Source organism: Cataglyphis hispanica, chromosome 2, assembly GCF_021464435.1.
Source record: "Cataglyphis hispanica isolate Lineage 1 chromosome 2, ULB_Chis1_1.0, whole genome shotgun sequence".
NCBI classification, from domain to species: Eukaryota; Metazoa; Arthropoda; class Insecta; order Hymenoptera; family Formicidae; genus Cataglyphis; species Cataglyphis hispanica.
The window spans coordinates 9,934,026-10,845,609 of NC_065955.1; the positions used below are offsets into that span (position 1 = coordinate 9,934,026).

The 911,584-nt window shown below is 33.5% G+C and overlaps 22 protein-coding genes, 3 long non-coding RNA genes and 1 other non-coding gene across 83 annotated transcripts; 14 read left to right on the forward strand and 12 right to left on the reverse strand.

Moving 5' to 3' along the window:
• The first annotated feature begins 4,412 nt into the window (after positions 1-4,412).
• Positions 4,413-8,974, forward strand: LOC126859160 (serine/threonine-protein phosphatase 6 catalytic subunit). The gene is made up of 7 exons (XM_050610195.1): positions 4,413-4,597; positions 4,749-4,844; positions 5,090-5,297; positions 5,376-5,455; positions 5,534-5,639; positions 5,774-5,935; positions 6,045-8,974. Exons 1-7 carry the CDS (start codon positions 4,529-4,531, stop codon positions 6,233-6,235), a joined length of 912 nt encoding a protein of 303 aa, XP_050466152.1. The 5' UTR covers positions 4,413-4,528; the 3' UTR covers positions 6,236-8,974.
• A 6,469-nt stretch (positions 8,975-15,443) lies between these two features.
• Positions 15,444-181,014, reverse strand: LOC126859139 (hormone receptor 4-like). Of its 10 annotated transcripts, none has more exons than XM_050610148.1 (13): positions 180,317-181,014; positions 175,945-177,314; positions 118,492-118,537; positions 41,390-41,494; positions 32,475-33,479; positions 31,458-32,031; positions 25,843-26,053; positions 24,612-24,953; positions 19,702-19,836; positions 19,121-19,384; positions 18,435-18,627; positions 17,795-17,922; positions 15,444-17,488 (listed from the first exon to the last, which is right to left on the reverse strand). In XM_050610148.1, the coding sequence occupies exons 2-13, from the start codon at positions 175,969-175,971 to the stop codon at positions 17,408-17,410; spliced, it is 3,111 nt and encodes a 1,036-aa protein (XP_050466105.1). In that variant the 5' UTR covers positions 175,972-177,314; positions 180,317-181,014; the 3' UTR covers positions 15,444-17,407. The 10 variants fall into 10 exon arrangements, with proteins under 10 accessions (XP_050466105.1, XP_050466104.1, XP_050466108.1 ...); XM_050610147.1 differs by having other exon boundaries at positions 179,736-181,014; XM_050610151.1 differs by lacking the exon at positions 118,492-118,537 and adding an exon at positions 88,174-88,273 and having other exon boundaries at positions 15,445-17,488; positions 179,736-181,014.
• LOC126859169 (uncharacterized) lies at positions 26,750-158,407 on the forward strand. 3 transcript variants are annotated; one of them, XM_050610206.1, is made up of 4 exons: positions 26,750-27,707; positions 68,164-68,225; positions 96,677-96,852; positions 96,916-97,329. In XM_050610206.1, exons 1-4 carry the CDS (start codon positions 27,668-27,670, stop codon positions 97,058-97,060), a joined length of 423 nt encoding a protein of 140 aa, XP_050466163.1. In that variant the 5' UTR covers positions 26,750-27,667; the 3' UTR covers positions 97,061-97,329. The 3 variants fall into 3 exon arrangements, 2 of the variants coding, with proteins under 2 accessions (XP_050466163.1, XP_050466164.1); XR_007688760.1 differs by lacking the exon at positions 96,677-96,852; XM_050610207.1 differs by lacking the exons at positions 96,677-96,852; positions 96,916-97,329 and adding an exon at positions 157,667-158,407.
• Positions 181,015-193,266: 12,252 nt separating the features above from the next.
• Positions 193,267-484,816, reverse strand: LOC126859136 (ras GTPase-activating protein raskol). Of its 16 annotated transcripts, XM_050610128.1 has the most exons (15): positions 376,936-377,182; positions 357,579-357,691; positions 344,580-344,621; positions 339,538-339,724; positions 319,491-319,562; positions 279,107-279,169; positions 209,488-209,582; positions 202,104-202,387; positions 201,297-201,583; positions 200,696-201,028; positions 200,118-200,522; positions 199,849-200,015; positions 198,155-199,768; positions 197,741-197,877; positions 193,267-196,211 (listed from the first exon to the last, which is right to left on the reverse strand). In XM_050610128.1, the coding sequence occupies exons 1-15, from the start codon at positions 377,165-377,167 to the stop codon at positions 195,947-195,949; spliced, it is 4,296 nt and encodes a 1,431-aa protein (XP_050466085.1). In that variant the 5' UTR covers positions 377,168-377,182; the 3' UTR covers positions 193,267-195,946. The 16 variants fall into 16 exon arrangements, with proteins under 16 accessions (XP_050466085.1, XP_050466090.1, XP_050466089.1 ...); XM_050610133.1 differs by lacking the exons at positions 339,538-339,724; positions 344,580-344,621; positions 357,579-357,691; positions 376,936-377,182 and adding exons at positions 324,068-324,184; positions 331,728-332,030; positions 332,135-332,599; XM_050610132.1 differs by lacking the exons at positions 279,107-279,169; positions 319,491-319,562; positions 376,936-377,182 and adding an exon at positions 484,362-484,816.
• Positions 448,741-448,888, forward strand: LOC126859195 (U12 minor spliceosomal RNA). The gene has a single exon (XR_007688775.1). It is a non-coding gene; the product is annotated as a U12 minor spliceosomal RNA (small nuclear RNA).
• A 1,407-nt stretch (positions 484,817-486,223) lies between the features above and the next one.
• On the forward strand, positions 486,224-493,740 carry LOC126859150 (protein ROP). Of its 2 annotated transcripts, none has more exons than XM_050610174.1 (11): positions 486,224-486,303; positions 488,427-488,723; positions 489,415-489,518; positions 490,412-490,560; positions 490,668-490,883; positions 490,959-491,057; positions 491,142-491,349; positions 491,419-491,667; positions 491,779-491,966; positions 492,052-492,206; positions 492,322-493,740. In XM_050610174.1, exons 1-11 carry the CDS (start codon positions 486,276-486,278, stop codon positions 492,381-492,383), a joined length of 1,755 nt encoding a protein of 584 aa, XP_050466131.1. In that variant the 5' UTR covers positions 486,224-486,275; the 3' UTR covers positions 492,384-493,740. The 2 variants fall into 2 exon arrangements, with proteins under 2 accessions (XP_050466131.1, XP_050466132.1); XM_050610175.1 differs by lacking the exon at positions 489,415-489,518 and adding an exon at positions 489,910-490,013.
• A 194-nt stretch (positions 493,741-493,934) lies between these two features.
• LOC126859158 (argininosuccinate synthase) lies at positions 493,935-496,221 on the forward strand. The gene is made up of 8 exons (XM_050610193.1): positions 493,935-494,144; positions 494,214-494,282; positions 494,463-494,708; positions 494,876-495,021; positions 495,088-495,349; positions 495,422-495,560; positions 495,734-495,835; positions 495,992-496,221. The coding sequence occupies exons 1-8, from the start codon at positions 494,037-494,039 to the stop codon at positions 496,153-496,155; spliced, it is 1,236 nt and encodes a 411-aa protein (XP_050466150.1). The 5' UTR covers positions 493,935-494,036; the 3' UTR covers positions 496,156-496,221.
• Positions 496,222-503,225: 7,004 nt separating this feature from the next.
• Positions 503,226-527,338, reverse strand: LOC126859134 (homeotic protein female sterile-like). 8 transcript variants are annotated; one of them, XM_050610122.1, is made up of 24 exons: positions 526,587-527,338; positions 524,405-524,692; positions 523,868-523,916; positions 523,349-523,390; positions 518,885-519,130; positions 518,519-518,713; positions 517,762-518,370; positions 517,187-517,264; positions 516,711-516,806; positions 516,497-516,598; positions 516,136-516,281; positions 515,902-516,055; positions 515,255-515,813; positions 514,684-514,842; positions 514,233-514,352; positions 513,942-514,091; positions 507,897-507,979; positions 507,508-507,625; positions 506,687-507,061; positions 505,890-506,507; positions 505,253-505,380; positions 504,856-505,005; positions 503,944-504,252; positions 503,226-503,379 (listed from the first exon to the last, which is right to left on the reverse strand). In XM_050610122.1, the coding sequence occupies exons 2-24, from the start codon at positions 524,413-524,415 to the stop codon at positions 503,314-503,316; spliced, it is 4,563 nt and encodes a 1,520-aa protein (XP_050466079.1). In that variant the 5' UTR covers positions 524,416-524,692; positions 526,587-527,338; the 3' UTR covers positions 503,226-503,313. The 8 variants fall into 8 exon arrangements, with proteins under 8 accessions (XP_050466079.1, XP_050466078.1, XP_050466076.1 ...); XM_050610121.1 differs by having other exon boundaries at positions 505,253-505,395; XM_050610119.1 differs by having other exon boundaries at positions 505,253-505,398.
• Positions 527,339-527,665: 327 nt separating this feature from the next.
• Positions 527,666-531,010, reverse strand: LOC126859164 (ribosomal RNA small subunit methyltransferase NEP1). 2 transcript variants are annotated; one of them, XR_007688759.1, is made up of 5 exons: positions 530,806-531,010; positions 530,350-530,593; positions 530,059-530,267; positions 527,920-529,977; positions 527,666-527,824 (listed from the first exon to the last, which is right to left on the reverse strand). XR_007688759.1 is itself a non-coding variant. In XM_050610199.1 (4 exons), exons 1-4 carry the CDS (start codon positions 530,944-530,946, stop codon positions 529,864-529,866), a joined length of 708 nt encoding a protein of 235 aa, XP_050466156.1. In that variant the 5' UTR covers positions 530,947-531,010; the 3' UTR covers positions 527,666-529,863. The 2 variants fall into 2 exon arrangements, 1 of the variants encoding a protein (XP_050466156.1); XM_050610199.1 differs by having other exon boundaries at positions 527,666-529,977.
• Positions 531,011-531,065: 55 nt separating this feature from the next.
• On the forward strand, positions 531,066-532,116 carry LOC126859167 (U11/U12 small nuclear ribonucleoprotein 25 kDa protein). Of its 2 annotated transcripts, XM_050610204.1 has the most exons (3): positions 531,066-531,265; positions 531,458-531,773; positions 531,865-532,116. In XM_050610204.1, the coding sequence occupies exons 2-3, from the start codon at positions 531,483-531,485 to the stop codon at positions 532,114-532,116; spliced, it is 543 nt and encodes a 180-aa protein (XP_050466161.1). In that variant the 5' UTR covers positions 531,066-531,265; positions 531,458-531,482. The 2 variants fall into 2 exon arrangements, with proteins under 2 accessions (XP_050466161.1, XP_050466160.1); XM_050610203.1 differs by having other exon boundaries at positions 531,066-531,773.
• Positions 532,117-532,287: 171 nt separating this feature from the next.
• Positions 532,288-533,174, reverse strand: LOC126859163 (distal membrane-arm assembly complex protein 2). The gene has a single exon (XM_050610198.1). The coding sequence runs from the start codon at positions 533,108-533,110 to the stop codon at positions 532,325-532,327; it is 786 nt and encodes a 261-aa protein (XP_050466155.1). The 5' UTR covers positions 533,111-533,174; the 3' UTR covers positions 532,288-532,324.
• A 122-nt stretch (positions 533,175-533,296) lies between these two features.
• Positions 533,297-538,233, reverse strand: LOC126859145 (ubiquitin carboxyl-terminal hydrolase CYLD). 2 transcript variants are annotated; one of them, XM_050610168.1, is made up of 11 exons: positions 537,235-538,227; positions 536,657-536,804; positions 536,350-536,577; positions 535,628-535,803; positions 535,438-535,551; positions 535,102-535,325; positions 534,775-534,947; positions 534,398-534,694; positions 534,210-534,325; positions 533,904-534,120; positions 533,297-533,660 (listed from the first exon to the last, which is right to left on the reverse strand). In XM_050610168.1, exons 1-11 carry the CDS (start codon positions 537,712-537,714, stop codon positions 533,470-533,472), a joined length of 2,364 nt encoding a protein of 787 aa, XP_050466125.1. In that variant the 5' UTR covers positions 537,715-538,227; the 3' UTR covers positions 533,297-533,469. The 2 variants fall into 2 exon arrangements, with proteins under 2 accessions (XP_050466125.1, XP_050466126.1); XM_050610169.1 differs by lacking the exon at positions 533,297-533,660 and having other exon boundaries at positions 533,962-534,120; positions 534,242-534,325; positions 537,235-538,233.
• Positions 538,234-538,291: 58 nt separating this feature from the next.
• Positions 538,292-539,448, forward strand: LOC126859172 (uncharacterized). Its single transcript, XR_007688764.1, has 3 exons — positions 538,292-538,635; positions 539,099-539,218; positions 539,310-539,448. It is a non-coding gene; the product is annotated as an uncharacterized LOC126859172 (long non-coding RNA).
• Positions 539,439-545,280, reverse strand: LOC126859144 (probable Dol-P-Man:Man(7)GlcNAc(2)-PP-Dol alpha-1,6-mannosyltransferase). The gene is made up of 8 exons (XM_050610167.1): positions 544,990-545,280; positions 544,473-544,605; positions 544,210-544,383; positions 543,937-544,090; positions 543,507-543,651; positions 543,035-543,261; positions 542,585-542,833; positions 539,439-542,507 (listed from the first exon to the last, which is right to left on the reverse strand). Exons 1-8 carry the CDS (start codon positions 545,113-545,115, stop codon positions 540,833-540,835), a joined length of 2,883 nt encoding a protein of 960 aa, XP_050466124.1. The 5' UTR covers positions 545,116-545,280; the 3' UTR covers positions 539,439-540,832.
• Positions 545,281-546,095: 815 nt separating this feature from the next.
• On the forward strand, positions 546,096-549,435 carry LOC126859159 (ribosome production factor 2 homolog). Its single transcript, XM_050610194.1, has 5 exons — positions 546,096-546,625; positions 546,772-546,904; positions 548,441-548,880; positions 548,965-549,109; positions 549,190-549,435. The coding sequence occupies exons 1-5, from the start codon at positions 546,606-546,608 to the stop codon at positions 549,394-549,396; spliced, it is 945 nt and encodes a 314-aa protein (XP_050466151.1). The 5' UTR covers positions 546,096-546,605; the 3' UTR covers positions 549,397-549,435.
• LOC126859156 (probable cysteine--tRNA ligase, mitochondrial) lies at positions 549,348-552,373 on the reverse strand. Its single transcript, XM_050610189.1, has 8 exons — positions 552,016-552,373; positions 551,331-551,626; positions 551,001-551,208; positions 550,547-550,812; positions 550,340-550,476; positions 550,017-550,139; positions 549,595-549,855; positions 549,348-549,494 (listed from the first exon to the last, which is right to left on the reverse strand). The coding sequence occupies exons 1-8, from the start codon at positions 552,243-552,245 to the stop codon at positions 549,459-549,461; spliced, it is 1,557 nt and encodes a 518-aa protein (XP_050466146.1). The 5' UTR covers positions 552,246-552,373; the 3' UTR covers positions 549,348-549,458.
• A 630-nt stretch (positions 552,374-553,003) lies between these two features.
• On the reverse strand, positions 553,004-772,949 carry LOC126859142 (nephrin-like). Of its 4 annotated transcripts, none has more exons than XM_050610159.1 (17): positions 772,349-772,949; positions 765,463-765,823; positions 598,609-598,741; positions 591,435-591,640; positions 589,663-589,779; positions 588,527-588,730; positions 587,854-588,005; positions 587,050-587,197; positions 585,323-585,453; positions 583,028-583,187; positions 573,182-573,475; positions 570,076-570,387; positions 565,770-566,114; positions 559,208-559,477; positions 558,391-558,482; positions 557,849-558,124; positions 553,004-557,090 (listed from the first exon to the last, which is right to left on the reverse strand). In XM_050610159.1, exons 2-17 carry the CDS (start codon positions 765,569-765,571, stop codon positions 557,013-557,015), a joined length of 3,027 nt encoding a protein of 1,008 aa, XP_050466116.1. In that variant the 5' UTR covers positions 765,572-765,823; positions 772,349-772,949; the 3' UTR covers positions 553,004-557,012. The 4 variants fall into 4 exon arrangements, with proteins under 4 accessions (XP_050466116.1, XP_050466115.1, XP_050466114.1 ...); XM_050610158.1 differs by having other exon boundaries at positions 557,849-558,121; positions 559,208-559,489; XM_050610157.1 differs by having other exon boundaries at positions 559,208-559,489.
• A 118-nt stretch (positions 772,950-773,067) lies between these two features.
• Positions 773,068-823,225, forward strand: LOC126859174 (uncharacterized). The gene is made up of 4 exons (XR_007688769.1): positions 773,068-773,162; positions 773,411-773,528; positions 774,178-774,255; positions 823,097-823,225. It is a non-coding gene; the product is annotated as an uncharacterized LOC126859174 (long non-coding RNA).
• Positions 823,226-854,388: 31,163 nt separating this feature from the next.
• Positions 854,389-859,839, forward strand: LOC126858842 (acetylcholine receptor subunit beta-like 2). Its single transcript, XM_050609457.1, has 12 exons — positions 854,389-854,720; positions 855,213-855,361; positions 855,502-855,546; positions 855,639-855,748; positions 855,950-856,130; positions 856,723-856,879; positions 856,985-857,112; positions 857,368-857,543; positions 857,656-857,808; positions 858,236-858,348; positions 858,746-858,858; positions 859,112-859,839. Exons 1-12 carry the CDS (start codon positions 854,669-854,671, stop codon positions 859,319-859,321), a joined length of 1,587 nt encoding a protein of 528 aa, XP_050465414.1. The 5' UTR covers positions 854,389-854,668; the 3' UTR covers positions 859,322-859,839.
• Positions 859,336-867,802, reverse strand: LOC126858840 (E3 SUMO-protein ligase PIAS2). Of its 7 annotated transcripts, none has more exons than XM_050609453.1 (10): positions 866,888-867,271; positions 866,171-866,340; positions 865,856-865,954; positions 865,628-865,772; positions 863,794-863,964; positions 862,544-862,834; positions 862,298-862,399; positions 861,486-861,726; positions 860,981-861,397; positions 859,336-860,784 (listed from the first exon to the last, which is right to left on the reverse strand). In XM_050609453.1, exons 2-10 carry the CDS (start codon positions 866,335-866,337, stop codon positions 860,570-860,572), a joined length of 1,848 nt encoding a protein of 615 aa, XP_050465410.1. In that variant the 5' UTR covers positions 866,338-866,340; positions 866,888-867,271; the 3' UTR covers positions 859,336-860,569. The 7 variants fall into 7 exon arrangements, with proteins under 7 accessions (XP_050465410.1, XP_050465409.1, XP_050465408.1 ...); XM_050609452.1 differs by having other exon boundaries at positions 866,777-867,271; XM_050609451.1 differs by having other exon boundaries at positions 866,443-867,271.
• Positions 867,803-870,746: 2,944 nt separating this feature from the next.
• LOC126858861 (peritrophin-48-like) lies at positions 870,747-872,161 on the reverse strand. The gene is made up of 2 exons (XM_050609486.1): positions 872,035-872,161; positions 870,747-871,873 (listed from the first exon to the last, which is right to left on the reverse strand). The coding sequence occupies exons 1-2, from the start codon at positions 872,039-872,041 to the stop codon at positions 870,888-870,890; spliced, it is 993 nt and encodes a 330-aa protein (XP_050465443.1). The 5' UTR covers positions 872,042-872,161; the 3' UTR covers positions 870,747-870,887.
• Positions 872,162-875,748: 3,587 nt separating this feature from the next.
• On the forward strand, positions 875,749-879,741 carry LOC126859133 (DNA polymerase iota). Of its 2 annotated transcripts, none has more exons than XM_050610117.1 (3): positions 875,749-875,850; positions 875,929-876,116; positions 876,348-879,741. In XM_050610117.1, exon 3 carries the CDS (start codon positions 876,450-876,452, stop codon positions 878,187-878,189), a length of 1,740 nt encoding a protein of 579 aa, XP_050466074.1. In that variant the 5' UTR covers positions 875,749-875,850; positions 875,929-876,116; positions 876,348-876,449; the 3' UTR covers positions 878,190-879,741. The 2 variants fall into 2 exon arrangements, with proteins under 2 accessions (XP_050466074.1, XP_050466075.1); XM_050610118.1 differs by having other exon boundaries at positions 875,810-875,846.
• A 1,286-nt stretch (positions 879,742-881,027) lies between these two features.
• On the forward strand, positions 881,028-885,878 carry LOC126859181 (chymotrypsin-1-like). Of its 4 annotated transcripts, XM_050610222.1 has the most exons (6): positions 883,384-883,504; positions 883,577-883,829; positions 884,028-884,208; positions 884,521-884,770; positions 885,036-885,173; positions 885,518-885,877. In XM_050610222.1, the coding sequence occupies exons 3-6, from the start codon at positions 884,039-884,041 to the stop codon at positions 885,671-885,673; spliced, it is 714 nt and encodes a 237-aa protein (XP_050466179.1). In that variant the 5' UTR covers positions 883,384-883,504; positions 883,577-883,829; positions 884,028-884,038; the 3' UTR covers positions 885,674-885,877. The 4 variants fall into 4 exon arrangements, with proteins under 4 accessions (XP_050466175.1, XP_050466177.1, XP_050466179.1 ...); XM_050610218.1 differs by lacking the exons at positions 883,384-883,504; positions 883,577-883,829 and adding an exon at positions 881,028-881,514 and having other exon boundaries at positions 885,518-885,878; XM_050610220.1 differs by lacking the exons at positions 883,384-883,504; positions 883,577-883,829 and adding an exon at positions 881,028-881,514 and having other exon boundaries at positions 884,052-884,208; positions 885,518-885,878.
• A 1,713-nt stretch (positions 885,879-887,591) lies between these two features.
• Positions 887,592-896,985, forward strand: LOC126858869 (tripartite motif-containing protein 2-like). 7 transcript variants are annotated; one of them, XM_050609515.1, is made up of 12 exons: positions 887,592-887,610; positions 889,543-889,745; positions 892,448-892,610; positions 892,708-892,881; positions 892,959-893,162; positions 893,551-893,799; positions 893,876-894,062; positions 894,251-894,684; positions 894,796-894,978; positions 895,110-895,217; positions 895,303-895,441; positions 895,617-896,982. In XM_050609515.1, the coding sequence occupies exons 2-12, from the start codon at positions 889,726-889,728 to the stop codon at positions 895,853-895,855; spliced, it is 2,100 nt and encodes a 699-aa protein (XP_050465472.1). In that variant the 5' UTR covers positions 887,592-887,610; positions 889,543-889,725; the 3' UTR covers positions 895,856-896,982. The 7 variants fall into 7 exon arrangements, with proteins under 7 accessions (XP_050465472.1, XP_050465470.1, XP_050465467.1 ...); XM_050609513.1 differs by lacking the exon at positions 887,592-887,610 and adding an exon at positions 888,130-888,260; XM_050609510.1 differs by lacking the exon at positions 887,592-887,610 and adding an exon at positions 888,290-888,432.
• On the reverse strand, positions 888,525-890,858 carry LOC126858871 (uncharacterized). Its single transcript, XR_007688725.1, has 3 exons — positions 890,719-890,858; positions 890,080-890,340; positions 888,525-888,667 (listed from the first exon to the last, which is right to left on the reverse strand). It is a non-coding gene; the product is annotated as an uncharacterized LOC126858871 (long non-coding RNA).
• Positions 896,986-900,442: 3,457 nt separating the features above from the next.
• On the forward strand, positions 900,443-906,264 carry LOC126858870 (glucocorticoid-induced transcript 1 protein-like). Of its 2 annotated transcripts, XM_050609517.1 has the most exons (9): positions 900,443-900,966; positions 902,134-902,291; positions 902,399-902,499; positions 902,605-902,747; positions 902,827-902,993; positions 903,379-903,508; positions 904,051-904,131; positions 905,467-905,602; positions 905,677-906,264. In XM_050609517.1, exons 1-9 carry the CDS (start codon positions 900,729-900,731, stop codon positions 905,861-905,863), a joined length of 1,341 nt encoding a protein of 446 aa, XP_050465474.1. In that variant the 5' UTR covers positions 900,443-900,728; the 3' UTR covers positions 905,864-906,264. The 2 variants fall into 2 exon arrangements, with proteins under 2 accessions (XP_050465474.1, XP_050465475.1); XM_050609518.1 differs by lacking the exon at positions 904,051-904,131 and having other exon boundaries at positions 900,451-900,966.
• Positions 906,265-911,584: the final 5,320 nt, after the last annotated feature.

Sequence of the window (911,584 nt, forward strand, 5' to 3'; positions counted from 1 at the left end):
AATGTTTCATATATTTTTTATATGTTTTTTCCATACTTTTCCATATTTAATTATATTATTTTTTTCAAACGTGATAAACCTCGTTGTAAACCACGAATTTTGGTACGCAGATTTGCGTTGACGCAGACGGCGTATAAATACTTGGACATTGGAATCAGCGTGGGACCTGAGTCCTTTGTGGAATTACATCTTGGCGATATCCGAGGAATTCACATAATACTGCCTCATGGAACGTGGGAAATATTCATCAAAAGACGTGTCGTTATTGAGCGATTCCTGCAGTCGAATACATCTTCTTCACTAAGAATTGAATATCTAGTAATGGAACATGTTAAAATACATGATACAAGTGTTAAACTTACAGTAGACGATTCTTACTTATACATGAAACCAACAACTATATTATTTTTATTTGAACTTGAACATTGCGTAAATCACGAATATTTAAAATTGTATGAGAATACAGAAGACGTAAATGCTTTGATCAATTTGTTCGGTGTTTGGAAAGTAATATGCCTAGTGCCATGAGAGAAGATACAGTCAAAATTTTGCGCGACGTTTGTGATAAAACATTTATTATAGATTGCGAATTAGTAGCTTATGCTGTGGATGAACTTTTGTGTGAAACCTTGAAACGAGGTGATGTATGGTAATATAAATAAATGTGTTAAAAGAAAATGAAAAAAAATGATTATCTATTTCTTTCGCTTCCCTTCCTTACATGTAAGATAGATATGTGATAAGATAGATAACCACGGCGCGATCGGTGGAAGAATAGCGCGATGTGTTTGCGTGGACGTAAGAGACAGATAGCATTTGCATGTATAGTGGGATAGGGATAGGGCGAGGTATTTATAATGCATGGGAAAAGAATAGCGCGAGACATTCACGTGGACATGTGAAAAGGATAGAGTTAATAAAATTCTCAATATGTGAGAGAAGGATAGCGTGAAACGTTCATAATGCGATGCGATAGAAAAGGATAGCGAGAGGCGTTCGTAAAGCGATGCGTTAGAGAGAGATAGCGTTCACGTGGGAGAAGGATAACGCTAATAAGATTCTCAATATGTGAGAGAAGGATAGCCTGAGGCATTCGTAATGCGATGCGATAGAGAGGGATAGCGCAAGGCATTCGTAAAGCGATGCGTTATAGAGAGATAGCGTTCACGTGGGAGAAGAATAGCGCGTTCGTAAGACGGTGCGATAGAGAGGGATAGTACTAGTGATTACATGCACGTGAAAAATTGTATTAATATTAAAAAATTATTAATTATTTCTACATCTCTTTCTTTCCTTTTCTCGTCTTTTGTTCACACTTGCGCCGATAGACGGTTCTTCCTAGAAAAAATTCTTAATGTTCAGATCGCACGTGCAATATACGTTATTTATTTATAATGTTTATAAAGCAACCGGACATCGGCTCTTGCCTTTGTATATATGCACCGGTTTAAACATGTCCCGCTCCCACGATACCATTCAAAAAATTCCGTTCACATCGAACTTGCAATAGATGCTATTTATTGATAATAAATATAGCAGCCGGACATCGACGCTCAACGACTCTTTCCAAAAAAGGGGGTGTTTTATTAGGGGTTTTATCTTGTCAGTATCCGTGGTCGGATCAGCTGCGCTCGTCTTTGTATATACGCACCGGTCATAAATATGTCCGCTCCCCATCTTCTGCCCGCGCGACGACAGACCCCCCGCACCCACAAGATCCCCGCGCGGCTTCCCCTCGCTCCGCACACCCCTCAAAGGACCAGTGTTAGAACCGGCCTAATATTCCTACTTATAACGACATATTATTTATATTTCGTTATATAACGAAATATTACTTACGTTTTTCGTTATATAACGACGTATTACTTACGTACATCAACGTTTTTCGTTATATAACAACGTATTACTTACGTACATCAACGTTTTTCGTTATATAACGACATATTACTTACGTTTTTCATTATATAACTATCCACACGGTGCATTGGACGTCCACATAGACTCCATAGCTCCATGCGACATCTATTTCCACAGTAAATATTGTATAGATTCCTAATAGAAATTCATATTATCTCCACGTTAGATGTCGTCTATAATTCCATCATAGATGTCCATTAGACATTTGTTATGAATGTATGATTTATTATATATTTATATACATATATTTCTAACAAAATAAAATTTAATTTTTATTTAAGCGTTATTTAAAATTCTCAGCTAATATTTTGAGAAAATATTTAAAATTTAATAATATTATATATATATATATATATATATATATATATATATATATATTTTGTTAATTTTTGTTTTGATTGCTTGTAATGGCATTGCACGAACATGCTTTGAGAATAAAAAATTAATTTCCCAAAAAATCAAAAAGATAAATAGATAAATAGATGATCGTTGATGTTTTCATAACATTTTACAGGATTCTAATAGCGAAGAAAATTATAATAAACTCTCGTTTAAAAGAATCTCGTGCTTTATTAATGAATTCGTTTTTAGTGCTCGATGACAGGTCTGCTGTGCAAATTACTATAGATGTATAGTATGTGTGACTCCTAGTCCTGTTAGATTTGAAATAGGCGTTCGAAAATATTAATAAATTGTATAATATATTAGAATTTTATATACAGAATAACTTTAGTAGAAATGTTATCAAATCTCATAAATATACATATTATAGTATACGTACATACAGTTTATTAAATAGCAAATTATTCTAAGGCTACGGAAACAGCAATTTACATTGTAAATGACTTCTTTTACAGCACTGATGGAGATATTGATATTTTCATAACATTTTACAGGATTCTAATTGCGAATAAAATTATAATAAACAAGATAACGTCGTTTAACGTCTGAAAAAATCAAGATAAAGTTGTATAACGTTTGAAAACCTCAAAATAAAGTCGTTTAATGTCAGAAAATCTCAAGATAACGTCGTTTAACTTCTGAAAACCTCAAGATAATGTCGTTTAACGTCTAAAAACTTAACAGTAACATAGTTTGACGTATGAAAACATCAAGATAATGTCGTTTTTTGTCTAAAAACCTCAAGATATCGTCGTTTAACGATAAAAAATCTCAAGATAACGTCGATTAACGTCAGAAAATTTCAAGATAACATCGTTTATTGTCTGAAAACCTCAAAACAACTTCGTTTAACTTCTGAAAATTTCAAGATAATGTCGTTTGAAAACCTCAAGATAAAGTCGTTTAATGTCTGAAAACCTCAATATAACATCGTTTATCATCTGAAAACCTTAAAATAATGTCGTTTAATGTCTGAAAACATGAAGATAAAATCGTTTAACATCTGAAAATTTCAAGATAACGTCGTTTAACGTCTAAAAACCTCAAAATAACGTCGTTTAACGTTTGAAAACCTCAAGATAACGGCATTACTCTTATGTTTTCAGACATTAAACGACATTATCTTGAGATTTTCATACGTTAAACAACGTTACTCTTAGATTTTTAGAAGTTAAAAGACGTTATCTTGTAGTTTTCATACGTTAAACGAGATTATCTTGAGGTTTTCAGACGTTAAACGACGTTATCTTAAAGTTTTCAAACGTTAAACGATGTTATCTTGAAGCTTTCAGACTTTAAACGACGTTATCTTGAGGTTTTCAGAAGTTAAATGACGTTATCTTGAGTATTTCAGACGTTAAACGACATTTCTCTTAGGTTTTTAAACTTTAAACGACGTTATTTTAAGTTTTCAGACCTTAAACGAGGTTATCTTGAAGTTTTCAGACGTTAAACGACGTTTTATTTAAGTTTTCAAACGTAAAACGACGTTATCTTGAGGTTTTCAGACGTTAAACGACGTTATCTTGAGGTTTTCAGATGTTAAACGACGTTACTCTTAGGTTTTTAGACGTTAAACAAAGTTATTTTGAGGTTTGAAACTAAAAATGCTTTTTTGGCCTCTTATTGCAAAAAGCAGTAACACAGCAAGACTAATAAGCACCCATGGCCAGGTTTCTCAGGCTTCTCTCTGCTGGCAATATTATTCGAGATGAAAAAAATCATGCCACATTCTGTTAACTTTAATATTTGAATCAAGCAGTTGTCAAACTGTTTCACAACCAACAGTGATGCATAAATATTTAGACAAGATGCGTCCAATTTGAAAAGGTTCAAATTTTTTTACTTGTTGATAGTCGGCTTATTCTGATCCATCTCTCGTTAGAATTAGTTCAGGCCAATTTAAATAAAAAGAAGGAAAATAATTTTCAAATGGAAAATGAAGGCATTTCAAACGCCTTCTGTCATACTTGTAATTATATTCGCAAAATAAATGCAAGAGTGCATCTAAAAGGAACAGACCTTCAAGCACGTTTTCACATCAAGGCGAGCTTCAAATGTGTACCCGCTCGATTTTTTAACCGTCGAGCTCTTCCACCATCTCCCTACCCCTGTCTACGAGTTCCTGTAGCGTTGGGCGCGTACAGACGACATATGTATATAGTTCTATGGGGGCGCGATCAGTATTTTCTTACAGTGCGGATCCAAAATGTCAGACATCGATAAATGGATAGAGATCGCGAAAGAATGCAAATACTTGCCCGAATATGATCTTAAGGTATAACAACACATGCATATTATGTCGATTCGTTTTCCCGTGCGATTTAATTTAGCGCGATTAGGTTACTCGTTCTATATCTTGTCCTTGTGTTCCCCCTGTCTTTCCCCAATGTTGATGATCATATTAATTTTTGCAATTTTGCCAACAGAAACTCTGTGACATGGTATGTGATCTGTTGCTGGAAGAGTCCAACATCCAGCCTGTGTCGACTCCGGTGACGGTGTGTGGCGATATCCATGGTCAGGTAATGGATGTACGACCTAACCTTAAGATTGGAGCACTCACTATTCATCGCAATGTATAAGATTGATTTTGATTTAAATCCTAAGGGGTTGCATTAAATTTCAACCAGTATCTCCGACTAATATCGTTATTATCTTATTTCTCTTACACTATATCTCCCATCTTTATAATTCTGTACAGTGATGTGCACAGTCATTTCTCAATTATGTATCTCACATTGCTCACATGTTGCTCATATTGTTGCAGTTTTACGATTTAGAGGAATTGTTTCGCAATGGTGGCCCTGTACCAGATACGAATTACATATTCTTGGGAGATTTTGTCGATCGGGGCTACTATAGTTTAGAAACGTTTACTCGGCTCCTTACACTTAAAGCAAAATGGTCAGATAGGATAACGCTACTTCGTGGCAATCACGAATCTAGACAAATCACGCACGTTTATGGATTTTATGGTAAGCGTTGTAATTTCTCTATTATTTTATGCTTATATTGAAAAGTGATTTTATTGCTCCTTTTATCATCTGTTATAGATGAATGTCAAAATAAGTATGGTAATGCTAATGCATGGAAGTACTGTTGTAGAGTATTTGACTTGCTCACAGTTGCTGCCGTAAGTATTTGTACAAAAGATTTTTTCCAAAATTTTACAATTTCTTATATATTACTTAAATAAAATATTTTGTTTTAGTTAATTGATGAACAGGTTCTTTGTGTACATGGTGGATTATCTCCAGCGATAAGAACACTAGATCAAATTAGAACGATTGAAAGAAATCAAGAAATTCCACACAAAGGTATATAATGATAATTAAAATATATTATTTATATAATAAAATAATATTTGACATTTTATATTTCTAAATATTACATAATTAGACAAATTATTCTTATAAAATATTGAATTTTTTTTACTTAATTATTATTACAGGTGCTTTCTGTGATTTGGTCTGGTCTGATCCAGAAGATGTAGAAACATGGACCGTAAGTCCGCGTGGTGCAGGTTGGTTATTTGGCAGTAAAGTGACTTACATGTTCATGGAAGTAAATGATCTTAAACTCATCTGTAGGGCACACCAATTAGTTCAAGAAGGTATGTTTTTGTTCATAAATTTTCCAACGATATCTAACATTTTAATTTTTATATTTTCTTTGGACATCAAAAGTATAAACAGATAATATGTACTTCTTACCTTTCACAGGTTATAGGTACATGTTTAATGACAAACTCGTCACAGTGTGGTCAGCTCCAAATTATTGTTACCGATGTGGTAATGTAGCTAGTATCATGCAGTTCACAACAGTGGATCAGAGAACACCCGTACTGTTTCAGGCAGTGCCTGATTCCGAGAGAGTAATTCCACCTCTAACACCCACACCATACTTTTTGTGATCTAACTTAGTGGCTCATTTGTACGGACGCAGGAGAGAAGTGTCTGTGTCTAGACTGTATGGAATCACATGACTAAATTGATCGGACCCAGGCTGGTACTATGACGGAACGATAAAATATATCACAAACCGATTATACATATTACTCTAGAATTTTGAGTCTCTTAAAAAAAAAAAGAAAACAATGAATTATTTGATACGTTTTATGATCGAAATATGATATTTAGAGGATTGTCGTGTGAATTGTTGTGTGATTACTCTTGTTCAGGGAATGTTCTTTAGATTTTTTAAGAACTTTATCAGGTTTTACATGTTATAAAGCTAACTTTTATATATATACATAGTATCTGCCATTGCATCAGCCTGATTTTTGTAGTTCGAGGAAAAAGAAACAATATTTTGCACCAGAGCAAATATAAACATTCTGTGGTCTAGACGCTTTTGCTGTCTACTGTGTACATCCAATAGAGCATTCATATCTCAGAGCAACATTCTGGACTTTAATGTTCAAAAGACTAAGAGCTTTCAAATAATTTATGAACGCAAATAACACAAATAGTCCAGTGCTGTGTGCAAACAATTAAATAAAAAAAGAAAAAAAAAGAAAATTTAAACATTCCGACAAAGTACACCCTCTGAGTACAGTGAATGCTTTTTTGATTGCAATCGTGCATAGAATTCAGGTTTATTAAAGCGTGAGCATATGTAGTACTATTAAGGTCTTCCTGAACATATAAATGATCTGTTTCTGGTTTAGGTACTGTGTGTGCTGCATGCAGTTCTTTTTTTTTCTAGATGCGCAATCAGTGTTCTTAGTAGCAAAATCGTAAATTCGGCTCTTTTTTGCCGAGGTACAAATAGCATGTAGCGATAGAGTCAAAATTTCCTACCTAAGTAAGGAAAAAAGTCCGGATCGTTATATTATTTGTGAAGGTTTTTCTTATTATTTTTATGCACATGACATTTTTTACGCTTAATTTTAAGAAATTCTGAGCGCAATATTGCCCTTAAGTATCTTGAGATACATATTGATATTCTTGATATTCTTTTCAAAAATATATTCATTGTTTGTTCCCGCCGCACTTCTATATATATATATATATATATATATATATATATATATATATATATATATATATATGTATATATGTATGTATGTATGTATGTATGTATGTATGTATGTATGTATGTATGTATGTATGTATGTATGTATGTATGTATGTATGTATGTATGTATGTATGTATGTATGTATGTATGTATGTATGTATGTATGTATGTATGTATGTATGTATGTATGTATGTATGTATGTATGTATGTATGTATGTATGTATGTATGTATGTATGTACAAAGCAATATTTTCAAATACTATTGTATTCTCCGAATCTGTACAGAGTTTCCAATATTGTATGCCAAATCGCTGTCGTACTAAATAATCATACTTAGCTAATTGTCATAAGTTCATTAATGTAGGGAGCAACTTTAAAAGGAAAAAAAACCGAGACCCTTGCAATGTGCCTCTAAATTAATAAGCGTTTGTGTAATATAATAATATGATATTAATATAACATAATTAATGGAATGCACCGGCCATTGCGTATCATAAGCCTGAATTCTGACCATCGATTTTTGCTAGCTCGCGATAATTCCTAATCGATCACAGACCCGACAAATACGGCATTGACATTGTGGCTGGCTGTCAAGTTGAGACTACTCTATTTTGAATTTTGTGATATAGATCGAAGGAGGCGTGTGCAATGGTCATGTCGATGTTTATAACGACTCTCCTTGTCACACCATGTGATTTCGTGAAGACCCGTTATTTTAAGAAATATAATAAACTTTTGAACAGTGCCTTCAGAACTATAACATGACGGTCTACTAGAAGTATAAATGCTTTCTTACTGACAGATAATCATAGACGAACTAAGGACAAAGAATCATGCAAATACCAAAGCTTAACGAGAACATGTATGAAAAAATACTTTTTATCATTTTTAACGTTCTATCTCGCAAGCTTTTTGCTATATATTTGGAACAAAAGTTTTCTTTTTTCGCGAAACTTTTCTACGTATGTTTACGGTATGTTTACGTTTTACAATTTTACTATACTCTTACTTCCCTTTTAGGTCTTACATTTTACATCACGCGCGGAAGATATTATCCATCTATTACATTTATTGCAACGTACGTACAATTATGCAACATTTTACACGAATAATATATTACATTAGATAAAAAGCGTACCCCCAAGAGAACGAAACGAGAGAGACACGGAGCTTGCGTTACAAACTCGACTCGCTACATTTGCAGCCTCCGAGTCGTGAAATGGAGTCGCAACGACGGGAACGCCCTATGTGCGATATGGGAATCATAGAAATCCTGAAAAGTATTAGCCACTGTATCAGTTATCGGGGTGTTCGCGGCGTTTCCTCTTTCAAAATGCCTCTGTCTGTGATCGCTTTAATCTTATCGAAGTGTCCAAGCACTTGCGACGACTCGATACTAATAATCGGCACGCACGCGAGAGAGAACAAATAAAGACAATTTGCAAGATTAAATAACGAAGACTAATTTAGCTTAATGTGCTCCGTGCGGGAGCTTGAACACTGCGCATAATCCTTAAAGATCTCACAGGTAGACATCATTTTAAAACGATCATCATGTACCTTGAAAGTATAGACTTTGTTATGTTAATGTAATGAAGAACGTCTGTAATAAAAATGCGTGAAAAATCGCACTTGATTGCATTATTAATAATATTCCTGATATATGTCTATATAAATGATTGTAATAGAGAAAAAAGCACAAATTATTACAAATGAAATTAGGAGCAATATGAAGGAAAGTGGATATGAGATGCATGATTAAACGACGGACGAGTTTTTTTTTTATTAATCTTTAATCAGTTTATATATATATATATATATATATATATATATATATATTTACTCGTAATAATATTATTTTCATCATATATACATATATATATATATATATATATATATATATATATATATCTATTTACTTCTTACTATATATATATATATATATATATATATATATATATATATATTTATTTATTTATTTATTTATATATAATAATATAGCGTGTTTATGTTCATTATGTATAATATATTATCTACATTTATAATCCCTATGAAAGGCATCTCCAAACAGACTTCAGATTTACTTCTCTCTTTTTTTCATCTTTAAATATCTTATTTATTCATAAAAATACAGGGGGGCTCGCATTTCGCATGCGCCATGTGTGAAATTTGGCCTGTTTCGTCTGAAACCGAAAGCCCTTGATCAAATTGATCGAATTATGCCACGTACTTGTTCATTTTAACAAAATTATATTTTTCTTGTCTCTACATGCGCTTCTATTCATCCGTAATAATTTTGATTAATCCAATGAAATGTATTGCTGCTTATTATGTAATTCATATTACGTTATATATACGAGAGAATTTCATAATAATTTTATAGTGCAATTTAAATAATAACAAATGCGGTAACAAAATGTAATGAGTAAGTTTTATTGTTGGCGCAGTTTTTTTTTCTAACATATCAACTGATAAAAACTGATAATTAAATTAATTAGGAAACTGATAATTAAAATATTGATAATGTAAATGTTTTTTAAAAAAAATAAATTGTGTAGAATTTTATTAAAATTCTAAGTCTACTAAATAACATGATTTAATCAACGTATCGAAATCTACGAGCTTTGTCAGTCTTATGATTATACGTACTCCGCGTATATCTATCATTAAATCTATATATAAAATATTTTGAAAAGTACTTGATTTTAGAAAGTTGTACGAAAATTTTCATTCGTCGAAAGCAGAAAGGGGGAAGGACGAAATATTATATTACAATTTTTATCAAACATAATGCATAATAGCATAATTGACTTTTATCAATGTGCTCATTGCTGCGCGATAGAAAAGGGGCTCACGACAAAAAGCACATTACATATGTCTCGGTAGCGAGATTCATGCTAGATTCGAAAAAATTTACCACAGAATTGTGATCGACAAGACGTTTTTGACATCGCGAAAGGGCGATACTCGGTTCCCGACAGAACGGCGATTCACGCAATGGTGCCGAAATCTCAATTACAAAAGGAATATAATCGAAGATAAACGAGATAATAAAAACATACTTCTTCTCTAAACGTAGGTAGAAATTGGTAACTTTTGACTCACTCATTGAAAAAGTATCTTTTTCTCTCTCTAGCCAATCCGGCTCTTTTTACTTCTCTTCTCGACTGTCGTTTCTGGGTTAAACATTTGCATTTTTTTTCGTGCCTTTTTCGATATAATTGCAACAAGGAACGCATGCCGATCCATTCATATTGATTAAGAGGAAGTGAAAGAGTATACATATGTATGTATTTTGCTCATACAAAAATGCGAAGAAAAAAGTAATCAAAAATATATCATTACACTGATATATAAACGTAATTCGATTATAAAATCAAATTTAATCTCTAATTGTAATAAGTTCAGTGCCTGTTAATTAATTAAATGCAATAAGATACTAATGATAAAATCATATAGCATCATAATTAATACATGTATATTAAATAATGATATATTTGAAGCAACATATTTTAAAACAATTTCACGATCTCGCACTGTTTCACATTGTGTTATGTTTACAATCAAAATAAATTAATAATTTGAAAAAAAAAAAAATTTAAACATGAAAATTAGAATTTTAAGATATTATTTTTAAAAATGGTCTTTAATTAGAATTTTGAGATATTATTTTAAAAAATGCTCTTTACATAAAAATATATAAAATCTTTTTTCTGCGTATAAAAATTACAATATTTCTCGAAATTTTATTAAATTTTAGAGATTTCTAGTACAGATGGTCTTAAAAAATAAAGTATATAAAATATATACTTGTATATAAAATTACGCTTTTTAAACATTGAGCGTTTTAATATCCTCCTTTTAAAAGGGACAATTACCGTTTAAAACGTATTTTTTCATATTGCCAGTAAATGCGAGAAATAATGGAATAAAAAAAAATGCGAAAAATTTTCAATTCACTTCTCCGTAATTTGAAAAAACGAAGCGGCAGCGCCGCTTGCAGTCTTCACGAGCACGAGAGTATATAACACGGAATTATATAAAGACAGAGGACTAGTACTTTCAACATAGTTATTATTAAACTTTTCGTACAATATGTACACAAAGTTGAACCCACAAACGAGAGGCGCGTACTGCTTTTTGCGTCTTTTTCATTTTTTTTTCTTTTTTGTTAGATTTCTTTTTTTCCTATCATCCTTTTGCTCAATAAACTCTCACTCGCACTTAAATATTAAAAGGTTGGGCATGATAATACTCTTTGTAGTATAATGCCCTAAGTCTTGCTGATCCAACGCTTTAGCTTTCTCGCAAGCAATTGCTGTATTCCCAGACATTGATGTTTTTTTATAAAATATTTGAACACATACGTACACACATACACACTCACACATATACACACTGATTATCGCTACTTTTGCCTTCCAAATCTTTGACTAATTTGACCTTTTTGGAAAAATAGCTTTGATTGATCCAATTTTATAAGATTTATATATTTTTGTACATACAATTTTTTATTTAATTTTCAAAATTATATTTTTTTTAATCTAAATTTTTCAAAATTAAAATATTTTAATAATTAAACATTAAATAAAATTTTTTAAATTCAAATAAAAGTCATTTGAAATTGTCTAAAGAAAGCTCATTTCATCTCTTTTTTTATTTGAAAATTTGATTTGTTAAATTTTCTTGATATTTATTCGCCATAAATATTACATAATAAGCTTAATTATTAAAAAGTAATTGAAAAATCGATAAAAATGAAAATTCTACACTGTTTCAAGAATGTGTAGACAGAAGCAGTGGCGTGGTAAGCCCTGTAAGTTAAACCCTGTGATATTATATATATAAAATCGATTTTTTGACTCTTTTTTCGTGACCATCGATGACTATTAACATAAGCGACACAATGCTGATAATAAGGACATTGTACAAACAATTTCTTGGCAAGAAATATGCAAAATTTTACAAATTAACGATAACAAGAAAATAAATGAGAAAAATCGAGAAAAAGATGGAAAAGAAGATAAAAGAGAGAGTGAATAATGTGTCATTTTTCGCGTATATCCTAATGATTATATTGCACAATAGTAATTCGATAAAAGGATTACAGCAATAAAAAAGAAAAATATTAATTAAATCATGTACGTATTACGTTATCGGTATTTGTCGATATCTTAAATTATTGACAAAAATCGTTGGCAATAATCATCAATAAATATCAAATCAAATCATATCAATATTAATATGTTCCACGCGACATTTTTCAATAATAAGAATAATAAAAATAAAACAAATGTCGTTAACACTGTACGGAATATTACATTAGTCTTTTCAGCTATACTTTTATACACATAAAGCTTTCCTATTTCTTTTTCTATCTTTCTTTCTCCAAAATATGTATACATATTTTTTTTAAATGCAAAAAACAAGCTAAAAACAAATTTCTTTTCTTTTATTGTTAGGAAATATAAAATCTAGGCGACATCAAGGAATTTCGAAGAAAAATAAAGTATTAACTGAAATCACAGTGATACTCGCCTAGTTTGATAATTCTCAATTTTTTTCACCTAATTAAAACTACTTGACACGACAATTAAAATAAGATATAGATTCTATCCTATTCGCCAATAATCAGTAAACTTTCTCGGTTTTTTTTAACAATCATGATCAAGCGTTTGCAATGTCTAATTAAACACAGAAAAGCGTACAATGTCTGAGGAATACAGGAGCTGTTACCCCTAATGGTTCTTAACGTCAAATAATATACAACGTTTACTTTATGAAGTATCTCATCGTTTAGTTAAGTCTTATAGTATGGACAAGTATCCCTAGGCTAGTAGGCCCAAGGTCCGTATCATAATTCATGTTGATCTCTGGAACGTGCGGTTCGTGGCCACGAATACGACTAAAGGCTCGGCGATATAAAAGTATAAAATAGAATAAAATTGGAAAATTAAAAAATAATTAATATCAATTTATTCATTATTAAAATTAATATGCATGGTGTCATAAATGGATTTGTCATAAAAATTATGACAAATCAGAATCTGTAAAATTGGCATTAATCAAAATAAATGTAATGTCATGTTATTATAACTATTTTTATAACTTGCAATGATCATGTACCTGTACATCGATTTGATATTACTAATGTAAATGTATGTAATGATATTACTAATATGTTAATTCTGAACATAATTTTGAATAAAACTCAAATATTGTTTAATAATGACAATCGTAAGTTTATGTTGCACTGTATATTTTGATTAATAATAATAAGTTAGATAGAGTTTAATAAGTCAAGTTTTATATATATTTTCTGATTATAAAGAAAAAGATGCTTCAAATATCAAGTTTCCATTGTTTATATTATTTAATTATATTATTTTGTTTCATTTAATTTTTTTATTTTAGTATCAATTTTTTTTGTCATTTTTAAATTTAATTAAAAGAAAAAATTGTAGAAATTAAACGACAATTAAAACTAACCAACCAGATAAGATAAGTGATTTTTAGAAAATATTCTAGTATTTGAAAGGGGATTGTGAAAAAACGAAAGATAAAATGCAATTAACACATTTATAAAGGACGAAAAATAATGCCTTTCAGAACATCATCATGGCCACGAACTTGTCAGGCGATTAGCGCATATTTACGATATCTTCTATGGAGAGGCAAGATGAAACAATCATGTCGACAGAATGTGCGGAATTAATCGTTATATGCGTATACAAGGAGTAATATCTTCCAAGACACGAATGACGTTTCGAACTGCGTCAGCCACCGACTTTCTTTCTTTTTTTTTGCGATTTTACGACGTTTCCACAAATGATTGAAACAATTATGGAGCAAACTGTATCTCAGTTTCGCGAAGTGATCGATTATCACAATTAGTCCACCTGGACACATACATGTATTCTTGCTTATAGATTGTATATATATATATATATATATATATATATATATATATATATGTGCTATTTGAATGAAAAACAAGAAAAGGAGTGGTTTAAAAAATTTTGCGAATTTCCTCGCGACAAAGAGATACGAGTGCTCATGTAGTGTTTCTATATGTACATATCGCGCTTCTTTACTTCTTTTTCGTCGTAATACTATGAAAATATCATTTCAGCGAGGAATAATATAAGAGAGCTCTTCGCTCTTCATACTTTAGTCGCGATTATCGAATAACTGAACGACGCGCGTGCTGCGAACGATTCAATTCTCCATTTTTTTACATTTTTGTAGTAATCTAATAAAAATGGAAGTGCAAAGAAAAAAATGCAATACAGTGTTTCATCTATTATCGCGCAAAAGTTAGAAAATAAAAAACTTATCTCATCGAGAATATAAATAAAAGATCTCTCAAATAAAAAATTATCGAAACAGTTTAAATAAAAAGAATTCTCGAAATAATATATATTTAAATAAAAAATTTATCGAATTATATATCTTATTATACAAAAAAATGAGTTTTTTTTTTTGCAAAAGTATTATACCTCTATGTAATAATCTTAATATTAATTCTGCTCATTGTGTTATTATGAGATACACAAATTATTAATTTATATCCCTGATAAAAATATTCTGATGAAATTACAATAAATTTATCGAAAATGCCTGAAATGCATGAAAATAATTGAATGAAAAATATTGAATCTATTTCAATATAAATCAGAATTTTCATAATACAAGATAATTAAATACTAAGAATTGTAGGGAAAATTAGTGAATATTTTTGAGAACTAATAATAAACTTATAAAATATTACTTTTGATTTTAAAATTTGTAGAATTTTACTAAAAATTTTGCTATATTTTCAAACATTAAATTGAAGCTTAATGAAATATTAATATAATTTAAATACTGATGAAAACTATTGATATGAACTGATTGTCCAGAAATTGGGTAGATAAATGAAATGTTTAAATTTATATTAAAATTTTAATAAAGTTGTAACAAAAAGAAATAAATTAATTAAGATTTTAATATATTATTCTCTCTCTCTTAGAATTATTTCAATATGATTTTATCATAATTTTCATAAAATATTTCGATCAGGAATGCTAAAAATATTTGTGAATAAAAAATATAAAATTAATTAATAAAGTCGACTAGAAAATTTTTAACCACTAAATAGTTTAAAAACTCCATTTTTACGATTATTATAATAAAATAATCAAATGTAGTATCTAAAAAATAACAAATTTTCTTTAAACATTTTTATAATTCAATAGCGATACTTACCATATTTTTACTTTTCTTTTTTTAAAATTATATTCCTATTTATTAGTAAATAGTAAATATATTAGTCAGCCAATATTTCAAATTATATAAAATTTCATTAATTTACGAATTATTCCTATAAATCTTAATTAACAGATTTTAACTTCATTTATGAAAATCATTTTACTTTACAAGTGATAACACAAGTATAAAAAGCCAACCGGCTTCAAGAATTATAAATGGAAGATCGGAGATCGTCCGAAGAACGCGCGACGCAAGCGGAAAATCCTAGGATTAATGAATAATGCGCGTGTAAAAGTCTCTTAAAAAATATAAATGAACGAACCAATACTATAATAGAGTAAAGAGAGTCTTTTGCGTTGCGCGCTTGGACCATGCTTTGGACTGTTGAATGATGACGACGACGACAGTAACGATGACGACGAAAATGATGATGATTCGATATTTACGATATTGTGGAATATATACGTAATAAATACTCGCATTCGGATGTGTACGGATGTATGGGTACGGACGTGAAACACCGAATATATGAGGTTTTTGCGTATAGTTTTGTTTGTTCCTTGTGGCTCTTTCCTCTTCTCGCGGTTACACGTTATCTGAATATTAATCAGTGAATCTTTTCACTTTTCACTCTGATCTTTTGATATTACACGGTTGTGCTTCGCATCGAAATCCATTTTCGATGAATGTGAAAAGTTACACTTGTTATCTTTCTGTTTCTGATAGATAGAATTACACGATCCATATTCAGAAGACTCATATTCCTGTTGACGATGAGCAGATACAATGATAACGAGAAAAAAAAATAATTATAGTATCACATCCTTTCTTTACGCATGTTGATGGTGAGCGATAATTGCAAAAAGAAAATCACATCGTGGCGAGATATTTAGAAAATGTGTATGTGTATATATATATATGGGAACGTATGTTAATACGTTTCGATTGTAGCGATGATTTCATATTGAGCTGAGGTGACAATAACGCGTCGTCATCGGTCAGTCGATCGATCCAAACTATTGATACTTCATTCAGTCATTTCGTGTGATGTCTGCTGCTGTTTTTTTTTTCTTCTTTATTTTATCTTCGAGAGCGGTAGTAGTAGAAAGTGGCGGTAATAGTAGCAATAGTAATAGTGATGATAGGTGGCCTACGGTGAGCGGTACGTAACGAGAGTCTTATTTTATCGATCAGATTATGCAATGTGAACACACAATGACGTAGTTGCGCGGTACGTGTTTGCGTACAGAAATATATTATATTATAGTCTTTTAGTTTCGATAAAAAAGTTCAGTTCCCTCCTCGATTGATTTACCCATCTCGAGGTGGCGCGCTTTCTTTCTCTCCCTCCCTTTCTCTCCCTCTCTCGCTCTCTCTAACTTTTATATTCTTTCTTTAATATTTTACTTAAATTCTCCCTCTCTCTTTCGCTTCCGACGTAATTACTTTCTATCGTCCACTATTCTTATCGTTCCATTTCATTTGAACGATTTCTTCTTCTTATTCGTCCTCCTTCGTTTGTACAATGCAACGAACACACACATTTATATTATTTATATGTATATATATAATTTTATATATATATATATATATATATATATATATATATTTATTATACATTCACAAACAAAGTCTTTCCCCATTCGGTTCGAGTATCCTCTTTTTCTCGTTGGGCTCTTTTCTTTCTATTTTTCTATTTGTTAGTTGCTTGTTGTCTATTCGGTTCTTTTACTTTTTTGTGTGTACATATTTATAACATATGTATAGTATGTATATAGGTATTCAGCTTCGTTTAGCATCATTTTGTTTATTTACTATCTTTGAATTGCTGAGTTTAATAAGAAAGGAACGTAAAACATTTTACTCTCGAGTAGTAAAGCCGCTGCCGATTGTACCTGTAATTTAGCAAACAGATGAATTCTATTTAAAAGGAAATTTATCATTTTACGATACTATTACGTTCTAAGCATGAATAAAAAACAATTTAAATCAGAATTACGATTATTAGAATTAATATTAATATTTTTTCAGACTCAATTAAATAATTTAAGTTAAATTCAATCTTATTATCAAATTTTTATTTAAATCTTTATATAACAAATAATATTTGATTAATTTATCATAAATTTTAATTAAAAAATCTTATCAATAATTTGTTTTGAAAATTTTTCCTATGTTCGACATATTTGTTCTGAACTTACTTCAGGCAACCTAACGAGAAGATCGTGAAATCGACTTGGCTGCTGGGGTGCGCTGTGCTCGACAAAACTTCGCAGACAGCTCATATATCGGTCTTGTATTTGATCTAATTCCAATGTACCTCCTCGTGCTAAAGAGACAAACAGAATTAGAACATGCAAAAATTCTAATATATTTAAAAAATTTGAGATTTATTATAAATGTTATTTGTGGGATTTTTTTATTCTTTGACTCTCTTTATTTTCATAAATATTTATAAATTTATAATAATTTTTTATAAATTAAATTAAATAATATCAAACTATAAATTAAATTATATCACAAACAATAATAATGTATTTAAAAAAATATGTATGTATATATGCTACAATTTAGACTTTTGTATATAATAAAAATTTTGTTAAATTTTTTCTAAAAATAAAAATATTACACACTCTACGCATGCGTATATGGAGGCGCTTCTAAAAAATATTTTAAACTTACATTTCGCATCTCCAATAGTAGCGAGAAGAAGATACACATTTATATTATTATATATTGCTTGTATTACATAATTGTCGTTAAAAAATTAATTAAATTGAAGTTAAATAACACGATAAAAACCGATAAAGATACGAACCGATACGTCAATAAAATACCTACCTTGTGAGAGCATAGTGATTACTTTTAGACAGACATATTCCTCCATTCGTAGCCTCACCCGCCTGAACATTAGCGTAACGTACGTTATTTTTTCTACCATGAGCCCTACGTCTTGTCGCAATTGGTCCATGGTTATCGGTCGACCCATCATGCTGGTTAGGCACGTTTGCAACGTATACATGTTGTTCGTTACCTAATTGTGAAAAATTAAAAGCAAATTTAAATATTTATGTTCATCATTTATTATACAAATATATATATATATATATATATATATATATATATATATATATATATATATATATTAGTGCATTGTTAAAAATATGTATAAAATTGAAACATATTAATAAATTAATGATATTAAAATGATATATTTATTAATACAAAGAAATTTAAAGTATTAAGGAGCATTTAGTTATCGAAATATTATATTGCATTACAATATTCAACAAAACTTAATATTGTTGTGTAGAAATAAATGATTGAAATTCTTTTAGGAAATTCTTATTAAAAATTAAGTTGAAAATCTATGCGTGAGAAGAATTTTAAGTTTGTTTTGTAAAGTCTACATATAAAAGACTATAAAACTATTGTGTTATAATTTCTACAAAATACGTGTGTGTTACAAGATCAGAATTATATTATGCTTATAATACGTATATATAAATTATTGCAAAAATAATTACTTCCTGCATAAAATCTGCACCCGTTCCATCAGTACCGACATTAGTTAACCCATGCTGACCGTGCATCGCTTGATAAGCAGAGGTGGTCAGTACAAGAAGTTCATGCCATTTGTGGGTGAGCAACCTCGTATGAACTTCGACCGGTAGCTCAAGGTAAAACGGTAACCTTTTGGTCCACTGTACCAACTTGTACACTATGCTGTCTCCTATCTGACACAGCTTCTCACTTAAATCTGAATTATGGTCCAGCAGCTCGTCCAAGTTCTGTAATACGATATTTATGCATAATCTTGGAGCGTGATGTTTCGTTTAAAAAATTATAACAATATTTTTATCTTTATAATTAAAGAATATTTCAATAAAAAATCAATTTAAAAAATAAATCATTATAATTAATTGCCATTGTTTAAAGAAATAGATTAAGATAATTAATAGCACTTAACTACATTTACAAATTATACATATACATACAAGAAATATTCTTTTGTAGAACAATTTATATTAATATTTATACATTATCGTTTTAAAATTGAAAAATTATGGGCATTTTACTATAAAAGAAAGTAATGATGTTCACATACTCTCAATGTAGCGATATCTTGGAACTCGTCGCAGTCTATAAGGGTTTGAATCATATTTAAAGTTGCATCCAAAGGAAAGACTCGATCCCTCGAACTGCTTACCGCATTATCTAGCCTTTGTCGTAAATGCACCACCTTAAACATATATATCATTTGCATTATTAATATATTAAAAATATATACATTATAACGCTCAAATTGCTCCATATTCTTATTCTATACGTTCTAACGCTCATATAATCGTTGATTAAAATCAGTTATTATCAAAAATTCTATATATCATATCACTTTTAGATATTCTACATGTATTAAAAGCAACGTAGCTCATTTCAATACTTAGCGATCATGTTATTATGTAATATCAAAGATTTTCAGTCGCGTCTATCGCGTGGCCTTAAGGTTTTTCGTACTGCAGAAAAGTTATCTCGAAGAGACTCAAATGATAATTATGATTCCTAAGACATTATTCCTAAGACATTATTCTTACAATCCGAGTTCGGCAGCCACGCGTGTTAATCCAGCCGGTATAGGTTCAGCCTTTCACTGACATTTCGGACCCCAAAACACTTCCTCGGAATCGGGCGCGGAGTGCACGAGAGCAAGATAAAAAGAAAAGAGAGAGAGCTCACCAACTGAGTTAACTTCGGGGAAAGCTGGTCGCTTTGTCGGATATCTTAAAGATCCATGTATAAGCGACCATCGTGGAGAACCGTGGGATGCATTCGCAGTTGAAGGCTCAACATAAGGAAGAAACGGGAGTGATGCGGGGGAGATGAGGGAGGGGAAATCAAGAAGGTGTTGAAGGAAAGGAAATGTGAGAGGCGGAGGAAGGGTGAGGTCACTGTCCCCCATGCAAACTTTCACGAGTTACGAAACCGCCAGAGGAGAACTGCCCGTCCTTGGCACCGGCTGCCGCTGATTTTCTATTGTCCCTGTCTTCGTCGCCGATGTATCGTTCGCAGCGACGATGACGAACGACGTTTGATGTTAACGATATTTTGTACGTTATAATGAAGGGATATCTGACATTGTTGGTATCTAGTGATGATGCTCGCTGCAACTGTAGCTTATTAATGTACTTGCACTATGTGCAGCAATTCTATAGAGATATATATATGCTGTGCGTAAATTATAATTCTGTTTATGATTGTTTTGATAGCAATTGTTAGCAAGGTTGTAATAGTTAAAAACTCATGAAAGATATTAAGCATTATATTACTTCCGTATATTATGTGTACTTCCGTATCAGATGATTAGATCAAAAAATTTCTTGAGATTACGCGCTTGATATATCTGTAAGCGTTGACATTTCTGCAAGATATTTAATAGTAAAGATATGTGATGGTTAATTTTAGTGTCAATGTATACATTTCATTTTCAGTATATAAAAATAAATCACAGTGTATAAATTACATCACGTATCTCATGAACATATATATACGTATATATAATAGTTATGAAAAGATTATTTATATTTCTGTTAATATAGAGATACTATATTTAGCAAGTTTATATAATTAATACAAATATTTTTTTAATAAATATTTAATTAATATAATTTTTTAATTTGTTCATTTATATATATTTATATACTCTTATAATATATTTATAATATATATAGAATATATAATACGTACAATGTAAAATAACAAGAGTTTATAAAGATTGTGACTTTTAAATATTAAAGTAATTAATTCTGTCTAAAGGAAGTATACAATTATAATTTAATCAAATATAAAGAAAATAATTTTATCTAAAAAATAGATTTATATAGAATATTTTTATATGTACAAAAGTTTTTACACAAATAAAAACAATTTCACATAGAAAATGTTTTTATAGAATTTATTTTCTGATGATAAAAATAGATTATCTCCATGACACATAATATATATTGAAATTAAAATCGCGATTGACCAAGTAATTTATTTCCACGTTATTTTCATGACTAGGAAAATTAAATATAATAAGTTAAATATATTATATTTCTTTTCTCAATAAAAACAATCGCGTCAACTTTGCGACTTTTTATCTTTTACGAAATTCCTACTTTGAAGATGTATATGATTGTTTCAGTGTGCTCACATATATGATGATTCGACCGCGGTTCAAAAGTGACCTCTTTTTAATGTAACACCATAACAGTCAACATTTATCCAATTTTAATGGCATCGGTTTCACTTTTGGCAATGGCCTCTACCGGGCCATTTAAGATCGCGGCAGTACTTTCGTTTGCTCATCTGATTGGACGTAATATGCGCATAATTTTTTAATTAATTTTCGCAAACGTTCCACTTGAGAAAAACTGGGACGCGATTTGAACACATACAATCCTGATATATCAATATAAAAAAATATTATTTAATCCTGTAAGCAATTTTATTTCCTGAAAATCATCCTTGTACGCAGCTTATTAATCTGGTTTTTATATAATGTTAATAGTTTTTTATTATATTATTAAATATTTATTATAAAAAATTTTTATTTATTTAAAATCAATGTAATGACACATAGAAACATACAAAAACAATATTTGCGACACAATGACATCGATGACAATCAGTCGATTTTCGCTCGTTCTATCTATCAGCTTTCATAATGTGGGAAAACCTTGAGGCTTGCGCAAATTGAGTCGTAAGAAAGTGAAATTGTGACGGAGAGTTCATTCATTCCAGAATCGGTGTAAGAGAAACTGATCGACATACAAACCAAATTTTTGCAATTTGTCTCCGTAATTCCATTATTGTTCAACAGTCAAATTAAAATATCCTAAATTCTTTATGCACAATATATGTATATGTCCCTATCATTTCTGAAGAGTTTATATCAAAAGTTTCTGCGACAAAATAAAACCAATGACCGATTAATGATCAATTCCTGATAAATGATTTTATATCTTATTCTGCGATTACAATACACACACACATACAAATTCTATTAAACTTTATTATTATATTAGATATACTTTAGCTTCGTTGTTATATACAGATTATATGATTAGAAATAAAAGTGTTTGATTTGATCAAAATTATTTTTCTCTCGATAGTATAACATTTACATTTCTTTTCTCGTCTTTAAAAATTACAGCCTATGCCAATTTCTTGATGATTTATCTCTATAATGTTAACTACATATTTTCTGATTCGTTACTAAGAGTAAGATTAGTGAGTTCGTAATCATTTAATTGGCAAGTACTGTGTACAATGTATCATTATATCTTTTTTCAAAGTGTGGCATGGTCTGCGATGATTAATCTAAAATTTCTACGTGATCGTAACAGGTTCTTTGCCGTTTGGATAGATATCGATGATGCAATTCTTTCATCGAAATGATTCGATCTGTATTTTCTCACTTAAAGATATCGATGTCGAATGTGGATTGCAAATATTAATCGAGTATACAACGCATGTTTCGATCATATAAGTTTAATCAATGAGAATAAAATATCTCTGAAAATCCAAGCTAATCAATTTTGCAAATAGATAAAGAAAAATATATCCAATTATCAAGTATAAAAATCATTCTTATTTGATTTTAAACGGACTTTATCTTAATACAGAATTTAAGGCACAATTAACAAAGATAATTTTTTTAATGCTGAATATTTAAAAATTATAAAAGAGCGATGTTAAAAAAGTTAAAAAAAGTTAATACGAGTATATAGGCAGAAGAACGCGAATGATCATCGTGACAAATATTTTCGAGCGATCTTGCATCGCAGCTGCTTCGAAAGTGAAAGCGAAGGTGCCTGCGGGATATTCTCATCTTAAAGCTCCTGATTCCCCTGTTAGCGGCCGAGGAATCGACTTTTGTTGACCCCTGCTCGGTTTCTAACTAGAGCTATACCATATAAATCACATAAATTACGATAGCAAGCGTGATGCTCCGATCTCGAAGCCGCTAGAATTGATCTATATATCGATCGTGCAAGCAATAAAAGACAATGTAAAAACTCCTTGCTTCTTGTATAAATTAATAGCGGACTTTCAGGTTGGATAATCATGCGATAATCATCGAAACAATTTTTAGAAAGTTTTTGCGTATTTCACGCACATCACTGATAATAAGTGATACTCATCTGGCGGTCGAGATTAATCTGCATTACATCGTTGACGACGAATATGTCTTGCGTAATGTTCGAATAATTAGGGGAAATGAGTAAAAGTTATGACACGCAATGCACACATCATGTCGCAATGAAACTAATTCTCTAATACACGACTCTATTTCGCGAAACACGCGGAAGAATGCGAGACGAATCGTGCGATCCTTTGGCGAATCTTTCTCTTGCGCTGAAATCGCATTGCGAATTCGCACGTTCAACCTCGGTGATCATCAACGATAAATCATTTGGAGTGAGAACGTTAGATAAATTTTTATTTAGATTTATCATGGAAAATGTTTAGAAATTTTTCGTAAAATCGTGAGAAAACATTTATGGCTCTAATTCTAATAACAGAATCTTGTCAATCTTGTGAGACTTTTTCTTTGTTAGAATATCAACATATCGGTTCCAATATTATATACAAAATATGCGGTTCAAAAAATACAACTTTCAATGGAATAAAATTTTAAAAGGCGATTTAATAACAAAGCTTTATTATAATATTATTTAAAACTAAGTGGATCTCATTTTTTAAAACACTTTGAATTTGAAAATTTTTTAATAGATATTTAATGTTAAATATTAAAAAAATTTTTTTATAAAAAATTTTTATGCAATAAAAAACCCATATTATATAAAAATTATATATTCGTAAGATTTTTCATAAGAATTTTCCTTCTGATTCAACTGATTTCATCGCTGATTATTGATGATTATCAAAATAATCTGTTTTAACAATACAATTTCATTTTAATAAACTTTAAAATTCATTAATTTTAAAATGATAAAATCGAAAAATACTCACTTCGGAAGGATTGGTGAGTGCCGTCTTCAGGATTGTCCCGTTGACGAGGTGGCCCGAGTGCGCGGGGTGGCTTGGGTGACTTGGTGTGGGCGGCGAACTAAGTGAATCGCCTGACGAGATTTTGTGATGATGAAGAAAATTGCCGCCCAGCTGGGCATGCTGCTGCTGTTGCTGACTGTGATGAGCTGCTGCTGCCGCGGCCATGTGCTTGTCCAGCATCGTCGAACCCATGGTGCCCTTGGTGCCACCCAAGGATCCCGAACCATTTACACCACCGACATTACCGCCGCCGCTCATGCCGCCACCCGCTTTGTTGCTCTTCTTATGCTTTTTGTATTTTACCTATGAGCAACAGAAAATCCTTTTTAATGAGCGATTTACATCATTTGCCATTTAAGGAAATCGCGTATTACGTGGAAGTTTGACTTTGTGATTTAACGAATAATTATGAATAACTATTTATTTGGATATTTTTTAATAAGAATATGAAAATGGAAACTAATTCTTCATTAAGTAATGACGAAAAATATTAGAATCTATAAAAAAGAAATAAATATATATATATATATATATATATATATATATATATGATATTGAAATATATATATATATATATATATATTTCTTTGAAAATTTTATATTATTTTAATTATTTCAATTTTTTAATTTTAAGTTAGTATTGAAAATATATAACAATATATAACAATGTTACATAAGAAAAAATCTGAGATTCTACAATCATACACTTTTCTACAAAAATATTCGACAAGTATAATAACTCGTAAATTTCCAGTTAAAGAGATAAATATTTAGCTCAATTATCTTAATTATATTTAAACGAGTAATTTAATATAACCATAAATTTTGCAGCATAAAATAATAAGAACTAAAAGAAATATATAATTTAAAGAACATTTTAATGTAAAAATCGCTTAAAAAGAAAAATTAAAAAAAGATAAATGAATAAGATTTTCAATTTTTTTGCTTCGTATTAACAATTTTCTGTTATGTTTGAATAAAGCAAAATATCAGCAATAAAATATAAAAATTATTATTAATGTTATTAACGAAAAATTAACGAAGTTAATAGATAACTATTAATCAACCTTTTTTTTATGAAAGAACGATTTACAAATATAACATTATTTACAGGACATAAAAAACATAAATTTTTTAGCAGTTTACACAGAGAGTAGCATTTTTGTTGTTAAAACATTAGCTTAGTGCATACCTTGTAAAGATTATACACTGCACCAGAATTCCTTCCTCCAGGCATCCGGTCTTCTCGAACCGCTTGCAAAACCATACCCTGATCAATGCACTTTTTGAATCGACAGAATTGACATCTGTTTCTCTGTGCTTTCGTGATTTCACAGCCGCCCTCCGCCACGCACGTATAAACTCGCCTATTTTGTACCGTTCTCTTGAAGAAGCCTTTGCATCTATTAATCAAATTAATTAAACTCTTTAATTGCATCTATATATATTCTATATTAGATACCTATATCTATATATATATATATATATATATATATATATATATATATTATATATATATTTTAAAAATGGAATTTTCAGCAATAGAAAAATTACAAGTTTTACAATGTACATTTGTTTTATGTATATTGAGAGAGAGAAAAAGCAATTTATTTTTATTATTTTATAAAAAGATTTTCTTTGAGATCAATAAATTATAATTAATTGAATATATATATATATATATATATATATATATATATATATATATATTAGCATCTTTTTTCAATTTTCTGTATCAATCTTCAGTATCAATTAAAGAACATGCAAAAAATTGTGAATGATGATGCACCTAGTGCGCGCCAATGCATTGATTCGTTCAAATTTCCTATTAAATAAAAATGTTCAATTTATATTGACAATCAGTTTCAGCGGTAAAGGACATCACAAGATTAAAAAAAAAATATATTAATTCGTTATTTTTAATCACATGATGTCTTTTGACATTGAAAATGAACGTTAAGCGTCAGTATACAAATAAAATATCTTAAGACATCCACGCTTCTAAAGAGTATATTCATGTCGCGTAAACGCGTGAAGTAAACCACGAGGAGCGGTCACATGACCAAATTTCTGAAGAACCGGTCACAGTTCGTGTCGCGCGTCGCCGGTGGAAGATCGAATCGCTACCGCTTCCCGGTCCCGCGTCGTCTCGCCCATCCTGGGCGGATTCCGCGTACAAAAAGAATGGGAGTGTCGAATCTAACAAATCATGCAATCGTTTGTGTATCAATTTAACCGACGATCGCGACGCGTTCGTCGATATTTGCGATCATCGTTCGCGTTTCGATCGGACCGATGTCCAGTGATCCGCCGTTCGAAAGGATATTATGTATCTCGCGTCGTTCGACGAGCATCGCGAGCGTTATCCGGATCAGCGAGCATCCGGATTAGCGAAAAGCATAAAACAAATCGAAAGGGATTGATCGAGAAGCATAAAACGAATCGAAAGGGATAGATCAATCGATCCCGGTTCGTCTATAATATTCGCGTGACGTCAGCGCATCCGCCATGATTGATGACGTCTTCTCGAAATTTCAACGTCGGTCCAAATTCCATTGCGCGCCAAAAGTGCTGAGTTTACAGTACGATCGTTTTCAATTATCCTACTAGATCGCGCTAGTAAACGCGTATGTATGATCGACATCGACCGCGTCCCGTCATAGAAATATGATTGTGTTGCGCCCTTCGAAGGTATTTTATGAATATACACGTAACGGATTGTCTTGAGTATGATCGAGTGTCGAATGATTTATCGGGCGATCATGTGTCAATTAATCGGTTCGATCGCGATTACACGCGTTTATTGATACTCGATATTGTTCTGCAGTCGTCGGAATATTGATATGAATGACGTATTATTCAGCGTATTTAGCGTTATTCGCGAATGTTATGGAGGAACATGATAAAACAGTGTGAGTGTTTAGTGTACAAAGAATCGCGATAACTATCGAAACTATCAAGTATCAGGGAACATCGACAGGTATCAAAGGCTCGTCGTAATGGATTAATTAAGAGGGATGACTCCTATTGAAAGAGTCTCTGCTGTGATTTACACAGGTAACAAAATAAATTCTTTTATAATTTTTTTAAGCGTAATATGACATTTGACTGATATAAAGTGACAAAAATATTCTTTCTTAGACTTCACAAATTCTCTTTTGTCTTGCTATCTCTCTCTTTCTCAATTAATGTAAATAATATATAAAAATTTTTTAGAAATTAATTTCTCTGAAATATTAAAAAAAAAACAGTTAAAAATTTAAACGTAATAGATAGTATTCATTTCTTAAATTGAATAACAAAAAATAATAAGATAAAATTAGAAGAGACAAGAAAAACAAACGATAAGATTATCATAGCTTCTACGAAATGCGTGCTATATTCGATATCTTTAAAAACCTAACAAATCAGATTTTAAAAAATCGAATTTTATTTTTAATTTATAATTTAATTCATAATTTAATTTATTATTCATAATTTAATTATATCAAATTTTGTATATTAGATAAATTTTTTATTTTTTTTTTCTTACTTAATCGAATCTTACAATTAGTTAAATGATTAAATATTTATTCAAACGTTTTTCGTAATTTATTGATTTATCGATTATATGAATTGAAAAATATTGAAAAATTATTTAATAAATTATTTTTTTATGTACATAATAACATAAGTATTTGTTTTAATTCTCTGTTCAAAAATATGCTTATACATATATATATATATATATATATATATATATATATATATATATATATATAAATATATATATATAAATTATAATATAATAAATATAAAATAAAATACACCGTACTCTATTGTTTGTCTGAAAATACAATTTAAATCGAGGAATGTCAACTATTTTTTATCAATAAATTGTATACATATTAATGCATTATAATATAATACATATAAAATAAAATACACCGTACTCTATTGTTTGTGTGAAAATACAATTTAAATCGAGGAATGTCAACTATTTTTTATCAATAAATTGTACACATATTAATGCATTATAATGTATTATATTATAATGCATTAATATGTGTACAATTTATTGATAAAAATAGTTGACATTCCTCGATTTAAATTGTATTTTCACACAACAATAGAGTACGGTGTATTTTATTTATATTTATTATATTTATTATATTTTATATTTATTATATTATATATATATATATATATATATATATATATATATATATATATAAGCATATTTTTGAACAGAGAAGTAAAACAAATACTTATGTTATCATGTACATAAAAAAATAATTTATTAAATAATTTTTCAATATTTTTCAATTCATATAATCGATAAATCAATAAATTACGAAAAGCGTTTGAGTAAATATTTAATCATTTAACTAATTGTAAGATTCGATTAAAAATTCAAGAATTAAATGATCTTTTTATATCAACAGGAGATATAATGAAAAATATAAGTTAAATATAATAAAATTATACAAACTTCAAATTTTTTAAGAATAAAAAAAATGACAGATTAGGAAGTTTGGTCGAGGTTAAAAAAATTTGACAAAAAAATGATTTGTCTCTTTTTTTGTACTTTTGATTTGTACTTTTCGTTTGCAAAAATATGTTTTTAAATTTGATGGAGAATCTGTTTCTTTAACTTCTTTAAATAAAATAGATCGTATATTACGGATAGAGGAGAGATTGTTTATCCTAAGAAACATTTTTATACATAGCGAAAATGATGAGATTGAATCAAGGATTCATCCACTAACAATAAGTTACAAGTATTGTGGGTGCGAAGGAAAAACTTTACGCAGACTTTTCTCGTCTAATCTACTTGCACGCTCGAGAAACCAAAGTTAAATAAGGATAGGCAAGAGAGATACGATATCTCGTGGTAATTTCATGAAGTAATCAAAAGTTAGGAGAGAGAAAGAGAGAAAAAGGGAGAAAGAAAGAAATCTTTGGAAAATACTCGGAGTAAATGCAACAAGTATCCTTCACACGTATTAAAATGTGCTATGAGAAAGAAGCAAGCATTGGGATTATCAGTTAATATTTAATCTCATTTACGTATACCATGAAATATTTATATGCCATGAAATAATTATAAAAATAATTATAATTATAAAATAATTATAAAAACTAACATATTTTAACAAATCATTTTTTTAAATATAAAAATATAAATAATATAGATGCAAATAATTATTATTTGGAGAAAAATTCAAACTAAATATATAAAAATCCGAAATTTACAGATTATAAATTTTTATTAAATCTACAAGAGTGTTTTTTAATAAAATATAAATTAATATCAAACATGAAAAAATATAGAATAAATTTTTCGAACTATGAAAAATTAAAAAAATTTTTTTTTGTCAATAATATATCAAGCATTGCAAATATTTCTTTAAATAATTATTAAAAATTATTCAAAGTACATTCAAAAATTGTCTGCATTTAATATTTTATTTTATTTGAAGAGCTTTAAAATATCGATAATATAAATCAAATATGATTGATTTATCAAGTATACAAATCTCGTATTATATAAATTTTAGTACATATAGAATTTCTTTTCGATAAGTGCTTTTCCAAATGTATTATCTTCAAAGTAATTTAAGGTTTATTTATAAAACGGATAAAACTTAATTATGAATATGTATAAGAAGATCACAACAAACAAACCGCCATGTCTCTCATGTACAAACTTTCTGTATAAATGAACTGATAGTATCCGCTCTGAGATTAGTTTACTCAAAACTTGATATTTCTTGTGCAAAGTACAGTTAGATGCATTTGCACGAATGTTGATAAAGGTCGAAGATCGATGCAAGTTACTCGTATTTGCAATTAACCAACACGATTTCGATAACATAAACGCTATGCTCATTATATATATATATATATATATATATATATATATATATATATATATATATACCAATAAATCAATATAATTAAATCTAATTAAAGCGAATCAATCGATTCTTTTTTTAGTTACAACTCGCCAAAAAACCTTGATTGATCGAGTAAATACATATAAAGTCTCAATTAACCCATATTATTAGAGTGATTAGAATGCACGCGCGAATCGATTGCTGTTGCAGGAATGAATTTATTGCGAATAAAGTATGTTTAGCATAAATTTATTATTACTATTTTTTGAATTTACATAGATTTCTATTAATTTATGAATTTAATCTAAAATTTCTTCCACTTGTCCAGTTTGTAGTTCTAATTCCAATTAATAGTTGCAAAATATTTCGCGCGAGTTTTTATTGTATGTGATGAAAATATATTTCAGAAAAAAACTATATAATTTGTAAAATGTAAGACATTTATTCGACATTTATCAGATATTATTGATCATTTAAATCGATTATATTTTTAAAGAAGTAAGATTTGTTTTTTAATTTTATTTTAATTTTTAATTAATTGTAAGATTATAGTGAATTCGAATCATTTTGTATTCAACATTATGTATTCAATTGTGCATTTAACATCAAAGTTGCAAATGTTTTCTCCAATATAAAATTGATGAAATGTGGTTAGTTATTAAATATTTGTAAAAGTATTGTATATAAATTTAAAATCATAAAATTATTAATTTTAAATTCAATGATAAAAAAAAAATATTGTAGGATTATAATATCTTCGCGTGAATGAGAAAAGGGAAAGGAGTCAAAAATAAAAATTTCTAAAATTAATAAAACAAATATCGGAAATAACACATCAAGTTATATAGCGGAATATGCAAACGATTTTTATCATGCGTTGATCTACGTACAGCAAAAAAGATACGATATTTAATCTCATAATACTCACCCTTCGCACGTGATGATGCCATAGTGCAAGCCAGTTGCCTTATCTTCGCAAATCATGCATATCATGGGCGTCTCGTCTTCCTCGTGTTCCTGGGGTGGCAAGGGGGGCGCCGGCGGCGCGAACGATATGGACTGCGAGGCTGCTTCGGACTTTACGATCGTGCCGCCGTTGCTCACCCATGGCTGCGCAGCGGAACCGGAAGCCGTGAGATTTAACGCTTGCATTTGTTGCGCGGCTGGTAATTGCGTCAAATCACCGGCCCATAGCCTCTCCATATTGAGAGGCGGTCCGGTGGCGGCAGACGAATACGATACCGCGGTGGAGGAGGGTGGTTTACCCCTGGATTCCTGGCCGAGATTCAGTAGCAGGTGAGCGGCCGACTCCTCCGACGAGGAACACGAAGCGACCGCTGCCGCCGTGGCAGTCCAGGATGCCGCTGGCGGCGGTACCGGGTCCAACGGCGGCGCTGACCATATCATTGTACGGACGCCGCCGATTTCGCCCATTAAAACTGTGGGCGGGGGCCGCGGTGGTGCCGGCGCTGCTCTCTGCGCCGGTGGTTTCATACCTTCACCTAAAATGAATCATCGGATCATATGCGTTTTTTTTTTCTTTTTTTTTTATTTTGTCATTTAAACGTATATCATAATGTAAATATTTAACTCGTTTCTATTATTTATCGATTTCATTACGTGATAAAATTTAAATCTATTTTATAGAAAATTTATCAAAATTATTTTTAAAATCGACACTCTCTCTTAGAAATGTGTGTCATTCATTAATATTTTTTATTATTATATAATATATTTTTTACAAATGTTGATTATTATTTTTTTACCAGAATTTTACAGTTTCAACATTATTTATTTTTTGAGTTTATTTTATAAGAGAGAATGATATTATGACGTAACAATTCTCAATTATTTATCATGAAGTTTGAATGACCAATCGAGGAAGAGATTCGTAATTTTGAAGCGACTTAATAAAAAATACAATTACATTAGTCACAATACTTACACGAAGTCGCTGTAGTAGTGGCGCCGGTGGTGACGCAGCTGGTGCTGCTGGTACCGCCGCCGGAATTGGTCGAGACAGTAGTGGCGTTCTGTCCGCCGTAGCTCACGGCACTGCTAATGACACCGTTGAGTAGCCTCTGTGTGGCGAACCCCTGTACGCCGGAGGTGTTTTGCGACCAAAATTGATGGTGAACCAGCAGATGCGGCGGTACCGAGGGCGCGCGCGGTCTTGTTGGCGTCGGCGGAGTCTGTGGCGATTGCTGTTGCTGTTGCGCGGATCCATGGGACCCGGCAGACCCGATTGTGCCAGGACTGACACTCTGATTCGGATTGAATTGAGACGACGGGCTGTTCCGGTGACTTGGTTGATTGGAAGTTTCCGAGCGACCGCCCCCGCCGCCGCTACTACCTCCGCCTCCGTCAAAGACCGAGTTGGATTCTTCCTTGATCTGGACGGACGACAAGTCACTCTTGTCCGGGGTATCGCTTCTCGAGGAAGCCTCCTGAGCAATCGGGGTCGACGAGACCGCTTGGACCGGCGAGTAGGATGACGATCTGGTCGGTGCAGGTGTAGCGGAGCGTTGTTGCTGATGTTGCTGTTGCGATTGTTGATGATGCTGCTGCTGTTCGTCGGCGACCCTAAAGCTCACTATCGGACCAGCATCCGGGAAGACCGAGTCGGGCGATGCACGGTCCGTCGAGCACGTCGTATCGCGACCCTCCTGTCCGTTTCCTCTTCCATTTGCGCCATCACCGCCGCTGCTGCCGCCTCCACCGGTACCACGAAGAGAGTCTCGTGGTGTCCCTGGACTCGGACTGCCCAGCAGGTACTCGCTCGTCACTCTGACCACGGGGCAGCCCGGCGAGCCCGGCATGTTTGCTTCCGGCGACAGGGTCGAGGTGTCGGCCATGCTCTCCCCTGGAGCAGGAAAGTTTATGGGTGAAGGTGCGTCCGCCGGCTGGTTCCCCTGCGGCGAGCCTGCTGATCCGAGGGATACCGGGGAGTCTGAGAAATAAGGCGTTGATTTTACATTTATACTCAGACTGCAGAAAGTCTGACGGAACGTTCTTTTTTTTTTCTTTACTCGCGGGTGCACTCGAGGATAGAATTTGTGAATGTTACTCGCGCCGATTCTGTACCTTATGAATATAAAAATCTGAAAGAATACACTAAAGCGAAGAAATCAATTAAATTACATTGTTTTATAGGCAATTTACGTTTTTATGTGAAAATCATATGATACCAATATTTTTCCTTTAAATATTTTTAAATTGCAAAAATTTAAATTTAAAAACTTTTTTTTAGTTTGTGTGTGTGTGTGTGTGTGTATATATATATATATATATATATATATATATATATATATATATATATATATTATTTTTTGCAATCCAAAAATGAAAGATTAATGGAAAAAAAGTTAAATAATTAAATCATCATTTTTATAAGTAATTTAATCAAAGTAATTTAATGTCACAATATAAGTACTATTACAGATGAAGAATGATGAATTCGTACAATGTATTATGTTCGATTATACAGGTCTCGATAAGCAACAGCTCGTTACGCAATTCTGAAACATATCAACAATGGTATCTTGTATGCGCAAAATACAATAAATTTTCCTTATAAAAATATGGTAGTTCTTCCCATAATAGATTCCGATACGCGCAAAACGTGATAAATCCGACGTGTTCTTCTCGAGTTTACCGCGCCCATAATTACTTTCTTTTCGCGAAGAATACTTTAAGTTATATTCGTACGATAAACATGTTTGACCACTTTATTCCAGCGCATTTTATCTTCTAGCGATATAATAGAGTATTCGGATGGCGCACGATCGACCTCAGTTGGGAAACAATCGTTTCGAATATTTAAACTTCGAATATTAAAGAGAAGGTACAGGAGAGAGAGAGAGAGAGAGATTGCATCTATTAATATAAAAATTTTTAATAATACATTAAAATATTAAAATATATAAATATTTTTTATGAATATTAAATATTTAAAATTGATATAAATATGTTAATTAAGTGTTCTAATATTTTTAAATATTTGTAATCTTATAACATATATATTATAATTTTTTTAATATGCAAATTGCTTAATATAATTTTAACTTAGATTTAAAAAAATATATGCTTTACTGCTGATATACAGATATATCACAAGAATATATTGTTTGAAGGAAAGTGAAAGAATTAGTGCTTATCTTGAGACGCAGAGTCGATCTCTCGTTTTTGCCAATTCTTTTAAACTCTGTCAAATTTTGCGGGTTTTTAAAGATATCATAATCTCCTCCGAACAATCGCGCCACTTCAATAAATTTAAATGCACGCTCATTATTTTGTGACCATTTATTTACGACTTAATTATTTCACTCATTTTTACTCGTCTTTTAGCAAGAAAAGTTAGAAATGTCGATTGTTGATTAGATAGATATGTACATGATTAACATCTGATAAGAAAATCCGGTATGAATTTAATAGGATTATAACAAAAAGATACATATGCGTATAGAGAGTACAAAAATTTAATATCTGATTGTGAAATAAAATCATTTTTCAAATATAATTTTTTAAATATATAAAAAAATGTGGAAAATTATGAAAAATAATAATATTTATTTTATTCTTTTTTATTTTATTCTTTTAATTTATGTATATTTTATATTATTATTTTTATTTTAACAGTAAGTAACATTAACCTGCCGAAAATACTAGGCAATTTTTAAATATCTCATATTATGAAAAAAAAGTTTTTGTATTTTCTAATATATATAAAAATATCAGAAATTATATGTATGTATGTATGTATGTATATATATATATATATATATATATATATATATATATATATATATATATATTTAAATAATAATCAAAAACTGTGCATATTAGAAGATAATTCCAAAAAATTAGATTTTCATATTTGCCACATCTCTCGAGAGATTTTACTTACGAGCTTCATTGTGAAAAGCATTGTGTCTTTCATAATGGGGAAATTACGTTGGTAGGTTGTAATTGCGTTAGAAGAGAGGGTTGAGTGAAAATCATTAAAGCGTCCGTATGCTTTTGACGCGTTCTTAACGTTGCATCGTACCCTATGTGGTATGAAAAGGTAAACCGAGATGTGAAGTAATCTTGTATTGAGGACGCGCAATGTGAAATTAACCCAATAAAAAATATTCTATGTGTGACTACAAGTATAGATAAGAATATAAAATTTTATAGTATATATGAGAGCACTAATTTTATGATTGTGTAACTCATATATTATTATATAACTTACATATCGCTAGTTCTTTTTTCGAAAAATACATGTAAAAAAATTTAAAATATAATAAACAAAAATATAATTATCTCATATGCATGTGCGTGTATTCTTTCGAATCGCTTTATTCACAAATTTTAATTTCAGACTCATTTATTTCTGTGAAAAATCTATAAACTGAAGGGAAATACAAAATATTTTTATATATTAAAGTAGAATATATTTTAGTCTCTTTAAATCGAGAAAAAATTATACACTATAGAACGTACAAAATATAGCTATTTGAATTGCTTTTTGCGTGTCGCAAAAAGGATATGGGAACTTTATAGGCAATCGTGTAGGTCAAGGAAAGAATGCAGTTGACAAGGCCGAGCTGTGATTGCGAATACTTAGGTAGCAGTTTCCGAGCTATTAATAGTCAATTCTCGTGGACATTGGTCGAGCGGATTATTCATTCGCGGACTTGTAATCTGTCGCGAATTATCTCGTATAGTTACCAAACCGAAGAGTAGGATCTCTATCTTTATAAATCATCAAAAAAGTTTAATGTCCATCATTTTCGTAGAGCAATTATATTTCACATTCACATTTCGTAGAGAGCAATTATATTTCACATTTATATTTCGTAGAGCAATTATATTAATCCGACATGCCATATGGCATTCATTTATCGTATTGACGATCGGCTGCAAATATCAATGCTTTCAGATGATGCATGAGTGACGTACTAGTGAATCTAACGTACAATGATAGGCTAAAAATAACAAAGCTTATCTATCGCGAGATGTGATGAGGTTATTGATCCTTTGTATCGATAGTCAAATTGTTCAAAATGTTCAAGAGATTGTTCCTAGTAATATAATAATACAATTAGACAATATTATAGAGATACACACACAAGACATGCTACTACTTTCACTATTCCTTTCATTTAATTTTTTTTTATAATTTCTTTTTTATAATTGCTTAATTAACTTAAATCAATCTTCTTCGATGAAAATTGTGATACCCATAGACTCTGAATTATAAGCAATAAAAGATAAAGGAATTGTTGGAAGGATTGTCCATAAAGCATATAGAGAACAGAATATCCTCTAATTTATTATTTAATAAAAATTGTTTATTTTAATTTTATTTTTAAAAATGTTGTATATTTTATGTATATTTTAAATATAAAGATATGCAATTTTTTAAATTAAAACAAGATATTCCTTAAAGATAAAAAAAATCAGACTATACTTATTAAAAAATTCAAATAAATAATTTTGAAGTCGACTTTAATAAAATTTTTGTTAAGAAAACTCAACTATATAGAAATCAATAATAATATAAAAATTGTAAAAAATGTTTTAGCAAATTATATTATATATAGGATCTTTCGCGCGATAATCTTTGTTTAAAAAAAAATTGAATTTATCAGAGATTAGCATTTTTATCATCTACTTTTTGTAGATGAAACAAATAGAAATGGAGAAAGAGATATTCTATAAAGTATCAACAAACATAATAAGATATTGCTTACAAATAAATGTAATAATAATAAATGCAATGTTTACCAAAGAGCGACGCGTAGAAATTCTTCGCATCCAAACATTTGTAATAATTAAAAGTGGAATAGGGATCGGCTCTGAATTGCGATCTGAAGTAGTGCTGGAAGCGAAAGTAACTCTGATAAGATTCTATCGAGAAGTTATTGTAAGGATGATACGCAGATAAATAGGGCAGAAAGCTGCTTCTCTGCATCCTGTAGAAAGTTGTTAGATCCATACTTGGTGAATTCCAATCTTGTCGGTTCCAATCAAGATTAGTGGCAATGGAAACATTACTTCCCAAAGGAAACATTTTTTAAATAATTTTATAGATCTCTACTGTGGCTAATATAAATTAAATTCGATGTTTATAAGAAATATTATAGCAAGAACTTTTTAACATTATATTGTCTCTTTTCCGCTTTTCTTGAATATTATTTTCTTGAGTATTATTTTCTTCTTCTTACAGATTGTCTTCACTATCATAGAAATCGTTGCATTTGTTGTTTTATTTTTTTATAAACAAATAAAGATATGTTACGTAGATCATTTTAAATTTGTGTAAAATGATTTTCATCTATCATTTTTTAATTGCCAATCAAAACTGGCACAAAAATAGAATCTCATTTTTAGATGATATGTTTCTCCTTCTCTCTCTTTGGTCTTTCTTTTTTATTTAGAATTTAATATCATTATTTGGAAAAATATGTTACTCTTGAAATGTTTAACCGAAATTGTACATTCAGTAAATTGACGTAAAAATTATTGAGACAAAAGTCTCGATTGACTGATCTTGCAACTTAAATTACAATATATTATTATTATCACGACGTATATTTTTTATAATTTTAGTAAAGCACCAGTTTTTTTTTTTTTTTGTATAAAATATGAAATTTGTTTTTAAATTGTGGATAGACCGTCTGACTAAAACAAGAATATCACTACTTTTTATTCACGATGCTAAAAATCACACGTTACGGATTAAGTGATATAACGTTGCTTTGATCGGCCATCTCTCTTCCCAAATCTCATCTTTCTAGTATACATGAATATCATCTCTCTACGAATCGCCAAATTTTTTTACAGATTGTGTATTATCTCATTAAATTATATATCAATCTGTTTCATCTATTGCGAGAAAGTAATAAATTATATTCTCGCGTTAGTTTCTTTGTTATTCCATCACAACAAGTATATTTCTATTGTGAGCGATTATAATCCAAGAGCCACATAATCACGTGAAAAAATAAATTATTCCAATCTATCACACTGATCGATAATTCTTATCGATTGAATATATCAAGCGCGAACAACGGTAGAGAAACTCGCATTTCCAATAAATTGATCATCTTTCGATATCCATGAGCGCCGCTCACGCCGCTGGCGTCGGCATCGCCTGGATAATTGCGTCGTATATTCGTTGAACTATATATGACGTGCACGTGTGGTGGCGGCCAAGAAAGATCAATGATTCGCGAGATTATAGCATGGAAGCATGCCGGAGCGTACGTTCTCCTCGAAAAGTCTTAACGCGTGTTGACGGCGCGACGCACTGCATTTCTCTCATCATTCATGTATCATCGAAAATCCACGTTGAAAGAGTGGTCCAGTCTTTTTCTCTTTACGTGCCAGATTCTCGCCAGGTTCGCCACTATAGATAGTATAGATCATCAACGCAGACTCTCTCGATTCGCGGCCAACGGCAGTCTCTGACCTTTAAACCGGCCGTAGGTCGAGGGTCATTGGTATCGGTCGTGTTTGTGAGAGCGCGTCGAAAAATCGATGCAGCTCGATGTGCAGTGGCCGCGGCAACACGTGACGTGACGTGCGCGCGATTTTTACCACGGATACGACGACGTCGCCGTCGGCAACGTTCGTCGATCGTCCGGCCGACACGATACACCGCGTGATCGTCAACTCGCTCGTTCGGTTCTGTCACTTTCTTCCTGTTTCTCTTCGGCCTTTCTGTTTGTTCAGCCGCGTATCGTTCCCGATCGGAAACGTCCGTTTTTAGCGCGTTTTTCGCGCGTTTTTCGCGAGTACCAAGCGCGCGATACACGGCCGCGTGGTTACGCGAGTTCAGGCGAAACCGAACTAACACCGATGCACGTCCGGGACGACCGCGTGGGTTGATATTCAACCCTGCAACGCCAGCAGCAACCATCCCAAGCCCCCTTCTCCCTTCTGGTCTCCCTCTCCCATCTCTCTGTCTCGCTTCATACTTAACTTCCCTGAGCTAGCTAGCGATTCCATCGCCGCGCCACCCACGTTTCAACCTCTGCCCTCCCGTCGACAACCCTCCCGTTTCCATTTCCCGTCGATCATTCGCGAGAGCTACCTTGAAGACACAATAAGAAGACGAGCGCGTAATATCGCCTGCTGCATCGCGACGTAACGCGTTGTTGTAATCGAGTACGAAGGAATGGAAACGAAAAAACATACGAGAAACATAAGAGAAAGAGAGAGAAAGGGAGAGGAAGAAAGAATAAACGAATAACACGCGAGATAAGCGCGCGCGCAGTACGGGAAATCGGGAAACTGAATGAAATGAATGGTGAATGGCCGAGATGAATGTGCGAACGAATGGTTGGACATTGAGCCATTTCAGATACACTGCTGCTTGAGGAAAATTATATATATATATTGATAGAAGACAACGCGATGCAAATACGTCACGATTTCTTTTATATGCAAATGCCAGACAAGAGGTATACGTGTAGTCAATCTATAGATCCTTTTTGCTATAAGTGGAGATTAAGAAATCTTTTTTAAAAAGAATAGAATTATATTCAAGAATTCATTAAAAATAAAGGAATTTCTTCTGTCTATCTAACGGTAATTTTAAATAAGTCAAACTATAAAATGATTATTTACAGTGTTTTTATTATTACAATTATTTTTACGATATCAAAGTGCTTTGCATCGATATCATTTTCGAGATATTTTATTTTGATATGATGATATTTTATTTTGATATGATATAGATGTGGTCTACGTAGTATTAATTCCACATGCGCAAATTAGTTTTTGAATGCCATATAGTGAAATATCAATTTCGCGGATATGACGTAATCGCATATATAAATGCGCAAAACAATAATGAAGAATATAAAAGATCAGATAAATACAGTGTAAATCTTAGCTAATAAATAAAGTACAAACTGTTAAGAAATTATTTCACAAAAAAATACGAATCGTTTAATCGATCGATTATGTGAATCGCGAACTTAAAGTTGATTTTTCTTAAAAAAAAATATCAATCACATTATTTGTTGAAACTAAAATTAACTATTTAAATATAATTATACATATAATAATTTAGAGATAATTCTGATTTAGACAGAAAATAAAAATACACATAGAAATGTATAAAAAAATAGAATAATTGCTAAAATAGAATAATACATAAAAAGATAACGATCTTTTTATATACACATTTATCAATAATAGTGAAATAATATTTTTTACATGCTTCGTAAAGTTGAGAAGATTAAATTGCGTCGTCTATAGTTAGAATGATTTCTCATTTGCTGTGAATTATAAAGATCATCATTGTTACGCGTACATTAAACGTCGTTTCTCCATTACCGGATACTAAATAATCGTTACGCTTGAACATCGGTCAGTTTTACAACTTGTTCCGAGTAATCTCAATATGAAAAGATCGGCCAGTGCATCATAATTTGCTTGACAGTATACGATATACGATCCTTTCTAGCGCGATTACGTCAACCATTAGAATCGAAACTAGATTCTAGGCATTATATCTCATCTCTAGACAATCTCAATTTCTATCTCTTTATCTTCTTTGTTTTTGCGTATTTGTATGTTTCTTTTTTCTTGAGCAGTTGCTGTCGAGACACTTCGTTTCAATAGAACGTGAATACATGGTAGAGCAACTTTAAATAAAATATTAATTATAATATATTAATATATAATAATATGTTGCGACATTGCAAACGTGTGAAGCAAATAATTAAAAAAACGAAGCATTCTATGGGGAAAAACTTTTTATATCCGACACTTTCTAAGATAAACACGCTATATGTTAATTTTATATGCTTTCGATTCTTTTATGTCCGTCGTTGCGATATATCGCTGAGATATTCTTACCGTCGCTACTACATCGGGAGTCGACCTTTCTCCTTTTCAACTTGAGATCTTGAAACAAGCTCATGTTGTCTATCTCACACGGGCTGCTCGGAAGGGTCATAATTCCTAAAAGCAAAAAATGGTAAGGATTAATATCAGCGTTTGTTAAATGAAAATTACTCGTAACTACTAACGAGTTACATTACTTATTTATTAATAATCTTGTCTTTGAAAAGCTATTAAAATCAGCATTAAATCTGAGTAAATTTATATTTCGATATAAATTATATTTCAAATGTCACGTGTGAAAATTGTCTTTACGTTTATTCTTATCAAAATTTGATTTTCAATTTCCAGTTTACTCTACATTGATCTTATTTGCATTTAGGAGATAAATCTAATTTTATCTTTTATATATAATTGAATATATATATATATATATATATCAATTGAAATTAAAAATTTATTCCTTTCTAATATTGTTTACAGATCTTAAATATAATTCAATTTTCCATCACAGATAACTTATCAATTTAGAAAATGTAGTTTTTTTTATATTTTAGCTTGTATTTTATATTTTATAAATATGCGATTCTCATGTAATGACAAGAATATTAATCCGTAATATTAAGTCAGTTGAATTTTTTTCGCCGCTAAATATACGAGTATACAAAATTTGCATTTTGCGATAATTTCTGTTTTACTTTTTGTGTTTTAATGCATTTCTATTGATGCACTTCTCCTCGAAGTCGAGATTGATCTCGCATGCATATAAGCGAATAGTTAGCGACTATTGCGAGGAGATCGGTTCGCGATGAAAGTACGTGTGTGCGGACGCACGCGGGCGATTATGGCGAACGCATAGTTCGCCATTAACCCCGCTTTAGTCGGCAATAACGTACAATTGGATCGCTACTTGCGCGGCAATGCATGTATCGTTTACCGCGAGACACTTTCGTTTTAAAAGGTTCTCAAGATACAATGTATTGTACTGTAGCACATCGCATCATACATTGTATCGTAATGGAATAATTAAAGACGGATCCCGCGATGTGTGCATGTATGTATGTATGTATGTATGTATGTATGTATGTATGTATGTATGTATGTATGTATGTATGTATGTATGTATGTATGTATGTATGTATGTCGACTCCGCTCGCCGACACAGCAAAGCTCCAAGGATCAGCTTACAAGTTTTACGAGCGCATTCATCCACTCTCCTCGGTCTAGCGCTAGACGAGACGTGGTCTATGAGAGACGATAGCGGCTGCAACGGGGGTCATTTTAATAATGCGAAGCCAACGATAATAACAAATCGCGCGCCTTATCGCGGGGACGGATGGCGAACAATTGCGCTGTCGCTTCAGTCGGTCGTAACACGGTCAAAAAGATCGGACGTCTAAGCGGTTTTACGACAGTGCCCGACCTAACCGCCGCGGGTCGTTTTAATAAGGGCGATGATGCGCATCAATCGTGTGAATTTTTATGCGCCGCTTCATCCGTGTCTTCGTTCGAGAAATATGCATGTCTTGCTGGCGCTCGTGCTGTTGCAACAATATTTGCATTTTGCATGACGCAAGCATTTATTTTTATCTCCATGCTTTTCATTTTTTTTTCTATTTTGATCTGTTCTCTTTTTGTTTGTCCTCTATTAATATCTGTATAATCTGTATATACATTTATTCAGTTATTCAGTGAATGCAACAAGTGTAACATAATACTGTTAAAACAGACATGACATATTTTCATAGTTAGATGTTTTAATTTTTCTAAAAAAACATCTCATCAGGAAAGGGAATAGTTTTTAATTAAAGTATAATTTTTTTTTTTTGGGGAGAGGGAGAACGATCTTTTCTAGAGTTAGTTTTAAATGAAAAATTTCTACCTTTTAAACAAAAGTTTAGCAGACAACCGTAAAAATATTAGATTTATATTTTTAATTTATAATAAAGTTTTTGATTCACGAAAGTGGCAATTTACTCTTATAAAAAATATTAAAGTTATAAATTATTACATTTACGTCAGTACAGTTTTTAAAAAGTTAGTTAGTATTTTCATAATAAAATAAAATTTACAGTATACATTATAAGTACGTTTTTAATTTGTATCATGTTTTTTATATGATTTATTATTCATAACACGTTATAACATCTTATGCTGAGACATTTAATCGATGTTCGTGCATCGCCGTTCATGTAACTCCGTGCTATTTTCGAATAAAGACAGTTTTACGATCGTGAGATATAACATTTACGCATTTCTTAGCGCAAGTTGTCTTTGAATCAACATTCCAAGTTTTCCGAATTTGAACGAAAGTTGAACGCGATATATTTATACTAACAAACTCGTTGAAATACAAGTAATTTAGAAATAAACGTAAATATCTGTTAATTAAGAGTCAATATAAATGGTATTAACCGAAAAATAATAATTATGAGCAAAAATTCACATAAATTTTCATCATTAAGAGGCATATAATTAGAATTTATATACTTTGTGCTTGGACTTCATATATGGAGAAATTTCTTTTTACATTTATGACACTTTAATATACTTGATATAGATAAAACAAACTTCTTAATTGTATTTTTTTATAATTCTTATGATCTAATAATGTTAACCTAACAAGTATCAAAATATATTTATATTGCGGAACAGTTATATTTGTTACGATAAAGATGCAAGGAAGAGAAGTTCATCATAGCAGATATACTCTTGTTTGTTTTCAACGCGTAAACTTCGTTCAACTAATCCGAGCGACATTAATATTCTGCAACATTGTCTATCTCCATTTCGAAAGTTGTTTATTCTAGCGTGCCGTAGAACTTCTTGTAGGTACTCCTACGCGCTACTCCTTCAGCTAGTGATAGTCTAGCAGCAAGAAGTACGTAGCTATACTTATAAGCAAGTTTCATGTTTAATTAATATCGTCCAGCAAATCACCTGCTAGCTTGTTGCTACTGATATTCATAGGTTAGTCTTTTGCGCTTATGAAAGTTCTTTTGTTTTTCTCACGTGTAGCAATTTATGCAATAATTTTGCAAGTGTCATTTAAAAAATATGAGAATTTTTGTGATTTCAAGTCCCATCATAATTAGTTTCGATATAATTATAATTATAAAAAATATAAATTAACAATTATGAGATAATTAAAAGTTTTAACATTTCTTCAATCTCCTTGATAAAAAAAAGAAAGTCTAATTAGATTCTGAATGTGGGTGTAAAAAATACGTAGTTTTATGATAAAAAATTTGAATGTAACAAATCAACACATTCTTTTCGTTTTGTTTTTTTTAACTGTCAATTATTTTATTCTTACAAATATTTAAATTTAAAACATTCAAGTTTAAATATATGATTTATATTTGTACGCTTATACTGTACACATTTTTACGTTATCAAACGATTTTAATTAAATTTTTGTATTGTATGAAAGATTGTAGATGTGTACTTATTTAAAAATAAAAAATTAATAAAGTTGTGAAATTGAAAAATATAGTGCTATACAATATAGGGATTTCTATTTTAGAAATGAAGGTAAGATTGATAGAGACAGCAAGATCAATAAAAGAGACATATAAATTTCACATCTTCAACATCAAGGAACGGTCAGTCGCGTAAATAGTGTGAACGACGCTTAATGAATCGCGCGGGCGAGTGTGTGCGTCGGTACATTCGCGCGATACTAGATGGCACACGTTAGAGCAAAGCGCATCTCCACGCTGCTGCGATGTGACGTACGCATGTGCACATTCGCGCGCGCGCACCTCGCATCGCACACACACATGCAGACTCGCTCGATTGAGTATACGAGTCGTACCAGCGAGGGGTCCTTGCTCCCTGCCGTATGTGGGTCAGCAGTCTCACACACGCCGCTATTCTTGCGTAACCAATGCATGCATACGACCGCCGCGGGCGCTCGCGCGCGCACGCAAGAGAACCGTCCGCCGCCGCGCCGTGACTGCAAGTACATGCATTCACACACTGAGATGGAAAGTGCAGCCAATACTAGCACTAACCTACGACGGTCTCCTCTTGCGAGAGGTCGGCCGACGTGACACTCGGCTTTTGTACGTGTGTGGATGTGTGTGCGCGTGCGCACTTGCATGGCTGCTGCGAGTGCAAGAGTGCGGCCATCGGGCTCAAAGCCACGCAAGCTCCGTCTATCTCGGGCGAGCTTTTTCGAGTTTCACGCTACTAGTAGCACACATCGTGGTGTTTGTTTTATGTATGCTCTATATCTATACATATATTGTGCGATATACATTTAATATCATTTCCTTGTATCTGCAGATTCGTAAATCTAGTCATCCTAATAGATTTCGTATGATAGGGAAAAAGTAGTTTTTGGAAATTAATTATATTCATGATTAATCGGTATATTAAGACAAATACTACAGAATAAAGCTATATATAACTTTTCGAGAATAAAATTGATTAAAACCTTTATTTTTTTAACTTATTGTTGAAAGAAAATATTCAAAAAAGTATTCTCGAATTATTTTAACAAAAACGTTAATTAAAAATATATTTTGACGGAAGGGTAACAAATATATTTTACAAGCAACTAATAACACTTTTAAAACATTTTTAAGTTTTATTTTAATACATACATTTTCTATAAATATTAATATTTACAGATACACTCTCATGAAAGAATATATTCATATAATTTTTGAGATATTTGTGACGATGTGATAACCATAAATAGGAAAAGAACATGAAGTTGTCTTTTATGTCATGCTTTACAGGAAGCTTATGTTTATTAACACCTTTCACATCGTGCTAGTTCATCCTATACTTATTTATTCTTCAATCAAAAGATTACAACTTTCTATTTCGCATAAATCGTTAAGAATGTCATATGGCGATAATTTGACTAATTTATTGAAAATGAAATTATATGATCATAAAGTTACATAATTATGTTAATATACAAAGTAGCTTCTACCTTATAAAATTCTCATAATCATAAATTTTTTAAAATCTTATAAAATTCTCAATAAGTGCATAAAATCACAAGTTTTATAAAATATTCAATATATAAAAAGATACATGCAGCCAGAAATATAAAGACTATATTTGCTAAGTAAAGACAGATACTCTGTATAAAAAAAAAATCTTGTGACAATATAAAATTGTTAAAGAATTTGTGTTGATTTCATTTGTGCCAATTTTGTTCATGGACTGAAACATCTAATTTTCTATACCGCGTAGATTTTACCGTTATGGAGACTGCAGACGGTGAAAGTGACTCTCCCACGCCATAGCATCCTAGGTCTCTCCTACTTTCGTGCCCGTATTCGTTTTTCCATATCTCTTATATTAAACGATAATAGTCTCTCTTTTTCTTTCTCTTTCTGTTTCGTCTCGTCGCAGTTCTCATCGAAGAATCGCTAATAGTTCCTACGGCAGTCTCGATATAATCGAATTCCTGGTTAGGTTAGTCGCGTACACATATGAAAGTCTCGGTCAGGAAGAGAATATTAAAAAGCAATTCATAAAGACCGGAAATTTTACGATTTTCCGGTGAGTCATGGACAAGTAGAAACGTTATCTGGAAGGTATTATCTGCACAAGTAACATTAATTTTATTAAGTTTTTAATACATAGTTCTGCTAGCTCTATATATGGAATTTAAAAAAAAAAAAAATTTTAATTAATAAACGCAAAATACTTATAAGAAATCAAAAATTTTGGGGCTATAATTTTTTTTTATTATTATATTTTATTATTATATTACATAGCAATAATTTTTTATAAGAAAATATTTAAAAATGGTTGAAAGTGTTAATATTGCACATTTTTGTGTAATTATCAATATTAAAATATTGATAATGTTTCTGTATTTTATTTTTTTATTAAGACTGTTATGTTAGCATATATTTTATTTGTATTATTAATTTTTTTTGTTATTTTTACATTATGTTGTGTATTGTATCTAAAAATATTCGAGTTACCATGGAAGGTGAATATAGTCTAGTCAAGTGAATATAATCTTATCTGTTCTCGTGCGGCACCGTTATGTGAAGAGATAAATTAGTACTTATCTAAGCAGACTATATGAATATACGAATGTCTTGTCTTTTAGCATACCTTAAAATTGTCTATCGGCGAAAAAGAGTTGTACACGTGCCGTTTTTGAATGAAGTTAAAACACTAACGACAATTCGCGCGCTGAATACGACCTAGTATGCGATATCAACATTGGCATATATATGTATGTTAACATAAGATTAAAACGATATCTAAGATAAAAACACACTGACTTATGATAGATGCTTGTCAATTTGAACTACATTTTTCTTAATTGATGCAGTCGTTTAACTTGTAAATGTTTAAATAAGTTTACCGACAAAATTTAATACGTAAAATGTTTAATTTATAATCAGCAACTTGTATGCTGATTAAACAAATTTAAATACAATAAAATAGGAGAGAAGATAAAGAAAAAAAAATAAGAAAAGGTATATGTCAACATGTGATGAATAAAAGATTGATTAAATATTTTTGATATTATTTTATTCAATATTTTATATAATATTGGATAAAATATTATTCTCTCTTTCGATATTCACTTTTAAATCAATAATATAAAAAAAAATGTGAGATAATTGATTTTAATTTTATTCTCGTAAACGTTTATTTATATAAATTGAAAATTATATTAAACAAATATTTTCTTTCGCCATGCTTACAATTGCTTCACATGCTATCAATACATCAGTGTATCGACGACTTAATACGCTACTTAAAGGGTCAGATTCTTGATCATTTTGTGTCATAGTTACAAAGTAAAACCAGCTGTTCGGTCTGTCAGAATTCAATCTTGTTCATCTAACTTTCTTTCTCTCAACAACAGATAAGGACGAGCAAGTGTCTGCGCTTCCGCGAACGTGCATCATAAAATGGATACAACAAAGAATGACCGATAATATATATATATATATATATATATATATATATATATATATAAACATAGAGAATGATCATTCACTGGAATGCATCTATTCTATGTATCACGTTATCTCAGCCTCCAATTATTCTATCCGGTTAGAATACTATCCTTGCAAGAAAGTTGTTGGTACAAAGATGAATATGACAATGACGTTCCGTTCTCGCTGGCTTCCGCCGCGGAAGAAAGAATTCTGGTTAAACATGACCATGTTAAACGCGCGCGTGCGGGAATCGTTCGTCGATTTCTCCTTTACGTTTACGCGACAATGGAGCGTCATCTACAAAACAACAGAGTACAGATACTGTCTCTTAATTTGTCCCAAGAGGGAGAGAGCAAAGAGAACATCCACGCGCGATGGAGAAACACAGAGACACCCGGTGTATGTCGGTGTGTCGGATGCTCGGGCAAGTAGTGAGAACGGCCAGTGAGAGTCGGCGACTCGGTACGTTGAACCTCCGTAGTGAAAGTTTCTATTATAACACTGGCCTTACCTTACTTTTCCTACGGCAAACTCTACCGTGTTGTGTCATAAGCGCGACGAACGAGTGAGCGCCGTGGTAAAAGATCGAAATCCGTTCCACTCGTTCCTTCACGACGTCGTCGTCGGCGCGTGATTTAATGGAACATCGCCGGAGAATGTTTCCTTCTTTTTTTTTCGGCAACGAGCAGAAGACGCGTTATTCGTAACGTATTTTCACCGTCGTCGATAGCGACAGCATTTTTTCGATGTAAATTGTCTTTCGCAACAGTTAGACGATGTAAAGAAAATTTACACATTTCTTCGTAAAGCATTAAGAGCGATAGTAATTGATTATTTATAATATTTTATTGTTCTTTGTTAATGAATAAAAAAAGAAACAAAAAAAGAAACTTTAAATTTAATATAAATTAAAATTTATTACTTTTTCGTAATATATCACTATAATAAGAACGCAACAAAAATTAGATTGCATTATATTTACATATTATTTTTTATTTTAAACACCAATATCTTGAACAACTTTTATTCAACGTTTAATGGGTAACAAATCAAATCCTACAGAGATCAATGTCGATCGAGTCGACTGGAGCACGATACGGTTCGCCGATTCAACATTGAGGAAGTCGCGAAAGAAAGCAGTGCGATTACTTGCCTCTGTTTAATTCGCTTAGTCACCTTCCGACTTTCTTTGAATTTTGTGTCGCTCTAATCTTTTTAAAGCATAAAAAATTTAAAGTTAAAGAGCAATGCGATGATAATTTATCATGAAATTTTGACTCGCCAATTTTGATTTGACAACGCACTTTTGTATAATGAATATTAAAATGTCATCAGGGTCGTCAATTTTAAAAGTAGTGATTTTTTTGTACACACATCATATAAAAGTTAGAATTATGAAAGATATAAAAATTAAAATTTTTTTTTAATTTGAAAATTGATATTATTATGAAAATGAAGTTATGAAGTATTGCATTAAGTTAATATTAGTTGAACTAAAAAAATTATTGAATATAATGTATATTTTGATGCTAATAAATATAATTATCTTTTTTAAATTAATTAAGAGCTTAAAAAAACATGACGTGAGTATATTGTTTTGCTACATATAAAGTAAAGTATAAAATTCATATAACATTATTTTTCATATATAGTTTAAAATATCTTTTTACGCAAAATATGCTTAAATTTATTGTAGAGAAGATTTTGTGTTGCTATTATCGCAGCGCAATTCAATCTATATTTCGTTATATAAGAGAAACGATGTTTCAATATTTTGAAGTATGTAAGATATATTATAGCATATATATATATATATATATATATATATATATACACAAAGATTTTTTCGATTCAGCGCATATATATAATATACTTAAACATAAAATTATGTTTGACCAAGTTTCTTTTAAGATTTCTGTATTTATTTAACTTGACATATGCTTTACATATGCTGATAAAATATCAAGCAAAATGAATTCTTCATTATAAAGTTTTTCGTAAAAAAACACAAGTTGTTCTAGCTTGTACGAGAACTTCAAGACGCATTCCTCTATCAAGGTATAATTTATTTCCCGACGATGATAGTCGAGCATACTCGCGACATGCGAACAAAGTGCAATTTTGTCGGAGTGACGCGATGTACGGATTGCAACACGCTGCGGGGCGCATCTGTCAATGGCGGTAGTTACGACAAAGCAGGAAACGACAACGACAAACAGCCTCGTTGGCATTCGTGAAAAATCGCGGCTTTTTGTCGCGCGCGAAAGTGCATGCGAAGTTCGCGATGCCACGCGCGTTACGACACATCACAGAGTAGAGTCTCCAGGGTCGGATTGCTTGCGGGATTTATTGGTTTTAGTAAAACGAAGAAAGATTGTCGATAAATGAAGGAACAAACATAACATTCATCTTTTAGACATGCAGAATATCTTAACAACAAAATCGCCAAATCTTTCTTCCGCAATGTATTTTTTGATCATTTTGGAACCATTTTTTCTTAATTAAAATAAAAATGTCGAGGAATTTATAATCTTCGAAAAATTGATGATTGAAAAAGGGAAAGTTTTATGACAAACTAAAATTTAAAAGAAAACGGATGACAAAATCATATTTTTTTATTAACTTTGAATGTGATATTTTAATAATTAAGATAGAAAATTTAGAAAGATATAGAATTCCAATAAAAATATTGAAATTTTTCATGTATGGCAGAGTAAAAAAATTTTATATATTTCTAATATTTACACATAATATAAATATATAAGATTACTCAATAATGCTAAATGATGGAAATTTTAAGTTAAATTTATAATAAAAAATTATGGTTATTTTTTACTTATTTGAGTTTTTAGAAAAAAACACATAAACGCATATTATATGATCTAATAAAAAAAAAAAGATTCTTGTGATTGATACAATTAAATATACTCATTTTTATATTTCTCCTCTCTCTTTGAAATAACAAAAAGGGGTCATGCATAAATTTCAACGATCTTTCTCAGCCAAATCCGCTCCTCGTAGTTGCGTTCTGTTGCAATCTGGAGCAAAAGTCCGCGCGACGACCGCGTTCCCACCAATCTCAGCGAAATCGCTTGCGCAACATATTGGCGATAGCGATCGCGTATAATCTATCGGAGAAATCGCGGCGAAGATGGGTACGACGCTTTGAGGCAGAACGGATTGATTTCCCTTGTTTCCTCCGATTCGGAATATGTCGCGCGCGGATCTCGCGTTGATCGATTAAAATCGTATCGGCTCTCATGGACGAATGGGCGCGGGGATTAATATTTATTGGACATCGTTTCTCGGTATATACTATATGCATAAAAGAGAGAGAGAGAGAGAGAGAGAGAGAGACAGAATGAGTCGCGCGCCGACATATTGCATTTCAGTTCTCCATTGGAGAATAATCGCGGGATATTTTCGTGCCGCGTACGAGGACACTCTCGATTTAGCGCGAAACGCGAGACGAGACGAGAAACAAATGAGATTTCCAATGTGAATTCGCGCGATTAGTACACACCGTTATTTCATCGATGCCTCAACGGTGTATCGGTTTACGTGTCTCGTGTCCCTTTTCATTGGACGGAAACGAACGCGGAAACAGCGGCGACATGGAGCGCTTTTTCGCGCATTTCGCATCGACGCCGTCGTCAGCCACGAATGGCGCGAACCACGACGCAATTGTGATTTGCAATTAGCGAAGCGTGCAATTGTGAAATCGTGTCGCGATGTTATTGACCCGACGAACTGACACCTCGTTGCACCTCGAAAATCATTACTGTACAGTTGTTGATCTCTACTTAAAGTTTTGCGCGCGGAGCAGACAACTTAAGATAGTTAATGCAAATGGCATCGCGATTATCTATATGTAATGAAAATCGTTTCTTGAATATCCAGGAAAGTCACGAAAAATATAATTAAGCGATTCAAACATGATTGTTCTTTTTTATGTTATAAATCCATCATGTCACTGTATATATGGTACATATGTATACAGTGATACGATGGATTTATAACGTAAAAACCCATTTTACCAAATTTGCTTCGACGAATTTCAAAAGGAAACAATATTCTTTTTGCATTATTGAAATAAACGTTGTATGATCCGAATTATTGTATGGAGTAGTCAATAAATCGTGATTATAATTGGTCAGATAATTTGGCGAAAAAAAATATAGAATAGTGAATAAAATTAATAAATAAAAAATTAATAAATAAAAATAGTAAATAAAAGAATAATTAAGTAAAAGATATGAAATAAATTTTGAAATTTTGAGAATATCACGAAGTCAATTGATTGTGTGGTGTTCTCGAGACAAGCGATTTTGAATATAAAAATAGTATGTATCTATTTTATTATATACATCTGAATACATTTATTATTGAATAAGACACATGTTATTAAATCAGACACTAATTTTTCATTAGCTTTCATTTTTTCAAACTGCAAATACATTCATTAATGATTCACATTTATAAGATTTTGTGGCATAAACTAATTGTCACAAGGAACTGTATTCTAATCGGCAGACAAATTCATTTTCTGTTCAAATACGCACGTGTTATTTTCACACACATGTATTACTTTCATTAAAAATTTTTTTTCACGAAAAAACTGTGCAATTCTAAAAAAAATTATTTTCTAAAAATTATTCTATAATATATTTTTTATTTGTTTTATTTTTACGATAAATTATCCCAGTTGTATGTTTATGATTTATTAAATGTGTACAAGTTAAATCGTGTATATTCCATATTTGGTATGTATTGCAAAATATGTATTCGAATATAAAAATATAAAATAAGACCGTGAATATAATATGATAAAATCATATTTTATGCCAGATATTCAAAGTTGCGGAGATTTTGGAATATTGATTAAATTTATTCAATGATACAAACTTCATTGTGGAGAAAGTTTTGTTTCACTGATGTGTTTTTTGATGATATTTTCTCATATGTAGTTTATGGCTACTGAAAATGATACACGCTTCAACATTTCCGTAAAATACGTTGAATACGTCAATGTGTCATGACTCATAGACTCATTGTACATCGTGCACACTATCTTTTTATAAAATAAACGCAACAAAATTTTCTTTCAAAAAATTTACTTGCATTTGATTAATTTAGGAGCCGCATTTATACGTAATATATTAAATATTCAGTAATCTCAGTTTCCAATCTTTTTTATTTTTATTTTGCAAAATTCGAGCAATGCTTTACGAGACAGTATTTTAAGCATTTTTATAATTTAGAATCGCGATTACAAGAGTAAGAAATGATCCTACCTTGGAGGACACTCATTTTTGCGCACATGGAAGAGGGTCGACCCTGAAGGACGCTCATCTTCGCGCACATGATATTGTCACGTAGCGGTAATTCAAAGCAAAGTCGAGCGAACAGTAGGAATTCCCTCGGTAGACGATGCCTCGTGCCAACTCTCCAATCACGGTCACGCACCAATCTACGATTTACGCGGCATCTCGAATTCCTCGTTCAAGGATTTACACACAGGTGAACTCAACTAAATAACCAACCAATATTATCCGCATATTCGTTGATTTTTTTACACATTCCGACATTAAGTCAACATGATAAAGTTAACGATCCATTATTAAAAATAAAATGAGAAAGAGAGCACTATGACTTTGATTATTGAATCAATAAAGACGATCACTTCGCCCAACTATTTGCGATTCCGATCACGAAGAGTAATGCGCGTGGACTTCCGTGGCCGCGATAGAGAGGGGTTTCGCAGGCCCGGAAGAGGATGACGCGCGAAGGAGAGCGATGTGAACGCGTCGCGTGGCCCAAACTTTTTGGGGCAGCTGGTCGCGAGAGCGCGCGGGCCATGCGATCCGCCAAAGTTGTGAATCCGCCGCCGCGGTTCGGTAGTGGTGGCACCAGTGACCTCGATACTAACCGAGGCCCTCCAATCCCAACGCCCAATGCCAAAAAACCGACACGCGTGCGTACGTGTGTACGTCAGGAACTTTCACTCTCTCGAGTGTTCTCTTTGCGATGCGAAAAACGATGACCATATCCTTCGGGAGATGATCTTGGGGGAATTTTTCGTGATTTTCACAAGGACAATGAAGGCAATGAAAATATTGATCGTAATATTGAAGGGCAATATTCAATTTATGATGAAAGTTCTTTTCATTATGTGACGGCGATGGCGTTAACAGGATAAGCGGGAATAAAAGCATCGACTTGCGCGCGGGACTTTCTCTTCTTTCGGGATGCTTGATGAATCAAGTCGTATATAGAGGATTTTTAATGATGATTTTAACAAAAATTGTACAGAAAGAGTGCAACAGTGATCATGGTTTTTTTTCTTTTTTTTTTGTCAAATGATGAATGAAACGAACATAGTCCGACGACAAATTTATACGTTATTTATTGAAAACATCTGAAAAGAACGAAGGTCAAGGATGACAAAACGAGATAAAATTTCCACGAAGATGAAATTATGCTGAGAAACCGGTAATTTTACAATCATGACTCTACGCAAAATCATCGATCGATATAGATACTTATATCCTTACACCCTTTTTATTTCATCGTGATCTTTCAATATAGAATGCGGGTGCTATAAAATAAGTTTAGAATTTGTATGTCGAAAATTCGATTAATTAAAAGTTAAATAAAAGTCGTAGAATTTTAATATAAGTATACTTTGAATCGGCAGTTTATTTTTTAAATTTATTACACGATTATTCGAATAATACAGTGTTTATATTATTTCAATATCTATATTTCATGCTTTATACTTATAATTATATACACGGGCTAAATCTTGAGTGTAAAGAATTAAATTCCAAATATGGGAATAACGAGTTCGCGACCAGTACTTTCGAATCAATTTTTTCGTATTGCGATTTCACTCTCGATGGCACGACTCTTACGCGATAATTGACCGTATAATATGTGTCCTCATCCTCGCGGAAGATGGTCCATTGCGACTCCGAGAAGCAGTGAAAGAGAAGACACATGTAGCCGGACCGTCGGGTGTTTCACTTTTAACCGATAAAGAAAGTAACGAAAGTCTCCGATGAAAGTTTCGGGTTTGCCCTCGGCGAAGGCGGGAGACAGAAGGCAATGGTAGCGACCTAAATGAACGGACAGAGGAATATTTCTTTGAAAGTAAAAGGAGAAAGAAAGAGAGAGAGAGAGAGAGAGAGAGAGAGAGAGAGAGAGAGAGTAGAACAGGACCTTGTGCTATCTTGTCATTGCCGACACTGAGAAATCTCACTTCTTGCATATTGATTTTTATTATCAGATTTAACAAATTAACAAATTCTTTTTTTAATATATGTATATTGCGAGTTATTTATAAAATTGCAAAACTGATAATATTAGACAATCAATCAAATTAGCATCAAATTAGTTACAATTTCCAAAATGTGTGTTTTTTTATTAATTTTATGAAACTTATGTAAATATTAAACATATATCGTGAGAGTTAAAAAAATGTTATTCTACATTTCATCTTTCTCTCTCATTTTCCATACGTCATTTCCATACACTCTTTTTATATTTTTTCAAATATATTTTTCTTATAATTTTTTTATATTTGTAAGGCTTTCTGCAACATTGGTCTGCTTTTAATAATTTACATAATTCGATTCATAACTATTATTGCAAAATTTATATATAATGTTAGAGAGAGCATAATAAATATTCTTTTTTTTTCCCCTCTCTTTTAACTGCTCTTTTTCGCGTTGCATCGAACATACAGATACCGGTTTTTGCGAAACGATACCATCATACAGGAAGATCGAACTCGGTGAAAACCGTGTCCTTCGAGGAACAGGGTTACATTACGTCACACGCACTACGCAGATCTTTATTGCTGTGCAATTCGTGTGAACATGCCGGCTCCGATATCATGAAATGGACCAACAAAATTCTCTAAGGGGATCTTTATACATGCAAACTGATCAGATAGCAAACACATTTTTTTATTTGAGCAAAAGAAAAATTCAAATATATTTTATTTGTTATGAGCAAGTAGCTTATCTCAATTTTTCATAAAGCGAGCGAAATCAACGATTATCAAATAAAAGATTGTCTGTAAAATTTTAAATCGATGAATTTTACCTTGACATCATATATATATATATATATATATTTTTCCGTTATTATTAATAAAAACGCACTTTTGAAATTGAAATTAATTTTGTCTAATTTTAATCTAAAATATAGTTGGTTTACCAGGCAACGATGTAAAATCATATCTTCTAAGCATCATCTCAATTGGTACTGCACATACTTATGTATGTGTATGTGTACACTACCTGTTACATAAATATGAAAAACTAATAATTATTCGAGGAGATAATTATTTTTCAAGGACTTTCGCCAAAACCTGTTTCCAGCATGATATTATGAAACTTAAACGCGCAAATTTGCAGAATCTTTTTGTTAAATATTTTTCGGTCATCTATTGTTACGATATTTGAAAAAGATTTTTCAAAAAATTATCCTCCTGATTGATCAATCATATCTCATTTTGATTCAAGTGGCCTCAGGTTTTAATCAATATAAGATTTATCAATATTACATTTTATTCTTCGTGTTCGTATTTTTAATTAAATTTTCGTTAGAATATTTTCTGAACGCATGTATATAACACTATGCCCTTATTTATCCTTATTGTTAAGACTGTCTTGTCACAAGTATAACAAGATCTACTTTTTCGCTGCACTAATTAGAAATTTTATTCATTATCTAACTATTTATCATATCTTTCACTTTCTTCAAATCTATCTCAGAATGTTTTGATGTTAAATTTTTTTTTTTTATTGTAGAATATTAAAGAGAGAGATTTCAACATTTGATTTATATTAAAAACTATGCATCAACTCTTTTTTTATTGTTATAAATAAACATACAAATCATTATTACGTGTCCACATCATCAAATCTCAAGTCATCAGAGTTATGATTTCGACCCGAGTATTGAAATTTCTGGGAGAATAAATGCACAGGGAAGATTGTATGCAAAATTTTGAGATTTTGCTAAATAGTTGTCATTGTTGACATCGACAATATAAGGAGAAATCCGATTTTCCATCGACAGGCGGAAACTCGTGAACGGGACTTTGCGAGAATTTTCCTAAGCGTCCTAGAAGGATGGAGCTATATTCGTGGCAGTGTGGGCAGTGCTGCAGTCATTCGTACCAGCACAGGCTGTGAGCGGTCGGCCATGGCATACTTAGTAATGTCAATCACACCGGCAGGCATGCACCGTATCCTGACGTATATGTGCATATACACGCGCGTATACAAAATGTTCCGCGGCAGACTTCATCCGCAAATTCTTTGATTAGTTTGTAGAGGAAAATGAAAAATGATATGATCCTTCTTAATACATATTCGGTGGACGCGGAAAACAAATATGTAAAATCTCCTCCTGTATCTTCTTCATTTCTAAGATCAAATATTGTATTAATTAAGTCTTGAATCGAGATTCTATTAAAATAACCACGAAAACTTCAAGAAAGAATGCATTTTTATAAATATAATCTGCATCCTTAATGTTTAATTCCCAAAATCTGGCTCAATGGTTCATAATTAAGAGATTATTGACATTTCAATATTAAAGACACATCGATCATAAATAAGTAAAAAAATCGATATCAGATATTCCGTATAGTGCGCAAGTCACAAAATGAAGCTGGATCGTTGTTAAATCCCGCAGCTATCTAGCCTCTGACTCTCGCAATTTCCTCGACCATCGATATCTCGAGCGGTAGTTGCGTCAGTGTAGCTCTGAACTTGAGTCCTCTTACAACGACGTTCGCAGCTCGCGCGCGAGAAATTGAAAGGCGTTTCACGGTGTCGACCATGGTCGATAAATGCCGCCGGCTACGAAATTGTTGAAAAATCGCATTATTATCTCCTCCGCGCTTTCCGAGAATGTTCTCGATCGTAATCCACGATAAAAATTCAAGTTGTTTAGTATCTTGTATGTATCGATTTTTGATAAAGTTAATTACTGTTAAATACTATTCGTTAAAAAATATTATAATTATCACGGTAGAGCTAAAGAAGGAGCAAACTAAATTTAAAATTTTGTTCTGTGAAAAATAATTATTGCATTTAGAATAGAAATTATTAACATGAAAAATCGCATTTTATATGCGATATGATATAGAATTTTACAATCTATATGCATTTTATACATATTCTTCAAGCGGACATAGATGTGATGATTAAAATAATTCGCGCATATAACAGTGCTCTTATTTTATGTGACATTGCAAGTAAAATTTGTTGCATAGAATCCAGCAACTTGCCTAATGTTTAATAATCACATTATTCAGGGACGCTTAATGGGCGCGAATTTTCATCATAATTCTGAGCGCGTAAAATTCACACGAACAGGCGTACTGTATAGCTTGACTATAAATTATAATGCCTGCGTAACGCAAATAGATGTGCGAATACAGAATCGGCGACTCTTAGAAGAGCGCAGCTGATATACGGACCTCGTTGACATTGGACGGCACGATTGCCAGAAGAACAGTGTGTCAACAAAGCGATCAGCCACGAAAAACAACCGTCGATAGGCTGACGTGCGGATAGGAAGCCTGTAATCTTTGTTTTCGCGGACAAAACTCGAGCCAATAATGTATTCCGCACGTTGTTTCACCAATGATGCATTATTTTTACGTCGTCTTGTTCGATGAAGCAAATCGCGGTTATGATATATCGATTCCGCGGAAAAAAATTCGTTTGCTTAGTCTTTAGACACGTTCGCCAGAACGTTACTTAAATAGCATCCCTATAATATTATATATTTGATCAAAAATACAAATACATGCGCTATAATCTCATAAAATTTATTGTCTAATATATAATACAAAATAATATTTTATTCTAAAATGTATTGTGTTAAATATTAATATTCTTGTTATTAAATAAATAATTGGAATTGAAAAGTGACAGTGTATATATTCGAAAAGAAACCAGCGCAACAAATCTTGTTGCGTGCATCAGCGATATTAATCGCGTTGAATCGTATGCATTTTGTCTCATGATTTACACGCACAATAACTCATGTAATCTAAATGAACCAGCGTTTATTCTATAAATACCGCACATGCAGATTGCGGTTTTGTAAATTGCTGTATTATATCTATGCTGCATGTGCAGACAATTTTTTTAAATTTGCCATTTTCCTCATTCAAAAAAATTCTGTTTCTAAATAAGAAACAAAAAAAAACCGTAATTTCTATAGTCTTTCTCAATTAAGCATGATTACTGCTAATATCATTACACTAGGGGGTGATAATTTCGCGCGAGAGCACTTTGAAACTTTAAGGTCACAATATATCCATGAGAATCGCTTTTAAGAATAGTCGACATTTCAAATTACATTGAACATTTTATTATATATTATCTGATAAACAATCATCCTTATAATACAAACTGTCCTATGATTCGGTCAATCACGATAGCGCTCCATCAATTCGATGGTTTTTTTTTTTTTGCAGAATGTTGTCGCTAATAATAATAATTTTATATAATATATGAAAGAAAACTTATGTTACTGAAATCTTTTAACATAGTATTGTCACAGTAATATTTTACTCGATTCTTATATGGCCATGTAAAATAATATTGAAACAACGCGATTGAATGTATTCAATTGAAATTTCTTATACTTTCTTTAGACATACATTGGGAAAAGGGAGTCATCAACACGAATACTTTTAGAATTTTTATAAATAAATTTTAATACTGAATAAATAATAAAATTGTATTGTTTGCTTCGTTTTAATATCAGCATATTTTAATAGACTTTTAAATTATATTTATAAAGATGATGTTTAGCTATATTTAACGGAAGAAAATTTTATTTTAAATTAATATCTAAAAAATGTACATAAAAGAAAATATGGAGAAGTACAGTTTATACATAATTTAAGCAATAATAATTAAATATTAATTAATAATTAATTTATCGTTCAAGCCAACAATTTTACCCCATCAGTTTATCAATAATAATTATAAAATTTGCAAGTTTTTTTTATTTTCTTACTCAAGAAAGAGACCAATGATTGTAAGGAAAGTTAATGTTGACCGTATTAGGTAATGATTTCACTTTAAATGCCATCTGAATAATAAATTCTGACAATCCGATAACGGGTCAAGCAGTTGTTCTTGAAATACTCTTGTGAGCCGCTCTTTATGTAGCTGACTATAGTAGCACGCGTTCACCGATAATACGATTATCGTGTGATGCATTTCTGAGTCATTAATTCTTTTTGGTACGCAGCGAACCAACAGTGTCATGCACCTTACAAAAGTGCGTTTCACTCTCTCTTTCTCTCTTTTTTGTGACGAATGCGTGTTCGTATTCGGATATCGTACTCGTTGTTGCACGTGTCAGGGTCAAATGATGTCATTGGGACATAAGAATTCTCGTGACGGCATTTGTTGTAATTCATAATTTCGCCGATCAACGGTATTTTCTTAAAAAGAGGAATGTCGCACTTTTAAGAAATTGATCGAAAAATGATCGAATCATCTTTTTATATTCATGTTTTATTAATAGCTGAAATATGGAAAATTTAATTTTTGTAGATCACATATTTTCTTTCTATTCTTGGCCACAAATTTTTTTTCACAATGTCTTGCCGCAGTCTTACTTAGTTATTTCAAACTTGAAGAAATCTAGAAAAATTTATATATATATTTCTGAACATCTCTCTAGAAACGAAAGTTAAGATTAAAAATTAAATTTTAAACATTTTTTTTATCAAAGCCATCGGAAAATTCTATTGTTAAAATATTGATACGGTGGAAATGACTCGTATGTGATAATTCTTTAAGGATTAAATGAAATATGAGATAGATTTTTTTTCTAAATCTAGCTTAAATTCAGCTAATTTGCCTAATTTTTGTAAATAATAACTGCACGTATCTCTTTTTGCAAAAGAAGTTGACGAATTCTTGGTTACAATTGTTTTAAGCATTTTCGATCTGTTTTATTTTTTTAACATTTTTTTTTTAAGAATAACAAATTATAAACAATTCATGTCAATTTATGATAATTTCATTTTTAAGCTACTGACTAAATTTGCCGGAAATATATTTTTAAATGTAAATCGAACAAATTTTATTTGAAATTAATTGTTGAAAAATACATAATTTAAATAAGAATATATAATTTATTATTTCTAGATATTATTTTATATGTTTTGTTTTATGGTATAACTGTTCCTTACAAGTACCTTATAAGTTTTCTGCTTAGAATCATGCGCCATTTTCTTAATATCATAGCGTATTCTTGACATATCAATGTGTACTGGATGTATCAATGGCAAACACTGTCAATTATATCGTGATTTTTTTGCAACAAGACGTCAACTGATAGTCACATTCGTCCATATCTCATTTCGAAACGGAAGCCTTCAGAATTGGAGGATGCCCATCAATGTCACTTCTGATAAACAATTTTATTCTGTGCAAATTTTTTTAACCTAATTAATTTAATTGTTTAATAATTTGCTCCTAATGTTAAAAAGAGGTTTAAACTATTAAACATTCTCTGCAATTGTCATAATTTTTTTAATTAAATACGAGGTCACAAAAATAGTTTTTATTGGATTTGATTCATTTATGATTGTATATAAATGGAAATATAATTATGAAAAAACTTGCATAAATTAACATCAAAATCTTAATTTTTTTAAGTTTCTTTTAATTATCCATCGAAACAAATTTTAATCTATTGCAAAATAAAATACGATATATTAATTAATTTTAATTAAATAAGCGTTAATTAAATTTTGAAGTCTCGAATTAGATACTCGAGTTTAATAAAAATTAAATTATTTATCGAAGGGTATTGATTTAATCGTGGAGTTGTATCCTCTTATTAAAACTACAGTATCTATAATCGAAAAAATTATCTATATCAGAAAAACAAACGTGTGAAAATTAGCTAACTAAAAAGGGAAAGAATTGAAAAGCTAACTGCTCCAGAAGAAATCGTAAAAACTTGTGCGTGAGTCGTTATGCGCTCATATATGTACTTGCTGCATGTGGCGATTACTGGTGAGTGTATATTTAGTTTTAGATTGGCATAGGTCGAAGCACGCAGAGAAGAGTCCGCTGGCTCGTTATCTGTTTTCTACGCACTCTAGCCTCCATAGGTCGGGATCTAGCCGGTTATAATCAGCCACGCGATTATTACTAAGGCTAACAATAAGAAAAAATCGCGGTGACGGCATCGCGTTTCCGAGATCGGATCTCCGCGTTTCGAAGACGGTCAGGTCAACCATGTTATTGCATGTGCGGATGATGAGTTTTTCCGGAGAGTGGTTTATAAATGCGACATGCTGTTTCTTTTATCTGCAACTATACATACTTTTGTCGTAGACAAAACTTTACTTTGATCTCGTTCTTTTCTGTTGTTGCGAACAGATTATGTTGAACTGTACTTTTGTTACGTCGCCTATTTTTGTTTCGTGAATATTATGAATAAAAGCTAGCTATCGGTGCTTACAAAATTGGAGTATTTTTAACGGTAAATTATTATTGAAATTTTTATCATATTAATTATTATTTGATCATCATATATCATATGTGATAATACGATAATAATCTAGAGATAAAATATCACAAATATATTTATATTACAATTGAATTATTACACCCAGTGATATATTTACATAATTTTATTCTTTTCTGATAATTTACTTTCTTGCAAATCACTTAAAAATCATAGAGACGATACTCGATTATGGGCATGTTTTATAGCGTTTTATTAGTTTTGAAAATTTCCTCTTTATTTGATTATGAAGTACAACTCTATCTCTCTCTCTCTCTCTCTCTCTCTCTCTCTCTCTCTCTCTCTCTCTCTCTCTCTAGCTGGGTGAAATAGTTCCTAATTCGCGTTAAGCAGTTCAAAGCTCAGTTCGCAAGTAAAATTTTAGTTTCCTGAACGTGCACTCTGCACGACATAAAAAGAATAAAGAAGGAAAAATATACAGCTTATATTTCAATATATTTTTATAATAAAAATCTGAAAATGGAAATATGCAAGATTAGAATTATGAATCAATGATAGGATACATCAAATCTACGTCAATCTAAATTTTACTAAAATTATACAATTTTATCATTTTGACTTAAATCGCTTATTATATCTTTCCAATATATTAAAAAATTAGTTAATTATATTTCAGAATCATTTTTCTAATAAGTCACTTAAAACTCCACTCAGTTCCATTGTTTTAAATTTCTTTAATTTTAAATTCTAGTATTTCTCTATATTTATTTTATAAAAGAAACTATTCTATTATTTGTCGAACGTAGAGAGAACATTGAATTATAGAATCTATTGTAACCGCCACGTCTCACCGATCGCCAATTAAACGGCCACGATAGATTTTCTAAGCGATACGAGCCACTCTCATAGTGGCGCCGATGACGATCCACATCGAGGTCCTCGACGGGAATTGGCTATGGTTAATAATTGCCCTCGTGTGCGGTATCGCGTGTTACGTGAGTGGTATAGTCCACGCGGAGAGCAGTTGGTGATAGTGCGTGCGCGTATATAAACATATACATAGAACGTCATGCACTCGTACGCGTTTGTACCCGACCTATCTCAAGCTCCGTCATCGGGAGAGGGCGAATGCCCAGCATGAACAAGAGGAGGTTAGATTAGACTAGGTACGGGAACGTCACTAACGGCCTGCGCTCATCCACCAGAATAACTGGCTGCTTTTACGCAAGTCTCACGTGACGAAATTATCTTTTGTAAATTGATTGCGATTCATTTTTTCAATTGCATATAGCAATCAGTTTCAGTATTTATGCATAAAATGGTAAATATGCAATACATTCTCTGATATAAAAATATAACATATTTATAAAGTATCAAAACACAGTTTGAGAATAATCATGCATAATGAAATTCGAGAATGATGTGTTTCGGTGCAATAATCGTACGTATTGGATATGTCGAGATTGCGTTACTTGTGTACTTTAATTGGGAATATAGATCTTAACTCAATGATCAGCTGTAAGCGCCGTGAGGTTGGTGCCAAACATAATTTAGTTTGATCCAATCTCTCATCTCGATTATTGTAAACATAAGCTCAACACAATCTACAAATATAATTCAATCTTGCGGGTGAATAAGCGGTTCAATGAACACTAAAGCATATATTATCCACCGTTACTGTGTGCATATTTGTGTGAGTCACTCTATAAATATTTTTTTTACCAATTAGGAAGAAATAGTAAAAAATATATATATATATATCACATACAAAAAAAATTTATAGCCGGTAAATTATACTTGATTATTTTAAATTATGCGATTGATTATGAAAAGAAGTTTAAAAATTTAAACAGATGTTTCTTTTATGTAGATACAATCTACTTTTTTTTTAAGTCGAAAGATTGATTATCAAAGATACGTATGTCACCTCTAACTCTTCATTATGATATCTTTGTTGATTTTGATGCAATTTTAATCGGGTCTTTTATTTTAGATTTTCGCATCCTACAATTTGCTACAATTTTACGCGATGCATGTCTTGCATTAAGGCCGGTATAATCCTTAATGACAAATATTACACGTTTGCATCAGAGAGAGAGAGAGAGAGAGAGAGAGAGAGAGAGAGAGAGACGTGTCTCTGCGATATATGTAATTTATATGTGATATGTGCGTATCATGGCCACCGAGAAATTACAAACCGCGCTAGAGCGTAGTCGGTCTGGATTAGAGCCGCCATGGACTGCTGCGCGTGCTCATCCGCCAGAATAACTTTGAGTCTGCATAATATTGTACATGGCTCTCGTGTTTCGGCGCATCATTCTTATCGCAAACCATGCAATTTAATGCAACGGTATTAAAATCAGTGCTTCCAGCATTCTGATTAACACCGTAAACATATTATATTATGTTGCAATCATATACTTATCATAATTATAGTTTCTCCATCTATATATTATTTAAAATCGTATCTAAAAACGTAATTAAAAATATGAATTATCATGTTTCAAGTTTTTCACATATTAAAAACCATACCAAATACATAATAAGTTGAAAAAAAGATTTATGTTACACGAAGATCAAATTCGTCGAATTATTTAATTTAATACCACTATTGTCAAATGGAAATAAAAGAGAGAACTTATGAGATAAATCTTCGATGTATTTTTGATATTTTGATACTAAAAAAGTTACTCTTGTTTAAAATTACAAGTACATGTTTAAAATAATATTATTCATGACGAGCAATATGATTAAATGTATCAGTTATTAAGACCGTTTTTGAAATTCTTGAAAACAAGAACGGCGATGTATTTAAAATTAATAGCAATCTCTGTCTTTCTTTTCCTCTCTATAATATTAAAAAAAAAAACGTATACATTTCTTGCAAGATATCCTTAGCATATCCTTAACAACTATATTGCCGAATTATTCTTTTGAATATAATGCTAAAACATATCAACAAAAAGTACATGTATATATATTAACATAAATTATACATTTATATCTTGAAATTTGCCTATTCAATGCTTATTCATACGCCTACCATCACCTTATCGCGTTTAACAAAGAGAAGTGCAAGTGCAACGTTAAGAAATATATTTTAACGAATGTATCGGGATGTATAAATATTTTGCGATTAAGTATCAATGCAAAAATATTGATATAGTCTGACTTCAAAGTCGCTATCAATCACTTTTAACTTTTGAATATTTGTTTAATATTCTAAATTTTCACCACTTTTTATCATATATATTTTGTGATGTATGTATAATTTATTCTACCTTCAATTTCTAGGACTGCCTTAAGCAGTATCATTGTTTTATATTTCTAAATAGAAAAATTTCATTGATTTTTTTTTTTTTTTGTTAAATTCTGGTACGAAAGAATTGAATAATGATTACAATAATTAAAAAAATGGCATTGCTATGGAATGTACAATCGGATGTTTATACTCGGACGACACATACTATTACGGTCATCTATATTACAGAGGTTCTCTTAATAGCCAAGGTTAATAGAATTCATTTAAAAATGATCTCTCTATCTTTCTCTCTCTCTCTCTCTCGATCTATTTATCGCGTGTCTTCAACGCTTGCATCAGCATCCTTGTGCGCTTACCTACAAGCGATGTGTCTCTCTTCCTGATCATGACGAGGCAAAGTATATTTAGACGGACCTCGTCCTTCGTATCGGTTTGTCAAACTAATTCACAACAAATTTTGGTCTGCCGGAAGAAATTACGATCGGTGGTGACCTAGACCTTTTGACGTTAATGCGTACGCCATCCGCAATTTGCATCCCATTAATGTTTATTTTATTTTGCGCGCGCGCGCGTTCTCTCGTCTCATCAATGACACGCGGCTTGTTTACGTGATAAATAGGATCCCAGAAGTAATACTTGTGCGATTCCTGGGATTCCCTTTTCTCATATTGGGCAGCATAAAAAGAAATAAATAAGCTGTTGATGTATATCTTGTGTACGACGAATAGTTTTCTAAACGTAATTCGCGAAGAAAACTATGTTAACAAGCGATCATGAGATTAATTCATTGAATATCGTTTTTCTTTGAAAATGCGGAACTCATTGAAAGACTTTGTTATGGTAATTATAAATTTCTAGGACATCTTGCGTACATTTTTATCACTCTTTGTATATATTTTATACTTTGATATAATATATTTACAATTTATAAATTATATAGGTTTCTTTATCGATTTTCTTCTCAAAATAATAATGTTATTATATAGAAACGTTATTTTATTAATTTTTATATCGCAATATTCAATATAAAGTAAAATGATATTTGTATAATATATTTTGTTATAAATCATGAAATATAATACGCACGAAATATAAATTATTAGTCATTTATGTAATGATAATGAATTATAATTAATGTATTAAACATGAGTGCGATTAACTTTATAAAATTTGTCACGGTTACGGAGAAGGAAGCTATTTTACAAAACAATCGCTGCCTCATATCAATTGGTTCTCTAATGATAATTTATAATTTATAATTTCATAGATACTATGTGTTGATTACATTTTGTTGATTTTGTATGTATATTATAGCGCTCAATGTGTGCGCGATCTATAGCATTCAAAATATTAAATTTGATCTACTGAGAATACTGAGATGTTCAGTATTCTCAACGCAAAGGATATCGTTATCAATCATTTCAGCATGCTGTAGATACTACAGAGTGTGACTGCATTGTTTTACGTCTTACGTCTTACGACTTACATCTTTTTCCGCTAAAGACATCCGAAGTATGAAAAGTGTAGCTGCAAGCGCGGTCCTCTCAAAACTCTGTGCACCGACGAGGAAGGATCGTCGGAAAGTAACCACGTGGGTACCGAAACCGCGCGACTGTTATCACCGGTATCGGGGGAGGGGGGGGGGATGGTTCCCTCACCGTTTTTCTCGACACGCGCGCACACCAACACAGGTTTTCACCTCCTCCGATCACTAGGCGTTTTAATCGGAGATGCGTCTCCGCCGCCTGGTCCGTTTTCTCAAACACTTGCACGCGCACTTGTTGTTCCTCATTTGTCCGACACTTCCGGTAACATGTGCCACGCTCACCGCCGCAGTCGGTTTTACCGTTGGGATCGTTGGAAAAAACTTTTCACCGTCAATTCTTAAGATACTAAATGTTTTATTCGATTATTATGATATATTATTGATATATAATTGAAGCGAACACATAAATGTAATATCGAAGCTTAAACGATAATTGCGTTGGATAATTGCGTGTAGGCTCTGTGTTATGCATGAGATCTATAAATAATTTATAAATAATTTTTTTTCGCAGACGGATTTCGTCCAGACGGAAAAACAGTGGAACGAACGGTGCTCGAACTATCGCATATATTGGTAAGTATGTTATTTTTTGTTTCAGTAGCAACGAACAATAATTCGTTTATCATGCTTTTCCTCTCTTTCCTCCGCATCACTTCGCGACTCAAAAATAATATTATCGATCGCGATTTTCGACAACTGTTCACCGTATCGATTATCCTCCGATGATTTTCCATGGCATTTTTATTTTTGATTGTATCTTTCTTGTACTTGTGATTTTTTTCTTGTCTTCAATATTGAACAGTGTCTCGCTCGAAATCATACAATTTCTCGATAAAATTGAAAAGATTGTAGTCATAAAATCTTGAAATAATACGAGTATATTTCCGATCGATCAACGAACAACTGTCGTTTATATCCTTCTCTGTTAAACCAATAACTAATCTATTCGTGTAGATAACACTTAATTTATTGCATTAATGTTATTCCGACCATCACGTGACGTGTCTGTACGTAATAATGAATGTTACACAATCACTTGCTCCACGATCGTCATCAGCTTAAGATCAGATAACGATTTTTAAGTCTAGTGTTTGTGTTAAGCATTCAAAACGCTTCCAATTATAAATGCTCTTCAAGAAGTCCACATTTAATACAACAAAATATTTCAAAATATTTCACTAATTTCTCCAAAAACTTTGTTTAAGTGATGAAACTGACTTCCAACTGACACATCGATCTTCATATATTGACAGATCTCGCCAGTTTCTTCTTTTTTTTTCTCACGAGATTTCATGCAAATGCACGCGTTTGTATGTGCGCGAATTTTTCTCCACTTGTGGATCAAAATGGCAGTCAGTCGAATGATGGTTAAATAATATCCTTTTTTTTCGTTTAAAGAGAGCGAGAAAGTCTCGCGGTCACCGAACTATGGGGGCTCGCTCCACTGGTAGAGAGATTCCAAAATCGAACATCAAAAAAAAAAAAATAATCAAAACCGCCACTTATCGTAACTTATTTTCGTAATAATTTTAACCGCGAATTTTGAAATTTCGCGATATAGTCTTTTTCTCTCTCTTTCTTATAAGTGCGAATCCGGCCGCGATTGAGATTTAAGTCAGTTCTGTTTAATCTTTCTTTTAAAAATGGCAGTGTCTCGTTAAATTAAATTGGGCAGTGTTTTGTGTCGTTCGGCTTCACCTTCGAGGTCTCCCTTCCGATCTTTTCTTTCGTTAATCTGGCGCGTTGTTTTGAGAACGCGCATGCCCGACCCGGAAAGGATCCGCGTATGACTTTGGCCGTGGTCGTCGAGCTTGGAGGAAGAAATCCACGGCGGCGGACAAGGCAAAAGAGCTTTCGATCGACGTGCTCCTGTTCGCTTTTATAATTGGCAGTGTTTTCGTTTCGAGATCAGAGTGGCGGTGGGTCGTTTCACGTTGTTGGCGCGCGTCTGGACGTCATCATCGGACGCCGTCGGTTTAACGATGTGCAGAGGAATTAGTTCGCGCACCGTAATAGTTAGTCTGCGATACTCTAGATGCACATAAGGTTTACGTAAATGGTAGCGAAAGAGAAAGAGAAGAGAAGAGACACACACTAGACGAAGAAACAAAACCGCGACGCTGAATATTCCCGCTCGATGGCACTTCCGATTCGAGTACTTTCTCTCCCCTCAGAGAGAATGTTTTTCTACGACTCGGTGGTCGTATCGATTTTCTCAATCTATCGAAGATCTCAAATCAGAAAATTGAAAATCTGAGAATGGTGCATCGAGGACGGTGCATCGGTGACTTCCTGTTCGCCGATCGACTGTCGATGACTTCGCTTCGCTCGTTGTCGATCGGATAATCGATCTTCGTGTATGGACCAGCGAATTACGTCGCGTTCTCATGCGGTATCTTATACAAATTTAATGATCGGCCTCGTTAGAATGCTACGGGACGACGGTCGCGTGTCGGGGGCAACGTCCGCAGCCGATAATTCTGGAATTGTCCGAACGCGCTTCGATTTCTCGCGCTACCACCACCTTCTTCACTTCCGACAGAGTTTGACGTTTCTCTTTGCCTCCTCGCCTCGCCTCGACCTTCCGAATTGACGCGCGGCACCACTCCGTGACCTCTGTGGAAAAAGTAGAACGAGGGATTCGGCCGGGTCGTGTGCGGACGTCACACACTCGGGTGGCGCGCCGAAACCGAGTGGCAGGTGTCGTAGGTCACACACATACACACGTACATACACAGACACATGAACGATGACTTCGCGCTGCCTGTCGCGAGAGACCGGCTTGCTTCCGGTTCCTCTCTCTCTCTCTCTCTCTCTTTTCTTCTCGACGCACGCACACGTGGGGATCGAGCGCGCGCAATTCGTGGAGGGGGAAGAGAGGGACGAGGAGTCTGCGGATCGAAATTCTACGCGATCGATACCGATTACTATCGTCGCCTTGTCGCATCACCGTTCGTTCACCACTGCAATTTGTCTCGCGGGATCGGCCGGGTACGTATTCCCTTCTGATATGATACGATCCGACGATCGTGCGCGTCTTCTTCGTCCTCTTCGCCGTGGGACCGCGTGCTTGCGTCGCCGCGGGGATGATGCGTCGTCCGTACACGTGTGCGTGTGTACGCGCGCGGGCATGTAACGTGTGTCACCGCCGTCTTGTCGAGAGGAGGTGTAAAACCGCCGAGTGTTGTGTCGAGCTGAGTTGGCTTCGACAAAGTAGGGCGACGACTGGGACAGCGGCCACGGGCACCGGCGCTGCCTCGCTCTCGCGCTCACCGACGACGAGCGAGAACCCGCGGCGCGCCGTGCAGTGGAGGAGTCGTGGAAGTGGAAGAGAGAACCCTCCTCGCGCGCGTAAAACGGCAGCAACCGCCGCGCTCCACGTTCTCCAGTAGGGGAACTTCTGACGCCGCGTCGCGTTGCGCCGCTGCTGCAACAAGCCACGCCGCCATCCACACCGCGAGCCAAAATCCACGCTCGCATCGCGATTCTTTATCTCGCTATTCGCGCTATGCGCGCGAGTAGCGCATTTGCATGAAAAATAATCATGACACAAAAGTCAAGTATCTAGGGTGTGATTTAGGAGCTCGTTTTCGCGAGCATTTCATTTTAAGACCGCATGATAAATGATATGATTAAATGATATAATAAAAAAATATACTGGACAAACTTTCTACAATATCTCTTAATTCAATTTTATGCAGTGCTCAGTCTCTAAAAATTGGAGAAAAAATTAGAACGCCTTATTTTGAACGAAAAATATTTTAGTTAAATTAATAATGAATTATTTTTGAACAATCATTTATTATTAAATTTATTTACAATTCTCGAATCTATAAATTAATGTTTGATCTAGCGATATTTGGCTACATATGGTGGAGTTTAAAGAGATTTTTTTCTCTGAAGAAACTTATCGACATTAGCAATTGAACTCTCATTTATAAAATATTGTGCTTTTATGTCGCGACCTTCTCCCTTTAATAATACGAATGATGCTCCATTTTCGCGGTCAGCTGGTCGACGTTCGCTCGATTATCGAACCGGTAAGGTTTTATTTAACTGTAAAAAATTCTCATGATCTTCGAACGTTTTCTCTCCTATCAATCAATCGAGAGATGTTTTGTTAAATAAATTTAACATGGATATATTTTTTGTTTATTTAATAATATCTCGTTCATTAATTTATTAAATAATGATCGTAACAGCTATTTCATATGGTCTTTTTTTATAATTTTATATTATTTTTATATGCATAATTTTTAATATAATTTATATAAATCCTTCTCGATAAATGTTGGCAAATTGTTTTTAAATAGATTTTAAATAAGTTTTAATAATTCGAGATATCTTTATATGTTCACGGATAATCTGAAAAATAGTTAAGCAGTTGACATCGTTACTGCAATCAGGGAACATCATTTTATTCACCGTATTTCTCTCTCGTTATGCTAACAATTTATGATGCTAATATTTCATCCGATATTTCGATGGCAACAGCAATTACGCGCATGAATATGCATCATCTCCTTATCACATTTATTGTCAATAAAACTTTGCATATTGCCTTTGTTTTTGTATCTTTATAAGTGTCTCTCTAGAGAACATGCGGTATATCGTATATATATTCTCTAATTTTATATGTAAAAAATTATATTCCGCTACACGGTATTTTTCTCTGAAACTTGTCGATATTGCGATGTGCACGATGATATCAATTTTCATGGTAAACACGATCAACTAAATCAGATTGAATTATCGATTATTCCTATTGTTACAAATTCATATTGTTAGTCGGATTGTAGTTTCAAAGTATCTTTTTGTGGCAAAAAATATTGCAAAGAAGAAAAATCAATTATTACGGACAAAAATGTATTCTCTAATTTATTTCATTGTATTCGATTAGTTAAATTAATTTCGTACTTTATACACATATGCAACTTATTAGTTACATATTTAATTACATATTTAGAATAGAATATAAAGATATAGGGCATTTGAAGAATACAAATAAACTCTCTTGCTTCTCCTCTGATGATTACTGGATCTGGATTTATGATCTTTATCGATTCATTTTGCGCTTGTGTACTACGAATGATTCCTCTGAAGAAAAGAAGAATTAGTCGTTGTGCTCGAAATCAAAAGAGAAAGCCGCGCTTACGAGCGATACACCCGTGACAACTCTTCTGACTCCGCACGCATTCTTGTTATTCTTTTACGGTCTAGGACACGATGTTCGATAACCGAAAAACTTTCACCTCGCTTCACCTCCGCCCGTGGTTACGCGTGATCTTCGCATTTTGTTTTTGGCACGTGTCCTGCCGTCTTTCAATCTTGATCTTTCGATCAATTCGTTGCGCAAAAATGTCGCTGAAATTATATTCGCGCGTTGTTTGTTCTCGAAATAATCCGTCAAGATCTCAAACCTCGATATATACATATACATATATGTATACGGTCATTTCGGCGTTTAATGCCTGATGCAATGATCTGTTTCCTGGAACGATTCGTATTCTAGAATAGTACAGGCCACAGCACAGAATATCGTGTATGCGTGGATACGTTAAGCATTATGTAGTTTTATAAAATAATATCTCTTATTTTCGAGATATATTTCTAACAACAAAAGCATCATACAAACGTTTCTCAGAAATCCTATAATGAACATATTAATATACATCTGAAACACTTATTGTAACATATAAAATCTACTTTAGTAATGGATTTTTTCAATAAATCTATGAAAATTTGAATATTTGGAACTAGGGTAAAATTTGGAGATAAAGTAATTTGAGCAAAAATATTCGTCGCAACGAAATCCGATGACATGGGTGATATGGATTAATACACAACTTGCCTTTAAATAACTCCGCGTCAAAATATTTACGACAATGTGAAATTCAAATCGCGAAATATCTCATTAACCGATATTTAAATAATGTTATTTGAGAAAGAAAGAGGGAGAGAGAGAGAGAGTGGACTTTAGTGATTTCAATTGTAGAAATCAAATTAAAGGTTGCAGCGTAAAAAGTGAGTAGTATTTAATATAAGTAGATTTCCTATAATTGAATTTAATTATTTTTTCTTTATTTGCAATTGAAATTTTATGTATGCATATTAGTCTTATAACCCGAAATAGATAAATATTAGATAAATATTATAGATAATATTATAAATAAATTGAAATTTAATTTAATTTAATTTAATTTAATTTTCTTGAATATAACGGACGTATTAATACTAATTATTAAATTAATATTAATTATTTAAAAGTGATTCTATATAAATATTAGTGATATTCTAAATAAATATTATCGGGTTTGATCCTATTTATATGTATAATTTCAATTTTGTATAATAAAATTTCTCATATTATGATGGTTCTATCCGGTGTTGACATTGTAAGAGTAAACAATGTTTATTCTAAGGTAAATCTCTGTGCGATTGCTTCAATATTAACGAACAAGAAAACGCGTCGAAAAAAATGCGGCGAACGAGAAGACTGCCGCGAAGGCCATTTGACGATAAATCAGACCGCGTTAATGACCAAAGAAAGATTTTATTAACGATCGGATGCGTTATTTTACAAACTCGGCTATGTATAATGTATCATCGTAAAGAAAGAAATAGTTTGTGCGCGACACGGTAAAATGTCGTCATCGATCGGCACAAGATTTATGATCGATCTTTTTTTTCTTAAAGAAAACTTCTCAAGAAATTCATTCGAATCCATAGTCGCCTCCGGAATGAAATCGAGTCCTTGTTTTCGCGTCTTCCGTGGAAGATAGTCCTGTCGATAGCAGGAATAATCCTATCACGAAAGAGAGCCGACGAAGGCCAGCTACCAGGATAACTCCTTGGAGCACCGTAAAGTCGCAAAGCATACGTACAAATTTTTTGCGTCGTTGCCATGGCCTCAAAAAATAATTAGCGTTTTTTTCTCTTTCTTTTTTTTCTAACTCTGTCGTAGTTGTAATTACATTTGCTTGTAGATAAGTCTACAAAACAGTGAAACATAGGCAAAAATTTATTACACTTGCGTAATTTTTTAGTGTTACTGTGTTTATCTTTTTCCTTCTTGAAATTTTCGCGTAGAGATAAACTATGTATGAATTATGTGATGTCATTATAAGCAGAAATTTGTAAAAGAAAAATAATTTTTATACACTCGAACAAAGTAAATAAATAAATATAGCCAGAAATATTTATTCTCACACAATTAGCATCGATTTTTAATCGTTTCTTTAAATCACATGTAATACTATTTTTGCATTGTTAGTTTGCTCTAACATATTACGTACATATATATATATATATATATATATATATATATATATATATATATATATTATTATTTAACATTATATATAACATTATATTTAAGCATTAGATATTTGACATATATGTTTTGATAATTTAATTTTTATTTTTTTTTTTCATTCACAAACAATTTTTACATATAAAGTATCGCATTGAAAATTATTTTCTTGTTGTTCATCGAATCAATTGCTTGGGCGACAAGTCAGATACGTCGATTCTCGTGCTCGCGATTTTAATCATGATTGCGACGGAATGTCGTGCGCCCAAATGGGCGAGAAATGTTTCTGGTCGCGATCTTGCCCAGATGACCTTTCAGCGCACAACCAGGCCATTTGGTCTCTTCATCATTTCGGCACATGTTCGAATGGACTATTGTTCGTCGCGTTGAGGAACAATATTTTCGCTATTGGATATTTTCGTTATTATCTGATAACCCGCTAGTTTCTGTCGTCGTCGTTTTGTCATAGGAAGTCGATTTACGGATTAACGATAGCGTTTCTATTAGACGGGAGAAAGCACAATTATACATTCTTAAAATTCTTAACTAATCTCTTTTTCATCCTCGTTAAACGACGATAGCGCATAATTACGGATGTTACTCGCAATAAAATTATACATCCGGGATTATATAATTTTCTCTTTTTAACGGTTAGTTGTGTTAAAAAAATCTGATCGTAATCTAAATACAGTATCGGGAAGAGAAATAACTTCCTCTTAATTAAAAAAAAGCAGGATTCCTTATAATCATAGGTTTATGTATAACCTTAACAAATTAACGAATTTACAAAAAGATACCAAGCATATTTTATTATTTGCATCGCTATTGCGCGCGCGCGCGCATTATTATTTAAGTCAAATTAATTTTAGTTAAACAAATAAATTAATTAATTTAAATTTAAATAAATTTAATTAAATTGAAATTGAATTCAATAAAAAACGTGGATTAAATATTTAAACAAACGTTCTTAACAAAATTCTGATATATATATATATATATATATATATATATATATATATATATATATATATATATTTGGAACCGCGCGAAGTTTATATCATCGTAAGTCTATCAGTGAAGGCGGAAGTGGAAGAAAGTTTGTCCGATCAGACCGTGCGGCGGTCGTTTCGTGGGAAGGCAGAGCTCTCCGGTATATACGGACGTTTCACTCTCGACGAGTTGCTTGGATAACGGGTCTCCGCTCGCGGCGACGACGACGGCGGCGGCGGCGGCAGCCGAAGCTGGCGAGAAAGAAGGGAAAGTAGTTCTGTGAGTCAGTGGGGCTTGCGGTACCCCGTACACGGACGTCCAACGGTTGTTAAAGCGGCGGACTCTGGGATCCGCCGCGATCGTTCCATCGATCGATCGATCGATCCCTCATCGTGCAACGGTAATTCAAATCAACCGCGCTCTTTCTCCGAATGTATGTTTTTAAACAATTGAAATATTTTTTTTATGCATATGGCAAATCGTCTTAAATTCATATTTTGAAAAAATTGGGATTATATGGAACACAATCTGTATTTTAAAAATGATTGAACTATTATTAGATTATATTTTGAAAAATAAAGCTACATTAAAAAAGTTTCACTTGTACAACATGATACAATTTTTTTATATATTTTTTTAATATTAATTTTACGGACAGCTTTTCAATCAATTTCTTTCTATGCTAATAATATTTTTAAAAAGTAGATTAATAGAAGTGAATCTTTTTAGACGTACTTTCGCTTTAGAAATTACAGAAAACTTGTGTCGTGTTAACGATATTTTCATACTTACAGAGAGAAACAGTAGTCATAAAATAATAATATTTACGAATTTTGATTCCCATAATGATTGCAAAATTTATTGCTACCTGTGTATAAAAATGTAAAAATATTTGAAATTAGCTTTGGTTTAACTTGTTTGTCCGCTTATGAACTACATATCTATGCACGTAGATTATGCGCATATGTAGTTAGATAATCAGATATCGCAGGGCAATTTATAATGTAATTGGAATGTGCGATAAAATATATATCGATGCATATGTGTTTACAAAGACAAGTTTTCTAATCATGTAAACGAAATTATTCGTGCACAAAATGGGCATCATTATTGGAATATCTTAATCAAATTTGCAGAAATGTAATAGCATACACAGTTTTTTACGATCATCGACGCGAGACAATGCATAATTAAAAGCAGGTATATCAAGCAACAATGAAAACAACAATGATATCTTCGACGAGCAAAATATTGGTAATAATGAATCTGTCTTTCTCGATTACGGATTCAAACGGATTATAAGGCCGATTATCGGAGATATCGAGGGCGGCGTCCTGTTTCGTGTAATTGATGGCGGATTGATTAAACGGAGATATTAGTAATATGTAACGGATAACGCTTGTTATATAAGCGACGTTTACGAGAACATGTTACATGCGCGTGATTCTGGAAATATAAAATAATTATTGTAACTCATTGAGAGTGCAAGGGAAATGAAATGTCGTTATGCGTCGTGCAAAGTCGCCGGTCGGAGAAATCGGTGCTTTCAATGTTAGTAATCTTTTGCAACGATACTAATTCCGCCTTTCACACAGCCGGATAGAGCGACAATTATTCCGAGATTATCAGACATCGTCGTAACCTATGTGGTGACGTCGGCAACATATCGAATTAGAAATTATCAACGCAAAGTTAAAACCTGTTTACACGTACATCTAGTAATAGTTAATGTTATATATTCGCGATTGCGAAATACATTGAGATATGCATATGTATTGTATACATACGCATATAACTTGGTGTTTTAAACGACGAAAGTAATGCTTTTTTTCAAATTTGTAATATGTATTTCTTGATATGTATTAATGATATGTATTTGCTGATATGTTTCAGTAATTTTTTTTATTGAATTGTTTGTGATAGAATAACATTTTAAATTATTTATTTTATTTTGTAAAATATATAATATAATATTTAATTATTTTACTATGAAAATATTTTGATAATGTTATAAAGAAAAAAATTTTTAATTTTATTGTATTGCGAAATAATTATGGAAATGCTATCATGTGACAAACATTTTTGATTTTATGATTTACATCATTGTTTCGTTTAATATCGCAGTGATTGATTAAATTGATGATTATGATTTTACAAAACATATATCTTCATACTTAATATAATGTGAATGTTGCTTGAATATCTTATATAAAATTCCATCATTAAAATATATTTTTAAATATCATTTTATTATTATTATAAACCAATTCGATTTTCTAATTAGTCCAAAAATGTAACTATACATATAATATCTATATAAATTTCTAAAAACTTTTGCATACACACATATATTTATCTGGTCAATAATATGATAAATATAATCATACGCGCAACAAAAAGTTGTCTTTCCGTTTATCCGATATAAAAATTTTCTGGATCAAGAATCAAGTTCTTTAATAGCGATCGTTTAAATTGGTTCATTCTTTCGTCATGCTGCGACACTTTTTTAATCCAACGATTTCTAAATTCAGTAACAGAAATGCGAACATATATGCATTATGTGCGAATATTAATGTGTGAGGTATTAAAAGTTTTTGCAATTATTGCAATTGTAGAAAATAAAATTAAACTAAAACTAAAATTTGGAAAAATAAATTTTGATGTTATGTTCAGAAAGAAAACTTTCTCTTTATGTAAGATAATTCATAAGTAAAAGGAATTAATAATAATAAAAGAATTTTTTATATAAAATTGAAATATATTTGAAATATAATAATTATTAATTTTATTTTAATCTAATAAAGCTTTAATTGTTTTATCTTTTTTCTGATACAATCCTAAAATTTCAGCAATTATTTGTATAAAGTCGATACTACTTGTTACCGCAATTTTAATTAATGATATAATTATGTTTATGCAAAAATAGTTTACATTTCAATTAATAATGAACCGACACAAAATTGATAATAGCATTAATTTTACAATTAATTACATTAATAGAGGCGTTGCTGTTTCCGCATTAAAAATATTAAATAGAACCATTCTTGGCTTTTATGCATCGTGTATCGATATCATTTGATGTAAAAGTTAACATTTACACAATCGCAGTGAATGCTGTTCGTCGATAATGTACAAATAAAGCGTTCGATCGATTTACTTCGGTGTATAGATTGACAAGTCGATCAAGGATTATCTTAGAATCACGATTCATGTCATTGCTCACCGTGAAAATTCGAGTTTGAAGAGAACATAAGACGTTTGTTTTATGAGAGAACCAATGAATATTGTTCATAATATAATTAATCTCTCATTTATTTATTTGTTCTAAAATCATATAAAATAAAATTGGGTTGAATATTCGAGAAATATTTTATCACTATTCCAAATCTTTACTTGGAAATTATCGATTATTCTCAATCAACGCGAAATAAAATAATATAAGCAATTAAAATCAAAATGTAAAAGATTTAAGGAATTACTAAAATTGATTACATAGATAATATTGATTGTATAGTTATTGATTGTATAGATAAAATTATGTTTGCCTCTGTTATAAACACATCCTCAAGGACTTTCAAAGATGAAGTGCGAATGCGCGTATGAAACAATACCTAAGCATGTAAAGGCATGTGTGCGCACGCAAATAGTATGAACGGCAGTTTCTCTGTCAAGTAGCAATAAACCTGGGTTGTTCAGCTGTTATTGCACATTGCATGTTGGAGAAACCACCTGCTTAGATTAACTTGAGTTTAGACGTAAATACAGAGAGAAAGAAATACCATCGAGGAGCGAGAGAGATGGGAGAACGAATGTGAAAGATATAGAAATGGATAAGCGAATCGTGTGTTTCAAAGTTTAAGAAAATGGACAGCACATTCATTAATCTTGTCCTAGATCACGAGACTATATTTTCCGAAAAGCCTTCCGAAAAGCCACGGTTTAAATTTACGAAAAAGTTTACGAAGCAGTTTGAAAGCTATTTGAAAAACAATCTAAAATGATAAGAGAGAGACTTCTAAAAATTAAGTGACAAACACACTCGATTATTGCAAATAAAACATTGCATTAAAAAAGATACATTTTTGATCTTTTACTTAAATTGAATTTTATTTATTTGTTGCATTGAAGTTTTTATATCTTATTAAACTCTCTATGCACTAATTGCATTTATCGTTCTGATATATGTAATTGCATGAAAATCATTTAAAAAAATATTTATTTACTTAAATATTTACTTAAAATATTGGTTTACAGATTTGCATGTTATCTAAAAAATTGATCCATTATATTTTTTTCTATATTGTTTAGAATAATAAAACAATTTACATCTTAAATATGTATATAACGAATATTTCTTATTGACTCGAGGGAGTAATAGAGAATAAATAAGCTGTACCTAAAAAAAAGAAAGTGAAAATAATATATTATTGTGAATGAGAGAATAAGAGATCTGCATCAGGGATGTCGATTTATTGGTAAAGATGCTTTTAGGAAATGCCTTTGCTTATTACGGTAAGAGGCCGAGGATTTCCACGTCGATCTGATCTTTCTCTTTACTGTTATTCTCTTTTTCCTAGAGTTGAGAGTAAGCAAAAGGAGAGGTGCATTAGGGAGGTATCTGAGATCGTAAGCTACTGATCGTTCTTGGCGGTACAATTTACTTTTGGTATCAAACGGAAAAGCACTCAGTGAATGGAAATTCATGCTACAATATCCTAAACTAAATGCCATTCTTAAAATCACAAATGCTTAATTTCTGTGTTATATCTTTTATTTCGATTTGTTTTGTTTATTATGAAACTTGTATCAGAGTATCTCGATAGATGTATCTAAAAATATGAAAAAGAATATAATCATACACTGTTGTAAAAAGCATAAGTTTCGATTATTTGATTATAATTCGATTACAATTTGATTATAATTTTAATTATAATTTACTTTGATTATAATTTTATATATTCAAAGAATTTTTGTTTTTCCTAAACATTTCAAGAACGGTCTATCAATTACAATAGACAGAATTATAAGTTACTATTTTTTATTAAAGATTAAGGGGGCAAAATTTATAAAAATAATTTCAAGCCTTAGTTTATTAATTTATAAAAAAATAAAAATTATATTTTAATACTATAGAAAATAATTTACTTTCGTTTTCTTTTTCATATATTCTTTTTCTCTCTCAATATAAGTTTCTGATCACTATACATATAATAAATTAAAATAAATATAAATTAATAACTTTAAAACATAAAGAGAGACAGAATTTTGATGTACAATTAAATTAAAAATATTTTTTAATTTTCATATATGTGTAGAGAATAAATTTTACACTGCACGGCGCGACGGGGTTGAACGACCTCTTTAACTGTTTAGCACAGTTGAATGGCCTCGGCGACGGCGATGACGGCGGCCCCGCGACTTGTGGCTTAATTTTTTAAACAATGGGGAAAGTCTCGCGAAAGCAACCTGCGGCGGTAAGGCGAGTAATCGTGGCGGAAGCGAATCGCGCGCGCACAGAACTGAGCTACAGAGCTGAAGAAGGAGAATCCTTTCGTTTTCGCCGCGAGTGTGGGTCGCCATCACGAGTAGTTTACCCCGTACACTCGTAACGTGCGCGTATTTTTTGCGTACAAATATTAATGCCTCTCACTGTTCGCCACATTGCGCGCTCACCGCAAAATTGCGCCTTAATGGATCGCGCGTTGTCGCATTACGAAACCAAGTCCTCGACGCCTTCGGTCGGAATTCGGCCGAGGGAAGGTCAAGGGCTGACTACTGGCCGACCGACCGCCTGGTAAACAGCTTTCACCAGAAACTTCCAATCCCGCACGTGGGTGCATTGTTAGCAGTCCAGTATTTTAATTTCTAAAAACATCACGGAACTGATTCTTATCGTTTATTCTATTTATTCAGTTTCTGGAAATAAATCAGTTTGCTCATCTCGTACAGTCGTGTGAATACAATTAATCAGAAATTATTTCTTTTTATTTGCAGCTGGACTCTTGTTCTGGTAGTTTATGATTCTATGCATATACATGTGCAAGTATCGACCATTATTTATGAAAATTTGTCTGGTTTAATAATAAAAAAATATGTAGATAATATGCCGATAAAAATATATAAATAATGTATCAACGAAAAGATTGGTGTCATTTTTGCGCGCTTGCCTAACAAGTGCGAGAAAGAGAGAAATGACTGCAATTCCTTTTTATTTGTTGCTTATAATCGGTAGAATTAATGGTTTCACTAAATGACTATAACTTTAAATGATGTTTAAATTATATTTAATAATTTTTATAATAAAAGTAAAAGTAAATGTTTATTTATAGTAATAATTATTTTTTTCTTCTTCCATTGGTCAGGTGATATTTATTTTTGAACAGGATGTATGAGTAATACATAATAACAGACAATATATATTATGACTTTACACACAATTCCATATTCTTACATTCCTTGATGCCGAGATTTTACTTTCCTGAATCAAATTTTATTCTTATTTAATCAATTTTTTGGGGTCTTTTTCTCTTCTATTTTAATTGCAAATCAATATATTTATAATGTTCATAATGATTTACGATAACAAATTCTATTATCTCAAAAATTGTCTTACAGATTTGATTCTAAAAATAGATAAAGTTATGGAATAAAAATGTCAAGAATTAACATATCTACGTTTTAAAAATTAAAATAGTATTGGCTTAAACAAAGCGGAATTAATATCATGCGCAAAAGATTCTAGGATCAGTGAAGTGTAAAAAAAAAAGGTAATAAAACTATGTATTTAGAAGGCTCTCGATGACGCAATTACGGATAATTTCCTTTTTTTTTTTACCAACTTTATAATGCTACCACGCGAAATACGCACATTAAGTTACATTAAATGAAAATTACGATCTCGGTAGAAAATTATTATTATAAAAAAGGGAAGCGTATTTAATGCGCTTTAACGTGAAGATTATAATAATTTAGATGTATTATATTTTGTGCCATTCAGAGTTAAACGCAGAGGCGTAGAAGAGTGAAAGTCTTGACCGCGTATCGCGATTCAATTTACATTTTTTTCAATACGCAATTTCGCTTTTTTTTGCCAATGGCACACATCTTACGTTAGTTCGGCCGAGACCCTTTCATTCACGCTTATTGTCTCCGATTCTTTGAATGAGAGTGGGCCGATGCATCCATGAGAAACGATTATTTCCACATTCGTTCGTTCGTTCGTTCGCACGATATCTGCCGTATGTACAACGCACGCGGTGACTAACACAGACGCGCGTTCGCGCGTAGATACGAGTCAAGCGAGCGTGTGATTCCTACGTGCAAACTACGCTCATAGGATCGATTGCGTAAATGTAGGAAGCGCCGATGCATTCACCTTTTATGCGATGCAGCCTTGCTCCAGCAGTGGCTTTCAATCGCCCTTCTTGTCTCTGCCAGATAGATATGAATGTTCTATGTGTATATATATAGAGATTATGCGTTTGAGAGAACTAGAGAATATTTTTTTTAATCAAATAGTTTGCGATAAAGAATCGTTTTCTTGTGGGCGTTTTTTTTTTAACAAAAATTTTTTAATTTTTTTAATTTTTTAATTTTTAACAAAAAATTTTTTTTAACAAAAGAGAAAAGTATCGCATTTTCCGTTGTAATTTTTAACGTTCTATATTTTTGTATGAATAAGTTTTAAATTAAAATTTAATAATAATAATTTGAGAATTAAATTAACCAAAGATTCTGATTTTATTATATATTTTCTATCCTGAAATTTAACTCGCCAGAAATTGATAATTTTTATTCATCAATTACTCGAAAATCAAGTAGATAGAAAACTGGTAGAAAAAAATTACAATAATGGAATATATAATAATTCCAAATTGACCAATATATTATAATATTCTGATGAAATTTATACATCTGGAAAATTTTTGTCAAAAAGTTCCATATTTCTCTAATCAATAAAATGAATAAAATATTAGATCGGTCAAATATAAAATTCAAGATAGATTTATAGAACGAGTGGATATTTTCTTTTTTAAGCTTATCGTAGAACAATAAGCATCGAGCAAAATCACGTGTTTAGAAGGATGTAAGAAACGACATCGTGATCGTTGAGAACTTCTTGCCTCCGGCCGCGAGGCCAGTAACTTTCTCTTCGTGTCTTCGTTGTCGGCCGATATATCGCGTATCATGGACATCTTGCAGATAATAGTCATGCTGCCCACCGTTTATGAGTCAACCATCGTCAATGCAGTAATGATGAGGCGAGCATCGGCGCTACGTCATCTTAGCTCGGTTAGATTAGATATGTAGTTATCATAGAAAACGCAGCCATAGTGAAACGATTAGAATCATTTCTTTGGTATTTTTATAAATTTCACAAAAATCTCCAGCAGTTATACAAGTGATAATATTTATTCAGCAGTAGCTAATAATTAATATTATTTATCAATAAAAATAATAATCTTATATATTAATATATCGTTATTATTTGAGATCTAATTATTCTATTAACACTCTTTTTTTCTCTCTCTTTCATACTTAAACCGAGCATTCTCAAAGTGCTGTTTGAATAGTTATATTAAACCTAATCCGCCTATAACATTACAGTATAATATTTTCGAGCTCTACTTAAATTTCAACCTTTCATTAAAGCAGTCTTCAATTTCAGGTTTTTAAAAACACAAAAATTGAATTTTATTTTATTTGTAGATAACATTAAAAACTACTTCTTTACTATATATATAATTTCAAGATATATAAAATTATATATATATTATATAACAAATATTTAGATTTTAATTTTTTTGATGGTCTATATTGAATGATCTTAAAATTTATTTTTTAATTTGCGCATTAATGAACATTGTACATTGCTAAGTATTTTATTCCGATTCCAAGTCACAAAATAACATTGATCGATCTCGCGAGTTATTTATGCTACGCAAAACTCGCACTGTCTTATCTTGCTTATTATGCTATAACATCTGAGGAATAATTGTGGAAATTACAGCTTAAACCACTTATCTCATGTTTGCGAACTTTGTTGCTAAAATTGTTGCGCCCCTCGTGTTCTACGCCATTGTCTTTGATTCTTTCCCCTCCCTTCCTCGACCACTCGTCTCATTCCACTTCTCTCACGATAGAAGAGGGAGAATTCGCCCCTCGCTGGAGGGGCGACTTAGTGACGTCATTGAATGAAGTAGGGATGGAGGAGGTAGTGGAGTGAGAGGCGGCGAAGTGAAGAGTGGTGGAAGATCGTGGGACGGTCGGTAGGGGTTGCTGGGTAATGTCGGGTGATGGCAATGGGTTGAATGACCGACCTAGACTCGAAGTCAGGGGTGTACAATGTATGAAACTACCCGTAATAGCAACCCTCCTTCAAAGCGATCTACAAGGGTAGGCTTTACACCCTCTCTTCCTTCGCTTCGTCCCGTACTCTTCTCAGCATTATGTCTCTGTGTATGTATGTGTGTGTATACGTGTTTATCGTGTGGGAAACATCGGGCGCATAACTCGCGAGGGTTGCGACTTCACGAGAGCGCAAGAGAGAGTATGCCAAAAACATGTTCCTTTTTTTTTCGTAACATTGAACGCACATCGAAGTCACTGACGTTAAAGTGCGAGCGAACGAAGACGCGTGTGAATTCCGCCCATAATGTAAACTACATTATAGATTTAGGAAATTTGATATTAAGCACGCGCGCATACACACACACACACACACACACACACACACACACACACACACACACACACACACACACACATAAATTAGTATCTTATAAAAAATTTTATCTTCTTTGAAAAATCTTTAATTATATAATTCAATATTGTCGTTAAATAATATCAGTTTTTGAGCAATTTTGATTCTTCTCGATATGATATAAAAAGCTAGATAAAAATTATATTAAAAATTTAATAATATGTAAGCAAATATAAACAAGCTTTTTATTATTATATTTGAGAATTTATAATTCTGTAATTTTTTTCTCACAATTTGTGCGCTTCGATTTCATTATGATTGTACGATATATTTTCGGTTGCGTGGACACACCTCATTCGGTAACGACGAGATTGAACTGACGCAACTAGAATTACGTCTTTCGGAGGTCAAAAGATCATCGATGCAGATCTGCTTTTCCGATTATGCCGATGACTTCGTGTCCTAAAAAGATAAAGCCATACCCTAGTCGCCTAGTGGGTTTAAACTCGGGGTGAGTCTCTCGAGTGCACGGTACGGAATAACACGATCGATAGATGACCGAAAATAGGATCCACATCCAACGGAGTTCTTCATGATAGCAATTCTCCCGCTCCGGCAAACGAGTCTTTTAATTTTATTCTACGTCGACAAAAATTTAATTTCTTCGCGTTGCTATTAACTTAAATGACACGGATTAATTTTGAGTTATTTATTTTAATCTCATAATGGCGAATAGACGTGCATCTAGAATATGCAAATCGAATGATTATTTAAATCTAGAAATTTCTATCGCAGACATCTCTCCAGGCGGATTTTAATAATATTGTTATAATTATTTTATCCTCAAAATGTTACATATTGAAATCATTCACAAATTGAAATTCTCTTTCTTTCTCTTTCCTTCTCTCTGTTCAAATAATGAAGATATGAATCTAAATATATATATGAAAATTTATAAATCCTTTTAAAATTCCGATGCGCGTGTTACTGCAACAAACACTTTGCGTAATTGTTAAGAATTCTAAAAATTAAAATTTGTATTTTCAGTAAGTTTAATCATAATAAGCTATTAATATAATAAAAAATAATTTTTTTTTTAATTTAAAAAAAATGGATAAAATATAGTGATTTATGTGCGCACAATAATACCAAAATCTGAGCTTGCAGAAATTATATCTGTTGTCTACAAATATTTATAAAAATTAACGATACAAAAAATTCTAAAAACAGAATCAAGCAAATTCCTAACTATTCGCGTATAAAAATCGCAAAGAAGCCTTGTTAAACGATAAATTCAAGAGATTTCCGCGAAAAAAAATTCTCGCACCCCATCGGTGGTAAACTATCGACGAATTTATCCTCGGTGGAGAGAATCCCCGCCTCACGGCTGATGGTTTAGGTTTGTTGCATGCACGAGGGTTAGGCTATTCTTCGTGGCGTTACTGCCACACCACGTGGCTTGTATTGATCTTCTTCGGCGAACACGATGGAAGGAGGGAGAGGGGAATGGGGAGAAAGGGGAACTAGGGGTTGCTCAATGTGTTCCCTCTATCGAAGCCTCCCTCTGTCGTTCTCTCTCTACCGTTCTTCTCTCGCCCCTTCTCGTTTCCCTCTCCTCTTTCTAACGCCCTCTCTTTCTCGACCGTCCTATATCCCTCTCTCTCGTCGCAGAGGGTAGCAGCCTAGTGCCCCTGCCTTCGGTCGTTCACCCTTCGTATACACTCGATTCTAATTCTCGCTATCTTCTTTCATTCGATCATCTTGCAGAAATTTTGCTTTCTCTCTTTTTTCTGGAGATCTAAAAATTTTTCTTTTCTTGTTTTTTTTTCGATTGCAAATTCATTGTTTTTTTTTTTATGATTATACTTGAGTCTGCGAATTGTACGTGGAAAATTAAGAAACAGATACGATTAAAAATTAGTGATTTTAAAAGAAAATAGTCCTACAATTAGAAGAATGAGGTGGAGATTTTCGGAACAATTTTTAATATTTTGTTGTATCAAAAAATTGTTCAAATAAAGTTCAAATAACGCTCAAAGCGTACATATGTTTCTCTTCTACTATTATCGTGTAACTAATAGCTATCTTTGTATGGAAATATTAAAAATTATAAAATCATGAATAATGAGAATGGAGAAAAATTTAGAAATATTAAATTTAAAAAATATAAATAGATGAGAAATACTTGCTTTTTGTACAGCCAATTATGTATCAATTTTAACAAAGATTTTACTGCAGTTTTATTATGTGTATGTATATTAAAAGAATAACTTTAAACGATAAATAATTGAAAAAATTGTCCACATCCACTATTATATATGCACATTTTTTATTATAAAAAAAAAAATGAATTCTAATGCAAATGTGATTTTCGCTTTTTTTAGTACAATTATCGATGAGTAACTCGATTATTACAATTATCGATGAATAAAATATATAATTATTATTTCAGACCGATAATTTGTCTGGAACGACCGATATAGCATTCGCGAAAAAATTGATTTTGTTTTACTTACGATCGCTTCGACAGCATTGATAGCGCAGAGATCATAAATCTCAACTTGCGGATCGAAACGCAAATCTCATAGATCACGTAGATGTAGAGTATAAGCTTACCTGAAACATAAAGAGAAAAAATAAATGTCAAAGTGAGTAAGGAAATGAGGATTGTGTCTTAGAGAACACGCGCGCGACAAAATTAGAAAGTAACTTTTTCACTCGTTGCTTTTTCATACGACCTCGCCCTCCGTGAAAGGTTAAGGTCATCAAGGAGCCATCAAGATGTTGCGACAGGTATACGCACGCGCATGCACGCATGTTCTCGTTCGATGCGTATCATGTCGTCATAAAACACCGTAATTTGTGATTTTAATGTCAAACATTGTCCGAATCGGTGGCCTTGTCCTGACGCTATATGTCAGGACGTTCATTCATCCTTTTATTTTTAAACAAATTTTTAATTGCGAAATCAATCCGACATACATAATACATATTATTGAAGGTAAAAATTATTAAAATTATCTTTTTTTGATTTATTTTAAGTTCAAATAAAATGATATTTTATATAATGCTATTTTTTGAAATTTTAAACACGAACGAATAAAAGACGATGAAGTAATAAAAGATATAAAAGAAATTTTACATCTTGTTTTGAATATATGGAGATTAAAATTATAATGGAACTGTTTTAAAAAAAATATTTTATTTTTTATATATTTATAAATTATTAAAATTCTTTAATTATAAAATGCTTTAAAGAACGAGAATTATATAGTGTTAGACGTGTTGATATGCATATAAATAATTCAAATATTTACTTGTCAAAGTTAGAGTGGCGCGCAAAAAAAAAATTGAATTTCTATTTTTTAAAGTTTTAGACTTACTTTACAGAATATCGTCAGCAAATGTGTAAAATTTGAGGAAATTTTGTCTTTTGTGATGCTGAATGTATTTGCGAAACTGTAGTCGACTGGGTCGCGTTTACGTCGTCGTTATTTCTCGTGTCACACTGTTTCCCCTTATCAGCCTTAAGTGCATTCGATTTAATGTCGTATCGGTGAAATTGAACCGTTCTCCATTCGTTGCTCGCTACTTAAAGGGAGAGTCGCCCCAGGGAGAGTCAGAGGTTGAAACGTTTCATAGCACCCTTTTTCAATTGTGAATCCACAGAGAAACAGCAAAAATAATGGACAGAGAAAATGCGAAGGGTCGTCTAAATAACATTATTACGAATGCTTAACGAAGCAAAAAATCAGCCGTTAGAATTTATTATGTTCAAAAACTAAATTTTTGTGCTCTTCCAAATATGTATTAAAATTTTATTTTGTCTTGTTTTAGCGTTTAAAAATAAAAATTTAGTTATAATTAAAATAAATTATCCCTATGCAGTTTAAGAACATATTAGTATAAATCGTGTTAAGAGAGACATACATAGTTCGCGAGCGATATAATTTTTAATCCAATTCGGCACAATGTTGGAAATCTTTATGCTATCAAGTAATTTGATGATTAATTGCATCGACGATTAATTTGATGCCGGTGAATGATACAGATGTCGAAAAGGCGACCCTAAAGAACTCCCTGATTCATAGGTCTCCTCGAATGAAAGGACCTCGTCCCTTCTTTCGATGAAACAATCAAGGTCATTGGCCGAAGAGGATAAGTTTTTGTCGCTATGGGCCTACATGATGAAGATAAACCAAAAGCGATACGAAAGATTGATTGCGATTGTTTACGATTTTGTGTTTCTGATTAGAGTCTTTTTTATCGAGAATGTATTGGGGGAACTGGCCGTTAATTTTTCTAATAATGGTCGAGCGAAACTCTAAAGACGTTATTGTGAATTTAATACATTTAATAATTATTTATATGTTTTAACATGATTAATCGCGTCGAAATAACCATATAATTTTCTGTAATCTCAATTTTATGAACACGAACCATGTATCGATATTATCGATTACCAGTTGAAATATTTCTTTTCACATCATATAAGTCGAGTTTAATATAAGTATAGCATCTTATATATTTAAAGTACACGCTATTTACGTGTTCTTTATATATATATATAAATATTATTACTATTATTAGAGTCTCATATTTTACATTATGTATGCTAAATCTTTAATTTTTATTCAAAATAAAAAAATTTTATTACAAAATTTTATTTTTTGATTTTTTAATTGTTACTTGATTCCTAAAGATAGCGCTTTTAACCACCTCGCGTGAAATCATTAAAATACTTTGCTGCGATCTTGCTGAATTTTAAGAGGGGTTCCGCAATTAGGCCACGCCTAGCCTACTTTCCGCGCAGAGGTCATCGACCCCAAGCAAGAGGGTGTATTCTCGCCATCTGACGTACTTGCTTGCTTTCCGTCAGGCCGGGTCCGCACCTGCGCACCGCGCGAAACACACCACGTGGCTACATGCCACGTGGTGATCACGAAGGAGAAGCGGCACCAACAAGCGCTCGAATGTAATCGACGAGGGTGATGGTCGCACCGGAAAAAGCTTCTTCGTCGAGGAGATGAGTATCGACCAAGGGCAAGGGCGAGGGCATGCGTATACGACGCACAGGATTTCAGTAAAATAAATCGAAGCCTATCCAAATTACTCTGTGAGCCCTTCTTTAATTTTGCTTTCTCTTGTTATTTGTCAACATGAATAAAAAAATCGTTTAAAAAAACATCATACAAGTCTGTTCTGAATAGTAATAAAATTGAATATCGAAAAATTATGTCTTTGAATTAGTATATAAAATGTATACCATGTATACCATGTTGCAGTTTTTAGAAGAGAAAATTCTAAGAATTCTTATTATTATAATTTAAGATATAATTATAATTATTAGAATTATTAGAATTAAAGAGATGATCTGCGTGCTCAAAATTTATTTGCCTAAACAAAAATTAGCATTTTTTTTTGTTGAATTTTTTTGATAAATCTGAATTTAAATGCATTCTAATACAAAAATTATTTTAATTTACTTCAGGTTTGAGCTTTCTTTCTCTTTTTCTTTTTTTTCTGAGAATTTGCATAAGTATATTTTTGAAATATAAAAGTTTTTTCTCACTTCTCTAATTTTTTTTATCTATTAATAAAAAATTGACCATCTGTATTTTTAAGCAAAAATTACTAACAATTAAAAAATTAATAAGGCTCTTAAATTAAAAAAGTTAAAAATTACTAATATTTAATAAGAAATATTTACGTGAACTGTTTTTATTTTTGTTAATAATATTTATTATAAAAAATATATCAGCCTTATTAAAAAAGTCAAGTTTTTATCCTTGACAAAATCAGATAATTCGAGGCAATTTGACTTGTTGAATTTTATATAATATCTATATAATAAACTAAAATTCTATTAAAATCTAAATTGAGAAATATAATTTTATCTATTTTCTTCTGGAATTTCATTTTCACGTTTTTTATTTCCTATTAATTATTCCAAATCCTATTAATTATTCCACTCCTGTTAATTATTCCAAAATTGTAACGGACGCACGCCTCTTGTGACATTTTTGTTGAAAAAAAATCAATTCAAAATCAATCTTTAATGAAAAGAACAGACTTTTTAGTGCTTTTAAGACAAATATATAGCTTTTTCCCAAGAAAGTAACACGGAAATGATTATCACATTTGCAGAAAATCGTGCGTCGCGAGTCGGTTGTGAACACAGAAATTGATGCCTCCCCTTATTTCCGGCGGAGGGCATCCGCACGCGCGAGAGGCTTACGCGTGCACGTTTAAATTGGCTCGGCACCGTTTTGGACAGCCCTGACTATTCGTATCGAGCGGCAATGCCAAGGGCAAGGGCGTCCTTCCCCCACCCTTCCGACGACCCTGTGTCGACATCCCCTTTCCCTCTGCTCCTTCTCTTCCTCTTCCGTCGGATACGCACGCATACACACGCGCAAACGGCACATACGCGACTTATTACGAACCGTGCACGCGTGGACACGCGCGAGTTCATTGCACGAAACAGATGCGCGTATGCGAAAATTGTCAAATTTCCGAAAAATTTTTCAGAGACGATCTTCCAAGAGAAAACTATAAATATTTTATACCGGAATATTTCTGAAAAATCTATGAAGGTTTAGAAAAAGATGGAAATTATGCTAAAGTATACGATTTTCTTACTATATTCTAACTAAATATACTTAATGTCAATTATAGTCAAAAGTCGATTTCCCGTGAAGGATGTCTTCGATATCGATTTTGTGAGTTTTTTTATTTCTGATAAAGTAATAATTATGTACCCTCTAAATAATTCTATTTTATATCATGACTCGTTAAATGTAATAAAATCGAAAATATAAAGCTTTGTTTTACATTTTAAGATTTTTAAGAAAAATATTGAATATAAATTTAAAATTAACAAATAATAAATTAATAATTAATTCTATACTTTACATATACATAGTTACACGAATTATCATTTCATATAAGTGCTTTTGGTACGGAATACAAGATGATAATTTAGCATCTGGATAATACTCTTTTCTATCAGATTCTATAATTCACAAAAACTTGCAAAATAGGGGATGGCGGAAAATTGGCGAAAAAGCAGCAAGAGAGAGAGAGTAGGCACTGTATGACGTCGACGGGATACGGTAGAGAGAAGGTGAATTTAATCGAGTATAACGATGAGAGAGGAAAGGAGTTTGTCGGAGGTGAAGAGAAGGACGAGAAAGAGAAAGAGAGAGAGAGAGAGAGAGAGAGAGGGAGGCGCCGCAGCGGAGAAAGCCGTGTTCGGCCTCGCGGGGTGAACGCACTCGACGTTATACACCGCGACTAACGATGATGTTTCTCTACCGTTACGTAAACGCAGCAGCGCCGAAGCGATCGCCGCATTGCATTCTGCATTTTGCTAGGACTGGAATCCCCCTTCTCTTTTGCAATGAGTTAGCATTACACTAGAACGATCGAAAATGTGATCTGTTTGTCTAGTTGTAGGGATGAGATTAAACTCAACGTATATGTAATTTGAGACTTCATATTCCATATGTATATAATATGTGTATACATGTGAAATATATTTTATATAATATATGTAAAAAGCGAACGTGCAGATTAGTTCATATGTATATACATATATTATATATATATTTAAAATTCTGCCTAAAATAAACTTAACAAAGCATAATCAAAAGCTAATAAAAGACATAATGTCTATTGCAATAATTGCAATGCATATAGAAGAATCAAACAAGGCAAATTATACTCGATTTCAAATTTCTCTCAAATTTGAACGACTAATGACACGTGTGAGGAAATTAGATTTTATAGCGGGCGGATCTGTTTGATAAGTAGGCGACGCATAATATAAATGATGTTCTTTGCGATTGCTTTTGATGCTGCAGTAACGGCCGGAAACTGTACACTTGTTGCCTTTTCAAAGCGATAGATAGTAATACCTGATAATTACCACAAACCGTTATTAATAGAACTACTGGATAGCGAGATTTTGGCTAAGAAATCACCAACCGTAACATGTTACGATTCTAGCCTGTTGCTTGAAATAAGATGAGCAGCAAGCGAAAAGGGCGCGCATAAATTATGGCATAGTTAGTCTAGTCGAGGATACTGTTTGTATATGTGTGCGTGTTTGACGCTGCATACGCTTGCAGTAGTGATTAATGTACTGTGTTGAATCGTGTTGCATTCAGATTGATATCGGTGTCTTTTTGATGTAATAATAAAAGCTTTTAAGCGTTGTGACATTAATAAAAAAATAACTCATTATTAACTCTCGACACTTTTTCCCCGTTTTTCATGTATGCGCACGCTTTGTAATTTTTATATCTATTTTAGGACCACACCGAGTTATGCAACATCCAACTTTTACTGTTATAAACTTTTAATGCTATATTTTTCTTGTTGTTTAATAGAAATTTCAATATCTCCCAAATTATCTTGATGAATTAAGTTTTAGAATCATAAAAAAAAAAAAAAAAATTTGCTTCGCATCTATCTAATTATAAGTAAAATTATAATTTTAATACGCTAATAGATATAATTTAAAAGAATAAATTTATTAAAGTTTTTATATGTCAGATATAAATTTTTTTTATATTATTGCTATTAAATCTAATCAATATTACGACTTTGCCATAAACACTTATGATGATTTTGAAATCAACAGAAAGCCATGAAATAAAAAGTCATTAACAAAACTATCTTACATCAACTTTGTAGAAATTATCATTTTAATGAACTTACTGAATTATTATTCGTGACAACGATTCGGCGAATCGTCGTTTCTCTCGGAGAAGGCCGCCGTTCGTTCGCAGTGAATACAAAAGCAGGAAGCGAGTTTGAGAACCGCTGAGCAAAGAGAAAGCTGCGACCGACATATTTCGCGTTCGCGCAACTGTACGATGTGTATATGTGTTGCTCGTGCAAAACCTAGAAGACACATGACGCGAAGGATGGCGAAGAAGGCGAACGCGTCGAAAAAAAGAGCGAGGAGGTAGCGCTAATGGCTTCATTCGCTCTTCGGCAAAAGAACCGATCCTGTTGAGCATCAATTAAGGTGTTACGATTTACTGCTAATGGTCGTGGATAGCCATTCTTGGCGAATTTCTTCGCGAAGCAAAAACTTTCGACCGATTTCGATTCATTTAATTTTTCATGGAAAAGAATTTTATTGGAAAAAAATCATTTTTTTTAACAACTTCACACACATACCAAATCAGGTGGATGAGAAAATATAAAATTTATTCAAGTTTTAGTCAAATTTTATCTATTTACATTCCTTTGAAGTTTTCATTCGTAAAATATTTATCTATTGAAAAGCAGAAATATACTCTTTTATATTTACTGATTTTTTTTATCGTTTTAATTTTGAATCGTTAACAAAACAATATTTTTATTTAAAAAATATAACAATTGAAATTTAATCTATCACAGCATGTTTCGATACAATTATATTTACTTCCAAACTAAAACTTTAGTCAATTTCAAGATTTTTTTCTTTTTAAAAATGTCGAAATCGTCATTTATCGCAACATTTCAATTTTTGATCTTATATATTTTTATAATTAAATGTTAAATTAAAATTCTCTATTTATTTTCTTTATCAAAATTTAATTTTCCGAAAATCTTTTGTATTAAATGCGAAATTACTAAAAAATCATAAATGATTTGATATTTTCACCAAAGAAAATTTCATCTCAAATTGGCTAAAGAATCTGTGAAAGATAAAACGCGTTCAATAATTTTGATGCACTGTATAAGAAATAATCACTCAGACTCTCTCGAGTAAAGGATGTGTCGTCGCGATGTATAGCGGTGCTTTGCGTTTACGCCGTCACTTTCGCTGCGCTTCGTTCGTTCTCCACCTCGTCATTTCCATTCAACGACCTCATAAACGGATTTTTAGAGACGAACTCGATCAGACAGATAAACAAATTGGAAATAATTTTATTTTATGTTAAGTCATACACGACACATTTCTTTCAAGAATTCCAATAAAACATCAATGTAAAATTTTTTCACTTTTGTCGAATAAGTAAATTAATTCTGCTGATAGTTTTATGATCTTCTTGATTCCAAAGAATCTATAGCAGAAAAATTTAACGTTTCTTTATGCTTATTATTATATATTCAAAAGTCCCTGTAATAGAAACATATGTAGACTGATTATAAATTCACTTGTACATATAATTTTAACAAGATAGCGTTGTGCCTAGTGAGAAATTTGCGAAGCGAATTGCCGTATCAAGCTTAACGATATACCCTTCGTTTACTGTCACTTTCGCTCTTCAGAGAATCCGCTATTCCCGTTGGACAGTCACGCGTGCATGTCTGAACGCGTGACGCGCATACGGGGTCGTCATTGAAGGAATAATTTGCATTGCACATATGTGGAACGTATATTGTGCGCGATAATACGATTGTAGAAAAAAAAATAATGAAAGCAAAGAGGCTTAATGGGATGCTTTTCCGACAAGATAACAATAATAGTATTTATATATCATCGATATTTTAGCAGTAATATTATTGAAATAATTAATCTATTTTATTAGAATGTATTGTATATAAATTACAACTTTTAAATCATAATTAATCATAATTTTAAATCATAATTAATTATTGTTATAATAATAATATATATACACACACACCATATATGTAATAATCTTTTAGAGAGATATTTAAATAGTTGTAATGCTTTGAAATTATATATTTTGTAAAATGTCTGAATACTTTACATATTATATGAGTGCGTGATAGAGATTTGAAAAAATTACTTTTATTTTTAATAATCTCTCTATTAAATATAACTACTATATTTATACAAAATTATTTATATAAAAACTGTTTATATTAATTAGAATTTAATAAATTTTATAAATTTATTTTAAATAATTTTCAATTTATTTATATAATTTCATTCTCTAGAGTCATGTTTGTGATTTAAGATAGTAATTTTTCGCATAAAATATACACCTACTGATCAAAGTAATTGAATTTGTAAACTTACACAAGTCATTTGTCGCTTTCGCGCGACAGGGTGAGTCTCGTAGTAGTGCATTGCACAGGCACAAATGCAAGTGCAAGGTAGTGCAACGGATGGAGGTGAGCGAAAGTTTCTTACGTCAGTCGTGCAGGCGCATAAACGAGCCGTCATCATCGCGCCCGGCAGATATGTGTATATCTCGTCAATCTCGACGGCGGTTGTTTTTCACGTAAGCGCCTCCGGATGAGCCATTTTGCTTTCGTTCGTCTAACGGTCTTTTCTTGCGTTTCAGACGGCGCACAGAGGCGGGCATTCGACTCGATCAGCACTCGCGTGGAAAATCAGCTGGCACGATGAGGAAGTACGAGTCTCGAGATCTACGCTCAAACTATAAATGGCTTTCGCTATCTCGATGCCGCTGTTTGCTCTTACCGTAGAGTCTTAAAGACGGTGTAATGAAGTGAGAGATTGCTTATCGAGAAAGTGCCGCTTCAGAGAAGGTTTAGATTATGACTTAGTCGATTGAGGAAGATGCCGCTGTTCCGCATATGAAACGAACTAAGGATAGAAACGAACTAAAGATCTGGAAACTCTATGTTTTGTTCTTGATCGCGAAGCTCAAATTCAGAAAGAAAATTCCGTTTATAAATATCCCTATAGTTATGAAATGAGAAATATTACTTTATTAGAATCTTCACATGCGCAATTTTTTTATTTGTACATTATTTTGTAGTAGATAATATATATATATATATATATATATATATATATATATATAAATTTTAAAAAGTAAATAAAATAAATAAATAAAATAAATAAATATTAAAAAAATCTTTAATGCACGCAATCTTTCTCAATTTTATTCAATTAAAAAATGTCAGCGTTAATCTTTGAGTGTCTCAGTCAATTAAATGATTCGGTAGGATCGCGATACATAGTTGCGACAAATATTCTTTGTGAACGATACTTAAAATGACCCGTCACGAAGCAACGACCCGGAAGCGATAACTGCGCGCGAGGTCGAACTCATGGTCGATAAGGAGGTCGGACGTACACAGCAGCGGCGGGTTTTCCAGGTTGATATATTCATGTTAGCGTTAGGCACCGTTTGCCCTGTATCTGTACGTATGTGTCGCGTAATCGTAACAATCTCAGACAACGGTGATGCGTTTCTGACGTATAACGATAGCACGATAAGCTGCACGAAATCTGATGCATTATTATTTCACGTGCGATACAATGAAAAGCGGCCAGATGTTTGTTAACGATATACAGGATGGCTTTTATCCAAGCTTTACTAATGTTTCAGAGAAATATTTCTCGCGATGATTTTTCTTAAAAAAAAAGGGTTCTTTTTAAGTTTAATTGTCTTGTTTTATAACGCATATGCAAGTCGGTAGAGAATTCAGAATTGCATTTAGACGCGAGATTACGTTGTCTCAACGTGAATATCATTTAACAAGTACTTACGACATGTCGCAATGTTTAGAAACTGTAGCTTACTTGCGAGCGAATGCGATCATTAATTTTGCGCGAACTAGCGATCTCGAGGTTTAACATTTTTTTTAGAAATTATCAAATTTATTAAATTAATTAATATTTAACAATTTATTTTTATTTTACATTATTATATTTATTTTATAATTTACTTATAAGTACACAATTTTTTTTATATCCTTTGCTTCTCTGATCAACTTTATAGAGATTAAAGATTTTTATAGAGATTCACTTTCAACTAGACAATCCATAGATATCTTTCAGTGGAATATGTATTATCAAAATATTCAAGTTATCATATATAATTATCGCTTTATATTGGGATTGTGAGAGAGCGCAATATTTTTCATATTAAAAAGTGGAACTTGAAATATTGAACGTTAAAAGTGCGAAGTGAGAATATCAAGTGCTTGCATTTTCACATGGTGTGAACGCGGCTTAACGCGATACGAACACGACGTCGTGTTGCAATGGCCCAGAAGCGGTAGCTAGGCGAAGGGTCAAAAACACCGAGCGGCACGGTTTCTAGGCCATGCGCTGCTATCTATAAACCCCTGCATGAGCTTCAGCCCCCGCCTCTCTCTCCCCTCTCACGCCTTGCTTCTTTCACCTCCAGTTTCCCTGTCCCAACCCTCCCACACTCGTTGAACTCTACTACCTACACCATCTACAGAACTTATACCACTCTGCCCCGCTATACTTCTGTCCGCATTCTCTTTCTAGTTCTCTTTTTCTATCCTTCTCGTACTCTTCCGGCGCTCTCTTACTTTCTCTCACAATCAGTCGTCGTACCAACGAACACCGGTCGTTCTTTTATAGCGATGTCTTCGTCTTATACAGAGGGCACGGAGACTTGAAATAGAAGCGGCTTTGATATTTCTGTTTCAACGAAACGTTATTTCAGCCGGATTTTGGCCGTGATTGGTGGCGAAAAGATGTAATTGCGATCTCGAGATTAAACATTCGTCCTGCCCACAAGAGATTCTGGATTCTTCAGTTTCTTAATCCCGTCAAATATTATACATATATATTATATTATATATATTAATGTGAACTACAAAACTGCTCACATTATTTACATTATTTACATTGAAAATTAAATATAATTTCCTCACTTAGTAAATTTCGTAGTTTCCTTACCTAGTAAAATTAAAAATAGGTTTCATAAATCTTTAAAAAAAAGGTAATTGATAAAATACGTATTGTAATTATTTTATTTTATTTTATTTTATAATTATTTTTATAGTTTTTTTTATCTCAATTATTTAAAATATATTAGATTAATACTAACAATGATAAATAAGTGAAATTGTTAAATAATGAATATCTTTTTTATATACATATCTTAACGTTGAATTTTATATTAGTAAGTTTGAGCTTTTTATGAAAAACGAAAATTAATACCAGACGATTATTTGTATATTACATTTACATTTTTAGAAATAAAAATGTACTATATGTGTCTGTCTCACAATTATTTAATTTTCAATTAAAAAAGTACCTCGTTAATATTGATTGCTTTAAATATAACACATTACCGCCATTAGTTTCTTTTTAAATTTCTATATATTTTATTAATTTTTTTTTTTATTTTATACTAGAGTTGTTCATTGGATGAATAATAAAGATATTGATTTGAGATTTATGTAAAAAAAAAGAATTAAGCGTAATTGATCCGTGCAACGATTGAAAATGGGGGGATCAAATCCACGAAGCCGGTTTAGATCTGAATAATACGACGTTCAAATTTGACAATGGAAATTCTCGAATGAGCCTCGTTAAGCTAGCATTCCCACTACAACAAAAATAAAATAAAACATATGCCAAAATTAAGTGCTATTTAGATGCTAATTTGGTGCTCTATTTTTCTTTGATGCTTTTTTATTCTAACTTTCAAAACTAACATCCTACTTTAAATCGCGAATTTCTGCTAAATAGTTCGATCATTAAAATTAAGAATAGAGCATCAAATAGCACTTAATTTTGACATAGGTTTTATTTTAATTTATTGCGGTGAGTGCTAGCTTAACGACGATTTTTAAATAGGCGAAATAATGCGATACGAATTAATTACCTAGCTCTTTTTATTGTTAGCGCTTACGCAATCGATCACTGTCGGCATATCTGCGGGTCCACGTTCGTACGAAAGTATCATGCAGGCCAGCGACCGATCGCTCTCTCTTCCGCGAAGGTTCTCATCGTCGCGCCGGTTTCGTAATCGGAAAATCGATACTTTCCTAGAACGCCAAGAAAGATTCGTGCCTCTCATGTCTATTAACCAAGTATTTGAAATGTGACCGATATTTGCAAATCGATAATTTTCAATGGCAGAATAGTTATCCATCCAAAAATAGTGTGTGTGTAATTAATTTTTTAATCTCTTATATAATCAATATAAAATAAAAGCTGCATTTAAGCGTTTACTCGCAAATATTATCCAGTACGAGAAAATTAATTAGCATATATCAATTAACAATGTATATCATTTTGTAGTAGATAATTATTGTTACAAATAGCTGATTATTGATATGCACAATTTCAACGGTATATCTGGTTTAGGACGAGCGGCAGCTTTTTTCAAAAACATCGATCTACCTAATTGCACATTTCGGCGCGCTTTGACATCGATTCATATTCTTCATTAACATATTAATAACGAGTTATTGTAATTAATTCGTCAAAGACCAATAGTACGACGATGATTATGAAACAATTCTTTATGCTGTTGCTGAATTACGAGCAATCTGCAGAAAAAGAGATTGTTAAAATTTATAAGAGAATCAAAACTTTTTTAACATTTTAATGCACATGATACTCAGAACTATGAAAATTTTATTTAAATACGATGACTTATCCGCGTACATCCGTTCCTCATAACAGCTATCTTTACTCGATTTAATATTCCAGACTAACGACTTTCACTTAGTAGCAGACTCACTTCCTGAACATGCAAGTCAATCAGCAGGCGCCGTTACGCGATCGGGTCTTATAATGAAAAATGAAAATCTCTATCATTTCGCGAATATTGCTCTACCGTTAATCTCGTCATTAATCTCGTTCTCGACATACTTTGCATCGTGTTATTTCTATGTAGATATTTATCTTTGAGTTTCACGTAATAGTTGTTCCTGGTATGAAACATTATGTGAAACTCTAGCTGCAGATTATTATATAAATAAGTCAATATAATAAGAATAGAGTAACAAGTGCAAATATATAATGCGGATAATAAAAAAACGAGTTTTAATATACAGTGCAGAAACAACGCTTTTTGAAAACTTGATAAAAATACTTGAAAAATAAAAATGTCAGAAAAGATTTAGCTACATGTTATTAATTTAATTTTTGTCAATTTCTTTCAAAAATCTAAAAAATTCAAGTTTAAAATATAAAAAATATTCTCTAAATACCAATACTCGAATAAGTTTTTATTTTTTAGCACTTTGGGATAGTGATGTAAATTCGACTAAACATGAATGTGATTTAAATAATGCAATAAGTAGCTGAAATAAATTCACTAATGGCAGTGAAATTATTGATGACAAAGCTTTGTCTTTGGCTTATTTAGGTAGTATCATTCATTCTTATGCAATGTTCTCCATGACCGATGATTCAAGCGGAATAGAGTAGGCGTAGTCGTAGGAGTGCAGGTTTATAGTCTATCACTAGCGCAACTGAATGAAAACGAGAGTGGTGCTTATCGGAAATTATTCTTTTTGTCACTCCGCGACCGTTCCTTCCGATTCGCTCATTCATGGACGCGCTCGTCCATAAAATTCGCGAAACAGCGCCTACGGGAGAGTTAAAATGGCCAGGTCATTTCACTTCCCGTTACATAAAACGCAATTAAACGCGGTGAGTAGTAATAACGCGACCGAACGAAGGGTGGGAAAAATGAGAGTAATAATACTTTATAGTTCACTGGAGTAATGAACCGGAAACGCGTGATTCCGTGATTCTGCTTTTTTTTATTCCGGTTATTCTATCGTAATTAATAAAATTGACGCTAATCGGTAAAATTGCATGCGGCTGTCCTAATATTGTTTTACGTAACGTACGTTCAACTGAATGTAGATTACATAACGAAAGTGGTTGAACGATCGATTGAAAGAAGCTGGTAGATTTGCTATGGATTACTGTTATTTGTAAAACATTGAATTTGTTTCATTTATCTTTACTTGCATAATGAAATAATCGGAATATTATATCGCGAGATGAGATTATCTCTTGGCTTATTTTTAATTATCATGCTTTTATGCAAAATATTGCTCTTGTATATTTAATTTCACACATAAATAATATATATTTAATTATACTTTGTTTAAAAAACATAAAAGAAGAAAATATAATCAACAAATATTTGATATTTAATGCAGAAAAGAATCAAAATATATGTATTAAAAGATGTATTTAAAAAAGTGATAAATTGAAAAGAGAAAATAAGAAGTATTTCATCACATTGTTCTAATTGCGATATTTAAATCATCGTGTCCCAAAATATTTCACAGCATCTCTACAAAAATGTCATTAATATCCAAATTCAATGTTATCGGCGAATTTGGTTTCATCATTAACGATCTGTCAGTGCGATTGTTCGCCATCCGCGCAAAATATCAAATAAAATTGCATAGCAAAAATTGAACATACGAAAAATAATGGAATATTCGTTATATATCATTCACCTGCAAATTCTGTTTGCTTCGTTTATAAAATTTTACCAACGTAAATGTCAGAAAGCAATTACATCATCTTTTATTACCCAGAATGATTTTGCATAATTATTACCATTTTGGAAAAAAACAAGATATGAACTGTCGCAATTTTTATCTACGTTAGACGAGCTACATTTTTCTTCAGAAAAACGGCAAATATTTTCCAAGGAAAAAGGTTTTATGAATTTACAAAAATCCTAAAAAATCTTAAGAACAATTAGAATTAATTTTTAAAAAATGTTTAAAATGAAAGGCAAAAAAATAGAATACAGTTTCGGCGATGGTTGAGCTTCACTGTCCGGTACAAATAAACTCTTCTCTACGTCATTATGGTAGATCGACCGATCTGGCAGAGTTACGTGGTCGGGAGGATGTGTGAGGGATAAAGCGGTAATGCAAGGGAGAGGGAGATGAACGGACAGATTCGCTAGATAAAAGGTGGGGCGTCCGTGATGGAAAGGCACGAAGACGAGACAGAAAGTCCCGATGCCCGAGTATCTCTTTCTCCGTAGGTCATTTCCTCATGGATAACCCAATTAAAGCGTTTATTTAACGCTCTAACCGCGGTCTATTCTACCTCCTTCTTCTCTTCCTTTTCTTCTCGATATCACTTTCCTACCTACTTTGACAGTGCCAGCTCAGAATACGCGGTGGTTTTGCAAAAGGAAGGATGAGGGCGGAAAAGACGCGGTGAAACAGATACCATGACTTATAGTGGGTGTCGGTAAAAGCGCCTATTTCTGTATCTAGATATTCGAGGCCACATGATCTGAGAGATCTTGCGATTATCGTTGAGCTATAGAATTTTGCGTAAAATGTAACTAGATAATAATAAATTTATCGAATTAATCTTTCTTTCTATTCTTTTTTTAAAATATAATAGTTATATATATATATATATATATATATATATATATATATATATATATATGAAAAACAGAAATGAATAAACTTTTTAATCAAGGGCTTGTCCCTTCAATTCAGGTTATTTAGTACAGTATTTATGTTTAATTAAAGCATGTCGAATAGTAATAATCGCAACATGGCTTTTTTTACGATACTTGCGATTAATCAAGCTGGTGAAACGTACTGTATGTCTCTACAACAAAAACAAACAGCAACCACCAAGAGAATGAGAATACAAATCTATAAGACAGCAGGGGTCGGAGAAGGAGGGGAAGTACCGGCAATCCGCCGATGAGATTACGTCTCGTGCGCGTGTGTAGGTCCACGTGCATATATATATATATATATATATATATCATATACCTTATACTTTATCCAACGCACGCGCGCTCTCGGCGGGCTCGGCAACGCGAATGCGCATTAGCCCGTTCCCCATATTTGTCCAGGGTTACCTGCGGTCGTTGTATCCGAAAACTTTGGCAATAAACTTACGCGGGGGCCTCGAGAGCGAGCGCGAACGCGCGGCGACCTGGCCCTCGATGGCAACGCGCCGCCGCCGCCGCCGCCGCCAGGATAGTTTCACTAGTTGCATAACTCTAATAGGCTGGCCACTGCCGGCTGCTACCACTGCTACACCCGTCGCGCAAGAGGAATTCGCGAATCTATCACGTAACCGTTCAACCGTAGCTTATCAAAAAGAATGTTTCTTTTTTCTTTTCAATCATTGATAAAATTCCGAAATTATTTCGTCACGAATACCTCGTGATAAACGGATGATGGTTTTAACGCATCGCGGAAAAAATAACAGATTATGTAATTTTAATCCGTAAACTTGTCGTATAACTGATTTAATAAGATGCCTGATAACATTTCTTCTTATGCAAAAAGATGCCAAAGATGGCAGATTTTTTTGAAAATTCTGTCTCGATCAAAATACTCGATTTGAATGGATTCTGTCACCATTTCTGCATCTTTATCGCGTTAATTTGGATTTAATGCATTACAAACATTTTTTTTCTACCTGTCGAACCTTTTGCTTGGGATATCACTGCAGTTTCGAATCAAGGCGAGTCGGGTGATTGACCGAAGTCTCTCGGCGCGCATCTATGATTGATAGGTAGTTGATAGTTTCACCAATTGCATACTCAATTTTGTGCCAACTGTCATCATATGAGTCGATAGTTTTGCAATGCAATAAAGTAGCTGATACGATTGGAATTTAAATCGAACAGAGACAGCGATTGAGCTTTCCGAGAGAAAAGATACGATATCAAAATGATTCTTCAATTTATATGAATTGATTGTTTGATAGATTTAAATTAAGTAAAAGAGAAATAATATAAAGTACAGACATACAAATAATATAAAGTACAGATATTTAAAAAAATTGTAGAAATCTATAATAAATATATTCTCTTTTTCTTAGTAATTTTTCTTAGTAATTTTTATTGATAAATAATATGAGCAATTTACAGCTATATCTCGTCAAATAGCAAGTTAATATATTTCATATTTATATCTATAGTTTATACATACAAAGTGCTATAGAAATTTTTCCAAATTTTATTCTATAAAAAATATTAGGTTTACTTTATTTACAATTTGCCTCGAAATAGTCTTCTTTATACAGCCCTGGCTTTATACAGCTACTCCAGCTCTTCTACCATGCTTTAAATTTTCGCTGGAAATTTTTTTGCTATAACATATGAAGTACTCTCTGCGATTCGGCCTCGATCTCTTATACCGTTTCGAAACGTCGCTCTTTGAGCTTCAGTTTCATTTTTGGGAACAAAAAGAAATCACAAAGGGCTAAATATGGCGACGGTGCTCACGAACGTTTTTGCAATTTTTTCAACATTTTCGGAAGTGTTGGTGCGTAGCCGTCCTGTGTTCTTGTCGTCTTCAATCAATATTTGGCTCTTTTTGAAGCGTGCATAATCGAAACACTGTGTACGGCCTAGATCGTCGTCGCCAAAAGCCTGACAGAATCATTTCGAGAGTCTCGGTGGCCGATAGATTCCGAGTTTGATACAAAACTTAGTTAAAACGTTGGTTGAACACGACAAGAGCTCACGGGACGGCTGCGCACCAGCACAACCAGCATTTTCGAAAATATTGAAAAAATTGCAAACATCGTTCGTAGGGATCGTTACCTTTTATGACTTCTTTTTTTTTCAAAAATAAAACTGAAACTCAAAGAGCAACGTTTTGAGACAGTACAAGAGATCGAGACCGAATCGCAGAGGATGTTTTACACGCTTTACACAGCAAAAAACTTTCCAGAGAAAAATTTTAAGCACGGCAGAAGCGCTGGAGTGGCTGTAGTTTTCTCTTAAAGTCACAAGGAGACTATTTCAAAGGAGATGGAGGCAAATTGTAAATAAGACAAGCCTAATATTTTTTATAGAGTATAATCTGGAAAATTTTTAATAGAACTTCATAAAATATTTGTAATTTAAGTAGAAAAATAAATTCTCTAATTTATCTAATTTATATTGTCTTAAAAAAGTGTAATTTAAATATTGTATGCATATATGTTGAATATCATCGTATAGATTCTCAATAGTTATTAACAGCTACTTATGACTATTCCTATCTCACTTTAGACGAGAACGCTCACGCATTTACCGACACATTTATATTCTCACACATGTCGTATTAACTGACTGATAGGATTGCGCAAATGTCATCGAAAAGTTCATGATACAAAGTCACGTTACGAAAATGGCGCGGATCGCGCTGTGTATATACGTCAATGGCTATATGCGAGAGCGAGAGTGTACGAGCGAACGTATCGGTGAATGTTAATGCCAATTCGAACACGCCGGTAATAATAATACAGACGAGCGCGATCGCGACGCAATCCCTCGACGCGCCGCCGCAACTGCCTTTTCTCGGCCGCCCACTCTCATTTGCATCTGCCGCACGCCCGTGGCCGCGAGGCTCGCTAATTAGTAATTGCGATGACCCTTGACCGATGATTCTTAACTTGGAATAACTATGCGACTTGGAATTTAACTTGAAATTCCAAAACTGATATTTTTGCGATTGAAGAATTTTATGTTTACAATTAAAAAAATTAAATCGCTCGATTTTAAAGACTCGATAGAAATATTTGACGATCAAATTTAAGTTTAAATATAAAAAAAATTAATTTGTACAAATTTTGTACTAAAAGGAGGTATATTTACTGAATAATATATTTACTTAAATAAGCCATTTGAAAGGATTAATTGTGCAATCGGAATAAAATGATAGATTTGTTGTTTCACAAAATTGTTTTGCCGAGTTTAACATTTTGATCGGATTATTTGAATAACTTTACATATCTGGCGCAGCTTTTTTCAGGTATTGTCAATTACTGAATTATTTTCTTTATTGCATACGATTGCTTTTGCGGAATGCTGCAAATTTACAGAGGATTTTTCAACTTTTGCAAAAACTTGCGTTTTGTTTAGCATAGCTAATTTAATAAAACATTATCATTAATTACAATAAAAAAAATGTTTTTTTAGATAAAATACCCTTTAATTTAAAAACTGATAAATAATTTGATAAAATCGCAAATTTACCGTAACTAAAGTATGTATGATTTTTACGATAGGAATATGAAATTCGTAAATGAAATAAGCACTTTTTTATGATCTACTATATAATCATTGTGTATCGTTAATTTTACGTAATGCATCATAGCGAATATTTTTTACTCAGTTGTCCTAAAGGATCCGTCTCGTTATTAACCTATTCAGTCAATTTCAATCACCAATGTGGTTACGTCTATTTAATTTGACATTTATTTTCGCGTTCCTTTAAATAGAATTTCACACCGCAAGAATACATTTAAAACAAACTTAGCGACAAACATCATTAGATTGGAGGATTCCGATCGCGACATTTAAATTATGCACTACTACTTTTGCGAAATCTTAACAGAAAAATATTTTATAAAAATAACTCTCTCTCTCTCTCTCTCTCTCTCTCTTTCTATATATATATATATATATATATATATATATATATATATATATATAATTTTAACCCACCATTATATTTTAACATTAGTAATTTTTTTTTCTTTTTTTTTATGTTTGGTTTTTGCTGCATAAATTAAAAGCGCTCCAAAAAATAATAAAAAATGCTATTTCATTGAAATAAACATTTTATATAGATTAGATTTTAGCAATATATACAAAAGAGTTTTTCTCTTAGCGTTTAATATTTTTCAGATGAAGCTCATAAACTGTTGAACATTGTTCGCAATGATTCTATTATTTATAGGGATTACAAATGTACAAAATGAAAGCGTTCCCATATCTTAAAGCATTACTGATAAACATATAATTAGAGTAGAGTACATCAAAGTCTCTTAAGATTTAGATCTGCTGGAGGATACATCGTATATAATTTTTGTATTGAAAAATAATATAAAATATTAATATAAAAAATAAACATTTTATATTTATTTTATATTGAGAAAAAATATACATTAAACTATATTCAAAAATATATAATTTTATTACATTATATAATAAAATATAATAAACTTATTATTGCTGTGTAATAATAATAAAAACAAAAATTATATAATTAATCATAAAAATAATTTTATAGTTTTTCTTTCAGTGAAGTACAAATATATATTTAAAAATTCATTGTATATATTTTATTTGTCATTAAAATATTATTCGTATTTTTGTTATTTTAGAGTACAAATAAGTATGGATTCTTATTAAAATTTATTAAAATTTAGTGTTTCACTACATTTCAAGAATATAAAATCTTTTCTCTTATATTTTATCTTTTTTCTTATTTTTCTTTATCTTTTTCTTATTTATCTTATAAAAAATTGCAGACCTCATGATAATTATGCACATTATATTTCATTGTACCCGTATCGTAGCAAACGAATACCATACACGTATATTGTATATCTGTATAAATTCTAACAAGGTCAGGAGCTAGATATCGATAGTATATGCTCTTTGATTCATCGCAATTGCATTTCCAATATGATGTGAGACTATATCCATTTTAATATGGAAATTCTTCGTAAATATGAAAAATTGTAGATATAATAAAAGCATAAAGAAATAGTTTATTTTTTCTTTGCAAATTTCCATTTTATGTAATGGTTAAATTAGAATTCTTTATAAGAATTATTGTTTGTTTTCAATATAGTCTTGTTAAATGTGATGGTTATATTTATACACGTATATTATGATTGTGCATATTTACAAAAATATTTTAACATAATTTTTATAAATACGAAAACAGCAACCTGCAACTATTTTTAAATAATTTTTTTTATTAGGAAATTATTAGAAGGTATTAACAATCTATTTCTCTCTCTCTCTCTCTCTCTCTCTCTCTCTCTCTCTCTTTCTTCCTTCTCTCTGTATTTTTATGTTAATAGTATATATAATATACATATACATATAATAATAATAATGATAATAATAATAATATTTCTTTATATATAATGTTTGCTATACATGATTTATATATATGCACATAATGCATATGACCGAACCCATTCACCGATGCTGTCATACTTTATCTAACTTGCATCTTCGAGATGTTGCAATCAGTCATTTCTTATATTTTATATCGCGAGAGTGGAATAAACATGAGACGTGTACTTGGCATGATGTCTTGATCTCATTTTACCTTGTAGCATTTAGTGCAACACGAAGACGACGACATTCCAGAATCGATTGATATGATATCGATATAAAAAGAAAATAAATCGATTCACATTTTGCACTTGCAGTCTTGTGTAATTTCGCAAATTATTGTAGATTGAAGACATATAAACCAATTTAGAAAATCTATCTGCAGCTTGTGTAATAAAATAATCTACGTTTTGCATTATAGAAATAGTACAAGTGAAAAACTACATTTATTTCAGCTTGATGTAGCAAGGATATTATTTACCCAATATCATAGATTTAATAGACTACTTTTCGTTTAGGAATAGTTTGAAAAATAATTTTTCGAGATAAAAAATATTGGACTTTAATGCGAGAAAACATTAATCGTCGTTTAATTTTCGATTTTTGATATTCTATATCTCAGTATTTTATATCGTTTTAATTATATGTATATTCGTGAGCATTAGAGATCAACAAAATTAAATTAAAGGAAATTAAAGGAAGAATGAGCTTTCATTGTTTAATATATTGCATCTCTTTTATTATTATTTGCTATTTATTATGTTTTTGCGGTTATTTGCAGAATGTCTTCAAATTTAATTTGCGGAAAAACCTTTTAATATTATAATTATTTACAAGTTATAAATTGTTCTCCGATACTTTCATCAAGAAAAAATCGATTCCAAAGTGGTCCCAAATGAATAGTCTGTATACAGTCTATAGGAATAGTCTATAATACAATATATCTTATAATACATAAAAAAATATATATATATATATATATATATATATATATATATATATATATAATATATACATAAATATGTACATACATAAGAAAATAAATTATAAAATTAATTATTATAAACAGATGGATTTTCTACACTTTATGCGAACTTTTCTTTGATCTTTCTACGATATCGGAACACGATGTTCGACGGTACGTGACAACTCTTTCCCATACGCACCGCCGCGTACATACACGCGTTTTTTGCAACAAGCGTGCGCACGGCCGTGCGTTCCGCTTGCCAGCGTTAAGAGAGCAAACGATTCACCTCTCGTGGCCTAAATAAACAACCGAGAATACATCGACCCGAACGTAAGCCTAGCCGCCACTCCGGTCGGAAAGTCGTCGTCGACTGCGCGCGTTAACACGATGGACGCGCTGACAGATTCGATGCTGCCGCATCGTCGCGTCCGATGAAGCAATGCAGCAATACCCGACGGTAATCGACAACCGGAAGGATCCGACGCGATGAGAGTCGTACAAATTATTATGTTTCCGACAAAGATTTAATTCGGTGATTTCGATGAATTCTTCAAGATACGTATCATAGATACAAAAGTGCTGATTGAACGCAATTGACGCGAGATATATTTTTTTGCATGTGCAATTTTAGAAAATCATCATTTATATTGATTTTGATCACGCTTAATCTTTTGTTTCTTAAAATATCATAATATTAAAAGATTACTTTTCGGAAGTAAGTAATTATTGAATTATTGTAAAATGTCACCGATGTGATTTAAATTGACGTTATTGTACCATTTTTTATTCGTGTAGAATGGCTATAAGTAAAATGTTATCTATACACGAAGTAGAAGAGATAACAGCGCTGGAAACTTTGACATGAATATGCATGCAAGCACATGCATATTGGATAGTTTCACTGATATTTTTGATGTTAAATATTTACGTGCGCACACACATCCACGTGTTGAACTTAAATTAATAAAAGTTTATGTAAAGACTAGAATTTTTACATTAAAAATGAACTTAAATTAATAAAAGTGTATAAAAACTAGAATTTTCATATTAAAATTTATCGCTAAATTTATTCAGGCGTCTGAAAATTTTAATTTTAATTATTTATATAAATGATAATAATTTAAAAATTCGAACTGTATAACGTAATACTAAAAAATTGTGATTTTTACAGAATAACATCATAATAAAGAAATTAATGCAAAAGATAATATTGTAATGAATTAATATATAATGTGTTAATGTATTTTGTTTTAATATATAATGTGAATATATATATATATATATATATATATATATATATATATATATTTTTTCTATTTCTTTATTGTTGCTATTGTGATAAAATTTTAGATTTATAATAACACAGTAAGGATTTACGTTCATTTTATTCAAAAAAATAATTAAAAATTAACAATAGTGTCATTAATTCATTGAAATGTGCAAAGAATATCGTTTTTCTCCGCGCTGCGTAGTTTGTTGCGTAAGCTATTCGGACATAGAAAGCGCCGCTGGCATTAAACTTCGCTATCGTTCTCGTACGTCTATTTTTCCGCCTACTTTTACGAGGTATCGGTGAATTTTTGCTTGGCCTACTTCGTCTTATCGCGCACTACTGTAGGAGGACTATGTCGGACTCGGTCGGATAATTTGTGCCCTCTCCCTTACTCGACCGCCGCCGTCGCCGCCTCGTCATCTACGCCTTGTCATTGAAAGTGTTCAAGATCTAGTGCAGAACGCAACTGCATATTGTGGTGATGGTGCTGCTGCTGCTGCTAGTTGCACACGCCACGCAAAATGTCTCCCACGAGATTATTATTGATTACCATGGCTCGTACGATGGCTCGATTGCTCTTTGCGCCTTCATTCCGATTGAAAGTCTGAATTTTTACTTAATCGGATAAAGCAAACACTTTCGTAATATGCCAAACAACATGTGAATTTGTCGGGAGCGCAATGATTGTTACATTTAATGTAAAATCAATTTTAAAATATTAACATAATAAATAAAATAAAATGATAAAATAAATGAAAACAATTGTATCGCGTACTATTTCTCTCAACATTTACATTGTATTTATATATATTTAACAAATATATAATTAAAATATATAATAAATATAAATAAAATATATAATAAATATAATCAGAATATAAATATATATATATATTTATATATATATATATATATATATATATATATTTATATTCTAATTATATTTATTATATATTTTATTATGTATATACAGAATTATTTTTGATAAAATAATTCTTTGGTTTTCGGTTAAATATAAAAGCTAACGCAAATAGAATTGCTTCGCTTGAAATTGTCGTAAAATATCAGCCTGAATGTCGTAATGGGTAATCCGCCATACCGAATTATATTTCTTACAATGTAGAGCAGGCGGGTGATAAAATCTTGGGCTTCGTGCTAGAAACCTTAAAGTGGATTATGTAACGATGTCTTTACATGCATGATTTTTTCAAAGTTATACGAAAAATTAAAAAATCGTTACATGTCACGAAAGAAAAATGAAAATGAAGTTGCTGATATTTCATCATTTTTATGATCAAATATGATTCTTGTTGTTTATTAAATAAATGTCAAGTTAAATTGAAGACTAAAACCAAATATCTCTAAAGTACTATTTCTACGATGGCAGAGTCGTATAAAATAAGTACCTTTATGGGGTATTATTTGCTGAACAAATTACTTAACACATTTTTTATTACATTATATGAAGAGGAAATAATCATTTCACATTATGCGAAATTAGAAATATATTACTTTGAATCTATAGTATATCTAAAAAGCACATATATAAAGGAAAGTTAAAGGAATTTAAATCTTTATATGTTTTTATTCAGGACTTATTTATACAAATGATAGCGATAGCCAAATATTTTTATTAGTTTTTTATTATTAATATTTTCATTCTATTTCATTTCAGATTATTACAAAATATATATTACATAAAATAATTGATATAAAGATAGGAAAGAGATTTTTTCTTAATTAAATTAGAGATATATATTAATTTATATGCTCCAATTGTGAAACGCATTTTATATATTCTAAGCTCCTTCTAGCTATTGCGTATTTTCTAAAACTTTATTATTATTCAAATAATGTTGCGTCAATTTACGGCGTTTGTTTTGTCGGATCCTGTTTATTCGCGGATGTGCGGATGCGTCGCCCGGAATTTCCGACTTTGGAGTGCGACTTATTCCGCGAAATTACGTAACATTTAACGTAAAGAAAAGCGCAACTTGACTGTGACCTACAGTGAGTGGCAAGTACGCGCGGAATCCTTGTCTGCCTTCTTTAAGTCGCCGAGAAACGGCGCCGACCTCAGTGCCAGGGGTATGGCATGCATATACATCGAGGCTATCCCCGGCAACGACTCCTGGAACGAAACTCCTATTCGCTATAGGTGAACGTTGTTTTTTTTTTTTCTTCTATCGCGGGAGCGTGCGCGCGCGAGCGTACGATTCAAGGATTCCAAACGTCGTCTGACCCAGATCTTCGTTAAACTTCGACCGTGCAAGTTGCAGCCGCGTAAACAGGTCAGCTGTAGCACGACAATTTGTCGTTACTCCGGGTAAAATAAGAACGAAAAATATATCATATATATAATCATAAATGCAACGACGTAGAAAACTCGCACAACATCTTGATCGTCATCCCTCGAAATTTAATTATTCGATAACCCGTTTATAAATTGTTACAATTTTTTTTTAGAATATCTTTTTTTTTTCATTTCTGAATTAATACCAATTTAACTTTTCAACATAGGCTTCTGACTACAATTATATATATATATATATATTAATTATATATTAATTAATATATATTATATATTAATTAATAATAAAAATATTCAACATATAAAACAATTATAATATATAATATATATTTACTTCTTATATATTCTTTAATTATAAAAATTCAGAGTACAATTGGTGTCGGAGTCATTAGTTAGTTTTTTCAAAGTTAATTTTTTATTTCATGACTTTTTATACACACATATCTCACGTACGTAATAAACATCGTATTCTTATACGGGTTCTAGATTGAAAATGCGCCGCGTTTGTGTGTCGTGCAGGATATTTCGCAAACGGGATGCCTACATACCAACGGTGAGACTTTATTCCTCGAGTAACTTGCGCGAGGACTTTGTGTGCGCATAGCACAAGTTCCTCGTCCGTCACACGTTGTAAATCAGCGGCAACAAGGTTGTCTTTTTTTTTCTACTTCTTACGAGTCCACCTTGCGCACGAGCAGTGACTCCTTGCCTTGTGCGCAATTGTGAATCATCGCGTAATATCCTCCGACCTTACTCGATTGGAGGAAAACGAAACATCTTGCAGTCAATAACTAAAAGCTTTACACACAGATTTTTAGATTTTCTTGCATATTGTGTGACATATATTTATATGTTATAAAAACGTGTAAAAATATTTTAATACATGATTAATACTTATATATGTTTAATATAAATAAAAATACTTATTCTAACATCTTACAATAATATAATATTTAAAAAATATGTGTTATTACAACAAAGAAATTTATAAATTTATAAATACCTCTTTGCAAATGACGATAAATCTTTGTAAATTACACGCACGCAAGACAGTCATGTGAAATTCTCGTTTAAATAATAATTTTAAAGAAACTGCAGGCTCATCAAACGCGAATAAAACTCGGCCATTAATAACTAGACGCAATGCAATGTAGCAGTCCCTCATGTATATTTAATAGTCGTTCCTTGAACAATGCGGCAAATACTCATTGTCGATACGTTTATGACTACATTAACAATCGCGATACCGCGCAATTGACAGTTAATGCGATCTCATGTTACGCAATGCTGATTATAAACACAGATGACGAAAAAAAAATCTCTGACGCCGTGAGGTGATCGTGAAAAAAGAATTCCACTCTCTATCAATCGACAATCTTCGTCATCCGCATCGCCGCTTTCCACCACGAGCTCGCACGAAGAAGTTCTCTCCGTCAATCGAGTCGCAAGTAGAGCGTGCACATTGTGCACGAGAGAGGACCCTTTGGCTCGCGTTGGCCAAGGATCCCTTCGTGTGAACTCTCTGAAAGCTCCGAGCTTTGCACTCGTTACGTGTCGATAGACGATATATCGGCTTTTTATGCCTTTAATAATAGAAACTCAGAGTATATAATCTCGACCTCAGAATAATTAGAATGTTTTCTTTTTTTATAATTTATTTTTATAATTTTACAATTTGTTATGATTTATATTCTTATATAAACCTCAAAGATGATAAAGAAGGCATTCTTCCGATGTTATATTTTTTTTAATTTAAAATATTATGAACGAAACATTAACCGGAAAATATTATAGTAGAATAATATAGTTATATTAAAAATAAAAACAAAAGATTTCTTGATCGTCAAAGACTTTATATATCGTTTATTGTTCTAGTCTTGGCTTTTTGGTTTTACAGTTATATGTGTAATATTACTAATAAAAAAAAATAATAAAAAATCGAAGAGATATAAAATTCTAAAATATCTCGACAAGATAAACAGAAAAAATATTTAAACTTATAATATTATTTTATATTTGTAAGCTTATTATTTAATGCCTTATTTTTGTAATAATTAATTAATATTTTCATTTTTGGATTTTAAGCTGGCTTCAACTGGGACATTCGCAGCCCCGATTACGAGGTTAACATTCGCCAATGACCCTTTCGTTTCAAGCTTAGGGAGAATTTAACTACTCCTAGAATCCGGACAATCAATTTCATCTCTGGCGAGTCTCTATCGTATCTCTATCGTATCTCTATCGTTTCGAGGGAGTATGTATGTATGTATGTATGTATGTATGTATGTACGTATGTATGTATGTATGTATGTATGTATGTATGTATGTATGTATGTATGTATGTATGTATGTATGTATGTATGTATGTATGTATGTATGTATGTATGTATGTATGTACGTATGTATGTATGTATGTATGTATGTATGTATGTATGTATGTATGTATGTATGTATGTATGCATGCATGCATGCATGCATGCATGTATGTATGTATGTATGTATGTATGTATGTATGTATGTATGTATGTATGTATGTATGTATGTATGTATGTATGTATGTATGTATGTATGTATGTATGTATGTATGTATGTGTGTATGTATGTATGTATGTATGTATACACGTAATGTGCACGCACGTAATATAATCGAACATCGCGACGCGCAAGGAGGGATCGGAACTGCCGCCTAGAGGTGGAAGGGAATAGGGGAGAGAAAGAGGAGGAGGGCTAGGTAGTGTAGTGTAGTATCGGTCATTACCTCCGTCGCGTAACTGGGTCAGTCGTCACATAGCGCCTCTCTCGGTTCGCTCACACCGCCTGCACGTTTTGCAGCGTTCTCTCTCTCTCTCTCTCTCTCTCTCTCTCTCTCTCTCTGTCTCTCCTCTTCTCTCTCCATCCTTCCTCTCTTGCTCGCTCACTTTTACCACACGCGACTCTCTCACTCTCGCATACCCGCGCAACGCACTTCACGCACGTTTTCCTGCTGCTTTCCAACCTGCCCTCTCCCTCCTTCCCCCTTGCCCTTCTGACACTCCCCCTGACGCCCTCATCGGTCAAAACCTTCCGCACGATTCTCAAAGCGGCCCGAGGGAAGTCAGACCTTGGATCCGAGAGAAGCACCGGTTGTGCGGAAAGTATACATCTTCCCTCGCAGCATCCGCGCGCAACTCGTGTACTTTATCATCGCCGAAAGATGCAGTTTTGAGATTGTACTCGTTTTTCGAAGAGAGGAAAGAAATTCTTATGATCTTGAAGGGCTTTCAAATCCAAAAGATAATTATCGTGATTGCGATAACGCAGAAAAAATTACGAATTAATCTCTGCGTTGAGATTATTGCACAGGATTGATCAGCTGACAATAACGCGCACGAGATATTCGTATAATACAAGAGGTTTCACAAAGAGAGCTTCGATAAAAATTCTTGTGTTATGAATATCATTTTATATCAATATAATAATAAATAAAAAATAGATATTGTTTGGCATTAATAATTTTATTATCGAGAGAATTGATTGTATGAAACAAATTATTGCTTGTGTTGCTTTTCATGTAACACAAATGTCATAGCAGAGATGATGTTAAATTTATATTTAAAGTTATATTTAAAGTATTTGATTTATTTAAATGTAAGTTAAATTTTTTAGATGCATCTTTTACAGTTTTATAATGTTATTTATATCTGTAATAATTGAAAAAGCAAACTAGCTTATTTACTTGATATGTTATATTATAATAAATTAATTTTAGTTTAGCTACTCTATTTATATTTATTAGCGAACTGTTTTAGGATCTTTTTTTGGAATAAATTATTTGGAATTCTGTCAGATTTTTTATTAAAAATTATGTGTAAACATTTTTATGAAAAGCACGCATGTGTTATAAATTTATATCATGTTGGTAAATTTACTATCATGTAATAGAAGAAGAATGTAATCATTGAGTGAGCTCTATCAGTTTATTTTATCATAAGAATTTTATTATATATATTTTGCGCATTTTTTTATTTTGCAAATCTGACATATGAGAATTATTTTTGCTCGACTAATGCAAAAATGCAATTATTTTATGTGTACAAGTATAAAAGTTATATACTTTACACTTATTTGGTATTTATTACAGTTTATTAATTTTTGATAACAATAAATATTTAAAAGATCTTTTAAAAAATTATTTAATACAATTGTTTGTTTGTAAATAGAAGAGAAATTGAGATCTAATGTAGAAATTTATAAATACTTCTAGAAATTTATAAAGGTTTTTGTTTATATTACTATTAACACATTTTGCGAGCGTTTTTAACAATGAATTCGGGACAAGACGGGCGCAAAAGTTTTAAAAGCATTTACGTTCGATGTTTTGCCAAAAGTGCACGTTTTGCAGATTTTAGAAACATCTCGCTGGAAAATGTTTCTCACGTTTCAATTGTTTGATGCATATAGTTGTCGAAAATAGAATTGATTAAAATTTTGCAATTTTGCGGTTACGACTTGTTGAATAAACAAATTAATTGTGTGATGAAAAGTAAAATATAATTCTAAAATTTATTTTTTATAAAACAATTATCGAAATTGTAGATGTAATTGTAGACAGTATTTTTAGAAATTAAAATATCTTTTACATTGAGACCATGACCTATACTGATATATTCTAAACAAATAACAACAGTAATTAACTCGTTGAAGTTTGGCGAGAAAATTTAAAATATCTACATATATATGTGATGTGTGTGTGTAAAAATTAAAACTCACCAGTACGATGCGCAGTGACAGAGTTGTAGTAGTACACAGCGCTGATCTGTAAGATACAAATATATCCAAATTATGTATACAAAACAGTGCCCAAAATAATATTATTTGAAACAATAATTATTGCGCGCGATAGTTTTTTTTTTAATTTGATTTTTAAAGATATTTAATTTAAAAACTTATATAATTTCCGAGACAAAATTAGAAATATTAACTTTTATCAAGTATAAGATAAATAAGTCTAATTTTATTTTAAAAATCTAAATAATTATAAAAACTTTAAGAGAGTTGAAAAAATATGTATATACATATAAATATTATTATAAATATTTTACTGTAAATATTTTAAAAATTTAAATAAAAGTCTAATATATTTTATATAAATTATATTAGACATATAAAGTAAAGTAAATCATTATTGTAGAGATAAAAGAGCAATTAAATTTGAAATTAATAAATAATAAAAAAATTATATAAATTCTGCTTATCTCCTGATTGCTCCGCCATTGTTTGACATATGTCTGGATTTTCTCCTCTCTTATTCGTCTATTCCTGTTCCTTCAGGATATTCACAAGAAACTCTAAAATACGATTAATTACGATCACGCGCATACTAAGAATACGACAATCGCACGACATCCTTTACACGACATTCTCGTTAATCGCGATGCGTACTTTATTATGTTGTGACGGGAGAATAACGTGAAAAAATTATTCGCTGCGATGCTATCTTTATCGCTAACGCTAAATAATATATGCTTTTAATAATATAATAATATATGCTGTATTTTAAAATAACTTTTCTCTATCTAGTAATACATCATATAAGCGAATAAATATAAGAGTTAAAAATAAATATCCGAATGTATGATATCTGAAAATGTGTCACCATTTTGTTGACTACTCACGCAAAAGATCTTGATAAATAGAATCAACCACGTAACACATGTTTACAAACCATTGATGCCGAATTCTTACGCAGACAAGTATTAAAATAGTATGACTGATTTACTTAATTAAATGTCTCATAATGCCGTACGATTTGGAATCATTCCAATTTATATTTCAGACTTTCGTTAATAATCGAATATTTGAAAATAAAATATGCAATATCTTGATACTGTGCAATATCACGCGAATCGAATTAATTGCTAATTAAGAGATGATAATCATGGGCCAGTAATTGTTAATTGTAATGCCAGCGCCAGACTATGCGTGATTCGCGATTTATGGATAGTATAAAGAAATTTAATTGGTAGAATTTGGCGAATCTTCCATCTGCATTAATCTGCATAAATTATAAACGAATTGCACATGGCATAAGAATTTGTATGGAATAATCAATAATTTGATTTTTTCTACCACTTACCATTTACGCGATCGTATTTCCATGCAATCGTGCGAGTAGTCAAGAACAAAACAATTATGTTTTCAGTGTCACATTCGGCAGATATTTATCTTCAATTTTAGTTGTTAGATTTATTCATTTGATAGCCCAAGATAGTAAAGTAGCATTAAAATGCAAGAATATATTACTTGTTAATAAAATATTTAACCTAGGCTAATAACAAAGGTAGTATCGTGACAAGTGAAATGTAAATTTCATCATACAATTCTGAAATTATCGCATAGATATCGTAGTTTTTCCGTAGTTATTCTCCTGTCATAACATAATAAAGTACGCGTTGCGTGCAATTACCATCGAGAGTGTCATATAAAAAGCCGCGCGATTGTCGTATTTTGGCGATTAATGCGCGCATGATCGCAAGTAACAATGTTTTCGCAAATATGTGAATACCATGAAAAAACGAAAGACGAATAAAAAAGAGGAGGAGACGACACGATCATACAGTAAGCAGAATTTATAATTTACTTATTGCTCATTTATCTCTACAATAATGATTTATTTTACTTTGTGCAATATAATGCATATAAAACATTATATAGATCTTTTATTTCAAAATTTTAAAAATATTTTTAATAATATATTAATATAATAATTGATGTTTATATATATATAATATTTCAACATTTTGCTTAAGAAATTTAGAATATATTTATATTACTCTTATATAAAAATTAAATATTTATTTATCACATTTTATAAAAGCTTATATATACTATAAAAGAATTTTTTTTTAATTACATAATTGTTTTCATATTAAATATTTATTTAGAAGATGAAACCCATTTTACACGCAATAATTATTTTTTCGTAATAATTATTTTGAGCACCTTGCTTTATATATACATAATTTGAATATATTTGCATGGAATATATTTTTATAGATCAACCTTGTGTACAACAATTCTGCTATTGCGCATCATATCGGTGAGTTAATATTCTGTAACAATTTAATAATTTGATATGTGTATAAAGTATCTTTTATGACCATTTCTGCAAGTTTGTTTAATATTACTAAATTGTTATTTTTCGCTTCAAGAACATTTCAAACTTCAACGATATCTGTGTAGTTACATTTTTTTATTCCTATTATTAAGTATGCTACAATTTCTTGTGTCGTAAACACGTGTAGCTTCTGAAGAAACAGCACCGTCACCTTGCATAATCCACATGTGACGCGTTTGACTTAACACTCCCTCGCATGATTTACTATCCATAAGTCATTAATAATAATAACAATAATAATAATAATAATAATATCTATAATACATGAATATAGAGTAATAAAATATATCACTGATATTGTAATACTTATCATGAGTTATATTTAACTATGTTCAAAATTTTCATTGTTATGAATTTTTATAAAAATCCACTAAGCTACAATTTGATAATAGATACTTGAAATATTATATTGCTTAAATATTGTTTATGAAAATTTCACAAAAGTGTAATAGACGGATTGCAGCGTGAAGAATGTATCCATAGTTCACCGAATCAATGATCAAAATTTAAATGCATCATGCACGCATGCACGTGAAACGGATGGCCCATGTGACACGTACTCGCGAAGATTCGCCAAGAAACATGCGCTCGGCGCATTTCGTTATGCAACCAGCCGATCGAAGGACAATCCGGTGCACAGTTTGCGATAGTAATTATGTTCCACAAGCGGAAGAGCGGATCGTTGACAAGTGAGGGGAAGGGATGAGGGGAGGGGGTGCGCACTGCCGCCGGCTAGGGGGAAAACCGGCTAAGGGGGCGAATGCAGGCAGAATGGGAGGAGCACCGTGGACTAATTCGCGGTGGCATTAGCATTTGCCGTATGAGTAGGTATCGGAATAGTAATAATAGTAACGACATAGCGCGTACGATCGACAGAGATAATCAAATCCTAGATCGAGAGATTCTGCAGAATTATTTTTTACGCAAAAATTGGAAATTGTCTTTATGAATTAAGTGTTTTACAGATTAATCCGATATCTCAAAGTGTGAGATTTATATTTTTATCATTTCTTTGTTTACTTTTCATAAGGAGTGGAATCCACAAGTCATGCGCGCGAAAATATATATCAATGAGTTATTTATTTTGATGTAACCGAGAGTAAATTTGAACGCGAATCGCGATTTTTGAAAAGATATAAACTTTCTATACGACGTTCGTGCTAAATAAATTGAAGCGGGATAAACTGGATATGTCAATATGATTGCATGCTTATCTTCGATCGAGAGTAACCCGAAAATCTTCGAAGGATATGTTGCAAGAATGGGTTACATTTTAGAATCTGGTCGATTGTTTATATTCTTCAATGAGATGCCGATGTTGTCCACGATCTTTTTTCTCCTAATTATTCATTCACTAAGATCTAAGAATTCTTTTTTTAAAGATCCCGCATGTTAAAAAAGAATTGTAACGTATAAAAATTGTATCAAAATTAAGTACAGTATGCACATTTCTAAAACTCTGCTCGTTGTAGGTAATTAAAGCAGTATTCTAGTATGCTAAGAAATCGTTGAGGATCTCGTCGTCGAAAGAAACTTTGCGGAAATTATAATTAAACACGTAAATTCACGATCTCGGTATTTACAACATAAATGGCTTATAATTGGCAAACTAATCGACTTTGCGGCCTTATCACGCCAGTAACAAAGTCTTAAAACTCCTAATAAGGATCGAGTAGCAAGCTTTTAAAGCTTCCATGCGTCGTTGACGACAAATTTCAACGATCGATGATCGTTATATCTTTAAAACGAAGTTTTATGATCTGATATATTCACGAAATTCCGCCGAACATTACAGACAGATACATTCTTGTTTCAAAAGTCGCGCAAAATCAATTTTAAACCGCACATGAGCAACACTGAATTATATCTTTCAAGATATGATATAATTTTTAACATTTATTGGCGTGAGCGATCATTTTTAATATTTTATACATTATTGCGCAAATAACGACAAATAATAAAATATGTTTTAATTGATATTGATAAAGAATAAATGGAAACAATTACCAAGAAGTATGTCAAGTTTGCAATGAAATAAAAACACGCGCGTTTATCAATTTTTCTGCAGGATAAGTTTTTTGTTATTTATTTAATATTCTTATATTGATAAGAATTTATCTGGCAAAGATTTTGAAGCAAAAGTTTTTGAAAAAAGAGGTTACGAAGAAGAGAATATATATATATATATACTAAAAGGATAAAAAACTTTAATGTTTTAAGATAGAAGATTTCTCTCTTTATTAAAAATGATTTCTTACAATCAGGTCCTCTTTGTGTAAACGCATAGGGTAATCTTTAATTAATAAATTATCTCGAATTAAGAGGTTGATTCATACTATACATCATACTATACATTAAAACAGTCGGTCGAGCGAACACCGGAAACGTATCGTCCTGAAAGTTTGTTTGACGCGGCCATAAATATCCTCGCGCGGATCACTTGAAATTCGCGGACTATTTAACGCAAAGTGTAACATCGTTAAATATAACATTTCAATTAAAAATTTGCGGCATATAAACGCTGCTAAATAAATAAAACTCCAGAGAAAAATAATTTACAAAATACGATTTACATGCGGGTCGAATAAAAGCGCGAGAAATAAACTCTCGAGAATAAAATCATGAATATTGTGTATTCGAAATTTAATGTGTGATTCTTTGCACACATTTTATTGGACAGATAACGTTATTATATTTTAACTTTCAATTAATCACATGATATTTAATTGATTTCGTATTTCATATTGTGTTGAATAAAATAAATCACTTGCAATTTTTTAATTGTAAGCAAGAACTATAAAATTATTAATAAGATTATTAATTTCTAATTTAGCAATTGTTATACAATAAAAAAAACATAACAAAATATAACAAAGAATGTCAGAAAAAAAATTCTAGCATAATATAAAAATTAGCGAAAGATTCTAAAGAGATACATATACTTGGAAAAAAAAATGAGTTTTACCCTCGTATAACATATATATCATAAACGCGAGATACATAGACGAAAATGGATTTTTTTCTTTCTTTTCTAATTATCTATTCGTATACGCAAACAGATTCAATAAAATACATCGGATATATAATAATTCACAAGTTATCGATAAAAATTCACAGATCGAATGAAAATTGAATCTTATGTATGTAAGCCACGTATCTTAAAAGTAAGCGCGAATCTCTCGTCGAAGTGGGACGCGACCCCGGAAACATCATCAAGACGAATTTGCGTTCGAAGCTCATAACATAAATATCCGCGAAAGGTGTTAAATCGGACGCGTTGCAACGGTGCCGAGAGTGCACCTCGGCATGTTGTTATGTACGACTGTGTCGAAACAGCGCGAACAGTGCGATTAACGGGTTTGAAAGCGTCGCACATCGGTATTACCAGGGGTATTCTAGGGCAAAGGTTGAGGAACGCCGGCCTCGTCGCACGGCAAAGCGAAAGCCGCAACCCTCCACGGAGAGCTGCCTCTCCTCTTCATCTTCTTCATTTCCCACCGTCTCGCGGTCTCTCTTTTTCTCTCTTTCTCGCATGTACTCTCCTTCCTTCTTGTTCTCATCTTCTCCCCGGTTCTTTTCTCTCGCTCTTTCCCCCTCCAATTTCCTTCTCTTCTCCTCTTTTCCCTCCATCACCCCCTTCGCTTACGTACGTACGTCAGGCGCGGTGCGCTCTCTCTTCATGCTTTCGTCCGACCTACCCCAATATTCCTCCTCTCTTTTCCTCTCTCTCTCTCTCTCTCTCTCTCTCTCCTTCTTCCTCTCGCCATTCTCTATCCGTTTTTTTCTTTCTCTCTTTCGCAATATCCCGATCTCCTCCACCTTGACGTCTCTCACATCGCGACATTCATGCAACACTCTTCCTGCCTATTCTCTCTTTCTATTTCTGTCTTCTTCACTCTCTATCTATTCGTGCCGCAACGTTATTTTCTCTCCATCACTCGTAGCTGTGATTGTTAGTGAACCACCTATGACAATGCGCATGTATGCGCGATCGATGTTTTGATAGAATCACCAAGTTATTTTAAGTGGGAAACGATAATGGGAACTTTCTTAAGCTGTTCTTTGATAGATCAATAAGATTATGTAAATTTACAATTGCTCCAATGTTGCATCTCTAATTAAAAATTTTCATTTGATAAAATTGACATTTCTTACATTTTAGTATTACAAAATTAATTTGCAGCAGTAATCCAGAAATTTTTTTCTGCGATAATTACAACTTTAATATTTTCGCTCTTATTTATGCCTCCGATTAAATCGATTCAATTGCGACTCAGCGATTCGCCAAAGAATGTACCCCGTAAATATAAGATCGAGGGTTCTAGGACACTGCATATATATACGCGATGCAATGTTAACGACATCGTTCCGGTCACGGATGATCGACGTAACGGTTAATGCGTTAATCGAGGTAAATGCAATAAGCCGCGCATAAAAATAGATCGACCTACCCCAAGTAACCATCATCGCTCCACCATCTCATCATATTTTTTTCCATACTTCTCCTCATCGGTTATCTCTCGGTCCAGCCATCTCCCTTTTACTTTCGCCTCTTTACTCCACGGAGTACTACTTCGCGAATACTTTGTACCTGTGGCAATTCAGTCGTATTATGCGATGTCCGACCTGAGCTATTGCCGACCGTTCCGAGACTTCCATCTCGGGTGAGAATTTTCTCGAGAAAAGAGAAAGTATGTAGGTCGTAAAATCGAAACAAATCGGACATGGAAGTACGAGAATCCCTTTGAAGAATGCGCGACAGATGAAAAGGTCATGCATCAATAATTTATGAGCCGCTCTCTCGAATGTCTTTTTCGAATGAGACATGGCCGAGACAATTAAAAGGGGTCATAGATCATGCGTCATCAACGGGAAGAAATGAGGAACGGAAAGAAAGGGAAGGGACTTGGCGTTTGGATAATTCTGTCGCGTTTCTCATTTGCTTGTTTCCACGTTTTCCTTGACGGAACTTACCGCGCTTACTTGTAATACCGGCGGTGAACTTGCTAAATATCGAGCGAGCTGCTACGCCACACTGTGCTTTTAGTGCTGTCTAAAACCTGGCTTTGTGAATAATACGTGACTAATGCTCGCAAAAGTTGTCCGGTCGATGAAAAAACGTCTAATGGAGTATGAGCGTTATTTGAATGAAATTTCGTAGTAGTAGGTAATTAATCAAGATGGTTTTTGCGAATTAAATTTGTGCGTATTTATAGGTTCATGTATCAAATTACAGAAATCATAAAATTCATAAAGTGTTATTTGCAATCTATAGACGTGCTTATACTTGATATAAATTTTGATATAAAGAGATAAATATAATTTTTTTTGCGAGGCAAATTATATCCCAATCACTATTGAATACAGATTAATATTATCGATTTGTTGAAGAGGCATATTTGTTTAGCCTTACGCGATCTCCTCTATCTAAAAAAAAAATATAAAGCGTATTTTACGCTCAATAAATTGATGTTTTAAATAACGCATAAAGATGCATCTATTAATGCAAATGAATGAAACTCGAATAAATGCGATAAGCATAAAAATGTTTTATGACCTACTTTAGTTATTGTATATTTCATCTTTTTTCCTTGCTTCTCTCTGTTGCCTTTTCATTTCTTTGCCCTATCCTCTCTCTCTTTCCTCCTTCACCGAGTACTGGAGTTCTTTTAAGAATCTTTCTATCCGCCGACTGAGCCCATAAATAAGCTTCTTCCGTACAAATGATCTTAAAGGTCGAAAAAGAGATATGCGAGATATCGATGAATAAAATCTATGATACTTCTTGATCTTGAGAGTGGCATTCATAAAGTTTTGTAACCCATAATATATTCAACCATTAAATTAACTTATTTATAAATAAGGAAATGTGCCTTCTTTTTCTAATTTTTTCAAAGTGAATAAATTATAAAAATAACAAATGAGATTAGAATTTCTTAATCAAAAGATTAAAAGTAACTATATTTTTTGAAAAATTACTTTTAAAAAGTACACATATGAAATGATGAAAACATGAAATAATGAACATGAAACAATGAACACAGAATGAAGTATTATATTTATTTCAATTCAATTCATATGTATTTTAATTAAGATATATGTATAAGCGTAAAAAAAAATTAAGCGATGCTAATTTAAAATGTCGCACTGTTAGAATGTCATAAATATATTTGACATTTGTCATATCATAATTGATGAATATTCCAATAAAACGCTATACGCATTATAGAATATGAAATTTATGATACATCGAAACAGATTTTTTACAATAAAAATATGTCGAATTAGCATTGTGCGAAAATCGATTCTAGTTGCTCAATTGGACGAGAGATTCCATTTCTAAAGATTCATGCGATATCATCGGGCGTGTAGAGGGAGTGGCATTGCAGTAACGAGCAGCAATTCAAATGGCAACGGTTATAATCCTGCAAGTGGAGTTGGCTAGAGAGAAGCCGGTCTGATAAAGTGTCTATTTTCGTGAGCGTAAAGCCGTCTCCTCCTCTACGCCACCGATGCGGCGGCGCGGCGCTCTGCGCGAGGAGAGTCGCGCCACAATGCATGCTGACCCATATTCGGGTCGTTGCTATTTCAGATCCATCCTTTCCATAGAGGAAGGTCGTCGGACTGCGCGCGCGGCGAGTTACGTAACCGCGCCTTGTTTTTAGCGGCCGCGCTCAAACGCACTGCTCTTTCTCGATTTTTCGCTCGCTCACAAATGGAGAATGCAGCATGTTACGTACACTGTCGCGTAATCAAACAACTTCTTTTTGTTCGACTTAGAGATTTATTTTTTTCTAATTGAAAATATATGTCGAAAGTATATATCGAAGGAGGTCATCGCGTATTTTATTTCTTAAAATTGAGACTGTATATCTGTTTAATGATTAACTTTATAAATTAAAATTTTTTGAAGCAAAGTTTGCTTGAAATTAATTGAAAAATATATTTTTGTTATCTATATTTTCTCTTCTATCAAGTTAACACATTCATAAGCTCCTCGTTTCTAATCAAAATGCTTTTCGACACTCTTATAAAAAAAGATTTGATTTTAAATTTTCGTTAAAAAAATCTGCAATTAAAAAGACATTCGATAATTTAGAAGCATAAGATATTTCATATTTGAATCGCACTTTATGGAAATTTTGAAAGTATCATTTTGAGACTACGATTTCTCCGAATAATTTATTTGATAATTAAAAATAATTAAATCTTATAGTAATTAATTATAGCGCGTGGACACACGAATCGATGTTCATAGTCATTATTTATAAATATCTCTCATTGCAACCATGTTCTCATAATTTCTTTATTTACATTACATTATATACATTATATACATTATAAAATATTCCACAGGAATATTTTGTACTACGCTGAAATAATCAATATTTTAATTTTCAAAGCAAATATCTTTAATTTGAAATAAGACACAATGATGTTAAATTGAAATCGTTTCAAAAGGATTCATCGCAAACTCGCTGTCTGACCATTGCTAGATTTTACTACTGATATTTCCATTACGAACTTCTTATATTTGCAGTTTTGCCTAATAATTTTTAAAACTTACAATTTCAAATATAAATTAGTTAATTAAGATGGCAAAAGCAGCTATTATCTTAAATTCAAAAATAATTTACCAAATTATACAGGAATATATACATATACATACAGATTAAATCACACGTTTTCGAGAAAAATAATATAGAAATATTTTTAATTATTGCAGCAATATCTAGTTATATATGTATATCACGTGCCGAAGCATAATATCTAATAATCTATTTAATTGTGTGTATATATATATATATATATATATATATATATATATATATATATATATATACACAGAGGTCCAAGTAATATCGATCGGCATTTGATCTCGCGCTTTCGTCAATGATTTCACGCTCCGTCGCACAAGCAAACCATGCATTATGCAGCGATGTGCAGAAACGATAAGGTGCAGTCAAGCCAGTTTTACCTTGAACGTAGGCCTTTAAGACTATAATCTAGGAAAACTCGTTTGACATGTGTATATTGAACTGCTCAATTCACTTGTGTACGCAACGCGCATTATACACTGCGTTAGATTTTGAAAAAGCGTCAGTCGTTAGAATCGTCGCATTACCTCCGTCATTGGAATTTTTACAAATCGCGTTTAACGTTATTCGCTTGTCACCGTGACAACGCAAATTCTCGCTTACGTATCTCGCTCACCAACGTCGTTTCATGGGTTTCATTTGTCATCGCTTGATTTGTTATCTCGAATGTCAGTGATCGCGCGAAATATTTGATTGCGTAATCAATCACGCAATATAACAAGGAAATTTTTCTATTTTTTTATGCCTCTTTTGTATGACAATTTTTTTCAAATGATTTTCTTATCTAGTATCATTATTTGCTGATAATTTTATTTGCGAATATATTACTTTTTCTGTATATAAAAAATTGTCAAAAAAAAAAAGAATTCAATCACATTCTGCCTTGATAAAATCTATGAATAAGATATCTGTTTCATAAATTATTGAGACAAAATATGGCATAAAATTCAAATATATTAATTTTTTTTTCTTTCTCAAATAATTTGAACATACTTTAATATAACTCCTTCAATTTTTCTTATTAAACGTAGAACAATCTAAATTTAAATTTTTTAAATAAGAATAATTTCATTATTATTATTATTATTATTATTATTATTATTATTATTGTTATTATTATTCTTAGAAGAAGAGAGAGAAAGGGAGAGAGTGAATGAAACTATTCCTTCTGATTTTTTATTACTTTTAAACGCCTTTTTTACTGTTGATTTGCTCGGAATCACTTTAAATCTCGATCGTACGTATAGGTCGCGGAGCGCAACGAAATGTCTCGCGAAATACGGAGAAAAATCTCACGAGATCTTTTCGTGACTCGTGCACTTGGTGCGGCGCCGGTGTACATAGCGCGTCGAACGATCATTAATCGCTCGACCCTCGCTCCCGGCTCCAGTGTCGCCGCATCCGCTGCACTTTCTCTCCCGCCGCGGGCGGGCGAGCGGCCGTGTGCAGTCGTCGTCGGTCGACGGGCGATGCAGGGTGTAGGTTACGCGTTATAAAAACGTCGGCGAAGGGGAATTCCCCACCTGGAATGCCTCCCATGAAACCTCTCGGTTGCAGTCGCTCGCCCGGTCCCACCACGTGGGTTAGCGCACTGTTTCCCTCGCCCTTCTTCCTCTCCCCCCTTCCTCATCCCCCACTTCCACTGCGCCTCCGACACGGTGGTTGCACCTTCGCCCTTCTCCTCTCTACTTCATATCCGATATAACGGCCACCAGCATTTTCCGCTTCCTTCTCTTTCTCTCTCTCTCTCTCTCTCTCTCTCTCTCTCTCTCTCTCTCTCTCTCTCTCTCTTGTCCTCGCCCTCCCTCCCCCTTTTGTACCCGTCGTCCCTTTCCCCACGGTCTCTGCCACGATCACCACCTCCAATGTTACCCTCCCCACTATGCCCTCGCGAGAGCGAACATGAATCGCTGGTTCAGGGGGTTGCGGGTCGTGCGACGCGCATGCGCGTCGATAGTAAACACTCCCCGGCTGCGCACTGCGACTTTGCTTGTGGCAGGTCCGGGCTCTCGTGTAACGGCTGTGGCAGCAACACATCACAGGCTCCGCGGTGCACGGAGTGTGGAGCAGCCTTGATGCGCGCCTCTCGATGTGCACTGTGCACCTACCTACATACGGGGATGTGCGGAGCGGAGCGAGACAGGGGCGGCTGTTGGGTTGGGTGGGTGGTTGGGTCGTTTGGCTCGATACCGGCCTGGGTTCAATGCACACCGCGAGGCCGGCCCTCCTCCACTACCTCCTCCGCCGCCGTCACTTCTCTCACGCGTTCTTCGTCTCTCAACCCCTTCAGCCGTATCGTAGACTTTGCGTTTTCGTTTATCTATCTCTCTCTCTCTCTCTGATTTTCCTTCCAGAACTTTTCGTCGCCATCTCTTGCCTTCTCCCTCACTGAATACGTATCTTCTGCTTGTCCTTGCTCCGGTCGCTCCTCTCCTCGGCGAAACTCATCAATCGACAAACTTGGCGGAACGAGGAGAAATAAGGTGGAAGGATGAAAGAGATCGCGGGAAAGTCGGCGAGTGAGAAAAGAGGACAGCTTGCGGATGGTCATGGTGCGGAGAAAATCTGGATAGGATATAAGTGAGAGCTACACTTAGGGAGGGGCGGAGAGGTAAAGAGGGAAGGGGTGGCGGTTGGTTTCTCTCTTGTATTTTTAGTGGCGAGGACTGACAACAATCGTCGGTTTTAGATAACAGGAATTTCTCTCTTTGCCCTCTCCCTCTTTTTTTCTTTCGTCGCTTTGTCGGTTTAATGAGTAGATTCACAAAGTTTCGGAAGCTCTCGCGGATTAGCTGAAACGCAACTATCATCGATCAATTGAGGATGTCCTTATGGAATTAAAAGATCGATTAATATCTATTTCAACCTCGTTTTACTTCTCGATATATCATAAATATTTTTTGATTCGCGAAAAGATAAGTTGTGGATAGAATAAATACAATGATGAGAAAAATGTTTTTAGATAATCTGTCTGTTATATAAAAACATTTTTCTTGCGACATATTTATGATTCAAATATTAATGTAAATTTTAAGTATTGTTATTTTTAAAATGGAAAGAAACTGGATATTCGAGATTAATAATATAATAAAAACTGATTATTTTTAAAAATAATTGTACTACTTTACAAGATTACAAAAATAATGTGAGTCTTTATTCATAAACGATTAATCAATTTTATAATTTATTCTAATTTGTGAAAATTATCTAAAACAATATTTTTTGCATACTAAAGCATGAGGATTAAACGGATTATTTGCATACTGTTTCAATTTCCGATTAAGGTCCAAGAAATTTCATAAAGTGAGATTTTACCCAGTTAATCGCTAGCTGTGGGTATATAAAATTATTTATGAAAAAGCACAAAAAGAGAGAGAAACTTGAACTACCTAACAGAGCTTCCTCTTCGTGCTCTTGAAAAGAATGCCACCCAAGGGCAATATTCAGGAAACTTAACATTCTCTCTTGGTATCTTCCGAGGACCGAGATCCGAGGATTGCAATTATTTCTTGTTATAAACTTATATAATAATCAAAAATACTTGTGGTTAATCATATAAAATTGACATAACATGAATTAATGAAAATTTTTTTCATCTTTGAACAATTAATTTAGTTTTTAAAAAAATGTCATCTACATGAATCCAAAATCTGGAACATTTATTTTGTTATCTTTAAGTAGTTTAAGTCATGGAGTGATATTCATTTCTTCTTGCTCTCATTTCTCCGATATCGATTTGTCACATCATACATATTTGCGACTGAAAATGCATAGAAAAAAAAAACTGAAACAATTTTCAAATCTTGGATTTTAATTGTATATTATATAATATCGATATTCTTTTTTCCAATTGTTAAATATTAATATTTCAATAATCTCAAATGGGAATTTAACAGAAAAAAGGGAAAGTAATTATACAATTATGATATTTTCTTTTGCATATCATAGTTTTTTATCAGATAGTAGTCACTGATTTTAATAATGGATTTTAGATATGCGATGTGCTAATAACTTGTTACTTACGTTAACATGTTCCTTTAGTTATAGAAAGAATAAGTTAGCGGTAACCGGTGAAGGAAATAAATCGAGAAGTTATAGTACGAGTGAATAAATAACATCTTGTCGCATTATTGCAGCGAAATAAAAAATGAAAAATAACAGTTGTATTCTCTCTATTTTCTTCTCCATTATTTTTTCAAAAGAGATTGCTTGCTGATAGACAAATACAAATATAGTCGAAAAGAATTGCTGGCTATACAAATTATAAATTGACGTTTCATTATAGAATTATTACAATATAAATATAAATTATATAAATATTGTTTTTTTCTTATATTTTTTCTCTCGATATATATAATTAGATATAATAATATATCAAAACTCGAATAAATTCCTAAGCGCTAAGCTTCTTACGTACATATGTATTTCTTTTAGGATATCCATAAAGATATTATCGAAAAAAAGCTTAAAAATTTTCATCATTGTATATATATTGCCGGGAGATTAAGACAAGTCATGACAGGTATCAACATCCCTTAAGACTTCCAATCTCTTCCATCTGGTCGGTTACTATGATTTGCGATACGCGGTCGTTCGTGACCGGTTTAGTTATCTACTCTCTCTCTCCATATTAAATAGTAGCGTAATCCAATACGGAGCATAATCGTTTGCCTTCGGCCGGGCGCGCGTTATCGCCTTAGGCTGATATGTGACCCAACGACTCTATTCGCTGCCTTATCAGTCTACGTCGAAGCGGTCCGAACTCGATCCGTCGTCATCTCACTATTTGTACGATTATAAGATATCGTGGATTATAAGGGGGACCTTTTGCTTTTTAACACGTTAAGGCTCAAAATTACGTGCCCAATAGACATTGTCAAGCAATCTCCCTCTCTTTCTCAAAAATGAAATAATCATATTTTTAAACTTCAAAAATAGAACCATTTACATGTAGATTTATTTTCAATTCTTATAGTTTCTTTTTTTCTCCTCAAAAAAATTAGATTCAAGCAAAAGAAATTATTTAGCAATCCTGAAAATTTTTATAATGCGGTAGATAAGTCACAATATACTTGAAGCTTTGAGACAGTTGTACTCATCTGTATCTTTTTTTCCTTCACACAATTCTCTTCTTTCTCGCGCGAAGACAAATGGTACGCGGAATAAAACAAAACCATTGTATTATTTTGATTGTGAGAGTCCTGGAGGAAGAAGAAGAGTGAAGACGAGAGGGGTTAGCGCAAGGAAGGGAGAGAGTAGGGCAAGGAACCGAGAAAGGCGTCTAAATTGACGTATCCCAAGAGAATACATCCACCGACATCAATTGCGTTTCTCTTCTCTCGGCGACTTCAGCCACTATTTGAATCCTAAGGGAAAGAGGAAGAGATCGCCGTGAGGGAAGGCACAAAGGCGAGGTTGAGAACTTGCCGTCACTATTTTGATGAATATCGTTTTTACGATATCTTTCTATACGTCGACCTTGAAGCACGAGGCTTCACATTTTTCGTCTGGCCTTGCGATAAACCGATCTTTTAATCACAACTGTAGTAGTACGATCTTATTTTCAAGATGAATTTCCGAGATAGACAAATTACTAGATTTACTACAATTAAAGTACACTTTGAAATCACGATTATTTGATCATTTAATTTGACGAGGCAAATTAAGAATTACTGAGAACTGTTACAAGAAAATACGAAACATGCATGTAATGTAAACAAATTCAAATTATAACATAAATAATCATTGAACGTGATAAATTTTTCAACAATGCATTTATCGAGCCGAATAAATGATATGATGAGTGCAGGATCATATATCGCGATAAACAGAGAGAGAGAGAGAGAGAGAGAAACAGTCTTAATTTTAAATATAAAACAATGTAGATTTTCACTACATCCGTCTCGCGCGTGTTGAAAAAAAAAACTGTCCCAACGTATAATATATTTCAAATATTGCAAAATATCCGTATAAATAATGTTTTCGCACTTTTCTGGTTTGTTATATACATATATTTATGTATAACATCGTTTGTTATTTTAAACAGCTTCTTTCTTTTCTCTATTTTCTTTTTTCTTCCGTCTTGCTTTTGATTTGTCGAAGTTAAGACATCATTGATGATGCAGTACAGACTCACCGTGATGCAGAGTCCATCAACGTGGTCAGTTCGCTAAGCCACTGCGTTAAAATGCACGCGAGTTTCCTCCGCGATTATTCAGCGGTGATGTAGATCCGTTATCATGCGCGGACCAATTAATCATCCCGAATTAATTCGCCTAATCTCGTTAGCCGCACTGACAGAGAATTTAAGCGGCCGTCGAAACTTGAGCGGTCGAAGAGAACGAGAGGGAGGGAAAGAGAGCGGATACACGCGGGCGGCTCAGCGCACCTGCTCCCAGGTCACGAACTAGAACTTCGACAACACTAGCCGCGACCCTGGCGACAGCTTCCTCTCCTCCGCCAACGTCAGTCCCGCCGTTTAATTTCTCAGAGCGCACCCTCCCATTTCCTCTCCTCTTACTATGCCTCTTTCGGGAAATTCGCGGCTACGTTAATTAATCGAACGTTCCGTTCGCCGGCGCTCGCGCGAATCGAGGACTATGACGAATCGATCGCGATTAAAAATCCCGCACCGATGTAAACAAACTGCATCGCTGGGGGAGGAAGCGGAGCGGATGCGAAGTACGCAAGGGAGCGAGCGAGAGAAAGACACAAGGTGGGAGATTGAGGGAATGGGACAAATCGAGAGAGAGAGAGAGAGAGAGAGAGAAAGAGAGAGATAGTAGCCGACGTTGCGATGCGTTACCTCACGCGGAGGTCATTGACCGGGGGTAACGAGAACGGAGGGGTAACAAGACGGGCGGGGTTGCGGAGCGAGGAAGAGAAGAGAGAGAGAGAGAGAGAGAGAGAGAGAATCGAAGATCGGTAGGGGCGCGAGGAAAGAAGGAGAGCGGCAGAGGGAGAGGACGCGCGAAAGGGGAGGGGATGCGAATGCAAGCGTCGACCGTTTAGAGGGGTACGCGTGCAGTTGCATCGACCGACAACGGCTCAGCTGTGCATCCGCGCTCCCTTGCATCCCTCCGTCGCCGGCACCCTGCCCCCGGCCACTCGGCGAACCCTTGCTCCTCCATTCCTCTCTTTCTCTCTCCCCTTCTTGCCCCTCTCGCGCCCTCTTCCCCTCTCGTTTTCCTCTTCAAGCCCTTACCTCGCTCTCACCCCCCTTTTCCTCTCGCGTCCCTCGCTGCCCGGACCTCGCGCAACCACCGCGAATCGACATCGACGGCGTCACGGATGCTGCGCGACGCGCCTGTGAACGTGACCCTCAAAACTGAGCGTGCATGTACGTACACAGTCCAACCTTCGTTGTGCTATGCGGGGGCGCGCACCCGCTGTATGTATCGTACGTGCGAGAACGATGGACGCTAATTAATTAGGATCTCGAATGCGCGCAGGATATCCTCTTGCTACGAGGTGTTAATCATTGCCGAGATTCAACGTAGGGGAGAATAGAGGACGCAGTCGGACAAGAATACCATTTATTCCACCCAATTCGCATATTCTTCGAAACATATTAATTTCCTTTGCTATCGATTATACTTTTTGAAACTGATAATGTATGTTATTATAATTTAGATATTTTCATAATCGTTGCTCACACAAATTGTCAAATGCCGTGTACAATATTTAGTTGCATCTCATAGAATCTTTGCGAAATACTAATTTTTTAAGTACACATTTCTTTGGAATAAAATTACATATACAGATTATGCCGCTTATCAACAATTTCAATACAATAGAAAAGATGAAAATTTAAAATGTTATTTGCAAAGTGTATTAAACAAAATTACATATGCCCGCTTTTAATCTGATAGACCCTTTTATTTTTTTTTTTTTTCTCATTAATATAACGTTGTAATCTCTTGAGTTTCGATTCCATGTTAACAGTGGAACTCATTTTTCTCACTATACGACATTGAAAAGTCAACTACTCTTACTATGTAAACTAAGGCATGTTTGTTTGTGCTCCGTATCTGATTGTGTTCTCTGTTCTATCGTCGCATGACGCAGGACATTGTTGACCTTTTTATGTGTAAAGTTTGATAAAAATTAGGCAATATATCAAACGGAATGTAAGTAAGAAAGGAATGTTTTCTTTGCGCTCTGCTCACAAAATGAAAAATAATTCTGGAAGAGTAAAAAGAATTGTACAGCTGATATAATTTAGATTATAATCTTAACACTTTTTAAATTCTATTTTGCATAAAAAATATTCAAAATTCAAAACAATCAATGGCACATGATTAGTATGTCACGTGTAGTATCGTAATACTTTTCTTTAACGTAAATTTTGACAACACAAAACATGTGGAACGCAGAGAAAGTCATAGAAAGACCCTTCCAATAAAATATATCGTCTAAAGTACTGATTATAGCTCGTTCTTTTGCCGCAACTGCAGCTGTACAAATATATCTAAATACATCTCTCAATTTCATTATGGATTTTATGGTTACGAAGCACAAATGAATAACGTATTATCAGTCGTATGATAGATAATAAACGAGTTGAACTCAATATCAAATTTTAAATGCGATACCCTGTTTTTTGTCCCATGAAACACTTGTCGCTTTCAAATTAAAATAAATATATAACAATATATATTGTGTGTGATTTAAAATATACATTTATATAGGGTGTGTTCCGAATAGATTTTATAGCCATTTTTTCCAAAGCAAGGATGTTGTATTCTAATTCGCAGGTAGATGGAAAACAATATGTTGCAACAAGTCGAAAGATATAAAAACGCGCTCTGTTAATTAATTTAGCAGCCTTTTAGATTAATCAGCACATTATATTTTCTTGATGTTTCTCTGATATTATAATAAAAGCATTATAAATAATGCATTATAAATAAAATATTATATGTGATTTATATAATATAATATTCTAATCTACATATAATATTCTCTTCAATTTCACATCTAAATATATATTCTTATTTCAAGACGAAAGAAAAGGTATGCACACTATAATTCTCATATAAGAATTAAAAATATGACATTTATTAGAATTTATAAATTAATAGAGAAAAAAAATATGTGAAGATACAGGATGTAACTTATATAATAAAATATTTATTAAAAATATTTAGAAAATATTTATTATCAAAATATCGACGTAAAAGACAATGTGAAGGTCATTCTTACTTTTTTTTACCTCAATTCTCTCCTCGTGCTTGAAAATCGAGCAGAATTTAACGAAAAATTCTGCTCTACCGAGTTCTCCCTTTCGGAAAATAATCTCTTCGGAATGTCGTAGTCGAGATCATTTTGTCTACGTTCAAATCATTCGGACACGCACTTTCAATTATTTTCATAAAGTCTAAGAATCTGCGGACCCACGATAGGCGACGGATAATCTAACGCCGATAACCATCATTGACGTCGGCTGCCGAGAGCTAGGCGACGCGGCGGGAGTCGCGGTACTCAGAGTGCCGTTGCACCCGGTTTACGACCGGCGGACCGGTAGTCTGCTGCATTATACGATATACGACCGTGGCTATATCCACGTGTCTGGTTGAGGAAACAGAGGAAGAGAGGAGAGAGGAGACAGGGGGAGGGAGAGTAGCATTGCATCGGCGAGTGCATGGCGGGGTTGGAGACGGATACATGGGCAAGACTTTGAAACTGGGGAAGGTGGGGGTGGCCAGGAACGATTTTCGACAAGCGAATTGACCGTTCAACTTGTACGAGATCTATCTGCCGCCGCAGGCAGGCATCCCCTCCTCTCTTATTGCATCCCCCCGAGCACGTAATTGCATCAAGTGCAATGGAATTTTGCGATCCTCACGGCGAGCGCATGCCTTGCTCAGGCGACATTGTACGTTAATGGCTAATGCGCGAAGCCGCGAATGTCAACGAAAAGCTGCGCGGCAAAGCGTATGTAAAAGCGATGATACTGTTGATAGACTAGAGATGGATTCGATAAGCGTTTATAATGACAACACGCGGTGTAACTACGGAATCGATGCTCGCGGAATAGAATTTCTATCGAGAAAGCTTAAAATCTTTTCGATTAAAATTGCGGATTTGTATATCTAAAAAAAAATACAGAAAATTAACGTTCATCATTCTATTAAACAATATTTTTTTATGTATGTGTGCACATACGTGTGTGATTATTTTTAAAAATAACGAACAAACTTTTTCGTGTGATAGAAAATTATATTAATTTATATTACATACTTATATTAAAATTTTTTATCATATTTATATTAAATTATAAATTATATAAATGTTACGCATTTATATAAATAAATTTAAAATGCGCTACGCAGTATGAAATTTTATAAATTTGCATGCTATTTGTCCTACAAAACAACGAAAAAATAATTTTATCCAAACTTATTATGCCAATATGAAAAGATTGATAACAGTATGCTAATAATAGAAGATGATCATTTGCCAGCTGCAGGGATACATAGTATCCATGACAACATACACGACGCACTGGTTGATGTACACGTTGTACTCGTGAACGATGGGGTAGGTCAACGCATGGTTTGTCGCTTGGCAACCTAACAACCTACCTACCTACCTACCTATCTATCTACCCTACGACCAACTGCATCCAAGGACTAAACCCTCCTTTTTTTTAATCAGCGCCTTTGTCCTGTCGTCCGATTGTCTGCGTTCGAGGAGAGCTCGCGAGAATAAGGGGATTTGATGGACTAAAAGATCTTGCCCTCTCGAAGCGTCACTCGCTTACAGAAGACGACTTCTTAGATTCACACGAGATCGGAAATATATTTATTGCCTGAATCAAGATTTATAAAATTAGATAGAGTAAGAATAATAGTTGCAATTAGACAAAAGTTCTTTCACCGTATTTTTTACAAAATATGATAATAATTCTCGCAATGGTAATCATACACGAAAATTCTCACTATGATAATCTTTTTTAATTAATTATAATCTGTACATATATAAGTAAGTTTCCAATGCGCAGTTCACTGGACATTCCAATGTACAATTCACTAATGGACGATTACTCGGCTCACGATATTCTTGAATTTGAATCTGACATGAGAAACAAAAATGCTTGATAGGTGGCCGCGTGGGACGTAAGCAGGAATTAGGTTAAACTGCGAGCAATTATGACAGGATATGATTTAGCTTGGCTTTCTTAACCGTCAATTTCTACGCTCTGCACGCCACGGCTATCCACACGCCACTGCGCGCTAGCGTTGAGCGGTCAGGGACGGCCTTTGACACGTATTTCCTATCTCGCGCGCGCACTTTGTTAAGTTTAAATTTTAAAAATTCTACGATCAATAAGGATTTTGTGCACGCTGTTATTAAGATTTTTTGTAAAATAGATTGCTATAGCTTACTTTACATATGATTGTAAAGTATATTATAGATTTTACAGTGGAAAAGAAATACAAAATTTAAATAGGATTTTTCACACACACATTTTTGATAATCAAATATATATTCCGTATAATTCTAACATTTAAATCATATAATATTATTTAGTTTCTATTTTTTAATAATATTACTGTCGCAAAATTCGGCTGTAAAAGAATTATTTTTCTTTATCAAGAATAATGTCAAAATATTATATATCATATATTATGTCTCATTTCATCAGAATATATCAATAGCATAAATAAATTTCGCCACGTTAATTCAAATAGCTTTATCAGATTCGCTGCTAAGGCAAGGTGAATTGAAAAAGAAACATTGCTGTACCGTCAGCAAGCGGTCTCAACATGTACGAGATTATTATATTCGCGTCCCTTGCTCGCCGAGGGTAAATAAATTTCTAAACGCGCACGCACGATTACGCGTACATCTGTTTCCACGTGTTTGCCGGTGCGCATTATACATATAATATCCTATCGCACCGCACCGATCGGCGATGAAACAGCTGCCCTGGTATCCCCCAGTCGTCCTTTCTTCTTGCATGAAACTTACGACTCTGTATCGGCGACAACGGTCTATTATTAACTAGAACGCGATAAAACCACAGCTTCGTCGAAATTTCCTGTTTCGACGGGTTAACGAAGCGAAGCAGGCAGCGATGTGGTTCTATATTTTCACGCGCATCCAGATATATGTTGTCGTAAAAGAGATTTATTCCCCTTCGTCTCGCCGTTTACAATGATGTTTAGAAATTTATTTCGCTTTTATAGTGAGAATCTGAAAATATTTATGTCAAACTTCGTAAATCATTTTATCAGCTTGTAGTTTACATTTCGTCAAATGAGGGTACAGTCGCGATTTTATTAGTTTATTAGTTTATTAGTTTTATATATATGAAACAATCATTTATACAAACAACAATTTATGTAATGTGAAAGGGACTGACAGCGCGAAACTATTATTTATAAAAGCATCTATAATATTCAGGCCCATATGTATATCTTTCTTTCTTTGTTATTGAAGATATACTGATGGTAGATTTTATTTGATGAATTTGAAATCTTTTTTAACGTAAATTTATAAAAGATGTTTCTCTCTCTATCTCACTCAGTGCAATGGAGGAAAACATAGAAAATTAATGCAAGCTATGAAAACATTCGAACACACGTCGAAATATTCTCGAGAACGTTTTGCTGTGATTCAAATATTTTATTTATTATAAATATAAGATTAAAAACAACGCCGTTTTATACATGCGAGTATGCAGATATTTTGATTTAATTATAGAAAGTACTTATGCATTAGTATTCTGCGCTATATGTTGCACTGCTGATGATCCGTTGTTTGTCGTTATCAGGGAGATAGCCAATGTGTTCGATTATAGTACAGCAATTGCCTTATACGTCGTACCTGCCTTCTCCGGAATCATATAAGAAATCATAATTTCCGTTCATCACGACTGTATTTAATATCTAATAGCATGGATGGAATTTCAATTTAAACTGCATTATGTCGCGATATTTTACAATCATGATTACTTAACCCTGTTGCTTGTCCCTGTCTAGATTACACTTTTATACATGAAATTTGTGAGATTGATAATTTTGATGTCGTCGATATATTTAATAATAACTTTTTAATACTCAACATCAAGTAACTTAGCGTTTAAACTTGAAATTAAAATTCTAAAGCATCTTTAAAAGTAAGTTTTTGTATATTATTAAATTGCATTTTAAAGGAAGAGACGCGATTTAATTGAAAAACAATAAAAGAACTTGTTATCATTTATTATAACATTTTATAAAGTATATATCGAGAGAAATTGATTCGCTCGGTTGAAAAAATTATCGATCGCGACCCTCAAAAATTCGGCGGTCAGGGCTTTATGAGCTCGCAATTCCGAATCTAGATACGGGCTAGGGCAAGAACAGACATTACGTAACTCCCACATGAAAAAAAGAAATGTCACGATCAGTACTACGAGGTCGCACCAGAAGCAGCCAAGGAGAACCGTTCCTTCTTCTCAAGGGCCAATCCCGCTATCTAACGCTCGCTTTGTAACCGATCGATCGTCTCGCTCTCTCTGTCTTTCTCTCTCTTTCTCTCACTCTCTCTCTCTCTCTCTCTCTCTCTCTCTCTCTCTCTCTCTCTCTCTCTCTCTATCTCAACATTCTCGCCCCCGTTGTCGCCGCCCGTTACTACGTCTTAAATTCTTTTTTTTTCTCTATCCTCTCGCGAAAGCAGTCAGCTTGCTGTCATTGTTTCTTCATCGGTAGTTGATTGCACCCCCCGCGCGGACTCGTCAGATTAAATTCGAAACGGCCTGTAAAGCGTCAGCGTCGTGTGTTTTGTGTAGTTTGGAATACGTGTACAGAGTGCTGCGCGTTGTGAGGTCAACGACCTGTCTATGCTGTGAATACACACAAACACACGCACACGGAGTGCCAATACAACTATGCATCTCCGACAGATGGAGCTGAATCCCTCTCTCTCTCTCTTTCTTTTTCTCTCTCGCTCTCTTTCCTTCCTTCAACACCTCCCTTTTCTCGTCTCCTCCACGCGCTGGTAAACCTATCCTAGACTATATCGCATAGACTAGCGCATGGAGATACCGACAGACTGGCTAAAACAATATTCTTAACGAATTCTAAACGAGATGTGGCACATCGGAATAATACGTTACCACGTGTCTGCATGCCGTAAGATGCACGTGACGACCGACAAGGACGACGACGACAACGATGACGATGATGACGACGATGATGATGTCCTTGTCGTGCCCTGTCGAGTCTCTTCGATCCGGCCCATCGGTATTCAAGATGGTTCTGCGTGCTGCATGCTGAATCGATCGAGATTGCGTTTCAGGTGCAACAATAGGATATTATACGTCACGCATATTTCGAGGATCGTGGACAAACGAGAGCGAAATTGACGATCATTTTAGCGGAAAGGAACTAAATAGGCGATACTCTATGGCGTCGGCTCTTATTTTTGTTTATCAGCGGGTGTCGAGAAAAATAGAGGCGCAGTTTCTCTACCCCGCGGAAGGCTACTCGTTTTCTCTTCTCCCCCGTCGCGCGTCGTTCCCGCAGAGGCTTAAAGCGGCAAGCACCGTGCATCAAGAGCAATCAGTACAACTGAGCGATTGTTTGGCGTTATTCGTATTGTGCGGATCTAACGAGGAAGAAGGAGCATAAGAATAAAATCGAGGGTGAAGAGAAAGCGTTAATCTGGTTTTGTCGCTAGAGGGATGAAAATATTCCGTATTTCTCAATGATTTGAGGTAGAAGCACATTAAGAATTAAACAATGAAAAAAAATAAGAAAAGTTACATTCAGATTGTAAAAATTATATGAAATTTGTTTAAATATTTATAATTATGGGATAAATATGACACACTACCATATTTTGCGACATTGAAATTAACAGTCGAAAAAGATCTTTATAAAATTGATGAAAAATAATGAATATTAATTTGATCAATGGAAAGTATCATTGTGTCATACATAGTTATTACCGCATTATATTAATCATCTCTTGATCGTAAAAAATTACATAATATAATCGCACAGTTATAAAAACACGCGTGTTTTTTTTCAATATATCCGCTAATATAAAAGAATGAAAATAACGTTAAATTAACCGAAAACTTTTCTTTTAAATTAAGGAACAAAAAAAATATTGAGTCAATCTAGTACAATATCGCAATCTAGTACAATTTTTTATCTGATCTATATATTTAATAGTAGACGTTTAATATTTTATAAACCGACGAGCGTGGCTTTCAGCACGGTTCTGTTGCGTGATTGCCAAAAAAAGTCTTGCATTTCCATTCATACATAATTTCACGTGCCACCTGTCGCACATAAAACTGCCTCGTACTTTTGTATTGAAAGCGACGTGTTTTCACTCATTCTATGCATTCCCTCTATCGCCATATCAGCCGACAAAACGCACGTGCGTATACTTTGAGCCATTGTATATGCGTTATCGAGATCAATAAAGTGCGCTGTCGGAGGCATTGGACTCGAAACGCAACGTCTGGAAACATTTGCTTTACTTAAGATCCTCATATTACTCCGAAAATAATCAAATGTTCTACGCGAACCGTCATGTATGCGAGCCGACTGACACATATCGCTCAAACCGTATAAATCAATTATCCTTTAGAGTACAGTGTAATTCGCGTTAATCTTCCAAACTATTAAGTAATTTGTTACTTTAATTTTGAAATTCTATCTCTGTGCGAGCATACTAAATTATTTTTTATATATAAATTGTATGAAATTATAAGAAAAATTTTGTATAAAATGAGAGAGAGAGAGAGAAAGAGAAATCATCTCATTTTGATAATTTTGCCAAAAGTAGCGAATATTATACATGCAAATCTGTTGTGTATCAAATTTATATTTTCTTCAGATTTATTATTTATCATATTTCATTACTGAATTGTTTCTATATAGCATAGTAAAAGGAGTGTAAAAAGGAACTGAAAATCAAAGCGATTATTTATTCACTAATTATCTCCGATTTTCTTCTACTATTAAAGTCAACGGGATATTAAAAAACTTTTAATCTTATTTATCATTTGAATGGGATATGTAACGATATTTTCACTTAAAAAAAAAACTGAATAATTATTTTTTTAATTTTCCCGAATTGTTTATTCACTATGCATCTACTATTAACTATTATACCTGTCGATGATGCAGCGTATATATCAGATGCAGTGTGTCTATCGGTCCATCAAGACGCCATCAGAACATACTACCCGCCCATCTCATAATCATTCAGGTCCTCGACCTGCCCTGTCTGTCTGTCTCTCTCTCTCTCTCTCTCGCCCTCTCCCCCCCCCCTCTCTCTCTCTCTCTCTCTTTCTCTCTTGTCTGATTCTCGCTTTCCGTTCGCTTTGGTCCATACATTTTTACCTTCTGGGATCATTGTCACGATCTCATGTCTCCATACATTGGTAAAGATTCTCATCGAAAAACGAGTACCTGTTTGTCTGCGACGAAATGAGATTTCGGCGTGTCCCGTGACCGACGTCGCGTCATCGCGCGATGTTGTATTACGTCTTCGGGGCCCGAAGATTTACGAGGTGCAGCGGGGATGCACGAATCGTCGTTCTCTCGCTTCCGGAGAGTGCTCAGAGCGCACGTGCGCGCACGTTGCAGCGCGAGAGGGGGCAAAATCCCGTGCTAGGACAGAGAAAGGGACCCGGTGGACCCATGCGCAGGACGAGGATCACCATTGTCGGTTCAAGTGGCGCAGGACGGTATGGAGAAACCGAAGAGAGAGGGAGGGAGGGAGAGAGAGAGAGAGAGAGAGAGAGAGAGAGAGAGAGAGACAGATAGAATAGGGCCAGGGAGGGGGGCCCTGAAAATCGACTGGACGTCGCCGCGTGCACATTCGTCGCGTTTTCACGGTCAGGCTTTATCGATCGGCAGCCACCAGAGTGGCAGAGAGGGAAGAGCGAAGGAGCGGAAGGAAAGGAGTTTCGGAGTGCATCGGAAGGTCGTTGAACCCGGCCAGCCTTTTGGCAGCCGCGGCGCCCATAATGCAGCGATTGTGTCGCGCGTTCACCGCCCCACCCTCCTCCCTTCCTCCCCATCTCTCGTCTCCCCTTTGTGGTCCCCGCGCCCGCTCTTCGACCGGCACTCCGCCGGTCGGTCTCGCAACGCAATTTCGACAAGCCTCTCTGGACAACGGACTGGACGGTTAAATTTTTTATTTCGCGATACGTGCGACCGATACGTGCGGCTTAACGAGCGTTCTTCTCTCTCCCTTTCTCTCTCCTCGCTCTTGCCCTGGCGAATTTATCGTCAGTCGTCGTCGTCGTCGTCGTCGTCGTCGTCGTTGTCGTCGTCATCGTAGTCGCTGCACCTCGCGCGCGAGACTCTGTTGGCGTAGGTCGCCGATTCGAGTGTGAATTCGCGACGAGTTAACGATGCTCTTGTGCAGAGTCGGCATAAGAGCAGAATTTCTGCGAGAATGAAAACTATTCTATACATAAGCATTGTTGACGCTATTGATAAAATGAATCCTTACGTGTAACTTTTTTTAACGAATATTGTTTTAAATGTAACAATTTCACGCAAATATTTGAGCAACATTTAAAATAATGTCGATATAATGCCACACCAAATATGACAAATTATGAATTGATGTTACATTAATATTTTAAATACATATATATATATACATGGATATCGTGTATATTTTTTGGCAATTACAATACTCGCATATAAATAATGTCATTGTTTATTGTTTATTTAATTCTTGTTTATGTATGAATATACGGATTACGTAAAAAATAAAACTGCTATCTCTATATTAATAAATGCTGATTTATGATTTCCGAGGAGATACAAATACGAGTCGCTTATATTTGCTGCAAAAGTGTTACGAATTATTTTGTGTGAAACCGGTTTCGCATAATATCTCTTAAAGATTACTTCCTGAACGAAGCCCTTGGGATGTACCTTGACGAGTTCAGTAGCCGTCTGATTTCAACTTTGTATCGCGAAACATCGGCAGTAAATTTCTTGCAATTATCATAAATCATCGTTTACGGGACGGACTCGTGATGCACCCATAAATGATTCGAGCCACGATTTTCGTTTCCTGATCCGAGTGAATTGATTACTATAACGATATGCGCGTATTTTCTCGTCATCGTTATTACCGTCGACGTCGCGGATTAGATGTAATTTCTTGCATCTGTTGCATTTAAACTTAAAATAGAAAAACATATATTCAGATTTTGAAAGAATAAGGAAGGAAAAATAAAGGAAATATAAAAAGCGCGATTGAGTAAACACAGATTTTTATACTTTGGCGGACAAAACAAACACACAAACACATTTATTAAGTGTTGATTAATCACACTGCGAGAAGATTGACCGTGTGACATGCGCATATGATTCCAATGAGTGTGACCTTAAAGGAAGAAAAAGAAGAGAGTCATCAACGGAATACGAGCACTCCAATCTTCTCGGTCGGAGGGAACGGCTGCGCTATATTACGAGAGACTCCTTTTCGGCGCGTTCACGCCCTTCGTGCGGTTTTTCCATGCGCCCCGGAGATGAGGAGAGCGAGACGAGGACGCTCTCTCGGGCGGAAGGAGAGTCGAAGCCGAGAAAGAAAGTTAGAGAGAGAGAGACAGAGAGAGATTCAGGATAGAAGGAGAGAGACGCATGTGCGAGCAACAACGATGTATTTCGGTGCAGCGCTCCATACACCGCGTGGAGGTCAATGCCCGTCCTTACTCCGGCCCAAGGAAGGAGCGGAAGGGCGGGAGGATTGACGGGAGAGCAAGAGGAGGGGAGCATGTTCCATGGTCGGGAAAGAGGAGGGGGGACGGCAGAGCAGAGGGCGGTGGAGGGCACACAAGCGCGGAGTGGAAAAAAAATGAACAAACATCCAACACGGGAGATGAGGAAGAGGGATAGCACGATGCGCGCTCCCTCTCCCCCCCTCCCCTTCCCCTCTTTTCGCCACTCTCCTTTCTTCTTTTCTCTCTCTCTCTCTCTCTCTCTCTCTCTCTTTCTCTTTCTCTCTGATTGTCGCTCTTTCTCAACTATCCCTCGGCTTCGCTTTACGATGCACCGCCGGCTGCACAGCGGCGGGCTTCTTACTCCCCGAGCGATTTCCTTAACGTCAAAACTCGAAGCTCGACCGACCGCGAGAGAAGTCTTTCTTTACCTTCCTCTTCCTGTCTTTCTGCTTCTCTCATCTATCTATCTAGCTATCTATCTCTCTCTTTCTCGCTATTAGACTGCGAGACTTATTTCGAGAACGCGCACGTCTATAATAAGGGTTCTTTGAGATCGATGCGCTAATTCCGATGTGCACATGTGCTTCCGCATCCAGATATTCACACGCACGTACACGCGTACACACTATTTTGCGTTTACCATGCATTTATTTTTATTCCTCATTATATAAACTTTTGACACGTTGCCAATCGTCTGGTGATTCACTCAAGAATCACCGACACGTTTCTCAAGATTGGCGAGCTATTATCTTATGTTGCACTGTTGCACGCGAGATGCTTTTTTAAAAATCCGACAATAATATAAATTATGTACAATTGAGCCTTTATATCTGTACGTTAAACGTTCTATTACGTATAATTGAGCCTCTGTACGTAAAAACATTACGACCTAATAAAAAATGTATCTTACGCACATTTTATCCGCAATAGATGTGTATATATAATTTCCGTTATTTGAAAATTTTACAATTACTCGAATGAATAATGCAAGATATCGCACGATACAATGATACGATCATTTCTTATAGTTGTACGAGATATATGCCGTTATATAAAATCTCACTCACGAAGAGAATCTTTGACCATTCTTCTTAAAAAAAAAAAAAAAATTTTGTCGAACGTTATATGTATATGTTTACAATGTCTTGTAAAATAACATAAAAATTAATTTTTTATAACAATATATATTATACGATTTTATGTGACAGTAGAAATATGAACTTAGATTGAGTAAGCCTATATATTCACTGAATATGCACGTTCACGTATACAAATCGCAGATCGTGATCCTCTTAAGGTAGGCGCGCGCTTTTCCGATATTATTCGTTGATAAAGTTTCAAGAAAGAGATGCTAGCTCGCGGTCGAACACCTTGATCCTCGGACCAAAGGATACGGCGAACACGTAGCAGACTGGTTGCTCATGCAACATTGATCAGACATTACGAGCGATGTCGGTGGGCGGGGCGGAGGAAATGTACGATTACCGACACTCTGAAGGTGCACACTCCGCACGTGTCATATCATTTTATGCCCTATAGATGCACGTATGTCTGTGCGCACTTGTAAAAGCGTATCGCCGTGAAGCGGCATTTTCTATGCTCCTGATGTGAGCCGCGTTTATCTATTTTTTTTTTCCCAAGATGCATTGATTATTCTCGGACAAAAAGAGAGAAAAAAGTGATTAAACATTATTCCGATATTTTAATTTTCTTTGCTCGAGTTCTATATTCGAGTATTTTTTTTTTTTTTTCATATTAATTAATAACTTATTTTTTATGCTTTTTTTATGACAATGAGAGATAAACTCAGACTTTATATATACAAATTACTAAAAAAATATATTTTTTAAATAAAAAAAATCTATTTTGTTTATTGCTTTATGTTTAAATTTTTAAAATAACGATCAAACACATTACAATAATTCTCTATAACGGCTCGAAAAAACTGCGTAAAGGCGAGTGTAAAAGCGATGCGCTTTTATGGCGCGAGACATAATCTGTCTCTAACATAGTTTACAAAGAATATTTAACGTAAGTAGAAAAATAAATTTGTTCTAATATATTTATTAGAACTTTTTTGCATCTGTATCTCGCTGCTTTCATTCGCCCGTGTTTACGGGCAACAAACGTACGAATATGAAAAAAAAGCTGATGAGGCGTGGTGGTAAAAGGGAGAAAAACATTGCGGTTAAAGCATCGGCGGATTAAAAGAAAACGTGAATACTAGATATATCGCAGTATTATGCGATTGAAAACGGAAAGACATATTTAATCAGTTGCAACCGACGACATCTCTCTCTAAGGACAGATCTATTTCCTTCGTTCTCATTTATCGCCATTAACCCACTGACATGGTGGAACGAAGTATTCCTCCTTTTCCCTTTCACTTATTTTTCGTCCGCATCTTTTGATGTGACCTCACTTGCATTCCAATTTTCCGTAATGAACATCTACATTGCCATGTAGTAGTAGATACTGTCATATCAAAAGAGACGCTCGTTTGAGAAAATAAGTCGCTTTTTTTTTCATTTACATATTAATATATCTCACTTTTTTACGAAATTTTAAAATTTTAAATACGAATGCTATATGCGATATGAAACATACGTCCCAATTTTTTTATGTCAATTCCGGCTTCATTTTCTTGTTACAAAATTCTTGTTTTTCAAACTTTTCTTATTGTAATTTTCCTCTCTCGAGAAAACACGAGCACGCTGTAAGATAAATTACGCTGTTCCATATTGATAAAACAAGACTTAATAATCGTCAACGTAAACAATAACCAAATTTTATCTTTATTACTATTACAATTTTCATTCCTGTATCGTGTTTACTCGATTCTTTCGATTCTTGTTAGATAACTACGCTTTGAAAATACATTATCGATATTACAATAGCGTACCATACAATCGGGCGCTCGCTTGAGTTTACAATCTGTAAAACGAGGAAATCGTTTAGTAGAGTGAGTAGAGGATTGTTTGTCAATTTTTTTGTAGCAAGAGAAAGATATAAAAACTAAATGTACTAAATAAATCGAAAATGAGAGAGCGTAATACACAATTAGATTTTTGTTTTCTTTGTCTGCTTACACATTTTATTTTACTTTATGGTATATTTTTTTATTGTTTAAACTTGAAAACTCTGCGTCATTGGCTGCGTGAGAACGATGCCTTTGACGCGAGAATGTTTCAATTTTCAATAAAATTTTTCATGCGCCGGACCCTCATGGAAAATTTAACGACTCTTTCTATTCTTAACTGTTTCGTACAAATTTGCGGGAGCCCTCGGATAAGTAAGAGACGATTTCCTCCGTACCGAGACTCCGTCCGTTCGGTGCCCGCTGTCGGATGGCGTGTAACGCGAAACTATTTTCGAACTAGTTCCCTGTGGGAGCAAGGATTAGGAAGCCTTAGACGAGGATGAATTATGAAGCCGAGCTCTCGGAACGAGGAAACGCGCGCCGCGCCGCGCCGCGCCGGTGAAATCTCTACGCTCACTCTCGCAACGTTCTTCCTCGTTACAAGCGGATTTTCGCGTAACGCGACGCGTCTCGATGTGCGCCGGTATTTTATCATCGCCAATTTTGTCTTTCGTACTATGTATTAATTTGCAACATCATTAAATGTATCGATAAGTAGCAGAACATTGCGTTTTATTGATACTTCACATGCGAATTGATCCAAATTCTTTCTAAGATTTTAAATCAAAAAATATTCTAAGAAGCGTTAAATTTTCTAAAGCGAATTCTATTTTTTGCAATTATAATAGTATCATTCATAAATGTAAAAGAATTAGATTTTGCAATTTGAAAGTTAATATAATAAATACTTGAGGATATATGCACATTCAATAAGTTTGTATAATTAATCGATCGAAACGATGAAAAGTAAATAATTTTTAAATTTTCTTATTCATCGCGATTGATAGATTTTAATCTGGATAGGAAACATATAGGCGTAGCTGGGATTACAGAGAATAAAGTTCGTAAAAGTCGATTGTGCAACCACTATAATGCCAATTATAGTAATTAACTTTCAGAATACATATGTAATATGCTTCTGTAAAAAAATATGTCATATATATTTTTCTAATTATTATATTCTATATATTTTTCCTTTTAAAATAATCTTTAATAATAATGATAATAATAATAATTCCTTTATAATAATATAATGCGAAAACATATTACAATTCTTTTATTTTATTTAATTTGTATTTATTGAAAAAGAAAGAAATGAGTCATATATATATATATACCACAAATATTTTAGAGAATTATATGTCTATCACTTTTAATTTGCAAAAGTATTTGTATGCCAATTGCAACTAAACAAACATTTTATTCCACTAAAAATATGATCAATAGCGTATTGTATAAAAATGAGCGAAATTTATCAACGTTACTTCAGTATACTTTCATAAGAAACTCCGGTCAAATCGTTCTTATGGTAAAGGTTGTAATTCCAAATTACAGATCATATGTATCTTTCTCTCTTTCCCCCTTCTTTCTTTCTCGAAAAAGAAAGAGCAAGGTTCGAGGGAATATTAGCCAATAAAGAGGGCCCAGCGCGAAAACAACTTCCTGCTCGTGCAATTATTCGCCAGGCGGTCTATTACAGCGAGAGGAACGACCGTAATGAATACGTTCGTAATGAATACGCTCGGTGGTATCTAAGGAAGAGAATCCTCGGAGCCGACGGCCGGGGTAATATTGCGGGCATTCAGAGGCTGTCATTAGATTCGGCGAGGAAACGGTGCCGCCGTGCCGTGCCGTGCCGTGCCGCGTCTCGGTAGTCGCACCAGGAAGCGTATAGCCAAACCCCGCCAAACTGCCCGAGTGTGCAGTGGCGCGGTGCAACTGCAATCATCTCACCGCCTAGGCACTTTCACTAGTGACCTACTGCTTCACGACGTCGTCCTGGCTCGTCGTTGACGAGCTTGTGGGCCCGCCTCCTCCGTGCGTACATACATACGTGCGCGAGTATACGCGGCATCTATTCATGATACATACCACGATACGCACGTGGCTGCCTACACGCGAGTATGTGTACATGTAGATTGACGCGCTGTGACAAGTAATGAACGAGGAAGAACAAAATAAGATGGAAATTTTTTATCGAGCATTTACCTAAAAGAGAACGCTGTATCGAGTTAAAAAAATCATTCGAAACGCATAATAGATGTGGGGGAACGCAAATGTGGATTTGAAAGATAGATATCTTACGTCGCGAAACCATGAAAATTATTTTCGCGCGTCTATAGCGTATGTATAATTCCCAAACTTCAAATGTGAATCAGAATTTGTAAAAGATCATGAAATTGTAAAAGATCATAATCTGAATGTAAGTGAAGATTTATCGCAGAAAATGGCGAAAAAAATAATATATATTTTCTAAAAAATTAGAAAAATATGTAAAAAATGAGGCATATTAAGAGGATAATTAAATGACTACTTCTTAAATCAGTTAGACATGACACGTACCAATAAAAAAATATTTCCTGCCAGTCTCTTCTATTCTATTTTTTTTATTTTCTCCTCTATTTTAGATTTTTATATCTTTAATTTTTATATTTTTATATTTAATATATAAGGAAAACTTCTAATGAAATTGAGAAGAAAAAGAGAAAAAAAAATAAAAAGTCGTCAGAGATTGAACGACAAAGAGAATAAGAAGTGAAGCTGAAGAAGTGAAAAAGGCAGAAGAACGAGCCAGCACGAGCTCCGCGCTTCTTTTCGGCTAGCTCGACTTCCGCGTCACGAGAGTCATGATCCTCGTCGCGGCTGCTGGATCACGAATCGCGAATCGTCGCGAAACATCGAACTTCGACGTGGCGACGTTTTGAAGCGAGAAGAAAAACATCGACGACTAAAATCGGATATATTCGAAAATAAGAAGCGAAAGAGAGAGAGAGAGAGAGAGAGAGAGAGAGAGAGATCGCAAAACTTGACGAAACTAAGAAAAAAAAGAATCGCGTGAAACGAAAGATATTTATTTTGCGCATACTGAGCTTCTCGATATAAATCTAGATTCCACAATGGTTCTTTTGAAATACAATCGGGTTTCGATAAAGTATAGAATTAGGGAAGTTTTTTTCAAATTGAAATCTTACAATCCCATATCCTTAGTTTCTAATCATATTTAAAATATTTGTTCGCATATATTTTAATATAAATCTGAATTATTAAAGGGGAAATTATTAAAAGGGAAATTACAATCTATATATAAATATTTTCATATATCAATTTTCTATTAATTGTTATAAATATATATATATAATATTTCATACTTACAAGCATTAATAATTTCTAATGGAAATAATCTTTATTATCTCATTTATTGTAGCGACATGTTGCGATAAGCTTAAGCTAAAATTATTTTGCTAATAATATTAAAATTACATTAAAATGTATACAGAACATTGTTGGTTACGTAGTATTGAACATTCTGTGCAAATATAATTGTATAATCGCATCAAATGCACAAATCTTTTTGTAAAATGGCATTTAACTTCATTATTGACATTTTACCTGCATTTGATAATTGCATTAAATTGGAGTCGATTCTTGGCGAGTTAATTTCTTCGTCCGCTGGTTTTACTTTGTATCAATCAATCACGTGTTTGGCAAGTTCGACAGGTTCGGAAAACCATTAATGAAGAAAACTTCTAATGATATACAACTTTTCTGCATTTAATATGACATTAAATGTTTCTTTTTTATTATAGTTTATAAATCTTAATTATTTTCTATAAAAAAATTGAATTAAAAATAATTCTTTTAATTAAAAAATAAGAATGCAGATTATATGTATACAAATTTTGTATAGATATTTAATATTAATATAAATTTATGTTAAATATCTATTATGTAAATAAATTGTATAATATAAATTATATTTATATTATATTAAATTAATATTAAATTTTGTAAAATATTCTGCGTCCGAGATATATGTTGCAATTGTCGATGCAAATTCTTTACTTACGAAGCTATAACCTTTTACTTAGAAACTTTCATGAAAAAGGATTGACAATCGATATTTCGAAGGAAGTTTCACGAAGTTTTATGTGTTTGCCATGTCTATTTGGTCTCGCGAGTCAAAATTATTGACCTAAAATAATTAATGGTGGTTAAAATACGGGAAATTTGTCGTATTTTGACGACTTTATCTTTGTAATTTCATTCGAGGATACATCTTGCTTCTGTTAAAAGTTCAATAATCTGAACCAAGGATTATTATACTAGATATCGACTTTGCTTTTCGCGTGTTTAACCGTAGCCTTCGCTATCTAAGAAACATGTTTAGTTATCATGTAATATATTCCTGCACCGAGTATATCTTGAATCGCCATACTAAATACATTAGAGTCGTTTCGCTTTCATTATATCTGCAATTTAATTAACATCAACGAAAATACCATACGATGCTTTCTCTTGCTATCTCGACTCGACTCTGTAGAAAAATAATATTATGAATTTATTGAAGTAGAAAATACACAAACTTACATCTTGTTTTGTATATACAGCTTTGCTATATTTTATAATTATAATAATGAAAGGAATATTTAGTATGAAATAAATTAAAATAAAATTAATAAAATTTAATCGAGCATAGGAGTAACTATAATTTATACTAGCCTTTTAAATTAATATATGCAGTATTTTACAAATATGTTTTTTCACATTAACAAATTTTTTAAAAGAATTTTTTGCAGAAAAATATGAGCAATATTCCAAAACCAGTCTTAATTTTATAAAATTCGTGAACTCACGTGAATTTAGATTTTTGATAACTCCATTGCTTTATACGTTTTATCTTTTTATTAAATTTATTTAATTCACAATACAACACTTTTATTCTAATGTGTTAATCCTGGAAGTTGCAAATAATTGCTTGACAAATGAAATATGCTGTTTGAGGAGAACATCAAATTGCCGAATATAAAGAACTATATGAAACGTGTCATAAATGTTATCTACGCACATATTAAACGTCAAATTTCTCATTAAAGACGCACGCACTGTTTTCGTACGATTTTGTAAATCGCGAAAAATCCTTGTTGACGCATTCGTGCTCGCGCTTGTGAAAGGGCAAGGTGCATTTAAACGTGGGTGTTCGTGTAAGATTTAATCAGGGCCGGCCAAGTTATCTTGACATATTTTAATCGGAATGATCATAAATACACAAAAGTAAACACAGGTCATAATTTTTTAAATTATTTTTAATTTTGTGCTTCTAAAGCTGGTCAAAAAAATTAATCTTAACTTTTTCATAAAATTAATATATCTATATACATTGTATATATAACATACTAAAAAATATATATTTTTTATATAAATATATTTAATGAAAATATATTTTAAATATAATTAAATATATATTTTAATTAAAATATTTTTTTTAATATATATTAATTATTTTCTTTCACAATAAGTTATTCTTTTCATTGTTTTCAAGTACGATAATATGTTTGAGAGAAATCATATAATAATTCGCGAAATTAGATATATAAATACATAACATACGAGAAAACTAGATGATACAAGAGAAATCCAAAGATTTAAGCCGATTATAAAAAAAATTTGCGATATTATAGATTATTCAATCAAATAAATGATCATTTAACCCGTACTTACTTAACATAACCACGTTCTTCTATATGCAAAACAAAAATCAGGTAACATATTGTAATTCGGATCTTTCATTATATTTTTTTCCTTTAATTCGCAGCGTCACTACACGATCCGACCCTGGACCCAACCTCCTCCCGCCGTGTACCTGACCATACGAGCGCGCGCGAGTCTCGGCGAGACCATGATCGCACGCAACGTGCATAAATTACGTTCAACAAGCGTGCACGAGCACGGAGCGAACGGGGTAACGGCGTATCCCGGAGCGCGTTCCGGCGCAGCGATGAAAGTTGCCCGAGGTCAACTTACGGAGCGTACAACGCGCCTCTGTACGCGGCATGCGTTGTTGTACTTACGCACTACCGCGGTGCATTCGGTGACGACACGCACGTGTCTCGCGTTGGATGTATCTCTTTCCTTTCACCATTTACGTTTACGCTTTTGGCTCTTCGAAACCACCTTGCCCTGAGAACCGTGCCCATTATTCGCACTTATGTTCGTAAATATTTGCATACGAGAAACAGTATTGCGTTTCCATGATTTTGGCAGAAAAGCGCGACAACGCAGCGTATGTGTATTGGAACATATACAAAATGATATTTAAAATGCATAATATAATGTGTAATAAAAAATAAAATAATGACATTAAAATACGTCCGTACTTAATTTAATGATAGGAAGTGATAATAATTCAGTATATCAGTAATTATGTTGAGAGAGATTTAATATTTTTATATAATATTTTTCGTTAAATCATTTTCCATGCGTAATTTTTCCATTCGTTTTTTTTTTATCTTCTTGTCTTTATTCGATTGCAAGTATTTCTGTCTCCTCCTATCGACATTCGTATAACTGGGCTTTTAAAAATAAAAAACTACATTGCATTATATTGTACTAATTACGCTTGAGACCACGAGCTTTGTAAAGTACTTGCTCATTAATTTTAACTTTATCCCTTTTACTTCTATTAATTTGTTTTTTATTTTACTACAGTTTTAACTGTTTCATTCCGCATTTTATTTTAATTTAATATCATTTTGACAGTTTTGTATCGAAAATATCGTCTATGTTATATCTTTTAAGTATGATATTTTTAAATCAATTTGAACCAATCTTCTCCATACACTGTATTTAGTCTTTTTTTTTTTTTATAAAACTTGTGTATTTTTTCTCTTTTAGATAATCAAGTTGCAATAAAAATGCATTCTCTTTTAATTGATAACGCATGTTCCACGAAATCACATATATTTCTGCACATAAATATACTTAAATACTTAAAAAGCAAAATAGATTGTGTATTTTTCAAAATCAAAAATCAAAGAAAATGATCAGCAATTGAGAATTTACTTTGATAAGATACTTTATTTAATATCGGGCAAGGGCTCAAAGCATCTCCTCATCGCGGCCGTTGACAGAACTATTTTCTTTTGTTTTTATCAATCAGCTGACCGCGCACAACGGCAAGATTCATCGTCAATTCTCGCACTTGTTATCCGACAGGAAGGAAAGCGTGGTCGAGATTAAATTCCTCTTCTTTTGCAAGGTTTAGGTTACTGCGCCACAAATCATTTGCCGCATTATCAATTTGATACTACATCGAGCTGTCAACTATAATTAAAGTTGTCCGTGAATAATCAACGATGTATATAATATGTATAATTTTTTTACCGACATTATAAATATACTTTTATAATTATAAATTATTATATACATTTTTTATATTTAGTATCAATAAAAAACGGATTCTAAAATGTCTCGGCTCGTCTTTGAAATGTCGAAATATCACGGCAAGATGTCTTAGAAATTTTTGCGAAGACGTCTCAATTATCCTGTTTCAGACGAAAGAGTATCGGCCTGTGCGTCTTTTCGAAGGAAAGTCTGGGGTTCCCCTTCGTCTTCTTTGGACGAGAAGGCGCGTTTGCGAGAAAGAAATGTCCGTGACACCCGACAGAACGTACGATGGCAACACGCGTTCGGTTTCTTTTTTAAAACCGCGACTGTTTTTTCTCGCCGGATTCGTTTGGCTTTTAATAACTCCCACGCGCAAAGACGGCCACATCCGTGGACGCCACGGTTGGTACGTGACGCTGGTGTGTAACCACCGCTGCTGCACCAGTCAATGACCCTGCAAGCTTTAATACTGAACGAACGCGGTCGGTTACCGTACTTACCACCGCGAGTTCGCTCTTCCTCTCGCGCGCGTGCAATTTCTCGCAAAAATTCTTCTAGCATCACTGTATCGTACATTCGAAATGCATCTCTTTTTCGGAAAGAAGAAATAATTCTATATAGAAACTGACAAACTTTCGCAATAGCCGTCGAGGCAGCTATATAAAAAGCAATATAAAAAATATATTCTGAAACTATAGAGCAACTTTTATACATAAGAAAAGAGCTCGATATAAATGTGGCATATTATATATATATAGGATAAAATTTATGTACCATTTTATGTATATTAAAAATAAATTAACGATATAATAATTATATTTTTTTTGTGCAAAAAATTGCATTTGCACTAGATATACAAATTTTAGATAGATTCTTATAGAATTGATCAAGGAAAATGTTTAATATTTTGGAATATTATCTATTTTTCTATCATCAATATTTCTGCGAATTTTTTTTTTTTTATAATACTCCAAACAGTTTTAATAAAAAAATCTAAATTTCTCTTTTTTTTTTTAAGATAACACACAACATTAAATTCTGCAATAAATATGGAATATTTTCTGTGCTATTAAAATAAAAAATATACGTAATATATATATGAAGAGAAAAACTTTATATATATTTGAACGATTATACAATTACACGATTTCCAAAGACTCGAAAAAGAAAAAGAGAAAAGGACTGGTCTAAAAATCCAAGGAGGGTGCACCTAAAGAGACTCTCCAACATCCTTCCGAAAGTCCTCATATTATATTTCAGCACATAGGAACTCATTTCAAGGAGGGAACTCACGCGAATGTCCCGATGGAAATTTCCGCTTTTCTCGATCGGGGGGCTGTCCTCGCGGTTCTTTTCGCAGTGCGTCTCCTATCCCTAAATTCTCTTACGTTCCATTCACTCGACGCGTCCGCTTACGATCATCTCTTTCTTTCTCTTTCTCTCTTATTCTCAAATTTGTCTCCTCTCTCCATTGTTCCTTTTACTCTATCTAGTCAGTCCACCCACATGCGCCGGAACATCGCGCGCTCGTCGAAGCGTTCGTTCGCCGTTCGAGACACACGCGTAAATATACACGCGCCGGTCGTGGTTGCATTTCGATGTATTTTTACGCCCGAGTCATCGCTCCCACGGTATATTTTTATCCGATGCGAGTGATATGTAACGGGCCTCCCTCCAATCCAACGAATGGCAGGGAGAAGGGGATACCGCCATCGGTAGCGCGAGAGAAAAAGACTGGTCGATTCGAGAATCGTTAGATCGTTACTTGGTCGAGATGCAACGTGAAATTTTCGAAGTGAAATATATTCACAGCATCCTGCTAGAAATGCATCTTCTCGATGTTCAATGTAATAGAAATGCTGGATGATAAACGTATGTATTAGATGAACGCGTTAGATTACTTGAACAGAATTAATTTTAAGCATTTATTCTTAGATACTTTTCGATGTAGTTTATATGAAAGACAGAAGCTTCTAAGAAAGAAATTTGATTATCAATAATTTTTATCAGTAATTAATAATAATTTTTATCAATAATTAATAATATGGCATTATTTTTTATCCATTAAAAATATTCCTCTCAATTATATATTTCATTATTTGAATTCTCTGATTTACTAGAGATAAAGTTTATTACCCTCGGGGCTCTGTCAAGTCAACACGGTTATTGTGTATAGTTAGATAAAGAGATTATGAATATACGCGAAGGGATATATAAGCAGAGAGAACGCGCGCGCGTTTCCTCCTCCTCGTTCATCTAGCAGGAAATCCTTCGCGTGTACGATGCACTTCCTTCGAGGACTACATAACGATCCTTTCCGTTGGTGCATGTCGTCCGTAGTGATGATTACATAGCCATGGTTATGGAAAACACCGCACGCGTGATTCGCGAGCTATCGAACTTTCCTTTTATACTAGAGCTTCGAATGTAACATGCCAACCAGTTGTTCATTATATAAACTAGGCGAGCAAACATTTCCTCTTCCTTTTCAGTAGTCGCGACATTATATTTTTAATCAACACAAGGATTAATGAAGACCTGAATGCTAAAAAAAATATAAGTAATAATAAATTAACTATTTAATATAAAGCATTTATTCAAGATCGATTGTGAGTGATTGACAAAAAGTAAAATTTATTTATTAATTTGAATTTTTACTAATTATATATGTTCGGCTTTTACATTAGGCCAAATCCGTTATGGATATAATAATATAGGAACTTTTTCATTATACGATTATTTAGTAAAATTTATTTTAAAATTGACAATAATAAAGTAAATAAGAAAGTAAACTCGAATGAAATGGTATAATGTCGTATTAAAGAACATTTATCAGTACACCCGAGATAACTCTTTCCAACAGAAAGTGCCTTGATGTCGATGACCTGAGACGTTACATAATTCCGTGAAATTGCTGCAAATATAATTAGTAATTAATATTTTATGTGTGCAGATTACGTGTTAAGCTATTAAAGTGTCGCAATGACAATGTTAAAATAATTATGTAAATGTAATTGCGTTTGGAGATTATTAAAGAAATGTATGCATGATTATTACGATCACAATTTATAGTCGTATATATCTATTTTAATTAATAATAAAATCAAAAGTTTGTAACTAACGCTTTAATATCGTTAAATATTTCTCTTTTCACTTTCGATATAAGAAAAATTTTAATAAATTTAATCATATTTTTATATTTTAAATAGGTTTATTTGATGATCATAATCATAAATGTACGTTAAAAAATACTAACGAAATATAATATGATTAGGATAATTAGTCTATTTTTTTCGTATTGTGAAAGCTATACTTTATAATTTTATTGATAAAGGATTATTAAATATATTTCAGTGCAAAATGCATATATTTCGCAAAAAAAAAAAGAATGGCGAAGAACTTCGTATCAGATCATATACATATATTTGCAGAATGATAAAAGGCACCAAATCCTTGTGCACGCGATACATTTCAGACGCATCACGGCCAGATGCATTTAACAAAGTTAACGGCATGACTAGATGCGAAAATTCGAAAGCGTCCATGCGAGCTTGATTAAAATTCGATACACGCTGACATTAAATTTGGCGGTTTACGCGAACGTGAACGCGAACATGGCAACGATCCGACATGCGAGTCTAAAGATTTGTCGCGACTGCTTTTTTCGCGCGCAATCGTCGAGGCTAAATTAGTTTCATGGGGCTGAGGAGAGAATGCGAAAAAAAAGGAAGAATCACCGAAGAGCGAGAAAGATAAATAAGCGAGAAAAAAAAAATCCCGCACATCCCACGCCGGTAAAACTCCCGACATCTGCGATTCATTCCTTGGAAGACATTGACCACTAAACGAGCAAAACAATTCGCACGACTATATTAGATCGAACAACTGGAGATCATATGTTTGATGAGATTTTAATTTTTATTTTAATCCTATAAAATTATTTTTTCGTATCTACGTATTAAATCTTTAAATTTTTCGATCATATTCTTTTCTTTTAGTCTCCTAAATTGAATCAGGGAAAATTTCATAAATAATTTTCTATAAAAATATATAGATTATTTTGTCTTTCCGTTTTATTCCATTTCGTCTATTCCACTGATTATAGCAATAAGTTTTTACTAAAAAAATTGGTAATAATTATATATATATTTATAAGGTAATTAAGGTAGTATAATTACAGTAATATTTAAAAATTTAAAATTATATACATTTATTTTTTTTTGTTCTTAAGAGATAACAAACGAAAATTGAACAAGATTCTTATACATATTTCTTTAATAAAATATATTAAAAATTTTTCTTATATTATATTACATTATAATATATATTTATATATAAGATGCATTTTTAAATATTTGAAACAACCACTATCATTACTTAATTCTTTCATTAAGATTCATTGATTTATTATACATATAATTGAGATTATATCAATGATTATTCACTGTTTTTCAATAATAATTGGAGTCTTGGAATTTTCTTAGTAATCTTCAATTCTTCTCTCTTTCAAGATTTCTCCTTTATGTTGCCGATGCCTGATTTAATTAGTAGCGAAGAGTGAAGTATAAATCATGGATAATTTGTGCGACAATAGAATATGCACATATTCAAGAACAAAAATTCAATTTTTTACAATTATCTTGAGGATTCTTCTTTTTTATATCATTAGGATTTTCTTCTTTGAATATTTACATGAATTTGTTCTTCCGGATGAGATTAATATTTCAATCTCGAGATTATCGTATCTCGATAAGTCATAATCGACATTGAAGACGCACGTGAACCGGGACATAAATTCGGCACAGTCTATCCGTATCGCGACCTCCGGTATTTTCTGCAATCGACCGACCGACCAACCACTCCCCGCGCCCCGCTTTCCGATTCGCAATTCCGACGATAGATTCGCGGTGCCGGACTACAGCGGATGCAGGACGAGAGTGAACGAGAAAGAGAGGGGGAGGGAGAGAGAGAGAGAGAGAGAGAGAGAGAGAGAGAGTGAGAGACGCGAGATGGGAGGAGGGGAGGCACCGGGTGCATCGTCCTCGGGGAGAAAGTCTGTTGCAGCAGCGGCGTAATACGTGATCTAGCCCAACCTAACCGAGACGGATGATAGCGGTGGCGTGCATCTAGGCCCGGGATCATAAGATTGACTAGGAATGGATCCCGTTTAACCTACTGTCGACCGGCCAGCCACGAGAACGGAAAACGACGAGGTTGTGTAACGCGCCACGGTGTCTGTAAACCAGCGAAGACAGAGTACTTCATCTTCTCGAAGCACGAAAAGTGAAATGAGAGTCATCCCGAGTCGAACGCGGATTTTTCCGCGATATTACGAGCGATAATGTATTCCACGATCGGCTGGCATCTTGCCACGAGCGCAACACGCTGATCATGGGAAAAGAATGAGCACTGCATCGGACATTGCACGGATCTATACCATGTCGCTTTGTCTTGTCAAGATGTTCTAAATTAGTCGACCTTAATGACAGATTTTCTTTGACCGATTATTTTATTAAGTAAAATGCCCACAGCCACGCACACAAAATTATCATGAGTAACAAATATGGTCGAATTAAGATCCTGCGATTAAAGAACCAAATTATATTTTTTAAATTCGCGCTTCTAAATTTTTAAGATTTTAATCTCAAGAATAAGATATTAGTTTATTTATCCAAATATCTAAAATATTAAATTTTATTTCAAATATGAAATATTATATATACATATAAAAAAATCTTTTTAATTATATCTATTTATTTAAGAAATAATTTTAAATTTAAATTGCCTCTATGATGTTTTGTTTATTTCAGATATTGAATATATACACGTATAAATTTGAAAATTGCGTTTATCGATAATAAACTGGCTTCCAGATATCATTGTACCATGCGAACCGATTGCAAACCGACATGCAAATCGATTTATCATGCGTGCGGGAATAAAGAAAGCGAAGAAGTAGAAACGCGAGGACTTATTGGTCGCGCACTATCGCACCTGTAACCCAGTTAATTTTAATACCTCGTAAAAACCGACACGAGCATTGTTCCGATAAATGTGTGCCGTTTTCATAACACGCGGAATTACCGCGGATCCAGCCAAGTCTGTCAATTATACGCAACCGATCTCAAACGCCGCACTGCTGATTGAAATCATCGATAAAGACCAGACTACGATCTCAACGTGCGTTTATCACACCAATCGCGTGATTAATGTCACGGCTGATAAAACCGCACTCTTCCGTGAATGATTGCGCCGCAGTTTACTAGCAGTATTGACGAAAAATAAGATATGTAGGAAAAATAGTTTATATAATTATCAGGAGCCGGTAATTTGTAGAAAGTTGAATCCCAATATTATTGTTACATGTACTTTTAATTTTCTAAGTTTTCCAGCGTAAAAAAAAAATTTTAGCAGAATTGATTTTGTTTCGAGAAATATCATGTTTCTTTCAAAAAGGAGATACAATTTATACATCATAATTATTGGCATATTTATCGAGCAAAAAAAAATTTATTAATTAATAATAAATGCTTATAATTTGTCGAGAAAATCAAACTGAATATCACATATGCAGATCCATTTTGAGTATAAGGAGAAGAGAGAGAAATCCTTTTTGAACAGCATTATCTGAAAGGCCATCCTTTCTCGCAGATCGTTTCACGAATATCAATTAGGAGTCCTTAAAAATATACAATTTGCGGGCGCTTGCGCAACTCACGTACATCTTCCCGAGGAGAACTTTCTCTTCGAATTGACCGTAAAACGCGACGTCTACATGTGAATGATTCCTGGTCATCGCGGGAAGATCGCGCGATCCTTTTGTCGAATACTTGCGATACCCGCGAGGTGAAGGACAAATCGTTTCTGAAGAGAAAATGCAGACTAAAGTCCGTCATAAAAGCGCGCGATTCGGATATGCATCAATGAATACAATGTTTTACCATTACTTTCTTTTTCATTGCCAGCGATTTCTTTATGTCACTCTAGTATTGTTTCTCTTAGATAAAAACTGTCTTCCGATCTCGTTCGCTTCCGTGATTTTTCACGAACTTCCACTGCTTTTCAACTCGGTATGTTTATTGCGCGATTCTTTTATATTGAATATTTATCCCTGTTTTATACAAGCTCTCTTTAATGAGAAACCTTTGATAACGATGGATTTTATTGTAGACTATACAGTAATGATTTCTCGATATATGTTTCTCTAAAAGATTGAAAAGTTTAGTTATAAATAAAATTTTGATGTCAATTTATGATTAATTTGACAATAAAAATAAGAATTTTATTAAAGAATTTATAAAAATACATACATATATTATTTACGTATAATAATTACATATTATAATATTTTCAATGCTTCGATGTAAGTAAAATGATAAATCAACGTGCAGACATTACATCTAGTTTCATCGAAAGGAAAAAAAAATATTCATTGAATTGTACACACATTGTCGTACATAGTTACGCATCACGGAAATATTAGGTAATGCCCAGGATGCAAAAAGTCATCCAGCTCATCTTGGCTACATAAGTCAACGCGCTTTCGAGCAACGCGAAATATATTACCCAGGAAATATGATCAAAGTACCGGCTGGTATGAATAATCGTCAATGATGATAAAATCGTCCAAATAAGCGAATGCGAAGAATCTATTTAAATGAATGACGATAAAGATGACGCGGAAGAGAAAAATCTGCAGCACTTTACCGACAACACAAGTGATTTACGGTGCGCTTTCGGATCTTACGAGGATGCGCTGCCGCCGGAGTGATAGGTCGAAATTGGCATTTAGAAAGTAAGAGTGGCTTGAAGATGTAATTTTTATTGGTGGCGAACACGCGCGTAATCGTGTCGGAGAATGTTTTCACTTTTATTAAAGGCTATTAAAGGCTTTATTAAAGGCTAAGGTATGTGTGTTTCTAATACGAGGACACTTATTCAGAATACAATGAATTTTTTCTGTTATTTTTTTCTGCAATTTTAGAATTAAGATTCATCGTTTAAACAGTAGATAAATGTAAGATATTATTAGATGAAAAGGGAGGTACTTATATTTGCGCATAGGTGAAGTGATCTTTTTAACAACAAATTCTCTTAAAAAAAAAATATTTTAAATTACATATAAAAATATAATCTAGAAAATAAAATAATTTATATAACATAAAAAAAAAACAAATTTATATAAATTACTAAAATATAATCTATTAGAATTATACTCTTTCTCTCTTTCTGTTTAAAGTATTTTTGAAAATATGTACTGTATTATTATTAATATTTTCCTATACTGATAAAATTTCTTGGATGATATGTTATTTTAAATATAACAATTACAATAACTTTATCATAATTATTATAACATATAAATAATATTATTATAATAATTTTAATAAATTATCATAATGATGCTTTTGATATGGAAACAATGATATCTAAAAATATTTATTATTAACAGGTTTAAAAAAATTGTACCAAAACTAATATCTTTCCTCCGAGCCGTTGCAATCGCGACCGCGCGTGAATGCGCATCAAACGCAAGTGAGAGCGATTGCACTCTCGACTCGCTCAAAAGAGGTGAAAGTCCGCCAAGCGCCATAACCGCCTAGTGGTTACCACCACCACCATGGTCATCTCGGAATGATGAAGTCCGTCCAGCCCGACGCGGGCCCTGGGAATGACGCGGGTCCGATCCGGTTCGGTCCCGCGACGGTCGGCGCATCGGATCGGTCGGACGAGTCGCGTAACCTAGATGAGCCGAGAGAGACCCGCTAACTTGTACTCACGATACCGCTAGCTCTCTAGCGGCTATTCCCAGCCGGCGCATGGTGAGTGCGTCTAGACCGCCATGCTGCGCGCTTCCGGGGTTTCCCTTTCCGTCTCTCGTGACTCACGAAGGAAAGCACGAGACGCGCGCAAGAGAGGAAGCAGCCGCTTCTAATTCGACTATTTCCTTAGAGAAGGCTGGCGAGCGGAAGGATGCCTAAGGCCAGTTGCCTAAATTATTCCATCACAATTATACAATATGTTGATTAATCAATAACATTATTTAAATTTTTAAATGTAACATTATTTAATTAATTATTACTATTATTTATATACATATATTATAAATTATTAATATAGACATATTTTTTTAAATTAAACAGTAGAAAAAACTTTTTATAGATTGTTTTAATATTAAATATATGTATACACACATATGCGTTTTTTTATATAAATTGTGAATTGATAAATATCTAGATGTGAGAAATAACCTTTTCATTTAAAATTCCAGATACAATGCATAATTTGATGCTAAAAATAATTTTCTTTATTATATTAGAGTCGTTTATATTTTCTTTTTCTTTTTTTTATGTGATTTCATGAAAGCAAAAGAGGACAAGCATCGGAATATCTTTAAAACTGGTAAACTGCTTCTTCGAATAGATCTAAGTTAATGCATCATGGAAAAGAAAAAACACTCTGCTCCTTTTCTCCGTAAAATAAAAACCCAAAATAAATGAAAGATAAAATTATATAGTTATACATATTTGATGCAATAAATTGCTAATAAATATGTGTACCAACATATATTTTTAACATAATAAAACATTTTATATTACTTTATATTATTTTTAATTTATTTAAAAATTACTTTTTTAATAATTTTTTTCTTAATCAAAAACATTGAAAAGAGAGAGAATCTTAGCTGAATTTTATAATACTTTGTTTTTAATGTTATTGCATTTTTCTATTATTCTACTATACTGTGTTTAATTCTGATAACACTGTTGCAACTGTGCCATTATACATATATATTATATATTCTAAGATATCTTTTGGAAGCCAAATTATATCACTTGATTAAACGCGGACACGAACTTGGTTCTCGAGTTTGTAGCGACAATGAGCTCCGAAATAAGCTAATGCACGAATGACGTGTCTCCCTGGTGCAAACTCGTGAGAACGACTTACAAATCGGCACAATTTAGCAATTATAATTTCCTAATTCCGTGTGCAAATAACACTGAAAGGCGAATTTTTAAGTAACTAACGAGTTTTCTAATATAAGCAAATTAAAAGCTTGAAGAATATATTTCGATAGCACAATCTTTTATGTTCTATTTAATTTCAAGCGGCCTTTGCTTTAACAGAATTTTAATTTCTGTCTTAAATATTAACAGAGAGAAAAATAATTATCGACGTCGATGCACTGTGGCGAGACTTCACAATATGCCTGTGCTTCTCTTTGCCGCCGAAGCCAGCCCTTTTTTTCTTTTTAAGCTTTCAGGACCTCCCGCGTGTAAAAACACTTTCGTCCAGTGTTCTGCCCCGCGGCGTTTATTCGTCGTGCCTCGACTTTTCTCTCCCTCGTGTCTTTGCGCCGGATTGCCCGCAGGAATGCATGATAAAACCGTCATTCATATCCATCTTCGAGGGCTTTTACACGATCTCACTTTTGTAATGCGCCGCTTAAGACTCTCTAGCGCACTTCAAATGTGCGCGCAATAGCTTCTTGAGTTTAGAAATAAAGGTGATATTATAGAACGATTTACGATGCAAAGCGACGTATAGTATAGGAACGAGAGTTATCGAGACAGGAAATTGAGTTCTCTATGGGTACCACCATTAAACGATTCAAGGAAATAGATTACTGTTACACAAGTCTATGATTTTAAATTTATAAATTATTAATGATACGCAAAAAATGTTAAGATATTTTTATAAACTAATTAATTATAACTTTTAGATATTTTATGGCCATATATATAGAGTAGAAACTTTGCTAATATATATTTGTTAATAAATATATTTACTAATAAATTTTGTTAATTATGAAAATATAAATTATATTTGTTAATTTATTAGATCTATTAGATCACGCTTGGTTTAATAATTTATTTAATTGGTTTAATAACTTTTTTGATTTGATAGTTATTTGTGCTTTATGCTTCGGATCTTATTCAATTTTGATTATATTTAACGACTAATAAAGTTGCGGCGCGAATCGGACAGACATAATAATAATTGCAGCTAGCATAATAGTCACTGCGAATGCGTTCGATGTAAAACAACTTTCTCACGATTGACGGTTGTCGATAACGAGCGACGCAAATCGTCTATTATGATTCCGATGCCGCGATCACGATAACAGTAGACAATAAGACCAAACTATATTCTAGGCTCTCTCTTCTTCTTTCGTATTGCGAATCAATGCTAATCGGAAGACGCGTTCGTTTGTGTCCCATGACGAATCATTCAGATGTTCCTTTTTACGAGAATCGATGGCGTGTTAACCACGAGAGAAACGCGATCGGACGAATTTAGAATAGGGATCCATAGCAGCTGGCTTTAAGTATCCCTTTGGGATGAAACTGATTCTAATCGTATGTTACGCGATTCGGTAGTATGAGGTTTTTAAGTCAAACGTAATAGGAGATTAGGATTTTATCGTGAATGAGAATGTGTGCATTAATAAACAACCGATAATCATCATAAAATTTATGTTTGTTCTGCCATCATATATACACACACATACATATATGTATAAATGTATTATAAAAAATTATATATATATATATATATATAATATTTTTATAATTGAATTTAAAAATGAATTTAAAATAATTTCTATCCGCTAGTTGTAGAATCATTAGCCGCTGATGATTTTATAATTTTTAACATTATAGATTTTTCATTATTAATATAAACTCATTGCTCTTCTATCGAATTTCTTTTTTCATATAATAAAAAAATCTAATGTTGCTTTATGTTACATTGAATTTTAAATATTATATTTTCCATATAAAATTGACAATGAATTCTGTCATCAAATAGACTGCTATTTTTGATACGTAGACATTCACATATTTGGTATTAGTACATTTATTATTGTTGTCCATGTTTAGAGATTTTCATTATTTCAAACTTAATTCGAACATAATTTTTATCTAAATTTTACCTATAATGGACTTATTATATTAGCGACAGATCTTTTTTTTCTTTTTTTTTTGTGAACGGGAAAAATTGTCAACAAGAATTTATAGAACAGGATTCTAACTCTATAGAATATGCTTTTTGATGTAGGATGTCACATCCGTAATCGCTACGCAAAAGCCACAAGTGCCGGACATATTTCGCTATTTATATTTCACGCCCACACTTACGCCCACAGTACGGCCATTAAAGCTCTATCGATAACCGTAGCAGATAAAAGTAATCTTATTTTATTTCAAACGCTTGGACATAAATTATGAAAGAAATTGAATATAATAATCTTTTTTCTTTTGTGTAAATCGTACCTGTACAATCCGAATAACAGACTCGCCCTTTTCCGCTCGTAATAATTACGTTCACAAAGTGGCTGTTAATTGACACGAATATGCGAGACTTTATTGCCTCTCTCGGCCATCTTCGAAACGGATAAGATCCGACAAGAGTATATTCGATTGCTACACTCGCGACAAACGTCTCAAAGTGACACCATCCGCACCAACGTTGCGACATTCCCGCATACGTTACAGAGTGATATTTCAGCTCGTCGCAAGTCATTTCCCCTCCTGGCATCCAGCGTGAACGACTTCATTCCGCGCGTTCGTCCGCAGATAAATAGCGATTAAAAATAACGGCGAGAGAATCTTATAATAGCGAACGAATGAAAAGACAATCGCGTACAGCCAGCGGAAGATAAATAAGAGAGAGAACGATGTCGAATAAGGGAGCCGAAGCTCCGAAGTTCCTTCACCTTGAAAGCGTAGCGCGAATGCGCGGATTCGTTTCGGTTTTCCGGATCGACGAATTATCGTAGCTTTCGGGGGTGACACGATTGGAAAATCGCGAGAGCTCAGGAAAATTGGGAACAGTCGACGAATGTACATCGGAAAAGATTAAGGAAATTGAAGTGCACTTTTTTCTGCAAAGAGGTTTTTTTTTTGATTTCGATTTGTAGATATTAACGATGGAATGCATCATGCTGATATTTAATTCTTGATACGCGACGCAAGGCTTATCTTGAAAATATTACAGACACCGATACATTATGTATGTGTTCAATACGAAAATTTCGTTTAACGCGCAGAAGAAAACAATGATTTATAAAAAGCCGTTCATTGGTTCATTGGGTAAGTACTAAAAGCTCTTGATAATGTTATCAAAGAAACGTTGTCAAATTTATACAACTTATCTCTATTTGTATAATAGAAGCGCAGTAATTGAAGAGCAACTAAATTACATCATACAATCCCGGTTTTACAGTCATCAAAAATATATTCTAATTTTAATAAATATGCGATACTTCAATACATATACGGAAAAACAATGTAGATTTTAGAATAAATATCTCTCTCTCTCTCTCTCTCTCTTTCTCTCTCGACAAAGAGGAAGATGATATTTGCTGATATTAATAATACTTGTGAGAAAGCATGAATGACAAGATAAAGTATCCGTCAAATATAAAACAAGACTTGAAATATATATTATCAACGCAAAGAAATCAATTATAAATAATCATTACATACATATTATTAAAGAATCCAAGACGCAAATAATTATAAGAAAGTGACAATTAACGGCTAGTGATCGATACGTAGAGATGAAAAGTCGATTTTTCGTCATAAAAAAATAGCAGTAACGAAATAGAAGACATATTATTACCAAACATGTTATAATTTCTGAGAAATTGTAGAATGCTTTACATAATTATAGCTCAAATATCGCAATTGAAGCATGGTCAGCTCTGGCAAAAAATCAAGAAACAGGCCTCGGTCTCGCGAGGAGATAAAGCCGGCGATCGCATACACGCTCGGAGCTTGGCGCGCGGAACAACCATCAGCGGCGCGCGATGTTGATACCGACGACATTGCCGGGATTCATCATCTCTCTCTTTCTCTCTGACGAGTGCGGGGATGACGACGAGGTTGAGGAGGCTCGAGGGGAGATTGGAGCAGGGTAGGGATCGGATCGGAGGGATGGTAACGGCGTTGCCGTGGTGGGATCGTTTACGCTCGCGGTAGGGGCGGTCGAGGAGGAACGATAGAGGGGAATGCCGGGCGTTCGGTGGCAGCAACGGCGTGCTCGGTGTCATTGCCTCGACGCTCGGGGCGGCCAGTGACTCCATCACTGACCTAGTGCCGAGCACGGCCGAGCGCCGTCGGTGCCGCTCGAACGCGAGGCCATCGACCTCGGTCGGCCTCCAGCGCGACACACACTGACACATCGTGCCGGAGTAGCAGCGCTCCGCTGTCGTATACATCGCGCTGTGTCGTTCCTCGTCGTTCTACGTTGCCTCTCTCGCTCTCACTCTCTCTCTCTCTCTCTCTCTCTCTCTCTTTTCTTCCGTGTGCACCCGTCTCTCGCTTTATCTTCTTGTCCCTCCCTCGCTTCGTTATTCCTCTCCTCACTGTTTCATCTCCCGTATACGTACGTAGCATCTCCGTGTTTCTCAGATGCGTCTCGGCTATGTAATATACATGCTTTCTTCCTTGAGGGAGAAGAAGAAGCTGCCGACCTCTCGGCTGTGAAAATTATGGAGATCCACGAGAAAACCTCGTCGATTGCGAAAGAGTAAGAGAAGCAGAGAGAAAAGGATACTGAAATGAGAAAAGGAATAGATGTCTCTTACTCTCAATACATATTTTTCCCTCCCCGTTGAGTCCTCGCGTGAGGTCGGAGGAACGATTGCTTTCTTCTGCTACGAAAGTGGGATCGATCCCTCTCACATTCGTACTTTTCCTTGCCTTTGATCGGTCTAAGCGGACAGCGGGCCCATTTTTCATCGCTCTCCCGCATGCTTTACATTCGAATCTGAGTTAAATGCGGACAGGTATGGTACTCTCACGTGCTTTAATCGAACGTTTGCGTCGTTAACAATGCATTAATTGCGGGAGAATTGCTTTCTTCCGCGCGCGCGCACGCTTGTGTAATCATGGCGGTTTAATCTGTCGGGCCTTTAATTAACACGTCAATCAGAGAGCCGACAATCCGAGAAAGAGATTCATCTGTTCTCGCCGATGTTGCCGCTGCTTAAGATTTCGAAACGCCATCTTATTGTGTTTTTTATACAATCAGCAGACAGTATCGTCATGTAAAATCAGTTTATTTGATTTCTATCGAAGCATCTAATGTCAGAACGGATTTTACACACATCCATAGAAATATATTTTACGTTTATATGTAAAAGAAGCGTAAAAGATTCTCAATCGATTAGTCTATCAATTTAGAAACGGGCGACAAAATTATTGATAACGAATGTGTTTTGTTATTTAATGAACAAATTATATTTTTATATGCGTTGAGAAAAATAATTAGACCAAATAGAGATATAAAAAAAATCGAATATAATTGCTGTCGTAAAGAAAAAATGTCAGCGAGCACTTATCGATTGAATCATTTATATATGATTGATAAATTTACGTGCGCGTTGTACCACATGCTGTTTTTTAAGTACTAGAATGTGGGCTAATTAAATCGACAACGAGATTTTTATAACAATTAATCTGATTATAAATGTAATCAGACGAGAAAGATCGTATCTGAATGAATAATGCTTATGTAATAATTTTGTTTTGCACACAAAAGACATGAATTACAAGAAGTTCCATACATTATTCCGAAGGAAATCTGACAGACTTTGCGAATATCAGCATTTTTTATAAAGTGTGAATATTCATATCAATTCAAGTTTAAATTGTTGTAAAGATACTTAGTGTTAAAATTTAATTTCTTTAATATTCGGTACACAATGACAATCAGAGTCCGATAACATACTTTCAAGATGCAATCTGTAATGACGTGATATTCTGTTTAAAATCGTTTTGATAACACATTTATAGATTTTATTTTCTTTTGATTACACATTAACAAATATATTAAATCGATAATAAAAAAAAAATACGCTTAATACGCTTGATGCTTCTGAGATTTAATATTTTCATCCTCTTTGACACAAATTTAGTTTCTTATGTAGTTTTTTATGTTAAATCAAAAGAATGTCAGCTTCTGAAAATAATTGTGAGAATGCAGATTGGCGAAAAAATAGAGACATACCAACACGCGATTACTTTTATTTAAATACTCATTACATGTCAACGATGTAGAAGCAATTTGTCTTTTTGATCAGTTAACTAGAAAATTATGATAAGATGCATAGAATACACACATCTGCGGTGTGTTTTTGCATAGTCGATGTTGACGGGGACAGAAAACAAGATAAATGGATATCATTGCACATAGAAATACAACGTAAATATGAACGTTTTCAAGTCATTAAAAGTTCTTATCAGAATTCTGTTACAGACGAAGTAATTTTGCAATTGCAAAAGCCATCTGTCAATCATTAATTTTCATATTTAATAATCAAATCGTTGACTTTATCTAATTGTAATTTTGTTATGACGTCTATTTTATTATTTATCTCATTTTATTATTTTTGAAGATTCCAGGATATGTGATAGACAATTTATTTCATTTCAAATATAATACTTTTCAGAAGAAATTTATCGGAGATTTTGTATCGAGATAGAGATATTAATCGTTCGTTTCCCGATATATAAATATGCAACCGTTAAAAATTGCGATACGAAAAGAAACACACAAAAAAGAAATTAAAGATAAAAGATATCCAAATTATTAGTATTATGTCATTGTTGCCGAAGGAGTCCAAACGTGATTAAATCTCGATAGCGAGAGAGCATAGTATGATGCGTAACGCATGCAGCAGAATCGGCTCGACGCTAACCTACCCCATTCGTTAACCTGATCCCCGCGGACGGATCGATTCGCTTCAAAGCACGGATTAACCTATATATGCCGGCATTCGCATACGTCGGGACGATCATCGATACAAAATTAACCTGTCCTCCTCCGCTCTCTCCCATCCCCTTTGTTCGCTCCCTTTCTCACCCTTTCTGCGTTCCTCGTTATCACACAGCATCCCCTTCTCATCGCTTCACTATAGTTCATTGCTCGACTGCACATTATGAATCTTTTCGCAGCTTGTCAGAAAAAAATTCGTCGACGTATCCGTGCGCATGTAAATTATATATGTGTATAGTTCATAATACATAATACTGATTCATATTTCTTAAACCTAAATTCAATGCACTGATTTGATGCTGCTCTTTAATTTGTCCCATTGTTGTAATCTGACTATATATTTCCATTTTTTTTCTTTCAAATATTTCTTTGAATTTGTCTTTCAAATTTTCTTTAAATCTATTTATTATTTCTTTAAATCCAGATTATTTTTATAAAATCTTAATTTAATTATATATTGAGGTGAGCGATATGGAAGCGAGATAAAGAACTACTTAATTTGTGGCAATTAATTAATTTACTGAATTTGGCTCTGAGTTTTAAAAAACCGATAAACTTCCGAGGCTGCAATCGTGAATCGTCTCATAATCGATGAAGATCAGGATATTTCGCCGTTCGTAATTAGCAAGTAATTCATAATCCGTCATTATAACGAGCAGCAAGGGCGAGATCAGGAGGCCCGACGATACGCGTCAAACGCCGGGGAAACGATTTCCGCGTTGCGACACCCTTCGCGAGTTTCAAACAATTCCGCGATGACGAAGCGGCGGCAAATTCCCGTTTTCACGACGGAGAAAACGCTCCTCTTCCGTGCTACCGTCGTCTGGAAACGAACAGTCGCGAGGGTGCCGAAAGAAGTGAAACTCAATTCAAGCGACGACGAGTCGTGGAGAGTCCGTTTCTCTATCCGCGTTCCCTTTCCTTTCTCTACATCGCGCAAAAACCGATTGCGTTCGCGGCACGCAGTAAGAGCGCGTAAATTATCTATATAGATGTTTACGCGGACGATCCTATTAATCATGATCTAGGATCGTTAGATAGGAGATGCGATATCGATAACGGGATCTCGCCTCGATAATTACGACGGTTTATAAATGCTCAACGAACGGTCGGGATATACGTGATGAACCGCGAATCGCGGGTACAAATCAAAACTCATATGTGTACTCTATGCGTATAATTTGTAATCTGTCGTAAATTTGCGTCGACTAATTTATATGTAAATTACGTCGTATTAGCGTTACGATATATAATGCAATTTTGATAATGAAACACTAATGCTGGGAATGAATAGGTGAGATGTTATCTAATAAATTTCAGTCATATAAAAAATAATTGACTATCAAAGTATGGGTGATTTATTAGAAATCACATACACAATTATTGAAAAAGAAAATTTGTTGCAGTCATTTTATAAGCTAGATATCCAAAAGTTAGAATATCTAAAGAGCAAAAAAATATATCATTAATAACAGCGACCAAGATGGTCAAGCTCACCACCTTACATACGTGGACAATAAGAAATAATCTATTACAAGGAAGAGATTCATAAAGGCGATCTCATCCCTCATGTGATTGTGTCATGTCATTGCAAAAATCATTCATCTGCATAAGCTAACCAGGTAAAAAAAGCATATGGCGTATTTCGATAACTTACATTTTTGATTCGTCGATGATCGGCCATCAACGCGAGCGCCAGCTGGTAGCTCTTCTTCCTCTTCTCCTCTCCCCTACGAATCCCCTGATTGCGGAAGTTCCGCCTGTTTGACGCCTGGACTATCGATGGTTTCAGCTGCTGTTGCTGCTGTCCGCGGCACCGTACACACGGATCATCGTTACCGATCTAATCTGAACGCTTCACCAACGTATAATCACAATACAATGAGCGATCGATGAAGATCTCTCGTGAGAAGATCGCAACGAGATTCACTTTCACTCGCGCTCTTCTCTCCTCTTTCGCGCGCGGCTTCACCTCGGGATCGCGGAAGAAGAGAGAGAAACGAAAATCTCGCGGCGAGAGTACAAGTGAGGAGGAGCATGAAGAGACTGAAGAGAAAAAGAGAGAGGCTAGCTCGCGCGGATTACGATAAACTCAAAAGAAGACGGAGGCGGGTGGGGAAGAAGAAGGCGGGAAAAACGCCGGGATAATACGGATCGTGTGTTTCACTTTTAAATCCCTCGAAGCGCGCGAGACGCTCCGAATCCCGATGATGAAGGCTGCTGCTCCGCTCCGCCCCGACTAGATCGTACGCGGGTTACCGTTACCGTGTGACGTAACAACGGTAACGTCACCAACCGCATGCCCCGCGCCGCACCACTGTCGTCTTTGACGACGAGAGCAGGATCTGCCGAATAGCAGGATCCTGCCGGTACAGGTGGTCGTTTTTTCAAGCCCCTGTCAGATATTTAGAACCCTGAGGGTGTGGATCCTGTTTCTTGGATGCTGGGGCGAAAGCCGCGTGTCGATGATCGACGCGACGAGAGCAGTCTCTATTGTCGTCGAATTTCAATCGAACGCGAAATGAAGGTGGCGGGTTCTCGTGATCTCAAGGTCGCTCTGAGTTAACACCCGAGTGTCTCTTTGAGGAGCAGTTTCTTCCGGTTATAATTCGAAAATCAAGCTGCATGTGATTCACAAAACGCGGGGGATTCTACGCTGCGAATCGACGGCGGACATGATGATGCCCCTCCCCCTCGGCTGCTTTTACACTGAACTAACCTGCCCTTCCTGCCTTTGTGTCTCATGTTCCCAGTGCGGTTTACACTCACTCACAAGAGTAGCCGAGTTTGAGTAATTTTCAGTAAGGGGAACTGCGAGAGCGTAGTTTCCCGTTGCAACGACGATACGAGAACTCGCTGCGAGAACTTGACAGGATCCGTCTGCGATCTCGCTTGTCGCGGTTGTCACTGTTCATCTCGTATTAGTCCTTGATAAATAGCGCACTCGTGCATCGATGCCTGGCTCACAGCACGGATCGTCTCTCCGTCAAGTTCGGCGATTATTTCTCCCCGCTGGATCCGCTAAACCTGAGGAAAACAATTCGTGGCACGGAAACGATTCGCGAATCACGCGAAACCGTTTCGAATGGAAGTCGGTGGATTACATGGATGAACCACTGGCTGGCTCACCCGCGCCTCCGCTTAAACGCACGATAAAGGTTCGCGCGAGATACACGAGATTCCGAAGATTGAAGATGCCAATTAGCTACTCGAAGCAAGAATTTCGAATACAATTTAATTAAGCGCGATCGTTATCGATCGAGGTGACATCACGTTCGTAAAATCTTGCATAGTCTCGCAGTAATTCGAGATATTATGTAGCTATTATAATTTTGTGCCATTTAATCTCACTCGATAAATCGACGTGTATCAATTAAATATTGTCAATTAAATTGCAGCTGTTTGCTAGTTAGCTAGATTAACAGATAGAAAATGTGAATTTGCTGTATGGATGATAGACAGATACAATCAATGTAATTGATAATCTCTTTCTCTTTATGATATAATGATGTGGTGACACTCATGACCTGCAAATGTCGGATAATGAGATTGCTCTAATTGAAATGAAGCTGATTCTCAAAGTGGATATTCAGATCTTCAGCTGATTGAAGATCGTGAGACGTTTCAAGATCGAGCTTCTAATTAATCCTACTCAGAATTCTAGAGTTTCAAAAATATTCAGTAATATATCTATACAGTTATAGCATATCCATTCTGAATATCTTCGATATTCACCGTTATATAAATCTCGATATGTATGTATCTTTTATAAATTTTTCGTGTCGAAACCTTTTATACATTTTATATTGTTTTGAAATACGAAAAAAAAAAAAAAAATGAGACATAAGAAGTGATTGGATCGTGTCGCGAGATTTGCACAAAAATACCGGTGTACATGAAATAATCACGGCGTGTCTCTCGTGTCGCGAAATGCGCAGTTTTCGCGAGACGATCTCGGCTAAATCCAATATCGAAGATCGCGGTCTTATACGACAGACGGGCAATCTCGCCTATTTTCAACGGCGCGAAAATAGTCGCGCCTAGCGCGGTTCATAATCGCGAACGGATATTGTACGCGCGACACCTGGACATATATTTACGTTCTGTGCGATCGCTATCGCAGACGAGTCCCAGGACGAAGCGTTGCGAGTGCTATTAAGCGAGAAATAGCACGTGAAACAGAATATGAAAATCTCACTATAATATATTTAATATTAATTTTTAATTTCAATTTTTGTTTAGTTTTTTAGAATCTTCCGTTGCAATAATGAACAGAAATTATAAAAGAATCTAATCTATAAAAAAAAAAATAATAATAAGCGTTATATATTCACATTAAGGAGTAATATTTTCTCTGGGAAGAGAACTTTGTATCGAGAAATATACAAATATTGTGTGGTTTTTATAAGCTAGAGAAAGAGAGAGGAATAAACGTTCAAAACTTTTTAAATTTCGCGTGATCCTGGTAGACGCTCGTCTATTTTCATTGACACGTTGTTACACGAAACGACGCAGAAATACCGCGACGCGCGTTTTATTTATAACTACCGTGGTGTCTACGCGCGAAACACGCTGCGCGTGTGACGCGCTTTGTCGAATATTACGCACGTCTGCTATCGCGTGCGTATCGCGGCGATTCATTGAAAAGTCTCTCCTACGAGCCGTCCAACGACCGGTGAAACAATCGTCTTTTATCTTATCGCAATTGATTAAATTCGATAATTGTTAATTTTATAAAGGTATATATTTTCTTTCATTATGTTTTATTAATTTTCTCACACACAGATGCACCTATAAAATTAAAATCACTGTCACGATTGAATTTTGATTCGTTAATCTTCTTGTATCTTATTGGAATAAGTATAAAATTTTATGCAATCTGTTTACATTGTGATATTAATACGTTAATTTTATTGCTCATTTGATGTAATGAAAATTAATCGATCGACTAACAGAAGCTTCTATGCAAATTGCGTATAATTTAAATTGGAATTATTACATAAAGAGTGAATAAATTCAGCAAACGACGTATGAAATCAGGAAGCGTATCAACGTGGTTAGCTAACAAGAATAGAATTTATATCTCGTTTTTGATTAGGATTGGATCTACCTCTTGCGCAATCACATAATCCATTTCCTATCACAGGTGCATACGAATATTTCTCTCTAGATAGTAGATATAGAAATCGTGGTGAACTTTAAAGCAGATTTCTCTTTGAATTTATTGAAAAGCGACTTCGCGGAAAATCAAGCGAGGAAAGTAAGCTTCCGCAAAACTCTCGTCGTTAGCGCAACACGATAAATTTCTTCGTTCGAGTGATTACGTCAAATGATTAACCCGGAAGAGTAATTCGGCGAGCGGAAACTGATATACATATATACTCGATCGAACTATACGATAGAATCTATTCTACTAAGCCGTTATTAATAACGGCATTAATAACGTACCTATAGAGCGTTATTAATGTTTAATGATGAATTACAAAAAAAAACTCTTTCAGCATCCGATTTACGATAAAATGAACATCACCTATCAAAATCATAATTATATATTAGTTCACTCTTATCAAGTACTCTCGGCCACTGATAAGTAACATCGAGCTATTTGTCACGTTTTCCAACATCTATGTCAATCTATTTTTCTACATCACGATCTCGTGTTCACACGTGCGCGCGCGCGTAGAGAAAACTATCGAGTTGGAAAGTCCGATTTTTTCGATACAAAAAAACTTTTGATATCGGCGCATTGATCTGTAGATAAGATCGATCGCCGATTTCGAATCTCTCCTCGGCGGATTAGTTTAGACCGCTCTCCGGAATAAAAAAAGAAAAAAAAAAACACGACATAGATTTTTTCTCTCTTAAACGCGTGTGTGCATCTCGAGTATGCACGCACGTGCGGAATGCGTGAAAATGACAGAGGAGGAGGGTGGAACGAGGGAAGGGGTGATGACGATAAGAATCGAGCGTCGCGACGCGCGTGTGATCACGTCACCACCTCGCGTGCATCTCGCGATGTATTGACGCACATAATAAAACTTTGTATACTTAAATTTCGCTTATTTAAGTATCACACTGCGTTGCTGGCTGCGACGATGATGATGACGATGACGACGACGACGACGATGACGACGAGGACGATGACGTTTGTCGATCGACGATCGGCGAGTTTATGCGACGTCGACTGGATCGGGAATTACGGGCAAAGAGATATAAAAAAAAAAGTGAAAAGTGAAAAGAGAGAGAAGAGATGTAACGCGCGTGCACGAAGTAAATCGAGTCGATCGCCGATGTGTGTTTGTGTGTATATATGCGCGCACGCGATGCAACGGGGCAAGAGTGAATGAGACGGGAAAAGTCGCAGACGGGGCAGAAGCAGGAGTGGGTAAAGATAGCGGAAACGAGACGCGCGGGCGAGTTTAGAAACCGTGTGTTTTGTTCGCGGGGCCAGCGAGCGAAAGCGAGTGGAACGCGCGCGGAACGCGAACGAAAGAGAGAGTGACCGCGAGGCGTGCCGAGGAAGAAACGTATAAAGGCCGAGAGCAAATCGCGCGCGTGACAGGGGAAGAGGAAAAGAGAATGGAACGCCTCGCATTGCCTTTCAGAAAAGGAGCGGACGAACGTCGCGCGGGAAAATGCAAAATAGAGGAAAATATAAGCGAAGAAGGCGCGAAATCGCGAAGGACTAAAAAAAACTCGATACGCGAAATCAAAACCAGAAAACAATCACGACAGGGGATGGGGAAGGGGGAGGGGTGGCGAGAGGTGTGTAGAGTGAAAAGAGACTCGTGACCCGCGCGATCACGAGCGCGCGTATATACGTGTCGTCTATATTTATACGTATATATGTATGCGCGTGAGAGATGCGTGCACAAGATGAATATATATATATATATATATATATAAAATCTGAGTCTTCTCTCGCTCGTGCGAGACAAACGACCACGCCGATGAGTAGTCGCGCGCACGATTGTCGAAGTCTTCTCTCTCTTCTCTTTCGTCTTTCTTATTTCGTCTCCTAACCCGCGCGCGTTATGTCGCGGGCCGGTTCGATCCACACACGTCTTGGCTCATCCGCGACACACTGCGATCATATACACACGCGGAAGCCGGGACGTGTGAGAGGTCGATGGATGTCGCTGTACAAACAGGAAGGAAAAACTTGGTCACACACTGACGCACATGTGTCATCCGCGGGCACACTCGCGTACGTATATTATCGCTCTCTAAAACAATCGAGGAGTCGACGTCGCGATGTGAGAAGCCGGGCGCGAAGCCGGCCGACAGTTCGAAACAACAAACGCCGCGTACACACTGCCGTTGGCCGGACGGTTGAGTTCGGTCGTCGCACTCTCGCGGCTCTCCTCCTCGGCTTCTCTTCCTCCTCCGCCTCTCCTCGCCGCTAAATAATCCCTCCTGTCGCACCACGCCGGAGGAACTGGCGCGCGCCGCGTCCGAGAACGCGGCTCACCGTGTGGCTCACGTGGAAACGACGCCGACGTCGTCGACGAGAACGACGATCGCTGATTCCCGTCGTCGCGTTGATAGGTCACCGCTGATCTATCTCCCGTTGCCCTCGGCGAAGCCAGACGTGTAGGAAGACCGACCGAGAGAGGAGCTCCGTCCAGTACGCCGATAAGCGAAGACTAATAACGCGCGGGGCGTGATAGGCGGTGTAGTGGTACCCGATACGGTTTCACTTCCTCGAATGGACCGGCGTGTGGATCGGAGAGGAGGAGAGGGACCTTACAATCGTCATCGTCGACAAATTCACGGCATGTTGACGACATCCACTTGGCGTTGACGACGATGTCGACGGCTATATTCGAGACTATCCACTTGCGTTCGTCGGAACACGATGACGACGATGACGTCGATAAAGTCGAGAATCCTCGCACGGAGAAACGTGACTCGTGAGATGGGACGAGCGAGCGAGAGAGAGAGAGAGAGAGAAAGAGAGAGAGAAAGAGTGGACGATACGACGATATGCGAAATGACGTACGTACGATAGAATGAGAACTGGAGTAGCCGGCAGAACGCGAAGTGTACGCGAAACACGCGCTTCGCGGTCCGCGCGATCTCTCGGTGTAACGCACGTCGTAGGGAAACACGCTGCGCGCTCTTTCTCTCTCTTTCTCTCTCTCTCTCTCACCCGTTTTGCCTCTTCCTCTCACTCTTTTTCTATCTTCCTCCCTCTTCCTCCCTCCCTCTGACACTCTCCCTCTCTCCGTTTATCTCTCTCCTCTCTCTCTCTCTCTCTCTCTCTCTCTCACTCACTCTCTTCGTTTCTCGCGCTGCGCGCCCCAGCGGAATCGGTGGTGTGCGAGGAGAGGCGAAAAGGCAGCGTAGGGACAGTTGGAGAGAGACGTACATGTGTAACCATCTATATACGAATATATACATTTATATATATATATATATATATAAATTTTGAGTTCAAAATATATAAAATGATATATAATATATATATGTATATAAAATTATATAGATAAGTTATGTGTTGCGTGTATGAGGAGAGCGCGAGAGAGCGATGGGCCGTTGTCGCGCGCGCAGAGAGCACACACGAGATTACGGACAAACGCGGAACAGAGACGAGGAGGCAGAGCGCGCGCGCGCGCGGCGCGAGCGACGTAGCACTCTAGCAGCCGGCAGCCTGCCGCTCGGGTCAACGACCTCTCCTCGCCGTCGTCGAGCTCTCCTCCGCTCGCCACCGTTTCCCCTCCCTCCCCCGCCGCGCGCATCGTCCATCCCCTACCACCGTCATTGCCATTCCTACCACCGAGGCTCCGATCCCGTGTTCCCCACTATCGGGGACGCAAGCCCAGCGGCGTCGTGACGCTCTCCGAACTGCCGGCGCCTCGCGCCGAGTCGCCTCGTCGACGTCGCGCGCGAACGTTGCTTTCGCCGAGGGGTAGATTGCGTGCCGACCGTAGAAGGGGTAGAGCGAGCGATGGTGGGGCACGCGCACCCCGTTCGACATCCTAGATCGTTTGTCGGAGAGAGAGAGAGAGAAAGGGATGAAGGAAGGGGTGCTGGAGAGTCGCCCCGGCCGTCCCCCGCTTTCTCCCCGACACGGCTACCTCTCCCTCTCGCGCTCTGGTCGCGGCCGGGGGCGATCGCGCGGGTGGGGACGCGCGTTCCGGAGGCGCGCACGCCGCCGGGTTCACTGGAACAGTGTACCCTCCGGTGCTACGCTCTCCTCTCTTCCTGATTCCGCCTCGGCGCGCTTCGGGGGCTTCCCTTCGGCGCGGTGGGGCGAGGAGAAGGAGGAGGAGGAGGAGGTTACGCGGAGGCAAGCGGGAGGGTCAGTGATGACCGATTCCGACGGTAACAGGGATGTGATCCAGGGTCAAATTCGATGCCCCCGATGCTGGGGTGGGATTGAGCAGGGGGAAGGGGAGAGGGAGAGATAGGATACCTTCGCGCGAAACTCGGTCTTGGAATTTCGATCTTAGAATGAAAACGCGACTGCCGGCGATCTTGGACTCGCACGAGGGTCAACTCTTGACGAGTGATTAATTCAGCGCTCTAGATATTTTATTGGCGCAACGAGAGGATTTGTCGCGTTTAGGGGTCTCATAGTTTCGAGTCACGTCGCTCTATTGTGAACGGATAGCTAAATGTCATTTCTAAAAAAATATTCACATATATAAAAATTTAACAAACGCGTATAGTATTATTAATGGAATGCAAAATATTTTTTGTCACCTCTCTGCATTATGAAAATGATCAATATTTTGTTTCAATATTTTAATTTGCAAAACGGGTATGTGTTTATGTAATGATTGTAGAATTGAACAAAATAAAAATTAGCAAAGTCAAAACTTTCGATATTCTTTATTTCCTCGACTTGCAAAATATTTGCATTCTATCATCTTTCTCACTTTGTAGGAAACATATAAAACATATATTTTTTCTGATTTCAACTGCTATAATGCAAATAAAACTAGAAAAAATATAATAATTAATGAATAGCTAATGAATGATGCGGACAATATATTATATATGTCATGGCATTCTCGCTTCAGGGTCAGATTTTCATTATCAAGTGTTCTTGATTAGTGCGATAATTTCGTTATCGTGGCAAAACAGCAAATTTTTCCAACCTTTGAACATATATAAAGTACATACGCAAATATATACAATTATTTTTTAAACATTCAACGTCCTTTTATCGCGATTATTATTTGCGATTAAAAACGAAAAGATTAGATTTTAAAGATTAAATATTTCACGTATTAAATTAGTTGTTTTGAGGGAAAGAGAAACAGAAAAAAAGAGAGAAAATTCATAAAATATATAGATTAATCTATATATATATATATATATATATATATATATATATATATATATATATAATTCTTAAACTTCAGTTTTTATGAAAAATCTTTTATTGAATTCGGAATTGATTTATTTTTAAAATAAATATTTAAGGAACTTGCTACATTTATTCTAATCTTTCAATATTCTTTTTATTATCTTTACGATTAAAATTGTAATTAAAATTTTGAAAAAGGAAAATCGTGCATGAAATAAGCTATTATTTAATTGCAGCTTCCAAAAACTTAATTTTTGAGAATTTTTTTTACCTTCAATCATTTATAACAAAAGTTATTTTTTCGTATTTTAATCCAGAAAATATATATTCGAAATTGGTTAAAAAAAATCGTTAAAGTGATTTGGCAGTTATATCTAGTCAAGCGTTAATATTTATTCGTGATATTTATTCGAGTCATAGTATGAGCGCAAATACGCGATGCGAGAAACTGTGGAAAGTAATTAATCATTGATCAGACTGACGGTGATTGCCTTTCAGAAGTTTCTTCTTCAGTCGCTCAAGGTCGACACCACTCAACGAACGCCTCCGTGTTTTCCGTGGAATGATCCACATTCAACGACTTATTGATCGAGAGCATATTATATAACCGCGATGAATATACTTACAATTTTTAACATTTTAAACTTGATGTACGCGATATTGCTTCAGTAATGTCATGGTTTTAATTAAACGTAATGCCATGGTTTTGCGCGAGTGATCTTTTATATTCAATTAAATGTAATTTATATTGCGTCAATTTTATATGCCAATTTAAAAATGCAATTATAAAAAGAATGAATAAATTTCTTATATTTATTAGTGATACAAAAATATTAAAAATAAAGATTATTTTTATTGTTAATTTTTGATAATTATAATGGCAATACTAGAAAATTGAAAATACTTGTACAACAAATATATGTACATTATTAATTAATTTTTTATATAGCTATCTGTGTATGTGAATAATAGTTTTGAATAAAATAAATTATTTTATTGTGTGTATGATATTATTCTTTATTTTAAAAAACACACATGTAAATATTTTCCGATGAATATAGCAGCCTGAGTGTATAAAGTTTAATTGCCAGAAACATGGAAGAACATGCTTCAAATATTAACCAGAGATTCCAAATATTAACCCCTTGCACTTGTATTTCAACCTTCTGTCAATACAATGTAGGATAACTATTGATATATCTCATGAGAAAATATCGAATTTTGTCGAATGCGTAAAGTTACTTTATCAAATTAATATATATATATATATATATATATATATATATATATATATATATATATGTAGTTGTTATACAATCGTATGATATTTTCTTTATCGTATATTGTATTAAGGAACATATATGTATACGAAGAATCGAAAACAAATATCAAAGCGTAAATTTAATAAACAACGCTGCGTACAAGCCACTTGGTTTGATAAAATCAATACGTAAGTTTTTAATATAATTCGTATTTTCATTTAAATTTAATATCGCAAATAATAGGGAATAATTTCATCGCGAATTATTGAAATAATATCGCGTATTTGTACTGTTGACATATTAATTTTTATTTTAAATATAGGTTGTACGCTTTTTCTTCTTTTTTCTATAACAGCACATTTATTGTTAATAAATATTACCGAAGAGGATGCTTTATGCAAAGCATTCTCTTTTTAAATATGCCTCTAGAGAGATACAATGCTAACTACGCCGTCTTTATATTCAACGTTTATTCATTTATATATTCCTGTTATATTATTATTCATAAAAATATCAACAATGTAAAACTGGCTACTGAGTCTCCGCGATAAAAATCATTATTTATCGCATGACTGCCTATCGACACATTTATTAAACTGTATAATCTGCACATTTGTTCCCATTTAGGGGATTTCATACATTGGTTGAAGTTTAAGGTCAGCCGTATATATTTGGCTTCTCTTCTCCCAGCCGAGTGCTCTTATCAACGGTCGTTTCTTAACGATTATGTGCGTGTGTTATGCATACGCGTGATCTCGCCCACCCACGTATCGAAAGCTATGTAAAGTGCGAGAACGAAATGGAGAATACAAAAAGAAAGAAAGAGAGATCTACTATCTTTACTTATTTCCAAGAGAGATGGAAGGAGAGAGAGAAATACTCGTACGATCAGAAAAGTGTATGCGAACGCTCGAGTTCTCGCACCAGTCCTTCATAGGACATTGACTTTGAGATATCGTCGACAACGACGACGACGACTGGCCGCGACGACGCTATCTCATTTCGGCTTATCACACTCGTTTCGCTGTACCTTATCTCCCCGCGCTGTGTCTCCTTAAGTCACCGCCGCTCGTACATGCTCGTTCCCGTTTCGTTTCTATAGCTCGTGAAATCGTCGCCTCGTTCGCGTATATAGTCGCTCTTTATTAACGAGTTAAATTTAATTAGTAGTCGTTAGTGAGACGCTTTTTCTCTTCGTCATTAGATCTCCAACTTTCGACTTTTGTTGCGTCTTGATACACAAAGTTTCTCTTGCGATCTATATTTTTTGCTTTATTTATATAAGGTCTGTTCTTGATATAAATTTTAATAATAAATTGACAAACATTTCATAATTTTTCTTTGGCAATAATTATGAAAATGATTATGATTTATCGTTACTTTTTATCGCAACATTAAGATTCGGGAAAAAAACAGTTCATTGAATTTTGAGCGGGCAATAAAGTTGCATATATTGCAAATGTTTGGGCATGTGTGATTTCTCGACGGGAATTCTTACTAATTTAAGTAATCAAAATCTTCCACAAATCATCCTAGCATTTTCTTGCTTTCGCTTTTGAAATCTAAAGTTCGAAGTTGCTACAAAAGTATGTAAAGCCTTGACACTGATTAATAGAAAGAATTTGCGTACAGAAATGTAAAAATACTTTATTATTTAAAATGATATAATACATTAAGAATATAGCGAAAGTGATAGCAAAATAAATGACTAAACTTATTTTATTGATCGGAGATTCTTATCACCAATCTTTATGAATGTTATTATGGCCTTGTCGATTGACAAAAACTTTTTAATTAATCCAAACACCATGAAAAATGACAATATTATGCAGCACAATGTGTTATTATTAGTTACGTATAAAAGATATTTATAATATGCTATATAATAATAGCGATTGCGAATAATAATGAAAAATCATTGTATTGAGAACGGATATTTCGCTATTAGCGAGAATTCACAAAAATAAGCGTGAGTGCATATACAACTGACCGCAATGTGGAATAGCGTAGCAATTTGCATAATTGCAAGTAGTATTCATCTGCGAAAGCTGAGGATAATAATAATTGTATGGCAGTTGTGACGCAGTTTGATTTTTAGCTCAGAAAGAATATTGCGTAATAAAGCGAGATTGCATTATTTAAAAATAATCAGAGATTTGAAGGCGGCATAACTACATCGCATTCCGTTACAGAGTTAATTTGCGGTAAAGTAGAAGAAACTGCATAATCATAGTCGCAATATAAATTATATATAAAGTAAAAAATAGAAATTAATGAAAAAGCGAATTATACAGACTACACTGAATTTTTTTAAATTGTTGCATAATTTCATCGAATATTTTAAATTTATTTGTATATTTTAAGCGAGTATTGTATATTAAAGTGAGTTTTATTTTTTTGTGAATTCTTACAATTATGTGCGTACAAGCATTATAATATATATTTTAAAGGATTTTAAGAAGAATGTATTTTCCAATTTTTGCGAAGTCGTAGTCTTCCTATTTTTTCAATGCATGGCTATGTCTATATTATAGAAAAACGTGGAGAAGATTTATGAATCTCTAATATATGTCAGAAACTGTTATAACATAAAACTCCATAAATCCCGTGCATGTACGCGTTCTTGAGAACGGATCTACGTGTTCCTGGTCTAACGACGATCTGAAAAGTACAAATGCTCGGAATAGAAAGTTGAGCTATACATATAGCCCCAAAATCTATGGATTTAAGCGACATTATGCGGAATATTCATCTATATTCTATTTTTCTATTATCATCGTTTACTGTGCGCGAAGAATTGCTATTCGAGGTATTGGTTCACCCTATGGGATAATATGCAAATCCGCCGCCGGTACTAATGAGCACGTACGATTGTATGATATCGGTGTATGTTAGAATATAGCAAATAGAGTGCTGCAGATATGAAAAGGAGAGGAAAAAAGGCTCATCCCTTTCCCCTCTCTGGGAAATTAATTCTGTATGGATCGTGCGTGCAATGACGTATAATCAAAGAATAACAATCGAAGAGAAATAGATAGAGATAGACATTTATTTAATATTATCTCGAGAATTGATTTGTTTTCATATGCAAAGTTACATCGAGAGTCTATGAAAATCTGAAAGGAAAGATGATTTAAATAAAAAAATAAAGACATTAAATTTTGGTATATTATATATAGTATTATAAATTAAATATTAATTAAACAAAAATCAAACACACATTAATTTTATCAACATATTATGCATGTATAGTATGATAATATTTTATGAAAATATATTGAAAAGTTAGAACATTCTTTTAAAATGAACATTATTAAATACATACAAAAATATAATCTTTAAAAAAATTTTCTTTGAGAGAAAATGATTTGAAAGGAGGCAAAAAATAAAATTATACAATTATACTGTACAGCGTTTATTTTTTACATCCATTTTCGTACATTTTTTAATTTTTTGAGTTTTGAATTTTTTTACAACCGCTGAGAGTCCGATAACAGAAACAAAAAGACATTATCAATTAAATCGTAAATCAATGAACGCTGTTTAATTAATAGTATGCTATAGTGATCTGTCTCAGAGTTGCCATCTTTTTGTTTTCTGTATTCGATTTCTCTTTTTCTTTCTCTCTTTATATTCTCTCGTGCGGCATACTTTTTTTCCTCTTCGAGCTGCTTGAACTGCAACGACCCCCGCTTGGAATTACATTATCGGCACTGCCAAGTTCACTTCTGTTTACATTCGACATGCTATACGTAACTGCGAACGAGGGTACGCCTTTTTCTCACTGACTTGCAAAATGTTTGAAAGTTTCTTGCAAAAAATTCTAGATTTATTTTAATCTCTTTAGAGAAAAAGCATTATTTCTATATATATTTTTATTTTTTCAAATCTAGAAACTCTATTTATTTATCTATTTTAAGATGTAAGAATATTTTGGGGATGTACAATAATTTTTAAAATTATATGAATTGAGAGATGCGTTTTCATTTTATAAAATATTAATATTAACTAATTTATTGCCTACTATTTTTATCGTTAAAGAATCGAAAATTTGTTTTTCTGTTCTGATTGTTTATTATTACAAAATACAGATCAATACGTTGAAACTATGTTCGCTATTTATAACGTGTATCTATTATCTTGTAAGCTGCCTTTTATTTCCAGACATATATTTTTACACACATTGCTATGCGCGCGTGCGCCCCTTCCGTTACAACGGACGTGCTTATTCAACAGGTTTACAACGAGGTGCGTAGCAAGAATCCCCATAGTAGAAATCGCTCTCGAGTCCCTGCGCTTATGTTTCATAAATGGAGCAGAAATTATTCCTCGTACGCGAGCTCCCGCCGGAGAGCGATAAAATCGTTTGCAAGTCCAGTAGCACTCTCTTAAATCTCTTTCAATCATTTATGAAACTGCCAAAATAACACTCGCGCGCGCGCGCGATATAAATTGTGCATAAATTATTAAACTTATTGTTAAAGTGAAAAATGTATCAAAAATTAATGGAAGCTAGAAAATTGATAGTTTTAGAAAAATTTGAAAAAAAAATTTAACTTTAAAAAACTTGCAATTTATCTAAATTTTTCTTTTATATATTATTTCTTTTATATATATATATATATATATATATATATATATATATATATATATGAGAGAGAGAGAGAGAGAGAGAGAGAATTATGTAAAATTATGCTTCATAAAAAAACATTTAATGAACAAAATATGTTTTTCTTTTAATATTATATCCCATTTATACAAAAAATATCTATATATATTATATATAATATAATAAATGTATCAAAGATGTATATTTATTTTTATTTTACATGTCATATCTATTATTAAAAAAATATATACATTTGAAACTCTTTTCCTCCTTTTACTTTGCAAAAGTCGGGAAGAAGGGAAAACTTTTACTTGTTGGAAAGAACGAAGAAAGTGAGCAAATTTTCTACTTTGTAGTCACTCTCTGCTAAAGTTGCATCAGATATTATGGTGATTGTTACTCTCAGTATAACGCGTATCTAAAATTAAATATATGCAAACATTAATATGTAGTGCTGCGACTCATTTGTGCTGTCACAAGTCCTTGATATCAGTGACTAAAGATCTCATCTATCTTAGAATGCTGCGTTATAATTTTTCAATGTTGCATGTGTTAATTGCCACTACCATTCTCATTGATCTTGCAACTGCGTTCTTTGCGAATGTTATCAGTAAGTATTTCCGTTTGGAATTCCCTAAACTGATGAGCTTTGCCTTGTACACAAATATATAAGTACTTTGATTTTTTCTGACTTTTGTACAATTTATGTTTCATAAATCCAATTATGTAATGTACGTGTAAATGAGCCAATGAGTGAAGATAACGTGTTTATGGCGCTCAATAATATAAACGTCATCGTAAAATGTGTTTTTACGAACTTTATACGGCCAGATAAAAATCTTTATAATACAATCTTTCATTAAAAGCACAATGCGGATAATTAAATACTCGTCAATCTTTTTGAAATCAGATTGTCTCACAAAAAAAGTGGATATCATATCTTAAATTTTAAATAGTAAATTATTATGTCGAGAGTCATTATAGATAATGTTTGCGCCATATATCATACGTAATATTTATATATCAACGCGAATTTGATCATGGCGAATATTCTTACTCGACATGATTTTATCGACATTCGACGATGAATTTATGCATTTAGATTTTATATTCATTCTGCTATATTTAAAATAATATTGAAAATGCTACTCGATGTGAGGATGAGACGAAGTAGCAGACATTCACGTTTAACGAATTCGAATTATTAAATACGCGCTAAGAATGGAGCATCAATTTAGTATCAGACAATCACCTTTAGTGTAAAGAAGATTAAAAAATGTATGTTTTAGAAATAATTTCCCGTTCATTCACACGCTACTTTAGAAATACCGTACGTGCACCTACGGCGCAGAGATTATACGCCAGAGGATACGTATTATTGATTTTTCGAGGGTCGCCGCCGTAATCGAGGCTCATCTCGATTAGATTGATTGGCAATGATCGCTCGTTGACCGCCTGTTTACACCGCTATACCGCCGGCGTTGATTGCGCGGTGATAAACATCCGAGGATTATGGTTAATGTGATTAGTTCATTCATGATTTTTTCCACGAAGCTGTTGGAAATCAAGGCAATGGGACTTTGATCTGTTTTCTTAACGATTGCTCAAGCAATTTATTTATTTGCAATAATATAATTTATTTGATTTGATGGTATAATTAAGATTTTTTATTGCACAGCGTGTACAATAGATTGCTTTTGGCAAAAAAATTGACAATTAATTATTGATAAAAAATTGGTTGACTTATAAAACATTCTGTAGCATAAATTAGAAAATAAATTTCAATAATGAACCATATTCTTAATAAAATTTGCCAAATTGTTGGTTAATGTGATTTAAAGACTTATGATAGACTTATGGCTCCATCTATTGTATTTGTGAAAAAAGTCAGATAACAGGATATTTAAGAAAATAAAATTTTATTTTTTTTTAAATATACTTTGAAAATATTATATCTCACGTTATGTATACATTTATGTCTAATCTTGAAATATTATATATATATATATATATATATATATATATATATATATATAAAATCGGAATTTTTTAAATTAAGAAGTATCGCAGTACATTATTTACTTTCTAGATGATTTTATATATCATGCGAATTAATACACAAATTTTTCTTTATATAGAAACATAATCATTAGAAGACAAATCAAATTTATAATAATAAATGCAATTGAAAGAAAAATTGTCTATAATAAATTTTATTTTCTATTAAATTAATATATAACTCATGTAAGATGTATATAATTTCAAAATGATTAAAATACCTCAATGAATAATAATCGCGAATATGGCAAAAGATAATTTTATTTGCAATTCTAATGTGTATTCTCTACTAAATGCAGATCAGAAGTATTTTACATTGAATGCTAAATCATAGATGTTAATTATTTGATAATGTCAATTGGCTGAGGATGCATAAAAATTGTACCAATATTGAATGCAAACGAATGCAATAGTATCAAATATCGCATATCCTTGATTCATATTTAAGGCACTTTTAAATAAAAAATACAAATATATTTATTTAAAATTTATCGATGTTAAACACTTTTTAAAATTATCGCTATAAAAAGATTTTTTGAGTGTTGACCGATTTTTGTTTACAAAGTAAAAGATGTTGTTGCAGATGATCATATCACATAAATCATAATATGCTGTATGTTTACAAATATTTATTTTTTCGATTGACAAAGTTACGGTGTCACCGTCCCGAAATAAGTTACTGGATGACTAAATAAAATTAGAGTTTCGGATAAATGAGGGAAACAGTTCTCGTTTACAATATGTCTAATCGTATTTATTTGTTCATATAGTGTAATAGTCTATATGTTTAAATACAGGTGGTCTATTGCAGAAACGAATATACCAAAACTTAATAATGTACACGCTATTTAAGTGATTCTTTAAATAGATATTTATCGATTACATCGTCCAACAAGAAGGGAAAAGGGAATAGTGTTAATATATTAATTCCATAAGATGCAAGCTCGATGAGTCGAGAAAAGTAGAGTTGGAAGAAAAGCTTTTAAGGGGCAGTTTTCCTGCGTATGATTGTGATTTTACGCAGTAAACAAAGGAAGGGAAAGTACAAAAGGAAATAATAAGAGAATAGAAGAAGATGAAAAAGGATAATCTCTATACAAAAATAATCGGCGTGAGGCAAGAAACTCAAACGCTCGGATAAACGCGAGAATAACGCTATGGTACAAAGTCGACGAGATAATACTTTTTTTCTTAACGAGATTAGACTGATTATAATCTTTTCTCACTCCTCCACAGACTTACTCTCACAATCTCTCATTCTTTCTGTTTTTCCCGCTTTCTCGCTCGCTTTCTCACTCAAATCTTTTACGCACATGTTGTACGACAATGGCTACAATAATAATTGTTATTGTGATGTAAAACGTAACACATTAACGCTTTGCGAACGAGCGAGACCTTAGAAATCTGATTAATTAATTAATGTCATGCGTTTTACGCTGCTTGTGCGCAGAAATATCGGGCGATCTGCGCGTGGCTCGGGAATCTCGGTGTGCAAAAATCTGTAATATCGAGCGCGATGGCGGAGCAAGTAAGAATAGTTCTCGAATTTTGTCATGTGCACACCGCTTTTCACTCGAGTATCGTTCCCGGCTATGTCGTTTCCATGCGTAACGATTAATTATTCCATCACCGGGAACAATAAAAAAAATCCGGATATCTTACATACTCTCGATATTCTCTTTACAATGTGAAATTCTTCATCTTTGGTAGACATTACTAAATAAATATCGTCGCTTAGAGTAAAGGGTCACGTGCTGAATCAAAGATAAAAGTTTGCTCGCGGCTCGTCGAGATAGAAAATTCGAAGACATGCGCACGAAACATCGCTTTGGAAATCCATTCATCCAGCTTTCATTCGACGGACTCTCGTTTTTTCTTTAATTTTTTTTTTATTTTTTGCTCGCGGAAGCTTTCTTCCGTTTTTCGCTCGATACTTGAGGATTTAAAAAGATGAATCGCGCAAACTATTATATATATTTTCGTCTTAAGCCGTAACGCAGGCTTTAATGATCGAAAATCGTGCGTAAGAATGAGAATTGCGTTTTGTGATCAAGAGAGATTATGCACTCGGGGAACAAACTAGAAAAATATACACATCTATACTTGCGGTATACAATCCGGTGCTCGAGGATGCTTCTATGTGTGGTGTGGCGCGAACATCAGTATTGTAATCCTCGCGTATCATGTTACAACTATTACGGTGCATGTGGCTGTGCGTATAGATAAATATGATAGTAGAAACAAGGGAAACGAATACGCAATTCGTCAATCGGGGCTTCTTCGTGTGCCGTCCGAGTGCCCGCTGCCGGACGAGATAATCCTTAATTGGATGACCCAATTGGAATTGGACATCGATCTTTCGTTGCGTAACCAGTATAGACTGTCGTCATGCAATTTGTAATCACAAAGCGGAATAAAATTTGTAATCCTTTATGTATTTTTGAAGTATTGTAAACAAGAAGCTTTATTTAAATGCCTTTTTTGGACTTTACATTTATAGCAAATATTTTCTTCAATGAAATTTATTTTTGTCAATTTCTATTCGTGTGCTTGTTTGAATTAAAAACAAACATGATTGCATAAATAATAAGAAACCGATTCGTTTTTCGTTGTTAATCGAAAATTTTCGATTTGTATAAAATTGAAATTCGTCTCGTTGCCACTTTCATTTCGTTCTTGCCGAACGAAGCAAAGTCGCCATCAAGAGACTCGCAGATGCGATATTCTTTTCAATGATCAGCGCTGATACGTCCATCGTCGTTTCGGGGCAATTTTCATGATCTCGGTTCTCGGACGAGTCGCGGGTTATCTTTTACTCGCGAACAAATAAACCTAGCCTAACGCTATGTCACATTATATAAACTCGACGAAAATTCTCTACATACTTGGTCTGCCTATTCACTAAGTAGCCTCTGTTTTTCGCACGCCATTCTCTTTTGTGTTGCAATCTATTCTGTATCGCGTTCCCCGACATGATGCTTCACACATTTTCGAAATTTACGAGCCCAGGTAAATATCGGGGCTATTCTCACGTAGCACGTTTACAGTTATCGAGTGCAAGATCTTGTCGAGAGTGTTAAATAAATAATTCGGAGAATGCATGTAACGAATCGTACAACTAAGGAAGAATATTTCTCTGAATAAGCTTCTCTTCCTCGAATAATGAAAATTCACACATTTGTAAGCTTGACCAATGATCAGTTCCTCTTTCAGAATCTTTACATCCTCAACAAATTTAATTATCTTATAGAAATTACTACAAGATCATTCATTATTCAAGGGAGAGATAAACGTCATTGTTGATGACAGTGTCTACGTGTTATAGCACGTGTGAGGCTTTTCAAAGAACAGTTTTATCGATTCAAAAATTCTTCCTTGTTCTCGACAATTCCCGGACGTGACGACGATACGCTTAGCACGACGAGCTTTTGAGTTCGCCAATGTCGGCAATGTTTTGCAGCAGGGGCGCAGCTTCACTGTTCGTCTGGGACTTGGTGTTATAGCGTTGTTTGCTCAGTGCCGACAGCAGACTCGCGTTGGTCGACATGAGACGCGAATTTGCGGCACCCAATGCGGCTATTTGCTGCTCCTGCGCGTCGATCACGCGCTGCTTGTACGACAACGCCGCTGACATCTTCTGCTGCTCGCGACGTAGTTCCTCCTCCACGGAGATTAATCTATAAGCAAAAACGAAAACATTGTACTGGAATTAAACGTGATCGCGCGGTAAAGATAGAGAGAAAGATGGTCGACAAAAAACTACGACGCGTCTCTTTGGAAGATATGTTCCTCAAAACGATCTTTATTCTTTAAAAGATTATTTAAAAATGCTGAAACAATTTTTTTTTTAATTGTTGTTTAATTATTATAATATACAAAGAATAAAGAACGTCGAGAAATCAAGCACATGTAGAATTGAGCTTCGCCTATGAACTCTCTCTTTCTCCCTCTCTCTCTCTCTCTCTCTCTCTCTCTCTCTCTCTCGAGTTACTATTTATTTTAGATCGATATTCATTCGATATTTTTATTGATGAAATTCGTTTCTCACTTTAAAACTCTGAGAGACGTTACAGCGAAGTCGAATCAAGCGCATCACGATGCATAGTTAATGAAACAACATCGATAGATAAAAATAAGCTGCGAAAAGCAATAGAGTGTGTTTGGTGCAGAGTTTGATACACTTTCGAAAAGTATAATTGGAATACAAGATAAGAAGCCTTCCTAGAATTAGGTAACCGTGTGTCTGTTCTGTAACGGTCACAGCGAGCAATGTATATAACGAAAGGGAGAAAAAAGAAATGTCCACAAATGTTGAAGAGTCTCGAATAAATTCGCGATGAACATCGACTTGTGACAGGACATTTCTTTCTTTGTGATTGCCAGGAATCACAGAATATCCGTGCACATGAGCAGTATGAACATGTTGAAACGTGTGTCGTGAGGTGTGTCGGTGTTCGATGAACGATGAACGGTTAGAAATTGATAAAATTGACGTTTCATGATCGGTGAACGCAGGTTTTCATTTGGTTTAATCTCGAGCGGCAGTGTTTTACCGAAAGAAAGAACACGCAGATTTATTATATGTGAATGTAAAAAATGTAAGAAAAGCTTGTAAGAAATATAATTGACTCTTACACCAAAGGTCCAGATCAAGCCAGAGTATACCAAATGCAGCGGATAGAATGCACAGGAACACACAATCAGTTAAACATACATCATTTCGATAAAGTAGCCGTTCATATACGGATGAGTGTTTCCCCATTAGTTCCGATAGACATAGAAAAAGTGGTATCCGCGATTAGACGAAGTTCATTCTCTAATAGTACGCGAAATAAAATAAATAGCTTCTCAATTCATATCTGCAACCACATTATTTGTTATCCATAAAATTGTAGACAATTAAAAATTGGACATGAAATTCTCTGTAAAATCACATTTGTTATGAAAGTTTAATGTCGAATCTGAATGTCAATTCGTCATTTTTCACGATACTTCTTTAAAATTTCTTTACGAAGATTTTTCAAATGAAACAATCGAAATAAATCGAAAAATGAGGATATGGAAGATCGAGCGACTGAATATGGCAAGATGTCGAAGTAAAAAACGCATAGAAAGTGATAATGATCACGGTGATATCAGGGTTCACACTCAGGCAAAGAACCGGTAGTGGGTTAGCGATACTAGTACGGACATGAAAATAAAGTACCTGGAAATGATGCTCTTCATATTGTTGTCGGGCGCGAGATCTAAATCGGCATCGTCGGTGGCACCTAATCGCGCGCGCAATCGCAGTCGATCTACGCTATTCTGAAGCCTCTCCACTTCATACATTTCCACTTCGTACTGGAAACGAAGAAAACACGTAGCATATTAGTTACAAGAGAAATAGAAAAGATATTTGTATAAGTATTCGTTAGACAATAGATTACAGAAAAGTACTATAATTAGTCGTTTGTATGTAGTCGGTAGATTTACAGCAAGTAAAGAATCTGTTATTCACAATTTTATATAGAAGAACGTTTAAAGAATTATAAACTTTTCCGATTCAATAGATAATCCGGCACGGTTAAGGGTTAAAATGATGCATAAAATAAATTTCAAGTATCTTCCGACTGCTCACCTGATCGATGCTTCGATGACTGCGAGACTTGCTCCTCCTGGTGGTACAATTTTCCTCCTCGCTGGTGTCTGACAAATCTCGCGTAGAGTCTAGAGAGAGCCTTCTTCGTAACTTTGTGCAACAGACGTCCTGCGCATGCTCAGAATTGTTTCTATGAGTTTGATTATTCTGTCGCCACTGATTCTGATTGTTCCTTTGGTGATTTCGCACGTTGTTCTTGGGTGGAGGGGAGGGACTCAGATCAACACCTCTCACACTGTCGACACCGCCGCCTCCACTACCCTCTCTCTCCTCGGAACTGCTGCTATCTCGTCTACCTGTCCTAGCGTGATTGGACTCCATGTGGTAAACAGGATTAGCGAATGCCAGCGGCGCTGCACCGAGAATATGCGCGTTTGCATTATTACTACTAAGATCTACCGGACTGGAGCTCTGACTATAAGCGGCGAAACTTTGATAGCCGGAAGAAGCCACGTTACTCAATTGCGAGATGGAGATCTGTGAGCCTTTCTGAGATTTGGATTCCGATACTTCATCATCCGCGTATCTCAGTAAATCAGACAGCTCATCGAGGTTGCCGTTGGCGGATGAGGCGTGATTGTTTGTTTTGGAAGGATTATAATTATTATTGGGCTGATGATTGATGGATAATGTGAGATTCGTGGGTGGATTAACGACCACGTTCGCGTTCACTGTAGTCTTCGAGACATTGTAATTGCGTTGCTGGTTGGCATTATCTTCCTTGTGGCAATGATTTCGGCTAGCCGACCTCGCGACATTGTAATTATTGTGATTGTAATTATCCTCGCGATCGTGAATATCGAGATTCTGCAGACGCGCAATGTTGTGCCGATGTTGCTGTTGCTGCAAGACAATGCTTCCGTTGTTCGACTGATTATTTTGCGATGACGCAGTAATGTTATAGTTGGAGTCTTTCAGATTGCTGTGACTCTCGGAACGCGTGGGACTTGTTGGATGAGTCTGGCAGTGATTGACGTTTGCCAAGCTCGCGCTGGCTGTCAGTCTGTAACCCGGTCCAGAACGATTGGACCCGAGTGGCCTGTGTTGCCGCGTGATTGGCGTTGGCGAACGTGATACGAACGCCGGTGGCTCCAGAGGATAATCGTCAGAACTGATTTGTAATTGCAATTTGCCATTCGTCGGCAGGTAAGCGTTTCGTGGTAGAGTCGCCGCTCTGGCAACATTCGGACTGCGCGAACTATTGTGACCAAGGGTGTTGGTTTGCAACACTTCATTGCTGTCCCTGATTGTACCGTTTATTGTGCTATGGTTGCTCAGCGTCGACGTGGCCGAGATGGAGAGATTCGTGTTGCTATTGGCAATTGTAGGATCGTTATAGCGAAAGATATTATTCTGCAGGTTCGGATAACGATGCGCGACGGGTACGGGACTCGGACCCGGCTGATCTAAAGCCAAAGAGATTCTATCGAGGATTTCGGGTAATCGTGACGGCGGCATCGATGGCGAGGACGGTGCTATTGCTGCCATACTTTCTCGTAAGAGAGCATGCAGCAAAGACAGTTGCTTGCCCAAATCTATGTAGCCGTCAAACTCGAGCGAATTATTAGCTGGTGCGTCCTTTGGCAGTGGGCTCTGTTGAATAGAGAGATACATTAGAGATTAAAATATGGAATAAAATAAAAATGCCAATAAAAAAAGAGAGAGATGCTTACGCTAATTAACTGCAAGAAATTCTTCATAGACGGAGCTTCTCGTTCAAGTAGATCATTCATGAATTCCATAAAGTTCTCCTTGCCCTGGAACCTCGTGAAATTTGCGAGCGTCTGGAGTGTCTTTGCGACTAGAGTGAGATTTCTTGCTGCTTTTTCATTTGGATATTCTAAAGAAAAAATTATTTATTATTCATAAAGATATAATAATATTAATTAATAAATTGTGTTAATTTAGAATCGATTGATGTGTCAATTACGTTTTAACTCACCATGCGTAATATTAAAGAGAGATGGACTGAGAATGGCGGGACAGAGGAATCTCAGAAAGATTGATGCGGAAATGAGATTGTCTGCAATGTCTTCCCGGCCCATATCAGCTAGACGTTCGCGGAAGATGCGAAAGCACTCGCGCAATTCCAGCGGAAAGTGAGAATGGCTCGATAATATTCTGCTCCAGGCTAGCTCCACGGCGTTACGAAGATTCTGCTGTTGTTTGTGCAACGCGGCGACGGAAGCGACCTTGAGTGGGTCCACTTCGCAATCGCCACCTTCGACCGCGCCTCTCACAACGGCTCCCAGAGTCTCCTGCAAATATCTGTCTCCGGTCAGTTTCAAATAGGCTTCCATCGCTTTCGTGGCTAACGAATTCCCTCGAAATGTAAGTCTTTCATCATCTGAAATACGAACAAATAGCACAATTATAAATTGCATAAATTAATAAGCTGAAGAGATTAAATAATAAATTAAAAATTATGAATCTGTAAACAATAATTGCACTTGGAAAGAACTGCTTTGTATAATAAAGCGTTAATATTTTTAATTAATTTTATGAATAATAAGAACTGACCTATTCGATGAATGTCCATCATGACGAGATCTGCGAGGAATTGCGGCGCCTTTTTCTCCCGTTGCATGACCGCTACCAAAGCTGTCGCGATGTCTTCCTTCGCCTTGACACCTATGACGGGTTCCAGTTTTTCGCATAGCGGCGCGTAATCGGTCTTCAGATATTCCAAAAACTCTTGATAAACCTGAACTGGCAGTATGTCAACCGACTGGAAACGACACTTTACTCTTAAAGCGGGTGGCTCCTTGAGAGGTCCTTTGTCACCTACTACCGTATACCATTTCTCCGTCAGATAACGCGACGTCACATTGTGCACAGGTATACTGACAGAACCTAGAAAGGAAGATCGTGCATGAAGACATACACTTAGTCACATTATATTGCAACTAATAATAATTCACATCGTATAATTTTTCATTCATACATATCATAAAATATAGAAAAAAAAACATTCCAAATTTTTTTTTTATTTATATCTATATACTATTCGAACAAACTTTTTGCGTATAAACATAATGTACACAATGCAGTAAACAAAATTAAATTAGAAAAAAAAGTCCTGGAAAAAGAATATCAAGATTCTTCATAATCGGATGCTTACCGATTAAAACATTTTTGTCTCTCTTCTTTTTCCTATCTGCCTCTCTGTACAGATTGACCTGGATCGTGTTGACGGAGGGCAAATGATGAAAATCGAAATGCTCGCCCCAGAAGCACAAATCAGCCTTCAGTTTGGCAGTCGTTCGCGCATACAAGGTACTGTCGAGGCAGACCTCGCAAAAGTATCGCTTCTTTGCAGGTACGCCCTTCGCCTCCAATAACCAGATCTGCAGAGAATTGTCTGTTCGGCGTGTTTGTTCTGCATCCGGCTGAACGGATTTCCTTAAGCTGCGCAAGCAATAACAAAACATATATATTCTCGCATTTTTTTGTATATAATGTATTTTAAATCACAAATAATTTGATTGTATAAAAAAAATAATGAAATCAATTTATTTGAAGTGAGACGATTTCCATATATTTCAAAATTATTAATAACATAACTTTGCGCAAGACCACTTATTTCTGATATATGATGAATAGCCCAGTTTATGTGTGTGTCTATTTATTCGACTTTCGATCTACTTGCAATTCGATTTACTATCAAGATAAGATACATGTTTAACTTTGACCTCGATCAAAGCCAAATATCATATTCATCAACGACTTTACGATTGAGAAACTGCCTGGTGAATCTAGAACACTTTTGTACCGCGGGCTAATACTCGAGATAATCGGCGTGTCGTTCTCATATGACGAAAACGAATCGCCGGGCGAAACGGTCAAGTCAAGCGGGGCGATAAATAAAAGCAATATATATATATATATATATATATATATATATATATATATATATATATATACCGACCTGTGCAACCACTGGTCCCGTTCGTGAGCGGTTCTGCAGCTGAAATACTTGGGCCCGCCGGTGCTCGGCGTGACCTGGAAGCAGTGGGGCCTGCCGAGGAGACTGGGATGCAGCGGCGTCACCGCCGCGAGGTCCATCGAGGTCACCGCCTGTCCGCAGAGCAGAGACTCGTGCGAACGACAACCCCGAAGACCGGCGCCCCGTTGCTTCTGTCGTTCGAGCTTCGTTACGCTCTTCGTTCTTTTCAGAGGGTTCGACCGGAATGATCGTTTCGAGAAGAAGTTCTGCAAACGAGAGAAGAGGTGATCTCGATTAAAGATCGTGCTTGGGATTTAACACGTGACAGCGAGCATTTTTCTCGCGATGGAAAAACATGTTATACAGTACTTTAGTGATTCACCTTGTATATACACATACACACTTTGGATACAGTTAAAGTATAATAATTACAATTATCTTTATTAGCTTATACATAGGTAATGTGCGTATATATGAAATAACAAATTTTAATAATCTGTCTCAAAAACACAGATTATTTTCATGATGTTTTGTTATGAAATATTAAATCGCGATAACATAAGATTTGACATATTTTGTCTAAAACAAAAGCACTCTTCATACTGTTTTGTAGATTTTTTTCGTGTACGCAAAAATTTATATATTATTCATATTTTGTAAATGTGATATTTCTATCTTTTATTTCTTTGACAGTTGTTTATTGTATAGAGAACGCGCCGTTTTATTTTGTGATCTTGAAAATTTGCTATATTTCTTTTAAACCACAGAAAGAATAAACAAATTTGGTCGATTGGCACTTGTTAAAAAACTTGATATGTTTCCAGATGTATATTAAAAACCGTATAAATATATTTCGAGAGATATAAAAGATATTTACGAAAACGCAAAAAGGGAGAAGCAAAAGAGAACATTCCGCAGTATTATTTGACAATGTCTTTATAAACTGCAAGAGAAACAATTTAATAATGTCAATTAAATAAGCGATTTTACATCTCCCCCAAATATCCCTATCAACAATCTGTTATTTTTCAAACAAATTTTTACGTCTTGTAAAAATTTCGATCAGATTTTCGCGACGGTCTTTCGCCATATTTACCCTCGCACTAAAGTAGTTGATGATCATGCTGACAACCTTATCGTCTTCGTTTTCCTCCATTGGTTTGACGCACATTTTTCTTCTTACCATTCACGCGATCCCAAATAAATTGGGTCTCGCGTGAAAAGAAACCGAGCAGATGTTTTCGACACGCGAAATCACACACTTCGCATCCTTTACATCGCAAATTCGCACGGTGTACTTGCCAGAAGGATATTTAAATAATTTATCGCTCTCTCACACAAGACATTTTTATATAATCTCTTATATAATAATTATTAATAATTTTTTAATAAGCTGAATATTATGTAATTAAATCGAATATATTTTTTATTATTAGTTATGATAATAATATATTATGATTAATATATTATATTATGGTAATATTGTAACAAGCTTGAGAGTCTACACCAGACATTTTTATATTTTCAAATTTTATTATCGCAAATGTCAAAATATAAATTTTATTTCTACCATTTTTCACGATGAACGCAGTTTCAATTGCTGATAAAGTAACCAGAACTACATAAAACGTGACATTCACGTTCGAAAAATGTGTAAACAATGTTTATTTTAAATGACTCGGAAAACTTACATTCAATTTAATATGTTCCACGAACATTTGCTTAATAATCTCTACATTATAACATGAAAGATCTTTCCGTAAAGCAGCGCTTGATGATCGAAATGATCGAAAATTTGCATTAATTGTTATTTGAAATCGACTACAATGTTTATCAAGGTACGTTGCTGCAAACTTTTCCACTTTGCACGCTGTCCGTTGCCTGCTCGAAAGTGGCCGTCATCAAATATATTATCGTTATAGTAAAGCTTTGCGTTATCGTGCACGTGCATGTATGATAAGCAACAAGCCCAATGTCAGGATGCAGTCTAATCGCGAGTTGCTACGTCGTACCAATTTCATGATTGGAAATTACAATTCAGCAAAAATTCTCAGGTGCTCTTGTAATTAACATATGCTCTATTGCAAGAGTTAATTTTGCACAAATTTCATTATATATCTCTCATTCTTTAAATCAATTTATTTTCATCAATTAATTTTCTAATGAATTATTCGCTATATTTTCCAAGGATTTCTCGCGAATGTACATCAAACAATGAGTTGTCTGTCCACAAAAAGATTTTCACTAAGCCGTATTAATTTGTCGTTGCACTCGAAATAATCCAAAATTTTTCTTCTTTGTCTCTTGAACAAGTTTCAAAAAAGATTTGAATTTCAGTGGATATGAGATTCACGTACACAATAACACTCCGTACTTTCGAGAGACGTTCGTTTGACTGCTGCTAGCTATTAGAATGAACCATCTTGAACCAAGAAGTTCTCGGATCCATTCAAGTAGTCCTACTAGTTTTGAAATCGAATGTGTACCTGAGATCTGGGATACGCCCTTCGGGTTTATACACAAGCCTTATCCCGACCAGTGATTTAAATTTCCTTTCGGGAAGCCCTTTAAATAGTTACACGCGGCTTTACCTCGCTTTCATGATCGTACGAATACTTCCGGGACTTACGATGCTCGAATGAGCGCTTTTTGCCCGCGATACATCGTATCGGATTTCATGACCAGCTGACGAGCAGCATCGTCATGCATCGATGCGAGGATAATGACCGATCGGACGCGTGAATGCATTCTATCATTTTCGTCGCGACGTCAACATGATGCGATGATAAAATCGTGCAATACGTTTTACCTCGTTGTGAATAGATTTTTTAATTATTTGTGTACAAAATGTAATATTCTGTTTAATTAAAAGCAACATTTCTACTCGCAATTTAGAATGCAATCGATTTCAATATTCTTTATATATTCTAAACTGTATCGAACTACTATTATTCAAAATCTTTCTAAATATGAAAACTTTCCTTTCTTGAAGATAAAAAAGAAAGAATTTATATTATCTCGAAAAAAATGCAAGTAGTTTCTCAGGAAGATTTAACAAGTGACACAAATCATTTATTATAGATCTTTTAATGATTCTAGATTTAGTCGAGTTTCTATTGAAATATGATTTCATGTACCTCATTTGTCTTTGACAAAAGCGACGAAACATCATGATAGTGATAATTAATATGAATGTGAAAAAATATTTGCAGCGACTATTTTAAAATTTCATTCCAAATGTTATTTTTGCAAAACATCATAATAAGAAATTGTAACAAGATATTTTCTGATTTTTACAATATTTTATATTTTAAATAATTTTTCTCTAATTCCATTAAATGACAACTGAATGAATTACGAGAGTTAAAGATAGAATCCTGTTTTCCCGCCAATCCTGTTTTCTTGACATCAATTGCGCAGTCAACTATATATATCAAGTTTTCATATATGACAACAAATACGCAACAAATAATTTCTTTCTAAAAGATGACACAAAGTAAATCCAATCAGATATGTTCGCACAATCACATATTCGTAACGATAAATATTTTCGAACAACAATCATGAGATTTCTCTATCTATCTCACATGGGTGAAACACCTGACTTATAATGCTGGCAAGTTATTTTTCGTCGAACGCGAATATCAATTTTGTTTCACTAGATCTCGAGGAAGTCGCGCGCGATTTCGCGACGAAATCTCGTCGACGACTGACGCAGATGTTGGCTCATCCGGGTAGCCGAAGTCAAGGGATCCTTGGGGCGCGCACCTTTGTATCGCGACCGAAAACTCTGCCCCTGCATTCAGGTAAGGCAAAACGGGTCAACCCCTCGGTTCCCCTCACGGTCCCTTCTTCTCTAAGGACGCGTTCCTCTGTTCCCGCGACACTGGTAAGGACAAAAACGTCTTCGAGGGGTTCTCAAATTGGAGGCTGCGACATGCCGCGTCCGTTGATTGCATCTGCAATCGGCTCCGTTCACTCTCTAGTAGAACGTGTTCTACGTACGAAATAATCGGCCGATCAAATGTTTCCTTTGTTGCACTTGTAATGTGCGTAATTTTATTTCATTGTTTCATTATTCTCTAAATTTTCAAATGTAAATATGTTTCGTGATTCATTAAAAATCTATTTTAAAAAGTCTTTATTAATTAAATCTATTTTATTTTCTTCAATTATTTTTTTCAGATTATATCCTTTATATATCAAATTTCTTATAAAAATGTTTAGAAAAAGACTTATAATTCACACAGAAAGGAGTGTCTTGTTGATATTTTTTGACACTTTTTTGTCTTATTGAAATATTCAAAATAAACGCAATTGGATTATTAAGCTGCGCACAAGACGACCAGTAAATAATTCATTTAGTAAGCAGCAGTCTGTGACATTCTTGAGCCGGAAACAGCAGCGTAGTTGTCGCGACTTGTCACGAAACCAGTCCCTCCGTTCTTTTGTTCCTTTAAAACCCTTTACCAACGAACTACGATCGATGTGTAAACCGTCATTATTCAAAGAGCGTCGTAAAATTAGCATCTTTTCACAAAAAACTTTTTAAATGCAGTTTTTTTTATTCTCATGTATGTAAAGATCTCTTTCTCCTTTACACGTTTAAAAAACAATAACAAATATAATCTCCGTGTATTAATTTATTGGATCAATAATATATAAGTGCTTATACGATATTGCGAATTATATGAAAGATTTTATAATAACATAAATTATTTTTATTCTTACATTTAAATAACAAATATTTATATACAAAAATTTATTATAAGCAAAAAAATTATAATTTTTTATTCATATCGAAATACTTTGTTATTTAAAGTTTCTCCTATCATCAAATCATAATATGCCAATGTCTATCTTTCACTTTTATATTGAGAATTTTTATTTCTAATTTTTTGTAAAAAAGATAGATATAAAGTAAAATTTATACTATTTATTATTTTTAATAAAATGCTTTATAATATAAAGTTACTTTGCATAGTCTCTTAAAGAAGTAAAAATAAGTGCATATTTTTAGCTTGTAAATTTCGTTTGTAGAAAAATTTGGTGGGAAAACATTCAATGACAATCTAATACGCAGGAATTGAGAACACCTGCTCGTGTTCATAAAACCTGGATCGATAGTTCCCGATGTATTTCCTCTACTTTCACATTTAAGTACGAGTGTTAACAATTATAAGTATAAAAATGTGTTAACAATTATAAGTATAAAAATATCAAGCAACAAATAAAATGATTGATTTATCAAATATTGATAAATCAAAATTTATAAAAAGAATTTTATAATAATTCTCAACAATATTTAGAGCTAAAACGCATTTTTCGAAAAATATACATGTAATTTCAAAATATATTTTATGAAAAATCAACGCAAATTCGATCAATGAAAAATTCGACGAATTTTATCGTTTCGATTGGAGAAAAGAAACGACACTTGAAAAATAACGTGTTATTCGGAAGAAGATAACAGTTAGTTAGCCACCCTAGGCGTCGAAAGATTCTTGAGATCAGTTGTACGTGATCGGAAAATTGAAATCCCGATTTCGTGATCGGCGAATAAAGGACGTGCAGAAGAATGGGATGTGTATCTCTGGCATCCGAAAAGAAACGGCGAAGTTTCAGTATAAATTGTAAAATCGTGCAACAATTCACTTTTGTTATCAGTCGTTGATCGATATAGGAATTTTTTTACGTTAAGTTTTTTTATTGAAAAATTAATCTCACAACGTATCTCGCGAGAAAATCCGCGCATGATTATCTTGTGTTTGTAAGAGAGAAAATGTTGCTGACAAGTGAGCCGAAAAATATTTACGTACAATAACAATCCTCAAATTAAAAAAAAAAATTACATCGCGCGTTCGCATCGTATGGTTGTCGTGGTATTCGTCGAAAGTAATCGAGTTAGGTCTTATAGTAAAATCTGGCTGTCACGACATCCACTCGATTCAATGCAAATTTGAGTCACCACAAAAGCTTGTAAGGCGCAATAATTAGCAAATTATCCTATTAAATGATATGGAAAATTTGGCTTGGTTAAAGCCAAAGCACGTTGCTGATATATTTAATACTAAACGCGTTTATTTAACGATCATCGTTCCTTATAACAATTTGCAACTTTCACGTTAATTAATTAAAAAGTAAATAGTCGTAATTGTTTGATGATCATTACATTTGGATGTCGATTACCACTTTCACTTCAATCAAATAAACTATATTTAAAATAAGACAGCTGAATAAGAGGCAAATGTATAAATTAATATATCATCAAGTTTCATATTTTTCATAATAACATGAAATAATACGATTGCTAATCTCACGAGATCGCGTTTCTCGCTGGAGAAAATTCGATTCTCTGCGGAGTGTGTCGATTGTCAGGCTCGATAATATCGACAGTTAGAAAATAGGTAGGTAGGTATATCCCGTGACGGTAAATGGTTCTACACACACACACACACACACACACACATTTTCCGCTCAATTAAATTAAATTAACGTGAAATTGTCAGACGAAAGTGCTGCCTGTCGCGCGGCGGGAGACGTTAAATATAGCCGGGATCGGTTAACGCCAGGCGCCATGGAAAATGAGATCGCTGAACCCATCGCCGTCGTCGTCGTCCCGGCGGGGCGGTTTATGTGTACGGGGTGGCGGTGTAATGAACTAATTACACGTATCGTATGTGCACAGAGACGCGTTTCGGTAAAATCTTGTGAATATTCAACGCGCCAGGCACTAAATTGGCCGGCGAGCCGGCGTAAACCATGTAAGCTCTCGGCTATCCGAGGAAAGTCTTTCATCCCGGGAAATCAATTCTCATTCATGAGCCCGCCAACAATCATGTTACACGCACAAGACGGTTCATCTCAAGTTATGAGAGGGATAAAATAGATATTGAAATGTGTATTAAAAAAAAAATAAAGAACAAAAAAATTATTTACAGGATCAAATTTATATTTTTATGAGTGGAAATATTTTCTTCATCATATGCAATATATTTTTTTCCTTCAAACTTTTAAAAATATTTGATTTCAATGATGAAAGCATGCTCCTGTATGTAGGATGGATAGGAAAAATTTCGTATCATATGATTTATGAATCTTTTGCTTTTGCAAAAATTGATGACGAGAAATCATTCATATAGTATTTAAGACATTTTTTTAAAGGAAGCAATAGCCAAATTTCCATAGAAAAATATTTTTCATAAATATTTTTTACAAGACATACTTTTCACTTACATAAAGATAATAGTTACATATTAATAAATATTATCATATGTCGTAAAAATAAAATTGTAAAATATCCACAGGAATAAGATGTTCGATTATGTATTAACGAATTACTACACGAGTAATCAAATTTACTTACAACGATCCTGTTGGGAGTGACATCCAAGGGTCGCGCCCCAAGTACAGGAGTGGCGGGCGCGCTACCCCTTCGACAAGCCTTCTCGTACGATGTGTCTGAAACAGAACCGAATAATTCGCATGAGTATATGCTTCGACTCGGTAATGGCAATTGTCGTGTCATGTTTCAAATATGCCCGGTAATTCTGCCAAAGTAATCTGAAACGATCATTACATAGTCCGCACTATCGCCGGTCTCATTGACTTTGTTGTTGAACGAGTAATATGATACGTTCTTTCGTGCATCTCTCTTATTGCACAAAGTTAATTATTTTACAAAGATGAATAATGTCTCAAATAATTAAAATTCAATCTGGATAGAAGCGCGTTGAGGTAAATTTAATAGAACTTTTATACTAAAAATAAAATCGCTTTCGAGGAAAGTAAAATTTTTCATTTATCACTTTTCGACATTTTTAATTTCTCTCTAAAAGCTCATTTATCATATTAATTTTCTTTCCACTCATTCATTGAGCTATTTGCACGATTTAAAGTAATTAAATAATCTTCCACTTTTTTCATTTATAATTTCCTTAACTCTTAACTTTTCTTCTGTTGAAAATATTTCTGCTAAAAAAAAAAATTAAAAAACATATAGTATAATAAAATAATAAAATAATCTAAATTTAATGTTTAAAAAAATGTTATTAAATTTTATATTTAAATTTTCATGCATTTAAAATTAATATTGTCAAATTCTTAAAAAAATGATTGATGTTACTATTGTCCAAAAAAATCCCTTTCAATTATACTTAAAATTGCCATATATTCTATTTCATTGATTTCATCGAGTTATCGTCGCATCAAATGCTGATGAGATAAATGCTAAATTGGCGTAAAAATATAAAATATAAAAGACAGAGAGAAATAAAAAAAAAATAAATGAATAAAAATTATATTTTATTCGTATTTATCACTTCAAAGGCAAGTGTATCAAGAGTAAACGGTCGCACACTCGACATTCGAGTTTATTGCGCGTTTTTTTATCCGGCAAGAGGTACTCCATTTCCGGCAACGGAAATCGGCCGAGGGAGAAGAAACCGAAAGCGCGCGCAGCCCCGTAATTAACGCCCTTACAAGTACTCTGGATACCTCCCAAGCCTTTCTCGCGGGCTTCTCTGTTTACGGTCAGCGGTTTAAATGGTTGCCTTGCACAAGAGTCTCAAGTTACTCGTGCTCCTATGTAAAGACTTATACATATATACAGAGTGTTCCTGAATTCATAATCTCTTAACAGATTTCTCGATTAATTTACCGCCAATTCTTTTGTGACATGAAAGATTGAAGCGTCGATAGTTTTCGAGTTATAAGCCATTTAACATCAAGGATTTCTTATAATTAAGTATCAGAAGTAAATATCTAAAAGAAATAACAAAAATTTATTGCTCACTGAAATTCAAACAAATATATAAAAGACATGATTGATAAAATATATAATGTTTAATGTTTTATATTTAATGTTTAATTGTGAATTAATTAAAAAAATATGTTTGTAAAATTGTTTGATGTTTTGAAACACCCTATGTGCGTGTATGCTTCTCCATTTATATTATTACATTAGCTAAGTAAAGACAGCAAGTGAGAGATACCGACATTGTTTATGCATGCACAATATAGTTTTAAATTACAAGCTTAAACGGTTACGTAATTTTAAACAAAGTCCTTCACGATTTATGAGATTTATACCTAATTAAAAATAATATACAATTTACATATAATTAAAAATCGAACCAACGCAAGTTTTAAAATTGCGGAGATTTGGAAATAAGTGACACAACATATTTCGTGTCATGTATGTATACATATATATTTTACCGATGTAGAAACGGGATCTTTTACGTGAAGCAATCCATGTGAAATGAAACCAGATATGCGGTTGCGAGTTTCTATTGTCAAAATATGTAACGTAATATTACGTAATGGGAAAATGCGCAGATCAAGATATCTTGAAGTTACTGCGTGTGTATGATTACAAAACATATCATCACGAAAGCACACACAAACCATGCCCAATAAATATTTCTATTGTTTCTTCAAAGATTTTTATGGGTAAGAGATAAAAAGTAAATAAAGATATCTTTCAAAATCTATATACGCATATTTTTTATTTATATTAATATAAATAAGAATGCGCATTTTTTGTTAAATATATTAAAACCTCATTAAATATCCGATATGCATTCAACGGCCTTGAAACTTTTCGTCGACGAGAGGCTCGTTTTTCGACGATAAACAAATGGAGATTGAATATATAAGCCATGCATGATAATAATATATATATATATATTTTATACGGATTATGGTGGCGATAAGATTGAGCTTTCACCGCGGTACATATTGGGTTTAGCTGTAAAATCTTAATGCGAACAAATCTCGCTCTTTTTACGACGTGTCGCATGATATATAAAGATGTTGGAAAATAAATGCTCGGCCAATTGGAACGGTTCCGGCCGGAAGTAAAGATGTGATAAAGCCGAAGAGATGAAGCGTGAAAGTCCCATGCGTTTTGTGTGTGCTCTGCTAAATATGAAAATTACCTGAAGAAGAATGGTTAAAGTCCGTGTATCTTCCAGATCAATTATTTTTGCGACTAAATTATTATTTTATGGTGTTTCGTATGTAAAATTAATTAATGGATTAAATATCAAGAATAAATATTAAGAATAAAATTCATTTAGTAAAATTTTTAAAGATTTTATAATAATCATTACCATTTATTCTTCAATACATCTATCATACTTGTGTGTGTGTGTGTGTGTGTGTGTGTGTGTGTGTGTGTGTGTGTGTGTGTGTGTGTGTTGTGTACGTGCATTACTTTTATATTATATAAAATTATTTTTATATTATATAAATTCTATAATTGTAGCAACACATTATCAGTCATACTCCGATGATTATACGTGTATTTATAATACTGGATGCAGGATTTTTTCTAGAGAAGAGAGGGCAGATTATATTATTTTTATTTTTAATCTTTATCAAGGCGAAGAAATTGCGTCTATAATCTCGTGACCGCGAAATATTGGCGAAACGAGATGGTCGTTGGTCGGTGAGTATCGCAAGGCGATTCCCAAATCAACTTTTTACGATCCTCATAAAAGACTCTGGGTGTTCTCCGCCAGTGTGTGCTACCTACTAATTAATTCTTGTTTTACGATGCATCGGCAAGAAGTGTCGTAGAAACTCGACTATAGGAGGGGGATTACTGCTGTTCTAAAATATTTCCTCTACAATCTCAATGTTTGGTATACTTATAGGTATCTATATATTACTAAAACAAATAAAATTGTACGTTTCTTTATGAAAAAATTTTAGAAAAATATAGTTTATTGTTTTTGCAAAGGGTAAGAAATGTAATAAAAGTGAATAAAAAATATAATAATATTATAAAAATAGTGGAGAAAATAATGACTTTTTTAATACTCTTTTACTTTACGTCAACTGCTATTTTGTTAATATCAGTTTTATTTAATATCAATGTCTTTTATTAAGTACAATTAGTCAAAAATGTTAATAGACAGTTTTAAAAATTATTTCATTTATAATGGCAAAAATAAGAATTAATATAGCAGAGAGATTAAACAAATTAGAAAAATAAAAAAGAAGTATCAAGAAAAAGAAAAGTGCTATTTTCAGAATATTTTTTTTTTTTTTTACAATATCGCTCCTCTTTCTCTCTCTTTCTCTCTTATATACAATAAAAGATAATAATTGGCATAAAAATATGTAATATTAAAGTATTAAGATTATATAAAGATTATAGAATGATAATAATTTTAAAACTATTAAAATTAAATTGTCATTATAAAACCCAACAGAAATCATTTCGCTCTATTCGCTGGTAAAAGCAATTAATTAACACCGCGAAAAAATAATCTCTCTCTCTCTCTCTCTCTCTTTTGCAATTTTACTCTTTCTACCTTGTAGTCTTGCAGCTGCACCGGTTGCAGCGACCTGGTGCAGCCTGGGGAGAAACGCATCCTTTGTGAGCGGTCGAGTGGGCCGAGGAGGAGGCGACACAAAGAGAAAACCCGAATCGAAATCGCAACGAGATGACGGAATGAAATCGAGCGTAATGGCGGGAGCAAATTCACCCTCCTCGTCAACCCTTTCGCCGTGATTTGGCGCCAACAATCGTGACGTAAATCGGCGGTTACTAATGATGGCTGAGAGGCGAGCGAGTCGATCGAGTGGAGTGAAAGCGAGTTCTCCATCGCGATGTCCCGAAGGAGATCGATCTCTGACGCCTTTTCGAATATTGTACTCTGGTACCTCAAAACCAGTCGGACTCGTTATCAACACGATGAAGGGCGCGATTATTTTTTCAACAGCAGGATGTGTGTATGAGACTTGTCATCACATATGCAACAGTGACTTTATAATATAATTTATAAAAAGAAAGCGCCTCCCCTCAATATGCCTTCAACATGCGAATTGATATTCTTCTGCTCGAATAATATTTCCAGGCTAAAGAGATAGTTAAAAAGCTTAGGGTGAGGGCTTAATTAAATTAGGGTGCTTACGCTCGATAGTAATTCAATGAGTTAATAGCTGCTGTTGATAATAATTGCTTACAATTAGAAACGTAACATGATTGTTATTACATGATTATTTGTATCATTGTAACTTTTTATTATTATTAAATGAATTTAATCAGATCAAGACATAAAGAATAATGAAAATTAATGTAATTAAATTAAAATTAATGTAATAGAATTATAGTTTTTACATAATATATTATTTGATCCGTACTTGACTGGTATATTAATAATAAGAAGTTGTCTTAATAGAAATAATAGAAATAAATACTAATTCTAAATAAAATTTTAATTTTAAGATATATATAAGTACTATTAAACTTTTTAAATTGTATATTATTTTATGTAATACAAATAATTAAAAACTTGCAATATAAATAATTGAAAAGATTACATTGAACGAAATATAATCCTACAAACTTTCGGATCAGGATCAATTACGTGCATCTGGCACAGACACGCCAGGAAGAAGTTTTGCGATCTACATTCCCGCTCTCCATACGTTCGTTTCTATTTCAAGCATTATGCTTGGCGCACATTGAGACTCATTAGTCCTCTATCGACGGCTAAAAGGGTACGACTGGATTTTTTCATAACATTACTCTTGGTTCATTAGTGAGTATACGGAGCCGTAACAATGGCAGCCGCCCGCGGAAATTTATGAATTGATACGACGTGGTGTTTATCGCGAGGGTCAGATAAATCGCGTAGATGGGGTCGGCGTAATTGTTACGAGCCGTTTACCGCACCGTCTGGCTCTCGTTGCGCGACAAATGAGCTGTTGCAGAATTGCTGCGCATGAGACGCGAGTGTCTGTGGTTTAATCGATTTAGACTTTTTTGCGCAAATTGCATACACATTTCGCTTTAATATTTCAATAGAAAAATATACATAATTCTAAATATAATTTTTCATAATTATCTCTCGAATCAGTAATCTCAAGATTCTAATTTATATTTTTTGTTTATTTTTTTATATTTACATAAATAATTTGATTATTACCGCAATCATCTTTATTACACTGTGTATGCATGTTTATATTATTTATTAATTTTTCTTTAGTTTTAGACACTTGATCTTTCTTTCTTTTTAAATAAAATTATATTATTGAATTATCATAGATAATATAATAATAATAATATATAATATAAATCTATTGATAATAATAATAAGTAAAAATTTAATTTTATGACCTCTTCATTCATTAAAAAAATATTATATATTCAACTTTTAAAAATGAAGATACTTTGCAAAGAAATCTAAAAATTAAAGTCGGAAGCTGATAATGCGTAATTATAATGCTCCCAATGTTGATCTATTAAATTCCACAGCGGGACATAATCGCAAGTTATAAACCACTATTGCGGATTGGTGTTTCGATCGAATGACTTTATCGAATCGATGCTCGACAATCTTTGGTACCGTAACAACAAGGAGATGTTTATAGATACAATCGCCACATTGTAATACATTGTCTACATTGAGTTTGTCTGATATATTTTTTCCGGATATATTCACTTTATAAGAATCAAGATATAAATTATTTCAAATATTTATAATTTTAAGTATTATGATCGCAATATTTTTAAATATCTAATATAAATTCACGAAAATAAAATATTTACTTTTTTTTTTTAAGATTAGGAACATAACAAGAGAAGAATAAATCGTTAAATATTTTAAAAGTATAATTTATATCTTAATTTTTTAAATGCATATGTTTTTATCAAAATTTTGCATATTTTTAAAATTAATTCTTATAAAAATATTCTACTTTCATATTACACTTTTATACACACATTCTTAGAAATTAATCCTAGCAACTCCCTCACACATCGCGACTTCAACGCGACTCGCCCGCGGCGATGCGGATGCATCTGCTGTTTACGGCAGCATTGTCGCTCGATAAAGCGATCCGTCGTAAATGTTTGTGTGCGTATCGCGTCTATACACCAACGTACGGCCACTGCGTATACGCCTATAGATAAGATCACGATGAACTAAGTTCGCTGGTCTGCCGCGTGAAGAAACAGCCGTGAATTTACGAGCCAGTTGCTGCTCCTTACCATTACTGTTTCTTAAGCTCATCGAAGGCTTGTCTCAAAAGAGAAATGTCAACGTTAGCGATGCCACGTTGCTAAGTAAATCTTACGATAAACAGTTAGCAATATTCGTTATTTTCTGAGCCTGTTGCGTTAATAAATGTTATATAAAAATTATATTATTTCACAGCTTCTCTTGACAGAGACAAACAAATATTCCCTCGTCGAGAGAAATTTTATACATAATATAAAGTATATATCTTTTAAATAATATATATTATAAAATATAATAGTTCAAGAGCGCGCACGCACGCTCGCTTATCTTTTTAATTGTAATCCTCTCATTCTCAATCCTCACGATTAATAGTCTCAAGAAAGACACGTGTTCGATTCCGAGCTCTCGAAACGTTCTTCTATTTGAATGTATGCGAATGTAGACGAATGTTTCGCCTCGTCATTGATGCTTATTAGGGACTATCCACATCTCTCGCGAGGCCTCGCGCGTGTCGTATTTTGCACCGGTTTCTCATCGAGGAACACGCTACACGTATCCTTTTAACATTGCACAACGTAATGGTCCGCTCTCTGTCGCGCGACAAAGAAGGATCGACGATCGAGATTTTCCGGTTGATCGCAAGATGATTGCTCGGATTAACAAGCGGCGTAGACGCTCTATTCTTATCGTTGCGCGCCCGAGTTTATTAGAGAGGCGCGAGAGATAAGCGTACCTTACAATGCGCCTGCATACTGATACGAGGCTGGTTAGATAACGAACGGCGTTACCTTCGAGCCGAGAGATTTGCAAGAGCTACTTACCGCGGGAATAATCTCCACGCTAATCTTTTCTAATTGAGAAAACGCGCCGTAGAAAGCCCATCGTGTTAATTTATTACTTTTAGGGATAATTGAATCAGTCTCGTTAAAATCTCATAAAGAATAAATCTTTCAACAAGAGTTTTGCAATTATAAATTACGATCAGAACTCTCTTTTCACACAAATATTGTTATATAAATTGTTATTTAAACTGCTATCTTATCATAGTATATATAAATATTTATTCTTAAACATAGATATAAAATAATGCTAAAAAATATGCGATACTTTATATAAGCCAAGCTAAAAAGTTGGTGTCGCCAAGATAAAAATAATTCTCAACTTATATTCGAAACTTATTGTTAGATGGAAGAATCTCAACCTTCTCGAATGAAGAAGCACCTTGAACTGCTTCCACATTCCTATCGAGGCTTGGCACTTTGCCAAAAATGCCTGCTCGATAGATGAGAGTTATTCGGAGGACAATGCACTCCGTCTATGAACGATCCGGCAATGCATTATCCAGTCTCTCTCACTATGAATCTTTTAATAAATCATCAAAAAAATTCCATCCAAGTCGACGAGGCTTGTATCTATTTAATCAAAATGTTAAAAAAGAAATTGAGTTTCCATTGACATTAAATAAACTATTCTCTTTTGTAAAAAGACACAGCAGCTTTTAATATTAATTGCGTGTAATTTCATAAATGATTTAAATAATATATCGCGAAAATATATTAAAAAAACACAACTTCCTATAATATACATGAAGTTAAGAAAATTAATTACTTTACTATAAAGAGAGAGTGATATTTTCCGATTTATTGTTACTTTAGATCTCTCTCTTTCTCTTGTGTAGGAAGAAAATAAAAATACACACAAAAATTATACTTGTAAAAGAAAATAAAACCGTCTCGATCAAATTCTACAAAAAACAGCGACTGCGCAAAGCATCGGTGCGCATATTATCGGCTTTAAAGAAAATACCGATATGTCGATCGTCGACATAAATATTTGCCAGTACGATAGCACGTGCGTAGCACGTTTTTCTCCATTCTCGCTCACACGAACGAAACTTTCACACGAGATGCGCTTGATTGCTCGAGAGGAGAGGGAGGGGAGAGGAGGGGGAGGGGGGGAGGCAGTTGTACGAGCCAGACGTATCCAAAGCATCAGAGACGCTGCTGGTGAACCCTCGCGAGGTCGAGAGAACGAGAAGAAGAGGCTTTGTGACTAAATACTACGCGGAGAGAGAAGGAGAGATGAAAAGAGAGAGAAAGAAAAAAAAAAAAAATACAGAACAGGCGACACGGGCTGGGGCTCTGGTCGTTTCGAAGCAGGATGTGTTGTATCTCGTCGTGCGTAAAAAGCCCCGCGGGTATAGCGGGTCCGTGATAATCGGAGGCTGAATGAGGGGGCCCCGTGACGGGGCAGTGCCGTATTCCGGCAGATTGCACTCGATGGAAATGAGTCGATTTGCGTAATAGTAAATTTCTCATTGCTCAATGCTTGATATATTTAAACTCTTATATCTTTCTGATGTGTATAGAAACAATTACAAAAGTTTGATTAAGTAATGGTATCGGTACGAAAGATCATTAATTCAGGTAAAAAATTTCAAGGGAGATTAAATTTAATTGTAGAATATTTTGATGATTAAACTGTTGACAAAAAATTTCATTCAAATTAAAAATTTGATCCTGAAATAATTGAAATAGATGTATGGAATTAAAATCACTTTTCGAAGGCCAAAAGAAAGATGTGGCTTGGTTTTAATCGATCGTACAGACGAAAGAGTTAGCGAAACTTATCGGCAAATTCATTGGTACTAATCAGGACGAAGAATTGTATGCCATTAAGTTTGGGACGATTGCCAAATCGGAATAAAGACCACGCCAGCAAATGTGTGAAGATGTGCACTTTAAATTTACAACTTTATTATACACTGTCTAACAATGTCTCAGACATTAGCGATCATTAATACAATATAATGCCATCGTGCGTAATTTAATGCAAGCTCCAATCGGTGAGGATTCGCGCGTATGTATACGCGACTCTTATATGCAAATCTCGTCATTCGTAGATGGCATAACGCGACATATTTACGAGTATCGCAAAGCAATAACTTCCCGCGATTACGAGTAAATGCCAGCGATCTTGGCGCTCGCGTTTATATACCGCACTTGATAACAGATTTTTCAGGAAACTGGTTCAATTATGTTAAATATGTACTTCCCTCTTTGTACTTGGAATTTACATTGCTGTCTCATTTCTATTAACTAGATCAAATAATTTGCATATACAACTCAAATGAAACATGTATAAAATATATATATATATATATATATATATATATATATATATATATATATTTATTTAGCTATGAATAATTCTTTTCTAATGCAATTTCTTGTAGATTTATTACTTGTATGTTTTTATTCTGTTCCATCTAATAAACATTTACAAATGCTTTACTATATATATATATATATATATATATATATATATATATATATATATATGTGTGTGTGTGTATATATAAACTCGTGTATCTTTAAATATGTACTTTAAATATATAATTTAAATAGTAAATAATAATTTAAATAATATTTATTTTTAAATCCTAGTCGCAATTACTGCGACTAAATTTTTTTCGGTGTTATCGAATGCTTTGAATGTAACACGTTTTGATTCGCGTTCCTGACGTGAGCAAGGAGCAAGAAAAGCGATACTTTCGCGCCCTGCACAAGCCATTTTTCGTTCCCATAATTTTTCATTGCCATGTCATTTCATTGAAATTGCGGACGAATCGATTACGAAACGAATATCTGCGATCGTGATTTTGAGGGCGTTTTCACCTGTCCACCGTGCCATTGTCCATAGCGGAATTCTTTATAGACGAGGAATGATCAATCACAATTTACATCGGCGGTTACGCGTCTCAAAATAAACGACGGTGTGGTTGATTGTGTTACCTCGTCATAAACATTAGCTCACGCGTATCCCGTCTGTGTGTATTTCTTTTTATATACACGCCTGTGTCTCTCTGTACGCATGTGTGATCTCGCTGCGACCTCGTTGCATTTCTCTCGTGTGCCTGGGTACATACGCGGTTCGCAAATAAATGTACACATAGTTGCGCAAGCCAATCTCCGATTTTCGAGGCGTGAAGAATAGTGAAGATTGTGACGATGCAGATTTGGTCGCAAGTGTCGAATGATTCTCTCGGGCCACATTGTGTTTGAACTGTAATATTGTATAATGCTGTGTTTGTAATATGAGCAGCATTCTAGCACCGGATGTACTTCCAGCCCAGTCACAGGATAAAGAAATTTGCAGAGTTCCAATTTTTGGCTAGTAAAAAATAATGTGTGAAAAGAAGGCCGTTAGTTATGTCTTGTTTTCAATACATTGTTTTGGTAATTAAATCAATATGAATTAAATATGAAAATCGAATTGTACAATTAATATAAATTATAGCGAATAAACTATGTACATCATAAAGAAGTTTAAAATAGATTTTCAAATAAGAGACGCCGTTTATTTGTAAACTTAACAAAGACGTATTCAATTCCGCGTATAGTGCAGTTCGTTTGCGTTCGATACGTCATAGCTGCGCCTGCAAAAGCATTGCTCTGGGGAGAGGCAGCAAGCACACACATTGTAATTCGAATAAATAAATTCCTAAATATCGACATTCAGAACGCTTGGATGCGACTATTGTTCGGACGATCATAAATTCACGCGTATTTTCACAACCAATCTCTCTCTCTCTCGCTCTCCACAGAGTTGCACATTTGGGGCATTGCGGTCATATGTACTTACATAAAGCTGTACACGACAGCGCATAAATTCGAAAATGTCGTTTGTCATGTGAAAGTCTAAACAAATGAATTTTCTCCCTATATATTTGTATTTTTTTCAACATTAATCCCAAGGATAATATTTATCCTCCTGAAAATGCTGAAATTTATTTCGACACGCATATGTATAGAACGTGGCAACATATCCATAATTGTTACTTTTGACCTCATAAATCAGGAAAAGCTTTTATACTAAATCGCTAGATAAATTTAAATGATCAGTATACGATTCATAAAAATATAGAAAATAAATGGACATGGTCAATTATAAATTATATAAATGATGTAAATTAATTTATGTCATAGATATTAATGAAATAAATTCTTCAGATCTTCTCTGAATGTCCATATGGTTAAAGAATAAAATAATATGCTATTAGGAAACTGAAACAGACCTCTTGATGCGGCAAGTCGACTTGCATTGAATTATTCAACCGCCATAAATGGAACAGCGTCGAATCGATCCGACTGCTATTCGCGTTTAATGATTTGCATAAGAAAAGTATCTAGGAAAGTTCAAATATAATACCACGATGTATGTACGTTTTTTTAACTCAACCGACATCTTCATAAATATTTCACCGTCCTAGTATATTAACCGATTGCAAGTTTCTAAGCAAGTGTCATATAATTCATGAAAACTTTGCAATATCGAGCTTAATATCGAGTAACTCGAATAACTTCGGTTAACGTCGCCGTTTATAGTCATTGCATCTGCAGTTTACCATAATATATAATTTAATTTGTTATTATTAATCTTTAGTACTAACTAATATAAATAGCATGACAAATAATAAAATTTGCTCAAATTAGATATGTATATATATATATATATATATATATTATATATATATATATATATATATATATATATATATATATATGTATTATATTTCTTGTAGCGGAGAAACAGTTATGCCAAACAAGTCAATCTCTTTTTTCAGAGCAAAGCCATCATCGATTGACGAGTGAAATTCAATGCATTATGCGATGCGCATAATCACGAGCATGCAGTCACTGTGGACGGTGTACAAATGAGGTGGGTCTGCGAAGTGTCGACATACGGACAGCATAGGGAAATATCGCCGATTTCCCCGCACGAATCTCTTCCACTTCGAATAGCTCATCCTCCGTATAATTTCCGCGTCCGAAGCCATTTCTATTTTAATAAAGCTGTTATTTTTTTTTCTGGCGAGACGAAGCGGCGGCCGCGACAATAGTTTCCGTTCCGTTGCGTATGAAATAAAATGTACGATAAACACTAAAAAGCTTGAACTCTTATGCGTTTTGCTTTAATTAAATTTATCACCACGTCTTAACAATAAAAGCGATATTGTTTATATTGTCAGGAAATATAATAAAATATTGTATTTGTTCGGAAAGTTTTTTTTTCTGATTTTTTCCTAAGAAATTTATGAAATGAACAAACATAAAAACTTTCCACATAATTCAATATATTTGTAAAAATAATAAAATATAAAATAGTAATGTAATATTTTTCTATATTGAAAACTTGTAATAATTTTAAAAATTTTATCATATTTATATTATATATTTTTTCATGAAAATATGTATTTTAATAAATAATATTGTGTTACAATGAAAAAAAATCACGATTGCAATGGAATAAAGCTACGTTATTGTATATTCATGGCATATATTTCATATATTCATATTTTTCTTTCAGCTTTTAATAAAAAAACATATAAAACGGATCCTACGATCTCATAAACTGTAGAAGATGAAAACATTTCCATATGTCTTATTCGGTATTCCAAGGGATAACCGTGTCGCAAATCTTCCCGTCATTTTTCCTGTCTGCATTTTGATAACCTCGTCACCAGAGTTTTATAATCGCAGATAAACGACCATGCCGCATGAGATATATCAAGCAAAATTGATCAGACATGCTTTCATGCGTATAAGTTAAAAGAATTTATCGGGTAAGAATGAAGGTGCGTGGATCATAAAAGCCGGTGGTGTGAAGTTAGCACCGCATATTCAAAAATCGAAAGTTTTATAGAGAGTTCTATTTGCACCCAAAATAGTTCTATAGTTCTATAGTAATAGGTTTTAGAAATAGTTCCGGCGAAAAATCTAAAAAAATTGCATTTTGAAAATATGAGGTACCAACTTCCCGTGGCACCGCAAAATGCGAAAAATGCCATTTAAATCGTCGTATCCTATAGTTCTCGAAGAGTTCCAACAGTTCTGATAGGTTTTAGTAATAGTTCCGGCCTCTAAATATTTTTAAACAATTTTTGAATCTCAGAGCTGGCACCTCATCTTCCACTAAAAGTGGCCAGAATTTTTTCATCTTTGGTTTTACAGCTTCGGACGTTAATAATAATCGATAGAACTCTTCGGGGTGCAAACGGAACTCTCCTCAGAACGCCGAAATTCCAAAAAAAGGAAGTGGGTGGGAAGTTGGCACCTCATATTTTTAAAATGCAATTTTTTTAGGTTTTTCGCCGGAACTATTTTTAAAACCTACCAGGAACTATAGAACTATTTGGGGTGCAAATAGAACTCTCTATAAAACCTTCGATTTTTGAATATGCGGTGCTAACTTCACACCGGCATAAAACTCGTGCCTTCTATTATATTACCAGCACATATGAAAAGATATCAGTATGATAGCTCGAAAAAAATTCAAGCAGGATACTGTAACAATTACGATGAAAGTACAGAGAAATGTCTTCTTATAAAAATAATAACGATTAACATCTTTTATATATTTTTATCAGCATCAGCATAACATCTTTATATGTTATAGTTTATCAAATACTTGCATACTGTTTTTGCGCGATTTAATATGTATATCTTTAAATACTGATTAAAGATGAAGAACTAAGGATTCCAGTATTAAATCTTCTTTTAAAATGAAAATTATAGTTTATGAAATTATATTTCAAGAAATATAACGTCTCATAATTTTCATATATAAACTTCAAAAAAATATAGTATGAAATAATTTGGTATGTGATCGCAAATGTAATTATAGATGATTCGAACAGTACAATGTTAAGCAAATAATAATTTTACAAAAAGATAGCAAAAGATGAATGAGAATGCTAGACGCTCGCGATTGGATTGGATTTTCCATGATTTATTCAAGCAAAAACATCATATTATCATCGAATACAATTTCTTATGAATAATCGAGGACTTACGGAAGCCATTGAATTTTGAATAGGACGCTGATACCTAAGTCTGTCTATCAAATAGTAAGGATATTAATAGTGAGCTTTGGCATCAAGGGAATCTCGGATTAGCGTGTACATATGCTAGCAAGGCTTTTAGTCTGCATTCAATCCGCTGGAAATGCATTTAATAGCATCTAAAATGCTAATTTACAACGTTTGCATGCGTTTTTTTTTTATTTTGCATTGGAAAAGAGAAATCAACATAATTACAGAGACTTAAATATGACAATTATACTATTTTTAACCAACACGCGAATAAACTTCCTGACATTTTAAATATTATCTTGATAAAAATATACATAGAAATTTTTAAACCGAATTTTAACGAAGGTGATTTCCAGAATGCAATATATTTTTTGATGAAGCGAATATTCAAGGTGAGCATGCATAAGTAATTAATTACAGCATTTACAGGAAATCACGACACGGTTACATAAAGCGCCGACATTTCCATTTTATCCTCTCGTACCTCATTTCCGGATTGAGAGACCCGGATTGAGACCACGGATGTGAGTTGAAACATTTCCTGCGGAAATTGAAAGCGACAGTATAATTTCCAAAATTACATTATAATTTCTCGATATTCCGATTTTCACAAACACGAAAATAATCTTTTTATTTGAAAGACTAAACTTTTTCTCAGAGAAATTCCCACTTTCTTAAAAATCTCGATTTTAGAGCTGAAAAAATTGCATAATACTTTTATAAACAATTATCTCATATTTTAATTAAAAGTGAGTATCGAATTCTTTAATTAATTAATTAAACTTTAATTAAACTTATTCAAATTATGATTTTGCTTTCGATCTCTGTTTTCTCGAAAATACTATCATAACAATCAGAACTATCCTATAAATGGCTTCTGATTAGATGTATTTGCGTATTATTATTATTATTACAAAATTAATTAACCGCCAGTCTGAGCGTCCGTCAAATTGATTATTGTTGTATTGAATCTCACGAGAAAAAAAGCTCCAAATCTTCGTACCACAATTTTCCCATACACAAATTTTCCTTTTAACAAGGGAAAAAAAAAAAAAAAGAACTGCGGAATGAAGAATCACGGCTTTTTCCTCCTAATGACGCCGATGTCTTTCCACAGTGATGGGAAACTTCCTGTTCGACGACTTGCTTCGGCACTTCTCTTCTTGTTTCTTATGTTCGCTATGTCCGATCGTAAATACACCGAAGTTTCCCACTAATTTCCGATTGCAGGATTCCAAGAAATGGACAAGTGCAGCTATTTAAAACGAATAGCAAATGCGTAACGCGTTCATTATGTTACTTTATAAATTAATAATATTTAGAAAAAAGTAAATAATGAGATAAATACAGAACTGTTCGAATGCCGCGAGTCTATCGACTTTACAGTGATTTTGAATCAGAGATATCAAATACGTTTAGCAAAGCTGCATTACGGATATAGTATACCATGTTAAGTGAGCAAGGTCATAAATCCTCTAACGGATACTTACAATCATGTTTATGCTAAAATGTACATCATTAAGTCACTACTGTACTATTAATTAATTCGTATATTGTAATATTATACTCATTATATTGAATAAAAAAATAAAATATAAGTGTTCTGAAAATGAAAATTGATTTCATATCAATTTTTATATAAAGTTTTAAGAAATTAATACAATGAACTAATCACTTCTTCTTTATGATTTATTATCGAATTTATCTAAAAAAATTGTCAATTATTTTATTCTATGAAATGACAGGAGTCCTAGAAATATTATTTTATTAATTCTCTCTTTAGTATATATACGTACGCTTAGAAATAAGATTTATCCAATGAATTATTCGATTCCTTTCCGGCAGGAAGCGCCGTTAGGACGCGTGCTAACTGTATTCGCGTTTGATGAAAATTATGACGCCTACGGAGGGTCAAGTGTCGTGCACACCATTGGCTCTTTTTTTCGTATCTCGCGCGCCACCATGAATTTCCTCCCGGTTTTCTCAGCTTTACGTGTATCAGCTCCGGTCAGACATTAGATCCTACATGTTGTACTACCGGCGGTACGGTGGGTCAGTCACGTTATGCAAGGAGCGTGGGATCGACCGGCGCCGTTACGGGAGCGCGTCATGCATTACGGACTCGCGGCACGCCACGTGCTTAGAACGCAACGTCATATACGTAAGATGCGCTTCAAATTCCCTGCAATTATATATCAAGTGTTTCAGAGCTATTTTTTTTTTGTTCACGCATTCCTTTGTAATTTGGAATCGATATAATTTTTCCTTAGTAGAAACCGAACTTTTGTAAAGCAAACAAAGTTGCGAGTGATTTTAAAAATAAAGGACTTTTTTTAGAATTAAGCTTTCCTAGAATTGAAAATACAATAGAAATAAATATAATAGAAAATAATAGAAAGCAAAACTACTTTTTATTTAATTTAAAAAATTAAATAAGTTTAAGAATATATTTTAAGATTGATAAATGTTTGATGTTAAAGAAAGAAAAAATATTGATATAATTGATGAATAAATTCAAAAAAGAGAAAGGCATTTTACAATACTATTGCAGAATCGCATGAAAGGCCCAGGATATGCGTTGTTGACAACGGTGAATTGCATGCAATACTCTCATATCGTGTGAGAAATAGTACGAGATTTCACTAGTTACGCAGAGATACTGGGAAACTTATCTAAAGATGAAGTCAACTACACACATAATTACATAATCTGTGAGTGATGCTTATACTCACACACAAAAATGATCTTCCGTTACAATTATATAAAATATTATCATATACATGTAAATAAGTTATCACATAAATATTGTGATGTATAAAAATTCGTGCTATCTTCTTCAATTTAAAATTTACATAAATTTGTTCAAAGAACAGAAGCTAAGACTGAGATATGTAATATTATTATATTTTTGCCAAGTATTTATGCGATTATAAAATTGATGTAATATAAAAGTTCTTTATAAATTATACGTACCATAGGCGGAATTTTTGCTCATGTAACAATGTGTTACAAATAAAATTGCATTATGAATATACTTTGTACATTACATATGTGCTTGTAAAATGTATAATTGTTTTGAGAAAAGAAATTATAGTGAAAGCATCCTGTGTGCTATGTGTGTATGTATGATATCAACTAGAGAAATTAAATGCAACGAAGATAAGAGTTCCAGTTGAAATCAGAGAGTGACCATAAGAAACTTTCTCTGCACATATGAACATTATATGTCATTTAATTGCTCTCGATATTGCGGTCGGCGATATGGGAATTGCGCCAGTCAAGCGATAAGTCGATGTGGAACTCAATCTCGAAGTTTCTTATTTAATCGAAACATAAATTCTACTTCAAAACTCTACGCACGCGTATTAATTTCTCTGTGCAAAAGTTTCATATTATTTATATTTATCCTTTCATCTTTGTCTTTTTTGTTGCTAAAGTTAAATAATACGCTATAAAAGAATTATAATTACTGAACGGAGTGATTCATCATTTCTCGTATTATTTTTTTGTTATGCTTGTAGTTATGGAATAATTTTTTTTTCTTTTATGCAACAGTTATACTAGAGCAGAAGAAAGATATGTCATACACGTTGAATGACCACTTTGCGATCACAAGATTACAATAAATCTAAACTTTTCTTTTAACGCTAACGTGACAAAAATACGCATAGAAAATTTCATTTTTTTAACGGAGAGAAATTTGTAACATAGAATATGCAGGAAAAACGAAAGCTTCAAACTTCAAAAAAAAGTTTTACGACTTGAAAGAAGACAATAGAACAATAGAACAATAAAAACAATTGGGAAAATAAAAGCGTAAAGAATTTCCAGATACAGTATGCATAGAAGGTTTAAAATTTTTAAACTTTAAAGAAAGTCTATCAAGATAAAATAATGTAACAGGTAACAGGTAACAGTAAAAAAAAATCTCTCTAATATATAATAATTTTCTATTCACAGACTTAGATAACATATATGCAGGAATATAATTAAAGAATCCCGATGTATATAGAATTTTATCCATAAAAAAGCAAGACAATATATATCTAAATTAAAAAAAATTAACTCAATCCTATGTAGGCATCCTAAGGATAATTTGAAGGCACAGTTGAAATTTTAATCTGAAATTTGTATGAAAAAAAAAACGCAGAATCCAAATTTCGCCTTCTTAAAAAATCTGAGTGGTGGTAGTGGAGTCTTACTGTAGTAAGCACTTTGAAAAATAACTGATTTTTATCAGATTTTTTGAAAGTCTATAACAATAAGAAAATCTGGACTGGCCTTCAAATCCCCAATGTGCCTACGGAAGGTGAAAGAAACAAGTGTATCTACGGAGGATTAATATACCTGAAAGCATCATATACCATCATAAATAACGTATACATGCCTGTTAGAAACAAAGATTCGACATTTGTGCAGTAAAAAGATTTTCTTGTAAAAATATTTTAAATAGATACGAGAACCTTAAAAGAGACGTTGCCAAATTTCAACAAAAGCTTAGCTATAACTCTAGAGTGGGGAGAACGAATTTTTAGGACAAACGAAAAACATAATCCTGAGGAAAGTTTAGTTTTCTGTTAGCAGTCTTCTGAGATCGGTGTGTTCCTAGTTCGCAGTGAACTTAGTCCAATTAGTTTAAAAAATATTATGGCTGAAACCAATTCAAATAGAGGAGGAGATGAAGAAACTACTATCTCTGATCCTGAAAATGAATTTATGGATCTAGTAGAGTTTAATGTACCAATTTCCCAACCAAAAAGTAAGTCTTATTCATTATTTATTTTTTTATTTTATATCATTTCTTATCTTTAAAACTTTTCATAATCTCGTCTCAAAAATTATAAAAGATGTTCCAGAATCAGCGCATCATTTGTTAATTTCTTGAGATTATTTGGAGATCACTTTTTCTCAAAAAAATATCGAAAAAGATTATCATTTTTTACAAGTTTCCAATTTTTGTTATTTCATATATCTTTTTATTCTTTCAATTAAATCTTAAATAAAAATTCTCTCCATTAAAATAAACTCCATCTGAAATTAACTGAATAATGTAGTTTTAATAATCTTTTAATTCTACAAAATTTACTTTGCGAAAAGTTCCTTTTTTTCTTCAATCACTTATAATTCGAAAATTATTGACGAAAATTATATGATATATACCTCAAAATTTTTACTGAAGAAAAATAGTTTCCACATGATTTCCCAAGAATCTGTTGTTAACGGTAGTGCGCCGAGTACTCTGAGGCACCTTGTATAATTCTTCTATCGTATAACGCTTTCCTCTTAAATCAATTATTTGATTGATTGATTTATTTTTATTTACTAAAACTTTCCTCTCAGCAATGTGACTTTCTCTCTCTTACTCTCTCTCTCTCTCTCTCTCCCTCCCTCTTCTTTTTCCACATTATATATAAATATTAACTATTTTATTAAATTAAGAAATATTCATTTACGCGATTGTGCAATACTTTTGTCAGAAAAATATATAACAATTGATTATTTATTAATTTTAAGGGACAATCAATATCTGCAAATTAAGTAAACACAGACGACTGCAACAAAAAAGATACCGAGAGAGCCGCAAAATGTTAAGAACCCTTTGCAAACAATCCAGCGAAACATCAAACAACATGCAAATTTATCCTCATAATATGATAGTTCCCACAGATTCTACTTTTGTTAACATCTCTAATTCTGATCTTCCATTTTCTATTCCTTCATCTTCATCGTTTACGAATGTAGTCAACATCTCGTCTGTTTCCTTCTCTCCTTTCCTTCATGTATCAAATCATAGCTATGCTTCTAACATGAATTATCAAATCATTATTATCCTTCTATTTCTTCTCATTAATATGTTAATATCGTTTATGCATCGTTTTGTATAGATATACTTTTTTTTTCTACACCAAATCTCTTCGTCCAAATTCGTTTATACCCCAATTTTATAAACTTCGAAAATCTGATATACATACATATTACATATTTTTATATACTATTATTTGTAAATCATTAATTGTAATCAATTATTAATCACCAGAAACTATCAGGATTATATAAAATTAATGCATCTCTTTAATAAAAATGTAAGCGCATACCATAAACTCATTCTTGTTCCGAATAAATCTATCTTTATGAATAATATTATGTATAAGTGTACTCATGCTTGCCAAGCTTCCTTTGTATTATTGTTATATATGTTCTAAATTTGGGGTTATTCGATATAAATAAATTTATAAATACATTCTCTAAATATTGTTTATTAATCTGGTCCTTCATTCCATTTCTTCGCAAAATATAAATACATTTTTATAGAGTCTGAATATAACAATTTATTAAATATTTTTTTATTTATTTCAGTACATATTATTATACATATAAAATAAAAATGAATAAAATAAAATAAGAAATAAAAGGATAATAAAATTTAAAAAATAACAACCACAAATTGATATTAAAAAATAATAAACAATAATTTATATAAAAATATCCAAATGTCATAAATAAAAAAGGTAATACTTATGTGTATTTCTATTGTATTTCTCATGTTAACTCATCTGTGGTGAGACCCCTTAATTGTGGAAGGATCGATTTGTTAATCGATGAAAAACATTAGTCATCAGAAAATTTTTTTCCATTATATTCGTATTTGCGATATGCAACTCGATACATCTATTTTAGACACGATAATTAAAAATCGACACATTATCTTTCTTCTCACATGTCCTAATTACATAACAGCCATTACTAGAGAATAGTAGTTCATAAACAAACATCCGTAACCAGTTATCAACCCGTGAACTCGTGCTACACGTTTTTTTTTATGACTTAATTGGGTAGATAAGGAATTAGCATTAAGCACAAGAAGGGAGTTATATATAAATGTGCATGATAAACGAATTCTTTATGTATTCTTTCCGAGTCCTTTAAAATGTACATATGTAATCGCGCATCATACAAAAACAACTGCTAATAGTGTGTTTATACGAACATTCATTAACATTTTAGTCGATAACATCCTATATTATTAGCATATTTTAGGAGTTTTTATATTTTTCATTTACTTTAATCAATTTTGAGCAATACTTTCAAAAATTTAAATGTTACAAAAAATTATAAAAAAGAGAAATGTATACATATAAATACTAGTAAAACTAACATTTAAATTAAGCAGAAGAATTAAGTGATCCAATTTATAATAATTTTTAACAGAATTCACGTACACAACACATTTCTATACTTCTTCAGTTTATTTTCAATCGACGAAGATGCGACTATGCAGCTCATGTATGTTGCCTGATATATACTTTGAAATTCAGCAGAAGAAAGATACGAGAAAGGCAAATTATTACAATCTTGCGGATTACAGCCCCAGGAGAATTTATCGCTTCGGGTCGCGAACGAGGGAGGCTCGCGAGAGGTTTCTTGAGCGCGGGGCACACGCGAATCACGGTGCGCGTCGCATCTCCGGGCGAAAATCGAGATTAATTCGAGCGCGCGACGAGAAGAACCCCGGCGATTTACAGCGCGCGATGCGAGCCGACGTTTAGTTAAAACGGAATCGGGCCTCCGCCTGACAGAGAAAACGCCGTGTCTCAAACACGATCCAACGATATTTTCGACGAAGTGAAGAAGAGTCTTCTCTCCTTTGTACGTGCGCATTTCATGTTCGCGAAACTGGTTTGCGCGAAATAATTATTCCCTTCCAGGTAAACGGGCTTTATCTCTCTACGTGAGTAAGCGTATCTCCGATTCGCAGCTATTCGCTCGGCGCATCTTGCTATGCAAAATAGTCAGCATAATAGTGTAGTGACTATTACATATATTTCTGATGCAATCGTCGCTCAAAATTTAACAAAAAAGTTGTATTTCTCCCACAATCGTCTCTATTTAAATTAATGAAAAATATTAAATTTACAAAATTTGGAATAAAAAGCTCTATATCTATATAAAAATCATTTTTATTATTACATCAGAATATTCATATCATAATCGATTTACTTAATAACATTAATTTAAACATATAATAAAATAAATTAGAAATTTGTATATATATTTTCCAAAGAAATATTAAATAACTATTCTCTTTTATATTATTTTATATTTTTTTTTTAACACAAACAAAAAATTTAAAAGTTTGAGTCATCATTGTGGAATAATTTGACACGATAAATCTTGTGACATGTCGAGGATTCCTTGCCCACCATTAACCAAGTATTACTTCGTGAATCAAAGAGCCACATGGTCTTGCTCATGCCCTCTATTAGCAGAGCCAGAGGCGTATCCGTGTTGTGTAGTATTTCCGATTGATAGAACTGATTCGAGTGCTCTCTCTTCTCCCTTCGTCGGTCGGTCCAGACTCGAAAGGGCTTTTATGGGCGATTTAGAGCCGGTGTCCGCGTGTGAATGAAGCGGAAGAGAGCCCTCGTGCGGGCGCCGTTGTGCATTTCGGGGACCGCATTTGCCATTCGGGCTATTAAGCTCGAATCGAGATACGCGAACGAATTAGGCTCGTGTAAGCCCTTTCGTGCCGCAAATAGAGCGAGCGTGCCCCAACCGCCGCCTCTAACGATGTTTGCCCGAGGACGTTAATGGATTAATAAATTCTCCATTGTCGAAAACGCAACGATTCACCGCGCTGAAATCGGAGAAGATAAATACAGTGTGTGGCCTGCCTCAGCCACCATTTTTTCCTTTAATGACAACGAGAATTAATTAGGATGAAAGAATATTTTAGCATTTAATTTATAAACGTTTTTTAATTGAGGACTTATGAGAGCGCAAATGATCAAAGCATTTCAGTTGAGTTTAGTTTCAAGAATACTCCCCAATTAATCTGGGGATGCAATGAAATTTTATTTTTAAAATTTAATATATTTAAATGAATAATTTTGAGATTATTAACAAAAAAAATTAAAGATAATTTTCATGTATAATCTACGAGACTTTATTGAGTTAAATAATAAAATTAAACGAATATATGTATTATTTATTGAGATTAAGAAATATTTTATTTTCTCAGAATCTAAATTAAACATCTTTGTTTATAAAGATCTTTAATGTTACATATTAAAAAGTTGATATTCTCTTTATGAAGAAAGATTTAGATATTGCTAATTTTTCTTAAATACACAAATGACATTTTGATTGAGAAACGAGTACCGATTAAAATATTAATCTCTGGTATCGATCGGTTATTTTTATGCGCTTAAATCGCATTCCACGAAATAGCATTCGTCAGCATATCATGATGTGAGATCACCTTTAATCATGAACCTCTCCATACCCTTTCTGGCTCTCTCATATATACAATCATATCGTTGTTTAGCCGATGCATAGTGAGCCTTAACGATCGTTCGCAGTTCGCGATAAATTGCTATCGTTAATGCTAATGAAGGTTCTCAACAAAACAGGTTCTTTGTTAAAATTTTTAAAATAATTTTTAATAATTTTTTAATCATTCAACAATTTACATATTCGACAAAGTTGTATGATACATTATATATTTTGATAATACTTATTTTGTAGAAGAAGAAGAAGAGACTTTTTAAGATCTATTAAGAAGGATAAAACCGTTAAGTTTTTGTAAATGCTAATTTACTACCACTTCATATTTCACTGCTTCTAATCTTATCTACCGGAAGAAAGTAGACAACGTTTCGCTAACATTCTAAGTAACCCTAATTCAATGAATATGACCCCAGGTGACGTTAATGATAATTATGACCCGAGTGTCATATTTTTCTCTAACAAGCTGGGAAGCGCCGAATGCGAATGTCATTCCGCTTGCCATTTCGCGGATTATCTCGTGTCACGAATCTTTCTGCCAACGGGCAGGAAAATGCTAAGCGTGACTAGGAAATAGGGGAACGGGATGAATAGCACGCTTCAAGCGAGAATAAACTATCGTTATCTATATCGCTGATCAAGACATTCCAGTAGTGGTGATTATCGCGATAATAATTAAGCGTAATTGGAACGCAGCCGGGCACGCGAGCCTCGTCATCAAGCAGATGCGTTTCACCTTTTGCGAGAAAGAGAGAAAGAAATGCGAGGACGATCGTGACGACGTTTTCGTCGTCCTTGTATTTTCGCCCGGATGGAAAAGAGAGCACGCAGGTGCATCGAGCACATGTCGATCTTGAACGAGCGCAAAAAAAGGGTTGACCGTCACGGAGGGAGAGAACGTCAATTGGGAACTGGACACTCACGAGGAACATTTGTGGAGTTAATTTATGAAATTTCGATACACATGCCGAAGCAGCGTCAGGACAAATCGAGTTTAATCATCCGCGAAGCGATCGTCGATGCACTTAGATTGGCCGGCGATGAAGAGCGATCATTAGCGGCTCAGTAATGATCGTTCTTCATGAAGGGCGATAATTACGCGGATATTTTAATGCAATTTATCGAGTGTCTTAATCATTGAATTTTTCAATGCAAACACGCGTTGCGCTCCTTTGTCATTGGCTGCAAAAATTGGAAAAAAATCGCGCAGTCGATTTTGAAATGGTACGTGTTAGTAAAGTTGGTAGGAGGAACATAAAGACGACTTGCACGTATTTCAGAAAATGCATCGAGGGCACGTGATTCCGCTCGCGATTCTCAATTCAATCACCACGACATGCATACAAATGCTCGCGATGCACACAACGGCGATCGGTCTGGAAGTAATTTAAAGTAATATCCGTATTTCAATCGTTTTAATAATTTATTAAAATCGTGCACGCGGGAAACAATATAAAAGAAATTTTATTACAAATGCATTTGCTTTATTTATTAGATATTTTTTGCTCTATTTATAAAAATCTTCATTTTTATATACAAGATGTGTTTAAAGGTATAACAAAAAAATTTGCATTTAAATTATTTCTTATCTGCTTCCAGAGAAAAAAAATATATAATTAAATTTCCGCTGGAAACAGCCACACACTGTTAATCTGACAGGTGCATCAGTTATGAACGTGGTCTTACACATGTCCGTACCGAGCACATCATAGACAACGCGTGCACATCATTAGATACAGGCACGGTGTGAAGTGCATTTGAATGAAGATGCACGCAAGATGTATTATACAAAAGCGAATTACAAAACTTTTAAATTCAATTCGAATAATACGAAAGTGTTCGCGATGACTCCGAAATTCTTTGATTTATAAAGCAATTGTAGCTATTTATAAAATCGAGCTAAACAATTAAACCGTTAGATTAGATATTGCTTTTAAAAAAATTATGATAAATTTCTCGTCAATTTTAATCATCAATAGAATAAACTTTTTATATTTGCGCAGTGTACTGCTGCAAAGTATAATATAATATTTTCCTTTTATGCAAATAGATTTTTCTCAAAGTTTTAACAGATATTAATTATATTTACGCTCCTTAAGAAAGAAATTAATTATAAAATAGATAATTAATTTCTTTCTTAAGGAGCGTAAATATAATTAATATCTGTTAAAACTTTGAGAAAAATCTATTGCACAAGTGTCTATCACGATCTAAATTAATTATCTGAAAGTACAACGTGAATCGATGTCCCTATCGATCTCTATTAGAAACGAGTGCGCTCTTGAGAAACAGGAACTTGAGAGAAGCACGATTGTTCAACGGCAGTAATTAGTTCAATTTCTGCTACAGAGGCGTTCACTTTCGAGTACGCCACGAGTCAAGTATAATTAAGCGATAGCGACCGCACATATTTTCTCTTCTATCTTTCTTCCTCCGAATCAAATTTTCTCTCTCTCTCTCTTCCTCCCTATTTTTCCACACATTAATTTGCCCTCTAAATGCCTAAACGATAAGTCACCGGGTTGCAGTCAACCCGGATCCCACATGGCAGGCTGAGATCATCGACACTTATGGTTATAATGCCTTGCCTCGTCGATGCCTTATCTCCTTCGTCTCGTCATCTCCTGTCCTCTCTTCTCCTCGCAACTTGTTCGAAGAGAAGACCCTTTTCTTTTCCCTTCCCCTATATACTTACCGCGTTATTTTTCTTGCACATTGAGAGAGTACCTACGTATAAGCTCGCAATCTCGAGCAGCAATACGTAACGTCGTTCTCACCAATTATTCGAACGTTACAAGGAACGCACTATACAAAGAAAATGCATCGTGTCCCAAATAAGTCCAAGACATCGTAAATCACGGTTGCGCGAAGTGTAACGCGGTAAGAACCGATAGAAAGTATATCGAGAGTATTGTTGTTGAGTTCCTTTCGGAAGTTTCTGCATCCATCTTCTAATTAATTTTAATCACAATACTCGACACATATACATAAGCATATATGTTGCAGCAATAATAACAATATTAGATTCTAATTGTTCTTTACATTCAGATTTTAAAAAATGATCTGTTTCGTCTGTATAGTTAAAATATGTAATGCTTGTGACAATTAAGAAAAAAAAAAAAATGCGTTGAATAACTTATCATTAAATAAAAAACTCAATAATTATTTCTAATTATTAATAGAATTATTAATAATAAAATATAATAATTAAATTATTTAAAATTATAAAATAGGATGTATATGATAGTTTTAATTACAATCTTAATAATCATTATTATCTCTCTCTCTCTCTCTCTCTCTCTCATTGAGATATTTTATAATAAAAAATCGATATAAACACATGTCTTGTGTAGTTTATGAAGCGAGAATAGTATCGATTATTGCGACAGATTCGATTAATTATTTGTACATCTGTTTTCTAACGCAAAAAGAGGCGTGCATCAGACGCGATATACTTGGATGCGCACGTGTTTCTCTCTCTCTCTCTCTCTCTCTCTCTCTCTCTCTCTATCTTTCGTGAGATATAAAAATACCGGATCTTCAATAAGATCGTGCCGACGCATATTTCGAGATACGTTGCGAGATGAATGACGGCAAAGGAGCAGCTGTAAGAACAGGATCTTCCAACTCGTTCTAAACACGCGTCCATTTCGCAAAGCGAATCTTCGCGTCGAATTAAAGACTGTTGCGTAATAAGACTGTCGCGAATATAAACGATCGACATTATTAAGTACGACGTTATTAAGTTAAATATATGAAATAATCATGAAAGCTAAATTTTGCAACAAAGTGTTTATTGAGATCTAAGAGAAAACGTTAGAAGAAAACGTTAAACTTTCCGTAATTAGATATATGCATTGTTATGGCATTAACGATGTTTTTTTATTTTATAAAAATGGAAAATGACAGGAATTATCAAACTTCATTTTATAACGGACTTCGCGAATTTCACACGTATCGATTATAGAATTTTAACAATAATTTAACTGAGGGCATTAAACTGACTATAGGAGTGCGTTACCCTCTTCGAAATAGAATGCACCAATCGTTATATCGTTATTCTTGGCATTATATTGCCACATACAATAGAAAGCGCGAAAATAGACTGTGCGGATTTAATCGATTTTCTGTCTACATATATCGCGAGTGGTAATGCATATTCGGTTTCACAAGGAAACACGCAACAAATAATATTACTTCTCTCTTCCACAGCGACATAAAGCAAACAATTGTAGTAGACATATATTTCCATGGTCCATTGTTCATGGATACACTTGTTTCAAGCGAAATGAAAAAAAAAAAGATGAAAAAAGGAAAAAACAAAGCCGTATACTTCCCTAGAGAATGCTCATAGTGTGGATATTGTCGTTTGTTTCATAAGAAATCCTCTCTATGGACTCACCTGAAACAGAAAAGAAAGGGAAGGATCAACATTACGTTCTAATTTGAATCGCGAGAATGTCGCTCAACACATCAGCCTCAATCCTTCTGATAAATTAATTAAAATTAAGGAATCATCACAAAAATTTGTGGCTAACAATTTCGCAAAATCATATCGATTGTTATTCTTCATATAATTTAATTATTATATAATTTATATATTTTATTATTATTTATTAATTATATAATTTATATAATTATATAATTATTTAATTTATTATTATAATTATTTAATTATTTAACTAAAAATAATTATAATAAATAATTATAATAAATTATAATAAATAATAAATAATTATAATAAAATATTTTATTATAATTATTTAATTATATAATTATTATAATTTAATTATTATATAATTTATATAATTATATAATTATTATATAATTTAATTATTAATTTTTATTAAATATTTATTAAATATAAATAATTTATATTTATTAAATAAATTGTTCGCGCAATATTAAATATTTTCATTATACGCATGTGCGCGTATGTTCACTAAAAGAAAAATTTTTGGATAAATATATATATATATATATATATATGTGTGTGTGTGTGTATATATATTTCTTGTTATACATATATCCTTATTATTCACACAATTATTAAATGAGATTTTGTACCAAGAATATTGTATCATATCTAAAAATATATTAATTTTTATATACGTGCTTCCTATTACATGTCTCGTTTGTAATTGACATTCAAATGCAATCGTTCGCCTCAGAGAAGAATAGCAGTAACTGGGTGAGAGTGTATCAATTACTAATTAAGTGCAGATGTAATATCTCGCCGCTCCTTATTCTTATCATCTCGTGTACTAGCTCGTTCGCGAAGCGGATCCTGGTAATTCTGTGACGCTTCGCGAACGAAAGAAAGCCATTCAGCCGTGATTGCGCTCGAGACGAGCCGAGTGCTAGACTGAGACAGTGATAAATGAGAGACGCTGGTAAGAAACAGGAACGACTTGTCGAAAAAGCGATGGTGACTCTCCAAGGAAAGCAACAGTAATCCGAAAGAAGCACAAGCTGGGAATATAAGAGCGTGTTTAGTCTGTAATACATACAAGCTTGAGAAAGAGCAGCGAGCTCTTCTTATGTATTCACGACTCTTCCACAGTCGCACGTATTCCTTCGGGGACTCCTGTTTATCGGATATTGACGCACGAAACGCAGATATCGCTCTCGTTGGGGCGTGCGGAGAAGGAAGGCTTACGTGTTACGGGATATATCGGATTAGTAACCGTATCCGGATCGAGTTCTACGAGCGAAAGTAATTCTACCCGCGAGACTTATTATACACCTTAATATATGCGGAAAAATATTTCCCTTTCTATAAGTTCTTAGATTATTACCTCGTTCAACGCTTTTCGCGTTATCAAAATACAAGAAACACGGAAATGTATATATATATATGTATAATGTAAATTGTGATAATTAATTAAATGCAGCATATCAATCAATCCAATTCGTTATGCATATAAGCACGTAATTGTAAATTGCCATTTTCCTTGATTCCGTGAAGTTACAAAATAAAATGTGAATGAAATAAATAATTTGACTTTTTTATAATATATCTGATCATACATGTATGTATAATTTTTATTATATTTATTTTTTATATTTTTTAAGAATATTATATATCCAATTTTTACTCAGAATTATCATAAAGTTTGATTAAATCGATACTCTCTCTGCATCTATTTCAAATACTTAAATGCCTGATGTGCATATTATAATCACAATGCGCATGACTAAGAGAGGACTGAAAAAAAAAGGCAGAGCAGTGGCCCTTATTCACGGTTGATTCAAGGACCGCTTTTGCTCCAACATCGCCTCAATTATGTATTTTACCAAGCAGGAGGGAGAACACGGCACATTTCGAGAATTATGGCTGCACCATGTGTGCGATTCACCGTTCATTTTGCCTATCGTCATGTATGTACGCCGCCGTTCATTCGTCGGGCGAGTAATGTGCAAGTGCACGCTCTATTTCTTATCATCTCGTTTTCTATCGCTTCATGACGCACGTATGCAAGAGCTATGCCTGCCTTCGAAGACGCAGAACGGATATTAGTTAAAGAAAAAGGCGCTTAAGAGCGTAAACTTTCTGGTGCAGCGCATGATATCGATAGACTTTATATTGTCATCGTTATTTTTATTGCCGATCTTATTGGCACATGTGACGAATATGCTCATTTACATATATGTGTGTACACGCACATACATACACACACATTTAGTTTAGCATAAAGTTATTGGTATTATTATCACATATATATATATATATATATATATATATATATATATATATATATATATATAGTCGATAATCTGTTTACATTTATAATATATTTTCTTTCCATTCTTCCTATCTCCTCTTCATTATTCATCTCCTCTTTTTTTCAAATGAGTAAGTTAATAAAGTTTTTAGATTCATACATTGGGTACAATTTAATTTTCTCTTATTTCTTATTTTTATATTTTTCTTTTATTGAATATATTTTCGACAATATTAATTTCATTTTTATAAAATTTGGTTTGCTTATTCATACACATTTCAATAAATATTTTTAAATTTGTATTGATTCATTTCAAAAATTTTTTCAAAAATTAATTTTAAAATCATATTATATATATAATTAATAATTAAAAATTTTATTTAAATTTTATTCTCTCAATTCCAATAAAAATTACTAATAAATATTTTATTTTATTATTTAATAATATGCTTGAATAAAGGATTATTTTAAAAGAATATAAATCAAAATAAAATAAAATTTAAAATAATTAATATATTAATTTTAATATATTTATTATTTTAAAAATATATTTTTTAAATACATTCTTTAACATATAATAATATATCAGTAACGTATTTCATGAAAAAATATCATCATAATTCAAAATCATAATAATTTCTCAAAAGTTTATAATTATTAATAAGCGCGCGCGTTTATAAATAATAAATAAATCGAATGTTTCATCACATAGAAAAAAAAATAGAGAAAGAGAAATATTTTAGATTTAATATATATCAAAATAGAATCTAATAAATAGCAAGGACGACATTAAATCAAGTATTGCTTTTGTCTAGACTAAATTTTTGTCAATGCGAATTAAATCTGCCACTTAATTCTCGCTGCACTTCTCCCGTCAAGCTACTTAATCGTAAACGCATAGCGAGATATCACGGCTGGCGAGCCTGCTGTTACGCGACCGTGAAGAAGGCTACGTTAACAGTCAGTTAATTAACTTCGTAATTAATAGAAGCACGTTCGACGAATAAACAAACGGCGGGCTTGTGAAAATCAGTAAGCACAGATTTGGCTGACGAAACGCCGTATGTCGATCTACTTTCTCAGCTGAACGCCTCGCCGAACGTTTCACGAGGGAAAACTGGTATAATCTAGCAGCGCTAATCTCACATTTGCGTGTATTATTTATCATTCTGGCTGTATAGCTTTTACCGCACCGGATGTCCCAGTTCTGCAACGCAATGCGCGTTCATTGCTTTTGCGTTGTTCGTTGCAGCTTCATTCACGGACACATATGTGTTTTATTCCTGCAAAGTCATGCATAATTTTTATCGCGCGCCCATAATGTTTTCCCCGATCAAAAACACTGAGATTACATCGAGATTACATAGCTCGAAGCGAGAATAAACAACATCGTTTTCCAAATTGAAAGTAAAAGAACAACCGCGTTACTTGTCAAGGATAATATCATTCTAATAGATATGACTTTCCTTCCATTTCTAACAATAAAATTGTGTTAGTGTAATGCTGCATGTTGTTATGATCTTTGCCTAATAATTTAAAAATTATAAAGAAAAATTATATGTATTATGTGTATTTACAAAATTTTCTGATTCATTATCGCAAGGAATAGATAGAGGAAACGAATGTTTCTTCGAAAGAAATGCCAGTCGATGATAAAACTTCCCCAAAGAGACATCTTCGCGAAGATACGGAAGAAAAATATTAGCTTTGGGATGAAAGCATTACGGGAAGTACTTTAAATAGCTCTCTGAGAGTTATTCTGGAAAAGAATGGTAAGAATAGTCAAAGATTTATTCTCGAATATATGACATGGACAATAAAATGTGAGGGAATAAAATGCAATTATCACAAATGCATGTTTTCTCACATCACTTTTAATCTTCTTCTCAAATATTATGTCAATTTTCATTATTAAAAACGAGAATTGTCAACTTATAAAAGTCTACCTAAGACGCGATAGTATACACGCTCGAGGATAGATTAATGTCAATGATAGAACAATTAGCTAAATTGATGGTGTGTGTGAAGCTGGCGTATCATTTCGTGGAAACTCATAAATAATTAAGAGTTCTGGCTTTATTTTCAATAGTTCTAGAGTTCTCGATAGTTTAAACAAATAGTTCTGGCCGTTAAAGCATCGAAAATGCTTTAAAACAAACTGAGACGCCAACTTCACACAGCGCCAACTCACTTTGTCCTACAACATTTTCCTTATTAATAATTGTCAAAATTAGAAAGATTTATAGTTCTGTAAGAGTTCTAAGAACAGTTCTGCCTTTTAAAAGCAAAAAAATATTAATTAAAAAAAATAAGACAAGCGAATTCCTATATCGATAGATATACAGATGAGACGCTGCTTCATTGTCGAGAATTCTATTAATTCTAATGTAGTTTTCATATAGTTATGAACGTATTCATGCGGTTTCTAAAAAATTCTAATGACAAAAACAAATATAAATAATTTTAAACAATTATTTTGCCTCAAAAACGCCTATTATAGAGTATAAAGATGAGACGCCAATCGATATTTAAGAGTTCTGTTAGTTCTAATGTAATTTTGATATAGTTCTGAACGTATTAATCCGCTTTCTAAAGAGTTCTAATGATAAAAACAAATATAAATATTTTTAAACAATTATTTTGCTCCAAAAACGCCTATTATAGACTATAAAGGTGAGACGCCAGTCGATATTTAAGAGTTCTGTTAGTTCTAACGCAGTTCTGATATAGTTCTGAACGTATTAATGCATTTTCTAACGAGTTCTAATAATAAAAACAAATATAAATATTTTTAAACAATTATTTTGCTCCAAAAACGCCTATTATAGACTATAAAGGTGAGACGCCAGTCGATATTTAAGAGTTCTGTTAGTTCTAACGCAGTTCTGATATAGTTCTGAACGTATCAATCCGCTTTCTAAAGAGTTCTAATGATAAAAACAAATATAAATATTTTTAAACAATTATTTTGCTCCAAAAACGCCTATTATAGAATATAAAAGTGAGACGCCAGTCGATTTTTAAGAGTTCTGTTAAATAATAAATAATATAATATAATATATAATATATAATATATAATATATTTTCTCAAAAAATACAGATTTAAATACAGATTACCGCAGAATTTGCTGCTGAAACAAATGCAGTTAATTGTTCGAAAATTAATTCTAAGCAGATACATCAAATATCAACCAAAGTATACTAGAAAATATGCGTTTCTCGGGCAAAATTAATTTAAAAAATTTCTGATTGTTTTTAACATCAAAACTCTTTAGAAAACGGATTAATACGTTCAGAATTGCATTAGAATTAACAGATTCTAAAAATCGACTGGCGTCTCGTCTTTATACTCTATAATAGGCGTTTTTGAGGCAAAATAATTGTTGAAAATTATTTATATTTGTTTTTGTCATTAGAACTTTTTAGAAACCGCATGAATACGTTCAGAACTATATCAAAACTACATTAGAATTAATAGAATTCTCGACAATGAAGCAGCGTCTCATCTGTATATCTATCGATATAGGAATTCGCTTGTCTTATTTTTTTAATTAATATTTTTTTGCTTTTAAAAGGCAGATCTCTTCTTAGAACTCTTACAGAACTATAAATCTTTCTAATTTTGACAATTATTAATAAGGAAAATGTTGTAGGACAAAGTGAGTTGGCGCTGTGTGAAGTTGGCGTCTCAGTTTGTTTTAAAGCATTTTCGATGCTTTAACGGCCAGAACTATTTGTTTAAACTATCGAGAACTCTAGAACTAGTGAAAATAAAGCCAGAACTCTTAATTATTTATGAGTTTCCACGAAATGATACGCCAGCTTCACACACACAAATTGATGAAGTAAAAATTCGACATTTAAGATGTCGAATAGAGATTCGATTAATACATATATTCAGACAAACTCAAAATCTTTATTACTATAAAATATGCATGTTTGAAAGTATTATTACATTCGAGCCAAATTGATGTAATAGATGGTTTCTAAAGAATTTATTGCATAAAATTAATACGGAACCATAAGATAACATCAAACAAAAATATTACATCATCTTTAAGACAATAAATTGCAGAAAGAATCGCTCTCGCGATCTCTCGTGATGCCTCGATCTTGCGAGGCATATAATCATTTTATTAGAAGGATCAAAATTCCGTTGTAATATCTGGATGTGATTATAAAAGTGTTTTTAATATTAATATTTTAGTTAAAAAAAAAAATAAAATGGCAATTCTTGAATATCCCATAAAATTGGTTTTACATTTGTAATGAGGTCCAATAATGTTGCAATTAATATTTTTCATAGATAATAATAATACATATTCAGTTTGATTCAGTAAAAATTTCCACATTTAAAATCTCCAAATAGCCCCTCTTCTAATTAGGTGACATAGAAGACGCAGAGTTCCTGGTTCGCGTCAAAGAAAGAAGAATATCAGGGTCGTTAATCTCTCGGCGGATGACGAGGCAGGAGTTCACGAGTTTCCGTCGAAGCGAGCGTGATTCATCCGCAGACCCTAAGAAGAGTAAGAACGTAGTGTAAGAAAGAAAACGATGATCTCTATGTCGAGACTGACTTGAGGGAATCCATCCAAACGCAAAGTCGATTCATGTTCTTGAACTGTATTAAGAATATACAATCATAGTAAATCCAGTGCTTTTCGTTTCATACAGTATTTGTTATCGCGAAAATTGTTATAAATGAGAAACACATGTACTAAGTATTTTCGATTTATTGCAACAAACTATACACAATTAATAATTAGCCGAATATAAAAATTCTATTTTAATATTAATATTATTTAATATTAATATTATTTAATATTAATTCTATTTTAATTCTATTTTAATTCAATATATTATCGATTTTTAAATAAATTTTAAATATTTTAAATATTTAATATTTAAAATAATCAATTATTCCTTTTTAACGTCGTAATATTGTATTTGTAAAGAAACTAAACACAGAGATTATGTCTCGCCGCATTTTATAATATTACTTGTACTTTAAGTCACGAAAATTAAACTATTTCTAAAACCTATCAGGAACTATAGAACTATTTGGGGTGCAAATAGAACTCTCTATAAAACATTCGATTTTTGAAAATGCGGTGCTAACTTCACACCGGTCGAAATTAGCAATATCGTAAAAGCGATAGCGCTATATAAATCAATTCAGGCGTAGCGGAATTTAATAGTGTCATCTTTGTAAATAAACTATCAAAAAGAGGCTCGTCGGATCAATTCTGTAAATTATGCAGACGAAACGAAAAAGGGGAACGCATGATAAAAATGCAGCGTCGATGGTGCTCGCACGTTCGCAAACAAGCTACAACAAAAGCTTAAAAAAAAAGTAACTTTAACGGCGGCGGACCGTAGGCCGCAGGATCTCTGTCAAAGGATGTCAGGGTACCTATCTATATATAGTCGGGGGCCCGCCATAAACTAGCTTTTAAAGGGATCAGAAAGAAGATGGAAGGGAGACGCACGCGGTCGTGCTGTTACAAAGGGACACATTTTTGCGGATTAAGAACGCTCTTTGTGCGCTCATTGTTCGCGAATCAGGCTCAACTATCTCTATGCATGTATATAGGTGACGAATGCAACACTGTTCTATACTAACAATGGAGGATGATCCTCATCAACTAGCGTAATTATGCAGATTAATGCGAAGGCTCACGTGACGCGTGCACAAGTCAGACGGTGACTCCAGAAATGTGATGAATAGTTGTCATATTTGCGCATAAATTTGAATTAAATCTTCTTTAATGAGAATTGGGATTTTTTAAAATTCACTTTTAACTGAAAATTGTTTTAAGTTTTGCTCAAATTAATTAAAAGATTAATTAAAAACAAGATATGTTATTAATCGCATCAAAATTTTTGATTTATTAAAATCTATTAATCATCAATGATTAAACAACATTGTAATAGACGGAAAACTAGTCTTTGTCAAAAAAAGGCCTTCAAATTTTTTTAATCTGTAAGAAAAGCAATGCTCTCGATCAGGCAAACGATTAATTAAGCTTTTGAAAGCATAATCGGCAAACGACGAACATTAACTCCGTCGTATTCGGTAGGAAAGGAAATTCCACGGTTTCGCCAAGGCGGAAACGCTTGTCCCGTCAGACACTTTGGCTTCTGCGGTTTGCAATTTTCGCAACGGGACGAAACGTCGCGAATATGGAAGAATAAACCACGAACAGCGTCAGCAAATTCAACCGCAACCTTAATTAACTAATATCGATAACAGCGGCGCGTTCGCAAATATCGTTGCGAAAATTGTGAATTCTGATTATTAAAGAGGGTAAACAGATATTCATGTATAAAATTTATCTCGCCGGATGAGCGACAATAAATTCTTTAGTGGCATGTTCTTTATGTGCTGTGTGTATGCTTGGTTTTTATTTAAAAAATTATGACCAAGCTATGATATTATAAGATTAGAAATTGTGACATGCACTACTTTATCATTTGTTTAATTAGCGAATCTAATTTAGTAAAAAGATGAAAGTGACTCTCTTCTTTTAAGAATCTTTAAGAAAGAATTGTTATCGTGTCAATGGCAATCCCGTTTAATTAATTAAAAATTAAAATATTCAAGTAAAAAATATGACAAATCGTGACTCTTACGATATTATGCATCTGAATGCGAAGGTTACGATGATTCACGTGAAAAAAATTACAACAACATATTGTGTAATGCGGTGGTCGCGAAAGTAGAAAGTATGACGCGTCGATTAATCACAATCGCAAGATTAATTGCGTCATTACGTTACTGCGCTCGCGCGCGTCGCTAATCAGCTGTCGCAATTAATCGTCGAGTTCGTTGCTCCTCACAAGCAGATCACAATGTTTTCAGCGTGTTAACAAAAATATCTCTTACTTCATATTACTTTGTAACGTAATTCAAAATATTCGCTATTTTATAATACAATTATTATTGTAATAATTAAAAATTTAATTTAGAGAAAAAGATAATTTGTGATACTTGCAGAAAACTATTTTCTATTAAAGAAGATTGTATGAATTAAGACTAAAAGCAATGAAATAAACAATGCATATATTATTTTAATATAAAAACATTTATAGATAAAATAAATATATAAGAAGCATTTTTTTATCTTATATACATATAATTTTCAAAAAAATACACATTCAGAAAAGTAGCTTTTTTCTTAAAATTGTTATCACTCTTAATCTTTTAAATATGAAATATTGAATTATTTAAATATAACACGAATAATACGATAAAGATAACTATTACTTACAAACTTGACGGATCAGCAAAGTTAACTACGTAATGTCACATTGTCATCCGTGTCAGATTTTATAATGCATGGGAATTTTTTTTCTAGCAAACCGTGCTTCCTTTTCAATTAAGGTGACATATAAATTTTACCGTTTAATTTTGACATTTTCACCCCCGCACAATTTAACGCTCAATTCCGTCGCTAACCTCGCAGCAAATTGCTATCTCAATTGATTGCGTCCTCGACAATGCATTTGTGCCGACCGTTACTCAATGGGCATATCTGACTGCATTGTAGGCCACGTGTATCGTGTCCTTTTTCCGCCGAACTCATTGCGATTCGACATTTGCTCGTCCGTCACGCGTCCGCCTGATGTCATTTCCGGTTTCTACATTCAAACACAAAAAATGTGGAAGTTTCACACACTAATTATATCAATTACGTTGATTACTAAGATTGAAGAAGACTTTTTAATATTTCGAATCAATAAGAACTGATAGTTGACAAAAGCGGAAATTATATTTAAGGAACTCGACTTTTGAAATGTATGCAGTAAATCTCTTTTTATGCAAATATCTTACATATTAATATTCTTTTAGTTTTATACTTTTCATATTATTTCATATAATTAAAAAGCTTTATTTCTAATGTAGTAAATTAATCGCACCGAGGTTCTATCCTTCTATCATGTCCGATGAGTCGCTTTGAACTTGATAAAGTCAACTGCTCTTCCGCGAAACGTAAAGTGGATTATCAAGAAATGAGATGAAAAAATGTGTCGCGATATATAGTTACAGTTGGTACAATACTTTTTCCTGTGCAAACAAGTTAATTTCATTGACACACATCACACAAATGCTATTAAATTTAATGTCCTTAAATTAGAGCTCTACGCATGTGTAATAATTTTTTTTTAAGTTTAACGTACTAATTCTAATATTAATAAAAGTATAAAAATAATAAATTCTATAAATTGTACACATATATACATAAGAATAAAAATCAAATTTTAACAAAAAAATTAATTAATTTGACAGCAGCAAAAATCTGATCAGACACCCATTTATTAAGAAAATTATATTAATAAATTTAAAATAAGTTAAAACACTTTTTGCTAAATAAATGATTCTTTCAATCGACCGATTGAAAGAAATCATTTATACATCTATATACGATATGCAATATCAGCAACGCGCATATTGGAAAACTAGAGTGCAGCGACCGGGAAATTAGCATACTTACTGTCGACTGAATTGTACGGCCTGCCGATACAATTGTAAGCGAGGGATCTCCTGATGACATGTTACACAATTTTTATCTCCGATATAAAAAGAAATGGATACATTTGCATATGTCAATGTCATCTGCACATTGCTTCCACGCTTCCATCACCTTCAATTGAATTCTTCATGTCCTAAATACACAAAATGTTCGGACTCGTCTATACCGGGTGACGCAATATTATTAACGGTCAACTTGCATAAACATTAGCCGGCTGATTTTAATATTTGCACTTGCAACGGTATAGATAAGATTTATCCTATACTACTTATGTTTTATTTCCAATTGATCAAAATACACTCATCTTCAAAGATATCATTAATTTCAAGTTAATTTTTCTAATTAATTTTCTAATTAAGAAGTGATAAAATCTTCAGTTCGTCGAGACAAAAATAAGATCGATAGCTATTAACGATTAATTGGGGCGATATTCCGTTATGTAAAATCTACTATAAGAATTGATTCGCGCTGCAAATCATAAAACATAAAAGTATATCTCTGCAGTTATGTCTATAATTTACGAGCCTATCAATGAGCTTACGATGTCTACCGCTTTCTCACCTACCATAGATCGGGCTGTCTTAATCCGTGACCTTTCCATAGCTATTTTTTCAACCACGCCCTAGTTTCTCGACGATAGCGAAATCCTTTTGTATAGCCCTTGATTTATGCCTGCTCGGTAAATTGAACTAAATACGACGAGGTATTGCAAGATATTTCTAGCCAATTTAATTTATCGTTTGTTTAAATGATGCGCATACGTTCTATATGTCAAACGATTATCGAGCACGATTATTTATATCTATATCATCACGTTTTTTTTGTGTTCTCTTCTTTACGTTATAATTATGCAATTATTACGTAATAAATAATTGTTAATTTGTCGTTCTCCAAACTAAAAATAAGTTTTGTAAAAATAAAATGTTTACAATTTCGAAAAAGGAAATTAATAAGTCATTAAGATAAATATCATTATCTAAGCATTAAATTTCTAATTACGGGATACTAGATTTCGTTTTGATAATTTTCTCACTTGATAATAAACTGCAAAAGAAGAATCATGAATGATTGCATGTTAAAAAATAACAGCTTTCGTTACCGATTTTTGACATGCACAGCAAGCATTCTGCAATCATTCGCTTTTCTCACGCACCAACTGCCGCCGCGGGGCGAAAGGAAAGAAATCCGTTCACTTTGTGTAATTGCATTCTGTCGACTGTTAGTCTGCCTTGACTAACAGAATTTCACTCTAGCAGCACATTGTGCTGCGACGCGTGAATCAATTCTAAATAATGAAATCAATTCTGACGTCTCTCTCCTTTATTTTCGGATTATCAGTAATCAATTTAACAAATATTTAATTATATTTACAGTGAAAAATGACAAATTCTTGAAAATCATTAGTAAAATATGATACTCTCGAAATTATTTCTAAATAATATCATTTTATAGCACTATTAACATTTTTCTACTTTTATATTAAAAAATTAATGTATGAATCTAAGTGTCTCTGTCTGTGTCAACATTCACAGATAAAATTATAACAACTCGATCGCAAAAACATTGTTTGTAGAAAAACCAAACATTAATGGCTTAGAAATCTAACTTTTTTTAGATTCATAAAAATCACTTGCTTCGATAAAAAAAATTCGATGGAAAAAGATTTTCGACATATTCCCAAATTAGACAATTCGCAAAAAATGTAACTTCTCTCGATATTTAATATGCAATATTTGATGTAATATTTAATAAAATAATTTATATACTCCTAAACATAATTGTAATTTTTTGTAGATACAACTTTTGATATTATAATTACATTGAATAACAAACATTGTAATCTCAAATGGAATACTATCAAACAAATGGACAACGAAAAAGATTTAATTGGTAAATATGTAAATTGCATCAAAGGTATATACATGAAACGTAAGGCCACGGGTTAAATCGACAACGGCATGATCAGTCATAATTAAGTAACGCCGTGTAGAAATCATTTCATAACGAGATCCACATTGTGCAACGCGCCTTGAAATTCGATTCATTCTCGCGTACGAAGCACTTCGTCAACGAGACGCCGTTAGTATCCACGATTAAGTCAGTGCGATGGCGTTTCACGAGGTCGCGTAATGGACCGCGTCATTATCTTGTACATTAACTGTTATTGATATTGTCAACCGTTATCGTAGTTCATTAAACTAGAATGCGAAGTATTGATTTAATGAAACGCGAAAAATCCAATCGAGGTGAAATCGATAATCGAGACAATCAAACGTCGAACATAAAAATGCTTTTTAAATAATATTTATTTAACTTAAATAGAATGTTTTAATTTTTATTTGAATTTTTATTGGCAATATCCTTATATATCAAAACAAAATGATTAAAAAAAAAATTATCATATACAAGTTTTCGGCGTTTTTTAAATATCGACTTAAATTAATTAAAAAGTCATTAATTTATTATTAATTTATATGAATGCAGCGTCTATATATATATATATATATATATATAATTTTGCATCATAGTTTTCGCAACGGAAAATACCTGTTTATTTATTTTTTCAATCTTTTCCCCTATTTCTATCCGCGTTTGTACAAAAATAGAGAATTTTTTCAGAGACACCGATGAAAATAATTCGGTCAAATCTTTTGAACACTCATATGCGAGATTAAAGCGTGGAAAACATATTTTTCTTTACGCAGAAATCTGGCGGATATCAGAAGAAAGTAAGAAATTACATTCATATCATGTGTGGAACGCAATAAAATCCCGAAAGTTGGACGGATAAACGACGATGACTGCGCGTCTTTCTCTTTTTTTTAAACACTATCGCAATATGGTACAACAGTAATATCGCGCGATATCGACCTTATAGTACTCTTGCAGAATGTGCGTTATACGTTATGTTGTATACGTTATAGATAATATAGAAACAAACTATGAAAGATTTATTTACCGATCAGATTATTTATTCTCTTTACTATTATCGCGTCGATTTTAAACAATTTTATCCAAGTATCTTTTTATTTTTATTATTGCGATATGTTTCGATAATTCGAATTGATTATTCGAATAATCAGTGCTGTTCACTTTATTTTTCGTACAAGAACTTGAGAAAATTAATTTAAATTTTAATTCTCAATATTAAAATTAAATTTTCAAGAAGGTATTTAACCGTTTTTGTTATAGTAAACTCTTCCAATCCTTTCAATTGGCAATGAATTAGGAAAAAAGAATGAAAAAAGAATACTGAAAAAGTGTGTATAAAAAAGATGATGTCAGGGAAGTTTAGTCGAGGAAACTATAACCGCGGCGACTTTTTCTCTCGACTTGGACTCGAGGAGGGCAGGTGGATGGAACGAATGGACCTGCATAAGTAGGTTCCCAAAATGTCGATGCAGGTCTCTGGCCGCGCGATTTGTGAATGGTGGGGATCGTTCGGTGGTTTTTGGTCACGTGTTCTCACACAAACTAGTTAGTCACAAAAATCTCGAGAAGCGCATTCCTTTCAAGCTTATTAATCTCGTCAATCTTCGCCGAAAATAACACGTATCTTTTAGCGATTATCATAAAAGTTGAGAGAAGCTAAGAATAAATTCAAATATTTTGCCAAATTTAAAGAAATAATCGTGTCGGATAGTTATTGCCAATAATAATCAGTAATAAATTAATTAAAAATTTAAACACTATATTTTTCCGAAGAAATTTTAATAATATATATTCTACAATTTTGCATATTATTGCATATTATGCCTTATTTTGAATAAGTTTAAGTTCTTAGAAATTACAGAGGAGCTCGACTAACTATAGTACTACTAGACGTCGCAGCTTCAGCCGGACCGAGAATAACGACTCGTTTGAAGAATTTATGAGTCGACGCATGTATTTTTCCGGTTCTTTAATTAAGATGGTTTGTGGCCGCCGAGGAATAAAAGACGCATTGGTTCGTTCAGTGCAACTCTTGCCGCCCTAACGGTACCAACAAATTCGTCGGCGAAATCGCGAAATTCGATCTCCCTTTCCCTCCATCTTGTATCGGCCTGATTTACGAGGCCACCATAAAATCCCCCTCGTTTATTTCTGTCACTCAGCTTGTCCAATTTACTGCATGATTTTCGACATAATAACACGGGAGTAAGGGTAAGTAGGTCTACTATGTGATGATCAATGTTTTTTAATTTCCCCCAGTTTCTTGTAAAATTCATGTTTTACATTGAAAGCTTTATTCTTATATGGTCATGGAGAAAAATTCTAATTTCCAATTCTGAAATGTCAAACTCGCGCTTGAAGAATCTTCTGATTTTAAAGAGATATATATTATAATTTCTAATTTTTCAAAAACGTTGCATGAACTCAAATGCAATGAAATATAAGTAGACCGATAAGAATTTAATGGTTACTGAAAATTGATGAGTTAATGCACTACTTATTTAGTGTTGGTGAAGAAGAAAAGAAGGAAGATTCTTGGGCGTTTCTCTAGTTTTTACCATTTCATTGAAAAGCAAAGGCTAACAACATTGTTTAAACATTGGTCAGATTCTTTTTGAATATGTTAACTATTGAAAACTTTTATAATTATTTTCGCACTTGATACCTGTGTCAAAGTATTTTTATAAAAAAAAATTTGCCGCATATTTTTAAAATTCTATTTCCTAATAGTATATTATTAATATTTTTCTAAAAATATAGCATAAATAAAAGTCCATAAAAAAGAAGCAAATGTTTCGATGTATATAGCTAGAAAAGCGAGCAAAATTCAATGAATACACCTTGAATACTCCCTCTGGTCGTAGCATAAATCATTCTACGCTTAGCGATAAAATCTTCGCCGCGTTTATCGCGTTTATTCCTCACTAACGTAATTTACCACTTCGTCATTTTTCATGAAGGATTCTTATTGCGCAGCATCATTTTCTCCAGGCAAAATTAGTATGCAGAAGTTGACACTAAAAAGGGAATCAAACAATCGCGGATATCAAACGCGGATATCGCCGATCGAGCGAATTGTGCACCACAACGACGCTTTCGAGAAACGCGAGATTTCGCTGAATTTCATGTTATCGACACATCGGAATAATTCGATATAATCTGAAAACGTCGCAATATAAGCCCCCGTAGATCGTAGATTTAGGCAATACAAAGCCGCTACGAGGCTTTATACCTTTTTTATGCTACTTAAAATGATACAGAATGAATAAATGAGACAAAGATATTTTCTTCATGCAATTCTCTCCCTTCGCAATCTTCCTTGATCGAGAGTTCTTAGATAAGTTCGTGATCCTTATTAATCTTTATATTGAATCATACAAAATTTTCAAAATTTCTCAAAAAGTAAATCATAAAATTTTTTAAATCAATTTGTAATATTTAATGAATATTATTTATTTAGATATAATTTTATGTTTTCTCTTATATATATTATACAAATCAGAGTGTAATAAGAGCATTAAAAAAATTGCTATAATAATTTTAAAGATAATAAATAATTTGGAAATAATTTAAAGTGCGTTTATATTTATCTGAATGTAAGCTAAAAAAAGATATTGATCCTCTAAACTCTCTCCGAAGAGATAATAGATGTAAAAAATGAAATAAAGGATATATTAGAAAATTTCATGGTACGTGATAGGCGAGATTACTAATAATATTTCCGCGTATTTTCCACATAAACGTCACCATCGTTCGCAAAAAGCATTTATACTGATACATTATCGAAAAAGATAGCGCGTAACGTCATTTCAACTCGTGCGCATAATCATTGTAAGCATATGCCCCTTAAAAGTCGTCGGAACCTCCTGGCCGTGAGTGCAGTCTGTAATTTTGCACTTTGTAATTACGATTATACCGTAGCTCGTAAAAGTTTTATGCTTTCAACCGCCGTACCTAGTTGCCCTCTTGAAGCAAAATACTATACAAGCGTAACATATTCTCCATGCGATCTCCGAAATAAGATAATTCATCTGCTTTCTTGTTTTTATACAAGTTCCAATTTTATACATTAAATACAACACAGGAAAAAAAACTTTTTCTTATAATATTATTTTGATATAAGAGAAGAAAACGTAGTAGAAAATTATGTCACCTATATGTACATATATATATAAAATTCTTTTTTCAAATATTTAAATCAAAAGTTCATAAAGATGTGATATTTATTTTATAATCAAATAATTAAATTATATCAATTAGCATGCATGTAATAAAGTTTTCAGATTGGTTTCAGATAATCATTTTTTAACAGATCATGAAAATCTTCAATTCTACACACACATGGATTTCTTTGAAAATAATCAAGCGTAATAAACACTCTACAGATAACTATAAAACATTCTCAGAAGCAGGTAGAGCAGCAGCCTATGTTTATCCGAGATCTTATTATGATGAATCTTCAGAATCCTACCGATAAAACTTTCAAATCTCGAGCGTCCCATAAATCTCGTTGCGCTCTCTAAACGCAGCTTTGTGGAACGGCGCGATGTATAATTATTGCGTAATTATCAAGTCGAAAATAAAAATCATTTTAAAGGCTGACGTGAGAGATCCTGCGGAAGTGGATAATTAACACTCGTTACTTGCTCGGGCAAACCGGCGTGTCTGGCCGATTATTTTAGAAATGTTTCGACGTTTCCGAGTTTAAGTACTTATTTATCTCGCGAATGAATTTCTTGTTTAATATTATTATACGGCCTATATATATATGTGTGTGTGTATATTATATATATATAAATGTCGCATTTTCGCGAATTTTTGGATTTATCAAAATAGAGCGATGCTGCGATATGCAGGATGATTCATGTTGAATCTGTGAAACTTTAGTAATCTTTAATAATTTAATATAATTTTCACGATAAGAAAGTACGTATAATATAAAACAAAAGTTTATATAATCTTATTTATTATTATTTATATAAAATTTATATTAAGATTATCTTGGACAAAAAAATTGCCATTAATTTTTCTAATTAGATAATAAATATTATCAGATTTAAATATAAAAGAAAATAAATTCATGTACAGTTACAAAGATATTAATAGCAATTAAATATAAGTTTATAGATTCTTATAAGATAATTAGTTTAAATGAAAAACTCATATAAATATGCGTCTAATTTAAATAACGATAAATGATATCGCTGTTCATTATCGTTAATAAATATATATGTATATATTACGAGTTATATAGAAAATTCCAATACAGTGATTCGAATGAACCTTAATTATATATAAATTAATATCGATTCAGAGTCATACAAGTGCGATAAACTACACAATAATCAGTATAATTATCCTAAATAACGGTATATCTTTATATCCGATCAAAAGTCTAAATCAATGAACTACCTATTGTATTGATGAAACCGGAAAGACTCGTTTACCTGAATGTACTCCGCCATCGATGTCGGCGTCTTCAAAGACGGACGATTCGACGCATTCGTCATCGATGACTGCGGGATCCTCGTTGGTTTCCTCATCCTTGAATCTACTCGCACGGACATCCGCCTTTTCAACGGCGACGCAAGGACTATCGACGGACGCGTGCCTTCCGACACGCACCAACGTGCTATTGCTCCTCGCCAGCTTCGTGCTGTGGGTTCTACGAATCAGTAGATTCGTGAGAGTCGTGCTCTGCTTGCCTCTCGGCTCTTGATGACCGCGGGAGGATCCGGCGGCCGACTTTGTGGCCGCCGACTCGATGACGATCCTCGTCGCGGCGGATTTCTCCTCGACATTCGACAGCTTCTTCCCGCATCCGGCATCGTCCTCCACCTCGAAGCAGGCGATGGTATTGTTGAGTCGACTGTCCTTCCTGCCGCTGGACTCCTTCCTGCCGGTGAACCGGCTCTGAAATCGTTCGATCGTCTTGAAAGACCTCGTCCTCTCGACCTTTTTTCTCTGTTCCGTCTGACCCCCGCTGGGCATCCGCAGGTCGCACTTGGACGCCTCGAAGATTCTCGTCAACGATTGCACCTTGCCTCGCACCTCGGGTAGAGTCTCGTCCGCGTTTCTCCTCGCGGTCGACGAAAAGCCATCGTTGTTGCTCAAGGTGCGCGTCAACGAGCCGTTCGTCGATGTCTTCGACGCGCTGCCGATGGGGAAGGTGTTGCAGACAAACTTGTCATCCGTCGAGTGACCCTTAGTCAGCTTGGCGACTGACTGTCGCGCTGGCGGCTCGCCGCCGTCCAATGACACGTAGAATGTGGATCGCCTCTTCGGCGACTCCTCGGGATCCTCAGTCGTCAGCATGTCTTCGCATCTCTCGAATTCCCTTGGTGAGCGATGGAGCTGGAATGCTCGCAGCGGAAAGTTTATTATTTATATCATCCGATCAAAATCACAGAAGTCACTTGTATCACGATCGATTTATACACGCGTGCATAAACAATGCGTCCCTCTTTTTCTCTTCTCATGCGCGTTAAGAGAACATCGACGGCGATTTTTATCAGTTACCTTGATATCACGGTTATCTCGTGGCGCGGATTATTGATAATAATACTGTACGCACTGGCTATCGCACACCATGTGATACTACGTTCGATCACTACGCCAACGATTCCCCCTTAATCGACTCCGACTCACATTCCCATCGTCGCATTTTTGCGTATCGAGTGTCACTGCTATCAACTGACGACGATGCGTCTTCAAGAGAGATACACGGCCCTGTCTCTGGAGGCGCGGATTAATCCGAGAATCGAGTGCGTACAAGCCTCTTCGAGGCTGTGGTATAATAACAATGATCACATCTCTCTCTTCTCTCTCGATCGGATCAGTTCTCCATGATGACCCTTTTGAGAGGTCGCCGTGCACCGACTCGTCTCTTCGGAATATCCCTATGTCCCTTTTCTCCCTCTTCGCGTCCACGCTAAATATAGATGGACTATCGAGCAGCGCAACCGCGGCCAGAGAGAGAGAGAGAGAGAGAAAGAGCGAGCACGTGTGTCGTTACGATGTACTAGACGAATATCAGCTGGCTGTGTTATCCCTGCACGCTGATACTCGCGGATAATGCGAGGCGTTGAACCGTGAACGCACGACCACTCTTCATCGTATCCTCTTCAGAGTCGTGTCTTCCGCGAAGAACTCTCTGTTAGCTATGTTTTATTTAAGCTTGCTTTACGACCTTTCATGTACACGTCTTTGTGACGTCGCTTCTTTCATAAAAAAAAGATTTTCTTCCTTCTATTTTATATACATATATGTATATATATTCTTAGCTTTTCAATTTTGCTTTACATAAATTTTTTCCGATTTAAAGAAGTCGATGAAAGAGTAGATGCAACTGAAGATTGCAGGTACAATTGAAGAATCTGCGGAGAATCGCCCGTTAACGCGGATGGAATGTACGCCGTTGAAATTATTGGCAAAGGCGATCGAGATTTACGATCGCTGCGAGTACTCCGGATCGGTTGAAGGGATTTATATATATGGGAGCAGGATTATATAGACGACTGGCGGGAAAACAACAAACGGAATATCCGCGATACGCGGATCACGATTGGAGATGCACTCTCGAAACACAGAATCGCACGAGCGCATCTGTCATCGACCTGTCAGTCACACGTTGACTTGTTCTCGCAATGTCACTCGTTATGTCACTCCGCGGAATCGCGGCGGCGATTCTCGTTGTGAGTTTGCGAATTCCGTAGTTTCGCGATTGAACGAGGAAAGACGAGCAATCATCAGCTGCACCTTCACACTGCGAACCACACAGTATCTCGCGATGACGGACGAGACACTCTTTTAAAAAATATACACTATACTCTCGAATTTTTAACTCGAACTCGAATTATCCGCGACGGGGATATGTATACATATATGCATGGAACTCCGACACGATCGCGAGTCCTCGAGCGACTGAGAAAAGTAAGAGGTGTTCTCTTCTGAGTCACGGCGATCCGGCTCTCGTGATCGCGCCTCTCACGATCGTACGGACTCGCGCGCGATGATTGTTTCTCTCTCTCTCTCTTTCTGATCGCGTCGCGACGTGGCCCACCCGCGCGAGCGAGAAACGCGTTTTTTTTTATTCGCGCCGCGTTTATTCTCAAGAAGCGCGCTTTCTTGCGCGAGGAATACGACGGCACGATCGACCGCACCGCGGACGGACTCGCGACTATCTGGATCCGACGAGCCGGGCTTGATCCAAGAGTGTTGCGAGCGCGCTCTATCGACGACGGTCTTCTCGGCACGCTTAAAAGGGGAGAGAGAGAGAGAGAGAGAGGATCGGCGACGACTGTACACTACGCTCGACCAGACTTCCAGACTTTGATCTTGACGACGATCCATGGTGGAATGTAAGGATGTATGTACGAGAATGCACGAAGAAAGAAGATGTATCGAACGATTTCAATCATGATAGCGGGATACCGAAAACTGCTACTTTATTCTAAGGCAATTGTAAGAACCGTGATACATAAAACTGTAAAAAATTTTTATAAATAGAGAAATTATCAATCGCAATTTTTATTTTTCTATCTTTTTGTAAAAAATATTTCCGCAAATAAAATACAATAGTTTTGTAGTTATATATATTGTAATTTTTAAGCGAGGCGATTCAGAACAAAACTCGAATTGAAACGACTCTTGGAAGTCGTGTAAGAAAAAAGCAAGAGACGCTTCTGTTAAGTATCAATTTCAATCGATAGGCGCATCTATCTAGTGAATGCTGTCAAGAGTCTAAATATTTTAGAACAGATTAAATTGAAATATTCCATTGAAATTGTAATAAGCTCCACTATCGCGAAACGAATTTTTTTTGCATCTTGTGCTTCTTCTCCAGTCTTTCTTTATATATTCTCTTTTGCGCAAGTTATACAATATATTAACAGAGTTTTTTCTATATATTTATCTATTATTTATATATTTTTATATTTATATAAAATATAAAAATATTTTTATATTTATATATATTATATTATATATATTTTCAATTATATTACTGTAATGTAAAAGCGTATTAATATTGACATTTGTAATAATAATTAAAATGCAATGATAACCGGAAAGATAATTTTAAATGAGAGATATCTTACGTAATCACGCGCGCTAATTATCATGGACATGCGATGTAAAACGTTTCCATCATTTGAAAGTTGCGATTACAACTCCGGGAGATTACATGCATCAAGAAAGTATGCGCGCTTCCGCGATGTCATACAGTAAGCGTGATAATATCCGAAATTAAATAAAAAAATAAATAAATTAAAAATAAAAACAAACTGTGATCTTGACAACGCGACGCCCTTTTTTTCATCCTATGATATTGACCGGTATTATTTCCGATGGATCAATTTTATGACGCGGCGATTATTTCACTATCGCGATGCAGCGTGAATTTCGTGATCCTTAAAAAAGTCGCGACAATTTTCTCCGGCAAATTATGCACGCCCGAGAAAACTCTCTGTGACTCAACCGGATCACGTCCGTAACTGTTTCTTCATCACCATCCCGCTACCTGTCTCGCGCTATTCCATTTCAAAACTCTAACATAAAACCGATAGTTTACGATCCCAATTTTCATTCCACAAAAACCGCAGGGAAAGCGGAAGGAGGTAGATGCCAACGATCGATAAACGCTATAATGTTAAATAATTGCCAACTCTGCTTAATTAATATATTGCACGATTTGTTAGCTTCTCTGTAAAATGTATATTCAATTTTATATTGTATTATTAGTTTATATCTTATCTTGATTTTATCTTCTTAGATTCTATTTCTATTTTTATTCATTTTTATCCTAGTAACGTGTTATTACAATAAATAAAATGACAAAATGTTTTTCAATTGAGAAATTTTAACGAAGCGTGACTTTTTATTAGCATAAAAATTCACATTACATTTTTCTATGTAAATGTAGAATTGCGCTCAAATCCAGCAAATAAAAAAGAGCGAGAAACGAATGCAGCCCAATAAATAACGTCGGCTCAGCAGTGAAAGGTTCGGTTCTCAAAACGACGCTTGCGTTTCTTGAAAACCTAAGACGGCTTAAGGCGATTTATGCGACGTCGGGATCAACGACAAAAAGCTCTTTCCAATTTCGCATATTCCTCCGATTGAAATGCAAGTTTCATTAAGCTAAGCGTGCGTTTGAGCTATGCGTGAGTATGTGATCCAATCTTTTACGAATTTAAATTAAAAACATTTCACGATTTGGTCAAACTTAAAAAATTATTTTTATTTACAGAGATATGCATGAAATTTCTAAGATTTTTCATGTTTTTGCTCGAAATCATTGCTGAAAAAATAACAATTTCTTTCAATCGTTTTCATACAACGTTGCAATGGATAATACATTAGTTTATATATATGTATATTTCCTGTGTTTCCTCTGTGTATAGTTTCGTCTATATTATAATTGATTTATTCCAATTGCAAAACGTGTGCGTGCGATAATGTACTTCAAAATGTGTGTCGAAAGTAAATTTATGTGAAAATCTCACTTTTACTTGTCGGTTCGTGCACAATTTTTTCTCAATCTCTTCCTCTTTTCATTTTTATTGAGCGATTAAAATATATCAATTCTACAATCAGTTAAATTAAAAATTTACAAGAAAATAATTTTAAACGTTTTGTATGTGTAAGACTTTTAAATTTTAATTATGTAATGTTTCTGTAGAAGTTTTACAATACTTCCTAACATCTGCTAAAAGTTAAAATGTTTTCAACGTTTTAATATTCTCGCAAAACAAGAAATCCCAAATGTCTTACATATGTCATAAATCGTAAATATAAATTACGCGCAAAATATATAATATATAAACAAGCATAAATTATTTCATATCAAGTTGATATAGATTGAAATATTTATTGTCCCTAATAGCGTGTTTTAAAGCAATGCTGTAAGGCGATTCCTTTCACTCTTGCGGTAACTAGAGCCAGTTTGATTTTTGTAACAATTTAGATTTATTGATGTCGCGTGCGATTGATCAGAATATGTTCGCGTACATAATCAATGACGTATTATCGTTCGCAATCAATTAAGTAAATTAAAAAGAAATAAATTTTAAGTTTCCTTGGCATTTAACAATAACATATTGTACATAATACGTGTTTTACAAAATAAAACTCCGAATTGTTCAATTAATCTGGAAGAAAGTTTGAATTCAGCAAATGTTTCAAAATAATATATTATAAAATGTCTCAATTTATTCTCATTCATGAAAGCATACATATAACTTTACGTAGAAAAATATAGGAATTAGAAAAAATTTTTTTTCTATTTCATTGTTACGTCTTTGATTTAACGAGAAGGCATTCATCAAAATTTTATCCCAATTATAAATCTCTATAGAGTTACATTACGTAATTTCCGCGTGTTGTGAGATACGATCATTGTGTTTGCGACATCGCTAATTGTAATAATGTACAGGATCCGGCACTGGCGCCGAATGCGCTTTCTTCTTCGCGTAATTGACATTGCCGCCTGAAAATGAATAATGATCCGGAGCGTTATGGATGCAATTACAACGGCAAAGCGAGCAATCTCGTGAGGATTCTCCTTGCACTGCCTACACGCGGGACGAGAGAAATTTTATTCTGCGTGGTACGATCGGATTTGTGTAGTCTCACAGATTTATTGTAATGAATATAGCGGCACGCTTGCCTAGAAAATTCCTTTAGTGAGAAGATCGATTCTGCGAAAGAATGCGTAAAATTGCTGCAGTTCAGCGGCGCCAATACTATTGAACATTTTTACGTTTGACAGGAGGAATGTGTATTATTTTCGACAGGAGAAAAAATTTTCCACCATTCTTGCATGTTGAATCTTCGCTCAAAAAATGCGAGAAACTTAGAAAAAAGCATGACAGAAAAGTGTTGAATCATTTGTATCACTACGAGTCTTTTGTTAGGCGCAGAATGCAATTAGCATTTTACGACGGTGCTACTCGAAAAAATGCACTTACAAGCACGTTTTCGACGCAACTATTTATCTCCCTCGCACTAAAAGCAGACATCTAAGCACGTGCCTTTGAAGCTGACGTTCGCAACATCCGCCGCGCACAAGGAATCTTGATAATTTGCACTTAAACGAGTTAGACAGTGTTGATCCTAGTATAGAGTTGCAATTAAACTTTTTTCCCAAGATGTATAGAATGTTCAGAGAATATAGTTAGAAAACCTTAAATTGATACGAAGAATGTTCATAATTTAATTCGTTGATTGTAATCAAGTTTGGATTCTTATCGCGCAGCACATCTGAAAAATTGCGAAAGATTATAATAAAAAGATAATATATTATACAAAAAAAAAGTAATGTAAAGAAATAATATGTTAAAAATAATGTAAATACCAAAATTAAACAATTGCAGTCAAAATTTATGCAAGATAAAATCCTTTACTCAAATGTTATATATATATATATATATATATATATATATATATATATATATATACATATTTAAAGCAATTATGAATATAATTAATAAAAATATAAAAACATTTTAATTTATTTTTGCTCTTCTCTCTAAGAGTCACATAATATTTTACAGTAACTATATATTTTTTTATTGATATCACATCTATCTCTTTCTTGTAAATGATTGACATGAATATAACAAAAGATTATAAAAGCAATCATACGAGTTTTTTTTACGATAAATCAAAATTTATTAATAATTTTAATTTATAGTTAATAATTTTAATTTATATTTATTTTAATATAAATAGAGAATTATATTATTCTATTATATTATTCTTTACATAATGTTTATATTTCGTCAATAATAATATTTAAAAAAATTTTCACACAACTTAATAGAAATATATATTGATAAGAAATTGCAAAAGCAAAAACATGTATTATTAAGATTATTGCAAAATATTCATGGCGTAAATTCAATCCTCCGAGACTCGTCACGTTAATCTAACGAGAACATAAATCACGATGTCGTGCCATTCAATACAATAATTAGTCACTATGGAATTTTACTTGTTAAATATTTAGCATCTCTTAAATTATATATTCAAAGTTAAAATAAAAAGTATTAAATTAAGGATATGTTTAAGTGAATAAACAAGGTTCAAGTGAATAAATAAGTAAAATCAAAATAAACAACGCAGAGAGAGAATGTTCGTTTTTCAATTAGCTCGTGTTGATGCGTATTCGCATGGATTTATAAACTTCTTATACAATTTGAATCATAATAAATTTGCGATTACACGCACGAGTGGACATACAAATTTGTAATTGGTTACAGCAGATTACAAGGTCGCATTCGATTCTATAGAAACGATTAAATATTACACATAACTTCTCGTACGTTACCTTTTCGTGATGCGAGATTCGACACGAGTATTGAGAATTATCCAAGAATATGACTTGATATTTAATAAATGACAAGTCGAATTCAGTACAGATATTAAATACGTAGAATACATATAATTATCGTTTAGTTTAGAATGAAGGGCACATCAAGAATGATTAAGAAATAAATAAGTAAAGGGCAAAAAAATGCGCGCGTTCCTCAACATAATATATAAGCATAATCATATGAGAATTCTAACTGTAACAATATATTTTTACAAACAAACACAGACACATCATTTTTTAGTGCAATATTTATAAGAATCTGCCATCAATAAAATGATGTATATTTAAATTTTAAAGTTTTTTGATTAGTTTAAATAAATTTATAACATCTGGCAAACGTAAAGTATATAAATATTATATTTATTGCATTATTGATTAATAAAAACAAGTATATACTTACATGTGATTAGTGTAACGTAATTATTAATCGCGGCACATACAAAGATCCGGCTCGACTGACTGGATACATACCACTAAGCATCCTATTAACGGCGGCAATTAACGTGGCGCTATCTTAATTCCGGTTCCTTACTGCACGCGGGGAATAAATGTCGGATTTATAGCGAGATTAAGCGACGTACGAGAAGGGAGAAAGAGAGATTAAAGGGGCACGAGAGATGAGCATTGAAGGCACAAGAATTACGTGTGGGAAGACGAGCGATTGCCTCAACGGAGTGCGTGTAGGCGAGATCTCGACGTGCGTCTCTTCGTCTTTTTTTTTTCATCTTTCACTTTTTTTACAGTCATCTCCTTACGTCTCGACAGCAGAAAGAACGATGACGACGAAGACAGTCTGGCGACAGACTGTAGTAATGATAGCAGTAAGAAAAAAGCGATGAAGTCGATTTGTTTCAATCTCGTATATTTAACTTTGTTGCGTGTTTTGCGCGTATAGATATAAATAGTCGATGTAATATTTGATATATATTATATATTTGACAGTTTAGAGATCCTTCATAAAATTGATATATGTGTTATATATATATATATATATATATATATATATATATATATATATATATATGTGTGTATGTATGTATGTATGTATGTATGTAAAAAAATTAATAATATTTACTCTCTCCCTCTATTTAAAAATATTATTAATATTTTTACATTATTATAGCTTTTAAAATAATTGAATGTCTGAAAAATCAAGAAAAAGTTATAAATTAATCATGGTAAATATAAAATTCCGCATTTTAACATAAATTTAATTTTCGTCAATTATTGATAACAAAACACATTTAAAAATTTATTAATTTTATAACTTATTTAAAACTAATACCGAATAATCTTTCCTGACGCATAAAACTAGATAAAAAAAACTTGTCTATACGACTGTCGAATGACAGTCGGTGCAACTCTTGCTCCCATTTTTTACGAAAGATCTTTTTTCTGTTCTCGAATGTACGAAGTCGCTTTTATGCTTGTTCTATCGTTCAAGCGTAACGAAACCGCCATAGACGCTGTCTGTTGCGCTGTTTGAACAAGCACAAGCTATGACACAATACTTTCCAGCGATATTTAACTGCGTTATAGCGATATTTTAATCAATCAGTTTGTAAAGTCAAGTACAACATGCATTTCGCAGAAAGTATTTACATATAAATCGAGATTAACTATCAAAATTGAAACAATTATTTAATTATAAAAACAAATAAAATGGATGATTAAATAAATTTAAAAATAAAAATTCGTTCGTAATTTATTTCAAAGAGACATCATTTTCGGTCAAATTCAGGTGGTTGGTCACGAAGTGTCAAAATTTCAGTGTTACAATTCACAAACTTTTGGACTTATAAAATAAAGAAATTAACAGTTAAAAATTCTCTAAAAGTTAACAAAGTACGCACAGAAGTGGAAAGGACAAATTTATACAAAATGACAAAAGTTCTTGAAAAGACCGACCAAATTATCACCATTAACCTGTACGTTTAGCATTTATAATAACTTTTCTCTAAAAGTCCCCTGTCTTCTTTTAAATCTAGAAATTAAATAGGAACATAAAATTGAGTCTTTACTAGACGACGAATTTTCCCAAGGTTTAATTTATGCACATACTTATGAAAGCCATCCATGGGATGACAGGTCGCTTTCATAACTATGTGCATAAATAAATAAAAAAATATTATATATCGTTAAAAAATGATGTCTTTTTAATGACAATGAATTTTATGTGCAACGCTTGTACATCATAAATGATCCATTAATATCCCATAAAAGAATCGCACATCATCGTCATCCCTCCCGTTACAAATGATTATTCATTACCGGGCCCCAAAGTGGAATGCATTAGGGGGGGCATAGTCGTATGAAATCGAGCGAAAGAGTTTATACGAAGCCGACTCATGCAAGGCAGCTGTAACGTAATGTCGGTACCTCCTTTTTACCGTAGGGTATAGCGGTGAAACGATTTGCATATGTTTGCAGGACATTGGGTAGCATACTTATTTCGGGATTTGAATCGACGGACGGACGGACAGATAAACGGACCAGTTTACTGACCAGTGCAAAATTCGACTATAAGAATCGCATTCGTGATCACGTACCGCGAAGCAATAACTTTTGCGACCGGTATTGTTATCAATTATTCCGGCCTTACACTTTAATGTACCGATTATCATAATCATTGCACATACCACTTTCAGTCATTAGTATATAATAGAATAGAATTTTTAGCACTTAAGAACGTAAAAGGGGATACTTGAAATTATATGTATAAAAATAATTATTTTTTAAATTTATATACATATATTTATGATAGCGCATATTTTTTAGGAAAGATCCAAGAATTGAAATTATTGGCGGCTATTGTGATCAAAGTGGCAAAACATTGAAAGCTTCCCGATCTCGGGTAAGAAAATTAGTTCTAATTATTTCTGAAGTTTATATATATATATATATAATTTTAACTGCAAGATATAGGTGTATATATAATAATTATCTTTTTCTCTTTTAATGATCGTAGAAAATAAAATCGACATGTATATGTATATCTTATTGTTTTACAAAATATTATGCTAAACAAAGACTCGGTTCATTGCACGCGGCATTCTCTTAAACTTTCAAGAGTTAGAAAAATTTAAATAGCGACCCTGAATAGCGCGATTCATTCGAAAAGAGCGTTTAATGAATTACGAGGTTCTTTTCGTGATTCGACGAAAAAAATAAACGGCGCCTTCATATTTCGCCCGCGGGAAAAGAAATCTCGCAGACCGTCTCCGTTAATTCACGGTGAAATACGTGGCCGTAAATGAGTCATCACAAGAGAGGGATTCCTTTCGCGTTGCACTCTCTCTTGTTTTTCACACATTCTCTGCGGATTTTCTTTCCCGTACGTCTGCGATATTGTTTTCCTTTTTTTGTGTCTGTCTCATTTCGTTTCTCTCCTCTCGCTTTCTTATCCGTTATCTTCTGCAGTCTTCTTCGTTCATTAACGCGCACAACGAATAAATACCGTGAAGTCGTCACGCGGTATTTTCTGGTCAATAATTAAAAATTTGTCACACGATCGTAATTAAGTCACAATTATTCTTGCATCGTTAAGGTTAATAATCTAATAACACTACATAAGATATAATATAACTATATAAAGCAGTATAAACCTCCAAAAAAATGTCTTGTCAAACATTACACATGATAAAAACAGATCATAAGTTAATTTAACTACAGTTATTTAATTATATATAAATATATATATTGTTAAATGCGAACTGAAACTAACGCGTATTGAAGCGTCGCAAAGATTCACAATTTGTGCAATCGCAAGCAGATGTTATTCTGAAAAAATTTTTCTCCACCGGTTAACAAGCCGACAACCGTGTAAGCACTGGGCCTAAGTGGCCGAGCGATACGAGACGCGAGTGTAATTCGAGCTTGAGCGTAGCACATATCGCGGCCTTGAAAACCTACTCCGCAAAGGTCCCGCGGTTTTTTTCTCTCTCTCTCTCTCTCTCACGGAGTGCGATCGGAGACCGCGACATTTAATGCGGAATTTATCGGCGAAGGTGAGTCCGTGGAGAATTTCGAGTAAGGATCTTAAAGGGCGATCCCTTTCCCCCCTTCCGAGCTAGCGCGGGATAAAGCGTCATAAGCTCGGGTACACGCGATACGAGCTGTATGTAATTCGATCTCCAATAGTCTCGCGACCTTGAATGCCCGCTGACCACGCTGCCCACCTGCTATCAGTATTCGCGGTATCCGCCGGGATGCATCGTACTAGAGTGTCGGTCGGAGGCTGATCGACCGGTGGTCCGAATCGTCCAAGTGCCTGCCGAAGAAGCGACCGCTCGGAATTCATGTTCGCCCGTGAAGACAAGATCAACATTCGAGCCGTCTTCGAGGTACGAAACCGCGCGATCTTAATTCATGGACAGTATTTGTGGAATAAAAAAAAATCATTCACTTGACATCTTGAGGAATCGCCGAGTAAGAAATTAAAGAATGATTTAAATTTTTCTATCAAAATAATCTTAAATAAATATAAAAATTTTGTGATATACAATGCAAAAATAAATAAAAGAGATAATTTATAAGAAAATAGGAATATAATTTAAATTGCATATATATTATAATTGGTCCGCAAGATGTTAAACAGATGAAATTAATGCGTACGAAGCTAGACAATTTTTTCGAAATTGACTTCTTTTATCTTCAGGATGATATCGCGACGCGAAGATATAAAGCAGCAGAGCTCGGTTGATAAAACCGATGAATTCATCTTACTTCCAATCTCTAACATTCTAAAATCTCAAGAGTGTGCCGATGATTTGGTAGCTCTAACTGACAAAATAACAATAGAAGCTATTTCTACTCCGATCCTAAAAATCGACAGACACGAGAAACAGTCTGATGATACAAAAATAGGATGCTGTTCGATATCGAAAGAAAATTTGGAGACATCCTGTGACGATAGATCGTGTAAACAACCATTGATTTTTATCAAGTGCGCTGCAACACCAGAGATAAGAGATCCATTTTCTCAAATTACATGTAGAAACGATGATCTTGATTCTTCCGAGATATCAAATTCCTCGAAGAAATCCTTGAATAAATTCAAGAGGCAAATTTGTCCAGCCAGATGCGACCAGCCAGTACGACAATCAGCAATGAGGGAGGTTTGCAAAGATTCCTTTCCTGCAAAACCTTCTGCGATAGTTTCACCGACTTGTATGGACGAAAACGATGTCACGCAAATGGAATCCGCGAAATCGGACAAAGCATCTGCGTGTCAGAGATCAACGGTATCTTTTAAATGCGCTTGCTTCATTCCCGAAACAATATGCAAAGATACGCCACGCTTGTCTAGTTCGCAGGAATTGTTAGCTCGCTACAAAGAACAGATTCCCATCCATCTACTAGAGAAATATGAGATCTGTCGGTCTAAAAGAAACGGTCTGCAAGACGACTGTGCCCTGCCATTCTTGCAAGGTCTGATAAAAAAAGAGGAAAAACGGCGTTTGGATTGCTTCGAACATAAACGGAATATAGCAGATCAAAATAGAATGAGAAAATCGATGAATTGCGATGAAAAAGTTTTATATCTGGGATAATACTTAAAATTGAGACATTAATATGAGCAAAATTTGGAAAATAATTATATTTCTAATTGTTAAAAATAATTGCATTCAAAGGTATATCATATTTTATTAAATAGTTAATGTAAAATAAAAAACATTTTCTTCGTATTTTTATGTGTAAAGCATGTAATCACCAAGTATTGAAAATAAAAAAAATATTAACTAACATTATTGCATTATTTTAAAATAATTTAAAAATACTATTTTCTGAACACTTGAAACTCTATCTCCAAAAGTTAATACATCTATAAATATCGCGATTAAATAATTTATTCAAAAATAAAGTGTCTGCAAATAATATAGTAAACATATATTTGGGATCTATTGGTAGATAACAATAACGATCGAAATATATTGCGCTTTCAGGAAACAGGCAACTTGTATTCTGAGAGAGATCAAGAAAAACAAATGTTGAAAGTGGCAGCGTGCAGTGAAAAATCTTGTTGTCGCAAAAAGAGACGACTTAAAAAAGTCAAATCGATAGAACTGCGTGCGGGCACACTTTATAACAATTGTAACTGTTATCGCCGGGATGGCCTCCAGCATGATTGCCCGCGCTCTTTATGCGGCAGTATGTATGAAGGATATAATAGCGGAGCGAATACGATCTAATATCGAAATAGTCAAACAACTGCAATTTTTCAAAACACATCTTGCTCGAAAAAATTCCATTATATAAAACATAGTTTCTCTACTTAATTTACCTCTTTAACGATTTGATAGAATAAGAAAAATATTAAAAAAATATATATTCCTCCATATTATATAATGCAATAATTTATAAAATCATTATAATGTTATATTTTATATGTAAAGTAAAAGAAAGAGAGAAAGAGAAAAATTAGAGATAATATTACTTATAAATACAGTTTTTCTATAAGATAGTAATCTAAATTTTTCTAATACATTCTTTTTTATCTACTTTATTTCACAATAGAGGAAGCCTGTAAGACCAAACCATGGCCTCAATGCGAATTAGGAATGTATTTTTTGAATAAATGGGAAAATTATAATGCAAAGATAGATGAAAGACCTCCAAGAACATTTTATGGAACAAAGGCGGAGTGGTTAACCGAAGTTGCTAAAAGAAGATTAAAAGCCCAAACGATTATGAAAGCCCAAAGAGAATGAATCTGTGTATACAAATAAATTTTAAAATAAAAATGTGAAAAAAATCGTAAAAGCGCATCATATTAATTAAGTGTAACATAGAAATGGCTTTTTCGTGTTTAAAAGTTCTTTTCATTGAATATGCGATATAAATGTGTCACGTAGCAAATCAATATTCCCTTTTCACGCATCAAGTCATCGCGTACGATCGAACACTTTTACTTAATGATTCTTTGCATGCAACAATCGCTGGCTACGAGACGGTAACAGCGAAATAAACAAAACGTCGGCGAGCCAACCGGAAGTCATTGCATGTAAATGCTCGCTGGCTCGCGCGATGTTGGAAGGCGGCTTTATTTCCGGAACGTCGAACATAATATGCCGAAATACGCCGCGAGGGTACAGGGTCTGCTCGGTAACAGAATCTAAAATTGGAGCGAAATAACCGACCGTACATTTCCAGTGCATTCTATATTCAACATATTCACGTACGTTACCACATGAAATAATTTGTGTAAATCGTATTAACCTTTTATTATTTGTTGTTAAATAAAATATTTCTAAAATAGTTTGTATATATAAAGATATACAAAATAGTTTCATTAATAGCGAGCATAAAAAGAAAAAGAGTATAAAAGAAAACTTCTTTCATATCACATTTTTTTTTTTCTCTCTATGAAAAAGATTGGTATAATTTATATAAATATTATATAATATTAATTAAATATTTATATAATTAAATATTATATAATAAATTAAATTATAAATTAAATTATAATTTTGATGTATACATATAATACATATAATCTGATGATATTACCTGCAAAAAAATTTCAGATTTTACACATCAATAGAAAAAAAGACTCCATGCATTCAGGAAATTTAATGGCCAATTTTTTTCATGTTAATAAAATAAATTCAGAATGTATCATTAGAGAAAGATAATTCTTATGCCGTTTAACGGCACACCGAGAGCCAGTTTGCGCTTCGGTAAGAAGCTCGCCGGAATAAAGCTCGCGCGTTCCCAGAAGCGCGCTTTATTCCGGGGCTTGAAAGCGGCACGCGGCCCCGGGCGATGGGATTTACATGGGGGGGAACGCTCGCTTGAATTAATACGGACGCACGTGGCGAAGGCGCCGGAACGCTTGGCGTCGAGCAGGAAATATAACGGATCCATACGACCATGTACGAGCGCGCGACTTCCGCTACCTCCGCTCTCCGAAGGCGAACGCCATGCATTTGCATCGAGAACGCCATGCATTTGCGTCGCGACGACGGATCCTGAATAAAAAAAAGGAGGCAACGTATCGTCTAAAGTAGCCGCGTCGCGCGTTTCTCGGGCGGCATCCCCCAACTCCTCCCTTTATCTGTCGTATCTCACGCGCGGCTCGTTCACGAGATAAAAATTCCATGCTCCTTTTCACATTAAAATACTCTCTTCGACGCGTAGGAATAAATTTACAAATACTGCTCAAGCGTTTAACAATCTCTTTCGGTATTCTGCACACAGATGATAATGACACAATATTGAAAGGCAGAACTTGAAAAACTTGAGAAATGAAATTGTCATCTTCAAAAAAAGTATCCTTTCCATAATATATTTTTTTAATTATTTAAAGCACTTTTGAATGTTTTAAAAGATTACAAATGTTCTAAGATTTACAAGACAAATCATTTTTACTCATTAAAAATTTATATACAATACATTATAATTATTATTATTATATGCAGTGATTTTGTAGTATGTAAAAAAATTTTCTGAAAATTTCCTATTTTACTCGCAATAAAAAAATTGATTCAAAGTTTTTATTATACAGGTTTCTTGAGAAGAGAAAGATATGCAAGAGCATAAATAAATAAAAATTCATAATTATTATTATTATTGTAATATTTATATATCAGGGCGGAAATATTTGTTTTTTATTAAAAAAATAGTATTTTATAATTGTTAAATAATTATTTTATTTCTTGCAAAAGGCATTAAATATTAATTTAAATTATATACTTTTCCTACTTTAAATTAAAAAAGAAATATTGTGTATTTAGTAATATATAAAATTTTTATCAATAGAAAAATATTTTTTCTATTTTCTTTTAATCGAGTTAATAATCAAATTGACTAATAATAATTATTGTAAAACCGCTTTTGGCTATTATTTTTTACCGCTTATATTTTATCTTCAGCATCCGTGTTTGGATCGATATTCTGTTTACGGTATGAGAGTGATTGAACGCGGAATAATTAGTGGAGGAACACTATCAGCAGTTAACAGTCATGTATATCGCTCGAAACATAAACTTTGGCTAACAATAAGATCAGGTACGTTGCTTGGTGTCATGGTTTTTTTTTTTATCACTTCCAGGATATCTCGCTCCGGAGATATAGGGTGTGTCCTGGAAGCGCTTGTATCTCCGGTATCGCCGACAGGTATTAATTCACTATCGCGCTCACACAAGCTCGTATTGGTGCGTAGTGTAAGGCGATTGCACTGTAATTTATGCGCAATAATTATAACGAGCGGTAAATCGCTTTTTGCCAGAGAATATCAGAGTAGTACAACGCGAGATTCGCATAAATCGCGTGTCTTCAATTTGTTTTATTCTTCATCATGTATACATATTATAGTTTGATTTTAGTTTAATTAGTAATAAAGAAACAACAGCAAATAATCACCACTATCTCTTTCGTCTTTATTCTTATTTATTAAATTAATAATTAGTAATAGTCTAATAAAAAATGTTTGCATTTTAATTTCATTATAAATAGAATATCCATAAATTAATCTCACGATTCTACATAAATCTATGCATTCGATTAAAAATAAAAAATAAATAATAAAAAATAAAAATTTCTTTTATTATAAATTTTATTTTGACAAAAGACATAAAGAATAGAAAGAAAAAGAGACAAACGTTTCTGCGGCGCGTTATATTTTCGATCAAAAAGATAAAAGAAAAAGAATGTGTGAGGCTTATTGTTAGTATATATTGAAAGAATCCAAAATATATGGAGAAGAATTTTTTCATATTAGACAATAAATCAGAAAAAAGGGATGATGAAGAAATAAGATATATGGTACTTAACGAAACCAGAAAAGATGAGAAACAAGGCGCGATGGAATATGCATATCACGTGTAAGCGGAGAGCACGGGAATATTCCCAGTAATAAGAAACCCATAAAAAAAAAACAGCGACACACTACGTCAGCCGAACATAAGCTGAACAGACGCGATATCTAATATGCGCGAAGAATTACCGAAAAGAGAGAATACCTAATGAAAATAGAGAAAAGTCACTGAACATATAAGTAACGCATATATTATCTCTATAAAAAAAAGGATCTTGTGTGTCATGACTTTCTAATCTATCTTATATTCCCATACTGTTTTTAAATATTTAATTTTAATATGCAATATAATTTCCTTAAATTATTATCACACATCCAGATGTTAGATAAATATATTTATGATTTACAGAAAAATGTACTGTAAAATTAAATAATATATAATTTATCGAAAATGTACGCAATAATTATAGAAATATTAAGTACTTAAAGCAAAAAAGCAAAAATAAAGAAAACTCAAAATATTCTTAAATTTATTTTCAATTATTTAAACATTAACGATGAATTTAGTAACTCATATACATATAAGTATATTTCAATACCGCAAATTTATATATTTTGCAATCTTATATATTTTTTATTTTTATTTATAATATTTAATCATTTACTTGTCACGATTTGTTTATCAATATAAAAGGAAACCGAAATACATTAAATTCCCGAGTCAATAATACGGAAAAGTGGATAATCGGAGAGAAACGAGGTAGGGAAAGAAAAAGACAGAAAGACAGAACGAATTTGAGAAACAAAAAGTACGTGACTGTGCAATCGCGAAGAATGCTCGATTTTAGCAAGCCTGGAGAATGCAACAATTCATCGTCGTCGCTCTGCGCGTTCCGATTATAAAAAAAAACGCAAACTGATAGCGGAAAAATTGCCTATCGCGCGCGCCAGCAATTATCCTTACAAATTGAAAGAGGAAGATTAATTTGTAAGTGTGAAATCACGCGCGTTGGCAACGGTCATTCAATCGTTGTGTAATTCCTGTTACAACAACTTTCTCTCTCCTTCGCGGCGTAACGTTACGCATGCGCCATGCTGTTCGTGACATTGCAGAATCTCATTGTCAGACATACAGGCCTCTCTCGATATTCCCTCTTCTATGTTTCTGTAATAAATTTTCCATTCTGCTGTCAATCAATTGAAATGAGTAAAAACACATCACAGATTATTATGAGATTAATCAAAAAACTTATCTTTCGCAACACATTATTACTAATTATTTAATATCTAACACAATAAGTAAAAGCAAATAATAAATAATATTTCATTATATAAGATACACTGTATAAACATCAAATGCAAGTTCTTAATAACATATACTAATATTATTCTCCAAGAGGATTGCTGTATTTCTTGTTTATCATTAAGTATACACCGAGATATTTATATAAACCAAGTTCTATGAAATTACGACCTTTACCGCACTCTCATAAGTTAACCGCAAGCGAATAAATTTTTCTACAATGTGACTACTGCGCAGCAAAAGCCACTTAGCGCGAAGTGGAAAATCTAACATAAGAGCATTTAGGCGGGATAATGTTATGGCGTTGAATAAGCGTTACTGTAGCATTACTTTGCTGAAAGATAGATGAAGGTTGGGACGAAACGTGGGAAAGAAATGAGATTTAAGAGTAAAAGGGAAAACTGTGGAACGTGTTGGTGCGATGTTATAGCTTTGACAGCAACGACATTGGGAACCAATATATATATATATATATATATATATATATATATATATATATATATATAAATTATCTTTATAATTTGTTTTCAAACAATTGCTGCCAATTAATCTACAGATATCCCTTATCAAATAAACGTAAAATCTAATATTTAATCATTCTTAGTTGGAGTATTAAAAGAATAATAAGGGAAACGCGCTTCTAAAAAAGCTCTATAAAAATAAAAATCTTAGAGAACATATAAATAATATTTTTAAATAAAAATTAATTATATATATATATTATAAATCTAAATATATAATTCTGATTTCGTCATCTTTTTTTGTCAAATTTTCAATTAATTGTCAAAATGAAATAAATTCAAGAAAATGTAAAAATTCAAAAAATCTATTTAGCAAGACACTTAATGATTTTAATATTTAAACCTGAGGGCAATTATAACGGAACACCGACTAACAAACTAAGCATCCAATCAAGAAATACTACGTAGCAATATAGTCTCGCCTAATCTCTCATTTCGCAATTAGATTTGCGATGAAACTGAGGAGAGAAATCGCAGATATAAATGAAACGGACCACCGACGTGGATGCTTGGATACAGATCATCGTAGTAAGAAACTAGCGCTTAATTTCCGCGGGGGTGCACTTAATGAATAGCGGGAATCTCTCAAGATCGTTAGCTAACGCGAGAAGCAATTTCCGTAAAAGTCACGCGATCCTTGCTAACCGGCCGTCGTGCGGGCACGAGCGAAGATAGATCGCGGATGAGTAAAAAGATATAACATATTTACGGGCGGAATAAGTAGGAAGCAGCTTTAAGCGGACTTTAAGTGAAAATTGATTTGCCTGCGTGCGCGAGCGTCAAGCTGAAGAATACGGTATCACCTCAGACGGTCAATGATCCGACGAATGGACGGCCATATACGAAGATCCGACCGTGATCTTCATCGTTTGCCTTGTAGGGGATATACGACCGTTAAATGGCTCTTCATCCACGACATAACGAACATATGCGTTGAAAGAATCCGATGTGAAAAGCTCGACATAATAATTCAAGCGTGTTGAGTTTTCAAAATGACGACCTCGTAATCGATGCGCGGTAATTATTATTAATAATTAATGAGAGACATCTTGCATGCTTCGATCGTCAAGCTCTCCGTTAAAAATAGATGAAAATAATCTTTTATAAAATTTTATTAACAAAAGTGTTGTAAGAGAAAAGAAATTCAATTTTTGCGAGAAATATACAATTAACATGTAATTTATTATCGTATTATTAATAATGATAATAATAATAATTAATATAATGATAATTTCAAATATAATTTTAATAAGTTGTCTTACAAAGAGATTAATGATTTTAATAAAATTTACAAGAAGAAATTATAAATTTTTTCATTGTTTTATTTAAACCTTTTATTCCTAACTTTATATATCCTAATATAAATTTTTTATTTTTATTATTTAGATGATTTCCAATTTTCTTTCAAGTAATGTATATGTAAAAAAAAAAAGAAAAAAAAAGTAATTTAAAAAGATATTATTTCGAAAATATATCTAATTTTAAATTTTAAGGCAAATATAGTAATTATAAATAATTAATTATAATTAATTTAAATGTCATATGTGCCACATGCTAGAGTTACTAATTGTAGAAGATTTCTGTTTTATCCAACACCAGCTTTTACGCTGCAATGTTTCCAATATAAACCGTCGCTGACGCTACATGCTAGCCTGCAGACTTTCTGTTATACCGAGCATAATGTCGATAAAGTTACATTCTGCGTTAAATATAGTTTCTGACGTATCCAACATTTAATAACATTAATCTCCTATATTCTCTCTTCATGTAAAACAATATTCTAATCTAAAAAGTATCAATACATAAATATTTAATATTTATATAATTGTAGTAAAAGATATTCCTTTCTATTTTTCGATATAATCAATTCTGAAACACTTTACAAAATATTTATCCGTTTTATATATACAACGGATAAATATTTTTATTACTAAATATGTATGTAAAAATTTTATTACTAAAATTATTATTAAATATTTTTGTTACTAAATATATATATATATATATATATATATATATATATATATATATATATATATATTGTAAAGTGCTATTATTCAAATCTATTAGTTAATTTATCTATTAGCCAATTGTGACTGCTTACAGAATGTTTATATCAATTTCATAAATTAACTATGAGAATATTATGTATGTGAATAATATCAATATAATATTGCTATCATAAAACTGCCATTTTTTCCAGACCGAGAGACACCAAGCAGCAAAGTGCAGTAAGCAGAAAAAATCTAATTTAACTGCCTAGAGAATAATTAAATTTTTACGGAACAAATGTTTTAGAAAAAAATGTCAGGAAAGTATGCAAAAACACGTCAGCACGTTCCTACCCATCGTAAATTCCATTCTCATGTCGCTGATTCGGCTAACGCAATTTCGAATATAAAAAATAAAAAGTGCGAGAAAACTCTCACCCAAAATAAGAAAAAAAAAAAATGGATTTCGTGAGGATACTTCAATGTTTCTTCTTACATTTTTTTCAATGCCTTTACTTACATAAGATCCAAGGTAAAGTCTTAATTAACACAAAATTATTTTTCTCTTGCATACAGAAAAATAATTATTTTCTTTTTCTAAAGATGGCTTAAAATCGCATATTACACATTGAAACAAATTTTTTCATACTTCAAATACAATAGTATTATTATTCGTTTTTATTAGAAAGATGTTTATTATTTATAAGACTAACAAGAATGTCAAGGTGCTTGCGCGCTTAATTAATTAATTGTCTAATGAATTAATCCAGTCATTATTTTCGCGCCTACGAGATTCCGTCCTTGCAATCGATTTTTCTTCGATATGGTAGTGTACATTTAATAATGCGCATTAAAGATGTACGGTAGCGAATCAGAGGTGAACAATGTGCATTATTCACTTTCTCTCTACTACTGTTGTAATTGACGTCATCTTGCATTAAATTCTAGTTACATAACATAACTCGGATATGATATCATTCACAAAGTATGATCAAATCAGAATTTTCTCACTTTTTTCTAATTAACTTGTTAATTAATACATTATATTATAAAATCTCTTACGAAGACTATTATATTTGTGTTATCACGTCATAAGTTCTGTTATTACTATAAAATAAATACAATATTATAAAAGTTTTTGTTACTAATCGCAGATTAGTTTTGCAAAGTAACACTTTTGTAAAGATACATTATCGTGACGTTTACTTGAATTAACATATTATCGCGCATTCAAATGCTGATATTTAGAACACCTATTCTTTTCTCTATTTCAAGCCAAAGCGTCAAGGCAAAGTTAACAAAGACACTTTTTCTCGTACAATATTATATGTATGTATAAACAGTCGCTATGTAAACGATCATTGTCATCTTATTCAACGAATGGTATTGTTCTGCATAAAAATTACAGAGGCGATAAGCGTAGGTCGAATGCTAATGATGAATTTAACACAAGCAGGCGGAACGTTAAAAGTTGAATAATATAAATTGACTTAATTATAATCAAGGCATTAATAAAACATTGCATTCCTCGTGCTTACACAATACACTAGGTTTTAACTCCCGGTTTTGATATATGATAATTTCTTCAATTGATTTCTTTTTTTTTTTTTTTTAATCAGCCTCACACATATTTTGCTATACGTGAAAAAGGAAAATAATCGAGAAAATTTACAAAAAAGAACGTAATAATTACAAATATTCGACACTCACCTCGAACATTATGGTCTCGTTCTAGTCGAGCAGTTCTAGGTAAGGATCTGCTTTTAGACTCACCTGTAACAGAAAAAAGAATCGTATTCGAATTATTCGAGTTGTTGCCAAATAAAATTCTCAACAATCAAAACACTATTAATTACCAATTTTGTCAATTGTTAAAAATAATATTAATAGTACATAAATAGGATCTTAATATATTATCTTATATTTCTTTTTTTTATATCTCTTCGCTTTTCATGTAAAAATGTTATTTTCTCGATTTTTATATTTAATAAATTTTACATTAATTAACGATATTTGTAGAATATTAACATTTTAACGGTATTATATATCATCGATTTAATTACTAGCATCGATGCAAAGAGTATCAAAATAGTATCAACTTCATCTCGATGTAGCGACCCTATTTGATGCGACAGGAGCATCAACTGCACGCATCCGCGCTCACAGAACCAGAAGTTCTGCTATGCGGCTCCGTTTCGCGGCTTTTTCGCGGGGACAGCTTTTTCACAGTGCGTCGCACGGCTGTAATGGATGTTCTCCGACCGTATCCGAGAGAGAAAGAGAGATAGATAGCACGCTCCAATTCTCGTTCCAAGTTCCGAGACTGCGCCAAGTACAGCTACGGTTAGCTGGCAGGTAAGACGTTGCATCCGTTCGTCGCACGTGGACACTTTCGTCTAATTGCGCGCGCCAAGCGATCGTGCTAATTACAGACCGCATTCTTTTTCTTTTCTTTCTTCTACGATCGAATGCAAGACTAGAAATTATACGAGGCAATCTAACTGCAGATTCTTACTAGAACCGATTTATTTCGATCGAAGTGCAGCGTTTGAATCAAAATCTTTCTCAAATTAAATAAAGTAGTATTGATATTATAGGGAAAAAAAACATTAATATTTAAATTTTTTATACTTTATAATAGCTATATATATAATTCGGCAAAATAAAATTAAGAAAAACAATTGCAAAAAAAAATTTTCAGAAAAACTTAAAAATTTTTAATCTTACATTATATATTTCTCGAATAGACATAAAAAAATATGTATAAATTGTGCAAAAAAAAAAAAAAATAAAAAATAATTACATTTTGGTATAAAGTGTAAAAGTAAAAGCAATATTTTGTAGATATAATTTACATATTTCATATCTTCCTTTTTCGAATAGGCTTTCTAATTTTCATTCAAGTTTAAGTCATCGCGTATAATTCACACAACGACATATTTTCATCAATATGTTCGCATCGATCGAGAAATATTCTGCCGGGGGCAGAATTCTCGAGGAGACTTTCTACAAAATGACGTCTATTGCGAAATTATTATCATACCATGTACGTACGTCGACGCGTTATTACGGGCGCCGAGCACCGTAAGACGGCGGACATTTCGACCAGCTGAAGAGGCAGCTGGCAGTTTAGTCGAACCGTTTTTCCTCAATCTGCCAGAGGAGATCTTTCAACTAATTGCTCGTCTCCCGGATTGGTCGCGCGGTTCATCTTCGGTAACATTGAAATACGCGCAAATATTAGCAGTAAACGAGAATGTCTAATAAAATCGCGAAAACGTTCGATCGAGTTATGTCCTCGAATAAAATAAACGGTATTTATTATATTATAGATACGGTTAAACTTGTACCAATTCCGATAAGATACAGGAAAACGCAATATCAACCGTTGCAAAAAAAGTCATAAAAAATGAGGAAATTAATTCTAACGGAAGACGGAATGTATTTTAAAATATATTTCAAACTGAGAATGTAAAACAGGAGAGTATATCTCTCTCTCGACTGATGTCAATAATCTTTCGCAATTATTCTTTCTCTCTCTCTCTCTCTCTATAATTGTACTACTACAAACGTGGCAATAATTATTAAGTATCGCGATACGTGATAATTTATTATCATCGTGGCCTGTTTTTAAGAAAAGAGAAATTCATAACAATCCCGATTTATCTAAAACATGATTCGCGCGAAAAAAATGCAACTTCTATCAAGATTTAATCGTGCTTATATCCTGTTTTTGCTAATATTTTCAAAAGTATCAATCTTGTTTACTGTAAAAGGAGAGTATGATGTTTAAAAAAAAGAAGATAGAATGTTTCTTTTGCTTCCTCATGCAAACTGCATCGGATGATTGATCGCCACCGCTTGACGCGTAATCGTCATCAAAATCAGATTTATAACGTTGCTCAGTAACCTGAGTAAGAGAATTTTAATTCCGACTACGGCTGCTAATAGTCGTTAAGTGCATGTAAGCCGTCCCGGAATAAGTTGTCAACGCAAAAATAAATTTACTCTCGGGACTTTTCACGCGACTTTTTACACCGTCTCGATCTAGCGTAATAAGTTCCTTCTGCGGGGAAAGTATAGACAAGACGTACACAGCTCATCTCTCTCTATTAATGTATCGTTAGCCTGTCTCTTAGTCCCAATAGTAATTATAATCCATTTGATATCCAATTAAGTTTTTAATTTGCAAGAAAAAGTCAACATATTATGTAAAAGTATCGACTTTGAAATTAATATAAAATATATATATATATATATATATATATATATATAATAAAGTATAAATTTCATATGTTAACTATCTTGTAAAATTATGTGTGTACATATATATGTAAACAATATATAAATATAATATTATGTACCACAAACGAGATTAATTCATGCAAATTTAATTATCGATACAATGGTTCGTTATTCATATCTAATTAATAATTCACTAAATATTTCACAATAATATACGATCCAATAACTACAAAGAGATAAATATTTCTGTTTTCATTTGTGATGCGAACGCCGTGTGTGATGTATTGCCACAATTTGTATTACATAAACGATTATAAGAGTTAATAATCGTCACGTTTATAATCATTGGTATAATTACGCTGGCAATCATTTGTGAGTCAGCAATAATCATTTTCTGCACAATGATCACGATATCTTTTTTCTCGACGTGAAATCAAAAGTGAAATGCCGGTGCCGGTGAACCGACCGCTTTTAAAATTTCTCATTCTTTCGATTAGAATTGGATGTTGTAATTTTAAAAGAGTTCAGCTGATAAAGTTTACACGTTCTGTACATGAAATACAGCCGAGAAGATTGATTGGCCGGGTATCTGTAGTTTCGATTTCTCTTCAGCGTGAATTCGAATACCACTTTACGATCGTCCTGACAATCATCTTGAGGTGTTCGCACGCGTAAAAGCGAAACGGGAAGGCGCTTGTGCAACTTCTTTTACGGTACTTACTCGCGTAATCGTTCACGCCAAGAAGTGAAAATGTAGATTTCGTAGAGCACACTTTACTCTGACAAATAATTGCCGTTCTCTAAAGGATTAACATTAAGATTTAATCGATATCTATACAATGTTTATAATTTTTCTCATACAATACATATATATAAGTTCTACAAAATTTTAAATTCGTTTTTAAAAGATGTTTAACGTTTGTTGCGCTTCAAGAAAGAAGTACACTAGAAAATATTATCTAATATTAATATAAATTTTCTTTTACTTAACAAAAGTAGATAATTTTTTAAATATTGTGAGATATATATAATGATATATTTTTAGATAAGTCTAAATATATCTTTAAAAAATATTCAACCTATATATAGCAATGATGTCAAAATCTTTGAAACTTTCTTATTCTAAAATCCTTTTTTTTGCATGAATCCTCGTCTTTATAACCTTGAGATATAACAGAGTAATTTTGTAAAGATTGAAATAAAAACTTAACTTCTTAATGGTCATGGTCTTCGTATTTTTAAGAAGTTTCAGAATTGTTTATGTAACCTTTATTTAAAAATATAGAATCGTCAGAAAAAAATTATTTTACATAAACGTAGTTTGTAAAAGAAAAATTACATCTTTCTGTTTTAAAAATTTTATTTTTATAAAAAAGAATTATGCTTAAAATTAAAATACTGAAAAATGAAATTCATCTCTTTATTTACCTAAATTTGCAAAAGTGATTTATTTATACGGAACAATCCAGCTGTAAAATCATAATAAATAAAACAAGCAGTACGGAAAATGCTGTAAACGACGGCCGTAACAAAGATCACTTATATTTTTCACATAATTGTTTGCCGAGGCAATATTTTTGTGAAAAATTATATTTTAATGGTACTTGGCGTTATTAAAACACATCTCGGAAATCGTATAATTACATATACATACGCTCGGAATATTTCCTCTCGGTTTAGTCGTTTACATTTTAATGCAGTTACACAGAGGCAGAAATTATGGTTAATTTAAAAGCGCGTGCTTTTGTATATATTTTGTTTTGTATCTTTTTGATACTGGTACGAATCTCTCCCTGTTAATAATATTTTTAATGAATGTACGAGAGCAAAGAGTGCTTTAGCAAAATACATACATGAAAATGCGTTATTTAACTTTCTGCTAAATTGCACGTAAAATCATGACTGGTGAATGAAACGAGATAGAACATTCGCATTTAGCAAGAAAAAAAAAAACAATGTATATATAAAAATTACTTGATAGAGAAAATTAACGGGATTTTCACCTCAATTTTACGACGTAAAGTAACGTAGGAATGTAGCGTAGTGATCTTTTATTCTAACGCATACTTAAATGCATGTTGCTTTCTGATTTATATCGGAGCAATAACGATTAAATTGCGTTCGCTATGAGAGAAACGTTGAAAATTCGTCCTCCCTCGTTTCAATATGAGATTCACCGAAACTAGGCGCATGTTTAAAATACTTTTGTCGGTTTACTCCGAGAAAGACGATGCGCCAGAATCAAGTTTGATACTCCAGAAGAGATATCGCGCAAAACACACATATCACGCGTATAACGGATCACCTTTTTCCTTTGCGCGACGACGCTTGACTCGGTAACAAACAGCACCAGAGTGACCAAGTTAAGGCCGATACAAATATCAAGGAAAAATAAAGATAGAAAGAAAAATGTAAAAGTAGAAGAAATTAATATTAACACTTGTGATGTTAAAATATAAATGTGATAAAGAGATACAAAAAATAATTTCGCCAATTTTGCGTCTGTAATAAAGATACTTGTGCCGTTAAATTAATTTCGCAGCTTTTACGACCGCGTGGATCAATTTTATAGTTTACTGGAGCGAGAAGCCGCATGAATATGTGGATTATATATAATTTTTGGCGATGAATGCCTCGTGAAATTTACACAAGAAATTTCCTCTTCAGATTTATAAGATACAATAAGTTTTTTTAACGAGTTTCCTAACTATCGTATAATAAAACGTACGTCTATGGCAGTTGCCGGTATCTTGTGGCACGTAACGGATCCTCATGTTGACGATGTAGATTATCTCACAACAACGTCGGGAATCGTCCTTGAGCGATTGTTAGATCATCTATCTTTGTAAGAATCGCGAGATCGAGGAGCGTCTTACATTCATTCGCGTGTCATCCTTCGCTATTACTTGCGGTAGCTCATCGCATCTCCATCGATGTCATTCCGTGAGGCATCGATCATGCCGAGGAGAAAGATCGATAACCAAAGGTCGACAAGAAGAATATCAACAGCGTGTTTCGGAACTTTTCGCAATTTCCGACAATGTGTGGCATGCAAATTACACGACGAGGAACATTCGTTTTACGGTCCCTTGATTTTCTATCGACTCAGCTTGACGAGATGTATCTTTCTTGACATTAACGATCGCGCAAGAGCCGGTTATGGTCCTCGCGGATAATAATGAATTTTATGGAAGGTCTTGCTGTTCATAAGAGATCGATACCGATGAACATTTATGGCAAAAGATATCTTGTAATTTTTTGCTGTTGAAAGTAGCATCTATTATATCATATTGCAATAACCCGGCGGCAAAACAATTAGCGGCAAATAAAGCACTTTATATATCTATAGAAATTATGTGAATATGCATCATAAACGAATCACCATAATATGTATATTAATATAAATCACTTAAACGTCATCAAATAGTAGTAATATCTTGATTGATTCGTATCTTCAGCAAGTTGTCACTGTCAACCCAGTTAAAGTATCTTTATATCAGATATGTATACTATATCGAGTATACCGTTATCAGCTTCCAGTTTTGATCAGACTTTACTGTAACTGCACAGGAAACAGTTGTATAATTTTTTTCTAGATTTTAACCGATCTTTTAGAGCTACAATTTTCTATATAATAATTATGTTGTAAAATTCTCCGCGCATGTGACATTTATAATAAATTATAAATATCATCATAAAAACCACTGTAAAAAAATACTTCCGATATCACATCTCTACACTCCAATTGATGAATAATATCCAAAATCACTTTGCATTTTATATTTTCTTTTGAGGATAGGAAAAATACAATTTTATAGAGAAAATACAATACGCAGATACCGATTATTATTATTAAAAAAAAAATCGGCAACTAAAGACAGTCTTTCTTCAATTTGAATACATCAATAGCAAATATTGCAAATTCGTAACGATCTCTGATCAATCACTTTAAACTATCGAAAATTCTGCCCAGTAATAGAATTGTACGATTAGCAGAAAATTAAAATGCGTCGCTTTATTCACTGTTCACATACATATGTCAGTCTTCACGGATAATTTATTCGTTTCACATATCAATAAGGCGATAATTATCGTCGACTAAAGTATCGCGTCGAGGATTGATAGGCCGAAACACCGGATCGATTCAGCGAGAATCCCCTCAGCCGGTTAGAGACAGTGAACACGATACAGTCGGGAATGGACTGCCGGCAACGGAGGCTGTGTATGAAAGTAAATATTAACGTGGTCTCCCTCGCTTACACTTACTCGGTCACCGGTCGCCAGTGTGTGATCGTGAGTATCAACACGAGTATACCTCTCTCGTAAATAGCATGTCACGTGGGAGCGCGTTACGGCTCATGCGCGCGTGAACGTGAGGGATCGGTGCTTGTCATCTGTTTAGTATCAAGCTCGGTATTTTGTGCGTATTTCCGTACGCAACTTTTACGACCAGACTATGGTAACTGCCCTCCGTTGTCTCGTCAAAAATAGTACATCTCAGATCCCTTCGCCAAAAGACGCAGTCCAGATTTTCGTGAGTTTAATAAATAATATTCATCCATTTGTTGCGTGGGAGAAAATAATATATTTAATGTATAAATGTGTAACAATATTGATTAAATAATAAAAATTAATTATTTAATTAATTATCGCCGATTTATAAATTTAATAAGCAGTATTCGCACCTTCTCCGCAAGACAAAATATTAATTTGATATACATAAATATATGTACATAAAAAAATATATTAATATAAAATAAAGCATAAATAAAATTAAACTTAAAAAAAAAAACAGAAAAGTTTTTCATTAAATTTTTATCTTCACACTAGAATCATCCATTGATTGGAAAGAAAGTTTCAAATGCTCCAATTAAAATCATCAGAGCACTTTTCATCTTTTTTAAAGATCTCTCGCAATTTAAATCGAGCGATCAAAATTGAATAACTCGGCAATGTAAAATTGATTAAAAAAGAAGCATTAAATAAACGATTCAAGCATTTAAAATTCCAGTGATTATTAGAGTTTTCTTTCGTATCGCGAGGCGTCGACTATCGGAAAAGGCAAGTATGATTTTAACGAGCGTAGGCACGCGATATATATTGCGTAGGGCTCACCTACATACTTATTAATCGCGCAAGCCATTATCCTACACATGCCCCGGATTGTTTATTCAGCACCATAAAAAGAATCGTTCAAGTAAAAGTGCTTAAAAAAAATCCGCTTTCCGCGTCACACATATTTCAACCTCGTATATAAAAGTTCGCACAATCTAAAAGTAATTCACGGCATTATTTGAAACTTAACAGCCACCAAAGTATCTGCTCAAATTTTGTAAAAAAAATTCCCTGAAAGTTTCCTGAGAGTTCTCTGATCTTCCAGATATTTTTGTTCAAAATCTTAGATATAAAAAAAATATTTTAAAGATTTTTTTTTAATGTCATTTCATAAAATAAGTTTTTTTATTATACGCGTTTTCTAATGCTTTTCATTTATATGAAGAATAAACACAAAATCATTTAAGTTTTAAGTTTTAGATTTACAAGTACTAAAAAAAATGAATAGCTTTTGTTAAGATAAAAATTTTTAACTTGCATAACATTTTCATTTTCATTAAAAATTAAAATAAAGAATGTGTAGTGCGCATTTAATATTTTGTTAAGACATTGAATATTATAATTAAAGATAAATCTATATTTATAAGATATTTTGAACATATAATTAGCAATTTGGTTTACCAACGAATTGCAGACTGCTTATAATATAAGAGCAAAATTATGAAAAAAATCTTTTAAAAAATTTCCCGAGTCCCAATAAAATTCCATAAATATTTCCTGATTTCTCCACGTAAAACAAATTCTCTAATTTCAGGTTTTCCATGTTTTTCCAGAGAGTAGACATATCCCAGACTACTATTATATTTCCGCTAAAAGAAATCCTCTTCTCGTGACGACGTCACGATATCGTAATTATAACATGGACGATTTATTTCGTTTACCGCGAACATGCAACTTTATATTCTAGATACCTGATTCAAGGTCGTCATGATCAGCTCCACGAAGGCAGGAGTGAAAACTGCGGGACAACCGACGACCGCCGGGCGAGGCACCCTCCGTCGAGATACCCTGCATCCTTGATAACTGCCTGGAGCTCGAGCGCTTCCGCGCGAAGGTATCGCTCCTTCTTCTCGTTCAAGTAGGGCCGAGGTGAGACGAGCGGGATCGCATCATCATGTTCTTTTGTTTTTCTTCTAATACTCGACGCGAGCCGAGCGCGCAAACGGGAGCCGGATAATTAAGCGCTAATTAATCGCTAGTGCGCGCACACGTCACGCGTGTGTGGAGGTCAACCTGTTCACTCCTCCTCGCTCTAGTTCACCTGGAAAGATAATCCAGCGATTCGTCGCCAATACAACACGCATACGTCGACATCACACGTGGCAAACGTTCTCCAAAATAACGAAATGTATGACCCATGATCCGAGATGAAATTGACAACAGATGGCAATCGAGGCATAAGCAATCGTGTAATCCAAATGATGATAAATCAATATACATCATATGATTTAATACATATGTATGTTCAATAATAATATATCCTAACATAATTTAATATTAGAGCAATGAGTTCTAAAATACTCAAAATTACAAGTATAAATTCCAGCTTTGTGAATCACCTTTTTATGACGTAGCGTGAGTCATGTACGCAATATATTAAATCCCGTAGCCGATATTCATGACTTGTAATAACATTCTAATAATCGAAAATTATACTATGTTTCAAGATTTATTAAAAACGGTCAAATTTTTTATTACGATATTTATATAAAATCCTAGAACACATAAACAACTTTTCTAATTATGCGTGTACTTTTCTGGCGTCGCGTCGTTCATCGATTTTGTCGACATCGTGGATTGTTTATTTCGTTCCCGTTGGTTCTTGAGAATCTCGCGACGAACGAGCTATTGTTCGCCATACTTAATCTCCCTCTATACCGAGTGTGATGTTAATCAACTTGAAAAATATCACGCTACCCTACCATGCCAACATTTTCACTAATCGTATTCAAGTCGCGCGCGAATCAATAGATAGATCTGCCAAGTGTACGGCGACACGAAATCTTTAAATGAGTTCTCTCGTATCGTGCGTTCCAAGAAAATATCTTCCAATAACCGTGACGACGATACATAAATCATTTATCGTACACAATTTGCAATCCATCCGGTATAAATGATATTACGCAATAAAATTGTAGACTGACGCAAGCACTTTTGCACTGACATGTGATCGCAAGCGCGACTAAAGGTCCAATTTTCCGGAATTCACGTTTGGTACGAAATATAGATAAATTGTGCAAGTTATAGTCACGTAACTAATATAGGACTCGTGTTATGTCGAAATGATTTATGGATTCGAGTTCAAGTTATTCGAGATAGACATGCGCGATGACTTCAACGCTTTCCTACAGAAACGCGAATATCGCGAAAACTCAATTATTCGCGATATTAGAATCTCGAACAGTAATTCTTTAGAAGAAGCAACATCTCAATTACATGAGATAAATCAGACTCATAGATACTTGATGAATACTCATAGATACTGTACAAGTCCTTATAAATTTCGCTGCGTTTCGTTTTTTAGATTTAAAGCTTCTCCGATTGCAAATAAAATTACTATTTGCTTTTAAGATATCATGTTAATTTTAAGCCTACATATCTCTTCTCTTTTAACTTCAGTTCGAAATATATGAATTACTGAAATATTGTTGAATATATAGTATTGAAATATGAATATGAAATATTGTTAAATTTCTGTTATGCAAATTAATCGATTCGTGAAATTCATATACTCCCCAATTAAGGAAAGAAGGAATTATATCCTCCGTATGCTTGCTCGCTCAACGCATACGATTGGTCGATACATAATTTACGTCAAACGCGTAGGTGGACACTGCATATATACGTGTACGAACGTGGGTGTGGTTTTAAGTAGATTGATAATTAAAAATATGTGTGTCTATATATCTATGAAAAAAAATTTCGATTGAATTCCACCGGGTATCCTCGCATCCTCAAGAAATGTTCCGCTTAAACGCGATTACGCTGCCCACGCAGTTGATAATCTATCGTCAGATATGATTGACGAGATTAACGGGAAAAAAATCAAGATCTAATTAATATGATAACATCAAAATGTTAAGTGTATTTTATTGTTATGAAAATTTAATCACATCATTATATCCAAAACGCATATATAGCTACTTCTTTGGAATATTTTTTTTTTTATTGAATTAATATGTCCAATCATGCATTTACGTCTCCTTTATGTATTTCAATGAACGCATCGAGAAAATATGAAGGTGAAACTCTCCATATTTCGCAGAAAATAAAATAAAATAAAAAAGAAACAATATTTCGGTATAGTTATCTAATTGTAACACAAGTACTTTCAAACTTCTATTTTTTCCTTGCGCGACCGATACCAACTGTAAAAAGGAAATGTGAATTTGAAGGATTTGTCCGTGAATCGGCGTATCTATCATATCGCGCGAGTTGTTCGGCTTTAATAAATTTGGCAGTGAAGCGTGATGAATCTCGATTATGAGGTCTAGACATAACATCGCGAATATGATATTCGTTATAACCACCTGTTGCTCGTAAACTGTAGTTTCCGCGGCGCAACTATAGGACGCCGCAGGAAGCGGACACTTAAGGATATGGATCCGTGTGAACGGATTGGCAATCGCTCATTTCGCGAAACTAATTAGCGATACGAGTGATCCACGGTGAATTAAATAATAATCAGACGTGATGGCTCGTAAAATAATAATAAACGGTATATAACCGTTTGCACGCTCGGGAAAATCATAATTGCGAAAAAATGCGTGCCCGATTTACGATATATTAATGCGGAAAAAGTACCGAGCGAAATGGACCGTGGTGAAAATGTATTTCCTCTCTAATACATTCTAATATTAATAATACAGCTATATAATTGATACAGCATAAATTTCAAATCATTCAAATGAAAACATATTAGTTTTTATGTGTAATCATAAAATTTTTAAATATCTTTATATTATAATATTATATTAATAAGTATAAAAAAAGGACGGATATGGAGAGTTTGACCTTCATATTTTCTCGATGCGTTCATTGAAATACATAAAGGAGACGTAAATGCATAATTAGACATATTAATTAAATAAAGAAATAAATAACACGTATAATATATTCCAAAGAAGTAGCTATATATGCGCTTTGGATATAATGTGATTAAATTTTCATAACAATAAAATACAGTTAACATTTTGATGTTATCATATTAATTAGATCTTCTTGATTTTTTTCCCGTTAATCTCGTCAATCATATCTGACGATAGATTATCAACCGCGTGGGCAGCATAATCGCGTTTAAGCGGAACATTTCTTGAGGATGCGAGGATACCCAGTGGAATTCAATCGAAATCTTTTTTCATAGATATATAAACACACGTATTTTTAATTATCAATCTACTTAAAATCCGTATAATTTCTTCTAAATAATACTATGTAACATATTAATAATATTTTTGACAGCAAGAAAATATGATGAATTGAAGGGATGCTGTATTTAATAATTGTAAGACACGTGTCCGCGCAATTTGTACAAAACTCATTAATTATCTCTTCGTTGGACGCAGCCACGTGTATGATCATTAGTATGACTCATTAGAACACGATCGCCGTTTAGAAATATCGAGAGATTTACGAACTTTGGCCGAGGAATGTCAATTACGAATAAGCCGCGCGTTTCGATGTCTCCGTAAATAACGTCGGAGTTTTGTGCGAGTGTCTGTCACGAGCTTTTCGTCGATAGATTTCGTTGTTAGAATGACGATGCCGAGAGAGCGCAGACTAAATTTCGTGGAACTAATTAACGACGCGCCTCATCCGCGTTCGTTAGCCCCGGTAATTCAGAGCAGATCAATATGAGAGCTAATTACACTAATCGCGTAAGTTTATGATTTACAGCACGACGTAAATGCAGTTATATTCTCGAAACGGAAATTGTTTTCTGCGTTTGCAAGGAATTAAAAGAGTAAGTAAAAACTAAAATGCAAAAAATATTTTTAATATAAAAAAAATGAAATATTTTTTATGTTTAATTTTTTATATTTAGAATTATAGATTCTATTAAGAGAAAGGGAGAGATAGAGAAAGCCAAAGAGAAAGATAATTCAGAGACGCGGTTATACTTCTTCGTTCAGGCATTTGCGAAATTTAATAACATATAAAAATGCTTTTCGTACGATAAATATTATAGAATATTATAAAATTTATCAGAATATTCATAATAAAAATAAAATAAAATCGCAAGCAATTTCGTGCATACATTTTGCAAATTACACGCGCTTCAAGAAATTAAATTTAATTATTGGAAACGCGTAGCAAACCAATTATAGTTACTGTTTACGAAAAGTGCGACATCATTCTCGAATCGCGCGACTAAATTTTGATAAATTATTGAAAGAAAATTAGAACACGCAAACATACTTTATTTTTATATCATTAAACGTTTGACCAATGATATAGATTGCTGTAATCACCGCCGATAAACAAAACTGATAAATCGCTTTTATTTATCGCACACACAATTATATATAAAAATAAATCCCGATACAATAAACAAAATAAAATACAAAAAAACGATCGATTAAAACAAATTCTTGAATTGCAGCTTACATAGAGAGATATGGAAAAAATAGAGAGATTAATGTATATTCGTATGCCGATGTGTAAATTGTCGGTGGAATTATAGACAATTAGTTGACTGAAATATTTTACAGTCGCGCGAAATCTTCTCGCGAAATGACTGTCAACCGTGAATGATGTTCCTTCATACGATTTTATTGTCTATGATAGTCGACAGTTTTATCGCGATGGAACTTTCGCACAGTATAATTTTTTACCTTTTGCCTAACAGTGAATCATCGTAAAATTGTTACGTAAACGACTTGCGTCATTCCGTGATTTCATATCCGAACATAACAATGTACCATCATGTTAATTAGCCAAACACAAGATGCAATGATGACTGTATCAATTTTTCTACAATACAATTATATCGCAACATTGAATTATTATCATGAATGTTCTCATATCATATCAATAATTAAGAATTATAATTATAAATTTTAATAATAATATTTTATTGCTTATTAAAATAATTTAATTGTAAATACTGATATATTTTAAGAATTAAATTTTCTAAAATACATAAAATATTTTATAAAATACACAAAATACATTTATAGCATAAAACAAGAATATTATTTGTGATATTATGTTATTAATTAAAATGATCGTATCAACTGTGCAAAATATTTCCAAATTTTGGTACATATAAAAACAAAGATTTTTTTTTCGCTTTTCAAAAAAAAGAAAATAAACTCAAAATATTCTATCTAAATTCAACGAATCGTCGATCTACAATGCAACATCGCGAACGAAATTTACACGCTTTGCTCGAAGGGTGAACGTTCGCAATATCTTTTCGGTCTCGATGGTTGCTCTGTCAAAAGCCTCTCGTTGATCAGCGCGTCTCGGATCTTCTCTATTTTAAGCCTCGTTATATCTTTAACCTAACGAAATGGCACAAGTACTCTGTTCCTGCGTGGTCTTTAAGAATTCTCTACGCAACCTCGAAATCCGGTCTCATGGTAGCGCTAAATTTGCTGGATTCTATTGATCCGAGCCTATTTAATCGAATTATGTCGATCTGACATGCTAAGAAGAATCTTTTCTCTTTTGCTCGAAAATACAAAATGCGATCTGATAAAATGTTACGAAGTCATGATAATAAAATAGAGAGAACGGTCATCGAGAAACATGACGACGTCTGTCCGTTATACGTCCGTAAAAATTACGGAAAAGATAATGATCCGTGAAAGCGTAAAGATGATACATATATAAGCATAAAAAAGCCGCAACCGTAAAGTTTACGAGGAGCTAGAGATAGATCTTTCATTGCGTTTCTTCTCGCCTCGTCTTCGTCGATCAAAATCTAGTTTAAATATTTCAAGGATTACTTGGCAAACTCTCGAGCTTCGAAACGGTATGTCAGATGGTCGCGTGTAATTATAAACGAATCGTATACAGTCTGTGATTTTCCAATCCGCAAATGCATTATTTATATGTGTAAGAACATGATGATATACTTACTGATTATGAAAAAAAGAAGAGATTATCCGATACTTTCCAAATTATACAGAGATCTCTACATAATAGATATAAATTTAATATTTTCAAAATGTATTTTTTAAAAATCAGATTAAAAATAAATGTTGTTATATTTCCTATATTTTTAAATAAGATGTAATTTATAGTTTTTTTTTTTTTATTGACAGAATATTACTGATAAATATTTATCAAAATTATTTTGCATTAACAAATGCAAGAATAAAATTATTGAACTACTACTATGAAAAACTTTTACGACCAAAATATATTTGTGATTATTGTTAACAGTCTCTTAGCGAGATGGTATTTTATATCGATTTATTTATGTAATTTTAAATAATCTTAAATAATAAAAAATGATTTTTTTTATAATTCTTCTAAAACGATTTATTCAAGCGATAATAATCGAAAAATTATCAGCGTGAAAAACCCTGCTCAACCGATGTTTCACATTGCGTGATGATATATATTTTTAACTTTTTACAAAATGTGCATCGTGCAAAGATTTCACGGTTTGTAATTCGCAACGGCTACAAAGAGAAAAAATATCGTGAGAAAAATGTTTGCTGGAAATGCACTCGAATGCAGTAAGCATTTGAGACGGTAAGTAGTTGAAGCGGATGCTCGAGAAACGCTTTACGCATTGTTAGTTTGCCTAAATTGAAACTGGGATGAGTTCATTCAATTAAATTCGCTGTCATAACGGTGAATGGCTAATTCTCTCCGGGAAGCCAACAACGAGTCAACAACTCGCAGATGTAATGTTGGAGAGATTAGTCGCTTACAAAGAAAAATATAAAAGTTGAGCAAAACTTTTCACCTAATAACATGTTATATCGATGTCTCTTCCTCAATCATATATAGGGGGAGGCAGAAAAATATAGACGATTTTTCTGGGATTCTTCCGATAACGACATCGTCATGGGAAATTCTATCCTCCAAAGCAATCACATTTATGACCGGAACAGTTCCTCCAAATGTACTTTGCTATTGTACAATGTCCGCGTGGATTCAACTCGCGTTACTATACCGGTAAAACTTCGACATGTGAGAATTGTCGCAGATTGCTGGTGCAGACATGGCAATAAAACTCGAATCACCGTTTCCATGGAGATCCATGCGAATATATAACTTTGCATATTCTACGGTTAGATTAAAAAAATATATATAAAATATTTAAGATAAGTGGAATTCAAGATAAATTATTATTAAACCTAACATAATACTTGACGTATCGATATAAGGAATAATTTGTTAATTCGCTACGCAAAAAGTAAATTAATCTATTGTAAATAACAGAAATAAATAAATTATATAGCAGATTCCATGATTGTGTTATATGATTCTTTAAAATTTTAAGTTAATTCATTTTTCTACTTTAAAAACTGGCATGAAAACAAAACTGACAATATAATATATATTTAAAGAACGCAAAGGCAAATAAAAAATTGCGAGAAATCAAAGATGATAATTTTGCAGATAGCAATATTGAGGAATCTGAAATTTACACCGATGAAGAAATATTCGCACTCGATCTCCCTTCCATTTCTCGCACGTGCACGCGCGCAAAAGGAACGTTTCACCGATACATTCCTTCTCGCCGTGATATAACTAACGGTGATCGAATCATTTTGATGTGGCGTGCCGCGAAACAAATTCTTTTACGTAATCTCTCCGAATGTTCAGATATACTTCCGGTAAAAACTCGACCGCGCACACCGCGAGCCGTGATTTACCGTAGCGTGCAACCGAATAAGGGTCAAGAGGCTCTTTTCCGCCTTTGAAAAATTACGATCGCGATTTATGTTCCTCTACGAGCAGTGTTCGCGCGGCGGATTTACGAGTTTATATAGTGGTGACGAGGGGAACACACACACACGACGTAATATCACGTAAGATATTTTCTTCGGCAAAAAGAAAAGTTTCTGCTATAAATTTCTATGCGCGAGAAAAAACGTTTTTCAGAGATTCCATTTCCACTCGCAAATTTTGTAGAGAACAAAGTCGTTGCGTTATAAAAATAAAAGGTAGCCTTCCTAAATTACAAAAACCATAATAGGAGTGTCATATTGCAATGACATATTATAATCGTAATTTTGATTTTCTTTCTCTCTCTCTCTCTCTCTCTCTCTCTCTCTCTGACCCTAATTTTATAAAAATAGTTATCGTTGTGCATGCTCACAATAAAATAATAATTTTTCAAATTATAATAAATTTATGATTATTTAAAAATAAAATTTCCATTATTTTTACTAATTAAAACACACTATTTTGTTCGGAAAAAAATTTATTTTTTTATCAGATACTAGTAATTGGTGTCCGGTTGCATAAGAATCGTGCGCTAGTTTCATAATGCAAAAGATGTTAGTCGATACAGCCGGAAAAAAGTGAAGTGTCAACAAAATCGTGTGCCACGTCGGAATTTAGAAAGATGTGTAATATATAGTTCGATAGCAGCGTTTTCACTCACGAAACTCATTCGCTGTACATATTTGGTTAATGAACCGCCTGCACTTGCCGCCTTTTATGTTCGCGCAATTGGATTTATTGCGCACACTTGCCGCTCTCCTCTATTAAGCTATATATAAAGAAGGTACTTTCTTTAATAAAAGGCTGATTCAACGTAATCTCTCCCGCAGAAACTCTGTAATATTTATATGTATGTAAAAATTTGAAAATAAGAAAAAACTCTTACCGTTTAGATATTTTTATATATTCTTCCTCAAGATCTTTAGACATAAAAATAAATTTTTTTTTTTTTCATTTATTAGAATTTCTCTAATATTCTCATTAATCATATTTCTTTCAAGAGCTCGTCTGCAAATTAAATATATTTAAATTACAAGCCACATAAATGTATTAAATATGTATAAAGATGATTATTAATAATACAATAAAACAATTATTTTATAGATATAAAATCCATTATTAAAAAGGCATCAACGTTTTATCTAACTTAAATATTATCTTCGAGATTATATATTTAAATAAAGTAAGCTATAGTATCTTTCTTCACAAATGTGTAGTATTTTTTTTTTAGGTTTTTTGCCGGAACTATTTCTAAAACCTATCAGGAACTATAGAACTATTTGGGGTGCAAATAGAACTCTCTATAAAACTTTCGATTTTTGAAAATGCGGTGCTAACTTCACACCGGTGTATTTTTTATCGTAATGTTCTATCTTGTTCTCACTCATCATAAAATACAAGACATATTTTGATGTAAGATCAAAATTATCGGGATCGTGAATCAAAAAGATAGTGAGTAAAAGTTCAATGACCTAGTCTAGCTCATTGTCGTACATAAATCTCGGTCGTGCGGGCTCGATCACGTAGCACACAGCATATTACATTGTGGTCGAACAAAAGAAGGATGTAGAGAAAGCGAGATTCGATATTTTACGTTGTAAAATCCAAGTCAACTAGTAAATAACGATTTAATTAATAAAATAAGTAACGTTTTATGATTACCTATGATTCATTTTATATAGCGTACAAAAAAATTTAGTTAAAAGCACAAAAATGTGAAAAAATTATATTAATGAATGAAATAAAGTAATAAAATAAAATATTAATCAATAAAATGTACGCACTATTTAAAGAAAAGAAAAAAAAAACGCTCTATAAAATTATCGTTGAAGATAATATTTAGATTAAATAATGTGTTGATATACTTTTAACAATAAATAATTGATATTTAAAAATTCATATCTAAAAAATAACATTGTTTTATTGTAAATAATTATCATCTTTATATACTTGTGCTCAAAGTTTATAGCTTGAAATTAAATGTGAAAGAACATCCGTGTGGGCGCTTGTCCCGGGATTAAACATTTCAACTTCCTGAAAACTTCTCGTTGTTATTGCGGAAGTTAATCTCGCGTCACAGTAGATGATAAACATTGTACGTCTGTAAGTAAGTTCGTAACGAACTTCCGCCGCCTTTCCTACCGTATTTGTTGATCCCCCGTTTAGAGACAACGCTGTGTCATTTTCTGTAAACTTTGTTAGACATTCGTAGCCATTTATCATTTGACAAACTTTATGAGTTCCCGATAGCTAAATATGTAAAAAAAATATACGGTATTAAATCTCGCAAAAATCTCTACAAACAATGATTTTATAAAATTTAACAATCAGAAGTTAATAAAAATTTGAATAGTAAAAGCCATAATGTTTCCTATATTTAAGGACAATAATATATAAGAAAATATTCATGATTCGCGAAAAAATAAAGTCTCTTAATTATAATACATATTATATATACATATATATGTATATAAAAATAATATAATTATGTACATAATATCGAAAATATATAAATTTAATTAAATAATCTGATCAGAAAATATTAAAAGATAAATATCTTATTTCTTTCTCGATTATTTCACCAAAGTATCATCAAAGATCTGATAATAATAAATCTGATTTGATTTATTAAAATGAAAATCTTGAAGAATTGAACAATGCATTCGAATGTAGGTCAGTCATGGCCTCCGCCGAGCAGAATTTATTATTATGTTAAAGCGCAGGTCGGTCAAGGAAAACTCATGAAAATTCATGAGTTCATGTAAGCGCGAGTGAGTAACTTAATCTTCTAATTATCTCATCGTGTCAAAGCAATTTGAAATGTTGACGTCATTTACTCTTTTGTCTAACTGTCAAAATCATAATGATAAAATGCCACGCTTACTAAGATTGAATTACAAATTTCCTATAATTACTTATTTTTTTACACTGATTAATCTTCTCGCTAAATTGCAGACCATTTAATTAAAATCACTTGATTTTGCGCGATGAAATTGATAAAATAAAAGATATACAAATATGAAATTATAACAAAAAGAAAGCTTTTTTTCAACCTTAATATACTCCTATTTACTTTACGGCGACTCGCATCGCAGCACATTTTTAATTAATTACCGATTTCATTTGTAGCAAAATAAACATGTAGCTAGCGTGTCGATACTATTTTTTTACGCTTCTACTTTTCTGAGAAAGTTTGAATTAAGCATATGTACACACGAGATACGAGCAATTCGATTCTTCTCAGAAAGTTCGTCGTAAAAACTGCGATACGACAAATTCAACGAATCCGTTAAGTTGACCCGTTTCCGCGATATGCGCCGCAATATACGGTGGTTAGGTAAGTATTATAGATACGTGCTATATGCGCGTCTCACAAGCTGGAAGAAAAATGGTCTCGAGCCACCTACGATGATGCTTTTACGTCATCGAATGCAAAAAGACAACGCTGGCACGGGATAGAGACAGACTTATAGTCGTAACGCTCGAAGAACTTGAAGCCCGAGAACTTCAGTGCACCAGCCGCGCATTTACGTGCGACGTGTACAAAGTTCTTCCTCTTTTCCTCCGTCTTTCTCGCATTCATTTCCATTCATTTCCATTTGTCGGCCACTATCCACCAAGGCGAGAAGAGCGGAAAATCGAGGAACAAAGAGGGATCGCGAGTTAACGATCGAATTGGACCATCTCTGTCGAGTAGAAAATTCTGAGACAAAAATTTTTCGCAAAGATAAAAAGAGAATTGTCTACAAAAGAATCGTGGCATTGAATAATAAAGATATACGCAAGGAAATTAGAAAATGACGTTAGAAACAAATCACGACAGTTAGACGGACATTAAATGGCATTTAAGTCTTCCTTTTTTCCTCTACCAACCAGAAATGTGAATAAGTTTTCATAAAAAATTGATAATTTTTTTCTTTTCGTTTTATTTAATTCACTTTACTTTTTATTTTATTTATATTATTGTTCTTTTAATTTTATTTAAATATTTTTTAATTAGCTTAATATTATCACGTATATTACATGCAAAATCATATGTTTCATCAATTTTCAATAAGCAAATTTAATTAACAGAATATTGAATTTTAGTCCAATAAAATATATAATATGACTGTGAGATGTTGCAAATTATCTAATTATAGATGGCACGTGTATGAATAATATGCGTATAAAGGATGGTATGAATGATATGTCTTTTGTCAGAGAGCATGGCCGAACATCTCTAACAATAAGAAACTAATGTTGTTGTTATTAGAGTGCACTTTTAAAATATATCGTTCCGATTATTCATAATATCTCAGTCTTATTCCGTATAACACTTGATAAATTAATTTCGCGATTAAATAAATAAAGGAATTTAATTTGGTTAAATTATCCTTGCTGTATGCTTTTAAGAGCTATATTTGCAAATTTCTATTAATAAAATTGTATTGCGTTAAATAAAACCGCGCAAGGTCTTCCCCCCTGCAAAAATACTCCCATCGTTGACACATTTCTACTCCAATTGGCAGCGCGAGGGTTGATAATATGACACATATTCGATAGCTGGCAATGAAGAGAAATAAAACTTTCTCGAGGAAAGCAAAACGAAAATTATAGATTCCCCATTAACTTATTTTAGTCGCACGCTTTGCAACTTTTAAATATTAAAGAGTTTTATAACTTTCTGATAACAAAAGAAAAATATTAAATTGTACTCTATCCGGGGTAAAAAGAGATTCGTGTACCAAATAAAATCTGGTTTCTAATGTACCGTAAAAACGGTATCTATATTGTCGGCACAAACGGAAGAATTCCTTTTGTTTAGGCGTTATCCACACCGGAAATTGCGATGCGCTACCTGCCCGCACGGTGCTTCCTGTGTCGCGCGATATGTTGCTGCTTCATTTCATCCTTCTTATTCCATTTCATATGAAATTCTTAACTTGATACGTGAAAAAATGTTCCGCCGCATAATAATTTTATCTTATGTGTCGTCATAATATATTCAGAATAATTTTCTCTCTTTTTTTTCGGTCTTAACAAATTAGGAACGTCAAAAATGCATTAAATAAAAATAATTAGGAATAGAAAGTAGTATTTCGATTAAATCATTTAATTATTTGTTAAGAGTTAACGATTTTGTAATTGCAATCTTCATAAAAACAGTATATTTTACTTTTTATAAATAAGTCTAGAAAAGTGTGTATATATATATATATTTCACATATGTTACAGTATAGTTAAAAACTTTGAAACATCTCTATTTTATTCTAAAGTTATAGAATTCTTCTATACTAAAGTTAAACCAAAAAAAAAGTTTTAATTTTTTTAAATAAATTTTTTTTTTATTATAACGAAATTCGTTATAAATAATTTATTATTATGTAATAACCAAAATTAATTGTTCTATATTAATATGTTATAGATTTGGTGCAGCTTGAAATAAACTACTCGTAAACTAAAATTTATTCTTTTAAAAATCCCTATGTAAGATAATTCGCGCGACTATATTCTGTGCATATAAAAAAGATGCGAAAAAAAAATGCAGACGTCAAAGGACGCACACGATGTCCCTTTGTCGGACGTTGCATGTAACGATCTCTCTCTTCTAACAGCGCTTTATCTTTTATATTAAAAGTACTTCGTCCCGGACGAGAATAGCGGAACCGCTATTGATCGATTGTTCATGCTAGGCCTATCATCTTTTTTATATAAAAAAAAATTTTAAAAATATTCACATATACACAATTTTTATTGGTACAACGCAATTACTCGCTAAAACAATCCTGGAGCAAAATAAACGTTCTATAAACGCGCGCACATCGTAAAGAAACGCTCGGACATATCACGACGAAGAAAAATCACGAGATTTCCTCCAGTAGATATTGTAGCTAAAAGTGTTTATAACTGTCAACATACTCTTACGATGAAAAAAAAATACGGCGGGAAATAGCAGATGCGAGCGTGAAAAAGTCTACAATGGATATATACAACTGTAACGCAATACGCGATAAGAATGTTTTACGCGAATACGAGGAAAATCCTTGGAAAATTGTAAATAATTCAAACATAGGATAAGAAGAACAACAATTTTAACTTGTTTGCTTTCAACTTTAAAATTCAAGCCAAAAAAAATATAGCTCGGATTCTTAATTTCGTATTAATTATATTATAAAACATCGAACAGAATTATAATACTTTTATTAATATTTTATTAAAATTTCCGATGTACTTTTTTTTTTTTAGTTTGTGTACAATCGAATCATCTTTCTTAATTTTTGCAAAGATTTTTTAAAGATTTTTGTCAAAATTTAATTATTTTTATAAAGTTGGCTTATATTAACTTGCATGTAAACAATAAATTACTATACATAGTGTATAATTAATGGCGAATAATATATCCCAAGTGAACAAAGGCGCATTGTCACGAAGTTACAATGTTGTCCCTGAATAAGGCATTCTTATTCGCTTATTGGGCCATTTGTCCCGCTACGCTACTAGATTCGATTCCAACTTAATTTCAATGAGTCTACTAATTGTCGGTTACTCAATTAGGGGATAGTAAAGTTCCGTCTGCGATAGTGAAGTTTTAAAAGTGAATTTTGTGTGTATAAAATAAAACTTTTTAAACTAAAGACAATAGAAAAAACAAAAACAAAAACAATTTTCTGTTAAGACTGGTATTTGTGATTGTAAATAAAAAACATGAGTAGAAAAAAAGTTTTTCTTATGATCTTCGTTTTCAATATTCCAAAAAAATAACATTTCGAAATTATAGTCTTAAATAACCGAGAATTCTGCGTACATGTATAAAATATGTATATGAGAATTTACAATTCGGTTGAGGGAGAACGCAGCATTTTCGTAAGCTGCTTAAATCGAGTACTTTTACGAAACAGGAGCGCTTTAAAGCCTCTCTCGTGTTCTTTCTCCGTGTTTTTTCGCACGAAAGTACTCGACGCAGTGGTATTATTTCGTCATGTAAATTCATTGCAACTAAAATGCATATACAGGGTGTCCTGCAAAGATTGTGCCAACGCTCGTGAGCGGGTAGAGGACAGTAAACTGAACAGAAAAGTCCTTTACCATTTTGCAATTCTCGCAATAATTATTAAAATATTAATTAAAAAGTATTGACGAATGAGCACGCGTTTTGCGCGGCTATCGCGCGGCTAGACCATGAGACGTACGCTCTAGGCGTGTCAGCAGCCAACTTCATAGTGTCGCACACGGCAACGAAAAAGTTTAGTCTCTCGCGAATCTCTCTTGTCGCGAGGCGAAACGCGTGCTTATTCGTCAATACCTTTTAATTAATATTTCAATAATTATTGCGAAAATTGCAAAATGGTAAAGGACTTTTCTGTTCAGTTTATTGTCCTCTACCCGCTCACGAGCGTTGGCACAATCTTTGCAGGACACCCTGTATAATCTCTAAAATCCCGCGAATATACGAGACTGCCAAGTAGCTAATAACATAAAACGAGCATCCAAGTAGTTAATTAAATGCGACTTTTTGTATTTCTCTTTATGTCTCTCTTTCTCTACCTTTTTTTAAAGTAATTATAATCTTTAAAACTTATGCAACTATATTATAATGCATCAATTTTTTTCAATACACAAATAATACTCATTATATCACATTATACATTTATAATTTAAATATAATTTCTTAGTAAAAAATATTGAATATATCTTACAATATTTTATATTTAATATTTTACGGTATATAAGAATAAAAAATTCCAACAAAATAGTATAAAAAAATTGACATAAAATTGTGACAAGATTTGATTGTATGTTGTCATGTACAAATCGCGGATTTTTTTGTTGTAAAATTCTTTGTGGTTCGTGTGTTTTATCGTTATTATTTCCTCAGCATACAGCAATTGTAAATAAAATCTACATTTAACATGAAACGCGATAGTAAAACGACGATGCTATCTGTCAAATGTACACGCTGTAGCTTCCATTTTTCTGTTAATATAGATGAAACGAGAAGAGCCACAAACGCAAGCGAATGCATTCTACTGCATGTAGTGCGTAATTTTCGACATGAAACTATTACGAATCATGAATAATGCATAAATTATCATCGGTATCCAAAAATGACTAATGACAAATTAATAGGTTTTATAATAGTCCATAATTTTATGCAAAACATAAATTTCCAAAGTATCCTAACTTTTTCTCGACCCGCTTTTTATTTACCGACAGCGCGAATCATGAGCCTCAATTCCACAGATCTTGAAGCGTACGCAAACGCACATTGGCGTATACATTTCATTCCGTGCCTCGTTATCTACGTTAATTGGAAGTATAATCAATCATAAATCTCGAACGAAAACACGAACGGCGTCCATCACGATGGCCGCGTGAAAGCAACGAGTGATTGACGCAGCAATATTTCGCGAGCTGGCGTAAAATTGTTATACATACACGCTTTTTTTTCATTTATTATCGTCGTCATCGTCATCACCGTCGTTGGCATGTAGTACCTGCGAGATGCAATTTCCGTACTCGCGATTACACATGCTAATGCGATAGCGCGGTTAACGACTTGCATGTAATTGGTCGGGCTCTCGTCAGGCAGATAATGCGAGAGCAAGTTTTAATCGGGTAAGTGGATCATGGGTCCCGTGGATAGAACCATTAATAATTAACTGTGTCGCCAGTGTCATTATAGTTAACGCGCGCGTCATCTCTTCACCAGGCATTCTCCCGTTGACTGGAACATTATCCAAATTCCAATTACGGCGTAAAGCCCTTTTTGCAATCCGAAATAACTGCTAAAATTATCGATGAATCGATGATATGCGAATAATTAATTATGTAGATAAAAATAAAGCTTCAAGAATTTCTTTTATAATATTAAAATAATATTAAATTTATAATATTAAAATAAATATTTTATTTGTGTTTAATTACATTTAAATCGTTCAATTAATCTAGATTAAACAAATTATTAACTTCAGTTCTCTCAACATATAAAGTTTTATATATAAATTTACGCATATTATTAAAAAAATTAATTTAATTTAAAAACTAAATATATGTATGACAAGATAAGTTCCATTAGATTATCTTTACATGGTTTGTAATAATTTTTGAACAAAAAGTATGATGTATCAGTTTGTGAAGTGAATTAAAATGATAGAAAAATAATATTCTCGATTTCAAATTACACCTGATTACAATAATTTATAATAACAATATTTCTTTGTTGATTGATTTGTTCAGATTAATACCTTGCTCTCTTTCCTTCTCGTTCTAATACATGCCTTGCGAAGAGAGACGCATCCTATCACTTGGAGAACGTTTGTCATTCATGCTGAAAATTTTTCAAACTCACCTTCTCCCAGTACAAACTTGAATCATGAATGTCCAAGGAATCCCTTAATTCATCAGCGATGTTTCGCGTCGTACACTATTTTGTCGACTTGACGGCACACACGTGGTCTCACTCGCGTCTGAGAATTTTCTCGCGTACACAAAGATGTTGGATGCGTCGCTCTGAATGGAACATACCACGAGGGATCGTATACATAAGCCAAGTTAATTTTGATATGCGTTACATACACGCAGTCCGAAGGACGCCCCCTCGACGACGAGCTCGCTGACAAAAGAGCTTACGATCATCGAGCTGAAATAGATATGTCGGTGCAGTCGAAAGACTTAAAGCGATACTTTATTCTAAGCACACGTGGAGAAATAAAAAGAGAGAGAGAGTACACGATATCGTTTGAATAATCAAAATAAAAAAGTTTTAATTTTTTTAAGTGATTATAGGAATGCAATTGTGTTTTATTATCATTACTTTTTATTATTTCGCTGCGATATTCTGAAGAGGAAATAGCGGAAAGAACATGATAAAATATTGCTTTCGATATACAAGGATATAATTTATATAGCTTTCACTTTATAAATTTTCCTTTCTCCTATCTCGATTTCTATTATCCGCCGAGCATAATTTTCTCACGCATACGGTTGCAAATTTTTGCTGACCAAAGACGATGCTCTCGGCGATTAGGACAAAGCGACATAAGCACCGTACGCCGTCCGGTTTCGCCCGTCCGTTATCTGGTGTCACGTGAACGTGCTACAAAATGAAGAGAGAGAAATAACTCTTCAGCACACGACTTATCTCGTCCACCACTCGACATTACCGAATATTTCCTCGCAGCGTAATCTTTATCGAGAGCAGTTTCGAGACCATTTTGATAAAGTCCAGTATTCAATCCTCGAAAAGCGATAAAATATATACGAATTGCTAAAAGCACCTGCTGAAATGTGACTTAAATTTTGTCGTCAAGAGACTCGCACCTGCCGTCTGTGCAAACAGCGACGATATCGGTAAACGAATTGTAAAAGAACGAATGCAAAAGAGAAGGAGGCTAATTTATTTTTAACAAATAAAAAATGATAAAATTGTTGTTAAAAAATAAAAAAATTCAGCAAGAATGAAATGCATCTATAATTTAAGAAATAAAAAAATTCAGCAAGAATAAAATGCATCTATAATTTACAAAGTGCGTTTCAAACATAAAAAGTATTCATATTCAAAATAAATTTTACAAATTATAAATTCTTTTTATCCTATTCTCGCATTAAATCCTTCTCATTTGAGATTCTATTTTAAAAGCAACTAAAATTAAAAATTGAAATCACACATCATCGTCAGAGAAAAAGAACAAAGATACAATGCGATCGATACATTATTAATTTCTATTTTTAATCATAGAAGAAAATATAAAAATAGTGATGCGCTTTTTTCTATTTTGCCCTTTTCCAGGGAGAGAAAGGATAGAAAGAACAAACTGGATGGTTAGAGAAAAATCGTGTGTGCCAGGTGCAAGAACGTACGATAATGGCGCGGGCCCCGACAGAGTTCACGTTACATTTTTTTTCTTCCCTGGCTGTCAATAAGGGCACCGTCAAATAAATCTATTTCTCCGCGATAAAAGAGTGAGAGCTGACGTTGAATGGAGATGATGTTTCGCTGAATCTGCTTCGATGACAAGGCGCAACGATCCTGATAATTCCGTCAATCGAGCGATCGTTAAAAAAAAAAAGATGGTTGAAAAATTCAAATTCGGAGAGCGAAGTGGCTTGATAGGATAATTCGATGCCACGCTGTAACTGAGGATTTAATGCCTCGGGGTGTATTAACTTTAACGTTAACGGGCACGGACCCTCTCGAGCGTGCCATGACATGTGGGCTCCTTCCTTTCCGGTGGAAGCGTATCTTTTTAAAGCGTTTGTGTTTAATTATCGAGTGTGCGCGTGGGGTAGCAATTGACCCGGTGGTTTCGCGTCAAACGAAAAATTGCTCTCGTCCCTATCGGCGATACGTCGAAATAAACTCGTTTATCCTCAGTGATACGATTTATATATCCCATGGCGCGACGTGCGTTGGCACAATAATTTACATTCATCGTACATATCGAAGCAAATTGAATAAACGTACGATTATTAACGGGTAATAATACTCTATAAGATAAATAATAAAATAAAGTTTGTAATAAAAATATCCGGAAATAAAGACATTTGTATTACTGTATTACAGAATGAATAATACTATGTGTGTGTGTGTGTGTTACACTCCACTTTAATTAATAACTAATTTAATTATAAATAAGTCTCCATTTAGTCTCTAATATTCAATAGCATTATAAACATGTTTCATAAAATAATTCAATCTTTTTTGAAAAGAAAGAGAGAGAAAAATATTAAAAATTATATTCAATCGAGTATTGTATTATCCGAAAAGAATTATAAGAAAAAAATCATTAAACATACTTTCTTCAAATCTTAGAAATATGCTTTGTGTCGCCGTACAAGCTCTGGTATATTTTACATAATAGCATATGCAAGAGTATACTGTGCTAACGTGTTCACCTACGCTTGACGAAGTATAAAACAATTCCGCGAACTCCATACTGTAATCAATTCCCTGAGACGTTTGACAACAAGAATGACGCTACATGTAATCATGATACATCTGAGTAACAATGCTTTCATGCTTGACAGATCAATATCAAAGTTAATTATTAACTTTTGTGAAAATTTTCTGTATGACTTTTTAAAGACACTCTTGATCATAGTAAAATAACGTATAATAATATATTATAATAAATTAATAAAAATGATTAATTTATGTGATTAAGTATTTAGATAATAAAAATTACAATTTTTTTGGAATTTTGTATATCAAATTTGATAAAGAAATTTTTAATTTTATATTTCCTTTGACACACATACGCTGTGCCTTCTTTACTAGAGATAATTAATCTAGAATTAGCTAAAGAATTAGCTAAATTCACCTCTTTTTTTTTAGACAGTTCTATAAATTCTTGAATGTCAAATTCCTCATTCGCGTCGCGACACACGTGATCGTATCAACGCGCATCTTAAAAAAAGATCTCTAGATAGAATAACACTACGTGATGATTAATCGCTACTCCGCCATTAAGCTCGAAAGTATACCATGGAAAAAAACGATAATTCTTCAAACACACGTGTAACAACATAACCGTCCTCTTGAATCAAACCGTCTTCTTGAATCAAAAGCGAAGCATTTTGAAGGATAAGTTGATAAACATCATATTATAAACAAGTGCGAATTTGTGATAGAACGATATCCTTTAATCAAGAGCAATAAATTCGTCTCTCTTCCTTAATAATATATTTGCTAATAATCAAACTTCCCAAAGGACATTAAATTTTAAAACAATTTCCATGTATAACAGTGATGCCGCCTTTCTACACAATCACAATGTTATGATTAATAATAAGGATAAACCGTAAGAAGCTCTTCATCTTATCGGTTCTCATTATTCAATGATTAATCCAAGTTGATTTTCTTAAAATGCAATAAAAAATCTATCATTAAAATTTAATGTAATCAGAATGAGGCATCACATATCTGTTTTAGAAAATTTTAAAAATTTATTCTACAATGTAATAAAAAAAGTTACATAAATATTTGCTCAAATTTACTATAATCAAAATTATATTATTTAATTAAAAAATTTGTTTAATATGTAAAACTATTTTCTCTTTAATAAAATTTCCTCTGCAATGTATATTTACTCGAGATATATTTTATAAGATGACATGAAAAGAAATTTCTTTCAAAAACTTTTCGAGGAAGTGAAGAAAACCTGGCGTTAGATAATGGAGAAAGGAGTGTATGTGGGAGTGTACATCATCACACTTTACGTAGAGAGAATTGTCTAGACAGAGCATTGTCGAGTGGTGTATTGTCAGGGCCGCTTAGGTGTGGTCACTTATTGTTATGTCTTTTATGATAATGCGTATGTGAAACGGCTATAAAATAAGTATTTTAATATCTGTAATTCACATACTGCGTCGCACAGCAAATATATAATAATAATACCACACAAAGTTATGTGTTTAAGTTCTCTTATATTTCATTTTTCATTTCTCCATTCTTTCTAAATTATTGCGAATGTAAGCAATAATTGCTAATTATTAAATGCAATTATACACAAAATCAAATATAAAAGTAACATGAATGAGTAATTTTTAATTAATATTTTCTATTTTATTGTTATAATTAAAAAAAAAACATGTTTAATATTATAAATTTCAAATAAAATTTTAACAAAGTAAAATCTGTTAAGCCGGTAAACATCGCAGACGACGTGTAATTATGAAAATTCGACAACATTCTTTCTTTCTAATAACATAATGTTGCAGCGCAGACGATATACGAGACTCAAAGGGTTGACACTCACGTCGGATGACCAAATACAGGAAGGAACACGAAGAGTGGAAGTCGCGCGATAGGGAGAGTAACAGGTTTTCATACACCGATACACAAGAAGACGCGGGCCGGGACACAAAAGATAGCCGTTCCGATCGGACGGCCGGTAGAAGGATCGGGTTCGCAGCAACAAAAAAAGTCGAGTCACTCGTTTGCGGTGCACAAGATCGTTCGTTCCTCCTCCTGTACCAAGTGCCCGTCGCGAGAGATCCCGCGAACTAAATTGCTGTCTAGTTATCGAGCATCGTTTTCATCCCGCAATTGCCCCTCTCGCGATTTCCAACACGTAATAATAATTTTAGGAAAATGCCAGAAAATATCATCATCTCCATTACAGCGTACAGAAAATTATAATGCGAATTGCTTCGAAATGATCGCGAGAGACGGACTATGAAAAGATAAAGAAATTCGAACCGCCTTCTCTCCCTCCCTCCCACCTACAGATTCTAAATTTGATAGAGCTCACGACTAGCCATTTATTTCGGTCACCCTGTAGGGGCAGGCTCGCTACACGCAAAACTGTTGAAAAAATTCGCAATAAACCATCTACACCACTCCTCCGTGCAGAGAATCGAGTATCATCGTTACTCTTTCAATGACAGCTGCGGCGAGCAAGCTGTCCGTAAACAAGCCCGAGCGAGAGGATTCTCTGTCGAATGCGCAGCCGGCGAAATCTAATCGGTCTAATCTCAGTATACAACTATCTGCAATCTTTCTCTCTCTCTCTCTCTCTTTCTCTCTGACGCCCATCTAGGAAGAGCCTCAGACGAATGTCATTTTGCCTGTGTGCTCCGATATATTGACAAAACACCCAAAACACGAAATATTTTACGACATTCAGAAGAGAGAACAATATATAATATTTTAAACATAAAGGAACTAATAATAAAGCATCAACTATACTTAAAATGAAGTTGTAAAAATAAAATGTAAAGTTAAGAGAGATCTAAAGTATATAGGAGATATATAAATATATAATAAGGAACTACTAATCGCGCGAAAAGAAAACTCCGAACTGCACCAACAATATGCGGAGGAAAAAAACTGAGACAATGAAATATTACAATGTATAAGAAATACAAAATAAACATAATATTATCGTACACAAACAGTGTATAATAAGATAATAGAGATGTTAATCAAAAGACGTGTCAATAATTGAATAAATAAAAAGTTAGATTAGGTTAAGTTATAGAATAAAAGATAATAAATATATAGATTAAAAAAATAAACACGCCATTTCTATTTAACAGATTAATATAATTGGAGTCTCTTATCTATTCCTTGTTCCCGTACATATTAACACTGTCTCAGTTTGAACGTCTCTTCGGACTTTATTCAAATAAAAAAATGTAATACCTTTGAATATCAGGATGGTCAGATCGCAACTGCATCAGCTTGTTTATAAATTCCAATCGACATCTCGTCTCGTAATACAATATATCAACATCAAATAGCGCGCATCTTAGTTTAATTATACACAAAGACGCTTACATCCAAGCGTCCGTTACATACGCACAAGGTCCTCTTCGGCATACCTTGTATATGTATCTTAAAAAACTCGGATAATAAAAGCGAGGGCCGATATTTCGGAAACACGAACATCGGTAAAATTAATTCGTCGATACACGCGCGGATCGCGGTTTATCGCGTCAAAGCCAGTACATTTCGATCAAATTGCGGTTAGTAACGATAACGAAAACACGATTGACGCGCACTCGAGATCACTGTACTGCCACGCGGGAACATTGAAACCGGACTGCCGCTCTTCGGCAGGTCCCGCGCCTCGCGCGAGTATAGAAAAGAGGGGTGGGGAGGTGAACCGCGCGCGCGCGCTTCCACTAGCAACTACATTCATAGCGCTGCCGTCGCGCGCGAGAGCGACATATGTTGTCTTGACAGAACGGATCAGCTGATTCCTAAAGCGTTCGAACATTTGATGCCAAAATAGTTGCGGCTTTTTGTTTCGTAGAAAAAACTTAGATTTATTTCTCTAAGTGAGAAAAATGATAATAATATTTATCGAAACGTGATAATATTTTGCTTTCTCCAATATTTAATATTTCTTTAAAGCTATTATTATGTTTGTATATATTATTTTTAAGATTTTATAAATTTAATAAATTTATGAAGTTTATATCAACAACATAGAAAACATCTTTTGCTTATTGCTTTAATGTAAATAAAAATATTGTAAATATTTCAATATTTATTAAAGAAAAAAAAATTTCTAAAACTTTATTCTTCACACATAAAAAAATACGCATTACATAAAATTCATAATAAATTATAAAATTATTTTAATGTTTCAGCAAAAAAATTATCGATTTTTATACATGATTGCATACGTGTTGCATAATTAAATTGTCGCAATTAAAATAATAATGTAATATTATTCATTAAATAAGAGAGAATTGTAATCAATTTCGTTCACATATTAAGATACAAATATGAGTATATATAAATATCACGTGCACCAAAATACTTTTCCACGAAGGGAAAGACTGTATGATTTATATAAATTGGCGTTTGAGAAAGCTCCAAACTTCTGGAACGCATGAAACTAGCACGTGCCAGATCGTCTGACGAGAAATAAGAAATATGGGGGCAATGTCGATAGAGAAGGAGAAAAATAAATAGCACAGAAACAGATTGAAGAAAAGGGACAAACTGAAAAAACGACAATGATAAAAATAGAAAAAAACAGGCGACACAGTCTCGTTGGCGCATGCATTCTTTCTTTTTAACGTTCTGTGATGCCCTACATAAGAAGTTTACACAAAAATATATATTATATGCAAGTACATGAGTTAACTTTCTTCGTGAGAAAAATACGCAATCATGCAAAGCTCAAGATTACTGAAAATGTAATTTAATCTTTATATTATCTAAAATTCTCAACAAAATAAGCAAGTTTATTAGAAAAAATTGAGAAATTCATCATAATCTTTCTTATTTAAACATATATATATATATATATATATATATATATATATATAATTAAATATTTTTCTGAGACAAAATAATATACAATGTATGTCATTAATTATGATCGCTATATATATATATATAAATTTTTTAAAAATACGTTAAAAAAAATATATATACATATATATTTTTTTTCGACGTATTTTTTAACAAATTTATTTATACACAATGCGTTTCTTTAGAATTAATCTTCTTTACCGTATCTTTGCGTGCAATCTGCACATAGCGAGGAGTCTACATGAACAATGCGTATAGGTCCGATCGGAGTAATTTCACTGACGAGAAGGTGGCATCGTGCGAAAGTGCAAGCCAACCGACGTGATGGCGAAGCACAACCGGTTTCTACCGAAACGAATTTCAAGATGCACTAACGATGGCGAAAGCGGCTCAATGTCGTTAGGCGATGTATAAAAATACGACACGTTTGATTACAACGTATTACTCCTAGCTACTGATAACAATATTGCGAAAAGCAGAAAAAATATATAAACAAATTTGGAGTTATCTCTTAACGCAATATTAATTGATGCTTTATAATTCGCGACACTTGAAAAATATTGTATATGTGATAAATATTTGCATACTTTATTTTATTTTTTATTTCATCAAGAAATGAATTTTGATAAAGTAAAAGTAAAATATATTTTTGCAATAAGTGAACGCATTGTCCATCTTAATTTTCGGTGTACGTTCAGAGTAAATGCATAAATGAGCGAGCACTCCATTCACTTTAGTGTAATAGCAGAGATATATCAATTAAAATGCATTGAGGACAGCGTGCCATTTGCATAGAAGAAGAAAATTTGATTTATTTGCGACACAATTTCTCCTCGATTTTTTATACCGAGCACCCTTTTAACCAATGTTGCTAGGTTGACCTTTAACCAAGCCACTTTAGCCAATCTCCAGAATCGGCTGATAGCGATCGCGATAATTTCTCCATTCTCGACACAGCTAATTTCTCGTACGTGTATGTACGCGACAGCTGCGTGCGTGATATAATTACGATTATTCGATCGTCGCTTATCGTCGCTTTTAATCGCGAGTGCACCTGTATGTTGAAAATTTTTCCCGTGCCTGAGAGATATCTCCGCTTTTAATTACATCTCTGTTAAATTTATACAAAAGTGACGAACAATTTCTTCTACACTACAGAAGATAGGAAAGAGGTGAAAGCGAGATTTATTTTATCACGTAGATTTACTCCCCATTATTTACAACTTTGTTAAAGTTCTGAGTTTTGTAACAGTTGAAAAGCTAGAAAATTTATTTTATTCAACAGAACTAATGTAAAGGAAATAGTTCTATATGAAAGATTCAAGCTATAGATTCACACATGTGTGAAAAATTGATATATTCTTAAATTTAAGAAAATAAGAAACAAAACATACAGAAAAATCATTTACTTATTTTTTTCAAGAATTTAACACAATATTTTCTATTCAATTTTCAATAAACATATTTTCATATCAAAATGTTTTATTAACTTTATTTCAGTAATTTTTATATTTCGCAATTTTTTTGTAAAGTTATATATATATATATTACCAATTAAAAGTACATATTTTATATTTATTATTTCCAAGCAAAGCATGTTTCATGACGCAAATGCTCACCGGTTTAAACGGGCGAGCGCCGTTTATCAACGAACCCGCATCGGATCGGAGTAACGTGCACTTTACCTACCAACCGACTTCACGTTCCCCGTATTACTTATACTGCTCCTTTTTCTCGTCTTTCGCGCGTCTCTTCGTTCACGATGTGAAGCAGAAACGCACCAGCAAACACGTGAGAGAACCGGTGCCACGGTTACAGAACGAATTATTTTTAGCGCTACAGATGCGTCGTCGAGTGTCTCGCAAAGACTCCCGTTGTTGCATATATGAAAAGCTTGGAGATCAGCTCGCAAGCAAGAATTTTCGCTATCACGTAGGTAATATTTTTCACGGTACATAAAATTGTCTCCATAATCCGTTTAAATTCTCGCAGAATCAATTTTCCGTAGTCATTTTCGTCTTCAGGTTTTTGTAAAATTTAAAGAAAGATTGCAATTTTTTTTTTAAATTATAAATAAATATTTTCGAAAATCTCCATCGATATTATATTTAAGTTATTATAATTATATTATGCTCAATTATTTATTAAAAACCTCTTATTAAGTGCAAATATCAAAAATCGACATGAAATTAAATGAAATATATTTCTGTAGAAAAAATAATTGGATGAGAGATACACAGGAAATTAGTTTGAAGATCATTTCTCTCTTAACTGATCTAATCGAGACAATAAATAAAGAATCATATTAATTATCTATTTTTTCACAAACTTTCGTGTAATTTGAAGGCGAAAGATCGGTCTCCGTAAATGGAGCAGAGTTCGCTTTCCTCGAACTGATGCTTCTTGATGATAAATGAGGTCGGGAGTGAAAGAATCCCCATTCGCGCAACTTTGCCAATTTCCGAAGATTACTTTTCCAATCTCTTTATCGTCGTTAATGCAGCAAACTATAATGGCACTCCAAACACAAAAATACCTTTGCATCGTGGCACTACGACGGCTTTGCATTTGTTCACGGCAAATGTACGCTTCTCACTTAGAAAAAGTTTTCTGCGAAACGTCTTTCCTATTATAAACGTTTGACATGAGATACATGACAAAGAAAGTCTTGAAAGAATCGAATATTTTTCTTATGTCCATTCTTCTTCTCACTCTATACGTGGCTTTCCCTCTTTTTTACCTTTGTTAGGAAAAGTATCTACGTTTAGCGTTCCACACGTAGAAGAATTTCAAATATTATACAATAGCTCTACGTTCATTGACCTTCATTATTATACATATGCGTAAGTAATATTTAAACGACGTCACTATATTATAAATGTCATTTTTTATTTGGCTTGACTTATATGAAAACCGTGATATTAAAAACATTTAAAATACAAGAAACATACAAACGTTTTTACATGTTTACATTGTAAATATTCGAGTTTGCGATGAAGATAATGAAAACAAAGATACTTTAGAAAACTATTAAAAAAATTAATATTATGTAGGCAACTTTCTTGCCTGCGAAGAATAATATTTTCTAGAAATTTTACGATCCATCGTTGTTATAATAGCTTATTACTTTGACTTTGGGTAAACTTTTTTTCGAATGAAATGCTTTTCCAACAGTAGATTGAAACCTGCTGCCGTCGACGAAGTTATCTTCCTTCATTTAAGATTTCAATAAGGAAAGAAATATCATTCGAATAACGTTAAGTTGTCCAATTTTTTACACGCGTAAAAAAAGTCATATACGAAGCAAACTAAAAACTTAAAACGTGAATAAATATATAATATTAAATTAAAACTTATAATATAATATAAAAATTAATATAATACAATATAATATAAAAATTAAAACTTAAATAAAAAATTTATAATAAAATTTATAATATTGTTATATTATTTTCGTTACCCTTGCTAGAGAATCAGCGTTGCTAATAAATCCCTATACCTCGCGTATCGCACAGTTTTCTATCTCCGACATCGATCTTATGACATTTTAGCAGAACACTTGCAATTTTATGAGCATACCTTGCAGACACGAGTATCGTTAATGAAAATAAAAATTGCAAGAAGGGAGCAAAGTATCGATCAGTATTTCCAGGTTGTTCTATCATACGTACGATTAATATTACCGGGCGGCGCTAGAGCTTCCGTACCACTGGGAAGATAAATTCCTTGGAGAATACGCGGATCTTTCCCACCAGGCGAAAATATTCCCGCAGAAAATACGTGGATTGCCTCTAATAGCTGCGCGATGAAATATGCACGACATCCCGCGGAGCATAACGATTTGACCTACATATATACATGTGCACACATAATACATATTACACTAGGTATGCACAATTTCGAGGCGTCCGTACAAACGTACTATAACGCGAAAACCGCGTATCACACTGGCGCATTAACCTGGCATTCAGCCATGTTGCATCGTAAATACGCGCTAACAATGCTCTCGCTTCGTGATCATAATCGTCGAAGATGAAATGTATTCATGCGTAATCAATAATTCTCCTCGTGTATATCGTTTGTTCTCGTACCTCTTGTTCGATCTATTTATCCTGATTATGAATCTAGTTCTTTGAGCGCCGCTCAAAGTATACACGTCGAATGTTCCAGCTGAGAAGATAAACAGGACCATAATTATCTGGATTAAGGCCACATTTGGGGAAGATTTCTGTCTTTTCCCTTCTCGAGTACTAACCCGCTTCGTGATTTGTGTCAGGCCCTTGCATATTTCACACAACCACCCACTTCAAACCATCAATTTCTGATTAATGGAAATTTTTGAGAAATTTAAGGGTATTTATAAAATGTATACTTTCAAGTTTCAAACGCTTGACAAAGTTATTGCATTTTTGCATAGTTGATAAGTATGTAATGTTAATTAAATTAACGATTCTTTAAATATACATTATCGTATGACGATGCGGAGCATTTTCTGTATAAAACAAAAAAGAGAAACGAAATTAAAGTTTAGTTCCGAAACTTATATCAATGAAATCGTGCCCGCATTTCCTCGGGCCGCTTGCCAGAAACCAATTCTCATGCAAGGAGAAGTTATACATGAAACATAATGCATTGTACAAGTTCGCCACGCGATCTATTTTCTGAAATATTAGACGAATAAGATAATGCTATAAGAAAATCGTATTAGAAAAACTCCAACAATCATACAGTCTTTTCTAAATTCGTTAAATAGATAATATACACGTGTCGGTTAAGCGATAACATGTAATAAATAAATAATTTATACACCTTTTTATTTACAATTCGCAAATAAATACAGATTTGTTTCAAAATAAAATTTTGACATGTCAAAAATCAATACTAGTGCAAATATAATATGGTTTTTTTTCAATATAGTATATATTAATTTTCATTATTGGATATATAAAAGCACATCGATAAAAATTGTAGAATATAATCTTAAAATATGTCAATTTAACAAAAAGAAAGGACTTTCGATGCAAACCTGTGAAGAATAATGCCGGAAGAAAGAAGACAGGAAGCTGAGCCTTTCTTTGCATGCTGATGAAGAGGTAAAAAAAAATGACACTGCTCAATGAAAACAACGGCGAGAAAGCAACTCTCGAAGGAACTGAGAGAAGACCACCTGCTAGGTGGCTGTTTACCCGGCAACATTGTTCCTTCCGGTTCCGGTAAATATGATTGGAACTATATACAATATTTTCACGCTACCGGAAACAATCCGCGTCATATCAACGCTGATGATATAATGCTAATTTTTAAGTCAATTATTATAATAATGAAAATTTCCATTGAAAATAATAGGATAATATCTTGCATCAAAATCAACCGTTTTTGTAACTTTCTTTCTCTAAAGTTTTTTTAGAGACACAAATTTTCTTTATTTCAATGCAAAGTATCATCTCTTTCTATATTTGAACTTTAGCAATTTAACAGTGTTTTATTGAGAACTTGAGAAATCCCATGAGATACTCGCTAAGATCCTTAAACTTAATGTCAATTTTTGAAATCATCAAATTATAAAAGTTTATGAAACAATAATAGAAAATGAAAAAAAAATAACCATGTATACAAGGGAAAACATTATTTTGTAACGGAAGAACAAATGACATATATAAATGACATAAACACTGAAGGACAAGATGCACCTCCAGTATCTGAATGAAGGATAACGACACGGAGAAACGCATGCTGCATTCGTTGCGTGTTCGAGACTCGTGCGTGTCAACGCGTACGTAACGCAAGGAATGGCCGGAAACGCACATGGCCGTATTGGCTAAAGCTGCAACGAGCAAGTACGTCCATGAACGGCAAACGTATATGCCGCAATTTGAATAATTAGCAAACACACGGTGTCCAGCGCGCATAGCAGATATATCTCTGCGAGACGAATGCGTGTTTACTGGCCGACGGATCGAGAAATAAGGGTCATTCGGTCGATAAAAACAAAGTTTATGACTAAATTACGCCGGGAAAATAGAAACTCCTTGGTCTTTTTGACGATCGATCTTGAAACTCGTAAAAAAAGAGAAAAATTAACGCCTTTTCTTCACTACACAACGCGGTTTGCACAATGCGCGAAATGAGCGAGTTTAATTGGATCTGTTATATAAAGTCGTGTTATGTTCATGGACAATGTATATAAAACAGCTCGAGGTTACAAAAATAGTACATTGCTGGAGACCGCTAAAAAAAATTATTTTAATTTCACGGAAATTAAAATTGAAAACATAAATATAATTTGCTTTAATTAAAATAATAAAATATAATTTACTTTAAATTTAATTTAATTACTACGTCAGTGAAGCTATAGTACAATTAGCGGAAGTTTTTATAATACTTATAAATTTATTATTTAATATCTATAATAAAGAATAGAATAGAATAGAAATAATAAATAGAATTGATGTATATAAAGTATGATATTTAAAATAATACTAAAAAAATTTAATAAAATCATACATTTTCGTCAATATTTTTAGACTGCGTTGCAATACTACAAAAAAAGATTGAATATAAATTAAACGGAATTACATAAAGTTACATAGAGCTTCGATTATGTTTATTTGTGTGAGAGAGAGAGCGACGTCTCTCAATTATACTGTTATATTGTTTTAAAATTGCATTAAATTAATGCAAATTTTGAATTAACAATCAAGTAGATTAATATTTAAGAATTATGAATATTCGTTTGCTGTTGCATTTTCATTAAGACAAACAAGAAAAATAATTAATCCACTTTTATATATCCTTATGTCAATTCCGGCATCGCTGGATTTGCGAACAAAAGTCATAAGAGTCTGCTTCTTAAAGCAAGAAATAATCATAAATACGCATTGAATCGCGATGGTATGTATTGAAGCTTTTGGATCTTTCCACGATCGTCGACAAACGCGGTAACGTTATTCTTCGCGCAAACAATCGTAATATAATTAACTTTCCCACGAAGCAGATTCGCAGCACGCTTGATTGTAAAATTGATATTAGCGACTAATTAACTTGGCAGACTGATTAACTAATCTTTACCTTCATCATCAATCTGCTGCACTATTATTTGCGGTGGAAACCCCCTTGGCAACGATTGTGACTTTAACTCACCTGCAACAAAAAAAAAAAAAAAAAGATATTATCAGAAACGTTAATTTTTTACAATAATTAATGATTATTTATTAAGCCATCGAGACAATTACGCAACTGTACTTTTTGTGACTGTATTTTTTATTTTAAAATATAAGACTTTCTCCGAAATGCAAATTATTTATGTAAATTTGAGCAGGATATTGATGCTAATATTCGCAATTTTCACCTGAATAAAATTTCTCTGTATTAATAAATAAAGGAAATATTTATTATGTCTTTCTTTCGATATTCGATTTCTCTTTATCGAGAAATTAATTTGTTAAATCGCCCTGAATTAGAGACAAGTTGCACTCTCGCAATATCTGTCAGCCGGGCATTAATCAGCACCTAATATTTACACACTTCCCGACAATCGGAACGAATTATCTCCAATCGCATAGGAGGCCTGATAGGGACGGACCTTCCCTCGAGTTTATATACGTTTCGAGGATGTCCCACAGAAAAATTAACGAAAGCATTTTCATTGAACTCGGCTCAGGTCAAGCGCTGTCACGCACGATTGAACGTCCCATTGGGCTTAAGCCCAATCCGGTCAATTAAAGCAATTTCGGCGACCCTTCGGTCTGTCGGAAACTGTCGGCGATTTTCTCGCGCGTCCTTTCGCAAGGCAGGAGACACACACGTACACACATACATTTGTTCGTTCGGATAGCAAAGCACAATCGCGCGCAACGATGCAGTCGTGCGAACGTTTACGTGGAATTACGTGAACCAATTAAGGCCTCCTCGCTATCTGTTGATCTGTCGGGTCAATCCCGCGCTCGTTTGCGACACTTCACACAGTTCACAGAAGATCGCGCTAATGAAAATTGCCGTAAAAAAAATCCGCAATTATACGTCATGTATTTTCGAAATATAACAGATATTTACTTTGTCGTTTTATTCGAGTTTGTAGATATGCTTGTTGAGATATTTCCCATTAAATATATCTTCGTAATTACCAGCATGATAATTATGTAAATTAATTAAGTGACATACAGAGTCAAATAATGTCGCGAATTAGTTTAGTGCAGCGATGCACAAATAACACCAGTCACGCCATTACCATTTATTTGCACATTATTCTCTCTGTAATTAGATTTATTCCGTGTTTTATTTATGCCGTTTTCATATTTCAGTGAGATTAATTTCGTAGGTAGTTGACGATTCATTGAAGTTATTAATTTATAGAAAATAAAAGCGTCGATGCCCCATACATTGCGAATAATAATGAATAGTTAAAGATTTGGTAAAAACAACGATATTTCCAACGCAAAATTCAAACCCCATTTTCCAATGGTTGCGGGGATAAATAGCGTCATTGTTAATTGTAAATCACCTTTGACTTTTGCTCATTGCGTGCGTAAACCAGCTTCATCTTGCGTGAAGTTGCTTTTTATTAGAGCTCTAATGAGTGGCTTGCTGATTGGCCAACCTCCCACAATTTGTGGATTATTTGTAAATTATCTTCTAATATTAATCTGCTTTTCTAAAGATAGAAAAAAATCGCTTATTTTTTTAATTAAAAAAAAAATATTTTATACCACTTGCTTTTTAAGGATGTATGTGACATATATTGAAATACTAACAAAAGCATTAAAATTTCATAGATTGTTCTACTATTTTTTCTGAATATTTGTGTAAAAGCTAAGAAACGTGTTTTCTTTTTAATTTTAACAATATTTTGCTACTATTGTACATCAAGAACATCCTTAAATATCACCGCATACATTTTATTACACATCAATTTTATATTAAATAAATGAAAAATAAAACTGTGTGTCAAAAAAAGTATTTTATTGTAGAGATTAATTTTTTTATATTATAAAATTTAATATACAATATATTATATTCTAATTATAGTATCTGTAATTATATGTAATATGATATAATATATTATTATTATTATAAATTGGACTATGTGCTCAATAACATAAACATGTTAAATTGTGAAATATGATATTTTAGTATTATCAAATGAATAGTAAGCAAATACCGAATTGTAAAAATAATAAATTTTTTCTGCTTTTTTTTTTCATAAGGATCTCTTAGGATTATTTCTGCAAAAGAAAATATGCGTGTCGAAAAATGTGTCGCTGTATTTTTTGTCGTTACGTTCCAGATTAGAATAACTACAACCGTTGTAGACCAGTAATTCCATGTTTCTGTGCTTTTCTATGCAATTCGCACGATTCTGTTATCTACAATCTACGATGGAAATAGGTAATATTTCTCATGTTGCGCAACGGTTAGAATACGGTGAGAAAATACAGACGAGGATTTTAAATAAAAGAGATCGAATGAGAGAAGCGCCGCTAGATCGTCCGTGTCTCTTACAAAATTTATTGCTTCCCTTTATATTTATTGCGTCACTCTATTCACATTAATACTCGTGCAAGTCTCTCGAGACCGAGAAGACTACGTCTGTTTGCTTGTGAGTTCGTCGCGGGGCTTCTAGTCTTGTACGAAATCGTCTTTGTCACGAATAAAATTAATTGCCACAGAGCGAAACTAGGGCATAGTAACAAGGTGATCTTTTTGCTTCAGGAGATGAAATTAAAAGTTAATGTTATTAATTTTTATGGCACACTAAATCGAATTTAATTTAAATATAAAGTAAAATTTTATATGAATATGTTCGATAATTCGATATATAATTCTATTATATATATATGTATATATATAATGACTGCACATATATAATATTTATAATAATAATATTTAATTATAATTATAATTATAATTTAATTATAAATATTAAAAATAATATTTTAAAAATGTGTATGTATATATATATATAATTGATTGCACTATAAATAATATTTTTAAAATATGTCTGTATAAAATATATACACTCATGTATATATTTTATACATTTATACACATTTTTTAAAATTTTATTTAGGAGTTATATGCAGCAAATTACTAACACTAATTTAATCATAATAATTAAAATTATAATAGCACTCAAATTAATTATATTACTTTGATCTTTATCTGTAGTCTGTACGCAACAGATACCCAATCCGGTTCAACTTTTGTAATACATGGTCTGTTAACAAATTGATTCACTTATATGCGATTCACTCGTATGATTATAACAACAGGGCTGGCGAACGAGAGGAAAGGTATCAAGGATATCCTCCCGCTGTAATTGCACACCGGTTGCCTTCTTCTGGTTGGGAAACCGGGGCACATTTTTTCCTCTCGCTTTGTGAATTAATTATTTGTTCGAGTTTCTTGATCATTGTTTCGCGATTTCGACTGCACTTCGAATATTCTCGCCGCCTCGCCGTTTTGCGTAATCCGGTGAAAGCCGCATTCAGTGCACGCCTTTACCAATTTCCACGCGCTCGGTCTACTTCCGCCTAATCCTAATCTGCGCGAAATCTCGCATGTTTAGCAAGTCTAAGGATCTGCAAATGGCGACAGAAACAATTGTAGCAATGTGAAGTAAAAAATGTCTTTCGCAGATTGCGCCCCACGTTTTCAATTGTGTTTCATATATATATATATATATATATATATATATATATATATATTTCGCAGAACAATTCAACACTTTTCACTTTCACGAAAAGATTATGAATTGTATGTGAATAGTGGAGATTATTAAATAATTTAGCTTAGTATGATGAAAGTTAGGAGAAGCTCTGCAACGTTATGATATATATATATATATATATATATCGGTAATTTGATTTTGTTCTATTATACGTATTTTATTCTGTCGTTTTATTGGCATTTTAATCGATTGTTTCATCTTATTATTTTAAGTGTTCAATATGTATACATATTCCACAAACGTCTCTTGTTAGTTAAAATTTTATATCGAGAAATCAATAATCCATCTTCCAATCGATATATAATTTTAGATACCGCGTTGCTCACAAAATAAATAAACGAGCATGACCAACATTCGTTCCGTTTACGATTTTTTGTCGAAATTTTCAATTTCCCGCGAATAACCCGCGAATACGGGTCATAGTTTTCGTGGAAAGACTCTCTTTGCCCCAAATTCGAAATTCTGATCGTCTCGTGTAACGGCAATCACCGTCCTATATTGCGGCCTTCGTTGCAGCAGTTTCTATCTCATTCGACCAACGAAACGCGTAAAAATATCGCTGGCCCGATTCCAGGCGGTTGTGATCTTTCCACGTAAACATCAGGAAAACCATTCCACTATCCTCCGACGTCATCAAGATGATAAACTTTTTTTAGATTTTTTTAAAAATATGTGCATTCGTATGAATGAAAACATAAAATCTTGTTCTAGCGATAATCAGGTATAACAAAACAGGCCGATAATTTGTAAAGTTAATTAAACATTATTATAAAAGTATAAATACGCTCAAAAATTAAAATATATTAGGAAATTTTTTTATTTATTTATATCACTGTACACGCGTGCTCCAATCTCATGTAAATATATTATTTAGTAAAATAATATTTATAAAAATACGTTTACGCGACAGAAAACTTACACTCCACAAAAAGATGATTACTATCAGACTCGCGCAATGACGACAACTCCGGATCCAAGGTATGTCTGTGTTGAGATCCTCTTCTCGGCAACGTGGAAACTCGTCGTAATAACGGCGCTATATGTGAGCATTATATAACATTTGCATTGACAAATTCAAACTGATGAGAATAAGAAAAAGAAAAGTATGCAAATGCATAAAGAAGCATAGATGTATACAGTGTGAAGCATAAGCAAATATGAGAGACCTTTGTTATGTATGTAAATCTTAATTATATTTATATAAAATATTAAAATAATAAAAAGAATTATAAAATAATTAAAAAAATAAAATGTTGGTTTAAAAAAATATATTGCACATTATTTTTGGAACAAATAAAGTTTCTAGAAAGTAACAACATAAATTTTTTAGATTAAATTTATTGCTTAATAAAAAGAGACTTTTAGTGTCCAATGTTTTCATAGTAGCCATGCATTTGACAGAATGGAATTGATAGAATCGCAAGCAGTTAATAAGGCAGAAAGAAAGTTTTAAATATTGTTAAGGAGTATAAATATCGATCGATTGAGAGCCACTGTCGCAATCAGAGGGCTAGATAAGACCGACGACAAAATACGGAAACGCTTCCGTAACTCTATCATCTCGCACGTATCCGCACCGCGAACGGGATGCGCATCGACGTACGTTGAAACGGATATTTAATACAGATCATGTGCGCATGATGCTGGTCCATTCATCTCCATCGGAGAATGGTGACTGCGTGTAATCTACTAAAATTGTCATACGCACACACGCATATCCGTATACACGCCGCGCTATGCACACGTCCGATGAGTTATAGATAGGATAGACTTGTTTTCGTAACCTACTTCTTCCAGAGTTGATGAAGGTAAATTTTGGCGCATTGCTGCAGCATTTTTCCCGGGATAAAACGGGGATTGTGCCCCACATATTTGCTTTAAATTATCATATGTTGTTGCTTCAGCGATTTTATATCTATTTAATGTAGATATTATGCATGTATATTTATCTTGGCATTATCTTTTTCAATTTATCTCTCAGCTTTTTCCTCTCTTTTTTTCTTTCGAAAGTGCAAACAAAATTATACGATAAATCATTTTTTAGAAATCGTAAATATTCTGCTTGAAAAGCAAAATCATATTTCTCATATTATCTTAATAATAATTCCAATAATATGTAAAAAATAATACATCTCTCTTATATACATCATAAATTTTTTATCTTGAAAATATTTCCAAATAATATTTCATGTGTATAAATACATCAAAAGAAGATATAAACAAAATGGCCAATTCATATTACTTCATCTATCCATATACAGGTAATCGGACAGCATATTGATACATTGTGACGTACTATTTTTAGGTGCATTTTCACCAAATGGATTACGCAATGTGTCATCGGAAAAGCGCCGTTTCATTAACCCACAGACAAGAGAGAGCGTGGACAATTTTCAAATTATCATTACATACATTTATGTCAACAAACGCACGATAAATTTGTTTTTAAGACTCAATAAATCCTACGATTTATTTCACCATATTTTTACCCGTAATTGCATTCGCGATTTCGTAACAACGTGGTGTCATGCAGTCTCATTCAGAGAGTGACTTTAAGAAAATTAATTTATAACACTTATATACGCAATGTAAGCAGAAATTAATTTTGTCAGTCTCGAATACATTTCTAATTAAAAATTTTTGAACAATTAAGACTGTATGGTCAATATAATATATATCGCTTCTATTTTTAAATCATAATTAATTTTTTCCGCTAAAACAATTAACATGCGTAGAAAATTCCATGTCGTGAAAAATAAAATTATAAATTTAAATAATAAATTTAATTAATTAAATTAATTGAATTGATTAATTAAATTATATTAATTGAATTCAAGAATACGAAATAAATGCTTTCCAATTTCATAAATATATCTTGTTATAATTAATAGCGAGTTCGCGAGATATTCGAATCGCGAAAGAAAGGCAGGAAGGCGCGGCCCGCAATAAGGAAAGACTATCGACTCACTAATCATGCTGCATTTCCGGCGTGGAATAAGCGGACGCACCTCTTCTCGCCCTACAAGGAGATTGAGTCATAGGACGATAACGTAGGAAGAGCCAGATCTAACCCATTACTTGATATGATGATTCCGCGATGGGAAACTGAACTCTCAACTAACTGATTTCTCCAATTATTTTATCAACAGCAACGTTATATAAATTTTAATATATAAAACATTTCAGCGTCAAAACAATGCAAAATAATCTCTCTATTATATTTTCAAAAATAATACGTTCATTATATACGATTCTCTGATAGGGAATTTTAATATTATGTATATATATATAATAAGAACTTTGATAAATTCATACTCCAAATTTATTTGCTAATTTAAAGAAAAAAATTCCAATTTGATGCAAAAGAGAATTAATTTATTGATATTGAACGCATTATGATATTTACTGTTGTGTTTAACTTGTCATCGAGATCGTGTTATTAACCTATTATTCTCGGTATTTGAGAATTTGTCAAGTCGAGCGTATCTGACAAATGGATAAATATTTACATCGCACAATTACGGCACTGTTTTTACGAGCTGTCACAAAAAGCGCGAGAGCAGAGGTACAATTGTCTCGATTTTGAAAAGGTAAGCGGCATTCATAATTATATATACACCGCGCTCTAATTGCGTGTCAGTTCAGAGGAAAAGAAAGTATTCTGCGAGTCATTAAACATTATGATGAATACGCGCCCGATTTAACTGTTCCAGCAAAAGCAAAGCTGACTCAGCGGATTGTTAGATAAATTCAAATTATTGTTCCAAATAAAATATATGTGTGTATATATATATATTTTATAACCTTCCCGTTATAATTATCACACAAAAACACAAATATATATATATATATGTGTGTGTATATGTGTATTTAAGATTATGTTACTCATAAACTGTAACATATGTTTAATTTAAGTGATTTATTTAGTACAAAATAAACTAATAATATCACGATTTATAGGCAAAATAACCAAAATATTAATATTTTTAATGTATTAAATTATTAAATGCAATAAGATCCTTTATAGTCAGAGAGATATAATTTTTTTCGCGAAGGCAACAACTATTATCTCCTTTTAAAACCTAATATCGAAAGACGTGCTGAGATATTGTCTGAGAGAAATTCGAAGAAACACGTAAGGAGATACTCCTGTCGTCCTTCGCTCATTTTCTCGCCCTTTGGCATTTGCGCATCCATTCCGTCTCGAGATTTCATCTCGCGGAGGAGAAGAAGATTGTAGATGCGTGATATTGCAAAAGATGCGGAGGAGGAATAGGTAGACACCTCAGGAAGAACATGAAGGGCGAGAGGGCGGAAGAGGAAAGAACCCTCGAGACGCAACAAAGCTACCATTACTCTTGTTCTTCAGCTGACGGTACGCGCCTCGTAAAGCTTCTAATTATTAATGTATCTGGTAAAATACGATAGCACAGCGCGAAAGACAGCAATCGAAACGCGCGGTCGAATGATGATTATTGCTGTACTCTTTGTTGCACGTTTGCTCGCTTTGCTGCTCGTGTTTTGAAATTTATCCCAACCTCGTTGCCGTTAAATTCTCACATTGTGAATTGATTTAAAGTTTCTTAAAGCTTTCATTATATCCGATTCGATAAAATAAAGAATCTCTATTTGAAACATGTAGCGGTATAAATTTTACTTAATACAAAATCTTAAAATATTATTTATATATATATATATATATATATATAAATTAACTAAATAATTATATATATATATATATATATATATATAAATTAACTAAATAATATATATATATATATATATATATATATATATATATATATATTACTTTACATTTGCATTTAAAAATGTCTTATTTTAATCTAAATTATTCAATGATAAAATTTTATATTGTTTTGTCAAAAATCACAAAAAATTCAAATTTGTTATCATTTTATACAAATACAAATTACAAATGCAGAGATATATGGAAAAAGATCTTAATTGTGATCTTAATCAGAAAATCCAGATTATAATACGGTTACATAGAAATTATTAACTTACATTATAAAATTGGCAATTAGCTATAAATTAACGATCACGAAGAAAATTCATCGTGCATAAAATCTTCTCATATTTATTATACAAAGGCCTTTATAAATTAGAAATGATGCGAAAGATAAATGTAACGAATTCCAAATCTATCTACCTCCCTCATGCGTACAATGGGCATCATGCATTAAATCAATCGAGAGAAAATATTTCTCTTAAATAACGAGACGGCGATATTCGCAATTATAGACGAGATAGTTTATACCGCATGAAACCAAAGTACGGGAGTACGGAGTTGTCTTACATCATTATTCGCTTGCGTTACCAGGTCGCGTACAAAGCGCGCAAACGCGTCTCTCAAGTTGCCTTCTCTCCTTTACACTGCGTCAACCTTATATCCGGAATAATCCGAAGCAACCCGATCCGCAACCATAGCGATTAACTATTTACTTGAGAATAAAAAAAAAATTACCCAACCTTATATTTCTCGTCAGAAAAAAACAATGTTATTTCATTTTTCACTCTCTCGCGTGAATTACTCGATCATTATTTTAAATATTACCCAACGCCAATTCTTGCGCTAATTCTGACATTCGTCTTGATCTCGTGCTACAGGTAAGAAAAGAAGAGGCTGAAGAATGACCGTGCGATGCGCATACGGTTTCATATTTAGAACGATCTGCATAACGCCGCGCCTCTTCGCAGCGATTCGTTCCGCCAATTAATCTACGTAACCGTTTCCGTCGCGCTACATTATTAACGACTGCGGAATATCGATATATCAAAATTATTCATATTATTTATATATCTTAACAAATGGACCTTTTCGAACGTAATAATGAAATCTGCCATTTACTTTGTTTTAGAATGCACAAGAGGCAAAAACATTATGAATCCATTTTATTTTATTGTAACTTTTTTATAGCTCCATAAAAATGCAAATGAAATATTTCTTTTTTATAATCTTAGAAAATAATTATAGTCAATTAAATCAATTAATATAGATATTATATTGAGTTATTTAAATCAATAATTTAGATAGTACATTTTTAAAATATAGAATATAATTCATTCCTACTAAAAAAAAAAACACATTTATGCATATATAAATAATAAAAATAATAAAAATAATTATAACTATTACCGTTTTTCGTAAGTAAATCTTTTTCAATAACATGTGACTCGAATTTCTATTTTATGAAGGTATATCTGATAACTTTAAAATATAATGCAACCTGAGATTAAAATATATTCAATACACATACATATTTGATTATATTCCGTCAAATTATAAAAATATTAAAAATAGAACAATCGTATAACATTTTCATTTCAAATTTTAATGATCTTACGTAATACATTTGTACTTTAATTAACTTCATTATTTGCATCATCTTCTTTTGCGCAACAAGCGAATCCGATCCAACCACAACGTAACCATTCACAATGTATCCTTATTACTTTATCGTAACGAATTTTTTTTTTTTTTATCGTGAAAGTGGAATTACAAAAACGCAATTTCCGCGTGTGAAGAACTGCAAGTCCCACTGAATAGCCAACTTCATGTCAGAATCATAGCGGACAGTGATTTTTAATTAAATGTGCGGACGTTTCAATTAAAATCGTCGTCTCTTTTTTTCCTCTTCATTCATCCTTCCCCCATTCACGGGGATGATGGAAACAGGACGATTCGAATTTTAAATCCGCTTCGGAGAAACGCCGTAAATAATTCATGCCTTACTTACGGATCGCGAAAGAGCTCGAAGGAGATTTGGCGGCGTTAGCAGTGATAAGAAAAGGCGATAACGGACGTTAATCCAATCGATGAAATACAATTAGACGCTTATAGCTACTGGCTTTTCCACTTCTCTTATATTAATATTTTCCCGTTATTAGATATTTGTAATATATCGTGCTATTTCTTTCTCTTTTTCTCCATTCCCTTTCTCGCTCTTTTCCGAAACATTTATAGCTTGTGAAAAGACAATAATGCATTTTCCTTTAACTCGGCTCTGACTTCGATTTTGTATCAGCTTCAACGAATTATCGAACTGCTAAAGAGAATTTATTTTACATTATAATTGTTTTTGCGTATATTTTTTTATCTTCTTATTTTACATTTCGCAAACTACTGCTTCAAGTCGTATTTTTCCTCCGCTATATACGGTGCCGCTTTCGCTCGATGTTTCAGCAGATGCTGACAATCCCGTCTTCTCTCTATCGTGGAGTCGTGAAATCTCGAATGCGAAAGGCGTCAGGTTGATGTAACGTCGAGGGACGAAAAATGAAAATTTTATAGGAAATAAAAAAGATGCATAGTGTGCGTAATATTCGATTGGTATCTTTGCCAGAAAGCCGAATAAAAAAGTCGTAGAAAAAAATTCCTTTAACTCGAATCCAAAGTTTCGCGACATAAAGCAGAAAAAGAAAGATAGAGCAAGGCTGCATAAAATAAATCTAATCGAGTAATTTATATTATTTTATAATAATTATATTATATGATTATTGCATAATAATATTATAAATTTCTTATAATAATATTATATAAGCTTATAATAATATTTGTATGGAGCGACAAAAAAATATTGAGATGAAAATTAAGATGACGAGAAAGAAAAGTTTTCTGTATATTGCGCAGAAGCAGAAAAAGCGTTCTGTATTTTACGTATATTTTTTACGATTTATAATTCGTGCGGATGATGAATAATATATCTTACACGATAACGCGGTAGCGGTAAATCTGGACAACGCGACATGGTTTTACAGACAATGTAACATCACGTGAAGCATACAGTGCCCATACATACACATATTCGAGCTTTCTAGGTATTTAATGACGTGAAGCAAATGTGAAGTTGCGGTTTTCATTTCCGCAAAAAGACCCTGAGCTCCTCTCGACATCCCGCATAACTCGACGTTACTATTATTGAAATAATACGCGAGAAATGAATTAATCGTGAATGATAGCTTAACAAAGCGTTTGCACAGCGGTTGAAGTTAGTGAAGAATCCATCATATAAAGCAAAATAAAAGAATTGTGGTTAGTACAATTTTTTTTTTTAGAAAAAAAACCTTTGTATTTAATGTCAATATTTTTTATTATTCGATATTTTATTTTTCAACTATGCAGCCATTTAATCTAGCTTATCGAATATATCAATCTATAACATATTAATATATCTTTAAAATTATATATATATATATATATATATATATATATATATATAATTTTTTATCTTATCTTTATAATATTTTAATAATAACTTCTGTTTCTCTAAATTACAAACGGAAATTGTAGTATCTTATCTGTAGCACCTTGACAAAATATGAGAGAGAGAAAAATTCGATCTGCAGTGCTCATATTATTATAATAAATTGTTAATAATTTGACATTACGAGGAGAGAATTTATTTGAGTTCCAAAAATAATCTAAATCTTTATCTGTGCAAATTAATATCTTATAATCAGATATCCATCTACATATAAAGCATTATTGACATGAAATGTAACGAAGGTTCTTTCACAAAGAGAAACAAATTGCACGATTTTTTTTTTTTTTGACTTACAAACATTGCCTGAAGTAGGATTATCATCTTTGGGGTTTAAGTCCAAATGATTCTTCTTTTTTCGCCGCATAATTGAATTCCACACCTTCTTACGACTCATCCTAACGCCGCGATGACAATCACGCGATCGAGATGATAGTCGCGCCCCCAACGTGGAACGCCTTCGTCTCGTTTATAATCAAACTCTCCTACTGTACACAACAGTAATGGTCCAACAAGTGGGTCACCCGATCTTTTTTCCTTCAATTAAACGCGCCTCTTATCAACGCGTCATCGTCAAACAGCAAACAACATGACCACACCCTTGAAACATATCGAATCATCCGTCAATCCCAATAAATTTGCGATGATACTTTCATGCTTTCCATTCACGCGGTCGAGTAGTCCTAAAAATATACAGCCAGCACCTTTAAACACGCACGCTTTCCTCTCTGATGAAATATCCATTCAATCTATATAAAACTATAAACGCGACAAGATGTAAAACTGATCCCTTTCCACGGCCGCATCATCTGTGACTTCTCTGAACACAATGTTTTTCTTGGCACTCGCTCTTCTGAAAATTATTCTCGCCATAGATGACTCATTCGATAAATAATCATTAGATCAAAGATGAAAGATCGCGACCCGGAGATCGAACAATAGAAAAAGAAGTCGCCCGCTTGGGATGCGTGTACCACGACGACTGCGACGGATCACTCGCTTGGCTCGGTCGTTGAAAAGCAATGACCTAGCACACTTCACCGACTTTTATCCGCGCCGCGCTCTCGCAACAACGTCCGTCCGACGAGCGGCGTGAACGCACTTATATCGGTGCCGTGTCGGAGGAGCGGACGACGACGAGTACGACGACGACGACGACGAGCCGTTTTATCGCATCCGGCGCCGAGGACTCTTTCGATGAGGACGATTCCGACGGGTATTAGCCCGCCGCACCAATCGGCTTGTATGAAATCATCGTACAGCACAAGGAGGGGAAATCTGTGACGATGAGGAAAAGATCTAAGCTAGGATCGAGATTAAGAAGACGATTCTATTTTTGGCATTTTCAACATTCGTGGATAATCTCGCGCATCTTCTGAATCAGTTCCATACTACTCTATTATGCAAAAAAGGGAAAAAATTTGAAAGATTCGTCCGAGCACAATTTGACTTCAATTATTGAATTGTACGAAAAATTTTCCTAGTCATTTTTTTTTATTTTATAAAACATCCGATAAAAAAAAAATAAAAAAAATTTTACGAAGATTATCCGATATTATTTATCATAAATGGAAACGATTTAAAGAGTTCTTCCAAAAATAGAATTTTATTCACGTAATGTACAACAGTTATTTATTTTCTGCGCAAAAATATGCGATTATAAATATATTGTACATATTCTGAGGAGACAAATATAAATTTATATTCAACGTAAAATTCAAGAAAAGCGACGAAATTAAAAAATAAATTCGCTTCAAATTTGCAAAATCTCAAAAACAAAATGTGAAATTAATAATGTAGAATATATTTGATTAAAATCATATCATATAAAATAATGCACAATTTACATAATTCGCAACTAATGAGAGAACTGATAATAATTAATATTTATTAATTTCGAGCTTGTCGTAGAAGAATTAACTTCCTGTGTATATTTTCTCTAATAACAAAAAGCAATTAAATATGATGATAAATAATTAAATGATGCAAATTGGTCGATGGAAACTTCCGCGGTGTTATACACGATGTAAAACAAAACAGTACAGAGAAACTTCCGGATGCCGCGTTCAATTTGCCTCGACAATAGAATCACGCGCGCAATCGGTGACGACGCGAAGACACCACGCAAACTATCCAAGGTAGACTGCCTGTCCCTGATGAATCTTCGGTTTGCAATCGCCAGAGGATGTGCGGTCGTCGGTGACGATAAGCATTGGGTCATCACGGAAATTGCGTCTTTTCGAAATCAACAAATGGATAACTGTGTCGTTAAATAATGTCGCGACGAATGTAGAAAAAATTCTTCTTTTCTTTCATTTTAATCAAATGATTAGCAAAATAATAACAATAATATGTGTATGACATTGTAACATTTATTATAAAAATTTTTAATATAATATTGAATTCGTCCAACAACATAAGACTAGAGAGATGATTTTCAGGCATTCAATATTTAAGTAGATTTTCAAATATTTTTTTAATAATAATAGCTTATTAAATAATAATTTAATAAGCTTTACAAAACGAGATCTTTTTTTATACTTTCTTCTAAAATTTGAAAAAGAATATTTGTTTAAAAAATATAAATTTGCGCGTTTTGGTAAAATGCTCAAGCTTATTTCAATATCCATAAAAATCAATTTTCGTGTCGACTCTACAAACATTCGCATAAAAAATATTTTAATTTTAATGTATATTTATAAAAATGAGTCAAACATTGACTCTGAGGATGAGTAACTCTGAAGAATAAATCTAAATATAATTACGAAATAACGAAAGAAAACAATTCGATGGTAACGAAAAAGGATTCTTTCAACTTTTTCTCTTCGAACCGAAGCGATTATAAACGAGATAACGTTGTGACGTTCGCGAAGTCACGCGAAAATTGTTAACGCTTTCCCATACGCGCCGACATGCAATTAACCACCTCCGACGTGAACGCAAAATAATCCTTGGAAAACAATAGCGAGATTAGGGTCGCAGGCGTAAACTAGGCGATGCAAACAATGCGATCTTAATTTCACGCTGCAATCAGAAGCAAAGTATGTAAAAAATATTTTGCATGCGTTAACAAGCATATGCGTTTCCACTAGAATGAATTTGTCGACGTGATTTTAATTATATAAATTATTTATGAGGTCACACTTTGAGAGATAACGTGATGATTTCCTACTTTTTTCGTGAGATGTCTCCTCAATGAGATACAAAGTTCAGATTTAGAGATCATAAAATCCGGATTCAAGATATCATAATTAAGATATTTTTGCAATATCTATTCTAAATGACTCATGATATTTTTCGAGAAAACTCACTTTTGAATTTATAAAAATAAATTCGATGAACACATGTAATAAAATCGATCTCATGTCAAAAGCAGAGATTTCACATAAAAAATACGAGAAGCTAAAAAGAATTTCTCTCGTTCTTTTTTTATTGTTGACCAAGAATATTCAAGCTATCACGTCTAATATTATTGGCCATCGCCATTGTATCCTTTTGTCTCGACGAAACCAAATCATAATGCTTCAGAGAAGAGACTTCTCTGTCGTATTTGTTCTCGTCGGCGTTGCGATCGGAATCGCGATCGGATGCGTCACGTTCCGTACACTTCGTGCATGCGAATTGCAAGCTTAACTCACCAGAAGACACTTTAATGGCAGCTCCACGGTAACTAACGGTTCGCGCTCGTCAGACACGAGCGTGATTTTTCTCCAGGATATCATGAATCGCGTGGAAACGATCGTCTATCTTCCACCGCCTTCACTGTCAAGTTCGCGAGACGCGAGATAAGCCACATAGCATGTTCGATTCCATAATCGAGATGCGTACGTTTAAATCAAAATCGCAGTATAATTTCAGTCAGTTAAATCATCAATCCTATCAAAAAAAAACTTTCATAAAAATTATAAAATTCAATGTAATATCAAACGTCTTTTTTAAAAAAAAAAAATTAAGATTAATCTTAAAAATTTATATAAAATTAAATTTATATTATTTTTCAAAAGAAAATAGATTTTAAATCAATATTGCATCGCTCCCTTTGATCACCTTTCATCACAAAAAATATCATCTATGTTTATATCTTATTTGATTCTATTATATATAAATTATATATAAAAATTTATATAAAATAAAATTGCAGCAATAATGTTCTCATTTCTTTTATAAAGTAAAATGTACGTGTAAGCTGTAATACAATTTGCATTATTGAAATAGACGTACAATTTAAGACATAAATATAATACAATAAATGTAACTTTTTAGAAATCAATATCTAATTAAATAAAAATGTAAAATATCTAAAATAAATATACATTATTATGTATATCTATACAGGTAAACATGTTTTTTTTATCAATCTCTTCCCACGAACAAGTCGTACTATCTCTCACAAAAATATATCAATATTTCAAATTCAAGGATTTATAAAAGTTACATAACAAGTATACTTCAACTATCCTCATGCTGATCATTCCCTTGATCCTTGCGCAATTAACATTCGTCTCTTTCAAGTCTGCTCCCTATTTAATCCTACGCGATGTCGTCGCGTGTGCCAAACGTGACAGCAACGGTAATGTCGGGATCGCGTTCTAGGTGTTGTGAGCGCGTATTTACGTGAGTGCAAACGGCGCGAGCATTCATGCGTGCGCGGACGCGCCCAAGACCCACATGGTGACAGAAGGGGACCGACCGTGTGACATCGCGCGTGGTTCAGACACCAGGATGCTTCTTCCGGCGAGGGCATTTCCGGTGCTTCAGACAATACCACGGCGATGATGATCGCGACGAGAGAAGGCTTTCAACCAGCGACTCATAACTCTCGACCAAACTAAGGCTTCGCTTTCTATACTTCCGCGATTACAGTGTGCTTGAATAAATTGTCGTTATGACATTTAATTCAGTTATTAGCGGAAGATATTAAATGTATATGACACACACACACACTCGAAATGACAGAAGACGAGTATGCTAATAAAAAAGCTTATCGCGACACAGATTTACAATTAAAATATTACAATCAATATTTAATTATTAACATTATATACATTTAACATTTTGATATATACTTTCACTATCATATCAAAATGTATTATTTTAATTTAATGAAACGTACCAACCAAACATACCCTGTTTACATGAGCACAAGTTCTTTTAAAATTGTATTTATTTATGAAGAAAATCTCGCCCATCGATGCGCACAAATTTCTTCCAAATTCGATATTTACGCATCTTTAAAAGTTCCCAAGTTTTTTTATCGCAAACAACGTGCACATGATAAAGATATCGAAGGCCATCGTGTGTATATTAAAATCTACATCGCTGTCGACATCGCTATTCCTTGCATCGTCATTGTGCATTCGTGCAAACTCGTTTTTCCGCAAGCATACGTGATATTGCAAAAGAAAAAGGATAATGTACGAGATTGTAAAAAAATCGAATAAACGATAAAGTTAATACCATATACCATATAGAATAAGAGACTTTTCTTTTATGTAATAGTCAAGTGAGTTTAATATTACCTATGAAAAAAAAAAAAAATATTTTTCTAATTATTTCTGCTAAAAAAAAAACATCGTTTTATATCATAATGATAGTTTCTAGATCATGCAACTCCCACGCGCAATAGTTGAGCAGAATATTCAATGGCTTTAAAAAGATGCTACAAAGAAGAAACAGAATTTTCTAGCTCAGATATCGTGCCGAAATTAGGTCACGGCTATATTTGTCCGCGAGAAACGCTCGAGAGACTTTTCTTTTTTCCTGCTTTCAACAAAAAGTTACATCGCGAACACAAAATATAAAAAAATTACTAATTAAATACAAAATATTCATAATTCACAAAATATATCGCATCTTTAAAACCTAATATATTCGAACCTCTTACGTTTGTGTATTATCGTGTGTTATCTGTTTACTTTCAAACTGTAAAGATTTGATAACATTTTACGATATAATGGCCAAAAAATTAGAATAATTTTTTTTCTCCATGTTATACACACATATACATAACACAAAATTATTTAAATTAAGAAGAAATTGGTTGTAAATCTTTCAAAGAACCATTTTTTGGTTGCTGAGCAAATGCTCGAACTAGACAATTAAAAAAAAATCTTATATAATTAATATATTTAATATAATTTAATTGAGATAATATCATCTTTTTATATTATTATATAATTCTACAATTATTTATTAGTTAATAAATTATGTTTTTGTACATACTACTTCCGCCATCTAGAAACTATAAAAAAAAGTAAAGTACCGATAGTTGATCACAGAGAAACTTCTATAAACGCACTTCTTCGCAGATGATACCAAATATATCGGTAAGGTAGAAAATGCAATCAAAATATAGAATCAAGCGAGACAAAAATTAATATTAATTTAATGTGTTAAAATTAACGTGATAGCAACGCGTACAGATATAAAACATTTATAAAAAAAATTACATTTTATCTTATAACAAAACAATAAATAAAATAGCAGATTGTTGCAGGGAACTGTTTTATCTACTTTCATCAAAAAGATTCTATATTAAAAAAAAACTTAATTTTCTATTTATATCTATTATAAAAGTATAATTATAATTTTTATAATTTGCCATTATTATAAATCAAAATATAAAGTTATCTATGATTATCTTGACTATTCAACCTCAAGATTTTATCCATATATATATATATATATATATATATACATATATATATACATATATATTCCTTTTCTTTTGGCTATAAACTGATGAATTAATGCACATAGTTTCAACGTCAAAGTACTTTACTAAATATATATATATATATAAAAAAAAACAAAGCTCGCTTTATAATGTTCAAACTTGCAACTTTATTACGCTGTGTACGAGAAACGTTTTGTTTCATGTCTTGCGTATAACGTAATAACGTTTTTCTCTTCATCGCCCTTTCGCGTTGCTACAAAAACGAAGTGAATCGACTCCCGAGAGGAAATGGGGAAAAGTGCACTTGATTCCTTTTGAACAATGTCGACTCGTTAAGGACGCACCGTCGAGCGGTGTTTGTCAGCGATAACAATGCCACCAACAATTTCGACAAAGCGCAATTAATGTCGATCGGTCTTCCCGCTATTATACCAAAGATAAAATGTTAAACACCGCATCTAACGCGTTTCGCTGATACAAAGCGAAATGGTTCTGATCGCGATTACGATAAAATCATGTCAACTGTTTAATACGAGATGAATTTAAAAGCCAATAATTTATTGTAATTAAAATTAACGAAATTGTCTTTTGTTTTTCAAATAATTATTCATTGCGTAGCAGCAATAGTCTTATTATGTTTTATCAAAATTTGACATGTCTTTTTTACAGCGTCAAATGATTATTGAAGAAACGAATACGTTCAACTGAAACATGGACTAAGATCATTGTTCCATTGTTTAAAAGTTTCAGTTTATATTTCATTTGAACGTACTTAATAATTTAGATCCGTATCTAAATATGGAAATTTTTCTAAAAACAAAAAATATCAGCAAAGAATAATCACATCAAGTTTAATATCTAAATGCGCTTTTAATACACATATACATATTGATATTATATATAATTAATATTATTGTATTCGATATATCTTTCTTTTATCATGAAAAATCCATTTTTTGTTAATATATACTTTTAGATTCTTTTTAACTTGCTACATAAATTCTTTCTGAATATTTTTATACAATAAAAATACTAACGACAGACTTTTTATATAAATCATTCTTTATAAGAAAATATTCTGGAAGATATATTTAGATACAAAATGTTTATATAAGTGTGTGATATATAATTACATGAAATTACGTTCTTTGTAAAAAAGGAACTAGCGAAACTATTAGAAAATTTATATAATTACTACTCTGCTAGAGAGAAAAGGAGATAAATGTTAAAAACTTATCAGAGGAAAATCGACGTCAAATTTTATTATATATTAAATGTTATTATATATTGCAGAATCTCGAAAATTTATAACATAAAATGTGACTTCGATCGAATAGCAGATGGAGATGAAAAATATGTGAGATCTATTCGCGTGTAAACGAGACCACTACGAAACGTTTTGTGACCATTTCATGATCGATCTGTACTTACCTATTGGAGAAGCGGTGTTGGCCTCCCGAAGGCTGACAGTTTCCGGTTCGATGGCCGCCTCGTCCTCTTCGATTAGCGGCGGTGGTGGTGCTAACGGTCGCGTCTCGTATCCCCAGTGCTGTCGAAAAGCACGTGCCCCTCCGTCCAGACGAACGCGTGGCAGCTCGACGAACATCGCGTCACCCAACTGAAAGTAAAAGGCCGCCCGCCGGCGTTAAATTGGAATCGTCATGAGAAAGAAGCATTAATGAACAATAATAACCGTGCCAGAGCGATTATGTGCCGAGAGACTTGATTTGAGAATACATTGTTTTGTTTAATTAAGAATAGAGATCAGATTCATTCTGATAAAAGAATTCGTAGAGGTATGCTTAGCTAAATATAAATATTGCATCGAGCATTTAAGAATTGCATTAATTGATTGCATTAATTGCGAATTTTATGATTAAAACGTAGCAAGGTACTATTTCAGCTGATTATAAAATGATGCAATTGTGAGTTGATACGACTCATATATATATATATATATATATATATATATATATATATATATATATATATATATATATTTAATGATTTCTAAACTTTTCTGATTCGTTTGCTTATGAAATATTTAATTTGTATACGTGACGAAACAAACGTGATGTGTTTGTTTTTATATACAGGATGAGCAAAATGAGTTATAACACCTCTGTGAAGAATTTGAATCTCACTTTTAAAATATAATTTAAACTCACGTGAAAAAATAAAACAGAAATGAAAAAAAAATTGTTTTAACTTTTCATTTTTTAGATAGAAGTTTCTCAAGTTATCATGGATTAAAACTTTTCTTCAAAATTTGATATTTTGTTAGACATTTTATGAATAGAATTTAAAAGACTTTTATCGAAAAATCTGATGACCCAAACTGATCCTGATTGAAATAAAAAAAATTATCAATTATCATGTAAAGAAAATGTAAACTGAAAATGTAAAATCTGTTACTTTATATTTTTGTATTTTACATTTAATCCCTAAATTTTTTTTTAACGTATTAGAAATTTTAAAAACCCTATGGCAGTGCCAAAAATTCAAAAAATAAATGATCAATTTTACAAAAGTGATTGTAAGGTCAATGAATCAAGATGAATCGCATAAGTAGAACTATTTACGCGAACCAGTCTTTTAAGGAGCAATAAAAACAATATGACAAGTTCATTAAATCATCTTTTTATTAATTAAAGGTACTTGTTTTCATAAATAATCATCTCGTCAAAACGAGATATAGAATAATACGTTGAATAAACGTACTTTATCAGATATTTCGAAAAAATCTCTCTCACTTTAATATCTATATATAAAATATAATTATTTATTTTAATATGATCTTTTTCTATAACATACTAAACTAAATATTGTGAAAAGTTCCATGGTGAAAAGCTTTTAAAATGTCAGAAAGCCGAGATTAAAAAACACATATTAAATTTCTTCGTTTCAATTACTATAAAATTTATCTTATTCAAGATTCTCGAATCTTTATTTTCGTTTTAAATTAAAATTTTCATTTCTCTCTCTTCAGAGATTTTCTGATAAATTATATTTTAAGTTTACAATTCGTACTCCTCATATTCTAAATCTTTAAATCCATAAAAAATCTGTCAAATACTGCATTTTGACATATTAAAATTCTTGAATTCCGGTGAGAGATTTTTCAATTAAAGTTTTCCAATTTTTATTATTTCAAATCTTGACTTTGCTCCCCTCGAATGTTTTGATCCCTCTAGGAACAAAAAAAAACGAGGACGTATAGCAAAAATTCCTCCATATAATATGCATATGCATTCGTTCGATTCTAAAACTAGACACTCACGTAACCGCGGATGACATCCATCGTTGTGGTCGCGGGTTAACGAATTCGCGTCATCCAATTAAATACGTCACACACGATGTCGACGAACGATAATGCACACTTGCAAACATCTATAATCAACTGCATTGATGACAAACTGCCTACGGGATATATCCCAACTATTAACCAAGACGCGCGCAAATCGGTTCTGAACGATACATCTATACTAGGCTTTCGCAAAAAGACGAGACTCGCGAGAGAGGTCGGAGTTATTTGGAACAGAGCCGGATGACGACTGGAGCGTGTCTGGCAGTTTATCTTGGAATATCGTAGATTGACCTGACGACAGGCTGACGTCACTAATTAAAGCTCGTTAAACAGAGAGTCACAAAATCCGAGAGTCGGTAGATCATTCTTTACTTTTATTTGTCAGTAATTCTTTCGTTCTCTGTTTTCCTATGCGAGTGTTCTCATTGTTAATTATTTAAATTTTTGTCAAAATTTCCGATATCCTGTGCTAATTCTCGAATTGTTGAAATTTTGTAAGGAATTTATAATTTAAACTGTTTCGCTACGTGGCGAATGTGAAAGATTATGTACACTTTTCAATATGTAATTTTAATCAAAATAAAACAGTTATCTTGCATGCAAGGCACGTACGCAATGCGTATAACGAGGAACTGATTGGATGAATAATTATATATTGATCAATTGATTAATTTATATCTGAGGTATAAAACTTTCCTTCCGCGTTTTTCGTAATTTTTTCTTATTCTTACTTCCTTCGATAATTTCCTATTGAGAATATTAAGCATACACTGTATTACAATTAAATTATCGATTCTATTTATATATTAAACTATTATTAAAAAATAAATGATTAATTAAAGATTAATGATAATAGATTCTTTTTATCCTGATGTGAGTATAAAGAATATTAAAACATCAAAATAAAAAATGTGTGCCTTTAAAAATATCCACTTAAAAAAAAATATTATATATATATATATATATATATATATATATATATATATGTATAAAAGTATTTAAAAATATTTAATTATAATTATTTAAAAACTACATTATTTTTTTAAATAAAATATATATACATTCCACAAGAAGATATCAAATTTAAAAAATACATTCAACTTTTTTAATTTTCGGATCACACACAAAACGCAACATTTTTAAATCTCAATAAATTCCAACGTCATCTAATGTTATATATCTCATATATCATTAATATTAAATCCTAAATAAAGAACAGCCATTTATTTCAATCACATCAAAGTTCATTAAAGCTATCATATTCGACGTCATTAACCGGGTGCTCATTTCGCCGACGCGGACACATATCGAACAATATGAACAAATTCAGTAGCGAAAACTTCATTTTCGGACCGATCAATTAAAGAAGAGGAGATGGAATCGTGCACGATTGCAATTGCAGTTAACGCGTTAGGTGCAATTATCAGGTCGACGCGAACGAATGTGTCCAATTACGCGAGAAACGATCAGTCAGTCTCGAAGAACGTAGTCGACCAATCAACAATCCACGACAGTGCCAATTAGTAATCGCATTTTTTTTTAACGATTCGCACGTGACCCCTTTCGTCACTCGAGTGGTACTTTAGGTAACATAATTGGTCCTACATTGCAAAAACGTAATCGATCGAGCCACAAATGAATCTATACTTGCATATTCAAAAATTTTATTAACATCTCTTAAAATATCTGGATCACAGCATAATAAAATTGTTGTATAAATAATAAAATTAAAGAGAAGACAATTACTCGGATATTGACAAAGAAAGTTATCAAATGAAGTTTCTAGAGAAGAAGAAAATATGAGCCGACTAGAGAAATTCTTTTCTAAGAAGCAAAAGATAGTTGCCAAATCTTTGTGTTAACTTTCTTTAAAACAATTTGCTATTGATTCAAAAAGGAAGAGAGAGAGAGAGAGAGAGAGACCAATTTCAAATAAAAACTATATATAAATATAAATATATAAATATAAATATATAAATATAAATATATAATATAAATATATAATATAAATATATAAATATAAATAAATATATAAATATATTTATAATATGTCAAAGATATTGACTTATATCATTATTGCAGCCAACGCAGCTTCGATATATTTAATATTGGCCTACACGTGACACAGATACCAAAATGTTTTGTGATTATGTGTGCGACTGCCGTACTCGCGCTTATTTACCGTTCGTCCACGTTGCGTTTATTGATGACAATAATAATAATTCCTATTCCTAGATATATAAACACGGTTGGCCATTAAATCTTTCACGATCGAATCGTCGCTCGACGGTGCAAACAAAGAAAAGAGCTACGTGCGTGAAAAAGAAACTACGACCGTTTCTACGATGAAACTGTACACATACATGAGAGAAGCGAAGTCCTAAGAAACAACGATGCACAACGAAAAGACGCAAGAGTACAGTGTGGAATTGATTGTGAGCGAAACAATGCTAATCGAACAAGAAATTCGATTCTTAACAAAAAATTTCAATAACAATATGTTGTAGAAATAAATCAATTTAAAAACTTAACACATACAAACGCGTTCAATATTAATCATGCCAATTGTATAAACAATTAATAATGTATAACATACAAACAATATAAACATTAAATAAATGTTACAATATGTATTCTATATTTCTTTTGATTAAGAAATACAAACAAATCAAGAAATGCAAACAGCAAAACATCAAAATTTAACTGCTTTGTAAGATGCTGAAGAGGTGGCATAAAATTATTGTTGTTATTCACATTGCAAGACAAACCTTTGCTAATTTGAATTTCAATCTGATTCAAACCTCTTTCGTTTGCCTTGCCTCTTCTCCTTTCACCGTGTTCTTGTCGCGTTGTCTTACCGAGTTTAAAAGCAACGAACAATTAATTTTGTCCTTTAATTCGCGAAACGTCAAAAACATCAAAGGCAAGGAGGCTCGAATTAATCTTCGTATTACACTTTGCGACGCAAATCCAGGGTGTGCACGTTTTCTTTGTGTGCAAACATCGTAGATGTTAATATCTTTGTGAGATATGAAAATATTTAAGGGTATAAAGATTTAAAAAAAGGCAGAGCGAACAGCCATGACACACGAACGAGACGAAACATCGATATATTAGAGAGTGACATCGAGGCATTAGCAGAAGATAAAAAGAAAAAAGAACAAACCTTGTTGTGCGACTTGAACATACAGGCGGTCCCGGCGAATAGCTGCATCCAATGGAAAGATACAAATCGATTACTAATCGCATTCACTTTTTGTCTCGGAGAATCCAGAGAGATCAATTATACTGGTGTATCTTTCTGGATTGTTTTTCTCGTGTACACATCTTAAGAAAAACTGTATGTTAAAATCGATATCATTGGAAAATTATGAAGTATAATCAATGGAAAGTTATTAAATATAATAATAAAAGAAATAAAAAATAATATTATTTTTATATTCGTGATAATTAAAAATACACAACTATTATTATGCAATTGCATTGAAAATTATAATACTGTATAACTTTATACAAGCTACGCCAAATACCTACTAATCGAACTAATTAATTCGCCAGTCAAATTAATTGCATTCATCAAAATTATCAATTTTTATCCTTATACGCAATATAAGAATACAAGAATATATTATTATTTTATAATTATATTATTATTTTATAATATATTATATTTTATAATTATATATTGTATATAAATAAATAAATACATACACTAATGAACAAATTTTACCGCGTGTTCAGCACATATATATTAATAGTTTTTAAATTAAAAATTTACGTTATCACCTACTACATATAAATTATATAACATATCTATACATTTATTATATCTATAACCCTGTCATCAATATAATTTAAATATCAAGTAATTTAAACTAATTTGTGCTTCAATCAATAATTAGAATTACAAATTTATTTTTTTCCAGGGGAAGGGAATTGTCTCATTGTCAGAGAAATGTTTGAAGCGCATGAATGCTGCATCGCGAATATTTTATGAAAAAGCGCGGGTGGCGACAATAAGCCTTCATATAGCGATAATTGCGCCAAGACTGTTACAAATGAAAAGGATCAAAGATAAACAAAAAAAAAAAAGAATAAAAATGTGCATCGTTACTTCGAAAATGAATTATAGCCGCCTTGCGAAATTCCTCTTTCAGGCCTTCATTAACCCTTTCGTTCTTTCCGCGCAGACGTACGTCCGGCGAAATTCATTTGACATGTGCTATGAATGCGCATATTCTCTGCGCGGTAACGTGCTACGCTATGAAAACGCGGTACACGTAGTCCGACATTAATCGCTAACCTTTAATTCGATGCAATAAAATACATTGAAACGCGATTTAATGCGCCGCCGGCGACGCCAAAGGCGAAAAAGTATTACATCTTAAACACATCTACCGTCGGAGTTAGTACAGTGCACTCTTAGCAATGAAAGCTTTAAGAATCATTATAATTAACCCGCCCACCCGTGTCTCGTAATTTATAGTTTGCAACGTCATTGTCTCTCTACCTATATTCTTTTACTTAAAAGAAAAATCTCTTTTCGCAAATCTGATTCATTTTTACGAATATAATATTACAATATTTGCTGGAAGAAATAAATAATATGACAAAGTTAGTCATCCATAATATAACATAATGGAATGTTGGCATACAATTAATATTTTACGTTATGTGCTATCGCAAACTCAATAACCAGAATTATTCTTGGTACCATGATTTTGCACAATTGTTCGCAATTGAGAAAACATGCTTATCAGATTGCAAAACGTGATGGATTTTCGAAAAGAGACTCTGTATGCATCTCGTTAAACTTGATCCTTTGATACGAAATGATCTTCGTAGAGAGTGCTTAGATCATCGCATCTAAACCGTTCCATACTTTGATCCATACGATTAGCCAGTCTCGATTCGATTACACGCGTGTCACGTATGGCCTCTTTTCTCCGGTTATCGATCTAGCGGTAATATTGAAATCGATGCATGTCCCGGAAGTGTCTCTCAATCTAGATAATAATGCACGCACGCATCCATTTATCGTGTTAGGCTTTCTTACCGCTTCTGCTACCTATTTCTCCGTCGTCATTTCTGACGTCGACTAATTGAAAAAGTTTCCTCGAATAATGGATCTCAAGATTGGACGACAGCGATTGGAGGAAAAATATTTCGCAAGATTTTGACGCGAGCAATTTGACAGAACAATATTCATTACTTGATAGAATGATGACTAAACGATTAAAGTGAAGAGATCTGATAGCAATAAACATTTTCTTCCATAATCTACATGTATTTAAAATAATAATAATAAAAAAAAAACACACAAAAAATTGTAAAATTAAAAATAGAGGAGAGAGAGAAAGAGAGAGAGAGAAAGTGAATATTGAGAATTATTTTTTGTAGTTTGTCTACAATCGGATGTTCTAGAATATTTTATACATATATTTGGGGAGACCAGAGAGTCGCGACGCGGTTTTATCACGTTGTAATTTTCGTATCGTATAAATGCTACAATAATGAAAACGCTCACCATTTCACCATGCTTGCGAAGACCAAACTTCACGTTTACAATACATCGTAAAATTTCTCGACATGCTTGTAAGCAACATAAAATCGTCGCAATGGTATATTTGTCCAGCGTAACTTTAATCGTCGAATTCTCTTTTCTCGTTCGCCATCGCAGTCTGGATCAACGCGATCCTTTTTCTTCGAAAAAATAGAAAAGAGAAGGAGGAAGAAGAAAAAGAGATGGGAGAAAAGAGTAACGGCGGCTCTCCGATTCGAAACAAAGTGAAAAGTTTGCTATTTATGTATTTACTGAGAGCTTCGTGTACACCATATGACGAACCCGCTAAAAAGAAAGCTTCTGAGAGGAATAAACACAAAGCGCGACAAAGAGAAAGAAAAAGAGAGGGACCGCGTGAATTCCTAACGAGGAGCCACTTCAGTCGCTCGGAGATGCAGCAACTGGTGAATATCTCGAGCTCGTGCGATTTTCTAAATAAAGCCAATAAACAACGAGTATCGAGCGATAACAAGGACATATCTCTTTATATATTCTCTTTAATAATTCTCTTTAATCGATAAATAACTAAGGAATCTAAAAGCTAATAGATACATTATATGTATGATATATTACAGATATATGATTAACTTCTCTCTTATTTATTTTCCTTTAGTTATATAGTTTCTTATTTTATACTATAATTACTTTAAATATCTAGTAGAAAATCTTAGTCTTTTTCATCTCAGAATCGTTTCTAAAAGAGAAACAATATCGATTTAAAAAATGCCACTTCATTTATCTATATTTTCACAGAAAATATTTCCCTGAATACATAAAAATATCGATATCCAAAAAATATTTCACCTAGGAAAAAGTTGATAGCACTTTTTGCGAATTGATAATATATTCGTATCATGTACATTTTCTCGAGATAGCAGTCGACCTGAAGAGGTCGTTTTTTATCTCATGTAATGGTCGTTTACAAAACCCGCCCTGCTGAGGGCGTCTCATTAAAAAGTGCTGCGAGCTACTACGAATTTCTAAAGAGTTACTTCAAGTATCAAAAAGTGGAACAAGTCGAGAGGCTGTTGGTCTCATCGTTTTTTCAACTTTATCCTAGCGTGTCGTGTCTGCAAAACAGATCCATTTCTTAGCGGAAATTTAGGAAGAGAAACGAGAAAAGTCAATAACTTTATTATCAGAAAAATAGTTTGTCTATTATATAACGCTGTATAATTAATTTGACATTTCTATTGTCAAAAATGTTCTGGACAACGGTAGCATTTAAAAAAAATATCATAACGATAATTACTTTGTCCATTTAACGTACTCGCGCATCTTTACGTCAATGTACCTTTGATAAAAAACTAGACATACAAAACGTTTCTATAAGCGACTTCTGCGATGATGTTGCAACGCCAAATAAAGAAAAAAAAAAAAATTCTTTTACGCGAATAGAATACCGATCTTCCTATCAGCCCGATAATATCCCATCCGGCTTATTTTTACCCCTCTCGTTCGCCGACGCGGTGCTCGAGGCAGACCTTATATAAATGCACCCCATTGCTACCGTTCCTCCTCTATAAGCACCCCCTCGATCCTCGAGCCACGAAATATCGTGACCTTCTGATCTCCGGCGGTCTCTCGCGCGCGCGTCTGGCAGTTAAGCTGCGTTCTGCCTGTATATTCTCTTTGGTACACATTGCTGGCATTAAGCCGAAGAGATTATTGCGTGAAGCCAGCGTTCTATCCTATTCGAGGTGCTCTTTCAGGGATCGGTGGATTTAATGTCCTTAATAATGTATCGCGCAGTGAATAATATAGCAATGAGATTACGAAATTGAATCATTTAATCAGCAATGGATGGCACACAAATGTGAAGAATTATTACGAACGATAAAACTGCAAAATAATATTGTGTGAATAAATTTTAATTCTGTTGCTCTCTGATGTAATTCGATAAATTATCGCGCAATTCATAAATTTGACATAAAATGTGTGTAAAATGTAATTAAGTGATTCTTTGGAACAATTGCAGAAATTAATTATGCGACAATGTTTAATAATTTCTGTTGCGCGAGACAGATTATGTTAAAAAATTATCTGGTTAAAAGCCAAGCGTTCCGTTTGCCCATGAATAATGTATGCAGCGTGTATTACGTTTCCGTGCACCGTGTGTTCTAAAATTATCCCGTACAACATGCAAATTGCACATGTGTGATTTTCGCAGATTATACAGGTCCTCGTCGAGACTCGGTTGATTTTTAAGTATGCAGGCATACGTACGTAACTACTTATGGAACGTGGGCATTTTATAGCTTAATTTAGTAAAAGTGCTTTTGTGCGTGTATCTGCTTTCTCTCGCAAAAAAATTCTCTCTTTTGATTCTAATCCAAATCTCCTTAGAAAACCTTTAATATGAGATAATACTTTAACGAATCTTTCCCTTTCCAGCATGTGCTAGGGAATCTGCAAATCTGCTTTTATGCATAAATTCTACTTACGCTTCTTCCATTTTTTTTTTTTTCATTATAAAATATCAAAGCTTTATAAAAATTATTATAAAAGACACATTTCATATAAAGATTATATATATAGATGTACAATATATCTTGAAATATTATTATATAAAAATATCTCTTCTCTCTTCTTTACGATAAAAAGATATATAAGATATGATATATATGATGTACTTTTTAAATTTGTTTTACGTTATAGAAAATAATTGTTAATAAAATAATATTACATTATTTTATATAATCACGCACATAACACAACCTTGCGCGTAAATGTGATGAATGATGTGTTGTAAAAACTTATTTCACTTCTGGACGGTAAACTGTGATGACATTTTTTAGCAATATTACGCCGAGACAGAGCAATGTAGAAACCGTTATTCTCGTCGCCTGAAAACCGGAAGACAGAGCATGGAAGCGGATGGGGGGTGGTCAATATTTCACACTATCGCGCAATACCTCAATTACAATTTATAATGAGTTTTCGCTCCCCTTAATTACAGACGACATCCTCATCCGAGAATTACTATGAGGCCGAAGTTAAACAAGCTTTCCAGATTTACAAGCTTTTCCTCCGACAGTTCTCCTCCTCCTTTCTCTTTCACTCTTCCTCTCTCACTATCGAGGTCCGACGAATTTCTGGGCTCCGCCCTCTCTCAGGGGTGATTCCGGTGGTAAGAGGAACTCGGAGGCGATACGAAAGGGCGAAGTCGATTTATCTAGCGGGGAGTCGAGGAGGTTCTTAGTCCCGAATCCTCCTAGGATCCCTTTCACGAGGTACAAGATACGTATATGGCACGTCTCTCGGATAGTCTACGAGTCGAGAAAACCCGAGAAAAATCCCCTCTGCTGAAAATGCGTCCCGTGCCCTCCTCCGTGATCCTGTAAGCCTTCGCTTCGGAAAAAAGGATCGAACGGCGCGCGCCGTTCGATGAGAGAGGAACAAACGTTTTCGACTCCGCCGCCTTCGCGAGTCGACGAGATCATATTCGCGAAAGAGATAGAAGACCGGCTGAAATGATTCTGATACCTCATTGATCAATTCGTGCGTGCAACAGAAAATAAGATGCCTCGAGGACACGAAGATCAAAGTGTCGCGGGTGATGCTTGGTATCGTATCCGAGTTATAAGACGGTTCCCGAAGAAAAAATTCGATAACAATCACATGGCAAACAATCAGTGCAACACAAGAGGCAAACGATTTGGAAGAAAAATTTAAAAAAATATATTTACGTACTGTGATTCAGCTCGTATGTATTAATATGCGAGAATAGATATAATTTTCCGTGAGATAATTTTCATTAAGAAAAAGAGAATTCAAAATTTATTGATAACACAAAGAAAATAATTTCCATTATACTTTCATAATGAAATATATGCACTATCATATATAATATAAACTTGGAATGCTTGCAATATTATTAGAAAATAGCAAAAGGCGGTTTATTACAATAGATGCAACTTTTGAAAAAAGAAAATAGAGAAAGAATGGCATTTGCATAAAACTTTTAGCGTATACATTGTTAACTATATACGTATATCTTTAACAACGAAATAATTATATGCACGAAATTTATTCTCTAATTTAAATCTCAACATTAATTTTATTAACATATTTTCAACCAACATGCAATGTAATAATTAGTAAATCAAATATCGTAAATTAAAAATCATTTATAAATATCAATTTAGAACATTCAATTATTTATTAATAAACTTATTTTCCTCCACGAGATCTATAATAATTACATATTCTTAAAAATAAAAATAAAACAGTATAAGTATATCGAAATGAAACTAAATGTGATGATATGTAAATAAGAAAAGACATAAAACACGATAATAAAGAAAAATAGATAAGCCTCAAGACGACTTCGATCACGTCAAAGGAACAGAGACGCATTTAATCGCGAATATTTCATTCCTCTCACGTTTAAACGAAGCCTCATAAACGAGACGAAAAGGAAAACGAGAAATGGAAGAACGGAAAGTAAAAGAGAGCGAAAGGGGAAAAGAGGCAGTGACTTAATACACAAAAGCGCCCCGTTGACCTCCGGGGAGCGATTCTATAGATGGGGTTGCGTTTTCTTTCTGGCGTGTCGTACGTGACGAGTACGAGAACGCGCGTCATGCGAAATCTGCAGAATTCGCCGAGTGGAAACGCATGGCAAGGGAGATGAAACCAGACGTATTTTCGCGCATCAAGAATTGTCGCGACGCTGTTGATTTGGGTAGCATCGTCGATTAATTAACGAACAAAACGTTATGTGATAATTATAAAAAGAACCTGCACGCTCACGTCAAAAACATAAACATGATATATTACATTCGTAAGATATCTTGAAGAGGCGAATTAATGAAAAAAAATTATATTATATCAAATTATCGAGAAAATTAAGTAAAGTAAATTATGATATGAGTTACTTATTAAAGAAATAAATAGAATAATGTATCACATCTACAAAATCTGATTTGTAGGAATTGGAGTATTCTGAAATAATTATCACAATAGAAAATATATATTAAATTTTAAAATGTAATAATTTAAAAAAATTAAAATCATAGCAAAATTAATTCTTTCATATCAACAGTGGAAATTTTTTGTAGAAATTTCTTATTATAAATTTTTTATTACATGTATGGTTAATCACTGATTGTTTCGAAAAAATGTATTTGCAAGATAAAAGCCAGGATAATGTGAAACAAGCACCTTAGGGGCTCAAAGAGAAAGAGATGCGATTGGTTTGCGCGTAGATGGGAGGCAAGGAAGATATCCTTGGGTGCATCAAGGGAGCCATTATCGAGGGATGAAAGCACGGCGAGGGTGCGCGCTATCTTTCGAGACACCCTGTGCATAATTTATCGCCAGAATGAATCAGGTTTGGCCGTGCGTATCGAGTCTAACCACGATGCATAAATTGGGGCGAACGAACAATAATAATGTCATCGACAAATTTGTAGTAAAAAAAAGAAAAATAGAAATACATCTTTTACACCCAAAGAATATTCACACAGCACCTCGATAAAAGATGGCATTAAGATAATCGTCAAAAGGTTTTGTCAATCCTAAAAAGAGATAAGCTTAAAAAAATATCTATAAAAAAGTTTGCAAAATATATATTGAAATAAGAAGATATTATATTGAAATTGTATTAAACTATATTAACGTATGTAATTAAAGATTTAATTAATCTAGGAAAATATTAATTAACGAAAGTCTGTGGAACGTAATATGTTTCGACTTGAAGCACTCGATAGATTAAGCATATACGATACATGGTCCCGCTCACATTTCCGTGGCTAACATACTCTCGTTTGCGTTCGCTTACCCTAATCTGCGTTACTTATATCTCCGTTGTTTCGTGTTACACGACGAGCACGTTACGTAACGCAACTTATGATCGTAAAGTCGGTGCTAATGAACTAACACAACCAAAGCGAAATCCTTTGCTTTTTATGAATCGCCGCGTTTCCGGAATTAAGCAGTAAGGATAAAATGCAATAAAAGGCTGTAACAAAAATGTAAGAATTGCCACGAGGTTCCGAGTGTTTCGAAATTCGACCGATATGTCAAAGCAGAACCAGTTTTTTAATTTTACCAAATTTTTATAGCATCATTTTTTAAGCACCGTAAAAATCATATTGAAAATCTGTAGAAAGAATAATTATTTTCCATCTCATTTTCCTTCCTTCAATGTAATATTAAAAGCGAAAATTGTCCCAATTAATTATTATTATAGAATTATTATTTGTTACAATCGATTTTAACATTGTTACGTGTATTTAAATTTTCATCTTGATATTTCTCGATGAATTCATTTCATCTTGATGATTCGCAGTAGAAAAAAAAAAAGTATTAGCTACAGAGTTTCAATAGTTTAGTCAATGAGACGTTCACTTTCAAGCTCCGTTATTCCGGAAGAGAAAAAAACTCATGTCACAGACTAAAAAAAAATCTTCAATGGCCGTTAACCCCGTTCCTCCGAGCTAGCCTCAGCGACAAATAACGAAGCAGGGTCCTGGATCCCTTGAATGCGATTACACGTTGAAGGAAGGAAAGGACAAGAGAGAGAAAAGGGCAGGCTGGGCGCTTGTCTTGATTTAGTAATAACAAGGCACGGTAGTGGAAATGTGCGACTGATTAGATGAAGTTCGCCGACAAAGATAGCGACAGACGGAAGGGAGATGAGACGCAACACGAGATGAGAAAGCAAGTTGTCAAAGTAAGGAACTGAGTACACGACGAAGGTACTAATCAGGGTCTCGCGTCTGTTTGGCAATGCGATGAAACGCCGGGAGAGATATATTCCGGCGACAGACTGCTACGCGAAATCTACCGAAATCTTCGCGAGTCAAGTTGCACTGTCTGGATGATAATTATTCCGTCGGCACGCTAGGTTTAAGTTCGTATCCATTCTCTCATCTATCGTATCGTAATAGAGATTTTAAACAGTCTCGTAGATTCGTTCAATGTATACAAGAACGCATAGTATATGCGAACAAATTTTCTTAGAGCTCTATTTATTCTCATTAAGTGTTTGATTGAGTAAAGAGAACTTTTTGTTCAACGGATTCGAAAATTTCGCGACACAGATGCACCGAAATAGCCAAGCTTTAAAAAGGATCTGCACGATAACGCTGATAACTTTGGAAATATTTAAAAAATATTAACTGACATTTTTAATCGCGCAAAAGTTTTGTTTTGTTTTTATAAAACAAATTTCGCGTGAATCAAATAATCTTTTATGGCAATTCTGAGAATAAATTCTATAGAATCTAACGATATATTTATTTGGCAAATGAATTGTACAAAAAAATCGCTTTACAAGTAAAATCATGAATAATATACTAATAACATAAGATTAAAAATTATGATTGTTCAAACTATGGCAATGCAACATTTGTGAAAACAAGTTTATTCGGCAATATAATTAAAATTAATCTGACAATGCGAATGTCTGATGTCGCGAGAACTTCTCAAGAATTAAAGGCCAATTCTGGGAATTTACAAGAACTTTTGATTGTGATGAGGAGGCAGCGTTTCAGAGAACGATCGATTGAATAGATGTAGACGACGAGTTCCGGTTATATGATGATAATATAGCACGTGCAGTTTCCGCGTATAATACAATGCTCACACTGCTCTTACAATCGCGCATTCAGCTCGATCTTTGATTACTAAACCGGAATTGTATACTAGTTACCATCGATTCCAAAGCGTACCGTCGAAAACGACAACAAGAGAAACAACAATTGCAAACTGATCGTCTCATCGCATTGTGTTCGCGAATTTATTTTCTATTTGCATTTATCTTCAATACATTTGAAATTTTTGATAATTATCCAGTTGTGTAATTTATTTTAATTTACTTTGCAAACGAAATAATATAATAACAACAAAATTTAATTAAAATATAAAATACGAAGAACGTTTAGAAGCAATAGTACAAAAGCAAGGCTTTTACAAAAATCGATTGGAAAAATTTCAGATGTACTTGAGATTTTAATTCGTTCTCTTTTGCGATTTTTTTATTAAATGTTCTTTTAAAATATTAATAATTACACATGCGCGCAATATACATATAAATATATATGTGTGTGTGTGTGTGTGTGTGTGTGTATTAATTTGCAGTATATGCATTAAGAAAATTTATTTACAAAATTTACTTTAAAATTAATATAAATATATTACATAAGGAAGAAATGTTTAACAAAAATAGATCACATATCTATAAATTGTAGAAGACCTCAGACATAAATATAATATATATCTTCTTTTCAAATGGAACATTTAGTATAACAGCATATTTTTTTAATATGTTGCATAAATTAAAGCTCGAAAGAGCGAAAAAAACTGATAATGTTCGTCAAAAGCTATGTTCGCTTTGTTATCGAGAAAAAACCCTTGTCGCAAAGAAAGAACTACTCGCGACCGCGATTGTTGAATACAGACAGGACATATGTATAGAAATAAACTCGTGAAGCTTTCTCACGCGAAATATAAGTAGAAAAAATTGCGTTCTCTGCAGGGTAAATTTTGCGAAAGCCTCAGTCGGTCCTAAATACATAATAGCTACCACTTATGTCGGCTGAAATACGTCGTCGCGAAATCGAAATTACGGAATATGAGTATTTCCGTAACTACAACTTGGGCACCTTAAGATTTCAACATTATGTGGAAGTATGTTGGGCTACTATTGCACGATTCGCGCGCATTATACTTCAAAACATGAAAGAATAAAATTCTATCGCAATAATATTTTTGCCCGTTTAACTTATATTAAAATATAAATTAAAAAAAAAGTAAAATTATAAGAATATATTAAAAATATTATAAAAATTATAAGAGAAAGGAAATGTATTAAATTCTAAAAATATATTTTTATAACTAAATAAAAAAATTAATCAAATAATAATATTAATTTTAAAAAGCCCTGTTTCATCAAAATTTAATGTTTTTTAATACTTTGCGTATTTTCTGTGCAGATTCCAAATAATCAAGATTAATGATTGATACAATTAATATCAAAAATATATATAAATATTGCATCGATCATTGTTAAAAAGTTAAAAATGTTAATATAACCATCAATATATTTAAAATATATATATTTATATTGAATGTATATACATATATTTATAATTTATCGATCGTATGATAACTGTGCCGGCATGGGTGAAAGTCTCCGATCGGAGGAAAATAGCTTTCGCTGTGTGTAACCGAAGATAATACGCTCCTCCAAAATAACGGTCCGAGTTCACATTTCGACGGGGTTAAATATGGAAGAAATTGAAAAATATCCGAAAAGATATAGAAAAGCAAAATGATTTAAAAACATGAAATTTTCGTCATCTCGTGTTTCTTTCTTCCATCTCATTGTCAGTCCTTTTTATATGTCAAAGGTAGGAATTAACAAATAAAAACAAGATCGAATAACTGAGGATTGTTAGTCAAATATAAAACAACATGTAATCAAATATCATTCACACTATTATAAATAATAGTCATGTAAGTTTCCAATAATGTACAATATTTTATCATTGCAAAAAGAGCGAAAAAGAGAGAAAAGAAAAGTTTACAGTAAAGTAAACTGTATAGCTTGCAAGTTTGATGTGCTTTCTCGTGAGGTAATTTTATATGTTTGCGTTTCTAGGAGTCAGCAAGAAGCCACTCTTGTAAGAGTGTCTTGTATGTCTTCATATGTATATTTGCTTTGTCAAGAGCAAAACGCAGTGAAGAAAATATATTCTTTACGTTGATATAAATGACATTTGCAATTTCTTTAAGTATATCATTGAACAATTCATTGTATCTAAAACAAACCTTTCCTCTGTATTTAAGTAACGGAGGACAGAATTTAAGAGTCGCAGAAACTGTCGAGTGAAAATAATCTAAAAATACATCGACAGTAGGATTACGGGATCGAATTCGTGCAACTCACGATGCTCTTGACAAAAAATAATACACATAGTATTACGTCTATAAATAAATCGAACGGAACATCGAGCGTCGCGAAGCAGCACAAATCGCTGTACTATATAGTACGTATTGGTAGAAGTGGTTTTTCCTGCACGAGCAGACTTGAGGATTGAACCAAAGAATTCAATAGCACGCATACCAGACGATCCGCAGTTACGGGTAGAAGTCCAAAGTCTTCAAAGTGTTTCATGTGTTCGGTTTCTGTCAGTCAATGGAGTATAAACTTTCTAATCGAATTAGAGGTCGACTTTGCCACGGCATTTTATCCAATCCGATCAAACAGGTTCTCTGTAGTGTGCCAATTTGAGGATATTGTTGTGCACGTAAACAACAAGCGAGGAGCAGTTCTTGCGGTTATTTGCAAATTTCGCAAGTGACTTCGATAAAATTCGCACGAAGGAATTCAATTATTTTCCTCGATTCTCAATTACAGAAAATTTAATATAATTTTCATGTTTGAGTGTCACTGATATTTTGTAATATCTAAAAAAATCACATTACACCAACGAAACGCGTAACAAGAAGCAACGGTGTAAATCTAGGATGATGCGTGTTTATCCGTCTGGCGTCTTACGAGAATATCGCATGTAAAAGGGAGAAAACAAGACGTTTAGGATGGATAAATCCAGGAGAATCGAAAAGGCTTTTATGGTAAAACGTACTCACCGCCATGTCCTCGCTTCTGTAAGCCGTGAGGGTCTGCTCGTCCTGCAGGAGAACGCAGTAACAAGGTTCCCAACATGCCTCGCTGGCGGTCTCGCCAACGCAGCATTCCGCCTCTGCAAAAGAGAAAGATGATCCTTTATGAATAACCCCGGCACATAGACGGTACCGATGATATCCATTGTGCGTATCGTCGTCCTACGAGAGAGAGAGAGTAAAGTCAATGGTCAAGAGAGTGACTCGTAAGGATAATAGACCGGCGGGCAATTACCCTCGCGAGAGATATGGAACGCAGCAATTGTTGGTAAATGGCCAATTCAATGTGTATCCTCCCACGAATAGATATATCGATTGCTTTTCCATAATTGCATCGCGTTGAATTGCAATTATGGTTTACAAAATAACATATATTAGAAAATACGTAATATTATACAGCTATCTCGCGCGTTGCAAATTGAAAAAATGCGCGAAATGGCATAATAATCCACAGACGTTTGCACAGTCGTTTCCATCGTCGAAACAGAAGAAAAAGATCGTGAAAAAGAACCTGAGATTAGCTAATATAATTTTAACTGGCAAAACTATTTTTTAGTTTTAAAAAATGTAGAAAGTAAGTAAAAAAGGCATTTCAGTTTTCAATTTTCAACATTTAATTAAAGTATATTTTTAAAATTAATATATAAATATTAATTTCTAATTTTTAATTAATTAATTAATTATTTTAATTTTTTATTAACCAATTTTCTAAATTAATATATAATATACAATTTAAAATTTTAAGTAAAGTTCAATGAAAATTTGAGGCGGAATAAAGTTTTGTTTTCTATTTGCCGAAACTTGACTCACCCTTCAGTTTTCAATTGTATACAAATCAAAAATGATGGATGACTCAAGATATCGAAGCAACTACCATTTCGCCAGGTTTATCTTTCAAAGTATCTATATTTTACTTACTACTACATCCTGACTATGATTTATGACGAACGTATAATTGTCCAAGATTTATGCATAGACGCGTAACAACATTATCGCGAAACACATTTCTGCCGAGATTTCTGCGCTATGGAAGCATGAATGCATTCTATTTAGGAAGTAATAAGCGAAACATGTTTCTGGTAGCTCAGAGGGAAATGAATTCCATCATTAGAAAATTGTCGCTATCGTTTTGTATACGCGCTACACGGCCGATACTTATACGTATACATTATTTAAGAGACTTTCTGAGTCATGATTGCCGATGCAAGTGATATGCACACCGTACACAGGCGCAATATACATTTTACAGAGCACGCATACGTATGTAACTCTCACAGCGTGAGAATTATAGAATAATTTCAGGAGGAACAATATGTTTTTGCAATTTTTTTCATACATTCATTCGCGGAAAATATTGACTACGGAAACATGACTGCAATCAGAGACATCCTCGCGGACAAAGCGTCCGGATGTGATGATTTTAGTCGGTATTGTTTGACGATTGGCAACGTATTGTGTTTTACGAGAATGTAGAAGCGAACGAAAAAAAGGTAAAGAAATGAAAGGCAAAAAAAAAAACGAAGAGAGATTGGAGTTCAAAGTGATGAATTTAACAAACTTTTTTAATTCTACGATGTGCTACGAAAAATAAAAAAATTACTCAATATGTAGCTAAAATAATTTAAAATTAAAAAAAAAATTTTTCATTTTTACAAAAGGGTTCTATAAACATATCCTACGATCTAAATACAAGTTAGTATAATATTTAATATTTATAATAGAATTAAGAGAAAAATTATTCTAGATTGTTTTTATATAATTATAGTATTTTCTATCTACTTCAATCTACTTTATGTTTCGTTTTATAATTTCATTTTTATTAGTACATATAATTGCATAGGTTATTCAAACGTCGATTTCTCGTATCTCAATTAGATATAACTAAAAAAGAATATTTAATGACTATTAAATGTGCGCCGCAACAACGTGTTGCCGATAGCAAATGTCGATTTGTTGACCGTCGAGTTTTGTGAAATTGTCCATCCAACAAAATCACGGTGCTTACGCGAACTGCGAAGATTACAAGCACGAGAGTACGTTTAAACAGCGTCGTGCAAACGAACGGTTCGCAGAAATAAGATGAGGAGAACGCCGGCTTACACTTACATTAGACCAGACCGCTAATAGCGGTAAACACAATGAACAGAGACGAAGGATGAAAATCTGACGAAACGACAACGATAGTAACCGTGTGTGCAGAGTAGTCGGCATGTGTTTCTTACAGCAACGTAAGATGGCACATGTTGACAATCTTATGATCTATTACGCACTGCCACGTATTCTTTATTGCGTTTTATTTCTGATCATTTTTAATGACGTACGCGCAAGTCATACCGATATATAATTGCTATTCGATGATTGGCATTTCCTGTACCACATTGTATACTTCAATTCGCACCACGCCGTCCAACGGGGTATCAGCGATCTGGCGTATAAGTATAGATGTCTGATGTGGCTGAGAGAAAGCCGTGCGACTGACGAGCAATGCCGCTGTTGATACCGTTGACTGCTGCGGCACACTACCGTTTACACGGATAGGTGTTAATTGCAATCAACCGCAAGATGCATTATGCGATAGAATAATAATGCTAGGAGATTATTATTGTTATCTGATTAAAAGATATTAACTTTTAGTATAGTAACTTTTTATCCTTATCGAAAAGATTATAGAAACAAACAATATAATTTTTTTTTTAATTTAATTGCAAATAGTTAATTTTGATTAAATTATATCGAATGTTCCTTTTTCTACAAGCTCACAAAGATCATATTTATCGCAATGTTCTCTTCTTCAAAATTCTAAATTTTTTAAAAAATTTTATTTTTGTAATATTTTTGACTACAGATCTCGTTGAAGAATTTTTCGATACCTTTTTTTATTTCGATAAAAAACCTAGAAGAAAAGAGCTTCTAATACATAAATCGAATAGCAGTGACGTACATACTGCATTTCTCTCAATGCCACTGTCATCTTACTTTACTACTCCGAGTCTGTGATTCCGCGAATATTGAAAAATATATATATCGCAGCGAAAAAGCTACCCCTACTCCCGCGGGTACCATCGCAAAAAGTTCCTAAATGATTAGTCTCGCTTGGCACTAAATTTTTCGTTACTTCCCACCGCCGCGCTTTTTCCATAATGGACGCCGCCGTCCCATATTCCGCACGAGATATCGCATTACTTTTATAACCGACGAAATTGTTCACCCTGCCTCCGAGCACTCGCGGCACTTTACGGTTCTCGCGAAACTTTCGTACGAATCGCCTCCTTCTATTTTTTCCTCCGAACATATTCCTCGGTAAAGCTCTGCACACAGTTAGTTTTTTCCAGTATGCATTCATTTTTTTTCAATGAATTGTGGAAAAAAGTTTGAACAAAACGCTATAATCAATGTTTGAAACAACTGTACTTATGCTAATAGTTAGCAGGTTATGCCGAAACAGTTTTCAATGCTGTACACACTGTAAAAAAATTCAGTAAATTTACACAAATAATAAGTGTAAAAATTACACGATTAGTCCTGTAAATATAAACAATCGTGTAATTTTACAGAAATTTAGTAATTCTACAAAAATTATGTAAATTTGTCTTTTATTGTGTAAATATATCTAATTTACATGGAAAATTACATAAATAATAGAATATTTTAAATATTTTATGTAATTTTATCCTAATTTTTGGGTAATATTACATAATATGACGCGCCGTATTCGAGCAATACATAGAATTTATTGTTGTGTAATATTACAAAAAAATTTGGATAATCACATAAAATATTTAAATTTATTTTACTTGCAGACTGAAAATTTACAAACGCATGGAAATTTACAACTATTATAGTGGGTCTCAAAATTACCCACTATCATCGGTGTAATTTTACACAAAATTTTTTTACAGTGCATTTACATGTACATATATGTATCTTGGACAGAAAATTTTATTTTAATCAGTGAGAAAATGTGCAATTGATAATTATAATTTTAATAAAATTTATTAATGGGATATATTTTATTAAAATTATAATATAATTCAATCAATTGCACATAAATTCGACATTAAAATAAATTTTTTGCCCAACATATATAGTTTATATTATTTCTATTATATTTTTTTCTTCGTATTCATCTCCAAGTTATTCAATACATTGTGTTATTCAATACTTTTTTTAAGATAAAAGTATTGATCAAGACGCGCACTTTCTTTGCTTTTCATGAAGTTAACAGAAAACTGAAGCTAACAGAACTCACTTCGCTTGATATTCCTGCTTGCTTCTGGAAAATAGAAACGTCGAATGTCAAGTTTCGAATATATCAATTCTTCGATATTTCTGTTATCAGAACTTTTCAAACTTCCCGCTGTGAAGAAAGGCAACAAAGTAAAAAATTTTACAACGTTACATTTTTATTTACCAAAATTTTTATGTGTCAAAAATTTCACACAAATATTATACACAAAAATCATTACTATAATTATTTATGACGATAGAAATACGCGATCAATGAAGATACGCAGGATGCATTTTACTGAATTTATAGCATTGAAAACTAAAAGTCAAATTATATTGGAATCAAAAATTCTTTCGTTTTCATAACTACACGCAAAGTGTATGCATCCAGATATATTTTTTCTATGCGTGTCCTCGACATTCTTATGAATGCACGCATGCTAATATGCGGCGCATATACAGGGTGTCCGATAATTCGCGGATTACCCTTTAAGGGAAGGTAGAGGGTGTTATTCTGAATAGAAAAGTCCCGTACCATTTTGTGATTTTCTCAATATTTAAGAAAATATTAATTTTAAAAGATCAGCCAACGAAGTGCCGCGAAAAGCTCGTGGCGCGAAAATGCCTCCCACAAAAAATACACACATAATGAAAAGATCACATACATAAAACGGAGCGCGCATTATGTGTGTATTTCTTTTGGTTGTCATAGCGAAGCATGCTCGCAAACTGCTCCTCCCATTGCTTCGCCGCGGACCGAGTATCAATTGACAGTGGGAGGAGGCATTTTCGCGCCACGAGCTTTTCGCGGCACTTCGTTGGCTGATCTTTTAAAATTAATATTTTCTTAAATATTGAGAAAATCACAAAATGGTACGGGACTTTTCTATTCAGAATAACACCCTCTACCTTCCCTTAAAGGGTAATCCGCGAATTATCGGACACCCTGTATATGGCTCACAATGAACAATGTTACACCGATAAAAGACGATTCAAAGGCCCGTCACTTACGATGACGATTAGAATTTAAGTCCGGTGACGAAAGCTTCTTATCGGCGGTTAATCGATCCCATACACTCGCCCCGCGCGTCCTTGAAACTTCGAACAATCGATGGATGTATTGCATTGATTCAGCGAGACAGACGAGCACGATGAACGCAACAAAAAGCTTTGTAATCGCGTAATTCGAGAGATTTAGCTAAATGTATTTTTTAAATTAATCCTCAATATATTAAATCAATTTTGCATATTACGATATTAATCGATATCCATCAAATTTCATATGCAAAATAAAAAAATCAGTTATGTACAATTGAAATTTTCATACATATATGAAAGAGCAGTCATTAATATAAATTAATTTTAAATTTAATTAATTTTAAATTATTTAATTTTAAATTGTAAAAAAATAAATAGAAAATAAATATAAAGATAATTTAATTTAGTTTAAAATATTTTTTTTTAAGATACATAAATTTATAAAATTAATATTAAATATGTGAGACATACATAGAAACATAATTATTAAAAAAATATTTTATAAACTACTGCTAATACTCTCGAATTTTAATTGAATTATCCTGTAAATGTATAACAATATTTACTAGAATTAATTAATAGCAAATTAATTGAAGCACTTGAAATTTATGCAAATCGATAGAAATTATAATAGCGATTAATGATTTGCTCTTAATGATTCAGTATCATAATCCAAGTATATAATTATGTAATATTGCATAAAATGTTGTGTGTTGATTAAGATATTAATTAGCAATTGATTGTTAGCTATTGTTACTGAATTTACGAAATTGTAATACATTATTTTACATCCAAACTTGAGACGTTTAAATTATAGCATATGTTTTGACAAAGTTAAGTATAAAAAAAATTAGTGTCAGAAAAATTTTCGACACGTTGCGTCGTTCGATACGTTATTTCATAGCATTCGTTCTACACGAGAGTTCGATTTCATAGTGACATGAAATCATATTGTACCAAGTTTCTCACGGAAATGATGACGTCGTCGACATCGATGGTGACTGCGGATGCTGTAGAAGTTTCGTGAAAGTTTAAAGTACACAGTTCTCGCGAAGCAAAATTGTATATATCGAAAAGAGAAGAACTAGACGAAAATAACGAAATTCGTGAAACATCAGGTAACCGAGCGACGAAAAAAGAAGGATGAGAAGAAACCAAGAATGTAACATATCTAAAAATAGAATTAAAAATTAATATAGAAGAAGCAGCTGGCAATGAGAAACATCTAGCGCTTTATCGGACGATAAACAGCTTTCTATAGATTTTCTGTATAACAGATGTAAGATTTTTCTTATATTATTATTTTGCATTAATAATATAGATAAGACTCCATATTTTTGAGAAAAAAAAACTATATTTCTTAAGTAAGCAATATAATTGAATTCTATAATATAATATTATTTAGAAAGCACAGTTTCTTATAATAAAAACGATATATTTTTTTTGCTTTCTAAAATGAAAACAATTTTTTGGAAATATATTCTTTTTTTAAATTATTAATTCTCTCTTTATCTCTTTCTCACATACATTTTATGTATGAAATATATGTTAAGCAATGTTGACTCGCGCCAGACGAAAAATGATTTTCTCGAGTCGACATATGACAAGAAATTTTCTACGAAGTTTTCTGGTCGAGGTTCGTTGAACAGAATAACGTTATAATATCTCGTCGTAATGTATTCAAATATATTTATGGCAGCCATAAATGCGAACATTGCGAAATAATATTTATACACTGATACATGTGGAGTGTAGTCGCCGAATCGAACTCGGAGGTACGACTTTGTACCCGGGATCTTTTATTCATTTTTCTATCGATAAATGATAATGGCATCGTCGTAAAATCAATATATAACGTTACGTAGCTGTTTTATCTTTTTGTTTTGGAAACTGACTCGTAAAATCAATATGACGACGTCGTAGTCTTTTATGTTTTATTGTAACCGAAAGACACGAGTTTATTCTACAATGAAGTTACGATAATGCATTATCGATAGACGACCAGATTTTTTTTTGCAAATTCTTTACGGTCTAAACTTTTGGTAAAGTACCATATCGTAAATATCACAATTGTTGAAAAAATCTTATGTCATTTTTTGATGAAAAAAATTTTAATTATTTGTTTCTGATACTATGATGTATGAATATCTTTTATATATTCTTATATAATGTCTCAATATAATTATAATTATAATATTATAATATTATTATATATATATATATATATATATATATATATATATATATATATATCCTGCAAGTCTTAAGTTCTTGACATTCTTTTTCTATAAACGAGCTAACTGAACGTTTTTTTACGTCCGATTATTCATGTCTCATAACATAAATCTCATACATCAACATCATAAATGACACTTTACTAGCGAATCTCGTCGTTTTACAGTTACCTTCCGCGTGCGAGCGCTTGATCTTCGCGAATGTTATTTCGTTGCTTTGTCATGACGTTGTTTCCTCGCTAGAGCGCTATTTCCGCGTCAATCTCGCAAGGTCTTCGCATCTACATAATCAGTCAGCCACGTCAAATAATCAAATACCGAAGATCCCGAGAGAAATCGGGAACAAAATATTAGATATATGTGCACCCAGCATACGAGTCAACCATTCTTCCGCGGGAGGGCAAAAAAATGGAACGTCGTAATAAAATTGGAAATATTCCGCCATCGTCTATCCTCAGGACTTTTCTTTCTTCTCGCAGCACGTGCTGAATCTGTGCCGCTTCTTTACATTTTTCTCCGCCATTTTTATGCCGAATCACATATATGTGCGCGGCATTCCCGCAGGACTCCCCGCAATAAATTCCAATTTCTGCGTATTCTATTCCAATCCGTCTATTTTGAATGCGGTCGCGTCGTTTCCGACGTTCTCCGCTCTTTTTGGCAAAGAGATTAGACCCCCAGCGTCAAAAAATTCATACAAAAGCCATACAGAAGGAAAGCAAGCAGATGAAATTTTTCTAAATATAAAATAAAATAAAAGATAATATTATTCAATAACTATAATGCATATTTTCTCTCTGCCAAAACTATTGTACATATCTTACAAAAATAATAAATTTTTTCTCCGTGAAGATCTATTAGAGAAACGATAATAATTTACAATCTATTAAGTCTCATTTTAATTATTATGATGAATCGATTCTATTGCCACATAATTCTTAGTTTTCGCCTTCTTACCCTTTCTACTTATTATTTGTACAACTCATTATCCTTGGAAGCGTTTTATTTCCCAAGAGCAGAACAAATATCCCCGTCTCTACGTAGTTATATCTACCCAACGCGGAAAGTGTAAATCGCTTAATTTTGACCCTCTCACTCGTTCACTTAATATTCCATATCCGGCTAAAAGTTCGCTGCAGGCGTCTCGAGAGCGCGCACGTCTCTACGCTCGGTATTTGCACGGGAACGTAAAGACAGATGAGGGATGATGCTAGACGGAGACGCGGCAAGCATCCTCCTCCGTGCTCATCACCCTCTCGAGATGAAGCCACGTCCTCTCACGTGCAAGAGTTACGGAAGAGGCATGACATCCAGAGAGTCGCGCATGTTGCGACTGGCAAGTACTTGTGTATCAAATGGACCAAATTGAATCCGCCGAGTAAATTAAGAGAACGTCACGCGCGCCTTCATTACCCATTTAAGGGTCAAATTCAATCAAAGACAGATCGGACGCGTTGCTTTTTTGGCGACATGCGGTCTCGCTAATCGTATTTGCGTGATGCAATGATGAGAGCGTAAAAATGAGGGAAGAAACAACCGAGTCAGGTGTTAAAAGAGAAAGACAGAGAGAGAGAGAGAGAGAGAGAGAGAGAGAGAGAGAGTGCTTCGAAATGACGCGGGACCATGGATTGAAAAGCTCGAGAGAAAAACGAGGAGCGTCGAGGGGATGTCACATAAATAATTGTACAGTGCAAGGCTCAAATACTAAAAGATATGCGTTACGATATAATATTATTTGCACACTTTTATAATTTGTAATTTGCAGATTATGTTTGAAAATTTGTCAAGGATTCTCAACTGTCATCAAAAATAAACAAAAATCATTTACTAATATCTTAATAAAACTTGACTTGTAGCTGTTCGTAAAGTGTGCATATCACAATGTCAACCGGAACTCTTGTAGCGCGAGAATGTTAAGGGAAGACAAAGAGGCGACACATGAGAAAGTCTTGCAGCTTCTCCGGCTACCGGAAGTAGAACGCATCCTCTCTCCGTCGCGAGAGAACAGCCAAGACGAAGAGGCGTGAAGTCCATCTGTGCGCGCGCGCGCTTCTATCTCGAGCCGAGATTATTTCTGCGGTCCTCATTAGCCTCATGTCGGGCTCGGATAGTTCATTACTAGCGATCTTATCTGTGACCCGTTCTTTCGCAAAAAAACTCTTCCTCCCCTCCCCCCCCACCCCCGCCCCCCTCCTCCTCATTCTCTCTCACCGCTTCTCTTCGCAATCGTTATTATATACTATGTGCTCGCGTTCCAATTTTCCGCACTTCTCTTGCAAAAAAGTAAATTACGTCTATACGATATACTATCTTTTCACTGTTAATTGATAAGCACGATACACGCGAACAGGTAGGTATTGACGACGCGGCGAATTGTGAGGCCGCAGCAAAGCTGTATTATAGTCATTACGTCATTGGATCTACGCCAAGAGCGCATAACATGTAAATTGTTGCATGAGAATGAGGTTACAATGTGCATGTCGTTCAAGAAATCGATCCAATCTTATTTACATAGAGCGCAATCGACCATAACGTACGAAATCTATGAAAGCCGATCATGAATTGCCTTGCAGTTTACAAATTGATTTTTTAATCTTTCCGTTTTACCGCCAATCAATTTATTACTGTCAAAATTTTAAGTAATTTATATTGATCGAAGTAATAATCGGCGTGTTTAAAAAATAATTTTATGATATTACGCAATTATGTGTTACACATTCTATCATGTTATCGAAAGTTATAATTATTAAAGAAAGAACTATATATAAAAATTTATTTGAAAAATTTATTTATATGAAAATCATAATAAAATTAAATTTTTTTTTCCTACAAAAAAACTTCGAAATTTGTTCCGGATTCCTTATTTCAAAAAATAAATAAAAGTATTAGAAATCTTTTTACTTTAATTATAAATATGACTTTAAATTTAATTCTCAAGTAAAATTGCATATTAAATTTGATTTTAATATCTTTTACTGTTAATAATATTGTTAATAATACTGTTAATAAATTATTAATTACAATTCTATAAATACAATAGAATTATAGCTTTGATGCGCTGAATTGATAATTAAGATTTTTCTATAGGAATAATGACTCAATAGTGAGCAACGTGATACTTTTCAATAACATGCATTTATGAATGAATTGGTTTCCAGCTTTATTTGCTTAAGACCTTTCAAATAAATTATCGGTTCATCAGTCTGTAAACAGTGTCCATGCCAGACAGAGGCGAGCCAAGCAGACAGACTTCATCTGTCGCCTCGTACCACAGAAGTCGCTTCCAATAAAGGATCTTCTGAGTCGTTCACAAAGGTGTCTATCGCTCTCAAAAGGCTACCTTTTCTCCGATCATCTGCGTTTCATTTCTTCGATCCGTTTCTCCGAACGATTCGATATCAAATCGTCGTTACAATAGCAGTTGAAAAGATAGAAGAACGAGTGTTCCGTTTTATCAATCAGCATATCACGTATTATGTATAAAAAGTAAAGAAGTAAAAAAAGAAAAAAACCATGTGATATGTAATGTACCGTATAAAAAAATATTTATATCTAACTATTAATTTGTTTCAATTTTTATATATTTGTTAGAAATTCTTTAGCAAAATTTTTTTACAAATTGAGATTTCAAAAACTCTTTTCCATATTCTTTATTTTAAAATGTACCATCATAAGTAATTAATAATATAATAAGTATAATTAATAATATAGACAAAAATGTCTCGAAATAATCGAGTTATGAATAATCCATTTATTAAATGTGATCCTTTTAGGAATCAAAAGAATTTGCAATTTGAAGAGCGTTTGAACTCTGTCTTTATCTTTTAATTGTCTCTTTTAATCATCTCTAACAATATTAGTTGTACTTCCTTAAGCTCTCTTTGAGTTTACCTTAACTTTCATAACTTCCTTACTTCACGTAAAAATGAAAGTAAAACCGGAATTGACTCGACATACAGTGCTCCCTTTCTATCCGATCCCTTATCAAGAAACTTAATTCCACGCTGACTGCGCCGCGCCTTGAAATTCGTGGCAGACTAGAGGGAGAAATCGAGGAATACTAATTCCGTTAGTAAACTTCGGATGACTTCGCTTCTCTCTTGCCGTTTCGCATTTCGAGCCGACAAGCTGGCACAATCCCTTTAATTGTCAGTTCCAATTGTTGCGAATACTCGGAATGTACTCCATTACATCGTGCAGCCTTGAGAGTGCACACAAGCCAAACTTATTAAATCTAATTAGGTCAGCGGATCGTATTTATTAACTTTTATAAAAAATTGAAATGTAGAACGAACGAAGTGTCTCTGTCCGAACACATCAACGCGATCGTGAGTACGTGAGCATGGCATCACGATTTGCAAGTTAATCGTATGCGTGTGCAAGCGGTGTCAAACGGGAAACAGTGTCGTTATCGTATAACACCTGGCGATCAGTTAATTTAATTGCCTCTTAACCACGATTTCTATGCGGAAGAAATAATTTGATGATGTGTTCGAGAAAATTGTACTGTTGGTTTGTGCCTTAAAAAAGACTATAAATATAAAATAATATATATATATATATGTTTAAACGTTATAATATATATTCTCGGAGTTTATTTTAAGGTATTAATAATTTTTACATTTATAGTATTTTATATTTATAGTCTTTTTTAAGGTAAAAACCAACAGCGCAATTTTCTCGAACACGTCGTCAAATTATTTCTTCCGCATAGAAATCGTGGTTAAGAGACAATTAAATTAACCGATCGCCAGATGTTATACGATAACGACACTGTTTCCCGTTTGACACCGCTTGCACACGCATGCGATTAATTTGCAAATCGTGATGCCATGCTACTTGCCTACTGCAACCGACACGGTTTGTCAATGTGTACGCGAAACATCGTTCATATATATATATATATATATATTTTTTTTTTCCTGGAAAAATTAAATAAGGACAAATCATATTATAAAAATTACAATTCAAGAGTTTCATTGATATTATTCTATAAAATTTACAAACTAAAAAAGAAATATTTGACAAGAAGGATAAATTAATGTACGCTGATGTAAAGATCAAAATGTGTTCCAATATTTATATGAGTATTCAAGGATAATTATTTCCATTAATTTAACGTATTGATTAGCAGCAAAAACAAGGAAGAGGGTGTCTGCTACAGACGAGATTTGCTATCATGTTGCCAGCAGCCAGTCAAAACATCTGGTATAATCGGAATGTCGAACCCGAACAATTTCCTGGTTTTAATGAAACCGACGTCGACGAATGCGATGCGTTCATTTCGTATAATTTCTGTCGTGCCATGAATTCCCTTTTCAAACTATCCTACATTTTGCTCAAAATTCACATTCGTATTTACATTTAAGAAATAAAACAAGACTTCCGACAGAAATTATTTTGTTAAATTAGAGAGTAAAAAAACTTCTAAAACATAGTCAGTATAAGAATAATTTGGCGACTAAATTATTTTTTGTAAAAATTTGATTTTATATGTCTGTTGTATACCTCTTTTTTAAATTTAAACTTTTTAATGATTTTATATCTTAGCAGTTAAAATTCTCGTAAAATATAATGTAAAATAAAAATCGATCATTTTTGTAATTATTCGTGGAAATTACGAAATAATTAATTTTCAATTATTAAAACATTTTTCTTTGAGAATTTTCTTATAGCACAATAGAGGTGTTTGTCTGAATAGAACGAAGACAGCGCATTTAAGTAAACAAATAAAAAACTGCGAATTTTTTCTAATTGCGTGATCCGTACGACTGCGCCTGACACTTTCATTAAAAGAGAGAAATTCGTTGCATCTGCAATGATAAAACAGGTGAACAGGCTCTACTGCACCGCGGCAGCAATGAAAAGTTAAGTCAATCATGTATATAATAGAACGCGGAAATTTCTTGCTGCCAGTTGATTTATTGGACTTGCATGGTCAATTTTTATTTGTAAGCTTGCCGATGTGCTTCAGACAATAGTGATTCAATATTTCTATGTATGTTGATTTATTTTATAATGTAAAACATTTTTGTATAAATTGAATGTAATATAACTGTATAAATTTAATGGTATTTAATTAAAATAAAACAATAATTTATTTAAAAATTAACTCTTAAAGAATTAAGTATAAGTGTAAATACGCTTAAAAATTGATAAATATATATAATAAAAATGGAGCCACTGATCTATCACAACTTTAGAAATTTGAATATGCAAGTCACTGAATTAATTCAGCTGTGTTCAGATATATTGTTAAATCTCAGGTAATCTAGTATATCATAAAAAATCTAGTATAACGGATATCAAGAAAAAAAAGAGTAAAATCGTATTGATTCATAAATTTTTCAATAATATCTACCTTTTCGCAGTTCAATTTTCGTTTAAACTCTCTATAGTTGCGAAAGAGAAAGAGGATAACGTTATTCACGATCTTTAGTAGACCGTAAACGAGATCGATTCGATGAAGGAAATATTCAAGGTTACCGTAAAATATTTAAATTCTCTTTTTTGCTTCTAACTGTAATATAATTTATTTTTTATAAATAAAATACTAAAAATGTGATAATTTTAGATTATATTTCCAATACGCGCGCAAATTACTTATGTAATGTACAAAATTCTCGCTGCTGTTGGCAATCAGATCAAATCAGATCTGAATTTTTTCGCGATGATAAAAAATTTTTCGCGGAATGATGTATATCTCAATGCCACGGTCGATTGGTCAAGATACATCGATTGATTCGCATCGCGATAAGCATCGTATCGATATTTTTAATTGTCCGCATGAGCGATTCCATTGATGATCTCCTCATCGGATACCGATCCGACTTATAACAAGAAGCTCTCCGGCGCGGATATTTCACACAGAGATATGGCTCTCGCAATAACTCCAATACACATGCATCATGCGGAAACAGCCTACTCCAAGCTGGACTAATGGAATTGGTGCAGTCAGTCGGACGGCGCGACGTTCTCTCATTTATCCGGGCAGCCGCGCAAAACGACCTTTTTCTCAACTTTCCTCTCAATTTTAGACCACTACATTGAATTATAATAGAAAAAGTACAATTTCATCAAACTGTAAATACATAAAAGATTATGTAAAGGAGGCACGAAAAGTCGCAAGTACGCGGCAAAAATTAAATGCAACGGATATAAAATGGCGTTTACAACGAGATGAAAAATACTTTTCGAAAATTAAATAATTTTCAAAATTCTAGAAAAAATATATAAGTGTAACAGATATTTCCTTTCGTAAATATTTATTCCTTTATCAAGAGATTTCTAAAGTCCTAGATCTATTTATAATATAAACGTTTGAGTTTTTGCATAGATAAACATTATTTTAGTTAAGAGAAATTAAAAAGATTTTAATCTGTCTAAGAGAGTAAAATCTCAAAGTCTTTATTTTCGGAATAGATCATCAATCAATCAACAATTCATCAATCACACAAACATCAATTCAACTTTTAGATCTTCTAAATAATAATCCGTGCCCCCTCATAACATTTGTACTTCTCTCAGCTTTTCTGATATACCGTTCACCCGTAACGAATTGCCGCGCGTATCGAAGATACATGTTCATCTCTACTCTTCCGTATCGTTTCGCCAAACGCCCGTCGATCGTTCCTTAACAAAAGCCCCATAAATCCAGCGTCCGTCATGCTGAGAATATGAACTGGACAGGGTCGAGGAACAAATCGTAGGAAGCGACCGCTTAACGATTGCCTCGCATCGATACGTGACAGAGCAAGATCGCGCGGCGGGCACTTCCCACGTGAGAATCAGCCTCGAGTCAGTTTGCGAGCGAGCCTTCGTCGTCTTCCTTTCCGCTAGGCTAAACGCGCATGCGAAGATGCTGCGTAGAGGCAGGCAGGCACCCGGAGGACGACGTGCATGCCGCAACGTGTGTTTACGTCGACAAGAACAGCGGCAAGGCGCGATAGTGGACTCTCCTCACGCAGTCAGTTAGTGTAAGTGGGTAATGGAACGCATAGAGAGAAGAAAGCAGGACGGAAGACAGCCCGCGGTAGAAACGACCGCGCCGCATCGCGTTGCGACTCATTTACCTACATCGATTTATTGCAACGAGGATAGAGATTATATCTGCGAGCGGGATCTCTGCCGGCATTATATCCGCGCGCGGTGGATCACGATTTAATTGGTCTACGGCCGCGAATCGATCTCGTAACAGTTTCCCATCCCCTTGTCCCTCTTCCCTTCCACCTCCGTCCGATCGCCCACGGCGGAGCAGAAGAGCTCGAATCCTCGTCGCTCGACCTCCTCCGCTTCGTCTACGTTGCGTCTATACCACGCCACGCCGCCCAGAGCGACGATTTTCTGTTTAAGTGCGGCGAACACGCATCTAGGGCTTCGCTCTCGGGAAAAGATAGCGCGTTGTTAGATTAATAATCAGCAATTTGCGCACGCCGGAAAGAAACGGTGACGTCGCTCTTTGCTTATGAATCAGCTGTAAAGTGTGATGGATCGAATAATGGTAGAGCGAGCAATATCTACTATTGCATCTTGAGAAATAGACTAGATATGATAATGTCCCTCTTTCTTTTAATTAATATTTTTAGAAAAGTAGTTGTCAATAATTGTGATTATTTTTCTCTATTAAACATATCATAGTGCTTCGAAAACTTGAATTAATTTATTAATAATCTAAATGTTGGAAAATACATTTTTTATTATTATATACATTCATATTCATGCAACGCTTATTTTCATCTCTAGCCTTCAGCTTCGATATAGATTTCACGAATTGCGAGTTAACATTTCGCACCCATTCCCGTTGACGCACGACAGGGCGCGTTCACCCCGGCGTACCAGTTAATAATGCTATGCACCCAATTATCTTTATGACATGACGTCAAGGTGCATGTCATCCGGGGCGTCATAGTAAAATTCCCAACCAGGCAAAATCCCCAGAAAATCTTGACAGGTGGTTTCACTCGGCGGTCGGCAGCCGTCTAATCCGAATGTGAAAAGCGTTCGCACACGCGGCGAATGAAATGCGTTATATACTTCACTGAGCACGTGCATAAATATATGGCGTGAGAAAATGGAGATAATAAACGGGGCGAAGAATTATAAACATGAGAAAATACCAACTTTATAATGTCACGGTCATCAAATTTAATTCTGCGATATAAACGTAAACATACCAATAAAAATTCCAATAGTAATAGAAATTTCTATCGACGGAACTTTCTACCGTGAAACCAGTTATTTATCATATCATCACGTCACGTTCCAGAAAGAAATCACGTTTATATAAATTGCGAATATTTTGTGTAACACGTTGATATCAAACATATGACTTGAAATGATCATTTTAAGTTATGTGCAAGTAAATATTACAAAATTTTAAAGATATTAAAATGTGTGTAAAAAATTTTTCGTTGTAAAGGTATATACAAATAGTAATATTGCCAATTATTGTAGACAAAGAATATCGATTGATAAAAGAACATCGTAGTCTTTTTTCTTTTCATATAGATGAATTAATACTGTTATCTCAATAATGTTATACGCACCCACAATATGTGCGATTATCTTACTCAATTAAATTACATAATTATTTCTACGATATGTGGTATCGTAATGTGCGTATCCGGCGCGCGTCAAGGTAAATTTCTTACCGTGAAGATCCGAAGAAAATCTTGATGGGCGTTTCATCCCATCATTCTCACCCACGCAAAAAATAAAAAGCATTACATCGTTACGTCCATGTTAAAATACAAAAAATAGCGAATACGTGAGATAAAATTCTGTTCGTATTAAATAACGATATAATTTTAGTACTGCAATTTACCATTTCATTTTAGTATGTAACTATACTTATTATTATTTTATAATAATTACATTTTATTCAAAATTTTACAAAAATTATTAACAATTTAAAGTTTTATCATAGAGATATTATTGTAAAAGATAAAAATATATTGTGCCTGCGTGCGATAAATCTAATTGTTTTATAACTTTTTATACTAGATAAAATTTAATCACAATTTCTTTTCGAAAAAATTCATCAAAATACATATTTCAATAATAATAGACCATTATATATATATATATATATATATATATATATATATATATATCCACATTTTCAAATTATAAAATATATAAAAATATGAATATAAATATAAATAATCAAATATATTAAATAATATAAAGGTAGGAAAGATAAAATACCTTATCTATATATACATATTCGACAGTTAAGTCGCAGACAATAATTGTAAAATACTTGGTAAAATACTACACATTTTCCCACTGTGAATAACAGGAATAAAATATGTTTCATGTTTTTAAGACAAAAGCGCGGCGAAACGCGACTGTCTCTTCGCATAAACGAGATAATAGTATCGGCTTAATAATAATTCCGTATATAATACCTGCGTTATCCGGCTTGCTGCGATCTGCCTCGGTTAAATTACCCAATCGCCCTCCCCGGTGTGGCGTCAAGATGCATATCCGGCGTCAAGGTAAAGTCGCCTACCGAGTGTGTACACGCAAAAAAAGCTTGACGGCCGTTTAACTTCGCGGTCTGCGCCCACACGCGCAATTGCGCGGTTAAGGCGAATTTATACGGCTCATTCTCCGGATGATGCAAAATGCACGCGTTGGATAAACGAGCTCTTTTTCTAACGCATTGTGCCAAGTGCATTGCCCGACAAATTTTTATATAATTCAATCTAATGCAATTTTCGTAATTTTGTAAAAAGTTAAAATAAAGTTTAATTAATTATATGGATGCTGATAAAAGAATATAATTTCCATATACATGTATAGTATGTGTAGAAAATTATTTTAATTATAAATTATTCCATATTCTATATTATTTCTTACGCGAATCTGACGCGCGAAATAAAATCTTTCCTTCTGGAACGGGAAATAAATTTATTGTCTTTGTAGAAATAATTTGCTCTCTTTCGTGTCAGAGATTATCCAGAATCGTGGAAAGTGAATGGTATAAATTCACTTTAATTGTAATTCAATTTTAATCTTGGCCGAGATTAATTCACCACGGTAAATCACGGACGAGGATATCTCCTTTCGACGCGTGCGCGGGCTATTGTATGTTAATGGCAATTATGCGAAAGATAGCAATTGGCCTATGAACCATGAAATAATGATGCAAGTGCATCGCTCTTGCATCGTACACACGTTGCATATTAGCCAGACACGGGATCCTGACTCGAGCCCACTCGTGGTGGCGCCAAGATATCGCTTTTATACCTTATCTGGACACCGAGAGAGAGAGAGAGAGAGAGAGAACAAGGACACGTGTTAAGTACACGTTTAAATGACGGCCATCTTCTTAATCCTACACAAGGCGATATACGAGTTCACGGCGCCCGAGCAACGATATAAATCCTAAAAGATCGTTCGCATTTGTTACCTCAGCCGGAACAAATGTGATGCACGATACTTCTGCATCTATATCTTTCGTTTTTCCATCTTGACCTCTGAGAATTTTTCTACAAATTATTGATCCGGTGTTTAAAAAAAGACATCCTCTTAGAAAAAAATATCGATAAGATTTTTAATGTTTTAAGATTATGAAAATTATTCTTTTCCTTCGCGTAATAAAATAACATTGGTAATATTAATAAAAATAATAATAAAATAGAATAAATATATATTATGGTGACTTTTATCAATACAAGAGCAAAGAGAAAAGAAAATAGAGAGTCATCTCAATTTTCTTGAAATCATTTTACGCATCGTGACTCGTAATCGCTCCAGAGACCTGGCGAGATTTCTGAAGGAAGGCGAAGGGGGATATATATCGTGCAGGCACATCTTACCGCAGTAATGGACCAAAATGTGAAGAGTTCCAGCGTGGATGCGGCTGTCGCACCAGGAAGCGGCGTCGACCTGCGGCTCGAAGAGAGAGAGGTCGAGACCCTCCATGTCGCTCTCGCCGCAGGAATCGCTTAGGGGTTCGAAATTGCCCCCGTTGGCCCCCTCGTCCTCGTTCGCCAGTTCCTCGGAGAGGTTCCCGCCGCCACCTCCGCGGCATCGGGGCGTCAATGCCATTTTCAGGCCAACACTTCTCCCGCGCGAAAAACCGCAAAATCTTTTTCTCCGCCTTCGCCCCGCTGTCCGCTTAATAAGTCTCGCGATGCATGCACTCGGTGAAACGCCAAACTTTTCTCACGGAGATATATCTCATGTGCAGCATCAATTCCTCCACGGATTCTTCGCCTCTCTTTATCGTCGGAACTCGCGTCCCCGCACACCTTCGCGCACTGTGAGTCTCACTTTTTCATTTCATGGTAACTCGCATTCGCTCGTCTGAGGAGAATTGGTTTGAATCTTTCGCGTGTTGAAAACGATATTCTCCAATGTACGATATACAGAGCGCCCCACGTCTTCCACAAACTTGAATTCAATTTCTCTCTCACTGTGTGAAATATTTAATGTGAAAAATTTGATCCCAAAAATAATTTATATTAAATGATTTTTCATGTAAAAAAATCAAGTTTATCAGAAAGAATCTTGTCAAAAGTCAGATGCGCTGAAGAGGATAGAACAACCATGTGTAAAAAATTTCTCCAAATTGGAAATATCAAATGTTGGTTAAAATTAAAGTTTCTTGCACCGCGTTCATCCTTTTATTACGCTAATCCGCATTCTACCATTTTATCAAAATTAGCTATAATTCTTTGAAAGTCCAAAAGAACATTTTATACGTTAGCGCAATGTGAGGTATATGTACGATCATTCTTTTTCGATGTGGTATAAGTATCGGCGCTGTTTTTAATCAGGCGTTCGCTTCTAATAGCTTTCATAAATTAAGCCCACACGCCACACTAATAACCGTCATAATAATTTCCACCGACGCGCGCTGCCGATTTTTTCCATAAGTTACGCGTTCTACCATCCCAATTAGCCTCAACTTCTAATTACTTGCCGACTGAAAGTAAGAAGACGGAACAGGAATCAGATTTAAATTGATCGATTCAGCATATTACTAAACTGTCAACGCGGTGCGTTTAATGCGATGATTATCACGTTGCTTGAATATATTCAAACATGATAATCAATCTCTTTTTAATGGTATCAATTTGTCTTCATATTTCTTAAAGTCATGTATTATTACTTAGATTAAAATCTAAGATTGTTTAAAAACAAAAACAAAAAAAATTTCTTTTAAATAATTTCCATAATTTTTCTTCATTATTTGCTAACGCATTAAAACAAATGTATTTCAATAATATACTTTTTTACATAAAATATATAATTTCGTAAAAAAAGTATTATTAATAAAAGTCGAAAAAAATAATAAATTGATATAAAAAAAACAAGTTAATAAATTAACTTATTTATTATACTAATAATTAATTTATTAAAATTACATTAATGAAAAACTTGTGATCAAACTAAACATTAACTTTTTATTACAAGAAAGTTGATTTAATTTTATGACAAAATTTATCATGTAAAATAAAATAAAACAAAAGTTATACCTTTCCTTCATCAAATATTACTGCAATTTTAAAAGTAAATTTCGAATATAATTAATGTAATCTTATCAATATAAAAAATATATATGTAAAAAGAAAGGTGTTTTCTTAAATGTAACAATATTAGCAGTATGGAATTATGATGTACAAGTACGTGTAAAAATTAATTGAGAGTGACAGACACGACAGCTTCGAGCCCGTAATCTTCGATCTGGTTTACTTACATGAATTCATTGAGCATGACAAAGTCGTTCGTAAAGAGCCTACCGTGTCAAACTCGCGCGACACGCGCGAGAAGGAAAGCGGAGATTGTCGCGCGTTCTCTCGCTTTCACGGGCAAGCGGCCAGTTCGTGCCAACCTGTCATTATGAATCTTTCAAGTTCAAGATCACGATGAAAGAACTTTACTTTCTCATTATCGCCCGCTGATCGCAAGATCAACATATGTAGAAGAAAAAATTGGAATGCGCATTTTCAAGCGCAATTTCAATGAAATAACTTCTTTGTTATTTTTTTATTTCTCCATTTCTTAATTAATTAAAAATTTGATTTAATATTAATATATATATGCAATATTGTTTCTTATCCAAAATTTACAATATTCCTTGTATGAGTATGATTTGTTCTTTGACGATATTATATTCTAAATGTGAAAAGTAGTATAGAGCGAAACGTGAAAATAGATCGAGAGCGAAAGGGTTAAGCGAGAATGAGACATTAATTATCTCACGCGTGCTTCTCGTGCGCGAGCCAGATATAAATTATGACACCGGTGGTCCGCTATCTCTGCTATACCGATAAATTATTTACGCGTATTTACGCGACGCAAAAAAAAAAAAACATCCCGAGGGATTCTCGCGAAGATAAAAGCGAAAAAACCAGTTACGTGAAAAAAAGATGAAAATGTGTTGACGACACTGATAAAGAATTCGCATACCAATCAGCCAAATACCAACGTGTTTATATCCGACAAATACCTAATATGTAATCGTTAGTCATATACGAAGGAATATGATCCAGTCTGCAATTCTTTATACAAAGTCATTGACCTGTTTTCAAAAAGTGTTCGTGGCGATCAGGATGTTTCGGGAGATCGTTAAATTATTATGTCATGTAAAGTTTTTCGATGAAGAGAAAATATATTATTTTTTTTGTATCTTGAACAGATTGAATTTTAATTTTTTATAAAATTTTTCTTAAGAACGTTACATTTTTTGTTTAGAAGTTTCTTCTAGTGTTAGAAACTTCAAAATATTGCCACAACATAGAATTGGTATTAAAAATCACAAATTCTTTGCCTATTCTATATCATATAAAAAAATATCTATTTATTCTCGAGATATTTCTACAATTATTATATATAATTTAATTAATTTCAACAATTATATATATATATATATATATATATATATATATATATATCACTCCCATCATGGTTAATAAAAATAAAGTCATCAATGTGTTAAAAATTAGTTTATCAAAATTGTCACTAAATGAAAAAAAAAGAATCATCGATCAGTGAAAAAGTTTCCAATTCAAAAACTAAAGACACTTCGACGAATTCGATATTCAAATTCAAGTTTAGTTTGTTCATCAATCAATAACTAATTTATCTCGCGACGCTTAAATAGATCTTCTAAAGCTAGTATGTGCTAATATGGATAAAGAGGTAAAGAAGAGAAAAAAGTGTCCTACATATTGTTCCTATTTTTTGGATTGAATTTGCTTGGTGCAATCAGCCTCGAGCATTCTCTCCGTTCGCAGTTGATTATTGATCAGATGCAGTTTCCACAGATGTGCATGCCCCGAAATTTATCGCGTCTGTGCGTGTGATGACGAGGATCAAGATCACGGTTCGTTTCGCGGCGGATCGCGTCGAAGATCACGGCACGTGAACTGGTTTCGCGCACGGGAATATGCCGGGTGAGCGCGTGCACGCACGAAGAGGAGAGATGGCAGGAAGGAGAGAAAGACGAAAGAGAAAGGAGAAGGAGAGAGAGAGAGAGAGAGAGAGAAGGGATGAGAAGAGAAGAAAAAACGCACCAGGGGCCGAGAGGTCGTTCGCATCCACAGAGTTCGAAGTTGGCGGGCGAACGTGTAATCGCGTTTCGTGACTACATCGTAGAATTCGTTACCCTTCTTTCCTGCTCTTCGTTCTATAGTATGCGCGAGAACGAGAAAGAAAAGGATACGATGTGATATAAGACAGAGAGAAAAATTACAGAATTGCACACACAAGATTTCTCGCGCGAGGGGCGCAGTCGAAAGAGGAAAATTATGAATGGGGGTTCCACGGCGCAATTAATTAAAAAGAAACAAGACTATATAGTAATATTCTTCCTAGTATTATTATATTATCATTGGAATATATGTATACAAACGACGAGACGGATGCTATCGCGTCAAGGAACATATACACGGCTTATCACGATAGAATTGTCTTCAGTTTTCAAGGCTTCAATTACGCGCGATTCTCCCGTAAATTGTTGCAGCTAATGCACACATGAGCAGAAACGATTACGGAAAATAGCGTCTGAGATTTTTGCTTTCAAGCCATTATTTCTCCGATTAATCCATCCTGATTCATGTTGCGATCTTGCACGGTGGCATGGCAGTTTACCTAGCCGGCGATAGACAATTGATCGAAGTTTATAAAAGAGAGCTCATCGAAATGTTCCCTTCGCTTTACACGTGCAAGATCAACGATCATTTGACGCCAACATCATTTCAAAACGTCGGATAACGAGATCGTTATCGTATTCCCGTTACATAACGTGCGAATGATCGGGGATCAAGTATATTACTCCTATAATTTTAGGTGTGTTACATCTTTAAATTAACTCGTTACAGAGAGATGTTGTTCAAAGGATGCCAGGTCTATTAATGATACGGTGAATAAAATGATAATATTCACTTTCGATCTATTATCCATGAATTTTTTTAATGAAACATTTTTTTATTCTTTTCTCTTTTTATATTTCTTATAAACATAACACTCACGTTTCAATCATTCATTTTCCTTCTCCGGTAATTCACAGAAATCTTTCGCAAAAATCTACTTCCTCACTTTTCCCCATACATATCTTTTGAACGCATTTTAATTTTTTTCTTCTTAACCTAAAAAAATCGATAAATATGGATGCGTTCAATACTTTCCACGAGGGGCTCCTCATCATATCGCTGGTCGCAGGTGTCGTTGCGACCGAATCGATTGGACGCAATTCATGTCGAAAAAGGCCGGCTCGTAAAACTGCGACAGAAGGAGGACGCCATGCTGGGATACATCCAGCTGATCACATTGACGTGTCCTCCGGACTTGGCCGCGCGAGAAACACAAGCAAACCTTGACATTTCTCGCGCGGAGGTCACGAAGAATGAAAAAGGCCGGCCGAACGAGAGTTCGTCGAGAGCGCGAGAGCGATCCGAGAAAGATCCGTGCGGTTCCGGTTACCATGAGAACCTTATAGTCGCCTACTCACGGCGAAAGCCGAAGATAAGAGTGAGGGACAGGAGGAGAAGGAGGAGGTGGAAGGCGGCCGAAGGCAGAAGGTAAGAAGGCGAAATGCCTACTTGCGACACAACCGCGATATCCCCCTCGTAAACATCGGACAGCTCCTGGGAATCCGCGAGCGGCGAGAACAAGGATACCAGGTGCAGCGGTACCGATAACGACCGCCAATCGACCGCGGGAGGCGACGCGTAACGCCGCTACATTGTGACGAAAGGGAGGGGGAGAGGGAAATCTCAAGCATTCTCGTCAATTTTTGCCGCCGCTGTGGATCGCAGATCCGGCATAATTGCCTCAAACTTTATGGATAATTGAACGTACGGACGTGCGTCGAGACACGCGTTATTAATTACGAACGCGGCGTTGTGCCTATGCGCTCGCGTTGCTAATGATGCCGACGACTGAGGATGAAATTAAACCCTCGAGAGTTGATAGCGGACATTGATTAGTGAGCTACGATGATCCGCGGATTGTATGGCAGCCTTCAAAAAGCCAACTTTTCTCGCGTTTTCGCGGTTGTCGAGATGGGAGAATCGAGAATCGTTGATAGAAATAGAATAATTAAAGCGAAATTATTCTTGTATTTTTTGTAATTATATAGCGTAATATAGTAATATTATTATTAAATTATAATTACATTACAATTAAATTATTATTTTTGCTATTGATTTTTAATTGTTACATTTCTATGATGTTGCACACATTGCGATGTTGTATACATATATATGTATATAAGAATTGTAAATAAACGTGGCGCGAAAAATTTTACTAAAAACAACATGATCAATTAAACGTTCGCGAGTAAACAAAATAAAGTGTCTTAGACGTATAATATAATTTACATCGAGTGCATTCGCTCGTGCAAAACGCGCGCGGCCACGAAGATAATACTAATAATTTAAATTCGCAAAAGCGCTTTCTACAAAATGTGTTACGTTTGAATAGTAAGTCGGTTATGCGGTGTACACTTCGGGAAAAATGCGAGTAACAGCGCATGCTGTTATGTTGCATATCTAGTGAACGAAGAGAGAGAGAGAGAGAGAGAGAGAGAGAGAAGAAAGAGAGAAGCCGAAGCGCGAGAAAGAGAGAAGAAGAGAAACGAGCAGGCGAGATCGAATCAGCTGAGAGAAAAGCCGCCTTCTGGCGAGTTGAAGAGAACGCTTTCTTAAATCAAGGATACGAGGGAGATTTGTCAGAGACGAGGCCGACGACACCGCGCAATTTGTTACTCGGACGTCGCTCAAACGATGCCTCGTAATAGGAAATTGGTAAAATCCTTGAGACCCGTAAAATAGAATCTTCAATTTCTTGATGTAATTAAGAATAACTAATTTATTGTACACAAAAACTACAGATATAAAAACTTGTGGACTTGATTTCTTTCAAGCTATAGATAAAATAATTCTAATCGAGTGAGCCAAGTAAATCTTAAATATCAGTGAAATATTTTGAAGACGATACGAAAAATCTTCATGAGCAAATAATATAAAAATATTGTTGACTACAATGTCAGTTTGACATTTAGATTTTTCTCTTTCTACTTTTTAATTATAACCTAAGTTGCTTAATCCTATTTTTTTCTTTGTAACATGACTATCATTATTTATTGTATTGTAATTTTAGTTTCACTTGATAAGGACCAAAACCATATGGTCGAAACGTCGTGATATAATAATCAAACAATAAATTGCCAGTTTGGTCGTATAAACACTTGTTTATTAATTTATTTACTAGCGACATTTTTAAAATTAAACATAATATTTATGGCATTTAAACCAGTACAAAAAATCTAAGAAAAAGACAATTGAATGTTACAGCGCGTTCAAATTAAATTTAGATCGGCTTCCGTACATCGAGTACGGCAATCGATTTTTGATTTTCGGCGACGAAAGAGAATAATTTCAGGCGCAAAGAGAGTAATCAAGAACGTTCGATCTCTCTGTAATTTCGTCGCGAGGGCTTTTAGAGCACGTTCGTCGAAGGATTTCCTTCACAATCTCGCGAGACTGAGGGTTTACTGAAACAAGAACGTCGAATTGATCAAAAGCAACGACCAGCAGCAACGACGCCGACCACCAACTGAGTAATTTGTCTTCTGACGGTCTCCGCAACGTTGGCGCATTCGCGCTACACGACGTAAACTTGCCTCCAAGTTCTTACGACGATCGCCAAGTCTCCTATTCACGCGGTCACCACGACCATGTTGGACTTTACCAGGAATTCAGTAACTCCTACGAATCTCATGCAAGTGCAGCGAATAACATTATACAGTGAAAGCAGAGATTGCGGAGATTTACTATACCGTTCGTTAAATCTTGATCAGGCAAAAGGAATGAATCAATCTTCTCTCGTCTTTCGAAATTCGCAATATATATCTAGGGAGCGTATATAGTATAGATTTTGTTAGAAGTTAAGATTTGTCTCGTATTGTTACGTGTTTACATATTTAGTGAATATAAGATTTTTCGTATCTTTATGTGAAGTATGTTGCATTTTTAAATAAAAAAATGATCAAGATGAAAAATGGGGATAAAAAAAACTATTGTAATTAGCTGTGTACCGTCTCAAAAAAAATTAAATAAATGGTTAGTATATGTATTGAATTATACATATTTATGTGGTTTGTGTATTCATACAAAATTGCAATGTAAATAGAAGTCGAGGTTTTCGCTGTTTTCCTAAGAAACTGACTTTACCGCGTCGAGACGATTCTCTTTTTATTTCCTCTGCATAAATTGTGTATATACACTCTTATATGTACATACAAGTCGAGTTTGCATTGCGAACGTTGTTGTTTTTAACTTTGATGCAATACAAAAAAGAAACCCTGGCAATAACCAAGAAACAGAACGCGCAAATTTCTTGTAACATCGATCTTAAAGTCCGACTTGTGCCCGGGGATTCAAGGGCTTATTACGGTTCGTTTTACCTTGAGAACCCATGGCGCGGACGATTGAACTTTTCTTCGCGGCCCTAAAGTCTCGAGATTGTGTCTCGTTTCTTCGCGATAACAATCTTCCCAGCTGTCCGAATGCAATAATGAAATTACTTTTTCTTTTTGCGATCCCCGTAATGTATTGAGAAACAATCAACAAAATTACGAACTATTTTATTTATGAAATAACTACATGGATACGGAAAAAGTTAATTAAATAAAAATTACATACACGAAGAATTATGTTGTTCATTAAATTATTATTGTGAGATGTGATGTAAAAACTGTAAGAATATTTTACGTGATATTTTACAAGATATTAAACATTATGAATAATATAATTATTAAAAAAAAAATTGCTACGCTCTAAAGATATCTTTTATTAAAATTGCGATGAATGTTGCATTCACTGAACCATTTTTTCGAACAATATGCTAATTTATGAAATGAATAACAAAATTGCAACCAAACATCTAATTCAAAAATTCCGAAGTTTAATAATAGCTTGCTCAAAAAGCGGCACACAATATCGCGTGATGTAGCTCTGACAAAGAAACATCAGTTAGGTCAATTTATATCTATCTAACAGTAAAACTTTTGCTATACGATGATAAAAATTCTCTAGAGATTTATAAGGAGACTTACACGGAAAAAAGAGTTTACTCATTTGTCATTGAAATCGTAAAAAGAACATCATAATTTAATCGCATAATTCCTATTTAAGCCTTTATCATACTGGTTATTGTTAGATGAATAAATTTAAATATCTCTATTTTCATTTACTTGCAATTTACAATTTCGCAGTCAACCGCACAATAATTCAACAATTAATATAAATATTCTTATTTAATTTTTTTTACATAATACACTGCTTTAGATGCCAAATATTTTTATATTTGAAAGAGAGAAAGAGAAAGAGAAAAAGACCGGTGTGAAGTTAGTACCGCATTTTCAAAAATCGAAAGTTTTATAGAGAGTTCTATTTGCACCCCAAATAGTTCTATAGTTCCTGATAGGTTTTAGAAATAGTTCCGGCAAAAAACCTAAAAAAATTGCATTTTGAAAATATGAGGTGCCAACTTCCCGTGGCACCGCAAAATGCGAAAAATGCCATTTAAATCGTCGTATCCTATAGTTCTCGAAGAGTTCTACAGTTCCTGATAGATTTTAGTAATAGTTCCGGCCTCTAAATATTTTTAAACAATTTTTGAATCTCAGAGCTGGCACCTCATCTTCCGCTAAAAGTGGCCAGAACTTTTTCATCTTTGGTTTTACAGCTCTGGACGTTAATAATAATCGATAGAACTCTTCGGGGTGCAAACGGAACTGTCATCAGAACTCCGAAATCCCCAAAAAAATTTTACCCCTCGGGACTTTGAAATTTTCTAAGAGCGTATAACTAAAAGTGGCCAGAACTTTTTCATCTTTGGTTTTACAGCTTCGGACGTTCATAATAATCGATAGAACTCTTCGGGGTGCAAACGGAACTGTCATCAGAACTCCAAAATCCCCAAAAAAATTTTACCCCTCGGGACTTTGAAATTTTCTAAGAGCGTATAACTAAAAGTGGCCAGAACTTTTTCATCTTTGGTTTTACAGCTTCGGACGTTGATAATAATCGATAGAACTCTTCGGGGTGCAAACGGAACTGTCATCAGAACTCCGAAATCCCCAAAAAAATTTTACCCCTCGGGACTTTGAAATTTTCTAAGAGCGTATAACTAAAAGTGGCCAGAACTTTTTCATCTTTGGTTTTACAGCTTCGGACGTTGATAATAATCGATAGAACTCTTCGGGGTGCAAACGGAACTGTCATCAGAACTCCGAAATCCCCAAAAATTTTACCCCTCGGGACTTTGAAATTTTCTAAGAGCGTATAACTGAAGTGGCCAGAATTTCATCTTTGGTTTACAGCTCGGACGTTCATAATAACGATAGAACTCTCGGTGCAACGGAACTGTCATCAGAATTCCGAAATCTTAGCCTCGGACTTTGAAATTTTCAGAGCGTACTGCAGTACAGAACTGTTTCAACTTCGATTTTAGCTTGACGTCAATAGTCGATAACTCAGATGCAAACAGATTCTAGCTCAATCCATACGCTCTTAGAAAATTTCAAAGTCCCGAGGGGTAAAATTTTTTTGGGGATTTCGGAGTTCTGATGACAGTTCCGTTTGCACCCCGAAGAGTTCTATCGATTATTATCAACGTCCGAAGCTGTAAAACCAAAGATGAAAAAGTTCTGGCCACTTTTAGTTATACGCTCTTAGAAAATTTCAAAGTCCCGAGGGGTAAAATTTTTTTGGGGATTTCGGAGTTCTGATGACAGTTCCGTTTGCACCCCGAAGAGTTCTATCGATTATTATTAACGTCCGGAGCTGTAAAACCAAAGATGAAAAAGTTCTGGCCACTTTTAGCGGAAGATGAGGTGCCAGCTCTGAGATTCAAAAATTGTTTAAAAATATTTAGAGGCCGGAACTATTACTAAAATCTATCAGGAACTGTAGAACTCTTCGAGAACTATAGCATACGACGATTTAAATGGCATTTTTCGCATTTTGCGGTGCCACGGGAAGTTGGCACCTCATATTTTCAAAATGCAATTTTTTTAGGTTTTTTGCCGGAACTATTTCTAAAACCTATCAGGAACTATAGAACTATTTGGGGTGCAAATAGAACTCTCTATAAAACTTTCGATTTTTGAAAATGCGGTGCTAACTTCACACCGGTGAGAAAAAGAGGCTTAATTTTTCTCATATAAGTATTGATCTATATTACTACGCGAAGCACAAATAATAAAAAAAGTGATCGATGTAAAAGATTGAAAAAATAAGGAAATAGGAACTCTTCTCTCTCGAAAAGGACTCGCTGTTTAACGAAAGGTATTGAGCCGCGTAATTTCGCAAAATAGCACAATTAATGGAATTGTGTGGGAATGGGTGGATGCTTGCAAAAATCGCATTCGTATGGCAGAAGTTTCAACGTTCGCAATTTCCTTCCTCGAAGATAACAGCGTCAGCCTTCCGCCGCGACGTGGCGAGAATTTCAAATCTGAAGAAGGTCGGCAAACAGGCGAAGGCATGTAAGACAAAGCGGTGAAGATCCACGCGGGTCTAGTTACCTGCCGACCGGTCAGCTATCTACATTTAATTATGCAAAATCTGGCAAAGGCCGTTTGCCGTGCAAACGGATTTTATCCAACGCTGCGCTCGCGCTCGCGTGCAAACGAGATTGTGTCGAAGAGCTCGCGTGTAAATGCTCGTTTCATGATTAAAAAAAAAGATACCCTAAACAAGTGCGCATCTCATTAGGAATTATTAATGATGCAAAACTGCTCTTCGTAAAACGCAATTATAGTGATTATAATACGGCAAAATTTCAACATCGTTATTGCGTTCGATGCTATATGATGTGTATGAAACCGATCGTGCAATAATAACAACAATATAATTAACAAACATTGATATCAATCGATGGACATTAAATCGACGTAATTAAATCCCACCATCATCCTGTTAAATTTTTTAATCTTCAAATATTATTAAATGTTTGCGAATATATGTTGTATTGTTATATTATTAAATTAATACAATATTTAAAAATATATAAGAGAGAGAGAGAGAGAGAAGAGTGAACTGAAATGGAAAGAAAGATTTTTCGGCCAACATCAATTAGCGTTTGATTAATTAAATTAGCGCTCTCTCACTCTCATAAATTACTACAATTAAACGAGAGGCTGTGAATCGTTCAGTTGGAAATAGTGAGCTTCTGTAACTGCTACTGCAACATGTTTCAAGAGTTTAGAATTCATTATTGATTCTGGAAACGTACAGACAGAGAGTTATAGTATATACTGTTGAATAGTCTGCGTAGCTATAATCCCGAAACAATATATTTTGCTGATTATCATTTACACTTTTCCCAGATTATTTTCATCATAACAATTATCATAACAAGAGAAAGAAAATTTTCCATTAACAATCACAATTATTTGCCGTTAACTGCTTTAGGCGCACAATCCGAGTTCACGTTTCTATCATAATCGTTATTTAACCATCTTCAGATTTCTACCTTTATTAATATAAAGATTGAGTGAATGTAATAAGATCAGAAAAATAATAACACTCTTCGTTATGGTGGATGTACAAGTTACAGTATCAATGCGTATAAATATATATAAACCGTAAACAAAAATATACAAAAAAAAAAAAAAATATTCAATCCATCTATATTTTGTAGAGATATTAAATATTTATTCCGCTCTAATCATCATTAGAATTTTTAAATCCTAGTTGCGACACACGCGTAAAATAGAATCTTTTCAATTACTTAAGCAATTTAAGTCGGTATACCAATTAATTATTCAAACGACGAATTTAAATCGAAGATCATAGATCGGATCCTATAACTTTAATCTTCGTACTCGAATCCTAGAAGCCTCGATCGCGAAAACGCCAGTCGCCGGCGACCCCGATCCGCGAGACGAAACCCGATACATACACACACACACACACACACCTCGCGATATGATTCAGGAACGCATAGAGGCGAAACGCGTCACATTTCCATGGACCGTTTACATTTGATCGCACGTTTCGAAATATAAGGGTAAGGAAATAGCCGGGCGAGGCGCCTTTTTTCGACGACGATCACCGAATATGTATTTCTGCCGACTCTCTCTCTCTCTCTCTCTCTCTCTTTCGCCGCATCGAGTCTCTCTCCTCTTTTTCTGCTGCGCTTGTCGCGCGATCAAGATAAACGCGTCCGAAAGAAGCTTCGGTTGCTCGAGGGCTCTCGAGCCCTGGAGCTCAGAGCTCGTGTGCGCGGAGGCATGCCGTCACGTTTTGCAGCCCGCGAATCAAATCTCGCATCGAAACGGTTGCCAGAGTCGTTGTCGAGGACACTTTTTTCAAAACAGAAGCCCGTCGTCTCATAAAAGAAATTGATAAAAATATTAATAAATTATAATATACATATAATACAAATAATTGATAATCTTGAGATTTCAAGCAGATTAAAACAAGATAATAATAAATTATAATATATAACACATAAATAATTGATAATCCTAAGATTTCGAGCAGATTAAGACAAAAATTAAGAAATATTTTTTGCATTTTTATAATTTTTAAACACACACACACATTATATTATCGAAAAAAAAAACATACAAATATACATGTATTTATTTATATTGAATATAAATAGAGCAACACTGTGTAATGAATGATTCGAATATATCGTTGTTTAATATCATAGCAGATATTTAGTTTAATATCTTTTGCATCAAATACCGATCAGTTTCATTAATTTCTAACGAAAATTGAATCTCAAAAGTAAAACACACTCTAGTATCGCGTGATGATATTCGCCGAATTTCTGGTACGAACGAAGTTGTCGCTGTTACTCCGCGTTTTTTCTTCGTTTATCATATAAAAAATATGATACGTTTTCATACGGCAGATTTATGTTATATTTAAGCTTTAATGGAACAGGTTTATATTATGCTTCTGCGTAGCGTAGATTTATTCTTCACAGTACCTTTTATAATGGAACGGCCTGCATATATATTTAACACACATTTAAAACACACTTTAAAGCTAACTATTCCGGACTATATATTCAATGCTCATGAATCGCAATTCGTCCATAAAGGATGAACGCGGTCGATGTTTAAATCACTCAAATTTCACTCATTATCAAAATCAAATAGAATCGCTGATAAATTATCTCACAAGACACATTGCGCGTCTCTTGCTACGTCAGTAAGATCCTCTTACCTCCACTTTTACAGATTCAAAATCAATCGCGTGCTAAATACGAAGCCTGTCCGTGCCATGAAGTGCGCGACGCGACAGTCGAAATGAACTTCGTAGCCGCGGAACTTTTTCTTCGGAAGAAGACACCCCCAGTTCCTTTCTTCGTACTCACGAAGGATAAGCAACGCACATCGCACTTCCCAGATACAGATCACTATTCGAAACGTGTCACATTTTCCCGCTAAGCGTACAAATATCCGCGAGCACACACGCGACAAACACTCAACACGATGGCTCGTCGCGGACTGACAACGCGGGACAATACTGGCCGGCCGAGGCCGGCCGAGCGCGGCCGAAAATGGCCGAGGACCGGCCGCGTTGCGCGAGAGCGTATCACGTGCGGCGATCGACGACCGAGGCTAGGCTCGGTCGTCGCACGTGATACAAATGTATCACGTGCGTATCGTCGTATATTGATGTTTCTCTGATGCTTCTTCTCTGTCAATTTCGACGGCGATAATTTTAAGAAAGGCAGATCAACATATAATTACATCAACAGTCAATAAATCTAATGTATTTCGAGATTCATAAATTTGACATTGCACTTAACAAAGCACTTTCAGCCTTTTAAAATATAAAATTAATAATTAATATATGAGTTAAAGTATGTAATAAAGATTTATCCTAAATATTATTTAATTTTCAAATTTTAAATATTATCATATATCGAACTAACTCTTTTATAACTGTATTAATGAAAATTTTATAGTGACTGTACACAACAATCCATGAAAATAAAAATTTTAATTCTACAGGGTCAATCTTTATTTTAACTCACGAATTAATTATTAATTTTATATTTTAAAAAGCTAAAAATTCTTTCTGTGTGCGCAATGTCAAATGTTCAAACACGAAATGTATTAGATTTATTAACTTTTGACGTAACTGATCCGTCCTGTCCCTCCTTAAAATGCTTTCTTGGTTACAGAATATCTGCAAAATAGAATTGGCTAAAACGTCAGCAATTGAATAAGATCGTGATTGCGTATTAAAAAACTTAAGATTCTTAGAATCACTTCTATAGAGAAATTTATTATAAATTTAACTCCTTTTTCGCGTGTACGAGCCTCGTTCGAAGACTCATCACGGTTATTGATTTAATAGTATCATATAGCTGTTGAGAATATAAAAGTGCAAGCTCTTTTCGCATTTTAAATTATTGATATAATTATATCAATACAAATTTCGAATACAATTACGAAAATTATTTATTTGAAATTTTAATAAGCAAGCAACAATTTCGATGTTTCTAAAAAAACTTTTAATAGAGGGTAAATCTGATAAACGCGCGAGTACTGTAATAAATTGTATGATAATAATAAAAAATGATTAAACTTTCCAAATATGCTAAAGTTTGAATAAATTATTATTCACAGAATTTCACATTTTTTTCTAAATATAATCTCTTAAAAAACATTATTAATAATTTTAAGATTCACAAGGGTTTCGCAACAACTTGTGTTATATTGGTATTATCAACAACCATAAAGGCGACGTAAACGAAAAACGTAGATATGGCTCATCACTCGCTTAAGTGTGAAAAGCGATAGCGAAACTTGGAGCAATCATTATTAACTGATTTCCTTTACTTTCCATTCATATTAATAAAGCGTTCGCGTGTATCCCTGTTCCAGCCACTGGTTTGGCGGTAAATGTTGTATCGCACTCTCTACACGCTATGTACTTCGCATATCGTATCAGGGATGCAATTTATTAAATAGACATCGTGCTTTATCATAGTCGACGGCGGAACGAGACAAATTCAGACATCGCGCGAAAGTGACGTTAAGGAACCAAAAGCTCGCCGTTGCGTTGCATCTAGTTATATATTTGTACAAACACGAGCTCAAAATTCTTATATACGAGAAGCTCTAAAATTATCGTACATGCTTTTAGACATCACATTTCAACACAATAATTTAAAAAATTAAAATTAATTAAATTGTATTTTGGGCGAATTCAGCACAAGACAATTAAATAACAAGATATTGATCAAGTCCTTGCTTTCAATCTCGCAAAAAACATTAATCAAAAAATAATTACAATTTGCAATTAATTTAATATATTTTCTTTATCGTCTGTATTCTTTACCGTATTATTGCATCATTTGTAAATAAAAGAAATTAATTTTCGAGATATTTGTCTTCATAATAAATTCTTCAAGTTATCTAATCCATCATTAAATTCACATTGCATCTTTCTTGCATTATCTCTACCTCTTTGTTTGCTTCTTAAAATATACTTCTATCTTCTTCTCCTCAGTAGATGTCACCATGACAAATGATAGAAGGTATGCTAAAAATTAATGACAAATTTTCTTTGCCCGAGAGAGACGGATAATGGAAATGTTGCAAGGAAAGGCGAGAGAATGCTGAGAGAAACAGAAAAAAAAAATTCTAGTACGATTCCAGTCGCGATTTCCGCTTTCGATCGTGAAGCTTTCTAGTATCGCATATGATACTTTCAGCACAGAGACGATAAAATTATCTCTGTTTCCTAGCCAATTAATCAAATACTTTAAAATTCTGTTTACAGTTAGCGCGACTGACACAAGGAGTTCACACACACACACACACACACACACACACACACACACACATTGATTGAAATTGGTAGAGTCATTTTATATTTCAATTCCATGAGTACACAAGAAGGTCTTTATATCGGTCCGTGTCGATGGAACAGCAATGATTGTCATATCTGTATCATATACGTCATCGCGTATTTGATAACTGCCTGATTTTCCTTTTCTGTCGGCAAGTAACATTACGCAAATAAAATTCAGAATCGGACTGTTACATATTGATAAATGCATCATGAAATTTTCCCGCTTCTCTATAATACCAAAAAGTGAAACGATCGATTTGGGTACAATCCGTTAGACTTTTATTGACGAAAATAAAGCATTTGAAGTTTGCCAGACGAAACGGAGCACTGAACGAGGACTAAGTTACGAGAGGAAGAACAGAGGGGGGAGGGGACTTTGAAGTCAAAAATAGCCGAAAATTCTTGCCATCCCAAGAGCACAGAGCGTCTCCTCGCTCTCTAGAAAAGTAACGGTGCCGGATCGTTGAACTTGGTGCATGATGTGCCCGGTGCCATTAAGAGAACTTAAGGAAAGAGGAGACTAGAGGATTCATTGTCGTGGCATGGAAAAGAGGAATCAGTCCAAGAATATGCCCGAGATTATATCCCTGGCCCCGTAACAATCCGATAAGAGGCGAGGAATTATTCGAGTGTAAAATTCGCGCGCGGACAGGATCAACGCTTATCGTTTCCGCGGGTATAGTTGCTTCGATTTCTATTTATATAAGCGAGATTCCACGACAAACAGAGCAAGGAATCGCACAGTCAAAGAAACGCTATGCACATCTGGCGAACGTGACGCGTAGTTGGAAAGTTGTGGATCTAATTGTGATAAGCAGAATTAAAGATAATTTCTTTGACAGGTCACATATAATATTTCTGTAATGCGACTGGTACGATAAAAATGAGGAATCATAATCATTATTAGAACAGCAAAACTGTATAATTTGATATATTGACATATATGAATACTTAATTTATAACTTTAAACAAGAATCTTTATATTATTCTGTAATTATATAATCGATGCAAATCCTTTAAACACTTTAAACTTTATTAAATTTCCGCTTGCAAATGTAACAGTTACCTTTCAAAAGAAAATTTTTTCTCGCTCAAGATTCGCGTTGCAGATCATGCTCAAGCTAGAGAATGGAGAGAGGAAAGTAACTATCCGCGCATCAAGGTGGATAAACTTGCACACCGTTCGCAATAATGTGCCATATCAGGCGCGACCTGATGCAACGTATAATCTCGTAAAATTCATTTCAGGGAGTCGAAGGGGCTTAACGAAATAGATGATTGCTTGAAGTGTACGGCAGCCCGGAACAGATTTTCCACGTAATAATACCTATTAAGACTAACTGTTACATATTGCCGTCATTTGAAATTCGCTCGCTCTCATACGCATTGAATAATCGGCCACGAGGATTGCGGAAAATAATTACGATCCGGCCTGTTATTATGACGATTCCTGTAATGATCTTTTTCATTAGCAGCTGTGGCAAAAATTTTCGAGCCATTTTGCATCGACCTTGATGAGGATCTCTAATAGAGACAGTATGTTTTCCATCAAAATCGCTGACAAAATTACATGTAAAAATCCGACTCGACGCAAAGCTGAGCTAAGCGGGATATATATCAATCCAAATTCTAAAGCATCGGTGGCCAACCAGCGACACGTGCCTCTAATGACAACAAAATGTCCTTTTAATGACTCTTAATTACCTAATTACGGGTACGCAAATGAATAGCTCCACACTCTCGAGTAGTAATTCTATAAAAGATATTAGATGATATACGCGACGTTCAAATTGTGACTGCCGCGCATTAGGGAAAGGTTGGCCACTATACTGACCTAAGGGATTTCACGCTCTCCAAACTCGTCCGACACGAACGACGCGATTAATCTTTCCTGCGAATGTCGCCGCCTTGTAATCTCGTTCGAATTCTTTTTTTAATCCGACCTAGTGTCAAAATGAACAGATGATGTGATGACTCATCAACGCTTCACTTCAACAATACAATGATATCATAACATGATATCAAGAACAATGAATGAGTCATCGAGAGTTTTTCAATTGTAAAAATACAGTTAAAGAAAGATGTAAATCACTTGAGATTTCATCTTAAAATATGTTGCATTGAAAAAAGATGTATTATTTATTCGAATTATCACAATTGTTCACAAATATTTTGTAATTTATAGCTTAAAATTCCGTCAACGCAAAATAATGTGAATTATATAAATGTCTTCTTCTCGATTTCAATTTTGATAAAAGCATCGTTTAAAAATTTAACAGATAATATTCCAAAGTCAGCAAGCAAGCTTTCAGAGTACCAGCTGACCTAGATTATTCTGAGCACGTAAGCTACGTAAAAGTTTAGCTTATGAAGGTCCCTTGATCGGTACAATTGATACCGGATATCGCATCGGCGGAAAATAGAAAACTCCACCTGACAGAACAATGCCGAAACTTTGACAAGACACTTGCTTTATATTTATTAAGAGCACTAGTGAGGATGGGAATCTCAGGAAAGGAAATCAGATTATAGTTCGGCTACTCATTGGCTTTCCACAAGAGCTACAATTTATCCTTCCGATCGCTCGTACGAGTTTCACTTGGCGTGTGTATGCTATCGTATTTCATCCTCGGTACGTATAAGAGACAAGGCAAAAGGAAATAGAAAGGAAAAATGTCATTTATTACCTTGATAGCGAATCCTCTAAGGCCAATAAGTCATACAATTTTATTTTATTTTATAAAATAAATAAATACAAAATGAAATAAGAAGACAAATAATAGAAAGTCGCAATTAGATAATTAAATATCATTAAAAGAGCATTTCATTAGAGGCATAACTGACCATCTTGCTTTAAAATTTGAACTGTTTTGTTTAATTTTAGATACAAATTTATATCCAAAAAACGCTATTTCCTTAATACATATATAAACTTAGAAAAAAGATGCAAGCACGCTAATTTTTATAAATATGTGCGAACTTTATATTTGAAAAAGAATTTAAAAACAAAAGATATTAATACGAATATAATATCGCTTACATTTAATGTAAATGTTTTGGCAAAATATTCATAAAAGAACCAGTTCTCTTTAACGTTTCAATGATTTATCTCGTATTCACGGAGGACATTCTTTCATTTGCGATGGAACTTGATAATGACGTAAGATTCGCGAGATTAAGAGAGAAGGCGACATGGAGAAAAGAGAAAAAAATGAGAGAAAACGGCTGGCATTTGAAATCGTCCGACAGATTCGCGCGTTTGAATAAATCTAACGGTGCACATCCGCGCGTCGAGAGTCAGCGAGAGGAAAAGGAGATATACGAGGAGAGATCGAAGAAAGATGGAAGGAAGAAGCGGGAGGAAAGAGGGACAATGCCGATCCACCCACTGGCCCTGGCATTCGGAATCGTGGCTTCTACTACGTGCCTTTCTCGAGAAGGCACTGGCCGCGACCAGAGAGGATCAGAATTTATCGCGACCTTCCTCGTAGATCGCTTGTAAACTTGTACTTCTTTCTATCCGTGTAGTACGAGAAAAATCGTGCGACAACACACGTCGATCTTCTGCTCCCACATGCAGTTCATTGTGAACGTTAAATCGCTGCGAAAAATCTCTTATATACAGGAATCCGATTTTTATATAACAGGCAGATTAAATAGAAACGGAGAAAATATTCTCTCTCAATTTATAAAGAAATTAATATCCTTCATCTGTGTGAAATAAAATCTGCTGCATCTGTATTTATATGTTAGTCAATTATAAATTAATACTTGTCTACGTGTGGATGCATAACAAATTACGCTGATTTCATAAAAGTTTATCGTTTCAAATATTCTAGTAAAAATATGAGATATCTTGTAATCTCGTGCAGCGCAGGATACAGGTTTAACAAATAAAACTGCTAAAAAGAAGAAAAAAATCTATTCGTTTAGCATAACGTACGAAGGCAAGTCCACTTAACGTATGCAAATTTACCCGGATGAATATCTAATTAGTAATCTTATTTACTTTCACCGTTTCGAATCGCTTGCATTCCTGCAATAAAATTAATAAACAAAGGCAATACTACATATTTGAATGTCTTACAGCTCTTATATTTCTTTGATACGAGATACGACTGATGGAAAATTGGAGGAAGCAAATGCATTGTCGTAAAACTTCGAATTTCTTGATATGAAACAGCTGAGTCGAGCATCAACGCAAAAATGCAATACGTCGCTTTTGCTACCTACGGCCGATGTCCGAAAAAACGGAAACGGTGAATTGTGACGTTGAACGCACAGGCGTGTTTACGTGCGTACCTGTTGTGGCTGACGCATGTAAACCACGTTACGGTTCTAGCATTAACCGCACTTACACGCGCAACGGAGCGAGTAAACGCAGACGTTCCTTCCGCCTTCTCGTTTCGTGTGCCTCCTATCGGTTAAAAACACATACGCGTGTGCGTATGGGCCCCGCGGGAATCGTTGGATACATCAAAAAAAAAAAAAAAAAAAGAAAGAAACAACCGGTATATCCTACATCGCGCCTGATTTCCCTGGACAAATATCGCAAGCCGCCGATCGCTAACAGTCGAGTATGCTTCAGTTAAAGCGCGATGAAACTATCGCAGGATGTTACATTGTCATAAATTAAGCAATTTTCTCGTCATATATTATTTTTCGTTAGAAAATTTTAATCTGAATAAAAATTATCTACATATTTTTTGATATCTTTAATTCACATTTAAAGTTTTTATCGCGAAGAAACGTATTTCTTAAAATTAGAAATGGAACGAGAATATTAAAATTACAAGATCATTAATAAATTACGTGACAATTAAAAAAATATTAACATTAAATATTTTAACATTTAATTTACATTTTTTTCAAAAATGTAAATTATTTATTATAGAAAAAATGCAGACAAAATCACATACATTTATTCTTTCAATGTTTCACAAAAATGGTATCATCTCCGTGCGATGAGAACTTAGATTATAACGAATGAATGCCTTTCCATTTCCGCAGACCTGTAATCGAGAATGGACTCCATCGTGATTCTCGACAGTTGTGCGTACATACTGTGTGGTTATTAATTTCAACCACAACTTCGTTAAGCTAAATAACGTTCTCTCAGGATCCACACACAGATACACACCACATAGTTCACAATCGCTCCCTGTACTTTCTAGTTAGAGCTGCTGTTCTTGCGTTATCTCGCAAGCAGCGATGGGCTACTGTAATTTCTTATTAGCAGTCTGATTGCAAACCGAGGAGCATCTATCACACACTTCCACGTCTCTCTGTTGCTTCTAGCGGTAAATTAAAAGTATAAGAAATGCCTCCTAGAGCATTACTAAAGAGCCGGTTTCCAAAGAAAACGCATTATATCTAGGTATTCATGCATCAGAACTGTCTGTAGCAAAAAAAAAAATCATTCTATCTTACATATAAGAGCAGCAGACAAAGACATACATAATCAAGAGATAAAATAATTTTAATACATGAGTTTATCTTTCTCAAACTAAACTTTTTTATTTATTTATTCTCGCCGCGTTATCTATTTCTTTTAATAAATAATAACGAACATCTAAATATGATGAGTTTTCTCGGAAAATTCTTCTCAGACATTTCGACATCGAAAGCATTTATATTATTTAATATATATCAAGGTAATCGATAAACAGCCATAACATCATGTAATCTTGGTATTTTGATTGAAATGCACAGGTGCGTGCCGAGACACACTCGCACAAGTCACATCAAGGCAAGTGCGACAAGTATAACGGCGGGACGCGTATCTCTTGATAGAACAGGCTCTAATCCGGTCGGCCTCGAAAACCTTTCCTCCGCGTATGCCGTTATTATTCCCGTCACCCGTTACTTGGTAGACGAATAAAAAGACGTCCGCGCCTAGAGTGTCGCGCGTATCTCGAACATATGGCTGTTTTCCTACGTTTCCCGGTCTGCTTCTCCTTGTGCTCTCGCTTTTGCAAGCTCCGGGCAAGCATTAATCGCGAGCCGCATCGTGAAAGCAAAGTGAAGATTACGCATTTTTCTATTGTCATTCTTGAAAATTAATTTATGACATCTGCGCGGTTCATATTTATACCGTGATAACAACGATAACAAGAGACGCTCGTTAATTTGTTAGATCGTGTGTTAAGTTTATTAAATTCGTTTATATTAATACAAAAATTAGTGATTACACATACAAACATACACATACACAGAGTTAATGTGTGCAATTTCGCAGACAATTTTGTTATAATTAAATTACGTTTTAAAAAAAATTTTTAATATCGTCATATCTCTCTTTCTCTCTCTCTCTCTCTTTTTTTTTTTTGCTGAATATCTCCGACACAATTTCCCTTTCGCTGAATATGCACGAATATTCTAGAGGGAGCCATGAAATTTAAGCGAAATGAATATTCAGTGATACAAACATAAAACTGTTCACGCAATCAAATAGTGCGGATCAGTTACTTTCTCGATTTTTGAATTTTTTATTTCGATATTATTAACACTTTGTAAAGTCACATGTTGTAAGTCATATAAAGATATTTTTACCTCTTCTATATCCATATGATGCATTTGAATATCATTTAAATAATTTCAGAGCAAAAAGCAACTATCTTGTACTTCTTCACTCCGCATTTGTATTTCACGTTCAATAATTTTTTAAAAATCACCCAATACAATAAGAAAAAAGAAAAATATAAAGAATAATAAATATAAAAATAAATAAATAACTAAAAAAGGCTAACACACAAAACGAATAACAAATTGGAAATGAAAATAAAAGTTGGAAATTTCGAAAAAACTTGAAAAAATCGACACAAAAAATAAAAATGTAACGTATATGCTGTTTATTAAAACTGTAATGTTTTAAAAAAAAACACGAAGAGAGCGCAGTATCTGTAAAATTTTCATAGAAAGCGCATTTTTTTTCTACAGAAGCTTGACATCGATGATAAACTCGGATTAACGATGTACGATAAAACGTGGGGGAAAGAATGTTGAGAAGAGTCGGAAGTCAACAGGCGCCGTAGATCAAGTCAGCTGGGCGTGCGTAAGCGCTTTCGCCGACCGATTTAATTGGCATTAAAGTCTCTCGCGTGGGTGGCGAGCCACGTACGCATCCGCAAGACTCGATAGCATCGCGCAAAATAATGGAAAAAAAAGGAAGAAGTTACATACACATGCACATACATACCGTTCGTCCTCGAGTATCGAATCCGATCTCCGGACTCTCACCTGCAAACGATCGTACGTGTGCGAATGTCCCGCTACTGTTTTCAGATGCAGCTGATATTGCGAGCACATTTCTCGCAATTCGCCTAACTGCGTTCGTATCATATATTTCATCGTTCACTGTGTGAATTATTATTTTATATACTATATTGTAAGAAAAGGGGATTAGACGCGAAAATTGCACATTCTAAATTGAGTAAAAAATGCTTGATAATGGCGGAGATGGAAAATAAATTTCGCATTTTATTAATAGATGATATTAATTTATCCTATTCGTGAAGAATTGCAACAATGAGAGATGCATAATCTTCTTACGTCACATTTTTATTGTTTTGATCACACATGCAAACTTCAGATATAATTTTATATCTTTATAATGTAAAAAGAAAAATCATAGATGTCCATAAGATTAATATACTGAGGAATGCGAATCATACTTAATGCTGTTAATTCAATAATTGTTTCTAATGCAAGATAATCTATTTTATCAACCATGATAGTCGGTAAGAAACGTTTTCTATTTCATCGGCGATAACTTTCCCGCAGATCTGAAAGCTTTATCAGAGTTGCTCCAGGTGTCGCATATTATCAATAAGACATTATTAACTGCCGCTTTTCCACTGAATAATCATATTAAAAAATTTTTTATTAGAGAGAGAAAGAGAGAGAGAGAGAGAGAGAGAAGAAAAAGATTTTGCTACACATACATATAAATGAAATATATGAAAATATTATAATCTAAAACAAAATATTTAGAGATTTTTTAATAATACATTGTGCTTGCATAATTTGTTTCTGTAATATTCCTAAAACATATCCTGGTTAAATGAAAGACAAATCTTTAATAAATTTTATACATGTAAAATTACATTAGAAATATATCTTTATTTTTTATATAATTTATATAATTTTTGTCCAGATATCTTTTTCTAGGAATAAAATATGAAGAAAAATTAGAGAAACAACTAAAGTTCAATTAAATTTAATCAATGTCGATACAAAAAAAACCGGCCTTCATACATAAAAATGAAACCTTTTATTTTCCCAAAATCAATTGATCGAATTTCACGATTATCGCGTGCACGAAAATATTTTTCGACTCGATTAAGCCCGCCTATCGTGTATCACAATTTGCGCATGATGCAGGACTTGATGGCAGGATACAGATATTTTTTTTCCTGCTATTTTCCACAACCAGTCATCGACTGGTTATCCAATCCGCATTTTTCATGGATTTCAATAGGATTTCACGGTGGCCAAAGAGAGCGTCGCGTTTGAAGCCGATCGATAGATTAATAAAAAAAATCGCAAACCACATTAGAGAGAGAGAGAGAGAGAGAGAGAGAGAGAGAGAGAGAGAGAAAGCAAGAGAAATTGACGAATGAAAAATGGCAAGAGGAAGTGTAGCAGAAGAAATGGTCGAGAGAAACAATAAAGTGCTGTCGAGCAATCATTATTTTCATTGTTAAAATCACAAACCGTTAAACAAACATTAGTAGTATAATTATCGTATGTCCACCGAATGAATGATTGGATTATTTCAATTTATTATTTGTTTAGTTAGATTTTTCCCTTGCTTTTCAGTGCTTTTTCGTGTCGAGAGAATGTGTATGAAATCGAAAATATATATTTTAAAATATAATTATTGTTTAATCTTTTTTTATACTCAAAATCTATATTTTTTACATTTATTTCTTTCTATTTTCATTCCTTTGTATACAAATCAACTGATCCACTTTATAATTATCTTCATACCTTTGTTGTTTTCTGTACACGAATTAACAGAATTTCAATTAAACGAAAGTTCTTTCAACAATCCTCTTTTCACACTTTTGCATATTTATTTCGTAGAACATGAGATAAAAGTGATGTTACAATCGCGGATTCTCTTCTCAAATCGCCCCTTTCATATTCGCATGAGAACGCGTATGTCAATTTTCACTGTTTTTTGCGAAAGATAAGAATCTCAATTGATCTCATCCCATTGCTGAAAAGATGAGAGAATATTAAAATCTGCTGTTTTCCCTCCCTCTCTCTCAAAATACGTTTATACCAGCTGTCCGATTCTCGCGCAGTAGAGTAACGAGATTGAGCGTCGGCGGAGGCATCCTTGACTGACAGCAAATACGAGGGGTGAAAAGAATCGCGCTAAAGTGTAGAAAAGAAAGAGGAACTATGTGCCTAGATAGCTTGTTTGAGAGAACGCTCGTATCTTATCGATCGTTGAACTTCAACTAACGAAACTTTCCTCAGTGTGGTTACAGTTCTGACATTTCCAGTTACCACATTCGCCTTATTTCCAAACTAATATCGCAAGAATTTACATATCCTGTAACACAACTTTCGCGACTAATCGACGAGTAAAGATAATGTAATACATTCCAAGCACGCATTCGAATATGTCTATATATACGCCAGTAATTATTTAAGATAATTACATTTATATAAATCTTATACACATGTATTAATATATAATAAATGTATATTCCTTCTCTCTCGTAAAACATATTCCTTTCATGTATAAAGATACATCTCTTCACTCTTTAGATTTTTTTCCTCTCTCTCTCTCCCTCTTTTATATATATATATATATATATATATATATATATATATAAAGGATATATTTTAATTATTTAAATTTAAATATTATTAAATTAAAAAACTAATCTTCAAAATTATTTTATTTTAATTTTTTTTAATAATAAAAGAGATATATATATATATATATATATATATATATATTTCTCTTTTATTATTAAAAAAATTAAAATAAAATAATTTTGAAGATTAGTTTCTTTAATTTAATAATGTTTAAATTTAAATAATTAAAATATATCCTTTTAGCGAAAAGCTCGATTAAAAATTATTAAAAGTAAACAGGAATAATTACAAACAAATATATAAAATATTTAAAATTAATTATAAAAATTAAATTAAATTAAATTATAAATATATAATATTAATTCCTAAAAAAAAAAATAATAAATTACGTCAAATAAATTTCAGATTATTGGCATAAAATATAAATATTGCATGTATGTGCAAACTTTTTTTATGCGATTATTTCGCGTGAATTTTCATGTTTCATGCAAATAATTTTTTTTCATTCGAAGGAAGCTTTGAGCGCGAGAGGGAAGTCACTGGAGATCGTTCCCTCGATAAATATATGTACATCTGAACACACACAAAAGTATTTTGTATACCATATATCAAGCCTCCATATATCTCCTTCACTCAATCACAAAGATCCCATCCAAGTCCTAAGCGCACACATGTGTCGACATAAACTCCAAAGATTATCAGGAGTGTACATTAGATACGTGTGAGATATACTTTTTATCAATTTATATTTAGAAAAAATCGCAATCAGTTATTATATTTGCCATCGCCATACATGTATATTTTTAAAAAAGACAATGGCAAATAAAAAATAATCTTGCTTTATATTAGCAATCAATGCAATAAATTATATATATTTATATGATTTCTTTAAAATAGTATGATAATTTTTAATTGTAATATTCATATATATGTATATTATATTTTTTCAGTGGTATTAGTTCAAATTTTAATGTGCATTATATTTTCATAATAATATACTAAGATATCCTTGTGTGCAAGTTTTGCGAAAAAATTAAACTCTCTCTCTCTCTATGTGAATATATTTCAGTAAATTTTGCCATTACATGTGTTCGATATCAGATCAAAAAGAGAGAGCTGAGAATGCCCATCATTTATTTACACTGTAAAAAAATTTTGTGTAAAATTACACCGATGATAGTGGATAATTTTGAGACCCACTATAATAGTTGTAAATTTCCATGCGTTTATAAATTTTCAGTCTGCAAGTAAAATAAATTTAAATATTTTATGTGATTATCCAAATTTTTTTGTAATATTACACAACAATAAATTCTATTCACAAAATTAAATTCACTGATTAAACGTGGCAAAGATGGATTGCCTATTAGCAACAGAACGGAGGTTGTTTATAAAATAAATTGTAAGAATTGTAGCGTTTCGTATATTGGCCAGACAAAAAGACACTTAGGCACCCGGGTCAAGGAACATTTTAATAATATAAAAATGCACGCAAGCAATCTATCTGTAATTAGCAAAGATAAATTAGAATTTGATCATGACTTCGATTGGTCAGCGCCTGATATTCTGTATAACGAAAAACATGTAAGAAAGAGAGAAATAGCTGAAATGTTTTTTATTAAAAAATTTGACAACTCTTTTTGACAACTCTTTGAAAACATTTATTAACTCCCAAAAAGATACAGAAAATTTAAACAACATATACGATAAATTAATGAAGGTCATTTAGTCGTTCTCAGTATTCAAACATAATGGTTGACACAATGTCAGTTTGACATTTCGATTTTTCTCTTTCTACTTTTTAATTATAACGTAGGTACATAATTCTATTTATTTCATTGTAACTTGGCTATCATTATTTATAGTATTGTTATTTTAATTTCACTCGATAAGGACCAAAACCATATAGTCGAAACGTTGTGATAGAACAATCAAACAATAAATTGCCAGTTTAGTCGTGTAAACACTTGTCTATTAATTTATCTACTGGCGACATTTTAAAATTAAACATAAGAATAAATTCTATGTATTGCTCGAATACGGCGCGTCATATTATGTAATATTACCCAAAAATTAGAATAAAATTATATATAATATTTAAAATATTCTATTATTCATGTAATTTTCCATATAAATTAGATATATTTACACAATAAAAGACAAATTTACATAATTTTTGTAGAATTATTAAATTTCTGTAAAATTACATGATTTTTTATATTTACAGGACTAATCGTGTAATTTTTACACTTATTATTTATGTAAATTTACTGAATTTTTTTACAGTGTAGTATGTCAACTTTGTTGAACCTTTCCCGCAGTGATTACATATGGATATGCACTTAAGCACAGCTCGGAAAGCCGAGTAAAGGTTGAGGAAAAAAAGTGACGTGAAACGCCGTATGAAATCGTGAGCTTTCGGCCCTTCTTTTTCCGCGTTTGATACTCGCTCGGATGAAAATCGAAGTTAATGGAAAGGTCGCCGCGACAATACTGCAAAAACGCAGCGAAAGAACTGTCGCGCGTGGTCCCCTTTTAATCAACGGGGGCACAATGAGACGATGAAAAATCCAGGTCGCTTCGAGGGGGATTCGTGCTCCGGTGGTTACGAAGGTGATTGCGATCCGACGGGGGGTCGTGAGTGAAGTGACGATTGTGATGGAGAGTGCACGCGGGGAATCGACCAATGTATTAAAATGTCAGCTCGCACTTGCCAGGGCTTAACCTGTCCTATGTATATCGCATATGATAATGTAAGGTCTAACCAGCTTGTCGCTCTCCAATCTCTCCCACGCCGGATGCCTTCACCCTCGCTCCGTGCCGGCATTGTTTTCGGTATATACGCGCGAAAACCGAGGATATTTCACTGTAATGTTTCGGTGCGATCCATACGACTTCTGCAAACTTTTGTTAAATGTATGGGAAAAAAGGACATATGCTTCTCGTTTGAAATAAAATTTATAAAATTATTTCGTTGCGCTCTCGTATGTCATTGCAGCAATAATAAATATTGATCACTTAACGATATCTTTTAACACTTGTATAATATTCGAGCAAAAATAAACGGACAATCTTTTTAAAATGCAAATATGTATGTTAAATTAATAATTAAATTTTTATTTTAAATAATAAAGTAAAGTATGTTAAAATATTCACATGTATTATTTTTTCATATTTAAAAATTATATAATTCGCATAATTATTACATGATTCAATCGGCAAATATTTTTCATAATTTTTGTAATTATTATAATACTAAGTTTCCTTGATCTCTATCGATGATTATGTTGAATTATATGTCAAGATATAAATAAAAATTAGAAGACAAAAATTTTTCTACCACAACAAAAAAAAATCTATTATCTAAAGTTTTGTTGTATAATGATTTCAAAAAAACAAATTACTTTCCGGCAGAGTTCAAACTTTTAATCTTGTAACGGTATTTTAATTTTAAACTGGAAACATTCCAGTTTGTGCGCGCATAAGCTCATTTACAATATCGAGGCGACGTTTGCTTACGAACTTCTTCAGCCCGCGGGCACGTCTTCACTTTATATCAACGAAGAATTTTGCGGAAATTTTGCAGATTTGCCTGCCGTGCTATCAGCTGTCATTAATTGATGTTTACTTAGTAACGGGGAAATTGTGTATACTTAACAAGATCACCGGAGGAACAAAAATAAAGTTTGTTAAAGACAGCTTAAATGATACGTTAAAGTTTAGCGTGAAATTATGGCGAGCTATTTATTCGGCAACAGTTGGACTTGTATTATCATTCTAAGCCCTGATAAATTAATGATCGTCCTAAAATAACATCGCAATGGAGTTTGAAATAACTGCATGAATAATGTCGCTTTAATTATCATCGCGAATGTTAAACCAAAATACAGCTGGCAGCTATGATTTTGAATGTTAAATGCCGGATTGGTTAAATTAACCATAGAATCACATTTTCGGCCATAATCCAATTCCCAAGATTATGATAGCCCGAGGTTGACAGAAATTTCTGTTGTTCGATTAATGTCTATCCGTACACAAATTTAAGATACTTCTTTTAAAAACGATTTTTTCTTAACATTAATTTATATATTTTCTTACATATAGACTTTTTAAAGAACCTTATGAAAATAAGTGAACATATATTTTATATTCACAATATTTTTTAAATTATTTGCAGATAATGTTTGTAGATATTTCTGGAATTCTAGTGATCGGATTAAAAATTTTGCGATCCGTCTACATCGGTCTTCGGAGTCAATGTTTTTAGGTATGATGAATGGGCACGTTCTTACTTCAGACACGACAGTAGCAACAAGATCGATGTTGCTATCCAACTTAACATAAACGCATGAACGAGATAAAAACAGTTTACAGAGCATTTTGTAACTTGTACCATGATACTTCATACTATACTTTCAACACAAAATTTCTCTGAAAAAATATTATTTTATATTTTATAAATCAAAACATAAATCCTGCATTAAAGATAAAAGAAATAATATATAATAATATACTTACATTATATAAAGAAAATATTTTATATTAAAAAAGAAATTGTATAACACGTAATAAATGTTTCTCTGTCTCTTTTTCTTTTTAATAAATAATATCAAAAATAATACTCTGTTAAAGTTTCTCACTATCAAATATATTCTAGCAATGACTAGATATAAAGCTGCTTTTACTGGAAATTTGTATGCAAAAGTGATTTAAGCGGTCGGCGAACTCTCGAGAGACATGCATCCCTGGCGCTCGATTCTCGTTTCGCCCCAGTTGGTTACGATATATTTTCCGCGCCGAGCGCGCGTCAATACGCGAGAGCCACCAGCGTTACACCTGACGCGCTTCCGTCGACGGCGCTGAAAAGGCCCAGATTCGGTGATCCGTCTTAATCGGTGCCAGCGTTCCCGGATGTGACGGGACGATGAACAAACGCCGTTGCTGCGACCTCGTTGCCGCCGCGGCGCTCACGTCGGTCGTGTAGCAACAGCCACCCTCCTCTTCGCCGCCTCCTCCCCCTTTTCTCCCGTATCCCGGCATCCCTTTTAGTCTTAGCCGCCGGCTATACATAAACTATACCCCCGGTGGTAGCGACAAGCAACGACCCCCGTACTCTCGTGTGTCTCGCCTGTATGCGCCGCGGGGATCGCCTGTCCCGCGCGCCTGCTCATTCGAGCATGAAAATTCCGCCGCACCCCTCGTTGCACAGAATCATCCCCCATCCATCGATCGAGTCGCTCTCGTTGTACCACGAGAGAGGCGAGGGAGAGAAAAAAAAAAGAAGCGAGAGAAACACGAGAGAATATACGCGAGAGACCGTCGATGTCCAGGGCGCGCGAAGAAGCTGAGCGACGCGCGAGGCTCTCTCTTTTTCTTGCGTAAACTCGGATAAAAAAATGAAATTGCACCCTGCGGAGTGTGCGGATAATGAAAGGCTAATGACCTTCCTCGGAAGAACAATTGATTTCGCGCAAACGTGATATTGTTTAACACTCGCTTTCAATTCTCCTTTTACAGATATATCCAACGACTGTGTTTAAGAGTGAATCTTTAATCTCTCGATATTTAGGTTTAATGATATATTTAAAACGCGAATATTTTCTTACTTGTCTATATTTTATAAAAATATTTTCACGCAAACAACTTGTATATCTTCTCTTGTAAAGATAAAAAAAAATAATATTTTCAAACTTGTTAAATTTATTCAAGAAATGTATATCTTATGTAAAGAGTAAGTTTCAGGTAAAAGATAAGCGCATTAGATCTCATACATGTTCGGTAATAGAACGATCGTTAGTGGGCGCATTAGCGATCGGGGTGATCGTAAATTCGAAGGGACCATGGTCGCAAACAATGGCGAAACAATTCCGTAACAAACTGCAGACAGAGGTTTCTGGGTATGCCAAAACTCTCGTAATAGCGGTGAGAGAGAGAGTCGACAGCGGGGTCACACAAAACGCATTCCGACTGGCATATGATGCATTGCGTACCTAGCTTGTTAGAATTTCCTCCTCTTTCTCTGTAATCTCGACATCCTATTTGCATACGAAGACGTAATAAAGCAGAAGTATTTTTTGGTAAAAATTTTGAAAAAAGTTGCGAAAAGGATGTCTAAAACAGAAGAATATAAGAAGCTCTTTAAATATATTTTTTTCCTACATAATAACAAATAAAAAGCTTGATTTTCTATAAGAATCTTATTCTGTCTACAAAATTAAAATAAGAAAAATTAAAAATAATAGACGATAAAACAAAAGAATAATAAATCTATATAATAATAATAATTCATAAAATATAATGGGAAAATTTATATGACAGACATTTTTTCCACTTTCCATAAAAGTTCTAAAAAATTCTTTTATCAGATTCATGTCCATCCTTCTTATTGAAACGCAGAGGTGCAACTCCCAAAATTTCATCGCAATGAAACATTGCCAGTAGCAAATGATACATCACACATCGTGTCATATTGTGTCGTAATGCGACTACCCTCTATGCATCGTGGGTATCAATCGAGGAAAAAACGATGCATATAGGATCAAGACAACGTCGGTCGAAATAGCATTAATAAATTGTTCATCACGAGAGGTTCACCTCTCTTTCGAATGGACGTTAATCCCGGAGAAAATTTTCCGACAAATTACATCGGATAGAAGTTCCGATTGCACGAGAAGTCTCGAAGTGAAATTACACGTTTCAAGAGCGACCGCAGAAATTAAATCTTTTCTCACGGACTTTCTGCGCGATCGATTTAATTTCGCGTAGAAAGGTAAAGGAAAGCGCCGTACACACTAGCGGGAAAAAGAAAGTTGCCAAGTGTTCAGGAATCGATCGAGGAGCGCGAATAATCGCCAACTACTACGTAGTCGTTATGCAAAGTGTGTAAGAAGTTAATGTCGCAATCGCATTCCCTCGACCGGACGATCACTGTGAAAGCGAAAGGTGTGGCTTTGTATAAAAAAAAAAAAAAAAATATGAAAAATTAATTCGCACTATTTCATCGAAAGTAATAACAGCACGAAAAAGCGGTAGCGATTAGTAGAAGGTTGTTTTTTTTCAATCGGCATTAAATTTTTCAAGTATTTACATTTTTGTCGCGAAATAGGAGATAAAAAATAGGAGATATGGATGATCGATGATTCCCCCTCCCCCCGCCCGCCCTCTCTCAGTTATCTGGTTAAACGTTTGCTGAGGCAAATGTGTGTAAATATTCTGTCGGAATGTTCTGCTCGCCATAAAGTGAAGATTTATTCGTTTTCAAATGTAACAATGCACCTACTCTGTCTGGATAAATTGGATCGCAAATCATTTAATATCAATAATCGCATTTCGAAAGCCATTAGATCCACGGTTTTTTTCGTATTAATGATAAAGAACAAAACCACATAGTTCACTAATATCTTGATAACGAACAGTAATATGTTTTCTTTGCTTGATCTTCTTTTTATACTTAATTTGTACTTTTCATTATTTATATTCTGGAAAATTGTTAAAAGTTATACTACGATACACACAATTAAAGTAATGAATGCTTCACTATGTAACGATATACGAAACGCTATTTCTTTTTCGTATAAATGCATATATCCATATCCGTTTTTGTATTTCACGAATATAAAATACACATATTATTTAAAAAAATAAAATTTCTTTTATTTTTTTTTAAATGTAAAAAAAATTCTCAAATACACAAAACTTGAAAAATTTATTGGAAAACAGTTAAATTTTCCGTAGTTCACTCAAATATGTATTTGTTTAATCAAAATTTTAATTACCGCATGTGATATTCTTGTAATATAAATTTTACAAGAAAATTTTATTTAATAAAATAATATTTATAGAAAAAACATTATCCAATATATTATATCACAATCTGGAAATTAGAACAAAGTCAACGTAGCTTTTAAGTTACAATCTATTAAACGCGATTTATCGCATTATAATTTCAACTTGCTTCACAAAATATTGAAGAAACAATAAAACAAAGTACAATTCTCTCAGCTGTAAACAAAACGCCGTGAGTAGTTATTCTGTGAAAACAGTAATTTCTTTTATGTTCTTTATCGCTATCAAACTTTACGAGGATAGGTAGACAGAAAATGGTAAAGAAAAGAAGAGAAATGGCGAAAAGAGAGAAAACGGGCAAACCATTCGCGGCGGAGAATCGGCAAACGTTGCAAATAAAAGAAAAAAAAGGTCATCGTGAATTACTAAATGGATCCTTCTCTTATGCTACGTTCAGCAATATTCTCTTTTCTATTCTGATTCTCTTCCATTACTTTTTCACGGATGCAATCGCGTTGATCAGAAATTCAATATCACAAATATTATTGTAATAGTACCGCATTAAAAATATAAGCAAAAAAGTTACAGCACAGCTTACATATATCACAGGTAATTAATATTTATATATATTTAGTACATAATTTCATTTAAACGAAATTCTGTCATTAATATTCTACTAGGATTTTCATATTAATTAAAAAATTTCAAAGGCAATCGCTTCAAAATATATATGCGTCACAATTTTTAATTTTTTGTGCATAATAATTTCTACTTAACAAGAATTTTTCATGCAGATCTACTTGTAAGTAAAAAATAATCTCATTCGCGAAAAATCGTAGCACGATTTTATCGACATATTTATAAGTGTGTGTATTGGAAATAATAAATGAGAATTCAAAAGAAGGTGAGAATATCGCGCTGAAGCTCGACAAAAGACCCTTATGTTCGTTGTTTTATTAAGGCTACAGTGTCTTGTTCCATTTTGCCCGAGAATTCAGCACTGATTTAGTCTTCGCACGCTCGCTCAGAAAGTGAGGAGAGTTTGATCTCTTTTAACTCCTTTAATGTTCGCCGAGTCTGCTTCTCTTAACGGCCTATCGTTCTTCTCCATCTGGACTTCAGAATCGACTGCATGTTCTTTTAAAGCCGACTACACACAAACGACAAAAAATGCACGCATGCTGCGTTGATTTGACGTGTGCTTAAACAATATCCAGATGATGAAGCAATGTACACGTGCGTACAATTGGCTGGAATAGCGTCCACACATATACACATGTATTTCTTTATTATTATCTGGATACTACTTAATAAAGCATTTTTCTGTCGCTCGTGTGCAGCTAGCCTAAAACGGCGGAAATACGGACGATAAAAAGTCAAACTGTGAACGTGCGGGAATTTATAAGAACTGCGACCGAAAGCGTTTCTCCAAAGGGCTGGACGCCGGATTCGCGTGTGTCTACCTTTGCAACAGCAGCCTGCTACGAGGTCGGAATAATTAAAAAAGAGAAGCGAAAACTTCGATGCGAAAACTTTCGAATTACTTGGGTTAGATAATGTTCTTAAAAGACATGTCAAATTACAAATGAACAAATGCTTTAAAAATTATAGATATCTTAGGTGAAAAAACACAAAAGTGTAATAAAAATACAAAAAAATATAAATTTTAATAAAAAACAAATCACATTTAATGAAGACAAATCATAGAAAAATATTACTTTTTAATTTTTATTTTCTAATTTTTAGATGATTCTCGCGCGTATGTTTAACTTGACATATAAATAACAAAATTTATGATGTGAATAAAAATATATTTTTTATATAATAATAATGATATATTATATCATGTACAGCTGTCGCAGATTGAATTTCACATCTTCGCATTATTGCCAGTCAAAGCCATCGAAAGTATAGAATAAAATTTTTATTTATTCGCACTAATAATTCGTTATAATAATTATAAATATTAATCTTATTATCAGTTTTAATTTTATTAAAATTGCCATTTCATGTACAATATATAATTGTATATTTACGATGCGTTCGTATGTTTATGCAAACGTGAATATTTACGCCAAGTCGCTATTGTAATTTGATCATCGTTATCCATTATTCGGCTATTACACAATCAAATTATGTCTGTCGATAATCAGTTCAACTGCCGATACTAAAGAAAGGCTATCGAAGCAGATACACTGGCTGCAACATGAGATATGCATATTTAAATGTCGCACGGTAAATCCAATAATAGCAGTCAATAAGCTACTTTATTTTATCTAGCCAAACCGATATATTTTAATATGTATTAAGCACTACTGGCCACTGGCCAATCATAACCATTCCTCTAAAGAATAGAATGGTTGTAATTGGTCAATATAGTATATAATTTTTTTCTGCATTGTATATTTTATTGAACCAATATTTGAATAAATTTATTTAAATTTCCAGTTATATAAAATAATCTAAAAATGTCGAAGTAATAACAGAATTTTTCATCATTTTGAAATTCACAGATTTTTTTTATTAAAATAAAAGTACCAATAAAGCTTTCGAATTATCATCAAATAACAATAATAGCTTCTCGCGAATAAAGCTAAAATGTAATAACAAAATCCTATTTTTAATTCATGTGAATTTCACAATAAAGAAAGATTTTATAAAAAAATCTAAGAAAATTCAATTTTTTTATTTGTTAAAAAATATGTCACTAAAATTACGTTCGATTTTTCTGGGATATTTTGTATACAAAAGCGACAAGATAATCTACCTGGTAAATCCAAATTTAAAAAATAAAAAATATTGAAAAACTACAAGGAAAAAAATTCCTATGAATTTATAGATAGTCAAATACAAAGTGGAAATCAAGCTCATGAATATGAAATAAGAAATAAGAGAACAACCGTAAACGCGACAAATAAATACAACTTATAAACGTTAAATTTTAAAGATTTAGATGATAAATGTATTATATTAGAGTTATTTTTAATACACAATCAATCATACAAATTAATATAATAAAGGATATTTTATTAAAATTATGCATTAAAAAAGTAATAGCATTTTCGTATAATTCATATTGTGATAATTGTCATTTTATATCTTTGTGTATATTTAAAAAATAAAATACAAAATTATTTTGACTTTTGAAGTATACAGATATTAATTAATTAATAAACTTTTCATGATATGTATGCTAATTATTTAATTCGATAAATCTATCCAGTACAAAATAAAACTTCTTCGTCATAAAATCTAGAGCATAATAAAATCTTCCACTACGTGTAAATGTAATTAATTCGGATTGTCCGCACATTTTAGATTGCCAACATTATTTGTCAACATAAAGGCGATAAAATTAAAATAAATGAACATCATAAATAACAACAAGAAAAATACAGAAATGCCTTATTGAAAATGTCAAGTCAATATAATTGAATAATAAATTTGCGTGATCAAATGACCTCTACCCCGATGAAATAGAAATCGATAATTGTATCGTAACTTTCTATTCATCAAACGTGCTTTATATGATTTATGCAATATGATTTTTATACGATCAAATGCAATGATAACTAAGTTGTGCGAGCGAGTTTGTTTCTCGCAATATAACTATGCGTTCACCAAGCTAGATAGTAAATCGACAAATATAGTAGATCGATATAAATATATTTCAACCATATCACGCGATTTGTCGTTTGATATTAATGTAAGTGAAATCAATCAAGTTTCTTTTATATACACTAGAGTACTAGAAAAAATATAAGCTACTCATTTTGTGTGCATGTGTATAATTACTTGCATATTAATTCTAGTTCTTCGTTTTTTCAAGATCATCTAAATAAAAATTACATACTTGACTAATATTTGAATTCGTGGGGTATTACCCAGAACTCTAAATAAAAAATCGAAAATGCGGAAAAATTTATCTTTAAAATATATTTTAAATATAAATATAATATAATATAAATAAAAATATAATATAAGTATAAAATTAATTTAAAATTGTGTTTGTATAAAGGTTTCTATAAAATTTAATTCTATGTTTTTATGTGCATGTGTGTGTGTGTGTGTGTGTGTGTGTGTGTGTGTGTGTGTGTGTGTGTGTGTGTGTGTGTGTGTGTGTGTGTGTGTGTGTGTGTGTATACATATATAAAAGAAAATATTTCGGCACTGAATTATCAATAATATGGTATTCGGCCTTGATGACGTAAACATTGGCGCGCTATCATTTATGTATCTCAACTTATCATTCGCGCGACGACACTCGAGCAGGAAAATAATCGTGCGAGATGCTCCGTAATTACATATATCGTGACAATAGATCTCGAGTCGTATATTTCATAATTGATTTATTTAATCAATTATTTAATCAAATAAGAATTAAAGTAATAGAAAATCAAATTATAAATTATCGTTTCGTTGCGAACAATAATTATTTCTTTAGCAACACACAGAATCAAATATATTTTATCCGCGATGCTATACCATTTGGCTTTTCAACGATTCAAGATATAGGATTAAGAACATACTGTAAAACGATCGAATTGCAAAATCGAATAATTATAACGATAATCTCTGTAATATTCTAAACGTTAAATAAATGATTGATCTATAATTTAAAATATTTATATTACTTAAATAATTTAATATTTCGCATACATTTTATAATAGGTGAAATATTTCAGCAGCAAATTAGGACAATACCTAATATAATATTTAGCCTTGGCGGCGTAAACATTGACGCGCGTAAACATTGTTTATGTATCGCGATCTTGTTGTCATTCATACGAAGGCACTTGAATAAAACTGTAATGGGGCGAGACACTCAAATTCTTTTCCTACGTGTTATCATTTGCCCGGCGATACTCGATTAGTAAAGTAATGCGTGACGCTCCGTAAAATTTCTATTCTAAACGCGATCGTGCCAAGTATCGAGAAATAATTTTATAAGATTAATAATAAATTGTAAATTATTATTTTGTCTTTTGCAACTTTTTCTCTTCTTTTATAAGCAATAATTATTTCTTCAAAAATATTTAAAGTTCAATTACATTTCGTCCAATGCTTTATCGTTTGACTTTTCGACGATTTAAATATGATTCGGATTAAAAACGCGCAATAAAATAATCGACTATCAAATCCGAGTAATTAAGCTCCTTAATATTCTTATGTTTGATTTTAAAATGTCGCCAGTAGATAAATTAATAGACAAGTGTTTATACGACCAAACTGGCAATTTATTGTTTGATTGTTCTATCACAATGTTTCGACCATATGGTTTTCGTCCTTATCAAGTGAAACTAAAATAACAATACTATAAATAATGATTGTCAAGTTACAATGAAATAAATAGAATTATGCACCTACGTTATAATTAAAAAGTAGAAAGAGAAAAATCGCTAAATTATTAATATTATTAATCATTCCTTAATATTATTATCTCCACTCCAATATAATCATCTCCTTAATATTATTACTCATATATTAAGTAAATAATTTAAAATATTTGTGTAATTTAATATTCTACTTTATACGTCATAGTACGCAAAATATTTTCAAATTATTGCGAATTATTTGCGAATTATCAGTAACATGATATTCGACCTTGGCGACGTAAACATTAGCGCGTTATTGTTTTACGTGTTAGAACTTATGGCCTATCGCACGGCGACACTCTAACAGTAAGGTGACATTCGGAGCGCGAGACATTCCGTCAAATGCCTTTTTTAAACAAGATCGCAAATATCGGGAAATAATTTAATACGATAATTTTATCTTTTACATACTTAAATAATATGTAATTATCTCGCGATTAATCTCGTAGTAATTAATATCGAGTAATTAATATAACGATAAGCTCCGTGATATATTAACTTTCACGATTGTCATCGAGAATCACACTTCGGTGCCGGGTAAATGAGATGTCTCTCAGCGTTGCAAGTAATATATTAATACCTATTAATATAATTAATTTTATATGATATCAGATAATATTAATACTATATTAATGTTATATATATATATTATATAAATATTTATGTATTAATAAATTTAATATATTAATGGCGGGCAACATTAAAACGCCTCAGTATCGCGGCTGAGATGAATGTCGGTAGCGTAGCAACGTATGATCGCATATTATAGATGCGACGATCGCGCGGTTAATCTTGAGTATCGATTTGAGAATCGGCTATTGAGAGTACGCTCTACGAACAGTTCGGCCCAAATCGATTGGAGTTCGGTCGATTTTGGAATCATCGTTCATGATCTCTTGTACCGTCTACCAGCGATGTATTGCATTAAAGACAGTTGTCCTTTATTAGGTTCGATTTTCACTCGCTAGAGAAGTTGATCTCTCATTTTCTAAGTGATCTGAATTGTTAGTACCTAGGACATGAGTATCTTCATTCTCGACACGTCTCTCAGCCTTATGATAAAAGAAAGACATAAATCCTTTTACATAAATCCTATAAAAGTTTCAATGTGAAAAAATCTTTTTATAATTTATAAAATTGTTTATATAGAACTTCTTAGTATTCTACATATTGGATATAAAATATTCCGCACAAAATATTAATTATATTTTGGACGCTGTTATTTAGACTTTATATTTGTATGTTATAAATAACGTAGCTTCAAGACCAACAAATCCACTGTTGCGCATCAATGCCGGTAAGTGATGAACTTTATTTTCTTTTGAGATAACGGATTCTCGTAGATATTGTAAATGCAAATATAGATTGTAGATTTTAAACAAATCCGTTGCCTCAAAATGGATGGGCTAGAATAAATTAAATCAAATAATAGATTTTAATAGATTTTTTATATGCGTTAAAACATATTATATATAATTTAAAGTATAAATTAAAACAAAAATTTGAAAAAGATATATTTTTTCAATTGATAAATTTTATTTAATTTGTTTATGTAATGAATAAGGCACTAGTAATTGTATTAATTATATAAAGTAGTAATAATTTATTCTTATTTTATACTGATTTTATAGCCCATTCATCTATATTATCATATCAATGAAAGATTTGTTTTAATTGATATAAAGCCGAATTATCGATCTAAATTATATAAAATATAATTGTTTTATTATTTTTATTTAAATATAAATTATATATTATTATAAATAATATTATATTCAATCAATTAATTTTGATAACTTGGCATTATATTAATTTAAGTAAAGTTAAATTAAAACGATGCATGACAAACGGCTGTAATATCTCACGACCATAAACGAGCATAAAATTATGCTCATGCACCGGCAATAATAATTAGCCGGCAACGGAAGGAATTTCTGTCCTTTGACCTCCGGTAAAGGTCAAATCTACATCTCTGGTTAGATGTAGCCAGAATGAATGGCCAGGATCAACGAAAAGTAGGTCCAACGGAAGCAACATACGGCATTCTAATTATTTAAGACACGCAAATAGGACACGCGAATAAAGTATACGATTAGGACACGCGAATAGGACACGAAAGTATCTTATCAATAGGATATATCTTTATATATATATATATATATATATATATATATATATATATATCCTATTGATAAGATAAACAGCATATAAAATAAATTATTATTATTTTTTATTTTATAATGTTTATAGTGTGTTTCGCAAAAATTATATTGTAATTTTTACTACTTTTTAATATTTTCTCCCTATATGTATATGTATATACATATATTATACACTATGCTGAAGAATATAAAGATATCGATTACGTAACAAAGATTGCGTATCGTTGCATATTCCTATATCGCGTATCAAAAGTATCGACAGATGCCGAAATACGATCGCACGTTCCTCAATGTAACATAATCTTAGAAGTTATCTCGCGCAGATTATTATTATTATTATTTTTTTTTTATTTCGCTCACATGTTACCGTTATAAGAGATAGATTCATCTCCGCGCCATAATAAACAAGAGATCGAGAAAGCTTTTTACAGCAGTTGATTAGAACAATGTGGCTTTGTTTTATGGATTCTCTTCACGAATGATTTCCGCTTGAAATCCGCTAGCGCAGCTAGAAAATTCTTGAACGCTGCTGTAAAATGTGTGATCGTGTAAAGACGGATCCGTTGGATTTCGCGGTCGGCAGATAGATTGTGCAAATTGCGCGACGAGTTATTAAATTAATTAACCGCGTTCCCCAATTAATATCGTTAAGGACTGTACGGCAACATCGTATGCCGCGTACACCGCTCACCTCTCCATCTGGTTTTCATCATTAAATTCCATTCGTACCGGCTCTAATACCTATTATTACGGTAAATCTAATAAGCCGAATTGAGAGTACGACGCGAAATGCTTGGTAACCTTAGATTCGTTATACCTAATGGACTATGCAATAACCATGTACTGCAAGACAATGAAAAATTTTGCATGCGCGATAATTAATCTAGTCTTTATCGTTGAAATATTTTGGATATTTGTCCATCAAATATAAATTTAACATCATAATATTCGATAAATCTAAATCTTTTATATATATATATATATATTGCAAGCTCTCCCTCTTTCTCTCTCTCTCTCTCTCTCTCTCTCTCTCTCTCCCCTTCTTTCCCCCCTCTTTTTCTATGTATAAAATGTATAAATTAAAATTTATTTAGAATCTTATTGATAAAAGTAAATGAGTTTTTTAATATATTTTTTATATCGGAATTTAAAAAGTCGATAGTTATAAAACATAATACAGCTGTAAAATATTTCTACGTGAAATATGCCACTTAGATAACTGAGAGATTCTAATTATCTCGATCTTTGGACCATTAAATAGAATTTATACATCTTACATAAACATTAAAGTCTGCTATTTAAGAGTTACATAATCTTGATTTAAGAGCAATTACATAAATTATTGTTACAATAAAGTGTAAAATTATAGTTGATGACATAATTAAGAATTACTTTCGGCAAAGTAATCTTCCTCGGTGGATTTTTATTTCGCGACAATATAATAGATATCAAATATCCATATGTCTCGTCACGCAAACAGATAATTTGTGCATTTGCTGAAAAAAAGCAAATAAATCCGTAATGCATACCGTGGGAAACGTAAACTCGCCAAACATGCTCCACGTGTAGGCGCGGACTTGTCGGGATACACGACTGCCGGCGTGCACGAATGCACGCGTGCTCAAACGAGAACCGAAGCACACAGAGTTTCAAGAGGGACACACGCGGCATGTAACAGCTCTCTGCCACCCACTCGTAAAATACAATATTCGCATCGACAGGTCATTCCAAGGGTAAGCTCTCGTGGGAGAGAGAGAGTGATTTCGCTATAATCCTCGTAAATCAGACACTTAACTCTTTTGAATTCGACTATTATTTGTACTTGACTATTGTAACCTGCACTTGGAAAGTTTAATTATCAAATTAAAGTAAAATCTGTAGAAATAATTATTTATAAACTGCATAACATTAACGATATATAAATTGCCATGTATATGAAAATGCTTATATATTTGGACTATAATTAACTGTCAACAAGGATACACGTCAAGCTTGTACACACATCCTTAAACGTTACATTATATCAGTGAGATATATTTATTATGTTTGTATAACTGTTACTTGTATTCAATTAAATTTCTTTGAAGATATTAGTTCTTGATATAAATGTTCATGAAATTAAATTCACGATGCTTTTAATAATATATCAAGAAATAGAATATAAATATTATTATGAATAATTTTGCACGTATAATATACAGGCCAATAAACAAATCCATTCTCGTTTTTATGATTTATATTATATTGAAAATCTCAAAGCAAGCGCGAATTAAAATGAAACTTAAGCGCAGTTACCGTAAATAATCTAATTAGCTAATGACGATATATCCATAGAGTATTATGGAAAATAGCACCGTTTGCAGCCCTAAAACCTTCTGCTTAACGAGATTCACTACGTTATCGCAATATTAAACAACAATGCCTAACAAAGTGATCAACAATGCGTTGATAATTTATATACAAATGATAAATACTCATTTCCGAACCTACATTCGATTATGGAAATTAATGTTCTAATTATGACACGGATGTATGCTGAAACAATGGATTATTTAATAACAAGCTGCAATTAGTTAACTGACATGCTTACATCGTAAGCAGTTGCAATTCGCGCGTTCGAAAGAAGTAAAATGAGAATGATAAGCAAAAGAAAGAGAAGGAAGAGAAAACGAAAAATTAACAAAATACCACAGGAATCTTGTCATCTGTTCGAGACGTGCGAGTCATCAGGGGATCGCAATTAAAATTGAAAATCTCACCGCCTTTCGGCGCAGTCGTACGATTAATTTTTCCCCAGTATCAGTGACGCTCGGTTAGATTTTATTTAATTACATCCCTCTCCTTCCTCTCCCATCAATGTACTCGTCGGTGTAATAACGGTTTTCTACCCTTTCGCAAAGTCGCGTCGAGATCGACGCTTTCTCTCCACCGTCCGCGTACCCCCACCTCTCTCTCTCTCTCTCTCTCTCTCTCTCTCTTTCTTTCTCTTTCTCTCTCCTCTCTTCACGAATAAAATCGTGAAATTAAGAACGCGCAAGTTTTCATTAGAAGCCCCGCAGAAGAGGTGATTAAAAGAATTACTTTTATTTTTTGCAGCTTTATTTTTATTCATGTCGGCGCACGCGCGCCTACTCGGCTCGCGGCAATCGTTAAACGCTCGTTATCGAGGATCATATACGGCCGAATACTCCACGCGAATATACTGTCGGATTTATTCGCGTTATGGGTTTCATGACTGTTTGATTGCATCGTAAAGATCGATACATCCAGTATCTCGGCATCATATTAACGTCATTTACAGCTCGTGATACTTCGTAATAGTCTAAATCACGCCGTTCACCCGATACTAAACTGAAATCATTTTATCATTGCATAATTACACACATTATGATATAATTTGAGAACCATATATGTATAGTTTTGTTTTAGAATATCTATTGATGTGTGATTCTGGATTATAAGATATCTATGATTTATGAAGAAATTATTATGCTAATGCAACAATAATAGCAATTTTTATTCATTATCATTTTAATTAATATTTCCATATTACGTTAATGGAATATAAAAAAATTAAAATATAAAACAGTTAATAAGACGAAACAAAAGAAAAATTGTTCAATAACTGTGCTAATATATGCTTTTTCAAAATTATTAATTCTCTTATTAATAATTCATACGCATGTTGCTAATAAATTACTCTTCTGTAAAATTCACATAATACAGTTATTTAATTACAAATGTTACCGAGGGCAATATTGGCAAAAAAAATTAAATTTTTTACTTACGCAACGACGAACTGATTTCACTCATTTATTCGCAGCGTGGTGAACACTGAACAAACGAAACCAATTTGACTGCAAAAAGCAAATCGCGGACACAGCGACGAGACGGCCATTTATTTCAGTGGCTCATATACTCATATTTATATACGACAAATTGTTCGTAATATTTTCGTCAATACTCATCTCGATGCCTATTATCGATGTTTCGTTTTGCGATGCGTCGAATATATTATAAAATCTTTCACGAGCCAACAATCACAACTGATTCATACATTTACGGATATACATATCGGAATTAATATGATAATACATATCCATGCAAAATTAATTATTCCATTCATCTACGATAAATACATCAAAAATTCTGATCATATTCTTGGCAACTATATAATGTTATTAAAAATGTAATATTCATCATTATATAATATTAATTATTATTTTCCAGCACTCAAATTTTGTGTGTGTATGAGCGATACATTTTTTTCGTATTATATTTATATGATATATTCCAAGCATCCATCATTTATTAAATTTACAAAGATCTATGTTATCGTTAATCTATATTATCGTTAATATATTTGTACGATTTTAACACAGCCAGCCATATTCTCAATATTCATACCGATGATATCGATCATACAAAAATAGTCTTAATTGATAAATATCACCTGTCGCAATCGCATTTGCACGTAACACGCGACAATAAACACGTTTCCATGGTGTATCCATTCGAATGATTCTTACAGCAACGACACGATTTCCGTAAACAATCGGACAGTCAACCGGTTCACTTTTACGGTGCTCGCATGCAATTCTTGCGGGATCTACGACGCGAGTATCGAGCGGGTAAATGCCCGGCATATTTCCATGAAGTATCGCATCACGAAACATGGAATTGATAAAACAAAAAATCGTGGGTGGAAGTGTCGATCGTACTGATGTGCATACATAGGCACAGTGAATGTGTAGCGGAGAAAATGGCGAAATTTTTCCACGATTGTAATTTACAATGATATGACAGATCCCCGTAGATTATATAAAGAGAGAGAGAAAGAGTTACAAATAATAATGTATTAAAAATAATTTATATTTTAGGCAGTTGAAATAAAGATGCATCGATGCATAACGTAAAAAAAAAATAGCAAAATGGCGAAAAATTAATTTTGTCTTTATTATTGTAACTCATTAAAGTCTGCCACTAATGTACGGTATTAATAGTTATCGATATTTTTATATTTTTATACCAAACTAAGATTCAATTCCAACATATAATTATATATCTAAATTTAAATATAATTCAAATTCTTTAATTTAATTTATAATTTAAATTTAAAAATAAATTTTGAATTTTAATGAATTAATCTTTTGTAACATCTTGATGAGACGTTGAAAATTAAACATAAATATTTAAGGATGCATTACTTTTAAATTTAAATTTCTCGGATAAAGTTTTTAAAAAAATGTGTTACACTCTTATTTTCTTGAATTGAAAATATTCTTTACAGTAACATATGTATATGTTATATTCAATTTTAATATTGTATATTTTGAAACTTATAAAAATTTTTTACACTTTGGCTTATTGATTTCCGAAAAGATTCTTATTTATTCTTGCATTCAATCTTAAATCATAACTATTACTATTTATATTCTATTACACAATTTCGCATATAATAAAGACTAAGAATAATTTGCGGATAAAACATTTTATCGATCCTCGCCTATCTCTCTCTCTCTTTCTCTCTCTCGCTCTCTCGTTCTTCTCTCTCTACCGCTCAATAAAAATTTAACTTTCACTCGTTTCCGTACATATTAAACATCTCGCTCGCCAGAACAACACGCCAGAATCCATTTTCGATTTATATAGTCGTCTAAAGTACTCGAAGAACAATAATAAAGTCACGTATAGTCAGTGTAGCACTACATCGCATTGAGTAGCCGTCACGTTACACCGATAAATCGCGTAGCTCACCATTTTTGTTGGAATCGTATCCGTATCCGACTGCTGCAACAATGAGTCGTTTATTTACGAGCAGTTATAATGGTCTCAGCCATAAAACGGTACCGCGTCACGGAATTTAATTCTGCGACGACTCGTCCGTTCGATTGTCAACCGATGGCGGACTCGCGTATAGTTGGCGCGCGAGAACGTTATGGGAACGTTACCGCTTCCTATTGTAAAAGACAAACTGCTCTATGGTAGCGCTGTAGCTGAAACGCGATCAAGTTAAATAAATCTTCGTTTTCTCTCGAGTTAGCGCACCTCGGCAGTTCATCCTTGTCACCGGAAGACATTAATTTTCACTTTCATACAAAGTCATATTTTACGTATAGAGGAATAATATAAGAGTATAAGACACACACATAACACACTCTAAACTCTAAATATATTGTTGATTTGTGCAATCCAATGTTTAATTAAAGCATAAGAAATAAAGATTACCATATTTAATGAACAAATGTTCCTGAATGAGGATTAGCATCGAATTAAATAATACTGAATAATAAAAGGAGATAAACATATTAAATATTGTATCTATCGCCGAAGCTCAATGAATATACACGTGCAAAACATTATTTCTAGTAATTTATTAAATAGCATCTCATAAATAATAAAACGATTATCCAAACTTTGATGCAAAATAATAGTTCTACATTCTATATTGCAAAATAGAAATATTATTAAATAATTGAGTAATAAATATATAGATAATTGTCAATATCAAGAATTGAAAGTACATCGATACTAAAAGCTATATATATTTACATTCATTTTTAAAAAATAAAAAATATCTCATCTTTATATTAATAAATTATTATAGTATTTATAATTCATGTATACTTTTTGCGATTTTTCTTTTAAATATTATTTTAAATATAGTTAATTTCATTAATTATATATATTTCAAAAAATAATAGCGAAATCCCAATAGCGGTTACATGCAATAATAATAATTACATGCAATAATGCAATAATATAATATAAAAGTTTAAATTGATATCAAAAGCGATTATAATGTAAGATGCGAAATATCTAAATTAACATTAAACACGATATGACAGAACTACTGCACGCGGCATAGAATTAATGGTAGAATTAATGTAAAAATAGCTTTTAATTTATAACTTGGAAAAGCAGAGCAAGGTTCGCAATTCCGCGGGGAAATTCAATATTCATTAGTAAATTAAACGTCTAACGCGATTGACGATAACGAACGTCGGGCTAAGCATTTGCGAACTCGTAAGACGAGAGCGGTAGACCGCGGAATCTGAATATCTGAATTCTCTCGCTGCACCGCGTGCAACAGGGCGTTCATATAGGGAAACGTGTATATATATATATATATATATATATATATGTATATGTATATAAGACACATGTATACGCATACGGACAGATACGCGCGCACATAGATCTATGCGGTTATGTACATACATACGTGTTAATATGGCTGCGTCCATTGGGAAATTGCATTCCAAAACACATCGGTACCATCGGGTAATTAATTATCGTTACGCCGACGATCAGCCGCTAATTAGAATAACGATAATTGCGATCGATTCGTTCATCAGTCAAACTTACCTGTAACATATAAAAAAAAAATAATCCCATTAGCACAATGTTACATAATTAAATTAGAGCACATTATAATAAAATTAAATATATGTATAACGTGCAATAATAATATATATAAATATAATATGCAGAGGATGCGTAACATAATGAATGTACAATAATTAAAACATAATGCCAGTGTAACAAAAAATTCTTTGGATAAAATTGTCTCATGCTCAGTGCCTCTTATTTTTCATATTATGCCCCTGCATGTCAAAAGCTTACTTTTATGTATTGTTTCAAGAACATGTTTTTTTACATCTCATTATATCCTGGAAAAAAGAGTAATTTTTTTATCTTTTTAAAAGGATACTACAGCTAGAGTTAGCTATTATGGAGGATGGCTTGAAAAGCGCGCTACGTGATAATTAACAAGCCATTCGTACGGTTTGCTTTTCGCACAGCTTCACGATAGTATAATTGGTTGCGCACGAAATAATCCTTATTGAGCGACGGAGATGGTGTGATCGAGGTAACACAGTCCATTAGCTTAATGGCGATGATATTGCTTTCATGACACGGAGACGATTCGCGGATATGCATACCGGCCACAATTTGAACTACAAGTGATAAAAACGCACGGAGAATACTAATTAGCGTGCAATTACGCTCAGCACGCGTAATGTCGAGTTAATTGGATTAATGAGATCTCGTACAGACTTTACGCGCAAGATGCCGGTTTTTTTATTTTGTTTTGTTTTTTGCCTCAAAAAATCGTACGAGATAATTAGTAACGAAACTTAAAATATTTCTGGATCTCGTAAAAATATATTCAAAATTTCTAAATAAAAAATTATAATACATATACATATATATATATATATATATATATATATATATATATATATATATATGTATATGTATTATAATTTTTATTTAGAAATTTTGAATATATTTTACGAGATCCAGAAATATTTTAAGTTTCGTTACTAATTATCTCGTACGATTTTTTGAGGCAAAAAACAAAATATATATATATATATTATAAGAATTTTTATAAAGTGATACAATATATATACATACATACATACATACATATATATATATATAATAATTATATATATATATATATATATATATATATATATATATATATATATATATATATATATATATATATATATATAATTTTATATAAAAAAGCAAAATATAAAAATATAAAGATTAACATATTATCTCTTTTGAATTTTTGGTTTACATTTAGATCAAATTGGATTCATTTATAACGCAAGATCTGATTAATAATTTCTATATATAGAGAAAATTGTGTATTATAATAAGCGATTCTCGAATAAGTCGAAATTCATTGTTCGCGACTCGTGACCTTTTCATTTTAATGGAACAGAATTAGGCCAATCATTAATGGCGATAAATTTGGATCATTATATTTTCGTCCGTTTATTCACGGCTTCACTTACCGTTCGTTCGACTATTTAAATATTTAATTCGCTCTAGTTGCACCGCATCGATTTTAGCACCGAAAGTTCTCGCCTGACGACCTATCGCTCGAAATACGATCTTCAAAATTTCCCTTCTCTTTACAAATTTATTACTTTATTACATTTATTATTTTTCTATTTGCAAAATAATTTTAAAAGTTCCAAGCGCAATAACTCTTCTTCGTATCGTTTATAGATTTCATAATAATAATAGATAGATGAGTTATTTGAAAGTCAATCGACCTAAAGCTTCGTCAATTCAAGAAAATAAAACCATAAGTTTTATTTACAATTAGATTTAATATCTATGATCTTATATGATTCAATATCTATCTGAAACTAAATAGTGGCTAGCCAGATTGTTTGCAATTATAACAAATTATAATCAAGAAAAAATTAATAAAATCACCGAATTTAAATAATATTTTGCCAAGCAATTCTTTGCCTTAAAAATACAACGACATCGAATAATTTCCCTTCCACAGAGTCATATTCGAAATAATTCAAAACACGGATTGATTTAAAGTTTGCGTTATTCGATGACACTGTAACCAGACTGTTCGATTTGCTCGGTGCATTATTTTTACAACCCAAATTAAACAGTGAGCAATTGAATCCAATATCCACGGTGAAACCGCACGAATAACCGCCGGAAGTCAATTTGACTTTTGCGACAGACGTAATTTCGCCCCTCCTCTCCTATCGAGACATATTATTCGACAAGCAAAGGAAGAAAGAGTAAATAAGCTCGTTCGCTCGCAGGACGCAAGTATCCATGGAATTGATTTCCTATTTGTCTCGATAACGTCGTCTACGAGAATGCATGTATTCCGCCTTTACTTCCTTCGAGGCTCAACGTGAATGTGTATCGTACATAGAGACAGTTGGAACAAATAAAAATCCACGAGAAATAAACGAGAAACGAGTGCATACTCCGGTGCGGCTCGTCGACTCTGAAAAATCCTTGCGCTATTTACGGTAAAAGGACGCGACACAATGGATGTATTCGAGCTGATTTTATCGGTTAGTCTCGTAGACAAGATTTATAGCGTGCCGAAAACTTAGCACAATCAATTGTGAAGATTGTTAATTGTTAATTGTTACAAGCATTCTTTGGATTAATGTTGAATCTGTATGTTTGAAAATATGTGGGTAATGTCAAAAATCATAGAAACTATCATTCAAAATTGGAAATGACAATAATTTCATATGCGTTATATATTGTATATATTAAAATTATATATATGATATAAATTCTTTATTTGGCAAATAAATGTTTTTTGAACATATTTAAAAATTAATAATTATTTTAATATACAATTAATATTAATATTAATCAAATTGAGTCCATTGTTAGATATGTACTTTAAATAATTCGCGATCACTGACACTATAAAATGTGTTGCAACTTGTTTAATGCACTAATTTATTGCAACTTGCAGCAAAAATGCATAGTAAAGTAATGTAAAGTAAAAATGCAAAGTAAAGAGTGAAAGAGTAAAATGAAATAAATAGCAAAAGTAAAATTTTACTAAGTGCTCTGTACGGCGCGATCCAAATAAAACTCGCTTCAATTTACATTACATTAAAGCATATCATGAAATTAAACTAGTAATGTGTTATGAGGTTTTAAAAGAGAGAGAAGAGGAAATACGTTTCAGGATAGTAATTAAAATTCCAAAAGATACTATAATACATTTATTCGACAAAGGAACATGAACAATCTCGGGAAATATTGAAAGAAAATTCGATCGCGGTGAATTTCGGACAAAATACTTATAACGAATATAATAAAATTTATAATAATATTAAATTTTTTACCATAAAAATTCTTTCATCTGTATAAAAGAAATATTTTCAACGTTACTAAGCAAATCTAAGCAAACTGTGTTTCATTCAAAATCGCGATTTTTTCGTATTCATGAAGCACTTAAAATTCTGCCATTTGCTTACAAAAAATAAGAGCCCCAGAAAAAAATCTTGTACAAGAAAAAATGTATTCCTCTTTTAGAAAACAAAACCAGAAAACGATCTTCTTCAGATATTATTTCATGTGAAAAATTATAAATAAACTACAAACCTAATAAAATTTTTGTATATTTTTCGATATGCACAGCAAAAATCTTGTCTTTACTTTGCCACAAAAAAAGGAGTTTTCTTTCAAACCTTATAAAAATAAATAAAAGAATTTATCTTCAATTTATTTCCAAAATTCATCGGAAGTAATTGTAATTAACAATATTGCACATTGCAATGTTACAAAAAAAAAAAAAAAAAACTTCATGGAGAAAGACTTTTATCGAAGAAGAAAACCAGTTTTCGTTCGAGTAATTGTATTTTATCACTACAACTTGGCACTTCGAGTTGTTTCCGCAACATTTTCGTGTTATCCAGCATGCTGGTCGGTTACATTAGCCAGTAACTAACTATCGAGATCGCGACAATGTGGGATATACATCAAATAGTAGCTACCGCAATACATCAACCACTACGTTGCTCGAAAGCAGAAGCAAGTCCGCCAACAACGCATACAATGCACGCGAGAAACCCGTTTTTCACGCCTATCTTCCTTCTTTTTTTTCCCATGTGAGATATATATATATATATATACAATATATACATCAAGGCAATTCATATAAATTTTGCTAGAATACTGGATATCTGCCGGCAAAAAACAATCTCATGGACATCCTTGCAAATTAATAATATACCGAGGGGCGTTTGTGACGTAATGCGCGTAATTAAATGCAAAGTTTCTCGCTGAATCATGGCTCTAACTGATCGATAAATCATCTCGCGCCTATTAATATTATACCGAGTGTTCTTCACATGAGAGCATCAAAAAATCTTTATTTAATTTTCTAATTGAAAATAAAAGAAAATGAGATAATTATCGACTAATTCAATTAAGTAGAAAAACGCAATTTGTCGTTATTGGGATTTTAAGGCTTCTCAACCGGAGGACTGCTTTCGTCTCGGTTCGCCTGAGTCGCGTGAGTCGCGATTTTGTGTGAACTGTTGCATTGTTACGCTGACGCGAGCGACTTTAGACGAGCGTAAGAGCGTACCTCATCATTTTTGCCACCATTACGTTTATTATCTCAACTGAGCGTTGCTAACCGAGACGCATGTTCACCCCGAGGTGGGTGGTCTTTCTCTCCCTTTCTATCTCAACACTCGTCGAAATAGCTCGCGCGCCATGTGCCACTTATACCGCGTTATATCAAGATTAATCGTATTATTCTCCTACTTCTGATTCATATCTCGAGTTGCCCAAGATCTTCCATTGTACATCGCGATAATTATGGGTCTCGTGATCCACCTCCGTCCACGTAAGTATCTGCGATATGTCGAAATGAGCACCAATCTGACATGTAATGATTTCCGCGAAAATATGACCCTTACCAGCATGAGAAATGATAAATTATATAAAAATCGGAGTAAATTTACGATAACAATGCAATTTAAGTTCGTTAAACTATACTTAACTCTTAAGCTTATTAAAAAAAAATAAAAATTAAAAAATAAATACAGACATATATATTCTTTCATTACTATACAAAATCGCGTCTTAAAAACTCTATAAAACCAATTTAATTTTTATAGTATTTATTGATTGCTTTTTTCCGCAATAATTTTAATTTTTTATATAAATTTTGTTATATAAAATTTTGTATTATAACTTTGATTGCGATCTATTCTTATTCTAAGCAGAAACGTTTTCTGTTCGCTGAGTATAAGAAATATTTTCTGTAAAAATTTTCCTTAGAAAATCGGTTCACGCAAAAAAGCCGAGAATCGATTTGGTGGAATTTTACGCGGAATACTCTCTTTCAAATTTCAACCATTCAATAATGTATTTGAAAATGAAAATGATTCCTTTTTGACAAGATTTTGCCATGCTTCTTTTATCTGTCAAAGGTAGCAGGTAGACTGCGATACCTGAAAACATTTTTTCCATCATCGTACTTTCATTCCCTTCTTCTGTTGACCGACTTTGGTTCGTTTCCGAACAGAAATCGATCTGCAGGAATAAAATCCCAGAATATTTTTGCAGAAAAGAATTAGTCTCAAGCGACAAGGTTGATATTTTACGATACAAAGCTATCGAATAAGAATGAGAAAAAGTACTTTATCGAATTGCTTGAACATTTTGAAAAAATTTTGAAATATAACAAAAGAGATTTTATATATTTCATCGTTTAGAAATATGCGTTTAAAAAATGAGATAAATTAAAGCAGCAAATTATATGAGAGCAGCAAGATGAATTGATCTGAAATAAAGAAAAAGGAACTTTTGTAAAAAAAAAATAAATCGTATTTGTACGCCTACGCACATTGTTCGGCTCGTCTGGTCTCTATAAGCAGCAACATCAAGCATGCAAATCTCAAAGGCGTTCGGTTATATACTAGTACACCTTATAAAACGACGAGGAGGTGTGCCGTGACACGAACAGTATGACTTGCGGCACCTTCTTCTATCTTCGATCGAGCGCGGAGAGCGAATTTGCATTCCGCTTCTCTTCCTACCGCCCGGCCTTCCACGATAGGCAGATCGCACGCGAGTGGCCCGTTGGTACATCGTCATCGAGCTCCGCGACGATGATTCATAAGATCGTGTCGGGATCGTCGAGATCGCGATTCAAACATCGTGATTCATTCCACGATTCGCGATGACGAAAGCGCGAATGTATCCTCAAGCGGTGCACCGTTAGAAAGTAGACAGATGTAAACACTTCGGCTCGCGCAGTCTTTTAAATAATTGTAAAAATAGGAGCTTAAAAAAGCGAGACAATGATTTATGCCAGAAAAATGTTTTTAATTTTTTTCATCTTAAAATAATGTTTTTTCCAAATCCATACTGTTTGGAAAAAAACTCGTCTCGGTAATAATGCCACGTGCTTATATGTGAAATATATTGGAAATTTCGCGATTAAATTGCACAATGTTTGCAGTTTCTTGGATTTACAGTGCGAATGTGTCGCGAATGTGAATTAATAAAGTCGATGGAATCATTAAGCCGATTAAATAACAAGCGCACACGCAGCTAACAAACGGTGGCATTAGCGCGCAACACGGCGTGTTTCTCTCATTAATTGGATCATAATTTGCCGTGTAGGATATGAAACATAAATCGTAAATGTGATAACGGTTTCTTTTTCTACCGTCCAATTAAGGGAAAAAAAGCATCCTAATCGAGCACGGCGCAGGTGGCTAAGAACGAAGTTTCTAACGGCGCGCCCGGCGCTGGAATTATCGTCGCTTATTATCTCGAATGTTCGTGCAACGCAAATCGCACTTAATTCGCGTGTAACCAGCGTGAATGGCAGAACGGAGTTACGCAATATATCTGCTACGTCCGCGGAAACTGAAATAGTGAAACTGCTCGCTTGTTTATTGAACGAGCGCGAGCAAGGGAGAAGGAGAGAAAGGTGCACGAACGGAGTTTCCCACGCCTTGCTCTGGTCAGTTTACGCAGGGCGAGAACTACGATTCTATACAAACTCGCATCCTATAATTCCACGGTTAGATTTGATCGGACTATATGAATCGTGTTTTTGTAATACGTTTTATGCAGAAAATTTTTTATACGTTTCCTCCTCTCGCTTACTCTCGCTTAAATCTGTCACGATCATTCTTAGTTGTTGTAAGAAAACATGTTCAGAATTAGAAGATTCGTAGATTAAAAATTTATTAAACTGTGCTATATACAAGATGAGTCACGCAATTCATAGGATTATCTCTTTCATATAAATAATAAAAAATATATAGAATAATATAGAATATATAGAATAATATACAGAAAAATAAAATGACATAATAATGACTTTTTATACACATTTTTTTTAATCGTAATAATAATGCATCAGAAAAATGCAATTGTGTTTTTTTAAATAAAAGTCCCTTATTCTTTTTTTTGTATAAATTAATTGCATAAAATATTTGGTGTATAATATTATAAAAATAAAATAACTCATAATATAATAATTTATAAAATATTTTATACTTTAATATTTTTTGTTACATAAATTATTTTATAATATGAAAAAAGCAAATAAATTTTTTTATATTATTCTCTTATTTAAATTGTTTATTAAAATATTATTATAAAATAACATATAATTATAAAATAAATTTTATATTATAAATTAATTTTTTGATGATCTGATGTGTAATTTTATATCAAAAAATTAATTTATAATATAAAATTTATTTTATAATTATATGTTATTTTATAATAATATTTTAATAAACAATTTAAATAAAAGAATAATATAAAAAAAATTTATTCGCTTTTTTCATATGTAATTAAAAAAAAAAAGATTTTTTTATCAATTTCTGATAATTTTTTTCGGACATAAAAAAAGATTTTATCAAATAAATTAATAAATTTGTATTGGATGGACTAGTCGCGCATTGAATGTAAATATTTGAACCAGAATGGCATATTATCAAGTTTTCTATTACAGAAACGTGACTATCCGGGAGCATTCACGTCCTGTCAAAGGCACGACAAACGGCATTTTTCGCTAATCGCCCCGATCGTTTTGCGTAATATCATTGTGAGTGGATAAGGACTGTCTGTCCATCGACCTCGCGATCGTTGTATTTCATTTCATGCCATTTTCTGTATTACGTCGAATTTCCTGTTCGACACGTAATGTCGACAGAATTGACCTATTTCAATCGAGCTGTCGGCCGAACATGTTTAGTCGTTATCCTTGGATTATGACTCGGATCTAAGAGAAAATATTGACGCACGTTTCATTATGCAATTGTAAAAAAAGTTGTGCATTTATTGACGTTAAAAATAATTGGAACGAAAACGAGCGCGTGATAGCCATTACGAGAGAAGTAAAAAAGGAAGAAGGAGGTCAAGCTATGTCTTTTAGCGTGAAAAATCAGAGTATATTATATTTCTAATTACATTAAACATTAAACATAAATTAGTTCTGTGGAATTAACAATATATATTCATCATTATTTTATGTCTCTTTACGTAAATTAGCTTTATAAGATTCGAAAAGAGGGTCACCGAATTCACTCTTGAAAAAGACGTGTTAAATCGATAAGTCGCAAGTATTGTTACCTCTTTTTCGCGATGCTGATTGATTATCACGACACTGCGCTGTACATTACTTCCTCATAAGTGTCGCATTTAATAGTTTAAATATTAAATATGTGTGTAAAATTTTAATCTAATTGATTTTGAAAAAACGGATAACTAGAGTTAATAAATAATTTTGTGTATATGTACGTGGAAGTGTAAAAGAATGCTGTTAATGATTAAAATTCCTTCAAAATCGAAAGATTAAAATTATAGACAAATATAATAATTACAAATAGAAAAAAAAACTACGTTTCGGAAATCACAATTTTTTTGTATAGAAATGTATTCAAGTCTCGAAAAAGATAAATTTTTTTTGACTTTTTATTTAGATGTAAAAGATATTCTTAATATTTTTAAGCTCAAATTAATATTGTAAGAGATATTGCCATTTTTCGTATAACATTTTGAGAAAACCTGATAGCAATTTATTAATTATTTATTATATTTCGTAATTATTATATCAATAATAATTAATATATCGTAATTATTTATTGTATTATTTTCAAAGTAAACATCTTTCTTGTTCTATTTTCGTTTCCTTGATAGTGTATGTGTGTAATTCACTCTAAATTATATAATATAACGTATATACATATAAACTAAAAAAAAAATCGCAATTTTTTTATGTCGTATAAAGATCCAAGTATTGAGAATACACACATACGCAAAATAGGATATCATAGACGATATAGTAGATATCTAAAGGATATCTGAATTTATAATAGAAATATCACACATGAGTTTCTCAAAACGTTATCAAGTTTTAATATTCCCGTTGTTGCTCCGTCATTAGGATTTTATTAGCCAGATAAACGAGCTCTAACCATATAGCAAACAAACCCGCAGAGAATCACTGTGGGATTGATTTTCCGAAATGCATCACTTGATACTCTGCCAAAATATATGCGTCGATATCTTCCATTTCTTTTTTGGTGCACAAACCGAGAGTGCATTCTGTGACCCGAAATGTTTTACGGATATAGTAGCATATTCATACAGGTCCAAAATAAACGTTCAATAAAATAATATTTATACTGATACACTTGCAATCAAATGATGTTATTCTGTAATAAATTAACAATAAGAAAGAAAAATTCTTCATAAAAATTATAATTAGGGTTTATATATAATATATCCCTTTAAAAAAAATCTTATCTTAATTAAAGGTAAAAAAAAAAATACTTGGCACTACCGCGTCGCTTGATACAATAATTGCATCTTTCTACTCAGTATGTTGTATATAATTTAATTCTTCTCCGTAAGCATAATCGATATAATCGATATAATAATCTTTTAAACGTACTCATAAATTAATAACTTCGTTTTACAAGCATCACACTTTCAATTCCATTTCTAACAAATTACATTCGCAAAAATAAATAAATGTGAATATTTGTGATAAAAATCTTACTTTTCTTTGACACAACGGTAGAACGATTATGCAACTGTCAATAATCTTTTCCATTTTGCACTTTTCCTCTTTGCCAATCTCCCGATCTTATCCCATCATATTGTATACTTCATCGGTTTCGCGTCAAAAACAGTTACAGAGTGATAAGGAATTTTCACACTTTGTGTAAAAGTTTCCACTTTTTCGCTTTTACGTAAAATTATGTCACGATAAATTTACAATGAAATTTAATTCTCCAATAAAGCTTCTTTTATCAGGCATCCGCCTGATAAAACAATTATTATCGCTAAATGTAAGAAAAGCGAGTACCAGTGTTAGGAATTAGTCTCTGACAGATAATGTTACCGAAGGCACTCGTTGTTGAGTGCGGTTTAAGTAGATAGGTGACGACTCCTACGCACCTGTGGTAGCACGCTGCGCGCCAGACAATCCGAGTGCACACAGATATGCATTCCGTATGTTCTCGTCGGTCTGTCGCGAACATCATACGTGCATGAGCCGCGATTATTCGAAGAGAATGAGAGTAACGTCAAGCACTTCGTATTCAAAGCGATAATTCATGCGCGGTAAAAAGAGACGCTAGATACGTATGCGTGCGCGTATCAGCCAAAAATTTAACCATTTATCTTCTACACAACTGTATTTATAAGAAAGCGACATAAATACAACGCTTGGCGCGTTGCGATGCAATCGATAACCGCGCTCGCCTACATAAACGAATTAAATCGCTTACGAATTCTCTCGAACACAGAACACGACTGAACACAAAAAATTAAACGAAATTTTATTTAAAATTCATTTAAGATTCAGAAAAAAATAAATACAAAAAAAAATTAAAAATAATTTGAGTTAAAATTAAAAAATTTTTAATGCCAATAATATATAGCAATCAATTTTATATATATCTAAAATAATATTTTATAAACATATATATACATATATCATGCTGATAAATTACTAATGTTTATTATCAATGTTTATAATACGCTTAATAGTACTAAAATTTAAACAAACTATATGCATTAATTTCACAAGATATTAAAATAACTCTATTAAAAAAGATACAATCGAATAATGTTAATGAATTTTCGCCGAGGGCGTATAGAGAATTTGAAGAGGTGAATGCAAATGCTCGTGTAACAACATTGCAGTGTTAATTATGTGCATTTACATAGATCAAGCACATGTAATTTAACGTAAATTAATAACATAGTTACTATCATGATTTCCTGCTAGATTGTTTAAAATGAAAATAAGATTATCCTCCAGAGAGAGAATTCTGGATTTCCTAACTAAACATACAAAACGATATTTATGAGATGTTAATGAATAATTAATTCTATAAATTGTTATTAGATTTGGAAAAGTTATTTTATAAAAGTAACTCGTTAATTGTTACTGTCCTTCTTTCTGAAAAGTAATTCGTTATACCGTATTTTCATTATCGATTTTAAAAAACCATTCATTATCATTATTGTTAATTTTTTGGTAATGTTAGTTGTTGCAATTTTCATTACTTTAATACAAGACCAAGTTTTATAATAAATTAATAAATAACTAATTAATTGGATAAATTAGAAAAAAATAATTAATTTTGTAAATAAAACAAAAAAGAAAATAAACACGCACATACATAAAGAATTTTTTAAGCAATTCCTATATTTTAAATAAATAATGCAACTTTAATATGTTAACTAAAATCGATATTCTAATTTTTAAATATCATACGGTTATATAATGCATTTTTTAAATCCGGTTCCTTAAGATCTTCTAATTTTACACTAACAATAAATCACTATCATATATACATGCGCACGTATACGCAATCATCAAATATTAATATACAATTATAACATACAATTTTTATTTATTATATCAATATTAATACAATGTTTTCGAGTCTTCTCTTCTATGAAATAATCACAAACAATAACAATATAAAAATCAATGTAAATGGCTATTATACATACTGTTTCACTTCCAACGAAAATCTAAAGAAATATCGATAAAGAAAAAAATGCCTTAAGTAACCTCAAGAGCCTTCTTTACATGGAATAATGAAAGCCACCAACCATGTCGCGGGAAAGACCACCTTGCTGGCTACCAAGAATGATATCAAGCCAGGATGAAAAGAGAGCCGACCGATTTATGGCGAACCCTCATAGAAACGAAGATAATCCAGCGGATGACAACTCTCTACGCGAATGTGATGCCGGCTCGTAAAACCACCGTTGTATTTTATCTGCGGTATAGTCCGATCCTTATAAATCCCAGGAATTTATCGCAAATTATTATCCTCGCATTGTTTATATACGATGACATAATCGCGCTCATCTAACTTGACGATCTTTGAGGAAAAGATATTATATGTTTATTCGCCTATAACAAGATATCGTCCATTTGTTGCTCAATTTTAACATCCACTTATGTAGATTAATATTCGCACATACAGAAATTATATTTTATATATCAGACTTTACCATAAAAATATTTTACAAGTGATGTTAATGTACACGTTAAAATACCGTTTTCCGATACTATATATTCGTGCTTCGAATATCTTCACAGAAAAACGAAATATTTATGCCCGTTTCCCCGGATTTCAAGCTGAATCTCGAACATGTTCCAGAGAACCAAGCACTATATTTTTTCATATCGATCGGTCAATATATTTTCCGTAATCGCTGCCCAGTGCCGTGCAACACCGTCCGTTCACACCAGAGAGATTAGAATTCCGACGCACGATGGCGGAAACGACGAGTTGAGCTTAACATCGATCTGTTCATAAACGAGAAACTGCTCCGAAAGCAGCGTTATCGTGAAAACGTGGTTCTGAGAGGAATTTTGAATCGCTCCTCCGATGTTGCGTCACAAAATGACTCGCGGCACGTGTTTTTACACGCAGCTTCTCAGCTTTACAACCGGCGATAATATTTTGCAAGTGACGCCAATGACGCGTTTATCAGCGTTATATAAAAGCACGATATTATACATTGTATGTATGTATATATATATATATATATTATAGTATAGTAAATAGCATAATACTGTTATCTTGATTTATAAATGCATTTAACGCTAAATCTATTCTTGCCTCATCTTATGTCGCAATTTATCTGATACAAAATTTCTCTTCGATAAAATAAACATATAACTGTATTTTGACAAGAAGAATTTTTTCATTCTCTATCTCCTAATATTATATATGATAATAAGCCTTCTCGAAAAAAATGTATCTAGTAGATAGATTCAGAATTTATACTTTATCAGTATATTAACATTTTTTATCACGCTAATACATCGTTTATTCATCAATTTTTAATGACAAATAAAAACATCTTTAAGTGTAACGTGAAACAAACTCAAAAGCAAACTACATTAAGTTGTATCACAAAACACATTTTATACGATAATATAGTAAAACACTTGGATTGATCAACTGATAATCTTAATTACTATGCTCATATTCCGCGAGAATTTAATTGAAGAGCAAAACTAAGCGTGTTCAAAGCGCAAACTTGGGATTTGTTCGCATTTAGTTTAGCTTTAATATCCGATCATATAATAGCGCGTATAAATTCGAAGCTTCTGTCACGACCGCGAGATAACGATTCGCATAGCCGCACTCGCACGGTAGTTCGTTAATCTTTCGCAAGAGAGTTAATTACCGGGAGATTCTCCAATTTCTCTTTCGTCGAGCGCGAGAACTGCCTAAATCTCGGACTAGAGTAGACGACTAATTGGTAATTAGTAAAGAAGGGTGTACCATGTCGGGGCAGTCGGATGGTTTATAGCTCCTCTCGCGTAATGTTTCTCGATTAGGCAAAGTAAATTTCTTAATCGTGAAATACGAAGGCGGATCATTAGACCATTTTCATTCGTCTGTATTCTATATGCCATGTATTTAAATGAGTTAAATTAATTCCACGTTTTTATCCCTTATACATTTTAAACATTCAACTTTAAGTTTGTCCCTCTCATCACTATTTGCGATGTATATTTCAAACTATATTTCTATAAGAGTGTCAGAAGATTCTTCGATTTTTCGATTTATGAAATTTTACAAAAAGTATATGAAATGGGCAAAAACAATAAAAAATAATAAATAATAAAATAATAAATATAAATAAATAAAAGCACAAAATTACATGAGAATATTATGTTAACAATGCAGGGAATAAATTAAATGCAATCACTGTCATAGAAATATCTCAACTTCATAAAAAAGAAAGCGAATATTACGGAGTTTCCTCTTTACTCTTTTTCTCAGATCTCTTCATATTCGAGAAGAAAGCTTTTCAAAGAAAATTCCTGCGTTCGTCTTGCTCGACAATAGCGCTGGTCACTGGCCGACCTCCGCCAACTTTTGCTATTTCTATCTCCGCAGTTCACGAAGCTTTTGTTTCGAGATAAAATGGGTGATAATAATTGCGCCTGACTGAGACGAGCAAAAATGCTTTCACTTCGTAAATCGAGCTCTCGGTATATAAAATTACGGATTTCCCTCAAAGCCCTTTAATTCAACCGTTCACATCTCCCTACCATCGAGATATTCTTTTCTTTGCCTCTTCCTCCCTTCGTTCGTTTAAGTAAATTCGCAAGGAAAAAATGCATTGTGCCGCGAGATATTCGTTCCACGGTATATCTCTCGACCTCAAATACGCGAATGTCATGCATTATGACAGATTATCATTAATATTTTTATCCCACGATATGCGTGTTAGTTAATCGCGATTTCTTTTCAAGTTTATTAACGCGTTTCGCTGTCTTCGTATTTACATTTTTTTTCTCCCGCGAAGCAGGTAAATCGCGTAAACGCCGACACACAAAACGATCATTAGTCTCTATAATATGACGCGAGATAAGAGATCCGTACTCTCGATTCTCATTACAAATAACGACAGCGTCTCGACAGTTCCACATGATAACACCTGCGTCGATCTCGACCAGGTTCATTAACACGTCCCACATGACGAGATAGAGAGCGAGTCACTTCGCAACAACGCACGTAGGCAGCCAGACATTGGGCGTTGTCTGAGAGATACCACGAGATATCTCACCCATTCATCAGGAGAGAATGGAAAGCGTTTAAGTGCAAAAACGGTTGTGGTAGCCAGCCCTCTTCGAGATGATTTTCTTGCAAGTAATAGTTGCTCTTTCTATTACCCACGCTTGTTCCTCGAGTAATCGTAAATTGCAACTGTGCGCCTTCAAGGCCTATTATAATTGAAAATTCTTAGAATCACGTAGGCCGAAGAGAGCTTTCTGCAAGGATCCGCGATGTACAAATTTCAAGACTGTCACCAAGCGTTATTAATTTAATAGCAAGGAAAGGAAGAGTCAAAGTAATTCGCCCATCTAAGAACAAAGTCTCCTGCTGCCCTTTATTTTATGCTCGATGAAATTTATATTCTAGAAAATTTTGAAAACGCAACGATTAAATATAAAAAACCTGTAAATTTAGAGACACGAAAAAAAAATAAAAAAAAGAACAAATCAATTTTGATCACTCCAAAACAAATTCGAATAAAACATATTAATCACAATTTAGGTGTAACAGCGATTCTTCAAATGATTGAATCAAACTATATTTCACAAAAAAAAAATAAATAAAACAATATTTATTAGTTAATTTCATTTGAATTTAATAAAAAATAACAAAGAAAATATCGTCAAAAAATAGTTGATTCCACAAATGGTCTAGAATCTATATTTAAAAAAATATCCGGCAATATTTGAGTAAATCATGCATGACTTTACACAGGTTCCAAAATATCTATCTTAAATATCTAAAAAGTCTATTTTATTCACTAAATATTTCTTATAGGAATAGATGAAGGCATAAGAATGGCGAAAATAATTTACTTCCATGATAATTTTCGCGAAGGATAACGCGATCACAGAAAATACTTTTTAAGCGGAAGAAGCGAGTTGTGCCGGATATGACTGGGCCATGCGGAGGTAAAGACGGTCGCACTTTCTACAAAGATTTGCATAAGAAATTACGAATTCCTTGTGGACAGCGTTTCTTTCGGCTTCGCTACCGTCACGTCGATTAGTTTAGCGGATTGAAATTTCGCATTTTCGAGGCATCGAATAAAATATACCGCCAAGACCGTCCGTCATTTTCTCCGCTTCCTCTCTAAGAGATATTACACACGATTTAATGTTATTCATACCGGATGTAAATGTTGTCATAAAATTTCAATACTTGTCTACTTTTTCACGATAACGAAGAATGTTTCGATCGGAGAAACGACAATGTCTCGCCGCAAAACCGTATCAAAAATATAACAAAAATATACATATAATAAAAAGATAGGACAAGAGTATAAATAATATTTTCGCGAGAAAGTACACTTACATTCTCCGAATTGTTTTACAGGGAAAATAAACGGAATAAAACATCGATCGTATGAAATCGCAAAGTGGATATAGTACCCCCGTGGATTTTCCAACCAGACTCGATAATGCCAGAACGCAATTACAATTGCTTCAAGCACGCGGCTCGCGTTTTTCGCCGATGCGGCGCGTGAAAAACGACGGGAATAAATTAGCATGTAAAACTCGCAATTTCTCTCACCAGCCGCGTAATATTCATCGTCAGACTCCACGGCTAACCACACACCACTCGGCCCTCTAGCCTAAGCATAATCCCACTCTATTGTTCGTGAAACTGCGTACCATCGCACCGTACCCGATTATTCGAAGTCGATTTTCGTTTATCGGGCGAACGCATATCGTGACCATATCGATTCGAACGATTCCTCTCGCTCTGAGGATTCTCTCTCCCTAAGCTTTGCCGTTGCCGGATTAGAAAATCGATAGGGAAAGCAACGAGCGAGTATATGTTAATCGGAAACTTTGACAAATGTCGAAGAGAGAATAAAAAAAGATAGAGAGAAATACCGGAAGAAGAAATGGAAAGGGGAGATAGAAAGCGCGACAAGAGAGTGAGAAGGAGAGAGAAAGAGAGTAATCGAGATAGAGAATCGTTGCTATGCGGGTTGGAATATCGAGTGGTTCTAATGTAATTGCGTCGGCTAAAGGTCCTAGGAGATATGTGCCCGCACGGAATAGACGTGACGCGTTTGACATGTACGTAATTAACACTCGAGGAAACCTTATCAGCGCCTGTAGCGCGCTTTCGCAGCACTGCATTTAGAAGCAATAATATTCGCAATCGGAAGTCCTTGCGATCGTAAAATATTATTTCAAGGGAGGAGACTCGTGCATGAAAATCGTGTTTTTAAAGATAAATATTATTTGAATTATTGAAATTTTTTTATTTCAAAATATATAAACAATACTTATAAAAAAATAATGCATTAAAAAGAGAATATGTGTGTCTGCACTATTCTTTTTTTATCAAATATTATTAATACAAAACGTTAATATTTATTAATTATAATATATAATATACTTAATAGTAATAAAAAACTTATTTCAAATAATCTTAATTTTGTATAATTGTAATACACATTTTTATCTTGCAGGTTTTATCGCAAATTAATGAATGGTACAACAATTAAAATTATGATGTTAAAGAACTCGCCATAAACGAGAACTATTAAAATTCGCGTCGTCTCTTTTCGTAATCATTTTCTCAGGATATTACGAGAAATCTATTGACGTTCCCAAGGTGAAGGATAATAATTATTCCGGAAAGTTCAGTCTTATATCTATTGTCTTAGAATCCCTCATCGCTCTTTGGCGAAACTTCGGCGACTATTATCCCGGCAGAATGTAAATCCGATACAAACTGCGGTACAGTTTCCACTCTCGTACTCTCTTAATCCAAACCAAGAAGTCTTCGAAGACATAAAGTAAGATCAGGGGCGATGGTACTATAAGTTAAGAAGTTTGACAGGTAGCGTCTTGTCAAAGTTTTTGAGAAAATTAAGAGTTGAACGAAAATCAAAAATCCAGCAACGGTGGCAGAGAATAAAAAAAAATATGCTATTGAATTTATATAAAAATAAGTTATTTTTATATACATATTTTACTTACAAAGTTAATTACATATCCTTAAAATTTTTTAAGCAAATAATAAGTTTTAAACAACGTATTGAAACAATAGTCAGTTACAATCGATTAAGAATCAAATATTTAAGTCATTAACATAAACATGAATTGTAAAGGATGAATATAATATCTATGAGAATATTTTACGATTGATCAAAGAAATTTCGCACTCGCTCTTTCGTTATCACATTAATTATACAAGGAAATGCGAGAATATTTCCTTTCTATTTATTGAAATAGAAAAGATATTCTTATTAAACTCATAGTTTCCACTTTTCTGATCATCACCATCAACGCTAAATTGACAGCGTACGAGCGACAATTATTCGATTCACGGTACATTTGTTTCCCAGTACATATCACGCAACGAGATTTAATCGCATAACGAACGGTGCAATTGAACAGTTACTTCACGACGAAGCGTTTTCGCGTGAATGACTGCTCACTCGTTCATTAAATAATTAGACGAATATCAGTCCGTAAAATTGAGTAAAACGAACCAATTTCCATTTAACGTAAAACGCTCGTGCAGTTCCGCTAAAATTACACTCGCGCCTAGCTGATGGCTAATGGAAGCTTACGCGAAGCGGTTCGGTTAATGGAAGGCGCCCCACGTGCCACCCGCTTACGACTTAATATGCTCGAACAACCGATGAATGTTTCAACGGTCGTCTTTCGACGATCGTTTGTTCGTTGTCTTGAGAAACAGAGAAAATCCACGGATTAGCCGGCGACGATTCCCGAAACGATTGCCAGCATAGTAGCCGGAATTTTATTTGATTCAAAGACTCATTTAAATTTGAAAGAGACGCCGCGTTTCAAGCGAACAACTTTTCCCAAAAGACGTCGAGAGAGTTGTAACCGCCACGGTGCGTGAAGAGCGAGAAGAATTATTCCTCGCTGAAAGTTCGCGAATCGTACCGGCGAATTTCTGTGAGAAGTAGAACGAATGAGATTCAGATGAATAGGACTATTCAAACTCTGACTTATTCAACGAAAGTATCTTCCGTAATCGAAAGTACGTACGTGCACTTGGAGTAAAAGGAGAAAGCTTCGGAGAAAGAGAAAGGAATAAATGTAGAATTTACATGAGAGAAAAATTAACAAGCAGCTTGAAGATGAAACTCGATAGAAGGCTCCCTCCTGTAGATGCGCTCCGCATGGATGCCGGCAATCGATATCGCCACATCAACCCCCACCGACCTGGACCAAATCAATCCCCTTGAGAGTTACAACGCGTCCGTTCGCTCGTTTCGTTTTCAGACTGTGTCGCCCCGCGTATGTATATCCCATTCTACCGCGATGGGGTCCATTCTGCATCCACGCGTTACCAGGATACGTCTACTAACTACCCTCTTTTTCCACGCGCGAGAAGCCACGAAGCACCCTCGACACACGTGACGCCACCCCTGTTGGATCCACAATCATCATCTCGCAATAACGAACGATAACGCGATCGTGCCAGATCGGATAATATTGAATTTTATTTAGCACGTTCGCTATCGCTCTAATTAAAAAGAAATAATCATAAATTTTCATTTTTTACGCGACTTAGATATTACTCTTTTAAACTGAATTAGTGAAATTGTCATTAAATAAAATAGTGACAAGATTTCACCAAAAAATCAGTGAGTATATTTTATTTTAATCTTCAAAACATTCATATTTTGTTCCTCCGTTTTATGTTTCACTAATCAAGAGACGCGATAGCTTCGCGACGCCATAGTAATATTTCACTTTAGCCATTATCACTGATTCTTCTCAGTGATTTTGTTATATAAAATTTTACTGTTTTCAATGAAATATTTATAAGCGAATTGCTTATCAATGATAACATATTGGATTCCACTTAAAAAAGTAGATTAGTATAAAAAAATTATATTCTGATTATGTTATCTATTGATATATGTACTATAATATTTTACTGTTATATTTTTTATTTTAATAATTCTATTTTTATTTTAATAATTACTTTCAGATAATGTCGTATCATAAGTAATCTATCATTATGCGAATATCAATATATGTATACATAACGAATAATAATAAAAGAATATAAAAAAAACAACAATCATTGATAAAGTTAAAATAAAAAAGGAATAAAAAAAATTGAAACACAAAACAATAGAATCTGTGGTATTGAAATATACTTTCTATAAAATTAAACTTGAATTGATAATAAATTATTATAAATGCGTTTATCTCATTAAATTACATTTAAAACAAATGTACTTCTAAAAATTAATTGTTCTTTTGTAATGAACGCTTTTGTTAATTCGTAAACGAAACTCGTAACAAGAGATCGTTGGTATGCTGAATCTTCCTTCACGTTGCGACAATATCAAGGGTGAGAAAGGCGCGTCGAGAGAACGGAGAGGATGTTTTAATTTTGCACGCGACGACAAATTGCGCTCCTCGTTATTGAGGGTGGCAGCGCGTTTCTCTCCAACATCTGTGCATTAGACAACGAAGTCGGACTGCGTGTATGTAGGCTCGATGAAAGCGCTTCTCGTCGCGTCGCTCCCTATTATTTCAACAGCATTATCTTGGTTAACTCTACGACTAAGTTTGCGTACAAAACACGCGGGAATTTACAGGAAGTCGAAAATATTTCGACTTCCTGTCGTTCTTTATAAGCGAATTAGATTGTACATGTTAATCGTACATTTTCATCGATTAATTATCTCAGTTTTTTCAGTTTTAATTGAATAATTAATTTACGTGTATTATTATAAATATTTAAAGCAAGAAATATATAATATTTAGTACAAGTACGATAAAGATAATAAGATTGTTTATTTTTTTTTTTATTGTACGCATGCAATTCTAGATGAGTTTCATAGAAATATATAATGCAAACTATTTAATCTAAATAAAATTAAAACTAAACATTGCTAAGAAAAAAATACACAATTTATTCGTATAAATTATATATTGTTAAAAACATGTTTTAACAAAAAAATATATATAAATAATAAAATATAAAATATAATATAATATAAATATAATATAAAAATATATAAATATATAAGTTAATCAAATTCTCCATAAAATCTCGTCTTTAATCGATTTTTAATAATACAATCATGTACAGTGTTTAAAAATTTAACTTTTGTCTGAGAAAAGAAGAAAAATAAAATGTATTAAAAATATAAAGAATAATATTTCTACTAAAATATATAAAGATTTCTAATAATATTTCTATTTGTTAACTTTAAAATTTTTGTTTAAAAATATCTCTAAATAATTATTCGCCAATGCATATTCCACTTGCAGTCTTCAATTATTCCATTGCACGGTTGTCCGCGAAGACATATGGTATCGACAAGACGCAGCGATGACCGCTCTCGACTACAGAATGCATCTCAAACAATGCGCACGCCGATGCATATAATACGCAATATGCGACAAGGGGATGTCGCAATCGAAGGTGAATACCGCACATAGACGAAGGAGGAGAACAAGCGAAAAGCACATGCATGATGATGCACATAGAAGAGAGATGGAAGAAGAGGAATACGATGTTGACCGAGAGAGAATGCAAACGTGTTCGAAATAATGTCGTAGAGCGTTTACAATGTCAAAAGCGGAGTTGTCGGGGATAGGTGGACTATTCATGGAGGTGACGACTATGTATATGTATATTGGAAATATTTTATATCATTTCTATATAGCTTTTATCTAAATAAATTCTAATATTTAATTTAGATTTTAAGCATCGATACTTAATATAAAATATAATGTTTCTTTTATATTGATACTTAATATGAGATACAAAATAATAAAGTAAAATATATATTAAAGTAAATTAACTAATCTTTAATACATTAATTGCTAAAATAATTAATAAAAAATAATATATATGTTCTTAATAAATTCAAAAAAGTTGAAACATCTGAATGACATATACAAGAAGTTTGCAATACTTTCACATTATTGTGTCTAAGCATAATATAAGGATAAACGTCATGAAACAGAGAAGAGGGATTTAAGACGTCTTTGAGTGTTTCACCGCTTCGATGATCGTGCTTTATTGTCCCACGCGGCGCCATTCAATGAACAGGTAAATCAATTCATTACCGGGGCAAATTGATAAGGATATAGGCCGTGGCAAAGTTGGCTAGAATGTTCAAACGGAACTTACCCGGCCAGCCGTGGAATTTTAATAAGAGTCGCGCATAATGAACCTAATATCATTATGGAACGTTCATTACGGCATAATGAACGCATAAGAGTACGCTTAGCAGCTTCAATGTTTTCAGACGCGCCACTGACGTCAAGTTGTTTTTTTAACATTCTTTACCTTTCCAGAGAAAAGAAAAATTCTTTTGCCTTTATTGTCATCACAATTTTAAACAATTGCTCGATTTATTCTTATATTAATTAATTAAAGTATATTATATATATATGTATAGAGTAATGTGTGTGTAGCGCACACACAAATATAAATATAATCTCGTAGGTAGAAGAAAGTTAACAATTAAAATTTATTAATTGATATAGCATGTGACGAAAAAAAAACGTCGTATATTGCATCTACAAATAATCATTGTAATTAATTTTTCATTAATAATTTTAACATGACTTATAATACTTGCAGATCAATCTTGATGGTCTCACATTATAGTACCTATTGTACTCGATAGATGGCAATTCGGTCTGGTACTATCTCGTAAGAAGAAATCCATTCAGTAGGATATAAGTAAATGGCTGAGAGAGCCGCAACTTCGTGCCTTAAACTAATGAGTAAGGAAAATATAGAGCTTTGGTAACGCTTAGCCATGCTTCGATAAGCGAACCAATTTTTGAGGAGGCTCAGGTCGTCCCAAGGCTGTGCGAACTACTTTTTCGCGTGGCCAGGTGAAGCGATCTACCTCGTTATCTTGGTTTAAAATACACTAGAAAAATTAGTAAAACAATGTCAAAAATTATTTTATCGAAATATTAATGTTTTAATCATTATCTCTGGAATGTAATAAGATGGTGTACACGTAATTCTATTTCGCCATAAAAATTTCTATTTCTTCTAATAATCATCTCCGCCTATATAATTAAATTAATTAAAATGCATTTAATCATCAATTTTATTATATTTTCACGATATATTAAATTTAAGATTATTATTTTTTTTTATATCACTTTTCAACAATGATTAATTATTTAATATTCAATTCATCGAATGCAGAATTTCGTATGTATAATTCTAATTGTTAGAATATGATTTTATTATTTTACGATAAGCGTTTTGCTGATAGCTTTGGTACACAATTAGTCACTTGCTCGCTTATCAACACATGTGCTGTTCTAGACTATTCGACGATCTATCGATTTAAGCTGCATCGTCGATTTATAGTGGCTACCTTTCTCTCTTCCAGCGAGCCTATTTTCGTCGCATGACATAGGTCTTTCGTAATACTTAGAATGATAATTTTCATGCCTCGAATTCCATGTGTACATACCTCGTTGTGATTCACACATTATTCACGACCGGACACGACTCGCTAGTGTTAACAAAACATCCTTACAAATATAGTTTCCTATATTCTTTATAAAATTTGCGGGGAAAAAGCGATGGTGTTAATTTCCCGGAATATGCCGATTCTCATGTCTTGAATAATAAATAGGTAACATGCGAATCAAATTCTATCGAAAATTCTCAAAGCGAGTAAAATAAACGATCTTTAAATATAAATTGGATTGCTGAGCAATGGCGCGTGTTAAATTTCTCCATTTTCCCATTTAAGTATAAAATTTATCATTAATATTAATGTAAGTAAATAAATGATATTATCTCTTTAGATAATAGTTAATTATTCATAGTTTAAAAAAGAATTCAAATATACTCATATATATCGTTTTGGTGTGTATGCATTAAAAAAAAAAAATATATATATATATATATATATATATATATATATATGCATGTATGTATATGTATGTATATATAAAGGCAGATATCACATATGTAAACATATAATATTCGTTTTTTAAGCTTCCAAATGCAAAACGACGTCGGTCGTCCTCGTTCCAAGATATCGATATTAAAGCAGACATCCATAATGCATATACATGTATACATACTCGTATGTGCACGCAATGCGTCTCAAGGCTCGCGCTTTTATCTCTCGACCACGTGTTCGGTACTTCGCCTGGCATTTTCCGAGCGGGGAGCGCATTACACGCAAAGACTCCGTCGTAACGTAAGCTCCATTACGTATATACGCGCATGCATATGCCGACGGTGCTCCTTGAAAATCCGCTCCGTGAAGAGGCCAGACGCGACCTCCCCATCGAGACTTTACTCTCACTTCAGCAGCAACCGGTATGCATTCGTACATCGTGCATTCCACAAGCGCTCCTTTCCTATTTTCCTATCGCGTGCGTCCAATTTTCTCTGCTTTTCGTATTTCCATTGATCAAAGAGAGAGTCTAATAGAGAGTCCAATAAAAGACAGGTGACAACGACACTCTGTTAATATCATACTTGTCGATATGATGTAAGTCACGTGAGAGACGTCAAGACTGCATCAGACGACAAAAATCGGCGCAACCAATTGGCCAATATCATTGCAATGCAAAATCAATTCCGTTCATACTGTAGGAAAAAATGTTTGGATCCGCTAATTCCCGATTTTTCATTGAAATCCGCAATTGTAATTTGTGAATTTGTGTATACGAGCTGTGTATGTGTGCGCGTCATTCGCTTTTTATACGATATCTTGCACGGTCTATTCATAACTTTATTGAACTGAATATATTTCTAGCCAAGGACACACAAAGACTGTATATAATTTTACGCAGACTTATTGAAAAAAAGTCTCATGAAGAGTCCAGCCTCTATTGTTAACGTTAGCTATTTATATATTTTTACTTTATTAAATATATTATATCTACAATATACGTTTTATATAAAGTATACATATAAATAAAATACAGAATATAATATCAAAAGTAATGTTTTAAATTGGACAAGAGATCCTAATCGTAGATAGCCTAATACAAATTTAAATACTAATCGTTCCTAAAGAAATACTAACATTATAATATAAAAAATATATAAATAAATATCATACAAACTATTTACATAATTTTAAAAATTTATCAAATAAAATATATTTGCAAAATTTCATGAACAGTTAGAAATTTATATTATTCCGGCATTATTAAAAATATCACAGATAAACAGAAGCAAGGTTTTTATCGATCGGTAGAGAAATTCTATTTTTTGAATTATACCGATGCGATCTGTACTCATATCTCGTGCAATTTATGATAATCTATATTTCGATCGGCATCCAGCACGATTGATAACAAACATGATCTATATGCGCGATCTTAATCTTCTCGGAGGCTGCGTGTTATCACAATACAAATGACACGAGATTAGCAATCATCCACTATCATCCCTCGAAATTCCGAGGGGTTGCGCGATCGTATCAGAGGTCATGTAGAGGTCATCGCGTAGGCGGAAGCTTCGCTTTGTACGGATAACGAGTTCATGTTCCCGAATACAACAAGCCGGTTATATGAATTTATTGAATGAAATGTAATACAGTCTAAACTACACTATAATAGAGAATCATCAATAATATAACATTATGTCTGCTCTTATTAAGCTTATACAATAAATGCAATATATAGGATTTCATTAGACAAATACACGGTTTAAATTTTAAATAGATTAAAGATATTTGTCATCCTAACATTTCAGAATCTAAAGACGATCGCGATTTATAATTAGAATGAAAATATTCAAAATAAGAAGCCTCAAAGAAAAAAAAAGTCTCATGAAGAGTCTAGCCTCTATTGTTAACGTTAGCTATTTATATATTTTTACTTTATTAAATATATTATATCTATAATATACATTTTATATAAAGTATATATAAATAAAATACAGAATATAATATCAAAAGTAATGTTTTAAATTCGGCAAGAGATTCTATTCGTAGATAGCCTAATACAAATTTAAATACTAATCGTCCCTAAAGAAATACTAACATTATAATATAAAAAACATTATAATATATATATAAATTTTTTATATATAGATTTTTGATAATCGATAAGCAATTTATTTCAAATTGTCAATATTTTAATTAATATCAATTTAAAGAAAATATTTATCATCAAAATATTTCAAAATCAGACACACTCATTGCCAGTACTGTATACTCAATGTTTATAAAACAGATATATTCAAAACTATCGTTTATATTACGCAATAATATTAATAAAATTTGTATTACTTACAAGAATAGAAAAAAGCGCTAAATAAAAGTATTAAAAGCTCTGCAAGAAAAAATTACTATATTGCTATTACATAACCGATCGTATCAGAGGGAAAAGCGATATTCTGAAGATAGTGTGATGGCACATCAAGCGGATTAAAGCAAAGCGAATAATAAACGCTTCTCTTGCCGACGCGAAAACTGGTTTCACTGATGCATTTATGAAATTCGTTCGTGATAAGCGTGGGACGATATATGAAGCATGAACGCGTCGGAAATTTCGAGGACATGCTACCCAGAGGTACACAACTAACTCGACGATCAAATGACCCTGCCGGATTCGCAAAGTGCAAGTACAGCAACCGCAACTGTAGTTAGCCACTTGCAGTTAGCCAGCCCCGTATGTAATGTACCGTATTCCCCAGTTATTCGCGAGCGTGAATTATGCACGGACATGTACGAGTGACAAATACAAATTTAGAAGATTTATTTCGTTTATTATTTAGTTTTTTCTTAGAATATTTCGAGAACGATAAAGCAAAATTCTTTTTCTTTTCAAAATTTCTTTTGTTTTTTCTTAATTAATACACATATATTTAATTTTTTTTTTATATTATATTAACTTAAATTTATGTCATCTCTTGAAATTGGCACGTATATAAGCACCTAAAATTTCTAATAAAATAAAAATCCCGTATTGTTTATTATTTCTCTTTTCTTTTCTCGAAAATAAAGTTTTTGAAATAGTTCTTGCGAATATGGTATCGGAAAAATTATAAATCCCTATCTTTAGTGATAATATAATATTTTAGAGATAAAAAACGTGGTCTTTGGCTCGATGAATGTTCGCCGAATTGCCTCTTGAGGATGTGAATTCAAGACATTATCTGAAAATACACTTCCGTTCGAAGAAAATAAATTTCAAGCTTAAATAATTTCAAGTTTAAAGAAGACTGCTTCTTTCGTGCTATTGATGAATCAACGGCACAAAATTACATTGCGGGATGTATGAACTCGAAGACACCTTTTACTAATGTTTGTTTGATATTATTGCAATAATTTATTTTAAAAGACTGTGTATAATTAACTAATTTTCAAATTGTTATTTTCTAAATATATATCTTTTCTAAAATTTATATATAATTAATATATTATTAGAGTAATATATAAACAATCTATTTAAATTTCTTCTGTCAATCTATTGAAAAGAATCATTGCAATAATATTAATATTAAGAAATCATCTATTTGCTGTTTGTATAAGACTCGTTTCCTTATTTTTTTTTTTTTTTTCAATACAACACTGTGTGCAATCGTTATGAAAGACACGTGGTATTAATGCGTGGTCAGCGTTATCTCTGTTTGCTGCTACTTAAAAGCATTCACGAAACCGAGCAATCAGGCTGCCAATTGAGAAAGAAAAAAATTATTCGTGCTGGCATGCGAGCGAAAAAGTCGTCAAACACGTGCGCTCGTGTGGATTGGATAAATACATTCTTACATGCTATCCCCGCAAATAAAGGGCAAAACACTTTACCGTATAAATTGCCGCGCTGCCTAAAAATGCATACATAATTTTTCAGATTGTTGTTAATTCAGACATCAATTTGCCGGTCGAGATATATCGCTAATCGATTTTTTTTTAAGCGTGCGATTTTTAATCTTATTTAATTTTAAAAAATAATTTTTTTTTTGCATCAAAAATCGATGATCAAATTTTAACTATCGTAATATTTACCGTTTAATTTCAAATTTTCTATAATATCGAGTAGAATAAAATACCATATGATTTAAAAAAATGTAAGTTTGTGATCTCAAGAAGAGGATCCTTGTAATTTGAATAAAAGTACCCGTTAACATACTGATTCGATATTATTTTATTTTTTGTATAAAACTAAAATATGGACGCCTATACAAAAATTTTTTAACGATTGGGTCGCTAAAAACAACTTTAGGTATTTCATAACGAGATAAAAACGGCTGTAATAAATAAGCCGATACGAATTTGCATTCAGAAAGCTACCGTAGCGTGACGCACGCGTGATACTTTTCGTTTACGTGAGTACGATGAACGTAACGTGATAACGTAACCTGCTAATATACACGTTACATATTTTCCTAAAAAATTCACATCGTCAGAGAATATAATTTTTTTTATTAAGCTGCCCTTTTCAGTTTATCTCGCCGTGCAAACATTTCGAACAGAAAAACGCGCGAAATAAGAAAAACTGCAAAATAAGTACATACAGCCTGCGATTTATTACTTACGTTAGAATTGATCGTTCCACGGAGAAAAGATATCGCGAAAGAAAAAACGCGTGCCAAGTAATCCATCACTGGCAATCACCGTTAAGCCGCGCAGGGATGGATCGCGCGTTTCATAACGCGTTTAATTTTTCGGGAAGGGATCGAGAGAGCGTTATCTACCTTGGCGCGATAAGAGAAATGATTTATCTGGCGAATTCCTCGAATAAACCCACTATTACAACGACGCTCTCTCAACCCCCTCGTCGACTAATGGACGGACGGACGAATGTTAACCGTGACAAATGGACACATGCCGTATCAGGCACAACCCTTCCATATCCGGATTTTCTATCACACCCTAATCGTACTGTACAGCCCGCAATAGTCACGTTCCCATATGACGTTACAGTGGAAATAATTATGTCCGTGACGCGAATGCCTACATGTGACACCCACGTTTTCATTCGCGGTAACATTACGGTAAAGATCCCATGCGGCTGTCGCATTATCCGCATTTATTCCCCTTCCCTCTTCCCTCTCTTGGTGTACGTAGTAAAACGCGTTTCGCAACGTGATAGCAATCTCCCCGCAGAGAAATTATTGTACTTGTAGCGCGCGCGCATTGCTCATTTTCGGTCCTGACGAGCGATAAACGAGAAGTCGGCGGCGGCAGAATGTTACAACCAACTGCGGTATCCCAAGGGGATGTTTGTGCGTGCATCCCCGGTTATTGTTGTTGCTTCTAAACGCGGCTCGACGTCCACAACATGACCATGCAGCTACTACAAACAATACCATTTTCACGCGAAAATACATACGTCGCACCGTTGACGTGTTTAGAATTGTAGCTCTTTTACAGTTTTCGCATCTAAAGTAAAAAAAATATTTATACGTTCTCAAACTCTTTTTTTTCTAGGAATATAGAATTATTTCCTTGATAATTTCTCAAACGATAAGAAATTTTAAAAATTTAAAATAAAAAATTTTATTATTTTCTCTTATATCAAATCTTATATCATATATGAGAATTCAAATATATTTGAGAATTCAAATATATTTTCACAAGATTTTCACAATTTTCATAAGACATTAACTAATCGAAAAAATTAGCGTTATCATTTTTTTTAAATTTTTAAAATAATATACATTTTTTGTATACATATATTAAAGACTTGGTCAGGTTACTTACTGTCAATACATCATTATAAAATGTCTCAATTTTATTCGTAATTGTGCCTAATTGTGTACGACTGCACGAGCTATGTTAAATTTATTCGCCATTTTCACGATTCGACATTATCAACGCGGCAATACTACACATCTTTTGATATTTACGAGAAGCTGGCAACCAGAAGTGCAATCAATGGATAGTTATAGTACATTACGGGGATGATAATAATCATGTTTTCGAATGAAACCTTCAAAGCCAGCGTGCTTTATACTGCCTGTAATGAGTAGCATACGCGCCTGCAATAACACCGGTACCTGCATGTGTTCAGGTCAGGGCTGAATCGCCACAGAAACAGCAATCTCTTATTAACAGGGAGGATCAAACGGTATCTGCAAAACATGTATTTTTTCCGCTTACTTTTCCCCACTTCTCTGTGCGCCTTTTATAAAAATCAATGTATTCTTTCAGTCTAAATTTTCAGAGAGAACTGTGTAAATATTAGTTTTATCTCATCTAAAAAAATAATTCAATATTCTAAAAAGGAAATCTTAATTAACACGCATACACAAAATATATACATAAAATAAATCAAGAGAATTTTTATATTATTAATAAAGATAATTATATTTCATCGCTGATGCATATTTTTTATTAACTATGTTTTGGATCTCTCCACATTTTATGACACTAAATATTATTGCCCACATCGCAAAATATATTAATAAAGAATATAATTGTTATCTATATTTTCATATTTCGCTAAATAAAAAAAGAATAGTTTATTGAAAATTTGTCACAATTTTCACACACCGGCATCTTTAATTATTTTAATGTCTTGCTTCGTTTTTTGCGACAGTTTTCAAATCTGATTTGAGACTTTTGCTGTGTGCACATACATCAAGAACTCGTTAACACGGATTTCTGGCTACCAGGTGGAAGCGCTCTACCAAGACGAAATTATTCACGTGTAGAAAGTAATCGCAGGCCAATATATTTTAGCGATTACTAAAAACAAATATGTATCCATAAAAATGTACAAAATAATTTTAAAATTATTCGATAAAGTGAAAATGATAGACAAATTTTTCAATTTTGTTAAAATTCTGCGTTTGCATAACTATATTTTCTAATATATGTATACGTAACATAATTTTATAAATTTTGTACCCATTAATTTTATAAATTTCAAATCCATATTGTTTAAAGCTTTGATTTTTATCCTTTTAAAAATTATCAACAAACTAAAAATTATCAATAGACAAAAGGTTATCAAATTTTCTAAAAATAATTTTTTAATAGCGACTCATGTTAAAGTGTCTAGAATTGGTTGAAATATCTCTGTAAAACATTATTCTCGTGTAGTAATATAATTACAGCAAGCGTATACGGTTGACAAATCCTTGTGATTATAAACAGAAAAATAGAATAGCTTCCAACGATTTCGCTAGCATTAATAATTTGATGGAATGATTGATATTTATTATATTTCAGGAGATAAAAGTATGTCGTGCACGCCTTATGGTTTAACTGTAAGCGCACACCGGATGACAGTCGCAGACAGATACGTAGGTGCAACTGCAGACACAAAGTGCCGGAAGCGTGCTCGACGTGCGTGACACGCATCACGCATAGGTGACACGCACCACCGCATTCGCGTGTGCGTGCATTTACAAATCGTTAAAAGCCACCCGACGTCGGTAGATGGTACCGCTCGAAATTTAGTGGAGAAAAGAGAGAGAGAGAGAGAATCGTTTCGAGTATTGCGTATGTTTTGGCGTGAATATTTTGCACGCGTCGATACGCGCCGACAGCTGAGCGGCACGCTACGTCCATATCGTAGCACAGATTCCTGGCGTTACTTTTCTTTCCCCTGATTTATATTTCACGAGAGAGTGTATGTACATGGGCCACCCTCCTCGTCCCCATGATCGTGAAAATTGCAAAGCATTTCACGCATTCCGAACATTCTCGTCTCGCAAAAATTTACACCACGAATCGTCGAATTATTTTATATGGCCGACGTGATTTTCAAGTTATGAAATGGGCTCGTTATATTGAGCGAGTATTGAGTATTATTTTTTTTTTGTTCACTTTTTCCGCGCGTCTGTACGCAAGCGTGTACATATAGAAAAGATACGGTGTACAATCAACACTTACTCACGTGAGTGGAAATTATTCGGCGTTTCTCTCTCCCCGGAAAAAGCCGCATACGTCAGCACAAGTACACGTACAAAAATTACATTGCAGGTACAATATATTTCAGATTATGCCCGCTTATACCGCAAACAATTCGCATCTGTTCTGTCGATTTTTTGGTGCAATTTCACTGATAAAATCTATCGTGATAAATTTTTGGTTCATCAGTCACACAAGTAAGAGAAAAAAATAATAAATCATGAATAAACAAAGATATTTCATTAACGTTTCTACAATATACGATACAAATATTAGATACATCAACAATCTTTTATTAGAAATTTTTAAAATAGATAAATCTAAAAAAAATTTTTTTTTTAATTATTTAAAAAAATATATAGAAATTATTTAATAAAATAATGGTAATGTATACATAAATTTACATATATATATATATATATATATATATATATATTTTAACAGAAATTTTTTTTAAGTTTAATAAATAAGAGTACATATGGCATTGGAAAAGTATTCTAAATTTCATTAACAATCGATATTATAAAAATTATGTATGAAATTTTTCGATTATAATGCATCATGTTATTTGTCTCATTCTACTGTTTTTATAAAAGCTCGATATTCAGCAAATCAATGAAGTTTATCGAGAATGGAATAAAGCGTTGATACGCTCGAATTAATCTTAATTAAATAATTCGCACTAAAATACGCTCGCGCAATGTAAACACAAATAATTGAATCGGTATGAATACAGTGTCCGTTGATATTTTTACTTCTATTACAGAGGCATCATTCGCCGACCGACATTTCGCGCTGTTGAACGAGCAGTCCACGCACGAGTTGTTGAAATGTATCGCTGAATAAATCGCTGCGAGCAATGTCGGAAATATAGTGAAATACTTTGCGTAGCGAGCACGAGCATCAAAACGGAATAATAAATTCCATCTCGCATGAGTTATTAAAAATTTGCACGCGCGGTTCGTAATCGAAAAAGCCTCGCCATTACATAATACACGCAAACGATGGAGAATACATGTTACTCTTTGGAATCGCACGCATCATTAATATTTCATTCAATCTGGCAACGAAAAGTCATGCAAATCATTACGCCTACACATTCGCAAACGTCGTTAAAATTATGTATACAGGAATAATATAGACGTTGCTTCGACATAATATTATTACACTTAGTATTGTTAGAAATAAACGTATAATTCTGTATTTTGCCTAATGTAAAGATTCACATTCAAACGTGGTTAAAATATATCTGTTCTATCTTAAATCTCCTTCTATATCCTTTCCATGTTTCAAAAATATGTGAGCATATATTACAATTATTTTATTTAAATATAAAAATTTGATTTTTCAATACACACATTTTGTTATGTGTATTCAAAAAACATTCCAAGCCAAAAAAATCTAGAAAGGAAATTAGAAAAATGCACAATATTTATTCCGCTATAATATTATAACAATTCTATATAGATCGAATGCATCATTTTTTTTTTTTTTGTTTCGACACGAAATCAGAATGAGACAGCTATATTTCGCGTTAGGCGCGAAGTGAGAACGCGCAGTCAATAAATCTCATTCAACTACTGATATTTGGTAAGTCGATAGTTTGAATTGACGCAGCTTTTTGACGCGGATTCATGGGATTCAAAAATCTGCGTATACAATATCTATTCATCAAGCCAAACGTGCGCGCTGCAAGCTTGCGAATATATTCCCCGAAAAATTTCGCGACACATCCAAAGCGTCACGGGCACAGAGGCACGTGGCATGCGATACTTTCCAAGCAGATAGAAACAACGATGGTATTTCTTTGACGTGCGCGACATCCCTCCCATACGGTCCCGTCAAATGAAATTCCATACTGTCATACGGCACAGACGACAGAGACGTATGAAACGTACGGGAGAGACGAGAGAACTTTGCGAACTTACGTCGCGACGTATCGAAAAACGTGACCATGTCGCTCGATCCTGCCGGCGAGCTTTGAAGAATGCGATACTATATGATAAGATACATGTTTGCAAAAGCTGTAATATACTTCGAACATATTCTGTTAATGCAATTCGCATTTTTTGTCTTATATTGACATTAATGATCATCTTCATATCAAACAAATAATAACTAAATTTAAATAAATATTTAATTATCCATTAAATTATCAGTAATTACAATAACGTAATTGTACTTGTAATGCTGTGACAGAAAGACTATTAATTAATTAATGTTCTAAGTTTATTATGCAGATAAAGCACATTTGTTGGTAATAATTTATTCTACATTACAAGAGAAAGGGATAAGCATTGATGATATCAAATCCGATCATATAAATACAGATCCGTTTAATAAATATAACAAAATTTTAATGAAACTCATTATACAATTCATTATATGATATTCATCAATCGAAATTGTTCGTTACCTTTTTATGAATGACATAATGACAGAAATTTACAAGCTTTTGTTTAAATTTAAGATAAGCTTAAAAAGTTACCTATTGAAAATGGTTTGAATACAAAAGTAAAGAAGGGAAGTCCGGTCTCTTTACATCTATTTAGAGAAACATTTAATTGTAAATTGCTGTCCAGAGCTTTAATGGACTGTCCGAGCGGTGAACAATAGGTACACTGATGATATACAGAGAAAGAGAGGGTGAGGCAGACGGAAACGAAAAGAAGATGCCGTTGCAAATAGAAAAAAAAAAAGGCAGACACAAAGGAAACATAAAATATTACTTACATTCCCTCGGATTTTTAAAAGAATAAAAAAATTAAATTAAACTTTCTCAAAAAAAATTTTATAAAGCGATATATTGAGTGCAAATTTTAATTCATAATATGATAATTTTGTAATTAAAAAGCGATATCAACATTATTGAAATGTCTATGGAATTTAATGTAACAATCAATTTACAATGCTAAAACACTTATCAGTATAAAAAAAAAAATTTAATAAAGCAACATAATTACATTATGTTTTATCGGGTGATTTAACGGGTTAACTTTCTTGATTCTACACTTTTATTAGAAAAGTTTTATATACGTATATTTACAAAAAAAAAGGAAATGCAAAAAAGAATCGTTGAAAGAATTGAATGAATGGACGAATTACTAAATTACCCATGGCATGCAAAAAAGAAACAATTGAGCACGAGTGAAGCGAACAAGGAGAAATTGGTCAGTACAATGCGTCCCGTTAATTGACGTGGAATTTCTCGAGGCCTCGTCATCTCGTTTCGACGAGAAACGTGCCGATCGACAATCACAATAATATGATACAAATTTTGAATAGATTTTTTGAATAAATCTTTTGAATAAATTTTTTAATAAATTTTTCAAGCTGGATCTTTACTTATGTAAAGATAACTTAAAAATAAGAAATAATATAAAAAAATATATTTTATATAGTAATTGTCATATTTTTACAATAAAACAGATAGAGAGATACTTTTCGTTTATCTATATATATGCAGAATGAATTTAAATTTTCACTTAGTTATAATAATTTAATTTAACTACAGAAGTATATTTGTGTGTGTATCCCGAATTTACTTCGAAATATATGATGTCATTGTAATAACAGGACAAATTGGTTCAATGGATAGAATTAATCGAATAACCCAAGCGAATAATAACCATTTTCTTGATATTGTGAATTGTGATGCTATTTAAATAAAAATAAAATAAGTGTAAAATTTATGTCTGTTCCAGGTGTATGAAAGCAGCAATTAATGAAATATCAGCGCGATATGCATATATGACAGATCAACGACAATTCGATTCAAGACTTAATATGATGAGAGCCATCTGGCACATTACAATACAATTACATACAATTCAATAAATATATGAGCTTGTCAATAGCTAAATTGAATAACTGAAAATTGAATACTTTTTATAAATTTCTTAATTTTAATATTAAAGCACATTTTAATGCTTTAATATTAAAATTAAGATTTCTCGTACAAAAATTTCAAAAAATATGATTGATCTTTTGCTTTTGAAAAGCTCAAAATATCACTTATATACATCATATTCATGCAAAATAATGAAGTATGTCTCATTTTTAAAATAAAAAATGTGTTTCTGAATTTTCGATATGATATTATAAAATCAGAATAATAAATGTGTTTTTTAAATAAGGATAACATAAAATAAAAATACTAAATAAGATATTGCATTTGCAACATTAAATTTAGATTTTTTTTATCATTTCACAACGTTATTACGACTAGTTACTAAATCAATTATACTTCAGTATTTCGAGATTTAATGTAATAGTAATAAATAAATTTTCGACGAAAACCGATGCAACTAATTTTTAATAATAATCATTTATATTCTACAAATATAAATTTTTATGTAAAATTATAATTTTTTGTATAAATTTTCATATTATACAAAAATATACATACAAAGTATCGATTTTCGTGTGTCAGCAAGTCTTATCTATTATATGTATATATATATTTTCCAAAGAAAGAATTTCTTATGAAAAATTTCATAATTTACAAACGGCACAAAACAAATAAAAAATATTTTGAAATAAAAATTATAAAAAACCGAATAAAATCAATTCCCACTTTTTTTCTTGCTTTCAATCTTATACTAATTTATAAAATATTTATATTATATTATATTATAATATTTTTTTTAATATTCACAATCACAACGTTATTGCAATAATATACATGTTTATATATCCATATATGCAAATTAACGAAAGTTAACAACATATAACGGATAACCATGCTTTAATAACTGTCACAAATCTGCGATATTGATTTGTAGAAAAAGATATGACCAAGTATACAAAGATATAAGAGATATTCATATAGAAGATATTATCTTATATAGGAAAATAATTATGCTGTAATTTATTATAAGAAATATTTTGACTGAAGGAATTTGACAAAAAACGGTCGAAATTCTATTAGTTTCTAATTACCTTTCATACGAGATGCCGTATTTCTTGCATCGCAATTTAAAACTTAGCACAAAATATAATAATTTAATTAAAATTTTGAACTATGTAAAAGTATGTAACAGTAAAAATCTTTAAAAAGTCAAAGAAATAAAAAATAATGACAAACTAAATTAAACTAAACAATTATTTGTTGTGAAACACAAAGAGATGTGTTTTATATGTTAATTAAGGATTATATAATAATTGTTACTGCTCGATCTAAAAATTTGGAATTGACTTACCAAAGTACTTAGATAACCGTAAATTATAAAATGGGGTCTTATCGAGGAGAAACTTTCATTAATCTCTCTTACGAAATCTATAGCCGTAGGCAACAAATCCGCAATAAGAAAGCATGGTATGTATGCTACTCTTATCACCCTCGTGCAGAAGCCCGATTTTCTCATTTCCGGCGATCGAAGCTCTCACGAAAACTTCAAATCCTCATTGTAAAACAGATAGCAGGTCTGATCGTGAGAACTTATCCTCTTATGCCCTTTTCTCCTCTCCTCTGTTGCACCACAACGAAAATAATAAAAGTTAAATTACTTTAATTTCATATACCCATCGATTTAAAAAAATTAAACAATTAGATACCTAATATTTTATTAAAATTATATGAAACTTGCAACCGACATATAAAAGTTGAAGCAACATTTGGGAAATAATTCAATCAGAAGAATATCGTTCAAATCACACATTCAATATTGTCCGAAAATCGGAAATCATCGAACGTAAAAACATCGATTTTTCTATCAATATTGCCAATTTATTTCATCAAATTTTAATATATTTCTTCATTTATTGTCAGATCATTTTCCTTGATTTCGTTTTTTCCTCAAATTCTTCTCATGATCTTTAAAGAGATATCACTTTAACGGAGCTTGATTCTCGAAAACGTTTCTTTTTCACGGATCATTTCCAAATAAAACGAAAAACGAACAAAAATTCCAGATTAAATGCAAGCAGCTCTATAATAGGATGAAACTGTATTTTTTTGGAAATCAGAATCATGCCGCAGAGCGCGAACAAATTCCGACGAGTATCCTATTAATCGATCCTCGTAAATTTCACGGAATTTTAATCAAGGAACATACGCGGCGCTTCCCAATTATTGGCGTTCCCTTTCGTATTTCACATTCCGGCCTTAGAAATTAATCAATTTATCAATATTGAAACACGGAGAGATCAAGGCCAGGAATACGTGATTCCGTGCGATAGGTTAATCTACTATTTTTTTGAAAAAAAAAACGTAACTCAATCATTCTTCCGAGAAGATTTAATGCAGTCCGATAATAAAAATTTCATTTTATATTAATATTAATATTTTGGCAGCATAAGCCCAAAAAAATAAGAAAAGTCAGAAGGGAAGATTACAAGTATCGATAGAGAATCGATCAAATAAATATATTTATCCAAAAATACATGTATTTTTTTCATTATAAAATGGAATATACAATACTTAATTGAATTTTTTTGCAAATTTGACAAAAATTTGAAGGGCAACATCGAGTGTACATACATATACATCTCACGTAAAAGTAAGGAATGTGATGAAGATGTAAGCGAATGCGACCAAAAAGACAAAAAATCTAGATGGCTAAAGGAACAAAAGAAAACGCTTATTTATGAAGCGCCAAAGGCGCCATCGTGGCACGCCAACTTCGTGTAGACACACCCGCGCGATAACAATACATGATGAAATGGTCTATGTTTAAAGTCACAACGAGGACATGCGTATCTTTATGCAGGTATGCAGCATGGCACAAATAAACTCGGAAAGAGAGAGCATTTCAGATATTCATCGTTCATTGTCAATTTCATTGATATAGAAAAAAAACATCTTTTGATAAAAAGATATTTTTGAAAAAGATATAATATAAAACTTTTATATATTATAATATATAATATAAAATTTTTACAATTTTTACAATTTTTACAAAATATTGATATAAAATCTCAAACATGTCAATCGATCTCTTTCGATATGTTGATTTCATTCCTATATTTGAGAACAGTTGTCTACCTACTCTTTATTTAAGTAATTCGAATTCGCGAGTGTGTGAATCTCGCTATTTTAGTGCGCGCGAATCGCAGAATTCGACGGGAAGAGTAAGAAAAAAAACCGGGAGTCTAATTCGAGAAATAAGTGGCGCAACCCCGGCGACAAAAATATGTCGAAAGGAAATGCCTGAAAGGCGGAGCGCGCGCGTAGGCTTTAAATCCCGCTACGAATTATTTATTCTCGTCGGCGTTTTCGTCGGATGCAACGCGTCACTCTTCACGACCGCGTTCCCGATTCAAATCGACCAATTCGTATTCGCGAAATTTCCTCAACTGCACGAGAACTAGGCCACGTTGACATATATTCCGTTCTAACGTGAGAAGTTGTTACAAATTTGCATATGATTTGACAAATTGGAAGATACGAGAAATGTATAACGAGGATTATTATTACCGGCAACGCGCCGGATCGAAACGCCATTTCTCAGACGCGTTCGACATGATGCGAGATCGTCGATAATATTCGTGGGAGCACGTGGTAATTATCGCGGGCGGAAAGAATGATGAGGGATCGCGCTCCCGCGAAGGAGTTCGCCATTGAAATCGCTTCCTCTGCTCCGCGAGTGTCGCGCGAGTATGTACGCGTGAAACGACTTCCGCGTGTGTCGAACTTGGCTTTGTCTCCAGCCGTGTATAAAAGTCGCGCGCAACCGCTTCGGAAACCGTTTGTTCTCTTAATCCTTTCGCTAACATTACGCAGAAACCGGCGGTTAATAACACTCTATACCGTGAGAAAGGCGCGATAAAGGCGCGATTACACGGACGCGGATAACGTAATCCTCGATTTCTTCGTACAAAACGCGTCTACGTCGCATTTATCGCTCGTACAATCGTGACGGTTGAGTTTGATCCGGACGAAGAAATGAGACAATTAAGACGCTACTAGCATTATTGCCACGCCCGTCACGGTCGAGTTATAACGGCTCATTAGCAAGAAATTATCATTGTTTCGTAAATAAGTGGAGATGGCCGGTTCTCACAAGGTTGCTGACCTTCGTCATCGCGGATGCCAACCTTCCTTCGGTAGATGGATGTTTCGCCCGACAAATTCTGCTTGTTAAGGGAGTCACATTCACACACATGCACGCAATGAGAACCGTATATGCACTCGGAAATCACCGGCGTTCAAGGAGTATTACATATTCGCGGTATCTCCGAATCGTACATACGTAAAATAATGCGCAATCATAAAAGATCACCAGACAATGAAAAACAGAATGAGCATAAATCACATGTCACGCAAGCTTCTCAATGTCATTAATATTTTACGGTTTTAAGAAGAAAACCCGACTGCGTCTTATACGCATAATCAAACCCTAGCTAGTTTTCGTACTCTATAAAATTTCTTTGAAAGCAAACTTTTATATATAACTTTATATTCTTTCTTTTTATTTTCGAATAATAATATATTATAATATAGTTATATTTTACAATCAATATACGATTAAAATAATTATATATATATATATATATATATATATATATATATATATAATATGTATGTATATATAGATTAAGCTATTTTTAGCTTATATCAATTTTAAAATTATAACGTATATTATTATTCGAAAATAAAAAGAGAGAATATCAAGTTTGATAAGCCTCGTTAATATGACAGATAGGATTCAAGCTTGCGAATATGTAACATTGTAAGTATAATAATCGAAAATTAATTCTTTTGTACAAAAAAATAAAGCTCAGTAAACATTCCATACTATTAATTATTTACTATTAATTATCATCAACATTATCGAGAATAATAGGATAATTGCTAGCTTTATAGGTAATTAGAGATCAAAGCGTAGCTCAACAGTCTCAGATTATCTCGATCCTGAAGAGGATCTCGATCATTATTACTGGAACAATTCCAATCGCATCAAGTAGTCAGTCATTAAATCCTCAAACGTTTGGACTTACTAATCTGAAATTACAGGATTATTAGTACATAAATAAATGCACGATGCATAGCCGATATGCATTATCTCAGTCAACTTTGTTACAGCTCAATTTGATCCTATTAAGTTTAATATCACTTCTAAATATTATTTCTACATTAGTAATTACAAAAATTTATATTAAATTGCAATATATTATATCCAGCAGAGAAATATGATATATATTATATTAATAACTAATGTACATACCTGTAATAATGGATGATATAAATACCTGCTGTAACAATGAATTATATAAAATACCTGCTGAAATGATACCTGCTGAATGTATTATGAATTAGCAACATAAAGTTTTATAATTTAGCTTATGGAATAAAATATGATGTGTTTAAACATATAAATATTTGAAATAATTTTTGCCCTTTCGTATCACAAACTTCGCTTTCACTTGCATTATTTCTTGCCATAAATCACGGAAAATATAGCAGAATTTTATAAATACAGAGCTAAAAAATTTTTTAAGACACGTTTGTAGAGAAAATACAAATACAAATACATCTGTAAGAATCAATTAATTTTTTACGTATTAATTTTTTCTCTCTTTCTTTCCCTATATTACAAATAATATTGTCAAGTGAAACGAGAATATAATGCCCAATAATTTAATTGTCCTGACCTACATTTATTTAATTCTTATAAATAGAAAATTAAATTGGACCTCTGACATCGAGTTTCCATCTCACGATTCTATTTCGAGGTACGATGTCGAAATATCAAGATGGCAACAGTCGACTTGGTCGTCGCAGAAGTTACGAAAGTAAAGATGAAACATCTAATACACCTCCAATAACATTAGCGTAACAAATTTATTACGCGATGTTATTAGGTACAATTGAAACGTGAAACGCATTTAGGTCGTTATTCCATAAAAGTCTCAGTACCTAACATCTAATCTCAGCCTACGCTAATCAGAACAAAATTACTTCGAGCTCTTCACTCTGTTGCTTAAATGATTGTCGCGAAATCTCGATGACTCTTCAAGCGGATTTTATTATTGCTGCCAATTTTCTAAAACAATAAAACGTGTAATAATTTATATTTATAATATATTTATATTTATTTACATTTATAAGATAATGCCGCGATGGGGCAAAGCGATCTCTTTACACAACTTGATGCCAAACTTATAAAATAAAGAGGAAGCGATGCGAGCTGCATTAAGGAAAATCACCCGGCTCGTAAATATCTGACAGAGCAATAGAAACGGACGTGGGTGTAATAGATCGCGCACGTGCTTATAATCCTCTCGCGTTACGTTTAGACAATCATCCAGCTCCATCCTTACATACAACAGGATCGTTGTAATAAACCTTCGGAGTTGGAACTCCACTTGAAACTCCACTTGGAACTACGATACGAATTACGCAGTAGATCCGCGTATCTTCAACTCCGGTGAGTATGACGGGTAACGCATCATGATGTACGCGCCAGGGAAGATAAATCGTTATTCTGGACATAACCAGGCTCGCGATAATGCAAGATGTTATGAAATGGACGGAAGTAACGATGTCCGAAAGGCAATTGTGCGAATAATGCAGCACGGCTGAAGCAAAGTACGAAAAATCGCGTTATCCAAGCGATCTCGTCTCTCCTTCCCTCGGAATTCCTCGCGTCTCCTTTTCCCCACGACAAGAGAGTCCATCGTCGTGATATGCCATTTGAGAGAGATTATAAATTGATTCGGTAAGAAGAGACACGGTAGCTAACAATAAGATCACTTAAACGCAGCATCTTCTTATTATTTCTCGGGTAAATGTAATACGACAGCGTGAGATGATTTTATTCGCGATATCATTGAAATCGGATAGATAAATGAAAATTCTCGAGAAACGGCGCTGATAACAAAAACTGAGAAGTAACAATTATACTTTAATAAAAAAAAATATTAACACAACTTTAATGCAGAAATCTATGAGCAAAAATAAAAAAAAAATGTGTAAACAAGATAATTTATAATAAATATTAATAAGTACATATTCAATCCATTCGATTATCATTAAGTTATATTTTTTTAATCTGTATTTGTCAGTATTCTGTCTCTCTACATTTTTCTGCGATGTCTATGTAATAGTATGCGATTACTTCTTTACATTTTCTACATTTTCTGATCCTGCATTTTTTTAGATTTTCTTATACGATATCTTACCATTATTATCATATAAAATAATTATGACAGGACATTCATAAAATCAATATTTTTTAAACAATAAGATAATTATATTGTATAGTTATGCTTTAAAAAATCTAATTATTATATTTTCCATTAAGTATTCTGAGCCTATTTCTATTATTACTAATTATTTTAAAATCATAACTTTTTACTAAATAATTATAATCAATAAGAAAAAAAAAGATACGCAAGTATATGTATATGCAATATAGGATGATGATACTTCCTGTCAATTATTCAATTATGAAAAACGCAAAGAAAACGCGTTGAATAAAAAGAAATAAATAGAATAGAATTCATGCAAATTTGACAGAAGCGATTTTCGCTGTTACACGCTAATTTGTTCAGTGTTTAGATTACAAAGTAAACCGTTAACATATCCGGCTCGTTGCTCGGGAAAGAGAATCTCAACATTGTACTGGCAAACAAAGGGCGAGGCAAGAACAATAGTCGCTAAGATGACAGAGGCATTGAGTTTGATGATAGACGACAGAGAAAACGACGACAATGGCGAAAATACTGTCCCCAATTATTTTTACAATCTTTCAGTTATCAATGTTATACAGGAAGCAATTTAAGCAACTTACATCTTTAGTATACATTCTTGATTGCTAAGCTGAAATTAATTTTCTCTCATTACAAAAATAATCAAAGGAATCAAATTACCGCGCGACAAAAGATACATCTAAAACTAATTATTATCCCGATGCTAATTAGTTATTGTTTTAAAACTACTAGAAAAGATTCCATTTTTGATTCCATAAATTATTATTATTATTCTACGATATATTATACCGGTGTGTACGTGTTGTTTTTTTTATGATGCGGAGTGTGGGACGAAGCTGACCTGATACACTACATCATAATAATACGGACAGCTAAACGTACACGACTTCTATGATGATACATGAGAGATGCGTGATAATCTTGCCGTTTGCGTATTAAATACGTTACAATTTGCTTGCCAATTAACGATTACTGTTCCGCTGTTACTGTTGCACGCAATCCGACTCCTCGTTCGTGATTTCAATTGCACGCATAAAACTTTTCACAGCTTTTTCATGGAAAATTCAAAGATTCTTAAAAAAATTTTAAAGATTTTCTATCTAACAAAGAAAACAGACAATTTGCCTACATTAACTCTGATGGATTTTTCTCTTGTCTGGTTTTAATTATAAATAACATAGCTATAAAAAAATAATATTAAAATTAAGTCTAATAAAAAATTATACATGTAAGTATTTAACAAATGCTACAACAATATAGATATCGCACATTATGACAATTAAACCAAAAAATTAATTATCTTTGAAAAATCATATTGTTCAATTATACAAGTTGTATAAAGATATTTTTTATATATAATAAGGAAATTATTTTTTTATGTAGATTATTAGATCTAAAAATAATTTGATCGTATATTCACTTATTTTTGGCCAATTACGGTAGAAGACCCATAAAACTAAACCGAGAAAAATCCCTCAAAGGGCGATAATCAAAGCAGGGCGTAAGTTCACCCTTCCGATTAATGGGCGAATAAAGGTTGTATCGTGGGTCAAAGGCAACCAAATGAGCAGTTCATTATATAACAAGTCTTCAAAGTTCGATGCATTCAACGTACAAGTGCAAACATACGCTTTAATCCGTCTAAGATATTTAATTTTCGTTATACACACATATTGTGTTATTTTTTATTTAAATATACCATATACTATAACTAGATAATGATGGCCCTTTTCTTTCTGTCCTGCGTCCAATCCTGTATGCAAACGGAAAATAGCCGTGCGCTTTCAAAGCATAAGATATATCACATAAGTAGCATAAAAATGCATCTAAACTTGTAATAAAAATCTATTTATAATAGTTATTAGTGCAATATAAATAAATCATAGCGTTTATTTTTATTACACTAATTATTTTATAAATAACGTACAAATAATTATAACAAAGAAAACTTTTTTATTTACATAACGTATATCCTTCAGTATATGTATAATACATCAATAAAAGTAAAGACAAAATTAACTGATAAAATCACATATTTCCCACAAACTAATTAATTACCCAATGAGACTCGTCATTAAATGCAAGAATCGCACGAATTAAAAAATCCATTTATTTGATAAACGGCAGCATGCGAGGCGACAGACAGCTATTAGGCAAAATCAATGAAACATATGTGATAATCAGTCATTTGTCATAGCTAATGGAATTCAAGGAGTTTGTTAATTAATAAGAGGAAATTACGTCGGCGTCCCATTATACCGATGCAACAATTAAGGCGCGACACTATGATAATTTATAGGTAATAAATTTCTTGGTGCGACTGGGTGTCACATACAGAGTTAAAATCACACCGTGGTGCGCAGACCTGTCGCGGTGTCGTATTGCTTTATAGTGCCAATAATTTCTTCAACGCAGCCTTCTCGGGATCGCGCGTGTATGTATATACGCGTTAAATCATACGGTGAGACAAAACAAATTACAAAATCAAAACGCGACGCGTGAATCGCGACCGGGCGTATATTCGGCATACACGTTTTTTTATTTTTTCTTTTTCTTTTTTTTTTTTTTTGCCAAATCCGTTACGCTCGTATCCGTTACTGTGTATTCTTTCGTGACTGTGTCAGCATTCCGGGAGGCATACGTAACAATTGACATTTGTGCGCCGGACGATCTGGGACGCGCAATCTCTCCCCCGCGGAGAAAACCGAAAAACCAGTTTACGCGCGAATGTAGGCGGCGTGTACATGTGAGCAAACACCCGTTATCTTTTTGCGAATATGCGGAATATTTCGAATAACAACAAACGGACCTCGGTGAGTTAATATGACTTATAGAGAGTCTAATGATTAAAAAATTATTGATGAGAAAATTAATTTATTATATAATATTTTGAAATATTATTTCGAATGTACAATATATTGATGATTATTAAAATGCAAACAATGAAAAAAACCGCAAATTGTTTTTAAAAATTTCAAAACTTTGCGCTGTTATTTCACCGTGAAAAAAATAATTATCGACTTAAAAGCAAATCGATTGAAGAACAAAAATTAATTTCCTAGACTCTCTATGACATTACTTTGTAAGTATTTTTAATTAAATAATTATCGCGCGTGCAAGTGTAATTAACGTTTGAAATAAAGTCGTTATCGCATCGATTGTAATAAGTAGAAGAGCAAAATGTAACTTATTTTTTTTTCAATTGAAATTATCGATATTTTTGGAAACAGATAATCCTTATCTTAATGAAACAAGTTTTCCTCATAATAAAAACGCCGCGACATACGCAACATGTGAGTTAGTAGCGCGTTTACGTGATAAGCATCCACTGGAACGTAAATCGATATGCAAGTGCAGCATGAGATGCGAGATATATCAGAGTTTCAATATCACTCGTCATACTTGACTTTGTACAGACGACTCTTATGAATCGCACCTGTTTAAGCTGTTTCGCACTACTTATAACGAACAAGCTTACGATAAAAAGAGAAAATGATTAAACAAAATTATTAGATAAAAAATTATGATAGAAAAACAATATTAAAAACACAAATATTAAAAAGAGGAAATGATGATTAAATGAAAGGGTCCGGTGGTCTTATAATAGCCCGCGAGCATGACAATTTTATAGGCGATCATGACACGAATTTATGCCTAAGAGGTACCGCGAAAAGCCTGTCCGAGAGCGAACGGAGCATAAAGAATTGATGAATAAATCACGATGAGATATCCTATTTCACTATGAAGACTGGAGGAATAGAGAGACACAAACGAATGTAGGGGAGTCTTCGAGACATTAAAAATATAAGTCGCGCGGTGACGCAGAAAGATGCAAAGAGTGATTAAAAAGAGAGGCGACGGTAGAAACAGCCATAAGTTCGCAAAATTGCAAAGGTTGTGTGCTACATTATTCAGAGATTTCAGAAAGATATCCTTTGAGTTTTCCTGGCTGCCGTAATCTCGATATTTTTAATTATTTTTCCCCGGTTATATACATACTTCTATTGTACTTTATTATGTAATCACACAGATAGATAACTACGGATATAGATCAACGCACGCAACATTTATCTAATTAAAAATGTAAAAGTTTTCTTCTAAGTGATTTTTTTTCGGAAATATTAATTATTGTAAATATTGATAAGTGGTAATATATCGACAATTGTTCATAAATTTAAAAAGATTAAATACAATAATTCTTTCTTATCACACTGTGAAAAATTACGCGCGAGTGTTATTCTTCACAAACACAAGGGATAGTTTCACGAGTCTTTGATTTATGATCAAACAGTAAATATTGGATTCAGCTTATACTGAAAAAGAACACACTAAATCTATATTAAACGCACTATAATTCTGTTTGAAAAATAAACATTGTGTTATATCCTATTTGCATGAAATTACATAGTTCTCGTGATCGTAATAAACTAGAAAATTCTTATATTTAACTTTACCTATGACAATAATAAAAGATATATTTATAATTTTTTCCAGCTGTGTAATCATTGTGTGACTAAATTTTCAGACATTTATATCTTATATCTTGAAATAAGAATTTCACTATTTAAATTTATGAATACATACAAACTTTAACTCTAATAAATAATCGCTTTGCTTCATGACAGTAATGATTAAAAATCATAGGGATAGAATCATATTAAAAAAAAGTACGTACTCTTATATTACTTGATATGTCTTTCATTTATATAACAAATGTATTTTTTATAACAATCCACAAAGAAATAAAAATGTCATTTGTAATTGTTCACAAGGTGACTGGTCATTCATAGATACATTTATCCTACATAAGATCTAACCGAGCCGCTGTTCATAAGCAAAGTCACGTGCTCATCTGAAGATTTCAGACACGAGAACTGACCTGTCCAATATACAACAACGAACAGATACGCCCATCAATTTCGTCGTAGCGGTTCGGTCACACACAAACACTAAGATATTCAATTAACTTTTTGTTGCCGTGCTTAACCATGCGTGTATCCCAATGTCGTTAATTAACTTTAACGTCACTCCTATATCTCGATACATCGCGCATCTTCTGTATCGGGATGCAAAGTAGCTATTAGCCGGATCTATCCTCCGCCTTCATTAGGCAATAAACTCGGATAATTATCGCCATTACATGTAGCCTCTTTCTCTCTCTCTCTCTCTCTCTCTCTCTCTCTCTCTCTTTCCCTCTTTCTCTATGGTGTTGTGCCGCACCGCGAGGCTCGAAAAACGCCCCAACACGTTCTCGAGATGTCGCGAGATTGCGATATCTAGTTGCGCGTGTGCAAGGAACGCACATATGTGTGTATGTGTGTGTGTGTGTTAAACGTTTACCCAACTTCTTCCCCCGACGCGGACGTGGCAAATGCGCCGAACGTGACCAATTATTGAATTGCCGTCTCTTCTTCGCCCCGAGACTCGCAACTTTTCCTCGCTTCTTCCCTTACATTCTCTCCCTAACGATCTTGTAGTACTTTCCGATCGCGATAATTCACGCCAGCCTGCCCTTCCGAAAACGAGAATTTATCGCGTATGGCTAAACAAAGATACTTTCAGTAGAAACAGAGAATTAATGTTCCTTCTTTTGGTTATTTATATTTTCGCTATGAAACTTAAATTGATAACATTTTTGACGTTACGTAATTCATATAATTTCTTTTGCGCGCGAAAATTTGATAGCATCAAGCGGCAATTTAAAACTGTTTCTCCGCTTTCGAAAGAGTCAATTGTAAAGTTCAAATCCGTGTATCTCGCTCGACGTACGGTTTCACTTACTGCACACATATACATTTATTTACAATCAGTTTTAACTCCAGCGAAATGCGAGAAACGTGATCGATTACAGAGATCGTTCCCTCGCGAAACACGATCTCACCGCGAACGGGGGTTTCATCAACTCGTCGATCCCATACCGATTTCTACGTATCCATTTGCAGTATCTTATGGCTCTCGAGGCAATGTCTTGATGAACGAAGCACGAGCGTAAATCGACACGTACGTCGCATAACGATATATAACAAGAGAGAAGAAGGTTAAAATGAATTTAAACATGCGTTTAAAAAATGAGAAAAAATAATATAATAGATTATATATTTCGCGAATGTGCATTGTGTTTTTCCTCGAAAATGTGTAGAGTAAAAAAAAATATTTATGTCATATAGAATATACGATTAAATGATAAATCGACGAGTCTTGAACGATTGATCCATGACGATTATCATCGAGTGAAATATGTCAATATGTTCGCGTTTATCGTACGTCGTGTGTAAGGAAGACGAGGACGAGAGCAGAGGTTAATGATATCTCGATGCTGCTACATCGCCGTTACTGATATCAAAACAATTCCTACGAGACTTTCTCGTCGAAAGACTCCCTCTCTCTTTCTCTCTCGCTCTATTTTCCCTCAGAATGAGTCACAATTCACCTCGTATTAGTCTCTCGCGCCATCCATCTCTTCGTTACGAACGATAATGTTTATGCGCGGATATAACACAGGATCAATAAATATTGTTTAACTCTTGCAACGTCACATACTTATGTGTGCATACCCGAGATGCCGTCGATTTGTATAACGCGTTCTCGTAAATTATCGAACACCTCGGCATTTCCGTGTAAACGACATGTTGAACACGTGCGCGCCGAAAAATAGGATGCATTAAAGATCTATCGTTAGATTAATGGACGGCGCACGTAGAACAGCATCTTTGCACAAGCAATGTTTTCGCAAAACAATGTTTTAAAGTATCGCCTTTTTGCATACGAATGATAGTCTTTATACATATGACATTTTTAAATTTTGCACATATACAAAAAAATTCAGAATATTTTTTTCAGTCTAATAAATTTTTAGATATATACAAAATCTAACTAAAAGTTCTAAAAACACTTTAAATATACTATAATTTTTATCGTAAGTTGGAGCAGAAAAAATATTTTGCGGCACAAAAAATTTACAATCATCTATTTTATTTGGATATTTAAGCATGTTCCTTGCAATTTTTCATGCAGTTTTCACGTTTACATAATAAAAAATTATATAATTAACTTAGCCTTTGCATAAATGCTGTTCAATATTGTTGAAAGTAAAAATGTAATTAAAGAATCCATAAAAAAATAAATTCGTGTATAATTTTAACGAAGCGAATAAAAGTAAAAGTGAGACTAATGCAAATTAAATTTGACAAAGTTTTATTAGCTACATTGCTAATATCCGGTGAAATGTGCAATGCTCAGCAAATAGACAATAAACGTTTCGTGCCGTAAACAGCGGAACAAATGAGAGAATAAAGCTCATGGAATAAAACTCCTATATTAAGCTTTCGAATAAATACTTGTCGGAAAGATTCATTTATTTCTCGAGTTTTTGTTTCAATAATATATATTAGAATATAATTATTTAATTTAATATGAATTTTAAACGCGAGATTTTTAAAACACCATATAACAAATAGAGATATGATCGATGCGAAATAAAGCCTTCATTTTGAACACGGTTATAACCAACTTTGCGCGATTGTACCCCGCGGCCGTTGAAAATTTACGAGGTAATGTCAATAAAACCGAGTCCAAAACTTCTCGAGGACTTTATGTATTCTTCGTCAAAAAGACCAGGCCTCTTCCCTAGCCTGAATAAACGGAAACTCTTGAATTTCTCAAAGTTTATTCTCGCCTTCTTCTTCAAGGCCCATGCATGCGCTCGCGAATACCGGAATACAATCTGGCGCATTGTTATTTTAATCGCCCTCTGTTTCCGACTCTGCGTAAGTCAAGAGCAGTCGATGCGATAATCCGAAACGCTGTAATTAAACAAACAGTATTTATAACTTCGATTTTAAAATAAAAATGCGTCATCACGACACATATACGCATCGCGATTGTAAACTTATCTTCTTACGAATATTTGCACGTTATTATTATCGCATCATTATTTGCATTAATAAATATATGGCGTCTTAAATAAATATACAATCGTGCTTTGCAACGTTTAACGCACATTTATTGTAATAAATTAATTGTAATAAATAATATAAATTAAAGACGCGCCTTGGCCAAGTGAAAAACCATTTGGAAATTAAAGAAACGTACTCCGGTAATAATCGTAAATCCACGTTCACCAAGGATTTTTACACGCTCATCATTGTCAGTAATACCTTAATATTGGCTCGATTCTATTCCCTCTTCCCATTTTCTTCCTCCATCGTTAAATCTACAAGACAAATAATTAAACAGCGACCTTGAAGCAACTCTTTGTGAGAAAAAACAATTTTTGCGATATTATCGAAACTTTCACGCAAAACCTCTCAGTACAATGTTTGCATAATAATATTTACGTTTGAATTCCAGATATAAATTCGAGGAATATATTTCCGATGCATCAAACTATTTATTTATAGTAATAAATTTTGCATATTTAAATTTATTTTAAATATTTTGTAAATTAAAATCCATAAAAAGTTAATCTTTTAAACGCCGACGAAAAATCTCATTATTATTAGTACAGTAATATTAAAAGATGTTAATTAAAATGGAGTGAAAAGAAATAATGTAAACATTTCATTTGCGCTACGCATAACTGTGTTATAACTTTTTTGAACTTTTTCGTTTCTCCAAACAGGAAGAGTCCACGTTTATCTTTAGTTTTGAATACCGAGGCGTTGCCAGTTGGATCTCTAAAATATTTACCGCCGACCGACTGTGTGAAGGTGCATTGCGAATGACGATCAATCCAGATATAGAACGAGCTCCGATTTATGCTTCAATGCACTCAGGCACTTGCCTGAGAAGGTCACGTCTCTCATTACGGGCTAACGATTCGATATTAAGTCCCATGTTTGCTCCTATTGCGGCGGAACCGAAGGGAGAGCTCGATATCTCGTATTTGCTATTCGAGCTCCAAGTTTCCCAACGGAGAGTGTGCTCTGCAAACATGAGACCCATGTGAAACCCGCATCCCCACTACAGTCTTACATTTACGAAATTTCGTCATTGGAAATTATGCTAAAAAACAAATCATTCTGAAATATATCAAAGTGCATAATTTCAACAATAATAAAACTTGATAATACGCATATATTGTGTTAATTCACAATATTAAAAATTCGAGTTTTAAAATTAAAAAAAAAAAAAAATAAGAAGAAAGATATATATTTCCTTTTTTTATTCATTTTTTTTTGTACATAATTACTATAAAATTTTTTATCTTGATATGTTCCATTTTACTTAAGGATGACTGTGATAAAATAGAATGATCGTGGTACAATATTAAGGAATGTTACGGAATAAAAATGAAGAGCTTTGTCAGCTATGCAGATTTTCTACGAAAATTGCGCGTATAAGATGGCGACCTAAGAAGACGACGTGCCAATTTCCGCATCAATCATCTGTCGCAAGGGCGAGGCTAAAGAGAGTTTGAAAACCTGGCGCCAGGAAACCTGCGTCAATATTTATTATTTGTGCACCGCCCTGGTGTGAGAGAATGCGGGACAAGACGCGATCTATGATTTAACAATCTACCATGATTTTTTTTCTAATGACATATACTTCGAAAACTATAAAAATGTTCTTAGAAAAGCTGTGCATATATTCTGAAAACATAATTAAATAGAAATAAAAACATACATAACGTATAATATACTTTATATAATTTCATTTAAAAATTAGTTGTCAATTTTTAATTGTATAAAATTTATTCAACTAAATTTTTATTAAGTGAAATAAATTTCAGTGTTAAATCTTTAATGTTATTTTTAATTTGATTGATCAAATTTTTTAAAAATATTGTCACAAATTGATTTTACGATACTTGGCTGATATCTGGTCGGGTTATAAATGAGAACATTTGTACATTTTCTCACCGTAAATACAAAGTTTTGCAGAAGCCAAACATGTAAGAGCGAATCGATTGCCCCGATATAACTGTGTCAACTTGAACATATTCATCATAGCTAATAAAGTCTTTATATCGGCATAACTTAATCTAGCTACTAATACATTGGGTTAATTAAACGGTATAAAACTAGTTTAACAGAATGAGAAAGTAGTTTCTCTATCGATCGATCTTTGCGAGTCGGTGATATCGTTTGTGATAATCTTGTTATTGAATATCGATTCGTGCTAGACGATCGCGCAATATAAAATATATTACTAAATACATAATATATAATATAAATTTTTAGCTTGATGAAAGCTAGTACCCTCACTTTAAATCATGAGTTTCTGGTAAATGATTCGAGCACTAAAGTCAGGAATAGAGCAGTAAATTAGCATTTAAATAACAATTTTGGCATATGTTTTATTTTAATTTGTGTGGTGAAGGTGCTAGCTTAACAAGAATAATATACTATCATAGGTATCGATAGAAATGCAAAACCGGTATCGTGTTTTCCTGTCGTAAAACCAAGGTGAGTGAAACATTTAAACATTTTCGTTTTAACAATCCATTATCGTGGGCATAATTGATGTTATCGTTTTATTTCATTTACTCTTACTGATAGGATTAATTTGAAAATACATCAATTTCCTAATACAAATGAACACATTATTATTTATTATTAAAAAATTACGTAATATTAATTATATTTTGTTTATAAAATATTCTTTTCTTCTATGTTATTCGATGATAAGCTCCGAATTTTGGTCAGAGTAAAAACATATTATGTATGTATGGTTAAAACAATATTTTAAGAATATTTATCGAAACTGAACTCATTGTACTTTCGCATTGCATTAAATAAAAATGTCCAGTAAAATCGTCGGCTAAAAAATCGAGAATAGACAAAAATGAGAAGGAAGGAACGAGGAGAAAGGAAAACTTTACGTATCTTAGCAGTCGGAATACCATGAACTCGGGTTCAAGCTTTACGAGCGCGCTTACAGCTGGGTGCGCGCTGCGATATCGATTACTGAGAATACTAGTGCAATTACACAATGAAGTAGTAGTAATGGCAATATCGCCGATAAACCTGATCGCGCAAGCACGGAGACTCGTATATGTGATACGTATGAACTTCGGTCAAACAAGAGAGCCGCAGAGAATCGTTGCTGAATCGTGCGATAAATCTCAATTATTTCCGCTGGAGGAAATGCGCAAATGCCGATACATATCTAAACGCGGAATAAAACGTGCATAAAAATATAATACATCTCATATCTTATATTCGGTTTTATTGCAACGATTATTGCCCTATCTGTTACTCGAAAATAAAAAACTGTGACATTTCCAAATACATTTTTAAATTAATATCATCTTAATTTAAAAAATACGGTAAAACAAGATCTTCAAAACTTGCTACAATTATTTGAATTCTATTTGCATGATAGTGGATAATATATTACTTCGTCTAAAACAAATCAATCAACAGTATGATTAATATTATTTTTCCCTTTCATTATATAATAAGAAATAATATCAATTGTCATTTTTTTCTAATCTAATATTAAAATATATGTTTTAGGAACCTAATTGTTTTCGAATCAATTGTTTTACATATGAAGATCAATTTTTATTAAATGTATTAAAATCTTCATAGGCAGTGTACATGTTTATATAACATATTTGCACATTCAAGAAATCCTCTTTTCAAGTTTCTTCACCAAATAAGAACTGCGAGCACTCTGACATTTGCTACATACGATTTTAACATTTCTCATTTAAGCACACAACAACTGGCTCAGCAGAATTTAATTCCCGTAATTCGGATGACTAAGAATATTTATATAAATCAGAGAAGAAAACAGTCTTTCGTATGACCAAAAAAGGTTGGCTCCCAACATAAATACTTTAACAAGCCAGCCGTTTCTTTAAAAGAGTCAAATTTATTCTGTTTTTTATTGATGCTGTCGACTTCTTCAATAAAAGTATTTTATTGAAGAAGTTATTCTGCATTATGCACACATATCTCTATAATCTTCACATCTTCTTGAATATGCTGAAGAAAATAGATTAGTATATTCTCATTATATCGACGATTAAAACTCTTAAAGAATAAAAACTACTTTGAACCAAAACAAAAATAAATATGTTTATAAAATATTTATTGGAAGGTACTCCAAAATGCATTATGTAATAAGCATCACGTTCATTTTTAAAGTCAAATAAAACAGGATACAAGACAGTCCTTCCCCCGCGATCCTACATGATTTATGCAGGTCACACGCGAGAAGAGTGGCAGGTTACCTATCTGCGGGCAGTAACCTGTACCTTACGTAACACGCTACCTATCGTCACGTGCCGAGGAAATGCTCTTTTTATTATTTCCGGGAGGGTACGCAAACGCGAGCGACATAAAATGTAATTGAAGTAAAGTTCGATCGTTCAAATCTAACTATAGAGAATAACTATAGATAACTATAGATTGTAGCTGCACCTTCAGATGTGCCTGTACATTCCTCTTGGACAATTTAGAAAATTAATTTTACCAATCTGGTTTGATTGAACACTAAAAGTTATCTTTTTTATTGACTTATAAACATATTAATCGTTTTGTACTTTTTGGGTATCATATAATTTATTTATGTCATTTTATGATCACGTATATGATTTTTCGTATTTCTTGTATGTATTGTATTAAAAAACAATTTTTTATAATGCATCGACACTAGTATCTAATTAAATTAATTAAAACTCTGATAATTAAAAAAAATACAATTTACATGTAATTCAAATAAATTGTTAGATTGGAATGCACATCTAAACTATAGATAATAGCTAAAAAAAAAATTTTCAGTAATCTTGAAAATTGACGGGAATAGAAATGATAAAACAAAGAAAGGACTATCTCAGGAAAGACAAGGATACGCGAGTGAAGAGATTGTGAATGGCGGATGTGTACAAATTCATGAAACAGGGAACGTCCATTCGATGGCAGAAGCGAAGACAAAAGGTCTATGCAATGGAGATGGCGAGCAAATGGGAATGTTTTTCATTTCGATGCAAATGCGCGTGTGCGATGTTCAAGAGTGAAAAAAGATATAACGATCGATACGAGAGATTGCTGATACTTTGATGACGATACGCACGACGATGCGCGGAGACAAAGACGAGCCGAAAAATTAAAATACTCTCACGACTCACGATTATCCCGTGCTATACGATCTAGATAATTGTGAATGATCGCCAGAAAATATGGGAGGATGCATTACGACAGAAATATGAACACAAAATTACAGTATAAAAATAATACAATAAAATACACAAATATTAAAAATAGATAAGAAATATACATCCAATACCTGTAAATGTTATTATATTACTAACAATTCATATAAGATGTATCACAGACAAAGAGAGAGAGAAAGGCATCAATTTTAATTCAAATTGTGTAATTATATTTATATAATAGGTATTACATACATAATATTACATATATAAATAAAAATATATTCATATTTTTAAATTTAAAATTATTTAAAATTTTAGGATGCAGAAAACTCGGAAAAAGTGTGAAAATTAAAATTTAGAATTTTATTTTCTTCGTTTTTTTTCAATTCTTTCTATATATATTCTATATATATATATTCTATATAAAAAGATAAAATCTACAAAAACAGAAAAAGTAAAATTCTAAATTTTAATTTTCGGAGTTTTTTGCATCCTAAAATTTCAAATAATTTTAAGTTCAATCAATATTACAAATAGATAATAAACACATGTATGTGTCGCGAGATGTATCGCGGCTATATTTTCATGATCTCATTGATAGTATTTTCTGGTAACAAAATTGCGTCGCGACGTCTAAGCTATGTCTAAGCTACGGAGCTTTAGAGATCAAACCTGCAAAAATATCGTTGGATTTTACGGACACCGACCATCCGTTCGGTGTCGATAACAAAAAGACGGAGGCGACATAGGCGACCGAATTGAAGATTTTTCTGCGGTCAGGTAAAGAATCGACGGGTGCTGCGTCGGGCCGTTTGTAAAAATCGAACTTCCCTGCTTTGACGTGAGGACGATGGAAAAAAGCGCGAGGTCGTTAAACCCGTCGTTGTAAGAAATCTCACCGAACCCACATGAGAGTCGCCGCAGAAAGAAATCTCACTCCGCCTTATTTTCCTTTTTTCTTTCGCGACAGCCTGATACACGTCGGCGCGACAATCTCGATGAAAAAGTAAAAGAAATGCGTGAAAAAAGGAGAGATATATACATCGAATCTCGCGAGCAACATATTTACGAGATACATGTAAAAAACTACCGCGCGAAGTCCGATACTTTACTATTCTTATTATCTTTTGTTGCGGATTGCGTAATCCGTTTACGAGACAGCGCAGCATCTTGAGAGAAAAAAGCCACATTTTCTCTCTCTCTCTCTCACCGCCATTAAATTATACGTAATAATACTTGGAAAAATTAGCAATCAGACTATTTACGTGAACGTAACAAGTAAAATAAAAAAAAAATAAATAAAAATAAAAACGATAAAGATGTCATATTATCTCCGATATAAATTATTTTTAATACATTCAAGTTATTATACAGTGAAAAATTAGATTCTTTAGTTTTCTAACAATAAGTTAGCGCTTCTCGTATTTTTTATTTGTAAATTAAAGTAAGAGACGTATATAATATAAAAATATTATATATATAAAACATTGAATTGAATGTAAATATATTTTATATTTATATCCAATTCTCAATTTTTATTAATTATCTCTTTTGCTGATTTTATGAAAATATTGAAACTAACAAGTAAAAGTATGATAGAAAATAAAATAAATCTTTTTTGAGAGAGAGCCCAAACTGCATAATGGAGATTTTTAATAGCCCTTCTCTTTTTTCTGTATAGTAAATTAATATTTGTCAATTGAATAGTCAAAGTGTGTACAAATCGCGAGATAAAATTAAAAAACAGCGGAATAGCATTCTCGTTACACTGCACACACGTATCCGAGAGATTAAATACAAGCGACAAACTGAATCGAAATTTTTCATGAACAAGTAATTCATCGCAGTAGTCTCTTTTCAAAATTTTATATTTTTATTTAAATTAATTCTTTCTGGCGAATAGCGCATGTGAAATCCAAATCTGCATTATTAATTAGATCGATATATAATCTAACACACATTCATCAAAAATGCAAACCAATATCCCTCCTCGATAATTTGCCACGATTTTTGGAGCATTGAACGCTTTCAAGAATGTCAATATATATTTGACATAAAAATTCAGTGTTGATAAAGATTTTTTATTCAGATTATATTATTTGAAAAATAAATCTATTACTAGAGAACAAGGCCAGTTATCGATATTCAGAATCTTAAACCACTAACGGCCTTTAACCGGCGACCGCCGAGCAGGGAAATTCAATTTTACCGCTGCGATAATCATGCCCTGGTATTCATATGTGACATGTAAACATTGAGTGTACTCACCGCAAACGTTGAGCCAGCCCTCGACGCGGCAGGGATACTCCAGCTTCATCTTCGTATGCGGATCACGGGAAATCCAGGTCGCGATGACGGTTCGTCGTCAGCGCAGCAGGTCGCACTTGTCACACAAATCTCCCCTCTCTCTCTTTCTTCCTTTCGTTCGCCGGTTATCACTGAGAAACGATATCGCTGATCGTCACGGCACACATTCTTCCGTGCGTGCGGAAGACACGACGCGGGACGACACACACGCGGTCTCTCTCTTCTCCTCGTCACACGCGTTCGCCACACGCGGAGGCACGAATGACAATACACCGAGCAGGTGGACAGTTTCACGAGAGAGAGAGAAACGACGGGGACGCGCGCGAAAGAAACACGCGGACGTGAATAACACGCAGCGAAGGGTAACGCTCACTGCACGCGCGCGCACGCGAAACGCACGCGACGGCGAACAAATCTGAACTGAGGCGCGAGTGAGCCAGTGAGTGAGCGGCGCGGCCGCCGGCTTGCCGCCGAGACCTCCATCTCTCTCACTCACCTTCCCACCCGCGCCGACTGCTCTCGCTCGCTCCTTTCGCTCTCGTTGTCAGGTGGCCGACCCGCTCTCGCTTGCCGTCTCTCGCGTTCTCGCGTACGTTACGCGTAATCTCTCACTCGAATGACCCGCACTTTGATACCGATATCTATCGATTCTCTATAAGAATGCAATACTCACGGTAATTATGAAAATATATTGCTCGATTCGCGCGTGTGTTGTTTGAAGTCAAGAAGTATAGTAATGTAAATGAGAGAATTATTACCAACAATTTTTTATATGTGACATACATTACGCCATCTCGATATTACATTCGTTACTATTTTATTTTTTGTATACAGGATACAAGAAACTCGAAACTAATAGTTAAATAAATATATATTCAATGTTATCGATTAAAGACTTAAGGAGAGACTTGGCTAATAATATATCAAGATATTGTATTATATTAAGAAAAATTTTTTTCTTACATTGCATTTATTCTAAATGTATGCTTTAAACGTCAAACGTCCAAACGTCCTACAACTTTTTAGCGGTAAAAACGTGCGATTTGAAATTGACCAATTATTGCGCGCCTGCGCTGATGAATCTATCACCAGAGGGAAGCTTCTTTATCACACCGGATGCATTCCACTTGACATTACAAATGTTTCGAAGCATTTGATTAACCAATCGGAATAAAAAAATCTTTATCTCAAGAAATCTTCTGTCCTAATTAATTATAATCAAGCACACAATTCCGCAAAAGTTCCGCAAAAGGAACCATTATATATTTATAAAGCCATATATAATATATTTATAAAGCTACTACAAAACAGCGAGAGGTTTAGTTAAATATCATTAAATGTTCGCGAATCGAGCATTATGTTAAATTGATAGCTCGAAAAATAAAACGACATTTAGATTCGGAACAAGTTGTCCTATCGTAACATGATAAAGAGAACTATTGCAAATATAATAATTCAACTTTAAATTTACATTCCGTTTCTAGTAATCTTAATATACAGTCGTAATGTTTTCGTATATATATGTAAAGTATATAAATAATTTCTTTATAACTACTCTTTTATTCAGAAGTGATTTTTTTGTCGCGTCAAGAATCTGTGCTCTTTATTCTAACGTCGTAGAATTTTACAAAATTTTAGAAAATGCAATCCAAACGAAAAGCAATCGTGCGAGTCTATTTTCAAAAGAGCGTGGAAGTAATTGTTTAATTAGAACATACCTCTAAAATCTATAATATAATACACGAAGAAAGAACGCCGCGCATCGCGCAGGTGTCGATCGAAGTTATACTCGGCCAACTTCGTTGCATATAACAATTCGTCGACAAGATCACCATCTGGCGAGCAGACCAGTAGTCAGTAGTCAGTCCTAGCAACATGGCGCTCAAGGCACAAGTCGGTCAAAGTGAGTAGCGTAAAAAAAACATTAATTTCGTACAACACAGGATCTATTTTTAAGCGTCATTGCGCGACATCGTCAACCGGTTCACGCGGCCTCGTGATCGCACTGATTTCGTGTCTGTCAATCGCCGTCACGTCAGAGAAATCCATCTCAAATAGGCGTATGCGCTCCCTTCCCGCCTCTCTCTTTCCCCTTATGATGATTTCATCGGACGGCGAGGCGAAACGTCAAACACTTGGTCGTGAAACGTATATGCAAATCTTCGTCGCGTCCCACGAAAGTTGGAGTCAGGGAATCGGGATTCGAAATTGATTGTGAAAATTGCGATTTTCGATTCTCGATTTTCGTTGTGGAAAATAAACTTACATTGATCGCGTGTCAATTATCAAGTGTAAACAGAGAAATCACTCTCTTGTGCATCTCTCTTCCTTTTTACAGCACTGGTTTTGAATCATAGATTTTCGCGTTTTTGATTATGATGATATTTTTTTTTGTTTGTGACAATATGACGATAATCGCGAGAATGTCATAGTTTCAAGTAAAAGGTCACTACAATGCAGTGGGAAACATAATATTTTCACATCTAGCCGTTATCTCCGATAAGGGCGCGCAATGCTCAATCTCGTCGAAGTGAGGAATCGAAAAAAAAAAGGCGACATGCTAATTTTTTATTATTAACACGTACGGCGTATTGAACAATGAGCTGAATGTTCAGGCGCATTTTTCTCGCGCAAATAACTGTTGCTCTTTCGGAGTAATGTAATATACGAGAAATATCAATATATTTAAAAATATTTTATCAAAAATGCAAATATAATTAGACACGCATCTTGTTCGTAAAAGAAATTCGGTATATAACGTCATTTTATCATGTTATATTTTCTCAATCTTACGCAAGATGAACACACACACACACACACACATACACACACACACACACACATATATATATATATATATATATATATATATATATAATTAAATAGAAAAAATATTTTATATTGATAATATATACATTACAAACTTGTGTGAGAGGCAAAATTACTAAATACATAATCTACAATAAGAAAATTACTTAATGCTTTCATCTATCTCAACATTCATCAGTTATTTCGAAAATTAATTAACTATTATTTGATTTTTGTATCAGCTCATTATAGGCTTCCTAAGCTGGGTAATCTGAGAAAGTAATGTCTCTTTCGTTTTCCTATTTTGTTAAACGACCACAAAATTTGTTTTTTTTTTTTTTCGTACACAAAATTAAAGAAAATTTTTTTGCATCTCCCATGTCTATAAATACATGAAAGGGGATATCGGAAAATAGGGTCTGCAGCTTCCTTGATACACGCCTGAACGCAATGACGTCACCCTTCTGTAGGGACGATCAATATGTACACATGTAGAGCGTTAAAAGACTTCTTAGCGACTCAATCTGCGTGTCAACATCGTTAATTGTTAATGATCGTACTATCAATAACTTATGCGAAATTGATTACGTTCCCTCATCATCGTTGACATTAATTTCCTAATCTTGTTTGATCGACGAAGCGAATTTACTATTTCCTCTATTCTCGAATAAGATTTTTAGGGCTACCGATATTAACTGCCAGTAATGAAAATGTATAGTTTACGTCACGTACACTATAGATTTTTAATAGTGGCAGTGAATATCGAATCGCAGTCTGGAGGAAATATAAATTCATTTTTCAAACATGTAATCTCTCTCTCTTTCTCTCTCTCTCTCTCTCTCTCTCTATGATTATTTGAACAAAAGATTATCTAACAATTAGTTACAATATTTCTCCACGTGCACAGATTTTTTTTTCTCTTAAATATATATTGATTAAATATATATGATTGAATTCTAACGTGCAATGTTCGAGCAATTACTGTATTGATCTCTTTTTACAGTATAAATATTACAATGTTATATCATCCGCATTCTAGTAGAAACATATCATGAAAAATTAAAGTCTCATATTCTAAAAACATCAACTTTCATTTTCTTTTAATATCTCTATTCCTATTATCACTATCTATTCTATCCTCGATTGTGAATATACTTTAACAACGTTAGCTTACTATTCCCAAAGAGTTTGTCATTCTGATAATAAATCCTTTCACAGAGATTATGAACGAGGTGATCAAGCAAAAAAAGAAGACAACAGGTGGGATAGAATGGCGAATCTTGGTGGTGGATCAGCTCGCCATGAGGATGGTGTCCGCGTGCTGCAAGATGCACGATATCAGCTCTCAGGGTATCACTTTGGTAGAGGATATCAATAAGAAACGTGAACCTCTGCCGACGATGGAGGCTATTTACCTCATCACGCCCTGTAATTCGTCGGTGCAGAAATTGATCGACGACTTTAGTAATCCGACAAGAACTACTTACAAGGTCGCCCATGTGTATTTTACGGAAGGTATCAGATTTCAGTTATATTTTCCTTTTCTCGTTCTAATATACTCCTTCTCCTCCAATGACGAATCCGAACAATCCATGCTTCTTCTTCAGTAGACTGCACAATTTCGGAAAGTGTTTATCGAAATAAGAAATGCGAAAATTATTTGAGAAAAAATGGAGATATATTTATTTAGAAACAATGTTTTCTTGATTTTTTCTTGTTTTTTTTGAATTTTATAAAAAAAAAATAACACAATTATTTGTCTTAATTTTGGAGTTTGCAGTATGTAGATTATCTCACAATCTCAACAATCGAATCTGGAATTTAATTTTAATTAATATTTACTCGAATATAAAATTTTTTATTTATTTTTCATTAATTTGCCAAATTATTTACTATATTTACTATTTATTATTACTGAATTTTAGATATAACTATATAATTAAGCATTCGCCTAAATTTTTGGCGAAAGTTATTATTCGAAATTCATCGAATAAAATATACTGATTCCCACAGCAAATCTCCGTGCGAATATAACCGTCTTCTAAATTTAACATAATATAGGTTCATTGATTCGCTCGTTGAATATATTAATAAAAATTGACTAATATTTCAAGAAGAATAACAAGATTAATCGTACAAGATCAAACGGTCCGATTTATCAATTTTCCGTGGGGTGATTCGACATACTCAGTATATTTCTTTGCAGCATGTCCTGACGAGTTGTTCAAAGAATTGTGTCATTCGCTGGTAGCTAAGCACATAAAGACACTAAAAGAGATCAACATCGCTTTCATACCATACGAAGAACAGGTAAAGCAATGAAAACTATGACAAGGAAAATGTTTGAGCGTTTTGTCCTTCGTGGTGATGGGCGCGCGCGCGCGCACACACACACACAGACACACACACACACATACACACAAAACAACAACACAAACAAACAAACATACACACAAAAAAAACAAATAAACATACAACATAATACAAATATTTATCACATTTACGTGATCTATGTTCACTTTTCGATCTCTAATCACGTAAGTTTAATCACGCGAATCTCTCGGATATCAATCGGAATGATATGAATACAATGTTATCCTCTCATCCGACCTGTCCAGCCCAATCTGAGCCTTTCATATGTGATTCATGAACAAGCACATACTAATAATCAGAATGCATTCATGCTTGCACTCGATGCCAGTATGCCCGGAGGAGCTGTTCAATGAAATCTGCAAGTCTCTCGCTGCTAAAAAGATCAAAACCCTCAAAGAGATCAACATCGCATTCCTACCGTATGAATCGCAGGTGACAATTAACCAGACGAAAATAATAGACGCTGTAGTTGTAGCTCTAGAACGCGAAAACTTGCCTTAACAACCTTCAAGTTCACGAGCTTATAGATTTCTCTGCTTTTCCGGATCATCGAGATTTACCTTTCGATTGCAAAAGACTAGGCGATAAACTTCCTGTTAAAAAAAGAGCTTCTCATCTCTTTTTCCGAAAGTTTCGATATGCTCTGCGTACATACTTGTAATATGATTTTAATCATGTAAAATAATTGTTTCTATAACTCAGTTTTGTTACTTGCAGAAATTTTTAATTGGCTTGCTCTTATTTACTTTGCTTTAAGTATTAAACTTGTGTAATTAAATTCGCATTGTGTTGTGACGATATATCGTAAAACTGAATCTGCCATAATTTAGGTCTTCTCATTGGACTCACGCGAAACGTTTGCTTGCTTTTACAATCCCTCTTTCTTCAATCTAAGACCGGCTAATATGGAGCGCATCGCCGAACAAATCGCAACACTCTGCGCCACTCTTGGGGAATATCCATCGGTCAGATATCGCAGGTAATTTCAATTTTCAAACATGCTTTGAAAAAAATAGAGATACTATGTCAAATAATTTATATATTTATAAATAAACTCTTTAATAATATTAAATAAACGTGCTGCAGTGATTTTGATCGCAATGTTGAACTCGCTCAATTGGTACAACAAAAGCTAGATGCATACAAGGCTGATGAACCAACAATGGGAGAAGGACCTGAGAAAGCGCGTTCTCAACTATTGATCCTAGATAGAGGATTCGATTGCGTCTCACCACTGTTACATGAACTTACATTGCAAGCCATGGCATATGATTTGCTAGATATTGATAATGACGTTTACAGGCAAGTGTAGTCTCATAATTTTTATTATAAATTTTAAGCGCTATACTCTCTAAAACTATACATAATATTAAATAGATTTGAAGCAACAGCAGGTCAGGAAAAAGAAGTATTGTTGGATGAAAATGATGATTTGTGGGTAGAACTCAGGCACCAACATATTGCTGTAGTGTCTCAGTACGTTTAATAAAAATAAGTCTCAAATTCTTGGAAAGATTAATAACTGTGAAAAGCATTGTAACAGTAAAACTTGTTTTCCAGGAACGTGACTAAAAACTTGAAAAAGTTTACAGAATCAAAAAGAATGCCACAGGGTGATAAGCAGAGTATGCGTGACTTATCGCAGATGATCAAAAAGATGCCGCAATATCAAAAAGAATTAAGCAAATATGCTACGCACTTGCAGTTGGCCGAAGATTGCATGAAGCGTTATCAAGGAAATGTTGATAAGCTTTGTAAAGTGGAACAAGTATGTAATCACTATTCCATAATTCATTTAATAAATGATAATCTTTTAATTATATATTTTTTAATCTAGGACTTAGCTATGGGTACTGATGCAGAGGGTGAACGTATTAAAGATCATATGCGGAATATCACACCAATTTTACTTGATCAAACTGTGCATCATTTGGACAAGTTACGTATCATAGCTTTGTATGTTATTAGCAAAAATGGTATCACTGATGAGAATCTTAATCGTTTAGTTCACCATGCCCAAGTGTCCGTTGATGATAAACAGACTATCGTGAATATGGCAAATCTCGGCATCAATGTTGTTGTAGATGTAAGCTAAAGAATTTATAAATTATGCTTTATATCAAAAGCTTTTAGTAACTCTTTAAAAACGATAATATATTTTTGTTGCTTGTACAATATTATTATTTTGCATTTGCAGAATAATCGTAAAAAATTATACACGGTACCACGTAAAGAAAGAATCACGGAACAAACATACCAAATGAGTCGTTGGACTCCAGTCATTAAAGACATCATGGAAGATTCCATCGAGGACAAACTTGATTCTAAACATTTTCCTTTTCTTGCTGGACGTGCTGCTAGTTCAGGATATCATGCACCAACTAGGTATATTATAATATTGTTTTTTTTTTCTTTTTTTTAATGTATTAAATTTATTAATTTGTTTTTTACTACATTAATATTTGTATAGTGCGCGATATGGACATTGGCACAAAGACAAAGGTCAGCAGACTATCAAAAATGTTCCTCGCTTAATAGTTTTTATAGTTGGTGGAGTATGCTTCTCTGAAATACGATGTGCATATGAAGTCACAAACGCATTGAAAAATTGGGAAGTTATAATTGGTAAGAAATATTTAGATGTGAATTTTGAATATAATAATTTCTAATTGAAACGCGTTGAATACGTTTACAAAAATCTTATTATTTGCAATTAAGAAATATTTATGTATTGTTGTAGGCTCATCCCATATAATTACACCAAAGTCATTTTTAAATGACTTGAGTAAATTGCACGTCTAAATTATTATGTAGCTAAAAGAAGATATGATCACACATTCCTAATCTGCCATTAATTTCAACTCCATCAGTAATACCAGCAGCTATGAAGTGATCAATGATGTCTCAAATACGAAATTAGTAAATGTAACTAAATAACGAACAGAGAGTCAATTCTTTAAGGGAAAAACTCATTCCGAACAGAAACATCGAGCGTATGCAAGTATTCTAAATATAGCTATCAGTTGAGTAATATATAAAAGTATTCGTGTATTAGTCAAGCACGAAGAATCTTGATCGATCAGACAAGTTATCTAGAATCAAGTGCCTGCGCGAATACATAGTCACCAGAGATCGTATGAGACATGTTGGCAATACTGATGTAGATCACATCAAAATTATAATGGTATTGGGCAATCGAGCCTTTAGCGAAGCTTTACAGATATATTCATATGCATTATTTCACTTTTTGTCAGTAATAAGAAAAGGAATTTATGAAGATCTATATGTGTTGTAGAGGAGGATCGTGATATTCCTGTACATTTCTCATTATTATTAGTAATTCTTTTTATTATTTTGTGTTAACTTTCGCTTATTGAAACGTAATGACCGAATTGACATCTGAGTTATAGATCATCTTTGTTTAATATACTTTTGCTGTACTTTATAAAAAATCATATTTTTATTATAATAGAAACATCTCAAATCTAAATGTTACGTCACAATTTGCTTTATTCTCTTCAACTCTAATACTAAAATGATAACAAGATTATTTATTTGACATTTATTATTTCTTGAACCTAATTAATGGTACTGAATGTAAAATAAAACCTCTAGATGTGTACGAACCTAATACTTATATTTTCTTTGTTAACTTATTTATTCATAGTTCTTTACTTTAATAATTTTATGCAATACTTTTTAATTTTCGAGTTATCCAATTATCAGTTCAGATGCTCCTACATTCAATGTAATTCATAAGTATATATGATAGTTTCAATATATAATATTCAGCACTTCCTTTTTGACAAACTATAGATTACTTCTTGAATGTAATACAGATGCAGTTATAACACTGTACTAATATGTATGTATCGTAAGATTTATTGCAATATTGAACCGTAATTGTTCTGCGATGGTAAAGAAGCGCTTTCCATAAGAAGCTTGCGCCTGTCAATGAATAATAATAGTAATAATCGTTAATGTAATGTCAATAAATGTTGCGATCTATTAGCGGAGAGATTATTATAAAGTTAAACGATATTTATAAAATATATCCTGTGTTATACATCCTTGTGTTATACATATATATGTATATATATGTATGTAGATTATAAATTGAACAAAATGTTCTACTTATAAAGGCCTACAATGCACTCTATTTGTCTTTTTTAATTATCACTTTACCATATGTATACGCACTTAACATGAAATTGCTTGGAAAATAGTTTATTTAAAAATATTTAGATATACACATACACACACCAATTTACGATCAATACGATCTCAAGTTCAAGGGTTATCAGTATCCGAGGTCAAAAAAACATGAAGTCTAATAAGATAAAATTGCAATGAAGCAAACTTTAACACAGTTAATTGTACTGTCTCAACAGCTATTCTTTGGTCTCATTTAGTGTTGCTTTTAATTTCTATTTAAAATACGAAGCTGTGTGAAAGATGGCAGATTTAAAGAAAAAAGTGATTCTAGCATATAGTGGTGGTCTAGATACCTCTTGCATATTGTTTTGGTTGAGAGAAAAAGGATTTCAAGTTATTGCTTACATGGTAAAAATTTTTATAATTACATAATTTCTTCTTAAAATGAGTAATACAGAAATTTAACTATATATTTAGGCGAACATTGGGCAAGACGAAGATTTTGACGCAGTTAGAGACAAAGCACTCAAAATTGGTGCTATTAAGGTGAAATTTCTTTTGTTTTTAACATATTATATAATGCTGGTTAAAAAATAAAATTTTGTATTATAAATATTGATTATTGATAATATATTAATTATTCAATATATTTATAATAAATAGTATAAAATAATCCGGTCCCCCTGTTGAAAAATTTGCATAACGATAAATTCAACTGTTCATAAGGTTGTAGTAGATGATCTTAAAGAAGAATTTGTAACTTCTTATGTATGGCCTGCCGTGGCTTGCGGCTTGCTTTATGAGGGAAGATACCTTCTAGGCACTTCCATAGCACGGCCATGTATTAGCCAGGGTTTGATCAAACTCGCGATAGCCGAAAATGCCAATATCATAGCACATGGAGCCACTGGGAAAGGAAATGATCAAGTTCGCTTCGAATTGAGCTGCTACAGTCTTTGTCCTGATATCACGGTATTTTTCACATCTATTTTGCTAACAATTATTTGATGAGCAACACAAGTTTGAAAAATATATATCGATTAACAAGAATTAATCTTTTTATTTAATTAGGCATAATAATTAAGCATAGAAATTTAATTATAAATTATATGACATAAAAAATATATATAAATATAAAGATTTTAGCTCCATGGAGGGAACGAGAGTTTTACACGAGATTTCAAGGAAGATCAGACTTATTGGAGTACGCGCGACAAAATGGAATACCGATCTCAGCAACGCCGAAGGAACCATGGAGCACTGATGCTAATCTTGTGCACATAAGGTATAACACACGTAAATATAACATTTAATAAGAGATTGATAATAATCTCATTTTTTATATTTATAGTTATGAATCAGGGATATTGGAAAATCCTGCTACTCCAGCACCGAAAGGGCTTTACAAAATGACCATTGATCCGATAAATTCTTTGGATGCAGAAGAGATTGAAATTAGTTTTGCAAAAGGATATCCAATCAAAGTGAAAAGTTTAAAAGATAAAAAAATATACGATACTCCTCTAGCGATAGTAGAGTTTCTTAATAAGATCGGAGGTGCGCATGGTATTGGGAGGATAGACATCGTGGAAAATCGATACATTGGATTAAAGGTGCATTTATGATAAATATATGAATTGTTAGTACATAAAAACGAATACAAACAATTTATTTAAATGTTTTAGTCTCGAGGAATTTACGAGTCACCGGGCGCTAAAATTTTGCACATTGCGCATCAAGACTTGGAAGTGTTTACCTTGGACCGTGAAGTTCTAAGAATTAAATCGTATTTAGCGGATAAGATGTCGGATTACGTTTATAATGGTATACATATATATATATATATATATATATATATATATATATATATATATATATATATATATATATATATAGTTAAATATGTGTGTAAAAAATATAATATTTAAATATAAAAAATTAATAATATATATTAAATTTACTGAGTTAAATATTTTAAGAACGCTTGTCTTATATAGGTTTTTGGTTTTCGCCTGAATGCGAATTTGTACGAGAAAGCATCCAACATTCTCAAAAGTACGTAAATGGTATGGTGAGACTACAATTGTACAAAGGAAATGGTTGGTATAAAAATTTATACATATTAAATACAAATTAAATTAAAGCCTTAAAACTTCAAACAATTTATATTTAATACTAATATATGGATACGATCATGATTTCGTCTACCATATCAGTAAGAAATAATTGTATATTCTTCTTTCTATTATATGCAGTCATGGCAATCGGTAGATCGAGCGAAGTCTCATTGTACAACGAAAATTTAGTCTCGATGGACGTGCAAGGTGATTTCGAGCCCGCGGATGCTACCGGATTTATTCGCATGCAAGCACTAAGATTGCGGGAGTTTCATCGTTTCAATAAACAACACAATATCTGACAGCATCAAGAATTTATTGCAAGTTTTATATGTTTCTCAATAAAAGGCGCACTGTAATCTCTCTAAGTGTTATTTTATTACTTTATAAACATCCGCGCGTGTTTTTGAAACATATAATTCGATATTTTCTTTGCAATTTTCTCTCTCTCTCTTTCTCTCTAAACGATTTAAAAGGTGTATATATAACATGCGTAGTATCGCAGCGAGAATATATCTCGTCATATGCATACGACTAAATGTAATGGATAAACTAGGTCTAGACACAATTCATTTTCGAAAGAAATTCGAATATGCGCTCTACAGATCATTTAGCACATGCGGTGGTCGTGGGAGAAAGGTGAGGTTTCGCAATAAAATACTACCACTACATTTTTGCTTTCATATTTTAGTTATTAATAATTAAATCTTAAGATTGTTAGAGCATATACTTGTAAGGGCTATAATATATGTGCTTATAATATACTTTTGAGGATATATTAATAGTATACATATAGTGATTTTTTTCGTATTTGCACTCTACTTCGACTTTGCAACTTAAGGAAAAACTGTCAAATATGAAATCATGCGACAGTTGCTTCTTTAGCCGCAATTTTCTCTATACAGGTCTCTTACTTGCATTCTGTTCTCATATTCTTTGCCTTTGTAAATATTATATAACATGCAAAATTACACAAACTAGGAAAGGTAATTTCTCTATGCATGTACAATGAGTAGTCTGTCTCTTGTATTCACAATTTAATATTAGTTTAAATATCGTAATAAACACGGTTATTTCTTATTTCCGCTATTTAATAACAATATAAATTATATGTATGCGTGTGTATGTGTGTGTGTATACATATATATACGCATACACATAATTCAGATTCTGTCAAATAAATTTCAATATGCATACAAAACATTTTACGCAAAAAGAATACACATTTTATTCTAAAAAAAAAAAGCAAGAGATGTATCCATTTTTGATGGACATATCTTTTATCGCTTTTCGTTTCTTACAATTCACATTTTGTTTCATGATATATATATATATATATATATATATATATATATATATATATATATAAACTTATATATATATTATAGATTGATGTTGTTAAATAAGAAATTTACACATACGTATAAATAATCATAAATAATATCGCATGCATTCTTAATTATAAATAAAAATAGAATTAAAAAAAGATGTGTTTTTAATATATGTAACATGAATTCTTAAATCTCTGAAACGTTATTTAAAAAAAACTGAATCTTTGTAGCTTCATACATCGAGAATTCTTTATTAACATCTCGCTAACAAATTATATTATAAGATTATATTGGATAAATCAAAACTCATTGTAACGCTTTTTTATAAATCAGTTTTTTTTTTAATTCGATTTTTATTTATAAAAAATTATATTTAACATAAATATACGAAAGTAAATTTACGAAGCTGCCGTCGTTAGTGTAACGAAGAAAGCGGAGATACATGAACGCAACGCTCAAATAAACAATCCATTTTCTCTCTCTCTCTCTCTCTCTCTCTCTTTCCCTTACTTAACAACATCAAGCATTTCTTTATTTCAGCCATTTATTTTTTCTCATCTCGTAATTATTTATATATAACCTGTTTAAATGTTTACTATTGTTAGTCATAGTAAGTCGGCTAAAATTCATGTGCCATCGGAGATGAGATGTGCGCCCGTGGAAACTTATATAAAAAATTACTTTTTGATACAGTTGAGTGATTTTGGTGTTACTTAGAGAAATAGGTATGTATACTCGTTACACCCTAACTTATACTGAGATCTAGCGGGTTATACAATTTATCTATCCGTCTTCTTTAACGATTATAAACCTTATCACATACATAAAGGTTATATATTTTTTTTTATTGGTGCTTATGTGTATTTATACATAGATATTCTATATTTCGTATTTAACATACTACCAATGATTTCTCCTTGTATGTACAATTACAAACCACATATTATACAATCTTAATATCTATTACACACATTCTTCTCTTTTCCCTTACATTCTTTTTTTGCACTATCTCTTTCTTCTATCATGCATTCATTTTTTCTTCTTTCCTATTATTACATAATTAGGATTCATATATCCGGCCAGTATGTATGAGCACGTTATCATGTGACGCAATACTTATGACTTCTGATAACTTTCATCATGTCTAAAGATACATGATTGGTCAAATGTGTATTCTACAAACCAAATAAAATCGAAACATTTTTAAGAGATACAAAAATGTTAATTTATATTTTTCAGATTTTGCCGATGATAACAAATTTCAATATTACATACAAAACATTTTATGCAAAAATAAAATGTTTTATTCCAAAAAAGATATCCATTATTGATGGACACATTTTTTTTACGATTTATATTCTAAATATTTCATAATACTCTGAAGGCAAACATACATTAAACAAAATAAACAACTAATGCAAAACTTTTGTGATACAAAAGATACGTACGTTATTTATAATGCTCGTTCAATTCATGTTCGGTCCGATTAACTTATTAAATAAATAAAAGATATTCCAATTGATTTTTGTGTTAAGTGTTCGCTTGCTCAATGTATATCAATTTTAATACATATATCAATTATCTATTTATAATTTATATATAAATAATAAAGTTTTTTCTAAACAACTATATATAATTCGCTTTCATAGGACATCGTAAACGAAAGATAATTTGTGGTAGACGCATTTGACAATTTTCTTTAACTAAATCATGAAAAATTCGATGTTAATTATATGTGTGTGATTAATCTCAATAATGATAACAAATTTCAATATTACATACAAAACATTTTATGCAAAAAGAAAACGTTTTATTCCAAAAAAAAGATATCCATCATTGATGGACATATTTTTTATCTTTTTTATGATAAATTAGGATTATAAATAATCCTTTAATATTTTAAATTGCTTCTATCGATATTTGTATTCTTTTTAATATGTTGGACACTAAATGTGACATTTATAATGTCTGCTATTAATAAAACTGTTGATTCTTTCATTAAAATAAAAGTCCTTTCACATTTAAATATTTAAAGTTTTCGGAATGAAACGACACGTTATTATTTTCGATTGTGCATTCTTCTTTTTCGTAAATTAAATACTTAGACAAAACAATGTGTAGAAAGAATACATCGATACATCTATCAGCTTTTGTATACCGCTAAGCGATTAATTTTGCACTAAAGAATACTCCTAACACATTTAATATATGTATACATCAATAATAACGTACCAATGACTAAATCATTGTGCTAAATAGCGCAAACATTACTATTACACTGTATAAATAGTGCAAGATCTCAAAATCTTGTAAATATTTTTAATTTTGATTACACACAAACTTTGAATCATTTATATATTAATTACAAATAGCAAAATTTAATTAAGTAATGGACATTGAAGTTTTCACATAACATAGTTGAGAGACTGTCAAAAGATTGTCAAATGCTTCTGCCACAAATTACCTTTCGTTTATCATGTTAAAGTGATTAATAGCATTACAATGTCACATTATAGTGTCCAAATATTAAAAAGTATTAAAAAGATTAAACTAAGCAATTAAAAAATATTAAAGCGTATTTATAATTATTAAGAAATTAATCAAATAACATTGAATTTTTTAACATATAGTTGAGGAAAATTGTCAAATGCGTTTGCCACAAATTGTCTCTTGTTTACAATATCCTAAAAGCAAATATTATATTTATGTATATGTCTAATTCTTAAAAAAAAAATATTTTATGTATTCATTACATAATGGTAAGATATAATGATAATTAAAATATATATTAAAATGAATATACATTGAGCAAACAAACAACTGATAACGCGAAATCAAATGCGAGCTTTTTTTATTTACAATCCGATAAATTCGGATTGAACATTCAAATCAAACGATAACAAGTATTATGAATAATAAATGTTTTAAATCTTAACAGCAAAAATTTTACATTTGTTGTTTGTTTATTTAATACATGTTTGCCTCTAAAGTATCGTGAAACACATTTATATAAAAGTCGACAGATATATCGACTGTGTTCTTCTTTCCACATGCGAAACACAAAACATTGTTTTATCTAAAACATACCTTTAATTTATAAAACAGAAAAATGCACAATCAGAAATAATGACGTGCCATTTCATGCCGAAAACTTCAATTATCTAGATGTAAAGAAATTTTTTAGTTTTAATATGTCGAGTTTTATTAGAAAAAGAATATATTTATTCGGTCAAGAGTATGGTATAAAATAAAAAAAATGTTAAAATATAAATTTAAAAAATTGAGGAAACGTGTACATAAATGATTTCAAAGTAACATCTAAGTTTGACATATCATGACCAAAAGTTATACGCTGAACACTCAGGGGGACATGAATTGATTAATAACTAAAAAGAGTTGAATGTATTCCATAATTTGTTTTATTCTAATTTTTCACATTTTTATTTAATCTTTAGATAGAGAGCACGAAGAACTAGTTTATCTAAAAGAGTTCAAGCTCGAAATTTTCCAAGATTTCTAGAAACTCGAAACAATTTCTAAAAAAAATAAAATACATTTACAAATAATTGTAAACAAATCAATAGTGTTCGGCATATGACGAATACAATCCTGAAACATAGACAGCAGAGAGAGAGAGAGAGAGAGAGAGAGAGAGAGAGAGAGAGAGAGAGAGAGAGAGAGAGAGCTCGTAAGAAAAATTAAAGCAAAGTTTTTCTGGATACTATTCGTTCTTCAATGTTTTTTGCTTATATATTTTCAATATTATTAATGATAAATTCTGCTCTAGTTAATTGTTGACACTAATGTTAGCACTATTACAAACAAATTTTAGTGGTTTTTTGGTAATTTACATTATTTTTAATGTTAAATTGAAATTCCATATTAATGAAAGAACAAAAAAAAAAATAATAGTAATCATCTTCGAATATTCACTTCGTCCTTTGCAATCCTATTTACGCTAATATAATGTGCATCGGAGATGAACAACTTTTCTTACAAAAGAAAAGAAATTGTACAATTGTACACAATTACTAATATGTAATTTCAATTTTCAAAAATATATAATTAAATATTTAAAATTTATTTAAATATTTTGAGAAAATTATATTTCAGGATGGTATTAGCGATGCAAGCAGTATTGATGAAGATGCGAGCTAACTATTTAATTATTGGTTTATAAATGCAACTCTATTTTTTAGGAGCTTCTAGAAAAATCTTTATTTGTCATATATATTATATGTATTCGTATATATTATATGTAGTAATATTTGTGTCGGCGATCACTAATCGTTATGATGATATAATTTACTATAATCTAAAATTATCATTGTCTCAAAAATTTTAAACAAAATCATGATTTACAATTGATTGGATAGAAAAAAAATAAAATAAAATGGAAAAATCTCGAGTCTCTCTTTTAGAAAAGACTTTTTTAGACAAGCTAATTTCTCGTGCTCTCTATCTAAAGATAAAGTGATATAAAATAGTGAAAAATAAAAATTGTTGAATTATTTCAGTATCAATTTTGCATCTTCTATTAATAAAAAAATTTTTTTTGTAATCAAAGTTAACTGAATTCGCGTTTAAGCGGCTTTTAATTATTAATCAACCTTTGTCAATTGTTCACCATATAACTTTCCTTTGCTCGATCATGATATATTGAACTTAAATGATATTTAAGTTCACACACACACACACACACACACACACACACACACACACACACACACACACACATACATATCATATATATATATATATATATATATATATATATATATATATATATATGTATGTATATTTCCTCAATTTTTTATTTACAATTTAACAATTTTTCTAATTCAATATCATATTAATGATCAAATAAATACATTTCTTCTCTAATAAATTTTTTATTCACAATTTGATATCGGCATCGCGATATCATTTTCGCTTTAAATATACTAAAGATTAGATATATAGCCGGATCTAGTGGTTGGTAGGATCGAAATTACTTCAATTCTAGAATCATCTTATTATTTGTAATAATTGACAATGTTGTTCTAAAATGAATTAATGTATAGCTTTGAATTTGATCAGTTGAGTCGCAGTATGACTTCTAAATCAATCAAGATATTATACACTGATTAAATATAATACTTTGATTGATGAGCAATTAATAAAAATCACAAGCAGATAGCCATGATAATTGTTAAATTCAGTAAAACAAGGACATATTATGTGAAGTGATAATAACAGGTATATTTAAGTAAATTTTAGTAAATTTTAATCTCGTAAAAATGAAATTGCAATGCCGACGAGAGTAAAAAATTTATTAGAAGAGAAATATATTTATTCTATTAATAGTATGACATCAAATTGAAAAAAATTGTTAAAGCGTAAATAAATGTAATACAAATATTTGAGAATTTGATGAACTTCATAACAAATATCATAGTTACCTGGTTGTGATTTTTAATAATCAATTGCATACATATTTTATTGGCAACAAGCTGTACTATAATAATCCTACCAACGATTAATGACTGAACGTGGAAAAATATAAAACTTAACTAAATGTACACAACTCTCTTTCTCCCGCGTCTACATTCAATCTAATTTCATACATTCAGTACACATGCAAACCTCTTATTCACATAATATATCCTGTTTTGTTTTCAAATTTACATAAAGTACAAACTTATGAAAACCGGAAAAATGTAACACAATAGCTAGTGTAGCATTTTCGAAGTATCATATAAGTATTTATCTAATTACATTGTCACACTTCAATGTGTGTGTGTATGTCCATCGATTTAATGATAACATAATATTTGTCGCAGTTTATCATTCTAATAAACTGTTCATCCTATTATTCGAGTCTTCAGACAATCAAAACTTCAATCAAGAGGGGTTTTATCTGTTGGAATGTCCCAACTACACCACCACTATAGTAATTAGCACAAAAATGTCTGGGTCGTCAACGTCATTATTTATGTAAGTTCAATAATTAGCATTATTCTGCTTATTAATTATTAATTAACGTCCTTTTCAAATTCATCTTATAATGTTAAATATAGAAAATGTCAAATATATGTCCATATTCTGTCCAAGTTTCAATAAGTTTATCATGAACAGCATGTAGTAACATTATAAAGATTCCTCAAATGCAGCCATCAAATCACTTTGCATGTTCATGTCAATCTGCCCAGCCATCTGAAAAGATAAATTAAACTATTTTTCGCGAATGCCTTTGCTTTGAATGTTAAATATAATCTAGATATAGCTATTTAAAATAGCCAACTTTATGCCAAATTATTACACACTACAAATTATTCAAATTATTATAATAATCATTGATTATAATAATCGACAATAATATTAACATTATGCTAAATTCTGTAAATGTATAAAAATAAATAAATAAAATTTATAATATAGTGTAAACTTTTTATACATAATACAACACATATATGCTGTAACAATTATTAAAATTCTATATAAATTTAATATTATTCAGTTAATTAACAATTAACAATAATTAAATTATATTGAAACCATAGGAGTTATATTCCTATCATATATGCAATTAGTTATTTTAAATTTGTTTATATATAATTAAACATGCAATCATGACCCCATACATTATAATCGTTGCAAGAATTCTTTTCTAAATTATTATCTCTATTATAATACTATTCTTCATATTGAGTACAATTTTTTTTTCTGTTTTAAGAATAAATAGAAATTTTGTAGATGTAAGAAATATCAAATACTTACCGCTTCTCGTCGTCGACGTTCTTGCTCCCGCAGTCTCTGACGTTCTCTTTCAGCAGCGGATTTATCCTGATTGGACGAATGACTCGGACTACTACTATCCGTATCAGCAATAGCTTTCACCTCTTCCGCTCTTGTTGTGGCAGTCATAACATTTCCTTGCTGATCTCCGACATTTTTCCTTACTTTGTCCAGGGCATCCTCTTCCTCTCGTTCCCTTCTTCTTTCACTTTCTTGCCGCATTCTTTCTCGCTCCGCTTGTTCCTTCTGCTGCTGTCTACGCATCTCTTGTTGCTCCATAAGTGCTCTTTGCTGTTTTACAAATAGTAATATATCAATATATTAAATAGATAAATATATTACACATGAATTGAAATCTCTACTAACTCATTGTTTTATAAAATAATTTCAATAAAACGAGCACCATGAACTCGAGCACAAAATAGATGTTTGAACAGTGTGTATTTAGTAATAATATTTATATATATTAATTATGTGTTTCTGTACTTACTAAGTAGTACTTGCTTCTATCAAAATTTTAAATTAAATAAAAATATACGAATATGATGGAAAACAATAAAGATCACAAGAGGCTAAGGTTAAATAGAAACAAAACAGACCTGTGTCTCAAAACAGACTTGTGTCACCTTTCAAAGATCAAAGTTAAATGTTGTTAATATTGTCTTCTTCTTTGTCCACAATGTATCATATGTGAATGATTATTATTTTCCATTATATTCGTTTTTCAGTTAATTAAAATAAAATATATAATTTGAAATTTCGATAAAAGCAATAATAAGTACAAAAACATTCCATTATAAAATATTTTATTTCCTAATATACTATTTAAACACCTATTTCGTCTGTAGAAAAATATAATTAAAAAATTTTTAAAATCACGATATTATAACTTACCCTATCTTGCTTTTCTTTAGCTTGCTTTTTGAATGCCTGGAATGAATCTCGAGCTGCACTCTTCATACTGCTCCCTGCTGCCGATTGAGGACTCGATGCTTGCGCCAGGGAGGACCATGAGGATGCATTCTTTACATTTTGTTCCACTGTCTGTGGAATATATAATACATTTAATAAATATAAATATAAATGTAAATATAGATACAAATGGAGAAAAGGTATTTTATTTTTTATATATATTTATCAAAACACACACACACACACACACATAAAATATGTAGCATGTTATAAAAAAAGGAAAAAAAGAAAATATATATATATACATCTATATATTATATATTTATTTCTTATATATACGATTTAATTTTAATGTGTACTTAAAATATAGATTTTGTACCTTATTTTTAAAGGCTGAAGCAAAATTTGCAGCGGGATTCTTCGAATCAGGTGGAGTCATTTTCTTTTCAGGCATCAACTGCGAACTAGCATGATTGCCCATTGGTGGCATTCCTAAAGTGTTCATTTCTGCAAAAAAAGCTCCTGCTAGAGCAATAGTATTACATGTTTGGTTAGTAAGCAGTTGATATATAGCAGTTAAAACACATAAAGCAACATTACTTAAGCATTAATAAAGAAAAAGGATTATTCTACATATAAAATTCGAGAAATTAGATTCAATAATGAAAATTATGCTTGAAATATAATTAATAAGTGCGATTGAAGAAAAGACTAGATAGCAAATAAGCAAAAACATAAAACTATTAAAAATTGTTAAAATTAAACTAATTAATATGCATTAATGCACATTGTGTGTGTATTTTCTATACAACATTTTTGTATTGCAATGTTAATAATTGCATGAATATTCAAATTATTTCTTGAAAAAGAATTGTGTATGTAATAAACAATTTACTATGATATATAAGAAAGAGGGAAGATATATAAGGAAGATAAGTCCAATAAATACAGATGCCGCAGTCTAAATGCAAATTTAAAGAAACGCTAAAATAAATGCGCAAAAATATTACACGAACCATCCATAGGCTTTTGTGTCAGTTGAGATTGAGAGGTGGGCAAAGGTTTTTCGTCCTTCTTTATAGACATCTGAGAAATCTGCATTGGCATAGATACTATAGGAAGAGGATCGAATATCGAACTCATGCCTCCCATATTCATTCCCATGTTCAATCCCGGAATGCCATTGTTATTCAACATGTTGGGTGGTGAATTTCCGCGCTTTGTATTTGGAAACCCATTGGAGTGCTGTTGTGACATCGTAACATTATGGGAGTTCTGAATATTTGGCAATGACGCAGTAGTATTAATCATATTCTCCAATTGATTGTGTATGGACATATGTGCTGCCAATCCTTGCGAGAGATTCATATTCAAACTCGCCATATTGATATTGCCCAAATTCAAATTAGAAGCCATACTTGTCGGCATTATGTTCACCGGTTTTACATCTGATATTAAATTTAAATTTGTATTGGTATTGGTATTATTGGTCGTATGAGATGTCTGGATGAATGCAGGATCCTTCTTAATCGCAAGCGTTTGATCCAAAGAAGGCTGCTGTGTTTGTATAAATGGAGGTTCCTTCTTGATCGCGAGCGTCTGCTCCAAAGAGGATTGTGTGGTAGGTACTGAAGCTACATAAAATACATACACAAACAAAATTACTAATTATATGTGTTCTTCTCTTTTCATATGTAATATATCTGTTTTATGTAAGATATTTATAAATAACTAATAATTGTGCAAATCTTGTTGCACAAATACCTGAAAGCATAGTATTGACTGTAAAAGAACGGATTGTTTATATAAATACCTGATAAAGTATTGTATGGCTGTAAAAGATCAGACTGTTGATTCAAATTTGTTCCGTCTGTGGGTACGGGTGTATTTGCATTCGGAAAGGAACTAATAGTCGTCGGTGGTTGCTGCGGTTGAGATACAGCTGGCGAGGCTGTTATAGAATTTGTATTTGTAGGTGTTACGCTGGGCGGTGGAGTCGGTACAGAAACTGACGGAGTCGGTGGATTAGATGTTGGTGGCGGCGGAGTTGGTTTTTTTACAGGAACCGCCTGAGCCATAGCTGTGGGTCGCGATGGTTGTGCTGGCATAGACGGATGACTCGCAACAGGCATGCCTTGTCCAGCTGTAACAGCAGCCACTGCGACAGGCTGCTGATTATTATTGCCTCCTAAAAGGATTTTTACAATTCGTATTACGTAAGTCTGTATGTGCTATTAACCGCATCAATTTATCTTTTTTTGTAATAACACGACGTGCCTTCACATTCTTCGCAACTTATACGTCGTAAAAACTTTGTAAATTAAACATGTGTGTACTTATATGTATAAATTTGCAAAATTGAAAAATTTAAACAAGTGTAAATTAAAGTTTAAAAAATGTAAATTAGTAATTTTAGTAAATTATATATCGCTGTTAAAAAGCACGATAAATGAAATTTTAATAGAAATCAAGAATTATAGCTTGAAAATGATTACGATATTTATGTGATAATTAAAAAGTATAAATAAGCATATAAAAGATTTTTAAATATTTGTTGAATTTGAAGAAATAAATTTTACACGAAGAGTGTTAATATCATATTATTTTATTAATATCGTAATTTTATCCATATACCTTGCTCTGAAGGAATATTGCTTGATTGAGTTGCAGGTGGTTTTATTGGTCCCGCTGAATTTGCCGCAGATGGCTGATTGTTCATTAACAAGGTCCCACTATGATTTAATGTAGGAGCCTAAAGAATATATTATCCTTTATTTCAAGAAACTCATTGATCAAGCATTACATGTACATATTAAAATAAGAGTTGTTATATAAGTCATCATATATATTGTTGTACTTATAATATATTGCATTATATTTTTTTAAATTCAGAATCAACACTTATAAAAAGAATTAATAGCACATTATTTGGAAAACATGTATGATTCGTTCCGTATACAAATAAAAGTGTAAACGTTCAACTCTCGTTTTAATGGGACTTCTTATATAATCGGTTATCTTACCGCTGTTACAGTGGTGGTCGTTGTCGAAGGTCCTGGCGGGTTTTTCTTTATTTTCTTTCTATGTGGACGATTCGATGAATTTCCTGAAATTCAATGTGCATCTAACAAGTGAGTAATGTGCAATCATCATTCTCTGTCATCATTCTCTGTCACATCGAGAGATGGGAAACTAGTGAAATGCAGTGTGCAGAGAGGATACCAGCCATCGAAAACGTTGCAAAACGACAAATAAAAATGCGAAACATAACACATTAGAAACGAACAAAATCAAACAACTCTTCGAGCATATATTTTCTAATAGATTTTATTCATATGCTTATATTATAATTGTATCACTGTGTACAACAATGTTAATTTAAATATCTCAATTGTATGTTCCTTTTTTTGCGGACTTTCATCTCTCTTGGTGATTTTTTTATATTAAAAAATTTTAATACGCAGAACGACTTCGTCCCCCTCATTCTCTACATAAAGTTGGTTGTATTCAATTCATTTATGATTATTTGCGTGTGCATATATATGTATATGTATACACATCATATAAATACATACATACATACCGCACGCGTGCCCACATATACATGCACACGTGTCGCGAAGAGAGAGAGTTTTCACACATACATATACATATACATACATACATACATATATATATATATATATATATATATATATATATATATATATAGTTTACATATATGTATGCGAGAGCACGCGCCTGCTCTCTTCGTTTAAGTGTAACGATAATAATGATTTATTATAACAATATAATAATAATTGTGACGATAGCGGAAGTGACGATTATAAAATATTGACTACAAAAATCATCAAATTGCCGTCTTTCTTTTTTATATTTCCATATAATATAATATATAATTAATGTAATATATGATAGGAATAATGTGTAAATAAATGGTATGATACGGGTTCAACTTCTTATTTCTTTTATGGATTTCCGTCCTTTTCTAGGACAAAGTACCACGGTTTATGGATTCAACTTAAAGATGAAGGATACACGAGAGTGACACACTCTTACAGATTGTTTAATGTTAAAGTCGTAGTTAGCGCAACATTGAGATCGGTGGCAAGAGACTCCTGCTCGATGTTCATAGTGTGTGTACTATATAAAATCATAGGTGATAGATACATGGGAGAAGTACCATGAGATAACGTCATTTTTGTTTTTGTCAGATATGTGCTCAAACAATCCGTGATCACAACAATCACAGCGCCGAAATTTATCGATGGAATGTGACGGACGAATCTTGCTTTAAAATCCGTTCAATGATAAACAAAAGAAAAGAAAAGAAAAAAAGAAAAAAAAAAAAACCAACGAGAAGGAGTACCAGCGTATCTTAATTTATATAATATAATTAACTGGACCACCCATATATGACCCAACCGCGACTCTTGAAGAGAGGATTAACGTCTATGTCACTCATTTAAACTTTGTATGTATGCACTTAAAAAAAAAAGTCTCGCGCGTGTCTATGTATGTGTCGCTTTTCTCCTCCGTAAGTGTAACTTATAACTATTTATTAATATTTTATGATATATTAGTTTTTACTATGTACAAAAAACACGTACGCTCGTGTTTACCGTTATTATTAAATTCGCGATACGCAGAGAGAAAACAGGTGGAACTTATACATACATACATGCGAGTCCGAAATAGAAAGGTAATATCGGCGACATTAAATAAAAGAGATGTGTGTGCACGTGTGTCTGTTTTTCGAATATAATAAAATATTTAGATTCCTTAAATAATCTGCTTTCGCGTATAACTAGCAGGAAGAGTGATGATGACATTCCAGTCTGGATAAAAGAATGCGAAAAAAAATTTAGACGCGTGCTTGCATACAGAGTAAATGCTACAAAAATTTTGGAAGGCAATATGGATATCATTTTATAAAATGCCCTATACCTCGTGTTACAAGCTAATGGTGATTGTATCTTAATAGATGCGTAGGATCCATCTAATTCAGCATACGCTGTCAAAAATTTGTTCTCCCATAATCTAGCTAATTATTCGGATATCTTTTTCTCTCTTTCTCTAGTCACTTTCAGTATTTTGGAGAAACATAAAACGGCAATAATGTATATTAATCTGTCCGACATTTCTCATATCCTATCTTTAAATGCTTATAATTCCAATAATCAATAACTCTCTTAATCGACGAACACTTTTTTTCGACCAATTGTGGCTTGTTTGTATCGAGTAATTATCGTAATAATTAATTGCCCTATCTCTTATCTCTCGCTCTCTCTTTTTTTTTTGCTTGCTTTCTTTCTTTCTTCTGTCGGGACAGTAAGTACGCTGCTGAGTATGATTCATGATACTATTTAATTGTACTCGAGTGCAAATTCGATTATCGTTAATGCTCACGTTATGTTTAATTACAAGCTCACCTTGTAGGTGAAGCAGCTTGGAGCGTCATTATCGGTTACGTTCACAATAAATTCTTATCAATATATCTTTCTATATGTATAATAAGAACTAAATTTATACATGATATTTCAACAAAAAACATTATCATGGAGCAGACATTTACACATAGAAATATAAAAACAAAAAAATTATCATTAAAATTAATCTTGTTTAAACTCATATAAAAGATTTTCTAAAAATGTTTTAATAGGACGGGTTAAAAGTAATGTTATACTTCAAAAGTTCTGACAATATTCGTTACTTGGAAATTATTAACGGTATTTACAATACAGATTGTGAAATACTATTGCGATGAAATGTGTGAAGTGTGATGCGCTTGACTTGAATAGCTATTATTCTCACATAGGCATGTAAAACCACACCAATTCTCATAATTCGCAATTTTCATTGATATCAATTTCAGAAAGAAGACACTCTTCCCAATTTTTCTTCTAATCATTTGAACGATGAGAAAACTGACAATGGTTAACCGATGAGGAACTAGTGGTAAATAAGATGAAACGACGATTTGCAAAGCTTAGCGGAGTGCAAACAATGTGTTTGGAGGCTAGGGCGCCTTGTGTATACATATATGTATATAGATATATATATTTATATTTATATATGTATATATTATAGATCATTTCCTCTTAACTTGTTTCCCTTCCTATTGCTTTTCCTTTCTACCTGCTTTCACTGTGATCAATCTCTTGTTGAGTCCCTTTCTCTGTCGTTTTCCTATCTTACCTTCTATTTCTTTAAGTTTGCACATATACATGTGCATGCTCATAGTCATTCATTTTACGAAAAAAACAAATGAGATCTATCAATTAGAATTCAGATATAAGTGTACTCTCCGCACTAATTTATTCTCTGTGGATTTACTAGAATTACTTTATTCGAATCTATGCACTTGGAACGAGTCAGTAAGGAAGATTTGTATTTGTTTTTCGCTCGTCTCGCATAAGAAACGTAATACAGATTCGGCTTGCAAGACGAAAAAAACATTTGAATAATTGACTTTTAAAGGAAGCACATCTTTGCTTATGGTAAGCTATAAAATCGAGATGGAAAGAGTAATAGTGGAACCGATATGTCTTCGTATTTATAAGAAGAATATTGTTTTAGAATCGCTTTTGCGGAGATAAAATTCTCGCAAGAGAGCGTGAGTCACTGGTAAAATACAAACGCGTAATATTGTGAACTATATGCTAAACCTTGAAATGTGCACTAATTTGCAAATCTAGCCACCAATACACATTGTCTGCATTCCCGTGTGTGTATCGCTATGATTCCACCGCCTAAATTGTCTCTTTACGATAACGATAACCGGTATCATTATGGTCCGCATAGTTTGAAATGTGTGGAAATGACCGAGGAGCATAAAACGCAAACATTTCACATCAACTAGATAATATTGCGTATTATACCTACTTCTTATAGTTTAGTGCGACGCTTGTTAATCAATGTACTAGATTCTGAGAAATGATACGACATGAATGGATCAATGTGAGAAACCAAACTTAATGATTTGAAAAACACAGTGATACAAGTACCTGCAGTTCTGATTATCGTTTAATGTAAATAAATAACGCAAGCTTGCAAGAATTAATATATTGAATGATCTTTCGGGTTATATGTAGGACAATATATAATTGTCGGGGAAAACTATGATAAATATATTTGTATAACTTATATAAGGTACTATTATTTGACACTACAGTCATTTTGCAATTTTGCTCATCGCGAAATGAAGAAGTGTTTTCAGAGGCATTTACTAACTTAAGAAAGCAATAATTTTCTTACAAACCCAAAGGCGGGACTGCAGTGAGAAATTCAGTAACCTTGAGTAGCAAACTATACTTGACTTTCGAGCAACAGAATGTATTGTCAACACCGTTAGGGCAAGAGAAAATAATCATATTGTTCATAATCAATATAATTCATGAAACAAGCTGGCATGGCATATGGTATCCTCTAAACACAGTCTGCACTCCACTAGCTCACCTTTGTTCTTACCATTGCATATGTCTCGTAAATTAAATAAAAATTCTTTCTGTGAGTGTCAAGTTTCAAATTCTTAATGCTACATACAAGTACCGCACATTGGCGGTACTTGTCGGTGGTAAAAAGTGTGCGAAATTTTACAGTTATATCATTTCATTTTACAATCTGTTTTCAAGATGAAACTTGACACTCACGTTCGTACTTGCATTAATATAACGCAGCACTTAAGCTACATGTGTATGTGTACGTGAATAACGCCGTCCTAATAAATACAGTAATTAATAAGCAAGATTCAGCTGCTTAAGAAGATATTTGCGATACACGTTAAACCCCTTTTGAAAAAATCGTTTATATCTAGTTTGTAACTTCCTTCTTGCATATGTTATACATACTGCTAATAATGCATCAGTGTTTTTCGATTGTTTTATTTGCCAATAGAAAATTGGTTAGGCACAGAGTTCACGAATATTTTTTTTTCTTTGAAGTTCTTAAATTTATCACCAAATCATGAGGCATCACTTACTTTTTCCAATAGAAAAAAACTGTCAAGTTTTAGTGTATATAATAATAGAAATGAAATGCGATAGATAAGTAACTTTTTTAGTTCTTTTAAACTTATTGATAACAAAAAATTTTATTTTTAAATAAAAGTGTTTTTTTATCATAAAATTAAAGTTGCATTATATAATTTTTTGCTATGTACTAAAATGTAATAATAATAATAATAATAATAATAATAATAATAATAATAATAATAATAATATATATATATATATATATATATATATATATATATATATATATATAGTGTGTGTGTGTGTGTGTGTAAAATATAATAATCGCATGCATTAAATATTGCACTCACTCTGTAGTTAAGAAGTTATATTATCAAGATAAGAATATTGTTTTATTTTCTATTGTTTTATACAGTTAGTACACAAAATTTAATGTACATAATGTGTGTGTGTGTGTGTGTGCGCGCGCGCGCGTGTATATGTTTATATATGTTGCGTGTGCCACATGAAATGGTGAGTCGTTTTTAAATAGTTTGAACTTCACGTCTACGACTCCGTCGCTATATTTCTTGATAGCAGTAAATTTCTTATTATTTTAAATTGATAATGTCATTTAGAATATTATACAACACGCAAAACAAAGAAAAGGAAAAACACATACAGAAAATAGACATTTTTTATAAATGCCCTCAGGCTCACAATAACCCTGTCATGTTTGTGATGCGATGAGAAAAAAGAGCGCGTTAACAGTCTAAATCAATATTCACATTTTGTATATATCTGTATATAAATGTATTGTCTTTTAAAACTTTCGGGCGTAAACGTGAATATGGAAATCTGTGCTTCAGAGGAATCACTAGGAAGTAACAAATTCCTTGCAAAGAACTTGAAAATACGAATATACATTATTCCCCTCCGAAAAAGATGTATACAACAGATAAGTCTCGCGCACGCGCAAATAACCCCGTAATTTTAATTAAATCTCACCAAAAAATCATATTTTATAGTTTTTTGTAATAACTACTTGATTACAAGTAGTCTTTTCTTGTTCCCACAAAAGGGTCTAATATAGTAGCAGTTACATTTATATCTAACCTGCTTCACTGTCGCTTGAGTCACTGGAGCTTGAAGAAAGTGAACTACTGCTGGAGTCACTATCGCTGCTACTACTGCTCGACGCCGATAATCGCGAAGGTCCACTGGCACCACCAGTTCCAACTACATCAACAGATTTACTGCTGTCTTCTGTTAAAAAAAAAAAAAGAAAAAAAATAATAATCTTTATTATCTGTCAATTTCATCATTTCAAATATTTTTTTCATGATAAATTTCTAGAAAAAAAAATATTAAAGTTATTTTATAGAAAAACGCATCAAAAACGCATACCCTTCTTAGCTGTCTTTTTGACATTGCCTAACTGCCCCGTTACATCTTGCAACCTTTTTTCCAATTCTTGCTTCTTTTCTGCCATCTGCTCATCTTTAGATTTACCACTAACTTTCTTGTCTGTAAACACATGATAATGTAGCATTTAAATACAAAAAATTTATAAAATCCATTGCAATATAATATCAAATTAATATTACTACATTATTAAATAACTTTAACTATATTTTAGTATGTTTAAAATAGATATAATATAATATTGTTAATATGCATGCACATATGTGTGTAAATTGTTCTATTATATATACTAACTTCTTATATATGATTTATTATTTCAATAAAATTGTGTGCAAAATATTGTGTATTTATACATATAATACGTAGTTGCTCTAAAGAAGAAGTTATTATTTCATAAGCTCAACTGAAAACTAAAATTTATAATAAAACTTACGTGGTTTCTTCCTAAGACATGAGGCAACATAGCTTTCTAGTTCTCTAAGCGTCGATGGTTTCAAGGTCTCAAAATCGATTTCGATTTCATCTGGATTCGAATCCCTCAGTGAAGGCTCTCGGGATTGTATTATGTGTACAACACGGCCTAATTTATCACCTAAAAGAAGAAATAAAATCCCAAAACGATTAATAAAATAATTGGTATATATTTTTTATTTTTAATCTTTGTTTTTATAATTCTAAATAGTAGAATAATTTAGAATTTATAAGTATATGTAATAATGAAATAATATGTAATAACGGAAAGAAATTTGAAAATCAAATACAAAAGAAAATATTTATTATAGTAATCTTTCCTCGTCCGATATAACAATCATTTTGTAAATATTTAATTAGTATTGCAAGGATGTTAATGAAAACCTATAGATAGTACCTATTTTGAAGACTTAGCACAATTTTTATATATCATTTAATATTATAATCTGATTACATATAACCTCTTTAATTCGACTTTTCATCTAATATATAATTAGAAGTTAAATTTAATTATATATATTTTTATATCTTACCTGGTAGTTTATTAATATCCAAGCTGAGTTGTCTCTTTTCATCATATGACATGGGTTTAGCATTATCTTCATCTTCCGAATCAAACGTTATTGGAGGTGGTTGACTACCAGTATTCTTTTTCTTATTTCCAGCAGATCTGCTGTTAGCTTTTGGCCTCTTGGTTGCGGTATTTGCAGTGGTGGCAGCTTTTCCAGGTCCACGTTTACCTTTCGGTTTCGCTGCTGTCGGCAAATGATGCCCTAAGCTTCCAGTAGCATGAGCCTTATTAGGTCCTACTGCTGTACTTTGATGATGGAGATCACTGCCCATGCCGCCAGGCATTTTCAAGTCACCCGCGCCCATCGCAACACTGGCTATACTAGCACCAACACTGTCAGACACACTAGGAATACCACCACTAGGTTTCATGAGTTCTTTCATGGCAGTATGACTGGCAACAAGATTACTATTCTTATTGCTCATCGGCTTTGATTTTGGCTTATCCGGTTTCTTTTTCTTATTTTTCTTCTTGCCGCTCTCTTCTACTAATTTTCTCATTTGCTCTTGCATAGCTTTCAACTATAAATGAAATAAAGAATAAATTATATTTTCGCGTTTTACATTCATATGATATAATCTTCTTTATTTCAACAAAAAAAAATCATACCTCTTGTTGTAGAGCAAGTAATTTTTGAGTACGCTCCTCAACAGAATCATCACTTTCAGAAGAACTCTCTCCTCCAGAACTAGTGGCACTACCACTGCTGCTTCCTTTCATAGTCACTATACTACTACCCGGTTCATCCGGAACTTTCGCATATCTAATCATATATTTAATTATACAATTATAACTTTATGCATTTAGATTTTATATTTTTGCAAAAATCTTAATTTCACCAACCTCATTTCAAATATATCTTGCAGTTTTCTAGCCATTGAAACAACATCATGATCGGGAGGATTATACTTATAACAATTAGTAAATATAAGTCGTACATCACTCGCAAATTCGTGCGCTGTTTTATATTGACGGTTATCCATTTTAGTCTGTAAAAAAAGAAGAAAATTATTAAAAAAGAAGAATATTATTTCTTATATCAAAGTATTTTTAATATCATTGCAAGAAAAAACAAGAATTCGTTAATAATCGAGAATTCTTATATTTTTATAAAAACTGTGCAAATTAATTACATTTTATATAGTACATTTTTGTATAATACAGTGTATTTATGGTTACATTCATATAATTAAAAAATACAAACCTTCACAGTACCAAGATCCATAGGTTTCTTGATAATTTCATGATAGTCGTGAAGCCCTAGAAGTTCTGCATCAACAGGTTTGTAGAACGGCCAAGCATATGACTATATATCAAGAAAAGCACATCAAATTTTACAATCCAGAATACTAATTTATTTCTCGTAATATTTATTGTTTTTATGATGTAGATAAAAAATATGTATATATGACAATTACCGAATGCTTTTTGGCAAAGAGTTCCTTCAAAATGTCATTGCAACATTTTAGTGCTTCAGACAATTTTTCTTTTCCCTTAACACCAGTATGCGGAGGCTGAAAAGTTATTTACAATGATAAGAAATAAATCTTTGAGACATCAAAATTGTACCTTTTTTTTATTTTTTAAATAGAAATTTATTCATATAAATAATTATATAAATTTCTTAATTTATTTTTGAAATACATAAAAAATATATACATTAATGTGTATATATATATATATATATATATATATATATATATATATAATAAAAAAAGATAATAAATCTTATAAATTTTATTTTGTCTTAGAAAACATTAAGACTTGTAGTATGTGATATGCCATAAATATATAAAATTGTCATTTAAAATAAATCTAATAATTTCCGTTTGACAGATGATAAGACAACACAAATGAAAGGAAGGAATAAATGAAGGAATAGTAATAAATGTACCTGTTGGGCCATTGCCCCCATTAGAGGCATATTGGCCTGATGGTATGGCACTAAGCCGTCTTCCGCTTGCCTCGTTGGCTGAAACAGCCATGTTATGAAGAATTTAATTCATCAATTAATGATATTAATCATTATATTAGTTTATTAATTCAATAATCAATACATAATGATTAATATCATTGACGAAATGATATGACTTTACATGCAAGGATCAAACATGTTCACAAGTTATGATAACATAAAATATGGTAATTTGTGAACTACACCTAAAAATATTTACATATGGGAATTTCATTTGAATATTGTTATATTCTTTATATATTTATAATAATTTTATTTTTCAAACAATCGTGAAAATTTTCATGATTATTGATAAGATTTACAGGACATGTATAAAATTAAACAATTTTTATAAATAACATATCATTTCATAAATGATACTCGATTTTTGATTTGCAGATGCTATATATCATATCTTTTAGATGTGAATATATCCAATTTCGAATGCTTTTAATTCAAACATAAAATATAACAATAAAGTAATATAATAAAAAAATATGTATGCATATTATTACCTTCTTAATTTGCCGGCCAGATTCTCTTCTTGTAGGTATTTTAGCATTCTTAGAATCCAGAGGTGTGTACATTGGATCGTAAGCATTCGCAGTAGGAGTTGTAGTATCAGCTTTTCTTTTCACTCCTTTTTTAAGTTTCGCAGGTTGTGATGGAGGCATTACAGTGGGCGTTGTAGGGATTTGCGGAGGTGGAGGCACAGCAGAAGCTGCTTGGGCATCCATCGCCGGCTGCGCATGATAACCCGTGGTCGGAGGGACAACTTGTTGAGGCAGAGAATTGTGCGTAGCCATCGGCGCGACACCCATACTCGATGGCGGGGCGATGGTGGTTGTATTCGTGCTTCCAGGTACTGAAGCCGGTGCCTGAGTACCGAGAGGCGGCATGGGTATAACGCCAGTTGTCCCAGCCGATGTAGCGGAAGGTGTTAAATTATTCGGTACACTGGAGGTAACAGCGGCTGCACCAGAAGCTGGTCTGCCTCTACCTGCCCCTGTACCTCCTGCTAATCCACCTACTCCTGGTCCACCGACTCTTCCAGCTTTCTTGCCTTTGGGTCCTTTTGGAACAGGTGGGTCTAATTCCACCTCCTCCTTCGGCATTTGTGCAACCTAAAGAATTGTTATGCTAGTGTCTCATTCAATGTGACAATGTTCTATGTATATTATATATATATTTTTAAAATTTTTTCTTTATTAATGTTAATTTTTTATTAAATAGAAAACATGTAGAAAGAATAATAAATATTAAAGAATATACCTTTGTAAGAAATAACTTTTCGAGAGCTTGTGCCATGACCACAACATCCTCCCCTGGCTTGTTGTAGACATAACAATTGGTGAACATAGTATTGAAATCCTGAATACATTCTTTCCCACTCCAATAATATGAATTCTCCAACCTCTTTTTGATTGTGCCCAAATCCATTGGTTTTTTGATGATTTTGTGATAATCCTTTTAAATTAAAAAAATTTTTTAACAAAAATATCTGATAAAAATTTATTTATATATATTTTCTCTGTTAAAATATCTTATAAATATTCCATAATTTTCATGCATGTTTCTGCATATATAGTGATTCATAACATTCATTTATAATAGCTCTGCAATAGAATTGTGACATACTGGTAAATTGAGTTTTTTCGCATCGACAGGCTGCTGGAAAGGCCATGCAAATTGATGCTTCCATACTGGTTTTAAGACACCCTTTTGCAAAAATTGTAACTGATTCGTGATGCGTCCTGGACGATTCGGTGGTGGAACAACTGGCGGTTGAACTATGCCATTCACCGGTTCCAGGGGTGGTTCGTCGCGTGGTGGCGGTTCCTTTGCAGGACTCGCTGGCGTCGAAGCCTTTCCAGGTGTGCTCGTCTAAATTGTTTATTTTTTCGTTGATTATACATACAAAGAACTAATGTGTATTTTTCAATTGTATTCGTATGGATTTATGTAATATTTAGATATAAAGAGATATTAAGTTATGTGCGTATCAAGCACATTACGTTTTGCCAACTACAGAACTCTATATTTAATACAGATTTATTAAACACCAATCATATCTATAATTAATCTCAAGTTAGTATCATGCATTTTAGATTAAATCGCGATTAATTTGCATGCAGACTGTTTTCAGATGAACCATGTAGTTATTCTTAGCAGATTTAAACACAATACAAGGCATTTATTAATCTCCATTCAAATTTTCTATACTATTTTTACTGTTGTAATAATACATAAAATACATTATTAATAGTGCTTATTAATAATTTAATATATATAATTAAATTCTATTATTAAACATTTATCTTGCATATTTTGTGAAAAAAAATATGATGTAAATAGAAAGATTTAAACAAATTTTATATCAATAATAATTATAATTAATAATATGTTTATTTATTCGATAAAGTTCTTTCAAGATTTTTAACATGTTCTTGTATCCCTCACGAAAGTGAAATACAAGAATAATCACGTATCTCATGAAAATAATAAAAATAATAATCTCATAAGAAAACGTTAAATAAAGTATATAAAAAATTTATATACACACAAATTAAAATAGATACAACTTATTTTAAAAAATTGCAAAAAAGAAAACATTTTAACAGCTTAAGTCTTTTTGCGAAAAAAGCTAATCTTAAAAAACAATATATAATTTATTTATTCATTAAAACCAATGACTTTTTTTCTCAACTTCTTTCTTTTTTTTTCTCTTGTACATTAAGCTTAGTTAGATTAGGTTTCTTAAAATTTTTATTACAACAAATATTGTGATACATTTACGTAAATCACGTGTAAACGCGAAAAAATTAGGAAAAAAAATTATTACTATTTTGTTAAAATTAATTAATAAGAACTTTTAATTACCATATCTTTTAGCACTTTTCTTCCATAACAGGTACAACAAAATATTTCTTTCGCAGTGATTCACACACGTGGTCCGAGACCGAAATACCGAAACTGATACATCGGTTGAAATTTGATTAATTTTCTTTGCTCGATACATCTCGGTTAAAGTTGCAAATTTCTTTGCTTTCTTCGAACGATTTTGGATGTACACTCATTTTCCATATTAAGTGCAAGTAGAATAAATATAAGTAATTATATTAAACTTTGGCAACACGATCTAACACGTGTTCGCAGAACACTAGGAGAAAAATACTCAATGCCATTTGTATGCACTACGCACAGGCAACGTTACATCTCCTACCTTTGGTGTTTCAACTCTGTAGAGAGGGGATAATACAACAAAAGCGTTCAAAACAATTGGACAATTCAAAATTTTACCGTTTTACGAAACGGAGTCCTGGGATCATTGAGCATGTAACGAGGTATCTATTCAAATCTTCTAAAAAATTCTCTGATTTGTCAGATAATTTTGTTAAAAATTTATGGTATTAGTAAATTATTAGATGCAATTTTCTAAAATAATATAAATTTAATTCAAATTTGAATTATCATATTAGTTTTATTATTAATCTTTTAATTTTCTGAAATAAGTTTTTTGTGTTCATTTTCTAATAACATTTTTTTTTTTAAATAGCAAATCTCATATTAAAAATAATAAAAAATAAAATATGAAATAAATAAAAAGTTATTTAATCTCTCAAATGTTAGATTTGAAAATGTACTGAAAAAAAACTAAATAATTTTTTTACATCCAAGGAAAATTTATTAAAATCCCCTCATTTTTCTGGGTAAAAAAGAAATCTTTTCAAAAAGAATTCTAAAGTTTCCAAAGAGGCATTTTCATATAAGTATGAATGGTCATGTAAAAAACACACACACATACACACACATATGGTGGATTCGAATTCAAATATTTTTGTTACATTATTTAACATTTTGAGAGTGCAATACTTAGAAATATAGAATTTGAGTTTGACCTTAAATTAAATATTTAGGCTTGAATTTTAAAAGAATTTTATCTATTAAAAAAAAATATAAATATCGGAAGCTTTACTACATATTTTGGTAAAATAAATCAGAAATAATCGTGGCAGAAACAGGAAGATGTGCGATTCATACACATGCTAAACAATATTAAAATAGAAAATCTTTTTTTGAAAATTTATTCTTTGAATTATGTTTTTTATGTAGAGAATAATCTTGTTTCACGATGACAATCACAAATCATATTAGAAAAATTGAGTTCTCTTGCTAACTAAAACAAAAAAAAAAAAAAAAATTTAATTTTTACTTCATCGATAAAACTATAATAAATTTTCTTGTACATGTGTATCACACATTTATGCAAATCGTAACAACTAAATACATAAAATACAAAATAATAAAAATAGAATTTAATATAAGAAAAAATCTTTGTTAAAGAATTTTTATATATAATAAATAATAATAAAAAAAAATTTTATAGGGCATGTGTATATATACACACATCGACATATAAACTTATATACATACGTGTGTGTATAAGCTTTTAAATATATATATCTCAGAATATAACACATTTTCTAAATTATGGAATTTATAACTCCATTTAATATTGACATATCATATATACTAAGTATCTATACATACTATACTGACTATACTACAATTATAAATGCCAGTATCGTGCTTTTTTATATTATTAATTACACGACATGTTTATATGTGCTTTGAATGTTTGAATATTGCTTCACTTATTGATATATCTCTTTATAAATTTTCTTATGTTTTTAATATACAAAAGATTTTGAATTCTGCATTAAGCATGTTATAATAAATATTCATGCACAAAATTGTTATTACATCAAAGTATAGAAAATTATTAATATTATAATTACATATAGTATTAAAATAAGAGATTTTCTTTAATGAGTTTTAAAACACATTCATTCGATATTCAATACAAAAATATTTTTCCTAGGAACGTTTAAAAGACAAATTCTATTGAATAATAAAATCAACAAATCACAGGATCTCAATTATTTTTACACCAAATATATTATTTATGATTAACTCTGACATGCAGTTAAACATCAAAGGAAGGCCTAATTTCATTGTAATTGCATTTTTTGCACTTAACATGAAATGAGTGTATACTTAATCTCCGAAGGGAAAAATGAGCATAGAAAATATTTAAGTTCACTGTCGTGGAACTTGAAAGAATAGAGTTTAAGCACATTTGTTATGCTTAAATTACCACACGTACAATAACCTCTTCATGTGACAATCAGAATATTGTTTATATATGTGCGTACGATCTTAATAGCTAAATATACATAAAAAAAAATAAAAAAAAAATCAATGATAAATAAAATAAAATAATAATAACAATACAAAATAATAAAAATAAGATTGAGATAGAAATAATTTTTGTTAAAATATTTTATATAAAAATAAAATATAAACAAACAAAAGTGTTTCTTTCTCCTTCTCTAATATAATAAATGTAAATATATATATATATATATATATATATATATATATATATATATAATTTTTTAATGGAATGCGTTATAAGCTATTGATCCCATTCATGCAGCGAGCGAATTAGGCTGCTATATATTTAATTTCCCAACCACAGGCAAGCATTTTGAAATTTTGCAAGAAAACATTTACTAGAAAAAAACTTATAATAAAATTTAAAATCAGGTGAGAATTTAGAAATGAAATATAATGGCACTTTCATATAGCTCATGCAAAAAATTTACAGAAAAATATCTTTACATCTCATAAAATTAAAAATAATTTTATCAATAATTAAAATATAAGATTATACGTTCAATCAACATAAAATGGCATATAAGCTCTAGATATTGACATATGATATGCTATATTAATGCTAAACAACATTGTGAGCAAAGCAAAAGAATTTTGCTTCTATAATAATATTAATGATTTTAATAATTGTATATCAACATTTATATTGAAAAAATATTTGTAAGATTTATTATCTCTGTATGTATATATACTTTATAGATTATTTATTAATATTTATTTATAAGCTTATATGTGTATTATTTTGACTACTATTGACAGAATAAAGCGAAATTACAGATTATTCGTAATAGCATATATTATTAGTTGCCAATTCATATTTCAACAACTATCCTAGTTGAGACTATAGTCAACAAGGTATCTCACCTTCGGTATATTACACAGCCTTTCTCGCTCCTCCACATCTAACTGTAATTCATATATACTATTCAGTCAAAACAATGCTCTTTTTTTTAGTATGTTAAAAAAGTATGTATATATATATGTATATAATGTTATGCAAGAAATGAAATTTGCGAACACAATATTAGAAATTATGTCTTTTGAGACATGTGAGAAAAATAAATACAAAAAATATATTACACAGCCATAAAATATAATAAAATAGCAACGTGTAAAAAAAGTGCTATTTGTAATAAAATATTAAACATATAATTTATATACAATTATTTCAAGATAAAGAAAAAAGAGACGACTATCTTTATAAAATTTAATACATTGTATTATAAATAATAATGCTGTGTAATATGTAATATGCATCGAAAACTACATGGGATGGTAAGTATAGATATCACAGAATGTAATGCAGTTTGAAATATTGCATAAGTGAGTTAGTAAGCAAACTGCATATATTCTATATACTATTGCAAAATATTAATTACTTACAGAATTGTTCTGCGAGATAGTGTCCACCTGCTGCATCTTGACTTCGTTTCTGCAACAAAAAGAAAATAATATGAGTTTTATTTATAAAATAAAAAATTAAAACAAAATAGAAACTATCGCATTAATTACATCGCATGACACTCATGTACCAAATAATTTATGAAGTATATAGTATGCTAATTTTATAATAAAACAAGAATTAGTCAATTTTCTGGTAAACTACATTATCATTTAATAAAAAGAATGCTAATATTTAATTTTTAATTCTAAATTATCTTAATATACATTCCTACATTTTTTTATTCAATTATTTTCATTTATTTTTCCAAAGTTGAAATTTGCCGAATCTTTCTAAAGATTATATCTTTTGGATTTAACAATCTATTTAATTTAACATTTTTGTAAAGTAAATATATCAAAGATACATTTGAGCGCTTACTAAATGTGTTCAATGCTGTCATGTAGATATATATCTCTTACGATTAAAATCGTTTATAATATATGCTCATTCAGGTCACGATAATGAGCTTCACCTACCTTTCCGACATATATGATACATAAATGCTATGTAGCAGGTAACTGCCTTACGTTGATGCTTGACGCTATGAGGCTTCATCAACAATTGAGATGGCAAGTATATATTCTTAATTGAACATAGCAGGTCATTAATTGCTTGCCAAGACGATTGCGCTGCGACCAGGAAGATTGGTGCCGAGGAGGCATAACACTACTCAAGTCTACCGAATGGTAGCACTTTGAATGTCAGCCCTGTATACTGCTGTGAGACTCCGTACCTCCAGGTAAGACTCGCGACATTAGCAACATCTGGATAACATAACAATAGGACCCCATATTGTAACAACCCCACAAAATTGTTTCATTGCTTTAGAATGATTTGTATATCGAGATATATTTTCAAGAAATTTATATATGCATTTTTTATTATTTAACATATCATGCAAACTGAATCTATATATAGTAGATACATGCTGGAAAAGCAAAATCTATTTCTCTTACTGTATATTGCTATATATTAACAAATTATCAATAGAAATATGTGCAAATTATTCTGTTGTTTCTCTTAAGAATATTGTATTTGTACATTATTTTTGAAAATTGAGATATTGTGCTGTTACGATAAGTACTAATTAAATATATATAGACTGAATACTACGCAATAAAAATTTTAATATAATTATATTGTACTATTTAAATTTTAAATGTAACATTTATAATCTCTGTATATTACTTGTGTAAAATATTTAAGAAAAAAAGAAAATGTGAGAGAGACATAAGTCTATTTTCTTTCAAAATTTCTCGACTTTTTTCAATATATTCAAAGATATAAATTGATTTAAAAAATTTTTCTATCTTAACTATATATATATATATATATATATATATACATTTCTTATATTTAAGAAAATATAATATTTAAAAATATTTTAGAAAAAAATTTGATTATTTTTATAGATATATTTTATACATGTAAATTAAAAGATATTAATTTATACCAGTCATTTATACCACTGCCTAACTTAATTGTATGCGAAAAGAACTTTCAATGATCACAACTAAAATTGTATAACTTTCAGCGATACAATTTTGTATTTGTACGAAGCAGCTAGGACTTTTTACAAGGAAAGATAGATTTGTCAAACATTATACATTTGATAATTGAAATTCTATGAAAAATTCTCCAGCCCGCAATCGAATCCTGAACTGGGTTATGAGATACATTTGTCATATCTCTCGCAGTTCCTCAATGGCCAGGGTAAGCCAAAATGGAAAGTTTGACAAAAGTAGCACAGATAAGTGGTACACTGATCTAGAAAGTGAGGTGGCTATTAAAATGCAAAATTGGCAGTGCGCAAGGGAAGACTATGACACATCGCGACTGTTAAATTTCGGCCATCCGTAGACAAGAGGAATCTTGCCCAGAACAGTCCACGCGGCGAAGAAACCGCGAGGTCGCGACAAACCAAGGTATCAAGGGCAGAGACAGATAAGAGATCTCGCGCTCGACTCGAACAGGTGCTCGAACGAGACATCCGAGGATAGAGGAGAGAGGAGAAAGGCGAGATCCACGAACGAGTAAACCGCGAATAGGAGGACGATGACGACGACAGCGGTGGCGGCAATGGCAAAACGGCAGCGATCGAGTAGGAAGAGGTGGAGGACAAATAATAGTAGAGAATCGCGCGAGGGGAAGAGTGAAGCTATGAGGATTCCGCGCCCAGCCGATTCGCATCCAGTCGACGCATAACAAACACGAGCAAGTCATCCGCGCGGATAATCCAACCAACCAGTCAGTCAGTCGAGTGAACGAGGCGACTGGCGCCACGGTGAGAGAGGGATAGAGAGAGAGAGAGAGAGAGAGAGAAATGACGCCGAGAATTCACGCCGCGACGACACACGCGAGAAGCGAGAGCCGGGATCTCCCTGCCGCGCGCGCGGTAATCCGGGCTCACCGGACAACTCGATTCGGCGGCGGTAGGTCTCAACATGGCGGTACGGCCGTTTGGGAAAGAAAGCTCCCAAGGGCCCGCTCATGAACCGTCACCGCCGCCACCGCTACCGCCACCGCCGATGCCGCGCCGCCGTCGCTACTACTATATACGCGTCACCACACGCGCTTACACACCTATTATTCCGCGTAACCGCGATTACGAGTCCGTCGGGGCATTTCGTCGGCCGTTCGGCCCGCGCGATCACTTACCTGATGAACGGAAGTCCACGGGAACCGAATCGTAAAACACTACCACTACGCCTCGAGGGGAACACTCCGACACTACGCTTTCTTCTTCGCTCGTTTAGTTTGGTTGGTCGCTCGGTGTTATGGCGGCCGCGCGAGTAAGTGCGCGCCCCAAACCGTATATATCACTCACTCACTTACTCTCATTCGTGCGACGAGCGCCTCGGTTCGAGGGAACGCGCGGAGACGCGGTGTCCGAGTCCGACCGACAACTAGTCCCACCGTTGAGAGACTCGACGAGAACTCGTCTTCTACGCGAGGAGCCCTAATGCGTTACACGTATCAATGGCACACGCCGAACCCCGACAACGTTCTCACGCAGCTAAGCGCGGTCGAATCCGTGCCCATGACGATCTCGGATCTAGAAACCAACGATCGCAGCACCAACAATGGCTACACATTCTTCCGCGACGTACCGAAATGGTCCCATTCCGTCGTTCCGCGCGCACGACCTGTGTCCGTCCACCTCCCTCGCCGCCTCGTAAACCCGAGCGTCCACGAATCGGGCCGAGCGCGCCCGAGGATGAGCGCGCCAATTTTGAAACGTCAAACGCGCGACCAAACTCCCGATCTCTTTCAGTAGTTCGAGACTCTTGGCGAATACAATTGAGTACCAAATCTATCGAGGGACTCGAGGGGGCTTTTTCTTCTCCGAGATTCGATAAGATACCTTCACCCTTGGCGGCTCATCGTTGCGACACCCACCGTTGTCCCTTTTGACGTGATAAGAAATACAAATAATCTGTTCCGATATCAATATCTTAACTTATCGAGAAAAATAAAATTTTTTATCGGAGAAAATATAATATGATGAAAGATTATATCGTAGCACGCATTCTTTTCATTCTTCTTATAATTCTTACTCTAATGCGTTAGTATAGGAACACGTGGGTAAAGTTTCTAGAAACTTCACACGTAATATCCGAGCGTTGAGAAATATCCGATGAGAGATGCATCAGCCTTGAATATACCAACAAAATATATGCATATATATATATATATATTTATTATATGGTATTTAACGTAAAGACAATAGAAATATATATTGTAATATTCATAAATCTTTATTTGCAGAGGTATATGCATGTATATACGTGTACACTTCATTAACCAATCCGAAAATTAACGGTTAATTTCCAACGTTTCATGTCCACCCATAATGCACTTCTTTCGACGAGCACGATATAAAGATCGATTGTTTTCTAAATAATAATGATAAATAGTTCATCAATCGATTGGAACTTGTATCATGCTAAAGAGTGCACGGTGATTAATTTGTCGAAATGTAAAATCTAACCTTGCCAAGTTATATTACATCAATCGCATCGTCGAGTAATGGTCCGATTCCACGATTCTGCCGTTGCCACGCGACGCATCATGGGAAACGCACAGAGCGCAAAATCCATAATTACCGACTTTAGGAGTACCGACAGCGACACAATGTTCCACAAGTCGTAAATAACGCAACGTTTTAAGAAGTCGATATTTCCGCGCGATTCGCGTAACGTTTCACACCGTGACGTGTATGTCGTCATCGATATCGTATCGTTCCGTTAGCACTCGCTCAATATGGCGATAATACGTAGACGCTTGACCTTTACCTCGACCCGTCACACGCCGTTGATAAACGCCGAACAAATGTGGGGAGCATCGGGAGAGACGTCGTCCGTAATATCGTGCGAATGCGTCACGTATCGTTGGTTAGGATTTGCGAAATGCGATTGCTCGTCTCGTTCTTGGCGTCGGCAGATATCGTGGACTCGTGACATGCCACTACGAAAGTCAAATGAGGTACCGAAAACGTGCAGACCTCGTCGTCGTCAGAGAAGCATGTTCACAAGAAATATATCATAATTTACAACATTCTTCGGTCCATCTGAAGATTTTTTTTTTTCATATGACAGCTGACACGTGTATCGCGACAACGCGCGTAGTTCACGGCCACAAAACGGCGACGTAATATATGTAATATATGTGTATATGTTGAACCACTCGACGCGATCGCACTTCTCTCTCACTCGGAGACTAACTTCTCACTACGCATGTAATCGCGATACGCCAGGCAGCGTCGTACGTGTATCTCAGATACCGCGGCTTCTCGCGACGCACGAGACAGCGGGACGAGCTCTGTTTATATGTAATTCAGCGTATTCTTGATGATTGATAAAACCCACTTCTGCGCTTTCATGACGTAATGAAATACGAAAGTCAAAAAAGAAATACATACGACGTATATACGTAGACACGCGATGGAACTCTGCGCGTCTTTCCCTGTTTCCGGCTGCATTTAACCCCGCATTCTAAGCTACGATTGGTTCGTGCTCGATAGATTTCGGATGCGACCCAATCGTTTAAGAGCTTCTAAATATTGATGAGTCATCGCGTTTACACCAATAGAAATAACGATAAGTTTTCATTATTCTACCTGACTAATATGAAACCTTGAAATTTTTCAAAGATATATACCAACCATTACAAAAGTGAAAGTTTTTATCTTGTCTTATCTGTAGTATATTATAAAAGAAATTTTCCAAACGAATTCGGCTATCGATTCGAAAAAAATCAAGAATATACGACTAATTATCAGGAATAAATTTTTTTATTTTATATTTAGTTGGGAATTTTTTATTTCAAGTCATTGTTTACGAAACGTCCGTTAAAAATAACAATAAATTTTTATTATCCTGCTTAAAGATGGAATCTTCGGAAATTTTTGAAAAAAGGATCTTAAGTCATAAAAGTCCGTTATAAAAGACCGTCATAAAAGACCGTCATAAAAGTGAAAGTTTTTTTCTTTGTAGTATCAGGTAAAAGAATTTTTTCAAAAGAATTTTTTCAAAAGAATTTCTTTAAAAGATTTCAACTATAGATTTCAAATTTAAAAAAAAATAGCTGTACAATAAATTGTCACAAGCGAAAAAAATTTTTTTTTTTTGTCCCTTATTTTTCATCGCGAATCATTATCAGAGAACTTTGACATAACGCAAGATCATTTATCAATATGTGATTATTTAGAATTAGCTTAAATAATTGCATAATTGGGTACAATGTCGTAAAAATAAATAAAAATAAAATATTATTTAAACAAATTTATTTTTACTAATCTGACATAGAGCATTGTTTAGATTTCAGAGAACCTTAAAAATTAAATAGCTGATTAAAAATCATTTTTTTAACGACTCTAGCGCTTTATAAAACACCAATTTATAAAATTTTGCCATTTTACAAAAGGAACTTTTTATTAAATAATTCCCCAAACTTCTTCAAACGCTGTACATAATTTGCTACATGTAACAGCACCTGAGAGAGGATAATTACTGATTGAAATGGTATCCTCTGTATAATCTGTTTTAACCTAAAAAAAACCAAATAATATATAAAATATCTACTATCTTTAATATGGAGCAATATTATTTAACATAATATAATAATTTACTTGGCCATGTGCCATAGCTCCAACTACAATAGCAATTGGATCTTCGGGAGGTACAAATTCACGTGGATTTAATACTTTATTTGCGCTAAACGACATCAATATCTTACGACAACCAACAGGCAAGTGATCCGATATAGGATTTTTAATTACTTTAAGGAGCTTCATTGGTCCATCAGATGCTCTAACACTAAATTTATGCAATAATTGCACTGCAATATAATATTTACTATGTTAATAATGAGTTTATTGATTATATGTTAAGAGACCACAATACTGATTGTTTGCACTTACCCATTAATCCAGCAAAGCGTTTAAATGTTCTTGGTATCCTAGTCTGTGGATTAATTTCTATCAATACATTTTTTTCTGTATGAATATAAATTTGCAATAGTCCTGCTCTATTTAATGGACTGTCCATTAACATTAATAAACATTGGTGAGCAATATCTGGCCTGCATGTGCCTGGATCACGATTGTTTTTCTTTAATATATTTATATGATCATCACAGTTTAATAGCTCAAAACTGTTTCCAACCTGGAAGAAGAATAAAAGCATGAAATTATTTCGCATTTATTTACTGAGTTTACAAGTATTGTAAAAATTTACACAAACATAATAAACTGATAATAATTGTATACAAGTATAAAGTTAATTTCATGAATGCAAGGAAATAACTAATAATAATGAGAGAAAGGCTTGAAATCTGTAAATATTTGTAGATTTAAAAAAAGAAAGCATAACCTTACTTTCACAGATTCTAGTTGAGCATTCTCCAATATAACAACAAGACGCTTTTCTTGATTCTTAATATGACCTATTTGCAAATGTTTCGGAGCAGGATCATATTCGTAATCATTCTCATCTCGCTTTTTTCTTTTATTCCCCATTTCGTACGTTTAAAACATGGACTTATATATAAACAAAATATACACAAACTGATACTGCACATGTGACTACTATTACCGACCAGTATTATGAAAGTTAGGTTAGTGTGATGATTTAAAAAAAAAACCTCGAAGCGCTCTAAGTAAATCTTTGCATTGTCGATAATAAAACAGTGATGTGATACAATAAAACATTTATTTCATTATTCTTGAGACAACTACATAAAAAATCTATACATTTTCGATAAAACAACAATTAATGAATTAAAATATTCGAATAATTAAATTCATGTAATTATCTTGAATGCTGTCAAAACGATCGGTAATGTTATCAATCTTCGATTATATCCGGGTTCACTGAATCTATTCACTGAGCCTACTTGACTTTTATTTATTATTGGGATCATTTGAGTTTGATATTCTCATAGAATCACACTAATCCATAGATTATACTTTTTTAAATACAAATGCTACTTACATTATGAATTGAAATATAATCTATTGTATAATCTAGATTAACATGAAATAATTTTAATATTATGGACATTGTCAAAGATACAAAGTCAGAGCATATTGCTTTGACAGATTCCAATGAAAAGACAGAATTGTGTGCTGACAAAGTAAAGTCTGAAACTACACGACCTAATCATCAAGAATTAATAAAATTGACTAGAATGACTATAGATAATATGATCAAGAATGATCCATTGCTCTGCAAATTGCCTTCAGATGTTACGATGGAAGAAGTTAAATCACAAATTGCAGTTGCGCAAGGACAAGCTATAACTTTATTCTTAAATCGCGGAGAATTGCCAAAGCTTGCAGTGGTGGTAATGTATATTTATATCCTATATTTGTTATCAATATATTAAACTGATTGTCTCATTAATACAATTTCATCTTTTCTATTTTGTTTTCAAGATTCCACCACATAATACAACGGTGCTTGATTTGAAAAAGGCTATAAAGCGACACATGAATTTATCCTTGAAAAGGGAAAATGTCAAGAAGAAGATAAGTTGGAAACATATTTGGAAGAAATATCATCTTTGTTTTGAAGACATTAGACTTACTAATGACAATGAAAATATTAAAGCTTACAATATCACTAATAAAGCGGAATTACATTTTGCAAAGAGACGAAGAGAAAAGAATAAATTGCTAAAAGATTAATAGCATTTTTGCATAAATTATTATGTTGTCTATTGTTAATTATTTATATATTTTTATTAATACTTCTCTCAAATATTCTTATATCTTAATTTACAATGCCATGGTAATTGAGATTGCATATATAATATTAAAATACTGAATAAATGTATATAATATAATTATTATATAATATTCTTATATTTTACTCATTCTAATCTTTTCATTAACATTACTCTTTTAGTTTTTGAGGTATAGAAATTTCACAAGTCAAGTTGGGTATACAATCCTCCAGCATGAAACAAGTTAGTTCGAATGCGACAGATTTATAATGATTTGTTACAATAAGTTTCTTTAAATTGGACATTCTATACAACGATTCCAATCCTCTCTCGGTGATCCTCTCACAGTCGGAAATATCCAAGTACTCCAATTCTGGGAATTCTGCCGAAATCTTGTCCAAGCCCCAGTCATCGATGTTCTTACAGTTCTTGAGACTAAGCCATTTGAGCTTTCTGAGGCCACACAAATTACTCAGACCTTCGTAATACAGGTCAACATTACTGGCGTCCACTGCCTCGAGGATGTAGCGAAAATCATACTTGTTGGGTAAATCACACGAGCCTTTTTCGTTCTTCTCCGTCCACTGAGTGTTGCCCTTAAATTTTACCCGACCACCGCGATATATGATAAAATGAGCAGTGGCCAGATCAGCGCCCAACACTTCGTGTCTCTCTGGTATGAATCTCTGGTCGAGTTTGCTGTACACAGATAGTTGATGCGCGAACCATTTCGAAATATTACCGAAGAAAAAATCTGTCTGGTTGCTCGCCTTCAAAGGAAACCACATAATACTTGTGGGCTTTTTTGGATCATCTTTGGACATGTTTTCCCTTTCTTTTAATGAATATAGTTTTTTTTCATGATCTAAGCCATATGCACGTACTATCAGAGAGAGCGAGCGATCTTGAAAACACGGTCGTTTACTCAACACACATGTTAATTGTCTCGCTAGCATTATTATCAGTGAAAACTTGAATGAATTTTATTTTTGGAGGTTAATTTTTGAAATCGAATATATTACGCAGGCCATGCGTAGTATTCTAACTTTACTTTAACCTAACCTAATCTAACTGTTAAACCATGCATAAGAATTTTACACAGGAAAATCTAAATGTGTTGTCAGTTTTCCAAAATTATGTATTTTTCTGCATATAGAAACATATATCTACTTTGTACATAAGTTTTCGAGACGATGATTTCAATGATTAATTAAAATAATTACAATCGTTTATGTAAAATTGCTAAAAAAAACAATAAACATTGCACTTTTCTCGAGTAATAAAATGTTTAAACTAAAATATAAGTCGATTAAAGCTATTTATACATCATAACATCGGGGGATTGGTACATGCACATATATGCGTCGCAAAGTAAACGTTTTGCATGTTCTGGTAAATGACGATCATCCGTCAATTCAGTCAAATAATTTCCTCCCTCTTCACTTAACCAGTAGGGAAAATCTGGGCATGGCACCATTTCCGGTATATTATATCCATTTTGCTCTCCTAATAATAAAATATAAATTTATAACTAAAAATATATAATTAATTATTATCATTTTAATATTTATAGAAATTTTTTTTATGTGTGTGTGTGTGTGTGCGCGTGCGTGCATGCGTACGTACAATCAATAATACAATTATAAATTCATGAAATTCTGATGAAAGTTTTTCGTTATATACAATATATACAAAACATATATATAAAAAAAATTATTTTATCGAAAATTATATAAGTCAGCCAATTACCTTTTCTATCAGCCATTGAATCAAAGAAACACCATGGTGCCTCCGAACCGGGACCACATTTTACAAACGAGACATAATGTGAAGTTTCGATACAAACCACCGCGGAAAGTTCCAAGTACAGACGCGGTACGGGGCAATGTTCTTGTAGAATTGCGAACTCCATAGGTACAATCAGCTTCTTCGGTTCATGATTTGTTCTTCGTTCATGACGATGTACCTAGGAAGAATATAAAAAGTAATTCATTTCCAAATGTCTAATTTCATTGTATATATTCGATCTTGTAAAGTAAATAATACTTTACAAACTTTTTCAAGACATTGTAAACAGAAAGCTATACTTTCGAGACCGACGCCACATTGTCCATAACATTCCTTGCACTCAAATTCTGCCAATTTGCCACACACCGTACATTGTCTGGGTGCTGCAAAATAATATGTAAATATTACTATGAGCCATTAAAAAAAAAATTGTGACGCGCATAACGATACTTAACAGTTTTCGATAATGTCCGTCACGTCGAGTAGTAATGTAGGTTGTATCTTTTGATACATTTTAAATGATTTTCCAAAACGAGGCATTTGTATAATAAGACATGAAGGGACTTCTTTCAATCTGATGTTACTAGTAAGGAAACTCTGTTCCAATAATTGCTGCACAGTTGGCAGATTTAGATGGTCGTCTTTTTCCACAAATAATTGATAATGATACGCATCTTGCCCAGAGCTTAATTTGAGAAATGGTTCAGCATTTAAAATCTGGGCGACTAGCGACGTTAAAAATTCCTCCGGATCTGAATACATTAAAAATATATCACAATTATATTAGCGATATAAAATAATATTCAAGATTTTGAAATGTAAAAACGAAGACCTTTCTCTTCGCTAGTAAGACCGGACACTGACGATAATTTTTCGAGCAATGTTCTAAGTTTCATTACACGATCTGCTCTGACAAACATGTTCTTTCTAAGTGGATTTACAATCTCTTCTCTCAAAACTCTTTGCACTTCTTCATATTGTGGACAATCTTTTTCATTTGGTGGTCTGAAAAATCATTACACAATCCCAGACATATACTTTTGCTAAAATTATACTATTATATCACATATTTATGTAATCATATCTATTTTTTCTTTTAAAGAGAAATAGTGTTTTTTTAATTATATATTTTAACTACAAATAAAACAAAATTAATTACCGAAACAATAGGTTGTCGAATACACTCGTAAATGTGAACATACTGAAGAGAGTAGCATCTAAATAGCACGAATTGTGATGACCCTGAATACCACGATATTTCCCACATATACTTTCCAAGTCTCCCTTAACGGAGATAGGTCGTACTATGCCCGCGATTACAGAACTCTCCATGTTACCGAAATGATCGTTATTTGTAAGTGCCGGTTGCTCATTGAGTTTCGTCTGTTTACAAATAAAAAATTATAAATCAATTATTTTTTTTTCAAATTTATTCGCACAATGGTAAATAGATATTGAAAAAACATTGCAAATATCTTATTATATCTATACTTACGTTTTCGTAATGAGAACAATGTTCAATATCTGTGAATATAGCTTTATAAGGTCTACAGTGAAAGTATCTAACATCTTTATAAGTTCCATCAGTACCTAAAGGGTGTCCATCATCCTATGAATGGTACATCATTCAAGTTTGTTCTCTTATACTTTTATAACAAACCATTTAATCAATTCATTTCACTCACCAATTCGACTGCTGCCATCAATTTGCCAGGACTTATACCAGATGGTGTGCCAATCCATCGAATAACTCCATAATGAATATCAGAATCCAGAAGTACTTTTACAGTAGAACCCACTATGAAATCTTTCTTATTCTCTACCCTGAATTTTTTTATTTCGTTCTTTTCTACTGCATTACCTATTACAATTAATAATATGCATAATTTGTTGTAATTGCTTGTAATATTTTTTAAAAATGTATTTTAACATAAAGAATTTAAAGATAATATGTATAAATATAAATTATCACTTTTTTATGTATATATAAAAATATATAACTTGATTGTGTTTTTAAAAACAAATATTTGCGGTAGAGGCAGGATATTAACTACATCTTACTGTAATTCAATAAGTCTATGCTACATGCATCTTCCACATCACTATATATATTTGATTCTATATCACTACTCCATTTGTGCTCCAATACAAAAATAGGAATGTTTTGCAATTCTGTTGTCATTTTTCAACAATAATACAATAACTGTATGATGCTTTATAACCTGCCGGCAGCTCTCTAGGAAGTAAGACTAGGTCTGTGTATATTTTTAGACACCTCAGCTATTATTAAACTTCCTCTACCGCATGGAAGAATTTAAGTCCAGCATCAGCAATTTTGTTTTAAGGTTTTTAAGGGAAAACATCATGAAAATAAATATATTTAGCAAATTTACAATAATAAAATTACCACATTTAAAAAGAGTGTGATCGATGCTTTTAGTATAATTATTAACATTATTTTCGAGGTTTGATTTTGTGGCCTGATGATGTTCTTTCAGTATGTTGACAGATTCTTGATTGTTGTTCTTATTGTCATCAAACAGGGTAAATTTTTCTAATAAAACAGCTGGTGTACTATCAAGCACAGATCTTTTCTTATCATTATTATCAGTTCCTATGTTATTCTTTAAGAATGCTAAAATAAAAATATATCAAATTGAATAAGTATGAAAGACTATTACATATAAAAAAATATTAAATTATAATTTATATACTTTTTTCAATGTTGCCAGAAATTATGTCAGATTCAGTTTTATATGGGTATATATTATTTACAGTAGCAAATGTTACACTAGCATTTGAATATGTAGAAATAAAATACTCTTTGGCCAATAGAGATGTTTTGAATACTTCTTGGCTTTCCTGGAATGTATATGTATTTTTAATATCATATCTTGTATAATATACATATATAATCATAAAATATATTCAAGAAACCATTTCCTCCTCATCAACAGATTTTCTCACAATCTTAAAACTAGTCAATTTCTTGATATTAAAAAATGTAATTATGTACATTGCATGTTTTTTATATATATTTTCAACATTAAGTATTTTTACAGTTAAGTTCCAATTAAAGCAATATTAATTAAAAATTAATCAGAAGACAAAGCTATGTCGCTTGCAAATTTGGTTTGCTAAATTTGTTCATTTTGCTCATTTTGTTTTTATAATTAAGAAAGAGAAGACTACACTTTCGTATATATCTTACATATAATACATCTAAATGTATAAATTAAGAAAATCTTTAATATAAGAGTAACAGACATTAAAAGTAGCATTACTAATTCACCAATAATTCAAGGCCAAAATAATGTCCCAATCCAAGTTGCTTCACAGGTCCAATGTATCTGACAAGCGCAATCTCCTTAACTCGCCTGTTAGAAGAATCAGAGCAGTACCAGACCTTGTCGTTGACAGAGATATTTTTTATTCGCTCGCACAGAGCCTCATCATTCGCGATTCGAATTCTCTCCTGAGGGGATTGAACGGTGAGCAGATACTGCCAGATCTTCTGTGACACGGGGATAAGATCATACTTATGGCAACGCCATTCTGTACCGCACCAGATTTTAGATCCGCCAATGGTGTCGATCACGCGGACTTTCAAGACACTCTCCTTCAAATCCTCCAGTGCTTCTACAAGCATTCCCACACGCAGCTCGTTAACATTAACGACACATGCACCGAATAGCCGTATCAGTACCGTGTCTTGCTTGGCAATGTAGTGTTGCAGGACTCGGTGTTCCTTGTTACTGTCACGATCTTCCATGATCGTATATTAAATTATCATCCTACACGAAAGAAATGTTGTTGATTTATTAGGTCCTCTGTCAACCTCAACGTTTGTTTCTCTTATTCGATATATTTGTATATCTTATTCGATATATTTGATACGATGATAGAATTTAATCTTCCTTTAAACTTCGGGTGCGTTCCGTTTCACGCATGATGCGCATAGGGTGACACTGACAGTATTGACGCATGGCATGGAGTGCAGGAATCGTTCCGCTTCTCTACTGTACTTCATGCACTGTTCATGCGCTTTCGATAACGGAATAGTTTTTGTGCAGTTCATGCAATATATTAAATAAACATGGACAGAAATTTGAGGTTAACTAAATCACAGACGAATTTAATGATTGATGTTACATCTATTTTCATGATGAACACGGAAAAAAATTTATATTCAATTATTTTTTAATTTTGATTTATATTTTTCTTTATTTATATTACACGACAGATAAGTACGCAGATCCGCGACCAGCTCAAATCAGCTTTAAATCTATTTCGCGCGTAAATGCATGAACTGTATAAGTTGCCTCAGCTCACGAGGTGAGATACTTCATGAGTTCATGGCAGTCTCATGCACCGGAAGAGGCGAGGCTGGACCATGCAAGCAGCGAGTGCGCATGAAGAGAAACGGAACGAATTTCCATGCTCTTATGCGCATCATGCGTGAAACGGAACGCACCCTTCGAACAATAGATATTCTCTTTAATTACATATTTTCATAGATTATATATATATAGGATTAGTTTCTAATATTTGTGAATTACGTATATCTGGTTTCTTAGCAACCGATAAAACAATAAGATAGTTTGTTTTATTTTTCAGCAACGATCGTAATGTGATGGACGGATTCACTTTATCAAGAATTTCAAAAATGTTGTTCCTAAGAAATGTACAAAAGGTAACGTATAACAAATATAATTCGAAAATTAAATTATTTTTAATACGATATAGCGTGCAATTAATATTGAATATTAATTATTAGTTATAAGTACAAATCGTGACTTAAAAAAGTTATAAATGTTTTAAAACATTTTAAACTCTGTTATATTGAGAGAAATGTAAACCTTAAAACTCTTATATTTGTTGTAAAATTATATTTATATTTATATAAGTTATGCTAAATATATATGTTGCATTCGTTAAATAGGGAAGTTTCCAAATTTTACAGTTTTTCAAAGAATAACTTCTCTTTTTTTTAAACTTTTTTTTTGTAAAAATTCACATTTGATATATTATTTATAAAACAAAAAATAAAATAGAGAAAATGTAACACATTTCTTTTGCACCAACTCAGTAAATATAACAAAAGATATTAAATTATAAAAAATATAAGTAAAGCATTTATATATATAAATATTTAGATTCGTTTTTACGATACTCCATTATTACGAAGATCATTCAATACAAATCAAAGACGCTTCTTCTACGAGGACGACAGCAAGGCGTTTCACAACTTTAAATTGAAGCAAGCAAAGATGCAGGTATATATAATTTAAAGCAATTTTAAAATTTGATTTATAATAACTGCATGAAGAAAATTTTTATATTAACACACATAATTTATTTCGGTAGTGCGACGATGACCTTCCTGTCTATTTAAAGTGCGGCGCACGTGATAAAATATTATTTAACTTTACAATAGGTTTGCTTTTATGTAACACCCTTGCAACGCTTTATGGAGTCAAGGAAATGTTCAGACAATTTTAATCTTACATATATTGTAACAATATTCTTTTTCCATCACATAAAATAAACATTTAAATAGATGTGTTCTAAGAATTAATTTGTAAATTCTCTTTATAATATCTCTATAATATCTTTATCTCTTTAATATATCGAACAATTTCAATTTATAAAATACTAATACATATAATATAATTTATATAATTATTAAGCACATGTACAGTTATTATATTCATGCATATATATACATTTATTTTTAACACCATTCCAAATATTGGAAGAGATTTAATAAGGCACTTGATTGCTCTGTAGATACCAATATGAATGAAAATTAAATATTAATCTGTAAATATTACATAATATATTACATATGATAGATAACTTATATAATTTATGTTATTGTAAATTTATGATTTAATATCTGATTCACTACATACAAACACAAGCATAACACTATATAATCAGAGGAACAGAAATTTTATATAAGCAATTTCTAAATGCAAAAATCTGATAATAATATAACTCACGTATCAATTCAATGCTTTGCACAGTTTACAAACAAATAAATTATCTATAATTGCACTTAAAAATATATGTAATGAAAGAAGAGAAAGTAATAATGAAATTATAAAACTACATAAAATGTTTGTATCTCTCTCTTGATTACTATATATAAATTAATATATTTTTTTTCTATATTTGTACAATTTTATGCAAAGTAAAAATTTAAATTATGCATGTAATATAAATCAATAAAACGAAAAATTATATAGTACTTTTTCACCAAACCATTTTCACAATTCATTATATGAATATCTCACATTGGAAAAATAAATTTTATGCTTTGCATATTGATAATATGTAAGCATACATTAAAAAATATAACATTTTTGATATCACAGGAAAACGTATTTACATAGTCTCATAATTACATAGTTGTTTCACTAGTAACACTTGATGAAGTTACTTACAAAACAATATTTAATTGCCCTGACTATTTAATTAATTTTTAATATTTTTCTAATCGAATTTTTTTTATCTCTCATAGTCCCAATCTTTATTTACATACTTTATTTCTTATAATACCAATCTTTATTTACATTATTTCATAAATTTACATATTTCAAATAATGTAAATAAGATTGATACTATAAAAAGTAAAGAAAGACATTTTTAATACGATTTTTAAAACTCTTATATATACTTGTTTTATATTAGAAATCATAATAACATCTTGTTTTAGTCTATTTACATTTGCACTATCGTATCTGCCTTTCCGTTTTATTTATACAGTTTATGATTTCTTAATGATCGCATAACCATTTTCCATTTTCGTCTTCTTCGCATTATCTTTTGTTGCTGCTTGTGATGATTTTTTTTATTGTAAATTTTATTTGATGTCTGAGCTATAATCATCTTCTGATATCTGATATGTTTATATTTTGGTTATCATACAAGTTGGTCGTATGTTCAGGCAAAGTTTTCTTTCTTTGCTGCATTAAAGCTTTTAGAGCTTCACTAAACTGTAATAATGTTTCAGCAATTGGCTGTTCCATATATTTTGCTGCGATTTCATCAAATTGATCATCCTCCTCTAAAGTTAATTCATCCTTGATATGCTTAAATTGATCTAATATTTCTTTGAAACTTTCTCTAGCATCTTTTACCACAACTTGATTCTCACTTTTTACAGAATGATCTGTATTACTGTTGTCCATTTCTGTTATGTGTAGATTGCTCTCAATATGATTTGTATGGCTTATATCATTTGTTGATGTCATTGAATCAATATTTTCATATATAAAATCTTTTTCAAATTCTTTAAATTGATTTATTATATTTTTTATACTTTCTCTTACATTTATTGATTTTGACGGTTTAAGATCTTGTTTACCTTCTTTCTTTACAATTTGTCCCTCAGTGACAGGTAATTTTGTATCAATGCTCTCATGTGTTTTTGTAATCTTCTTTATTGTTACATCTACAATTTTTTCTTTATTTAGATCTTCGTTTTCCGCGATTTGCTCTCGATTAACTGATTTTATTATCTTGATTTTATCTGTCTTCTGTGTAGTGTCTTTTGCTTTATTAAATTTTTGTTTATCATCATTTTTTATATGTTCTTTTGCAATCTTTTGATCTTGAATTTTATCTTGAATTGTTAAGATTTTAAAATCCTTTGCTTCTTGTAAATTGGATTGTAACATTTTCGTTCTTTTTGGCCATTCTGTTGTTATAGCTCCTCTTTTCATTAATTTTATTGGAAACTCTGCATTTCGTTCATCATTTGTTTCTCTTTTTTGATTGTCTTCTTTTATCTTTTCCTGGATAATTTTTTTAATCGTTTTTTTAGTGCCCTGAGTTTCTTGTTGCAGATTTAAATCGTTTTCAAGTTTTTCCTTAATAATTTTTTTTTCTTCAATGTTCGTTTTTATTTTTTCATCAAGTTTAGCATCATAAATATTAGGAATACTTTCGAAATTTTCCTGAGAATCCAAATTTTTTTCTTTTTTATCTTTTGAATTTGGCGATAATTTATTCCTATCTTCAATTTTCCACGTAGTAGTATTTTCCATAGATGTCGCATTATTTTCTATTAGATTGTTAAACATTTCGACTTCTTCATCGATATTAATAATCATTTCTTTGATCTTTTCTATATCTGATAAATTTTGTTTATCAATTTTTTCTGGCTTTCCAAATTTTTCTGATGACTCCACAATATTATGAACTATTGGTTTTATTGTATTTACTTCATGTGACATGTTAAATTCTACATTTTTTATATTATCTATCTGTGTTGGAGGATTCTTTACGAAAATCGAAGATTTTGCTTTATGAGGATCGTATGTGATATTCGATTTTCTTTTCATAATAAATATACTAGGTTTTGTTTTAACTCTAATAGGCGGTATCATGTTATAATTAAATGCTATATGCGAGAATGCATCGATAGAATCTATAATATTATGGGTTTTAAGATAAGATTTTATTTTTGGAGAATATTTGCTTTTTGCTCCTATCAAAAGATGAGTGAACTGAAGCATTTCAGGATCATTAATAGTCAAATTCTCTTGTTTCGAATATCTGTAATATAATTAAAGTTTTTTTTCATTAAAAGATATCGTAATGAAGCTAGAATTATTGAAGACAACATAACTTACATCCAAGAAGCATTGGTCTGTGTAAATCTTGATACTCCGGTTTGCGCAGTAAATACATCGATATGTACATGTATTGGTTCGATCGAGTTTTTCTCGAGTTTATGTAATCTAGTAATTGCCACACCTCCAGGATAATTAAAATTAGCCACATATAGCAGAAATGTGGAGAATACAATATTTAATGCAACATGAATCAGGATTACCAGTGCTAAAAAACCATGCCACTTTGTTTTTGCTCTGTTTTCCCATCTAATTATTAAGAAACAGTTTTTATATTATATGCAGCCACAAGAGTTAGTAGTTTTAAGTTTAATCTATCAGTAGTTATATTATAGATTAAGCTTTCATTAAGATTTTATGAATATTAATATTGATTTTAGTTTTGACATATTGATAAAACCGAGATAGAAAATTAATTAAATGTAATTTTAAGGCGAAATATATACTTACATTCTATGGCAAGCAACAGCTGCACCAACATTTAGTAATGGAAACACATATATGATAAATCTCAATTCCTTATGTGGTAGAAATGACAATAATGCGACGAATACAATAGCTGGGATGGTAAACGTACGAACTCTAGCATCCCAAAACATCCCCACAGGAACTAGAAAGTATGAAAATGCTAGACCTCTTGGCAACGCCGAATAAAAGTACCATAAAAATGGTGATGTCTATTCATCAGTTAAGTTTATTTATGTATTGAAAATGTTTGTTCAAAATTTTAATATTTTGAACAGTAAAAAATATCTATTTAAAATAAATTTATGATATCTTGAACATTCTTATTTTATAATTCATGCTATAATACAATAGATCAAAAATAATTTCTTTCGATATTCAAGATAGATTCAAAATAACCATTTAAGATACTGAAGATATTTGAGAAAAAAAAAGTTATTATATCTGAAAAGGATACACCCCATTCACTGCTCTTATTAAGAATAGTGTTGAAATAAAATACTTCGCCTTCTGGCCACACTAAGCGTCTCCAGAATATTGAATCTATAGCAACAGTAAGTGCTAAGAACAATATACCAGCTGGAACTGCGATTTTAAATAGTCTAAAAATTTTTATAAAACATGTAATAAACAAAATAATTTTGGAAAAATCATTATGCATTATGTATGTAAAAAATAAGATATTTCTTTAATTATAAAAAGTTTTAATCAATTGTAAGCAAAGCTACAAAACTTAAATTTATGTCTCAATAAGATAGTTTATGTATTCAATATGTATAATAATTTACAATCTATGTTATCTTGTAGAAAGTTCCTTCATGATTCTAATTGCTTCTGTTTGTAATTTTACAGCTATATTAGGCATCCGTGCTATAATTCATAAATACCTCTGTATAGAAAGTTTTTTGCTAGCTATATCAAATAATAGGAACAATCCTAAAAGTATGGCGAGTTCTGCTCTGAATATTATTATCGCTGCAGCTGATGCCCAGATAAATATCACATAATTTTGCTTTAGCCATCCAAATAAGGCGAGTAACACTATATCAGTCCCATTTACAATTAAAATGAGAAATATATCTAGTATGTTATTATATGTGCATAATAAATTACAATTCTAAAGTAATACATAAATACAAATTCTAGTTTTATTTTATTACCTAAAGGCATAGCCATTATGTTTGGCAGTGGACGACTGAGATAGTACATAAAATGATATTGCGTTACAGTTATGGCAATAAACCATTTTGTAAACTGCAACCCAAAGATATTCTGTAAAGCGTGCCTATATAACTTGAATGTAGCTATCACCAATACCCCCAACGTTGTTCTTACTGAAAGATATTCCCTTCAGCTTTATATTATATATAAAAAAAAATGTAAAAAATTGTGATTACATATTCTAAAATTACACACTATTTACCTGCATATTGAGCAATAACTTTATTGAGCTTTAGATAATTAAGGCATGCTATTAATGGCGAGGCAAAACCAGATACTACAATAGGTCCCAGAAAAGAACGTGGTACCACTCCAGGAAATTCGTGATGATCATACTATCAAATATAAAAATATGATATATTAACTTGCAAACAAATTTTTGTAATGTTAAATAGTTAATTATATAAAACAATCTGAAAATTATAGATCTCTTTCTCTCTCATTATTGCCACAGATACTAATAGTAATGACGCATATAAAAAAATGACCATTAGAAAATAGTCTATTTGTATCTATCACATCTTGTCTTGAAAGATTCGGAGCGGCATCAGCTGATCGTGCGTTTAAAAATACACGTGTTCAGTGCTATAAATATAACTGCACGTTTTACGTTGTTCGCTCGATCGCAATCAGTCGAGCGAAACAGACATAATGATCGTCGAATAACTCGAGTTCTCCATTTGATAGACAACGATATTATTTGATATTTAAATCATTACCTCTGTCAGATTGAAGCCGTGATAGAGGATATCATGCATAGCCTGCAGATTGAAACTTTCCTCAACTTTTGTGAATGGACAATATAATTGATATAACATCGATATTAGGATTATTAGCTGCTCCATGATCGTTGAATTGCGCTTATACTAATTGTGTATCTTCGCTCGGCAAATTCGTTGACCTTATCATGATAGACTTAGGAAGCGAGACCGAAGAATCTTTTTTTCAACGTGTTATTGTTGCGGTGTTACTGTATGGTCGGGCACCAACCACGTATCTGTTACAAAACAGTAGCGGTTTACGCATGCGTCTTTCTCTACCAACACGAATCTCAATTTCGAGATATTCACACAATTATTTGGTCAATTTATAATTACTGCAGCATCACTTGATTTTTTATTAATTTTTTTCTTGATAACAAATTTTTTATTGGAATTAAGACCGTATTTATTTTTAAAAACTCTCTTGAAATATGAGCATAAAAAATTACGAGAAAAGTATATATATAAAAAAATTATATATATAATTTTGAATAGTTTTGATATTAGAGAAAAATATTATTATATAAGGCTAAGTTCCAAAACTATAAAATTTCCTCTTTGAGAAAAATCTTACTCGATGCACCTTTTAATTAATCAGAAACGCTCAAAAAAATTTCAGAATTTATGTTGCACTAATTATGATCATATATAATACACATTATAATACAAAATACATTTAATACTTATTAATTTCAATTTTCACTTATTTTTATATAATTACTTGTATTACTTTAATATTATATTTGCAAATATTTATTTAAGAAATATGAATTGCGGTTACTAATCTAATATAAAAATAATCTTTTATAATTCTTTTTTCCTTTCTCACAATTTAAATATTAGCGCGTTACTACTCCAACGTGGCGACAAAAGCATTAACCAATCGGAATAAAGAAATCTTTATTCTTTTTATCCTGATTGGTTAATCAAACGTTTCGAAGTATTCTAGCGCCTTCCCGAGCGCAGCTAACAAAACTGGGTTTGGAGAGACGCTATTGGCTCCTGCACATAGAACGCAGAAACTCTTGCGGTGTGATAACTAATCAATTTTTTACTCTAATGGAAAGTTGTAAGTTGATTGGCTGACCAAAAGTTGAACAAGGATAGAACACGTTCATAGCGCTAAAACTAAAAGCTCCGCACTCCACGCTCCACGTGTTTACCGAACCTAACACTAGTTGAAGAAAGTGAAAGAAAGCGTGCAAGAGAATATTTCGTAATCTGTAGTATCTTTTATATTCTCAAAAAAAGGGATCAATTTGTCGATTTTTTAGTGCTCAAAGTCTATTAACCGTTTTGTGTGGATTAATATCTGTCGGAAGCAAAAAATTTTCACGATAACATATTGTAATACACGTGCATTGTGAAACAAAGAAGTAGTGCGTGGTCATATTAGCTGCATTCCTTCTCGGTGTATTCTTTCTGCGAAAACTTAGCTAATGCAATAACTACATAACGCTTATATGAAGACCAAAAACTTTATGACTATATCTAAAGTGTAACTTCGTGTTTTAGTTGTGATATTTTCAGTTTTGTATCAGAAGGCAATCTAAAAAGAAAAATATCATTTTATCATGTCGATCATGAATAAGATGTAAGTTATTTTTTGTATATATATATATATATATATATATATATATCTGTATATATTTTGCACGTATTAATAGTATGCCGAAGTATTATGTATATACATTATAATTATGTATATACATTATAATTATGAGCAATATTTTCACACAGAAAGCCAGTTACACCTAAGGGCAAGAGAATTCTATTAAAAAAAGCACCTCAAATGGTAGAAGATGCCAAAGAAACTTTGTGTTTTAAAAGTAAAAATACGTCACAGATTGCTGTCAATATCATGAAGGATTTGGTGAGTGGAATTATTTATATTGCGATCATATATTATTTAACTTTTTTTATGAGTTAATTTTTTGAAAATTTGTTAAAATTTTGAAACTGTAATTTAAAAATATATGAGGGTGAATCAAATATATAAATGAGACTTGTTCAAAAAATATTTATTTGATTACTGCATATGAAAACTAATACAGGATTATTCTTTTACATAGCATCCATTAATGTCCATATGTGCTTGCCATCATACAATTTTTTATTCACGCTTCATAAAAAATAACAGGACAAATACAAAAACTTATTAATTATGTACATCATTTCATACTCGCTTTGTCTTAAAATATAATATATCTAAGATTCATATATGAGAATGCATCAAAAATGCTTCTCCTTTTACTGTATAGTAGAATCTATAGTAGATCCAAAAGTTTCTAAAAAATTTCAACCCTTATAGCCTTTTGATCGAAAAATCATTGCATAATGGGCATAATCTCGAGTTTGAAATGCAGATTAGAAGATTGTTAGGGCTGAAATTTCTCAGAGGCTTTTGAATCACTATGCAGCTGAAGAAGATGTATTTTTGATGCACATTTTCACATATGATGAATCTTGAGTACACCATTACACTCCCAAACAAAGCAGTCGAGTATGGAATAGAGTATGCAATTGCTTGTCCTGCTATTTTTTATAAAGCATGGATAAAAAAATTGCCAGTGTGATGTCAAAAATGTGTGGATGTTAGTAGATATTTTGTAAAAAAATTAATTTCGTGTTAATTTTCGCATGTATTAATTGAATTTTTTTAAATAAAGCCTGTGGCACATGATACAATTTTTCATATCATACTAAATTGCATGCAAGACATTTTGCTAACAATGACTCTGATTTGGCAACTTGAAATATTATTATGAATTATGTGCTGCGTGTTGTGCGTGCTAGTATGCTAGTTTTTGGTAATAGGTTTGGTGCTATTTTCTGTGGTTTGTTGCTAGCTGCAGATGATATTACGACAAAATGCAAGAAATAAAAATAATAATAAGATAAATAAAAAAGATAAATGTTTATATATATATAAAAGTAATTATATATTTTAATTTGTAATTTTGGTGATATTAATTGAATATGTATATAATTAATTAAAATTGATAGATTCTATAAAACTGATAGACCTAATGAAATTTATATTTATATATGAATGAATGTCAACTTTTATTATGAATGAAATTCATTTCATTTTATTTATTGACGGATTTTTGTTTTGATTATGATTGGCTAATATCTAGAGGATTTTTAGAATCTTGAAAAATTTTTCTGAAATCTCTAGAAACCTTATAACTAAAATATTAATTAAACACGTAAGACAATCTGCACGTGTGAAGCCAAAACTAGTAGCACTCTTATGATTGGAACACGTAGAGCACTTCGCTAAACAGCACGCAACAAATTAATTGACAAAACATTTATATTTGATCCATCCTACTATATTAGATATATTATATAATATTTTTAATATATTATTCATGTATATATATACTACTTATATATTTTACAGTATGATCTAAAGAAACCTAATGCACAAATGATGCAAAAGAAAAATGATATACTACCATTTGAAAATATTGTGCCTATCGAGAAATTTGCGACAAAGTATGAAGCATCTCTTTTCATGATGGCTTCACACAATAAGAAACGTCCACACAACCTTATCATGGGTCGAATGTATGAGCATACATTATTAGATATGATAGAGTTCGGTATAGATAATTATAAAGGATTAAAAGACTTTAAAGTTGAGAAGATTACAAAGGGAATAAAACCTTTATTGGTCTTTAATGGCGAACTCTTTGAAAGTAATTATGAATATGGAAGAATTAAAAACCTACTTGTTGATATGTTCCAAAGAGAAGTGATCAGAAAGATCAGTTTGAAAGGTCTTGAACATGTCTTAAGTTTTACAGCTACAGAAAATAAAATACTTTTGCGTAGTTACAGGTAAGATATAAAAATAAAATTGAAATAAAATATCATAAATATATCAAAGAATGCTTCTTAAACATTTTTACAATATATTTTTAGGATACTTTTGAAAAAATCCAATACAAGGATACCTAGAATAGAACTGGAGGAAATAGGCCCACGTGCTGATTTACTCTGCAGGCGTACTAAGTTTGCCTCTGAAGATTTATTCAAGCAAGCTTGCAAGACGCCTAAAGGACTTAAGGTACTTTTATAAATTACACATACTTATATGTAATATGCAAATATATATATAGAGATATTATATTATAAATATGATTATAGGCAAAGAAAAAGAAAAATATTTCTACAGATACATTTGGAACAACGTTTGGACGTATACATGTTGGAGCACAAAATATTAATAATATACAAACAAGAAAGATGAAAGGTTTGAAAAAAACATTATCCGAAAAGAAGAGCGTCCAAAAGAGAAAAAATGCTGATGACAACGATGATATTTCACAAAAACTTAGAAAAATTGATGATTGAACAGGTTATTATTTTAATAAATTTTAATTTAACATCTAATTACATAGAATTATTATTATATGCTATTTCCAACTCCAACTAGTGACATCTTGCTGATCCTATAATTGATTAATGAAATAGATCTTATATGATATTTGTTATAAATATATTTGTTATAAATAATTATAAACACTTTTTAATATTATAAAGTTTTTTTACCTTTATTATAATTCCACAAGTAGATAAATTCATTCGCGCGGTATCGCATTCTTTTAATAAAATTGTGTCTTTTGGATTTTGTTTCAATGCTCTAGTTCTGATGGCCATCCTGAAGTTCAGAAAATTATCAATAATATCTTTAACTTGTCGATTTTCTGCCACTGACATTGTAGATCGGGAAATGCCAAATTTTGAAAGAGTATTTGAAACATAATTTGAAACAGCGGCAACAGCGCTTACTCCCTTACTGTGAGGTGTTATCTACAATTTAAATTTATTATTTAAATAAATTAAGTAATTAAAATATTAAAATATAATATAATGCAATAAAAAAGTTTTGCATTGATAGTTGATAGATAAATGTAGATACCATACTTAATATTAATTATTATAATAATGCATTTTTAATGCAAATGACTTACATTACTTTGGTGCAGCATTTTATTTCCTATTCCAACAAGATTTATGATGGCATGTATAGCCTTTGAAGTGTCAAAATCATCTGCTAATGCAGAATAAACTTTATTTCTTGTTTCATGTAAAGTCTAAAAAGTATTCAAAAATTGTAACATTTGTATCTTAACTGTGTCACATATAAGATTATATGATTATTTATCTGTAATTAAAAAAAGTAATCAAATATCTTTAAAATTGTGCTCTCTTTTTTTTACATGTTTTTATTGCACAGGAAATAGTATTAAAAATGTTAATTAATCTTTAATGAAATAAAAAATTGATTATTTACTGTAAATAAAAGATTTTCATCAATTTCACCAGTTTTAAATTTGCCAGCAACATAATTATCACAGTCACTTGTGAAGTTATCGAATTTTTTGGTTATCGACACTGCATTTTGCATAATTTCATCCGAGAATTCAATGCCTGCAATAAAATTCGATTAATTGTACACAAATTAAAGTACTTGAAAATTGATGCTAATATTAATGCATACCATTTCGATAATGGGAAAGTAGGCAAAGCATTCTAAGATGATTCGCCGAATATTTTTCGAGATAATTCTGTATACTTATAGTATTATTGAGACTTTTTGACATTTTCACATCCCCTATCAGATTTAAATGACCACAGTGAAGCCAGTAATTAACCCATTGGTCAACATTGTGATAACAGCAGGATTGTGCTTCTTCATTTTCATGATGAGGAAAAGCCAAATCTATTCCACCACTATGTATATCTACAGAATTTCCAAAGACTGCGCTGATGAAGACACATACTTCTATATAGGTAAGTATTATCACATAGGGATATATATATTTTAATAAATTTTTTCTCTCAAAAATTATGTAAGATGTATATATAAAGATAGATAGAACTCACACAAAAAGAGAGTGCACATAAAATAATTTTCATAATATGAAATATGTAAAACAGACTTTTATAATTACCTTGCAATTGCACTGCATTCTATGTGCCATCCTGGTCTACCGTGACCCCATGGGCATTTCCAAGATGGTTCATTATCTTTCGCTGCTTTCCATAAAGCAAAATCCAATACTGATTTTTTATCCAGATGTTGGCTTTTTACAGCATCAGTTACAGGGGTTACTAATTTACCATATTTGTTGTACTTTCTTGTATCAAAGTAAACAGATCCTGTAATATACATAATTTTTTTTTGTGAGAATTGATGTAAAAATTGTTGAAAATTGATGTAAAAATTGAACTAAAGGCAATTTTTCATAACATCAAAAAATATTTCTTAATAAATATCTTACCATCTTTTGTAACATAACCATAGTTTTTGGCTAGTAACTCTTTAACAAAGTATATGATTTGTGGTATATAGTCTGTAACTCTACAATATAAATATGGTTCACCAATATTTAACTTATTCATATCTGCATAAAACTCAGTCTCAAAATGTTTCGATAAAGTCTTGAAATCTTTATTGCTTTCAATGGAACATTTAATTATTTTGTCGTCAATGTCAGTTATGCCCATAACTAATAATACATCGATGTTAAAATAATTTGATAGAATTCGACGGATAATATCTGATCTTATATAAGTGCTGTAAAGTAATAAAAATTAGTTATTCCTGGTAAATAATTCAAACTACGTACATCAGCAAAATAGCTAATGTCTTTGCACATAATACAATTTTTTACTCTTTATTATATTACAATCATATTAAATGATAAATTTTGTAATGGTAACAAAAAAGAACATGAAGTTATTATAATATCATAATTTATAAATTTTGGAAAGAATTATAAAACTTTTACATTGATTTTGATGATTGTAAAGTGTGTTATATTATAAAATGTAATAACTTAAAGTATAATCTCGTCAGATTAAAATAAAAATGTTAAACTATGACTAGTTCAACTATAAAATAACAGTTTAATTATAATGATAGAAATAAAAACGCGGTAAAACTTTTCAAGTGACATTTCTTACGTTGCATGTCCGATATGCGCCGAATCGTAAACCGTAGGCCCGCAGATATACCATTTCAAAACATTTTCTGTTTTTAATATCAGTGGAACTTTGCATCTCGTTATCGGATTATATATAGACACTTCGGTTTGGTATCCAATTGGTTTTATCCATTTCGGTCTGTCTTGACATTTTGTCTCAGTATGTACAAAACGTTTGCACACTTGTATTAATCTGCGCGTTACATTCATTTTACTTAAAATATTTTTTTACAGTTGATAATCACCGTGATAATCACTGCCCTCACTGCATATATTTGATTTCTTGCAAAAAAATTTCTTAACTAATGTTTTAACCTATAAAAATCATGCGGTACTGCCAATGTCAATACCAGTTATTTTAGGTTAGGCTCTGAACGGATGAGTGGTCAGAGTGCTGAGTGAAGTAGTGAACTAACGATAAAACCGATCACGTGACTAAGTAGTGGGGGAATCGAAATATATTCGTGAACGCGCGCGTGTCTATACGTTTAATTTTTGAAGTAATAAATTGCAGCTTGGATATGTCGTCAAAGGAGGCATCGGATAATATTGCTCGTAGCTTGAATTATAATTAGCTGCTCGAAGACAGAGTCTCAGGTTTGATATATTTCAAATAATATGTTTATTGTATTTTGGTGAACAATAAAGATGGAATAATCCTATATGGGTGTTGCAATCGCTAAGTGGAGCTAAAGTAATGGAAAAATCGCGATAAATTCGAATTCTAAGCGTTAGCGTTTTATATGTTTGTAAAATATGGATCTATAATATATATATATATATATATATATATATATATAGATCCATATTTTACTCAGAAATAAAAAAATACAGCGCATGTGCTCCTTCAAAATCGTAGATAGTTTTCTCGGACGCGGAAATAAATTCATATTTATAACGTGTATTTAAAAAAAAAAAAAAAAATTAAAACTGCAGTAATGATATAATTATTGGCATAGGCAAAATCGTTATTTATTGAAATTTATTGAGCACAATTAGTTCTCCTTATATTTTACACAAGTAAATCTATATTAAAAGTTATTTTTGAAATTATGCTTATATATAGTATGTCTTAAGTTATCCTTCTTTTACACAAACACACGTGTACATATGCGTATGCTTGTATATTGTATGTGTGTGCGTGTATGATGTACGTTTTATATTTAACTTCATTCTTCTGTAATACCCACGACGCATACTAACAATACATATCAAAGTCTTATGTTACACTGGCAATATAATAATTATAGTTATCTGACAAAATACGGAATCTCTGATTTTGGCGCGCAACTACCGCCACTGTCTTTTATTCCCTTTTTTATACTTATTTCTTTATTATTTATTATTCCTCATTCGCATATGCACATATCATGAATTTTTCTCGCTATATTATTAACTTACAAAGTATTGTAAAATTTAGATTAGAAATAGAGCTCCGACTCATCGAGTCATTCGAACATGTTTGATCGTTGATTTTATCGAAAGGACAATAATCTCATCATTTCAAGTGAACCAGAAAGCTCGCATATGTCAGAACGCGTTGATATTCAATATTTCTATCATTTATTCGAAATGCAGATAGTTTTTTAATATTTATTTTAAAAGTTTTTTGTTATATGTTTTATTTAATGCATACACAAATAACTTTCGTAGCATAATTTAAAAATAGATGGCTACGTTTAATGCTAAAATGTATACGTCAAGAGAGAAAAATCATAAAAAAATATATAATGTTTTAAAAAAATATTCCTATTTTCTGCATATATACTTGTATTCTTTCAATAATTGTTATTTAATTAAATTAATATATAGTTAATGGTGCATTCTTTTGCCGCATTCTGCCAAATATGAAATCTCTGATTCCTCTAATATCTACATCACGTATAGTTTGAGACATTGAGCGGAATACAGCGGAATCTGTGTTAATCAATAGTGCGTTATATTACTTACTATTTCGGAAGAAGTGATTCAAAAAGACAAGTGATTAAAGTTTATATGCAAACAGAGTATTTCCCATATAATTACAAAATTCATGTAACAATTGTATAAAAATCGCTTATAAATTAGTATTGTTGTTCGAATTTGTACGACAGTGAGAACACAAAAGGTATCATTTACAAATGTTTAAAAGTTGAAAGGGTAAAACAATTGAAAGTATATTTTCTATACATTTTTGAAACATTTCTCTTTTTATGTTACATTGCGCGGCACTCTTTTTCTTATGGAGGTACATATTAATTAGTGAAATTCGTATTCTAAACTCGCAAACATTGCAGAGTGTTGTCCTCAATACAAGAAAAAATACAAATAGTTAACGCGCGAACGCCGTTCTTTATTACAATCGACACCGGTTTTAGCCACGTTTCGTTCTCGATAAAACGAATCGTGATCGTTACACTATACAACAACAATATCGAATTCGTTCGAACAACAGCTGCTCTCGCACAGCGATTTTATGAGTCAACTAGAATGAGAGCGATGTAAAATTATTTTCGGTCTTACTATTAAATTAAGTAAAGAAGAAAATAAAGGATTAATCCTTTTTTTATTTTTTCTTAATTTTTCTCTTACATCACTCCCATTATAAACTCATACGTCAGAGACGGGCGCGCGATTATATTATATTATAAATCAATTTCCTTGAATTCACCATATATGAATTGTTTTAAAGTGATCTAATGAATAGATAGGTTACTTATTGCTACCGTTAAATATGTTTAACATGAGCTACAAAGGCTATATTTTTATATAAACTCTTGATTGATAATATTAATAAAACAGATTATACGATAAAATTTAACGTTTTTTTAGAACACAATATTTTTACTTTCTTCTATAAATGAAGCATTGAAATGGAAACATCTGAATGTTTTTATTGTTCTTGTGCGTATATATAGAAATTCATTAAAAAAAATTTAAATTATTAAATAACTTAAATATATAGTGATACATTTATATACTAATTTTTTTTTAAGAAGCTGCTTTTCTCTTTTCGTATTCATGAAATATTTCTCATTTAAATATCTCACTCAATAAAGCAAGATAAAAAAGAATTCTTTTAAAAATAATTGCTAAATTTCAATTCAATATTAGTTTTAACATACGACGTACAAAGAAATCTTGAATAGAATTCAATTGTATACATATTTTCAGCACTAATTTCCGATCAATCGAGCAAACACAACTCGAAACAAGCCCGTCTCTGTTATATGACACCTACACACATATTACAAATCCTGCATCTTTGTTCCATTCACAATCAGTCTTCACAGAATCGCGCGTGACAAAGTTTGCGCGAGGATTCTTTACATTATCATCATGGCAGACATGATCACTATAACTTTTCATTTTGCTTCTCAGGTTTTCATCCAAATGAGACTGAAGCTCATAAGGATTCGTTACGTCGATGATCGTTATGATCCTCGGAATTGCGCTATCTTGCTTCATCCACCCCTCTTCTTCGATTTCTATTTCCGCTCTACTCTGGTAAGTCGTCTGACGAATAAAATGACCTATGCTAAAGTAGTACTACACAAGTAACGGGTAACTATAAAACCAAAGTGAAAAAGAAGGCATTCTTTCCGTTACCGCGATGTTAAAACTAGCACATCGCTTCTCGCTTGAGCATATATAGTAATAAAAATAGAAGGGTTAAAATGAGTCGAAGAGAATTCACGTTTCTTTAACTCTTGATTGTATTTCAATATTCTGTGTGAGAATAAAAATGAATGGATAATAAAATGGAAAGAAATTATTGTAAAGACATTCTCTGACAAGTGTCCGATGCACTACAGTAATAAAATTTCTCGGAATTAATTCCATTTCTCTTTTAATTCATATATGTTTTTATAATATACGTAATATAACATATCGGAGTCTTCGACATACGTTTTATTTAATGATAACATATTAATTACTTCAGATATCACAATTTAAGGATTTCGAGGCAATATAATTCTTCGAAATTATACATCACAAGTTTTAATGTTTTCAAAAATAAGAAATTAATTTCATTTATTTTAATCATAATGATTGGAATCTCTAGAGTTCTAATGATTTCATGTTTTATATGTTTCATTAAAAGTAAAGTTACTCTCTGCTTGAAAATATTCAATAAAATTTAGAAAATGCTGGATTATACGATCGGAACAATAATTGCGCCACTAACTTTATCCTACCAATCACACTAAATCGTTGCGTTCACGATCCACCGACATCATTTGATTTACACGCAGAGGCGAGCAAAATGCTATTTCAATTTTTAACTTCTAATTGCAAGTTAAAATCAATTTATTTAAATCAATTCAAGAGTAGTAAAATAAGATAGATAGTAATAAAAACTCTCTCTTGAAACGTTATTTATCTTTTTGAATATTGATTATATCTTGACACATTATTATATCTTGATTCAAAAAGAAGAGCGTCGTAGATATATATATAAGTTAAATGCAGAGAAACTCATAATTTTTAAAACAACACGCATCTTTTTATACGTAATTGTTGCGAATTTTTCGATAACATTTTTTTAACAACCGAATTCTGTATCATACGACGCTTCGTTTAAAAAAAGTGCATTCGCTCAACTTCGAATTTTACGGACGGCTGAAAAACAGTTCAATCCTTCCCGACTCCAACCAATCAACTATCACAAATCATTCGGAAAGCGCATATAATCTATACGTATAATATATATACTCCGCGCGATTTTATTAATTACTTTCATTGTCGAACGAATCCTCTATTTATATAACACTCGTAGTAAAGATCTAACAATTTCTATCAGGGGTGAGGGGGGGGAAGGGAAAATCGCGGCGCCTTCTTCGAAATTACTCCTCACTTAGCACGTACATAGATCGATGTGTGTATATATTCATGTGTACATTTTTTATTTATTTATTTTTTTCTTTTTGAGGGGAATACATTGAGAAACGTTTAGGAGTGAAATGGAATTGTGAATTACGATGTAGCTTACTGGAATCATGTCGTTGGTACGTTCGAGCAGGGTGGTGTGTCGGTGCGCCAGATCGAGTTGCTCGAATGACTGATCGTAGTGATCTAGAAAAGATATGGAATCGCAATTAAATCTTGCTTATCTCCTTGTTTAGCGAATAATGTTATTGCAATAACATTGTGTCTTTTCTCAATTCTAATTTTATGAATCCATCGGAATTTCTTGTGTACAAAACTAATTGTATTATCAATGATTATATTAACATTATTATAATACATTGTGATTATGATTATGATTATGATTACGTTATGATTACATTATAATCATATTATCAGCTATATGCTCAATATAGTACTGCATTTTTTGATTTGTACAGTATTTTCTGTACAAGTATAATATGTCTTTGCACAGTTCCTCCCCGCTTATCTACATGATAAAATATTATCACAAAAGGTTAGTTAAATATAAAGCCGAAATTGTCTATCTACAATTTCGGCATTTCTACTGTTAACAACTATTGCAATTTCAATTATTATCAATCACATGCATTTAATTACAAGCCGAGTTTAAATCATTTAGAGAGAGAGAGAGAGAGAGAGAGAGAGAGAGAGAGAATTATAATTTGAGTCTAAATTACTTGGAGAGAGAATTTAAACAGAGGACCTTTTTTCAAGTTGTTATCCATTATTGTTGAAGATCTTATACAGAAAGATTAAAAATCAAAGATTAAAAAATCAGTGCAAGAATTTTAAAGAATGTTTATACTGATTTTTTAATTATCCTGTATATAAATTTCGAATGTAGAATAAACCCATCACAAGGCTTGTGAACATTTTAACAAAATGCTTCGTACGCCTATTACCTTATTGTCGTGTCCGATTAATGGCGTTTCCGCCGTAGTTTCGTCGCTAGGACGATTCATGTATGGGTGTGGCGGTGGCACGTAAATCGGTTTAGAATGACTGGCGACTTGCGCGTAAATCGTTGGCTCTTGGATCGGCTGTCTTCGCGTCAAAGTCGACATGGGCAGCAGCTGGGGCCGTTGGATGCCGGAGATTTGCACGGACTGGTAACAATTCGGAGGTATTCGCCGATTTCCTCTTAGCGTTAATTCGGCATACGTTAACTCGGACCCCTGCTGTGAGAAATTTATATATTTGTTCGATATATCTAAATACAGATTTCTTTGGATCTCGATTAAATGTAGATTTACACGAGTTAGATTTTTTAATGAACTCTTTTCTTGTACTTTTTTTCAAAGCAAGCAAAGATGTTTTCTCTTAAGTATAATTATAAATTAATTGTATAATTAGTAATTATTTAAATATTAATTATATAATATTAAATGATGATTAGCTTATAGATATATGATGACAAAAATTACTGATCTCTTTGTAAACTTACATTGTTTGTCGCGAAGGTATTCGTATCCGGACGTGGTTGTTGTAATACATATCGTGGTGACGTCCCTTTGCACAGTTCCGCGTATGAATTTTCTACAATTGGACAAAATGCAGAGATTACAACTGATATGAATTGAAATTGCAAATTTCTTGTTCTAAGTCATTTCTTGATCTAACAATAAGAAATGTTCTTGCGTATTAACATATATAAAATTAAAAACTTTTAGGAAACATAATTTATTAATTATCTCTTGATACATATATATTGTTGAAAAATAAAAAACTTGACCCTTAATTTTATTATATTACACGAGTACTCTATTAATCAGATCGACTTGTTGCATATTAAAATATGCGAATGCATATGTAAGTAAATTTTGGAAAATTCATGATTGAATTTCGTAAAATCGATTTTCAATTATGATTGAATAATTGAAGAATTTAAACAAATTTATCTCTTCGCGATATTTGAGTTCAATAATTTACTTGTAATTATAGGAATATGAATCTAATTATAAATATAAAACTTTTATATATCTGTTAGATTTAAATAAAGAATCTATTCTAAAAGTTTTATAATCATCGCATATTGTAGCTCGTTGGCATTTCCCTCTTGTTAAATAATAAACGAGAGTTAATCAATATCGAGCTGATATTTGAAAGAGAATTTTGGCGATTAATAACGTCGATAACGGGAGCGATTCGTCTTATACGGAGAGAGGCGCGTATATACGTTCATCGTGCGATTCCCGGGATAAACTCTGATTCCGATCAAGGAGCATGCTGCAAAGTGGAGAGTGACAGGTATTCTTGCCTACCATTCGCGTGTGGTATTATATCGGGATTCTTCTCGAAGCTCTCGATGCTATCGGTGCTGAGGGGCAAGGTCGATGATTTGTCATGGGGGGACGAGGTGCCGGTTCCCGACGCCGCCAGATTTGCCATCCCGCCGTCGTCATGAGAGTCCTCCTGAGATCGGGGTCGATAGCGCAGCCTGACAGCTAGCACGATCACGAAGATCACCAAGAGCAACCCCGCTGTGGCTCCCACCACGGCGCCCAATAGTGGACCCGACAGCGACAGCATAACTGGTGTGAGGGCTGCAAATTGTGTTCAATTGTTTCACGAAAAAAAAAGAGGAAGGACAATAACGGAGAATGATCGAATTTATATATATATATCGCTTCGAAAAGAAATACAAATAGTTGCAATAATATTTCTTTGAACTTTACAATAAAGACATTAAGAAATATACCAATCGTTCGATCAAGAAACGATCAGAAAATGTTATAATAGTCGGAGAATATATTAGATCTATAGTTTTTTTTATTCTTGTAAAATTCTGCTGAAATATAAATAAAAGATTGAAGATTCTTTATATTTTTGTGCAAGTAATTCATCGGTTATTTAAATTAAAAAAAAGATGTTTATCGTTTCAAGTCTTTATCCGACATCGAAAACGAGATTTTTTTTTTTTTATTTCGCGTACTGTTAAAAGAACGTGTTAACAAAGGCCTGATGGAAAATGCATGAAACGCGACAAAGGAAATCGCTTAACTACGTCGCGAATGTTCTTTGTGAATGTCGATTCGATTATGGATAAAACATTTTCGATTTTTGGAACGCGTCTCTCTCTTATCTCATCGTATCTGTAAAATCCTTGAAGAATCTCTGAGTTTTTTTTATTTCAGTTCATACTTTGACTAAACAATTGACTAAATGAGGAAAATCGCATTACGTGAAATCAGGTTCGCGGGGAGAATCTGAGAGTTTTTTGTACGGAGAAAATTCAAAATTAGTCTTACTTAATCTTCCCGCAATTATTACTTACTGTTTGATTAATATTAATGCGATGAATCATTTTTTATTATACTTGCGGGAAGAAACATGTTGCGATATGAAAAAAGGGAAAAAAAAAAAAAAAAAATATACGCCTCGCGTGTCGAGAATATTCATGAACGAGAGTGTCACGTAAATTTATAAATGCAAATTATGACAAATTACGACGATCGCGTGAACTAATGCACGTGCTCTACGTAAGAAACACGATGCTCGACTAAATAAGAGGAGAATTGCTCGAGGATTCGAGGAAGGCACACAATTTTTTTTGATTAAAAAAAAAAAAAGAAAAAAAAAATAACAAGACAGAATCCGCATTTCGCTCGCGAGGATTTTACGAATTTTATTCTGTACAGAGATCTTCATTCGCGCGCAATTAAAGTCTGCGGAGAGTGTAGCTTGCAATGTACATAAATTTAACTCGGAAGTGCGAGAACGCTATATACCGCAGTATATCTTAGAAATATCCTATACGTTTCTGATACGATAGAAAGTACTCGCGTATGCCGGATATACCGCGTGTGTGGCATATGGCCTGTAAAAATTGGTTATAAAAAATGTGCACGTATAACGTTTCTCTTAACTGCGACGCGATCGTAAAGGCAGCATCGTTTGAATGTTCTACGCAGTGGCATTCCTGAGGTTTATCACGATCTGGCCGATTGACGGAATGCAATGAAAATTTATCACGTGCTCCTCGTATTTTAGAGACGATCGAACTATCGTGTGCGCTACTGCTTTTTCACCGCACCTGAAAAATCCACACAACTCTATATTGCGAAAAATCCGAATAATCATCATTCATTTTCGTATAAAAATAAAAAAATTTATTCTCTCTCGCGCTCCATAAATTATATAAATTTATAACGCTGCACTTCGTTCATGTACCAAATCTTATCGTTTTCCGATATGCAGAGTTATTATTGTTTGAAATGTAACATGATTAAAAAATTGATCTCAAATAAAATTCTTTCCTAGTTCGATTAATATAAGTAGATATTTAACATGGATAGATGAATTCATAGCTTTGCAGCCTTTTCAGCGGATGTTAAATTCGCGTGCACACCATTTCTGTAAGAGACAAGTCTTCTCGGGGTGTTCTTTGTCATCGAAAAATAATTCCGACCCCGTCTCCCCGTCACAAATACGCAGGCGACGAGTGTTTGCAGATCATACAACCGCATTAGCAATGAATTTGAGATTCAAATGCACTCCACTTCCGAACTGCTGCAGTACTCAAGTTCGAGGCTAATCAAAACCCACTTATATCCGCGAACTCCGTTAAATGAATGCCTCTCCGCTGGCTCGTTCCTGTTCCGGAGCTTCCTCTCCCTCTCTCTCTCTTTCTCTCCTCAATGTTCTATCCTCCTAAGATGATATTAAAGCAGGGTCAACATTCACGACTATCAAACTAAGCTAATGATGATTTAAATTTACGCCTCTATATGAAAAATGTATTTTGTCAGACTGCGCGAATTTCAAGTATATTTTTCTATTTGAATGCAATTTCGAAGAGCATATAGTAGGTAGGTAAAGAATACGGATATATTCATAGCTTTTTACGAGTCCATTTATATTAGAATAATATGAGAAAAGACATTTAAATAATATTAAAAAATACAATAGAGATAGCTTGATTAATATTATCTTTCGCGAAAGACTTATATCAATTTTTTTATTCAAATTTATAATATCATTCCGTAATAATAAAAGAAAAAATTGTACATTTTCACAAGCGATCAAAATATTTGTTCAATATTTTATTAATTGGTGTTTTTTTTTTAATTTATTGTTATGCATTACTCTCTTAAATTATAGATTTTTCTTGCGTTTTATGTAAATTTAGAGGAAATTAAAATATAAATAAGAAACAAATGTAAAAATGAATAAGAGATTTAATCTACTATATTCATATAATAAAAAATAAGGTGATATTAATATGATCTCGTTTCTGAAGTTTAGATTAATTTAAATTACATAGATCTTCCGGATTGTATCCCAGACTGTCTTACCGAACGCCATGATATAATAGATAGATGTGAACAAATCTTTGGTGCATGACTCGAGCTCCTCGCGCAATAATGTTTCGTGTTCCGTTGCACGCGTCACTTGTGCGTGCAGCTTTATTGTCTTCGAACTTAAGCTGCTTTCGGTGTGACCTTATCCATTAATTTACGAAAGATTAATTGAAAATGGTGTTCCTGCAACTTCCTCGTGTTACCCGGTAATGTTGCCTCACGGAATCTGCCTTATTCAGGAAACTTGAGATTATTTAACCGTAGCAACTTGTTACGTCAATCTAATAGCGATCATAGTAGAAGTTATATCATCGTGCAAGTAAATAAAATGTTAATAATATTATACTAACTTAAAGTGATATTATAATTAAACTGTGCTGTTAAAATCATAGATTATATGATGAAAGATATACATATATTTGATATAAATGTACTTTTTATATTTAAAACACTACGAAAATGTTAAAAAAGTTTTCTTTTCATTAAACAACAGATGGTTTAAATAGAGTGAAATTTTTCGTATTCTGTCAAAAATGCATCATCAAACTAAAATATTCGTGAATTAAATGTATCAATGATCAGATGTTACAGTAGCAAGTGATTTGACTACAAATTTAACTCTTCTGTTCACGACATAACCGTCTAAGGATCTCAGCGACGTGTCTCACGACGCGCTTCAAGGATGTTTATGTACATCACTGCATCTCTCGACAAACTCGGGAAGATCGGGCTCGGCCGCAAAGCAATTTCGGATGAATGCCCCTCGACAGGGTGTACATGCGCGAGCGAGCAGTCACCTTAGCGGTGCGCCTTGGAAACAACTTCACCCCGACTTCGCTCTTCCGTGTACGTGCTAACTGTTCGCAGGATGCGACCAGGTAAGCCCGACTTCCGCCCAAGAATACGGCGAGACCTTCGATTAGCATATCTGCGCCGTATTATCTTCATAGTGTCGTTTATAATATAACTATATATATATATATATATATAAGCGAGGAAAGTGTAATACAATAGCATAATCGCATTTAAGAGCGCGAGTACATCGTGTTTATCGGACGTGTTTATACAAAATACACTATTTGTTAGCGTAACGGAGACAAACTGTTTATGTAAACGATCTGCTGTGAGTATCGTCGCGAAAACTAAACAAACACGAAAGAAGACGAGAGATTATTGGATGTATTTATGATAATGATATTCGACAGAAGAAGCGCTTTTTGAATTTATAACAATGCTTCGTATGATAAAATTTGTTGAAAATATTAAGAGTTTAACGACATGAACTTATTCTATCTTATTGCATTTGAAGATACAAATTTTATTAATTTAATGTTACACAAAGTTTATATCTTTCTGATAAAGTTAATACAAATTCCTTTTTTAATACTTTTATTACGGATATGATATGAAATAGACACACACACACACACACATGAAAATATAGTATAACATTTTTTCAAAAGAGAAAAAGAGGGATTATTATATAATAGTTACGAAAAATAATAATTATGTAAAATCAGAAAATAATTAATTAGTATATAATTAATTCGAAATAACTGATTGATATTATATTTTTGTTCCGTTGTACATTTAGCATCTTTCATTATGTTTCGTGTTAAATGCGATTAATACACAAGTAAAAAATGGAGAAAATAATTTCAAAATTTCAAAATGTATTTATTAAACAAAATTGTACTTTATGTTGCTTTATTAAAATTTGATATATAAATAATTTTTACAGCGAAAAGTATTGCAATCAAAGCAAATTATCTATTGCGTTTAAGTATGAATGACAAATCACGCTTTTTTAAACTATTTTTTTAAATTAAATATAATATCATAATGATGAGAGAGAGAGAGAGAGAGAGAAAGAGAGAGACATAAAAAAAACCAGATACCTTTTTTCAGCTTGCTAAAATCTTATGTTAAAGAAAGAGATTATAATTAATTAGCATGCAAAACCATTAGAGCAATGCATTTCGATCTGTATATCTACATTTCTGTACTTTAAACGGTACATGATAAGAGAAAATTAATGAAAATACGCTTTCATATACACGTGCGGGAAAAATTTGCAAGCAAAAGCTGGAGTACAGAAAAACAAAATACAATAGCAACTAATTTAGAGGAATACATATTTATTAGTTTAATCAAGGAACAGACAAAATTTTGCCAGAACAATGACCGTAAAGCATAATAGAGAATTGCGCTCTTTTCACGACAACGCGAATTTGGCGCATGCAGATCTGACCGTGTCGTACGAATAGTGTAACAATTTTTCTACAAGTCAATCGCGGGATTCCCAAGTGATTGCCTTTAATTCGACGGTTCAAATTCCTCTCGATGATTGTGGGTAAAAAAAAAAAAAATTATAGTACGTGTGCACAAAGTAAATATGCAAATTTCGAGATACTTCGTGATGAATTTCCCGGAATGTTGACACGTCGGGTGATTTCCAGTGATTGAACATTTTCATCGCGAACGAGTCGCGCCATGCGGAATGTTAGCTTGTTTCAACTACGCGTAGCACAATTTCGGATGATACGTTTTTCCGTCATAAAACGTTCGTCACATCCATTCTTCCATTAATTCAAAATATTGATGTACAAAAATATAGTATTGATTAACGTTTTGACTAATAAAGATAAAATTTATAATCTATTTACAAATAAAGATATTAAGATCCGTTTAAAAGTGGTTTTGTGAATCTTCGAAAATAAGATTCAGAATTTCTTCTAATGCTACGACGAGCTTAATAAAGATCAATAATTATCTTACGTAAAATTTTAGCAAATAGTGCTAGCTTGCCAGTTTAAGATAAACGAAATAAAAAAAAAATAAAAATAAAAAATAAAAAGTAAAATAAGCGATAATACGATTAATATACAAATAGCAATTACAAGAATCAATCAAAGAGTAAAACAAAACAAAACAAGCAAAGAATAAAACAAGTAAATTACTTGGACAAAATATGAAAATTCTAGATTATCTGTTTCTAATAGAAAATTCTATAATATCTGTATTGATATATATACATACATATATATATATATATATATATATATATATATATATATATTTATTATGCGTCGGATTTTTATTTTATTTATATATTCTTTTTTCGTTATAAAAAAGAAATTTTGAAAACGACGATACCATCGAGTAATATATAAATTCAAACAATAGATATCCGAAACACGGATGAAAACGCACACCGGTCATCGCGAGCACGAATCATTATCCGTTCCAGATTCTCGCGATCGCGCGCGAAAATATTCTTCTCCAAGAATATTTCTCATCCAACCGAGACAATTTGAAATATATTAATGATAAGAATATCGATCTTTGTGGTTTGCTCATAACGACGACGACGTTGCTATTGCTTGGATTTAATTGCTTAATGGGGACTTAATCGCTCGCATCTTGAAAAGCATCATCGCGTCGGAACGCACAATATACAGAGCGAGGGGAGGGGGGGGGGCGGGGGGCAGGGAGCGAGATCCATTGTGTATCTGGGCCCTACCTGGGTAACGCTGGTGCTCCTGGGTATTACCCTCCGGTACAAAGTGCAGACTGTGGAGGAGCGTGGCGTCGCTCATGGCGTGCGCCGTCATGATCCTGAGGGACAGCACGAGGCCGGAATGACTCCTGTCGGCGGGCAGATCCGTCACCTCGAGCATACTCGGCGTCAGGCTAGTCGCCGATCCCAGCAGACGCCTGGTGTTGGCGTCGAAGACTTGCAGCACGTAGGTGGCCGTGTTCGCGTCGAAGTTCTCGCTCTCGGCGCAGCTCACTCGCACCGTTGTCCGGCTCTCCTCCCGGATCGTGCAATTCTCCGGCGAGGGGGGTTGCGCCAGTCTTTCACCTGCTACCGGAAGTGGCACAACACACCAGCCTCAGCCTTCGTCTATCTGACCTTCAAGTGCGTGGGGTGGTTTCGGGATGCCGAGAGTGATTTCGCGGGATTCATTTTATTTATACGTATGGCAGGAATATTTATTTAGTAATCGATGTCTCTATCTAATGTATGATGATATGCTGGTTAAATTGAGGCTAATATAATGATATTTAGTAGATTTATTTCAAGTACTAAACTATGGCGAGTTGTCACGTTTGAAGAAATATTGACAAAATCTTTTGTCAATGGCATAAAACAAAAATGCTCCGGTTTATTAATCTGAAATCAAGGAATTAAATAAAAATTTGCATTTTATTATAAAAAATTTAGTCCTTTTCTGCGAGTTTCTAAAATTTTATAAGCTCCAATTGTCATAGTATTTGAAAACAGATAAGGCGTAATTTTTTTTAGAATAAACAATATCGTCTATTATAATTACCAGAAATAGCCAATAAACATTACAACTGAATTAAAAGGAAATTTTTTAATCAATTGGAAGTGAAACATTTATATCCACGACATATTAATTTTTCTTAAATTCTATGACTGGTTGGGGATTGTCTCGAATTGGATTTATTTGTAAAAAGATTAATTGATTGATCGCGAAGGTTCTCAGCGCTTCACTCGTAATTTATTGGAGTCCGTAGAGGGATCATCAAGATACGCGCATCCAAACGAAGCTTAATCAATCGTAATATTATTCCACCGTAATGCGTACTCGCGTTTCCACGAGCTCCGCGATGACGCGCGGTCTCTTTCGAGAGAGCTTGATCACGCCGATGGATTTTCCCATGAAATGTGCCAATCGTTCGTCACGCTGCGCGCACCGATGTATTTTAACGCAAAACGTCAAAACGCAATCGATACCTGCCACTCATCGAGCGGGAAGAACCGATCCGTGCGCACATTTTTGTCATTTTTATCGTCTCGAGAGCTGCCATTCAACGACATTCGTGCAGTCCTTTAACACAGTCTATAGCTCTTTATATCGGGCAAAGTGTATCTTTTCCGAATGTTAAAACTGCTAAAAAAATTTGACGAATTCTATAAAATTTAAAAAAAGAGATATACAAAGATACACAAGTGACTATTACGGTATAAGATTTTTAGTCCCCTTTTCATGAGGAAAAAAAATCCTACATCCGTGCAATATTATTATTTCATCGAAACAAAAAATTACGCAATAATTCGACGAACCATTTAAGGAACACCTCGTAATAGTCAGACAATTGGATTTTCCTTCTTCGCGCGTATTTCTAAGTCTTGTTTTTTTTTTTTTTTTCGGACGATAGCGATAGGGTCGGATATAAATCGCGCGAGCGTACCGTAAGGAACGGCGATTTGTAACAAAGGAGGGTCAGCTGACGCAAAATACGGAAAGCCTTTTACTTTTAATCTGGTTTACCTCCCTGTCACGATCCACTGTGCGGCGGGCCGCAGTAGAGCGGATAAACGACGACGCCGACCGGGTTTCGCAGCCACCGCGCGCCGCCTATTAGCCGCGCATTATTAATGCGCGTAACGCCGTTTAACGTCCGTCTACGTGCCAGCCGGCGGGTTAATCGTGAGCAATTAGTTAGAAGAATGCGGCAGGGTCGCGCCGTCGCTTAAATTAGGCCGTGAAATTTGTTTAATGGGGTTGCAGCGTGAAGCTACTACCAAGAATAGACCTCCCGCCACGCGAACGAGTTTAAAAGTACAAGGCTATTTTGACCTAAAATGCACTTCATCTTACGTGCTGAGATATATAATTTGCGTTTAAATTATTTGAATCAAACAATTAATTAACAATAAAAATTGTAGAATAATGATTGAAGTCGAATTAAAAAAATATTATTGGCAAATATGTTTTGAAAAAGTTGTTTATCTCTTCATTTAAATTTATAACAGATTTCTGTGAAATAAAAATTGTATACGAATAATTTTATCAGCGAATTCGGATAAGCAAGAGATTTATAAAATTGCAAAATTTCGAGTAGAAATCACCGTAAAAGAAGTGCGTCTACTTTCTCGAGACAGTATGCATGTAGTGTTGATGCGTGCATCTCATTATCAATTATCTTGCGTATATATTTCGAGTCGCATATTTCTCGTCATCAACATTGTGATGGAATGCCTGAAGAAAGTACGAAACGGTCATTGATGACGAGCGATCTCATGCGCCGTATGTGCCGTGTGTCGATGTTATGCATCTCTAATCCACATCTTATAAAAGTCTGCTACACAATTTCGATGCAATCCTCTACACGAAACTCTAACACGATTACAGTTTTACATCACATGGCATACGAATGCTTTGATCGAAGTAAAGAGACGATACCGCCATTTGCTGAAATAACCGCGGATTTTCGAACAGATGAACGGATCCAATATCATCGTAACTCGTAAAAAAAAAGAAATGTGTTCTCTTCAAACGTGCACATATGTTTTACAAGAAAACTTTCATACGATAAACATTTCGCGTATATTATTTAAATATTTTCCTGCCCTTATACAGAATAGTTATGGAAAATTTTAGACGCGAAATGTTTAGATGAAAATGCTATTGATGAGATATCTTTTTAGGTAATTTACGAAAGTTTAGTCGATTTCATTTGTTTGTTTTGGACGAGAAATACTTTCAAGCTCTTTTATTAAAATTTATTACGATGTCTCTCTCACATCTTTAATCTAATTGCAATTAATTCTCCATTATCATGGCAAATATCTTAAGCAAATAGTATTTGATCCTCTTCTCCTAACTAAGGAAATTTAACAAATTACATGAAAGAGAAAGATGTTAATTATTACTTTATAATTTAATTATTACTCAATTATATTTCATATATCTAAAGGTCTCCTCGAAATATATTTCCACTATTATTATATTTAACTAAAAGTTGCATTTATTCGTTTTAAAATGGATCTCGTATTTAATGAATTGTCCTATGAATAAAATTTACAAGAGAAATGTTTAAGGAAATATGCGATGCAAACTGCCTAGATGATTTCGCGAGAATCAGCACAAATGCATGTGTATTATGGGCACAATATACTCGCGGAACTTTCACGCGGCCACTCAAAAAGCCGCTGGAATCGAGTTACGATGTTATTGCACGAGAGAGAGTGAGAGAGAGAGCGAGAGAGAGAGAGAGAGAGAGAGAAAGAAAGAGAGAGAGGTCAACGATATTCACACGAATTCTACGATGCAACAAGGCCGTGCAGCGTAGCGAGAGCAGTGCTCAAAATATTTAGATCGATTCATAAGCAATATCCGTCTCTGTACGATGCTTCCTTTATATGTTCCACTTTCCGGTTTATATTCCCGATGCATTTACGACGCGCTGTGTCGTTTTACCGTCACGGTAGCAAAGTATACGAGCGATATTGTTACGGTGTCATTGGCATGATCGGAACCAAAAGCCACTCGATAATTTACACTTTACAGAGTCTATGAGATATTGAAAGAATAATGTGGTTATGAAATATGAGCACTACTTATAGGCAAAGCCACTTTGTGGCTTTTGAGACGATATTGAATATAAAGTTTGTATGAAGCTAAATTTCGAAGATTCAAAGCCAATGCATGTGTAGAAAATAACTTGATAAATATTTGGGAGACACATTTGAATCAGTTTAAAAGTATTCTCTGAATTTTTTATATAATGGCCATATTAATACTGATTATTAATGATATTATGATATTATGATGTTAACGTTTATTATCATTAGTTTTATTATTGTCATCGCTAAATCAGAATTCCACTCGAAAGGCGAAGCTTCTCCTTGAAATTTCCTCCAATCTCTACCTGATTATATCGCACATCGGAACGATCGCATCGCTCGAAACTTACTTATGAATCGTCTGATAAGATTACATCGTGAACGACTTTTAATCGCGGCTCGATCATGATTCTCGGCACGGTTGTTTGGACGGTCGCGATGGACTCACCTGTTCGTCTCTCGGGCAGATTGAGGGTAGTAGCGCGAAAGCGCACGGTCTCGCTGCGACCCTTGGCGTTAGTGGAATAAACGGAGACCTCGTAGGTGCTGCCAGGATCCAGATTGCCAACGGAGAAGGTGGGCATTTTGCTGGTATGATTGTAAACAGTCGCTGGGCCGCCCTTGCTAGATCCGGCCTCACGGTTCACCTGCATGGTAAACTTTTGCGGCAACCCGCCGTCGAAGCCCTCGATGCACTCCACGTAAATTGAGTCGGTCGTCTGGTTCAACAAGGAACAGTTGTGCGGCGTGTCCGGACGGCCTGTCGAATTCGCGCGCGATTAGTTTCCGGCTCGATTTTGCGCGTCAATTACGACGTAATTAGCGAGCATAAACAAATGTTTAATTGGCGAATTCAAAGGGTATCCTGCGATACTGCGGAGAAAACCTGAGAATGCTGAAATTGACCCCACCGGTAATCATGGCGACGGAAATTATTAATTGATTATATTTTTTTTTTTTTATTCAAAATATACTTTAAAAGTTCTTTTTATTAATTTTTATGTATTTTTAGATTATCTGTAGAAAGAAATTTTAAATAAACAATTTTAATATTTTTATTTTTATTCTTATTATTTTTTAAAGAAAAGGAATAAATTTTCACACTTTTTTATTATATTAATTTATCTACAATTGTAGATTTATATTCGTTTGGAAGATCATTTCTCGGAAGATCTCTCCCCGTAAAAGAATTATCTTGGAAGATGTTGGGGCTTCCTGAAAAACTCGCTGACAATGCAACCGACTCGTACGCGCTTCGAGATTTGATCGTCTTTCGTCAACGAGCTTAACTAGACTCTGGTTTCTGTTCGTGCAATTACACGATACTCAAATCACAATGTCCCTTCTTTATACGTAACGTTCACATTTTAACGACGCTTTTTTATTACTCGTCACAGTAGTTTAATACCGAATCGAGTACTAAAATGCGTTTATCGCGTATCGATGCGTTCGCTTACAATGATTTGTCACTGATCTTTAACGAACAAGAACAGAAATCTTTTCACGGTGGAAAAATGGATTCATCCGCAAAAATGCACGCATGTCTCTAATCCGTTTTTGCGCGCGAAATTTTTATGCCACCGTCGCTACAGATAAAAATTGCAACAATATTTTTATCTCAATATTTTGCACGAACCCGGATATGCGAAGACAGTTCTTCGTTAAATTATATTAATAAGAAATAAATGAAACTTTGAAATATATATGTGCAAAATCGCATTAACGTATACCGGTGCAAAATTTAAAATGTTATCATATCAAGAAAAAAATAATCGTTAACTTGATTAAATGTGTTTAATTGGTTATTATTTCTTTAATTGAAATATTTAAGTATTTAAGTCACATACACTTAAATATTTCAACTAAAGAAATGATAATCGACTAAATGCATGTAAGTTATTTTTTTTTCTTAATGCATGAAAATCGAACATCTGTACAAAATATTAAAAAAAAAACAGCGACATTTGAATATGAAAAGTAGCGACGATATTTTTTTGATTCTCGTTAAAGTAGTTGCACCTATTAAACTGTTAAAGAAAAGAATAAAAAGTTATACACATATTTGTGTATTTAAGATTGAATGATATTCGATTTAAACTATGTGGCTAAAGTAAAAAATCAATAGTAAAAATAATCTAAAAAATCAATTTATCAAGAGATAATTGAAATAATTCAATTAAACCAATTAATCTCGAAATATGTTTTGTCGCTCACGGTAATAGCATTGTAATAGTTAGCGTATATTCCTGCAGCTACGATAACAGATGTGTGTTATCTTAACCGATTGGTTTACGTATCTATGTTTACTAAGGAGATCTCTCTTATCCCGTGTATTATTTCTACTTTACCTCTACATTAGCTTCTGAGATTACTAATACAAGATTAATTACAAGATACAGAGTAAGAATTCGAGAAAGCAGAGTTGAAGCTCTCTTGAAGTTACATTAGATCTCCTTTAACGTTTATTGAGATGCCGATAATTTGATAAAAACGTAGCGGATTCCAAGACGTTGCATTCATCGGATGATAGTGTCTCGACGACAGGGAGAATAAATGCAATCGAATCTATTGAATGCACCTTCCAAGAACTTCGAAACGGCGCGACATTCGTCTACCGAGAAATCGATTGCTGTCTTTTAAATAAGTTGTATCGCGGTCACGATGCCATCGAAATATTCATTCGTCTTCATTCTATTTTTCATTTATTCACTCGCAACGACGATGATAATACCAGCGATATTGTGAAATCATATAAAAATATTGAATATCGCAAATAATAATTTTTGTAATTTACATCGCGCGCAATTTATATATTTACGTGATTTCAACGTATAAATTCAAGTGCGGCGCGCGATTACGACTAAATTCGGAGAGATAGATCATTTATTTTATTAATTAATCACACTTTAAACATTTGCTTATGCAAATATTTGTAAAATTATTGATTATATAATAATTGGCTTTGCGAGATGCATTACATTTGAGTGCAGTATTATAAGCGATAATACCATCGCCTTCGATATCGCGATAAAATCTACGAACGTGGGCAAGTCAAATAATAAATCGGGCTTTTTTCAAAACATTTTATTCGATCAAAATATTTTTAGCGCATACCCAAGTTATTTTTCTACATAGTTTTCATTAAATTCTAAGCATTTTTGTCACCAAATTGGCACTTTTTTTATTTGCGCGTCATAAAAAGTAATAGAATGTGCGAAATCAATTGCGCAAACCGAACATTTCCCAAAAAGTTCTTTATTCGATCAAAATATTTTTAGTGCACACCAAGTTATTTTTCTACATAGTTTCCATTAAAATCTAAACATTTTTGCCACCGGATTGACAGTTTTTTATTCTAGTGTCATAAAAAATAATGGAACGCATTTAAAATTAATTGCACATGGAAGAATTCGTACGTTTATATTTGACTTGTCCTCGTAGAAAACACGTTGCATCTATATTTCTTACATTTAAAATATGCACGCGAGGAGAACGAACAACGCACGCTTTAATTTTTCAAGGAAACCCACGTAAGGGGTCGAGCTGACACTTACCGGCTGGCACGATATGGAAGACGCACGGTTCCAGCTGACTGCCCTGATCGTTGCTGCCCCAGCAGAGAAGAGTGCCGTAATCCAGCTCGTTAATCGGTTCGTACAAGACCGTCGAGTGCGTACGGTCGCTGGTGACCTTCGCCTGAGGTATGTCCACCGCTTCCATCGTGTTATTGAATTTCCAGGTGAACGATACTTCCGGCGGGTTCGCCTCCAACTCGCAGGGAATACTCGCGCTCTCGTGTTTCGCCACGCCGAACACCCTCATCTGGCCGTGTTGGCATACCGGCGCGACTGCAAAATGTAAATGTCAAACGCGCGTTAAAGATATATACATAGACAAGCCAATACTTTTGCGAGTGTATGAATAAACGGCGGATGAATAATTATTCATTGAAACACCGAATCACACTTGGTTTCGCTCGATACGCTATTTTGCTCGATACGTCGCGTGCTCCAATATACAAGATTAATAATATACTGGGTAAATTGGTATATTTAAGAGAAAATGCGTGTATAATCTATTTCCCGGTATCAATTTCCAGCTCTCGATTGTGATCATTAGAGATAATAATAATAATAATAGCTTAGAGTTTCATGTTGGGTTATTAATATCAACCGAATTATTTGACATTCGAGATTGAAAAGGCTTAGCAAATTATACTTCGAAAATGCGAACACGAAACAAAGTTGAATAGGATGTATATAATCCGAGAATTAATAACGCTTCAATGACCAATGATCTCTAAAATTAAACAAGAGTACGATTGGTAGCCTCATGACGAGTATTCTTCACAACGTCCTCCAATAATGCGATCGGATCTTTTCATCGGTGATCCCACAACATATAGAGGAGGGCTGTTCGATACATAGAATCTGATATCCGCCGAAGGCTAACGCGATTATTAAGCACTACCCGTAATTAAGCATTAATGATGGAATTCATGTCTGCGGAACTATTCTCCCCCGTCCCTAAGTTCATGTCAACCTCAGTCGACACGCTATCTGATATCGTCTCGCAATATACATAATACACAATATACATGTATATATTCTGTAATCTACATATTGCAACAGTGCACCATTAGTAGAGCATGTCTTCATTGTTCAGATGAAAGATGGGAGGAGAGATTCGCGTACGCTTTCTCGAACAACGTTTTCCTCCATTATATTCTCCGCTGATTCCGTTTTATTCACGGCAACTGAAAGTACGTCGTTATACTTGGTAAGAAAATAAGTTTCCGACTGCATACGTCTTTTTAATGCTGTAAAAAGTAAAAAGTATAGAGCACATTTTCGAGTTACTTCGCGGCGCGATTCGCGTAGATGATGAAGGAACTGCGTAAATAAGTTTAAGACATCTCCATAAGTGTTGAAAAATTTTACCAACGTATCAAAATGACGGTAACAAATTTTACGTCTTTCTCATCAAAATAAAAATTTTATTTAGGATGTGTTATATATAAGAGAAGAAGATTGATTTAGGATGTATTATATAAGAAAAAAAAAAAGGAGAAGAGGAGCGCACACATGTAACACGCATCCCTAAGAGGCACTTTGTGATATAATCTCCAATGAAGGATATTACTATATATTTTTTCTGGAGCCACTTGACAAATGATTGATTATACATCTTCGGAAAAAAACACGTTATATAAAATATTGTGCAAATGTAAGTAATTTTTCTGAGAGATGAAATGAAATAGCAATATAATAGTCAAAATAAATGAAATAAATGCATTGAAATATTAATGTTGAAATATTTATACACACATATATCTCATCGATTTATTTCTTCATATGTTTAAGCGAGAAAAATAAACCCCCTTGCGTTCACGTGATATCGAAATGCAATTATAATATGATTAAATTTGAAACTATACTTGCGTTATGAGCCGTCTCGACGCACGCGAGCGCATTTTACACACTCGGAGGCACGCGATTGATCCTTATCTCCGGTAGTTTCTGCAATTGACATTCACTTCCACGGACGAAAGAAGATATTCGGTGTAAGCTGACAAAGGTTCCCCCGTGACCTCGACTTAGGACGGAAGTCCAGTCCGCCTCTCGTCCGGGAAATTCAATAATACTTGGGACGTGGAAGTGGAGGGTCGGGGTAGAGCACGCGGGGATATATCCGGCGCACATATAAAACGAGACTGGACCCTTCATTGATTAGATCAGTCATCAAATTCCGGACGGTATCCGGTGTCCGCGCGTATTGCATCCTCTTTGTACTTTGCACAGTTGTCGAAAGAAGTCCGATCTTGGCGATGCTTGGAATGTTCCGCATCTTGCCAAGCCAACCGGTCGCACAGTCTTATACGGCAGAGACGAAACCTTTGTCCTCTCTTATGACGATAGTCGAAAAATATCTTAGAGATGCCGTAAAGGTCACGATAAAACTCGTGAATTTTTACGATCGTATGATCGAAAGGGATCTTATGTGATTTTACATTCTCGTATGCATCGTGGAATATTACATGATAAGTATACATGATAGTGAACTTCAATAATTGATTGACTGAGATGACATGTAAACGTTTGAGATTTGCTTCTTTTAATTAGAATTCTAATCATCACAATTTCTTTTCAAAAACAAGAAATGTTTTATTTTATTCTTCGAAAATAAATTAATTTCAATTAATAAAACAAATTAATTTTATTAATAAATTAATAAAAATTTGAAAGAATTAGAAAATTTCAAATCTTTAAAAGTAGAAATACCGGAGGAAAAATTTCGCGGTATATGCATCGATGAAATAGACTTGCATAACATTACGAACGCAAAATGCAGATTTTATCGTCGGAAATGGTTAAACTTGGCACGCGCGCAAAACAAGCGCATATTTTTTTCGTTTTTAAAAATTGAATTGAACTTTCCTGAAGTGGAGACTTTTAAACCAAATGATCTCCTTTGTCAGCGTCAAGTATCTTTTGCCGAATAAAAGCAAATGATCGTGAAAGATGAATGCACGGAGATATCGCGGGATACAGGATCAATGGCCGAGGCACTGACAATAACCAATTAATGCCGGTCATTAAGCATCAGTGACAGATCGCTCACGCTGAATGTCCATGCCAGCTATCGAAATGATATCTGCGTCGTGTATGCATAATTCATTTCACGGGCTCGCAATATCACCTGCATCGTGAAAAATGCACGTCGATCTGTCGCACGGACGTACACGTAGAAACGAAGGAAGAGAGAGAGAGAGAGAGAGAGAATTTGCTTTTTGTTCTATTTGGAGATACGAACGAGTTTATCTCGATTATCTATGCGAGAGCGAATTTATCTCTGCGGTATAAAATATTTAAGTATCAGTTTAGATCTATAGGATGTTTTAATGCCGAGCGTTTTAGATTGAAAAGCTGGAATTTTAAATTACATATGTAAAAATTGATAGAATTATATTAATCTACTTTTAATGATTCCATTTCTGAGAGAAATGCATATCTTCCCCAATGTTATAATTTCTCTCTTTTTCTCAAACTGTAATAACTCTAACTGTTTACGTAATAAAATATAATTTTATCATTTCTACAATCTTTTTTCGTAAAACTCCTAAAAAAATATCCAGCGAAAAGAGCCATTGACAATTTCAGGTTGAAAAACTTGAAAGAGCCAATGAAATTTTAAATTTAGATTTATTATAATTTTGCACGTCATCTGCTACTTAAAACAAGAGATTCGGCTATAAAACGAGCATTTAACGTATCTCCTCTCGGTTTTAACGAAAATAAACTTACGCTCGATAGCCCGTTAAAATCATTCCAAATGTCTAACAGCGGATACAATTCGTAAAACACAGGCAGAGAGGGAAAAGGGAGCGCGTGTCGAATCAAGAATTATCGAATATCCTGGTGGTGACAGATTCCTTGAGAGATTTAACAGTACATTAGTTCCGGGGATATCCTACACAGGTCGATAGAGTACAAAGACGCGCGCGACCAGCGCGTATTATTTTATGTTCGCGGTATTTGCGTCGTGAATCTTCGTCAATCGTGGTGTACATCGCGCTGAAATTCGTAAGAACGTCGCCGTGTACGCGTCATGGAAATTTATAATAATAATAATCTACGACGCGCGTGTATGTATGCGTGTGTGTAGCACACGCGCGAATGGCCATTACGTCAAATAACGAAGATTTATGCGCGCCTCGTGGCGACGATGTATATACGCTCTCGCATAGCTTATGTCGGAGAGACGTAGAGGCAATACGGCTCGAACTCTATATATCCAGATATCAGAGGTATTATTATATATGGATGGAGCGCGTGGTCGGGACTTGAGATGACACATGTGCGTCGATGCCTTGCTTAATCAGATACATTAATTAGCTGGCGTTAATGGACCTAGTTAGACGCCTCGGTCCATTCGATCGATAGATAGATCTTCGACGGAGCGTTATCGAGCGTGATATCTAGCGTTTGTATCGTAATGGTCATCATATATAGTTGGCACGATATATCGTTGATACGATAAGGCGCCTAGCATTCCGAAAATACTAGAGGCTACAGGAATCCCATAGAGAATTTTATCGTAATTAGAGATACGTCGATGGTCCAAGCGTTTAACGAACTCGTGGCTGCGTGGAATCGCGACTATCGATCGATTGATCTTGGGAGCGCGGCGTAATTATCGTGTGTATCCTTTACAACACGAGATATACCGCGAGATATTAATCCAGTGTGTAATTAATAGGACGCGCATTCTCTTTTGTGGAAAATAAAAAACCTCGGGTATATACAGAGAACTGAAGAATTTCTCGAAGAATTTCACCGCGGAGCTCTCTGAAACGACGTATTGTTAAAGGGATTACAGATGGGTGACGTTACATATCGATCGATCTCGCCATCCGGGCGACGTCTTGGCTCGGCTTTTTTCGCCGCGACTGTGCTACATAATCTATCCAATCTATCACGGCGAATAAATCAAAACGCCCGGCGCGGAGAAATCGAATTCACTTTTGCAGCGCGAATAAATGTCCGGTCGGTGGCTGCGATAAATTCATTGACGTATTTCATGGCAGTCGGGCCGTGGCAACAACGGCGATGGTGGCGGCATTCTAGTTTACGTCCGTCCGTCGGTCGTAATTAAATTACAACAAGCGGAATCTAAAGTTGGCGAAACGAATTCCGAAGCGAAGCGTGCATATTGCGCCGATAACACGCCGGCTGACCGATGACGTACGTATCTACTTCCGCCGGAACGTCTGTTATAAATCGGCACGATTTTGTTGTCGCACGAAATAAAGTGTCAACCTTTTCATACTACGATACGAATAAAGATCGCCAGTTAATTTCGTACACTCGTATAAAATTTCTCAAAATGTATGCAGATGTGATATAAATTACGCGTCGTATTTATATTTATATGTAAATATATAATTCGCGTTCAGTGCATGCATCTGATAAAGAGCTTCGATGGCGAAAAAAAGGAATTTTCATGACAATTTCAAAAGATAATTTTATGAAATATTCGTATAAAAATGATTGTACAAGAATTACTTTAAATCGATTTTATTTTACGCGAGACGTTACGTTTGCATTATAATAATTTGACATATATATATATCTGAATAATATATTCATTAAAAATGAATCCTGAGAAAATAATTAAAAATCAATGGAACATGCATTATAATAATTTCATAAATCTGAATAATATATCCATTAAAAAGAGATCCTGAGAATATAACTGAAAAAAGGTCAATAGAACAAATTTTGCTATTATATCTTTCTTCTTATTATTCGATATAAAGTCATCTTAAATGAAGAATTTCATATTTTATATTAGGAGCTCGCACGTATTAGGGGGTCGCGTGATAAAAATGCGACAGTCCCGAAGCGCGAAATTGCCGCGGCGTGTAATTAAGCATTGTAAACGCGCAATTTCTATTTGAGCGACCTGAATTACTTTGCGCGCGCGTTACCGCCCGGTTAAAAGATCGCATGTTTGCAAGACCACGTCGTATATGACGAGCAAAAAGGAGATCGCTTGAAAGGAATTTCGCATGCTTGTATCTTGCAAAAAATATTATGCAGAAATAAAATAGCCTAATAATTAGTCATATAATAATAATATATATTACTATATATATTTATTATAGCAATACGATACAATATCTGAAGAGTATATATTATAATAATCTAATATATACTATATATATATATATATATATATATCATTTATGTTTTTTAATCACTTGATGTTGCCCGATATGAGTGGAAAAAGAGACAATATCGTATCCGCGTGACAACTATTCTTCCGTGTTCGATTCGTGCAACACTGACCGATGACAAAGCGTTTTTGACAAGAGTATAATAATTTTATACGCATCGAAACGAAATTTTTATTAACAGAAATAAAATATCCGATGTATGAAGCCATTGTATCTTTTCGATTGAAACGACACGCTGGGTCATCCGTCAATCGAACAAATACAGTGTCGCTATTTTTCCTCATATCTCTTGAAAAATTAAAATCTTTTCTCAGAGCTCGCAATAAACCGATTTTTTCTTACGTGGGGTTACGTAAAGTTTTAGATTATTGCATATCACGTTTCACTGAATTACATTGCATATTTATATACTATCATGTAAATTGACGCAGCGCGTCATTTTTCTTCTTTCTTTTAATGTCAATGTATATAGAATGATATCGAGTTGGCATGTATAAGGCAAGTTATCGACCGCTCGCTTCTGGCTCTAATTATTATTATAGCTTTTAATTGCAGCGCGCTCCAGTTTAAAACCTTCTGATTAAGTCTGACGTTAACTTCGACGAGTGGTTGAATGTCGGAATTTTTAGAGTCGACGCATTAATTACAGGTTGTTACGGTGATGCTTGTCTTGTAATTAGCACAATGGCGAAAGCGCAAACTCTTTGCGCGCACTGTAATTACGCAAAAATCAAGCAAAAATACAAACGACTATCCTCGATTTGTATAAAGCCGGTATCGATTTGTCCAAAGCAAGAGAACGTTAGACGCCGGGACGCATTGCGGATCGTGAATTTTTAAACACGTTTTCCATCTAGAAAGCACAGTTGGAATATTTTCAAAAAGCTCGTTTCGCGAATATTCCGCGAATATTATATTATTCAAATTTACCGTTGTTTCAAATCTATTTCGTGCTCACATTTTTCCCCGAAGTATTGCCTTTAATAATAATTAGGATTGCATACAAATTGTTTTTATTTTTACTTTTAATTTCCATTGTATTTTTCTCTAATTTGAAAATTCTATTTCGATCAAATTTCCACTATTGATGGAAAATATTCTAAAAGATATATTTAGTACATAACTCGCTATATAAATATGACGCGTAAATTTGAATCGAATCCTATCTCACGAGTTCGGTCACGAACGCAGAAAATCTGCGAGCTCGTATGTGCGCACGGTTGGCTAACGTAGCTTAAGATTTTAATTCAGTTTCAGCGGGTATAATTATGCGCATGGCAAGAAGCTCCCCTTCTCTTCAAGCTCTCTGCCGTATCCAAGATCTTAAGCCGCTTAGTTAGCTGTAAAATGGCGAGGCTTCAGTCCGGAGAAGAACAAAGAAAATACGGATTATACGCGGGAGCATTCGACGTTCACTCGAGACTCGGCAATTTACTTTGCCAAAAGGGTTATTAAAACCAACATAATCGCCCCAGGATAATTACGCAAAATTTTGTTCGTAGTTTTTGCCAAAGACTTTGCGTGTGCGAGCAGAAATTCACGTAATATTGGACTGATGGTAGAGATTTGATAAGCACGCATCGCGCACTCGACGTTTTTTTTTTTTACTGGCGCGTATATTCTTTGAAAATAAAATCTATTTTAACGTAATGTTGTTACAGCAGAGTAGAATAAGTTAACGGAACGGCACAACAATTTTAGTCAAAGTCAAAAATATAACAGTTAAACGATAAAGATGGACGTTTGGTTCATTCGCAACGCGATAAAATGAATATTACTCTTTAATATTCTTTTTGTATTTCTGCTTATTACATTCTGCGTAAGAGAAGCAAAATTTTTCGATGAAATTCATTTTGCAAAATTGTAGAAATTAATAGTGGAGATTTTAGCAAATTTAAGAACGGATCATCGCGTCTCTCTTGCTCTTACAATAGACACGAGAATGTTTTAGATATTTTCAGAATATTTTTTTCTTTCATTACATCAATTCTCCTTTTTCTCTTTCGATCTGTTAGAAGATGATCTTTTCTTCCGTCAAAATTGAGTTGAAAGTTTAGAATAGATATATTAAAATCTCTTTATTAATTATTTAACAGACGGATCTATTAGCAAGCGCTCTGTAAATTATAATGATTATTAACGAGAGAGAGAGAGAGAGAGGGAGAGAAGGAAGAGGAAGTAGATGCACGCATACATATGTATATTTTAACTGATCACCTATTAATCTGTGCACGGATTAGCTGTAGATAATTTATAGTGCATTGAATCCACTAAATACCGATGAGAGCGCAGCTGCTGTATAAACGGTGGCGTATGTCAGTCAGTCGTAAGTCACACACCAACACACAGACTTAAGTAGCGGAACAGCTCGGTTATACGCATATGTTCCTACGTATGTAGAGCGTTTGAAGTGATTTAGCGTTCGCTGAACTTTACGGGGGGGTGAAAGACATTTTCCTTGGAACGTGCGCAAAAAGGGACCAACTCACGTACATCACTCTAATAAATTCATACTGGCGAATTGCGCCGACGAAGGCGACGATTTCTTGTCATAGCGATAGTTTGCTTTATTTTATTATCGAGATATATGTATATTATATCGCGTGAATGATTTTCCTTATGATTTATGACGAAGTGGAAAGTTTCTTTAAGAGAACTCGACACGGTAAAAATATTATTAATGACCGTATTATCGATTTCTTTCTGTCTCTATAAAATCCACGCTAATTATAATCGTACAATAACTTGCACTATTACGCTCATAATATTTCGATTTTTATAATTCGCAACGTTTGAAACTAATATCAGACTTGTAACCTTTTCTTTTTTAAACACTGCGAAAAATCTGTCCAAACTTGCTTATAATGTTTAAAAGAGTTATAATGCTCGCATATGAAATTGACTTATAGCCGGTCGGTTCTCTCTGTCTCGGAGCAGATTTTATGAAACCTCGTTTTCGATTATAGTGCGCGAGCCAAGATATTAAACGTCCATATGAAGCGGAAGATCTCACCCCGCGCTCTCTCCGAATGCGCGTTTCGTCGTCTACGCGCCGGATTTATGTCCCCTCGTAAACAAAGCGCGCTCCTAAGCTGATTTAACGTCGATCCGCGCATACCGGTGTGTCACAGTATCAGTTACGTGCCAGAGGGTGCGGTGAACGCGCGCGCAGTGACACAGAAATTAACTCCAGTGCCAGAGAGAGACTCTAGAGATTCGGAAGACAACACGGCGTATTTCCATTCCCGGGTATTTCGGCTAGAATCGTTACTCCTCGATCGATAGATACGGACTATTGAAGAGAAATTACACGTACAAACTTTGAAATTGCTCTCTGAATACAAATCTGGAAAAAACTTGTGCGAATCTATATAGAGTGAATCTTTTGCGAATTTATAAAGAATAAAAAATTTTTAGCAAGCATTTTTATATATGGACGAGATTTCAGTTCGCCAAAGGTTTATCACCACAATTATTTCAAATAAAAATGACAGATCTTCAAATAAAGATAAAAAATTCTTACAGCTTAAGGATTCAGATATGAATGTGGACTGTTGTCGATAATAAACAGAGAAATAGTTTAACTTAATTGGAGCATCAGCGTAGATTCTGGCGGATGACATGCGGGAAATGTAGGTATGTGTATGTAACAGATACTCACACTTTATGTCCAAGTTCAGCGGATTGCTCTCGCCGTCGCCCTCTTGATTATTGCCGATGCACGTGTAAATCCCAGCTCTACTGCGAGTGACGCTTTGCAGCACCAGGCTCTGATTACTTATTATCGTTCCGGTCGTCGGATTGTGATACAGCGGATTGCCCTGCGAATGCGAAATCAAACGAGGTGTTGTATTTACTCGGCTACCGCGAATAAACTTGCGGCCGCGATTCAGTGTGCGAGTAATAAACTATTCAAGTAATGGACTATATTCGCAACAAACAGTAAGTAAATTAAAAGGAGCAAAAAAAAAATGGAATAGAGAATTTTATAGCGATAAAAAAAAGCTTCTTGTGCTGTGATCAAAAAACTTTAAATAAATGAAACATTATCGGCAAAGCAACGTAAAGACGAATAAATAAGGAAAAATATAAGTAAAAATAAATGAATAAGTAAATAAATAGATAAATATATATATATACATATATATATATATATATATACATATGCAATACAGTTAATATGAAAATGAAAGGCTAAATTCTTTTTTCGCGAGCGATTTTAAAGCGCAAAAACTGTATATTCGTGTTTCTCGCGAAAGTCTAAACGATAATAAATTCCATGTGAGAAATTCACGACGAGGAACGCTGACAGTTTTTCGATCTCTCTCGCGTTTCCTCGTCGCGCGCGCGACTTTCGAGACGATGAAAGCGGCTTTGAGTTTTCGCGAAACAAATTTTGTAGTCCGCGAACCGAGGGAATTGATTGGGATTTGCGTTTCCCCGCTGTTTTCATGTAAACGACATTCGTTCGCGCGATAAGATTCATCGAAATTGGCTCGAACGGATATCAAAGTTCGAAAAATATTCGCAATAACTTTAATGTCATAGCACATTCTTAAGCAATGCAATTTTTTGGCTTATGTCTTTTAAATGCATTTTCAAAAATCGACTGTTTTCTTACAATTTTCTTCCGACGAAAGCAATATCTGTCGACGGTTTTGAATTATTAGCAATTAGAAAATGGAATCAACGTAATAACGTTAATTTATTATTTATCTTCAATTTACTTTTTAAAAAATATTTGGTTTTTATTGTAATTATAAATTATGTTACTATTAAGAAGATATACATATTTAATGTTGAAAATTAAAAAAGTCTTGAAAAAAATAATGTTAATGCGCCAGAAAAAGAAAAGAGCGGTTAAAAAACACATTTGAAAAAAAAATTTTTTTATTTAATAACTATTATCTAAATATTCTGAATGTATGGATTTTAATGATAGTAAAAGAGAACTATGTATCGTAGGATTAAAAATAAATTCGGAATGATTGAATGCGATTGCTTCCCAATGGTTTAATTGCATCGGGAAATACCTTGATTTATACCTGTGATTTATGTCATGCCATCAGTTCCAAATCAATCGCGCGTATGACTTTATCATCGATGAAGGCAAAACGATCAAAACAAATGAAGGGATTAAAACACATTCGGGCATTGATGAATTGCATTCTTATTAATCGTTGATAAAACGCATCGATTTATATCTGTAGTTAAATCGATGCTATGATTCTCGTCCCGTATCAATCAAGCGGATCATTTTAATAGCAAAGAAAAACATTGTGTACTCGAGCGGCTTGGAATAAATACGGATAAAGTGATGCGATCCCAATGGATTATCTCTCGTGGAAATTTCGATATTTGTGTTGCAATTCGCGTTAGAAATGTTATATTTAACACGGATTATTTTGATATAAGAAAAGATTTTTTATATATAATTCTTTTAGCATTTATTTGTTAGTTAATTTTTAAAAAAATTGCAAGATACTATTACATTAAAGACTTGAAATGAACAAAAATTAAAAACTTTATTTTTATTAAGAGACGTAATAAATCATTTTGCACGTGCATTAAAATGGATCAGAAATTATTTTTTAAAATAAAGCTGAAATATACATTGTGATTTAAGTAATCTAATTTGAGACAAGAGAAATATTAAAATTGTCTACGATTTTCCGTGATATGAAATGCTCAAGTTGCGAGAAAATTTCTAATAGAAATCCGAACCCTCTAAAGGTTAATTACTATCCGAGGGAAGTCCGCTTTATATGCGCCCTGCGCAGCGCGTTTCGGTGATACGAATCCGAGATCAAACGCGGGAGTTTTCGGACGGAAGTTTATCGTGTGTCGCAGGTGCGCCCTGCCGTTCCCTTATCTCGACGCGATTAAGCTTCGGCTTATATTATCGATTTCTGAACCGGATTCGTTATCTGCGCCCTATGGCGGGATGTGGACTCACGTTATGGCGCCAGGAAACCTTGTAAACCCAGGGATTGGACTTGATGTTGCACTCGAAGTAAACGTCGATACCCTCCCGAATAGCACTCGAATTCAAATTGCTGCCAAGCTCGAGGGTAACCACAGGCTCGTCTGAAAACAGAATCAACATCAAAGCGTGAAATGCACCAATATGAGAGATGCCGCTTTAATTACAATAATTAACGCCTATTAGTGCCCAGATGCCGTAAATAAGTTCCAAATTGAAAAAAATAAATAAATAAAAATAAAAAAAAAAATAAATAAAATAAAAAAATGCTGGAAACGATTTAGACAAAAGAAGCAGAACATCGAAATTTTTTATTAGTACATCTTAGTGTTCATATTGGCTTACTGATTAGAAACTACTGTCTATTTGAATCGTTGAAATTTTATATCGAATTTGCGAAATAAATTTTTTAAACTCACTTCCATAATTTTGTCAAATTTAAAGGTATATCTCGAAACATGATTCAAAAGCAATGAAAAAAATTGTTAAAGATTAATTTACTATATGTGTATAATGTTTTAATATTAAAATACAATCTATAACGCGATCCGTTTTTTTGCTTCTCGATTATATTCTATTACATCGCGTTGTAAATAAATGGTTAACCGTGTCGGACGACGGCGGATTTTCGCATCGAGAGAGCGTCGTTGGGCATCCATGCCATGCGTATTATCTTTTCATGGGGGAAAAAATCGCGGCCGCGTATCGAACGTTACTTATGATTCCTTCCGCTGCAACGCCATCGCGAATCCGATAATTCCGCCGTTTCGCGCTTGCAATAAACGGGTAAATTTTTTCGCCTCGCTTTTACAGCCCCATCCCGCCTCGTAGAATTACTGGCGGACGCAACAAATGAAAAAAAAAAAGGAAAAAGACTCGCGGAAAAGACGGGAAAATGGGGCTGCCAAGATATTCGAAGTAGTGGAAACGCGACTGCGAAATCGGACTGAATTTTCAGTTACGGTGGATCGGCATGTGCCATTAATTTCCACTCCAAGTCTCTGTCTCTCTTTTCTTCTTTCGCATCTCGGACCGGCTCGAGGAAAACTTTTATATTAGACAGTGAAATCACGACGTTAATCCTAGCTTGACTGCGACGCTTCGTGGCGATTCGTTCTGCAACTTTACGTATTAATGTCGCTGAAAAGTTGCAACGCGACTGCAATTTGAACTACGACGCGGACGCGCATCTACGGTCGCCGCAACGACACCTCCGTTAACCTGGCATCCCCATCGCGGGAAAGCAAATTCATACATATGGTATAATTATAAGTGCTAGTTTAATACATGCTGATAAATTTAAGAAAATTGTGTATGAAATAAATAATGGAGAAAATATTCTCAGCACAATTAAACAAAGTGAGAATCTTTTTTATCAATCGCGATATTAATAGAAAATAATATATGTTGAATAAATATTTTTATTAGCATAACTATGTGATATTAGAGATTCGATCTCAACAATTTATTACATTTCGAGCAAACAATCTCGCCGATGGCAACGAGATCTAAAGTAAAAGGTACGGCGTTAGAATTCTCGATTCGAAATTGTAATGTTGACTTTGCAGCGCACGATATGCATGCGAAATGTGCTTGTAAAAATATTACATCGATGGAAGTTTCTACCGTGCGCGACGCGCGGTCGCATACGCGACGCGAAATTGCGGGACACCCCGTTGCGTTTCTGTGAAAACACTCACGATATATATTGAGCTTCCATCCTTGCTCCATCTCCGAGTCCGGAATATCTGGCACGCTGGCGCGACAGTAGAGGAACTTGCCGGCGTCTTCGATACTCGGCACGAATGTGAGGACGCTGGTTGTTACGTTGCCGTCAGGAGGACTCCTCTGTCGGTGAGAATTTCATGAATTTAAAATAGTTTGCCGAACAATTTAATAATCACGATATGCATACACATCCCGAGATCGAATCGCCGTCTCTGACGGATTGAATTAGATGGTGATGATTATGCCGTCCGCCGATATTGGGTTTTCATTAAACGAAAATTCAATGACAAGATTTACATTTTTATAACTATTTAATATATCGGATAAAACATTTTTTTGCCTTTTTAAAAAATACTCATAATCAGATGAATATATTAATGCTAATGACAAAATTGAATAAGAAATAATAGAAATATAGAAAAAAGAATATAAATTGCATAAAAAATTCTCATTCTCTAATTAATAAACAGAACAATGATTTAAATTTTATGCTTTGTACTTTGCTTTGTTGATAAACATTAATCAATAAAATTCCAAATACTTTGCGACAGATAATATGTATTATATATTGTGATATATTTGTGCAAAAAATTTTTAATTGTCATTCGAAGCTTGTCGCGTATTAATTTAATTACGTCAGTTTCTAATTTTGAAGAATTAAAGAGTGAATCGAAAAATAATTGCAGGGACATCCGGAGGGAGTTTCTCGGACGAATTAATCTCATGTGATGAACGAGAGTGTATTAAATTTACCGACAATCTATTTTAAATCGTACCGTTTCCCGTGCATTTCGCAGTATCGTGTTCCCTTTGGACCACGTGATCATTGGCTCTGGTCTGGCTCCGACAACCTCGCAACTTATCTCATAGGTCTTGCCGGCGCTAAGTGGACGGTTCTCTCCTTGAATGCGGACCCAGAGCGGTTTCACTGTAAAAGAGCGTGTGTATGTCACACTCAGATTTAAGCGTCCATCGAGATCCGCGCACAGTCGTCTGAAGCTAATAGAAATTTTCCCGGTAGAAATTCAATTCACTGAATCGCCGATGGTAAGTGGTTTCGCGAGAATCGATACTTCAATTTAACACGGAAATTGGAATCGTTTATAATTAAGAAAGTTGCATATTTTTCGCAATCATAATTTATGATATGTAATCATATACATTATTATGAATTATATAAATATTTAATATTATATCCGTATTTTCCACTATATTTATTATAATAATCAATGATAATATAATATTATTGTAATTCACACTTATTCAATTGTTAATTACAAATATACGTTATCATTTATAATCTCTTCACGTACTATCTTTTACCAAAGAATTTACAGATAATTTTTTTTTTTATAAAAAATAATATTTATTCACAATTGCATTCTTCCTTTCATTCTTGGAATTAATCAATAATAATTAATCAATAACCATCGGTAAATGGATGCTTACAATTCATATCGAGCGTCACCGAACTTGTTATCGGTGCTACCATGTTGTTGTTGGTAGCTTGGCAAGTCAAATACGTGTGCAGATGCTCGCGGCCCAACTTTTCCAATTGCAGCACGTTGCGGACCCTTTTAGCATCCACGGTCTCGTAGCTGTTATCGAGTAGAGAAGTCCCCTGCCACCATGTCACTCGTGGTTGCGGTCGCCCTAAAGAAATATGAAGGATCCGCAGGATCCGACGAATAATGCATCGCTACTTCGTTGCACTAATGGCAGCGTCTATTCGACGTAATCATATCTCGACTTAACGCTCTGAGTAGATATAAAAATAAAATTTTTATAAAGAAATAAAAATTCTGCTAAAGCCTTTCTCAGAGAGAACGTAATTTGCAATTTTCAAAAGCGTTTCAAAAAACGTCAATGAACGTTAATATACATTTATTTATTTATTATAATTTTTTGATTTTTAATTTATTGTAAAAAGTTAGACTTTTGATGGTAAGTAGTAAAAATTTTTGTGCAAACTAAAAAAAAAAGAACGAAGTTTAGAGAGTTTACTTTCCGGAAAAAAGTTTCAAGTTAACAAATAAAACTAAAGTCTCAAAAAGTACAAAGAGAATATTCCTTAAAGAATATAGAAAATAAAGTATACAAAAAATTTTACTATCTTAGCTCTGGAGTAATAAAAATTTTATCAAGAAATATTGAGGAAATTCTAAGTGTTTAAAATTACGTGTCGTACATCATGTTAAATTAACTTTATAAAATTCTATTATAGTACATTCGATTAACGATCGAAAAATTTTCATCAAATTTCTTGCATCATCAAAGTACACATATATATATATATATATATATATATATATATATATATATATATACATATCTTTGTCTTACACTAGCGATCTCACTCTTACGCGTATATATATTTGCCTTGTCGCAACGGCGGCACCTTCATTGTTCGAAATTCAAAACGCGTCACGAGAAATAATGCGTTTGGCTGAAATGTCAAAGAAATCGAGCCGCACATTTGTTTCCGCGTGAAACGCGCAACCCGAGCGCTGATGCGAGGCCGCGGCAACGACGAGACGCGTTAGGGGAGGGGAATGCACTGAAAGTGCATCGGCGCATGCACTTACCACCGGCGGCGACACATGTAAGATTGAGAGACGCTCCTTCGGTGTACGGGCCGAGGATGTAATGGGGAATATGAGACCTTCCGTCTTCGTCCAATATGCTAAGCTGCTCCGGCGGTACTGTAATAATTTTCGCAATAAGAAGCTCTCTGCATTCTCTTCCCTTTATTCGGGGATGTCTGAGAATGTGAACAGAATGGAGTGGGAGATCGCGGCGGAATCAATTTGCGTATTAATGTATCAATTCTAGTATCATCTAAAAAGACAAAACGCAACGTGACTATAATAATAATAAATTAATAAATTCTCGTTTAATAAATTGAATAACAGAATTATACACAAAAAATCTTTTGAATCAAATTTATTAATTCAATGTGACAGATGAAATAAAGAAATAAAAGGATATGAAAAATCGTAACATAAATGCAAAAAAAATTGCAAGTATGGCGTTATCGTTATTAGTATGTGAGCTCTTCTAATGAAGCAACGAGAATGATGGTAAATATTGTTTTAATTTCGCTCCAATTTGATCTTTGTGCCATGTATATATTCTGCAGAAGAGAATTAAGATAAATCTATATCTTTTAAGCATATTTATCTCTTTTAATAATCGTTTCTCTTTACTGCATCAGCTGCAACTTCACTCTTTTATAACATAATCAAATTTTATATGTATATAAAAAACAAATGTGATTATTATTAATTACTGTTAGGGTTGAGAAATAAATCTGTATGAATTAAGGAAGCACAAAATATTTTTTTTTTATAAAATGTATTTTTTTACTATTTTCCAAATTATCAAAAATCTGATTCTCGAGGAACATTAATCAAGCGAGGGGAAAAAATTTGTAATATCGCTAATAATGCTAATATCCGTGTGCAAATGCCGGCGCGAAAAGCGAGTCGAATCAATTTTGCACGGCGATGTATCAGCCTGCGCCGTCACGTACCGCCTTTACCATTAAGAGAAGCGGATGTTATTCCTGAGATAAAAAATAAATTTTAATGCACCGGTATGACGGCGCTCGGTGTCTATCCGCTCCGATATTATCGGCTACGGTCACGTAGCCCTTTTTCCATTCAGCGTAATGTTATGCCATGCAAAAAAAAAAAAAATTAAATGCAGTCGATGCACAGTTTCGACCGTGCGAGGTGGTCGCAACAGCCGAATAGTCAAGCGGTTCGATTCAATGATAACGGCGTCCATTATATTAGAAAGCGGCATGGAAAGCGCAAATATCGAATTGATCAATCCGGTATATCGTACAATTCCCACCGTTCCAAAACTCAATTTTCAGGAATTTCCGGCAAAAGGTTATCGCCGAATAAAAATACAATCGAAAAAATTTTGTCCAAAGTTATTCAGAAAACAAGACATTTTTTGATTTATTAAATAATTTAGAAATTATGATCTTATTCTTCGTTGCATTATTTCAACGATTAAAATTTTAAAAGTTCAAACTGTTAAATGTGTACAATATTTGATAAATTATTTAACGGAAATAAATAATACATTAACAAATAATAAACAATACATTCTCTATATATATGTACACACATTAGGAGCATTTTTTAAATATTTTTAGATTGCTTATCATACGCGAATTTATTCCCAAGAAATTCAGATCAAATATATAATCATATCTTTAAAAAAAAAAAAATTCAAAGGAATACCTTATGTTGCTGAAAAAAAGTAGAAAATGTATGTTTCGTTTTTTTACTTGTCCGGCGCATCTTGTATTCGGTTCAATGCGGAATATCGTTTAAAAACTTACTGATCACCGTTAGATTGACTTTGCTGTTGCGTGTCGGCGATTGCTTGAAATCGACTCTGCATCTGTAAACAGCCGCGTCGCTCTCGCGAACGGCTTGCAGGACGAGCTTCGCGGGTTCGCTGTGCTTGAAAAAGGCACGTTCTTTCAGGCTTGGATCCTGCCAGTGATTCCCGTTATCCAAGCTGTGCGACCCCCGCATGTCGAAACTGCAATAAAGATCATTATATTTTAGCAAGAGAGTTTTATTTATTTAAAATTATATATATATTTTTTTTTTTTTTTTTAATAAAAAGATTTTTTTTGAGTTGCAGTAGTACATATCTATTTTAATGTTTTCGTACAAGACAAAATATATAATATAATGCATATACATATAAAATAAAAAAATCACAATTTAATTTAATTGATTTTTTGAAAAAACTGTGTAAGAACCAGAGTGAATATAAAAGTAATTATAGTAATTAGACAGACAAAATAAATAATGCGCGCTTATAGTATTCCAGTGGCTATAAAAAGCTATAAATAAGAAAAGCTCGTACACTTCTTTCTTCTTCCCCTTCAATACTCGCTGCTTCCTTCAATACTCGCTAATGCGCGTCATCGCGTTTCTCGGATAGGCGGACGCGTATAGAGAGAAACTTTTATATTGCCCCTATTAAACTCTCACGAGACGCTCAATCGGAAAGAAGAGAAAAATGCTCCGACTGAAGAAAAGTACAGAGTCACGCAGGATACTCGTAGCACTTTGCCCTCTAATATCGTGCCCTTTTACGCCGGCGCGCTGCCCTCGCAGAATTTCTATCGGCGAACAGAAACGAAGCTAACTGAATTTATGCGGCGTCGTTGCTACAAAGAAATTTTCCGAAGAAATTTGCGACGGATCGGGGGCCGTAATGAAATTCCTCAGCAACTTTTCCTCGAAAACTCATTATTGTGCTTCAGCGAAATTTTCGATGAAGCTTGGATCGGGGATATTTAACATTTAAGGATGTAACTCCTTTTCGAATAACGTTTACATATTACTGCTTGTATTACGCATACATTAAGTGAACAGGATGTCCTTACACTTTACTTCACGACAGATTCTAAAGTTATAAACAATTAAAAATGAAGAAAGTGTGAATTGAAGTTTTACAGATTTCTAATCAGAGTCAAATTTAATTTATTTTTGTCATTTTATAATTCAAGATATTTTATATATATATATATATATATATATATATATATATATATATATATTGAATATTAAAAGATTATTACAAGAGCATATAATCACTTTATTTTAAAAAAAAAGCGTTGATTTTAAGAGATTCAGTTATTAAAATTACACTTGACTGAACACAACACACAAAGATCCTAAAAACAATTGAAACGATTATTTAGAACAATTAAGCCAATTGTTGCTAATTTATTCCTCTAATTCTCCTGAATTATATTCGCTTCGCAAGAAGATTCAGAGCGAACGTGTACTCGTGGTAATAATTAACCGCCATAATTTCCTTATCTCCTTAAACGTGCACGCTTCTAATGCGCGATTCAGTCGTTGGTAGTGTCTCGTTGCAGTTTCTGTGACTCTGTCAGCATTACAGTACTATGGCGTCAGTTATAACGCCGTTATCACGAAACTTTTAAACGTGGCGGGGGTCGGGACATTGTCTGCATATCGGCGGTCATATTTTCCTTGAAATTTTGAACAATCGCGACGTTCATTCTGTAAATGTGCAAGAGCTTCGTGTAATCCCTCGGCAGAAAACAAAAACGTGAAAGAATTAAAGATTTATATTTAAAAATTAAAAACACGAATTAACAAAAAATATTTTTGCATAAATTAAAAATATTATGATAAAATTATTCATATTTTTTATAATAATAATATTAAATATTGCACACAGCTTTATTATTATCGCAAAATATATTCAAAGAAGAAAAATCGACAGTTAAATTCTTTGTCATGTCATGTCGAATCTGATAAATTCTGTATTATAGGAGAAAATTCTTTTTTCTACGACGATTGTTTTGTCTCGAGAAATCGGAGACATCTTTATTGACATCTTTACTTTGAAAAACTTTCTAATTGCGTCTGCTCTGAAAAACGACGAGGCGATATTCGCATATAAGTGTCCTCTTCTCTTTCGGAAGAAGAAAAATCGCAACGTGGCAAAACAATAGTTCCGGAGCCAGCTTTGAATCGACAATCGGAATTGATTTCGCTGGATGTAAAATAGCAGGTGTAACGAATGCTGCACCTGCTCAGACGCGAATGCATCCCAGGGGGCGAGGGGAGGGGTGTACGCGAGATGTATGTACGGAGCAGTTTTCTGAAACCGGTCCCCGGAGGACGTTCCGGTATACTTTTATATGACCCTGTGCCGGTTCGCAAGGTGAGTTACATCGTCAACCGAGCGTGCGAAAAAGCGCGCGCTCTCTCTCGTTCATCCGGATAATTTTCACCGTCTTTGACTTTTTCGAACGGCTTCCACACAACGACCCCTTCGCTAAACGATCAAGCGGCAAATTACGTTAATGAAAAGGATCATCGGATAAAAGGACATCGTGTACGGCTCGTATATTCGATAACGAAGTGTGTGCAGTTATCGTTTGTTATCTTTGACTCATCTCTCGAGCCGCGTGAATTTAATTCCGATTATTGAATACACACGCGATGTTTCTGATATTATCGCTATTTTAACAGGTGCCTTTAACTAATTCTTTGAAGAATAATTTGTAATAAAAAAAAAAAAAAAAATGAGATGAAGAAAATAAAATACAACAAATTTGAAGATTATTTTGATTTTCTTGTCTATTTGAAGCATTCTTTATTTGTATTTGCGGCATCGTTTGTACACAATTTAAGGTAAATATGCGGTAAATGTCTACTTTAATGAAGATTATAATTTAGAGGTTACAAAGTCATAGTTGATTAACATTATAATTCCATTGTGGACACATGGTTTACGAATGCGTTTATCTCTCTCACGTAGATCATTCCATCAGACGCGACGATGAATGGAATAATCGCATGTTGGGCACATGCGAGTCCATACAAAGGATTACCGGCTGCAAACAGATGAGGAATGCTTATCACGTATGCGCACGTCATGCTTTTGCATTTCCTTTGTCAACGTTGTAACGTCGCTTTGCCCCCGAATTGTTATCGGTAATCTCTTTCAATTATTCTCAAACAGAGCAAGTCGGCCACAATCACTTCGAGAATAAAATCACAAAGTGTGACTTTTTACAAGCGATCTAGTCGTACACAATTAGAACTGCCACAAATCCTCTTTCATTTGCGGATTTTTTTCATCAATTTACACTCATTATCAATTTCCTTTCACTTAAAAAAAAATGTTACACCATTGTTAGCTAAATTAGATCGGTCGATTGCCGTTTAATTTTTATTAACTCTTCAAGTCGTTAATTCAAGAATGAAAAAATCGTCGAGGAAAGCGAGAAGTTTTTAAATATTGGAAATTAATCTAAGAATTATTCATACATGAGAAGAATAATTTTCAGGTATAATAGAATCGCTACGTGTTTCCTTTCCAAGGGGATAGACAAAGATCGATCAATTTGCTCGAGGATCAGAGAACGGGCGTTCAAAAAACAAAACCGCCCTGGCGCGACGGAGCACTTCGTCACGGGTCGAAAGACTTTCAACTTAATAAAACTGCGAAAAAGAGAAAGAGAGAGAGAGAGAGGGAGAGAGGTAATACGATAAACGCGCGCGTTGCGGTGTATTGTGTGCGCCGAAGAAAGAAATAATATCGTATCCATAATTTTGTTCCGGGATACCTTTAAGCCCCCGTCACAATTCATATATCAGAGTCAAGCTAGGAGAGGCGGTTGCGCGCTCGTGAGAGGAAAAGAGAATGAGTAAGGAGGGGAAAGGGAGGGAAAGGCTGCGAGAAATAAAGGGCAGCAGCCAATTCGCTATATGGACCACTCTAGGGGGAGAACACTTCGCGGCAGCGAAGATGGAAGGGACGTAGACGGGGTGGGAGATAGACATACGCGCTAAGTATGTCACGGGGTTGGGTTGCCACAGATCCCTCCCTTCCTCCCATCTCGCCGAAAAAGATGGGATTCCTGGCTTCCGCGCCACCGTTTCTATGCATAAAACCGCGATATCAACTCTCGGAATAAGAGAATCGGGACGCAACTCGAAGGAGAAAAGCCACCGGGAGATACGATGGGTACTTTTAATCCCCCGCTCTTCTCTGCACGCGCGACCGAAAAGCAGCCACCGATTCGAAGGTGGGTAGTGTGTGTGTGTGTGGCGCGAGATTAACTCTTTTTTTCTTCCCATTATCTCGACATCCGACCGGATACGCGCGGCGCTTAAGTGGCGCAGGATACGCGCGAGGACCTTAAATTCATTTATCTATCCCGCGTATTCGCGAGTCTCTCTCGCGAGTTTGTCATTATTATTTTGCAGCGATTTTTAATGAAATTACGTTATTTCACATTCCCTTTTCCGCATGCGTATTAATCTACCTGCTGCGTAGATTTTACACGGGTGCATCGATTGCGCGCATCGGTTGCCAAGCGACGAATATATTATCAAGATCAGCACGTTGCGTTGGCGTGCCCGTACAACGGGATAATTTCGGCTGTGCCAGCATGCTTAATGCATTACTCTAACCATTTGTAGTTAATAACCGGACTGAAGTAACGCGCGCGGTAGCCGCTTATCCTCGCAAAAACATTCGCGTTCACGAACTTCAAATGCGATGCGTAAATCCGTCGGCAAATATACGACATAATAAGCCAACACAATCCAGCAAAGTTAGCAATACCGAAATCCGGGGAACGACGGGGCTGATCACGAGATTCCGAAACGCATAATATACAAATTAATTGCGTCAATTATCGCGCGTGCTCATCGCAAAGCGTACATGCGTAAAGAGATTTGCCTCCGCTGTGTATTTACGCAAGCTTTCTCTCTCTCTTTGAATTTTTGCGTAAGCTAATCGCGCGATTAAGCCGGCTTGAAAAAATTCGAGAGGCGAGGATTCAATGCAGAATTCAAATTTCCCAGGATAATCGTGCTTCGTTACGAAGAATACGCGGGTAGCAACTTGAATTCCCGAATTGGCGGAATCGCCCAATCGAAATCGCAGTCGCGGCGAATTAATTAATTCTCTGAGAGTTTAGCGTACGTTAATTTTTCCTTTGAAAGGAAAAAAAAAAAGACAAATTAATATTGAACCGTCGAAGAGAAAACTCTTTAGCGAATTGCAGATGGAAGACGCATTTAATAGAAAAGTTTTTTCATTTCAACGAAAACAATCTTTTGTAATGTATCAGTAGTTTTCAGAAGATTGGAGACAGTAACAGTAAGAGAAACAGATTAAACATTTATGCAATGCCCACTTCTCTGTCGTATTATCGTTTCATTTTATTATTTACACCCGTTATTTCCTTTTCTTATGCGATAAAATAATCATGTATATTGTTGTATGTGTTTTGCAATAATAAACGTATCATAAAAGCTTTTTTGACAGCTTTGACAATGTTAAAATAAAAAAAAAACATTGTATATCACAAATATAAATTTTAATTTTAATATTGCCAAGCAGAGAAGGAAAGAAATTATTAAATTGATAAATTATTTTTTAGTACAACACACATGTGTACTGGGCAAGTATAATTAAAGTGTCAATCTAATTAGAGAGTGATTGTAAATACAACTTGATACAACGGCATCATTACTAATAATTATTGTATCAAGGCGGTCGTTTATATGTCGATGGCGTGTGTTAAGGGTTGGTAAATTACCGTTTCTCCTACAGATGTAATTCGCTTTGATTTGATGAACGTCGGAGGGTTCTCCTCCTAACTAGAACATCGAGCGATTTTCCTGCTAGTTCTGATATGTCACTTTCCGCGGGGCGCAATGTAAATTATGCCTGTCTTCCTGTTTGAGAGGCATTTCCATTTGCGCGAATTAAGTTCAAGGCGAAACAAACGGAGAAGAGTTCGTTTTCTCAACTGACTCGAGTATATCTCGCGTATAATCAGGGCCTTCTCCGTCTTAAGAAATTGATAAATCTCATTCGGAAACAATTACGTTGCAATTATTCTGCTAATATTATTTGCGCCAGATTCCCTTTAGGCAATCCTACATAAATTCTTTTATTCTAGAACTTCTTATAAGAGAGAATTCTAGAACTCTATTCTAGAATTCTTTAAAAAAATTATAAAATTATATATATATATGTATATATAAATGCTCGATTATATGCCGGATTTAATCTCTAAATCATATTTGCATAATCTGTTTACGAATTTCGGAGCATCGAGTATTATAAATCGGGAGCAAGTCTCAAAGGCGCAATTTATAATCCGTGTTCGTTAGTTCCGTTTCTAGTTGCTTGTTACGCGAATAAATAAATTTATCGCTATGAGAGAATAGTATTACATGCGAAATTACATTCACACCTATTATCATGCATTGATAAATGAAAAATAATACGCGACCTTGTCCCGATTATTATCCTGTACTACAATGCGTATATTACAATGCATCTTAAATTCCTATGTCGTATAATTCATCTTTTATATATATCATATGTGTGACGTTATCATTCTACATACCATAAGTGCTGCATTGCGATGTCAAATACGTGCGACAGAATTATTATAATAGGTATCTACGTCGGTTTGAAACACGTTACATATGCGGGATGCAAGAATTGATGGAAAATCGAGATATAGTGTTATTTATTATAATTTAAAATCGATAAAAAAATTGAAAAAAATTTATCTCGAGATCCTAATAACTTGCGCTACAAACAATTGAAAGTGGTAACAATTGAAGGAAATTTTTGCATTATTCCGTGTGAAGGAAAAGCTTGATTTAATGTCGCAAGTTTTACATTTTCGAAATAACAACGCGGCGCGCGGATGTATCTCGAAATGAAAAACTTAAATCCTTATGCAAATTTCAACCGAAGTTAGATATCAAAATACGAAATCTACGAATAATCTTCGCAGTGCCAAACGCCGCTGCAATAATAATGAGAACGCGGCTTCGCGGTTTCCGTTTTATGCTCGAAAAGCGAGAACGATATTGCACGCGATCAACATAAGAATGAATGCGCACGAGAGAGAGAGAGAGAGAGAGAGAGAGAGAGAGAGAGAGACAGAAAGAAAGAGATGGAAGAGAATTTACCTGTATATCGGCGCGTCCGCTTCCTCCTTGTACCAAATAACTAGGTGCAGCTTGTCTCCCGGGAGCGGCGGTTTCACGTCGCACGGTAGCTCAGCAATTTCTCCTACCACTGCTTCCGCATCTGTCATTGTCACTGTAATGACAAAGTCGGGTCGAGAGTCAGGCCAAGATCATATAACCGGAAAAACGTGGTCGGAATACACGCGACGCGGATCCGACGTGAACGCGAGCGACTAATCTGTACAGGTATTAATAACTAGATGACTTGGCGCGCTCGGTGATCTCGTCGCCTGGTGATCTCGCTGCGCGCTCTTCGGCCGGCTTGAGATTTAATCCGCGTCAACGATGCCGTCCGCGTATTTCTCGAGTTCACGAGATCATTCGTGCGCGAATGATTCTTCTTAAGCCACCGGGATCTTCTCCTTCGAAAGGTATCCTCGATATTTTACCGAGGATTGTATCTCCCGTTCCCGCGAGTCACAGGGGAACGCCCCGGAAAGAGAACATCTCTTTTCGCTTTAAATCGGCATATACCTTTAAAACGTATAAAGATATATCAGAGACATATTTTCTTGTTTGGTCCCCGATAAATTATTCAATAATATGAAGCATCCTTTCAAAAATTTTTCTTTTAGTCCGACCACAAAAAATATACTCTCTTTCGCAGTAAAATATAAACTATTTGTTGCATCGAGATTCGTTTCCAAACAGAGTTATTTAATCTTTATTGTTAAAAATATATGATGGAAAAAGTTGTTTTCAATTAATTTTTCGAAAAACAATTTGTTTCAGCAAACGAAAAATTATTACACTTTTTTGAGATAACAAAGAATATAAATTTTCACAATTTTTGCACTCATTGCAAATATACATATATGTCAGTTTTGTATATAGCAAAATAATTTTCGTCTTGAGACTTTTTTTCTTCTCATTGCAAACAGTGGGTCAAGATGCAAAGAAATTCAGGATTCGTAAACTCCGAGAGAAGAATTTAGTAAAGAAAGAGAAGTCTGGGAATTGGACTGTGACTTAATCACAAGGAACTCGGTTCACATTTTGAAGATTACTTTGATATCTGAAGTTTTAATCGTTAAAAGGTTTCGAAAAATTTTGATAACAAGAGAAAACCGTACGTAGTAATCACGTTTCACGTGATCACTTCGATAAAAAAATGTCGCACGGCTTTTCTTTTATTTAATTTTTATGATTTAAGATTAATCTTAATAAAATAAAAAAAAATTGATAATTAAAGAAATTTGATGGCTACTGTGTACGATTCCATTTAATAACCATATTTTTGACCAATCGTCGAACAAAAGATGAATATGACTTCCGTTCCACAGTAGCATAATTATGGTACAATAATTTCCCGGAAATGCAAAGCGCGTTCGAGGATTGAGAAAGATGACGTAATTAAGATCATTAATCAAATGTAATTGTATCAATTAATCATGATATTTTAATAGCAAAGGTAGCTTGGGACATGATCTGAATGTATGATTTAACCAATAATTAAATTTAAATTAAATTCAAGAGAATACAGAGATACTATCGCCGACATGGCATGAGATTTGTGATGTTTGGTGAAGTGGCATTTCGTTGTCAGCATTGTATATAATTCAGTTGCTTTGTGTAATATCTAAGTTGCTAAAAATCGATGAATCTCGAAAACAATAGCCGATTTTGCGAGATATAAATACGATAGCGTAAAACAAGGGAAATGTAATTTGAAAAAATATTAAATCGCATTTCGACTGAACAATAATTTTTCTCTAGATGCACGCATGCATTTTCTACGATAATTTTACTTTTTAAACAAGCGAAACATTGAAAAACACATTCTTTATGAATATCGCTGAAATTCTGCCGAAAATGTTTAATGATCCATGATCCGTTGTGGGCGGGCGCTCAGTAGCTCTCGTATAATAGTGACTATAGCATCTGGTTATAATTAATGCATGATCAATTAATTTCGTCCCTTGTTTTACGCCGTCAACGACAAATTTACCGGATCATCGTTGCGCCAACGAATTTATACGCGTTTTATCGCGCGCCTATAAAGCCGAATGCACGCGAATCTATTTTGCGAGCTTCCGTAATTGGTGGCCGATATGACGCGGACGAAATCGCGGCGATAATTGGCGATCAGTGGAGTCTCATCGGGCGCGAGGTATAATCGGTACAATCGCGCGTACAAATATATCACGGTCAGCGGAGAGTTTTCTTCCGAAAATGACATATGTACGTGCGTGAAGTTTACACATTAGCGATTCGTGTTTTCGCTATTCGTTAGCGCTAAATGCCCCTATTTGCTTTTCAGCTTTATTTATCGAACACGAAGAACCCATTAAACATATCGGAATAAATATAAAATAACGCCACGCATTGTACGCGGCCGCTAATATGCGGTGTAATCGGGTCGCTGTTTCGTCCTTTTTTTGACTTTCCATCGAATTATATGCTTTGTGAAAAAGAAAGTACGTAAAAGATAAAGGGAAAATACTCGACAAACTCATCTCTTTATCATTAGACTGCGATGTCAAAGTAAAAGAGAATGTATTAAAATACAATACGATATCTTGAAAAGTGGCAGCGAGTAAAATTTTATCTTTGCTCTCTGCGGGGGAACAAACGGGAGAGGAGGACAAACTTGGAAGGAAGAGACAAGAGAGTCCATGTATGTAAATCCGAACTAATAAATAATCTCAGCTCGTTCTCAAAAATATACGGTCAATGTACCAAACAAAGTTTCTCTCTCGCTCCATTGCAGATGTATATTCTATATCTTTATCTTTTCTTTTTTTTTCTTTTTTTAAACCTGTGATATACTCGGGGCGACGTTTCGAAGCAACGACATCGGCAGGCTATTTATTGCAAACGCTCGCCCAAGCTCGCCAGGGATCGCGATCTCCATTTTAAATGTAATCCCGCAAAAGTATACGGCCGCGGCCGCGCGGTATCGATAATGGTAACTGTAATCAAACCGGAGGACGAAATTGGGCTCATCAATTTTGAGGACGGCTGTATTTTAATAGAATCGATGCCGGCGCGGCTATCGCTCGGTGGCGCTTGTGACGTTTCCGACGTCGGGGATTTTTAAAATTGAATTTTTATTCTTTTTTTTTTTCTCCCGTGTGTGCGGCTTTGTTCGCGAGACGCGATCACATTTGAATACATAATTGGCAACTTTTTTTGTGTCTCGCTCACCGACGTTTGATTCTTTTCCCCGTTTTATGTCTTACCTTTACGTATTTCCTTCCAAATCGTTGGCCAATAAATTGCGATTTAATTCCGTTGTATAAAACGAGAAAAACAGTACGTGAATATAAAACTGCGATGCGGAACATTAATGAAAATGTCGATATGAATACGTGCTCGTAGCATCTCGTCGCACCTATTATTTATTTACTTTTCCCCTTATGAACAGCTATCGATTACTGGACATATAGAATGTGCAATCTCTGTATTTTTGGAATAAATAATATATAAACTATTGCGTTGAAATTTTTTCTCATTGTTTATCGAAAACTTTATCGTATTTTAATTGAGAATTATTAATCGGGATTCTAAAAAAAAAATTAGAAAAGTTTGAGTATAATAATAAATTATAAAATTTTCTATTATAATTAATTCCGTCATAATAAAATTAGTCGGTGAAAAATATGACAGCTAGGAGTCACGAAAATGCATCTAAAAATGATAAGTATAGTCATAATTTTTGCAAATCTAAATGGCTTAGAAAAAAATATAAATCCTAAGAGAATGTGCTTGGTATATATTAATAATTTAAATAATTTTTAATTAATTAAAAATATAAAAAAAATTTTTATTTAAAGACATCTCGCACAGATGTTATTCGCTCATCATAATTTTAACTTTCAGAATTTAAAGAGTGAAAAATCATTTTCATCGATAAAAATAAAGCCTTAAATACGATACACGGTAGTGTAATATATACCATGTATTGGGAAAATAAGAATCAATATCCTTTTTCCATAGAAATGCAAAACGAGATTCCGCAGAATATCTGCCGAGAATTATTATTACAAAATGTTCTATCTCGTCGTGTATTTTCCACGACACGCGGTCTCAAATTGGATACGATTCCTTTCTGCACACATACATACATACATACATACATATATATAACATATATATATATATATATATATATATATATATATATAATGTGTGTGTATACATTTAGTGAGTAGGGCTTCGAATACGGCGGCAACACGACACGATACGATGCGACGGGATGCCCGTGCAACTTGCACGCAGCGGCTTTTACCGCGCTGCAAACAACCATTTTCATTTAGCTTTTCCGCAGCGCTAAGTGAATTTTACCGGACGTGCCTTTCTTCCGCTCTCTTCGTACGTTCGAGCTCGCGAGTCTCGTTATTAAGCCCGGTCGAGAATCTAATCTGCTCCCTGCTCTTAGAATAACGCCGGGTCGATTCGGTGTGTTCGAGAGGAAAAAAAAGGGAGAATGACGTGCATGAATAGTTAGAGTCGCGTAATTTCGAAGGAAAAGCGCCGAAAGCTAATTATCGCCGTCAGCGGAAAAACATTTTTTCCCGTTGATTATACTCGTCGCAATAATATAGAGCGCTTTCGCTCGCATGTTATTTAGCGCGGTAACGTATAGGGCATGTATATTTAGCGAAGTGTGGGTTACAAGAACGCGTGCAGATGGACGCGATGTAAATGCCCGAATCTATGTACTCGATGGTTTTGTGTGCACTGGTAAAGCAAGTTTAACATTGCCATGAGCGGTTGGCCGAGCCATTGACCGAAAATGCGTGTCCAGAATTCTCTTTAAATGTAGATATTTTCCTCCCCTTCTGAAATATTCGCGGAATATCCCCGCTGACGTTGTCTATCGGCCCCCAATGCTTTGTCAAACGCGAGATGAGAAGATCTCGGTGAAAGACACGTTGATTCAGTCTTCTCATGTTCCGGATATTGTTTGCAAAATGTTTTTCAATCAAATTTATCGTATTAATTATAATTAAAAGTCAGTCAATTATTATCATAATTAAAAGTGACTTGAGTAAAGTAATATTTCTCTAATTTCGCAAATTTAATTTACCGAAAAGGCGTTTAAAAATTTTATTAGAATTATTGTAATAATTACTCGAGAGATTAATTATTCTTCTTTCTATAACAAATTTTTTTCTTCACCTGTAAACGTTATCTCATTACGTAACCATTATTTATCAATATCCTAAATACATATTTATAACTATATTATTTATTTATTTATTTAATCCATTTTTAACGAGAAAAAGATCTTTTAGTCTCTTGAATAGATATCAAAATTAATATATAAATCAGTGGGAAGACAAAATTTACATAAATTCACAATTTAAGTAAAATTACAGATACAAATATGATAATTCATATTATGCTAAATAACGAAAAAGAATTGTTTTAATTGAAATTCGGACCTGTGTAGAAAAAATCAATGTGCGCCGAGAAATCATATGGTTGAGTGATTTATATTTTCCATTGGAATTATCTTTCATCGTAGATTGCGTCGTTTGCCGCTTGGCTTCGTCGAAGCCAAAAGGTGCTTTATCGCGAGAAAGCGAGTCGTTGGACAATTCAAATTGCACGTCAATTACATACAACGCGATGCATCTCGGATTGCGCTCGGCGTGATAAAGGGAGCAAGGAGTAACTGCTGATATACCAGCCGTTTCATCTCTCGCGTGAAATAATCGTCTCATTGTCTCCCGCGTCCGATTGTGTCCCGGCATTCTCCCTTTCAGACGCATGCATATGGCGCATCGGAAAATGAAAAAAAAATAGAGCTCGTCAGAGCCCAACCAACCTCATCCTCCCCCTGAAAGTTTCTTCGCCACGCGTGCAACGAGCATGCCATATGTCATTAACCCACGGCATTCATCACTCCAGGTGTGTCTGGTTTCGTCGATGCACCGTGCATCGCACTCTCCGGGGGTCACCCTGTGACTTCATTATCCACTTAACGCCGCGTTCGCTTTTCTTTTCTCCTCGTGAAATTCTCGCCGTGCATTTAGCATCGAACGTTTGCCTCTCTTGGTTCCCCGTTTTACAATTAGGTAAACGCAACGCGGGAATAAACCACGTTTACAGATGAGAATTGCTGCGATGGAATTATACATGTCAAAACAGAAATATAAACCATCGCGTTATTTATATCTCGATGTTAGAAACAAATTATACTTCTTCTCTTTAAAACTAATTTGCATTTACCTTCGCTTTGAATCGCGTTACAACCGACCGAATACAAAGGATTCTAAAGTAGCGTTAGTTCAAAAGAAATTAAAATATTTTTGAAATAATAAAATTATCAGATTTACACATAGATAAATAATCTTTTCTTTTACATCACGTAAAATTATCTACATTACATTTTTTCGGATTGTAATTAGAAATCACAAACACATTTACATATTTCACGTACAGGAGAAACTAGAACAGCGTGCGAAAGGGAGCTCATATATATATATTCTGTAATTCTGTATACGCACTAACGAAAGGGTTAAGGTGTCAGGAAACACTCCGTGTATACCGAGAGTCACCGATGGTTAACGCAATACGTGACACCGCCATTCGCCCTTCTCTGTATATATACATACATACGTTATCCACACAGGAACCTGGCACGCTGATTATTGCTGACGCGCGAGCAAGCACACGCACACGTTGCGTGAATGCACAACCTCTTAGTCACTGTCGAGAATTCTCCAGACACAGCTGGAGGAACAGGGAGTTGCTAGCGAGAGATAGGCAGTATGAGGAGAAATGAGAATTCATATTTACACGAGTTTCGTGCATATATGGCCCGGCTTCAAGTCGCGATATAGCTCGTGAGAAATTCCGCTCTGTTGTTAATTATTTCGGCGGGCCAAATTCCCGCGATTAATCGACTCGTTTTTCATCGCTTTCGATATCTGCGAGAAAATTTTTCTTGCCGAATGTTTTTAGAAAGAAAAAATATATACAAACGACGCGACATTTTTTTCCATTGAACTTCAGACGCTTTCTAAAGTTTGAACGCTTCAAACGCTATCTTGGTCAGAGCATTTCAATTTTTAGCATATCTCAATAACGCCTCGGCAAACTTTGAGTTAAAATTTTATGTATAAACATCATTGTGATTTTGTGGGAAAAATTTAGTACATACAAAAAATAGCAACTGAAATAAATATTGAGGAGAGAAAAGAGAGAGATAGAGGTGTCTACATTAAAGGAAATTAAAATAAGAGGTAATATAAACCTAACGTATAAAGGAAAAAATCGGTAAAAAAAAAATGTAATTTAATTTATTGATAGAGAAAATTAGTTAAAGTAATTTAAAAGTTTACAAATTAAAGAGATAAACTAAAGTCAATACTTTTTTCTCTCCCCTCAAATTTCTCCATCTCAAACGGGAGAAATATGCATTACATTTCGAGCGCGTGTGAATAATTAATGCAAACGAGGATCCCTCCTTATCAGGACACCATGCACGACTCGCTTCTAATTAATATCAAGGTCGCTTCCAGAGGACGTAACGACGAAGGGCTTTTAATCCGGTCTTCTATCAACGGTACAGTATCGTGCACTGACAACTAAGGATTATGCGTTGCACTATCGTGGCTGCTTCTTTCTTAAGAATTTCATCGTTAGGTGGAAAAGGATTAGGTGGACTTTTCACAGAGCACACCAAAGAGAATTATACAACAGATGAGTCGATTAATTAATTGCGGCAATGTAAAACTTTTCGCTCGCATAAGCGTCAAGAATGCTTCTTATATCCTTCTTATATCGCTTCTATTTCCAATATTGACATTGAACTTGTTCTTTCTCGTCTTTTGAATGACTAGAGAAAGATGAAAGATTATTAACAGATAATCTTCATCTAGTAATGATTTTTCCTTTTTTTAAATAAATACTATTCAACTGCGTTTCAACTGATTTTACTCTAATAAAAAATATGATACTAATAAATATTTTGAAAAAGAAAAAGAATAATTTGTCGTTGCGCAAAGTTAAGCGTGGATTAATACATTACGGAATATTATGTAATAGCGGATTTTATTTCTCAGTAACTGTTCTTGTTTCAGAAAAGAATAGCTTTACGTTAAACTTTTGAAGGGATATATATCAAGTGGTGCGATAACATCGTGACGCCAAGTAGATTATAATTTTTTTTTATTTTTTTTTTTTTTTAAACTTGTATGTATTTATAGCATACAAGTTACGATATATTTTTTATACGCTTGACGGGTATTTTTTTTTTAGAAAGATTACAAGTTTAGTTGTAAAAACACGTAAAAATTCCACACGAAGTAAATTGTGACATCGTCAATTGTTTGAAACTTTTTGCTATATTGTTAATAATAAATTTTGCTAATAATAAATTTTAATTATTAGCTGCATTACTTTTCACGATAATAAACCGATACTCGATATGACCTGCCTACATAGTTTTATGCATTCAGTAATTTACAACGTAATTAATACGCGTAATAAAGCGTAATAAATTTAATATCTTATATAATTTATATTTTATACATAAGTATTTATGTGTGTGTAGAAATTAATTCTCTTCGGTCCAATTTTAAGGAGAATCGAATGTTGATTTATTAATGAATACACAATCGAATAATTTCTCATTGTACTATTACTGCTTCTTACACATTCACTCGCAGATTTAATCTCGAGTAGCGGTGTTACAAGATTTGTCAAACTTTATTTAGTTTATCTTTGATAAACCAGTTATACTCGATGAAACGTTGTGTCAGCATCGCGAGTGGTGTCTCTCGCAGAACGAGACGATCGAAGTACGTAAAGAGGCTTAGGTTCAGAGCGACGAAATCATAGCTACGTTTGCAAATGCCACATAACTACGTCTCTCCCTCTCTCTCTCCCCCTCTGTCTCTCTCTCTCTCTCTCTCTCTCTCTCTCTCTCTCTCGCGTGAAAACGCGCGCGCGAAATGGAACGACGACTGACATTCTGTTGAAATATTATCCTCGTAAAAGAGACAACGCGCCGCCCCATCACTCCAGGGTAATCCGGGAATGTCTTGTGTATTTCGGCGCGACGACGGCATCGGCGACTAGATAAACGGCGTCGTCTAACACGGTCGATTCAAGATATTCCGGAGCCCCTGGATGAGAGTCACGAGAGAGATTTTGGTATTCTCGCATATAAATCTACGGTAGATTTCGAATTAGACAAGTCTCCGTATATTGCGTAAAAAGTTGCAAAAGATGCGGATGAATTTGCATCCCAGAAAACATTAATGTCCTTATTACGAAAAGTTTTTAAAAACTCCGACAATGCGTTGCTTTCGCGATATATTAATTTTTAAAGTTCGAAATAAAAGTATATTAATCGAATATTTTTTTCCGAATCGTCCATTGCAAGGGAGAATATGTATATCGAAATGATTCGTATCTAATTAATTGCAACGTGTCGCTCACAACTTTCAAAGTAATCAGGAGACAGAACCAGTGATATACGAGAATAATTATTGAGTTGTTAACTGAGAAGTTGTGGAAAACAATATAAGATTTCCTAGTCCTTTATACAAGATTTTATGTTCCCTGGCGATGTGTTAATAATTTATAATAAATATTCGAAATAATATTATGACGTAATATCTCTTTGAATCGCAAGATAAATTTATATTTGATATATTGGAAATTTTTAATATATTATATATTAATTTTTAGATATGCGTAAAAGTTATATTTTATGATATTGTAATAGTGATATCTTTTTTTCAGCTTTGGAAAAATAAAACATTCTTAACGAAAATCAAAATTTTAGATATTTAAAGTTTTTCTCAATTTATTATTTTCGAATCTATGCTTAATATCATTTCGAATATTGACGTAAATTATATTATTAGTAGACGCTTGATTGGAATGTGAGCATAGCCCAGAGATCTCGGATGTTTCGGGTTCCACAGAATGGCGAACCCGCGTTCGCGTGCGTATATCGAGCCCGTTATTCAATACTACGGCGGAGGAATGGGTACCCTGCACGATATAATTATGTGGGTCCCTTTTTGTGAAACGGCCACGTGCACGTTTTTCAGCGCGATGGGGGAGCGAAATCACACTTATGGTGTATGTTTACCGCGTTTTCTCCTCTCCACTCCTCTCCCTCCCTTTGCCCTTCTATGGAATTCTGCTACGCAAATCTTTTCATTCGATCTTTGACGCTCCTGAATGGCATCGTGCAATTAGCACCGTTAATTTGCGATTGCTCGGTTTGTCTGTTCCTCCGTTTCTCGAATTCGTGCTCAATTGTACAGCTTCGCGATACAATGAACGATCTACTTGATTGACGATACAAACATTCAAAGAAATAATATTTTAAATATCTTGAGTAGCGTAAAAGAAAGGAATAGTTTTCCAAATCTATATAGATTCTTTCAAGCTATATTTCTTTATAAATGTAATCAAGAAATAATTAAGAATTATTATTTATTAAATACAATATTTGAAAAATTATTAAAAACGGAGAATTACTTGAATAAAATGCTTAAACCGAGTTAATTTTCTAGAGTTAAATAAGTTAAATTTCTTTACAAGTGTAATCAAAAAATAATTAGGAATTATTATTTATTAAATACAAAATTTAAGAAATAATTAAAAACAGAGAATTATTTGAATAAAATGCTTAAACCGAGTTAGAAATGAATAAAACGAAGCAAAAAGACGCGACGAGGCAGTGGCAGGCAGCAATAAACATAGAAAGACTGAAATCGCAAAAGCGCGAATCATCGCTGGAAGAAGAAACCGGGATGAGCGAGCGCGAAGCGAGACGGCATCAAAGACGCACCAAGAGACAAGGCCAAACCAGTTGTTATATGCTCCTCGAGGAGCATTCGAACTCCCCCATGAAAAGAGGAGCCCGCAGTGTTAACGAGGGATTCGTGCATGGAAATGCCTCGGGTAACGAGAGAAACGAGAAGAGGATGAGCCGTATATACCCATTGCTCGCTCGCGCGCGATGCAGACGGAAGGGAGGAAAGAAAGGGGTGGTGAGTAAGAACAGTGGGGAATCGCGGGGGAAGCGCGAGTTGTGTTTCTCGTGAAGCACTCACGATTTCTCCCCCCCCCCTCCCCCCTCAGATCCCGTCAATTCCGCTCGCTCCACCTCGCTCTCCTTCTTTCATCTGTCTCGCGCGCCGAGTGCTCGGGAAGCTGATCCCAATTAAAGCGAGTAGATATGCTACCGTGGTGGGCGCGGTGGTTCGAGGAGAGGAGGCTGAGAAGAGGAGACGAACGAGGAATTCAGCGTCGTCGCGGTGAAGGGGCGAATTGGGGAGAAAGAGAAAGACGCGCGGCGCGATAATACGCGCCGGATGCGGCTCCCTCCCGGAAGCGGAGGCTCGGTTATGGCCGATGTGTGAGGGAGGCTAGATGGGTCCCGCGATAAATTGAGGAGGGAGACCCCCGAGCGGAATTGATCCTTCCGAGAGCGGAATCTCGAGTGCTTCCTTCCAAGCCCGGCCCCGTTTGTTTGCTTCTCCACCACGATGGTGGAATCGATTGTGTTCGTGGAGGGCCGCGATCTTCGTGATCTCGATCTTCGATCGATTTTTCTCCGAAGAAAATATCCATATTTTTTCTGTAGCTTGATCGAGATCGATCAATCGATGCGTCAATCGACACACCGGCTGGTCGTTTCTGAGCCGCTGGTTAATTTATGAGTGAAAGGTCGAGCCCTTCGTACGTTTTGAATATGATGGCAATGACGAGCAAATGGGATATTTATGCAGCAATTACGTCAGAAGTCCCACAAATATCTTTTCTGCCACGGACTCTGCTTGATAAACCTTGAATCGATATCTCTTTTACATAGATATCATAATGTGGGTGGGTTGCGAGTTTATAAAATATTCAACGTATCCTTATAATTAAGCATTGAATTAAATCTCGTTTAAAATCATGTTAAAATTCAGTGGTTGCCCGTTGTAACTTTTTTGTAATGTACATTGTCCATAAAACACGGGTTGAGATTATGTAACGATACATTAGAAGTACGCACGAACAATTTATACAGAAATTTGAATAATTTCATTGAATAATTTAGCGATATTATATTTTTACTGTAAAAAAGAAGATTACGAGTCTAGGTAATGCGAAAGCAGAGTGAATACCATTTTACCTTTTCAGTAAACGAAAAAAATGCGAAAAAAAGGAAGATTTGCCACATTTTTTTTTATCTACGTGGTTCTTTTTTCTAAAACACAAATGTATACCTTGGCTCGAATCCGGCAGCTGCGACTCGCATTCAACCGCCGTTACAATATGTCCGACAACATTGTTGTTCACAGTGCGATTTATCTGCAGATGTACGCAAGAATGGCGTACGCATAAAAATTTCCGAACGGTTCTCTGCTATCGCCTCTTATTTAAGAAGCAACCAGCGGCTTCGTATATACACGCAGAGGAGAGGGAGAATACAAAAGAGGAGAAAGGACGAGGAAAGACAATCACGCGAGGGCGAGGGAGGTTTTACCGTACCTCTCTCGACAACGGTGACAAAGCGGGTGTGTTTCGCGATAGGAAAGGAGAGGGAGGAAAGAGTGCGGAAAGAGAGCGCGGGGAGGGGAAAGCGTGGGCGGCACGCGCGGTAGCGGTGAAACGATATGTAGGGAGAGAGTCATACATTAATTACTCGGATGTTATATGCATGTTGATGGGATACATATGTATGAGCTCTCGTAAGTAAGTTGCGCCGGAAGGGAATACACGAGTATCGAGGTTCCGCCGTCGCCACGAGCGTCCTCTCCTCTCCTCGAACAAGCGTGTCATCGTCGTCGTTACGCTGCCTTGCATTGTCTTGGCGCCGCGTCTGGCCTGGGGATGTGCAGCCGGAAAATTGCGCCCGCGGCGCATTAAATTAAACCCCCCCCCGAACGCGAGAGGAGGGAAAAAACGACGGGATTGTCGCGAGCATTCGCGCGGATAAATGCGCGTGCTGTAAAAAATCGGGAAATTCGCGTCTACGAGATGTGTGCCCGAAAACTTAACGCTCGTCTAATCTTTAAACACGTGGACGATTGAACCAAAATGTCAGCGGTGTAGCAAATGTAAAATGCAATAATTTCTTTCTTTCGGTAAAAGTCAAAATTTTCGCGATATAGTTACTCGGAAAATAATAATATATGACAAGAGAAAATAAAAATGTAACGTTAATAAATCGAAGAGAGATATAAACGCGATGATCTATTCAAGGCAATCTTAAAAATCCATAATTAAATTTGTATTGTAAGGAATGAAGGAATTAAGTCCGGACAGTGAAAAATATAATTATGATTTATATTGCGAAGAGTGTTGATTTAAAACTTATACCTGCGTGTTTTGCTCCATAAAAAAAAAACGTTATTAAAGTAGCAATCGCGTAAGCCGAAATGAGAATTTATAACGTGAATTGCCAACGGATCTTCCTTCAACAGAAAATACATGAATTTTCACGCAGTTTATCGTGCGCGAAATCAAAAACCGCAGAAAAAGCGAGTGTCTTGAATTTTTCATCGACTATGATGTTTACCTGCGGGGTTAACCGGATGAAATTTATAAATTTTCATGCGCCGATTATCTTGGAATTAAACTCGGCTACCGCCACAGTGCATCCTGAATTTTTCATCGGCTCCGTGCGAAACGTTGCCCTCTTCATCCGAAGCTCATTGTTTGAGGATTAACGAGTTGATGGAGCTCGCCCAACGATAAATCGCTGCCACTAGCGCGACTCGAAATACAGTAAATCGTAATTGAACTGACAATCTTGCTCATTCATGTGAAAATGACGTTTCATTATAATGAAAACATTTGTGAAAGACGTATACGTTCACAATTTAACGCTCCACGTGCAATCTTTTTAATGTGATGAGTAAATATATTGACGTTGAGACAATGAATTGCTGAAAAATAAACTACTGGATCAAGTTAAGGGAGAATTGTGTTTTTAAATTCAGATAAATCATTAATCTCACTTGCATACGGGGAAGCAAATGAGAAACTTAAACTGCAACATTTGTTCCATGAAAATAGAGGGCAAATGTGATCTCAAAGCAGGATCCGTCGCGACTTGTTAACGCGATCTCGATCAATGCGATCGTAACTTATACACGTCCGGATGAGTTCGCGATTGGATTCTCTCCGAGGCTCGCCTTTATTTACAACGGTACGTGACTACATTCCCGATTGCGGTAAATGCGCGAAAACTGCTTTTGTCAGCCGCCAATACAGTTTGCGCGACTTTGTTCCGGTACAAATAATTGCGTAGCCTCGGGGAATCAAGGACACGACGGTTCAACGATCCCCTCGTCGAATAATATCATTATTTTTTTACATTGCACAGACATCAAGTCATTATATATAGCTATCATAAAATGACTTAAAAGAATTAATATTTACATTAAATAATTATATAATTCTGTACATATTTGATGATCGCATATTAAAAGTTATAATATTTCACATTGTTTCCTCCATAATAAATAACACTTTAATTGCGCAGTTATACGATGAATATCATTATGTTTCTCGGAATAAAGAACAATTATATCGTGCTTCCTGTTCACTCTCTATATAATAATAATCAATTTATCATATTATTAATAGTTAATTAATTTAACTGTGTGTAATGAGTTCAAAGTGAATCAGATCTAGATATTCTAATAATTAGCCTTCTCTTGTGAGATATATATATATATATATATATATATATATATATATATATATATGTATATGTATATATAAATTCATGAATTACGGAAGATAACTCTGCTTTTTTATTTGGCATTACGCTGTTATATCTTCTGCAAAGTTGCACAAACGCTTCTCGTAATTATCTGCGAATTTTTCTTCTGCTCGCGGACGCGGACTTCTCGTATCTTGGTAGCTGGATCGCACTTATTATAAGTTAACCGGATATAACGATAAAATATACGGGAAAGTATATTTAATTCATTAAACTCTTAAAGAAGTCGGATCTCCGCTGGATAATTTATCAAACTCCATTCGCATTGGCGTAGTTTTTTCTCGCTAAGGACATTGAAAGCCTGAATTCGAAGTTAAGTACATTCTATGCAATCTCTAATAATGAAATAATCTTATCAACTGGATTGTCGCAGTAAGATATTCTTGATGGCAATGTATTTAATTTTGTCTGAAAGGAGAAGAAAAGAGGACACAAAGTAAGATATATAACAAAGATATTTAAATTTTAGATGAGAGAATGAAATATATATATATGAACGTAATCTCTAAGAGAACTGATGTCATACAAAAGTATTATATGTATGTGTGTGTGTGTGTTCATGCCGATGAGAAATGCTGCGATGATTTTTTTTTTTTCCATGAGATTGTCGATTTAAATGAACTGATTCGATAAATTACGTTCGAAAAAAACTGTAAAGAAATATTATTAAATTATGTCGATCATAATCATGAATTGGCAGCAATTCTTTACGGCAGTAATTTGTTCATATCTGCCTCAAATTTTCAAATATTTATAAAAAACATTCTGTGTAAAGTCTTCTGTGCAAATCCGAGATATAGATATAGATCACAGGTCAACTATATGAAAGTTTGTTTATGATTTTCAAGTAAATAAAGTTTATGCGTTTTCGCTTTGTCTACGCAAGCGGAAATTGATTTGCATTTTTTTTTTTTTTTTCAGTGGCGCGATGGAATGAAACTCGTCTAATTTAATTGAAGCAATTAAGGAAGCGGTAGTCCAAAGTCGTCCACTCGGCAGCCGCGGCTCTCTCTTCACCCGCGACAAGCATCGTTGTTCGCACGAAAGGAAGAGAAGGCGCGCTATTCGTCTTTCGCTTGTTCTTTCCTTTCGCGCGCCGCTTGATGGAATGCATAATTAATTTTTCAAGTCGGGTGTCAAGAACGGTCCTTTTCGCGAAATCACCGCGATAAGAATAAGTGGATTTACCACGGGTGTTGAGAAGACGTTATGCCTTGTTGAATTTCACGTAAATTTAGCCCGAAGGGCTTCTCGTTCGTGTCTACACGAAACGCTAAACTTTTGATTACTTATAAATTAATAGTCGAGACTGTTATTCGCTCGCGATAATGAAAATAATTTCGAGACTCGATTGCTATATATTAGAGAAGAGAGGGTAAAGCATGTTTTTTTTTATTATGCAATAAAAACAAAAAAAAATAATATTAATATATGTGTAAAATATATTTATTATTTTATGTATCCACTTTGAGGGCGCGGGAAGACTTTATTCGCTGGGAAAATAATTCGAGGCTTAATTGCTTCACTCCAAGCCGTGCTACGCAACTTTGGTAATTTCGCGTTGCCTTCTCTTGCCGTTTGTTCGCACTTCATTTTGCGAAATTACATGCTAGCGCTTCTTGCACATTTCCGGAAGTAAATGGAAACTTGACGTTGTTGGCGTCGTCGACTTCACTGTCCACCAAGCTTTCATCTCTATTTTATTTCTTAATTCTCGGAGTTTTCTCGGAATGAAAAAATTTATTCGCTTCATTTTTTTAAAAGAAGCATCCACCAGCATTACATAATTGTTTAATTATTCATAAATTTGTTTAATTATTCAATAATCATTATATTCGTGTGATTTATTTCTTCATCACAGATATCTAAGAATTTCGTTCACGCGAATATTCTGAAAAAATATATCCAGTATCTTTTTCCCGACAAAGACGCGAAAATTCTTTCGTACACAACATCGGTCTTCGGAATGAAAAATTCCGCGTCTCAAAAAGAGCGGTTGCATCAAAAGGCAGAGGAGACAATTGCGGTTTTTCGACGACCGTAATTAACACGCGCTTCTCAAAGCCGGCCGGTAAGAATCGTTGCAACGCTGAGGAGCAATCGCTCCAACGGCGGAAAACAGTGAGTAACAATTAAACGCGACCGCGGCGAAATAAGCCGCGGCATCGATTATTGGTCATCATTTGAATCGAGACGCGGCGCATAAAGGAAAGAAAAAAAAGGAAACAGGAACAATTCATTATGCATTCGGTGCAACGAGAACAGCGCAAAAACACAAGAGAGGAAGAGAGAAGGAGAAAAAGAGAGACAGAAGAGGGAAGAAAAAAAAAAAAGCAGAATGCTCGGGAAAGAGAAGGGGAACCCCTAGGATCCACTTGTGCTCGTTGCTCGATGAAAAGTGCTATTCGCTAAGAAAGAATGAAAGGAAGGAGATGAGAATGAAAAAAAAAAAGGAATCAAAGAACGGGATGAGAAAAAGGACGACCACGACAGGGGATGAGGAGGACTCTGAGAGTCTTTTCTGCGCGGCTATCTACAGGGTGACCGCCGAATAAAGCTTGAAAGATTTTTGGGGATTATGAGATGGACGTTGATTCTAAGCTGAACTTAACTCCGAGATAAGACGAGATAAATTGTAGTTAATTGCCGACATTCCCGATGAAAAACTTTACGCGATAACGTAATTGATAATAACACGATAATTCTGAAACTTTAAATCGATATAAACGAGCGTAAATGAAGCGATTTCATGTTGAGCGTTTGTATACTTATTTGAACTAGCGTCACGATATTAGATCAAAATTGAAAATAATTTATATATGAGCAATAAATTACAGAAATTATAAACTCTTATTAAATTACAAAAGCACAATTAAATTAATTATATTTATGTGTATTTATTATGTGTATTACAAAGTCGAAATATTGCATATACATATAATTGCATAACATATATACTCTATGAACAGATTATGAAATTTTTATAAGCTAGGTTAATCATTCAAAATTAAATAATTGAAATAAAAATAATAATTTTAATTTAATACTTGATATTTTTGTCACGTAAAGCGCGTAGCTTTAAATAAAATTAATTCGTGCGATATAAATTTTGATATCCCATTCTCTCTATCTAGATGAACGCCAGAATTTTTGAATATCGTTCAGATTGTTAGTGGGACATTGTTTAAACGATCTCTTCGACCATGCGCCGATTAAATCTTTTAATTAAACAGTGTAAATTTTGCGCGCATAGCCTACTTAGCGAGAGCGCAGTTAAAATTGGGGAAGATTGAATCTCGCGATTAATTAACCGATAACTTCATCGCTTAACCCATCAGATATAGATAATGGAGCAGCAATTATAATAAATAATTTAATCGGTAAATAAATTACGCGGACCTCCTTAACGATAGCTCTGAACGAATTAATCCCAGACCGATTAATTAATCGAGTTCAGACGAAACCGCCCGTATTTGCCACGGTAATTTCTTAGGAGCTTAAACCACCCCGTAGACACCCCCCGGTGAATGAGACTCGGGAAACCGTAAGAGCGACCGAATGTCGGTGAGGGTGGGCGATGGGGGGTGCGCGGGGGGAAGGGTTAGGAGATCAGTTGGAGCGCGTAAACAAGGGCTCATCAATCATCAGAGTGCAAGGAAACGAGAGCCCATTACGGACGAAGCTCCATAAGGAGAAATCTCGGATATTTTCTGTCCTCCTCACTATATTTCTGTCCCTCTCTCTCCCTCTCTCTCTCTTCTTTCCCCACTTAATCGATATATATATATATATATATATATATATATCTGTCCGTGCATAAATCCCGACATTTCGGGCGTGACAGCCGAACTTGCGCAAATATGTCGCGCCCTCGTCGGAACGAGGAAAAGAGGAAGATGCACGATCCTTGCGAGATGTATTATCCGTGCGAGGGATTAAGAACTGCCCGAATCGATCGCTCGCCTGTCGTCGGGATGGCGATGAAGATGGACACGCGAGCATTATAAACGACGGCGGGATAAACGACGATGGAGGATAAATATGGGAAGATAAATCTATCTGACATTCTTGCGGAGAGAAGTGGGAGAATAAATTTGAGAAAGTCTTTCTTAAAATGGTTTACATTATGGAGATTTTCGTTTAAACTTAAGGAGGTAAGAATTATAAATCCTACATTGAAATATTGGCACACCTGTTTGAGGATAAAAACAAAGAATTTTTTCTCATTCAAATCTTTTCTGACAAAATATCTTATAATGTGTACAGTATCGCGAGATCAGATTGAATTTTATATAATAATGGCAGATTTTTGGATCGGAATTAGAATCAATTTGTTCTGAGCAAACAAAAGTTATCATTTTTGCAAATCTTTATAATTTATTTTAAATTAAAAATCTCTTAAATTCTACTTAAAATTAACAAAAAAAAAGTGTAATTTTTTTGTGTATTTATCTCTGAGATTTGTTGATTCTTAGAAAGTCTGTCTGCCATTGATGATTATACGAAGACTATTGCACTTTGACATTTTTACTTTAAAAAAACTGACACCAAATTAATCAAAGAACCTGTCGTTACAATCTGACCTATTTCATTTTAGGGACATAATAATAAAAAGACTAGTACATAAATATTCTGTTATAGTAAAACCTTACACACACAAATATATTTATTTAAAAATCGAAGCTTCAAATTTCTAATATATCTTATTTGTGAATCTTATAATTAACTCATAATCGATTTATATTACAAATAAACCGTATTTAAACAAAGTTTATTTCAACAGTTAATTAGAAAATATTTAGAATTGAATTTATCTCTTATGTTATCTCAAAAAATCTATAAACAAAATCACATGTGGTAAATATGAAATCTTGAAAATTAAATTGTTATTCAATATAAATTTGAATCTTTCATTCCATACGATCAATACACGTGGAAAAGTCTGAACGTAACGTATCGACGATTACTTACGTAAACTCGATTGATTCGCTATTTCTACTTACTCTTTTGGCATTTCGTGTCCTTTCAAAGCAATGCGCGACATGCAATACACCGCTGCAATATCGTTGGAAAATCGGGTCCTTTCGTGCTTAGGTCGGCGAAGTCGCGCATTCCTGGCCCCCGGGAGGTCCTCGACCTTCCCCCTTTATGTAGAAACACAAGGGGAATTTTATTTAGTGTCTGGCACTATTAAACTCCCAAAGAGGAAGTACCTTTGTGCCGGACTTCAGCCGCTGGCTTTAGCTCTTGGATTCTCAAAGTACGATATTCCAGTAAACGTTTCCCGTCTGTCGACAATTCGAGGACACGGCTCCCCCCCCCCTACCCCCGACCCCTCCCGTCGTCGATGTCAAATTAAGCCTGTGCTCGCCTACCGGATGGTTTGATTTGAAAAGAAGTCTTTAATGTCTTAAAGATGGGCTATCTAATTTTTATGCGCGCCCCATAATCATAATCTTTATCGGAATTTTTAAAACGCTAAATGTCATTTATATTTCGTAAATTTTGCGAAGAAAAGAGTTTGTATTAAACGAATACACGTACTAATTGTTAAAATACGCAGGTAAAATATCTTTTTCACGATATGTATAACGTAGTTTATCGTCGGTCATTTTCTTCATTACTGAGGGAATAATATTACATATTTACAGCATAATCTCTCTCGTATTGCATTAAAATGCTGATATCGCATCGAATTACATAGGATTAAGATTTATTTTATTATATTACGAAGACATAAAAACAGATTAAACGGTCGGTCGGATTGGATCGAGTTTCGCGTGGCAAATCGAAGGAAAATGTAATAATTACGATGGGAATAAAATTTCCAATTTGGTACTATTGTGTTGTTTACGCGAATACGAAAAGTACAAATCAATGCAACAAATAATGGTTAACAAGTTTATTCAACTCGTTGAAAAACGGATTGAATAACAATTTATTCATATACATTTGCTTATCGTTACGCGCACGGCGAAATGCGTTCGTTTGATTGATTGGTTGTAGATAAATTATGGCTTTCTCTCCACGCTGCGAAAATTGATCAACGTTCGATGACACGCGCGCATATACCGTGAGTGAACGAGAAATTCGAAATACCGTTCGTTCCTTTTTTTTTTTTCGCCATTACGGAGCAATCAGCGCGCAAAGTACCTTCGTGCCAGGAACTTGCTCCGATAACTCTTCAAACATCAAAGAAATCTTCTTCGCTCGACTTTGACAGAATTGTCGCGCGAGTGCTTCTTACGCGATCAATGAAATGACAGCGGTGATTAGATTATAATGATTAGTATCAAAAGATATGTTTTGCGATAATTTATAATGCTTTATACAAGAGGTTTTTCTCCCAGACTTCTCATTATCTTACATCAATTATTATGTTCTCCTGACAGAATATTTAATTACGTATCTTCTTTAAGATATTATAAATATTATACATACATCTTTAATAAAAATGTTTGAAGAAAAAAGGTCCTTTACATTTCAATAAAATCATAATTATTTAAATACGGATTTAAAAAATAAGCACTCAATCAAAAACAGATAAGAAATTTAGTCTCTAAATTTATTTGCTCGAGTTTTGAGGAAATAAATAATAGGAAATTGAAAAAGAAATAAAATAATGTAAAAAAAAAATATTATATAAAATTCATAATAAATAAAAAATATTTTAGATATATTTTATATACAATGTATACTATTAAATTAATTACAAGTCTAGCATTATAAATTCATACTCACCTAATATTGCCGAACAGTAAAATGCTTCCAACTACATTTACTATTGATCTAAATCCCTATTCTATCGAGACATAAGATAAAGACAAACTAGCTGTTTTAAAGTGCTCGAGCGAGAGGGACGTGACTGAAATTTAAAACCTAGAGATTCTGGACCGTTCGCCCGCGACACAGAGCGACATATTTCTTCGCCGATTAACCGATCGACGGTGCAATTAATTGCCCAGTCAGCAAATAATTTCATTGCACCCGCCTCTGCGGTCCCGTGGAAACCTATCGAAAGGGGGGCCATCGACTGCGGATGCAGTACGGTGCGACCGGACCTAATGCATTATGCGCTGCCTTGGTTGCGGTATCTGCCGTCGATCGTCGGCGGATTGACGGTCGCTGTGAACGAGCTCGCGGCGATAAGGCACATCGGCGAATTCCATCGTGCCAACGACTCTTGTGTACGGCAATCGCCGATCCTATCTAATCTTTACTTTGATACGTAAATTCACGAAAAATATAACTTTACACTTTTGTACTTTGAATACGGTAAACCTTAAAATTCTAAAAATTATTTCACGGTAAATGTCATAGTATATAGTCAATAACATAGTATGTAAATAGTAACAAGAGTTTAGTAATTTTGCCTCTAAGAACGCAGACTGATATAAAAAATTGATATAAAAAATATTTGACATCATTTCAAATATTTAATAATTAATATTAATATTTAATACAGTATTTAATATTTAATAATAGTATTAATAATTAATATTTAATATAATATTTAATATTTAATAATATTTAATAATTTAAAAAATATGCCAATTCTAGAAGCCTGTAATAAAAGCCTTCAATTTTCGCTCAAAACTTTAACAAGGTATAGCAAGTACTGATCTTATCCCCGTGCTGTAGAAGCATGTGGAAGAAGTGGAGAAAGAAGAAAAAAGACGGCGCGTTTACTACGGTGACGGCTCGAAATTGGCACTTTCGGCGAACACTTAACACCCCTTTCTACCGCTTCCTCTTACCACACCCCGCGTACCCCTTTCGTGCGTGCACAAAGGCGCAACGATCTAGCCGCATATGCGTTTCGGTACCTCCGGCGCGTTTCCAGCCCTTTCCGCTACACCCATCACCGGCTCTAGGTAGGGTGCAAAGAGTCTGTACTGTACCCTATATGTGCATCTCATATCTCTTTGGATTAAATTTGTAAAAAAATATTGAAAAATATTAGGGAAAAATACGTAGCAATATATTTAATGTCATAAGATCCAAAGCTATCAATTCAGTAATTGCAATTCTATAACAATGATATAACAATTCTTTACGTAGATTTGTTATAGAAGCAATTTTTTTTTTCCATATAAATAATGTGCATATTTACAATTATTTATAATGCTGAAATTAAAAAATTAAAAAGAAGCTTCTCCCAAACAGTATCACAAAATAACTTGTGCTATTTTATATTTTACAGTTTCAACCAATTTTCGAATGTTATTATTTAAAATATATATGACAATGCGTATGACATTAATATATAAATCTAGTGTTATTCCAAACTTTATTAAAAAACTCTACGGAATATTAATTAAATTAAAAAATTAAAGATATTAATATCGAAAGTACACCTTTCGATTTAAAATAATATGTGTACCGTGAACTGAAATAAATGGGGCATATATTTTATATTAATACATCGCTTATGATATTATTAACCACGTGTGTGAGCGTTCCACGAGAGAAGCTTTTGTAAAATAAAAATAGGGAGATATTGATTATTCAGAGATAGCTAATAATTATCCGGCCGAGAAGGAAACTTTTGCGCGAGCTACTTTTAAAATATAATCTAAATATTATTCTTATGTACAAGTTTTCCTGTTTTCTTATCTCATACTCTTGTTTATTTTAGTTACTTCGCTCCACGCTTACAACTTTTATGAAACGAAAGATCTAACATAACATGACTAGTCGCGCAAAACAGCGAGCGGTAACATTCCTGTAAAGTTGCCCTTTTTGCGAAACTTTTTCTAAGTTATTTTTTCATTTGTTATTATAATCAAAAAATAATAATAAAAGTATATTTATAATAGAGGGGGAAAAAGGGTGTAACAAAAAAGAGGAGTTAAATTAAGTGATTATCGTGTCCGCGGTACCGCGGGCGGATTTTTCACGAATCATTGACGAAGCACTACCCTCTCGTCGGCACTCGAGCGTCGCCGCCAGCCTCCCTCCTCTTTCCGTTTCGGGCAACGCGGCCGAAAATGAAAAGCCCTCAGCACGCTTTCCGGCCGAGTCCAGGTGTTGCTTCACCAAACGACAATAGCCTCTTGCTCGCGTTATAGATCAAAATGCGCTGCCGGTTGCGCACTCATTCGCGGTAGGCAGCTAAAGCCACCCTCGAGAGGGTGGTCACACCGGGGTCTGCACGAGAGGGGAGGAGTGAGGGAGGGGCGGGGGAGACGACGGGACGCGAAACGCTTGTCCCCCTGGTTCTGTTACTCTTTGTTGACGTGGACGCCGCTCGTTGACGCGAACGTCAATTGAGGGTCGACGGGTTTGCAAGCGTGTGACGGGTGTTTGCGGAACGAGGCAGCGGTGCCACAGTGAAACGGGGGGAGGAAGAGGGGGTGGGGAGGGGAGGGGAGATCCGGATTGAAAGAGCCGGTGAAATTTTGGTTGACGAATGGCCGCGATCGAATTTGCGACGAGAAATAATTATTGGCGACAATTACTCCCTTGCTCCCTCGTCGTTCGTTGTTTCTTTCGGTATCATTGCGTGAGAATGATGATACGGAAGCGAAGCTCGTCATTTTCTCAATTTTTCAGACTTGTGATACAACTCTTCATTTAATAAATATTCGAAATTTATAAAAGGATACGACATTTTTCTTTAACACTGATTCTTTTCAACTGCATTTATATGCTAATAATTGCAAGTAGAAATTAATGTAGGATCAATCAATTTCTCGAATATCATTAATCGAATGTCGCCTTATAAATAATTCATTTTCCTAAATCGGAATAAATTTCCTTAATATCGAAATTAAATTTTATTCGCTGCACGAGAGGCTCGTGTTATCGTTAATATTCCGATAGAGATAGAGGATCAACACGTTATAATGTTATTACATCCCTATTAGATCCAATGGACTGCCGCGAGCCTGTTAATGACGATAACGCTTCCGAGTAGCAACAATTTTCACGCTCTAATCATTAAAACAAATTATGCGCTTCTATGAATTCTCGCCCAACTGCCGTTAACGATGATATACGCGGACAATCATTGTTACCATTTAATTTTCTCATCTATGATCGCTCACGCGACAGTAAAACGCCGAGCACGGACGCGTCGTCGGATCGCATCGCGGTTGCGACGGGCTCTATCGACGAAATTAGCGCCGAGGCAGCAGTTTTCGCTCCTTAAGCGATTAATTAATCGCCGGTCGGGCGTGATCGGACCGGAGGTCAAAGGTGGCGGGGCTGGTACTTCCCCCCGAAGCGGCATTTATAACAATGGGGGACTAACTCGAGCGCGCGCGAGCGCATTCACCCCAGGATGAAATTATTTGGTCGATGCGCAATTATTGAGAGGCGCTTTATAACGTGGAGCTACGAGCTTGCGTAAGCCGCGGGCGACGAACGCTACGGAAGCATCGTGAATAAAGGCGAAAGGAGTAGGGAGGGGGAAAATATTATGTACGCGCGAGTCCGGTAAATTGTTGAGCACGTTACACGTTACACGTGTGCCTCGTGACCAAATCCGCAATTCGCTCGCCGCGGCGCGTCCATCCATCGCGGATCGGCGCTCTTAATTAACGAAGCGGTATCGCGCGTGAGCGAGAGGAAACATGCGGAATCAAACTAGCGTTTGACTCACGGCCTTACGGCGAACGAACATCGTGGAATGTCGTCGACGAGAGAGCTTACGCGAGGGAGAACATTCGGGTCTCATGAATGATTAACAGGACGAGCTGCGCACGGGTATTTCTCGCACACGCGAGATGTAATCCCGACAGGTAGCTTCCGCGCGCCTTTTCAACGAAAAAGCGTAAAAATTAGTATACTTGATTTTGTCATTATGGAAATATCAAATACCTCGTAAATGTATTTCGTACTATTATACGGACGGATCTTTAATTTTTTTTATTTAATCACAAGTTCGAGTTATCGATCATTTTTATGGCAAAAATCAGAATTTAAAATTGAAGAAGAAAAAATTACTAAATAATTAACTGATAAAACGAGATGAAAATGAGATTAATAAAAGAAAATTTCTAAATTTATATGATTCAAAAGTGTTTAATTTTTATTTATTCATAGGAATATTTACATTATACTAATAAACTCTAATATATAAAAGATTTGTTTAGACAAAATTTATTTGGGTGTGTATGTCTACATTAAAGTTTAGGTATCTCTTCAACTTGACTTGGTTTTCACAATTCATGTTATGTATCGAAAAATATTTTTCAGTATTCTTATCACATGACAAAAAGTGAATAGAATTTCATCGACACGTTGTGTTGGTGATGTTAACAAAAAAGGATGACAAGGCATCGAAATCTCGATCGTGCTTGTATGCCATTCAGAATGAAGTTTTCCTCGGTGAAATCACTCACGCTCCGGAAAAAGAGCTGCATCATCGCCTAATTATTTTCCTTCGTATATAACGAGAAAGATGAATAGAATGAATCTTACATTATCTCGATTGTATTTCCGTTACATCATCATTAATAATGTAAACATTCAGAGCAATTTAAATCGCGAGTGAAACAATTAATTTTTTATTAAATAGATTTTCAATAAATTCCGCCCATCGACTCTCTTTGAAATATTTTTATCTTTCGCTCTCTCATATTTTTTTTTTTTTTAATTTAATATAATAAAACAATACTTAATATTTTAAATTGTAATCTTCATAGAATTTCTTTTTACAATAATTTATTTTATAAATGTTGTATTAAAGTTAGTTGGACGCGATACTCGTAATATTGCAAAGATACAGTTTTTAGAAAACTAGAAACGACAAGAAGTAAACTAGAAAAGAAGTCCTCGAGGATTTTACATAGATTCAACGCGGACAATGCGACGCTCATGTATTTGTTAGATACTCCCGGGAACGTTCCTTGTTTTATAGCATTCGGAGAGCGGGGCACAAGTAGTCTATGAAGTAAAATCGTAATTCTTAAGGAAATTTGCATGCAAAAGCTGCAGTTTGTGGGAAGAGGAAGGAAAGAGAATAACTGCATCACTGTGATACGCACGTACACAAACGCTCGGGCAAAACCGTCAGCATATATCGCTCGAAATATCTGCTTGTTTGTGTGAAAATAATGTTAATTAGCTTTAATATCGCTTTACACGTTTTCGAAAGTCGCGTAATTTTAAACGCGTAATACGTATGTAGTAGTAATTAACTGGTTCCTCGTTTAGCAGTTAAATTGAGATCCTATCTGGTTTATTTAAATTCACAAGAAAAGTTAATCTGATCACATTTTTTAGAGCAAGACATAATTCAATCTCATTATTTACAAAATACTCGAAAAGTATATATAAATATATATGTAACAAAATTTTATCTAAATATTCACGTGCTTTTTTATGTAATGAAAATTATGAATAAATAACAACAGTAAATTTTTAAATTGATTAAAAATTTACTTGAGTGAAAAATTTCTATCTGTCAACTTTAATCAATAAAATATTATATATATATATATATATATATATATATATATATATATATGTATGTATATATCACAAATATTTTTTTACAATTAAAACTTAAATTTTATTATAGCATATATTTATAGTTAGATTGTTTTTTGTCTGTTTTACGATCGATCGTAGAGATCGCTTATATTTAATATAAATTATATATTTTTCACGGAATATAACTTTACTGATATGATAGTTTCATTCTAAAAACGCTGCTTTTCCTCTTTTATGCCTTTCTAAATTTCAAATAAATTCTCGGAAATTAATCTAAGCGTTTGGCGCATCTCTGAACTAGCTGTTGGACGTGAACGTGACGGATGATACATTTGTTTCAGTCGTATCAGTCAATCCCATAGTAACGCGAGCAACATGAGAATATATAAAACTAATGCCATGATTTATCGTTGATTTCTTCCAAGGGCAGAATACCGTCTTTTTCCAGTTTCAAACTGGATCGCTGACATATTTCATTCTAGCGTATCCTCCACTTTCCGGCAAGATCCCGAAAGAAGGACACACGTGTGTGCGCGCGTACATATAGATGCAACCATACACACACACACACACACACACACACGATAGACGATATACGTGTGTAGTTCCTCTTTACAGATCGTTTTGTCGACTAGAATTTGATATAGTACAGATCGCGGGCGCACACATACATACACGCATACTACAAAATTATCCTTCTTGTAGGAAGGACTTTTGTGAAACGCAAAGTAGCATATCGAAGTGGTTATCTCGTAAATCGCTGGTGGAATCAATGTAAAATATACGGAGATGTGATTTACGACGCTGATTTACTTCGCGATATTTATGTCACAAAAAAGATATATACGTTATGATGTAAACCATTAATTAATATATAAAAAAATACGCAATTTTATATACCCATCTTTACCAATTATGGAAGACTGAGAGAATGGAGCGCTCTTTCGTACGATAAGATAATAAATATTTAAAAATTAGATAATCGGGAAAAGATTAAAGTCTCTCGATGGCAACGATGGTTGATTTATCACGTAAACTCTCAGAGAGTTATCCCCGCAGTAGTTTACGGTGATATATGCGTGTTTGTTTTATACTCGCGTAGAGAGAGATGCAGGTGCCGGTCACATGTGCGCTTCACGGCGAAGCTTTTCCCGCATTGTTCGACCTTCCGCCGTTTTCCGGCCAACCAACATTTTCGAGCGCATGCGTGCGTTTTGCGTGTCCGCAGTGCGGGCACGTGCGGTTTTAACATCGGGCGAAAGAAAATCTTGGCGTGAGCGAGCGGGAGCCCGCGTGTGTGCGTCTATGTACGTTTGTGCGCGACTTGCAATTTTAATGCGGCTTAACGAGACTACCACCGCGACAACAAGATTGTACACTATTTTTTTCGGGGCCAGAATGAATGTTTTTTTTTTTTTTTTTCCCCACCAGATATTCAATTGTCATTTGTTTTTATCTGCTCCGTTTTTTTATCATTCATTTCGATTGTTAAATTCTTTATAGACAAGATCATATTCCGTCATATCGTGCGAAAAAATGGCTGCAGAGATTAAATAATATTCTATTAACAAACATTAATACAAGTAATTAACAAATTATATTAACAAAAAATTTTAAAATAAATTCTTTGCAAAATATCTTTTATAATAAAAATCATGCACGCGTATACATATTTTTGTCGACAATTGTTTAAAATCAAAAAGAAATGCGATCTTGGATTCTATCAATTCCTTCCAAAATTTTCCCCGTTTTATAATCAAAAAAGCATAGCTAATAATGTGTGCGCAGCGACCGTGTTTCCTACCACATGTAGATTAATATCAAACAAAATAGGAAAACATTGCGTGAAAGTATCGATGCGAATGAACGAAGAGGTCCGCGTTCCAGCGAACGAATCAACATTTGTACAGTTGGCGCACTCCATGTGTGTGCTTTTTTTTTTGTTTTAAAGCCGCGAAGCTGCTTGTGAAAAGCGCGTTCTGCCTACCTAAGGCATCCATATCCGCTTCTCATCGCGCAAATTCGTTCTCGCGATCAATCAGCGCGTCGAAACAGCGGAATCGAGTCTACCGTCAATAATTCTTTCACCACGTTCTCTTGCATTTCTCTTTCTCTCTCTCTCTCTCTCCCTCTCTTGCCATTTTCCATTTTCTTTTTTTTTTTGGACGCAACGTGGCTCTCTCGTCGATGCTGTATTGACTCGTCAGCCTCGATCCGCTCGACAATTTACGTTCTGCCTGCCTCGCTCGTTTTTCTTTCTCCCTTTTTTTTTCGCTTTTTTTTTAGTTCTCGACACCGAAAACGGCAGAGCGAGCATAAATCGGCGCTGGCGACGAAATTCATTGGTTGGGCGGAGAAAAAAGGTGGTACACGGCATCCTTAATTAGTCATTAGTCGATTAATTCGTCAAGAATCTGTGGAAAAGCGTGCGAGAATCAGAGAAATCACTAACTCTCGTACGTTATTCAAGAGATAATCACCATCGAATAATTTACAAGATGATGAAGGACGGTTAAGGGTTTAACTTACAATTAGTTACGCCGTCGGAAGAAATGAAAAGAACGCGAGGTTGCGATATTTAGAGCACGTCGATAAAATTCGAGAGGATTTTTACCTCGACCTCATCTTTTATTACCGCGATGCAATTTGAGTACTTTATAGAGTCTATTTTCGCGCGGTGCACCGCGCCGTCCCAAGTGTCATATACTTCCGCGCTTGGCGGATAAACGCAGCTTTCGCAAAACTGCGCATCATAAAACTCTGGGGTCCAGGTTTTTACGACCATCAATCGGTCGAGAGGGAAACAAGAATGGCGTCGTAAGCGTCGCGAGGGGGAGTCACACATACTCGACATGTAGCAATGAATGATTAATTTTTTATGTATATTCTTGTTTTATGCAGTAACCAAGGGAGACAATTTTATCGTCTAGTCGAAAATGATAATATGATACTTTAAGCGAAATGCGATCGATTATCGATTTAGTTTAGAACGGAAAGTGATAAAACGCAAGCAGCAGCAGTAGCAGCAGGATTCGAAAGGTTGCATACATTTATTGTTTAGATTATTTCAGTGTTAAATCTTTTGTAATTTTTCTTTTTTTCTGATTTAAGAAAATAATCCTCTCTCCACGAAACATTTTCTCCTCATTTTTATCTATAATCGATCATTTTACATTATTTCCTCATTTTATCATGCATAAATAAAATCGTCGAGAAAAGCTTATTTAGTGAAAAGAAAAAGAAATCAATAAATCTATCTTATAATTAATTAGTTAAATTAATTTATCACAAAAAGATTTAATTTTTAATACATTCAGTCGTCACTTCGTAACAAGAATTAATCTCATCTCATAAAGAGAAAAGGATTAACGTAATCGCTTTGAAAACGGGCGTTGTAGTAATGCGACGAAATTCGGAATCGCGAGAAACTACTAAGAAAATTTGTGTAGCACCGGTGGGAGATGTCAGTGGCACTCTAGAGTACCATAGTCATCGTGAGTCGGGAACCGTTGAGAGAACCGTTGGGCAATTATTTCCCAAGCGCCGAAGTCCAGGGAGCCATTATGACAAAAGAGATATTTGTCTTGGCCGCGGGTTATTTTAACAGTAAGTCTGGAAAATATGAGAGATATCAAGAAATAATTGCACTATATCGCAAAATGAATCATTTTGAGATTCGATTGTCGAATTCATGCTAATCACAAGAGTTGTTCAGATCATTGAATTATTAGATATTAGATTAAAAATTTATGTTAATAATTTTTCGGATTCTTTGAAGTATTCGAATTATTAAATCTTTATAATTATAATATTATATCTTTTCAAACTTTCTCAACTTTCGATCTATAAGCATCTTACGGAGCAAAGATAATCGAATTTTTCAAGATGAACGTAATCACGTTAAAATTTTGTATTCAGATTAATGCATAGGAAATACGGGTTTCGTGTCAATAGTTTTAACTTAACTTTCGGGATAACGATATTGAAAGAATTCTGTAACACTCCTCACGTTTTACACGATGAAAAGTTATCTTTGTAATTTTGTTTCGGTCAAACGAAATAAAATGATTCAATTCGAAAAGTAGCAATACAAAGCTAAATAAATACGTACCGAGAGTAAAGACTTTGCCTTTATTTGCTCGTTTTGTAAAGTTACTTTTTAGTAAAATCTCAACTTTGGCATAAAAATAAAAAAAAAAGAAGAAGAAAGGAAGAAAAAAAAAATACGCCGCGTCGAAGAAGAGTAGGTACAACTACAAATTCTTCTTGGATATCTCCCAAGATTTCCTTCTTCCTGCCCGATCTTTGCGGCCACTTTCGTCCCGCTATCACAGCGGGAACATAAATTTTCGATTTCTTCCGCGAGTGCGCATTTTCGTTCTATCGCGATGGCCATTCAGAAGTTAATCGCCAAGTGGACGGCGATACACGAACGAGATTAAGTTTAGTTAATCTGTCCCTTTATTTGTCTCGATATTTATTGTATTGCGAAAAAAATACAGAACTAATGAAAGCTTTTACAAGAACGCTTAATATGAAGATCTTGTTTTATAATAGAAATGAAAAACTTCAATTAATAAAAAGCGGACGATATAAATTTGCAATACATGTGAAACTTTTATGATTTTTATTATGATCGGTAAATATGTACGTAACATTAATATTATTATTTCAATTTGTTACAATTATTATTATTCATTATATCTATATGTCTTTTGTAATTATGCAAATCAATGATATAATATTAATTTCTCAACGTTTATTATTTTAATATCAATACAATAATTAAAATAAATTAAAACATGAGAAAGAGAGTGCGTGTATAATAATTATAATTATACAGAAAAAAACTATTATTGTTGCATTATTGTGTTCACTATATCATATACATATATGCACTTTTCATATCAAATACCGTGCACAATTCCGCTTACATTATGCACATACATACATCTCTTATCGCGAGAGTGAAATAATATTGCTCGTCACATTGACTTTCCGACGAGGGCGAATAATGTAAGTGTAGTTTCAATGTACGCTCGTCGTCTTTTACTTTCCTTTGAACACATTGCCCGCTATGGCGATGAACAGATACACGAGAGTTTACCACATACGTAAGGAAAAAAAACTGCGCTACCTCTTTTTTACGATCGACCTTTGAGATCGGCCATTGCGGGCGAGTGCGAAAGGGATAGGGGGTTGCAAGAGAGGTTGCAGAATGAGAGAGAGAGAGAGAGAAAGACAGAAGTTAACAGGCTAGGGTGGATAAAGTAAACGTTGTTCGTGGAAACTTCAAGTCAAGCCCGGCGTTTCTCGGCTGCTCGCTTTATCCTTTCCATCTTCCCTTTCCTGCTCTTCGGCGAACTGCTGAAAAATAAGATACGCAAACTTGTCTATCCTGCTTCTATTCTGTCCCTCCCTTCCCTTTTCATTTCTCTTTTTTTACCGGAAATTCTGGATTCGTTCCGAAGACCGAAGCTTCCGCTCTACTGAAATCGAATCGGCGAACTTAATCGTTCGCTTATACCAGGAAGTCGAGGAGAAATCTCACGTAAAAATAATTTTATGCGCGCCTTTCACTCTCTATAGAGTTATTTTTAATGAAAATTTAAAAATTCTTTCCGTCTTTAATGTGTACTTGTCAACTTTGAATACTTTTCATCTGGTACTTTAGATTTTTCGAATAAGTAAAAGAATTAAATAATTAACATTTTTTTCAAGAAGTGATTTATCAATTTACATTTACAATTTATTCACATACTAATTTTTTATTAGCAAGTTGACAATAAAAAAAATTTTTTAAATCTTTTTTCGTTAATATTTAAAAGATATAGGATATGTCACAAAATTAAATGTTATTAATATCGCAAGCAACGCATAGTCACATAATGAAAACGCGATCAAGAAGCGCGGTGAGATTAATTTCCTTCGTCCCTGTCTTACATTTAACAAGAATTCCGCGGAGTAAAGGGAGGAAGGGTGCCCACGGTTTAAAGAGAAACGTGGAAAGATAAACGTGTTTAAGGCTTGAACAAGTCGGCGCCTCGTTAACCGCGCGACTATTCAACGCTCAGCATTTGGATTTAATTTTCCGCCATTACATCTAAGCACGTTGACAATCGTGAATCGATTAAAGTCACGCATATCTCAATTCGCATGTCTTATCGACAATATTATTTTAACTGGATTTTTTCTTTTGAAAAAATCTCCAAAAGATGAAAAAAATTAAAAATTGGGAATAAGGTAAACTATTTTAAAAAGAAATACATTGAACGATAAAGTACGCAGATAGATTTTCTGTCTTAGCTCGACAAGTACCGAGTATCTCTAATATACTATCTACATTAAGCAAGAATAAGTTATGTCATCACTGAATATTAGACACCGGATGGGAAGAAGTTAACGCAGTCCATTATTATTGCGCGTGTAAACTGCGCAAGTGAAATAAACTCGTCCGATACATTCTACTAATTCGATAAAAAAACAATCGAGCCGGTAATCCCAGATAAAAACAATCGTTCTTTCACGGCTGATCCTCGGGAAGTCGTAGGAACGAAGGAGAGTAAATGTTTCCGCTGGAAATTTTACATGACTTCCTACTTCATGGATTTCGTTTACGGGAGTGCCGACGTTTCGACGCGTTGAAAGGGAATTTTGAATGATTTATATCAGCGCTAGAAGAGGATTTCCTCACAACATCGTCAAAGTTATAATTTGAATAATGTGAAATTTACGCATTGCGATTATACATATGGTGTAACATAAAAGAACAAACTTTGGAACCGCATCGCAGATACGATTGACAAAAAATATTTTCATAAAGATTAATTTAAATATTAATTTGAGGATTAATTTAAGATTCTTTTGAGATTCTAAATAATTGAAAATAAAGAGCTAATGAGTTCCAGAAATGTAAATACATAGGTCATAAAGTAGCTTTCCGTATTTTGCTTTAATTACACGCGATATTCTTCAATTTTAAATATTTACTTAAAATATTTAACGATTAAAAAATAAATTGTGAAAAAATTGCTGACCAAACAGATTGTTAAAATTGGGAGCAGATTGATTAAATAATATATTTGCATTTGTCAATAGGTCAATAATTCAATTATATTTTATGTGTGATTTGCATATCCTCTCATGTGTAAAACTTTATAGATAAAAATATTTAATTTTTCCCTCTTTCCCGCTTATTTTTCAAAAATGTAATAAGTCGTAGTCGAGATGAAAAAAAACTTTCACTCGCCTTGAGACGTTAATACCGGAATAATAATGTGGATTAAGGGGTTAAGCCACGCTTTGGTCAGCCGGCGCTTCGAGGCGGAAGAAAATCTTTGGTTGGCAAAATTTATGTTTCCCTCTCGTGGAGAAGGCGAGCAAAAAGAACGCGGCCGTGAAGGGGACGGGGAGGAGGAGGAGGAGGGGAAGGATGGGGGATGGGGTGGGGGAGGAAGAAATTCCTAAAACGTTTACCTTTTATCCTTCTACGCCGTTGGAGCTTAAAAGAACGCGCTCGATTATTCTTTTATCCTCGCACATCGCGGAAATGTACAAAGGCGTGTTTTACTCTGACTAATAAAAAAGAAACAGAAAAGTGCCGGCTGTGCCCGGACAAAGAATGCGCCGAATGCAAATTAAACCATTAAATGTATTCGTCGTCTTCATAAAAGAAAAGCGACAAATAGAGACACCAATCAACAAACACATTACATATTTAAATTTCATTGATTCTTCGTACGCTGATACATTTCGAAAAATCGTTTTTTCTACTATCGCAAATAGCTTTTATAAGTTGTCTTTTTTTTTTAAATAAAATATATTAATAATAAAAAATTTTTTTTCTTTTCTTTATTAAAATAATTGATGCTTATTAAAATTCTACGAAATTAATTGTCATCGCGTTATTAAAGTAGACTTTTGTCATGATTTTCGAAATATAGATGTCATAAGTGCAATTCAGGCTTAATCGTATCTTATGATTATATTATATAAAATAAGATTAGATTATATAATATCAATGCAAACATCAATTCTTCGGATGTAGTTAAGAATGCGTTAATGTATCTGCAAGTGAAATGTCATATTTACCACCGTCACGACTGCTTGGCGTTATTCGCGCGCAAGATTACATAGATTGTAATATCTGGGGGCATGCCGACATAAGGGAATGCCCGTTCATTGATTAAAAGTCCGGAGGGCAATACTTGAGCAGATTGTTTCAGATCGGGGACATCCTAAGGCAATCAGGTGTGCATTCAATCGAATTCTCGCGCAAAGCATGAAGACCGCGCCCAATCACCACTAACGCCGTTATCGACATCTTCATCTACGAAGATATGCGCTTAATCCCCATAATCCGACTCGCATCTGCATCTGACAACCAAGACAAAACGATGTCGCTCTTACATTACTTATTTTCTTGTTTTCTTCACGATGTTGCATCAAGATATAATAATTTTTTAAGCATACTTAAAATTTACGTTTATTACAATGAAAAATTAGTAAGATATTTTAATTAGGAGTGCATTTTCAATTAGATATAGAAAATAAAATACCGTGTGTTATTTTGACAACACGGTAAAAATAGACGATTTCTAAATAAAGGTCACGATTTTTCAAGGGCTAGCGTGATTATAAATTATTTTCATTAGAAAGATGGCGGAAGAAAAACTGAAACTAAAACCGTCCGTCTTCAGGATCGCCAATTATTCTTCCCGCTTTAATTATTCTCAATTTTATTATCGACGAGCGACGAAAGTGTAGTACACGTGGAGTCTTGAGAGCCGGTGACCCTTAACTCCTGACAGATCCTTTGCATAATTCCGTAACCGCGAGATCGCTGTGGCGAAACTTTGGCGGTGACCTGATAAAAGTCTCCGGCCGCAACTCTTGGAAAGAGGGACCAAGGGGAAAGGAGTGGCCGCGCGGGGCGATAAGTCGCACAGAAAACGAACTAATCAAGGCATTAATCTCCTTTACCGGGCGGCCGAACTCGTCGACGGTAGCGGCGGGCGCGCGTGAGCGTATATATGTATGTAAATGAATCTAATTCCTATTCTCGTCGGTGCCTTCGGTAGAAAATGGCGGCGTCGTAAAAATGTAAATCTTGCTTTGAATAATATTTCCCTTCACCCCCTCCGCGTTACCTATGACCAGCGGAAGCCGCCGGTAGATACGTAGCGCGGCAAGAGGGAGGTACAAAGGTGCGAAAGAGGGAACAAAATAAAGTATTACGTACGACAAAATGGAGAAAAGAGATAAACGGAAAGAGAGAGTGAAAGGCATGAAGTCGAGGGGAATAATGAAAGCGGAGGGAGGAAGGAAGTAGAGAGAAAGAGAGAGAAAGAGAGAGATGTAGAGCCGCATAGATCGAATAACGCGGGAAATGAGCTTTACTGCGCGTCTTTTACATGCAAAAGGAAGGGGGCGGAAACGGCTGTTATACAGCAAAGTGAAAAGAGATAAATAATACCAGACGTATGCGCGTTCTTCTTTGTGAAATCGAGTCGCCGTGATTTATTGGTAATCCGATAATGTCTTCGTACTTTCGAGGCGAGTCATTTAAAGCGCAAGTATCTCTGCTTTGCAATGCATACTTCTGTCATCATGATACATCGTGTTATAACGTGCGAGAGATCGTACACGAAGTGATGTATAAAAATGATTTTAGCTAAACATCTTAGTGCGTACAAACCCAATTTAATTTATATATTTTTTATAATTATTTATATATTATAAATATTATATATTTATATATTATTTATATATTATATATTATATATTATATTTATATTTATATATTTATATATTATAATTTTTTAATTTATTTAATCTTTAATGATAAAGAAATAAATAATTAGCGAATCTATTATTAATTCAATTTTCAATATTCATTAATAATCTGCCTCGCTCGGCAATAATTAAGCCGCCGCTTTTATTAGATAGGGAATGAAGAGAGCTCGCGAGAATGTTAGAACACAGAGAGGTGGTAGGTGAGCCGTAAAAAAAAAAGGTAAACAGAGTGCGAGAGAGGAAGTAGAGAAATAGTTTCGACAGGTTGTACCGAGAGGTTGTACTTAGATACCTGCAGCGCACCGTTAAGCTTCGCAGGTTACTCTCGTTAAGCTCAACTCACGTACTTACGTGCAAGGTGGATGTTCGACGGCGGTGGCTTCCGTGTTTACGAGCGGCATAACTAATATTCCATAAAAGAAGTGAATAAAAAGAATGTGCTCGATCTCGTAAAGAGCGCGGCGACATAAAGAATGTGACGTGAGGATGTATTATATCGTGTATAAAAAAAAAAAATGCGGGATATAAGCCGACGAAGAATTTAAAGATTTCATTCTTGCTCGATATTGAGTATCATATTATCTTAATATCGTTCGATTATTTATTCTCAATAATTATTTTAAAATATAATTATTAATTATTTAATATAATTTAATAAAATAAACAATTTAATAAACAAATAATTATTTGTAAATATTAATTATAAATATATATTACAGAGATATATTTCTTTTGCGCAAAATCGATTCTATTGTTATGTCAACTATCTCTTTCTCTCAGAGATCATGGAATTAGGCATCTTATGATTCGTAATCGCGATAAGCATAAGCGTCGCTATCGCGACGTTCGGTTACCATGGCGATGCCCTGAGCAAATGCTGCGGAGCACAAGAGCTCACGAGCCGTGAGACCGTCAAGCACAGCGAGATCTAAGCGAGCTTCAGATGATGCGTGAACTATGAACGTCATCCATAATGTTGGGCTTCGGTACTTCGTAGAGATGTCATCGCTACAGCGAGAATATTTATTAGCGCAACTAAATCGTAATGCTCTTGTTGAATTTACAGCGTATTCGAAATCTTTGATGATGAGCTGTTATTCGCTGTTATTCGTGCCCGTCCAAAAATCGCGCGTTATATGTACTTTCGTAACATATTTGCCAAATAGAGGGTCGGCATATCGTTGAGTTCATTTAAATATAAATACTTTCGATATATTCCATATATCGAAAATATTTATATTTAAATGAACTCAAATAGATTTGATGCAAAGTACGACATTAATTATTTCGTTTTATGTCGACGATGAGCGTTAAACGTAGTATTAAATGTGTAATTTGAAATTTCTGTGCACACACCATCTCTCAATAAAGATTATTTATATTTCATTCGTGATAAGAGAGAGAAACATTTTTCTTTTTCATTATACTATTTTTTATCTTAATGCAGACTCATATAAATTACTTGATAACCTGTTGATTGCTGATAAATATGTTTGGTTGAAAATTAAAGCAAAAAATAAAGCATTTCTCTCTCTCTCTCTCTCTCTCTCTCTCTCTCTCTTTATAAATAAATTTGTTTGTTTTTACATCGCATTCTGTCATCTCATTTCTACATTTGTTTTTCCATCATTTATTGCATTTCTTTGCGGTCTCTCTGTTGACAATCATTTATTTGTACACTCTCGGGAAAGTTCTCTGCCTCTCTTTAAACTGATCGTTTTCTTACATTAAATAATATTTTTCCAACTCTCCTAAGAGATCATCGTGCGACGCATCATCTCGCTTTTGTACGATAAGAGTATCGTCTCGAGGAGATACAAAGCATAGGTGTCATATGCTTTGTGCAAGGCTTATCTGGTCCTCCCTTGGCGCAGACACGCGATGTATGCAGCTGGAACGCTGCGACGCGTGCATGCCTAATTAACCCACATAACTCCCTTCGGGGAGAGATCTCCGTTTTTGTTTTACCTTGTCGCTTTTACTTTTAATTCTGATTTACAGTTTTATAGTTATCGCATTGTACTCGATTAAGCGTAGGTTCTGTCATTCTCTCGCATTTAATAAATCTATTATAACATTGTAATATTATCACAATACACAAAGATAAGAAAGGATGCAGCAGTCACATTCGCAGATGAGTCTGCTATCGATATATATTACGTTATGTATGTGCACTTGCTACGCGGTATTATGCATCTTGAATTTTCACGCCGTGGAGCTCAGTAAATTTATGTTAATTAATGCTGTTAGCTAATCTGGTTTCGGACCACAATATACTGCAACATGGGGCCACGTGTCGAGTGACACGTGAATAGGCAGATCGTATAGTTAATGAAGTGTTATAATTAACTAAGTGCAATCTTTTATCAAAAATAAGAACACGCTTCTTCCTCCACCTGCTCGATGTAATCGTTATTCTATTTTCGTCGTATCTATATATTACGCAGCATATAATAACCGTCGTATTATTTCTCCTACACCTTACCAGCGCATATTCTTCAACTTAAGTCTCGCTCGTCTCGGTGTTATTTGTATTCTTTTCATCGCTTTAAACCGCCTTAGTCGCGTCGCCCTTGCTGATCGCAGATGAATTTCTTTGCGACGCGTCACGCGTCCTTAATCTGCTTATGCTTTTATCCCTCCTCTGCCCGGCTTGTTCCTTGTCCCACTTTGTCGTACCCGTTTTGTATCACGGAGCATGACCACGAGAGCATTAATAATTGCGTAAACACGAGAGCATAGAGCAAGCATATCGTGCGTGTGTGTAGGGCTTAACTGTCCCGTAATAGTGGATAAACTGCGGTTCGTAAAGCTCATATGGCATCCCTTTTCGGCCCGAATAAACATTTATTATCGAGCAATTATCGACAGTTGCAGCAGTTATTTTTATTTTGCCTTGTATAATCTGCGAACGAATAATGAATCGCGAACGGTGTTGATTTATTATTTTAAATGTATGACGTTGCTGAAAAATGACGATCGAATAAATTTTGTTTACTTTCTGCTACCTTCGGGCACATTTTCGACGATGCTTTATTAATTGCTCGTATCGCAACACGAGAATCGATAGCTTTATATTAATCAAGAATATCATGATATCGTTCTTGATTAATATGCCGATAAGAAAAACTTGTTTTATGACAAATTTAACTGTGCATATTTAAATTAATGTTTTTTTAACGTTTCTCATATTTATATTTTATATATAATAATATATTGAATTTTCTTCTATACACATATAAATATAAGAAGTAAAATTTCCAAAAAGCAAGAGGAATAATAAAAAAGAGATCTCTGCTTTAGATACACAAGAGTTGCACATTTAGACATTCAAAAGACTACGCTTTTATAAAAAAAAAAAAGTTAAAAACTTAAAAATTACTATGTATGAATTTTTATATAGAGCCCTCTAACATATCATTAAACTGAACACCCTTCCGGTTTATTTCAGTTCCCGCAGAGATGATTTACATAATGCATCGCAAAGTAACGCGAAATTATGACAGAGATGTACAACATACGTACACAAAAAAAAAAAAAAAAAAAAACACAAGAAAAAAAATTAAAAAACACATCTCGTCAGAAAGAGCGGACATATAACGAAAGGTCTAACGAAACGACTGGTTTGGCGACGAGAGGAGGGGAATAAAACGTGTTGCAGTAGGAAACACAAAAACACAGGGAAAAAGATACCGAGACTGTGCATCCGAAGAGATACGCCAGGGGAGTAAGAGAGATAGTACAGGAGATGCTGCAAAAGTATTACGGAGAATTCCAGAAAATGGAGATGCGTGCACAGAAGAAAAATGAAAAGGACCGGATTAAAGGGTCGCCCGCGACGCTCTCTTTGGCGTACGGGTAAACTTTTCTGCGTAATTACGTTAATGATTCCAACGTGCTTAAGACCTCTGACGAGATAAATATTGAAATTCTTGTTACGACACCTGAATACATAAAAGATAACGGAAACGAAGATACTTTTAAGCGCCGGCACAATGATATTAACTATGTATCATTTTTATCATATACGTGTAACATTTTCTATTATGATTGATGACAGCATATGTCCTGCAGCTAGGCTTCGACTAAATTTAATTATAATTTATACGACATGCAACTTGTTGATTATTTTGCATAATTTTTATATACAACACTCTTACGCGTAGAATACACAAAAGGTAAGTTTTTTTTTTTTAAGATTGTTGTGGATATCAATTTTATTAATAGATATACGAAGAGAGAGAGATTATAATAAAAAGTACATTATCTTTCTTATTTTTATAAATGTGTTATTATGTAAAATCTCTTTTTTTTTATTTACATATGTATATATCTGACGTATAAAGATAATAAGAGATTTTGCTATTACCTTGAAACATTATTAAATAAAACTGTGTACACATATGCTTCAGCGGGAACATTTACAATATTTCATACAATATCAAGGAAATAATATCGAAATTATTGGGAGAAAATCACAATGTTTATCTACTGAATATAAAACAAGTCTGCTGTTTATCTACATATCATGAAGATTATTCTCAAATTGTTCCATGATCGATTGTTCCATCATCATTGCGAGAAATTTACGACTTAAATTGAAAAAAAAAAGATGTGACAGACGTTAAAACAATCTAAAAATTGCAAAAAACACTGCAGCGTCCATTCTTTTTTCATATTTTCCTGTGTTCTTGTTATTGAACTGTGTTATCAGTTATATATAGACTCCGATCAAGATCGTTTTAGAGCGCAATACGCTCTAATGGTCGCGCGAACAGAAATTATACCGAGTCTCTGGTATATCTTGTGAACACGTTAAGCGACAATAATACAATGAAATCATTGCGGACGATGCTTAACGCGGCGGTCCTCTGGATACCACCTAGGAAGCAAAATAGAAAGAGAGAGGGGGGGCGGGGGAGGAGGGGAAGGGAGGCGGGGCTTTATACATACCTAACTACCCTCCAGAATAACTTTTCGTAGTACGGCGCGCTTATCCTCGCGCCGCGCTCCAACCATTCTCCACGGTTTCCCGGTTTCTTCGATTTCTCGGCATTCTTCGCGGTTCGCAGTTTCCGCACTCGCCCGCATTCTATCCGGTCTAGAATACCGTTGTTTTTGCCTCGGCTCGCCGGAGCGGCACGCCTTCCAACGCTGCATTTTCCCGTCGCGTCCGTCACAAAGTATTGTATTTCCGCGCTGATGAATTCTTGCGCGTCTCGCAAGCGCGAGAGTTATTTTCGCGAATGTCATTAGTACGCGTGCGTATATGAGTTGTCGTATTTTATAAAAATATCTGACGTCTTTGCAACATTGAGTAAGATACTTACAATCAGTTCAAATTTATTAACAAATCTAGAATTTTTTAAAGAATATATAATAAAACATATGGTCTATATTAAAGACGTAAATCGCAGAATTTTTTTTGTCTAAGTTCAGCCATTCTATAAAAAGCCTTTCTATGAAACGTCAAATGTCTTATAAAAAGTCATATTGTTTTTTTCATATTCTGTTTAACGCGACTAGCTCGAGATGTCATCAGCACCAAATGGCTCTATCGACCGTCAGTATCTTGTATCAAGTACGATGGAGGCGGAGGCGTGACATGCACTTTATCAAAATGAGAGCTTCGGATCCATTCAAGCACGGTGCATCTCATTTGACAGAATTATGCAGTCTATTGTTGCGACCATGCAACGAAGCGTCTCGCACTGTCCAATCAGGCATGAATCATCCGGTTTCGGTTTCCTCGTGCATCTATTACCCGCCGCTTGTCAGTCGACTAATTTGCTGGTTAGTTCATTCGCCGCAATTATGTCTGTGCGACCACGGATTGGAAACTTGGCCCCACTTTGAGGTGTATATCAAGCTGCATGTATACAAATATTTCTCAAAAAAGAGAACATTATAAATAAAAGAATAAAAGAGAGATATATATGAATGTAATCACTCTTTTATCATTATGCAGCTAGCTCTAATTTCAATTTTATATATACATAGTTAAAGTGTAATTTACACTAAAATTTATTATGAAAAAAGATCCTCTACTATAATTTGCAAAAATAAACTGCAGATTGTTTTTCGTCTTCGATATTTTATAAAGTATTTTTATTGAAAATTTTAAACTTGATTCCATCATATTAAAAATGTTTTGGCTGTACAATAATAGTTGTTAAAATTAAAAAAAAAAACATTTCTTACTATCTTATACTGTTTGAAAACTCAAGTAAATAAATCTGGATTATAAAAACAATTAAATTATATACAAAATAATTTTTAACGTCTTCGTAAAAGAAATTAGTTGTAATTAATATTTTTCATAATTTATGACAAAAACCTTTGATCGTGAATACCCCTGAAATCAACAAGAAACAAAAAAAAAAACGAGTAATTTGCAAAAAGAGAGAGAGAGAGAGAGAGAAAGAGACAATATTTTTCTACAATTTTTAATAAATAATTTTTATGTATCTAAATCAAATTTTGCACAAATATTTATTAGAGTTTTCTTAATATATGTGTACATTTTTATCTCATTGGCAATGTTTTTTTCTTATCAAATTTATCAATAAGCGCTACAATACACGATTTTCCATACGAATCAATAGTAACTTTAAACCTAAATAATTTCCAAACTTTTAGAAAGAAGAGAATTGTGCTCAAGTTTTGTACAGATATTCAGAAGAAATAGTAGAATAGTCTATGAAATTTTCAAGTTTTTGTCAATGTTTTGAGATATGACACATTCATCCTTAAATGTTGATCCTCTTTTCGCTGAGATCGTGTGTGTGTGTGTGTGTGTGTGACTCTCCATCTATTCCCAATACGAAAATGATTAACCTATCGGAGCAAACTCGGATCATCCAACGCAGCTCACGGACATTGTTGCCGTGCTCAGTGAAAAGCTCGGCTTCACAGCGACCTGTTGGCGTAGTCGTCTACTTAAACCACTTATATACGGCAACGTGCCCACCAACGGGCGGCCATCGAGTAGACTCGAGCGGAAATAAAAGAGAGTCGATAGGCCCTCGAGACGCGTTCCCCTGGTCCATCTCCCCGGGTTCTCATCCCCTTCTGATCCAATTTCAACTCGTCTCTCCTCGTATTGCCAGGAAAAGAGGAAGAGATAAAGAGACAGAGAGAAAAAAAAAAAGCGTCGTTCACCGCCACGGGAGCACAACGACCAATGACCGCACGCGAAGAATTGTAATAACGATGCGTTCACGTGGACATTTCTTGATCGAAGCCCGCAATTTGAGGGTATGAGCCTTATCTCAGATTTTTTACGATACTCGAGTATCTCGAATTTTTCGACCGTGAAGAAAAGAACGTATAAAAAAATCACAAAGCAGAGCCTAATTAAGAGATCGAATGATCCTATTATACGGACTGTGCTTCTTTAATTAATTAGCATTATAATTATACGATATAATTAACATTTGATATTATTGATTCACGTTGTTTAATGTCATATTATACGCTGCACAATAAATATATTGTCTACATTTTCCAAGGTATATCTGATATTTATGCTTTGAAGATTGAATTGAGAAAAAGAATATTTTACATAGTTTTAAAAAATTCGGAAATCAAGGACACAAATATTAAAGGATATTTGCGAATCGCCGACACCGAGCCTCATCTTCATATCGTTCCAATACATTCGAAATATTGGGGCAAACGCGGATTTTGCCTCGCGTTATTGTATTAACAGATCAAACGTGACCGGTGCGGACAGATCGTTCAATCTGACGAGATCGTGTCACCGCAAAAACGTGGAAAAATCGGCGGAAGCTCGCAGTGTTACTTCCGATGATCCAACATGTCAGTTTAACGCGAATTTCAGAGCGGCAAACCGCGAAATCGGGTTTTCGAAACTATTCCGACGAGCTGGTCTCCGCCCAGTTCCGCTCGTGAATCTGCACATTGAATCAGATATAATTACCGGTAAATTAGCGGTCGAATTATGCAACAACGTTCGCATGATAATGCAGCAGGGATGGATGTATTAAACGTGAAATTTTTGATGTCTTTCCTTCTTGTCGAAAGTACAAAATTTTATCGTTCTTTTCAAAATAATTGATTTTATTTCTTCTGCAAGTGGTTTTAATTAACATTATTATGTTATTCGAATCAAATGACATTTATATTTTATCATTGATATACGTAAAATAAGGAAAATCGCATCTCAGCTGTTATGCATGATCATTGCTTCATTTTCTTCTTATTTTCATTTACTAATTGCTCGAGCGCTTTGATAATTTCCTTTGTGAAAAAATAGTGCGATAGAAACGTTCTGTGTAATCGAATTATTCTTTCCGATAGATAAACTCTTTTTACTGTGATATCATTCAAAACTTTCAAAGATACGATATCTCGGAGATTCAAAGATAAAATATCCGTCGCGCTCGTGCATTGTAATCGTATATCTAAACTCGATTAGTCGAATGACGGAGATATATAGAGATAATTGAGCATTCCACCAAGGAGTTACATTTTTACAGTCACTGTTCGCGGCTAGACAATTTTTCTCATTATCCTTAACCCATCGTCACACATCTAGCGCGGTTTATCTTAGCTTTTCATCCCCTGCCGGATCCGGGTCTATCGTGCCTTTATCATCTCTGCCCCTTAATCTACTGACTCCGCTATTTTTATTTTCCCTCGCACTCCGCGCACGTTCTTCTCACACGGTACATTGCCAGATGTTCAAACGACCTCTTTCTCGACGTACTCCGCAACTCTCTACGCCCTCGCCACTCTCTCCTTCTCATGTCTTATCCTCCAACTTCTGACTCTCTTTTGCCACGCTATCATATGGTGTTTATTTCAGTCAGGTTCTTATAGGAAATTATATCCTGCGCGGAATTGTACCCAATAAAACTATTCGAAATGTGTCAGTACTACATTTTGTAATTTTGTTCAATGTATGTCTGAAAATTTTCTTCGCAGGAAAAGAGAGAAAAGAAAAAGAGAGAAAGAAAAGAATCTTTTATTAGATTATTAAATAATTTCAAGAGAGTGTTATATTATATATAAATTAATATTGAATAATATGATTAATATTAGTAATAAATAGTGAAGAGAATAAGGAACGATCTTTTTCTGTATTAAAATTTAATTGGCTATTATTCTTGCATTTTTTAATATTTAATATGTACAATAGTATTTACGCATAATCTTCTATTTCAAAAGGATGCTCTCCACTGACAATGAGTTTCAAACAGCAAAGAGAATAATTCATTTTGAGCTATTAAACGAGGGTCAAACTATTATAGCAGAGATTTATTGTTTCATGTTACAACGGACTTACGAAAAACTCTGGGAAAAGCAACCTGCTTTTATCAATCGAAAGGGTCCTTTGTTATCACGGGATAACGCGAGACCTCCCCCTATACTACATAGATCACGCGACAAATGGTTGCGAAGTTAAGCTAGGAAATTCTGTCTCATCCATCATATTCTCCGGATATTTCCAACCGATTACCATCTCTCCCGAGATTTTGAGAAACGATATGTAGCGGAAAATATTTGAGAAGCGTGGAGATTTAGAAAATGTGCTAACTAACTTTGTCACCACTAAAGCTGTCAAATTTTATAAAAAGAACGACTTTTACAATTTAAGTAGCTATCGAGAGAATATCATTGAATAATAACAAAAGTTGTTTAATTTAAATAATATTTGTATTATTACGAAAATTTAATATCAAAAACAATGGTTAAGGAATGCATCGTTAAAAGGATTGATATTTTCGGAGTATCTTATATGAAACATCGCGTACATTATTTTACCGTCGGGATGAGTGAAAAATGACGTTGCGTTTTTGCCTTACATCGACGCGGCGCGTCGTTGTTCGTATTTAGAAAATTAATAACAAGCCTCAACTCTCTAGTAACGACACATCATGACGTATGCATCTCGTAAGCGCGAAGCGGGAGGTGAAACGCGTGAATTGAATGCACGTCGGCAGCCTGCTCGAACTCACCGTGGGACGAGGTTGGTCGAGTGCATATAATACCCGTCCTTCGGTAATCGATCGTACTCGTTTCGGCTGCAAACGTAATTACGATCGTCAAAGGAGAAGCACGCTCTTTTGTGAAAGGGACTGTACATGGCTCTCAGGAAATAGAGAGAAAGATACTCTCTTCGACCGAGAATCTCCGGGCACTTTGATGACCGATCACTTCTCTCTCTCTCTCTCTCTCTTCCCCTTTCGTACTTTCAGCGCACGGACTTTCATTAGGTGGATCGGAATCTGTTTCTTTCGCTCTCGTTGCGGAAACTTTCCGGATATTTGCTCGGGATAGCGATCACATATCACGACGGACGAGACAGCGGAGAGATGGGCATGTTTCTAAATTTAGTTATCTCGTTGTAGTAGTTTATTTTAACAGTTAAGTTAGAAGAATGAATTTTTTTTTTCGTATATAAAACATGTTTTTGGATATCAAATAAAAATCCGATATTGATGAAAATATATCGAGCATTTTCATAATGTTATGCTACATGTGAAAATGAATAATTGAAGTTCAAATTGACTCAATTAAAAATTATGTTCCCCTTTTTTTTTATTTGCATTTATATGTATGATATTTTTAACCTTTTACTTATATCCATAATATATCAAATAATTTATTACAAATTAAAAAATCTTTACACTGAAATTTACTAATAATATTGTAATGAAAATAAACGCAGGGAAAATTGAACGCAGAGTAAATGAATGTGTTAAGTACAGGGTGCTTCAGAATTAATTTCATAAATTTTTCAAACATGTATATGTAAACACGCGAGTAAATAAATATCTCAATATAGGATACAATCGAGATAAATGATATATATTTTTAAATGAGAATCTCTAGTTGGGAAAAACAGAGATAAAGGATCAGTTTACGGATAAAAGTATACTAATAAAAGAAACACGAGTGGACATTGTCCCTAAACTGCTTTATATAAAGGCAATTGGAAATGATGAGTCACCGCTTGTGGAGAATAACGCGTGGAAGTGGAGTCTCCGTCATTCCGAAAGAAAAAAAAAAAAGAAGAAAATTTCATCGGCGTTGCGTTAATGGATTTCCACGTTTCTCCCGAGGGAAACACTTGGTTTTGATGACCCAATTAAAAGGCGGAATAACCGGGCATTATCGTTGAACTGATAATGCTGGATCTCGTAACGAGAGCGCGTGTAAGCGCTTTTCCGTGCGTTACCGCAATGGCGGCTATTGAAAAAAAAAAAATAAAAAATAAAAAAATTGTAGCTACCCGATCCGTGCGTATCGAGTAAAACGCGTGGGCGCGCGGACAAGCCGAGCTTAATTAAAACTGTTTCTATCACGAGTGAGCTCGATGTATCTCGTCGAAAGATTGCTTTTCAATTGCGTAATTAAGCGAATTCCATGAAACGACGTATTAAATGATCGTGATAAGCGATAACGTTTGTCAGAGTTATTTATCAGCATTTATCGCTGGCGATTTTACGATTCGATCTCTAATGATTTATTACCGGAACTCGATTAGGTAAATTCGACATTCACCTAATATCCTGTCATCACCCTTGAAGAATATCATTTTATTTGCAAAGAGATTTATGTTGAATAACAATTAATGCAGGTTTATAAATATCACTTTTATACGGCCTGTTACTTTTTATAGGCAATATAAAAAAATTAAAAAATTGTACTCGCTTCATTTTTTTCCCTTCATATAATGTTGTAATATTAAATTATGTAATAAATTTTTGAACGTGTGAGATTTGCTATCTCTATATAATAATAAATAATGAGATTGATATATTTCATGTAAACTTCCAACTTGCATATTATACGTATGTTACGTCATCGTGTGCGCGAACGTGTACATGATTCATATATTGTCCAAGAAAAATTCATAAAAACATAAATTTTTTAAAGTGTCCTGGTATGATCCTAGTGAATGACCAATTTCATGAATTTGCTTTCTTTATGACTCTTACGCTTCTTCGTTAATTTTCAATTTATGCCGCGCAGCCCGCAGCGGCATGAAATATTCCGCTTCTTATTTAACCGTGCACCGTACGTCAGAAGTATTTTAAACGATCTCTCATGAATAAAACAAATCGTCACATTTAAATTACCATGGCCAATAAGATAACGCGCCATAAATTTTCATAAACTCATCTTTATTAAACCCTTATTAAAGAGAGTGTGCTACTGTTTGCAACGAAGTGGCTTATTCCGTCACGAATCCGAATCATCCTTACTGATAATTGCAATACAAAGACACTTGTTTATCATTCCATTTTGACATCCAATTTTGACACATTTTTACTTATTTACGTAATTAGCAACAATATGATTTAGAGCACAAGTCATCTCCAAGAACAAGAATTCGCATAACATAATTAGTTTCTTCGTTACAAGAAATTAAAGAACGAATTAAATTAATCTCGATACTAGAGAGAAGAGAGAAATTATCAAATATTATTATTTGCAGTTTGTTTTATACGAATAATTCTCCTGTTTCGTAGTAATCCAATTTTAATTTAACCACGATTATAACGATAACATAAATCATTTTCAATAAATCTCTCTCTGTATACGCAAGCTCATTCGAATAAATTTCAATAAGGGAACTCTCTCCAACGTTATCGATAGCTGCTTGACCAATTCACATCAGCTCGTTAATAATACCGGGCAGCTTTTTCGTTCGAGATCGGCGCGCGACGACAAGGCTTTAAATTAATGTCAAGAAGAAGGTCACGGATTGGTAGGTTCCCTCGCGCACAGCTGGGATCGTAGAATTCGACGATTACAAATTACTGGGCAAACTGCGACCACACCGCACCGGCGCGGCGCGGTCCCTGACTCCCTCCCCCCCTCCCCCCTCCCCTTTCTCACCCCTTCGTCCCGCGTAACCGCGCGCGTTTCTAACGTCGGAAATTTATGGTCGTTCTCCGTGAATTTAGCCGGTTGGCGTTACGAAAATCGAAGGGTGTAATTTATACGGTCAACCATCATCTTCAGCGAGGCCTGAAGCTTTAATGGCACCCCTCGGAATCCGGATGTCGTACGCGACGTGTGGTACACGTCATGTCCGTCGCGTCGTGTCCCGAGCGAACGATGATTATCGGTTTCGCATCGCGTGTCACGAGCATCGTCCTCGCGCCGTTTTCGGGTGGCTCACCGATAATAACAGGGAATCGGATGATCGGTAATTAATACGCGGCCTTTATCCAAACGGATATTTTTCAACGCCGATCGGCTTGAAAGGAGGAGCCGGATTAGCAAAAACAACATAAAGATACTTTATTATCTCAGAACGTGTTTTATGCGAGTATATGTGATTATTGCTTCAATAATCAACAATTAAAAAATCACTGCATGCAATTGCGTGTCCTGTTATTAACGTCAATTAATAATTCTTGGTAAACAATAAAGGTAATTAATATATATATTAATATATATAATTTCGATTACACATGTGATAATTGTACGAGTGTAATACTTGGATCGAACTATTAATTAACGGTTCCCCATCAGGAGACATGATGACAATAATATGTAAATCTCGCTAATTCATATACCATATTACTTAAAAACCATAATCCATAGGGCTACAATGGTTAACGGCGATCTCTCAGCTGTTATTCAATCATTTAAATTATTTCAGAAGAAATCTTTGTATTTTCTAGTTAATTTTTTATATAAAATTCTGCACATTTTATGAATTTCTATTTTTTAGAAAGAGATCAGTTTACTTAGATTTATAAGATTATTGAAGCTAGAGCTATATTATTTTTGACTATAGTTTTAAATTCTTGAATATGCAAAGTTCTGAGCGTTTCATTTCAGATCCTTGATTACGTGCACTAGGCTACAGTAGTCGGTTATATAGGCACACTCAAATCGATTATGATTGTGAGACACTCGCGCGCGCGCGCGACTCGATCTCTCCCTCAAATGCCAAGATTCTCGTATGGCTGTGTTATATCTAATGCAAGAAGTTTCTCAATTTAGTTCGCAATGGAGTACACATTGCAACTACCATCGCTGTTAAACGTACACGAAGTGATACGAGTTGTGTGCACGGTGTTTCTCCAAGAACGCAGGGATTTCGATTACCTTCAAAAATTAATAATTTTGTTACAGAAATTAATTAATACGTGATGACTTTATTATGTATTTTAATCCGTGTTGTTTATTTTTATCAAAGGTAATATTATAAATGCGAAAAAGAGCAAATAATCACGAAGTTCTTACAAAGAAATTTTTTAATATAAAGTGCTAATTTTAATCTTTCTCATATATAGAGTTATATTCCTCCGAAATTTCTTTTAGAAATAAATTTAATTTTTAATTTACTATAAAAGTATGAATGAAAATATCTCTGAAAAATACAAAGAAAAAGAAAGAGAAAGTAAGGAGAAAGAGAATAATTCTAAAAACTTGTTCTTTTTATAATAAAAAATGTTGAATGATTCTTTCTCCGCTTTCAGTATTCAGTATATTAAATGTATTTAAATTATCCATATTTTACAAGTAATTTGTAAATATGCCAGAAAAATTAATTCATGTAGAATATTTACAGATAGAAAATTAAAACAAAAAAAAAGAATTGCGCGCATTTGTAATTAAAAAAAAAAATATTCTGCACATATGTATATAATTCTAAGCAACCAAAGTAATTATTACAATACAAAAATTTTCTAAAAAGCATCTACATAAATATGAAAAAATCATTACGATGATTCGTCGCTGTTTTCAACAGCACGTTCACGAAAGGCGAGAGGATCGTTGAACGCAGGAATTACTTCCGCCGAAATATACTTGGATACATACATATGTGTATATGTGTATGCGTTAAATGGATGTTCGTGCGTGCATATGTATGCATATGCTGAGACGAGTGAAAAAGATCTTAGAAAACACACGCTCACGCGATAAGCGTGATATTTCAAAGTGCGGTCTATATACGACACAGCGGAGAACTTCCTCAATTTATTCCTCAGGAGCAACCACGCGCCCGATGTGAATGCAACACGCTTTTACTGAATGCACTCTCTTGTCGCGTAAAACCAGTAAAATCTCTCATCGCCCAAATAGTCGACAAGCACCGCAACGGTAACAACCTCTTTCGAGTTCAACGAGCAATTATCTATCGCGCCTCGAGAATTCCTAATTCTATGTTTCATGTTTCTACAACAAATATAGCTCTTTAACGCTACAGCACGAGTTGCTAGATATTTCAATTTATTTGTCACGTAATGGAAAATGTCCCAATTTTAAATATTTGACAAAAAAAAAAAAAAAATTGTTCAATATTTTTTTTTTATATTTTAAACAAATCTCAAGAGAATGATTTACAGAAATTATTTTAACATTCGTTGCAACAGCAACGTCTTTTGTGTTTTGTATGATTAATTATGAAATAATGAAATAATAAAATATTGCGTATTTTGTTAATTTTTTGTAGCCGCTCATATGATGTTTTAACTTTCAACGATTTTAAAAAAAAATCTGATATATCGTGCAACGCTAAAACGGACTCTATGACCCTTTAAGGAGCGCTCGTAAAAGTTAGTTGATATTTTAATTATTCTCGATCTAGTATGAAAGAAGTCATTTGAAATTCGCCAAGTCACCTAATGTCGATCTATCACGCAACGGCATCGAGGTGTTAGATCGTGAACATTCGAATTTTAAATAATCCACTCGAGAGTCGAAGAACGCGTCTCTCTCGTAGAGATTTTGTCGACTCACACTTCAACTCTTGAAAAAAGCGACGAATGCAGCTTTTTTTATCGGCCCGGCACCGATGAGCCACATAAGGCGTCTGATTTATTCGCGTTTCGCATTTACGATAACGGCCCGGCAATTATCGTCCGACCTGGTTTTTTCTTTTTAATTTTTTTCCCCTTTCATTTTTAATGCACCGCGTGCGCACAAACCGCCCGCTATAACGCGGCATTAATTCTCGTTAATTACCCTTCTAATTTCAATACACCTCGCGTGCAACCACGCGGATCTTACGCGATGGCGATTAATTATGCGTCCTTATCGCTCGTCGTTAACGCTAACGTTAGAGTAGCCAGCGCGTATCGCTAGTGAATTATAGCGTTTGTTGCATTGCGCGATGAAATTGATTTGCGTTGCCGGTTCTCCCCGAATTCAACTCGAAACTATATGAGTGTTTTGCTCTTGTCAGCGATAGCACTTGTTAATTAAAATTATGAGACTTCATTTGCGTTAAGCGGGATCTCGATAGACTTGCATCAACGAATAATAATTATTCTTTATCTGGATTCTTGTATTAATTTAGAACAGATTTTTTCTTTTCGACTAAAAATATAGAAAAAGATTATTATTTATTGCACCAATTGTTAATTTGAAATATTAAATATTTTAGTATTTACTTTTTAAATTAAATTATTTATTAATGTCGCAAAATCGATTTAAAAAGAAATAAAGTTTTACCATTTGCTTGCATTTTTGCTAAATATTTTCAGGAAATATTTTATTTTCAACAAAATATTTAAATATTATTAACCCCTTCAAATTTTTGACATGAGAAGAAAATTATAATTTTTTATATATTCACTGCAAGAAATATAATAACTTTTACCAGAGACCAAAGATAATTTTATATAAAAAAAAAAACAGCATTGTATTTAAAATATCTATTCTTATTTTAATGGCAAGATTCATATGCGCGCGATTGCTTACTTTCAAATCACGCAACCACAATTCACGTCATGCCACGTTATCCTACCTTCGCCCTTAATATGTCAGACTTTTCGAAAATATAGGGTCGAGATCCCTGGGAAATCAGACAGAAGTTTTTTTTTATTTCCGATTGTGTCGCGCGACGTGCGTGCGCGCGTGGACACGCTCCGATTTCGGTTGTTTGCTTATCGCGGAGGAACGTAAATTAAGGAACCGGCGGCTATAAATCACACAACTAGAACGGAGTGTATCGCCGTCAGAATATCAAAACGTCGTCGGAAGGCACAACATACATACAACGAACGTAGGAGTTGGAGTCGGAATAACTTAAACGGAAACGTCAGCAAAAAAAAAATCGCGCTTTAATCACGTTCGTTCGTCCCGCGAGCTTTAATAGCGGGTTACTTGGCTTCTAGAGAAACATTTATCTAAAGGCTTCATTTCTTTTCTTTCCTCCTTTCATATTACGTCACGACGTTACGTTTATATGGGTTTAAGAAGAAAACCCGTCCGCGTCGATAGAAACTCGTCTTTTTTGAAATTTAAATATTTTATCTTCTATTGCATATTTATCTTTCTTAACTAAAAAAAAATTATCTTTAAAGCTTAATTAACCATTCAAGTATTGAAAATTACAGCTGCAAAAAGAACGAATATTTATTCTTCTAAATCATTTGACAAATGTATATATTTTAATATTTATATTATTTATATTATTTATTAATGTATATATTATATATATATATATATATACATATTTAATTCAAAATTGAAATTTTTTAAAATAACCTTTTAATTAATATTTGTTAAAAAATATAAAAATCAAAAATTTTTTTCAGATCATTTAAAAAATTATTCGTAAGAAAATCTTATCTCAAATATAACTTTTTAATTAGTAATTAAAATAATAATTAATTAAATAATTTTAGCCACAAGGAAATGAATTCGATGCGAAGACTACTTAACATGGCAAACATTTTAATTTCAAAAGTCAAAAACACCACAAATGTTTCACAAATTGTTAATCAACTGTTAAATTTAACTGTTAAATCTTATTTTTACATAATTCGAATTTCAAAATTTTCCGTTTATTAATCATTATGAGGTTTATACATCAAGAAACTTCCAATTAACTTCACGACGTTTACGATTGGTGGCTACGATTGATGATTCTAATAGTTAATCCGCATCCCATGAAATGTGACCATAAACGTGATCATGAGGTGTATGTCCGTGATTTATCGCGCTCTTTATCTTTACGTGTCGTGTGTATTTATTTTCTTTTGCTCTTTAAAAATTTAATGACTATGGTCTCTCGTCGTAGTATTATTTACTTAATAGACATTATGTAACGGAAAATTTTGCGCGGTCACGTCGTCGAAATTCAAAGACTCCATCTCGCCGCGAAACGATCGAGATTGTACTTTGATGTGTTTCCTCTTACGTGCTTCGAATTGTACTTCGTGCACGCAACCATTCTCGTTTCGTGTCTTCACGCGCCACGTTTGTTAGAGAAATTAGAATTTGTCTTACGAGATAATCGTCCGTGAACTATATCCTTTTCGGCAAATAGATTCCGGTGGCAGACTTACCTAAAATACATATCAAAAATATTCATTAATAACAATTTTGCAAGTCATAAAAAGAATTCGCGTTCAAAAAAGAGAGAGAAATTTATGTTCTTATATACAGATAATATAATAACGTTATAATCTCGGATAGCTACGAGATTTATTTCCCCAGCTACACGTTAGAGAAACTGTTTGTCTTATCTGAAAATAAGATAAATTCCCACATTCGTATTTTTGAAAAAAAAAAAAACAGAGAGAGAAAAACATAAACAACTGAGGGGACAAAAGAAGATTACGCTAGGATATTTTCATTTTATTAGTTGCTCATGTGTATCGTATGTGTATTATGTGTATCGCAAAAGACTGTAGTGGTAGCGAAGCTTTACGCCTGAAAGAGTTTCGTAAAGGTACTATTATTATTTGGAAAACTTAGTTCGTAACTATGGTTCAGAAAAGCTTTTACTTGTCAACTTAAATATAAATAAATAAATAAATCAATAAATAAATAAATATATATATATATATATATATATATATATATTATATTTATATATATTTATATATTTAGAGAGAGAGAGAGAGAGAGAGAGAGAGAGAGAGAATTATATATGTTAATAATTAAATATTGAAAACTTTCTTGTAAAACAAAGTTTGATGTAAATGGCTTTGATAATACTGTTCTGTTACTTATTGATATTTTTTGAAACTTAGTTCGCTAAAATCCTTCAAGTTTAATGGTAACTTTAACGTTATGGCAATCTCGCACGGTATTAAGCCCTTTATTAAATTTTCGCTAAGAAGAAACCAGGTATAATTTGCATGAAACATAGAGAGCTGCTAGACATTGATCGAATGAAATGTCCTTTATCCATCGCCGAATTAATGCTCTGAGAGTGAATATCGATGATTTTTTTCATCAAAAAATTAACAATAAAAACAAATGACAGATTTTATTTTTATCTCTCATGCATATATAAACCGTTTTTTTTATTAATTTTATATAAATCTTCACAAAGCTATCTCATCATAAAAAATAACGTATCGACTACTATCACTATTGTTTGACTTAAAAATATCCCAAATAAATATTTAAATTTTTCTGAACGTTTTTAAAAATTGTGTAGCGTATTTGATTGTATATTTTTTTAAATTAAGTAATAAAGATATATTAATTAGAATGTCATTAAACTCTCTGAAAATTAATCGGAAGCGAACATTATTTCTTGTGTAAGTTTTTTTCAACATTTCTTTCATGACAGAAAATTATCATCAAATTTTAAGAAGTAACTCTGCGAATAAATTATCATTATCAATTTCGGAATATTCTGCACAATTACAGCAAACTAAAATAAAAAAAAAGAAAAAAATTTATATGATAATATATTCTTATTCGAAATTGCATTATTTGTTCGTGTTATTGGCGCTGTGCCATTTAATTAAATATTGCGTAACTTCCCCGGCGTGTTTACGGATCTATATATGATATTGAAGATCAGTCGACCGTAACAAAGCTCCGGTGTCTCGCTAGGAAACGATACGGCTGAGAGATTTCGAAAATGTTGGAATATTTGGGAAATTATTAACGGACAAGTATGATGCTAGTTTTTTTTCAATCATAAAAACGCAGCTCATATATTTATTTGACATTACAAAAAAAAATTGTACAACAAGATTATTCAAATATTTTATTATAAGATGCCCTTATAAATATTTGTAAAATATCATAATTTATATTATAAAATAATTAATTATAAAATTGTAGAATATATACAAACAAATATATTAATCATTTTTTCTAGAAGTTATTAAAAATTTTATTAAACACATATTGAATTTTACTAGTATTCAATTAGTTTTCAATTAAGATATATTAACCCGATTTTAAACTGATTTAATTTGAATCAATTAAACAGATAAATTGATTTTTGAATTAAAATATCGTTCACACAAGTCCATCGCGAAAACACTGTCGACAACAAATTTCACACCAAGAATTCAATAAACACTCTAAATCACTTAATGAATCCATGTCCAAATATATTACGGAGAAATCGACAAGAAAAATCGAAGAATTTATTTTTTTGCTGACTTTAACGTGTTAAATTCTTGTAAAACTATTTATACACGAAGCAGTAATAAAAAATATTTAACAATCTGCATTCAAATATCGCTCGTGAAACATAGCACGCGGCAACAATAATTAAGAGAGACGTACGTTATTTTACATAAAGCTATATAATAATTTTATTCATGCGTGGAACGTAATGAAAGAAATTTTATCCATACATGGTAAAAAATCTGATTAAATTTAAAATAATATTTTCTATGTAAAATATTACATACCCAATTAGGTACATTACATTATTTCAATTATATGTGAGAAATACATGACAGAATGATTGTCATGTAATCATCTCTGTAATCATATTCATATGAAAATAGTCTATTTATGATAATAATCGGCTGCGATAAAACGTTTGAACAAAAAGTTAATATTATAAAATTAAAATTACTTGCTGTATAAAATGTATAAAATGTAAAATGCAGTCGTAAATTTTCCAAATCATTGCTTCTTCTTCTCTTTTCAAGTTTATAAACATTACTATTTATGCGATCAATACACATACCCGTCAATTTACAAGAATTTTACGAGAGTAACACAGCTAAACGATAAATACTCGCGTGGAATGCGCGAATAAAATGGCATCGACCACCGATATCGAACCGGTTATCGTTTACCAGATTCGTTTTTCGCTCGTGTTCACGCGCACGTAACGACGAAATAAGTAGGTGAGCGCTAATCGCGACCAATTAAAAACGAGCCGCGCTAATGGAACGGACATTTATACTGCACTTTGCTGACGCGGCGGAATTAGGTATGCCATTCGGTCCGATATTTATCGGTGATTCGGCGTTCGTCGTTTTGCGTTTCTTCCAGCGAAAAGGAGGAGCGTTCCCCGCTTGTTTTACGAGCGTGATCGCCATTCGATCAGGAAAATGCTGTACTACCATTACAACGAGCAACATTTTTCAATCTATCTTTCTTTTTTTCCCGTTCTGGAATACTATTGGATCGTTTGTTACGAGAAGGTAACATGTAACAGAAACAAAATTTTAAAGGAAGCAAGAGAAATCTGTATATTTGGAAAAATATATTGAAAAATTTCGTGCGCTCCTTTTCGCACAAGATACGCAAAATGATTTTTTTCCGCATGTGCGATATGTATAACCATATTGTTGTTGATTCACATTTAAAAATTCTAACGTTATTCGATGTTCAAACAAAACGATTATTTATATTGAATTTCACAATTTTTTTTAAATAACCAATACGTGGTTTTATTGATTTCTACGTTTAAGATAAAAATTGTTCTCTCTCTTTTTTTTTTTATAAAAATAGTCGATTAAATTACACGATAATTATACGATGACTCTTGTGCCTATAACACGTATAAATTTTTGGAAAAAAATAATGTTATTTTTTAAAGAAATGATACAAGATCAAACACAATATTCATTCCCTCTATGATATACATATATATAGTAAAATAAAATTATTACAGAAATACGCGTATAAATACTATACAGAAAAGAAACAAATAAAAAAATCACATTTATATATTTAAGCCAAAACTTTTTTAATAAAAAAGCGGATGACTGTTCAATGTTTTACATTTTGACAGGATAATATATTGGTGAATAATCTGAAGTATTATTCTCAATTATATATTTCGCGTATAAAATTTTTTATTTAACATACAATTTTACTAACTCAATTATAAGAGTTTCGTTTTAATATGCATTGTTGGGATTAATAAAATTGAAAATGTTACAAAAAACCAAATTATATTAAGCACAAAAAGAGACAATAGAATTGTATCAACTTTCTGACGCCAAAAATATCTCATTTTCTTTCTATAGCAAAGATTTGTTATCCATTCGAATATCAAAATACACGTATTTTGCTACATTCGAGTATCAAAATGCACATATTTTTGGCCAATGTTATTTGTCAATTTTGATAAATTCTCAAATTGCACCATATTTGATTTACTTTGATCTCGAATAAAAATATTAGTTTTAATTAATCAGCCATTCAATTTTAAATGAATTTTTGTCGAATTCAATAATCACCCCCCCCAAAGATGACGCTCTTTGTGATCTTTCAAATGCATTTTCCTTGATTTTCAAGTCTATTTGCGTTGACGAAATCGTAAATCGCTCCAATTTTTAAAGTGCCGTTAAAAAAAGATGATGTCAGTTCAACATTTAATAGAAGAGAAATTGGAGGAAAAATTTGGCCGTAAAACTTTCATTGTCGTAACTTTGAAATGTCTCATTGTCAAAGATGAATTTATACGTCTTCTCGTAAAAACTGAATTTATTTCCTTTTATCCGGTTAATTAAATTTGCATTTACAATATCGATCAAAAGTATATTGCATACTTTTCCTCCAAAATACGGAAAACACAAATAAATCATTGTCTTTTATTTTATTTTCCTCTAGCTGTTCTGCTCGTTACGTTCATAAAATAATAAAAATAAAATATAATTCGGTAATATTTATATATATTCTTGTTCACTTTAAAATAATGATTTCTCTGTATCTAGAAGTGTTGCGATGTACTTTTGACCGATAGTGTATATACATATATGCAATAGTGCTCGAATCGTCCTCGTTTCATTCTCCGATGTCGTTACGCTTCCAGCGAGCACTTTACCGCGGTCTTTCGATTCTAATCGAGCATTATGTGTGCATGCGAATTACACGTGAATGATGGAAAATCGCTCGAGCGACGAAATCAAATTATTCCCAATTCCGAGACTCGGATCCGGTCGATTAGCAAAATACATATTACCGAACAAATTACTGATTGAAGTAAGGTATTTTAATGATATGCGGCAAATCTCTGCGTGGCGATGCTCTTTTGATCATGGAAAAATGATTAGAAAATGGCACGCATGTGTCTTGATAACATTTATTACCTGCTGCACGATTAATTTGTTAATAAAATTCTCTTTCTCTTTTTTTCTTTACCTGAAGGATCATTCTTTCCAACGCGATAATATTTCTGTGTTGTTTTTTGGCACGTATTTTTCCAAGGATTATTCTTGTTGTACTTTTTAATATTATCTGCACGTATCCTGCATTTTTATTTTTGTTATGGCGTAATGTAAGTAATTAAAAACATGTGTTTTTAGCTCCATGGCTCTTGCATTAGAATTTATCTCCTTCATGTTAACCTTAATATGACTTTCTCTAATTGTGAAATTTACACGAGTTGTGTCTCGCGGTATCATATTTATAATCATGGAATAACATGTCATGGAGGAATTTTCAAATTTTTTACTCGGTCTCACACAAATTTTTAACGCAACTTGAAAATTTCGCAAAATTAGTAAAATTTTCCGCAAATTTCTATAAAAGAATTGTTTTACGTTTTTTTAACGCTGTGATACATTATCGGATGTTTACGTTACAATAGCGCTTCGTGATGCTAATGCTTTCGTGTTTCGCATTGCAGCAACTTAATAGTTTTCCAACATACCATGTAACTCGTCATTTACAACAATGAAATAGATGCGCGGAGATAGATCGGGAGATTAGTTCGAACGAACAGACGATTAGCGTACGATCCGAGGGGACTCGATGCGCGCGCGCGCGACTTACACCTACTAAATAAAGGTATAAGCCCGTGTAATTGAGTTCGCTGCCGGAAATCGCACGGCGCTCGCACTTGTTACTCCGCAGGTAGGGAACTGTGTTCCCGGTTTCTAATTAAGCCCGTCGTAATAGTACGAGCGTCCGCGCTCGACCGGCGCAAAATCGACCGCTCGCGCAACCGCTTTTTGCTAGCGCACACAAATTTATGGATGTTGACTTTAGCTGGCGCACGATAATCTATACAAGAATCTACGCGGCGGTTTGATCTGTTTTTTTTTTCTTCTTCTTTTTTCTTTATCTTCTGAAGGCAAGGTCGAGGGGAGTGTCTCGAGAATATCGTGTTTCGTGACAACGCAGCTTCATTTTATTATGAAAAACGTGAGAAGTATATGTGAAACGCACGTTTGTGTATTCTGTGTGTGTGTGTGTGTGTGTGTATCAGCGATCAAATAAAGTCGTATTTTTATGCAACGCGACCACCGCGGACATACGAAACGAACCGGTTTGCATCGAAATTGCATCGAAATAAGCGTCGCGAACAAATTTATATACGCCTCTACATAATTTATACAAACACAGTCCTCTTTTGCTTAAAATATTCTCCTTTCATTAATATACGAGCATGCATATCTATTAGATTACAAATTACGCCATCAAATCTATTCGGAGATATCTGATCGATTCGTTATAAATTTTATTATTCGAGATAAACATTTGATGTTTATCGTCCGCGATGTCTTAAAACTTGATTAACGAGAAGATATGGAGACTTTGAGATGGATTTATAATGATTTAAAGAGAGATAAAGAGAGAGGAGAGAACGTGTTCTCTCCACTAATTTTTATATTTTTCGCAAAATTTTACGCACGCGCGAAGTAACTCTTAGACAACTATTTCCAACGGATTCCAACGGGAGAACTGTCGGATTAATCGGACGGACGTGCCGGAAGTGCATTTCTGGAGAAGCGCGCAGCACAATCGTGTCGGCATTCGTTTCGCGGTCCCGTACGAGCGCAAAACTATTCCGAACTATCGGTCGAAACTGTCAATTTGCACGGAAGAGTCAGTCGACGATAGAAACGCAGACCTACAGTAGCGAATAAATAACGTTTACCGGAAGCACATGTTGTAGAATCTGGCGTACGCAATATATACACCGATCGGCGTGTAAAGGCTAGTGTAATTAATATAAATACTAATTAATACTCATCACAGTTTGACGTCAGCTGTAAATCAAAAGTTGAACTTTTTAAGAAATATAATAAAATTTATGTAATAAAAAAATTAACAATTAAAAAAATTAAGTTATTTATTAGAGAATTTCTTACAAGTTATTTGATTTGGTAAAATAAATAAATTGACAATTCGAATATATTATATAATAAATTAAGTAGACAGCTCCTATTTATATTTAGCTTATCAAAAGGAACTAACATTTAAAAGCATATAGCGCAAAGTTTTTAATAACTGAAATTTTTAATAACTTTGCGACAGAATCTAAAAGTATCTTTTCAATAGTATTGTACGGATATACGGGTGTACGAGAAAAATATAATCTTTTATACTTGAAAATATTTATAATTATTAAGAATTACGCGTCTTTATCTGCATTTTCTTAGCGAGCATTCTATAACGATAATTGCAGATAATCTCTACAGTTAATCTCCGCATAGTTACCGCATGAAAAAAATATAAAAAAAGTAATACTTGCGCCGTAGTGCGTGCGTCGTATTGCGGGGAAATATATATTTCAAAAAAGAAAAATATTTCATTTCAAAATACGTTTCGTACGCGATACCGTACCGGCTTGATCCGTGCAGTGTCGCATTTGAATAGCTCAAGAAAATCCCTTATGAGATATATACTTAGGGTTTTCCCGAGTCTCTCCTAGTTGGAATATTTCACTGTCCGGCGCAAAAGTGCGGAAAAAAAAAAAAGCGGGAGAAGCGCGGCGCGGTGGAAAGATCTACCACGCGAGGAGTGAAATTAACTCCGTCGATCCAGATTGAAAAAGTACCTATAATCGTAAGAGCTTTTTTTCGCGCTACTAGAAAGAAGGGGTGGAACGACAAATGGAGGAGGGGAAGAACGTATAGAAGAAAATAAAGCCCGAGACAAATGGTGCTCCTTGTGCGTCAGTTGCGGAGAACGTCCGCGTCTTATAAATCGACGCATCGACACCCGTTACATCGGGGAAAAAAAGCTAAAGATGGCAAGGCCTTTTCTCTCATCCTCTCATCGTAAAAAGTACAACTATAAATCTTGCTATAATGATGCCGAACTAGTCGCCACCATCGATATATGTGTGACAAATTTTTTTACTATTATTTCCCTTATTTCTCTCTCTCATTGCCTTCCATCGCACGTAATTTTCGTGAGTCTTATTGTACCAATAGGAATCAACAATCGGACAATTTATATAGAAATTAAATTGTCGAAATCGGAGCGGCTTGTTTAATGCTTTTCACGCATCTTATGTAATATCGTAGTTTTGTGAAATCATAGGAAAGTCGGTTGGTTTAATTGGACACGCGCGGATATTCGACAGACTGGATCGTTCTAATTTTATTTACTCCGCATTGATTCCGCCATTCGAAAGCGCTTCGCATCGAACAATTACATTCCACATTTGTCGTTTTGCTTTCTCTCGCTTGAAAAAGATAAGCGATGAAAGAAGGGAAAGAACTTTCAGTACTTGGAAAAATTCTCGCCTATCCAAAATCGAGATTAACTCGCGAGATGCAGCTGCAGCTAGAAAGGAGTTTTCCGCCGCGGAGAGCTTTTCTCTTTGGGCTGCTAGATAAAGAAGATAAGAGGAAAGAGGGAGAGAAAGAGTGTGCGGGAAAAATAAAAAAAAAAAGGCGACGTGGTGTGTTTCAGTTGTGAAAACGCTTGCTCCTCATAAATCTTTCTCCGCGTTATTCTCTCGAATCATCCTTCATGTTCTAAAATAAAATTAATCTCGCTGTCTATCCGACAAGAATGTCACCGTGACATTTTTTTTTTTAATAAAATAAAGCATCTTTCACAGAGTAATTTAATGGAATTCTAAAGTGTTCAAAAAGCCACCGCGCCTTGTAATAAAGTTGAAAGCTATGCGCCAAAACGTGTGTTTGAAAACAAAAGTTTCATATATTCAACTTACATCAATATATTTCTCTCTCCCGATCTAACCAACCCGTTATAATCTTTCGAAAAGTTACGTGAACGCTATGAATTTAAATAAGTCATGTTGTGGGGAACGACATAAATCTCACAGTAATCTGATAGTTGAAAGAACAATTCTCGAATGGAAAAATCCAGCGTTCATAACATGTAACAGTTTTTTGAAAATATTATAGCTCTTTTCATAAAGAAAAAGAGAGAAAGAGAGAGAGAACGCAAAAAAAATCTGTGTCTCCGAGGGAGAGAAAGATAGATAGTTTTCACGTACGGCTCAACAATACTTTTTTCTGTGCTTCGATAAATTTAGGGAGTGCTTGATAGAGAGAAAAAGAGAGAGAGAGAGAGAGAGAGAGAGAGAGAGAGAGAAATATGTCAGAAAGGATGCGCAGAATACAGTCAATATAACTTTCTACATGCGTTAGTTGCAAAAAGTGCTTGTATGTCACGTATCACCTGACTTCATATAACCGGAACAATTCATGAAAACTAAAATTAAATCGAGCCGCTGGAGCCTGCGGGAGAAAATCCTTCCGATCGCTCGGCACATTTCCGGGATGAAAATATTCAAGTGTCTGCAATGACGCGATTTGTATGCAACTGCGGTCGAAAAGCGGCTGCTTGAAACAAACCGTCTCGCTCCAAAAAAAAAAAGCAAAATTAATAAAAAGCTATGGTAAAGAAATCTTTCACTCAATTCCGTCGAAATTAAACAATATCAATTAGCATTTAAATTTGATAAATTAATGTTAAATTTTATCATCACATTTTACATCTTATTGTTTTGAGAAATATTGTATTCTTTTTATCAAACGACAATCTACAAAATAATACAATGTTGTTATAAATTTAAATATTTAAAACACTATGCAAACGTTTGTGGATAAGTAAAATGTTAATCAACAATAAATCCAGAAATAAAATCCAGAAATGACATGTATAATGTTAATAAAAAAAAATAACAAATAAAGAAAAAGCCACTGCAGTGTATTTAAAAAAACAGTCGTTTATCACAAATTGCTCCAGCCAAGCTATTCGTATAATGGAAATGAAATTAATGTTTGGAGTTTGGCCCAATGAAAAAGATCCTATAATCTTAAGAGCTTTCTTACAATCATTCGAGATACGAATACGAAACACAGACGAAGAAAATGTGACAAATGTACGATATTTATAACGATGCATCGAATAAGAGAAGATTTAATCAAAAAAGTATACAGACTACAAATAAACTGACAAATCACGTATGTATAAAATGTAATTTAAAAATTCTGATTTAAAAATCTAATTTTAAAAACGATCAAAGTTATATATATTTATAGATTAAAGTAAATTTTTAAAAATAAATTACAGAAAATAAAACATAAAAGAGAAAAGAATAAAAAGTAAAATAAAAAAATATATTACTCATTCAAGTATAAGTATTTTTATTAGCGATTTATAAAGATTATTAAAGATTAATATATTTGTTTCGTATTCAATTCACATTTACGATATAAAATTTAAATAAATCAGGTACGTGCTGGAGGTTAAAACTAAATTGCATCGAAAGCCAAAATAGTCAAAAAAAAATATACGACAAGCGAGTGAAAACAGGAAAAAAAAGAAGTAAGCTTTAAATTGATGGAGGTGCAAGATCGATATGTAGATAAATAGATACATAGACAGATTTGAATAGATAGGTTGATTGATGGATGGATACGTGCTTTGTATTGTTTCGCAGATATAATATAATACACATGTATATACATATCATAATATAGTATCAGTAAAAATATTAAAAGACAGTGTAAAATTAATAGAATAAATTTTTATGATTAATTGCATTCTTCATATCCCATAAAAAAAATAAAAAGATGGAAGATTTATATACATACATGTGTGTTTCTTTATGAAATAAAATATGTATAAAACTCAAATTTATCTCGTTCCCGAAAAGCAATAAAGATACGTAAAAATCGACATATAAAACAAATAAAAAGAGATTGAATATAAGGAGAAAAGACAGAATTTGAAAGACACTCAAAAAACAGGATCCCGTGTCGCCTCGGCCGTGCGAAGGTCCTTTACAAATAGTCCTCCATTGACACCCGGGCATCGCATCAATTATTGTCCTCCTTTCCCGTCTCACTATCTAACCGATAGCAACGGGTTATATTTGCGCGCCCCATAAACTTTCCCTTTCGTTTCTTTCGCATTCGCGTTTGCCGGAGCTTTTTATGGAAGACAAGAGAGGGAAAGAGTAATCGCGCGCGAGAAGAAAAACGTCAAACAGTATCAAAGAATTCCCTGAATCATTCAATTTTTTTTCGGGATCGCGAACTCTTAATCGATCCATGGTTCTGACACGCGATTTTTCGGAATCTTAATCCGCTAATCAAATAATAAATTTGATATCATGCGCAAATAAATCGCAAACGTTAACATTGTGAGGCACGCGGTAAATTAAATCAACGTTGAAAATATTTTAAATTAAAGTTTAATTGAATATTGCTATTTTAAATTAGTCAGAGATTTTTCGCTTAATCCGTATGAAAGGCAAAACAGATTATAATATTATTCAAAATCATTGCATTATTCACTTTTGAACGTCGTAATTAATAATTGAGCTCTCTTATATACGTCGATTTTATCACTGGCCGATGTGCACGCGGCTTTAAGGATGCAGATCTTCTCCAGGGAAATCTAGCACGGTAAAACCGGTCCGAAACTGAAAAAAATGACTTTGCAAAGTATTTCGATTTAAATTCGAGTATTTGCAAGTTTCGCAACATTCGCGCTCGCTCGAGGTTTTTCGCCGCATTAATTATACGATACGCATTCAACCAATATAATTACAACCATTCGCCGTTTATCGATAAATTTTGCGCAACTCGGTATTTTTCTTTTTTCGCTTGACATTCGTGATTGTCACACATTATCGTCTTCCAATGGAGGTTAATTGTACGCGTGCAAATTGAAGGCAATCCTTACTCGCCATAATTACCGTCGTTAATGATAAAAATGATATGAATCACACATGATATATGCCAGTTTAATTAAATTAAATTTATGAGAAGAATTAAGAGAGCTTATGTAACATAATATGTGCAAAGAATCTGATATTTTAACAAATACTTTCTCACTTTCGCTTGATAATTAAAATCTAGCAATAATTTCTATTATAAAGCTTTAACCTAGTAAGAATTAATATTACAATATGACACAATAAAAATGACTTATCTATATATAAACTTTTTTTTTTAAAGATAGCTTTTATCTCGCTTTCATTCGATGTAGATTGGAAGAAAATAAATTTTTATTTGTTATTTTTACAGGTTGTTATTTATGAGTTATTTATTTGCTTTCAAGATGTCATCTCTCGGTAAATATCACAAATGTTCCATCATCCATCACATAAAGCAAATAGAAGACTGATAAATCGACGGAAGAGAAGACGACATTAAAATATTGCGAAAATTAATCTATTGAATCAATATTTCTAAACATTGCAAATTTCAAAAATGTCTTCTTTGTATTATATTTTATTACTAAGGCTGTTATTAAGCTCCTCTAATTTCCGCGTATATAAAAATTATAATTTTCTTAAAGCGCATTTCATCACCGTCCGTGGATTTTTTCGCGAATAAATCGAAATTAAATAACGTTTACGGAGTCGTGGAACGAAAGTTCTCGATCGGTGCGGCGATTCTCGTAAATTCGGCATCTCGTAAAATAATCATTGATATCCGAGGACTTCGGCGTTTGTCTCCGCCTTCTCTCTTTTTACCCTGACCGGTCTCTTTACGACGACATTATGATCGGATCAGAACCGTCCCTTTACGCGTGTACTTCTCCCTCGCTCGTACGGACCCCATTCGACAGAGATTTGTCCGATCCCCCTTCTCTCCTATCGCCTCCTACAACCTTATGACTAATGTCGACTGGCTGGATACGAGAAAAGTTCGTGGAATCTTTCCACAAGGATTAACGCAAAGTCGAATTGCTGGAATGGAAAGAAAATCGTTCTACGGCGGGGAGTACTCTCCAACTCCGTCGTCTACAATGAAAATCATCAGTGCGGAAAATTATTATTTTGTCACACCTACACATTGTTTACGCTCCCTCGCACACAAATTATCATCATATACACGGCAAACAAATGAGATGTGTAACGAAAGTATCAACGGAAATATAAATACGAGTATGATAGTACATATAAACATTGCTTTTCGCATTTACATCGCTTCATATTCCCAACTTGTGTTTATCATATTCTGCAATTCGCATTTATATTTTATATACATTATATAATTTGTCACAATTTGTAGGAATTTCAATATTGCCCGACATTCGGCAGAAGTTTCGTGGGATCGTAATGATATGTATCGTCGAGATGAGAAATTAAAATTGGGGCATTAAATGGTGACGTAATTTGACAACAAAACGGAGAAAACGCGCATCGATCGCGACAGGAGTTCTAATTAAACGTGCATCACACCCACGGATTTTATCGTGGCGGCCCGCCCGCGTCAAATGTCACTCAGACAGACAAGTAATCACGATATAATCGCGACAACGGTATAATCAAATGCTGGATCGTTAATTTGCAAATTTTGTAATTTGCATGATCGCTGTAGGTTGATTCTAATGCTGCGAAAATTCACGACTCGCTCGTGAAATTTAATAATAATAATACGTAAATACTTTGTCGTCACCGTTTATATTTATTAGTGTATAATTATATTAAGATATCTTTATGGTCAAATTTGCGTTTAGCAGGATTTCGTATTTAAACGGATCACACACACACACACACATGTCATCTCCCCCAATATGAATTTATTTTGCCAAACAATTTGAGCACTTAATTTCAAACTTTAGCACATAATTAACATCTAATTTTACGATAAGTTAGAATTAATTCGACGTTAGGTAGTGAGGAGGCTTGATAAAGGTCGTAACGAGACATATAATATAATGCTATTAGTATTATAAAACTATTATCACCGTCATATTCACAACAATGTTATTAATCCTACGAAATATCGCAGAGGCATTTCTAAGTGTATTTTTTATTTTTTTTTTTTTTAAGATCTTTTTTTCCTCGCGAGAAATCATAGCCTACATATATATATTTTATTACTTTCATTAATTTTTATTACACGAATATTGTAATTTATATTGCATGAAAAAATGTTAAAAATTCACTAATTTGTAATTTTATGACCGTGTATGATTCTCAACATCAATTTTTATTGCGCCATACTTTCGAAATGGTTTCAATAAGCGTGTTAAAAACATTCCGAAAGTATGACACACGACTATTAAAAAATATATTTTTCCATAGTACATTTTTATATTGAAATTTTTATGAAATATCACTATTATTATTGTTATTATCATCGCTATCATCGGTATTGTATTATTAAAATTTCTGAACAGCTGAAGAAATATAGGTGAGGTTCCGGATAGGCGGATAAGAAATATAGAAATAAGATTATCGTGATATGTCACATTATAACAGTCGCAGGTTATTTTCATCCTCCGTCGCAAAATAACGTGAAATCGGAAGTTACGAGAAAGAGGAAGGGAGCGAAGGAGGGGGGGGGGGAGACAAAGATGTATACAACATATTATGCACTTGTTGGGATTTTTCGGCGCGACACGAACAGCGACATAAAGAACCGCGATGGTTACATTGCTCTCTCTCTCTCTCTCTCTCTCTCTCTCTCTCTCTCTCTCTCTCTCTCTCTCTCTCTCTCTCTATCTATATATATATATATATATATATATATATATATATATACATACATACATACATACATACATACATACATACATACATACATACATACATACATACATACATACATACATGCTAACAGTTATGCTTCTCTCTGCGAAAAGCTCGGATGTTTCTCTAGACAGACTCCAGAAGACTATCCCGTAGAACGTGCGCCGAAGAAATAGCACGAGCAAAAGGGAGATAGAGGAAGAGAGCGTATGGGAAATAAATTACTGCCAGCATCTGGTGATAACTGGAAAAGTTATCACACGTGCTGCCTCCTTCTCGCGAATGCCACGTACGTACGGAATGCTTTAGTCCTCTCCAAGTTTTCTCCTGTCTGTCCGGCGGACATACGGCGGTTCCATACGGCGGGTTGGAAGAACGCCTGCTGAAATCGGACAAATCTCTGTTCGCCGTTTTAAAATGCGCTCCAGAGAAATCCCCTCCCGTTAGATTCTTGTAAGGACGACGCGGGGCGTATATATGTATGCGATCTCCTGGCCTTAAAATTCGTAATTTAATCTAGTTGCATTATTTTTTTAGCAAAAAAAAATGCGTCGCAATGTATTTATAGAATGACAACGTAACAAAAAAAAATCAAGCGGATATTTTGTGTTTGCGAAAGAAAAAAAAAATGTTCCGCGGCTTAATCGTGTGAGAGGTACGATAAATTCAATTTCATCCGCACTTTTCAAGCCATTCTCCCTAATCAAAAAATTATTTTCGATTGAACGGAGAGGACGACGGACACGAGCCGCAATTTTCGGGCCGTGAAAAACGTCGGGCGTGTTCCGCGCATAATCTTCGACGGATTGCACGACGCGATCGACCGGGGACGGCCGTATCTGTCGATGACACGCCTTGTCACGGACGCGTGTGAAATTTAATAAATTGTCGCGCCGTATCGTTTTCGCGTCGTGGAAAAAGCGTCGAGTATATCCGTCGCGTCATGTCGCATAATTCAATCCGTTCGATCGGCCTCGTAGTCCATTTTTATAGCTCGACATTCCGAAATCGCAAATGAGAATTCTCGGTTAGCACTCGCTCGCTCGTCGTTTTTTTCACGAATGACTAAGACTATTTCGCCTAGGAAATTCGTTGGCCACACGTGGCTCACCGCCGTTTTCTGTGTGTACACACGATTTATTTCATTTTCTTGCGCCAATGAAAAGGATTTTGCGGCGACGAGAATGAAACCGAGCCGAGGCGATGAAATTAACGCTAAACAAAGTAAAAGAAAAAAAAAAAAAAAATAATTTTTGATAAAAATTTATAAATTTATCTAATTTTTTCATTTTTAAAAGCTTTGATAAAATAATAATTTAATATTTATAAAATATACCCTTTCCATTTATAAAATATATCCTATCCTAGAAAAATCATGTTGGTTTTATTAAATTTTTTCAATCACGCTGTTTACGTTTTGACTCTCGTAAGAAGAAAAATATATCAGATTTCCATTCCATTTAGAGGCCATTAACATAATGCATAAGAATAAACATACTAATGAAATAGCATTTTTATTTTTTACACCACCATTGGGTTAATGCCGTATTAATTTCTCCGCAGTAAGCTCGTTGAGCATTAATCTCACGATTTTACGGGACATTAAAACAAATTATGCTGCGCACTCATGATTGCTTTGTAATCGCCTTATCTCGTTTTTCGAACACTCAAAACCGCACGCACCGCGCGCAATCGGTTCGAATGCGATGGTCTTGTAACAATGATTGATTCTAAACTCTAATGGCACTTGGTTAATGCACCGATCATTAAATGAGAATTAAATTGATGTACATATGGATAAGAAAATTGCCGGTTCCGATAATATTAGCATGAAACGCGGACATTGTAGTCTTCACTATGTACAAATGTAAATTAAAGTTTTTTAGCTTCATTATCGCAGACATATTAATCTATCGTTCTGTAAGTATGAAGATCCTCTGAGGTATATTTATTAAATATGAGATTAATCATTTTTTTTTTCCCTTGTTTATTCACGGTTGGACTTTTTGCAAATATATAGAAAAAACAATTTTTTAAAAAGTTGTACTTAGCAAGCAAATAAAACAATGAAAAATGATTGCCAGAGGGAATAAAAATATCATGCATCCAACTGTAAAAAAAAAAGTGTACTACATACATTTACGTTTACACAATTTCGGTATACTAGTCTAACTTAATTGCGCCTACAACAAGCAGCAAACGAGTATAGCCAAGTATACTCATCGCGATTAAAGAATTAATCTCCGGTATGACAAACCAAGACGCTTTAAATAACGAGATCTAAAATTCCAATATCGCCTTCGACGGTAGTAAAATTCGCGAGATCGAGCTTAAACACGCCGACGCTCCTCGTCTGTCGCGCGTTCTTGTATCGATGGATAATAAAAGCCGGATATTAGGTACGTGTTTCTTTTCGCAATGGGGCGAACCTGGAGAGACGCAACATTAATTTGGCTTGCCATGCCCACCGACCGAGTGCGGGAGGGAGAACTTTAATAACGGCAACGTGTAGTATCCGCGGCGCGCGAAACGTGCATGGCGTACACGTCTCGATTTCGCGCCCGCGGTTTTCCAAGGCGCGCCGTAAATATCGAGTGACCAAATTGCAGCGATAATGCAACGCAGCTTGCGGAGAGTTTAGAAAATAGTTGCCGACCGCCGACCCCGATCCCGACCGTCCCATAAATTTCGCGCGACCCGCGCTGCCAATGGGCCAGAATTTCGCGACGCGAGCGGATAACGATCGTGTCGCGAACCACGATCGTGATTTTCACTGATTTCACATCGTCCATTTAAAATGAAGTGTATAGAGGGGGACGGCTGCCCGCTGACGGCTGTCTCGCGACGTTGACCGAGACTCGTGCCATGATGCGCGTCTGTCCCGGATCATTCTCGTTTGATTGATCCGGGACACGTTGCTTTTTTCTTCCATCAAATAGTAATAAAGATTTATTTATGACTTCGCATTTCGTGTTATTTCGTTCTTAAAATATAATCATTAATATAATTAATTTAATAATATAATGAAAGATATAATTAAATATAATTTATAGCGTCAAGATTAAATTGTTTAAAGAAAAGTTTGCACTAATGGACTAAATTCAAAGTTACGATAAAAGTAAAATTATAATTTCTATCTCCATTTCTTGTTCAACGCAAGTTGAAGTATCAAAGTATAATTTGTTCTTTGGAAAAGACCATCGATCCGAGAATCGTCAAAGTTAATTTCTGTCGTTGAATATCTACTCTCATCTCCATTTTGTATGTATTTTATCAACTTTTTCTCATCGTTTTTATTATTAATATTACTTCCGATAAAACCGTCTGCGGTTCGTCGATTTTCCTTCATACTTTTCATGCTTTTCGCGAATGGTCGAGAAAAATTATCGCGAACTGCATGCCCGGCGAGCTGTGCAAGCGCATGATGATTACGATCTTCCAACGCATCTTAAAAAATTGCAACGGTATCGGTTACGTAATGCAAACCGAAATATCGCGCTCCCTCGTCCGTTATGTACAACGTACATTCGCTCGCGTAACATGCAAAGCGCTTTCGAGCGAGTACCCATAATTCGCGAATCACCCATCCTCTCTCTGGAAATTAGATGGCGTCGTTTGGAAAACCACATAACTGGCCGCGCGGACGAACTCATATTCGGTTATATCTGAATTTGCCGAATTTCTAGTGCATACGGCGATATCGTTATGCGTCACAATCGGATGCATTAACAGTCCGATATTAACGATCAAGTTTTCTCGTAAGATATTTTGTGCTTGTATTTTTTATAATTCATGTAATTAATCGATTAATTAATTAATTGAGATTTACAGCCACTTCTCTCGCAAAAAGTGAAAAGAATCAACGAGTAAACAAATGTCCTTGTGAATGCAAGTGCATCATGCATCATTAATGCATTTAAACTATGTATACATGTCTCGAGTAGGTAGGTAAATATACGCTGCGCGTTCCCGGAACGAATAATTAAGATCGCGCTTTAAATATTTAAGATATCCCTTTCTTTATCGCCCTTCATATCTACATTTATCAATTTATAAATTGTTATACAATGTTAACACAATATAAAATTTTAAGTAATTGACAATATAAAAAAATAATCGAGATCGCGTAAATATATAAATTTAATAAATGAATAAATAGCAAAAAAAAAAAAAAATAAAATAAAATAAAATAAATAAAGAAACATTCTTTATCCGAGTTTTAGATAATTATATTTACTTTTAAATAGTTACTGCTATTTATTAGTAAAAAAAATAAATAAAAATATTCAGTTGATTAAAAATATAAAACAATTTTAGACAAATATTATATAAATTTACATATATAATCTTTAGAAAATATGTTATACATATAAATAATATTTTACAAAATCTTATAATATCTCGCTTGCATCGCCACTTTTTCTAATCGGAAAAGCTGCAAATACGATTGTAAAATAAATTGTTATTCGCAATTAAGACTTAGACGACACCAACTGCTTTCTACAATCAACACAACGTACTGCTTAGATTTAGATGTTAATTTCAACGGTAGTAATAGACTGGATTAATGCTGGGCGACGCTCACGTACGCGACGCCATCGCGTTGCACCAGGGAACGGATGCTGGAGAGGAGTGCAATTAGTTCGTCGAGTTGTACCACCATCGAATCCGCCCGCCTACCTGCCTGCGGCCGGCGGTGTAATTGCAAAAGTTACGCGTGTCATAATTTAATTGATAGCGTGCGGCCGCGTATTCACCTTGATTCCGTAATCACGGATTTTAAGAAGATTTCACTGATTAAGTTTATCGTTCGACTTTCTCTCTCTCTCTCTCTCTCTCTCTCTCTCTCTCTTCTACTTCTTTTTCTTTCATTTTCTTCTTCCCGGGAGATACATATTTTCTGTTTACGCAGCGAATTTTTCTTTCAATCTAACTTTATCTACTTTCCTCTGCTGGGCTGTTATTGACGCAGCGATATAATGTAAGTATGCAAAGTATGCGAAGTATAAGCATGGTTTGTTATAAGATCAACGTGTTATTTTCGCTTCTTTTCGATAATAAAAAAAATATTACAAGCATGATTTTTATCACAAAATTTGTGTTTTGAATATTCTTTATATAATTAAGGATCTAATAATTTTAATTCTCTTCATAAAAAGTTTTCATATAAATCTTAATTAAAAGTTCTCCAGAGTCACATCCGTAACAGAAACGGATGAAAAGGTTAATTTTAACTTCTCTTAGAATTTTTTTGCTATGAAAAAGTTATCATTAATTATCTTAAATATAGTCGAAGATATAGAGAAATATGCAATAAAATACGCAAAGGACTGTTGTAGTTTTTTTTTGTTCAAAAATTACACACACACACACACACACACATATGTATAGTTTCTAATATTATATTATATTTATTTGAAGAAAGAGTTACGTTAAATGTTCAAATTTCTCGACGCGGAAAATTTTCGATTTGAGATTTCCCTCGATTCGATTGTGTAGATAGAAGGAAAGCGAAGAGGTACGAGAAAGCGAACGTAAACCAATATGCTGCGACGCATAGAAACCGCACGACTGTAACCGGGTCTGCAAGATTACAGTTTGAGTGACGCACGATGGTGTTTACGTCTGTGGTCGAGGGTCTTAAAAAGAGGATCTAAGACGTTGCATTAAACCTGTGAGAATCGCGCTCGAAGGTGAAAGACGTATACACGGTCGATAAAAAAAAAAAAAAATATGTCGTAATATTTATATGATAATGAGAGGAGCATCTTTCGTCGCGTCTTTTACAAATTTCGTTCTATTAGTTCGCGATTAAGATGAAAATTCTTCCATTCGCTCCCTTGAAAGATTAAACGGTCGTATATCTCGATTTTTCAATTTCGTAACGTTCCGAGAAGATTGCAAATTTAAAAAATAAATTGTTTCCTTAGCTCACAACGCTAGATCATTTATCAAAATTTTATGTAATTTTGATGATAATCTTTTATCATTACTTTAACGAATTTTATTGCAACTGACAAGTAAATTGCTGTGCATTTATAGCAATGCAAATTTTCGTATTCACATAATTGCAAAACGGATTTTAATGAAGCAATTTTGATATTTGCTTGAAAATAATGCAATATCTTGTTAAAATTATTTATTTAATTACGTAGATTGTAAACATTGTAAAGATTTTAATTTTGACACAATGAATAAAATTCCAATTATTATATAATAATATATGTACGTTTCAAAATTCTGGACTGTGCAATATTCTAAAATGGATTTTAATTTATTCACAAGATATTATAATAGTTGGTGAAATATTACAATATATTGTACAAATAACATGAAATGTGTTTCGCTAAGAATGCATTTATTCTCACCAATCCAATTATAAAAGCGTACAGTGCTTCTTCCAAGACACCTTGTATGTTATACGAGCGCGTAAGGTACTAGAAAAGAGCAACCGCTGAAATTACAAATGTAGGAAATGTACGGCACGTGCCCTTTGAACATTTCCAGTCGCGTAGTTCACGATCGACAAATCGTATAACGGCGTGAAAAATATTCGCGTTTCTTTTCGAAGAGAGTAATTTAAAGATTAGTTATAAAAATTGTTTTACGCTGGAACGCATACCTATACAGAGATTTAAAATCGTTGTCAAGGTTCCTATTATCGTTAAAGAATCATTCTCGCAAAATTGGCAGAAGATCTTGATCCATTAAAATTTGATTAGATAGAAGCGAAATATTCGGCGCACAGCGAAATGCGTGAATGTATAGTTAAAATGTAGGTCAATAGACACTTACGATACACACGGTTGGTAGAAACTGAATACTTAGCATTCGGCGCGTCTATCCAGCTGGCTGCATTAAAATCTAATTCAACTCTCGCTCGCGCGAGACGGTCATTATATTTTCGTTTCAGCCTTCAAGTATGGTTTAAATTATATTTGCTCGGCGTCATAATTTACACGCAACGCAGCCCTCGCTTTCTCTCCGCGGATTTTTGCCAAGCCGCACATTTTTATTACGCCACTCGCTCGCGAATGAAGTGGTAATTCAGCTAGCTGCGAATATGCCGAGTTTCTTCCGTCATTCGCGCGCAATTTTCCAAGTCTCACTTCCCTTTGTTTTTCTATCGAGAAAATTTTTCTAGTGGAAAAAAAAAAAAAAATCGTATAGATATCGTACGGTATCGGATTCTTCGGATCCGGATGATGGGTGTTCGATATGTTTCGCGTCGATTTACGCATCGTGACTCACGCGCGCGCACGTATTCTTGACTTATCGAACCTGATACGACGTGGTCGCAATTTTTCAGTCGACTATGCGCGCCGCCCTTGTAATTTCCATCATAAATTCCGGCGCCGATTTCTCGTATCGAGCCACGCCCGATTTTCCCAGCTTGTTCCCCCCCCCCACCCCCCACCCTGCTGTGGCCCGCGTACTGCGCGAAAAATCGTAGAGGAGTCTTGTGATTTAGCACTCGCGTCATCCGTCATAATATTTGCAACTATTACTTATCGATCTATCCAATCAAAATCTCGCAAACCATTCATTTTTTTACAATTGCCACGTTGCGTGGAAATTTTACTTTAGTCGCATGTCCAAGCACGGCATAAATATCACTTTTATTGTACAATATTGTACATTGTATCATTGGTGGGTCTCTAAAAGAGGACAAAATGTAGATAAATAAAATATTTGATGTAATCGAATCTTGCTTTTGGTTTATAACGAATTTTTTATTCAAAACGTTTATGAAAAGAATCATTTATTCTACTGCGCTCTTTGTGTTATTTTCATTTATGTTTATTGTAATAAAAAGTGTTATTATTATTTAGTAAAAATTAGCGAATATATTCAAAAAATTTAATGTGACGAATACTTTCATACTTCAAAGCAATAAAATAAAAAGAATTATTAGAACGACATAAAATTTCAACAATTCGCTGATTTTCAGACTTGTACAAATGTTCCGTGTTATTAAGCAAAATTATTTCTATAATAATCGATGATAAACGCGAAAAGCGACAGGGATACATAAAATATTTCACAAGCGGACCAATTTTTTTTTTCTCTCGGACATCCGTAAAGCGCGCTATTACAGTTTTGATTCCGATGGACAGTCGCATTAAAATCCTTAAAAACGCGCGCATAAACTGCGTTACTGGGGCAACACGATGCCCGTGCGTGAACATGCGTGAAAATGTAAAAGCACTGCTTTTGTAACCCAAAGCGATACCAATATGCAATGCGCGTTGTATATTCGACACTCGACGCATCAACTAACACCGCGCCGCAACAGCGACGCAAGATATTAAACGGCCGACTTGCGCTCGCGCTGCTCGTGCATGCGTGCGCGCGCGATAAAAAACACGCTAACGACGCGTAAAAATCCGAACGTTGAATAACAATTCTGTTAGGAATATGCAGCGACGAAGCAGCTTATCCGTGAAAACGACTTAGAGTGCAAAAATAATAACAATAAAGAAAAATAAAAAAAAAAGAAATAAAAACAAGAACAAAATAAAAAGTAATATCCTTTTGGCAACCGAAATATTCGTGCACGCGGCGCTTCAAATTCAATAATCGACGGCGAGTGATAATAAAATGTCGGATATCAGCAGCGTCGACATAATGACATTTTAACGTTCCTGCTCTTTAGCTCGCGTCGATTAATCGCTCGAAACACGCGAGCGAGAAGAAACTGCTCGATCGAACAAACGCGGAGCATAAAGCGGCAGAGACGTCGATACTCGAATGTTATTTGAACATTGTACGCAAATAAAAAATATACATGTCCATTGCGAGAGACCGATCGTTTGAATCAACAAAATAATTCGATACATTGTGCGTGAAGCGTTGCTGCGTGACGTCATCGACAGCTACACACCGTTGTCCGCTAACCGATATTTCATGTACCGTGATCTCGATAAGCGGATTTCACCATAATTGCGATGTACACGCGAAATCACAAGAAAATGACGATGGTTATTCCTTTTTAATTTTTATGAACGTCAGATGTATTGTACAATAGCTAAAAATAAATGTGTGTCTGTGTGTGTGTATGTATGTATGTATGTCTGTGTTTTACTGCATTATTTTTTAGTTGATAGAAGATGTTTCGTGTAATTTTTGGATATTTTTTGTAAGTACTTGTTACAAAATAATTTATTTCTTAAATATTAGATCGAACGAAGAAAGAATTCCTTATTATTATTATTTTTTTCTATAAGGTTTTTTGACAGCAATAAAACGAAGTGAACAAACTTTTTCATCAGACTGATGTATTTGATATTTTTTTGCGCGTCCAAAGGCTACAGTTTTAGTTCGGTTTTCATTTCGCTTCGATCCGTCTTCGCATCAACTAGGCTTGACTTGTTCTACTTTACTTGGTACGTTTCACCGATGTCGGCGCGATACTCGATTCGTTTCACTTTTTTTTCACATTTCTTACGTACGAGCGCGTTACTCACGTGTTACTTATAACTCAAGACCTGCCTTACACGTTTAATCTTTTGCACTCGATACAAAATGCTCGTTACGAAACGATCAATACCGCGCCATTACATGTGTTTTCAAAACAAATATACGACAAATCGCCCACGATTCGATACAAAATTTTCAAAAACATCCTTGATGTTACGCGATGAATCTCATTTAGAATATTAAACGCCACTTCGCCACTGCAATGTCTCGTAATCAACGGCGTGTAAATATTGGTTTTACTATCTGGATAGGTGCTCGATAAACTATTCATTTTTGCGTTAAAGTTTACACAGTTTTCCATTGACCCGATTTGGCCCAACTTCCGCTGCGGAGAGAGAGAAAGAGAGAGAGAGAGAGAGAGAGACAGCGAACGACTCTAGACGTCGATAATTGATCCATCCCTCTCTTCCCCCGAAGCTTTTCCGATCGCCTTCGTAAACCGAAGGAAGCGAATTCGCAAAAAGCGCGTTTCCGTGTACCGCGAAACTTTGGCGTATAAAATGGAGAAACACGCGCCCGTCGAGAGAAGGAAGGAAAATATTTTCGGACGCGTCGGATACGTCATCGCGACTGACTGGACGTGTAAAAAATTACGCGACGACCGCGACGTATCTCGATGTGCGAGCACTTGCCCGTTACTCGATTCTCACCGGAAGTAAGGACGCGATATGAGCGGCCGCATGCGAAGACGTTATTGGAAAAAGCCGTCGGGACGTGAAAATTTTAATGAGCGACGAGCTGCTTCTTGATCGCACCGCGTCCATGAAATAAAAGCCTCTTTCCTTTTCTTTCGGGGCGATTTTATTAGCGACGATCATAAATCCTCGTTCCCCACACCGCTGATAAATTGTACGCATTACGCGAAGTATGTTTTTGATATTCTACGGCATTTCGCGCGCAATCCCGCCGGTATAATGAAGTTACATGCGAATATATGGGCAGTATACACGCACGCATGATATATCGAGCGGGTCGGGAAACCGCGTCGTATCGAGCGTGGTCGATACGGGTTGCGTGAAATTTCGTCACAATGGAAAGCACGGCGTTCCTTTCAAGTCGCCAGTGGCGCGTCGCGCGTCGTTTCGTTTGCCGTTTACGAGAAACCCCTCTTGCTATCGAGTCGATTTTACTCTTCTCTGCATAATAGCGGTATTGTTGCGCGAGCTAAGGAATACTCGACACTATGTGTCAATTTTTCACAAAAGATGGAATAGAATGCGTTTGCAAAGTTTGACGCTTTAGAGACACCCTATACGAGAGTACCTTTACGAAAGTTTCGAGATATTCAAAAAATTTCCTGTATAGCGCTCTTGACATACCATGGTCACTTCAACAACATACCTCTATCACGAATATAGTTGAAGTTGATATCTGTATGTGTATTCGTTTCTTTCCGCGTTAGAAATATGAAAGAAATATGCTAAAAAAATTAATAAAAATATTTTCAAAAATTTTAGTAATTTCTGCATTTTCTACATTCGCACGCGATTAAATTAATGCCGGTTTGATGTAACGATGGAAGGAAACCAGGTAGATCGCTGATGCTCAAAGAGAGTAAAGATAAGGAAAAAAACAAGGTGTTAGATAAGAAAATAAACAAGGACGGAGAAAAATTCGAGATGTATTCTTAGACAAAAAAAAAATAGAGTTTCTCTCGACTCCATAAATTTGCATGTTGATAGAGTTTTAAGAGATTGTAACTTTGCCCAATTAAGCTTTTTCTTCAATGCATCGTTTAACTAACACATATCTTTCACTATATATACATCTTATGTATATGTCACTTAGAAATCATGCACAATGTGACAAGCAATACGTATATCAGAATATATAAGAATTTTCGATGCTCGAATATTTCGACGGGAAATCAAAGAACATAAATAATAATAAAAATGCCACGAAGAAGAATTTAAATAACTTATCAATACTTAAAAACAATTATGTAAATATTCTTCTTCCCATTACTCATTATTATTTAACTATGTAACAAGCAGCGTTAGATGATTTAAAAAATTGATGTTACATAAAAATAGACAATTATACATTTCTATGGAAAAGAAAAGGAACATCAAACCAAGAATAAAACAAACATCGCACAATATATACAATGCAATTTAATAACTGTTATTCTAATGTGTACATACACACAAAAAAGAGAGAGAAAGAAAGAGAAAGAGAGAGAGAAAATGTATGCATGTGTGTGTGTGTGTGTTTTTTTTTATTGTAAATAAAGTAATCAAATCTACATATTACAAAACAAGCAATGAAAAAAACCGTCTCGAATAAAATCATTTTGAATAGAAATATTTAACAACGGCAATATGTTGCCAAACGCTATCGATTAAAAGATGACAACGACTATCTTTTTCTATGAAAATAAAAAAATTATGATAAAGAAAAAATTCTTAAAAATTCCGCTCGAAACTTTCTTGCATCTTCTTTTATTTCTGCTAGATATTTTACCTTATCAACTAAAATACAAAGTGTGCTTTATATTCAAAACCTGTGATAAAAAATGCGCGGAAAAATTCAGTGCATATTTGTTTGAAAAATAAAAGAGTATGATGTATTTATCGAGAAGACTGGATATTTTAATATTTATTTACACAATATAGTATAAAATATACTTACAAAAAAGTATTAAAAATATTGATTATAAACTGGAACTCTTCCGAATAAATATTTGTATTTGAGACTGACGCAATATGCAAGCGTATCGAACACACTATACGTATCTGCATATACAAATTTATTTTATGCCGTTTAAAGACTAATACATCCTTCCAATTATTTAAATTTTATAAAAGAAAAATTTAAATTTTCAACCTAAATAAAACATCCATAAGATTAAATCTGTTCTCTCTTTTTCTTATCCCTGCTCTGTGCGTATGTGTATATGTATTTGTTCAACGTAATACATTATTTAGATTTTATATATATCTATAAAAGATTGTTACTCGCTTTTAGTTAAAATTATCTGTTTAAATAATGGCAGAGATTAAAGTTAACCTTGCATTTACTAAATCCGGGATGAGCATACGATAAACAGAGTTGCGTGCGCGCTAGTGTAATCAGCATAACATTGCAAATTGCCTAAAACCTAATAAGTGAAAATGCTGTTCGCACACAAAAGCAGTTTCAACATAATCGATAGTATCGTTGCACAAACGTATATGCACATCGTACACACATACACATATATACATGCTGGAAACACAGCCTATAATCCCACAGGCAAAAGAAAAACTACATAACATATGAGACATTTCCAAAATTTCCGCTGTGCAATTTTCAGCAGAGTCGTGTCACCGCGGATTAGTAAATCTTTCAGTATTCACGCATGTAATATCAAAGCCAGCTGAGTTCGGAATATTTTCGTTTTATAATTTTCTCGCATTCAGCTTTCACTTTTTCATGGAAAATTAAACGAGAAGTAGACGAACCGCGCGAGTAAAAATATACGGATGGAATTTAAACCAATGTTTTAACGTAAAAAATACATTCGATAAGATTTATAAAGTATCCTACGAGAAAATCTATAATTACGATATTATACATTGCAGAAATAGAGAAAGGATTTTTAATACCCTGAATATGTATCAAATTTAATGGTCGCTACACCGTATATTATATAATCTTTTATATAAATTCTGTTTAATGAATATAACAAATTTGCGAAAATTTGTGAAAATTTATGAAAGATTTCCGAGGAAAAAAAAATATATAAAATCTAAACATATTTTTTGAACGTCTATGTATATTTAAAAAGCTTGTATCTCTGACAAAAAGTAGATTGTCGGGATTTTAATAACAAAATTCAAAAATAAATGTAGAAAAGAAATATGCATAATAATTATGCATATATGTAATTTGCATCATATCATATATGTTTTGCGAGTTTATTAGCAGAAAATGTTATAAAGTATAAATAATTCCTAATTAATTAATTGCTCAATTATCGATTAAAAAAAAAATCCATCACTCTCACATGCCAATCTTTTCTTGCTTAAATAAATAAGGCAATTAAAATTTTCTGGATGTATCAGAGTGATGGAAATAGGTTGAAAATGTGTTTATGCTATGCGTAAAAGACATGCTTGTTTGCATACTAGTTGATAAATTGCAATTTGACGCAATAATTCGAGATAATATTGCGTAATTATGCAAAAACGTGCGTCACTGCTGATACTTGTAAATTATACATGAAAATTAGCAATAATTACTCCGACAGATTTTAACGTTTATTTCCAATAGGCGTCATATTTTATTAAAAGTTATGTATAATTTATAAAAAATTCGATCTGCAATCAAGTGCGTCAACAGATAATGACAAAAATTTATGAGAGATTTAAATTGCGCCACAATTATTCCGTACCTTAATAATGAAAAAAATTTGTGAAAGTGATGCGCGAAATTGTTTATATTTACCATTAATTTTTCTCCATGTATCTAAAAACTTAACCTTTTATTATAATAAGTATTATCGCATATAATAAGTATTATCTTATGCTTATTTAATAATCACGTTAACAATATATATATATATATATATATATATATATATATTATATTTCACAGATGTTATTATATAATATCTTATTAATATTGACATATTATTATAAAAAATAGTATTATATTAATTATATTAATTATACATCAGCATAATAAACTAAATATTATTTTGTATATAATTTAAAAAAAAAAAATTTGTTAAAATTTAATTATCTGCAGAAAGTAGATTATTAAACTTAATGTGGGATTATTATAATGTATTCGCATTGTTATCATTTAATATAACAATTCGTATCAATAATGTCGTTAAACTTTAGAATATTATACGAAAATGGATGCGTCACAAAAATCACGTTTGAAAAATGACAGTTGCGGATAAGGGCTCTTTAATGCGAAAACATAAGAGTCTCGATAAAAAAAAAGGTACAAAAGTGATAAATATATCTTTAAAGTATCATTTTTATTATTGTAATATAAATATTGTCGATCATCAAGGAGAACCAAATAAAAAACATTTTTTTTTTACCATCCTTCAATCAAGATACAAAGCATGCACACTCGTGGTAAAAATAAAAAATTTCGTCCGCTAAAATTTTTGAACTGTATTGCGAATCACGTTTTCCAGTAGGTATCCAAATAACCGAAATTTTGTTGTCGCGTAACTACTTCACTCCCCGCGCGCGCACCAATTTAAAAATTAAATAAATTTTATATTTCCCGTGCATGATACGCAACTTTTTTTTTTATCATCAAACTGTTCAACAAACTTTGAAATTTAATATACCAGATTGACCATACTGTATTTCATGATATATCAGCATTTATCAATCAGCATTTAATACAATTCGCACCGATAGTATCGCTGAACGATTAAAATATTACATCGAAACAAATGCGTCGCAAGAGAATTACATTTAAAAATAATCGCGGATAAGGATCTTCCGAAAAATCGAGAATGTAAGAAACATGATAAAAAAAAGGCACAAAGGAAAATGTACCTATGTAGAAATACACACGTATGCGTCGCTGAAGACGATGAGAATTCTACGATAAGAAGGTCGATCCTCCTTTCGTATGCTACACGCGCGTGATGCTGATAATAATGTATGCTGATAGCGCGAGCAATATATTTTGGCGATAAATACGGCCCGCAAAATGCAAGCAAAATGGCACGTCCTGAATCTTTAATGCAAAATCATTTTCATAAGATCACGATTCGCGATTCGCCATATCTTTCGAGATTGATAAACGTATCTCATCATTAACTTTCCTTCTTCCTCTCGACATTATCACAAGCTAAACTAACGACTGATTACTGCTGCGCGATAATACAAAGTATCATCTGTTATGTTCTGTATAATTTTTACATTTATGATAGTAAGTTTTTGATTGCAATATTTATTTCAAATTTTATAATGATTCATTTTTTATTGATTCGACACACAAATAAATTTAAATTTTTAATGCAAGGTTATAGAAATGATGTTTATGATTTATGATGTTGCCTAAAATTAATGAACATATCTCTTTATAAAGTGTGTTTCTTTTTTCGAAAAAAAATCTCTTCTCTCATCAAACTATATATCTAACTTTGTGATAATCGATTATCTCTACGTCACGATGCATTAATCTGCGAATATCGCACAGCGGTGAGTGTGTGTATGTACGGCAAAGCCTACTCATAATTATCCGGCAAAATAAATAATGCACATGCTGCGCCGAACGAACGATACATGATGTTGCGAAATCTGCGGATAAAATATACAAAAATCGAAGGTAGCGATCGATTCTGTAGAGAGCCAGCGTCCTGAAATATTAAACAAAACAAAAGCTCCTTGCCGGCTATATATTCGTGGCCATTTCCCCTCTTTTTCACTCCCCCTCTCTCTCTCTCTCTCTGCTTTTCTAGATAGTTACTACACGTTCCGATTCGATAACTTTTACGCTGGCTACATTTATGCGCTGATTTTCCAGCTGTCTGTTCGAGGAAGTATCATTCGACGGTCGATCACCCATTACATCCCCAGACTTTCGTGCAGCGCCACCGACTCTCCCCCCCCCGCCCCACCCACCAAGAAAATGAAATTGGCAATATCAATAAAGTCCAAGTATGCCGATAACATAAAGGTACCTAAAGCAGAGTGCGCGCGCGCGAGCACACATTTCTTCGCCAACGAGCTCCATTTAATTCCCGGAGAACATTCCGATGTACTTACGGAGTATCCGCGCCACATACAGCAAACGAGGAAACGGCGTGGCCAGATGGTGGCGAACGAGCCGGAATTGGTTCCATCATCCGGGAGGAGGTTGAGAACGGGACACGGGAGAGGGGGAGAGAGGAGAAGCGCGGGAGCGGTAAGGAGTCCGAATTATCCGCGAGAACTAAATCAACTCGGCAACTTACGTAACTTGGTGCGTGATAACCTCCGCTCATTCGATTATATCACACTGCGGCAAGGAAAGCCAAGTCCCCATAGTTTTCTCCGAGAATCCGCGAAAGAGAGAGAGAGAGAGAGAGAGAGAGAGAGATGGAGAGTTTCGATTTTAGTAAGTTTTCGCTTCACTCAAACTCGACTCTTTTTACTGGTACAGAACGAGAAACGGAACATTTTGTCTCGATTGCTCTTAATCGCGCAAGAGAATGGGCAGTTGGACAGTCATTTTCCAGTTTCGCGAGAATGCAACAATTTTATGGAACTATTGACACGACTTTGCTGCATTGAAATTTCGTTTGGCATATTAAACACTATAGAATACTTTTTTGTTTTCACGCATCTTTTCTCAATTTTTTTTAATTTTATAAACAGATTTAAAAGTAATAATACGTACAACAACGTACGTGGCTATGTAACGATAAAATATGACAGCTTGTATGAAATATGATCGTGTATGTTAATTCATACTCGCGCAAAATGTAATGTTAGCAACACCCCCTAAAACCATAAATTATAACTGACTAAAGATCCGACGGCTGTAAGTAATTAATGATAAGCACCATGCTCATACTTTTCATCCAAAGCTCCGTCTGTTGTAATAACAAAAATAGCAAAGCTAATCAAATAATCAACCATACATCCTGAATTTTTGCGAAATTTCATGGCACTCGCACCGTTCGTTTTTTTACGACGCGCACCGTCTCTTTCCCTCTCTTTCGCAGCTCAAAATACTTATAATTTCGGTGTGATTTCACCGGAATATCGCCATCGCGCTACGCTCTCGTCGCGTCGCCGCGCCGGCTTTTTGCGCGTGTAAGAAGCGCGCGAGCAAATGATTTACGATTTGTTTTCTCGTTTTTTGCATCCGATACTTCCGACGTCGACGTTCGGTCCAAAGCGCGCACACTTCGTTCACTTCCCACCCACACCCACACACACACACACACACACACACATACAAATCTATTTCCTCACCCTCTTTCACGCCGCCCCCTTCATTTTTCGCAACCTCCTCCTCACGCCAGTAGCTGCTATCTTTCTCTTACAGCTTATTCCCCCCTGGGAAAAATATATTGGGACAAGAGATTTATGAATCTGTGGAGCGAAATCTTGGGTCGTATTTATGGTTCGAGTGTTATTAGTTCACGTTAGAGCATATCAAGCGGCCATGAATCTTCGTTAGTGATGCACAGTTTTTTACAGTGGCATATTTTCTACATATTAGCAACTGTTACGTATGTGTGTCAAGTCGCATTATGTAACGCTCGCGCGACATTTCTTTAAGAAATTTTTATTGTATTTACATTACCATCTTTTTATTCTTTATAATTTATCCTTCAATTAAAATTTAAATGTTACTCAATTTTAGTGCGTGACATTTAAATGTTATTATTTATTTAAATATATTATATTTTAAATATATGTATTATATATATATATATTTTAAATGTAACTAATATTATAGCATTTTACTTCATATATTCGAAGTATAATACGCATTCTCTCTCTCTTCCTCCTAACGCATGTTTCTCTTCATAGCTTCTCTTTTTGGCGATTTCCGCTGTACCATATTATATTAATTATATAGTATGTATTTTAATTGCGTATTCCTATATTTATAATAGTGCGTCATTAATAATAATAATAAATTAATAGCCAAATTCTAGCGAGTTTTGCATTTTGTCAATATTCTACACGTATAATAATTTATATTACGGTAGAAATGTTGCCAGTTATTTCTCTGACGAATAGACGAGAGGTATCGGGAGGTAAACGATGTGTACACTGCTGAAAATGCGCGATACCGTTACGTCAATTTGCTTAATAAACACAAATAAATAGCAACAACAACAACAGCAAATACAAATACCGTAGAGGCGGTTCGAGTCTAGTCGGGGGGGATAAAACGGCGAGGTTATTTTTCCCCGCTTTTCCATTCGACGCGCATGCAATCTCGACTCTCGATGCATTACGTGAAATTCCTCGAGCCCGAGTGCAGCAACGATGGCGACACTTTAGCGTATCCATCGTGGCTGCCTCTTGTGTTCTTCCTTTTTCGTCTCTCCTTCCTCTTCCCGTACGGGCGTTGCATCTTTCTTCCAGCCGGAGTAAAACTGTTCCAAGATGCGAACCGGCGATTCATACGTTTCTAGGAAGAGAGAGAGAGAGAGAGAGAGAGAGAGAGGAGGGAGAGGAGGAAAAAATGGGGGAGGTAGAGAGAGGACAATCGATCGAGCGATCCGCTCTCGAAAGATTACAAGCCTCCGGCGTTGTGTTGCGTTCCGAATATGAAGTATGCTATAGTGAAACGAATCCACCGTATTTTGAAAATAACGGCGACAATGCGGTTCGTTGCAAAACATTTCGAAGCTCGGCGCTTTTCAGTCGCATCAATAAAAGCATAAAATTTTGTATGAAAATTAGATTCTGTAACATATGCTTTATTAACATATGTTATTATCGCGATGTAGAATTTATAAAAGTTGATTTAGAAATTAGATTTAGATTAAATTTATGAAAGCTAGATTCAGCTGAGCGAATCAGCTGTGTATGTGTCAGAAATTGAAAATTTAAATAAATTTTTATCGCACACTATTTTAACATTAGATAAGTAAAATGTATGATGAATCTTAAAACATCAAACGACAAGCTCCGTCATATTAATCGTAATGAAATACGATTAACGCGGTATTAAACGCGCGTTGAAGACTACATACTCCGTGAGATATAATTTTATTTAGCATTAAACCGCATCACTTTTCCATTTCAATTAAAAACACCGGGATACCGCGGTATCTCGAAATGCTTCTGTTTATCGAAGAAGACCGCGGACGGGCTGCAAGCAAGGTGGCGCAGAGAAGAAAAATATAAAAAGAAGCAGACGAGTCGAAGTATCGTGTTGGCTGCCACCATCGAGCTGCTTTTCAACCCAGGCAAAATTCCATGTAATGTATCAAGCTGAGATTACATATATCGCGCTGTAAGGAGAGAGAATAACGATAATTCTCTCATTCGCCTCGCGCGCGACTCCATATTTCGAAAAATATCTCTGTATTTATTGCGACTTATTTTTCTTACACGTGCGTGTGTACTTTCGTACATATCGTGCTTAATTGTTTCTAGATTATTCTAAGAAACAAATGAATCAAATGAATATTATTGCTTTATCCTTTAAAACTCAACAGTAATCTTGAATAATCACATCTCATGATTGCAAGGATTAGATCCTTTAAGCAGATGAAAATGCAAAATTACGAGAGGCAAAACTTGAAAATATTCGAGATCCTTCAAATATTTTATTTAATTGATTTATATCTCTTACACCCTTTGCTTTTTTAATCCCTTCTTTTCACAAATGCACATATTTTTACATTTTGATCGTTTGAATAAAAGTACATAAAATACTTTATATTCAAAATATTTTCTTCCGTATTATTCAAAAATCAATCTTCATACATAATATCCGTTATAACCATATTAAAAACACAAATACAAATTTAAAAGTTTCATGCATAGACAAAGTTAAAATTTCACCCTACATAGGAATAATGTCATGCATATATCTATTGGTCTCTAGACTATTATTTAAAACGATGGCGATAATTTACACGTAATTCCTCAAACCGTAAGGAAAAAAAAATGGAAACGATATATCACGATTTATAGCTTCGTATTAATCTCCGAAGCGCGAAGCCAGCGCTTCCGTGAGCCGTTTCGTCGCTACAGTCAACGTGTTAAACGATCTATTATCAGCGAGTAAACGATTTTCAATCTCTCTCTCTCTCTCTCTCTCTCCCCCTCTTTCTCTTTACCCTTTCTGCGCGAAAAGCCCCGTCGATCCGGCCCCGTTGATCGAGCACGTATTTTTCGCATGCGAGATAAGTCGCGGCGTGCAGACGCGGAGCTTTCCTCTTTTTTTTTCTGCAATCTACATACGCCGATCTTCGATTTCGGATATCAAAAGTACTTGATAAAGTCCTCGCTCTTGCTCTCCCCGATGTTGTCGCGATATATCGTACAACCTGGTTTTTCGCGCCCGCGAGCGAAAAGTCGGAATTTATGCTGTCCGAGCTGTTCTATCGATATCACCATCGGCTCTCTCTCTCTCTCTCTCTCTCTCTCTCTCCTTTGCCGGGTTATTTACAAGCGGTCTATTTATCGCTGCAGTCCGAGTCGAAGTGCTTCGCAAAATCGTTTCCAGGATAATTGATACATTAGCTGTCTCGAAATAGACTGCAAATCCGGACAGTAACTTCCTCTCCTTCTATCCATGATCCGATATTGGCGACGTCAAATCGACGTTTCGAAATTAATTGATGCGATATCAGAAATCGCTTTTCGCCGAAAATAAATATAGATTGCGCGAGATTCGTACAAGTGTTGAATAAAGGATCGCGAAGATGCTAAGACGGCACGTCCCCCGAATTAAATACACGATAATTTTCATCAAATAAATCAATTTATATCACGTTAATGGCATTATTTGAAAGTTCGTTTTCCTTAAATTGTCATACAAAAAATAATATCAGCGATATCTCTCTTTTGTAGAAATAACAATATATCTTCAAGACATGAGTATTTTCAAAATATTAAGCGTAAATCGTTACAAGAAGCACTTGGTTCATAAGAGTCTATTATCGCTAGTTGTCGGTATTAATAAATGTTACGAGAACTGAACGATTCCATGATCCGCGATGATCTCGTCGACGATACGCGACAATAAGCAGCGATCGCTGGTAAAGGATCTTTCCGATAGCGATTCCGATCGCAAGATCAAGACATAAAGAGAGAAAGGAAGAAAGAAAGAAAGAAAGAGAAAGAGAGATGGATAAAAGTAGCCGTGGTAGTAACGCCGGAAAAACTCAATCTAGGCATAAATCATGGGGATATCGATTCCGCTGCCAACTTTCCTCTCGGGCCCGACGCGACGTATCGGGGATTCATCCTGTGACGCGCAATAACATCTCTCGCCGGCATAAAAATTCAACTATACATCAAACTGTCATATATAGCACCGTATTTGTACCTATCTCGCAGATATTTCCTCCGTTTTCTACCATCCTCGCGCGCCACGCTCATCCCTATCCTTTTTCTCTCTGTCACCTCCGCCGCAGCTACGAAAAGTCATAGCGGAAGTCGCGTCGATCTGTAATACATACATGGCGCAACGATAAAGATTTCGTCTTCGTCGCGACTATCTGTCTCCGCACTGCGAAATGTCATTAAAATCATTAAGATCTCGAAACATCTTGCATATCACATTAAACTTGAAATAATAATCTTCTTTTATAAAATTTATAAGTATTTCAAAAATAAGAGAAGAACGTCAACGTTTATTAATTTTATTCACGATATTTCATTACATAAGTAAATAATCGTTTTTATTTATGATAAAAAGGAAGTAATACATTATGGTGCAATTTACGATATAAAGGAGCCTACTTATCTTTCCATATCTATAGAGAGAAGTTGCTACTCTTTTCATTTTTATCAATTTTCCCGAAGCTTTCAACAGAGAACGAAAGATCTTTCGTGGCAACGTTTCTCCTCACACCACTCACCATCACGCGATACGAGTGTATCTCTTTCTTTCCCCCTTCCTCCTGTTGAGACATCCAGTAACACAAAAGCAGAAAGCGAGAAGCAAGAACTCGCCGCTTTTACCTCCCCATCGTTCGCCACAATTTTTCTCTCATCTTCTCCCCCGTGCCTTCGGCCCCAGCCCATCCCCATCGCGCCGCGCCATCCGCCTCCTCTCTCGCAGCACCTTCTCTTAGCAGCGATTTTCCGCTGCTTCGATATTTGCGATCTCAACTTCAGATATCGAGAATTCCCAGGGCGGAAGTGCCGCTTGATCGTACCCTCAGTGACACTACTCCGGCCCCAACCCTTTCCATCCCATCCCCCTACCATGCCAGCGCGTGTCGCGCTTTCCTGCTCCTTCTCACGTTCACCATCGACTCTGGTTTCCCGTTCGACTGTCGACGGTGAAGTTGAGCCTCTCGGCGGGATTCCGCGTTCGAAATGCAAGGTCTCGTGTGTGCACGGGTCGAAAGTGGATCGATCTATCGATTTGTTCTCGGCCGAGGTTGAGGGATTACGGCGCGACGGGCGGGCACGCCTCGGCGCGTTGTTTTGCATGCGAGCTCGTGTTGCTCGTTTGTTGCGCTTTGATTCGACAAGAGTGCGGGGGCGAAGAGGACGGGGGGAAGTGCGCGCGAGCATCATCTTGATGCTCCGCTTCGACATTTTGCTTTGTCCGCAGCTGCACGCTGCACGCCGCATTGAGATTTTCCCGCGAACGTGACTCGATGACAAGTGAGTTTCATTCGATCCGGAACAGGATGCATCGAAATTTGGACACGTGATAAAGCTTAGCGTTAGTCTTTCGCAGAGACGCGCGGTCTTTTTGCCGACTCGCAACATTTTAGCGAAATAAAGTCGAATGTATATAACACGCACTTCAATCTCCATATTAAAAATGTAACGAATTGTAGGAAAATTTTAATAACGAACATGATGTAGTTTCATATACCTTGAAACATTGTTTTTTTGATGACACAGGATATCCATGAAATCGCTATTAAATTTTGAAATTTCAAAAGCCGGATTAATAGTTTTCTTGTCAAAAGAATGCTTTTTGCTCGGCTTTTTGCTTTTCAATATTGCAATATTTTCGTTTACATTTTTTTAATAAAAAAATTTGAAACTTTAGAAATTAAAATATTTATAATTATTAATGAAAAAATATTATATATATATATATATATATATATATATATATATATTATATATATATAAATATAATATAGATTAGGTATTATTATATTAAATAAATATTATTATATTATATATTATATATTATAATACGTATAATTCTTTAATTAATAATGAATAATAATTGGCATAATTAATGTGGTAGTTTAGAAATAAATTACGATGAAAAAATCACGTTATATTCTAAATGCTAAAATTATTGATTTTTTTATTTCGATCTTATCTTGAAAAAAAGAAGAAACCTCCTTAAATAGTATTATATAAAATATAAATTATTTATTTCGTTATACACTGTACTTGTACCAATTCTTAATTTCTTAGAGCTTTATACAATGCGTACATTATATACTCGTGGAATGATCAGAATGGCGTATATATATATATATATATATATATATATATATATATATATATGTACATGGACTAGTTGTGCATCCCGTTACACGCGAGTCGATCAACCCTGCCGGAAGTTTCGTGTTATCTCTAATAGTGTGTGGAACGTGCCCGAGAGTTGGATCGATTTCGCGGGTCACGCCGTACATCTTTGATGGTCGAACGCGGGTGAAATCATGTTGTCGATGCGAGCACCTCCTTTATTACGAGCACGTTGTTGCCAGTACAACGGTGCCATAAAAGTAGTTGGCCTACGTCCAGGCGCGTTCCGGTGGCGCGGTTACGCGCGCGAACTTATTGCCGACAGACGAAGGCGAGAACGATGCGAGTCGCCGTGGTTGCTTTTGTCGGAAGTTGACCATCCCGAAAAGCCGAATACGGTCGCGAGGAAATCCGCATTTTCTCGCGCTAGGGGAAGGAATTTATGCTCGCGTTAAGGAACGTCTGAAATGGCAACGCGTTAGAAACCGCGCTAAAAGCGAGTCGACAAGTGTCGCGATTCTTTATATTATATGTATACATCTCGTATTTTATATCCAAAATTTATATAATATTAAGAGGTAATTAAAAGTGGTAAGTGATATATATATATATTTATATATACATAATAATTGAAATTATATCTGGCCGGTAAACATTAGAATAATTCGATTAACAATGTACAAAAGAAAGATTGCGTTTATATATGAATACTATTCTCCATATCATAACGTAAGGAAATCTGTGGGATCTCGTCAAGAGACCTCGTTGGGAATCATGATATTTTAGAAATATTCGCATGAGAGAGAAAATATGGAATATCTAAAGTATATTTTCGAGATATACTCTGAGATGTAATCGTTCCCCACATATACTTTATAGCATTTCTTGATACCTGTTTTATATACAAAGTTATCCTATTTTAATAAAATAAATAAATAGCCCCCTCTCTCTCTCTCTCTTTCTCTCTCCAAGCTATCAAAAGGAAATCTAAAATAATCTTTTTTATTCATGTAATCTAATTTTCATTAATTTTCATTAATTTAATTTAATGATAAATAAATCTTTATATAAAGCATTCTTAAAAAAAAGAAAAAAAGAAATATATCCGGGAAATGCCAAGACATTTGTATATACCTCACTTTTCAAACTCGTTGCTTGAATTGTGTCACCGATAAACTCGCATTAGTCGTCGCTGTCTAATCCGTTGCACCCGCGCTTATTATGTTAGTGTAACAGGATTACGAATGCGCAGCATCCATCATCGCATATTATATTAATTACGAGGCATCTAACGACGTCGATTACGTATAATTTGACGCAATTCGAGCTTCATTAACACGCGCGCGCGCGAAATCGCGATCGCTTACCATTGCCAATCGTGATGATATGAAAAGCGAACCTGACGAACGATGTCTGCAACGACGCGCGTCCATCACCGCTTATCGATTAGCAATTTCGCTTTTTCCGCCGCGCCACTCGTCGCGCGACATTGTGAGCTATCGGGTAACCAGGTTCAGCATCACCATCCGCTCAAAGGGATCGTTCGTTTCAACGCGCCAGGCGAGAACAAATTTATCTTATCGCCCGCAGACGTTGTCTTTCCATCGTCATCCTGTTATTCGAGTAAAGACATACACGCACTTTGGCTACATTCGTGTAAGAGTAGCTATCTATGCGCGCGCGCGCGAGTGTATATCTTTGATACACCGAAGGAAGAAAGCCAATTCGTTCAGCAATTGTTATATTTTCTCCGATAATACTTTATAAACAAAAACTCTGGTCGAGAGAAAATTCGCTTCAGTATTAAGGAAAGATGCTCTATGATATTTACGAAGGAATAAACTTTCAAACAAAAGATGCCACTATCATTGGTCATTGATAAGTAATCAGTAAAATTTTCCATTAATTGTGTCTCATGACTTTTAATATATTTATCTCTATTTATTATCTTGTTTAAAAATAATGAACGATATATTTAATTTGAGATAAATGCTTCAATTATATAATGTAAAATAATACATGTTATAATGCATCGTACATAGGGTGATTCTTAAAAATTCATCACATCTCGCAAATGAGGAGAAACTCTATCTACGATAGAGAACATTGGCATACTAGAGGAAAGGCTTAATTCTCTCTTCTCCAATCAGTCGCCGGTATAGAGACCTCAACTCATTGTTACGCAGCCGATTGACGTGTAATTTGCAAGGGCGTAACAGAAACGCTTCTAATAATTTATGCAACAAGGTTACTTCTCAATGCCACGCTAATTATGTTTGCCGGATTTTGCTACGGCGGTAAGTCAGTCGAAGGGCCGCGGCGAATTATCGCGGGCCAATTAAGTTCGAGACGTTTCGAAGAAGAGAATGGAGAAGAGCGTTCGCAGGATGACTAAGAGAGAGAGAGAGAGAGAGAGAGAGCGAAAAGCCACGGGCAGGAAGAGACGAGTACGTACGAATTAAATTACATCCGGCAGAGTTGGCGCCCGATTACTTATTCAGCCCGCGTCACCCGCGACTCTAATCCAGATTAAACGATCGATCCCCGTGGATTAGCGCATAAAAAGCGGGTCGTCACAAGGTAGCTCGGATACGAGGGTTCTGCAAATGTATGCGTAGGTATCTTTTGCGTATGTCTGAGTGTCTACCGCGTGGTACGTGAAATAGCATTGAACATACCGTGCGCAGTGCCTACACATAGTACACGTACAATACAACACATACGCACATAGAAGGCTAATTTTATTGATAACTAAATGTACACGTATCCTCTCGGTAAATCATCAATGTTCTATCTCAATTTAAAAACAACATTCAAAAATGTATGACAATCTGAAAACAAATGTTTAAACGCTTTGTTTAAACGATTATTTGAAAAAAAAAAATATTAAGCTGCAAAATTGCTACCTATAAAATTAATACTTTCTTTTTTTTTCATAAATCCTGTCACGTTGATTGCTCGCATTTCGTAATCGTTGTAAAATATACATGTATAAAGCAGATATTGTATATTACAAATTAAAAATATTCTGAATGCAAATTTGAATTATTTAGAAAATACGATGTTCTTTAACTGCATCAAGCATGACGGAGCTTCTAATCAATTCAAAATCGTAGAGTGAAAACGAGAGAAATCGAAAGAAAGAGACATTTTTCTCTTGTTAAAAAATTTATGTCACCACATAACTCCGATTTATGTTATCCATTATATTTTCTGCATTATTAAATCTTTACAACTTCCTTTATAATCCGTGTTATATATATATATATACACGTCCCATTATTGATAATAAGTGTCGTGGATTTATGACGTTGCGCAATTTCCTCGCCAAGATATCGCCACTTTTGACACACTCTCCTTCTTACGCGTCTCGCCGGTTAATATTAAAATTGCCAACGACTGGCTGGGGGCAATCAGATCGGCGGTCGTAAATTTATTAAGACGTGACGGCGCATAATACGATCCGATAGCGACGAAGAGACGATGGAGGGAATGTCGAACAAAAAGTAGCTCGTAGGCAGCGAGGGGTAGAAAGAGGAAAGGGGGGAGGGGGGGAGACGAGAGAAGGGGAGGAGACATCTTAAACGTTTATCGGACATGCATAGCATACGTAGCCCGAGGCCCGTCTCGAGAATGTTTCGGTCAGATAATGCAACTCTTCCTCCCCCCGTTTCCTCCCTCCTCCCTCCCCCCTCCCCCTCCTCTCTTTGCCTACATCATCGAGCAAGTCTGAAAAACGTCAAATTCGTTAATTGAAAAGTTCGGAATCATTATGCCGCCGTCGACTTAATCGCGCCCGTGACGAATGGCAGGATATACGGAGATGCTGTAATTTTCGAGGAAGGATAGGGCCAGCTGATCCGCGATCCGTTCGATCGGAGCGATCGTAACGGTTGATCGTAAATCATACGGCACTTTCAGGCGCCTGTTATTCACGACCGATTAAAATCGAGAACAATGCTTTGAGCGAGATGATAATTCTCTGCGGGATAGACGCCGGACGCGCGTTCGTGTATGCTCGTATACGTTTCAATTAAATTTGGGTATCGAGCTGTGTGCTTTAGCTGGGGTATCTCTTAGAGGTGAGTGAATCTGGAATGACGTTCGCGAAAGGCAGATGTTTAGAATATCCGAGAATTGACGAGAGAAAAGCGCGTTGTTCGTTAAATTTTTTTATTTTCCAAAATCTGAAACTTATGCGTTTTCTTATTAATTCATATGCGAATCAAGGATAAATTAATATCGATAATTATTGGCGCGATTACGAGTAAATTTCTTGTGTTTTTCAATGTTTTTTGATTTGGAAAATTCACCGCAAACTATTTAATTTACACACATTTGGCGATACAGCATTTAGTAAATTCTATTCGATGTAATTAAAATTGGAGCGCCAAAGTTGGTCATGCATGTATCACTCTTTGAATTGGATGTGACTTCAATTAAAGCAATTAACGAAATTACCGCTTTCGTTCCAGATTAAATGTAACATGAAATAATTATAATTAAAACAGAAGTGTAATTCCATCCGTATTCAAGACATAAATCTATTCTGATTTATAATAAAATATCGCTCGACGATTTTACAGCGCTAAATTTTGTTATTACATATTCAATTTCTCCGTAAAAGCAAGATAAAAAGATGAAATTGAATTTTGAATTTGTATTTCAATAGTTTAAAAATGCAAAATAAAAAATTCTATTGTAAATCTAAAATTTCTATCTTATCAATTGAAAATAAAATATTTTACATAAAAGAGAAGCAAATACTTAAATTTGAAATAAAATGTGCATTAATGAAATCTTAATTAAAAAGCTAAATCAGTAGAATGTAATTATTGTTGAAAAATAAATGGTAAGAAAAAATCAGAGATTTTCTAGAGATCATACATTTATATTAGGTGAAAAGTACATATGCAAATTTTCGTCCATTAATTTAATACACTACATATGCACAATATTTAGATCGAAGAAATATTGATTACATTCCATTGCGTTGCAATATGAACTTTCACATTAATTGAAATGTTCAGCGTATATGTCAGAATATATATATATATATATATAGATATCTATCTTTGGCATTGCTCTTTTTCATTGAATGCTCAAATAAGAACTGTTGCCGTTGATACGTGAATCTCAAAGTCATTGGATTTTAATGTAGCTAAATTTAAATGTCTAGTTTCTACTCAGTGATATCCATTTATATATTTCAAACAGACAGGATACGTAGGAATGGTTTATTTTTTCGCGCCTTTTTCTTAATATAGAGCGTTCAGACAAGATTATTCATAAAATATGATAAAAAGATCATACATATCTCCGGATTTTAAGGTAAAATATTAGATATATATATATATATTCTCAAGCCGGTTCTCTTGTATATAACGAGCTACTGTTAATTAATCATTCACATCATTTACAAGCACTCGCTCGAGTACGCACGGGTATACATCCAGAGAAGCATAATCTCATCGCGTGGTGTGCGTCGGTTTAATTCCCGCTCATTGACAGAGAACGGATTGTCAAAGCAACGGCGTAACCGAAGCCCTAACTTCGCAAATTCGCTCCCGTGTCTTAACGGGGGTTAAATCCCAGCCGCAGCCTGCGGTACCGCTAATGTGGGTGCACATTAAAGTCATAATTAGCGACTAATCCGTGGATCAACGGTACATCCTGTACCGCGAATGCACGGGCGATCCTTCACTGCTATACGCGACTTCCAAAGAACTTCCTGTTCCTCTTCCCAAAGTACTTCCTATCGACATCATCTCTGTGTCTTGTTACGAAGTTATTAGCGTTTATTATAAAATTATTATCCAAAAAAAAAAGTAATTATCATCATTTCCTTATCCTTGATATTATTGTAAAAAAGATAATTTTACATAAAAAAATGGAAATTGTAGCATAAAATTTGTCATAAATAATTTCGTGAAAAAGTCAAACTTTTATGTGCTCCGTTTGATTGATAACGAGATTGATATTATATTATAATTATAATAATGATATATATACACACAATGTTGAATAAAATTTCTTGATTACGTTACCATTCTGATGGCGTTCTTCAACATTCAATTGATTAAAATTCTATTGAACCATCATGTTATATTTAATAACTCGCCACAATTGATATTATGTCTCGTTTTCATATTTATTATATCATAATTAATATTTTATTGAAACCTACAAATTGTATATATTCTTAATTAATGATTGCAATTATTGATTACAATATTTTCTAGAATTTTGCAATAATTATGTAAAAACATTTGATATTTATGTATTGAATCGCGTTTACGATCTTATGGAGGAGTTGATCACGTATTACTCCCTTTCTCGTTTGCACATATATCGATTCTTCGTGCGAATATAAAAAAACCTTATCTTATTGTTATCATAACAATGTTGTCATCGCGGGCACATTTCTCCCCAGGAGAAACAATAGCCGAGAATAAGCCAGGGAGGAATTAAGGAACTTGTGTCGCAAAAGTATTTCCCATCGAAATGTTCTCTCGCCGTTATGGTGCACACTACGATCGACAGTCTCCATTAGAGTCTCTCTCTCCCCCCTCCCCTCTCTCTCTCTCTATTTCTTGTTCCTACCTTGGATACTTGCCGAGTTGAATTTCGGCCAATGCGTGTGCGGTGAGCGGGCTCGTTTTCGAAATTTGACAGCCGCTGTCATTGCCATTTGACTAATGACTCGCGTGATTCCTCTTGTTTACGACGGAAATAAGTTCGCGACCCGAAAACGAATGCGCTGTCATTAAGAACGTGAATACTTCCTAAACCATTTCAATCACGAGAAGATCGATGTATGAAATTCGAGTATCAAGTGCCGCTTGTATAATTGATGTCGCTAAAATTATTCACGGCTGTTCAGATGCGCAACGTGGAAATGTCGTTTGCCGTTTAACGACACTAAAGAGTTGATATTGCATAAATGTTTATTCATAAGTATCAGTTGCCGCGCATGCGCAAGTCGATAGTGCAGAAAATTTAGTTTATATTGCGCTTGTATAATTTGATTGGATAGTTAGTTTAAATAATTAATATCGAATAATGATTACACGGCGAGGCAAAAATCGATATTCTCCGATTTCGCTGTCAAAACAGAACATTAATCGACATTATTTTTTATATATTAATTTCATGTATGAAATTTTTTCTGTATCATACACAAATTATTATGCATGTTAAGCTTTTTACTGTAATTTGTATATAAAAAAAAAATTAAATAAAATGATAAGATTTTTTTTTTTATTTACGTTGTGATATATTTAAATTTATATATTGTGAACATTCTACAATTTATTTCTACTTTATTATATTCTATAGAAATACTATTCTTTCAAGAGAATTCACTGTTTCGAAATTCCTCGCAAATTCAATCAGTTTTTTTAAGACAATCTTTGTTTCGTTATCTGCGTTTCTGAGATCTATGAAACTTTTCTACAAATAATTTGACCACAGCGAGATTAAAGACATTATATATCCCGTTGCTTTGTACTTTGTATACTTGGCTAACGGAGTTTGCAATCAAAGCTTTGCGTTAGTTTCTTGCCTGGTATATTGCTTAAAACAATTTTCAACAACATCCTCTTAAATGATCTCCATGCCAAACAAACTTGTTTTGTTCCGAGGTAACGCAAAGTTTAAGCAACGCAACAGAAGTCGAATCTAAAGTTCGATAAAAATTTTCCTTTCCGGTTTTGCGTCAATGAACATGAAAGAGAATACTTTACCACGAAAAAGATTCTTCCAGTTATTTTATATTTTACATACTACTAAAAATAATGTTATCATGTGTATTGTTACGAAGAATGTTTTCTGATGCGTGATACCATGACATAAGCATCGAAAATGTGTCTACTTTTACGTTAAAATAATAACAATTACTATTTCTTGAACTTTCAATCTTATCGATCAATTTATTCGTAAAATTGGTGAATTTTTTAATCAAGAATTTGTCTCTATTTCTTAGCAATAGTGCTACATAATTTTAAGACTGATTAATTAATATCAATATTTATTCGAAATATTGCAATCGCGTATAAATTTTATCGATTAAAATGAAAGTTTGTTTTAGATCTACAATGTGTGATGATCAAATCTCTTTTATACAGATAAAATTCTATTTGTAATTTTATCGAATAACAGAGATACATAATAATAGATAGATAGGCACAAACTCTAGATTCGTTTAGTATTATAATGTCTAATATTAATTTACTATTATATAATGTTATAATAATAGTAACAATATTCGGTAAAGTTTTCAATAATAAAATTCCAATTATGAAAGATGTATTAAATTTGTTCAAAATGACCATGACAGATGATAATTGGAGATTTTAAATGTCATTTCACGTATTAGGATACGCGCTAATAAAGTGACATTCACGTTTATTTAAAATTTATCTTCAACTTATTTTACGCGTCAAATTATTTATTAATAAACTCAGAGAGAATTGCGAAGAGGAGACGAAAGTGAGCGATGCGCGACGGAGGATTTCCTCTCTCTGCAAAGTTTCCAGCCGAAATTCGGACGTAATATCCCATCCAAATCTCTTTAAACAGCGCAAGGTGGCTGCCACCGCAAAGTGGCAACGGCTCAAAGGAACCAGGGAACAAAGAGGCAAGAGCGAGGAACGATGTGTGCATATATGGACACATCAAATACACACGATCGTATTGATACGCACGTGGATGGTATGGAAAAACTCCATGAGAGCTACGTGATCGGTTCATACAAAGGCATGTGGTGGGATAATAATTCCCCCCTCCTCCTCTTTCCCCCTTCCCTCCCTCTCTTCCTTCTTATCCTTCCCGAGAAAAAGAGAGCTGCACAGAGGATTGCATTCAACGCAATGAATAGTGCGCATTGTTACCCGTTAATTCTACCGAGGATTCGAAAATGCAAGTTTTATGCACCGTAATCCATTTCACATTTTTATTTAAAAAAATATCTGCGAAGTATATTAGAAAATTCGTAAGAAAAGTGGACTCAATATTTCTGTAAAATATCTAATAATATTGATAGATGACCGACTCTGTATGAGAAATTTAAATAATTTTCACACAAATATTGCAAATTTTGCTCATATATTTTGATTATAAAAATCTTTAATCTAAAAAAAACTTTTAACAAATATTTTTATATTTGTTTTTAAAGAATTCATTAAAAATATAGTTGGCATCTTTTTTAAACGTATGTGCGTGTTTAGATTTCGATTCATTCTTCGATCTTTCAAAGTTTCATATGATATATCCAAGCAAAGATATTTATATATATATATCTTTTATATATTTTAATGAACTTTTGGATATCGACGCGCATTAACAAGACCTCATTTAATAACCACATTTTCATTCAAGCAAGTCACTCCGATGTTTCATTCGCAGAGAACTCGCGAAGAACTCGCATCGACCGGAATATTCATTCGTATCTGCCGTCGTCTGAGAAACTTCTTTCCGGCCGGAGCTCTCTGGCTTCCGGTATTACGAAACTCGCGAAAGCTCCGCCATCGACTCCGCAAGCTAACTCAAAGAATAAAATCAAAGAGACAGGAAGTGAGAGGAAGATCGCGGCGGGTAGGAGGGTAAGGGGATGGGTTGGTTCAAGCGCGTTTCTCGGTGAAGGAGATTCTCTTTTCCACCGCTTGGCTCATCCCCTCCCCCCTCCCCCGTCCGCCGTTCCCGCCCTCGTAATCCGCAGGACGAAGACGTCTTAATTGGGGATTAAGAATGAAAGAAAGCGCGGGTCACTCTGTTACGATAGCCGGTCGGTGCAGTTTTCCAATGAGCCTTTCTGAGATTAATGCCATGTATTTGTCCGGGATCTAACGATGCACTCTAGTTCCACTCAATCGAGAAAGTTGGAGCGTATCTTTGCGCGTTAGTGAGAGGGAGAAGGTAAATTTCGTCCACATGGCCGGACGAAGATGTTGAGTAAATTGTTGTTCGCAAATTGCAAAGTTGAATATTAGATGGTTGCATACGAAGTGTCGCGTTATTTTTATGGAGAAACTTTTATAAAAAAAAAAAAAAGAAAAAGAAAAATATGCTGCGATAATCGAGTGTTACAGTAAAAAAAAATATCGTTTCTTTTACATATAATAGGCGTTTCAGTTTTTGGAACAAAATAGTATAAAAGATGTTACGATGTTATCCTATTTTGACGTTAATCTTTAAAGATTAAACCTAAGTCCGATGAATTTAGTACGCTGCGCTTTTCCGTAACATTTTGATGCGCGCGTAACATTCGTTACGTAACATTCGCACAGAGCTCGGCAAGTTGATCCTTGATCTTTAATGCGTTCACGAGGCCAGGAGGCGTGATTATTAATGTAACTTTCGCCAGTGCATGTCAGGTGCTTCCCGCATAAACTCGCGTGTTTATTACTTCGTGTAAAGTTATATTAGAGTTCGGGCTAAATATGAATTAAAGCTCGGCTTGTGGCGACGCGGGGCGGCGCCGGCGCGCGAGCCGATCTCTATTTCTCCATTCGATATCGGAAGCGCTTTTACCGAGAGTTTTTCTCGCTATTGACTGCCACTGTGGCAATCGAGAGAAATTTCGAAACCGGGATGCAACGAATTTCTAAGATGATATTCGCAGATAGACAAATATTCCGAAAGCTACCAATGAGTTTCCGCCGCGCTCGGTTGGAGAATTCTTGGGAAAGTGCGATGCGCGATCGAGAAACTGTAAACATAATTATTAAATAAAATCACGAGAAAGTTTCACGTTGTTTACCCGATCGGAAAGTTGTGCGCAAAAACTTATTTCTGTATTTTTCTTTTTTTTTTTTTTTTACAAAGTTAAACTCTGCAAGATTTGATATTACCGTGAAACGATATTATTTGACAATAATGATTTATATTTATTAAATATTATTTAATGATTATTATATGCGTATGTAATTTCTTCATTGTAGTGTTTCTCTCTCTCTCTTTTTTTTCTCGTTTCTTTCTCTATAAATTCTGAAGAAATGTTATCGATGGAAAAAAACATTGAAGTATTTTATAAAATATACCTAAGATTTACGCTTAAATTTTGAAACAGATAATATAATGAATACAAATGCGAGAACTTTGTTTCTTCCAGAAGAAAGTTAATATCATGAATTAACGCATGGGTTAAAAAATAGTAAAAAGAAGAAAAAAGAAAAAGAATGAAATCACGGCAACAGCACGTTCTTGCTACGGACGTACGTTTAAATATTCGGAATCGTGTTCGCGGGACTTGTTTTTCTTTAAACTTTCGTTTCCGCTGCGGAAAATATCCGACCATCGACCGATCCATTTTTCACGGATCAATAAAAGAAGAGCGAGGCGCCAGTCCCGCGAAATATCCAAGAAAAAGAAAACTCTGACACCGGGGCTTGCGCATGCAAACGCTCTACATATTTGCATCGGTTCCGTTCCGTTCGCATTAACGAACTTTGCGAATCTGTTTGGCAGAGAAATTTTCCCAATTTTTCAGAATCGGAAGATCGGGAGCGACGTATCTCGGAGTGCACTCTCGTAAACAACTAACAATCCTAACTGAATCTAACTGGTATAGTCATCGCGGGTAAAAGGGATAAAAAAAGAGAGAGAGAAGGCACGAATCTCGTGCTCGCTCGCTTCGTTAATTGGCCCTCTCGGATCGAGGGCGAGCCGCGGCAAACTTTTACTCGGCATCTGCCGGTAGGGTACGTTTTAAAGGCGCGGGGAGCCGAGGGCAGAGGGTGGTTTAATCTTCGCGGCATGTACACCACCCTGTGCTGCTTGTACACTCGCGGACTCGCTGCCGCTGTCGTGGAGGGACAATTCGACGAAGTGTTAACGTTGCGGCTCGCAAATGCAAGTTGCGTTAACCGCGCTTAATTGCGCGCAATTACCCGAAATGGCGAAGTAACGACCGTTTGCCTGGCCTTTCCGTAGCCCGCACGCTACGTCCGGCGATCCCGACGGTGGCATGCCACCTCCGCTTTTTCGCAAGCGAGCCAACATGTCCCCTTAGAACGTACACCCCCCCCCCTCCCCCTTTCCTCTTCCTCATCGCCGTCGCTTACAGTAGAGAAGATTAGTCGAAATTGCTGCTAATATTTGCGCGACTAATTCGAGAAAAAAAAAAAATCCATAGTGAAGTCGAGTAATATTTTATCCGACATAATTGTTTTGCGTTAAACGAATTCCTAGAAATTCTCATAAAAGAAGAATGCGTTGTAGTTTTTTTATAATAATATATAGCGACCGCATTGTTACAAAGCATTTTCTTTTTATAAAGGCACACTTGTATGTGTGTGTAATAATTATTAAAATATTTCAAACATAAAGTATCTGTATAGAATTGATAAAATAATTCCTTGCTCAACAATAATATAATTTTTTTACTTAAGTGTTTGAATTCAAAGAAAAAAAAATACTTTATTTTAAATATCTTATAATCGTATAATTTTTGTAATATGAATAATTATTTTTACGGACAAATTTGATAAAAATAAGCGATTATTTTGCAATCCTACTATATTACGCAACTACAAGTTTCAATTGCGGCAACTATTTTCGGAAAATAAGAAGGGTCTTGTCCCCGCTCAATTACGACACAGTCTCGCAATTAATGATCTCCCGTAATCGTTCTGGATTTGTCGCCTTTGTCCGAGGATGAAAAACCGCGCGACATAAGTCACGACGTAAGTGCACTTGTTATTTCGCCATTCCCGGTAATTGCGCGCAATTAAGTTGGATAGTTAAGGGACGCGCCAGGGCTGTATGCACGCATGCGGACACGAATATCATTCTCGGCCTTCCAAAGGCCGGCACTTTTGTGAAAATATTTTCATATTATATAGCTTTAGATTTAATTTCCGCTAAATTCTGTGTCGACGCGTCGCACATTTTTCCGCTCCGAGGTTTTCATCCTTTGTGGATTTTCATCCTCGAAAAGAATATTAAATGTAAAAGACAAATCTCATTTTATATTATTTTTTCACTAAAAGCAGTGGTAATTAAATCATTTCTTCACAAATCACATACCGTTTATCGCATTACATTTTCATAATTTGTTAAACTGTAATAATAACATATATTAATACATATTAAAGTTATGTAAGGGCAAAAAATTCTTGCCTCCGTAAAAATATAAAGAAACGATCGCGTCGTATCGCGTTATCGAAATTTAAAGAAATAAAATAACAAAAAGTTTCCACGTTGGAGTTACAATAAGCTTCGCATGAAATGCTTTCTTTCATCAATAGCATTGTACTCGGACTACACGTCGCGCCCAGCCCATCTTGCACTTGCACTCTCGCACCTTGTTCGGCCGCACGCGAGGGTCAAACGGCGTTGGCACTTCACCGGAATTGTCCGGTCGACTGCTCCGCAATTCGCAGACTGATCTAAAATTGAGATCAAGGATCGAGGCGATTCTATCGATTCGCGCTTGTACCCGCTGATCGAAGCTCGCCTTTATTCCAATTGGCGCTCGTTTAAGCGCCCGGCCGAATGCATTTGCATTATTCGAACTTGTCCGCTGCGACTTTCGAGATTATATTGTCGTCGACAGTTTACGGCGCCTTCTCTGTTCTTGATCGAGAAACGCGACACTCCAAGTGAATCTTATTTGCGATTACGACAATAAATTTTATTCTCTCGACCAATATTCTCTTCGCTACATTTTATCGCTTTACTTTCATGTAACTATTCCCTTTCGATAATAATTCATGATTCAATTGTTATATTTTTTTTTTATATAAGTATAATGCAATCGAATAAATGACACTGAATTAGCTCTATAAATGGAAAATCGCATAAAATTAAACAAACTAAATAAATTTCACAAAGAGATTAAATTATAAAATTTTTTGTTAATGCACATTTATAAAAAAAATAATTATATTTCTCGCTCCAAGTCTTTTACGACATGCACGCGCGCGCATATTCCAATAAATATTATAGATATAATAGAGAGGCTGCTAGATAACGCTGATGCTTGACCGAGACTCGCACGAGATCAAGCTCGAGTCTGAAGCTCGTGCGAGTTTTTCGTCGAAGACGACAAATGCAGAGCAATTAGGAGTGGCCGTTAGTTACGAGGCCGTTTTCGTTGAATAGAACACGAAAGAGCTGCTTTAAGCAGCAGCAGTTCATTGAAATCTAGGTTAACACTAGCAAATTTATCCTGTCAGCTACTCCACTCGTCGTTAGATTATTCGCCGCCGCTGCTCTTATATTTAAAAATGGACTCTTATCTCAGCCTCGCGAACAATCGCGCTTCGTGTAATATTTTAACGACGACGAGAATTTATAATTATCTTACTACAGGAGAGGAAGGTATGATAAAAAATGCAAAAAAAAAAAAAAAAACTGATACAAAATAATGTGAAGAATCTTTTATGACTTTTACGATTTCAATGGCCCTCTTACAGAAATTCAATTTAATTTTTGCGCGCAGCAAAGATATCGCATTCGTTTCGAGAAATAATTAAAAGATCTGTATGATTGCGCGCGTAGTGTAATACATAGAGTATTAAATAAAATTGCATGTTGTGCGGATTGCATAATTATTTTCTGATAATAATTTAATATCATGATAAACGCGGAGAAAAAGATCACTTCAAATAATATAATTTTTATTTATTAAAATGTGTGACTGAACCGATTAAATTTTGATGAAAATATTTTATACGTCACAGCGCTTAATAAACTATGAAATATAAATTATTATTAATATAACTACTTACACTATGTAAATAACTACCGTACAATCGAAACATTTACATACAAAATGAATGGTGAAAAATATTGTGACCATTGTCGCCCCTGCAAAAATTTCATTCATTATTGCTCGTCGCGATTTATTACTTAAAGACAGTCAAATAATCAATGATGTAATGATTCTTCCAATATTAATTCTAATATATGTTCTCCGATCAATTTAAGTTCTCCTAAAATATCGAGAAATCATTTCTCACAGCTTCCTAATTTCTAACATTACCGTGTATCTTTAATTCCAATGGTGTTCGTTATGCTCGTTTATATGACGCACGAAGGCAAGAGAAGCGATATAATACGATGCACGGATTAAACAAGTCTAACCCAGAGACGCGGCGATCTCGCAACGCGAGTTTAATTACACTTAATCAGCCGAAATGAGGGAATAACAAGTTCATTCGAGGTTCATTCTGCGGTTAAATGCAGTCGTACACGGTTTTTCATCCTTGAACGGCGACGCTATAATTTAATGTAATTGCCGGAGCCAGTATTTAAAGCATTCTTTTTGTACAAAATAGCTGTAAAAAAAGAATCGAGTGCACTGAAGCCGATCTCACGAGTCCTTTCCACGATAATAAAACCCACCCGATCAAATTATAAAATAAGCATTTTTAAAAATTTTTTATTTTGTAGCTAAAATAAAAAGATACAAAATTTTTATTTTCAATTTTTTCTCCACACTTGATATAATATAATTTCGCTTGAAAGTGCAGTGCACTCTTACTTCCTGTTAATTTAACATTTTTATAAGTACAGTTTAAGAGTTTTAAAAAGTGTTTTCGAAATACCATCGATGCATTTATATGTTCTGTGAGTTTATTGTTTACGTTTGAGCAGAAAATTTACGTTAAAGCGTAAAAGTTTCTCAACATCTAAGAGGTAAATTTTTGTGCAATCGCAAAATCTTCACAAGTTCTATTCTCAAGGATTTTTACAAGACGCCGATGCGAAATCGAGCAAGTTTAAACGGCCGACGTGAATCGGTCGATTTACCCGAGGAAAAAAAAAGAAAAAAAAACCAGGAACCATCCTACGTTCCTACGAACGACGGGCGTCGCCGTTGTCGGAAATCCGAGCAATTAGACGTGCCACGGTGCAAACGTCAGTTACGAAACCGTGCCCCCGTTGAATGGAAGGGGGTGAGAGGGGGTCGGGAAATGTTTTAAAGCGAGCTTTATTGAAATCTGGGTTAACACTCGACTGGCTCAGCTGTCGGTCGAGTTGTGCAGCTTTGCTTCTCGATCCCGTCGCGCTATCATCGGGTCCCGAGGGAATAAAAGCCGGTAGTAGGAAGGGCTCGGGCAAATGCCCACGATTCTCCGCGCCCACGCGAGAATGGCGTAATTACCGATGTTGGCAATTAAGGAGCGCACTTTACGTTTCGCGCCTTCGTCGTCAATTAAGCGACTCGGCGACGGACCACGACCTCATTCGTTGAAATGAACACAAGGACACGTCGACGTCATCCCGATATATCCCGAGCTTGATAATCTGTACCGACTTTTTAGTGAGTTCTAGAAGGTTGAGATTCCTCACGGGTATTTGTGATAAAATGCGAGAAATAGTCGTGAGAACTTTAATCATACTATTGAAGAAAGTAACAGAGAAATAATTGTATATAGAAAATTAAAGAATTTCTTTTTTTTTTCTTTTTTTTAATGAATACGTGATATATAAATTTTAATGATCGTTATGAATAATGTTATACGGTATCAAAAAATAAATCTATTCTAAATAATACAAAATGCAAGTTCCATTAAGCGAATGATCCAATATAAAAGTGACGACAAACCATCCAAAGCTCTTTGAGCCCTCATCGGTTGCCAAAGTTTTCACGAAAATCCCAACAATACCGTCTCGGGTCACGAACCAGGCAGGCCCGCTTCATCAGCCCAGGGAAGTCGATTAATTCAATTAATTCAATCTGGTAATTGCTTCCCATCGATCTTGGCCCTGCGAAGCCGGCATTACCTGACGATATATACCTATATATATATATATATATATATATCGACCGTCGGCTTTTTCTCGATTTTCTCGCCCATCCTTTCCTTTCCGTTCTTAGCCAAGTGACAGTCGCTTAAGGCTTTACGGTATCAGGTTCGAGAAACGCGCGAGAGAAGGACTAAATCTTGTTCCCTTCCGTTTTCATTCTACGCCACTTTCTCGGAGAGTTTAATCAAAATACAATACAATTTTTTTTTATAAACGAGAATGTAATTCTAATCAAATTTAAGTCGGTGGTACCATGATGGGATAATTGGAATATTTTTTTAGAACATAAATTGAATCATTTATGTGCAATAAAAAAATTTAGTTTAATTATTAAATAATCATATTTCGTAGAACCGTCGTATTTTAATATCTACCTTGCCTCGTGTTAATTTGCAAATAGCACGAAAGATATTCATCGAATTGTTACGGCCGGCGCTGCGAGCTTCTAATTGCTCATAACGGATCTTGTTTTGCATTACCTACATTGTGATTGCCGGAACACAACATCGAGATGAGGAAACTTTGGTGAAAACGTGAAGTCGATACAGGCCAACGATGCGTCCTTACGATCGAATTTCCCGCTTTTACGAGCTAATTCTCATCGAATATCATTTTGCGCACAAGTTGCCGCACAAAGGATTCGCAAAGTTGGCAAACACAAGCAGCTGAAAATTGTTTTTTCTCTCTTTTTTTTTTTTACTTTTTTTTTTGAGACACAGCCATTTTTCGCAGGCATCGTTCTGCACAAGCGCTATTTTCCGAGATGCCACTTTTCGCAGCCAAGCGGTTTATCAGATTTATTTTCTCTTTCCTTTTTCTTTAACATTATAATAGCAAAGTTACCGCGACGAGAGATTAAAATTGTCGGCGCATGTTCATGTGTTACGTATTAACGTGAATTATAAATTGACTTTAATAATATATGTCACGTGCATGCAACTTTGCTCGTCAACGCGGGGTGAGGTCAAAGTAAAGAGAGCGCGTCGTATCGCTTAATTAGATTAAGCTTTCCGATATCCGTTATAAAGTACAAATTAAAATATTTTTATATGTAATTTATAGTTGGGGGGAAAGAGGCGAAACTGGAGAGATTTTTATCGGAAATTTCACACTTGGTGCCTGATTTTTTCGACTTACGGCATTCGCGTCGTAGTTAAAAAGTTGACGCTCTGAAACCGTCGAATGCAGGCGACGGCACGAGAGAGTTCCTTAGATTATGCTAATAGGACTCTCTCTCTCGTCGTACTCGATAACTAACTGGATCAAAGTTTTCAATTAATAACTTGTCACCGGCGGCGATACCTTACTCCGAAACTTCGCGCATTACTCCGCGCATCAAATCGGCCCTCGTTACAGTATTTTCGACAGGAAGGTTCCCGTAGGTAGATCAAGCTGCTAATTGGCAGCTCCAGCGATCTTACCGTGACAAGTTTGTGTTGACATAAGTTATTACCCGCTTATACACTGATTATGTCGAATACTTGCAAAGCTATCATATTTAGATGAATATGTGCAAAAAACGATAATTTATTATCGTCACTAACTATATTATTTACAGTCACGTAAATTTATTTTATGGAAATATTAATAGAATTTTTTATAATTATCCGTTTTCTTTCGAAGATATATTTATTATAAAACGTTATTGCGAGTGTAAATCCATATATTTAATATAAATCATTCATACGGTTATTTATTACAGTAAATATATTTTTCAATCATTAAATTATGTTTCGCCTTTGTTTGATTGCAATTTTAAAAATTATTTTGTCGTTCAAAAATATTTTTTTATAATCCAATCTTAAAAATCGAGTTTTATTACATACCGTTTATATAAAATATCTTCAGAAATTAAAAAAAATTTCTTAAAAATTCGATTCGAGATTAATCGATTTTAAAAATTATTTTGTCGTTCAAAAATATTTTTTTATAATCTAATCTTAAAACTCGAGTTTTATTGCATACTGTGTATATAAAATATCTTTAGAAATTAAAAAAAAATTTCTTAAAAATTCGATTCGAGATTAATCGATTTTGATTTGTATGTATTTTTATCGGAAAATACAAACCTGTATGCAGCTCTCGCCTCTTCGATCCTTCGACTTTTATTCAACAATTTAATCCAGTCAGTTGCTTACGAGCATTACTTTGGGTAGGTACGCGTTCTACGCGCGTAAGCAATACTCTCAAGACATCGTGATTACGATATCGTTCGCTGAAAATCGCGTCGACGGGCGATGTCGTGCATTCGATACACGTAATCCACGGCGGATGTAGATACGCGGCAACCGCGAAACGCGATTCGTTTCAGGATAGAAATATGAAAAAGCGACTCGCAGGGAAAAAAAAAAAAAAAGGAAAAAAGACAAGCCACGCGCGACACAGTAGCGTCGTGTACCGCGAAATAATCCGCTGCAAGCCGGTGGGAATAACGCAAAAAATGTTACAACATCAAAATATCATTTCCCGCGACACACGGTGGCGTATGATTTCAACCCTCGAAAATGGACTGGGAGAATATCTTCTTCGAGATATTTGTAGAGGCATTGAGAATTCCCGCGAGATGTGTTGTGGATCTTAACAATGGCGGATGCTGGTGAAGTTTGAAGAATCATTTATATCCACGCTAATACTCGACTGTCGCGCGATTGTAAATTTGAATTGTCTCGCAACTCGGTTGATAGCCCTCGATCATAGTAAAGCTGTACGGATTTTGCGAAAAAAAATTCTCGACTCGTGAATATTTCGATTTATATATTTTTTTTTTTTTTGTTCAATGTGTGATTACTTTTATCCGCTTATTTCCGGATACTAATACGTCACGTATAATATAAGTTTTAAAGTCAATTTTATTTTTATTTGATTAAATAGATTATTTAAAATCTATATATGAACAAAAGAATTCTCAGTTTTTACAAAAATGTTTTAATTCAAAACTTTCCAATCAATGATCCCTTTTACTTCTTTCTATAATAAATAATAGATTGTTTTTCCTAAAATAATCTTAATATTTCGACATTTTTAATTTTTCATATAATTATATAATTTTTAATTATTATGATTCATATTTTCCGTTTTATATAAAGTCAAATAAAATAATTTAAATCTATGAATAAACAACAAATATAATAATCTTTTTTAAAAAAAAATTAATAATGACTACACAAATATAAATACTCATTATTTCGTGCACAAAAGAATTGAAATATTTCATTATCAAAAGACCATTATACTGCTCAATTTATGAGTAAATTTATTAAAGATTATTCATTATAATTATCATTTTATTAAGCATAAAATTTGATAAATTAACTTAAAAAATTCAAAATTCCATCTGAATGCATTAATAAAAACGTTTTGATTCCATTAATAAAAAAATAATCAAAAATGAGATGAAAACTCTAAAGCAAGCATATCGCGTGATTCCGCGTATAATTAATGCACGCTTTTTATTTTAGCTTTGATTTCTTTGTAATCCTTTACTTCGGATACACGCACAAATGTGTGCGGATCGATAACGAGCATATTAAAAAATTTAACAAATCACAAAGTATTAATTCGATAAATAAAATTAATTAAAATAATTACTTTGCACACATCATTTCTTCAATAATTTATTTTACGAAACATTATACTTTTATATATTAATTTCAAGAAAAAAATTTTATATTTTACATTTTCAATTTATTTTTGTACAAAGGATCGCTTCTTTTTCGATTATTTTACATTTTCCGAGATTCACTGTGTGTTACACATTTAATAATAAGTATCACATATATCTATATATAATAGTTAATTTTTTCTGTATAACATCAACAAAATTTGATTGATTACAAACCATTTTTCAATTTCACAGCATAAGATCGTAGTATTTATTATTGCGAAATCGTGTAATTTAATACAAGCTTTAGTTATCGCTTATGATTTATACTCAATGATCAAAATTGAGGGTAAGAGTTTAAGGCCATTCACGATAATTACTGGACGCCGTTCGCCGAACGACGGCGGGGCGGGGCAAATAGCTGGAGTAGACGCGACAATGTAATCCGTGAAAATCCGATTTTCCTCGGCAAGAAGAATGATTTACATAAACCTTTTACCGGAAACGGAGAAACGGTATTACGGCGAGTTAAGGGGGCGCGAACGAGGAGCTCGCGCCGCCGCCACGCGAGCGAAACTTGTTACGTGAAAATATGAAGGAAGCGGGAAAAGGCACGTAACGTCGCGCCATCGTCGAGACGCATTTTCGGAAAAATAAGAGCGGCGACGGTGACCGCAAGCGCGAGGAGACAAATTTCATTTCGAAGCGACTCTCGCGAGCGTAAACGAATTAATACGAGACAAGTGCTTTTATTACTCGGACGCCGAGGTTCCGTCGAGCGGTCTCTCTCTCTTTGCCTTCGTCGCGAACGCGATTAATTTCTCTTGTTGTTCATCTTGATTACGTTACCGCGACGAACCAGTAAATGTTACTTTATATTCGCTGGAAATGAAACAAGCTCTTTAAGGATTTACGACGAGATGCGTAATCGACGCGTTGATATCCGAGTAAAAATTTAGTGCTGAAATTTAGAGCCGGTTGGAATCACGCACGGTTTTGACAAATAAATCTAAACTATATGCTCATCCCATTTCCTTTGTAAAAATTAACTTGAAAATAAAAATTTCAGAAGCAATTTTTCTCCAACATTATTTTTCATTAATCAAATTTGATTTGATTTTAATAATCTTTTTGCTTTATATTATCGTATTATTATTTAAAACGTTAATCTTAGATAAAAAATAGAAAAAATTTCAAAATTCAACATTTTTCATGCAGAACCTAATTTAGTTTACTTGTTATTGTCGTTATTATTATTATATTCTTTGTACATTTTCGTTAATACATTCTATTCGTTTTGCAACGTTTCCAAGATAAATCTGCATCACATTTATATATGTCGTAACCGGAATGCGTTTACTATGCTTTTTATGGCTCTCGTGCATCTGATTTTCCCGGGAATTTTTCTTAGTCTGGCGCACATCGTAGGTTACAACAAAGGATGCTATCCATCCGCCTATTAACCGACCCGTAAAAGCCGCATTTACATTTTTGCGAGAAATTGGGAGGGCAGAGAAAAGAGAAAACGAGGAAAGAGCGCGCCGGCCGACCTGATGCAGGTGCATCCCCCGCAGCGAGAGTCGTAAAAGCTCGGCATCTTCATCGTGACACAGGCAAGCCGCGCACTTTATTTGCGTATACCTCGCGCACTTTTTCCCATAGGCGATAAAGAGAACGAACGCGGAGTTTACGACGAAATCGTTATCTACTTACTTCCCCTCTCTCTCTCTCTCATCATCTCTTTTCTTGGAGATAGCAACGAAAGGAATCGGATAAAACTCTCTCTATCCGTTCGGAAATGAGATGGCAACGACGAAAAGCGAGAAGGACATTTGATTTCTTTTTCTGCGCGTGTATATCGACTGGGAAAAAGCGCGAGCCCTCTCTATAAAAGTCTCTCGTACACACTTATACTTATGCAAGCGTAAGATCGCTTCCCTTGCCCTCGAAGAACATCATCATCGTCCGATCGTATTTGAACTCGAGTATCTAAATGCAAATGTTTTCTCATGAAAATTACTACGATTAATAAAAAGAATTATCGCAATAGTTTTCAACTTCATTTTTTTTTTCCCTCCAGGTATTATTTCAACTAAATAAAATCCAGTTATATCGCGTATTATACCCGTATACCGACCTGTATATCGCCGCTGTAAATCTCGCTTGGAGAGATGACTGTAAATTAACTCTTTTGGTGAACGCTGGCGAGAGAATCACGCGAGTTCCATTCAAAACGACAGTACTGTGCTCGCGGTTTGAAAATTTTTTTCATTTTTTCCGTCGTTAGAAAGTGCATTATTCCATGCGCCACTAGATGCGCGCGTGCGTTTGACGCATAGATAAACGGGTATCAGGGCGGTTCGGTGAAACGCCGTTAATCCTTTGTTTCTCTTTTCTCTCTCTCTCTCTCTCTCTCTCTCTCTCTCTCTTTTTTTTAACTAACAAAACTCCCGTCCTGCTGGTCGATGAAGCGCCGGACGAAACACGTCGGAGGCGGCGCGGATTATTTTTCCCGCTCGCCGAGGATTTCGAACTGCCGGGGCTAAAATCGAGTTATCGAAACGAAAATACATTCGTAACCGAGAAATGGCCGTTCGCCGGCAGTTCGTCGTCCCTCGACGCACATAACTCGCGTCGTCGCGGCGCGCGAACCGGATCGCCGCTCGTAGAGCGACCGTCCATCCACTATCGAAAGCTCGTAACTTTTTTTTTAAATCCCGTCGTCGACGCGGTCCATCGCCATCCGGGGGGATACGCGTAGAATCGGGGGTAAGGCGGAGAGAATTTATTCTCAACCTACACTGCCGGCTTTATAAGTGCACAACTTGGAATAATTCCAGACATTCTCACATTTTTAACGATATTATTTTTGCAAAGGCAAATAAAGCTCGTGGAATTCCTCCTGGCTCGTTGAGAAAGAGAGAGAGAGAAGAGATTCCGCATGATGCTGCACATTTGTGAGTTTATAAAAGTTGCAGTATATTCTTTCGTAAAAGAATCATATCACTTTAACATGTGCTACGCGTATTATAATAATATATGTAGGATTATTAGAAGAGAGCGTTCCGTGAGAAACTAAAACTTTTGGAATCCGATATTTTACACGCAACGACCCAATATTCGTGCCTAGGGAGTAGAAACTGTAAGACGACTTTGATAAACAAGTTAGCAGTAGAGTGTTAGTTAATAGTTAGTGTAGTAGAGTTTATAATGAATATCATCAGCGTGTCGATTAAGAGACTATAGGAAGAATGAAAAAACATCACGGATAAAATAATATAAAATTTACAATATAAAAAATGACAGATTCGAGCTCTGGACAGACAATGTCTGGAAATCTACATTTTCCGCGCTGCTTACATCTTTGGATATAGCCACGAAAGTGCAGCATTTTTGTCATTCGCTTCTTCGTAAATGATAAAGTGAAATCTCCGATGAAATATAAGAAAGATACATGATAAAATTTCACAACGCCTTGGAGAATTCCACGACTTTTCCGTGACATCCGAAGGAATGGACTTTCCGCGTTCCTGCTTCTGAATCTTCAACTATTTCATAAATCCAGTTTAAAATTGTTACGTGCATTACGACTCGTCATTCTTTTCGATCAAAGTGATATCTAAATAAATATCATAAGATATTGAATCGTAAGAATTCACTGTTTGTCTTCGCGCAAGTATTTTTATTACAAATATTTATAAATATTATCCCCGTGTTTCTTATACTTGTCAAGATAGTTTCTCAATTAATACAGAGTAATACCATCTATTTCACGGATTATTGAGCGTTACGAATCTATCTCGTGAAACAGCAATGCACATGCGATCGTGTATCTGCAGCGCGCATATTTGACATGTCCGAAATATTAGCCTGAATTAAATCTACAATCTCTCTTTTTTAAAAAATAATAAAAAATAATAAAAATCAAAATAACACAAACTCAAAAATTATTAAAAATTTAAAAAAATATACAAAACAAAAAAGAAATCAATAATTATATATGTCATATATTGTAAGTTCCATAAAAAATAAATTCCTTCAATTTATATTTTAATACTTTTATATTTTTTTTATAAAAATAATTAATCTAATCTATTTAAACAACTCTATATGTCTCTTTCTAAGTAATTTCTCGAAATTCAATGACGCGAGTAAACGCAAAATTCTGTGAAATTATAGTTGAATCCTCCGATACAATTTCACATAAGAATAATTTTCATTATTCCACTAACGTAAAATGTCGAATTGATGTTGGCATGAGTGCATTAAACTTTCTACAAATTGCATTGTTCCCATCGGCTGTTCTATGTTCATCGAAATAGACATTGTTGAGCAAACTGTTACGCGCGCCATACCGGAGGAAGACAATCTGTGAATTTTTTTCTCTCGATAACAAAGCATCGTATATAATAAAAATTTCGTTTTTTTTTTCTCAAATGTATCGCGATATTGGTTCGATTCCGTAATTTGTCAAAATAATCGAGATGGGATAAAGCATGTTTTTTTTTTTAAAATAATTTAGATATTCTATTTTTTATCATGTAACAAATTAAAATATTCATACAATATCTTTTCCGATAACGTAGACATCTCTATAAATCGATCTCTATAAATATAAAATATTCAAATTGTGGATTGGCCTATTGTTTGGAAAATCACAACTGATTTACATTCACAATCCTTAAGAATAGAAGATATTAAGGTGCTTCCTTCCTAAAGCTCCGTCGTTAACGGGCAGGTCGTCTTCCCTGAGATCGAAACGACAGATCTCTCGTGCAAGATAAGGCGCATTCGGGGAGGCAATTAATTTCTTTCACTGAGGTAAGGAGGATGGCCCCCTCGTTATGGTACACGATATCTCCTAATTAGTTTAAACGATCGTGCTCTCGGATTGAGCGGAAAAACGTACCTTCGCAAGGAAGTATCGAATCCGATTTCGAGACCCGTCTAACGAGCATCGTAACTTGGGTGTCGCTGGCTGCCGGGAAGAGTCCCGAATGCAAATACGGCGACGAAGAAATTCTGTATAAATATATTTACAATACGTGTATATCATTCAATATCTTTTATAAAATTACAGAAAATTTCCACTATTTTTATTAAGTTATATTTTAATGACAAAAAAAAAAAATAGAAATGCGTACTATTACCATTAAAACATAAAAAAAAATTTCTCAAAAAAAAAAATAATTCGGTAATATATAATTGTATATGTGTGTTGACGGATTCTTGAACACAGATTTTTCAAATATAGTAAATATTTAATTGTAATACTTATTTATCATTCTGTACTTTATGTATCACATGTGGTGCGGTCGAGAGTTAAATATGGAAATGCTAACTTTAAGTTTTACCCGTTTGTGTTTGATGTGGTCTGATGTGGTAGACACATACACACTCACCCAAATGAAACTCTTGCCGGTGACGTTCTCAACTTCCATCCTAAATAAGCTCTTGGATCTCATTAATTTATAAAATCTCATCCCTCCCTCTCGCCCACTATCCTCCTTTCATGAAAATTTTCAAATTTCAAATTCGAAAAGGGAAACAACGCAATTAAATTTCTGCGTAAGTAGTAATAAGTAGTAAGTAGTAATAACGAGAAATAGAATATGATATGAAATGGTTGAATAAAAGAAAACTTTCCGTAGACAACATTGAAAGAGAGTAAACCTTTACGACTGGAAGTAAAGTTCGCCGCACACGTTCCGTTTGTGTGTGCCCAAGTATTCTAAACAACATTATCGTTACAATCACGATTCCATCGGCCAGGCGCGTTTCTTATAGCGTACCTCAACATCTTCTCTCTGATTCTAAGCCAGAAAGTTTATCCGCTTTATTTTCGGAATGTCTGTCGTTTTAACAGTCGGACGATCGCGTGCAGGATGTTTCTCGCTCGCGCTTCACTAACGTTTGCCTTGAAACAACATAATTCGCGTTAGCGCAAATTACGTCGACGAAGCTGCAGGTGACTTAATTAGCCGAATAAAACGCGGCCCCAGTTTTACAAAACGGCAACGTCGCCGATGCTCGCTTTAATCTATCTGGATAAGTGCAAACGCCCGGCATATCTTCCGAGTTTATCAAACGACCTAGAATAACAAACTTGCCCGGGTAATACAAGCAGCTACCACCGGTCGCGGCAATTATAACTTCGCGCTGAATAATATCGCTCATAGTAAGAAATAATAAACATTCGCCATCGCGCGTTCAAAAAGTCGGATAATGAGCAGCGAGGCGTATAAGATGCAGCGGCGGGATGCAGCGCGATGCAATTTCCACCAACTTCGCATTTTGTTATAGTAACGCGCGGAAAAGTATTCGCTGTGGGAAAAGAAACTCGTCAGTTTTCACATAAACCGTCTAAACGAGAAGCGAATCAGAAAATATATTGCCCGAGATATACACACAAGCGGCAGGAGAAATAAATCTTTGAACATAATATTAAGAAACACGCGCGATAATAAGGAAAAATAATATTTTAAATGATGCATTACTTTACCATTTTATACTTTGAAAGAAATCATTTTGTAATAACGTAAAACATATATATTTTGACCGAGAAATAATAGGGAAAAGAATTTATTGCGCGATATGATTAAAAACTCTGCGATTGACTTTTTAATATCACAATTTCCATGAAAAGTTTGCTAAACTAAAGCGCAAGGAAAAAAAGGAAGAAAAATTAAGAACGATCTAAACCGTCGCCACAGAGGCCAAGAGTTCATGGACCACGGGAAATTGCGTTAGATATGCGGAGAACAAGTTGGAAAAGTTTCGTGGAGTCGCAAATCTTCCAAAAACAGCGCGACAGCCGGCGATGATGAGCGGAACGCGTGGTAACAAATTGTTAATTTGTGCAATTATCGGATTCGTGGCGACTTGTGTAGAAAATAAAAAAGGAAAAAGTGCTTGATAAATAACCTAATGTGACAAATTATAAAAGCCATCTTTTCCTTTTACATATTTCTTCTACAATAGAAATTTTTTTATTAAAAATAATAGAAATAATAAAAAAGAATTTATCTCCATTATTTGGGCGAAATAGTTACATTTTTATCTTACACAAAAATTCCATCCAGAGAATTGCTTTGAATTTTTAATAAGAATCTTCATTTACTACCATTTTATGATAAAATTTATAAATTTATAGAGAGAAAGAAAAATTTCAGTGCTTACTCAAAACTTTTATGAATTTTTAATTGAAAATTTTAATTTCTTCACATTTTCTATAATAAAATTGAACGTATAAATTCTCATTAAAAGAGATATTTTTAATCCTTAGTCAAAAAGAGCTTCGTTTAAGAGTTAATCTAATCTATGTGATGAGCACAGATGCGCATGTGTATGTGCTCACATGGCCGTTATGAGAGACTTTTCCGTATAAAATCCGTTTAACGCAAAGGAAAGAAGCGTGCTTTTGCCACTGATTTTCTTCCCTCGGGAGGATATGCGTGTATCTAAAAGACGTTCTTCGCGAAAATTTCATCGCATCTGACCCTTTCCTTACTACGAAAAGTTACTCGCTGAGAAATTGATGGTTGCAGCGTGAAAATAAGAAGGTGTCGATCGTTTTCGAAAAATCTAGGAGATCCCGAAGGGACTGGCTTTAATCTCAACCGCGATGTAGACTTTTTCATATTAGCCGAGTCCGATATACAATTGCGTTAATCGTCTGAGAAATCGGGAAAGTGATCGCGCGAGATGACGTTGCGTTGTAGAAAATCGCGAAATTCAACGATTGAAAAAACTGAATATCTCGTGGATGATATATGAAACGCGGTAAAATATAATCACTCGATTCTGTTCAATGAAAAATAAACATTTGTGATAATCGGAGTCTGTGTACACATGTTTACCACCGCAGTCCTATATTTTATTCTGATGTTTTACAAACAAAATAATACGGTTCTTGTTGAAAATGCAACTAAAAATTCGCAGTATTCCTTTAATACGCAGTCAATGTATCCCCGTTCTTTTTTTCATTGCTGTTCATTTTTTCATCATCTTACTATAAATGTTATAAATCGATAATTTTTTATAGTATAAAGAATAGAAAGTTTATATAAATAAGTATTATATGACGACATTGAAGGAAAAAGAAGGAACTTTGAAATTGATGGAATTCACGTGTAAAGAAAATAAAAGCGAAAAGAAGATGCAAGAGAAGGCACGTCATATCGAGTCACGTCGAGCGTTGTCATTCGTTTCAAGCGATATATTTTACAGTTATGCCACGTCATACGTGCTACGAGACGAAACATTATCAGCCTAAAGAATAATAATGTTGACACATAATGTCTATTTTGGAAAATAATAAGCAGACAATATGTAAAGACAAGTATAATCATACTCGCAAATTACTAATAAAATATTAAAGATATTAACGTTAGAATTAGATGGATAATTTGTAACTGATATTTTTTGTATGATTTTCTCTCCGTCCCTTCTATCAAATTTTTAAAATATTTTATTTAAAATATTTTATATAAAATATTTTATTTAGAATATTTTGTCACGAGTTATTATAGACGATACTATAAATATGATTCAAATAGAATAAAATTAGTATTGGAAATATTTCAATATATCTGTTAAATTAATTTCCGCGCACATTGTCACCGTTCACGTCAAAATTCTCATTTGCCTTTTATTTCAACTCCATGACGTGAAGTATAAGGCACGCGGACGAAATGAATATGACAAAGAACAAAGCAACGCCATTTGAAACTGGTACATCGTGCGTTATCCCATGAATTTTATAGTCGCCGGACGCTCGCTGGACGTGTAAAAAAAATCACGGACAGGATGTCGGAGCCATCGGCGTGCTTCGGGAATTGTTACGTCAGATCTAGGCCGGAAGTTGGTGAAATATTGCGCGAGGATAAACGCTCTTTTAGCGCGCGGCGTTAACTCTCGGATAAAATATTAACTTGTTGGGGAAAAAAAAAAAAAAAAAACAAAAAACGTGACTAAACGCTCTCGCGCGTAAACGAGAACGAAACGGTGGCAGGTAGCGATATGATAAAAAAAAACGTGGAGAGAAATATATTTATTTATAACGATGCTATATTTCATCGTGTATGCGAAGTTTCAACACGAGTATCTCGGTTTGTACCTCTTCATAGATCGCTATTCAATGCACGGCTTCGCCTATCGTATCTTTTTCGTTCGATTCATAGATAGCTACGATTCTTTGAATTTCTGAATCAAATCGTGCTCCAGTTACCTTCTAAAATATATATATATTGTGTTGCAGAGCAATCTTGTATTATAAGCAACCGAAGACTTTCTTTCGATTATAGAGCAAACAGAGAATGAGAGTAAATAACATTTTATTTCTTAAACAGAAAAAATAGTAAAAATAAAAAAAAATGTTTAACAAATAGATCAATTAAATATCTAGTAAATCTGATTCAAAAAATTGATAAAAATAACACAAAATAATAATGAAACATGCTTTGCGATCAAAAATAATGAAAAATTCAGCAAAAATATTTTTTTAAACATCTTTCTCCAATATTTTCATTAAGATCAAGATAAAATGTTAATGTATCGACATAAATTTCTAGTATTTAGGAAGCTTCAAACAATCGAGACAGTTTCCTCCGATCTTATGAAACGTCTGGACTCACAGATTGTCTGATTCATACGTTCTTACAAATCTTGCAAATCCTTTGATTTCTACGTCCTTCATCCCGTATCTCTTCGAATCTATTCCTGAATTCACTTGGCAGACTGCGCCGGATTTATACGGATACGATAGAACTTTTCGTGGCCGATCTCTCACCGCAACGAGAAAGATATTCGTGGAACGGGAACGTGATCGTTGAGGAATATCGGCGCGCGCGTTGTGAAAAAAAATGATTTCACGGATAAGAAGAAACCGCGATGCGCGTGTTCGTGCAACGAGTGTCAAAAAGAAGTGTCGTAAAAAAAAAAAAACGTATCGTCGATCCCGATTCTACTGCCTCTCCCTTCCCATTCTCCCGCGATTAGTATTCATGAGAGGAAACATTAAATGACATCTCCAACGTCAACTGACGGCAATTTTGTAATCGTAAAATAAGAGATGGAGAGAAAGAGAGGGAAAAAGAGCAAAAGATCAAGAAGAAAAAGAAAGAAGAAGCAAGGAGGTAAGAAACACGAAAGAAACTGTTGCACGTAAAGTTCAGTACAACTCTCTCTCCTTTACTCGTTACCTTCTTCTTCTTCTTCTTCAAGTCTTTTTTTCTTCTTCTACTTTTCGCATTCGAACTAGCTTTTCCTTCGAACCTTACGCTACCGGATAACCCGGTAGCGCTGATTCCACGACGATAACGACCGGGTACACACATTACATCCAATCAGCTCGATCGAGCCACCGCGATAACTACTGCGTACACACGTTAGTTCCAATTTAATTCTACCAATGCGCGCATCAGCCGCCGATATTGCGGCGCAATTATGCGTCGATGGACGAGTAAGAAGCGAAGCGCGCGGGCTGCCGCGATCTTCGTATAATTAACCGACGTAATTAGGTCGGCGATTAGCGGGGACCACGGAGATTTTCGATCGCGCGTTGCTGTTTGCAAGCTGTGACCGCCATTTTCCGACAAACGCGTAATGTGGCAGTCGATATGGCGTTGCTGACACCGCAAATTCTCTGATGGAAATCAACTTGGTTCATAGAACCGATCCATTTGTATCGCGGCAATTCGTTCGGTAAAACCGCGAGTGTTTCCAATTTCCTTTGAACTTCGACTCATAATGATAGCGTCACGCAATCATGATTTCTAATACGTAATGCAACGCGTAATAACGAAGCACAGCGAAAAGAATTTAAAGACCACAGAATTTAAAAGAGATATCACGTGTATTTTAAGCTAAATAAATTAGTCATATTTTTATCGTCCTTCTCTTTAACATGAAAAAATCATGAATGATATCGTTATTTTTAAATTAAAGTCACTTTTAATCCTAGTAATTGATTGACATCTCATGTGTGTTATTTTGAAAATATATATATACATATTCCTATTTTCAGAAATATACTCCATAAATTCCTTTTATTTCTGAAGTCTCCAATTTTTGAGAAGTTTATAAACAAACGCGACACACGCTTGTGTGATAGACAATATACCGGGATTAAATATAAATAAGTTTTCAAAACCATTACTATACTTCTTTTACGTGTAGACTCTGTGATTAAATTAAAAAGTCGTATTACCAATAATTTTTGAAGTCTAACGGAGTGAAAACGAGGTGGTTTTTGCGATTTAAGTTCCAAGATTGTTAATAGATAAAAAAAAAACTTTGTTCGTCAGCTAAAATCTCGAGCATCTTTATCTCGGAAAAATTTTAATTAAAGGTTCTCATACATACACTCTATCTCTCTTTTAACGAGATATTTAACATATAGCATAAAAAATTATCAGAAAATATGTATTTAAAATTCAATTTTAAATTAAAATGGTTTATCAATCTCATAAAGCAATTAAATTCTTTTTTACTGCACTTGACAAGTGACAATCATTTTCTAATCGTTAAATTGCAGCAGGAAAAAATCGACGCTTTATGTTATTAACTTCGTAATAACGTTTTTTCCTCTATACACGTGGCGTACAACGAAAAGAAAATCGAGGTATGCTATACCTCAAAAACATCTCTCGATTATTTACAATTAATATGATTCATGCCACTTGCATTACGTGACATGCCGCGTTCGCACACGTCAACACAAATGATATTGATTCTCCTTATCATGGGGATCGGGTGTTCTTAATTTACAACACTTATTACTCGTTATTTATAGATAATTTCCATCGTTAGATATGTTAACTTACGAATTAACAAGATCTCGTTTTAATTAGTTGTCACAAACGTTTCGAGAAATGTTTCGGAGCTGAAGAGTGATAAACGATCGCGCGTGATTCCATGGCAATCAGAAGACTCGACGGGCAACAGAAGCTGCGGGATCGAGTCAAAGTGATTTCACGAGAAGCTAAAAGGGAGATGCTGGCGGAAAGGTAACGGGCGAGGGGGGGGGAGAGGTGATGGAGAACATTTACCGCGATCGGATCGGGGGAATCTTTTCAAGCGGTTCGAGCCGGCAGACCTAACCCGACTCTGGAGGATTTACGCGAGATCCGTCGATGAGAAGGTAAAAGACTGGGGAGGTGAGCATCGTGTGGATGGAGATGAAAAGAAACCGAAAGATGGAGGGAAGTGATGTGCGCGAGAAAGAAAGATTAGAGCGAAGAGAAAGAAAGAGGAAGGGGGGGGGGAGGGGAGGGGGAAAGAAAAGAGAGATGGAAGGATAGGAGCAAGTGTAGTAAGATAAGAAAGAATAAGGATTCTCAGTTTGTGCTATTTTCTTGTCGTCGGTCCCAAGGAGAGAATAAAAGTTAAGAGAGAGAGAGAGAGAGAGAGAGAGAGAGGCGCGGAACCAATTTCCCAAAGGTACGACGATCCGAAAAGCAGTATTCGCGGATACACGCGTCGCATCGCGACTCCATTTTTAGCTCAGTTTTACGATATCTCGAACAGCTTTTCGCATTGTGTTGATAAAAGCATCGATTTTTGTTTTACAAATAATATGTATCAAAATATTATCATAAGATATAAGTCAAGTAGTGCTATTATGTATAATAAGATTTATAATAAAATCTTTAAAAATAAATTCATACAAAAAATCAAGGAAAAACTATAAATTACTTTTTCAAAGTATATGAAAATTTTATCTCTTTAATTTATATTTTTATATTACATTTCGTATATCGAGATATTATAGTGCGACCAAGACAACTCGCACCTGCCAAATATTCGACAATAATTTCGGAAAATTTTTCCACGGAAATCATATGTTTTAGGATCCAAGGAGCGATATTACGAGACTGCGTATAAGACTGCGTCCGTGTTCTTTTTAAAATCAGAATCGATAGAATCTTGAGAATCGCTGCGATTTTCCACGTTTTGTCGCGACGCAAACGATAAAAGTAGTATTAAAAAAAAAAGAAGGATAAAAGGAAGAAAAATGAAATCGATGGAGGTAGCCGACGGATGCAGAAAGCGATCTCTAGATACGGAAAATGGAGAGACGGAGACGACACGGTCTGACAGCGCAGGGTAAGTAGGTAGGTAAAAGCCGGTACTGAGTTAATAAGACTCCGCGCGACGCTCATCGAGAAGGACGAGTTCTAATTAGATAATTCAATAACACAAAACGAATCGATAGGATGCGGCGAGAGCCCGGAAAAAAGGGAGGAAGAAGAGGAAACGCGCTGAGACGTTGCACCAGCAGCTCTCAATCAACCGGAATTTCTCACGTCTTGGTAAACAATTATTGGCAATAGTCGGAAAATTTTAATCATTGTACTTATTAAGATCTATCGCTCTTCTTTCAATTTTTTTCATCTTTTTCATATATCTTGATTGCAATGTCAATTTTGTTGTAACAATCGAAAAGTGAGAAAGATAGGTAGGAAGATAAGGGATTTTGTATCGTAATTAAGATTAAGTATGCCATAATTTCGTGCAAATTTTTGTTTTCAAAAAATATTACAATAGTTTATAAAATTCTTATTATTTTTTTACAGTAAATTTGAAGCCATAATATAATAATTCCATTGTTAACACAAGTTTCTGCTTCTTCTCTCCATTAAATTTTAAATGATAATAAAAAATATTTTTTGCGATAAAAAATTATTATAAAATAAAATACAACTAAAAACTTTATCGACATATTAAAAGTAAATACAGTATAATACGAATAACAAAAGCCCATACAAGATCTTACAATTTTTATTTCTCGATAAAAATAATGATTATATTATTATTATAACTTTCCACTTTGCAATTGTATTATACATGGCATTCACTTCCATTTTAGGGAAGAAGGGATTTTTCTTTATCGAACCATCGTAGTGCGTAATCGCGTCCTAGTCACAATGGAAGTCATCATTTATAAGAGCGACTCGCGGAAAACTCATTTTGCCAGGAAACCGCAGAGGCTTTCGAACGAACAAATAATGCGATCCATTCCCTAAGTTACGGAGCACTTTGCCCGATCATCGTCGTGCGAATTCTCAAAAGTTGGATCAGATTCGACGCGATCGCTGCTAAGTGTGTCCAACCCTCCTCCACCCCCATCTTCTATTCCTGAAATCACTCGTCTCTAGGTCCCATGGAAATTTCCCGATTACCGTGGAGAATTTCGCGCGACAGTCTTTCCGTCTTTCTTCCCTCCCCACCCTCTTTCCTTTTCCCCTTGCGTCGAAAGCTTCTTCCTTCGCAAGTTCGATCGTCTCTCGGTTTTACTGATAGACTTCGTGTAATTCCACCGAGCGATCGCTTTGACGCGAAGCCTTAATGCAGACTTGACGAGGCGGACTTCGTTGGGGAAAAAAATATGTTTCTAAAGAGCCATGGGAGAGGTTTCTCCCTTCCGTAAAACGAAGACGTGCACTTTCATTGAAAACATTGAAATTCAATGAGAAGGCGCATATTAATCGAAAAAAGCAGAATAAACATCTATTGTTAAGAGATCGAGAAAATTAGCTCTTTACATAAAAATTCATTTTAAAGAGATTGTAAATAGATAATAGAATTTTAATACAAAACTAAAACGTGTTACAAAAATGTAATCTTAATTTACGATGAATTTTATATTATATTTATTTTGCAAATATATACAATATATCGGATTATAAAACTTCAATTAACTGTAGAAAATATATTGAAAAATGTTAAAGTACAAATATTAAAGTACGCATAAACCAAACAAAATTATATGTAATGAGAATATTAAATACAATCAAAAAAATTTAATTAAATCATAATTAAATCATATTATATACAATTTAAATAATTCCATCTGTTACGGTATATTGTTACTTGTAACTTATAAAAGTCATAAATTTTCCAAACTAATTTCCATAATAATTTTTGCGAAAATAAAACACTAATTAAATTAATTTTCAACACAGCGAATAATGTGAATAATATGATGTTTCCGTCGTTGATAAGAATTATTTGTTAGCGCGATTCATTATCTTCGTAATACAGATGTGAATATGCATATGTTGCTCATTTCCTGATTCACAATTTTCATCGGCAAAAATGAAACTGACTCGACTGACTTCCGAAACTGTGCGTTGGCGCAACTCGTCGCACTGTGATTAAAACCGAAAGAGAGATTTAATTCGCTCGAAATTCACCGCAAAATCTCTCTTCCACTTCACCGACGACTCGCGCGCACCGATCTACGGCAAAACCGCAAAAACGTCGACGATCGCAGTGTACGAAACTTCGTAATGAACGTGAGCCAGATGTTCCTCGAACGAGTCGCAATTATTCCCGGACTTTTCTCAATGACTGATCGGCAAAAGGACAGAAACAGAGAGAAAGAGAGAACTCAATTAGGATTTTTGTAAGACTTTGCACCGTGTAACGAGAATACCCAGGAATACAGGAAGAGAAAATCAAATGTCGATGAAATTATAAGAGTAACAAGCATATCATATGATTTTATTGAAAAATTCATACGCGAGAATTAGATCAAAAAAGTAAGGATAAAACTCTCGCATTATGTAATTTTATTCATTTCTTCAATTATATTTTTCTCTTTTATATTTTTATAGATTTTTGAAAATCATATAAGCCTGGATGAAAATTTCCACACTGAAAAATTGTACGATTTTCTTACAAGCGTTAGGTAAATCATTAATTTTATCCACATGCATTTTACATTTTTAATTATAACAATCATAATGCACAATAAACAACTATAGCATCGAGTGATAACTTTAGATGAATTCCTGCATGAAATTGTTAAACGTCAAAGTTAAAATTTTTGTGCTAACTAAAAGCTCAAGAGCAAAAAAAGAGTATTTTTATTTAGAAACAAAAATACGAATCAGAGGTACTTTTTTCCTCATCCAGCATATAGGGAACACTTTGTTAAAGCAATTGCCATGATGGTAACACGATAGACAGTAATTTATCTCTAAGAATATTTACTCTCATGCTGTTGATAATTATATCGCCAGCCGCGCGCATTCGTTATATGACGCTCATACAATACGCGAGAAAACTTAAACTACTTAACACCCACGTTCATGGAACGTTTATTTTTGCCGGAGAAATTAGGTAACTTGCAAACAAGAACAATAACTAAAGAAGAATAAACATTTTTTAACAAAATCGCGAGAATTATTTATATAACTAAAATATATTTATTTCCTTCCAAATAATTAGATTTTGCTTCAGTTTTATGATTAATGTTTCCATGTGATTCTCAAATACTAAAAATATAATTCTAAATAAATATTTCTTAAGCCTTTTAAAATAATCGTATCTAGAGAAAATCCAGAAACGGAAAAATCATAATGAAATTCAAGGCAGATAAATTTACGCGCAATGTTGTTCGCTATATAATTAATTTCACAAAATCTACCATTTTAATCTTTCTCACAGAATAAAGGAAATATATTTATATAATTTATATATATTTTATAAATTAAAACATTTACAAAGTTATCCTGCCCTATGAAAACTGTGCATATAATCAAATGCGCAACATTTTACTCGCATTAATTAAAAAAATTCTGTTTTAATAAATTCTTGAATAATGCATTAAGGAAGCACGCTCCACAGTATTCATGAAATAAATTATTCCCAAATATTCTGAAGCACACAATGTTAGAAAATATTCCAGAAAGAATCGAGATCTATAGTTTTTCCCGTTTCCAGTGCTTATCCGGTAATACCCGAAGTGTCATTAGTCATTTGTTTCGTGTAAAAAGTGCGCGACTCTTCGCGAATCGCTCGATATTTTCGTTTTAATATCCCTCCCCCCCCCCTCCCGCTCCTCTTCTCCCGACTTCGACGGCTATTTCTGAATTATTTTGCATGCGTTCGATCGCCATCCTGCGAATATATCCCCAGGATCATGTGAATAATGGTCGGTGATGTGCAACTACATTACAAAGAATTCCTGCGAGAACAAGCGTTTTTCTCTCAGAAGTAACGTGTAATGGAGGAAATGTAAATTTAATGGATGACTTTCGATCGGTGCGTATATATCGCGCAAGATCTCTCATAAACGTACTTTTATTTTCTCGGACATTCATAAAATGCATAGGAAATCCTAAGCGCGAAATCAAATATTGATATCATATTTGTCCTCGATTTAATTAATAAATTTTTTAACTTTGAAATGTAAAACCGAAAAATAAACAACAATAACAAAATTATAATAATACCAATGCTTAATAATGACCGATTATTATCATATTAAGGAAAATGAAAAAATGCCTACGTTTTTATATCTCAAGAAAATTGATAAAAAAGGTGTAGTAAATTTTAAAAAAATTTAACTTGTGTCAACATTTAATATATAATAATAATTCTATTTTTTTTGAATCTGCATTTTATAAGATGTAAAAATAAATTCGATGCATTTTTTGCAATAGAAAATTTAATGCTTATTAATATATATTAGCTATTCCAATGTATTAATTATTATTATGTAAATAATTATTTATATCATATCATAATATAATATATAAAAAAAATTATTAAATAATAAGTATTTAATAAAATTAATATCACTTTTGAGAGATGCATACTTAAAAAAAATGCTTTTATATTATTAGTAATTATTTAACAATTGATATGTAATTTAATATATTTAATAAAAATTAAATTATTTAATTAATATATAAGTTAATATATTTTAATAACTAATGTATATTTTAATATAATATTTATATGATATATTTATTTAATTAATTACTGTAATTATAAATTCACCAGTCCATTGTTTCGCTGTTTCCTTCTCGCTCTGGGATCCATTCATTTCTTTGTCCGAAACTTTGATTATCGATAATCAATAGAATCTATCGCACATTTATCACTAAAGTCCAGTCAATTACATATCGGTCATCAGTCATTATCATTCATGATAATCGCGTTACATATTTTTATTTTCTTTATCGACTTTTATTTTACGCACATTCGATTGAATATCGATTAGCAGTAATTATTTGCAATATATACATATATACATTTGTACTCGTGTAATCACGATATTCGCTCCACACTTGTATTCGGCATTTCCGACGTAAAATCCACGCGGCGATCCACTACATTTACTATCATTCTCGGCATTCGGGGTGTTAAAAGAATATATTATTACGATTAACATAGTACGATTAGAAAATGCGAAAAAAACGCGGAAAAAAATGTAGAGGAGGAAGTAGAGTTCATATGTCACTCACCAGGAATGCGAGTCGTCCACAAGCCCGCCAACTACTTGCCAAGTTTCTTGTCTATGTTTCGTGACACGATGCGATGACATATTCACTGATTCACTGATTCACAAGATTAATAAAATCCTCCGTTGATCAATATCGCGTAATTCGATTTAGTTATATATTACGTTAGCGCGCGATTAGTTTTCTCTAAATAAGTATAACATCTCAGGAGAGCGCGCGATGATGAACTGACCTAGCACGGTGTGTTTATACACACGCGAACTCATATCCCTCCCAAATCCCTCACAATTTTGTCGTCTAATATTTTTTTTCCAGTAATACGCTCCGCACATGTCCTTCGGAAGATGTTTATATTGCGGTCTCTTTACTCTTTGTTCCGAGCTAATTCCAGGAATCGACACACAACGCTTTTACGTTCTTTTCCTTCCCGTCAAAAGCAAATGAAGAGAAGAATAAAATATTGAATGTTCGCGTAACGTTCACAATTATTTTAATTTATGATTTGTAATAATATCATATATAATTATTATGTTCAATATATCGGAAGTAAAATATTGAGCTGATGATTTTTTTATCCGGAAATTATCGATTTTCTGCATTCTTTCCGCGTTGAAAATGAACATGCTAATGTATATATAAAAATGTATATATGTATATATGTATATATGTATACTAATATATATAAATAAATATACTTCGAAAATGAGCTATTAAGGCACATATATATCTTTTATATTTTAAGCGCGCGATCGTAATCGAGTTCGTTCTCGCCATTTATTCGCGAGTAAATTTACTTCGTGGAATTTTGAAGAAAATAGGAATTGGAATCGATGATATAGCAAATATGAATGCGGCAAGTGCGTAACAGTTGGTGAGTAAATTATTGCATAATTTTTTTTTCTCGCATTTCGAGCGTTACAAATACGCGCGAGATATAATATCTCAAATATTTCAAGATATTAAAATACTCAAAATTATATTTCTCGTTGGCAAAGTTTGCAAAGTTCAAGTTTCATTTCATTTTATGCATTGCACTTGGCAATTTATAATACATAATTCAATTTACGCAACAAACAGCGGCAAGCGTTCCATTATCTTTTAACTTGCTTCTCTTATCAGTTCATTGCTTTTTCCATCCCTCAGAACCATAATTCTCTCGTGCAAATACGCCCACCGAGAGTTTTTACAGGGAGTCTTTCTATCGACGAGATAATCTCAGTGAGATTTATGATCGGCCCATATGATCCCGATGCTATTGTAAACGTTAATAGCCGAATCTTGTCATGCGTTATTCGTTGTTGTCATACGGCTGTCAAAATGCAATTTATAAAGTTAAATGTTATCGTTGTTGTTACATCTTCAATGCATGACAGGCAGTAAATATTTCTTCAAATCTTAATTTACAATAAAATATATAAACAGAAAAGTAAAATTATATTAAAGATTGATATCAATGAGAAAAAAATTCGTAAAATAAGCAATTGATAAAAAACTGCAAAAAAAAAAGATTACTATCCGATAAATGCAATGAAATAAAACTACTCAGCTTAAAAAAGAATTATAAAAATTATTAACACGATTAACGCTTTTTAGAGGAATAAAAAAATGGTAACATGAAAAAAGAAACATTTATCTACTATCCAACTAAGTATTAATTATATCCAACTGAAAATAAATGTCTCTCTCTGTATTATAAATGAATTCAGAAATTAGTTTATGTAACTATTATGCTTGTCACAACTCAATTTTAATTACTAAAAAACTTTTCTCCTACTTTCCTTTGTCATGCGTAATTTTCTAGCGATGATTCCACAGACGAAGTAATAGAAAATTATTCCATACAATTGTTTAATTAAAACAATTTGTCCTGGCTTCCGCTGTCGAGACAATTTAATTCACAAGTTGTGGACAACCGACAATCCAATAACAATCTCTGACAAATGAATAAAATAGTAATTTCATCATTTTATTGCATATAATTTTTCTTTTCCTCATCAAGGTAATTTGCCTTGAAAATTGTTCTGCATCGTGACATGATTATTCGAAACTACGCAAAAAAAAAGAAGAAAAAAAAAAAAAAGAAAAGGGAGAAGAAATCGCGTCCAATTACTCAAACAGCACCGATTGTCGGTGAGACAACTCGAGCGAGAAGCTCGAAGACACAGAAGGGCTCTATCTCTCTCTCTCTCTCTCTCCTCTTCCCTCTCCATCCTCTCTCTGCCTCTCTCTGCCTAGCTATGGATGACAGTTTCCTCGGGAGACCTCGCCCCAATATATCAGCGTCGTCCTTTAACCTCGAATAATTGTACGACCGCCGCATTCCCTCCTCGCAGCCCCGTAGTCGCTTTCGAAATACCAGCAGGTATCTTGAGACGTAAAATAATTCATTTGCGCGACACGCTCGAGTAGATGATTCTGATACCACTGGCATGCAGTCGGAAAACACATTCGAAACGTTGCCGAAGTGCGCGAGTCTGCTTACCCACAGAATAATCTTGGAAATTCTGCTGACTTGATACCGTCGACGCTTACAAATTGCAATGATACAATGGAAAACCGCGATAATTACTCATCTAGGGATGTATGTACCAATAACGATCTTGGATGACACTGGCCTTTCTTGATGCTGACATTACACTTGCGAAAAAAAAAACATCATAAATAATATTTTTTTTATCATCATTTATAATCACATCTATTTAATTTAAGCATGTGTTTTATATAATAAATTAATTTTTGAAACATGAGAAAAAATAATATAATTTTTATTTTATAAATAACTTTTTCTAAACATTAAGCTTCATTTGCATAAGCATAGATGCAAGATGTAGAACAATGGTATTCTTGCAAATAAAATTACAGAGAAAAGAGATCTCAAAACTGTAAAATTATGGAGCAAAGAAATTTCATACAATTTCACACTGGAAAATTTTATACACACACTTTTTTTAGAACTTGCTCACTTTAGGTGGTAAGTAGCAAATAAAATATCAAAATATCTTTTATAAAAAAAAGATTCATGTCCATAGGCGAAATGTAAATTTCGTCAAGCAACTCTCAGTGGTATACTTTAGGTTAATGTTAGTGCCAGCAGTAAAATGGAAAAATGAAAACTCTGACTACATGTAATTTCAGTTTTATAAAATTTTTAAAAGAAAAATTAGAATATCAATCATTGTTAAAATTGTTTCAGTCTTAGAAAATTACAAAAAAAAAAAATTAGATTTAACTTATTTAAATTAAATATGTTATTTTTATTATTTTTTATAAAGTGATTGTTACTTATTATATTAGATTCCATGTAATAAAAAATATAATTTAAAAATTTTTATCAACGATTTTATTTCTCAAGGATTAACTAAACAATTCAGTGAAATACTGACATGTATTTCATTTCGTATAATTTTTTTGTAACCGTTGCTTGTCGAGATTTCGTTGTTTTGGAAAACTTTTCCACTATTTTGTAAAGAGAGACTCACGTATTATTTTATCTCCATCAACAAATGCTGACGCTGAATTATGTAGATGCTTAAAAGTGACCGATAATCCAAAAGCGTTGACGAATGCCAAAGGGTGCTATTAAGCAGCGGCGAGATGAGAACTTTTCGCGAGATGAAAAGGCACGTTGAATCGACGCGTCCGCCCTTCCGAAACTCGATTCAAAGTTGCTTTAACATGGTTTATAGGCGAGGTCTACCGACCGCCAAAGCACTGCTGTTTCACGAATAATGAATAAAGCGTTAATATTGTCGGGCTTTTCCACGATAATCCGCACTCGAATATAGCATATTGTTCGAAACCCATTTAACGATCGAACTGTGATTTAGCAAGGATGCGAACTCAAATACAATCAAATTAATCCACGGAGAAATATTGCTGCAAATTACCCGCGTTTAATATGCGCGAAATTATCTGCTTCGTATTATCACATATATCTAAACAGATTTAATTTTGCCGAACTCATTATTGAATATATTTAAAAATATATTTGATGATTAAAATAAAATTGAAATTATGCGCGAAAAAGAGAAAGGAGAGAGATTTACATATTATTTTATAATTTTGCCAATTTCTTTGTGGAGTGTCTTCTCGATAAAGTTATCTCTCGAATTACATTGCGTGACACTTTCTTGGCAAATAACAGCTTTGGCAATCATCTCTATATTCAACCGTACTCTATTTTCTTCTAGTTAGCTATAAAACCACGCAACAATTTTGATCTTCATCATAAATGATTCTTTCATATTTTTACTTTCACGTAATTTAAGAGATCGGATGTATACTACATTTGTCATAGATCTCACAGGGAAGGAGGAGCAATATCCTTATTTTTATACTGCGTAGTATCATAAGCTTATTTTCTCTTTAGGATTTAATAAACGCGATGACTCGTAGCCGCAGAGAAAGAAGATACAAAAAGGATAACGAACTTTGTTATCTGTCATCCAGTTTCTTCTAGTTCTGTCTCACCACTCCTCCCATTTCGGCCGTCGCCGATTTTTCGGCGACCCCTTTTTATGTGTTTTTCCGCAACGGCGTCTCGTCAACGTCGCGAACTTCCGACGCGGCGACGAGCGAGGCATCCTTTTCTTTCCCTTCTCCGCTTCGACCCTTTTGTCGCGAACTTTCGAGGATCACCCGAAGGGAGGTGGCGCTCGCGCGCACGCGATTCGAGTGTCAAATATTTTGGAAGAAGTGTAAACAGGTGGAAAGTCCATCAGTTCCCGTATGGGAAAGGGCACGGGATCCTGTCATTTTCTCTCCGTTTTTCCGCCAGTCGAAAGTTTTTCCGTGGTCTTAATCGCAAATCGCCTTGACCTAGCAGCGTGAAAGAGATGAAAGTCAAGTTGACACTCGGCAACGAGTAAAATTTCTCTTTGCGCTATTTGAGCGACAAATCCCCGTCATTCCAAGACTTTTTGAAAAGTCACGAAAAATTCTCGACATTAAACGTGCCGGATTGCTCGATAATTGGTGACAGTTATCACACTGTATTTTATCATAGGAGAATATTGAAAAAGGATATACAATAATATAATCGGTGTCTACTTTAATAGCGTATAAATTTCAATCATGAGATAAAAATTATTTTTTTGCTAATCAATGAAAATTTCGATAGCAATCTATCTTCCATATGTATCGAATGTTTTAAATTATTAAAGAACGTAATTTGACAATGCGATAAAAATTATATATATTGAGTTTTATAAAAACGATTGTTTATATTTTTTTGACTAAGGATAATTAGAATAATTTAATTTTTTGAAAGCGTTGTAAGAAATTCATATTCGACTGATCACGAAACGATAGTGTATTAATTTAGGATAAAAAATATGAATAAAAAAAAAAAAATTTGAAATCATGCTGGCTGTGTATTGACGCAATTACAGTCGAAGCTCATGTTTCGTAAGCCGTAAGTGAATTATGTAAATTAAGTGCGCAGCAGCACGCTCCTCGTACTATGAAAATGGCCGCGTGAAATAAGCGATTATTCAGGAATTACCCCGTTAATTTATGGCCGCGCAATGAACATACATGTTGAATATATGCGGATGGACGTTTAATAGCTCTATAGAAACGTCTCTTGTCCACTTTCTACTCGATATTCTAAAACTATTTGCCTCTTTCGCGAAAGAAAAAGATGACGATTTGGAAAAAAATATTCACATTTCTGTCACTATCATCACGTTATTTTATAAGCTTTTATTTGTTGATCGTGAATTATCATGTGAAATCGTATCAAATATGTTAATATAGTATTTCATATATTTAAATCATTTTATATGTATATAAAAAGTCTTCATATCTCGATATCATTGTCAAGCACTCGCACTTTTGTATCCTATAAAAAGAATAAAATAAGTATTCCACAATCGTATTTGTAGAATTTCGATCTACAGCACTTGAATATACATGAAGTCTGGTCGAACCCAAAATGGAGACGCTATTAAATTCACGTTAAATCGTTATAACGATAGTTAACTATCGCGACGTCACAAAATAGCGGTTTCCGACACAAAGGAGTATTCGATTTATCGGAGAATCTTTCTCGTGAACTTTACGCCGATAATTGAAATCTCTCTCTCTGCACGCATCCAAAGCAACTTGTGTTATACGTTGTACCGCATGTGGTAATCAACATAGCGTCGAAGTATCCGTTAAACAGTTCGAATGGATATATCGCGGTATGACTTCAGTGCGAGATGCGTACTTTACAGCTAATAAATCGACCGCGCAATGTGCATGTCGTAAAAGAGTTCATTTCCATTTTCATTCTCCCGTTTGATTTAACGTCCTTAGGCGCGTTGACCGTTGACGCGATCTTTCACATCCGATGGTAAGGTCGAATGTAGAGGTAACACGGACGAGGAGATCTCAATTTATCGTACGGTGCAATTTATCAATGCCAGAGTTGCATGTAAAGGTAAATCTATCGTGAATCATCTTTCACAGTGTTATCGGTGTGCGTAGGAAATTCGTGATATATTCGATATGTGGTTTCTCAAAATATTTCCTTTCTTCATCGCATAAAAATTTAATTAAACGTCTGTTTTTTATTAGATATTCACTTTCAAAGTGCAAGATTATTTTTATTCGCGAAAATCGCGCGGTTAAAATGCATTTAGATTCGATTAAGATATAAGGAAAGACGGTACGGCTATTAACGCGCCATTCTGCATTATGCGACGCCTTGGTTACGACGCGGAATAATTTGGGACAAGGAAATATTTATCGGCTAACAAGTTTACCTGGAATAAATCCAGGAGAGAAAGAGCGGGGAGAAAGAAACCGCGTGATGCGGAAAGGGCGAGGAGGATTAAGTTCTCCCGGTGCCTAAGTTCACGAGCGAGTCGCCATAAAGAAAGAAAACGAGAGAGGGGAAAAGAGGGGGGGGGAGGTGGTGGAGAAGGAGAGAGAAAGAGAGAATGAAGCAGAAGGCGTTCGTGCAAGACGACGAAAAAAAAAAAAGGAGCAGCCCGAGAGAGGTAAACGGTGCAAATTAAGCGCGGCATGGCGCGGGAATGCAGTTTTCCTTTCCTTTCCCGACGCCGGCATTAACGCCGGCTAAGCTTAACGATCGCTCGCCGAGCGAAAGAAAACGCCTAAGACTTCCTCTCCACCTTCTTTCGGGACTGTCTCTTGCGCGTTTTTAGTCCGGCAGCTGTCGTACATCGATCTCCCAGCACGATCACGCTTGTCTCGACGACACGCCATTTAACCGCGACGCGATACCCCGCTTTTGTTATTAACGAACCGAAAAATTATGGAGAAAAATATTACTCGACCTCTATTACGCGACAAATACATATGTACTATTGCAAGAAATTTTGGTCCTTTCTTTGACGATACGCGTCGATGGTCGATAATATTTTAACCAATTTATATATAATAAACTTACAACTAAATAATAATCATATTATTAAGTATCTTGGAATACTATTTCTTGATAATAAGATAATTATTATATATTCATATATGTACATAAAAGATACAAAAAATTTACTTTGCTTTTTCTATTACAGGAATTGTCCAAAAATAAGTAATACATAATACATATATAATATAAATTTATTTTACGAAAAATAAAGCACATTTGAGAGAGTATGTTTTGGGAAATAAAAAATATCGCGAGACATAAAATGAATTTTTATCGACTTACTCGAAACTGAGTTTCAAAAAATCAGCGTGTCTAATAAAATAACTAAAAATCGGTCCCACTTTTTCTCTCCTTCTCTATAAAGCGGACGATATCTAAAGCAATATTGATGCCTCGCGGTGAATTAAATGCTCTATCGTGGTATGTATTACGAGATTACGCAAGATGCGAGACATCAATTTAATTGATTGCCACATAAATTCGTCAAAACCCGCGCTCGCGCCAAAATGTAAGCGCCGCGTCTCTCCTCTCTCTCTCTCTCTCTCTGTCTCTCTTTCTCGCTTAAAATGTTTCGTGTTCTCCGTTACATATCGAAAACATTTCGACGTCAATTTATTTGCTGTCAAGCTGCCAGCACGATTGTCCCATCGTAATACCTAAAAGTATCGTTCCGTTTCCAACATTCTCGAAAACGATACTGATGGAAAATTTGCAAGGCTATTTCACGAACAAACTTCATTACAAAGTGCGCAAACAATTTGCTCGTTTAAAGCGATGAAAACTGCGTATATAATAACTGATGGTAGATAATAGTTAATGTTGTTCGTTATTACATGCCACGATATCGTGTTTATGCGATATTTGTATTTTCCAGGCGTGTCTGAATAAAAAAAAGTGAATCTTGAAACAACGAGTAATAATCTTATAAGTTTAATCACGCTACCTATATATATATATATATATTTTTTTTTTTATACATATATACAAAAAAATAAATATTTTATATAAATATAAATTTATATAAAAACATTATTTGTAAACATTTATATAAAAACATTATTTGTAAATATATTGTTTCCTAAATTCCCTGTGAGTTTTTTAATCAAAAGGTAGAAAATATGAATTTTTTGTGCATTGGTAAAAAATGTGCAATAAAACATAATTGTGATTTTTCACGTCAGTTTTACATTGCTCATGTTCAGAGAGTTATGCCAAAAGCATTTTATTTGCATCGACAACATTTGTTACAATCTCAAATTAGATTTTCATGGAAAAATATCGTTGCACACTAAATTTCCATTTTAATACGGAGTACCGAGAAGATGTATGTATAATGCATAAAAGTTGCAATGTTTCGCCATGTGTTATAGTCTTAAAAATACATGGCAAGAACGAAACTCGAGTAGTTGAGCCGAGCTTTTACCCGCCTCAAGTTAGTAGAAACCTAAAGTTAGTAGAATTCTTAAGTTAGCAAAATGAAGATCTTCGTTATACAACGTGTCTTTAGAAAGCAAGACCGTCGTTAAAAATGCATAGACTAAAATGTTCATTATTCCTGCTATGAAAAACGCTCTTTTTTACTTGTAACATAATTACTGCCTCAAAAATTAACACAATAACATAAATATTGATAACAAATTATATTCGTAATTAAAGAATTAATTACATGTAATTTTATTATACTTAAATTTTATTTTTGTTTATACTTTATTTTTGTTTATTACTTTTTCTTTATACTTTCTTCTGCTATCAAATATAAAAAAAATTTATTTCTATTCATATAGGCAAGCTTAGAATTAATCTATCACATCTCTCTTTTAAATAAAATATTTCATTAAACTCGGTATACATCAAAAATTCAATTTCGATTATAAATAATTAATAATTCAGAAAAAAATGCATACACAAAATGTCGTTCAGTCAACGTTATATATCCGTTGAATTCTTAAACCATTCGATCCGCTTAATATCACGTGCATTGGTTTAGTACTCTCGAGAGATACGTGCCCTGGAATACATAACAAATTCACATCCATTTCTCGCCCTTTGCACAAAGCTTGACCATAAAAATACTCTCAAAGGGCTCCGACAGCCATTTCGTCGCGCTCACACAGATCGTTTTCTCTCTCTCTCTCTCTCTCTCTCTCCCTCGGCGACGTATATATTCGCGAGCATTTGTCGACATATTATGCTCGCGCATGCCGACGTATATCGCACCCATATTGATGCATATTCGCGCATACCGACGGACGCATGCCGCGAAATATTTCCCTTCACGAAGTCATCGATCGCGTATACAAGAGCCGGCACGACTGGGCGCGTGCGGTATGTATGTGTGTATGTGTGTGTGTATTGCGAGAGCACGGACGCTGATCGCGCTGATCTGTAATAGACATCTAATTGCAGTAATGCGGTAATGAGGCTGTGCTGCCCTGGATATCGCATTCCATGCCATAATTCCACGCGTCGTTTAACTTCCGAAAACCAGCACAGACGATATCCGCGGATGCCACTCTTAGAACGTTGTATAGGTGTAGCCTCGCACATGCGAGTATCGAAATTTTCGTCCTACCGGCGAACGCATCAGCGCGGATTTCGTGACTTCCGTTTTGTCAGGATTTTAATCCATTTCCTGCCAGCGATGCGAAAATGCAACATACATGCTGGTAAAATGTTATTTTGCAAAACACATGTAAAGTTTATTTTAAGAGTTCATATAATTTAATTTTTTCACCACCGTCTCTCATTTCCATACTGCAACTTAAAAAAAAAATAGCAAGTATTTTTGAAGAATATCTTTGCAATTTTAGTTATTTTCAAAAATTATTATAACAAAATTAATATACATTTTTATGCTAGATGTTTACTTTGAGGGGGTCAAAAATTATGAAAAAAAATTATATTTATTTTTAATACTTGTCATAAATATGTAATGAAGGAAGCATCAAATGGACAGAATTCTTATAATTCTTAAAAATAATCGAGCGTTAGATGATGTGTTAGAGAGAAATGGAATCCCATAAAATCCGAGGACAAACCTGTCCTTACTCGAGCTACACAAACATAGCCTCGCGAGCGAGTGAGGGCCGAGAAACACAATAAGTGCACGCAAATGCAATTACCGGCGATTTAGTTGCGGTCTCTCGCTGTGAAAGTGTCATAAGATTTCATCCCGCAGTCGCGTTCATCCTTGCCGCGTGAGCTTCCATTAGTCGAGAGAAGAATGGGAGAGTGGAGACACGTCATAGGCGTGCGGCAGGATGAAGAGAAGAGGGGAAGAAGACGGTGAAATGTAGAGATAAAAACAGTAGTAGAGATGTATACAGAAGGGACAAAGTGAAGATACGAAAAGGGGGAATGCGCGCGTCGCGAGAAACGAAGAGAGACGCAGGAAGGAAGATGAACTCTACAATGGTAGAGAAGAGTCATTTCTCAAACTGCAGCGACCCTGCATCCGTCCTTCTTTCTTTCCTTTTCCCTGCCCCCTCCCCCGCTTCGAAACCGTAAGACCTTTCACCCACTTACCAGCACTTCGCGCTAATTGATTTCAAGTGTAACGAATTGTTTCGACCGCGCCGAGCGAACGCCGGCATGATATAAATGGGTTACGCGATACGCGTCAGTAGCATGCCTGAAAGTGGTGAGAGGATGGATGGCCATGATGTGCGGAATCAAGATGCGTGGTTCCCCCGAGTTGCATTGATTGAAAAGACAATTTTTTGCATCTGGTTTTCGCAACAATTCTTATCGTCGACGTCTTCGTATAAAATTATTAAAAGAAAGAATTCAAACAAATTTAATTGCTTCAATAAGAAATCTCGTTAGGTATTTTTGTTACAAAGAAAAAAGAAATACGATTTGTAATAAAACATTGTGATGAAGAAATATTATTCTGGTCTCGACAACAAGCTGTCCAGCTTGTCATAGAAAGCAATTTTTCCAAGCAACAGAAAATGATTACTATTATAAATCAAAATATAATTATCAAATATTATTAAGAAAAAGTGCTGCAACTACAATATACATACAATATCATTTGTTATATTCAAGCAGCTCTTATTATTAGTTTATGGAATGATCGAGAACTTGCGTGCACAGTTGCAACATAGTAGCGGAGAAAGAATGTACGCGCAGTCTATTTAATGGAGCGAATTCCTAATGAAACCCAGCGGGCGGTAACGCTTGTTCTCGTAATTAAAATAAAAAATTGCGCTTCGTAACGCGGCGGATAACGCGCTCGCGCGATATCTCTTCCCCCGAATATTTATTATTATCACTCTGTGCCATTGTTACGGCCAGCGCAGCAATAGGATTCCCGCTTAGCATCTCCGCTCCGAGCGCGTGATTAAAGAGCAGCACGTAGAAGAATCTTGACAATTTGAGACGCGACTGTCGCCGACGTGGTCTTAATTTCAGGAAAATTATGAATGCAGAGCAGAATTTTCCCTCCCTCCCTCCCTTTTTCCATCCCGCCCGCCCGCACCCCTCCCATCCCTTGTTGTTTTGCTTGCTCGCGCGCGAATATTTACCGGCGCATTTCCGCGAGAATATTCGATCTTCGGCGGCGAGAATGCTTTAAACGAGGAGACTATTGACCGAACTGTATAAAAAATATTTCTCATGCAAATCTGTAATTTGAATCGATCGTTTCAGTAATAAAGTTATTGCGCAGATATTTGCGTCGTGAAGAAACGGCGCTTCACACGCAGGAATAATCCCCAAAATTCTCACCTTATCTCGCTTATCTTTTCTTCCTCCTAGTCCAACCAATGTCTATATCCCCATATTTTCAGTATAAATATTTTGTTGGCTATTTTTCGTTTCCTTCACAAACTCGCGGTTCCCGGTTATTTAAAAGGCTGACGAGATTCGACTCCCGGAGCGAGAATATACATAAAAAAAGATAGGAATGGATCCTCCACCTCTCGCAGTAGAAAAAACAAAATCGTGACTCGGTGCTCGGAAAATTTGTTACAAGTTTATTGCAAAATGTTGTGAGCCGTAACAGCAACGAGCGATCCGTTTTTGAAAAGTCATTCTTTATTTTTCTTTTTTTCTTTTTTTTTTCGCATGCCGTATAGCGTAAAAGTTGAAATGCGTTTTTCATGCGTTCCTTCTAATAATAGTTTTTTTTTTTTCATTTTTTGATTAATTTTAATATTTAGAATAAAAGCGTTATGCATTTCTTTATATTGAACGACAACTTGAGTGAACATGTGCTCGATAAAAATTATTGAGATATTGTGTAACGGCAACGAGCTGGTGTACACAAGTGCAATAGCAATGTTCAATTTTCGTCCAATTGAGAATGCTCTTATCATCGTGTATACGCAGATTGTTCAGATAGCAGAGAGGACTGATTCCCCCCCCCCTCCCCCCGCGAAAAAAAAAACACAAAGAAGCGAAATTCGTTTGCTGAATTGAAAAACTGAAAAAAATCGTTTAAAGTATTCGTTTTATAAAAAACTTTTATTGTGCATTTGATACTTTTATGACATTGCATGCGCTATAAATGCCAACATTCACGCATGGAAATTTAATGCCTTATATCATCCATTTTCCTTTTCAGAGAAAGATAACAATTTTAATTTTTTACTTCTAAAAACACACATTTATACATATCTTATTTATGCATTTGTTATATTTTTTATATTAATTTAAATATAATTGCAAATATAATTACGTAAATTATAATAAAATAAAATATAGTAATGTAAAATATAATACGTAAATTTTTTATATACAAAGTCTTTCATATGTGAGAGATAATTATATAATTACATTTTATAACATGTATAGTTTTGAACTTGGAAGAGATAGAAAAAGAAAAGAAAGAAGAAAGAGAGAGAGAGAGAGAGAGAGAGAGAACGCAAATCTTGTATTATTATTCAATTTAATATTTTCATCCTTTTTAATCATTTTAATAGTTTTAAATGTAAAATTTACTTTCACAATATTTTTTCAAAAATCTAATTGCAATAAACAATTTATAAACTGAATATGGGAAAAACATGCGTCACGATCAATATTTACACACGTGTGTCTTACATATTACAAATTTCTTGCACAATTTTCACAGTCAGTTTTTTTATCGAGAGTACGAGAGTTCATTAGCATAAAGCAATGCGATTAGACATCTATTATAGGATTCGATGCGGTTCTGTGGCCGATGTTACAACACTATATCACTGCTTACAACGGCCCCGATATCGACGTTACAGGCGCCAATACATCTCGTCGGCCATCCATGTCCAATCCAGAATGCGATTTATAATGGCAACAGACGGTTTTTCAAGTTACGAACGATTAAACGCTACACAATAGTAAACTAAAATGTGAAATTAATGGAAAGAACGAGAATCGTGACGATCAGTCGCACACTTGAAGTTATCTTTCCTTTGAAAAACAAAAAATTAAAAAATAATTTTCTCTTTCTCTCTCTAATTTTATATTATTAAATTTATGCAAATCGATAACCTGCGAATTCTACGTTTGCACAACTTACGTATTATTAAATTATTAATGCATATATAGAGTTTTATAAATATACAAACTTCATCGCAATTAATTATTCATTGTTCATCTTACATAGAATCTATCTCCATATGATTTCTCTCTTCTCTTCAACTTCTTAAATAAATATTAACAAACATTGGCAAATCAGTATATACTGCGTATACGATACTCATATTCGATCGTTGCATATGTGAAATGTTATATTCCAAAAGTTTTAGTTTTGCAATACGCTCCTATAAAGTAGACGTTTCACGTTCAAATATTATGTTTAAACTGACATGATTCTTTCACAAAGTATGCTTCAGTTTTTGCTCTACTTTCAAATTATAGTAAATTTAAAAATACAAGAACTTTCTTTAAAATACTCTATAACTTTTTAAAGATCAAATGTGACATATTATAATTTATAGTATAAATTTTGTTCAAGATATCGAGGTATTTGTACGAAATGATATCGTTACTACCCCGCAGTTATTACAAGTTAATCTATCAATGAATCAACGATTTCTGCACGAGCATCGTAGGTAGGTAGAGGATCGTTTGTTGAAATTTTTTCTCCCTTCCCCTTTCCCCGTCCCTCTTTTTTATTTCGCTTTCTTCTGGCAATGCAATTATTGGTGTGGTACCAAAAGGCCATGATGAAGTCGCTCAACTGATTCCATTCGCCAATAATTCTCTCCTTCCCTTCCTCTGTCTCACCCCTCCCCCCCCCTCTCTCTCTCTCTCTCTTCTCATTGTGTGTCTCTTGCATCACGGTCTCTCTATATCTGTCAACTCGGATAATCATAACAATGGTTGGAACTGCGTGGTAAACTATGCTCTGCGAAATTCTCGGAATTCTTGATTGTTACGGGAATAAATTACGCCCGCCAACAAACGAAAAATCATATTGTTTTAAAAATAAAATTTACGGTATGGGAAAATATTTGTTTAATTTAACTGGAACGTCACATTCTTTATAAAGGACATTTTTGATCGGAAATGCTTTGTCCATATTATGCATATCATAAAGTTATAAAATGATAACAAGTAATATGTTCTCTGCTAATTGCATTAAAAAGATATGAAGCTCAATGTTTGTCAATTAATTTTAATTAATGTATATAGAATTGTTTATTATGAGATATTATCTGTGTGTGTGTATATATGCGCGCGCGCACGTACATACGTCGTTTATTATTATACAAGAGACTATTGTCAAAGAATAGTAATTTGTTAATAATGCGAGTAATATATCGAGATAATACAACGTTATTTTTAATATTATAAATAATAACTATAAATTGCAATTTTTAACGCGTGCCAACACTATTTTTATCTGATTTATTATACAATTTTCAGCAATTTTTTGACTAACTGGAACACAACAAAATATTAATTTTTCTGTCATAAAATGCCTTTAACATTTCATATTCCAAGCTAGTAGATAATGACACATTCTCAGGATCGATAAAACGATGCTGTTGGCTAGCGCTATCTCGACTCTTCTTTTTTATTCTTTGACGTCTGACAATTCCAATTGTTTCTAAATCGATGTCACCTTGCTACAGTCCAAACAATTATATCACGTCATAAAGCAGTCGGAGAATAATTTATCGTTCGTCTTTCCTCGTTTAAATCATCTTATCGTATCGAGGATATAAAAAACAAAAAAATAATCAACTTCAATTATGGAACAATCAATGTTAACATTATAAATAAGTCTTTTTCATTTTATATTTTGCAGTACTATTAATTTAAATATGACAAAAGATACACATGCACACACAACAATTAATACCAATATTTCTCAATTTAGTTTTATCTATAAATAATATTGCAAAACAAACTCGTAAAAATGTGCAAAATAAATGCGTCACTTTGAATATTCTTTCGTAATCTAACCTTTGTTATGCTCGTTGGTGGGATTCTCGTTTCGAATGACCGACAAACTAACAGAAATTAATTCACTTCCGCAATTAACACCGATGCGTTTTACCACGGAGAAACTCTCGCATGAAAATCGACGCTCCGCGTACGAAATTAGCTGGCTTTGCGCGCAATGCTTTGCCCAATTTAGTGCTTTCATCATCACGGCAACTTTGTCGCCAATTTTCGGGGTACTCGAATCCATATGTAATTTTTGCACTGCGTTAGATTGTCAAATTACGGATATTAAATTATGTCAAGAGAGATTACGTCTTTTTTTTAAGATGCAAGAGTCTTAGAAAGGTTTTTGTAAAATCTTTGAAAGAAAAATGAAATGAAATCATTTTATTTTTTCCATGATTTTTTTTTTGTAAATCTTGATAAATAAAATGTGTATTTTATATAATTTTATGTGAATTAATAATTTTTTTATTTATAATTTTATATAAATACTGTACAGAAAATATAAATAATATGCTAAAGTTTTATCATCCAACAATTATTTTTTGCTTTCCGTAAACAAACTTTATAAAAGAATATAATCCAAAAAATAATTTTTCCAGATCGATCAATACTAAATTAATGTGTGTGATTGTATGTGTCTTTTTCCTAGCTGAACAATATGTTTGCACGAATTCAACATTTCGTTACTTGGACATAGTTCGTGGTAAAGGATAATCCTGGCTAAACACTTAACAAAACTTTACACGGATGTAATCCCGGCTTTGCGGTTTACAGAGGCAACTCATTTTCAATACATCGATTTCGTTTTTATAGGATCCCAGTACAAGATCGATTTCCTGTCGTCGATTACCAAAGTCGTTCCTTTTCGCTTAAATCAAACAAGAATAAATACAAAACATCAGATTTCAAATAAATTCTAAATTTTTCAAAATTATTATTCTATTATTATTAATAATTTTCCGATACATTTTGTACATTGTGTCAAATATATCGCACTTTAAAAACCGTTTATCTTAAAATCTTAACTCTGAAATGACAAGGACATATCTCACATATCTTCGCATATCTCGTATTTTCGGTTTCATTTTTCCCGACGCGTCCGCTCGCAGGGGACACCCATGTGACTGTCAAGGGGACAACCAGAAGACAGCCGCGGTCGCAAAGCGAGAGGAAAAGCTGAGCGACGCTGGAACGTATAGCTTAACACCAACGGTAGGCGTCGGATGACGGTTCAGTTGCCGTCGAGAGACGCTCGAAGGATAAAGTTCGCCCGAGGCCTCCCCTTGGAAATCTTCAAGCCCAAGTTTTCGACTTACTCGTACGCGCATACCGTTACGAGCCGCGCCACGATGCATCGCGCGACGGGCGATGTCTCGCGAGCGTAGCTAGCAACGGCGGCGGAGGCTGCGGTGCACATCATAGTAAACTATCGCGAAAATGTATTTAACTCGTCGAGATGAAACTTGTATATACTGTATATACCGGGAACGTCGAATTCCAATTTCTCCGGCCCGCTGCCACCGCAGTGCGTTTACCGCCGAAAAATACCTATGCTCGTCGTTCCCTTATCGCTCTATCGAAATTACTTTCGCCTATTATATTTAAATTAAATGCGGATTTATCGCGCGGATTTATCACGCGTTTGCCAACGAGAACGTGTCGTTTATGAACAATCTATTCGAAGATCTCATCTATTGGTAAAAAAATTTCAATAATTTTGTCTAATGATCGCGGTCATGTGATTTAATTAAAAATAGCGCGCGTCATTTTATTTTACCTCCTATTTTTCCTTTATTTTTATACAAACTTTTATCATATTTTTGACCAAATGACATTTTCAACAAATTTGTTTAATTATTACCGGATGTTTTAATTAAAATTGCGGGTTATATTATTTTACATTTTGCTTTATTTTTATCTATTTTTTTCCCTTTTAATCGAGGCCTTTTCACATTTTCTCGATAAAATTACATCTTCAATAATTTAAAGATTAATTATATGTATGTGCGCAAAATTCAAAGTAATATTCGATGATATATTTCTTTTTTTTTAATTTTTTTTTTTTTAATTATATTTCCCAGCAAAATTTTCTATTATATCTGAATTAAATTATAATTTGCAATGTTCGTAAAATTATTACAAAAAAAAAAAATTAATAAACTGTGCCTTCACCAGAATCGACAAGTTTTTTTAAACAATTTACATCGGACTTTACACATAATATTTTAAACAGTCATTCTTCATTAATTGCTTCAATCATTAGCAATCAAGCTGATGAAAGGACTTCTCGCTCTGTTAAAAGATCGTCGCACATTCAAGAGTTAATCTCCGCAATTGCCTGCGGGAAATCCTAAACGAGAAATAGAAAATACGGTTCATACGTGCCGGCATGACGAGCACCGCAAAGGATCTAGAAGTCGCAGACGAGGATGTGACGAGGAAGATTGAAGAATGGCCGGGAGATAAACTCAGATATACGAAAAAGTACCGCGCTAAAAGTTGAAAATGTCGAAATCAACGTCGAATTCGTTGAGGCTAACAACCGCCATAATTAGAGAGCTTCGGAATCTGCCGTCCAAGTTTTCCGAATTGCATTGGTCGGCTGACTTTTCAATTTCGCGGAAGAAAGATCTGCGTTGCTCGGCCCGAAAGTTCGTGCTCAAATTAAATCCAGGATGCTGTTGCGTTCGATCCTGGTAATCACGGTCGCTCGTTACGTCGGCCAAGAAAGATTATCTTCAATAACATACACAATTTATTCGCTCGCGAATAACAATTTTCTTAAACAAATATTGCATTCACTTAATAATGCAGATTAAAAAGATCGCTGTCAAAATTGATGAGCGATATCACAACACTAGGACTTAATTTGATATTAAATCATTAGAAGGTTTTATCTCTAATTTTCTCGTAATAAAAAGAGATAGAAATTCATTTAATAATTTATAATTTTTGATGATTTAAAATTATGATCTTTCGAATATAATAATAAATTAACACGTCTTAATTAGATTGTCCATTCTGATACATTCCGATGTTAAAGCAATATTTCTGTGTTTCAAAAATAACTAATGTTGATTAAAACCTTTTGCGCAAGAAACAAACAAGTTCAAAATAATTAATTATTTCTATACTATTTAGTATTTAATAAATAATATATGTGTATTGTCGACTGTTTAAAATTTAAACATCATATTCAGTGAAAAGAATATAATGAATTTATCGCTGCAACTTTGTATTGCAAGAACCAGTTACATATCTGATGTTTTTGCAATTCTAAATATATATAGTAAAATTAAAACTACGGGAAGAAAATGGAACCTCAAAGCGTTTTTATAAATTCCTTTAGCAAAATAACACAATAAATTCTTATAGTAACAGCTGTAGTGCAAGCTATCAAAACGTTACTCTGAAATAGATGTCAGATTATAAATAAACCAGTATTATGCGTATATGAGAACAATATGTGAACGACATATATATACATCAAAGGGACTTTGATAATAGCATTCAGGAGATGGATAAATAAAAAGGGAAAAAGTAGAAAAACCTATAATACGCATTTAATACCGAATAGCATTTAAATGGCTTTCATCGCCAAATCCGGATGTGAGGCCATTTATTTGTTTGATAAATTTTCTTTTTTAACAGACGCTGTGACTGCAACGGATTGTTGCCGATAACAGCAAAAAAATGTCATTTACAATAAAATTTAATCTACAAGTAATATCTCGATTCGCCGAACAGCACGCATACCCATGTACACGCGGATTATAAGTATTTTATAAACAGCCGCGTACCGTTAAACTATAAATCTCCTTGCATATCCGCGTTGGAAGCATTAAATGGAAAAAAAAATTCCTTGTCAATATTTGATAGTAAAATGATGAAATGTGTTAAAAATATATATATATAAAATTAGAAAACTTTTATACGCGCGCGCAAGCTAAAAATCTTTTATCTCTTTCGTCCTCTTTTCTTTTTATTTCATTTATCGAGTATTTAAATTATATATTATTTATATTATTTTAGAGTATCCCTAAACGCGTGCGCACCAATTGTTCCATTTTACATATTTCGATTGGGTTAACAAATGAAAAGAGCAGTATTTGAAAAGAATTTAAAAAATTAAATGAGCACAACACGCAAGCACTAGCGGCATCATTATCCGTGCTAGTAAGCGGGGACATATTGTAAATTTGCTATATATAGTGCCGTCAAAATTTTATTTTTGCATATGTTGTCCGGCGCATAGCAACGGATATGTAATAATTATTTGCGCAGCGAAGTTAACCGCTGCAAACCGCACAAAGGACCCTGGCAACAAGCATTCACAGAGCGCATTCAAATTTCAGCCAACGAATCGTTCTACCGTTTTGTGCTTCATCGCCAGTTAGCGAAGTTATATCCGTGAACCAGAGGCAACTCTCTCTCTCTCTCTCTCTCTCTCTCTCTCTCTCTCTCTCTCTCTCTATCTCTATCTCTGCGGATAAACGACGCGCGAAATATCCCAGAAATTGTAGTGCCGTCTTAATCGTGCTTTCTCAGAGATCATATTTTTATCTACTGAATTAAAATAGTAAAATAGATAACAGAAATATGTCGAATCGATGACTTTAAACGAAATAATAGATTCAATAGATTTTTTATATCAAGTATATTCAAGCAATGGTTGGGCATCAAAAATTCTGCTACTATTTTAGCTAGCTTCTTCGGCTACGAGAAATTATGTTATCAAATAACGTTACAATTTATTTATTTTGATTTAAATGGAGGCATTCACTAAATTTTCAATAACATCATTTTGTGCATATCTTTTTGTCACAGTGCAAACGTTTTCACATCAAAATGTATCTAAATCCGACAGAGATATAACAATGCAAAAAATTGTGAAGCATTCGTTTGCACGAGTTAAAAAAAATTGATAATCAAAAGGGTTTAAAAGTATTAATTTTTATTTATAATTTTCTTATTCAATGTTTCCCAATCGCGCTCACGATTGTGAAATTTTTACTCCGTAATCAGTTCTCCTTTAAAAAGGCCATTTTCTAACGTAACTTTGAAACCGCCATTTTATCCCCAAAGTCGTTATCTCATCCAGGATCGCGATCAAGCGCGACATTTATGAACCCGGAGACTCACGAGGATATTAATCTTCGTAGAAAATGGCGCAATCAAAGGGCGAGGGCGGAATAAAATTCTTGGGGTTCGCCGATTCGCGTCCCTATCTGCGAGGGTAACGTACCGCGAAAGGCCTTTCAGATTATTACACCTTAGCGCGCGCTTAGGTCGAAGGGTGAAACCACCAGGATCGCGGTTTGCAACAAGGGGTCAGCTCGCTCGTATGTACAGAGAGGGAGAGAAAGACAGAGAGAGAGAGAGAGAGAGAGAGAGGGAAAGAGAGAAAAGGGAAGAGAGGGAAGCTTGGTGACTCCCTTCTCTCTAAGATATACGCATGTATTATCGTACCTATACTCTCTACTCTATGTATACCACATCCTGCACCGGATATGCTCCGCGCACGGATATGCTACGCGAACGCAACTCACACATACGTGCATGTACATTATCGCGCGCGCGCGCTTATTAATGCGCTAGACACGATGCGCTGCAGCTCCTAATTTACTAGTAAAACTTGATTTTCGGCTGAAACGATACTACACGCTTCATATAAGTAATGGCAGCGAAATCTCGGATGCGAGTCTCGGGCTTGCAACCACGTCACAAAGATAAAGGCGATGTTGTTAAGTATATATTATGGACTTTATTTCAGAGAAACTCGATGATATTGTCTTTCCTTGTTTCTCAGCTCAGATAAATGGTATAATAAAAGTATGTCAAGGATTTTCAAAATACTCGATATTTATATATGAAGAGTATAAATAACCTGCTTGTTTACGAAACAAGACACAGTTTCTATAATAATGTACGATATCGTATTATGTCGAATAAAAGTGTTCAATATATTTGCTTTCTTCGCATATTAACAATGCAATAAAAATAATAATGTATGTAAAAAAGCAATCAGTTTTTTTTTTTTTCACAACATGTCTTGCCTTGCCTTGTTTCATAATTCCATTGATTTCGTGAAAAAGAAAGGAAGTTAAAGTTCGAAAATGTACGATTTTATCCCGGCGGCTGTCTAGGAGTATTACCTTCGGTTAATCCGGCAAACGAAATGGTTGGTCAAGGTAGTACATTAAGAATCCTTATGCTCGATTTCACGCGTAACGAATGAAGTTGGGGCGGATAAAGCCGGCGAAAGAACGAGAATGGAATTTATTCGCCAAAGAATTTATTTGTTGTTAGTGGCGCCAAACATTAATCACGGACTTTCGCAATCGAGTTAAAGCAGGAATAATAAATAAGGATATCGAATTGAAAAGCATATATGTATCAGTTGCTATAAAAAAAAAAAAAAAACACCAACGTATGAACAACGAAACAATAATGCATTCTGTTAATATGACTTAATTGGAAAAAAATTGTATTGTATGTTATTTCAGTAAATTACTATCTATTGTTGTTAACAGATGTATGTACAATTATTACGCATTGCAAAAATTAAATTCATAGATAAATTCGATTTTCAACTGCATTCCAAAAATGCAAAATGTAACAGAATTATATATATATATAAAGTAGAAATTTTTTTTATGGAGAAAATATTAAAAATAATTTTAAGAACGAGAATATAAGTAATATAATATACTAGCTTGTGTTCATTATAATATGAAATATAGAAAAGTAGAACTGGCTAATTTAAAAAATTGTAAAGGACGAAGTCACTGAGCGGATACTCTCTCAGCGACCTCGCCAGATCGCGGGTTGTAAGCGGGTTGTATGTCAGACCGACTTGTAATAAGTTGTAACCCCACATTCTCGACACGAAAAATCGCTTTCCTCCAGCCGAATCAAGTCGCGGCGGCTCTCCCGGCGCGAGAGAGGGAAGGAGGAAGAAAGGGAAACGCGACATTTTTACCGCCCCAATATATAAAATGGCTCACGACCAATTGCACCCAGCGATATTGAGAGAGAGAGAGAGAGAGAGAGAGAGAGAGAGAGAGAGAGAAAGAAAGAAGGAGAAAGAAAAAGAGAAAGACAGAAATATAGAGGAAGGGAGAGGAATGCGGTATACATGAACGGTACAAGGCAAACGAGTAAAAGCGATGCTGCTCATCGAACCTTAAAATACGCCCTTATCATTGCCCCATCCTGTGTTAATGCCTCACCATCCCTCCAGTCGCTGTGTCCCCTCCTCTGCCTTCGTCGTGTCTCCTCGTTTTCGACTTACGATCCAACCATCCGCGAGCTCATCGCACAGTGCGATTCTACATGCAGAAACGAGACAAAAGAATGCAATTCCAGTACCAGCGGTCGCAGCATCCCGCGATTTTCCTCTTTTCGCGAAACGTACGGTGCCAAGAGCCGAGTGCTGTTCCTGAAATATTTCCAGTGTGCCACCGAGGGTGGAGGGTTGCGACAGCGTAGAATGGTGGTGGTGGTGGTGGTGGTGGTGGTGGTGGTGATGATACTCGCGCGCACGCTGGTACATGAGGATGGGTGGAAAGAGAAAGGAGAGCGGCGGGTGAGGGAGAGGACGACGAGGAGAGGGCGAACGGAAGCCCCAGAGAACTCTAACAAATTGTCATTTGCAGTGCAATATTCGTTCCGTCCGCACAATAATCCAGCGCGATGCCGGCATCGCGGACGCGTCGGAAGAAAATCCTTATACAGAGCGGAAAATGCCGGGGCCTCGACTAAATTAGACACCCATGAGATTCGGTTTTAGCAAAGTGCGGAAATATGTTCTTATGGAGGATTGAAAGGGGAAGAGCGGCGCATCTTAAGGATTGCAAGAAAAATTTTCTTCTATTTTAATGATTTATGTTGTTATCTCTTCTTCGCTTTTTGTTTTGTACAATCTTCTAACCGTTCGATCTCTAGTAAAATATTATGATTTTTATAGAGACCTACAACATTTGTGAATAACCTTCCACGCTTTCAACTATATTTCGACATTTTTTAGTATTTTTTCTAACGCATCCGTACATTTAATTAGTTAATTTAAACCTTTCCCATCATCGAACCGAACAATAAACCCTATCTACTATCCTTGTCCCTTCCGCCTTGCAATCGTTCTTTCGATTTCTGTGAAACGTTCGCAGGAAGGAAGCCGGGCTTGAAATCTTTTTGAGACCAAATGATTACGCCCGAAAGGAATCCAATAAACGCACTCCATTGTTGCTGGAAACCACGGCTAATTGCGAGGTTGGGGCTTAAGGCGAAGTAATATTTTCGAGAGCAAAAAATACTCGGTGAAATATCGTGATGCGTCACTATTGGAATTTTTCTTTCGTTTATACTTGATAATTAGATTTATCTTTCTTAAGAGTCTATACTTTATATATAAAAAACATGTAAAAAACATATAATTGCCGATAATTTGTATAAATTTAATAATAAAATAAATATTAAAATATATACTATATTATGATATAATATATATATTAAAATATATACATATAATTACGCTGCGCCATATCAAAGAAAATATTTAAATAGATAACTCTAACCGAGATAACTCTAACAAAGTAAGTTTATTTATTTACAATTTGTTCTTTTTTGATATTTCAAAAGAAAATGCTCGTCTTGTTAAAGTTGAGATTTTTTCAGTAGACAATTTTAACGAAACGGTATTGTATCGTTAATTATTATTCAATAAATAATTGGAAAAAACAATCTTTTTTTTAATTTTATTTTCATGATATTCTTTTTGTTACAGCAAAAAAAAAATTTACCTAATAAAGACGATTGTGAAATTCAATTATAAAGACTAAATGATAACTTGTCAGATATATTGGGTCGTATTTGACCCGTTTCTGCCATTTGCGAACTATGGCAAGTATGTCCGGCGCGTGCGAGGGGTTAATGTAAAGGTCAAATTCGAAGAAAGGGATCATAAATAACAGTAAACGACATTGTCTGGATTTCCAAATATTCGAGTCTTTAAATTAAATTATTCGTTAGAATTTTGCTATTTTCAGAAAGATTATTTGTGATCAATAAATAAATATGCAAAATAACGTCAAGTAACGTCTAAACTAAATGCTAGAAAATATTAATTCATTAATAAATAAAATAATCATTAATAAATCTTGATAACATTAATCTTCACTCTTTACATTAATATTGATCTTTATACACATTTTCACACTAAATTTTCGCTATAGAAAAATCGACTCCATATTCAAGTTATTAGTGTCTGTCATTAGCAGTTAATGAGGTGGGGGGTTTTAATTGTCAATCATTAACAATTTCACCTCGTATCATTTTGCGGCATGATGCGTCGAGCTTCGACGTTGGCATTTGTGCCATTAATGAAAATCAATTTCGCACGTAACGCCGCGAACATTACCGCGAACATAAAATATAATACCCGCGGTAATACTGGATAAATCCCAATTCCATTTCTCTCACTCGCATGCTTATCCGTTTCTCGCTTCGCATACCGAAACTAATCTCCCTCTAATAAAGAAATGCTGGTAACTTCGAATTTTATTCGGAAATGCGCGGAAAGCCACTCGCAATCCGATGCGATGTGCGTCGTTTCGTGCTTCGTATTGAAAAAAAAGAGACAAAATAGGAAAAAAAATTCGGATACCGCAATTTTTAATCACGTTCGATTAACCGTTTTCTTTGTGCAATGTTCGTTATATAAATGACGATGTTAAAATCTTTACGAGCTTAAATTATTGCACTAAATTATTGCACTAAGAGGAATCCAATAAAGGCACGCCATTGTTGCTGCAAGCTCTTGCTAATTGCAATAGAGAGAAAGAGAAAGAGAGAGAGAGAGAGAGAGAGTCTTTAAGATCGATCGGATTTCTGGTAACCGCGAAACGGATGCCATAGTGGCTGTCACAAGGAGATATGAAGGATCAAAGGAAGCAGGATGCGGATGCAACCACTTGACTTTCCTTCATACGACGCCTTTTCGAAGAAAGCTCTCTTTTATATAGACGCGATTGAGTAATGTTTAACGATATTTTTATCGTATAATGTTCGTAAAAAAAATTTTCAGACGAGCATATATTCAATAAATGAATAACTACAAAATGATATTTGATTCGTTTGTTAATTGTTAGATATGGCCAATAAATAAAATGTATAAAATTATATTCTTTCAATTAACATATTAACTAAAGAGTGTCAATTATACTACTAATTAAAGACTGAATTTTACAAAGAACTTGCGATGAATACAGCAAAGTGGAATTTTTAGTCCGAATGAGATGTTTCTATAGTGAATGTTGTTTTCATAATACATATAAAAGTTAGCAATTAAACAAAAAAAAAAAAATATGGCATGATATAATACTTATTAAAATTTTCAATATACAATAAAATTTAAATGTCTTAAAATTTTTGAATCTTGTTCTCTCTAAAACTTAAAAAATTATACAAACTCATATAATTATTTAATTACATAATTATATGTATAATTTTGTGATATAATTGATGCGAAATCGCATTATCTATTTCATTGAAAGATAAATGAACCGAGAGTTTATAACGTTGCTTAATGAAATGTTAATCTGTTACTACTATTGCTAATTTTCCACGTAACCATATACGGGGTGTTTCAAGAGTCCCGGAATATCTCGAAAGTAAATCATTTTTGAGAAAACTGTTTCAAATAATAGTTGTAAGATGCATCAAGTAACAATATTAGTATAACTTTAAATAGCATCGTTAGGATTTGGAACACCCCGTATATCCATGCTCGCGTGCAACGCTCGGATACATGTATATCCTTACATGGAAAATTAGGACAACTATAAAAAGCGAGATGTCGAATGAAGAGTCCATTACTTAAGAGAGAAAGACTCATCGTGTCGTTAGATGTGTATATCGCGGTGCGAAATAATTTCCTCTCCCAAAGTAATCTGAAGTGCCTTCGAAAAGAAAAATAAAAAGCTTTTTCGATCGCGGCTCGACATACCGCCGCGAGAGCAATCCGATAATGTCGCGGCGACATTGTTATTACAAATATCAGCTAATTGTAATTGAGAGCTGCGTAGCCGCGAATTGAAATCTTTATGATCGATCGCGACGATGGCGGTGATGCGAAGCGATGCCCGTTTCGCCAGTAAAACTGCGATGCGAAATAATTGATCGGCGCCGTGCACTGGCGGTAATTAAAACCAACATTTTATCTGCATTCCGAATGTTACTTTCGGTTTTATTTTGTGGGCCGTGTAACGATACGGCAATACGGCGCGGCGCCAAAATTTCTCGCTCATGTGCGCATTATTTCGCGAATTTTCTTCCTGCCGAATAAAAGCCGACACTTTTCAAAAGGTTTCCCGTAGCATTTTCAAAATTCCTTCTGACCGTTCTCAAATTAAAATTAGTTTATCATGTCTGAATTATTCCAGTCCTTTACAGTTACGCGTGCATTGTGAATTCTCATCATTGTTTCGTGAAATATTAGAAATAATATCGCATTTTTGCTCTTTCTGTTCTACAAAAAAAATAAATTAAAAAATTCAAGTATCAATTTTTACATAAAAATAATAAAAAAATGTACAGATACCCTACGCATGTATCGTGTAAACTGCATCGCATTATTATCATTTCATTTCATTTGACAATCGCTGCATGGAAACTCATTAACCTGCTCAATGATTACTCATTGATGCGTCAATTGGACAAATTGGAGGATTTATAGTCGCACGCGAGATTTATCGCGAGATATTACGAAGATCGAAATTACCATAATTAGTCGCCACGCGACACCATTAATAAACTGTATAATGCGATCAAATTAATTTATGCGTGTGCTTTAGGATTACTATGACATCGGAATTACTAACGCATTTGAGTTTAAATTTTCCGTTGCATCCGGCATTCCAACAAATATTGTAAGTCAATTTCTATTCAAAAATCAACGTTACATCACTCTGCCTTGCGAGTAAAATACCAAAATCTCTATACCTGTAATCTTTAGTATGCGATCTATGTATGGCATATATACGAATTTCCTGTTTTACGATCGATTAAACATCAAACGATTCGAAATCGAAGTATTGTAGCGTGCCAGTCGAATCGATCCGAGAAATCCTCTATCTGTCGATCGTTCATCACTTGGCAAACAGTCAAGGGGAATGTATGTACGAAGTATACGAGATATATAAAAACCACGCCTCGTATATATAAACTGCAACCGTAACTGGTCGTTTAACTTTTGTAACGTACAATCTGCGATATTAAACGCTGCGCTGGTACTCGTTTACGTCGCAGTTCTATGACTTACCTCGCATCTTTCCTTTTTTTTTTTATCGACATCATCTTTTTTTACGAGTCTACACACGTTCCAAGCATCGCGTATCCTCCCATCAATAATTTCGTATTTGCCTTACAATTATATGTAATTTCAACATATATTTCAAGCAGAATTGAATTAAAATATTAATTACAATAATAGCGAAAACTGAAAACTTATGCGTCAAGCAATAATCTTTTTAGAAAAAAAAATCGGTTCTAGAATCAGTCACGGTACTCATCAAATTCATGGCAAAATAACGCGCTTACACATCCCCCGAACTTTCTCCACAAATTTGTAAAACTATCGCGAAAATACAGTTTTTATATGGATTGACTTGCGCAATAAAACGCAGGTGGAAACAAAGCCCTTAGTCAGGGATAACACACGCCTGAAACAGATAATCCGCACTAATTCCTTTCTCCTTGAAATTTAACGCCGCACCGGGCACTTACGCTCGCTACACCTAGCTACACACACGGGCAATAAAAAAAAGAAAAAAAAAAAAAAACAGCTCGTTCTGTCGCGAAAGCTTTCGCGCGTAAACAAACGTTAGCCGCGTCACGCCAATGTTCCCCCTCTCCCTATTCCAACTTTTTCGCTCTTCTATTTTTACCGACGTGTGTTGGCACCCCGGCATGCACTTCGATTTTCCCGTGACTTTTCATCGTTCCCGGCGGCCTCATCGCACGAGCCAACGAGCCGCGTAGTATCGCGAGACTTTACTTACGCTACATCGTGCAGATCAAGTAGCTCGAGGATGAGCGTATAATCGTCCTCTCTTATATGTAGTGTAGCCTGCTATTCGATATCTGGTATTCCCTCGTACGAAAAGCAGCCTCGATTTCGATTCTGATGTGCAATGCATTTATCATGAAGCTTGTTGGAAATACGAGACGTCCTTTTTTCATAACATCAAGTATCTGATTCGATCTGTGATCGAATATCATGGCGACCATATGAAAAGATGCTTGAAACAAAATTTTCAAAATAACATTAAAAAAGTACCACACACGCGAAGCAGTTTTAATGTCATAAAACTTTTATCACCGAACACATCTCGGAAGCTAAAGCTTGGAAATACTGTTTTACTGTTTATCCACTAAACCTGCAAACAAGTATGTATAAAACAACATGTCTCTTTAGCTTACGCCGTAATACAGTAGTATACGCGAAGTTTATAAAAGTCCAAGAGAGACATTTTCGACCGCTTGTCGCATTTTTAAATGAAAAAAATTTCAATTGCACGAATCGTATTCTAAAGATTCACAAAATATTGTAATAATAATTATTAAGTTTAGATAAGTTTAATTAATAATTAATTAGTTAACTCTTTATGTGTAAAGCTTACGACGGCAGAGTAAGAGTTTATGACAAAGTACTTATTGTTTGCGATGCAAGACAAGAATTTGCACATATTCAAGGAAGATAGGATGCGTATAATGGTTGCCAAACAAGTGAAGTATTCAAATGAGTTTTTGTCGCATAAAACGCGACACGTATTTACTTCCGCAAGAGCTGACCTACTAATCTAAGAATTAATTAAATCTGCTGTGCCGGCGAGATCTCATTTCATGTCTGTAATTCTCTAGGTACATTGCTCGCGTATAATTTATCTCACATGACTATTTGGCAACGCAATGGAAGCAAGATAATATATAAAATGTTGCAGAATTCCAGAGCTTTATAATCTCGATTCTTGTTATTAAAATGTATAACACTGAAAAGTGCATTATCTCGAATTTCGTTATTCATATCTTTGAATGCGTTTCGTTTTAAATTAAAAATAAATTTTTACTTTATTTTATGGGTTCTAAAAGAATAAAATTTTAATATATTCAAATTTTTTTTTCGCTTGCGCTATTTTTATCATTTCTAATTATTTGAAAGAAAAATCTAAATTTTTGGATCAGACGAGTATTTGTAGTATTGCAAATTTGAGATTCTGATTGTTCACTACGAAGTTCGATATTAAAATGTCGAAGAATTTTTTTTAATTTCGATATAAATCAGTATTTTGTATCTCTAAAAATCTTGAAGCTCCTCTACGCTTCCATCTTTCATCTATTGGATCTGCTATCGAAAGAGCTTTTTGCTTTTAAATATCCTATCCGAAATAATCCGCTCATACTATCGCGAGTCTCGCCCGTTCGGTTCATGAAATATGTATTAAAAGTGACGCCGGTATACAAATTAACTCGGCTGCCTCAATTTAAAAAGAGAAACGCGAGAACGACGTATCTCATTTGGCTTACGGTGTCGTCGCATTCCCCACGGAAACACCTCGCTCGAAAACTTTGCCGAAGAATCCGACGTAGCGACGTCTAATGTATCTTGACGCGCGTTTCACGAGGAAAATGCGGAAAAACTGCAACAAGCACTGAATGTCGACAAATTCAACCCTCAGGCTGCAAGAGTGTGCTTCGTGAGAAAAAAACCAGATTGGCAAATAACATTGACTTTATCGAGATTACAGACAAATGCCAGTCTTTTTTTAGATTTTCTTTTTTTTTTTTTTGCGTTGTGAGCCATGTAAAAGAGTATTAGGATTTAAAATGTAATAATAAGTATATTAAATTTTATGATTTATTGACATGTATAAATCTCTATCTGAATATTTTAAAAGCTTGGACGTATGAGATATCGACTTTTATGAGAATTTTTGCAATAATTCAACATTGTTTGATGAAAAAAAATTGACACGTTTTTGTGTTTTAATTTTATAAAGTTTCATGAAGAAATATTAAAATTCCTGAGTTATTAAAATGATATATATATATATAGATATATGTATAACAATTCTTGAAAAGTAAATGATTGATCTGATAATTTAAAAATGTATGTAAATTTAAAATATAATATCTATACACAATTAAATGAATTGGATATTCTAGAATAAGTATTCTCAAAGTATTCATTTTAAAATGTAGATCAGTATCGCATAGTTTTATTTTCGAAACATTCGCGACAAATATCAACAACAAAATATTTTTGTTTTAACAGTAGTTTCTCTTTAAACGCGCATCGCTCCTTTTATCCCATAATTAAATGATTATACTATTAGAAACAATGTCGTTTTGCTGCCGACGTACTCGATTTAAATAATTTGCGAACCGGAAGGCTCCAAACATGAAGTAATACGCGTGCGTATCGGGAGAAGAAACTTTGATGAAATGCGAAAAGACTTTCCGCAGTTTTAGAAACGTATGAATAAATCATTTTAGTCACGACGAGCATCAGAGCTATAACGCGATAGTAGGCATGGGATCCTCCTTTTCGCTCCTTTATGCAAATCGGAATTAAAAATCGATAGGAAAAAAAGAGGAGAGAAAGATTAAAATTTTCTAATCTTAGTATTCCATTGAATATGCCAATTATTAAATTTATATGTGTCTAATTTGAATATTTAATTTATTAAATTTAATGTTAGATATTAAATTTAAAATATTTATAAAAATGCGTGGAAGATCGTGCTTTCCATAACGCACCACAAGATTCTTACGTTGCAAACGCTATCTTTCATATCGGAAAACGAAAGCAGCAAGATAAAATAAACTTCGAAAGCCAATAATCAACAATTGCTCGTTCATTCGCGAAATCGCGGGACGCTATTAAGACTTCCCGCGTTTTTCGTTTCATTGGCTCCGGAAACTCGAGTCTGACTCTTGTCGCAGTATTGAGATTTTCTCGATAGAGTCGAGCCACGTTTATCGACTAGCCTTTTCATTCTCGTGCGGTGCTCCTCGCAATTTTAATTAATCTACAATTATCGAAATGTTCGAAGTCACATGGCACGCTCGTTTAATTAGTCGCCGGCAGCTTTGCAAATCCTCGATCTCACGAACCCACGTTTCTCTTCCTTTACGCTTCGACTAGCCGTAATTACTTCCATTTCGCGCTCAATGTTAAATAAAACATTCTCGACGTCATTTAGTCGCGTGCGTTTCCTAGTGCGAGTAAAACTACTCGACTATACTCTGCTTTCGCCTGAGTTATTTTCTTGTTGTCCCTGCTCTTGTTGTTATTGCGAGGACCACAACACTACGGACATTTCTCTCTGATAGAGATTCCCGATCGGACGGTAAATATTTAAACGCGAAACGAATCCGACTGAGCTCAAGTTGTCTGCTGACGTTGCGATCACGTCGAGCTTTAACGTCGAGCGGAGTTGCCTGAGAAATTAATTCGCGGTAATTTGAACCGAATCAACTGTTAGAACGGCATCGATCCGTAAAATCTGTGATTGCTATTGAAATTTATAATCAGTGTAATGGAGATTATATCGAATCGGAATAAATCATATGTTTCGTATCGATTGTAAATATCTAAAGTCTCTTTCGCGAAATGTTAAAATTCTAAATATGTTGGGGGGAAAAAGATATTTTGCGACAATAAAAGTTTCTTAAATAAAAGAACACCGTTACGTCTATAGTAACTTCAATTTCAACAAAGTGATTTATCGGCAGGAAATATACGGGGCTATACGTCTCCAGGAATGACGATGTAATTTTACCGGAGAAAGAGGGGGGAGGGGGGGGAGGGGACGAAAGCGGACTCGTGGAGCGAGTCCACTGCGCATTTTCTTTTCGCATGCGGCGCGTCGTCGCCCTGCCTTGATGGTCCACAAAATAACGGCGACACGACGATCTCGTTAGAGCCGCGGTCTGTGTAAAATGGGTTAAAAACCCCTCATTTTCACGCCCGAGGGACGAAATTACGCGGTCCGGCATACCCGGTGGCTTTTGTCACCGGGCTGATTCAATTGCCACGTTACCAACAAAAATATATGTCGTTTTGTCCGTGTACACAAAGCGACATTGCACAACGAAAACTAGAATAATGTCCAACTCGCAAAGAGCTCAGGCGCGTGCCTCGTACTCATCCATGTAAAGAAACTTGGAATTATTACGAAATGTGCGCATGCATATTTCTTAATGATTCCCCCTCTCCACCCATAAATATGTTTCATTTCAAGCTTCACGGGGCCGTGGATGTAAAAAAACCTATTAGAGATGGAAAAAAGATGATATAAAGGGAAAGCGTTTCGTTACCAGGCATGTACCTCATCAATTTTTTTTAGATAAGGACAGTATTTTTTGCAATTATTTATGTATCTCTTGCGTTTTTGAAGCTTTCAAAAATATGCCAGCGTGAAACTCGAGATGAACTGCTTGGTTGCGCAAATGGTTTCGGAAGATCTATTTGAATATCTTCATGTTTATATCTAACATTCATCAAGTTTAATCTGGAAAGTTTTCAACATACGTGCAGTCATTTTTAAAACGACTTTTCTTATATTTAAAAAATACATGCAATGTCATTTTTAAAACGACTTTTCTTATAAAGTACTCTCGCAATTAGTTTAATAGTATTAAAGGAGTAGTGATACAAGTGTCGCGGAAACAATAGACGGAATTAGGTTTCGTAATACTGTTTTCCAACTGCGCACAACACAATCAGTGGAGTAATAATTCTCCATCACGGAGTCAACTGTTAGCAAGATTGATAAATTTATTCAAAGCGCACGATTCGACACACAGCGAGATTCAATCGTGTTAAAGTGATCGCAATCTTCAGCAATCGATATTGTATCTATATTTAGACCACCCCGACTCTCGTGTCTTCGACATTCTCATGCGATATGAGTTATATAAATGGTGTACGTGTTACCTTTCACGTCATTATATCTTGGAGCATAAACGTGCCCGATTTACGTAAACCTAATTACGTACGTTTTCATCGATATTTCAACATTATGTCATAGCTCTATTTGATCGCGGTCGCGTTTGATAAATGATATAACACTTTACGAATCCACAAAAAATGCCACGCAACTAATAAAAACACTCGAAACACATAAACGGCAGTTCTCCGTTATTTAACTCACCGGAAACGTGTAGCCGTACCACAAATTCAATATTCGCGTCGGATAGCGTCGATATGACTACTAGTGGTATTTATATTACCGATACATATTGGAAAAAGAGTGTTTCGTGCATTCGCGATTTTCCTCCCGTTTTTCAAACCGTATGCCAAGTTTCTATCAAAAAAAAAATACGACGCCGCGCATACTCGTATTAATTTTTTTTCCGATCCCAGTATTAACAGAAAGTTCTATCTGCCTCGAGATTAAGATTGATTGATCAATCAATCAAGTTGAAAAAGTTCGGCGGATCTCGGATTATTGATCTCGAAAATGTTGAAATAATCGACAGTGTTCGAAATAAACTATATAGTAATAGATAATTTAACGCGTCCTCGTTTAACCCACGTTATCTAGTAACTCTCACGAACATACCACAAAATTGAATTCAATTAAATGTATTTAACTTAGTTGTTATTATTATATACTATTTGTATTTTCATCTATTCAATATGCATTAATATATATGAACTGATTATGGATGATACTATTTCAGTTAGCACTGCATTTTGTACCATACGTGCTAATTGAGATATTACTATATTCTTTTATTTGGCTATTACTGATAATGCGACATATCAAACACAAATATTTCTTTCAATGTTTAATAACATTTTATTTTATAAGACATCGTCTTTTTTCAATGATAATAGAAAAAAAAAACAGAAAAAATGAATTAAATCTTTTTCCAACATCATATTAAATTCTTTCCTTTCGTTCCATCTTCAATTCAATCATTACGCATATAGTAGATTACTTAAATTAGCACTTACCAATTTCCTGATTGGTTATCCTGGCATGGCAGCTGCTGAAAGCGTAGAGTACAAGCGTGAGGAGTGACGCGAGGGATCGAAGAGGGGCGACCATCTCATCTCGAGGCATCTCGACACCCCGACGTCGTGTCACGTCACGTCACGTCACGTTGCGTCGCGTCAACTCGTGTCAGCGACACACTCGCCCCGCCTCCTTTTTACAGCACTCGTCGTCTTCTGCTCCCTCGTCGTTGACGAAACGCGCGAACCAGGACCCCTGGCACTCTTGAAAGCACTTTCCGCACGACTCAAACTCTCATCGTCGAACTTGTTCTCCGCCTTGAACTCCTCATCCGCGTCCACAGGTTTATCCTCGTCAAACCTTCGAACACACAACCGACACGACACGTTGAAATCATCGATGAATCGCGAACCCGGCCCCATTTTCAAAATTTTCTCCTTTTTTCATTTCTTATTTTGGAAATCGTATTCCACGCCCATCTTTTTGTCGGAAAAATTAAAATGCAGATCATATGGAATGTTATCAACAAAACAAGCTTCTCGCATTTCAAATAAAAATAATATGAAAATGGTTGTAATAAAATTTATTAGTGGAAAAATATTGTAAATTTAATAGCTTCTAAATAATTAAATTAAATTAAAATTATTGTATAGCACATTTATAATATATGATATTGTTGAATATATATAATAAAAAATTATGTCTTATAGTATTTAAAACAGAGAAAAAGAGATAGGGAGAGAAACCTGTATTTATATACACACACACATATATATCAAATCCTGCTTCTACATCTACATTAAACAGAGTACTATAAGTTAAAGAGAGATAGCGAATCATCTATTTGGGGCTAGATAATCCAAGACTACCGAGCTTTGAAAATATATCTACCTCAAATAGAGATCAGACTGTCCTGGAAATTATTTTGCGATACAGGGCAAATAAAATGTTCTAATCTGAAAAAAAAATTACTTTTTAAACATAAATTCCTGAATTCTTTTTTGCAAAAGAACAATTTCGCAGAATTTGGATTTCCCTGAGATTTGGCAAAATATATAAACGCTGCTTATCAACGTTAAACTAAATTAATCTCCGCGACACAATTATTGCATTAATTGTTGAGTGAGCAGTTAACGCTAGAGTGGATGCTTAAGTTTATCAGCTGTGAAACATCGTTTATTTCCTAATCTCGAATTTGCACTCGCGCACCAATGTAATGCGCGATAGGGTTGCGATTTCGGAAAATTGCGATCCTTGCAAATGTAACGTGCGAGCTCGCATTCGCGCCCCTTCTTTCTCTCTCTGTCTCTCTCTCTCTCTTTCGCACGGTTCTCTCTCCAATTCTATTCTGCTGATTTTCCTTTCTCACCTGCAGCAGGGACACGCATGCAATTACAATGGTAGTCGCCGCTACCGCTCAAACTCGCTCGATAGTTGATGCCGTACATTCGGCGTAATCACGCCGCTGTTTAAAAAAAAAATTTCCGTATCCGCTGTCTCGCCTCTTCCCTCGTTATCGCAAAATGTTTTTTAGCACTCGATTCCCGTAGAAGTCAGTGAAGATAGAAGAGAGAGAGAGAGAGAGAGAGAGAGAGAGAGAGACGAAATATTTCATCCGACGATGCAATTGCTTCCGCCGCGAATATAATTCGACCGACAAAAAAAAAAAAAAAAATACGAGAGAAAGAGGAAAAAAATATATATATGTATATCGTTATAGCGCATTCATCGCCTGTGACAGCGGTATAGCGGTGTGTTTCTTGCCCGAGTTTTTGACACGCGCGACAGGCTTCGCCGATTGTGACACGGTGCACACCGGCGTTTAATATCGCGATATTGTCGTTTAATCGAGTTACGTGCCCCAGTTATTATTTTATTTACCGATCGCGCAACAAGTTTATTTCCGGAAACTTTTCGTCGGGTGTTACACTTTCGTTATATCGTGCTTCGCGCGCGTTTTATCGTGATATATCGCGTCCGTACGTTTCTATTATATTATCTTCTACATCAAAGAGGAAGAGAGCAACAAAGAGAGAGAGAGAGAGAGAGAGAGAGAGAGAGAGAGAGAAAGGATGCTCTTTTCAATCGACGTTGCGTCTTCGAAAAGATATCAAAATAATGTACACCTCGATGTACACGTATATCTTTCTTCATTTATATGATAAATTTCTCTCGAAAAAGAAAATAAGGCGATTCTTGAGGAATAATATAAGATATAAGACTTTTCATGCAAAAAAATTAATCGCATTTGAAAAATGTAGCAAATTATGTCATTTGGTTAAAACAAAGTTTCGCTGCTAAACTAAAAGTAACGTTCAATTACAAGCAATGTCGTTTGAAATTTCATGACACAATCAAGAGGAATAATTTGCAAATACTTTAAATTGAGCAGCTTAATTTAATATTGACAGATAATTGTGCCTTTAATTACTTTTCGCGGGCGAGACTCGGAGAAATAAATAATTAATTTTCCCCGTTAGATCCCCTTGCCGTCCAGCTCGAGGCTCTAACGAAGCAAAAAATAGCATCAATTTTCACAATGAACGAACGAACAAACGAAACGCGTATCGAAGAATGTCCGGCATTATCCGAGAAATTGCATTGTAAAATTGTAAAATCGCAAGCGGCTCGCATCGAGCCGTTTAATTCGAGACTAATTAATGGTTCAATCACGTCTCGCGCGCGGATATCGCAAGGGACCCAGTAAATTACGACTCATTATTCCACATCGTACGAAACATAGTGTCTACGTAAAAGAAGTGTCCGGACAGTTTCATTCGGGAGTTAAACCGCTAACCGAAAATTTGTGCATTGATACCGCAATATCCGAACAATTTCCATCGATAGGGGAAAAGGTCGTACGATGGAATTCCATTTTGCTTTCAATATTCTATGAAGTTTCAATATTGCGTAAATATATGTAATGATATATTAATCCGTGTATAATTTAATATCCTATGATATAATGCGGTAAAAATAAAAATAAAAATAAAAAAAAACTGTTAATAAAATTATGTTTAAAAAAAAACTGCAAAAAGTATCTCAAGAATAAAATTAAAACATATATTTTAATCATAATTATCACATAAAAAACATAAAGATTAAAATATGCCAATCAATAGATATTTTAAAATAAAAAATCAAAATGCATTTTTCAAGATTATTTATGTGAAAAATAATTTTTTCTCTACTACATGAGATGACAAAACTTCATTTTAATGTCTTTATCTTAAATAAACATAATAACTATAAATTATAATAATCTCTTATTAAAAATATTCAAGATATTTTCACATAAACGGAAAAACTAATTCAGAAAAGGCATCTCATGAAATGTTTACGATTACACTCTCTCTGTTTCGATGCATCTTATACATATAATGTATAATTATACATATAATATACCTTATTCCTAGTAAAATCTCAAACCTACATGTTTATGTCACGAACTTCCTGAAAGAGACCCCAACTATTCGTTTCCATTCAGCAATGAGTCGGATTATTAAATCCGAATGTCCAAGTCTTTAGCGGTTCTCTCTTGATGGTATTTATTTGCCGGGATAACGCGACAAATTTTCGGCAAAATCACGCACATATATCTAATCTTCTCGAATTAATGTCCCGAACGGTTCGGTCGAAACCGCGACGCATATTAGATACGCAACGATGCAAAATGCCCAGAATTCTTAGAACAGGTCGCGGTTAGAATCTCTCGATGATACAGCATAATGTTAGGAATGTTATCGTCCACCCGACCATTAGATTTCCATGTAAATGCAGCGACGCATCTGCCGATAGGCAGATTATTCGGTGGTCATCCGCTCGGAGAATCGAGGATCCAACCATTTTCTGCGTGATCTCTAGACGCTTATAAAACGTATCAGATTGACAATGGACGTAAATTCAATGACGTGAGAATTTCATTTCTCTGCGTATGAGATATACATATTCGATGCATATTCGCGTTGGCATTGCGAATCGCAAAATATTTATCTATTCTGCTTCACATGTCAGGCCAATACTTCTCATTTATCTGTTAATATTCTATCTGAGAGGTTTAATGTGTATTTAATGACCTGACGTAATATTTAAGGAAAAATGTACTGAAAAAATATAGTTGGCATCTTTCAGGACGTTTACGTGACACAAGATGCGACATACAAAAATACGAATCGGCAAGTTAAATCAATAAAACAGTGATGCAAAATGTATGTCTGACAGTAGAAGGTATAAGCTAAAGCATATTCATTTAAAAAATAATACGAATAAAACAAAAGTGTACATATTTCATATGAAATAATCTTTAGCTTTTATTACGAAAGAGCATATTTGTAAACGTCATTGTTTTTTCGAATAAATATAAACTAAGAGATGTGAATATTCAAAGAATTATAATGCGAAGTACGATTTATATTTTTTATCATTTCTTTTCTTTTCCATATTTTCTAAAATATGAAAAATATATATCGTATTAATCGAGGCAAGCTTCAAGCAAAAGCATCAATGTCTCTCACTCGTATTTTCCGAAATCTGATAAAAGCCTTTGACAAATAAGAGGAAAAACGTTCACTTTATTTATCCAATATATATGTAAAGTAAATCTATATTTAATTAAATCAAATTTAATTTATTCCATTTATAACCAAACCAATCATTAATACAAAGAGAGGACAATTGATATTTTAACGAAAAATGGTTCTTTTAATAAGATATTGTTGTTAATAAAATAGTGTTGTTAATCTTATATGAAAATAAATATTGCTACATGTCTCTTATTAATTTACCAAATTAATTAAAATATATATTTACAGCGTGAAATACAATAAAATTTGTCAAAAGTAAAAATTAATGATACAATACAATCAACAAAAAATAATGACTGTCCATACACGATGTACAGACGTAATATTTAATTATTCCAAATATCAAGCAATATTTTCTGTAGCAAAATTTTATTTATTATTTTATATTTTTCCAGAAAATTTTCCCCAAAAATATGTGAACAGTTTTTAAAACGCGTACGAATTCGATTCGAGAGTTGTATCGTTTAAGGATATATCTCGCGCATTTAAGAAGAGTCATACTCACAATATTCTCAGGTCTAAAACATCTCGAGGTTCATGTTGCCGAAGCGCTTAGCGGCTTATCTCTCGCTTGCATCTATCTAACGCGACGAGACGCGGCGAATTCTCGGAAAAATCGGGAGCACTGCTCCTCGAACTAATGCCGCGAGCAAGAGACTCGTTGAAATCATAGACACGCAATTCAACAACATTCTCTGAAAGACATACAATTTTTATAAAATATATCAGAGCATCAATCGCGCGCGCGCGTGATTGATATATATCGGGAAATAAATTAGATTTAAAAAGGATGCGATAAAAAGAAGGATGGATCCCACATTTTAAGCCCTCGTGTATCCCCAACAGGTATAATTTCCTACGTGACGTGCCGGCTCCTTAGCATCGGAATTCTTTCATCTATCCGATCACAAAGGCACAAATTGTTTTCGTGACTGGCAACGCGCGGCTTTTTCGAGAAAATTGCCAGTCACAAGGCGGGAGTGACAAGCGCCCAATTTAAGTCCCGTGTAATACGTCTGTGTAACTGTTCCCCGTGGCATTATCGCGCGTCCGCGATTGATCGTTGGCTCGCATGTGAAATCCCCACTCGCTCCCAATGACGGAGACGGCAGGAGGATCTATTTTTTCGAAGAAAGCGATCGCGCGTCGCCTTCTGTGAGAGAAAGGTACATGGAAATTTTACGAAAGATTAAAAAATTCTTACAGTAGCGGAACACGCCGCTGCGCCATGAAGCCGCTCCAGCGGATGCTTGCATGCGACGCTCCGCGTGTGATGGACGGTGCATATTTACTCTCCAAATCGCGTCATGATTTATGATGCATAAGGATGTGGAAGGCGTCAAAAACGGACGTGTGTGCGATATGATTAAAATTAATTTCTGATCTTATCACATGGAATCTCTCAAGGTATTGTTGTTTCATAATATTATATATTATATATCATATGTAGTAATATGCAATTTTATTGGTACTCATAAATCATAAATAATTTAACGGTGGAAATTATACATACATATATATATATATATATATATATATATATATATATATATATGCACGTATGTACATTCGTTTGTACGTTTGGCAAAACAGGCGAATATTCTGTATTCACGTACTCAACGTGAACTGCAACATGATCGTTTTTAAGAATTTTTGATAAATAATTTTTGGCAAATAATATCTCATTATTTTCGACATAATGTCATGCCGAATTAATCCAACTGCATCCGATAATATTGTGTTGTTTATACATACAAAATCGCTTGATTCTGTATCACTAATTATTTGCCAATAAATATTCATTGAATATACGCTATTGTTTCCTACATACACTCGTTAAATATCGAAATATGTGTTAGTTTTTCGCGTCATTCGCGCCATTCTTTAAACGTATGCATAAACTATCGCTCTTGTGATACTCGCTACTGGCAATTAAAAATTTTTGAATTAATTCGCGACAAAATTGTAATGAAAATTGAGGGGGGAAAAGTTGAACGTAGTAATGTTAATAAGCGCATCAAAATCGAATGAGCACTGGACGAAAAAGATATCGTGTGTATTTTAATTTGATGCATCGCAATTAAAAATCATAAAAGTGTCATCATTTCTGACCCAGTTTACTTCTGACAATTAATCGTATCGTATTACTTTGCAAAATAATATTTCCCACTATATTAATCGCAAATTTTTAATCTCTTACAAATATTTCCTCATTAATCATTCTCTTGGCGTTTGTGTGCGCTTATATATGTGTAATGACGAAGAAAAAGAGAAAAGTGGAGAAAGTGCGTACGAGTCTCACCGTCAAAAGATCCTTGGAGGGCACGATCACAGGACACATTTCCTTCGAATACGATCGTCCGCGAGTGCAGTCCATTTCACGTTGGAAGGTCCGGTTTCCATCACCGAGAACGATACTTTGCAGCTTCTTCACAGGATCATCACCGTTATTAATCCTTTCCGCTCACGAACACACACGAACACGCACACACTCGCGCAAGAAAAACAAACGGAGAGTCGAGGAAACCATAAAAAAGGCACACTCCAGCAACTTGTTGCGAATTTGAAGAGCGCGGGACTTTAGATCACTATGGCAACTTTAGATCATTCGAAATGTTGATTGTTTTCGCATCGTCCGCGACGTATCGTCAAGTCCTCTCTCTTGTCGTGTCCGAAAGAATTATCGCGGTTATTTGCCGTCGCGAGATTTCACGATATGGAAATGTTTCCAATTCGAATTTTCAACGATGTCGCGACACTCCCGAATCTTGCACTTTTTACTGCCGTTTGAATAACTTGCGCGGATAATTTCGGAGCGATCGGGGTTACGCGCGACTGGTAGTCGAGGGTGACTTTTTTGTTCGGCCGCTCACGAAATAGACACGTACGCGACGGTTACACGATCAGCACTGAAGTGATGCGCGATGCGCGGCGAGTGGGGAACCGGGCGCGCGCCGGTCGCTCGCCCGAGCGCGCCCGAAGATTGCCGAGGCGAGCCGAGGCATTCGCGAAGTGTGGCCGGCGCGCGCGAACGGCGCATTCTTTTGATTAACGCGCCGACAATCGTGCGAGTGCTCTCTAGTCTCCGGTCCGATCTGCGAGGAGAGGGACGAGGGGTAAATATACAACAATGATAAATATACTATACTTGGAGCTGGGGAAGCTGGGAGTAAGAGATCGCTTAGCTTCCCCGAGTAATTGTAAGCCGGGCATCTCTTGTCGCCGTGTCATCGACATATGTATACATATACGTACGCGCGCGTGGTTAATGTCGCGTAAGTTATTCGATATTTTCCGGGTAATGTCGCGTAACTCGTACGCGCGATATTGCGAGGGTAATATGTATTTTTAACGTCTTTTACAGCGACGGCCTTCTCTCGCGGTTTAGTTGACAACACGCTCGCTTACGAATCACCGACCTTCGATCGCATTGACTTTATCCTGTTCATGGCGACCGACGAGGCAACTTCGCAGTCCAACCGGTAGGCATTTTTCTTTCGGCAATAGATAAATGTAGTTAATAAGCAGTAGTTATTAGTAGTTATAAGTAATAGTTATTAGTTATAATGCTGCTTATAATAAGCATAACAATGTTTGTAAGTTTTAATATAGATATCGATAGTAGAAAATTTTATTGGAACAAAAATATTAATATTTTCGAAAATATTAATATTTTGCATTACATGATAAACATGTATTAACATTTTCATGAATATGTAATTTATAAATCGACGAACGAGAGTATATGTTGCACCGAAAATTTTACTAGCATGAATTATGCTTACGATATATGATAATTATGAAGTAATGCAAACATTTTTTAATTAATGTAATGTAAAAGTATTACTATATGCATTATAACAGCAAAATACGACAACATTAATATTAATACTGATAGTGTAATAACAAAATACGATAACATAATTACTGATTGTAATAATAATAATATATAGCAATGATTGACCTCATATTAATTTTTTTTAAATGTACAAAAAGATTCTTTGCATATAAAATTAGGTTATAATGAATTAATGATCGAAAAAATATTATGATATATTTTATATAAATACAAAGTTATATATGACATATTTTTATATCTAATTTTTTACATTTTATGTTTGTTTATTTTAGAGAGTTCAGACAGTTTTATTTGGAATGGTTTCTCATTATCAGCAACGGTGAGCCATAATTGACAAATCAACGTGTACGGTGAGTCATAAAAAATTATTAATAATTAATATACAAAAGTTGTGAGATGTTTAACAAATCTCTATATAACTGTTGAAACATTAGGATTTCTTGAAAATTGTATATTTGATGCAAGCATAATCAAAGTGATGATTATTAGTTTTTTTTATGCTACAAAATTTATATAAATATTACAAAAACATATTAGGAACATTTTTTTAGAAGATTTCGAGACTAGCTTTATATGTATGCAAATAATTCTTAAAAAGCAATTACATGTCACATATACAATACATGTAATTATATATAGATATAGAGATAAAATATTAATCTCCATGTCATATTGAATGTTATGTCCCGTCATATTAAACTTAAATAAATAAAACTTGAGCCATAAAAATACAAAAGTTGTACTCTCCATAAATAAAGATATGCCTGAAATTATTGCGTGGCTAGAAATGTTTATATTTTAACGTAACATTTTTTTAATATCTCGTCCGTATCTCTCTTTCAAAATTATTAACAAGATTAAAACAATATTTATTCAAGCAAATTAATTAAAAATATAGTATCTTGTTTCGTTAATAAGAATTTAATATTATAATATTTGTAATATTGTATATAATGTAATATTTAATATTATATTTTTATTTATACAATAATTATAAATGATTAGTAGACATTGCGCAATATTTTGTTTAATACGTAAAAAAATTTTCTTTCTCCGTGGAATATTTCGAGAGAGACAGAGGGGAAAAAGGATTAGAGGACGAATTGATCGTATTTGTCAATTAGATGAGAGACTATTTTCACGCGAGAGACAGGAATTAATCTTGACACCACGAAGCTTGGCGCATCTGTACTTTATTAAAAGGCGTTTCCTTCTCGCCGAAAAATACGGATGTTCGATAGAATTCCGATTATGTAAAACACGGAAAATCCCGGCATGCCTGAAAGTAATTGGGGCGTTTGCCTTAGGGATTTTTGGATCGAACGCGTTATGTGCTGTGTTCCATGCATTTTTTGCGAGTTACGGGGACGTCGTATGTGTGTTATGCGCCATCGTTTTATTTCCGGGACGTGGCGTTCACTGTTTGCGGTCTTGTCGAGTATTCGCATTGAGTATGTTGAGAAAGCGTGTACTTCTTCTCTCCCGCGAGTTGTCGATATATACACAAACATGGGGGTGGAGGAGGAGGAGGGATGTATTCTCCGCATTCCCTCTTGGTGCACTCGCGCCAAAGCACGCATGCATTTTTATAAGCCGGCACAAGCGAATCTACGGGTTACGCTTTTTGATCCGCATCTCAACGTTACGTTATATGCACAACAAAAAGAGAAATCGTATAGTAGTACAATAATTATTTGTATTTAATGTAACCAAAGAAAAAATATATCGGTGAAAGAAATATTCTAGATAATATAAGAAGTTTAGAAAATTACAATAAACGTTATAAAATAAAGTTAGTTTTAAAAATTACGAGCACGAGAAAAGGGATATTTGAAAAAATTTGTTATTAACACCGCAAATACAGAATCGCAAAAATAACACGAAACGCTTGCAAAGCAAGGATGTATAATAGCAGAAAATTATACCGGCATTTCCAAGTTTAGCAGATATGTATGACTCATGTAATATATGCTTGTTTTGGTTAATGAGGATACATGTTCGTAAAAAGACTTGGCCGCTCCAATATCATATTAATAAAGATAATTAGATGATAGGCGTTTCTAAGTATAAAAACAAAACCGAGATTAGCATGTTAATGTGAAATATTCTCTAGATGATGTAAATTATATCATTTTGCTGATTTCACCTTTAACTTTACGCACTATATTTTCATTCTTATATCACAAAAATTTATAATTTTTTTTTTATATATAAATCTTTCTCTCCGTCATTGACATTAATCACGCGAGGTAAGTTACCCACTTATTAAGCAGTGGCCCTGTTGGGAGACCAATTATTCAAATATGATCGAATAAATACATAAGCAAACGAGGGACAGCTGAGCTGATCCGGAGCGGATGCTATATCGTTTGTGTACATGTGAAAGGCACCGACGAACGAGTGGTCGTTATTCGTCGGCATCTTCTTGTCGTCGGCAATGCGAGCGTACGTTTTTCGTTCTGGATGCGCAATGACGTGTGGGGAGGAAAAAGGGAGGAATCGCATTTCAAAAGCGGCGCAAGAAATTACCGAGTGCATGACCGCAGAGACCACCTAGACGCCCGCGTTTTCCGTCATCATACACACTCACTGATAATCATGACGAATGTTCGCAATGACGTTTTTCTTAATTGTTTCAATATTTCAGACGACTGCTTCTCGAGACTGCCGCCGAGCTGCATCGGCGTGAATAAGATGTATCATCGGGAAACGTTTTAAATTATTTTTAGCGGATATTAAATTGCGTCAACCGTTTAATCTTGCGAGGAAATTGTGGAATTTTTTTATGATACATAACGTACTTTTCATAATACGCGTTTTATCTTTTTCATCTCGGAGATTGTAAGTTTCTCTTCAGCTAAATGAGAAAAATCTATTTAATATCTTATATTCAAGTATTTTATTCGTACTGAATATAACATGTAACAACAAATTGAAAAGAAAAAATTGAAAAGAGTTGAAAAAAATTGTTATTAGTAAAAATTAAATAATATAAAATTAAATAAATTAAATAACTATACATTATTACATTTGATATACATGTACGTTTAATATGTACCGTGATTTTTAATAATGCCATTTCCACTTCAGGGATTGTTCACAGATTGTTTGATGAAAGTCAAAAATTTAGCTTTTAGCTTTTGTATAATAAAAACTAGCGAATTTTTACAGTTTTTCGCGATTTCAAATGATTTAAAATAAAAGGCTTTTGACAAATTATCTTTTAAAAATTCAAAAATACGTTATATATATTTTTTATTTAATTTTAAATATATTTAGACATTTATAAAATGTTAATTTAAAGCTTAATTATCCAATATAATGAAACACAAAAATGATTAAAACGTGATATTTGGTTTAAATTAAAATAGATAAAGTAGAACTTGACATATTAAATAAATAAATATTTTAACACACATAATGAACAGCAATATGATGAACAGACATGGTTATAATTTCGTAATTTATTGCTTAATATGAAGTGAAAAATCCATAAAGGAGGAAGGGATCTTGATTAAGTAAGATATCGATCAGGTATTCCTCCTCCTCCTCCGATTCTCTAGCCTGCAGCCGCTATCCCTTTTGTTGGGTTTCTCGGAATACATTTTGACAACATGCAGAGACTCAACAGCGGCATCCCGCGGCCTCGTCAGAGTTTACGAGAATGCATGTCATTGGCTCTATTGTACCGCTTATAGACTCCAGCAGAAGCAGACACGAAAGAGACCCTCTTCGCTCGTAAGAATATTCTTCACGCATGATCTGCCATTATTGTTCATTTTGAGCACTGGCATTCAGCAGGTAGGCACTTTTATTTCCGCCTCATAGAAATGCTCAAGAGGTATCATCCGGCGAGATTATCGTACAAGAAATGTTTTGTTATATCATTAGGAATTAACGCATTAAAAAGAAACGCGCCCGTTATTATGAGCATTCAACATATTCTCATCTCATATACAACAATATTTTCTCTCGTTTTGCAGCAGTCTGGATATTTACTATGTTTAATGAATACAAATTATACGATTTTTTCTTATAGAAAAATGTATGAAACAATTAATATACATATTTTTACAAATTATTTATTATTAATTATGATTATTTTTTTATAATAATATAATCGCCGCTTTTATCGTTATAATAAACTGAAATTTTACATTAAATAAGATGGCACGATAAATGGAGAGATAATTTCTTTATTACTTTTCAAAATTTGCTAAAAAAATATTTTTCCATCATTACGGTATCCTTTACTATCCTGTAACTATTTTGATATGAACGGGTTAAGCATGCGTAATGAGGTTAATGGCCTCCGACAGGCACCTTGCGGCGAGAAGAACCGCAGTACGACGTCTCGAGACTTAAACGTGTCGCTTTAAATAGTCGATCAACCACTTAATGTCTCTCGATTATGCCAATTTGCGGGAAATAGTGCGCGTCACGCCACTTGGATTTCCAATAAAACCATTAACTCAGCCTGAACATGCAAAACACGCAATTTATATTATAGTCTCTTTAAGTATTACAAATTTAATAAACAACCAACAACAAATATACATATCATACAATATCTATTACTAAAATAGGGCTTTTAATTACAATTTAATCGTTAGATAATTTTACCATAATTGCAATATTTTATAAATAAGTAATACAAAATATTTATATAAAATTTTAAAATATTTAATGCTAGAAGATCCAAATCTTTTTTTTTTTTTTTTGCCTAAGAGTGGTTCAAAATTTCTTCTTTCCTTTTACATTAGATATAATTTTCTTATTTTCTAGAAACGTCAAGATAACAATAATTTTAAAAAATTAAGATCAATCAAAAGTGAAATGCTTTTTATTGCAAAAGTAAAAATAGAAAAGAGAATTTTATTTTTCATTTAATTTTAAGTTGATGTTATTTTATTAAAATTTTAATTTATAATATAAAATTCAATTTATATCAAGATATTTAACAGTAAGATTAAAAATCTAAAAAAGAAAGAGAATTTCAGAGGGACATGTAATTAAATTTTTGCTAAGAAAAGTTAACTAATTGTGCAATACTAGTGCAAAACTCATCGACTTATCTTCAGAATTACTCTGTATATCATTATCTTATAACAACTCGGCAGTGAAACAGTTATCGATTATTGCGAACGCCGATATTCGCATCGACGAGCAGATGGAATTAATCATCGATAATCTATAGACGCATTACTGTTCGATCTTGAAAAGAAATCGGTTGAAATAGTCTACAACAAGAAAAGCTCACGGCCGGTTTATCGCGAATTCATTATCGAGTTCGTTTGAATTTGTCGCGACTAGGTGCTTTGTTCCATTTTGCTGCCTCTCGAGGCACGTTGAATGAAATCTCGAGGTTTCAATACACGGATCTTTTGGCGCGTGACGTACGCGAATGAGGATTCGTCCGAAATTAAATACTTTTCGATATCTCTCTTTTGATGTAATTCGTTTTCATTTTAGCTCGCCTCCGTGTTATGTATGCTGGTCTTGGGCAAAAAACAAAGTGCAGAGACACGATGGAAATTTCGCGAAAGAGAACATGTTCGAACAAACACGTTCTACCTGACTTTTTTTCCGAGTATTCTTTATGGATTTGTAGAGACGAGCAGATAGAAAAGAGTGAAGTGTTGTTTATTTTTAATTCACGGGCTACGCGTTCGTACTTTGGTCCGGAAATCAAGCCGCGTTCCCGAAACATACTTCGCAAATTGCGTTTTGTCGAATAAATATTTTTATCGACTTTCCCTTCGACAGTATTATTCTATCAAATATTGTACAATCTCGATTGTGCTCGATTATAGATATTGAAACAGTTAAATATTGCTCGTCAAAAATGTTTTTATCCCGATATTTTAATATCTATTTTTTTCTAAAAAGATTTCAAAAAATTGAAATTTTGTTCCCTCTGATAATACTGTGAATAAAGAGAATTTCAATTTGTGCAATGCACAAAGAATTTAAAGAGGAACTGCACGGATTAGTACATCAAAAATTAATAAGTAAAATTTTATTTGTATGAATTTTTGTGTACAGTTACTGTAAAGTTTTTTCATGATACAGTCGCTATCAAAAAAGTTAGTTTGATATAAAATAACATTATTCGAGATTAAATGTAATCTCGGAAAATTTTTAGAAATTGAACTTTGAATAATTTCTTATTGCGATACACGCAGCCCGAAAAGAATTTAAATTCTTTATTTCATAAATTTGATCACAATGTAATAATTTACTACACACTTAACATTTCTCGCATTTGATCGATCATGAATTACTCGATATAATGCATAAATGATTTATTAATAGAATTATGTTAACAAATATCGATTTGCATAATACCGGTGCATAATGTGTAAACAATGATTTGAGTACTGTTTGCATAACAATGAACGAAACATATATCAATTTCGTGTGTAATAAGTGCATAGGATTTATAAATTCAAAGAATTACAGAGAGAACAGGATTTTATGAATTCTGGAATATCAGATATATTTTACCTGTTCTCGAGATGGTTTCGAGAAACGAGCTTCCGCCAAATGACATTTCTCTACCGTAATGTGTAGGAATTTCCATCACACCACTACGAGCAGGTTAAAATGAATAGAAAGCGGAGGATCAGGCATGCATGACGTTGCACGTGGTATTGCATGGCTAGATTACGTAAATATATTAGTTTATTCGCAATGACGATGATACATCGGCAGGAATCCTCCCGTGTCTTTCGCGAAATCTATATAATGCCCTGATATACGAAACTGCTAAATAATAATATTACATTGGATAAAACATTAGATAAAATTTTACGATTCGGCCAATGCATTATAAAGGATCCGGGGCAAGATCGTCGTTCTCGAATGTGCGCAAGAAAAAACATGTAATCGCGACAAAAGTCGAGTCGATCCCGTCTCGGCGATAATAAACGCGACGACGACGTCGTTACGTGAAGTACGTGCCTCGTACGAGAACGGATAAAACCGCTCCCAAATCGAGATTTAAACACAATCGACGGCGGTCGCACGGATCGCGAGATTAGTTCGAGAGCGAGTTTAGCTATTATCCGCGTCGAGAGACGTAAACGTTGAAGGGCGTACTCGAGACTCGAGAGTACGTCCCTTTAATGTGGATGCTGCGCGGAAGCGCCCGAAGAGAGAAGCTCGTCGAACTCTCGACGGTCGACGCGCCGCGGCGACGTACATTTCGTAAATATTTGGATGGTCGGGGGCACGATATCGTTGCAGACGGCGGATCCTGCGACGACGAGGGAGAAAAAAGTCGGATCGCCGAGAGATATACCCGTGAGAGAAAAGCGGAGGTGAAGCGGAAGGTGCTAATCCGCGCGGCTTTTCGGGAAAAATTAAACGAGCACCGCTCGGCTACGGGGCAGAAGTCGTGACGAGGTGTAATATAGAAGATTGAGTAGAGAAGGGCGAGAGAGTATAAAAAGATTTGCGGGCGTAGAAGGAAATTTTGTAGCGAAGAAATATCGTGAATATATGTATATCCACGAAAATATAGAAACTTTATGAACACGTCGCGTAATACACTGAAACTGTAATACCGGATGCTATCGATTATATTCGGATGAAGAATTATTTTTTAAATAAAACCATACTTTGTTTTATTTCTTTTTATGCACAAATATTTTCGTCTATTACACATCGGACATTTTACCGTTTCTTAAATTGAAATATATCGATTGGCGTATACAAAATATTAAATAACATATTTTAATATTTTGTTTTAATGATAAGTAATTTATGTGATAATGTATATATATAATATATATAATAATATTTTATATATACATTTAATGTTAAATTAAATAAAACCATACTTTGTTTTATTTCTTTTTATGCACAAATATTTTCGTCTATTACACATCGGACATTTTACCGTTTCTTAAATTGAAATATATCGATTGGCGTATACAAAATATTAAATAACATATTTTAATATTTTGTTTTAATGATAAGTAATTTATGTGATAATGTATATATATATATATAATATATAATAATATTTTATATATACATTTAATATATTTTAGATAATTTCATAAATTTTGCATCCTGCGGAGCATTTTACTATGAAATGTTGATACGATATAGTAGAGTAAAATATTCTAGTAAAGTACCATTTAAATATACTGATGGGACTTAATAGGCTCGCAAGGGACATTTAATCAATGACCCTCGTTATGTTGCGCCCGATAATGATACGCGAATGTGTGAAAAGCGGAATTTACAAAAGCGATCGTCGAGCGATCGGAATTTCACTTTATCGCGGTTGCTCCGCTTATAAACCGGGAATACACTGTAAAAAAATCGTTTTAACCAACGCCAGACTTCGACACGATGCCAAACAATGCGCTTTAGTTGCGAAAAAAAAGAAGAAAAAAAAAAAATGCGAGAACAAAGCAAAAATCGCTGGAGCACGCATCAATTTCGATACATCGATCTGCTGACGGGCAGATTCATTGTTTCGATATTTTCCATCGCATATTTTAATTGACACTCGAGAAGCGCGAGAATCATCCACACATCGACGCGTCCTCGCATTGTGCGAGGCTCAACGCCAATCGCCGAGAAGCAATTTAACCGTAACGCTTTTCTGTGAGAAAAGTATTAATTTGTTTACCGTCTCTCTTTCTCTTCCCTCCGATAGATCGATGAAGAGTCAAGCACTCTCGTGGTAAAAGGGCACCGTTGACGAAAATCCGTGAATTTCTATCGAAGCAAACCAACGCATTTGAGAAACCCAATCAATAAAGCTTTTTAATAATAGATCGCTTTTTATCACCATATCTAGCGAAATCCTCTACAATATCATAGCTACTTACAACATTTTACACATAAACGAAATCTGTTTTAATATTTTAAATTTTAAATTTATATTTTATATTTAATTTAATTAATTTTAATAATTTATAATTTTTTAATTATAAATTATTATAATTTTTAAATTATTATAATTTATTATAATTTTTTTAATTTATTCAATTTGTATTTCTCCCTATATAAAATTTCAATTATACATATATATGATACGTTATACAATTTTATCATTAGAGAGAGATAATACAAATTACTAAAATATTTTACATTTTTTTTCATTCTTTACATCTTTGAATTCATGGAATCCATAATTCAGATATATATCTCAAAAAGTTTAATACTATTAATAACGTTACGCACTGTGTCTTTCAAAAATCTCGTTCTGTAATCAGACGATTGGAACTTCCTGTCCGCCGTAACATCGTTACTACGATCGGATACTACGATGTCGTGCTTCGCTCGATGTCGATGGGCGGGATATGTCTCCGGGTTATTTTGTCGGTTCCCGCGAAATTTCGAGCGCATTAAATCGAAGCACGTTTCTTATCACGCGGCCACGCTCGACCTACACCGCTATAACGCATCTGCCGAGCCAGCTAGTTTCTCAGGAAAACAGATTTGCGACACTATTTTCGAGCTCCATTCGAGCTTCTCTCGCGCGACTCCACATGGCGATTTTTTCCAATCACAATACCGGATTTTAGAAACCGCAAACGTCAGAAATATCTATCATGATATATGCATGACGGATGAGAGAAATGAAGTTACTGATATCAGTGAGATTGAAACTTGTGAGACAGATTTTTCGTATCGAAATGGCACGTATTTTAAAAGATGAAAACTGCTCATATATAAAATTATAGCGAGTTGTTTGTAATCATTTCATGCTTTATTACGTTTTGTTTGAAAATGATCACATTTGCAAACTTTAATTGAGTTTATTTTACGTTATATAAGCCTCGTTTTCTTGATAACAACGATATCAATATATATATATATATATATATATATATATATATATATATATATATATATATTTATGTATTTATTTATTCCGATAATTCTCATGTTTCTTAATTGTATAATTCCAATCTATCGTTTTCTGCTTTCCACCTCACCATCAAATATAGACATATATTTCAAAATAACATATTATTCGTTCGATTGTAATTTTATATATTTAAAGCGTTGAACTCTGAATATTTTGCATTGTAATACTGATGTGACATGAAATTACTCCGATTTTAATTTACAATGGCGCGCAAAGCTTTGAGCGTTAAAGAGCATTAACCCTGGAGTGCTGCTCTGGATTAATTTTCACACGCGCCGTCATCAACAGAGTTTGTTGTAGCGTTTTGTAATCGAATAAAATTACGCGTTTTTTTTTATAGAAGTAAATAAATATAATACAAACTAAATTAAAAAGAGTTTACCGATTGTAAACGTTAAAAATAAATAATAAATTAGCATGGAAAAATTAAAATAGATAAAATAAAATGGAAAAAAGCATACGTATTCTAACATAGGTAACATATTAATTTGCTGTTGTAGTGCATAAAAAATTAAGTCATATTTCTTAATTATATAAATAATGCAAATGGCGCGCAATGCGATGAGATATAAAAAGAGGATTGTCGGAAGGCTAATTAAAATGCAGGAAGTAAAAGAGGATATTGTAAGCATTTTTTTTTGTTTTTCTTTTCTTTTTTTTTTTACAAGAACAGCGCGAGGAATTCAGGAAGATTGAGCATTGGCGGATCCAACGTAAGGCGGATCCTTTTCATGAGCGGCGTGCTGTTTGCCGCGTGATAATGAAGCTGGCGGTTCTTTAGTCGAAAAAAAAGCTTCGGTAGCTAACGTTATTGGACAATCCGGCTACCGTTGGCCGCTTTATCTCGCTTTTATTCGACCCTTTATCCGCTCCCCCTCTCTCTCTCTCTCTCTCTCTCTCTCCCTCCCCCTTTCTCACTCACATCGACCACCGCCCTTCCCTTTCCATCCTTCGTTCGTGGCAAATCTCTCTCCGGTTGCGTAGCTCTGTGGAATCACAGCCTCAGTCACTGTTCCACTCCAGGGATTAAGTGTATATCAGATGATACGAGATTCTGTAGAATTGAATGTGCCAGCGGCAGTACGACAAGATATATATATATATATATATATATATATATATATATATATATAAATGTATGTATGTGTGTATGTATGTATTTATATGTATATGTATACATACTCTGAAGGGGGGATTATTCTGTTATTTTATCGGGAACCCGGGATCGAACACGCCTGCAGGCTTGACCGAGGTACCCCGTTTCGTGCGTTGTTGGTTCAACGAAAAGATGGGCGTGCATATTTATCGCACAGTCAAGGATTCGTTTGGGCAACGATATTCATTCGCATTTTTGGCCAAAAAGCAGTCGCGCGATTTGCTAGACGCGAATTATTACGCTGTTTATAATTTGTTACGATTAAAGAAAAGAGGAAAAGCATAGTGTATATTTATACAAGGGAATGATAAGTGATAGTCTGCGAATGAAAAAATTTCATATTTAATCAGATTTCAGAAGGGAATATTTTCATTCATTTATTTTAAAAGAAAATACACATTAAATCAGATTTCAATAATTCTGAAGACATTTTAATATAAAAGAAAATTAAATTTGTGTCAAGATAACGTTTGTGTCTGTTGAAAAAATTGACTCTTGCAAATTCATAAATAAATAAAATTATAACGATATACGCATAATATATAATGTTAAAATCACACGTTAAAGAAACTAGTAAGTTTATAAAAAAACAAGTTGCTATCATAATAGCATACTTGTGATAAATCGTTAATTCGCAACAAGTAAGTTAACGGTCTTATATTGTTCGCATTAATATAAAACCCTTCTCACTTGGAGATTACAACGTGACGCGATAACACGCGATAATTTCCATTGTATAACGACCGCAATATTTTTTTCCCTTGTATCAAATTTATATGGGGCGTAATTCAGAATCTTTTAGAAAAAAAAACTCGAATGTTGGACGGACGTGTTAATTTAACAAGCCCTACACGAAAAAAACCAACCCAATCTCACTGAATTAGTCGCCGTTGGCGCATCGTGAAGTCTATATAATTTTGCAGAGTGCGATACGCATTTAACCTTGAAAGTGAAAGGCTGAAGCAGAATCCAGGTATCTAAACTCTGTAAGCTTCTAGAATGAATCCAGATTTCAAGTAATAAACAGGAAAATAATATTAAATAATGTAAAGAGCTAAAATTGTAAAATCGTAAATATAACACGATAAATCTCTTTACTTTTCACACGTTTTCTTACACTTTTCATCTTTTTAAATTTAAATAAATTATATTTAGGCAGTGCAAAGCATAAGAGATAGAAAACAAAGAGTAAGAATATGCGCTGATTTAGATGAACGTTATAATCCTGAAACTGTACGATATAGAATCAGGAAATATTAGTTTTGAAAGTCTAATTCCAATATTTCATAGATCAAGTTAGCATATAAAAATTACTAATTATGATAGATAATAATTGAAAGTAGAATATAATTAAGTTAATTGGAAAATGTAAGAATGGTCGAGAATAAGACTAATTGTAAATGTACGTATACGGTGGAATGTGTTGGAGACAAAGGATTATTAGAAAGAAAGAGAAAAGGACAGAAAGAAAGAGATACGATCTCGTGTAACTAAACCGGTTGCATTTGTCCAAATAAAATTCTTCACACAATATCGAACCGCGCGCGAGGTGTTCTGGACAAGTGAGAGATATACTCACGAAGCGTCCAGAAGTGGCGAAACAGCTCGAAAGGTCGATGCGAGGTGGAAGCGATAGATGGGAGAAGAAGGAGGAGAATTTGTTCGGAAACGCGCACACAGGATGGGAAGGAGACGTGGAGGAGGCAAAAGAGAAGCGGCGAAGTGAGATGGAGGAAGACCTTCCAATAACAGTCACCCTCGTATTTTCGACCATTCGGAGACGAAGGGAACCCCACGTCGCCAAAGCGGAATCTCAATCTCGAAGCGGAGACCCGCTGTACGATATTTGCACCGAAGATTTTCACGAAACTGTTTAACGACAAAGAGAGATAGAGGGAGAGATGGTGGAGAGGTGTTCGTGTGACGCGCGTCTAGAGTGACGGAGATCTTAACCGGATTATTTCGATCTGCAGGGATCTTTGTTGATCTCTCAACTCGCTATTGGCGCTCAAGTTTCCCTCAATGAAATCGTCAACCGTGTGCCGATGTTTCTTCGCTTAAACGACGAAGAAACGACTGATATATCATATAAAAGGTATACGAAGAAGTTATAATTTTTTTGTGAGCGTTTCCTTCGTTTAAGATCGTGAACTTCTTCAACGGGATTGAAAATTATATTTTATACTCTTCTTTCATACTCTTTTCTAAAAGTAAAATTTTATTATTACTCTTTCTAAAAGCGTAACAACCATAATAAGAAAAATATTATGATTGCTGAACTATTTCGCACGCAATAAATTAGTAGCAAATCTATATCGCGCAATCAACATTTTATATTTCACGATGATATCCGTAATATCCGTTGCGCGAGCGCATCAATCAGATAAAATTTAAGATTATCTTTAGAATACGATTCTCTTGCGAAAAGCAGTAGCAATCGACGAGATCAGATAACAATTCTCACCCATGTCTGTCTGCGTTCGTGCAATCTTCCATCTTCTTATATATTTAAAAGACTGGCGGTGTGTCGCCCTATCATTCTCATCGAGCATTACGAGCAATACTCGGGGGATTCCTTAATTAAACGGATTGACAGCTACATTACTAAGAGCCGCGTTATCGAGAGATCGATCTGCCGTACAGTGGAAGGATGAATCGTCAGCATCCGATGGACCGAATGCATCTTGTTTTTTTTTATTTCGCTTTTGTGAATCATCTGTCCAGAAAGTAACCGACGGCTGTCTTCCTACAGGTTCTCTCGTAATTCCATAGTTTGATCGGTGCCTTTGAGGAGCGATATTTAAAGCTTCGTATGAAGAATCAAATTATATATAACAAGATATACCGTGTGCTTTCACTATTTCCGATGAGACAGATCAATAATAAAATTTTATTTTTAGGAAGGAGTCTAGAAGATTGTAAAATATAATTTTCAATCTCGTTGAAAAGTTCTTAAGCTAATGTCTTTTGCAAGTTTAACCATTTGACCTTATTCTCGCGATATGTATTAACGGATATCGAAATGTCTTTAAAGAGAAAATTCCCAACGACAAATTTAAATAACAATAGGGTTAGTAGATCGATGTTAAATTAAATGATAGAATAACACAAATAATTCTTGAAACTCAATCAACTCGATGAAAAAAATGTTAAAAATTTCTAAATATTTTTTTAAACATTTAATGCAATGCTATATCTAACAGCAAAATCTTTAAATAAAAAATTGTAGAGCGAACAGATTTTAGACAATAACACGGAACGATGCTACATTTTTTAAGAAAAATAGCGCCTATAATGTATTATTATCTAAATTGCTATTCTTTCGGTTGAAACTCCGATTGAACCGTGGGACAGCTTCTCCAGACGAAAGGATTGCTTCTTCTTTCTCTCTCTCTCTCTCTCTCTCTCTCTCTCTCTCTCTCCGGTAGAAGAATTATATTCCAGAATGCTTACTTTCGCTTATCGTGGAGAGCATGCTCGAGCCCGGGCTCTATATGCAGAGTGCTTGTTTAATAATCAAGAGACTTCGTCGCACGGGATGCATCGCGGTGCCAGCATGCCGGGGTAGCTTAATCAAAATTCTATCGCATCGAGCGCGCACTCCTGGAGAGCGCCGGGAATCGTTGCTCCTTTTTTTGCCTCCGCCTCTTTATGATTCGTCGTCGGGGGGGATATATGTATCTGTCGACAGGTAAACGAGCGTACCTGCGATCACTCGGCTTTTATTGTTTCCTTATGTGGCGCAACGAAAGTGTCGTGTACATTTCCCGTCTGACAAGTGGAATTTAATACCGTAGCAAGAGAATGAGTATACTTACCTACATAGTGGCATATGTTTTCCGCACATTTCAACATACTACACATTTTGTTATAATAGCAAATTATATAACACTGAGCACAATTGTAAGAGATTTACGTTAAGAAACTCGAAAATTTCATTATTAAATTCACATTTCTGTGATATATGAAGGATGAGTTTAATAAATTTTTTTTTTTTTTAAATAGATAAATAATTGAAAAATAAAATGAGATAAACATTTGCAAAATTTTAGAATGATTGGATACATTAGAATTATAAATATTGATTATATATAAAACAATTTTAAAATATGGAATTTCAAAAGAGATTTGAGACACACACATGGCAGTATTTTTTAACATTTATATAAAATAATTTTTATGTCTTTGAGGATATTTTTGAAATTCCTTGTTTATTTCACTTTCTTTTTTATTCATTTCACTTTTATAAGATATGATTGTTTATATTTCACACTTGATATATTTTTAATTGACACAAATGTGTGTATGGAGAGAGGAAGAGAATTTAATAAATTTTATAAATAAAAAGTGACGTCCTCTCTCTCTCTCTCCTTCTTAAGTATCATAGTATAGTATGTCGCATAATTAAAAAAAATTCTTTTTCCGCACACATAGCGCGGTTTGAGAGTCCATTTGTTATTTTTAAATTGAATTAATTAAGCATCGCGAAATACAAAAGTCGTTGATAAATAAACGATCCCTCAAAGTATGTGTATTTGTTTTCCTTACGGGATTCCACAATAAAACCCGCAGAAGTCGTACGATGCGCATAATTAATGGCATTCTTCGTGGCAGGCAATGCTCTCGCGCGAAAGCACTTCGTTAACCGGGCAGGAGTATATGGCGTTAATAAATTTTCCTTAGCTGCTGCAGTGGAGTATTCATGGAGGGACAGGTGGTAATATGCTAATTAGAATTCTCTTAAACCTGTTTACGCGGCTATCTTGTGAAATTGATAAGATAACGAAACGTGAACGGGTCGACTCCGTCGAGCATTTCTCTCATGTGCTCCACGAATTGGAAGCCCTCATTCAATTTATACGATGCATAGATACGCACTTGTCGCTACCACTACATACGATAACATCATAACGAATAACTCTCATATATCTCGCGGCGAACGCATCGCAGCAATTTTCTATATTAGATTGTTGCGTCGCAACAAGCTCAGGATCGCTAACTTTGAATTGAAAAATTATAATGATTTAGGATATCTATATACATCAAATAACTAACATCAGATGCAACAATAAAAGACTTTATCTCGACAAAACACGTAAAAGAAAAATACAGGATACATTTGACACACACAAACAAGTGGACAAAAACTATTAGATTGAAATAAACGGATAATTACAGTGTTTTAAATATTTGAGAACCAAAATGTTAATATTTTTCTTTTAGTTTAATCTTAATAAAATCTGAATATAAAAAAAAAAGAAAAATGATAAGAGAATAGAAAAGGAAAAGAAAAGGGAAAGGAAGAAATTTCACATGTCATAGAAAAGAAAAGAATTCTGAATTTAAGGAAAATTTTAATCTTATATCGAAATTATAAAAACTATAAGGTAGAAGAAATGTATGGTTCTCTCTCTCTCTCTCTCTCTCTCTCTCTCTCTCTTCCTCTCTTGGACTAAAACTTGGACTAAAACTACCATTATGGTGATAAGGAGATAAAGAGATCTAAGTTACGATATACGATCGAGTTACGACAAAAAGCTCAAATCAATTCCACCGCAGCTAATTGATGTCGTAGGCATAAAATGGATGGCTATGGTGATCGTGAAACTTGTGTCAAGTGGCGCCGGATACCAGCCACCGAATGTTTCAGTTATAACTTGTCATAGTTCTTGAACTAAAATCGATAGAGCGTAAATTTCGTCGGCTTTGCGTTAAACTTGTTACGAAGGATAATGGCCGGCAGCTTTCCGATCCCACAGACTCGAATCAGGGACAGTTTGATCGAGTATTCAGTTGATGAGTTTGCGATACATTCCCATATGCTATTAAAAATATGGGAACGTAAAAGAAAGATATTAGTATGTGAAAATATTAATGTCACATTAATCGCAAAGAGATTTTCTTCATCTTTTAATAGAGAAATTATCCGAGTCAAGAATATGTAATTTCTAAAATACAATTTAAAAAAAAAAATTTTTATTTAATATAATTTGCGAAAAAAATCTAAATCACACATATAAAAATTTTAATATTAATGTTTTAAAATTTATATGAGAGGAAAAAATATTTTAAAATTATTTAAAAATTTATATATAAAATTGATATATAGTAACATTTTTAAACAATATTTAATTGTTAAAACATAGTATATATGGTACACGAAATATATGGAAATTTCAAAGTGCTACGAGGCTGAAAATTTAAATTCCTCGTAATATTTTTTAAGTATTAAAATATTTAATTTTTTTTCCGAATATATGTAATTTATATTGCGCTATCATGCATGTGCCGCAGCATACTGTCGCGAATAATGGCAATAAACTTTCCATACGCGCAGACTGTTACACAATTCGATACGTTTGTGCTGTACGCGTTCATTCAAATAACGCAACATCAGAGAGAAGTGCACTGCGGCATCGGATGCTCCCAACTCTCTCTCTCTCTCTCTCTCTCTCTCTCTCTCTCTCTCTCTCTTTCTTGCCCTCTCTATAGCTCTCTTTCACTCTTCTTTCTCTTTCACATTTTTTCCTTTTCTCTTTTCCAGCCTGTGCGCTCGTCACAAATAACAGGTCGTCCGGTATATATTTTATAACTACACGCGTGTCGATGCCGACGCGTCTCTCGTTATACGTTCCTCTCGAACCCGTAATCATTCCCTATCATCTCTATTCCTACCGGCGAATGCAGGTATTGGTGCTACATTGCTCTGAACACACCGCTCGAGGGCGAATTCTCTACCCTCGATGGTAGGAGGGACCATCACCCTCCGTCGACCACGGAACCTCCCGACAATAAATACAGCACCACAAACCTCCTCACCGCTATGAAGTTGTCCTCCATCTCTCTTTCTCGCACGTTCTCCCTCTCACTCTATCTTCCTCTTCCTCGTTAACCATGAAACAGCTCGACCATTCAAGAAGATCCACGACCGTGTACGACCGGATGATTGTTCGGTGGTTATCGTTAATTGTCGCTGAGACACTGTCGACGTATGTCTTGGAAAGAAATCGTCGGATTCTTGAAGGAATCATTCAACTTCTGTCGCGTTGTATTTTCCTGCTTAATGTGACGGCGGTAATACTCTTTGATTTTCGTCAGACGATTGATCAAAAGATTAACTAGCGAATGCCGTGAAAATTAAAAAGCTATGGATGAATATAAATAAATATAAATTTTGATATTTTGAAATTTTTAAGTATTAGTGTGTGCGCATATATTATTTTTTTTTTTATATTATTACTATTATTTCATATTATATATCATTCTTATTATATATTTTATTTTTAAATTATTATTTTATATTTTTTTTTATATTATTATTTTTATATTTATACATATTATTATTTTTTTATAATATATAATTTTTTTCAATTCCACTAATTTTTTTATAGATATAGATCTGATAGTTTCTTAGAGACTAAAACACACATACATGTATCCAGAAATTCGCGAGCGCGTAAGCGAGGGATGGGAAGGCACGTATCGAATCGCGCCACATTTTACCTGCGGGCTAAAATTTACATCTCCCGCAGAAGCATTTAATCAGCTGGTGTCCGGAATGGAATTTGAATGGCGCTTTAAAAGAACGCTCGAGGGGAAACGCAGGGGGACGAAGCAGAGAGAGAGAGAAAGAGAAGCCGCGGGATTGTAAGCTCATACGGGATATTCGATGCCTAGTGGCCGCGGTGCCACTCGGGCAGCTTTGTTGAATTTCACGCCATTTGAGTAAATGGGGGAACAGATCAAACAGCGCGCCGATATTTTGTAGCGCGTTACCGCGCATTGCTGTATGTTACTGTTGCAGCATATATACGGTGTACGTGTATGTATGCCGTCTCGGTCGCGCGCGCGCGTTTTCTCTCTCACGAACGCGGTCCTCTTCCTCTTTCTATCTTTTTTCGATTAATCGGACTCTCCGGAGAACGGCGTTGACCGTCATAATTACTGCTTTCCCCGCCTCTTTGATCTCCCCCGTCTTCCGGCGCGATTTCAGCCAATCTGCAATCAACGCGCGAACAAATGATAGTGTCGCAATTTCGAACGGCGCCACCGCCGTCGCTTTGTCAAGCGGACACGCGATTTTCTCACTTGATGGAACGTGAAGTGGCGACGCGGTCATTTTTTACCGCTGCTTTAAGAAGGAGAAAGGAAGGTCTGATAGAAAAGCTGATAAGAAGAAATGTGTTCTGTCTTGGAAAGAAAGGGGGTAATATCCGGCGTGAAATAGTAGTGCGAGTTACCGCTGAATAATATTAATAGAAAATCAGTGAACGTTTCTGCTGTTTATTACTGTAGAATAATAAATTGGCACCAGTTAAACAGTTTTTCTCATTAAAAATATAATTCTTAATATTGTTAAAATCTTTTTTATATTTTATATATCATATATATATATATATTATGTGTCATTTTATATATTTTATGTATCATATAACAATGAATTTCTCGTTCAAGAATACTTCAGAAGATTATAGTGTTTCCTCTTCTCTATAATAGAATATTTAATAATTTTATTTAATATTATTTAATAATTTTATTTAATAATTTTATTTTTAAATTGTATACGCGAAAAAAAAGTAATTACGAGAATATACTGTAACGTCATCTATGACGTCAATCTGTCACGCGAATCAGAGCGTCATACACGTGTTACGTTGCGAAAATATTAATTAGCTAATTAATAAATGCTAACGCAATTATGAATAATATATTATTATTAATTAGTTATATTATTCAACGCAATTTTAGGCATGCAAAAGCGAAACATATTATACATTCCCATATCGAGGATAAGACTCGAAAATACAGAATTCCAATGGTGGAAATACACGTCTTCATCATCCGCGCCACTCAATAACCATAAAATCTCATCAATGCGGCGCATCGTCCCCAATTATCATATCTTTATTCACGCGTGTCTATTTCGTTATTATTCTCTTTCGGCCTTCTTATTATGTTTAAGGTTCCGTTTGACCTCGCCGCGCGCATTCATGCATCATCGCACGAATAGCCGGTTTGCGAGGTTTCCCGCGGTGGTGCACCAGCGGTATCTTTAACTAATGAGCCAGCAGGTTCATTATCGGAAATGAAATGCCAGTATGGGAAGCGATAAATATTAATCCAACCGCTAAATAGGTAGCTTTCGAATCTAATAGTGCGGTTTACATAAATCTGAAAATTTAATCCTATCTCTCAATTTGCTCGGTCTAGTCGCGGTAACAAATGTTAAAAAAATAAATAGGATTGACTAATGTAATGACTCGCTATAACTGCCGAAAACGCTTTCTTTATTATCATTAAAAACTCGGTTAGCTTTATTGCGCTCTCTCTCTCTCTCTCAATCCGTTTATCTCTTTCTCGTTTATTCTCAAGCGGTACCCTCAAAATTTCTCTATTAAAAACTGGTTTATGTATTCATGATAGATTATTATTCGTGGATATGTGTCGATTACCGCATTACTAACAATGGTAAGCATCGATTATCGTTTATCGATTATCGTGTATAGCTGCCAAGCACCGATGAAACTCATCGACATTTTTCGAATTCATATTGGTTTGTGACAGCTCGTGGTTTCCGGTTACGATCAGCAAACAATGTCGAATGAATCGGTGATTAATCTACAATGTTAAATCAACCGACTATCTATGCCCATAACTGTCTTTTTTTTTTTTTGCAATTGTTATATTGAAGTTGATAGTTATAAATTGCCATCAGCGTATTAGACAAGCATCGGAAAGGATTGATTATTTTTTTATTGCTCTGCACCGCTGTTTGTAAATTTTATATTGCCATTCTTTTTTAATTTATGTATTTAAATACATACATGAATATTGGGAATTTTGCTTTGTTTGAATTCAATGTGTTTTTATTGCGAACACATAAATATACTCTTATAAACTCTATTCGCAATTATTTTAAATAGAAAATTAATATTAGCCCATATTGAATATGAGAAAATTCTCGCTTTTATATTATTTTATTATAATTTACTTATATAATTTACTTATATAATTTTATTAATATAAATCTTTGTCGATTGTTTTACTTTTTGCAATTATTTTAAATAAAGAATCACACACATACATACAATTTCAATCTGTATCGGATATATAAAGAAAAATTGTTTTATAACAAAAATATAAACTCGGTCAACTCATACTGAATGGAATTTAAAATATAATCTCATACATAGCTGTGCTGATATTAACGTAACATATAAAGCAACGTCTCGTGTTGTTGCGTTTTACAAGCGAGGCTTAATCAAGTATGAACGACGTAATGCATATAAATTAAATTTCTATATAACTCTACAAAGTTTTCAACACGATATCTACGAGAGAGATTTTCCGTGCCTGGTTTATGCGGCTGAACAATTCGAAGCTCAGCATCCGCGGCTTCACGGCATCAATCCGCCTATTAGAATGGGCGGAGATTTTCGTGTTAATACATCATCAACTTCGCGTATTACGATATGATTACGTGGCTGAAAACGATCTCAATTTAGTGTGTGAAGAGTTCCTATTATCGCAACGTCATCGCAATATAATATTGCAGTACACAGACTGTTTCACTTCTACGGCATTATTTTTTAAGAGCAGGTTCTTTGACCAATTTAAAGCCATCAAACGTTATTCAACACGTTTCCCATCAGACGTGTCGCGGTATATGCAATTTTCGAGTAATTGAAGCTATAGAAAAGAATTGTCGATGAGTAGTTTAAAAAACAGACAACATAACTATTTTAATCAGATAATTTTAAATGAATTTGTCAATATAATTTATACAATGTTAAGTATTAGAGAATTGTTATAAATAATAATTTTGATATATTTTTACTAAAAAATATTTTTATATTTAAATTAATTTATATTCTCACTTTAATAAGAGATTTAATTATTTTTAACATGCTTTCTTTTTTTTGTAACATCTATTTCTTTTTTAAGTAATTTAACCAAATGAGTCTCTAATGTACTAATGTACGGTAGACTGATATTAAACAAGTACTTTGACAAGGATTGACCACCATGTTAAATGACTGCTTAATCTGTATTTTTATGTTAATAGAACATGTGAAAAAACATAGAAATGTTGATATATTTTCTAATTTATTATGTAGAAACAGATTAATTGAACCATGGGGAATGACATAAATTTATTTTTTAGCTATTCTATAGGTTATCACTATATTCATTTCATTAATTATCTGAGACAGCCAAAGCACATGCATCTAATCAATTATTTATATTATAACTCTAAATTAATAATTTATGGTTTTTTTTATGTCATAGAGTACTATTGCCTCCGCTTCATTTGAATTAAATATGTATATACATATTAATGCACATACACGCACACATATATTTTATTTAATTTTTCCGTGGACATATGGTGACGAAATTATGCTTGCAAGAAATAAATAAATGTGATACCTCACGCGTGTGAAATGGCGGAAATTTATGAAACAAATGATTTGGTCACGATTCATCGGAGCGGGCAAATTAGATCGTACCAATACCGGATATTGCGCTGCAAAATGATTCGATGAAACTCATCGATCGACATTACATTTCCAGCCGCACTATGACCTACTGTATTACGCTTCAAGGCATTATTAAATACCCATCTGTCCTTCACTGTCGGATATTGCTGCAATGTCTCAAAGGGAACGCGGAATTGTATGCATCTCTTCATTATTGAACAAATAAACATTAGATTATTCATTTTTCTGAATATTTACAAGATTGAACAATTTTAACGCATTACGATTTTAAAATTAGATTTTAAAGTTATAAAAAGAGAGAAACACATCTCGTGTGATATAAATTTCATATTTAGAAAAAATTAATGTGAGAAAAGATAGATTAATACATGTAAACTTTTTAACATTCAAAATAGAATATCAAAATTGTGTTCTCAATTTAAAAAATTTTTTTTTTTAATTGAATTTAATTATAAAAAAAGCTTTTTTATTACGTATATTTTCCTCTTTCCTGGAAATTAAAATCATTAAGATAAAATTAGCGCATGCCATACGAAATAATTCAATGTGTGCTCAAACATACCGCACACGAGGGCAGAGTAATGAGTATATAATGAACAGCGCTGTGAAAAATACATCCCATTTATCGATTCACGTTAAAATTGATATGTCAATGTTTGGCTTAGAAGCGAAAGCGCGCAATTAATCTCGCGGGAGACGCGGTACGTCGCTTAATTCGCAAAAGTTCCGACACGGCACACAATGGAAACACCTGATACCTCGGCATGTGCATTCAACGCTCACAATCCGCAGTTGGCCTCTGTTTCCAGTTGCTATCTGTAACGCGAGTGCCGAGCAAGTTCGAAAACGCGCACGTAACACAAAGTGGCCCGTGCGCGGTGAAATCGCGACACGCCGCCGACTACCTGTCGAGCGATAAGATGGAATAGCGAATGTAGTTGATAAGGCAAGGGTTGTCAGAAAGGGAGGGAGAGAGAAAGAGAGAGAGAGAGAGAGATCTCACGCGCGCGCTTCACGGAATCGCATTTATGTTGTTGCTTCTAGTAAAAAGGGGTCTATTCAACATCGTTGGGAAATCATTATCGGCCGTATATAGAAAGGAATATTATCCATTCTTCGACGTTAAGATCGCTCTTATAGAAAATATCGCGAGAATAAATCCCAATCGATGAGAGCGCTTCGCTTATCGTCGATCCTTATCGCGGCGATTCACAGTAATAATAACCATTTTACGAATTCGCGAGCGAATCCTCCGTCTCGTTTCACTCCGCTCCAGGCTTCAAGATCCACTAAACGAGCCACTTTGCACAAAATCTCTCTTTCTCTCTTGTTCGCCTTTTGTCCAGGTAACAGCGAGTCCAGGGCGGGCATTTGAGGCAGGAACGAATTTAAGTTGCTTCGGCCCGGCATCATAAAACCAAATTTAACATTAATAAAGTTTTGCGCACACACTTTGTATCTACGCGCGCTTCGCCTGCGGCTAATTCTTCGTAAAAGCGGCGGAACGAGTTTACCTTCTTGCTTGAGCGGCCTCTTTATCCGCGAGAAGTCTTTTAAGTTTGCAATTAAAAGTGTTGCGGTTGTGCGGAAAAGCGTTAAACGGAAGCCACCAATCATTTTATCCCCGACAACTTAACGCTTCGGATTTCAGATTTCAGTTGTTAATGTACGTATTTTCGAATATCTTAGCGCAATCTCTCTCTATTCTCACTCATAAATTTTATGCAATAAAATTACCTCGCGTTAAACACGCAGCCTAACAAGAGTAATATTTTTTTTTACTATAGTTTCATATCTTGAAATATTAATAAAAGTTCATGTTTATCGTATAAAATTTAAAAAATTTTCAATATCAAATTTTGTACAAGAGAATATCACCTTTTGCATACTTCTTTTCGATTATAATAAAAAAAATAACTAAATACGTATTTTTTATTTCCGCAGTATAATGAACAGAGATGTGTTTGAATTATAATATTTGACATATTAACTGCTATTGCACGTCGTGTTCGTTGACACGATCTCTCATTTTTCATAAATCTTATTAATTCCATCATAATTATTTTCGAATATTTTCACGCGATAATTTTCCGCGCGCAATCACATGGCACAATCAGATATAGCAGGATTACTTTAGAGGTAAAAGTGATTAGAACTCGTAATGCAATCGCGCCGTACGTATTACTTGCTGTATTGTATGCGCGTTAGTAGAAGGGTCCAATTACTCGTCGAGTTTATGAGGACCAACTTCCAACATCCCGCATATGGCAAGGTTCAATCTACGATGGGACACCTCGTGACAAACTAGTCGACCATAATTAAAATCAAAGTATAAAACTTGCGATTGCATGATAACTCCCTCCTGAGCTTACCAAAATTATTTTATTTATTAATTATTATTATATTTATTAAATATATTAGTATTTCTTGCTCAAATTCTCTTAATCAAATTATTTATACGAATTTTTATACATTCTTCTTATATGAAAAATAGTTTAAATTTCGAGTAGTAGATTGTAAAAGTCAACAATATTTGCAAATTGATTTATAATTAATTAGCAATATAACAATAATTTTTTTTTAAACTTGGTAATTTTATTTTTAAATGTGTAATCATAGATTTATTTATTTAAGAATATATAATTCTAGTTTTTATTTTAATTTAACGATGCCGTTAAAAGAACGTTTTTCTCCGAAAAATGTTTCTGCGCTCAAAGAATCCATTTATTATTGTTGAACATGTGCGTTGATTACATATATGTATTATAAATCGCTATAAACATTCGAAAAACCGAATATTAACAATACTTGGAAAGCTATGATTATGCGATTTCTGTGTAAATGCGATGGAACATTTCCGAATATCGCACGGATAATAAAATGCGTCGCATGTGAATATCGATGGACGCGTAAGCCGCGAGAATAAATTATTACTCCGCATAAATCCTTTCGAGTTACGATCTCTGGGGCATATAAAAACGCGAAACGTTAAGGGCATTAGGGCGTATACGCAGTAAAACAGCTCGCAGTAAGCCATCGTGCATCGATATTTCATTGCTTTTTGTCACGTTACAATGCGCCGTTGCTATTCAAAGGCGTCGCATCCTTCATTTGGCAGAATGCACGTTTTACGAGCAATGATCGGTGGGGCCAGGTATCGGAAACACTTTCAGCGCCTGTTTATTAGTAAATATCGGACTTTTGTACGCAGCCTGTTATTACGGGAACGGGGAGGCTGACGAGCGTGACCCGATAAAACGGTGGTTGGTTTATCGACCCGATCATCACCTGTAGTGGTAGTGAGGAAAAAAGTCACCGAGGAATTGCACGGATTAAAATTACAAACGCGCGCGCGCGCGCGCGCGAGGGAGAGAATGAGGGAGAGAAAGAAAGAGAAGAGAGCGCACTTTTATTTCGTACAATTTCCTTCGCGCGTAGCAGAATATCGAGTCTCGGGTGAAATAGCGTCCACGTAACATCTCTTTTTTTTATATTTTTCTTCTACATGCAATCGTCCACCACGTAAAGTTGACCGCGCGAAATGAGTAGCGTAACGTATCTCTTCGATATTATTTTTAAATAAATTTTGCATGCACACAAATTTCGCAGACATTTCAATTTTCATTATAATGGATATTTATTAATTATATATTATATTATATAACATATATTCCTCTTTCTCATTTTACATATTTTCCAAATATAAAAATTCTGTTTATGAAAATATTCATAATTTGCGATATGAAATTCAATAATAATTTAAAAATGAGGTTTGTTATCTGCTAACTAAAATACTGATAAAATTATGAAGTAATTATCAAAAGTTTTTTTAAATTTAATTCACAGAGAGCGCATTTATTTTTTTAATATTTAAAATTTTTTTCTAGGCGTCTGCATTTTGTATAATCATAAATAAATTGTAGCATTAATCACGATCAAATCTCAAAATGATTACATATATTTGATTATATCTCGAAATGATATATTAGAGGAACAGTCACGATTTAATCTCGAAATGATTATATCCGCTTTATCTGGATGAAAGTAGCGAGGGAGATTTCATAGTCATGTCGATAAAACTGAAATCTTCTCCTTTCCATTCTGTCCCACACACATACACACACACACACACACACACACACACACACACACACACGTGGCTTTTATTTCCTCTAAACGCCACTGCGAACACCAGGGAAGAATTTACAATGAGATAATCGTTTACATTCCTTTAACAGTTACTCCAAGTGCCAAAGTTTATGATAATTGAAATTGAAACAAAAGAATTATTAACTCTTTGTTTGTGCGCGCCAATAACAATGACTTTTACCAATCGGAATCGGTATTGATGATATGAAGACATTTTGAAAACTTTTATATTTTACTAATATTTATATTAAAGAAATATTAAATAAAGTTTTAAAAGTTTTAACTCTCTTAATACATTTATATGATTTGCACTTTCTCTAGCAATCTTAATTTTACTTCGACTCATTTATTATATGTTTTTGTTTGATCTCCGTTTGAATCAGGAAGAACTAATATTTGCAAAATTTATATAAATTGAAGCAATTGCTAAATTGAAAGTTATCGAAATAATTCACTTAAACTTCATATATTAGACATCTTGTAAATTCAAATAGCTTTAAAATAGCTTTAAAATAGCGAATAATTCATGACAATTTATTCTCAACTATCGCGATTAACAACAAATCAAATAGCACCAAACTATTTAATTTATTATTCATCATCGACAGAAGTGCGAGACAAAGTCGTACATTTTCGAGTCAAAAGCGGCACGTTATTCCATATTCATTAATAATTCACAAATTAAAGATAAAATTGAATCGACATTTGTATTAGCAAAATTATCAGCAAATTAACTCTAACATAATTTGCTACTCAATTGACGGCTTTAAAAACAGGTTCTAATGAACTCTTGAATACTATACGCGAGTGAACAGGAGCAATTAATAATTAAACTATCCACATGTTTGCATCCTCTACCTTCTCTGCGCATTTCCGCGCTTGAAGCTGGATTTATATCGCAAGTTAGCCATTCTCTTTATTATAAAATGAAAACGAATTTTGTGATATGACGTGAATACAACTCGGTTGCTTATGTGATGACGGCTACATAATTTCTTCCAACATCCAAGGAAATTGTGAATTAACTAATAGATTTTTAAGCTTGATCTTTTACTTACTTTGAAATTTAAATTGGTATTTATCATAGATAAAAGAAATTATTTTCCTCTTTAAATCGCTTTAAATAAAATGACATTGTCTTATTTAATGTTTATCATGATCGTTTCTTTCCTAAATGTTTTATTCATTTTATTTAATTTTCCTTTTGAACAAATTACTCAATAACTTTTTTTTTGCATAATTATACGAGTTTCCGCATTTAACATTCCATTTAAAAATTATGAAGAATATTATAAATTATAAAAAATATTAAACAATTTAAGCCGTTATATTCGGGGCTTAAATATCAAAAACGGTAATTAATAGCGCTATAATAAATTAAATGACAACACTGCTCTTTTGATAACAATTTTACTACGTTTAATAATTTAATAGATTTTGGTCAATGGCCTTCATCAAAGGGTTAAATGCAACGCTACTGCGAGCGCCACGCGGCGTCCAGAACTTTATTACCCAAAGGACAGGGAAACGTTACGAGCCGGCGCAGATCGTCCGATCGAGATAAAGCGTGCGCATGTGATTTCGTAGATAATTACTTAATTAAAATACCCCGGGGTACCTTTCGCCGACAACCTCCAACTATACCTGCGAGATCCTCGTATCGATTCCTCGGGCATTTTTCTCTTCTTACTACGGCACCCGATAAACTGCAACGTATTATATCTTGATTGGGACAAGATCGTTTGCGGAATAAAGTCTTGTTTGGAGAAATAAATGGCGAACGGCGTTGCATCGATAAGGCGTGAAACGATCGTTTGTTGAGCAAAGCTGAAGGCTACTTCTGAACATTGCCTAGAATACGATGACTTGTTCAATGCATTAATAATATTGCTTCCTGCGCGAGTATAGCTTTAATATTAATTTAATTTGACGATTTTTGGAAAATTACATTTTGTATGTATGTCCATATATATATATAGATTTTGTAAACAATTTATTATTTTAATTTCATGATAATTAATAATTTTCATTAGAATTTTATGCAAAAGATAAATTTGATTCTCTATATTAAAATTTTGTAGATATTTTCTACGTAACGTTTGTCGTTACCTTATTTGGAAAAAGAACTTACAATTAACTGAAGAGCAAAATTTGAATCAGAATAAGGGACAGTGATATAAAGGGAAAAATACAACGAGCTGTTATTATTATTGTCGTTTACTCTAATTGGATGTATTGTACGACGGTAATGTCTAGCGAACCATCGAGACATAAAATTAGCTATGTGACGATGTAGTTGTGTGAGATATTCTGCTTGCTCGCTATTTTAAATGGCGAAGGCGGTGCGGTTAAATCCCACTGGAGAATGAAAAGCGCTCGTTTACATTGCAGCCGAAGTTTTGCGGCGCGCAGACGTCATATTTTCTGGGGCAGCCGTTTTCTATTTGGAATGGTAAAGGCGTCCCAGGAAGCCAAGAAGCGAGCAAAAATCCGCTCGTCAATGGCAGACAATGGGTTGTATAGCTGTACACGACGGAAAAATCCCTCACTGTCCGGAAAAGGTTTGACCGAGGCAATGGTGTCGTCCGGGATAAAAACTCTTTCGTGTTTCTTGTAAATTACAATGTACGTGTGGCTCGAAGGGTTAAGACCTCCTCGACAGCTGAAGAAAACACATATTCTACGATAGAAAAAGCGCACAAAACATACCAAATATAATGTACATTGGAGTATATATTAACATGTTAATTGCAAGGGAGAAATTTTTTCTAAAACTGTATAAAATGTACCAAAGTCTAGAGAAAATAAAAACTTTTGACTTAATAAATAACATTATTTTCATGAAATCTAGAATTGTTAATAACGATTGTTAATTGTAATTAAATGCCGATTAATTTATGTTTTTTTTTTTTTTTTTCACAACTCGAGAATGCGACAATTTGACTTTTGATAACATATATTTCAGACTTTTTATGTTTTATTTTCACGAGTACTATACGCGCGCGTGCAAAGTTTGTATCGTGAATTTTTAAATACTCTGCTTACTGCTTACTAGGTGAAAAACGTGAAGACAGATACGTAATTGTCATAATAGTTTTTTCGGCTTTTATTTCAGCAGTTTCTTGTATATCATTTTATGCAATATATTGTTATTACTCCAGTTATACGCGGTCATTTGTTGTTTTAAAAACATAATAATGGTAGTTGTAACAACACTCTAAAAAGTTTCGACCACATTTTAAATATTACATTATTTTAATAAAAAGAAACATAACACGATATTCTCTCGGTGGATGTATGGACGCGTACGTTATATAAATGCGGGTTGTAACTGACTTTTTTTTTTTTTCTTTTACGTCCCTTTTACCTCATTTTTGCGTCCGTCGGTGACGGCAATGGAGTCCGTTGACTTTTTGACCATTAGTTTATATCAGATATTTTAAATTCGTAGAATATACATAATTTACAACAAATATTATAATACATTTTTCATATAAAATTTTTTTTCCATTATACAGTTTTTAATTATTACAAGTTAATCGCAGATTAATTAATTAAGTTATCCGAAAGTAAATATTTTCTCGAGCCAGCAAAGTTTGAATTAATCAACTAACAATTCTAAATTAATTTTTTAAAATTTGTTTTTATAAATACATTTAATTAATTTCTTAACGAAGAATAGATCTTAAATAAAAATCTCATTTAAAGGCTTTTATATAGTATTATATATTATAGTATAGTATATGTACAGTATAGTATGCATATTTTTGAAACCTAGTGTATATAGGGTGTATACACGCGCGCGTGCGTCCACATACGATATGGGTATACTTATAACATGCAAGCATGTATCTAATTTTATCAGGAAAGCTTGGATAATTAGAGCACGCACGTTATACGTGATTTAAATGGAAATTGTCTAAACGTCGTAATAAATAAAATAAAATGATAATAAAAAAAAGATGAGAGCCTTGTTTTAATATATTTTGGCATCAAGTGTATCTCTTTCATTAGAATTTATTTTTCTGTTTTATAATTATTTTTCATTGTGTTTTGTGTAATAATTTGAGATATATATATAATGAAATGAGAGCGTGGATATTAGAATACCTTTTAACTTTTGTAACGAGATGTGTCACGCGATATCTCGCATCTATAATAAATATTATATTTGTAGAAATATATATATATAAATATATAAATGTAATTGTTGGCCCGTGCCAATGTTACAGCAATGAATAGAATATTTAGTATCGTTTCAGTTGTGCAGAATTTTTTAATAAAAATACTAATTTTTTTATTTAAGTTAGCGTGACATGTGAATGAATTTCTCGACAAAGGCGATAAAATATTCGCCTTTTATTATGTTTTATATTCGCAAATTAAAATTTGTTTTTGAAACTGCCACATGTTTGAAGATAATTGATCTATTTCGCAGAATTGTTTAGAGCTGAAATAATAAATGGAATAACGAATAACTTTCATATATTGGGCTACATATTTGCTTTTAAAGTACAATATAATCATGTTTTTTTATAATTTATTGTTTGTATAAGTCTCATATCACGAATATATGAAATACATATTTTCAATTTTATATTCCGAGCAATGCAATCTGAACGATTGAAAAGGTCGATACACATGGTAATATTTGTGCCGTAATGTTAATCTCCGATTAAACGGCGTTGTTAACACCGAGGGCGTTGTAAAATCCGCTTGGAAAAGCGTTTTCAACAGCCGCGAAACCCTCCGGACGTAATATCGATTCGAGCTATGTCATGCACCGTCGAGAACGCAACGAAACGTTCGGCTCGCTGGACTCGAATACCGATATGCCATCCGAGAAGTATAATCTCATCCGTGAATATAGCGCCATTTCATTTTCGTTTCAATTAATCCGGCAGCCGTAGATCTCTGACATCTCATTCTTAATCCCATTCGGCTTATATGCACGAACGTCATCGCGCGAAATCTATCTTGCTATTCGGTAGTCGCATAATAACGTAGTGTTATTTATTTGACCTGTTTTCAACGTACTTTTTTAGATTTTCGTATTTTTTTTTTTTGTAATGTAATTGATACCGCAAATGTAACAGCCCAACTTTTTTTTTTTTTTTTTTTGAAAATTGTATAACTCATTGATGTCATTGTGTTTCTCTCGTTTTTTACTTATAATAAGAGACTATAGATGCATATATTATTTTGATAAAATTAATAGCATCAACATTAATGTCTAAAAATTATTATATATTTATACATATAAAATTATATTATATATATTTAATATAGTTTTTTATTGCATTTAGATTTAAGAAATACTATCTCTTGTATTTCATGGCTTCAGTTCGTTTAGATTTTTTCACAAATATATTTTTTTGTTATTTTTAACACATGACGCAAAGATTTTAGGTTTATATGAAACTATTTTTCTCCGCGCAGCCAATAAATAATTATTTTACCTTTGAACACTCTGTTTAAAGCGAGCGTGTGCGCCACAGGGCTCGTTGATGGCAACGCATTAAAGCCTAGGAAACGATTTATGGACGATTCATTGGTGATAAATAAAAGTTCAACTAATTTTAGTTTGTATCCCGATAATCTGCTCTTGTACACGTGTTTATATTCAGTCGGTTGCCACACACATACATCACAGTTGGTTCATAAAATATTGCGATATATCTCATTGTTAGATACGAAATGAAGAATAATAGTTGATTGAAAATTCACTACGTATGGATTTAATTTACATGATTAATTATATATATAAAATTAATACATAAACGAGATGTATGATGACTCATCAACAAAATTAAATAATTTGCACAATCAAATTACACGCAGTGTGTAAAATTATGACAATTTGAAATTATTAAAAAGTATTGCATTCTATATTTTAGATAAATAGAGCTTAATATATATATATAATAGAGCTTATTATTTATAATAATAGAGTTGAAAAATGTATGAATGAAAAATATATACATATTTTAATTTGTATTATTATAAATTTCTTATTGAAGCAATTAATAGAGATATTTCTGCCGATATAATCAACTAAATTTATTATAAATTATTATATATATAATCCTTTATTAAATATTTAATCCTTTTGTAATTATGCAAATCGTGGCGTTGTATTATTATCTTTTGTTACGCGATTGCAACAAGTATCAAGGAAAAAACGCGATTATGAAAAAAAAAATATATATATATATATTTTATCGATCCGTGTGATTACTTACTTTCAATTAACAATCTGTAAGCATATCTGTTTATTCAACTAGATATATTTCATTTAAAGCAAAAATTGAAACGGTGAGGACATACAAATTTTAATTTGATATTTACAAGTAGCGCGCATGATTTTTTTAACGATGCTTCTTGATTTGAATATGTCTCGCATTGCGCTTTAAATTTTTCTCGCCGATATATAATTCGTCATTACGGTTTTTGGATTGAGAAAGCGAAATAATATATAAATCGTCGGATCGAATAATTTAAAAGCAACAGAAAATAATTATATACATATATATTTGGTATAAAGTAGTATTTCAGAATGACAACAAATCGACTGATAGGCAGGTTTATACTTTATAGCGGCCAGGCGAATTGAGCCTGGCGTTCGGTGCTGCTTTTTCAGAGCGTATGTATATTATATATCACATCGGTTTTTCACCGATGAAACCTTTCCAATATATCTTGACATTAGTGGAGAGCGGCTTAGAACCCGGAAGGTCTCTCCTAGGTATCCCAAAGGAAAAGCTAAGCAGCAGCTCTTTAGAAGTCTTTTAAGGTTTATAAAGTTCGCTTTATCGATATTTCTCTCTTATTATGATCGCGCTTATGATTGTCGCCCACTTCCGACGCCGATAGAATGCCGGGATATTGAGATGTTGCTGTGCAACGCTCAATGAGGGCACGCACTGCTACGACAAAACGGCTCGGTTCGATTAGAGTTCGGTCGATTGCCCGATAAGACAGGTGGGATCATCGTCATTTGGGTCCTGTCTCTTTTCCTGCACACCATATGTTGTCTTCATGTGTGTAACCAACACCAGGGTCTCCTTTTTTCCTACACCTTGAAAATATATACGTCTTGCCTTGATGAGTTGACTAGAGTAACTTAACCCGATTTTTGCGCGCGAGAGAGAGAGATTGACCCTCCATTTTCTAGATTGTCTACATTATTAGCATCGGAATTTGGTGCTCTTCTCTCTCGTCGTGTCTACCTGCCGCTATAATATAGCTCCCTGGTGTCTCATAACGAGTCGTAGCTAAGCGAGTTCGAGTCTCTCTGAGATACGAATACGTTCGGAGACGAGTGTCGGGGTGAACATTCGTGTCGATCTCATCAATCGATTCCGTTCCAATCTTCCTTCATTTCGAGCTTAAATCTTGCTCAAAATTATCGTGAGCAAGCTATCCCGAGCACCAAAGTACAATTATCCGTGAGACGGAATATCGCTTATTCTCGATCGCATAAAATTGCGAGTTATAAAATAAATTATTAATTTTCAGAAACTAACAATTTATCGCGTTAATTAATTTAGGAATGCTTTATAAATTATGTCATAATCTTTCTTGCATTTACGTAGATATTTGGATTTCTTAAGAATTAAATTATCTCTATTATTCTTTCGTCTACAAATTCTTTTAAAATAGAAGTATATGTATATAAAAATTTACTATTTTTCAAGATTAATTTAAAAAAAAATCAGAAAACCATAAAAATTAATTTTTTAATGAAAATAATAGTTACGATAAAATTATTGAAACATACCGAAAATTTATCTTCTAATAGTGAACAAAAAATAATTAAATAATGCATTTAATAAGTACGTCAGTAAAATTAAACTGTAGAATTAATAATTATTTACGATTTTTATAATTATAATTATAAATATTTACGATTATTTATTTAAATATTTTTGTTTTATTGTTCTTCTATCACGAATCATTTATACATGCGTCCATTTTTACGATAAAAAAAAAATCGCGTACACAACCAAGCCACCTGCGAATGCCGGTCACTTTATCCCGCTTTGAATATTATACGCGTTTTTTCTATTCATGTATTTTATATATATTTTATATATATATATATATATATATATATATATATATATATATATTATATATCCCAAGTCAAAACGCGTTCGATCCATAGTCAAAGAGAGTCTGGAAAATGTCGCACTTTTTATTCCACGCACACTCGAAAAAGACAATGCTATCAGACAAAAGTGAATATCGAGACCCGGGGTTTTCGTACGCGGGTGTGTCGTCTGAAATCGAATTGGATTCGAGATACGGACGGGGATACGCCGATTCGGCGTGGGATGTGAAACGCGCTATTCATCACAGCGCAATGAACGCGGTCCGCAGCACTTAAGGGCTTAACGAAGATAATTCCGGGCTCTCGCGTGGAGAATCGCGCGCGCGCGCAACACTTACCGTACGAGATGTAATCCTGAATCAATGCACAACGTCGAGCGCAATAGAGTCGCGGCGGCGGCCGACCGTCTCTCGATACGCCGCTGGTCATTTAACGTAGCGCTGTTATTGGTCAATCGCCGAATTATAATGAGGCTGGCACATGTGGGGATCAAACGTATTGCTACACGGAATGCAAATGTGCTTTGCGTCAAAGAGCCATTACCGGGAAAAATGGAACAATTACGCTCCATGCATAAGGGAGATAAGAGAAATAGAGATAGACTGGGACTAGTAGCAAGCCAAATAAATTTCAATGGGGACGTTAAATTGCAGCGATGATTATAATGGAACTCTTTCAGTCAATTATCTCTTCTTATATATTAAATATAAAATTTAAAATTCAAAGTATAATTTCCATTTTTTCGAAAATGTGAATTTAAAAATACTGGAACTTTGGAAATAAGCTCTTCCGATGCTGATTATTATCGTGTGTGTGTGACTTAAGTAAACGCATAGAGTCAGCTATAGATGAATTATGATATAAATTCATAAAACGCTTAGCAAAAATCTCGAGATTTAAGTCGACTTATGTGCGCCAAGATTTTCGTGATTCAAAAAAATGTTGACTCTGTATTTCCTTTTTACACAATTTTATGAATTATTTAAAATTTTAAGCGCCGTTTTTAATTTGTATTGATTTAAAATTTTTTCTATAACGCTTTTATAACAGTTTCAAAATCGAAAGACATTTAAGCATTTATTTCATTTGCTGCTACATGGAATGGCCACGAAAGGTTTGCAAATATCATGGGAGAAAGAGGGGGAAAAGGAGAGAAAGAGAGAGATAGAGATAGTTAGGCAAATAGATAGATATTGAGAAAGAGGGAGAGAGAAAGAGAGAGAGAGAGAGAGGGAGAGGGAGAGAGAATAGAATAATATGGTTAAACAATTCACTGATAACGGTCTACGTTGCTCATTTCAGATTTCTAATACGGATTATTATTGTGAAGAGTTAATCGTAGCGCTTATACATTGCACTATGTGCAGTAGCAGTTGTATTATCTGCGGTTGTGATTTCAGATATTAATTTCAAGTACGAAAATCTTAATCTATTAAACATCATTATAATATAAAAAAGAAATATAAATTATTTTAGAGTTGAACAATTAGCGCAATTATTATTATCTTTTTTTAAATTTATATTTCAGCATATACACATATTAAAATATTATTAAATAATTAATCATTTAAAATTGGCTTTGTCATATTTTCCTGATTGACATTTAATAAGCATTATTACTAGATTAATGCGTAAAATAATGATTGACGTTAAAAATCAATAGAATTGTAGCGATTTAGAGACATTTAAGCATTACGTAAATATGTGTCATTTAATTTTATTGCGCCAATTATAATATTCTCACTGTGTAATATTACAAAATCTTTTGCACAGAGATGAAACATTTCCAATTTATGATTTTACTGCATATACTCGATTGGTTTATTATATTAAATTGTAAATATTTCGTAAAAGCGATTATAATATAAATCGAGATAACATTGTAATGTAAATAAATAATTTTCTTAGAATATATATTTACGCGCGAAAATTTATTACTTTATGATGAATTTGAAAAATCGCTCTATCACACAAACGTATTTCTTCAAAAAATAAATATTTACAAATGATATCGCGCGTAATGTATTAAGTACACATACAGTCTTGCAATTCAACTAATTCAATAAAATAAATTGACCGTGTGAAATTTTTACTACGATTCAAAGAGTTTATGCACTTTTTAACGAGAGCACTACAAGATAGCATTTGCGATCCTGTGAACATTAAACTCACATGCACGTGACGCGCGAATATAATGGCTCGCAACACTCGTTATCACGAATCCTGCGGTAACTTGCACAAATAAAGGTTCGTAGCCGATGCACCGACGTCCATTGGACCCTTTGTTTGTTCGTGCGTTACGGTTATGCTCAATCATTTCTTTGTCCTTTCGCGGTCTACGCTTTCAGCGACATTGGCGGCCAATACAATTGCTCCCGTAGATATCGATGCAATTTCGACGACTTACGTTCGAAATGGCATTTATTCGCCGACCAAAACTTGACAATGCGATCCATTGAGTATCTACTGTAATAATTCGCTAGCGTAATGTAAAACGTAAATATGAAATTTCTACTAATTGATTTGAAATGTAGGAATGTTAATGATGATGAAACTCAATTTCATTTACTCGAATTTATTAGTGTATTGAAATTCCACGGATTTTACATCCAATTTAACACCGATTCGTCGAGATAATTATCAATACTGTAATAGACTATATATTTCTATTTGTCTGTCTTGTAGATACTAATTAGGTGATATGTGTAATTAGAACTATGGAGCACGTAACACAAAGTCACGACGGTTGAACGCAATAAGTATTCGAAAGGTGTCACGACAAATCGTTGTCACAATCTCACTTTTAAATTAGACGAAACGAGATTTGAACGATAAGTTCACAAGATTTAATCTTTCCTTCGTCTTCTTGGAAAAGCGATCAACGATACATTCGTTATATGTCAGGTTGCTAATGAAGGAATGTAAAAAGAATGAGCAAATAAACGGTAATGTGTTTTAGAAACACGCAAAACTTTCTTTAATAAAATGAATTTATAGCGCATTATTTTGCGACTAAGTAACGAATATCCTAAAGTCCTAAAGGCAATTAAACGATCTGGCTTAAAACTATTTTGTTTAATCGCGTTATCACGATATTTTATTAACTTAAAATAAAGATATTTTGGTGCTTAAGAAATTAAATACTCTTTTTTTTTTTCTAATTTAAAGCATCAATAATAAGCGTCGTTAGTAAACGTCGTAGAATCGATTCGGGATTATTTGGGGCTCGCCTCCTTGCAGTCGGGGATTAAGAGCAGGAATTTCGAACTTGTTGTTCCTTGTACTTCATCGTAATTCGATTCCGACACGGCATTAAACAAAGCGCTTAATTACATCACATCCCTCATAGCACACCCGCGCAGTTGGACGTCAACCACGTCGGGGTGAGGTGGCGGGGTTGGGAGGGAGGGAGGGGGAGGAGCTCAAGAAGGCGCGCGCATCGTTAGCTTCCGTCCATGAAATATTCATTCGCGCTACCGACAAATATCGAGGGCAACTTTTCATTCTGCGGAGGGGCCGTAATTTTCGGCCAGCCGATGAGTTATGTCCGGCGGTCTAATGAGCCACACATAATGGAATAACTGATCTACCATGTTCTTTTTTTTTTTCTCTCTCCGATTTTATTTTTTTTTTCTCTTTCTTTTACATAACCCTCGGCCACGAATTACTTCGCTGCAACTAATGAACAAATCCTTCTGGGCGCTCTCTCCGCATGTCCTCCATCACACATTACGCGCATGACAGCTCGCGAAATTCTATTACCCTCGGTTACTTACTCCGAGTGTCCCTTGAGATTAACTGATGTAATCTTGTTAAAATAAGCGCATCGAGGAATTGGAATATTTTTCAATTTTGTAGGAAGCTAAAATTTAATAAAATGTTATGTTTATATCTGTATTGAGATGGACAGTAAGTTTGTTTGAGTCGTTTGTGTGCCTGACGTTTGAAATTATATTAGCGCATAAATATTAGTGCATAATCTTTTTTACACATGTTATATAACTGCAGATGATACCATTCTCTCTCGTGCTGCTTGAATCAGGAGAGATGAGATATCTTTAAAACAGGCATAAACGAATTGAAAAGTTATTTGAATCGATAAACCGTGATTGATTTTTTTTTTTTCTGAAACGCGCGATCCCTTTCTCAATATGAATCACGCATTCAGATTGCCGACGACTCAGCACAAGCACAGGGTGTACTGTAAAGTGAACAACGGAAACAAAAGGAAAGTTCGCTCGGGTACGTATAATTCGAGTATCGCCGGGTATATGCACTCGACATCGGGCATTTCACATAACGGGCATCTGCGGAGGAGGTGAGAGGTGAGAGCACACGCATTCGAAACCGCAGAGCGCGATGGGGCTGAGATGAGATGGTAATGGAACGATTTCCACGGCATCGTCATCGACTCGCAGACTCCGAGAAAAATCGACTAATTCGACCGGTCGACGGTTTACGGCGTATAAGTATCTCGTTCCGGCGCCGAATAAAAGAACTGTGAGCGATACAGAGGAAAAAAGTCAGAGCAGCATCGAGCGAGTGAATAAGGGAGAAAAAGAAAGAGACCGACTGACTCCGATCTCGCCTCCGGCAATTCTCAGCTTCCTATCTCCGTCCTCCTCCTTTATTTCTCAGACGGCTTCTGTTCCCATCTCTCTCGCTCGTTAACGATCTGAAATCAAGACCGGCTATTAAAGATTCTCCTCCTTTTTTTTTATTATAACGCGACACACCAGTACGTCGTATAAAAGCTAAATGCTATTATTTCCCACTTCCTTCTTTCGCCTCCTAGCTAGTTTTTTGCTCCGGTGAGGGAAAAGCAATCTTCGTAGATTATGCGCGAGGGAAGGCGCGAGCGTCTCTGAAGGATGTCGTGGAAGGATTAGACTTGTTGGATGCGAGTGCTCAACATGTCTATCCAATTATCCTTCTAGACTTATGGGATGAAATAAACAGATTAACACAAATATAGTACGTTTATGTTTACAGTTCGAGGAACTCGATAGTCTCAAGCGCCATATAATTAAAGTCGGTCTAAGGACAGGTGTTGGTATACTTTCTTTTTTTTTTTTTTAGAACAAAGAGAGCGGATAACTATTTTACGAACTCCAATTCATATAATATTAAAGTAACATCTCTTTCAAACGTATTTTTTATCTCGAATGCTGAAAAAATATTCCAGAAAAGTTGTGGAAAAGGTACAGTATATATAATATACACAGATTACACACACATACACACATATACACTGAGCTTTGAATCATATGTTTATTCAAAAACACGTTTTTTAACGTAAATTTATGAGCGTTATAAATTTGTAATATGGCCAGCAATCATTTTAATAGGAACTACATATAACAGTTAATAAAAAAAATTTGGTTTCTTGAAATTTTAAAAATTACAATTTTGCGCTAGCTGTTAATTAACCAACTATTTTTTTTACATATTTTACACAAGAAATTTATGATGCAGCAATATTGATTTTTATTTACACCACTAATCCAGCTTGTAAAGCAGCTTAATGGATAATAACATTCTTAAACATTTACAACATTAATTTAATTGTTTGAAATATCGTAAATTAAAAATTAAATAATGTTATATATTTACTTTATTTATTTATACTGATAATACTGCCACAATTTCAAACATACATATTTTTAAATATTTATGCGCATTTATAAAAATGTCTTAATGTCTGTTTGAATATTTTTTTGAATTTGTCATTTAAAAAAGAGTATCGTTCAAGGAAAGAGTTCATAAAAAGAACGATAATAAATCGATAAATTGTTTGTGCAATATGCGAAGCGCAAGAGATAAGGCAATAAGGAACATAAAAAAAAAACAAGGAATAAAAAGTTCAAGCGACTTACAAAAGACAATAGTTTGACTGATAATATTACTGATCCCACTCGGAACTTAAAGTCTCGTCATGGCTAAATCCGATTATTCGTGCTTCCTCCTTTTGAGGTACGATCCTAAAGAGCCGGGTTACGGCCTCGCTGATCCATAGGATTTTCTTTACACTTTGCGAAAAGTCAACTACTCTGGCGGATGAAATCTGGAATATGTGTGTGTGTGTGTGTGTGTGTGTGTGTGTATCTAGGATATCGTCTACTGAGAAACATTGACTTTTTTAATTAGATACATACAGTAATTATTTTTCTCTTCTTCTTTCTGTTTATATAATTACTACAAAGTATTTAATATTTGTAAGTTGCAAATAATACGCGATTTAATTAACAATGTATAAAAAGTAATTTTACTTTACAAGGCATGAGGATTGTCGTGTTATTCGTCACTTAGTTAATTTTGTAACAATTAATAATAATTACAACTTTAAAATATAAATAGTAATTATATAATTAAATAATTTAATTTAATTTTTTTATTTATAACAAAAATTAAATTAAATTAATTGAATTAAAAAAATATTATTATTTATTATAAATAAATTAAATAAAAAAAATTATAATAAATAATAATAATATAATAACAACAGTATATAATAATTATTAATAATTGTATTTTCACGAAAAACAAATGAAAATAATATTATATTTGCGTACGAATTACTCACGACGCTCTCTGAATATTTCGTCATTTTTTTTTTGAGATCATGCTTCGCGATCATTATACGAATCTACAAAGCCACTCGTCGAGACTAAATCCAATTATTTGTTCCAGCCGATGGAGCCTTTTTTAAGGATCACCGATCAAGAAGCGATCGGACGATTTCGCTCTGTAACTCGTGTCTCTTTCTCTCCCTCATTCCACGCCCTCCCCCCTTTCCTTCCCCCCCTCTCCCCCCACGTCTTTTCTCTCTGCGTGACGACAAACGACTTCGTGCCCGAAGCCAAACTCGATTACTCCTTGCTGGGTTGGTTCCTTGAGGTATCCGTCCCGAGAGACTCATTACGAGGCGACTTCGAGTTCTGAATAACTCAAGCGAGAAATTTTACTGTGTTCGCGCTTTCGTCAACGGCGAGGTATCGAGAGCGATAATCCATCGCGAGCTTAAATTAAATCGCATTAATTAAACGATACGAAATATCTTGTGGCGTACGTAATCACATGTCGTCTTTAATCGCTCGAGGCGTCCTTCATTTGTAATTCAACGTTTCGCTAGATTATTCGCGTTACTTTAGCTCGTAATGTGCCGCGGTGCAGTTTTAATGCGCAATTCGAATTTATAATTTAATTTGTAATTTAATTCGCGTCTCGGTTTGTCTTCATTGGAGTTAGCCTGGTGTTTCCGGCCGTAGCGCAGCGGCGTCGAACGCAATGGCACGCCGCTAATCGCATAATGCATTTTTAATGCACGATTGAATTGTATAATTCTGCTCCTAATTTCATTTCGTGATCTCGTGATTGCCCCATCTCACTCTTGCTGTCTTTAGTTTCTCTTTGGAATTTAATATAATATGTATTATACACTAAATAACAGCGTCTATATCATTTACTCTTGTTTCGTCCAGTATATATAAATATTTTAGCGATATATAAGAATGCTGACTATATTTATTATTATGCAGCAAAATACTCTCGTTTTAATCTTTCTTTCAAGAAACTTAACTTTCACAGTTTGAATGAGAGAGCTTATCTATATATTCGTATTGCCATTTAAAACTTTTCTTTAGTCAGAGAAATTTTAAAGCGCGATGAGAGAGAGAGAGAGAGAGAGAGAGAGAGGAAACTTTATTTCCAATCAATGCACCATGCGATTTATGCAGAGGATGCTTTCGAGATTATTTCGCTTGAATGAGGCATTCTATACAACTAATCGACAACTAGTGAAATGCAGTCAAAACAAAATCATGGTCGAATTCAACGGGAAATAAAATCAAAAGCAGCGTGCAGCCGCGAGAATTGAATTTGGGATATTCCATGATGTCTCGTCGAAAAGCCATAATTCTGCCTATCGATCTTTAATAAAAAGCGTCGAGCGCAGATGAAAGGGGCGCGAGAGGGGTGCAACGCAAGAGAGAGAGAGAGAGAGAGAGAGAGAGGGATGAAGGGAAGGAAAGGGAAGAGAGAGGACATAGATATTAGCCGGATGTCATGGAATTGTTGGGAATCACGCGCGCCCGCGCTCTGTAAAATATCGCTGCAAATTGGAACTGGCACACAATGAGGTATGGTTTAACAATGCATTTGATTTGAATCGAAACGTCATGAAAATAATCACATCGCAGCGAGACCACTCGAATTAATGGCCGGTATCTCTACGGCGCGTCTCTCTCTCTCTCTCTCTGTCTCTCTTTCTCTCCCTCTCTCTTTCTTTTTCTTTCTTTCTTTCCGAGTTCTTGTTATCACTATCGTATCCAACGACGACGACGACGACGACGACGACGCGACGAATTTATCGGAAGTACTCGCGCGGAATACGTACAAGCATGGAGGTGGCCCTCCCGCACATACCTCGGCTGCTTTGTTCCGTGAAGGCAAACACTAAGAAGATGAAGTGTTCATCACCGGGACGATTTATTTTACGCGCCGTCGCGGAAAATGACTGACGCGCGCGAATCCGCGGATTCCGATCTTTCCATTCTTTCGGATTTCGCGCGAATCATCGGAACGGAATATATTCGGCCACTTTCAGTAGATGTGTGTGTATATATATGTGTGTGTGTTGTTTTTTTTTATTCAGTGCATATCTACAATTTGAGCTTGCATAGCCGGAAATTATTGTAAAATTTTTAGCCTTTGATTTAACTGAACACTGAAAAAGCGAATAAATTTGATTAAAAATGACACAAAATATGAATATTTTTGCAATATTAATTATTATTAAACAGTTTTACAATATTAATATTAATATTACGATATTATATGAGATATCATATTTAATATTTCCGTTTAAATGAATTATTAAAAAAGAAAATATATTTATTTTATTTAATTTTCTGCTTTGTTTAAGCAATAAAAATTTTACAATTTTTTAATAAATTGTTATAAAAAGTACTAAATATAAGGATATAATATGTTTCTAAATCTAAAATGTGGCAATATATATATATATATATATATATATATATATATATATGTATGTATATATTTTGTTGTTTGTCGATAATAATATATATATTAAAATATTATAATAATTATATATAAAAATAAATTCTCTAGTTTTAATAAATATTATTCATTATATGTGTAAAATAAAATCTGTGTCTACCTGCATAACTAAAAATGCAAGAACTAAATAACAAAATAGATATTTATTATTCCAATTTAAGAGAACGTGTTAAATATATGAAATGTAAATAAAATAAAATAAATTTTTAATTACTTATATAGTTTTATTATTTAATCGGATATATTGTAAAAATATTAATAATAATTTTAAAACATTAAGCAGAACAGTCATTTGGCTGAACTAACAGATAACCATCATTTCCAGAGTAAATGCTATCGCATTTTTATGGGAATTTGAAATAATGCGATAAATCACTCTTTTCAGAAAAGTTGGTTTTAAATAATGTAAGCGTTCTAAATTATTATATCAGATTTTTAGGGACATATTCTTCAAAATAAAATGCAATCGTACTATATCATTGTGCAACCACGTACAAAATGCCTCAATTTTATTATCTTTCCTTTTAATGATAAATTCTTTGATAAATTTGTAGCATTTCGTAGCAGCAAAAAGTGAGGTTGATGGAAGGCCGTCATTAATCTTAACTTTTTAATTTTCCATGTTAAATATCTTAGCAATTAAACTTTTCAAATTAAATTTCTTCGCAATTAACACGTAAACGAGTTCTTGTCGTTCATTTACGTTCGTGAAGCTTATGATCATTTTGTTTTTAATGTTGAATATGTCTTTAATAGGCTATCCCTCAAATTGTCATTAAGAAAAATTCGGTTGTTCGTCAAGGAATCTGTTATTAAAAAAATATTAGATCTAAATCTTAATCATAATAATGAAGTAATAGTAATATACTAATAGTATATCATAATCGTATAAAATGTCAATCATGACGAAGCTTAAATATTAACAACGATATAACAGCAGTCTTATATTGCCATTACTAAATATTTATATTATTTGGCTCTAAAAATTATAGCGTTAATAAATGTTAATAAAATCTCTGTACGGCACATCAAATACGTTTTCTTGGTTCCGAAAAGATTAAACTTTTTTCCATATTTTTGTTATTACCGGATCGCGTTGATATTTATGGTAAACGTTTTTTTTTAGATTTTCTTCGTGTACAGGTTCGATAAGTTTTTTTTGTTAAATGCAGTTGTGTCGGCGAGGAATCGTGACGTTTATTAAACAATAGCGGCCAATTTACGGTGAGAGAATACTCGACAGATCTGCACGCATTAATACGTTTCAGACTGAAGGTCCTAAGAAGATTAGGAGTTCAAGGATTAAATGGATTAAGGACTTGATGTCGGACGTTATTTTAAAGCAACAACGCGCTGTATCCTCAGTTAAATGCAATTTCAGAATATTGAAGCGTTGCGTTTTTATGCAAATTGGAATAATATTTTAATATCCCCTTTTATTTTGCCTCTCGTAAAAATTTCTGTACGCATTAAATCTCTGTAATTAATAATAGACAAATAAATTAAGTTAAAATAAGTTAAAAATCAATATTATCTGAAACGATTAGATAATATTTCTGTCACATAGATCCACGTGTGTTAAAAAGGAACTGAAATTTTTATTATGGATTAAGCTTTGTAAGGAACATATTTGTTTAAATATATACATGTTTATAACAGATATAATACCACGATTTAAAAAGCTCAAGCTATTTAAAAAATTTCAGAATTTGTAAATCTATATTTATTCTTTTATGCATAAAATTTATCTTTTACAACCTAAATGTGTGCATTATTCTCAAGATTTTTGTCACCAATTCTTCTGTATTATTTTTGCAAAAAACTCGGTTGTGACCAAATTAGTTTTTGCGTAATAATAAACGTATGAGATACCACTTTCGACGACAATTTCTGTGCTATCTGACAAGACAATTAATCCTGACACTCCCGCAATCTCCGGCGCGCGAATTATCCGGGATCGGGGATGAGGCTCGAATTGAATTATTTAAAAAGTCGATAACATCGAGAGAGGCGCGGGCAGGTTTTCACATTCGGAACGAGACTCGCGTGTTTTTCTCCTGGCGTACGCAAACGTTTCATGTTGCTCGAAAAACATGAGTAAGCGCACATCCGCGTGCCGTAAAAAAGGGAGAAAGAGAAAATGACAAGATTCTTCTTTTTAGAGACCTATACTATTTCATTAGACCACTACCAACCCTTTCTTTCTCTCTCTTTCCCTCCCTCCGCTCAACCCTTTTCCCCTTCCATTCTCCTCCTCTCTCTCTCTCTTTCTCTCTCTCTCTCTCTTTTTTAACCGCCTGGTTTTTATTGGCAACGGGCCATGAATATAAAATTACGTCGATGGGGTACATTTAGCTCTTTGCCAGGCTCCGCTAATTTACCTCATGACAAAGTTCTATTCCTGCCAAGCACTCTCGATGTTCATTCCGTTTGTCTCGCCGCACCCTTTAGATGGCCTCTTGCTAAATTTTAGACATTCCGTCAGAGGATAAATTTTGGAGTTGCAAAGCGCGAAATGTAAATATCTGCTCCAGATAACATTTTACATGACTAATTGAGCGAAATTACAATATTAAAAATTTTAACTATTTAATATTTATGAGCTATAAAATAGTAATCTTCGTCGTTCTCCATATATGAGTGGATATATAAAAAAAAAACCGAAATCTAGCAATAATTATTTATTATTGTATAACGACATATGCATGTCACACTTTAATAAGTTTAGCACTCAAATTTTCATTATTATCATCTTTGTGTGAGAAATATATCTTTGATATTAAAATGACGTTCATTTATTTAAATGAATTAATATTGCAAAGTGATATAGAAAGTGACACAGAAAAATGCATTTAAAATTTGTAAAAAAGAAAACATGTTTAGTCCCAGAATCTAATCTTCCATTTCTTACGTACGTTCTTTTCTCCTGACATCAACAGCTGTATCTGGATTATTATTCCACAGTGTTTATGCAGATCGTCGCGCTTTATCTCTCACCGCCCCGTTTATTTTTTTCCAAGTTCTGACTCTTCGTCGTAACAGTTGCACTCCAGTCGTCACGTCTCACTAGCGTGATTATTATCGTACCGCTCGCTTTGTTAGAACGCCATGACCGCCGCCATTCAAATAAATCAAGCAACTCGTTACTCCTCAATCATATCGTCAACTTTCGTTACTTGTTTTTCATACTCTTTGATTACGTACCAACGTTGATACGAGTTATTTTTAGATATTTTTTTTAAATAAATTATTTATTCCTCCGACGATAAGTCTGTAGGACTTTCTTGAAGGATTAATATTGAAAATTAGCGAATAAGAAAAAGTATGGAATTACTAGTTGCATCTTATTTGCATTCCTATTATGCCTGTCATTTTTGACGGTTGATTCTAAAAAAGTTGACGATGCGAGATTAATTATCTTGAAGAATGCGCGCGCGATATTAAAAGCGCTTTTCTGTATCTTAAATATTCGCCCGTCTCGCGCGAACGACACTAACGGAGAAAAGTTCATTACGCATTCGCGAATATATCTCGCATTGTGCCGAAACAATGGCCGAGGACGGTAACAAAGGATGAGCGCGAGAGAAAAAGTCGGAAAGAGGAAGTCCGAATGCGTTGAAATATAATAATCCCGGGTCAGTTAGGATAACGCAACTTTGTAACAATTTACCCCTGTCCCCATGACGCTCGGACAAAATAATGTCCACGATGGAGTATTTAAAGGCCGCTATAGAGTCGTGTCCTATCAGGCGATCTCGTAAACATCGACTCCAAGGAGTCGCTCGCCATAATAGATATAAATGCGAACTATATCGTTGGGAAAATATTTGCGCATTGTCGCGTTATTGCGTTTCAATTTCATGAATTTGTTTATAAGAACGACGTTTTTCTCTCTCCCATTCGCGAGTAATTATTTTGTTTTACGCTCTGCAAGTGATTAAGCCACACTTTTCTCCCGCTGCGTTAAATTGGATTATGTTCCGTAATAATTGATCATTATAGTTTGACAAGAGAATTAATCAAGATTAATTCTTTAATCTTGGGAATAATCAAAATATTCCGCGGTCATTGAAAATTTCTACATTCAACGAGAAGTTTAATTAATAAAAGTATATCCTGCTTGGATTATATGTATTAATATGCGGATAATATCAAAAGTATATTTGTGGACAGATACTCTGTAATGATATCATTGTATACAAATATTATGCGTACACACATGAATAATTTTTTAAAAAACTTTTTAATGGAATTGCTTCTCTTTAATTTTGTAATGGAACACGATTATTTTTTTTTAAATCTTTCCAATGGAGAGAATATATTTCTTAAATTTGTATATATTTCAAATATGAGGTTTTAATATATTATTTAATATATATATATATATATATATATATATATATATATATATATATCTATTTTATATTTTTATTTAATTTTTACAGAAATAAAAATTCAAATGATTTCTTTATCGAATAAAACAATAAATAGCAAAAATAAAATATGGTTGCAACAATTCAGTGCATTATGGCGCAAAGGATAAATATATTTAATTTTTCTAGATTGCATTTTATGCAATGCATAAATAAAAAATAAATTTAATCGATAAGTTTACGTAACTCGGTCGATGTCCCCGATCAAATGAGGAATTTTTAAAAGACGTTTCGCTTCCTCAACTTTTCCGCGTAATCTCCATAATCCGAAATCCAGACAGTACTGATTCGCTCATCTACTCACACGCGTACATGCAGGTGCACGCGTGTACATACGCCGTACGCTCGGTTTCCTTACGAAGGCTCCAGGCACACATCCGCTCGACGTATTCTCAGTCACGGTCCTGATTAGCCTAATAGAAAACACAAACACAGCCTTAATGTATACCATCGATATATCATCCTCACATCCACATGCCTCTAAAATCTTGGCGCCCGACTACGGGCTGCGGTGAACGAAAAAAAAAAAAAAGAGAAAGAACGAAAACTGGGTTAATGCGAAATAATACGAATCTCTTCTATGCGCATTTTCGCATTTTCCTGTGTATATTGCCGAAGAAAAAGGAGACTTTTTCCGAGAAGGCAGAAAAATATTGGCATAAAGGATTTTTTCTCTATCCCTTTCAGAAGGCAAGTATTTTCCCCTCGTACAGAAATATAAACAGCGTCGTTCATAAACCGAGATTACTGAATGAAATGCTGTAGAATAATAATGATGCAATTTTCTGGGCAACTTAAATTTTTTTTTCATTCACTTTCTCAATTAATTTTGCACGAGATACGCCGTGTCATGATTTTTACAGAGCGAAAGGGGAGTGCAAGTGAGATTAAGAGGGCAAAAACTGGAAAATGGCACATAGAGGCTGATTCACTTTGCGCACATACGAGCTACAGAGTGGCGTTCTCCGTCGAAAATTGAAGCAAGTTTTCTCTCTATCAAAATTTAATTGTGCGTGCCATTTTTTCCAGAATTTTCGAAAATTTAGCGTTAGATACATTACTATACCGCAAATCTTTTTAAATTTCTGTGAAAATAAGTATTTTGCATTAACTAATATATAAAAAAATATTATTTTCTTTCTTAAAATATATATATATATATGTCTCTAAATCTTTTTATTTGTAAAGATCTGTAATAAATCTGTCATGAATTAAAAATAATTTTATTTATGGCCAAAAAAATATTTTTATTATACAATATTTCTATAATAATTTATCTTTTATTTTTTTTCTAGTTATCACATAATCCTACAAATTCGCAGATATTTATCGGTTTTATAACAAATAATAGTGGTGAAGAATGTCTTAAACGCTTAGAAATTTAGTTACGAATTTAAAAAAATTATAAAGAAACAGAAAAAGAGTTTATTTATGTATTACGCAACAAGTGTAATTTTTATTTAGAAAGTTAACAAAAAATTAATTTGATAATTATATTGAAAATATAATTATGTTACATTATCAGCGCGAAAGTTTTTTTGATTTATCTTAATTATCGGTTACGATGAATATATATATGCGGAAAATTATTATTGCTTCCAGATATAAATTCGGTTCTAATATGCAAAGGAAGTTACGATGCAAGTTACATCGCAGCCGGATAGCTTTCGGCTATCTGCATTTACTGCAATTTCTTGATCAAACAATGACAATTAAAATGGTAATTAAAATTCATCGACAATGTTTATTAACGGATCTCACCCATTATCATATCAATTTATTAATTCCATATTTATTTTTGTATTCCTAAAGACAACACATTTTTAGAAAAATTGTGTCTGTCGTTATCTCGCACACGTAACGTATGTTACGCGCCAATGATTTAAAGATAAGTGATAATACACTTATTTTTTGTTATATTTTTTATTTACAATATTTTAATATAATTTATATTAAAAAAATAAAATATATAGAAAGACATTATTATACATATAAGTCGAGCTTTTGAAGCAACATGTGATTTTTGTTTCTGATTCGTTTAATAAACTCACTCTTAATCCTCCGTGCTTTACACAGTTTAACTATAACTAGAGTAACTACTCTTTGCAATCAGGATATATATACTTGCGAGGGAATCGCGCGCGAACTTATGTACGCGACAACGCGGAACATGTCTTTCTCTGTTCTTCTTTTTCTTTCTCGCTTTTTCTCTTTCTTTTTCATGATACTCCGAATGTAACCGCGAGAATTTACAACGGCTCGCCCGGAAAATCCCTGCGATTGCGGTGCGCCTTAAATTTCGCGGACAAGGTAGCCAGGATATTCCAGTCCTTGGATAGAATTCGACGACCTGTTTCCCAGCACTCTTCGGAAATTGCACAGCGTAAGTATTTTACATCGGGCATCGTTTGCGATGTAACCGGAGCCAATTCGATCGCCGCGGCGCCGACTTTCGCAATTTACGCCGAATTTATTATATTCCCCGAACGTGTTCGTACCGTCTGATCGATTCCCGTGGATCTCTTCTTGCATCTTCGCGCATCTCGAATACCGATACATCTCGAATACCGATACACCTCGTGATAAGCCGCGTAAAAGTCTACCTGCGCGCTCGTCGCGCGGAAAAGCTGGCGCTGAAAACTCTGACCTGGGAAATAGCGCGCTCGTCTCGTCGCGCCAGCGGAAATTCGTAAATTTTATAAGAGCTTTATGAGAGGGAAAATTTCGCGTGCAAAGTACGGCTGTGCAGTAAACGCGTTTCTGCGTTGCAGCCAAGCTTTATCTGTAGGCGGCCGCGCGTCGCGAAAACTCGCGAAAAGCTCTCGGGTTGACTTTAATGAGTACAAAGGATGACGGTTTTGCTGGCCCAACAAAACGCGACGTTTTCGTCACGAAACCATACAGATAAGGATTTAGCGATATTACGAGCTATGCCTTTTTATATCGTTTATTTTTTATTTTATTTTAATTGACTTGTTTTTGAAATTTTAATTATCGCGTTAAAGAGCAATTAAAATTTACAAACCAGATAGAACTTTCGATATCAAATCGAATTTTATGTATAAATATTTATATAACAGTAATATATATAATAGCCTGCGATTAATTAAAATTAGAAATATATATATATTCCTATGTTTTATTATTTGAAATTTTTTAAAGAAAAAATTGGATATACGAAAGTTGTTTTAATTTGTCAAAAAAAAAAAAAAAAATTCTTAAGACTCTCATGATGCTGCGATGAACACTTTATGTGCGTTGACAAAATTGAAAGTTTGGTAGATAAATGCGTGTCACGTAACCCTAATACATTTTCTTATCATATTTTCGTATCACCTTCGCGTTTTCTTCAGCTTTTCAATCACCACATTAAACCTCTAGGCGCCAATCTTCTTCATTGCGAATATTGTTTTTGATTGACTGTTACATATCATTATTAAAAAATATTTCGTTGTCTTAAATAGTTTTCAAAAAAAGTGATGTAATATGCCATTAAAAATATGGATACGTTTGATAAGTGTTCAATTATTGCTTCAATATAATTTTATAAACAAAAATATTTTAATAATAATACTTCTTTTGGCTCGCCGATTTGTATGCTTTAAGAAGCTTGAATAAGGAAGGAAAGATATTAAGCCCGGCATAAAATGAAGAACGCTCCGCTCCAGCTCCAGAAACAACGGTTTCTTTATCTCTAACACGAATGTTGTCGGTTTGTCGCGACCTTTGAGAGCTTGTGTCAGACAGGAAGAACTCGACGCGTCTCTTCGCTTGTCTCTTTGCGCTCTTAGATTAATAAAGACACGTACACAAGTCAAGCAGGAAATGAAACTACCGGCAAAAGTGGAGAAGATAGCTTGCCTACAGGATTCCTCATTGTTTTTAGGGGATCCGTAGAAGTGATTGTGGTGACATTATTATGACATGTACACGATGAACGGGGCAGCTTCTTTATTAAAATTTAATAAATAATGCCGCCGGAGAAAAACAAGTGCTATTAGGATAAGTTTTTAAGCCACTTGTCCCCGCGACCGATAAATCATCCGCTGCGCTATTTATGCTAAGAAGCCGGCGTGCCGGCAGAATGGTAAATGATGAAGATGGATCAAGATTGCTATTGTGCGTGTCACACGCCCCGTTCCTTTGTCGCGTCGCGCTGTAAACAGGATTTTATTGGGAAGTCGCGCCAGGTTTATTCTTACTTCTCGCTTTAATGCTTCGAAGAGCTGCGTGGGAGACAAATGATTGCAGGCATAGATGTGTCGTAAAGTATATCATGACACGAGATAAGTTAAGAGACGTTGAATATCATTTCTCAAGCCAATTCTATATTCTTGTATTCAATAAAATTACATTGAGATTAATGATGGCGATAAATAGTAATATTCTCTGAATTTGGTAACTCATTGTAGAGAGTATGTAAACGTGACTGATACCCATGTTTTTTTTATTATTCTTTTTATTATAAATATATATAATTTAATATATAACTCTTCTCTTCTTATTTTAAGAGCAAGAATGTAATAGCAAAATTTATTGTTTTAATATACTGCATTTAATATTTATCCTTGCAATGAATATATTAGTTTTTTAAATTTTATTTTTATGCCAAAAATGTTGCTATATATGTATAGTATTTTTTTAAATCTTTTCTAAAGATTAGGAAGTGGGAGGATTTAATTTAACATAAAATAATATATTTAAATGTAAATTTAAAAATTTATACACGTTTCTCTTCCGCAAAGATACTTGTCAAAGAATTTTATTTTGCATTTATTAAAAAAGCGAAAATTTATTTAGTTGAGTATACACTTTTATTTATATTCTTTCTAGGTTATTTTATATTTTTTATTTTGTGTATAGTATTGAATATAGTAATTTATTTCTTATATTTATATAATGGTAAAAAAATAGCACGCATGTATATATGTAATGACGAATATTTTTATACGAAATGTTAAATAAATAAAATGGAACGTATAATAGATAATAAATGGAAGTAATAAAAATAACAGAAATTTTCATTAAAAAAAAAAAAAATAAACTCAGTGTTCTATATAATCAAATTAATATTTTATTTTTATTAACAATCCATCCATGTTGAAAAAAAAATAAATTACAAAAAGATGCACATGCTGTTAAATATGTAAACAATATTTTTGTCATACAAGAGGATTATTAAAAAGACATGTATTTAAAATGCTCAAAACGCTTTATTATTAATTTTAATTGTACTACTTCTATTTCTTGTCCTTTTAATTTAACCGCCGACATGTTAACGTTACTTTGTCGGGGGAAGAATTAATTCGAATCGGCCAAACCCTCCGCCTTTTTCTCGAGGATGTCGCAATGCAAATAGAAAATACGGCTAAGGTCGTGCCGCATTATAATTCAATCTGTACGGTTTCCCGCCTCGCGGCAATAAATATTCGCTCAGCGAAAACTCGTGTTAACGCGGATAAGTAAATCAGCGTCGCGGCGCGCCGAAGCGTGCACACGTGGACCTGGACCCGTCATCGCCATCGCTGCTTCTCTTTGTCGCGGATTGTTCGCGAATTGCAATTGTTCCTCGATATTATGCGCCTCTTTCCCCATTAAATTTCCCCGAGGAAGAGATCGCGCTCGTATCATTTATCCGCCGATAGTTAATTCATGTCGAATGATTGACGGCCATTAATACGGCCGTATCTATCTCGCGATCCTTATTGCTAGAGTCATTTTTCGTTTAATTGTCAAATACGCGATTCATTCTATAATAATAAATGTCAATTTATTTTATACGCGTGCACGCTGTCAGATAATTTTTCATTACCGTTCATTAATCGCTTAAACGATTTATTTATTATATTCGGCTAATCTATATTGATTGTTTCACCACGCGCGCCGGAAACGTTCACAGTCGTAACACATGAAATGCATATGCATATGCATATTTAAAATTGACAGACCATATACAGCGCATTCTATGAATATCTATGTAACAACGATTGCGAGAGATATTTATAATACTAACATTCACGATCATATAAAACCGAAGATATTTTCACAGTACAATGCAATTTAGTATTGCAACTTATAAAAAATATTGCATGATATAAAATAAAAATTTAATATAAAAATAATAAATGTAATATGTAGAAGATTGTGATAATAAATTCAGAAACACAAATTGCTTAAATAAATTTACTTTTGCGGCAACGCGCGCAAAAATTGGAAAAATGAAAGTCAAATATTCCGATATTGAGACTAAATAAAATAAAAAGAGTGATATAATTTCATCGAAGTCATACGCGCGCGTGCACGATAAAAATCTATTTATTTAGAAAATTTATTTATCCTAGAAAAAATTACTAATTAAAAATTATAGAAAACTATAGAGAAAAAAATTTTCCATGGAAAAATCTTGTGATTCAAACAAGCATAAAATTTTCTCCATTATCGTAAAAGCCCGAGCTGCAGTAGCTTTATTACCTACGTCGAATCTGGATACATTAATTACCGTTCGCTTTCAATTCAGATTACTTTTTGCTCTCAGTTTGGTCTCAGGAGAGCGGATGTAACGCCGGCTACTATAAAGTCATTCATGCCAAGTGGAATGTAAACGACACGCAAAAAGAAAAAGGCGCATTCCTCAAGTGCAGACTGCATTCAGCCGGTTCAATGAAATTAATGCGTTTCCCTGGCCAATCGGCGACCATCTTACGGGAGAAATACTATCCGCAGAATGTGATGTGATATAAATCAATGCTAGGATATACAACGATATATCAATGTATAATGTGTCCCTCAGAATAAATTGATATTACAGGAAAGAACATTTTATTAAAGTTCCAACGTTTAAAAAAGTATACATTAAGTTTTTGGAACAATATTAAATGAACAATAAAAAAATGAACTAACTTTTTTTTTTAGCAAAACGCATTCTTTGTGTAATTTAAAAAATTGCGCTATAAAAATTTTTTCTCTCTTTTAATATCCTTTATAAAATTAATTCAAGCTTGTGCGCGGCACGAATAAAACCGAAATATATTTTCCGTTAAAAAAGAACAATACAAATTATAGTAAAAGATTTAATCATCCCGAAAGAATGCGAAAATACACGCCTGTTGTACTAATTTATTCAGATACCACCTGTACTTTTCGCATCGCGCAACTTTCGAAAACCGCCGTGCTACTTCGCTGAAAATTTCAATCGCGAAATTTATTTTCCCGAGAAAAGTTATTCGGCGTATATGCAACATCGATAGATTATGCCCGTATGCACAAGGAACATACAATAGAGTCTGTGCGCCAAATCTTTTCGATCGTTCACACGGAATTTCTACTCGACGATCGCGGTGATCCTGGATTATGGAGCGAACGCGGACAATCGCGAGCGAAAACTTCGGCAATTCTCCGGCTAGAAATTTTGGCACGCGCGACACAAATGTACGGGGTGTATCAGTCAACACTTGGATATAGCGCAACTTGGCAACATAATATATTTCCAATCATGACTAAAATACTATTGTTTCGTGAGTGAAAAAAAAAAAATATATATATATATATATATATATATATATATATTTATATTATGATTTAAAAAATAAATTGTAACATAAAAATAAAATAATATCATATCATATAAATGCGTTGAACAAATAACTTGCAAATATAAAATTTATATATACATTTTATACTATTTTAAATATTATATATATATAATAATTGCTATATACATAAGAATAAAATAATATAATAATACATTTTCAATTATTTTTATTGTTATTAGTTTAAATGAAATATTTGCGGACATTTTTAACTACATGAAATACAATAGGAAAAGTCAATGTAAATATTAAAAAAATTTTTATGTGGATGAGAGAGAGAGAGAGATTTAAGAAATTTTTAATTAAATATTATTAAATAATTAAAAATATATTATAATAATAATTTGAGGCAACTATTAAAATACAACATACTACTATAAAATTATACATTGCTAATATTAATTGTATAATATTCTAAAGATAAAAGCTGAAAATTTGCAATGGATATTAATTATAATCTTACCATTTAATGAAACATTTTAAAGGAAACAAAGAAGACAATTTTTATGCAAAGACACACTTGCAAAATAATGACTAACAGATGATTCACTCTTCGCATTAAACGAGACACCCTATACATATATGTCGCACCAAACAGAGAGAGTAGCGAAAAGTAGCGCGAGAAAATCGAAGGGAATGATACGTAAGGAAGCGGAAGGGGCTCCGCCGGAAGTGGATGAATTGGCTCAAAGGCGATATGGCCTGAAAGCCTCAAAGAGGAGGATCCGGCACTCAGGGCGACATAGATTATTCATGTAATTCTGCACTCACTTTGCCTCGCGATCGATCAGTCACGGAACGATGCTCATCTGAATAATGAAATTCGAGGATTCCTTGCGCCGATGACGCGACGGGGGGAGATGCTGAGATTTTCGAGTTCTCGAAACGCGAGCGGATCCGCTCACGAATATCCCGAATCGAAATCCCGGGGATCTGAAATTTAAAGATCTGGAGAAAGGGTGTCCCGATTGTAAATTAATCTCGACGAAAGCATTAGATTGAAAGTACGAATAATAGAATGCAAATATTTTTAATCGCGATTATTTTTATTATTTATTATTGCCTTGAATGTTAAATTCTTGATATCAAATTATTCTCGTTTTGCTGTTAATTTTATCTCTATAAAGTTATTAAACAGGATGATACATGTATATTCTCTTGATACTTTTGAAAATATTGCGAAACTAAAATGTAGTATAATCTCTGTATGCAGATCGTAAATAGAATTATGAAAGTTATTTAATGCATTACTAAAATGCAATACAAACTTTAGATCGCTTTAATATGATGTATATTGATAAATGAACAATTTATTAAAAGCATATACACGCACATTAACAATTAATGTAAAATTAAACCAATTATAGATTTTCACTAAAATTGAGTTAAATCAAGTAATAATTTTCTCATAAACTGCATTCATATAAATTGCTCTTTAATTACCTTTTATATTTGTAGTTACTGGATGGGGCTGGAGTTCCTACTTGAGATTAATATACAACGAGATGAGAATGAGGGAGGGAAAAGGGGGAATCTACTCTAATACCGCGAGATCCTCACTTTTCTCGAAGCACGATGGCGAAAGTTTGACCTTCTTAACAATTTTAGCAATCTTGCAGTGAAAAATGATGTAGCGAGACACAAATACACGCTACTACTATTTCGCCAATGGGACAGCTCCATCCGTATATATATTCCGTGCCTGTGCCCATCCTCGTTGTCCTCTGCAGTCTAAATTAAGTTTACCGTACTTTGATGTTGTACCTTAACAAGGTTCCGGGACGCCGCTTTTGTTGCTAGTATCTGCACGATCGCATTCCTCGGCAGCTTGCGTCGTTTGAAAAACTTTTCCTTGAACCGTTCCAGCTGACAAAGGGAATTCTGTAGGGCGCAGAACGAGAAAAATCGATGCGCGCGATTGATCGATGATCAGTCGTGTCCGATGTGATTCCCGTCGTTGCGGAAAATGCCGCTGTGATAAATTGTTTTTGCTCGAGACGAAAATTAAAAGTATGAGAGAATTAACATCGGATGCCTCGCGTGTTTAATTTTTTTTTTATTTAAAAACGCGACACGATGGTAAATTTTTCAAGTTTATTGGCCGACGCCAAAAAAATCAAATGCAAAACGAGAAGCTTTAATGAGTCATTCATCCAATCTGTCGAAACCTGTTGTTTCAGCATGCTAATTCAAGCGTAAATGAATTCAATATGCTATAAGCTGAAAACAAAACGGTTCATCAATATCGGCTGTATTTTTCACCAATTTTTACAATAACTACTAAAATTAGATTCTTTCCGTTACTCTTAATAATGTGTTTATTTTACATCACGCTTAAACGTATCCTATAAAATCAAGTCCATATAAAAAACACAGTTTATAATTCTGTATTTTTGTCTCGTATTTTTACTAGATTACAAATTTATTAGATTATTTAGATTTATTAGATTTATTAGATCCATATGGCGCAATTTAATATTTTTTTTTTTTTTTTTTTAATTTACGGCCTGAGTGAATTACAAGCAAAAATGTTGACATTCAATGATAAATTGGAATTGTTTATTGTCACCGGATTAAGAAACCCAAGATGCGAATGTAAGAGACTTAATGGGTTGTAACCAATGAGACACATACATATAGACCAAATATTCTATTCGCGGATAACTCTGTCAAAGCCATTACAAAATAGAGTGAGAAGATACGGGAGCCTTCTCCTCAAGAACAGAATGTCTGATCTGCATATGTTAGATGTAAGACGTATTTCCAATTAATGCAATTGTTTAATTAATGTCTTATATTTAATAATATGAAACACAAGATACGATTTTAATTTATAGTAACGGATCCACTCTTAAAAAAGACATGTTAAATCGATACTCGCAAGTATTTTTGCTTCTTTTCCTCAATGTTGATTGATTATTTTAATATTACGCTGTACATTACTTCATATTAATAAAAGTCTGCCATGACTGCGTATTTGACAATTCAAATATTATATATATAATTTTGATTTAATTGATTTTGAAAAAACAGATAATACATATTAGTTGTACATACTATTATATTATATATAACTAATTTTATAATAGTTATATTGTATTTTATAATAGATGCGTGCCCTAATCGCGTGCCCTAACCGCGTGCCCTACTCGCGCGCTCTACTCGCGTGTCCTAATATAATGCACCGTAGGCGGCTTCCGTTGGGCCAGTTGGACTTCGTTGATCCTGGCCATATTAATTCTGGCTACGTCTAGCCAGAGATGTAGCTTCGACCCCCTATCAGAGGTCAATGAAGGAAAAAAATTCCTTCCGTTGCCGGCTAATTATTGTCGCCGAGCATAATTTTACACGAGCATAATTTTATGCTCATTTATGACATGACAGTTTATCATGCATTATTTCAATAAATTGCAAAATTTGATATATGAATAATTTGACTGAAAGTCAGATTATCAATCAAATTTAATAATTGATTGTGAAGTAATAATATTTAATCGTAATAAAATAAAATTAAGTAAAATTATAAAAATATATAAAATAAAATTAATAAATAATATAATATAATATAATATAATAATATAATATAATAATATTTACATAATATTATTATATTATATTATATTATATTATTTATTAATTTTATTTTATATATTTTATAATTTTATTTAATTTTATTTTATTACGATTAAATATTATTACTTCACAATCAATTATTAAATTTGATTGATAATCTGACAAATTATTCAAATTATATGACACATAAATGTTTTATTAATTTAATTTAATATAAATTACATATTATAAATATTATATATTATTGTAAGATTAAATAAGATTATTACTTCAAACAATGATTAAATTTGATTGATAACTTGGCATTAGATTGACTAAAGTAAAATTATATTAAAATGATGCGTAACAAATTGTCTAAGCTTTCACTGCTATGATAATAAAGATGGATGGGCTATGAAAAATTATGACAAAATTGGCGCAACATCACAATAATTATCAATATTTCATATAAGAAATAAAGTTATTAGCGTCTTCTACATTAAATAAATTAAATAAAATTTCTATTAAAAAAATATTTTATATTTTTTGCAATTTTTTGTTTTGATTTATATTTTAAATTATATTTCTAATGTGTTTTAATATACAATATTTAAAAAGTCTATTAAAAGTTATTTGATTGCATTTATTCTAGCCCATCTATTTTGAGGCAATGGATTTATTTACAATCTACAATCTACATTTACATCTACAATATCTACGGATCCGTCACCTCAAAATAAAATAAAATTTATCACTCACCGGCACTGATACGCAACAGCGGAGATTTGGTCTTGAGGCTACGTTGTCTGCAACACACAAATATAAAATCCAAATTATAGCAACGTTTAAAATAATTATTAATATTTCAAAAAATTATTATTGTGCGCATTGAATATTTATATCCGATGCGTCTAATAATAAGAAGGTATATAAATATGAAATAATTTTATAAATTCTAAAAAAGAAAACTATTTTAAATAAAAACTTTTATAGTATGAGTCTCTCTTGTTTAAACTATTCAAACAATGATCGAATCGAACTAATGCATGTGCGGGATTTATAATAATTATTATAAAAATAATAATAATCATCCTTGGGTTGCTTCGCCGGTGCAGGATGCCTCTCCTAGGCCTCCTCCTCCTCCTCTCAAGGTCGTTAGATTGATCTGTATAACACAAATAGAATGAAATTGTAGCAGCGCATAAAATAATTAATATTTCAAAAAAATTATTGTACGCTTGAATTTTATATTTGATGCATATAATAATAAACAGATTAATAATATAATTTTATAAATTTTGAAAAAAGACACTAATAACTAATAATTTCATATAAAAGTTATAATTAAAATATATTATATTTAAAAGTAAAAGTCTTTTCCTCTAATTCTCTCTTATTTAAATCATATAATTACAAAATCAAATTACGCGATTAATTGTTTAATTTAACTTACATGTATGCAATTAGAAAATAATTAATATACAAATAATAAATTACTTACCACAGGGCTGCTTCATCAATGCCCGATGCTTCTCCTAGGCCTCCTCCTCCTCTCAGATGGATTCACACGCGCAATTTTAAACGGCACTCCCGCACTTTTATTAAAAGATACTTCCACACTTGTACGCGCGATACTTCGAACGACACTCCCGCACTTTCGGCATGATCGAACTCCGTTTCACACGAAAAACGTACTGCGCTTCGACAAGTATTATTGCTCGAGCGTTGCTGTATGAATGATAACAAGGCTATTAGTCGTAAGACGTTAACAATAGCGCGCTAATGTTTACATCGCCAAGGTCGAATACAATGTTATTGTTTTCGCGGCCGAAAATATGTTGCGTACAATGACGTATAAACGGTGTCGAATATTAAATAATACAAGTATTTTAAATTATAGATTAATTATTTAATAAACGATTAATATATTATGGAGCTTATTATTATGTTAATCATTATTCGAACCTGCGATTTGACTATTTTATTACGCGTTCTCAAGCCGACTCATATTTAAATTATCAAAAAATTGAATAATAAAATATGAATGATAAAATATGAAATATAATTAAAAATCAAGTATTTTTAAAGAAATAATTATTGTTTATAAAGAGAGAAAGATCGATAAAAGAATAATTTACAATTTTGATTCTAATCATTTCGATTCTTGATTAAAACGTCACGCGCTTCGGAATTTATCCAATATAATATAATTACGTATTATTCAAAATTTAAAGTGTGTGAAAGATAATTAATTATTTATGATATCAAATTATTTCCCGATACTTGTCGCGATCGCGTTGAGTAGAGAAATTTGATTGTTTTACTATGTTCCTTACTATTCGAGTATCGCCGTGAAATGAATAAAGTTGTAAGCCATAACACGTTAACAATAGCGCGCTAATGTTTACATCGTCAAGGCCATGAACCATGTTATGTTTTGATTATTTGTTGCGGAAATATTTTTTATACTATGGACATATATACAAACGGAATATTAAATTATACATGTATTTTAAATTATAAATCAATTATTAAATTATTATATATATCAATTAATATATTATGGAGTTTATTAAATTGATACTGGCAATATTGTTATCTCTTTTTCACGATGCTAATTGATTATCTCGACGATGCACTGAACATTACTTTATTCCAATAAAAGCGTGTCATAACTGAGCGATACATTTGATAGTTTAAATATTAAGTGGGTGTGTAATTTTTATTTAATTTATTTTGAGAAAGTGGAAAACTATAATTAATATGTAAGTAATTACATACACATATACATAAAATAAATGGCGCGCGCGTAGCGCGCGTTTATAGTATTCTAGTCATATAAATTGAATATAAATCAACAATAAAAGAGAATCTCCGATATCGAAAAAAAAAAAAAAAAAACAAAGAGGAAAAGCGATTAAAAAATCTTATTTTTAATGCGCGAAACACTTGAGCGTCCCACTTTGATCGTATCCGACGTTTCCCTTCGGCATGTTAAGTCCACAGTTGTTTCTCGTTTCACGACGTAATAACTATTTGCCCGGTTTGTGTGAGCAACGCGCGTGATGTTTCGCCGGGACTAGAATAGGAGCAAGGTTTTTACAAGCCGGTCGAGGCCCGCGATGAAATTCCTCCGGCCTGTCTGCGCGAGCTTTTGTGGTCTTCGAAGAGTCGTAAAAACCACCCCGGGACCGAAGTGCGATTTCTATTTACGCCTGCGGCAAACTATTGCAATGCTGCTATTGCGAAACAGCGAGCTAACCGTGCCGGAATGGAGATATTTCTATGTAGCGGACAGAGGAGTACATTGCGATGACAAGGCGACACCGATTACGGCGAAACTTTGCATAACAAGGCCGATACGAAACGGTACAGATCTGTAAAAAGCGTAGCGAAAGGAAGGCGAGAGGAGAGGCTTTTATCCAAGTTTTTAAAGCAGCTAAAGTCTTTTAGTAATAACACGATTCGTTGCTTGCGCACCGTTTTAATGACATCTTGATAAATGAAATTTGAATTAAATTTGTTATGTATATTTTTTAGGTATAATTTTTTAATGAATTTCAATTGATTTACATTATTAAAGAAATTTAAACAAGAAACGTGTTTGGATTAACAATTCTTATTTTTCTAAATGGAAATATAAAAACGTTCATTTGGCTATCGATTCTTTATATGTTGACACATTAAGAGTATTTAAATAGTTTACAAGTGATTTAGAAACGGTTCGATATTACAAGAATATTACAAGAATATATTAAATCAATTTCAATTTTACTAAAAATTTGACGGATATTTATCGGTTGATGATGGACTCACAATTTTTTCTCTGGCGAAGCAGTTAAATAAAGATTCTTCTTTTACGAAGAATCTCCATTTGCATTTATTATTTTGCATATACGCGTGTGTGACAGTGATTTCGCTATTCCATATGAACTTGGTGAGAATGCTGGCGATGCATCGCGTCGATACGCGACTCGTTACGCGCGTTTCTTCGCGAGCTGCAAAACGCCTAAATGACAAGAGAGCGACGGGCATTAATCTCTCGTCCTTTCCCGGCTGATGAAGTGGCAATTTCCTCCTGATAGTAGGAGGAAATAGGGTCTGCAGACCAGTTGATCAAACCCTGAACAGTAGCCTCCTACGCTGCGCCCTACTACCGATTCGGTTACCCAATGGCTATACTGCATCCACCAATCGATGCTGCACTGTATGCACCCCGACTACCATCCGAGCCCTTCTTACTCGAGAATCAGGAGCGTATTGCATGGACTGAGTTCTGAAACTATCTTTGTGGTTAACAATAATTAACGTCGCTTTCAAATACGGCTGTATAACTCGTAACCATTTAATAATATTATTCTACAAAAATATATTCTTTTTTTTTCTGGTATTTTTAAATTTATTGGTGCATGAAAAAATTTGTAGACGCTGACTTCGAGGCTAAAAAGCCATAATTTTACTAAAATCTTGAAAGTATAAATAATTATAATATAAACAATAAATAAATATAATAGTAGATAGATAATTAAAAAAAAAGTAAATTGTGCATTACTTGCGAGTAGTTTTAAGAGTATGCATAATATAAAAATATATAATATTTATTAAGAGAAAAAAGCGTTTATATTAACAACATGCATAATTTTATTGCACGTTATTCTTTTTTTTTTTGATTACATATATAATGCATTTCCTGCGTTTTTTTTACATCTAATAAAAATTGTAAAACGCAGCTCTACTTTGCTGTATTACTCTCTCACAATTTTATGAAGATAAAAATTTAAAATTTTATGTTCATCTCCCTTTTCTAAAACATTACTCCGTTCAACGGTTCATATATAAAGATTACAAAAGTATCGCTCGCAATCAAATTTAATTTTATCGAAGAATATTTTGTGAAATTGTCGGTTGAGCATCAATTCTTGTGACTTTTCTAAGAAGCGCGAAGAATGTATTCGCGATCGATGGCGTTCGCAAGCGATGTTTGCAAGCGACTTTTTTTTTCTCAGGTTAATGAGCGTTGCGACAAAGCGCTCGCTTGGGTGTGTGAGAATTTGGCTCCGGAATTGCATCTACAAAAGTTGCAGCCAATGCTGGACCGCACCGCTGGGGTTCGCTGCAGCCATAGCCAGTGACTACTGCTTTACGGGAGGGAGGTTCATATAGAGCGCGCGGGATAGTAAATTACGCCGTACACAGAAGCCGTGTGTACGTTCCGGTGCGCGCATTGAGTAACATTTCCCCGGGAGTGCATTTACAACGGATATTACATCGAACTGGCAGAAAAACGGGCGCGTGTGCAAGCGCGACTCGAGATTAAAAGCTATCGCTCGTCAGCGCCGATGAACTCGTTTTTTCGCCAGCTCTCTGTCTCTCACCCCCTTTCTCTTTTTCTCCGCATCTCTCTCTCTTTCTCTCTCTCTCTCTCTACCTCCCCTTTTCACCGACAAACGCATAGTTCCAAGATATACTACATGGAATATTGCCTATGTACCGCGTCATGCGGCGATTATGTACATACCTGCCTACCCACCTCGAAGGAATGATCCGCCTGTCGATTCCGATTCCTGTTTGGCCGTTGATTCATCGACCCATCGATCGGGCGTATAGTGTGCTTTATTAATTTCTCCGTTACTACCATTTTGCCTGATGCAATTTACATTGATGTTTGGAGGGGGCGAGGATGCGGAAATCTTACACTTACGATCGATGTTCTGCAGAAATGTTGGTTTCTCTCATGTCCGACAGGCAGTATTCCATTTTCCCATAGGTCACAGTATTATAATTTATCACGATGGAACGATGGACGCGTTATCAGAAAATTACAAGTTGTATGAAACATTTAACATTGAAATTATATACTGGATGCACTGAGATTTTTTTTGCTTTGAAAAGTTGCGGGTATATTTTATTTTATATTTTGTTCAAAGGAATGACATTATCTATTTGTAGAGAGCCCTGTTGCATTAATTTCATTTACAAAATTAAGCAAAACTCCTGTTTTAGATGACCCAATTGGGAAACTAAGGATTTAATTAGAACTTGGAGGTAATAAAATTTGTTACACGCTAATCGTTACTTTTATATTTATAGAAATATTTCCCATCAAGTTTAGGAATATCGACTTTTAAATGTGCTTACTGGAAAGATGTTAATTATAAATACAACGCGACCGTGCACGAGGAAAATTATTAATGTCTGAATTTCCATTCGATTTATCACGAGTTAATTTATTACTTTATTTTTTTTTATCTATAATAAATAAAATTCCCTCAAAAATGTATATTACATTACAGTTTCATCATCTTATAACATTCCCTCTAAAAACATATCGTAAAAAATTTATTCCTCGGAGATGTATCAGATTCTTGTACTGAAAATTTTTAGCGAAGTTCTGCAACACTTTTTTTATCAAGATTGACATACGAGATGAGAACAAAGTCTGATCGAATTTCATATCGACTCATCGCATACCGTAGACGTCAAAAAATATAACATGAAGCGATGATTGACAGCTAGAATATATTTGATACACATCATACATCTTAAATATAATATTAAATATTATAATAAATAAATAAACAAATATACCTATATATATATATATATATATATATATATATATATATATATTAGTTCTTTTTATTTTAAATAAATTATATCTTTAACCGTTTTCATGCAAATATCTATAACAAATACGCAAATTTTTTTTTATGCTCTAATTGATAATACAAATGCATTTATAAAGCCTGATGCAGAATCTCGGACAAGCTGTCATTTTTTTTTTTTTTTTACGAGTGTAACTCCCCGCGTTTTCACTTGGCGCGAAAAGACCGGAGCTCTAATACCGCCGTGACAAAAAGTCTCAACGTCGGATATGTCGCGTTGGGCGGGTAGGTAGAAATAAAAAGATCGCAATTAACGAGCGCGTCAGCGGCCGCGAAACCGACACCGCCGCCGCGGCCACGTCGCGAGATAGAAATTTATCGCCGGTGCGGTTCTCTTCCTCTCTATTGAAAGCTGGCGAGCCGGCACTCTCCAAGTCGCCGTCGTGCCGCGCCGCCGCCGGCTACAACGGCGGGGCGGCTTCGACGCGTTGCAAATGCCCTTTCTCGTTACACAACTGCAAAGACGTTACAAAGCTCGAAATTTCCACTCGTACCGCCGAATGTAATTTACGATATTTCCCGTTTATATAGCGATTCGTCTTTCTACCTGTTGTCACTTTTCATAGACGTTTACGTTCTCTTACCCAACACGTAAAAGATTTACTTGGATATAAAATTATCTCATCGGCAAATTAAAATCTTAATAAAAATATTTGAAAGATTAAAAATCTTGAAATTGTGTAAGAAAATGTCGTAATGTGTAACTAAATGAAATTTGTTATGAAGAAAAAAAAAACATGTTAAAATAATGAAAATTTGAAGAAAAAAATATTGTTGTAAAGTCCAAGTTCTTTTGAGACATTCCATATGTCTCGTACAGGCATACATAATCGCAATTGTGTTCAACTGGCTATTCACCTAAAACGATTCGTCGGCGTTTAGATGTCTGAAAGACTGACCACATGAGTATATTTACTACTTAGACATTTACCTTTGTCTGACCATATACGCTCCGTAACTACGTGAAAGACTGATTCACCGCTCATTTGCATACTTGTGTTTCCAGATCACCCTGGTATTCCGAGTACTTGAATACTCTCGAGATCGGTTGTACAGGGATCTGGAATAATTGCGTAAATTAACTCTTCCAAATAAACTTTATTTTTATTTATAAAATAAATTTTACAAATAGAAAACGTAAAGTATAGCGTGTAGTAGAGAACGTAATAATAAAAATATTACAAATTAATAAATAGTAATTAAATAATTAATATACAAAATTTTAATATTTTAATCTTTTTAAAGCTGCCGAGTATATTTTTTTTTTCTATTTTGCGGGAAAGGAAAACAAATTACAGCGAAGAGAATATGAGTAAATCAGTTTTTACATCCATCATTTCACTAATAGGATTCTCCGGCACCTCCGCGTTTTATTTCTGCATTGTCGATGATTATTGCACAATACAGATAATGCAACTCTTTTCACGACTGCAAATTATTTTATTTTACGAGCGAGTAAACAAAGTATCAGCTTTATTTCGTGATCACGCGAGCCGCCTCATAATTCGTCCGAAGAGTGATGAAAGCGCCTCGTTGATGAAACCGATATGATTAATAATTTAGCTTGCCATCGAGATCGCAGTATGCTAATACACGAAAGATTTATCGACTACCGCGTGAATAAATTAAATTCGGATGATCCAACCGTTGCATCGCGGTCTCCTCTGCCATCTCGTTTGCATGACACGGCCATCTATGGAAATTAATATAATAAATGCAATATTTTATGTATGCCCCACTATCTCTCATATATGTACATTATCGAATCCATGAAAATATTGTTTGTACATTCCGTACAATTTGCTGTGATAACCTAATAAAAAACAATAAATTATTAATAACTGCGTATCTACAATATTAAATCTATACTCAAATATAAATATATATTAGTAAAATATTTAACATTAAATTTTCAAAAACAAATTATGGAAAACTATGATATTTTTTTGTCGAAGAAAAATTAATTTGAAATTAATCGAAGCTTTTACTGGATTTATTTCTGGTTTTACTAGAATTATTGGACAAATATTTTTTATAAATTTTATTTATATATTACAAATTTTTTGAATATTTATATCCGTACTCAAATATAAATAGTTAATTAATAAATATATATACTCAAATATAGTTAGTTAATAAACAGTTGCATTTATTTAACGCTGAATTAATTTATAAATATTGATGCATCTATTTCTCGACATTGCTTATCTAATAAACGTCTTACATAATCACGCAATTGATCAAGTATTTCTCAGCAAAAGTTTTTTTCTACATCCAATTTTTTTTCCAATAGCTATAATTAAAATAGAAGTCAAGAGTTTCGATTTTGTTTAGTGATATATAGTCGTGTTCTCTCTTCTATCGCGCATAGTGTACATGGTATTACCGGATGTTCCACAAAACATTTTCGTTTCCCTTAACAATCAATCATTGTTACATTGCGCATCCGGTATCATTAATATCCGGAAGTGAGCTGAGTCAAGTCAGATGGACGACAGTACCGCAGCTGGATGGTTGTTTTGCGTGCGAACTTATTGTTACTGAATACTTCTGACAGACCAAACGCGGCAGCGCAACATTTCTCGAACGACCTGTGCCTGGTTGTTGTAAAGTTTGCTTTCTCGATGGTAGCTTGGTATCCTTCATTAAAACTAAATGCAGCGAGCAAAAGAAACGCGCGCGAGATGCGGTCGTTAATTACATACAATATTCATTTACGATGAAACTGAACGTATCGATGTCGAGAGAAAAAGATAAATAGATAGGTAGATGGTTTATTTAGCTCTAGAATTAACTTCTTTGAGTATAAGAAATAAACAGCGCTATGCAAGACAAATATGATGAGAAACAAAAGTGAGAAAGTGAAGAGAATAATCGAGAAAGCGAAATAAAAATACATTAGACGCTGCAGCACATATAGACGCAGATGATGTAAAGATACATCCATCATAAGTGAACTTAAATTAAGAAATTATTAATTAAGATGTCAAATGTTGTTAATAGAAATTTTAAATATGAAAAGAGAGCAGCAAGTGCAAATTACCTTGCTCAAAAATAAACCTTGAGTAAAGCTAAATTTTTGATATGAATAAATTAAAAAACAAGTATATAAGAAAAAGAGATTAAGCATCTGAACCGCCTTTTGTGATTAAAAAAATGTTGCCGCAGTTTTTGTTAAAAGGAAGTAAAGATGTCAGAGATTAAATATTTTTGAATAGAAAACTCAGCTGGAATGACAGAAAAAGAAAGCAAAAGAGAGAGATACGTATTACGGCAATTATTGACTTTTAATTGAACATACAACTCTCTCTAATAATGTCGGTTAGTGAAACTATCTGAAATGTTTTTCTTTTTTTTTTATTCATTTCTATGTTGAAAAATATTCTCTATTTATTTTCCAAATTATATTATTTATCTTTACTCGTTACATGTGTTTTCGAAATGCTTAAGATAAAAATAAAAATCTTCAATCGTTTTTACTCTTTTCTTTTAACAATAAATTAATATGACGTTCCATTAAACCTAAAATTAAATAAAGGATTATTCATATTTTACGCACTGGTAGCACATTTATTGCTAATTCATTAAGTTTCATAAATTTTGCAATCAACTTTGCATTTAATGATTTCATCAATATCAATATCATATCAGCACCACAACTATTACCATTTTCATTTTCTCTTATTGATGTGTGCCCATTATATATCGTCACTAAATCAGATATCTCTAAATAGTTAAATTAATGGTTCCCAATGTTTTCACAAGAGAGAAATAATTCTATTATATGAATAAAGTTGGATATTTTATACATAGACTTCAAGAAAATAATTAAATTAGTACATCGATATCGTATCATTAATATTTCATCAAATGAAAATATGCAATAAAGTTATAATATTTAGCTCTGTATTATCAATTTCAATTCTCTACAAAACAATTAGTCTCTCATTATAGAATAATATTATAATTTAAATATTATAATAATATTAAAATATTATCATATTATTAAGCCATTTTTAATTTCACGAACTAATATAATCGACAATGTTTAATGTGTGTATGTACTAGAAAATTGAGAGTTACTGAAAAGCGAATGAAGAAACAGCATAACGATGGCGGCCAGCACCGAACAAAGTTTGCTCTTGATGGTTAACACAAAGGTTTCGTTAAACTTCGATGCAGTATGTTTGACTGGGTTCATCAATGACGGCTTTCGCTAACGATTAGAGGCAAATAGTTCAGTCAGACAGTCCGACGATGTTTTACTCTTTACTGATGCTTCCATATTGATTTAGCCACCTTTTGTACACGTAGAATAAATAGAGGTAGCGTTACAATACAACTAACTCAGTATTGCTGAAATAAATTATCTAAATTATTTATACTGACTCTTTAGAACAAATTGTTCTTTTTTCAGATACTTAAATAATGCGATCACACACATACATAATATATATATTCTTGTTAACGATCCATTTATTAAAGATTAATAGTTATAAATTTATTTCAAACTGACTTCACTTTAGTTCATTGCAAATTAAAAAACTTTTGTGTAATTTATCGCGTAAATTTATTATGAAATTTTTTTATTTATACAGTATTAGAAAAAAAAGACTTACTTTAAATTTTCAATTTTTAAAATATCAAAATTTTAATAAATCCAATCATCTCAAATTATTCTTTATTATATATATTTTTCAATGTTTTGTTATCGATTTATGATATTAATATCGATTTTGTACAAAAATTATACCATTCTGAAATAGCAGTACAATACATTTGCAAATATCATAAATTATAATGACTCCCGAAATTGTACATAATAATAAAATTAATTTAATTTTATTGATTGATGCATTTCTATTTCATAAGCGGGACATAAACATGCGAATTTATAATTTTTTGCGCAACCGGCAAAGATTTAATACAGCAGGGCAATGTCAGTGGCTATGCTGACTAATACTAGAACCAATGATGAAAGCAGTTATAAAGAATCTCTAAGCTCTCAAGTATATAAAGTTTAAATCTTCTCAAGACAAAATCCAGCAAATCCGCCGGCATAAGTAGGATTTATGTTGGACAGGAGAAACGATGTCTGACACGGTACCAAAGTAGAACAACCTAAACACACAACCTAACAACAGAGCGAAAGAATCTTTATTGTTTTTGCAAAATCTGCATATCTATTATCAAGAAGAAGGACTTATCAAACGTAAAAGAAATTGATTACAAATGTATTAACAAATAAAGCGTTGTTATCTGATCTTTATGGACGTTCCTGATATACGTCTGATGTGCATCGAATCAAAGTTACATTTCACAAAATCGATTTCTTGAAATACGAAACGTAGAATCTCCAAATGTTGAAGTTTGCACAGATTTTGGCGCTGCCGATAGTCGCACTTCTGACTCGAATTTCGCCTTCCAACTATCTATTATACCCAAACTTTCGATCGATTTCTCGGCTTATCGCTCGCCCTGTCACTTTATCGCCGCCACTTCATCTCGAATGGCGAAACGTTTTTACTTGTAACTGGGATGATATGAGACGACCTGGGCCGTGAAACAAACGTGACCATCGCTAAAAGTCGATGACTGCGATCCCCATTTCCTGCGCGCGCCCACATCGAAACGAACTTTCTTGGTGATTTAATTACAAGGAATTACGAAGCGCAACTTTGCCGTAAATACGTTAGTGGGAGTGCTTCATTCATGTTTTCAGTGGCGCAGGTGCGTTATCGTGGCCGACGACACACGTCGACTGACACGGAAATTCAACGCAATCGGCGCGAAATTTATTCAACCGCTAAATAACTGTGATTAATTCTGATCACGTAAGCCAACGAGCGAGGCTCTGGATTTACGTCGCGACCATAGTCGCTCTTATATCGCCAGCCTAATCGCCATTCTCCCCGGGATCATTATTTAATCTGCCTTTATCCGCGTAATTAGTTTTCTATTTTATACAGAGATTAATTTTATATTTTATGTATAAAACTAGAATACAGAGATTAATTTTATATTGTATGTATAAAACTAGTTCAATGTATATAGAAATCTTAGATTAAGATAGAGACAAAATTAAATTAATAACAATCAATCTTACATAATTGTGCTTTTAAAACAAAAAGTTATTTTTGACATTGATTAAATATATATAATTATTTTTAAATCTCTTTTTAAAATAACTTACCACGTTTTAATTTTATACTATAATCAATTTTCCATCGCATTTACCAGCAATTTCTACAACAATCAACAATATTAATCATGAATATTCACATTGTATTATATATAAATAATGAGAGAACGGATAAATATGAATTGTTATTCATAAATCAAAGATTCTGCAATTAAAATCAGTATTTTTGGCTTATCATAATCTTTGATTAAAAATTAATTTATCAGCGTCAATAAATAAATTTATGCCTACTCTTTAATCATAATAACTGTCCTCATTATTACGCCGCTGTGGCATTAGTAAATAACCAAAAACGTGATAAACGAATTATTGCTGACAGAGCAAGGAGAGATAAAGGAAAGTAAAGATGGTGTCACGCGCTCGCTCTAATCGCATCCCGCAACTTTGGCCCCCGAGACGATTCTTTGTCGCGCGAGCGAGACAAAAGGGCGAGACTCGGACGCGAAAAAAAGAAAAAAAAAAAAAGAGAGAGAGAAAAAGGCGAAACAGATTTATTTTTCTTCCTTCCTCCGCCCCCTCGCCATAGATCTTTCCCTTTTATCCAGCGCGTAGCATGCGCGGCTTTTCCGCAGCGTGGTATTTATAACTTCGACTCATTTTCCCTCATTGCGCGGAACAGCGGGATCCGGATAAATAATTGTTTTTGCCGAAAGTTTTATTGCGTTTCCACGTGCGCGCGCGCTCGCCAGTATATGCGGTACGTGTAAAGGATTTTATGGCGAACGGATTTATGGCTAAGAAGTTCCTACGCGGGGGTTCCCGCGCACATATCCGCTGCTCTGTTGCTCAATTGTTTCCACTCTGCCGAAGTAATTGCGCGACAAATCCGCAATCGGGATTCCTTCGCAAAAAGCAGTCGCAATCGGCAACGACCACGCGACATTGGTCGAACCCCCATTTTTCCTAAACACCGCTGGATCATAAATATAGTAGGAATAGATTGCTCGTATCGTATCCTCGCCGTGAGTAGAAAGTATCCGTTCGAGTAAAAAAGTGAGGTGGAGGATATAGCTATTTTTTAATAAATAGAAAGAGAAAGAGATATGTAAGGCAAAAAGACAAAATTCCGATATCTATGATTAGCTGCTTGTCTCTTCTACTTACAATTATAGAGAAAGAGAGACATAATCTGGTAAATATTGCTATCTCTTTTGTTGCGTTGCTATGTCTGGCTCTCTTACGAGCAAATCTACTTTTATTATATTTATGCTAGATTGGAAATCGATGGAACAATATAACACCATAAGCGGTTGCGTTTGCGAAATATTTATTACATATGCACGTATGTAATTGATTTGTGAAAATTTGTGAAATTAAAATTGTGTATGAATAGCTTGAAATGTGTAATCGAATATAAATCTTTTTCGTTATTTAATGTAAAAACTTACTTTTTAGCTTGACGTTCAAACACATCTGAGGCTGTATGTACACATCAAATTGATTTTCAATTATTTTCACTGTAAAAGTTTCTAGAATTAATTCGAATAGGATTGTGTTTAGCTTTCCAATCGGGAAAAATGTGAGGATTGTAATTTAAATTATTTTAATTAAGTATATTGAATATAGTTTTATAGTAATTTAACTTTTTGATAGTTATTGATGTATCGACACAAAAAAATGATCTATACATTTCAAAAAGGGCGATTTTTAAAATATGCATTTAAAAATATGAAATTCATGAAAATGAGAATGTTTTTGTAGAAGTACGTTTGAATTGTTTTTTTTTGAAATGTAGATATTGTGTTATTACGCAATAATATTTTACAAAAAAATTAGATATATTTTATACATTCGGCCATAATTTTTAAATTTTTCTTTAAAAATTTTTTAAATTTTGTCTTAAATAATACTTATTTTTTTTTTCATTATTGCGTACATACAAATATTTGAAACAAAATTGTTAATTTTGTGTCACACGATCTAGATCTGCTGTCACAATGTCGATGCTTTAAACCATAATAATTATTCATCTTTCCATTAGACGATACATCAAAGAGAAGATATAATTTGTTAGAATGAATTAAAAACGCCACGCTAATAACAATTATATACGCGACGTATTTTCCGTTCTATAACGGCATAAAGGAATAAGAAACGAGAATGCGGAATATGGGAAATTGAATGCTGCAGCGGATAAAACCTTTTGCATTCGGAATACCTCCATTCAGCGCGCGCCAATTGTTATTCACGTACGTAATATCCAAAAACTACAATCGAATGTGATTTAAACGATCTTCGCTCCGTTGATTCCGAAAATTCGCGGATCAAAGTTCGCGCCCTCGAAAATATCACATGAAAATAACACGTGAAGCGACATTTTCTACATTACTTTAACAAAAACTCTAGCGAAAACACTGCGATGCAATAAGAATCGCAGGGTTGATACATTATGTGAAAAATAATGGAAATAAAATTCTCTAAACTCACAATTATATGTTATAATAAATTTCTCTAATTTGTTTATTTATTTAATTTTTATTTATTTAATTTATTTATATAATAGGTATTACGGACTTTTAAAGAATTTTTAAAGAAATGACACATAATATCGACCTATTTATATAATAGGTCGATATTATGTGTCATTTCTTTAAAAAAGTTTTACATTTTCTGAAATACGTATATATATATATATATATATATATATATATATATATATATATATATATGCTACAGATTACCGTGTTTGCATTAATCTAGGAATTCTTTTTACGACTTTTGCCTTGCGATTTTCCCTCCATTTTTCCGAGTAAAAATTACAACTTTCAACTTTAAAAATTTCAACTTTGAAGAGCTTTATAATTAACCTTCAGATTATAACCCTGTTAAAGTAAAGTTTGCTCAAAGATAAGAATAAAGCTCTGTTATTATAAAACTTAATCCATTAAGACCGCTATATTTTCAATCAATTACAACTCACAGAGAGATTATTAATGATTTGACATTTATTTAAAAAAAAAACAACTTATATATACATACTATTTATATTTTATGCTCAAAATGTTTTATATGAGAATGTACCTCTATCTTTCTCGAGACACATATTGCACACACAAATTTCAATTTTAGAGTGACGTATTTATATACCGAATGCTCTTATGTGCAAAAAAAAATAAAATATTTGTGTGCAAGTAGATATGTTTTCTTTTTAATTAAATATTAGAGAATACATTATCAAGATACGCCCAACATCGCCGGTAATACCTCTGGTATCCAATAAACGGCGCAATCCGGAGTTAAAATACATTCCGAACGTATATATAACTCGCGTTCTGTTTTCCTCTGTACAACTTAGGATCGTCGTAAACCGACAACGTCCTTAACAGCGAAATGAAATCGGCTCCTTTAGAGAGAGGATAATTAATGACAAGCGAGAGTGGAGAGAGAGAGAGAGAGAGAGAGAGAGAGACGAGGGTGCGCAAAAAATCTGCTTACGTCATTCGCACTTGTGCTCGCGCGTTACTGTTAAGGATTATAAATTGTTCACCCGTTCTTTTCAAAGGGGAAACCTCTCCGTCGCCAGTCCGTCGAGCAAGCCCGGCTTCTCCGCCCTTGTTGTCCACGTCGTCGCGCACTCCCAACCAGATCGCGGTAATGAACGCGTTCTGCAGTTTGCACTCGACGCCATTATTGCATTGCTCGAGCTAAATAAATTATTCCGCCCTGGGCTTTGTGCAGGCGCGTGTGCGCGTGTACGAGCGAGAAGGTGTCGCGATCGAGAGAGGGCGAGGGTGCGAGGGGAGGGTGTCGTCCGATACACACACAGAGAAGCACGTCGATCCGTGGACCCCCCCCCCGCCCCCCCGGCTTTGGATCGCCGGTCGCTGTGTGAAAATTGCTAATGTATTGCGCGTGGGATAACGCGCGTTCTCGGAATGATTGTCCGCGCGGCTCTATTATTCTCCGGGAGAGGTTTAATTGAGGGATACCAACAAGTGAAATAAACGCTACGAGCGAAAATTATATCGATCTGTAACGGATATAGTGTATATAGCGGAATACATGTCGCGTATACGGAGATCGTTAGAAGTGATGAAAGGTAAAATATTCTCGTCTCTGAAAAAGCAAAATGTATCGACAAAAATATATAATTAAATGCGACGTAATGTAAATTAATACGTCCATGATGATTTATTTTAAAAACGATATTTCAGCAATTCAAGGTGTAACGGACTCGGAATATACAACGGTACACAATAATAGTATCGCGTGCGCTACTATTATTGTGTACTATAATTCAGCAAGATATTGGATACTATTATCATAGTAAACCTTTGTTCCTCAATACCCCTTACGATGTAATTATTGCTAATAAAGCATACTTTGAGCAGTTATTGGATCTTTAGAGTTAAAAGACGAGGAAAATTATGGAAATTCTAAGCAAACAAGACTTTTTATTTCGACGAGCAGATATTATTATCCATTAAAGATTATATTATCCATTAACGGTACTGCATGCATTCACGGTAGATTAGTTCAAGTGTCTTTTATTACAACACGTTTTATTACAACAACCCATTAATTATTATTGCGCTCAATACATATTTTAATAGATTTTATTGACGTTATTATCGACGTCGAGACACTACATTAACTCGCATTCGTACATTTGCGCGTTTGTATTTAATTATTTAAAAGAACGTCTATTCCCGTATATATCGGCAAAATTTATTACACCAGACAAATGTTTAACGCCGGCAGGGATATCGCATCAGCAAGAACAACGATGGAGCGTGTTAGTCTATGTCGACGACGGATTAACGTTAGCGCGTTCCGGCTTGCCTGGGATCGTCTGGTAAAATGCAAAAATTATAAAAGCAGACAGGAGGGTACACGATCCATCGATCGCGTCCAGAGGTGTCATTACTCAGAGTGGATAGCGTGTCCGTTGGTCGCGCGATATACACGATCAGGGGATAAAAGAAACCGTGATGGAATGGCTGCTGCTGCTATTGCTGTGGGGGGAGGAGGGGAGGCGGGCGGATGGGAAGGGAACAGACAGCGGAGGGTAGTAAGTGGGCTAGTAAGTTTCACGATAACAGTTATAAATGACCCTCTCTCGAAGCGCGGCGCCGCAGGACTCCCAGCTACATGCCAGACACTGGCCCCTGCCTTAACACACGCGGGGACCCTCTCACCGATATAGTCGTAAAAGGCACTAAACAAACATACGCTAAGTGCCCCGGCCTGGTGTACGTATATGTGTGTGTGCGGATAGGGGTATGTGTGTTTACGTACTGCTCTTGATCGATAATCGGGCGCCCGTCGATCGCACGTCCCGGACCATCGTTCCCGGTCACCGTCCCGACTTCGAGGGAACGTCACTTTCTTGCGACGTCGCCTCGTGTAAGGATCTTGTATGGTCGCGAATTTTCTACGAGTAAATATTTTACTATGCGCCGTCTTCTACTCTTTCGTCCTCTTCTTTCTTCTCTTTTTTTCCGATTTTAATTTTGACGAGGCATTTTCTAATTAACTCAAAATCTCATCATTTGTATTGTTACTTTTTTTATAATTTTTAACATTACATAACTGCTTCTAAGAGGCTGAACTTAAGATTATAATTCATTTGAAGTTAATGAAAAGTATGGTTTCGTCATCTGTTTGTTTCCTTGAAACTTTGTTCTCGACAGATATTCCTTTTTTTTTTCAGTCGCTTATAACTCGGAAATTATTGATGCTTCAATATTTTCGCTAAAAGAAAGTTTCAAGGAATCTATTATATATATAAAATCTAAGCGTATATTATTAATTAATATTAATAAATATCAATTTTAATGAAAAAAGCTTTATTAGGTTCATCCTAACAATACAAAGAATTTTTTAACGAACAATGATTCACACTTTTAGCGAAAATGTACGTTTCCGGTATATAATTCTTAATTATATTGCATAAATAATTATGCCAGGGTATAAAAACTCTTATCTGTTCAAGAGGTCGAAAAAGTATTTTTGAATATTTTATTTCTCTAGCAATACTTTTACACACAAAAAAAACAAGATAAGTTTTATTAGAGAAACATTCTCGCTCGTAAAGAAGCAGTTACATGCTGCAACTAACATTGGTTTAAAATACTTGTTGGACATAAGCTATTGTTTGTCAATAAATTATATTTAAAGCCTGAGATATAATGCAGAGACAAATTGAGTATATTACCCGCGTATGCGTATGTGTTTGTGAAAGTTGTGAGAAAGGCTCTTCCTCGCCCGCTTTAGCAGTGGCGTAAGTAGATGAGCAAGTATCTAAGGCACTCAGAACTTAAGCACATTCAATCTGCCCCAGCATTCGTCACCCCCTTCTTCCTCTTTCTTTTCAAAAGCACATGTGCAGAATAAATTTACTACCAGCAAGGTATCATCGATCTTGGTAAGTTAACGAATATTATATTTATTTATATAATATGTGGGAATAAATTGAATCAATTTTACATACCCCCTTAAGCATCTTGCGTGTCTGTTATGTCAAATGAATCGGTCAGTTTCGGGTGCGCAAAAGTGGCTTTAGACGCCAGGGCGTCCGAGGCCACCACATCATCCAGAATAGATGTTACGCCATAATTGCACCGTCCTTCGGAGGAAATACGGCGCGTTATCCGGCGAAATTATGAACACAAATCGTCATCTTTCTCTCTCTCTCTCTCTCTCTCTCTCTCTCTCTCTCTCCGGAGTTGAGCAAAGGTCGCATCTCAAGTCTCGATTGTCCTCTTCGAGGAACGATCCACCCGGCGGTTCCTCCAAATTGGGATCTCGCTCTCGCGTGACAGATAGCTTTTAAGAAATTTATCCAACCGCACATTAAACGACGCGGATCTTAATAAATCCAAATGGAATTTTGGTGTTACTGCGTCTCGCTTGGCGCGCGACTTTCCACGCGGATTTGGCGATGTTACTCGATGCCAAAAATCGATTTATCGGCACTAATCTGCGCGCGAATGCCATGACATATTTCCATATTAGAATTTAGTGCAGGCGGTACGAGCAGACGAACAAGGATACGAAGTGGTATACAATTGTGTGTGGCACCACTTACCCTTCTCTACGCGTCGGTATTTCATCGTTAAGCTGGATTCATTTGAGGATATATGTGAAATTTATTTCGCTCGCAATCTCAATGACAGTTAAATATACATATTTGATGTTCCATTCCTAATAAATTATCTTTTGTCTACAATACAATACATTTAATGATCAAACTAGAATTTTCTTTCAGTAAAATTATCAAGCATTAAAATTTTGTAAGTAAAAATTAAATATTATATGCACACAAATGCACAAATTTATTTCAAACAGAATCCTCTTGAAATTTAATAGAGAAAAAAATTTAATATTTGCTTATGATTTAAAGTTTTTATCTTTTAATTTTATAATTTAAAACCATATTAGATTTATATATATATATATATATGTTTATTTTTATAAATTAATTATTATAATTAATTTATTGTAACGGAGATAACTATAAATGACATTTTCAAGTATTTTAATTTCTAATTACATATATGTTTACATTCTTTTTAAATAATATTAATAAAATTTTTTATAAAAAACATTTTAGTTTTGTTCCACGAATCTATAATAATTGTAATTGTATAAAATATTCTGGTTTACAAAAAATTGAAATACCGCTTGAATGAATTTGATATTACGATTGAAATAATTAATAAAAAATATTAAAACTTGATAAAAATTTAAAACATAAAAGAAATATTTCTGAGATATATTTAATATATCTTTTAACATTTATATTGTATAAAAATAATGTAATAATAATTAATAACATTAGAATAATAAAAGATGAAATATATAAATAATATTATATAAAATTCTGTGTAACATTACATCGTCGTGGTTAGTGCTCGTGGGTTCCGATGAACAGGTGATAAATAATTCCAATGTTTATTCATGGAAATAAAGAGGCGACGATTGGCGTAAAATACTCTTCCGCATACGTTCGCATAGCATCGGAAATTGAACTCACCGAGATTATGCGGCGAGTTGAATTTCAATTCTTAGCTTTTAAACGCCCTCATTCTCTCATCGCGACAGTCTGAATGCATTTTAGAATCGCGCTCCTCGATTTCCGCGCTACTGCCTTCGTCCCGCGAAACGCGCAGATGCAGGGAAACCCCGTCCTAGCGCGCAAGTGGAACAAGTCGCTCCCTGAACAGGCAGCGGGAGTTATCATGGCGGCAAGTTCGGATATCGATCGTGGACCAGTGGGATGCTGGCCGCCCAACGTTTCGCCGACCGCACACCACTGTTCGGCATCTTAACTACTTTTATTATCGCTCGCCGTATTTTTTTTTTTTACACCACTTAACTGTAAGACTACTGCCAAGATACGTGCGTCAGAGAGCTACGAGGACATCCCACGGGATATATTTGTGAGTGTCCTACTTTCACACGCGTTTGTAAACAGTACGGAAAATGCGGACGTCAGTGCTCACAGTTTTGCTCAATGTCTTCAGCATCGTTTGCGGTAAGTTTGTGCTTGTCAGATAAAACGATTCTTTGGATAAATATCGATTCAATTATATTAATCTCATTATAAAAGCAAATAAATCTCAAATTCCTAAATCTCATAAAATAGCTGCGTTCATCATGTGTCTTCTTCTATCGTATTACGTATTGAAGGTACCATAAAATTTTACTACTGAAAGAATCGTAAGAATTGTAAAGAAAAATATTTTAAAAGTGTTTTGTTAAATTATTAAAAAATATTTTTAGTGTACACACAAAATTCTCTGAGTTGCAGTAAAAGAATATAGCTGGAATTTAAAAAGAATATAGCTTTCAAAAAATTCTTATTTCTCAAAAAGTGAAAAAAAAATAAACATTCTATATAAGAATATATAATACATCTTTATTGCCACTTTTATCTTGTCATTATATTATATGTGTGATGCTTTTATTTTTATATTGTTTTCAATAATTATAATTAATATTTTAATAAATATTCTTTTTTATACAGGGAGCAAAGTTTTAGAAGCGAATCCCGATACGAAGAGACTTTATGATGATTTACTGTCTAATTATAATAGATTGATACGTCCTGTTAATAATAATACAAATACTTTAACAGTTTGGCTGGGATTAAAATTGTCGCAATTAATAGAAATGGTATATGGACTATTACAAATGCTATCTCTCATTAAAACAATATTTTGAAATTCAACCTTATCACTTTATTTATTACTCTTGATTTATTCAAATAATATTTAAGAATCTGGCGGGAAATTAATGATTAATACTTATTACAGAACCTAAAGAATCAAGTTATGACAACGAATGTCTGGGTAGAGCAGGTAATATATCTGTCGGTTTTATATCATCTTCTTTCACTTACACAGTAGTATTCGGCCGATGTAGGTAGACTTACAAACTCTGCTCTTTGCAGAAATGGTTTGACTATAAATTAACGTGGAAGCCAGAGGAGTATGGTGGTATAGAAATGTTATACGTGCCTTCCGAGAACATATGGCTTCCGGACATTGTGCTATACAACAAGTAAATTGCAACGGAATTTTCACGAAATACAGTTGAAAGATCTATATCATTTTATTCAAATAAGGAAAGAAATTTATTCGTGACTGTCCAAGGAGAGAATCGAAAAATCTATTTAATAAATTGGGAAAAAAATGAGACATTATATGCAGAAATTATACGCGAACTTTCTATCTTCTAATCTTCTCTTGTTTGCTATTACAGTGCAGATGGAAATTACGAAGTAACGTTAATGACGAAGGCCACTCTGAAATTTACTGGCGAGGTATACTGGAAACCGCCGGCTATTTACAAGTCATCTTGTGAGATTAACGTGGAGTATTTCCCGTTTGATGAGCAATCGTGCATTATGAAGTTTGGCTCATGGACTTACAATGGTGCTCAGGTTATAACTTGTGTATATTTACGCAAACAATATAGGATATTCTAAAGTAACCGAATATTCTTAACAAGGATTCTTTATTTAAAATTTATATTTTTTCAATGAGTCAAACAGTGAATGTTTCAAATTAAAAAACTTTTTTGCGAATTAAACCTTATCATAAAGGAAACAGACAAATGAAATCATATTGTTCGGTTGCTTTCAATTCTATTTTTGTTCATAAAAATTAAAATTAAACTCTTTGCACTAATAAAACGTAAAATCTGAAGCTTAATTGAAAATGACATGTGTATATAAGATTTTAAATTAATATATTTTGAAAATTAAAAGAATATCTCGTAGTTTTAGGACATTTTGTACAGATTTTTATTAAAATAATTTTTTATTATTATTTAATTAATTACTTTATACTTTACTTCTATTTAAATTATATAAATTCATTATTCATAACCGCTGATTTCTTTTCTATGAATATTTATTATTATCGTAATAAATCTTAATCGCTTTATGAGTAGCGTCTCTAAGTAATATTGTTTTGGCTTTGATATATAAAAAATATTTCAAAACCGTACTTTGTAAAGTCTTTTACTCACAGGTAGATCTGAAGCATATGAAGCAAGAGCTTGGTAGCAATCTAGTGGAGATCGGCATAGATCTTAGCGATTTTTATTTATCAGTAGAATGGGATATTCTTGAAGTACCAGCAGCACGCAACGAAGAATATTATCCATGTTGCACGGAACCTTACTCGGGTAAATATATCTACAAATAATTAATAATATTTAAAGTATGCAGATATTTCTATTTTCATCCAAATTATCTTGGTCTAAATAATCGTTATTGCCATTTAATTACAGATATTACATTCAATATTACGATGAGAAGAAAAACTCTATTTTATACTGTCAACCTTATCATCCCATGTGTTGGCATTACATTTTTAACGGTGCTGGTTTTTTATCTGCCCAGCGATTCTGGTGAAAAAGTAAGTATCAGCATCGAATCGGAATCATTAAAGTCTGCCAAGGATCACGAAAGTTTATTTGGCTTCAGAAAAGTTTCTTACACCGAATTGTAACTCTATTAACGCATTTCGTCGCAGACAACGAATGTACGAAAATGTCACGTCAATGAAAAAGCTTTGAAAAAAAATTTGATAGCAATTATTTTTGGACAAAAAATAATTATATAATTCATTTTTTTCTATTTTTATCATAATTGTTTCGTATTTGTCACGCAGGTATCATTATGTTCTTCCATTCTTCTCTCATTGACGGTGTTCTTCTTGCTATTAGCCGAGATTATTCCCCCAACATCGTTGGCCATACCTTTACTTGGAAAATATCTCTTGTTCACCATGATTTTAGTTACTCTATCTATTTGGATCACAGTCTGCGTCTTAAATGTACATTTCCGGTAAGTCGTGTGTGTGTGTAATAAAGCCGTAATATATAAAAATAAAAACTATTGCGTATTAAAATTCGTTACATTATGATTATGAAAGCTTTTAATGAATTAAATAACATAGATCGCCTTCTACGCATAATATGTCGCCGTGGGTGAGACAAGTGTTTCTGAATTGGATGCCGAGGATATTGATGATGCGACGTACACCGTATTCTACGCCAGAATATGATGACACTTATATGGATAGCGCATATACTAATGAAATAGATTTCAGGTAATATCATTAAATTTCTTATTAAAGATATTTAAGTTTTCAATCGCCTGAAAATAGATTTAAATTAATCATAATTTTAAAAGATCTTCCATTATATACATGTATTATTTTTTATTTAAAGAATATATTAATTTAAATTTAACGAGAAAGAAAAAAGCATACCTTTGTCGTTGTTGTAATCTTTTTATAATATATATATATATATTTTTTTTAATTAAATGTGTTGTCATAAGAAATTATATAAGTACGTATCGAAAAATTTTATTGGATAAAAAAGTTATAAAAAGAAATAATATTGCTATTAAAAATAATAAGTTTGCAATACTATATTAATTTGAGATAAAATAGATTGTTTTATTTAAGCATTGACAAATTGATTTTAAGTGCAACATCACATGCGTTCGTCTAATTCTTTAATTTTTGACAGTGTAAGCGATTATCCTTTAGAATTAAAAGGGAGTCCAGATGCATTCGAAAGCGTTACTTCTACATACAAGAGTATCAGAGATGATGATGCACGACACGTGCCGCACGCGTCAGGTATTTCTTGTTTGACAATCCTTATTTCTGTTTTGACAATTCATAGCTTTTAATTCTCAAGCGTTTTTTTTGTAACATTAGTATATTGTTGTTGGATTATTTTTCTAGATTAAAGAGAAATCAAATTTATACAAAAATTTTGTTATTTATTACAAGCAATTTTATATTATATTATTGTAAGATACTCATAAAAACAAAATAGTAGGACATTGATTACATGATTTTCTCAACATATTACATAACACATTTAAACAGTATAATCTGCACTATTAAAGATAGTATGCGATGGTATAGAATAAATGATACAGGATAAATGACATAAATCTTAAGTGTATCGTTGAGCAAGAAAAAATAAAAAAAAAAAAGAAAATCAAAGTCTTACAAAAAAATGTTTCAGTTACTGACAGCGAAAATACGATGCCAAAACATTTATCCCCAGACGTTATATCAGCTCTCAAAGGTGTGCGTTTCATTGCTCAACATATAAAAGATGCAGACAAAGACAATGAGGTAAAGAATTCGCTTTTAACGTTTTCACTCCGCACATTTTCGCATCGTTATCATAATTCCCTTTTATTCGTCCTCATTCGACTCGTCTCTAAATATTTCTTATATATATGATATAGTACAACTATATTTTTTACAATGTCTATCAATATATATCTATACAATCGTATATCTATACAATCGTATATACAATATCGACAAGAGTAACTTTAACCATAAGAAATCGCATTTTAAAAGGATCCATCCACTCTCACAGGTCATAGAAGATTGGAAATTCGTAGCTATGGTTCTGGACAGATTCTTTCTTTGGGTATTCACTATCGCGTGCATTGGTGGTACGCTAGGAATAATAGGTCAAGCACCTAGTCTGTACGATACCCGACAACCTGTGGACCAACGACTCTCCGGTATATCATTGCGCAATTATATGTATCCACCGAACGGAACTTTTGATGAGACTAATTAATTATCGTGACACGTGAAAAGCGATTCGCATGTAAAAAAAAGACAGTAATATATTACATCCTTCTTAATACACTTGGCACAACACATACACACAAACATTTTCATTCTCTACATTTATATATATTTGCTAAAATTTATCAATATTTTTTAATAAAAATAATTTCTCTTTTCTCCTTGAAAGAACGAAATATTAAATAATCGCCGCAATAAAAACATTTTCTCTATCTTATTGAATGAACATAAATGTTATAATATATATTGTCAAACATCAGGGTATTCATTCGATTAGTATAAAAGCAAAATTTATATGTTCTAAATATATAAGAATTTTATAGAGCAACTAACCAATTTTTTTTTTTAATTTGAACCCAGATCATATAATCAAACATTATATAAAAATAAATCATTGATTAAGGCTTCCAGTTTTTTATCATAACAGTACTGGATTGTGATGAGAAATTGTATGAATTTTTCTTCACGCTATACATCGAAATAAATTAATTTTTTCGTATATCACAATTCTAGTGTCCTAGATTTAATTTGTGAGATGTACCCAATATTTTTTTCTTGACCTTAAATTAAAAAATAATTGTAAATCTCATCAAGAATATCATTCATAGCATTGATAATTCAATATAATTACAGTGAAAGACCAAGGAGTCTTAACTTTTTTTGAAATAAGTATCATCAAACATATTTTCCAATCATGTTAAACTTAAATAACAATCTTAGAAGAAATAAAATGATTAAAGCAAATGAATTTAGCAGCTTAATCATAAAAAATCTTATCATGTTTAATAAGTTTACAAAAAAAACGAGGGTAACTTTAGTTTCATTTACACCACATTACATGATCAATCTCAAAATATAAGAATTGTATTATATATTATTCTAGTAAAATCAGACTCTCATTTTATTATATTCCGTTCGCCAAAAGTGCAACATGGGACGAAAGGTCCAATATGCTTTGGTCTAATGTCCAAAGGTGATTGGACGAAAGGTCCAATATGCTTTGGTCCATTGTCCAAAGGTGATTTGTATTTACATGTATTATTATATGCAATGTTATATTAAAGTTACAAAAAATAAAAGTCTTATTTTAAACTCCCTCAAAAGCTCACTGTAAATATAAAATAATGCAAAATATGTCGATTAAATCCAGATCGAGTTTAATAAATAAAGAAAAACGTTGAGATCTTTTCAAAAGAATTTTGACAAAAACTCTGTATGTGTAATATCACACAATTCTTTATTCTAAATCGATTATCATGTATTCTGGTGATTCGCTCGTACTACTAATAGAACTAGTCTGCGGTTTCTTAGGCGATGAAATACCAGTAGCTGGTTTCTTTGTACTTTGAGTCGGCGTGTTATCTTCATCGTCATCATCACTATCAGATATCAAATCAATAATGACAGCGCGCTTCTTCTCTTTTGGTGCCGGAGTAGTAGGATTAGTTTCATCTAAACAAGTAAATAAAGCATCATTTACAGTACTAATATCCCCCCCCCCTCCAACATAGAAATATTTTAAAACTTAAATTAAATTTGAACAAATCTCAAGAATCTCTATAGCTTTTAGTTCATACGGTACTTGTTAGATCTCTAAAACTTTGTGCTATAATTATACACTATCTCGTAAAATATATTTTCCTCTTACCTAGATCCACGGTGTCTACATCAATTTTATTATCCCGTGAATCGGCCGTCGCTTTTGTTTCAGTTTTCTCCTTATCTTTTTCTTTCTTCAATACTAAGTTCTCCCACGAACCATCTTGCAACAATTGAATCTCATTTACGTCCGGCAGTAACTTATTTGAATTAAGAACTTCCTGGAAATATCCATCAATCACAAGATTGTCATAGAGCGCCGGTTTGTCACAAACCGGACAATTCCAAGTAGGCTTCCGTTCATTCATTTGAAGAAACAAAGAAGCATCAAAACACTGTAAATGTGAACATGTCGATGCGCGACAGGGCGTACACATCCTCATCTTTCCTAAAGGACAAGCTAACGATACTCTTAATGATGTAGTAGCTATTTCGCTGTCTGCATCTTCGTTTAATTTCTCCTTAACTGTAAATAATTCATAATTATTTTTATGATAAAAGCTCTTCTATCTAGCAATTCTAATAGTGTTTATAATTATAATATAACTGCTTACTTAATCCTCTAGTATAATCGGAATGCCTTGGACCTCTGTTTTTTAATCTAGTGAGTAATTCTGCACTGGTTAATTTTCTGACGAGATACACTGCGATTGCATATCGCCTACCATAATCAGCCGACCATGTAACGCGGATTTCGTTTCCGACCGTAGGAGACAGCTTCACCAAAGGACTGATATTGACAGGCCGCGGTGGTCTCTTCGGTTCTACACTTGGTTTATTAGTAGGTATAGGATTCTGAAAAAAAATTACAACAAATTCTTGATATTTGTTATTTGCTACGAATGATTTATCGGATCGTTTAAGTATTAACAAAACTTCTATATTTCGTCCAACAAGAGAATTACCACGATCTGCGCACAGGCGAACAAAGTGGAGAGAGCTTGGCGCGCTATTCGATACTGTATATGTAAATACGACACGTTCGGGACCAATTATAATTTCAATATGATATAAAAAATCGAAATTGTTGTAATATATTTAAATTACACAGCTAAATGTTTATGATTTATGAAATAATAATAATGACATATTTTTATTAGAGATCATTCATATTATAAATAAGTTTAGATTTTGGGGGACTTTGTGAATATTTTACTGGCAGAAAAAAAAGAAAGCAGTATGGCAGTTAAGGGAAGTTTTCTAGGCGTTCCATGAGACGCTTGCTCGAAACGGATGTGTTTCGACCGATTTGTGGTAGTTGTCTCGTTGGACGGAATATATATTCAGTATTGCACATTTTGCATCTTACATTACTGCATTTATATGTAAAATTTTGAAAAAGATTTACAAATCCAATTTAACTTACAGGTAAAGGGCACAATTTTCCATTAACCTTTACTCCAATATTTGGAGGAAAATAGTCTTCCTGCTCACATGACGTTTCTTGTAAACAGAATCGCATTTGTACCTATGTGAAACATAAATTATACATGAGCTTCATAAAAATATGAAGAAATATTATTAAATATAGCAATCTATTTTTGTATATATATTTTCTTTTCCTAACAATATTTTACAAACGATATATTTCACATGTGAGTTCTCAACATACCTGTACAACATAATCCATTTTACTACCAGCTCGACAGTCGCGTGCACTGGCAATATCAGTCGCTTGTTGTGGAGTCAAATGAAATAAAAATGTATTTTCTTGTATTCTCATCGATCCCTGTGGCATTAAACTAGAGGGTTTCAATAATTCGCCCAATAAATCGAAAAATGGAAGTCTTTTCAGTCTAACATCCGGATGAACTGGATATTGGCTTGTAGGTTGTATTTGCAATGGTGCAGGTAAAACTTTGGTTGGGTATTGATATGGATTATACCCTGTATTTGCAGTACGCTGAAAAAAAATTTAAGATATTTCTCTAATGCGTTCTTTAATATATTATTCTAATAAGTATTATTCTAATATGTTCATGAATATGTACAGGTACACGCTCGCATACACATAGACACGCAATTAGAAGGATAATTGATGTAATAAATATCTAAATTTCTTTATTATTCACATAAATTATATAAATAAAAGTTATATTAATAAAACTAAAAAAGTTATTTTGTTGAATAATAATAATGTTAATGAATTAATAATAGTGTTAATAAAATAGATAAAAATAAATTTAAAAAATAGATATTTAAAATAAAATTAATCACAAATAAAAAAAATTAATTAAGAAAATATTTAATAGAAAGTTAAAAACTTAGAAAAATTTGGCGTCTCCCGACTGCTCTTATAAAATATGTAATTAATAATTATAGTATAAGAAAGTAATTTATCATTATTTAATTATAAAATCTTAATTTTTTCTAAGTCTTCTTTTCTCATGCTATATGTTTCTAGTGCTATATATGTAATGAGAATAAATAACCAAGTATTTGTGTGTGTATGCGTATGTGTCATTTTTAAGTATATCTTTTTTAATATTTAATATTTAATATTCGTACTTAATTATATAATATATCAATACTTATGAATTAATATTATTTCAAATTTTTCTTAGTTTTTAATTTTTTAATCAATTTTATTTTTGATTAACCTTATTTTAAATGACTTCTTTTATTTGCTTTTATCTTATTTTATTAATAATTTTTTTGTGATTTACTTAAATAATTGTTTGATTTAAACATTTTATTTATTATTTAAATTTTTGTCTTTGGTTTTTTATTTAATTTTTTTATTTTTATTTCATATATTTTTTAACTAAATTAAATTTTAAATTAGTGTTCACAGCAGTCGGGAGTATCTTTTTTCAAAAAAAACTTTTATTTCAGTTTTTTAAATGCTACATATTTTTTTACCGTATTATTGCACAAATTATGTAACAATTGATTTGTTGCTGCTTCTAATGTCTGTTCGTTGCTTGCTGATGTAAAGCTTGCTGTTGATTTTCGCTTTCTATAGAGTTGATTTTTTTTAGCTGTTCTACTTTTTCGTCCAATATTTTGACTTCTCTTCTTTCTTCGTGATACCTGAAAGAGACTTAATATATATATTTATTAAATAATAATTTTACATAAATGTATTATATAAACATATAAGTATAAATTATATTTATACAAATTATAAAATATTGTATATAAATGTAAAATATAAAAAAGCACTCAAACAGAAATAAAATTACACAAAAAATATACATTACAATGAGAAAACAAAGATAAAAGAAACATAAATAAATATTATTCTTGAATTTATTAATGCTCATTCCACTGATGCCAGCTTTGCATATTTTATGTTTTATACCATTTTTTTTAATTATACAACAAATTTTTTTATTATCTTCTATCTTTTATTTTTAATTGTGACTATAATCTTGATATATTTTTTTCTATTAAACTTATTAATCCTAATTCAATTGGTTCCTGTTTGTTGTGATCACAAAGATGGAACATTGCTGCCAGTGATGCACTTAAGAGTGGCGTAACTATTCTGCTAATATGTGTGTGTGTGTGTGTGTTTGTGTGTGACAATCATGCCATTCTTCTAATTATCTTCATGTTTCTTCATCTTTCTACACAAGTATTCATTTCTACACATTTTAATTATTATTATTATTATTATTAATATATATAATATATTTATAATACATAATGTATTATATAATAATAAAGAATAATAAATCATTATATACTTACATTTTATCATGTAACTCCAATATATCTTGTATTTAAATATAAATGAATAAATAAATAAATAAATAAATAAATAAATATATATATATATATATATATATATATATATATATATATATAAGAAAAAGATAAATATATGAACGTAATATTCCATATATATAATGTGCTTATATAATTTTGTCATTATGTATAAATAATTATTAAATAAATAATAATATAACAATATAATAGTGAGAGGGGGAAAGAGATACTCACCTGTTTAAAAATATATCTTCTTAAGATATATCCATGTGTAATTTTAACACACTTTTTTTTAACACATTAATTATAACACTTTTAATACACTAACACATATGTAACATACAAAAATTATGTCTAACCTATTACACTGCCCGCTACTTCAAAATGCTTATAAGTCCAACTATGTTATTAAATTTTCTTATATAGTTGCTTATAACAAAACTCATTGGTAAATCAATTCGCTTTTTAGATTCACTCAGCAGCCAATGAGAAAACGCATAGATAAAAAATATTGCTTTTTAAACGGAATAATTAATAATTATATTGTAAATCAAACTTGATCAATAAAAAATAAACAAAGTTCAAACTATATCATATCGAGAAATAAGGGAACAACCGATCCAACTTTGGTAAAATGCGTACTTTCCCCGTTTTTCACCAACAAAGCAATTAGAATAGAAGTAAAAATATTTATGTTTAATCTTTAAAAATCACATATGGCTCATTTTAACTCTATTGATATTAACAATAGAATATCCCAAAAGTCCTAATAAAAAAAAATGAATAATTAAAACTTACTTTTTGTTTTATCATAATCATTTTCTGTAGATGTCAAGAAATATATAAATTTTTATAATTTTTTTAAGCATTCTGTGACAGTTAAACCTGCAACATTATGACCCATATGTGATAAATAAGAAAGAAAATGTTTGACCTATAAAGGTTAATTTTTTATGCGACATAAACATATGTTTTTACTTACTTGTGGTGCTACACTAGTATAACCAGCTGTCGGATATACTGGATTGGTCCTAGGTGCCTGAGGCATAGATGCTTGATGCGCTGGAGGCAGCTCCTTCCCAGCAGAAACAGGTGCTTGCTGTTGCTGTTGCTGACTAATCGCTTGCCTTAAAATATATATATTTTCACATAAATATTGATTTTTAAATGTATATATATAAAATATGCATTAATAAAGTTATATATTTACCTCGTATAATAATTTCTATTATGCATATTTTGGTCAATTTGTGACTCAGAGGAATTACCAGTTTGACCATACATTTGATGCGCTTGCATTTGATCTGCTCTATGGAAAATATTTCTTTTCAGATTTTAGGTAGCAAAAATGATTTTAATATAAAATTTTGTAAAAGTGTGTCTTTCCAATGTATCAATCAATTTTTTCTTATTTACTTATTGTACAAATTTTTTAAAAACTTTTCAAATGATAATAATTTACATAATTTGAAAACTAATTGGACATTTTTTATAGATTCATTTAGATATTTTGACTTCAACTTACTGTATTGTCTTATACAATTCACGTATCTTTAATCGGATAGCTGGATATGATCTCAAGCGTAATAATTCCAACGCACGCCCTTGTAATTCGTTCTTTCTGCCAGATTTATTTCTACCAGCGAAACCAAGAAGCATCTGAAGCTCAGACACTCGAAAACTTAATACCATATTCTGTAATGAAAACATCCCATTGCTGTACACCCTATCAATGGCAATCTTTTTCGATAATGAATAAAAGAAACTACATTGTGTGTATGTATAAAAAAATATTACCACCTATCAAAACATAGTGCTTCTCTAACAAAGGTTCTGGCAGTGTGACATTGCGAATTATTTCCTTCTATTTAAAAAAGAATTCCAATCGCATAGAGAGACACAATCCCATTGCACCATTCGATTTACTTTATTATATATAAAGCCAGTGTCACATGGACATGGACATGGCAACACGTGATATTTTGATAACTGCTGGCCGTCACGATACGAAACAAAATTCCCAAAAAGTGACAATCTGTTCAATCCGCCGATGCATCGATTGCGAGAGCACAACGTCGAGAGGAACAATAACATCGGAGTTTAAGAACAAGACGATAAAGTGTGAGGTTACCCATGTAGATTTTCACGAGCGAGAGAGGGATGCCAGTGATCGCTCACATTCTCATTGTGCGATCTGCGGGGAGTGGGGAGGGGGGAGTGGTAGTCCGACACTGTAATTTACCAATAATGTTCGTCCGCTCCGAACGGTTGATCCAGCATGATGCGCCGTGTAATAAACCCGCACCGCGTAGCCGTGTGGTTAGCCAAAGTGTGCAACAATGCGAGTAAACAGGAGCGCGCGCCAACGAAACAAAGTCGAACCCGCGTCAACGGAGACGCGCGTATTCATCGAGTCGATCGGCGACGATTGACTTAAACTCAGGCAGGGGATATCGCGCGCGAGCCTACCTTACGTTTACATACGCGTATCTCGTCGTCTCGCCACGTGATGATCGCTCGCCCGTGCGTGCGAGATTTCGACTCGGAAATGTACGTGACAATAGGCGACGCGAAACCGACCGGATTCGCACGACGGGCGTTCATAACGCCCGTCGTTAGTTTACAACGCGCACTCACTCACCTCCAGTTCCTCGGAATCCGCCATCTTCTTGGCCGACTTTTTTCCCGCAGCCGTTTTGTCGATTACTTATTTCAACACTCGGAGGCTAAGGAGAAACGCGTATGTACGCGTGATCGCCGCCGAGCCGTTACACCGCCGGTCTCCTCTCACATCCGCTTTCTCACTTTCTCTTTCTCTCTCTCTCTCTCTCTCTCCCTCGCTCGCTCACTCGCTCTCTCTTTCTCACTCACGAATCGCGCAATACTTTTTCTACGAGCGGCGAGAATCGAGAATATCGCGATGATACGAAACGTGATATATATATATTTTTTTTAATTCATTCGCCAGCCGATAATGGCTGAAATGATATATATTTCGTGGAGAAAAATAACAAATTCAAAACGATCGGCGCGCGCGACGACACGCGACTAGTATCGACATTTGACACTTGCCGTTTGAAAAGGATAATTTTCTAAAATGGCGCTGATGTTGCGTATATATGTTGTGTATCTAGTTCAAGAAAAGAAAAACATTGCGCTTTTTCCCTTCTCCTATCTGACACAAGTTGGATTGTATAAAAAATAAAGAAAAAAAATTCTATATTTCGCCTCTCATAATCTAATCTACACACACAAGAATATTTGACGTTTTAATCTCTTCCGATTCGATGAATAAATAATCAAGTAGCGTTCACCTATCTAGATATTCGTGCATCGTGAACTATGCGAAACCGGAAGTTCTGTATATTATATCGTTTTCAGCATTTATACAATGCGTTAATCGACCAATCGGTGTAAAGATTTCTTTATCCTGATTGGTTAATCATGTGAAAGAAGAAGTGACAGAGATAGTTGGTTGTGTGGTATCTCTCTCTCATTCTAATAGTAAGATTTCGCTCTTTTTATAATCACATGTAATTAAAGAAATGATTTTATTATATAGACACATCAAACACGTTTATACTTCTCATTAATATAAAAAAAAATGAAAGAAATCTAATAAGTTATATAAAATAATATATTTTTCTTAAATCTAATCAGAAAAATTGATGTACAAAAATAAAATTAATAATTGATGAATTTTTTTTGTATGCATTGTATATCAGATACTGAATGTATATTAAACTTACAAAGAATATGAGACATATATCATCTCTAGATTTATTTGAATCAGATTTACATGCAATACAGAATAAAACTAATCGAAATATCACTGAGAAATATTATTGATGAGTATATCTTTAATTCATTTATTTTGTGCCAATCAAACACGGATATGCTTTAAATGATAAAAGCCTTATCTGCAGTTATCTAATAACGAGATCTGTAATCAAATAATAACGAGATTCTTAATGGTTTTTTATTGTATCGATAAGTTTTATCTTAATTATTTTCCACACCATCTTTCGGTCTTATTTTCTATCTATTTTATCAAAGTGATATTTTATGTGATGGATTTTATATTCCGATAATGACAGTTATAATGGGCAGACATTATTTTTGAAAAAAATATTTTTTTATAAATATTAAAATAATGGATTAAGTCCCTCTTTAATCAATAAAAAATATTTATATTATTAACATTTTAAACGAATATTTCATATAAAATAAATAATTAATATTAAATAAATATTATTTTTACAATGCAATGTACAATTAATCAACAATAAATATTTAAAAAATACATTTAAAAAATATTGTCTGCGTATTGAAGTATATAGTGAGAGGTGTATAGCATAATTCGACAATTCTATTATTTTTTTCGCAACTCTGAGCGATATGAAGATTTTTCGAATTTAGCTCTATCATTTCGTTTGACCTAAATACTTTCAAAAATTTCTTTCTCTTCTTCCATATTCGCAAAATCTTGTATATCTTAATTCTTCATGTTTTTCTCTCACGTGTAATTTTTTATTTATTAGAAAAACTGAAACACTCGTATTGAAAAAAAGAAACATTTCGACATTGACTTATACTACAATGTATATTAATTGGCACAGTAGATTAATTAATAGCGAACTTATTTATAAGATTCTAAAATATAATAAAATAAAATGCCAGTTCATTAAAACTGAAGACTATTTAATTTTCAGATTTCTTGTTTCGAATATAACGGCTCTTGTCTTGTTTGACTTTGACAAAAGTTCTCGAATTATCGAAAAAATAACTTATCGTTGATCGAATCACGATCGTGTCCTCAAGTCATCTTGTTTACTCTCTCTATTACAAGAGTTTTATTTGATGACGAACTCTTGGCGCACTTGACTTTATAATTTCAATATCTAATATCTTCAGATCTTAATTTTTTATCTTTTTATTAAATATTAATATTTTTGGAAAAGAAGAAGAGCGCTCTTCTCCCCTTGTGTTAAATCTAATCTATACCTATTTCATACCTATTTCAAGCTTAAAATCTCATTCGTATATTTTTTTTTCCTCGATATTACTATTTTTAATAGATTTTACAGTTTACAGTTAATTAGAAATATATAATTGTTTCAAAATAGTTAATTAAAAATATATAATTGTTTTAAATAGTTTATTTTGTTTGTTAATTTTGTTCTTTCAAACGCGGTACATAATCTTCGCTTATGCAAATTTTAAAACAAATTTATGTTCATAAATTAATAATCATTATTAAAAAAGCGCGATTTGATTTTGTCTTATTTTATCTTCTCGTTATAAAAAGATATTAAGAAAATTAAATATAATTTTTCAATATCGGATCACTCATTTCTTGTCATTAATAATTTGCTAAAACGTATTTGGCAAATTTAAACGATTGGTATCTCGTGAATCGGAAAATAAAAAAGATTAACGCTTTAAAAAAGATTGAGTAGATAATAACGGGAGTAAATCATTAACGAAGAAAGATGGATTATAAAGATTATTGATATTATAATTAGAAATAGACTGTCGAATTGTGTCAGGCGATAATTGTTAAAAAATACGAAAGAAGAAACATCAGTATTATTCCGATATAATTCTTTTCTGTTTAACAAATAACGAAACTCTTCTCTTGAGTCTTATATAACACTATTGGCGGATTCGGAATTTTCCGTTATTTATCGTGAAATATTCATAAAAGCTGTATTTATACAAATATATTTAGAAACAAAATGACAAGAGAAAGAGAAAGAAAGTTTGCGATGTTGGGAAATTGGGATGATTGGTTGAGAGAAATAATGTTGATATTAAATTTTTAGTTTAAAATATTTTAAAATCTGTATTATCTATGATTTAATCTCTACTAATAATATAAAAGTTCGTAATATATATTTACTATAGCATATGTATAATGTGTGCAATAACATGCTTTTTTTACAGGTTATCAAATGAGAACTTTTTTATCTTTACATAAATCTGAATTCTCTTATTCTTATATATATCTGAATTTAAAATAATAATTTGTGTATCCTTAATATGATAAAGGATCGAATTGATAACAAAATTTTAGGAAACAATCTTAGATTTTACATATGTACAATATATATCAGATTTATTAAAATATCTTAGCAAAATAATCTACTTCTACAAATACATATTTCTAACAAGCATTGTAATTTGCTTTTTGTTATTATACTTTCAGCTTCTCTTCTTATTTTCCGAAATTGGTAGTTCGTCTATTGGTACTTCTTTACCCAGTTGTCCCAACTATTTCTACATTTTACGTCTTCCGCTTTTTCGCATACCTTATTCACTCTATTAAAATATTTTCCCCAATCACAACCCTTTAGTACCTTCTTATTGTTTTCGCACTCGTAATATAATCTGCAGTCACATTCGTGAAAAGATATGGAACCATTCTCTGTACAATGGCCAGGTTCAGTGGGATCGGGAGTGACAGGGGGGGAGTCGCAATTAGCATCTTTTTTGTTCATACATTTGAAATTTGTAGGGCTAAAATGTTCATCTTTCTTACACGATTTAGCGATCCAATCGTTATTGTCGCATACGTAATATTTTTCACATAAACAGTGGTGGCTCTTACTTTCGCCTTGACGACACGTATTTTCCAAAGGACACTTATCGACATTACCTTTAACGCATCCCGATGCTAGTTCAAAGATCGATCCTTTCGGACATTCGCGCAAGGCTTTCTGATTTTGTTTACATTCGTAATATTTATCGCATTGGCATTCGTGACGGATATAATCACCGTTCCTACACTCGACCCCTGAATTTGGTATGCACTCTCCATTTACGGACTCTCCTGGAACGCAAATTTTCCTAGTTTTGTCAAAAATCTGTCCGGACTCACAAACGCGCAGAGCCTTCTGATTATTTTTGCATTCGTAGAATTGGTCACATTGGCACTCGTGAGGCAGCAGATCGCCATTGTGTTTGCAGTCACCAGGTACCCCGCAGTCCGAATTCTCGGGGCTAACGCAACCACCCCAGAATTTACTAAATTGCTTGTCGCCCTTACAAACTACCAACTCCTTTTTACCACTTCTGCATCTAAAAAATTGTTGACAATTCGATTTATCAGCTATCAATTTCGGCGGACAAGTGTCCTTTATCGGACATTCGTCTTCTGCTTCATTTGGGATGATCACAGATGCCGCGGTCCGTGATACCAGGAAGGCAATGGCGATTAGATATATTCCTATATCGAACAAAAAATATTGCGATCAAATTAGCACTTACAATCGAAAAAAGTTTATTATTTATATACAAAATTTGGATTTGTGTAAAAAATTTCAAGGGGTATAAATATCTCAATTGATTTACTTTTCCATGATCTTTATTAAAGACATTTGTTCTTACCCTTCATCGTCCTGCTTTACTCGTATTTGAAAAGAAGAAAATATCGTATTGTCTATAAAAATATCCCATTAACACCTCACTTCGTTTAGATACATAACTGACCGAATTAAGGCGTACCCGCTTTTATAAATATGCATCGCGTTATCACAAAATACAAGGAGAGATTATCATATCTGTTAAAAAAGATTATCAGAACTATATACTTATTTTTTATGAAGCTCTAATTACATTTCCTCGATTTCGTATAGGTTCAGAGAAAAAAGACAAGCATATATTTAGTAAGGGTATAATATAAAATATTTATTTTTCATTAAATAATAATAAATGTAACACGCGTTTTACATACAAATAAGTTATTATATTAATTATTATATATTAATTTAAATAAAATTGTATAAATAATTTATAAAAATTACAATTTATATATTTTCTAATTTTTATAAAATTTTCAAATGTTTCTTTTGGATTCTTTTTCAATTTTGTAAAATTATTTTAATTACTTTATTATTAAATATATATTTAAAGAAAGGAAAAGAATAATTTATTTTCTTCATTTTCCTTTTATTGTTTTGATTCATACAGTATACATTTGATTTAAATTGCAAAAACTTATTATGATTTTGCTGTCTATGAATTTGCAAGACAATCAGTTAGCATGAAATAGCACTTAACTAATATGTCTATATGTCTATATATAGCTATATATACTTATGGCCTTGATTGAAAATATACATTTTCTCTTATTTAGAAGATTATTATCAGCGAGATTATTTCATATATTTTTTATAGATTTGGGTAATAAATAATCTTTTTGTAATACATCATGCGAATTGATAAGTTAATGAATAATGATGAAAGAAAAATTGAAATTTTATTCATACCTTACATTATCCTCAGTCAGCTTGTCATTAAATTTGATTTTAATTAAACATTATTATATATATATTTTTTTTTATTATAGCTAAAAGATATAAAAAAATGTATTAATTATACGCATTAAATAAACCTTGATTATGACTTTGAACAATAATCAATGAAATATTTTATCATCAATTTTTAGATACGGAAAATCCATAACATGAAATAATTCGCAATACCTCATTTATCTAATGATAAGTATTCATCGGCTCATGGCTAATGAGATAAACGAATTCTATTTATCGTTCCAAAATCTTATGTTGCTTTATCACAAGAATCACAAAAAATAAAAAACTGAGAATTAGAAACCTAGCGAAAGTAATCATTTTAACATCAATTTGATGTTATTTAATGTCAAAATGACTACTTTCTCTATCTGGTAGCTTCTAATTTTCAGTTTTCTGGTTTTTGATTCTTGTGATAGAATCATTATATATATATATATATATATATATATATATATATATATATAATTTATATATATAATTATAGTTACAGGTCACATCAATTTCAAAATTCATTAAAATCAAAACTTTACTAGATAAATTTGTTAAAAATATTTTGAAGCAATTTGTAACAGATTATTTATTCTTTATCAAATTTGTAATAAACTTGTTAGATTCGTAATAAATTTATTTTTGTTTGTAATTGTTAAAAATATTATTATTATAATTATTATCATTACAAAGATAAATTTACTATAAACAATTATAAAAAATTTTTTATTGAAATGTTATTGAAACTTTTGTCTTAAATTATTTTTTTATGTATTGTATTTCTTTTTAACTTAAATTATATATAAAAATATAGCTAATAGAAAAAATTAAAAATGTATTATTTTTTAACGAAACTTATTTTATCAATAAGGTATTTTATCAATAAGTTAGGATGTGCCAAAGTCCGAATTTTCTATAATCTTGCGGTATCAGAGCCAAAACCTTGAAATTTTAAGTGGCGATATCTCAATTCATTGTTATGATTTTATCAAAAGCATATAATCTGCATCGATAAAATATACATAATAAGTAAATATAATTTAATTATTTAATTTAAATATACATAATAAGTAAATAAATATAATTTTTAATAAATATTTTATAAATTTTCTAATATTTCAAAACTTTATTAGACCCATTTAAATTTTATCAAATGCTCCATGATATCTCGCTGAATAAGAAAAGGGAAAATAGAAAAAAGACGATGAAATTCTGCTCATCGTGTAGATATGTTAATTGTTAGTATATGTTAATTGGTAGTATATTAATTATAGTATATGCATAATTGTAGTATATGTTAATTGGTTGGTTTTATCTATGTATTGCTATCAATTAATCAATTACGTGATCGGTTACGCATGAGAATATAAAAGAGATCTCTTCACGAACGATGAAGTAATTTTATATCAGAATGATTTTGCATAATCAATCTTTTAATGATACTCCGATATTTTAGGTATTTAATATTATCTTGCTATGCAAAAATAAAATATAGGATTAATTGGTGCACATATTTTTGCATGTTAATATCTTGCGTTAATATCTTTATTAATATCTTATTTTTACGTACAGAATTCAAAGAAATTTAGATAAAAAGAATCTTATCTTTTCATTCAAGAGGTGATATTAATTATTAAAATCTTTTAGAAAAAGCATTTAAAATAAATACGATAATATATGTATATGTATGTTCGATTTTATTATATGTATGGTTAATGTTTTATTAGTCTATAAATTAATATTTTTTTTTATATTTTTACATTTAAATTTAATTAAAAATTTAAATATTAATATTTAAAAAATTTAATCTATTTTTCAAATATTTTTATATAAGTTTGCTTAAAAAATGCTTATGAATCACACTAATATGTATATAGATGACTAATCATGTAATCTATTACAAGTTAATATATCTCAATGACTAATCAAGATAATTTTAAAGATTTTTGATAATGGTTTTAACGATAAGAAAGAATGTATAATTTGTAACATATTTTAAAAAAGTAAAGAGTTTCCTTAAAGTTTACTTTAAGCTTTTTTTATTTCACAATATATGTTCTTTTTTGTGAAATTTAAAAAAATGTCAGAATAAATAAAAACATTTCTTTTAAAAATTGAAAAATTGAAAAAATAAATAATTTATAAAAAGATTTAACAAAACTGCGTAAGCACGAAAAGGAAAAAAATTTTCTCTCATCTTTTTCTCTCATTTTCTATTATTTTCTTTTATTTTTCTATATCTTTTGTCTTGATGGATTAAAGCAACATGCATTATATGTACAACATCTATAAGTGTATTATATATTAATATAATTTTTCTTTATTAGAATATCAAATAAACTTTATCTTGCTTATTCGCAGATTTTAGCTTATATGGCGTTTTCAAATGTAACAGATTTAATCGCTCTTAGAGCGATTAATGACATCATTATATATTATCTCTGCCAATGAAAGACTTGAATTCATAGTAAAATATAGTGATTAATTGATGACAGTTGATTAACCCGTCCATTCGAAAAAACGCTATTATATATATTAAGATGAGACTTATATTAAGAAAGACGAAGCTAATAACTTATAGCTATCTCTCTCGGATCGTATTTCAAGCGCTAATACATCTTATAATATTATTAAAATTCAACACATTTAAACTCTTTAAAAAATGTATTTTGTAACATATTCCGATTTTGAATATCATGATGTAATTACTATATTGCTATATTCTTTTTATTTCAGAACTTGACTCCTCTGGCCAATATTGATATCTCTAATGCGCGTCTATATATTCTTAAGTCGATGACTTGCTTAAGTAGCGGAATTTTTCTTGTATACATCATACGTATCTATATTTTCTATATGACAATTTAAAAACATGGCTACCATATGAAAAATGGATTGGTTGGTTTGTACCGTTTGTACGCTGTAAACAATTTCTTATTTAGTTTATCACACTACTTTTGTGTTTTGTGTTGTTAACTAGACGAATCGCTGACTCGCAGAAACGTTTCTGGTAGTCTGGACCTAAATCGAAGGACTCATTAAGAACGCCAAATAATTCTCGGGAGTGAAAGCCGCGCGAATTCGCAATAGCACAGATTCTATGTTTCTCACGAGCGATTAATATTCCGTTCTCTTCTATTATCTGGAAAGACTTGCTGCAAAACCGAGGTATACTGCAAATTTGTGCAGAATGTCTTCCTTAATAACATCGTCAGAGCTTCTTAATTAAGATTAAAATCTTTCTTTAATTTCTTTGTGTATATATATATATATATATATATATATATATATATATGTGTGTGTGTGTGTGTGTGTGTGTGTGTGTGTGTGTGTATATATATGTGTATATATATGTGATATATATATATATATATATATATATATACATATCTGTTGCAGATGCAATTAAGAGAATACTAAGAACTAGGATGTGAAGAACTTTAGAAGAAGTTTTGTAAACTTTATTGTTTGCAAGAATATTGATTCCTGATAAATATCCACATGGATACTGCAGATTTTAATACTATTGTGCATCACCCAAGAACCATCATCCACTTGGATGTTGACTGTTTTTACGCTCAGGTAGAGATGCTTAGGCATCCAGAATATGAGGGAAAACCATTAGGTGTTCAGCAAAAAAGTATAGTGGTCACTAGCAATTATTTGGCAAGAGAATATGGAATAAAAAAATGTATGCCAGTGCAAGAAGCATTGCGTCTATGTCCAGAATTGGTCTTGGTAAATGGCGAAGATTTAACACATTATCGTCATTATTCAACTAAGGTATTTGAAATTCTGCATCGATTTACACCGTTAGTGGAGAGACTGGGCTTTGACGATTATTTTCTTGAAATAAGATCAACAATGGAGAAACAGCTCAAGTCTCAGAATGATTCAGAGTTTGATATGAACAATTTGCGCACAGACGAGGAGCTAAAGGAATCGGATAGTAAGATATTTGGACCTTCAGATGAAGAATGTCCATGCGATTGTCATACACGCTTGATGATTGGCTCCAAGATAGCAGCTGGAATAAGGAATCGTATTTATGAAGAACTACACCTAACTTGTAGCGCTGGAATAGCACATAATAAGCTTCTGGCTAAATTGGCAGGATCATTAAATAAACCAAACCAGCAGACATTAATATTTCCATGCAGTGGTCCAATGTTGCTCTCTACAATAGGCTCTGTATCCAAAATACCTGGTGTTGGACAAAAGACTATGGAATTACTGTTGTCAAATAACATAAAAACAGTAGACGATTTACGAAAAATATCTCTAGAAAATCTGGAATCGAAAATTGGTGTTGATTTAGCAAGAAGATTGAAAGATAATGCAGAAGGGATCGACGAGACAGTGGTAAAACCATCTGGAAAGAAGCAATCCATAGGTTTGGAGGATGGATTTAAAAGTGTGTCCCTAGTGGCTGAAGTAGAGTCACGATTAGGTGCGCTATTGAGGAGATTAACAGAATTGGCAATGGAAGATGGTAGAATTCCTATTGCTATGAGAATAACAGTGCGGAAACATGATTTGAAAAAACCTACTTGCGGTAAGAGAGAGACCAGACAATGCGCGCTGCCAAAACATCTTTTACCGTCCACAAAAACCGGCATGTATGATCATAGTAAAATGTTAACGCTCGCCATGAAGCTATTTCATCGAATAGTTGACGTTTCCAAACCATTCCACTTAACATTGTTGGGAATTGCATTTACTAAATTTGAAGAAAGATCACATGGCAGGAGTAGCATTACATCCTTTTTGCGCAAGCAGGTCGCCGTCCATTCCGTTTTAGATATCAATTCTGAAGAAGGCATTGCAGAAGTGAATTTGGGATCACCAATGAGTATCAATCAAGACAGTAATGATAGCCTCGATCAGTCAGCAGCGAGTGTGATGAACACTTCTGCGTCAAGTCTCTCGTGCTCACCAATTTCAAAATTGTCAGGCGTAGCAATTAGTCAAAATACAGAGGACGATTTGCAGAACGAGGTAGAACCATTACCGAAGAAGACCAAGCTGGAAGTGTGGTTGAGCGGTCGTCGAGAATCACCGAGTAACGAAATGGCTGATCTTAGACTAAGCCCATCATCGCCCATGCAATTGTCACCCACAGTGGATACTACAGTTTTCAGGACTCTGCCCATCGAAAGGAGAGATGTCACGCGTTCTTGGCCGACAACCAGCAAACCAAAACCAAACAATATACTTAAATATTTCATAGCCAATAAGTGACAGAGCTTTGTAACTTAGTATTGAATGTCATTGCTCTTATATATGGGCTTGAATTGAACATTAAATGCCAGCACCGAGATGTGAGCTTTAGTTTTCAGTACTTTGAGTGCTAAATTTTAAAATATAAAACGAGAAAATAATATATGTTACATATAGAATTCTTATACAGGTCTTCTGTTCTAAGTAATACAACTTAAAAATACTTGCAGTGTCCAAAAATACTTGCAGAAAATATAATATTTTATTTCATTAATAATAAAAAAAAGGAAGTTTATTGTATTATTAACATTAATTAAAATCGAGTATTGTGTGTAATTGCACAATACTTCTTATTTTAGATAATTATTTCGAATAATTCTTATTTAACGCTCAAAGATTATGCTCTGAAATTTTGACATACATTTAAAAATCATTCCATATAAATTTAATTTCTTTCTCTGACTTTGTCGTGCGCGTTTTAACTTCTCAAACAAAGTACAGTTGCAGATCTTATATGACAAAAGACATCTGTGTTCAATTGCATTTAACATATATTTTCGTTCGTTTGTTTTTTATATATAATATATATACGATTAGAAGTTCGCGCGCGATCAGCGAGAATATAGGTGTAATGATAGCATATATGCTAGTTTTTTAGCAATAGTTTATATTACTTTTTATTTTTGAACAATGATGAAAAGTATTGTGATTACATTTTGAGTTATTTGTAGTTACAATTATTTTATTAATATTATTTTATCAGAGAAATATACTTAAAAAAGCTATTGTAACTCATTCTTCAATTTTTATTTATTCAATATTTTGTTTATATTGTAACTGATAAACAAAAATTGTTTAGAAGATAAACTATCAAGTACAAGGAATAGAAAATACTTCAATTTTTACATTTTTCATTGCTTTCATTGCTTTCATGCTATAACGCAAAATGTGAGCTATATTCATTTAGTATTATGTAAGTACATGATTTTCATATGAATGTAATACACATATTAAGACAAATATTTTTAAACAAAACTATTACAAAAAGAATATATTATACATTTATCTTATTTATATAACAAAGTTAGAAAATGTATTAAAGAAATATCAAGATATGCCTATCAATTCATATATAATTAAAATAAGGTGCTGACATTCGATGTTGTGATTCTCGATGGATAAATAATTTCATAAATTAACTTTCTAAGAAGAAAATTCTCTCTATTTTTAGTACTGTTATAAATGTTATCTCATAATTAAGGATCGAAATCGATATAATTTCGGCGAACTTAGTTTTTCATGCTGCAGTACGCGAAAGACAGTCATATAATCAGCTGTTGTATTTCTATTATCGCGATTAAAAACGGATATTTTTGCGTAGTCTGCAGTATCGAAATCTGAAGTTAGATTAGTAAATAATATCGTTTTCGAAAAATACTGCTTATAATATACGCGTCGCATATCATGCGAGAAATATGGCTGGAAAGAAATATTCGGTTATTCCCGTCAGGACTAAGTACTGGCGCGGAGCTTCATTAAAATATATAAATGTATACGTGTAATTACTCACATGCGCGCGCGCAAAAAGAATTTATTAGACAATCATAAAGTTTCAATGCCACTTCTGCTATGGCACAACGGTGATTCTCGCACACATGCGTACACATACAGTTAAATATATAATGTATATATATTATATATATTATATGTATACATATATATGTCACTGACATGTCATAAAAACACATTCTTGCTGAGCGCGAGATACGGGACGTCCACGATGAGAGCTGCGATTTTACTTTTCACAGATACTTAAAGGATCCTTGTTGTATACGAGTGAACAGATCTACAGGTGATAAACTGAAACGATGTAGCTTTTGTATTTACAAAACAGAATATTCATTAAGATTGCATATATTGTTTAACAGAGAGAGAGCCAGAGCGAAAGAGAATAAGTGTGGTATAAAATATCGAACGCGCAATAGCGGCTCTATGGAATTTTTCTATTTTTATTTATTTACAACATATATATATGAAACGGTGTTGTCTTTATTTTAAACTTCTGGTTGTGAATATATGCATATTTTATATGGACTTGTTTATGCGGGAAAGAGGCAGCGTTGCGAAATACGATAGCTTGTAAACATCAAGGTCGAGATCAAATGCAAAACTTCGTGTTTGAAATAACAATATCGTCTCGAGAATATTTCAGGTATCTCAATTATACGACGAAGATGACGATTGACACTTTTGCAAGTGACAGCGCAACGCCATGGCTCGTATTACTTCTGATTTATTTCAATAAAAAAAAAAATAATAATAAACGAAAAAAAAATTTTAATTGTACTACTCTATTAATTATCTATGAACCTACCAAAACGAATTTCCTTGTGATTGTGTTACTTATAAAATAATTACTTGTAGATATTGTCATATCTCTTATGAAAAATGAATATGTGTTAAAAATGTTTAATGAAACGCTTGGAAGTTTATTGAAACGCATAAATAATTAAAAAATATACTTATCAAGTTAATCAAACTAGTAAATTTATTAATTAAAAAATATAAACGAATGCGAGATTGAAATAAAGTTTTGCAAATATCTATCATATATCAATCATTGGAAAATTGAACAGCCATGTGCGACAGCATATACGTAATGTAAAATTAATATTTTTCACATTTCCGATATTAATATATTTCATCGTTAATATTTTTTTTATATAAACGTAATTTTTTTAGAATTTTCCTAAAATGTATTTTGTTATAATGTTTATATATTTTTACATATATTTATAAATTAAAGTAAATCAGTTACATAAATAAACTAAAATAAATTTTTATAATATAAATATATATTAGTAGAGAATGTTTCTTTAGTATATCTCCATTTTTTTCCTCAGAAAAATATTTGCACTATAAATTAAAAATCTGTATCGCAATCGGTTAAATCGCGCATAAATTACGATTATACATTTTAGCAATGTATATTTTACTTCTGTTCTGAAACAATGATAACAACTATGTCCGGTCATTAATTGTTGTAGCTACCGACATATCACCCTACCTATCACATTGCACGTGAGATACATCAGAGGCCAAACAGATTCGGGTTTTTTTTTTATGTGGACAGTATCTGACCTAAATTTAAATGCCCGATGGCATTTCCTTAATTGTCATGTTTTACGCATATATATAACCAGTGGTAGACCAGTGATAAATTGGCGTTTAACTTTTAAACTTTTGAAGAAAGTAAAAAAAATTTGTATTTCGTATTGATATTGTCTAGCAAAAATGTTGTTGATACTCTGTATGTTGGGCGTTGTCGCGATGCATGATTTGTCAGGTAAGAATTTTTGTCAATAAATCGTTCATTAAAAAATTGAAGATATAACATATTAATAAACAAGTGTTTATATGACCAAACTGGCAATTTATTGTTTGATTATTATATCACGACGTTTCGACCATATGGTTTTGGTCCTTATCAAGTGAAACTAAAATTAAAAACAATACAATAAATAATGATAGTCATGTTACAAAGAAAAAAATAGGATTAAGCAACTTACGTTATAATTAAAAAGTAGAAAGAGAAAAATCGAAATGTCAAACTGACATTGTGTCAACCACTATGTTTGGAATACTGAGATCAACTAAACGACCTTTATTAATTTATCGTATATGTTGTTTAAATTCTCTGTATCTTTTTGGGAATTAATAGTGTTGTCAAATTTTTTAATAAAAAACATTTCAGCTATTTCTCTCTTTCTTACATGTTTTTCGTTATGTAGAATATCAGGCGCTGACCAATCGAAGTCATGATCAAATTTTAATTTGTGTTTGCTAATTACGGATAAATTACTTTCGTGCATTTTTATATTATTACAATGTTCCTTGACTCGGGTGCTTAAGTGTCTTTTTGTCTGGCCAATATACGAAGCGCTACAATTCTTACAATTTATTTTGTAAACAACCTCCGTTCTATTGCTAATAGGCAAACTATCCTTGCCGCGTTTAATCAGTGAATTTAATTTTTTAGGTATATTGTAAACCACTGTCAGTCCCATATTTTTAAGCAACCGACCAACATCGTCACTCAAGCCTTCGACAAACGGTAGTGCGATGTAGGAGGGTTTGTCTGTATCAATTTCCCCATCACGTAGAATGCTACTGCTCCGGTGTTTCAAAAAATTCAGTCTCTTACAAATATAACGATTTACAGCCCTATGGGTTCTCCGTTATCACCTATTTTAGCAGATATTGTGATGGATGATTTGGAGACACATTGTTTGAGTCTACTTGGGTTTGCGGTTCCTGTATATTATAGATACGTAGATGATATTTTTGCTATTGTTCCACGTGCAAATGTTGACGAGATTAATTTGATTTTCAATAGTTATCATCCACGTTTAAAATTCACACATGAAATAGAGTCGGATTCATGTATCAATTTTTTAAACACCAGTGTTATCCGTTCCAACGGAAAAATTTTAACAAACTGGTATAGAAAAGCTACGTGTTCCGATAGATACATAAATTTTTATTCGAGCCATCCTTTTAAATATAAGTTGAACACCATTTTTAATCTTGTTGACCATGCTATTTTACTATCTGACGACCAGTTTCATGGAAAAAACATTGATGTCGTGAAGCAGATCTTACTTAATAATTGTTTTCCGACACACATTGTAAATCGTTATATTTGTAAGAGACTGAATTTTTTGAAACACCGGAGCAGTAGCATTCTAGGTGATGGGGAAATTGATACAGACAAACCCTCCTACATCGCACTACCGTTTGTCGAAGGCTTGAGTGACGATGTTGGTCGGTTGCTTAAAAATATGGGACTGACAGTGGTTTACAATATACCTAAAAAATTAAATTCACTGATTAAACGCGGCAAGGATAGTTTGCCTATTAGCAATAGAACGGAGGTTGTTTACAAAATAAATTGTAAGAATTGTAGCGCTTCGTATATTGGCCAGACAAAAAGACACTTAAGCACCCGAGTCAAGGAACATTGTAATAATATAAAAATGCACGAAAGTAATTTATCCGTAATTAGCAAACACAAATTAAAATTTGATCATGACTTCGATTGGTCAGCGCCTGATATTCTACATAACGAAAACATGTAAGAAAGAGAGAAATAGCTGAAATGTTTTTATTAAAAATTTGACAACACTATTAATTCCCAAAAAGATACAGAGAATTTAAACAACATATACGATAAATTAATAAAGGTCGTTTAGTTGATCTCAGTATTCCAAACATAGTGGTTGACACAATGTCAGTTTGACATTTCGATTTTTCTCTTTCTACTTTTTAATTATAACGTAAGTTGCTTAATCCTATTTTTTTCTTTGTAACATGACTATCATTATTTATTGTATTGTTTTTAATTTTAGTTTCACTTGATAAGGACCAAAACCATATGGTCGAAATGTCGTGATATAATAATCAAACAATAAATTGCCAGTTTGGTCATATAAACACTTGTTTATTAATTTATTTACTGGCGACATTTTTAAAATTAAACATAATATATAACATATTATTCTATTCGTCATTAGAGCAATTATTAAATTAAGCTTATCAATTTATTATGTTTATGTAATACAAATAATGTATAATTTTTACTAAGCTAAAATTATTATTTGTGTAGGTGCTTGATTTATTAATTAAAAAAATATAAAAAATGTTTTTGACGCAAAAAATAATTATATTATATTATTCCTTGATATTTCATATAAAAAAAATTTCAATGTTATTAATGTTATAAATTAAAATTATTCTATATCTCAAATAATAAAAATATATATTATGCATATATATATATATTATGCAACTTTTTAAAAGGTGCTTCTTCAATGGATACAACAGAACCGTCCAATCAAATACCAAAAATCGTGGGTGGTAGTTCTGCCTCTGAAGGACAGTACCCTTATCAAGCGTCCCTTCGTTTCCACAATCGGCATTTCTGTGGTGGTTCTGTCATAGATAAGCGATGGATCCTTACAGCTTCTCATTGTTTGTCAAGGTACATGTCATCGCGGCTATAAAAAAGACATTATAAAAAAAGACATTATAGAGATAATAACAGAAATAAAGATAATAACAGAAATAATAACATTTTCAATAATATAATTAAAGAATTATAAATTATGTTTACAAAAAAATTTCTACACAATTTACTTTTCGTTAAAACTGATAGAAAAGACATATAATATATCATCAATGAACAGCAAATATTTTATTATTAACGATATAAAACTAAAAGGCAAAAGTTCGTAATCAATAAATTGATTTTTATATATATGCATGACTAGAATTTCATAATTTTTATTAATAGTTTTAATGACACGGCTATCACTGTCGTATTGGGCACAAACACTCTGGATAAAGGTGGCGACGAGTATTCTTCGATCAAGAGATTGGTGCATCCGCACTACAATTCCGCCTTTATATGGAACGATATTGGATTAATCAAACTGGATAAAGACATTGTCTTTGGAGACAAAGTGAAACCGATTGCCCTGCCCACTAAAAGATTCGACAAATCCGATTATCCAGCGATACTATCCGGCTGGGGTACGACCAATGTAAGTACATAAAATTAATTAATTAGATGTCATATACTATGACGTAGAAATTATGAAGTATTTCTAATACATATCAGTTTTTTTTACGTATATATCCATAAATATATATATATATATATATATATATATATATATATATATATATATATATAACGCTATCTGTTTACTATTTTCCATTCGAGATTCTTTACTCGAGATACATTACTCGTTGATGAATTAATTACGCTCATTTTGATAATGATTATTTCGTGTGGACTGTTATCAGTATCCCGGGGAAGCGCCAAATGAATTGCAGCACATCCAGCTCACGGTCATCGATCAAAAACAATGCTTAAACACCAGCTTTCGCATCACCAACAACAATATCTGTACACTCAATAAAAAGGGCGAGGGGGCTTGTCACGTAAGTGCACTAGCCTAATTAAAGTATTTCGAAGCATATTTTTCGTCGTAAAAAGACATTTGATGTAACTGATTATTATATTTATTTTTTTATTATATTTATTTATAGATATTTTTTTCACAAACATTAATAAGATATAATAATCTTATGAAAAATATGCACTTAATCGCAAATCTTATACCAAAAAACTTTTACAAACTTATATTTTAGAAAAAAGCAAAAATTGTATATTACATACACATACATATATAAAATTATAAGAAGCTAAAAGAAAAATATGTAAAAATAATATGATGTTCTATTTCAAAAGAGAGAATAGATTTATTTTTTTATATTATATATAGGGTGACTCTGGCGGTCCTCTAGTAGCAGATGATGAGCAAATCGGCGTGGTATCCTGGGGAATCCCTTGTGCTAGAGGACGCCCAGATGTATATACACGAGTCTCTTCCTATATGAATTGGATCAAACAGCAGCTCGAGGAAGACAATACTGTATAAGCGATTATATATTAGTAAACGAATTCTTTATACAAATTGACAAATAAAAAAAAAGCAGAGATAAGAATTTTCAACTAATTTTCGTATAAATTTTTCATATATAGATCGTAAGTAGAAAATTAGCTATCATAATAAAGCAATAATAAAGTTGATAACAACTGTATTTACTTAATTATGTTCATATCTAAGCGTTTACGATCTTTTTCAACGTTCATGGTTTTAAAATCACTTTTGTGTATTATCTATTCATATCATATCATATATAAATATATATATATATATATATATATATATATATATATATATAATAAATGAATATTAAACATATATATTTTACGTTATCTAACATCGTTTAAAACATATCTGACAAAAAATATAAATGATAATATAATATAAATGGAATCTTTTTTAAAAAATTAAATAAAAATTTGTTCATGCAAATAATGAGCAATTTTGTCGACTGAGGCGATATCTAATATCTCAGAAACATTGTCGGGAACTTCGGTTAAAGTTCGCACAATTTTGCAGCTGCCTGTTGGAGAGACTAAACAAACGTGCTACCATTGCTTATATTATGCAAAATTATTTTTATTTCAGCGCAGTTTCTTAATATGAAACCACAAGAGCTCCCTCGTTAAGCTGGAGCGATATTGAATAATCGACAATTAAAAAGATCAAAGAAATGGAACACAATACGACAATATTATGGGATTCAAATTATATTAATAATTTTAAAACAAATAATAGAATAATAAAAATAAAATAGAATAATATTAAATGTTTTTAGACTAATAGCTTTTTTAATTAAAAGAAAATTGAATTTTTAAGATATGAAAGTTATAATGTTATAATGTTATAAAACTCATAATAACATAGATACGGTGATTGCCGTAATCTAATTTTATAACATTAAATGGTAATAAATATATTTGTTTTTCTTAAATGTATATTACGTGTGAATATGACAATAAAATGGCTAGGTAATAATGCGTAAAATGAGGCATGAATTCACAAATATGTCAAATGAGATAGTACACGACTAGTAACATGATCTAGATTTTGCAATTGCACGTAATTGATATTAGCATAATTCCAACAATAGCAGATATTATGTCGCATCAAGTAGAATTAATACTTTTAATTGCGAATAGTGTATATAGTGTATATGTTCACCAAAAGAACATTTAAAGTTATTAATAAATTTAATTGTCATCTCTGTTTCACTTTCTATAAGAAATTTGGAAAAAAGAATTTCTCATCAAATATTATTTTAATAGAAATTTATACAACACCTAAAATTCATTCTAACAATTATCATTAATAATTTCAAAAATAATTTCTTTTCTAATCCTTGTGGCGTCTTATTAAAACAAGAACGAAAAAGATTAATTCATTTTTTCATTTAATGAGGAGATTCATAAAATTTAGCAAATCATGCATTGTTTCTTGCCGATTAATGATCGCTGAATTTAAGGAACTAGCACGAAGTCCTCGAAGATTTCGGTCAAGCTCCTAATGACCCACTTTCAGCGGCGCATGCTCGATGTGCATCAGAGATGTTTACTCCAAAGGTGAAAATGTCGCAGCACATAGTCAGGCAGGCTGGCAGGTGATAATTTTTCACGAGCGGAATAAAGCTGAGGAAAAAAAAAAAGAAGTGCGCGAGACAATTCGGTCGTTTTACAGAAACGAGGTCGCGTATAACAGCAGTAACGAAGATTGATCAGCGATCAGACGTGTCGAAATCTTGAGGATAAACCTAATAAGGATGCAAATCATTAGAACAATTCAATCAAGTGCCATCGTGTGTCTTCTCGTAGTTTGTCATCGATACTCCTCCGCCATTACAAATGGTCGGCTTAAGAAACGTCCACGATCATCCTCGGAGTTTAAAAGCTCATCCGTTGCGGGATTCTTTCTGGCGGACTAAGATTCTGGTAGATATTTCCACGAAATCTGCAATTGCCTATTATCCGTGAAAATACAGATCATAGTTTGACGAAAATTATACACGCTTATAAATTTATTAATTAATTATATGTTGAAAAATTGCTATCAGGTCATCATACTTATCATACTAAATGCAATATTGAAAATTAGAAAATTAGATCATCTTGCTTTGTCGTGTGTAATTATTAAAAAAAATGTTTATCATTGTAAATAAATGATGAACAGATGCTTGTCATTTTTTTAATAAAATTCTCGATAGAGCATCTTTTTTTGTATAAATTTTTATTTCTTATTTAAAATAAGCACGAGATGTTCGAAATCAGCTGATCAAGATAGGGAAGAATTGACATACTTCTTGCGCTATTGCCGACTCCGAATCATTGTAGATGCACCTGATGTCATCTTGATCGAAGTCGAATAAATCGCGCGTCGTGTGACCCAAATAATATGACGCGCGCGCGTGCGCGCAACCCGCACCCCTCGAGAGGGTGTGTTTTCATCCCCGCGTCGCTTTCTCACACAGTTCGCGCGGAGAGTCTTCTCTTCTTTACTCTTTCTCTCGCCGTCGATCTTGTGGTAGCCGTCTTGCAGTGCGAGTTACGACGACAGCTGGTGCCGTGACACCTGCTGCAACATCGTGAGATCGATATCCGCTCGTTCCTGTATCTTATTTCGAAACGAACGCAAACGGACTCCGCGATCATGTCCTCGACGGAACGGCGCCCGTTGTAACTTTCATCGATACGACCCCTCCCCCGTTGTGTATTGTCATCCTGTGATGTAGCGGGAAGAGACAACGTCCTCGCGAGGTATCCGCAACGGCGTCCTTCGGTCTCCTTTTGACAAACTCGCCGAGATCTGCGAGTGTCGTGACTTTCGTGATCGTCCTTTCGAGGATTTTGTGCGATTTTACAGTGCTCGTGTAAAATATATTTCGATTTCTCTACTCTGGACGGAATAGACGCATGTCATAATTTGTGGATGACATGCGCGCGAAGTTTTGTGTTGAATATTTTCGGAGACCAACGAATGGTTTATAAATTCCTAAGAAATTTTAGAAGCTGTAAAAATTCTGATCAAAATTTTGGTCTACTGTTTTTTTTTTCTTTTTTTAATAAAGAAGCTAAAATTATCGCAATAATCGTATATATATTTTACAAAATTTATTAAAATTTATTTAAGACTATATCTCTAATTATAAACAATGCAAATATTTTGCTTATATAAACAAATAAAAAAGATTTACTTTTTTCATATTATAATATATGCTTCAAAGTTTTGCACGTTTTATTTTAAATAGTGCTGTTAAAGATTTGAAATATTTTTGTTTGCATGTATATGTTTTCATCCAACGCGTAGATAAAATACGAAACGCGTCAGGTGTCACTTGTCAAAATATTCCCACTATTCGTCATTTCTGGCTGGGGGTTAATGACCCGACAAACATATTATATATCAACAAGATATAGTCCCTCATGAAGCGTTAATATCGCGTTGATATGGTTTCTTTACGGCATAACGCTTCCATTTGTCGACCATTGTGTTTATTGAAACTTTTTTCACGTACGTGAGCACACATACGTGGTATCTACCTCAAAGAGATTTGAAAGCTGCAAAAGAGATTTTACGCGCGAAATAATAATAAATATAATAAAGTTAAATATAATAAATATATACGCTCGTACAAAAAAAAATTCTACATACGTCAAAAATTCCTATATACGTCATTTCATTAATCACTCGCAATTTTCTAAACTAATAACCGTGATAAAGCGCATTAAAAATTCGATTTTTTTAATGGTATTTATTATCAAAATATTTTCAAATATCACTCGGATAAATATAGTGTCAGCTGATCGATACAAACAATATCACGCTTTTACGTGAGACAAGTGTAACACGAATTTTATCTTATGCAGCAGACAAGTGGATAACGAAATACCGAGAAGAGGATTTTATTACACTTTGAAACATTATTTATAAATGAGGAACGAATACGAATGAAGAGCATCATGGCTATGTAAGATCATTTTTGACTGGGAATAATCATCCCCCCGAATACTTGTAAAAGCAATCAGAAACTTGCCACCAAAAGAAGCTTAATGAGCTGCTGCCCTTTTATGTGAGTATGTCACTTATTTATTTATTATTTCTTTATCTATACATGTCTGAATATTATAAATTATATAAGTATTATATAAGCATTATAAATGAAACTTTTCTGTTTATTATATCAATTTATAAAAACTATACCGTCCAAAAGTAATCAAATGTTATCAGATAAATTTTTATAATTTATAAAATTTAAATAGAATTTATAATTTAAAAAAAAAGCCGAGGAATAATTTCAAGAATGTAGTTTTTTATGTTATTAATAGTCTAGTCTAAAAAATATCGAATTTAGAAATTGTGGCATGCGATTCCCCAAACACACATATACATACACATATACATACTTGATTATAACTCCACAAGCATAGCACAAATATGCCGATCGCTGCACCTTTCGGGACGACTGCGCAGTAGAGAATTCTACGAGTCTACACGGTCGGGTAACACGCGTGTTTCTTTATGCCGTTCACGGTGTGTGTTGTCTATATCTCTCCCACGCTCTCCTCCGCGATTCAGCCTCGCAGTCTTTGACAGCAGCTGTCCTTCTCGCACCAGTCGACGTCACAGCATCGCGACTAATCTGCAGGGTCGTACTCGGCATCATTCTAAAAAAAATTCACCAATCTCTTCAAATTTTTATATATATATATATATATATATATATATATATATATTTTAAAGATTAAAAAATATTAAGTTTCTAATTATTATAATTATTGTAATTATTGCATGTGTAATTATTCGCTGTTAATACTCTGTCAGAATATGCATTCGGTATTTTCCTGTTATTAAGACGGACGTCTCGTTCTCGTCAATATGATTGTCAAATTTTTGACAGTTCATGATCCGAAAATTAAAAATAATTCAAAATCCTTTTGCTCCGATATTGAAAGACATTTAAAATAAACTATCATTAAATCGCAGCGTCAGAGATTATGTATGTATGTATGTATGTATATATGTATGTATGTACATATACATACTGAGAATTTCCGAAATCGAGAAGATCGCGGATGCTACGGTACTGCGTCAAATCAGCCGCGGGCGACGAACGTGCGCAGCTGTCTGTATGCGAACGTGAGTGAGTCCGCTGTGGTCCGCTGCGCTCCGCAGCTGATGCGGCTCACCGCGTCGTGCGTCGTGCCTCTCGTGTTGTGTGTTTCGTTTAAAATCTAGAATAAAATAAAACTGCAGCGAAAAAAATGCATCGAAATTCATCGATATTATTCTTAAGTTTTTTTTGCTCGCAATCTTGATATCGACGTCGTCTACGCGCGATAAGAGTTCCGGACGGGACTGCCGAAAGAAGGAAGAAAGGAAGGAAGTTTGGCACTGAGGATTTCTCGGAGTCGCGAGAGAACGCTAAACAAATAAATCCGCGGTGAGATACAGTGCGCGAGATCGCTCGCTGTCTCTCTTTCTCTCTCTCTCTCTCTCTCTTTCTCTGCGAGCATCTGGACAATGAGTCGTAAGGAGCGAAGGTAGACAAAGGGTCGCCGGACCGTTGAGCGTCCCGGCGCAGTTTATATTCGTTTATGCTGCACCCGTGACTCCGAGACACCGATTGCCATGCGACTGTCGAGCATACAAGACGCCCGGTCACGCTTATGACGAGAGTTTGCTCATCCGTAAGGTCAATCTGGGGTTGTTGTCTATCGCAATTTGACAACGACGTTGCATTTTCCTCCGCGAGTCTTGTCTCTCTCGCGTATATCCAGCGAGGGTGATCCGTGATGTTGGCGTGATGCGCTTTAGCCTCGGGATTCTTCAGGATTTCCACAGGGAAGATCCTTATAGAGCGAGTTATAATAGGGTACACTATATAAAGCGGATGCTTGGAGCGCATAGAGCGACGATCACAAAGTATAGCCATTATGGAGGCATTGCGTTTAGCTATACAGTGAGTGTCCTTTTTTGGCAGATGCACCCCGTGATAGTTTTTATTTTCCTATTATGTGAAAAAAGCGATTAATCGCGAATAGACAAGACAATCTGTATATGTAAAGCTATTTAAATGAATTTCTGTCTTTTGTCTCCAGCAAAAATGCTTTACAGAATTTTAGATACAACAAAAGAATACAATTTTTAAGTATATTATTTATCTTAATTAATCGTGAATTTTTTAATAACTCATATTTTTTACAAATGCATTCTGTGATAATTTTTCATTATGTAAAACGTGATATGCGTCAGAAATGAGTGTGGTAAAATCACTCTGTAAAATTTGTTAAAGGAATTTTAATTTGTTTCTCTTATCTTTAGACAAATACTTTAGATAACAAAGTAAAAGTAAGCTATTGTAAAGTAAATTATTTATTATGATAGTATAATTATATTTCTTTTTTTAAATTCTTTTCCTTTTTACACAAATTACTTTATATTTTATATATACTATATTATACACATACACACTACATTCTATTATATATAATATATATAATAAATATATATTTTATGTACTATATATATATTATATGTACTATTATATGTTTTACTAGACTGTATTAATATATATATTATGTATTATTATATATATATATATATATATATATATATATATATATATATATATACTATACTATGTATATTTATCAAATATTTAATATTTATTTTTTAAATATTTTAAATATTTTTAAATATATTATCTCTTGTGTTTATTTAAAATATTATTTCTCTTTATTACAGTGATTACATTACATTTTTTTCTTGCAGGACGCGGCTTGGGGAGAGGATGGTCAGCATGAGCTCCATGCTCGTAGAGACAGTCAGTATAAATTATGAAGATTTTAATGAGAGTTTTTTAACATGCGGCACCTGTCTCTGTGTTTACGATGGCAGTGAGCATACACCTAAATTATTACCATGTTCACACACGGTATGATTATATGTAAAATAGAATGTAATTTATACATGTACATAGCATATGTAATTTGTATTTATATATGTGATAATCTCATATCTGTTTATTGTAGGTATGTCTACATTGTTTAACAAGGATTGCTGCATCCCAAACACGAGAGACAGGAGCATTTAGATGTCCCATTTGTAGAGAATTAATAACAATTCCTCGCGGAGGGGTACCTGCACTGCCCCCGAGCTTTCTCGTAAATCAATTGTTGGACCTTATGTCTCGACAAAGACGAGAGGTATATTGAGTGGAACAAAATAAGTTCTTTCTTTTGAATAAAATCGCAATATTATTACATCTTATTCTCTATTACAGGTCATCCCAAAGTGTTCAGTTCATATAAATCAGGAATTATTATTTTGTGAAACATGTGATACAGTATTCTGTACAGTATGTACTAGTGGGACACACGCAGGAACGTCACCCGGATGTACAGAACACACAATCATCCCTTTTAGTATTGCAATAAAAAGGATGTCCGAAATATTGCTTTATAAAGCTAATGAGTGTATATCCAAGGTGAAAACTAGTTTCTTTCTTTTTAATCCTTTCATATTATATTTATATATAATATTAATAAAGCGCGATTTTATTACACTATATGCTCACTAAGTGTATGTGTAATTAATATCTAAATTATTACATTGAATATATAAAAAGATCATATTTATATTTGTAAAAGGATATCTCGCTTATTTTTCGCTATAACTCTCTAACAATATTCAATCTATCTTAAAATATAATTTTATAATAAACTATAACTATAATGAAATAATATTATCAAAATTATCATATATGCCATCGTGAGCAAGATGTTTACAAATTAACAAAGCAAAGGGATATTGTCATTATATTGTAACATGAAATGTGGTTTAACCATTATTGCATTAAGAGTTACATCTTTTAGTTAACACAGGCACAAGACTCTGTAAGCACGGAACTGCAGCGTTTGGAGGCCTCCAAAGAAAGATGTTTAAATGCTGTAGATACGGAATTCGCAGATATCATTGCGAAAATAGAGAAACGGCGAACGGAATTGCAAGCCACCGTAAACGCCGCTGCTCGTGACAAGAAGCATGTGCTCGAAGAACAGCATGCCCTCATCGAGGCGGAGAAAAGCAAAGTGGAGAGAGAATGCGAAGGATTACAGTATCAGGTAGAGGATGAAAACGTTATCATATAGTATCATCTCTCGCGTATCGTTTTACAGTAATGAGATTCAATTTTCGAAGGTCGAGGTCCGGAATATTACTCAACGTATTAATAGCCTATCAGATCAGCTCGACGCAGCGACCGCTCTTAGCGAACCCAAAGAAAATGCTTTCATCACGTTTGAGTTTAATCATAATGATGCTCTCTTTCAATTGGAGCAGGCACTAAGCAACTTAGGACGAGTACGTTCTAGCACAACATTGCCAGGTATTCTGAGAATTGATAATATAGTAAAGTATTCGCTTTAAAATATTCGTTCATTAAAACGCATTATTTCACGCTAATGCTATGTAAAACAATATAAAAATTAAAATTTTTGATCTGTTATTGTTACAATGTTAAAGATGAAGAGTCACGCAAAATTAATTTTCTATATTTATACATGTGTACATTAGGTTTATGTCGAGCTAGACTAAAAGACTTAGCGATAGCAAAATTACAAGCAACCGTCATAGTTGAAACGGTGGATTATCACGGCCATCCTCGAAATGTTGGTGGTGATCTTGTCAGTGCTGAGTTGACTCTCGCGGATAATATACATGCGGAAAATCAGAGTGCTATCGAGACGGAAGTAAAAGATCTGGAGAATGGAATCTATGAAATTTATTTTCGGCCACCGACCGCGAGTCGATACGTTATAAAGATATCTGTATTCGAACGACCCATAAAAGATTATCCGCTATTTTTCGATGCAACTGAACATAATGAAGCTATTAAGATATATGGAAGACGTGGTAATGGAAAAGATGAATTTCATCAGCCAGTCTCGGTCACAGTAGACGAAGAAGGAATGATCTATATTTTAGATACTGGAAATTCTCGTATTAAGGTATGTTTAAAATAATATACAAGAGATACGAATCTTATATAGCAAGATATTTTTATTAATTATTTAATTTTTATCATTTATTTAATTTTCCCAATTTCTGTATCGCTTTAGGTACTCAATTGTGAGTTGGAATTTCAAAGGCACATAAATAATGAAGGCTTAGAGGGCCGTAGTTGTACGGGAATAGATATTTCTCAACAAGGTCTCGTAGTTGTAAATTGGCGGACGCGAAAGATTACGGAAATGACTTCGTTAGGTGATACGATCCAATCCTTCTCGCATAACGCATTTCAAGTTAGTAGTTTCTATTACACGTTTCATCAATGAAAAAAAAAATAATACTTATTATTATAGTATAGTATAGTATATATTTAATAATACTTGTTAAGTACTTTTTAATTAATTGTTATCTTTTCATCTTTCAGGAACCTATAGACATTGCAGTGGATAAAAATTACGGTCACATACTTGTGGCTGACAACGGTCAAAGCTGTGTGTTCGTATTTGATTCAGATGGCAAAATACTATTCCAGGTTAATTTTTGTTTAAGTACATATACGAATAATTGCAACTGCGAATTGCCTCGGTCCTCATATAGTTATCACGAAACGTTAACAGGTCGGTAAGAGAGGCACGTTTAAACTAATCAGTTCTGTGACTGTCGGTCCTGCCGGTGAGATTCTAGTTGCCGACAGCAGAATTCAAGTATTTTCCGCGAAGGGAGATTTCTCCGAGGAAATATATTCCGAAGGCAAAGGTAAGTTTCAGTATCTGTTTGACAGTGATTTGTTTGTAACAGTACCATTTAACTGAAAGTTTTTCAAAGAATACAATATTATGGATATGAAAAATGGGGATATATATGTCAAAATAGGGGTATTTTAAAGCAATAAAACTAAAGACTATATGTGCTCGTTTTATGTGTACGACAGGAAAAGGTATCTATGGAGGAATAGCTGCGGATGCGGACGGTAAAATAGTTGGCACCCGTACAGACAAAGGTCGCAGTATAATACAAGTAATGAAGCTAGGTGGAGGTAATATTTTAACCGAAATTGACTCGCATAGCTCGAAATTGCGACGTCCGTCAGGCATAGCCGTATTACCGGATAATCACCTAGTGGTGGTGGACTTGGGCAATGATTGTATAAAAAAGTACAGATACTGGTAGAAAGTCGTCCATTTGAGTATCAAAATTCACAAACCGCGAGCGGAAAGAAAGTTACGAAAAGAGATACCAAATGTCAGTTAGAATTATTCATTCAGGTTTTTTTGTGAAACTTATAGCTATAACATTGTGTATTATGACAAAAAAGGTATGCCTATGTTTTCATAAAAAAATTTTATATATAAATAAATTACAGGATAAAACGCGTGTGACGCAAAATAATAATGTTGGAAAAGAAACATGTATTGCTATGCATAATATTTTATAATTTATATTTTGTCTTTATTTATAAAATTTAATTTTTTTTATATTTTATGTTACTTTCTCTCTTGTGTTTCCTGCGCAAATTCGGAAATACAAAGTTTTCACTGTACATAAAACAAAGTCAGTCGAAATGCTCAGTACTTATATATGTATATCTTTTATATTTTATTAAATTTTAAATCTTTGCGATTAATATTTGATTATTTGAGAATGCGTAACAATTCTGTTGTTACTGAGTAATCTAGATATATCCGCAGATGATGATCCTCTCTTAGTTTTGTTAAATTAAGCCTGAAAATTGTTGTTCTATATATTCTACATTCTTGTTCAAACATTTACATATGATTGCAATTGTAATTGAATGTACATTAAACATTAAATAAGAAGTAATATACACAAATAATAAATAGTCTAATAGAGACTATCTAAGATAATATTGCATTGAGACTTGGAGGCACACACACACAACAATTCATCTCTGATAAAATATATAAACCAATTAATTAATAAAAAAAAAACAGAATTGAAGAAATAGATCTCGTTTTATTCTTGGTAATTTTTTTTTTTATATGTTTACAATGTGACTGACTTAATACTTAAAAAATTTTCGACAATCTTAACAATTTTTAGACTTGATTTGTTTCAATAAGATCAGGTTCATTATCTACTGATGTATAATATTATTATATAGAAGTTACACACACATACACACTGCCGTTCCGTGTTATTTTATATCGTCAAAATTGAGAATACGGAGTTGTATCGTTATAAAAATTTTCACATTACATAAAATTAATCAGACATGTAAAGAACCTGTTTAAATGCCTTAATGTTGAGGTTGTAAAAATTTTCATTAAATAGCAAATATTTTCATTAATTAAAATCATAGACTTTTTTATTAAATTTGGAATCATATTTATTTTTTTTATATATTCCTTATTTATTATTACATTTAATTTATATTGTATTTCTTATATTACATATTTATTAACTTATGCTTCGTGATTTGCGTAAAAAAAACTAGTTTTTATTAATTTTGTTTTTTCTGATTTTCTTTTTGAAATTTTTTGTGCAGCACTATTTTACAGAATAACACACATAAGTTCCTTATCCTTTTAATAAACAAGAGACTTGGGTTACTCGCGCATCGGTACTACGTGAATTTTTTAACTCAATAAAGTAAATTATAATTAATCTAAGATAATTCTAGGCACACACAAATAATTAGAAATATATTAAGAATTGTATATATATTTTTTCAGTATTATCGTAAATTTTGATAGAATTGGTCATGGTTATTTATCTAGAGAGATAAAAGGTTTATTTATCTAGAGGTTTTCTAAACTTCATATAAAACACACATAATTATCTCCATAATGGCGCATGTTTCTGAAGGCCTACAAAATCATTTACCAGAATTGAATTATTCGCTGTTGGAAAGACGCTACATCCTAATTTTAGCAAGTTTTATCGCGCAAATAATTTCTTTCTTTGTTGGGAAAAATGTATTTATATATAATGTGTGCATTTTATTTAAATTAAGTCACTCAATATAAATCAGGAAGAGAACTGGAAAAAAATTCAAGTGACGAGATTTATTACGTCGCGCAATTTGCTTTTCTATCTAGAAATATTTAATGTCCGTCTGAAGATTATGGTTGTTGTATTTGCGTGAAATGTTATTATAATATGTATATCTACTTATTCTTTGATACTTATTTCTTGACCGAGAGTGATATAAACTTACACATATATATATACGCGGCTTATAATGTCTATTTCTGTAACCCCCGGAAAGAAATATTTTCTCACGTTATTACTTACTAACTTCATCTACATAATCAATTGTTAATATAATTGTAATCTTAATATTTATAATGCCACTTTTACATGACTTATGTAGTTGCATGTGCTAGACATATTTGTCAGCTATTAAAAGGGCAGATGCACTTGAAAATATTGAAATTTTTTTATTTTTTTTTAAAGTAGATGATTTCTTAAACATATTTTTTGAGTTATGTAAAATGATTTTTGGATTTTAAGTGTTTGAAGAAACATTTTACATATTTTACATATAAGAATGGCGCTGTGAAATTATATTTTTAAATATTTATATATTTTTTTCTTCAAAATCTCTTCAGAAATTAATAAGCTACGATTTAATTTTTTGATTTGAGAAAAAAACATGAGAAAGAAAATGAAAAAAAAAAAAGATTATTCTGATATGTTAATTCAAAGTTGAGAAAAGAAATAAAAATACATGATTTTATCATATTATTTTTGTTGCAGTTGCATTCATCCCTTTACTATATTGATGAGAAATGTTTTTGTTGTATTATACAAATCATTTTTTACAGCATGCACGTTTGTGAAGTACAAACAATTTAAATTGAATGCGATTGAAGGCTATTAAGTTTCGAAATTTATATCTTTACGGGGAATGCACGGAAATCTTTTAGCAAGCCTATTTTTTGGATTGTATCGCAGATACGACATTCCTTATGAACTGCTTTGCAGAGTGATCTACCATATAGGCTACGTTTAATATTTACTATTACATATATATTGCTTATATATGTACGAATACGATGAGTCACTGTAAAACATGCAATATCTATCACGTTAGTTCTTAGCGAAAAGCATAACAGTGCCTTTATTGAGAAGATGTCACAGTTTGTCTTATGATTGATTCATATAATACAATTTTTTTTGTGTCAAATCCGAATATTTAATTACATCTGCTTTATTTTTGAAAGCGCGACATCCGGATATTAAATTAAAAATCATACTTTCCGTATAATTATTCACGTATGAACGATGAATACAAATATACGCGAGCTAAATAAAAATGTAAATGAAAATAATTATTATCAATACGCAACAATAAAAAAAAGACAGGCATCGTTCCTATAAAGTGTAAATTGTTGTTGAAATTAAAATGTATGATGAGTTGCAACAGAGGTCTAGAATTAATTGAATCGCGATGTTTTGTCGCAATATTCTGTATCAGTTACGCAATAATATATATTCAGAAAATTCGCGTTTTATTTAACATCTCGAGTTTCATCGAAAACATATAACGCTCTTAAAACTTACATATTAATTGTAATGTGAAAGTGTGTGTTATTTTAAAGTCTGACCCCTAGAAGATAAGTTTTTGATTCATCAATGTCCTATTAATGCCTAAGTATCAAGTCGCTTGTAGGTGACATGTCATAAAACATATACAATAATTTTAATATTTGCGTCTTCTTTCTCTTTTCATATATGTACGGACTTTTCAGCAGCCAGCCATAAATACCACATATATAAATTCAGACTGATATATATATTTCTTGTTTGTATTTTTCTTGATATTGTTTAATCTAGTCATATGTCATCTGTAACTGTAACACTTATGTATTATGATTTAAAAAAAAAAGCTGTAACATAAAATATTGTAAATAAATGTATAAGCTTGATTCACTGAGATGTTTTAAATGATCATTTGAAAATATGTTAGATCCTCCTATAGCGTTAAAATCGAACTATATGAAAATTATATATTTCCCAAGTTTTTTTTATTTAGTCTTTTAAAATTTTTGATATATATATAGAGAGAGAGAAAGAGAGAGATCTCTTTGTTATTCTATTATATTTTATATATAAAATTAATGTATAGTTTATAAATTGTTACATGACATTAATATAAAATGTTACATGACATTAATATACTGTAGGTTTTGTATTTATTTTACATTATTCACACTCACAGGCATAAATTGTGTGTACAATAAAAAACACATTGCATAATCTTAGAAAAAAATTTTACCTTGTTCGGCGGTAATATCGTTACGTATTGAATTAAAAATATCTCGAATACTCTTGAGATTATCGTACCATCGCGCTGCGCCGTCTTGAGACGACTGTTCACTGTCCCGGAGCATCTCGGAGTCGTAGGCTCGTGGGGACGCCCGCGTAAGAGTTTCACGCCCTGAGTGTGCGCGAGAGAAAGAGGAAGAGAGAGATCTGTACGTGGGAGCGAGATGACGATAGGACGCTAGCTACCACACCGGCCTCGGTGCTGCACGATGTTACGGTGGTAGTGAATGGAACGCGGTGTGCCGCACGTCCTCGCGTAGTACGACGCTCCGCGAGCGTCGCGCGCCACCAATGGACGGTGAGTACGAGCGGTCACGTGACATGCGTGCCGAGCCAGCAGCAGAACATTGCAAATGACAAGACGCGTAGGGCATTGTGTCGTCGCGCCGCCGCTGCCGCTGCCGCCGTCGCCACCACCGCTGCCGTCGTCGTCGTCGTCGTTGTCGTGATCGTCGTCGTGGTCGTCGCACGAGAATTGTTCCGGTCGGTTTGCGTCGAACGAACAAGAGTCTCTAAACGGTGCTTGGCACGAGTACGCGTCCGTAAAAAGCGGCCCGTAAGTAGTCGGCAGTTGCGCGCGCGACTTGTCGAGCGGGGCTCTCTCTCCCGCGCCCTGAGAGAAAGAGCGGCGGCCGCCAAGGCAAGGAGGAAGCCGCGTCAGGTGCGCGTCCGCTACGCTACGTTTTCGCCGCGCGCGCGCGCGCGTGGTGGTGCGAGAATCTGGTGGACGCTCTGCTCGACGAGAGGAAGGATGTCGAGCTCGCAGCGTATGCGAAAGTCCTCGCCATGCTCGAAGCAGGGCCCGATGCGTGCCACCCTGCCCGTGAGCTCGCTGATGAGGCAGGGCCGGCAGAGCAGCAATCTACGCAAGAGCAACAGCAACAGTCCCACCGTCTCGCCGACGAACGCGGCCGTCTGGCGAGCGCGCATCTCGCCGGAGACATCGTCTTCCTCGGGACAGCGGAGTCCCGGGTCCCTGTCCTACAAAGGTATGTCGGCTTCCCCCCCCCCTCCCCCTCCTCTCTATTCTTCTCCTCCTCCTTCTCCCCCCCGCGGGCACGTTCTTTGTGCTCGTACGAGTTTTAATCGGGGAACGCGCGCGCGTGATCCTCGAGTATCCTGGGGAATCGTCATCGAGAATAAATGTCGGTTGATCGGTTTTAGTGATGATTCCACAGCGCAAAAGCCCGACCGGTACTGTAGTTTGTTTTAGGAGCATAAGATCAAGATGCTCTTGGGATTTTGTTAAGGGATAAATAAATCACGAAGTGTGTTTTGTCTAAAGTTTTAATATTTTTTAATAAACAAATTGTTTCCTCCATGAAGAAGTAAGGTGTCTTACATATCGTTCTAGACATTTGTCCAAGGTATGTACGCTGGATAGAAAGCTATATTGTATTTGCTGCGCAGATGTAAAATAGATATTCTATCTGACTTGGAGATATTTACTTCTCGCAGTGCTCTATATTATGTGTATTATTTGTCACGGTACTTTTTCTTTTTTTATTATTTCAATTGCAGAATAAAAAAGAATAAAAAAGAAAAGAAGATTAGTAAGTTGGGTTCATCTTGTTTGTTCTCTTAACATTAAAAACACTTTAACACTTGTTGTCTTAACATTAAAAAGAATTTTTTTATAAGAAATTTCTTTGTTATTTTTTAATTAAATTTATAGAACAAAGAAAAACAACTTCTTTTTAGCATAAACTATAATTGTTCCAAGTTTATTATAATCATTTAATAAACATTTTTCATCTTTATCAATTTTTAAATGTATTACTGCAATATACATTTATAATTTTATTTTTAAAAGTACTTCTTTTATAATTTGTTTTCCAGTTGACTAACTTACATTTATGCACACTCTAAAAGATTATTTTGAAAAATTTAATCTATTTTGCACTTTTCCACTTCTATATTTTTGTGCATACACATTACAACTACAGTAACTGAAGAGACATTTTTAGTTCAGTTACAGTATAGATTTATTATTTATACTTGCTTTTTTATTGTTTTGATTGTCAATTTTCAATCAATCCAGCAACCGAATATTGTTTTTTTAGTTCGGTCTGGTACATATATACTTTTCAATAATAATTGCATAACAAAATATCTTTATTTTATTGTCTTACTTAATTGAATATTATTGTTTACAGCCAAATCAAAAACACTGAGTGGTCGCTGTAGCGATAGCTTAAGTGGAAGCCAGAGTATTCGACGAACAGCATCACTGGACACTATCTATCTAAAAGGCCAATGGCCACGTGACTCTTATTATATGCATTCCAGTCTTCTGGTGGACAAATCTACTCAGGTGAGTACATTTTGTTTCTCTTTCTAGAAATATATACAAACATGTTAAATGAACGTTTATATCATATTAAATTTGTTTGATTGGTATCTTTTATTTTTATTGCATAGACGGAAGAATGTTCCAATGAACCAAGAAAAATGCATACTCGTCATCCTACAGAACAAACGGTCACTGATGAAAAATTGGAGAAGAATTATTTCAGGCATCGGTACGTGTGTCTTTGTATTATTTTGTTTTTCACGTTCTATGTTTATTGAAAAATTTATATTTATATGCCATATTTGTATATCTCACACATATATTATTATTACAGATTACAACGTACAAATAAAGAAGGTACTAGCAGTAGAGAGCGAACAGCGGCATTTGGACTGATAATGCCGGGTGGTCCACCACCTGCGCTGCCTGGAGATCATTCAGTACTTTTACCCAGTATTGCTTCGCAGACATCTATGCGTGAGTGACTACTCGGAAGCTCTTTTTGTTCTATTCTATTGAAATTATTAATTAAATATCATTATCCTTATCTTTACAGACAATCAATTTAGCTTGAGTACAAAAGCAAGTCCCATGAATATCCCAGTGAAACCAATGAGGCCTCCGATGCGTTCGTCTATCGAAGGGCTCAATCAAGAAATCGAAGGACTCGTGCTCAAAAGTACAGCCAACAATAGCGACGCAGATCATCCAATAGAGGACAAGGTAGTACAAAAAGTTAACAATTAATTTATATATTCCGATATTTTAACAAAATAAAACGAAAGATTAATTTGTAACTTATGCATACAAATTGTTTGGAAAAAGAGTAAAGATATGCTATAACTTATATTTTATCTTGAAAGATATTTTCTTTCAGAATAAATATGTACATTTGTTATTTAAATATTTTTTATCTCAAATACTTGCATCTGTATCTAGATATTGATATTGAGAATATATATCATTAATTGCCACTAAATATTTTGTAAGAAAAATTTCAAAATATGTCGTTTTTATTTATGTGTGTTCTTTTTTTACACGATCGTTTCATATAATAATAATTATATGAGATTTCAATGAGTACCGAATTTATTTATTACTTTTCTAGTATGCACGATATCGTGAGCAAATCACACCAGAAGGACATCGCGCTCCTTTAGCAGATCTATTGCGAGCTACTCGGAGTGTCAACACGCAAACACCGGCTACTGACCTTCCTTCCAGTTCTTATTCTTCAGGTAAGTCGTGTAACGGCATCTTTATATGCTCAACTAATTTGTGGGTATGAATAAATTGTGGATGTTAAGAAAATTAAGACAACTATTACAAATTTGCAAAAGATTTGCAATTGAGAGTATGATAAACTCTTCCAAAGAAAACTGGGTAATAATCAAGATATTAATAAGAATTAAATTGCTTTATAAGATTATTTATTCTTCAAAAAAAATTTCATCAAATCAGCGTTATTAAAAATATAATCGGAAGTCATAATTTTATATAACAAAATAAAAATAAATTTAAATTATAAAAATTTTTTTTACAAGGATAGTTAAAAAGAAAATAATTATATTCTATAAAAAAAAAATTATTTTATATTAATTTATTTTTTATAATTCTCTTCCTGATTATGTCACTTGTATAATAATTATCAATCTATACACACACACATACACACTTGTATATTTTTTCTGAATTTCTTTTAATTACTTCTGGTTAATGTGAATATATTTAAGTATAAATAATATACACACTAACTAAAGGTGTGTGCCTGTTGAGACAGGCCCTCCATCTAGGAATTCTGAGTCTCCACTGATTCCTGGTGTTATGGATGCGTCCCGTCCACCTAGCGATCTCTTACAAGGTTGGCGCATATTTGTGGAAGATCTGATTTTTCCTTTTCATGGATCTCATTTTTTTGTTTTTGAATTCTCGATTTACCATTGTCGATATTATACTTTTAATGATAGATGAGTGATAGATAGTGAATCATTAAAAATTATCACTCTCAATAAATCTTAAAATATGAATTTTATAGAAAAATATTTCAGATAGAAGTTATTTTGGTTCTGAGAAAAACATCTATGTATGAACAGTACAGATAGAAGCGCTTTCAAATAAGAAAAAAAATATATAGTTTTGTTTAAAAAAAGATAGGCTTTAAAGTCTTTTTTCCATTTGGAATAAAATTGTGTTTACTATAGAGTATCTTTGTTGAGATCAATCAACTTTTATCTGAAATATTTTTCTATGAAATGAATATTTTAAGATTTATTAAGAAGGCTAACTTCTTTTAGTATGGTTTATTTTATATAAATATATATATATACACATAAATGGAAAAAAAGTTTATATTTCTAAAATTAAGTATATTCATTTAAAATGCATGATATTCAGCCTTAAAAGATCATTATCAAGATATAACACTTAATGTTGTAAGAATATCATTAAATCTTATTCAAACTTATTTACTTATTAAGATTTTTACATTCATATTATTATGATTGAATCTCAAGAGTTCAATTTTTTTTATTATTAATAATACATATATTAAATTATACCGTCTATAATAATTAAAATAATACATAAATTAGATATTTAACAAAATCCTGTATATATAGTGGAATTAGTTGCATGTTTTGCTATGATCTAAGAATGTTTTATGTATCACTTATTTATTCTTTATAATTAGATATTTCTCTCTTTCGTCACTAAAAATATTGCTATCAATGTATTAAAAAATATGCATATTAAGTATATGTATATTATATAAAAGCTCTAATAATGTTAGAAATGCATGATAACATCACAATTAAATATATATACCTTGCCTTAGAGAATATCGAATATTTATTTTATTTTATTTTTTTCAGCACCACAAGAGCAAGAATATTAATATAATATTTAACTATGTATATCATTTTCTCTCCATGTTTTTAATGCTATTAAATATAGCATGAAGATAATTTGTGTCTACACATTTATCTATTTTTATTGCAAAATAAATGTGTAATAATACTCCGTTTTACATAAGCTCACTGTTTACATATTGTTTACACGCAAGCATCTATTATTAAAATATTGAATGGCATGTGAAACTCTCGTTATATATTTGGATCATCAACATAAAAAGAACGATGTTTCATACGACGTTCTTATATGACACAACGCGACTTTAAAATTCTTCTTTAATTTATAGGTGGAAGCCGTGGTTCAACACCTGAACAAGACAGAGAAGGACGTCTCGGTACCTCTCCTCACATTAACAGGTTCCTGGCGAGAGAACCGCCCGATGGCTGTGAGAAAGTCAACCTCAAATTTGTGGAAGATGCAAGGTAATAGAGATCGCTCTCTACTATCATTTCTTAGGACTATCTGAACAGTCCCTTTTTCATGTTTTTATATGCAGGCGGCCCATGATTGATTTGAGCAAACTAGACTATTGCCCAAAGCCGTGCGTTCCAGCATTCCAGTTGAAACCCAGCTTGGGATCAGCGTTCCTGCCATTGCAACAGCCGGCCAGCCCGACAATGGTCGCCTCGAATGCATCACCTTCCGCGCATACGACACCGACCACACCTCCACCAAATCCATAGTCCCACTCTTTATCTTGCGATGTTACACTTATAAGCTCGATTAGTATATATATACATGCATATATATATATTTTTTTTTAACGACCTTGTGGGTAGAAAGTGATTTACTTCGACATAAAGGCATATATATCGACAAAGAAAAGTTACCGAACAAAAAAAAAGAAAAAGGACAGCCTGTTCCCAGTGCGCGCCGTGCGGACATCGTGCGGACATCATGGATTGTGTAATTAATAAAGTTGCGGAATTGCATCGATACAAAAAAAAAAAGAAAAAGTTTTTGGACGATATCCGAGCTCCGTTTATAATGTTTGAAACAATAATATATAAATACGAGGAACAATAATTTGTGATAACTAAAAGAAAAAAAAAAAAGAAAAAAAAAAACAAAAAAGATAAAGAAACGACAACGTTTAGGAATGAACATTGTGTTCTACAGGGAAAAAAGACTAATGAAATTGCGTATTCTAAATTTAGTGCTAAAATGTGCTAAACGACTTTAATTTTGTACACACGAATAAATATTCAAGATGACAAAAGAAGTATTAAATTTGATTGTTGGAACAAACAAAATTATATGGATACAAAGGAAAAAAAAAGCACGTGTGCACGATATATATGTATGCATGTATATATACATATATATGCATATGTATATATACATTGTTGCTCGTCTCTATGATGTTTTTATTAGAATCTTCATTGTTTAAAGTACAGTCGATTACATAGCGACAGAGATGTAAATCACCCTTGTTAGAATTTTGTATCGTTTTGTATTATTACTTGTATGCTAAAAATATTCTTAAACTATTATCATATGAAGAGTTAGGAAATGATGTATTCCTATGTGTTTTTGTTTTACAAAAATGGAGCTTTACAAGAACGATATTTTTGAGACGACATAGATATATACGATTGTTTATTATGAAAATTCAGTTGGATTTTGCAATTTATTAATTTTCTTGTGTATTTAATACAGATGTATTTCTCTCTATATATCTGTAACATAAATAAAGCGAATGACTTTAAATTTAGAATGCAAAATTGTGTTTGATAGTTTGAGATAATTCAAGCTTTATTCGAATTGATATCGTCTCATCGTTCTTCCATTCTGTTTTGCGACAATACCATAGGGCTACAATATTTTTGATTTATCTTATATATTATGTTAGATTACAATCTGAATATGTACAACCAACACACAACATGCAGTGACAGGTTGACGAATGCATGATGGAATGAATCCAATCACATAAGAAGGATATGTATTGAGTAGACAGAAATGCGAAAGAGATGAGTGATAATACTAAATATTGGTTAAAGTGACGACATGCGCTTTTGTCAGTGTGGTATCAGATGTGGCATAAAAACGGTTCCCTAATCTGGCACAGAAAATAGGTGTGCGTGTATGTTTTTTGTATAAATCTGCGTCTTATACAAAACGACAGTATGCAAGTATTGTAATATCAGAACTTTGATTAAACCATTCACGAATAACTTTAAAGAAGATTAAAAGCGACGGTAAAATCAATTTTGGAACGTTCGCTCTAACGCAGGCTAAATATCAATTTGTAAAAAATGAACACTTATGTTATATAAATTAGACAATTAGTAATTCAAGAGCTTTATTGTCGTTTCAATTTGGATCAAAGATTATATATTTTACAATGTTGAATTAATAAAGAGACTTAAAGAAAATTATAACATGAGCGCGGAGGGAAAGAAAAAAAATTGAGTTATTCGTGCGATGGATTAAATTATCGTTTACGCAGACATAGCCACTCGGAAAGAGTTCAAGTTTATTTTCTGCTTTCTAGTACGAAACATACGTTTTGCAAACAGTTTTTATAGTTACAGTGTCTGTGGGAGGAAAATAAGAATCTTGATAGTGCATAAAGCAAAGAGCGCGGAGAAGAAACGGTTTTTTAAATACGATAGTAATATACTTTCTAATAATGTAATGTATATCTAGCTACAACAGTGAAGAGGAAAAAAAGAAGAAAAAAAAAAAGAATGTTAACACATAAGTACCTGGCACACTGGTCTATGCTCTCTCTTATCCAGCTCACTAGGAAGTTCATGCCTTAGAATGCGTGGTAAGGTGTGCTATATATAGACAGGAAGGTTAATCAGAGAGTCAGGATACACACAAAATGCACACTGGCTAGTTAAAGTGTATACAATACGAAGATACTGTATAGTATTTACTAGCTTAAGAGAACTTCTCGTTTTTTATTTATTTTGCTACAGATCTAACAACACACCTCGTACCACACCGCACACTCTCTGTCGTATCGATATCTGAGTGTAGAGCAGCTTCGAGAAGAGAAAAGCGTATTTGACTATATTATTATACTTCGGTCTGTTCGTGCGCTTTGCATCTTACTTAAACGATTTCGAAGTAATGCGCGACGCGTAATAGTGTATAATTAACATTAATGAATAAAATGAAACAACAGATTTTCGTAATTTTAATAAGTAGATAAAAAAAAAATGATTTCAAAGCGAACGCTAGCCTCGTTATTTTCACCGCACTCTATCAAAGGGCTCCACTCTTTAACCTTCGTGTACTTGCATAATGTGTTATCATTATTGTTAGTTTTCGTTATCGATTTCGTAATAAGCAGAGTAACGTGTACGAAGACTGCTAGAACCGAATATTATACCTGTTATTTGGGATATATCTAAAAAAAGAAAAATCTAAAGTTAAATAAATTAGGCTCAAATCGCATACTGATTATCTATGATGAAAACGATTGTATATAGGTCTATATACTTTAATTCATTATTAAATAATCTCTCCTTACATGACTATACTGTTCGGTACATTCTCTCTACATATCTAAAATCTGAGCAGGCTTCAGAAACAGCAAAATGATTATGTCAATTAAAAAAATTCATTTAACCCTAGGACACAGTCTAGATGTATCGTTGCAATATCTTGCACACAAAACGAAAATGATTGTTGAACGTGTATCGTAATTTGTAAGATGCTCAGAATTATACAAAACTCTTTCCAATACATAGAAAACACTTGTGTGTATGTTATATAAAATATCTTTAAAAAGATTTTATATACTTGCTGAAAAAGAAAAATTAAAAAAAAATGCAACTTTTATTCACTGTTTTATAATAAATATATAAAACATTATTTAAATTGTTTTTTTTTTTCATTCTATAAGGACTATTGTCGAAGATTTACTTTTTAGAATTCGATATCGTTTTCTTTTATGCGTATGTACGGACATAAATATGATGCAATACATCATGCATAATATTTCTGATGTACCGAGCAATATGTATCTGGATTATTTGAATATTGCATATATAAATTAATGCATCATCAAACTTTGAAGATATATTAACTTTTTGATCTATTATAAAATGGCAAAAAGTTGTGTTAATATGATATATTTTTATTTTCAAATAATAATAATTTATATATTACGATATGAAAGACTCAATCAGGGGATAAATATTATATTAACAGACTATTGTTGCAACTAAAGTTAATTTTTATGAAATTAAAAATGAACAATTTTTTGAATTTATTATATTACTTTCATACGTTCGCACACCTTGACCTCATGGATGCAAATATATTTGGATTTTTTAGAAGCGAACTTTTTCTAACTTATAAGTTAGAACTTAATCATTCCGCTTATAATTATCGTGATCTTTTCGAATTCTCTAGAAGAGTATCTTACAATGCTATAATTTTCTATATTCATTGTTTTTTTATCCTACCTTGTAGAGATTGAACGTTTGGAATTTTATTTAGTTTCTTCGTCGGTCCTAGGGCTAAATCAAAAAATTAGTCAAAAGAGAGAAATAGAGCATGTAAATAATAATAAAGTAACGCTTCTTGTATTAACAACTTTTGATAGAATATAAGCGACTCACAAGAGAGGCATACTTTCGTAAAATTAAATTTATTAATTTGAATTAACAAACAGTATATCAATAAATAAATAATATATATATATATATATATATATATATATATATATATATATGTATATATATATATATGTGTGTATATACATCATACATATACATCATACATTCATATAAAAATATAAGTTCGTTGTGTTCGTACTTTCATGATTATATTTCTCAGTTATATAATAATGCATTTTTTTTATTCATTATATTTGCAAGATGTTCCAAAACTGGCGGAAAGTGGATATATGAGTACTTTTTGTAAAGTTTGAAATTTGATTTTTATTAACGAAAGCATCTAACATAAGTATCACTGGTGTTCATCGTATTATATTTGAAAAAAATATGAGGATTTCTTTATAAATTAATCTTTTTTTAGAAATAAAACTGAAAATTTTACAATTTGTATATTCATAAAGTAGATTCTAGTAAAATTTTAAGTAAATTAAATTTTCATATTTATTGATGAAGATACCGAGAAAAAGAAAGATTCGGAATTAAAAAAAATATCGTTTATGATCTCGATTGTTTGATATATTCGCTAAAAAAAGAAAAAATTGATTTCAATTTTCAATAAAAGAAATAACGGCATGTGTCATTCTGGGACAGCTTGGACATTTTTATTGGATTTTTTAATTTATCGAGTTATAATTTTGCGAATTGCATAATATTGTAATGCCAGTTTTATTCGATACGATATTAACTTATTAAAAACTTTTTATATATTTCATTTAATGTTTTTGATTAAAATTATCGTATATCACACACGTTTCCAGAAATTGTACGATGAGAATATGTAAGAAAGTCGGGAAGTATTGAGAATGCTAAAACTTGATGCTTTTTAATATTCTTGCATTGAAACACGTTATGTTTTGATGTATTACACGATTAGTTAGAAGAGAAAATTTGTTTTATTCTGTTATTTTCTAATGACTGTCTGAAAAAATGATGCGGATGGTTTAAATGTTTACGAAATGAATACGATTGTGATATAATTTAGCCTCACGATGTTTCGTTCGGCCATTGAGATAAATACATCGATTGTTGCGCGCGATCACCAAACGATATAATTATTATCATCGATCATAAGAAAAGGAGAAATGTTTATAATAATAATATTTGTAACTTTCAGAGCATACCACATGCTATTAAGGAAAAAAAAGAACTTCTCTCAATATGGAAAGGTGAGCACGGCCAAAGTGTTGCCTAGTACAAATATATTGTAAAAAAATCAATTGTTATTTAAATGAGCTGAAAGTGCTAGATTTTGCGCAATTTATTTCAAGATATTCTTATCAATGTTCTTGATCTCAATGCGAATCCTCTTATCTTACCTCTCCATAGTGGGAACATTCTATGTAAGTTGTTAAAAAAAATTGGATTTTTTTTACACGCGCAATTAGTTGTATTCTAATCGGCAATTAGTTGTATTTACCGGCATAATATTGTAATGTACTTATTCCAATAACAATATGCACCTTTATTTTTGTCATAAAGGATAAATGGAAAGAAAAATGTACCTTTTTATATTACTATTAAGACGCCTTACGTAAATAAACTTTTTAGAAAATTAGATTGATGTATGGCTTGTTATAATATGTATGTACGTACAAAAACGCCGTAAAAAACATGAATTTAAGTGCATATCAAGACATATATGAAAAATGTATATGCTTCAATACGTGCATAAATTAATGTGTTGAGGCATTCCTGTTCCCATGCACATAAACATTTATTTCTATATTTCAATTATGCAAGTTAGTTAATATTCTTACTATTAGT

Bases quoted from the DNA above. Each gene is read 5' to 3' on its own strand.
- LOC126859156 (XM_050610189.1), bottom strand. From the start codon at position 552,245: ATGAATGTAACGCGCAGATTAATACAAGTGTGCAAACGTTTTGTACAT. The intron at 551,627-552,015 runs GTAAGAAATGTC...ATTACTTTACAG, and splicing joins GCGCATATCGGACATGCAAC to CACTTATATAAGATCAGATA. The intron at 549,495-549,594 runs GTAAAAAAACTT...AATCAATTATAG, and splicing joins CTTGTGGAATTATAATAAAG to GATCAGCAAGATGTCACTAG.
- LOC126859167 (XM_050610203.1), top strand. From the start codon at position 531,483: ATGGACATTGTCAAAGATACAAAGTCAGAGCATATTGCTTTGACAGAT. The intron at 531,774-531,864 runs GTAATGTATATT...TTTGTTTTCAAG, and splicing joins TGCCAAAGCTTGCAGTGGTG to ATTCCACCACATAATACAAC.
- LOC126858842 (XM_050609457.1), top strand. From the start codon at position 854,669: ATGCGGACGTCAGTGCTCACAGTTTTGCTCAATGTCTTCAGCATCGTT. The intron at 855,362-855,501 runs GTATATGGACTA...TACTTATTACAG, and splicing joins TGTCGCAATTAATAGAAATG to AACCTAAAGAATCAAGTTAT. The intron at 855,547-855,638 runs GTAATATATCTG...TGCTCTTTGCAG, and splicing joins CGAATGTCTGGGTAGAGCAG to AAATGGTTTGACTATAAATT.
- LOC126859144 (XM_050610167.1), bottom strand. From the start codon at position 545,115: ATGGAGCAGCTAATAATCCTAATATCGATGTTATATCAATTATATTGT. The intron at 544,606-544,989 runs GTAATGATTTAA...TATATTTGATAG, and splicing joins ACGGCTTCAATCTGACAGAG to TATGATCATCACGAATTTCC. The intron at 543,262-543,506 runs GTATCCTTTTCA...ACTGATGAATAG, and splicing joins ATAAGAGCAGTGAATGGGGT to ACATCACCATTTTTATGGTA.
- LOC126859158 (XM_050610193.1), top strand. From the start codon at position 494,037: ATGGCAGATTTAAAGAAAAAAGTGATTCTAGCATATAGTGGTGGTCTA. The intron at 494,145-494,213 runs GTAAAAATTTTT...CTATATATTTAG, and splicing joins TTCAAGTTATTGCTTACATG to GCGAACATTGGGCAAGACGA. The intron at 495,836-495,991 runs GTTGGTATAAAA...TATTATATGCAG, and splicing joins ACAATTGTACAAAGGAAATG to TCATGGCAATCGGTAGATCG.
- LOC126859169 (XM_050610206.1), top strand. From the start codon at position 27,668: ATGACTCCTATTGAAAGAGTCTCTGCTGTGATTTACACAG. The intron at 27,708-68,163 runs GTAACAAAATAA...TTTTTTTCGCAG, and splicing joins CTCTGCTGTGATTTACACAG to ACGGATTTCGTCCAGACGGA. The intron at 68,226-96,676 runs GTAAGTATGTTA...TTCGCGCGACAG, and splicing joins TCGAACTATCGCATATATTG to GGTGAGTCTCGTAGTAGTGC.
- LOC126859145 (XM_050610168.1), bottom strand. From the start codon at position 537,714: ATGGAAGATCGTGACAGTAACAAGGAACACCGAGTCCTGCAACACTAC. The intron at 536,578-536,656 runs GTATATAAATTA...TTTTTATTTTAG, and splicing joins TTCTGGCAACATTGAAAAAA to CATTCTTAAAGAATAACATA. The intron at 534,326-534,397 runs GTTAAGTATCGT...ATTATTTTGCAG, and splicing joins GACGGACATTATCGAAAACT to CACCCAGACAATGTACGGTG.
- LOC126859163 (XM_050610198.1), bottom strand. From the start codon at position 533,110: ATGCTAGCGAGACAATTAACATGTGTGTTGAGTAAACGACCGTGTTTT.
- LOC126858870 (XM_050609517.1), top strand. From the start codon at position 900,729: ATGTCGAGCTCGCAGCGTATGCGAAAGTCCTCGCCATGCTCGAAGCAG. The intron at 900,967-902,133 runs GTATGTCGGCTT...TATTGTTTACAG, and splicing joins CGGGTCCCTGTCCTACAAAG to CCAAATCAAAAACACTGAGT. The intron at 902,500-902,604 runs GTACGTGTGTCT...TTATTATTACAG, and splicing joins AAGAATTATTTCAGGCATCG to ATTACAACGTACAAATAAAG.
- LOC126858869 (XM_050609509.1), top strand. From the start codon at position 891,610: ATGGAGGCATTGCGTTTAGCTATACA. The intron at 892,882-892,958 runs GTATATTGAGTG...TCTCTATTACAG, and splicing joins TGTCTCGACAAAGACGAGAG to GTCATCCCAAAGTGTTCAGT. The intron at 895,442-895,616 runs GTAAGTTTCAGT...TGTGTACGACAG, and splicing joins AATATATTCCGAAGGCAAAG to GAAAAGGTATCTATGGAGGA.
- LOC126858840 (XM_050609449.1), bottom strand. From the start codon at position 867,310: ATGGCGGATTCCGAGGAACTGGAG. The intron at 862,400-862,543 runs GTATGTTGAGAA...TGTTTCACATAG, and splicing joins AAATGGATTATGTTGTACAG to GTACAAATGCGATTCTGTTT. The intron at 860,785-860,980 runs GTAAGAGGAAAA...TTACTTGTTTAG, and splicing joins TGTAGACACCGTGGATCTAG to ATGAAACTAATCCTACTACT.
- LOC126859164 (XM_050610199.1), bottom strand. From the start codon at position 530,946: ATGGGGAATAAAAGAAAAAAGCGAGATGAGAATGATTACGAATATGAT. The intron at 530,268-530,349 runs GTAAGTGCAAAC...ATTATATTGCAG, and splicing joins ACGCTTTGCTGGATTAATGG to TGCAATTATTGCATAAATTT. The intron at 529,978-530,058 runs GTAAATTATTAT...GGTTTTTTTTAG, and splicing joins GAGCTATGGCACATGGCCAA to GTTAAAACAGATTATACAGA.
- LOC126859136 (XM_050610127.1), bottom strand. From the start codon at position 256,764: ATGCTGACGACTGAGGATCCCGAGGAGTCGCCGAAGAGGCGATCCACA. The intron at 209,583-255,896 runs GTAAACGAGTCT...GTTCTGTTTCAG, and splicing joins CGATGGCGGAGTACATTCAG to ACACATCGTACGAGAAGGCT. The intron at 196,212-197,740 runs GTACTTTATTTT...TTTTGCTTATAG, and splicing joins ATGAAGAGCATCATTTCCAG to ATTAATCTCCGTGGAGGAGG.
- LOC126859139 (XM_050610148.1), bottom strand. From the start codon at position 175,971: ATGGCCGATCATCGACGAATCAAAAAT. The intron at 32,032-32,474 runs GTAAGTATTGTG...GATTCATTTTAG, and splicing joins CACTACTACAGCGACTTCGT to GTGAAGGTATGAAACCACCG. The intron at 17,923-18,434 runs GTAGGTATTTTA...TTGTCTCTTTAG, and splicing joins AATCACTATGCTCTCACAAG to CACGAGGAGGTACATTGGAA.
- LOC126859142 (XM_050610157.1), bottom strand. From the start codon at position 765,571: ATGCCTCGAGATGAGATGGTCGCCCCTCTTCGATCCCTCGCGTCACTC. The intron at 570,388-573,181 runs GTAAGTGTCAGC...CGAATTCGACAG, and splicing joins CTTCCATATCGTGCCAGCCG to GCCGTCCGGACACGCCGCAC. The intron at 558,125-558,390 runs GTAAGTTTACAA...AATTTCTCACAG, and splicing joins ATACCTTCGCGACAAACAAT to CAGGGGTCCGAGTTAACGTA.
- LOC126859181 (XM_050610218.1), top strand. From the start codon at position 881,463: ATGTTGTTGATACTCTGTATGTTGGGCGTTGTCGCGATGCATGATTTG. The intron at 881,515-884,027 runs GTAAGAATTTTT...ACTTTTTAAAAG, and splicing joins CGCGATGCATGATTTGTCAG to GTGCTTCTTCAATGGATACA. The intron at 884,771-885,035 runs GTAAGTACATAA...GACTGTTATCAG, and splicing joins CCGGCTGGGGTACGACCAAT to TATCCCGGGGAAGCGCCAAA.
- LOC126859134 (XM_050610119.1), bottom strand. The intron at 517,265-517,761 runs GTAATAATATGC...TGGCTGTTTCAG, and splicing joins CTGGCCGGCAAATTAAGAAG to CCAACGAGGCAAGCGGAAGA. The intron at 507,980-513,941 runs GTTAGATATAAA...ATTGAATTTCAG, and splicing joins CTCAAGCGACAGTGAAGCAG to GAAATTCATCGAATCGTCCA.
- LOC126859150 (XM_050610174.1), top strand. From the start codon at position 486,276: ATGGCGCTCAAGGCACAAGTCGGTCAAA. The intron at 486,304-488,426 runs GTGAGTAGCGTA...ATCCTTTCACAG, and splicing joins CAAGGCACAAGTCGGTCAAA to AGATTATGAACGAGGTGATC. The intron at 492,207-492,321 runs GTAAGAAATATT...GTATTGTTGTAG, and splicing joins AAATTGGGAAGTTATAATTG to GCTCATCCCATATAATTACA.
- LOC126859160 (XM_050610195.1), top strand. From the start codon at position 4,529: ATGTCAGACATCGATAAATGGATAGAGATCGCGAAAGAATGCAAATAC. The intron at 4,845-5,089 runs GTAATGGATGTA...ATATTGTTGCAG, and splicing joins GTGGCGATATCCATGGTCAG to TTTTACGATTTAGAGGAATT. The intron at 5,456-5,533 runs GTAAGTATTTGT...ATTTTGTTTTAG, and splicing joins ACTTGCTCACAGTTGCTGCC to TTAATTGATGAACAGGTTCT.
- LOC126859159 (XM_050610194.1), top strand. From the start codon at position 546,606: ATGTCGATCATGAATAAGAT. The intron at 548,881-548,964 runs GTAAGATATAAA...ATATATTTTTAG, and splicing joins ATACTTTTGCGTAGTTACAG to GATACTTTTGAAAAAATCCA. The intron at 549,110-549,189 runs GTACTTTTATAA...ATATGATTATAG, and splicing joins AGACGCCTAAAGGACTTAAG to GCAAAGAAAAAGAAAAATAT.
- LOC126859133 (XM_050610117.1), top strand. From the start codon at position 876,450: ATGGATACTGCAGATTTTAATACTATTGTGCATCACCCAAGAACCATC.